Source organism: Thermobia domestica, chromosome 2 (assembly GCF_964235325.1).
Source record: "Thermobia domestica chromosome 2, izTheDome1.hap1.1, whole genome shotgun sequence".
Lineage (NCBI taxonomy): Eukaryota > Metazoa > Arthropoda > Insecta > Zygentoma > Lepismatidae > Thermobia > Thermobia domestica.
This window is the reverse complement of record NC_137455.1, coordinates 11,692,525-12,782,868: the sequence shown is the minus strand read 5'-3', so window position 1 is coordinate 12,782,868 and position 1,090,344 is coordinate 11,692,525. Positions and strand designations below refer to the sequence as shown.

General features: G+C 36.7%; 8 protein-coding genes, 2 long non-coding RNA genes, 8 other non-coding genes and 1 pseudogene across 29 annotated transcripts; 10 read left to right on the top strand and 9 right to left on the bottom strand.

The window, feature by feature from the left end:
- The first annotated feature begins 4,104 nt into the window (after positions 1-4,104).
- On the top strand, positions 4,105-21,219 carry LOC145670177 (uncharacterized). The gene is made up of 3 exons (XR_014128242.1): positions 4,105-4,346; positions 9,978-10,235; positions 20,848-21,219. It is a non-coding gene; the product is annotated as an uncharacterized LOC145670177 (long non-coding RNA).
- Positions 11,634-115,951, bottom strand: LOC145670168 (oxidative stress-induced growth inhibitor 1-like). 4 transcript variants are annotated; one of them, XM_081738550.1, is made up of 5 exons: positions 115,863-115,951; positions 36,054-36,228; positions 27,718-27,872; positions 25,606-25,776; positions 11,634-20,221 (listed from the first exon to the last, which is right to left on the bottom strand). In XM_081738550.1, the coding sequence occupies exons 2-5, from the start codon at positions 36,163-36,165 to the stop codon at positions 19,103-19,105; spliced, it is 1,557 nt and encodes a 518-aa protein (XP_081594676.1). In that variant the 5' UTR covers positions 36,166-36,228; positions 115,863-115,951; the 3' UTR covers positions 11,634-19,102. The 4 variants fall into 4 exon arrangements, with proteins under 4 accessions (XP_081594676.1, XP_081594672.1, XP_081594667.1 ...); XM_081738546.1 differs by lacking the exon at positions 115,863-115,951 and adding an exon at positions 68,875-69,169; XM_081738541.1 differs by lacking the exon at positions 115,863-115,951 and adding an exon at positions 68,880-69,168.
- A 21,431-nt stretch (positions 115,952-137,382) lies between these two features.
- On the bottom strand, positions 137,383-139,062 carry LOC145678946 (zinc finger MYM-type protein 1-like). Its single transcript, XM_081749553.1, has one exon. It carries the CDS (start codon positions 139,060-139,062, stop codon positions 137,383-137,385), a length of 1,680 nt encoding a protein of 559 aa, XP_081605679.1.
- Positions 139,063-233,425: 94,363 nt separating this feature from the next.
- On the top strand, positions 233,426-311,149 carry LOC145670166 (nucleolar protein 9). 2 transcript variants are annotated; one of them, XM_081738539.1, is made up of 9 exons: positions 233,426-233,732; positions 239,549-239,775; positions 241,666-241,969; positions 265,395-265,741; positions 274,652-274,780; positions 277,516-277,701; positions 279,332-279,475; positions 283,194-283,464; positions 306,091-311,149. In XM_081738539.1, exons 1-9 carry the CDS (start codon positions 233,537-233,539, stop codon positions 306,111-306,113), a joined length of 1,827 nt encoding a protein of 608 aa, XP_081594665.1. In that variant the 5' UTR covers positions 233,426-233,536; the 3' UTR covers positions 306,114-311,149. The 2 variants fall into 2 exon arrangements, with proteins under 2 accessions (XP_081594665.1, XP_081594664.1); XM_081738538.1 differs by lacking the exon at positions 306,091-311,149 and adding an exon at positions 297,204-303,556 and having other exon boundaries at positions 233,428-233,732.
- Positions 311,150-315,139: 3,990 nt separating this feature from the next.
- Positions 315,140-824,605, bottom strand: nvy (CBFA2/RUNX1 partner transcriptional co-repressor nervy). 3 transcript variants are annotated; one of them, XM_081738534.1, is made up of 9 exons: positions 824,017-824,605; positions 617,858-617,993; positions 415,163-415,503; positions 395,098-395,244; positions 375,245-375,369; positions 345,408-345,600; positions 336,171-336,393; positions 328,141-328,361; positions 315,140-316,138 (listed from the first exon to the last, which is right to left on the bottom strand). In XM_081738534.1, the coding sequence occupies exons 2-9, from the start codon at positions 617,988-617,990 to the stop codon at positions 315,902-315,904; spliced, it is 1,620 nt and encodes a 539-aa protein (XP_081594660.1). In that variant the 5' UTR covers positions 617,991-617,993; positions 824,017-824,605; the 3' UTR covers positions 315,140-315,901. The 3 variants fall into 3 exon arrangements, with proteins under 3 accessions (XP_081594660.1, XP_081594662.1, XP_081594658.1); XM_081738536.1 differs by lacking the exon at positions 824,017-824,605 and having other exon boundaries at positions 328,171-328,361; positions 617,858-618,510; XM_081738532.1 differs by lacking the exon at positions 824,017-824,605 and having other exon boundaries at positions 617,858-618,508.
- On the bottom strand, positions 408,453-412,790 carry LOC145679653 (uncharacterized). Of its 2 annotated transcripts, none has more exons than XM_081750230.1 (2): positions 412,707-412,767; positions 408,453-409,514 (listed from the first exon to the last, which is right to left on the bottom strand). In XM_081750230.1, exons 1-2 carry the CDS (start codon positions 412,739-412,741, stop codon positions 408,686-408,688), a joined length of 864 nt encoding a protein of 287 aa, XP_081606356.1. In that variant the 5' UTR covers positions 412,742-412,767; the 3' UTR covers positions 408,453-408,685. The 2 variants fall into 2 exon arrangements, 1 of the variants encoding a protein (XP_081606356.1); XR_014130492.1 differs by having other exon boundaries at positions 409,378-409,514; positions 412,711-412,790.
- LOC145679652 (uncharacterized) lies at positions 643,085-647,023 on the top strand. Its single transcript, XM_081750229.1, has 2 exons — positions 643,085-643,147; positions 646,028-647,023. The coding sequence occupies exons 1-2, from the start codon at positions 643,096-643,098 to the stop codon at positions 646,789-646,791; spliced, it is 816 nt and encodes a 271-aa protein (XP_081606355.1). The 5' UTR covers positions 643,085-643,095; the 3' UTR covers positions 646,792-647,023.
- A 62,177-nt stretch (positions 824,606-886,782) lies between the features above and the next one.
- LOC145670159 (kxDL motif-containing protein CG10681) lies at positions 886,783-929,171 on the top strand. The gene is made up of 3 exons (XM_081738530.1): positions 886,783-886,940; positions 899,526-899,725; positions 917,920-929,171. The coding sequence occupies exons 1-3, from the start codon at positions 886,798-886,800 to the stop codon at positions 918,159-918,161; spliced, it is 585 nt and encodes a 194-aa protein (XP_081594656.1). The 5' UTR covers positions 886,783-886,797; the 3' UTR covers positions 918,162-929,171.
- A 3,868-nt stretch (positions 929,172-933,039) lies between these two features.
- Positions 933,040-933,112, bottom strand: TRNAR-UCU (transfer RNA arginine (anticodon UCU)). The gene has a single exon. It is a non-coding gene; the product is annotated as a tRNA-Arg (tRNA).
- Positions 933,113-935,640: 2,528 nt separating this feature from the next.
- TRNAR-UCU (transfer RNA arginine (anticodon UCU)) lies at positions 935,641-935,713 on the bottom strand. Its single transcript has one exon. It is a non-coding gene; the product is annotated as a tRNA-Arg (tRNA).
- Positions 935,714-937,138: 1,425 nt separating this feature from the next.
- TRNAR-UCU (transfer RNA arginine (anticodon UCU)) lies at positions 937,139-937,211 on the top strand. The gene has a single exon. It is a non-coding gene; the product is annotated as a tRNA-Arg (tRNA).
- Positions 937,212-955,180: 17,969 nt separating this feature from the next.
- Positions 955,181-955,253, top strand: TRNAR-UCU (transfer RNA arginine (anticodon UCU)). Its single transcript has one exon. It is a non-coding gene; the product is annotated as a tRNA-Arg (tRNA).
- A 339-nt stretch (positions 955,254-955,592) lies between these two features.
- TRNAR-UCU (transfer RNA arginine (anticodon UCU)) lies at positions 955,593-955,665 on the top strand. The gene has a single exon. It is a non-coding gene; the product is annotated as a tRNA-Arg (tRNA).
- Positions 955,666-957,406: 1,741 nt separating this feature from the next.
- On the bottom strand, positions 957,407-959,196 carry LOC145670155 (V-type proton ATPase subunit B pseudogene; annotated as a pseudogene).
- A 12,042-nt stretch (positions 959,197-971,238) lies between these two features.
- On the top strand, positions 971,239-1,076,095 carry LOC145678945 (uncharacterized). The gene is made up of 8 exons (XM_081749552.1): positions 971,239-971,423; positions 985,682-985,933; positions 999,998-1,000,432; positions 1,006,252-1,006,409; positions 1,068,283-1,068,413; positions 1,073,722-1,073,861; positions 1,074,789-1,075,079; positions 1,075,947-1,076,095. Exons 2-8 carry the CDS (start codon positions 985,882-985,884, stop codon positions 1,076,093-1,076,095), a joined length of 1,356 nt encoding a protein of 451 aa, XP_081605678.1. The 5' UTR covers positions 971,239-971,423; positions 985,682-985,881.
- Positions 1,046,900-1,046,981, bottom strand: TRNAL-AAG (transfer RNA leucine (anticodon AAG)). Its single transcript has one exon. It is a non-coding gene; the product is annotated as a tRNA-Leu (tRNA).
- Positions 1,047,894-1,047,975, top strand: TRNAL-AAG (transfer RNA leucine (anticodon AAG)). Its single transcript has one exon. It is a non-coding gene; the product is annotated as a tRNA-Leu (tRNA).
- On the bottom strand, positions 1,067,375-1,067,456 carry TRNAL-UAG (transfer RNA leucine (anticodon UAG)). The gene has a single exon. It is a non-coding gene; the product is annotated as a tRNA-Leu (tRNA).
- Positions 1,076,096-1,077,260: 1,165 nt separating the features above from the next.
- On the top strand, positions 1,077,261-1,089,438 carry LOC145670145 (uncharacterized). Of its 5 annotated transcripts, none has more exons than XR_014128241.1 (5): positions 1,077,261-1,077,298; positions 1,082,460-1,082,686; positions 1,083,883-1,084,060; positions 1,085,272-1,085,368; positions 1,089,317-1,089,438. It is a non-coding gene; the product is annotated as an uncharacterized LOC145670145 (long non-coding RNA). The 5 variants fall into 5 exon arrangements; XR_014128240.1 differs by lacking the exon at positions 1,077,261-1,077,298 and adding an exon at positions 1,077,303-1,077,361; XR_014128239.1 differs by lacking the exon at positions 1,077,261-1,077,298 and adding an exon at positions 1,079,989-1,080,434.
- The last annotated feature ends 906 nt before the right edge of the window (positions 1,089,439-1,090,344 follow it).

Genomic DNA, 1,090,344 nt, shown 5'->3' with positions numbered 1-1,090,344 from the left:
TCCTACCTTTTCAGATCCACTTTTACCCCTGGTTACAGATGCAATTGAAAAACCCTTTTTCCGACGGAATCAAAAAACTTGTAAAACGTTGGGGAAAGTGCATTGAAATGCAGGGAGATTATGTTGAAAAATAATGTATTTCTGTTTTCTATCATTAGAATAAATGTATCTTTTCTCAGAAGTCCCTTTTACTTTTTGACTTCTTCTCGTATCACTGTTTCCCTTATCCTCAGTGCATAATCATGGGACGTTTGATCTTATAGATTTCATTTTTCGGCTGTAACTGATAGAGTTCACTTGCTGGTTTATGTTTGAAGACAGCCGAAGGGGTACAATAACTTGGGAATACGGTAACATTATGAAATGAGAAAAAAAAAAGAAGAAAAGAAAAAAACTTGTTTACAAATCATAACACCACACAGAGCTGAAAAGTATTTACAAGTTGAAGAACATCATTTTGATCGCAGTGCTTCTATTGAAATCCTTTATCCATAGTCCACTACTTCTAGTCCATCCTGTCATAAAGCATTCGTCTCTTTTTCAGATCTCGTATACACTCAGACGGCACAGTGGCTAAGTAGTAGAGCGCTTACTTCTAGTGCATGGGTTCGATCCCCGGCCTAGTAAGTTTGTGGTGGACAACATTGTTTCCGTGGGTTTTCTCGGGTTACTCCCGTTTCCTCCCACTTTCTCATTCCACCAACTGATCACTGGATTGCCGAGGATTCAGAGCTCTATTTTTGCATCCACCTCAATTACCTTATACTATCTTCTTCTTCTTTTTCTTCTTTTTTTTTAATATTTTTAAATTCAACATAGTTTCAGACAATTCAGAATTGGCCCTCCGTTCTAGTCTAATGACGAATGCTTGCTCCTTTTATGCACATATTCCCTGATTCGATTCCAGTGGAACTGAAATTTGAACATATTAATGGTGGTTCGAATTCCACCTTAAACTAGATCCACGTTCCATGTAGCCTCGTTGCTGAAAAGGACGGTAAAGTTATAAACGAACAAATATATAACTTTAGAATTGTGAGAAGATAAATTTCTATTTTGTACATAAAGTATAAAATCTTGAATATATCACTGAATATTTCATTGTTCAATGAACTTTAGTTTATTGTCCTTTTTCAGTACAGAGGAGGGTGTAATTCGAATAACCATAATGCGTTCTAATTTTAATGGCCTCCTATCTGGAATCGATCCCAGGATCCTGTGCTTCAAAAGCACGCGTACCAATTACTAGATCAGCAAGGAGTGTGGTTCCTACTCGTCAGGGAAAATGGTGCAGGTCAGGGAAGCTCAGGGAAGTATAAAATATATCTTTTCTAACATTAATTCTATACCAATTTCAGCGTAATCATCACAGTGTGGGACGTTGCTCTGATTTTTGTGGCAGATAAATGGAATGTACGTATGATCAATTGATTACTATTTGTCTCTATAGAATAAATGTTCTCATGTATAAATATTCACCGTTATTTATTCCTTATTTATATATCAACGTCATCCGACACTTGTCATGAAAGTCAGAGAATTTCCTGCCAAAGGTCAGGGAAATCGATTTCTCCAGATCAGTAGGAACCCTGTTTTATGGCAAATGGAGAAACAACTTTTTTTTAAGTTTTATATATATATATATATATATATATATATATATATATATATATATATATATATATATACACCATATCTAATACATAAAGTTGAAAGTGACTATGTTTGTGGTTTGTGACTTAATAATTAATTCTTGAACCATCCGACCAATCTCAATCAAATTTTCAACAAAGATGAAGTTCGAGTCTGGGATGGTTTTTATTTCATTTTGACGGTGCAACTTACGGAAGGGGATATATATAATATTGTAAAACTTTGTCTCATATAGGATCTTTGGGTAGAGCAGTTAATAAAAAGAGCGTCCGGAATCGACTCCCACTACCAGTTTTTATTATAGAAAGTTCCTCTATAAAAGTATTTTCACAAAATACTATACGAATTGATCTCTCTAGAATCAAGGTGAGTTATAGGTGGTCTTTGACCGTAAGGTCGCAGACAAGATCTCCAACAGAGCCCCGTAGCAGGCTAAGAGGAGTGAAATTAAGGAACCAATGCTCCGTAGCAATCAGAGGCGGGTTAAGTGGCCAACAGAGCCCTGTAGCGAGCTAAGCGGCTGAGGTTAGGATTCCCAGACAGAGCCCCCTAGCAGGCTAAGCCAGGAGATAGGATAGGCGTAGTCCCGTAGCAGACTAGAGGCCTGGGGTTAGGTTACTCCAAGAGTCCCGTAGCAGACTAAAGGAGGTTCACCAGAAAACTGGTGTCGAGTTGCCTTCGTCCATCCAATTTATAGGGTCCTTTGGGTGGCGGTGGCGCTGCTGCTCCGATGTCGTCTTCTGCTCCGTGGGAGGGGCCAGAAGCCGTCGTCTGCATGTGATTATAGGTCCCTCTGGTGGGAGATCCTCTTGCCGAACTATGTGGAGGTGTTTGTAAACATTGATGCGTAGAATTGCTTGTTTACGACATCACATAGGATATTACAATATATATATATATTGGATCCCACGTTAAGCTATAGGTCCTCGTTTCGTAGGTGCTAAACTCAAAACCAACTTAGGAAGTATACTAGGCCTACACAAATCTTCGTAGCCTTTTTAATTAATATTATGTAGTTGGATTGCGTGTTAACAAGATATAAGAAATTAGTCCCTCTTTTCTTTTCAGATTAACTTATGAAAAAGTTCAAAAGTGTTCACGGCGATCATTTCTCTTATTTATTAAGAATTGGAAGAAATCGTTTTACAGGCAAATAGAAACGTATAACGTAAAAGGCGCCAAAACGAGTAAATGCGGAAAAGTGACTGCGGAACTTAATAATTATCTAAAAGCCTATTGCTACAATCGCAATCCGATGCGAGTTATAAAATTTGAATATCTGCGATCGGGTTGCAAATTTCAAACCGTTTTATCACCGCCGACAACGCTTTACTGGGAAGAAATTGGTGCTGAGAACGTTAAAGTGGGTGGCCAATGGTGCATATGAGCCATCTTTCACCTTATTACCAACAACAGGTCGTGTTTATGTATGGTGCACGCAGGCACGTAGCCAAGGGGGGGTCCGAACCCCCCCCCCCCTTCGAGACCAGAAATGAAAAAATAAGGAAGGATGAAACAAAATGAAATGAGAAAAAGAAGGATCAGCGTTAAAAAAAATATAGGAAGCTTTTGGTTACTCCTTCTTATGAGAAAATTTGTATTACTTGCAATATATGGTGGCGAGGTGAGCGAGATATCCTGGAAGAGTCAGGGAATTTGAAATTTCTAGAAAAGTTATGGAATTCTCAGAATTTATGCTACTAGTCAGGGAGATTTCAAGCTTCCGAAAGCATAGTGCCGTTTTGTAACAGCGTGAGCATTTTTTATCATAATTTTTCGTCATCGCATCTTTGCAGTGTCCGACATGCTATTTCAAAAACAATTTTCTACTGCTCCTTTAACCCGTCATTTGGAACAGACAGTAGTTGACAGAATAATAAAAACAAAAATTTATATGGAAAGAAAGTTCTGTTAACATTTGATTCAACAGAGAAAGGAACACAGATATTGTAAAATAATTTACAAGACATAATTGAGTATGTACTTTTTATAATAGTGAATATGTACTTTTTGTAATAGTTGAGGTCATAATGAAAGGAAAATTGTTATATTTGAATGAACAGAGGAAGGACGTAAATATTGTAAAATCTTTTTCAATACATTATTTTTATTTTAGTCGAGATTTCTTCCTAGTTTGTTAGTAAAGTACTTACCAACATATCCTTAGAATGATCAAGCCCCTGTTGTGATGACCACAGTATTTCATGTGACGGTCCCTCCCCTTCACGAAATCCTGGCTACGTGCCTGGTGCACGTCCTAAGAAGCATATACGAACAGGCTTCTTCCAAATTGTCAGATATGACGACGGCTCTGGGCCACTGTTCCATGGTATTCAGTGAGTTGTATGATTACGCGTACAGATGACCACATGCAGTTTATAGTTCAGATCTTGTTTCCGGCTAATGACGTAACTTATTAAGATAATGCACCAGTTCACACTGCAGAAGTTATTGAGGCATGGTTTCATGAACATCGGGATGAATTACAACATTCCCGTCTGACTGGCCAGTCGTGAGAGGTCAACATTATTGAACACTTGTGAATAATTCTGGACCTTAGAATACGAAGCAGATATTCTCCACCATCCTTGCTGACAGTAATGAGTGCTGCACTACGTGACTTATATACCTCAATTCCACGACGAATCAGAGCTTTTCTGCACGCTAACGATGGTCCAACGCCGTATTAATCAGTTAAGTCGCATTTTCTTTAGATTTATGCATTATTTTGATAACTATAAAGGTAACCAAGAAAATTCTGTCGCTTTTTCACTCACCACATTTGAACATCGATGTCATCTAAGACGTACTAGAAAATTAAAAATAGTCCCAATCAGCATCGACGACCTTTTGCCAACGTTCTGGAAGGCCATGGATTTCATCGCGGTAGAACTTGGTGGGCGATGAAGCGAAGAGCGTATCAAGTGCATTTTGCGCCTCTACTAGGTATTTGAACTGGCGTCCTCTAAGGTGATCGTCCAAGGAATGAACAGGTGATAATCGGACGGTGCAATGTCAGGGGAGTGTGGTGGATGCAATAGTATTTCCCATCCAAGGCGTAGAATGGTGTTCCGGCTCATCCTAGCCACGCGTGGCTTAGCGTTGTACTGTAACAGAAGGACCCCTTCGTGATTCAGAAGTGCTGGCTCCAGAGTTTTGAGTTCTTGAACACGACTCAACTGCTGACAGTACACAGTTTCATTGATGCTCTGACCAGCTGGTAGCAATTCCTGATTCACGATGCCGCGAGCAGTCCACCAAACACACAGGAGAACCTTCTGGTGCAGTGCTGGTTTCGGCTGTTTTGGAACCCGTTCATCGGATGCTAACTAATGATGAGAGTGCCGTGGAGCTTCGTACAGGACCCACTTCTCTCACATGTCAACACCCTGACCAGAAATGGCCCCTTCCTCAGACGAGACAGCAAAGAAATACAGGTGTCTGCTCGCGTTGCCTTCTGGCCCGAAGTCAAATCATGTGGGACCCATCGACCCAACTTGTAGTGCTTCTTAAGTTGATGGAGGTGCTGCCGAATGGTTTCTCCACTCACACTGAATTGTAGTCCCAGTTCCTCACATGTCGGGCCATTGTTCGCCTCAATTGCTGCCTGACGATCTTCATTTTGTACATGTGTTGGTCTACCGGCACGTGGTGCCTCTTCGAGTGATTCGTCACCATTATTAAACTCGTTAAACCACCGCTGCACTGTCCGCGTAGACACGACATCCTCACCAAAGACCTGACATATCTTCCACCCCGCTGCAGCGGCGTTTGATCCCAGTTTGTTCGTACATCATACATGCCCTTATGATGCTCTGTGGAGGTCCCGTGTTCACTCTGTTCTTACAAAAGGTCACGGTGTAACTGAACTGCCACAACCAGGTAGTATGTTGGATATACCCACACCAACGACTGACGTTTGCCTTACCTCCATTCGCGTTCAACTCACGGTGTGATGGCTAACGGAACGCAGACCTTCACAAAAAGCGACAGAACTTTCTTGGTTACCTTTATATCTGTATATAAGTAAGGTTAAAACTTAACGTGACTTTTCACAAAGAATTAAATTATTTTAAAACTGAACGAAGCTTCTGGAAAACCTTAATATTATTAAGTGGGATCAAATCCAAACATTATCTATTTTGTTCGACTTTTAAAATAGTACTCTATTCTCCTGTTCGACAAATACTTCTCTTGGTCTTGTGTGTGTTTGTCTGTTGAAAATTAAGTCGAAAAGAAGCCTTTGAAGGTATGTAGTTGTGATATACTTTTTAAAAAATTTGCTTTAGTTTTTAATTGTAACAGAGATAAATTTGCATTTCTGGCACTTTTATATTTCTTTTATCTCGTAGTGAAGCTGTTTTTGAATCTTTGACCCGTCACGCGTCACATCCTTTTGACCTGGCCACCAGAATTCAAATATAGCTATGACATTATATGTCCTTTATACTTGATAATGTTTTTTTTCAAAGGAAAAAAAAATAGCTTGTTTCAAGAATCTTTAGTAAAGTTATCGTATTGTTTTTTTATTTATGTATTTTTTATTTCATTCAAACTAGTTTTGATTGAATTAATGCCCTTTTTGAGCGCAAAAGCTACAGGAAACGACCCCACTGCTTATATGGTGGAATCCTTACCACTACGCAATTTTTTATCAATGGCTAGTATACCTATCAAGAATCGATCCTGAAACCACATGCGTAAGAACTTGAAATGAAAATGAAATGAAATTTTTGAGTTTTACGTCCCACGTTTATGCCGGGTTAGGCTAAAGGAGACGGTGAAGATGAGATGTGTATGAAATGGTGGAATGAAGAAAGTGGGAGGAAACGGAAGAACCCCGAGAAAACCCACGTACACGGTGTTTGTCCACCACAAAGTTCACTTGGCGGGAGCAGGGTTTGAACCCGAGACCCTAAGCACCAAAGGTGAACGCTCTACCACTGAGCCACCGCGGCCCTGCGTAAGAACTTGGCAGTAAAAGGATACCAAAATTATAGTTTGTTTATTCAATACAGTAAACTATTAACCATAAACTATTGGTATTACTATAGTAATATTGTACTCATTTTCTAATATTAGGTTGGTGAGAATGAAATATCCGCTTTAATATTTGATAGGAAACTTACCTCAGCAGCACAACACAGGGATAGACTAAAGTAACGTGTCTAACGCACGAACTCTATACCGGTTGGGGTACTCATACAGTCAGGAGATAGTGCGTTGTTGAACAGGGTCGTAAGAAATCGCATTGTCAAGAACACAATTGGGAGTGACTTTTCTTTACTAACTCAAGCTTGGACATTTTGCACAGCAAGCTGCAAATAAATATTAACAGCGCACTTGGGCCACGAACGACGAATGAACGCACTATTCGCGGTTGGTTTGTCTAAGTTCGTTTCAGTGACACAGCATTGCATCATGAACCCCATGGACACCGACCAATATCATGTTCGAATAAGCTCCTCAGGAGCACTGTGAAAGCGGACTTCTCGGAAAAGCGCTTGTGTCATTGCAAATAAGTTAGACATCCATCACACCACTATCGTTCGGTGGCTTCATGCAATCTATAAGATGAAAAAGTTACATGAGTTCACACTGGTCAAGAATCGCCGTCTGGAGGTATGCAGTTCTCTAAGTATAAGGAAACACCGGGAAAGCTTTCTACATCGAATTTTCATTTTTACAAAACATGGATCTGCTATTACAACTATAAACAGCCAGGACAGTGGTTAGATCGTAATCAGTGTCCAGGACATTTTCCTAAATCGCCTCTCCACCCACTAAAGGATTGTTGCTGATATGGTTGATGGTCTATGGAGAAAATGATCCATCACGTATTTCTCAGGCGAGGTGAAGCCATCAATGTAGATCGTTATAGTGTTCAACTCCATGAAATACATTGCAAACCTGTCCCCAAGCACCCAATGGTCAACAGACATGGTGTTTCATGTTGCACATCACTGCTCGCCTATATGTCGCACAAAAGACGCGCAGACTCTCCATAAGTTGCTGTATGAAAACCCTCACCCACCGTATTCCCCAGGTATTTCTCCCACTGAATATTCCTCTTCCGACATTTTGATTACTTCTTGACAGCAAAGACCTTCCCTGATGATCGGGCGATGCAACTTGTAGTTGAGGACTTCGTGTCGAAGTCCTTAGTGGTACACAATAGTTGACTAAGCGATCGCAAATGTACGTGGTTGCAAAGAGCAACTATTTTGATTAACTAGGTATCGTAGTTTTAATTGTGGCGCGGACATTTCATTTGCACCAAGCTAATAGTAATACTCCAGTTGCTGCTAGGAAGCAGCTTTGTTTTACAAATATTTTTTTAAAAAAAAATCCAGAAATGAAAAGATGTCTTATTATATTGCAATAGTGTTGAAGCCATTTTCTAAAGCTTGTAGTATCCTACGCATATTCTATGTTTGTAAACACCAACACATACTTATTATTTATAAAACGAAACACATGCTCTCCTACTACAACTACTTCAAGAAGCAGACGACAGGAATCCTCATTATCATTAGCTCGTGTGATAGAAGAGGAACACTAGCGCCACCTCTGCCCATAAGAGGGTATAAAACACCATGTAAACTCTTCATCGACATTAATTTTATCTGGTCAACTTCCCTCTCTTAGCTTGCCTGGAGCTCTGAGAGATCCTAACCGCAACCACGTAGCTTGCCAGGAGCTCTGGTTTTCCCTGCCCGCTTAGCTTACCTGGAGCTCTATGGAAATCGTTCCCTTGGCTGCCTGGGTCTAGGGACACCTATTTACCCAACACAGACAACTTCGTATTGATTTTAAGACCACACGTATGACGACTTTTTGTTATATATAACAAGAATGTTATAATTAAAAAGGTTGTGGAAGAAAACCGAATCCCGTGTTTTCAATTGCTCTACTCACTGTCTTATCATGGTAATTTTACACTTGTCATTACAGGGTTCCTACTGGTCAGATAAATCAGGGAAAATTATGCAGATCAGCGAAACTCAGGGGAAAAGATGGGAAAGTCAGGGAAATTTTATAAAATATATTTTTTCTAACATTAATTGTACATCAATTTCAGTTTAGCCAACCACTAATGATCACAGTATGGAACGTTGCTCAGATTTTTATAGGTGGTAGGTGGAATGTACGTATGAGCAATTGATTATTGTTGTGTGTATAGAATAAATGTTCTCATATATATTGTTATTTATTCCTTATTTATATGTCAACGTCATCCGACACTGTCATGAAAGTCAGGGAATTTCCTGACAAAGTTCAGGGAAATAGATTTCTCCAGATCAGTAGGAACCTTGCATTACCCGCTACAACCTCTCCTGTCAGATATTTTTCAATCTTGTAACTTATTCAGCATTTGAGACCACAAATATGATTGCTTTGTTGTGTATACACAGTAGCTTGAAGTATCTCCCTCTCTCCCGCAGAAAAAATGTCAGGAGAAACAATGTCCGAAGAACATGGTCTAGACACAGTGGCGTATTTAGGGGGGGCTTCCTAGCTTAACCCCCCCCCCGAAATGTTACTTACTATAGTAAAGTATATGAAATATCTTGCAGAATTTTCACATTTTCAGGCAAAGCCCCCCCTCCCCCGAAAGCTAGCAAAGCCCTCCCCGAAACAAAATCGTAAATACGCCACTGCCTAGACACCAAGTCTTTTGGAACTGATGTTTGTCGGAAATAAATTACGTAAAGCAGCGTTATCCTTACACGCACTGCGTCAGATCTAACTTCATCTAGTTGGAACCAACTTCCTTTCGGTTACATATAGCATTAATTCTTGGAAAATTGAAGTTAACAGATGTCACTGTATGGCCATTATCTTCATAATAATAATAATAATAGTAAAGGAATTAAGCCGCAACCATGCAAGTCGATGGTAAAGCGTACCAAACAGTTTCTTTCGGATTATGCAAAGACCATTGATGAAGTTCAGAGTAGTTACTCTCCAACATATAATTGTTGGTTTACAACAAATTTAACAATGTTGCCTTTGAAGAGCTGTTTATATTATTTATTTATTTTATTTATTTATTTATTTTATATAAAATTAACAATAACAAGTGTAAACAAAAAGCTATATAAAGGTCCATAAGTGTAGCAATAACAAATTGAAATAAAACTAAGGTTTCATAAGTGTAGCAATAATTTCCCGTCGGAATACATTCTCAGATTTAAAAATATCCACATCAGAAGCAATGGAGTTAAATTCAGAAGCCAGTCTATTTAACAAAGAACTCTGAATAATTGATAATCGAGGTGTGTTGCAATGAAGTGGTTCACTATTTCTAGTTCTTCTTGCAGGTACCCGAATATTAAATTTAGAGATTCGTTCTTCAGTTCTAAGTTTCCCATTTAGAATTCTATGAAGAAACATCATATCAAGTAGCATGCGACGAGATGAAGGTGCCAAGAACAGTCAACAATTCAGGTTTACTTAAACAGCGTACAGAAGGTATTCTTTTCCTAACAATGGCAAGAAAGAAATTTAGAACTGAGTCAATGCGAGAGAGATTGGATACGCTAGCCATACTCCAAATGGTGGAACAGTACTCTGTTTTGGTACGTGAAATTGTTAGTAAGTGTATCACCTAGATTTTGTAGAATTTAAGTCTGAGGATTCAGAAAATTACGTTATGACAAGTTCAGAGTCTCAACCTTTGTGTTCATGGAATTAGGTGACTACAGTTAGGCGCAAGGCGTTTGACGTCCATGCCTTTGGCATGGGAAACTCTGATTCGATTCCCGGCTGGAGCTCATTTGGTTCGGATCCCACGTTAAGCTGTAAGTCCACGTCTCATATAGCCTCGCTGCCGAACGGGACGCTAAACTGAAAATCAACTCAACTCTATCTGAGAGAGAACAATTCGATTATACGAGGTGTATTCAAAAAGTATGAAACCTTAATTTTCCCGCGTAAACTAAGGAAGCGCGGAAGACTTTCTTCAATGTTGATGTAGAGGGGACACTCATGCGCAGTCGTGATTTTTTCCTGCCCGTAGAGAGCGTCAATCTCTGGCAGTCGATAAACGACAGTCAAATAAGAGTGGGTATAACTGCTGGAAAGGTCTTCTAAGCCCTCAAATATTAGAATTAGGCAAGTGAGAATAGGCACAACTGCTGGCCTAAGTCCACAAGGCCTCCTAAGCTCTCTAATCGAGCCCTCAATTATTAGGATCAGGCAAATGAGACTTAGAAAATTGTACTGTTAGTGTAAACACTACACATAATAACTCTTGAACGAAACTAAATTTTTGAATTCTGTTTTTGAATAAAAATAATATGAGGGTCCTTCTTCATGTCCTTAGTCCATACGATAGCTCTTGAACAAAATAGATTTTTTCGTCTTGCAATAGGTATTTGGCGCAATCATCTCTGCAAAGTTTGGTAATGTAATCAATCACGTGCTGCTTAAAAATATGGAGGACACTTCTTTGCTTCCGTTACTTTACACGTAGCTTTCGAACGAAAGAAAATTTTTGAAATTCATTTTTTCCGATAGATAGTTAGAACAATTATCTCGGTCGAGTGTGCTAATTTAGTCAATACCTTGCAGATTAAGAATATGGAGACGCCACTTACGTACGTATTGTGTGATCTTTCTTGCTGTCTTTATTAGATTCTATTGCTATATTTTATGTATTATTTTAAGTGAAAAGAGGTTATAGAAATATATAAGCTGCTTATTTCTTGTTATTTTAAAATATTGATAAAGAATTGAATATTTTGTTTGCTCATATTATTATTATGAGGAGAGAGAAAAAAAGTGTCTTTCATAATAGCTGCTAGAAGTTCGAACTACTTTTTTCTCAGCTCCTCCTAAATTTGTAATGGCACACTTTTTGTATCTCAACCATTTGTGTGCGCATCCTTGTTCATGCGCATTAAAAGACAAGCGATAGGGAAAAGTAAAATTACGAACACAGAAACTAAGAAATATTGAATAAATAAAACACATGCTTCCAGTTTTATGAAAAATATTTTGTTTATTTGCATTTGCCAATATTTGTTATTGTTGCAACAACATCTGCTTCGATAAGTAAACTTAAATTGTATAATCATTGATACAAATCATTTTATAAAACTCAAACAGATTATACACAATGCATTATTTTTTAAATCAAAAAGTCTGTCATCTTCTATGTATATATTAAAAAAAAAACCTCAAGGTTCTAGAGAAAGCACATTATGGAAACCAAAGTTCCTGGAAATTTTTTAACATTTGTAAAAGTTAAAAACAATATACTAAATTCTTGCATTAAAATTCATAGAATTTTAAGTTTGTTCTTGCTAGTGAATGTTTGGTCGACATAGGTATTATATAAAGATGCACATTCTTTTTATTTCTAAACGATCTCTGTGAACCAAGCCACGAGGAGTTTAAACAGTTCGTTAAGAAAAATTTTCCAACATTTTTTTGAAAAAGCTTAGCATAAGTTTAAGTGATAAGAGACCTGATCACTGAGAAATTAAAATACCTCTAATTTTACAGTAATTATGTGATATCTTCAAATAAATACGAGATAATCGAAATGTGGAACAAGAGCTCCCTAGACAATATTATTTTGCATGAGGTACCGTTATTACAAGTCACCTAGTAGCTTTCCATTTGCAGCCATTTAGAAACGCGAAAATAAAAGCCGATTTTTTAAATGGCTGAAAATCGAAAGCAGATAAGTGAGTCGTGATAACGGTATCTCATGTAAAATAATATTGTCTAGCGAGCTCTTGTACCACTTTTCGATTATCTTTTATCTATTTGAAGATAACACATAATTACTGTAAAATTAGCAGTATTTTAATTTCGCCGTGATGAGGTCTCTTAAAGTAATATTCAGAAGATATCTCAAGATGTAAATTCACATAATGAATCTTTCAAGGAAAAGGAATGTATGTAATATTTGTCAGAAGAAAAATAAAATAGACAGGGCATCATATACTTTGTGTGAAAAGCAAGCAATCTTCGAAATATTGATTGAAATGCTGGAAACAGAAAAAAAAAAAAAAAAACTCCCAACTCTCAGTAATATTGGTGTTACTCTAACACTTTCAATGTGGGCTACATAATAAATGAGTAACGCTTCAACCCTTACTTAAATTGACATATTTATAACTTTCGTTGATGAATATGTAAATTTTAGCGTTCCAATCAGTCGAAGGGATTTATTTAACAAAAGGAATGGCTTTAAATTAACATAATAACTACTCGATAATTGCAACACTAATTTGTCAATACGAGAACTTTATGAAAGAAAAACACAGAATAATAAGAAATTTAACATTGTAATATACAATATAACTCTTTTTGCAACTACAAACAAAAAATCACTGCCAATATAATTCAAAATAGATTTCTGTAGAATATATCTCACTGCGATCCAGGAGCACTGTTTTATTAGTTCTAAAAGAAGAAAGTACCAATAACAGAAAATAGAAAGCAACAAGTCTGTACAGTAATTCTATGTTAATGTTGATCACATAATTAAAAACACAACTGCTAGTATTAATCATCTAAGTGTATTTGATGGATATGTTATAACTGCCCATCTAACGGACTTCATTTAAAAGAAATATCAAATTCCCTTCAAAACACTGAACCAATAAAGATAAATTCTGACCAAAGTATATATTATCTAATAAATAATAACAAAGTTTCGGCAAAGTATCTTTGCCTTCATCAGATAATATGTCTGATGAAGGCAAAAATACTTTGCCGAAACGGTAACGCTATTTATTAGTTAACATATACTTTGGTCAGAATTTGCCTTTTATTGTGTACAAGTTGTTTCAAAGCTAAAATGAATGGTATTCAAGTATTTTGAGATTGATCTATCAAATTATCGAACTTAAGAAATATAGTTCTGTATTTTATACGCCAGTAAAAACAGACTGAAGAAAAGTATGTCGTATACTTATCAAAATTAACAACCTGAAGAAAGACACGAATTTGATAAAGTCAATATCAACGAAAAACTCTTATTACAGACTTGATTTTACTACATTACATGTAAAATGGTACCTTTGGAAGGTAATAAGCTAATATCATGAGAAATATTTTAGATCATAAATCATAGTTTTAAAACAGTTTAAAAAATGTTTGCCCTTTTTGGAAGAATATTGAAGATATTGTGTTCAATAATTGTCAATACTTCATTCTTTTCAGGAATCACAGTATGATATTCATTATAACAGTAATACTATTAATACTCCTTTTTTTTTCCCCTGTGACAGCACCAATCTTATCTACAACTTCTCTGGCTACACAGTGCCAATTACCAGCTTTGTAACATATCTTTTCACCCATATGTAATCATCATTATTTTCAAATTTTTTATTCTTTTTCTAACTAGAATAGAAATTAGCTAGATAATAGCATTGTCGTTTCACCATATACGTATTTCATATTGTCATGAATACAGTTTCAATATAACACACAATATACTAATGTCTATATACATATAATTCATAAATGCTATGATCATCTGAATAAAGTCAAGTAACTAGTTTGTTATTAATATAAAATAAGGCATTATTCACGTTATGATTTTGCAATTTTTTTTAATGTTAAAAAGAGTTGAGCATGTGAAGTGTATCCATATTAATTTTCTGGAAATATATTAGAAAAGCAGATGCAAGTTTCTGCCATATTTATATCACTATATTAGGACGGATTTTCATGCAAGCGTCGCGTTCGTTGCTTGCTATTTCTATGTGTAGCCAACAGAAAGTTGTGTTACACGTAGAACCGTACTTATACAACTTTCTTTATTGGCCATTCAGCCACATCGCAAGCAAAGAATGCAACGGACGATAGCATGAAAATCCGCCTTAATTCTTTAAGAAGCGTTGAGAAATATATGATTGTTCTACTCTCATTGTTATGTTGTTATTAATTATTTGGAACAATTATGTACACAATGTCTTTGGTCTTTAGTCATCAGAATGTTTGTATCACAGAAACTTTTTTTTTTCTTTCTAAAAATAATAAAGTAAATAGACACTTTTCTTTTGTCATATACAAGCTTTTTTATATATACACAATACATACATAGAAAGAATTTATATTGTTTGAAATATACATAAAGTCTTTTAAGAAAACCATTTGATTTCTATAGAGAATAACAGTTTCTAGCATGCTTAGAAACAAATTACATGAAAAGTTTTTTGTATGTTTCCAAGTTACTTTTTGGAACAAATGAAAACTCTGGTATGAGTCGATCAAGGTGCGAATTAACGGCGGGAACATTAGAATCATTCCGTGATTATTGCAGACTATATAATAGCAAAGCTTCCAATTCTCGTAAGAATTCAACCATTCAAAACTAATATTTAGAATGTGAATTTGCTCCACGTATAAAAAGAGGATTCACAAAGGTCTCATTGCTTCGCCGATTGTAGATAAATTTTAAATGATAAAAGATGTGGTGGATACATATAAGCGATTTTATTACAAGAATAATAGGCGTCAAGATTAATTAGTATTTTAAATAATGTTTCAACGAAATTTAAATGAAAATATTAAATTGAAAGAGAAAATATCTTAGTACAAGCAGTATAGATTGTCAAACTAATGCACAACTTCAAGAAAATATTTTTTTAGAGTAGATAAACCACTTGAAGGCAATTTTCTGACTACAAGAAACAACGGTATTGTATAACAAAGAAAATAATGTAATAGACCAATTCATTTTTAAAAGACATTAAGGCCTTAAGAAGAAAAAAGTTAGTCTAAAATTATAACACGCCTAACTGTCTGAACGACTTGTATTGATAACTGTATTTCCACTTAATAATGGTACCTCCAGCGCCCATCTCCTCTCGAAAATGTTAATCCACACCTTGTTGTGCTCGCACAGTTTGTTCCATTGTTTTCTCAGCAGAATATAGAACTTCGTTTTTGAGACACACAAGCAAAATTATTATTAAACACACGACTTAGCTTTTGAGTTGATTTAATGGCAGACACTAATGTTATCTTTACAACTCACTGGACTTCGTGTATGGGAAGGAATAACATTTTATGGCCCTCTTTTTAAATGATGGAACAGTAGTAATAACATTGTAAAACATATCTCTGTATCTAGTTCAGTTTCAGTTATTCAATGTAATTCTAGTTAAGGGTTTATATTCTACATATATACAGTGGCGTATTTAGGGGAGTGGCTTCCGGGCTTAAGCCCCCCCCCCGAAATCTTACTTAGTATAGTAAAATAAATGAAATATCTTGCAGAATTTTCACATTTCCAGGCAAAGCCCCCCCGAAAGTTAGCAAAGCCCCTCCCGAAACAAAATCGTAAATACGCCACTGCATATATATGTTTAGAAATCGCATTGTATTAAATACATATATGCGAATTCAAAATATATTATTTATATATATATATATATATATATATATATATATATATATATATATATATATATATCAACGAAGTTATACCTCTTAAAAGCCAGCGATAGTTCGAAAGGTCAATTTTTAACATTGAGCGAACAAAGGTTATATCGATATAAAACTAGTATCTCCTACAAAATGTGAACAATAGAGACAATTATTCCACGGATCAAAAATTACGCAATTCATTGTCTTCGACAAATTTTGGAAACTTTTGTTAAGATCCTATAAGAGTGTATTCAAAAGATTTTCGGAAGTGTACAGAAACAAAGTAAATTTTTAATTTAACAACGCGCCACGGTATTCTCTTTAGGCTAAAGGGAAATGGATAACGTGAATGATTATGAAAGAATTTTGTTGGAATAAGAATATGCGAGGAAACAAGTGAAACCCGAACAAATCCATAAACACCATGATCCCCCCCGCTACGAACTCACATGGTCTGGAATCGAACCAAGGACACTTCACACCAGAGGTGAGCGCTCTACGGCTCAGTTATTGTGTTCTCGAGTAAATAATGTGTCTAGGAATCGTAGATACAATTATTATTATTATTATTATTATTATTATTATTATTATTATTATTATTATTATTATTATTATTATTATTATTATTGAAGTAATAACATAACTTAGCTCCGTGTTAAAAATTGACTTTTTTTTTTCTGATGAAATTATCTTCGAAGTGCCGTTGGCTCTGAAGAGTAACCTAAAAAAAAAATTAGCGCCATTTTTTTACTTTTTAAATAACTGTCAGACAAAGCGCAATATTAAAACTTGAAAAACATTCATTGATTTCTTGAACACAAGTGTTCATACAAAATATGGTGATATCAGTTTTAGTTATCCTATTTTCAGTTAACAAACGTGTCAATTATTTTTTTTTTTTTTTCATTACTCACCTTTATGTGTGTTCCTACTTTTCACTTTTTTATTCAATAAGTTCAGTTGTTTATACTGCAATCTTTGTTAAGAGTTGGTGGGATTATATTTATTTCATAGTGCTAAGAATAGAAAGGGTACAAATTTTACGAAAACTAAATCCAATAATTTATTGATCTGATTGAAGAAATTAACTACACGTAAGTTACGCTTTGTGAGAGAATTATATTATTAATTATCAAACACATTAGAACATGACATATTTGTTGCACCTTCTGCTTACTGATTAACGTAACTTTTATCAATGTGATTAACGTAGTGCAAGTTTCTGTGTAGTTATTCCTTCAATCAAATCCAGAAATTTTTGGATTTAGTTTTCGTACAAGTGTTTCACTTTTATTTTTTAAACATTGTGAAGTAAATTGAAGCCCACCAATCATGACAAAGACCGCAGCATAAGCAATGGAAATTGAGTAAAAAAAAATTCAAAACTCAGGCGCATTCTTTCAAATATTGTAATAATGTTATGACAATATAAATACTCATATCGTGTTTTCTCGGCTGAAAACAACATAACTAGAAAACCATTAACACTTATTTTATAGTATTTCGTTATGTTCTAACGAACAATGTTCTTCAGATTTTAGTACTACGTTTTGTTACATGGTTACTCCGGAAACCAAACTGGCTGCTACGAATTTTACTTCGAGTAACTCTTTAAGAGCCTGACATACTGAAATACAAAATTTATCCTTTTTTCTTCTTCTTCTTCTTTTTCATTCATAAGTGACAAGAGATAATGAAATGCAACTTACCACAATCATAGATAATATTATTCTACAACAGAAAATATGAACTTGAAGAATTTTCAGTGTTGCCATTCATAAAAAATTACAGTATTGCCAGACTTACATTTCCCCCAAAATCTAAGTTAAGGCAGCGACTAGAGGAACGAACTCGAGTGCATTTGTTTACGTATTGCTGTTTTCGTATCTTGTGAACTACTTTTTAAATAACATTATTATTTAATTTTAATAACTGTATGTTAAAACTATTTTGTTTATTACAAATTAAATACAACTATTATTTAAAAAGTATTTCACAGGATTCCAAAACAACATGATACGTAATCCAATACAGTTCAGTTCGTTCCTCTAGTCACTGCCTTAGCTTAGATTTTGGGGGAAATTTTATTCTGGCAACACTGTAATTTCTATGGATGGCAATATTGAAATTTCTTCAGGTTCATATTTTCTGTTGTAGAATAACATTATCTAGGATTGTGGTAAGTTGCATTTCATTATATCCTTTCACTTATGAAAACCAAGCAAAAGAAAAATGGTAAATTTTACATTAATTTTAGTACGTCATGCTCTTTACGAAATGCTTTATAAAATTCTCCACAATAGACATTCCTTTTAACTGCTAGTCAAACTAACAGAATAACACTTTGATATAGGAAAATTTTGAAATAGTGAGGTTTAAAATTTAAAAGAAAAAAATGGCAATACAAGATTTTAAAATGGTAATTAAATATTCATGCTATTATATACTATACTAAGGCACTATCTCAAAACTCATTTTTCTTTTTGAATACATAATTAAGGAATGTGTTTAATACATGTTTTCCTATATAAGAAATGTAGTCTTAACGAAACTTCACCATGTGTGTAAGTGCTCTATGCACAATAAAATGAACTCTAATATACAAGCTAGATTTGTATGTATATATGTACATATATACACATACAGAAAAAAACTATAACACAGCCTTTATATATACATATCTGTACAAAAAAATGTAATTACGTACAGATTTGCAAGGTCCCTCATACAATTCAGTGAACTTACAATATCTTAAGTATGATTACTACATTGCAAGCTACGAAAAAAAAAGTTATTTTGTAAAAATAGACTAGAAAAAATTAACTTGTCTTAATAGTAGTAGTAATATTTTACATAAAAATTCAAACAATTGGAGCTTTCTGTACATAATTACAAATACAAAAAAGATCCCTTTTGTGTTTTGTTTATTTTGCTTCACAGGTACTTGTCAGCCATTAGGCCAACCGTGTATTATTTGTTATTAACAATTTCATAATAATATATTTTGTATCTATATATATACACACACATATAGTTATTAACAAATTGTTTAACACCTGGCTTCTGGTATTCTATCTGGTAGACCATAATGGAAAGATGGCTCTAATTGTTGAAGTTCCTTGTTAATGTGGCTGGTAATCGCAACAGCACCTCCTTGTAAAAACCGCACAAAGTTATCTCCTGCCAGAGGGCCTACAGCATATACTCCGGGCGCGTGCACACACTGATGCGTATACGGATCAATTCGAATTGGATTGGTTTTGCTGTCAATCAGGTAACCTTGTTGCACGCCTAACTTCGTACCACGATACGGAAAGAAACTTAAGTCTGGTTTCGAACCAATGAGGGAGATAACGAACGAAACTTTCACTGTAATGCTTTTGTCTGCTCCTCCAATACGAACTTTTTTGTCTTCACAGATTTCGATTACGTTGTGTTGCGGTAATGAACGGTAACCTGGATAATTGTTCCCACCGTCCATCATCATCTGATGCACCTTATGATATTCTGGATACATATTTTCTGGTAACTGTTTAAATATAAAACCAGGGTCGTCTGCAGGTCGACGAAATACATGAACGACAGACAAGCCGTGAAACCGTGCAGCTATTACGGCATCAGCAGCACTCAGACCAGCGCCCACCACAAGCACCGGATCTGAATCTGGAGTCACTTGTTTCGTAGTAATCAATTTCTCCAAATCGCACAATTTGTGGAGCACAAAAGGCAAGTGTTCGCCAGGAACACCCAGTTTATTAATACGATCCGTGCTACCGGTTGCGAGAACCACATGATGAGTAAGATAGTGAAAGCTCTTATTATTAATGTCGTCATAACCACGAACTTCCCATAGCTGTCTCTTGGCGCCATCCTTCGCAACACCAGTTTCCGGGTCTATTTCGTCACACTGAGGTGATTTTAAGTCCAACAAATAGATAGATTCTGCTGGTTTTACTTCAGTCACTGTTGTTCCAGGGTGGAAATACTGTGTTAGTCCCTTCCGTGTCACATAGTCATGGTAGTATGTGGCTACTGAGGAGACGGAGGCACGATTTTCACGTGAACTGGGAGCCACGCCACAATACTCGGCTTCCCACGCTCGGAAGTCCAAATCCGGAAGCTCCATCCAAGAGCCTAAGCTAATGGTAAGGACATTGCCGTCCATCTGCTAATGAAAGAGGAAGAGAAAAGAGAAAAAATTAAATTACCAAAATGTGAAAAATGTCATTAAATAATAATACACTCTTAATTTATTTCGTATATACACCATTATGACCCGGAAACAAAGCGTCAATCGATGGAGTACCGCCACACGTCCTCTCCTCCGCCAAAAATTTTAAAGTTTGTAACTTATCGTTATAGTGATTGAGAAAAAAAAAAATCTTTCTCATACCCCTTTTACCTTTTTGTTTCCCTTTCCACATAGATTTTTTTTCTTTTTCAGTGCTTGTGTACCTAAAGTCTTCAATCTTACATAAAACTGTAATTTTAAACAGTCCGTAATACTGAATAATATATTTAATTACTATTAAATATGTTATAAACTGAAAATAAAATGTTTTAAACGTTCTATTAAATTTTATTGCATTTAAGCATCGGCGCTTTGCCGAGAAACAGAAATCTCTGTTAATAAATAAACGAAAAAGGGTTGTAACATCAAATTTTCTTTCTTGTAGGTAATAATAGTCGATTTTATCATTTACAGTATATTTTGTATTTATCACGCTGAAATAACCAAAAGAAAATTTTAGCAATGATTCTTTTCTGCTTTTTTTTCCGTCACATCTGGCACAGGTGTATGGAACAGTTGTGATTGGATGAAATTACAGTTTCCAGATATCTAAAAGCCGGGAGGATGAGATAAGGAAGAGTCTTTTTACTACTTCCGGTTTTGAGTAGAGATGTGCAATGAGATTGTTGTGACAATTATTAAATATTAAAATTTTGGATAAATAGCGTTTTGAAAATTACCTGAGATTACGAATCTTACGTAAAATATTGCTGAAACCATATTACTGTTTACTTCTATACTGGATGGAGGTATTTCCATTTTGAAAAATATTAATGTGTTTATTCCGCAAAGTTTATTATTTTTTTAAAAAAAAAAAATTGAATATGTCGAATTATTAATTGTAAATAAAATCCCAGCTGGAAAAATGTTTCTTTATTTCCTATAAACTATAGATGAATGCATCCTAGCAAATTATGGTAGTGTAATAATATTTTATTTATATGTATATTTTAGGTTGAAGTGGTGATGTGGATTGACTATATTGTGTTCATACAGAATATTTTGATAGTGAATGATTTAAACCAACATCTTAGCAACCCTCCCTTTTTATATATATATATATATATATATATATATATATATATATATATATATATATATATATGACAGTATAGTCAATACCCAACTTAGGCACACACTGGAAACAATATCAATGAAACTTATGAAGCAATATTTAATTATTATTAATATTTCAGTTAAATGTGATCTAGACATATTCAATGCTGCATAACACCGAAGAAGATAGCGCAATCGTTAAAACAGTTGAAATAGTGAAACAATTTTCTTTACAGAATTGGATTGTAAATGTTTTCTTTCAGGGTTATTATTTTACCTGAATAAGTTTGATACTTTTTCTTCCGTCTCTTTTCTTGTACTTATCTTTTTTCTCTCCTTCTTTCTTTATTTCTTCTTTCTTCTCACAGTCTAACTTCCGTCTCATATCATCTTTATCCTAGACACATTTCCTCTGGAATGTTTTTTTTGTTTTCTTCGGTGAAATAGCCGCCTTATCTAACACACGGTTAATATATTTACTATGGTTTCTATGGAGAGCGTTGTTATAGAGATATGAGAGAGGGGGGAGTTAGAAGTTGTTTTATCCGCTGGCAAAGTGTTGTTGACATTCTGCCTCATCCTGCCTATAATCCGGATCTTGCGCCCTGCGACTTTTGGCTCTTTCCCAAACTTAAGGATCATCTTAAGGGCCAACGCTACAGTTGTGACGCAAAAGTGGAAGAAGTAGTTCGGCAACGGTATCATCAGAAGCTATCCCAATTCTTCGCCGACGGCATGAAAGGCCTTGTTTCGCGTTGGCGCAAGTGTTGCCCGTAATGGGAGCCATATTGAAAAATTATGCCAGCATTTGTAGCTGACATTGTAAGCTTTCCCCTGATACCTGTATCGGTGCTATTTGTCAAACACAAATAAAGGCATCACTTTGGAGGCATTACTTTCTGAATCACCCTCGTAATTATATTCAAGCATTCACAAAAGAGGAATGTGTCTACGAAATTTCCAATCTAACTGGCTAGATGGGGCTTGAATAACCAATTCACATGAAAAAATATTATTCTGACAGTCCATGTGGTACACTACCCGCCTTGTAAATAAAATATCTGGATACAATTTCTGTAAGTCCAGTAGATCTGATTTGCGTCTTTCTCTGAGATTATTCTAAGATTATTACAGACGCTGTGAAAACAAAATAATCCATTAACTTAATGATTAAACGAAATTATATTTAAGTTGCATCTTGACACAGTTACATGATCCTGGCCACAACTCAATTTACAATATATAATTGCATTATTAATTAAAACTGGGAATGATCTTCGCATGAAACAAATATATGTTACCAAAAAAAAAATTATCTTTATTACCGGAACACTTGCTTATGGGTCATTTGATAGGAAATCACGGTCACTGTTTGCGCAACAAACACGTCAATTACTGAAGGTTCATCCAACGTTCTATTTCCAATTAACAACAACGACTTTATTACTTGATAAACTTTATCACTAATATATCTGATATATGTGCTATTAAGACATTAAACACACTAATATTGGCCCAAAAAAAAAAAAAAAAAGTGAACATCAAGGTTTTGGTGCGAAGCCTTTTTCAAATTTGAATTTCACTGAGATTTTCACCCATAACATAATACTGCACAGGGCCGGATTTCCCAATAGGCCCGGTAGGCCCGGGCCCATGGGCGCAAGCTCCCAGGGGGTGCACGGCCGAAAGAAAAAAAATAACACACATCTAGAAATAAAAATAAATAGCCATAACTTAACATATTTTTTGAATTGATTTTTAAAAAAATCAGGCTAATAAAGCATTCTGATTTTGAAGTTCATTGGAACAAATAATTGTTGGTAAAGTGAAACTATTTTTCAACATTATGCATCAACTTCGTTAGAACATTGATCTCAAACACGGGAGAACTGGCTGTAATTTTTTAATAAAGGTTTTTAGGAAAGTAACTTTAACCAGACCAGGGGGCGGAAAAAATTATTGAGCCTAGGGGCGCCAAAATGCTAAATCCGGCCCTGATTCTGCACACGGACCGTAATGGCCGTGCACGTCTTTCATTCACATGACTTCCCAGTTTACCAGGGTTGGCTCGTTTAAACTAAGATGGTTTAAACTAGCTGTTTTTTTTTTAACCAACTGGTTTAAACAATAATAATAATAATAATAATAATAATAATAATAATAATAATAATAATAATAATAATAATAATAATAATAATACGAAAAATGCTTTAAATCGTATGAACTTAATGGTGACGTTTTTACATGTCAAACCATCTGCATTAGTTTTATCACCTTTTAATATCAAGGCGTCCCATGTTCAATTCTGGGTCGAACCACAAACCTTCTTTCAAGTGTAAACCAAGTAGCGGTTTGGATGTCCTTTAAGCAAAATTCTTACTACCTCGGTATTACATAAGGATGTTAAGCCTAAACATACGAAACGAAATTGTATATATCTGCTTGCCTGAATGCCTGTTGTTTTATAAAGAAGCCAAGATTAAATATATTGATATTTATAGAAATTGGCAAAATTTATCGACTGCCTACGTAGCTTGGAATGATATCCATATACGAAATTTGTAATTTAATGCCTGTTTTAGCGTACTGACTATGATACGTTGTCCGTAAAATTTTACATGCAAAGCAATAACGTGATTTTCCCCTCTGTTTTGCATTCAAAGTAATAATAGGATTTTCCCGGTGGCTAAGGTGGAAGTTTCCCGGTTTATATATTGGTAACTTTTTATCTTTTTGCCGTTCTCAAATCACTCTCGACAATTATATTAACAAGTATGTGAAGATCAGTACAACGTATTTTTCTCAGGAGTCCTTCGTGAGTGAGTTGGCAGACTCATCGCATTTGTGGCGAATTAGTTCCGGTTTCGAGTCCAAATGGAGATCAATTTCTCTCGGATTTAAGCCAAGAAGCTGTTTGAATTCCGCTTTTATTTCATGCATTATTTATCCTCCATTCTGTACAAACTTGGAAATAATTTTCCGATAGTACATGGGATTCGTCATGGCTAATTGAGGCAGTACATATATTAGACATTTGTTCAACACAATTCATACATCTATACATTATAGTAATTTGAAATATCATTACACTAATACTACAGCATACCTTACACATAAATGGATCTATCTTGTTAATTTGTTATTACTATTTACATTGTGACTATTTAATTGATTATATTCATCTACTGCATAAAAGCAATGTGACAATGGGTTGCTTTTTTCACCAGCCACAATTCGAAAGTTGAAACCGGGGTCGAGAAATTCCCACATATTCGGGTCTGCTATTTACTAACACTGAATAATCAGTCACTTTCTTATAAACTTGTTGGCCAGCTATAGTTATCCTCGAGGGGTGAAAAAAAAAAAGCCTAGCAAAAAAATGCAACTGTTTACAAGAAGTGACTTCTTATTCAGTTCAGTGTTAAAAATAAGCTAATGAATTCTTTGACACCGGCGTTCTAATTTCATAAATATACGCTGATGAAAATAAAAGCATCTTTCGAAATTTTAGTAATTCTTCTCTGGCTATCAGCCCAGGGGGGTCATTTCAGACTTCGCTTGGAGGGGGGGGGTAAGAGCACCACCGACATAAGATTTTCATGTTTTGTACTAGTATATTAGTATACAATTAATTAAAGTATATGTGTTCCTCAAACTCTTGGGGGGAGGGGAATTGTCCTCTCTGCCCTCCCTAAATGATGCCCTTGTATTAGCCAGGCGAAGGTATTGACATCCGACGTTTCGAATGTAGACATCGAATTCATCTTCAGGGATTGTAATGAACAGACTAAGAGACCGGCATGTATATATATGTTGATTATTAAGGAGCAGCTATGAATGAGGGCTTGTGATTGGCTGAGTGAAATGCTGGCCTTCGATTGGCTGAGGGCTGCTGGCTCCTGATTGGCTGTTGTTGTGGCTACGAGAAATTGCTATACTGAATGTCCTTTTTGTTCCTGAAAAGGTCCGATCAGATTATTACAATCCCTAAAGATGAATGTGATTTCTACATTCGAAACGTCGGATGTCAATACCTTCACCGGCTGATAGCCAGAGAAGTCACAAAAATTACGTTGCCAGGAAAAATTCAATTCTATCTTTCGAAATTATTTCAAGTCAAATATTGAATTGCATATGAAAAATTAGTAACTGTTTCTATTCTAACAAATGTGCCACATGCTTTCTTACAACACTCCTATACTTACTTGCCACGAGCCTCCTGGAAGCTCTCTTCCGAGTACCACATGGTCTATTTCTCTGTCCGGGTGGTGTTTCCATCTTAAAAGAGAAGGCATGTCTAGTCCGAGGTCAGCACTTGGGTGATTCAACGAGTCAAAAAGTAAAGAGACAGGATTGTTGGACCGTCCTTCTAATCCCTAGAAAATAACAATGAATCAAGTGCTTTAAAAAGGTAACTACCACGATTAGAATATATTCCCAAATGTTTTCAAAAGACGATAAAGGATATAGAATGTTATTTACAAATAAAAGAAAATATTAGGATTAACTCAGTGGTAACGTTCTACGAATATATATATTTGTACTCTTCTAATACTGGCTTCCTCGTATTTTAACTACATTTTCTTAACATTTTCTTTGAATCCTCCACCTCAAATAACCAGCACTCCTTTATCTCGGAGTATGAGACCCCGAGGCCTGGTCTCTTCTACTAACAATTTGCATACTTTATTCTATTTTATTTATTTACTAGTATATATTACCAGCTTCTCTGGGTTGAAATAAATAATTTAATTGAGTTGAGTTGATTTTAGTTTAGCGTCCCTTTCAGCAGCGAGGCTATATGAGACGTGGACCTACTGATTAACGTGGAATCCGAACCACATGAGCTCTCACCGGGAATCGAACCCGGGTCTCCCACGCCAAAGGCGCGTACGCTAACCGCTTAGCCACGGAGGAGCTCATAAATAATTTAAATGCGCATCTTTGTATCATGTGTATGGTACCCGTGAAATATGCTGTTTTCGTTTTTAGTAGCATCGATTTAAACGGAATCGAAAAAGGTTAGTGTTCATCTCATCTATCCCGAAAACTATGGATCAGACACTAATATCGGCCATTTTCGATCATTTTTATGTATCTCCCCTCTCCCAAGCTGCGGAGCTGAGTTTGGTTTTAAACGGGATCGGAAGTGTCACAGTTCATCTCCAAAAGCAGAGGAGTGATTCCTGAGAGTAAAACAAACAAAAAAGTTCCAATAAACAGAGGGCGAAAACCCCATCGTTTACGTGTTATAGGCTGCCGAAATCATAAAAAAATTAAATTTTAAGGGTTCATAGCTCCAAAACTATGGGACCTACCTTGGTCGGGTCAAGACTTCATTTAGGAACTAGTATGTGTCCTATCTAAAAATGCGTGTTTTAGAATCCTGAGGTGCTTCCACAACAATTTTTATCAAGGGCGTTTGACTACGGGCCTATGATATAAAGTACTCTCCAACTACCTCCATAAAAATTGTTCCGTGAGTACCTTAGTACCCAATGAAAGTTTCTAAGTGCGCGCCTGTTTCAAATGCATTTTTTTTTTTGGTCAAATGACTTACAGTCTACCCTATATTTATTAATTTACTTCGTAGTTTTCCTAGTTCCTTTTCTTTCTTCCTTTCCGGTTTTATATTATTATTATTATTATTATTATTATTATTATTATTATTATTATTATTATTATTTGACAAAGTATGCATGCAAAAAATGTTAGAAATGATAGATAACTCATATCAGTGAATACTGCTTACGAAAGTTTTACATAGGTTTAAGGTACCAAATCATAGCATAATAAACAGCATGATTTTAGTTCCTCTGAACTAGAAATGTGAAATTTTAATAATAATAATAATAATAATAATAATAGCTTCATTTCTGTCTAAATCCACTAATATACACTGCATTTCCTAATCTAAAAAAATAATCATAACGCTTTTTAAAACATTTGTACAGTTCGCAAATAATACTATCCTGAAGAACTGTTACATACAAAAAAAAAAAAATGAAATCTCTAAGTTTTACGTCCCACGGATATGCCGGGTAGGCTAAAAGAGACAATGATGATGAGAAGTGAATGGAATGGTAGAATGAATAAAGTGAGAGGAAACGGGAGAACCCGAGAAAACCCACGCACACGGTGTTTGTCCACCACAAAGTTCACTTGGTGCGAGGTGAGATCGAACGAGGGACCCCATGCACCAGATGTGAACGCTCTACCACTGAGCCACCGCGGCCCTCACTGTTACATACAGTATGCTCTTCAAAAATGTTGACATATCAAACATTAAAAAGAAATAAATTTTATTCCTTCCTTACCTGGGAAAGAAATCTGAGATCCTGTAGTACTAGTGATCGACCAGGTTCCGCTTGCAATCTCGCATGTAGAAACTCGTCTGGATGGCCTTCACCGACATAGTATGGCCAATTACCAGCCAACATAAAAGATAGAGTAATACCCGATGGACCATTACCTGTAATTAACAAGTGTTGAAATATTTTTAAAAAAACAGGTATTTTTTAAAAAAGTAATAATGATGTATTTGCCTTATTATTAGCATGATAATTTGCAGTCACGTTAAAATGTTGACATGGAACCTGCACAAAACATCATTACTATGCCTCTAGCATTAAGACTTTTTTTTATCACTATTATTTAAATAGAAAATTTGCCCAACATTGTTAGGGTCATCAAGTCTAGAAGGCTCAGGTGGGTAGGTCACGTAGCCAAGATGGAAGAAAGTAGGAACGGTTTCAAAGTCTTAACGATGTTGTCCGGCATAGATTTACTTGGTCTAGGATCGAACCAGAGACCCCACGCACGAGAGTTAAGCATTCTACCACTGAGCCGCCATGCCCCCTCATCTCGTTTCTGAGACTAGAATCTAGACACAAGAATAAAAAATATTATGCCTGTTGTGCTGTACGGCTGCGAAACGTGGTCGCTTATTCTGAAGGAAGAACGCAGACTGAAAGTGTTTGAGAACAAAATTCTAAGACGAATATTCGAACCTAAGACCAACGGGAATGGGGAATGGCGGAAACTTCATAACGAGGAATTGCATAATTTATACCGTTTACCACCGAAGTCTAGGAGGTTCTCAGGTGGCCAGGTCATGCAGCCAGTATGGAAGAAAGTAGAAACACTTTCAAAGTATTAAATGGAAAGTCAATCAGAAAACGACCATTAGGAAGGCCTAGGCGCAGATGGGAGGACAATATTAAGATGGATCTCGCAGAAATAGGAATACAATGTAGAAGCTGGATCCAGTTAGCTAAGGATAGATGTCAGTGGAGAGCTTTTGTGAACGCGGCATTGAACCTCCGGGTTCTATAGGTCATAGAGCTAGTTAGTTATTATTTAAATAGAAAAGTCACTAATACTAAAAATAATATTTTACAGAATGACGTAATGCTAGAATTTCTTGTAGATGTATGCTCAACCGTTTTTAAAAATATAGCGTGAACTTACTCGTCCTGTATAAAGTTACACACTTTCTTTAGAGGTGAGTATAGCTATACTGTAAAAACGTTAGACGGGTATACGTCATAATACTCATTTAAACGTCCCACTACATTCCTATATTTAAAGAAATACTTTGCATAACATGGTTAATTGGTTCCAAGAAATGTCCGCGCTGTACAAACTGGTGGAGAGCACAAGAAAACGGGTTTTAGTAAAACAGAAACCAATTTTTGAAAACATAAGCATCGGTTTCGGTTTTTTATCACAAAAGATTTCAGTTTTCTGTCAAACCGGTTTTGCTGAAAACTGAAATGTTGATGTCTGTTTATTATTATTATTTTTTTAAACTATTTTACCGTCCCTAACAAACCATTATACCCCTCACCGGTACAAACCACTTTGTTCCAGCTCTATTTACAACGAATTTTAAAATGAATTTGGTCATTAAGAAAATAGACAATAAATGTTTTAATTTTTTAAATCTTTTATACAATGTGTAACTTACTTAACAGTCTTCATCCCGGCGAAATTAAAATACCGCTAATTTTACAGTAATTATGTGATATCCTCAAATAGATAAAAGATAATTGAAATGTGGAACAAGAGCGCCCTAGACAATATTATTTTGCGTGAGGTACCGTTATCACAAGTCACCTAGCAGCTTTCCGTTTTCAGCTGTTTAGAAACGCGAAAATAAATGCCGATTTTCAAAATGACTCGAAATCGAAAGCAGATAAGTGAGTCGTGATAACGGTTTCTCATGTAAAATAATATTGTCTAGGGCGCTCCTGTTTCACATTTCGATTATCTTTTATCTATTTGAAGATATCCCATAATTACTGTAAAATTAGCGGTAGAGTGGGGTGAGGGGGGACTGAACGGTGGGCGACTCTGAACATATTAACGTTTGTCATTTGTTTCCAAAAACCGCCACCTTGAGTTTGGTAGAAAGTGGTGGAATTGGTAGACGTTTATGTGGTGAGCTAAATATTCGTGCGACGTGAGGAACTCACGTTTGTTTTGGAGAGGAAAGCGAAAGAGACAAACACAAATGTAAGGATCAAGTAATAAAATAGCCATACTGTAGTTTGAGACCTTGTGTATATAGTGTGTAATTTCTATGAAAGACAGCACAGAACCACGTTGTTGATGCATGGAAGTTTGGCGGGGATTTAGTCATACCTGACTGCTACATGCTGACTGGTGCTGCCATCTGTGAAAAATTACGAACACTTAAATGACAACCTGCGCTGTAGAGCTACTCTGAATAGATTTGATGGGGTGACACTGAACACAGCTTTGTATTGCTGTTATGATGTTTTTACTGTACAATTTGTATACAGTGCCTTATCAGGGTTTCATGTTTTATTACAGCTGCCCAGAGACTACAAGAGAGTAAAGAATGGCACAAAATACGAACGATTAATGAGCAAACAATGGCGCAAGCCTTCGAGGAAATTAAAAAAAAAAAAAACTGTCCCTCTGCCAGGCTGCCGAGAAATACGAGATACCCAAGGGCACGTTACACTTGCGATTGAAATCTGTCAGTAGGAGGTCACAAGGAGATCAGCCCGTGTTTGAGAAAGAAGAGGAAGACGAAATGGCAAACTTGTTGCTCAAGGTGGCAAGAAAAGCTTTCCCTATAACACTGCAAAATGTAAGAAAAGCCGCATTTGACTACGTTGAAAAGAAAGCACTGAAATATCATTTCAACAGGGAGACGCGATCGGCGGGAAAAGATTGGCTTCGATTGTTTCTCAAACGAAACCCTGAATCATTATTACGAACCCTGAAACAGCTATCTCTTACAAGAGCAAAAGATTTCAACAAGGAAGTTGTCACAGAATATTTTGATCTCCTGCATCAAACCGTAGAAGGCACTGGCTTGATCAACTCTCCGGAACACATCTACAATGTGGAAGAGACTGACCTTTCTTTCAACAATAAACCAAAGCGTGTTGTGGCAGACAAAGTTTGTTCAAATGCAGTGTTCGTAACATGCGCCGAGAAAGGAGAAAATGTTTCGTTAATTACGTGATGTAATACTGCAAGCGCTTTCATTTCTCTGTCCTGGGTTATCTGCAATAGGTAACTGGATCCAATATTGAAGATGCAGCCGTTGGTACCGCATAATCTGTGTGAGCACTGGTGACAATGTACTTTTTATCTGTGGACGATGCAGAACCAGTGCGTGAGCACATGTCAGCATTGCTTAGTTCTACGGGGTCTACGTTCCCCAAGGAGTTTTAATACACAGTAGATATATTATTGATTTTGTTTTGACTTTAGTAAATCTCTTCCTTTTTTCTTATTGGGCAGATCATAGATGCAGATTATTCTTCCCTAAAATATATACGTTTAGTATTTCTGCATATTTTAGTGCTTTTTTTTTTTAATGTTCAGTGTCACCCCTCCATTGTTCAGTTTCACCTCTCAATCGTGGGTGACTCTGAACAGAACACACGTGTTCATTTCCACGCACGTAGCATCCATTCTATACCAGATATCGCACAGTGCTTGCACCGAGTGTTGAACAACATATTGGGGTTTCGATTCCATGTAAAGTCTCTTCCATTCGTTGCGAACCGTTTGCTTATAAGGTAAATTACCATGAAATTGTTCAGTGTCCCCCCACCCCACTATATTCTAATTTCGCCGGGATGAAGACTCTAACAAACGTCGGAAGAGGATTCCTGACACCGAGATAAGAAAGAAAGAAAAAAAAAAGTACTATGAGCATATAGCATACTGGAAATATTGACAGTCAGCGAGGACCGAAAGCGTGGAACAGTAAGTTCGAAGCGGTAGATATTGAACATCAGGAAGCTTAGAGATGTGGTCTAGAAAGTCTAGAGGAGGCGTTGTTCATAGGTAGTTGCTCGGTTCACATACACAGATGGTGGCACTTGTGTTCAACACGCTGATGTTGTAAGTACAGGAGTGCAGTCAGTCAGTGTGCCGCAAGTGTTGAATACAACAAGTGGCAGTGCTCGACTAAAACGTGGTGCGTTATTAAACCCGCCAACAGGTTGACCTGCTATTCATGTACGATGTGCAGATGGCAATGGGCGTGAAGTAGTGTGACTATCAGGAGAGTTTTCGTAACAGACGACAAATATCATACAGAATGTTTGCAGCAATTTATCAGCCCGAGTGTGAAACCTGGACCGTACTACCTGCTCATGTGGAAACACCTGTCATGGACGAACGCGTTAGAAACTATGGACAAAGAGCCAGGTTCAATTACGAGGGAACTTAGCTGTGAAATGCATGTTATGTGAAAATGCCTTATACCCATACCACCTACAAAGGGTACAAGGACTGACAGAAGAGGATTTCTAACCACGTGAAGCATTTTGCCAGTAATTCAGTCAACAAACAACTGCTATCATGCTGTTTCAGATATCAGTATTGTTCAATGACGAGACCACATTTCGAAGTGATAGTATCATCAATATGCATAACACACATGCGGGCAGATGCGCATGCCCATGGTTCGGTTGTCATTCATCAACACCAATTTGGACTCAATGTAAGGTGCATGATCAACTGATCGGCCTACATGCTACCAGAAAGACTTAATGGAGCACAGTATGTGATCTTTCTACAGGATATACTGCCCGAATTACTGGAAAATGTTCCCATAACGATTCGGATCAACATGTAGTACATGCATGACGATACAAGCCACATTTATTTATTCAACACAACAGGCTCTAGACCCAGTTACAGTGTTGTTTCTTACAAATACATTTACCCTTAGTTATATTATATATATATATATATTTAAACAAGGTTATACCTTTATATATGTTCATTATCACATATTTTAAAGGGTATTCTTGTATGGCAAAGAGGACCCGGAAGACCCTTCAGCAACTTGGCTAGGAGACATTGGGCTATGCACCACATTCACGGGACCTTGCGCCAACAGGTTACCACCTTTTCATTCTCTCGAGACAACTCCGTAGTAGGAGATCCTTCACAAATCAGGAAGACCTGCGAAGCGCACTAACGGACTTCTTTGCATCCACGATCGTCGAGTTTTATCACCAGGGTATCGTGCAGCTGTAGGAACGTTGGCAAAACGTGTTGGATGCTGGTGAAGATTACTTCGAAACCTAAAGGTACCGTACCGTGCACTGTGTTGCTCTTAGTTTATCACTGCTCTAGAATAGCAAGAACTTTCTTTGGTTACCTTGTAATATTAAAGTCCCAGTTGCGTGATCCTAAAAAGTATTTGCTTGATGCGAAATAACAGAAAACACAAAACAATATCTTGTGTTCTATTATACTAAACAATACTAAACAATTCATTGTGTTCTATGATATTACTCTACACAATGGATGAGTCAATCAGACATATTTTCGCCAGTACTTCGGGAATCGTTTCCCTTCGGTGGGCTCCAAAGAAATGTCCTATACAGGATGTTGAGCCACTTATAATGAGAAAGAGAAATGTACAAAGGTAATAAAATAAAATAAAAGCACTACCTGTAAATAAATATGTATCATACACTGGCGTATGTTTTGTTTACATAGCAGTCATACTAATTTGTACCGGAAATGCACTTTTTGGACGTTTGCAGTTCTGTTGTCACCGGAAATGATGAAACTGACTTATCCATTTAAAGAATTACACAGCGTAGTAGTAGACAAGTTATTTGACTTTCAATCGTCACACACTAATTCTTTCCGTTACGGAATTTTCTGCTTTGGACAGTAGATAATGAAAGTCATATGAGCCAATGGAAAACCCATCAATGAAGTAGTTTCTTCCAATGCTATTATGCAGTTTCCCAATGGGTGGTCCCGTATATTCCTACGGGTCCATGGCATTATTTACATCTCATAATTTATAAACGTATGTAAGTAATGTCAAGGACCTCATGTATGTCATATAACACAAATAAAAGATTTAAGTTAATTGTTGTTCATATTACTATCTACCTCTTAATTACTATTACCACCAGCAGCGCCATTTCAGATTGTTTGGAGGGGCAAAGTTCTTCCCCAACCTAAAAGTTTTTTTTTCTTTCTGTATACAATTCACTTAAAAAATAGGTATTACTTGAACTCAGGGGGGGGGGTAATTGCCTCCAATGCCCTCCCCAAATGACATCTCTGATCATTACACAGATACCAAACTTAAAGGTTTTGGGTTCATATCTTTCCTAAAAATAAAATAGGGTCCGTGACTCTGAAGTATAGAGGTTGTTTCATTTATATTAAGCGAAAGTCAATGCGCAACTGTATCGCGCATGCGCAACTTATCACCATGAGACTGCCACAAGGCAAGCAACAGTATCTCGTGAGTTACAGGCTTGCCAACCATACAATAATTAATCATGATATAAGATAATATAAGCCTTAATGTTATATACGAGAATGCTCTTGCAATAACAGGGAAATATACGATAATTTTAGAACGCACACTTTTTTTTTCAGTTTTTGAATGAGAAAATAAATCGTAGATGTGCATTAAATAATAATTATAAAACACACACACACACATATTTAAGTATTTAACAATCATTCACCCTAATCAATAACTATTTGAGAACTGGCAAATGCCAACCCTGCATTCATGCTTTAAATTCAATTACGTTTACGAGGGTGATGGCAATAATGTTGTTGTTCAGAGTGTTGTCAATAATAAGGATTTTAAAAAATGTAAGGATAGTGATGCGGATTTGAAGTTCGAAACTGAAGATTACTAGAGAAGTTTATTATATATTATTGCTATTATTAGTAGTATTATATTTGTTTCTACAATTATCATATAATACATTACGGGAGGATGGAAATATTGTTGTTCAGAGTTTTGTCAATAATAAGGATTTTTTTAAAAAAATGTAAGGACTGTGACGCAGATTTGGAGTTCGAAACTAAAGATTACTAGATAACTTTATTATAAATATTACTGCTATTGTTAGTAGTATTATACCTGTTTCTACAATTATAACGTGCGTAACGAATATATGATTTTTTAAATATTTTTTTTATTTATTTATTTTATTTTATTTTATTTATTCATTTATTATTTTTTTTTTTTACAATATACGATAATTTTAAAGACGAAAATCGACAACTTTGTTCTCTGACATTGGCAGCTCTAGTTAGTCGCGTAGTAGAACAGTAGGATCGATCATAGTTTGATGTCGTCAAAACTGAACAAATTCTAAAAGTGTTCATTGTGGCTTTTTCTGACGCTAAGTTTATGGCGTCGCCCGTCATATAACTGTGTCAAGTGCGTAATTTTCGCGTAGGTTGTCCCACTGTGAATCGTAGTGTACGGAAATATGTGCCATAGAGTCCTGGGCCCACCACACCGCCGTAAACAGTTAGAACCGTTTCCCAGAACGGTTCATAATTGTACTCGGTTTCTCGTACAGGAGCAAACCATCTCTAAAAGCTTGGGCGAAATGTCGATATCAATGCTGCGTACTACCGGAATAATGTCCTGGCTGAAATGTACTAGCACGAAATCCTAGCACTGTACAGACAAGACGTGGTAGAATTGAACTGAACCAAGACAAGATATCGAGTCACACGGCGAAAACATCGCTGGAATTCTATCGCAATATAGAACAGGAAAATGTAATTTCGACAATTCCCTGTCAAGAATCCAGATGCCAGCCCATTCGACTATTGTGCTCTAGAGAATCCTATCCCATCGTCGAGTCCGCAACGTCGCCGGCCTGTGGAATGTCTGTAAAGAGGAGTAGGATGCAACATCCATCGTCCAGCTTCAACGCATTCTCCTCTAATGGAAAGACTAGTGCCGGGGAATTGTCAGTAGAAGTGGCCTGTAGATCGAACATAACCGATGGTGAAAACACGATAGGTAAGTGGCACATTCAAATTCGTCTCAATATAAATGAATCAACCTCTGTAACTGGAAACCACTGCTCTACAGCGGAAATTACTGATTTCGAATGTACAGCATTTCCTTAGAATTTTCTTATATTTCTCGTTCATAAATAAATTGTTCGTAAAAAAAAATTATAAAAAGAGAGTAAGGTAATTTACCTATAGAAAATTATGTAAATGATGTGTCACTTTATGTATTCCCAAGCTACAGTGCTTCATGCAATTAGTGGAGAAACCAAGAGTTACGCTCGGGCAGATAGCCCAGTGGAGGTTAATAATTATTACAAACAGTGATAAAGTTAAGACTTGTATTTACCTATAATTACTACTTGTTTATATTCTATTCCATGAGGCGGCAAAATACTGTCTGATTTAACTTCTCGAATGTTTCGTGTTGTTGCTCCAAGGGAGGTATCACTTCCCACCATCTTTCCCCCTTTGACTCGGCCTTCTCTTGTGACGCTCAACTCCTCAACCAGCTTTTCTCACACCTACAACAGAACAAGGAAAACATAGTAATGAATATAAGAGAAAACTACCATAGCCAGCACAAAATTTAGAAAGATATATGGTGAAACCGGGAAGTAAACGTTACCTACTATGTGGTTAAGGAATACTAGCGTCTGACAATTGGAAGTGGTGCTTCGGAGGCTCTGTTGCGAACAACAGAGAGACAACTCTGGCAAAAAACTTAAAACGTTTAAATAATCATGAATTTGAATCTCTAATAAAATGACAAAATTATCTACATATAACGTATAACTTCCACATAACGAAAATAATTGTATTTGGAATATTTGACGAACGATTTAATACTGAACTATCGGTAACATTGTGGTTAGTGGAATTGGTTGCCTAGAAAGAGTGTGCAAGAACACTAGTGATTCTGTACTACAACTACACAGAACCTGTAACTACCTGTCAGACATCAGCTTTCCTTAACTGCTTAATCGCTGTGTAGCACCACTCTTCCACGTTGCCACCAACACCAAAAGTGAGTGTTCTATTGAGCCACCGCACCCACTTGCATTTTCTCTTAAAACATTTAATTATGCAGAGAAAATTTAGATTTATCCTCTAATTTTGCAATATTCAGGAAAATATGAAAAATAAAATGGGTCAGAACTGATAAGCATTCTTACAAGAAAGTTATATATATGCACAGTGCGCTAATTTGAAATCGAGATTAATTTTTCTCTCTCACACACTATCAGTGGATGACAAGAATACATAATAGGCTACAATATTGAAGATGTTTTACAGAAGTATAATTTTTTACTTTTTTTTTTTAGTAACCTAAATGTCTTTTCTTTAAGAGTTTCACTTTTAATGATACACTCTTACAAGTTCTGGATTTCCACGAAATGAAAAAAAAAAAAAAAAAAAAAACTATAAAAGGCTATTGGACTTTAGATACCTCCGCCCCACTTCCTCCATTCAATCTACCTCACAAATCATAAAATCAGATTTCGTGCACGAAATCTTACCATACAGGAGTAAAAAAGAAAAGTAAAGAAAGAAAGAAAGAAAGAAAGTGAAGAAAAAGAAAGAAAAAGTGGCCCATATAATTTTCAGATAACATGCAACAAATGAAATATGTATAACTTTTCTTTTAGGAAAAAAAATCAGTACTAAAATTAAGGTAGTCTAGACAAGTAATCACTTTCAATTTCTGTTCCAAAATAAACACTTCAGATCAGAACGCCATTACCTAAAAACTGATTTCATTCAGAAGTAAAGAAAAAAAATCTCTGCAGTAGAATTAAGCGAAAATGTTTATGTTGGTTGCCTCAACTACAAAAATCCCAACAGACTCAGATATCAAAAAAGCGCTCGAGATTGATTAATACTTGCATTGCATACTTTGCCAGCAACGATGCTATGTAGGACGATTGCTAGGTTGGTATTTACGTCTTTTGTCAGCACCGATGCTATGTAGGATGATTGTTTGATTGGTATTTACGTCTTTTGTCAGCACCGATGTTATGTAGGACGATTTCTTGTTTGTCAGCACCGATGCTATGTAGGACGATTGGTATTTACGTCTTTTGTCAGCAACGATGCTATATAAAACGATTGACTGATATTTACGTCCTCTGTCAACACCAATGCTATAGAGGACGATTACTTGATTGGTATTTACGTACTTTGTCAGCATCGATTCTATATAGGACGATTGATTAGTATTTACGTCGTCATTACCGATGCTATATAGGACGACTGATTGGTATTTACTTCCTTTGTTAGAACCGATGCTATATAGAACGACAGATTGGTATTTCGTCGTCTATCGGCACCAAGGCTATATAGGACGATTGATTGATTGGCATTTACGTCTTCTGTCAGCATTGAGGCTATATAGGGCGATTGATTGCTATTTATATCCTTTGTCATCAACGATGCTATATAAGATGATTGATTGATATTTACATTCTTTGTAAGGACCAAAGCTATATAAGATACGTGATTGGTATTTACACCCTTTGTGAGCACCTAGGCTATACGGAACGATTGATTGATATTTACGTCCTTTGTCAGCACCGAGGCTATATGGAACGACTGATTGATATTTACGTCCTTTATCAGCAGCGAGGCTATATAAGACGATTGATCGATTGATATTTACGTTCATAGTCACTAGGTTATAGGACGGGACTTCAAAGTTGAATCTGAACCACTGTAAAGCATTCGATGTTTTCCCACAAAGAATGGAATCTGGAACCTCAATCACTGGAGGTATGCGTGCTAGTCACTAAACCAATCAGACCTAAGAAGTTCGAGGAGGTTTACAAACTTGGGGGGTTGAACACCAACATAAATTCAACTTTCACCTCACCAGGTGAAAGCTCGTTGCAATTAACTCTCTCCGGCGAAGTGATGGGTAACTGAATTTCTAACTAATTCGATCTTTCAACGAATTTTAAGCTACAAATTCTGCAATACAGTTTGCATTCAATTCTAACTTAATTGTAGAAGAAAACTTCTGAATAGAGATGCACATGAGACAAGATTTGTGGCTGTCTCGACTCGAAAATGTGCTGTAAAAGTGATGTCTCGACTCGAAAAATGTATATTTCTCCATTGGAAGAGCCGTGTCTCGACTCGAATTTTGTCAGGAAAATCCTATCTTGACTTGTCTCGTGCGCATCCCTACTTCTGAAAGAAGCGTGTTTAAAGCTTGTTAATCTCCCGGAGGCAATACCATTATATAACATTTTCCCTTTATTTTGGCCTGTAGAATAGTGCTCTGTGGTCCATGGGCGGTATTTTTAAAACACCCAATATTATATTATATTATATATATATATATATATATATATATATATATATATATATATATATATATATATATATATATATATATATATATATATATATATATATATATATATATAGTGTCTCAAATGTCCCCTGACATAGGGCAACTCTGTTATTATCAGAGTTACAATAAAATGAAAGAGGAGAAACCATCTCCAAATATAATGTTTTCAATCTGAAGTGACTTTTTTTCCCCTGAGAAGCCGTTTGGGCTGTACACTCTTAATGCGTCCAATGTTAGATGAAAATGCAACATTGCCCTTTACCTGGACCCACAATATAAAGTGAATGGGGGCAGCTTTGAATTGGACACTGGCCATCGACACATTTGAAACACTGCTTAAAACATGTAATTGCGAGGACTAGTTGTAATTACACCTACTAAATGTTATTCCTAGAATACTACAAAAGAGAAGTATTGTCCAGAAATACGCCATTTTCAGCAGTGTTGCTAATTTTATCAATGTGTATCGTATCTCGGGAACGATCTGAGATATCAAAGTGCTGTAAACGGCAAAATGATTTGTTTGCCAATTGCAAACCACACAAGAACTAGATATGATTCTTATCTAAGCATTTTTTTTTCAAAGTAAAGGCTTTTAGAAAAATACAAAATTTCAAGCGCCTGTAACTTCGTTTCTATTCAATCAAAACAGGTCATACCACGACCATAGTATCCAACGTTGAGGTACTTCCGATATACATTGTTTTGTCCATCTCCGTTGTGCTGTGTGTGTGATAGAAGCTTCCAAATTTTGGATGTTTGTGATACTATAATATCCTTAATTTGCAACACTGAATAATAAATGTGGTATTTTCAGGTTTCGTTTAATATGTTGATTTGAAATATGTAATAATTTGACGTAGTGTCATTTCAAAAAAAAATAAATAAATAAATAAAATAAATAAATAAATAACTTTATACTGGGATGACAACACTGTTCACTGGGTGATGTTGCTTATTACGTAAAACTATGTCCCCCTTCTTATAGTTGCTTCATGCAAAGTTGTCCACCCTGTATATATATATATATATATATATATATATATATACACACAGGGTGGACTATATATAAGCGCCATCACCAAAAGTTTCTGCCCGTCTGAACGCAAGTGAGGTGGTCAGCCGTGATTTTTATACTGTACGGTCGAGTGAACCCGGGACGAAATGGATATCCTGCAAAAATCTATGGCGAAGGGGAAGAATTAAAGTTATTTCGTGGAAACAAAAGAGTGGATGATTTATAATAATGTTCACTATGAGAAAACATTTTTTTTTAAGAACACACGAAAAGAAAAAAAGAAATGGAATTGATTAATGAAAGAGGAAAACATGTTCTGTATATTATCAATGAACATGAAAGCACGCGTGTACTGGAACGTGACGAACAAAAAATAAAGACTATGAAAGCCAAGGACGGTCGATAGCGTAGCAACAGATCAAAAGCTATAAATGTTAATTTTGTTTACATATCCACAGATAGGGAAGGCTGTTATTGTGTCAACGCAAATCATTAAATTAACTCTTGATAATTTGCGTGGCTTATCGCAGAATTATTAAAAAAAAAAAAAAAAAAAAAAAAAAAGACTCTTTAGTTCTCCAATTCGAATGTATAGAAAAGGACATCTTTCTTTAGTAACCAATTTTGATCTTATTGTATAAAATTTATGTCAATCTAGATGTGATAGGTTGACAAATACTATTGTATGAGCTTATTGATCGCTGTGATATATTTGTAATGAGGTATATAGCGTGGAAAGCAATGCTTTGCGATCTATTGGCCCCACGATGACTGCAACTAGAATTACAAACACGTCATGCAGGTTGTATAACCACATAGGAAATAGACATTCAGTTATTCTTTTATTTACTTTCACAGAACTAAGAATTATTTATTTATTTGTCTATAAATATTGTCCAACGACTATCTTTGTCATACTAATGCAAAATGCATCAACAGGTTGGAATAACAAGCGTGAGTAGAAGGTGTACAAATAAAGTTTTTATTTTTCAGATTGTGAGAACGCTATTAATACATAATTCTCAGAAAGATACACAAGAGAACTCCCAGATCCCTGTTTATTTATTTACACTGTTCCCACAACAAAATACTAATACCACCACTACTACGAGATGTGATCGAAAAATATGGTGAATAATTCTATTGGAAACAAAAGTAACATAGAATTTAATATAATCTCCTTCAAAGTACTGTCCTTGGCTAGCAATGAACTTATCCCAACGTTGAATCAATAACTGGAAACATTTCTGGGAAACTTCTTTAGAAAGAGCGTTCAGCTGCTGTGTCGTTGCTCTCTCAATGTCATGAATGGTGTCAAAACATTTTCTTTTAAGCACGATTTTAATTTTGGGGAAGAGTCAGAAGTCGCATGGTGCTAAGACTTGTGAGTAAGGCGGATGCGAACAGATAGGGATATTTCTCGACCCAAAACTCGCGGATCAAAAGCAATATGTGGCACAGTCCATTTTCGTGATGAAGGCGGAAATCATTTGCCCATTTAATCGGCGGTTAAAATGTTTTTTCAGAGGCCCGTACGGGATGTTTAGTTCTTCAGAAAGCTTTCGTATAGTCATTCGCCTGTTCGAATGAATTATTTCTGAAACTCTTTGTAAGTTTTCATCTATTTTTGACGTCGGAGGACGTCCCGTGCGTTGCTAGTTTTCGTTTTCAAACAAACTCCTCATTACTTTTGAATCGTTCATACCACTTGCAAACAGTCCTCAATGCCACTGCCTCATCGCCACACTATTCCTATTTATTATACCTTTAATACATTTAGCATATTATAGTAGGACCATTCATTTTAATTACGAAAAGTAATTGTGATGCTATTTGATTTTTAAAAAGTAGTTCTTGTATGGTAGTATATAGCAGTCTTATTTTGAGTAATGTATAAATATTTATTTTAATTCTGAAATATTGATCAAGATTTTTTTTTAGCGAACATCAAAATGTGAAATATATACCGGTATATAGTCTTACGTCTTTTATTCGGTTTTCAGTATTTAAAAAAAATGTTATTTCCGTAAAGTGAAGAATTTTAGATAACATTTTAGATGCATACCAGTTGAAGGAAAAAAATAATCTTTCTTTTATTAATCTGCGCCTATGATTCTGTCGCTTGAATCTAATCCGTTTTGTCTCAATTTTCCTTTGGGTTTGTCCTCTTGAATTTTGTCCTGCATTCGTAATAAGCTGTTTGGTAATTCTAACAGAGCCTGTAAGAAGAATAACTATTTCTTCAAGTTTCATCATAAATTTTAGATGTTATTCTTGTTGTTCTCGGAAAAATGACGAGGATACAGTTCCTTATCAGCAGTGTTATTCGTATCAATTTCGGTAAAAATGAATGATTTTTTTAAATAGCTGCGAGCAAATGGAAAATTAATTGACTCAGTTGCAAGAAAGCCGTTTGACATTGTAATTGAAACTAACACAAAATAAACTTAATTCGGTATAACATCAAATTATTTTATATGAAGATTTTATTCACCTTTTCCGTAGTTCATCTCTAACATGCTAAGAGTCGCAGCACGTAAAAGGTGCCACAGTTCACATCCTCAAGACATGTTTGGCCATATATTAAATAAACAATGCAAGAGGATGCATAAGGTGACTTAAGAAAGAATGTTAGTGTTCTACATCATAACTCTTTCGGCATCACCTTATCAGCTGATTTGTCTTATATACATATAGGGATGCGCACGAGACAAGATTTGTGGCTGTCTCGTCTCGAAAATGTGCTGTAAAAGTGATGTCTCGACTCGAAAAATGTATATTTCTCTATTGGAAGAACCGTGTCTCGACTCAAATTTTGTCAAGAAAATCCTGTCTCGACTAGTCTCGTACGCATCCCTGTATACATAATTCTATATGCAATAGTATCATATATACTTCTTTTTTCATAATTATATTGTCAATGTAAATAGCAGGAATATCAATATTGAAATACTTGTATGTTTTTTGTAGTTTCAATCAAAACAAAAGATCGGATAATCGAGGATAAGGTCATCTTACGCATCATTTTGCATTGTTTGCTTACCAAACATGTCTTGAAGATGTGAACTGTGGCACCTTTTACGTACTGCGATCAGTGGCGGTTTTAGTGGGTAGGCCGGGTAGGCCGGATAGGCACGGGCCTACCCAAAAATTCTAAAAAATAAATAAGCACTAAAAACAATAAAAAAGTACATATATTTTCCACTTTTTATATTAATGGTAAATAATTATTTAATAAACACCATCAACCACTACTGTAAAAGTAATTTCCTATTGTCATAAATCAATCAAATGTACATATATATCCATACGCAAGGGAACGGGGCTATCCAAAATTAAAATACTAAAGCCGCCCCTGACTGCAAGCCTTGGTATGTTGGAGGTGAACTACTGGAAAGCTGAATAAAATTTTGTTGTGAAATGACTCGATACTAAATATTCTTCTTCTTACAGAATCTGTTACAATTACAAAAAATTATCTTGAAGAAATTCCTCCCTGGATAGAATTCCTAGTCTCGAAAGAATAGGCAGAGCGGGAATTCTCGTTAGATCTAAAGATAAGATCATTTAAAATATTTTCTACAAAGTGTCGGAGGCCCTTTAGGTAAAACGGGAAGACACCATTAAAAAATCTTGCTATTTTGGTTTTTAAAAAATTTTGAATTCTTGTTTTTAAGTGCCAGTAGAATAAAACAACTTACTTTTGGCAAGATAAATTTTCAAACAAAGCACTCAACGCAAGATTGAATGGAAATCAATCTTTACACGGCTGTGATCGTCACAACAACGCGTGATCAATCGATTGCCAACGATTTCATTTCGATGTCACACAAGAATGAGAAAGTCGACGCTAATTGGCTCTGGCTCAGAAAGGAAATCCAATGGAATCTTTTATTGCATCAATGAATTTTAAAGTTTGTAAAAATAATAATAATAATAATAATTAAAAAGACGAGACGATAGTAGTATACGACCTTAATGCAAGATTGCACCCCCCAGATTTTTTGAACACACCTCTAAGTTCAAAATTCTGGATAAATCACTGAGTACTTTCTGATGCTACTTTTTAATAATTTGACATTTTCCCCTATAGGTTTATGCTGCTTACCTTTTATTTCATTAAAGAAACACGAAAGAGCTTCATAGTCTGTCGAAAGATTTACTTCTATTCTAGAAAACAAGCTACTTTTTAACTGGATTTCTGTTTAGCGCCGCTTTCAGCTCTAAGGCTACATGAGACGTGGAGCTACAGCTTAAGAGCCTGCCTTACTAAAAATAATACGAAATTTACCATTTTCTTTCGCTTGATTATTCATTAGTGAAAGGAGATAATGAAATGCAAGTCACCACAATCATAGATAATTCTATTCTGCAACAGAAAATATGAACCTGAAGAATGTTCAGTGTTGCAATCCATAGAAATTACAGTGTTGCCAGAAAAACAGTTTCCCTAAAATCTAAGTTAAGGCAGCGAGTAGAGGAATGAACTCAACTGCATTTGATTACGTATCATGTTGTTTTGGTTTCTTGTGAACTACTTTTTAATTAATATTATTATTAGTTTTATATGTATGTTAAAACTATTTTGTTTATTACAAACTAAATACAACTATTATTTAAAAAGTAGTTCACCCGAAACCAAAACAATATGATACGTAACTAAATGCAGTTGAGTTTGTTCCTCTACTCGCTGCCTTAACTTAGATTTTAGGGAAACTGTTTTTCTGGCAACACTGTAATTTCTATGGATTCCAACACTAAACATTCTTCAGGTTCATATTTTATGTTGTAGAATAGCATTATCTATGATTGTGGTGACTTGCATTTCATTATCTCTTTTCACTGATGAATAAACAAGCAAAAGAAAAATGGTAAATTTTGTATTATTTCTAGTAAGGCAGGCTCTACCCCGAGTTACCTATGCCAAAAGTGCGTACTCTAACCTTATAGGCATTAACAAACTTCTGTAATCTACTTGCATTTTTAGTAGCCGTATGTGAGCGAAGAATTTGATAAACTTGTAAGACAGTACAACAAACTATATAAAATTTCCAAATTTATGGACAGAAATATGTAAAAATTCTTATGCCTATATATTAATGACGTATAAATTACGCAACCTACAAATAAGTTCATTTACTACCACCAACATACATTTCTCGTGCAGAAAATAAACAGTGCATTGTTCTATTATTATTATTATTATTATTATTATTATTATTATTATTATTATTATTATTATTATTATTATTATTATTAAGGTTGTATGTCATGATTATTATTTAGCTATAAAACAAGTCACACAACGTAAAATATATAAATAGCAACACTGAATACTAGTCCTGTATTTACACACATTGTGTTTACGAGGCGAACGACCTCATGTAATGCGAGAATTGGGTGACTCATGTAACAGATTACGAAGCATGCAAAGAGACTTCAGGTCACATTTCTAGATCAAAACCTAAAACTCTTCCAATATCAAATTAGGCTCAATGAAGAAAAGTAAAATTAATAATAATAATAATAATAATAATAATAATAATAATAATAATAATAATAATAATAATAATAATAATAATAATAATAATAATAATAATAACTCAGTAGTTAGTATAAAGGATCACTCCTGGAAGTTTCAATTTCGTCCGGTAGATGTCAACTGCTGGAGGATGTTTTCGCTGCCATCTAACGGCGTAATCCATAACTTCCACTACTTTTGTTTCAATAGAAGAAAAGGATATGGATAGTTACGGTTCAAGTCACCGTTACCCGTTAAGCAGTTAACGGATTGACTCCATTAACGAACCGAGCCAAGATACGAGGTAGGGTCAAAAAGGTGTCTTCCCACTTGCGACAGTCCTATTAGCGACAGGAACTGTTAACTATCCTATGAGCGACCGATTCGATCTGTTAACTGCTCTATGAGTCACCGATTCGTTCATACTAAGATAATGGAAGAAGATATGGTTCTCTCTTCTTTAACTTGTTTTATGCTAATGTGATTTAGAACCTAACAAAATGCACTATGAAAAATTTTGCTCTACCTGAATTTAATACGTGAAAATGCTCTCATTACATTAACCATCTTTTATACGTTTTTCCTAATATTATATTTTTGAATTAATTTCTATGAATACATAGACTCTATCAAGGGGAAAACTAACTCAATATTTAGAATAGCTCCGCTTTTGTTTATGATTCTAATATAATTAAAAATTTCATGTTACAATGATACGGAGCATAAGTTTAGATTGAATATGTTTATGGTATAAGAAAGAAATCAGAAAGAGGTAGGGGTGCCCGAAGAAAATTTTCTAGGGAGGGGCATCACCATGGTTGCTGTATCACGTCTGGTATATCTGGTATTTAATATACGTAGTTTGCTATATTACGTAGGGGGGAAGGTAGTTTAAAGAGTTTGTTTACCTTTTGGATTGTTTCGAGTGAACTGCATTGTAATTGGTGGGATTGGTTGAGAATAGCCAATCAGATGTAAGGGATCTCAAAAGCTATCTTTTATCATTGACATTTTTTTCATTTTATTCATAGTCCTAGGAAGTCTAAAAAGTAGATAGTTGGCGAAACTGTTACACGTTTAAGTTTTTCAAAATAAAATATATTACTAGTGAGTAATTAGATTTGAATCACTTAAGTACAGAAAACAGAGCTTTTGAAGAAAGAAGATATTACATCTGGATTTTCAATAATTACATAGGCATATACTTTTCATGGAAATATCCCTGTTGTCTCGTTAAGTTATTTCAGCGTTTCCCAACCGGTGTGCCGCGAATGGACCGCTGGTGTGCCGCGAGGAAATCGAAACAAAATTATTAATTCTATAGCAACCAAATTGCAAGACATAGGGGGAAAATGCACATTTTTGTATTTCATATTACTATTAATTTCTACCATGGAAAAAAATTACTGTAATTGTAACATATTATTCTACATTTATTACTGTGTAGCAGACAGTATTTCGGCTCGTACACATTTCCACGTTTAGCTGCTATGTTACGCTTCAATTGAGAGTCATACTAACACCGAGAAATGGAAGCACTTGTACGGTACGCGTCAAGTGAACGTTCGTAGAACACTATTTCGCACGTGAATGACAGAACAACACTTTGTTCAATAGCTGTGTTTTGACTAGGGATGGCCACAAAGTTCCGGTTCCGGCGGAACCGGTTCCACGAGGAACCGGTTCTCGGAGATCCGGTTTTCAGAACCGGTTCTGGAACCGGTTCCGGACCTGGATCCGAAAACCCGGTTCCAGAACCGGATCTTAGGAACCGGTTACAGACCTGGATCCGAAAACCCGGTTCCAGAACCGGATCTTAAGAACCGGTTCCAGATCTGGATCTGAAAACCCGGTTCCAGAACCGGATCTTAGGAACCGGTTCCAGACCTGGATCCGAAAGCCCCCAAAGACCCGTAAAGGAGGGATAAAGTTCACCTTCAAAAATAATGCAAAGAGGACCATGCGCTTGTGCCTTCCCGCCCAGACCCGCTTGTGCCCCGAAAAAAAAATTGGTCCACCAGTGGGTGTTTAGCCACATGAGTTGGCCAGTTTGCCTGTTTAACCAATGAGTTTGCCAGTTACCCAGTTTATTTAGCCAAATGAGACAAGCTGCCGCCGCCTGGGCGCCTGCCTGTCGCTTCCACCATTTCATCTAGCATACTGTTCACAGCTTGCCAGCAGCTCGGGTTTAGCGTAGGGATAGTCACAAAGTTTCGGTTCCAGCTGAACCGGTTCCACGAGGAACCGGTTCTGTTTTCAGAACAGGTTCCAGACCTGGATCCAAAGAACCGGTTCCAGACCTGGTTCCGAAGAACCGGTTCCAGACCTGGATCCGAAGAACCGGTTCTAGACCTGGATCCGAAGAACCGGTTCCAGACCTGGATCCGAAAAACCGGTTCCGGAACCGGATCTTCTAGAACCGGATCCGTTCAGACCCGAAAACCGGTTCCACCAGGAACCGGTTCTGGCCATCCCTAGTTTTGACTTCGACGCATCGCAAGTTATTGATTGCAATAATATGAACCGGTTTTGGTTAAATCAGCAAAGCTAAAAATACAAGACATTTGTTTGTTCGTTCGTTATTTAGTGATCTTCCTTCTTAATGAAACGTTGGATACAGTTTTCGAAAAAGAAAGCGTATTTTTAAAAATCTGAGTTCTATATTTCATTGCAATTGTTTTCTATTTTAAAATTAGAATAAAAATAAGCACAATGAATTAGCATAGGGAAAAACCAGTAATCGAGCTTTCATCTCTGTGAGGAGGAGATCAGTAATCTCAGAAAAAAAATTACCATGGTATTTTATATTTGCAAATAATAATAATAATAATAATAATAATAATAATATCTATGAGTGTGCCGCGAGAATTCAAGTTACACCCGTAGTGTGCCGCAAGTTGAAAAAGGTTGGGAAACGCTGAGTTATTTGATATGTTTTATGTCAAATCTAACTCAAAATTAAAATGTTTTATTTGTTCTCACAGTAGAGGAAATATATATTTGGCAAACAGTATCACTGGTACGTACATATTTCATACCAAGGTTGTTTGGGCGTTAATAACGCCAGAGGCAAACATATTTTACAAGATGGAATCATATCATCTTCCATCATCTCAATGTAAATGAATCGGTCGCTCATAGGACAGATAACAGTTCCTGTCGCTTCTGGGACTAATTCGGTCAAAAACTAAGGTTATAAGGCCGATATTTCTGGAGTTTTGTCTCTTGTAGAGGAATGAGGTGTGCGCGGTAATTTTAATACATTGAATTGGCAACTGTTCATAGTTTCAACCAGCCGCTACCTACAGCGCTAGTTGTATGTGAACACAAATGGCGACTCGTTTGGAAAACTGGTCTCGTGAAGAAGTCCACTCAGTTGTTCGATTTCTGTGGGGCGAAACGTGTAACCGCGGCTGAAATTCACCGGCAGCTGGTAGAGGTTTACGGGGAGACTGTAATGTTTCGTCAGCATGTCGCAGAATGGTGTCGAAAGTATGCGGCTGGTAGAGAACACCTCACCGACGAGGAGCGCAGTGGCCGACCCACACGTCATCGCTAGGACATCATCGACCACTCTCCCTACAGCCTGGATCTCGCTCCAGGAGACTTTCACCTGTTCCCGCACCTGAAGGAGCACCTAGAAGGCCAGAGGTGAAACAGTTCGTAATAAAGTGGCTGGATACTCAAGGACAGGATTTTTACCAGGAAGGAATCTTCAAACTCATCCCACGATGCGACAAGTGCCCCAACCGATATGGAGACTATGTCCAAAAATAACCTAATGTATGCACTACCTGTTGGCTGTATTGGTTGTATGAAATAATGTATATACACGTTTCAGTGGAGGCTTGGTAACCTTACTTTCTGATTACTCCTGGTAACTGTCCTAGCTATCTACTGAAAAAATTAAAAATTCTCTTTCGTGCAAGAGTTATCGTGTAGAGTAACGGACGGGCGAACTGGCTTTAAGTTCCATTTGCGTGATTTAATTAATAATAATAAATATCCTTGCAGAACGCAGTGCCAACTTACTGAAACTAAACTATCTGGCAAGAAGCAAAAGGTGTACATCGGCTACCCAAGGGCGGCGATCCTGGGGAAGCCGGGGAGGCCCGGGCCCCTCAAAGCTGATGTTGCCCCCCCCTATTGTATTTATGAATATACAATATTTGGCATAATTTGAATGCAATTTGTCTTAAAATCCTCATATATATATCCCTTCTGCATCTGAATACCCCCCCCCAAATTTACAGAGAAATCTGCGCCCTTGCGGCTACCTGGCAAATTTTAATCTGGAGGAGGGAAACTGTGGAACTATGCAAGTAACTAGAATTATAATCTTATATCGCTTCCGTAATCACATTGACGCGTAATTCCTTTATCTTGTGATATACTTTATCATCTTTTATTTTTTTTTTTAAAAAAAAAAATAGGCCTAAATATAAATGATAACCTGCATAGAATCATTATTTTGGTTAAACGGATTAGAGTCTTTGACCCTTTGTCCTTCTGGAATGAAATTCACGTTTCTGTGAACTGTTTATGTATAACTTATCTTGTGGATTAAACTTTGATCTTCGGTATTAAGTTATTAACCAATGTTTTATTTTCTTATTAAATGGAGAGCTTTCGAACTAAAATTGCGTACTTTAACAAACATCGATATTTTCTTCGTAATCTTTTAAGATATAAAATTACTATTTGCAATCTAGTGGTTTAGTACCGATTCTTAGGCGGATATATACACAACAGCGGGCGCACTCAAGATAAACTCTCCTCAAGACAACATTCACGCATTTATAATAATGAATATCTAGAGGTTTTCGCCTATATGATTGTGCAACCCAAAAATCCTACATGTTCTGAGGGTTGCATATTAGAGTTACGTTCAATTTATCTTTAATTCATAATGTTATATGGATAACCACCGTTAAAGTCATTGTTACCCGTGCAGATGTTAACGAATTAGCTGTTAAGAAATTCGGTCAAGATAATCGCTACAGCTACATATTAAAAAAAAAGACTGAGAAAAGAAAATCATATTTCAAAAATCCGCTTTCGTTCAAGAGTTATTGTGTGATATAACGTAGTACTAACATTACAATCTTATAAAAGCCCCACTAGTGCGATGGTAATAAAATTGCTGAGAGATCGAATATCTTACTCATCTCAATCATAGTTTGGTAGGCAACATGGACATTTTAAAACTTTTTTCTTCCTTGGGTGAGCTGTTTTATATTTTGATAGGGTGTCGTCTTCGTAACTGCATCTAGATATTCTATCCTTGGTCTTCCTCTTCCTGGTTTTCCTTCTACTTTTACTTCTATCAACATGGTGATCCAATCGGAGTGCCGAATAAGATGGCCAAGCAGGTTTCTTCTTATCTTCATGATCTGTCCACGTCTCTGATCCGTAAAGCGCCACGCTCCATACCATGGTCTTGATAAATCTTTTCGTACGACCAAGGACATATTTCTTGATGTTAGCAGTCCTCTTTTTCTATTGAATGCTTGTTTAGCCTGCTCTATTCTGGAAATTAATGTCTTTTTCATTCTTCTGGGCCTTTTCCCACAGTAGTCAGGCATCAACAGTAGAAATTGGTTCATTCTTCCGTCTGAGGACATTAGACTTCCTAAATAGGGGAACATCTTAACGTCTTCGATTTTCTCTTCGTCTAGCCATATGTTTGCCTCTTCCTGTCCTGCTCTTGTGCATTTTATCACTTTGTTTTCTCATTATATTTATCTTTATTTTGCATGTTCTTTCCAGATAAATATAATAAATATTATAGAATAATACCCTGTTAATGGAACGTCAATGGAATACCTGTTTTCTTTAAAGTCAATTGCTATTTTAATTACGTGTTTTTACTGGCTACATGTTGAAGTCTAATTAAACGCCTTTCCAAAATGATTTTGCATTTATAATTAAAAATGTACTATTACTTAAATTAAAATTTGGTTATTAAGTACTAACATTACATACAACACATTTGATTTCCACCGCGTAAGAATTAAACAGATCTTTGAAGAAGAAATCTGTAAAATTGTAGTTCAATTCAAAGAAAATAGAAAAAAAAAATCACCCACACATATACATCAATGGGTTTTGAACAAAGATTAAGTACACGGGTATTCAACAGACCCGCAACCAGAGGGGGGCTAAAAAGGCCTGATCCCCCTAAACTTTTTGTGTCCTCTCCAGAGCTTATCACAAAATGCTATTATTAATACAAAAAACACAATTTAGCTATTTGTAAAGAGAATTTTTAGTGACTTGCCCCTTCCCCCTAAACCTTTGTGGTTGGTTGCGGCCCTGGTATTCAATAACGTTCACAATAGTTTCATTCCGTATCGATCATCGAAAAATTAGCGGATTGGAACGCAACGTAACGGGGAAAAATTACAGATTTTAGAGATTTCCCTTAGAGATTTTAACCTGTAGCACGATTTTAACCTGTTGTGTAGAGCGGACCAAAGACTCGGAAGGAACAATTAGTGGAATTTAATGTGAATATAATCAGTGAACAATATTAATTAACACTATCATTGGAAGTCTTGTCCAGCAGTCTTAGGAACAGTCCGCAGGAAAAAAAAACATCCTTGAAAACAGAGGCGCAACCACAGGGAGAGTTCATCGGAGCCTGACCCCCCCCCCCTCCAAAATTTTATAACTCGACTAACATTTGTACACTTTCTTAACACAACTATATTTGTTTAACATAGAAATCACTGAGGTAGTCTAAAGATTTCAATTTACACCTTCCTTTCCTTATAAAAATAATCTTGTTCTATTAGATTTTCTGAGAATACAGATGGTAGTAATCAGGCCCGTATCCACGGGGGGCTAGGGTGGGAAGACCCCCCTAAATTTTCACTTCCCCCCTAAAATTTTCACGGTAGGCTTGCAAATGAACTATAATATGGTGATGAACTTATAATATGGTTGGGTAGGCTCCCCTAACTTCTACCTCCCCCCCCTACATTTTTGGGCTGGCTACGGGCGTGGTAGTAATTAACAATTACTTAACGTCTTTTCGGGTGCAGAATAACAAAGATTCAATACTACTAGATGTGGACTGTCCTCCCCCCCCCCAAAAAAAAAAACTGTGGATCCCTTCCCAACAAAAAATTCTGGGTGTGTGCCTGCTTGAAATACGTAAAGAAGTAGGTGTAATCTCCATTTCATAGGCGTGTGTGTAATGCCGTTGAAAACATTACTATTAAAAAAATGTTTTTTTTTTTTTAAAGTACATTATTTGAGATTGATGGTGCACACTTATAACTGAAACATTTAGTGGGGGGATGGCTTCACCAGCACTTGCTATATAATTGTTACGAGTTCTCAGCCTCTTTAGACACACCCTAAGTTTAAGCCCTACTTAGTGCTGAATATGAATAATTAAATCGCAAAACTTAAACTAACCGCTTTTCTATCACCCGCTTACAAATAAACTTTCGGTGGTCCTCACATAAATCTCAGACCACAAACTATCCACAATTGCTAACATTTGTTTTCTCCCTTTACAACTTTCAAAAATCGCGACAAAAGTTGAAGACAAAGGCCCGAAGAGTAGAAGGACAAGTAATGACGAATATGGAACAGCGCCATGCAAAATTACAAAATATATTAATAATCAGTCACATTGCATGGCATGTGAGATGTAACCTCCACATATCGTAGATCATGGCCAGACATGCAACCAAATGATGGTATAACCAGTCATAATGATAGAGAAGAATCTACAATGAATATTAAGTCAGATGCAAGGAAGAGGAAAAAAACGCAGAGGAAAGGGCATAGAATGAAGAAACCAAAAGAAATAAATGATTGAAGGAGTGGGCGAGAACTTGTCAGTCTTCTGCTGAAGAAATGAAACTCATGATTGTGCAACACTGGTTATGTAATACTCAATAATCATCCTCCTACGTATTAAAACTTTAAAGAATAAATTGAAAGAGCTTCCTCGTGTCAATTTAGAATATTATCTGTAATCAGAAACGGGCAAGGGCGCCCATCCTTCAAGAAGCAAAGAGAGTTGTTGAACAATTTACAATAACTACTGTCTTACGTGCACAACATGCGAAAGGGTTTAAGTTTTTATGGTGTGGTATTTTCTGAATTAATATTGAAACAGGAAGTGACAGATTTTTACCGCTTTCAGTTTTAGTACAAAAACTAAAGTGGAGACGGAATATATTCTTGGGATGCTTAATTGATTCCAGAAAACCACTTGTCGCTACCTACTACCGTTTTTACATTATAACGACCGCTGTTGAAAGCAAATGTCTCCGATTTCTGTGACTTCCGGTTTTAAGAGAGAAATTAGACTGGAGATGGAATACATTCTTCCGTTATCGCTATCTGTTATCGTTTTTAGTCTATAACGACCAAGGTTAAAACCGGAACTGCTTGATTTCTGCCATTTTCACTTTTGGTAGATCTTTTCCAATATCTCAAAAGTTTTCGTTGGTGTTTATTCTAAGAACGCACAAAACTTGATACTGACTTTTTGATCCATTGTTGAAACGGGTGATGAGTCTATATTCAGCCATGTCACGCGCCATGCTGATGCCCGAGCGAGGTGCAAATTTCTCCACGTGTTCCAACAGTCACACCCAAGGTTCACAACTATGAAAAATTTCCGTCCTCAGCAAAATATCCAGTCTCGTTTCTGAATTGTCGTACTCTGTATTTGTAAAAATCTGTGAAATCAAACTTTTCCGTTAAACCCGCGCTAGCTTCGCTTCTGTCCAAGTGCAATTACGAAAACTGCTGTCGTATACAACAATTAAGTGTTACGTCTACCACATTAAGGGGTTTGGTTTGTAAGAGGAAATATTTTCTCGATTAGTGGCGGAACAGATATTTCTACCACTTCCGGTTTTAGTAGAGAGAAAAGGCTAGAGATGAAATGTATTCTTGGCACGCTTAATCGTTTGTAGGAAACTGCTTGTCGCTATCTATTGCCATTTTTAACCTATAGTAAGCAACATTAAAACCAAAATGGTTGATTTCTGCCACCTCCAATTTTAATTACCGCCGCCGCCTCCACTAATTAACTAGATTATTAGCTTTTAAACCCTCTACATAGTAGCCAAATTAGGAAGGGTATCATCAAGTAATTCTTTAGGTTTTTTTTGGTCTCCCAGACAGACACGGGCAATTTATATATATTAAAATTGAATATTGATAAATTGAATATTACCAGCAATTAAACGGGTTGAATTTGTTACTGACAGACTTTCTTTTATTACTCTTAAGGGACGGTGGTGTGATATTATTGTTTTAAATGTACATGCTCCAACTGAAGATAAGGGTGACGATATAAAAGATAGTTTTTACGAAGAAGTGGAACGGATATTTGACCAACTCCCGCGATACCATATGAAGATTCTATTAGGGGATTTCAATGCGAAGGTAGGACGAGAGGATATTTTCAAACCGATTATAGGGAACGAAAGTTTGCATAAGGAAAGTAATGACAACGGTGTTAGACTCGTGAACTTTGCAACATCCAAAAACCTAATCGTGAAGAGTACAAAATTCCCACATCGCGATGTTCATAAATACACTTGGACATCACCAGACGGAAAAACACATAATCAAATTGATCACGTTTTAGTAGATAGAAGAAGACAATCTAGCATAATTGACGTCCGGTCGTTTAGAGGGGCTGATTGTGACACTGATCACTACCTGGTAGCAGCGATAATACGGGAGAGATTATCGTTGAATAAAGGTAATACTCAATGTCCGAAAACGGAGAGATTTAATTTAAAGAAATTAGAAGAGAGCCAGGTAAGAGAGGAATACCAGATTATCGTTGAATAAAGGTAATACTCAATGTCCGAAAACGGAGAGATTTAATTTAAAGAAATTAGAAGAGAGCCAGGTAAGAGAGGAATTCCAGATTGAAGTTTCGAATAGATTCTCGGTTTTAGAAGACTCGGAGTGCACTAGTGTTGAGGATACTTGGATTGAAATTAGAGATAGCATTAAAAGTTCAGCAATAGAAAAATTGGGACACGCGGAAATACGTAGGAACAAACCATGGTTCGACCAAGAATGCATTAAACTAGCAGAGAAGAGAAAACAGGCAAAATTACGGTGGCTACAAAATCCGAATGAAACAACTACACAAAATTTCGCAGATATCAGGCGGGAAACTTCCAAAACTTTTAGAACAAAGAAACGGGATTTTTTGAAAGCTAAAATTAAGGAACTTGAAGATAATAGTAAAAATAAAAATATTCGGGACATGTATAAGGGGATCAGCGAATTTAAGAAAGGCTATCAACCTCGTGCTTATATATTAAAGAAATCTGACGGGACAGTTCTCACTGATACGGATAGCCTCTTAAATAGATGGAAAGATTTCTTTGACGATTTGCTGAACACGCAGCCAAAAACTAATGTGCGTGGAGAAAAGGAGATACACACCGCAGAACCGTATATTGCAGAACCCAATCGAATAGAAGCGGAAGCCGCTATAAAGAAATTAAAGAAACACAAATCTCCGGGGGTAGATGAAATTCCGGCTGAATTAATTTTAGCTGGAGGCGAAAAATTGCGGAACAAGATACACAAACTCATTCTCCTTATCTGGAACAAGGAAGAATTGCCACAAGAGTGGAAAGAGTCAATCATTGTTCCAATTCACAAGAAAGGCGACAAAACTGACCGTAATAACTATCGAGGCATTTCTCTTCTGTCAACATCCTATAAAATCCTTTCAAATATTGTTAGCTAGATTGACCCTATACGCAGATGAAATTATTGGAGATTATCAGTGCGGATTTAGACGAAATCGATCAACTATCGACCAAATATTTACCATTCGCCAAATACTCGAAAAAAAGTGGGAATACAATACCCCGGTACATCAACTATTTATTGATTTTAGAAAGGCTTACGACTCGGTTAGGAGAGAAACATTATACAACGTTCTTACAGAGCTTGGAATACCGAGAAAGCTAATTAGATTAATTAAGACATGTTTAAGTGAATCCCAAAGTAAAGTCCGGGTAGGAAAATTTTTGTCCACGAGCTTCCACGTCGAAAATGGCCTGAAACAAGGAGATGCGTTGTCGCCATTATTATTTAACTTTGTACTGGAATACGCCATAAGGAAAATCAAAGATAGCAACCATGGCCTAGAGTTGAACGGCATTCACCAGGTTATGGCATATGCTGATGATGTAAATTTAATAGGGGATGATAGGAGAACAGTAGAAATAAATGCAGAGATATTATTAAACGCTTGCAGGGACATGGGTTTAGAAGTAAATGCAGAGAAAACTAAATACATGGAAGTGCGTCGGGACCGTAATACGGCAAATTGTGGAGGCGTTAAAATATTAAATAATACTTTTGATAAAGTGGATACTTTCAAATATTTAGGGTCAATATTAACAGACGAAAATCATATTCACGAAGAAATTAAATGTCGACTAAAAACAGGGAATTCGTGTTACTATTCGGTTCAAAATCTCTTGTCGTCGCGAATTCTGTCGAGGAATTTCAAGCTTAAAATATATAAAACGATAATCATGCCTGTTGTTCTGTATGGTTGCGAAACATGGTCGCTTACTCTGAGGGAAGAACATAGACTGAAAGTATTTGAGAAGAGGATCCTGAGAAGAATATTCGGACCCAAGAGGAACGAGAATGGGGAATGGCGAAAGCTTCATAACGAGGAACTACATAGTTTATACGGTTTACCCAACATTGTTAGGGTCGTCAAGTCTAGGAGGCTTAGGTGGGCAGGTCATGTAGCTAGAATGGAAGAAAGTAGAAACGCTTTCAAAGTCTTGACTGGTAGACCCGTAGGAAAACGACCATTAGGAAGACCTAGGCGCAGATGGGAGGATAATATTAAGATGGATCTCGCAGAGATAGGAATACAAAGTAGAAACTGGATCCAATTAGCTAAGGATAGAAGTCAGTGGAGAGCTTTTGTGAACGCGGCACTGAACCTGCGGGTTCCATAGGCGATAGAGTTAGTTAGTTTACTGGTTTTATGAATGATTTGGGAGGGCTGTTGTTTAAATTGGAATTTGAACCATTACTAATGCTTGTAACGAGAAACTATATATATCTATTGGGAAGTGTGGACTTTCTTTTACGCAGATGAGAAGTAGCCTGTGTGTAAGACAGCAATACGAAAACGAATATTTGCACAACGAATTGAATTACTATTGCTTACAACAAGATTTATTTTAACTGTACCTGGGACTTTTAATTGATAAGTAAATTAGTAAATTATATTTTAAGCGGTGTTGAGATTTATTTTGTATTAGGTTATCGACTACTGTTTGGATTATTTTTAATTTATGTTTTATATAACAACAAGGTTATAAAGAACAATATAACAGTAATATGGGTTTTCGAACCACAATAGGATAGAAGTCAGTGGAGAGATTTTGTGAACGCGGCACTGAACCTCCGGGTTCCATAGGCCATAGAGTTAGTTAGTTAGTTAGTTTTATATATATATATAAACTGACCGAGTGATAAGTGTATTTTCGCAATCGGCAACAGGACAAAGATTAAGTGGGTTCGTGAGCCAACAGAACGTGATCCATTGCGACTCACCATGACCCACTCTGACCTACAGAACCACTACGATCCACCAACCCACTCTGCTAAGTGCATTGTAAACAGCATCTTTTAAACACTAGTGAATTTGTCTATGATTTACTTTCAAGCCCTCAGTTTTTCTTTTTTTTTTTTCATTTGTTTCTATTGAAAAAAGAACTTCAGGTACTTTTGAATAATTATATTTGTAATTGTAACAGTAGCAATAGGACATATTACTTGGCTTTCGAGATACAGCTCCATTTTACACTATTCATCCCCCCCCCTTTACATTGCCCTACTTTATCTTGATTTGAGACTTTCAGTCTATTTTCCACTGAAAAGTATCTGTAATTCAACAAGGAAATAATTATATATGATAAATTTTAAAACGTGAAGGTCAGATCCACCGGTATTGTAACAGAGCGGCGTTTGAGTCATTAACCGTACAAATTTAAACTCCGATTAGTGATAATTTCATTGCCTTGTTTTATTACAAGTGTAAACTCTTTAGCCAGTTGAGAGGAGGGCATGTATCATGGATCAGAGTTGATTGCAATGGGTTTTGGTAGGTGGTGGTTCGAAGTAGGTCAGAGTGGGCCATGGTGGATGGTGAGTCAGAGTGGGTCACGGTGGGTGGTGAGGCAGAGTGGGTGGTGGGTCTAATTTTCATTGACCCACGTCGTCTCTGCTAAAGAATTTCTACAAAAGTTCGAATCCAGATTAAAGTATAGTAGACTGTACCAGAGGAGGATTCAGGGGGGCGTCGGGGCGATTGCCCCCCAGAAGAGGAAACTTTTTTTATTTTACATATAAATAAAACCCATCCCCGAGTTTGACGCTCTTAAAAGTAGCTCTAAGTACCAGTATTACAACACACCGCCCCCCCCCCAGAAGTCCGTCCTGGATCCGCCCCTGGACTGTACATAGTAAGTAAGAAGCAGAGGGGAGCTGAATGAATTAGTTGCTGGTGCTGTTTGTTTGTTTGTTTCTGTTTCTTGATGTCAAGCGTCCCTTTTGAGCACCAAGAGCATATAAGAAGCGAATATACAGTTTTAGATAGAATCCATCTCTCCCTGGAATCAAACTCAGGACTACATGCACCAGAAGTGTGCGCGCGCTAGCCACTAGACCAACAGAGAAGGCTTCAGTGTATTAGAGTATGAGTAATTGTTGTCCTACTTCTGCCATGTTGTGATTAAAAAAAAAAGCCCCGCACCGCAGCTTTGTTTGAAGCAAACACTACTTCCGTAACTAAGCTTCCTTGTACTCAAGGAGAAAACACAGCTAGTAGCCAATACTCAAGGACTTCAAAATATACTATAATTACTGAGTAATAATAAGGATACGAAATTAAAAAAATAAAATAAAAAAAACTAGAAAGTTTAGCACCTTATTGCAAAGTAATTACAGAGTATTGCCTTCAAGAAAACGTAGTTAATTGCAGCCACAGTATAGACACTTAAAAAAAAAAAAAAATGTGTTACGCAAGCGAAAGTGTTTAAATGTAATTACATTCAATGAGTTCACTGGAATTTATACGTTTTACTATAGACGAAACCTACTATTAACTTATGCTATTAGTACTATGTTACTATTACTAACTAGGTATCATTATTAAGGGTCTTTACTACAGCGAAATTAAACTATCGCTAATTTTAGAGTTGTTCTGTAATATCTTGAAAACAAATTTAAAAAAAATACATTCGAAAAGCAGAAACGTAGTGAACTAGACAATACGATTTTGTATGTGATACCGTTATCACAATTCATCTATCTGCTTTCGATTTGGAACTGTAGATGTATTTAGTATTTTTTGCGGGTTCTGTAAATAGCGGCATACCAAAAGCAGATAGGTGAATTGTGGTAAAGGCAGGGGCGGCGATTCGGGGGGGGGCAAGAGGGGGCAGTTGCCTCCCCAACTTTTTTGTGTGCAAGTAAGTGTGTGTGTGCAATTTCTCCACGTATTCGTTTCCTCCCATATTCTCATTCCACCATTTTTTCCAACATCATTCACTTGCCTTAAATCATCGGTCTCCCTTAGCAAGGGCATAATTGTGGGACGTTAAACTGAAATATATCATTTCAATAGGCGAGTGCAATTGGAAGGAGAGCTCGATTCGACAGGGATGCTATCTCTCCCCAACAGTATTTAATATATATCTGGGAAAGATAGTGAAAAAGAGCCTACAAATTGAAGACAGCATTTCAGTAGGAGGTAGAATGATTAGGTGTATACAGTTTGCAGATAATATGGCGCTTGTTGCGGAGTCTAAGGAGAAAATCAACAAGATGTTACATGTTAGAAAACTTGAGGAAGGGCTGTGAAGAATATGGGAGGAAAATAAATCTGAGAAAGGCAAAACTCATAATGACTGGAATAAAGCGGTCAGTGTCAAGTATAAAAGTAGGAGGGAAGAAAATAGAACAGATGACTACTTTGCGATCCCTGGGTAGTATTATTAGTGATGATATGAAGTATGAACGTGAAACAAAATCAAAGGATAGAAATGGCGAAAGAAGCCTTTAGAAGGAAGAAAGGACTATTTTGTGGGACCTCGAATAAAAAAGAGTTGAGAAAAAAGACTCACAAAATGCTTCGTGTGGAGTATTGTGCTGTATGGGTCAGAAACATGGACATTACGCAAAAAAATGATTATTAAAAACAATTGGAAGCTTTCGGAATGTGGATGTGGCTCCAATGATGACGCTAGACAGGTGACCAGAGGGACGAGTGACCCCTCACTCGGTTGGCTCCACCTGTTCCCCGACTGTCCCCCAAACATACTCTATTGTATATATCAAGTAATGCGTTTTGTTATTAAAAAAAAAAAAAAGCTGGCATCCAAAAACTTTCTATGCCCCTCCGCTTTCTCCCTCCTTCGCAAAAAAAAAAAATTAAAAATCGCATTTTCACTGACAGTTGTCCAGCCAATTTAATGACTAGAGATGCTACGGTATTGATAGCGTAAAAGTGCAATATAAAGGGAATAATCAAAAGCTATCTATTTGACTGTATTACTGTAAAATTACATTCAAAGATAGAAACGTGCTGCCATCTGTTGTGCTTTTTCATGCTCACCTTAAATTTCTAAAAGCTCAGTAGCTCTTATTAGAACGAATACTAGAGAAAATAACAGCGAGCTCACATTTCTCTGTTCTTTTTATCAGCAATTAAAGCTCTGTAGCATAGAAACAGGAAAACCAGCTTGGTTATTTCTTGTGCTACTAATTCACATTGAACAATTAAATATTCTTATAAAGAGATGAAAACCAGAATTAATCTGTATTATGTAACTTATCTCATATGAATTACAATTTCTTATCAATTCTTAGACGTTAGCAATGTTTTGAAGTGTGAAGTCATTCTTCATTGTAACAACTACTAATGAGGATGACAATGTATATTACGTAAGTAGATTATGCTTTATATTATTATTATTATTATTATTATTATTATTATTATTATTATTATTGATTTACTGCATTATAAATTTTGTATTATGATAGCGCTTAATGATTAGTGCGCTTCTTTAAAATATCTGTTCCCTGCTGTTTTACAAGTAGTATGCGCGTTAATGCTCGAAGAAAGTGTCACCGTTAGGAGAACTCAAACAACAGATACAGTCTGTCACATAACAGTGAATATTTTCGATATACAGTGCATAAATTACACACTTTTCCACGCCATAAAAAATATTTTTCACGATTTTCCTCAAAAACGACGCATTGAAATTTTACTCTCAAACACATCATCCTGTTTAGCTCATTGTGATTTAACGATTTATATAAACCAAACCAAACCACTTGGTGTGGCAGTCCTTTGTGGACCTGAGTCACTCCAACGCCATCTGTTAGTGGCCGCCTGAACTACGCTAAGCCTAACGACGAACACGTGGTAACCGCGCTGTGTCGCCCTATCTCTAACAGGCATGTGGTCGTCACGTCTTGTATTCATGTGACTCCCCAGTTTGCCTCATGACGGTGATTGGGCGCCTAAAATTTGATAAGCACTGGCCGGGAATCGAACCTGAGACCACGCGAACGTGAGTCTAACGCTCTAACAATTAAGACTACGGTGTTCCCTAACGATTGATGTGTGTCTTATTCGACAATATTAACAGTAAAACAAAAATTAAAAGAGTTAATTCTAATTTTGGACTACTACCACCGATCATAATCTATCTTGTCAGTTTCCCTAGCGTCATAATGAAAAGCTCAATAATAGCGTACAACTGTATCAGCTTCACGTTAATTGGTTATAGTGCAGGATCATTTTTAAGAGATTTGATTAAAAAAAACTCCTTTATCTTGTCTGTCCGTTCGTTCAGGAGACAAAAAAAGGTCATCCCGTAATAAATTCCCCCGCACGTTCCTGGTTCATAGATACCGAAAAATTGATTTTTCGACACCTGTTCATTCCTTCGTTCAACATGTCTGCATCATTTGTTCATCCACTATGTATGATACAGCCTCAACATACATCGAGGAACGTTCCATATCAACAAGGACTAGATTTACTGGATTTGGACATAATTCACTAAATAATCTACAGTGAGAGCACTGTTGTTACAATAGCTTGGGAAAACTGATGTTTTGCTTCCCTGAAGCATTATCTCAAAAGAAACTGGAGATTTTGGATGAAAGGTGCTATATCATGCCACTAAACACGATCCAAAATTTGTTTGCTTCAGTTTCTAGGCGGACCCAGGCTGTTTTGAATATCAAGGGTCTTACACGCTGTTAGATGGCATTCCCTTTTTTGCAAGGTGGTCGCATTATTCTGCCCATTCCTTATATAAGTCACTATCTTCTATTTAAGCGTCAACGAGTTAAAAAAAAAAAAAAAAAGTCCACGGCACCAATAGATGTAACTATGTCAGAGATGGTTATCATACTAAAACTTTCTACAAAATCTATTGTAATGAGTTGACAAAATACAAGAAAACATTGTTCACTTACCGTGCTCATTGCTGGCGCAATGAGACGGCGTGAAGAGGCCCTACATTCCTTTGAAAACTACATTCCATTCGCTTCTTCCACAGTATCCAACAAACAGTAACAGACAACAAAAACAGAAGCTCGTTGTTTAGAAACAAATTCAACATAATCAAACAATTATTCATGAATTAATGCAATTATCCACAAAACTTACTTTGTTCCACTGAAAGATTTACTTTTGTACTCAGTGTTATCATTCAGTCGGTTCGCTCCTAACGGTTGTCTAAATTTCTCAGTTTCCCGGAACCGGTTATTAGAAGTGTTTTCACCTTTAGACTAAGTATTTACGATTTTTTTTTCAGTTTAATGTTTTAGGATTATGCCCTTTAGGCTAAGAGAGACTATGATTAAGGCAAGAATTGGTGGAATGAGAAGATGGGAAGAAACGGGAGTATCCGAGGAAACCCACGGACACTTTTGGCCGGGGATCGAACCAAAGACCCTACATACCAGGAGTAAGCCTTCTGCCACTGAGACACCGTGCCTCCCCCCCGAGTACTTACGGAAAAATAATTTTCTGGAACTACAAACTTGAAAATCAATAAATAAAATACCAAAATAAAGATACTATACGACTTAATCACTATTATTAGTATCGTTAGAATAAATATCATATGGTAATAATATTAATACTAGTCAGTTTACTGTACTGATAATAGAAGCAGTTGTTGACTTATTTGAATGCCATCACTGCCTGTAGCTTTAGAAATATTAGTTATAGTGGCAGGGACGTACGGAAGGGGGGGGACACGGGGGTCCGGACCCCCCCCGAAATTTCGACTTTTTAAAAATTTAGCCTAATTTTAGGGGCAATTTTAATATAAAATAGCTTCATATTTAGTTTGAACCCCCCCCCCGAAATAAATTCCTGGGTACGCTACTGTATAGTGGAATCTTTAATAGGGAAATTGTGAAATCGAAAACTTTTTTTTCTCTCTGACAATTGAAATTAAATATTTACTATAGTTTATTGTCCTAAGATTAAACTTTTCGGCAAAATGAGGTGTTAAGAGTAAAACTGATAAACTTAACAACAACAACAACAATAAAAACTGGCCTTCATTGCAAGCTCAAGTTCTTTATTTAGTGTACATATGATTTGTTTGTAGCCAAGATCTGGAGGCAAATCTTTATAACCTGTTGGCAACACTGAACGGAGGTAACCAATCAGACTTCCCGTGCGCAGAAAGGCGAGGGGATAAAACAGTGCGATATCGAACAATGATTTTCGCTAAAAACGGATCGACTATACTTACGAACAAGAGTGGAGGACGAGAAAACTTAAGAGTTTATACTATGCAATATAAACACAATCAGGTTCGAAAATCGAACACTTTGACTAAAAAAAAATATCCGATTTCTCTTAGTCACACTAAGTAGGTCCTGGGATGATACTTTTAAATAGATTTTCTGATGAACCTTCTCTTCCAATGTCTCACTTTTAATGTTCCCAGCGTAAAGAGCTGTAAAACAGTATCTCGAATTTAGTGATAAAATAAATAATGTTCTTAGCCCATATCTCCTTTTCTCCAATCGCTTCTCTGTTCAAACTGAAAGAATACCATTTGACAATACGAACCTTATCAGTTCAGAGTCCTCACTAGTCATTATCAAATTTTTGCATGCTGGAACCGGTTTGGTGGAGGTCTTTTATCATTAGTGATTGGGCTGTCAACCGTAAGGAGGAGTATTTCAAACTAGATTATCATGGAATAGTACACATATCTTATCAAAATAATGGCAATACCTTCAAATGAAACTTGCTTAATTGATAGTCCCCAAAGCAGAACTTCCAAAAAGTCTAAAAACCTTCTGCAGGTAGGCTATATTAGCAATGGCGTAATAAAATTATAACAAATTGTTCATGCTCATAAAAGCAGAAAATTCTATACATTTCCATTTTCTTATAGGCTTATTTATGAAAAAAATATACAGGAAGCTTATAGAACTGTGTAATAACTGAATAAGTAGCCAATCAAGAAATCTCCACATACAGGGTGCTTCAGGAGGAATGTCACGTAATTTGTGAGATGATTCTACATGTGAAAATAAACCGAAAAAATCCTATGAACCTGTGTCCAATTTTCGATTGTAACGGAACTGGGGTGGGTTGAAGACTACACAAAACCATGAATGATTATGAAGACAAGTGTGAATATTACTTAGGCGCTGTGGTAGACAGAATAATGGTGGGACAAATGACTGATTCATCCTATAAGAGGTGTGAGGGTTCTCCAACAGATGTACAAATAGCATGATAGCCGTAGCACATGCATTTTCCTGATAGAAGACCTAATCTGCACTTTTGGAAGACGTGACATTACAACAACGACGGCAAATGTACTTGCAACATGGAGCACCGATTCACTGTACCAGACACGTATCTGAATAACACATTTCCTCAACGGTGGATTGGTCGTGGCGGACCCATTAACTGGCCTCCCAGAACACCCGACCTAACGCCACTAGACTTATGGAGCTGATTAAAGGGATATGTGTACGCTACGAAGTTGGATAAACGTGAAGAAATGTTCCCCGCATTAAAGCTCGCCGAGATGATGTTCGGTGTGCAACACAACACACCCTCCAAGACGTTGACAAGTGCATTGAGATGGGGGGGGGGGGCTTTATGAACACCTCTTGTAGGATGGATCAGTCATGTGTCCCACAATTATTCTGTCCACCACAGCGTCTACACAACATTTCGTTAAGTAATATTCACACTTGCCAACATAATCATTCATGGATGTGTGTAGTCAACCCGCTCCAGTTCCGTAACGATTGAAAATTGGAATGTTCATAAGACGTTTTCAGTTTATTTTCTCATGTAGAATCACTTCACAAATTATGTGACATTCCTCCTGAATCACCCTGTATATAAGCTTAAAATATATAATACGATAATCATGCCTGTTGTTCTGTATGGTTGTCAAACATGGTCGCTTACTCGGAAGGATGAACATAGGTTGAAAGTATTGGAGAACAAGGTCCTGAGACGAATATTCGGACCCAAGAGGAACGTGAATGAGAAATGGCGGAAACTTCATAGCGAGGAACTACACAATTTATACGGTATACCCAACATTGTTAGGGTCATCAAGTCCAGGAGGCTCAGGTGGGCAGGGCATATAGCCAGGATGGAAGAAAGTAGGAACGCTTTCAAAATCTTAACTGGAAGACCAACCGGAAAACGAGCATTAGGAAGACCTAGGCGCAGATGGGAGAACAACATTAAGACTGATCTCGCAAAAATAGGAATACAAAGTATAAATGGATCCAATTGGCTAAGGATAGACGTCAATGGAGAGCTTTTGTGAACGCGGCATTCAACCTCCGGGTTCCTTAGGCCATAGAGTTATATATATATTAATGTTTATAGTAAACTTACAATATACCTATCACTGTCTAGGTTCTGGCTGACCCCCCCAGTTTTTATACCTTCTAGATCCACCATTGTCTTCGTGAATCTTTTGTGACGCGGAAGGATTCTGATAACCCCTAGATGAAATTAACAATAAATGAATCAGGGTATAAATTTTATACATAAATCTATTTTTAAAAAAAAGACGAAAAGAGACGCGACTTCTAGAAAATGTGACGCGGGGGAAGACGATCTTCGCATTATTCCTGGATCCGCCAATGGTATTATGTAACAATGTGTAGAAATTTGAATTCTTAAGTTTTACTTTATACCACAGTAGGCTATACGTGGGAAAGGGATTGGTAACGATTTCTTTAACGTCTTGTTATTAGCATCCTACAAAAATATCTCACTGAACAAGACAATCTCGAACAGATGCAACATATCTCTTCTTAAATATTTCAGCTATAAGCGTTTTGTCCCTACCATTTAATCTGGAGGCCTGGTCACGCTGATATACCAAAGTGAAAGGTTCAAAAACTTATCACTATAATACGAGAAGAGAGCGAACAGTTCTGAGCTAAACATCTGCAAAAACGATTAAATCTGCTCGAAAAACCAATGGCAATATTTTTGAGACGGGGGAGAATCAAGTAGAGTTAATCTGTACTGACTTTTTTGAAGGCAAGCACCACTGCTAACAAAGAATATTATGTTAACTTCGTAGGCAAGTAGCAAGCTGCTATTAACGAGCGAAAGATGGAGAAACCTGCGCATCCTGCATCAAGACAATGCAACTCCTCATAGTACTGCGATTGAACAAGCATATTGGGTTCGCAATTCCGCCAATTGTAGGTTCACAGCACTTCCCCATCCATCTTATTAGCACGATTTGGGGCAAGTCTTTACTTTGGCTCCAGGGTGTCATCTTACCTCTGCACTGAAAATTTTACTTTGACAACGTCACTTCACTTAGGAAGGTCCAACTGTTAGTACAGCAATAGGTACACAAATTGCAGTAAAGAAGACATAAATGCATTGCTATAGAAGGTGAATATGTAGAGAAATCGTAATATATCAATCCAGCTGTAGTGAGCCTTTCAAGTGAGGCTCAAAACATTTAATCCTTCCCTTGTAAGTAGCTTACATGACACAGTTAACCAGCGAAGTTGAGGGAAGGACAGAATAAAGAGAACAGCAGGCCCGTAGCCAGTTCAAAAATGTAAGGGGGGGAACTGAAGTTAGGGAAGTCGATCCAACCATATTATAGTTCATTTGCAAGCCTACCATGAAAATTTTAGGGGCCCAGCAAAAATTTAGGGGGGGGGTCCGGCCCCCTAGACACGGGCCTGGAGAACAGTGCTGATTTCAAATGTCCCAGTGGGAAGTGAGTGCAGAGCTGTGGTACTGACTGAGCAACGTTCGGATTTATAGTCCCGGCAGTGTCGGATTTACGTATAAGCTAAACAAGCTAGGGCCCCACTCTCTTAGGGGCCCCAAATATTAAAGGAAACAACGGATGTACATTTCCAAAATATAAGAAAAATATAAATAAAATAAAACATAGCAACAGTGTTTCGTGTTGTGTAGACTCCTGTGACGTAAGTAATGGGGCCCCTTCTGCTAGCTTGCTCTCTAAAATATCACTAGTTTCTTCATTTGTGTATATAGAGTGCCTACGTTCATGTTGATACTTAAAGGGCCTCATTACCTTCAATAGTTTAGGTCCCCACCAAATCTAAATCAGACTCTGGGTCCCGGTAAGGTATTTCGTGGCTCCAATAGAGGACAGAGGATTTTCCCGAGCCACCCCATAAAATAAGTTAATCACTGATAGAATATTTTATGTATATAGGTATCCAATACATTAGACACTAATTTAAATTCCTTCTATGCTCTTCCCCGTCTCCCTATTATTATCTTATGCGTCAGAATATAGTACGGTACAAAATATATACTACGATTACAGATACTTTGCATAATCGCGGGACTCGAAACCGTCTCTGGTAACTTGTACTTACTAGCCAAATGGTTTGTTTCGGAAATAATTGTCCAACAGGGCACAAATGAACTGCAAAAATCTCTTACTACAAAATCTGCGATCAGAGCGCTTCTCAACAAACAAAATCTCGAAAGCAATTGCTTTAACAAGAATACACTTACAATTGGGATGATTGGTATGGGAATGGAACTCAAGTCTACTTCATTAAAAGAAAACAAACGCTTATACGATATCACAACAAAACGACACCGGAAATGAGTACGAATGCAATTCACATTTTGACTTCCGTTTCTGTTACAATTAAACATTATTAAAGAAAATAAAAATGTTTACCTTACCTTTCGCCAAGGTGCACACAAAACTATTAGGCAATTTTATAATAAATTTCAGCACTAAAATTGAAGCTTGCGCCATACACGAATAAAACCACACAAACGAAGAATTAAAATAGTTTACAAAACAAATGTCAAACACAAATTGAAAGAAATTGAGAAGACCGGCTTGTTTACGGTGTTAACTCAACTGTTATCAACCGCACACGAGGAAAGAGCAACATACACTAACACTTAAACGAAGCAACACTCTGTGGCAACACTGGTCGATGCTCACCCCGTTTTCCAACATGCCAAGTGACAACCCGACGAAACACACCCACGTGACACTCAACGAATGGGATTTTCGCTCGTAAATCTGACGTCATTTGGACGTCACAATTTTTTTCTTTTCCATTCTTTTTTTAATGACTTCTTTTTTTCTTAAACTTTTCATTCCTTGGCGATCATTTTGTTATGTTTTGTTATTCTTTTGTAAAAAAGGAGTGGCGAGCGGAGAGAGGGTGACAATATGACACAACCACACGCAACGAAGATCACATCACCTTCGTACACGTGATCGAGTCCGGAAGTTCAAGGTCAAGGGGGAACAAGTAGATTAATAAAAATAAGAAACATCAAAGAGATTAGGTGTGACATATCAAGGTGAGACGTAGGCAGGTAGGCAATGTGTATTCTTATCGTTTACATAAATTATCAGAGTATTATAATGTGTAATTAACTCAACAGGAATAAAACAGAGATACAGAAGAAGAATTTTCAAATCAAGTACAATTTGAAACTATTTCATGGTCAAGCTTACACAGGCAGTAAAGAATGGTACTGAAATTAAGATAATTTTAGTAGATAAACGGTTCTTGGGGTCGAATCTTATGTCGCCCTTCCGATTGAGGATTTTCCATGGTTTGTCTTCAGTCTCACTCGGCCAATACTGATATGGTACCTTTTAGATCGGATTAGATTGATTGGAAGCATCCCTTTGCAGCACTGAGTGCATGAGACGTGGAGCAGGCGCACACATAGAATTTTTTGTTGGGAGCGGTCCAAACTTTTCGGGAGGAGGAAATACTACAAGGCACTAGGTCTATATAGTATTGAATGGGTGTTATTCTGCACCCATAAAGACGACAAGTAATTGTAAAATACCTTCACCTATATTTTCAATAGTAATAATAATACTAATACTAATAATAATAATAATAATAATAATAATAATAATAATAATAATAATAATAATAATAATAATAATAATAATAATAATAATACGATTTTTTATGAGAGAGCACAGATAAAGTGTAAAATCAAATTTTCATGCTACATGAATGAAGTATCAATTAAATAGGTATATTTTTTATTGCGAAAATTTACAAATGTATGTTGAGTTAAAAAGTTTTTTTGGGGGATCAGGACCTGATGGACCCCCTGACGTGGAACTACAGTTTAAGACAGAGTCCGAATGACCGTAATGTGTTCATATTTGAAGGCTCTACCACCAGGAATCGAATCTCAGACCCCATGTACCAAAGATGTGCGTTAATCACTAGAACAGAAGGGAAAACAGACCCTGGCCTTTTTAAAAAGAATGATTCATTGTAAATTATTATCTTCAGCAATAAAATAGATTCACAGTTTTAATTCTAGAGTTAAAAAATAAATGGAATCTTTCAGATTAACATCCCACAATTATGTCCTTTAAGTTACGGGAGATGATGATTAAGGCAAGTGAATAATGATGGAATAATTGGTGGAATGAAAATGTGGAAGGAAACGGAAGTACCCGAGGAAACCCACAGACACGATGTTGTCCACCACAAATTTACTTGGCCGGGGATCGAATCAAAGACCCCAAGCACCAGAGGTAAGCACTGTATCACTGAGCCACTATGCATTTAAAAAGAAAACGTAACTCCAACGTAGCCTGGAATCGAACGCGCAACCATTAATACTGAACATGACATCTCGACTACTGAGATACCATTCCAGGAAGGAATAAAGTACTTAATTATAACAGATCGTAAAAAATATTAGTGCTAAGAAAAAGGTAATACGTGCATTATTGTGCCCGATTGAAAGGACTATTTGGTCAAACATATTTCCTTTCTCATTTCCAAGGTTTGTGCCAAAATTTGACTCCATTTCGGGGAAAAGACGTGACTCTGTGAGATGATCTTGTGAGATTGTTTGTGAACATGCCAACTGCGCGAAATTTAACTCACTACAGGGTTCGGAGAACACGTAAGTAGCAACTTCTATTCTGCATAAAATCTTTCTGTTGCATAGTACTTCAAGCAAAGCAGTAAATACACTATTTGAGGGGAAATTGTTGGGCTACTATGTTGGTAACGGTGGTTCGAACCGTTATAACCACTAAATGCAAAATAAAGTATTGAACGAATTTGATACATTTGCAAGCAACCTTAGTATATAACATTTTAATAAAATGGATTTAAAAATATTGAACTTAATGCGATAAATCATTCTAGTATACATATAAATTAAATATAAAATTATTATAGAGTAAAATGCTTGTTTTAATTTTGGTAGGGTTGCGGACGAGACGAGACGAGACCGAGTTCTTGTAATAGAAACAAATCTTTTCTCAAACATTTCCTTCATGCCACAGTTTCGAGCAGTGATAATTTCAGATTATTTCTTCCGGGGGAGGAGAATTTCATACACTGGAGATTAAAAGTAGTACTGCGGGCCGCGGTGGCTCAGTGGTAGAGCGTTCACCTCTGGTGCATGGTTTCTTTGGTTCGATCCCAGCTCGCGCCAAGTGAACTTAGTGATGGGCAAATACTAGGTACGTGGGTTTTCTCGGGGTTCTCCCGTTTCTTTCCACTTGCTTCATCCCACTATTTCATTCATTTCTTATCATCATTGTCTCCTTAAGCTTAGCCGACATAACCGTGGGGCGTAAACTTAAAAAAAAGTGCGAACATACTGGGAATCCACATTGAAAATGACAGGAGATATGGTCCGGGGGAATTTCGTAACTCGGGGGGGATACCCCGGGCACGACCTAAAATCATTACTGGTTTCAAGACGAGACAATCTCAAGTTTTACCTTGTGCTCATCACTGAAATGTCAGTTCATCTTTCCTTTTCTGCACCGATATTATATGAGACCTGAACCTACAGTTCACAATGGGATCCGAAGTAGAATAATGTCCATCGCGATTCAAACCAAGATTTGCTCAGCGAAGACAGAAGGTTAAGCATTAGGTATGAGAGAGCATAATAGATAAGAAAATGATTCAGATGGGAATCGAACATAAGACATCTCTATTATGTTTTAAGAGCTTTAACCATCAATCTGAGCGTCATTCCATATCAGCCTGTGCAACGCCGATTTTATCTCAAACTAAAACGCAAATTGTGCATTACCTTGACGCAAACTGATAAGGAATGTGGCCCTCTATGTCAATGGCACAGTTCTAAATGACACACCAGCTGGGAGACATAGGTGCATTTCGCCAGCCCCCCCACCTTGGAGTTTCGAAAAAAAAAACCTATGCCAATCTTTTGTGCTACGTTTGTGCCGGAATGTACCGCAAAAATTTTCGTTTGTACCACTTCCGGTACGAAGTTATAATAGTTTTAAAGTGGGGGGGCTGGGGAAACGGCAGCCCCCCCACCTTGGAATTTCGAAACGAAACCTATGGCAATCGTTTGTGCTACGTTTGTGCCGGAATGTACCGCAAAAATTTTCGTTTGTACCACTTCCGGTACGAAGTTATAAGGGTTTTGAAGTGGGGGCTGAGGAAACGGCAGGCCCCACCTAAAAATTTCAAAACAAAACCTATGACAATCGTTTGTGCTACGTTTGTGCCGGAATGTACCGCAAAAATTTTCGTTTGTACCACTTCCGGTATGAAGTTATAAGGTTTTAAAATGGGGGGGCTGGAGAAGCGGCAGCCTCCAAACTTGGAATTTCGAAACAAAACCTATGCCAATCGTTTGTGCTACGTTTGTGCCGGAATGTACCGCAAAAATTTTCGTTTGTACCACTTCCGGTACGAAGTTGTAAGGGTTTGAAGTGGAGGGGCTGCAGAAACGGAAGCCTGCAACCTTGGAATTTCGAAACAAAATTTATGGCAATCGTTTGTGCTAAGTTTGTGCCGGAATGTACTGCAAAAATTTTCGTTTGTACCACTTCCGGTACGAAGTTATAAGGGTTTTAAAGAGGGGGCGCTGGAGAAACGGAAGCCTCCAACCTTGGAATTTCGAAACAAAAAATTTGCCACTTCAAAACGATCATAACTTCGTACCGGAAGTGGTACAAACGAAAATTTTTGCGGTACATTTTGGCACAAACGTAGCACAAACGATTGGCATAGGTTTCGTTTCGAAATTCCAAGGTGGGGGGGCTGCCGTTTCCTCAGCCCCCACTTTAAAACTAAAATAATTTCGTACCGGAAGTGGTACAAACGAAAATTTTTGCGGTACATTCCGGCACAAACGTAGCACAAACGATTGCCATAGGTTTTGTTTCGAAATTCCAAGTTTGGAGGCTGCCGTTTCTCCAGCCTCCCCACTTTAAAACCTTATAACTTCATACTGGGACTGGTACAAACGAAAATTTTTGCGGTACATTCCGGCACAAACGTATCACAAACGAGTGGCATAGGTTTTGTTTTGAATTTTTAGGTGGGGGGGCTGCCGTTTCCCCAGCCCCCACTTTTAAACCCATATAACTTCGTACCGGAAATGGTACAAACGAAAATTTTTGCGGTACATTCAGCCACAAACCTAGCGCAAACGATTGACATAAATTTTGCTTTGAAATTTCTAGGTGGGGGGGCTGCCGTTTCCCCAGCCCGCCACTTCAAAACCCTTACAATTTCGTACCGGAAGTGGTACAAACGAAAATTTTTGCGGTACATTCCGGCACAAACGTAGCACAAAGGATTGGCATAGGTTTTGTTTTGAATTTTTAGGTGGGGGAGCTGCCGTTTCCCCAGCCCCCACTTTTAAACCCATATAACTTCGTACCGGATGTGGTACAAACGAAAATTTCTGCGGTACATTCAGGCACAAACCTAGCACAAACGATTGACATAGGTTTTGTTTTGAATTTTTAGGTGGGGGGCTGCCGTTTCCCCAGCCCCCACTTCAAAACCCTTATAACTTCGTACCGGAAGTGGTACAAACAAAAATTTTTGCGGTACATTCAGGCACAAACGTAGCACCAACGATTGCCATAGTTTTTGTTTCGAAATTCCAAGTTTGGAGGCTGCCGTTTCTCCACCCACCCCTACTTTAAAACCCTTATAACTTCGTACCGGAAGTGGTACAAACGAAAATATTTGCGGTACATTCCGGCACAAACGTAGCACAAACAATTGGCATAGGTTTTGTTTTGAATTTTTAGGTGGGGGGCTGCCGTTTCCCCAGCCCCCACTTCAAAACCCTTATAACTTCGTACCGGAAGTGGTACAAACAAAAATTTTTGCGGTACATTCAGGCACAAACGTAGCACAAACGATTGCCATAGTTTTTGTTTCGAAATTCCAAGTTTGGAGGCTGCCGTTTCTCCACCCACCCCTACTTTAAAACCCTTATAACTTCGTACCGGAAGTGGTACAAACGAAAATATTTGCGGTACATTCCGGCACAAACGTAGCACAAACAATTGGCATAGCTTTTGTTTCGAAATTCCAAGGTTGGAGGCTTCCGTTTCTCCAGCCCCCCACTTTGAAACCCTTATAACTTCGTACCGGAAGTGGTACAAACGAAATATTTTGCTGTATATTCCGGCACAAACGTAGCACAAACGATTGTCATAGGTTTTGTTTCGAAATTCCAAGTTTGAAGGCTGCCCTTTCTCCAGCCCCCCCACTTTAAAACCCTTATAACTTCGTACCGGAAGTGGTTCAAACGAAAATTTTTGCGGTACATTCCCGCACAAACGTAGCACAAACGATTAGCATAGTTTTTGTTTCGAAATTCCTAGGTTGGAGGCTGCCGTTTCCCCAGCCCCCACTTCAAAACCCTTATAACTTCGTACCGGAAGTGGTACAAACGAAAATATTTGCGGTACATTCCGGCACAAACGTAGCACAAACGATTAGCATAGGTTTTGTTTTGAAATTTCTAGGTGGGGGGGCTGCCGATTCCCCAGCCCCCCACTTTAAGACCCTTATAACATCGTACCGGAAGTGGTACAAACGAAAATTTTTGCGGTACATTCCGGCACAAACGTAACACAAACGATTGCCATAGGTTTCGTTTCGAAATTCCAAGGTGGGGGCTGCCGTTTCTCCAGCCCGCCACTTCAAAACCCTTACAATTTCGTACCGGAAGTGGTACAAACGAAAATTTTTGCGGTACATTCCGGCACAAACGTAGCACAAACGATTGGCATAGGTTTTGTTTTGAATTTTTAGGTGGGGGAGCTGCCGTTTCCCCAGCCCCCACTTTTAAACCCATATAACTTCGTACCGGATGTGGTACAAACGAAAATTTTTGCGGTACATTCAGGCACAATCCTAGAACAAACGATTGACATAAATTTTGCTTTGAAATTCCTAGGTGGGGGCTGCCGTTTGCCCAGCCCCTTACTTCAAAACCCTTATAACTTCGTACCGAAAGTGGTACAAACGAAAATTTTTGCGGTACGTTCCGGCACAAACGTAGCACAAACGATTGCCATCGGTTTTGTTTTGAAATTTTAGGTGGGGGGCTGCCGTTTCCCCAGCCCCCACTTTTAAACCTTTATAACTTCGTACCGGAAGTGGTACTAACAAAAATTTTTGCGGTACATTCAGGCACAAACCTAGAACAAACGATTGACATAAATTTTGCTTTGAAATTCCTAGGTGGGGGCTGCCGTTTCCCCAGCCCCTCACTTCAAAACCCTTATAACTTCGTACCGGAAGTGGTACAAACGAAAATTTCTGCGGTACATTCAGGCACAAACCTAGCACAAACGATTGACATAGGTTTTGTTTTGAATTTTTAGGTGGGGGGCTGCCGTTTCCCCAGCCCCCACTTCAAAACCCTTATAACTTCGTACCGGAAGTGGTACAAACAAAAATTTTTGCGGTACATTCAGGCACAAACGTAGCACAAACGATTGCCATAGTTTTTGTTTCGAAATTCCAAGTTTGGAGGCTGCCGTTTCTCCACCCACCCCTACTTTAAAACCCTTATAACTTCGTACCGGAAGTGGTACAAACGAAAATATTTGCGGTACATTCCGGCACAAACGTAGCACAAACAATTGGCATAGCTTTTGTTTCGAAATTCCAAGGTTGGAGGCTTCCGTTTCTCCAGCCCCCCACTTTGAAACCCTTATAACTTCGTACCGGAAGTGGTACAAACGAAATATTTTGCTGTATATTCCGGCACAAACGTAGCACAAACGATTGTCATAGGTTTTGTTTCGAAATTCCAAGTTTGAAGGCTGCCCTTTCTCCAGCCCCCCCACTTTAAAACCCTTATAACTTCGTACCGGAAGTGGTACAAACGAAAATTTTTGCGGTACATTCCGGCACAAACGTAGCACAAACGATTAGCATAGTTTTTGTTTCGAAATTCCTAGGTTGGAGGCTGCCGTTTCCCCAGCCCCCACTTCAAAACCCTTATAACTTCGTACCGGAAGTGGTACAAACGAAAATATTTGCGGTACATTCCGGCACAAACGTACCACAAACGATTAGCATAGGTTTTGTTTTGAAATTTCTAGGTGGGGGGGCTGCCGATTCCCCAGCCCCCCACTTTAAGACCCTTATAACATCGTACCGGAAGTGGTACAAACGAAAATTTTTGCGGTACATTCCGGCACAAACGTAACACAAACGATTGGCATAGGTTTCATTTCGAAATTCCAAGGTGGGGGGCTGCCGTTTCTCCAGCCCCCCACCTTAAAACTATTATAACTTCGTACCGGAAGTGGTACAAACGAAAATTTTTGCGGCACATTCCGGCACAAACGTAGCACACACTATTGGCATAGGTTTTGTTTCGAAATTCCAAGGTTGGAGGCTGCCGTTTCTCCAGCCCCCCCACTTAAAACCCTTATCACTTCGTACCGGAAGTTGTACAAACGAAGATTTTTGTCCGGCACAAACGTAGCACAAACGATTGGCATAGTTTTTGTTTCGAAATTCCAAGTTTGGAGGCTGTTGTTTCTCCAGCCCCCCACTTTAAAACCTTATAACTTCATACCGGAAGTGGTACAAACGAAAATTTTTGCGGTACATTCAGGCACAAACCTAGCACAAACGATTGACATAAATTTTGCTTTGAAATTCCTAGGAAGGGGGGCTGCCGTTTCCCCAGCCCGTCACTTCAAAACCCTTACAATTTCGTACCGGAAGTGGTACATCCGAAAATTTTTGCGGTACATTCCGGCACAAACGTAGCACAAACGATTAGCATAGTTTTTGTTTCGAAATTCCAAGTTTTGAGGCTTCCGTTTCTGCAGCTCCTCCACTTCAAAACCCTTATAACTTCGTACCGGAAGTGGTACAAACGAAAATTTTTGAGGTACATTCCGGCACAAACGTAGCAGAAACTATTGGCATAGATTTTGTTTTGAAATTCCTAGGTTGGAGGCTGCCGTTTCCCTAGCCCCCCACTTCAAAACCTTTATAACTTCGTACCGGAAGTGGTACAGACAAAAATTTTTGCGGTACATTCCAGCACAAACGTAGCACAAACGATTGGCATAGGTTTTGTTTCGAAATTCCAAGTTTGGAGGCTGCCTCTTCTCCAACCCCCCCCCCCCACTTTAAAACCCTTATAACTTCGTACCGGAAGTGGTACAAACGAAAATTTTTGCGGTACATTCCGGCACAAACTTAGCACAAACGAATGCCTTAGTTTTTGTTTCGAAATTCCAAGTTTTGAGGCTGCCGTTTCTCCATCCCCCCCACTTTAAAACCCTTATAACTTCGTACCGGAAGTGGTACAAACGAAAATGTTTACGGTACATTCCGGCACAAACGTAGCATAAACGATTGCCATAGGTTTTGTTTCGAAATTCCAAGTTTGGAGGCTGCCGTTTCTCCAGCCCCCCCACTTTAAAACCCTTATAACTTCGTACCGGAAGTGGTACAAACGAAAATGTTTACGGTACATTCCGGCACTAACGTAGCACAAACGATTGGCATAGGTTTTGTTTTGAAATTCCTAGGTGGGGGGCTGCCGTTTCCCCAGCCCCCCCATTTTAAAACCCTTATAACTTCGTACCGGAAGTGGTACAAACGAAAATTTTTGCGGTACATTCCGGCACAAACGTAGCACAAACGATTGCCGTAGGTTTCGTTTCGAAATTCCAAGGTGGGGGGCTGCCGTTTCCCCAGCCCCCCCACTTTGAAACTATTATAACTTCGTACCGGAAGTGGTACAAACGAAAATTTTTGCGGTACATTCCGGCACAAACGTAGCACAAACGATTGGCATAGGTTTTTTTTCGAAACTCCAAGGTGGGGGGGCTGGCGAAATGCACCTGGGAGACATTCGTCGTAAGGACATTTTTGCGTTATTGAAGAAAAAAATACATAAAACGATCGTTTATATTCTTTTCTAAGGCTATGTTTAGCTTTGGGATACTTATAATGAAGGTAAGTTTGAAGTTAACAGTAATTCAATAATAAACCAGTTTTCAAAGTCAACAGGATGTCACGAAACTAAAAAATATTGATAAAGGCGTTGAGTGTTATTGCAGGTGGCCAGGCTGTTTTACAGAGTTTATGATTGAGTTTCAGTAGACAATTGTTGTTGTCTATGACCTAAACTTTTCAGTACTATCACAATGGCGATGAATCATCTGAAACGCCAAGATATAATTTATATCCCACAAGACAGCAATATGGAGTCATTTTGACTCATATATTTCTCGCAATAAAATGTTTTTAAAATAAAAGCAGCACATGTCGCTGTAGAATATTAATTTCTATGATTTATTAGCGTTTAAAGAGAAGGAAAAAATATCCAAAGTTGCGACGTATTACCAATGGGTGAAATTAAATTTACATTGAAGTTGCACTACCCGATCGTGACGTAATGTCACATGGTGTTATCATGGCGGCATGTCGGCTATGAAGGGAAGGGTGCTTTTCTGTAAATTGTGATAAAGGTGGAATAAAACGAGCCTTGCGGAGTTGCTAATCCCGTTCGCTCAGCTATATTTCGTAGCGTAAGTAAATCACCTAAAAGTAAATAAAGTTGTGTACGGAAAGTGTACTAATGCCACGTGACATGTCACGATCCGGTAGTGCAACTTCAATGTAAATTTAACCTCACCCTATACCAATCAATTGTAGTGTACTTTAATATTGGAGTGTAATATTAAAATTCTGATAGCCATAATGCCGTTAATAAATGTAAACAAATTATCTTGGAAAGAATTCTTGGTTTTCCAAAATGCCTGTCACTACAAAATAAGATACACCTATAGTTTAATCATGGAAACGTGAATATTTAAATGATGCAAGAAGGGTTGCTTGTATATTTACAATGATTTATTGAAATATAATAAAACTTATTATAATATTAATTATTTGAAATTACAAAAGTGAGATCTAAATGGGAGACTTTTTATATTACATGGTAAGAATTTCGAAACATTTCCTATTGAAAAATCTCAATTTGATATTTATCCATATTTTGGGATAAAGAGAAGGATTGTTACTTACTTTAATAGTACTTGGCAGAAGAAACCAGAAGAATTCAACCTTTGATGAGCATGAGAGATTCGTCTTTGTTTTTTAAACGATGGAGACTCCTTATAAACAATTGCCTTGCCTCTCCATAGTACTGACTGAAACCCCATAGCAAATTTACGGCAGTTTTTTTTAATATCAATTGAGTAACTGAGATTAAATTCCTCTTAACCTATTCCTCTTAACCCACTCACCTACACAAGTTACGTAGGATAGAATAATATTTAAAATTTTACTGTAAGTAAAAACTATCGGTCTCTTCTAACTCAAAGAACATAAAGAAATAAATAAATTCCTGGTGCTTCAACCTGTATAAAAATATTTAAAAATATGTAGCTCTTTTTCTCAACTGTAATTTACACCACACAATGGATCTCAATGAACGCCAGTAATGCCAACCTGAAACATTATAAAATCCCATTTCGAGGGGCAAAAAGTCCCATTTTGCCTCTGAATTTCCCATATTATGCTTATTACAAATATCATATGTAAACGCAAAGATGAAACTTTTGTGGATTAGTCATTTTTTTTTACAAGACCTGAATGATTTATCTTTTATAAAAACAAATATATTTTGTTGGCAGAAGTATGGTGTCTATACCACGATTTTGTGGCATCAGCTTTTACTGGCAGTAGCGATACTGGTAAAAACTTCGTTCTCCACATAAATTTTCTGAGGAAGATTCTGAAAGTTGATTGTTTCTCGTTAGCAACCTACTTTCTTGTTTGATTCATTTCTTCTTTTATTTCTTAAGTATCCGAGCAGAAATTATGTTCCTTGGCGTTTGCTTTTAACCATCGTATATGATGGAACTCACATCACAAACAGCTTCCCCACTAGCATGCATTATCTCAATAGCAAAGGAAAGATTTCGTGCAAAAACTGTGAATCTGACACCAGTGGCAGATCCAGGGGGGAATCGGAGCGATCGCCCCCCCCCCCAGAAGAGGAGTTTTTTAAAATTTTATATATAAATAAAACCCATCACAGAGTTTGGAGCTCTTAAAAGTAGCTCTAAGTAGCAGTATTACAATCTACCGCCCCCCCCCCAGAAGTCCGTCCTGGATCCGTCCCTGTCTGACACTCAATTAATTTCGCGTTTATTGGTGACTTATTGTGTCCACTTTCCGTTAACGTGGATTTTATATACACACTTCTGCATATATGAAAAATGTCATATATAGGGTGTCCCAAAAGTAGGTATACAGTCCCAATTTCTTTTTTTATATATCTTTTTTATTGTTATCCATCAGGTAGACTTAGTTTCTTCATTATTTGTTTTTAATGTCTTTTTACTTATGTCTTAAGCTCGGAGCAGCCGAAGCAAATACACCTATAAGCTACAATGTTATACTTGTTCAATACAGGGGTGTGGACTACCCTGTATATTGCCCTTTATCCCTTTTCGAAATATTAACGTTAAAACATAACACGAAATGGGATTTTTCCCCACAGGTTGGCATCACTGAATGGCCCGAATAAAATGATATTGGAAAGTTTGATTATTTCCTCATGGTTTTTGGTTACATCCTCATGCGTAGCTCTCGAGAAAAAAATATTATTTTGTAAACCTGAAAATTGATATTTTACAACAACTACGCCATCTATAAAGAGGAAACTAATACTGACGTATCCCCTCATTAACTTCTTTATTATGACATTAGCAAGATGATAGTGCACAAAATGTTTAACGAGATCTAGGCCAAAACTATGATTAGCGTTAAAATTTTTATTTTTATTCAACTATAATACGTATTGTGGAAGGACGAGACATTTCGTCGTTGGAATAACCAAAGGCGTGTCTCAAAATTTGCGATTGAGAGTTAACACCGGTGCGACATACAAGGCATGTTCAAAAAGGATCGAACTTTTGGTTGGCAAAAATGTATTTATTGATTTGGAAATCCGAAACACTAATCACCTTCAAAGTAGTTTCCTTGGCAAGGCACACACTTCTCTCAGCGCTCCCGTCATTGTTGGAAACACTTCTGGAACGCAATTTTTGGAATGGTAAGCACCCGTGCCGTCGTATTCCGTATGATATCTTCTCTTGACTCAAATCGGGTCTCTTTTAGTGGCATTTTCAGCTTGAGAAATAACCAAAAGTCGCACGGAGCCATGTCGGATGAGTAGGAAGCCTGACGATATACAAGATTGTTTTGTTTGAGGATGAAAGCCTAAATCAAATTTCGCGGACACTCTCGTCATGCCAAAATTCTCGTTCGAAATTAAATGTACGTACCCGATTGAATCGCTTCCGTTTCGGTATCTCCAAGTTTTTGGCAAACTTTGATGCAATATCGCTGCTCAAGTTTTTCTGTCATTTTACAAAAAAAAAAAAAAAAAAAAAAAAAACTGAAATGCAACGACCGCTCACTAAATGTCTTCATTCATTGGCCGTCTGCCAGCGACTAATGCTTTCTGTGGGAGGGGAAAAAATTCACGACTGCGCATAAGTGTCCCCTCTACATCTACACTGAAGGAAGTTTCCCGCGCTTCATTGGTTTATACGGGAAAAAAGTAAGCTCAATACTTTTTGAGCATATCTCGTATAATTTTACAAGGATCTACCAACCACTATAAGAGCCTATATGAATCATAGGCGACGGAGGATTTATTCCTGACATTTCGAGTTGAGAAGTCCTAGAAGCCGAAGCACTCAATAGATCTTATAAAATCATAGAAGGCATCGGTGTTAACTCAAAACCGCAAATTTTGAGATATATACGTCTTTTTGGTTATTCCAACGATGATACAAGAATAATAGATGGCCTCGAGCCGAATAAAATAATATGCTTTAGGATCAATTCCCATGTGTAGTTTTTGAAAAAAAAATATGGTGCTCAAAAGTATGTCATTCGCTGCCAATAACTACACAGGTCTACAAAAATATTTCTTTTTGGGCTTCTTTCACTTGCAATTATGTTTTTCAGACGTGCTGAGTTAGAAACTGGTCTTCATTTTTCCCTATCACGTATAGTTTGCTTACAAAATAAGGGATTATAATACACTGACTTGTCAAAAAAAAAAAAAAAAAGACATTAACACGCAAAACAGAATCACATTTGCCATTCATAACGTATTTGTGATTTGACAAATGTTTAGGGCCGTGGTGGCTCAGTGGTAGAGCTTCAGCTCTGGTGCATGGGGTTTATGATTCGATCCCAGCTTGCGCCAAGTGGTCTTCGGCGGACAAACATCGTGCGTGGAGGTTTTCTCGGAGTGCTCCCGTTTCCTCCCACCTTTTTCATTCCATTCATTTCTCATCATCACCGTCTCCTTTAGCCTAGTCGGCATAACCGTGGGATATAAAACTGAAAGATTTAATTTTAATAAATGTTTAGTAATTGTTCTGTTGAGTTGTGAAACCTTTTCTTCTTTCTTACAGACTACTCTGGTTCTCTTTCCGTTTTCGTAATTTCTAGTTTCCCGCTTAAGCGTTCAACTGTAGTCCAATTTCTCTTTCCCCGCACTGTATCCGCATTTCCTCATCGCCTCTCCCTCATTGATGAACATTTTGTTTTATTTTGTACCCTTTCTTTATCAATATTGTAAAAGACATTGTTAATTACAAGAATAGAGAATAGCTCACAAGACTGTTCACTCAATGGCAGATGCTGAAGTGGTGCACCATAGATTGGCAAGAAAACCTGACTTGTGTGGCCGCCTTCAACGGGAGGTCGTTTTATTTAAGGTGTTCAGTTCTTGGAAATACATATCAAAATATGCTAATTTGCTCTCACATACTATACTAGTTAATTTGTTTATATCAAATACCGTAGTACTATCCCAAGTAGCAAGAAAGCTTTCGGCAAGTTGGCGCGTGGTTGGCTTTTGGCTTTCTACGCTTGTACTTGAAACGCATGCTTTAATACAATCTGCCTTTTGTTGTACTGCTTGCAAGCGATACTTTAGACCCTTCGCAGGGTGTAATAGCATCACTGGCCGTTCATTGGCTATTGATTTGCCGCCAGCGCACAACGCTTCCATCAAGCTTGAATGGAACACTGAATGCAAGGTTGCCCCCTTATAACTTCGTTACTGGAATTCAACTTGCAGCATGCTTGCACACTTTCCAATCAAACCGAATGCAAGCTAACAGCAACCGGTTTGCAAGTTGTCTGCTCCTAGGGATAATTTATTCGCTATAGTTAATAATGATGTGTGCGTAAATAATTGTTCTTTTCAAATGTCTATTATGTGCACTCGTGCATCAAAGTGTTTGTGTATTTGCGACTTCGCTTCTGTGTCGGTTTTTTGCTCCCCTTGCAATCGTCTTTTCTCCTTCTTTGGAATTGGTCTTTTGCCCCCCTTGAAAAAATCCTACGTATGTTCCTCTTCATGTGATGGATTTTTTAAGAAGTATTTTTACCGTATTCAGCACTCAAAATTCCATAAAAATCAGAGGGGAAACTCCCATGCAGCTGTTTTGGTCACAGACTTGTGTTATTGCTAGTTTATTATTATTATTATTATTATTATTATTATTATTATTATTATTATTATTATTATTATTATTATTACTAGTAGTAGTAGTAGTAGTAGTATTCGACTGGAACAGAAATGGTTATTTGTTATAAGAGTGACAGATAGCGTCACATGCTTATAAGAGTGGCGTACTTCTTGTAATACATGGAACTTTGGATGCATAGTATTAGAAAATACGAGAAAAATTAACATTTCTTGTATGTTCGGATCATTTTACCCAATCATCACGTTTCGGGGATCCATGAGAATATAAAGCCGTAAGTTATGTCCTTGATAAATTCTTTAAGGACATAAGATCTTGTTTGCAATAACCGCCAAGAGGACAGAAATAGATTTTCTTAATGCATTTCTTGTGGGTGAACATGGATCGCTCTATCATGGAATTTCCCGAAATGCGCTTTAAAAGCTATCGCTGACAATCCTACATTATGTGAAGAGACGGAGTGCATTTTCAAGATCGCAGAGAGGAGATTCTGCAAGCGACGAGATGGAGAGGAGAAAAAGGTCCAAAATAGATCGCTGTCTCTCCTTAGCGCAGAACAGCTCATCTCTGAATGGTTTGGTTTGGGGGGAAATACAACTACTGCAAATGCTTTGCCTCCTTTTCTATTGTCTTTCTCTCAGACACTCTGGCGTACAACGGCTGCCAAATTATTCAGGCCAAGGTTGCATGTTCTTTGCCACTAAAAAAAATAAGGGACTTTTTTGCTTTATTTAATACGTGTATTATGAGCCCACTCTACTCTTAGTTTCCTTCCGACTAGTTATTCTTTGATAATCTCTCAACATTTCCATGACATAATTGTATTATTTTAACACACATTGCTCCACAAACCCGTAATCGAACTGGATGAATTGTGTTGGGAATATATATATTACTATATTCTACGCTACGGTTATACAAGAAGATTGGGGTTTTAGGCAAAAGTATATACTGTGATCAATAGAATAAATATTAGATTTTCATGTCAAAATCACAAAGTTTCTTATTATATATATAGGTAGTGCCCTATATATAGTATACCAAAACTGGTTGACAACTGTTCGTTAAGTAGATATTGTAAAACTTTAATCTGGACTCTGAAGTTTAGCTCAGAGAGTTTCTGAAACTTTCAGAAAGAACCCTATAATTTTTTCAATGATTTTAAATTTCATAAGTATTTCCTAACATTGTAAGTTGCGTTATGTTTGCAACAATAATAATTAAAAATGACAAGGGCTGTGATTGCTCACTGGTAGAACGTTCACCTCTGGTGCATGGGGTTCTTGGTTCGATTCTGGCTCGCGTCACGTGAGCTTTGTGGTGGACAAACACGGTGTGACTGGGTTTTGTCAGGTTCTCCTGTTTCCTCCCACTTTCTTCATTCTTCATCATCAATTTCTCCTTTACCTAGCCGGGACGTAAAACTTAAAGATTTCATTTCATTTCATTTAAAAAATGATAATCTTTTATTTTTTTCATGAAATTTTCACCAACATCGCAATTTACATTCACTTCAGGCCCCGCAAGTCGACTAGATGATCTTGGCTATTACACAGTAAAATGTGCTGATCCACTCAGAAGTTTCTACAAAAAAGAAACTGCAGAAAAAAGAGTACCTACTTTTTCTGGGGACTATACAATCACTAGTGAACACTCTATATAGCCTACATATCGTGTTCATAAGTTATTGTTGTTGTACTTGAAGACCCCCAACAACGGCCATCCTCCGTTCTCCTTCGCCTCAGAACTTTGGAATGAAACGAGAGTTCATCAGAAAGGTCACTAACAGAGATTTTTCCGGGTCACTAGCAAAGACATAACACATGATCAAAGCGTGATCCACTTAGTATTAACTCTGTACAGCAACTGATATAATGCAGCGGAAAAATTAAATTGGAAAGACTAACTGCTGTTATCAATACAAAATATCTTAGTTATAATTAGAGAAAGGATGTCCTTCCAAATAAGTGGTGCACCAAATCTTCCATATGCTTGCTATCGATGACAGAAAGATTAAACATTATTGCCAGATCAGCAGAAACAATTAGATCCTTGTAAACACTATTTTAGTACAACTGATTAGGGATGCGCACGAGACCAGATTTGTGGCTGTTTCGTCTCGAAAATGTGCTGTAAAAGTGATGTCTCGACTCGAAAAATGTATATTTTTCTATTGGAAGAACCGTGTCTCGACTTGAATTTTGTCAGGAAAATCCTGTCTCGACTCGTCTCGTGCGCATCCCTATAACTGATAGTACTGTGCAAAGTAGTTGTGAGCTAATTTTTTTACTATTATTTTTATTCTTTTAAGTACAGGTACTTTACCACCTTAAACTGGATCGATTTCAACGTGATAATGAGTTTAAAAAATGTTTATCCCGATTACGCTTAATTAGGTTTAAATATAAAGTTCTACTGTGGTTTCAGCTTTAAGTTAAGAATTCTAGCTTGTACAGATTAAAAATACTCAATAGTATATATAGCCATTTGTGCCATACAGCATAATAATTTTATTCCATTTTTGTCCTAAATAATGGAACTTCAACGGCGCGGCAGATATGATCTGATGTACCAGAAAACACAAGAATTAGGAGGGAAAGCTAACAAAAGTATATACGAACGTTCGGCATCGAAGATCAAGAAGGTAATGTAACCACTGACCATCAAAGAATCCTTAGAATTTGGGAGGAATGCATAAAAAATCTGTATGATCAGATATTGCGATCGAAGAAGAGGAAGAGATGGAAGATGATGAAAAAGGACCCAGTATATTGAAAAGTGAAGTAGTACAAGCAATCAAAGGCATGTGAAGGAGAAAAGTTACTGGAGAAGACGACATACCAGTAATTTGCTCAAGGGATTAGGAGACAACGCAATGAAAGTACTGACTTCACTTATTATCAAGAGCTACCTGAGTGGATAATGGCCAAAGGATTTTCTTGATGTTACAATGATTGCATTGCCCAAGAAAAAACAAGCAATCAAATGGCACGAGTTAGTTGGCCGCTTCGGAGGATAGACTAAGCCTCACCTCCTCCGGTAGGTTACTGTCGAGCTTGCTGGAACAGTCTATGAGGAAGAGCTGCTCGGGGTGCTGAACATTCGAGGTAGTTACATGATTCCACGAGGTGCAGCGATCATCACAGAACCATTAGCCTGATTTCCCATACTGGAAAGATCGTTGCACGCATACTGAATAGGCTGGAAAGTAAGATAGATGAGAGGTTAGAAGAAAATCAATTTGGATTCCGGAAAAGAAAAAGCACCAGAGATGCTATTGGGTTGATAAGAATTATATCAGAAAGAATTCTTGATGTAAAGGAAGAGTTGTGTTTGTGCTTCATCGACTGGCGAAAAGCTTTCGACCGAGTCAATTGGACAAAACTTTTGAAAATACTTAAAGAAATCGGAGTCAATTGGAGAGATCGACGACTCATTCAAAACCTGTACGCAGGACAACGAGTGAAGCTGCGCTTGAATGAAGGAGAATCCAATAGTGTGGAGATTAGAAGAGGAGTCAGACAAGGATGTAGTATGTCGCCCCAATTATTCAACATCTGCAGTGAAGGTTTAATGAAGAAAGCATTAATAGGAATTGGAGATTTCAAGATAGGAGGGAAGATTATTAACAAGATCAGATATGCAGATGATACGGTTATAATAGCTAAAACCGAAGGAGGACTACAGGAGATGAATGACAAAATAGTTGACACTGGAAAACTGTATGCAATGGAAATTAACATCGAAAAGTCGAAAATCATGTGAATATTCCGTGGAAACACACGCTTACGGATCAGAGTAGAACAAAGAGAACTTGAAGAGGTCGATAATTTCAAGTATTTGAGAAGTATTTTGACGAGAGACGCTTACTGCACCAAAGGGATCAGGTCAAGAATTGCCATAGCTAAAGAAGCATTCAACAAGAAAAGATCACTCTTAACTAGCAGGCTCAATATTGGACTTAAGAAGAAGTTGGTCAAGTGCTATATATGGAGCATTGGACTGTATGGTTCAGAGACTTGGACATTACGGAAGTTATAGAGGAAATATTTGGAGAGCTTCGAAATGTGGTGTTAGAGGAAGATGGAGAAGATAAAATGGACAGAGAGAGCAAGAAACGAAGATTTTTTAAAACGGATAGAAGAAAAGAGGACACTTCTAGCCACCATCCTTCGTAGAAAGGCCAATTGGATTGGACACATCTTGCGAAGAAATTGTCTTCTTCACACCGCCATAGAAGGAAAGATGGAAGGGAAGCGAGGAACAGGAAAAAGAACTTGAAAGATAGGAGAAAATATTGGGAGTTAAAAGGGGAAGCTGAAGATCGACAAAAGTGGAAGAAACATTTCTAAGACAAAATCTAAAATTGAAAAAAAAAATATCCTCATTAGTCCCAGGACCTGCCGAAAGGCAGAATACTTAATAATAATAATAGTACTAACATCTGAACAGAAGTTTATAGCAAACTTATAGACCTTGAGCTTAACATAATCGCTATTAGTAGACCTACCTAAGTATAAACTCATATCACTTAGAAATCTTAGTAACAGACGAACTTTTTCTAGTTCAGGACTAACATGATGCCGAATCATTCAAACCCCCGTTTTTTATTTTTTTAAAAAATGGAAAATCTAAAGAAATGAGGTAACAAATGATGATTTGTAGTTCTTAGGTGATGTTTAGAAGTACAGTATAAGTTTAGCAGTAAAGTTATGTTTAATACGAGGAAAGATATGTAAAAGTGGGTATTATTTGCAGGACGCGGAAGGTTTGAATGATTCGGCATCATGTTAGTCCTGTTTAGAATGGCGAATCGGTGCGTTGGTGATATTTAAGCATTAAGTTTTACAGAATTATATAAGAATAATGAAGAGAAACTATTAAATGTTTATGAGAACCACGGATTACTGAATTAAAGTGATAATTGAAGCTTCTATGTGAACCGGTTCCAGTCACTGCTCTAGTCTAACTAAAATTTTACCGGATAACCTTAACCTAAACTAACCAAGCCTAACCTAAACTAACTTAACCTAACCTATCCTATTTTTAATGTTTTAACTTATTTTTGTAGGTTTGAAATTGGAGGGACACCTCTAAACTTAAGTTTAATTTAACATAAATACTGTATGTTGAAATATAATCCAAGTATACAATAGTTTGAACTTCAAATTCTATCAAGTATCTATTCTATTTATAATAACTCTATAAAATTGAAACCTTGCGGGTATTTCATCATTAAAATCGCGGCTATAGAGCCATGTCGACTTATCATTGAAATTGTTCTGGGATTCTAATGGATTAAATTACTACAGTAGGAGCTGTAAACAAAATGATCGGCCATTAAGCCGATGACTTGTTCTAAGATGCACTGTTCACACTTAAAAAAAAAAAAAAAGTGAATAAAACTTGTAGATGGCACCAGATATTTTTTATATTGTTCTAAGTTACTTAAGTTTGTAATACATTAAAATAGTGAAAAAATAAAATTGTTAAAGTTAAAAATTGTAAAAACAAAAGAGTAAGAGTCTGAAATTGATCTGACAGCCATTGTAATCTCGGTCCCCAAGCTCTTGTATCAAGAAGGATCTTGTTTTTATTTCTAGAACCACATTTGTGGTTATATATAGATTAAATGCCGCAGCCATTAGCTATGTCGACTATTACACTTTAAATTGATAAAAAGTAGAAAATTGAATTAAGCGAATTGATATACACTATATATTGTCTTGGTAACAACCGAATTTATTAAACCAAAATGGCGCAGACATGTTGTCCGAGATCGTTTGTGTTAAACTAATTGTTATACAGCTTAAACATTGTAAGTAATAAGATTGTCGTTGTCAGAAATGTCCACACTCATTTAAAATTTATTTCACACTAAAAAGAACTACAAAATAACATTTGTAATAATAATAATAATAATAATAATAATAATAATAATAATAATAATAATAATAATAATAATAATAATAAAATTGTATTAAACCGGAGCTCCTGATTTCATTACAAAATTCCGGTAAAAAAATGAATGATTAATTTGATGATATGCCAGCTACAGTATATTCAGTTAAAATTGGTTTAATATAGATTGACTATATCCTAATTGGCTGTGAAGAACTGCTAAAATTTTTGACGAAGAATTTGGAATAGTTCATATTTGGTAAGCATCTATATTATTGATTGTGTTCCATTAATGTTAAGGCAATTTTGAATAGTAATTACAGTAGGTAAGGACAAGATCTAAAATCAAATTATCAACTATTGCATGTTAGTTAAAATTAATCTTTTTTTAAAAAATACGTTGTTATTTTTTAAACGTTTCCCAAGGTTTGTCTATTATCTTCTAGTACCCAGTTATATTTTCCGAGATTGAGTAGTTCAATTTTGTTGTTTCCACTTCATAATAGTTGTTTATGATTTTCTGACATGCAGGCCTACTTGTATTTATAATATGATATTTTTATTGGGTAGGTTTGTCCTTCTTCAAAAGCTGCTTTCGCGGCTAGATCGACAATATTATAATTTTCAATGCCGACATGTCCTTTGGTAAAGATAAATTGTATAGTAAAATGATTTTCTGACAATTATTGAAATATATATTTGCTGTTAAGAATGATCCATGACGATTTGTTATTCTTATGTATATTCGACAGTGATGTTAAAACATTTAATCAAACTATACATACACAGACTGATTTTATGTTATATGTAGGATGACTTAACTAATAACACATGATTCCCTTCGATAACTGAAGTGGTTGTAGGCAATTTGAACTTCACTGTTGTTGTTCCTATGTATACTGAAGTACTGCATTTTTGCTTTGGATTTAGGAAGCATCCGTAAACAAGAGAACACAATCCGATGATATTTTTAATATAGGATCTACATAAATTTGAAACTGAGTTGTGAATTTTATTCCAAATATCATTACTGTCTATTTTGATATAGCATGGGATTTTAGGGTTAATGGTAGTTGTATTACTAGAATAACCATGAGAAACAAGGGAGTAAGGGAACTTTGTGAATATGCGGATCTACTAACTGTTAGCTGAAAAAAAAATAGCAATCCATGGCAGATTGGTTTTGCACCATAAGGTGTTTTCCTCATTTTCCTAATTAAAATTGTTTTATAAAGTTTTTAAAAATAATTTCCATGTTACGGTTATCAAAACGAGACAAGAGTAAGATCAAGGATCATGAACTCCGAAATCACATTTTTTTCTTTCATTACTTCAATAGAGATTTTATATCTTCAAATACAGAGCTAGGTCCCAGTCACTTAGCTCTGCATAAAATAATTCACCAGTCACTGTGCGCGAGTCACTATGTAATGCTATTACTAATTGTTTTCTGATCCAGTAACTTTAATGCAAAATTGGTGGAAATAACGGGTAATGATGAAAGGTGACTGATTAATCTCATCCTCAACCTAAATTCTCATGTCAAGAAAAACTGAAACAATCAACCGACATACAAGCCAACAATATATCACATATATTACCATGTTAAACAAGCTATTTGTCCAATTATTTCTCATTATCTCGTCAAACCCCAAAGAACTTATGTAACTCTGAAACCCGAAATGAAACAGATGCCATATTTCATGAGAATCGATTTTTTAAATTACGGAAGTTATTTTCAAACACTTTCTTAAAGTTTGGGGTAAAATTCATCCCCTTTTTTCTAACTGATTTCAGCTCCGTTTTATAGGTCTCAAAGGGGAACATCAAAGAAAGGACACTATATTAGATGAAAATTGGGTAACTACTAGGATTGTTATAGCCAAACGTTTAAAAAAATGAAAGAAAGATGGATTTAGCTCATCCCTTATAATCTGAACACATAACAGAGCTCCTTCATGGTTATATGTGGTCATGTACGCGCTTTCGGGGAGGAAGACCTGAGTTCGATTCTCGTGTGGTTCAAATTCCACGTTAAGCTGTAGGTCCACATCTCGTATGACCCCGGTGCTGAAAAAGGTTGTTGAATACAAAATCAGCCAACCCCAGGCTAGCGCGATTGGAAGGTATCAAAAGTAGCATGTGCACTATATTACACGAAAATCTGACAATTTTCTCGAAAAAGTTGTTAACCATAAAAAATGTGAATCTATTGCCCTGCCATCTATTTTATCTCGAAGCAACAGCAGGCAATTCTCAAGATTTATACAAAACACGAAATATATTTACGAAATTCGAAGAATTTTTACAAAAGAGTATCGTTGAAGTTCATTTTTATCTCCTCTTGTTCAACTAGTGATTTTACTTATACGAAGTTATTTTTCCATTGTGTCAAAACAAGGGTGAAAATTATATAGGCCTGCATATAATTGCCATTCTTTGATGACAAACGAAATAGTTGCTATTGAACGATCGACCAATTATTATTGATTACAGGAGATTAAAATCATTCCAACGTCAGAGCAAATGAAACAAATAGCTTTATCCAAATACCGTACTGATGATATATGATGACTAGAAATAATCAGAAATGAATGAAAAAGCGAAATACTTAAGCTTGATCTAAAAATGTACTCCTTTAGTAAAAAGTCATTAGGTAACTTATCTAGCTTTCCGTTGTTGGAAAATTATGCAAAACCAATTCAAGTGAGGGTAACATCAGTGAAATATTTACCTCTGGAGCGAGAATCACGTGTAGGGTGCTGGAAAGTACTTGGCTTTTCCCTTTCCGTCCATATAAAACCTTGAGTGTAAATTCATATGAAAGCTTGGTACTTTAGCATGTAATGGTGCAAATACAGGTTTCTTGTGATTAATGAAGTTTTTTTATTTTTATTCATATTTCTTTTAGTTTTTTTATTTATATTTTTTTAAAGGCTTAAGCAGTGGTAGTGGAGGTTCAAAGTGTCGAACCATTATGCATTTTTTGTTTCTTCAGGGCAGGTCCGTATCTAGGGGGCCGGGCCCCCCTAAATTTTTGCTGTCCCCCTAAAATTTTCACGGTAGGCTTGCAAATGAACTATAATACGGTGATGAACTATCATATGGTTGGATCGGGCCCCCCTACATTTTTGGGTTGGCTACGGGCCTGCTTCAGGGACAAGTCTGCAAAGGACATTCAGACTAAGATGTCACAAATATTGGAGGAGCAATATCTTTTCTACAGCAACATCAAAATCTGGATAGATCGTTGCAAGTTTGGCCATTACACCATTGAAGAAGAGTTCAGTATTGGGCGCCCTCCAACCTCAACCAAACCGGCAATATATGATGCTGTCCTGGATCTGATCCTTGAGGATAGGCAAATATCAACCGAAAAATTGCTCAGGTACAGAACATCTCATGGAAGTATAGGCCTACTGAACATGCACAAGTTTTCGGCAAAGTAAAGTAATTGCTGAAATGCCTGAACAGTGATCAGAAGAAAGAACGAATTGAAGCATCCATGACAGTTTTGGCCCGTTTTGAAGTAAGCAATTCGGTTTTCTTTTCCCAATTAGAAATTGAGGATAAAACCTGGCTTCATATGTATGATTCTGAGACTAGTGGCACCACTCCGTGTCTCCGTGGCCAAAGAAGTTCCACATCCATTTAGAAATTATTCAACAGAAGAACCGATTCATTTCTGAAAAAAAAATCACAATTCATTTAGTTCACGTTATGATTTCATCGTTATGATCGAATCACTCATGAAAGAGAACAGGGGTGCCCACAAGGGGGGAACATGACGCCAATGACGTCATTAGAATTTTCGAGAGGGATTTTTAACGTAAAATAATTAAAATTGCCTCATTTCACGCAAAGACTAAAAACATAAAAACTCAGTTTCTCACTTCCTTAGTCTACTACATTATCATACCTTCCTGCTCCCACTTCTTCCCCTCACCCTCGCCGCCATAATGCCATTTCATTTTAACGAATATTTTTTTCTGCCTTGTAGTCTGATTTTTCCTGATTAAACATAGAACAATGTAGAGTTTAATATTTTGTAAAGATCAGTTGAATTATTTTGTATGCATAAAAAAATAAGAAAAAGAATTGAATTGGTGGTATTATATTGTAGTTGGATACACTGAATGTGAAAAGTTAGTTCAATAAGTTAGTTGGAGAGGTACGATCTAGTGTTAATACGTCCGTGCGACATTGTAACAATTGTAATAGCTAACGCCAAAATATACTAATTCAATATATTAAAGCAATAATTTAACATACAAAAGTATTAACCCGTCCATGCGAGCTTTTATTATAATGTGCTATCGAAAGAGATTTATATAAAATAAATTTATATAATCAAACTCCTTCCCCCAGAATTTTCTAAATCTACCAAAAATTTTTGCCAGTACTGATAGGCAATAATCATCAAACATATACGTAGCGTAAATTCACTTAATACCTATTTATATAGGAGTAATAATAATAATAATAATAATAATAATAATAATAATAATAATAATAATAATAATAATAATAATAATAATAATTTTGCAAACAGGAAAACGGCTATTTTTAGAGCTAAATGAAAACACTGCTACCCCCTTCTTTCGCGGGACTACCACCCCCTCCCTTGAGTCGTCTCGACTAAATAAAAGCTAATTTGACATAAACATACGTGTAAAAAATAAATTAGTAAATTACTGATTATAAAGAATATCGAGGTGTATATGGAATTTTGGTTCAGTTAAAAAGTAAAATAAAAATAATTTTCAATTAAGTGTACCGGAGATAGAGGAATTGCTCTGATAAAAAAAAATTTGAAAGTTTAGAGTAAGGGGCGAACAACAAAAAAATTCTTGTTGAAGATAGTCGAGTATCAGAGAAAAGTTGTTACTAACCGAACAAAAGATGGGATTGCATAATTCAAAGTTGATTAATATAACATATTTTTGTCTATCATACGACATATTAATCTAGTTTTTGTATTATTTTAAGTTCGTGATGCCTAGTTTTAAAAATAAGAGTAATGAACATTGAAAAATCATATTTTTGCCTATTTTTACAAAACTGATCGAAGTGTGCAACCTCTAAATATTACCCAATCTTCATGAAATTAATTATATATATCTTTTACATCACTGAGACTCGGAGCATAAGCAAAGCCTGCAAAAATTCTACATTTTATTTTTTGCCTTACAAAATGAAACATCCTAAAAGCGTTCAAAGACTAATTATCATTTTTTTTAAGTTTGAGTGATAGTAATGTGAGTCTTGAGTTCTTTTTCTTTTTCTTTTCTTTTTTTTTTTAGGAATGATCTCGTATTGTAATAGGAAGAGGTGCAAAACGAGGGGATACTTTGTTAATTTGGGGGGATGGGCGTCACAGCCTTAGGGGGATTGGCACCCCTCAAGGAGACAACACTGTCTAGAACTCTGGTTTCTGATATTAGACTAGTTTTAGACGGAAATATTTATCGTAGCATTTCTCGTAGCAAAAATCGTATCATCGATATCCTACCGTATAAAGTAGCAAATGCTATAGCATTTCTCGTGCCATGGCATATCCTATGGCATTTCTTGTCGATAGAGCCTGCTCTATTTCGTAGCATTTTCCCCAGCATTTCTGGTCCAATTGCAGCGCCGCGGTGTGTTAAAATTAAGCGAAAGATTTTGTGCTAAATATTCATGCTCTTTGTTTAGTGTGAGAAATTGAATTATAGTAAAGAAAAATAAGTTGGAGCAGGATGCTCTTTGCTGACATACTTCTTTGTTGTTTTCGTTTTTTAATATGACTGGCGAGAACTGTTGTTGCAACCAGTGTTTCTTCCAGACTGCCCCTCCGAGCTCTGAGAGTGCCTCCCGGAATGCTAAGTGTGTCCTCCCGAAACACTTTTTCTGAAAGAATGACTGCTTACAACCACTATAGTTTTAGCTACCTGACGTTTTAGTTTCGGATCCATAATTGCGCTCTTCTCCAGTGATTTGTTTACTACATCACGACAAGATGCTCATCAAAATGCTACCGTGTAAAAGCATCATGTACTTTTGATGCCACAGATATTAATATTATAAGAGATTTTTGGCAGCACATCTGCTACGAGAAATGCTACGACAAATGCTTCCGTCTAAAACTAGCCTTAATGTTTTCCTTATTTCTCTTTTGATCCTCGGAAAGTATAGTAATGTGCCCTTTAACAAAAAAAAAAAAAAAAAAAAAAAAAAAACTTGGTGGTAACAATATATGCAATATCTCATTTAATATTAGGCAGAAAATTCAAAGTATCAAAATGGCAACGTTATCAAACAATTTAATCTAATGACAACAAGTAGCAGAATGGTCAGAAAATAGATCTAATAACGTCCTTGAGAACTCGAGTTTCTGCGCAAATCTTGTCATGTTTTCATTCAATTTATGAGACATTTTCCCTTTAGTTTGCTTTTCTGTGAGGAAAACAGAATAAGTAATTGGAAAAAGGAAGAAAATGAAGAGGGCCGACGCCTGTACCTGTCTAGACTCCGTGCTTTGTTATAGCAACCATTATCCATTAGTGTGTAAAGGAATGATAACAAAAGCTGACTTAATTCCAAGGATGTTATAAAATAGAGGATCTGCCCATACTATCTTCATCATATGAACTAAATGTAGCCGAAAAACAATCGAGCATCGTCTGAGCCTGCACGTCTGATTGGCTACTCTCGTTTCTGCCATGATTGTTGGCTCGAAACATTGCGATCTTAGTGGCGTGGAGTGGGCAGAGTAGGTGTGGCCAAGCTGTGACGTATGGCTTTACGATTTTGTGGTATGGGCAGATCCTCTATTTTATAACATCCTTGCTTAATTCAACCTGCGGACATGAGGCTTCGTTTTCTTTACATCTCTGGTTTAATGCTGAAGGATCCGTGGGCGGTTTCTCCCCATTCCATACGAGTGAAGGGGGAGAACAACGAAACAACAACGCAAGTGCATGTGTATGTAAAAAGGTTCTTAATGAGAGTTGATTGATTAGGTTTCCCTCCTCAGAATAATCCCTTTTCTCTCCCACATCGCCCCCACCTTAACCCATCGAGTGACCTAATTACTATAGACGGCGTTCCATTCAAAGATTTGCGACTGCGCTCCAAAAACATACAGCCAATACTTAAATCAGGTGGTTTTATACGTACGCGACATGCTGATTTCAACAGGGTATCGAATTTGAGATGCAAAATTGAAATAAGCAAGTTTATAAAACGTAAGTTTGTGCAGTGTCTCTTTAAGAAATCTCATGGCTTTCATTGCTCTCTTCGGTGTCTCTATAGGAAACGGAATTCTAGTTAACCAACAAGAAAAGATCTCTCATTATCACATTCTTTGTACTTTTAGTTTGCGCATGTTTCTCTCAACGATTTCTTAGCCTTTAATCGCTAATCTAAATACCTTTTTATAAAGAAAAACTGTTGTTAGTAACAAGGTAAAAAGACATTATTGCTCTTTCATTTGTAGTATCAGCTGGACCTTCCTTTTCTCTGGAAGTTTATGGTATTAGAATTTGATACATACTTATACGAGTTTACCCAGTATGTCTCTACAGAAGCGGTTACAGCTCATATTAACCAACAAAAGATAACCTCTTATTATCTCACAACTTCTTCTGTAGCACATTATCAGTTTGTATATTTATTATCATAACAGTTTTGTGGCTTTACCTCCGTCTTCAGTATATCCCTACAAAAGAAAAGACAACTCTTGTTAATCAACAAGATTTGATTGATTTGATTTTAACGTCCCGTTCAGCAGCAAGGCTATATGAGACGTGGACCTAATAATTAACGTGGAATCCGAACCACATGAGCTCCCGCCAGGAATCGAACCCGGGCCTCCCACCCCAAAGGCGCGTACGCTAACCGCTTAGCCACGGAGGAGCTTTAATCAACAAGATAAGAACACTTATTGTTACACCTTCTGTACCACAGTTTATCCATTTATTCTCTTTATGGTATTTCCTCTTTCGCTCTGCCCAGGGTGTCAATGTCCTTTAACCTTTAAACGCCTAAACTGCTGCGTCGAGGCTTTAAGGTTGGTTTAAAGGGACAAGTTTTGCCGATAGATGGCACTACAGTCTTCGTATCTCTCCCATGTATTTTTTTATCTTTCACGAAAATTGACGATTTCTCTTACAAATGTCAGCCTAGAAACTTCAAATTTTTAGAAAAGGAACTTCATAATTTATCGAAGACAATAATCCGTGCCGATTTTTATTTAGAATTTTCTTCGTTGTTAAAATGACTTAATTGTTTAAATGGATATCCAAACCTTTAACAATAGAATTGTTTCAACAATGAAGAAAATTCTAAGTAAAAAATCGGCACGGATTGTTCCCGTTAATAGGTTATGAAGTTCCTTCTCTAAAAATCTGAAGTCTCTAGGTTGAAATTTGTAAGAGAAATCGTGAATTTTCGTGAAAGGTAAAAAATACATAAGAGAGATACGAAGACTGTAGTGACATCTATCGGCAAAACTTGTCCCTTTATATTAATCTTAAACCTTAATAGCTCAGACCCTAATTAAGCTAGGAAGATAATTTTAGTATCAACGAGTTCCTAAAGAATGAAGCTTTCCGCTGATATGCACTTTATGTACGTGGGGGGTACCATGGCTGAGAAGGAGTTAAAGTTCGTGTTTTTTGATCAAGTTTTTTAGGGCCATCCCTCCTTGGGGCTACACTCATAACAATTGATATGCGAAACAAGAAAGTAGTCCACTGCATGCTTTAGGCTATAATTAGATGATAAACGGAAGTAACAAGTAAGAAAGAATTGAGGGAAGATAATGTGGGAGGAAACGTGAAAATCTTGGGAAAACCTACAAGTTATACACTATACTATCACGCTCTGGAATCGAACCAGGAACCCATCGCACCTGAGATGGACGCTCTACCACTGAGTCACCGTGACCCCTTGCAGAAATTCAGTTTAGTGTGTGAAAACGCAAATATTTTTCTTACAGGAAAGTGTAAGGAAATCAGTTTGGAAATGTGTAAACAGAACACGCACTCGAGATCTAACTCACGGAAAGATCGTAATGATATCACAATAATAGGGAAAACAAATACACTGTTACCTAAATACTTAGGCACAGTTTAGCAAATAAGGACGAAACGAACCAGGAAACAAAAAGCAAATAATTCCGAGAATTTAGGCTGCCACTCCGTACAAAAAAAAAAAAAAAAAAAAAAAAAAAAACAGTCTGTTGACATGACTAATACTGAGGGAATTAAAAGTGAAAAAATCTATAAAAGCAGAATTCTACCAGTGATATTGTACGGATCTAAAAGTTGGTGTACGACACAAATAGAACAGAGACTGAGAGAACTCGGAAACAAGGTTTTCAGGAAAAGGAAATACATGTCGCAGAAACAGAGGAAGAAATTTGAAAGATTATACAGTACAATGAGGGACTGCAAGAAACCTACAGGTAACGGTGCCAAACTTGGGGAGAAGGTGACTGGTGTCCCTCTTTACAGTTTCCTTGAGCCCTCAGGTTGTGGATATATTTGCTTGGATATCTAATAAGGAAAGACATACAACTGAACTGACCCCCTGAAAATTATAAATAGGCGCTTCTGCCTACAGTTTCACCGAATGTTAAACTTATAACAAAGCCCATTCTAATATATCTACTAAAACTGGAAGTGGTAGAAATACACTTCCGGTTTCAATATTAATCGAGAAAATATCATGTTTATACAAATCACTCATTCACGAGATATACATGTGACAACTCTGCCGTGTCGTGACAAAACGCTGTAACTTTGGCGGAGATCAGCCGTAAAGTTTTCATCAGAAAATGTGATCTGTATCGCGTAGAAATAGTGTATCTTGACTTTGGAAACACGTGGTTACATGTAATGTTACGTAAATGCATGTTGTGTGATTAAATTTGGTGAAAATTGATTGGTTGACCATTATTGCCTAGTTACACTGGTTCTACTAGGGGTGTTCGATAAGGCTGAAGACCTATCGAACTTCGGGAGTGAAAATTTATCGAGTTGTCATCGGTTACTCGAAACCGTTCGAGTATTTGAAATTATCGAAGTTTCGGGTATTATCGAAATTTCGAGTATTATCAAAGTTTCGGGTATTATCGAAATTTCGAGTATTATCGAAGTTTCGGGTATTATCGACATTTCGAGTATTATCGAAGTTTCGGGTATTATCAACATTTCGAGTATTATCGAAGTTTCGGGTATTATCAATATTTCGAGTATTATCGAAGTTTCGGGTATTATCAAAAGCAGTGATGAACAGTTCGGTTCCTTCACCTCTCCAATGATTTCTTCTTGCAGCCAAACTAGTCAAACAACTTTTTTCATCTGATAAGTTATTGCAAAGTTGTATTTGTCGAAATCATATGTAAAATTATTTTTCTGCCTGCCCCGTTACTGGCGCAATCGGCAAAGTGACTATTGGTAGACTAATGCTGTCTTGGATTCCAATTCCATTCGGGTGATGCATGTTTTCTCTTCCTCTTTCTCTCTTCTGACAGACTGCTTAAACCTTGTACATATCTGTGGGGGAAAAACTTTTCCTTCATTACATTGCTAAGGAGAGAAGTTTTAAAATGAACACTCTGCATATATGTAATACATATTATATACAACTATGATAACCTCGAATACATCGTTTCTTTCGAACACTCCGGTAATCCCGAACTATCTAAATATTCAATCGACTCGACAAATGCGATCATATTGATATATTTCTGTATTTGCTGCTTTCAAACATTTCGGGAGTCTCGATCATTTCGAGAGTCTAGATCATTTCGAGTCTCGAACATTTCGAGAGTCTCGAACATTTCGGGAGTCTCGAAAGTTCGATAATTCGATAAAATTAAAATTCTTTATCGATGAAACGGTTTTGAAATTTTATCGAATTGTTATCGATTACTCGATTATCGGAACAGCCCTAGGTTCTACACGCAACGATACAGATCACATTTTCGAATGAAAACTTTACGGCTCATTTTCGCAAAACTTCTCCGCCAAAGTTACAGCGTTTTGTCACGACATGGCAGAACTGTTATTTGTATCAGTACCAATATAAGCAACGCATAAATATAACAAGTCTTAGAATTCACATTCTGTGCATCATAACAGGTACGAAAGCAAAGATAATAAGAGGAAACGAAACATTATTTGCGGAAGGGAAGGGCATGAGCATCGAGCCTGGGAGGACCAACGGAGGAACTACCCTCCCAAAGTTAACTTTATGAGGGTGGCCCCCCCCCATTGGTATTGAATCTGGATATTTTTGCTCGGATATATGACAACCAATTACCATTCCTGAATGCTCCCCCAAAGTTAAACAGAAATCGACGCCACTGGGAGTGGGTGGTTTCATAGCATTAATAATAGGTTTTTATCTCCGTCATTATCTCCCAAACATTTCCGGTGTGTCTTCTGATGCTTCTAATTATAAGTCTTTTAGTTTAAGTCCGACGATTATGACTGTTAGGCTAAGGGAATGATTACGGCAAATGAATGATCATGGAGGAATTGATGGAATGAAAATTTGGGAGGAAACGGGAGCACCCTGAGAAATCCCACGAATACGATGTTATTCACAAACATAACTTGAGCGGGGATCGAAGCAGGCACCTCACGTACCAGATGTAAGCGTTCTACCACTTTTAAAACTTACTTGAACTACTTAAATTTTATTACTAATATTTCTTGTTTTACTCGTTTAACTTGGTTTCCCAATTACCGAAAACGACAGGGACACAAACACAGAAACATCGAGTACAGTTAAAATCACAAAGACTCTCCCAACGTGAATCGAACCCGGGACCCCGTACACCAAAGGCGCTCGTACTAGTCACTAAACCAGTGGGGAGGGCACCACTGAGTCACTGGCACCACTGAGTCCGCAATTTCTAGTTTCAACACGCAATTGTAGTTAAAAATTTATTGAATTTCCATTCTGGAAACTTCTTGTTGTTTTAAAATGAATTATGCGTCGCACGGTTATGCCGGCTAGGCTGAAGGAGACGGTGATGATGAGAAATAAATGAAATGGTGGGATGAAGAAAGTGGGAGGAAACGGGACAACCCCGAGAAACCAAGAAGCCCATGTACACTCATGTCCAAAATGATTGTCGCATATCTATAACTGTCTTCTTGTAAGAATATAATTTGATAATGATTTTGCAGGGTACTTTTTATACTGATACTATGTGTATAATCGGGAAATGTATATTTGTGGTAAATTTCATAGGAAAAGAATTATAAATACGAAAATTAGAATGGGTAAAACAAAATATTGCTAAATGGACAAGAAAGTTTTATTTTCGTGTTATTGTTCTAATGTACTGGTCTTTTGACATGAAATTTGCCACATACATGTCTTTGCCGATTATACACACACAAACATTGCAAGAAATACCGGGCAAATTCGTTATCAAATTATATTCCTACAACAACATATTTATAGACATGCGACAATAATTTTGGACATGAGTGTACCACAGGTGAACGCTCTACCGCTGAGCCACCGTGGCCCATATTGTTATTTTACAATGTGAAACGAACATTCAATAGTTCTGAACAAGACTGTACCATACCATCCTTTACATTGTAACGTTACGAGAAGGAGAGATGGACAATTTTCGACACAAAAAAAAGTTAAGAGCTTATCTCGTAACGTGTGTTCCTATTTATGTATCGAAGTATCCAATGGCGTAGAGGAAATATTCCACTTAAAAATAGACCCGTCTCATCTGCACAATCTTTGCGTGTCTAGACACAGGAAGATATGAAAGAAAGAAAGAAAGAAAGAACGAAAAGTGGGCCAACACCTGGGTTAGTGACTTCTCCTTCAATAGCTACACAGCGACAGATCAATGAAATAAACAAGAGAATGAGAGAAAGTTTGGCAACTAAAAATTTCCTATACACGCAAATCAATAATAAACAAATTTCGTAGCCATGCGCATAAAGTAAAGCAACTGGTCGCTGAATGATTCTACGTATGAAGGCTTTTCTGAACTCTCGAGTTGTCCGAGTGGTTGGTTAAGGCACCTTCCAGATATCAACAGTAATGCCTAGGATATGACACCACATGATGTCCACCCACATCATAATCATCATCATCATCATAGGTATTCTGCCATTATTGGCAGGTCACTTGCCGCAACTGAGAAGCTTCCATGTTCTATGGCCTTCCGCTAATTTCTTCGTCTTCAAGTACGATTTTTCTATTTTGATATAATCCATTAGTTGTAGTCTCCTTCGGCCCCTCCCTCTCTTTCCTGCCACCATGTCCTCTAGCACGTCCCTCATGAGACAGTTCCTTCTTAGCCAAAGTCCCAACCAGTTTCTCTTAATCTTCTTAATAATATTTAAACTTGTTCCTTTTCCCTCCACCATTTCTAACACCCTCTCATTCATTTTTCGATCGATCCACCTAATTCTCTTCATTCTTCTCCACACCCACATTTCGAAAGCTTCCAATCGTTTTTCATCATTTTTGTGTAAGGTCTATGTTTGTGATCCATACAGTACAATATTCCACACGAAGCATTTTACGAGTTTTTTTTTTCTCAACTGTTTATTCAAGGTTCTATAAAATAGATTTTTCTTCCTCCTAAAGGCTTCTTTCGCCATTCCTATTCTTGTTTTTATTTCACGTTCACACTTCATATCATCACTAATAATAATACTTAGGAACTGAAAACTCTATTTTCGCCCCTAGACAGAAATGTTTAGTTTATCGTCCCCAACATCTTGCCAAGGAATAAATCCCATTGTCTTTTATTGGAAATTTTTTTGAAACATTAGATATTCCTAGTTCCTGTTAACGAAGTACGTAAACGGATTTTAAATTAAGAAGATTTACGTAAACTCGTGATATACCTGTCACAGTCTGGGTTCTGGCTGCCCCCTAGGTTTTACCTTCTAGGTCCGCCACTGTTGGTTTCCACCCTTACTCGTCGAATTTTCCGAAACGCACTTCATGTCAACATTTCAAGTTTCTAGCTTAAGTGGTTTGACCTGGGAGTTGATAAGTCAATCGGTCAGTGAGGGCTTCTTTTATAGAGAGATTGGTAAAAATAATATGGAATAAGAAATAAATGACAGTGTTTGACGACAAGGCAAATGAAAAACCGATCGATCGTTGAAGTCATATACTTTACTTCCTGGCAATTTCTTCAGCAATATGACGCACTACCTTATCGAGCAAGAATGAGATAAGTAGTTTTTGGGATTTTAGACATATTCAGAGCATGACTCATTATTTCAAGATTTATTTCGTCGTAATTCACTTTTATGTATCTGCACTTTACAATCATAGCAATAATTTTCTTTTTAAAAAAATAGTAACTATTATTTCTCAATGTTGATTTTATTGATACTATGGTATAGTGCTCTCAAACGGGTCGGGTCAGGTCAGCTCGGGTCGGGTTGTCGGGTCGGGTCAGTCGGGTCAGCTCGGGTCGGGTTATCGGGTCGGGTCACTCGGGTCGGGTTGTCGGGTCGGGTCAGTCGGGTCAGCTCTGGTCGGGTTATCGGGTCGGGTCACTCGGGTCGGGTTGTCGGGTCGGGTCAGTCGGGTCAGCTCGGGTCGGGTTATCGGGTCGGGTCACTCGGGTCGGGTTATCGGGTCGGGTTGTCGGGTCGGGTCAGTCGGGTCAGCTCGGGCCGGGTTATTCGGGTCGGGTTGTCGGGTCGGGTCAATCGGGTCAACTCGGGTCGGTTTATCGGGTCGGGTTGTCGGGTCAGTCGGGTCGGGTTGTCGGGTCAGGTCAGTCGGGTCAGTTTACTTTGGTCAACTAATTTTAGGTTGAGCTTAAACTCGGCTGGAGTCGAAAACTGCTGTTTTACACTACCTGCGTAATTAAAAATAGCAATTTTCAATTGATTTTATAGAAGCCATAAATGTATTTTGAACACTTGCAGCTAGTGTTTTTATGGTAAATGCTTACTTTTGTACTTGTGTGTACTTTAATTTTTAAATGTGGAAGATTGATTTTACCAATCGACTGTAATATTAACATCTACGCCAATATGGAGTCTGGATTTAGAACAAAACTAGAAGTTGTTTAAGCAAGGCAAAAAGAAAGATTGGATATGGACGACCAAGCCCGCAGCGGTAGCTCAGTGGTAGAGAATTCATCTCTGGTGCATGGTGTCCATGGTTCGATCCCAGCTTGTGTAGGCTTTGTGGTGGAGAAACGCCGTGTAGTGGGTTTTCTCGGGGTTCTCCTGTTTCCTCCCACTTTCTTCATTCCACCATTTCATTCATTTCTCATGGTCACCATATCCCTTAGCCTCGAAGCAGAATCGAGGGACCTTAAACTCAGGGGTGTAGCTAAGGGGGGCCATCGGGTCCAGGCCCCCCAAATGGTTTCCTGCCCCCCCCCCAAATGACCAGCTTTAAAAACATCATAGTAAAATTATCTCGCTTCCTTCATTTAAAAGTAACAAAATTATTGACAGTAATATACGGTAAAATAGTATGGAGAAATATTGTTTTTCCATACCGATCGAAAAATAGGATACATTTTTGTGACAGCAGATTACACAATTTACTGCGATTTATATTTGACAGTTTAAAGACAAACATTTTAACAAGATATTATAAATACAGCAATAAAACAAAGGTACTAAACTGATTTGTAAATACATTATATTTTTATATGCTTTAACAAGTATTTTAAAAGACAGAGAATGGAAAATTTGGTGAGAAACAATGTTTTTATTCAGTTTGGATTTCATTCGCTCTCTTTTATTTTTACTCAGTGTAATAAAATAATTGTTTTTTTTTTAGTCACGAATAATAAATAAATATTTTTGTCAGGAAACTATAAAGAAATTAAGTGAAATTTAAAGAAAATCAATCTTGTGTACATAGGTTCTGTATACAAGGTCTTAAATTTAAATAAAAAGGTAATCAAGAAAAGTTTTGTTGCTTTTTCACCCACCACCTTCGAACATCGATACGTCACCTAACCTGGAAGATCAAAAATAGTCCCCATCAACATCGACGACCTTCTGAAAACGTTCCTGAAGGCCATGGAATTCATCGCGGTAGAAGTTGGTGGGCCGTGAAACGAAGAAGGTATCAGGTGCATTTTGGACTTTTACTAGGGATTTGAATTGGCGGCCTCTAAGGTGATTGTCCAAAGAATGGAACAGGTAATAATCGGACGGTGCAATAGCCGGGGAATATAGTGGTTGCAATATTGTTTCCCATCCAAGGCGGAGAATGGTGTCCTGAGTCATCCTAGCCACGTGGGACTTAGCGTTGTCCCGTAAACGAGGACACATTTGCAATTCAGAAGTGATGGCTCCAGAGTTTTGAGTTTTTCTTGAGCACAGCTCAACTGCTGACACTACACAGTTGCATTGATACTCTGACCAGCTGATAGCAGTTCCCGATGCACGATGCACCAAACACACAGAAGGACCTTCTTCTGGTACAGTGCTGGTTTCGGCTGTTTTGAAATCGGTTCATGGGATGCTAACCAATGATGACGGCGCCGTGGAGCTTCGTATAGGACCCACTTTTTATCACATGTCAACGCCCTGTCCAGAAATGGCTCCGAAACAGTAAATAAACCCATGCAACTGCCGCGTTGCCTTCTGGCCCGGAGTCAAAACATGTGAGACCCAACTTGTAGTGCTTCCCAACTTAATGGATGTGCTGCCGAATGGTTTCTCCACACACTGAATTGTAGTCCCAGTTCCTCTTTGTACGTACATGTGTTGGTCTTCTGGCATGTGGTGTTTTCGGGTGTTTGGTCATCGTCCTTAAACTTGTTAAACCATCGCTGCACTGTCCGCGTCGTCACGACACCCTCAACAAAGGCTTGGCATATTTTCTGTCCCGCTACAGCGGCGTTTGACCTCCATTTGAACTCGTTCAGCATACATGCTCTTATGACGCTCTGTGGATGTCCCATGTTCCCTCTGTCTTTACGCAAGTTCACTGTGTATCTGAATTGCCACAACCAGGTAGTATGTTGGATATACCCACACCAACAACTGACGTTCGCCTTATCTCCACTCGCATTCAACTCACGGTGTGAGGTCCAATTGAACACAGACCTCCACGAAAAGGGACAGAACTTTCTGGTTATTTTATAGTTATGCACAAAAGTATAGCGTTTGGTCCCGGGCAGTAGTTCTTGATTAAGCATAATAAAAACTATCTCGAATATAATTTATGGATAATAATAATAATAATAATAATAATAATAATAATAATAATAAATAAGATAAAATAGTGTTTTTTAGTTTTCCAGAAGGAAACCAAAATTTTCCTTTCTGAAAAACACTAGCAGCAACACATTTTTTGCTTTGTACATTGTAGCTGCCCCCCCCCTCAAAAACGACGGGCCCTTCCTACACGAACCTGCTGGCTACACCCCTGCTTAAAGTGAATATTTCATTTTATTTCACCAAGCCCAAGGACATCGATACAAGAACAAGATAAAGATTGGATATGCAAGACGAATTGCATAGTAATCTTGCTCTTGGCCTTGTTTTGGTGATCACCAAGTAGCGATGAGCGTATTTTCTAGCTTTCCGTATAGTATGAAATACCATAATCAAAATCACACTTGGTCTTCATTTGTACCGATGAGGTGAGCATTCTTGGCTCTTGTATAGCATGAAAGATCACCAAGACTACGAAATGCAGGACCAAGACTTGACTGCAAGACAAAGAATAAGACGCAGTATTGATTACCAAGACCTAGGGAGCGAATTGTTTGAATTTCATTTGTTGGGCTGAAAGTGATGAAATAAAAGTAGTACTTTATAATTAAATATCAACCTGTATTTTTAAATTCATATTATGTATCTTCTTACGTGCGACTATATATACTGTAAAATACGTTTTAATTACCGAGAAAGAAAAATCAAAGTGGTACGGGTCCCGGAATCATAAGAACCTATTTTGGAATGAAAGTTGAAGGGTTGGAAAAAATCACAGGTGTTCTGTTTCCTCAACCCTTATCATTGTAGTTAAACGATTTCCTTTTGTCTCCGCCAAGAGACTCTTGCTACTGCCTTTCGAGAAGACGCCCTGCCGTCCCAGCAGGTGAGAACACTGACCTTGAAGAAAAATTTCGTCACATAGAACTAAAGAAAAAAATAAAATAAAAATAAATAAATAAATAAATAAATAAATAAAATAAAAATAAAAATAAATTTCTCCCACGTCCGACATTGGTATCAGTTATAAAAAGAAATAACCAAACCTCAAAAGTGCCAAATATTCATTAAGATGCATATACAAATCCCCGCTTGATCTAGCTAGTGGTTAACGTGTAAGACTTCGGTACACGTGGTCCGGGTTCAATTCCCAATGGGAGTGCATTTTGGTGTTCACCCAGTGTTGTGACCATAGTGCTCTCAAACGGATCGGGTTGACCCGACCCGACCCGACTCGGATCGGGTCAGCTCGGGTCGGGTTACGGGTCGGGTCGGGTCAGGTCAACTCGGGTCGGGTTGTCGGGTCGGGTCACTCGGGTCGGGTCAGTCGGGTCAGGTCGGGTCGGGTTGTCGGGTCGGGTTATAGGGTCGGGTCAATCGGGTCAACTCGGGTCGGGTTATCGGGTCGGGTTATCGGGTCGGGTCAATCGGGTCGGGTTGTCGGGTCGGGTCAATCAGGTCGGATCACGGTTCGGGTCAGTCGGGTCGGGTCGGGTCACGGGTCGGGTCGGGTCGGTCTTCAACCCGACCCGACCCGACCCGTTGAGAGCACTACTATGGTAACATACAGCTCATCTATTTTCCCTGTTTTTTTTCTTTCTTTCTTTCTTCACTGTGTAGGAACATTTTTCAAATATGACGAATATTTGACATGCATTGAAGGATTATTTGTCTGAGTATAGGTTACAGGAGACGAATGGTAATTGCAGATGGCGGATAATGGAAGAAATTGTAGAAGAAAAATAACAAAAACAAAAATTGAACATTTCCCAGCACGGGCGCCGATTCTCGGGGCCTAGGCCTCCCCAAAATTTGCTTCGGCCCCCCAGAATCTAGATTTGGTTGAATCTTAACTTGGATATATATAACAATGTAATATACACACACCTGAACGCCCAAACCAAGGCTATAAAGAAATGAAGAAAGCGAGTTGCCAAGGTTTTTAAATATGAATATGAAACTCTTAAAATTCGACTTATCGAGATTCGATTTTTAAACATTCGATTATTTTAACATTGTGTGTTACAAAGACTTTAATGGAATGTGAAAAAAGTCGAATTATCAAGGAATTTGAGTTATCGAGATCCAACTGTATTTATTGTTATTATTATTATTATTGAAAAGGTCCAGACCGACTCAAGTTCTGCAGCTAAAATAGTTAAGGATTGCAGAAAACGTTAACTTTTAACCTTGCACTGACAGGGTCACATACAGACACACATACAAACAAACAAACAAAAACGAAAAGATAACTTGAACGATTATTAAGCAATAGGACGACTAAGGAAGTACAACAGGGACATAACATACCATATAAAGATTAAAAAAACTCGACTGTCATTTGTCTCTTGCACGAGTTTTGAGAAACAAATGCAGGAGTAAACTACTGAATTCAGCCTTGGCCCCCTTTTGACGCTCTGTGCGTGCTCTACACGACAAAAGTAAAATACAATGTGACCTTGCTGAGCGAGTTAAAGCGTTTAAAACATTTTTTTTTTAAATTCCCTTTTCTTTACAACGTTTGTTATTTTGGAAATAGTGTCTCCCATTAGACGCGATATATTTGAAATTCACGCCTACGGAAAGGAGTAATAGAGGACGACCATTTCCCTTTCTTTCACTTCGTCATTTTGCTTCACCTTCACCCGAATTTTAATCTTACTGTAGGTCTTTGGGTACACGACCTTTTACAACAACTTTCCAAATTTTACTTTCGGCTGAATACGTTACCTACACTTAAAAAATATCACCGAATAGAAATAGACCAGACTTCTAACCGACATATTTTGACCAGAGGTAAAAATGGACGTGGAAAGATAGGGGAACGCATGATGTCAAGCCGTCCTCCGTCCCTGTTTTTTGTCCGTTGTAATATTTTAGGAAGTGGAGGGACATCATGAATTATTTTCTGGAAGTGGGGGAATGGCGCGTCCTCCTGCGTTCCCTTTCAATTTATCCCTGGTTTCGACTCAAGTAGTCAGCATACTCTCTTGAGTCAAGTCTGAAAAATAGTAAATTATACAGCCGTTACCATAATCATTTAAGTAGACCTATTATTATTGACAGGTGACTTGCTATTAAGATTTTTTTATGTACTACAGTATTCATTATAAACTACAATATGTACGTCCCTCTCCGTGTTTTTCCTTCTACCATCCCAACTATTTCGTCTTCAAGAAAATATATTTTTCTTCAAGCCATGCCATATCCAGATTCTTTTCTTATTATTTAATTGACTACAACCCCAACTTCTAGGCCTACTACTTTTATCGATGCTTCCTCAAGCAGCCAACAAAAATTTAGTAAGTTCAGTAAGTTTTAATGGCGATATGATGAACCCTTTTTAGATGACTATAAATGAAAATGAAAGTAGAAGAAATCTGATCATTCTTTGCACTAATACCTGGTACTTACCTAAGGCGAGACGAGACAGAACTCTTCGGTGCTTGGGGTCCCTGGTTCGATCCCAGCTCGCGCCGTGTGGACTTTGTGGTGGACAAACATCGTGCTCGTGGGTTTTCTCGGGGTTCTCCCGTTTCACTCATTTCTCATAATCACCGTCTCCTTTAGCCTAACTGTCATAACCGTGGTACGTAAAACATAAAGATTTCATTTCATTTCAGACAGAACTCTTACAATCGAAACATGAAGATTTTCAATATTAGATCATTTTCATGACTTTTCAAGACGAGACAACTTCAACCCTTGACTCGTGTGCATCCGTGTACAAATCTCTGCTCGCTCCTTTAAACTCAGTTCTGATAAACACTTAGACTAACTAATGTAATTTACCCATAAAAATTGCGTTCAAAGATAATCAATATGTTTATGAACCATCCTACACATGGCTACTCTATAGTCATCGGCTAGAGTCTTTGCTATGGCACGCGTGTTCGTATTTTGAAAGCCCTCGGATAAAAGGCCGAGCAGTATTTTGAATCTAGTTTTATTTTTACGTCCGGTATTCATACTCTCGTTGGTCCATAAGGACATAAACTACGATCACAAGTCACAATCTTGATCGTTGTGTGCACAGAATGCAAAATGCATCAGAAGAAAATTTGACGTCCAATAATACACATATATAGTTTCCTTGAAACTGCAAATATACGGTATATTTAGATATAAAAATTAAAAAATAATAATTTTACAGCATGAAGTCCTGAAGGGCTTAAGCCATCAATTTCTAAATGAGAATGTGTGGTGAGCACATAGCTAATAACATCGCTGTTAATAGTTTTTTTTAACTGGAGATCACTATCTTCTTTCAGGCAGTTTCCCAGTTGACCTGACAGTCCTCAGTGAACACTAGAATACCAATAATATCTCAATATTGTAAACTCTTTCCTTCAAGATAGTTCTCTTTAGAAGTGGGAGCACCTTACAGTTTTGGCGACCCAGCCAGGATTAACTGACCTTGAATAGCGTAGAAAATCCTGACCATTAAGATTAACGTACCATTAAGATGGATATTTGAAGATTATTGTCTGTTTGTTAATGTTTAGCATCCCTTTTCAGCATCGAGGCTACATGATACGTGGAACTACAGTTTAAGTTGGAATCTGAATTATTGTAGTGAGTTCAAATTTCAATTTTCACCCAACGGGAATTGAACTTAGAACCATGAACATCAAGCCACCAGATCAGCAGCAGGCAGGGTTACTTCACGATTATATTGAGAATACCCTTGTGAAAGAGAAGGAAAGTAGACTTTTAAAACTTACAATGAAGCAGCACATTGATCAGATTAGCCTCTTTGTACTGCTTGACTTCGGTTATTTTGCAGGAAATGGTCGACTATTGCATGTAGCTGCTCTGGTGACAAAATCAACACAAAAACACAAGAAAACTTTTCTAAACGAAGTAAGTTGACAAATAAATCGATCAAGTGTTCATTCAACTGTATGAAGTAGTATAAGGGTGTCCCCAGAGGAAGGGGACATACTTCAGAAAATGGTACTATGGGTGATTCTAGGCAAAAAAAAGTTTATATGAACATGGGTTCTAATCTTAACGGTTTGAGAACTACAGGATGTGAACCATTTTGACTTGATACTGCATATTGCTCACCCTGTAGTTATTCTACAGAGGTAAGACAGCGGATTTGAAAGGTGATGGAATGGCCTTTTCAACGGTATGCAATATGTGTTGTGGTGTCTTTGGAAAAGTAGTTATTGAGTGATATTTGGAAATCAGTGTTGCCATCCGATTTCTTTAAATAACCTTAACTTTCCCAAATTTCCCTCAGTAGCTTCATTTCAAAGAAACAACTACCACATGTTGAATATCTTTGGAAAGGTCATTCCATCACCTTTCAAATCTACTATGTCTCACCTTTGTAGAGTAATTACAGGGTGAACAATATGCAACATAAAGTCAAAAGTGGTTCACAACCTGTAGCTCTCAAACTGTTGAGATTAGGACCAATGTTCATATGAACCTTTTTGCTTAGAATCAGCCATATTATCATTTCAAAACATATTGTCCATTCCCCCTGGGACACCCTGTATATAGTGAGACCAATTAGCAAAGAACGCCTTCTGAGTACTTTAATAGATTCTCATACTTCTACAAAAGCATTTTAACTGCGTAAGCTCTTCATAAAATGCAATACTGGTAATAAAAGAAAAATATGTTATGTGTCAATAATTGTTGACGTGAGTATTTCACACAATGTCCTTGCTTGAACGTTGCACTTAGACTAATTAAGATCCCAGACTAGAATTGCACAGAACAAAAGATAGTGGTTGCAAATGTTGTTTCATTTTCCCTTTTTTAAATTTAAAAGTGCAATTAATGTCTCAGACTAGTTATCTTGCATCATATATATATATACCTTGAGTGCAATTTTATTTTTAGAAAATGACTTGTGTTCTTTCTTATACGCAAGAATAATATTAACAAGTGAGTTTCGTTTCGCAGTGTGAAATTACGATAGTCTTCCAAACTATGGGAATTCAATACTCAAACGTGAAGTAGTACATCTATAAGTACTAGCTGTAATAGAGGAATAAGATCAAAAATACAACATTTTCGTTTGACGCTCGAAAAGCCATTACTCACTGTTTTACTGCTTTTGTTCTACGGAGATTAATATTAAAACTGAAAATGCTAATTGATATCTATCACTTCTAGTTGCCATAGAGAAATAATATCAGAGGTGAAATATATTCTTGAAAACTTAATCCATATCAAAAACTGCTTATCGCTATCTATTTGCGTTTTACCTGATATAGAGTTCGACGGTTCACACTATAAACAGGGTACCGATGCTATTGAACATCGCTGTGAAAAATGTATCGAGATGAAAAGGAGACTGTGTTGGGAAATAAAGATAGTTTTTCCCAACCGTTTTGTGTTTTCTTTGCCAGGTCCGGTACTTTTGGGAGTATCCTGGTAAATGTGTTACCTTTGGATAATATTATACTTACAACAAAAAATAAAGTTTTAGGGTTAATCATAGTTTGGGCCAGGTCTCATTAACCGTACCACGTACTCTCGTCTTGCTATTTATATTATATATATTGTAAAACCTTATGCGTAGTATTCGATAAAAACAACAAAAACTGATTTTATGTAGTCTTAAAACTTGACTCTATACAACCACACTATCTATTAAACTTAAGCTTATTCTGAAGCGCAATATACTATTATCAATACTATTACTAAGCTTTTCAATATGATCCTAGCAAGACGAGAGTACGTGGTACGGTTAATGAGACCTGGCCCAAACTATGATTAACCCTAAAACTATTTTTTGTTGTAAGTATAATATTATCCAAAGGTAACACATTTACCAGGATACTCCCAAAAGTACCGGACCTGGCAAAGAAAACACAAAATGGTTGGGAAAAACTATCTTTATTTCCCAATACAGTCTCCTTTTCATCTCGATACATTTTTCACAGCGATGTTCAATAGCATCGGTACCCTGTTTATAGTGTGAACCGTCGAACTCTATATCAGGTACAACGCAAATAAATAGCGATAAGCAGTTTTTGATATGGATTTGATTTTATATATATAATCTTTGGACCATTTTCCTTGTTAAACATTAAAAATATTGTAGGATTTTGAGTATCAAAAAGAACTACTTACAAGGAAAGGTCACGAACTGGCTCCGCTGAGATCGGAACAAGACAATTGTGTTTGCATTTGATATGTTATAACTAAACAAACCCCAACGTTATACGTGCCACTGGTCGGGATATCGTGACTTGGAACATATTTTATAATGTAAAAACTATTAGCTGGCAGAATACTTTGAACGGAGTCATTTGTTCAGAAACGGTTAGTATATGGAAAACTCGTCGAACACGTATCGCATCATTTTTAAGGGCACACTTTTTGAGGTAAAAAGGTTTGCCCCAAGGTCCCTTCCGACTCTCCATGATAATCCTGTGCAAAATGACGGAGTATCAAAATGTAAACACAAATTTAATTGAAAAATCTATGGCCACCTTGAATCTAAGATGTCGTAGAGAGTCGAGACTTGCTCCATTTTCTTTCATTTAAGAACTTTTAAACGATGCACTACTTAATCCCCCTTGCCATTTGAAACTTTTGAGTTGGAACCCACCTGGGACCTTGTGGGGGTTCGGGGACAAGGCGTTTTTACTTTAAATCGTGGTACTTTGAAAATAATGCCACAAATGCTTTCCTGCTTTCACATTTGCTCACCGTTTCTGATTTATATGGATGGCCATTGACTTTTCAATTAAGTTTTTGGTTTCATTTTGACCCATCGCCATTTTGCAAAGGGTTGTTGTAGGGAGTCGAGACTTGCTCCATCTTCTTTCATTTCACAACAGATTTCAAATGATGTGCTACTTATCCCCCTTGTTATTTAAAAATTTTTAATTGGACACCGTTTAGGAAACTACGAGGGATCTTGGGGCAAACTTATTTTTACCCCAAAAAGTATGCGCTTGAAAATGGTGGGATACGTGTTCGTCGGATTTTCCATATACCCAACCGTTTTCGAACAAATGACTCGGTTCAAACTATTCTGCCAGCTAATAGCTTTTACATTGCTAAACATGCTCTAACTCACGATATCCCGACCGGTGGCAGTATAACGTTGTATTTTGTCTAATTATAACATATCAAATGCAAACACAACTGTCTCTTTCAGATCTCAGGGGAGCCAGTTCGTGACCTTCCCTTGTTAGTATACAAGAGGGTTCATATGATGCAAAGATTTGAGTTCCGTCAATGACGTCACAAACGTTACAAATAACGTCAGAAACTGCGCACCCAGATTTTTGGCCTATAACAAAAGGTTTGGAAACAATTATTTGTTTATAGTATGTAGCATGCTCGGAACTACCAAGGCTGTACAGATATCTAACAAGATATGAGAAAGAATCCTGAAGTAGTATGGTCATATAATGATAAGAACAAACGATTGTGATGTCAATGGAAGTAAATGAGAAGCGAGGTAGAGAGAGACCAAGAAGAAAACGAATGGGTATGGTTAAAATGACTTCAGGGAATTAGGAAAGTCTAATACGGGAAAAATTCTCCGACACAAGACTAATCAGAAACATAGACACCACTTAAGTGGGAAAAGACGGAGACAAAGAAGACTATGAAGTTTGGTTTCTATATTTTATATATATAGTATTATTTGTTGTATTTAAAATTTTTAGAATAAAATTTTAAAAATGTGGCCGGATCGTACAGAACTCATTTAAGCATGCACTTTCTTTAGCGTCTATGAATACTAAATCTGAATACATATATACTTACCCAGTATCTCCTATGAACGTAGCGAATTCACACCAGTTTTTGGTATTCTGTCATCTTGAGCTATGTCCGCATATAATTCGGCTTTTGATCTGAAACAGAATGACAAAAAATTAAGTATTTCTACATGAAATTATATAGGGAGCATAAATTAGCGATTGTTAATAATAATAATAATAATAATAATAATAATAATAATAATAATAATAATAATAATAATAATAATAATAATAATAATAATAATATACAGTACACTTTAAATGATTGTATTCTCGCTTTGTTGACCACTTCAGTCGAATTCTGAATGTTTGTAATACATCTGCTTGCTTTCTGTTTAATAATGAATCTATACTGGACAGTATACATTGTGGCAATTATAAAACGAGGTTTTTTTCTGCGAAGTTAGTTTTGCCAGGAAAGATTTTCATAATGATGAATCTTGTATGTGGACCTTGGGAACATGAACATAATTTTTCAGCTTGATCGATCTACAATATGGCACATGACGCGCACCCAGGTCCATACAAGTCTGTTAGAACAACTGAGATGGTTGACACAGTTTATAATATCGTTTTGAATATCGGAATTACGAGTCTTAGAACAATATCAGACGTCATATGGGAATTAATAAGAAGAATGTTTAGCAAATAATAACGGATTATTTAAAGAAATATATAGTTCTCGTTTTCTACAATCTCCCTACCAGCACTGAACCTCTTATACTAATCAAAAATGCAGCAGCGAGAGAGGCGAGTATTTTCCTTAAGGTTGGTGTAAAGGGACAAGCTTTGCCGGTAGATGTCACTACAGTCTTCGTATCTCTCTCATGTATTTTTTACCTTTCACGAAAATTCACGATTTCTCTTACAAATTTCAACCTAGAGATTTCAAATTTTTAGAGAAGAAACTCCATAACCTATCAAAGACAACAATCCGTGCCGATTTTTTATTTAGAATTTTCTTCATTGTTGAAACAGTTATATTGTTAAAGATTTGGATATCCATTTCAACAATCAAGCCATTTAAACGTAAGAAAATTTTAAACTTAAAAAAAAATCGGCACGGATTGTTGTCTTCGATAGGTTATGAAGTTCCTTCTCCAAAAATTTGAAATCTCTATGTTGAAATTTGTAAGAGAAATCGTGAACTTTCATGAAAGGTAAAAAATACATGAGAGAGATACGAAGAGTGTAATGACATCTATCGGCAAAACTTGTCCCTTCAAACCGATCTTAAGTCATTTCCAACCTCTCAAACGTTTCCGTTGGAGTTTATACTAAGCGCGCATACAGCTTGATACGAACTCTTTGATCTATTGTTGAAACGGTGATAAGGCATCACAACACCAGGGTATATCCCCTTCAACACGGCGACATGGCTTCGTTAAGAATACTACTTTTCTGTCTTCTTGTACGGCCCAAAAATGAACTATCACAAACCAAAACAACTGCAAATCGTTGAACGAATCTTACACAATCACTGCACGCCGTTTCGAAGCACAAAAGTAATAGGTGTCACTTCTACATCGATTTTAATCAACCCACACAATTGTGTTTCCCCGTGTTGAAAGGGATATTCAACCGCATCACGCGCCACACTGGTGATCGGGCTAGATGGAAATTTGTCCACGTGTGTCGAAGGTCACACGCAAGGTTCATCACTATACAAATTTTCCGTCCACAGCAAAATAACCAGTCTCGTTTCTTAACTGTCGTACTCTGTATTTGTAAAAATCTGTGAAATCAAGATTTTCCGTGAAATCCGTGTTGGCCTCGCTCCTAGTCAAGTACGACCCCTGACCGTTATAATTCCATTAATTGGGGTCCAGGTATATATATGGGTGACTGTACAATTATAGAAACTGCTGTCATATATAACAATTAGCAATATCACGTGTACACCACATGAACGAGTTTGGTTTATATGACGTAATATTTTCTCAACTAGTATTGAACCTGAATTTTCTACCATTTCCGGCTTTAGTAGAGAGAAAAGAGTGGGGATTGAATATATTCTTGACGCTTAATTGATTGCACAAAACAGCTTGTCTCTTATCTATTGGTGTTTTGATGTATAGTGGTTGATTTTTGTTACTTTTGGTTTGAATAGCAGATTAGGAGAGGCGATAGTACCTAATCTCAGAACACTAAATCGATTCCAAAAAAAAAAAAAAAAATGGGTTCTCGTTGTCCCTTATCGTTTTTGTTCTATGTAAATTAATATTGAAACCGGAAGGAACCTAAACCGGTAGCGATAGAAGTCAATTACAACTTCCGGTTTAAGTAGAGCGTTAAGAGTGGAGATGAAATGTACTCTTGTGACGCTTAATCGATTGCAAGAAATCGCTTGGCGATATATAGCCTTGGGACGCTTAATCGATTGCAAGAAATCGCTTGGCGATATATAGCCTTGGGACGCTTAATCAATTGCAAGAAATCGCTTGGCGATATATAGCCTTGGGACGCTTAATCGATTGCAAGAAATCGCTTGGCGATATATAGCCTTGGGACGCTTAATCGATTGCAAGAAATCGCTTGGCGATATATAGCCTTGGGACGCTTAATCGATTGCAAGAAATCGCTTGGCGATATATAGCCTTGGGACTCTTAATCGATTGCAAGAAATCGCTTGGCGATATATAGCCTTGGGACGCTTAATCGATTGCAAGAAATCGCTTGGCGATATATAGCCTTGGGACGCTTAATCGATTGCAAGAAATCGCTTGGCGATATATAGCCTTGGGACGCTTAATCGATTGCAAGAAATCGCTTGGCGATATATAGCCTTGGGACGCTTCATCGATTGCAAGAAATCGCTTGGCGATATATAACCTATTACCATTTTAACATCATCTTTATCAACGAACTTAATCCCTAGCTTATAATAGCCTGCACCCTCTGCCCAAAATTGATGGTGGTCCTTCAAGCAGTTCTTGAGATTGCTTTTGTCACCCGAACGGACGGAAACACGGACAGACAGGATAAATGTATAAAAAAGATTTTGTTTGGCTCTGGTTGGTTAACTAAACTCTCTAACAGTGATGCCAACCCGTGGAAAAAATCCCATTTCGTGGGATTTTATCAAGGATGTTATAAAATAGAGGATTTGCCTATGAAACAAAAGCGTGAAGCCATACGTCACACTTTCGCCATCCCACTCTGACCACTCCACCCAATAAGATCTCAATGTTTTGAGCCAACATTTGTAACAAACTCACTCCCTGGTTCGTTAGATAATAAAATTGACCGATTTTAAATTACCTTGTTAAATCTTTTATTATCTTTAGATGCTTCTTAAAAACATTAACTCACATAGAACATAACAGCGAGACTATCACATTACATTATATAATATCGTGTTTGCTTGTTACTATGACAACCTTCAATTCGTCGTTCTTAGTTACGTATCTACCTTCAGTTATTTATTTGAAATACCTATATTAATCTTATATTATTTTCTTCTTTTTCTTCCTCTATAAAATAAACTGGCTTGTACTTACTTGTAAACCAACTATTACTCGAAGAAAATACAAGTATACAATAAAGAAATACAAGTATACAATAAAGAATAACAATAAAGAATACAACATACCGTTGTACATTTATGGCGGAAACGAGAGTAGCCAATCAGACGTGCCAATGCTCTGTTTTCCTTTTATGGCTTCATTGAGTTAGTAGGATGAAGATACATATGAGCACATCCTCTATTCTATAATATCCTTGGATTTTTTGACATTAATTCCTTGAAAAGGGATAAAGGGAACTTTTATCTCAATTAGCAGCATTTATAGGATTTTTCCTATAGTATATACTTCACTGACAGAAACAAAATCTTCTATGGACAGGACATAGACCAATGAATCTCCAATAATTTTGAAATCAATGCCAATTTTCAAATTTTGTTACCGGAAAATGCATGCATCCTAGTGCAGAAGACGTAACTTGTGATTTTAAAAAAAGAAAATCCAGGACACGGAAATCGTTTTAGTTTTTTTTCTAAAAAGAGAAAATAATTAAGAGAAAAAATAAAATATGAAATAAGAAACAATCAATTTAGAAAATGTTCCACACAAAATGTTCGGAGAATAAGGTTCTTATGGTATAGTTACGTTCGTTGAAAGATGACGGCTGAAAGCCATAATCCAAATACTACTTTTTTTAGTAAATCATGACAACAAAATGTACTTTTGATACATGTGGAAGATCGAAATTTACGGATAATTCACTGATATAGTGTTGAAGAAAGTGAACGCCATACAATGATTTCATGTCTATATCAGTTTACCTCTCTCTTTTGTAATTAGTGTAACATGAAAAATTCAAGAAGAAAATTAGAATTTTTGCCACTCGAGATAGAAGATTCGGGTTGGCATCACTGCTCCCTAAAACTGAGTGTAAAGGCGCGCCAATGGCTGATATTAATTTACACACTAATAATTTGATACGATTTTCGACAACGTTTTATAAAAAAAATCTGATAAAATGCGGCTTACAAATATATTACTGGTAGGAATACTGTGATTCTCAGGCAGTAATATTAGATGCATCACACGTACTCGCAAATGTTTTAATGCATATGTAAATGTCAGCAGACAGCGTTCTTAATAGTTAATGAACATGCATACTTGAAAAAAAAAAAAAAAAAAAGGAAAATAAAAAAGGAACAGAGACACGTGAACCTCGTTCACCACAAAATGCTCGTGTAATAAATCTTGTGATACGGTGTTTGTAGTTCTCGCATTTTGTTGACCTATTTCGTCTCATGCTATTGCACGTGGAAGTCTAAGGTCTTCGGTTCATCGATTTCGATAGAACTTCCTCCAAAGTAGCACTCTCTAAACAGACAACTTTTACATGCGACGTAACATACAAGTTTCCCATCTAATATCAGATTTTTTCACCAATGGACAATGGACATAAAAATGGTTGAAGCGTATATAATAATAATAATAATAATAATAATAATAATAATAATAATAATAATAATAATAATAATAATAATAATAATAATAATAATAATAATAATAATAAATTGCTCTACAGGTCCATAGCCGGCCGTGTATTACTATGAAAATTTTTAATACTTCTTTTATCGTTTTGCACAATATTTTACGCAGGAGGATGCAGCGTCTTTTGAACCGACGTCATTTGCAGACATGGAGAAAAATCCGTTATAAATGCGTCACATGCTGCCATTGCTCTAATATTTTGGCATCGAGATGTTAATTACTGCTGGATTAACGGTTAAATCGCCCTGATTTATCAATGATTATACCTTTCCTCTCCTATACGTAAAAGCGGGGCCGCGGTGGCTCTGTGGTAGAGCGTTCAGCTCTGGTGCTTGGGGTCCCGGGTTCGATCCCAGCCTCCGCCAAGTGAACGTTGTGGTAAACAAACACCGTGTGCGTGGGTTTCCTCGGGTTTCTCCCGTTTCCTCCCACTTTCTTCATTCCACCATTTCATTCATTTCTCATAATCACCATCTCCTTTAGCCTAGCCGGCATAATCGTGGGACGTAACTCAAAGATTTCATTTTTTTTTCCTATACGTAAAACGAAAGTGCATACAATGAAGATTTTAGGTATTTTAGGCACAAAGTGTATACAATGTCACCATGTTGTATATTAGGCCTACTCACATTTAAGATTAAAATGTCATTGAAATCATAAATGGTCTACTGTGTGTGTAATGTGATGAAATATATATATTTTAAGAAAGTAAAAATGGAAGAATGCAAATATTAGGAAAAGTAAATCTTTTTTAAATCCATACTAAAGATATACCACATTGACTTGACACCTAGTCTTCCATTCCAAGCGCTGCTATCGGCTGAAAGAATTCCACTCCCTTTCGTCATCCGCTCTCTCGCTTAACAACAGCTGAACCCTCATTGGCTAAACACGTGGGCGTGTGAGGGTGTGAGTTTTAGTTCGCATTTTTGCCACGGCTCAAGACATTTTGGCAGCACTATAGTATTGATTTGATTTACCTGACTACTTTCCAACTAGGAAAAAAAATGTTAATGTTCAATTTATCCTCACAATTTCGAAACTCCTAAAATTTCCTATTAACTAACAGCCCTTTTCAGGACAGAATGGGGTTATGTTGGCTCAGTGGTAGATTGGTTACCTCAGGTGTATGGAGTCCTTAGTTCGATCTCCGGCCAAATAAGTTTGTGGTGGACAACATGTATGTCCGAGAGTTTTCTCGGGTACTTCTGTTTCCTCCCACATTCTCATTCCACCAATCCTTCCATCATCATTTATTTGCCTTCATCATAATCTCCATTAGCCTAAAAAGGCATAATCGTGGGGTTAAACTAAAAGATTTCATTTCATTTTTTTTTTCAGGGCAGAATTTTATGTTCATGGGAAATTTGAAAATTTTAAGAGCACCAAGAAAAATAAAGTAACCTATTGGGACGTTTAACGATCATATCTGAATCCGGCCCTGATCTGGCCCCTTTAAACTAGATCTGTCCCTTCCTTAGTATAAATGTCATCTTTCTTTCGTGATCGCGTCTGTTTTCAACATTCAAATGAGATGTAGGCCCAGTGGCGGATCCAAGGGGGGGGGCTATAGCCCCCCTTGACGCTCAGATATACACTGAATAAAATGGGCTTCAATCCTGCTTTACACTGCATAAAACGGGAAAATATGGTTTAGACCCTCCCTTGATCATATCCTGGATCTGCCCCTGTGTAGGCCTACTCTGTATTGAGTATAATTCCTGTAAAGTATCTGGTTTCCTAGCTCTATAAAAAAAATACAGTGTGTTCTTATAATTTGAGGAATGTTAATCGACGGAATAATTGACCATCTTGCAATTGTTGGGAATTGAAGAAGAAGCATGTTCATTTTAAATAGACGGAAAGTATTCCACTTATGCTTATACGGACGAAGTCGGAGTGTGAAATTTCTATTTGTTATTCATTTTATTATTATTATTATTATTATTATTATTATTATTATTATTATTATTATTATTATTATTATTATTATTATTATTATTATTATTTTGTACATAACTGATGATTGATGTTTGAAAGCAAGGGCGCCGATTTCTCTGAGAATTTCGGGGGTCCCATTGAGATGCATAAAGCAGATATGAGGATTTTCAAGACAAATTGCATTCAAATTATGCCAAATATTGGAAATTTACAAATACAATGAGGGGGCCACATGAGCTTTGGGGTGGCCCGGACCCTCTTCCAGGATCGGCGCCCTTGTTTGAAAGTAATTCAAGATGGCGCGATTTCACATTTAACGATGTCCAGAGTCTTTTGCGATTAGCAATATAATTTAATATTATAAGTTTTTAATATGATGATGTAATATGGCTGTCATTTAAGTAATTATCATTTGAAGGTTAAGTAACGTAAGAATTTTATGTTGAGCCTAATTAAAAAAAAAATCAAATGAAATATTTCAGTTTGACGTCCCGCGATTATGTCCTTTAGGCTAAAGGTTACGATGATTAACGCAAATCAATGATGATCAAAGAATTGGTGGAATGACAAAGTGGAAGGAAACGGGAGTACCCCGAGAAAACCCACGGACAGGATGTTGTCCACTATAAACTTATTTGTCCGAGGGTCGAACCAGGGACCCCACGTACCAGAAGTAAGCACTCTACTATTGATGCAGAGGTAAGTCGCCGTGCCTCCCATGTGTTAGGTAAGTTCGCTCATTTTCCTCCAGGTAAAACTTTGCTAAGATAATTATTAAATACGTAATGTACACAATTACTAAGAACACATTTGTTTTCCTATCTGTTATAAACAAAATAATGAAAAATGTTAACCTAGTCTTTGTATAAATAGAAAGAACATTCCACTGTTTCAACAAAAGGAACTGATAAAGATTACGCAAACAAATGTAAGAAAGGTATGACTTGCATATTTGCTTACCTTTCAGGTATCTTGTTTATACGTGTGCGTTATGTATTGTAATAGTGAATTAGCAGCACAAAAACCAGAAATCACCGCTTTAATATGTATCTTCTGCTGCAATAGTTACGTCAGATAACGAAAAAGCACCTAGCGAAGTCATTCCATTCCCTCGTGCAAGACGTGTGTGAGGTGCACGCATGAGGATTTTGTGCTAAGATAACATAGATAAGGTTCGCTCTGTTCGTAGAACCCGAGGCGAGACGAGCCTCTTATAACGATCCAATAAGAAAAGAGGCAACATCTTTGGAAATAAACCAAGACGTCCGAGTCATTTCTTCCACGCACACCCACCGGAAAACAACGGTAGCTCACTCTCACAGTATACAGTATATCATTGGCACAGCTACAGAAAGCAAATAAGGATTCTCCTTGGCACCTGGTACTTTTCCTTTTATCACCTTTTCATACTATGACCTGGCTTTACTTCAACATCGGGTAACTTTCCTTTACACTAAAATGTTGATGTGTTTTACTTCGATTTTTACTAGTGAAAACAAGATTTAAGAAAAAAGAAAGAAAAATAACTTTTGTACAAGCAACTCTCAAGTTTCACGCTGAGGAAATTTCCAAATGAACAGAATAGACACGATACGTAGTAAGTTATTGGTTTCGTTAGAGTCTTTGAACTCTACAGATAGTGTGACACCTAATAAATGCAGATACTAATGTTCAGAAAATTCACTTTAAAACGAAAGCTAACGACGTACGTTTATGATCTTCAGGCTATTAGGAAGATAGCCTGGTGAAAGATGACGCAAGACTTCATGGAAATGAAGTAAGGACACGAACTGGGAAAACGTGCGAATACGATGCCGTCCACCACAAGCTCACATACTTGAAACTGAACCAGGAATTCTTCGTGCCAGTTTTTTTTTCTAGTTTTCCTCAATATTTCATACAATTCCTTTAATTGCTCCATCTAGATAGTTTCATTCTTATCCATTTTAAAATATTTCGAAAGCCTTTTTTACCTGGATCATACAGTGTTAAACTTAGTTTACATTACGTATAGAGTTGCGCACGGGACGAGACGAAAAATATTGATGAGACGTCCCCTACTTTTTTTTGTAAAACCCTTCTCTCCTCTCGATTTTCTGTAAATTTTTCTTGTTTTGTAAATTTACATACAAACTTTATGACCTGATTTTCTTAGTTTCGTCTATAGTTACCAGAATCCCTTTGCGTCACAAAAGATCCACGAAGGGTGTGTTATAACCGTATCTATATATTAAAATGCTAGGTTTATATTTTTGTATCCAATCCTTTCGACAATGAAATCTCGAAAACTACAAGTGCTGGAGTGAAAAGATACCGTTTTCACTGGTCGATTCCAAATTTTGTGAGATTGTCCAGTTCTAATTGAATATTAAAAAAAAGTGCCCATTATTTCTTTATTACATTTTAGGGGTATACTGGAGGTGTTGAAATTTTTAAAATAGTAACATATCCTATGAGTTATTCATTCCAACACAACATAGTTGTACACATGGGTTGTATATCTCTCAGGCGTTTATTTCATGGCCAAATGTTAATGAAAAACGAAGGATAAACATTTTTCCAGGTGAATATGAATCTTTATTGTTTGGAGTGTTTTGCCCAATGAACACCATATATCACTGACATTATAATTAATTGTGTATGTAATGTATTTGTTTGTTACATGCTGCATGCAAGAAGAAAGTAAACACTGATCATACATGAATGAGAAACTCCAACCGGAAGTAGGTTCAAATCTTGCAAACGGTCCGAGATATTGAAAAAATAATAAAAAAATTCTCCTTTATGATACCTCTTGCCGATTTTTATCAAGACGTCCTTCACTTGCGCCTGTAAAGGGACCATGTACAGATGTGAGGAATGACATGGGGATTCATGCTTATATGTGAATCATGCGCTGTATACAGGTTCAGCTAGTTTATTATTATTATTATTATTATTATTATTATTATTATTATTATTATTATTATTATTATTATTATTATTATTATTATTATTATTATTATTATTATTATTATTAAAGTATGTTCTGTAATGACTTGCGTTATCTTTAAACGTTTGATAAATGTTGACGTTGATTATGTTCGTAGATTCACTTTATCTATTTATAGTTTATATAACAGGAACCATGTAACATTAAAACAATATTTGAGGCCTACGACTTGGTAGAAGTAGTGTTGCGTACAAGATTCATGAAATTTCTCGTCTCGAAAATGAGACGAGATTTGTCACGTTTCTAATCTCGTCTCGAATTTGAAAACTTACTTCTCGTTTCGTTTTCGAGATGAGACGAGACATTTCTCGTCTCGTGAACGACAATAAATATGTAGAATTCCTCCAAGTTTTTCTTCTTGTTCGACTATTCGGTAAAATTTTGAGACTACTCTTAATATATGTGTATACGACAATTTTATTCTAAAATTACAACAGTTACTGTTAGAGGTGATATTTTGAAACAAACTTTTTGAAAAAGAAATCAATAAACGGGAAAATAAGGGATTTTTTTAAAAGTGCAATTTCATTCCCATCTGAAAATGGGAGGGCCGCAGAAGGTAACGCCTTCTCTTGGGCCATGAGTATTTATTATATATGTAGTTCTACTGGGAGATGGGTAACAAGATTCATTTATTTATTTATGTATTTGGCTGGGTACAATATAAAATTACAAAATACAAAAAATATAGAACAATACAAAACAAAACAAGAGAAATGCATCTTAAAACAAATTTCCTTCTTTTAAATTTAAACAAATTTTAATAAAATTTCCTCTTTTTATAACAAGCGATAAATTGCTGCAGTGCTGTAACGCTGAACAGGTTTCTTGACTTTACGGTAATATTTCAGAGAAGAAATCCATGCGTATGGTGAATTTGCTGAGCAGATCTGGGACGGCTTTCAGCTTTGGCATGTACGTCTGTAGCTTGTGTACTGTGTTGGTCAGGAAAAATAGTGTCATAACTTATAACGAAAAACTCAGTTTGTATAACACAGACAGCAAGTAATTCGGGTTATTGAAGAAATTTTAAAATTAATTATTGTCAGTCACTAAAACATTAAAAAAATATTTATTTTTCACTTAGGGGATTTCCTCTATGGAAATGGTACGCATTCGTTTGTATTACTAATGTAAACAATTGGTATTATCTCAACAGTTAGCCTACCGCATTATCATTACTGTTTCTCAGTTTCTTTATCAGTGCAAACTCTGAAATACTACAGAAGCGAAACTAAGACATTTTATTCGAACTTACCAGTAATCGATAAATCCGATAGAACCACGTTTTAAATTTATTTGTTGCTCTAAACTTATCTCTTTTTTTTTTTTCTTTTTTATGTGATTGATTTTATGCATTTCGTGGTAAGAAAAATGTTCCGGCTATGAACTTCAGTTTGAATGGCCGACTTAGAAATAATCAGAAAAAAATAAAGATAGACTCGGCCTGAACTGGAGACAAATCAACCTCCCATAATTCTACATTCTTATTCTTCAATTCAAATAATATAATTGTATAATTTTCTTCCTATTAACTAAATAACTAACTCTATGGCCTATAGTGCCCAAGGGTCAATGCCGCGTTCCAAAACCTGTCCATTGACTTCTATCCTTAGCCAACTAGATACAGTGTCTACTTTGTACTCCTATATCTGTAAGATCCAACTTAATATTGTCCTCCCAGCTGCATCTAGGTCTTCCTAATGGGCGTTTTCCGATTGGTCTTCCAGTTAAGACTTTGAAATTGTTTCTACTTTCTACCATCTGACCTGCCCACCTGAGCCTCCTAGATTTGATGACCCTAACAATGTTTGTTAAACCGCATAAATTATGTATTTCCTTGCCATTCCCCACTCCCGTTCCTCTTGGGTCCGAATATTCGTCTCAGGATCTTGGTCTCAAATACTTTCAGTCTACGTTCTTCCTTTAGAGTAAGCGACCATGTTTGGTAACCATACAGCACAATAGGCACTTGATTTTCGTTTTATATATTTTAAGATTCAAATTCCTCGACATAATTCGCGATGGCAATAGATTTTGAACTGAATAATTACACGAATTTCCTGCTTTTAGTCGACATTTAATTTCTTTGTGAAATATGGTTTTTGTATGTTGATATTGATCCTAGATATTTGAAAGAATCCACTTTAACGAAAGTATTATTTCAGTATTATTTTAACGCATCCATAATTTGGAGTATTACGATCTCAACACATTTTCTTCCTACATATGCACCTAAAGAGTTTATAGCAAAATGGAAAACAATTTTTGAAATAGTAATTCTTACAAACACGCTTGATCAATATTGGAAAGACGAATTGCACGTTACAGGGTTCAATGCACACGTTTTAAACACGGTCCGTAGTGAATGACCTTCGGTCGTTCATCACTTTTGACGTAGCTTCCGCTATTCTACTAATAAAATAAATGACCAGCAATGAGTTTTTTTAAAGGTATTTTTTATTGGTTTTGTCATTTAGACTTTACCAATTTCAACCAAATTTGTCAGCTGACTTGAGTAGGTCATCAGCTATATTTTCATGCTTATTATTTGGACCAAATCAGTTAATTCCTTCTCAAGATCAGGAACGGATGACATAACTAAACAGTTGTTTGCTGAGAAACGTCAAAAAGTTTAAACAACTGAAGGAAAACATTTATTGGAGGGGAGGGGAGAGTAAAACGTTAGATAGGCCAATGTAAATTATTAAAAACAATGGTACATATTACAAAATTCTTCTAATATTTAGCGACATTAATGATTAAAACATTATGAACGAGAATATGATAAATCAAGCTATGACTGTATTTCTAGAAGTTTCTCATAATATTTTAGACCAGTAATCAGACTGTGGCTTTCTGAAGACGAAAATCATCCAGAATTTAACCCGCATTTCCCGCATTTCTTCTGATTTTCATTCGTCAGATTAGAAATCATGTGGCAGACCAGATAGAATCTTTCAGGTAAGTTGCATCTGACTTATAGACCATAGTTGTCGATCACTGGCTTAAGCAAACTTTTTTCTTTCAATGGTACTCAGTGAGGATAGTTTCAAATATCTAGGATCAATATTAACAGAGGAAAATCATATTCACGAAGAAATTAAATGTCGACTAAAAGCAGGGAATTCGTGTTACTATTCGGTTCAAAATCTCTTGTCGCGAATTCTGTCGAGGAATTTGAAGCTTAAAATATACAAAACGATAATCATGCCTGTTGTTCTGTATGGCTGCGAAACATGGTCACTTACTCTGAGGGAAGAACATAGACACGAAATCAGGTCCAAGAACACACATTTGTATACAGGGGTTGTGTATCTCTTAGGCGTTTGTTTCATGGCCAAATGATAATGGGAAACGAAGAATAATCATTTCCCCAATCTAAGATGAATCTTTATTGTTTGGAGTGTTTTGCCTAATGAACACCATATATCACTGACATTATAATTAATTGTGTGTGTAATGTATTTCCTTATTACATACTGCATGCAAGAAGAAAGAAAACACTGATCATACATGAATTACAAACTCCAACCAAAAGTAGGGTTAAATCTTGCAAACGGTGCGAAATATTGAAAAAAATCTCCCCTTTATGGTACCCCTTGTCTGTTTTTATCAAGACATCTTTCACTGTCTGTAAAGGGACATGTACAGATGTTGTGAGGAATGACAAGAAGATTCGTGGTCATAAGTGAATGATGCGCTGACCATGCGTAGAGAGCACTGGTTTAGCTAGTTCAGCTAAATTTAATGCACCTTTTTAGTATTGATAGTATTTGACATAGGACCTACTGTGAACAGTGAGGGTCTGAACCACTAATTGAGTTTGTATCCCCACCAGAAATCATACTCGGCTTGACTTAATTTTTGGTTTAGCGGCTTTTTTTTATCAACGAGGCTACATGAGACGTGGACCTACCGTTTAACATGGGTTCCAAATCACATGAGCTCCCGGGTCTCCCAAAAATGAATCGAAGCTGGGTCTCCCAAAATCATTATGGGTTAGAACTCGTCTCCGGACGGCCTATATAAGGTACTCTGACTTATAATGTCAAAACAATACATTGAAAGTAGGTTGCACCTAATGATTATGCAACTCATCATTTCAGTTTATTTTGTGGGTTGTCTAGTGTATAGGAGAATCTTAACAAGGAGCAGTAGTGGATGCAGCTAAAATGGATTAAGAGCTTCGGTGTAACATGGCCGACAAACACTTTTCATTTTATATTTTCGGTTCTATGTTTTTAATGGACCAGTAGTTCAAAGTAAATACTGCAGGACCGTGCCGTGGAAAATCAGCGCCCGGGGCGAGAGTATACGACGGCGCCCCATACATATGTTCCAAGCAATTTTTCCTATCTTTTTCCTTTTTTCTCCCGAATTTTTCGCCCCTCTTACTTTGGCCTCACCCCCCCCCCCTCAAGGCACGGCCCTGAGATACTGTTTGTTAATCCAGTTATACCGAAGAAAGCTTCGTGAGCATATTAAACTTGTAATATATCAACAATAGATTTTCTTATCGAGTTTTCAAATAGTGTCACGTGTACACCACTTGAAAAAGTTTGGTTTGTATGACGTGATAATTTCTCAATATTAAAACCTGAAGTGGTAGTAAATTTCTACCACATCTGATTCGAAGTAGAGAGATTAGAGTTGAAATGGAATTTATTCTTGGTGCGCTAAATTGATTGCTGAAAACCGCTTCTCGCTATCAATTATTTTTACTCTATAGTGATAGATGTTAAAACCGGAAGTGGTTGATTTATATCACTTCAGGTTCGAAGAGAAGGTTGAGAGAGGCGATGGTACTTTTTTTTTTTAGAAAGCTAAATCGATTCCTAAAAACGCTCCTACTTATTTATGATTTTTGCTCTATGCACATCAATATTGAAACCGGAAGTTGTAGTGGTTTTTACCACTTCCGGTTTAAGTAGAGAATTAAGAATGGAGATGAAATCTATTTTTTAGGCTTAATTGATTACAGGAAACTGCTCCTCGCTATCTATTACCGTTTTTTGTCTATAGTGATCAATGTTAAAACGGAAATCGTTTATTACTACCATTTCCGGCAGATAAATCACCTCCATCAACGAACCTGATTCGTATCTTCTGACAATCTACATCCTGCTCAAAATTGATGGTGATCCATCAAAGTAATTCTTGCTAAGCGGTAAGCGTACGCGCCCTTTGGCGTGGAGACCCGGGTTCGATTCCTAGCGTGAGCTTATATGGTTCAGATTCCACGTTAATCAGTAAGTCAACGTCTCATATAGCCTTGCTGCTGAACGGGACGTCAACTCAAATATCATCATCACCAAAGTAATTCTTGAGATTTTTTTTGTCTCCCGGATCGATTAACGTATCTTCCGCTTACATGGAACTATTGTGCCATCCACCGTTCCCTCCTCCCCAGAAAACTCCATAGACCTGAGATATTTGTAGATGAAAAGTATTTATGACTCATGTTAGCTTCAGTTATCCATACTCCTGCTCCCTATTAACTTGCAATATATTGTACACATTGCAGGGGCGGATCCAGGACCGACTTCTGCGGGGGGGCGGGGGGTTGTCATACTGCTACTTTTAAGGGCTCCAAACTTTGGGATGGGTTTTATTTATATATATAAAATAAGAAAGTTTCCTCTTCTGGGGGGAGGGGGCGACGCCCCTGACACATTGTAACCTTTACAATTAGTTTATTTAAGCTGATTAGTTGGTTCGTATTCAGCCAACTATTTTTTTTTTTTTTTTTTTTTTGTAAATTTAGTCTAATTTTATAGTAGTAGAAAATGGATCGATCTGGGCCAACTTCGGACAACATTACCAACTCAGGAGCCCTTTGAGAAATTGAGCACTTTACACCGTGAACCCACGGTCTTTTATGGCCTTCATTTTAGGGGTGAATTTGTTCCCTTTTATGAGCACTTTTTAGGGGGTGTATTCGTTCTCTTTTATGACAATTTTTTCCACCCCTAATTGAAATTACATAGCAGAGCAGATAATACATAAGATTCGTTCCCTTTTATGAGCACTTTTAGGGGTGTACTCGTTCCCTTTTATGATTACTTTTTCAACCCCTATTTGAACATTTTAACATAGCAGAAATTTATGAACACATTCTCCACCCCTATTTTAACGTAGCACTGATTTCGTTCCCAACCCTTAATTTAACATAGCAGAAATGACACAAGCATGTCCCCAAACTACTGACCATCGTGAACAAAGGTCAAACTCAAAAAACAAAACAATATATCGAGGTGGTGTTTCCACATTTAGCAATTGGTCATCAACTAGTAAATGTTAAGAAAGTACTGACCATCGAGGTCAAAGATCAAAACTCGAAAACCGAGCCACATATTGAGATGGTGTTTCCATATTTACTAATTGGTTACCAACTACTACAAGTTCCAAAATAATGACCATCGAGGTGAAAGGTCACAATACTTAAAACCTAATAACTCGGAAACGGAGCCACATATTGAGATGGTGTTTCCACATTTAGTAATTGGTCATCAACTACTACAAGCTTCAAAAATAATGACCATCGAGGTCAAAGGTCAAAATACTTAAAACCAAATAACATGAAAATGGATCGACATACTGAGGTGCTGTTTCCACATTTAGCTAGAGGTCATCAACTAGTACATGTTAAAACAAGTACTGACCATCGAGGTCAAAGGTCAAATATTTAAACCCGAATAACTCAAAAGGAGCTACGTATTGAGGTACTGTTTCCAAATTTAGTAATTGGTCATCAACTACTACAAGTTTCAAAAATAATGGTCATCGAGGTCAAAGGTCAATCTCGTAAACGAAGCCACATATTGAGATAACGTTTCCTCATTTAGTAAATTTGTGTGATCTATTCAATTTTGTATCAACCAGAAAAAAAGTGAAGAAGGAATAAATTTGAGTGGCTTATTTACTTTTGTATTAATGAGAAAGAAATCAAAGAAACACAATTTTAACTAGCGCAGACTTTCTGTAACGCAAAAATTAATTTGGATGGACTAACAAGAAAGAAAGCAAAGATATGCCGTATTAACTAGCTATATATTATTTAAGCAAAACGAAGGGCTAAATTTGAGAAAGCGAACATGGACCATTTTACTCAAATTTGGATGGAGTATTTATCTTTGTATGAACCAGAAAAAAATGAAGAAGATCCGTTTTAACTAGTTCCATATTTCTGTACAATTTTGTACTACCCAAATACACGAAATTTTATTTTTGTACCAATCACAAGAAAATCATAGAAGGGTCATTTTATACCTTTTTTGTGTTATTCAAATAATAGAGAGAACAAATTTCAGTGGTCTATTTTATTTTTGTACCAATCAGAAGAAAAGCAAAGATATACCATTTTAACTATTTAAACAAACGAAAAGATAAATTTGAATGACCTATTCAATTTTGTACCAACGAGAAATGCCATTTTGTACTACTCAAATAAACAAAAAACCGAAGAAGGTTCATTTTAACTAACTCAGACTTTTATACCATTTTGTACTACTCCAATCAACGAAGGAATACCAACCAGAAAAAAAAGAAGTGAAGATTTTGTACCAACTAGAAAAGAGAAGAACTACTTTAACTAGCTCATTATGTACTGTTTAAACAAACGAAAATTGACCATTATGTAACTTTTGAACTACTGAAATGTTCTATTTTTGTATCAATCAGAAAAACCCGAAGAAGGATCATTTTAACAAGTTCATAATTTCGATGTTCTACTTTTTATACCAACGAGAAAAAATATTAACTAGCTGAATATACGAAATAATAAATTTAAGTGACCTATCCAATTTTGTACCAATGAGAAATGGAATTTTAACTGGCTCAGAAAAAGGCGAAGAAGGACTATTTTATATAATTTTACTACTCAAATAAACAATGGAGTATTTAGTTTTGTACCATCGAGAAAAAAAGAAATTGCATCATTTTGGAGTATTCAAATAAACAAAGGACTTATAATTCGTGTCAACTCTAAAATCAATTAAACGAAGTAATGTATTTGAGTGAGCTATTTAATTTGAAAAACCGAAGTTGAGTATTTTATACCATTTTGTATTATTTCAACAAACAAAGGAATAAGCAAAAAAGGATCATTTTATATCATTTTAAACTAGTCTAATAAACGAAGGCATAAATATGAGTGAGCTATTTAATTTTGTAGCTGAGTATTTTCACGAAAGAACAAAATTGTACTAATCAGAAAAAGCGAAGAAGACCCATTTTAACTAACGGAGAATTTCTGTACCTTTTTGTACTATTTAAACAAACGATGAGATAAATTTGAGTGACCTGTTTTTTGTACTAACCAGAAAAATCGAAGAAGGTCCAATTTAGCTAACTCAGAATTTATATACCTTTATACTAGCCCAATGAACGAAAGAACAAATTTGGGTGTTCTACTTTTTTTATACCAAACAAAGAAGAACCATTTTAACTTGCTGAATATTTTATACCATTTTGTACTACTCAAATAAACTAAAGAATAAAATTGTACTAACCAGAAAAAGCGAAAAAAGACCTTTATAACTAGCGCAGAATTTCTGTAACGCAAAAATTAATTTGGATGGAGTAACAAGAAAGAAAGCAAAGATATGCCATATTAACTATTTAAATAAACGAAGGGATAAATTTAAGTGATCTATTCCATTTTGTACCAAGGAGAAATGCCATTTTTTATCTAGCTTAGAATTTCTAGTGCATGTTGTATTATTTAAACAAAACGAAGGGCTAAATTTGAGAAAGCGAACATGAACCATTTTACTCAAATTTGGACGGAGTATTTAGCTTTGTATGAACCAGAAAAAAGTGAAGAAGGACCATTTTAACTAACTCAGACTTTTATACCATTTTGTACTGCTCCAATAAACGAAATTCTATTTTTGTACCAATCACAAGAAAATCAAAGAATGGTCATTTTAACTAGCCAAGCAGAAAAAAGGAAAGAATTAACACTTTGTACTAATCAAGTAAACGAAGGTATAAATTTGTACTAACCAGAAAAGGAGAAGAAGGATCAGCATTCTATACCTTTTGTGCCATTTATTGGGGTGTCCTATTTCCTTTTGTACCAACGAGAACCATTTTTAACTGGCTTACAATTTTATGCCTTTTTGTAAAATTTGTATCAAACCGAAAAAAGCAAGGAAATACCATTTTAAATAGCTCAGCATGTTACTGCTTTTTGTGTTTTTGGTCTACCCAATTTCTTGACCATGCTGTACTATTTAAACAAACAAAGGAATAAATTTGTGTGACCTATTCACTTTTGTAGCAAGTAGAAAAAATGAAAGAATAAATTTGAGTGGCTTAAGCAAAGAAGGTTAATTTATACCCTTTTGTGCTATTAAATTTGAGTGACCTATTGAAGAATGAATAAATTTTGTTTGCAATTAAAAAAGCGGAGAAGGTTTACTTTCTGTACCAACCAGAGAAAAACAAAGAAAGACCATATTCTGCTACTCAAACAAACGAAGGAATAAATTTGTGTGACCTATTCACTTTTATAGCAAGCAGAAAAAGCTCCTTTTAGTTTTGTACCAACCACGAAGGTCCATTATAACAAGCTCGGTATTTTTATCTTTGTGGTGTTACATTTTGTATATTTTTGTGTCACCCAGAAAACAATTTAAATTGACTCTCCCGTCACTAAGAAAGGCTCATAAAATATTTGAACGTGAGATTTAACAAAACAGAGTTGCGTCATAATTGTGTAGAACAGACTACATAGCAATTAGCGTTCTAAAGAAAACTGATGAATGACGACAAATCATAACAGCATACTTGGCCATTTTGAATCACAGCAGAAGAGATTATATCAAAGTAAGAAAAGTTTTCAAAGTTCCATGTTCCATACCATCTATAAAGAGTGCTGCAGATATTTAAGCAACGTTACGAATGCGTTACCTAACATTTGTGTTGCTAAGGTACTGCCTATTGCTCAACGATTCAATTATTTTTTTAAATTTTCTTTCCTCGTCTAAGTCCAAAAAGACAAATATATATTTTTGCATTTATGTATTTTATTATAATGGAATATAAGTTTATGGAGTATATTTGGAAAATAATAGAACATACACCATGATGTTATATTGCCTTGAAAACATATTATTAAACACGGAGAATGCATAGAATGCTTGTATTGTAGATATATAAAATTATTTATTTGATTTGTTTTTGCTGAAGAGCAGAAAAATGACTAGCACGGAGATTGTTTGTTTCACCTAGAAAAAAAGAAATTCAGCGTGAAAACGAAAAACCTATACTGTTAATTCCCCCGTCTGACCCCGATTTGCCAGATGAATTATGTGATAAAGTGAGAATCATATATCCAACACAAGAAATAGAAGAAGTGTATTATTTTAGACGCTATAATAGATATAATGATGAAATACTCCCTGAAAGTGATGATGACAGTGCTTCAAATATTAACTGTTTTGAAATGGAAGCTAATGAGTGCGAGTGTACTAGTGAAAGTATTAGTGATACATGTGTTATACAATTATTTAATGAGTACACACCAAATTCAGTATTATTATGTGTAGCATGTTCTGAACATAATGAGAATGAAAAAGATCACAACTGTTAGCTGCAGTATGATTACGAATTATTACAAAAGGTGTGGACGATCTTAATTAAACCTGAAATGAGAGAGAAAATCTATAAACTTTATTTAAAGAAACATTTTAAAGGTTGTAATATTAAGAACACTTATACTTTGGAGAAAAATTTAATCTGGTATATGAATACATTACAGAGTGTGATTATTATATCAACAAAATAGTAGAAATGTTTTTAGAGAAAGATAAACAATTATTTAATTCTGTAAATGAACACTGAGACACTGTAGCATATGTATTTGATTGTGTAAGAATAGCAGTAGCGGTTCGTGGTCTGTAAAACCAGCAGTTGCAGTATCAAAAGGTACATGCTTACGCGTGACTTCCACTCCACCCCCAACTTTCCTTCTCTTGTGTCTTTGCCTCCAAGCTCTACTGCTATGTTTATTGATTTAAGTACAGGGTGGCCCAAAAGTAGGTATTCAGTCCCGTACTGAATTTTATATCATTTCTTATTGTTATCAAACAGGTAGACTTAGTTTCTTTATTATTTGTTCTTAACGTCTTTTTACTTACAACTTAAGCCCAGAACAGTCGAAGCAAATAAATCCATAAACTGGAATGTTACATTTGATCAATGCAGGGGTGTATACGTACTTTAGGGCCAACCTGTATATTAACAATTACTGAACTAACCTATCTTTTCTGTTTCCTTCCGAACAAGGTAAACAATCACTGTCATTGCACATTTATACGTTATGCATATACGACACTTTTAAACAAGAGATAAATAGAATGTAGCATGTGTTGTAAGGCACGGAAATATAAACAGCATGAGAGCATTACGGAAACATTAAAGAAAAAGAATATATATATAAAGCTAAATAAAATTATTTAATTAAATAAATCGTACCTTATTTGAAAAGGAAGTCCATCCTTCGTTCTTTTCGAGCTGCAAATTTTTCTATTACTTGTTGATTAAAATCTGGAATGCTGTTCACCAAGTCTCTCTCAATAGATAACATTGCCAGGGCAGATAGTCTCTCTTGTGTCATGGTATTCCGCAGAAAAGTCTTTATTCTCTTTAAGGTAGAGAAGCATCTCTGCCTCCGATGAAGTCATTGGAATAACGAGCAAAACCTTCAGAAGTTTGGTTATTTCAGAAAAGGTTTTCTCAATGTTATTGTGCTGGAAAAATTCTAATAAACTAACTGGTCCAGATATTGATGAAAACTCGGCAGTGTTATATATTATGGAAAGTTCGAAATGAAGCTGTTTTGCGTTGACAAATGGATAGAAGTTGCAAACGTTTTGAACAATTTCTTCTGGAAATTCCTTCCTGTATTCTCCAAACTTTTCATTACAGAATAAAGTGCCCGCCACAAGATGGCCAGTAAAACTAAATCTTTGTTTAACGTTACTAATAATCGCATCACACACTTCCTTCGCTTCCATGTTTAGTTGTGTGTTATCAGTTTTTCTTCTTTTCGATGTCTCCGACGAAACTAAAGGCTCAATATCTATTTCTTCGTTTCTTATTTTTTCAACACTTTCTACAAAAACTGAAACATACTTTTGAGCACCTACCACATCAATGTCCTTTCTTTGGAACTGTCCATACAAGATGTCAACATGAGGTAAAATTTTGTGGAACAGAGTTAGCCAAAACACAAAGCTGCGTCTAGTAAGTGTGTCAATGTGCGCTCTTGCCTTCTCGATTGTGCTCGAATTTTTAATGTCTTCATTACTTAGAATATATTTCAAACATTGAATTATTTCTTTTCTGTACAGATAAATTGTATTAACGCCGCGTGATTGGAAATTCCATCTCGTAGGAACAGACCGGGGAAGTCTTTTCTTTACGATATCATCAAGTAATTTTGTACGCTGTGGACTTGTTGAGAAGAAGGAACAAACTCCCTGCAAAGTGGCAAAAAATATTCTAACATTTCTTACCCCTGAAGCAGCATTGAGCATAATTAGATTCAGCTGGTGGGCATAACAATGAACGTACTCGGCGTTTGGAAACTGTTGTTTAATAATTGCTTGTACTCCTCCAGACGTTCCGGACATTACTGACGCGCCATCGTACGTCTGCGCGATTAATTTCTGTGGGGTCTCCTCTAACCTATGTTTTTCAAGTTCTTTTAACAGGCATGACGCCAAAGTTTTTGCATCGTGTCTAGGAGGTTCGAGGAAAGTCCAAAATCTTTCAACTGGTTTTCCATTCACTAAATGTCGATAAATGACGGCCATTTGAAAAGTATTAGCCACATCACTAGTTTCGTCTGCAATCACAGCTAAAAATTCTGATTCTTTTATTTCTTGTGAGATTTTATTCTGGCAAACTTCTAACATAATATTTAAAAGTTCATTTTGAATCGTTTTAGATGTTCCCTTAAAGACAGTAGCTTTCTCCAAATGAGTTTTCATGGCTGTGTCAAGTTCTGCACTGAAATCAATGAGGCCACGGAAAATACCTGGGTTTGAAGATCCTTCTGTCTCGTCATGACCCCGCAACGCTAATTCAAATGCACCACAAAAACGTACACAATTAATTATAATATTTAGAATATAACGATTATGTCTCACTCTTTCGTTATGCAAAGCTATATTTCGCCTATACTCACTGTCTAACTGCTGAGCTATATTGGCAGTACCAAATAAAGCTAACTGTAATACATTTTTCATATGGATATTTGTAGCTTTGTGTCCCTTAATTCGTTCACTCAAATGATATGCCTATTTCAGTCCAAGCACGTTCACCCCCAAAAAGTAAACAAGGAAAGCAAAATAAAGCATTTTTTTCCTCACAACCACAAAGCCAGTCTGTGTTGTTATAATACTCGATTTTAAAAGAGCGCTGAAACTGTCTCTTACCTGTTTTGACTGTTTGATTGATTGTTAAAATTGGTGTTGGACGCCCTAACCTTTTTATTTCAACCTTCTCCTCCATCGGCCTACGAGAAAATGGGGTCCTGAGAAGACTGCAAACTGAATTCATTTTGAGTTTTCTGTTACTAGCGTTATATTTTAATATTAAAAATATCACTCACACGCTAAGAACAAAAACACCATCACATTCTTCAAACACACACTTAAAATAAAACAGCACAATAGGATTTTCAATTGTAACAATATTATGAGCAAAACCTCAGACACACTCTGCATATCATTCCCTCCATTCTATTATTATTATTATTATTATTATTATTATTATTATTACGTGTTTGTGGTTTGTTCATCCAAACTGCCTCGACCCACGCAACACCTACGCCTTCGTTGCTGGTGAGTGAAGGAATGCATAACTATTACAGAAGCTGAGTGGCAGTTGCCAAGGACTCCGCAACTGGATGGAGACCATACAACAGGATAGGAGCGATGCAAGAATAAATGTGCTTTTCAATGTTAAGAAATAGGAGCTCTCTGCCGTATGCTCAATGCTATTGGATCCAGTGGCAACGCTTTTTGCCACTGGATGTGTATTTCTCTCTCTTTCTTTCTGTTTTTTGACATGATTTTTTAAGAGATACATCAATACTGTTTTGTGCTAAAGAGCAAAGGATTATTTTTACGAAAACATTATTTTAAAATTAAAAAAAAATTCTTTGGAGGTAAAAATCATATACAGTTGCACAACCGTGCAACATATAGTACCAGCCGCCACTGAAGAATAGAAGAACATATTAGGGCTAAAGTTAACTATATTATTTTATAAATGGATCAATTTGTAGTATTGTAATATTAAGAATTTAATAGATTACAAACATTGGACTCTAACAACTGAATTATCAGTGAAAGTAGTGTATTGTTTTCTTTAAAAGAAATAAATAAACTGATCTGGATGACACAAAAATATATAAAATGTAGCACCACAAAGATATAAAATTCTGAGTTTGTTATAATGGACCTTCGTGGTTGGTATAAAACTAAAAGAGGCTTTCTCTGCTTGCTATAAAAGTGAATAGGTCACACAAATTTATTCCTTCGTTTGTTTGAGTAGCAGAATATGGTCTTTCTTTGTTTTTCTCTGGTTGGTACAGAAAGTAAACCTTCTCCGCTTTTTTAATTGCAAACAAAATTTATTCATTCTTCAATAGGTCACTCAAATTTAATAGCACAAAAGGGTATAAATTAACCTTCTTTGCTTAAGCCACTCAAATTTATTCTTTCATTTTTTCTACTTGCTACAAAAGTGAATAGGTCACACAAATTTATTCCTTTGTTTGTTTAAATAGTACAGCATGGTCAAGAAATTGGGTAGACCAAAAACACAAAAAGCAGTAACATGCTGAGCTATTTAAAATGGTATTTCCTTGCTTTTTTCGGTTTGATACAAATTTTACAAAAAGGCATAAAATTGTAAGCCAGTTAAAAATGGTTCTCGTTGGTACAAAAGGAAATAGGACACCCCAATAAATGGCACAAAAGGTATAGAATGCTGATCCTTCTTCTCCTTTTCTGGTTAGTACAAATTTATACCTTCGTTTACTTGATTAGTACAAAGTGTTAATTCTTTCCTTTTTTCTGCTTGGCTAGTTAAAATGACCATTCTTTGATTTTCTTGTGATTGGTACAAAAATAGAATTTCGTTTATTGGAGCAGTACAAAATGGTATAAAAGTCTGAGTTAGTTAAAATGGTCCTTCTTCACTTTTTTCTGGTTCATACAAAGCTAAATACTCCATCCAAATTTGAGTAAAATGGTTCATGTTCGCTTTCTCAAATTTAGCCCTTCGTTTTGTTTAAATAATACAACATGCACTAGAAATTCTAAGCTAGATAAAAAATGGCATTTCTCCTTGGTACAAAATGGAATAGATCACTTAAATTTATCCCTTCGTTTATTTAAATAGTTAATATGGCATATCTTTGCTTTCTTTCTTGTTACTCCATCCAAATTAATTTTTGCGTTACAGAAATTCTGCGCTAGTTATAAAGGTCTTTTTTCGCTTTTTCTGGTTAGTACAATTTTATTCTTTAGTTTATTTGAGTAGTACAAAATGGTATAAAATATTCAGCAAGTTAAAATGGTTCTTCTTTGTTTGGTATAAAAAAAGTAGAACACCCAAATTTGTTCTTTCGTTCATTGGGCTAGTATAAAGGTATATAAATTCTGAGTTAGCTAAATTGGACCTTCTTCGATTTTTCTGGTTAGTACAAAAAACAGGTCACTCAAATTTATCTCATCGTTTGTTTAAATAGTACAAAAAGGTACAGAAATTCTCCGTTAGTTAAAATGGGTCTTCTTCGCTTTTTCTGATTAGTACAATTTTGTTCTTTCGTGAAAATACTCAGCTACAAAATTAAATAGCTCACTCATATTTATGCCTTCGTTTATTAGACTAGTTTAAAATGATATAAAATGATCCTTTTTTGCTTATTCCTTTGTTTGTTGAAATAATACAAAATGGTATAAAATACTCAACTTCGGTTTTTCAAATTAAATAGCTCACTCAAATGCATTACTTCGTTTAATTGATTTTAGAGTTGACACGAATTATAAGTCCTTTGTTTATTTGAATACTCCAAAATGATGCAATTTCTTTTTTTCTCGATGGTACAAAACTAAATACTCCATTGTTTATTTGAGTAGTAAAATTATATAAAATAGTCCTTCTTCGCCTTTTTCTGAGCCAGTTAAAATTCCATTTCTCATTGGTACAAAATTGGATAGGTCACTTAAATTTATTATTTCGTATATTCAGCTAGTTAATATTTTTTCTCGTTGGTATAAAAAGTAGAACATCGAAATTATGAACTTGTTAAAATGATCCTTCTTCGGGTTTTTCTGATTGATACAAAAATAGAACATTTCAGTAGTTCAAAAGTTACATAATGGTCAATTTTCGTTTGTTTAAACAGTACATAATGAGCTAGTTAAAGTAGCTCTTCTTCTCTTTTCTAGTTGGTACAAAATCTTCACTTCTTTTTTTTCTGGTTGGTATTCCTTCGTTGATTGGAGTAGTACAAAATGGTATAAAAGTCTGAGTTAGTTAAAATGAACCTTCTTCGGTTTTTTTGTTTATTTGAGTAGTACAAAATGGCATTTCTCGTTGGTACAAAATTGAATAGGTCATTCAAATTTATCTTTTCGTTTGTTTAAATAGTTAAAATGGTATATCTTTGCTTTTCTTCTGATTGGTACAAAAATAAAATAGACCACTGAAATTTGTTCTCTCTATTATTTGAATAACACAAAAAAGGTATAAAATGACCCTTCTATGATTTTCTTGTGATTGGTACAAAAATAAAATTTCGTGTATTTGGGTAGTACAAAATTGTACAGAAATATGGAACTAGTTAAAACGGATCTTCTTCATTTTTTTCTGGTTCATACAAAGATAAATACTCCATCCAAATTTGAGTAAAATGGTCCATGTTCGCTTTCTCAAATTTAGCCCTTCGTTTTGCTTAAATAATATATAGCTAGTTAATACGGCATATCTTTGCTTTCTTTCTTGTTAGTCCATCCAAATTAATTTTTGCGTTACAGAAAGTCTGCACTAGTTAAAATTGTGTTTCTTTGATTTCTTTCTCATTAATACAAAAGTAAATAAGCCACTCAAATTTATTCCTTCTTCACTTTTTTTCTGGTTGATACAAAATTGAATAGATCACACAAATTTACTAAATGAGGAAACGTTATCTCAATATGTGGCTTCGTTTACGAGATTGACCTTTGACCTCGATGACCATTATTTTTGAAACTTGTAGTAGTTGATGACCAATTACTAAATTTGGAAACAGTACCTCAATACGTAGCTCCTTTTGAGTTATTCGGGTTTAAATATTTGACCTTTGACCTCGATGGTCAGTACTTGTTTTAACATGTACTAGTTGATGACCTCTAGCTAAATGTGGAAACAGCACCTCAGTATGTCGATCCATTTTCATGTTATTTGGTTTTAAGTATTTTGACCTTTGACCTCGATGGTCATTATTTTTGAAGCTTGTAGTAGTTGATGACCAATTACTAAATGTGGAAACACCATCTCAATATGTGGCTCCGTTTCCGAGTTATTAGGTTTTAAGTATTGTGACCTTTGACCTCGATGGTCATTATTTTGGAACTTGTAGTAGTTGGTAACCAATTACTAAATGTGGAAACACCATCTCAATATGTGGCTCCGTTTCCGAGTTATTAGGTTTTAAGTATTGTGACCTTTGACCTCGATGGTCATTATTTTGGAACTTGTAGTAGTTGGTAACCAATTAGTAAATATGGAAACACCATCTCAATATGTGGCTCGGTTTTCGAGTTTTGATCTTTGACCTCGATGGTCAGTACTTTCTTAACATTTACTAGTTGATGACCAATTGCTAAATGTGGAAACACCACCTCGATATATTGTTTTGTTTTTTGAGTTTGACCTTTGTTCACGATGGTCAGTAGTTTGGGGACATGCTTGTGTCATTTCTGCTATGTTAAATTAAGGGTTGGGAACGAAATCAGTGCTACGTTAAAATAGGGGTGGAGAATGTGTTCATAAATTTATGCTATGTTAAAATGTTCAAATAGGGATTGAAAAAGTAATCATAAAAGGGAACGAGTACACCCCTAAAAGTGCTCATAAAAGGGAACGAATCTTATGTATTATCTGCTCTGCTATGTAATTTCAATTAGGGGTGGAAAAAATGGTCATAAAAGAGAACGAACACCCCCCTAAAAAGTGCTCATAAAAGGGAACAAATTCACCCCTAAAATGGAGGTCATAAAAGACCGTGGGCTCACGGTGTAAAGTGCTCAATTTCTCAGGGGCTCCTGAGTTGGCTAATGTTGTCCGAAGTTGGCCCAGATCGATCAATTTTCTACTACTATAAAATTAGACTAAATTTACAAAAAAAAAAAAAAATAGTTGGCTGAATACGAACCAACTAATCAGCTTAAATAAACTAATTGTAAAGGTTACAATGTGTCAGGGGCGTCGCCCCCTCCCCCCAGAAGAGGAAACTTTCTTATTTTATATATATAAATAAAACCCATCCCAAAGTTTGGAGCCCTTAAAAGTAGCAGTATGACAACCCCCCGCCCCCACCCGCAGAAGTCGGTCCTGGATCCGCCCCTGCAATGTGTACAATATATTGCAAGTTAATAGGGAGCAGGAGTATGGATAACTGAAGCTAACATGAGTCATAAATACTTTTCATCTACAAATATCTCAGGTCTATGGAGTTTTCTGGGGAGGAGGGAACGGTGGATGGCACAATAGTTCCATGTAAGCGGAAGATACGTTAATCGATCCGGGAGACAAAAAAAAAATCTCAAGAATTACTTTGGTGATGATGATATTTGAGTTGACGTCCCGTTCAGCAGCAAGGCTATATGAGACGTTGACTTACTGATTAACGTGGAATCTGAACCATATAAGCTCACGCTAGGAATCGAACCCGGGTCTCCACGCCAAAGGGCGCGTACGCTTACCGCTTAGCAAGAATTACTTTGATGGATCACCATCAATTTTGAGCAGGATGTAGATTGTCAGAAGATACGAATCAGGTTCGTTGATGGAGGTGATTTATCTGCCGGAAATGGTAGTAATAAACGATTTCCGTTTTAACATTGATCACTATAGACAAAAAACGGTAATAGATAGCGAGGAGCAGTTTCCTGTAATCAATTAAGCGTAAAAAATAGATTTCCTCTCCATTCTTAATTCTCTACTTAAACCGGAAGTGATAAAAACCACTACAACTTCCGGTTTCAATATTGATGTGCATAGAGCAAAAATCATAAATAAGTAGGAGCGTTTTTAGGAATCGATTTAGCTTTCTAAAAAAAAAAAAGTACCATCGCCTCTCTCAACCTTCTCTTCGAACCTGAAGTGATATAAATCAACCACTTCCGGTTTTAACATCTATCACTATAGAGTAAAAATAATTGATAGCGAGAAGCGGTTTTCAGCAATCAATTTAGCGCACCAAGAATAAATTCCATTTCAACTCTAATCTCTCTACTTCGAATCAGATGTGGTAGAAATTTACTACCACTTCAGGTTTTAATATTGAGAAATTATCACGTCATACAAACCAAACTTTTTCAAGTGGTGTACACGTGACACTATTTGAAAACTCGATAAGAAAATCTATTGTTGATATATTACAAGTTTAATATGCTCACGAAGCTTTCTTCGGTATAACTGGATTAACAAACAGTATCTCAGGGCCGTGCCTTGAGGGGGGGGGGTGAGGCCAAAGTAAGAGGGGCGAAAAATTCGGGAGAAAAAAGGAAAAAGATAGGAAAAATTGCTTGGAACATATGTATGGGGCGCCGTCGTATACTCTCGCCCCGGGCGCTGATTTTCCACGGCACGGTCCTGCAGTATTTACTTTGAACTACTGGTCCATTAAAAACATAGAACCGAAAATATAAAATGAAAAGTGTTTGTCGGCCATGTTACACCGAAGCTCTTAATCCATTTTAGCTGCATCCACTACTGCTCCTTGTTAAGATTCTCCTATACACTAGACAACCCACAAAATAAACTGAAATGATGAGTTGCATAATCATTAGGTGCAACCTACTTTCAATGTATTGTTTTGACATTATAAGTCAGAGTACCTTATATAGGCCGTCCGGAGACGAGTTCTAACCCATAATGATTTTGGGAGACCTAGCTTCGATTCCCGCCGGGAGCTCATGTGATTTGGAACCCACGTTAAACGGTAGGTCCACGTCTCATGTAGCCTCGTTGATAAAAAAAAGCCGCTAAACCAAAAATTAAGTCAAGCCGAGTATGATTTCTGGTGAGGATACAAACTCAATTAGTGGTTCAGACCCTCACTGTTCACAGTAGGTCCTATGTCAAATACTATCAATACTAAAAAGGTGCATTAAATTTAGCTGAACTAGCTAAACCAGTGCTCTCTACGCATGGTCAGCGCATCATTCACTTATGACCACGAATCTTCTTGTCATTCCTCACAACATCTGTACATGTCCCTTTACAGACAGTGAAAGATGTCTTGATAAAAACAGACAAGGGGTACCATAAAGGGGAGATTTTTTTCAATATTTCGCACCGTTTGCAAGATTTAAGCCTACTTTCGGTTGGAGTTTGTAATTCATGTATGATCAGTGCTTTCTTTCTTCTTGCATGCAGTATGTAATAAGGAAATACATTACATACACAATTAATTATAGTGTCAGTGATATATGGTGTTCATTAGGCAAAACACTCCAAACAATAAAGATTCATCTTAGATTCGGAAATGATTATTCTTCGTTTTCCATTATCATTTGGCCATGAAACAAGCGCCTAAGAGATACACAACCCCTGTATACAAATGTGTGTTCTTGGAATGTATAACTCGTAGGATATGATGCTTTACTTTTTTAAAAATTTCAATACTTCCAGTGTAGCCCTAAAAACGTAATACATAAATGACCATGTTTCTTGTTTAATATTCAATTAGAACTGAACAATCTACACAAAATTTGCAATCGAACAGTGAAAACGTGATCTTTCTAGAACCTATGGTTCTTGAGAACTCACTGTAGAAAGGATTGATCACAAAGAAATAAACGTCCACAAACATATACACTTTTGTAGCATTTTAATACATAGAAATTAAAATACTTATCATATTTTCCTTACTCGAGACAACATTTAGAGCTTCCTCGTACGCGGCTTTGGCTTGGGAGATAGAAATAAAATCTCGCGGCCGAAACATCGCCGGCCAAAACCTCGCGTGGCCAAAACCTCGCCGCCCAAAATCTCGCGTGGCCAAAACCTCGCGTTGCCAAAACCTCGCCGCCCAAAATCTCGCCGGGCCAAAACCTCGCCACCCAAAACATCGCGTGGCCAAAACCTCGCCGCCAAAACCTCGTGGGCCAAAATCTCGCCTGCAGCTTAATAAAAATTCAGTGTAGTATAACAATATCTACTGCTTTTCTTATAAGTAAAAAGAAAAAAAAGGAAGGAAGAGCTTGGTGTGGTGAGAGTAGGGGCGCCGAATTCTATTTCGCCCCGGGCGCCGAAATCTCTAGTAACGGCTATATATAAAGACATCCTAGGCTCGAACCTCATCTGTGTTGAAAATTTGATTGAGATCGGTAGGATGGCTCAAGAAGTATAATGTAACAAACATAGTCATTTAATTTATATATATATATATATATATATATATATATATATATATATATATATATATATATATATATATATATATATATATTTCCAAAGCATGCATTAGAATTTTTCTTGACATTATTTTAATGTAATTATGTGTTATTACTAAATATATACATATAGTAATATATAGAACATTCTACATTGAAGAAATCGCCGTGAAGAGGTTTTATCCTGACGACATTTCTTCCCAGGCGACACTACGTCTCGCTTAATTTAGATCAGGCGAGATTCTGTGTCGCGAGATCATTACAACGAGGTTTTGGTCAGGCGAGATTTTGGGTATGGCGATATTTTGGGGCGCGAGGTTTTGGAAAACGAGGTTTTGGGTGGCGAGATTTTGGCCAGGCGAGGTTTTGGCCCCGCGAGATTTTGGCCCGCGACGGTCTGGGCGGCGAGGTTTTGGCCAGGCGAGATTTTGTCCCGCGAGGTTTTGGGCGGCGAAGTTTTGGCCAGGCGAGGTTTCGGCCCGGCGAGATTTTGGGCCGCGAGATTTTGGGAGGCGAGGTTTTGGTCCGCGAAGTTGTGGCCGCGAGGTTTTGTACCCAAACCTTGGCTTGGTTTGATTCCCAACGGAAGCTCATGTGGTCCGGATCCCACGTTACACCTTATATCCATGTTTTATATAGCCTCAGTGCTGAATAGAGTCACCAAACTTCAATCCAAACTAACAATCAAGGAAGCTTCTTCCTTTGCATTCGTAAACCTGATTTCGATTCTTTTCCGATGCAGATTAAAACTACTCAGAATTTGCCGTTCCGGGTACAAACTCATAGATACAATTTTGCATTTCGTATTTTCTCTCTTTTTCTTGTTTAAGAACTTTTACGCTGTGAAAAAAATTAAACGTATATTTTGTTTATCACATTCACGATTGGACACGATACATTATAGATTGCGAACGAAAGCAAATTTCCTAACTATGTAGTACAACCCAATCAAGTAAAGAATGTATTGTTTAAATTATGCGTGAAACAACAATCATAAAATGTCAAGCAATTGACTCCTTACGCATGACTTGTTTCTTTTTGCTACTAAAACAACATTAATAACTGTGTTAGTGGAAAATCACGACTACATCAAATGTTGATGATACGTTTATCAATCGAAGGTTATTTCTCTTTACGTGTTGGCACTATTTTGTTGATGACAAAGCCGATTGAGTTTATCAGGTACGCGAAATGTGTGGACATCAAGGTCATGCAAAACAAACAAGCCTATATCCGTGGGAAAACGTTTTATAGGCTTATCGTAACACATACCAAAGTGAAAAACTAGAAAAATTAGAGTTGAAGGGAAGCAAACTAATTAGCTACATATTTTTACTTTCGAATGACGATAGGAGAGAATTTATCCACACTGAGGATTTCCTGTTCCAGCACCTATGGAAATTTCGCTGGAAATATTAAGATTGAAATATCAGGGCTCATAGTGGTCTGGTCTCTTGTAGATAGTTGAAAAGTGACCAAAAACACACGAAAAAGTGACCAAAAAGTGACCCAAAACACACGAAAAAGTGACCAAAAAGTGACCAAAAGCACATCATGTCCCTTTTTTCCTTTGTCAATTTCTCCAGCACCTCTTTCTTTGTTTGTTATTTTGTTTTATCTTTTCTTCTTTACTTCTTCTTTTTGAGCTTCCTCCTTTCCTAGGTTTTCTAAGTGTGCTTTGTAGTTACGGTAAGCAGACTTAGCAGATGTAAGAGGCTTTCAAGTAAGTGGAACCAGTTCTGGCCTATTTCCGAATTTCTCCATCCCAGACATTATATTTAACTTAGCATTGAGAGTTCATGAAATATCCAAATTCATTACCTACTCTTAAGAAGAACATACAAGAAGCATAACACAAGACGAACATGATGAACCATACAAACACACACACACACACACAACGTTAAGCGGAGCGTTAACTATTACGAGAGAAAACTAAAAGACTATTATGATAGAAGAAAGAATACACACAGAAGGGTTCTCAATCTCACCTTGAGATCTTAAGCATTCACCAACCATCCACTGTGCTTTAGAAAGAATAAAGCTGAAGTGAGAATAAAGCTGATTGTTTATGTGGCAGCAAGTACTGAAGATTTTAGAAGAGTAATGACTAACAAGTTTCTGCCTTTTTCCATTTATTTTTATATTTTTCTTAGAAAACTGCCAATGCAAAACATAAATCACACGAAAAAGTCACTTTACCTCCCAAAAAAGTAACTTTTAGTGACAAATTTTAAATAAAGTAATTTTTAGTTTTTTTAAAAAAAAGTGGCTCACTATGAGCCTTGAGATATGATATTCAAAATGATGCTTTAATATTGTGGCTAAATGTGACGCAATAACAGTTGAAACTTATGCAATAGTCGTACAAAAATCGCCCTTCGATTGAATTTTTATTTTACATGTAACTAAGGAACAACCAGACGTCTGTATATAAGATCGTATTAGTTCGTTTGAAGTCGTACGAGATATATGGCTAGTACCATTAAGAGTCTTCACTACCGTGAAATTAAACTACCGCCAATTTTAGAGTTTTTCTGTCATATCTTCAAAACAAATAAAAATATCCGAAAAGCAGAAACGTAGTGATCTTGCATATGATACCGTTATCACAACTCATCTATCTTCTTTCGATTTGCAACTGTAGATAGATTTAGCATTTTTTTGCGGGTTTTGTAAATAGCGGCATACCAAAAGCAGATAGGTGAATTGCGGTAAAAGTATCAAATGCAAGATCGTATTGTCTAGTTCACTGTTTCTGCTTTTCGAATATTTTTATTTGTTTTGAAGATATTACAGAAAAACTCTAAAATAGCGGTAGTTTAATTTCGCTGTAGTGAAGACCCTTAAGAGTCTTCATCCCGGCGAAATTAAAATACCGCTAATTTTACAGTAATTATGTGATATCTTCAAATAGATAAAAGATAATTGAAATATGGAACAAGAGCGTCCTAGACAATATTATTTTGCGTGAGGTACCGTTATCACAAGTCACCTAGTGGCTTTCTGTTTTCAGCTGTTTATGAACGCGAAAATAAATTCCGATTTTCAAAATGGCTCGAAATCGAAAGCAGATAAGTGAGTCGTGATAACGGTTTCTTATGTAAAATAATATTGTCTAGGGCGCTCTTGTTCCACATTTCGATTATCTGTTATCTATTTAAAGATATCACATAATTACTGTAAAATTAGCGGTATTTTAATTTCGCCGGGATGAAGACTCTTAAGGACAAGCGAACACCCAGGAGATGGGATGGGCCCAAGCTTTGGAGGAGGGGGAGTCCAGTACTAGAAGCCACTACATCTATGTAGTATTGAACGGGTATTATTCTGTACTCGAAATGACGATAAGTAATTGTAAAATACTTCCATCTATGTTTTCAGGGGGGGAAAATGATAGAACTAGATTTTTTTTTTAAATAAGAGAAAGAGTACAAATGAAGTATAAAATCAAATTTTCATGCTGCATCAATCATTTCCCTGTCAAACAAGTATAGTTCTATTGAGAAAGTGTACAAATGTATGCAAAATCAATACTTTTTTTTTTTTTGGAGGGAATCCGAACCCGGTGGACACTGTGAGTGTGCCCCTCCTTAAAAACGACAAAAGTAAAAAGTTTCACCATTTGGCATTTCATAGTAATGTATATTCTAATATGATGGAGTTCACTTAATATGCATTATTAATTTCTTGCGAAAGAATATAAATTAAGCTAACTTAAAATCAGTAATTTGATCGAGAATATTTTTTAAAAACTATTATTTTTGTCACTGAATTAAAAACTTTATAAAAAGGAAGGAAGGAATTAAAAAAAAAAAAGGACTCGTGTCCTTGAACTAGTGCTCTCAAACGGGTCGGGTTGACCCGACCCGACCCGTAACCCGACCCGACCCGAGTCGGGTCGGGTCAGTTCGGGTCGGGTTACGGGTCGGGTCGGGTCAGGTCAACTCGGGTCGGGTTATCGGGTCGGGTCAGTCGGGTCAGCTCGGGTCGGGTTGTCGGGTCAGGCTAATCGGGTCGGGTTGTCGGGTCGGGTCAGTCGGGTCAGCTCGGGTCGGGTTGTCGGGTCGGGTTATTCGGGTCGGGTTGTCGGGTCGGGTCAATCGGGTCAACTCGGGTCGGGTTGTCGGGTCGGGTTATTCGGGTCGGGTTATCGGGTCGGGTCAATCGGGTCAACTCGGGTCGGGTTGTCGGGTCGGGTTATTCGGGTCGGGTTGTCGGGTCGGGTCAATCGGGTCAGCTCGGGTCGGGTTATCGGGTCGGGTCACTCGGGTCGGGTTATCGGGTCGGGTTGTCGGGTCGGGTCAGTCGGGTTATCGGGTCGGGTTATCGGGTCGGGTTGTCGGGTCGGGTCAGTCGGGTCAGTTCACTTTGGTCAACTGAGTTTAGGTTGAGTTTAAACTCGGCTGGAGTCGAAAGCTGCTGTTTTTCACTAGCTGCCTAATTAAAAATAGCAATTTTCAATTGATTTTATAGAAACCATAAATCTATTTTGAACACTTGCAGCTAGTGTTTTTATGATAAATGCTTATTTTTGTACTTGTGTGTACTTTAATTTTTAAATGTGGAAGATTGATTTTACCAATCGACTGTAATATTAATATCTACGCCAATATGGAGTCTGGATTTAGAACAAAACTAGAAGTTGTGCCTAGCGAACAATAGTAGATTTGGTCGACTTGTTTTCTTCTCATTGGATCAACTTCGATTGGAAACAAAAGAAAGGTAAAACCAGTTACGTAACTTGTTTGTATTTGTCCAGGTTTTAAGTTTTCAGTTTCATATTTTGTTTTATTTAAAACTTCTTTTTTCTGAAACATTATTCTCGGCTTCCAATATTCAAAGGATGTGCTTACAACAGCTTAGTTTGCAACTACCAGGGCTTAATTTTTTGAAGGAGATAAAAAGAGTTGTGTTTTCCCTTCCTGCAAATGATAATAAAATTATGGAATGAAATTGATTCCCAATAAAATGTATTGTCAGAGTGCTGATCTTTAGTTAGTAATTGGTTTATACTAGTGCTCCTTTACTTATTTTGTTTCAAAGTACTGACGTGACGTCTACCATATTGACTAGAAACTGCTGAAAAATTCGTAGCCCAACCCAGAAGGAGTGCACGTGGATTGGTGAAGTTTTACTTCTTCTTCTCTTCCCCCGAGAGTCAATATACTACCTTGTACAGTGCTCCAGCTTTTGCAGAAAAGTTAAAAAAATCTAGATTTCCTCGCACCACTGTTCGTAGCACTACCCCTATCAGATCTAAAATGGCGTCTTTCAAGTGTTATTTAAGTTTGGGAAATAAGTACACGTAATAGTTAGACGGAGCTAAATCTGCGGAATAAGAATGATGATCTAGACATTGAAATCCTGGATTATGCAATGTCAGTTATGTTCGCAGGGGCTTGATGGACACGTGTATTCTCCTGAAGAAACAGAATTCCTTTCTTTTCATTTTCCGCAGCGTTGAACTTTGAATTTTTCTTTCAGTTTTGTAAGTAATGTAGAGATTCTGGATTAAATATCTGACCATTGAAGAGGTAGTCTACCAGTCCATACTTATACCAGAAGAATGTTCCAAACAGTTTCTCAACCTACTTCTGTGTCTTGAACTTCTTGGGGCGATGGAGAAATGAGTGTTACTGCTCCATTGACTGTTGTTCCGATTCAGGATCATAGTGGTACAACCATATTTCATCTATGGTTACTATTCGTCAGCGAAATTGATCAGCATTACGGTCAAATTGGAAGAATACTTCTCTTAATGCCGTTACCCTTTTATTATCCTGACATATATTTTGGGAACCCATTATGCCGAGAACTTGCGCATACCCAAGCCATTCTGAATTATGCTACCGACGAGTTCCAAAGAAATGCCCAGAATCCCTGACACAAGTTTTTCTGAGAAGGTAAAAACTGAGAAAGCGGGGTGCAGACCTTAGACTATAATAAATATAAATAGCTTAAATTATTTTTGTCACACAAAAACTGGGGTGGCCTAGGCCCTCCGGCCCCGGGCTATATCCACCACTGGCTGAAATGCTGCAATTTTCAAGAATAATGTCACAAATTGCATCCATGATTCCAGGAAGAGTCATTGCTTTTAATCATCCTGGATGTAAAGCATAATTTGTTGAGAAATTGCTACGTTTATACTAAGCCACTTACTTCTTCACCACTATATATAACGGAGGAGAGTCCCGTGGTGTTTCACTGATTTCCTAATTAATTTACTTCGGTGACTTTCCTTGGTGGAACAAAAATGTTATAACAGTAAGAATCTGGATGTTAGTGAAATTATCTGTTTGGGCACACATAATCACTTCAGAGGCCTGAGAAACAATAAGAATTTCCTTATTAATATGAAAATTTATATTTGTACATACAGAGATATGTTTTTCTAAACTACGGTTTCATTTTTCTACCTAGTACCTACACTCCTTCTGGATTGGACTACGACATTTTCAGCAGCTCCTCGTAAATTCTCTCTCTGGCTCTTTCTCTCTCTCTCTCTCTCTCTCTCTCTACATATATATATATATATATATATACAGTGACGTACTTAGGGGGGTGGCTTCCGGGCTTAAGCCCCCCCCCCCGAAATCTTACTTAGTATAGTAAAGTAAAGTAAATATCTTGCAGAATTTTCACATTTCCAGGCAAAGCCCTCCTCCCGAAAGCTAGCAAAGCCCCTCCCGAAACAAAATCGTAAATACGCCACTGTATATATATATATATATATATATATATATATATATATATATATATATATATATATATATATATATATATATATAGAGAGAGAGAGAGAGAGAGAGAGAGAGAGAGAGAGAGTGATACGTAGCATATAGACGAAATTTATGTTTAGGCTTCAAAAGTTTCATTGAAAAATATTTCATGTGCAGACGTTATTTATTTGTTAGTTACAAATTTTATTTGAAATAAGTTTAATTTATAATCATATAGATCTAACATAAAAACAGCAACGAAATACACAATGTAATGTAAAATAAGTCAAACGTAATAAATAAGTTATTTTTGGTATGGCAAATAGCCGCCCCCGAAAATGTATCTGCCCCTCCTTTGCCCCCCTAACAACTTAAAGCTGGCGTTGTCACTCGAACAATATGGTATGGAGTTCTTGCATACTATTCATTGTTGGCGGAAAAATTTCTTCGTTTACTTTCTTTTCTCCATATCAAAGGATTACACCGAAAAGTTTACAGAAATGAAAATAAGCTTTTCATTGTTGCATTGTTATGTTCTCAATGATTTTGCATTAAATATTGGCTTTAAAAAATATTAACACAGTATGTTAAACTTTCAGTTAAAGAGAATTTTCCAAGAATTGTGCTATATATTTTAAATTATGCTTTATGCTTTATTTTCTAAAATAATGCTTTTAAAACTAGTTTCCCAATGTGAGTGCACTTTGGCGTTCACCCAGTGTCGTGACCATAGTGCTCTCAAACGGGTCGGGTTGACCCGACCCGACCCGTGACCCGACCCGACCCGACTCGGATCGGATCAGTTCGGGTCGGGTTACGGGTCGGGTCAACTCGGGTCGGGTTGTCGGGTCGGGTCAGTCGGGTCAGTTCGGGTCGGGTTGTCGGGTCAGGCTACTCGGGTCGGGTTGTCGGGTCGGGTCAGCTCGGGTCGGGTTGTCGGGTCGGGTTATTCGGGTCGGGTTGTCGGGTCGGGTCAATCGGGTCAGCTCGGGTCGGGTTGTCGGGTCGGGTTATTCGGGTCGGGTTGTCGGGTCGGGTCAATCGGGTCAGCTCGGGTCGGGTTGTCGGGTCGGGTTATTCGGGTCGGGTTATCGGGTCGGGTCAACCGGGTCAGCTCGGGTCGGGTTATCGGGTCAGGTCAATCAGATCGGATCACGGTTCGGGTCAGTCGGGTCGGGTCGGGTCATCGGGTCGGGTCAGTCAATTCGGGTCACGGGTCGGGTCGGGTCGGTCTTCAACCCGACCCGACCCGACCCGTTGAGAGCACTACCTTGAACTAAATTCGCAGCTACAATCGTTTTCTTTCAATCGACACGAAATGTACGGAACAGCTATTGAAATGGTTACGACGTCTGAGAACTGAAGTTAAAAGCACGTTTTGAGATTCAAGTGCGGCAGCAAAGCAAGCATAAATATTTAGATCTATGTCTAAATATATGTATGGAGAGGGGTTTGAGTACAAAGCTGTCAAAACCAAGAAAGACTAAACGGGTTATGAACACCAAGAGAACTTCTCCGCTTTTGAAATACACTTGTTCGTAGGAGAACATCGCATAGATGCTGTAGAAGTCTGGGAAGCCTTACAGGGAACGTAGTCTAGTAGCTATAGCGTTGGTCTTACGTCCACGTGGTCCTGGGTTCGATTCCCAGCCAGTGCTTCCCAATTTTCACAGTCCACCCAGCGTCGTGAGGTAAACTGGGGAATCGTGATACGCCTCTTATAGATAGAGCGACGTAGTGTGCTGATCACGTGTTAGTCACTAGACTAGAGGTAGTTCAACCAATCGATAACATATGTCATTGAAGCGGCTAAAGCTCACAAAGGACTGTCACGCCAAGTGGTTGGATTTGGTTTTTATAGGAAGTCTTATAGAACGACTACGTTCTTTCATCCGTTTGTGGACAGGTAACGGAGCAAAAGTAATAATTTTAAAATCCTGCGAGGAGTTGAGTTGAATTGATGTTGAGTTTAACGTCTCTTTCAGCAGCAGCGAGGCTATATGAGACAGGACCTACTGATTAATGTGGAATCCAAAACACATGAATCAAACCCACGCCAAAGGCGCGTACGCTTATCGCTTAGCCACGAAATCCTGCCAGGAGTTAAGCTGTCATTAGTTCTACACGTGTTATTGTATAGCTTTCTTACTTATCTATAGGGGCCGCGGTGGCTCAGTGGTAGAGTGTTCACCTCTGGTGCTTGGGGTCCCGGGTTCGATCCCAGCCCCCGCCAAGTGAACTTTGTGGTGGACAAACACCGTGTGCGTGGGTTTTCTCGGGGTTCTCCCGTTTCCTCCCACTTCCTTCATTTCATTCATTACTCATCATCACCGTCTCCTTTAGCCTAACCGGCATAACCGTGGGACGTAAAACTCAAAGATTTCATTTTCATTTTTACTTATCTATACCAGTCGCTACGGAAACAAAATCTCTTAAACACTTATGAATCACATTTCTAGCTCTTTTTCATGAAACAGATCTGCACTCACCTTTTACACAACTTATGCAATCTCTTTCACATGTTTCTGAGGTACTGTGTATGCATATTGTTTGTTTTAGATTAACAGAAAACATGTTCAATCATGCTCTTTTATCACGGTAAATTTCCCGGAAATCTGATTGCGCCATCCTCGTTGGTATTAAGAAATTTTAATATTCATCAGGATAACAAGAGATAAATCTAATCTTGTCGGTGTTATCACAAAACCCAGAAAAAATGATTTTCTACAAGCACTGCCGAATTGTCTCCACAATATTTTTCAATGATATAATAAGGGACAAAAATCAGTAACCTCCTATATGATGTGTCAATCACGTAGTTCACAATGGGTAAAATCATTTTTCTTTCCTGTAACTTAAAAACATAATAGATAATTTCAAATCTCATCAAACACAACATGAATTAAGTATTTCACTATAAAATTTCTAAGAAAAACAATGATAAAAATTTATACAGATTTTTCCTTTCGATTCCTACATGTTTATGTTATATGTGACACTGTACTGTATGTCTATTTTAATTTCATGCACGCTAAAGGTTTCTCTTTGACGCTGGGGCCTCTGAAGGACAAACTTGTACTGAAGGGGCTTCAAACTGAATGCTAACTACGTATTAGGGATGAACACAATCGCATCTTATGGATTAAGGTTTCTTCATTTCTTGCTCACATTTACATCTTTAATTTCATTCTTCTGTCACTACTCGACTAATAATCAATTTTGAGTCCTGAGTAGATTTGTAATTAATTCTTTTTTTAATGTAACCACTAAATTAATTTAAATTTTCTGATTTTTTAATTTAATAAATTAAATTTTAGAAAAGTTAGTTTCAAAACTATTACATTTGATTTCCCAACCACGAGTTTAGTGTGTCTTTTATAAGTAACAATACGTATATCCTGACAATACTGGGCCACTTCTAACCTTCTACTGTGAATCATTCAAAAGATCCAAGCAGAAGAGTGTCTGTACTGTATTTCCTAATAATGTAAGCTTGAAAAAAAAAACAGGCATAATTGAACTTATTCCACATTTCAGATATACGAGAATGTTCAGAAAGTAAATTTCCATAGGATGGTAACCACAAAAAAGAAACAATAACATTTAAACATTTCTTTCCACAGATGACACTATTTTTCAACATATCCAACAACGGAATTCAGACGCTTCTCATATCATGTGATAAACTTTTGTATTCCGATGTCGTAACAGTCAACCGCCTGGGAGTAGAATCAGTGCATCATGAAAGTCTGCAGTGGTTCACCACTATATATATTTAAAAAAAAAAAACTCACGGGAGACGAATTTATTGATGTGTAAAAAGACATGAAAACCACTTGGAGCAAAATACGGGCTATACGGCGGAGGATAACTGATCTTCTGCAGTCGTTCTATTGGGACGTGTTTGATCCCAACCATATAGCCCGGATTTTGAGTTCTACTTTTTCTGTTTGTAATGGGTAGCTAGAGTGATTATCACGGCTGAGTTCGTTAATGATATCAATCCGTTAGCATGTTCACAGGTAACGGTGACTAACGCTGGCTATCTATGTCCCCTTTAGAAAATATAACAATTCCTAGGTTCTATGCAACCTGCACAATAGCAAAGCAATAATGGTTGCCTGTAATAAAAGGATATGTAGTTTTTATTGCTCGAATTATCTCGGCCGAGTTCTTAACGGCGTCAATCCGTTAACAACTTCAGGGGTAACGGTGATTCTAACGGTAGCTACCTATGTCCCGTTTAAAATATATAACAATTCCTAGATTCTATGCAACCTGCACAATAGGAAAGCAATGGTTGTTTATCTTATTTTCTACATTGAAACCAAGGTAGTAGAAGTTACGGATCTCATCGTTAGATGGCAGCAAAACATCCTCACACTGGTTGACATATACCGGACGAAATTGAAACTACCAGTGCGTGATCTTTTTTACTGTCTACTACAGTTTATTCGTTAATGAGTCCAGTATAGACGCATTGTGACGAGGCTCTTTTTAAACAATAAGAAAATTAATATTACATACTTCGATCGTGTGATACACTGCAAAAACATAGACAATGAAAAAATGTAATCCATCTAAAAAATAATCACAGATCTCGAGTGTTAAGTCTTTGTACTTGAAATTTCTATTTAAATGTTTCACCTTTTCAAAATGACGAAAAAGGTCATTTTAAAGTATTATTTAAAAATGCGTAATTTTATGGCTTTAAATACTGTAAGAACCTTTATAAAATTTTGTAAGCTATTAACACATTTATCTTATCATTTAAGGACATCCTTTATTACTTCTCAAGTTCTAGAATTACGATGATAACCTTCTGTTAAAGCTCCTCCGCAATACTCGCGTCAGAAAAACCTAACTTAGCTCCTTAAAATAAATGTAGTAAACAATGGAATAAAACTTACTAAACAATCGAAAAAAAAAACTGTTGTGTGTTTTTGTAATAAATAAAAAATTACCCTTTAAAATACAATAAATAATAATAGACCATACAAAATAACAAAGCTATCTTTATAGTGGAACCAGTATCATTGTTTTGTAGAGGAAAAGTTCGTAATATGGATAATAGTGGATCTAGCCCTTGCTCCAGGGGCTTAGGCCCCTCCAGGTTTTTAAGTGACGAAAAATAATTTAAGCTATTATTTATATAATTTTTAAAGTTTATAGTAAACTCATGATATACCTATCATAGTCTGGGTCTTAGCTGCTCCCCCCCCCCATTATTACCTTCTAGATCCGCCACTGATGGATAGATCTTTTACATACAATAAGAATATATTTTCCCGTCAAGTCAAATTCAACAATAAGAATAGTGACAAATTATACATAAAATATTAGTTTCAAACATTGCTCTCTATGCCCAAAATGACATTTTATTTGTTTGCAGTAAATAAAAAGACGGTACGTGACGTTTGGGCGCCGCCGTTTGGGCGCGGACGTTTGGGCCCCGCCGTTTGGGCACTGGACGTTTGGGCGCGAAGCCATTTGGGCGCCAGACGTTTGGGCGCGAGTTAAATTAAAAAGTCATTATGTTAGGCACTGAGTACTAAGTTCGAATCAAGATATCACAAGGTGTCTACTGCAGGGATTTATTTGTAGCCAGGGAATTTCCCCCTTCTAAATTTTGATTCCCTGTCTCTAGGTTTAATTCAGCCTTCTCAGCCTGGGAAGATATTTTCCCCGTTTCTTAAGCTATAAACTCTTTTGAAGTGCAATGATTCAACTTCATGTTTTAGTAGCGATTCTTTATTTTTTTCAGTATGTTTATTGTCGCGAGCTATGTTGGTCTTGTTTATAAAATTGCTTTCTGAAGAATTGTTCATAGAATTGCTTTCAATTTCTTCTACAGAGTGTAAGAGAGGCTTTTCCAACTTAAACTTACAGCATACTGACGCTAGAAACCATTTATCTGTAAAAACCCTGAAATCTCTTCTTTCCATAAACGTTAATGGGCCAGACATTACATCTTTCAATGCAGAAAAGTATGCCTTCAGCTGGATAAAAAATGGACACCATATTGCTACCGACAAACCAACTAAAAAAAGACGGTATCCGATGTAAACTAACCTCCTATTGCTTCACTATTCTAAAGTGGGATACGCTGAGAAAATATTGTTAATTTCTAAAGACAGTGTTAGATAACACGCCGTAAGTCATGCTCCAGCTTAACTCAAGGTGAAATCGGCAGTCAATCCTTTCCCGTTATTTTGTTGTAAAAACTGTAAATATGGTAGGCTACAATGGCTGTTTCAATTTCGAGAGTAAAAGTGAAAGAAAAGGTATTTTTTTCCTAGGTAGCATTATATTGGTATTTATTTAATACATGCTCATGATTCTTCGGAGACCAGATTACAGTCTTTGTTCAATTCTGGATTCGTTTTAATACCAGTATGTTTTGTTGACCAGAAGTTTATTTTCAGCAGAACAATGCTAGGGTCACACACCCCTGAATCTAATTTTATTAAGTAGAAGGAGCAAGTGCAAAAACTCATTTATGATATGACGAATGACATTTAATACAGTCTTTCCCCTTCTATTTAATAAAATCAGGTTCAAGTGTATGTGCACCTATCACTGTTCTGCCCAAAGTAAACTATTACCTTTTATCATATTTATTGTTCGGGTGAGGAATTTGGTTTTCAAAGACCAAATTAGAACGGACTAAAGAATTATTTGTCATAACAAAACTGTTTTACGTAGGAGCGTGACACTTGTTACGACAAGTTGTGCAGATTGCAATGTAACTATAGGGCTTTTACTGGATGCTGCACACTTGTCTTCATCAGTAGGACGAAAAGTAGCAAGGTAACACATGTAAACTAATTTACCTAATCAAATCTTATCTAACGCACCTATCCATATTTATCATAAAATTGTTTTTAAAAAGGTAAGAAAGGTAAAGAACTTGGGGACCGCCTATCAAACTAGTACCATAATTTTAAAGTAGATAGGTTTAAAAATAACGTTGTCCCAATCCGACTGTAAAGTTGTTCTGTTATACGGAACACAATCTTGCATAAACATTCCCCTCTTCTACAAAATCCACAAATAAATCACTGGTCTACTGTAGTGGAAGTCCTTGAATTATACTGGATTTTGTTTTACATACTAGAAATACTGAAATTTGAAAATTCTAAAAACTGGATTAACAATTAAATTTTGTGAATTTAAGTTTCAACCAAAGTTAAGTATGCTTTTTATTTGACAACTTTTCAAGCAAAAGGTAAGTAGACCAGACTAGATATGATTGACTGCATTACGTACATAGTGAACCTATTCCATTAGAAAAATTAAAGCAGGACTGCTACTGTAGTTATGCAATAAGTGTGAATGTCAAACACATTTCTAGTGGCTAAATGACCAATGTATGTACACTTAACTATTATGTTTCACTTTGAAATCGTTCTTTTTTTCCTTTCGCCACTTTCTTTAGTGCAGATTAAATGCTTACAATGGGACGGAAAAAAATGTGTGTTAAGTTTCGATTTTTATATTGGAATGTTAATAAAAAGAAGTGATACCAGAAATACAGCATACTACAGTTCCTAAACTCAATGTCTTAGACACCCTGTATGCGAAATATCTTTCCCTCAACTCGATTAGGATTTAGGATTTTTAGATTTCTGGGCTCTCGGCATGTAAGGCCATTTAGCCCGTCACGTTTGAGGGGGCACACTATCCGGGGAAAGGAAAGGAAGAAAGGATTGGGGAAGGAAGGAAGCGGCCTGGACCTATAAATTAGGTACCACCCCGGCCTTTGCCTGGTGTGAATGAGGAAAACCTCATTCAGGGTGGCCGGCCTGAAACAGCGTGTTACACTTTTTCGACCGAGTGCCCCTACCGAGAATCGAACCCGGGACCGCTCGCACCGAAGGCGAGAGCGTTAGCGACTACGCTACGCGGGGCCACTTCCCTCAACTCGAGTGCACGGAAATCTTTTATTGGTAGTTCTTTATTGAACTTAAGGAAGAGAAGAGTTTGGCAAACGTAATACGAAAGAAAGCAAATTTTAATATTCATAAGAATGTAATGATTAACTTTTATAAAAAATACAAAAATTAAATCAATATGTTTTAATTAACATTAAGAAAATTATTAACAGTTCGTCTGATTCCTTCATTTCCTAGCTTTCTTATACAAAAATTAGATCAACATTAGATCAGAAGTACAAGAATCGTGAACAAGCGTAAAATCAATCCATGACGAGGTTAGGCAACAAATGCCACAAACGTATTAAACTATTTAATTTAAATGAATAAATAAAATAGAAAATAGATAGATAAATGAGGTGAGATAAAGATAGAAGTGTAGGAAATGTATATACAGTGAAACCTGTCTTTAGCGGAATCGAGCGGGACTTGCAAAAATTTCCGTTAAAGTCAGGTTTCCGTTTAGTGGAGGTAGATCTTTCCTTTCTTTTTTTAAAAAAAATACATGCTTATAAAGGGGCATACTGAGAAAATATATTGCTGTACGTACATTGTTCGATTACAGTACTTCTTTCTTCTACGAATAAGTACACAAAAAAGTTAAAATGAATACAAAATATGCTATGCAGACGTTTTCTTTATTTTTCTAATAGTTAAGCAGGGTTTTCTGTGTACATTGCTGCTTGGCTGCTTGACTTTCCGCATACACTTTAGCCTGAAAAATTATACAAAGTGAATCAGAATCATTTTTTCGTAAGGCAAATTTTTGCAGTTCCTTTAAACTTCTGAGAGAATCTTGATATGTATTTATTGTACACACTTCTTGGAACTCGGTATCGTATTCCTCTTCTTCCTCTATCTCGTTTTCTTCTCTCCGACATTCCGTATGATTCTTGATCAAGTTGCGGGGATTAAGGACAATTTGTGGGGGTGAATATAAGTAGTAGTTGGGGAAGGTCAACACTGTCCAGAAATATTTAACAAAAGAACAAACATTTTATCGCAGACAGTGTAATGTTTGTCTCACAGAATGTCTAAACATCATCTAAACGCTGTAGTCCGGAACTCAGAATTTTCCGTTAAATGTTCATTTTTCTTTCCGTTGTCCGCGTAACACAGTTTCCGCTTAATGAAGGGGGTTTTGCACGTTTTGTTCTCCAAAATTCATGGGACCGTGAAATATTTCCGTTTAAGACAGTTTTCCGTTTAATAAAGGGTCCGTTGAAGACAAGTTTTACTGTATCTTGATTCGCGCTTAGTTTTCAGTGCCTAGCTTACTATATATTATGCAAATTGTGATTTTTACTATGTATCTCGCGCCCAAACGTCTGGCGCCTAAACGGCTTCGCGCCCAAACGTCCGGCGCCCAAACGGCAGCGCCGAAACGTCCGCGCCCAAATGGTGGCGCCCAAACGTCCTGTCCCGTAAAAAGAAAATATCACTCAGAAAATTGAGGCTCTACAATTGATATATTATTCTGTGGGAGCACACTTCATATTCCGGGGGGCACTGCTGGTATTTTTCTATTTATTAGTCTATTATATTATAGACGTATTATTTTGGTGTCCTCCGGGGGGGGACTCTCAGAGCTCCGGGAGGCAGTGCTCCCCTAAAAACATGTCTGGAAGAAACACTGCTTCCGATGACGTTTAAATCCAGATTCAACCTCCATTGGCCTTTGTGTCCAAAATAAAGCGTATTTTCCGCATGCAAAGAACAGGCTTGTTACTTACAATAATAACATTAAGATTTACTTTTAGAAAAATCAATGAAGAACGATTTTTTTTTCTGCAACAGGAAAATTGATTACTTCTCTCGCTTAATCATTCATTTGAACTTGAGAAAGTGTTTTCTTTAGCCTATAAGAGAGAAGAGTAGATCGTTAGTTTAAAATTTTGTATTTTATTTCCTTCGTTTTCTTTCTATTCAAATCTTTCCAACCAGAGTTGCCAACCACAGGCAACAAAATTATCGATTTTAATCTCTCAAATTATCGTATATTACAAAAAAATATTGTATAATCGTTATGCACGTGATAATAGTAGAAACAAGTATAGTACTGCTAATAATAGCAATAATATATAATAAACTTCTGTAGATGATTCAGTTTCGAACTCTAAATCGGCGTCAGTGCTTTACAATTTTTAAAATCCTTTAAATACTTATCAGAGCCTCTTCATGGCTAAGCGGTTAGCATACGCACCTTTGGTGTGGGAGACCCGGGTTCGCTTCCTGGCGGGAGTTCATGTGGTTCGGATTCTACGTTAATCAGTAGGTGTACGTCTCATATAGCCTCGCTGCTGAAAGGGACGCTAAACGCAACATCAACTCAACTCGACTGAATCCTTATTAATCCTACTCTGAACAATAACAATATTTCCATCACCCTCGTAAACATAATTGAATTTAAAGGATGGATTCAGGGTTGCCATCTGCCAAATCTCAAATTGTTATTGATTTATTTTATGGGGAATGACTTAAAAATCTGTTGTTTTTTTTAAAAATTATTTAATGGACATCTACAATTTATTTGCATATTCAAAAACTGCAGAAAAGAAGTATGCGTCCTAAAATTATCGTATGTTTACTTATTATCGCAAAGGCATTATCGTATATCACGTTCGAGCGGTCCGGGCTCCGATTCCCGGTGTGGGCACTCGATCGAAAAAGTAAAAAGCCTTTTCAGGTCAGCCATCCTGAATAAGGCTTTCCTCATTCACACCAGGCAAATGCCGGAGTGGTACCTAACATATAGGTCCCAGGCCGCTTCCTTCCTTTTCCAGTCCTTTTTTTCTTTCCGTTTCCCCGGATAGTGGGCTTACCAAGGGACGTTATCCCTTAAAAACGCGATGGGCTAACGTGGCCAGAGATGTCGAAAGCCCAGAAATCTAATCCTAAATTCCACTGGCGTCTCTGGCATGTAAAATTTCGGGGGGGGGGGGACATCAAAGAAAGCTACGTAAATGGTACTACCTAACCCAACCTGTTTATTATCTTCGATTCCATTTGTTACCTTCACGGTTCCCCTGAGAACTCCGAACTCTTGTTATAATCGTTTCACAGCCTGAATATTACATTCCAAATACGGTCGTTAGTAAATAAATTATAAATTAGAATAAAATTTGGAATATTTTGTACTTCAAAATATTGGGGCACGCGTCCCCCTCGTCTCCCCCCGCCAGAGACGCCCATGCTAAATCCGTATATCACGATAAATTATCGTATGGTTGGCAGGCCTGTTTCAACTAAACATATGTGTATTTGTATGTGTGTGTCTCTGTGTGTGTTTACACTGACACATTCTAGGAAACTAGGTTACACTGAAATTAAAATTGCAGTAATGTGAAGTTCAAGGCTATGTTTGCTTTTTGTCGGTTTATGTAATCTACGGAAGAGTCTTTACCTATTCGATAATGGAAAGAGTGGAAAACATGGAAGACTTACAAAAGTAAACACAAGACGAAATGTAAACTGAGCATAATTTTCCTTTGTAATCTACGTCATGAACTGAGTGGTTGAAAACATTTTTTTTAATCCCTCTTTCCTTCGTGTTGATCCGTGACAGCTGCAAACATCTATTAAATTACATAAACATACTCTCAGACATGTCTCAGGGGCATTTTCTTGGTATAGTCATTGCCCGGCGAAGGCAACGCTACGTTTTATAATATAACGTCATACTTATTTCTATGCGAAAACACGCTAGGATACATGTGCGTAGGATGCAACAAGCTTTCTTCACAGAATTAAAAAAAAAAAAAAAAAAAAAATCGGAAATGATTTTAAACAATAGGAAAACCTGACTGACGCAAACACTTTTAATAATATGTGTTTCATTTTGAATGTGTCTGATAAAACCAATGATAGCCTATCTTGTCGAAACTGTAACATTATTCTTAATTAATAATATTAACAGTGGCGTATTTACGATTTTGTTTGGGGGGGGGGAGGAGCTTTGCCTGAAAATGTGAAAATTCTGCAAGATATTTCATATACTTTACTATAGTAAGATTTCGAGGGGAGGCTTAAGCCTGGAAGTCCCCTTTAAATACGCCACTGAATATTAAGTATTTGCTCTGGTCAGATTTTATTTTTAATTTGTTATACGAGGAATGATCAAAAAGTAAGGTTACAAAGCCTGTAGTGAAACGTGTAAATATTATTTCATACAACCAATACAGCTAACAGATAGTACATCCATTGGGCTATTTTTCGACATAGTTTCCATATCGGTTGAGGTATTTATCGCATCGTGGGTGAGTTTGAAGTTTCCCTCTCCCCCGGTAAAAATCATGTCCTTGCGTGTTCAGCCACGTTGTGACGAAGTGCTTCACCTGTTTGTCTAAAGCGAAGCGACGGCCTCCGCGATGCTCCTTCAAGTGCGGGAACAGGTGAAAGTCGCTTGGAGCGAGGTCTGAGCTCTCCCAGCTAAACTGCTTCAAGAGCGTAGTGGTCTTCTGGGTTGTATACGGGCACCAGCACACCATTCTTCACTACTTTCGACACCATTCTGCGACATGCTGATGAGACATTAGAGTCTCTCCGTAACCCTCTACCAGCTGCGGTTACATGTTTCGCCCACAGAAATCGAATAACTGAGAGGACTTCTTCACGAGACCAGTTTTCCAGACGAGTCGCCATTTGTGTTTATCTACAACTAGCGCCATAGGTGGTGGGTGGCTGAAACTCTGCACAGTTGCCAGCTCCATGTATTAGAATTGCCGCACACTCCTCATTTCTCTGTAACAGACAAAATTCCAGAAATATCGGCCTTCTAACCTTATTTTCCGATCCTCCCTCGTATGTACTTCCAGCACTAGAAACCAAACGATGTTGCAACTAGTGTTTTTATGATTATTTCAATGTCAGTTATTCGAATAGTTATTGAACGAATATTTGTTATGCCAAACAACTGTTGGGTATTCCATCATATATTCAGAAACGGAACGGAGTGGAACATAATCGAACGCATTACAGTGATTGAATCCTACAACTGCAGACTTCGTTCGAAAAACGTAAATATCTAAAATATCAATCAAATATTCGAAAGCTGTTCTTTGTTCGAATGTTTGACATCTTTAGAATCAATCCTAGCATATTAATTTCAGTTCAAATCAAAGGTGCCGAAATCTCTTCATAGTTAACGTGTACTCTCCAACCCGCTCCAGTTCTGTAACGATCGAAAATCGGACACCTGTTCATAGGACGTTTTTGGTTTATTTTCACATGTAGAATCACCTCACAACTTATGTGACATTCCTCCTGAATCACCCTGTATATAACTAAACATAAGCCGGAAGTCCTGAAACTCTAAACAGGAGCGTCATGGGAAAGACAAGAGGCAATACCACTCCTCAGTTTGAGCAATATATGATCAATTGTATAGGAATATACTAATAAATGAAGTCGGTGGGGAACCTTACCGCTTCCCCCCGTCTCAAGCGAGATCTAAAATGACACTGCTGTAATTTGCCTCACATGCATGAGTCCTGAAGTAAAGAAATCCTTTTTAAAAATAATCTAGCTGTTCTAATGCTGAAATGCAAAAGTTCTAAAAATAATCTGTGTAAGTCCTAAAGCACAGGAAGTAAGTTCTTAAGAAGTTGATGAAGTCCTAAAATCACCCAGCTACAAAAAGTCCAAAAAATCATTTAGCTACACAGGTCTTAAAATGCAGAATTCCTAAAATTAATCTAATTGTACAGTCCTAAAAGGCAAGAAGCTCATTTTTAAGGAATCCATAAAATTATCTAGCTTCACATGTCCTAAACAGCAGAGGAACCATTAATTTCGGACTACTGTTTGAAAATTTAGAACTTCTCCATATTAGGACATTATGTCACCCATATAGCTCGTATGGGACATGCAGAGGTCAAGTTGGGATGTTCTTGACACAGAGAGATTTTAGTAGGTTAGAAGAAGATGACGACAAAATAAAACGAGGTCTTAAGGAGGCGGGTAAAATCTTCGATGGATTCGACTAAAACAGAATAGAATCCAAGTACAAGCTTTCGTTTCTACTGCGATGAACATAGAGCTTTACAAATCTTAGTTGTGACAAAAAAAAAAAGTTATCTTTGCCTTCAATAAATATTAGACATTGAAAACTTTCCATAAAGGGTACACGTATTGGATAAAATCACGTTTGGCGTAAACGTGCTACGTAAAATCAGGGGAAAAAATACTTAAAAATGACAAATTATTATCATTTCAGAGGCAACCCATAAAGAGATTCTTTAAGTAGAAAAAAAAAAAGAAATAAAATAAAATTGTCACTCAAACTTTACGTTAAGTAGGATGAAGTGACATATAAAAAAAACACAATACAATGATTATATTAATACTACATGATTTTGTTTCACAATGTGACTGTAATAAAAGACGCTGCTAGTAAAGGATAATAGTGGTTGATAAAGAATAATAATGATGTGAATACAAAAGTATTCTTATGACTAAGTCAATTTATAGCGATGACGTGCTTGAATGTAAGTGCACTTTTGTTGTATGTTACATAATGATTATTCAATTGTTCTGTTTTCACCTGATAAACTTGAGTTATGACTGTAATTCATCACTTTGGATGAAGTATCCTTTTAAATAATTTTAAAATTAAGAAGAAAAAAACTATTATCTTTTTGCGTAGCATATACTACATATAAAGAGTGGTTTAGTCGACTAACTGACGGCCCGGGTTCAAACTCAGTGGAAGCCAGAGTTCTCTCATTTAACTCTTGGGCCACGGTGACTCAGTGGTAGAGCGTTCACCTCTGGTGCATGGATATCGTTGGTTCGATCCCAGTTCGCGCCAAGAAAACTTTGTAGTGGACAAACACCGTTGTGCGTGGACTTTCTCGGGGTTCTTCCGTTTCCTCCCACTTTCTTCATTCCACCATTTCATTCATTTCTCATCATCTCCATCTCCTTTAGCCTAGCTGGCATAACCATGGGACGTAAAACTTAAAAGATTTCATTTCATTTTTTTTTTCGTTCAACTCTTGTTCTAATGCAGCTCAGATGTTTATCTAGCCTCTATACTAGCGGGTGTCTAGGGAATCCTGTCGGTAAATGCGGCTGGCGTGAAGTGCTTGCTACACTTGATGGGCAATTTGGTTCGTTTTCCGGAATCGATTCCTTTCAATCCATTTCAAATGAGGATTCGTTCTTCCGGATCGAATTCTTTAATTTAATTCCGGAAAGTTCAATTATTCCGACTTCTTTGGTTTTTAAATTTGATTCCTCCAAAGAGGGATCCAGTACATCGATGAATTGAATGATTCCGAATTCCTATATAGTTGCCCAATACGATTCCTCTTTTCAGCCAGACTAGTCAAACCAGTTTTATCAACCGTTAAGCAATTCCAAAGTTGGTTTCGGTAAAAAGGAGGCAGTTACGTTTTGAGGCATGCGCAGAAAGTTCTACTTCGTCCTGAGTTCTTGCTCTTGTTACTTGTATGCAAATACGGGACACAAAAACGTAGAAGGTAGATTTGGTTGCTTCTACACATGTGCTTCTTCATCATGCAATGTCCTCCCTGTTCTGAAGTATTGCTTTTGTTCGATTTTATCCATATCAATCAACTGGGTCCACTTGTCTGTCGTTTGGTTTCGTCCAGGGGCGTACGCAGAGATGAATCACGGAAATCCGGACCTCCTCCTCCCCGAAATACCAACTTTTCTGTACATTTAGTCAAATTTTAGGGATAATTTTGCAAATCTTAATATGATTTATCATCATTTTGAATTTGAAGCGTCCCAAAAGCTTTGAGTCCTTCCGAAATAAATTCATGACTGTGTGTGTGGTTCCGTCATCTGGTTTCATCAATCGAATCTACTTACTCAACCCGTCATCCACACCAAGGATGTTATAAAATAGAGGATCTGCCCATACGTACCTTCATCATATGAACTCAATGAAGCCAAAAAACAACCGAGCATCATCTGAGCCGGAACGTCTGATTGGCTACTCTCGTTTCCGCCATGATTGTTGGCTCGAAACATTGCGATCTTAGTGGCGCGGAGTGGGCAGAGTAGGTGTGGCGAAGCAGTGACGTGTGGCTTCACGATTTTGTTCTATGGGCAGATCTTCTATTTTATAACATCCTTGATCCACACGGAGTAAATCCATCCATCTTTCTTTCCTCCTGAATGAATCCGTTTTCTGTTTCCGGCAGTCACGTCGGATCCTATCATTCGACTGAAGGATTCGTTCTTTTGAATCTAATTGTTCCGGAACTATCCCTCACTATTACTTCATTACCACCTGTGGGTAACGAAAGCCGAAAGCGCGAAGCCTTCCTCTGTACTGAACGCAGACTTTATTCTCCCGTACTGAGTGTGGCGTTACCTTTACCTATATAAGTAAAGGTTGCTCCTTTATCTTTTGGAAAGGCCATGAAGGCCCAAGAGCTATGTTTGGATAAAAACACCTACTTGGCTTTGGAACTTACGAAAATGATATAGACAACACCACGTTCAGCCTTCTTTACTTCCTCAGGTTGTCCCAGGTACCGAATTTATAGAGGCTAGGGGAACATCAGAGCCGCATTGAAAATAGATAGAACGAGAAAAATTTCCAGTCCCGTCCCGTCTAGAATCAAAATCTAGCCGCCCAGTTAGAAGGTATACGCTTTACCGACTATGCTATTGCGATTCTCAGCTTTACAGAAAAAGTAGATGTAAATACAATATGATTAGGTGAGTTTGTGCCAAACTTAAAGAAGTGGTGGTTGATGCAAATGGGGAGGAAGAAAGAAAAAAAAACTTACAAATTCATATCCGCTAAAGACTCATTGCCGCGCTACAGACCTTTGAAGTTGCCAGCAAACAATGGATTTTTATTTGCCATTCAGATTCAATCAAAGCGCCTGCAATATTCATCAACCCGCATACACACCTCTTCTACTGGTTGCCTACAACAAGGATATCACCTGCTAGTAAAATAATGGAAAATAACTATGCTTCTTTATCAGTTCATAGGTGCCACTATGTACGCAAATCTTTAGCGTGTGTGATCTCGGCCAGATTTCCGGAAGACACATTGAATATTCGGCATTGGCAGTGCATCGTGAAGAAATTGAAGAGCTACTAACTCAAAGCCAGAAATAATAGTAATGGAGCTAATACGCTGACCACACATCACCCCCCCCCCAAAAAAAAACTATTTGGCTGGATTAATATACCTTTGCAGTTTATGACGGATATGCCCTGACAGTTTACGTGTGAGGAATTCAAAAAATAAGTTATTGTTACTCTTACTTTAAAAAATTGCTATTGTTTTTATATACCAGCCATTTCATTTCTTCATTCCTTTTCTTACCCAGGGGTGCCCAGAAGGGGGGGCTATGACGCAAACTGCGACATTGAAATATTTGGGGGTGTTAAAAATCTATATAAATATGTTTGAGAGGGTGTAAAAATTAATCGAAAAGATTTTTTTTTCATGGAAGAACACCTACGGATAGGCAATTGAGGGGGGGTGCGTCATGGACATGAGGGGGGTGGGCACCACTGTCTTACATACATTTCAAAGTCTTTAGATGTTATCCATTCCCCTTTTGTTGTGTCCGATCTGTTTCCAAACTAGCACAATGTGCCAAATGAAACGTTTTGTTAAGTTTTTGGCATAATTGTATGGTCAAGAACTCAAAGATCAAACATCGTTTTCTTTATTCCTAAAGGCTTTGTTTATTTTATATATTTTTATTCATATATTTCCAGTTTAATGGTACTTTCGTACTACCATCTAGGACACAACCCGAGGTCCCGCTCCAAAGACAAGAACGCTAACCATTCGTCACAACTCGGGTCTACCACTGTAAAGACTGAGAACGCAACCATTAATCGTTACTCGGGTCTCCTACTCCAAACGTGCGCTAACTATTATCACTACTCGCAGTGGCGGCAATTGCACGTTAAAAGTGGGGAGGAAAGACTTGATGGAAGCTTGCATAACTAATAGGATACTATCTTTTTTTCGTATTTCATATTTTATTAAGTAAATTGACAAGACCAACGCAAGTAGATACTAGCCCTTTGTACTCTTAAACAGAGATTTGATTCCTTGCTCATGAACATCTTAAAATTCAAAGCGTCTGATTAATATATTGAATCCTTATAGGAAGTGAAAGTATGCTGAAATTATTGTGTTGCAATAGGTTAATTTTTGGGTTATTTTCTGTGGCAATTAAAACGCAATTTCTGCAGCTTTCTTAATTCCACGGGAGGATAACCATCACGTACTCACGCAACGGCGAATATTATATGGCACCATTTTTTTTCTGTGAACCAGTAATACATACAAAAACTTTACATTTCCAAATGAAACTATATACATAAATGGGTTACATCAAAAAAGTGGGGGCAACTGCCCCCCTCTGCCTCCTAATCGCCGCCCATTATTACTCGTATCTCAATCCAAAGACGAGGACGCAAACCATTAAACGCAATGAGAGGGCAAACCAGAAAAACATACGACTTGGCAACCTTAATCTCATATTAAGAGTCTTCATCCCGGCGAAATTAAAATACCGCTAATTTTACAGTAATTATGTGATATCTTCAATAAGATAAAAGATAATCGAAATGTGGAACAAGAGCGCTCTAGACAATATTATTTTACATGAGATACCGTTATCACGACTCACTTATCTGCTTTCGATTTCGAGCCATTTTGAAAATCGGCATTTATTTTCGCGTTTCTAAACAGCTGAAAACGGAAAGCCACTAGGTGACTTGTGATAACGGTACCTCACGCAAAATAATATTGTCTAGGGCGCTCTTGTTCCATATTTCAATTATCTTTTGTCTATTTGAAGATATCACATAATTACTGTAAAATTAGCGGTATTTTAATTTCGCCGGGATGAAGACTCTTAAGTGAGTTTGTGGTGGACAACGTTGTGTCCATGGGTTTTCTCGAGTTTATGTCGTTTCCTTCCACATCCTCTCCACCAGTTATTTGATAATTATTCTTCTCCTTTAGCCTACAGAGCATAACAGTAAGATTTAAAACTACAAAATTCATTTCATTTCATTTTTCTGTTGAGCCGTGCTTAGAAGCTCCACCCAATGTCATTAAATTATATGGCTGTAAAGCGAATATAAACGGGATGTCGAATATTCATTCCAATATCTGGTGGGATTTCTCTTGAACATTTTCTGCATAGTCGTATCTAAATATTGCCAAGATAACTTCAACGTTAGGATTAAGCTAAAGAAAATATTGAAGATCATAAGTAGTGTTTCCATGAGATGACAAGGCACAGTTTTCTCGTCTCGTAAATTTTGTAGTAGTCTCGTCTCGACTCTCGAAGAATTCATTCTCGTTTCGTTTTGGAAACTTAAGTATTGAACTTATGCCTTGATTTTTGGATCAAAAGATCCAATATATTTCCATCAAAAATTTTCTTGCACGCCTTATATCTGGAGAACTTCATATAGTGTAACCAAACCCAAACTATCAGTTAACTCACAAGAAACAGACATGAACCTGTCATCCGGAAATCCGAATCAAACCTAGTCCATTCGATAAACATAACAACGATACGTTCATGCCATGGACAACGGAGTAAGTCTCTGGGACCCATTAACCCTGTTAGTATAAAGAAAATCGTAGACTCGATTGTAGTGAAATAGCTATTGCATCAACACTGTTCATTGGAAAGTTATGGTTTAGGAGTTCATTGTCTTCAACATGAAACAAGCTTTCGAAAGGTAGTATGTATTGGGGCCCATGATGCACTTAAACAGGGGAAAATTGGGAGAATGTCGAGAAAATTCCCTCCAGAAATCCCTCCCATCAATTTTGGACCCCTATGGAGTGGCCCCAGGTAAAAGCACACAATCCAAATATATCTCGAAAAGTACTATAGGGGGTTAAGAAACGTGTCAATACATACTACAATACAAATACCAATACAAAAATTGTGTATATCAATTTTTGTATTGATAGATAGCATAGGTATGAGGGGAAAGCGTGTAATAAGCTTTTCCCTCATATCTACTACGCTTCCAATATGGGTCAACTCGCAAGTGCGAATCCTAAGAACTGGATTTTTACAGGAATTTGCCTTAAGAAATATTGTAATTCAAAATCTTGTTCCTAACTATGACTGAACTATTAATACGAGATATGGAACATTGAATCAGCTTCATATGTATATTATGGAGCATTGAATCAACAATGCTTTAACAGAGAATTGCAGTAGAATTTCTAACATGGAACCGACCTTCTTTTATTTTCATTAATGCAAAATAAAATAAAATAATTTGCTACAAAATGGTATACAAGATGATATATATGATCTGATGATATATATGATATATATCATTTGTTACAAGATGATATATATGATTCAATATATTTTATCAGATGATGACAAAACTAATCTATAAATAGACCTTGTTTACTTCACAAAATCCTTTCAGCAAATTCTTATGGTATTTTAACAAAATTTATTGGAAGTTACGCAGAAAACAATGTAAGATTATTGATTAATTATGTCATAACCTGCTATAGGTATGTAGAATATGTAGGTATTTATTGTTAGCATTTCTTTGTATCACTGTCATCAATAAACAATTTATTGTTTCATGTTGCAGTGATCTTTGGAGTATTACTGAACCTTCAAACATCTATTCATTTTTATCTTATGAAAATGAAACCAAACATGTACTGAAAATACCACAGAACAACAGGAAAATATTAATAGAGGAAGCTGCATACACTGAAGTTCTTTCATTAACTTAGAGCTTTTTTTCGATCAAAAGATCCTACACATTTCAATCAAAAATTGTCTTGTAGGCCTTATATCTGGAGAACTACATATCGTCGCTGCGCTTCGAAGAACCGCTATGTGACATTTTTGTCGAAAATGAGTTATGTCGTGCAAATAAGCCAGAAAGATGTCTGGTAGCGTCCCTTATAATGTCATAAGTTAACATTCAATTGTTTTGCCCCATCAATGAAAAATTATAGATTGATATTTTCGGCTTCTGTTCTCATGACGTACGCATTGATTAATGTATACAAATCCTTTATGTGCTTATAAAGTCGCAAAAGGTGCTACATAAAAACAAAAATAGTAATATAATACTTTTGAAGCAAGCTACAACAATGCCCAGTGCATAATATATGCAGAACCAATTTTATTACATTTTTCCAGTGTTTCCGTGTATTTGGCAAAATTTTAAGAGTTTGGAATGTTTTTTGCTTCTCCTGAAAAGTTGTGGTTTTAACACATAGCAGTTCTTCGAGGTGCAGCGACGATATAGTGTAGCCAAACCCAAACTATCACTTAATTCAGTATAATTTGCTTATTCCGTAGAAAATACGAAAAATCAATTTAGGGGGCCGTTCAAAACTTTTGTGGCCGCTGATCCAAAAATGCATCAAAAGATCCCATATGTTTCAATCAAAAATTTTCTTGCACGCCTTATAACTGGAGAACTATAGTGTAGCCAAACCCAAACGATCACTTAACTCAGTATATAGTGTTTATTCCGTGAAAAATACGAAAACTGGATTTAGGGGTCATTCAAAAATTTTGTGGCCCCTGATTCAAAAATAATTATTGCCCAAGATCGTAATCTTTTGATGTATTTTTGAATCATTCCTAAAATTCTTGTTGTTAAATATAGTATTCACTTCGGTCTACTATTCATATTTCGAAATTCAATTCGCGTTTTGTTTTTGTTACATGTATCCATGATTTACTCTGATTGAGAAGGAAAATCAAGGTTATTTAATATTGATGTAAAAACAAAAATGTTAGTGTTTCTTTGCTGTATGTAGACTAAACATAGCTGTACAAACTAGTGAATAATTTTCATGGCATGAAACGAAACCTGATGTGGAAAAAACCATTCGATTTGCACGATTAATATCAAATGTGAAGCTTGCAATGTCACGTGTTTTGTCCTGAGTTTACATGCGCACACACATAAAAACACAAATTGTTACACACAAGTACAAAGTGCGATTGATTGATTGCTCCTAAGTTTTCCCTACTCACCCATTTATTTTATCCTTCCACACTGCAGTTTGCAGTAACCTTTTGAGTGACAAGTTGCGGTCAGGTGTTGCCGAATAACATTTTTCTTCCTCTATGGTAAAAGTGTGTTCGCGATGCCGTTATTAGATAATTATTGTTCAACGGAACAAACAAATTTTCTCACACAACGATATAAATTAGTTCACTTTGTTATTCCGAAATTTACTGGATCTTTCTCTGGAGTCGTGGAGCTCGCCGGTTTTCCGTGCTGTCAATAGTGCCAGCACGCCTTCTGCCTTTCCCCTGCTGCATCATGAGGCAACCAGCCAACAGCTAAGCAGACCGTGACGTCACTTGTCTCCTACAGAAGGCGAATATCGACTGTCTGATGCAAACCGGTCGCGGCGACGCAGAAGTATCTTCCCTACTTCCTCATTATTATTTTTTTTTAACGAGAAATGCTATATAGGTTGAGCATTTTATTTATATATATAAGGTAAATACTACAGTATTTTCTTCACTAGTTTCCATGTACAACCTATTATAAGTGAGAAAAAATTGACCATGGCATGTGGTTAAAAGATACCATCCCGGCATTCCTCTGCTGGAACTGAGGGAAATTTTAAAATCATATTTGCCGCTATAAGGATTCTAACTTCGATTTTTACTGTCAATTTTCAAGGTACTTCCGGAACATAACAATACACTCATAAAATAACAGAAATTTTACGTAGAAATATGTGGCACTGGATGACACCAGATTTTTATCGAAATTTTTTAGAGCACTCCCTATACCGGAAAATTACACTCTAAAAGTAGCGGTATTTCATACAAAATGTTTTAGCAGTTGACATCATCATATTTTTATTCAGGTTATTATTCACATTAAGAAAAAAATAAATAGAGAAATCATCCTATTCACGTCTGATTCTTAATGTAAAATTTCAAGATATTCACTATACTTATAAGTACTTCATTTGTGTATATATATATATATATATATATATATATATATATATATATATATATATATATATATATATATATATATATATATATATATATATATATATATATATATATATATAAGTCTCTCATGAAGTTCTAAGAAAATCTTTATTAAAATTATCTTGCGAAAATTTCACTTATTTCACATTCCACATTTGATGCTCCGTAACTCGGGAACTAAAAACTTACACGGCATATTCTAATATTCCACACGGTTGTTTAGAAGGTTAAGATCTACTACAATGCCAAGTTTGATCCGGACCGGATTAGTTTTTTTTTTTTTTGAATGGAATCCAAAATGGGATGGCTCGTAACTTGGAAACCCAAAGTTTTCAAAACATAATATTTCATGCGGTTTTATAGTAGACTAGTCTTTGGATAGCTGGGGGCTCCACCCCCAGACCCCCAAGTCTGCTCGGCCTGCGGCCTCGCATTTCTTATCTATCGGGCTTTGCATCAACAGTAAATTTCGTGCACTTGCTCTTCTTATTTTCTGAATCTGCCCACCCCAGGGGCTTCGCCCCTACACACTGTCTTAGCTCGGCATCGCACCTCTTGAACTCATAATTCTATCGTTTCTTTTTCTATTTCAACTATCTAAAAGATAAGATATATTGTATCCGAAGAAAACGGCCATTTAAATAGCATGGAAATTTCTTCATACCCCTTTAGACACCCTAAAAATTAAAAATATTCAGTTTTGGCAATTTTCCTGTGGGTTTGTCCCGAAAGCTACAATCATGCCAAATTTATTCATTGTAGCCCTACAGGAAGTGCTCAATAATTTACGTGAGCTCATGTAGTTTTATATATATATATAAGTTATGATTAGACTTCGGAATTTTAGGCACCAAAAAGTTTAATTTTAGGCGCCTAAAATAGGTACTAAAAATAGGAAAATAGGCGCTAAAAATTAAAAATAGGCTCTAAAAATAATAGTATAAATTATTACATACCCCTTTTTATTAACATCTTTTGTTTTCAGTGAATCAGGTGATTCATTCAGTACACAACTTGCTCATTCGTAATTTTGGAAACAGTAAATTACCAACAGTTTCTCAAAGTTTTCGACTGTCAATCTCTCTCTTTTGTCTGTAAGGATCATCTTTGCTGCCGAAAACGATCTTTCCACTGAGACAGATGTTACAGGAGCATACTTAAATTTCGATACATTTTTCATTTCCACTTCGTCGGGGATGGTTTCATCCTCTCCCATCAAAACTTTCCCTATACGAGCCAACACAAGAAATCCCTCATTCTTCTTCACTACACTTTCCCACTTACACTGCACTTTTTCCCCAACTTTCCCCGTAGCACTTTGGATTTTCTTTTCGGCTTCGTTAACTACTGACACCTGTTCACTAAGTGGCTTTCCCGTAGCTTCCAACTTAGTGATCGTCGTAGGTAAGAATGAAAAATTTGACTTGATATATACAAGATCTCTTTTGAGAATGGGATCTTTGAAAAGTTCCTTCAAAACTGAAACACTTGCAATGTTTTCCACACCAGGAAGTTCGCCAACAACACCAGCAATAGCGTCCAAGTTCTCTGCGTAATACAAAGCTGCTTCAAGCCATGTTCCCCAGCGCGTTAGGACAGGTTGTGGAGGAAGAGAAATGCCAGGCAGTTTTTCTTTAAAGACAGCGATTCTCGATGGGGCTTTGCAAAAAGTTTTTTTCATGTTAGAAATGAGGGCATTGACTTGAGGAAATTCGTTCCTGATTGTTTCAGAAATTCTATGAAAAGCATGTGCTACACAGGTAACATGGATGAGGTTGGGGTAGAAAGGTTTTAGGTTCTTAAACGCAGCAATCATGTAAGAAGCTGCATCTGTGCAAAGAAGAAGAATTTTAGAATCATCCACACCACTAGGATACAGAAGTTGCAAACTTTTGTTCACGGTGTAAGCAATTGTCTGGGCACTCACTTTCTTAATTTCCTTGCTACTTAACAAGTGAGGAGTTGAAGGTCCATCTTCATCAAGTTTTCCTACAACAACATTCACTATGTATCTATTGCATGCATCAGTAGTCTCATCGACGCCTACCCAAATGCTGGAATCGCCAATATCCTTTCTGATTGTATCAAGTGTATTGTTGTATTCAGAATCCAAACACGTTTTCCTGAGTGTTGACTCACACGGTATCGATTGCTGGCACCACTTCTGTAAAAACTGTCGGAATGTTTCATTTTGAAGTGTGTTCCATGGGATGTTGGCAGCGACAAGGGCTCTAGCAAGATCCGCATTAAATGTGTTCGCAGTTCCAGATTCAGATCCAGATCCAGAAGGCTGAGTTAACTGTGTCTGTTTCTGTTGTTTCTTCGCTTTAGATTTGGCAAGATGTCCAGCACCATCAATGTGTTGCTTTAAGTGGCACTTCTTTTCCTGAGAAACCTTAAAAAAAAAAAAAAAAAAAACGCTTAGAAATATATTTTCAAATGCTTCTTACAAAACTAGTGAAGATGGTGGCGTTTTAACTTTAATTTCGGTTTCAAATTCTCTAATTTTCTTCGTGTACATTGCGACTAGTATTTTCAAACGGGTCAGTTCGGGTCAGCTTATTGTTGGACACCCTCAGTAACGGGTCGGGTCAGGTCAGCCTAACTCGGGTCACGAGTCTGGTATCGTTAGACCAACTCAGTTCACCAGTCGGGTCGGGTCAAACTATCTCGGGTGACCCGACTCGACCGGTGAACTGAGTTGGTCTAACGCTACCCGACCCGTGACCCGAGTTAGGCTGACCTGACCCGACCCGTTACTCGAGGGTGTCCAACCAAAAGTCGACCCGAACTGACCCGATTGAGAGCACTAATTGCGACAACTACCATCACTGTTTGCTTGCCTTTCTGGTCGTAATGTGCTTTTTTTTTTTTTTAATCGGTGAACGTTACATTATTGATTTAAAGTTGACAAAAAGGCAAACTTGTTGGTCTACCTCGTTAAAGACCAATATACCCCAGTCCCATTTCGAATCAGAACAGATCAAATAAAAGACTAATCGATGAGCATTTTACTTCAGAATAATCCCCAATTTACAGACAGAAGCAATAAAATTGTATATCAATATCTGAGAAATAATATTTAATTTTAAGCACTGTAACTAATTTAATTTTAAGCACTATATTTTATTTAATTTCGAATGCTGACACACTCCAACTTGGCAAAAATTAAAACATAATTTGGCAATATTTTGTTTGAGATTTGGATGCCAAAATAATTGCATGAAAAATTTCAAAATATCGTCCCTTTAAAATTTTCTTTAAAACTGTAATTTACAAAATTTTTAACTGATTTGAACCAAATTTTCCCCAAAATATGATTAAAATGTTTCAGTGTGAAAATCAGTGACCTGTCAAAAATTTAAAATAAGGGCCGTTTTAAAATTTCAAAAATTCAAAATTTTTGCAACTATCAACTGACAGAAACCAAAGTTAGAACGAAAATAAAGTATTAGCAATGCCTTAGTTGAGCGTGAACATCAGCATGATACAATAAATAAAATTGGCGTTTTTTAATTTTTTTTTTTTTTTTGGAAATTAGTTGTCTCTTGCGGCCCTGCGACAAAAGGTGTATGGATATTCTTCATCAGGAGAGAGAGAGAGAGAGAGCAATCGATTAGAATTCCTTTTTTTTTTTTTTTTTTGGCTTTGGGGAGAGAACATCAGAGACAAATTCTTCCTTTCTTAAGATCTGTCCTAAAATAAAATTATCCGCAATTGTAATTCTTGTTAGACGAGTGTCAGACTGTTCTTTTCTTGCCCCTGTGTGGAATTTATTTGTCTGTAACTATGGATGGAAATCAATAGCATCTTAAGACAATAGACAGTAGCACCTCGAGCAAAATTGATAAATAAAAAAACAAAGAGACAAACAAGTTTCTGCTTCGTAAAACAAGTTCTGAGACAATCTATGAACCTCAAACGCCGTTATTTAACTATTAACAGATCTTTTCTTTCTTTTTCGAGAAAAATAACAAAAAAAAAAAAAAAAAAAATGGCCTTTAAACATTTTTCCTATCTTTTATGCTTTTCAAGATATTGACATTTCTAGTTTTTCTTTCAAACTGAAATCCTCGTTTTTAGATATTTTCGGGATGAAAGGATATATCCAGTTTCCTTAACTTTTTAAAGATAATCAATATTGGCATTGCACATTTCTTCTTTCAAACTTTTGGAACTGTTGGCATTTAAAAAAAAATGAATCCCGCCTTTCTTAACTTCTTTCGTATTTTTTTTTTTCTTTTGAAAAACGAGATAGCAAAAATATGTTTTCTTAAGCTCCTGAAACTGTCGAGTAATTGCTGGCATTAAACATTTTTCTCCGAAAAGAGGACCCCTTTTGGAGTTACTGACACAATATGTCAACTTTAACTTACATTGTTTTTAACCTTTACCGCTTTTTTTCGGGGGGGGGGGGAGTCCTTCGGAAAGAACCGAGAATGCCATGTCCGCTTTTCTCAAGATCCCCGAGAATCCCTAAAACTGTTGAATGTGTAAGTCTAGACACTTTCTTCCATTAGCACTTTCAAAACCATCGTTCATATATTTCATTTAAGCAGGCTGCTAGAAGTCTTTACATTTTAAAGATTTTCCTGTGTTACAGGATTATTTTTATGTTTTTTCTTAACTGATCTAAATTCCATGTAAATTAGATTTTCACGAGTTCAGCAGCTCAGTAACGTTGTCTCTTAAAATAGTTAACCTCCCATTGATAAAGGTTTTACTTTAGCTAGCTATACAGAAACAAGGAGGGGGGGTGTACAATTGATTTAATTAAATTTATAAATTCTGTAAATAAAAATAGCTTTTCTTACCTGCTTGCTGCACAATGGACAAAAGATTATTCTTCCATCGTATGTTAGATCTGGAAATTCTTGCAACCACTGGCGAATCAAGGTACTTTTTGAAGACTTCTCCTTTGGCATTGTTGCGTATGATACAAAACTTCTTTTTAAGAATCCTCAAGATCTGTGACTGGGCTGTAAGCCGTTGAGTCCAATTGTTCATGCGTTGTAGAGACGATGTATCGTTCTTGAACTACGTGTTTAAGATAAATCACTGCACTGACCCGAAAATGATACATGGATGGATACTCCAGTCAACTGAACCGCGTCACTTCATGAATCGTTTCTGTTCGTGGACTTTGGTTTTTCCCAAATATTGAAAGCGAAGACCCGAAGAGATTCTTGCTTCAATAGAGCTGTGTGTTGATTTGTGAATGTGTGTGTGTAAACTATTGTCCAAATTCCAGAGAGCTGAACGGATCACAGAAGAGCTGAAGTGAGCCGCTACAGAAGAGAAAAGGTGGAATAGTTCCAAGAATGCAGAACGGCAGGGAGGGGAATATTGGTTACTGCGATATGCACTTAGCAATAGCTTTGGTTTTGCCCCTGGGGAAAGAGAGACAGACAGAAAGAGATAGAGATCTTTCAGTACAGTGTCTGCAGGATGCAAAGGGATGGTTTGTCTTTGTCTTTCACAAATGGGCTTGACCTTGAGCAGAAATAGTTCAACTTTTAGAAACAATTTTTTACATACAACCACCCTCTGCGTTTCACTTCTTCATACGAGTTAGACTAAAATTAGCCTCGACAAACACACTCACTCTGCCTTCAGATTTGTCAATTAAATTTCACTCAACACTAAAAAAAAAGTTTATTTAAAAAATACAGGAATTTTGTATTTTTTGCAGTTTTAGGCATTTTTAGGCCAAAACGGCCAAAATAGGCGCTAAACTCCATTTTAGGCATTTTTAGGGCACTTATAAAGTGTTTTAATAGGCTTAATTCCTCATGATTCGTAAAGATCCGAAGTATTTTTTACTTCCTATAAAGGGAACAAAATAGGCATTTGCCTTAAAATCCGAAGTCTAGTTATGATTAAGGTCTACTACTATGTAAAGTTCCATATAAATGTCCTGAAGTGTTCTACTAGTGATCAAAAAATGTCCAGAATGCATCCTAACAGGGGTTAATGGGAACGGGTCAAAAAGAGTGTTCAAATTGTACCTGAACTTCTTATGCATCATTGAGTATAGAGCACAGAAACTACTTCTAAACAGTGTTAGAACACTAGACATTACCAGTTATTCTTTTACAAGTTGTTTCTGCCAATATATTCCTTGGAAATATCGCAAGCTCAGGCAAATTTGAACAATTTTTCTATTAACTTCTGTTCGAATGCATTCTAGACATTTTTTGTTCACTGATAGAATACTTCAGGACATTTTTTGGACATCTTAATAATGATCAAAAGTCGCTTCGAAAAAATAAAGAAAGAAAGAATAAAAAATAAAACAACAATTTTTAAAAAAAGAAGTGAATATTCAAGATTTTTCTTTCTTTCTTTTTCTTTTTCTTTATGTCTCTTGATTCAACCAGATAGATTCATCAAGTATTTCGTATTGATTTAAAACACTTCTTGAACATTCTTAGAGCGTACAGAAATCGTTACTTGAACGCTCTCTGAATATTCCGACATACAATTATTAATACAATTATTCTAAAACCTTTGGTATTAATCATGATTACTTAAAGACAAGAAATTTTATAATTAATAAAGGGATATTTTACTAATATGCAATGGCGTAGCGTTAAGGTCTACAAGGCATGCAACCAGTGGCGTATTTAGCGGGTGGCTATCGGGCTCAAGCTCACCCCGAAATAGATAAATTTATATATAGTACATATATAAATAATAACTGTATTCGACATAGACTCAGTATATATACACACCTACTCAGGAGAATGTGCATAGCCCCTCCCACGGAAACAAAATCCTAAATACGCCACTGCACGCAACGCATACAATTACCGATTGAGCTGTGAGTAATCTCAATTTGTGCAATGTATCAGTAAAGAGCCCTTCTCATTTATGAACTAATATTCATATCCCGTCGATATCTGTTATTGAGAGATTCCACTGTATTAGGCCTAATGTTTATTAAATTATGAAATTTTCACGGGGAAAATATTAATATGAAAATATTTATATAATCTTCTAAATAGTAAATATGAAAACTACCGCTATCCTAGCAATGATAAACAGTACATTAACTGTCATTTTTGGCTCCTGTAAAATGCTGTAATCAACTGAGCGGATCGGGTGAACATGATGGTGTCACATTTTCTAACTTTTCGAGTAAACTAGAAAATAAAGTTGACCATTCCCATACAATTCAATATAAGGACACATACCAAACAAACTTTCCCTGCCATCTGTAGGTACATTTCTGAAATTAAACTACCTACATACTCTTCTGTTATTCAATCACAACCCATTCCACCTAGTAACTCAATTTAACTTTATGTTCGGCCGAATCGCTCATTATAACTTATTTAGTTCCTGTAAGTTTCTATTATACGAGGGTGATTCACAAAGTAGTGCCTCCAAGGTGATAGCTTTATTTGTGTTTGACAGATAGCACCGATATAGGTATCAATGGAGAGCTTGCAATGTCAGCTATAAATGGTGACATCATTTTTCAACATAGTCTCCATTACGGGCAACACACTTGCGCCAACGCAAAACAAGGTTATTCATGCCGTCGGCGAAGAATTGTGATGGTTGCTGGCGATACCATTGCCGAATTGCTGCTTTCATCTCCGCGTCATAACTGTAACGTTGGTCCTTAAGGTGATCCTTAAGAGTCTTCATCCCGGCGAAATTAAAATACCGCTAATTTTACAGTAATTATGTGATATCTTCAAATAGATAAAAGATAATTGAAATGTGGAACAAGAGCGCCCTAGACAATATTATTATACATGAGAAACCGTTATCACGACTCACTTATCTGCTTTCGATTTCGAGCTATTTTGAAAATCGGCATTTATTTTCGCGTTTCTAAACAGCTAAAAACGGAAAGCCACTAGGTGACTTGTGATAACGGTACCTCACGCAAAATAATTTCGCCGGGATGAAGACACTTAAGTTTTGGGGAAGAGCCAAAAGTTGCAGGGATCCGGATTATAGACAGGATGAGGCAGAATGTGAACAACATTTTGCCAGTCAAATCCACAACTTTGAATTTTTTTGGCGGAGGAGAGGACGTGTAGCGGTACTCCATCGATTGACGCTTCGTTTCCGGGCCGTAATGGTGTACCCACGACTCATCGCCAGCGATGAATGTTCCTGGGCGCAAAACCTTCCGAAGTCAGAAATTCAATGACAGCCCTCTCTCTCAATCGGACGTCACCAGTGGATGCTTATGGATTGCCCCATTACTCTGGAACGAGAAGAGATAGGAAGGTGAAACAAGTGACATTCTATATATTAAACATCAGTGCATTAATAAACAGTTCAGAATGTTTGCAATCCTATTGGCCAAGTAGTGGGGTTGGAGGCATTACTTTCTGAATCACCCTCGTATTTTTAGAGAGGGGTGAAATTTCGTTTGGTAGGCGAACCAGCAAAGATATCGTTAGGACTCTGCCAATGTGGAAAGAACTGCCTTATTATTATTCTAACGATATTCAGAAAAGATTCTGGTATATGGCGTTCAGTATATAGGGCCTATTCGTAAAATATTCGACGCATATTGTATGAAATTTTTAACCTAACCTTTTTTCTTATAGATTTTATAACATATATGGACTAAAAATGACGTAAACAATCTGCTTCCCTCTCTGTCTCTAAACAAGGTCAAATCATCTTTTCCTGTTTTTGTTTATATTTTGAAGGTCAAAACTAGCACCGGATATCAATAACCACGTGACTCATTCCTTCTTATACATATAAAAATATATTTAATATATGAATTTCTATATTAAAAATATATACCCTTTATATTGTATACAAAATAATTTTAATAGAAACATAGCTTCATATCTTTGTTCGAAAAAATAATATCCTCCTGCGCAAAGACACAAGGTCATTCGAAGAGGAGGATGGACTTTTTTTTATTGATATCACAGGAAAATTCCAAAGGTATCCAACATATTTTATGATGAAGCAAAATAACATCAAAGTTAAAGAAAGAAAGACTAAAGCCATAAAATGTGAGATGGAAGTTCGTAGAAGAAAAACTAGTTTTATTATTATTATTACTATTATTATTATTATTATTATTATTATTATTATTATTATTATTATTATTATTATTATTATTATTATTATTATTATTATTATTATTATTTTAGTAATGTACCCGTGTTCCTCATATTATCTATGTTCATACTTTTAATTCGTTAATTACTTATCTGAAAGCGTTATCCTAGTTCACAGGAAAAAAAAAAAGCTTTCTTGCATTTTAATGTTTTGACACGATCTTTTTTATTTTAAAATGTTTGATGGAAAATATCCCTATAAGCAATTCTTATAAATAAGTACAAAATTATTACTCAGAATATAATATATTTTATATGTTTAATATTTTATTAAACGTAATGTAACTTTGAAGTAACAGTACGCAGTAATAAAAACTTCAAAAGACTGTAAGTATATGTAGCGGTTGTATACTTGTATGTTACTCAATAGTGCTAAGTAAAGGGTTAACAGCTCCTCGACACGCACGTGAATACTGTACTATGGACTTCGTTATTATTTTTGCAATCAATAACAATTCTGAATAGTTGAAGTCTAAATATTATTCCCAGCTCTCATAGATTAAAATACATTCACTGACAAAATAATAATAATAATAATAATAATAATAATAATAATAATAATAATAATAATAATAATAATAATAATAATAATAATAATAAATAAATAAATAAAGAACCAAGAAAGTTCCAAATTTACCTAGAGTTCCAAAGATGTATAGTGCTATGCAGGGTGTGTAAACGATTACAGTTTCAAAGATCGGGAACATCGCGATTGGGCAGGAGAGACCAATAATATCAGCAGTAAGGATTTCAGCCGTGGTCGTGTCACCCTTTGTGAAGCTTGAGAAAGTAAGTCAGCTCAGTGCACAAAAATCAAGAAATACATATAACGCCTCGTCGCCGCATTAGACAGCATTTGACTACGTTCGAAACTGCTTGCATTGTGGAGTTCCACGTGGCTGGCTGGGGTTTAGTACGATTATTATAAATAGGGCATTCCAATGTCACTGTAGCCCGATGTTGGGGCCAGTAGATACACGAAGGCACCAACACAAGACATGAAGGTTTCGGTTGATCACGACGCCACAATACGGTAGGATCATCTCGTTGTATCTGAAACATTACGTAACTCCTGTGACGTCTGCGTCTGACATCCGAATATATGTAGTGGGCTCTCTACAACGTTCTATGTCATCCTGAATCTTGTCTCGATGATTGGAGCAGCTAGATTGAGAATATACCGTCCCTTGCGTAGATCACCATTAACAACAGTGAATGAGTGCCAGCATGTAGGATGTTGTCGGACTCGGGCAGCATGGAATCCTCATGAATGGCAACAGAACGTGTTCAGTGATGAGTCTCGATTCTGCATGATGACAGATGACCATCATGTGCGTGTGTGTTGAGGATGACGGGAGAGGTTACATCCAATCAATATTCTGGGACGGCACACCGGTGTTACTCCTGGAATCGTGGTATGTGGAGCCATCAAGTATGCCTTTCGATCACTTCTCGTAATCTCACGGGCACCTTAAAGGCACAGCTGTATGTGGGCGAGATTCTAAATCCGCATGTTACTACTCCTGCGAGAGCACGCTGGCACAAACTTTCAACAAGACAACGCTTTATCATACACGGCACGTATGTCTATGGATTGTCTACGTGATGTTAAGGTTCTTCTCTAGCCAGCAAGCTCACCTGATATATTCTTAATGGAATATATTTGGCAACAGCTGGAACGCCATCTCCGTGCTACTGCCAATCTGCAGGACTGACTTGCCTGAGGTAGGCCTAATAAATTGTTACGACGACTCATTAACGCATGTATCAGTGCCTGAAGGGGTGCTAAAACTTACTGATTTGCAAATCATATTACGCTCGTATATCCAAGTCCTTCGTCGGTTTGATTTGATATTGTAATCATTACAATATAGTTGTACGGCCTTGGAAGCCGAGAAGATTCATTTTTTCCATTCCTTTTGGATGCTTTTTTTTTTTAGTGAATGTAGTTTTAATCTTTTTACGAGAATACTAAATACAAGCTGCTGAATAAGGCAGATGAAGTCGAAAAATTTAATTTATGGAAAATGATGGAAATTTTCCGCTTCCAAGATATTAAAATACTGAAAAAGCAATAACGAATGGAAATGTTGAACTATATATATATATATATATATATATATATATATATATATATATATATATATATATATATATATATATATATATATATATATATATATATATATATATATACAAGGGCGCCAATTCTGGGGGCCTGGGGCCCCGGTCCCCCCAAAGCTCATGTGAGCACCTCTATTGTATTTATGAATACACAATATTTGGCATAATTTGAATGCAATTTGTCTTAAAATTCTCATATATATATATATATATATATATATATATATATATATATATATATATATATATATATATATATATATATATTTGGTCTAGGAATTAATTCGTGCGGGTGGACAAGAGATGGCGCAACGAACGGAGCGTCCCACAGTTCCGTGTATCCACACATGTGTTGCAAACCCCTGTCATCGCGTATCGTTCGTAGTATAGGGCAGTGGATTAAAGCGTCAACAACACCAGTTTGTAGTTAAGTGAACATGGCGCAATTTGTGCCTGATAAAGTGTTTTTGCGGGGTGTCCTGCTGCATTACTTTAACATGCAGAAAAGTGCGACTGAAAGTCATCGTATTTTGGTGGAAGTGTATGGTGACCATGCTCTAGCTGAGCGAACGTGTCAGAAGTGGTTTTCACGGTTTAGAAGTGGTGATTTCGGCTTGGCAGACCAAGAGCGAGCTGGACAGCCAAAAAAATTTCAAGACGAAGAATTGACAGCATTGCTCGAGCAGGATTCGTGTCAAACGCAGGAACAACTTGCAGCAGCATTAGGCGTTGATCAAACAACAGTCTCCAAACGCTTGAAAGCCATGGGAATGATTCAAAAGATGTCACATTGGGTTCCACATGAATTGAAAGACAGAGACGTTGAAAGACGAAAAACCATTTGCGAATTGCTGCTTCAACGACAGAGCAGAAAGGGGTTTCTGCATCGAATTATTACGGGTGATGAGAAGTGGATCCATTACGAGAACCCTAAACGAAAAAAGGCCTGGGTGAAACCAGGTGAACCAGGTCCATCACAACCAAAACGAGATATTCACTGTGCAAAGGTTATGCTGTGCATATGGTGGGATATGAAAGGTGTGGTGTACTATGAGCTGCTGCAACCGGGTGAAACTATGAATGGAGAACGTTATCGACGACAATTAGTGCGTTTGAAGCAAGCTCTGGCCAGAACACGACCAGAATGGGAGAACAGACATAATAAACTTATTGTTCAACATGATAACGCTCGCCCACATGTCGCAAAACCGGTCAAAACCTATTTAGAAAATGTCGGATGGGAAGTTTTAGCCCACCCGCCGTATTCACCAGACGTTGCTCCTTCGGACTACTACTTGTTCGATTGCATGAACAACGATTTGATAGGACAGCGGTTTACTTCTTCAGAAGATATCGAAACATGGGTCTCTGACTGGATCGCTTCCAAGGATGAGGACTTCTTTCGCCACGGAATCCGTACATTGCCTGACAGATGGGCGAAAGTGGTGGCTAGCGATGGACAATATTTTTCTTAAGGTATTTATGTATTTTGTGTTTGTACTACAGCTTCAATGTGTGCGTACCAACCGCACGAATTAATTCCTAGACCAAATATATATATATATATATATATATATATATATATATATATATATATATATATATATATATATATATATATATATATATATATATATATATATATATATATATATATATATCTTCTGCATCTGAGTGGACCCCCAAATTTACGGAGAAATCGACGCCCTTGTATATATATATATATATATATATATATATATATATATATATATATATATATATATATGTCATACAGGGTGGCCCATTTTAATCTTTCCACGGAAATATCTCAAAAACGGTTCAAAATAAATGAACCAAACAAAAACTCTAACAGGAAATGCCATAGGGCACGTCGAATGGTGTTAGCACGGTGTCCCTCAGGACAGTCCTGCAGGGGGTCCCAGGGTCCAACTTCAAAATTTTAATAGAAACATATACGGGCGAGTGATACCTCGTTCTATAGATTTTTAAAAATCTAAAAAGTGTGGTGCCAAAAGATTTTTCATATTTTTCATTTTTCATATTTTTCATATCGGCATATTCAAAATGGCCGCCAAGACATGGTGCCTGTATCAGATAAAACGTTCAGTATCACTAACATCGAAACGGTTGAAAATAAAAACTGAAATAGGATAGACCATGGAGCACATCGAATGGTATTGTCGCGGTGCCCTCTAGGTTGTAGCGATAATTTTCTAGGAATTAGATTTCCTCCTTTGAATTAAGTCACTTTTATTTTAATCATCTTTTTCTCTGCTGTATCATTCTCGAGCCGTGAAATAATAAATACCCTCTGTGATTTCCTATACGAGCTTTATTCTGTTCATTTATCTCCAATCGTTTTCATATTAGTGGCACTGGACGTTTTATCTGATACAGGATCCATGTCTTGGCGACCAATTTTAAAACAATGATCCATATGAAATATGTTTTGCCACAACGCTGTTCAGTATTTAAAGAAATATCACTCGACTCATGTTTCCATTTAAACTTTCAAAGTTGGGACTTGGGCCCGCATGAAAGGCGGCCCTAGGGTCACCATAACATCATCATTTGACGTACCCCACACCATTTTCTGTTTCACGTACGTAGAGTTGTAATTCTCATACGTAGAACCGTTTGAAATATCGGGAGCGAACAACATAAATACAGGATGTACACAGTGGTATTTGTTTGGAAAAGATATAGCTGCACTAGCATCGAAGTAGGTTGCACTAGCTACCGATAATACAAAGTAGCTACCGATAGTACCGGAGGTGAGTTATCAGCACCATCATCTACTAGACTTGACGACTACTAGCCACAAAAGAGCTCCTATAGCCCACAGCTCGAATATTGTTGATATGTAAACATTACCTTTTAATATCATCCTTGATGCATCGTGGTTGCGTGGTAAAGCACTCAGATCTGAATCCAGGAGTCCTGGAGTCGATCCCAAATCATGTAAGGTTTCGTGTTCGATGACATGGCTGTACTGGTGTCTCCGCGTTTCTCCTAGTTCCGTATTTTTCCAATTATTGTAAATATCAGCAGACCTGACTTTCAATAGCCTGAAGTTGCGTTTTATTCCTCTTTCGTGACGCTGTAGCAAGTACAATACTTTACACGCAATCTTGCATAAATCTTTTCTTGAAAGCCCTATTTATTAACTCACAACAAAACATGTTTCGTCTTGTTAAAAGCATCATTCGACATCTATCCTTGCTTGAATATCATACGTTACCTACTTATTTTTGCAGCTGACAGTCGAGGAAATTTGTCAGCAAGATATGCAAAAGCTGGCCCATTGGGATCCATTGCCTTCACAAGCTGTTTAATAAGTCCTAGTTTTATATGTATGGGTGGAACAAGAACATTTCTAGGATCTACAAGACTGTCCCCTTGCACATTCTTTTCACCAACTGTCCAATTGCGTTTAGGCCACTCTTTTTTCATATAGTGGAAAGTTCTTTCCCGACTATCCCATTCACACAAAAAGCATGCATACTTCCGGTTCCGGTTCCAGATGTGGATCCGAAAAACTGGTTCCAGACCTGAATCCGGAAAACCGGTTCCGGAACCGGGTCTTCTAGAACCTTATCCGTTCAGATCCGAAAACCGGTTCCACCAGGAACCGGTTCTGGCGATCCCTAGTATCATTAGTAGGAATAGGATTTTATTGCACTACAAATGCGGGGAAAATGCAATTATGCACTTAAAATCTAAAAAATGCACTATAATTTAAAAAAATGCTTTCAAAGAGAATCATCCGTTACTATTTATTAGTGTATTAGTAGTCCGTAACACTGACTTGCAATAAACAACAAAAATCATATGAAGGTTTTCGAACTGGAATGCAAGGCAGTTGTCTGCAAATAACGATTTGTACATTGAAGAGGTTCTTTCAGTTTCTATAGAAACCACCGGAGCATATTCGAAATAAACCATATCACTTATTCCTAGATCTCTTTCTAATTTGGGCAGTACAAATTTTGTCCCTGAAAGAATGTCCACTATCGCACAAGAAACATGGTAACCTGAGTTTTTTCAATACATCTGTCATTTTTCTTGACACTACCAGTCCTACTTCCCCAGGAACACTTTCTAATGCACTTACTGCATTTTTGATTGAGTCAATTGAAGTTGTCAACTTGTCTCCAGCTTTCTCTAAGGAAGTAATCACACCTGGTAGAAATCCAAAATTAGATTGAATGTACACAAGCTTACCTTGAATTTCAAGATTGGCCAGTATCTCTTGTGCAGTTCGAATCGCGGAAGCTTCGGAGGGGTCGAAAGAGTCTATCGTGTTCTTTGCAGCTTCGAAGTTTTGACAATAGTATGTACAGGCTTCTAGCCACGTTCCCCACCTGGTAAGAACGGGGCTAGGTGGTAGAGGGAGTTCAGGATGCTCAGACTTAAAAGCAGCTACACGTGATGAACACTTTCTTTACACTTCCTATGAGTTTATCAACATCAGGAAACTGCACACGTATCTCTTCAGCCACTCCGTGGCAACCATGCGCGAGGCACGTAATGTGAATCATTTTCGAACATAGCGCCTGCAGTGAGTTCGCTGCTTTTACCATATACGGTGCAGCATCGATTACAAAGAGCAGCACGTTTTCGTAAAGGACGCCATTAGGCGATAAGAGATGCATTGATTTATCAAATAACTTACTGATCGTGGAATAATTTACCTTTTCCAGAACTTCGCAATTCAAAAGAGATGTTTTACCCGGCCCACACTCCTGCATCACTCCAACAGCAACATTCACTACATTTCTTCCCTCCGAATCACACGTTTCATCCATGGGCACCCATATTTTCTTTCCGGCCATTTCTTGTCTAATACACTGCATTGTTTTCTCGTAAAGTTTGTTCACGTAATTCTTCCTTAAGGTCGAAGAATCGGGGTGGGGTTTACAAGTGTATTTTTCCCAAAACGCACGCAATGTCACGTTGTCAACTTTGTTCAATGGAATGTCAGCACAAATAAATGCTTCACATAAATCTTCGAAAGAAACAAAATGATTTTTGGATGTACCATATGCGGGAGAAGTTGTTGCGCGGTGTTTGCCTCTCTTTTCGCACGTAACTTAAGTCCCCGTGTGTGCTTGTCCCTTGAAACATGCTGTTCAACGGTAAATTTTCTTTCAGCTGAAACTGCCGTATCACACACTTTGCAGTAGAGAACATTTCCATCTGTTGTAAATACTTTTTCACCCCCAAATTCACTCACAAATCGTTTAAGCTTGGAAGCAGTACTCTCTTCTATCTTCGGCATTTTAACCAAATAAACTGCAGAATTAGGCGTCTACCAACAGCTCACCAAAACAGTGAATGCCAAGGTCACTGAACTCTCGCTCCTTCGCTTCATGTGACTAATCGCCAGAGACTGCAGTCTGCGGACATTGGCCACGCCTACTCCAACAAATCTTCGAACTAGAATCGTGTAGAGCAATTTTCCTTGCATTTTATTTTGTGTAGGTGGAAGCATTCTACTTCAATTTATTGTTTTTATAAGAAAAATGAGAATTATGCAGTTAAAGGTAAAAATAAATACTAAATATGCATGTAAAATGCCCAAAAAACTGTAAAAAATGCACTTACATACAGAAATGGGCAAAAAATGCAGAAACAAGTTTGTCTTAAATTACTTCTTTTTAATAAAACAGGATTTATAACACAACGAGTAATGTTTATACTAAACCAGAAAAAAGTTGCAAAATCATCAAGATCCTAACCCTAATCATTAGTATTTCTGGCTGCTGGTGAGTCTTCATTTTGTAGTTGTATTAGTTTACTTTAATATTGTATTAATTTCTATAATATTTTTTTTTTCTTTTTCTCTAAAATATGCTGTTTGATATGATCTGGAAGCAAACTTAAGTCTCGGTAAAAGCAATTTTTTAGTGTTTTGTTAAAAAGTCAAAGTGTCCTCCTTTTTGATTTTACAAATCTGGCAACCCTAAGCCTTGTACAGCTTTACCTATTTGTATATGATTTTTCTTCTTTTACTCTATTAGTGTTTTTACAGGGACTGTTGACCATTTGGCTTGTATTTTGTATTTTTGTGTTACACTGCAGCATATGAGCGTTTACTGTTAATAATGAATATAATTAAACTAATTGTTGTAAACTTGGAGCACATAAAAATATTACAGCATAGTTCTCGGTGTTTCGATAATCTTATGAGGCTGTGCAAGGCAGCAAAGAAAATATATGCCCTGGAATTATTCTTAACATAGGGCCTCCTTGAAATAGTTGGCTCCAGGGCCCCAAAAGCCCTAATCCCCCTTGTTCATAATCTAAAGCAGCGTTTCCCAACCTTTTTCAACTTGCGGCACACTACAGGTGTAACTTGAATTCTCGCGGCACACTCATATAGATATTATTTGTAAATATAAAATACCGTGGTAATTCTTTTCTGTGATTATTGATCTTCTCACAGAGAAGAAAGCTCGTTCACTGTTTTTCCCCCATGTTAAAGCATTATGCTTATTTTTCATTGTAATTTAAAAATTGAAAACAATTGCAATGAGATAGAGGAATCAGTTTTTTAAAAACACATATTCTCTTTCGAAAATTGTATCTGACTTTCACTAAAAAGGAAAATCACTAAATAACAAAAAAAAACAAACAAATCTTTTTTACTTTTAAAACACAAATGTAGTTAATTTGTATGTATGTTTGCTTTTCGCGAGGATTGAATAATTTAAAATTTCAAGTTACGAAATAGTCTGCAACAATAAAGAAGCAATAATGACAACAAATACTTTTTTCAACATCAAAAATGTACAGAACAGTAACACAGTACGAAACTTAAAATTGTAGGTTCATAGTAAAGATTCATAATAATATGAAATACATATACAAATTTTCCCCTTTGTCTTGCAATTTGATTGCTATAGAATTAATAATTTTGTTTCGATTTCCTCGCGGCACACCAGCAGCCCAATCGCGGCACACCAGTGTGCCGCGGCACACCGATTGGGAGACGCTGATCTAAAGGAAAAGACCTGTTCTTAAGGGGCCAGACTACTAAATATTTTTCAAAAGCTAACAATTTTTCTTTTGCCAGTTTTTCGTAAGTGAAAAGAGATAATGAAATGTAACTTACCTCAATAATAAGATAATGTTATTCTACACCCGAAAATACGAATCGGAAGAATTTGCAGTGTTACCATCCATAGAAACTACAGTGTGATCAGAATTTGAATTACCCAAAAACCTAGGTTATGGCAGCGACTAGAAAAATGAACTAAACGGCAATTGATGAATTATCATACTGTCTGTGTTCCTTGTTAACTACTTTTTAAATAATATTTGTATTTATTTCTACTGTTTATTAAAATTTATTTATTTTGTACTCTTTATTACAGAATAAATACAAATGTTATTTTTGGGTAATTCAAATTCTGGTCACACTGTAATTTCTATGGATTGCAACACTGCAAATTCTTCCGATTCGTATTTTCGGGTGTAGAATAACATTATCTTATTATTGAGGTAAGTTACAATTCATTATCTCTTTTCACTTACGAAAAACTGGCAAAAGAAAAATTGTTAGCTTTTGAAAAATATTTAGTAGTCTGCCCCCTTAAGGTTAGTGTAAAGAGACAAGTTTTGCCGATAGATGTCACTACAGTCCTCGTATTTTTGCCATGTATTTTTTACATTTCTCGAAAATTTAGAATTTCTTTTATAAATTTCAATCTAGAGACTTCAAATATTTAGAGAAGGAACTTCATAACCTACTGAAGGGAACAATCCGTGCCAATTTTTTATTTAGAAGTTTCTTCATTGTTGAAACAGTTCCATTGTTGAAGGTTTGGTTATCCATTTCAACAATCAAATCATTTCAACAATGAAGAAAATTCGAAACAAAAAATCGGCACGGATTATTGCCCTCGAAAGATTATAAAGTTCCTTTTCTAAAAATTTGAAGTCTGTAGGTTGAAATTTGTAAGAGAAATCGTGAATTTTCGTGAAAGATAAAAAATACATGGGAGAGATACGAAGACTGTAGTGCCATCTATCGGCAAAACTTGTCCCTTTGAACCAACCTTAATACACTTTTTCCTCCATCACTTTAGCACATGTTGGCAAACGTAAACACTATTGTTTTATGAACTGCAGCCATTCTAGCGTTCACGACACGCAAACAACTAGCTTTACATTGTGAATAATTTGTTTAATACGCGCTAAATACTTTTCTGTGCTGCAGCTACGGATCGCAAGAGCAAATGAGGTCATGGATGTCAACGCACTGCCTTGTTATCATATTTCATCTGATGGACACACACAAATATATACATATATATAGCCTCAATGTGTGTAATCTAACTATGTATGTTGACTTGTACAGTTGGCTTGTTTCATGTTTTGACCTTGTCTAGGAGTGACAAATGGATATAATCCTACCAGTCTTTTAATTCTCTTTATTTCAATTGCACAGCTCTACTTTGACGCCAGGGTAGGATTCATGCGATTTTCCTCTTAACTCAGCAGTGGTGGATCCATCCCGGGGCTGGGGAGCCTATCCCCCCCTAGGTTTTCAACTGAGAAAAATAATTGAAGCAAATTTTTAAAATATATTTTTGAAAGTTTATAATAAGTGTTGCCCTTTATTTGATTTTTTTTAAACATTAGATATAGATTCAGTTGCAATTTTTCTGTTATGCAATGTGTAAGACAACGTGTCATGTTGGGGCGTGTGTGGTAGAAACATTCGGCATCTGTTTCTATGAATGTCTCAGTTGTTGTAATATGAATATTCACAACCGCGGAAGCAATTATGAATAACTTCGTTCCAGTATACATAACCTAATGAAGCCTATAGGGCATATCTTATTTTATAGAGACTTGGATTTGCGTTCGTTGTATTTTGGGCTCAAGTTCGGCTCCGCCATCCTAACAGGGGCTTTCAGGGTTTTCCCACCAGGAGAATTTTAAGACTATGTATATAGAAAATGGTCATGACTTAAACATTTTTCCCGCATCTTAAGCTGTTATGTAACGTGTGTGTTGTATCTAGATTATAAACAAAATGTTATACACAATGCAATGGAAATATCCCTGAAGTAGCATCCCTACTTCCTTTGTTTTTGTATCATAAGAAAACAATTATTTATTCAGTGTTGGCGAAATGATTAAAGAGAAATAAGTTTTTCATTGTATATTTGCTACACATTTTAAGTATTTTTCATTGTAAATTTTGGGTACAAGAATTATTAAACGGTATGTCACTTTCAGTTAAAGGGGCATTCCACTTTCCGAAAATTATTCGTTATTTGCACCCACAGTATGTTCTTTATGCTTCATTATGCTTTTAAAATTCGGTTCGTCAATATTTTCATGTTTGGAAATAATAGCATATTTTACTGTTTGCCTTATCCGGCTAGTTGTTACGGGATGTTTCATATTAAAAATGTTCTGTTTCCGTTCTTTCGTGTGCAAATTGTATTGCTCTGTGCACTGGTACAAATATATGCTATCTAAACATCTCTAAGTAGTGGTATTTAAGAACCTGTAAAAGTCAGGAAATTTGATTTTGCCAAACGAGCGGGAACCCTTTCATCGATTACTTCTAGTTTTCTTCGTTTCTATGCTAGGCAAGGAAAAAATTGATATTTTTAGTTCATTGTGTCCTGCTATTCGTTAGTAACAACTAGTGTATTGGTAATATGTATAATTATAACTGCTTTTATTATATTTGCTTACAGCAAATAGCTTTGAGTACCTTGGGTGGTAAAAGTGTTGAGAAGTTAGTGAGACGAATGTTAGAAAAAGTATTCAGTAACGACGCAGCAAAGAAATTCAACTGGACCGGTAGAAAGGGTAAAGAAGCACTAAGAACCCTGAGAACAATGCAAATACTGAAAGGTATGCTTTGATTGGAAACTCCTGTCTAATATGCACTTTGTTTGAGGACAAATTTTGGACAGTCACCACTCCTATCAAGTACATTGAGCAAAATGCCACCTTCCCCTCCTTCCTCCCGCGATCTGAGGTTCATATGTGCGTTATTGTTGTGACTGAATCTTATGTAGGTTCCATTCGTGGATAAACAGACCTATAGGATCTACTTACTATTCATTCATGCTCGTTTCCTCTGATAATATGCGCGAAACACAACTTGTACGCTTTACAAATTCAGGGGTGAAACGCAAAGGGGCGTAACTTGAAAAAAAGTGCGTTTTTCTATTATGACTTCCACGTGTTCTATCAACTGTTAAAATGCAGTATCTCACTTCATTATATTTCCGGCGATATAAAGATTTAAAAATCAAATTTCCCGTAGAACTTTAAATCGCTCTCCTGTAAACTTGGGAAAAGTCAAGATGCCCCACTTCGAAATGACGGCCTAAATTTCGTTATAGTTTCCTCGTTGGCTTTTGTCACTGCTTAGATTTTCTAATATTTGACCTGTCGGTATCTTGGGCAAGAACTAAATGAATGCTCTTTCATTTATCTGGTTTATCACTCAGTTGTTGCTACTAGTACTTACCAAGACAGTTTCTGTGCGGTCATGCAATGAGAGTGCCTAGCTGGATTACATGCAAAATAACGTAATCTTATACAGCTACTTTCTAGCTTTCATAGTAAAACTTAATGAATCAAATTTGCTCGCAGGTGACATAAAATTTGTTTTCTACGCCATATTAGGACAAACTGGTCCGAAGCTAATTATTATATAACCATTTATTAAAAGTGTAGACAAAACGTACGGTGACTACCTTCAACATGATCGTCATAAGGCGTTCGGTCCTCATGTTATTATTACCCCATCGTAAGGTATTGCCCGATTTCTCCAGCAATGTTGAAAATATGACATGTCCAGACTTTTGCCTCGGCCTGCATACATGTAGAATTTTTACAATTAACAATTTGAAAAAAAAAAATAGTTAATTTTACTGTTATTACTATTATTATTTAGCTTTATAAGAATTTTTCTTTCCCCCAATACAGAGAATTTTGAATTTTCTTTTTATATTTTATTTTTATTTATTTATTTATTTTATTGTATTTAAATGTCAAAAAATTTGAAATAAGTTTTAAACGATGTCCAAAATTCACATATCGTGAACTGTTGCTTCCAAATAGAAGTGAGATTACCAAATGTAAGTGTTTTAGTAAGTATAGTAGATTTGTTTAACAGACTCATTACCTTATAGACATCATCCTTGTTCTCCATGCTGCAATAGATTATTGACAGTAAGTTGCATTACTACTTCGACTATGTCCTCTCTCTTCACTTTCTTTCTTTTCAAGTCTGTTCTAAAGATAAATGTTCTGTATTCAAGTTATTCGTTGCATGTCAGAAAAAGAATCCTGATTAAAGCACGTTAGTGTGAAAGCCCATGACATTTATTACACTTCTATATCAATTTTTTTCAGCCAAAATGCTTCAAATGGAACTTTTAAGCATAGAGCGAAGTTTAACATTAGTCCCCATCATTCGACCACACAGCATTTTAATTCGCTATACTGGTTCGATCCTAGCTCGCGCTGTGTGAACTGTGTGTGGACAAACACCGTACTCGTGGGTTTTTCGGGATTCTCCCGTTTCCTCCCACTTTTTTCATTCCACCATTTTATTCATTTCTCATCATCATCGTCTCCTTTTGCCTAACCGTCATAACCGTGGGACGTAAAACTGAAAGATCTCATTTTCATTTAATTCGCTATACGTTACAGGGAATAGCCAATTTTCTCTCGAAAATAAATTACAGGTTTCTCAGATCCAATTTTGGTCCATTAATTTTAAATTACTCGGATATTCCGTATAGCAACAGTTAACTTGGGTTCACGGTACCATCTCAACATTTAGTCCATGGTTGGGAAGAATATTATTGAAGTAAGATTTTTTCCAAACTCTGTAAACAACTAATATTGCACTCACTGACATAGAACACTGTATCATTTTGTTATGCATGGATGAAGAATTTTTTACTTTTTTTTTTTTTTTGATTCGAATGAAACTGCAGACTAACCACTAAATCACATTTATTTGTTTATTGATTGAAGAGAACCATACAAAATTAAAATATTGAGGAGGAATTTATTGAAGTAAAATTTTTTTAGCAGTCCTTCTAAAAACCAACTAACACTACACTCAGTGATATAAAACTCTCTCTCTCTCTCTCTCGGGTTCCCCCGTAGCCGTCGTTACGGTTACAGCGCCCGCCTTCAGTGCGCGTGGTCGCAGGTTCAAATTCACCTGGGAACCTAATGCCTCGGATAGCAACTCGAGTAGTGGTTCAGATCCCACCTTAAAATTTAGGTTCTGTCTCGATATAGTCTCGCTGCTGAAAAGGGACGCGAAACTCCCACCAAACAGACAAAAACATTATGTCTTACGTTATTCATGGATAAAATCTTCCATCCATAAATAGCAAGAGAGAATGTGTTTATGTCAGTGACTGTAGTGTTGATTGTTGTTTGTAGGGACTGGAAAAATCTTACTTCAGTAATATCCTCCACAACCATGGAGCAAACGTCGAGATGGTACAATCAATACAGGCTAGTTGGTATAGGAAATATCCGAGTGATTGCAAGCGTATGGACCGATTGGCCTACGCACGCGGAACTTCAGAACTCTGAACTTCTGTAAAATGTGCGAGAACAAGACAATTCGGCTTTGGAAGAAACGGGAAAAGAAAGAGAAAGTTATCACTTAACTCTGTATGAGCTTATTCCGTAAAAAAAAAATAAAATAAAATAAAATAAAATAAAAATAAAAAAAAAATCATTTAGGTGCCGTTCAAAAATTTTGTAGCTCCTGATCCGAAAACTAATTATCGGCCAAGATCGCAATCTTTTGATGCAATTTTTTTTTTGGGGGGGGAGTAATTCCTAAAATTCTCGTTATCTTTTAATATGTTGTATAATATGTATAACAATAAATTTGTTTTGTTGTGATACCAAGTAGGATCTATTGCAATAACTGAAAAAAAAAAAAAATCGGTAGGAATTGGTATGGGCAGCTGTAATGTTCGCTCGTCATAACTTCCATTATGTTAAACTTTCAAATATTTTTGCGTTTGAGGGTGGAAAATTCACAATTTGCATTCTCACAGTTGCATATACATTTACATATTATTTTGAAAAGTTTCTCATTGTTTTATTTTTCATTTTATTGAATTCAAAGAAATATTGAGAAATTCCATTAAAGTATCGTTTTTTTTTTTTGGGTTTGTTTACTAAACTTTTAGGAGCGCTTATTTTTTTTCGAAATTTATAGAATCAATTTGTTGCCATTTTTTAAAGAAGTCTTAAGTTACGTGCAGAAGGATGGCTAATCTTTTAGTGTTTTATATAAAGAAATTTAACGTTAGTGTATAATATTATTTGAAGATGTCTTATAAAGTCTCTTCACTAGCTCAAGTGGCAATTCCTTGGATAACTTACACTGGTCTACTATTATTAGCCTTTTGTATGGCTCTGTGTCTACTGTATAGTGTTACAAACGGAAAGTTGCTGATCTTTGGCAGCACACAGGTTGAGAATCACTGCCCCAAGTCTTTATTTAGCTTTTACAGGCATTCATCATCAGTACACCATTATGTTATTAAATGTCGCGGGTCAGGGAAAATAGGTGATCTTGCACCTGGAAATCAGGGAAAATGATAAAAATAATTTTGTAAGAACCCTGTGTGGGGTTAAATTCTTATTTTAAAATTCAACCATTCATTCTTTTATAAACGTCATTTCTAGCGTATTGATTATAATACAATGTCACTAAAATGACGTTACATACTTGTTAATATTGTTGATAAATAATAACGCAGGCATGATTATGACGGGAATTTCCTGGTCTAAAAAATATACTAATAGAACCGCACAACTCTATACGCAAAGTACTATTTCGATTCCCGAATATACTTCGTATAGGAGTTGTAGATCTTGTCCTTTATAACCTCATTGCTGGAAATACGTGAAGGCCAAGTTAATTTATTTCTGTCCATACGTATTTTTTTGTTAATCAATCACAGAAACAGGTTGACTTTTTATTTTTTGTAAGAAAACGCTTTTTGCCAACCCTGGTTCGCAACACTTATTACAAGAGAAAAATTTTATTTAAAAAAGATTGAAATAAAAGAACTGCCAAATGAAGTTTTAAAAATATTTTTTCCACTTCATTATTTATTTCGATAGGTTTTAAGGTGTTAAGTGTATATGGCACAAGTCGGAAGGACAAAGGGCTCTGGTAGGGTCTGTTTTGAAAGTTTTATTCCAGTATTCATCTGAGGTGTACATGAAAATTTCTACCCAGTATTGACATTCGCGAAGCACAGACTTTGCAAATGTTAAACCAGTGGTAGAATGGACCTTTATTTGTTTACTTTAGAAAATCGCGAACTGCAAATGTATTTAAATTATATTTTATAAATTAAGTTCGGCTGTTTTCACTTTGTACATATGAAATATATATTACGTTGCATTGGAGGGGATTGTTTGTGCTAATAAGCTACTTAACTTTTATTTGCAGTTCTGGTGGAGATGAGAGGCCAGCTACTGAACCTACATCCAATTCTTCGATTTTAAAAGGACAGCTAAATAGTTGAAAAATGGAGGAAACAGGAAAGGAAAAAGAAAACTTTGGAGATTCTGCGAGATCTAAGCGCCGCAAGATTTAAAAGGAGTATGAAGAAATTGTTAATGAATACAAATTTCTCTCTGCAGAAGTAATAGGACAAGAAATAAAGAAAACTAATAAACTAGATTCAGATAACAATGCGAATGAAACTTCGTGCAGAAATGATGATCAAGTTCCACGTGTCAGTGACCTCGACATTTCAGAGGTATCCAGTGAATATGATAATTCTAGTGATTTTGGAGTGTGGAGTGATAGTGATGGTGAAGTTCCTGATTCTTTGGAAGTGAAGTTGGTGCAGTGGGCAAAGGAATATAACATAACTAATACAGCCACTACCAATCTGTTACATATTTTAAACCAATATTTCCCTCAACTTCCTTTAGACGCACGAACTCTATTACATACACCGTCTTGCTCCAATGTAGATACACGTGCAGGGGGTCTATTTAAATACTTTGGCGTAGAACATAATATTGTGAAGAAAAAGTCATCAGGTTTGATTCCATGTGTTTATCCATTTGTAAATTCCAAGTTGTTGGTAGAAAATGAGAGAACATGTTTGGTAACTATTACAATTAATGTGGATGGTTTACCTTTATATTCGAATTCAACCAAATGTTTTTGGCCTTTAATGGGAATTATGGATCAGGCAGTGATAAAACACCAGTTTTTCAAGTGGACATTATTATTAATTTTAAAAAGTGAAAAGTGTGTGACAGGACTCGAGATCAAACCCAGGTCCTTAGGTTTATCGCGCCTGTGTGCTAACCAACTTCGCCACCCAGTCGATCCATTTTCCAGTCACACAATTTACACTTTTGAGTACGGTGTTCTTTTTTTTTTTTCAGACTATATGGAGAGTCAGGATACCACAACTTTCTGTTGTGATTGGACTTCCCAGCAGACACTAGGGCAGTACAAACTCAACGAAGTTGTAGTACACTCCATGTGGTCTGAAAGAAAGACAACACCGTCCTCAATAGTTGAAATTGTGTGATTGGGAGTTAGATCGACTGGGTGACGCAGTGAGTTAGCACATAAGCATGATGAGCCTAAGGTCTCAGGTTCGATTATTGGTCCAATCACACATTTTCTACTTCAAAATTATAATGTCTGCAGTTGCGGAGGCTTGGTGTAAAAATCGGAAGTCGCCCTAATTTCTTTATTGAGATATTTTGATTTTCTATAGTCTCTACTTTTCGAGTGTTGACTTTGTGATGAAGTATACTTTTAAGAGGGCTAATCACAGCGAAATTAAAATACCGCTAATTTTACAGTAATTATGTGATACCTTCAAATAGATAAAAGAATCGAAATGTGGAACAAGAGCGCCCTAGACAATATTATTTTGCATGAGATACCGTTATCACGAATCACCTAGTAGCTTTGCGTTTGCAGCCATTTGTAAACGCAAAAATAAGTGCCGATTCTTTAAATGACTAGAAATCGAAAGCAGATATGTGAGTCGTGATAACGGTATCTCATGTAAAATAATATTGTCTAGCGAGCTCTTGTTCCACTTTTCGATTACTTTTATCTGTTTGAAGATATCATAATTACTGTAAAATCAGCGATATTTTGATTTCGCCGTGACGGGGCCTCTTAATTTTAGAAAGAAAGCAACGTTTATTGAACTTTAAGCTGTACGTACACAGGGCGGGGAGAAGGGAAACAGTAGGTATGTTTTATCCAAATCATCATCCTGTGCCTTATAAAATCGAATCGTACGTTTAATGACTCTTTGAATTTTCATTCGCACTGTTAGTTCTACTTGTCTTTTCCTATGATGTAGCGTTTTTTTTTTTATTTATTTATTTGTTTTCTTGGATTTATAAGATAAAAAGGCATTTACTTGTTTTATCTGATCAGAATATTAAGTTGTGTATGTTAAGAAATTATGAAATATATAGGTTTACTTGCCGGTTACACATCTCAACGTTTTTCTTGTAATGTTACAACATATGTATGGGTGCATGCATTTAGAAAGTGGACACTCAGACGTGTGTGTGTATATAATCGCATTCAAAAAAGTCTATTTTATACGTATATGAGGCGATGGTGCTGTAAAATTTCTTCATATGTAGTAGAAGTAATAACTGATCTACGCTATCTGAGTATAATTGTAACATTAACAAAATAAGAATTTTCATTATGTAAAACTGTTTACTGTATAGTACTTCAAAATATGCCATTTTCATGCACAGATTTACTTCTATCATTAACCACCGGCTGGTCCCCTTTCATATGCTCGTACACATATGTGAAATAATGCTGGTATTTCAACATGGATCCAGATTTAATATGCATATCTCATTGTTATTTGCACTATTTTATTTGCAACTTCAAAAATATTTACTATTTTTCTTTGTTATTGTATTTTTTTTTACATTTAAGAAGATTGTAATGTTGTAAAACAAATGATTTTGCAACTTGTAATTATAATAAAAATTATGTAGTGGAAACTTAAGAACAGTGTTTAATTTATTTCATTAATTAATACTGATCTATTTTCAATTACTTTGTTATTGCAGTAGTATTGTGGATTGGTGTATAAGATAGCAAGGAAAAGTTCCTCAATCTCTAATGGGTATAATGCGTGTTTGTTATTTGGCTGTTTGTCTATTGATTTTTATTTTTCAATAATATGCTTGGTTAGTACTAGTATCCATTAAAACGCAGTTCTGAACAGAACAAAATGAATTATATTAATAACTATACGTTACAGTTTCAAGGACCTAACGTCCTCTTTATCAGACGCAAACATTGAGAAAAGACTGTTGACAGCAGATCTTATCAACTGATGGTTATTTAATGGTTAATGGTTTTCCAGAGCGTTTTAATGGTTATTGATTATCCAGAACCATGGAGTTTATTGTTTAGTACTAGTAAAATGTACAATCGGAAGACGTCGCATCCTGACCCAACATGTAAGTATTCCTCTTTAGTGTTTTCCTACATTTTTGCACATTTAGGGGGCTTTACCCTCTCCCTCTTGCCCAATTTTCCTCTCCAATGAACTTGGTATGTACTTTGAACGAATAATCATTGAAAGTTTCATTTGAGTCGGTTCAGATGTTCGAAAGTTATCGTGAGACCAACACACAACACAAATGCTGAGCGAGTCGAATCGCAGACTGCGTCACACATTCAATAATCCATATTTTCAGTCTTCCGAAGTTAGCTCAGCCAAACCTCTACGTTGAATGGTAGTTCATCATCCAATACTGTTGTGTGCGCAACCAAATGTAGCATAATTCCCTGACGTTCCCTAACGTGTCTTCGCTGCGGATGAGGTAGGGTGGAGATGTATTCGGTTCGACACATTTTACTTTTTACATGGTATTCCTGATACTCAGATCTGTTATTTATTTAGGCATGAGTTATTATTTATATAGTAATAACGCAAATACACTCGATAATATCTGCGTCATTATATATGAATAATAACTGTAAATAAATAATATCCGAACATCTCAGGAATACCATATAAAAAGTCAAAGGTGCCAAACCGAATGCATCGCCACCCTACCCCATCCGTCGCAAGGACACGTCGGGGAACGTCAGGGAATAATGCTAGATTTGGTTGGGTAAACGTCAGCGTTTGGATGGTGAACCACCATTCAACGTCGAGGTTTGGTTGGGTGAATGAAGGCCCAACATTCTCAAGGTTGTTGGGGTTTAGTTGGCCCAACGTTGGGAGATGGTTGGGTAAACGAAGGCCCACCCTTCTTTTGGTTGGGGAATAAGTGGGAAATGGTTTGGGTGGGAATTGGTTGCCAAAGCGGCCAAACACGACGTTGGGCCACCGTTTGTATGTCGCATTACCACCATTTTCCCAACGTTGGGCCAATCGATTTTGCTACTAGGGTATTTGAAGTCCACAATGACAACCTCTAAACCTAGCCATAATATCCATTGGGAGAGATCTAAATTGGAAACTTCTACGACCCACGAAAAAGTGAAAACTAATTATATATCTATCAACCTGAGTTCTGGCTACCACCCACCCCAGTTCTTATCTACTAGATTCCCCACTGTAACTCAGTGAGAGAAAAAAGTCCTATGTTACTTTTTTCATGATCAAATGCTAAATGGGGTGTCTTCTATGCGAGTTATCCCAGCTTAGATTCCTCCTGACGATACAAATCCAAGTATTGGTTCAGATCTCACTTCATGTAGGGCCTAATAGCTCTGTCTCACAGGAGTGCTTACAGACTTGTTTCAGAGTGCAGATTGCGCCCGTGAGATTATTTGGGGGGGAGGCATAATGTTTTATCGAAAATGATATAATCAAACTGAAGAATAGTAAATTTGATGAAGTTTCACCCAAGCTCTTGGGGGAGGGGCGCGTTGGGTACTCTGCCTTCTCGTATAGCATCGATGCTCAAGAAGAAACTTTACTGCTCGACATTAAATTGTAATAACTTACTCAAAATTCACGAAACATTAACTACCTTCTGCCAAGCCCTTAGCTAAGTTAATCGTGTCCCTGAAACTTCGAGTTATTTCTTTAGATAAAATATGTACAGAAAAGGAGTCAAGCATCTAAGATTAACTCAAGCTATCCACCTCCCCCTTATCTTAGTCTTCTGCCTATGGTCCTGCCTTTTGCTCTAGGACAGACATTTGTTGGATCAAAAGATCCAATATATTTCAATCAAAAATTTTCTTGTAGGCCTTATATCTGGAGAATTACAGATAGTGTAGCCAGCCACGTAGCCAGGATTTCGTAAAGAGTGGGTAGGTGGGGGTCAGTGACATGAAATACTGCGGTCATCACACCAGGGACTCTAGCATTCTAAACTATTTTACTGAATATATACTGGTTCGTTTAACCAGGATTTCGTAATGCGGGGGAGGGAGGTCGTAACATGAAATACTGTGGTTTTCACACCAGAGCCTCAATCATTCTAAGCTATTTTATTGGCAACATATATTTGTTAGGACCAGTGGCGTATTTACGATTTTGTTTCGGGAGGGGCTTTGCTAACTTTCGGGGGGGGGCTTTGCCTGGAAATGTGAAAATTCTGCAAGATATTTAATTTACTTTACTATACTAAGTAAGATTTCGGGGGGGAGTAGTAGTGGCCCCGTTATGGCTTAATGGCTCAAAGGTCAAAGGTCAATGACCTTGGCCCGGGGTCAATGACCTAGGGGTACCTAGGACCACCCCCTCTAAATTTTGGCAGGGGTACCTTGGCCCACCCCCTAAATTTTGGCAGGGGTACATAGGACCACCCCCTTAAATTTTGGAAATTGCCAAATTTAAAAATTGGGTATGGTAGCCTAGGACCATAGTATGTACCTCTATTAGTATTGGGTGTCTATGTCGTTCCCTTTCATGGGTAAAAAATTGCCAAAAATTCAAATTTCGGGGGTTTTTGACCTAATTTATCCCCTTGGATGAGGTATTATTACCCTATATAGTTATATGGGCGTATACAGGGATCCATTACCTTTCATAAGACATGGGTATATTAATGCACCCCTTGAAAAATTTGGGAGGGGTACCATGGCCCACCCCTTCAATTTTGGAAATTGCCCAATTTCAACATTGGGTATTATAGTACCGGACCCTAATATGTATCATGATAAATTTGGGTGGTCCACCTCATTCCCTTCTAGGGGTACAAAATTGCCAAAAATATAAACGTAAGCAATACGTTGTACCACGTGTTTGGTTTTTCGACCTAATTTATCTCCTTGGATGAGGTCCTATTACCTTATATGATTATATGGTCATGTATAGGGGTCCATTACCTATCATAAGACATAGGTACATTTGTGCACCCCGGGAGGGGTACCTTGGCCCACCCCTTTAATTTTGGAAATTGCCCAATTTAAACATTTGGTATTATAGTATAGAACACTAATATAGATCACTATAAATTTGGGTGGTCCACCTCGTTCCCTTTTAGGGGTACAAAATTGCCAAAATTTTAGTACAACCACGTGTTTGGTATTTGGTACATTTTATCCCCCTTTGATGAGGTTCTATTACCTTATATGATTATATGGTCATGTATAGGGGTTCATTATCTATCATAAGACATAGGTACATTGGTGCACCCCGGGAGGGGTACCTTGGCCCACCCCTTAAATTTTGGAAATTGCCCAATTTAAACATTTGGTATTATAGTACAGGTCCTCAATATGTATCATGATAAATTTGGATGGTCTACATCGTTCCCTTTTAGGGGTACAAAAATTGCCAAAATATAAACGTTGTACCACGTGTTTGTTTTTTTTTGGTCCATTTTATCCCCTTTGATGAGATCCTATGATTACAAGGGGTCCATATCCTATCATAAGACATGGGCACCCTTCTTAAATTTTGGCAATGGGGGTCCACTGAAATTGTCCAATTGAAGCATAGTACAGGACCTCAATATGTTTCGGTGGTCCTATTTTCAAATTTTTAAGTACAACCACGTGTTCGGTTACTGACTCAATTTATCCTATTTGATAAGGTATGGACGGTATCTCCTTTCAATTTGGTAGTACCCTTCGGGTGTAGTACGGCCACGTGATCAATGATTTGGTTTTGATGCGCGACGAGGTCCCTGGTCAATGTTCTCTAGGAATTAGGTGGAAACTTTGCCCAGGGTTCTCGTCTTATACCGCACAGTTCTTTATGAGAATCTGATAACGTTGTATATGGAATGGACAATAAAAACACATAAATAAGCATAAATTGTATTTTATTCATTTTTCTGGTTTTTTCTTTTTCTTTCTTATTGACAATGTTTGTATATTGAGCTGGGTTTCTTCATTAGACCGCCTCCTCTTCTTGATTGTAATGATTTGTTTCCATGTTTTGCAGCATAGCACCCGTTTGCAAAGCTTCGTATTGTGAATTCTGTAAAAAAGAACGAGGAAAAAGATGATTAGTATAGAAATAGATGATGATTAAACAATACATTTACAATGATAAATATGATAAAATTACCTGGAAGGTATATTGCAGCAGTCTACGATCATTAACCGTGGGTACTGTTGTGAACAAGTATTGAATTTCACGCAGAGATTTTCCTTGGGCTTTACAGCACAAATAAAAATAAGCATAATAGCCACATACGGATGAACCAAGACTTTGCATTTGGCTATTATTATATTTATAGTATATACAATGAAGTTTTAAGAATGCAACATGTTGTGGTACATAAGGAGGAAGGCCATAGCTGTCAAAATATTCTCCAACACTGCGATGATCAATATAAATTGCAATCCAATGACTTCCTAGTTTTGTGGATCTATCTGTATTTACAATGATTGCCAGAGGAAGAGAAATCCGTGAGGGCAACTCATCGCTTGCAAATACCCCGGTAAAATGATTTCTGAATAATGGACTACCGTTTAAAGCACTAGCTAATTGTAATGTATTCAACATCGTGAATGGAAATGATACATAACGTATACGTACCTTGTAATTTAAAAGTCCAGGATAATGTTGCGCTGGTGGTCTATCTCTAGGAGTGAGGAAAACTCTCCATACACAATACAGTTTGCAGGTGCTGCTAATTTCTCTTGGAAATGAACTTCCAATCGGATGGCTCCATGTCGTTGTAAATTCCAATAGTGACAATCTCCAGCAGAAGAATCGGGAGTTAGGTCAAATACAAACAGTGTATATCCATTCTTGTAGTCGGCTCTTGAAATTGTATTTCCAGCAGGCACGTAGCCAGGATTTTGTAATAGGGGGGGTCCGAGACATGAAATACTGTGGTTATCACACCAGAATTCGATTATTCTAAACTAATTTACTAGTAACATATATTGGTTCGTTTAGTCAGGATTTCGTGATGGGGGGGGGGGAGTATGATATGAAATATTGTGGTTATCACACCAGGGGCCTGATCAATTTTAATATTTTACTAGCAACATATATTGGTATGTTAAGACTTTAAAATTATGACATGTTAGTAAGGGCGCCGATTTCTCCGTAAATTTGGGGGAGGTCCATTCAGATGCAGAAGGCATATATGAGGATTTTAAGACAAATTGCATTCAAATTATGTCAATATAGGTATTATATATTCATAAATACAACAAGGGGGCCCACATGACGTTTGGGAGGACGGGCCCTCTCGGCTCCCCAGGTTCGGCGCCCATGCATGTTAGTAAGTATTTTACTAACAAACTATGAAGAAATCTCGAATAAAAGAATATTTAAAAAATATTTTTTTTTTAAAAAATTACAATATCTACGTTCCTTCTTTTGTTCATCCAAATAAAACAATTTTCCTTTCATTATGATCTCAACTATTTAAAAAAGTACGTATCCAATATGTCTTGTAAAATATTTTATAATATCTGCGTTCCTTTCTCTGTTGAATCAAATATTAACAGGACTTGCTTTCCACATAACTTTTTTGTTTTATTATTCCGTCAATTACTATCTGTTCCAAATGACAACTTAAAGGAGCAGTAGAAAACCTTTTCTGAAATAACATGTTTGATACTGCAATGATGCGATGACGAAAAATTATTTTTATTTTTAGCTTTTTTATCTTTATATTTTTATCTTTATATTTTATATTTATTTTTAACGCTGATTCTTCCAATTTCTTGTTTCTTTTTGTTTCGTTCTTCCTCAATTTTTTATTTCTGGTCTCGAAGGGGGGGGGGGGTCCGGACCCCCCGGACCCACCCCTTGGCTACGTGCCTGATTTCCAGTATTGGTAAAATGTATGCCAGAGCCTGAGAACAATGTGTGGTACGATGAAATGTAGAGATTTTCTTCAAAGTTGGGTTGCAATGGTTTTGAAGGTACAGCTTTTCCATCCACGTACAATGTAAAGAAATTAATGTTTAGATGTTGAAATTCAAATGGATTGGTGGTAATAGTTCCACTGGATGCTTCATTCGATGTAAATCCTACAATAATACGATTTGGCAATGTTCCCATAAACAGGTTATCAATAGTTTTGGATTGTATATCCTTCGGGATGGTAAATGATTTCATTTGAACCCTTGTCAGAGGATACTTTGCCGGTGTAGATTGTAAAATTTTATTGTGTGCCAATTTGACACTAGGGCTAATGTTGACTTTTTTCACCTGCAACGATGCATCTAGAATATTGATTTTTGCATTGACACCACTTTCACCGGCCATGAGACAAAAGTTTGGTTTTGCAGGAATAAGTTTCACACGTAATTCCACTCCATGAATTAAAAATTTATCTTGATTAAAAATGTCACAATGAAGATGTCCAATCATATCGAATTTCATACTTTGTTTTGTCAGTTCATAGCGTTGTTGAAATCCTTTGTTCTCACTTGTGGTTGCGTTCATATGACCAGCCGTATCTTGAAACCACATTGCTGTTTGTAAATGTGTATTTTTAGCTCCATCACTATAATTGAGTAGTTTTTCCATGTACGAACGATATGGATGATTATGTGACGGAAATGAAATCAGTTTATTGTTCAAGTAGATTTGTACTTCACTAAACATAGCATTTAGAAAATCATTGACAGGTGCAATTGCTTTATCCGTATTGGTGAAGGAGGAACCATCTGGTTTCACAATTTGTGCTTGGATGTACAATAAGGTTTGTGGTAAATCAATGTATTCATCACTGCTACCACTCACTACAAATTCTATTGGTGAATTTTCAGCTATTGAACTAATTGGTTTGTAGCCAATAATACGATTGTCCAGAACACTGGTTTGCGTGGGCAACGTTGAAAAAATGTCCAATTCACTTTTTACACATTCACAGGATTGATGATGTAAGAAAGCCATCGTTGAATTAATCAAAAATATCTGGTGACGATGCCAATGATCTCTTCTTCTTCTTATGTGATAATTTACGTCTCTTTGTAGGATTGATGGTGTTGTTGATCGTTGGAAGGTCAACTCAAACTGAGAGCAGTCATCCCATTTTCGTTTATGATATCCACTTCCCAGCATAGTTTTCAACTTGTTTTTAGCTTTTTCTTGTAAATTCGATTTTGCCTCTTGCATACGTTGATGAAACGATTCTTCCAGCGGTTGATTCGAGATCACCACATCATTAATCATATTGGCACCTGATTTTAATAATTCTTTTCCCACAGTTTTAGCGCCTTGCTTCACAAGTGGTAACACTGAACGAAATAAGCCACCAAGGAAACTTCCAATGCCATGTCCTGCTTGATAGGGACTTCCCACATAGACGTTGCCGATACCGGACAACGCTTGTTTTTGGTAGTATTGCAAATACGGATCAGTCATGACGACGACGACGGAAATGTAGTTTTGTACACACCGTTCCAAAGGTGAATGGCATCCGATGACCTGTGCTATCCCTTATATCGATTTGTATTTGCTCAAAATTCATTTTTTCCACAGGAACATAATGTGCAGGATTAAAGATTTGTACTGCATGACTTCCAAAAGTATGATTTACAGGATCCATGTTGACAATTCGTAGCAAGGGTACCATTGTATCTCCAACAATGACAGATTCAATAATGTCACAATAGACGTACATTTGTGATGGTAAGCCTAATCGTACATCCGGTGTATATTGTCCCTTTTCCATATCTTTTAAATCACTTTTCGGGTCAAATCCAAGCATTAAACTAACACTTGGTGAAATTTGTACAGAAGTATGGATTTCCTTTTTGGGATGTCTTATGAGGCATATATTATTAGTTGCGTCATGAGATATAAATAAATTGGTTTCTTTATGATGTATATTAATTGCATGAATAAGATCCCGTATATTGTTATAATAGCGTACAGGGATCGTTACAACCTTCCACGGTTCCTGATCATTACTACTTGATGATTTGTAATATATTTTATTGTTTTTACTGTTAATGTTCAGCAAAGAATGTGGATAATGAATCTCTACAATTGCCACATCCCATTTCTGGCGAAACTCTACACGTCGTTGTAATTTCGTAATATATGAAGTCAATGTATTTTCTGGAAAATAATCCATGGAACTATTACTGGGAAGTGTAACGTAAAAATCTTGATCAGGTTCCATTCTTCTTCTTCTTCTTCAATGAAGTTGCAGGGATCCACGAATTGAATGAGGAAGGATATCCTTTCCACTGGACGAGATACTCCTTTCTGCGACCTTTTGTTCTTGTACGTAATATTTTATCGATGAGGAACGTCGAAGGGAGCGGTACTGGTTGTAATTCTTCTCTGTAGAAAACACCATCGATAAGTTGATGATTTAAATCCTCTAGTCGATACACTGGTGGGTTTCTTGGTACAATGGCTTTTACTCTGAATATTTCCCAAGTCCAGTTCTCGAGGTAACCCTTGTCAAAGATACGTTTTGTTTTACTTATACGAACAGTATCACCAACAGATAAATCCGTATCTTGTTTTGAACGTTGTAGCTTTTTGTCGTATAAGTTATGCCACACCTCCAGTAAATTGTCCTGAGAAACGTTTGCAGGTGCCATTTTAATACTGGAATGTCGACTTTCATTGTATGCTTTTACAAGTAAAGGTAATACTTTGATGTAATTGTATGTTTGATATTTGGTAAAGTATTTCCACATACGATGTTTCAATGTCTGATTAAATCTTTCTGCGATGCTGGCTTTAATATCTGGATCCGTTGTTGTAACATGTTGCACGTTGTGTTTCCTGAGAAACTTTTGTACTGTCTTGTTGGTAAATTCAGTTCCTTGATCACTACGTAGTACAATTGGTTTCCTCTCCTGGAAAATCATTTCAAATGCATTCACTATATCCTCGGCACTTTTTGATTTTAGTGGTACAGCCCACCCGTACCGACTAAACACATCAATCACTGTAAGAATATAGCGGTAATTGTCATTATAGTTTTGAAGTGATTGTAAATCATTTAAATCACATTCCCATTGATCATCAATATTGTTGACAAGATAAAAATCTCTACGGAAACGACGACGTACAGGACGATGTAACGTGTAGGTAGGTTGTTTGTTTAACCAAAGTTTTATTTTGGCTAGAGGTATAGATTTTCCTGTGGCTTGCCATAATTTCTTTGCAGTAGAAAACGATGCAGGATGTGCTGGATTGTAATAAATGGATTTCAACTTTTTGTTCATGGTTTGTACGTTGACCATTGTGGAATGATACGTTTTCTTTTTGGTCGGACTTCTAAAACATCATCATCTTCTTCTTCTTCTCCGGAAGAAAATAATTCAGGTGCCGGTTTTGGTGGTGCAGATCCTTCAGATGCTGTTGTACTATTATGCTTGACAATATAGTTTAATCTTCGTGGATTACCAATCAATTCTTGAGGTGTGTTTGACGATGCAAGGTAGTTGCAAAACAATTCCCAGCCTTGAGGATTAGAATGTTTCCTCGGTCGAGTCACATCGCACATTAAATCTACAATATTGGATCCATGTAGTTTATTATCGTTGATGTACACTGTTCCTTTATGATCCCACGTAATTGCGTCATCTTGTTTTAAACGACGGAATAGTAGTTCGGCTTTCTTACGATACATTTGTGGTATTGCGGCTAAAATTTCTTGTTTCGTGCTATCGTCAACATTCGGGACGTCACCATCAGGTTTCATTGATGTAATTGTAAGTGGTATTGGTTCTTCTTGTTTACGTATCACATAAAGATATTTCTGTAATATTCTATTGTACTGATTCCATTTTTCTTCATCACTTGGATACGATGTGTTCAATATAGATTGCATTTCACGATCGAGATTAGATTCTCGATTTTCACTCACACGGGATGATGATGCATGCATTCGTTGAAGCATTTCTGGTGGCACTAAAACCATCTTCTTGCTATGTTCCATGATGTTTATTGTTTAAACAAAATACTGGATAACACACTTCCTACAATAGGTGCAAGTAATGCAGGTAAGAATCCTCCTTGTTGTACGGCTAAATGTTTCTTCTTTTTATCCAATGATTTTGTATTGTCTACGAGATAGCGGAGCGTGTTCTTGTAACGCTTTAATCTTGACTTCTGCGCACTTGTCAGTGGAACATTGCCTTTTAAGACATTATAACAACATTCACAAATACTATGAATTAATGAAGCGTCTGCATTGGCAATAATAGCTTTACGCAATCTTGGTGTAGCTTTGTGCAGAGCACGTAGCAGATCAGCGTGTTTCACTGTAGGAGACATCGTGACAGACTAAGTCATTCTTTTCACATGCACAATAATTTAAACATGTTTTGTTGGTACGTAAACATAATGATGCAAATCGTCGGGAAAAATATTTGTACGAAATCGCATTTCATCGGGTGTATCTTGTTTTAGATCCATCAGTAAATAGCCATGTGGATTTCTTGTTGCGTCTGCATAACTTTCTTGTAGAAACAGTGGATGCTCAGGCATGATTTGATAACTCATATGCTTGATTTGTGACTTGTCACGTGGATTTTTAAACAACACCAAATACGAACAATTTAAACTCATATTTCTATTTGCTTTACTTTGATGAAATACATTTTGTGTTATAAAAATCACACTAATATTTCGATGATGTGATCCTTTTGTGAACATATCAACAATATCACTATTCACTTCTCGCATATGGTCATCAATAATAATCAAATGTGGTCCATCTTGAGGCTGAAAATCTTTCATTCGTGGAAGTCCTTCGTGAAATTCTACTGGAACTGGCATTGTTGCATACACGTCTTGCCATTCTGCATAATACCAGTATATCTTACGAAATTTTGCATTGATCATGGTTGGGAGATGTGACAGTAATCGCTTCACAAAATACGTTTTTCCACACCCACTAGGCCCTGCGAGAATACAGGTAAATGGATGTTTCCACTGTGTATCCATGATGAACACTAACACCTTGTTTCAAAAATGATGCGTATTTAAAGCGAGTACAAATTTTCTTTTTGTTTTAGATTGTAAACTCTTGCACTCACTGGTGTGAAAAGGTTAAAACCGTTCATCTGTTTATCGAGTAGTTGAAAACCGTTTATTTGTTAATCGAATAGTTGAAAACCGTTTATTTGTTAATCGAATAGTTAAAAACCGGATAAAGTTTAACGGTTAACCGTGAAAGCTGATCACTGTTTGATTTAAATTCTATTTGAAAATTTTTCGTTTGAAATTTGTTTTGTAATTTTTGTTTCAAAAATTTTGTTTAAAAATTTTTTTGTTTCAAAATTTTTGTTTCAAATTTTGTTTAAAAATTTTTTCGTTTGAATTTTTTTTTGTTGAAAATTTTTGTTTTGAAATTTTTGTTTTCAAAATTTTGTTTGAAATTTTTTTCGTTTGAAAATTTTTAATTTTTTTTGTTGCAAAATTTTTTGTTTCGAAATTTTTGTTTTGAAATTTTTCGTTTCCAATTTTTTTTGTTCAAAATTTTTGTTTCAAACTAAAAAACTTTTTGTTTGAAATTTAAGTTTAAAAAATGTTCGAATTTTTTGTTTAAAATTTTTTGTTTGAACATTTTTGTTTCGAAATTTTTTCGTTTCAATTTTTGTTTTCATTTTTTTTAGTTTGAAAAGTTGAAAAAAAAAGTTTTAAATGCCAAGAATCTTTCCTAGAGAACATTGACCAGGGACCTCGTCGCGCATCAAAACCAAATCATTGATCACGTGGCCGTACTACACCCGAAGGGTACTACCAAATTGAAAGGAGATACCGTCCATACCTTATCAAATAGGATAAATTGAGTCAGTAACCGAACACGTGGTTGTACTTAAAAATTTGAAAATAGGACCACCGAAACATATTGAGGTCCTGTACTATGCTTCAATTGGACAATTTCAGTGGACCCCCATTGCCAAAATTTAAGAAGGGTGCCCATGTCTTATGATAGGATATGGACCCCTTGTAATCATAGGATCTCATCAAAGGGGATAAAATGGACCAAAAAAAACAAACACGTGGTACAACGTTTATATTTTGGCAATTTTTGTACCCCTAAAAGGGAACGATGTAGACCATCCAAATTTATCATGATACATATTGAGGACCTGTACTATAATACCAAATGTTTAAATTGGGCAATTTCCAAAATTTAAGGGGTGGGCCAAGGTACCCCTCCCGGGGTGCACCAATGTACCTATGTCTTATGATAGATAATGAACCCCTATACATGACCATATAATCATATAAGGTAATAGAACCTCATCAAAGGGGGATAAAATGTACCAAATACCAAACACGTGGTTGTACTAAAATTTTGGCAATTTTGTACCCCTAAAAGGGAACGAGGTGGACCACCCAAATTTATAGTGATCTATATTAGTGTTCTATACTATAATACCAAATGTTTAAATTGGGCAATTTCCAAAATTAAAGGGGTGGGCCAAGGTACCCCTCCCGGGGTGCACAAATGTACCTATGTCTTATGATAGGTAATGGACCCCTATACATGACCATATAATCATATAAGGTAATAGGACCTCATCCAAGGAGATAAATTAGGTCGAAAAACCAAACACGTGGTACAACGTATTGCTTACGTTTATATTTTTGGCAATTTTGTACCCCTAGAAGGGAATGAGGTGGACCACCCAAATTTATCATGATACATATTAGGGTCCGGTACTATAATACCCAATGTTGAAATTGGGCAATTTCCAAAATTGAAGGGGTGGGCCATGGTACCCCTCCCAAATTTTTCAAGGGGTGCATTAATATACCCATGTCTTATGAAAGGTAATGGACCCCTGTATACGCCCATATAACTATATAGGGTAATAATACCTCATCCAAGGGGATAAATTAGGTCAAAAACCCCCGAAATTTGAATTTTTGGCAATTTTTTACCCATGAAAGGGAACGACATAGACACCCAATACTAATAGAGGTACATACTATGGTCCTAGGCTACCATACCCAATTTTTAAATTTGGCAATTTCCAAAATTTAAGGGGGGTGGTCCTATGTACCCCTGCCAAAATTTAGGGGGTGGGCCAAGGTACCCCTGCCAAAATTTAGAGGGGGTGGTCCTAGGTACCCCTAGGTCATTGACCCCGGGCCAAGGTCATTGACCTTTGACCTTTGAGCCATTAAGCCATAACGGGGCCACTACTACTGGGGGCTTAAGCCCGGAAGCCACCCCCCTAAATACGCCACTGGTTAGGACAATAAAATGAGGATATGTTAGTAAGTTTTAATAACAAACAATAAAGAAATCTCGAGTAAAAGAATATTTTAAAAAAGTATTGAAAAAGATTTTACAATATCTACGTTTCTTCATCTGCTCATTCAAATATAAGAATTTTCCTTTCAATATGACCTCAACTATTATAAAAAGTACATATTCAATAATGTCTTGCAAAATATTTTACAATATCTGCCTTCTTTGCTCTGTTGGATCAAGTGTTAACAGAAGTTTGTTTCCACATAACTATTTTGATTTCATTATTCCGTCAAGTACTGTCTGTTCCAAATGACAGGTTAAAGGAGCAGTAGAAAACTGTTTCTGAAATAACATGTTTGATACTGCAGAGAAGCGATGAAGAAAAATTATGATAAAAAAATATCCACGATGTTACAGAAAGGCACTATGCTTTCGAAAGCTTGAAATTTCCCTGACTAGTAGCAGAAATTCTGAGAATTCTGTAACTTTTCTAGAAATTTCAAATTCCATGACTTTTCCAGAACATCCCGCTCATTCGCCACCATGTATTGCAAGTATTACAAATTTTCTCATAAAAAAGAGTAACCAAAAGCTTGCTCTAGATTTTTATTTTTAAGACTGACTCTTCTGTTTCTCGTTTCTTTTTGTTTCATCCTTTCTTAATTTTTTTCATTTCTGGTTTCGAAGGGGGGTCCGGACCACCCCTGGCTATGTGCCTGGTGTAGCCAAACACAAACTATCAGTTAACTCAGTATGATGTGCTTATTCCGTAGAAAATACGAAAACTCGATTTAGGGGCCGTTCACAATTTTGTGACCCCTGATCCAAGATTTAATGTATTTCAATCAAAAATTTTGTTGAACGTCTTATATCTGGAGAACTACATATAGTATAGCCAAACCCAAACTATCACTTAGCTCAATATGATGCGCTTATTCCGAAAAAAAAAAACCCACGAAAACTCGATTTAGGGACCATTCAAAAAATTGTGGGTCCTGATTCAAAAAACTAATTATTGGCCAAAATCGCAATCTTTTGATATACAGATGGTGATCAGAAAAATGGAAACACCTGAACGAAATTGCAACTTACCAGATTAATATGGTGTCGGGCCACCTTTCGCCTTCAGAACAGTCTTGATGCGACGTGGGATAGAGGCATAGAGGTCGTGAATGGTAGCAAGTGGAATTTTACACCATTCCTCGTGCAGGGCATCGGCCAGTTCTGTGAGAGAGGATGGAGGTGGAAATCGTCGCCGGAGTCGTGTTTCCAAGACGGACCACAAATGTTCAATTATGTTGAGATCTAGGGATTGGGCGGGCCAGGGGGAGGTGTTGAACTTCATCCCGATGTTCCTCAAACCACGGTGCAACAACGCCAGCTGTGTGAATGGGTGCATTATCATCCTGGAAGATGGCGTCATTGTCCGGGAACAACATCCGGACCATAGGATGCAAGTGGTCTCCTAAAATTGCGACATAATCGTTGGCAGTGATTCGTCTGCTAAGTGTGACCACAGGACCCAATGAAAACCATGATATGGCGGCCCACAGTATCACCGAGCCGCCGCCATGTTTTACAGTTGGGCGGAGACACTGCAGATCATAAGCTTCTTTGGGCGTTCTCCACACATAAACACGGCCCGTGGTTGGGAATTGGGTGAAGGATGACTCATCCGACCATATCACACGTTTCCAGTTCTCAACGGTCCAAGTTGCATGTTCGCGGCACCATTTGCGGCGTGCGAAAGCGTTATAGTCCCTGATGAGCAGTTTAGCCCGTGCAACACGACCCCGTAAGTCATGTCATGTAATTCGCGGCGGACTGTGATTGTCGAAACAGGGTGGGGGAGATGCTGATTGAGTTCCTCCGTCACTTGCTCCGCAGTGGCACGATGGTTCTGCGTGACAATGCGCTTTAATACCCGGCGTGACCTGTCACTCATGATTTTCTTCCGCCCACTGTTCCGCTTCCCTGATGTAGTTTTCCCGTGTGTTGTGTAGGCCGTCATCACCTTCGACACTGTCCCACGCGACACCTAACACAGTAGCCACTGCCGTCACACTCACTCCACATAACCGCGCACCAACAATTCGCCCTCTTTGAAAATCTGAGGGGGTCTTCCATTTTACACTACCTCCGTCTGCTGTAGCCACTGGACACTGCTGTTCCACTGCGCCTGAGGTAGTATGGAGACCGACCTAACACACCACCACCAGCGGTCCGGCGCTGCGGGCACCACGACACCACTGCCAACCCATACATCTGACGTGTTGCCAACTACAGGTGTTTCTATTTTTCTGATCACCATCTGTATTTTTTGATCATTCCTAAAATTCTTGGTCAAGATCGCAATCTTTTGATTCATTTTTTCATCATTCCTAAAATTATTGTTTCTTGATTAGTTTAAGTTTGCAGAGTACCTTACGAGATGTCAATGAGGCACCGAAGAACCAATTAACTCGTTATTTAGCCCTCATCATACTAACTATCAAACACAAAAAACAATTCAAGAGAATTGACGTTAGCTTTCTGACAAATGACGATAAAATGAACCATTCTGAACACAAAATACAAATTATCAATCAGTGCTTAATATGCTACTAAAGCAGAGCTAATTTTCACCAAACCACTTCCAACAAAATCGCCTCCAAACTTTACCACCTGCAACATCTACATAAAACAGTATGAGTTTTACAGTGTGGGTCAAAAGTCAGATGTCAGCCCTAACATAGGAAAACTTGTTGGATAGGGATCCACATTGGCCATACTTGATGTTTGGGGGATCTAGCAACATTAGGAACACAAGTGACCACTACGGTCACTATGTTGGAGCTCACCATCTTAAATATTACTTTATTTTTTTTAAATACGAAGGTCGGCATGCGACACATATTTTATATGCAATATTTTGGCAGAAATGCAATGCTGTTTTGTCTTATCAACATACACTTGAAATAACCAACCTTTGCAACAATGGTATATGTCACACACCTCTTCCACTCCCCATGCATGGTGGCTCTGGACTGACGGCAAAGCATGAATTCTTCATATTCGCAGCACCAAATACTGTAAATGCCAGTTCTTGACGGTGTACGCATGACTTTCAGATAGGTGGTCCAGTTGCAAGAGATCCAGAGACCATGGTGGCCAGTTCACCGGTACCTGACGCCCGACCCGTAGTCTAGGAAACTACTGATGCAGGTAGTTCCCCACACCACGTTCGCAATGAGAAGGTTATCATTCTGCTGGAAGAACATTGGATATGAGCCAGCTTCCAACAAAACTGACGGCAGGATCGTCACATCCTACAGCCGCAGATGTTAATCGGTGTTCAGCGTGGTGTAGATAAAGAATGGACTAATTATTCTTGTGCCAAAAATACCACGCAAAGCCGTGTGTGTGTGTGTGTGTGTGTGTGTGTGTAGATGTTGCAGGTGGTAAAGTTTGGAGGCGATTTTGTCAGAAGTGGTTTGCTGAAAATTAACTCAACTTCGATGGTTGATTAAGCACTGCTTGTTAATTTATAGTTTGTGTTCAGAATGATTCACTTCGGCCTTATTTGTCAGAAAGTTTAACCTCAATTTTCTCGAATTGCTTTTTAATTAACACACTGAGAAAAAAAATGTATGTGGCGTATGTAAAATAGTGTTACATTTGTAAATCCTGTAGTTTTTGGACTTAACGTACAGCAGACGTATAACTGAAAACGCATGTTTTATAATACTTTCTGTATAAGTGTTCCATCTATACGTACTTTCTGTATGAAACAATGTAGGCGGTCAGGATCTCATATACAAATGGACATATATAACATATAAACGACGAAGGTAACATAAGTATATGTATGTGATATACGGAAAACTGTTAGATGTCAGACATCCTGCAACGGCATGATGTAACATCTAAGAGCAGTGCCTATCTAGCATACGGATAACATATGCTCCGTACTGATTTCTGTAGTAAGCAAGAGGATCCCGTATATTTGTATATACAATATACCGCTGTCCGGAGAACGGATTTTTCTCAGTGGAATCAGAGCAAATTAACTGATTTATCAAGAACGTCTTATAGCAATTAAGTTTTAAGAAAAGTTTAGTTTACGAACCAAAACCCGTTTATATATTTACCCTATCCGTCCGTGACCCCCCCAAAAAAAGAAAAAATAATCTCAATAATTAGTTTATGGATTACCATCAAATTTGACCAGAATGTAGAAGATAACAAGTTATTAATCCAGTTAGTTGAAGAAGGTGATATTCAAATCAAAATATATCTTAACTGTCTATTCACACTGAAGTTGCAGAAATCAACCACTTCCTGTTTTAACATTGATCACTATAGAGTGAAAACGGTATTAGATAGTGAGATGCTGTTTTCTGCAATCAATTAAGCACCTAAGGAGTGTATTCCATCTACACTCTATACCAGCGTTTCCCAACCTTTTTCTACTTGCGGCACACTACGGGTGTAACTTAAATTCTTGCGGCACACTCATAGATATTATTATTAGTAGTAGTAGTAAATAGAAAATACCGTCGTAATTTTTTTTCTGTGATTACTGACCTCCTTCTCACAGAGAAGAAAGCTCGATTACTGGTTTTCCTCCATCGTAAATCATTATACTTATTTTTATTCTAATTCAAAAATAGAAAACAATTCCAATGAAATACAGGACTCAGGCTTTTAAAAATAAACTTACTTTTTGAAGACTGTATCCAACCTTTCACTAAGGAAGATCAGTAAATGACAAACGAACAAACAAATCACTTGTACTTTTAAAACAGATGGAGGTAATTTGTATGAGTGTTTGCTTTGTCGAAAGGGTAGAATGAGATTTTAAAATTTCAAGATACGAAATAACCTGTAACAAATAAAGAAGCAATAATGGTGATAACAATGATGATAAATACTTTTTTAACGTTAAAAATGTACAGACAAGTAACACAGTCTGAAATTTATAATTTATTAACATGGTTAATATACGTCACATTTTTTAAATATCAATAAAATTCTGTTTTCGAAATACAATCAGTAGTAGTAATGTATGTATATACAATAATATATTGCAATTACAGTATTTTTTTCCATTGTAGAGGTTCATAGTAATGTGAAATACAATTACACATTTTTCCTGTCTTGTAATTTGGTTGCTATATAATTAATAATTTAGTTTTCATTTCATCGCGGCACACCAGTTGGGAAACGCTGCTCTATACTCTCTACTAAAACCGAAAGTGGTAGAAATCTACTACAACTTCCGGTTTTAAAATATTAATTGGAAAACATCACCCGATACAGACCAAATTTCCTCATGCTGTATACACGTGACACTGCTAGTTTTTGTATAGCTATCTGCGTAGTATAAACTACAGGTATTGCACTTACGCAGAGTAGCAGGCGTGTGCATTGGTTGAGATTTATTTCATTATTATTATTATTATTATTATTATTATTATTATTATTATTATTATTATTATTATTATTATTATTATTATTATTATTATTATAACGCCTTTTTCCGACCTTTTTCTGATGACAGTCGAAAGGAGTTACTGCAACGAATTATTTGTATTATTTCGTTTCAGTTTAGTGCCCTTTTTCAGCATGGAGTCTTTATTTAAAGTGGACCTATACTTTTAAGGTGGAATCCGAAACCACCTTAGTGAGTTCAATACACTCTCACCGAGAATTGATCATGCATACCTAAGGCGCGTCTGCTAGCGATTAGGCCAACGGAGACAGCTATGTTATTTTTTTATTTAGGCGAAGAATTTGCATAAATTAATAATGGTATGATTAATAATGGTAATCTAGGTGATGTTGCCTCAACACCTGGTGACAGAACAAAATATCTCTAAAACTGGAAACATCTTTGCTTCTTCGTGATTTGAAGCGTCTGTGAATACATTTACCAATTTGGTATTCTTCAAATATTCTGGAAGTTGGTTGGTATCAAGTGGGTAAAAAAAAAAAAAAAAAAAAAAAAAAGTTATTATGGCCTCAGTTTGTGTTCACAGAACTTCGGCTAAAACACGTATTTCTGTACCAAATTTCCGGTATAATTCACAGAACGGAAACTGCGATTCTGAATTACAGCATGGTATACGAAAGTATCTTCAGGAGTTGCTAACTTCACTTCCTGATCCGAAATGTTGCTGATCAGGCCGATTGGCAGACTCGAAAGTCGTCTTCCAGATTTACCTTTTTAATAGAAATTCTCCAATTATTAACTTATACACTCGTTTGGACATTGACAATGGAACAGATAGAAGACAAAATTTAAACTAAAACATCTTTTTTGCAATTTCCGTTGATCCAGCCTACAAATGACATTTGTCACAATTATATCATGTACGATGAAAACCTCAAGACTATGATACCTTAAGGTGGATCACTGGTGTTCTCGGTGCTATGCTAAACGCTTCTTGAATAGTGCAGCGTTGCCAGAGCCAGATAGTGTTGAATGCTTACTGATGTCTAGGGATGGTATCGAGACCGAGACGGACTTTTATATACCGAGACGAGACCGAGACCGAGACGGACTTTTACCTACCGAGACGAGACTGAGACCGAGATAGACCTCTATAAATCGAGACGAGACCTTTTTCAGTCTCGAAAGTCTCGGTCTCGTCTCGAATATTGTTTGTTATTTTGCCTTTACTCAAAATTTGTTTCGCTGCTGTGTGAGATAACATTGGAACGGTCGACTGATGTACAGTGGCGTATTTAGGGGGTAGATGTCGGGCTCAAGCCCCTCCCGAAATAAATTTGTGATCATTTTTTCGCATTGCACGTACAACACAAATGTTTCTTATCCGTTCCTCAAGCTTCTCCCGAAACAAAATCCACTGCTGTTGTATATAATCTTCTCTCTCTCTCTCTCTCTCTCTCTCTCTCTCTCTATATATATATATATATATATATATATATATATATATATATATATATATATATATATATATATATATGATCAAGGGAGGGGCTAAACCATACTTTGCCTCTTTATCCAGTGTAAAGCAGGATTGAAGTTTGTTTTATTCAGTGTATACCTGAGCGTTAAGGGCCCTATAGCCGTTCCCTTGGGAAACTGGATGCAGTTAGCTAAGGATAGGAGTCATTGGAGAGCTTTTGTGAACGCGGCATTGAACCTACGGGTTCCATAGGCCATAGAGTTTTATATATATATATATATTTAAAATGCTGAAAATTTGTACCATGTTGTGTGAAATATTAAAGTAAAAATTCTTCTAAATACTCTGCAATACCACTAGATAAACAAGCAGTGTTGCAAATGCAAAATAAAGTTGTATTTTCTCAAATTGCACTATGTAAGGTGTTACCTATTTCTAATTTAGATATTAAATAAAACCACAATACCACATACATTATTCAGTCTAACAAGGGACAATACAGTTTCACCAACATCAACATTTTGGAGATCTCTAATAACTCAAATGGCATAGACGGTGCAATACGCATCATTTGTATCTTAGCGCCAAATACTATGATCATGGTATAATGTATTTCGAATGAATGAAGGATCAAAGTTACAAGAAATGAAAAATTTAACTTTTTCTAAAGACTTCACTTCGAAAACGTGCTGACATATCACGTCTCATCATGTAGATGCTTCCAAAAGACTTAAGTGATCATAATGTCATTTACAACAATTGTTATTTCAAACCGTTTTAGAGATACCAAACACATGGATAGTGATTGTTGTACTGCTTAAAATAACGCATTTGTGTTAAATTTTTATAATGATTATTGCTTTAGTTTGCTTCTATAACATTTCAACAATATTTTTTAGTGGTTTTAATTACAATTCGGAGCTCCATTATTCTAAGTAGTGTTGCCAACTTCAATAAATTGCTAAATATTATTCTAAATATAGTGCAAGTAACGTAGCTAAACTGCAAAATATTTTAAAATTACTCGTAATTTGTTTTATGGTGCAAGAATGTTTTCAAAAGACGATGTTTTTCGTAGTCTTTATAATGTTAATGTTAATCTCAAAGTTTTGGTTCCAGCAATACATGTAAATGCACATTGTAACTGAAATTAAATGTAACTGATAACTTTTCAGTAACCCTAGTTGTTTCCCTAAGCCTTAATCGTGATGTACACAAAACCAGGATTAATTAAAAGTTCTAATTACACCCTAGTTACATTTCACTTGTTTTAGTTTGACCACGAACCACCTCATACCATAGCTGCATGCAGTTATTCAAGGATTTACAGTTAGTAATACACATTGTGTTGATTTTTGGTTTGTTTTGTTTTAGTTTAATGTCCCACGATTATGCTAGGGCGTCTAAAGGAGACTGGAGCTAATGATCATAATGGAATCCATACCACTTCGGTCCTTCAACTGTACTCCCACCGGGAATCTAATTCGGGACCACGAGAACCGAAGTCAAGCGTGCTAGCTACTAGACCAAATGGAGTCCTCATATTGTGTTGATTTAAATCATTGAGTCAATGTTGTCAGATTCGAAGGTCAAAAAATATTGTGTCTGTGCTCCAAAAGTAACGAATTTGAACTATTTGTAGGAGAAATATATACAGTAGAAATGAACTATTTGGCAAGTAATGACTGGTACTAATGAAATGATTTTTAATATGGACTGGAAAATGTGCTGGACATATTGCAAGAAATTATGATCGATGAACAAAAACAATTCTAGACAGGATACCATGAGATAAAAACAGCCTAGAAAACGTTCTTGTACAAGAAGGTTTGACGAAATCAAGAACAACTGGGGAGTAACCTGAGAAAGAATTGCTCAAGATAAATAGTTGTAGAGAAGACTTGGAAAGACCTTCATCTAGCAGTGGGTTGATAATGGTTGATTATGATTATGGTTATGATTTTATTATATCTGGACCTCAGAGATAAACTAAACCAAGTTATAATTTCGTAATTTTACAGGAGAAGCGAAAAACCGGTTCCTAAGTAAGATCTATAGTACTATTTTCAAACTATACTAAGCAGTTACAAAGTAATACGATGCTTTTAGACTTATATTATTACACCACTAGAAAGAACATAGTCTATTAAAAAGTATTGTTAAATCAATTTCGACCAAAAAGTGACTTAGCATAGTCTATCTCTAAAGTTCATATATATATATATTCATGTTCATATATATGTTCATATATATATATATAACTTTTACTGGGTAAGGTAGGGGAAAAACGGATCCAAAATTTAACGAAATTCGTACAGCGAAAAAATATTTTTGACTTCATGTTGCAGCAAAACTATGAAAATTAATAGAAAAGAAAACTAGAAAGTTAAGAATCACTCGTATTGCCGGGACAGAGAAAATAGATACAGATAGCTCGAATTACCTATATACTTATATAATATGTGTGTCCATGTTTCGCAAGTAATTTTCAATCAATATAAAATTTGAACATAATAAACGCACGATTAGTTTTCTCGAATAAAGATAACATGCACCGCTGAGAGCTCAGGAATAAGCTTAATCTATGTTACGGCACTGGATATATGCTTATGTAATACATTACGACCTTATGAAATTGTATAAGAAACAGAATGTACTTAAAGTGAGACGCGAACTATACGAAACATCGGACTTTCAATCTAACTTGTTTGGTGATCCAACCCGAGACCACAGATATAGCAAAGATGTGTGCCATAGCTCCCACCACAAGGTTAAGGAAGTTCCTGTTTTAAAGTGTCAATTAAACACTGAGATGTGAAACTGTAATAAAGCATTTGATTAATTTGAAAAAATATATTGTAGTAATAATTTACTCTATTTGTTAAGATAATTAATATTATGTTCTGTTTTTAAAATGACAGTCAAAGCAGAATGTTTTGGATAATAACTGAGAAATTATAAAATTTCAATTTCGGTACGATTAAATACATTCGTGCTGCTATGTGTTGCGTTAACCGTTAGGAGGTACCTTATTGAACAATTCTGAGTCAAAGGAAGGAAATAAACTACTGTATAGTACTGGGGTTAATTTAATAGAGTTTAATTGTATACGCAGTACTGAAGCTATTTGAGACAAAGTATATTGCTGAAAGTGAAATATGAGTTACTATTAGGATTTTACCCCGGGTATGTTATACCCACTGATGATTGAACCTGGAACACAAACATGGAAAGCATTAGCGCTAGCAAATTAGCTACGAAGAGTTACGTCATACCATAATTCTAAGTCAAGAATGAAGGCAAAAAATAAGCGGAAACGACAGGCTGTACGATAATAATACTTTCACAATTTTAATTTTACACTATTTATTTCGAGACGAGACCGAGAGTTGGCCTTCGAGACCGAGATAGGCATTTGTTGACCGAGACAAGACCGAGATCGAGACGGCGATTTTTGACTCGAGACGAGATCGAGACCGAGACCGCTATTTTATGAACTTATCAACCGAGACGAGGCCGAGACAGTATAAAGTCTCGTCTCGTCTCGTCTCGATACCATCCCTACTGATGTCAGATAATAGAGGAAGTAATGATAGAATTCTGCTTGGATACTTACTGGAGAAATTAGTTTTCTGTCCTTACCGCAATTCACAGCTAAGTTCCACTTCTCGAACTCCAACGCTAGAATCCAGGAATTTTCTTACTGTGACTACCAGAGTAAACGTACAAATTTGGCAACAACGCATTATGACGTTCTGCACAAGTTCCTTCTCAAAATCTATTTCCTTACATGCAAATTAAAATTTCAATAAAATGTGAAACATGACACGAAAAACGGTCAAACAATATATCTATTTCGTAATAAGACCGTTACTCTAAAATAATTTATACACATACAAATAAATTTCATAAAACATTGCACTTCTAGTAAGATCTAACAGCAAGTGCCATATTGTGTGCTCATTGTAAAACGATTCAAATGTTTTCTTTTATTTGTTACCTTTTTCGATATCAGAAGACAAAACTAAATGAATCAGAGTCCTGTGTTGTAGCTGAAACATAACTCTGTCTTATAGTACAGTATCTATAGTATGTAAATTTTCATTGCACAGTAATTAAGGGAATGAGCTGAAAAATGTATTGACTTCCGGGGGTGATCCATCTTAAAATGTGTTATATCTTACTACTGCTAGTAGTATGCCGTGTCTCCACCTGAGTTAAAAAAAAAAAAAAAAAAAAGTTCAAGCCATGAGTAATACCCCAGAAATGCAATCTTACATTGTGAAAACTAAAGATAGAGCTATCAAACATATTGTTCACGCTAAGTTTATAACTGGTTATATGTGACGCAATAAAGAAAGCACATCGGTTCAGATTGGGAGCAACCATGCACCGATTTTCTAGTGGTTAAAGCTTACAGATTTAAAGCGGGATATTACTGTGTTCCGACCATGAATTCTTCAACATCAGAACACCAGTCTGAAATACGGGACTTCCCGCCTAAAGCGAAACGTATTGCCACCTACGGCATTCTTACTATCATTAGTGATTGTGTTGAATTCAGTCAATAACAAGGAAGTGAATTGACATTACCCTCATTAAAAAAAAAAAAAATCTTCCGCGAAAATTTAGTAAAAAAAATCCGTATTTTATGAAACAGAGTGCAATTTGCAAAGGATAAAGCGTTGAAAACTGCAATAATAATAATAATTTAATAATAAAATACATCCGCTTGCTTCTGCAATTCACAGCATTAGTTAAGGAACAGTTGAAACTATACAATCTGAAAGAGATTGAAACGTAATGATCGTCTTTATTATTGTATTATTTTGAGGAACTGTATGGTCGTGTTCGCTGCAGCTAGGAAGGGATAACTAGAACAATTACTAATGTGTGGGGTAGAAGAACAATTATTAATGCACGACTTTCATACAGAAAGAGAGCTTCTCCCCCTCTGTCCTCCCCCCCCCACGGTGTAAAATCGGAAAAGGCTATATAACTTTCATTTGTATTTAATGAATGCTACCACGATAATCATTCGACGGATGATGAGATTACATAACAAAGTATAACAAAACTTCTTCCGGCGTAAAGTATCTGCTCAGTTATTATGACATTAACGGAAGTTCCTTTGATGCTCTAAATGTCCTTGAAGCGATTAACATTCTTGTGACATACGATTCTGATTCACCTAATATTGGTCTTCCTTTTTATAGATAAAAAATGACATTTACACTTAGAGAATTAGAGTTGCACTTCCTTCCTTTTCTTACTTTTTCAGACAGCATACTAAAAGGTCAAAATTTAATCTGAATCTCCATATATCGGTTATATATGTTGAATATTTGGTAAAGGTGATATGGTCCCATTTCCCTCCAAACACGTGATTGGTACTGTAAGTAGTTTCTGAAAGGGCACGTGAATGCATGTTATCCAACCAGAGATGCCCACAGGATTCGAGTCACTGTGGTTTGTCTACATCGCGGGTCTAACAAACGACACCCAGACTCGGACAACCCCTGTCATCACTGACCGATCGCTGATTTTTAACTTATTTATTATGAATATGAAAGAGGTGTAAAATTATCACCAAGTAATATTGTGGTTTGTCAGAATATTGACGTTTGCAAATTCCCTACAGACTTATTTTGTGTAAGACTTGTTGGTCACCGACCGGTGCTTCCAAATTTTCTGTGTTCGCCCAGCGTCGTGAGGAAAACCGAGGACACAAGTATAATAGTATATGATAGTTCACTGCGTCGGCAATACGCATGTCCTTATTTCATTTAACGTTAATCTTAAGTTAATCATGCATTTTTGTTAAAAAGGAAAGTTGACACACAACCACAGTCATACGTCTTGCAAATAAAATCAGAGTGTACGTTTGATGAGGATCTTGGCTAGAAGATCGAAACGTCATGTGTAAATGTGTTTTTATATTAAATAAGTGCAGTCTTGTTCAGCGGTGTGTTTATTTTTCTAAAAAGGAAAGTACTGAACAAAAGTATTGAAGGAATTCAATACAACTCCAAATGCTTTGATGAATGACAATGGTTTATTTTTATGAACGTACAGTGAAACTTCGTGTTGAGCTAAATATTTTTCTAAAAATTGATTTTCGGAATGTGGTATTATTTTAAGGAATAAGAGAAAATTTAGATCGACACGAGGGAACTTCTACTTAATTTGGTTAGCATCACTGTCCTAAGTTGAAAAAAAAAGAAGTCTTTTCCTACTTTACCCTATATCTCAACAAGCACATCTCAGTAAAAATAATGGTTTGTTGATTGTCCTCCATCCCTAATCTTTTAGGAGTGTTAAAAACACAGCGGCTCATCATTCAGGAAAAGAGTGTCTGTGATTCGAAATGTTGTGAATAAATAATGAAATATTAAGATATTGAAAAAAAAAAGGATATTTCGCAGGACATTAAAAAAAAAAGTAGGACATTTCTCGATTTTCTAGACGTCTTCGCAACACGCAAGACAGCTCTTTGAAAAACAATACTGTACTGCAAAAATCAGTACGCCTGGTCACCCTATGTTAAATCCAACCCTGTCTGACCCTGGAGACCCGCTAAACCTGAAAGAATCCCCAGAACCTCGGTTGCGCACTATAAATTAAATAACCCTAATTGATTATCAACACCAGATGCTTCTCCTGACATTGATCGAGAAACGTACCGGTCGGAGTTTGAAATTTACATAAAAAACTTCTTTAATACTTGGCTTTAAAAAGTGCATGTGTGTGCACCCGCTTCTGAATAGCCTTAAGGTGAATGAGTGTAGTTTTTCTTAAGGATGTCAGAATTTTTCATTTACAATATTTTTTGCACAAAAAGAAAAATCCATATTTCGGCAATGTTTAAGATTTCCTGCCAACTGACAATATTGGCCTCAGGGACAGAATAAGGACAGTCGATATTTGGTTAGGAATGACACGATAATGAAATGAGAAATTCACAACCACCAGACAACATAGAAAGCTGTTAGTATAACAAACGAAGTAATCTTCAGTCCAGGAGCTACTCTGGACGTGATGGAAACAAGGAGGAGCCCTGTTAGCACATGATGTAATGATGGTGCAACGTAAGGAGAAAAGAACTGCCTCAGAATCTGGGTAATCAGGAAGCATTTGATGTCTTAAAAGGTGAATAATAATGAAAATGGAGTAAAGTGCGGATGTAGAGGATTGTACGGTATACCTGATTCAGTTACCTTCACCAAAGTGAAATGTCTGAACTCAAATCTGTTAATTATATACTATGTACGAAAAGCCTCTAAATAATACAAAATATTTGGAAAAATGATATGTTACAACCTGAAAATTGTTCAGAACTTAGCATTGTACATGTTAAATGGAATCTAAAGCTAAAGAGCCTAAAGGAAATATACAACTTCTTTGGAGGGAATTATCAAGAGTATTAATGGGAAAAAATAAGTACCATTTTATTTACTCTAAAATTTACCTGGCAGCACTTAAACTGCCCTGAAACAAAGAAATGTCGTACTGCGCATTTCGTTAGTGCACGGCTGTATTCTCTGTAAGTGCTCCATGTGTTTTTCTTAGTAACAGTAAATTGTAAACAAAAGCGCAGTAGTCATGGAAAGCACGATGTCTAACATGGCAAAGTGTAAGAAAAAACGTAAGAGGAAGTCATTGCTGAAGAGGTTGAAGAAATTCGAAAGACGACGAAATTTTGGTAGGGGATATGATATAGGTGAAAGCACATACCAATATTTAGTACGAGTTCTGGAACTCCTTGGTCAAAATGACTTTGAAACGTCTGAAGACAAGGGTATGTATAACATAAAAGATAATTTTATAATTATATATTTTTAGAGTGGTTATATATTTGGAAAATACCATGTTGCCATAAAATAATACTGTGCCATATGATTTACTCTTGCACTAAAGCTGGACTAATGTTTAGCAGAAGGGGTCCAGCAGTTGTTGCTAAAAAATGTTACAATTTCGGTAATTTCTGTTCACATTAGGTAAGTTTAGGTGAGTATAGGTTAGATATAGGTTATATTAGTTTATGTTACATTATGTTAGTGTAGGAGTCCAGAATAATTTTCAAAAAAGTGATAGAATTTCGGTATTTTAACTAATATTAGGTTAGTTAAGGTTACTTTAGGTTGGTTTAGGTTAGGTTAGATTTGGTTACGTTATGCTATAACTAAGTACTCGCATCATCCATGTAAATTTTATGTTGTTTTACATGCTTCTAGACCCCTTCTGCTAAACCTTGCACAGTGATATGTCCCACCAACCCATGATCGGAGGAAAATAAATATGCTTTAAACTTTATTTGGTGCTGGTTTACATTTGGCACCCACATTTTGGAAGGTTTACAGGTAAAATTGTATACTCTCCAGGAAGGGACATATTTATAAAGAACAAGTTTCTGCAAACGATAGAATTAAATTCAAAGTAATACACATTTATTTTAGATTTACAAGTGTAGGGTTACTAATGTAAAATCCTTACTAGTGCTATCGAACAGATAAAATAGGTGAATGCATTTGAAGGATGACTGTAGTAGATACAATTTTCCACCGCATGTTTGGTTTATTTCTGCACAGTGTACAGATGCTGTATTTTATGTTTACAAGTGAAGCGCTATTAGTAGGAGAGCATGACAAGTGCACCTAAAACTCGGGTATTACTAGTGTGTCACCGGACCACACGAAAATCGAAAAAAAAAAAAAAAAAAAAAAAGGAATATTATTTAGTTTATCCTCCAAAATACTAGGTTGATACCCTGGCTCACTTGGTAGTGATTATTGTTCGACGTACAGTGTGGACGTACGGCATAAAAACTAGTGCGTAAAACACGAACCATCTTGCGCTAGATGGCTACAACAAAGCACAAATGCTATCTAACTGAGTCACTGCAGGAGCGCAACAGGGGAGCCGGAGCGGACGCAAGAGGTTCGCCCGTAGGGAGCAGGCCCGTCAGCAACAGTGAGTATACGCATAAACGTGGATAGTGGAAAAACACTATGTGTCATAAAATGCATGGCTTTGAGGGGAAAACGTATATGCCATCCAAGAAAGTACCAAAATGTACTAACTTTGGTTGGATTTTCGTCTTCTTTTTTGTAGTTTCATTTCATTTCTACACTAACGACAAACTCTTCGTCTGTTTAGTAGACCATACCTTTCACACAATTTCAACAATTGACACTTCTTATTTTTGTATAACATGATAAAACTCAAACAGGATATGTGACAAACTTTTCATTTACTCACCATTTCCACACTGCCTTTCGAATAAACCATATTAAGTGTACGAAAGTCTCTTCCGTCTGCACATATAAGGCCGCTTACAATATCGAAAACAACTAACGACAACAAATATTTTCTTAACTTCAACTTTTCCCCTCACCTTATTTTCACTCTTTCTCACAAATCAAAATAAATTCTCCATTTCATCTGGTAAATTTTCCAAAATTGGTTCGGTGATACAGCAGTTAACCCAAAACTTGTATCATTGCCAAAACCTGTTTGTTTTCACTACACTCGCTTACGCGTATACACACCATCGTTGATGCGCCTGTGCCATACGGGCACCCCCCTCGCCAGCGGTCGAGCCACCTTCCCTGACTCGTTTAGATGGCATTGTGCTTTTTAGTAGCCACCTAGCACAGATTGGTTTGTTTTTTACACTGTAATGTTTATGCCATGCGTCCGGACGCCTTATTTTTATACGCTAATCGTAAAAGAATTACGATTTTTCAACGATTACTTCTATTCGTCACCTTGAATTTTTTCTATGGCAGGTGAGATATTTTCATGACCCCAGCGCAAATCATTTCGGAGACAATAAGTCAGAAATGAGTGAAAGAATTATAGTTTCTCAACAGTTATTTTGAGTAGTGTACCAAAAGTAAACCTGCACACATTATTTTTCTGATGGTTTAACTGCCGTATATGACGGCCCCGTAATACAGAATTAACGGAGAAGTGAACAGAATCAGAGGAAATATCAGCATTAGAATAACAAGAAAGGTAATAAAGGTCATCAGTGTGTGGTGATTTATTAGGGAGGAAAACGAAGTTAAATTCTGGACTATACAAGTTCGAGTATTGACGCGATATTGGGTAAATACGCAATATTAATGTAATATGGCAGTTTTATAAACTAATCTAATATGTGTATGCTGCTGTAATAGAGGGAAAACAGAAATGTAGAGGTGAAACTGTTGAAAGGGGAGTAGTATCTAAACCAAACATGGTGAAACTGGGCAAAATTTTGGGTGCTCTTCCATTTTATGTGGGCATAAATTTGTAAAATCTACGGAAGAAGTATCTTATTTGATTTTACAGTAAGATTGCACAAGTAATGAAAGTATATCGTGATTTTACCTCTTACATATATAAGAAGGTGGAAATACGAAATGGAAAGTTTGTTTTTTAACACGTAATACTCCATAAGGAAGACATGAACTGTAGTGTACAAAGTAATCATAAAAGTGTTGGAAAGCTGTGTCACACGCGAGGCACGTGCTTTTGTGCCAAATAAGATGTTTTCCCATAAATTTTAGTTTATTCCTATATACCCACTATCGCTGCCGCGCCTGCTTCCTACGGATGCAGCCCTCGCTACCACTCAGGCCCTGCTGCTACGCTTCTGTACTGACACGGTTAGATAACATTCGTTCTTTTTAAGTTGATTTATGTTTTTAAGTTAATTCATGTTTGTACACTAGTGTTTTTACTCTATTTGTGCACATGCTGTGCTTAAAGTCAATCTGCATATATTAATGTAACTCTTCCTGAAAGAAAGAAAAAAAAAAATCTAAGACAGTAAGAGTGCATTGCCTGCCAAATGAAGTTCATATTTCATGAATATATGTATCTCCTTCTGTGGCAATCTTGTTCAGGAAAAAAGGATTTTCGTATGCGTTTTTCAATGTTTGGTGTTCCAGGGACATGTATTTGAAGGGGTATCCGCCCCCAATCCCCTCTCTAAAAATTTATTTAAATGACGCTAGTAGAGTTTTCTTTTCTTCAGTGCCGTGCCTTGGGGGGGGGGGGGTAAGCAAGGCGACGGCCCCGGTCGCGGAAGTAAGGGGCACAAAATTCGGAAGGAAAAAGGAAAGAAAAGAGGAAGAGGGACAATTGCTTGGAATATTTTAGATCAACGGCAGATAATGTTACTTATGTTAGGAAGATGCATTTGCTCATATATAAAATGGAAGGGAAAAAGTAATAAAAAGTGCTCAAAATCAAGGAAAAGCAAGATTTGTTTTTGAAAATTTTCTTACGCTTCGCGCCAACCATGGTGGCGTTTCGCGGCTGGTCTGTCGACCTCACTCATATGTACGGGGCCGCCGTCGTATACTCACGCCCCAGGCACTGATTTTCCACGGCATGACATGGTTCTGTTGCTTGTTATGAACAGGAAAAGATGACGGGGGCATTGTTTTCGTTATTTTTTCGAATAGTACGTAGTGTGCAACACTTAAAAGTTGGAAGGTACTAATTTTGCGCAGTGATATAAGACAGATGAATATGTATCTTGTGGAGAGCAAAGAAAGAATAAGAATAAGAGGTATTTGTGATTAAAAGTGAACGATGGAAATGAAATAGGAGTAGTTGTAGAAAATGTACCGTATATTAAAATAACAAAAAAAAATAAATAGTAATACAACGTTAAAAACAGGTTCCTGTGGTCTAATCCGAAACAGCCATCTGCGGAAGTTCGCCTTCCTAATTAACTATAATTGTTAATGTATATTACAGTTTTTCCGGTTTTATTTCCCTATTTCAGTTGTATTTTGCAGATATTTGTTAATTCCCTGCATTCTTTATTTTTTCGTAACTACGTATGAATTCATATTGTATTACTCTGCAAAATTAGTACCTTAAACTGCTCAGTGTTCCACACTGTGATATTCAGAAATAACGAAAACAATGTCTCAATGGAATTATAAACTTATTTTCTTACCTTATTACTGTTAAAGGGGATATAACTTGACATAAAAACTACAGTGCATAAAACACGAACCAACATAAAAGCAAAAACATTTTTCATTCTACCTATTCTTCCATATTCATTCATTTACATTAATCATCCGCAGGGTGGAGAAAATCATGAATTTTTTAAAAAAAATATTTTTTTAAATTTTTTTATTTATATCGATTTTTTAAAATGTAAATCAAATCTTTCTCCTCGTATAATACAAGTCGCAAACTGAAGTAAACATATTAGAAATTAGAATTAAATGTTAATTATGCCATTTAAGTGAAAGTATTGGGGTTTAATTGTGAACCAATCCCCAATCGTTAACCTATTTCAATCCCAAACAATGTTTCTTAAGAATTAAAGAAAAAGTACAGCAATGTTTATCAACATGACAGTTTTTTCATAAAAGTTACTGATATTTGGTAAGGACATATTTTAATATTTTTAAAAAGTCGGAACTGGCATGTGGCACGAAATACATATAACATACATAAATTTCGTCTAAAGTTATAAAATATATATAAAAGAAAAAAGAAAAAGTTTCGGACAGGGTATCGGACTCCTCTAAATACACCCCTATTATCTGGGAACAAACAAACAGACGCGCACACAAGAGAATTTTCATCTTAAATGTCGATAGTGATTTACCCGGTGGAATAGTTAATGATTTAAAAATCAAATGTCACGAAGAGAAGAAAGCAGGATTACCCCGTTCCCTGTTCAAAACGGGATTTTCCCTAATCATCCTCTGCATGATACTCGTTTTCATACTGTGCTGTACAAACATTTGAGTCTCATAATCTTCAATAATCGATATAACATAACAGAAACGGAATTTTACATATTTTCACTTTAAATTAATTTATTTCGGAAAGAGACTTAAATCAGTGATTTTTATTTTAAAAATCAAGTGATTTAAATCAGACTGATTTAATCGATCCATTCTGATCAACCGTCTCCTTTAGTGTGCAGGGTGTAACACTGGAACATAATACCGAAAGATTTCATTTGATTTCATATCAATCATCTGTAGGGCGCCTGGTTCTATGACGCGACACGAGAAATTCAACTTACGAAGATCTACATTTTTAGTTTGAGTGTGATTTTACTAACATATTTGATAGCATTTTCACAATTTCTATCGCTTCAATTTCTCTACTATTGTTGCAGAATGAATTTATAAAGTTAAGAAAATATCCCGATGGCAGAACTTTCTCGGTCTTTCTGCGATGAGCTTTTGTAAGTCAAGAATTTTCTGCAGGAATTCTGAAAAAAAAAAAAAAAAATTCTGCACGAGAAACACTTATGATTGTTAAAAAATACGCTTTACGCCATGTGAAAAACAGTTCAAACTATATTTATGCGAGTCATCCGTGCATTTAAGACATCTTTTTTTTTTCTGCATAGGCATGGTAAATTTTCTTCAATTACATCGCAGATCGCGGCATGTTCTGCCATGGGGGAAAATATTATGACACGAAATGACTGCCATCAAACTCTGATGTTCCAATGTTGAGGCTAGTGCACTTGGTTCTCCAAGTCCCTTAGTATTTATTTTTATTCTGATTACACTCTACCTGAAGACTTAATAGAGTGTTGGACATCTTTTAAGACTATATTGTTTATTATTGTTCCAGATATTTTTATCCATAATATATTTGAAGAGATTAGAGGAAACGAAAGGAATTACTCTTGCAATGAAATTGCATCAAAAGTTCTGGAAAAACTGGTTGTCGAAGCATCAGACGAAGACCTGAGCCATTTTATGGAGGAATGTCGGCAGGACATCCGAACGTTGGCGTGCGATAAATATGCAAGCCATGTTTTACAGAAGCTTCTTGAAGTAGCATCGACAAGAGCAAAGGTGAGAATATGTATTAATTATAGTTTGCTATTCATTGAAGGTATAACAACAAAGCAAGGTGAGACTGGAGGTAATGTTAAAAGCGGAATCTGAACCATTACTTGGGTTTGTATCCGAGGGAAGGAAATACTCCTATCTAGTATCGAATTCAAAACCATGTGTATAGAAAGCACGTTTTTGCTACTAATGTTTCTGCAATGTACTCTCATCCACTTGTGGTTGAAAGTTAAGATTTCCCGAAGGTAGCTCATCTGGTTCGAATTCCACGTTAAACTGTATATCCACGTCTCATATAGCCTTGCTGCTGAAAGAGACGTTAAAATCAAATCTAGTTCTAGTTGTTCTTCTGGAAAGTTAAAATGTGTGAGAGAAATCTTTAGCACCTAATTTTCTTTCGTAAACATTGAGTTACTCTTTATTATTTTATTTCAGTTAACCAATTAATTAATTTTTTTCAACGGTATTTTTTTTCATTTGTAAATGGTCCGAAATGTACGATGGGTTACATTTCGGTCAACCATGGTGGTATCCATCCTTTAGTCATATGTGTTATCTACAAGCTCCTGCACTGTCCGGATGTTAACTATTTTCTAACGACTCTTTCATTGAAACAGTAATTATTTCATTCAAAAGTGCTTGAGATTTGCAGCTATTTTCCTCATACACTAGTTTGATGATCTGTAATATTTTTATCATATTTTTGTTAATGCTTGCGTAAAATTCTACGTGTGATCTGTGTTCCTATTACCATTTTTCGGGGAGTTAATGTGTCACTTGTAGCTTTAATAATCTGATGTAACCGTGCGTGTATCTATAGAAGGAATCACTCCGTAAAGTGAAAATGTTGATATTAAAAATGCATTGTTTACCTGAAGCCCCCACTTCTTTGTAAACCCTCTATACTTCACGCTTCCCTCCCCTATGTTCAGCTTAGTAGTATTTCTCTGATTCCTGAGATTTCAGGAGCAACACTGAATTCTCATAATTTATATTTATTTCCAACAAGACTACTATAAACCATTTTAATACAGTGTTATTTTTTACCAACTTTGTTCTTAACGAAATCCCAGTTTTACTAGTTACACTGCTCGCCGTTAAAAATGCAGCACCAGAAAGGAGACAAGATATCAGCGGCATAGTTGGCAGGCCGAGACCTAATGGTACAAATAGCAAATGATTAAGCTTGCCGCTCTGGTCGACGCGTGATAACAGCAACAACAGAGCAGGACTGGCGAATGTCATTAGCCTGTGGCCCCACCATGGGTGATCAGAACAGCTGCAACACAGCGAGGTATCGAGAGGATGACCTCCTGGGATATGGCAAATCATGCGAGAGGATGACCTCCTGGGATATGGCAAGTCATGCTTCTTTGACACGATTCCACAACTAATCGCCTTTAGCTAGCTGAGTTCACAGGTGTGAGTGGCGTTATACAACCATCGATCAGATGTGTTCTATGGGCGACAGATTGGGGGAACACGGAAGGAAGGAAGCATAAGAACACTGTGTTCAGCCAGGAAGTGTAGGACAGGATATCGTATGCAACACGAGAGCGCGCGTTATGATCCTGGTCGAAGAAAACTGAGAGTGAATATAGTTATTATATAATAACTGTATTCACTATATATATACTTATTATTATATATAGTGAATACAGACTTAAAAATAAAGGTCTACCGTATATAAAAATATGTACTCAAAAATGGGACGTGTGCTGAAACTATATCAGTTTGTCCGTTTAATCCCCTCCTCCCCTCCTTGTTGATAAATTTTCGGGAACGCTGCTGGATGCAGGTATTGGTAAGTGAATGCTTGGTAGCGTACTATCATGTACTCGTATAATAAAAAAGTTTACTTAAGAGGTTTTTATTATTATTTATTTTTCTCAGATTTCAGAAGGTTGTCCAGAAAATCAGCAAGAAAAGTACAAAGAATGGTTACTGGTTGTTGGGAAGTTTGCATTGAATAATCTGGAAGAATTTATGTGGGATACTCATGCAACTCACATTCTTCGGACAGTGTTAGTGTGTTTGGTTGGTGAGTCGTTGGATGCAGTGACAAAGGACTTCAAGACCTTAAAAGAAAACTTAACAGCTCCAGTGCAGCGACAAACGTCAAAAAACATTCCCAAGGACTGTAAAGAATTGCTACAGAAGTTCGCTAAGAAGTTCATGGGATGGTCTCAGTTATCAAGTAGGTTCAATTTTGTAATTGGTAATCCTGGAATAGGCTAGTGCTTCTCCGTAGAAAATGGTCAGCGTGTGTAATTCCGGCTTCGATTTTCAGGTTAACACACCAGCATCAGGTATTTGGGTAGTTCCTTAAGGTACACCTTGTCTCAAAAAGGTTGAGCGCATTCTTTACTGGTGTTTTGAGGCAATAATTTTCTAAGTCCAGCTTCGGGTATCTTCGGGAAAAGGTAAGCCAGGTTCGAACCTCCAAGCCAGCCTTTGCAATCGGGAAAAAGTTTGCAGATGTGTTTTTCTTCTTTTAAATATAATAAGACTTGTTACCAAGTGTTTAAAAAAGCAACATTGATTGAAATACTTAATGATACAATATTTCGAAACTTTTTTTTTTTTCAATGTCAGCACATGCTTCTTTGTCATTTAGCTCTCCATACGTAATGGAACATTTAAATACGTTAAAGAATCTTCCCATATGTAAAAGAATGCTCAAAGTTAAGAAATAGAACATAATTATCGCCTGAGTACTAAAATAAAAGTCAAAGTAGAACAGAAACAGCGTTTGTAATGGATATGAATGTCATAATTATCTTGAGATCCGTTATACATCGCTAGAAGGTTGTGTTAGATCATTGGTAAGCTGTCGGATTTCAAATCATAAGGTTGAGGGTTCGAATCCCGTCTAGGCCAATCCTTTTTTTAAAATTATATTTTCCGCAATGCATGAAAAATTATATAAAATAATTACATTAGAATACATAAGTTGTGTATATATAACATAATCATTGCAGAACATAGTAATTATTATGTTTAAAATATAACATCTGAAATAATTTTCACAGTAGGTCGGTATTATATATGAGGATGTAAATACAAGTTAAGAAACTCGTTCAATAGCAATAAATAAGTTATGTAGTGTATTTATTTGCAGCTATTTGTCATATAGAGGGTAATTCTCAACATTCATAATACAGAATGTCATTTATGTTCTTGAAAAGTTATTCGATGCATCACTAGCGGATCCAGAAAGATCGTTTGGGAGGGGCGGTTCGCTTTCTCGAAGATGAGCGTAGCTTCAAGGTGACCAGAATTTTAATTTGCAAGAATGGGACTCATATGAATCCGGGGCTGGAGGGGGGGTGTAAAAAAGATCCCAGATTCCACTTTGGGAGCCGAACTTTTTTTTTGTAATGGAAGTATTTTTTTCTGTAGATTTTAATTAAATACATACTTTCGTTTCGGAGGCGTGGTGGGTGGTGTCATGATTCACTTTACACACAGTCACCGCAACATATGCGATGCACTGTCTGGCACAGTACTTCCACAAAAGAAAATACTGTATTGACGATAACATTAATTTTAACGATAGAGTGTACAATTTGATCTAATCATTTATATTTTGAGTAACAATTGCGAGACAGCAGTTAGAAAAATTATGCCATATATAAACATGTTAAAGAAACGGGGCATGATATAGATTGGGAAGGTGTAAAGGGGCTAGAAAGGGAGAATAGACCAATGATAAGGAAATGGAAGGAAGCACGAAGGATAAAGAAAGAGAAAAGTGACAAATTAATGAACTGGACAAGTGGACTGTTAATACATGATCTATGGGATAAATGATTAGAACAAATTGAAGTGAAAAAACAATATTGAACATATTTATATGTAATAGGCATCAGAGGTAGATTAAGAGAAAATGTTTTAAGGCAATTGGTCAAGTATAAACAACAGGTGTGTCTGGAAAAGATAAACACAGGTGGGAGGGTAATTAAGTCAGGGCAGGTGGCCGAAAGATGACGCCCGGGGAAGTCCGACCCAGGTGGCTTCCCATGCACACAAGGACTTTCACTTTTAGTATAAATAACTGCGCTCTAAGATATCTCTTTCAGTTAGTGTCTGATGAAGACAACGTTACGTTGTTGAAACTTTTACACTGGAATTTAGTTTTTAATAAGCAAGTGTATATACTCTGGTCAGAAGTGTTTATTATTTCTTTAGAAAAATTAATACAAAATTAATCTATCTCTAAATTTGTGTGGGGTTTACGAAACATAGTATAATTATAGTTATGCTAACAACAACAATAAAATTACCTAGGTATATTATATTAGCCTTCGTCTAGGTGGGGCTTCGCCCCCAGATCCCCAATCTGCTCGGCATACGGCCTTGCACAATATAGCAAATAATCCTACGTGTTACTGTGGCACAATATTTCGCGTTCTTCCTTCTGTCTTTCATATAGAATTGGATTGAGCTAAAACTGTCACGAAATTCAAACACCTCGTAAGGCATTTTAATGAACCTTTTTTCCTTTTCTTCTACGTTAAGTGAAAAAAAAACCGTTCAAATACATGTTGAATTATTTTAAATAAAAAATCAAACTACCAACTTTCATGTTTCTAACCGCAAGAGATCCCGAGATATGGGCATCTTATAATAATAATAATAATAATAATAATAATAATAATAATAATAATAATAATAATAATAATAATAATAATAATAATAATAATAATAATACCACGCCTTTTCTTCCCTTCTAGGTAAAATATCAAAAACGCTGGGATACGTATTGAATTATTTTAAGTCGAAAGTCCATATACGAAATTTCATTTTTCTAACCTTCAAAGATTCTTAGATATTGATATCTTATTATAATATTTGCAATCGCCGCCACTTTTTCTTTCCATCTCATTTTTCTCCGTTTTACTATAATATTAAAAAAACGTTGAAACGCGTGTCAAATTATTTTAAATGAGGAATCCAAATGCCAAATTTCAAGTCTCTAGTCTTAACGGATTTGAAGAGATGACCATCTTATTAAAATAATTTCCACCCCATTCTCCCTTCCTTTCTTCGAATTCTCCCCTCCAAAAAAAATCCTTCCTTAGTGATACTCTGCGTAACAAATCTTATCTACTGTCCTAATTTCAAGTTTCTGACTTAAGTGGTTTGGCCTGTGCGAAGTTACTCACTCAGGATATCGTATTTTATGTATGAATTACAATAACAGCTTGTAGCTTTTCTTATTTCTCAAGAAAGATGAGATGCCATTTGGAGTCACAATAAATCCCTGGTCCCTTCCTAATGTTTTCGTGTTGAATCCCAAAAGCCACGGCTCTCTTTGTTGATCTAGTAGCTAGCGAACGTACCTATGATCTTTGATGCATGAGGTTCTGTGGTTTAATTCCCGGTGAGTGAGCATTGAACGCACTACAGTGGCTCAGATCCAACTTTAAACTCTAGTTCTCGTTCTGTTTAGCATCGCTTTTGACAAACGACTTAAATACATATTAATCTATCAACCAACCGAAAAGTCTCCTCTTAGATTCAGAGACCTTTTCTATATTTCTCTTTATTAAAGGTAAAGATAATTGAGGTTATAATCCGGATTTCCGAAATCCATTTCATATCCTTTTTCTAGGACACAATAACTCATTTTTAGTACAGAGTAAGCCGTCTTACCCTCCTTTCTACAGCTGTTCGTCCGACGAATGAATCATATTCTCGCTACTTTGGGGCTTATGGTGACCGCCCCAAGGAACTACCGAGAGAAGTATTCGCAATTCAAATATGTCTGTATTAGAACTATTAAGTACCGCACATTTTGATTAGATTCTGCTATGCTTGTCACACAGATTGTATCGGTCGGGAAAAAGACCATATTAGTATTTCCCAATGATAAATGCTGAAAGTTCAAAAAACCCTTTGGAGGGGGCGGTCGCCCCCACCGCCCTCCCCGTGGATCCGCCAGTGCGATGCATAAACAGAAGGTATAAACAGAGAATCCAAAGTCGGAACGCTCGCAAAAAAAATTCATGAACCCCAAAGGTCTCGTGAGCAGACTGGAATTGTCCTTATGAAGCATGCCACAGCAGAAAGTCTTTACATAGATTTTCAATTCAATTCCTGATATATGCTTTTGCAATGTGGAGGTGGTGATGCCTTGAGTCGCCCTCTCTCGCTCGCTCACTCTCTATTTATACAGAATATAAAAGTGGATTTATGTGTGTATTTCAACATAATTCTGATATATCTAGAGCAATTTTAACTATATTTCTTATAGTCTGGAAAAAGAGTACTGTCGGGATACATATCAAAAATGCTAGAAACGGGTCGATATTAGTATCGAATCTATAGTTTCGTGGTCGCTTAGGTGAATAGTTCTACTTTCAATTCAAGTCCAATTAAGCTTCCATTAGCACCCAGGGTGGTTACGTAGCGACATAAAGATATCGAAATCATTCGATATTAGAATCGAATCATAAGTTTTCAGCGCCGCTAACAGTGCAGCATTTCCCATTAGTCCACATTAGTCCACATTTCACATTAGTCCCATTACCTAGAGGGCAACATATTTGCAGAGTGCAAAGTTTAAAACTTGAATAATATTTTAATTTTTTCCGTATGAAAAAGTTATAAATCAAGAGCAAATATACTATTTCACGAACAATCCTCTTTTACTATTCTAATATGTTTAATAATAGCGTAAGAAATCTAATAGTAATTCAGAACATGTTTCACAGTTGTTATTTTTTGTTACATAGTTGTAGCTGTAGCATGTAGTGAGTGGAATTTAACTGTAATAAATTCACTAATTAACCATATTCGAATTAAGTTTTATTTTTAAGTTCGGGATGAAGGGGTGGAGAAATATGTAGTTATTGGGGGCACCGAGCTTTTCTACATTTTACTTTGAAGATCTCCATTTTTCTTTTGTCATTTGTTCCTAATAAAAAAAGTTCAGTCACTTTTGGATTGTCATAGGATAGTAGGAGTTGGATTTTGGGATGCAGCCTGTGAGATTCTAGAGGAGCTAACTGCTTGAAAAAATATTTTTGAATCATCTGTAACATATGAAATAAGGATATGTATCATAAAAAATTGAAAGTAACTATGTCTGCGTAATCATCACGGTCAAATTGCAAAGTCAAATGAATTGACGTTTGGTATATAATCAGGCTCCATTCCCAACTGGGAAGTTACCATACGCGTGTCACTTTCATTATAATACATATCCTTAGGGGGAGTAGAAGTCTGAATTTTTGCGAAAAATTTAGTATCTTACAAGCCGTTCAACTGAGAGCTGAAATTCAACATATAACTCTTTATTAAAAATAAAGAAAATATGTCCTGGCATTTTTTAAAATTATCTTTTATGAGCGGGGGGACGGGGTGCATTTTCTATATATTGGAAATTGGTAGTGGGTTGATTTGTAAAAATAATCGAAAACGATTGATATTAGTTGAGAAAAAAAATTGAGTAATGCAAACTAAAGTTCTTTTTTAATTTTATACCCACTGCTTTCTATTTATAATTGCTGAAGCTGGTGTTTAATGTATGGAGCGTTCCGAGCATAAGGCAACCAAGCCATAAAGTTAGAGAAAAATGGCCATAAAATGTGTATTCTAAACTTAATTACATGGGCATTTTCAATTAGTACGGCATGCTTAATTATATAGAAAATTAGTTTCTCTCTCTCTCTCTTTTTTTTTTTTTTTTACGTTGGTCTACTTTTCCTTGATTTGAAACTTTCAAATTTCACCCTATTTTCTACTGAAATGTGTCTGTAAGGCAACAAAGAAATAATTATATATGATAAATTTAAATTCATTTTAATTTGGAAGATGAGAAACACTTTGCCATTATATATCGTAAAGGTCAGACCCACCAGTATTGTAACAGAGAGGTGCTTGAGCCATTGACGGTAGAAATTCAAACTCCAATAAGTGATAATTTCACAGTCTTGTTTTATTACAAGTGTAACCTCTTTAGTCAATGGAGGGGAGGACGTGGGCCATCGGTCAGAGTTGATGTCGATGGGTTTTGGTGGGTCGGAGTTGGTCGCAATGGTTCAGAGTGGTTCATAGTTGGTGGTGGGTCAGAGTGGATCACGATGGTTGATGGGTCAGAGTGGGCCAATGGGGCATTTGGGTGGTGGGTGATAGTGGGTCATGGTGGGTCGTGGATCAAATTTTCATTGACCCACACCATCTCTGGTTAAAATTGTACTAAAGATAAGAGGCACCGAAGATGCATGTCGGCTATTATGCTCAAATTTTGCTCATGGATAGTACTCCACCAGGAAGCAATAAATCTGAAACGGTTTACGGTATCACCTTCTAGAACTCGAGATGTAGGGGTTTGTCTGGTTGGCTAAATTAAGACGTCAATGATTTATCCTTCAACAACCAAGCTTTTTATGATCGTTTCCGTGGGGAAGTCAGGAGAACACGTGCCTAGTAATCGTAATATTGATAGTTTGCGTCCACCCCGGGTATTTGTTTTGTGTTTTTTTGATTCACCTAAATATAAACAAATCACACATATAGGCATTTTAACATATTTTGGGAAAGTAATTTTGTGGTTCGTTGGCGTTTCATCGCGTCTCTGCTGCTGGTGGTAAAGTTTTCAAAATGGAACTTGGGCCACCACGGATCGTCGCTGGGGGGCCACCAATTTTTGGCGAGAGGTCAATAGTTGACCATCTGTAGTCCACCGACACTTACAGCTTAGAGTAATGAACGATGTCTTTGCCTTGTAGAGTTCATGACTACCGACGTCGGCAGTCAACTAGCTTTTAGTATTCCTTTACTAACCATCTATTGTTCATGTTTGTACACGGTGTTGTCATAATAATAATAATAATAATAATAATAATAATAATAATAATAATAATAATAATAATAATTATTATTATTATTATTATTATTATTATTATTATTATTATTATTTGTAGTAATAGTAGTATAATTGATGATAGAATAATTATTGTCTATGTATTGTCTAGGTAGGACTACACACAGGATTTGGCTCGTTTTGGTTCGACTTGACTCTAATCTGAGTCGAGTTGGAAGATATTTTTCGCGCCGAGTCCAAGAGTAGACCTCAAAGATGTCTGTTTCGAGTCGAGTCGAGTTTCAAAGAAAAGTCGTTCGTGCCCATCCCTACTAATGAGAGCTTAATCGGAGTTAAGCGAAATTGAAAGTCTCACTATTTATCTAAGCGACCCCGAAAACTATGAATCTAATATCGATCATTTTCTAGCAATCTTTTATATGTATCCCCCTCCCATTCACCATAGGTAACCCGACAGCAATCTTTTTGAAACTATAAGAAATGTGGTTAAAATTACTCTAGACCAGTGGTTCTCAATCTAATTCTGTCACGATCCCCTTTTATCACACGCTCTTGCCAGCGACCGTTTTATAATTTGTTTTATAATAAGCTTGTGTGGGATTTTTAACATACCTATTTCTATAATAGTAGAATCCATTTTTTTGTTTATAGTGAACAGTGCCATGGAAAATCAGTGCCCGGAGCGAGAGTATAGTACGATGTCACCGTATATATGAGTGACGTCGACAGACTAGCTACGAAGCGCCACCATGGTTGGCACGAAGCTCAATAACATTTTCAAAATAAACCCTACCTTTCCTTAATTTTGAGCACATTTTATTACGTTTTTCCTTCTATTTTACACATGTGCACATGTACTTTCCTAACATGAGTAACACACTTCCTCCGAAATGTGTGGCCCCTTTTCTCGGCGCCCGGCACTGACAGTGGATACAGTAACTGTAATATCTATATTCCCAATGACGAAGGTGCTGGTTCAAGATGGATGTTAAACTCCTTCATTGAAGAGGCCATTAACGTATTCGATCTAAGCCCACAACTTCTTGACCAAATAATAGAATGATCATGCGACAAGTCTTTGCAACTGTTTTTTTTTTGTAACGAAGACTTGGACAAGTTCTGCCTGATGAGGAGAGAAGAATATCCTGGTCTGGGGATTGCTGCTTTAAAAGTAATAATTCCATTTGCTATATCGTACTTGTGCGAAAGTGTGTTTTTTTATGGTAAACATTAAAACAAAGATAAGAAATCGCTTATCAGTTGAAAATGGTTTGATAATGTTCGTCATGAAGATTGAACCAGACATTGCTGCACTAGTGAAATTACACCATGCTTAGGTATCTCATTAGGTTTTAATTTTAATTGTATTTCAATGTGCAGGTTTTGTTGCATGTGTATTTTTCTAGTATTTCTATATACAGTTCTCATTAGTTTTATATCATACCTCTTTGATTTAAATTCACTTTTAAACAACTCTACTAACTAACTAACTCTATGGCCTATGGAACCCGGAGGTTCAATGCCGCGTTCACAAAAGCTCTACACTGACTTCTATCCTTAGCCAATTGGATCCAGTTTTTACTTTGTATTCTTATCTCAGCGAGATCCATCTTAATATTGTCCTCCCATCTGCACCTAGGTCTTCCTAATGGTCGTTTTCCGATTGGTCTTCCAGTCAAGATTTTGAAAGCGTTTCTACTTTCTTCCATTCTAGCTACATGACCTGCCCACCTAAGCCTTCTAGACTTGACGACCCTAACAATGTTGGGTAAACCGTATAAATTATGTAGTTCCTCGTTATGAAGTTTCCGCCATTCCCCATTCCCGTTCCTCTTGGGTCCGAATATTCGTCTAAGGATCTTGTTCTCAAATACTTTCAGTCTATGTTCTTCCCTCAAAGTAAGCGACCATGTTTCGCAACCATACAGAACAACAGGCATGATTATCGTTTTGTATATTTTAAGCTTCAAATTTCTCGACAGAATTCGCGACGACAAGAGACTTTGAACCGAATAGTAACACGAATTCTACACCCTTTGAAAATGTTCAGTAGACTTATTTTTTATTGTTCTTTACAGTGTGTATAAAAAATAAAAGTATGCTTATCAGAACAAAATTAAAAATAATATTTAAAAATAATTTCTGGTATTAGATTCTAACTATATTTATCTCTTCCGCCTATCTTCGCGATCCCCTAGGGGCCGCGACTCCCAGGTTGAAAAACCCTGCTCTAGGCATACATGAGTTATGTTGAAACATACATACATACACTTTTATGTGTATAAATGCAGATAAGAGAGAGTTGAGAGAGAGCGATTAAGGAATTGCCGCTCTCAATCTCTTCACTTTACTTTTGCGATTCGCGAATTTCTTGCGTGACAGTTTGGGGCTAGCTAGTTTTTTGCCTTGGACCACGATCCGATTTTCGATATGCTCTACCTAAATGCTGTAATGCGAATATTGAGAAGTTATCTGCGATGAAAGTAGCTGCAAATAAATACATTACATAACTTATTTATTGCTATTACACGATTTTTTAAATTTGTATTCAATATTCACACATAACACACCGACGTTCTGTCAATACCTCAGATGTTATATTTTAAAGATAAGAATTACTTATGTCGTGAAATGATATGAATATATATATATTCAACTGATATATACAACTGATGATATGAATATATATATTCAACTGATATATACAACTGATGAATTGTAATGTAACTATTTTACATAATTTTCATACATTGAGGAAAGTAGAATATCATAAAAGAATTTCACCTGAACGAGTATCGAACTCACGATTTAAGCGCTCGGTGGTGTACCACTGAGCTAATATGACCGCTTTTCGGAAGCTGCTTCTGAAATATAACTGAGCTCATACGTAAATGCTCTTTTCCGTATGGAAATCACAATGACGAAACGAGAGTGTGAATACATAGTCTCGAAATATTGTATCATTAAGTATTTCAATGTTACTTTTTTCTACACTTAATACCATTTCAACATGTCTTATTATATTTAACAGAAGGAAAAACATATCTGTACATCGTTTCCCGATTACTAAGGTTGGCTTTGGAGGTTCGAACCAGCAGCTTTAGTTTACTGTTTTCCGAAGATACCCGAAGTTGGACTTCGAAAGTGTTTGTCTCAAAACAGCTATCATCATATCGCTCAATCTGTTTGGTATATGGTATATGTTTTTATACGTGTAAAGTCAGTATAACAATTCATTCTTTAAACAGCTTTTCGTATGTATTAATATTCCTTTATAAAAACTGTTTTTAATATTATTATTACGGCGCACCATTTTCAGATTTCTTTCGCGAGTCGTTGACCAAGTCGTTCCCCACCAGCGTTGCCAGACTCACAGCTCGGATTTATTCCAAAACCTGATCGCACTTATGCCAGATTCGGTCAAATTATGCTAGATCCTCATAATTACTAATTCAGGAGTTTAAAAAAACGAAGTTGAGATACGATAACGTAACTTAAAATACACAGAGAGCAAGAATGCATGGATAGAACTCAATACTTCACGCACCAAAATTTTAACTCAACTAAATTAATGCAGTCGTTGCCAGATTCAATGGCGTATATGTCGTATAAATGAATGCAAAGTTTTTGTTTACATATTTTGAAAGAAAATTACTTCGCAGCATAAGCGGAGTTGGGAATCGTCTGCTGGGGGGGGGGGGGGCAGATTTTTGGTCGGTCTCGGAGCTGTCATTTCAGGAATAAATATGATCATGAAGTCAGAAATAAAGATGGTGAAGTTGTCAAAAAGTTGGGGGGAGAATGGCCCCCATAGCTCCGCCCATGCGTCGGAGTTAAAGGATTAGAAAACCCTGGGTGGAGCCACAAAAAAGCCCAAAGACGTTTCGAACTTACTTCGAAAAATAAGACTGCCTGTATGGTTTACCGACTGTATGAATCAATGGAAGAGGATACATTTCTGCCGTTCTTTTTCTTCCCACGACCAACTTCTTTCTCATCTCCAGGTTTTACGGCTTTTTGATAAACTTGCTGAAATTGTGCTAGATTTGGGCAGTATGCTAAAAGCAAGATGCTAGATGCTAGAGACATGCAAATTATGCTAGATCTAGCATCATTATGCTAGATCTGGCAACGCTGTTCCCCACAATAGGCGTGTCGTGCAAGTAACCAATCACACGTCAGGTACTAGCTTTTACCTATTGGTTCCTTCTCACAGCTCAGAACATTGGTAACTATGGATAGACGTACAGCAGTAATTACTTTATGGGAGTTGGAAGGTTATTCTGCAACTGCAGCTAGCAGGCGAGTAGGTGTCCCGGCCTCTACAGGAAGGCGATGGATTCGGAAATATGGTGCTACAGGTCAGACTGATAATTTACGATCTCCTGGTCGTCCGCATGTGTCAACCGAAGCCCAAGATGCGAGATTAGTAAACGAAGCCCGGTTAGACCCACTAAGGACGTCTAGACAGCTAAGGGAAGTTTCTCTCTTTCCTGGTAGTAAGCATACAGCTCTGCGAAGGCTTCGTCATGCTGGGTTACGTGGCCGTGTTGCTGCCGTGAAGGAAAAACTCTCAGGCGACACAAAATTTACCGTCTCGCGTTTGCACAGGCGAATGTGGGTCGCAATTGGGAAAACGTAGTTTTCTCAGATGAATCCATATTCACAACATCAAAGGAGGGACGCCGTTTTGTGTATCGTCCGAGAGGCACCCGATATGACCATGGATATGTGGCTGCTTGCAATCGCAGTGGCCATGTATCTATTTTATGTTGGGGTTGGATTTCCAGTCGCGGAGCAGGACAGCTTCATAGAATTGAAGGACATCTGGACAATGCTCAGTACTTAGACATTATCAGTAATATCATAGTGCTATCTGTACGAGTATTTCATCCTGATGGTGTAATTCAGTTCCAGCTATACCAGTCGCCAATACATACTTCCCGTGTGATTCAGGAATGGTTCGCAGGGCACCCTGAGATTGATTTAATCGACTGGCCGCTCGTGGAGCAGACCTCAATCTCATGGAAAATATGTGGGCAGAAGTGAAGCGTACTCTAAGGGAAAGTTGGCCTGAGGCAGATCCACCAAGAACTCAGGATGACCTGTGGCATCTTGTTTCCGAAGCATGGCTGGAGGTAGGGGAAGGAGATAGATTTGTCACCCATGTAATAGATTCCATGCCCAGAAGAATGGAGCGTGTAATAAATTCAGAAGGGTCTTGGACACAATATTAATGTCCCCGCCTTAACTCCCGAAAACAGCCCTTTTCAGGGCTACCTAAACGCTTCTGAAAATATTTCTAGAAGTAAACCACTCCTTGTATCCGATTTCTGTGCAATCCTACCAACAAAAGAATGATAATTAGCTGTAGGTTTTGAACTCAAGACCTCTTTATTGGCAAGTCCGTACTCTACCAGTGAGCTAACATGAACACACAAACCCAATCTGAAGAAACACGACTTTCAATTTCTGGTATTCGATGACGATGATGCTCATATACTTGGCAAATGTTGTATTCAACTTGGGATATTCCGCAACACACACACACACACACACACACACACACATAAACAAAGCGAAAGAGAGAGAGAGATGAATATACAAAAGCATATTCAACGTATTCGAATGAGACTCTCAGTAACGACATTCCGTTCTAAAGAGAATTTGTGTTTCTTCCCGTGACGTTAAGGGGATCGGGAAAAGTTATGTGTCTTGAAGCAGGATACGACTTTGGATACTCTGTTTATATACTTTCTATATCCGTAGGAATATATTGTATTTCACGAATGTAAATGACATGCTGTAATGAGAATATTGAGAAGTTACATCTGTATGACAAATAGATGCAAATAAATACACTACATAACTTATTTATTGCTATTGAACGAGTTTCTTAACTTGTATTTACATCCTCATATATAATACCGACCTACTGTGAAAATTATCCCAGATGTTATATTTTAAACATAATAATTACTATGTTCTGCAATGATTATGTTATATATACACAACTTATGTATTCTAATGTAATTATTTTATACAATTTTTCATGCATTGCGGAAAATATAATTTTAAAAAAAGGATTAGCCTAGACGGGATTCGAACCCTCAACCTTATGATTTGAAATCCGACAGCTTACCAATGATCTAACACAACCTTCTAGCGATGTATAACGGATCTCAAGATAATTATGACATTCATATCCATTACAAACGCTGTTTCTGTTCTACTTTGACTTTTATTTTAGTACTCAGGCGATAATTATGTTCTATTTCTTAACTTTGAGCATTCTTTTACATATGGAAAGATTCCTTAACGTATTTAAATGTTCCATTACGTATGGAGAGCTAAATGACAAACAAGCATGTGCTAACATTAAAAAAAAAAAGGTTTCGAAATATTGTATCATTAAGTATTTCAATCAATGTTGCTTTTTTAAACACTTGGTAACAAGTCTTATTATATTTAAAAGAAGAAAAACACATCTGCAAACTTTTTCCCGATTGCAAAGGCTGGCTTGGAGGTTCGAACCTGGCTTACTTTTTCCCGAAGATACCCGAAGCTGGACTTAGAAAATTATTGCCTCAAAACACCAATAAAGAATGCGCTCAACCTTTTTGAGACAAGGTGTACATCGGAATCCGATGTTGAAAGCCATTATTAACGGCAGTTGGTGACCATCCAACTAACGAAATGTCTGGCAAGCCAAAGTCCTTAGAGATTGTGGTGTCATGAAGTTCACACATTTGATTTTCAAGATTGAAAGAGAGTGACTGGACGGATATTGAACCCTGGTCTTTGTCCAGTGCGTTAACCATTACACTTCTAAGTCCTCCCTTAGACCAGTTTCACATTTTCTCTCGTTAGGGGAGTAGTATACGTCTTAGATCGTGTAAATTGTACCACAAAACATCTGGTGTGCTTGCATAAACCCAGTGACAATTTTTAAACTTATTTTTCTTTTCTTTTTTCTTTCTTTCTTTTTCTTTCTTTCTTTTATATATATATATATATATATATAACGTCAAAGCACAACTTATGTCTAGCCTTGTTTGTAAGGCGTAGAGCACTGCGTCAGGATTCAAATGTATTGCTGATCTGGGGGAGCGCGTGGCGTAGTAATTAATATACCGACAGTATAAGTCGAAAACCCGCCTTCGATCCTCAAACCAGCTTCATATTTTCACTCTCTAGAAAAAGGTTATGTAGGATTATACAAGGTGTGATCAAAAAGTACGATGAGTGTAGTTACACAGTGCCATCTATCGATGTTATATCCATTTCAACTAGTAAACCCGGTAGCCTAAGCCTTTGGTACAGTAAGCGTCGAGTTTGAACGAGTTGTGACATGTTAGTTTGCTTCCAGAGGCAGAAGAGTAAGGACGTGTTAAGAGTGTCTGCACGCGCCAACAGTAAGTTTTTTAATAAGCTGCAAAAAAGTGCCGAAGAAGCTCACGAAATGTCAAAATCAGTGTTTGGCGATGAAGACTGTTTACTAATGCTAGGAGCGATTCTAAAGCGGCAAGGATTCGGTTGAAAACGAGCAACGATCGAGACATCCTTCGGTCTCAGAAACAGATGAAAACGTGCAAAAAAAGGGACAAATGATTTGTTCAAACAGACGAATGACTATTCCAGAGTTTTCCAAAGAACTAAACATCTCGTATGGGTCTGAAAATCATTTTAACCGCCGATTAAATGGACAAATGTCTTTCTTCTTCACCACGAAAACGCGCCGTGCCACACTTCGCTTTTGATCCGCGGATTTTTTTGAAAAAAATTCCTGTCTATCCATATTCGCTGTGTTCTCCAGATATAGCACCATGCGACTCCAGATATAGCACATTGAAAGGTTGAGGTGATTTTGAGTTTAACATCCCGTTCAGCAGCGAGGCTATATGAAACGTGGATCTACTGATTAACGTGGAATCCGAACCACATGAGCTGCCGCCGATCTCACATTGAAAGGGTCACGACAGAGCAGCTGAATGTCGTTCTAAAAGTAGCCTTCCAGGATTGCTTCCAGTCATGGATTCAACGTTGGGATAAGTGCATTGCTAGCCGGACAAGAACAGCTCAAAACTCTGGAGCCAGGACTTCTGAATCGCAAAGGGATCCTCCTTTTACAGGACAACGCTAAGCCCCACGTGACTAAGATAACCCGGGACACCATTCTACGCCTTGGATGTGAAACAATATTGCATCTGTGACCGTCTGCCCGGCCACAAAACTATGTTTTTGGACGACCAGTGTATTTCTTTTTAACTTTTATTCATGCAACGAAATTATTATTTTACTCAACTAAAAGCTATTTCTCTTTTGGTGAGAATTTCAACTCGTTCTGTGTATGCAGGTGTTCTTCAGTCGTTCTTATCGCTTCTCACGATAGAACAAAGAAGTTGTTGTTTTTCAATGCAACGCTCATCGTCTCAACAGAGTATTCCGTCGTAGGAAACTTATTTTTTCTTTCTGTAAAATAGTTTCCAACTTATAGTCTTCGTCACCATGACTGTTTTGCATATACGTTTTTCTTAATTACATTTATTAACATTGGGAATATTTTTGGATACGAAGTTGATATTGTGTATGAATGATATTGTATTTATCGTGTTCTCATGCTTTCGTATTACGTCATCCGTCCTGCCGTGAGAACAAACGTTCCTATCCTGCAGGAGTCGTAGGTGGGATGACTCATACACACAATTACCATCGTTCCCTTCTTTCCACTGAACAATTTCTAACACTGAATAACCTATAACAGCAGTGCATAAAAATCTATAACCATGGGAAGAATTTATTAGTTAAGACTGCTACACTTTTTCAACTATTATTTCCAAGCTTCTTTCCCACGGGATCAAATCAAATGTTGCCAGCATTCTTTATTATAAAATCGATCCATTGGCATTGTCTATGAATGCGGAAAACATTAACATTTTCTTTATTATTTTACATGGTGCATTGTCAACCCTAAGTATCGAAACGGGTTATTCCCAAGTGTGAGCAGAAGCGAGGAGTTAGCAAGGAGAATCCGTTGTAGCAAGAGTGTGAAAAAGTTTGCTGGAGAAAAAGGCAGTGCAAGACATCGTATAGAAGGATAGTATGAAGAATTTTTTTAGTGCTGCATTAATATATATAGGATGTGAAACAAGATAACAAATACCTTCTGGAGATGTAACGTCTTTTAGGAATCAAGATACCTCAATCAGCAGTATTCCCCCCTTTTCCCCTCGTCATTATCACATAGTGAAAATCTTAGCATAATACGAAGAGCGAATATATAGTGCTAGTGATATTCAAACAAGGGCTATGTTTCTAGTGTTCATATAGAGTGTGTGCATATTTACATTTACCATGCAGTGTTAAAAGTTTATTCTTCATTTTGCTTATTTGATTGCCGTAGAGCAATTTCTTCTGTTTGAGCATTTAGCTCTGCCAAGTGAGAATTTTGTGTGTTGTTAATATATATATAATATATACATTTTTTGTTCCGTACCCACATATATCTATATTCAATAAATAGGAATTTACCTAAGTAAATATCACCGTCATGTGTGTGTGTGAATTCCTGCGAGCAGACGGCTTGCCAGTTACGTGTATGTATGCGTGTGCATACGCAAAAGTAAGTATAACACAACCTGAGTCTCAAAAGCATCAACGTGGCTCATGTCAAATCACTGTTCACATTTCAACATTATCAATCTGCGCCCAACAGAGTATGAGCCTGGACCAGGATTGTTATCAGCTGTTTTCTTAGGGAGTTCTTCGTGAGCCAGCACCCAAGGGAAACGGTAGGTAGCAATTTTAATGACGCCCGAACTAGCGACACGAGCCAAGACCGTCAGTGATTTGTGCATGGAGACAGTAGTTACATATGAATAAGTATTAATAATATTGAAACAGGAAATTTTACTAATCATATTTTCTTTTTACAGGTTGTCCCAATACAAATAATAATAGTAAAATTTAGTATTTTCGTACTCATATTGTGTTCCGTAGCGTATGTATTTTATTTGAATTTCATTTACATTTATTATTTGCGACTAGTAATTGTATTTTCATTATGGCTCACCAACAAGTTGATTTACTTAAGATACTGCAACAAATGCAAGCAGAAAATAGAGAACATTTTCAGAAAACCGAAGAAAAATTAGATAGGCAGGAAGAAAAATTAGATAGTCAAGAAGAGAATCTTGCCAAATTACGGGCACAAATAGAAGCAGTTGAAATCAAATGCGATGAAGGAACTACAAAAATAGCTGATAGAATACAAGCATTAGAGAACAAAGTAGATCAAAATATTGAAAGAGTTCAGAGGGGAATCGAACATAATACAATAGCTATTCAACAGAATAGAGATACAATAGAACTTATAGTCCGCGATGTACATTCAATGGAAATGAAAGTAACCAAAAACACAAATCATTTAAGGGGTATATCCGAAAGGTTAGAATTGACACAAGGACAGATAGAGGCTAATCACACCATTTGTAACGCTAATAAAGAACGTTGTCTCGTAGCGCACAGAGAAACTGAAAGTCACTTAGACGAAATACACGACGAAGTCGTAGATTTAAAAGAACAGGTTCGAAAGAACGAAGGGTCACTTCAGATGTGTTACCAAGAGATTAGACAGTTAGATTATCACGTCAAAGTTAAAAATGAACAGACTTTCGAGAACAACGCTGAAATTAAAACAGCACAGCGTGAAATAGGAGAAATTAGGCACGATTTGGCGTTAGTATACCAAAAAGTAGAAAGAATCGAAAACAAATCACGGGAATCGGAACCTAATATCGATAGCGACATCCATGTTAGAACTGGATACCAACCTAACAGTGATTCAGCTTATACTGAACATAGTGAAGTTAGCAGTAGTGACGAAACTCATGTTAAGCTCATTACTAATAGAAATTTTAGACGTAATAATCGTGAAACTAGACATAGGGAAGTAGAAACAAGTAAATTAAAAGACCATCTTACACCGAAAATTATTGCGTATTTACCTAAGTTTAAAGGTGACCCTGCTACTGAATCAGTACATACATATTTGCGCAAGTTAGCATTAGCCGCGGAAGTTGCAAAATTGTCAGAAAAAGCCTTAGTACAAGCCATACCTCATGTATTGAAGGGTGTAGCCGTAAGCTGGTACTACACACGTAATGAGGAATTTAAAACTTTAGAAGAAGTTAAAAAAAGCGACAGGTCTTGGTTACCTTTATATAACTACACGTTCACTCAATAAACCTACTTTTTTCTCTTATTTTATAGTCGTACTACTGAAAAGGATAGTTAATCCTATACAGTATGTCCAAAAAGTCATGGTACACTTTTGACCGGTCACAGGAAAGCAACAAAAGAAGATAGAAATGTGAAATCTTCACCAAATAAAAAGTAATCTCTCTGTAGGCTGATGTGCAAGCGTGTGCGCATACAGGTGATGACGCAATATCATGAACTGCGCAGCAGAGGATCCACGCCCACGCAAGTAGAGATGTGGACGGTACAGAGGAAAATTCAGTGTGTTATGTGGTTTGCTAAATTCGAATCCGTGACCAAAGTGCAACGTAAATATCGTCGTGTGTACAACGAAGCACCACCACATAGGGATAACATTATTCGGTGGAATAAGCAGTTGAAGGGTATTGGCAGTTCGTTGAACAAACCCCGTTCTGGTAGCCATCAGTAAATGACGAGTCTGTAGAGCTACCTAAGGATCTATACGGAAGAGCTACCTAAGAATCCTTAAAAACATTTGTGGTGCGTGTGCTCGACAATTATACCGAAGCAAGACTACAGTTCATAAGGTGTTAAAGAAACGTCTGCGTTTTTCGAGTTACAAAGTGCAGCTGGTGCACGCTATCAAACCGGCGGATAGACCCAAACGATTCGGTTTGCTACATATATGCTTCATGGAATCGACAATGATGAACGCTTGCTGCAGAAGATTGTGTTTAGTCATGAGACAACATTCCATGTCTGTCGACATGTTCATCGCCATAACATCCGAATATGGGGTGATGAAAATCCTCGTGCCTATGTTGAGTACGAACGTAACACCCCCAAAGTGAACGTGTGGTGTGGCCTGATGCATGATAAAGTGATAGGCTTTGCGGAGCAAACTGTGACGGTAAACAACTACCTTGACATGTTGGAATTCTATGCAGTGCCACAATTTCCAGAAGGCGACTCTTTCAACATGACGGCCTTCCTCCACACTACGCTGACATTGTTCGTGAGTTTCTGGATACAACATTCCCCCAGCAGTTGATCGGCAGGGCTTCTGTCAAGCCATGACCTCCACGACCCCCGGATCTGATGCTCGTAGGCTTTTACTTGTGGGATTATGTGAAACAACGTGTGTATATTGAACGTATCAACGACATTAATAATTTAAAACAGAGAATCACAGACATTATTCACTCTGTTACACCAGACGTCCTTAGCCATGTGTGGGAAGAACTTGAACATCATTTAAATATGTGTAAGGCAACAAATGGAAGCCGCGCCGAACTGCACTGAATAGGTATGAAACTTGGACGGTTTTCCTTTTATTTGGTGAAGATTTTTTTGTTTCTATCTTGTTTCGTTGATTTCCTGTTACCGGTCAAAATGCACCATGACTTTACGGACACATTGTATTTTCTTCACTTCATTTCATTTATTTACCTCATATAAACAAGGTGTTTGGCGTTCGAACGTACAATTTAGAATACATACCCTCATTGTACATTTTGGTGTCTTACGCTTTGATGATTGTTCAGATTAGTTCATGGCTATAATATTCACGTGATAAACACATTTAACCACGCTGCTGTGGCCTTCTGCATGTAATCAAATTCCACATGGTAATTATTCAGTTACAAATATGTGTAGAAGTGGAGTAAATAAATGAAGAAAAACAATTCCGTCGTCTGAAATTTTTTTTTAAAGTCTGTAGTAAGCTTTATTCAATAGAAACTTTCTGACCCCTCTCTCATTCCTAATGTCTGCGGGAATGCGATTATGAACATTGATTTCCTTATTACGTGGCGTATTAAAGTGGACCAGCTAAAAGTAGGTTTCTATATCTTGTGTCATGATATTTCATTGTTTATGGTATTTGTATCCAATTCTAGAATATGATTGAGGAGTAAGGATTCTATATTTGTGAATATATATATATATATATATATAATAAGAGATAATTCACAGGGCTTCTTTTAGTTTCCTGAAAATGACAGTAGTGTTGTTATTGTTTCTTCAGAAGACTATCCTATTCCTTAACCCTTTTCCGGGCCGTGGGAAGGTATCTTCCCAAAATCATAGTGTCAAAAGTGCATTATTTAGGTTGGTAGGAATAGCATTTCCCACTTAGTTATCGTGCAGTAAGGCAGGTCTAAAATGACTATTTTGGAGAACAAATGCCTGGTTCTGCTGACGTGATTAGCACGCACGTTAGTGCGCACCATCTGGCGTGTAAATAGTAAGCACTTTTTATTGATTTCTGTTTCCATACAATTCGATCCATACCCGTTACCATCGGAAGGGGAGGGCATTTGCCCTTCCCTGGAAATTGAAATACCCTAATGTTATGCAATTTGAGGCACTTACGAGACAAAATTGCCTATTTTCAGGAGTTTTTCCCCCTTGGAAAATGTTGCCCTCTCCTGAAAAAAGATCCTGACGGCGTCCATACCATTCGCTTTCCATGTGCGTTTTTGTTCTCAGAAAAGAAATTTACCTAAATACCGGAAATAGTAATTTTGGTGATGTATCCAGGGATGGCGCCAAGGGATTCAGGATGCAAGTGGCCCCAGATCTTTCCTTGTCCTCCCTTGTATCCCCACAAAGTTTTATTATTTTAATTATTATTGCACATATTGAATTAATATTGCCCCTTTAATGGGGGATTTACCCCCATTTCAAGCTTGTCTTCCCCCAGGGCCATCACAACTCTGAGAACCTAGCGGCGAACCTGTTTATTCTGGCAATTCGTGAATAGACAGCATGCAGTTTTCATGCAATGCAGCCAGCATGCAATATAAAAAATATTCATTCTTCTACTGTGGGAAAAAAAACCGCTTTAAATTAGGCTCGTGGGAAGAATACTTCCCATTCCATAATCTATGGGAAATACATAGAATAAATGGAATCCACCAACATAATTGTTCATATTCGCCTGGTGGAGATCTTATTTTAATAGGCATAACACAGCATCATATCTACAAAAAACGGCCCGGAAAAGGGTTAATAAAGAGTAAATTAAATTGTTATAAACGACTCGCTGAGCAAAGCAATACGTTTATTGTAACAGATTATTAACGTGTAACAGTTTCACGAACTATCCACTTTGGCTTCGTCAGACACTATGAATATACAGGTAGTGACAGAATTAATATATAAGAGACAACGAAAAATTCCACGAATCCTGATTAGTTACTCAAATCTATAACAGCCAATCAATCCCCTTACACCACACACCAAAAAATAAAATCAGAAACCAAAGTCCTTATCCCCTCCTCCCCCCTGTTGACAACCATTGACATTCATTTGTACGAGCCAGGCCTAATCTAATTAACAAAATAAGTTATACAATTACCTTCTTAAATATGAATATTAATTATACAGTGCATTCCACGAATAACACTAAGGATCGTCTCCTGAAGAAACCAAGACAGATAGAAACATGAAACTTTTTGTAACCTTCAAGGAACATGAAAGACAATATTATGCTGATAAGGAGAATCCCCTAAGAGGGGGGCCTAAGGGGATTACGGGGAATAACTACAAAATTTTAAATAGCAACCCCATCATGTGGTACCTCGTTCGAAAGGTAATCACGTGTAGAAACCAGTTTTGGAAACTACATGTCGCTATCGTGTCTCTATCCAACATGGCGGTCATTCGTAAAATGCGGTCGAACTACGTTCCACGCATAACACAAAGACCCGTCTCCTGAAGAAACCAAGGCAAATGGAAGCATGAAACCTTTTGTAAACTTAAAGGGACATAAAAAACTACATTTGCCGATAAGAAGAATCCTTCAAGAGAGAGGGCTAAGGGAGTTCATGGGGTAACATCACCGTGCAGAACGTATTTTACGAATAGGGACATGTAGTTTCCAAAACTGGTCTCTGCATGTGATTCCATTTCAAACGAGGTACCACACGGTGGGGGGTTACTATTTGAAATTTTGTAGTTACCCCCGTAACCCCCTTAAGTTCCCCTTATGGGGGTTCTCCTTATCAGCATAATGTCCATTATGTCCCTTGAAGGTTACAAAAGGTTTCATGTTTCTACCTGGCTTGGTTTCTTCAGAAGACGGGCCTTAGTGTTATGTGTGGAACGTACTTACAAATGACCACCATGTTGGATAGGAACACGCTAGCGACATGTAGTTTCCAAAACTGGTCTCTACACGTGATTACCTTTCAAGAGGTACCACACGATGGGAGTTGCTATTTAAAATTTTGTAGTTATCCTCCATAACCCCCTTGAACCCACCTCATGGGGGGTTGTCCATATCAGCATAATGTTGTCTTTTATATCCCTCGAAGGTTACAAAAGGTTTCATGCCTCTATCTGCCTTGGTTTCTTTAGGAGACAGGCCTTAGTGTTATTCGTGGAACGCACTGTATAATATAAATAAATAAATAATACTAAATTTACAAAAAAATAAACCTGTATAATTAACTTAATTAATTTTTAGGACTTCTTAATAACTTACGTCACTTTTCATCAATTTTAAGTCCAGAGTTGCAGTTCATAACTCTATCGCCTTCTGTTTCAGTAAACATTGCCTCTTTCCAGTTTCTAACTTTTTCTTCTCTTGGCCCAACACTTTCACTTTACTCCAATTAATTGAATGTTCCGTGTCTCTTATGTGCTTGTAGACTGCAATTCCGTCTCTCTCCAACCTAATGTTCTCCTTATGTTGTTTTATTCGCTCTTTCAATTTCTCTCTCGTTTTCCCAGTATAGCACATATCACACTCATCGCTCTGGATCCTATATATTACTCCTGCTTTTTCGTGGGGCCGCGGTGGCTCAGTGGTAGAGCGTTCACCTCTGGTGCTTGGGGTCCCGGGTTCGATCCCAGCCCCCGCCAAGTAAACTTTGTGGTGGACAAACACCGTGTGCGTGGGTTTTCTCGGGGTTCTCCCGTTTCCTCCCACTTTCTTCATTTCACCATTTCACTCATCTCTCATCATCACCGTCTCCTTTAGCCTAACCGGCATAACCGTGGGACGTAAAACTTAAAGATTTCATTTCATTTTCCTGCTTTTTCGCTATCTCTTATATATATTAAGTCTGTTACTACCTGTGTATTCTTAGTCTCTGATGAAGCCAGCCAAAGTGAATAGTTGGCGAAACTATTACGCGTTAATAATTTTTACAATGAAAGTATTATTTTACTCAGCGAATAGTTTAAAGCAAACTTACGTATACTAAAAGCAAAGCTTGAGCAGGGGTGCCCACAAGGGGGGGCTATGACGCAAAATGCGTCATTGAAATATTTGGGGGAGTTAAAATCTATATAAATATGTTTGATGAGGGGGGGTAAAACTAATCGAAAAGAAGATTTTTTCATGGAAGAACACCTACGGATAGACAATTGGGGGGGGGGTGCGTCATAGACATAAGGGGGGAGGACACCACTGGCTTGAGCAATGGAAAATAAATTTTGTGTATGTGTGAAGTCAGTATTTTCTTTTACCCTATCGTTATTGAATTTCTTTTTACTTGGAGAACGATTTTCGTGAAGCGATTAAATAATATACAGCTATTATATTTGCTTCCATTTTCAGCATTGTCAGAGTCTGCCGTGACGTCAGGGTTGTTACAAGTGCTTCTTGTGACGCTACAGAAATCCAATCAAGACTTGATGAATGAACTTGTGCATAGAATATTGGACGAGTGCTTATTGCCGCGGAATTCAAAGAAGAACTCGTACGGAGAAGTTGCGGTTCCTGAAGTGTTCGAAATTGAAGGCACGTACTATCTTTTGTGTGTTACTATGTCCGTAGTGCCACCTACACTGTATGAGAAAATGTATAGCTCATTCTTCAAAGGGAATTTATGTGAACTGTCAACCCACTGGAATGGCAATTATGCAGTTCAAAGGCTATTTTCTTATTGCACTGATAAAAGTTTGGTACGTATAATATTTCATTGTCTTTTGTGTTAGGTAATTTCAGTTCAAATTGTGAAAGTTGGACTTTACTGAATACGGTGGAAACCAGTTATATCGCAGGAAGTGGGGAACTCGTTTTACACGCGCGCTATTACTTTTACCATGATGTTATTATGTGGTAGGTAAAAGAAATTTTCATATCGACCTCGAGAGTGAGATAATGAGTGACTGTTCTGGAAAGCAGACTGGGTGGCGGAGTGGTTAACGCATCGACACGGAATGCCAGAGTCCCGGTTTCGACTCCCGGTCCAGTCAGTTACTTTTTAACCTTTTCGTTATATTTCACACCTATAGAGGATTTGGTGTGTAAAATAAAAAAATCGGTTGTTTCGTCCTTTCATTAGGATATATATATGATATCACAACTGTCATAAGGTGCTCGATATATAGACACATGATTGTCCAATCACAGCGGGGATCTGTGGTACATTCCGCAGCAAAAAACCTGCAACATGAACATGTAAGTTTATTGTGAAACGACGAAGTCTTTTGTTCCAAAATAAGTATGCAGGAGATGACGCTGAAATTTCTCCTGGCGTGATTCATGCCACTTAGTCGTTATGTTGATTCCCTGTGCTGTTAGGCGTAGTTTCACAATAAACTTCCATGCTCATGTTGCAGGTTTTTTGCTGCGGACTGTACAGCCCACGGGGGGCGGAATGAGAGCACCAACCTAAAGGAGAGTGAGTGGCTGTTCTGGGAAGCGGACTGGGTGGCGTAGTGGTTAACGCATCGGCACGGTTTGCCGGAGGTCCCTGGTTAGAGTCCCTGTCGTCAGTCAGTCACTTTTTCACTGTTTGCGTTTGAAATTTTAATAATTTTATTAGTATAACTTCGTTTTGAAGGAATCACTTATACAAGCAATCATCAACTTCACTATCCTCCCCAATTCGAGTTTGTTTTCCTTTGCAGTCCAACACCACTTTCGACCGAAGACACAAAAGTACGCTATTTTACCTCCAGCCCCATATTGTACCTTCACATTCGTGAACGCTACTTTTAACTATCAATTATTTTTAACTTTTCATCTATTGTATTTTTCTTTCTTTTCTTTTTTCTTCCTCTCTCTGTTAAAACTTGGAACCATTTTTACTTAGACTGATACCCGGTTGAGATAGCTAGAAAATTTAGAAACTGCAGAGTAGCCGCTTTTCAGAGTTAATATAACAGTGAATTCTTAATGTGTGCGTACTAATTTCTCGGAGCCAAAGATATTGGACATTCGAACTAAACTGCACGAATAAAATATATTGGAAATTCAGCTAGATGACAGGAAACTTGCTTGTACTTGAGATTTTACCGATCCTGTTTTGTTTTAAGGTGCGATATAACGGTTGTGTACTGTCTTATAAAAATTACTAAAGTCGATTAAATTACTGCAAATCTATAACCAACATAAAATGTAAAAGTTGATGTGGGGTTCAATTAAAACAGTGCTTCAGGCTTTCTTGGGGGGAATGGCAAACGGAAAAATCAAAGCATTATAGTAAAATTTAACTAAGAAATGGAACAGACTCACGATTGCATTTCGTGATAAGTTAGCAAACCGTGTAACGTTGGTTCCTGTCACCACGGCATGGCGCGTCCTCAGGTTGCGGATCGAGGAGAAGGCCTCAAGATATAGAGGTTAGCTGCGAATATACTGAATAAGCAGTCGCGGACAGACGACTAGGAGTGGTCCTCAGCTTGGGGGTTTGGGTAAGGCTAACACCCTCATCCTGTAAAAAAAGGTACTTGTTCAGAAACATTCACAAAAGCCTCGGACAAGGACTGATAATTTGGCACGACATCAGCAAAAGAAAATGGACATGAGATTTGGAACATGGAATATTAGAAGTCTTTATAGGGCAGGCGCGTTAAAATCTGTAACGAGTGAGTTAGAGAAATACAGGATGGACTTAGTAGGAGTTCGGGAAGTTAGGTGGGAAGGAAATGGATCTGAGAATTCCGGAAATTTTACGTTCTTTTACGGGGAAGGAAATAAAAATCACCAGTTAGGAACAGGGTTTTTCGTTCACAAACGAATATTACCAGCAATCAAACGGCTTGAATGTGTTACTGACAGACTTTCTTTTATTACTCTTAAGGGACGGTGGTGTGATATTATTGTTTTAAATGTACATGCTCCAACTGAAGATAAGGGTGACGATATAAAAGATTTGCGTATAAAAGATAAAAGTTTTTACGAAGAAGTGGAACGGATATTTGACCAACTCCCGCGATACCATATGAAGATTCTATTAGGGGATTTCAATGCGAAGGTAGGACGAGAGGATATTTTCAAACCGATTATAGGGAACGAAAGTTTGCATAAGGAAAGTAATGACAACGGTGTTAGACTCGTGAACTTTGCAACATCCAAAAACCTAATCGTGAAGAGTACAAAATTCCCACATCGCGACGTTCATAAATACACTTGGACATCACCAGACGGAAAAGCACATAATCAGATTGATCACGTTTTAGTAGATAGAAGAAGACAATCTAGCATAATTGACGTCCGGTCGTTTAGAGGGGCTGATTGTGACACTGATCACTACCTGGTAGCAGCGATAATACGGGAGAGATTATCGTTGAATAAAGGTAATACTCAATGTCCGAAAACGGAGAGATTTAATTTAAAGAAATTAGAAGAGAGCCAGGTAAGAGAGGAATACCAGATTGAAGTTTCGAATAGATTCTCGGTTTTAGAAGACTCGGAGTGCACTAGTGTTGAGGATACTTGGATTGAAATTAGAGATAGCATTAAAAGTTCAGCAATAGAAAAATTGGGACACGCGGAAATACCTAGGAACAAACCATGGTTCGACCAAGAATGCATTAAACTAGCAGAGAAGAGAAAACAGGCAAAATTACGGTGGCTACAAAATCCGAATGAAATAACTACACAAAATTTCGCAGATATCAGGCGGGAAACTTCCAAAACTTTTAGAACAAAGAAACGGGATTTTTTGAAAGCTAAAATTAAGGAACTTGAAGATAATAGTAAAAATAAAAATATTCGGGACATGTATAAGGGGATCAGCGAATTTAAGAAAGGCTATCAACCTCGTGCTTATATATTAAAGAAATCTGACGGAACAGTTCTCACTGATACGGATAGCCTCTTAAATAGATGGAAAGATTTCTTTGACGATCTACTGAACACGCAGCCAAAAACTAATGTGCGTGGAGAAAAGGAGATACACACCGCAGAACCGTATATTCCAGAACCCAATCGAATAGAAGTGGAAGCCGCTATAAAGAAATTAAAGAAACACAAATCTCCGGGTGTAGATGAAATTCCGGCTGAGTTAATTTTAGCTGGAAGCGCAAAATTGTGGAACAAGATACACAAACTCATTCTTATCTGGAACAAGGAAGAATTGCCACAAGAGTGGAAAGAGTCAATCATTGTTCCAATTCACAAGAAAGGCGACAAAACTGACTGTAATAATTATCGAGGCATTTCTCTTCTGTCAACTTCCTATAAAATCCTTTCAAATATTCTATTAGCAAGATCGACCCCATACGCAGATGAAATTATTGGAGATTATCAGTGCGGATTTAGACGAAATCGATCAACTATCGACCAAATATTTACCATTCGCCAAATACTCGAAAAGAAATGGGAATACAATACCCCGGTACATCAACTATTTATTGATTTTAGAAAGGCTTACGACTCGGTTAGGAGAGAAACATTATACAACGTTCTTACAGAGCTTGGAATACCGAGAAAGCTAATTAGATTAATTAAGGTATGTTTAAGCGAATCCCAAAGTAAAGTCCGGGTAGGAAACTTTTTGTCCTCGAGTTTTCACGTCGAAAATGGCCTGAAACAAGGAGATGCGTTGTCGCCATTATTATTTAACTTTGTGCTGGAATACGCCATAAGGAAAATCAAAGATAGCAACCAGGGCCTAGAGTTGAACGGCATTCACCAGGTTATGGCATATGCTGATGATGTAAATTTAATAGGGGATGATAGGAGAACAGTAGAAATAAATGCAGAGATCTTATTAAACGCTTGCAGGGACATGGGTTTAGAAGTAAATGCACAGAAAACTAAATACATGGAAGTGCGTCGGGACCGTAATACGGCAAATTGTGGAGGCGTTAAAATATTAAATAATACTTTTGATAAAGTGGATACTTTCAAATATTTAGGATCAATATTAACAGACGAAAATCATATTCACGAAGAAATTAAATGTCGACTAAAAGCAGGGAATTCGTGTTACTATTCGGTTCAAAATCTCTTGTCGCGAATTCTGTCGAGGAATTTGAAGCTTAAAATATATAAAACGATAATCATGCCTGTTGTTCTGTATGGTTGCGAAACATGGTCGCTTACTCTGAGGGAAGAACATAGACTGAAAGTATTTGAGAACAGGATCCTGAGACGAATATTCGGACCCAAGAGGAACGAGAATGGGGAATGGCGGAAGCTTCATAACGAGGTGCTACATAGTTTATACGATTTACCCAACATTGTTAGGGTCGTCAAGTCTAGGAGGCTTAGGTGGGCAGGTCATGTAGCTAGAATGGAAGAAAGTAGAAACGAAAACGACCATTAGGAAGACCTAGGCGCAGGTGGGAGGATAATATTAAGATGGATCTCGCAGAGATAGGAATACAAAGTAGAAACTGGATCCAATTAGCTAAGGATAGAAGTCAGTGGAGAGCTTTTGTGAACACGGCACTGAACCTCCGGGTTCCATAGGCCATAGAGTTAGTTAGTTAGTTAGTTATAAGTTACCAAAGTGTGCGTTTTTGCGCAACACTTAACTGTTGGGATATTTACAAGTCTTCATGTTATTACTTTATCAGGATTCGATCCTTGTACGTCCCTGTTCGGGAAGACATATATTACTGTATGTGGTTCGTGTCCTGCAGTTCCCTAGGAGGGCTTAGACATTTATGTCAGTCCGGGATTCGATCCTCTATGTTTTGGACGTCTCCTTTAGACTTCAATAGCAGTTCGGACTTTCTACCAAAGCCGACCATATAACCACTGGACAACACGATTCAGAGTTCGGGTCAGAACATTCTGGGAAACTAACATAAAAGCTGATTCTAATCGTATTCTCAATGCCGTTACAATTCAATAATGCGAAGATTATTATGTTGTAATGTATAGGTTTATAGTAAGCGTTTGGAAAGTATTTTTATATGCAAACGATGCATAGTTACTTTATGAATTGTTTATTGTTTGCTGGAAATAGGATTGGACTGAAACTGCTCACAAATATGAGAATGCCCTGTACGTAGTTAGGGAAGTAGTATGTGCAAATAAGATATAGAATTATGATGGCTATTTCAAGATGAGTTTATGATATGAGTTGTAAGGAAGATATTGAGTATACCTAGGTAGAATATATGTTCTAGCAGTGGAAATGTAAAGAGGATTTGTGACAATTAAAGAGTGCATTGGGCACAGGTTAAGAATAAAGATTTACTGGAGAACGGAAGTATAAAATTTTGATTTGCAGAGAATTTTTCATTGTTTATCTGAGTGTCCGTGTTAGAAGTTTTAGATTTACGTGACGTTGTCGATTTTAGGTATTTAGCAGCCCTAGTTGTAGGCTTAGGCTAAAAAAGGTGGATCGAAGATATTTGGTCATTAACAGGTCAAAATGCGTAGTTGAATTTGCTCTTGAATATACATGCAATGTATTTAGTAACATAAATGTAACTATACTTTTTAGAGAAGATTGCATGCTGTGTGCTCATCCGTAGGTCTACAGAGTTTCTGTACAACGGTAATAAATATTATTCCTGTTCTTTTTCAGATAATTAAGAATAACAAATGAAAGAACATATGCAATCAACAATTTCGCATTAAATTATTTTCTTGGACTGTAATTTCAACCATGCCAAATCTCTTGAGATTAGCGAACTCAAGCAGTTTCGGTTTTGGCCTGAAGAAGGATGAGTGGTCCTTCGTATTTATCAAATGCGGGATTGCGGTATTATGTTGAGATGGCGGCGTTTATCCAGCGTCGTGAAGACGATTGGGGAACTTCTTGAAGTGGAGGAGTAGCGAACTTCGGTCTAGAAAACCAGCCTTAACGGCAAGGAGGCTGATGTGCTGACCACACACATGATATAAGCATACAATATTCAATACATACGTACAGGAAATTTGTGGCATTATTTACATACTTTTATGGAAGTAATGCCACGAATCACTAATTGGGAAAGACTGATTTAGGCCATGGACTGCTGCCACCAAATTTGGTTCAGATCCGGCCAGTATTGCTGAGAGTACCACACACACAGAGAGACCTGGAGGGAAACTTTAAGGTCCCGTATACTTACGCCGGGAGCTAATAATGAATGGAGGAAATAAATATTTTATAACATACAACTTCCTCTGTAGGTACGAATTCATTGATGGTATGGAAGAGTGGAAAAATACACAGTGGACTAAGACTCGAAGCTAGGTCACCGGCTTACCATTACTGTTTAATTGTTCTGTTCAAATTTTGTCAGAGATTTTGCAAAAATCCCTTTAGAATTTACTCAAGGAAGATTTTAAGGAATTGAAGGCAACAACGCGTCTATACGTTATTTATGCCATCACTTGGTACCAGGGTTGGCTGGTTTAAACCAAGGTGGTTTAAACCATGGTTTAAACCAAGGTTTAAACCAGCTGGTTTTTTCAAAAAAACCAACTGGTTTAAACCAAAAAACAAAAAAATGTTCGTAAAAGTGTAAGTGTTTGTAAAATCTTGATGAACACACATTTGTGGGTTATCACGTTTCACTCCCGTATATTATTCGTATTATATCCAGACCTAAATTCCCCATTCATTACTCAAAAAGATTATACTACAAAAGCAACTTTTTTTTTATAAGTTTATAAATGTTTATTTTGTGATTTTTTGTAGTTATTATTGTTATGTAATTGCAGTCGAAGAAAAATTCTAAATATTGTTTCGTTTCAATGTTTACTATTGATAAAATACATCGAAAATGCCGTACTTTGTGTGTGTGTGTGGGGGGGGGGTGTCATACAGACCTCACGAGAGGCCTTTAGTGAAATAAGTATCTTTGGTATCTATTTATGTATAAATGAGTCTGAGCCAAAGTGGACTCAAATAATTCGTATCTTTATCCACTTTTCTTATTGATATGCAGATTAAGTCGGTGTATTTCTTTAATTTGGACCAATAAAAGTCGTTATTAACTAACTTGAACTAAATTAGTTCTTCTGTACTCCGTAGTACTTTGAAATTGTTCATATGTAATTCTGTGTAATGGTTTCACTTGTGCAACTGTTTATCTTTTTGTCCTTCTGAAATTACTCTTGACAGTTATATTAAGAAGCATGTAAAGATCAGTACAACGTTTTTTAATCAGGATTCCTTTGTGAGTGAGTCGGCAGACGTATCGCATTTGTGGCCAATTAGTCCTGGTTCCGAGTTCAAATGGAGGACAATTTCTCTCGGATGTAACTCGAGAAGCGGTTTTTATTCCGCTTTAAGCTTATGTGACCCCTTCCAGCATAACTCGGTTGTCGCATAATAACATCAAGGCGAAAGAAACTTATTTCTGTCCATATATGATATGAATATATAGAGCAAATTATTTAAACCATAAAAACCTGGTTTAAACCAAAAAAACCTGGTTTAAACCAAAAAAACCGGTTTATTTGGTTTTTTTAATAAAAACCATGGTTTTTGCCAACCCTGCTTGGTACACACATTGAAAATACACGTCTGTGTTCTAATATTTCGTTATTTATTTATTTATTTATTTATTTATTTATTTTATTATTATTATTATTGTTATTTTGTTATTAAAAAAAGAGCCCCACTGCATGTTAAAAATTTTCTATCTTCTCGTTCAGTCCTCTCCGAACTATTGTTAGTTCTTAAAGTAATATTTGAAGTACGAGGGGAAGTCAAAAAGTAAAGGAACTGAGAAAAGGTACATTTATTCTAATGATAGAAAACTGAGAAAAGGTACATGCATTCTAATGATAGAAAACTGAGAAAAGGTACATGCATTCTAATGATAGAAAACTGAGAAAAGGTACATGTATTCTAATGATAGAAAACTGAGAAAAGGTACATTTATTCTAATGATAGAAAACTGAAACATACATTGTTGTTCTACATAATCTCCCTACACTTCAATGCATTTTCCCCAACGTTTCACAAGTTTTTTTGATTCCGTCGGAAAAAAAGTTTTTCGGTTGCACCTGTAACCAATTTTGCACCGCATCAATGATTTTTGCATCGGTTGCAAATCATCTTCCCCTGAGCGCTTCCTTCAGTGTAAGATGGAATGCGCTGAACCATGACTGATATGTAAAGTATTGTTGATTTCATCCGCTGTGATTCGTCTGTTTTCCATTATCATACCCTCAACGATTTTCAAATTGTCCTCAGTAGTTGATGTTGATGGCCTGTCCAATCTTTCCTCTTCACATAAAGAAGTTCTTCCCTGTTTGAAATGCTCTATCCATTCGTAGATCTTGCTTTGCGATAAACAGCTGTCATGATACTGTGCTTGCGTTCAACGAATAATTTCCACAGGTTTAACAGCTTCCGCAAAGAAAAAGCGAATCACTGCCCTCATTTCCTCCTTGGTGCAGATCAACAATAGAGCTGCCATGTTTAACAGTCTGCTACACTCCAACGACTAACGCACGAATAAGAGTGACATGTTGCATAGAAGTGTTGCAGACGACACTAATTCAGCGCTAGATACTAGCAGTGTTACCAAACCCTAGTGCGAGAAATTGCATGACTCCCTTTATTTTTTTGACTCTCCTCGTATTAAATTTCCTAGCTTATATTGCTAATAGTGTTTTATTTATTTATATGTTTATTTATTTACTTATGTAAGTAATTCTGTTCTATTCTTGATTATTTTCAGTTTGAGGATATGTTTGATGAACTAGCAGATAAAATAGAAGATATTCTGTCATCTGGGATGTTTGGCGTGATTCTGAGTTTGGCTCAGGCGTGTAAAAGATTGAGCACAAGACAAGGGAGCCTTATAAAGGTTTGTATTTATCGTTGTTATAATAGTAACATGACATAAACCCGGCTCAAACCAAGTTCTGAAATTCATTTGAAACGGTTCAGTTATTTTCCCATAGTGTTGAGATAGAGAATGTCCGTTTTATTAATTTAATATATATAGATTTGTTGCTACCCTTATGCTAGAAATGTAGTTCGATGCAGAGTAGGGGAAGCGGTAATTTTAGCATGCCTCACCGAGATAGATAGAGTGAGAGAGGGAGTAGGTAAGGAAGTAAGTTAGTTAGCTATTGAGTGAGTGAATGAGTAAGGAAGCAAGTAAATAAGTAAGTTAGTTATTTAGTGAGTAAGTTAATTAGTTATTTATTGAGTAAGTAAGTAAATAAGTTATTGAGTGAGAGTAAGTTAGTTAGTTATTGAGGAGTGAGTGAGTAAGTAAGTAAATAAGTTATTGAGTGAGTGAGTAAGTTAGTTATTGAATGAGTAAGTAATTTAGTAAGTTTGTTATTGAGTAAGTAAATAAGTAAGTTTGTTATTGAGTAAATAAACAAGTAAGTTTGTTATTGAGTAAGTAAGTTAGTGAGTTAGTTATTGAGTGAGTGGGTGAGCAAGTGAGTTAGTTATTGCGTGAGTGAGTGAGTAAGTTAGTTATTGAGTGAGTGAGTAAGTTAGTTATTAAGTGAGTAAGTTATTTATTTATTTATTAAGTAAATAAGTAAGTTATTGAGCGAGTAAGTAAGTAAGTTAGTTAGTTATTGAGTGAGTAAATGTTAGTTATTTATTGAGTGGTTAAGTAAGTTAGTTAGTTACTGAGTGAGTAAGTAAGTTAGTTAGTTATTGAGTGAGTAAATGTTAGTTATTTATTGAGTAGTTAAGTAAGTTAGTTAGTTACTGAGTGAGTAAGTTATTGAGTGAGTAAATGTTAGTTATTTATTGAGTGGTTAAGTAAGTTAGTTAGTTACTGAGTGAGTAAGTAAGTTAGTTAGTTATTGAGTGAGTAAATGTTAGTTATTTATTGAGTGGTTAAGTAAGTTAGTTAGTTACTGAGTGAGTAAGTAAGTTAGTTAGTTATTGAGTGAGTAAATGTTAGTTATTTATTGAGTGGTTAAGTAAGTTAGTTAGTTACTGAGTGAGTAAGTAAGTTAGTTAGTTATTGAGTGAGTAAATGTTAGTTATTTATTGAGTGGTTAAGTAAGTTAGTTAGTTACTGAGTGAGTAAGTAAGTTAGTTATTGAGTGAGTAAATGTTAGTTATTTATTGAGTGGTTAAGTAAGTTAGTTAGTTACTGAGTGAGTAAGTAAGTTAGTTAGTTATTGAGTGAGTAAATGTTAGTTATTTATTGAGTGGTTAAGTAAGTTAGTTAGTTACTGAGTGAGTAAGTAAGTTAGTTAGTTATTGAGTGAGTAAATGTTAGTTATTTATTGAGTGGTTAAGTAAGTTAGTTAGTTACTGAGTGAGTAAGTTAGTTAGTTAGTTATTGAGTGAGTAAATGTTAGTTATTTATTGAGTGGTTAAGTAAGTTAGTTAGTTACTGAGTGAGTAAGTAAGTTAGTTAGTTATTGAGTGAGTAAATGTTAGTTATTTATTGAGTAGTTAAGTAAGTTAGTTAGTTACTGAGTGAGTAAGTTATTGAGTGAGTAAATGTTAGTTATTTATTGAGTGGTTAAGTAAGTTAGTTAGTTACTGAGTGAGTAAGTAAGTTAGTTAGTTACTGAGTGAGTAAGTAAGTTAGTTAGTTATTGAGGAGTGAGTGAGTGAGTAAGTAAGTAAATAAGTTATTGAGTGAGTGAGTAAGTTAGTTATTGAATGAGTAAGTAATTTAGTAAGTTTGTTATTGAGTAAGTAAATAAGTAAGTTTGTTATTGAGTAAATAAACAAGTAAGTTTGTTATTGAGTAAGTAAGTTAGTGAGTTAGTTATTGAGTGAGTGGGTGAGCAAGTGAGTTAGTTATTGCGTGAGTGAGTGAGTAAGTTAGTTATTGAGTGAGTGAGTAAGTTAGTTATTAAGTGAGTAAGTTATTTATTTATTTATTAAGTAAATAAGTAAGTTATTGAGCGAGTAAGTAAGTAAGTTAGTTAGTTATTGAGTGAGTAAATGTTAGTTATTTATTGAGTGGTTAAGTAAGTTAGTTAGTTACTGAGTGAGTAAGTAAGTTAGTTATTGAGTGAGTAAATGTTAGTTATTTATTGAGTGGTTAAGTAAGTTAGTTAGTTACTGAGTGAGTAAGTAAGTTAGTTAGTTATTGAGTGAGTAAATGTTAGTTATTTATTGAGTGGTTAAGTAAGTTAGTTAGTTACTGAATGAGTAAGTAAGTTAGTTAGTTATTGAGTGAGTAAATGTTAGTTATTTATTGAGTGGTTAAGTAAGTTAGTTAGTTACTGAGTGAGTAAGTTAGTTAGTTAGTTATTGAGTGAGTAAATGTTAGTTATTTATTGAGTGGTTAAGTAAGTTAGTTAGTTACTGAATGAGTAAGTAAGTAAGTTAGTTAGTTATTGAGTGAGTGAGGAGTAAGCAAGTAAGTTAGTTAATGAGTGAGTAAGTAAATAAGTAAGTGATTTATTTATTTATTTCACATTTGCGAGCCTAAGCGATGTCTTCTTGCTTTTACCTGAGGAGTTTATATCTTTTTTTTGTTTTCCCCAACACCAGCCGAAAGAGCCCGAGGCACTTCGAAACATACTGTAAATAATTTGGTCATGGTAAAATGGTATTTTTAACTTTTTATTCCATTTCCTTCGTTTATTTTCTTTCTTTCAGAATCTGATGACCGTTTTTCATTGTGCTGAACCCGAAGATAGGCACAAGCACTTTGCATTCTGTGTAGCCACCATGTCAACGTTCGATGAAGTATGTACAGAAGAGGAGAAACAGGAATCAGCTTTATTTCATTTACATGGATCTTTGCTGTTGCAGGCAATGCTGTCGTTTAATAAACCTAAGAAGGTATCATATATTTTCTGTTTACAATTCAACATTATCTACATTATTGGCAGACAGTTTGCTATTTAAATTTTCGTAGTGTTACTTACGAAACGAGAAATTTCACTAGTTTTGTGGGCAGTATTAGTTCACCCAAGTATTAGATCTCAAATACTTTTAGTATTACCACGATTCATACTATAAAAAAATGTTAATTGATAAAGTGATGGTACGAACGTAATAAAGAGCATTTATCAACGTTTAAAGAGACGCAAAACTTCAATAATAAATATAGTTTAAATGTTGTTATATCAAACCTTTCGCTGACCTCTTATGACGACGCTGTAGGATTCTGATTGCTTCGAGATAACATTTTTTTTTTTTTAAAGTATAAATTTTAGACATAACTTTACAAAATGATACAAAACGCCTCGAGGAAAGGTTTCTCGAGAATCAAGACTAGATGAGACAACCATATTTCTCGTCTCTTTCATGGAGTGTTTAGAAACACTTACTAAACTTTCTATAACTGAGCTGCTACCTTCGAGTCTGTTAACTAGGAATGAATTAGGATTGGGTAAGTTTTGGGTTACTTCCTTGAGGGAATGAATCTTTATTCCATGCTAAATACTAAGGGGTCTTCATTTTAATTGCCTATTGGAAGTAGATTTTTTTAAAAAATCAAATGAGCCTTTCCCTTGTATCCCGAAGAAAAGTTTTATATAGATAAAATTTCTATCCTCTCTAAGTAACTATTCGTACTTCTATTCGTTTTCTTGAATGTTCTCCACGCGAGAGAGACTCTTCAAACACCAAAACTCTAAATGTGAAGAAACAGTAACCAACTTTTTTATAGCATAGAAAATAAAACTTTTAACACTTTGCGTTGATTTATTTGATTTAAGATCCTGGTATTTCCCGTCTTTAACGCTGGAAGCATCGCCTGAGGGATAGGCTCTGGAGAAAAAAATCAAGATTTTATTTACATAGTTGTCTTCTTCCTTGTATTTAAGGATACTTCATTTCTAAAAACTTCAACTGTAAACATTCTTATTACTGTTTACACACTATAATGAAAATTTACGAACCATTATTAGAAGAAATATATTAACTGTCACTTCAAAAGTATAGCTTCGATTGTGGTGATGTAAATCGAAGAATTGCTTTTTACAGTTTTGGTGTTGGAAGAATGATTTTCTCTTGGAGAACATAAAAATAAATAAATAAATAAAATAAAAAGATAATAATAGCAGCAAGAGCAGCTACTTAGGAAGACACCAGAGAGCGCCGGGATGCAAGGTTAGAACTTTGAGCGCGGGAGTGCATGGGTTTTCTCGGGGTTCTCCCGTTTCCTCCTACTTTCTTTATTCCACCATTCTCATTCATTTCTTATCATCACCATCTCCTTTAGCCTAACCGGCATAACTGTGGGACGTAAAACTTAAAGATTTCATTTCATTTTCGTTTCGTTTCATGTGTTTATACAGTGTATGCTAAACTAAACAGTTGTTTATAGTAATATTGTTTTTATTTCGTAGTACTTCAATTATAGTCGAAAAATAGAGTAGTGTACTTGGTTGTACACGTGATTTTGTTAAAGTGTAAGATCACCCTGTTTCGTGTTTTTCTTTTGTTTCGTTGTTTTGTGTTACAGATTGTTGATAGTATATTGGAAATGAAGCCGTCTCTTCTAAAGAAGCTCGTGTGTGATGCCAGAGGTTCCCATATTGTGGATGTATTCATGACCAGTGTTTTTGTTGGCGAGAAAAATCGAGACAAACTTATTAAAAAATTACAGGTATATCAACAAAATTTTTTTGTTATATTTTGAAATTTCAACTTATCGTACTTTTCGCTTGATATTTTCTTCATATATGATATAGTTTATATCCCTTGCATGGCCGAAATGTAGAGACAACTATTCGCCGTGATACCTGTAATACCTGTAAATTATGAATACGTTAAAATGTTAAAAAATGCATTCGACAAAGTGAACAGATATCTAGGTTCAATATTAATAGATCAAAACAATGTACAGGAAGAAATTAAATGTCGACTGGAAGCAGGGGATTCGTGTTATCATTCAGTTCAAAATCTCTTGTCTTCTTGACTTCTGTCGAAGAATTTGAAGCTTAAAAGATATAAAACTATAATTATGTCTGTTACATTGTAAGGTTGCGAAACATGGTTCCTTACTTACAAAAAAGAAGCAGACTGAAGGCATTTGAAAATAAAATCCAAGACGATTATTCAGAACCAAGAGGGACGGGAATGGGAAATAATGAAAACTTCATAACGAGGAGTTGCATGATTTGTTACTGTTTACCTAACATTGCTAGGGTCAATATGTCTAGGAGTTGAGGTGGATTGGCCATGTAGCCAGGACGGAAGAAACTTTGAACGCTTTCAAAATTCTAACTGAAAATCCTAGTGGAAGAAGACCGTTAGGAAAATGGAAGAACAATATTAAGATGGATCTCGCAGAAAAAGGAATACAAAGTAGAAACTGGATCCAGTTGGATAAGAACAGAAATCAAGGAAGAGCTTTTATGAATTCGGCATTGAACCTCTGAATTCTGTAAGTCATAGAGTTAGTTAGTTAGTTCGTTTATTTGTTTGTTATCCCTCCCATGGTACTGCTAATCTAGAAAAGTAAAACTATAACTGGGAACTGGACTTGAACAGATTAGAAGATTGTCTTGCGTTTTGCAGCTTTCCACCTTTTGCGATATTGTGACGTTTGGAAAGTGGTTAGTATAGTATTTCCATTATTCTGAATTTATTTCAATTTAATTTCATAAGCTTGTGGCGCCCAAACGATGCGTTTTATAAATTATGGATAGTCTAAGAAAAAAAATCCTGATCACTATAGAATTGGTAGAATAACTGCACCGTCCCGTTAGCGGTTGATGAGGTTCGAATTTCCACCTTCTAGCGATTTTTTAAAATTGTTTTTAAATAATTTAATTTTACGAAACTCGATTCGGTTCACTGATACAGCTGAGAACATAAAATGCACAATAGTTGCAGCATAAGTTTAGAAGAGTAAGTTCTACAAAATGAAGAGTCATTCTTCTTCAACATTCTACTAATAATTTTCCTAGGTCTCGTCTTATATGTCAGAGAAACGGGTACGAAGTTTATGTCGTCGTAACTGTCAGAATACCAAATTTCTTCATAATATAAAAAGTCTCGAAAACAACTGTTTTGTTAGAAGTTTAAATAGCATTTTTAAGTATAATAAAATACAGTGAAACATCTAAATAACGGACACTAATGGAACAGAGTCAAATCAAACCGTTGATCACGATCAAACCAAGCAGCTGATTGTAAAAGTAGGTTCTTGTAAGAATTAAATGGCCGCCACTTACCAAAATTGTCGTATTGTTTCTTGTTGTTGAGGGGAAAAAATGGAAGCAAACATTGCGAAGACTCGTAATGACGGAAAATGCCTGTTACTACTTTATATAAAGCCTTGTTGCGACTAATATCGAAAAAATTAATAGTAAAAATTTATAATATCGTAATTTTGCTCGTCGTATTTGTATGGGGAAAAGTTGGTCGTTGTTGCACGGAGAATTAAAGTTGCAAGTTGTCGAAAGATGCGGAGAAAAATATGCGGCGCGAAAAGAGATAAACAAACAGCGGAATTTGGACAGCTACACAACTTCACAACAGCTGTAATCCGCCGAATATACACCGAAATAAGTAAGACATATCGCTTGTATGTATACAACATATACGGTGCACAGAGTTGTAGTTGAGAAGCCTAGGAGAAAGAGAACTTTGGGTAAGCCTAGGAGAAAGAGACCTTTGGATATACCAAAAAAGTGGGTAGTTACAATCCAGAATGCAGAATATAATTCAATGGGGAAGTTTTATTTCTTTGATGATAAACTTTCAAGTTCCTTGACCCGTTCGTTGAATCTATTTGTTATGGAAATTTACCAAAACGTATTATAATTTTGTAATCACTAGCACCCACTTTGTTAATCTTCATCATAGACAATTGTGTATACACAGTTTGAATATTCCGATTCTTACTCTTGAGTTTAAATCCAATAAAAAGGAGGCAACATAAGTGGAGAAGGAAGGAAAACTAGGATCATTACTCCTTATGTTTTGTTTTAAAATAAAGAAATAAATTTAAAGTAAGTGGAGAGGTAGCTTTGATAAGAATTTATTCTGCAGAGCTGGAATGTTACCGGTAATGTGATCCTTCAAGCAGCGTAAAATTATCCTTTTAGGATTTATGGTAACAAAAGTTACCTTAACGTAGTGTTGTATTTAAACGCTTATGAAACTCATATAACATGTATTGAACCTTTTTTTTTTTATTTTTATTATTATTTATTGATCAGGTCAAGCATGGACCAAAGAACACCCCAGATGCGTTTTGGAACCGGATGGTCAACTTGGTGATGTCATTTCCTTGTTTTCTTAAGGCAAATTTCAAAAATTTTTCACGGACATGTGAGTGGTACCGTTCAAAAGGGAGCGTTATACTGAAGAAAATGACGTGTGAACCATGATCCTAAGCTAAATAGTAATATTGTAGGAAAATTTTATATTATGTATATAAATCTATATATCTAGATATTTTTTGATCTTGGGCCAAATTTTGAAAAATTCTCCCGTCCTTATTTTTCAAGATATCAGCTTGAAATTTTGTACACGCATTGTGTATACCTCTAAATATTTCTCAGGTGATTTTGAGATGTCTATGTCAACCCTAGCCTAAGCTAGAGTGGCTCAAATTTTCCAAAAAGGGTATTTTTCGGAAAATTTCCCGGATTTTCCCTAATTTCTCGTTTCTGGTGCATGATATGGGCATGCGAGTGATATCCTTTGAAAGGTTGCTTTATTCTAAAGAGAATAAGATATGAACCATTATCCTACGATAAATAGTAATGTTGTAGGAATTTTTTAGAATATCTTTATGGATCACCTTCAGAATAACCTTCAGATTTTCAAAAAATTTTCCGCCCTTTGTTTTCAGGATATAGGATTGAAATTTTGCACACGCATTGTGTACATAAGTACGTATTTTTGAAGTGATTTGCAGATCCCTACGTGAATCCAGGCCCGGGCCAGAGGGGCACAAAATTTTTGAAAAAATAATCAAAAAAAGACTTCTGATTTTCACATTTCTTGTGTGTAATACAAACAAACGAGTGGTACCGTTGAATAAGTTGCTGTATTCTTTAAAAAAAATAAATAAATAAAATAATAAAAAATAAAAAAAAAATAAAAATGAACCATGATCCTACGATATATAGTAAGGAGGCAGTATCTGCTTGACTGAAAGTCAAAAATTTTCCTTAAAAAGTGGAAATCCTAGAAGGGTAAAGAAGTCATAATGAAGACAGCGACAAGCCGGTCGCTGAACCGTCAATGGTGAAGATTAACGAAATGGGTACTTGAGTTAGTTATTAATATTTGACGTGCATTTTATCAGTGATTTGTTTCCTTGCGGTAGAGTCCATCCTAACTACGTGTTTATTTCTATTGAATAGGGACAGTATTTGCATCTAGCGTGTGCAAAGCATGGTTCAAGGAGTCTCGATGCAATTTGGAATGTCTGTAGTTTGAAGCAGAAGGTGTTGATCATGGATGAGCTAGGACCCAAGGAGAGCATATTGAATTCCAATCAATATGGATCAATCATTAGCGCCAAATACGCTGTCTCTTTATATCAACACAGGAAGAACGATTGGACGAATATGCAAGGAAAACAGCAGCAGAAAAGGAAGATGTTCGAAGACATCATTGGAGACTTAAAGAAAGGTAATGCTCGTCAGATAATCCCTTATATTTGCATAAGTAAACGGCATTGTTTTGTTCAAAACTATGTAAAACGTGTGATCTGACAATATTGACATTGAGTGTACAAAGTAGCCCTAAAAACCACCAGTGTTTCTATTTTCATATTGCACTCGTTTATTTGAACTTAATATTTCAATTTTCTGAAATTAGAATATATTGTTCTTCCAAATCTTGGAAAGTTATTTACCATTAAAATATGAAAATCGAAAATTACCAGAGCAGGAGGGGCTAATTCGTGGTCCGCGGTTTACTCGTCGAAGGGAAAGTCGTGAGAAGTGGCCCTCGATACTGTTTGTGTAGGTTACTCCTCTAGTGGGCTAGTAAACAGATAAGGAGAACGCCAATGGCTTCTGAATTAAAATGTAGCCCTCATGCAGGAAAAGATTGGCCAGCCCTGTTCTAGGAAGATACAAGTACTCAAAAATGTATTTTACACTCTTCTGGGTCACATGTTACTACATTCTGAAGCAAGAATTTAGCTATTTATAGCTTTTACGATTCTTCTTCCATTTAAGTGTAAAAATTTAGGTGATTATTGAAGAAAAGATATTAAAAAACAAAAGAAAAAAGTGCACGGATCTAGGCCATGGGGTATCTGTATTGAAATCTACGTAAGTTTTACGTATTACAGAAGTTTGGCCCACATTTATGGAAACGATTTTGTTTCCCCTACGCTGGGGTGTAAAGCCGTATTTCCACCAGTGGTTGTGCACGATATGAGACCCTGACTATAAACTATAGCCCGACACCGAAGTTTCTATTAGAGTAGGTTTCTGTTCAGAGAAATCTGATCAGGTTTGGACCACTCGCATCATCGCTGGATTCATCCTCGCAATCTTTCCACAAGCCAGTCAATGTACGTGGGCGACGTAAGTAAATCACTCACTTCAAACATCCAAAAGCACAAAAGTCCATTGTTGCAGCGTCGGTAGACTTGACAGGGATGTCTGAATATGGGATAGCATGAATTCCAGTTTCACGCGCTTTGCGGGCCATGTATTCCACAGTTACTCAAGCCGTGTGGATTGTCTTGATGATAATGGCGTGTTGTTAGTATGCGGCATTAATTTTCACATTTCGTGCTAGTCTATGCAGGGGAAGTTTCCCTGTATGGCAAAAACCTGCAACCACCGTGAAGCCACGGAGAAAACTTTTCGCGGCACGTGCGGACTCAATTGGCATGGTCCTTGGCATCCTTTGTATGATAGTAAATGGCTCGAACCTGCTTGGAGTTTGACAAATAGATCCAGGCCTCGTCTACATATTTCCATTTGTCACTCGCTAAATACCGTTCATAGAGCTGTTTGCAATGCACTCTGCGTCCCTGGATGTGTTTGGCTGTGAGTGTGTGTACACGTGGCTTATGCTTCACTTGCAGGCGTAAATCCTGGATGATTATCCTCTGCATAGTTGATTTTGGATCTTCTAACACTCCTGGTAATATCTCTTTGTGGCGGCGGATTCTCCTGGGTCACTAGCTTATGCACTTGTCGAACCACATCCATTATACGTTTGAGACGAAGGTGTTGTTTCCGTGCCACTGTGCGCACACCCGTTTAATGTGGCTGTACATTTTTTGTTGCGTTTGAGTACATTGGCAATACCCTTTTTGGAAATGGTTAAACCCTTGGACGAACACTGTTCCACAATTGCACTGTAACTGTATCCGATGTCGGAAAGAGTGGTGATGTACCCCTCCTAGAATGGGGTCACTTTTGAAGGCATTTTACACTCGGAGCACTTTACTTCCTGCTACCGAATTCTCCACACAACTGGTTTTTGATTGCTCTGCTGTGCATACTGTCTGTGCCGACCTTCTGTATTTACGTTAATCGTTCTCGAGTGTGTTAAACTACAGACGGACGAAAAACATGACAAATATGTTAACATTTCGTTATTTTATTGTGACATCAACGTTAAAAATGTGGGATGCAACTTTATATATATATATATAATTCACTGTTAAAATGTACAAATTCTACTTCACGATCTTTTAGAATTTTTCAGGCTTTATTTTGAGGTGTAAGGATTTAAAGGATAGTTTAAAATATTTGAAATATATTAAATAATTTGTATTTGTAATTTTATTTTATTTTATTTTATTTATTTAATAATCACCAGACACAGCTCAGAGACCATTTTATACTGGATATTTCACAACAACAGCAATAACAATGGAAAGGTTTTAGAAAGGTATTGGCCAGGACCTGTTTTTTTTATTTGAATCGATCCCGGCATTTGCCTGGTAGAACTGAAGGAAACCCTGGAAAATCCCAGTCAGGATGGTCGGCAGAAGGAATCGAACCCACGACTTTCCGAATGCGAAGCCAACGCTCTACCATTTGAGCTACTTCGCTCGGTTAAAGTATGTAAATATTTTTAACAATCCTATAGCTTTTGCACTTGAGGATAGATCCCGAAAAACTCTGAAAGGTCGTAAAGTAGAATTTATACATTTGTTGTTGTTGTTGCTTGTTGAAGTGTAGCGTTCCGTGGCAGCACCGAGGCCATATGAGGCGTGAATCTACAGCTTAAGATGGAATCGGAAAAGCGTAAGGCGTTCAAATTTGAATGTTATCCCATCGAGAATCTAATCCGGGACTCCATGCACCAAAAGTACGCGCTTTAGTCATTAGATTAGCGGGGAGGACAGTTTATATACATTTGAATGGTGAGTCGGACATGTTTCAATTTGATAGTAAAGAATCCCTTTGCAGTAAATTGAGTACAGGGTTAGCTACTCTAGTCGTGCATTAAATTCTATTGTGGTGCAGGTTTACTTCACAAGTGAAAAAAGTGCATTCAGGACAGTTAGTGAAATGCATCGATATACTTATCTATTCACAAAATGGATTAGTTAAAGGCAGATCCAGTAGGATGGCAACACGTAGTGTGAATGTACAGGGTGATCGAACATGACCTCCCACATTTTAAAGGCTAATAAAACAAAAAGTGTTACAGGTAGAAATATGTTTATTCAAAAATATAAGATGGTATTGATAAGAGTTGGTAATCACTTTGTTCTGATTTGAAATGAAACAGCTGAGAATACAGTTTGAAAATGATTTCTGAAGACTACAGTTTGTAATTGCTCAATATTCTCAGACATACGAGCATTATTAGGTCGATAAGATTATTTTTTTCAACACTGAGCCCGTTGATCGGAAATTCTCGATCCACTGCAAGTTGGTCTTACGAATAGCATATTTGAAGCGAGAAAATCTTTCCGGAGTAATCACAGAACTGCTGCTTTTAACGACTGCATTTGCGCTATCAGCCCCATACCAAAACATAATGGCAACTGAAAACAGTGGGAGAGTGGTGAGTGGAAGGATTGACCACTCCTCTCGCCCTTCCGCTAACAGCGCTACAGCAGATAAAGAAGTGGGGGGGTTTTATTGGGTATTATTGACAGTATAGCAGGGTTGGCAAAAACCATGGTTTTTATTAAAAAAACCAAAAAAACCGGTTTTTTTGGTTTAAACCAGTTTTTTTTTGGTTTAAACCAGGTTTTTATGGTTTAAATGATTTGCTCTATATATTCATATCATATATGGACAGAAATAAGTTTGTTTCGCCTTGATGTTATTATGCAACAACCGGGTTATGCTGGAAGGGGTCACATAAGCTTAAAGCGGAATAAAAACCGCTTCTCGAGTTACATCCGAGAGAAATTGTCCTCCATTTGAACTTGGAACCAGGACTAATTGGCCACAAATGCGATACGTCTGCCGACTCACTCACGAAGGAGTCCTGATAAAAAAAATACGTTGTACTGATCTTTACATGCCTCTTAATATAACTGTCAAGAGTCATTTCAGAAGGACAAAAAGATAAACAGTTGCACAAGTGAAACCATTACACAGAATTACATATGAACAATTTCAAAGTACTACGGAGTACAGAAGAACTAATTTAGTTCAAGTTAGTTAACAACGACTTTTATTGGTCCAAATTAAAGAAATACACCGACTTAATCTGCATATCAATAAGAAAAGTGAATAAAGATACGAATTATTTGAGTCCACTTTGGCTCAGACTCATTTATACATAAATAGATACCAAAGATACTTATTTCACTAAATGCCTCTCGTGGGGTCTGTATGACCCCCCCCCCCACACACACACAAAAGTACGGCATTTTCGATGTATTTTATCAATAGTGAACATTGAAACGAAACAATATTTAGAATTTTTCTTCGATTGCAATTACATAATAATAACAACTACAAAAAAATCACAAAATAAACATTTATAAACTTGTAAAAAAAAGTTGCTTTTGTAGTATAATCTTTTTGAGTAATGAATGGGAATTTAGGTCTGAATATAATACGAATAATATACGGGAGTGAAACGTGATAACTAGAGACCGGACGTTAGGCAAAATGCCTATTCTTTAATATTAAAGATATGATCAAAAATAACGTTTTAAAGTTTATATAAGGGGTTATAGTTTCGATTTAAGCCAATTTTATTTTGCCTATTTTGCCTATTTCGACCTTTACTGCCTAAATAATTACTTTAGTACCTAATGTTGCCTATTCTATGCATTTTCTTCAAAGTAAGCCTTCATTGGGAAAATATACTAGGAATGCAATGGATATACCCGATTGCAATGAAATGAGCTGAGCGAGCTTAAACTACGTAATCAGGAAGCGTTTTTCGGTGATTATTCCTCGATGGTACATCGGATTTTTGATTTCGACCTATGTTGTCACTCAGCACGACATACTCTATCAGCGTGCTAAGTTTGGTTGAGATCGGCCAAACGGTCTAGGAGGAAGCGTTTTTCGGTGATTATTCCTCGATGGTACATCGGATTTTTGATTTCGACCTATGTTGTCACTCAGCACGACATACTCTATCAGCGTGCTAAGTTTGGTTGAGATCGGCCAAACGGTCTAGGAGGAGTTCGCGGACAACCAAACGGCTAACCCGAGTATAAGAGCTTCGCTTCGCTCAGCTCAATAATTTATATAACATAAATAATACATACATATATACGTATATTAGGTGTTTGTAAACACAAGCACGTGGTACGTTAGAATATATACACAGGGTGAACTTCAAAGATGTGCACATACTTCCGAGGTGATTAATGATATCAAAAGAAGACAAAAAGTTCTCTTGAAGTTTGTCGAATTACGTGTCGTGTGCGAGTGATAATGGTGCCAACTTTTAATCGAAAATCGAATATTGACAATTGGACTGGAACAGATAGATGTGCACATACGTTGGGAGGTGATTCGTGACATGAAAAGAAGACAAAAAATCCTGTTGAATGTGGAATTCCGCGTCGTGTACGATTGACAGGGGTGCCAACTTGGAATGAAAATCGAATCCTGACAATTGGAACGGAACAGATAGATGTGCACATACGTTGGGAGGTGATTCGTGACATGAAAAGAAGACAAAAAGTCGTCTTGAATTCACGAATCACCTCCCAAAGTATGTACACACTTTTATGTCTCGCTCCAATTGTCAGGATTCGATTTTCGATTCCAAGTTGGCTCCCCTGTCACTCGTATACGACGCAGAATTGCACAACATGCAAGAGGACTTTTTGTATTCTTTTGATGTCACGAATCACCTCCCGAAGTATTGCACATCTTCAAGGTTCACCCAGTATATATGGAATGCATAGCAAACTTCGTTTTTACATATGCAATAAAAGAAGATATTGACAAAGAAGTATGCTTCTATATTCTTTGAGCATTATTTATGACTTGAATCTATTTTTAATGGTATTGAGTATTTAACTTCATTATTTCGAGCTACATTTTAGTGCCTATTTGACTGCCTATTTTTTAAATTTTTAGTGCCTATTTGCCTGCCTATTTTCTAGGTTTTTAGTGCCTAAACATCCGGTCTCTAGTGATAACCCACAAATGTGTGTTCATCAAGATTTTTCAAACACTTACACTATTACGAACATTTTTTTGTTTTTTGGTTTAAACCATGGTTTAAACCACCTTGGTTTAAACCAGCCAACCCTGCAGTATAGTATTGGCAATTGATGTGTCTTTCAAAACACTAGAGAACAGTAATTCAAATCAAAACAAAGTAATTATGAACTTTATTAATACCATTTTATATTTTCAAATAAACAAGTTTCTATCTATAAGACTTTTTGTTTTATTAACCTTTAAAATGTGGGAGATTGTATTGGGTCACCCTGTATTACGAAAACTTGTCTCTGGAAAAACTCTTCACCTTCACTAAAGAAATGCCAGAAGCTTATGTAAAACCTGTCCTAGATTCCTGATTGACCTTTCATCTAACACCCTATCACCAAGGTAACACATTGTCCTTAATTCCAGTGGTTACGATTCTTCAAACCTAATTTGGATCCTTCAGTAGATGCACTGCCCAGCTTTCTGTGTTCGTTAACCCAACTCCCTTTTTCGATTTGTATCAACAATCGCCGATACTCCTATATCGTTCACGTTTCCTGTCTACTTGTCCGAGAACATAAAACTCACCGGAATAGTACATTTGACCACACCTTCCACGTAAAATCCTTCCCGCAGACTCTTCCATGTCCTTCAGAAAGAGATAAGAAGACACATAACCATCGTATTCGCCTCTAGCCTTCCGGAACGTAACCGTCCATAATAGCCTAGCTCACTATACTCGCTTCGTTTTCTGTACATCTATTTTTAAGAAGTATCTTTTACCAAAACTCATTTATATTTCCCTGATTTTTTAAGAAGTTTAGTGTAATAAAACTCCTTTCTACTCTGATTTTTAAGAAGTTTGGTTTTCTAAAACTCCTTTTTACTCTTGATTCTTTAAAAGCTTAGTTTGCTAGAGCTCCTTTTTTCTCTGATTTTTAAGAAGTTTGGTTTACTAAAATTCCTTTTTACCCTGATTTTTAAAAGTTTAGTTTACTAAAACTCCTTTTTACTATGACTTTTAAGAAGTTTGGTTTACTAAAACTCTATTTTACCCTGATTTTTAAGAAGTTTGGTTTATTAAAACTCCTTTTTACTCTGATTTGTAAAAAGTTTGATTCTTAAGAAGCTTTCCAACGAGATATGAATCATTACCCTGTTATAATTACGAGTGTCACCAGAGCCCGCAACGTGACAGTCTACGATTTCGTTCAAATCCTTGCCCGGTGTATAAAAGTTAAAGACAATCAAAATTGGAAATTAAGTCACTGTATACTTTGCACTAATTGTTCTTTAAAACAAACAGAACTTACAATAGCAGATGAAAAAATACGGATCCGGTGATATAGTAATAAGATTGATACTAATAACGTTCCCAGAGAGGAAAGAAATATTCAGTTAAATAAACGCGCAGGAATAAGGTGAGCCACTCTTCTTATGAATATGTGCCGTATAACTTCTATAAGTAAATACTGAGAGAAGTAGTTCGAATAACGATAATTACAAAGCAAGACTGTTTTAAGTAATTATTAAACTTGAGAAATAAATTACCAGAAAATGGTGAAAACATGATCGCACACACCTACAAGAAGTATTACAAGACTTTCGCTAAATACTTCATCAGATAAGGAGAGGAAGAGAAAAATATGAAAGAATACGGAAGTAGTTACGAAGCGTTCAGATGAACGGTACCATACCGGATTTAAGGGTCACATGATGACGTAGTCAGACTGAAAATAAGATAGTTTGCAGGCGGAAGATACGGGTGAATCATTATGAACAACAAAATGTAATAAAATTGAAAAAAAAAAAAAAAAAAAAAAAAACTTATGCATAATAATAACTAAAATATTGGGAGATAATGTAGATTAAAAAGTACAAAGTAAAGAAATAGCAAAAATAAAAAGGAGCGGTGTCACGTGTAGTCTATGTAAGATAGTGTGGTTTGTATGGCGTGACATTTTCTCAATATTAAAACCATTTCTGGTTTTAGTGGAGAGATTAGAGTGGAGGTGTAATACATTCTTGGGATGTTTAATTGATTGCAGAGAACAACTTCTCGGTATACATTATCGAGTTTCAGTAAACCAAACTCTTTTTTACCCTGATCTTTAAAAAGTTTAGTTTACTAAAATTCCTTTTCACCCAGATTTTTAAGAAGTTTGGTTTACTAAAACTCCTTTTTTCTCTGATTTTTAAGAAGTTTGGTTTACGAAAACTCCTTTTTACCCTGATTTTTAAGAAGTTTGGTATACCAAAACTCCTGTATATAGTTATTCTGTCCATGTGTTTGTCCGTCCGGGAAACAAAAAAGTCTCAAGAACTACTGGATGGATCAGCATCAATATTGGCCAGGGTATAGAGAATCAAAAGTTAGAAATTGAACGTTGATCACTATAGAGCAAAATCGTAATAGATAACGAGAAGTTTTTCTGTAAAATTGATAAGCGTCCCAAGAATACATTTTATCTCTTTTCTTTATTCTATAATAAAACCGGAAGTGATAGAAAACCACTACAACTTCCGGTTTCAATATTCATTTACATAGAAGAAAAACGATAAGAAATGGCAAGAAGCAATTTTTTGGGAATCGATGAAGCGTTCGAAGAATAGGTACCATCTCTCTTAACCCTCTATTCAAACCGGAAGTGAGAGATCAATCGCTTCCGGTTGTAGCGGTGATTACTATAGAATAAAAACGATAATATATACCGAGAAGTTGTTCTCTGCAATCAATTAAACGTCCCAAGAATGTATTACACCACCACTCTAATCTCTCTATCAAAACCAGAAATGATACCGCTTCTGGTTTCAATATTGAGAAAATGTCACGTCATATAAACCAAACTCTCTTATATGGTGTACACGTAACATCGCTACTCGTTATTTTTGCCATTTCTTTACTTCATACTTTTCAATCTGCATTGTCTCCCAATATTTTAGTTATTATTATTATTCGTAAGTTATCACCATTTTTTACAATCTTATTACTTTTTGTTCATACTGATTCACCCGTACAAATAGCTTTATCTTCCACCTGCAAACTAACTCCACTTTCAATCTGACTACGTCATCATATGACCCTTAAATCCGTTATAGTGCCGCTCATCTGGACGCTTCATAACTACTTCCTTATTCTTTTATATTTTTCTCTTCCTCTCCTTATCTGGTGAAGTATTTAGCGAAAGTCTTGTAATACCTCTTTTAGGTATGTGTGATCATTTTATGGTAATTTATTTCTCAGTTTTGATATATATGCATAAAATAGTATTGCTTTGTAATAGTCGTTATTCGAACTACTTCTTATAGAATACTTCGAATACTTCTTACAGTATTTACTTATAGAAGTTATTGGGCCTCACCTTATGCCTGTGTGTTTAATTCAATATTTCCTTCATCTCTGGGAACGTTATTAGCATCAATCTTATTACTATATCGCTGGATCCGTACTTTTTCATCTGCTATTGTAAGTTTTGTTTGATTTAAAGAACAATTAGTGCAAAGTGTTCAGTGACTTAATTTCCAATTTTGATTGCTCTTAACTTTTATACACCGGGCAAGGATTTGAACGAAATCGTAGATTGTCATGTTGGGGGCCCTGGTGACACTCCTAATTATAACAGAGTAATGATTGATACCTCGTTATAAAGCTTATAGAACATGATTCCAACGAGTTAACACTTGTACAATTTCTGCCTTATTCGTAGTAGTAGAAGAAGAAGAAACAAAAAATCCTAAGAAAATATGAAAAAAATAGAATTTGGTGGACCCTGGCAACCCCTACAGTCATCTTACGCTGACAAAATTAAGCTAATGTGTAGACAATACACTTGTGACAGTAATATAATAAAAATGGTAACCATTGCTGCAATACAAAGCGAGGTAAAAGTTCAGAACAAAATTCCTATAAAAACGCTCTGTGTATCATTTTTGAAGGGTTGTTGCAGACCTTCTTGAAGGGTTGTTGCAGACCTTCTTGAAGGGTTGTTGCAGACCTTCGCGCTGGCGGCCCAGGTAATCCCCAAAATTATCACAGAGTCATGATTGATACATCGTTGGGAAGCTTATGGAACACAGATTCGAACGAGGTAACAGACTTCTATACCAATTCAGTGAAAATATATATCTTGTCTTATGTAGAACCGTCCTAAAAATAAATATATAATTTACGTCAAAAACGGAGACTCAAAAAATTAGACAACTGTGCCTCTTCCTCCTCCCTACTCCATATAACCAACAAGTACACATACATGGTATTACCATGTAGTGGACTACTTCATTGCTTCACATAGCAATTTTTATCATCACCACTAAGAAGAGGAATGGGCCCCCAAAAACCTGATGAAAAAAAAAAACACCCCCCCCTACATACATAAAATGTACATTGGCGGCAAGGTTCATTATTCAGGAATACAGTGATACCAAAATTATCTTCCTAGCGTAATTAGGGTTGAAATATTAAGTTTTAAAAGCCTTGACGCAGCAGTTGTGTCCTTCGGTGTTTAAAAGTTAATAATTGTCCCCGTATTACCCATCGATTCACCGTTTTTTTTTCTTTTTTAAAAAAGCAGTATTCACAGTAATAATTTATGGGGAATTACACAATATGTCTTTAATTTATGCTTTATGTGATCGTCCCTCAAATTATTTTTTGGCTCTTGTAAATATTGATTCTAGTGGCAGTAATAAAAATGTTTCTGATAATGTTGCCAGAGAGGAAAGAGATGTTCAATTAAAGTAATGAACACGGAGGCACAAGATGAGGCATTTTTTCTTTTTTATCTTAGTGTTTTACCCGAAAGCAGGTTTCATCTCAGTTACTCTAACGCAGTTAGGTAAAGGTACTAAGCCATCACAATAGGAGAGATAGGATGAATTGTTCTGTCTCTCTTTGTAACAAGATATATGGAAAACGAAATAAAGGAACCTACTACGCTGTACGAAGACAAGTAGCAAATGTATAACTTACTTGCATCGAGTTGCATTATGTGTTGTAACTGCTAGGCCCCATTTCTATGAGAGGGAGTCGGAAAGTAAGTTTCCCTAGGCGACTGTGGGCAGATTTGGGGATGCAAGACCAAAAATAGCATAGCATGTTACATTAAAGATCAGACATAACTATTTTTCCTCATAAATACCACGTACATTGAGACATTTGTCATAGTGGTCTATAAGCTTCAAAAACCCTTTCACAGGAAAAATTCAGGGCTCTACATACGGAAGAAGCGTCGAACAGCTTCTGAGACTTCAGCATTGCTTCGAAAGCGCCTGCTGCCGAGAGTCTTCTTCAAAGGTGAAAACAGATGGAAGTCACTGGGTACGAGATCAGGACTTACGGCGGAAGGGCAAGGCATTCCAACCCAAGAGTTGCAATATGGTTTTGCGTTGCCGTTGCTGAGTGTGGTCTCGCATTGTCATCCAACGACAGAACACCAGATATGAGAAAGCCAGGCCGCTTGTTCCGAATCGCTTCCTTCAGTGGCGAAAAGATGGGACAGTACCGCGCAGCAGTGATGGTTCCAACCTCCAAAAAAGTCTAGCAATAACACCCCTTGAGCGTCCCAAAATACTGTGAGTAGCACTTTGTGCAGACGCTGTGACGGCGCCATATTCAAGGTCGCAGGCTACCCACTCTTGTCTGGGTGTGTTTTGCGTGCAACCGCTGTCTTGTTTCCTCCATTGTTGTTCATTTTCCTGCGGAAAACAAGAGGGGAAACTTATTTTCCGACTCCTCTCGTAAGAAATCTTTCTCATTTGCTTACGGGAACTACCGTTCCACTGCGCTAGTTTCGTGAAACTTGAAAGCACAATAAAAAAAAAAGCTTTGAAAATTTTCCGGACTTTTCCTTTATTCTGAATGTTGTCTTCTGTTATATTCGTAATGTTATGGTAAGACCAATCGTAATATATTCAATTCTAGGATTAAGATGGAACATATAATTTACTTTGGTTGGTTGTTTGGAATTCAGCGTCCCTTTTCAGCTTTGAGGCTATATGAGACGTGAGCCTACAGCTTAAGATGGAATTTGAACGACCACGGTGTGTTCACATTTCAGCGCTTTCTTGCTAGGAGCGCTACTACTCCATGTGAAAATAAGAGAGTACGAGCTATAGTATTACGTCACACTAGCTATATCATTATTTTATATAAAATATTTCGTGGTTATTGTAACCCATATCTTGTTAAGTTATTATTTGATTAGAAACTACGATAAATAACATTTCTTGTCACCTCTTATTAACCCTTTCAAATTTAATCACCTATTTTTAGGTGATAGGTAGTGTCTTCATTATTCGATTAAAAAAGTACCAACAAAGCTTTTTACTTTTTCCCCCCGTTTTTTTCCGTTTTCTCAATCCTGGATGCATTGTACAACACGTTACGTATGTCTGCATCGAGACATAAGGGATGATGAGGTCATAAGTTTAAAAAATATTTTTTTATGCCTATTTTATTATTTTTTGGCGGGATTAATTTTGCACCTGGAAGATTGAAATTTTGCACGCACATTCAATACATCCCTTAGTATTTTTCAGATTTTTTAGGTCTCTGGGTTAAGATAGGGCGGTCGAGAGGGGAAAAAAAAAGGTTCTTAACAAAAAAATCCATTTTTTCGCTATTTTCTCGCGTCAGATACATGATGGAGATATGTAAATTCTACCGTTAGGAGGGCTGTTTTATTCTGAAGAAAATGAGGTACGAATCATGATCCTATTGTAAATAGGGATGATGCTGTAGCTGTTTGACTGAGAGTTTATAATTTACCTTAAAAAAATAATCAAAAGGATTAAAGTGGTTAAATGAAAAAAAAAAAAAAAAAAGTTGATTACAAAGATGCAAAACCTGGCTGTCATTCTTGTTTACAATTTGTATATCTTTCCAACCAGTTATACAGGGTGACCCAAAAGTAGGCATACAGTACCATACTGATCAGCTCATTGCATTTTATATCATTTTTTATTGTTATCCATCAGATAGACTTAGTTTCTTTATTATTTGTTCTTAATGTGTTTTTAGTTATATCTTAAGCTCGGAACAGCCAAAGCAAATAATATTAATCAATGCAGGGGTGTATATCTACTTTTGAGCCATTCTGTATAATCTCGACCTTTTTTGCTTTTAATCAACAACAGCACATCCTTTATAAGCCAGGAGAGTGAATCTAAAAGACAGTTGGAGTAAGGGAAAAAAACAGAACTGAATCGTTTTGGAAAATAGAGAGAGTATTACGTCGCAGCAATGCGGTGCAACGCTAATGTTAACTAGGCCATCCTCTTATCTAGCCCTCACCTCATCGAAGAATGACAAACAGATAGCTTTGTCTTTTGTTGGAAGGATCTGAAGAATGGCTACCCCCAATAAAGGTCATACACAGAAGTTGGTAATGTAAAGAAAATCTGTAACAAAGTGTTAGGATCTAGAGTTGTAGGGTTTTCATTATACTACTCAGATTTTGGCTTTTTGTTTCTTAAAAATTCAGGGGTCATGGTTGCTCAGTGGTAGAGTGCTTACCTCTGGTGTGTGGGGTCCCTGGTTCGATCCCCGGCCGAGTAAGTTTGTGGTGGACAACATTGTGCCCGTAGGTTTTCTCGGGGTACACCCGTTTCCTCCCACTTTCTCATTCGACCAATTCTTCCATCATTCACTTGCTTTAATCATCGTCTCCCTTAGCGTAAAAGGTTATAAACGTAGGATGTTAAATTGAAACATTTAATTTCATTTTTTGTTTCTTAAAATTCATTTGTAAAAAGAGCAGCTTAAAAATATTTTAAATTGATTACAAATATTCTGTTTTTCTTTTTCAGGTAAATCAGGAAAACGGGCAAAATCCACTTGAGGATAGAACAGGCGAGAAAAATCATTTACAAACGAAGAAGAGAGATGGCGACGCGAATAGAACAGAAGGATACAACAAGTCCTCAGAATATTCTCTTTTGTATTAACAGGAGAGAATTCTTCTATTGTGAAAAAGAACCAGGAGAATGCAGTAAAATCTTTGCTGGCGAAGAATGGCTCTTTCGAAGGTTGATGTGTAAACAGTGAGAAAAAGAATGTATTAAATTGGTTATTGAACGACACTCACATGATGAGATAAATAACGGAAGTATGGTACTGAAAATCCGTTGAAGAACTTTATTCTCGATGTATACTAATATGATTACTGCGAGAAACTTAACAGTGAAAGAAGCCAGGCAAAAGCCAACCTTAAGAAAAGTAGTGCCTTGTGTTGGCAAGCGAAAATGAATATTCGTGCTTCACTGTCGAAGCGGGTTTCGGTGTTCAAATCTCACGTCCGGTCTTTGCGATTTTTTTTTTTTTTTTTTTTAAATTTCCAAACTTAAACGTATAAGTCGGTAACTTAACTGACAAAGAATGTTGAAAATTACAAAAATGAAATGAAATCTGTAAGTTTTATGTCCACGGTTTTGCCGGCTAGGCTAAAGGAGACGGTGGTTTTGAGAAATGAATGAAATGGCGGAATGAAGAAAGTGAAAGGAAATGGGAGAATCCCGAGGTACCCCATGCACACGGTGTTTCTCAACCACAAAACACATGGCCGAGCTGGAATCGAATCAAGGACCCCATGCACCAGAGATGAATCTCTAGCACTGAGCTGCCGCGGCTCACGTACAAAATTTTCAACACCAATTTATAAATTCAATTAATTATTCCAGATTGTCGGTCGATCTAGAACAGTTTACTTTGTTCATTTTTTCAGTAGACAGCCTTTTCCGTCAATCGACAAGTGCATATTGACTTGTGAAATAGAAGCATTTAAGAAAAAGTTAATGAAATTTCCATCGTACAATGAAAAAAGATAATACAAAGGAGGTGGATTGACCGAGGACAATGTTTTCACCCCTATATAATACTCGTGTTCACTTAAATAAGTTTTCGAAATGTAGGAATTCAAGATACAGTTCAAGAATTCAAGATTATGTAACATGGCTTTCAACTATGGAGGTTTTGCTTATCGTGGTTTTTATTAGTGCACATATTTACGTATTAGCAATAGGTTGGCAATTCAAATTTTTAAATATAACTCATAGCACGGATGCATCTAAAGACGGAAATCCTGTATAAGTTGAGTCTTCTTTCCTTTATTATGTATTTCTTTATTTGGTTACTTTAATTCTGCTTCATACTTGTCGCATCTTTGTTATATGCAGTAGCTTTGTATATTTTCTTACGGAAGATTAAAATAATTTCCTAAAGGAAAAAAAAAGTAATAACATATTGCATTGCCATCCGATTTGTCGCTATGCAGCTGTTCATAATTCTATGACCTCCGGAAATTAATTAAACTAAAGTTGAGTCGAGAATTGGCTGGTGATACGACAATATTTCTACAGCTGAAGAGTGGGGACAGGTGGCTTAATTGTAGAGTGTTCTCTTCTAGTGTAAAGGGTCTATGGTTTTGATCTCAGACCATGTACGTTTGTGATTGACAACATGGTGTCCGTGGCTTTTGTTTGGGACTCTCCTGTTTCCTTCTACATCCTCATTCTATCACATCCTTTCATAATTATTCACTTCAATGAATCTTTCGTCTACTTCAGACTGCAGGGCTTACTTGTGGGATGTAAAACAGAAAGATTTCATTTTCGATTTGGAATTGAAGAAATTCTGAATGTTAAAAAAAACTTGTATAAAAAAATTTTCTGTATTATTTAGTTTATGAAAAATAAGTTAAAATATATACACACACAGTATGTTCAGAAATTTGGTGACCAAACTCTGGCAGGCAATTCTTTATATCACATAAAGTTAAAAAATAATAAAAAATTTTACAACGGAGAAATGTCAGGAAGACTATTTTTTTTTATCTGTATACAATTATCTAATACTCTTCCTTTTATTTCATAGTACTTTGTAAGATCTAGAGTGCTGTGTTCTTCAGATTTCAATTTTCTTATTTGTTTTACTGTTACCTTGATGAAAGAAAGGAGAAACGATGCAAAAATTGAGCTTTGAACTATTCTTTATGTCGCTGACTAACCTCTGAAGCAAAACAAGATTTCATAGTTGTCTGTTGCTGTGTGGTGGACATTTTTTAAGTTCTAAGTTGTCATCTCGCAGGTCATACGGACGAATTGGAGAGGGGGGAAAGAGAAAAATATAAGAAAAAGAAAAAAAAAAAAAATAAAAGACCGTTTTATAACGTCATGGAAGATAAGTTATGAAGCCTTTCTTTTCTGTCATGATTTGATTACTTTAAATATGCTGCGACAATTTCCTGAACATGTTTTTTTTTTTTTTTTTTTTTTAATGCATTTTTCAAAATAGGACAAAAAGAAAAAAAATGTATGGTAATTTTTGAAGAATTTGTCCCTGTAGTTACAATAGAAAACAAATAACAGTCCAGGACATTACATGAAGAAGTTTCGTTTGTATGACGTGATACTTTGTTAATATTCAAACCAGAAGTGATAGATTTTTACCACTTCCGGTTTAAGTAGAAAACTTAGAGTGGAGAAAGAATACATTATTGGGACAAGTAATTGATAGTAGAAAATTACTTTTTGCTATCTATTACCATTTTCATTCTATAGAAATTAATATTGAAACCGAAAGTGGTTGAGTCCTACCACTTCCAGCTTGAATAGAGGATTAAGAGAAAAGACTATATGTATTCTTAGCACGCTGAATCATTTCCAAGAGAGAGAGAAAGAAACTTCTCGCTATCTCATCGTTTTTGCTCTATAATAATCAATGTTAAAACAGGAAATGGTTGGTTTCTACCACTTTCGTGGTCGGTGGATTGATCACCTCCATCAAATGAACTCAATTCCTAACTATCGATACTGTACATCCTGGCCAAAATTAACGGTGATCCATCCAGTAGTTCTTGTGATTTTTGTCCCCCGAACAAGCAGGGTAAATACAAAGTAAACAAAAAAAGAGTTCTTTCCATTCTAGGACAGCGATAAACAAAGGGAAGTATAGTGGACAATACTTACCTTTAGGTTTCGAACTAATCTCCATCAGGATCTAACACCTTTCGCCAAGGTTCCTGCAGCTGCACAATACCTTGGTGATGAAACTCTGCGGTCGTGGATGCAAAGGAGTCCGTGAGTACGTTTCGCAGGTCTCCCTCATTTGCGAAGGATCTTCCACGGAGATCGTTGTCGAGAAAATGAAACAATTGGCAATCTGTTAGCACAAGATCCCATGAATATGATGTATGGCAGTGTCTCCCATCCAAGTTGCTGAAGGGTCTCCTGGGTCCTCTTTGCCACGTGTGGCTTGGCGTTGTCGTGCAGGAACAGTACACCTTTGCGATTCACCAATACCGGCTTGTTCTGCGCAACGCACGGTGCACCCTTTGCAACTGCTGTGAGTATGGTCTGACCAGGTGGAAGGAGCTCGTAATGAACTACTTGCCGACAGTTCCATCGTATAGAGAGCATAACCTTCCATCCAAAGGTAGTCTTGAGGTGTGAAGAAAGGTTTACATGGCGACAACCAATGTCTGGTACGCGTGGAAGTGTACATTTCGTCGCCAGTGAGCAAGCGATCAAAGATGAGTGTGTTCAGGTGCCGAATGAGCAAGGACAAATAGGTTATTGCTCATTGTTCCTTATTTGCTACCGACAATGTCTGGAGGTACCCACTTGCTTAACTCGTATGACTTCCGTGTCCCATGCAGGGTGCAGTCTAACTGTTTCAGTGAAAACATGGAACCTGTGCAAGTTCATCACACCTTAGACCATTGTCCTTCTCGATGGTTACTTTCAGGGCCTCTCATCCAACACATGTGGTCGTCCACTGCGAGGTTCATCCGAAAGGCTCACATCTCCCGAACGGAATTTCTGGAACCAATGCCTGGCGATGCGTTCGTTCACGGTATTCTCTCTGACTTGATGAAGCAGCTGACAGGCCCATTTTAAAGCCATACAAAAAACACACGCGAACAAGCTACTTCGAAACCTCCATTTTTTATTCGATACTTGACTAGCTATGACTGCTGTGTTCGCTCAACGTACCTGTATTATTGAAGATCGGTGGTCAGACTAACTCCCGTTCGCTCGGCAAGCACGTGCATCATTTCGTTTCCTCTCTATGAGCGCATGGTTAATGGGATGTCAGAAACAGCTAGAACTATTTTTTGGTTACCTTGTATGTAAAGAGCGTTTGGTTCTAAACCAAACTTCTTTAAAACTTGGTAAACTTGAAATTTTCGTTCTTCTCTTGATGTTCTTAGGAAAAGTAAGTGTGTCAAAGCAGAAAGCCTAACTTGTATCTTGATGAAATATGTGTGTGACATACAGGGGCTTCTTAAAGTAATTGCGCTCCTAGGCAAAGCACAAGTGACCTTCTGCTACTGCCGATCTTAAATAATTTTTAACTTTTTTTTTTTCCAAAGAAAAATCGTTCACCGAACCCGTTTGAAGTAGCAATACACAGGAATAATTGAAGGGTGATGTTAAAATTTAGATAGATGCATTCAAAATCCTTCTCCCTCATAGAGTTTGATAGTCCGAGAGGCGATTTTTGCACTTTGATTGATTCATGGAACTTCTCTTCCACTTTGCTTATCTAGAACAGCCATTGCTTGCTGTTAGGTTTCCTTGTTTTTTCCATTGGCGAAACTACTTGCTCTGCCAGCCTGATGTACATTCAAGGATTTCCGATGAGGTTGAAAATGAACACACTCATTCACAGCAGATTATTCTAAGTTTGTTTGGTTAGTGTTTTAAGAAAATCTGTTCCTGAAGTCTTACCGCAGCTGTATTTAACTCAATAATGTTCCTGAACAGTGCAAAGTTTTCAAAATGATTTTTGTAAGCTGAAGCATCTTACAAGGGGAAAGCAGACTTTGATAAGTGAACTTGGGAACCATCTTTCGCGTGGTAGTAGTGCACATTTTGAAGTTTTAATATTACAAACTGGGAGACCACAATAACCAGAAATAGCGGACAAAAAGCGTCTTAAAGTTTCCGACTCGCCACATACATGACACGACGCGTTAAGTTATCAAGTGACGGCGTGGTAGTGAGGAACACAACTCACCTGCATAGGGTCCCGGGTTCGATTCCCCCTCGAGTTAACTATTTTTTTGATTTTTGCTTTAACCAATAAAGTAGCCATTTGAAATACAAGTAAAATATTTATTCACCATATGTTTATAGTGCATAAAAAATTAGAAATGTTCAAATCAGTTGTAAAACCTTTCAATGTTCCATGTTAACTAGCAACAAAATGTAACATATTCCGTAAATATATTGATATCACGAGTTATATTATAGTTATAACAGTCGTTGTGTAAAAAATATTCTTGACGCTTCGTGTGTATATCTGTGGACAGTGTGCGAATTACAAGGGGGATTAGGGGGAAATCTCCTTTGGTAATACTGGATATATGCTTTAACCAGAGCGTCATTTCAGACTTCGCTTGAGGAGAGGGGGGAGAAAGAGCACCACCGACATAAGACTTTCACGTTTAGTATTAGTACAGTAATAGGTTAAAAAAAAAAAAAAAAACTTGACTCGAGTGAGAATCGAACTAGGGACTTTCTGCACGTGAGTCGTAGATGCTCCTCACTCTGTCACGCCGTCACTTGATACCGTTACGCTTCGTATCGTATATGCGGTGAGTCGGAAACTTTAAGACGCTTTTTCAAGGCTATTGCGCTCTCCCGGTTTGTAATATTAACACTTTAAATGCGCACTACCACCTCGCGAAAGATGGCTCCGAAGTTCACTTACCAGAGTCTGCCTTCCCCATGTTAGATATATCTACTGTCCTTACCATATTATGTAGTATTGAAGTCAAACGGTTTAAATAAAAAAACAATAGATTACATAAAACTCTTTTCTATTTATTGATGTGTGTTTTACAATAGGAGATTGAATTTATTCTTATTCTCTTTGCAAGATATTGTGGTAAGATTTAATCATAAAAGCTTCGTTTTTCCTTTTAAAATTTCTTTCGGGGAAACAACAATACATCAACATTAATTCTCGCGCGCTTTCTCTCACTGTAACTCACTGAGTTTGTTTATTACATGAAAATTTACTGTGGTAAAAGTACTGTTAATCATATTTTCAAATTCATTTTTGTACAAACTAAAGAACGAAAATAAATAAGTGAAACATATACAGTAGATATGTGATCCTAAGCAACGCATTTTACATACAGAAACACACACACACACACAATAAAATTATAATATTTTTTGGGCAAAATCTGCAGTCACTCGTGTATTATTATTACTTTTTTTTTGTAAAGTTTAATTCACACACAATCACACTAACATTTAAAAATACCTGAGACAAAACTTTTTTCCCGTTATTTTCTTGTCTTTGTATAGAAATTTTATTCACATTATTTCTTTGTTATTATTTGCTTATTTTAGTTTTCTTGTCTACTACAGTGTATTGTTAGTTTTCAGTCAACAGAAAAATCTCAGTCGGGTGATGCAACAACTTTTTAGTTTTCCACAAATGAACATCTTTTAGTGCATTTATTAAACTTGTATTCACCTAAGAACACTCAAATTATAATTAAAAACTGGGAACCTTTCGGCAAACAAATTATTGTCATCCTTAGCATATATCCTTTGAGAAAACTAACGTTGCTTGTAGAACCATATCCCGTCAGAGGCGTTTGTGGGGATGGGGGGGAGGAGTATACCAACCTCCCAAATTTTGTAATTCTTTTTAAATAATATTGCAACGTACCACGTGCTTCTGTGTATAAACAATGTCATATGCTCGTGTTTATAAACAACACTCCATGTATTTACTTTATAAACTACACATCACGTGGGATTACTATGAGAATCAGAAGACGGATCACCAGTACCTCGTACAAGTCACATGACGACATGGTAGTAGCGTCACCGCCGCCAGGGTGCTTATATATTGGATAGCATCCAGCGGACAGTCACCAGTTTTCTGGCCTCTTGCTTGCCTGGAGCATTAGGAGAAACCAACCTCAATGCTTCTAGTTTGTTGCGAGACTTTTGGCTGTTCCTTTTCCTCCTGGCTTAGCCTGCTTCGGGGTTCTGTGACTTTTATACCCCTCATTGCTTGCTGTGGAGCATTGAGGATTCTTACGCCACTCTGCTTAGCCTGCTTCGGGACTCTGTAGAGATCCTGACTTCCACCACACGGTCTTGGGCTACCTAATGTCTACCTCCCAATACAGAAAATTGTACTAAAATATTTCTGTAAAATACTATTGATATTAGAGGATTTTTATAAATGAACCGGTAGTGGAAGTCGATTCCGAACTCTGATTTCATCAACCTAGCCGTACCGGTGGCTCAGTGGTAGAGCTCTGGTGCTTGGGGTCCCGGGTTCGATCCCAGCCCCCGCCAAGTAAACTGTGGTGGACAAACACCGTGTGCGTGGGTTTTCTCGGGGTTCTCCCGTTTCCTCCCACTTCCTTCATTCCACCATTTTCATTCATTACTCATCATCACTGTCTCCTTTAGCCTAACCGGCATAACCGTGGGACGTGAAACTCAAAGATTTCATTTCATTTTTATCCTATCGTATAAAAATATACGATAAAATTTAAATAAGTAAAACCAACCAGATTTTAAAGATATATTTCATTAGTTATCACTCTCCAGTTTTATTATGATGCCGGTTAGTTCATAGAAAAAGGAGTATATAGATACAAAGTAAATTTCGTTGAAAGATTATAAGAATTACATGAGTTATGATTATACAGAAAAAGATAATCAACGGAATACTGTTCTATAACCAACATTAGTCTTCTAAAAAGATCTGTGCTGAAGATGGCAACATTTTTGCCGAAACGTTCGTAGTTGAATTATAATTGGAATGTTTTTGAGTAAGTATAGTTTTAATAAATACTGAATATGCATTCTATTAAACCAAGTAACAATATTTTAGTGCAGATTAATAATTCAAGAATATGAAGAAAGTATAGTAATTATTGTGTAAAGTGATCGAATTATGAAATAAAATTTTAGCAGACAAGCTTATACAGGGCTAGCATAAATGATTCATTCACCTTTAAAAGGCTACACGCACACACATGAAAGATATATAAAAAGAACCATAAACTCACAAAGTTTATACACCCTCTACAAATGTTCAGTATGTGCCCCTTTGGTGACACTACACACGCCCAGACGATACTCGAGCTCATTCCATACATTTTGTAGCATAGTCCTGTTAATTGCCTGATGCGTTCTTTGAGCTCGACTAAGGATTGTGGTAGTAGGAGTATGTAAACAAGGTCTTAAAGGTACCCCCACAGGAAGAAGTCGCAGGGCGTTAAATCAGGAGATCTGGGAGGCCAGATGCTTTTCCCTTTTCACAAGCAACCAGTGTCCTTGAATTGCTGATACCACCGCAAAATACTTTGTTTACATGGCGGTTATTTTCCATACTCTCTTCTGAAAGCGCGTTGCACAACTGTAACAGACGAACATCTGGCATATTCAAGCACACAAACATGTTTTTTCTTATTTTCCCTCCATTTTTGACAGGCACTAATCTTGGACTGCCACACTACCACACCCGATCGGAAAGATAATGGACTCGTGCTGCCGCACAATACAAACTTAGTGTTTATGGTTCTTTTCATATATCTTTCGTGTGTGTATACGTAATACTTTTGAAAATATAGCCTTTTCAAACAATTTATGCTAACCCTGTATATTCAAAATACAATAAAACCTATCTACAATATTTTTTTCTTTTCAACAGGAAACTGTTTAAGCTTGAAATAATGGGCAACTTATACAGAACACAATGTTTGGATCTCTAAGTATTTATCCTCAAATGTATGGCTAAATTAACCAGGTAATCGACAAATTTTACTGTGCATATATATACAGGTATATTCATTCATAGAAATATTATTATTACATTTCTTGTTGACTGTACGAAACTGAACAAATTGCATTTTCACTTCGTAATTTATTTTTTTTTATTTGCAAAATTTACCAAATAAGAAAGCAATAATTATACTGAAAGGTGAGGGCAAATAAATGGTTTTGTATCACTGAATAATAATTTTGATATTGTAGAATCTTTTTCGGTCAAAATTCCACTGAAATTGTCTGGAATTTGGTAAATCTTAGTATGCTTCCCGCCAGTGGCGGATCCATGGGGGGGGGGCAATCGCCCCCCCCCCCCCACAGAAGAGGAAACTTTTATTTTATATATAAATAAAACCCATACCAGAGTTCGGAGCTCTTAAAAGTAGCTGTAAGTAGCAGTATTACAACCCACCGCCTCCCACAGAAGTCCGTCCTGGATCCGCCCCTGCTTCCCGCTTGCTGGTTTTCTTTCAAATTGTAATGAAGTGGATATAAACAAACCATTATGGAAGTGACTTTAAGATGGAATATCCTCTTCTTCCTCCCCCCCCTCCTCTGAAATGAAATGAACTGAAAATCGTCACGACATTTAGCTTAATTTTAAAATAGTTACTGTACGACTTAAAGAAAGAACAGCTCTTTCAAATCACTTCTTTTTCTGTCTTGAAAACTCCATAGATACATTAAACCAGAGAGTGATAGAGGTGTGAAGTCAAACTTCACATAGATATTGTGTGGTCCAGTACGATGTGTTAGGTGTACAGTGCAAAAATCCTGTATGAAAATGGGGATGATCTTATTTTATTTCTTCTGTGAAAAATTTTACGTTTATTACTTATGTAGAGAGTACTTTTTCTTTTTTTTTTTTTTAGGGTCAAGGGAGTGGATAAAAAGTACGTTCTCTTTAAAATAAACACACGTTAATATAACGCCTGGTTTGATCCTTCGTCGAGATATTCTGGCTTCAATACTTTGAAGTAAGAGTTTTCTTTCTATCATTAATTTTAAACCAGGAAAGCCAATTGCAAATCAAAATATCACTTTTAAACTTATACAGGGTGTCCATAAAAATACTATAATATTTTAAAGTGGTATTACGTCCCTTTGGATAATCGAATTTAAATGAAATTGGTCACAGTTGAAAGAAAAAAAATCAAATATCTTTCTTACTTTACCTCATAGACATTGAATGTGGGCCTCGAGTGGCGATGCAGACATCAAGACGATATTTTCCTATTCACGCCACACACGCTCCAACATATCTGTCGAAATGAACTGAATGTCAGCACTGATACGAACTAGCAGTTCTAGCAGGTTTTGAGGCAATGGGGATACATAGACACAATCCTTTACGTAACCCCATAAAAAGAAGTCAGGCGACCTCGGTGGCCACTTGTAGAAGACATTATCATCATTTCCGACACGTCCAATCCATCTTCCTGAAAGCCGCTCATTCAGATGTTTCCGAACATGTAAATGCAAGTGAGGAGGTGCTCCATCTTGTTGGAAAATAAAGTCATTGCCGCCTTCTTCCAATTGTGGAAATAACCAATTAGTGAGCATGTAAACAAGAGTGTGGTTACCAATTAGTGAGCACAAAGTAAATAAAAATGAATTTACTTTTTCTGTGTTTGATCCCGTGCATTATTGACTTTGTTGTTCATTGTTGGCATGCACAAAAATATTTGACCAATTTCATTTAAATACGAATACCCAAAGCGACGTAATACCACTTTAAGTATTACACGCTGTTTTTATTGACACCCTGTATTTTCCGAACACACATTTTCTGTCCATGTATTTCGACTTACTCTTCATCACCACCAAGGTTCTTTTTAAGCACGACAGGTAAAACTTAAATTAAAATAATAAAATTGATGGAAGTAACAGAACTTCAATCAATGGGTTTATCATATTATGTGAGGACTATCAAGACACTATTTTTTTGTCAAGAAAGATTTGAATAACTGTTCTATTGTAATCATAAATTTTATTATTTTAATTTAATATGAATGTGTCATATTTAATATTTTTTTTCTATTTTTGTTCACCTTGTTGCTTGTTCCTGATGATGCGTACAGTTCGGCACTCAAAATATATTGAGTCAGAGTTTGTGATTGGGAAAGAAGTAGAGAGTAAAAGGGCAACCACTCTCTTCTAGTGTATTCGTTTTTTGAGAGAGAAAAAATCTACAAGGCAGAACACTGTGTGAAACAGGCCCGTATCCATGGAGAGTCTGGGAGGAGGCGGGCTCCCCTAAATTTTTACTGGCTCCCATAAAATGTTCACGATAGGCTTGCAAATGAACTATAATATGGTTGTATCGCTCTTCCCTAACTTCTACCGCTCCTTCCCCCCCTACATTTTTGGGCTGGCTACCGGCCTGGTGTGAAACCAAAATTATTAAAAACGACAGGTGATCAAGATATTTTCTAACGAAAACAGATGAAATTTGAACAGTAGTAATTCATTGTGATGTATCACGTAACCAGTTAAACAAAATGGCCTGCTAAATTGTGTTCAAGGAAGTTTACTGCCTGATTCAGGTTTCGAAAATTAATAATGTTTCTGTATATTCGTTAATAGATGGTATAGAACACGTAATTTAAATGTAACGTTTTCAGATTGTATCCGAAGAAAGTAGTTGATTTATTTAAACTGTTTCAGTGTGCTCTGCCACTTTCTTCAGTAAGCTCTTAAAACTGCTGAAAGGACACATCGTTACATTTCTGTTTCCTATGGAAGTAGCCTACAATAATTAGTGCACCATTAATTCTCGGAAATTTTCGTTACAATATTTATGAGTTTTCAATAAGAAAATTATTATTTTTAAAATTTCCGAGCATTAATATTGCACTAATTGTTCCAGGTTAGTTCCACAGAAAAGAGGAATCTTAACGATGTGACCAGTTTTCAATTTTAAGAGCTTACTGAAGAAGGTGGCAGAGTATACTGAAACAATCCAAATAAATCACTTAACTTGAGACAAGGTAGAATCATGGCATTATAATCCAGCGTCATTTTAGTGCTCATTAGTGTTAAGCTCTACTGTCAAAGCAAGCTGTCTACAATTAGAGCAGACAGTTTCAGAGTGTAAGGTTGAAACAGGACATTACAATTCTTGTTGACAGTATTAATATCGTCACTGTTCGACGTTTGAAATTTAGTTCCGAATCTATATGGGGCTTGAACTTTACATACCGTTGGATTTGAACGGAAATTAAACTTGGGTATTCCACATATAAAATAACAGCATTTATTTAGCCGCAAAGAGGCTCACGCTCCAGAGTTTGGGAAAGACTCATGCTATTCATTTGAGTAAGTTATATGCTTATGGTATTAGAGGTGTAGCCTACAATTAGTTTCATTCTTATTTATCCAGTAAACAACTAGCGGTACAGATAAGAAAAAATTGGTTGCAGATGGGGTTGAAGCAATTTGTTCTTTATCAAGTGTAATCAAAGGCGTCCCCCAAGGTTTCATTTTGGGTCCTTTTCTTTTCCTGCTATATATAAATGATTTATTAGAGTATTATTTGTTAGAGTTATGTATCCAGCAAAATGTATTCTGTACGCTGATGACATCAGCATGATTAAATAAGGAAAATCAATAGAAAAAATTGAGGAAATCTGCCATTTTTACATACAAATTGGTAATGTGATTAACAGCGAACAGATTAATTATAAATGATGATAAATCGATTTTCTTACATTTTCATTTTCATTTTACTGCGTATATCGCCTACAATAAAAATGTGTTCTCGTTCCCTCCAATATTTTTGCAGGACAAAGCTTTTAGGTGTAACCATAAGTGGTCTGATCTCTCATTGTCTGCTCACATTTCCACTTTAAGCAAGAAGCTAAGATGGAAATTTCAAGGTACGGTGCCGAGAGAAGACATTTTAACTTTTACTACGCCAAGTTTAATACACTAATTAGCTTCGGAATAATGCATTTGGGGAATTGCTGAAAATAGTTTAAACACTTTTAGATTGCAAAAGAAAGCGATTAGAATAATTTTCGAATTACCCAAAAAGTCTTCATGTAAAAAGATTTTCATAGAAGCAAAATTTTAACACTTCCCAGGTTATACATTTATAAATCTATTCTTTTTATTGTGAAAAACACGCTTTTTTTTTAATCTTTAACAAAAATGTTCGTAGCTATAATACAAGACAAGGGAGCTACATGTTTGTGATGCATCAAAAATATATATGAATTGTGTTAGGTTGTATAATAGACTTCTATGTACTTAAAGAATGTGACTAGAGTTACCGCTTCTCGTAAGAAGTTATTTAACCTACTTGCAGTAAAGTGCTATTATATCATTAAGGAATATTTAAATGATTCATTGAACGAAGGATTGGCAACAGAAACTTCTCCTCAGTACATGTCAGGTATGGTATAAATGGTTTCTAATTAACATGTAAATGGTATGGTTTTATATCTTAGTAAGATGCGTAAGTATAATATTATGCATACCTCCTGCTACCTGATAATATTTTCTGTGTATTTCATTGACAACTGTAATGCTTACGTGAGAATTTATCGCGTTTTTGTAAGCTAATGAAATAGGCAAATAAATGAAATGAAAGAATAGATCCGTCTAGATGTTACTTTGTTACAAGTGGTGCACACACACACATAGAACTTGCCGATACAAACTTCAAGACATCTTCAAAATCGTGTGAAATACGTGTCTGTATCTACAATAGTTCGGTTGCTATACTGAAAATGTTTGTTTCATTAGTATCTGTTTCAGTTCTTATATCAAACACCAGAGGAAGGTGAATCATTAAAACAGGATACTTTCTTATATCAAACACCAGAGGGGAATCATTAAAAGAGTATACTTTCTTATATCAAACACCAGGGGAGGGGAATCATTAAAAGAGTATACTTTCTTATATTAAACACCAGAGGAGGGGAATCATTAAAAGAGTATACTTTTTTATTTCAAACACCAGAGGAGGGGAATCATTAAAAGAGTATACTTTCTTATATCAAACACCAGAGGAGGGGAATCATTAAAAGAGTATACTTTCTTATTTCAAACGCCAGAGGAGGGGAATCATTAAAAGAGTATACTTTCTTATATCAAACACCAGAGGAGGGGAATCATTAAAAGAGTATGCTTTCTTATATCAAACACCAGAGGAGGGGAATCATTAAAAGAGTATACTTTCTTATATCAAACACCAGAGGATGGGAATCATTAAAACAGTATACCTTCTTATATCAAACACCAGAGGAGGGGAATTATTAAAACAGTATGCCTTCTTATATCAAACACCAGAGGAGGGGAATCATTAAAAGAGTATACTTTCTTATATTAAACACCAGAGGAGGGGAATCATTAAAAGAGTATACTTTTTTATTTCAAACGCCAGAGGAGGGGAATCATTAAAAGAGTATACTTTCTTATATCAAACACCAGAGGAGGGGAATCATTAAAAGAGTATGCTTTCTTATATCAAACACCAGAGGAGGGGAATCATTAAAAGAGTATACTTTCTTATATCAAACACCAGAGGATGGGAATCATTAAAACAGTATACCTTCTTATATCAAACACCAGAGGAGGGGAATTATTAAAACAGTATGCCTTCTTATATCAAACACCAGAGGAGGGGAATCATTAAAAGAGTATACTTTCTTATATCAAACACCAGAGGAGGGGAATCATTAAAACAGTATACTTTCTTATATCAAACACCAGAGGAGGGGAATCATTAAAAGAGTATACTTTCTTATATCAAACACCAGAGGAGGGGAATCATTAAAAGAGTATACTTTCTTATATCAAACACCAGAGGAGGGGAATCATTAAAAGAGTATACTTTCTTATATCAAACACCAGAGGATGGGAATCATTAAAAGAGTATACTTTCTTATATCAAACACCAGAGGATGGGAATCATTAAAAGAGTATACTTTCTTATATCAAACACCAGAGGAGGGGAATCATTAAAAGAGTATACTTTCTTATATCAAACACCAGAGGAGGGGAATCATTAAAACAGTATACTTTCTTATATCAAACACCAGAGGAGGGGAATCATTAAAACAGTATACTTTCTTATATCAAACACCAGAGGAGGGGAATCATTAAAAGAGTATACTTTCTTATATCAAACACCAGAGGAGGGGAATCATTAAAACAGTATACTTTCTTATATCAAACACCAGAGGAGGGGAATCATTAAAACAGTATACTTTCTTATATCAAACACCAGAGGAGGGGAATCATTAAAAGAGTATACTTTCTTATATCAAACACCAGAGGAGGGGAATCATTAAAACAGTATACTTTCTTATATCAAACACCAGAGGAGGGGAATCATTAAAAGAGTATACTTTCTTATATCAAACACCAGAGGAGGGGAATCATTAAAAGAGTATACTTTCTTATATCAAACACCAGAGGAGGGGAATCATTAAAACAGTATACTTTCTTATATCAAACACCAGAGGAGGGGAATCATTAAAAGAGTATACTTTCTTATATTAAACACCAGAGGAGGGGAATCATTAAAAGAGTATACTTTCTTATATTAAACACCAGAGGAGGGGAATCATTAAAAGAGTATACTTTCTTATATTAAACACCAGGGGAGGGGAATCATTAAAAGAGTATACTTTCTTATATTAAACACCAGAGGAGGGGAATCATTAAAAGAGTATACTTTCTTATATCAAACACCAGAGGAGGGGAATCATTAAAACAGTATACTTTCTTATATCAAACACCAGAGGAGGGGAATCATTAAAACAGTATACTTTCTTATATTAAACACCAGAGGAGGGGAATCATTAAAAGAGTATACTTTCTTATATCAAACACCAGAGGAGGGGAATCATTAAAAGAGTATACTTTCTTATATTAAACACCAGAGGAGGGGAATCATTAAAAGAGTATACTTTCTTATATTAAACACCAGAGGAGGGGAATCATTAAAAGAGTATACTTTCTTATATTAAACACCAGAGGAGGGGAATCATTAAAAGAGTATACTTTCTTATATCAAACACCAGAGGAGGGGAATCATTAAAAGAGTATACTTTCTTATATTAAACACCAGAGGAGGGGAATCATTAAAAGAGTATACTTTCTTATATCAAACACCAGAGGAGGGGAATCATTAAAAGAGTATACTTTCTTATATTAAACACCAGAGGAGGGGAATCATTAAAAGAGTATACTTTCTTATATTAAACACCAGAGGAGGGGAATCATTAAAAGAGTATACTTTCTTATATTAAACACCAGAGGAGGGGAATCATTAAAAGAGTATACTTTCTTATATCAAACACCAGAGGAGGGGAATCATTAAAAGAGTATACTTTCTTATATTAAACACCAGAGGAGGGGAATCATTAAAAGAGTATACTTTCTTATATTAAACACCAGAGGAGGGGAATCATTAAAAGAGTATACTTTCTTATATTAAACACCAGGGGAGGGGAATCATTAAAAGAGTATACTTTCTTATATTAAACACCAGAGGAGGGGAATCATTAAAAGAGTATACTTTCTTATATCAAACAACAGAGGAGGGGAATCATTAAAACAGTATACCTTCTTATATCAAACACCAGAGGAGGGGAATCATTAAAAGAGTATATTATCAAACACCAAAGGAGGGGAATCATTAAAAGAGTATATTTTCCTATATCAAACACCAGAGGAGGGGAATCATTAAAATAGTATACTTTCTTATTTATGGGACACTGTAGTCTAGTGGTTAGAGCGTTGGACTCATGTCCGCGTGGTCCCGGGTTCGATTCCTGGGCGGCACGTCCCAATTTTCGTCGTCCACTCAGCGCCCCCCGTGAGGCAAACTGGGGAGTCACGTGAAAATAAGACGTGACGGCCACTAGGTCTAGAAAGCTCCTGATGCGCCTGTTACTGACAGGGCGGCACAGCAGATGGCGCTGGAGCAGGCTTAGGCTCATAAATTGGTCTGGTACGCCAAGTAATTTTGTTTTTTTTTTTATACTTTCTTATTTGGTAAATTGCAAAAATGGACGCAATTATAAGTAACACTCAATGTAAGAAGACATAATTATTTATTTATTTTTTTTTTAAATCTCATTTATTTCACTCACATACTGATGTATTCGTAAAGTATTGTATTTGAACAGATTGGTGCCAAGTAAGAAACACTGAAAAAAAATAATAATCTTTTTTCTGTGTTCACATAAACGATTGACTAGACTTCATAAATATATGTATATATAGTATATCAGCACCCGAAAAAAAAAAAAGAACAGATCTTTGGCGATACATTACTTGAAGATAGTTAACCTCCATTTTATTTTCCTTTGTACAATATGTATATAGTAATATTATTTATATATATATAGATATAAACTTATTTATACAGAGCCTCTGTACCTCTTGACAGTGTGCAAAAAATGACTAGGATTGAAATGTGAACACTAAATAGTTCCATTTTTTTTTTTATCCATCTTGCGTCATTCACTCACACATACATACACACACACTTAAAAAACATCAACACACTCGCAAATTTACACATACCATATGCTCATGTGAACCATACATACAAACTTATGTATATAATTTCTGTTTGCAAACAAAAGGAAACAATATACACGTAAGTAGATTTTTTTATACATATTCTGGTAACACTGGCTGTTCTTTCTTGTGAAAGAAGGAAACAAATAATAGTAGTAGTGATATTTAAGGCTGAAATTTAGAATCGCCATTTTGAAATTGAAATGAAAAATCTTTCGGTTTTACATCTCACGGCTATGTCGGCTAGGCTAAAGGAGACAGTGATGAATAAGTGGGAGGAAACTGGAGAACCCCGAGAAAACCCATGCACACGGTGTTTGTCCACCATAAAGTTCACTTGGCGCGAGCTGGGATCGAACCAAGGACCTCATGCATCAGAAGTGAACGCTCTACCACTGAGCCACCGTGCCCCTGACCATATTGAAGTTGTGAATAAATTATATACAGTACATTCCACTTTATAGGACGATGTTCCGAGCATTTGATTTTTATATAAAAACTGCAAAATACTTTTCCCTCTTATCTTTAAATTTTCATTGAAGTAAACTCAGATTTTATCAGTGAGGGCCACCTTTCCTTGCTTTAACACTTGCATATATGTATTACCATCCGCAAATTTCCTTTTGTTTACATGCAGTTTTAAAGAAATAGAAACAACCAATAGAGTCAGAACTTAAATGAACTCGTAATTTGATGATTATATAAATGTTTTAACATATATAATCAAGATTTGGTAACATTGGCTGTGTTCTTTACGTAACAGGAGAGAGAAAGAAAAGCATTGTTGCTTGAAGTTCTTCGTCACACTATTGTAGATTTTTCTACACTCACTGTTCTCATGCTTGCATACCCATTCATACTCACAGCAATCCATTCACTCGTACATACATATATATATATGACAAATATACACATATATTTTGCTCGTAATGAGTCTTTATCGCTTATTATTTGGTCTGTTTGCTTCTAGAGCAATTCCCATTTGTCTTAAGACTTTGAAGATGTCGACGTTTCTTCTTCGACTGGGTCTTAAAACTAGAAACCTGTGTCTTCACCTTAAGATCTTTTCCAGCGTTGCCAAGTTTGGCAACAATTCTCTGTCACTTTTTACTCGTTTCCCGGCTGCTGGGATGTCGCTGTGCGCGGGCAGGACGTCACTTGGTAGAACCCTCAGGAACCGTGGTCGACGACGAAGCGGTCACTGGAGTGGCCGAGCGAGAGCTGCTCGCTGATCGACTGGCCGATTTCTCTGCTACCGTCGTTATAGATCGTCCACAGCAAACCTGATGGTGGTTTTCCCAGTCCTTGTGTTGGCAAAATGCACCACAATACCTGGCCATATTGCAACCGCTGCAAGTTTCGTTTGCTTTTCGGCCGCAGTTCCAGCAACTCTAGAAATTAAAATAATGGTTTTATGAAATGACTACTAATGTATCACATTTTTGACTGATTTTCTATAGTACAAAAGAAATCGGAACATTAGAAATAAGTTAAAACACATGTTTATAGCGTGGATGAATCAAGCAATTTCGGAACTTCCTAAGGAACCATAGGTCAGTATATAATTCACATTTATTTTCATGTAATACGTTTTCTTATCTTTGATATACATTTTTCTAAGTTTCTCGTTTAGAAAATTTTCACTAAAAATACAATTCTCCCTCTCATTATCATGTTTAGAGGTAAAAGCAGAACGTAAGTTCCCATATGTAGCATCTCTGTGATTACTGGAAACAAATAATGCTGGAAGTATGTCATGCTTAACCCATCCATTCTAACTCCAGAGTATTCATCTCAACCAATGGCGTACACAGAACTTCACCAAGAAATGGAAGTTCCAACTTCCAACTTCATATTGTTTCGGACATACCTTAATATGATAAATGTTTAATTTTTCATAATGTCTTGTTGAAGTGGAGATTAGAACTTGGAATCTTCCTTTTGCGTACGCCACTGATCTTAAAGTACTCTGTGATTTCAACTACAGCCAGTATGTATTGCCAAACCGAGCACAGTGGGGCCACTTTGCAACATTAGCTGTTAAACAACTTTTTTTTTTTTTGACCTAGTTGCGTAACCGTTTCTTCTTGGAGAAGTGGGTTCACACAAATTAATATATATATTTTCGAATATTAATATTTTATTTTTTTTTATTCTTACTACATACACACGCCTATTACCTTTTTGTAAACTCCTTCCTGTATACATATTATGTGGTACCTACAGTACACAAAGAATTTTAGAAGGCCGAATATCTATAGTTAACTCAATTAGCTCTTTTAAAATCCATTATGTAGAGATACGGTACAGTGCGGTTTGCAAACATGGATTGTCTTAATAGTTTAGCGAATTGCTTGCGCTAGGGTGCTTCAGAAACAAACTTGTCGCTTTTTTCATTCTATACAGACATTTTAACAAAAGAGACACTGACTAAAGCTTAAAACCCACTTTATTTTAAATTATAATTTGTAGCTGTTTCGGATATCTATCATATCCTTCTTCAGACACTGTCGAAAATAACTGAAAATACAGACATATATATAAATATTGTTATTGTCTGAAGAAGGATATGATAGATATCCGAAACAGTTACAATATATAATTTAAAATAAAGTGGGTTTTAAGCTTTGGTCAGTGTCTCTTTTGTTAAAACAATCAATCCAAAGCAATGAATAATCTCACTATACAGACATGTGATGAGTTAAAAGTACCTCTCTTGAAATGTGTAAAGTTATATAGATAGAATGAAACTTGTGCTGCTTTCAGGGCCGGATTTAGCATTTTGGCGCCCCTAGGCCCAATAATTTTTCCGCCCCCTAGTCTGGTTAAAGTTACTTTCCTAAAAACCTTTATTAAAAAATTATATCAGGCCTATATGTTAATTGCTTAAACACCACTCCACGATGCAATTTTATTCAGTTCTCCCGTGTTTGAAATCAATGTTGTAACGAAGTTGATGCATAATGAAAAATAGTTTAACTTTACCAACAATTATTTGTTCCAATGAACTTCAAAATTAGAATGCTTTATTAACCTGATTTATGGCTATTTATTTTTATTTCTAGATATTTTTTTAGTTTTTTTCTCTCGGTCGTGCGCCCCCTGGGAGCTTGCGCCCATAGGCCCGGGCCTACCGGGCCTATTAGGAAATCCGGCCCTGGCTGCTTTACTGCATCAAGTATACCATTATTTGTGTTTTTATTTATTTATTTTCATATATTTACTTTTTATTCTTTGTTTTCGGATATAAGAGGTGGCTGGTCGATTGTTCATCTGAAGATAGAATTATAATTTCTGCGAGAAATGAATTATAGTTATCTATTATTCAGGTGTAACTGATGGAGAAGTCATGATAGACATGTTCTTCTGGATGCGAAAAACAATAATAGTAATAAAAATATACTAGAGAGTAAATTGATATTGGTAGTATAGCAAACACTCTGTAAACTGGAAGGTCTTCAACGTCATGATCTGTTAAAAACGCGAAGATATTGAATATACGAGGAAGGGTCAAAATGTTCCAGCAATGTTGTCGTAGTTGTGGCATTTGTGATGCAACCACAATGAATCTTGTGGAGTACAGTCGTTAGGTTGCGTAAGTATAAATTTGACATGTGTAAACACGTCTTAAGAGCCAAAGTTACGAATCGTGTAGCTGAACAGAGGGATGCGTAGTTATCAGTTAGCGCAATTTCACAGATCGAGCAACGCGCAAACATTATATCATGTTCACTTACAAATTGAACAAAATCTGCTTCAGCGGCCTTAAAAACAGTTTAGCACCATCAGATGTTGTTTTTTTTTCTTCAAAGCTATAAATGGTGTGGACCCGTATCGTCAACGTAGAAGAGATCAAAACTAACGCGACGACTGAAATTCGGAACATATCAAAAAGAGGGCTTTCGTCGATGTTTCCAGAATGGCAGGAGCTGTGGAGCAAATGTATATGTGTTCCAGTTTCCAGAATGACAGGAGCGGTGGAGCAAGTGTATATGTGTTCCAGTTTCCAGAATGGCAGGAGCGGTGGAGCAAGTGTATATGTGTTCCAGTTTCCAGAATGGCAGGAGCGGTGGAGCAAGTGTATATGTGTTCCAGTTTCCAGAATGGCAGGAGCGGTGGAGCAAGTGTATATGTGTTCTAGGTTCCAGAATGGCAGGAGCGGTGGAGCAAGTGTATAAGTGTTCCAGTTTCCAGAATGGCAGGAGCGATGGAGCAAGTATATGCAGATCTGTTGGACAATATTGTTAGGAGTAATGAAACTGTTTCATGTAGGGGGAGCTCGTTAACATGTATAAAAGTCATACTGAGAAGACGAATGTCCTTAAAACTGGTTAAAAGGATACAGAATTCCCAGACGAGTATGATAGTTTGGCACAGTATCTACAACTGCTTCTTTTCTTGGGCCCTATCTGCCGCGAGATAGCATAAACGCTGATCTAACTGGAAAATCCGACTGGAAACTCGTTTATTGTGAAAAATTATTAACGTGTTACAGTTTCGCAAACTATATCTACTTGGCATCATCAGACACTCAAGTGCCTGATCTGGCTTAAGTGTCTGATGAAGCCAAGTGGATATAGTTGGCGAAACTGTAACACGTTATTAATTTTTACAGTAAACGTATTGGTTTGCTCAGCGAACTAGTTTAAGTCGGATTGAAGTCTACTAAAGCAAAGCAACGGAAAATATTATTGGAAAATGTTAAAACGTATGGCATATATTCCGAAGTTGGGCGTCCGCTTTCGCCACGTCTTTTCGCTGTTATCTCCTTTCCACACTTTCTCCAATTTGTTATTAGGTTCATTAATCCTTGTTCTTCACAAACTTCTAAAAGATTTTGCTCGTCATCAACGTATTGCTTCACAAACGTTAAAACTGTTAGTTCATTGCCCTTGTACATTCGCCATGTGGATAACATATATGCTCGTTTCTTTCGCACAATGCAACTGTTTGGTTCCTTGCGCCAAGTAGTTCCCTCCGCTCGCCGTATAGTCCCATGTTTATAACCGCTTATATATAACAAATAAACAGATTTCTCGAGACTCTCATATATTATCAAGCACACAAACGATCAAATTATCCATATCTTTCCTGTAAATTTTAAAAATTTCGCTGGAAACGGACGCCCAACTTTGGAATTTAACCCCATTGTAAAATTAGAGAGTCATTTTCTATCCATCATCACAGAGTGAGTTATAGGCTGTAGAAAAACACCACCACCAAATTTCGGGTGGCAATCCTTTACCTAAGTATATCAAATAAAAAGTAATAATAATAACATTCTATATTGTTTGCTGAATGAAAAAAAAAACTAATATAAAATATACTATTGTGACGGAACCTCAAAACAAGCACATCATCTTAAAATTAACATGAATCGAAAAATGTTCCATTTCCTTAAGAGCCTGACATACTATATATATATATTTTAAAAAAATGCTTGTTTTTCATAACTGAAAGGAGAAAATGAAATACTACTTACCACAATCATATATAATGATATTCTACAACAAAAAGTATGAACCTGCAGAATTCTCAATGTTTCTACCCATGGAGAAATTACAGTATTGCCAGAATAACATTTCCTCCAAAATCTACGGTAAGTTAAAGCAGCGACTAGAGGAACGAACTCAACTGCATTTGATTACGTATCATGTTGTTTTGGTATCCTGTGAACTACTTTTTAAATAGTACTTGTATTTAGTTTCTAATAAACAAAATAGTTTTAACATACACCTATTAAAATTAAATAATAATGTTATTAAAATAGTTCACAGGATTCCAAGACAACATGATACGTAATGAAATGCAGTTGATTTCGGTGCTCTAGTCGCTGTCTTAACTTAGATTTTGGGGAAATGTTGTTCGGGCAGCACTGTAATTTCTACGGATGGCAACACTGGAAATTCTTCAACCTTAAATTTTCTGTTGTAAAATAAAATTATCTATGATTGTGGTAAATTAAATTTCATTACACCTTTTTTTTTTAAAGTTTTACGTCCCACGGTAATGCCGGTTAGGCTAAAGGAGACGGTGATTATGAGAAATGAATGAAGAAAGTGGGAGGAAACGGGAGAACCCCGAGAAAACCCACGCACACGGTTACACCTTTTCACTTATGAATAAACAAGCAAATAAAAATGGTAAATTTTGTATTATTTTTAATATGTTAAGCTCTTAAAGTGTCACCGAAAGTACAAATATACATTAATAAATATAAAAATGTTAATAAGAACAAAATAAGATTTTGAAGCACTCTAGCTTTACTAATTACATTCTGACTTTTGTTCAGGACAATGGAATAGGTAACGTACTCTGAGGTTTTTCTTATTAGCTTTTTCGTGTTATGTGTTGTTAATATTGCTATTTTTAAAAGTTATTTTTTTATTTTATATTTTGTATTTCCTTCTTTTTACGACCTATGTTTTAATATTTATAGTATTTTTTTCTGTTTTAACATCTTATTTTTGTAGTACTTTCATTTGAACTACACTTTTTTAAAAGAGATTTTACACGAATTTTTAACAGGGATAGAAAATGAACCGGTTCTTGTGAAAACGCTCCGGATATTATGACAGTCCTGGGTTCGAACCTTAAACGTCCCTGGTCGGGAAAGCCATTTTATGACAGTATCAGGGTTCGAGTCCTGGTACGTTCCCACAAAGGAAGGCCATACATTACAGTCCTGGGTTCGATTCTCGTCTATCCCTGTCTGTTTTCATATATAACAGTACTGGGTTCGATCCAGGTACGTCTCACTCCCTATCATTTGTTAATTCTACTACAATGTTGTTACAACGATCTACAGTATTTTTGAGAAAAAGTAACGATTGGTTAATCCGATCAACTTCCATGCCGCAATTGTTTACACTACTTTCATTTACGGTTACCTTTTGCATGCACTGGACTACCTGTGCTTGGTGAGCTTGAATTTTACTTTCAATGTCTACCAACGAATTTCGATTGCTACATATTTTCTGCTCAAGATCTACGATTTTACATTCGTACGTGTTAGAAATCTGTTGAAAATCATGCTTCATTTGAGTTAGTGAACTACAACTTTGGGCTTCAACCTGCTGGATAGCTAATGACAACTCATTCCGTGTCTCAATCAGCTGATTGTTCGTTTGAATTTTCATTTCATCGAAACGATCATTCACTTCCGCCTTGAAGTCCCTAACTTCACGTTTCAAATTTTCGATTTCAACTTTAATTTCTACTTTAAAGGCATTGCACTCAGCTTCTACTCTCTGTATACCATTCGTAAGTTCCTGAGTTGACAATTCATGTTTTTCACGTAACTCTATAATTTCTGCTTTTACACTATTACCTTGTTTGACTAACTCATTATGATTATCTTTTATCACTTGGTTAGTATTAGCTAAATCCGCGGACAATTTTTTTACCGCGTCAAGCAAGGTTTCCATTTCGTTATGCGTTGACATTGTAAAATATTACACTACAAAACACAACACACCAGGCATTGAATACAAAATTGTGAAGTTCAAATATTCGCTTTCTCCCCACTAAAACATGTGTCCCTGTTCGGTGCGCCAGATTATGACAGTCCTGGGTTCGAACCTTAAACGTCCCTGTTCGGGCGCCAGATATAAGGGGAATGGGGTTCGATACTCGTTTGTTCCAGTTCGAGAAGACTAACTAATAATAATATTGGGATTCGAACCTTGGATCTCTCAAAAATCTCCTTTACATCGTCGTTCAAATGCACAAATTAGTAAATTGACGTAAGAGACTAGCAATAAACAAGTATCATCACTCCTCCGCGATCCTAGGATTCGGGCGTAGTACTAACTAGAGACATTTGCCGTTTACCCACCGTCGCTGATGCGTCAGCTTCAAGGTATACCAATTAATACCTGTAAAAGAATACAAGTGGGGCAGTAATGCATAATTTACGCCAGATGAGTAGTGGGAGACGAAAGTAATGTTTGTTCTCCACTGCTTAAGAATACCTTACCTGTTGACAAACACTTTATGCCGCATACACTTTAACTTATACACATTTGAACCGCTAAAAGAAAAAAATAACTTATTAAACACATTTGGTTAACACTATCTTCACTTAAAAAAAAAAAAATAACAAGGATTGTAATCAAACATTATATTATCATTCACTTTCACTGTACGGATTACATATGATTCAAGAATAATAACATTTGCAAATTGTAAATAATATTTTGCTCAACGATAAATTGGCCCTAATGCGCGATTTCGCGACGATCTATAAACACGCACGATGATATAGATGGACGTAACGACGAACATCCATACACGTTCATAATAAGATTTCGTTTGCATTGCTACTTGAAGATAACAGCTCGATGGTTTCGGCGACTATGCCGTATACAATTCACTGGTCCACTATTTTATAAGGATGAGTTTTGCATCATCTTCTATAAGTTTCCTCATTCAAAGAAATCAACTACAACTGGTGAAGAAGACGATGCTCTCCTTGACATTGCGACTTGTGAATTGGAGTAGTTAGACACTGAAACTTTACGTATGTCTATACTTTAAGTGTTTTCCTAGCCACCATGTGAAGCACAGGGTACCTAGTTTCTGACCACTTAAAGTATAGACATACGTAAAGTTTCAGTGTCTAACTACTCCAATTCACAAGTCGCAATGTCAAGGAGAGCATCGTCTTCTTCACCAGTTGTAGTTGATTTCTTTGAATGAGGAAACTTATAGAAGATGATGCAAAACTCATCCTTATAAAATAGTGGACCAGTGAATTGTATACGGCATAGTCGCCGAAACCATCGAGCTGTTATCTTCAAGTAGCAATGCAAACGAAATCTTATTATGAACGTGTATGGATGTTCGTCGTTACGTCCATCTATATCATCGTGCGTGTTTATAGATCGTCGCGAAATCGCGCATTAGGGCCAATTTATCGTTGAGCAAAATATTATTTACAATTTGCAAATGTTATTATTCTTGAATCATATGTAATCCGTACAGTGAAAGTGAATGATAATATAATGTTTGATTACAATCCTTGTTATTTTTTTTTTTTTAAGTGAAGATAGTGTTAACCAAATGTGTTTAATAAGTTATTTTTTTCTTTTAGCGGTTCAAATGTGTATAAGTTAAAGTGTATGCGGCATAAAGTGTTTGTCAACAGGTAAGGTATTCTTAAGCAGTGGAGAACAAACATTACTTTCGTCTCCCACTACTCATCTGGCGTAAATTATGCATTACTGCCCCACTTGTATTCTTTTACAGGTATTAATTGGTATACCTTGAAGCTGACGCATCAGCGACGGTGGGTAAACGGCAAATGTCTCTAGTTAGTACTACGCCCGAATCCTAGGATCGCGGAGGAGTGATGATACTTGTTTATTGCTAGTCTCTTACGTCAATTTACTAATTTGTGCATTTGAACGACGATGTAAAGGAGATTTTTGAGAGATCCAAGGTTCGAATCCCAATATTATTATTAGTTAGTCTTCTCGAACTGGAACAAACGAGTATCGAACCCCATTCCCCTTATACGGACAGGTTCCTATGTTTAGCATGGGTTCTTGGTGCCTAAACCGATTCAAAAGCGGGTCAAAACCGGTTCTATTTCCCATCCCTGATTTCTAATGTAAATATGCGTCGGCCATTGGCCTTATCGTGACCGGGACAAATAGCCTCGCTACTCACACTCCCATTAAATATAGCTTGGAAAACATAAGCCGGCGGTCAAGCAGTTTGAGTAATTGGGTAGTATCTTATATTTACAAACTTTACAATACTTAAGGGTCTTCACTACAGCGAAATGAAACTACCGCTAATTTTAGAGTTTTTCTGTAATATCTTCATTTAAAAAAATCGAAAAGTAGAAACGTTGTGAACTAGATAATACGATTTTGCACGTGATATCTTTACCGCAATTGATCTATCTGCTTTTGGTATGCCAAAAAAAAAAAGAAAAAAAAAAGAAAAAAAAGAAAAAAAAAAAAGAAAAGCTAAACCTATCTACAGTTGGAAGTCGATAGCAGATAGGTGAGTTGTGATAACGGTGTCACATGCAAAATCATACTGTCTAATTCATTACAGAAAAATAAACACACTGCTGAACAAGACTGCACTTATTTAATATAAAAACACATTTACACGTGACGTTTCGATCTTCTAGCCAAGATCCTCATCAGACGTACACTCTAAATGTGTTTTTAAGATCCTCATCAGACGTCACGTGTAAATGTGTTTTTATATTAAATACGTGCAGTCTTGTTCAGCAGTGTGTTTATTTTTCTGATTTTATTCGCAAGACGTTGACTATGAGTAGTTCATTACGTTTCTGCTTTTCGAATATTTTTATTTGTTTTGAACATAATACAGAAAAAAACTCTAAAATTAGCGGTAGTTTAATTTCACTGTAGTGAAGATCCAAGATGGGTTTTGAAGAGAGGCGTTCAATAAAATACTCAAAGACTTCTCTTCTAAGAACCGTTGCATAGGTACAGTATGGTTCGTCAATAGGTATTTAGATAAAACATTTACATTTTTTTTGGACAGTTTGTCAAATCGCTTGGACTAGATGGTATAGCTTCTAAGCAAGAGCGCTTCAAAAATTGATATTTACATTTTCGGCAGCTTGTATTACCTCTGGAAAGAGACGTCAATTTAATTTAATCACACTACAGCGTACCACAGATAACACTTTTGTTAACCTTACCTTAATTAGAGACTGGTAGAAACATGATTTCTTTCCGTTTTTTAAAAAAATAATATCAAAGTTAATTTTCTAAGATTATAATAATAATTAGCCATATTATTCGAAAAGTGGAATTATTTAACCCACTGATGGACAAACATTTTTAGAAGGCCGAAAAAAGTTAGACGGGCCAATATGATAATTTATTGTAAAAGCAATGGTACATTTTAGAAAATTCTTGTAATAGTAAATTCCATTAATGATTGAAGTTTCCCATAATGTGATTCTAACTGGGATGGATTGATTCTCAGAGTCAAGTTAAATGCTCAGCTGTTAATTTGTTTCCAATACAACCCTCGAAGTAACCCAGTTTGTCTCTCTTTTTTTCTCTCTCAGATAAGGAATCATGTAGTGGGATGGATAAAACCTTTCACGGAGCCGCATCTGGCCCGCGGGCCATAGTTTGCCAATCACTGGTCTAATCTATTTTTCTTTATTTTATTAACCAGCGAATTCAGTAACCAGCGAAATTTCAATAAATAATAATAATATGTTTAATGTATTTGCATTAATCAAAAGTATCCAATTTAGAATGATGGTAATGCTAGTCAGGAAACTTTTCATGGTGGAACATCTTTGTTAAGAAGATATTTCTAGATTCTCTACTTGTTAAGCAAATTTTTAAATTGGGTATCGTTATTTAGCTGAAGTATTAATTTCTTCTATCCCGCGTCCTCATAAGCTATTCAATCTGCAGCCAAATAAGATTGTGGTGGACAACATTGTGCCCGCGAGTTTTCTTTGGGTACTCACACATTCTCATTCCACCAATTCTTCCATCATCATTCACTTGTCTTAATCATCAGTTATCCTAAAGGGCATAATCGTGGGACGTTAAACTGAAAGATTTCATTTGTAAGCCATTACTACTGTTTGGGTCACGCAGTAGCGGCTCGTCCGTACTTGCTGAAGAGCTGAGAACTCTGTTGTAAGTCCTATAAGAATTTATTTTAAAGGAAACAAGTGCAGATATCAATTTAGTATTGTTATCAGGACATTTTTGCAAAAACTAAATTTCTATTAGAAAGCATAGGCAGTGCTGCACGTGCACACTAGATGCTACTGGCGTTAGTATAATTCCAAAGTTCATTTTGCCAACCTTTGTGAGGCTCGAAACTTAGAAAATAAAAACCGGTTCGACCCATCTTCATATCAGTGGTACCCAGGCCTGTAGCCAGCCCAAAAATGAAGGGGGGGGGGGCGACTGAAGTTAGGGGGGCCGATACAACCATATTATAGTTCATTTGCCAGTCTACCGTGAAAATTTTAGGGGGGACAGCCAAAATTTAGGGGGGCGGCCCCCCTGGATACGGGCCTGGTGGTATCCACAATGGAGATTTGTGGTGCAAGTTGAAAGATTTGTCACTTAGCAAATAAATAGTGCATGTAAAATTGTATCATTTGTACATTTATGCAATAAAATCAGATTTTCCCAAGACTGTACTCAGAATACTATTATAAATAGAAAAAAATGAAGTGAGAATTTTCAGTTCAACGTCCCACAGTTATGCCCTTTAGACTAAGGGGACGATGATTAAGGCAATTGAATGATGATGAAAGAATCGGTGAAATGAAAACGTGGGAGGAAACGGGAGTAGCCCGAGAAAACCCACGGACACGATTTTGTCCACCACAAACTTACTTGGCCGAGGGTCGAACCAAGGACTCCACGCTCCAAAGATAAGCACTTCACCACTGAGCCATCATGCCCCCGCAGAATGGTATTAAAGATGGTTCTGCTGTTTATTTGGGGGTGAATAGGAGGGTCATACCATCCTACTTCAGACGTCGCAAGTAGCATTACATTTCAAACTTGCAACAGGGATACTGAAACAATCTATCTACTGAGGGAATTTATGTAGGTAAAACTTTAAATTGTATCATTTTAAGCCAAGAGGAGAGAGCTTCATAGGGCTTAATAAAAATCTGTATGAGAATTAGTAAGTTTTCTTCCCTTAACTTATAGCAATAAAATTTAATTTTTTACCAATTTGACTTCCCTCAGGAGCCGCCATTGCTATCTACCAACATATTCTATAATGACCTGACGAGGGCGCAGTATTCATTCTACCTGTGAGAGCGTCACTTCCACTGAATAAACAAAATAATGCTTTAAAATAAAAAAAAAATACAAAAATGATTTTAAAATAATGCATTAAATTTTCTGAATAAAGCAATAAAAATAAGCGCTTCCCCTAAATTTAAAACCACGCTACGCCACTGGGCTTTAGATAGTTATTGATAGGATGCTTATAATAGCCTATACTTATAATGGCTTCAGCATGCTCATATAAGTAATGGCATTGTTTCAGTCTCAAAGTAGAACGGAATGTAAAACGATTGAGAAACAAGAATTTTAGGAATGATTAAAAAAAATGGATGAAAAGATTACGATCTTGGCCAAGAATTAGTTTTTGGATCAGGGTGCACAAAATTTTTGAACGGCCTCTAAATAGAGTTTTTGTATTTTCTACGGAATAAGAATATCATACTGAGTTCAGTAATAGTTTGCCTTTGGCTACACAATATGTAGTTCTCCAGATGTAAGGCGTACAAGAAAATTTGTGATTGAAATGCATTGAATCTTTTGATCGAACAAACGAACTAATCGAAAACTAAATCATGTTTCTTCTCAGTCTGATGGGTGTTGTAGTTAAAACTCACGTTTTGAGTTGAAGCAGGCGATTCGCTCACCTCGCTGCTTTCCGCCTGTTGGTTGACCGCTGCGAGCGCTTCCTCAGCCGCTTGCTTTCGGGCCTCCAGCAGAAGTTTCTCCATTTTAGCCCTTTCAGCCGCCACTAACTCACAGGCCTTCGTTTCCGCTGCTGCCACCGCTCGCTGTAACTCGGCCACTGCCTGTCGCTTCACTTCGTTTACGGCCTCTTCTACAAAAGAAAATGGACATTTTATTCACATCTATTGATTCTTTCAGTGCTAATTATGTGCGTAACGGTTACAATAAATAGATTCAAATACAGTATATAAATTTATAAACACAGTAAAACCTGTCTTTAACGGAATCGAACGGGACCCGCAAAAAATTCTGTTAAAGATAGACCTATGCAAAAAAATACATGTGTACACTGGACAGTTCAAGATTAATATGCTGTATGTACACTCATGTCCAAAATGATTATCGCATATATATTAACTGTCTTCTTGTAAGAATATAATTTGATAATGATTTTGCAGCGTACTTTTAATACTGATACTATGTGTATAATCGGGAAATGTATATTTGTAGTAAATTTCATAGGGAAAGAATTATAAATATGAAAATTAGAATGAGTAAAACAAAATGTTGCTAAATGGACAAGAAAATTTTATTTTCGTTTTATTGTTCTTATTTATTGCTCTTTCAACATGAAATTTGCCACACACATGTCTTTGCCAATTATACACATACTAACATTATAAGAAATACCGGGTGAATTCGTTATGAAAGTATATTCCTACAACATATTTATAGACCTGCGACAATAATTTTGGACATGAGTGTACCTTAGTCAATTTACAGTAGACCTATTTATTTCTACCACGAGTTAATACACAGAAAACTTACAATGAACAGAGAAATACTATACACACGTTAACTTTATTTTTCCCATAGTCGAGGAGAGTTTTCTTTACATATTACTGCATAGCTGCTTGCCTTCCACAAACACTTTAGCCTAAGAAGCACACTAAATATATCATTGTCATGGACAGAATGGACATTCCGCAAAAAGACTGGAAGGTTTCGAAATGTGGGTGTGGAGGAGAATAGAGCTGGGGCGAGCGGAAAACGAATGATTGGGTTTTAGAAATGGCGAGGGAAAGAAGAATTTTAGATATTATTAAGAAGAGGAAGAGAAACTGCTTGGGATATTGGCTGAGAAGGAAGTGTATCACGAGGGGCGTGCTAAAATATACGGTGGCAGGAAAGAGAGGGAGGGGGCGAAGGAGGCTACAATTGATGGACAATATCAAACAGAAAAATGTTAAATGCAGAGAATTTAAGCTTATAATTAAACATGATATTAACCTATAGTGTAGACCAAAAGCTTGGGCACAACACCCAATATGAACTTAATATTTCATACAATTTGTATTTTGTGGGGCAAAATAAACTGTTGAGAATATAGGTTGTATGTAAAACTTATATATAACACGAACTCCCAGGCACACGAAGCGAAACCGACGAGGCCAGCGATTTTAAGTTGTGTCGGGGAGCACATCGCGAATTCCATTACAGTTATTATACTGTTTATCTTGATCGCGAATACTTTTATCCAAGTAGCTCTTCCGTTGTCCTCACGACGGTACGTGAACTCCAACTGCCAACAATATCAAGTTTTTTTTTTTTTTTTCGCAACCATTTGAATGAAGATCACACGTACCGACGGAAATCAATGTTGCTTTCGTTAAAGGTTATATTGTTTCCGTTTGATGAAGAAACAAAGTGCCCGAAGACGAGACATATACCAATTCATGGTAAATTGTCATGAGTAGTTTTCGAGGAAAATTATTCTTTCTAAATCTAAACATTGATGTGCGATAGCCACATCCAGTGGCGTATTTAGGGGGGAGGGATCCAGGGCTTAAGCCCCCCCGAAATCTTACTTACTATAGTAAAGTATATGAAATATCTTGCATAATTTTCACATTTTCAGACAGAGGCCCCCTCGAAAGTTAGCAAAGCCCCCCCCGAAACAAAATCGTAAATACGCCACTGGCCACATCTATTAAGAAATGAAATATTTTAGTTTAACGTCCCACGATAATGCCCTTTAGGCTAAGGGATACGATGATTAAAGCAAGTGAATGATGACGGAAGAATTAGTGAAATGAGAAAGTGGGAGTACCCTGAGAAAACCCACGGACACAATGTTGTCCATCACAAATATATCTGGCCAGGGATCGAACCAGGGACCCCAAGCACTAGAGGTAAGTGCTTTACTATTGAACCATCGTGTCCCTATCTTCTATTGAGATGAAAATAATATTTTTAAGTACGCCCTCATTGAGAGTCTTCATCCCGGCGAAATTAAAATACCGCTAATTTTACAGTAATTATGTGATATCTTCAAATAGATAAAAGATAATTGAAATATAGAACAAGAGCGCCCTAGACAATATTATTTTGCGTGAGGTACCGTTATCACAAGTCACCTAGTGGCTTTGCGTTTTCAGATGTTTAGAAACGCGAAAATAAATGCCGATTTTCAAAATGACTCGAAATCGAAATCAGATAAGTGAGTCGTGATAACGGTTTCTCATGTAAGATGATATTGTCTAGGGCGCTCTTGTTCCACATTTCGATTATCTTTTATCTATTTGAAGATATCACATAATTACTGTAAAATTAGCGGTATTTTAATTTCGCTGGGATGAAGACTCTTAAACATTTTCTTATGACAGAGCTTCCTTGTGGCTAAACGGTTAGTGTTTGCGCCTTTGGCGTGGGAGATCCGAATTCGATTCCCAGCTGGAGCTCATGTAGTTCGGATCTCACAGTACGCTGCAAGTCCACGTCTCATATAGCCTCACTGCTGAAGGGACATTAAACTCAAACTCAAAAATCCTTCTGACATTAGGAAGATGACAATACACAATATAGTTAATGAGGTATGGCTGAACAGTATGATTAACTCTCAAACTATAATACCGTCTCAGATTTCCTCTTTTAACTCATATTTTCTTCTATTTTTCAAAGCATCGATCAGGTCTTCTTCTTCCTATTCCTCGCTTTCCTTCCATCTTTCCTTCTATGGCGGGATGAAGAAGACAATTTCTTCGTAAAATATGTCCAATCTAATTGGCCTTCTTACGAAACATGCTGACTAAAAGCGTCTTTCAGGAAAATGAATTATCTAGGAGCAAATTTCCTTTGCGTCGGAGACTGCTACCCAGTCACCTGTGTTTGAATCCAAACGAAGCATAATGTATTTTCGTTTCTTTTTGAAAGACTGACTTATTTTTTTTTTTTTTAAATTAAAAAATTCTGTCAATGAAAAGTTGGATTGGGTTAGATCAACTACAGTCCGGGTCAAACCTTCTGACATTTAAGGCGTGTCCTCCTTTTCACAATATCCAATGAAAGTTGGGCGGCGTTGTCCAATAACTTTGTTTCTGGATTAGCAGAAAGCAATATCAAAGGTACGTACTTATGATATATGCGACTATAGCGTTAATAAATTTGTAGGAACGAATTTATTTTTCAGTATCTTAATTTCTCGCGTTAATGTTTCACATTATGCCTGTATATAAAAGGAAGCGAAATCTGAAAACGTCGCACCTGCATACTATTGGCTTTCGACAGACGTCAAGAGATTTGAGGCGGACTTTAGATGCTTTTGTTAGACTTAACATTGACCAACAATCTATATTTATTATTTTGTCTATTTATTATTCTACATAGTTGTGAAGTAGAAAAAATCAAATCGAATCTGTAACAAATAGTTCCCAAATTCGTATCAAGAAAAAGTTTCGTTCCATATTTCTTATATTGGAAAACTGTATGCAGAAAAAAAAAAAAACATTCTTTTCAGAAGCTCTTCATGGCTGGTTGAGAAAAGCGGAACAAGGCACAGATGAAAATGGTGAAAAATGAATTCTCCCTCCTTGTTTTAAGCAGGAAAAAAAAATGGAAAAGGGAATGAAAAACCTCTTTTTCTCGGTGGCCTCTCAGAATGACCAACTTCTCAGCGTATTATTGTCGGTCGAGGGCACAAGACGAGGAGTGCCACCGCATTCAAGCGTCTGTGGGGGACAGTTCGCGTCGGAGCAAGTCAAATCACTAACACTTTCCGTCACTGCCCGCGAAATTATGTTGTCGTCTGCAGTGTGGAAAAGCTTTTTATTTGTAGTTCATTGTTTCAAAACTTTTCCTAATTTTAACTGGCAGAGTCCAGTGTCTGGAGCGGGGCCCTCTAGTGCACGGGGAAAACGTACGTTAGTCATAAACAGACCTTCTCTCCCTTGCTACGTGTGAATTCCTGTTTCTTCTTCTCGCTGACACACATAGAAAACTTTGTTTGGATATGAAACGCCGTACTTTTTCTCCCCCCCCCCTCACCACTTCATAACGTTTCTGCAGGTTTTTTTTTTTAAAAACGAAAAAATAGTACTTAATTTTGGATGGCAATTTTCCTGCTGGAGTTACATTTTAATTAAAACAGTATGAAACAAAGGAAAAACATTACTTTTTCTCCCTCCTATAGATTTACTCGGCTTTTATTATATATATGTATAGGAGACGAAGAAATACAAAGCATCATACAATTTACGGCTTACACGATGTAATAAGTGTTTCTCCCGTGTCATCTCTGATGAATGGGTTCTGATTTAAGTAGGTCAGTTTTCAGTCGTTACAGACTAACAAGAATAGAACCAAGGACGTTTCTACAGTAATCAGGAAAATCCTTCTAAACGCAAGTTAGTTTACTTGGTACACAATCGACAAGCACGAAGCCGCAGCTTCGTATCTTACGGCATACCATCCGAGCGGAAGCATTTTCCAGGGACTTTTATCCTATCACCTCCAGACAGGGGTAAAAGTGGATCTGAAAAGGTAGGAGGACGGATGACGTCACACCGTCCATCGTGCCTATCTTTGCCCTTTGTATTAAAAAAAATGGGACGCCACAAATGTTTTCTGAAAGTGGGGGGACGGCGTTCGCCCGCGTTTCCCCTCACTTTTATCCCTGCCGCGAGAGAAATAGTGGGGTAACGTGTTTATTGTGATCTTAGGTGATTCTCATTTTCCTTTATGCCTTTTAAATTCTGGCTTTTTTTAAATAAGGTAAATTATAGACTTTCAGTCAAGCAGCTACAGCATCATCTGTATTTATCCTAAGAGCATGGCTCGTACTTCATTCTCTTCACAATAGAACAGTCTTTCAAACGGTACCATTCATATTTTCCTGTCATGTCCCTGAAGTGAAAAATTTTGAGAGAAATCGGGATTTTTTCTGATACTTTTTTTTTCAAATTTTGAGTTTCTCTGGACTTCCTCTGTGTTAATACATAGATCTCAAAATCAACTGAATAATACTAAATGTGGAATCTACTAAATGTGTGTACAAAATTTCAAGATTCCATCTTGAATAGTAAGGTTGGGAAAAATATTTACCAATGAGCCCCACAATGACCCAGATTACTCAAAAAGACCCGGATGTAATATAAAAATTTCCTGAGACATCCCTATTTATTCTAGGGTCATGGCTCGTACATCATTCTCTTCAGAATAGAACAGACTTTCAAACGGTACCATTCACATGTCCCCATCATGTAACTGAGGCGGGAAAATAGCGAAGAAAGGGATTTTTTTGTTAAAAATATTCCTTTTTTTTTCTTTTTGCTTCCCTGTACCCCTTGTTTTAATGTAGAGATCTGAAAAATAATTGGTGTACTGAATGTTTGTGCAAAATTTCAATCTTCTAGGTGCAAAAGTAAGCCCGCCAAAAAATAATGAAAGTAGGCCTAACAAAAAAAAGCTCTTTTTAAGTTATGAAATTATCACCCCTATGTCTCGACGTAGAAAGGCGTGAAACCATACATACGTGTTCTACAATGTTTCTAGACTTGAAAAAAAAAAAAAAAAAAAAAAAAAAAAAAAAAAAAAAAAACGAAGTAGAAAGCTTTATTGGTTCTTTTTTTAATGGAATAATGATGAAGACAGTACTTTAGTGCCTAAAAATAGGTACTAGAACTTAAAAGGGTTATAGCCGATGTGAAATGGTCCAAATCTATACACGGATCTTTCTTGAATAACAATGCAACGAAACCCTTTAAGACAATTTACTTCTTCCTCACGTGATCTTTGAAATACACGGTCTCTTACAAGGTCTCTTAAGAAAATTCCAACTAATACCGCTCTCTCTATATGACCTCCTCATGTCTCAATACATTTTCCACCAGTGGCGTATGCAAAGGAGAGTTTGTGGGCTTTAACTCTCTTCCTTCAATAAGATATTACAAAGAAAATATACATTCAAAATCTATATAAATAAAATTGAAATTGACTCCTGACCGATCTCGATCAAATTTTCAACATAAATAAGGTTCGGGCTTAGGTTTTTTCTTATCATTTCATTTTGACGGTGCAACTTAACGTAGGGGGAGATACATTTAAAAAATGATCGAAAATGACCGATATTAGTTGAGTTGAGTTGATTTTGAGTTTTCGGGGCTGCTGAGGTGAACAGTAACACTTCCGATGCCGTGTAAGTCCAATTTCAGCAGCCCCGCAACTTAGAGGAGGGGGAGATGTACAGTATATATAAAAATGATCGAAAATCACTTATATTAATGTCGAATCCGTAGTTTTCGGGGCCGCTGGGTTGCTGTTTAAATCGAAATTTAGTCTATAATAGTAATATTTAATTTTAATTTATATAGATTGCTTATTATCTTCAGATTTTTTCATTATATTTTCTTTGTTTCTATTGATTTGAGGGCGCTTCAGTAATAGTAAAAAGCAGTGGCGTATTTACGATTTTGTTTCGGGGGGACTTTGCTAACTTTCGGGGGGGGGGTGCTTGGCCTGAAAATGTGAAAATTCTGCAAGATATTTCATATACTTTACTATAGCAAGTAAGATTTCGGGGAGGGCTTAAGCCCAGAAGCCCCCCTATACACGCCACTGGTAAAAGGTACCTTACTAATGGAACATATTATTAATTTTTCTTATTTTAATCCTGCGAAACGGGTAATTGACGATAATATTAGATATGTAATTATATACTAAAAGAATGTCCTAAAACGATACCGATATGAACTTGGGAACCTGAACCCTAGTTTAATGAAATCATGTTAACATAACTGCTTTCCACGTGCAAGAGTCTGCAGTAGCCATTGCATCAGTTATTTCCAACCGGAGTATTAATACAAATCCCGAATTTTCATAACATACGTCTCAGATTTCAAAAGCAAAGTCTATAGTATTGTGATTGGAAGACACACTACTCTTTCCTCAATTGACCAGTGGTAATTTCAGATACTCCCCTCTCCGGGTGCAGAAACCTTGAATATATAGAGGTTTAAAATAGCGCTCCGAAAATATTGATAAACCATGTTGAACATTATCCCCTTCTCTGGGTCATCCCTGAAATTATCACTAAACCACTATCTAGGAAACATCCAACCAATGGCCTACAATTTCTACATCTTCCCATGGTTCCATGCTATACATAAAAAAAAAAAAGTAGCCATAAGTTTTCGTTGGCATGGAATAGAATATTCTAAACCCCTTAAGAATCTTCATCCCGGCGAAATTAAAATACCGCTAATTTTACAGTAATTATGTGACATCTTCAAATGGATAAAAGATAATTGAAATATGGAACAAGAGCGCCCTAGACAATATTATTTTGCGTGAGATACCGTTATCACAAGTCACCTAGTGGCTTTCCGTTTTCAGCTGTTTAGAAACGCGAAAATAAATGCCGATTTTCAAAATGGCTCGAAATCGAAAGCAGATAAGTGAATCGTGATAACGGTTTCTCATGTAAAATAATATTGTCTAGGGCGCTCTTGTTCCACATTTCGATTATCTTTTATCTATTTGAAGATATCACATAATTACTGTAAAATTAGCGGTGTTTTAATTTCGCCGGGATGAAGACACTTATACTTTTTTTTAATGCTAGTTTTATCACAATCCGTTCTTCAAACAAGCGTGTACAGTAAATTGTAATGAATGAAAGTCTCACCCGCCCTCCTTTTCACTTCCGCTACTCTGTCTTCGGTGGCTTTTATAGTCTGTGCCATGATTTCGCCAGCAGTCTTCTTGATGTCATGTTCTGAGCCCTCTGGTGTCGGCCTTCGCAACCACAACGGGGTTTGATACTCACTTCCTTCCGGCTGTGTCCGATGTTGTAAGATGGCCAGCGCTCTCTTCGTTTTTTCTACCATACTTAGAATGCAATTGAGCATCTGAAAGTAAAACATAGATGTTATACAATATTATCATCGTAATTACATGTACAGAGGTTGATTCATTTATATTGAGCCGAAATCAATGTGAAAATGTACTGTGCGTGCGCAAGTCATCGTCGTGAAATTGCAATGAGGCAAGCAACAGTATCTCATTAGTCACATGATAATGCAGTATAGTCGAGCGTTCAAATGGGTTCAATTATTTTGCGAAAAATAGCGTGGTGTACCTCACGAATACCTGAAGTTAGGATAAATGAAACTCGGCGTACAAACTCACGATTAAAAGCAACTAAAAACGTGATTTCAGTGGTTTTGAAAACTCCGGATCTAAAAAGTGGAAAAGGGGGACTTTTTAATATATACAATATCAACATATTTCATTGTCTATTAAGGAAATCTCAAATGTACGGATCTGCTTAAGTTAGAGATATGAAATTCGGTATTACAATTAAAAGCTAAAAATAACGAAATACGTGTTCCGGCAATTTCGAAAATTCCGCTTCCAAGGAGAGAAGGGGAGGGGGCAATCTTTACATATTGAAGAATTGAGTTGATTTTGAGTTTAACTTCCGTTTCAGCAGCTAAATGAGACGTGGACCTACTGATTAACCCGAGACTCGGACCACGAGCTGCGCTGGGAATCGAACCCTGGTCTCCCACGCCAAAGGCGCGTATTCTAACCGCTTAGCCACGAATGAGCTCTTTACATATTAAAGATATTTTGAAAAGAATAGAGAGACAGTAGCAATTTTCATAAGACAATAAAGTGAAGTACAAAAATCCTGAAAAGAAAGTAAAATGAAAATGAGAACAAACAAATAAATAAAATGAATTTGCTAACATATATATTTTAAAATCAAATCAGTAATTGTAACTTATATTTAAATTCCCTTATAATAGCGTTGAAATAGTTGCTACTCTGATCAATACGAGTGAGGAATAAATCCTAAATAACACATTTTACATACACATTATAAATATACGATACAAATACATCCTGTATTATAACTGAAGAAATCATAGTTAAACATATTACAATTATAATCTCAAATGCGGTAAATGGATAATTTCTAGCCTACAAATATCAATATCAATATCAATCTTATATATAAAAGAGAACGCACAAATCCTTTGTTCCCTCATCACGCTAATACGGCTGAACCAATTTCTTTTATTTTTGGGGGGTTATTAGGATTTGGACCCTAGATGGTTTTTATCATATCACTTTAATTTTTAATTACCAGTGTCTTGAGATAATTGACCATTCAAGTGTCCATAACGTACAAATCCTTTGTTAGTTCATCATAGGTAAAAATAAACGTATTTATATGCAACCCGCATGACCGTGTCATTCGGCGGGTTAACATAAATGACAGGCGATATAATGTTAACATTTACTGCAATCTACTATGGTTTTTATCATATCACTTGAAAGCGAAAACTTACGGGGTGACCGCAGCGAAGCGGGGCGGGTTAACATAAATGACAGGCGATATAATGTTAACATTTACTGCAATCTTCTATGGTTTTTATCATATCACTTGAAAGCGAAAAAGTAAAAATTATCTAAGTAACAAAGTTTATTGCGTTCCGGGGTGACCGCAGCGAAGCGGGGTGAACGCTGCTAGTATATATATATAAATGAAACTGTCTCTGTTTGTGGCTTAATAACTCTTGAACCACCCGACCGATCGCGATCAAATTTTCAACATAGATGAGACTCCGGCTTGGGATGGTTTTTTTTTTTATCATTTCGCTTTGACGGTACAACGCAGGGGATGGGGAGGGGAAAGATATATAAAAATTATCGAATATGACTGATATTAATGTCGAATCCATAGTTCTTGGGGTCGCTGAGACGAATAGTGACACTTCCGATGCCGCTTAAATCTAAATTCAACCATGCTACATTGGGGAGGAGGAGAGGAAAGAAATATAAAAATGATCGAAAATGACCGATATCAGAGAGCGCTTTACTAATAGTAAAAAATGATTGACCAACGGAACATAATACTATTTTTTTAGTTTAACACAGCGAAGGGGGTAATTGACCCTAGTATATATAGTGGTATAGTTTATTTTATAACAAAGTTTTGAAACAAGTAAGATTATATGTAGTAAATAGCACACTATTTCAAAATTAAGCACGGAGACTTGACTTTGATTCCCGGTGGGAGCTCAAGTAGTTCGGATTGCACGTTAATCCATACGCCCACGTCTCATATAGCCTCGCTACTGAAAGGGACACTAAACTAAAAATCAAATTAAATCAAAACTAAACCCACCGGAGATCGAACTCGAGTCTCGTGCACAAAACAAGTACGCGTGACAATTAGTAAAATGCATTTATTTATGTGCAAATGAAAGATAAATTTTATGGTTCTGAATGAAATATACGCATTATATTTTAGATATCTTGTTAACATAAAGGAAAGCATGCATATGACTAGCAGAACGCATAAAATGACCGTCTATATAATGCATTAAAATGCAAATTTTATAAGTTTATGGTCAAATCCTTTCTTAACCACAAGCTCTAGAAATATGTCGTTGTCGCTGGTCAATTCCAAATTTCGTGTAGACTTGTTACCTTTTTTTTTTTTTTTTTTTTTTTTTCAAATGTTGCAAAAGGATGCCGTTATTCTTCTATTAAATGTTTTAAGCGTTGGTTTGAGTCCATTATCATAGGGCTTGCTAAGGTTGATACCTCTGCATTAGGCAACCAGTACAAGAGCCACGTAAAGCGGGTTGACGGACATTGCAGGCACTTTGCTTTAATCGGAATGGCAAAACCTCCAACTTATTGCATGCTGACGACTTAAAAGTCTTCACCCCGGCGAAATTAAAATACCGCTAATTTTACAGTAATTTTGTGATATCTTCAAATAGCTAAAAGATAATTGAAATGTGGAACAAGAGTGCCCTAGACAATATTATTTTGCGTGAGGTATCGTTATCACAAGTCACCTAATGGCTTTCCGTTTTCAGCTGTTTAGAAGCGCGAAAATAAATGCCGATTTTCAAAATGGCTCGAAATCGAAAGCAGATAAGTGAGTCGTGATAACGGTTTCTCATGTAAAATAATATTGTCTAGGGCGCTGTTGTTCCATATTTCGATTATCTTTTATCTATTTGAAGATATCACATAATTACTGTAAAATTAGCGGTATTTTAATTTCGCCGGGATGAAGACTCTTAAGGACGCAACTTGGACATAGATTTATACGAGAAGAAGTGGGAAGGAGATTTTTTTTTTTTACAAGGTATACGTTGTTTTGTGAACATTTATGATTGGCATTAAATATATGACAATAGAGAAGGATTTTTTTTTAAAAAAATGAACAATGTAAAACGCTATATGTTAATGCAGTTGGACTTCGATAACTCGAATTCCTAATGGTAACTCGATTTTTTCACATTTCCTTGAACTCTTCATCACACTCAATGTTAAAATAACCTCTGAAAGTCAAATGTTTAAAACTTACAATCTCGATAAGTCAAATTTTAAGGGTTCCATAATTATATTTAAAAACTTCGGTAACTCGAACTTTCGTATTCAAAATTTATCTCTACAAGTTGAATTTCTTTTGATGTAACCTCAATAACTCGAAACTAGAACTCTATATTTTTACGTAATTGTCATTGTTGCTAATGTGTACTGTAACTGTATTTTACTCATATCTACACATGAAAGCCCCCCTCCATCGGTTTCTAGGCCAATAACTCTTATTTCTCCTGGGAACTTTCACAACTTCGAGTTACAGTGGTTGAACAAATAGAACTTCGAGTTATAGAGGTTGAACAAATAGAACTTCGAGTTACAGTGGTTGAACAAATAGAACTTCGAGTTATAGAGGTTGAACAAATAGAACTTCGAGTTACAGTGATTGAACAAATAGAACTTTGAGTTATAGAGGTTGAACAAATAGAAGTTCTCGATTGCCGAGATACCGAGATTACGAGTTACAGTGCTTGAACAAATAGAACTTCAAGTTATAGATGTTAAATAGTCACTTTTAATGAGGAGCTCGTAATCTCGGTATCTCGGCGCGGTGCGGTATCTCAATTTTTGTTATGGATACGTTGATAACCCGAACTTTGATTACTCGATAACTCAATTTTTTATGTATTCCTTCAGCTTCCAGTTATCGAAATCCCACTGAAATTCCATTAAAATATAAAAGCTGCGATACTGTTTTATAGTCTAAAACCATTTTCTTGATTATACTCCTTAAATAAATTGATATAAGTACCGGAGGCGGCTCGTGGGGGAAGTCACACAGGTAAAAAAAATCGGTTAAAACTAAAAGAAGAAAACTTTTTAAAATCTACTAATTGTTTTAAACAATAATTAACAGATAACATATATTCGCTTAATTTCCAGCTATAAAACTTTAATTTTTACGAGTTTGACTTCCCTCATGTGCCGCTTCTGGTAGGTACGCAAAAGGAATCAACCCACTGCGAGAAGCAGCAGAAGATATCCTTCTCGATGTACCAGAGGGAAACGTACTGAGAAGTTGAGTGGAAATACGAATATTATAGTTAAATAAACCATTCATATTGCTATTCACTAATCAAAAGAACACTAATTTGGACAAGAGACAGAGCTGACGTAATTTTTTTTCTTTTTCTTTCTTCCTTTTCTTGCTTATATATATATATATATCTTTTGTGATCGCAGAGTAGTCAGGACAAGAAAAAACGAATTTTTTCACATGATAGATATGTTTGAACAGCGGCTAAAAGTAGGATAGAAAAGACAGATATAGTTACTTTATCAATCGAGTTATGATCCGATTAAGTAAATAAACAAACAAATGTAAACGAAACGAAAGTACTATACACCTTGAAGTAGGAGGTATACTATAATGACTAAAGCTAAAGAGAGGGTATATGGCGCACACTGCCCTGATCATATTAGCATGATGTGCTGTGTATACAGCGCAGTTTCAGCTAATATATACAAGATATGATCCAAAAGTACGGTGAATGTTGTTGTTGAACAGTCATTTATCGATGTTGTATCTATTTCAACTAGCAAGCCCGGTAGCCTAAACCTCTGGCACAGTTAGTATCGAGTATGAACGAGTTGTAACATGTTAGTTGGCTTCCAGAGGCAGAAGAGTAAGGACTTGTTAAGAATGTCAGTCGCGCGCCAGCATTAAGTTTTTATTCTAAGCTGCAAAAAAAGTGGCAAAGATGCTCACGAAATGTCAAGATCAGTATATGGCGATGAAATGGTAGCATTGAAGACTATTTACAAGTGGTATGGGCGATTCAAAAGCGGCAAGAATTCGGCTGAAAACGAGAAACGGCTTCGATCAAAAACAGACAAAAACGCAAAGAAGTGGCACAAATGATTTGTTCAAAAGGCGAAGGACTATTTAAGACTTTTCTGAAGAACTAAACATTCCGTCCTGGAAAGCATTTTAAGCCCAGAGTAAATGAGCAAATCGCTTCATTCTTCACCACGAAAATGTGCCCATGCCACACCTTGTTTTTGGCCGAAAAATATTCCTGTCTGTTCACATTCGCCATGCTCTCCAGATATAGCACCATGTGACTTCTGGATCTTTCCAAAAATTAAAACTGTGCTTAAAGGAAAACGTTTTGACATTTCTAGCATTGACAGAGCCACGACAGAGCAACTCAACGCTCCTCCAAAAGAAACCTTCCAGAATGCTTCCAGTTATGGATTCAAGTGCTTCCAGTTGGAATAAGTGCATTACTATCCAAAGACAGTACTTTTCAAGAGATTAAATCAAATTCCTTGTAATAATTTCTTTCTAATAAAATTATTCACTGTATTTTTTGATCACACTTCGTTTAACTTCTCCACATTAAGTGGTGGAGTAAAGTCTCTTAATTGTCTTACAAAATTTCCCCTTTTTTTAATTAGGAGCTAATGATAGCGGATTAAGAAGCTAGAGATAAACAAAGGAAGTATTCTACAATGTAGGACGGAAACTGTAAGTCCCGACCATTTTCATTTGTTATCGACAATAGGGACATCGAATGTCCCAGTTTGTTTCTTACAACTACAGGGTGATTCTTTTATAACTCACGGATTTCTAACTGAAGTTCGATTTCCATGCGGTTTGTGGCAAATGATCAAGGAAGGATGGGAGATTTATGGGACTATGTTTACTGGTTTAAATTCATCCGCGGTAATATCGATCACGCCTCAAGAAAAACAGCCAATTTTCACCAGTGTACCTTACAATTGGAATGAAGTTTTGGATTTTTTTAAAAGCGAAATTGTAGAATACAAATTAAGTGTTAATCAGAATACAAATTAAGTGTTAGTAGTAACACCCGTAAATCACATGTGGATAGCTATAGCCGGTTTCTTGCCATAAACGACGGAGAGATTTCTTGGGCGACCTAAGGAGTCGATAACTGACATCTTCCACAACACTCGCCTGCGGGGTCCGATGCGTCCCTGTCTCACTCAGAAGCGATCCTGTTTCTTCCAATTTATTTACTAGCGACCACATTATGTTCCTGTCTGGAGCAGAACGTGAAGCAAATTTGTTTCTGAATGCCCTTTGCACAGCAACAACAAATTCCGTTCTCCAACACTTTTAACGACAAACTTGCGTTATTCCAAAGAATACACTATTCTCACTGTGCCCTGATCATACTCACACATTAGCACAGAACAGTACAGCACAATTCCCAATACAGTGGCCCTTTTCCTGCTTCTTGACCTTGGTGAGGTTGCCATCTAATGAAAAAAAAAAAAATCAAATCTCTACACCGCTCCACACCTCGTTCCAATTGTAAGGTACACTGACGAAAATTTGCTGTTTTTTCTTGAGGCGTGATCGATATTAACCCGGATGAATTTAAACCAGTAAACATAGTCCCATAAATTTTCCATCCTTCCTTGATCATTTGCCACAAACCGCATGAAAATCGGACTTCAGTTAGAAATTCTAGACCCAAATGAAATCCGTGAGTTTTTCAAACAATCACCCTGTAGAAGCAACTTCCCTCTATGATAACAACTTATCCTTACAAATTCATCCATTTACATCAATATGCCGGTTTTTTTTTTTTTTTTTTTTTTTTTTTTTTTTTTTTTTTTTTTACAAAAATGTAGCATTTGAGGTGAAGAAATATGAAAAATATTTTTTCGCAACCTGATTGAATAATTTCTTTAACTGTTCGTTAGGCAAGTATATCGTTTATTAGATTTCGTAAGCAGAGTGAGAGGTAAATATATACATTTAACAAGTAAGTTACATAATTGTTTCTCGATTCATATTTGATTTGGCAATTGTTTTTACAACCGGGTGCCTACGTGTCGTTAACTCCAAACCTGGAGGACCAGGATTTTCTGCCGATGTTTTCTTCGCTAACTTGAAAGCACTACTACTACTAAAATTTACCAAACTACTGTTAAAACTACCATAAAAACTACTTCTAAAAGTTACAGAACTGCTATTAAAATTTACTGATTTACTACTGAAAGTTACCGAGGCCGGCCAAAAAAGAAGTAGAGGGGATTGTATTAAGTACGATACGGTGCAATGTGGTGTTACAGCAGATATGCAACAAGATAGAAACAGGTGGGGGACGGCGATCCGAAAAGTCGACCCCAGCTCAGGCCGTAGCTAGCCCGAAAATGTAGGGGAGGGGCCGGTGGAAGTTAGAGGGGGCCCGATCCAAAAATATTAGTTCATCCCATATTATAGTTCATTTGCAAGCCTACCGTGAAAATTTTAGAGGGGGCCAGTAAAAATTTAGGGGGTGCCGGCCCCCTAGACCCCTGGATACGGGCCTGCCCCAGCTAATTGGGAAAAAGCGCTTAGAAGAAGAAGAAGAAATAAGTTACATAATCGTTAATATTTGAAATGAATCTTAGTATTATTATTTATAAAATCAAACTAAGTTGTTGAGTCGGTTAAATTACTTCGAGAATACAAACAACGAATTTTAATGACAATAGTAGCTGAGCCTGCGCTCTCTACACATGGGCAGCGCATCATTCACATATGAGCATAAATCTCCTTGCTATTCTTCACAACATCTGTACATGTTCCTTTACAGACACAACTGAAAGACGTCTTGATAAAAATCAACAAGGGGTACCATAAAGGGGATATTTTTTTCAATATTTCGCACCATTTGCAAGATTTAAGCCTACTTTCGGTTAGAGTTCCTAATTCATGTATGACCAGTGTTTTCTTTCTTCTTGCATGCAGTATACGTAATAAGCAAATATATTACACACATAATTAAGTATAATGTCAGTGATATATGGTGTTCATTGGGCGAAACACTCCAAACAATAAAGATTCATCGTAGACTGGAGAAACGGTTATCCTTCGTTTTTCATTATCATTTGGCCATGAAACTAACGCTTGAGAAATATACAACTATGTTGTGTTGGAATGTATAACTCGTAGGATATGACGGTTTTTAAAAATTTCAACACTTGTAGTGTACCCCCACGAAATGTAATAAAGAAATAACGGTCATTAAAAAAATCAATTAGAACTGAACAATCTACACAAAATTTGCAATCGATCAGTGAAAACGGCATCTTTGTAGAGCTTATTGTTCCCGAGAACTCACTGTCGAAAGGATTGGCCACAAACATATAAACTTTTCTTGATCACAAACATATAAACCTAGCATTTTAATATTTAGATAGGCCTAAATAAATTTTATTTTCATTTCAAATGTATTACTATGTTGAACTCATATGTGTAACCCGATAAGATGAATATAAACGTAGAAAAAGATATTTCGGGTTGCTAAATTCAGGAAAACTAGAGTCTCGTGATTAAATCACATAAATCGACTCGGGGCGCTAGGTGGCAGCACCAACATTCGAATATGAACAGTACAAGAGTTTCTCTACTACATAAAATTACTTGGGTATTCCATCATCCTAAGCAGCATTTGAGTTGGATGCCTACACTTGAAATACAGAAAGCATAACATATAAATATAGGACAAGACCACAATTATGAATAAGAAAAAGTTCAGGAACTCACGACATGTATGTTCTTCCACTCGTCATCCTGCCGCCTTTCCTCGGTGTCCCTGGGTACCGTGTAGGGGGGATGGTGGTGGAAATCCGGGTGGAGATGAGACGCCGATCCAACAATGGGTGGAGAAAACAATCCGTGATGCCTTTTTGGAGTGGGCATATATTCCCCTGGATCCGAGACACCATTTTCGTAGAAACTGAAATAAACAGTAAACCATTAATTCAGTTTTATTTTATTTTCCATAGTATATTCATCAAGTCTTATACTAGCGTATAATATGATTCATGACATTTTAGTTGCTAGATAGAACAACTAACGTGTATGCTTCTTGTACTTCAGTCCTTAAGAGGCCTTATCACTGCGAAATTAAAATACCGCTAATTTTACAGTAATTATCTGATATCTTCAAATAGATAAAAGATAATCAAAATGTGGAACAAGATCGCCCTACGCAATATTATTTTGCATGAGGTACAGTTATAACGAGTCCCCTAGTAGCTTTCCGTTTGCAGCCATTTACAAACGCGAAAATAAATGCCGATTTTCTAAATGATTGGAAATCGAAAGCAGATAAGTGAGTCATGATATCGGTATCTCATGTAAAATAATATTGTCTAGGACGATCTTGTTCCACATTTTGATTATCTTTTATCTATTTGAAATTATCACATAATTACGGTAAAATTAGCAGTATTTTAATTTTGCCGTGATGGGGCCTCTTAATGGCCGAACAGATTTCGGATCTTGCGTGTAAGTTTCATACAATCTTTATGCTAGAGAGGAACGTAAAACTCTTAAGAAATTGTCAGATAATTTAACCCTTAACGGTTCACTACCTTTTCTGTCTGCTTCCAGCACTGCTTGCAAAACAACATATCCACAGACTACTTCCCGGGTAAAATTCACCAGAGTTGTCACCAGGGGGCAATAACTGCTCTACCATCGCGGGGAGTATGTGCACTTATGTCCAAAATTATTGTCGCATGTCTATAACTGTCTTCTTGTAAGAATATAATTTGATAATGATTTTGCAGAGTACTATTAATACTGATATTTTGCGTATAATCGGGAAATGTATATTTGTGGTAAATTTCATAGGAAAAAATATAAATACGAAAACTAGAATGAGTAAAACAAAATGTTGCTAAATGGACAAGAAAGTTTTATTTTCGTTTTATTGCTCTTTTCACATGAAATTTGCCACATACATGTCTTTGCTGATTATGCAGATAATAACATTATAAGAAATCAAATAATATCAAATTATATTCCTTCAACAACATATTTATACATATGCGACAATAATTTTGGACATGAGTGTACACAAATAACCACAACGAACAATATCTGAAAATAATACTCTTCAAACGCAATAGGCAAGATCAAAAAATGTGTAGCCAAATGTTAACGAAAACTCGTTAAGGGTTTTAAACAGTTATTATTGAAAATATTGGTTATTAGAAAAGGGTAGATATTATATAATGATCATGTGACCATACTGTCATACCATCTAAATAGTTACTAGGTGTGTAATAATTGCAAATTAGGAGCGAAATGATCGACTTTTATGAATTATATATAGAAGTTTTTTTTAGTGCATCAAATGTTTTCATGAACGAACACGACATGCAATTGACATATCAGCAAAAAAGCATAGTGGCTTTGAAAACTTGTGTTCGCAGAACAAAACGAAAAAGGGCTTCACCCTATTTCTATTGCTGAAAATTCTAATTTCCATTGTTTACAATGAGAAGTCGCACGCCAAATGTTTCTCAAAGGTTAACTCAACGGGTATTCCGTTTTTCGGTGATTATTCGTCACCAGGATGCAACTCCTTACGATACTCAGTGCGCATTGTCGAATCACCATGTAAAATTTGGTTTAAAATGTTTCAGGCATCTCGGAAGAATATCTGGATAAACGAACGCTTAAGTGAAGTAAAGAGGACCGTCGCTCCAATTCTTTTAAATTATAGTTATTGGAAAAGGTTAGATATTATTCAATGACCATGTTATCAGGACCGAACGGTTAGCATTTCTCCTTTGGAGCAAGAGACCTGGAGTCAGTTTCAGAAAGTCCACGCCTAATTGTTATGGTTATTTCATTTAATTGTTGGAATATTAAAAAAAAAACTTTGCATATGAATGTATATACAATCACGAACATTTTATTAGTGTAGCACAAACAGAAAATAGCTAAAAACGTTAGAAGACAAATAACTTTTCAGAAAAACTCAACACGAAAATAAGCCACAAGGACTTATTACGTACAGGGTTTTTTAAAAACATTTTTTGCCTTTCAAATTAGTATATAAACTTAAAAATTCAAAACATTTCTATCTTAAATTCTGGATCTTGGATCTTTATCTTTTTGCATCTTGCACCTGCGTTGTCTTGAACCTCAAATTTGGACTCTTTTAAAGCTCCAACGATAATTGAAGCGCTTGGAGGATAAAGGTGTTATGTTACATTTTTTGAAACGTTGCATTCTGGCGGTTCATACACGTGTTATATGTTAGTCATGCTCAGGGGCGGATCCAGGACCGAATTCTGGGGGGGAGGGAGGTGGGTTGTACTGCTACTTTTAAGGGCTCCAAACTTTGAGATGAGTTTTATTTATATATATAAAATAAAAAAGTTTCATCTTCTGGGGCGGGGCGATTGCCCTGATCGCCCCCCCTGGATCCGCCCCTGGTCATGCTATATAACACATTATTTAGTGAGTCCTCGTCCTAGTGCAGATATTTAGAAACGATGAAGGTGGTATGTTAACGGACAAAGTTGTGAAAGTCAATTTTCCCATCATTTTCAATTTGTTATATACCACCTTTATCCTCCAAGCGCTTCAGTATTTTCAGTTTAAGCTACATTGAGATTAGAGAGAGATCTCCTTATATAATATGTAAGTTTTAACCTTTCTTTGAATATTTAATTTCAAAAAAAGTAATTTCTTCAATGGCAGTCTCCTGCAAAGACCTTTTTGATAACAGCTCTTAAAGCTTGTATTGTCATTTCTTGTTAATTTAATAATGTTTGTAATTTACAAACTAATTTGAGCTCATTAAATTAAAGAATTAATATACAGTTGTTAATCGCAACAAGTCTGCTTACATGTAAGTATGTTATTAAAACCTTTGGAATAAATCTATATATTGAAATTCTTTCCTTTCAAACATACTACCAAAATAGTAATAAACTGTTATCAAAAGTAAATGATACTAACCACTATACATAACTCTCATATAAAAAAAAAATCTTATAAGTCAAGAATAGAGGAAATACTAAAATTAAAAATTAAACACTATATTATTTTAGTGCTGAATAAAAAGACGTTAAACTTACAATAGATTGAGTTTTATACTCGCCAATGGCATAATATCAACAAACTATGTCAAACGCAAAGTATAGAAACGACCAAATGAAATGAAATAAAATTTCTAGTTTTATCTGTCATAGCTATGCCCCGTAGGTCAAAAGGAAATGAATGATTAACGGAAGTAAATGTTTATGAAAGTATTGGTGGAATGAGAATGTAGGAAGGAACGAGAAAACTTACGAACACGATGTTGTTCGCCACAAACTCACCTGGTCTGGAACTGAACCAGGAATCCTTAGCACCAAAGGTGAGCGCTCTCAGTCACTGAATCATCGTGTCGCTAGGACCAAACAAAATTCGCAACTAGGGATGCGCACGAGACAGAATTTTCCTGCCAAAATTCGAGTCGAGACACAGCTCTTCCAATAGAGAAGAATACATTTTTCGAGTCGAGACATCACTTTTACAGCACACTTTCGAGACGAGACAGCCTCAAATCCTATCTCGTGCGCATCCCTATTCGCAACGATATCCTTTAGTGTGGTTCCGGGTTCAAGACAAGGTAGAAGGTGTTTGTATCGGATATGAACTGGAGTATTGGTTCGCAGTTAAATCCCACCATATATAGTCTCATTGTTGAAAAGGAACGTAAACTTCTTTTTGGATTTTGACGTCCCATGATTATACGCAGGGACTAAGGCAGACGGAGATGAAGATGGATGATATGGTGGAATGACAAAAGTGGAAGGAAACGGAAGAACCCCGAGAAACTGACGCATATGGTGTTTGTCCACAACAAAACTTACTTGGTGCAGGCTGGGATGAAAGCAGAGATCCCATGCCCCAAAGGTGAGCTCTCTACCAATGAGCTATGATAGTTTCGACCCTTAACTTCAACATTACTGCAGAATATCAGAGAAGACATTAGATTATATAAATGCATGCTCTTGTGTGTACAAGAACACAAATTTATATTCTGTTTTTGTATCTTGTCTGAGATTTTGCCTCCTGTAAAGATTCTAGCATAAGGTATCTAAGCGGATCAATAGACTAGATCCTTTCCCTTGAGTCCTAAAAGAGTAAATGGAAAATGGAAATATGGACGCTGATGTATATATATATATATATATGATAGGAGATACTAGTTACTAGGGGAGTTACAACGTCACAAAAACTAAATAGTTATGCACTCACTATACAGGTATATTCATTTGCATATATCAATTAATCTTACAATAGGTGGCAAGGGTTGTCGAGAAACCAGTCCTTAAGAGGCCTAATTACTGCGAAATTAAAATACCGCTAATTTTACAGTGATTATGTGATATCTTCAAATAGATAAAATATAATCGAAATTCGGAACAAGTGCGCGCTAGACAATATTATTTTCCATGAGGTACCGTTATCACGAGTCACCTAGTAGCTTTCCGTTTGCAGCCATTTAGAAACGCGAAAATAAATGCTGATTTTCCAAATGGCTGGAAATTGAAAGCAGATAAGTGAGTTGTGATAACGGCATCTCATGTAAAGTAATAATGTCTAGAGAGTTCTTGTTCCACGTTTCGATTATCTTTTATTTATTTCAAGATATCACATAATTACTGTGAAATTATTTGTATTTTAATTTTGCCCTAATGGTGTCACTGGGGAACATTATGATAAAAGCTCAAAATTTGAGAATTATTAAGATTTGAAATTAATAAGTGTAACTTCTAAAAGTTCTGAATACGATACAAAGTAACTTTAGAAGTCCGGAAACTTATAACAAAATTGAGTTATATGGATCGTATAAACCAGACAACTTTCAAAAGTTTGATATGAGCTTTATCTATTTTTTAAAGGATACAATACATTGCATATGAACATGGTAGATCTAACCTATAATTTTTTAGTATTCGCTATCGTCCAAGAGATTTTTAAGATGCCAAGGCGCCAGAGGGCAGAAGAGTTGATATCCTTTCTTCGAGAATCGTGGCCGTGCGGAATAGGGTTGTTTGGCGGGTTGAATGAATTCAGGATGAAAAAGAAAAGTTTGGTTCTTTCAAATGTTGCAGTGACCGGATTGGTTGAAGATCAATAACTCGAAGGGAACAGAGAAAAGTGGCGCTACTCGAAAGAAACTAAAGGCGAAACTCTTTCTTTTCCAAACGTTGCATATCATCGTTTAAAAGCTGGCGTTGCCTTGGGCCATTATTCATTTTAATAAAACGCACCTCCTCCTTGCCGGGCGGCGAACGGGAGGGGGGGGGAGCTGTGGGCCCAGCTGTTGCTAGACTTCCACACCAGGTGGCGCTGATTTCCCCCCGGATGAAACAATATGGGTCTGATCTATGGAAAAAGTCGCCCGAGCACCCACCTCCTTTTCTAACTAATTACTCCCAACTGGGCCCCCTTCAGTCAGTTTGCTCCCTTCTCCCCTTTCCTTCACGTCTTGAGAAATTCGGCAAGTACGAAAGAAGTTTGTCTCTTGCTAGCTGCCAGCCCCTTCCTCTCTTTTCATGTGCGCGCCTTTTGCAAGAGAACGTAATTAATCTGCATGGCGTTTCATTAGCTGAACTCTACGCCAGTTACTTTCTTTTTTTTTTCTTTTCCGAGGAAGAAAAGAAGCAAAATATCAGGCAAACCGTCTTCATTTCTTCAGCATCTTTTCTTCGTTTCTAAATCAAATCGTTTCGCGCCAAATCGATATTACAGATAAACACAGCAATTATAATAAGGGTGCAGCAGATAAATATTAAACATGCGACACATCCTTGAGTATCAGAGACAAGTTTTGTATCTTTGTCAGTTTTCTGTAATCTCACAGGAATTTTGTTCTCAGTATTCCCGAATCTTTTCATGTCATATCACTCCGAAATTTACTATTTTACTCAGTGTTTTCGCTTGACTTCTAGCTTCTATTGCTGCCTGTACTTTTGCGTTAATAAACCTAATCACTGAGAAATTAAAATACCGCTTAATTTTACAGTAAGTATGTGATATACTGAAATAGAGAAAAGATAATTAAAATATGGAACAAGAGTGCCCTAGACAATATTATTTTGCGTGAGGTACCGTTATCACAAGTCACCTAGTGGCTTTCCGTTTTCAGCTGTTTAGAAACGCGAAAATAAATGCCGATTTTCAAAATGGCCCGAAATCGAAAGCAGATAAGTGAGTCGTGATAACGGTATCACATGTAAAATAATATTGTCTAGCGAGCTCTTGTTCCACTTTTCGTTTATTTGTTTTTAATCTATTTGAAGATATCACATAATTATTGTAAAATTGGCGGTATTTTAATTTCGCCGTGATGGGGCCTCTTTAACAAGAAACAGATTAAATGATACTAGCATGGTTGATTTATACATACAGCACTGAGAAAATTCGTTATCCGAACAGCAGTATATTGTACAAATATACAAAATCCTTATGCTTACTACGGAAATCTGTACGGAGCATGCATTATCCATATGCTACCTAGGCACTGCCCTTTTTCCGCTTAGATGTTACATCATGTCGCTGTAGGATGTCTGACATCTAACAATCTTCCGTATGTTATATACGTCAGCTATATGTTATATACGTCCATGTGTATGTGGGATACTGATCACCTATATACAGTTCTTTCTTTCGTACGAAAAGTACGTTCATTTGGAACACTTATACATAAAACACACGTTCTCAGTTCTACGTTTTCTGCAGGATGTTATACAGGGTTGTGCGTTAAGTCCCAAAACTAGGATTTATGCATGCAACCTACGTTTTTACGTATGCCACATAGTTGTTTTTTTTAAGTGCAACAAAACCCCTCTTTGCTTACGTCACTGCTGCTAATGATTAGATTGTTGGTATTTCAACTTCTGAGTGGAGACCCTGGTTAGAGTCTGGGTCGAAAGATACGTGGTTGGGATCCCATGTTAAACTGTATGTTTTCCATTTTGCTTTATCTCGGTGCTGCAAAGAGTTGTTCTCATCAAACAAGTAAAACTGGTCTCAACTGGTGGTAGAAAAGGTTCTAGCCCACTTGCCAGCAGATTTATGCTGTCACGAGACCAATACATCAGAGATGAGGTCAGTGGCAGATCAAGGGAGGCAATCGCCCCCCTCCCCCCAGAAGAGGAAACTTTTTAAAATTTTGTACATAAATAAATCCCATCCCAGAGTTTGGAGCTTTTAAAAGTAGCTCTAAGTAGCAGTATTACAACCCATCGCCCCCACAGAAGTCCGTCCTGGATCCGCCCCTGGATGAGGTGTCACATCTTTTTCTAAAAGATATAAGGAAGATTAGAAGGTATAGATTAAGAATGACAGTTAGAAATATCACATCCACTGTACAGAAACTGAGTTCCTCGCTAGTGGGTAGCGCGCATAGTGTGAGAGGTTCTCCGGTTCGATTTCTGATGGGAAAGTATCGAACGCACTAGTATAATTCAGATCCCACTTTAAAAGTATGTCTCATCCTGTACAGCGTCGCTAATAACAAACGGCGTAAATTAATTCCTAACTTGCTTTATGACCTATGTAATCCGGAGGTTCAATGCCGTGTTCACAAAAGTTTTCCATCAATATCTGCCCTTAGTCAACTGGATCCAGTTTCTACTTTGCATTAATATTTCTGCGAGATCCATCTTAATATTGCCCTCCTATCTGCGCCTAACTCTTCCTAATGGACTTTTCCGATTAGGTTCCCAGTTTAAACTTTGAAACCGTTTCTACTTTCTTCCATTCTGGCTGCATGACCTGTCCACCTGAACCTGCTAGACTTGATGACCCTCACATTGTCTGGTATACGATATAAATTACGCAGTTCCTCGTTATGAAGTTTAAGTCATTCGCGACCTCTGTCCCCCTTGGGTCTGAATATTCGCCTCAAAATTTTATTCTCAAACACTTTCAGTCTGTGTTGTTCCTTCAAAGTAAGCGATCATGTTTCGCAACCGTACAGTACAATAAGCATAATTATCGTTTTATATGTTTAACCTTCAAATTCTTGGGTAGAATGCGAGACTACAAAAGAGTTTGGAGTGAATAATCATACCTATTCGCTGCTTTAAGTTAACATTTAATTTCTTCGTGAATATGGTTTTTGTCTGTTGATCTGAGATATTTGAAAGTATCTAATTTGTCGAAAGTACTTGAGATATTAACGTTTCCATAATTTCTAGTACTATGGTCATGCCAAATTTCCATGTACTTAATCTTCTCTGCATACAAATTAATATACAGAAACTGAATAAAGTGGCTACATAACCCTTTACGTAGACTTCAGATTTTCTTAAGGACTATTGATCTCGCCCTATGGCATTATGTATTAATCTAACATTCAAAACTGATTCTAAGTTTTAAAGAAACTTTTAAGTTTATGGCCGCAGAAAAAAAACTGTCACTGGATTCAATCCTGCTCCTTTTGGCTTCAGAGAAGTCCAAGTTCAATCCTAATCTGAAAGGGAGTTGGTCCATTGGAGAACTGATATTTGTTTGTACTGACCTTCATATTCACTATCATGGGACACTGTATAGGACCATGGAATAATTTTGCCTACCTCTCTACAAGTAATTAATCGAATGGGGTGTTGGTTTCTCTTATCCTCATCATTATTATCATAGGTATTCTGCCATTATTGGCAAGTCACTTGCTGCAACTGAGAAGCTTCCATGCTGCACGGTATTCCGCTAACCTCTTCGTCTTCACCTATGATTTTTCTGTTTTGATATCGTCCATTAATTGTAGTCTCCTTCGTCCCCTCCCTCTCTTTCCTGCCATCATACCCTCTAGGACGTCCCTCGTGATACAGTGCCTTCTTATCCAATGTCCCAACCAGTTTATCTTCCTCTTCTTAATAACATCTAAAAATTTTCTTTTCTCCCTCACCATTTCTAACACCCTCTCATTCGTTTCCCAGCGAATTCTTTCCGTTCTTCTCCATACCCACATTTCGAAAGCTTCATCAATTTTGCGTACTGTCTAGGCAAACATATAATCAAAGAAATCTTGTTCATATTTCTCTACACAGCTAGCAGAACGAAATAAAACAGCGGAGAAATATATCCTTGAACAGATGTAGCAGATACAGAAGAAAGACCACCATTTGCTATATTCTCTCGATGTCTCCAGTGAGAAATAATCGTGCTATTATTGGAAATTAAGGGAAGAAGAAGACGGAGGAGAAGAAAGAGATCTTAATGAATTTCCAATGTAACCCGTATCTTTCTTCAGAAGTTGATATATAATCAGGAGCAATACGTGGGGATCTCAAGAAACTGGTGGTACCGGCATCTTTCTTTGCAAAAAAATAAACGAACTAATTCTTTACTCGACAGAAAGAAAGTATTTGAGGAAAACTTTTTGAAAACGGAAAAGAGCTCAAGTTAGGAGTAGAATTACATAAAATATTAGCTAAATTGACGTTATTTTAAGTATTATTAATATAATTATCTTGATATTATAGCTAGTGTATAGTTTGATTTATATTATAGACAAAAAGGAAAATAACTTGTTAAATTCTGTTTTATTGCCGACACATTTCCGTTTATTCTTCTGATAGGTCTGAGGTGTCAAACGTAAGGCTCGCGATGCTTTTTTTTCTCACTAAGACCTGTCCACTGACTCTGCCCCACTCTGCATGGAAAGTAAACGAACAGCAGAACACAACATACGAAGTGTGCTCAAAAAATACGATAACTAATTTTATTAGAAACAAACTGATAAGTTTACATGGAATTTGATTTAATCTCCTTCAAAGTAACTGTCCTTCACTGTAAAAAAATTCATAGGTAAATTTACAAAAACACGTTGGCAATCTGTTTGCCAAGCCTCTATGTAAATCAATTTACACCTGTAAAGTAAAATTACTAACATGAAATGGTGTAAAATTACATTTGTATCAATAAAAATATCGTATTTTATTATACATTTACTGTAAATTTGTAAAAAAAATAACAAATTATGTAATTTAATCTATCGAAATGTATATCAACTTATAAAATGAAAAGGTAAGTACATTTTTTATCAGTGTTGGCTAGCAATGCACTTATTCCAACGTTTCATCCATAACTGGAAGCATTTCTCTAAGGCTTCTTTTGGAAGGGCTTTCAGCTGTTCTGTTGTGACCCTCCCAATGTCAGGAATTGTGTCAAAACGTTTTCCTTGAAGCACGGTTTTAATTTTTGGGAAGAGCCAGAAGTTGCATGGTGCTATATCTGGAGAGCACAGCGAATGTGGACAGACAGGAATATTTTTTTCGCCAAAAACTCGCGGATCAAAAGCAAGGTGTGGCACGACGCGTTTTCGTGATGAAGAAGGAAGCCATTTGCTCATTTAATCAACGGTTAAAATTGTTTTTACGGATCGATACGAGATGTTTAGTTCTTCGGAAAGCTCTTGCATAGTCATTTGTGCCACTTTTTGCACGTTTTCATGTTTCTGAGGCTGAAGGATGTCTCGATCGTTGCTCGTTTTTAACCCACTCCTTGTCGCTTTTGAATCGCCCATACCACTTGTAAAGAATCTTCAATGCTACCGTTTCATCGCCATACACTGATCTTGACATTTCGTGAGCATCTTTGGCACTTTTTTGCAGCATAGAATAAAAACTTAATGTTGGCGATCGACTGACATTCTTAACAAGTCTTCACTCTTCTGCCTCTGGAAGCCAACTAACATGTCACAACTCGTTCAAACTCGACATTGACTCCACCAAAGGCTTAGGCTACCGGACTTACTAGTTGAAATAGATATAACATCGATAGATGGCACTGTGCAACTACTTTCACCGTACTTTTTGATGACCCTTATATGAACATTGAAGTTGTTGGTTATTCTTCAGTTACCGTAGAAAAAAATAACAAGCGAGTTTTGCTCCACATTTTGAAACCAAGGTAGACTTCCAAATTAATCAAACTCAATGCGTAAACCGGAAGCAGTAGATCTATAACTTCCGGTCGCAATAGAGGGATAAGACCAGAGATGAAACCTGTTCTTTGGGCGTTGAATCCACATCAAAAACAGTTTTTTTGCTATCTCTTATCCAGTAAAAATGCATGTGGTTCGGATCCTACGTTAAGCTGTTAATCCATGTCTCATACAAAGCGTGTCACATAAAGAATGCAACTTTTGAAATACCCGCCATTTCTGTTATAGTCAGTTGGCAACACTGAACGTTACACGATTTTCATTTGTTCTCTTTGTGGTTAGGAGTCAAGAAGCGCTGAATATCGCATGATCGCTGTTTTCTGTACGGATAGGAATGAAGCGCTTCAATACGAAACAGCGCTTTGTCGTATTGAAAACTCAGTGTGCTCAGAATGTTCAATGTTGTACCTACTCCTACTGGGATACAAAAAAATCACAAACTATAAATATTTTAAGAATATGAAGTAAAATTTTTAAAGAATGTGTTGTGTTTTAATATTATTAATGCAAAAAAAGAAAAGATATCCATAAACATACACGAAAAAAACATGAACGCCAATTGTTTTATCTATAATCACTGCTGTTGGGATGAGGAATCGTCGTCAACCCAGCTGAATCGGTATTTTAAATCGGTAAATTTACTGATACATGTGATTGCGATAAACATTGCGACACAATTAGTTTAAAAGTTGCAACTTATGTATTTAATGTTGTAACCAATGTACCCTGTATTCATTATTCAAGAGACAGAATATTGAATTTCGGGATTTTAATTGCTCCGCTGATCAATAAAATTCGCCTGAACAAGACGTAGAATTCCTGGTTAATCCCGCCTAAACGGGGGCAGTTGGAACCTCATTGACGAACCGCCACTGCAACTACATTTGAAAATAGAGTTTCTGAATTTTTAAAAATAAATCTGACTATTTGGATAACAAGAAGTTACATTGATTACAGAGAATAATATATGAACAATTATAATACATAACTTCTATATATTTTAATAGTAAAATGACAAAAGAGATTTTAAAACATATCATTCCTCGCAGATCACTAGCGCTCCTAGCGGTCGATGGAGCACATAACATATCTCTCCGTCTATATAAACTCCAGAGAAAAGGTGTTCGCCTCGCTCGAGCGTTTCTCGTGTTTACGTTTCTCACGGAACGCCTTCACCTGCAACGTTCTCATTTCTACAAGCTTCAGTTCCAAATAACCTGGATCCTTCTATTATTTTAGTTACGTACGAATACTCTTGTGTTGCAGAACTCCACGTCAGATTGGGAAAGGAACAAGTGCAACCTGCAACTGATTTTTATTTTATTTTTTCTTCTAGCTTTAATAATTAAAATGGTTTATATGCATATATATATACAATATATAGTTTTGAGTATGTTCGTATCAAAGACAAACTATTTCAGACAGAATGTTTAACTTGAAGCATAATTTGAAGCTCGTAAATCAGCAAAGTAAATTTATATAGCATAAAAAAATTTGCATGTCATAAAATGTATGCATTTTTGAATTAAACGAACCAATATATTTCAATCAAAAATTTTCTTGTACGCCTTATATCTGGAGAACTACAGACAGTGTAGCCAAACCCAAAGTATCACTTAACTCAGTATGATGTGCTTATTCCGCAGAAAATATAAAAACTCAATTTAGGGGCCGTTCAAAAATTTTGTAGCCCCTGATCCAAAAACTAATCATTGACCAAGATCGCAATCTTTCGATGCATTTTTAATCATTTCTAAAATTCGTTTTTTTTTTTTTTTTATTAAGACTATTTATACATAAGGATTGTGGATTTAAGACACTTTTACATCAAATCTTAACTTAAGCCCTTACACCCCAGTGTATCAATCATTTGATTACTAGTTTTGTAAGCTATGTATTCATAGAGTTATATTTTTTTACATTTTACTTTATTTAGGAAATATGTGCTTGTCTAAATCAATGGTTCTCAAGCTTTTTGGATTGACGGAACACTTTACTGGACACTCAGCACATCGCGACACACTTGTTTCATATTATTACTATTATTATTATTATTATTATTATTATTATTATTATTATTATTATTATTATTATTATTATTATTAATATCTATTATAATAGTGAAAGCAATTAATTTTTATCATGATTCTATATAGCACTGAGCATTGGAGATGTTGTCTGGTACAGCCTGCCTCAATTTTAACTAATTATTAGTAAATTCTTCATGATTTTTAAATTCTAAAATTTCGCGACACACCTTAAGGGACTACATGACACACCAGAATGTCGCGGCACATCAGTTTAGAATCACTGGTTTAAATGTTTTTTTTTTTTTTTTTTTAATACACCAGACTCCAACAATATTTTTCATGTTTCTTCATGTTAAAGTTCCATATTCAAATTATGACATCCAATGCAAGTAGAGCAAAATTCTAGCAATAAATTATCGTTGTAGAAGAATAAGTCATTGCTAGCAGCCGTGAATAAATGTGAGAAAGACAAAAGCCATGGTGATTGGAACGAAGAGGTCGGTATCAAATATAGAAGTAGGAAGGAAAAAATATATCAGGTGACTAGTTTTCGATACCCAGGCACTATTATTAATAACACTAGTTAACAAATTTAAACTTTTTGTTTGTTACATGAGAAAAATCACCTGATCTTAAAGGAACTTTTTGCGCTGAATTCGAATATGCACTCGGTTTCTCTCCATCACGTACAGTTTTCCCGTAACAGAGGGATTTTCGGGAAATTCCCTCAAAAATTTCCCTTTTCAGATATTTTATTCCCCTAGCTCCTGTCCCCTTACATATAGTAACATAGAAATTATACCTAAGTATACCTTGATTTATATTTAATAAATCCTAAAAGTTTCGTAAAAATCGCTTTGTTCTTTCTAGAGAAATAAATATATTTGTATGTATACTGTGTGCACTGTTTATTGCACCTGATAGTAATGCTTTCAGATCTCCTGAGTTGGGGTAAAAACGATTTGCTTTATTACTACAAACACAGACATAAAAATGAATATTTACAATAGTCAACAACACACTTGTATTGCTCTCTGTAAATTAGAAACGTGTATAAAAATAGAATGTACTTCCAACGTATATATTTTTTAAACGTACAGTATATGTATATCTTAATACATATATATACAATTCTCCAAGTTTTTTCGTTTTGTTCATGAAATGGTTATCAATATTTGTTATCAAATGTAACAGAATGCAAAAGAACTTCCACTTCCCGAGCCCCCTACCAACTGGGAAGAGATATGGCCAAAAGACTCTGATGATGATCATGACCTTGATGAACCATCGACATCAACATGTACATCCAAGGATCCAACGTTCATCCCTGACTGTGTTCGCGAGCCACATTTCATCCGGCAATGTGAACTTAATGACCTAGTCCGTGATTTGCACCTGACAAAACAAGAGGCGGAACTTCTGGGATCAAGGCTCCAGCAGTGGAACTTATTGGATGCAGAAACGAACATATCAGTGTACAGGAAAAGGCATGTTCAATTTTCAAGCTATTTCTCAATGCAAGATAATGTGTGCGTATGTACGGATATAAATGGGTTGATGGCGGAGCTAGGAATTCCTTACGTTCCAGAAGAATGGAGGTTATTTATCGACGCGTCAAAGGTCAGCCTTAAAGCTGTCCTTTTACATAATTGAAATAAAGAACCTTCTATACCACTTGCGCACTCAGTGAAGATTAAGGAATCCTATGACACCATGTCAACTTTGCTAAATCTTATAAATTACAAGGACCATTGTTGGCAAATATGTTGTGATCTCAAGGTAGTTGGTATTTTATTAGGACTGCAGTGCGGTTACATGAAGTACCAATGTTTTTTATGTTTATGGGATAGCCGAGCTGATGACAAACATTATGAAGTGAAGGAATGGGAACCTAGAGTGAATTACGTACCTGGAGAATGCAACGTCAAATACGCTCCTTTGGTAGATCCTAATAAGATATTACTACCGCCACTTCATATCAAGTTAGGACTTATGAAAAACTTTGTCAAAGCCATGGACACATCTGGTGAAGGTTTCAAGTATTTGCGAGATAAGTTCCCTAACCTGAGTGATGCTAAGATTTCAGCGGGAGTGTTTATTGGTCCCCAAATTAGGAAATTAATGCTTGATGATAGCTTTGACAGCAAGTTAAACAGTGCTGAGCTAGCTGCCTGGACAGCATTTAAGTGTGTTGTGCGCAACTTTCTGGGCAATAACAAAGCTGAGAGTTACACAGAAATCGTACAGGACATGATACAGAAATACAAAGAGTTGGGTTGTAGGATGTCTTTAAAAATCCACTTTTTGCACTCCCACCTCAGCTTCTTTCCTGCTAACCTAGGTGCTCTCAGCGACGAACAGGGGGAAAGATTCCACCAAGATATAATGGCAATGGAGAAAAGGTACCAGGGACGATGGGATCCTTCAATGATGGGGGACTATTGTTGGGGTCTTGTTAGAGAATGCAACATTTCTTACAAAAGAAGGAAGTAGTGTACGTTTTTGTAACCCAATGGAAGTTTCATATATTGTGATAGTTTTCATTGTCTTTTCATGACCTTTTGGTACATTTGTATTATTGTTTATTGTAAATTGTCACACTTGTAAATTATATTGTATTATATTTTATATATGTGTTTGTGGTAATAGAGCAAAACGTTTTACCTCAACTTAAGAGATCTGAAAGCATTACTATAAGGTGCAATAAACAGTACACACAGTATACATACAAACATATTTATTTCTCTACAAAGAATAAAGCGATTATTACGAAACTTGGAGGGTTTGTTAAATATGAATCAAAGTATACTTAGGTATAATTTCTATGTTAGTATATGCAAGGGGACAAGATCTTGGGGTGTAAAATAAACGAAAAAGGAAATTTTTGAGGGATTTTCCCGAAAATCCCTCTGTTACGGGAAAATCGTACGTGATGGAGAAAAACCGAGTGCACATTCGAATTCAGCGCAAAAAGTTCCTTTAAGAACAGATATTTCCTTTTATGTAACAAAACCTTTGTTAACTAGTGTAATGATATGAAGTGTGAATGTGAAATAAAAGGAAGAATAGGAATCGCGAAAGAAACCTTTAGGAGGAAGAAAAGGCTATTTTATGGGACTTTCAATAAGGAGGTCAGAAAAAGACTCATAAAATGCTTCGTGTAGAGCAGGGTTTTTCAACCTGGGGGTCGCGAGAGGCTTTCATGAGGGTCGCGAAGGTAAGCGGAAGAGATAAATATAATTAGAATCTAAAACGGAAAATATTTTTAAACAGTATTTTTGAATTTTGTTCTGATAGACTTATATGTTATAAGGATTCTTATTTTTTTATAAATAGTGTTAAGAACAAATAAAATAGGTTTACTAAACATTTTCAACAAGTGCAGAGTTGTTTAAAATCAATTTAAGTGAAAGAAATACGATATGAAATTAATGAGAACTGCATATTGAAATACCAGAAAAATAGAAATGCAACAAAACCTGCAGATTGAAGTACAATTAAAATTGAAAGCTAATGAGATACCTGAGCATGGTGTGATTTCACTAGTATGGCAAGTTCGTTTTAATCTTCGTGACGCATATTATCAAGTCATGTAAAATACTCAATATTTTTTTAAACAACTGTCCAGGTTTTTTAAAAACTAAAATTAGAAATCACTTTTTATTTTTTTATCACGTGATCTAAAATTAAGGGAGTTATGAAGTTTTAAAAAAATTTCAAACGGACTCCATTTTGAAACAGTATGACGGATCGGATTCTATATCTCTAATATGAAATAACTGACCAAATTCGGTTTTAATTCGTTCGCTTTTTAGGGAAGTTACTGTATCCATTATACATAAGAAATTTATTCTACTATTATAGAAATAGATGGATATCGTGAGATCTCCCTAATAGGTATATTAAAACTCTCACACAGCTTATTACAAACCAGAAAGTATAAGAGGGACGCTGGCAAGAAGATAAAATTAGGGTTGTGGTAGGAATTAGGTTGAGAACCGCTGGTGTACTGTATGGGTCAGAAACAGGGACATTACGCAAAAATGATGAAAAACGACTGGAAGCCTTCGAAATGTGGGTGTAGAGAAGAATGTATCATGAGGGACGTGCTAAGGGGTATGGTGGCAGGAAAGAGAGGGAGGAGCGAAGGAGACTACAATTAATGGACGATATCAAATCAGGAAAATCGTACGTGAAGACGAAGAGGTTAGTAGAAGAGCCCGGAGCATGGAAGATTCTCAGTTGCGGAAAGTGACCTGCCAAAATGGCAGAATACCTATGATGATGATAAGCAGCAGAAAACAGAAACAGCTAGGTCATATGATAACGTTACTAACGCTGATAAACTTAAGCTATGCAAACGTATGTATCGTTCCTATTCTATTTAGTGATGAGCGTAAGTGTCTTGATTTTGCAGTTTTTGCAAGAGTCTTGCATGCAAGACAAGACCAAGACCAGGAATCCCGATGCAAGACCAAGACCAAGATTCTTGCACAAATGCTGGCTCAGTGGTAGAGCGTTCACCTCTGATGATGGGGTCTCTGGTTCGATCCCAGCTTGTGCCATGCAGCTTTCTAGTGGATAAACACCGTGTGCGTGGGTTTTCCCGTTTCCTCCTACTTCCTTCATTCTACCATTTCATTCATTTCTCATTATCACCCTCTCCCATAGCCTCTGTGCATAATTGTGGGACGTTAAACTAGACACTTCATTTCATTTCAAAGCATTTAGTGGTGTTCTTCTTCCAAAACTAAAGAGAAATGTGGTATTGAACATCGGTAATTCCATACACCATAGGTGCCGCCTATATGAGTATGGCCTTGGCACCAAGGATCAAGCATCCGTTAGAAATTTTTAATGCGTGCTCAAAAAATTAATATCGAAATAACATTTTCATGACATTGACAAAAACTTAGTGTATGTGACCAAGTGGTTTCATGGGCACATACGTTGAATAATTGTTTATCAATATAACTTTTAGCCTTCTCAGGTATACGGCACACGAGAATTGAGCGATGTAACACTATACAACAATAAATAATCCATATTCACAACTGAGAGTGATTTTGTACAGTTATTTCAAATAACCTGGAGTTTGATGCTGCGTTTATGTATTTCTAATATAGGTCAAAGTATTTGTATAAATTGAATTTACACACAAAAAAACATGGACAGTTGAGTCGTTTTTAGTTTTCACTCAAATTATTCTAAAATATTAAGAAAAAAATGAAATGAAATCTTTAAGTTTTACGTCCCACATTATGCGTCTCGGGAGTAGTCTCGCCAATTTGGGATCCAGTGGAGTTTTGAATATGTTAAAAAATATAAAAAAGATTACGAAACGTTGTAATTTATCTTATAAGTAGTGAAGCGTGGGGACCCATTGAAAACAAATGAAGGTTATAGCCTATGTTGTACATTATCATCATACTTACACGAAGGTAAACTATATTACATTTAGAAACATACATTCTATTTCCGTTACTATTGGCGCGTTGTAGAATTTATCCAGAGTAAAATTTACCAATGAAAAGCATAAAATTTCTTAAAAGCAAGACTTGCAAGACTCTTGCAGCAAGACCAAGACCACCCGGGTCTTGGCCTTAAGTCTTGCATTTGCTCATCACTAATTCTATTTCATGTATTCACTATTTCGCTAGTAGTGTAAAGGGAATCATAGCTTAGTATCTTTTGACTATTAATCCAACAAAAGCTTCTGAAGATATAGAAAATAGAAATAGTAATTGTGAAATTTTAACAATAATAAATATTCTAGTCTGAAATTTCAATAAAACACTGATGCTTTCCGGTAAGAGTGCACAAGTTAACCCAGAATTGTGGTTGTAAGATAACTGAGGGACCTGTTTGAAAGTAAGAACTTAAGTCTCGAAAACTTGAAATAAGAGAGATACGCTCTTCTTCATGTATCACTCGACCAGAAATGCAATCTGGTTGGCCAAGCACTTCGTAATCTGTAGCGTTAAGAAGCTTTTAGTTTCAGGATGGTAGGATGAAAAATGGAAAGAAACATGTAGAGTCACGCAGCTTTCTTGCTTTTAATCTTGACATTGAATCATAAATCATATATTAATTTTATTATTGAAACATTTACTGTATTTATGGCATACTAAATGAAATGCCCGTTTTTAACATGAGGAAAATATTGTTTATACAAAATATTTGAAAACAAAGATGTAGAATAAATAACGATGAATAAATAACAAAGTATTTGAATGCCATTCCCCCGTGAGATATGAATTGCAATAGTATTACCCCTGCGATGTAGACAACCAACAATTAAGTTACGAAGTGTTGCCTAATCTGGTAGGGGCAGTTCTACCTCATATGTTAGCATTATGTTGATTTTGCGGGCTATATGAGAAGGGACCTACTGATTAACGTGCAATCCGAACCACATGAACTCCACCGGGAATCGAACCCGGGATTCCCACCCCCCCATATGTTAGCATTAGAATACTGTTGCTTGGGGACTTATCTCCTTATAGGGAACCCTCATTTATATATCCCTGATATTGTTCATATGATATATATGAACAACATAATTATAACTGTTTTTATCTTTCATTTAATTTTTAAACCACGTTGATATACTATGTATGGACTCATCTGATCTTTACCAAACTTAACATGAAGTAGGCTTTGACTTGCCTAGCACACATATGAAATACGGGGATATTTTAGTATATAAATCGCAAAATAAAATATCTTTGAATTTACATATGAATATCACTTATCTTTCTGATCCTTTCCGTAAGTGGAGCTCCTTCGCGGCCAAGCGGTTAACGTGGAGACCCGGGTTCGATTCCCGGCGGGAGCTCATGCGGTTCGGATTCCACGTTAATCAGTAGGTCCACGTCTGATATAGCCTCGCTGTTGAACGGGACGTTAAACTTAAAATCAACTCAACTTTCCGTAAGTGAATGCGTATACGGCAGCAACACCATTTATCATAGATGGCATTGGTGATCAATGTTTCGTGTGGCTGAGGGTCATTCTACTGTTAAATAGATACAATGGTAGGTTTGTTAGCTTATTCTATAAGGATCGAGTAACAGACCGTAATTCAATTTCTTGGAGCCCAAGGCAAATCTGCTTAGGAAGTGCACAAGGAAATAGTACCTGTACGTTTCTCCCAAAAAACTGTTTACAACTTTGTGGAACATTTCAATCGTGGTCGAACCGGCATCGTCCAGGTTCGTTTGACAGAATTTTACAGTGACGCTAACCTGAAGAATGTTTAAGACATGATACGGGCCCGTCAACGTCTGACTATCGACAAAGTGGCTTTACAGTTAGATTGTTCACTTAGAACAATGTACAGCATTGCATTACACGACAAACTGAATTTTCACAGTGTGTGCACGACTTATCCCCTGTAAGCTCACTGGCCAACAAAGAAACCAGAGAATCTAATGAGGTACGCGATAGAGGATACCAACATATATCGAAGCACTGCTGAGAACATCTGATTGTGTATGCTTTCTCTAAGAATTCATTATAGCGATGCACGTATAAATAAATTCTGGCAAAGACAATAAAGAGAATCAAAACGTTTTAATAGGATAGTTGGAGGGGCATTTTTCAGTAAGAAAAACAACATACATTTTTATTATAGGCAACCAACATTTCTTTGCTACTGTGCAGGTTGCATAGAAGCTAGAGAGTTGGATTTTAAGGGGATCTTAAACCTTTTACCACTGCTTTCTCTGTCCCCATAACATAACATGTAAAGTTTACTTCATGAATATCTAACGAAATATGGTACGTAACAACTTAAAATTTTCCATATGTATACAGAAAAGCAATAGAAATTAGACAGTTGTTTCAATTTCACGCTTAATGACCTAGACCAAGAGTAATGAACTCCTTTTAAGTAACCTTGTAAGTTACTATATATTGAAGGTTCTGTGTTCCAATTTGATCTTCGCGAACACATGTCCTGCTGACAGGCAGGGATTTCCCTCCCCCCTCTTAAGTCCTTTTCCAATGGGTGCGGTAGAATGCCGCGGGGTGCCACCCTCATCCCATTTCTTTCCTTCGTTTCTGCAGAGCTGATAGAAGATTTTTGTAAACGTCACAAAGGAAGAATATTTGCTTCAAAGACAATTAGAAATATTTGCTTCTTGCGATTTCCTGCTGTATGATGTATACTACGATCGCAAAGATCTTGTAGAGAACGTCAATTTCTTCATTACTAATAACTCTACTTAGATAATTATTGCTAGCCACTAATTTCATATGAGTAAGTTTCAACTCTTTGTAATAACACTGCCACAACAGTAGAAAATAGGGGGGTATATACTTTGGAGCAGCGGGGTAAATCTGTCTTCAACATTCGGGGGGACGGGTAAGACTTTTTTTTTTAGCGATGTTAAAAATATTTATAAAGTTGAAAAGCAATGCTGTGGTGGATCAGGGAAGCATAACGGTCTTCAACATTGGGAGGCGGGCAGATTTGAGGCTTATTCTGGGGGACATCAACTTCACCTCACTTTCCTTTGTGGCAATCGAACACAAATCATCACATTTCTCCCCCAAAAAACATATTTCAAAGCGGATTATTGGAGGGACAGCCCCCCCCAGTTCCAAGATTGGAGGGGACATGTTCCTCTCGTCCCACCAAGGATTTGCGCCAGTGCTTTGGAGAGCACAATCAACAATTTGATACAGATCATGGTTGACATTTAGCTTTCCTTTGCAGCACTAAGTTTGTATGAGACGTTTGCATGGATACAAAATACAGAATTCCCTCTAGTAACTGGGATTCGAAATTCGTGGCGGGTAGTTACTTCTACTTTCTGGCAACAGTAGCTATTTAAATAATTTTCTGGAAGTAATAAAAAATCAACTTTACTTCAAGATCCATTCAACAGAAACGATGGATTGAACCCCATGAACCAACTTTCCAGTGAATAAACATACGTAAGTAACATTCTAAAAATACAACAGCCCTTTCCGTTCGTCTGTCTAATGGCTAGCTTGCGCACCTTTGGATCACGGATCTCGAGTTCGATACCCGATGGAAGAGCTTTGAAATTTCAACACATCACTAAGATTTGCATTCCACTGAAGGCTCATGTGTTTTATAATATCGTGGGCCGCGGTGGCTCAGTGGTAGAGCGTTCACCTCTGGTGCTTGGGGTCCCGGGTTCGATCCCAGCTCCCGCCAAGTGAACTTTGTGGTGGACAAACACCGTGTGCGTGGGTTTTCTCGGGGTTCTCCCGTTTCCTCCCACTTTATTCATTCCATCATTTCATTCATTACTCATCATCACCGTCTCCTTTAGCCTAACCGGCATAACCGTGGGACGTAAAACTCAAAGATTTCATTTCATTTTTTTATAACATCGGTCCAGAAAGGGACACTAAACTCTAAACACACCAAACCAACCAAATTAATAAAGAACGGACGTAGTAATGTCACAATAATTTAGACTACGGGAGCGATTTTTTTTTTTTTAAAGTTTTCAGATTATGGTACTAAATATAAGTGGAACTAGGGCCTCGAACATTTCTAGTTCTTGTTACTCGAAAATAAGCAGTATAATATATACACACATGGTGTCAGGAAATAACTGCGGGAAGGGAAGCCTCGGATAGAAACATGCCTATAGCCTAAAAGCCTATAGATCACCCTTGGTGTACAATTGTGTTATATTTAAACGGGACATGGCGTCATCTAGTGTGCTTTCCGTTGTTAGAAAAAATCAATGGAAATTCAATGAGAACGTAACTTTCGTGGTTAATCGTCCATCATCGCTTTTTATGATAATATCACTGAGCTAGAATATTAGAAACCTTCTCAGGACTAAGATTTAACTTTACGTTTAAAATAGTCAAAATTTATTCAGTAGTTTTAGTGTAATAAGGGGCCATTCATTTATAGAATATAACAAACAGTAAACTGACTTCTATATATATATAGACCAGACATCTTTTTGTTAAATAATAAACCCTGGCAGACATCAGTAGAAAAGCATATATTTTATAGTCACGATTGGAAATGAACATCTGTAGAGTTTCCGTATCAAGAGAAGAGTCCACTAGTGTGCTACTAGCGCCGCGTGGTGTTGAAATACTGCAACTCATTGTCTGCGGGCGGATTTTAAGCTTTCGATCTTGTCTAACTCTCTTCAACGAGCGCAGCAGGGGAAGAAAAGAGGGGGGAAGACAAACAGATCCAGTGGCCTGGGAACCACAACTGCTGTCGTACAGTCCCTTGTAAACAGCCTAAATTTCGAATTCCAAGCCTTTTTAATATTAATTTGCTTCGATCAAAAGAAATGTTAGACTCTGTTTTTTTTTCATTTTTTTTTCTAAATTCTGTTGTATGTTGATTTTTCTTTCAATTTTTAAACACAAACTAGAATACTTCGTTAAAAAGATTAAAAAGAATTCTGTGATCCATCAAATATAATTGGCGCAGTATCTTTTTTTCTTCGGTTTGAAGAATTGAAGTAATAAGATAACACACAGAACACAACGAAGATAGAATTGATTTTATACAGTAAATGGAAGTCACAGTGTACCCATCCCTTCTTAGTCAATTAAGCACTCCATAAATTAGTCATATGTCCTCTCCCCCCCAAAAAAATCCTTCTTTTAAAGGTGCTGAGTGCCTCGATATCTTAATTTTTTTTAAGCCCTTTGATCTATGTGGAGAGAGATGGCATGAGTCAATGAAAACTTGACCCATGATCCATCACCCACCATGACCCACTCTGACCTACCACCCACCAAAACCAATTGTCATCAACTCTGACACATGATCCATGCCCTCTTCCCCAATGACTGAAGAGTTTACACTTGTAATAAAACAAGGCTGTGAAATTATCACTAATCGGAGTTTGAATTTCTACGATCAATTACTCAAGCACTATATATAACAGGCACGTAGCCAAGGGGTGGGTCCGGAATCCCCCTTCGGATCCAGAAATGAAAAATATTAAGGAAGGATGAAACAAAAAGAAACGAGAAAAAGATGAATCAGAGTCAAAAGTATAAAGCTACAGCAAGCGTTTGGTTACTCTTTCTTATGAGGAGCTTTGTGAGGAGGAAACGGGGAGGGGGGGGGGTCAAGTTGAAAATTGATAGCATTCCGAATTCCATTTAGCTCCATGCTAATCCTATGAACTACAAATGACGATCGATAAACCGGTTCGATAAGATAGACTCTCAGGCAGAACTTAAGAAATGACCGGTGTCACCAATAATATGAGTCATTTTGAATTTCGCGGCAACATTAATCTATTTGATAGGATGTCTTTACTTCCGAAAAAGATCTCGTTGCTACTCTTGACGGCATTAAACGAAGAAAAGAAAAAAGAGAAGAAAGAACACAAGCAGAACCGGGTTCGACTGACCTCGGAAGCTGTGTTTTTTCCAGACCTGTTTTTTGGGGGGCATTGCCCCCTCCGGAGCTCTGAGAGTGTCCCCGCGGAGGAAACCAAAATAATACGTCTATATTATAATAAAAAAAATAGAATAGTATCAGCAGTGCCCCCGGAATACTAAGTGCGCCCCCCCGGAACATTGTTTCTGAAAGAAACACTGCTCGGAAGACTATATCTTTTTCAATACTTTTTGATATTCTTTTACTCAAGATTTCTTCATAGTTTTTCTTATTAAAATACTTACTAACATGTCCTCATTTTATTGTCCTAAAAGACCAATATGGGTATGTTGTCAGTAAAAGAGTTTAGATTGATGGATCCCCTGGTGTGTAATCATAGTATTTCATGTCACACACCCCCATTACGAAGTCATGGCTAAACGAACGAATATGTGTTGCCAATAAAATAGTTTAGAATGATCGAGCTCCTGGTGTGATAAGCACAGTATTTCGTCACGGAACCCCCCCCCCTATCACGAAATCCTGGCTATGTGCCTGTATATAATTATTCCCTTGTTGAATTGCAGATACATTTCAGTGGAAAATAGGATGAAATTTGAAAATTTTAAGTCAAGATAAAGCAGGCCAACGTAAAGAAAGAAGAAAAACCGTATAAAATTCAACTGTGTCTCGGAAATCAAGTAGTAACTAATATTGCTATTATTACAATTACAAATATCAATATCGAAAAGTGCCTGAAGTTCCTTTTTTTCACTTATACTCATCTGAGGTAAGTAAATAGAAACAAACGAAACAGGAAGAAAAACGGAGGCGTTGAAAGTAAAACGTAGACAAATTCACCAGTGTTCAGAAGATGCTGTCTACAATACACTGGGTAGAGGAAATTAATAGGTAAAAAAAAAAAAAAAAAAAAAAAGTTTTATGCCGGCTAGGCTAAAGGAGACGATGATTAAGAGAAATGAATGGAATGGTGGAATGAAGAAAGTGAAAAAAAACGGGAGAACCCCGAGGAAAGCCACTCACACGGTGTTTGTCCACCACAAAGTTCACTTGGCGCGAGTTGGGATCAAATCTTGGACCCCATGAACTAGAGCTGAACGCTCTACCACTGAGCCCCTCGATGAGTCAGAATAGGTCGCAATGGGTGATGTCATGTTGACCTACGACTCAATCACGAATCTTGACCCACGACCCCAGATTCATACCATTTCTAATGTGGAGAATTATTCTTGTTATTTTCTTTGAAATGAACACGAACTATTATGATGTGATTTTACTGATTCTTTCTTCGAGTCTACTCAATTGTTTCTTGCTTTCTGAAAATGAATCTACATTATGCTAGTTGCGTCCAAGCCTTCGACCTGAGCTACATTATAGACGTTAAAAACATGCTTGATTAAAAGTTCCAATTATTTACAACTTAATAAATTTATTACTTTTTTTTTTTTACTTTGCTCATCTACCACTCCAAATTCCATTCCATATTTTTATTCAATTATTCAAGGACAACAACTCCGCACGTAGCGACATTTATTAGCGTAAGAGTTGCAAGCTATAGCGGATAGCAACATCTATTACAGAATACGTGCACGTAAAACGTGCATTCTCCTTATCTATCACTCCTTTCTAGTTCTTTTCTACCTTCTTGTTCTTGTATTTCATGAAAGAGATCAAAATGAATGTAAAATATCTCTTATAAGTATCTAAATTGTATTTTTTAAAAAAATAAAGGCAATGTAGCACATAATGACGTTTTGTAGTCTGGAGAACTGGCCTTCCCTAGTCTTGGTTACGGCCCGAGTACTATGTTCAAAAATTCATTTGGAGCGGTTCGGCCTTTTTCCCGCCATGTACTCACAAATATCACTTTCAGTGTTCTTAATCTAAAAGAAGATAAGATAGCTTATCTCATATTAAATCTTATCTTCCTCTAGATTAATAACAATGAAAATGATGTCGTTTGTGATAGGACTCCGGGGTTCGATTCCCGGCAGAAGCTCAAGCAGTGCGGATTCCACATCTCATATGGCCTTACTGCTAAAAGGGATGCTGGACTCGACCGAGATAATAGAAATAAGAAAACCTTCATATCCTTTTATTATAGGCCACCAACATTTCTTTGCTGCTGTGTAGGTTGCATAGAAGCTAGAGAGTGTTATAGATTTTAAACGTAATATGGTTAGCCTCCGTTACCCATGAAGATGATAACAGATTGACTTTATTAACAAAGTCAACCGAGATAATAGCAGTTTCGTTATAGGCAACCAACATTTCTTTGCTACTGTGCTGGTTGCATAGAAAGGAACGCTGAACACAGTTACATTAGGAACTGAAATACTTACACTTCAAAGGACATTTACGATATACTCTGCAAGGCATGTATCACACAGATTCATTAGCGTGGAAAGATCATATTTCTGTTCCCCTAACACGTCTATGTTGCAAGTTAAAAAAAAGAGTAAATATCTGGGAGGACTATTGCTTCCTCTGCTTTACCCGTGGATCCGCCACTGAACTCTACTGAAATGTGATAAATAACTATTTATGTAATATTTTCCAAGTTCACAAATATTTCATCGCGGTTTATGTTATATTGTTCTTTTGTAATAATAATAAATTGCAACGGTTTTGGTTGGTCTGAAGCATTTCTGTTATCAAATATTTAAGTTTATTTAGTTCTTCATTCATTTGTTATTTTAGTAAGTGTTGACGAAAGAAATATGGCAATACTGAGCAGTATCAATAAGCTATTTTGCTTTTTATCGTCAAAATTCATACAAAATAGTTCTCTAACAATTTCTCACAAAATACATAACGAATATGGGTCATTCCATATCAAATAACATAATTTTAAAACATGACCATGCTTCAATGTCTCAGATTCTCTTCAAAAAATTTTCACACATTAATACCAATGAAATTATGCTAAATTATTTTTTTCCGATTTTTTAAATGAGAAATGGGCCGGGGAGAATTTTTTGAAAAATGTGAAGTTTGCTTCAATTTCGCTTTCCGTCACTCACCATTATGAAACTAAAATTACCATAACTTACTTATTTTTGAAGTTATTGGACTCATTCAGATGTCAAATGAAAGCTTAATTTTGGCTCTTTCAGACCTTAAACTATCAAACATTAATGGGCATACAAAGCAAATTTTAGGGTTTTTCACAAATTGTGCCGTTGCTAAAAATTTACTACTATGAAACTTTTGAAACATTTTTTGTACATTCATCTTAACACGTAGATGGTATGGTTAAAAAATAAAGATGGTGTTTTTTTGAATTTTTGTAATTATTATTTTTTATGTACGGAAATATACAGTTTTAAGTTTCGTTACAAATTGTGTCATTGCTCGTAAGTTACAACTATGAAACTTTTGAAACTTTTTAAATAGAATCAACTCAGCACATACATGATATGGTTAAAATACAAAATGTGTGCTTTTGGTATTTTTGTAGTTATTATTTTTAAGTATCTTACGTGTATGAAAATATACAGTTTTAAGTTTTGTTACAAATTGTGTCATTGCTCGTAAGTTACGAGTATGAAACTTTTGAAACTTTTTAAATAGAATTATCTTAGCACATACATGACATGGTTAAAAAACAAAAAAGATATTTTAGGCATTTTTGTAATTATTATTTTATTGGTGGTTTACATTTATGGAAATATACAGTTTTAAGTTTTGTTACAAATTATATAATTGCTCGCAAGTTACAACTATGAAACTTTTGGAACTTTTTAAATAGAATTATCTTAGAACATAAATAATATGGTTAAAAAATAACAAGGGTCATTTTGGTATTTTGGTATTTTTTTATTTTACGTGTACGGAAATATATATTTTTTTGTTACAAATTGTGTCATTGCTTATAAGTTACAACTATGACACTCTTGAAACTTCTTTTTATACAATCATTTTATCACATACATGATATGGTTAAAAAATAAAAAGAAATGGTGTAATGTGTAGTTTTGGTATTACTATAATATTATATTTTTGTACTTTAACTATGACTTTCAACTTTTTCCCAATTGTACCATCGCTTACAACTATCAAACTTTTGTAACTTTTTATAGGATTAGTTTGCAATTACTATTTTAGGTATGATTAAATAACAAAAATGTATATCTTTTTTGTAATAATCTTGCGGTTTTGTGAATGAAAAATATAGGCCTAGCAATGTAAGATGTTGAGTGATTATTACAAACCCTATCAACAGAAATAAGAAATTATAGATTAATGTACGTACATAGATGAAAACAATAAATATACATACCAGTAATACTTCTTAGAATTACATAGATTTACATACAAAATGTTGTGTCCTATATTTCACAGCTCATTCTTTTCATTGATGATATGATGTAATCTTTTAATTTTGCTTTCAGTTGCGTAAGTCCGGGCTGATTGGCTTGTAAGAAATGGAACAGGAACTTCCCAGATGATATTTTCAAAAGGTATCCAACAAAAGTCTTCATTTTCTGGCCAGTAGAATGTAGAAGACCCAAGGTGATTTATGAATTGTACTCTGACGTACGAAAATACTAATTACAAAACTACAAAATAACACCCTTTTTTTTCTAACCATATCATGTATGTGCGAACATGATTCTATTTAAAAAGTTTCAAAAGTTTCATAGTTGTAACTTACGAGCAATGACACAATTTGTAACAAAACGTAAAACTGTATATTTCCGTACATAAATAATAATTACAAAAATACAAAAAAAACACACCTTCTTTATTTTTTAACCATATCATGTACGTGTTAAGATGAATGTACAAAAAATGTTTCAAAAGTTTCATAGTAGTAACTTTTGAGCAATGGCACAATTTGTAAAAACCCTAAAATTTGCTTTGTATGCCCATTATTGTTTGACAGTGTACTCTTTTGCAAGGTTACTTAAGATTTACTGAAAGGGCAAAAATTAGGCTTTCATTTGACACCTACATGAGCCCAATAACTTCAAAAATAAGGAAGCTATGGTAATTTAGTTGCATGATGCTAAGTGCCTAAAAGTGAAATTGAAGCAAACTTCAGATTTTTTAAAAAATTTCTCCCCGGCCCATTTCTCATTCAAAAAATCGGGAAAAAATTAATTTAGCATAACTTCATTGGTATTTATGTATGATAAAATTTTGAAGAGAATCTGAGACATTGAAGCACAGTGCTCTAGTTGATTCGACATGGAATGACCCATATACTTGTTGAAGTGCTTACCTTTCTGAAGCTCGTCTCTTTCCATTTTCAGTGACCTCTGCGTGGAAGATTTCGGAAGGTTCACTCGGCGAGAAGGCGGGGTCCAAAACTAGATGCTCATGATGCCTGATGTATTGTTGAGGAGACTGAAAAACAAATTTACATTTGTGAGATCACGTTAGCAGTATACAAGTACTAGCACATTTTTTACATAGACCCTACTCTTTCCTAATTTCAGAAGTAATTGATTCTTCACTGATGTTATCAAAATCTTTAAAATAAGTGCAAGGCTATATTTTGCTTAAGTTTTTATCTCAAATTAATACTTATCAGTTTGTTCTATGATACCTCCACCTGCTCTTTTCAGTTTAACGATTATGACGATTTTGTTTTCCCATAATTATGTCCTTTAGACTAAGGGAGACGATGATTAAGGCAAGTGAATGATGATGGAAGAATTGGTGGAATGAGAAAGTGGGAGGAAACGGGAGTATCAAGAGAAAATATACGGACACGATGTTGTCCAACACAAACATACTTGAGCGGGGATCGAACCAGGGCCCCCATACACCAGAGATAATCGCTCTACCACTGAGCCACCGTGCCCACCCCAATTGATGGATTGAAATTTAGCGCCCCTTTCAGCACTGAAACTATACGACACGTGATCTTACAGTTTAAGGCAGAATCCGAACCACTGTAATGCATTCAAATTTTCCCACCGAAAATCGAACCCGGGATTCCATGCACCAGAGACACACGCTCTAATCAATAGACTAGTGAGGAACAAGGTCCGTCGACCCTACTGTTCCGCGCTCTTACAGGTCCCTTCATAACTCCCTGTTTCTGCGTTGCCACTTTCTCCAGCTGTAGTGTGACGTCATCGCGGTGAAGCAGGGACAAATATCGTGTGCTAAGCCTATGTTCCGCCGTAGCGATTTGCAAAGGAAAACATATTTTTAAATGCAATAAAAATAGACTACATACAGATACAATATGTACTCACTATAGCATTGAGTAGCACTTGAAAAATAGCTTTGCATCCACTATCTTAAAGAACATTTCTCCTGCGGAGTTCCTGTGTTTTTCTATTCAAAAACCGAATTCTGAAGTATGTCTTAGCCTTGTCGAATAGTTTCAAGAGCGAATTGTCTTTCTTAGGACATAAAACGGTCGGCCAATCACATTCTTTTTCTTTTCTTCGATTCCCAGTTTTTTGTGAAATGTTCGAAATATAACTTCATACTATTTTATTGCTTCCATCCACCTGAAAGAAGATGAAACGAGACCACCACGTAGCCTCATATTGCCACCATTGAACTTCGAAAGAATAGCAACTATCTTGAATCCTGAAACTTCAACTTTCGATATGATTTCGAAGAGTAAGTTTTTACTCAGCCTTATCGAAATCATAATACTTTGGCTGTTTCCACACATCTATTAACCCTCGAATCATTGCCACCTGGACATTTCTGTGTGGTCCTAAAAATAAATAAACCTCTTGGTCATAGCATACGCGCCTATTAACATTCAATTCATCAAATATAAGCACTGAAAATTTTTCCACACTCTTTAAGTAGCGCCCTTGCTAAGTCAGAATTTTCAAAACTGGGGTAAGAACACCAGGAAAAAACAGTAATTTTTGCATACAACATCGAAATGTTGACACATTGGGTACGGGGATTCGAACTTGTAACCGCAGATGATTGTATAATTTATCAATGAGGCGTGTTGAGTTAATGCACGAATGATATCTTAATCAGTCCACCTTAGTTTTTTCTTGCATTTATTAGCATATTTACTTGGTCTAGTGTAAAACTTTTTCGTAATATATCATCACCCGGTTATTAACCACTTTATTGAAACGATCACAATATTATATTTTAGAACTAGCCTTTGAAATTAATTCTTTATTATATTTGCTTTCCAATTCTTTTAAGTTCGTTTGTAAACATATTATTTGGCTTTGTACATGCTGTTAGACTTCAGTTTTTCGTTCTCTTTACGCAAAAAGGAGAGCTCTTCTTTTGGTTTATGCCCCTCACTCCACAGAACAAACGGAAAATAACATAAACAAAGAGTTCTTTTTGTTTCAGTCACAATAGTTATTTCATCTGGCTCTGATTTGTTTTTTCTTTAAACACCTAACTTACGTACATTTAATTCTTTCATTATTTACATCAACACGGTTCCGTAATTTAGAAGCTCAAATTTTAAATTATGTCCATAAGCTTCGGGAATAAAATGATCGGAATAGACGCTGGCGTTTTCAACTTTAAAGATGTCTTTCCGACAACATTTCTTTTGCCAAACTTTCCGCAAAAAATCCGAGGGAAATACATGATAAATAACTTTGGAACTCGTAGTATTTCTTCTATAATTGCGACAAGTACTTAGTGTAGAATTCGACATGCTTATAGGCTAACACGAGCACTACAGTAATTAATGCTTTCTTAATACAGGAAAGCAAGAATCACTCACTTTTCTACAAAAATCAAAGAAACAAGCAAGGGTGAATGACAAGGACCTTGGGCGAAAAGCTGTTTCTGCTCCCGCCGTGACGTCACAATTTTACTGCATCTTCGGTTTTCAAAGAAGGGTAGTTATGACGCGACCTTAAAAGAGGAAGGAACAGTAGGGTCGACGGACCTTGAGTGAGGAACACCCTTAATTCTTGTACGAAATAGAAATTACTGAAAGAGCAAACTTCCAGCTTTCCCTTGTTTGTTTATTATTTTTAATAGCCAATCTATATTTCGAGTTTCATCTTTCAGACTTACGGGGCTAGTAAGATATTCTATTTTTAACATACATTTTGAACATCCCCCCTCGCTAAGAACATTCAGTTTAATAAAAATGACATTATAAAATGACGACTAATAATTATGTTAGTAAAAATTAATTTCAAGTAATGTGGCCATTTTCCCGTGATAATACAGACAACGTCGCTTTGAATGTGTAGAAAAAGTTTCTCCTTCTTAAACGCAGAATTTCCAGAAAAGCTAGAATGAGTATTCGTTTATTTTTAAATAATAATCGTCATACCTTGAAAGGCTCTTGTCAAATTTTAGTTTTTGCATTAATTTTGGAGTACCCACTTCCCCTTAGGGTACGCATTTTACTAAAAGTAATATGTCAAAAAATCCAGCCTGAGCCAAACTCAATTCAAAAGTATATTTCAAATGCATCACTCGTTTCCCCATGTTTATCAGACAGACAACCTTGATAGTTTTTTTGATATTACTGGTAAAAAAACATCGGACTTTGAGTCCTTCTTCCCCTTTAAAGCAGAATTTCCGAAAACATTGTGGCACGTTTCCACCTTGAATCTACCATTTTGTATTGAGAAATTAAGATAGCTACCCACTATATTACAAGTCCGGGGCACGTTTCCACCTTGAATCTACCATTTTGTATTGAGAAATTAAGATAGCTACCCACTATATTACAAGTCCCTTTTGTAGAGAATACTTTCCCTTTTATAGGAAAGCTTTAGAAAGGTAAGTTACCCTTTAGTCATGCTCATTCCTTTAGTTGGTAACACAATTCCCTTTGAGTACAACGTCAACCTTTCACTACAGTGCCTAGGTATTCAGGTTATTTTAAATACGAGGGCCAGTCAAAAAGTTCCCGGAATTTTGTTGTAGCTCTCTATTTCCACAGGAATTTTGTTGTAGCTCTCTATTTCCACAGGAATTTTGTTGTAGCTCTCTATTTCCATAGGGATTTTGTTGTAGCTCTCTATTTGCACAGGAATTTTGTTGTAGCTCTCTATTTCCACAGGAAGTTTTGTTGTAGCTCTCTATTTCCACAGGAATTTTGTTGTAGCTCTCAATTTCCACAGGAATTTTGTTGTAGCTCTCTATTTCCACAGGAATGTTGTTGTAGCTCTCCATTTCCACAGGAATTTTGTTGTAGCTCTCTATTTCCACAGGAATTTTGTTGTGCTCTCTATTTCCACAATAAAAAGTACACATTTAATCGCCTTCAAAGTAGGCACCTTCGCAACAAACACACTTGCTCCTGCGATTGCTGGAAACACCGACGAAAGGCTTCTTTTGGCATCTCCCTAAGTTCAGCCGTCGCATGGTTTTGATGTCTTCTGCGATGACGAAAAGAGTACTGATGCTGTTTTTTTCTTAAAGCATTGTCGCCGTAAACTGACTTTAAGGCTATTAAAGTAGGTATCTGAAGCAGATTTTCTAAATTTGTATGAAACTTGATGTTGGCGCGTTGCTCAAACTGCGACAATGCACCAATTGATCACCATATACTCCTATTTAGTTACGCTACTCGTCAGCTGACTATTCTGACCTGTTCACACTTGTCATATTCATAATTAGGGAACCTGAGGACTGCACTATACAAGATTTATTATGACTGCATCACAAATGCCAAAACTACAACGCTCCATGAACTTTCTGACTGCCCCTCGCATAATTGTACATGCGTAACATCAAAATTTAAGTACTAATGCTGCTTCAGAATATTTAAAACATACGTGTATACATATATTGGTTTCTCATACATACTAGCCGCAAAACCATACGGTACTAAATTCTGATCGCGAAAACTCTCTCTTATTCTCTCGATATATATATATGATTGCAAAAAGGTTGTCCACTCCAGACTATGAAAAGTTCTTTATTGAGTATGCTCAGATCTCCATACCTTACTTTTTTTTCGATTATTATTTTTCCTTGTAGAAAAAAAACGAGGAAAATCAGAAGAAAAACAAACGTTCCTTGAATACTGGATTTTTCAATAACAGCTGTTGAGTAAGCGAATGTCCGACCAGTAAGAAAGTAGCCCCTCCCCCCATATCTACTACTACTACTACAAGCACTCCTTTCACTACCCCGGCTTCAATACTGGTATCTGCAACGAAAGCTTGCTTGCTATGCGTAACGCAAGAAAACTTTTTTTGTTTTGTTTTTATTCCTTCCGCATAGAATATAAAAAATAAAAAGTTGAATAAAACAAGGGGGGAGGAAAGTAAGGATTCCTGTATTTGACCTGCTCTCTTTTCTTTTTCTATCAAAGTTAGACCAAAAAAAAAGCTTATCAAAACTCTCAGGACCCAGTCAGTGTTTTGTTATTTTAACTTGAACAGGAGCAATACACTCAAGCAAGCGGAGTATTATTTAAAAAAAAAAGAAAAACGAAAAAAAAAACTTTCTTGCACTGGTCTCTGGTAAAAAGCTAGGAAAAAGCAACAAATTAGTCAGTTAAGAATGACTTTCAAAAAGCTTTCGTATTCATTCTTTTCGGAAAAGTTTTTACGTATTTTTTTTCCTACAGAAAAGAAAAAAACGAAAATACACTCTCGTTTCTTCTTGTGTTCCATTCGCATTTCATTTTCGATTGCTTTTTGTTTTAATTTTATTAACTGTTTCGATTTTCTTTTGTTTTTTAATCTCCTTTTCCTGTTTTATTTTGCCTCATTCTTTACACTCACTTCATTTGGTGGATTGTTGTCGAAAGAAATCTTTTTCTTTCCCTTCCTTCTCGCCTGCCACTGTTTTCTTGTGGAACCCCTTGCCTCCACGTACACCCCCTCATTGATATATTATTATTATTATTATTATTATTTGTATCAGTCTGCACACGGAGGCCACAATCTTGTTTCTAGAAATTTCAGAGCCAAGCCAAGCAAGGTATCTTTTTTTTTCTTTTTACCGTAAAACATTTCCTTTTCAAATTTAGTTTCGAGCTTCTCGGATGTTTATTTTTCTTTCGGTCTTCTTCTTCTTCTTTTACTTCTTCAACCATCCACTCACCTCTTTTTAATGTTTCTACTAAAAGTTTCAATTTAATGTGAAATCACGTTTTCTAGGAGTTTTGGTTCGTGGATGAAGGGTAGAGAGAAAAGAGATGTTTCTTTTTTTTTTTCTGAAGAGCTTTCTAGACAAGGGGTTTAGGGTGGAGGGAGGAAGTTGAAAAACAAGAATTCTAAAAGTGGAGAATAAAGAAAAAGCACTCTTCGAACTAGCCCTCCTTGGACTTGTTATAACCCCCACACCTATGTACTCTATACGGTATTCACTAATTCACGCAGAAACACATACAAAAAAATCTGTTTTATGTTTCTCCCTGAAATTCCCCCCTCCCATTTGAGAGAATCATCCCCTCCTTTCCTTTAAAACATCCAGAAGGCTTCTCCTGTTTAATTAGTAACAATTTGCATTCCGTCCACGGATAGAGAGGGCGACACAGGTTTTTCGAAAATGGCAGATTTTTCATCCTCATTTTCCTTTAGATTCTGTTTTCGCTATGCTTCATTTTCGTTTGATCATCTCCTTTTTTTTTTAATGCTCTCCCCCATTGTTTGCATATTTTAAGATTTCTTTTAAAAGCTTGAAATTTTTCTTCCCTTCTTATATAGATTTAAGTCCATCAACCAATACTTCAGAATCCAGTGGAACATTTCATTTAGATTATAGGAATTAGTGGGGAAAGAACGCATAATTTGTGTTGATTTTGTCGTTGAAGAAACATGTGAAGCTTTCAGTTTTGCTTCCGAAGCAAGCTGATAAAATACCATAATAGATATGGCATTTTTATTGTACTTCTTTTTTAAATCAAAAGATCCAATATATTCCAATCAAAAATTTTCTTGTAGGTCTTATGTCTGAAGAACTAGACATTGTGCTCCACCGAAACTACACATAGCCAAACCGAAACAATCAGTTAACTCAGCATGTTATGCTTATTCCATAGAAAATACGAAAACTCGATTTAGGAGCCGTTCAAAAATTTTATGGCCCCTGATCCAATTGGCCCAAAAGATCCAATATATTCCAATCAAAAATTTTCTTGAACGCCTTATATCTGGAGAATTACATATAGTGTAGCCAAACCCAAGCTATCCGTTAACTCACTATGAGGTGCTTATTCCGTAGAAAATACGAAAAGCTCGATTTAGGGGCCGTTCAAAAATTTTGTGGCCCCTGATCCAAAAACTAATTATGGCCAAGATCCCAATCTTTTGATCCATTTTCTTTTAGTTTTCCAAAAATTCTTATTAATTGTAAAGGAAAAAGTTTACGTAAAGCTTTACACAAAGTCTGTGAAATAATATTAAAATATGATGACGAGATCGATAGCAGAAAATAATTTCATCCATATACACGTACGGTATATCTGTAAGTACACTGTACTGTAAATTTAATTAATTATACGAGAACACCACAAATTTAATATAGGAGAAGTGATGAGCGAACGTTTTTTTTAGGGGAGAGCCAAAGAAAAAAATAATACCTTAGGTGGGCTAATTTAATTTATTAAAAACAGCAATAACACATTTTACAAAATTCTTATAATACTGAGCTTTATTATTGACTGAAATTTCTCGTAATCTGGTTCTTACTGGGATACACTGATTCTCAAAAGTGAAGTTAAAAGCTCATCTGTCGCTCTGTTTCCAATACAACCGTTTTGGAAAAAACTCTATTCTGGTTTTGATTTGCCAGGTTAGGAAACATGTCGTGGGCTGAATAGAACCTATTAGGGGGAGGTGAATCTGGCCCGCGGGCCGTTGTTTGCTCATTTTTCATATAGTGTAGCTAGGTTTGGAGAATTGAAAAAACAATACCAAGACACTCGGCAAACTGTAATAATTTGACAGTCCATCTAGCTATAGTCATTGGTATGTCCTTATGTATGTCTGTGATGAAGTCTTTAGACTTTCAGAATAACCAGATTTTTAAAATTTTTAAACCTTATTCTAGTTTCACTTTCTACACTAGCTTTTAACATTTAACAGGAACCAGAATTAATATTAATTCACACATAGTGTGCCGTTCGCCTACCATGCCCCGACAGTGCCACCTTGCAGAGAAACCGCCTTGGTCGCGACTCTATGCCCGTGATGCTTCGGCTTTCTTCGGATTACTCAAAGCGACACGAAGTTGACCAGTACCAAGGAAAATGACATGGAAAGCAGTAACGTCACTGCACGGCATGATATGTGTAAGAATGGTCGCGGCTGTGGCACGGAGGTAAAATGGCAGGGGAATGGCATGCGGACAGCACCCTATGTGTGAATCAACCTTTAGGAGCATTGATTGTCCCTCGAAGTCATAGTTTAAAGAGGAATTTCTCGTAGAAGAGTTTGTCTTTCCCGATATAAGAAATATGTATAAAATGGCACTTTGTGATTATATTATGTTAGTACAACCCAAAAACGGGACGTTTATTTAAAAAGGGACAGTTTGTGTGCTATTGATATTTTTCTCGTAACACCGAACAACTTCCTGAAAAAGGGACAAAGCTGGACGTCTGGCCAGTCTAGTTTAATATAAATTACAATGAAGTGAAGGTGTTCCAAGTGGTTGACGAAAGACAAGGACTTGTAGCTGTGCAAATGCGTACATCACAAATGTCGTCTCAAACTTATCATAAAGACGTACTTGTGAAGCATGTAGGAGGTACTTTTACGAACTTACACATATTTCAGCGATTATTTTCAAACTTGAAATATCTACTTTAAAATGATCTTCGGTTCCTCACATGTCAAAAGTATATCGGCCATTTTGTTGTACAATCAAACGCCATACGTGACTTGTTAACGTCGTGGGTAGCGACATCTGTTGAAGAAACGTCATGCTACATACTAGGCTATAATGATAATTCAACTTGGTAATGATAACTCTCACGATATCACGACACACTTAATTGGATCAGCTTTGATCTATGAAGGAGTGACTATGTAGTACGTGAGCATTGTTGATGCGGATGGAAGCGTTGTCTGGTGCAGCCTCTCTCAAAACTGATTTTATAAACTAATTATGAAATGCTTCATAATTTTTAAAGTTTAAAATTTCGTGACACAGGGATTGTGCGACACAGGGCCGGCTTTACAATATGTGCAACACGCGCATTTGCACGGAGCGGCAAAATCTGTCATAACTATATTATTTAAAATAAATATTTCTTGTTGGAAACAGACTTCATGATGATGGTAGTTAAATTTACTAAGCTAAACTTCTATTTGAATATTACATTCATAAATCATGTTTAGGTCACATTAGTTGTCTACTAGGGATGTTATTGCAATTAGTAACAAGACATTATGTCGTCTCCAAAAATTTCTTCCTCCATGAAAAGAACAATTTTATTCGTGATACCGACAGAGGAACTTAACTCTTCTGGCAAGAAATATTTTTTTTCCTGTGCGGTTTGCCTATGACGTTCTACTACTAGATCTAATGAAATTAAAGGAAGCTACAGGAGTTATTTAGCCTATTAGAGCTCTCCCGTTATTTTTTTCATGGCTGTTATATATATATTTTGCAGGAGTTCCTTTTACAAGCATAATTTCTTATGTTACAAACACCTGTCGAATAATTTACGGTGGTTCGATTTCTGAATTTAGAGCGAGTCATTTTGTACTGTGTAGTATGGGTTTTGTATGACTTGTAGGGAACAAAAAAAAAAAAAAAATCTCAAACTTGCAACGCGTTTCCTTCTTTCTGTCAAAAAAAAAAGTGAGTAGGCGAGTTCAGCAATAAGCAATTCGCCCAGAGTGAAGGGAGACGGCGGGGCGGGGAGGGAAAGATATTTCCAAATGTTAATTCCTTTATGAAAGTCGACATTTTGCCGAGTCGTCAATCACGGTAACAAACCAAATCCAAAGTTACTAAGTTTTCTAATAAAGAAACCTCTCCGATGTGAGAAAACATTTTATAGTGTCGACACCAGACGCATTTTTTTTCTTTACGACTAACATTTTGTTCTGTCTTTTTAGGGTGGGAAAAGAAGTATGCATAACAAATTACTTAGCTAACTTCAGAATATCAAAACACAATTTTAATTTCCTCCATACTTGAAATTCCTAACTATCCACAAAATGACTGCTGTAGTCAGTTTATTATTACTGGTTGTTACCGCCAAGCCCTTGACCTGCTGGGCACTGTGCTATAGGTTCAAATCTTGTAGAAGAGAACGCTCAAATCGTTTAGAATTAACAAATTTTATTATCATAGTTGCACATCGAAAACTCGTATTCCTTGATAACTTTTATTTCACATTTCCTTGAATTCTCCATAACACTCAGCGTTAAAATATCCTCTGTATGTCGAATGTTTAAAAATTTGAACCTCGATAAGTCGAATTTTAATGGTTTCACTAGCTGAACTTGTACTCTCTACACAGCGCATCATACACATATAAGCATGAATTTTCTTGTCATTCCTCACATCCGTCCATGTCCCTTTACAGACACAAATCAAAGACGTCTTGATAAAAATTAGCAAGGGTATTATAAAGGGAAGATTTTTTCAATTACTTTTTTTCAGTATCTCGCACTGTTTGTTTTCTTTCTTCTCGTATGCAGTATATAATAAGCAAATACATCAGACCCTACACACACAATTAATTATAATGTCAGTGAGATATGGTATTCGTTGAAAAAAAAAAACACGCTAAACGATAAAGATTCATCTTAGACTGGAGAAATAGTTATCCTTCGTTTTTCATTACCATTTGGCCATGAAACAAACGCCGGAGAAATATACTAACGCCGTATACAATTGTGTGGTGTTAGAACGTATAACTCGTAGGATATTATGCTTTACTTTTTAAAATTTCAATACTTCCAGTGTACCCCTAAAAATGTAATAAAAATTAACGGTAATTTTTAAAATCAAATGTTCAATTAGAACAGCAATCTACACAAAATATGCAATCGATCAGTGAAAACGGCATCTTTCTGGAGCTTGTGGTTTCCGAGATATCATTGCCAAAAGAATTGGCGACAAACATATACACTTTTCTCGACCACAAACATAGTATAAATCTAGCATTTTAGTACAAATAATCATATTTAAAAACGTCAATAATCCAAACTTTCGTATCTGCGAACCTCTCTACAAGTCGAAGTTTACCTCTATAAGTCGAATTTCTCTTGATGTGACCTCGATAACTCGAAGCTATGACTCTATACTTTTACGTAAATGTCATTGTTGCTAATGCATACTGTGTTTTACTCATGTCTAGTATTTCATTTTTACTAGTTACCTTATTTAATTTAAGGAACTTTCACAACTTCGAGTTATAGAGGTTGAATGAATAAAACTTCGAGTTACAGAGGTTGAAAGAATAAAACTTCGAGTTACAGAGATTGAATGAATAGAACTTCGAGTTATAGAGGTTGAAACAATAAAACTTCGAGTTACAGAGGTTGAAAGAATAAAACTTCGAGTTACAGTGATTATAAGAATAAAACTTCGAGTTATAGAGGTTGAAAGAATAAAACTTCGAGTTATAGAGGTTGAAAGAGTAAAACTGAGTTACAGAGGTTGAAAGAATAAAAGTTCGAGTTATAGAGACTGAATGAATAGAACTTCGAGTTATAGAGGTTGAAACAATAAAACTTCGAGTTACAGAGGTTGAAAGAATAAAACTTCGAGTTACAGAGATTATAAGAATAAAACTTCGAGTTATAGAGGTTGAAAGAATAAAACTTCGAGTTATAGAGGTTGAAAGAGTAAAACTGAGTTACAGAGGTTGAAAGAATAAAAGTTCGAGTTATAGAGACTGAATGAATAGAACTTCGAGTTATAGAGACTGAATGAATAGAACTTCGAGTTATAGAGGTTGAAACAATAAAACTTCGAGTTACAGAGGTTGAAAGAATAAAACTTCGAGTTACAGAGATTATAAGAATAAAACTTCGAGTTATAGAGGTTGAAAGAATAAAACTTCGAGTTATAGAGGTTGAAAGAGTAAAACTGAGTTACAGAGGTTGAAAGAATAAAACTTCGAGTTATAGAGGTTATTCACTTTTCATAAGAAACGCAAGACCTCAGTTTCTCGAATTTTTGTTGTGGTCACCTTGATAACTCGAATGTTGATTCCCCGATAACTCGAATTTTTAACTATTCATTTCAGCTTCGAGTTTTCGGGGTCCCAGCCTACCAAGCACCGTTGGTTTTAGAATTCGTGAACGAAGAATTTGGCAAAGAAAACAGCGGTTCCCTATATTTATACAGAATGAAAATCCATTACATAGTTTCTCGCCGTCTTTTACGTATTACGATAATTTTACCAAGTGGCGTGACTAATGTACAGTTTACTCCAAAATCAAAACTAGTGTAAAAGTGTATCTAGTTTGCGTAAGTGCGTAACCTATTTTTGTTCACATCGAATTTTAATTGTTTTAAAATTTCCTGGTTTTCCGTTTATCCATTTGATAATTTGTACCAGGTGAGTTAAAATGATATTCCCAATTTCGTTAATTAATTATTCGAATAGTAATGATCTTTTCTTACCAATATAATTTTTTTTCGAGAATATAACCTCAAAAAATATATATATATATATATTTTTCTCTTTCTATTGCAGAAACGTAGTTACGTAGACGTCCACCAGGTGGCAATTTAGTCGAACTGAGCAATACGGCTTCTACAGGGCAGCAGAAAACGTTCTGTGTGCTTAATTTTCATGCGACTAGTCCGTTGTTGAAGTTCAAGGGCTTTACCGTAGGAAATTTAGGGTATTTGTGCCGTCACTTGCTACAACTGTGGTTGAATTGCGTGAGCGTTATCACTGCAGCTGTGGCCGATATGGATCCTGACATGCTAGGAAGGGTTTGGCAGAAACTTGATTATAGGCTATATGTGTATTGTGTAACTCGTGGATCGCATATTGAACTTTTATAGGGTGAGTTCGCCAATAGTCGACCGCCATCCAATAGTCGACCATTTTTGCTTACTATTGTGTATATAAAATATATCTGATGGTCTTTTGGAGCGGAAAGTAATTCACGGCAAAGCTTGCATCATATACCACCAATGACAATCATTGTTTCCTTCTCCCTTGGCCAGCTGGTCGTCTTTCACCGATAAATTTCGACGTATCTGTAGAATTACGACTCAGGTGCACAATTTACGACAGCGTGTAATGGGAATCTTGTGCACCTGCTGTTTTTCGCTTTTCTGAGGATATAGATAGTACGTGAGGCAAGAAATATTTTTGTTACACAACTAAGTTATTCTAGAAGCTGTACAGTATAATTTGTCAATAACTGGAAAGTATTAAATGAAAAAATACATGTTAAAATGTGGTCGGAATTTGGCATTTTTTCTTTCCCATACAAACCAGTTGTCGACCAAGGGTGGTCGATTATTGGATTATTTGAGAGTGCGCCAAATTGCTTCAAATTATTTCCTGTTCGGTATTAAGGTCTATTTTTCAACATGCATGTATAAAATTTTTGATTTCGTGACATATTCTAAAAATCGACCGCCTGTTTCTCGTGTTGGTCGACTATTGGAATATTTCTTGCCACCTGTCGACCGCAATGTTTCATACTATGTTTCGCGTTTTGCTGACTGGAATTTGTTCAGTAACTTAGTTGAAAGCTTCTTGTTCTGACGATCTATTTCAATGTGAAACCAAGATTTTTAACACGAAAACACGAAGCCCTCCTCGCTGGTCTAATGGGTAATACCCGTGCCTTTGGTGCTGTGTCCCGGGTTCAATTCCACGCGGGAGAGCATAGAACGAATTGAAGCGGCCCGAATATTACTATAAACTGTAGGTTTACGTCTCTACATAGTCTCGATGCTAAGAAGGGACGTTAAACCATAATGAACAAAATAACAAGCAAACAAACGAGAACAAGAAGGGTTTTCTGTACGTCTACCACGTCTCCCTCAATGAGAGAAATAATAATAATTTGTTGGAGGCATGTACCAGACACGTTGTGCAGTTCCTAGCCTGCTGGATTACGAATTGGGAATGGAGAGATGTGCGGGTTGAAACCCCAATGCCGGCCCTTCTGACAGGTTTCTTAGGGGTTTTGTCAGTTATACCAGGCGCATGTCATGATGTTACCTACATAATAGGCTCTGGCCGACACTTTCCCTCATCCTTCTCTCTCCCCTATCCCGTCCTGTGCCACAAATGCTTAAAGGGCATAAATAAATTCAACAAAATTCAGGTAAGTGTTAACGTATGCCCATGGAAAGTCCTGGGTTCAATTTTCCATGGGAATACAATTGGTTCGGAGCTCACGTTAAACTCTAGGTCTCACGTCCTTAGGACGTCATCATCATCCGATTAATGGCAATAAAAAATCCACGTAGGATTTTTAACGCGGATGAATCTTCTTTTCAGTTGTGCTCATCATCTGGAAAAATTTTGGGACCAAAAGGCTGGAAGGTTCAAGATAAGGAAAAGGAAACCCTTACTTTTCTAGGAACATTTAGTGCTTCCGGAGAAACCGTTGCTCCAATGATCGTTTATCCATATAAGTCGCGAGTATCCAGAGATATTGTGTCCAATATTCCCTCTTCATCGATGAAAAGTATTACAGGCTTAGGTACATCGTGATCTAATAGCCATTTATTGAAACCATTGGCGACCCACTCAAAGAATGTCTCACTAATCATCCAGCCAGATTCGGATCGTCCTATCACAATTGGTCACAAAACTCACTTAACTTATGAAGTAAGCGAATTTTGTGACAACAACGAGATCATATTGTATGACCTGTACCCTCATGCAATGCACATCTTGCAACCATGCGATGTATCCATCTTTAAGGCGTTAAAAACAGATTGGAAATTCGTTGTTCGCAGCTATCTAACGGAACATAATTTATCTTCCATTACAAGAGTTCAGTTTGCACCACTTATTGCAGAGGTCCTAGCAACAGCAGCAACACCGTCAACAATAAAGAATGGATTTCGCAAATGTGGACTGTATCCTTTCAATCCGGACGCTGTTGACTACACAAAATGCATCAAGAGTGTATGCAAAAACATAGAGAGTACTTCCACTCAGCCAAATGTTAGGGAAGAAGATCTTCGTACTGCAAGAAAAGTTATTACTGTGTACAAGGATGAACTTCAAAAGGCTGCGATTGACTTCAACGCAGTTCTTGAAGTTTTGAAACTTCCAGCAGAAAAGCCGATGGACGAAGAACTACAAACTGATGATAAAAGTGCCAACTTACCATTAGATGAAGTTGTAGTTGGTGAAATCCCTGTAGTTGATGGCAACAATGAACACTTGTCTCAAACTACTCTCACTGTTGGAAAGGATTTACTAAATGATCTTCTCAAGTCATTGGCTATTGAAGCCAACCCAAGTACAACAACTGAAAACAGAGTGAATATAACACCTATTCTACCAACGAAACCTGAGGAATTCGATACCATTGCAGATCAAGAGAAAGAGGAAATCAGTATTGTGCCAAACAAAGAATCAGTTATGTCTGCTCCAACAAAAGAATCAGAGTGGCTTTTAATTATTCTGAGAAAGGAAGCATCTATTCCAGAATTTGTGCCATCAAATGAGAAGAAAGGAAACACATAAACTACACTGAATGAAATTGAACCTATGAAGGATATTCGGCAAGATATTTATTCTCCCAAAGACCCCTCCTACTGAAGCTCTGGTTTCTATACCAGAAGCACAGCAAGAAACAGTGGACATTGAAAGCGATGCTGTTACTGGACCAAGTGAATCAAGTCAGAAGAATATCGCAACAACACCTAAAACTATCAGACCAATATATCTAACGCCAACTTTTAAAAAGCATCTATTCTGGCCTAAGAGTCCAGTCAAAAAGCCTAAGAAGAAGGTAGAAAAGATACCGTTTGCAATTAGCTCAGAAGAATATCACCGCGCACTGACTGCAAAACAAGAAGAACGGAAGAAACTAGAGGAGAAAAGAAACGCAAAAGGGATGAAAGAACAGCAAAAAAGAGCAACAAACTGGATAAATCCAAAGAAACGATCAAAGAAGACGACCACTGCTGTTGTAGAAGAACATCACAATGAAGAAGATGTAATTGATTACGGCAATGGAACCATGTGCGCAGGATGTGGAGTGATCATAAACGATTTTGCTTTGGAAAGTGAGGATAAACCAGTGGGTGGCGATCAATGTGATAAATGGTTCCATCTTCGGTGTACCAATTTATCTGGCTATGCATGGGAAGAACTTGCAGATAAGCTGTTCCTGTGTGCAGATTGTACCATATAAATGATTTGAATAAACAATCAGGAACTTACTGTTATTACATGAAAAGATAACTCAATGTGTTCAAGTAAATCAAAAGAGAAATTTAACACGGGAGAGAAACTTTATCATACATGAGACGATAACTCGACGTGCTGAAGTAACAAAGGAGAGAAATCTTATCATATATGAGAAGATAACTCGATGTGCTCAAGTAACACAAGAGAGAAACATATTTCACACAGGAGAAAAGTGAACACTTAGGATTTTCTAAATTATTAGAGACTCGTACTTTGTTTAGGATTTGTAAAACCGTAATATAAGTGATAAGATAACGTGTGAATATAACGCAGGAGAGAAGTCTTGTTTCACGTGGAATATCTATTTAATAATCAAATACATTATTCCAAATAAAGTAGCTATGTATCAAATCCTAATAGCGTGATTCTTTCATTTATAATCACTAAGGAGAAAACCTTAATGAAAATTAAATAAAATCTATATAATCGTTTTGTCAAGTTCAAATCTCGCGAATAATACAATTTCGAAATATCACCTAAGGCAATCAATTACTTCTACGTGATAGAAATTGCGCGCGGTCGACTAATAGCTTGAATGCGGTCGACTACTGAGCGACGATGGTCGACAAGTGGGATTTTTGATGAGTTTTCGTAAAATGTATTTTTATATCACTGCAAAACTTTAAAAGTGAGCAGTTAACACACGGCATGGTACAAAAGAACCCAAATAAAGCAAATAATTCACTTTTGTCAAATACTATGAAATCATCACGCTTTATAAGTGCTTAGAAGTAAGATTTTTTTTCAGCGGTCGACTATTGGCGAACTCACCCTAATATGTTTGAAAAAACTTTTTGAGTTGATCAATGAGTGTGTGTAAACTCTGTTTACATACATGTTTATTGAAAGCAAAAAAAATAATGATTGAAATCGGAAACATCATTTTGACACCGCGTAATAAAATTTTCTTATGATTTCTATTCTCGTAGATAATGTATTATATTAATTTATTCTAGAAATCTTATTTTTGATATCTACGTCCTTGTACGAATTTGTATTTCATAAGTTTAATAATACAGTTATAAATAACATAAGAACTTGTTTTCAATTGTAGTTTTTGTATACAACACTATTACCTGACCAGGATAGCAGTGCGGTTTTGGGAGGATGGCGCTGCTTTTGTGTTTACACCAGTTTCTTGGCAAGCGCGGTTGGACAGGGGAGCGGAGAGTTTCACTCTGCAGTGTATCCAACGGTTTTTAAAAGTTGCAGTTTGGATGTTATGCATAGCCTTATCTCTTTCCGCTTAATAAAGAACGCCGTAAGTTATGTGGTTGTAGTGAACCATTCCTGCAGTAATGCAGATGTATTGTGAATAGTGAAATATAAATGGACATTACCAATTTAAGAAGAACATAGCACAATTGACAATTCAGTGAGCTTCTACCGTGTATTAAGCAGATTGTATAAAAATTGATTACGTTTTATTCGATGTCATTATGAAACAGGAGCAGCCTGTATAACGCTGCTCGCTATTTTGTTCGCAAGTTAATATGGAGGGTGTATTTTTGTTGTAGTTGTTTTTTCGCTTGTTACTTAAGATGTTCTGCAAATAACTTCAATAACTTTTGAAACTGTTTGTCCTAACTTGAGCCAGGGGCGGATCCAGGCTGAATGTTGGGGGCGGTCGTTCGAAGTCAAATCAAGGCAAAAAAAAGTAAAACAACTTTAGAAAAGGAGAAGTAGGTATTGTCTGCAATTTCTAGAACAGAAATGGCCACCTGCGATTTCGAAGGTGGACATTTTTTTTTTACCAAGAACGTCAATGTTAAGTAATTTCTTGCAATTTGTTGCTTTATTTGACTTCTGAAACGTAAAACAAAAAAGTAAGGGCTACCTATTTTAGGTTTTATTTTACATTTATAATACAAAGGTGAAAATTCTTAGGTTTTATTTTTAAAATAAAAAAAATATCCTATCCTGAGGGGGGGGGGGCAATTGCCTGGTCCTTGGATCTGCCTCTAACTTCAGCATATGCGTGAAGTGGTTTATTACGAACAGGACAAAAATAACTGTGATAGATTGATTACAAGTAATCCGGTTAAAAACACTGCTGCTTGCATTTTAGTTCCAAAACTGGCCGCCCGCACTCGTTCGCTGGTCAGGTAATAGTAGCGAGGACCCCTATAACGAAACTATTAATGCATCTATAGGCCTATACTTAATTTCTTATGTATTTGTAATAATAGAACAATATATAGTTCAAGCTGTTATACAATATTTGTTGGTGATATGTGTTTCGAAAGATGATAATCAACTTGTGATTCATATCACTTATAAACAATTGATTTCCGTCCTTTCGAAAATATTACTATCTATCTTACAACCTAAGCAGAAGAAGATTTATTTAATTTTCCTCCAGAAAATTTCTTTAGGGGGCACAGTTCTGGAAATAGAGATTTTTCATATACAGGGTGTTTCAAAATAACACCAACAACGTTTGGGAGGTGATTCCTGACACCAAGATAAGACAAAAATTACAGACCAACTTGGGTACAGAAATCCATCATTTTGGAGTTATAGTCCGAAAACATGAAAAAATGAAATTTAAAGGTCCACAGCTCCAAAACTATGGGACCTACCCTAGTCGGTTCAAGACGGCACTTAGGAATTACTGTGTGCTCTATCCATGTTTCAGAACCCTGCGGTACTTCCACAACAATTTTTTTACAGAGGTAATTGGTAAGTACTTCAAATTATATGCCCGTAGCCAAACTCCCTATATTAAAACTGTTGCGGAAGTACCGCAGGATTTTGAAATATGTATTTTTAGATAGGTCACATACTAGTTCCTAAGTGAAGTCTTGACCTGACTACGGTAGATCCCATAGTTTTGGACCTATGGATCTTTAAAGTTCAATTTTTCATGTTTTCGGCAGCCTATAACTCCGAAAGGAAGCATTTGTGCGCCCAGGTTGTCTCTACTTTTTGTCTTATCTCGGTGTCAGGAATCACCTCCCAGACGTTGTCATTGTTGTTTTGAGACACCCTATATATATATATATATATATATATATATATATATATATATATATATATATATATATATATATATATAAGAAGTCCCCTGACTGATTGACCAACCTGCAGACCAAACTGCTTAAGTTAAAAACTTGAAATTTCGACCGAACATAGGATTTGTTACGTAAGGTTTCACTAAGGAACGAGTTTGGGAAATTCCACGGGAAACGAGTGAAAGAGGGGTGGAAATCTTGAAATGCTCACATCTAAGGATCTCTGAATGGTACAAGACATAAAATTTGGTATATGAACTTCTCATTTAAAATAATTAAACATGTCTTTCGGCATATTTTGATATTTGACGTAGAAGGGAAGAAGAGGAGATAATCAGGGTAAAGGAATGGGAATTACAATTATTACAATAAGATACGAAATCTTTGAATCTCTTATGGTTTTCTCACTTAAAATAATTAGACACGTGTTTCACCGTTTAATGACATTTCCCTAGAGGTGAAAAAAAATGCGGGAAGAAAAAGGGTGGGGGTTACAATTGTTATAGTTAGATGACCATATCTCGAAATTCGTTAAGATTAGAGATATGAGAAGGATAGGGTTTATGATGTAAAATATCACCAAGAAAGAATTTTTCAAACTCGACGGAAGGTTTGTATATATAAAAGTGTGTGTATGTACTCTCTTTCCACCAATTTTCCATCATCATTCACTTGCTTTAAACATTGTCCTCTTAGCCTAAAGGGCATAATCGTAGAACGTTAAAATGAAAGTTTTTCAAAACGTTAGTATTTGCAGAAACAAGGTGATAGGATAAATAAGAAAGCAAAGATATAATATTTGCTTACCTGTTTGGCAATTCTTGCGTAATTGCTGAGTTCTCGCTGCAGCAACGGAAGGTTTGCTCTAAGGAAAGGTAAGACGAAAGGACGTAACGGAAAGTTAGTGACATCTTGTAGCGAATGATGGAACTCTTCGATTGTGATTGCATTGCTCTGGAAGATAAAGAAAGGGAATACATTTATTATATATATACTCTAAGCTAAATGCAAACATAAATTACGTATATACTGACTAGGCAATGGACAATTTATAAAATTTACATTCATTTTACGGTTTTGATACTATAGCAGCATTATAGTCATTAGTCAGACCAAAGATGGTTATTTTGCATTGGGCTCCAGCAGACTCTGGTACACATCTTTCAATAGGAGCTTGCATTCACTAATCTTCCTGTGGCTGGCGGTCGTTCGGGTTTACTTTCCTCAATTCGTAGCTTCAGTGGATTACCACGCCACCTACTAGAGACGGGGTGAGTCAATGAAAACTTGACCCATGACCCACTGACCCACTGACCCACCCTAACCCACTTTGACCCACCAAAACCCACCGTCTTCAACTCTGACCCTTGATCCACGCTCTCCTCTCCATTGAATAAAGGGTTTACGCTTGTAATGAAACAAGGCTGTGAAATTATCACTAATCGGAATTTGAATTTCTACGGTCAATCGTTCAAGCAGCGCTCTGTTACAATATCGATAGATCGAACCTTTACGATATATAAAATCGTGAAGTATTTGTTATGGGCCATATTACCATGAATTTCTATTTAATTATCATATATAGTTATTACCTTGTTGAATTACAGATACTTTTCAGTAAAAAAAAAAAAGGATGAAATTTGAAAGTCTCAAATCAAGGTAAAGTAGATAAACGTAAAGAAAAAAGTGTAAAATTCGAGTGTGTCTCGAAAGCCAAGTAGTAAGTCCTATTTCTATTGTTACAATTGCAAATATCAATATCCAAAAGCGCCTGAAGTTCTTTTCTCATTTGCATATATTCATCTCAGGTAAGTAAGTAGGAACAAATGAAAAAGGAATAGAGATGGAGGCCTTGAAAATAAAACGTAGACCAACTCACCAGTGTCCAGAAGATGCTGTCTACAATGTACTAAGCAGAATGAGTCGGTGGGTCAGAGTGAGCCACGATGGGTCACAGTGGGTCACGTCCTATTGATTGCCGTCTCACTGACTCACTCACAAATCTTGACCCACTTAACCCACTCCATCTCTTCACTGTAGACACGCTAGCAGAAGAACGGGATATCAGCAAGACCAAGGGTCTCTACAAGCATGTTAAGCCTATGAAAATATATTTTTGCGTGTGTTGGAGGGCATAATTCTTTTCATTGAAAATGATACAATCAAATTTGACAATAGTAAATTTGAGGAAGAGAATAATACATCTAGGGGGCAAGAATGGTAGATTAGGGGGTTGCTCCAAAGCAGTTGGGGGAGACAGGATCACTTGAACAAGGCAGCATACTCCAAAGAAAGGAAAGAAAACTAAACTCATGAATTGCTTCTTACGTGCTCATACTAGTGCAAAAGACACACCAATTATCAATATCTTCAGAGCTGAAAGATACCCCAACTTTGTGCGATGCATTATTGCCGAAAAATGAAAAGTAGAGTTATCTGGATTCGAACCACAAAGTAAACGACAGAATGTGAATGAGAATGTTTCGGGTCGCCAGTGTCCAAAATGGGCACGTTGCACCTTTCTAGGAGGGCGTGACAAAGAGCACAAGAGACCTTCCTCTACATGCTACCAGAGCCTGCAGAACAGCTGGCAGATTGTGTCAATTCCAGCAGGGGGCTACTCTAAAGATACTGAACACAAATAATTAGTAAGTATAATATTTTTTTCAGTATTTTACCCTTTTCGACATTTTCCGGACAGTTGAATATACGCGTAAACTAATGTTAAAAACAGAACGTAATTTTGCATCATGGTAAACATATCACACTTGGTATTCTGGTATGAGTGTCACATTCCATTCACGCGTGATTTTGATTTTCAAGGAAATATGATAAGTGCATCATACACTCCGTGACGTCACAAATATTTTCTTCGATTTTATCTGGATACTTGAAGGGATTCTATCTTCCACTCATGGATAGGCACGAGTAGAGTCAAAGATAACTTTCTCGAGTCGAGTTCCAAGCCGAGTCACTGTTTTTGAGGTCGAATTTCGAGTCGGGTCGATTTTGATAAATGGCTCGCTCGTTCAGCTAATTTTAACTCGTTCTGAAATCATGACCTTATTAGACTGGAAAGTGAAAGCCATGAGAAATGCAAGCAGTAATGTGGAATATTTTTAGTGTTGCTCACAAGAGGGCTTGCACTCGTCTTGTCTCGATAAAGACAATAGATCTTTATAACGAGACAATCTCAAATGTCGTGAGCTTCAATATAAGTAGGCTATACCCTATGCTGGAGTTCTTACCATCAAGGCTGAGACTTTCACGGTCGAATTTTTGAGCCCAAGCAGAAGCCCAACACGGGTTGTGATGTCAATCGGCTTAGCTCGGTTCAACTGAGCGAACAGCTCGAGCCGGCTCGGTTGGGATGAGCCACCGACTCAGTTCGGTTGAAATGAGTCCATCGGCTTGGTTCAACTCGGCTCAACTGAGCCGATGGCTCAAGCCGGCTCGGTTGGGAAGAGCCATCTGCTCGAGCCGTTCAGTTGGGTGAGCTGTTGGCCCGGCTCACTTCTCGGTTCGGCTCGATAGTGAATGAGCTCTGAGTCGAGCCGCTCGAGCTTTTGAAAATCCTAAACCCGGGCAGAGCAGTTTTGAATATGTTTGGCCGGCGTCTTATAACTTTTAACAATTTTTGGCTCGAGCCTGAATACTTGCTCCTTCGGAACTCAAACTCAGAACCACGTGAACGATGACCTTGTCTCCTGAAGACTTCTCGACGATTGAGGTCACCAGTCAGCTAGATTTTAGTATTCAAATACAAACCGATTATCTTTCATGTCTCATATACGGTGTTATAGTAATAGGTCTAATAATAATAATAATAATAATAATAATAATAATAATAATAATAATAATAATAATAATAATAATAATAATAATAATGTGCTAATAGTAGTAGTACCATCGATAATAATTATATTGTCTATGTTCGATACTTGAAGAGAGTACTTGTAACTGCACATCGATTTGTTCGACTTGACTCGACCTCGACCCCAATTCGAGTCTAGTTTCCAGTCGAGCTGGTTAAAGTTTTTTGACACGACTTCTCGAGTTGAGCTCAAAAGATGTCTGTTTTGAATCGAGTCGAGTTTCAAAGAAAACTCGCTCGTACCCATCCTTACTTCCAGTAGGATAACAAGCGTCCTACCATTGCCAAAGCAATTTAGAGTGCTCTACTCGATGTACGCTTTCTAATCTGGTCTACTGGGTCTTCAGGTCTAACGTAAGCCCTATCGAGATCGTGCGGGGCACGGTGATACGACACTTTGACCTTCAGCTGGGCTCCTGCTACGGCCATTCACAACTGTGCCATGATCTACAGTAAACCAGACATTCAGCATTTGTAGCTTCTTGTGCTGTTACACGTACTACTGAGGTAAGTAGTGTATGCTTTCGAACACCCTGTATAACATGTTGGGAAGGTCCTACAGGTATCTTGTCGAGATAACCATCACTTTCTTCTTGGACATTAACTAGCGTTGTCTACGAAACAAGAACTGAGGTTGTCTCGTCTCGAAATGATATCGTGAAAGTGATGTATCGTCTCGGAAAGTGTACAGTATCTTTTGTTTGCTTATGAAGTTTAAAGTCCCTTTTCAGCACCAAGACTATATGAGACCTACAGTTTAAGATGGAATTCGAACCACCGTAATGCGTTCAAAGCTTTTCCCCTGGGACCTCAAAGGCGCGTGCTAGCCACTTGATCATCAAGGAGGGCTCGAAAATGTTTCCACTGAAAGAGCTGTATTCTATCTCGCACAGGGGTGTCATTTCACACTTCGCTTGAGGGGAGCAAGAGCACCACCGACATAAGTCTTTTACGTTTTGTACTAGAATATTAGTAGCCAATCGATTAAAGTATATGCATTCCTCAAACTCTTGGGGGGAAGCAATTGCTCCCTCCTGCCCTCCCTAAATGACGCCCCTGATCTCGTATCTCTCCATGAAAACTGTGCCACGACTTGGCTCGTGAACAACCGTTCTATAATATACAGGGTGACCCATTTTAATCTTTCCACGGAAATGTCTCAAACACGGCTGAACATAAATTAACTGAACAAAGACTCAAATAGGAAATACCATGGGGCAAATCGAATAGGGATGTAGTGGTTCTCCAGGGCAGCCTTCATGGGGGGCCCGGGGCCCAACTCTAAAATGTTAAATGGAAACATGCGACGAGTGATACGTCTTTCGATCAATCTTTAAAAACTAAAAAAAAAGTGTTGTGACAAAAGATTTTTTTACATCGGTCACCGTATTCAAAATGACCGCTAAGATACGTTACCTGTATCAGATAAACTTCCAGTACCACTAATATGAAAACGGTTGAACATAAATGAACCAAACAAAAACTCAAATAGGAAATGCCAAGGTGGTTGCATGCGCATGTCACTTGGAGCGCTGTCGTGGCTGTGACGTCATCTAGGTTGCAAGAGACAACGGGAAAAGGCGCGGATAGAAGTGACAAGTGGAAATGTTTTGTTACTTTGTTCTGTTAAATGTCGAGAATGTCTAACTGTGTAGTGTTTGGCTGTAGTAATTACTACAGAAAAATTAAAGGAACTAATATAAAACATTTAGATATCATCAAGAAGAGGGGGAATGTCTCCAGAAATGGATTTTAGCTTGCAGGTAACAGGACAAAACTAACTAACTAACTAACTCTATGGCGTATGGAACCCGGAGGTTCAATGCTGCGTTCACAAAAGCTCTCCACTGACTTCTATTCTTAGCTAACTGCATCCAGTTTCTACTTTGTATTCCAATCTCTGCAAGATCCATCTTAATATTGTCCTCCCATCTGCGCTTAGGTCTTCCTAATGGTCGTTTTCCGATTGGTCTGCCAGTCAAGACTTGAAAGCGTTTCTACTTTCTTCCATTCTAGCTACATGACCCGCCCACCTAAGCCTCCTAGACTTCACGACCCTAACAATGTTGGGTAAACCATATAAATTATGTAGTTCCTCGTTATGAAGTTTCCGCCATTCCCCATTCCCGTTCCTCTTGGGTCCGAATATTCGTCTCAGGATCTTGTTCTCAAATACTTTCAGTCTATGTTCTTCCCTCAGAGTAAGCGACCATGTTTCGCAGCCATACAGAACAACAGGCATGATTATCGTTTTGTATACTTTAAGCTTCAAATTCCTCGACAGAATTCGCGACGACAAGAGATTTTGAACCGAACAGTAACACGAATCCCCTGCTTTTAGTCGACATTTAATTTCTTCGTGAATATGATTTTCCTCTGTTAATACTGATCCTAGATATTTGAAACCACCCACTTTATCAAAAGTATTTTTTAATGTTTTAACGCATCCATAATTTGCTGTATTCCGGTCCCGACGCACTTCCATGTATTTAGTTTTCTCTGCATTTACTTCTAAACCCATGTCCCTGCAAGCGTTTAATAAGATCTCTGCATTTCTTTCTATTGTTCTCCTATCATCCCCTATTAAATTTACATCATCAGAATATGCCATAACCTGGTGAATACCGTTCAACTCTAGGCCCTGGTTGCTATCTTTGATTTTCCTTATAGCGTATTCCAGAACAAAGTTAAATAATAATGGCGACAACGCATCTCCTTGTTTCAGGCCATTTTCGACGTGAAAGCTCGTGGACAAAAATTTTCCTACCCGGACTTTACTTTGAGATTCATTTAAACATATCTTAATTAATCTAATTAACTTTCTCGTTATTCCAAGTTCTGTAAGAACGATGTATAATGTTTCTCTCCTAACCGAGTCGTACGCCTTTCTAAAATCAATAAATAGTCGATGTACCGGGGTATTGTATTCCCACTTTTTTTCGAGTATTTGGCGAATGGTAAATATTTGGTCGATAGTTGATCGATTTCGTCTAAATCCGCACTGATAGTCTTCAATAGTTTCATCTGCGTATGGGGTCAATCTTGCTAATATAATATTTGAAAGGATTTTATAGGATGTTGACAGAAGAGAAATGCCTCGATAATTATTACAGTCAGTTTTGTCGCCTTTCTTGTGAATTGGAACAATGATTGATTCTTTCCACTCTTGTGGGAATTCTTCCTTGTTCTAGATAAGGAGAATGAGTTTGTGTATCTTGTTCCACAATTTCTCGCCTCCAGCTAAAATTAACTCAGCCGGAATTTCATCTACACCCGGAGATTTGTGTTTCTATAATTTCTTTATAGCGGTCTCTACTTCTATTCGGTTGAGTTGTGGAATATACCGTTCTGCGGCGTGTATCTCCTTTTCTCCACCCACACTAGTTTTTGGTTGCGTGTTAAGCAAATCGTCAAAGAAATCTTTCCATCTATTTAAGATGCTATCCGTGTCGGTGAGAACTGTATCTTCCGATTTCTTTAAATATAAGCACGAGGTTGATAGCCTTTCTTAAATTCGTTGATTCCTTTATACATGTCCCGGATGTTTTTATTTTTACTATTATCTTCAAGTTCCTTAATTTTAGTTTTCAGAAAATCGCGTTTCTTATTTCTGAAAGTTTTGGAAGTTTCCCGCCTGATATCTGCGAAATTTTGTGTAGTTATTTCAGTCGGATTTTGTAGCCAGCGTAATTTTGCCTGTTTTCTCTTCTCTGCTAGTTTTATGCATTTCTGGTCGAAGCATAGTTTGTTCCTTCGTATTTCCGCGTGTCCCAATTTTTCTTTTGCTGAAATTTTAATGCTATCTCTAATTTCAATCCAGGTATCCTCAACACTAGTGCACTCCGAATCTTCTAAAGCCGAGAATCTATTCGAAACTTCAATCTGGTATTCCTCTTTTATCTGGCTCTCTTCTAATTTCTTTAAATTGAATATCTCCGTTTTCGGACAATGAATATTACCTTTATTCAACGATAATCTCTCTCGTATGATCGCTGCTACCAGGTAGTGATGAGTGTCACAATCAGCCCCTCTAAACGAACAGACATCAATTATGATAGATTGCCTTCTTTTATCTATTAAAACGTGATCATATTGATTATGTGTTTTTCCGTAAATGTAAATACGTATGATTTTTTTCAGAGTTTGAGACCGCGGTGGCTCAGTGGTAGAGCGCTCAACTCCTGTGTGTTGGGTTTAACCCTGGTTCAATTCCAGCTCTCATCAAGAGGATTTTGTGGTGAATAAACACCGTTTGTTTGGGTTTTCTCGGGAATATCCCGTTTCCTTTCATTTTCTTCATTCCACTGTTAGAATCACTGTCATTATGGCCGTCTTTCTTAGCCTACAGAACGATGTGAATTTACTTACTCCCTTCAACGCTAGTTTCTTTTTTTAAATCTTATATACTCTGTATGTAAGCGCAGGTTGCAACGATATGCACTATATTACCTTAAATATCATTGTACCAAAATACCCAGTTCGATATTTTAAATTGTACGAATTAAAGACATATTTCTGAGGTTTCTTCAGTAATTTATTATTTGAGTAGCCCCTCTGGCAATTCACTTTTAACCGTTTTGAATCTTGGGAATGAGCTGTGTCGGGCATTTCAGCTAGAATATCTCATAACTCCATTATTTGGATATTTTGTGCATTTTAAATAGTATAGATTCTGATGTTAAGATTTTAAACAGAGCCATAAACTTTCAATTATATTATAATACTAGAATCATATATTTCTTTCAATATGCGCCATCCACTAGTCTGGTTCCTGAATCAATTTCGCTTCTTTAAATTTTATGTATTTTTCCTGCGTCCGGTTGTGACCGTCCACTAAGGGTTGTACAATAGCTAAAAATGTTACACGTAACAAATGATTTCATTACTTATAACATCTTTACACGCAACCGTTAGTATGTTTTATACATACATTTTTTTTATTTGTGGTGTAAGTGTTGCAGTGAAATTCTACAGAGTATTCCACAAATAAGTAGCCCAGCTCTGACTTATCATTTTTACAGCTTGTTCATTGTTAGGAAGGGTTGCCATATCTTACATTTCTCCCGTGAGTTTTATAATTTTCTGGCACACTTTACGTTATGTATTTCTAATTTCCCGTTAACATATATTACATGAAAATAAATTCAAAAGATGTTATTCCATCACTAAGAACTCAATATTATATGATGCTGTTCAAGAAAATAGAAAACTGATCACACAACTCCTATTTTAACAATTTGTGTATTTTGACAAAATTTAATCCAATTACTTTTCTCCTCCGGGTGCAGCTATTCCACGGTTTCTGAGGTGATCATCGACGTTGGATGTCCATTCAGCAGGTAAGTAAGATGTTCAAGATAAATACTGTATTACGTAAGGTAAGTTAGATTAGATTAGGTTTAGTGTAACGATCTTGTACGTTGCAAGATACATATTTATTATCATCATTTTAATCTTCTGGCAACTTAAGACTTGAAGTAACGATTACCATTCAGTAAGTATTTCTTTCTATATATTATATTGATTACGTTTATATGTCTATGTACCCTTATATATATCTGCATTGTAACTTACCTTCTTTTAATATTTTAAGCGTTTATTCCCTGGTTATTATATGAATGTAGAATTATTACGTAGTATTCATATTTACTTTATTTTTACTTTATATATATACAGGGACGGATCCAGGATTGTCTGAGGGGGTGCACCAATAAGTACCAAAATAATCAATCATACTGAATCTCTTCAAAGTGACATGTGACAATATTCTTTACCCCTGGCAACACTGATGCACAGAACTTAGGAAAGTATTATAGAGTTCCAACTGTTATGCAGGAAAATAATGTTCTTCTCTCCTCCTGGTTTCTGTTTTCTTCCCTACTTGAGAAATGTTCTATTGTTTTGCTTGGTGAATCCTTTTCCTTCAACCTTCAGAAAATCGACTTAAACTATTGCTTTTGCAAAGCTCTGCTTTCTTTTAAGCCCCAAGGTTAAACGGGAACATGATGACAGAAAGTTTCGGAATGTGTTGCTATTTTCAGTGCTACCTTCTCATTTTAGATAGTGTATTTTTACAACGAAGGGGAGGGGGTGTACGTGCACCTTTGCATCCCCCTAAATCCGGCCCTATATATATATATATACATATATATATAGTACTTGTACCGATTATGAGCCGGGTCCCTAATATGGCCCACCCACCATATCTCTGCAGATTTACGTTGGTGCTACTAGATGACAGTATAAACGGTGTTCTCATGGCAAGCGTAATCATATTTGCAAAGCTCAGAGGACATAGTTTATATTGTCATCTAGTAGCACCAATGTAAATCTGCAGAGATATGGTGCGTGGGCCATAATAGGGACCCGGGCCATAATCGGTACAAGTACCATATATATATATATATATATATATATATATATATATATATATATATATATATATATATATATATATATATATATCGCGTATCCCATAAAGAACAGAACTTTTGAAATGCCCATCATTTCTGTTCTAATGAGTTGGCAGCACTTAACGTTACGCGATTTTCATCTGTTGTCCTTATGGTTACTAATCACGGAGAGCAAAACAGCGCATGATCGTCATATGTTTTCTGTGTTACATTTATAGTAAGTTTACACTTTGACAACACGCTGTTCCGTTACGGAACGCTCCATTCCTATCCGTACCAAAAACAAATGCCATTCCTGCCCTATTCGGCGCTTTGTGATCACTAACCGTGAAAATCGTGTAACGTTCAGTGCTGCCAACTTACTAGAACAGAACCAAAGCAGGCATTTCAAAACTCACTTTCGTTATGGGACACCCTTATATACACAGTATAACATAACAGTGTTCATTGATAACATAAGAATTCAGATTCCATTTACGTCAGGGAAACAATGTTCGATACTGTAAGTGAATACACATACAGGGTTTTTATAAAGTCTGGGCGGATTTAATTTGCTTATAATTTTCATAAAAATGCTCATAATGAAATCAAATAAAGTGCAAATGGTAGCGGAAGGATTAAATTTTTACCTGTAATCTCCACCAGCCCAGTTCATTCACCGCCACACCTCCAACTGGTCGCCATTTACGTCCACACATTCGCGTAGGCGGCGCTGGAATCCACTCACAGCGTTCCGCCGTGTTGGCGGCCTTCCACTTCGAGGACGGTCCAGGACGCTTCCTGTCTCCAAGAACTTAGCATGCCACTTTCGGATTGCACTTTCAGTCGGTGCCGGCTTTTTGAACTCTTTGGAGAACTTTCGACACACCAGAATTGGTGATTTTAGCTTGCGTACCACAGAACACATTGCGCTTTCTCTTTCACCGACGCCATCTTTGATACGGTAAAAAATAGTCTTCTCAGAGGAGTTTTTCATTTATTTATTTCTTTAAAAGACACACACACCAATACAGCTTACAACTTACTTTTAACAGTCAACATTGAAACAACAATGAAAACAACAATGGATGGAATTTGGTAAGAAACTGACCCTTGCCCTCCCTCTCCCTCTCTCAACGTGTTCAGAGTTGCCGCTTATCTAACAGTGTTGCCAACTAAAAATTTAATCCTTCCGCTACCGTTCGCACTTTATTTGATTTCATTATGAGCATTTTTATAAAAATTATAAGCAAATTAAATCCGTCCAGACTTTATGTATGAAAACCCTGTATAGCGTAGCTATAATTACTGCGTTCTTGTTTACAGTATATAATATGCCATTCCGAACTATCAATAGCCACTCTGCTCAAGTTCCGTAATACGTTTCCATATACACTTTGAATAATAATAATAATAATAATAATAATAATAATAATAATAATAATAATAATAATAATAATAATAATAATAATAATAATAATAACTGGCCACCTTTGCCCATCCTACTCTACTGGGTTTAGTGCTTCCACAAACTATTCTGAGTGAATAGAACCTGTTTTCGTACAGAACGCTTAGCTTATTCAGGGGCAAATTTTCACCTAGGTTCCCGAGCTAGGGATTGAACTGGTGGGCGACTAGGGAGGAGCCCAAAACTCCGAAAATAATGCAATTTGTGGACTGTAGTGAGATCATTCGTTCCTTTACAGAGAAGAAATTTCATCGCATGGCAATGCAATCTTGTTGAGAAATAGGAGTGCATGTGTACACCACGTGAAGAAGTTTAGTTTCTTTGGCGTGAAATTAATAGTGAAATTGAAAGTGGTAGTAAATTTCTACCACTTCCGGCTTTAGTAAAGATGTTAGAATATATTGTTGGGCTTAATTGATTGCAGAAAACAGTTTGTCGCTTACGATTTTTTTTTACTTTATAGCGATCAACATTTAAACCGGAAGAGGTTGATTTCTGCCACTTCCGGTTTAAATAAACAGTGAAGAGATAATAACTCTATTCTCAGATTGCTAAATCGATTCCAAAAAAGCTTTTTGATATCTCTTATCGTTTTTGCTCTGTAGAGATCAATATTAAAACCGGAAGTTGTAGTTTTCTACCACTTCCGGTTTTAGTAGAAAATGAAATGTATTCCTTAGAGGTTTAATTCTTCGTACTTCGTATGTATTACGGTTTTTGCTCTATAGTGATCAACATTAAAACCGGAAGTGGTTGCTTTTTACCACTTCCGGTTTGAATATCAACTTCATCAGTGAATTAGACTCCTAAATGTTGACTCTGTACACCCTGGGCAAAATTGACGGTGATCCATCAGGTGGTTCTTGATATTTCGTGTCTCCCGGACGAACGCATTTTTCTAACTCTGCTTGCCTATTCACTGTAGTTAAATATGTTAAATAAAAAGAAGCAAGGTTTGTTTCTCGCTTAATTAACAAAAACAGGTCCCTGTTTGTGTTAATTGCCTAGGGGCCCAGGGTTTCTAAATCTATGCCAGCAGATATGACAAGATTTTTGTTTTTAAATCGGTTTTGATTGTAGATCCTTGTACGATTTGATATCTTTCTCATAAAATTGGGGAGGGCGGCATGGTGCCTCACTGTTAGAACGCTTCCCTCTGGTGCTTGTAGTCCCTAGTTCGATCCCCGGCCATGTAAATTCGTAGTGGACAACATCGTGTCCGTGTTTTTTCTAGGAGCACTCAAGTTTCCTCCCACACTCTCATTCCACTAATTTTTCCATAATCATTCACTTGCCTTAATATTCATCTCCCTTAGCCTAAAGGGTATAATCGTGGGACATTATACTGAAAGATTTTTTTTGTTGTTGTTGTTTTTCAGGAAAATCCTTTAGAAGGTACAAATTCTGTCAATACAGGGTTAGCATAAATGATTTATTGGTTTTTAATAGGCTATATTTTCAAAAGTATTACACGTACTAGTGGTGTCGAATTTTTGTGACATTTGCGGTTTTCGGTTTTCGAGAAAACCGGCTTCTTGAAAACCGAAAACCGCAAAGGTGGTTTTGGAAACCGAAACCGCAAATGCGGTCTTCAAAACCGACATTTCGGTTTTATGAAATTTCACTTTTTTGAAAAACCGGTTTTCGGTTTTCTTCAAAAACCGATTTCGACAGCACTAACACATACACACATAAAAAAACATATGAAAAGAACCACAAACTCACCAAGTTCATATTATGTATTCCAGGTGGCAGCACGAGGGAGACACAAGACGGGGTACTCCCTCATTGGCACATCCCACATCGCTGGATTGGGCGTATTGGTGAGAATGACTTAGCTTTGTTCCTCTGGCCTCCCGGATCTCCTGATTTAACGCCCTGCGACTTCTTCCTGTGGAGGTACGTTAAGGACCTTGTTTACGTACTCGCACGACCGCAATCCTTAGTCGAGGTCAAATAACGCATCAATGCGGCAGTACAGACAATTGACAGGACTATGCTACAAAATGTATGGAATGAGGTTGACTATCGTCTGTACGTGTGCCGTGTCTCCAAAGGGGCACATACTGAACATTTGTAGAGGATGTATAAACTTGGTGTGTTTGTGCTTCTTTATATATATATATATATATATATATATATATATATATATATATATATATATATATATATATATATATATATATATATATATATATATATCTTTAATATGTGTAAATGTAATATTTTCGAAAATATTGCCTTTTCGAAATGAATGAATCATTTATGCTAGCTTTTATATTGTCAGGAAATTTTCTCTCATTCGATAAAGGAGAATAACTTATAATGGAATAATTATAGTAGTAGTTTCTAATAAGTATTTTAGATTAAATAATTTGTTATTATCTAAATAATTTTACTTTTGGTTCTAATTTCATTTAAAATAAAGTTCAATTTTAAAAAAAGAGAGTCAAGAATTCTCATTTAATGCTATCAGAACAAATACATCACAATATATTGTCACTCATAAATGGAATCTAATTTGACAGAGTTTGACATTAGTATTTTCAGTTTAATATAAAAAAAAAGTTATAATCCTGTTTTTATTCATTAATATGCTTTCCCTTCCCTCCCTCCATTTTGGTCTTTTGAACCAATCAAAGACTCTTCCGTTATACACCACTAGAATTCATCATCACTATAACTTTCTTTACCATTTTCATAATCTGTCTGCCGCATTTTGGAGCTTTTCCATAAATACATCCTGCAGTCCTTTTTCCAGATTGGGGCGATATCAAACACACTGTACACGCGTCCATGGTGCTGGAGGACTTCTTCTCCAAACACACGTAAATGCATACTATATTGCTCCCGTGTTTCGACACGAATCTGTGATTTTATGCGTTGTGTTAGTTGTACGCATCCACAAACGCAAGGTTTCGAGCGGCCACCTTGTACGTGGCGATCCGATTTCCAGCATGCTTTTGGATCGCCATATAAGTAGTCGTCGCATTCACTTGTGAGATTCACACAGTTCTTATCACAAATATTTGACGTGTCATGGATTGGCCGGCCATAATCGTCCACTTCCGTGAGAAACGCTCGTGGATTTGGTGTTACTACTGTGTCGTTACTTCGGTTCCATTGCCAACTAGCCACTTCGCTATCCTCTGTATGCGCCGGACTTATCGCCAGCAACTCATTGCTTCCGTGCAAGGCTTCAGTGCTTGCGCTTGGCCTGTATTTCTTTCCATACGTCTGCTCACTGCCGGAGGATAGCTCGGTGCCACTGGTGTCGCTTAAGGATAACGTGAAAGCAGAATTCTTTAAGTGAGCTATGCTCGTCACCGATCTTGCAGGAACTGGCTCTCTTTGAGGACTGTCTGTGTCCCATATGTGAGGGTCGGTTGACAGACTCAGAAGTGACGGCAGACAATTCGATTCGTCATTTCTTTCGTATATTTTCGGTCTCTGGTCGGGCTTTGAACAATCCTTTTTGGTCTGACCATCTCTGCAATGAAACATGTAACAATAAAGAAATAATACATTCGAAGATAGTAGTTCTCCACCTAAATCCTAAGGAATGGGATATAATTTTTTGATAAATTCGATTTTTAATTCTCGTAAATTGACACTCAAAAAATATAATAATGTGTGGTAATCATACATGACAGTGTATTGCTGCTGCTGCTGTTAATAATAATAATAATAATAATAATAATAATAATAATAATAATAATAATAATAATAATAATAATAATAATAATAATAATAATAATAATAATAATAAATTTCTTTCGCTTTTCTAAACGTTATTATAACAATGGGTTGATGGGATTCAACTGTTCTGTGAATACATATACAGTAGACTCCCGAGTATCCGGCCTACTTTTCTTTTATCGTAATTAAATGAGGAAGGCAAGGCGTTGCGTTGACAACATTGCCAAGGCATTGGAAGCGGGCGTCTGCTACGACCCTCCTACGTGTCGTGTGCAAAATGCAAGTTGTGACAGGAAAAGAGCAGCGTTCTGTTCCTTGTTCATTGTTTCGTCAGTGTGTAACTGGCCTCCATACAGTACGCATGCCGCTGTTCTTGATTATAACTGTATAGTACTGTATTCGTAAATTGTTCTTGGGGTATGTGTAATGTTCATAAAGAAATGAGTTCATGGAACTCTGGCCTATCCGTCTTTTTTGTTATCCGGTCTGCCCTTCCATTACATTAGACCGGATACTCGGAGTCTACTGTATTACTATAAGTGCATACCATAAGTAGTACTGACCTCCGTTCAGGCAAACCGCTCTGATTAGTTATTGGGTGTCACGTAACGAAGATGACATAGTATGACGTCATAGGGGGTCAATAACCTCTAAACTTCGGAGAGGAGTACGACCCTTTATTCCTATGACGTTATACCACATGATCAGGGATCAATGACTGAATCACGTGACTTCCAACAGCCAATCAGAGCGACTTGCCTGTTACGGGATCAGTACTAATATGATGTCATTAGGGGTTCAAATACCACATGACCTGGTCACGTGACTCCCAACAGCCAGTCAGAGCATAGTGTCCTCATGTTTCCCGCGCACTATTTCATAATTTTTTAAAGTTCAATTTTCCCTCCTTCGTAGCATATTTCACTAAAAATAGTGTTTCTTTGCTTATGTTTGTGAAGACTTAAGAGTATTCTCTAAGCTTATCCCAACTTTTTGAAAATTTTAGTGAGGAGTATTAAGAGAATGAAGAATATGAAATATGTATAAGTTAAACCAGACACAGTATTATCTGCAAAATACTTTGATTGAGTACTCTTAATTCTTGTATATTGGTAATAATATGATAATATGATAAGTTTTGTACATGTGTCAGATTGGACTAAAATACTCTCAAAACAATAAACATTATTCATTTAATATTGTGGACAGTAAATTATTATCAGATCAATGTTAAAATTATATTTTAAAATTTCATTTCTTTCAGTACAATTTGCAATCCATTTACTCTCTTAGACAAAAAAAAAATTCCTTTATTGTATTGGCTCTTTCTTTTCCATATATTTCTTAGTCAATAAACAGATTGTTCCTTTTATCCGCATTTCTAACGGTCGCCTCATCTGACATTAGTCTATATGCACTGTCTCTCTTCACACTGCCTGATCCAGGAATTCAATGACCGAGGTCCTTCAAACAGGACCGGCCCTAGGCAATTTGCCGCCCCGTGCAATGACACCATTTGCCACCTCCCCCCTTTTTGCAGAAAGAACAAATCTTAAAAGCCATGATTTTAAGTATGCTACCTTATCATGAACAGCGAAGGGGAGGGAAAGAGCAATCACACTCAATAAGACCTAAAGATTACAAATACAATCTCATTGTGTGTCTTTTTCCTTAAAATAATAATCTATTATATCAGTGAAAGATAAAGCAAACACGCATGCAGAAGAAAGATGGTAATCCTTTTTATAGAATATAAATATCTAGCTTCAATCTCAATATATCAGTTTGCAATTCGTGCAACTAGCTGTTTTATCTTTATTTTTTGATTTTCCTTCTAGGGGGCCCTGAGAGGGTCAATATTGGAGGGTCACCAATCGTACCAGGTAAGTGTTGTGTAGACGTTTCCTATCCTACGCAAATTATCCTTTCTCTCTTACCCCCCAACACCACAACTTGTTTCTACTCGGAAAGTGATAAATTTCATTTTGTGAAGCAACCCAGGTCATAATCCATTTACCTTTTGCTCTTAAACTTTTGGCTTACAATATCCTGCGATGGGTTTGCCAGTTGTGAATACCCAAACTCTTAACCCTAAAATGCATTTTGATGCCAATTGGCATCACATGGAATCAATAAAATAACAATAATAATGAATTCTTAAAATGTGTATATTAGCGAATAGCGCAAGCCGATGCCATGTGGCACCAACGGAGTAAAGCTTTCTACCGCACAGTTTTCGTCTAGTCGCATAGGACGGACAGAGAGCGTCAGAAAGCATATAGAAAGCATAAAACGTGCACGTTTGTTACTTGTAAATTTTTCTCAAAACCTTTTTTTGTTCTCTTAACATTAAAAAAAAATGTTTCACAATCTTCCATACCACGTGGTTTCTGCTGATATTGTCACTAAACTCTGTTTTTAATAGTGTAATACAACCATGATATCTATCCTGTAACTTGATACCTCACAAGTAAAAGCATAAAAAATCATATTATTGGATATTATTTACATTTATTTACGTAATGCATAAAGAAAGAAAAAGGAAAAATAATTTCAACACGACCAAAATTAATTCATGCGATAAAGGGTTAATATTTTCTTTGTTTTATCGAATTACAAGGGCTGACAATACCTAGGGCACTCAAATTTCTGGTCTATAAAGAAGCGTTTGGAAACGGTTATTTCATTCAGTTAACATTTTGTAGATACCAGGGTTGTCAATTTAGTCACCTTGTGCTTAGATGAGATAAGCAAACTTTTTTTTTTTTTTTTTTTTTTACTTCTCGATATTTTAAACCCGCAAATTTTTCATTGGGTAGTTTTCTAGCCATTTTTGGTTTCATCTTGAAAGTATGGTAACCATACATTGAACGTACACGGATTTCAATAAATAAACGCATTACAATACTTATACAATGCAATGGATGGTAATAAACTACAGCGAACTATGTATAAAGCTTCAAATACTAATCTAAATAGGTACCTACTATCATTATCAGTCGCTGATACCTTACGCATGTTTCTTAGGTGCAACAGATTACATATTTTCTATAGAACATCTGTTAGATTATTGTTGTTTCAAGTTAGTATTATTGTATAGAACATACGTATTGTTTAAAAATCTATCGAAACATATAAAACTATAAAGGTTTGGTTGATGTATGCACTGGACAAGGGCGCCGATCCTGCAGGAGAGGGCAAGGGGGCCCAGGCCTACCCAAAGCTCATGTGGGCCCTCTCATTGTATTTGTAAATTTACAATATTTGGCATAATTTGAATGCAATTTGTCTTAAAATCCTCATATATGCTTTCTGTATCTGAATGGGCCTCCCCAAATTTACAGAGAAATCGGCGCCCTTGGCACTGGGGTACACAATTTCCTCAAAGGGGATCTTCAAAGGCCTAGATTATATTCTTTAGTTTATATATGTCTTCAGAAAATCTGATATTTTAAATAATAATAATAATAATAATAATAATAATAATAATAATAATAATAATAATAATAATAATAATAATAATAATAATAATAATAATAATAATAATAATAATAATAATAATACATTTTAAGAATGTTATTTACTAAAACTCCTTTATATATTAGAACCTCTGGTGCATGGGGTCCATGGTTTGTTTCTCGGCCAAGTAAGTTTGTGATGGATAACATCGTATTAGTGGTATTCTCGGGGTACTCCCATTTCCTCCCACACCCTCATTCCACCAATTCTTCCATTATCATCTGATTCCCTTAGTCTAAAAGGCATAATCGTGGGACGTTAAATTGAAAGATTTCATTTCATGACATTTTTCCTTTATGTACTAGGGTACACAATCCGTTCGTTCGGGAGACAAAAAAATCTCAAAAACTATATTTAATGGATCACCATCAATTTTGACCAGGATTTTGGTGGAAAATTAGGAATCAAGTTCGTTGGTTGATGTGAAATTCAAACCGGAACTAGAGGAATCAAGTCCGTTGATGGAGGTGATATTCAAACTGGAACTAGAAGAATCTTTTGTCCTTCGCCAACTACACTCATTTTCTACTTTATACCCCCTCAAATAAAACAGTTTTTAACGTGTACACAGACGTACCCTAGACACCTGTAGACATTCCTAGGATGCGGTAAGGGGTGACATATAAAAATAATGGCAAACAATTGACATTAATGCCGACCCCATAGTTTTTCAGGGTCGCTGAGATGAATAGTGACACTCCCGATGTTGTTTAAGTCCAAGTTTAGCCTCCATCATCATGGACATAGAAGAGGTTTAAAAATAAAATAAACATCACTCTCTGTTCTTAAGGTGGATCAATAGGTGTTCTCGATGCTATGCTAAACGCTGCTTGAATAGCGCGGCATTGTCAGATAAAGTTGTTGTTTACTGATGCCAGATAATATAGAAAGTAATCCTATCCATGGCTTTGGATTGATTATTTTAACAAAAGAAACACTGACCAAAGCTTAAAACACACTTTATTTTAAATTATAATTCGTAACGGTTTTGGATATCTAACATATCCTGAACAAAAATATGTTAGATATCCGAAACCGTTACGAATTATAATTTAAAATAAAGTGTGTTTTAAGCTTTGGTCAGTGTTTCTTTTGTTAAAAGAAGTAATCATGAAATTCTGCTTGCATACTTACTGGAGAAATTAGTTTTCGACCTTTTCGCAATTCACAGCTAAGTTACGCTTCTTGAGGTGGAACGCTAGAATCCAGAAATTGTCTTATTGTGACTACCACAGTAAACGTACAAATTTGACAACAACGTATTATGGCGTTCTACGCAACTTTCTTCTCAAACTCTATTTCCTTAAATGTAAATTAATATTTAAATAAAATGTGAAACATAACACGAAAAACGGTCAAACAATATGTCTATTTCGTGAGAAGATTGTTACTTTAAAATACTTTACACACACAAATAAACATTTCATAAAACGGAGCACTTCTACTAAAATCTATTAGCAAGTGCCATGTTGTGTGTTCATTGTAAAACGAATCAAACATGTTATATTATTTGTTACCTTTCTCGATATCAGAAGACACAATCAAATGAATCAGTGTCTTGTGTTGTGGCTGAAACATAACTTTATCTTACAGTACAATATTTATAATATGTAACGTTTCATTGCGCAGTAGTTAAGGTAATGAGCTAAAATATATACTGACTTCCAGGTGATGATCCACCTTAAGTGGAAAATATAATTTTACGAACAAAAATATATGAAAGTCTAACTAAAATTGTTTTTGTCCAAGGAAGCGAATAGGAGCACCAGAAGATATTCTAGTAAAACAGAAGAGTAAACATGTACCGTTGTTTTTAATTGTTATAGTAATAATTTATTAATTGTTCATAAAAGCATATTTAGTCTATTGTTCTGAAATGCCTTGGAGAACAAAATAATAAAAATACCTTGCAATACTCACCACAAGACTAAAGACGAGCGCCCTCACTCTGTCACCGGTGTCTGGAGATATATCGTTGCCAAACTGAACCAATGTAGTGAGGAACCTCTTCATTTTGCCCAACTGACGACTGCTGGATGTGGGTGTCGTGGTGTCCAGTGGCGTTGGGGTGTGGTGATGTACAGGGGGTGAAGGAGTACCTCCGTTGACTGTGCTCTGTGGCGAGAACGAGCCTCCACCATTGACGGAGCCATAAGTAGACTTGGCGGCAGGTGGTGTAGTTGATTGGGTTGTGCTTGGAGTGTTTAGGACTAACTTGGCTCCCTCAGGACTGTCTGGCATTTTAGTGTTCTCTCGGGATCCTAAAAGATAAAAATAAATAAATAAATAAATAAATAAATAAATAAATAAATAAATAAATAAAAATAATTGCAGACTGTAATACGGATTCTATGTCACAAAATGAACACTAACTTGCAACAGAATTTATATATATATGAGGATACATCAATACATGCATTTATAATAAAGATAAAGAAAGAATGAACATTTTCGCCTGGGTGTTTATGCGATCCGTGACTCATAATTGTTTTGAACTATGCATATTAGCGTTACTTGCAAACTTTTATATATATAAGGTGCCCACGGAGAACTGAGCGCTCTTCTTCAGGTCAAAATAAAGAGAAAATTCTATATAATGGCATGTCCTTCAGCGCCTCCTTCAGTCGTTATAGGGAATCACAATTTCACTATATGGCAACGTCGCAGATCAACTTGAAACCATTGGCATTGCTCTAGGAATCCATCAACCAGTTACACCAGCAACCTAGTGTCTGGCAAGTACTTTGATGACACGCTACTGAAGGCAACCAGACGGTATTTAGCTGGGCGGTTAATAGAACTCACAGTGTGCTAACTATGACCACGCAATTACCCAAATTCACATCGACGGTTGGGTGGCTTAAGACCTTCGAGGCTTCTTGCCAGAGAGTTTAAATTATTAACATTTGAGTGTACAAATCTGCAAAACATTTCGGTACAAGTTTACTTTTTATTAAAATTGTTAATGATTATGGTATTCAGTGTTAAGAGTCAAAATTTAGCCCTTAGTTATTTTTGTAAAAGGCTTCTGATTATGTTTTAATGTTCAAGAAAGCAAATGTATTGACCTGATGGATATGCAACCCATACAAGCCAGGACACGTGGCAGGTCTGCATATAGAAAAGGATATTTTCAACAAACCTTACTGATTGTGTTTTAATGTTCAACAAGAAAGCAAATGTATTGACCATTGTATCCTGATGGGTATGCAATCTATACAAACCATAACACATGGCAGGTCTGCATATAAACAAGGATACATTCGAGAATCCACATGTTACCTCTACATTTACCATATGTCCATCATTAGAGGTCTGCTTGGATATAATGAGGTATCAATTATATACAACTTGTTCTCGGATAAATATGATTCCAAAATTGTTTCTTACATTACATTACAATTGTAAATTTGTACTTGCTTTATAGTTTAGTGAACCTTGTGATAAAAATATCAATAAAATCGAAGCTACATATTAAATACAATCTTTCTTTTATTTTAAGTCAATTACACTAAATAAAATTAATTAAAATTCGTGAAGACACAAATTAGGAAATAGGTAAACAGTGTTTACTTAAGGACTCATCCAACGCAGATTTCTAACAAGAAAATTGTCGAGTTTGTAATACAATATCTGTAAAATTAGTTTAAGAGTTCATCTCTGGTATTTTCAATGCCACAACTCATAAGATTGCCTGCTATAGTGAGATTTAGATCTATGTTGGCAGTAGTTCACTACCATAAGGGTCACCCACACTGAATTGGTCGAAAATCTTCAATGGAGTAGCCAGATGAGGAGTGTTCTGGTAGAAGACAGCAGTTCTTCAGTAGCCAAATTGGCAGGAATCACAATGATTGGTCCCAGGTGTGGTCAGAGTGGCTTTAATGGCTGGGATACTGAGGAGTGGAAGACAACGGGATACCACCACTCTACTTTTCCCTAGTTTGCTGAAAAGAAAGAGAACACATGTACGCAGAGAAGACCGTGGAACATGGAAGCCTCTCGGCAAGTGATCTGCCAATAGAATGACAGAATGCCTAAAGACGCATTCTGTCTCACAACATATGAGCATCTTTGTTGAGAATAGAAAGGTGAAATCGTGGTACAAGGTCCTTCTCAGAAAGAAGAATACGGAAACTCAATCAAATTAGCTTAAAATCATACTAATATTTCATATTTATTACACAAAGAAAAAAATCCAACCGAACACAATTTTGCTTTGACAATTGTGGTTTCCAAAAGGATAATCACATTTTGATACGAGATGTTAATATATATTAGTGTTTAGAAGGAAGATAACGAACATTTTTGCCTATGTAAGGATATCCGCAGTTTTATCGCCAATCCGCACAGGAACTAAAAATACATCCTCGAAAGCTATATTGATGCAGATATCTGCGAATGCATTCTTGGATACCGAATTTGCGCGGACCTCTAGCTATCAGTGGCGGAGGAGGTGCACGGTGTCTGAATGATACGTCTGGTGTTTGCGGTCGCTGGTTCGGTCTCCGGGAAAGTAATTTTGTGGTGGATAACATCGTCTGCTTGTTTTTTTCGGAGTATTCCCGTTTCCTCCCACTTCATCATTCCACCAAATATTCCATCACCTTTCACTTTCCTTAATTATCGTCTCGTTTAGCTTAAAGGACATAAACGTGGGACGTTAAACTGAAAGATTTAATTTCATTTCATTTCTGATTGAGTAATGCACTTATAGCATTCTATTAGATTCATTTCATTATGCTAACTTTTATCCAGTTTACTATTTTGCCGTTATAATCTTTATCATAAAGTTTCTGCTACATGGTTGGCATTGGCAAGTCATCCTCCTCACGTTTAGAAGCCTCATGATCCACGCACTAGAAGTAAGCACTCTACCACTGAGTTACGTTGCCGTCCTCCATTATTCAGATGAAGCAGTTCTAACTTAAAATGATACTAAAGTAATTTTAAAAAATACTACAAATATCGTGATTACATTCATTTTTGCATGTCGCGAATAAGTTATTTGTATGAATTTTGATTTTCGTTTGTCTTGCGAAACGTTAGAATACTTAATTTATTGCTTTTTTTTTTTGAAACGGAACCTGTGTTACAGAGGTAAAAAAAAAAAGTTATGCATGCAAATTGTTGTATAAACTTGTATTTTGTTATTTATATGTTCTTCTTGTTCTTTCATTACTTCTACGTACGTGGTTACCATTTTGTTTCATTCTAAAATTGTTTTGAATCTGTTTCTGAAAGATTTCTAAATAAATAATTGTAGTTTTGAAGTTGCAAAAATTATGATCAGAGCAAGAATTGTAAGAGCACACACACACACACACACACACATAGAAACGCAAACGGAGGTCATCAATATTTCCTGCCTCCCTTTGGTTCCCCTCCCCTTCTTCCACATCCACCTGTACCGGGTGTCGGGACCATCTGCCCACTTGTGACGCCGAAGCCGCACCGCAGTGCCGGCCGATGACAGCGCTTACCCTCCAGGGGCGGGTCCCAATCGCTGAACAAAACACAATCGATTCCAGCCACCCCCTGCCCCCAGCCTGAGTTAGGGGGTGACAGAAGAGAGTGAGTGTCAGCTTGTGGTGGCATCAGAGGGACAACGGTTGGACCTCTCTCGCTTGCTTTCTATCCCCAAAAACGCTTCAATTGCTGAGGGCGGGGTTTCGAGTTTCCCCGAAGTTCTGCTGATAGGTGCAACAGACAACGAACCTTTGATCAATCATGTATTTATGAACAGCGATATGCACTGTGAAAGCATTTGATATGCAAACTTTCATTATAAATACCACCACATACGCTACATATACAGTTATACTCAATTTCCTATTGTGGTATATCTATAACTGGTTCCATATATTAGTTTACAAGGCGCTGTAACATCATAAATACAAATATAAAACATCTTAAGAGCAAAATGTAAGATTTTTCAGGGAACGATTACATAGTACTTTTAGCGATTACATCTTGTCATTCCATCGTTGTAAAATTACATGGATTGTGTAACATGAAACTTACGATTGCTACTAAAATAAACAACCAATAAGCGTTGTTTTAAACATTATTCTAAGTGGTATGTGTATCATTTCTTGGTGTCTCCGTTAGGAAAAAACAAACAATATATACTATTATTATTAGTAGTAAATTTCTTGTAGTCGGCAGGTTCTGGGACTACTGAGAATTTTTTTTTTCTTTCTTAGGTTCAGGTCTGGAAATGTTTCTTCCACGTTTCTCGATCTACAGCTTCCTCTCTTAACTCCCAATATTTTCTTCTATTTTTCAAATCATCGATCAGTTGTGCCTTCTTCCTATTCCTCTCTTTCCTATCAGAGTTTGCTCGTGGCTAAGCAGTTAGCACACATGCCTTTGGCATGTTAGACCAGGGTTCGATTCCCAGCGGGAGCTCATATGGTTCGGATTCCACATTAAGCTGTAGATCCACGTCTAATGTAGTCTCGCTGCTGAAAGGGACGCTAAACTAAAAAATCAATTTCCTTCCACCTTTTTGTTTATGGCATTATGAAGAAGAAAATTTCTACGCAAGCGCCGCGGTGGCTCAGTGGTAGTTTTCACCTCTGGTACATGGGGTCCCTGGTTCGATCACAACTCGCTCCAAGCGAACTTTGCAGTGCTCAAACACCATGTGCGTGGCTTTCCTCGGGGTACTTCTATTTCCTCCTACTTTCTTCATTCCACCATTTTCTTTTTTCCTCATCATTACCGTCTCCTTTAGTCTCGCTGGCATAAACGGGGGACGTAAAACTTAAAAGATTTCATTTTAATTTCTTCGCAGAATGTGTCCAATCCAGTTGCTCTTCCTACGATGGACGCTGGGTAAAATAGGGATGGGCACGAGTAGAGCTAAAACTCAACTCAACTCGAATTCAACTCGAGTTTCGAGTTGAGTCAAAGATAATTTTCTCGAGTAGAGTTCCGAACCGAGTTACTGTTTTTAAGGTGGAGTTTCGAGTTGAGTCGAGTTTGACAAATGGCTCGCTCGTTCATCTCATTTTAACTCGTTTTGAAATCATGGCCTGATTAGACTGGAAAGTGAAAGCCATGAGATATGTAAGCAATAATGTGGAATATTTTTAGTGTTACTCGCATCTTGTCTCGTTCCGATAACGAAACGATCAATAGATTTTTATAACAAGACAATTTCAAATGTAATAAGCACCAATATAAGTATATACTCTAGTTATTACCATCAAGGCTGAGACCTGCAAGGTCGAATTTTTGAACCCCAGCAGAAGGTAGTGATATCAACCAGCTAGACTCTGTTCAACTGAGCGAACAGCTCCAGCGGACTCGGTTGGAATGAGCACCAACTCGGCTCAATTGAAGCGATGGCTCGAGCCAGCTCAGGTGGGATGAGCCATTGGCTCGAACCAGTTCAGTTGGGGTAAGCCATCAGCTCGGTTCGGTTCAACTCGGATGAGCCATCAGCTCGAGTCGGTTCGGTTGGGATAAGTCATCGGCTCGAGCCTGCTCGGTTGGGTGAGCTGTTAGCTCGGCTCATTTCTCGGTTCGGCTTGTTAGTGAATGAGCCGAGCCGCTCGAACCGCTGACAACCTTAAACCCGGTCCGAAAGGTTTGAACATGTTTGGCCAGCGGCTTATAACTTTTAACAATTTTGTCTCGAGCTTAATATTTGCTCCTCCGAAACTCAAATCCAGAACCTGTTGAACGATGTCCTTGCCTCCTGACGACTTCTTGACGACCGAGATAGGCAGTCAACTAGATTTTGCTTGTCAGATATAAACCGCCTACCTTCCATGGTTATACACAGTATAATAATAATAATAATAATAATAATAATAATAATAATAATAATAATAATAATAATAATAATAATAATAATAATAATAATAATAATAATAGGATACTTGAAGAGATAATTCAAACCACACAAAGGATTTGACTCCATTGGTTCGTTTTGGCTCAAGTAGACTCGAAACTCGACCTGCATACGAGTCGAGTTGGAGGAAATTTTTCGAGTCGAGTTCAAAAGTATCTGTTTCGAGTCGAGTCGAGTTTCAAAGAAAACTTGCTCGTGCCCATCCCTAGGCTAAAACTATCACCTTCCCTCCTACTCACGTTAAAACATCGTTTGTTAGTCCTTCCGTCCATTTTATCTTTTTAATCTTCTTTTAACACCACATTTCGAAGCTCTCTAAATATTCCTTCTCTAACTTTCGTAATGTCCAAGTATGGAATTATGCAGTCCAATACTCCATATATATATAGCACTTGACCAACTTCTTCCTTAGTTTAATATTAAGGCTGCTAGTTAAGAGCGATCTTTTCTTGTTGAATGCTTCTTTGGCTGTGGCAATTCTTGGTTTGATGTCTTTAGTGTAGTAAGCGTCTCTCGTCAAAAGATTGAGTTACTATTATCGACGGAAAATGTATATGAATACCCAAACAAGTTATAGTTTTAGACTAATTGTTGTGTTATTGATTCTCGTTCGAATTCTGCGTGATAGGACAAACTGTTTTTAGTTATCAAGGCTTACTAGTCATAAATATCACTAAAAAAAATGGAAGAAAATGCTGTGTTAAAAAGCAAGGTGGCTAATGGATTATTCTCAAGGCTAATTTGAATTGTAAATGTAGATCACTATGTTAATTACAATTATACTTAATAGAGGGAGTGTCTGATTAAGAATATGGTGGTCCTGGTTGCATTTTTGCCGATCCCAAACGTTTCAGCATTCTTGCCAATTTGATATCGAGAACAGAACCCAAACAACCCCTGCGGGGCTTCTAATCCGTTCCTACTACTACTACTACTACATTAGCTGTGGATCTATATAGTACAAGGGCAAACTTATTTTAATGAAAGAAGTTTAATGAAAATTTTAAAAAAAATGATCGTTAAATCACTTTTTGAATATTATTTTTAATCTTATTTTAACGAAAGAAGTGTTATAAAAAATTTTAAAAGTAGTAAAAAAAACTGTCCGTAGGCAGGATTTGAACCCACGCCAAAAACAATTTCTTCACTAGCATGTTGCGCTAGCCCACTCGACAACCAGAACCGACACCATTTGCCCTTTACTTTGTGCTATATCTAGATCATGTCTTGTGATATCGTATCTGTATCGACCAATCAGATCAGAGGATATCTGAAAAGTTTGGGATCCGCAAATATGCGTCCTGGTTTATAGTTTTGATATGATCTGTGGTGGCTGATAGCTTTTTGGAAATACGTTACGTTTATTTCTTGTCAGGCGCGCATCCAGAAATTTTTGTTCGGAGGGGTTCAATACTACTAGCCACTCCGTCTATGTAGTATCGAACGGTATTACTCTGTACTCAAAAAGACGATAAATAATTATGAAATGTTTCCATCTATATTTTCAGAGATAAAATGATAGAACTAGTTTGTTTTTATAAGAGAAAGAGTACAAATGAGGTGTAAGATCAAATTTTCATGCTACATTAATCATGTAACCTGTTTATATATAATAGATATATAGATCTAATAGACATATATAGATATAAATATATACACAGTATACAAAGAATACTGAATATTTGTGAGACTTTTCTCGGGGTTGTTGAGATCCACGGTAGCTCAGTGGTAGAGCGATTACTTCTAGGGCGTGGGTCCCTAGTTCGATCCTCTGGCCAAGTAAGTCTGTGGTGGATACTTCCGTTTCCTCCCACTTTCTTATTCCACCATTTCTTTCATCATTATTCACTTGCCTTAATCATCGCCTCCTTTAGCTTTAAGAGTCTTCATCCCGGCGAAATTAAAATACCGCTAATTTTACAGTAATTATGTGATATCTTCAAATAGATAAAAGATAATCGAAATGTGGAACAAGAGCGCCCTAGACAATAATGTTTTGCATGAGAAACCGTTATCACGACTCACTTATCTGCTTTGGATTTCGAGCCATTTTGAAAATCGGCATTTATTTTCGCGTTTCTAAACAGCTGAATACGGAAAGCCACTAGGTGACTTGTGATAACGGTACCTCACGCAAAATAATATTGTCTAGGGCGCTCTTGTTCCATATTTCAATTATCTTTTATCTATTTGAAGATATCACATAATTACTGTGAAATTAGCGGTATTTTAATTTCGCCGGGATGAAGACTCTTAAGGACATAGTGATGGGATGTTAAACTGAAAGATCTCTTTCGTTTACCAGGGTTCTCTCGTTTTCTCCTACTTGCGACATTCTACGATTTGTTTCACTAGCTGTCCCCCTTAGCCCCGAAGCATAATCATGGGACATTTAACTAAAAGGAAAAAAAGATAAAAAACATTGACATGTCTAGCGTCACTTGTAAACAACACAATTAGATCGCAACCTTGCTGACTGATTTTGTTACAACCTAAAGTTAGGTTTGCATTGGAGCGTAAGGAGCGCGCTTGGCCGCGTGCACGCATGTGATGTCAGAACTTCAGCATACGATTCCTTCCATTTAGCCATAATACACGTAAAGTCAGTGACGTAACTAAAGGTTTGGGGGTCTCCCCGCAGACAGCGTGGAGTGAGGCCCCTTCTCTATGGCCAACTTCACGATTTGGGACCCCCTGATGGCTTGAGGCTCCCCCGTAATGTGGGGTCTACGGGGCCCTTATTTACGCCCCTCCGTAAAGTGATGCTTTGTTAAGAACTTGCACTTACACAATATTGTACTAGAAAATAGATTCATTACTACTACCTTGCAGGTATTGTTTATAAAATTTATTGCATTAATGAATGACACTTTTTCCTTATCAGAAAACATTGATCACTATCTTTCATTTCAAAATTACTGAATTTATTTTTCTTTTTCCAGACGTACCTTGAGAAGCTAAAAACGACTGGAAGAAATAAACACTTCCTTTTAATTGTAGTAGCTGAGAAAAAAAGCACTTTTTGCTGTTTGATTTTTATGAAGTAACGGACTCCGTGTATCGTTCAAACAGGAAATAGCGCGCTTGAAATACTTCTTTCTTTTAGAAAAAAAAAGAACTAGCGCCGAAAGACGAAAGGGGGGGTAGGGAGGAAAACTTCACAAGGATTTGAGTGAAACAAGAGAGAGAGAGAGAGAGAGAGAGAGAGAGAAAGTAGATTCGTCTTTCCCTCCCTCCCCCTCCCAAGAGCTGCGTGTATGTGACATGTCGCCCGGTGAGGGGGTCCACTCATTAATTTCCACTCCCGGAGACTTTGACTTATCAGGTAATTATCCAGAACAACAGCTGCGACTGGCGTGAAAGGCAAAGACTCCCGTTCCCGTCTTAACTCTTTCAACGCAAGAGGCGCTGCCGACGAAAAAGAAGACAAGAAAACATGGGCGGTGGAAGAGATTGAGACACGGGAGGTAAAGGGGGTTGGCAACCGGCAGGCAAGTTTTGAATTTCTTGTGAAAAGTTGAAACTGTCCCCGCCCTATGGTTACACACACACACACACACACACTGAAAAATACATGCTTCTTTATAACTTCTTATCCAGCTCAAGGCGAAATCTTGTTCACTGTTCGTTTGTTAACACTTTTCTATCAATGCACCATATAGGTTACAGAGACGAACTTCATCTTGAAGGCTTGGTGTTTTGCAGGGTTGCCAACTGGAGCAATATTTTTGTGGAACTACAATATTTACTGGACTGGCGTATAGTCTAACATGCCTAACACTGCCGTGAAGCTAAAGTCATATTTTGTCTCATGGAGCCGCCTTGTACAGTCCGCAGCAAAAAAACCTGGAACATGAGCACGTAAGTTTATTGTGAAACTACGCCTAACAGCGCAGGGAATCAACATAACGTCTAAGTGGTACGAATCACGCCAGGAGAAACCTCGGCGTCCTCCCCTGCACACTTATTTTGAAACAAAAGATTTCGTCGTTTCACAATAAATTTACATGCTCATGTTGCAGTTTTTTTTTTTTTTGCTGTGGACTGTACAGACGTCTCTCCAACTTTCTACTTCCCTCTTCTTGGATATTGTCATGATCGTTATTTGATCTCTTGCCACGCTTGCGAAAATACGAGTCAAACATCCGGACGTAGTTCTGTTGTGCATCGTTTCCTCTGTCTCATTGAAATGCATGTGACAACCTTGGATGATACGTACGTCTTTCTTCTCTTCTTTCATAAAGCTTTGTCACTCAATGGCTACCACCAAATGTTGCCAATTACAGCTAACAGCAATATGTCTACCATAAAAGAGAAGAGAAAGTGTCGCTAGTAGGCGCTTCAGATAACAAAAGATTAAGTTTCTGAGTCCTCAAAGGTACCTATTTTTATTTTGTAAATAGTCTCGAAACTTTATACACTAGCATTTTGATGAGCTCTAGCGGTTCTTTTACATATTCCGTTCCCAACAGTTTCTGCCACGAGTGATTCGTTTATACATTCAGTTGGTAACACTTTCTGTCAGTACTGGGTCTTTTATACATTGTGTGGCAACACTTGCTCTCAGTAGTTTTTTCTTGTATTCCGTTGGCAACAATTTCTGTCACTAGTGATTCTTTCATACATTCCGTTGGCAACACTCGCTCTCAGCAGTGTTTTTGCATATATTCCAGTGGCAACATTTTTTACCAGTAATACTTTTAAAATATATCTCGTTGGAAACACTTCCTACCACTATACGGAAACACTTCCTAGATTCCTTTATACGTTTCACTGGCAATTTTTCTTCACCAACTTCATGGTTATTGTGGCAGAGAATCGTGAGTTGTCGTCTACAGTAGTTTGGGCCCCTTGCTACGTTGTAAGTGAGTGTCTGATACAGCCTCAGTGCTGAAAATAAATGCTTAACTAAATACTACTACTACTACTACTACTACTACTACTACTAATAATAATAATAATAATAATAATAATAATAATAATGATAATGCTTTGTGATTCTAGCAAAGCTATTCTAGACTACTTATAGATCATTTCAAATATCTGAGAAGTACAGGGTGGCTCAAAATTAGGTATAAAATCTTGTACTGATAAGCTCATTGCTTTTTATATAATTTCTTATTGTTATCCATAAGATAGACTTAGTTTCTTTATTAATTGTTCTTAAAGCCTTTTTACTTATATCTTAAGCTCAGAATAGCCGAAGCATATAAACCTATAAGCTAGAATGTTATGTTTGATCAATGCCGTGGTGTATACCTACTTTCGGGCCACTCTGTATATTGACGAAAGACGCATACTGCACCAGAGATCAGGTCAAGAATTACCATAGTTAAAGAAGCATTCAACGAGAAAAGATCAGTCTTAAATTGCAGCCTTAATATTGAAGTAAGGAAGAAACTGGACAAGTGCTATATATGGAGCATTGGACTGTATGCTGCAGAGACTTGAACATTACGGAAGTTAGAGAAGAAATATTTAGAGAGCTTCGAAATGTGGTGGTGGAGGAAGATAGAGAAGATAAAATAGACAGGGAAAATAACAAACGAAGATGTTTTGAAACAGATAGAAGAAAAGAAGACGCTTCTAGCCACCATTCTTCGTAGAAAGGCCAATTGGATTGGATACATCTTGCAAAAAAAAAAAAAAAAAATCTTCTTCATGCCGCCATAGAAGGAAAGATGGAAGGAAAGCGATGAATAGGAAGAAGAACACAAGTGATCGATGATTTGAGAAATAGAAGAAAATATTGGGAGTTAAAAGAAGAAGCTGAAAATCGAGAAACATGGAAGAAACATTTGCAGGCCCAGACTGAAAATTAAGAAGAAGAAGAAGAAAAGAACCTTCATTATTCCCAGGACCTACCAAAAGGAAGAATAGTGATTAATAATAATATCGAATTATGACACTACTCCTCAGTATGTACCTCTTAATAATTAGAAAATTTTAGCAAAATCACTGGTTCTACGTCACATCGTTCCCTTCATAAACGTTTTCAGTGCAAAATGTTTTTTAGAGCTGTTCTTGGCACTTCATTAATAAACAAATGAAAAACACATTTTCAATTGCAGACCAACTATTAAAGGGAAAAATAACACATCATGTGAAAAAACTTGTTTTTTCTATGCGTGTGTATCTGAAGCGTTTTATTATGTTTAAATAATAGCTTCAGTTACTCTGGACAATTAATTTTGCGCTCGGCTGCTGATCTCCAATTGTACGTTGGCGTGAAACAGAGGTATAAGAGCTTTTGAGCTTTGTCCCCTTTGTTTGTTTGTTTGTTTGTTTGTTTGTAATATTTACATTCTTTTACAGCAATTTGATACTCGAGTACAATTTAACACAAATTCCGATCCACGTAAGTCATCGGAAAGCGATCCTATGATGCCAAAGTCATAATGGATAACCATTTAATAACGAGGGAGTAAACTGCATGTTATTCATCCAGTAACGGCTCCGTACAACCCATAACCATCTTCCTAGGTGACCGCATAAAATGGCCTCCTAGATTGCCTGATCTAATCTTCACTGTTTTTTTTTTCTAATGAGGGTACCTCAAGAATAAGATGCATAGGAATTGTCCACAAACACTGGGCGGACTCGGCATAAATATTACGAGTGACGAAAAACATATATTTTTCAGCGAACATTCTAGAACAGGGTTGGACAACCTTTTTAAAATTGCGAGCTACTTGTTTCTTTCAGAAATCACTGGCGATCTATTTATCTGTTGAACAGTGATCAATACAGATAGTATGACACAGACAATCGCGGGCTCCCTTTCAAATCTAATAGAGCGCGATCGACGAGTTGGTTACCCCTGCTCTAGAATAAGGTTCAACAGGTTTAGTATTTACACGAAGATGGCAACATAGCCAAGCATTTCCAATATACACTATGAAAAAATGATTCACTCGCTTTTACTACAGGGAGGCCCAAAAGTAAGTAACTATATTTAGGAAAACTGTGGCATAATTGAACTATTTATATATTATTATAAAGTACGTTAGTTACTACATTACATAAACCCTTAACTTACGAAATATAATGGGTTCAGGTCCGGTGAACATACTGGCTGTAGTTTAGCGTTTTTGCGTCTTATTCATTGGCGTCGACTACATGTGGACAAACGAGGGTGTGTACCGTCTCCATGATGGCATTGCCCCGAAGGAACTTGTCTATAGAGACATTACCCAACCCGAAAAGCTCAACGCTGAGGAAAGTACAAGGTAAACACTTTAAAGAAAGCCATATCTACTTCATTAAAGAACCTATGACATGGATGTAGCTGTATGTATTTGAGCACGACCTTCTCCAAAGCCCGTTCAGTTTTTCAAATTTCAAAAGCCAGGAGAACATTGAAAATTTGAATTCCTGGTAATATTTTAAGATCTACTATTGATAACATGTAGCATTATCCCTCACAGTTGTAATGTCTCTCCAAGCGAAGATTTCTGAGAAAAAGTCTGGCCAATTCAATTTCTATTTTGTTGGATGACACGTTATTTTTATTATTTTCATTGCATCTTTGAAAGCAGCGTTCCATCTGTACAAATTGTAATTTTGTCCCTTCCCCTCTCTCTCTAACAAGGTGCAGAACATCCTGAAGGTTCAGTCTAAGCCATGCTTGCCACTAATAAAAATTTTTAGATTCTTTAAACGATCTTTCTCTTTTTAACATTATTATACATGAATTCAATCAGTTTTATGGTTAATGAGGAATTTTTACTTGATCACTGATATTTGTTTAGAACGGAAAATTTTCCGGAAAAACATAGCAGAAAATTTTCTGAAATGGAAAATTTTCCACCTCACATCACTAATGCTTACTATAGCAATTCCTCCAATTGGTGCACATTGCACGGTACGTTCCAGCATGTCCCATATAGGTTGAATGAGGTACAATCTGGCGAGTTTGGAGATCAGAGTAGTGTTGAACTCATTGCCATGTTCCTTCAACCATTCTGTAGTGATGAGACGTTAGGTTATCCTGCTGGAATATGACATTGTTATTAGGGAACTCAACCTTGAGATACGGGTTCAGATGACCAATTAACAGATTGCGACACCTTTCACCTTTTACCTTTCAAAGTTTAGTGAACCACGATTAATGACCCTAAGGAATTCCAGGTGATCGCTCGCCAGACAGTGACATCACCGGCACCGGTTTCTTGAACTCCCATGGTACAACCGAGACCTTAACTCATGCTATTTACACAGAATCGAGCTCGTCCATCGCCATGGTTCAGTAAAAAACGGGAGTCATCATACCAAACGGCCTTTCTTGCATCGATCCATAGTCGAATGACGCTTAGCCTTTGTCTGCTAGTTTTTGATACACTATGTTGTCATAGATACTCATATTGGTCCATGGATATGATACCTTAGCTGATGCAAAGTATGTCTATGATCATTGTTGAAATTGGTCGTATTGGCCCACTGTTGTACTGGTGGGTCAATTGTTTCACTGTTAGACGCCTGTGCTGAGGTACCACTCGAACTATTCGTCGCTCACCTCTTGCATCCACCGCACGTAACTAGTCCGTCTGGTTGATGTCTGACCATCTTTTAACTATTTTTGATACACCCTTAACACTGTAATCTTTAAGCATCGCACAAGTGCGGCTCTTACATGTATACTGGCACCAGCACTTTGTGGCCGCCACAATTTACCCTTGGTCAAAGTCACTCACATTACTTTGCTTGCCCATGGCGGACGTCTACTGTATTCGGTAGCGGTGTTCATCTTCTCTGCTACCTGCTCGTGACGTGGGAGCAACGTGCTCTGGGCCTTTCCAGGACAAGTCGGTTTCATGCCGGCCAGGACCAATCCGTTTCATGCAGTATTTCTAATGCGATGACCATTCAGTATATACACAGTTGAGATACCAGCATCTACAGCATTCAGCTACACTCAAAACGAAGGTTTTCAGACCGGTTAGCTGGAGGTGGGGAACCAGTTCTCTACCGCAACGAAGATGTAGTCAGTAGAATGGGTAGAATACAAAACTCGGAAGCTGTGCATGTGGAATGCACCATATAGACAAAGGAACATATAGTGTCATTAAGCATGACACAAACAGCCAAATGAAGTAGTAATTGTGGCTATAATTAGTATACTTTATTAAACACTTTAAAAATATATATAAATTTACCTGTTATTTTCACGTTTTTCTAAGAAAATTGTTACTTATTTTCAGAACACCCTGTATATAATTTAGAAGTGACATATCTGTTGTGATTTGTTTAACAGTTATAAGTTAGTGAATTGATACGTAAACGTTTACATAGAACCCCGGATATTTTAAGAGTATTTACGAAACAAAACACGTGGGTTGGCAATAGTGTTTCTCTCGTATTGGACTTGATAAGACGCAGTGGGCGTCATGTATATACAAGAGAGAACAAGCTTGAATTCGACCCCTTGTCATTTACAGGTTGCAGCAGAGAATTCAGGTCGAAGGGGAAATAATTTTCTCAAGTTAAAACTTGAAGGAAATGACGTCAAAAAGAAAAATACTTTAACACCATAAAATGAGAAAGCCAAGTACTGTAAAGTATTTTGTAATAAAAAAAAATAAATCAAATGGCATAGAAAAATGAGCGAATGGCTTTCATGTTCAAATTAATTAAGTTTTTGTTCCTGTAGCGTCAATGATGAAGGCAAGGTTAGGATATTTGCTCTAAGATGGAAATTCTATTATTGACTCCCTAAAGATCAGGAGGGAAAACCACAGAAAGGGGGGGGGGAGTATTACAGGTTCTGTTGTTGTGTAACAATATATTCAAGGTAGATGCCTTGATTGTTAACGTTTCACTTATTCACAAGATATTATAGACTGCAAAGATTTTTTTTGTAAACTTATGGCGATTTACTGACAATATTTGCTGACATTATGTTGGCGTTAATTTACAATGATTATATATATAAAAAAGACATATTAATGATCAATATTTAATTACTATAGAGCCGGGTTTCTCAACCTGAGGGTCGTGAGAGCATTTCATAGGTATCGCGTAGATAAGCGGAACAGATAAATATAATTAGAATCTAATACCGGATATTACTCAAAATGGTGGCCCTCGAAAATTGAAAGACTCAATAACTTTTAAAACAACTATCCAAGTTTTAAAAAACAAAAAACAAATTAGAAATCATTTTATTTTTTATCATGTGGCCCAAAATTAAGGAAGTTATGAAGTTCTAAAATTTTCAAATTACCTCCATTTTGAAACAGTATGACTGATCGGATTCCATTTGTAATATGCAGTTGCGAATTTACGATTTTGTTTCCGAATATGCTTTAATAACTATATTGCTGGAAATGTAAAAATTCTGCAAGATATTTCATTTACTTTAAAATAGTAAATAACATTTCGGGAGGGGCTTCAGCTCGGAAGCCCCCCCTTAAATACGCCACTGGTAATATGAATGAACTAATACCTGGTTTTAATCCATTCGCTTTTAAAGAAATTACTGTATCCACTATATACAAAAAATGCACTCTACTATTATAGAAATAGATGGATATCGTGACATCTCCGCAATAGGTATATTAAAAATCCCACACAAGTTTATTACAAATGAAGGGTAAGGGGAAAAAACAAGGAATGTCCATGTATGTGCTTTTTCGGGTGCTTTGTCCTATCTGTTGGGGACTCTTGATACTATTTGGCTGTATATGCCATGCATACGTAGATGTAAAAATGTCCATGTAAAAAGGGGCAAAAGATGTAACTAACCCTATTCTTCTTACGCAGTTTTCAATATTAAATAGCGATTTTCTCGAAAATGCAGTTTTGTGACATTCCTTCTTTTTTCCCCTTACCCTTCAAATCAGAAATTATAAGGGGGTAGCTGGCAAAACGATGTGATAAAATGGGGTCGTGATAGGAATTACGTTGAGAACCACTGTTATAAAGTTAGGCCATCCTTTAAAAAAGACATAGGCAGCTTACTGAAAATTATCGGCCCATTTCCTCATTACTTGTCCTACGTAAAATTCTTGAAAAATTGATTACAAGACCAACAAACTTTAGAGAACAGTATAAAATATTAGTTCTAGAACAACATGGCTTTACATTCAATAAATGCACAATTACTGCTGGTTACACATTAATAAACAATTGATATATCAGAAGTAATTTATAACAAAATGATGACAATAGGGATATTTTATGATTTAACTAAAGCATTTGACCTAGCTAATCATAAAATTTTGTTTAGAAAATTAGAATACTACAGCATACGGGGTAACAGGGCTGGATTTAGCGGGTTGCACGATGCACGTGCAACCCCCTTCCGTTGTAAATATACGCTATCTAAAGGGACTTGAATTGATTTTAGATTTAACGTCCCGTTCAGCAGCGAGGCTATATGAGACGTGGACCTACTGATTGGACCGTGGAATCCGAACCACATGAGCTCCCGTCGAGAATCGAACCCGGGTCTCTCGCGCCAAAGGCGCGTACGATAACCGCTTAGCCACGAAGGAGCTCTCTATCTAAAGGGAGTAACTAGCAGTGAAAATAACAACACTTTCCGAAAATTTCTGTTCTCACGTTTCCGTTTGGGGCTCAAAAGAAAGCAGAATTTTCCAAAAGCAATAATTTTAGGTCAATTTTCTGAAGGTTGAAGGAAACTGATTCACCGAGCCCAGCTTCCAGGGCAATTCTTTATTCACACCACCAGATGCCTAAAGGCATTTTAAAAGATCAAATTTAATTCAAATGTACTGGTAATTATCGGTGCACCCCCCGTCAGAAAATCCTAGATCCGACTTTGCGGGCAATGCTTTAAAATTACTTGAGTCTTACTTAGAATATAGAGGAGAAACAGCATAAATAATTCACATGAGAGGAAAGGTAGAGAAAACATACCACTCAACTCATAGCCACACACGCCACGGAATACCGCAAGGATCAATTCTGGAACCTTTGCTGTTTCTGCTTTTTATGAACGATCTTGCAGCAAATGTAGAAAAAGAGGACAAACTGTACTGTATGAAGACAATAGTAGCCTGTATGTGAAAGGGAGAAATATAAAGGAACCACAACAAAACATGATAAATATTTAAGACAATATGAAACGGTGGTTTGAAATGAACAGGTTGATATAAAATAAGTCAAAAACACAGTATCTATTCTCTCACTCAAAAAAAGCCAAAGAAGTATTAATTCAACATAAGGCACTTCAGAATTTTATGTCAGAAACTAGATTCTTGGGACTGAAAATAAACGAAAATAAACGAAATTTAGATTGGTCTAGCTATATATTATCAACGACGTAAAAAATAGTAGCTCTTGAAATTTTCAAAGAAAGTTTAAATATAAAATCGTTAATACAAGTCTATTACAGTCTAATACATTCCTTATTAAGGTATGGGATAATCTTCTAGGGTACCGATTATAACAGTGTAGTCATTTTCAGAAAACAGAAAGAAGCTTGCATAAGCCGCACATACTCAAGTTAAGAATGTTTTTTTTTTTTTTTTAATACGGAATCCTCACCGTTCCATGAATATATACCCTAAAAATAGCGGCATTCAGCAAGAGGGAAATTGACAAACTACACAGTTTAACTATAATAGAAGAATAAAAATCTATTAAAACCTACTTTTAGCCATCACACTATTGTAGACAACGACCCACGAAGCATGGGAATTCATATTTATGATTATCTTCCTGCAGACTTCAGGAATGAAACAAATAGGATGTATTGTGTGTTTTAACAGAAAGGTAAGAGAGTTCCTATTAAATAAAGTGTTAAAGAATTTCTGGTCAATAAAATCATATTATTTTTCATGTGTTAAATATGTACATTTAATTTTGTATTATATATATTATATTTAAAACATATATTATAATTTTGTATTATATTATGTTTAAAACACATTTGTGTATTATTTACGTATTTTTTACATGTTTCTAAGTGTTTTATCTATCTATTTATTTATTTTTACATATTTGCCATATTTACATGCATTTTTAGTATTTGTTTATCATTTTACCTGTACATCTAGAAGTTCACATACTATACACAACGTGTACACGTATATGTACACGTATATGTACGTGAACTTCTAGATGTACAGTTAAAATGATAAACAAATACTAAAAATGCACGTAAATATGCCAAATATTTTAAAAAATAAATAAAATAAAATAGATAAAGCACATAGAAACATGTAAAAATACGTAAATAAATAATACACAAATGTGTTTTAAATCACTCAATTTTTGGCAAATTTTGGGTAAATGTGAATCGATGGTTGAACGTAAGATCAAACTACGCGTAGTTTACTGGGACGGTTGAACATAAGACCAAACCTCGCGTAGTTTACTGGGACGGTTGAACATAAAACCAAACCACGTGTAGTTTATTGGGACGGTTGAACATAAAACCAAACCACGCGTAGTTTAGTGGGTATTAAAGTCTCCTATCGAGAAAATCGAAAAAAGTTCTGACGCCGCTAAAAGTATGCCATAGTGTTTCGTTGATAGTGTTAATTGATAGTTTGTTATTATGTTTATTAATTCACGTTCTGTAAAATTAAATATTTTAGTTAAATGTCCCACTAATATGCAATTAAGGCTAAGGGAAACGTATGTTCTGTAAAAGCAACGAAAAGATGTACTAAGAATCAGTCTTTTGATAATAAAGTACAGGAATACATTACAAATCCAACTGCGATAATTCATTTGTAGGAAATTAGCATTATTGCACAACAATGCTTGGATCTGCAAACCGTAATTTGTTTGTAAATATGTCTGAGAGACATTTAATGGCTTTGCTTGTTTTAGTATTCTTTTCTAATTGTAATTTTTTTTTTCAAAAGTATGATTTTCTTTTGAAATTCCGGGGCCATTAGTCGTTGTTTGTGGTTGATGGGTGATATCTGTAGGGGAAAGTGGGATGGGAAAGAGAGCTGCATTTCGTTTCGGAAATGAATTGGGGACCTTTAAACTCGTGCCTCCATTGGTGTTCACAGTAATGACCATGTAATGGAAGTTTGTACGTGTAATGACATGAATTTTAACTGCACTTGTTCACAGAAAGATGGCAGCTATGACCATGTTCTTTTTTTTTTAGATAGAAGGGGGAGGAAAAATGTTAGTGGTGCGTGCTTTCGATCATGATTGTAGTGTGTACAGAATGTGTACATACGTAACGCTCATCTCACACACGAATAAAAATATGACATGTTCTGTTACTTTTTTCTAAAAAAAAAAATGTGAATCTGTGTTTCTTTTATGCCAGTTGGTGGATGTCTAATGATACTAAAATTATTACCCCAGCTTCTCTAATACCCTTCAAACATATGAACATATATAGACACACATGAGCAGACAGACAGGAACGAACAAACTGAATATGCAAAATTCAGAGCACGAGTACTTCAACATTTGAAGAAAGCATTGCTTTATTATTATTATTATTATTATTATTATTATTATTATTATTATTATTATTATTATTATTATTATTATTATTATTATTATTATTATTATTATTATTAACTATAAACTAAAAAAATAAAAATATATAGCATGCCCGGATGAAAACATTATGCCCTTCAGCGAAGGAAGACAATGATTAAAACAAATGAATGATGATGCAAGAATTGGTAGAATGTGAAAGTGGGAGAAAACGGGAGAACCCGAGAAAAATCACAGACACGATGTTGTTAACCACAAACTTACTTGGCTGTGGATAGAATCAAGGATCCTACGCACAACATGTAAGCACTATAACATTTTTTTTTAAATTTACTTAACGTTCCTCAGTAACTGAACTACCTAATTACGTTTTTACTGCATTTTACTCGTTTTCCATTAACTTCTAACGACAGGGACACGAACACAAATATCGAGGATAATTAAATTTTAAGTTTCTCTCATCTGGAATCGAACCCGGGGCCCCTCTACACCAGCGGCACCACTGAGCAAGCGTACAGCCCAGGCCCGTATTCTCGGGGGGCTAGGGTGGGACGCCCCCCTAAATTTTCACTGGCTCCCCTAAATTTTTCACGGTAGGCTTGCAAATGAACTATAATATGGTGATGAACTTTAATATGGTTGGGTCGGGCTCCCTCTAACTTCCACCGCCCCCCTACATTTTGGGGCTAGCTACCAGCCTAGTACACCCTCCATTTTCTTTTTTTGGAACTAGATCAGATAAAACAAGCAGGATAGTCGAAAGTCTACTGTATTATTACACTCTCTTTTCGGATCAAAAATTTCAATATATTTCAATCAAAAATTTTCGTGTAGGAATTATATTTGGAGAACTACATATAGTGTAGCCAAACTCAAACTATCACTTAACTGAGTAAGATGTGCTTATTCCGTAAAAGAAAAATACGAAAACTCGATTTAGAGGCCGTCGCAATTTTTCGATCCATTTTTGGATCATTCCTAAAATTCTTGTTACACAGCAAAACAGACGGATGCAGCTATTTGATACATTACTGAGTTAAAAGTTCGAAGAAGCATTATTTTTCTTTCTGTTTTCTTTTTTTTTAATGTATAGATGAAATGATAAGAAGAACTCCCAAAAACAGTCTTGTACCTCTCTCAACCACACAAATTCCACGTATGCATACATGTAGAGCTATAAAAGAGGCCGCAGCATGCAACTGAAAGCACATGCTAATGCTCAGATATACGTATATATATACACATCCACATACGATAGCCTGTCCGTTGACATATGCAGTTTTTAATGCGTGGTAACATTTGGTTTGCTGTAGAGCAAACGAGCAGTCATTTGTTTTGAGGGCACTACCACTAGTACCACTAGCCGCCACCAGATGGCTCGCGTTTGCAGATGTATTAACGAAAAACTAATTTTGTCTGATTTGGTGATTTTGCGGAACCAACCAACTGGTGGGAAAATGCAGAGAACCTTCTGCAGAATCAACTTTTAATTCTCTTTATTTTTCCCGAACGTCTCTCTCTCACATCTCAAAGTCTATATCACATCTGCATCTCTGTTCTCTGAAAGGAAAAGTGGGTCTGGTAATTTTGACTTCTACGTGGGAATACTTATTAAAATTCAAGTCAATGATCAGAAAAGATCTGAAATTATGCGATATGTGTTGGTTTATTTATGTATTTGTCATGCATTACAAAGTCTGGTTCTCGTTACAATAGGTTTTACACTGAACGCAATTGGAGGCATTAGGGTTGCCTACAAGACAGGAGATGAGCCTGTCTCGTCTGGAAAAGCTGTCGCGAAAGTGATGTCTCGTCTCGGAAAGTGTATCTGTTTCTATTGAAAGAGATCTGTCTCCACTCCTGTGTACTAGGGTTTCCTACGAGACAGGAGTTTAGGCTGTCTCGTCTCTAAAGGTTATCAAAGTGATGCCTTGTCTCGGAAAGTGTATCTGTTTCTATTGAAAGAGATCTGTCTCCACTCATATGCACTAGGGTTTCCTACGAGACAAGAGTTGAGGCTGTCTCGTCTCTAAAAGTTATCAAAGTGATGCCTTGTTTCAGAAAGTGTATCTGTTTGCCCTGACATAAAAATTATCTCATCTCGTCTCATGGGTAACCCTAGCAAGCATAGAAGTAGATAATGATTACCTTATATATATAAAGCTCAATGTTCACATCGTTAGTCGGGTATGTTTCTAGGTAAATGTAAGGAATATACCATGGAATGTCTAGAATTTTTAAAACCCGTATTTAAGGGATAGGACGAGGAAGTTCAACATTCACTATCTCAGAAGCCCCTCAAGCTAGACAACCCAAACATATTTATATTCTTGCAGTTTGCATACATTTATCCCGTGTAAAGAACGAGCACTTCAGCAAGTAATAGGGATTTTTGAGTAAACAACCATTGAAGATAATGGGTTTAAATACAAAAAAAAAAGTATTCTCAGGAATATAAATTACAGTCTTGATTGATTTCGCAACATATAACATCCAATGGTGAACCTTTGTTTCTGAGGCAATCAACCTTACTGTTTTGGAAGGCATAGAGATTTGTTAAAAGCCATACGGCTGGCCATAGCTCCACATAACGCCAGGAAATGTTTATGTATAAGTAATCGAATGAGTTTTGATATATGAGTTCAGTTCCCAGTGAACTCAGAACTCTTTTTTTTCGGTTTGAAGTTAACATCGAGGAAAACTAATAGTGTCTACGACGAGGATATTAATAAAATATTTATCCATGAAATGAGGGGAAAATGTTGATGCTATTTTTAAGAAAATTCTGATGTGTTCAGTTTACATCCTTAAGTTACTACTCTTATTTTTGGATGGACAGTTAAAAGAACTAATACAACTTTTGCTGACCAAATTTAAATTTGGGGTTTCATTACGTGTCGGTTTCCGCGAACAAAATGCAAACATTTGCGTTTTAGTTTGCGATAAGCAGTTTAGCAGTTATCATCATTTCTTTTTTAGTTTTCTGTGGTACGTTCGATTGGCAAATTTTGCGAAAGATGATGCCCTTGGTCTGGATACTGTGTAGCTTCTGCGCCACTGGATATTCAGATGGACAAACATTATCATTGTTCCTATCATTTATTAATGATTTGCCACAATGACTTAAGAAATGCGATAAATTATTATTTTCTGACGATCTAAAGATCTATTGGCCAATAACATCTAAACAAGAGTGCGAAAGGCTGCAGGATGTTCTAAATCAGTGCTATTCAACCAGGGGTACGCGAAGATATTTCTGGGGGTACGTAATTCTAGAATAAGCGTATTTCCAATATTTATTGAATGATCATAGTTGGAGAATTTATTGAATTATCAATGCTATTTCTCAACTTCTTCCATTTTCATCAAGATATTTGTATGAACAAAGCTTCTCTGAATTAATATCATTAGAAAGGAAGAACAGAAATTTCTTCAATCCAGAATCAGCTTTGATTGTCGCACTCTCGAAGATTCGACCAAGAATCAAGAAGTTGTCGTCCCGGAAACAAGTTCAGTCATCTCATTAACAGGTTAGTTCTAAATTTACTTTTAGTTAGTTTTTTTTTTAATTTTTAACATCGTCCTCAGTATGCGAATTATCAGGGAAGATGAGAGGAAACTCTCCTCAGTAGAGCTGGATGTCTTTCATATTTTTTAAATTTTACATTTTAGTTTTTCTATTTCGGATGTGCACTTTATCCCTCTGCAAATAGTCTTTTAATTCGCACACTGATTGTCCTTTTGTTGGGTCTCTATTTGGCCCTCTTTTTAATCAACAGAACATGTGTATTAAATTTTTAATAATTTAATTTCAATTTAATGTCTTTTAAACAGCTTCAGAGGTACATAATTGTATGGCGAACTGTATCTAGGGGTACACGAGAAAAAAAGATTGAATAGCACTGGTCTAAATAATATACATGAATGGTGCCAAGAAAATGGTTTTACAACCACAGTTAGAAAACAGAATCAGCGAAAGATCTGGGTGTAACCTATGATAGCCACTTGTCATTTAAACCTCATATAAGAAATATAACTATTGAAGCTAACGGACATTTAGGCTTGATAGTAAGAATTGGTAGAGAGACTTTAATACGATACATATGTTCAAGATATTGTACACAGCTTTCGTGCAGTCGAAATTAGAATATGCCCCCCAAATTTGGAACCGGAATCATATTACATACACAAAACCGATAGAGATTATACAGACTAAGTTCTTAAGATATCTGACTTATAAACAGACAGGTAACTACCCCAAATTGGTTCAGCACGTACCCTAGTAGCAAAATTTCTTTCTGAAACCGTAGAGCAGAGGAGGAACATTCTTGATGTATTATTTTTATTCAAAATCATTAACAATGAGATAGATTGTTCGGAACTAACGATAAAGTTCCTACATTAAGAACGAGGCTAGCAAACACTGATTTTTTTCTGTCACAAAGTTAGGACAAATATACTAATGAAGTCTCCTATGTGGCGAATATGTGCTTCTTATATAACAGGTACAGTAAGGTAAATAAAAGTTTAGGTATCGGTTTTCCGAGCTGAACTGTTGAACCACTTTAGAATACTATACAGAATACTATAATTGAGTTCTAAAGGCCTGTTGAGGCTCTAAAATAAATAAATAGAATAGTTTCCTAACAGGTAAGGGCAGCGAAATATGATGCTTTCATTGAACTCTCGAATTTGATTTTGTTAGCATAATTACACCATATTTAATCCTTCAATAACAAGGGAGTTTAAGTTAGCGCTTGACCTACTGAAGAAACGATATTCGAATTTTCTATCCTTATCTCATATTCCCGAAGCATCCTTTTTAAGATTATAAAACAGAGAGGTTAGAATACTTTCAGTGTTGCCTACCAAATTTTATCACCTTGTCTCGAAAACCAGAACACAATCGAGACAATAAGTGATTTTTTTAATTTGAGACTAGACGAAACGCGTCTCGAGAACAACACTAGTTCACCCAGGTTCTTAGATCTCAAACATTGTTTTAGTGTTGCACGATTCATAGCATAAAAGCTGTAACAGATAAAGTTATTATACGAACACAATGAAGATATTTTATTAACGGTTAAAGATACACAAGGTCATTACATGAAATTAAGAATAAATTCAGAACATACATTTTGTACATAAATTTAAAATGAGACGCGGAAATTTTCGAGTCGAGATGAGGAAGATATTTTTCTAGAGTCGAGATGAGACAGGTATTGTCTACAATCGAGACGCAACATACATCGTCTAGAATCGAGACGAGACACGCATTGTCTAGAATCAAGACGAGAACATTTTCGAGACGAGACATGCATTGTATAGAATCGAGACGAGACGAGACGACTTCTACAAAATTTTACGAGACAAGGTAACCTTATTTTTCGTCTTGTAGACAACACTAAATGTGTTAGGTAATTGAATATGTATGCCATTTCAAATATTGCACTTCAAAAGCCACTACGACGTACCAGCGCCGGTAGGATGTGAAGAAGGGGATCACAACCTCGTTGGTAGACCAACACTGAGGAGTTGGGAAGTACCGGCATCAATAAGCATTGCCCCTGATGCGTTATGCATCCCAATATACACGATGTATTGTTGGTTGCTTACTACTGCAGGATGTCACGGACGTAACTTTACTTTTCAGAAAAACGAAACTGTTTCAGGATATCCAAAGTGTAATACAACAAGCTTTGTGCTTGAAGTAAAGTCTGAGATCTGTTAAAACAGGACGGATATAATCAGAATCTGTCACTAAACGCAAAAAAAAAGTTTTCTTCAAAGAAAAATAAATTAGAGAAATAAAACTGTAACTGTATTTAGAGACATTACCGATTAAAACGCCAGCCGATGGACTTGGCTAAAATGTTTCTTTGTGTAGGTGTCAGATGGTTTTGAGATTCGTTCGTTCATGACGTATGCTGACAGTTGTCTCAGTTGGCCACCAGATGGCCACAGTGTACACACGGAGAGATATTATTGTAGTACCAACAGATGGCAGCACACAAGTGGCTCAAGTGGAGGGAGGAGTTCGAAGTTTGTGAAGGAAAACAAACGAGGAACCAAGGGGGAAGAGGATTGGGAATGCAATCAGGGGAGGGGAAAGAGAATCATGGAGAAGGAATTATGAGTTGGACAAACGAAGAATATAAAAGAGCTTCTCAAAAAATCGCTTCAAAGATTTCCAAAGAAATGCAATTTATTGTATTAATTTATAAACAAAATATATGAAGCATTCTTCAACACAATTCAAAACTTTTTTCACTCTACAGTATTTGACACTCAATTAATAGTTTGTGAATCTTATCGAAATGCAGATATAAAATTTGAAGGGTTTTGCCATTACTTTATTATTAAAATGAAATAAAATCTTTGAGTTTTACGTCCCACGTTTATGCCGGTTAGGCTAAAGGATACGGTGATGATGAGAAATGAATGAAATGATGGAATGAAGAAATTGGAAGGAAACGGGAGAAATCCGAGGAAATTCTCGCACTGGTGTTTGTCCACCACAAAGTTCACTTGGCGCGAGCTGGGTTTGAATCACAGACCCCATGCATCAAAGGTGAACACTCTACAACTGGCGCAAATCCCGGGGGATGAGGGGGAAGTCCCCCAGTAGTGGAACTGGGGGACTCACCCCAATAATCCGATTTGAAATTATTTTGGGGGAGAAATGTGATGATTTGTGTCTGACTGCCACAAAGGAAGGTGAGATTAAATTGATGTCGCTTGTTGTATAATATACAACGGGTTCAGCTCAGAAATCAGATTCAACTACCGTAATATGAGTCTCATTCCCCCCCCCCCCAGAATACGCCTCAAATCTGCCCGCCTCCCAATGTTGAAGACAACTCTGCTCCCCTGATTCTCCACAGCATTGTTTTTTAACTTCATAAATATTTTGAACATCGCTTTAAAAAAAGAGATTATGGGAACGGTCTTACCCGTCCTTCCCAATGTTGAAGACACATTTGTGCCGATGCCATTAACAATCTACAAGATACAACAATTTTATTTTGAAAATGGGAATCTGCAAAATACTTCGGAAGGCAAGAGGACAGGAGTTTACTTTAAATGTAACACTCTGGAATTATCTCGGTGACACAGAGGTAAAGCCATACAAAAAAATATTAACCAGGATGGCCGAACATGTGATTCGAAGCCGGAATCTTTTGATTATCAAGCAAGAAAGCTAATCGCTCACTGACATCTATGTTAATACGTAGACTGCCATTTGTATGGAACTCCATACATACGACACTCCCATGCAGCGCCGCGTGTATGATATCCCATACACAAACAATATGTTGCACTTTTGTCGTGTTCGTTCTATAGGTGTATATGCAATTATGAACATATGGCGTAGAAGTCAACTTTTAGTATTCACGCCCCGTATATGGAAAAACCATATACAAAGAAAATTATACATTTTTGCGGCGAAAACAAAGGCGAAAACAGAGTATTACTGGTGGACTGTTAAGCGTGGCGCACAGGTGATAACGGTCAACAGATATGGTGGCAGTCAACGTGTTTAATTTAGCTCAGACTTCTTTCTAATTGCGTGATGAGACACCACAAATTTTGCACTCTCATCGGAACCGAATTTAGGTCTATGCTTACAATAGGAACGATTCCTAACCATCATTTGTACACAATGGGAGAATATGCCCATTCCATTACACTGTCCTTATTAAATAGCCTTAGAATGGAGAATCTGTAGGCTTTCAGCTTTTGTGCCAGATAGAAGGGTTCAATTTCCAGTAAACAACCGTAGTTTGGCCTTATGTTCAACTGTAGGTCCTTATCCACATCTTATATAGCAATGAAATGCAATGTTAAGTACCAAACCAATAAAAAATAACTTTAGAACAAATAAATCAATGTCACACACACACACACACACACACATATATATATATATATATATATATATATATATATATATATATATATATATATATATATATATATATATATACGTGTGTGTGTTTGAATTCAGTTAGGATGTGCTTGGTTTATACTCCCTCTGTTGGTTGTGTATTCCCCATCCACTCGTTCCCTTATCACACAACACACAGGAGGTAGTGTGACTCTGTGTTCGCAGTGATAAAACATGTCCTGAGTTCATACTCGGGGAGTACGTGCTACCAAGTCAGTCTGTTGAGATTCGCACACCCTCCCTCCACAAGCAACAGAGATTTTTCTTTTTTTTAAAAAAAAAAATACTAGTTAGAGGCTAGAGTACTAAATAACGTTCAGTTGTTGTAGTCTTCTTTAGTGTTTGTTAACTCTTGCACCTCGAAAACAAACAATGAGTACGGTCGGTACATGTGCAAACACGAAAACTTTGTGAGAAATTAATGCGGGCCGTGAAACAGCTTCGAAGATTGTAATCAAATGCTTCAACATCCATGCTTACGAAGCAACTGTCAATTTAGGCTATTATAAATAAAATCTTGATTTGAAACACACAATATTCTTAACATTTTTATAAATAAATGCAACGACAAATTGCTATGTTATTAGTAATCACTGCACAAGACAGCGTAAAATATATTTTTTTTTTAGTTTTGCTTATTTTATGCCCTTATACAACACTGATGTTATGAAGATTTAGAATCTATCATAATGTGGACTCTGAGCCAATGAAAAAAAAACTTATCATTTATATGTATTCCGAACCAATAAAAGTACAGATCCTATCATTAATATTAACTCTGAGCCAATGAAGATACATAACCTATCATTAATGCTTACACTAAGCCAACGAAAGTACAGAACCTATCATTAATGTGGACTCTGAGCCAATGAAGGTATAGAACCTATCATTAATGTTAACTCTAAGCCAATGAAGATACATAACGTATCATTAATGTGGATTCCGAGCCAATGAAAGTACAGATTCTATCATTAATGCGGATTCCGAGCCAATAAAAATACAGATCCTATCATTAATATGGACCCTGAGCCAATGGAGGTTCAGAACTTATGATTAATGCTAACTCTAAGCCAATGAAGGTATAGAACCTATCATTAATGTGAACTCTGAGCCAATGAAGATACAAAACCTAAATGTCAGAATTTGACCTTTTGTAATACCTTGGATTGCAGTCTACATTGATGGATGCTTATGTCATTAACCGTTGGAAGCCGATGTTCCATACTTCTCAGCATTTATTCGTAGTGATAGACCACACTCAATGTTGATAGATCACACCCAATACAGTGTGCCGGTATTCTTCGAAATCTCAACTGACTGCTAAATTCGATTAAAAGTTCCTCTCATATAAGGCGAAATAATTTACCAAGTCTGCAGTTCTGTTGATGTATTCTCCATGACGGATCGGTTAGGACACTTCGAATACCTGTAGAAATCCTAAATAAGAAATCATTCCACTATGTGTATACACTGATTAATCATTCTTGTGTAACGTTCTTGAACTTAATTCTTTAACTATCCTTCACACAGACTGCGACAAATGATACAAATAACCCTTCACATTTACACTTTACATTTTGAAATCCATCACCATAGTCATAAAGTTAACTATTCTATTTAGAGAAACACACTTTTGAATCTGTGCATCTCTTATGCTTTCAAAGGTATTTTTGAATAGCAGAAAGTTTACCAGGATGAGATACAGTATTACTTCCTTCTGTACATATTGTAAAGTATTTGAGATAACTCAGTGGGTCTGGACATTGAGTTCGTAGCCCTCATCTTTATTTCACTCGTAAGTTACATACTGTAACAACTTCTTTGTTACACCAATGATTATTTCCAAGAAATTACTTTGGTTCTGAATCTAGATTTATTTTGGAATGATATATCATTCAAAAATTATACGTATCATATGAAAAAAGAATTATATTTAATGGATTTTGCCCGTCTCCCAAGAATTTTGCTTGAATTTTGTCCCTCTCTCAAGAATTTTGCTTGCATTTTGTCCCCTCTCGCAAGAATTTTGCTTAGGAGTTTGTCTCTCTCGTATGAATTTTGGTTGGATTTTGTCCCCTTTAGAAGAATTTTGCTGGATTTAGTCCTTCCTGCAAGAATTTTGCTTGGATTTTGTTCCTTTCACAAGAATTTTACTTGAATTTCGTCTCTCTTACAAGAATTATAATTGTATTTTGTGTCTTCGCAAGAATTTTGCATGGATTTTGCCCTTCTTGCATGAATTTTGTCCCACTCGCAAGAATTTTACATGGATTTTGTCCCTCATGCAAGAATTTTGCTTGGATTTTGTTTTTCTCTCTCAAGAATTTTGCTTGTATTTCATCCCTCTTGCAAGAATTATGATTGGATTTCCCCTCTCGCAAGAATTTTGCTTGGATTTTGTCCCTCTCGTAAGAATTTTGCTTGCATTTTGTCCCTCTCACGAATTTTGCTTCGATTTTGTCCCTCTTGCACGAACTTTTTGTCCCTCTCGCAAGAATTTTACTTGGATTTTGTTCCTCTCGTATAAATATTGTCCCGGTCACAAGAATTTTGCTTAGGTTTTGTCCGTCTCGCAGCAGGAATTTTGCTTGAATTTTGACCCTCACGCAAGAATTTTGTTTGACTTTTGTCCTTCTCGCAGAAAGATAGGTAATGAAAAGGCAATACCTCTTGTGGGAAAAATCGTCCTTCATTGATTTTTTGAAATCATTACTGTAAGTATATACCATTTACACACTACTCCACATAGTTAATTGTAATGAGGTAAAGCTATATAGTGTTTCTGCATATTGTGGACAATGTTCACGAGAAATTGAAAGTGTTCTTTGATACAATACATACTTCGCCATCAGCCGTATTGTCTCCAAAAGAAAAAAAATTAACAAGTTTTTTCATAATTCTTCTTCTTAATAGCAATTACTTAAATTTCTTGCGAAACATTGATGAAGTCCAAGTTCGATGACCCGTAACTTATGAACTAAAGTTCTATACAGGGGAATATTTCACTCACTTATTAAGCAAGTCAAGGTATGACTGAATACCAAGTCTGATTAAAGTCGGACGAGTTTGTAGATCACATACGATACATGAATGGGTGGAAACCAAAGCAGTGTCAGAGAAAAACAAGTTTAATCCTTCTTGTCGGAAGTTAAATACCCATCAGTTGCAGGGAGAAGCGGTAATTTTAAATAACCAAAACACCAATCTTCGCATAATATCACAAAATTGAACATATCTTAAAAATTATTTGCCCAATTACAATGAAACGTTTAGGACTTGTAAACGAAACTTCACACTACTCAAAAATGTGTAAATAATGACATTTATAGTACAATAACAAAAATAATAATAACAATAAAAACTTATGTTGTGCTTCAAAGTACTCTTTCTGTGTTGTGTTTTTGTTAGTTTAGAAGTTCGTGTCATACAGTTTGGTAAACCAACAGATGGCAGCACATTGCAGTTTAAGTTTGAATCCCAAGCGTTTTAGTTCATGTGGGAAAACAACAGACGGCAGAATATACATAATTTCGTTAATACTACACGGGACATATACGTGTACGTCAAACCGCCTATAGAAACATTATGAAGGTCCGTACATGTGTACGTCGAACCGGCTTGGAGAGTTAAAGTTGGCTGATCCCATAAGTTTCTTCAGAAAAGTGCGATTTTAAATAATTATATTTCTGGGAAAATAAAATTCAGCTTAGATTTTTGTACAACATAATCTTTCTTGTCTGCAGCTATCTTTATGAACTTACTTCAATTTTGACCCAATTTTTATTTATATCGTTAAGAGTTTCAGGCATTCCGTTCATATACAGTCCTTGTGGTTGATTTCTTTTTACAATAACATGAAGGACAAAAACACAAACTGTGGGAGATATGAGTTCTATTACGTAGTTGGTACACGTGCACTCTGGAATTAAATTGCCACACTTTATACAATCAAGGAATAAAGAAAATACTCTTGCTAATTTCGTCGTAGTCAAACAAAAGAAGGAGACACACGTGTTACTCCGAAGTAGCAAACAAAACAGGTTGAATTATATAAATGTTTCTTTGTGAAAGCAATGGTAAACAATGAGAGATAATGATTGATACTTTTGGAAGGGAAACCAACGCAAAAGGAAAAAACCGTTCTGTAAGATAACACGTGTCTGTGTTAACGTGTATTCTCCTGGATTGAAATTAATCTTCAGTTAACACAGAACTTTAAAAAAGAAAAAAAAAGACAACATCATTGTAACATTTGCGTCCTTTTGTAGCACCGTCTCATGTCCATCGGAGGCTGTCAAAGCCAGATGTTATGGCCTGCGGTTTCCGTCCGAACATTTTCCACAGATAGACGGGCTAGTTGAAGCCACGGGAGAAAAGGGTAAGGTAGAGGGTGGGGGTGGATGTTGCCTCCATGTTCCCTTTACCACACGCCTCACCTGAGGACCTTCAGAGGGAAACTGCGTTGGTACGAGGTTAAGGAAGAACTCCAGCTTATGGAAATAATATCCAAGGACAATCTATAAAATTTGTTCCCGTTGAAAATAAATAAAAACATCCTCCCGCGATGTCGGTGATATTACACCACGAACGGTTTGACACCAGATAAACAAAAGGCGCATAATATGTATACCTGATAGCACAGCAAATAAAATTATTTTTCAAGTTATATGGTATGTGGGATTGAAGTAAAATTTTACAGCGGTCAGAATTTATCATTAATATTGTTATTATCATTATTTTTAGTGCTACACTGTCCGTGTCTACAAAGCGGGAAATTATAACGTAAACGATACGATACAAAATTTCTGGTTTTACGTACCACGCGTTTTCCTTGTAGGCTAAAAGGAAAAAGATGTTTAATAAAAGTGGATTGCTATAAAGGAATTGGTGGAATGAAATGCGGGAGGAAATGAGAACTCTAATAAAACCCACGGACACCTAGTATCTAACAATGAAAATAAAGAAATTGTGTTGTAAAACCATTTCGAGCACTAACTAAAACAAAACACCGTTAAACTTTTAGATCTTCCAGTCCATGAAGAGATACTGTTGATGGTTTAGTAGTTGCAGTTGTATAGTCTAAACGCTGTCATTTCTGGATTTTCAGAAAAAAAGTTCGATGTCTCTTAATACCAGTGGCTTCCAATATGGCACATGTTAATATCAGAAACGATGTGGTATTATCTGGAGTCTGAACCCAGGATGAATTTCACTAAACAAACATACTTGTTAATTACAGATATGGGACCACTGATTTCCAGAGAAAAACCTTTAAAAATTGCTATTCTAAGGTGAAAGGAGCAAGAATTTTACTTGTATTCAGGAGTGGTGAAGGGCTGATTTATGCTTACATGTGTAATTTGTGTTATAGGTAGAGGTCTACGTAGGTATTGAACATCGCATCCGCATCCGCATCCATGATATTCTATCCGCAACCACAAGTGAGATAAATATATAAACCTTATTTCTTCTATGACAATTGCAATTTCACAAATATTTCGTACTATAAAACTTCTAAATAGCTCCTTTATAATTGCGTGAGTTTCGTGTTATAATACAGTTGGGCCTCGATAGCTCGAATTTTTCAGATTTCCTTGAACTCTCCATAACATTCAATGTTAAAATAACCTCTGTAAGTCGAATGTTTAAAAATTACAACTTCGATGAGTCGAATTTTAAGGCTTTCATAATCATATTTAGAAACGTGGGTAACTCGAACTTTCGTATCTGCAAACGTCTACAAGTCGAAGTTTACCTCTATAAGTCGAATTTCTCTTGATGTGACCTCGATAACTTGAAGTTAAAGCCCTATGCTTTTACGTAATTGTCATTGTTGCTAGCCCTGTCATTGTTGTTAATGTGTACTGTAATTGTGTTTTACTCATGTCTAGTATTTTATTCTTACTAGTCATCTTATTTAATTTAAAGAACTTTCACAACTTCGAGTTATAGAGGTTGAAAAAACAAAACTTCGAGTTATAGAGGTTGAATGAATAAAATCGAGTTATAGAGGTTCAAAGAATAAAACTTCGAGTTATAGAGGTTGAATGAATAAAATTGAGTTATAGAGGTTGAAAGAATAAAACTTCGAGTTATAGAGGTTGAATGAATAAAATCGAGTTATAGAAGTTGAATGAATAAAATTGAGTTTTAGAGGTTGAAAGAATAAAACTTCGAGTTATAGAGGTTGAAAGAATAAAACTTCGAGTTATAGAGGTTGAAAGAATAAAACTTCGAGTTATAGAGGTTGAATGAATAAAATCGAGTTATAGAGGTTGAAAGAATAAAACTTCGAGTTATAGAAGTTGAATGAATAAAATCGAGTTATAGAAGTTGAATGAATAAAATTGAGTTTTAGAGGTTGAAAGAATAAAACTTCGAGTTATAGAGGTTGAATGAATAAAATCGAGTTATAGAGGTTGAAAGAATAAAACTTCGAGTTGTAGAGGTTGAATGAATAAAATCGAGTTATGGAGGTTGAAAGAATAAAACTTCGAGTGGTAGAGGTTGAATGAATAAAATCGGTTATAGAGGTTGAAAGAATAAAACTTCCAGCTATTGAGGTTGAATGAATAAAATCGAGTTATAGAGGTGATATAGCTAGTCACTTTTCATAAGGAACTCGAACTCTCAGTATCTCAAATTTTTGTTGTAGTCACCTTGATAGCTCGAATGTTGATTAATCGAAAAACTCGATAACTCGAATTTTTTAAATCTTTTTCCTTCAGCTTCGAGTTATCGAGGTCCCACTATCAATAAAATTGAAGTTAAATATGTAACACTATCTTTTCCTATTGAAAGTCAACCACATCATGCAAACAGAAATACGAAACTAATGAGAAACTATATATTTACTTTAGTTCTCCTCAAATGCAGATTTCTAACAAGAACATGACCAAACTTGTAATAGCATATCAGTCAGTTAATTTTAGAGCAAATACATTTTCTTTGTTTTTTTTCCTAACTCATAAGTATCTTTGCTTAGAACGCACAGGAAAAATGGAGACCCTCAAGAATAAAGAATAAGCCACCTCTCATAAACTGCCATAAAATTGCATCAGCACTTCATATTGATTATAAGATTTAAAAATACATAAAAAGAGACAACAGTTAACAAACTCAATTTTATTCTGGTGGTTGTTTGTTCTGAAAGGATAATCACGTCTTTATTACAAGATGTATATAATGAATAAATAAAATTCGTGTTTTTTTTCAATATTCGCCATCCGGATAGGGACTAAAAATATATCCGCGAAAAAGCTCTAATAATGCGGATACAATTGCGAATATCAGCATCGTCGCAAGTCTCTAGTTATAGAAGTATTAGTATTTCTGTTCTTACGGATACTGATCACCCTGCTGCCATTTTTAAATGACCAAAAAAAAAAACCGAAAATTTCGACATAGGTGCACCAATGTTATGATTTTAGGTTGTTTGTTTGTTTAAAAAAATATACTTTCCTGGTGGTCCCACATAAATTTCTTTAGAATCTGGTGATAATCTTCGGAGTTACAGCATAAAATATCTCAACAGAAGATAAGTTAATTACGGCAAAGTATTATGTTTGTAATAGGCAACCACACATTCTTTAGCGTGATGAAGGTTGCATAACAACATAGGAGTTGTGTAGCAAAGTTGTGGAACACTATAATCAACATTGTCCTGTCTCTGTTGGTTGTAAAATTGTAAATAAACAAGAGGTTTACGTATGATAATATTTTTGTTGAAAAAGTTCTATAATTATTAAAAGAAATATTCAGATATTCAAATAGCACAGAAAAAATTAATTGACTACGAAATATTCGAATGATTATCATGAATATTCCTTAATTCTTCGAATAATGTTAACAATACTAACCTCAAATACTGCAACGTGTTTGATATTCTTCCACCGAAAATAGAACCCGAGTTGTTATGCACCAAAAGCACGCGTGTTGGCCGTTTTCAGAAGCTGCCCTAAGCAGGATACTTGTCTCAATGTTTTCTAGTTAACCTTACTCAATTTTATACGTAATCCAATGCAACAGAGACACGAACACAGGAACTTCAAGAACAGTTACACACGCCCATGTTCTTTAGACACACTTGAACCCCCGATGGGTTTTGCCTTACGACTGTTAGCATAACACCTAAGAACGTCGCCTATACCATATTACTTTAGTTAAATATTGGAGGAAATGGGGAAATAGTCAAGATAGCCTGGGATCGAATCAAGAACCTTCGTATCAGAGGTCAGCGCTCTATCTCTGAGCCAGGGTAATGCTACGCCATTAGACCAGTGATGTCATGTCTAAAACATTATCTACTTTTCTCAGTATTATTTTGTATTGGCTAGAAAATTATACAAAATGCTATTACTATTGCTATTATTATTATTATTATTGTTATTATTATTATTATTATTATTATTATTATTTGTTTCTGCAATATTTTGAAAGCAGTGAAAATGCGGGGACAAGAACGATGAACATTCTGAAAAGAATACATATTTACTATTTTTAAACTGTGCTATTTAGGGTAACAGAACGTTAAAGCTGGGCCCGTAGTCTAGAAATGCGATCACAGGTGGTGTTGAAGCAGAAATGGCTGCAAATCCCTTGCCGTCAGATCGGAAGACGTATTGGCTGGGCTCAGATCCTGCTGCCTACCGAAGACGCTCCCTTTTAATCAAAGCGTTGTTTGCCTCATCTGGGGTCCGTCGCATCCAGACACCTGCGATACCCACCCCTTCCCTATTTTATTTCACTCGTTGCTACCAACGATTTCAACCAGTCTCACAGTAATATATATATATATATATATATATATATATATATATATATATATATATATATATATATGAAAGAAATCTCCATAATGTTATAACCTATATTGTAGGATAAACTTTACGTGTTTTCTTTTCTTCTTCCTTACGCTAAACTGTTATTTATCAATAACAGTGATTTTCTTATTTTCCTCTTACGCAATATATTAATTAATTCCTTATCATTTCTTTACGTTAAGAGGTGTTACTAGTAACTTTATTATATAGAATATCCTGATCATTACTTCCGTGTTCACTTTTACACGTTTTACAAGCTATTTTGCGTCTCAAATATAATAAACGTAATTTCCTAACATTTACACAGAAATCGTTTTTTGAGAGATTATATTTTTTTAGAACATATCACAATCTCAAAGCCAACTGAGAAAATACGTTCTCCGGATTGTGCAGCGGTATATTGTACAAATATACGGAATCCTTATGTTTACTACGGAAAATTGTATGAAGCATACGTTATCCATATGCTACATACTTTTTCCCGCTTAGAGTTACATCATGCCACTGCAGGATGTCTGACATCTAAGTCTTCCGTATATTACATACGTCAGCTGTATGCTACATACGTCCATCTGTTTGTGAGATCCTGACCGCCTACATACCGTTCTTTCGTTCGTACGGAAAGTACGTTTATTCGGAACACTTATATGAAAGGTACGTATAAAACATACTTTTTCAGTTATACGTTTGCTGTACATTAAGTTCAAAAACTACAGGATTTGTGCATGTAACTTACATTTTTACGTACGCCACACACGTTTTTTTTTCCCACGGCACTTTGCTAGAATATAACACTAAATGAATTATTCCTCTTGTTTGTTTCTTTGAACTTTTCAGCATGAACGCTAAACGAAACATGGACTACAGTTTAAGGTGAAATCCTCACCACCGTAATGCTTTCAAATTTTAATGCTCTGCACCGGGAATCGAACCTAGCACGACATGCACTACAGGAGCACGCTCTAGCCACTGAGACAGCGTGCAGGACATTATTCTTGTATAGTTGTTTGCTAAAACGTATCCCAGTCTTTAAGCCATTATCGTAATCCAGTGAGGGTTCTCAACATTTTGCAAGGGTGAGACACGACCTGAACTACTTATGTTTGTTTGTTTGTTTGTTTGTTGGAGATCATTGTTTCTTTCGAGCACTGAGACCATATGAGACGTGGACCTACAGTTTAAAATGGGATCTAAACTATCGTAATCAGTGGCGGATCTAGAAGTTAAAAACTGGGGAAAGGCAACAAGAACCCCGACTATGACAGGTATATCATAAACTTGTCATATATAAATAACACCTTAAATTATTTTTTGTCACTCAAAAAACTGGATGGATCTAGACCTCCCCACCGGCCCCAGGCTATATCTGCCACTAAATGCGTTCAATGCTCTCCCACCAAGATCAAACCCACCGCCTGATTTGAAGATTGCAACAAGAGTACTTGATTTGAATTTGAGTTTAATCTCCCTTTCAGCAGCGAGGCTATATGAGACGTGGGTCTAGAGCTTAATGTGGAGTCCAAACCACATGAGCTCCCGTTCCGAGAATCGAATCCGGGTCTCCCACGTCAAAGACGTGTACGCTAACCACTTAACCACGAATGAGTCGCTCAATACATGGCAGTATCAGTTAATTTCTTCTACTTTGTTTTTCAATTTTGGCTCTTGCCTTCTTAGCCAAACAAAATGCGTACAATAAGATATTCAAGTGACTAATAGCAACCTTTTCTTCCTAGAAAAGGAATTATTATTATTATTATTATTATTATTATTATTATTATTATTATTATTATTATTATTATTATTATTATTATTATTATTATTATTATTATTATTATTATTAGGTTCGGTAATTTGAAACAGCGTTTCTAAAACTTTGACAAACAAGATAAAACTGCGCAAAAATGTTTTATTCGACTGCTTTGTTTTAAGATTAAAATGACCTGCTATTCACATAACTATGAATATTGGAATGATTATTGGGGATTGGAGAGTCTTAGGAACAGAAGAAAAAAATTCAATAGAGTATACCATACAAAAAATACTAGATAATGTTTATCAGTGAATATTGTTTAACGAAACATAGGTTTTAAAGTACCAAATCGTAGCATAAGAAATAGCACTATTTTAGTTCCTCTGAATTGCAAATGTGAGATTTTAAAGAGATTAACAGATGTTAATATAAATTGACAGGTATATATTTAGACTTAACTGTATTAAGCAAGTAAAGATTTCATGAGGATCTGACTGATAGTTTTTAAGCAATGACGTTTAGAAACATTGTAATTTTAAGACTACTCTTCTTAGCTTTTCGTTATTTTAGATAGGTAGAGAGATTTACAATTTCTACAGCGTTGACAACAAATTATTTCTGGTTAATTGAGTTTTACCTACATTATGTTTTGTATTAGTACTCCTCTTTTTACTGTTTTCTTATTTTTATTATTATTATTGGGGGCCGCGGTGGCTCAGTGGTGGAGCGTTCACCTCTGGTGCTTGGGATCCCGGGTTCGATCCCAGCCCCCGCCAAGTGAACTTTGTGGTGGACAAACACCGTGTGTGTGGGTTTTTCCGAGGTTCTCCCGTTTTCTCCCACTTTCTTCATTCCACCATTTCATTCATTACTCATCCTCACCGTCTCCTTTAGCCTAACCGGCATAACCGTGGGACGTAAAACTCAAAGATTTTATTTCATTTTATTATTATTACTATTATTATCAGTCCATCGTAATGTAGTGCTCCGATACCACGTACTGTATTTTTGCCAACAAGCTGTCCTCGGTACTCAAATAAAATTATTATTATTATTATTATTATTATTATTATTATTATTATTATTATTAATAATAATAATAATAATAATAATAATAATAATAATAATAATAATAATAATAATAATAATAATAATAGTAGTAGTAGTAATTGTAGCAAAATTTCGAATATAGTTGTTTAAAACTATCCAGAAAGCAAGCAACCTAATGTTGAATATTAGTTTTTTTTTTTTTTTAAAAAAAGGAAAACTTTCTAAGAAGTTAATTAATGTGAAAAAAATTATAATATACCGTCTGTATTGACAAACTCACATACAACTTTCTTCTTCCTTTTCCCACTGAAACGGCCGCAGAGTGGCGCTGCTATCGATCAGGGACACGGGAAAGGACATCTGGCAGCGAATTCCATGCTCTCCAATTATGAAAAACCGACCAAATATTCATAAAAAGAACGAAGAAAAGGAAAAAAGAGAAGGGGAAGATGCAAGAAAGATAGAGAATAAAAGAGAGACAAGAAAGAAAATGGAGGCAGAAGGGGTAAAAAAAAATAAGAAGAAAGTCACGAAAATTGTGTTTTCTCACTTTGTTTTGATCTCTCTCGCTCTCTCGTTCTCCGTTTGACATGGTGTTACATAGTAATACAGCGTTGTGACATCTTTCTGTACATTTATATTAATGTTCGTTATTTATTATTAGTGTTCACAGCATGAAAAGAAAATGCAACCGTTAACTTCTTCAGGCCTTTCTCCACTTTGTTCTATTATTCAAGTTACAACCTAATCTAAGAACAACTATACAAGAGAATTCTAAGTCTCAAGCAGGCGCAAGGATTCCCCGAGGAGGTGTGAGGTGTTGCTTGGTGGATTTGGCGTAACGTTCACTTAAGAAATATATTAAAAATAGGGCGCTCTACTTTTTTTTCGGCGGCAGGGAGTACTTCTGTCTAAACGGCCGGTCACTGCACGTGTCTTTCGTGGGCGTACTACCACATTCGATTATCAATGCAAACAGAAATATCGGAGTTAAACCACAATTGCGAGGCAACTGGAAGTCAGCTTGAACTTAGAAGTAGGAAAAAATGAAATGAAATCTTTGAGTTTTACGTCCCACGCTTACGCCGGTTAGGCTAAAGGAGACGGTGATGATGAGTAATGAATGAAATGGTGGAATGAAGAAAGTGGGAGGAAACGGGAGAACCCCGAGAAAACCCACGAGCACGGTGTTTGTTCACCACAAAGTTCACTTGGCGGGGGCTGGGATCGAACCCGGGAACCCCAAGCACCGGAGGTGAACGCTCTACCACTGAGTAGGAAGAAGTAGGAAGTTGGAATTGTTACTAATTACATCAAACAAGCACGACGAGTCACTGTTGGAGCGTATAATGATAATATTTATAAATACGTATGTGTTGACAACAGTCATTTTTATTTATGGTTAGACTTGAACGCATTTTTGCCAATCTCAACATTGTCAGTATTCGCGTGCTACCCTGTATTTATTTTCTTTCGTGCGCTACCCTAGCATCTGTTTTAAGTTGGCCATTGTAACGTGTACAGAAACATTTGGGCAAGTCTTTAATTTGCCCATTTGATATTGAGAACAGAACCCAACAAAACTTGCGGGGTTTCTAACCCATTCCTACTACTACTACTACTACTACTCCTACTCGTACTTCTCCTCCTCCTCCTCCTCCTACTACTACTACTACTACTTATACTATGGATCCGTATAGTAAAACTGCAGGCTTATTTTAATGAAATAAAGTGTTATGATTTAAAAAAAATAAAAACTTGGATCGGGTTTGAACCCACGCCAAAAGCGACTTTCATTACTAGCTCGCTCGGCTACGAGGGCCGACACCATCTGGCATTTGCTTTCTGCTATGTGTATGTCTTGACTCTTGATGTCTTATCCGTATCGACCAATAAGATCAGAGGATACCTGGAACGTTTAGGATCCGCAAATAAACGACCTGAACATTTAACTTGTTAAGTTTTGTAGTCAGACGTTATAAACATGTTCTTCTACACAATTCTAACATAATACATAAAGAAGATATTCATAGTAGATGTATTCGCAACTATAAAGAAGGAATTTTGTGATAAATAAAAAGATAAATGCAGAAAATCTTCGGAAAATACATCACTTTAAATATATTTTATCTTTTAAACATTCAAACACTTAAATATATTTTGAGTGTTTTTATTGAAACATTTAGTAAGTAAACTACATTTTAACTAGTTCCAGAAATTATAAAATAACAAATTTAGGGCTAATATGTAAATGTTATAAGCGCTCACCTCTGGTACTAAAGGTCCTTGATTCGAATTCCAGGTCATGTGCATTTGTAGTAGACAACAATGTACCCCTGGGTTTTCCACGAGATTCTCCTGTTCTCTCTCACACTCTCATTCCACCATTTATTTTATCATCATTCTCTTCCATTAATTATGTGTATCTTTTGCTTAAAAAGGCACGAATATGGAACATAATATTTCATTTCCATACAATAGAATTAGATCTCAAAACATCTGAAATCCTTTAGTTTAATGTCCCATGATTATGCCTGTTAGGCTAAGGGAGACGGATGATTCAGGCAAGTAAATGATGATAGAACTGGTGGAATGAGGATGTGGGAAGAAACGGGAATACCCCGAGAACATCCACGGACAGTATCATCCATTACAAACTTACTTGGCCGGGATTCGAAACAGGGACGCCACGCACCAGAAAGCTAGTTAGATTAATTAAGGTGTGTTTAAATTAATTCCAAAGTAAAGTCCAATTAGGAAAATTCTTGTCCATGAGATTTAACGTCGAGAATGGTCGAAACAAGGAGATTTTTGTTTCCATTATTATTCAACTATTTATTCTAGAATTCCTATAAGAAAAATCGAAAATAGCAACCAGCGCCTAGAGCTGAATGGCACTCACCAGGTTATGACCTATGCTAATGATGTTCTCATCTCATAGGGGATAATATGAGAACAATAGAAAGAAATGCTAAAGTTTTATTAAACGCCTGTATAGACATGGGTTTAGGAGTGAACGTAGAGGAAACTAAATACATGGAAGTTCGCCGTGACCGTAATACTGCATATTATGGATGCGTTAAAATACAAGGCATCAATATTAACTGATCAAAACCTTATCTACAAAGGAATTAAATGTCTACTGAAGGCAGAGAATTCGTGTTATTGTTAAGTTCAAAATCTCCTCTTCGTTAATCTTGTTGAAGAATTTGAAATTTAAAATATATAAAGCAATAATTATACCTGTTGTACTGTACGGTTGCAAAACATGATCACTTACTTTAAGGGAAGATCGCAGACTGAAAGTATTTGAAAATAAAATACTAAGACGAATATTCGGTTCCAAGACGGGCAAGAATGGGCACTTCGTAACGAGAAACTGCATAATTTATATGGTTTACCTAACATTATTAGGGTTAAGTCTAACAGGCTCAGATGGGCAGGACTTGTAGCTATAACGGAAGAAAGTAGAAACGCTTTCGAAGTTTTAATTGGAAGCCTAACCGGAAAAAAGACTATTAGGATAACCGCCTAAATAGGAGGACAATGTTAAGATTAATCTCTTAGGAACAGGACTACAAAGTAGAAATTGCATTCAGTTGGCTAAGGACAGAAGTTAATTGAGAATTTTTGTGAATGTGACATTGAACCTCCGGGTTCCGTAGCCCATATAGTTACTTACGAATACAAGAACTATAATTAGTTTGGGGTAGATGGGCAAGAACACACCTTTGAGCACAACACTAAGACAGGCCAATACAAACACAACTAATATATTCAAACTTTAAGTAAACTTTCTCTATAATAATGAGTGAGTGGTGTATGTGTTTGTCGAAGTGTACGAGAAGGTTGTGAATGATTAAAGCTACCTTGAACTGCGAGCGCACATGGAGTGAACAGGAGAAGGGGGCACCTTTTATGTTCATCTTTCTGAAAAGCTTTTGGGAACAACTTTCTAGAACGGCATTCAGTCAAAGAGTTCCTCCGTCGCCTGGCATTGCCACCGTCAACAATGGCTCCCTGTTCTCAACGACGGCGGTGTCCAATATTTAGGGAGAAATTCCTCATTCTTCCATTCGTTAGTTTTTGGGTTTGGTATATACCCACTTTTGGATGGGGGGTGTAAATCCTTCTGTGGTATGTTTTCCCCTATAGAAAAGATCCTTCGTATCTGCGCCACTGTGACCTCAAAAGCCATGTCGAGTCGATCTTAAGTTTGTGTGAGCTCTTCATTACTCTAAGAAGACGATGGAGAGAAATCTATGCCGTTGATGATATAAGATATACTTGGTTCTCTCTCTCTCTCTCTTTCTCTGTCTTTCTGTTCGCATTTGCAACTCGTTCCCTCAGTGCCAGATACCCTTGTCTTTCAAACGTGTTCATCCTCTTTCTCTTTTATCTTTCACCGTCAACTTTCCTTTCTCCCTACTCCCCCTTTCGCATCCTCCACGCCCTCTCATTTTACCTTATGTTCACCCCGCATCTCTGCTCTTTACTTCCAAAATCGAACCTTCACTTGCAGATGATCGGATGGGTCTTCACTGAAGAATTGAACGACTGCCAGACTTCAGCTGTGTTGGAAGCGATACTCCAGCTCACAAAGACAAAGAACTGGGGGGTCTTAAGGTCGATCCTAGGATTTTACCCTCTCTTTTCATTATTTAAGGAAAAACGGGAAGTGGAGAGAGAAAAAATTAGTCGGAAGAGAAGAAAAGAGAAAAAAAAAGGCGTGACGCAGAAGGCTGAAACAGAAAGAGGAAAGGATGCAAGAGGGGAATTGGCCCCGCCCAATCCTTTACCCTTATATCACACCCACCTGACGGTGCGAAGACAAGAGAGAGTATTTTGCTATAGGAATTTACGGCACTTGGGTTGTACCAGGTCCTTTTTTTTTCTCGATCTCTCTCTCGTCCAGGGGTGTTATAGGAGACACCTTCCCAGAAAAAGCGCTGGACAATGGAAGCCCAAAAAGAAAAGAAGAGACCTCGAAGAAATATGCATATATATATATACGTTTCCCGACTGCATGTGAAGTGGTCGGGGACCCATGTCATGTACTTTAGCCCTCTCTTTTGATGTTGGAATATTTCTTAGATTCAGCTCTTTATCTGCCGATCCCAATTGGTCACGGCGTATTAGGGGACAATTAACGAGACGATAGACAGTGGCGGAGAACAAGGGAAGGCACTGCAGAGTCGTCTTTCAAATGCAAGGACAATAGCTATGAAGTAAAATCTCTCTCCTTCTCTTTCGAGATTATACAAATCCATTACTGCTCACTCATATGCAGTTGCTTGAGGTTTCCAATAGATGTTGATTTATTATTAGCTTTAACAACAGAAATTAATATATATATATATATATATATATATATATATATATATATATATTTGGGTTTTATACATTATTATGAAACGTTTAATTAAGGTAAAATGACTTATCTATCTGTCACATTCCTGCATTCGGTGTTCAACACGCATCGTTTTAAGAGAAAGAAGAACTCTATATTCGAGTCTTGTTTTGAGAAATATACATATAGACAAATAAAACTAATAGTTAATCAGCTGCAATACATTCTTTTTTGTGCTCCAAGATATCATTGCAGGAAAACAAAATATGCCCTACATACTTAGGCAGTGTTCGAAGTGGAAAAGAAAATAGAGACGGTATACTTTATTATGATTTTAACTCGGCATACCTGCTATCTAAATGTTGAAAAACAGTGAGGGTATGTTACCTAAAAGATGGAATTTCTATTTACATAATGAATAAAAATTATTGGAGAGCTTCTCTGGAGTTACAGGGGAAGGAGGCATGGAGATACCTTGATCCCTCGCCAATACCTTTTTGAAAAAAAAATAAAAATATCTCCTTATTTTGTATTATAGAGAATTATACATTAAAATGTTTAAAAACCGAGTTTTTATACTAAGAGTTTCCTGCGGGAAATCTCCCGGACCCTCCACTCGACTGAGGGTATTCCAAATCCCTGGAAGAATCGCTCCCTCCCACGACATTTTTACCATTAAGACAAGAAGACACACACGTACATACGAAAAAAAAATTCAATATGGCACATCAAAATATGAACTAAACTTCTTTGAAGACGCGCATCATTTTAAAAACAAACGGTAAAAGAAAGATAACAAAACTGTCGATGTTGTCAACTTAAAAATTATTTCTACATAAGAAATAAAATCTTTATTATGTGCAAAGCTATTCGTTAATTACCGTGTATAAAACCGATTTATAAAAGAAATTTAGCATCTACTCTCCAGTTACGGTATGTCTTGATCACTAAAAAACTAGAGGCGGTATGGCATACCACCGCATGCCGTCTCACTTCGAGCACTGTACGTCGAGAAGTATAACTCGTGCATATTTACTCATCAAAAAAGTGTTCAGACTCTATAATAAACTAGTAGTTTTAATTCAGCAAATTACCTGCAGAGTTTAACATCCGAAAGCGCAGGTAGCTATATCTATTAGTGTGAGGCAGGCAAGCGATAGCGCAGGTAGCTATATCTATTAGTGTGAGGCAGGCAAGCGATAGCGCAGGTAGCTATATCTATTAGTGTGAGGCAGGCAAGCGATAGCGCATGTAGCCATATCTATTAGTGTGAGGCACGTAAGAGATAGCGCAGGTACTGATATCTATCAGCGTCAGGGAGGCAAGCCACAGCGAAGGGAGCTAAATCATTTACTATCAGGCAGACAAACAATAGCGTAGATGGCGATATCTATTAGCGTCAGACAGGCAAATGATATCGCAGGTAGCTAAATGAATTAGCGTCAAGCAAACAAGCAATAGTGCAGGAGCGATACCTATTAGTGTAACTGATTATTATTAGAAATTAGCTTAACGCACAAACTAAGATATCTGCGGTTTATTAATTCTGTTGAATGATGGGGTCGATCTTTCCCAGATGGAAGAGTTAAGCTATTAAACTTTTGTGTAAAAAAAAGTCACAATAGCTAAGCATGATTTTTCTTGTTTATTAATTCATTGGTGTGTATAATTCCTTTTGTTTTCATCTTATGATTGGATAGTGCTTTCCATGATGTTCATATGTTATTTTTACTTATTTTCTATACCTTCTAACGTTTCTATTACTAATTATATAAGTTAAGAAAGTATGTTATGGCATTGGCTCTATGTTCTTTCAAATAAATAAATTCAAGAGTTGTGAGAAATTGAGAACATTTAGCCGTAGTTATTTAGTAGAAGGAAAAATACGGAGAAAAAGACAGTGTTGATAGGTAAGGAAATGAAGGGTAATTCTCACGTCTAAGGCGCAAAGGTTATCATGCTTTAAAAAAATTCAGTTCCACGATTAGAGACTTGTCAATTTATTATAGGACAGTATTTTACGATGATTGGTCTTTAGTATAATTAAAGCATTTTAAGTTCTGAAAGAAAAAGAATGTTACTCGGTAAGTACAGTCAGCGACAAAAGTTATTTCCGTTTGGTGAAATTAATTTCGTAAATAACTTCAGAATGGAAGGACATATTTGAGTACAGTTTCCAGTAAGGGCTGCGGTGGATCAGTGGTAGGTGCATAGGGTCCTTGGTTCGATCCCACTTCGCGCCAACTGAATTTTGTGGTGGACAAACGCCGTTTGCGTGGATTTTCTCGGGGTTTTCCCGTTTCCTCCCACTTTGTTCATTTCATTCATTTCTCATCATCACTTTCTCCTTTAGCCTAATCAGCATAATCGTGAGACGTAAAACTGAAATATTTCATTTCATTTCATTTACAGTTTTCAGTAAATTAACAACTATGTAATTTTCTGTACATTCCAGCTTTGAAACTCGGTGAAACGTGTACGTTCCATCGTTATTCCCAAAAGAAATTTTACCAAACGAAGAGAGAGCTTTTGTCGCTGGCTGTACAATGCTGAAATAATTTGTAAAAGAAGGATAATAATTCGATTTAAATTACGAAAATACTAAACTTGTATCTCCCTGCTAAAATAATAATAATAATAATAATAATAATAATAATAATAATAATAATAATAATAATAATAATAATAATAGAAACATGAAGATAGAATCGTGAATCGAACCCAAATGCTATAGATTCCAAACTTCTCGGATGAAATAAATGTTAGCATCCTTAAACATAGACTACCTTATTTGCTTTATTGAAGTCTCGTTGCATAAATTTAAGGATATCTCTTTGCAGACAAATATAGCATCTGAAGTACAAGAAAACAACGAGATATTACATAACATCCATTAACTGTCTATAAATAAATGCGGAGCTTGAATCGGTCGTTTTCTTTTTTAATGGAATGTTTTTGAGGGAGGAAACTGAACGGTTCGCAGCGAGAGTATTTGTAGTGTGGGAGAGAGCCTCTGTGGAGACGACAAACATCCGGAAGTATGTCCACGTGCTCCAGTCAATTATCACGCGGTTTGGGTATAAGTTAAAATAAAGTATCACGTGACAACTGTTGTTGACGATACACGTGTTTTAAGATGTGTTCCTTCTCTACTTTTTTTATTATTTCTTCTAATTAACATCCTAATACCTAATTAACATTGTCAAGTGTTGGTAGGAAACAGGAAATACATAAATACACTTAGATATTTTACAGCGTAGCTATAAAGTTCTCCACGAATGAGAAAACAAATAAATGTTCACATGAAAACCAACTTCTTTAACAAATTTCCTTAAATGTTTCACTATGTTTCTGTCTTTGATGATATATGATGTTTCGAAGTACCGTTCTTTCGTTGCTATGGTTATCCTTTCCAGGAAATGATAATGGGCTATGTTAGGGAAGGCCAAGGATTAATTGTAACATGGTTGGTTGTGAATTACTGAAAATATCGGAAAGAAAAAAACGGCTTATATACATATACTCTTTTCAGATATCCAACATAATATTATGCCACAGGTGCCAACAATTTTAGAACTGTATTGTATATTAGAATTACATTTTAAAAGTATAATTTCCATATATTACATCAGTGTTTCTCAAAGTGTGGGTCGAAGGCCATGCTTTTGTGGGTCGCGAGAAATTAAGTATGAAAATTTTATTTTGATGCAGAAACATATGTTATAAAGTAAGTACCATTCAGGAAACAAAAATTCGAAGCGTTTGTTAATGAGGTGAAGAGTAAGTGATTGCTCAGAGCCCTGCCTTGTTGTGCACATGGGAAAGAAAGTATTTGACAGTTGGCAAATTTTCTTTTGTCAATAAATCGGGAACAAATGAATTAATTTGGATCTTTTTTGTTGCTATCCTTAGATTAGTTATAACGTAATAACTTGCCAAAAGCGGTACTCTAATAGGCTATTTTTTGTTGAATTATTAGGAAAAGAAATTTTGTCAACGGAACAATACTTTCTTTCGTGATTGTACAATCCGTAGAGATGCTGGATTAGGATGGAAAGAAACTGGGTGAGTCAAAATCTGTCACGGGGTAGGGCATTGCATTGGGAATATTGTTAGCTCTGAGTTACCTTTCTATGGAAAAATTAGAAATATGACTTTCAAAATTTAATTGGTTTGGAATGCACCACGATGTGTATTTGAATAAAAGTAGCTGGGCCACAAAATAGTTTTAATATTTAATATGGGTCGCGGTCACAACAAGTTTGAGAATCACTGTATTACATAGTTATCTATCGAGGAAAAGAAATTAAAGGAAAGGCTGATGGGACAGACAGTTTTCAAAATTTTGAGATTTTGAATGGAATAATCCATAGAGAACCAGACATATAAGAATCTTTAAAACGGTAAATAATAATTTAAAATTTCCAAGAATAATTTTATATAAGCTAATTTGTAATGGATTGAAAGGTGGTGTCGGTGTTGTCCATAAGCATTTGTATTGAATTATATTATTTAATGTCTGCTCGTACAAGTCGTGCCCTAGGGTTATCTTTTCCCTAGCTATACCGAAATTAACCACGATTTTACATTTGAAGTAATATATAGGAGTGGATTTCTTTTTCGAATTCCATATTCTTTTCCCGAAATCGTTTTTTTACGAAGTTTGGAATTTTCTAAATTCTAGCTTTTTCTCAGTTCCGGATTTTTTGTGAAAACCCGATTTTTTTCCGAATTCTGGTTTCGGAAAATACATTTTCTGGATTCCGGACTTTTTCTACCATTCTCAATCTATATCCTCTCTGAGCCTGAAACTGGCTGAAGAACTGGGTGTAATCAATTACTGGAAGCTGAAAGTATCCCATAAGGTAGAGAACCAGACATGCTAATAGAGCTGAAGTGCGGTTGTAACCAAACATATTCAGTTTGAAGGTAGCTTATTACTGCTATAGAACTTAAATTTGATGTGAGGGGACACCGGTGGCTCAGTTGTAGAACGTTCACCTTTGTTGCATGGGGTCCCTGGTTCGATCCCACCTCTCGCCAAGTGGACTTTATGCTAACAAACAGCGTGTGCGTGGTTTTCCTCGGGGTACTCCCGCTTCTTCCCACCTTATTCATTCCACCATTTCATTCATTTCTCATCATCACCGGCTCATTTAGCCTACACGGCATAATCGTGGGACGTAAAACCGAGAGATTTCATTGCGTTTTCAAATTTGATGCGAATTCGATAGATTCGATTTCAGGCTGTGTGAAATTTTGACGCTTTCACCAATTGTTTGATCTCTATCGAATTCCATTTCCTATTTCAGGCTTTCAAACTGAGAAGTTTTATAAAGTGCATATCCGTCCACCTGTCTGTAGATAGCATGATAGCTAAAACAGGAGGAGATAGCGAAAAATGTTTTCAAGTCCCTATTCAAGGCAGAAGACAATATGAATGTATCACTTCCAGCTTTAACATTGACCACAATTACTCAAGACTGGGTATTTCTCGTCTCGTCTCGAAAGCGAAACGAAAAGCACCCCCCCCCCCTAAAAAAAAACACTTGACGCAACAGCCCGTTTGAGGGCCTTAGCTGCTCCAACGCCATCTCACAGCGATCGGCTCAACTAAGTCCAGCCTAGCAGCGAGCATATGGTCACGCGCTGCGTCGTCCTGTCACTAACCGGCATTTAGCCGCCCCAACGCCATCTCTCGGCGATCGGCTCAACTACGTCCAATCCTAGCAACGGGCACATGGTCACGCGCTGCGTCGTTCTGTCACTAACCGGCATTTAGCCGCCCCAACGCCATCTCTCGGCGATCGGCTCAACTACGTCCAATCCTAGCAACAGGCACATGGTCACGCGCTGCGTCGTTCTGTCACTAACCGGCATTTAGCCGCCCCAACGCCATCTCTCGGCGATCGGCTCAACTACGTCCAATCCTAGCAACAGGCACATGGTCACGCGCTGCGTCGTTCTGTCACTAACCGGCATTTAGCCGCCCCAACGCCATCTCTCGGCGATCGGCTCAACTACGTCCAATCCTAGCAACAGGCACATGGTCACGCGCTGCGTCGTTCTGTCACTAACCGGCATTTAGCCGCCCCAACGCCATCTCTCGGCGATCGGCTCAACTACGTCCAATCCTAGCAACAGGCACATGGTCACGCGCTGCGTCGTTCTGTCACTAACCGGCATTTAGCCGCCCCAACGCCATCTCTCGGCGATCGGCTCAACTACGTCCAATCCTAGCAACAGGCACATGGTCACGCGCTGCGTCGTTCTGTCACTAACCGGCGAATCGGGAGCTTTCTAGACCTAATGGCCATCTCGGCTTTCATTCATATGACTCCCCAGATTACCTCACGACGCTAGATGGACGCCGAAAATTGGGGAAGCAGTGACCGAGAATCGAACCCAGGACCACACGGATATGAGTCCAACTCTCTAACCACTAGACTACGGCGTCCTCAAACGAAAAGTACCTTTAAGGTTCGTTCATACATATATGTGCCGTTCCCATGCCGTTTCTTTTCAGGCTTTTGACATTGAAAATTCATTGGGTTGTCTCTTCAAATTCTCACGTGAAGTGCCGTGCCTCTGTGGTTCCTATGCTGTGCATAGACACGCCACTTTGAAGAGAAACCGCGATCTTTCGGCTTTCTTCGGAGTGCACGAAGCAACACGAAGTTGACCAAGGGAAATGACGTAGAAAGCAGTAGCGGCATCGTTTGTATGAATCGTCACGGACGGAGAATGGCATGGGCACGACACACTGATGTTATTTCTCGACTCGTGATCCAATATTAATCACCACAGAGCAAAAACGATAGTAAACAGAGATAAATAGTTTTGGATGTGGATTCGGTATAGCAAGGATACATCTCACATCCACCCTTATCTCTTTACTAAAACCGGAAATGACAGAAATAAATTATCACTTCTGGTTTCAACATTATTCTCATAGAGCAAAATATTTTTTTTTTTTAATTTTTATGGATACAGGATCCAAAGAATAGGCTCCATCACATGTTTTATCTTTCAAATGAAACCGGAAGTGGTAGATATTGCTACAACTTCCGGTTTGCATATTGACTCGCATAGGTGAAAAGCTGTAAGAGAAAGCGAGAAACGGTATTTGATGTAAATTCAGCATCTCCTAGTTTATCCCTCTTTTCAAACCGGAAGTGGTAGAGATTGCTACAACTTCCGGTTTCCATTTAGATTCCCCTCAGGATGTGGATTCAGCTACTACTTTATCCCTCTATTGAAACGGAAAGTAATAGAGGAGGCTGCGTTGACCCAGTAGTAGAGACTAAACTTCTGGTGCGTCGGGTTCCTGGTTCGAACCTACTTCGTGCTAAGTAGGTTTTGTTTGTGGTGGACAAAACACCGTGTGTGTGCTTTTTTCGGGATTCTCCCGTTTCATCCTACTTTCTGCACTCCACCATTGCATCCATCATCATCATCATCATCATCATCATCCTTTGCCTTGCTGCATAATCGTGGGCCGTTAAGCCAGATATTTCATTTCAAAATTTTTCTTTCTTTCGGACGAGAAGTAGAAAGAGCTAAGAAATGCGGTTTTAATATTGGTTTCCACAGTTTTGGAAGTGTGAAACGAATCTCACTGTTTTCTTTGTTTACGTACCATAAAACCATGTGACTATGCAATTTTTTTAAAAAACATCTTTTCAACTGTGCGAATTGAAAGAAATATTTTTGGATCATTAAGTTTTCACTTTTGATCACTTTTGATCTTAAAGCTAACACAGAAAATGCAATTCCTAGTTGTAATAATACTAACAATACTTTAAAAAGTAGTAAAAACATCAAAGACAAAAGAATTAGTGATGTAATTTGACCCGTAGCGACAGGTATTGTCTATTAATTTCCTAGTTTTGTGAAACGGAATGTGTAAACTAAACACACAGAGAAAAAGCGGCGTCAATTTAAAATAAAAAGTTATTCCAGCCAAAGGCTTTCTTTCTTTCTTTTTTTTTTTTAAGTAGTTTTTAAATGAAATAAAAAGGTGGTGTGAAACACTTCCAATTGGCTACTCGAAAAAATAGAACCTATTTCCTTATTCATTGCATGCCTTTTGATGTTGCTTCTACATTTTTTTCTCTCTCTCTCTCTTTACAATCGGTTTTCGTGTTGCATCAAGCTATCGATTTTTATCTGTATTTTTGTGACACATTTTTTAAAACTTTAGAAGGGAAGTGGAAAAACTAGTTGTGTATAAATAAAAAAATTAAACAATTCAAGTTTTATTATACGATTTCAAAGAAAACAACTTTACCAATAGACGAAACGAATTATATGAGATCAGATACTAAGAAGCTGAGCGCAAAGAAGTGTTTAAAAAGGTGGAAGAGAAAGAAGAGAGGATTTTTAAAAATATAGTAACAATGTTCATTATTATTTTACAAGGTAACCAAAAAGTTATTGCCGTTTTAGACCAATAATAAACAAAGAGCAATTCAGTGAACGGTACGAATCTTTAGGTTAGAAAGTAATCTCCATCACCACCCAGCACCTTTATCAACGTTCCTGTAGCTGTACAATACCCTGGTAATAGAACTCGTCGGTCGTGGATGCAAAGAAGTCCGTGAGTGCATTCCGCAGGTTTCCCTCATTTGCGAATAATCTTCCTTGGAGGTGGTTGTCTAGGGAATGAAACAGGTGGTAATTGTTGACAAAAGGTCCGGTGAATATGATGCATGGCACAGTGTCTCCAAGCCAAGTTGCTGAAGGGTCTCCGGGGTCTCTTTGTCAAATGTAGCTTGGCATTGTCGTGTAGGAACACCATACCCTTGTAATTCACCAATGCCGGCTCCTACCGCAATGCACGACGCACGCTTTAAACTGCTGAGAATTGATATTATCTCCGGGGCCTCTTTGTCAAATGTAGCTTGGCATTGTCGTGTAGGAACACCATACCCTTGTAATTCACCAATACCGGCTCCTGACGTAATGCACAATGCCCACTTTACAACTGCTGAGAATTGAGATCAGCAGTAATGGTCTGAAACGGTGGAAGGAGCTCGTAATGAACCACTTGCTGGCAATTCCACCATAGAGTTTACAGAGAGCATAACCTTTCCTGTGCGCAGAGATAATCTTGAGGTATGAGTAACAGGGTCAGGTGACGACAACCAATGTCACTTGGCAGTGTCATAGAGGATCCACTGTTAGTCATCAGTGAGGAAACGATCAAAGATGATTGTGTTCAGGCCGAGTGAGCAAGGATAAACGATGTCACTCGTTGTTCCTTGTTGGCTGCCTACAATGTGTGGGGTATACATTTGCTCAAAATTGAAAAATTCGCAAAATATAATCTTTCTATGATTTACGGTTCCCGAGATATAGCTCCTTAAATCACCCGAAATCCGAACTTAGGCCAATATCTGGGGAACGGTGGCTACCGGTTACTGTTTAATATAAAATGTTCACCATTCTCTTAGATATTGATCAACACCAATATAATCTCTCTATGACTTACGGTTCCCGAGATATAGCTCCTTAAATCACCCGAAATCCGAACTTAGGCCAATATCTGGGGAACGGTGGCTACAGGTTACTGTTTAATATAAAATGTTCACCATTCTCTTAGATATTGATCAACACCAATATAATCTCTCTATGACTTACGGTTCCCGAGATATAGCTCCTTAAATCACCCGAAATCCGAACTTAGGCCAATATCTGGGGAACGGTGGCTACCGGTTACTGTTTAATATAAAATGTTCACCATTCTCTTAGATATTGATCAACACCAATATAATCTCTCTATGACTTACGGTTCCCGAGATATAGCTCCTTAAATCACCCGAAATCCGAACTTAGGCCAATATCTGGGGAACGGTGGCTACCGGTTACTGTTTAATATAAAATGTTCACCATTCTCTTAGATATTGATCAACACCAATATAATCTCTCTATGACTTACGGTTCCCGAGATATAGCTCCTTAAATCACCCGAAATCCGAACTTAGGCCAATATCTGGGGAACGGTGGCTACCGGTTACTGTTTAATATAAAATGTTCACCATTCTCTTAGATATTGATCAACACCAATATAATCTCTCTATGACTTACGGTTCCCGAGATATAGCTCCTTAAATCACCCGAAATCCGAACTTAGGCCAATATCTGGGGAACGGTGGCTACCGGTTACTGTTTAATATAAAATGTTCACCATTCTCTTAGATATTGATCAACACCAATATAATCTCTCTATGACTTACGGTTCCTGAGATATAGCTCCATAAATCTCCCGAAATCGGAACTTTTTTGGCCAATATCTCGGGAACGATAAGAGTGACGCGAAAATTCCATCACTTTCTCAGATAGTTTTTCTTACTCTATCGAAGGGCTTAAAATTGAAAAATTCGCAAATAACACACACAGAGGGAGAGACAGACAGAGAGATAGAGAGAGAGAGAGAGAGAGAGAGAGAGTGGGGGGAGGAGAGAATTCAATAACAAACTTTGAAAATGGGATACTGAAGACGATTTTGAAAAGATTTTTTTTGACAATATTATGTTCCGAGGCTAATAAAAACGTTGATGATGACGATAATGATTGAAATAGGTGAACTAAGAAAGTGGCAGGAAACGGGAGCACTCGTGTACACGGTGTTTGTCCACCAACAAGACGAAAAGAAGATACACACAATTGATCACATTATAAGACATGGAGGAATTATGCTGTTATTGGCTATGCAGGGTAATGCAGAGGGAGAACTACCCAGGTCAAGGAGAAGATTGAATTATACGGACCCAATAAGTTACGATAAATCAAAGCAAAATTAGAAAGAATCTGTTGTTTGGAGACTTTTGAAGAATGGACTTGGCAACACTGTGCGAAGACGAGTTGTAAGGGAGGGCGAGGGTAGTCTGTCGGCGAGCGCATCCCATGATGTGGTCCGTGGTCGTCCGTAATGATGGGTCCTACGTGAGAGGAATTCATGGGCTGCCGCCACGAGATATATATATAAAAAAGAAGACGAAAAATATCCACCACAAAAGGAGGCCACGAAACAATAATACTGGAAAGCGATTCTGTTTTCTTGATTTACAATTATTATATTTTCATAACAATATATCTGTCTCCTATTCTTAAACGGATTTCCTACTCTTCTCATCTGTATATATTTTTATTGAATGATAGTAAAGAACTTAAAGGTGTAGCGAACCTACTCCATTTTTATTTCCTAACTCCTTGATTTAGTGGTATGTGGAGCATTATCTGTCTTTGATGAACTAGAATTCTATTCATCTAATTTTATAGCATTTTTCTCCAAGCTTAGCTAAATGTCCTTTGCTTTTTCACAACGAATTTTCATTACAGAATTATGGATCTGGGTGCAACAGTGGTTTAAGCAACAACATCCCTAGGACCACAACAGGTTATCAAATACAGTGAGACGGAAACCTCATACAATAGGTATCCACGTGCGTATTGCTATTGCCAAAACCATAATAACAACACGTATTCGTAAAGGAGATGTACATGATGTAATGGACACGAAAGCTGGACGCTGAAGGACTAGTAATGTGTCATTTTTCGGATGAGTCGCCATTTACCCTCTTCCCCGTCACTAGAGGCGTGTTTGTCTGGCGAACATTCTCTGAAGGATAGGATGAAACTGTCTGCGCTCCATTGTCAAATATGGTGGGAGCTCTGTTATAATCTAGGGAGCTATATCATGGTATTCGACAGCCTCCCTTGTCAAGTTGCACGGTCAGGTTACAGGAGCAGTGTATAGAGAACTCTTGGGTAACCAGGTGAAAAACTTTATTTCTAGACGGAAATATCATATTCCAGGTTGATAATACTCCTATTCACACTGGTGGTCCTATTTAAGAGTGGTTTCAAGAGCATTTTGATGAGGTTTAACATCTTCTCTGACCCACCCAGTCCTTATATATATCCGAATATCAACGAGATTTTGTAGGTGTTTTGGAAAATAGGGTTTTGCGTCATTTTCCCCGACTCTGAAATTCGCGCCCATAGAATACATTTAAGGGTAGCACTGACTCCGTCATGTGATCCTCTACACTGAGAAAAATCCGGTATCCAGACAGTGGTATATTGTTTTCGAGGAGGCGGATACCTTTTTTTTCAGCATGCCATGCTCTGAGATATCACAGAATCCCGCGAAACACGCAGCAGTGAAGCATAGTATATCCTGGTAATTGCGGTACCCTTTGCCTGGAAAACAAGTAGTAATACCCTATGCTGATCCCAAATATACTTGATCATCATTTTGGTCGGTCAGAGTTGAATAAAGATTTCCTTTGTTGGTGGTACGTCGGCACGTTGTCATTGGTTTGACTAGGTTTTCCCTGGTTGTCTTCACTCCCACCAGGCGAAGGCCGGGATGGACCTTCTACAAGGCCAGGGCCAGTTCCTTCCCAAACCTTGACACACCTGTAAGATCGATGTGACCCACGAGTTGGAGATCCGAATACTTCCTTGAGTCTTTCCCTTGCATAAGTACATAAATAAATGAAGAAAGAAAGAAAGAAATATCAATCGAATTCATCTCTTTAGTAACTGAAATCAAAATTACGACCATTGCCGTACCAATTGCTACAATGACAACATGATGTTATAAGCTGTCTACAAAGGTTAAAAATGTAAACCTTGGAAAGTCATAACAAAATAACACATTTAGCACTGCAGCACTAACAAAAGGTTGTGAAAAATTAATTATTTATTAATTTATGAAGGGAATGACTCTGAATATCAACGGGAAGGATTTGGACCTCCAACTCGGGGATCACATCAATCTTGTAGGCGTGTCTAGGATTTGGGGAAGAACTGGCTATGGCCTTCTAGAAGGTACCATTCCGGCCTTCGCTTGGTAGGTCAGGGTCTTTATTTTTTAACAATTTTTAATTAATTACATATGCAACTTTTAATGATCCAACCTTCACTTGAGAGCTAAACTTTTAATTGGTACACCTGTGGATTCTAAATAAGTAACTTTCACTTTTGAGAAATATAAACTTTTAATTGGCTGTCTGCTATTCAATTCACCTGCCCTCACCTCTTCCCTCTTCTCTGCTTTATCCAATATCTTCCTCAATACATCATGTATATTTAGTCCATTATTTCAGTATGGAGGAAGATATTGGATAAAGCAGACAAAGAGAGAAGAGGTGAGGGCAGGTGAATTGAATAGCAGACAGCCAATTAAAAGTTTATGTTTCTCAAAAGTGAAAGTTACTTATTTAGAATCCACATGTGTACCAATTAAAAGTTTATCTCTCAAGCAAAAGTTGGATCATTAAAAGTTGCATATGTAATTAATTAAAAATTGTTAAATATAAAGGACGAATCTGATCGGTTCATAGATATGACCTGTTGTCATTTTAAGAAGTATATAAGAGCTGTAATTTTAGAAATTGTATTTCATAATGTGTCTGATGAAGGCAAAGTTAATTTCCCGAAACTGCAAAGCTATTATTTATTAGTTAATATATATGTTTTGGTCAGAATTTGTATTTTATTGTAATTTAAATCATTTTGTTATGTTGTCAGATAAAACGAAGTTCCAATAGGATATGTAAAACCAGTTTTTCATTAGAGCACAAAATAGACCATTTCTGTGACAAACGTTACACAACTTACACTTACACTGACTGGTGGATAACTTTGTTGTTTTAAAATGTATTCATTGTATTTGTCTTTTTACATGTTTTTCAGTCCTTACTTTGTCCATGCACTACAAATTTAATATATAATAATTTCATTTATGGACGCAAAAGTACATAGAATTTACTTATTATTTTGTTTGATCTTCAATGCAACATCAGCATTGAATTTACGCGTTCATTTTGTATTTGTATCCGTGGGTTTTCTTGGGGTTGTCCCGTTTCCTCTCACATTCTCATTTTATCACTTTTTCCATCATCATTCGCTTGCTTTGCTCATAGTCTCAATTAGCCTCAAGGGCGTAATCGTGAAACGTTAAACTGAAATGTTTCATTTCAAATACCCATTATGGCTATCTTGGCTCCGAATTACAGTAATGGGTCTGTTCTATATAATTACTATAATGGAGCGTGTTCAGGAACACAAACAAGTATTTTTTAACTATTGTAATGTTCTATAGGTAGAGTCAATGGTGTAAACGGGAGTTTTTAATCCTTCACTCTTTTACTATAAAAATATATTATAGACATTTTTATACAAAATTTCTATTAGTTTTCTGTAAGTTTTTAAATGCACTAAGTAAATGTTCTCAGTATTCGATAATTTCCTGTCGGCACAAAATACTGTCTTGGTTGGGATATTGTGTTAGCCCATAGCGGCCTCAGATGGGATAGGATTATACTCCACAATCCATAGCGTCTCGGGAGTAAGTATTAATGGTTTACACTCCGTAGCCCATAGCAGCCTCGAGAGTTGGTATTAGGATAAATTTCCGTAGTTCTTGGCGGCCTTAGGAAAAAGTACTCGTAGGTGAGCGCTCAGCACTAGCACTGATATATTTTTGCTTCCGTCGTTCACTTAATATAGCCGTGGGTTTGGAGGGAGGACCTGTGAAGGGGTAGTCGGATTACTTCGTAGGTTTCCGTTTTCTCTTTGTTTCTTCCTGAAAGGTGCAGTTTCCTCCTGTCGTCTGCCATTGTTTGTTTATAATTGTAAAAACATGCGTTTATAATGAAAACATGTGGTTTATAGTAGTATGTGAGGGTGTATGAATCCTTGCATTATTTATAATATCTCATCACTTTGTCAACTTTTTAAGGAATGTCCCGTATCCGTTAGTTTTCTCCTGGTTCCTCTGTTACGCCTAATGCTACATTCTCATTCCACTAATTAATTTCATAATCATTTATTTCATAATCATTTCCCCTACAGGCACAGATATTCCTCTATGCTACAGGGAAGTAAAACGAAATATTTCATTTTTGAAAAGTTATTATTTTTATTACCTATTAAATTGCAACGGAAATAAATGTGTTAGCATAATCTTTAACCATAATCATTTAGAAATAATTTTAAAAATACTTCCTGAAGCACATACCGAATGATAACAAACCATTCAAAGGAAGATCAACACAGCATAAAAATGTTCTAAATCTTTGACTGTAATCATTATTATTTTAATAATTCTCTGTCTCCTTATTTTGACCAATATTGCTAAACACGTTTGGAATTCAGAAACAAAATCTTAATGCTTAGGAATTTTGTTCAATATAAAGTTTAGGAAATTGTGCTAATTTTTTAAAAATCCTTTGCAAGTTAAAAATAATTTCACGGTTCATTTTATTTCATCAAATCTTGATAGTCTTTCTCGCCTCTCAGGAAGAATTTGGAAACCACTGCTCTACTGGTTCTACTAAAAAAAAAGAATAAAATTAATATATTTGACGTTAGTACCGACGCCTGAGCGCCTATTGGAAAACTTTTTTAAAAATCGGTGTCTATAAACACAGCCTATTAAAATGACCACAAATGAGAAAAAAATAACAGTCAATTTCTGTCAAAGGAAGAGAATCCGAGGCATCACAATTTATACGTTCACAATTTTATGTTATTATTTGCCTAATTACTGCACTTTTTCCTACTTTTTTTTTTTTTTTTTTTTTGAAGGATGCTAGTTTTAGCATTGTTCAAAAATTCTTACATCTGTTCTGGTTTTGTAGTTCAGGAAGAGTTTTCCCAAAAAGAAAGAAGAAAGCTCTGCTGGAAATTAGTAACAGGGATCCATTCGCATAACAATGTGACGAAACTTATTACTGATATATATATATATATATATATATATATATATATATATATATATATATATATATATATATATATATATATATATATATCAAAACAACAAAACACAAGCTGACTCCAGTAGAATTTTCAGAATCGACTAAAGTTAGAGGGAGGTAAAACAGGCTACCCTCCCACGCAACCAACCAACCAAAAGTGGGCTATGTAGGAAGGGGCAGGCAGAGAGATTGGCTGTAGAATATAAAGGGGCTGGGGGGTGGGAGGGAATGGGACGTTTGTTCGGAGCTCTCGAAACAGATGTGCCTCTCATAACGATACATCCAACACTCGGCGCACAGCACACAGCACCCAACGAGAGAAAGAAACCGAGATAGAGAGAGGGAAAATCTGCCGGCGCATGTGGTTACGAAAACTTGGCAACATAGCGGCCAAGGGGGCTTGCCACGTTCCCGATCTGATGTCGTCTCCCTAATTGCACGTCGCAGATGCCACTGATAGCGTCCCCACTTATATATATATATATATATATATATATATATATATATATATATAGTTATGTGTATTTAGAGACGGCAGATGTCGTCCTCCATTTAATCTCGTTCGCAATGCTTCCTGCGGTAATACAACTCAACCTGTGGTCAAGGTGTACTAAGGATACACATTTCTGTTTTTTTTCTTTATCTTTCATTTTCTCTTTCTTTAATTTGTTTTTTTTTTTCTTTTTCGTTACGGAGTATACGTAGCACCACCACATGCTAAAATTCAGCTACTTTACAAGTCAGGTGTGGATATGTGTTTATATGTTGAATTTTACAGAATGCACATGTATATGAGTTTCATTCATATAATAACAACTCTTAAAAACAATTTTCACCTGTTTTGCCATCACACTGACCGAGTGTTACGTCTGGATATTCGTTTATTTTCATGTTTTGGGGGGTAGGAAAAAAGAATTTTTGTTGGAATTAATAGCTCTGATGTTTTTCAATGTTTTTATTTTTTTAATGTTTGTCTGAATATACTTTACGGTACATTTTCATTTTATGTAAACACACACACACACACAAAGAATATACACATCTAGGTATAATTGCAGAATATTACAAATGTCTCTGTTTGGAGTTCTACATTCTCTTTTTCAACGGGGATACTATACGAGAGATGATTATGTAGCCGCATTTTGGACCAGAATAGCAGTGCCACTTGAGGATCGAAGGGGTAACTTTCGTAGCAATGACAAGAATACTAGCTCTTTTTACTACAAGCTAACTTAAAGCAACAAGAAATTCCCATTTCAGTGCTAAATATGTGGTAAGAATTGATAATATAATTTTGCAAATTTATAGGATTATTTTTAATTTTTCGAAATTTTAAAATAATACACAGTGGAACTCCAATTTTCCGAATTAATGAGATTTGGATGTAATAAGGGTAATTTGAGATATCACCGATAAAAGTTATGTTATGAAACGAAAAGTATGAGTTTTGGACGTAATTCGGGTAATTTGTGAAAAATTATGTTGTGAAACGATAAGTATGAGTTCTGGACATAATCCGGGTAATTTGTGAAATCATTGAGAAAAGTTATGTTGTGAAACGGTAAGTATGAGTTCTGGACACAATCCGGGTAATTTATGAAATCATCGAGCAAAGTTATGTTGTGAAACGAAAAGTGTTTTCAAATCGCTTTTCTTTGATAGAAATTTAGAGCTAGTGTATGCTGATAATAGGATCGTTTTTACTTCAAAGAATTAAAAATACAGAAAATTTCTATTTAAAGTATAACTCTAAATTTGGTTTAAAATAAAATGAAAATCGCATTGCATTGCATTATTATTAGAATTTACGCCCCTTCTAATACCGAGGTTATATGAAATGCGGACCAACAACTTAACTTGGAAACTCAACTACAAATGCTTCGGCCGGGAATCAAACTCAGATTGCCCGCGCGGGAGACCGTATGCTTACCATATAGCCACGGTGGATCTTATGAAATGAAATACTTTTTTAGTTTAACGTCCCACGATTATGCGCCGAGGCTAAGCGAGACGATGATGATAATAATGAAAGAAATGGTGCAATGAAGAAAGTGGGAGAAAAACGGGAAAATTCCGAGAAAACCGACGCACATGGTGTTTGTCCACCACAAAATCTACTTGGCAAGAGCTGGAATCGAATCAGGGACCCTATGCACCAGAGGGGGCGCTCTAGCACTGACCTTACTGTAGGCCCCTTAACATTAGTTCAAAAATGAATTTCAAGGAAATTATATTTTTACGATGATTTTCTCTTATCGATTTGGAGCCAAGATAATTGAAGTTATATTGAATTAAAATACATTGTAATTGTAAATATCCAACTTTTCATGTATGTGATTCTATCTGATGAAGAAAAAATCAACCAAATAAGGCATTAATAAACATAATTATTTGTCTTTCTATTGACAGATTTTAAAGGAATTCCATAAGTCGACAAATACAACAGTCCCTTGTACTTGGAAGATTCTCGCAATGATTCCAAATATAAAACGTATAGACTGACGTTTATCAACTTTAATCCACATTGAAATTGTATGCATTAATCAGCGTTTTTTTTTTAAAGCAGTGTCGCATTGAACTTTGTTACACAAAGCGCGAGGATTATTTAATGACGGTTTTGTTACATCAAATTATGAACTTTATTTTTTCCAAAACACACTAACAAAATTCATAAACATGTTCATGACACATTCCGATTTCAGGCATAGTGAATGATGTCGGGCATATGACCTTCTCTACTGCGCTGACATGCAATAACTCTGTTCGTGAAATTCGCTGACTGCCTGACTAACAACCACACTGTCACGAACCACCTCAATGTTTTGCTCAGAACGACAACTACGACGACGCCTAGGGCTTTTAATGTTCACTGTTGAACCCCGTTTCAATGAACTTTTTCGTAAGTCTGCGAACTGTTGATTTATTCCGTGCCTCACATTGCCCTAAAACCGCGCGAAGTCGCCTCACAGTTGCTGCATAACGTTTCCCCGTTTCGATAAAAAGTTTTCAGAATTAATACACGTTGCGCTGTAGTAAATTGCTCCATGGCTAGACACAGACTGAAGAAATGCTAGAAATTCAGACTAAGGCCACAATCGGAATGTTTGTGGGTAGAGCAACAATACAAAACAATGTCGGCAACCCAGAAACAAAAATTTGCCAGACGATCCAAAACCAGCGCGCTTTTTGAATAACCTTTTACTACTAAAGTGAGCTATTTTGGAGACAATGTCACGATATGTCCTTCATGAACTTCGATATTTTTTAGAATCTGAGAATAAAGTGTCTCAGTGATATTTTCGGATGCAAGACTCTAGTTTAGTTTCGAAAATTATAGCACTACTAAAATCACTGCGGAACTTTAGCATTACTTTCATTCGCGTCCTCTGTAACCACCCTTTTTCTTTAAGGATCTTGGACAACATTGTATCTGTGGGTTTTCTCGGAAATTCCAGTTCTTCCCACTTTTTCATTCCACCAATTATTCCGTTATCATTCACTTGCCTTAATCATCCGTCTCCCTTAACCTAACGGGCATAATCGTGGGACGTTAAACTGAAAGATTTCATTTCCTTTGTTCCAGGCTTTGGTAAAATGTACATAAATGTGACATCTAGTTTATTTCATAGGATTCGTCAAAAAAAGATTGCCCTTTTGTTTTCTTTAAAATTGAGGAAGAAAAGTAGTAACTACATCGAGTTTAGAATGTTTAACAAATGAAGAAAAAAAGGGGAAGCTAGAAGAACTGAATACGGCGTATTTGGCTAAATATTTTGAGTTATGAAATGAGGAAAATAATGTAGAAACACTTTGTGAACTATATAACTCTAATTATCTCTTTGTTGATGATATGATGGGTTTAGCACTTAATAAAAAAAGCTTGAGGGGGACATGGTGTCCCAGTGGTGCTATCCCCGCTGGTCTAGTGGCTAGCACGTACGCTTTTGGTGTTCGGGGTCTCGGGTTCGATTCCCGGTGGGAGAGCATTTGAAATTTTAATTATCCTCAATGTTTCTGTGTTCGTGTCCCTGACGTTCTAAGTTACTGGTAAAGCGAGTAAAATCCAGTAGAAACTAGTAATAAGTAGATAAGCAAGTTAATGAGGCACGAAAAAAGTGCTAGAGCACTTACCTCTGGTGTGTGAGGTCCCTGGTTCGATTCCTCACCAAGAAAGTTTGTGATGGACAATATATATCGTGTCCGTGGGTTTTCTCGGAGGGTACTTTCGTTCCTCCCACATTTCATTCCACCAATTCTTTCTAAAGAGCATAATCGTGGGACGTTAAACTGAAAGACTTCGTTTTCATTTTCATAGAAAAAAAAAGCCTGCGAAAACAAACTAAAGCTGCATTACTTTGAACATCAACTACGTATACAATAAGCATGCATCCAATCAACTTGAAATCTGAAGTTCGTTTTTCGCAATCTTGCCTATTGGTTATACAGTTCCGGTGACCGCAGCTGATTTGTGGGTTGTATAACATTGCAGGTAAGCTGCGTAGCAGCAAAATTTAGTTCTTTATTATGACTTGGGTCGCAAATGCAAATACGTACTGTACATACAGCGAAAAAAAAAAAAAATTCTAAATGTAATAGAAGTTTTCCCAAAATTTATCCAATTTATATAAAAAAGAAGCATAGTGTGGGGAATTAATTGATTTCGATATTAAATTACCATTTATTTTTTAAGAAATACTTTTACACAATAGTGATGTTGCGTAATGTATTAAAAATTTTACAATTTATAGAAAAAAGATGTATTGTGGAAATTAATTGATTTTGAATTAAATTACCATTTAAAAACACTTTTACACAAGTCATGAATATATATCAAACGCTTGCCTCCAGCTTAATAGAAGCTCTTTCACTGAGTGACCAACGACACAATCAAATTTCTGTATTTGATGCTTTTCCTCGAGTCAATATTAAAAAAAAGAGACATCTACACAGTTTACAAGCAGTATGTGTGTAATTTTTATATCGTCTACATAGGTGTCAAAAATCATATCTAATTCAGTTACTGGAACAAATCGGACAATCGTAAACAAAGTAATGTTTATGAGTTACTGGTTACTGCACTAGAGCACTATTATAGCTCCTCTTATGGTGTTTTTACGTGTCTGATACGTCAAAACACGCGAGCACAGCTTTTGTGCTCAATTGGACTACAGCTCAAATATTAAGCACACGTTGAATGCAATCCCCGTAAGTGGATAATGAGCCTTAGGCGAGAATAAGTGAGCACAGGCCTTAAGAGCCTGACATACTAAAAATAAAACAAGATCTAACATTTTTGTTTTGCTTGTTTTTCATAAGTGAAAGGATATAATGAAATGTAACTTACCACAATCATAGATAATGTTATTCTACACCAGAAAATACGAATCGAAAGAATTTTCAGTGTTGCCTTCCATAGAAATTACAGTGTGACCAGAATTTGAATTACCCAAAAATCTAGGTTAAGGCAACAACTAGAAAAATGAACTCATCGGTAATTGATGGCTTATCATGCTGTCTGTGTTCCTAGTTATCTACTTTTTAAATAATATTTTTATTTATTTTGTAATAACGTATGTAAGTCATTGCAGAATAAATACAAATATTATTTAAAAAGTAGTTTAAAGTAGTAGTTCTTTCTCTTAAGCCAGACTTTTTATTTTTATGTATTTCTTCTTCCTTATCTTCAGCCGGAGTTTTCATTTCCATATACTTTTTCTTCAATACATCTTATATTACCTGGTCCATATATTTCAACCGTGGCATTCTCTAGGCCTTTCTCTTGGCACTTTTTCTTCTGCTATTCTCTCCATATTTATCATAGTAGGGTGTTTCCTCCATGTCTCATAATGTGACCAATCATCAGTTTTCAAAATATTCATTTTCAAAATATTCATCAGTTTACTATTCTTTTCAATACTGTCTCACCATTTGATACCTTGTTCGTCCATCCAATTTCCACATTCTTCTATAGAACCACATTTGAAGTGCTTCCGTTCTTGGTCTTTCCTCTTTCTTGCTTAACTATTGTCAGTAACCTTAGTTAAGAAATGATTAATTATGTAACAAAAAGAAAACTGTATAGCTACTGACAATTTACACTTCTTCAAACAAGACAGGGACGCTCATAGAAATTTATTTCGGGCAAGCAGGTAAAAATTCAATATGAGGATAAATTATGTTCAAATTTGTAAAATTACTTCTAAAATTAGACTAAATTTACAGAAAAAAATGTCAGGATTTCAGGAGCCCTGCGTACGCCCCTAAAGAAGTCTCAATTCTTCGGTATTATTTGTTCTGGTATAACTTTTATTTTCAATGAGAGAAGGAGATACAGAAGAAAGGAAAATTATTTTCGCCTGTTTGCCATTCACACCTTCCAAAACATTTTCTTGTACTGGAAAACATTTCAGAGATCTTTCATAATTCGTGGTACTAACGAAGCTTTTTGCCTGTTGCTCTTTCGTTTACATTTGTAACCTACCATTTCCATAACTTCAGCTGCCACTAGTATAAGCATGTCCCAGGAAACTAGCTAAGAAATGTTTTTTTACAATACTATTTACATATTATTTTACATCACATTTTTTTGGAAATTCGATTTAAAGTGATCGCTTAAGGTTCGGATCATGAGATCATCTTCGAAGTAAAAAAAAAAAAATCCATTGGTAGAACTTCGAACTTGAATCACTCAACAAAAAGACTGTCTGGCCTTCCATATTCCTGGATGTTGAGTATATTTCCGGAGTGCTTGAGAATTCATTAAATATCTAATTTTTATTGCACATTATTTATTTTTCATTGCACAAAATATTTTATATATTTGCTGGAAACAGAACATGTCTTGCAAAATTCTCTGGAAACTCTCATTTTTCTGCTGTACAGGCTACGTAGTGGACAATCTATATTTTGCATTAAACTGCGGAGTTTTCCTTTTTTTTAAGCGAAGGAACAGTACAGGGCGGGGAGTTGAGTTAAAGAGGAAGAAAAGGAGAAAGGGCTGTTTCTGGTACCACTGCGGTTCCTATACCGCGGAATGCCCGAAGAGTTTTCTGTATATGTGTGTGTGTGTGTGTGGAGAAAGACTGTACTCCCTTTTCCCCACTCCTCAAACCTATCTTGGCCCCTTCTTCCGCCTTGAAATCTCTCAGACGCAGGCTGCAGGTTTTTCTCTCTTCTCATCCCATCCCACATATTCACCCTACTTTACCCCGCTCCGCACTTTCCCTTAAGGGCCGGCGGGCTCCGAAATATTGAATCGGCAGCAGCTGGGTGGGTCTGATGGTAACACACCAGGTGGATTCTTGAAGACTCGCCATTAGCAGGACTCGAGACTCAGCGGCTGGGAGTGAGTGCGACGAAAGAGAGAGAGAGAGAGAAAGAGGGCTCGCTTCGTGATCTTCAACTGCTTAAGGAAAGTTGTTACAGTTATCTCGCTCGTCCTTTCTCTTAAACTTTCTTTTCTTTTTCCTTATTTCCCTGCCGACGTTCATAATGTTTACATACTTCTATCGTCTGATTCCGGATTCTTCATTTTAGCCCGTGAATCACGGAAAACATGGGTTCACCTCTCGCTACATTAACTTCATTTGTTATTGTTTTCATTACTGTTTATTTTCATCTGTTTAACAAACATCTTGCCAGTGCATCAATTCGTATAATTATATTACATTTGTTTTATTTTAAATAATTTATTCTTTTCCTTTCTTTTTAATTTTTCTTTTCCGAAACAAAAAAAAAAGTGGTCAGAGTTCATTTACAAGGTTTTGTAAAACTCTCTGTGCAAAAGTAAATATAAAATTGTGTTTTACATAAAATATACACACGAATTGTAGATCTACAGAGGATCTACCATCTACTTTGAACGATGGTGGAATGCTTGACTCCAGTGGAAAGTCGTTCTGTCTCATATAGCCTCGGAGTTGAAAAAAAGTTGAGGTCCAATTGATCAATTGAAAAAACGAAATCTTTAAGATTTACGTCCAACATTTATGCTAAAGAGGACGGAAATGAAAAATTAATGAAATAGTGGAATTCAGAAAATGGAAGGAAACGAGGGAACTCCGAAAAAATCCAAGCACACAGTGTTTGTCCACCACAAAGCTCACTTCCTCTGGAACCGAACCTAGGACTCCATGCACCAGAGATGAATGCTATGCCACTAAGCCACCGCGGCGCCTCAATCAATTGAAAATACATATATCAAAGAATTGTTTGGTGCATTTTTCTTCGTGCGTATTATTTTATGCAGCGTGATTAATGCATTATGCATCGACATATACTATGTTACTGAAATATTACACTTGAATAAAATTGTGTTTCTTCTTGGTTTTATATAGATCAATTGAAGTGAAATAGAAAATGACAGCAAAACTTAAGTTGGGGCACATTTATCTGTCATATTATGGTTTTAATCACTTTGTGATATTATGTGAGTATTGAAAAAATGCACTAAATGCTTTAAACAGCAAAAAATGATCGCTGTATTAAACATATTTATCCCTTTCGGCAGCCGTACACTCAAATTGTGGCCTTTCCTACACTTAATGTAACTGTCAGGTTAATGTGGCTACTGCCACTAATCTTCTAGTTGCTTTGAAGTTTTCTAGAGAATTATAAATCTTCCCTCATATAGGATTAAAATAATACTAACTTTAGATTTAAAGGCAATTGAGCAAGGTCACTGTAGTTCGAAGAATCAGTAAGTGGGCCACGACAACAGCCTCGATTTTATACGTATTAAAAGACTTTTGCACATAAATCATATTCTAATATCTAAATATATGTGTAACTTAAGCGTGAAACGGTGTTTTATTTTCTCTTTTAAATTTCTCTATACAACGATAAGTCGTACAAGAAATTGATAGATTCTTCCTATCAACAAACATCATTCATAACACACAATGCAATACAAGCGCGCTTTTCCCATGCACCAATGCAATTGAAATGGAAACGGGTTTTAGCACCAATTGTACCCCTAGTAGCTACTTTAGTAACTCTATATAAATCAAGGATCTTATAAAATAGAGGATCTGCCCTTACAACAAAATCTTGAAGCCATACGTCACAGTTTTGCCACCCATACTCTGCCCACTCCACCCACTAGGATAGCAATGTTTTGAGCCAACAAACATGGCGGAAACTAAAGTAGCCAATCAGACGATGGCGGAAACTACAGTAGCCAATCAGACGTGCCGATGCTCGGTTGTTTTTTGGCTTCATTATCTAATAGGATGAAGATATATATATGGGCAGATCCTCTATTTTATAAGATCCTTGATATAGATGAGTATATCTTAAGGAAAAGCTGACCATCCGGTGGAAGAGGCAAAAATGGGGTTCAAACTCTGTTGTAGCTCGGACAATCCCCGAACGCAAATCTTATAGAAAGTGTTTGGCATCCCCTACAATTAAAATTGCACAAATAAACCACCCAACACCCCTCTGTGATGAATGGTAGAGCCCTTCTATTTCAAGTGTGCCCCTGCTGGCTCTGCTGACAATGTGCTTTTCCCTTGCCTCCCTCGAAAGAGGAGAAACAAGTTACAGTGGCCGAGATCTTTCAATAGTTAGATGTAGACAGGAATGCCACATTGAATTATTCCACGGGCTTCGCTGTGCGCTGATTTAGTAAGCAGCCTACGAACTTCATTCGCTAAGACCACAGAACTGAATGACAAATTGGCAAGACAACTGAGGTCATTCACTTCTTCCCCAAAAGCTCCGTAAGAGGGCAGCGGGGGTAGAATCAAAGTATGTTTCACATATTTTCCGAGGGTACACTTAAAATAGCTCCACCAACTGTCACTGGATGCCATCGATAACTCACTAGGTACTCTGCCACGCAAGGTTGGAGTATTATGTGCTGCCAAAGGACCTCCACTCCGTATCACAGTTCTTCTCTGCGCTAATAGTCACAGCTACCTTTTCAAGTCTCTTTTTATGTCAGGTTAGTGTAATGTCTGCAAAAAGACCACGCTAAGACTTCAAGTTCTATGTCTTTCGGGTTCTGATTGACTTTCATTATAATTATAACTCAAAGGAGATTGAACAAAGGAAATGCTTTCTGTAAGATAGTCCAAGGAATATCAATTCACCACGTTGCGTTTTTCTCCGATTATAGTCGACGTTGATCGGGAGTTTGGCCTGTACATTCTTTATGCGCCCAGTGTTAAATGAAAATGCAACGTTGCCTTTACCTGGAATCATAACTTAAGTGAATGAATTTAATGTTTTAAATGGGGGCTGGCAATCGATATATTAGCGTAAGAGACAGTAACTTCATTCACTTATGTTGTGGGTCCAGGTAAAGAGCAACGTTGCATTTTCATTTAACATTGGGCGCATAAAGAGTGTACAGCCCAAAGGGTACGTCCGATTTAAAAAAAAAAAATCCTTCACTTTCGATTGAAAACATCGTATTTGGAGACAGTTTCCCGTCTTACAATTGTTGTAACTCTAATAATAACAGTTACAATATATCAGGGGACTTTTGAGACACCCTATATATATATATATATATATATATATATATATATATATATATATATATATATATATATATATATATATATATATATATATATATATATATATATATATATATATATATAAATGTCTTGCTCAAGAAGTCTTCAACCCCGAACTCTCCTACTTGTGTACGCCACTGGACAGTGATAATAGAAGGATAGATACTATCTGCATGTTGCTCAATAAATTAACAAAACCTCTTCTCTGACAGAAGGCGTAACTCTCTAAGATAGCTAGTAAAACGAAACGTTTGTTAAACTACAGAATTTTTGTATTTTTTTAAAAAATTAACTGTATTATTTTTATATTTTTAAAAAAGTATTCTCACAGTGTCTTTACCAAACCATCTTATCTTCGTAGGCTGGTTGACTTACGTTTCTATTCAGCATCCAGGCTACATGAGATGTGGATCCTACAGCTTAACATGCGATCCAAACCAGATGAGCTGCCACAACATGTAAACGAACCACGGTCTCCAACGTAAAAGGCGCCCAAAATAACCCTTTAGCCACTGAGGAGTTCTATCTTTAGAATTATTATTGCTATTATAAAGTTCGTAATTTCCATTGTGTTGTAAATAAGACGCCCGTTTTATGCGAAAATGAAAATTTTCGCAACTTAGTGCAGTTGAAATCATGATATACATGGCTTTTTGTAGCTAGTATGCAAGTCTTTGTGTTTTCTGAGATCCATCTATTTTCGCAACGACGAAAACAGAATGCACAGAGAAGAAAGGAGAAAGAAAGAGAGAGGACGAAGCGACGTCTGCTTCAGACGGAGACGAACAGTATCTAGAGTGCAGCGAGCGTTTTGTCAATTACAGAATTTCTATAAATTTTCTCCATTCTCTCCTTCAGTGCAACCCCCTTGGCGAACAGGAAAATTACTCCACGCAAGAAATAGATCTTACTTCCTACACTTCCTATTTTTTTTCTCTTGTATAGCCTGCATTGAAGTCACATTTTTTAAAATTTTTATTTTAGTGACACACTAATATAAATAAAGCTGAAAACAATTATGTCCAGATAAAATGCACAAATATGTAGATATACAGTATTCACGTGTGTATTAGCCGCACCTTTAATTTTTTGTTTGCAAATTCAGGGGGGGAAATGCATGTATGAGCTGCAAATGTGTTGCGATTTTCTTCAGCAAATTCACATAATTGGCAGTTTAAAATGAGCCTCGTAGTGACATACTTCTTTAAACAACAACAACTATACTAGCTGCTCCCAGTTAATTGAATAGCAGCCAATGCTAACCCAAATAAAAATAATGACTTATGCTTCAACAGAGTGTCCGAGAAGTATCCGTACCCTAAGTTCGAGTATCACAGAGAACGACGCCAGCATAATTTTAGTAGTGGTAATGGCAACACTGCTTTCATGATCACAGACAACACTGTCTACTATTTCTGCTTTCAAGCATGTCTTTTATCCCTGCGATTAAGGTCACGTGAAGCATTTTAGCTGTACAGCCATGGCTGATGTAATGGTTCAAGTTACACAGTTGGGGAACAGTTTGTGTCATTGCTTGGGTGCATGAACGACCAGACACAGGGCATAGGTAATGGACGCGCTTAAAGATCGCTTAGGTAAGGATATACCTCCTAAAGCAACCCAGCTTGATTGGGAGAAACGTGCGTTTCCATCAGGATGTGTCAAAGACGGGCTGCGTGGGAGACGCAAGGAAATACATGAGAAAACATGTGCTGCCGTACTTGGTCAATTGCGATTCCTCCAATTAAATCGCTTTGTAAAAGATTAGCTGAACTAAATATACTCGTACCACGATCAAAAATGCATGACCACATTAAAAAATATGGGCGGGGTACGGGGAGAAGGAAATTGTACACGTACATTTTGACAATTTTGCCTAGTACAACCCTTACAGAACCAGGATTCATGTCAGTTATTTTATCAACTTAAAAACAGAACACATGAACACAGTTGAATTGGCGCCATAAATTTCCACGCTTCCATAAATTTAATATTTCTGTTATTTATTAAACATACTTGATTGAAGTATTATCATATAATCTGTATTAGCTAGATATATTTTTAGCACTTAAAACAATGTCGTAGTTTTATGTGCTTGTTTCATAGTAAAAATAGTAATTATAATTGATGAATTATTTTGCGGATAACTACAACCATCGGTAGGCAAACAGCCAATTAGCATGCTTTATTTGCATGTGGCTGTTTATCGTGGTTAAGAGGTAAGGCGGAACAGATAATGGACAACTCATTTTCAACGGACCGGTGGATGACGTCAGAGCTAGCCTTTATGTACGGCAAAGCAACTGGAGAATCAGTACGAGCCAAGAATTAGAGGGGACGCAACCGTTGGTAAGTGTTGCCAGCACAAGACTAATTTTGAAACCACGAGTGATAAATCTCCAAGGCCATTAACTCCACGATCGAAATTTTTGTGTCGTTAACACCATTGCTTCGCACAACTTACAAGATGTTCCATGTATTACTCATTGTCCTTAGTAAGAATGAGAGAAACATACAGACGTCAGAAAGCATCAAATAGGAAGTGACTATACCAGACGAACAGGTTGGCAAGTAGAGAAAAGTTTGGAAAGCAATATTTAAAGGCCACCCTGGATAGAGCTCCACAAAAATTGTGCCCCGAAAGTTATTGACTTTTTAAATAAGTAACAGAAATACAAATTTTAAAGAAGTTAGTGCAATGTATCAGCATCCGATGCAGATACACAACTACCGGGAAAGAGGACAGACGAATCGATAATGCACTAGTAAAAATACACGTGTTTCCAGAAATTCACTTTCTCTTCTTCTTCCACGTATGTACGCGTCAGATCGTGTGTGTGTGTGCAGGGAATTACGAAAAGTTAAGAAAGCTGAGTCTTGCAGTGGTACCAGATGTTCTCTATAGGATGCCACAGCTGACACTACTCTTTAGACTGGAATAAGAGAATTACTCTCCCCTCACACACACACACGATGCACTACTGCAGTTTATATAAATAAAATTCTTGTCCAAACAGAATTGTCAAAATGAGTTCGGGATCTTTCCTTATAATAATAATAATATAAAAATATTATTATTATTATTATTATTATTATTATTATTATTATTATTATTATTATTATTATTATTATTATTATTATTATTATTATTATTACACTTCCAAACTATATATGCATAAGTATTGGGAGTATTAGAGAACGGTCATGTACTCTTATCTCTCTGTCAACAGTAGTGATGTCAACCGGCTTTGCTCGGCTTGGTTCAACTGAGCCATCGGCCCGAGCCGGCTTAGTTGCGATGAGCCATCGGCTCAGTTTGGCTTGGCTCGGATGAGCCATCGGCTCGGTTCGGCTCAGTTCAGGTGAGCAATTGGCTCGAGCCGGCTCGGTTGGGTTGAGCCATCGGCTCGGTTCGGTTCGACCCAAATGAGCCGAGGGCTCGAGCCGGCTCGGTTTGGTGAGCTGTTGGTTTGGCTCGGCTTGGTGGTGACTCAGCCATGATCCGAGCCGCTCGAGCCGTTGACAAAACTAGTCAACAGGTATCAGAGCAAAAACGGTATGAGTTATAGAGAAGCGGTGTTTTCGAATCGATTTTGGAATCTCAATAAATACGAAAAGCATGGGCGAATCCAGGAGGGGGCGGGGAGGGGGAGGGAGCGGTGGCTCGTAATACTGCTACTTAGAACTACTTTTAAGACTTTCAAACTCTGGTATGGGTTTTATTTATATATATAAAATAAGAAAGTTTTCTCTTCTGGGGTGAGACGATCGCCCCGATCGCTTTCCCCTTGGATCCGCCCCTGACTAAAAGTTTTAACGTTTATCACCACAGAACAAAAATCGTAACAAATGTTGACAAGCGATTCTTTGGTAATCGATTCAGCATATACCGAAGTGATAGACATTTACTGCAATATTTGATTTCAGTATTGATCTCCATAAGAACAAAAATCAGAGATAGCGACGAGCCGTTCTTCGGAATAAATTTCACGTCCCAACGATAGGCTCCATCTATTCCGTCAGCTCTGTATTAAAACTGAATGTGTGAGGAAGGTATGGTGGCTCAGTGGTAGCCGGTAGATGTAGCCGAACGATTTGAGGCGCTAGGCGGACGATTGTGAGGTGAAGCCGAATCCCTCTGAAGAGCAAAGTTGGAATTTTAACTGTCTTATGACTGGAAGCATTTCTGGAAGGGCATGCAGCTGCTCTATCATGGCCCTCTGAATGTCAGGAATGGTGTCAAAATGTTTTCCTTTAAGCACAGTTTTAATTTTTGGGGAGAACCAGAAGCAACCAGAAGTCACATGGTGCTATATCTGGAGAGCACAGCGAATATGGACAGACAGTAATATTTTTTCGAAAAAAAAAAAAAAAAAAAACTCGCGGATCAAAAGCAAGGTGTGGCACGGCGCGTTTTCGTGGTGAAGAAGGAAGCCATTTTCCCCTTTAATTGGCGGTTAAAATGCTTTCCACGGACCCATAAGAGATGTCGAGTTCTTCGGAAAGCTCTCGAACAGTCATCGCCTGTTTGAACAAATCATTTGTGCCACTTTTTGCACGTTTTCATCTGTTGGAGGACGTCTCGATCGTTGCTCGTTTTCAACCGACTCCTTGTCGCTTTTGAATCGTTCATACACGCACCACTTGTAATCGGTCTTCAATGCCACCGTTGCATCGTCATGCACTCATTTTGACATTTCCTGAGCTTCTTCGGCACTTTTTTGCAGCTTAGAACAAAACTTAATATTGGACCGCGGCAGTCAATCTTAACACATCCTCATTCTTCTGCCTGTGGAAACCAACTAACATGTCCCAACTCGTTCAAACTCGAGATTGACTGTACAAAAGGTTTAGGTTACCGGGCTTACTAGTTGAAGGGAGCGCGGTGCCTCAGTGGTAGAACGTTCACCTCCGGTGCTTGGGATCCCTGGTTCGATCCCAGCTCGCGCCGTGTGGACTTTGTGGTGGACAAACACCGTGCTCGTGGGTTTTCTCGGGGTTCTCCCGTTTCCTCCCACTTTCTTTCTTTATTCCACCATTTCATTCATTTCTCATCATCACCGTCTCCTTTAGCCTAACCAGCATAACCGTGGAAAGTAAAACTGAAAAATTTCATTTCATTACTAGTTGAAATGGATACAACATCGGTAGATGGCACTGTGTGACTACATTGCACCGCACTTTTTGATCACACCTCGTAGCCTCGCTGCTGAACGAGACGTTAAGCTGAAAATTAAATCAAATCGACTGTCGTCTTACTAGTCTCATAATGAATAGCCTAATGAGATTATATTTTAGTATCAATCTCAACTCAATAACTGCCATGGTTATAGTACAGTATCCATTTTTCGGTTCACAAAGGCACTTTTTCCTCTATTCTTCTCGAAAACTACGCATGCGTTTCTACACTCACGCATCTCATTTTATTCAGCTCAACAAGATCTATCGATTGATATTACCAGTGGCATATCCAGGATATGATCAAAGGAGTGGCTAAACCATAGTTTGCAGCTTTATCCAGTGTAAAGGATTGAAACCCATTTTATCCAGTGTATACCTGAGCGTGAGGGGGGGAGGCTATAGCACCCCTTGCATCCGCCCCTGGATATTACTCTCATCTTTTGGTAAGTTTATTTTTTTCTTTAAACACTATAACATATTGTAGAATTTTAAAACTTATCCTTTGATAACGTCCATCATCTACTACTGTAAGAGCTAGTAGCAACAAAAAGATTACCTTATTTGAGATGGGGTTTCCCTACCACTCAAAACTTAGTACTTAGCTTTGTTAGAGAGCTTGGCTAATGAATTTTGACAAGCTTAATGTGATAGGGAATACCTCAAAGAAAATTTCTCAAAAAGAAAAGGAGAGAGCGAAAAATCGCCGTTAATCCTAATGGACATCATTGTGTTTGTTAGGAGGTGTTTAAGTTAGAAGCTGATCATTCGATTTTTGTTTTCAAAGCTGATGTTTACCGATTCGAGGAGAGTGTTAAGTGGATCATCGGAAACTCGAGATGTTTCAAAGTCACTTAATTGAGATAGGGGAAGCGTTTATGCCTGAAACAACACGAACTTAGCAACGTGTCGTGTATTATGTTCAGCTACAAATACAGGTAAATAGGCGGCTGCTAGGGCGACAAGATACAGGCTTCAAATATTTTATATAATTGTAATAGTAAATATAATACCATATGTCTTTCTTCCTCCTTTTTTCTTATTTCTGAACGACAATAGAAGAAAATGAAATTTTTTAAGTTTTACTCCCACAATTATGCCGTGTGGAATAAAGGAGACGGTAATGATGAGAAATGAATGAAATGGTGGAATGAAGTGGGAGGAAGAGGGGGAATCCCAAGTAAAGCCACGCACACGGTGTTTGTAAACCACAAAGTCCACCTGGCGCGAACTGGGTTCGAATCAGGGACCCTCACGCATCAGAGGTGAACGCTCTACCACTGAGCCACCGGGAATTCCGTATAACCTGGCCAGTAATCCCTACTTTCCTTTGGAGAATCCCTCGCACACATCTTGAGGAAATTTGAAACATACATTTTTTAATGTAGCAGGTATGACTCCGAGTGTCATATTTTAAACCGCACTCTCTACGTTGCGTTGTTATTGAATTACAGCCCTCCAAAGTTCATTTTCCTACGTTTTCGGCACCTTATATCGCCGAAACTATCCCGCACTGACCAAAGTTCCAGAGAACTTTCTTGCTAGTTTCGGTGTCGAGAATCAGCTCCCGAAAGTTTGTTCAAATAGTTTCTTACCACCCTGTATATGAAAATGTTTCCGGGTATGTTCGGTTTAACCGGATTACCTCGGCTTTGGCCTGTTAACGGGTCTGTTGTTAACCCACAGGCCTAAATACTTCCAGGTCACGAATTTTGTAACCCATTCCGTCACTGGAGTATCATGTATGTCTTTGTGAACACACTAGTACGTTGTTGTCAAGTGGGATGTTTCTCCCCCCATTCGTTAGTTACATCCCATAGAAAGAATGTCTTCTTGTTTGTCCACCGTTTCCAAAGAGACCATGAGAAAACAACCAAACTATGTAGTAAATCCACTCCCTCCTTGCCTTTATATATATTCACACACCCACCCGTACGTGTGTTTGTGTGTGTGTGAGTGAATGTGGTGAAGTTCTCAGGACCCAGTGAAGTATTTATGATGAATAGCGAAAACGGAATTAGCAATGAGAAAATGAACACGCCTGCTTTTTCAACAAGAGACAGACGCAAAAAGGGAAGAAGCGGACGATAGACAGAATAAGAGGAAGAAAGCGAAGGGGGTGAGGAGAGAGAGAGAGCAAGTAGTGCGAAAGGACATCGAAAAGACATGAACAGTGGCGGCTGGTGAGGGTTACACGTCTGTCTGTGACAAAAGATAGCCGGGTTTTGCGTAATAAGAGAAATGCTTAAAAAATAAATAAAAAATAAAATAAAATAAAAAGTTGCATTGGACGATCGCGGGTCGTGCGCGGGGCGTACTTCTACTTAAGGCGACAGATGCTGATTTTCCAAACGGAAATTATCGACAAGAAACCGTTTGAAACCTTCTGCCGGACTCAAGAAAGTGTATTATAAGTGAATGAAAAACTGTTTGACTGTCTATTTGAAAGTGGGGAGGGGGAAGGGAGGTACAACCAACATATTCGATGCCATCTGATATATATATATATATATATATATATATATATATATATATATATATATATATATATATATATATATATATATATATATATATAATTTTCTCTTTTACATTAAATTCTTCCTCACATCCGTTCTCTCTCATTTATCATTCTAATCTTTTATGATATCTTCCCTCTCCTTGTAGTTTATTCATCATTTTACTGCTTCGCTTTTTTTAAATAAAAAAAACAATTTTCATGCAATGAAACCGAAATCAACACAAAATGTGTAGAAACAAAGAGGATTGGCTTTACCATTTTCAACAAACTTAAAAAGTTCGCTACTGAATTGAAGCGCTTGGAGGATAAAGGTGTTATGTTACATTTTTCGGAATGTTGCATTCTGGCTGTTCATGTACGTATTATATGCTACTCATGCTACCTAATACATTATTTGGTGAGTCCTCGTCCTAGTGCAGATATTTAGAAACGATGAAGGTGGTATGTTAACGGGCAAAGTTGTGAAAGTCAATTTCCCCATCATATTCAATTTGTTACATACCACCTTTATCCCCCAAGCGCTTCAATTCTCTATGTCTCTCTCTGTGTGTGTGTGTGTGTGTTACTTGCGATTTTTCCAAATTTTGAGCCGCAAATTCGATATAGTATCGAAAACTATCTCAAAGAAGTGATGGAATTTTTCGCATCTGGCCAAAAAAAAAAAGTCCCGATTTCGGGAGATTTAAGAAGTCATATCTCGGGAACCGTAAGTCATAGAGAGATTATATTTTGTGATTTTTTTTTTTAATTTTGAGCTCTCCATTTTGAGCACTATAATGATTAATTTAATATTCTTTAAACAGCCGTTTTACACGTTGATTTATAAAATTCATCACCTAGATCTGTTTTGTATGTTAAACACGAGGAACTTATATGTTTTTAAAAATTTGTTATTGCTTTTACAATTTCAGGACCTTTCTTTGTTTTTAACGGAACACAATATGTATATCGTGAAAGAATATCAATACAACATAATATACATTTGTAATTATTATTATACTTTGCAATATTTTGCATATCTGTTAAATCTATTTGTTTAATGTTTGTTGTGTTCGTAAAACAACATATCATAGAACGTTCTAACAGAACTTTTAAACAAAATATGTGGAAAAAAAATTAGTACTCAAGGAAATTATAAACGGATAGATATATTACGGTACATGAATTGTTTAATGAGTATAATAATAATGTACATAGAACAATTGGTATAAAGCCTGTAGAAGTTAAATAAGAAAAATTAATTCGTTTTAAGTTCGTTGTGGTAATGCTCTTGGAGCATTCTCAACTGGTTTTATATACACTTGTATCTTTTGAAGAAATATGTCAAGTTTAAACCAGTTATATGCCATACTTCATGTGTTGAACTATGCTACATGTAAGTGTCGGAAATCCTGCAGAACGGCTTTGTCCGTCCGTTCGTCTGCCGACAAGTATCAGAGCGGAAACGGTAAGGGATATTGAGAAGTGATGCGTTCTAAGACTAGGTTCTATCTCCTTTGTTAGCCATTTCCAGTTTCAACGTTTCTCGGTGTACAGGCTAACAAAAACGGTAAGAGATAACGACAAACAGGTTCTTGCAATTGATTGATAGCCTCAAGCGAACATGTCGACAGCATCCGCAATATTCTACTAAAACCGGAAATGGTTGAAATTTACTAGTGCTTCCGGTTTCAACACTAATTTCCATATAACAAAAACAGTAAAAGATGTCAAGAATCGTTTTATGGTAATAGATTTAACGTCCCAAGCATAGGTTTCATATCTTAGCATAACCCTCTATTCAAACCGGAAATGGTTGAAATAAACCATTTCCGTTTTCCACGTTTATCGCCATAGAACAAAAATGGTGATAGATAGCAACAAGCTTTTTTTGCAATCGGTTCAGTGTCTCCATACCATCACCACCTGCAAGACTCTACTGAGACCGGAAGTACTTAAAATTTGTTAGTGTTTCCGGTTCCATTACTGACTTTCAAAGAGCAAAAACGGTATGTTATTTCGAGAAGCTGTTTCTGCAATCGATTCAACGTCCCAAGAATAAGCTCCACCTAATTCAATAACCCTGTATTAAAACCAGAAGTGGTTGAAAGTAATCATTTCCGGTTTTAAACATTCATCACTATAGAACAGAAACACTAAATTACACGAAATGGCAAGACTTGGCCGAAATTAACTCAACCTCGATAGTGTTTCAATTTTCAAAATAACCAATGCATGTGTCCGCTTGTCTTTTGAAGACTTCTGGACAAATACATGAAGAACGACTGAAATTTTGGGTGTGAACGTAATAGTTGATATACAAAAAAAAAAAAAAAAAAAAAAAGTAAGAGTTCTGAGTGTCCGGACTATTTTTATGAACTCCTGGTTTTCGGGTCTCTATTTGTTCACTACCTTGTAGTGATCCACAAATATCAACATCTTAAGAGAAGGGCATTGTACTAAATGATACATATAAAAAAAATTTAAAAAAGAAATGTATAAAATCACTTGAGTGCTGTACTGCAAACTAGAGCAATTTACTACGCAATACGAAAACGAGAGACTTTGAGCTAAAGTCTTATCGAGAATCTGAAATTACGAAAATGAGAGGCCAGTCGATGCCATGCCAAGCGAGCAGACATGATGACATTCTGTTGCCATTACAGCGACCTCATCTGATTCCTATTATACAAACATGGCCCCCTGGGAAATGATTCTGGTCTTCCTTCACAACATCAAAAGGATAGATGTGGTCGGCTACTCTCATTCTGTCCTTATGTCACCCTTCAAACACACTCCGTTGTCTAATTTCGTTGTTTGACAATGTCGTTTCTAAGATAACCAGCGATGTCCAGTTCATCATGACTTGTTTCTGGAATTAAATGACAGTGGCTTGTATCCTGTGGTCTGTTAAGTCATTATGGGTGGCACAAACCCCAATATTTTCGCTAAGAGAAAATGTATGTGATATTCCATTTCACAGTCGCATCATTGCAGACGTTTGCAGTTATTATCCAGCTAATGAGAGAATATCAAAGCTATTTCACTAATTAGTTCGAGATGTAGATAAATCTTTGAGTAAAAGGTTCCTCAATTTAAAAGAGAACACATTTTTTATCAAATTACATTAAACTGTACTCTTTTAAGAATGAAGTTAAATATTTAGTTGTACCGCACACGATTTTGTGATTACAAATGAAGGGGACACGGGAGTTCAGTGGTCACCTTCCTCGATGGTCTAGTGACTAGCCTGTGCGCCTTTGGTGTACGGGGTCCGTGAGAGCCTTTGACATTTTAAATGTTCTCGATGTGTCTGTGATCGTGTCCCTGTCGTTCAAGGTTACTGGAAATAGGTCTAACTATAAAAACGAGTATAACCAAGTAGAAAATAGTGACAAGTTACTGAGATACGTTTGTTAAATCAGTTTATTTAGAAAAGTGGTAGAGTGTTTAACTCTAATTTGTGGGGTCTCTGGTTTGATCCCTAGCTAAGTAAATTTGTGGTGGTCAACACCCTGTCCGTAGACTTTTAAAAGCATATCCATTTCCTTCCATATTTTCATTCTACCACTTCTTCCATAATCATTTACTTGCCTTAATCATCCCTCTCCCTTGGCCTAAAGGACATAATCATAGGACGTTAAAGTAAAATAAAGCAACATATGAGTTCAGCATAGAGTAGTAATTAGCGTTTTTACTTCATAAGCGAGAGATCTCGGTTCAAACCTCATGTTCAGCCTTTCAGAGTGCATTCAAATGTAAGCCTTGATTGACGTCTTCCCACTTTCTTTTTCCGTTGTTGTCTTTGTTGTTTATTATTGTTAGGTTTATTTATTTTTGGTACCTTCAGGGAAGCAAAGTATTGATTTAATGAACTTCTCAAATGTACTAGAGTTTACAAATGAATTATACCACTTTCTTTTCACTGTCAACCTTTAATTGACTTACACCAATACACTCAATTAAACAGGAGCCTTCCTGTATCCCAAAAACTATCACAATAACTATGATCCCACTTGGCATTACCATAAGCCACTAAAATATCAAAAGCCACTCTTGGTCCATCAACCTAACATAACAGTGTCCACTCTTGGCTCTTCAACCTTATTATCAACAGCCACGCTTGGCTCATAAACCCCAAAATATCAATTACCACACTGGCTCTAACTTTCCTTAACATTCAAAAGACTTCAGCCACTTATATGGCTCCATTTCTACATCAACACGATTATGCATTATTTATTTCTACACAGTAACATCCTTCATTTGCTGTTTCTATTTTTCAACACTTTGTCCGATTATTCAAAATCAACACCTTGTCCGGCTAACTAATATAACCTAACATTATTTTGTGGTGCTAAAGTAAACTGACTTCGTAGTCCGGACGTGAAAGTTTCGTTACATATACCAAAAAAATTAACGGACCACAACACACACTTTCCTTCTTCCTAAGGACTTGTTCCCTTTTTCCTATTCTGATTTTATTCCTTTTTTTTTTACATCTGACATCTTCATTTTAATAACTTTTCTTCTTCCTAATAGTTTCTTTCCCCGTCCTCTTGATATTTGACATCTTTACTAACGATACATTTCTTCTTCGTACAGTCTTTTTTCTCCATTCCTATTCTGATTTTATTTGCCGTTCAGACCTCTCTCTTACCCTCCCCCTCCAATTTCTATAATTAACGCAATACCCTTTGTTCCAATCACCTCTGTAAATGTTTCTTTGGCATATATTTTCATATATGTTCCTCACTGTATTTCCTAAAGTTTTTTTTTTTTTTACCATTTTGCTGTTTCCTTTAAAAATAGGTGATTTACAGCAAAAATTTCAAAAGGAGACAAAATTGTAACCACTTTGCCCTACAAATCGAACACAAGAATGTACTTAGTTCTTCGTTCGTATGTCAAAGTAACTCAGAATTGGAGATGTGATCATTTAATTTGTCGAAGGTTTTGAGCACAGACTTTAGAGGTAATACACCCATTTACACTCAGTTGTGTTCTAACATGCATTCAACCGGGTTCCTAGGCTACGAATGTCGAATCCGTGGAGATCCGGATCCAAATCTGAACCTGAATACAAAATCCGGATCTCAGGTATGGATCGTAATCTCGGATCCAGATTTATGTCCATATGGATACAGATTTAAAACGGATATATATATATATATATATATATATATATATATATATATATATATATATATATATATGAGGAATGATCAAAAAGTAATGCCTCCCTCATTATATTTTTTTCTATTACAGCTACTGACTTATCTATGCATAACGTTATGGAGGTAGCCTTCCTCCACTAATGTAGTCTTTTCTTTTTCAGGTTGAGTTATTAGAACCATGGATATGAAGCTAAAAGAAAGAGCTGTCATTGAATTTTAGCGAAAGAAAGTTGTCCACCTAAGGAAATCCATATGCGCTTGAAGAATGTTTATGGGGATGCGGTAATGGACATAAGCAATGTACGGCGTTGGGTGAAGTTTAGCAATGCAGAAACAGAAATCGCTGATAAACCAAGAAGCGGCCGGCCGACAACATCGATCACAGATGCAAATCGAGAACGTACTGAGGAATTGATTCGAGGAGACAGGCGCATTACAGTTCAGAGTGTTGCTGATGCTTTGAACATCTCGTATGGCTCTGGCCAAGGAATAATTGCTGACTTGGGATATCACAAAGTGTGTGCTAAGTGGGTACCTAAGCAATTGACTGTTGATAATCGGAGGAGGCGACTGGACATTTGTCAAGAGCTCCTGGACGCATTTGCAGTTGAAAATCAAGACTCCTTCAAAAATGTGGTCACTGGAGATGAGACGTGGGCATGCCTGTATGAACCTGAGAGCAAAGTGCAATCCAAGGAGTGGCGCCATAGTGATCCTCCCCGTCCCTAGAAATTAGGTCTTCCAGATCAACCCAGAAGATTATGGCAACAGTCTTTTGGGATACACAGCAACCTCCTGAATTTTTCCAAAAAGGTTTTGACGCCTGGGTTCAAAGATGGTGTAAATTGTGTTCAAATTCATGGAGACTATGCTGAAGGGTAGGATTCTGTTCATTAATACATTTTTTGTGACACAGGAGGCATTATTTTTTGATCCCCATCGCATATTTTATGATTCAAGTATAGATCTGAAATCTCACATTCTTATGAGTGGTACTCATATTCATGCTAAGATGTTAATTATTTACTCTGACATCAGTGAGATCTCTTGTGGGTACGTGCGTCTATTTAGTTGTAGTGCGACATTTTCAAATTCGAATTTTAACTAGCTCGGAATTTTGTTAATTTTTGTCCAACCAAGAAAAAAATTGTACCATTCAAATAAAGGAAGGACGGCTATTTCAAAATTTGGCCACTTCGATCACTTGCAGTGCGACATCTTCAAATTCGAATATTAAGCAGCTCAAAATTTTGTCCGATTTTTCTACACCTTTGTACTATTAAGAAAAAATTGTACCATTCAAATTAACAAAGGAGAGCCATTTCAAAATTTCTGCCTAAATTCAGAGTGGCCTCCCTCGTTTATTTAAATGGTACAATTTTTTTTCTTGGTTGGACAAAGATGAACAAAATTCTGATCTAGTTAAAATTCGAATTTGAAGACATGACACTACAAGTAAACAGACCCTGGGTAAGCGGTTAGCGGACGCGTCTTTGGCGTGGAATACTCGGGTTCGATTCCCGAGGTAGTTCGGATTTCACGTTAAGCTGTAGGTCTACGTCTCACATAGTCTCGCTGCTGAAAGGGACGCTAAACTTAAACCAAATCTAAGTTGTTCTAAGTGTTCACAATGTACTTTATTTTAGCTTTATGAAAATAATTGTTTTCTTTTTGTAATGGGTGCATTTGATGTTTTGAGTAGACATCGAGAGATAAATAGGCTTACAAATTGGTTTATATTTGGTTATATATCGTTCTTCTGTCTCTCTCTCTCTCCGATGTCGCTGAAATTGTCTTTGAAAAATTACATATACAGGATGGCGCGGAGACGACGGACACATTTCAAAGTTGAATATTGCATAGCCGCGATCGCTTGAAATGTGTCAGTCGGCTTTGCGACACCCTGTATTATACTGTCGTACGTTTACTATTGTTTTCACCTTTCAACAATGATGGGGCTCAAATACCTGCAATTCCTCTACTCACTGGACTACTGGCTAGTGCCGTGTCTTTGGTGCACAGGGTCCCGGGTTAAATTCCTGGTGAGAAAGCTTTGAAATTTGAACTCATTGCTAAGGTTTGGATTCTTCTTTAATCTATAGGTCTACGTCACATATACTCTAGGTGCTGAAAACGGACGCTACAGTTTAACAAACCAATCAAATACCAGGAAGAGATACTGAATCAATATGTCCGAATTTCTAAAATGGATTGAAATGAAAGCTTTCAGTTTTAGATCCCACGATTATGTCGGCTACGCTAAAGGAGACGGTGATGATAAGAAACGAATGAAATGGTGGAATAAAGAGAGTGGGAGGAAATGGGAGAACCCTGAAGAAACCCACGTACACAGTGTTTGTCCACAACAAAGCTCACTTAGCGCGAGCTGGAATCGAATGAGGGCACCACAGGCATCACGCTCTATCACTGAGCCACCGCGTGTCAGAATCTCAAGTGCGGGTTTAGATCCAAATCTAGGTCTGAAATCCGGATACCGGATAAGCCCAACCCTATAGACCTTGTTGATCCATTTCCCATTTTGTACTCAACGTACACACCGAGAGAAAGAGATAATGAACGACATTGGATGTCATGAACATCCCTCCCCTTCAAAATAAATGAACTTCCCTAAGTTTCTGTATGTATTGTGAGATACAATAAAATACACATAACGAGGTCTTGAAGGTTTCCCCATGTATGATGCAGTGTAATTACGAGCAAATTTAAATGAAGAAACCCAAGATAATATAAGGTTAGAACAACACAACAGTTCATGTTGACAACTTTTAACTGCAGACTTTGTACGATGATTTTACACTTAAGTGAAAACTCTTTTCTCTAACAACAACAATTGTACTTATAATAGTAACAAAACCATGTTCTAATTTTCTGTTACTTTTCCTTCGTTTGGATGAGGGGCTAAAGAGGGGGGAGGAGATTCTGTTTCTTAAGTTCCGCCACTGACCTCGTCTGGTGGTGTCTTCGTGTTTAATTTACTGCTATGTGCTCGCGAAAGATAATTGTGTTTTATTACAGAAGAAAAGAGAGAAGCCAAGATCCCTGACAGAGGCAGCACGCACAACCAGACCATCTTAGCCTTCTTTCTCTCTTTTTCCTTTTCTTCTTCTGCTTTTTCACTTCGTAAAAAACTGTCGGTCATGCCAGTGTTGCAACCTCAAACATTTTAACACCAACAGATGACATAAGTTTTCGAGCGTGTTTTGTTGGTTTAGGGACGAGTCGAGACAGAATTTCTCTAACAAAATTCGAGTCAAGATACATCTCTTCCAATAGAGAAATATACATTTTTCGAGATGAGACTTCACTTTTGCAGCACATTTTCGAGACGAGACAACGTCAAATCTTGTCTCGTACGCATCTCTATTTGGACTGGATTTTAGTGTCCCTTTCAACACCGAGATATATTGTAACTGGACCTATAGCTTACGATGGAATACGGACCACCGTAATAAGTTAAATTTTCAAGGTTCTCTCACCGAGAGTCAAATCAAAGACCCCGTGCACGAAAGACGCGCATATTATCCACTAGACCAGCGGGAAGGACTTGTTGATTTGGAGCCTGACATCCTTTGTACGGACCGAGACTGTGTGAGCTGGGTATATACAGCTTCGACACAGAACTCCATCAATTCGCACTGGAGAGTTACTTCGTGGTTATGTGGTAAGCGTACGCGCCTTTGGCGTGGGAGAACCTGACCCAGTTGCCAGTGGGAGCTTACGTGGTTTGGATCCCACATTAAGCTGTGGATCCACGTCTCATGTGGCCTCGCTCGTAAAAGAGACGTTATACTGAAAATCAAATCAATTTGTTAGTGGAATCGAAACTGGGTCTTCTGCGCCATCGCAGCGTATGGTAACCATACAGCGACGAGGAAGCATGCTTGGAGTTTTCAAGTCTTTTTTTAATCACTGATTCTACATGTAACCAAGCGAGAATCTGTGAAAGTTGATATTCTTACTTATATAATGAAGAAATTCTACGTCCGAATATTGCACATGGACATTCTTACGAAAGATTTTCTATTGTTTTTCCATAAATATAATTATACTAAGACGGAGATAATATTTTTTTTCTAGACTTCCTTCTAAAGTATTCCATCCTAAATATATGTGGTCTCAAATGTTAGTGGCCAAAAAAAGAGAAACGAAATCTTCCAGTTTAACGTCCCACGATTATCACCTTTAGGCTAAGGGAAACGGAGGATTAGGGGAAAGGGAAGTATCAGTGGAATGATAAAGTAGGAGAAAATGGATGTATTCCGAGAAAACCCACGGACACGATGTTGTCCATTACAGGATGTCTACTAAAATTCCAAAATGAAATTTCGTGACTTTTTCGTGATCTTTTCTATACCAAATTATACAATTTTCTAACATTTTGAAGAGCGAATTTGGGTGCGAATTAGGCCGAATTTTCATTCATGCGATAGAAACGTACTTTGCTTGCGATTTGGTAGCGTCTAAAGCCGACGATAGACATTTTTGATGGTGAATTTTGACGTTTTATAGCACAAAATTTTCCAATCTGTACTTACATTTGTACAGTTTAAAAAAATCGTGACCTAAAAGCTAAATTTCGTGACTTTTTCGTGACTTTCATGACCATTTTCTGATTTCGTGACTTTTTCGTGACATTCGTGACTTTCGTGACCGATAGACACTCTGCATCACAAACTTACTTGGCCGGGAATCGAACCAGGGGAAGCACACACCAGGGATAAGAAAAGTGCTTTACCACTGAGCCATCGTGCCCCCAAATATTGAAATGAAATGAAATGAAATTTTTGAGTTTTACGTCCCACGCTTATGCCGGTTAGGCTAAAGGAGACGGTGATGATGAGTAATGAATGAAATGGTGGAATGAAAAGTGGGAGGAAACGGGAGAACCCCGAGGAAACCCACGCACACGGTGTTTGTCCACCACAAAGTTCACTTGGCGGGGACTGGGATCGAACCCAGGACCCCAAGCACCGGAGGTGAACCCTCTACCACTGAGCCACCCCCAAATATTGATGATATTCGCAAAATATCGGCGTCCATATAACGATTTCTACATGAATTGAGTTGAATAGCTGTAGAAACTTCTCCTACTCAGTAATTTTCTTTCATCATTTTTTTTTGGTGAAATAGGTATACTAATAAAATAATAAAGTTGTGCGACGCCATAAATAAATTGTTTTAATTAAATGCATAAATTCAGAGAAGTTGCATCACTGCTTTTTCTAGTTACAAGACCAAGGACACTTTTCAAAAACCTTATTTAAAAAGAAAAAAAAATACCAATTTTTTAAAATAAAATTATATCACCCAAAAATATCGTAGTTAATCAAAGAATAAAGGTTCATTTGCCAATCGCATGAGGGATATTAAATTGATTGATTGATTGATTTGTCTTTATGTCTTTTGTCAACAGCTTTGCTATTTTAGGGCTGGCCTAAGTTTAATGTGGAATGTGAACTATTATAATGCATTCAATGCTCTTCCACCGGGAACAAAATCAAAGACCTCATGCACCAAAGGTACGCCCTCAATCACTGGACCAGGAACGAAGAGTAAGGGATATTAAAGTTCGACTAGTGGTGACATCTTGTATCGAGGGTAAGAACTACTTGCATAACAATCATTAAAGTTACTTTTTGATGTAATAACGCAAACAAATGAAATCAAACCTTTCAGTTTAACGTCCCACGATTATGCTGATTAGGCTAAAGGAGACGGTGATAATGAGAAATGAGTGAAATGGTGGAAAGTTGGAGGAAACGGGAAAAGCCCGAGAAAACCCACGAGCACGGTGTTTGTTCACCACAAAGTCCATACGGCGTGAGATGGGATCGAACCAGGGATCCCAAGCACTGGAGGTGAATGCTCTACCACTGAGCCACCGCGCCCCCCATGAATAAGGCAAATGAATAATGTTGGAAGAATCGGTGAAATGGGAACGTGGGAGAAAACGGGAGTACTCCGAGAAAATCGACGGATACGATTATTTCCAACACAAATTTACTTGGGTAATGATCAAACCAGGGACCCTACGCACCAAAGATAAGCGTTCTACCACTGAGCTACCATGCCTCCCAATAACGAAAAAAACTGACAATCGACACGATGAAATATTGTATTGGTATCGGAGATAATAATGTATGCCAAGTTTCAAATAGGGTTCATAAAAGTACAGAAAAGCTAATTACAAAATTTGACTGAAACACGCCAATGTTGGGTTAGTAGTGTTCAAAATTCGGAGAGTCTTAAGTACTTACTACATTAGTGCTTTCAGGACACAAATAGTGCTGTCCACGAGTCTAGATTTAGGTCTGCTCGTCTGAAAAAGATGTAGTGAAAATGATTTTTCGTTTCAATAAGTAGGGTTTTGTTTCTGTTGGAAGAACCCATGTCATGTCATGAAAAATTGTCTAGGTCTCGTGGTACCACTACTTACTAAATATTATTTAATTTCGAATTATTTTAGTATTTGAAAGAAATAGAGAGGCAAAAGACATCGGTAATAAAAAATGAAGTAAGATCAAAATTAACGCAACTTACAGCAAACAACGACGAAGATATCATTGAGAAGAAATATAATTTAAATAGTCAACAGGTGACCAAAATTTGTGCTCTTTTACACTCCACGAGTAACTGTCGTGAAGACTATATATCGAGTGATTGGATAACATCACAAGCTCATACATCCTTTAATTTTTATGACTGTTCTGAAAATTGTCTATCCGAATATTTTCGCGGTACCTTGCACTGGTCCCCATAAATAAAAAGTTCTCCTATGTGTATTAACGAAAAGTTTCCAGGAAAGTCGCTTTCGCCAATGCACACACACAAAGAGAGAATGAGAGATGCAGACAGAGAAAAAAGACAACTGAATTAAATTTATAAATTTATTTAAAAATCATACGTTATTGAACTTTGTGACAATTATCTAGAACTTTATATATATTTTTATTAGGTGGGAAAATAAGTTTAGAAGCTATCCCCTCTTAAGCCTTTTCTTCTTTTTTCTTAAAAAATGCCTTTTTGTTATTCATTAGAGTTAATATTTCCCTCTCCCTCAAAGTCTGGTTTTCATTTATGTTCATTTAAGAGTCCCGTCTATGTGTAATGTGGTTCTTTGTGTATGGCATTCATGCTTTATGTCAGAGACACCAAGCAACAGCCTCTCTCTCCCTCGGGTCTAACCAGCCAGTTACCTCCCTCCCCCCTCTCTCTTTTGCTCTTTCCGCATCTTATTCTTCTTTTGTTTTATATAAACAGCAGGCGACGACGCTCTTATTCTACATGCTTCACAGTTCCTAACAAGGAAGGGGTGGAGGACGCTTCTTAAAGATTTCATATTATCAGCTTTCTTTTATATATGCTATATATTCAAATATTTTTCGTATCATTTATTGCATCATAGGGTTAATAGCTGTATCTTTTAACGTTCTTAATATTTCTATTTACATCCTGGGAGCACGGTGGCTCAGGAGTAGAACGGTTACCTCTTATGCGTGGGGCCCATGATTCGATCCCCAGCCCAGTAAATTTGTGGCGGACAACATTGTGTCCGTGGGTTTTCTCGTGATACTCTCGTTTCCTTCCACATTATTATTCCACAAATTCTTCCATCATTATTCACTTACCTAAGTCAACGTCTCCCGTAGCCTAAAGACATAATCGTGGGACGTTAAACTGAAAGATTTCATTTCATTTCATTTTCTATTTACATCCAATTGGATACAATGTCTCTTGGTTCAGAGACGGGACATGCCACTGTTAAAAGTAGGATCCCAACCAATACTGGGTTTTGTATCCGATGCTAGTCCCTCCATCGAGAATTGAACCTAGAACCACTTGTATAAAAAAAGAACGTACGTTAGTCACTCGACCACGAAGACGCTCACATTGCCCCTTATCATTATATGTATTAAAGAACTAACAGTGTCACGAGTACACGACGTGAAAGTGTTTGTTTATATGGCGTGATATTTTGTCAATTAATATTCGAAACCGGAAGTGGTAGATTTCTATCATTTCCAGTTTTAGTAGAGAGTTTAGAGTGGAGAAGATGGAATATGTTCTCGCGACAATCAACTAATTGCAGAAAGCACTGGTCACGTGATAACAAGGGAAGAGCAGCGGCACAGCCTCACCTGGAGCATCTATATAAACGAGATTATAAGAGAAGACATCAATCTGCGACTGGTCATCCCGCCTTTAGCTTACTCTGGAGCTCTAGCAGGTACCTATCCCAAAGCTTCTAGTTTGCCTCCCGTCTGCCCTCTTAGCTTGCTCGGAGCTCTGTGATTCTTAACTCCCTCACTGCATACGCGGACCATTGGGTATTCTAAAATCCATTCCACCTAGATTGCTTGAGAGCTCTGAGATTTTGCCCTAGGCTGCTTAAGCCTTGGGTCACCTTTCTATTATATTAACTCAATGTTAGAGAATTTACGTTATAGTAATATTTTGTAACATACTGATTATAATGGATTTTGTAATAAAAACCGATAGTGGGAAAACGATTCCAAACTGTAATTAGCTCTACCTACACAAGCAGAACTTTACAATATATAAAGAAGTTTCATAAACTAACCTTTCTTTTTTTAAAAAAAAAATGAAGTAATCACGGATTGTGTACCAATATCATACAAAGAATGATTAACAATATAATAAACAATATTATTATTATTGGTGTTCGAGACTAGTAATGTTAAAATTATTTGAGTAATTACTCCCGTAATTTCGCTGCTGATGTCCAAACATTTACCTATAATATTGAGACAATTATTCAATAATTCTAAATATTAGTCGAATAATGAATTTTATTTCAATATTCGAAGAGTCCGTTAGTCGAATTTTCGTTCAGTTAGCCCTGTTAAAATTCTGGCTTTGAACTGCACTATTGTACTACACTCCTTTTCAACTGCATTATCAGGCAGTCGGAGGCATTATAGCAACATAGCAACAACAGAAGTTCCAATTCCGTTTTGGAAGTAGAAGTTTACCATTCACTTCATTTTAAATATCACTAATCAGAACTTTTTAAAAACTTTTTTATGTTATTTTGAAATCAAAAGATACCGTATATCAGAATGGAATTTTTGATTGTGAATTTCGAAATTCCGTATCAGATAAGTTTTTGTTTCATAAATCACGAAAATGTGAAATATTTTTTTTAAAAAATGTGTTTAAAAGAGGTTTCATTATGTAGTACTAACATCCATCCACCTATTCTAGTTATACATTCTGTGACTTTGAAAATGACGTATACGAAGACCTTAAATTTCTATTGGAAAAAAATGCAGTACAAGCCTCATGAATAGTCTGTGTATGTGTAGATTTCAAGATACTTGGAGTGTTGCTTGGTCAACAAGCAGGCTACGCCAAATTTTTGTGGATGGATTTGTCAGAAGTATCTTCACGCCTCGCGAGAAGAAGAAAGAAGAGAAAAAAAACTTTTCAATGGTTGATCCCTCGAAGATACTGTTGCCACCCTTACCCACAAAACTGGGTTTAATGAAGCAATTCGTGACGAATTTAAGTAGGGACAATGAATTATTTCAGTTTCTTGTGGTGTTAAGTTTCCATCAGTCACGTCTGAGAAAATCGAAGCTGGAATATTTACAGGCCTACACACACACGAAAATTACATGTGTGTGTGTGTGTGTGTGTGTGTGTGATATTGCTTACTTTGTAAGGCCAGTTAAAAACGGAAACATTTACTTAATATTTGGACCTCTTGAATGCCAAATGATGTGACTCCAAAATGGAAATTCTTCAGGAGAGAATTTGGAGTACAATATCTTATGAAATATTTATATTTATTTCCCGGTTGCAACCATCCTGATCCTGATAGCGAATGGCATTTTCTTCATACAATTTACATAAGATTTTGAAATTCAAAGTTCTCTCCCGAAAAATTCCAATTTGGACCTACACTGCTCGGCATCCAAGTGGTCTATTTATAACTGAAGTTAACTATAAAAATAAGTTTTTTTTTAAATTTATTCTCTGTATATTTCATTCTATTCAGCTTGGTATTTTTTTCTTTCATAGCACGCACCATTTGTCTAGAGAAATCTTGGACAACGGACATTTCTACATAAAAAACCAAAACAAAAAAGAAAGAAATAAGAGAAAATCAGCGTTCAAAAATCAAGACCTTTTATTGGCGTTTTCAGATGATAAATTGCCGTCAATATATCGACTGCAGGAAAAGGAGGAATCCTTTTACGGAAACGTTGCTCCTTGGCTCTTCTGGTTTTCTCCCTCGAACCAGACTTGTCTAAAACCACGACAACGATGATGACGTAAGCAAAAATTGAGGAATATTTTTCTCCCACACACAAAGTTTTTTATTTTTTTTTTTTTTTAAATTCATAATGTCCACTTCAGATCTTTCATCTGACAGGTACTACGTAGAAATGGCGCTCAAAAAAGAAGACCACTTCTGGCTTTGCAAACAGAACACATATTTTATAAAAGAATATTCGCTTAAGGATTTTACCATACTTTTCTTAAATAATGGCCTCTTTTTAGGTAAAGCGAAAAATAACTTTTATTCGTGTATTTTTCGTTTAAAAAATATTTATTGAGAATTTTCAAAATACACGCAATCATTAAATTTTTATCAGTAAATCTGAATATGTTGTACGATTGATTTTATTGTGCATTTAGAAATATCGTATTACATGAGCAAAAAAATCTACGTAAACGGTTCCTCTAAGTGCCTCAATTGTGGATTATTACCTTACGCTATTTAGTTTATTTATAGGATCACGATAGTTCATGGGTAGGTCTTTGTGGGGCCCAGGAGGAAAATAGATTGCAGGGTAAATTGTGTAGATGAGAATTTCATTTCCTGGCAATTTGCCGCTCTGTGCAATAGAATCATTTGCGGGCCCCCTTCTTTCTCCGGAAAGAACAAATCTTAAATGTGACGATTTTAAGTATGCTGCTCCATCATTAACAACGAAGGGAGGGAAAGTGCACTCGCCCTCAAAGAGGAACATTCATTTTTTTTTTGACAATTTAATTGCTGAAAATACTTGCTGAAAAAACTCGCCATATTGGAGTTATCGAAAATAAAGAAACGAGAAGAAAATCATGTGGCATATCAATTTAGGTTAGCTTGTTCCCAGAAATTCAAATATGAAGTTAGTTTTTACCAACTCTGCATGGGACGGGAGTCGTGTTTTGTAAGATACTACGCCAATATTTTCCGGTGGGACTACTCAAAATTAGGTTACAGGTTCAAAACGCTATTCCCTATTAACACTAATTATTATTGAAATTTAAGCATCTGTAGTTTCCGCCCCATGCGCAACTTTCTCATACAGCTGTTTCGAGAATCCTTAAGATGCTATATTGATAGGATTGTATGTACCTTTCAAGCTTGATTTAACAACATAATACTCCCTCATCCACATCAATAACTCTAACACTGTGCCCACACTCACAGCCCTATTTTGATCATGTTTCTGGTTCACATTGAATCGACTGAAATGGCAGACGACACTAACATTAATTTCGCCTGTTCAAAATTTCCAGCATCCATAACTACTCAACACATAAGGGTTGGTAAAAACTAACTTCATATTTGAATTTCTGGGAACAAGCTAACTAACCCAAGTTCATATACCACATGATTTCCTTCCCGTTTCTTTATTTTCAATAACTTCAATATGACGACTTTTAAGATGGCCGATATGATGTGCAATATGCCTATTCCGAAGAGCTTTACACTCGATACTCACACCTCAAATTTGAACTCAATTCCTCCATTCGTTTCAAAATTGCATGATGTTTATATGCACTTTATGCGTCCGGTATTCGAACTTTGGACCCCTTTATCTCCGGCCCTTTTTACGGTCTGCCGCCAGAAACTTGTTTTTCTTGGTTTCTTTGGGTGCTGCTGCATCTGATGATAGCAAGCATTTTCAGAAATCGAAAAAAAAATGTTCGCTTGTCAGAAAGGCCCAATCACTACAAATTCAATCTCATTGTGTCTGTTTTTTCTTTAAATAATAGGGTATTATGTTAGTGAAAGATAAAGCAAACACACCTGCAGATCAGTATCGAGCTTCAATCTTAATATATCAGTTTGCAATTCCAATGCAACTAGCTCTTTTATCTTTAGTTCTTGATTTTCCTTCTACATCTGCTAAAAAAATTAATATTACTTGTTTCCACCTTCAATGATAAGGAACTTGTTTGTGACAAAGACAACACTAGTTTTCATATCAAAACTGTGATAACTAACTAAATAGAATCAGGTTCGCTACTATTCGAGAATTGATTCTTGTATTTGACAACAATCAAGCAATTCATGTTGGGATTTATTTGACCATTTGCTTTAGCATTGTCCATGTGACCTTAAACTAATGCGACCTAAACATGATTTATGAATGTAATATTCAAATAGAAGTTTAGCTTAGCAAATTTAACTACCATCATCATGAAGCCTGTTTCCAACAAGAAATATTTATTTTTATCAACTGAACTCAACTGAACTCAAACTCAAAATCAACTGAACTCGAAATTCAAATTTTTCGAATAACAAAGACTTCGCATTGTACATATATACTGTATATATATAGCGGCATGTGTATTTTTTCTTTAAACTAGAAATGTGATTAGCTAATCAGCAATGTCCAGAAAAGTGATGAGATGAGGTTAAACACCAGCCTATTCTTCCTTTTTTTGATTTGAATTTTAAAAAGATAGGGAGGGTGAGCAACTAGTAAGAGAGAGAGAGAGAGATATTATTTGAAGAGTGGATACAAAGGAGAAAAGAGAGACGGGAGAGAGAGAGAGGATGATATCTTAGGAGAACACACACATACACCTAGCCTTGCAGCTCTCTCTCTCTTTCCATTCTCTGATGTTGCCATTTCGTCGTTCCGTTCCTGTCCCCTGAAGATAACGTCCAAAACTGTAGACAGCCCGTGCCATTACCATAGCAACGCATGCGTTACGTGATTAACAGTATACGCCACTGGTTGCCCTTCATGCCTCTCACTGCTGTTGGTTTGGTCCCAGTCACCGCGCTTTGTGCATTATCTACGTTAGATATATATTCCCTCTAATTTACTATGTTATCATTGTTGGACATAAATTATAGACTGAAACTATGCTAAGCATCACTGTAAGAACGGCTTTGTCCGTCTGTCCGGCCGACTGTCTGTTGACAAGTATCAGAACAAAAAGGTAAGAAATAGCAAAAAAAAAAAAAAAACTTTTACAAAATTAAGAGTATTTAATTAGAGATTGTTACATCGATTAAGAGATTTTGATGTAATTTTTGATTGTAAATTAACATTTGGAATTCATTAAGTTAGTGTTATAAACTCAGCAAATAGAGCCTTGGATCAAAACAAAACATATTTTCACAAGCATCAGTAATCATTACGTTATATGTAACCCTCGCTAGGAGCAAATTAGAGTATGCATCAGTAATCTGGAGTCCCCACTTTAAATGAGACATCCAATCAATTGAATTGATGCAAAACAAATTTTTGCGGTATTTATATTATAAAACATTTAAATCAGTCTTAACAACTTATCTGTCAGTGTCGCTTTTACTCTCGCTATTCAACCTAAGTAGTTTAAAGGATAGAAGAATTGTACATTCTCTTATTATTTTAAGAAATATCTGCATTAACAAATAGAATTAATAGTTCTACACTGTTGCCACAAATCGCTTTCTATGCACCAAGATATCGCTCCAGAAATCAAAATATCTTTTATATACCTATGTCGAAAATTTCAACTCATGTACACTCACCTATTATACAAATGCTGAGAGTCTATAACAAATTAAATGATAAGATAGACCTATTTTTAAAGGAAAAAGTTACACTTGTTAAACTTCTGTATGAAATATTGAATAATGACCATGTATGATTTATTATTGTTTGATAACTTACTGATATATTATTTTCCTTATGGCTGGACTGTACTCGTACATTTTTCTTTTTTATTTTTTATTTTTATTTTTCTGTTTTCTTATTTTCATGTTTTTCTTTTTCTTCCTTGTGAGGTTTATGTTACCCTCAATTGTGTATGTCAAGAGGGGATGTTATGGCTGGATGCCTGTGTGTACTTTCATATAATTAAATAAATAAATTATATGGATTGAGTGTCCCCGAAAATACGTTTCAACTTTTTTTTTAATTATCTATTCACACCAAAAGTGGTAGGGAAAAAAATTCTCGGCTTCAATCATAATCAATATTAGCTTTGCTCACCAAACGAGATGAGACAGTTTTCGTCACAAAACAGAAAACGAGACAGACCTCATCCAATAGAAGCACGTATACTTTTCGAGACGAGACATCATTTTCATGAATCGTTAATCACGAGACTGTATAGTTTCTCGTTTCGTCTCGTTGGCAATTGAGTTGGTTGGCAAATATTCAACACAGCGCCCAATTACAACGTAGGCCCAACGTTGGCAACTGAATTGGTTGGTAGATATTCGGCACAGCGCCCAATTACAACGTAGGCCCAACGTTGGCAACTGAGTTGTTTGGCAAATATTCAGCACATTGCCCAATTACAACGTAGGCCCAACGTTGGCAACTGAGTTGGTTGGCATATACTTGGCAAAGCTCCAAATTACAACGAAGGGCCAACATTAGCAGTCAGCCAGCCAAGACCAGACGAGACGAAAAGTACATTTTCGAATTTGTTACGAAACGAGACATTTCTCGGGATTCGTGGGCAACATTAGTTCACGCAAGTAGATCTCAAACATTTTTAGTATTACTTGATTCTTAGTATAAAAACTACAAATTGAATCGCTGAGTTGGAAAGAATCTTCATCATCCTTGTAGTCGAGAATCTTAGGAGATCCTCCCTTTTTCAAATCACAAATCAGCAGAAATTTTGTCCCTGTCCCCTTAATTATTGTCTCGGGGGCAACTCTAATCAGAACAGTTGGTTCCACGTTCGATACGATGTGCTTATTATATGTTCACGAAGCAGTTTATGTGAGCATTAAAACATGTCCATGCTTTTACTTCCACGCAAAACTAAAAGCATCGGACGTTCTTCCTAAGGTTGAGGCTTAAGTTTTTATGGATATTAGGGAAGTAGATCGTTATAATCCATTATAACCATTTGGTTTTACGCTTAATGCGGTGTGTTTATCACATGTTCACAACCAGAGATCTATGATGGCGGAACGTTACTGAAACATTAAATAACGCCCAATGTTTTAAATTGTTGCTCTCATTTATTTATTTTACCATACATTTTTTTAAAGTGTAGTTTATAAGAACCAATGCCCTAGCCCGACCTGAAAAAAATTGTAAAGAGAAGGTTTAAGATTTCGTTTGAGGGTAAAATTATGCACGTACAACAACTAATTTAACAAGTGAAGTGTTAGGGACCAAACTTATTGAATAATCCTCGTATTTTATTTTAAAAAATCATTGTTTTTTAACTTTTTAAAAGAGTTTCGAGTCTATAGATTCAAATTTCGACTTTTGAATATCAGTTAAGGATTATAATATGTAAAGATGTCCCACTCTTATTCTATATACTCGCTCTCTACTTCTCTATCTCTTACCTACGTTCTCTTTTCCTCTCGTACACACGCACACATACGTACTAAACTGCCTACAATTAGATGGAGAGAGAGAGAGAGAGAAGTAGTGTGGAAAACGTGTGTTTGACAATGGCTGCTTCTCCGGAGCAGTTCAGTGCAGAACGAGTCTTTCCTCTCAGTTCGTCTTGGATGCTTTGTGCGGATGACAGCATGTGAGGGGAATCCCCTCAGAGGATGTTAAAAGAACCAGAATTTTCTACCTCCTCCTCCCACCCCCTCCCCACCAAACAAAGTATAGAGGAAAATGTAAGGAACAAGAAAATGAAGAAGAAGAGAAGTTTTCGTGTTTTTTTACACGTACTATATATATAGACCTAAACTAAGGTTGCTTTAGTTTTTCTTATAAATCCTGTGCTTTTTTTAAAATCCAATACCGTCAATAAACTCTTGGTGACAGAAACACACTTTGCTTTCTGCTTTGAAACAAATAATGGTGATAGGTTTTTCTTTCTTCTTTCCATAAAGATCAAATGAAACCCAGTTTTAATTTTTAAAAGAAAGAAAATATGGGAAACTATTTTTTTAAAAAAAAAAAAATGGTGAAGCAGCAATTTACATCGGAAATTTGTCGTCCATGTTTTTTTCGCCGCCATTTACTTCAAAATATAATCAAAGAATGCATTATTTTTCGGTCTTACAGCCTTATTTACTTATTTATTTATTTATTCCCCTTCGCATGGAAGTAAAGCACACGGTGTCACTGAATTTAACTTTTTAACTGCAATGACAATCTTTCTTATTTGCTACAAACAGAAATCATCCTGTGAAGAATCAGGCTTTTTGACATTTTACAACAGTGAAAACCGACACATAGACCGTAGTCTGCTAGTCTAGTGGTTCTCAACGTGGGCGTTAGGGCCCCCAGGAGCGTTCTCGTTTGGTACTGGAACAAAAGTGGCGATAAGACTATTTAGAACACGTTTGGGATGTCATGACCTGTTAAACTTTTTTCTTATTATTATTGGATGAAAGCCATTATGCATTTTATAAATTATCAAGAGTTAATACTTTTACATAATAGGTTTATTATTATACGCATTTAGATTTCTTTTTTAAAAAAGTTGTTCAAAGGAAAGTTGGTCTGTTTCTTTTGAAAAGCATAGAGGATAAGCGTATCTTTCATAAAATGAAAAAAAAAAAAACATTCTTAGGAGAAAATATGTAAGAGAAACGGTGGCTAATGTAAGACAAAATATAGAATGAAAATTTATATTTATCCATGTCGGTCCCGGAGTCGAAATAAATATGACGAAATTATTATTTCTTTACAACTTTAAAATCAGACTGGCAACATTGAAAACTGTTTATGAGGGATGATCTATCTATAATCATCTAATGTAAACAGTTTTCAATGTTGCCAGTCTGATTTTAAAGTTGTAAAGAAATAATAATTTCGTCATATTTTATGTACACACGGAAAAGAAAGTGTTCTTCAGTTGACAAATTTTCTTTTTCCCATTAACTCGGGAACAAATTAATTAATCTGGATCTTTTTGTTGTTATCCTTAGAATAGTTATAATTTGATAACTTGCCAAAATCGATTGATTTATTCTTGACTTATTAGGAAAAGAAATTTTGGCAACTGAAGAATACTTTCTTTCGTGACTGTGCCCTGTGGGGGACGCCGGGACCGACATGGATACTTCAATCAAGTTTTCCTATTATTTTACGAAGATTATTATGCATTTTATAAAATTATCAAAAGTTGGGACTATTGATAATAATGTATATTTTTGAAGGCTAATTTTATGAATTAAAACCTTTTTCCTGGTTTTAGACTGCTTCGTCGGTCTTATGTTTTGCCTTGTACTTATAAACCACATCAGTCTACAACGGAAGACACGTTATTTATATACTACACCCGTTTACAACAGAGTGATACATTGTATGTTTATGTACCACACCCGTCCACAGTGGTAGGGCACGGCGTGTTTATATACCACACCCGTTCGTAACAGAACGGCATTTTGTATGTTTATATACCAGATCCATCCACAACGGAACGACACATTGTGTGCTTATACACCACACTAGTTCTCAACGGAACGACACGTTGTGTATATACATACGCGGTGGCTCAGTGATAGAGAAATCATCTCTGGTGCTTGGAGTCCCCGGTTCGATCCTAGCTCGTGTCGTGTGGACCTTGTGGTGGACAAACACTGTGCTCGTGGGTTTTCTCGGGGTTCTCCCGTTTTCTCCCACTTTCTTCATTCAACAATTCCATTCATTTCTCATCATCACTGTCTCCTTTAGCCCAAACAGCAAAACCGTGGGACGTAAAACTTAGAGATTTCATTTTCGATGTTGGTTTCTGCAATATTTTGCATTGAAAAATCATTGCGTAAACAAAGTTATAATCGTCAATATGCTTTTTCAATGTTTCAGCTTCATTTTGTCGTTAGACTTGGAATCCAACATATTACCTTACAAAAGAACTTTTCGTCAGACTTGGAATTCAATAGAATTACCTGACAAAGATCCTTTTGTCAGACTTGGAATCCAATAAAATTACCTGACAAAGATCCTTTTGTCAGACTTGGAATCCAATAAAATTACCTGACAAAGATCCTTTTGTCAGGCTTGGAATCCAACAAAATTACCTGACAGGTCCTTTCGTCAGGATTGGAATCCAATAAAATTACCTGACAAAGATCCTTTCGTCAGGATTGGAATCCAACAAAATTACCTGACAAAGGTCCTTTCCTTAGGCTTGGAATCCAACAAAATTACCTGACAAAGGTTCTTTTGTCAGACTTGGAATTCAACAGAATTACCTGACAAAGGTCCTTTCGTCAGACTTGGAATTCAACAGAATTACCTTACAAAAATCCTTTAAATGTGTTGAAAACTCAGTTTTAATTCATAAACTGCATCATAACTTCTTGCCCACCTAGTTAAATTAATTTTCTTCAGAGTTGTATTTTAGTCATATTTTCTGGACAAAAGACTGCTGAGTGTATCCCATCGCTTGATATTGCACCTCTCAAAATAGTTACTATTATTTCATTATAACATCATTATACGTAAGACTGAAATCTTCCGCATTCGTTACAGCAATAACTTAGTTTTAAGAATGGCATGTACTATAATATTATAGATATGATTACCACGTATGTAGTTTCTTTACTATTAAGAACTTTCTTGAGAAAAAAAAATATATATAAAATCGTAAGTAAACAAATGTATAAGATCACGGGTGGGTCTTTTGTCAGTCCAGACACCCTGTAGTTACGCCCTTGACCACATCTGTCTTGAAGAGAACGATCGGCAGTGTTTATATGTCACATTCATAGCTAAAATGTTATTTACGTGCACAAATGACTACTTTTGATAATGGAGTCATAATTATACAGTTCTAGAATAGATGATATTCCAATACAAATTTTCAACTTATCCTTTTTGCTCCAGCTCTTAATTTACAGTTTACCACAGCCCTTTCAGGACCATGTAGGAACGAAAACTGGCCACCCTACTCCTCTTTTACCAGGCTAGTGACTCTATCCAACTATGCTAGAGTAATTGGACTACTAGAATCTACGTTTGGGAAGAATACTCAAACATGAACATGGACATCGAAAGAAATTACTCTTTTGGGGGTCTTCCCAAACGAATGTACAAACACCAATGCAAAGACTTCAACTGTGTGTCATTTAAGATCTATTGTAGGGCTGAGGTGGCTCAGTGGTTAAGGGGTCCCGGGTTCGATTCCCGGTGGGAGAGCCTTTGTAATTTTAACTGTCCTCGATGTTTCTGTGTTCGTGTCCCTGTTGTTCTAGGTTAATAGAAAAACGAGTTAAGCGAGTAAAACAAGAAAAATTCTAGTAATAAGTAGTTAAGCAAGTTAATGAGGCATGTTCGGTGAATCAGTTAACTTTTTTCTGGTGTATGGGTCCTTTGTTCGATTCCAGCTCGCGCCAGTGAACATTGTAGTGGACAAACATCGTGTATATGGGTTTCCTAGGGCTTCTCCCGTTTCCTCCCACTTTTTCATTCCACCATTTCCTTCATTTCTCATCATTACCGTCTCTTTTCGCCTAACCGGCATAATCGTGGGATATAAGACAATTTCATTTCATTTTCATTGTCTAGACCATTCAACCTCCACTCTTATTAGAACACTCGTAAAAATCAATTACGAAATATCGTTAAGACCATTAATTGCATATTGGTTGATAAAAGATAAACGAAATGGTTAGAGTTGTTTTAAAAAAAAATGCTTGTTACACGATTTTTCTCACTCTGTTCTCGCTTTCTTACAACGCACACGAATATTAGCAGTATGCATTATCAGGCGGTTTTTCATTTGACTATTGTGCTTCTTTATGGCCGAGTAGTTAACGTGCATGGTTCCTTGTTCGATTCTCGGTACAAATCCAAGTAGTAATTTGAATCCCACTTCAAATAGTAGCTCCTGTCTCAAATAGTATCGACGCTAGAAAGGAAATTAAACTAATGCTTACTTGATTGGTTTTAGCAGCAGATTCAAACCTAGGTACCTCGTACAAAAGGTGATAACAGTAACCACATAGTCAACACGGAGGTCACACAGATTGTAGCAACTTTATGATGCTTAAGATATTTACTTGAAATGTTCGTATTTAATTGAGCTGTTGAAAACACTTAAAGCACATAGTAACCCAACACAATTTGAAAACGTCAATTCATTCCTTTTTGCGAAACCAGCCTGCATATACAACTGACTTCCCTCCGTCTCCTCCTCCCCACTCAAGCACGTTTTGTGCTTCAAATGCATAAGAACGCAAACAATAAGCAACAATGATGAGAATATTGTTGAAAACAAACGAGCATAGAAATTGTTGCAGGAGAGAACTGGTGAGAGAGAAAATGGACAATTTTGAAGAAGTTAATCCGTCAGAAAAGAGGCCTTTTATCTGGATGTCACATCTGTAGTCTCGCCCGCACTTACCCGTACATAGAGGTACCACTCTCTCCTCTCCCCTTACCTCTTCAACAAATAAATTGTATTCTCCCTCCCTCTCTTTCTTTCTTTCTCTCTCTCTCTCCCTACAACTGTCACATTTTGTCCACAGCCCTTTAACACACGTCTTTCACATACTTATGGACAAATAAACTAAAACTACCTTATAGCACTGGTACACACTCTTTTCGCTATTTCTGTTAAGAAAAGCTGTACTAAAGAAGTTTCTGTTCTTTGTATAACTACTAAATTCTTGTGTTAACAAGTAACTATAGTTATTGAACCCAGGGCCGGCCCTAGGCAATTTGCCGCCCCGCTCAATGGCATAATTTTCCGCCCCGTTTTTTTTTTCATAAAGAACAAATCTTAAAAGCTACGATTTTTAAGTATACTACCCCATCATGAACAAGAGCACTCGCACTCAGAAAGGTTTAAACACTACAATCTGGTTCTGTCTGTTTTTTCTTTAAATAATAATCTATTGTGTTAGTGAAAGATAAAGGAAACACGCCTGCAGAGGGAAGATGACAATCCTTTTTATACAATTCAATATCGTGCTTCAATCTCAATATATGAGTTTGCAATTCCAGTGCAACTAGTTCTTTTACGTTTATTTGTTGATTTTCCTTCTACGTATGTTAAAAAAAAATAAAATATCTTGCTTCCAACTTCAGTGATAAGGATTTTGTTTATAACAAAGACAAGATTAGTTTTCATACCAAAATTGTAATAACTGGCTTAAATGGAACAGGTGTTCGCTACTGTTCGAGAATTGAGTTCTTGTATTTGACAACAATCAAGCAATTCATGCTGAGATTTGTTTGAAAATTTGCTTTAGCACTGTCCGTGTGACCTTAAACTAATGTGACCTAAATATGATTTATGAATGTAGTATTCAAATAGAAGGTAAACTTAGTAAATTTAACTACCATCATCATGAGGTCTGTTTCCAACATGAAACATTTATTTTAAATAATATAGTTGTGACAGATTTTGCCACTCCGTGCAAACTTACCCTTACAAACACAGGCTTAATACTACGTAGACGTGCTGGACCCTCCTTCAGAAAAAAAAACTCTAGACCCCTCCCAACAAAGACTTCTGAGTGCGCGTCTGATTAAGAGTCTTATATACTGCTGTCGTTTTGACAAATTAAGTATCATTATGTTTGTACATACTTGTATATTTTAATTCAAGATTTAAAGTTCTTACGATTACAAAACAGAACTTACCTGCACACACTTTAATTACACAACAGTCTGTCCATTCATATATCCAATGAAAAAACAAATCCAAAACGGAAGAGCTATCTTCCGCAGATTGCGATCAAACACACTAACCACTTCCAACTGATCCTTCGTTACGTCATACTAATAAAATAATATCCTGCTACCCACAGCAGTAGACAGATTTTATGCTGCTGTTGTAATTTGTCGCCTGCTCCCCATCCTCCTTCTCATAGCTAACTGCTCAGGGACCCTCATGACATAAGCTTAAGATGTGGGAGGCAATTGCATAATGATAACATCACACAATAAATAACATTCATATTTTCATCCATTGGCAAAAACTTATTTCAAAGTTTCTTCTTAATGTAAAACGTTCGAGAATGTTTGGTTGTTCTCTTATTGGTAACGAATTAGGAAGTCATATATACTGTATGTATTAATTTAGCAATGTAATGGAAACACATGGAAGTCGAAACACGTGCGATATCTAGGGTTGGAAAAGATCAGAGGGCAACCATATCGCCGTACTCTTTCTGAAGGTATGTTAGGGAAACTCCGTCGTACTACGTAAGGAGCAGTAGAACTGCAGTGCGCAGTGAACTGAGCAAACCGTGACAATGTAACATGGGTGACCTCTCTGATGTCCAAAGAAGACAAATTGTTGGCCCTCGGTTATGTGGTGCGAGCGCGAAGAAAGAAACAACTCTATTGACTGTGTCGCAAGGGAACCCCGCCGTGGCCGGTCCCAAACCCGTGCTGAGAAAGGGGGAGGGACCCCCGTGATTTGGTCGCTCTCGAACTATTTGTCGGGAGCTGTTCCTACGCGGGGGAAATAGGGTGACACTGGTACCTAGCTCGCTGCCGGTACTTTAACTGCCATATGACAGCGGGCGGCACGCAGTGTCAACAACCTACCGGCAGAGATGAGCTTTCGGGGAGCATCCTCTGAAATGGGCGACTAACTCGTGCCATTGGATCTGGGAGAGTACGTGTGACCCCATCACGTCCTCAGTGGGGTAGGTAGCTTCGGCTGCCGTACCTACCGGCGGGGGTGAGCCCTTGGGTATCCCCCAAAATGGGCAACTAAGCCGTGCCCTTGGGTCCGGGAGATAAGGCTGCATGGTACCCCAACACGCTAAAAAGAGTGGGTAGTTGGTGTGCCCTGGGTGGGCGGATCCAACGCCCTACCGGGAGGATGATGTAGGTACTGACCTCAAAGAGAGTGTAATGCGTTCTCTTGGGTCCGGGATGGGATACTTCGTATCCTAACGCATACTCGTACCTCAGGAGCGCTGAGGAAGTGGGTCCCTCCTTCGTCCCAGTAGTGTGAGCTGGGTGTAGGAGCCACGACCCTACGAGGGGAGCCGCCGCTCCCAAATGGCCATTGTCTTTAAAGGTAGACAGTCTACATCAGCCATTGGGTCTGGTAATGTACGGTTCACCTCTCCCGTAAGAAGAGGTAGTTCCGTATTGTTTGGACGACCCTACTGAAGGAAGGGTGTGGGTGTCCCTTCTAATGATGGCTTACACGTACCATTGGGATTCGGACAGGTAACCTTGCTACAACGTGTACGTGGTACCTAAACACGTAAAAGATATGTAGCCCCGTACTGTTTGGGCGGGCCTACCAGGGGAGACACGGCTCCTAAATGACAATGTCTGCCTTGAGCAAACGGTCTACATCAGTCATTGGCTCTGGTAATGTACGGTGTACCTCTACCGTAATTAGAGGAAGTCCCATATTGTTCGGACGACCCTACCGGGGGGGGGGGGAGTGTTGGACTGCTGCCTGCAGTGGGACCAAACAGAAGTGGGGGAGGGGCCAATCCCAGGAATCTGGGTAACGGTTCTGATCCTGCTAACGGGAGGAAACTCTGTGGGATATGGACCGGCACCAAACTCAAATGGTGACTCAACACGTACCATTGGGTCCGGGATGAGATACGGGAGTATCTCGACGTGTGCGTGGTACCTCTACACAACAAGGCGGTTGCCAGTTGAACGATAGAGGTAGGCAGGGCCGGGATTGAACAAGCCCCGTCGGGCATTGCCTGGGGCCCCGGAATTCGGTTGGACTCTGCTGGGTTGTTGTCATACCGTGGGATTCGGTAACTTATGGGAGCCAATCCCAGGAATCTGGGTAACGGTGAACACGGGCGGGAGGTGAGCATGCCTTATAACGCTCGGGCGCCATGCCTGCAGAGCATGGTAGGACTGACTCGCTAGCAGTCTGCCTCAACCAGTAGGTTACTGGTAGGCACTCAGGACTTCGATCTGGCAGCGCAGTGGGCGTATCCCACTCCCTCAGTGAATGGGGGTTACATCGCTTCAGCGAGTCAGAATTAGGGGACAAATTCTGACGGTGCACTACGTGCACGAGGATCAATAGCGTATATTGAGGAACTACGGGCGGGATGCGACACATTTTAGCGGTACCCGTCCATTAAATAGACCGAACGGTCGCGGGCATGCTCCCCATGCATGCAACTAAGCGTGGCATAGTAGATCACTAGCTCCTAATGTGTCGCAAGAGACATTGTTGAGTGTGACGGCCTTCAAAACTCACGGAAACACCACATCCGCTTGTAAGAAGAACAGTGGCTGGAAGAAAGCCATCAGTAACACGTTCCGCCGAACACGTGCGACTGCGGTACAAAAATTAAGGAGGAATTCAAGTAGTATCTTCCAAAGCTTGTGTCGGCTACGAATATCACAATCTGTTGCCAGTTTCATGACATGGATGTACCAGGTCGGGTTACAAGGGCAAAAGTGCTTATACGATAGCATAACACTTTAGCCCAAAACTAATGGTGAAGCAAAGGTGGTACATTGACCGTTGATGATTGGAAACGTTGATATGATCGGATGTGTCATTGTTTATCTTACTTTAAATCACGGTCCGCATTTATGCCTGGCGTACAATCATATGTATGCTCAACCGTGAAACATGGCGGCGGCTATGTATTGCTGTGGCGCCCCTACATTCTAATATCCTGGTTTTTAGTGGTGTCTGTGCTGACGCTTTCCGGTCGCATAATTGCAAGTGAATATATCGCCGTTTTAAGGATCACGCGTACCTTATGGTCCGGATGTTGTTTCCGATCAACAATGCCATATCCCAGAATGATAATGCACCCATTCACACAACTCGAGCTCTTACCGCGTGATTGGAGTAACATCAGAATGAAATGGAACACTTCTCCTGGCCTACCCAATCCCCAGACCTGTATATAATCGAATAAGTGTGACTCGGCTTTTGGAGACAACAATTGGTCCTGAAGAGCGCATCCGAACATAATGTTGGGCGGTGCCCACGGGAATTATTATGCAAGACTGTGCCACTTGAACGTACTTTGACAAACTAATGGCAAATGGCGCATTCATTCGCCATTTCTGGCCCAAACGCACTCTTAATGCTTTTGTGGATTGATGTGCAGAGTGTTCTAGTTTGAATCCGCGAAGAAAGAAAAAAATATTCGCAACTCTATGTTTTCTGAATGGTAAACTTTCACATGATCCTGTACAGTAACACATGACTTACTGAGTAGGTGGGTACCCCAGTCTGTTTGTTCGACGTGTACAAAGTTTGTGACGTTAGACGCGTGATGATAGTCCATCAATGTGTTGTGTAGCTCAGGTGTATTCTCATTAGACATTTCATTTGCACCAGCCTAATACTGGATTCACCCATTGGATGACGGAAAACATGATGTTAATGCATTACATGAATATTAGAACAAAATCATAAGGTTGTTGAGCACATATGTTTATTGAAATGCCCCTTCTTCTTTGGAAATAAAATTCCACCATATACCTACGGTTTTATATTTATAAATACATTCGAACTTACAGATATATATATATATATATAAATATATTGTACGTAATAGAAGCTCATTTTTGTAAGGCAATGGGCCTTAAATTTCTTAAACATTATTATCATGTAATGAAAAAGGATTGTTCAAAGCTGGGACATATAAGGATAAGTGTAAATTATTATGAGTAATTTTGGAGAAAAACAATAAAAACGATTTTTTTTTTTGTATGTGAACCTTCAATATGATTTTATACGATAACCAAATCACTTGTTAAGATACAATTGATGGCGTATATTCTCATGAAACGTCTCATTATAGCATTAGGAAGACGATAGTGAACAGTATGGTGAACCAGGTATAGCCCAAAATGAAAGTGAACTCTGAACCTTTAGCTCTTGTTTTACTAACACGTGTAATAATAATGTCCAAACATGAGGCATGTCCTGCGTTCAGAGCACAACGGATTCAACTCCAATTCCCAAGTTATGAGAAAACGAGACATAAAGTGTTGTATCCTTCGTTTAAATTTACAGGGTGGGCCAAAAGTAGGTATACACCCCTACATTGATCAAGTATAACATTCTAGTTTATGGGTTTATTTGCTTCGGCTCTTCTGAGCATAAAAACACATTAAGAACAAATAATAAAGAAACTAACTCTACCTGAAGGATAACAATAAGAAATGATATAAAATGCAATGAGCTGATCAGTATGGTAGTCTATACCTACTTTTAGGCTACCTGTATAAAAAACAGTGATCTTTTTCTATTATTATAAGTTATTACAATACAGAGTGTTTCAAAATGAATATCGGGATTTTAAGGCTTTGTAGAATGTATTGCATTTAACGTACAAATATAAATAGTACACCAAATGAAAGAGCAACTCAAATAGTTTTTGCTACAAGTGTTCAATGTGAACACCATCCGTCACACGGCACACATCGGAGTCGATGGATGGGGAAAGTTCCAAACTTTCCGCCGGGATATGACGCAAAACTCATTCAATTTAGGGGAACTGTACCATCTCGTATGGATTTGCTGACACCCAGATGCAAACATTATGAGTGTTTATATCGCCACTTACGTGAAATGTCAATTCATCACTGACGGCGACACGATCCAGAAAAACTTCACCCTCATGCAGCAACATTTCATTCGCAAAGTTGGCCCGTAAACTGTAGTATGTAGGCTTTAGAGCTTGTAGCAACTACAAACGATAAGGACGTAGTTGTAAGCGTCTCCTTAAATTTCTCTACACAGATGGTTCCACTGTAAATAGAGATTCAGTCTTTGCAAAATGTAAAACAGAAAAAGCTTTCTGCTCGCTAGTCGCCATCTTTGCTACTAGCACTTTCTAACGTCAAACAGAGGAAACAGTGCATGTACACTCATGTCAAAAATGATTGTCGCATATCTATAACTGTCTTCTTGTAAGAATATAATTTGATAATGATTTTGCAGGATACTTTTAATACTGATACTATGTGTATAATCGGAAAATGTATATTTGTAAATTTCATAGGAAAAGAATTATAAATACGAAAATTAGAATGAGTAGAAGAAAATGTTGCTAAATGCACAAGAAAGTTTTATTCTCGTTTTATTGTTCTTATTTACTGCTCTTTTAATATGAAATTTGCCACATACATGTCTTTGCCGATTATTCACATACTAACGTTGTAACAAATATCGGGTGAATTCGTTATCAAATTTTATTCCTACAACAACATATTTATAGACTTGCGACAATAATTTTGGACATGAGTGTACATACGTGCGTATAAAAATTTTTGAGTTGTTCTTTCATTTGATGTATTATTTATAAATGTAAGTTAATTGTAATAAATACTACAAAGCCTAAAAAACCCGATATTACTTTGAAACATCCTGTATTTAGAGATGAATCTTATAAGCACTGAAAGGGTACTCAGGCAAAGATATTAAATACGGAAGAATGCCCAAAATGACCAAAAAAAGGACTTGAATCTTAGTGCACTAGCGCCCCATATATTTTAATGAATAAAGGGCAAGTGAAACAAAAGGACATGCTTCAAACTGAATTCTCATGAGCAGTTTTCCAGAAAAATCAAGAAAAAGGAGCTTTTATGGGGCTAAAAGTTACATCGTTCGTCCTCAATAATAATGGATGTCTTATGTACTGTATCTATAGGAAAATACACTGTTAAGTAGGAGTTTGAATCTATTGTTATATGTATTGAATGGTAACGGTAACACACCTTTCAACAGTGACAAGCATATATTAACTATAAATTTGCAAAGGAAACAAGTAAACTCACATCATTACATTTCTTGTTCATTACAAAATCAAGAATATTGGGGGGGGGGGAACAAAAAAAAATTGTATCCAAAGATTGCGATCTTGGCCAATAATTAGTTTTTGGATCAGGGCGCACAAAATTTTTGAACGATCCCTAAATCGAGTTTTCGTATTTTCTACGGAATAACTACATCATACTGAGTTAATTGGTAATTTGGGTTTGGCTGGGTTTGGCTACACGATATGTAGTTCTCCAGATAAAGGCCTATTGAAATATATTGCGTCTTTTGACTCCCCCCTCAAAAAAAAAAAAAAGGAATATTTCCCCATATACTTGTAGATCAGTAACCTGAAAACGCCTGCTAAATTATTCTAGTTAAAGCACGGGACATACTTGATGGTATTGAAGATGGCGCTCCGCGTTTCTTTTTAAAAAGCTGCTAGCAAATCAGAGAGCTGCGCTGTTGCCACATCTTTACCTGTTCTCATCTGTTCGTGTTGCACTGCATATGATTAGACACACCTTTTACACCACACGGCAGCCTTACGTCACAGTCTTCCTCTCATTGGCTTAGCCCATTCGCCAACAACTTTGTCGCCCGCTTTAATTGATACAGTGTTTGTTTTAACCCAAAAACCAGGAGATGGAATCTTCAAAGTATAATTTCTTAGAATTGTGTATAGTCGAGCAAAATTAATTATAATCGCTTTGAAGAGGCAATTCCTTTGAAATACGAGGACTTAGCTGCTCAGTTCGTTTATAGTTTGGTTGAAACGTAATATTGGATAGAAGACGTAATTAACAATATCTTTTGTAGATTGAAGAAACTCCTAAGATATATATTTTACTCCGAGTTATACTCAGATAAAGGATTCCCTATGTTAACCCCCAAAAAATAATTGTATAAAGAGATTTCTTCAAAGAATGACCAGGGGTCATATTCAAAGATTATGATCTCAAACAAAGGGATACCAAAAATCTTTGCATCTGACGATGGATATACTTACTACAAGTTTCTTATTGACTGGAGGTTGTGTTCTTTATTTCTTTGTTTTGTTTTGGAATCAAAAGCGTGTGAGGTGTCTATGTATAAGGAGAGGGGGGCTTTTTCTCCCCCTCTCATACACACACCTTCCTGTTATTCTATACAAGGTTCTGTGCTATTCTTTACTTATTGAGGAAAGAGGAAAAAAACATATAAAAAACCGTTCAAAGCCAAACACAGATGAGATTGTAATAGAAGAGTGGGATTGAGGTGCGGGGAAGAGAAGGAAGACGAGAATTCTTGCACAGAGAGAAAGGTGGGGAGGTGATGGTTTTGAGGATGGAGAGGCCCCCCCCTCTTTTTACTCTCAACACTAGTTCGGTCTCGGACAAAGACTTTCCAGGAGGTTTTGGTATTAAATCTTGAGTCCAAAACTTTTCGGAGAAGGAAATCTGGGCTACTTACGTGATTTGACTGTCAGTTCCAGCAGCCGGGTTTAAGGAATAAGGTTGGAGGAAGCATACGAGATAGAAAGGTGTAGTGCATAGGGCTCTTGCTGAGTGTCGGTATCTACAAAGCGAATACAGAGGGAAAGAGAGGAGGAGGAGAGAATTCTTGCCAACAGTGGAATGTTCTACAGAAACCTCATTTACGTTCTTTCAGTTTCTTTGGTCTGCTTCCTTGTTCATCTCATTTCTTGAATCTTCAGACGCAAGATTTTAGTTTCCTTCACCCAGCAGTGTACCCAACCCTTTTCTTTCGAACTTTAACATTTTCTTTTGAATTATTAAATTTTGTAACTATATTATGCATAAGAATAGAATGTTATAGCATGAATTTCTCTCGATATGTATCAGACCAGAAACAGTGAGATAGCAAGAGAAGTTATTATTATTATTATTATTATTATTATTATTATTATTATTATTATTATTATTAATAATAATAATAATAATAATAATAATAATAATAATAATAATAATAATAATAATAATAATAGGTGCAGAACCCCAATAATAGATTTCACTAGTGTCAATTACCCGTTGCGATGGGTTAAAATAAGAAAAATTGTAATATGTTCCGTTAGTCAGTCATTTTTTACTATTACTGCAGGGTTCTTTGATATCGATCATTTTATATATATATATCTACTCCTCCCCCTCCTCAAGTTGCGACGCTGAATTTGGATTTAAACCGCATCGGAAGTGCCACTGTTCATCTCAGCGAAGCCGAAAACTATGAATTCGACACTAATATCGGTCATTTTCGATAATTTTTTAATGTATCTCCCCCTCCCCTAAGTTCTACCGTCAAAAAGATAAAAAGCCATCCTCGTCCCGAACCTCATCTACGTTGCAAAATTTGGTCAAGATCGGTCGGGTGGCTGAAGAGTTATGAAATCACAAACATACTCACTTTCATTTTTATTTAAATAGATTTCCCATTTTTATCCTTATTTCTCGGCTGAAACGAAAGTGATATAGTAGACACTCCTTGATCCGGCACATTCAGGATCAGGGATGTGCCGAATACTCGAATTAGCGATTTTGCCGAATTATCGAACGTCATTATAGTTTTAACGGGAATATGTGAAAACGTGTTATGCAATCTGCTAAAAAATGCTACTGAAATGAAGTCATAGTCACGATACACACCGAGCGAACTAAAAACGAGTGCAGCCTAGAGGCACGACCTGTCAGTTAAGGCCAACGAATGCCCAATTCTACTGAGAAAAAAAAGTGAGTGGCTCAAAAAGTACGCGGTGAACCGTAGAATGCCGGATTAAGGAGCGTCTGCGATATAAATGTTCCTTACTGCTATATATATGTATTTACTTTATATTGTTTTTGGTCACCCTGTAGCTATTATAAAGAGGTGAGACATAGCGCATTTGGATGGTGATGCAATTGCCTTTCCAATGATGTACAGAACGTGACAGTGGTGCGTTTGGAAGGGAAAGCTATTGAGGGAAAAAAAAATGGTAATAAGTGTTGACATCCCATTCCCTGGAATAATCATAAAATAACTTTGGTAATAAGTGTTGCCATCCAATTCCCTGGAATAATCATAAAATAACTTTATTTTTTCCAAATTTCCCTCAATAATTTCCCTTCCACAGACCCATTGTCACGTACTGCACCCCGTTAGAAATTAGAAAGACAATTGCATCACCATTCAAATGTACTATCTCTCATTTCCTTAGAATAGCTACAGGGTGAGCAATAAGCAACACAAAGTAAAAAAAAAATGGTTTGCAACGTGTAGCTCTCAAATCATTAAGTGCAACAGAGTTGTTTTATTTGCAGACATTCAAAGGATTCGTCTGTCCTTGTATTCAACTGATGGATTTTTCATGCTGTATAACAACGTTCTGGCTAATACACTCTAAAGAAAGGAAAAAGGTTGGCAAAGTGACCCATGAGACAAGAGTTAAAGCTACTTTATCTCGAAAAGCTGTTGCGAAAGAAATGCTTTGCTTCGGAAAATGTATCTTTTATATACATATATATATATATATATATATATATATATATATATATTGAAACAGTTATGCTTTTTCACTTTATCACTTACGATAATTCTGTCTTGTATCGTCTCTTGAGTACCTTACAGACCAGAGACCTTACAGGATCCTCCATACTTCCTAGATATGCTTCCAGTACGCAGATATGACACCATAGATATCTATGATTAGTCGCTGAAAAGAGATTCGTCTAGAAATTTCCAAGGCCATAAAAAAAGTTGCAAATACACATCAACCGGAACACAGTTAGGGAATTAGAAATTGTCTCAGTAGGGGCGCAGTTGCAAGTTCGCATGCAAGTTGATGATACAAACATGACCTTTGTGACATTCGATTATTTTCACGTTTCTGATGAACAATTACCATGGTGTCACTCTTTCCAGCCCTTAGGACGTGTGTGGTGACGTCATCAATATGGCCGCCACTTCAAACTACTCGTATTATCTTGAGAACCGCTCTACTGATTTTTATTCTGTTTGCGTCAAGTAAAAAGTTTAATTTCAAGCTAAAAATTATATTCAGTGACATTTTTTTTAAATAAGCAATAATTTAAAATGTACAAGGGGCTTTTATATATATCTTCTGAAATCTTTTTTTTTGGCAAATTACAAAGAAATTATCAGGTTTACGAAAACATGTTACGGGACATAAATGTTAGTGTAATTTAAGACCTTTAATTTACTGTAAAGAAAATAAAAATCGGCCTATTAGGTCTCTGGGTATGGATATAATAATAATAAGTCAATTAGTAGGGGTGAACTTTCAAATTTGCATGCTAATTGATGATGAAAACATGCCGTTTGTGACATTCGATTATCCTTGTGTTCCTAATGAATAATTAACATGATATCACTCTTTTCCTCCCTTAGAACGCGTGTGGTGACGTCATCAATATGACCGCCACTTTAAACTACTTAACACGTATTATCTTGAGAACCACTTATCCAATGTTTATTTTGTTTGCATCAAATGAAAGTCTTAGTTTAAAGCTAAAAATTATGTTCAGTAATATTTTTTCATACAAACGATTATTAAAAATATACAAGAGACTATATTTTCCGAAATCAAAATTTGTGACTTTTTTTTTTTTTGCCAAATTATAAAGAAACTATCAATTTTACGGAAACTAATTACAAAACATAAATTTTAGTGTAATTTAAGATCTTCAATTTGCTGTAAAGAAAGTAAAAAATCGGCCTATTAATTCTCGAGATATGGACATAAGAATAAGTAAAAAAGAAAACACTTCGTAAGTGTTGCCAATTGCAGATGTCATGAAGAAGACTTCATGTTGAAGATGGCCACATCATTAGGATAACCAAAATAAAGATATACGTAGGTGCTGATACCATAACATTACAACTAATTTGGTTATCTACAGTAGATAATGCTTTTATAAAGCCGTAGATGAGGCCGTCCGCTTGCGCCGTTTTGCTCTTCCACAGCGCGATCCAGATCTTAAGTTTCGGCTCCTGTCCCATAACAATTCTGTCTCACAAACCGACCCCGAAGGGTGACCATCTCAAACTGATCACCCGACCATATCCGAAATGCGGAATTGAAAAACTAATTTTAAATGTTGCAGCCGATGGCGGTAAGGTCGAACCTTTCCAATACACCATCAAATGTGATGTACACCCGTGTCCAAAATGATTGTCGCATGGCTATAACTGTCTTCTTGTAAGAATATAATTTGATACTGATTTTGCAGGGTACTTTTAATACTGATACTATGTATATAATCGGAAAATGTATTTTTGTGGTAAATTTCATAGGAAAAGAATTATAAATACGAAAATTAGAATGAGTAAAACAAAATGTTACTAAATGGACAAGAAAATTTTATTTTAGTTTTATTATTCTTATTTACTGCTCTTTTGACATGAAGTTTGCCTCATACATGTCTTTGCTAATTATACACATATTAACATTATAAGGAATACTGGGCGAATTCGTTATCAAATTATATTCCTAAAACAACATATTTATAGACATGCGACAATAATTTTGGACATCAGTGTATATACTGTGTTCATTCAGGATATCGTGAAAGATACGAATTGCTGAATTCTGATAACATTTACTTAAATTATCTGTTGGATAATAGCACATGAATCAATAAAAAAATGAGCTGTAAATAAACTTATATTTCTTTTCGTTTCAACCTTTCATACAAACAATCAATTGAGTCATTAGAGCAGTTACTGGCGCTCTCAATTACATTTATATATATATATATATATATATATATATATGTAGCACATAAAGAAAAATATGTTCACCTAGATATGAGGATTCACTCTTAAATTTATTATAACAAAATAATTTATTTGCACTGCACTCACAAACTTCAGTACAGGGAAATTTACTTGCTGAACATTTGCACGTACCTAGTTTATGAGCAACATATTAACTTTAAAATAGAATCTGGCGCACAAGGTACGTAATTCGCAGTATACAGGCGTAACATCTCGTTTTTCTTCACACCAACCATGACCAACTGGCGAGGGGTACACAGGGCTTACACAGTAAAAAATGGTTGTGTTAATTCAACTCATTTTTAACACAGGGCAGTGGTTTCAGCGTGACTACCACTATTCATTGTTAATTCAATACAGACCCCGCGATGTTGGCGTTTAATACAGGGGGTGTGTTACGTTTTTAACACACAACCGGTGTTGAGCAGTGTTAAATTCGGATCTGTGTTGGTATTTTCGGTGTTGATTCGACACCATGTCAGGGTCGGTAGTGTAGAGAAAAGTGTTGAGTGTTACTTCTGTCGGTGTTGCACCAACACGAAGAAAGTAACACAGTGTGTAGTGTGTTAATTATTGTGTGTTAATATTACAGCATGTCAAGTATCAATATAACACAGTCCCTGTGTTACTTCAACATTTTCTTATTATTGCAACACACAATCTGTGTCATAAATCAAGGTCAAAGCCATGTAAGTAACATAATTTTGGTGTTAATTTCAACACTCCCTGTGGTAAAATTCAAGGTCAGACCACCAGATTAACACCGTTTTCGGTGTTAGTTCGACCCCATTTCTGTGTTACTACAACACCTATTTCGGTGTTGAAATAACTCCGTGTGTGGTGTTGATGTAACCATTTTTCTGTGTTGGAAAAACCATGTGGTGTGTATGCTTACGCTTACCGAAGATTCTAAGTTTAAAATAAGTATAGTAAACTACAGAACACTTCATATAGAAAATCTTCATAAAAATGTTTGTCGTCTTCCCCAACATTTATTGTGAAGTATTTCTTGATGGTGCAAAACAACCTTCACCAACATCTTATACAAGAAAGGTTCTATACCTATATCCTTATAATATGTTTGCCTCTTAATTGTGATTCTACTTGTTTCCTCCATTTTTGAAGCACAGTTCCCTGTGCTGACTGGTGAACTCTAGTGCAGAGTAGAAGTGACACAGTAATACGATGTTACTTCTTGCTGTTGACATATTTCTTCAGAAATATTATGTAAAACAATTGAAAACACGTCGTCTGTAGCTTCAATTCATAAGCCTTTATAATTAGATGCCGAACATATTTGATAATCACGCAGTAAACAACACCGAAGATTCTACACTTGTGTTAATTTAACACACAAGCTGTGTGTCATTTCAATTACCGGCATTTGACACACAACTCCAAATGGAGAGTGAGTTGTTCTAACCACCTGTTTGTGTTATATTTTAACACAATCGTGTTAACACATAGTCATGTCGTTGAAATAACACAACAATGTTTTACAGTGTAACTTTATCATCTTGATTCCATACAATCATTTGGTAGTTTACTCTCTGGAAAGCGGTTATGAGTGAAGGTAGTTTCTTCCAAGTTGTCTGCATTTTGCTGAACATATTCCAACCAAGTTCTGCAAGAGAAGTAATTTTTGTTGCTGGTTGATAAATTTGACAGATGAATGCTTCAAGCTGATCTATTAGTGTAGCAGAAATGTTTTGTCTTCCAAGGTTGTATAATGCAAAAAGGGTCTCTTCATTAGAGTTTTCAAATGCCTTCCAAAATATGTGTTTTTCTTTTGTAGAATAAACATCCAGTACTGCCACATCCAGAGAGGTCATGTATGACTGGAAGTGCAGACGCCTTTGTAGCACCTAGAATGTGGTAAATATCTGACAAAGCTATACAATTCTGTAAAGATGGTCTAAAGTAGAAGTTTATGGGAAGTCTTGGGTAAAACTAAGATGTCGGTATCTTGAGCAAATGCAATGTAGCGCCTCTTCGTGTTTCATCTATAGAGTGAAGAATTATCATGGTATTTGCTTCCTCTGAGTGCTACTTACGTATTCCAAATGCAGTGAGTTACAACTACATTTCTATGCCATGCAGCTACAAGTTTTTCTGAGAGCATTTAACGTATGGAATTATTTTCTCTGATAAATAACATATTTACCCATCTTTAGTGCTTATGTGCGAAAGAAGTTTCTTCATGAAGATTTTTGTTATCATTGTACCGTGTACAGTCGTATATTAAACTGGAGTCATGCCTTGAAGTCTTCTGTCTCACTTGATTCTTAATGGATTTGTGTTCATACCTATCAAATATCAGAAGAATTTCGTGGAAGCCGCAGTATTTTTTAAGAATTAGTTTTGTGAAGTTTTCTGATAAATCCTGACATGTCTTCATGTTTGACCCTTTACATACTTAGAGCCTGTAGCTCCGGCATTCCATCAACTAAAGCAACTAAGAAGTCCCTTTTGCATAGGACAGATTTTAATTCTTTCCTTTGGTCAGTCGAGTCCCGAGGCACTTGCATTTCTCCTGAAGAAGTATTAGGTTTTGGTATAATCATCAAAATTTGAGTTAATATGTTTTTGTTACTACACAGATGCATCGTTCCATCTAAATTAAAAAGAGAACGTGGCACAACAGAAAACTCATAACGTCCCAGCACATCACGTAAATCCGTCTGGCCCTGTTATGTAATTGCAATGTTATAGTATCAGCACCTACGCATATCTTTATTTTGGCTATCCTAATGATGTGACCATCTTCAACATGGAGTCTTCTTCATGACATCTGCAACTGGGTAGAGACGAAAATTTACGAAGTATATTTTCTTTTTCACTTATTCTTATGTCCATACCTCGAGAACTAATAGGCCGATTATTTATTTTCTTTATAGTAAATTAAAGATCTTAAATTACACTAAAATTTACGTCTTGTAATAAGTTTCCGTAAAATTGATAGTTTCTTTATAATTTGGCAAAAAAAAAAAAAAAAAGATTTCGGAAAATATATAGTCTCTCGTATATTTTTAATTATCCTTTGTATGAAAAAATATTACTGAACATAATTTTTAGCTTTAAAGTAAGACTTTCATTTAACACAAACAAAATAAACATTGGATAAGTGGTTCTCAAGGTAATACGTGTTAGGTAGTTTGAAGTGGCGGTCATATTGATGACGTCACCACACGTGTTTTAAGGGAGGAAAAGAGTAATGTCTTGTTAATTATTCATTAGGGACACAAGGATAATCGAAAGTTTCAAGTAACTTGCAAATAGAATTTTTACTGAATCTTGATGTACCATATATATTCACAAGAAAGGCGACAAAACTGACTGTAACAATTATCGAGGCATTTCTCTTCTGTCAACATCCTATAAAATCCTTTCAAATATTCTATTAGCAAGACTGACCACATACGCAGATGAAATTATTGGAGATTATCAGTGCGGATTTAGACGAAATCGATCAACTATCGACCAAATATTTACCATTCGCCAAATACTCTAAAAAAAGTGGGAATACAATACCCCGGTACATCAACTATTTATTGATTTTAGAAAGGCGTACGACTCGGTTAGGAGAGAAACATTATACAACGTTCATACAGAACTTGGAATACCGAGAAAGCTAATTAGATTAATTAAGATATGTTTAAATGAATCCCAGAGTAAAGTCCGGGTAGGAAAATTTTTGTCCACGAACTTTCACATCGAGAATGGCCTGGAACAAGGGGATGTGTTGTCTCCATTATTATTCAACTTTGTCCTGAAGTACACTATAAAGAAAATTAAGAATAGCAACCAGGGCCTAGAGTTGAATGGTATTCACTAGCTTTTGGCGTATGCTGATGATGTAAATTTAATTGGGGATGATAGAACAATAGAAAGAAATGCAGATGTCTTATTAAACGCTTGCAGCGACATGAGGTTAGAAGTAAATGCAGAGAAAACTAAATACATGGAAGTTCGTCGCGGTCGGAATATGGCAAATGATGGATACGTTAAAATATCAAATAATACTTTTGATAAAGTGGATGCTTCCAAATATCTAGGATCAATATTAAGAGACCAAAACTACATTCACGAAGAAATTAAATGTCAACTAAAAGCAGGGAATTCGTGTTATTATTCAGTTGTAAATATTTTGTCGTCGCGAATTCTGCCGAGGAATTTAAAGCTTGAAACATATAAAATGATAATTGTGTCTGTTGTACTTTATGGTTGTGAAACATGGTCGCTTACGCTGAGGGAAGAAAGCAGACCGAAAGTATTTGAGAACAATATCCTGAGACGAATATTCGGAACCAAGAGAAACGGGAATGGAGAATGGCGGAAATTTCATAACGAGGAACTACACAAATTGTGCCGTTTACCATACAATGTTAGGATCAACAAGTCTGGGAGTATCAGTTGGGCAGGTCATGTAGCCAGGATGGAAGAAAGTTGAAACGCTTTCAAACTTTTAACTGGGAATTCAATCCGAAAACGACCATTAGGAAGACCTAGGCGCAGATGGGAGGACAATATTAAGATGGATCTCGCAGAAATAGAAATACAAAGTAGAAACTAGATCGAATTGGCTAAGAATAGAAGTCATTGGAGAGGCTTTATGAACGCGGCATTGAACCTTCGGTTTCCATAGGACATTAAGTTTAGTTAGAGTTAATTAGTACTTTTCTTTACATGTAAATTGATTATTTATTGTGTTAAGAACTATCGAATAAAGTAATATTTAAAAATAAAAAGCAAAATTCTATATTGGTGATACCAAGAGTGTGTTGCCCGCCTCCCCCATAAATATGTATATAAATCTACATAGTAAAAATTTGAAAACGATTCTATATTCTAAAGTTCTGTATTATAGAAGAAATATGGTACATGACCATTGTAACTGCAGGCAAGCGGAGAATACTTCAGAAAGGCTGAACCGGGAATCGAACTCCGGACATTTCTATTACAAAACAAACTATCTGATATTTCGTTTAGTTATTTGGTACATTATACTTATGAATTCAGCATATTAAACCACTACGCCTCTTCCTTAGCAGCCTTCGGAACGCCCCTGGGTGGTTGATGGCTAAACTCAACTCAATACGAGGGGCAAGGTGGCTCAATGTTAGAGCGCTTACCTCTGATACATGGGGTCCTGGTTCGATACCCGTCCAAGTAAGTTTGTGGTGGACAATATTGTGGTCGTGTGTTTTCTCGGGATACTCCCCTCTTTTCCCACTTTCTCATTCCACCAATTCTTCCATCATTATTCACTTACTTTAATTATTGTCTCCCTTAGCCTCACAGATACAGTTGTGGGACTTTAAACTTAAAGATTTCATATCTCAAGTAAACAAATGAATTTGTTAAATATAGATCTTTAACTAAATACAATTTAAACCTATAGTATAAATGGGCTGAAGGCTGGGTAGGAACAATTTATATGAATATTAGATAATAACATATGCTATATTCCCTTTTAGTATTTACTGAAAAATATGACTTTAAGGGGGAAAAAGACATAAAGGAGAGGAGATTAGCTGGTATTTACATCATTTGCAATTCTGTCAATTGATAACGAAGAAACACTTCGTTGGACTTCAGAATGCTAATGACACCGGTATTTGAAGCTAGGACCCTTAGAATAACATACACACACACAGACACCCATTCTTCATATATATATATATATATATATATATATATATATATATAATGCTGGTGTTGTTGAGAGTTTGGAGAAAGTAGTTGTCGAGTGTTCGAACGGGGTACCAACCCCCAACCTTTCTTTCTATTAAAGAGAGAGAGAGTCTATATGGGAAAGCGTGTGTCGGGCGGCACAAGAAGAACTGAAGAGGTTTGGAGACTTGGTAGAGTGAGCTGTGGGCCGCCAGTTGTCGCTGACATGCAATCAACTGACGCCCCCTCCCCTCAGCCACTCGTTTCTCTAATCTTGCTCGGACTCAATAAAGGGGACCCCAGTTGGTGGTGACAGGCTTGTCGGCGAGCCACGGCTGCCAACCTTCCCCCTTTTATCTTCCAAGCTTTCCGATTTCCTACATTCAAACGCACGCGCCCTCCGCTTCTCAACATATATAATAAGATATAGATATTTATATCAACATTACCCATCCACCCTTTATTATCAACTACAGGAGACTACGTAACAAATACGTTATGTGAGACTCATTTACTGCTAATGAAATGAATAATTAGTAAATATAACTAAAGTTTAATAATAGTAATTATAATAATGATAGACTTTTAAAAAGAAGACACTTTTAGATTTCACAAAAATATTTGTTATTCGATGACATAGCGAAAAAAAAAATATAATTTACACAACTAAACTTTCACAATACCGGTTACCAATATAATAGATGTCTAATTTTGAATTTTTTTTCCACTTCTAAAAATTTGGGTACTTTTGGATAGTGAATCAAAAAATTTGAATTTCATGAAAACTACTCTAACGATTTTATCTACATATTTATAAGCTTACGCTGTGTCATACGAGACATATGTCATACGAGACGCTAGAAAATTGAAATTTGGTCAATATATAGTAATTGTTGAGTAGATTTTGAGTTTAACGTCCCGTTTAGCAGCGAGGCTATATGAGATGTAGACCTACTGAGTAGCGTGGAATCCGAACAACATGAGCTCCATCCGGGAATCGAACCCGGGTCTCCCACGCCAGAGGCGTGTACGTAAACCACTTAGTCACGAAGGAGCTCTATTTTAGGATTTGTGTCGTGAAGTACCACTAAAAGGAACAATTTTTTTTTAGAAATTCGACTTGTAAAAGGGTGAAATTGAGTTACGAATTATTACAATAGGTTATTTGTATGTCGGAATTCTTTTATTGACACCGTACACCGGGAACACAATTGAAAATAAAAATTAAAAACATGCAATTTGGTGTCTGAACTTTTCATAAAATTTAATTGAACAAGCATTTCAGCGGTTTTTATATTTGGTCTAGAAGGGAAGAAAAGACATGGAAGAAAAGCGATGAAGGTTGCAGTATTATATTGTTATTATTATTATTATTATTATTATTATTATTATTATTATTATTATTATTATTATTATTATTATTATTATTATTATTATTATAAGATGTCCATAATTAGTATTAGTGTTAGTGTATACAGGGTGGGCCAAAAGTAGATATACACCCTGTACATTACTTTTTAAAATTCATAAAGATGAGAGTGAGCTAAAAGGTTCAAGTACAGGTAAAAACAATAATGAAACATGTGTTGTTTTACTCAAAACGAAAAGTCCGAATACTAAATTCCATGTATCTTAACTTAAAGGATTCGGAAATATGGACATTTTATTACTGGAAATACGATTTGGAAGGGTGAAATGAGAGATGCATATCTTGGAATCTATTTAAGTTAAGAGACATACAATTTGGTATTTGAAACTTCATATTTATAATGATTAAACGCGTGCTTCAACTATTTTTAAATAAGATGACCTAGAAAGAAAAAGGGCACAGAGTGATTCACCGCTCATATCTCGGAATTCCTTAGGTGTAGAGCAGAGTTTCCCAACTGCGGTGTCACGATACACTGACATGTCGCGAGATTTTTAATGTATTCTAACTGTAAGATCTTCCGCAGAGAAATTATCTTTAGAAGAAAATAAAAAGTTATCTCCAATTGATTTGAAATTATCTTTAGAAGAAAATAAAAATCTCCAATTAATTTGAAATTATCTTTAGAAGAAAATAAAAAGTTATCTCCAATTGATTTGATTTCACACTTGTCTTCCAAGTTTGAAGATGGAAAGTTTGCATTTAATGCTTTTTTTTTTTTTTTTTTGGAAAGAAAAGTTTGATGTCTTGTTTTCTTTGATTTCTTTCTCCTATTCCTGCTTAAGAGTGATAAGTTTCTTTTATGTTAATATGTTTTTATTCAAAAGTCTTACATAATTTGCTTGTGGGATTTGTACCTCATACTTGCTCCATAATAATAATAAAAAGTATATTGTATGTATTTTTATGTGTTCGCTTTTTCGCATCTAGGGGGAAAAAATCACATGCAGGGTTGTTATGAAAGTTTGAAACGTACTTTGGTATGGCTCAAAGGAAAAAAAGGTTGAGAAACAATGGTTTAGAGAAATGATTTGGGATTTAAACTTTTCATTTCAAATAACTGAACTGGGTTTCTTCGTTTCTTCATATTTGACATAGAAAAGGAGAGAAAAGGATGGATGTCGAGACCTTCAATGGCAAAATTCTGCCGACAATATACGAAATAATTTTATTCTCCCCGTAAATAAAGCGTTACAAGCGGTTATATATATTGCTAGATTTTTTCGTGGGTATACGCTCATTCTTTTGTAAATTTAAGATGAATACACACTGAATTACAAAAAATATTAGCCGAGTGTACACTGTATACGCCTCATGCAGGGGCGTACGCAGGGGGTGGGTCCTGGGGGTCCGAACCCCCCTCCCCGAAATCCCAACTTTTTGTAAATGTAGTCTACTATTAGGGGCAATTTTAGAAATTTTCATATAATTTAGTCCCAAATTGTATTTGGAGGCCCCCGAAACACTTTAAGTCCCTCACGAAATAAATTCCTGCGTACGTCCCCGGCCTCATGGTATCCCTGGTAACAACTGCAGCGTGATATGACTTAAGTTTAAAAAATCGAGAATTGTGCCCGCACAGTTTATTTAATTTGGATTACTTGTCTATGTTTCAAGTACTGCCTTACAACTTTTGGTGGTAGCAACTGTCGTTATTTCATCAAAATTCGACCTTCAGAGACATTCAATGTATTCCTTGTTAAGAGGGATAAATCTATAAATAAAAACGAAAGTGAGTATGTTTATGACAATGATTCTTGAACCACCCGACCGATCTCGATCAAAATTTCAACATAGGTGCGGTTCGAGTCTGAGATAGCTTTTATCAGTTCACTTGGACGGTACAACATAGAAGAGGGGCAGGAGGGGGCAGAGATAATAAAAAATGATCAAAAATGACCGATATTAGTGTCGAATCCATAGTTTTCGGAGTCGCTGAGATGAACAGTGAGACTTCCGAATGCCATTTAAATTCAAATTCAGCGCTCATAAATAAGTACTCGGGGAGGATGGTGACATGTAAAAAAAAATTGAAAATAACCGATATTAGTGTCGAATTCAAAGTTTCTGGAGATCCCTAAGTTGATTCGTGATAGTTTTGGAGCACCTTTATGTCCAAAATGAAAAGCATTCTCCCCGTGCAAAGAACGGGAATTCTGTTAGTCATTATTATAAATTACTAGAAACAGTGCCTAAATATTGTCAACTATCTAATGTCCAATAACTGAAGTGCGTTGGAATCGGCCTTAAAGGAAATTCAAGCGACGCTATATTTTTTTTGATAACTCTTCCTTTGCAAACAATGGGATAACAGAGGATGGAAGAACAATGAGCGAATGGCCTTCTCCAAGGCTTCTGCTTAATAGAAGTAGCTGCTTGAGGACTCAAGGCACGATTCGAATGAAATAAAAAAGAACAGAAAAGAAACATACAACGCTGAAATGTGACCGCTCCACTAACACTTGGCACAAACTTTGTACGTGACGTCGCCACGTAGTTCTTCGGCTCTGACTGCGTCTTCACTGGCGTAGCGTGGCGGAAAATCCGCCCGGACGTCACGTTCCTTGGTTTTTCCAATCTATATCTCTACAGCATTTATGTACTTTTAAATGAATTGCTATTGGCTAAAGGAAAAAAGATACTGGATGCGATAGAAGATATAGATAAATACAGAATGATTGTCAATAGCCAATGCTATTCGATTTCAACGCATAATTCTGAAAAGCAAGGTAAATATAGAAATACTAATTCTAAAAATTGAGTCGAGGACACTGTAGATCAGTGACAGAACAATAATTGTGATGCAAGAGGTCCCTGGTTCGATCCCAAGCAACGTATATTTGTGCTAGACAAGTCATGTCCATAGACTTCCTTCAGTTACCTCACACATTTTCATTCCACCATTTTTTCATAATGATTCACACTTTCCTTAATTGTCCATCCCATTTAGCCTACAAGCTGTACACGCGGGACGTAAAACTTTTCTTTTAAATGTAATTTTGGGGGCCAAAATTAAGACGAAAATATGCATATTTGTTAGTGCAAAAAATTATAAAGTAAATATGAATGTAATTAGTAAATATTCAGATTTCCAAGTGTCGGAAAAGTCTTATAAAACCGCTATGATCGTCCGTCCATCTGTCGACAGTCATCAGAGCAAGAAGAATAAGAGATATCAAGAAGCGGTTCTTTTTGTCATCAATTCAGCGTCTCAGGAATAGATTCCATCTCTTCCGTTAACCGCCTAGTCAAATCGGAAGTTATACAAATCAACCATTTCCGGTTTCGACGTTGATCTCAAGACAAAAATGGTGATACACAATCTTAAGCGCTGTTTTGGGACCGTTTCAGTCTCAAGAAAATAATCGTAGAGGATAGGGATGTGCAAGAGACGAGTCGAAGCAGGATTTTCCTGACAAAATTCGAGTCGAGACACGGCTCTTCCAATAGAAAAATACACATTTTTCGAGTCAAGACCACTTTTACAGCACATTTTCGAGACGAGGCAGCCACAAATCTTGTCTCGTGCGCATCCCTAGTAGAGAATACTAAAATCAAACATGGTAAAACTTTATTTGTACTTTTCTGTATTTATATTGATCTCCACTGAGCAGAAACTGTAATAGAGAATATATCATAAAGAAACAACTTTTGAAATGCCCGCTATTTCTGTTCTGGTAAGTTGGCAGCACTGCACTTGACACGATTTTCATCTATTGTCTTTGTGGTTAGTATTCACAGCGGAACGCCGAATATCGCATGATCATCATCTGTTTTCTGTACGTAACGAGTAGGAATTCACAATATTCACCACATTTGAAATAAGCAGGGCCCGGATCTTGTTGAAAAGTCAACTTTTTACTGTTATCCATAGGACAAGACAAGTTGAAATATAAACGTTGTTCATCAACTCTAGGTTGTAAAAATATATCTTTTTAGTGTCAACATTTGGTCACATTTTGACGTTTTAAAGTTTCAGGTCATTTTTTAATATTTTTAGGTCACTTATGGACTTTTTATTCCTTTTCTTCTACATAAAGAAATCTTAAAATGAACACTTTTACGGATTTGAAAAACACAAAGTTAAATGATCTCTTTTCCTGCTTCCTGATTTTTGGGGTGAAAAAACTGCATTCCTAAGAAGCTAACGAACACTAAACTGTAGCTGGTTGACAAGGGGTGGAGGTTGGTAGGTGGTCAAATAGATGTTGTTGACCACAAAGGATATGTTCAGGTGAATAACTAAAAATAAATTAGAAGGCGTTCAAAGATTTTAAACTTCTTTTTATCTATTATTCTCGTGTATACAGTCTACACTTGCGACCTTTTATTCTTTTAAGTGTACTTCCTAGTTTCAACTCGGGAGTGAATTGACACTTTCAGTACGTACAATACCGTGCAATGGACTGAAAATTGAGTTGTTGATTTTAGTTTAGCGTCCCTTTCAGCAGCGAGGCTATATGAGACGTGGACCTACTGATTAACGTGGAATCCGAACCACATGACCTCCCGCCGGGAATCGAATCCGGGTCTCTCACGCCAAAGGCGTGTACGCTAACCGCTTAGCCACGAAGGAGCTCTGACTGATAATTGAGCACAACATTTGATCAATGGCCTGCAACTAACTGAAACAAAACTTTTGAAAATGACTGAGAAATTATAGTTAAAATCCAATAAATATTTTTAAAAAAAAGTCAATGTTTAACGAAGTAGACGTTTTAAAATACGCAAGTTTTAAGGTCAATTTTTGTGAATTTTAGAGTCACTTTACAGAAATTTTAGTGTCATTTTATAGGTCACCTTTTAGAAAAGTTTAGGTCAACAAGATCCAGGCCCTGGTAATATGTTTTCATTATGACAAAATGCTGTTCTGTGCTGAAGCGCTCCATTCCTATCCATACAGAAAACAGATGACGATCATGCGCTATTCGGCGCTCCGCGGCTACTAACCACAAAAACAACAAATGAAAATCGTACAACGTTCAGTGCTGCCAACTTATTAGAACTTAAATGGCGGGTATTTCCAAAGTTCCATTCTTTATGGGACACCCTTTAGATCAGTGGTTCTAACAGGTATGTCGTGACACATCGGTGTATAACGCAGTCCCATAAGGTGTGTCGCAGAATTTTAAAATTTAAAAATCAGTACACATTAACTAATTAGTTGAAATCAGTTTTGAGATAGATTGTACCAGTCAGCGTCTCCATCGACAGCAACAATGCTTAGTAATACCTAGGTACACTCATGTCCAAAATGATTGTCGCATATCTATAACTGTCTTCTTGTAAGAATATAATTTGATGATGATTTTGCAGGGTGCTTTTAATACTGATACTATGTGTATAATCGGGAAATGTATGTTTGTGGTAAATTTCATAGGAAAAGAATTATAAATACGAAAATTAGAGTGAGTAAAGCAAAATGTTGCTAAATGGACAAGGATTTTTTTATTTTCGTTTTATTGTTCTTATTTACTGCTCTTTTGACATGAAATTTTGCCACATACATGTCTTTGCCGATTATACACATACTAACATTATAAGAAATACCGGGCGAATTCGTTATCAAATTATATTCCTAGAATAACATATTTATAGACATGCGACAATAATTTTGGACATGAGTGTACAGAGAATCACTACTCCATAGAAATTTATAGTCTTACACTACTATAATTTATATTATTATTAATAATAAGAAATCAAGTAACTGTGTCGCAGTCTCACGGGCGTCTCAGTAAAGTGTGCCGTCAGTCAAAAAAGGTTGAGAACCACTGACTTAGGTATTGTGAAGCTGTTTTTCGGAATAGTTTCAGCGTCCAAAGAATAAGTTTAATCTCTTCCGTCAACGTTGTATTCAAACGAAAAGTGGTAGAAATAATCTTCAACGTTCATCGCCGTAAAACAAACGGGTAATACATAGTGTCAATCGGATTTTTAGAATGGATTCAACGTCTTAACAAAATATTTCAATTTCTCCTGTCTCTTTCTAAGATTGGAAATGGTAGAAATTTACTACTCAATAGGTTTTAATCTCCCACTTTCCACCTGTTGCAGCCGGAAGTTATAAATTTGTTTCAATATAAGATTCGAATAGTTTTCTAAGTAATAAATACGAATAGTAATAAATACGTAAAGTCTACCGTAGCTTCGCAACTGAGGAACGAAACTCACTTGTTAATCTGTGGATTCTTTTAAGATTTTTGCAATACACTGATACTTTTAACTAGGTTTTTAATATATATATTTATAATTATTTCATGAGATATTTTAATTTGTACATTTTTTCTTCGAAATGGTTTCATCTATCTATGCGCCAAATTGCATAATTATGTATTCATCAGGGTGTTTTGAAACCCATTTTTCAATATTTGGATAACATTTGTTTTTGCAAGCTTCATTTATAAAACTGCAGCTCGAGGTCTTAACATATGTGAGTTCGTACACAGTAAAAATTAATTTTTAGGAGAAAACGACCATTATTTGAATACAGTTAATTAAAAACTCAGCTTATTTATGTATACATAAAAACTATTTTCTTTCCTTTAATAACATTATTGTTGATTTTCTTAACAAAGTTTTTTTTTTCAACCGGTGTGTCGCATAAAGGGCCTGTGACACATTCATAAGGTGTCTGGGCCACAACAACCGATTTTGATGAAACTTGGTAGACTAATAGGACACTTTGCAAAACTAATGTAACTAGCAGAAATTTGCCAGAAAAGCTGTAGTTTCTGAGATACAGCCAATTCATTAAAGATGACATTTGTCGTGATATCTCGGGAGATATCCTAGAACAAGCAAACTTTGCAAACCATAGTATTTACATGATAGCTTTTAAACGAAATTAAAACGAATTGTGTGCACCTGCGCAGAACTGTTCATAATGCGCAAATAATTGAGCGACTGCGCATATCTCGAAAACGTGAAGACTGCGATATATTTTTCTCTTGCTTAATTTGAACTACATGATGAATATAACAAAATGCAAGAAGAAGAAAAAAAACTAGACTCAAAGGTGAGCGTTTTTCAAGGAACTGAGGTGAGAAAATGTTGGGGGTAGCCTGCCTCCGAATACCCCCTCTAGTTGTGACACTCTGTCTGGCTTCTCAGTCATACATTTCCATTACACCTGTGTAGAAGTCATATAGTTAACGTTAATAGTCGCCATATTCGGAGCGTAGTGATATCAAGTACTGTTAAGTCATCAATGTTGCAGACTTCTAATGAGAGTGGAGATGGAATATATCAAAGAATATTTAACTTAACCGGATCTTATGCAACCAATCTGACTTTCGGATGCAACTAGGTTGCATACGACCAAGGGGAAATTCACCTATAATAACTTCCTATGTGGAATACATGAGGGGCCATACTTTGGAATCAACTGAATTCATCACCTTTATCAACGAACTCGATTTCCAACTACCAAAATTGGCGGTGATCTACCAAGTAATTCTTTAGATTTTTTGTCTCCCGGATAGATGTAGACTACATAGTAACAGACAGGGTTAAGTAGATAAAGAGTCCATCATCTTCACGACCGAAAAAAGGCGAGGCAGGTTCGCAACTCGACCAAGTTCATGCTCATCGTTTTTTTCGCGGCACTATGCATCACGAATTCGTCCCCAGGAGCCATACAGTCAATAGGGAGTTCTACTGCCAGGTTTTAAGGCGTTTGAGAGAGGTCATTCTGCGAAAGCGATTGGATCTGTGGCGCGCGAAAAACTGGCTGTTCCACGACAACAGTGCACCCTATCACCGTGTTCTCCCCACACGTGAGTTTCTTACCGCAAACAAGATGATCGCACTTACGTACTCATTATACTCACCTGATTTGGCTCATGCGGATTTGGCCATCTTCCAGCTTGGAGGTCATTCAGATGCAGAAGGTATATATCTATGTCTATATCTATATCTATATATCTATGTCTATATCTATATCTATCTATCTATCTATCTATCTATCTATCTATCTATATATATATATATATATATCTATCTATCTATCTATCTATCTATCTATATATATCTATCTATCTATCTATCTATCTATCTATCTATATATATATATATATATATATATATATATATATGAGGATCTTAAGACAAATTGCATTCAAATTATGCCAAATATTGTATATTCATAAATACAATAGGGGGCCCACATCAGCCCCCCAGGATCGGCGCCCTTGACCATGGTGTATACAAGCACCTCAGTTTGGAGTGACCTACCAACAGGGGCGCAACATACTGCACACATACTTATTTAAACTAACAAACTAACTCTATGGCCTATGGAACCCGAAGGTCCAATGCCACGTTCACAAAAGACCTCCATTGACTTCTGTCCATAGCCAACTGGATCCAGTTTTCTACTTTGTATTCCTATTTCTGCGAGATCCATCTTAATATTGTCCTCCAAACTGCACCTAATGGTCATCCTAATGGTCTTTTTCCGCTAACATTTGGAGTTAAAATTTTGAAAGCGTTCCTAGTTTCTTCCATCCTGGCTACATAACCAGCTCATCTGAGCCTCCTAGACTTGATGACCTTAACAATGTTTCTTCCAAACTTTAAAAGATTGGTCCGGTAGATGTGGTTCAGATTTCAAGTTTATGCCTCACAGGAAAAAGAAAAAAGGTAAAATATAAATATCAATCAAACTAACAAATTGATTACGAGTTAGGAATCATATTTCAGGGTATTAGGGATCTATGGCCTTTTAGAAAGAGCATCACGTATGAGAGAGGGGGTTCTTATGTTAGGTATCATCCCGCTATTTGTCTCAAATGAACCCCCCCCCAAAAAAAAACACTCACGATAGCTGGCCTCAAAAGCTTTTTCGATCTAGTGCTCCCATCGGAAATTGAATCCGGGATCAGTCGCATCAAAGGCGAGAGCGTTATCGACTACATAACGTGGTGCCCCTAACAAACAGATGATACAGATTTCTTGAAGATTGTGGGGTCCTCAAGGATTCAGGATTTAGAATTTAGATTTCTGGGCTTTCGGCATCTATGGGCATGTTAGTCCGTCACTAGGATTAGGATTAGGAATTAGATTTCTGGGCTTTCGGCATCTATGGACATGTTAGTCCGTCACTAGGATTAGGATTAGGAATTAGATTTCTGGGCTCTCGGCATCTATGGGCATGTTAGTCCGTCACTAGGATTAGGATTAGGAATTAGATTTCTGAGCTTTCGACATCTATGGGCATGTTAGTCCGTCACTAGGATTAGGATTAGGAATTAGATTTCTGGACTTTCGGCATCTATGGGCATGTTAGTCCGTCACTGGGATTAGGATTAGGAACTAGATTTCTGGGCTTTCGGCATCTATGGGCATGTTAGTCCGTCACTTGGATTAGGATTAGGAATTAGATTTCTGGGCTTTCGGCATATATGGCAATGTTAGCCCGTCGCTAGGATTAGGAATTAGATTTCTGGGCTTTCGGTATATATGGCAATGTTAGCCCGTCGCTAGGATTAAGATTAGGAATTAGATTTCTGGGATTTCGGCATATATGGCAGTTAGCCCGTCACTAGGATTAGGATTTAGATTTCTGGGCTTTCGGCATATATGGCAATGTTAGCCCGTCGCTAGGATTAGGATTAGGAATTAGATTTCTGGGCTTTCGGCATATATGGCAATGTTAGCCCGTCGCTAGGATTAGGATTTAGATTTCTGGGTTTTCGGCATATATGGCAGTTAGCCCGTCACTAGGATTAGGAATTAGATTTCTGGGCTTTCGGCATATATGGCAATGTTAGCCCGTCGCTAGGATTAGGATTAGGAATTAGAATTCTGGGCTTTCGGCATATATGGCAATGTTAGCCCGTCACTAGGATTAGGATTAGGAATTAGATTTCTGGGCTTTCGGCATATATGGCAATGTTAGCCCGTCGCTAGGATTAGGATTAGGAATTAGATTTCTGGGCTTTCGGCATATATGGCAATGTTAGCCCGTCGCTAGGATTAGGATTAGGAATTAGAATTCTGGGCTTTCGGCATATATGGCAATGTTAGCCCGTCACTAGGATTAGGATTAGGAATTAGATTTCTGGGCTTTCGGCATATATGGCAATGTTAGCCCGTCGCTAGGATTAGGATTAGGAATTAGATTTCTGGGCTTTCGGCATATATGGCAGTTAGCCCGTCACTAGGATTAGGATTAGGATTTAGATTTTTGGGCTTTCGGGATCTATGGCCATGTTAGCCTGTCGCTAGGATTAGGATTAGAAATTAGATTTCTGGGCTTTCGGCATCTATGGGCATGTTGGCCCGTCACGTATGAGGGATGACGTCCCTCGGATATCACACTATCCGAGGAAAGGGAAGGAACAACTGATTGGGGAAGGAAGGAAACGGCCTGGGACCATTAAGATAGGTACCATCCCGGCATTTGCCTGATGTGAATGAGGAAAAACCAGGAAAACTTCATTCAGGATGGCTGGCATAAAAAAGTGTTTTACAGTTTTTCGACCGAATGACCGAAGGCGAGATCGTTAGCGACTACGCTACGCAGGGCCACGTAGAGTTCTCAAATAAAAGTTTTTTTTTTTTTTAGGTTCATTCCAAATGCGACTCCTTATGTATAGAAACTGCAAAAGGTAATAACACCATCTTTGAAGAATTTAGATAAAAATCCTTACCTCTGGAATTTCTTCCCCATTTTTCATCATAAAGCCATGAAAATTAGAAGAATCATAATTACCTGAAAAGAAAGACAAAATCAATCAACAACATACTATTAATACAAGAAAATATTGTTATGCTTACAGTGTTCTGTACATTATTGAAGCGATTGTGAACAAGCTTCTACCATTCGACACAACATACATTTGTGTGTGGATGTTTGGAGTCCGTCTGTCTGTTTCATGATAACTTCCGTAAAATTTCTTTTGTTCTAATGAAACTTGGCAGTACTTTTTCCTTCAGGCTTAAGATATAAACCAATTATTTTTGGTGTTGACCAATAAGCATTCGATATAACTGGGTTAAAAAAATCAACCCCAAGTATAAAAATTTTACATAATTTGATACAAAAGGAATTTTACATAAAAAGTGGAGAGAGTTTCAAGTAATTACCCCACCTAAGACTCATCTGTATGAAAAATTAGATTTTTTCAAAGAACTTTGTTCAAAAAATTGAATGTAATTCGGACATCGAATTACATACATGATTTACAATAAATATAAAGATTATAATGCCGTTTACAGCAGTATGAAATCTCAAACCATTCGGAAGATATGATAAAAACGATAAAATTTTATATATTGGTTAAACTGGCGTATATGTAGCAACTTTTTAAATAAAATTTTGATTTATTTTACTTCTATAATATCACAGCAATGATTTTTTTTGGTAGGCGTATTTACAATAAGTTCTCTGAATTACATAATTTTAAGCAGAGTTGCAAACTTCAACGGTTTTTAGCTATCTCTAGAATTGATTGAGATATTAAAGCGCTGTAAACGGCATTCAACAGTTTTTAGCTATCTGCAGAATTGTTTGAGATATTAAAATGCTGTAAACGGTATTCAACAGTTTTTTTAGCTATCTCCAGAATTGTTTGAGATATTAAAATGCTGTAAATGACATTGTGAGCTTCTCATCTATTAAAAATCATCCATGTAATTAGGTGAGTTACATATCTAAGCAGTTTTTGGAAATAAAGGCTGTTGAAAAAAAAAAAGAATCAAATGTTTAATTCCTTGTAGCTTTGTTCATATTCGTTCGAAATTCGTCACATCACGGTCATAGTATTAGATACTAAAGTATTTTAAAGGTGCATTGTCCCGTCTGTCTCGTGTGCGTTATTGTGCTGTAGAGGCCACCAAAATTTGGATGTTTGTGATATTGTAGCATCCTTAGTTTCCAACATTGAATGATATGTGTGGTATTGTAAATTCTCATTTAACTTGTAGATCTGAAATACGTAATAACATGATATAGTGTCATTTGAAAAAAAAAAACTTTATGTTGGATTTTGGCAACATTTGTGGTATCACAGAGTATGTCAAACAATGTCCTCCTGCCAATATTTGCACGGCACAAAGTTTCATTGTTTTTGTCCATTAATTTAAAACTTACAAGTGCGTATCAAGATAGTGGCCCATTTATATAAATCTATACATATAAAAATGAAAGTATTTATGTTTGTGATTTCATACCTCTTAAACCACCTGATCGATCTCCATCGAATTTTCAACATAGATGAGGTTCGGGCCTAGAATGGTTTCTATCATTTTACTTTGACAGCGCAACTTAGGGGAGGGGGAGAGGTAGAGATATTTAAAAATAATAGAAAATGACTGATATTAGTGTCGAATCCATTGTTTTTGGAGCCTCTGAGATGAACAGTGACACTTCTGGTGCAGTTTAAATCCAAATTCAGCTCTTTATGTCTAAAATGAAAGGAGAAGGATGGATACTCGTAGTCAGTGGTGACTTCAGGGGATGGTCCGGGAAGAAATTTCCTCCCCTTCCGGAGCAAGCCTCCGATCGTGCTGAATAATTTTTTCGCAGTAATACTTTAACTTTCTGCATATTGGAATCTCCGTCAGGGAAAAATTATCTGAAATCATCACTGCTCGTAGTAACGTTCGACATTTTTTTAATGACAACACTTTTCGTTGAAAACTAAAACTTTTATTTAGGAAACAATCACTTAATTGTTTTTGGAGTCTCCCATTTGTTTCACGAATTGATTTAAAAAAAAAAAAAAAAAACTAGAAATTTTATGGTATTGAGGACGAAGGCGGAAGGGGGTAGAAGAAAAATGGATTTTCAAGGGACATAGCTTCTATAAAGCTGTCAACAACAGAGCACTTGCTTCAAGGGAAGTAGGAGTCCGCATGAAGCAATGACTCACCCGGTCACAGCCAGTAAGATGCCAGAACAACTGGTCAAATATAATGACGGATCTTGCAAGTTTTCAGGATTTGTTATATGTTTGGCTGTACCCATAATTTCGTCTGATTTAGTAGTATGTTGTTGTAATACATGTACAGTATATCTATGGTTTCAGCTGTTGAAGCTCTTTGTAGCATATATATAGTTGAAAATAATAATATTGGAAATATTGTGCATGTTAATTTTCAGTTTTGGAAGAATATCAAAGTTTGGTTTTGTTTTGGTTTCAGTATCATAAAAACACAGTCTGTGAATGTTGTTAATGTTATAAGTTTGTCTGCGATGATTTATGTCAATGTAAACATTTTGTAATTGTATCGGAGTCAACAAAGGAACACATTGCATTGGACAGCGTTATGTAAAATTCAGAGTGCTAACCTAACGCTCAATCTTTAGGAAGTATTTGTTAACTAAGATTTCTTCAGACAAATCTCATACGCACTTGTAATTATTTCACCCGAAATACTTCAGAAGTCAAAACGACTCTGAATAAGGCCTGATAAAGTTCATTGATAGAAGTTTATTATCTTTTTTAGCAATAAACCTACGTGAGTCGGGATTTATTAATAAAAAAAAGTCCGATGCATTACTAGGGTTTCTATCGGAGCTAAGTACTTATACCAGAAATTGAATCCAGGACTATGTAAATAGGAAGTTAGCCTTTTACGAAGAGGCACTAGGGTTATCTCCTTTTCATCTCTTTTTCTTCAACACTACCTCATTTGAGGTTTATTTAATTTATGAAAAAAATGAAATTTTGAGTTTTACGTCCCACGGTTATGTCGGTTAGGCTAAAGGAGACGGTGATAATGAGTAATGAATGAAATGGTGGAATGAAGAAAGTGGGAGGAAACGGGAGAACCCCGAGAAAACCCACGCACACGGTGTTTGTCCACCACAAAGTTCACTTGGCAGGAGCAGGGTTTGAACCCGAGACCCCTAGCACCAGAGCCACCGAGCCACCGCGGCCCCCTTATTTAATTTATGTCTGGTGTAAACCTAAGAAGGTTTGAGTGGAATAATGCACCATTTTCTTCAAAATGAGTTTTATTACATAAATTACTACGTTTGGATAGGAACTCATGTTCATACACGAAACTTGTCAAAATATACGACACAATAAGGGTAAGCCTGTATGCATACAAACCAAATAAGAAAACTAAATATGTAAAACATAAGACGAAAACATTTAAAAAAACTCTCCTGCAAAATTTTAAATTTTGTACATGCCTTTATACAAATCAACCCTTGATAATTCATGTCACTAATAATAGCATACATTAATTGAAAGTTTATCTAAGTTTCTTCTGAATTTTATAATTCAACTGATAGCGCCATAGAATCACGTTCTAGCATTGATCCTTTCACTATTATATAACTGTTTCATATCACTTCAGAGAAACGTAGCTTCTATGAGATGAGAAATTTTCCGAGTCTCGCGGGCAATACTAATTTACTCAAGTTTTAGAACTCAAACTTAGTTCTCGCTTACTTCTGGTGCATGAGGTCCCTAGATCGATTCCTAGCCAGTAAGTTTGTGGTGGACAACATCGTGTACCTGGGTTTTCTCGGGTACCCTCGCTTTCTCCCACATTCTCATTCCACCATCCGTCTCCCTTAGCTTAATGGACATAATCGTGGGACATTAAACTGAAAGATTTAAACCACTCAACCTTTTTATTCTTGTATGTAAAGTGATGATATTGATATCATAGAAAATATACGTGCCTCACATATTTTCAGTAATTCACAGCCAACCAAGTTACAATTAATCCTTGTACCTTCCAACTACAGTTCTATTGCTAGTTATTAAAATTACACACACACACACACACACATTATATATGTACATATTATATTTAGTAGGGTATACTGTTTTGGTCAAATTGTTTCATAGCATCAAGCTATTGAATATACCTGAAACAATTTGACCAAAGCAGAATACTTATGACTGAATATAATATCTCCATACTTTTTCACCTACGCTATTGATTCTCAAAACTCGTCTTTCGTAACTTGTATAAACACGGTATTACACACTCTTTGAAAATGTAAAACAAAATAACAGCAATATTTTTTATAGATGTTCGGGAGCCCGGGGGCTGGTATGGAGGGAATGTATATGTTGTGTATGCGATCCAGCGGCGGTGGTGATGTGGCAGGCATTGGACGCAGATGTCGACGGTCCCAGGTGTATTGTCGTGTGGGAACTGTCGCAGCAGCGAACTAATCCTTGGGCAAAGCCCACTATGACAGAGGCGGAGCAAAAGGATGGGAGACACAACAGAACACTTCATCATACCTAGCGGCGAACGTTGCAAAACTCTCTCACACATACATACAGAGAACATATATAGTACTTACGCGTGTTTGCTCATTTCTATGGATGCTAGCATACAATCAGATGAAATTAGAAGTAATATTCTTGCAGTATTTGTGTAAGTTGTTGTCTTCAAACGAAACTATCTTCGCATCCCAGTTCTTCACAAATAAACATGCATGTTGTCTTCAAATGTTTCAACACATATAACAACCATGTTACACAAATACAAATATTATGATTGATACGTGTTAGCCACGTGTGTGTTTATGATACACCTATCGGGCAAATTCCTAATCAAACAACACCTTTGTATTGTTTTTAAAAGAAATAAAAACATCACACTTCTGCATTATTTATTTATTTATTTATTTATTAGTGATTACGTTCTCTAGTCTTGTATGAGTGAAGTTCCACCAATGTGTCTTTCAATGAAATTACAGCTAAATATGCTACTGCTAGCAGAAACTGTGCCTTGCGTGAACTATAAAAATCATCAGACTACATGTGTGGGTGGTGTTGACATTCAGATACGGGACTGTTGTTTGTTGTAAACATTCATGTTTTCAATTAAAACATAAACGTAAATATGGATAATTAAATACTAGACATTCCCTCAAACATTCTGCTCGTCTGCGAATTGCCTGAACGAAATCTCTTGGCATCAGCCAAAAGCGCAAATACATGCATCTGGTTTAGTGTAGGAGCCTACCCACAGCGGTTCACCTGATCAGAACCTCCCAAGACTTCCTAACTCAACATATATGTGTAAAGTTTCTCAGTAAAACTCTACTTGTTTAACTGGAAATGGTTGATGTAGCACGAAAATTTGATTTTACACTACATCTGTACTCTTTCTCTTATATGTAAAAAACAAGCGTGGAAGTATTTTACAACAACTTATCGTCTTTTCGGATACAAAATAATACCCGTTCAATACTACATAGACGTAATGGCTTGTACTGGATTCTCTTCCCCACAGCTTGGATCCCCCCTTATAAAAATTTCTGGGTGCGTACCTGGTTTAGTGTGATGTATCTTTACGTGTCCATTATTTTATGATTTAACTGGTATATTTATTATTGACAAAATATCATCGATATATAATGAACTGTAGGTTCTTTAAACCGTAATAGTTTAATTTATATATCTACGAGGGGCTGCTGAAAAATTCGTAGTCCAACTCAGAAAGAATGCAGGTAGAATGATGAAATTACACAGTTTCTAAATGATGAAATTACATACAGAACATATTTCTGTATGTATAAATACGAATTTTCATATTAATAACGAAATTCTTATTGTGTTTTTCAGGCCTCTGAAGTGATTATGTGTGCCCAACCAGCGAATTTCACGAAAATCGAGATCACAGCTGTCATAAACTTTTTGTTCCACCGATGTAAATTCATGAGGAAATCAGTGACACACTACGGGACTCTCCTAGTTATATACAGTGGTGAAGAAGTGGGTGGCACAGCTTAAACGTGGCAATTTCTCAACAGATGATGCAAGATGACATTATTCTTGAAAAGCGCAGAATCCCAGCGAAACGTGTGGCAGCGATTGTGGTTATTTCTCTGGAATGAGTCGGTACCATAATTCATAATACCTTGGGCATGTGCGAACTCTCGGCAGCAAAATAGGTTTTCAAAAATCTGTCAGCAGATCAAAAGCGTAAAAGAGTGAGAGCGTATTTTTCTTGCTTCAGATATTAGTATTATGTTTTCATTTTTTTCTTATTGTGATAGATTTTCTATCCAAAGATCTTTGAATTACTTTCAGAGCATCTTTTTTAAAAAAATTCTAATCTCAGTAGTTATTAGATATAACCATCTATGTTTAAAACATAAAACTAAATGGAGATAAGGGGCCGCAGTGGCTCAGTGGTAGAGCGTTCACATCTGGTGCATGGGGTCCTCGGTTCGACCCCAGCTAGCGCCAAGTGAACTTTGTGGTGGAGAAACACCGCGTGCGTAGGTTTTCTCGGAGTTATCCCACTTTCTTCATTCCACCATTTCATTCGCTTCTCATCATCACCGTCTTCTTTAGCCTCGCCGGCATAACCGTGGGACGAAAAACTTAAAGATTTCATTTCGTTTATGAAACGGAGATAAAATATCCTTCATAAACAAAAATAAATTGCCTCCATCAAAGTCACATTTCCACTTCATATTTATTATAGGATATTGACAGCAAAGAAAAAAGAAAGAAAATTTAGCGAAACAATTTTACTGTGAGGGGCATTTGCTCTAAAACGTGAGTAAATGTTCGAGATTTAGCGTCCAGTTCACTAGCAAGGCTATATGAGACGTGGATCTATAGCTTAATGTTGGGATCCGAACTATGTGTGATCTCGCTGGAAATCGAACACTAGATCTGCCTGGAAGACACATACACTAGTCATATAGTCATAAAGGAGCTCTAGTTGAAAAGCTAAACACACTTCACGTATGAGGAATGACGTCCGTCGACGAGCACGCTATCCGGGGAAAGGGAAGAAAGAAAGGATTGGGGAAGGAAGGAAGCGGCTTGGGACCTATATTAGCTACTATCCTGGCACTTGCCTGGTATGAATGAGGAAATTCCAGGAAAACCTCATTCAGGATGGCTGACCTGAAAAAAAGCTTTTTACACTTTTTCGACCAAGTGCCCCCAGCGGGAATCGAACCCGGGACCGCTAGCATCGAAGACTAAACACACTTCAATACACGATATTAATAATTAATAGCGTTTATTAGAAATGAAAATGAAATTATATATTTCAGTTCAACGTCCTATCATTATGCGTATTAGGCAAAGGGAATCAATGATTAAAACAAGTGAATGATGAATGAAGGATTGATAGAATGTGAAAGTGCGAGATGGCCGGGGATCGAACCACGGACACCACACACCAGAGCAAGCACTCTGCCACAGAGCTACCGTGCCGCCGACCCCAGTGTTTAGTAGAATGGTAATGAAAATCTCATCTTTTTACAAATATCCGCCAAGTTATCCGCCATCCCCAAAGAAACTAAATATACATCCACGAAAAGGTACATTGCTGCGGATATCTGCATCCGCGGACACCTATACTCATACGAAATCTGTAGTATTAGCTTTATCAATGTTTTCCAAACGTGATCCATCATTTTCTTTCCTAAACACATTTATTACGTTTCTTTTTTACCCCTTTCATTCGTGAAAATTAATGCACTAACAGGTCCGGATTTTTTTCAGCAAGAAAGAAAGGAAGAGAAAGAGAGAGAGAGAGAGAGAGAGAGAGAAAATGAAGGGCAGGTTGGTTATCTTGGTCGTCGCACACCTTTGGTCGTTTCATTACCACGTCCTTCGCCTCCTTCCTGTTTACACGTCTCTGGGCTTAACATTATCTCCCTTCCCTCGATCGTGGTGTTAGTCCTTCTCCCCCCCCCCTTTCAGCCCGCCACAACAACCCTTTCGCCTACTTTACGCGTATGTATACGGAAACCTTGCGATTAGCTGCAAACACTCTTCTATCCAAAGCCAGAGACCGGGGGAGAGGAGCAAAGGGAAAGAGAAAAGTAAATTGCGGGATAAACGCAAAGGATGCGCGTTGAACAGAGATAAAGCGGGAACTGAGATTGGTGGTGAAGGTAAGGCTTAAAAACTCATCCTCAAAACTAGAAAGTTGTACGATCAGCAAATTTCATACGACACACATACATACACACACACACACACACACACACACACATAGGGAGAGAGAGAGAGAGAGAGGCATCTGAAACATACTGTGTATTATAATTTTATAGATTATTCCATTGAAAATTAATTTAAAACAAGTACGTATGCTTGTAATGCTATGTATGAATATTCATACAAAAAAAAAAAAAAAGATAAAGTGGAATAGCATGTATTTTTGATCATCAATATACTTAAAATACCATGAGAAGGAATTTTTTGTTTTAAATAGAAAGACAACTGTAATATATGTCAATCAACTTCGCGTGTTATGTCAATCAACTTCGCATGTTATGGACTTGATATGGAAGAATAATGAAATTCATTGTCATTGTGATCTTCTCTCCCCAAAAATAAAGATCATCATGAAAAAAAATTGCAATATTCTGGTCAAGTGAAAGCTTAGAAGAACCGTAAAGGAAATTGAAATCATATTTGGAAAACGACTTAAAAAATAATTTGTAATTTGCTGCGAATCTCATTTATGCAACCCTAAACATAACCTATTAAAACTAATTTATTTCCTTTGCATGGGAGATCTGTCAGCCTTTTTACCTTCATTTCATTTCCTTCGTATTAAACACTGCTTTTGAGCTACAACAGCTCATTTCTTTCCCTGCACACCATTCTGAACGATGGCATTGTAAAATTGTCCTTAACGAGATATTTGTAGAAATAGAGGTTGGCTGTCATCCTTGGCATTCTAAAACTAAATATTGGGGTCGAGATTTATTATTCAGAAGCAAAATTTTGAAGATTCTTTCGCTGTGAGGTCACACAAAAAGAAATTAACCATTACTAAACCTGAATTTTTATAGTATTCTTGATACTGCAAAAATATAGATTGGAATTTCACATTGCCATGAAGGGGCTATTCTGAATCAAGTTATTAGGAACGAACCACGTCATTGTCAGTTAAATATTAAAATTTTGACTCTTACCGATATTGGATATTAAGCCCTGTGAATTTTTGATAGTTGGTATTGGATGTTGATCCTTGATATCGTGAAACTAGATGACTGTACTGTCACTACTAACAAGATAAGTATTAGATCTTGCCAGATTAAACGTGGAGGATGCTCAAAACTACTTGGTGATTAGTCTTTACGCATCCTACGTTTGAGGCTAGCAAATTTTCTATTCTCAAATTTCTATAGGTTAACGCAACTTCAACAACCGCTGTGTCGCTTAATCTTATAGGGTGTGTCGCAAAAATTTTACATGTTGTGGCATTCAGATGACCTAAAAGTCAATTTGTTTATTTGTCAACTTTGTCAATTTGTTTACAAAGCCTTTAAAAATGAGTTAGGATCAACGTTGAGAGATACTGTATGAGTCAACGCTTCTAATGCTCTAAAACTGCTTAAGTCTTACCTAACTTGTCTACCGTGGTGGAAACACTAGGTCACGGTACTTTGATGCTGGGCCGCGGTGACGCAGTGGTGAGAGCGTTTACCTCTGGTGCGTGGGGTCCTCGGTTTGGTTCCAGCTTGCGCCAAGTGAAATTTGTGGTGGACAAACACCACGTGCGAGGGTTTTCTCAGGGCACTCCCATATTCTTCATTCCACCTTTTAATTCATTTCTCATCATCACCTTCTCCTTTAGCCTAGCCGGCATAAGCGTGGGACGTAAACCTTAAAAGATTTCATTTTATTTTCATTTATTTTAGTATTTCGATGCTGGAGGTAAGAATAAACTTTCCTGTATTCGATTTCGAATAATTTCAGGTAACTCTGTCTTTTGAAAGCCAAAGATTGGGCGGAAGAAACAGACAAACGAATGTTTTGTTAATCATAGGCCAACAGAAATTCTTTGATTTTTAAAAAATTTTTAAGGAGCGATTTGTTTATCTTTTTTGAAGTCAAATCATACCTTGTAATTCTAACATTAGTCAACTTATTTGCTCATAGTGATTCACACTTATGCATGCAATAAATATTGATTTGTGACTCGAAAAAAAGGAGGCAAAATAGAAAAAAGATTATGAATAATTTTACAATGAAAAAAAAAAGAAAGAAATCGAGGACAGGTGAGAATGCATATGACGGTTTGTGATAAAGGTATCTGGTAAGGGCGGCGGGAAACGAAATAGACAGGGGGCAAACCTTTTCATGGAGGAAATCCATCATTTGATTTATCCAGAACTTTCATACACAACTGTTCACTTCTCCCCCACAAAAGAGTGGCGACCAACCCACCCACCCACGCACCCTTACAACGGCCCCCTCTACTCTACTCCTCAGCAGGGCACATTTTCTATTGTGAGGGAGGGAGGGGAGACGACACAAAATCATTGACAAATGACAATCAATGTGTGATCGATAAGTTCCAACCAACCGCTTTTGCCAGAGACGGGTGGCCAGGGTACCAAGCAGCAGGAGGACATGCATACATTGTACTCTCTCTCTCTCTCTCTCTCTCTCTCTCTCTATATATATATATATATATATATATATATATATATATATATATATATATATATATATATATATATATATATATATATATATATATATATATATATAATATGTGGCATTCACAGTCAAAATAATGATCTAGTGTAAATCGATTTCCAAAATACGTTTAGACCCTATTTACTTAGTCCTTTGTTGTGGGTATTTGGCCCCCCTCCTCACATACATACATTTGAATATACTCACATCCAAACAAACATCGACATTCATAAACATAAGGTCTATGTTGGGCCCGTTGTTGATGACATTACATACGGCATGTCTTTCGGACTTTTCATTCAATTACATTTACAAACAGAGCTGACCTCTTTCTTTCTTTCTCTGTCACACACCACACACACATACATACACGCAAAGTCTTCCTTCCCTCTAGGGAAGAGGAGAGAAGTATTTAATAAAGATTGTAGATAGTAATAATTCATTAATTCACACTTACAGCTATTTCAGCATCGAAGATGAAATGTGTTGAAATTCATATTTTAGAAGTTGAAGATACTTAATATGTAATTACGTTATTATCAAGTAATACCTCATTTCCCGCCACGTAAATTCAATACAAAATATTAATTTTAAAAAACGTACAAAGTTCACATAGTTTTCATGAGCATGCGTATGCCTTAAATATATACAACCCGCAACTCATCCTTCTCTGTCTGGTTGCGTTGTTTTCAGGATAGTGTACTTAAGAGCCCGAGAAAATTCATTTTTTAAATGATTATCATTCCTGTTTCGCCATGATGACAATTTACAACCTCCTACCTATCTCTCCAAGCTGCAACGCGCGGGAGAGACTCCTCTAATCTTTCTTCTGAGCTACAACGGGCAAGAGGTATCCTCGCCTATGTTCGAGCTGCAACGGGCAAGAGGTTCCTTTAGACCCAGTTGCAACTAACAGGGTCATTCTTATCTAGCAAAACTAGCTCCGAGTTGCAACTGGCAGAAGATACCAATCCTATCTTTGAGCTGCAACGGGTAAGAGGTTCCTTAAGACCAGAGGTCGCCAAACTTACGAAGCCTTCTGAGCCACCGTACCGTGAACTATCCGTGCCGTGAACTATACAAATCCTACTGTGAACTATCAACTTCTTAAGAGTCTTCATCCCGGCGAAATTAAAATACCGCTAATTTTACAGTAATTATGTGATATCTTCAAATAAATAAAAGATAATCGAAATGTGGAACAAGAGCGCCCTAGACAATATTATTTTGCGTGAGGTACCGTTATCACCAAGTCAGCTAGTGGCTTTCCGTTTTCAGCCGTTTAGAAACGCGAAAATAAATGCCGATTTTCAAAATGGTTCGAAATCGAAAGCAGATAAGTGAGTCATGATAACGGTTTCTTATGTAAAATAATATTATCTAGGGCGCTCTTGTTCCACATTTCGATTATATTTTATCTATTTGAAGATATCACATAATTACTGTAAAATTAGCGGTATTTTAATTTCGCCGGGATGAAGACTCTTAAAGAAAAGTCTTACATTTGTTTATTGTGAGCTCAATGTTGGAATCAAGGTTAACCAACCGGAGCGTTAATGCGACCTACAGAAAATGTCCTCGCGAGCTACTAGTAGCTCGCGATTGACAGTTTGGCGATCAGTTTTAGACTCAGATGCAACGAGCAGGGTCATTCTTTACCATCAAACCTCAAACCTTCGAGCTGCAACGAGCATGATGTCCCAACTATGGAGGAAATGACATTTGGAGACCTACTTATTTGTACCCTTGTGTACACACTGTATTAACATATTTTATAATTTTAAAAAAAAGTTAAGGAAAACCCGTTTACCGTTACTCTATCGAATCTTACAATATATTAAATATTTTTTTAATTGTCTTTAAGTTATTAACTAAATTTTAAACAAGTAAGGGATGGGCTTCACGAAGAGCATTAAAGATAGTCGGACTATATTCTTTGTACGAAGGGTTTTGTAAGTATAGCTTGTTCTATCACGCATTGACAGAATTAATTACAAAGAAAGAAACGAAGCGTAATGATTATGCTGCCCTCTGTCTTTTACAAAATAAAATCAGTTTAACACGTGCTCCCTGGAATGGAAGCAACTGCATTACAAATGCCACCTCCACCTACCGAAGGTGTGTGTGTGTGTGTGTCAAGAATAAAGTGGTGGGGGAGCAAAATAAAAGATGAGAAGATATGTTCTGATTCGTTCTATAGAGAAACCAGGACCTGTATGTCTCTCATTTTTCCAGATTTTTTTTTTCCTGTGGGAGAAAAGAACTATTTTTATTCCTCACTGTCTTAATCCTTGAACGCTACAATTTCTCTTCTCTTTTGTCCCAAAACATGTTTCCAAAAGAGGAAAAAAGAGGGAAAGAGAGAATAATCGTTTTAAGAGGAAACCGACAGGAAGGAACAGTATTCGGTTGGTTGGGGAGAGAAGAGGAGATGAGGAGCACATCTCTCTCTCTCTCTCTCTCTCTCTCCACAGGCTCGCAATCATCCCTGTTCTGAAATCTATATCACGGTTTTACCATCTTTGATGCCCGAATACACACCAGCCATGAGGAATCAATGGTTTGCTACAGTCCCAGGGAAAGGAACACAATAGAAGGGTGTGAGTTTGTGCACCTGTCGATCTTATGGCGCTGATATACAGAGAGGGCGAAGAGAGCTAGACAAGGAGTCCTCTGTTTGTGTGTGTGTGTGTGTGTGTGCTATTTATCTCTCGCGCGGGAAAACACCCAAGTGTAAGAGCAAAGACGCTATGGAGAGAATCTTTTCATGAGAAGAAACGGGGTAACAGTTAGGTATTGCCACTTCCACTATACACATCGCTCTTTTCCCCTTGCTACTATTACTACTATTATGAATACCTCCTTTCGGGCCCCACTCTATATAACCAGGTTCTCATTCTATTCTTTTTTTAAAAAAAATCTCTTCACCCACCTTATTCCCAACATTTTATTTCATTTTTTCAAGCTGAAAGATTAAGATATTCGCTCTTTCCTTTACTAATAGCAACAACATTACAACCACAAGGATTCCCCCTACACAAACACAAACACACACACACACACACACACACACACATATATATATATATATATATATATATATATATATATATATATATATATATATATATATATATATATATATATATATATATATATATATATATATATATATATATAAAGGCAGGGATGAAAGAAAGAATTAGAAGAACAGGTGAAAAAATATCCTTGTCTTTCTGAAGAGAAAATAGTTTCCCATAAATCACAATATGGCAAAATTCACGAACTCCGTATATTGACAGTAGAAAGATTAAACAAGTTCTTGCTAGATATCTGCTCTTCTGAATTTTGAACTCCAACTCACTTGACAATATTTCAACCTATATTTTTTTTCTCTAATTCTATTTATGATTTTACTCGCAGTTCTCTCGTGTACAAGTCGCACTTTATAAAAAAAATATAATAAGGGCACAAGTTACACACGCGAATGAATGAAGATATACGTATATACAACCGGTAACAGGGCCCGCCAATAAGAAAGGGCAACTCAGACAAATGTCAAGGGCCTGTGAAAAATTGTTTTTCTCCTTTTAGGTTTTCTTCATTCAACTATGATTTTATTTTTCAAATTTGAAATTCCCAACAGCGACAAAACAATAGTTTTTCTAAAGATTAAATAAAATAAAATTAGATTTAAAAGTTGGGTGGAATTTCTAAACAGAATTAGTGACAAGAGTAAAGTTTAGCTCGTTTTTTATACGATACAGGAAAGGACCTTTCCTAGCAAGAGAGTGAAATCGACGCGGTGGCTCAGTGGTAGAGCGTTCACCTCCGGTGCTTGGGGTCCCTGGTTTGATCCCAGCTCGCACCGTGTGGACTTTGTGGTGGACAAATACCGTGCTCGTGAGTTTTCTCGGGGTTCTCCCGTTTCCTCCCACTTTCTTCATTCCACCATTTTCACTCATCTCTCATCATCACCGTCTCTTTTAGCCTAACCAGCATAACCGTGGGACGTAAAACTTAATGATTTCATTTTTCACCCCTGAGTTATATCTCAAGTAGTACTACAACCTTGGTCTCATTTACAATAGAATTTTGAGACCATGTTCATAGAAGGGTTTCTAATAAACCCTTTCAAGTATTAATATACGAAAGTATGTCCTTCTGGAGTAGAAATGATTGACGCTCTTAGATCGCATATATATAAACACACAAAGGAGCTCTTTTGTAGCAAAAAAATATTTTCATTATACACACAGGTTATCTGCATATGACGAGTCAAAGACACTGTTTCATGTCCAGCACAAAGATAAGGGAAATGAAAAGTGACTGATTTTAAACAAATACTCTTTCTTATTTCTTCATTTGTGCGTGTGTGTGTCCATTTTGTGTGTAAGCCCCAAACACACACTTACTTTGTATCGTGAATTTGGTCAATTGTGCTGTCAGATCCACTCACAAACGCTGGACTACTTGATCTTTTCAGCATTTCAAAGGTTAAGTTAAAATATTGCTTTCAGCGAGAGTAAGGATACCACACACACAATACGATACGTAATAATTAAATTCTTTTCGAAATGTCACACTAAAAAAAGAAGACCACAACGAGATATGCCAGTTGCAATGCTTGCTATGGGATACAAAGATGAAGCAGAGAAATAAAGAATGCTTTTGAAATACTTAATAAAAGAAACCGAGTACTTGAAATAAATATTGGTAATCCCAATAATAAGCATATTCTAGTCCCTGCCATACTAACGTTGAAAAGGAAATAAAACGTAGTTTTACGTCCCACGTTTATATCCTTTAGGCTAAAAAAAAAGACGAATGATCAATGAAAGAACTGGTAGAATGGAAATGTGGGAGAAAATAGAATAAAACACATGGACACGATGAAAATTCATATGGCTCGCCTGGGATTGAACCAGAGACCAGAGATTAGTGATGTACAATTTCGTCACCGCGCTTGTTCATACTAATATTATTAATTAGCAATAACAATACTCATATGATTGCTTCAATATGCCTGTATTGTTAATATTTTCCATCAGTAGCTATAGGATAACGATGGCTCAGTGATAGAGCCTCACTTCTGGGGAGTGGGAGTGGCGAGTCTAGAAGGTAAAAACGGTTGGCTAGCCAGAACCCTAACTATGATATGAGTTTTCGATTATTTTTCCAAGCGTCCTGCAGAAGTTCCAAACTTAACTCTCTCCTATGGTTATTATGGCTAGATTGGACGGTGACACAGTAGTCATCAAGTATTGTTTTACACATTGCATAACAGAAGAAACTGCAACTGAAGCTATAATTAATGTTTTAAAAATTTTCCAATAAAGAATACATTATAAGGCAACGCTTACTAAAAACTTTTATAAATGTATAAATAATAGCTTCAATTATTTTTGTCGGTCAAAAACAAATGGGAGCCTAGGTACCCGCGGCCCAAGGCTAGATCCACCACTGCTTGTTGTCCCTGGTTCGATTCCAGCCCGCGCCAAGTAGGCTCGTTCCAGACAAATGACATCCTAAGCTACTGCAAAAGGTATTGCAAAAAATCGCATACAAGCAAAGGAAAGAACAGTGGTCGTCCGTCTACCACAGCGGAAGCAGACCAGATAAGAGACGTTTAACGAAGGAGTCATGAGAAATCAACTGAAAGTGCAAGCCAATTAACGAAATAGCTGCTTCTAGAACTTACCGAGGACATGAATAACTTCGAACTGATACAGGATGGAGTTCCACCTTCATTTTCACACGGAAAACAGGGCAACTTTGTCATATTTCTCAGTACTTGCCGTTACCACAGATCAGAACTTCAAACTGACAATAATCGGATTATCGGAACTGGCCTGTTCGATATCCAGATTTAACCCCCTTTTTGCGGAGTTATGCCGAAGATAAGATTTTTGTTCCTACACGTATTCTAAAAATTAAAAAAAATCAATTGCCATTGCACCGCTGACTTGTTACGAAAACTTTGGGGTTAACGGAACAATCCTGTTCAAAATCATTTTAAATTCCCAATCTACGCAAAACTATGGGAAGTTTAATATGAGCGTCCATCTGTCATCAGGTATATCATACATTAAGGAATAATGAGAAATGGTTATTTTACACAGACTCAATCCAAAGAATGGGTACCATGCTCTTCCTTAACCTTGTATTCAAATCGAATGTGTCAATAAACGAGAACGAGTGACAGGTTTGAAGAATTCTGATAGCTTCTAGATGAAAATTACGAACAAAATCAGAACACATTTTGAACATAAAATTTTCAAAACGAGGCCTCAAAAATTTCGAGACGAGACGAAAAATTCTCCAAGAATCGAGTCGAGACATTTACAAACTTTAGAACACGAGACGAGACACGTGTCTCGTCTCGTGAGTAACACTAGCTAAAAACATACAACTTTCGGTTTACACATTGATTACAATAGAGCAAGAACGGTAATATGCGACGAGAAGTGGCTTTTATGGATACGGACTGAATGTCCCAAGAAGAAGTTCCACCTCCCCACTCAAATCTCTACTGAAACCGGAAGTGGTAGAAATCTACTCCCACTTCCGATTTTAATAATGATTTGCATGGAACATATAAAATAAGACAAAACAGTGGTAACGTTTGTATACACGGGATGAACCTAAATGATTTGCATAAACTCCGGGAGGTGATTCGTGACATTAAAAATAAAGACAAAAGGCCTCTTGCACGATGTCGAATTCCGCATCGTATACGAGTAACAGGGGTGCTAACTTGGAATCCACAATCGAATCCTGACAATTGGAACGGAACAGAAAGATGTGCACAAAATATGTCTCTGTCTGTGCAATTGCCTAATGTACCATTTTCCTTATGTTCATAGCTACATTTAACGAATTTTGATGTCGCGAATCACTCCTCGCAGTTTGTGCATACCTTTCCGTTCCGTTTCCATTGTCAGGATTCGATTGTCGATTCCAAGTTAGCACCCCTGTTACTCGTATACGATGCGGAATTCGACAACGTGCAAGAGGACTTTTGTCTTCTTTTGATGTCACTAATCACCTCCCGGAGATTGTGCACGACTTTCAGGTTTACCCTCTATATATACCTTCTGGAATTTGTGCACATCTTTCAGGTTCACCGTCTCTTTCGCTCTCTCCCCTCCCCGAAGCAATACTGAAGCTTCCAGAGCGAGATAGGCGAACTAAAAGCGTTTTTTCTTTTACCCCCGTTTGCAGAATTTGATCGTTTACTGTGTCACCGTATGAAGTGCAAATCAGACAATATGTAATTGAGTCTAAAGCCTATATATATATTTCTCTTTCATTAGAATTTGATCTCTGTGCTCCCAGCCATTTACTGTAATAACCATTTGAGTAATAACTTCAGCGTTCCAGAAATTAAATCGTCTGGAAATCCATGGCATGGACAAGAGAGAGTTCGGGACTTTTGATATGTTGTTCAGGGTATCAAATGGAACAAATAAACTAAGTTTCAGCTTCGCAATATTTTTTGAAAGGTTAAGCCTGAATTCTGCCTAACATAACAGGACTATAACGCGTTAGATTGCTTGACTATGGCAGCCCAGAAAGAACAGGTTTTCTAAGGAACTGTTAATATACAGTGGCGTATTTAGCGGGGAGGCTATCGGGCTCAAGCTCCTCCGAAATAAATTTGTTAGTTTCTCGTATTCCACGTACAACAATAATTATAATCCTTCTTACCATTTCTAAGAATTTCATTGACTTTTCATATTCTTATGCTTTTGTTGGCAAATTTCATTCCATGTAAAAACTGCGTTCTTTTTTTCTTTCTTTTCTTCATTCTACTCTTCTATTTCTTCTTTGTTGTTCCTTTCTTTCGTTTCTCCTATCATCCTTTCGACCGTTGCTAGTTATGATTCAAGTCGGCCCTCGTCAGTAACACTAAAACTAAGAGGAACTGATGAGCGAAACACACCAACTTGCACGGATATCAAAAATAACGGTACTTTAGTTATTATAGCATAGGATTATTTACATCGTTTAGTTATAAAGAAAGGTAAATGTTTGGATTAAAGAAAATCAAGAGGGGGGGGGATAAATAGCCTGGGAAATTAAGGCCAAGAGGACGCTTCGTTTTTCTTCTATGAATAGAATAAAAGGTTAGATCCACTGCTATATTTTTGTGGGTATCATATGACGTAAGACTCAACAATCTGCACTCATGTGGTTCGGATTCCATGTTAATCAGTAGGTCCACGTCTCATGTAGCCTCCCTGCTGAAAAGGGACGTTAAACTCAAAATCAACTCAACTCAACAGTCTGCAATTCTTGCCATTAAAATTGCAATCAGTGTATTTCAGCTTCAACTTATCTCAACATTTTCTTTAAGATAAAAACGTACACAGATAACAATGAATATTTCCATTTTTTTTCTAAAATGAAATCAGTTAAGTTGAAATGAGATTACAAACCCTTAACGTGTATTTGCGGGAGCGTCATTTCAGATTTGCCTCGGGAGGGGGGGGGAAGGTTAAGATCCTCTGCCGACATACGAATTTCACGTCTTTTCCTAGTATATAAGTAGACAATCGATTAAAATATAGATGATTCTCAAACTCAGGTGGGCAATTGCTCCCCTGCTTTCCTATGTTGTGCATAGCCCTCCCCGAAACCACTGTTAATATGTATTTGCCGGAAATTTACGCTTTATTTCTTCTCCAACAGCCAAATTTTATCATATATATAAGAGTAAGAATCTTTTCTTAATATTTTATATACAAATCATATTACAAAAAGGTTATTATGCCGGTAACCCCTTCGCTTCACCATATGACATCAAAGCGCACACACTTTCTTATGTAGAAAGTAAAAGTTTTGGAAGTAGGAGAAAAGGGGGGTTCCTGCGGAGACACAAGTTTCCACCGTACCCCTACCCTTTCAGAAATATTAAAAAGTCAGGAAACCTCATTTGACGAAGAGGTTTCGTCGTTGAAAGAGAGAGAAAAAAAAGAGAGAGGAAAGAATGAAGAAGGAAAATTGTGAAGTCAATTTCGCGAAAGCTTAGTCACCGATGTAAACAAAAAGAACGGAGAAAAAAAGTTTAGAAAATGTCTTTGTTGTGGGGGAAGGGAAAGCTCTATTAATAGAGAAAGAAAGGGGATTTTTTAAATAATAATAAAAAAAACTTGAAGACGAGGTGACAAGAAAGAGTGACCGTCTGAGAGTCGAAAACCACGAACTGTGATTTCTCTTTAAACAGCTTCATTCTATTCAAATAACTAGTGCTGAGAATTTAAAATATAAAATAAATTTAAGCTAATAGTTAAATGGAGATATTTAAAAATGATCGAAAATAACCGATATTAGTGACGAATCCATTGTTTTCGGAACAGCTGAGATGAACAGTGACACTTCCGGGGCCATTTAAATTTAAATTCTGTCTCAAAACTGCAGGAATGACTGCTATTAGTGTTGAAACCCTAGTTTTCGGAGTCACTGCGATGAAAAATGACCCTTCCGATGCCGTTCAAATCCAAATTCAGCCGTGCAATGTGGGGGAGGAGGAGGGGGAGATACATAAAATGATCGAAAATGACCGATATTAATGTTGAATCCATAGTTTTTTTTTTTTTTTTTTTGAGTCGCTGAGACAAACAGTGACACTTCCGATGCAGAGATAAATCAAAATTTATCTCTTCATCCAGTTATATACAAAATGAAACGAATTTTCCTCGTGCGAAGAAAGGGTATTCTGCTAGTATATATATATATATATATATATATATATATATATATATATATATATATATATATATTGGGTGTTCTAAAAATTGGGGCCCATGGAGGCATTAATTGCACTATGTGGCAACGTTGCAAATAAAGAAAAACATATTAGATCTACCAATCTATCAAATAGTTATATCATTTTTTTCCCAAATGGCAGCAAAGTCGATATTGATTGACATTAGAATAGCATCTCTTATCAGTGTAGCAATCGATTCAGCTGCTTGTTGTATTTGTAGAGTAATGCCAATGGCTCTAAGTTAATCTGCGACGTTGCCACATTGTGAAATTTTGATTCCCCACAGCGGCTGAAGAAGGCCCCGGAGGGCATACCATTTTCGCTTTATTTTGGCCTGTAGAATAATGCTCTGCTGTCCGTGGGGGCAAATTTTAGAACACCCTATATATATATATATAAGGCCCAAACATAGTTTGCAGCCTTATCCAGTGTAAAGCAGGATTGAAGCCCATTTTATCCAGTGTATACCTGAGCTTCAAGGTGGGGGGGTTATAGCTCCTATAGCCCTCCCCTTGTATCCGCCCATATATATATATATATATATATAAATCACCGCCACGTTTCTTCAACCAAAGAATATTATGAAAAGTTTGTATAATTAATACAATTATTATTATTATTATTTATAGCATTCACCTCTTTTATTTACATTCCAATTTTGGTTGATATGATTTTTTTAAAACAAAAAATTCGTTTAAAACTTGCCGATGGAAATATTTAATCCATAAAATGTCCGTAAAATGGAGATTTCAAACAAGTTATCCAGGGTCCTTAATCTCCTCTGCTCGGCGTCACTTCCTGTATGATTGAGATAAGAAAGAAAGAAAGAGACAGAAAAGAAAGGCGTTAATAGAGAATGGGATAAAGAAAGACAAATCTAATTCTCATTCTTTTTTTATTTATTATTTCTTTTCCTTTTAATTCTTCCATTGCTCTTCGAGTGAAAAGAACTTTGGATTGTTTTTGTTTGACGTCAACTTTCTTATTAAAATTTATATATATATATAAAAGAAAGAGAAAACCAAAAGAATTGTTTGACAAATATAATTAGAAGAGGACAAGATAAAGGAGAACTGAAAAAATAAAAAAATAAAACAAAGTCGAGTCTCACGTGAGAAGAGACAAGATGAAGAAGGAGAGAAAGCTGATAATTTGATTGGAAAAGTCAATGAAGAAATTTGGATTCTTATTAGTGGTCGGAATAATTAAAAAGGGGTTCAAAAAGAAAGCAGAATAAAAATAAGAGAAGAGGAAAACTTTTAGTAAATAACTGCGAACTACGAAGACGATGTGCGAGTTGTACCAAAAGGTAAAGGAAAGAAAAAATGCTCTTTATTTAAGGATTAGGAATTAGATTTCTGGGCTTTCGGCATTTATGGCCATGCTAGCCCGTCACTAAGATTAGGATTAGGAATTAGAATTCTGGGCTATCGGCATCTATGGCCATGATAGCCCGTCACTAAGATTAGAATTAGGAACTAGGTTTCTGGGCTTTCGGCATATATGGCCCGCTAGCCCGTCACTAAGATTAGGATTAGGAATTAGAATTTTGGGCTTTTGGCATCTATCGCCATGATAGCCCGTCACTAAGATTAGAATTAGGAACTAGGTTTCTGGGCTTTCGGCATTTATGGCCCTGCTAGCCCGTCACTAAGATTAGGATTAGGAATTAGAATTCTGGGCTTTCGGCATCTATGGCCATGATAGCCCGTCACTAAGATTAGAATTAGGAACTAGGTTTCTGGGCTTTCGGCATTTATGGCCCTGCTAGCCCGTCACTAAGATTAGGATTAGGAATTAGAATTCTGGGCTTTCGGCATCTATCGCCATGATAGCCCGTCACTAAGATTAGAATTAGGAATTAGATTTCTGGGATTTCGGCATCTATGGCCATGATAGCCCGTCACTAGGATTAGGATTAGAAATTAGATTTCTGGGCTTTCGGCATCTATGGTTATGTTAGCCCGACACTAAGATTAGGATTAGGAATTAGATTTCTAGTCTTTCGGCACCTATGGTTATGTTAGCCCGACACTAAGATTAGGATTAGGAATTAGATTTCTAGTCTTTCGGCACCTATGGCCATGTTAGCCCGTCACGAAGATTAGGATTAGGAATTAGATTTCTAGTCTTTCGGCATCTATGGCCATGTTAGCCCGTCACTAAGATTAGGATTAGGAATTAGGTTTTTGGGCTTTCGGCATCTATGGTCATGTTAGCCCGTCACGTAAGAGGATGACGTCCGTCGGTGATCACACTACCCGTGGAATCGTGTATGGAATAAGAAACGGGGAAGGAAGGTAGCGGCCTGGTAGCGTTATGTTAGGTACCATCTTGGCATTTACCTGGTATGTGCTTCGTATCCCCCATTAAGTTGTAGGTCCACGTCTCATATAGCCTTGCTGTTGAAAAAGAAGCTAAACTTAAATCAAATTCAATTTAATGATAACGGAGTCGGACTATGGCCCCGGACTTTTGATACACCCTGTATTTCTCCGCAGACATATAGTCTTAGAGGCCATGTGAGTTTTTGATGGAGAACATAATATCTATAGACCTTCTTGTGGTTCTGCCATTTCTTTTTACATTCTAATTCTACCGTAACACCTGCTTTAATTTATCATCCATCTAATTTATGTCACTTCTTATACTTCGGAGTGCGACTGTGGCCCGATACCTGCGCTTCTCTTTGTTCCTTAGACAAGAATGTTATATACAGGTTGAATTATAATACACGATTAAATAAATCTGAGAATACAGAATAAAATAGTATACCAAAATTTTTGGGACCTCAGAAATCAATTGGTTGCTATGAAATTTTGTTAGAGATTGGGAATGATATCTCTGGGCATTCAATATTCATGGCCTTTTAAGTTCGTCACATATGAGGGATGCCGTCCTGCGGTGATCACATACCCGGAAAAATGGGAAGGAAGGAAGCTGTATGTTAGGTATCATCCCGGCATTTGGCTGGTGAGAATGAGAAAACTCCTAGGGAAAAACCTGGCCTTAAAAGGCTTTTACACCTTTCCGATCTACCTCCACTAGGAATCAAAGCCGGCACCACTTGCACCAAAAGAGAGAGCGTTAGCAAGTACGCTACGTAAAATTTTCTTATACTGGAACAAGTCACAGCTCACCTGTTATTACATGCATTGCGCGATGTACACTCATGTTCAAAATGATTGTCACATATCTATAACTATCTTCTTGTAAGAATATAATTTGATAATGATTTTGCAAGGTACTTTTAATACTGATACTATGTGAATAATCGGGAACGGTAGATTTGTGGTAAATTTCATAGGAAAACAATTATAAATACGAAAATTAGAATGAGTGAAACAAAATTTTGCTAAATGGATAAGAAAGTTTTTTTCTTCGTTTTATTGTTCTTATTTACTGCTATTTTGACATGAAATTTTCCACATACATGTCTTTGCCGATTATACACATAGTAACATTATATGAAATACCGGGAGAATTCGTGACCAAATTGTAATCCTACAATAACATATTTATAGACATGCGACAATAATTTTGGACATGAGTGTACATGATATTAACATGAATTTACAGACAAAACTTTTAATTTTTATTAGACGAGAGAAAAAATAGGATTTAGCCTATATATAAAGTAACATGCCGTAGAGTAGTTGCAAGAGGTATTTCTGTAATTTTCCAGTATGCATTTGAAATGTATAATTAAACAATGAAAGTGTGTAAATATACTGTAGTATTATCAAGTGTAGTCACTCAGCATTATTCATCCACTCATATGTTTTTAAGAACTCTTAAGGAAAAATGTGTTTAAATGAGTATATGTATAGATAAAAATAACTCGTTAATAATTACAGTTAATTTTTAGTATTTTAATTTAAAAAATATGTACATCTTGACTAAGACTGGATTGGAGTACTGCATCTGCATCCTTTTCAGCATTGAGCGTATATGAGACGTGGATCTACACCTTAGCCCCACATACATGAGCTCCCAGCAGGTCTTCCGTGTCAAAGACACATACGTTAACCATGTAGCCAGTGGGAGCTCCAAGCTCGGCTACGACTTATGTAGTTCCTTAATTGTTGCATTGCAAGGTGCTCGAAGCTTATTTAATGAAATAACGTGTATTGCTTCCATTTCAAATCGTTATCCTGCCTCGACCGACTACGTATATCTATGAAAAATGGTGATAATTGCATCTGAAAAATAAAATATCTAATGTAATGAGAGGAGTATTTATATTATAAATCAGAATGAATTTCAATTGTGTTAGAAAAAAAAGACAGAGAAAAAAGACGAAATTTTCATTCGTTCTACTTTGAAGTACGGAAATCGTTAAAATGAAATGTTCTGTTATAATAGATATTAGAGGCTCACCTCTGGTTCCTGGTCAAGTAAGGTTGTGGTGGACATGATCATGTCCGTGGGTTTCCTAAGGGTACTCCCATGCCCTTCCACATTCTCATTCCACCAATTCCTCCATCATCATTGACTTGTCTTACTCACCGTCTCCCTTAGTCTAACAAGCTAACACGTTAAACTGAAAGACTTCATTTCATTTCATTTATAACAGACAGTAAAGAGGAAAAAACGGAATTTATCTTGAAATGTTTTGTAATTCTGAATATTTCATAATATAGGCGTTCGTTACATCAACATATAATAATGATTGTATTTAACTTTAAATGTTTATATATATATATATATATATATATATATATATATATATATATATATATATATATATATATATATATATATATATATATATATATATATATATATATTCATATCTATCTCTTAGGCTTGGTGAGGATCAAGGTTCATAAGTCTTCATACCTGTTGCACTGCTCCTTGTAGCGAAGATAACACTAAACACTGACTTGTGAGCATGAGCGACCACCAGTGGGTCCAGAAGAATTGTTTTAGGAGGGCAGATCGCCACCTGGACAATAAAGTAGGCTCGAAATAATGAATTTTACGTCAAAACAGAACAAAGTAGTTACATATTATACTAACTATGGTACATAGCAGTGATCGCCAATCCGTCAATCACGAGCTACTAGTAGCTCGCGGGGACATTTTGGGTAGATTGTATTAACACTTCGCTTGATAGGCAATAAACAAATGTAAGATTTTTTTAAAAAAAATAATAGTTTGTTTGGTTATTATCTCACAGTAGGATCCAAAAACGATGCAGTAGCTCAGAAGTCTTTAAGTTTGGCAACCATTGGTGTATAGTGTACTTGAAGAATGGGTAGAGATAAATGTTAGTTTAAAGCCTTACGAAAATCTCAATCTGTACGGAATCTTGTTAAACTAACATTAGGCAGAAGGGAAGCATGTGGCTCTGTGTATCACAAAATTAACTGTATTTAGAAAAAGAGTATTCTTTGGGGGGTACAGTCAACCCTACTGCCTTCCCCGTGCATTCGCCACTGGTAGTGACCTAAATTTTAATATTGAAGTTTTTCATTCCCCATTTCTTTGAAAATAATAAGAAACCAGTTAAGAATGCTTAAAGACCATTGTCACAACGAACTTAAAAAGAATTAATTGTTTTCGAAGTTTATATGAAATTGTATAATAAATTTATTTGATTAAATCCAATAGATAATACAATATAGATAATTATATTAATATAAATCATAATTGTAATAAAATAATTAGAAAATTATAATGCAAATTGTAGGTATTTAATTAAATGAAATAAAAATATGATAATATTTAAATCTACCGATATCGGAACGTTTTTGGCCAAATCTCTCGAGAACGGTAAGTGTTGAGTTGAGTTGATTTTGAGTTTAACGTCTCTTTCAAAAGCGAGGCTTTATGAGACGGGACCTACTGATTAAAGTGGAATCCAAACCACTTGAGCTCCTGCCGGGAAACGAACCCGGGTCTCCCATGCCAAAGTTGCGTAGGCTAACTGTTTAGCCACGAAGCAGCTCGCGAGAACAGTTAAGAGTGACGCAAAAAAAAAAATCCATCACTTCTTTGAGATAGTTTTTGATGCTCCATCGAGTGGAGGGCTCAAAAGTGAAAAAAATATGCAAATAACAGACAGACAGACACACAAACACAGACATAGAGAATTCAGTAACGAAATTTTAAATTCGTTGGAAATAACTCCTTCAAAAAATATGGAAAATGTCTTTCTGTTTGGTTACGAAATATTCTGTCCGTTTGAAATTTAGTTCACTTTGAAAAGATACTAATTAATTCATGTAAATATGTTTACGATACATTTTTAGTATATATAATCGTAAACGCAATATACTTACATATTGGTTCACTTACATTATGTATACAAATGCTTTTAAAAAAATATAACTTCAAAATTGTATATGTATACCTGTATATAGCCTGTAGGAGATACACGGTTAGTCTTGAAAAAAAGAAAAAGGAAAGAGATACGGACAGCTGTCACTTGAAAGAAAAGAGATAGTGATTCAGAAGAGAACGTAACCATATGATAAATAGAAGAGGAATTTCAGGATAAAAAAGAAAACACAAGCTATGAAAGAAATTGATGAAAGTTATTGGTACTTGTAGAAGAAAGGGGTGTTTAGAGAGGGAAGATTGAGGGTGAAAAGGGAGGAGTTGGGGGGGTTGCATGGCAGGGAATAAGATGGAGGTATTGATCAAGTCTTTGTATGCTACAGGACTCAGGTGGTGGAGTTCCCGCCAAGTGTTTTTAGGCAACCAGCATTGTTAGACGAAATGGCCAGGCGGGAAGGTCCTGGAAAGCGAAATGTGTTTATATATAAGGAGAGAGAGACAGAAAGAGCGAGCGAGAGAGAGAGAGAGAAAAAAGAAAGAAACGTTTTAAGAAAAGATAATTTACTACATTATTATTTTAAGTTTCGGACACGTGTAAGAACATGTCAATACAGAGATCTGCAAACGGGCAGTACTTACCTGTAATTCGCGTTGCCTACATCTTAGGATAGTATTTATAATTTTTTCAATAATTAACACAAAAAGATTTAAGAATGTTCACTACTAATAATAACTATGATCGTTTGTTGTGCTACGTAGATAAATTATCGATTCGTTGATTAACTATTGACTATTATTGTATTGTTGTTGTTATGGCTCTGAAATGTTATTTTTGGATCAAACAATTCAATACATTTCATTCAATAAAAATTTTCTTGTACCTTATATCCGGAGATAAACCAAATGTATCACTTAACTCAGTATGAGGTGCTTGTTCCGTAAAAAATAAAAACTCGATTTAGGGGCCGTTCAAAAATTTTGTGGCCCCTGATCCAAAAATGCATCAAAAGATCCAATATATTTCATTCAAAAATTTTCTTGTACGCCTTATATTTGGAGAATTACATATAACGTAGCCAAACCCAAACCATCACTTAACTCAGTATGATATGCTTATTCCGTAAAAAAATACGAAAACTCGATTTAGGGGCCGTTCAAAAATTTTGTGGCCCCTGATCCAAAACTAATTATTGGCCAAGATCGTAATTTTTGATGCATTTTTTATCATTCCTAAAGTTTTTGGCGAATATCGCAATCTTTTGATCCATTTTTTGATCATTCCTAAAATTCTTGTTAACATATAAAGGAGCAAGTATATATATTAGTAATTTGAGAAGTATGAAGATCTTCGAAGCAAACATTTATTATAATCACTTGAAACCAGGAGAACTCATTTCAATTTATCTTTCTTACATAAAATAATTCATAGTACAGTAGATTCAGAATATTTGTTATCGGAAATCAAACTTCACGTCCCACATCGAGCAACGAGACCCCATAATGACATATCCCATCTCTCAGCGCAAAGGACTAATTCATTAGATGTATCGTTTATCAGAAACATATGTTTATTATGTAATAAAATGTCACAAGAGCACCCAGAGATAGAAATTTTTAAAGTTGTTACTTTAAAGTGGTTTTGTGGGGAACTGAAAAATCTTACCCATATTATTTATATGGGACATCTTTTACACCCCAAAATGTTTATACGGGATTAGAATGATGAAATCTGGCATGATTATAGCCTTCCGGGACTAAGCTACAGAAAAAAATGCCAAAGGTGAATATTTTTAGTTTTTAAGGGGTCTAAATGGGGATGAAGAAATTTCCATGTCATTTAAAAGTCATTCTCTTCGGATACAAAATCTGATCTTTTAGGTAGTTGAAATAGGAAAACAAACTTGAAACGGTAGAATTGTAGGTTTAATAGATACGAGGGGTTAGGCCCAGTAAGCACGGGTGTCTGGGGGCAGAGGCCTCAACTGGACCAAATTAAGAAAATATTAAGAGTAAATGCAGGAAATTCATTGTTGATGCAAAGGCAGATACATAAGAGATGCGAGGCCATACGTCGAGTAAACACGGAAGTCTGGGGGCGGACCCCTAGGTAGCCAAAGGCTAGTATTAATATAAAACCCTAATTAACGTGATTTTATAACAAATCAAAGTGAAACTATTTGTCGCTGTTAAATTACAAATAATCACTGTCCGTTCATTATTACATTGTAATACATAACTATCAAAATACTTCCAACTTATTGGTTTTTAATTTATTGAGGCACTTAAGAAGATAGATGCAATCAATATTGAAATACTACTACTACTACTACTACTACTACTACTACTACTACTACTAATAATAATAATAATAATAATAATAATAATAATAATAATAATAATAATAATAATAATAATAATAATAATAATAATTCATATTTAAATTAAGATTAATGATAATTATTTAGGTTAGCATAAACTATTTTCTTCACTTGTTGATCGCAGTAAATTAACAGTGAAAGAATGACAGCGCTTAGTTGTAATTTTACCAACCAACTTAAAGAGATTTTCTTAAATGTGTCAATGATAAAATGAGCAATAAAACGTTTAACCTCTCTCTGGCATGCCCTGTAGGCTAAAGAACAAAAATCGTAAATGCAGATGAATAATTACGAAAGATTCGGTGGAATATAGACAAGATAGTGGAATCTCACAAACATGGCGTTGCCACAGGTTCTGGGATTGAACATGCATCCTTTCACACCAGAACCAAACTCTGCACTATTGAGCAATCCTCTTTTCCACGTGCCAATGGTATCTTAAAATGCAATCTAGTTAGAACATGATATCAACTCATTAAATATTAAATTATGATGTTAATTCATTAATAATGGATTATTACGTATAATTCAACAGATTAGATTATATCAATTCATCTAAGTTAAAATTATTTGATTAATTCATTAAAATTACATTTATAATGCAATATTCTATAGATAGAGGCAATAACATGCACAGGAGTTTATCCTTTCACCTTTTTATTATAAAAATGTTGTATATAATAATCATACAAAGTCTCAACAAAATCTTTGTCTAACTGTCTAATACTTTTAAGTAAATATTTTCAGTGTTGGATAAAAGAAAAAGGACCCTTCAGCATATAATGTTGCCTCGGGTTGATAGGAAGGTATTCTAGTCTCCTAGTCCAAAGCGGCCTCAGACGGGACTAACGACTCTATAACCCAAAGCAGCCTCAGGAATAAGTATTGTAGGTTGTCTCCGAAGCCCACAGCAGCCTAAGGATTAGGAATTGTAGATGGATGACCAGTACATGACACTGATGACTTCTTAGTTTTGACGTCCTCTTTTACAGCCGTCCTTTGGAGGGAGAACCTGTGGAGAGGTTGCCGGATTTCTTCATGGTTCTCCGTGTCCTCTTTGTGTCTTCCTGAAAGTATAATTTCCTTCTATCGTCTGCCAATATTTATTTACAAATCGTGAAAACACGTGTTTAAAATAAAAACATGTAGCTTATAGTTCGTGCAGGTGTACGGATTCTTGCAATAATATAAATTCTATAAAATTTAAATAACTATAAATTCGCTAAGATAGATTATTATGTCAATTGATTAAAATTAGATCATGAGTTCATTAAAATTAGGTTTCGATACAAATTTATAGTTCTTGTTGTTTGAAGTTTAGCGTCTCTTTTTAACACCGAAGTTGTATGGGACCTACAGCTAAAAGTAGATTGATTTGATTCTCAGTTTAGCGTCTCTTTGAGCAGCGAGGCTATATGAGACGTGAATCTACAGTTCAACGTGTAATCCTAACCACGTGAGCTCCTGTCGGGAATCGAATCCGGCTCTCCCACGCCAAAGGTGCGTACGCTAACCGCTTTAGCCATGAGGGAGCTCAGCAAAAGGTAGGTTAGAGATTAGGATTAGGAATTAGATTTCTATGCTGTCGGCATCTATGGCCATGTTATCCCGTCACGTATGAGGGATAACGTCTTACAGTGATCACACTATGAGAAGAAAGGGAAGGAAGAAAGAATTGGGGAGTGAATGAAGCGGCCTGTGACCTGTATGTTAAGTACCATCCCAGCATTTGAATGGTACAAATGAGAAAAACCCAGGAAAACCTCACTCAGGCTGGCTGGCCAGTATAAAGCTTTTACATTTTTTCGACCGAGTGCCTCTATCGGGAATCGAACCCAGGACCTCTCGCACCAAAGGCGAGAGCGTTAGCGACTACGCCACGCGAGGCCACTCAGCTAAAGTTAGAGTCATAACTCTGAACTACGACAATGCATTCAACGTTCTCCTACTGGGAGATGCACCCAGGATCTCGTTTTGTGCATCAAGGGCATGCGCTATATACACTAGACCAGTGGTTCTCAACCGCTGTATCACAACAAACTAGTGTGTCACGGAATCTCATGGAGTATATCAGTCGTCAAATTTTAGTAATTTAATGAGGCGATCAGTTAGAATCAATTTTGAGATAGGCTGTACTAGTCAACGCCTCTAATGGTAGTAACAATACCCAGTATTACTTAAAATCACTATTTTATAGAAACTTTTAATTTTACACTATTCTAATTGGCGTACATACGTGGAGTTTCGTGATTTTAATCTCCTTGAGGAAGAAATTACAGGGTTATATTAAGATATATGATATATGCAAAAATCATGCATGTCCTGTAAGGATATGAGATTCAGTGCTTGAACTCCCCTTGACCTGCACTATTATAACTTCTATATGATTTTAATTAAATAAAATGCTAGGTTTATACGTATGTTTGTCTCCAAAGAAAAGTTTACATGTTTGTCTTCATTCCTTTCGACAATGAAATTTCGAAAACCACAAGTGCTAGAAACGTGCCGTTTTCACTGGTCGATTCCAAATTTTGTGTAGATTGTCCAATTCTAATTGAATGTTTTAAAAAACGTGGCCGTTATTTCTTTATTATATTTTTAGTAGGACGTTGGATGTGTTAATTTAAAAAAAAAACAGCGCCACATCCTACGAGTTATACATACCAACACAACATAGTTGTATACTTGGGTTGTATACCTGTCAGGCATTTGTTTCATGAGCAAATTATAGTGAAAAACAAAGGATAACCATTTCCCCAGTCTGTGATGAATCTTTATTGTTTAGAGGGTTTTGCTCAATGAACACCATATATCATTGACATTATAATTATTGTGTATGTAATGTATTTGCTTATTACATACCGTATGCAAGAAAAAAGAAAACACTGATCATACATGAATTAGAAACTCCAACCGGAAGTAGTCTCAAATCTTACAAACGATGAGAGATATTGAGAAAATAATCGCAAAAAATCTCCCAGAGAACGCAGGTTCAACTAGTTATAATTAAAAAATCAAACAAATGTGTCGCGCTGTCGTAGGAGTACGGTAAAATGTGTTATCAGTTAAAAAAAAAGGTTGAGAAGTACTGTACTAGACTAACAGAAGAGGGAGTGATACCAATTTATAATATTAGATTATTACAACTTATTTAAATTAGATGATATCACGTCATAGTTTTAAAAAAAAATACAGTATTATGACATCTGACAAAGAATTTTTGTCTGTGTAGTTCTAACATTCCATATGCATTTAAAATGTGCTAAGCTAATTTAATTCTGTAGGCATACGTAACGCGGCAGGAAACGAAAACTTTGGAACTGTTGGAGCAAAGGTGTTTGCGGGATGAAGAGAGGCAAACGAAAAGAAGAGAATCGATGGGCGGGGCTTAAGAGAAGTGTGTGTGTGTGTGTGTGTGTGTGTGTGTGTGTGTGTGTGTGTGTGTGTGATGGTAGGGGAATCCCCTAGTGTGATTGTAGTTTAAATCGCCTCGCGAGGGACTCGATCACGTATTTCGGCTGCCGAGAGTCGCGTATCTCTTCTTCGCAGCCGGGCTATGATGCTACTTCCTGATAGAAGACAGACACTATCTCGAGACACAGCTGCACAAGCCAATGCCAACTGGCGATCTCGTGGGAACACACACGGAACCTCATACTATCCTCTCCCCCTTCCCCCTTCTTCTCTGCGCAGGGGAATCCCCCTCCTGATTCTTGCCTCTACTCTTTCGCTCCCCCGCTTGTTCTATCGTCTTTGCTTCTGCAAACACACAAAACAGGCTAAAAGAACGGCACAAAAAAAAAAAAGTATCTGCTAAAATACGTAACGCGTACCTGGCACAGGCAGAAGGGGTTTGCACATCGCTTGAGAACACATAACACCAATCTAGTATATCCAAGGTCTGTTTACATTTCATATAAGACAGCTTTTACACTGGCTTCAGTTCACTAGGCTCCTGAGAGGTAGCGTGTGCGAAGGGGGAAGGGAGTTAAAGAATGCAACGAAACAGCCATGTAGAGAGCGCCACCTATCTTTTCTTCTCTTCAACGTACTGTAACATAAGCGGAGTCAGCACATGTTGCAGCATTATAATGTTTAACTGCATTATTTATGATAAAATTTTCCAGAGCGATTCACCTAAAAAAAGTTCTTGTCAACTAGTAATCTCTGAAATAAATTTGATTTACTTTTTGCTTCTTCTATTACTGAAAAAATGTCCTTCTTTGATTGTTTTTTTAAAAAAGAAAACACCTTAATTACGAGTACGAGTTATATTTAGAACATAGCTAATGTACCCAATCAACCGCCTCACAATTTACATTCGTATACGGCAGATTAACGTTTCCTAACACGTTTGTATCGCGTATTTTCGTTCACTTGTTCATTTCACGTATAATAGTAATTAAATATTTTTCTTTAGTTAGCTAGATTTATGTGCCTCAAGTTAAAATTTAGTAACAGGTTTGTTCTCTAAATAACAATTAGAAATTATTTATTTATTTACTCTTATATAAAGAGATAACCAATAAGATGTTTAAAAATTTGAGAAAGGGCTCTGAGGAATACTGGATCAGAATGAATGTTAGAAAGACAAAAAGTCATGACGATTGGAACAAAGCAGTCACTGTCAAATACAGAAGTAGGAAGGGAGAAAATCGAACAGGTGTTTAGTCTTCGATACCTGGGTAGTATTACTGGTAATGATATGAAGTGTGAACGTGGAATAAAAGCAAGGATAGAAATGGTGAAAGAAGCCTTTACGAGGAAGAAAATACTATTTTGTGGGACCTTGAATCAAGAGTTGAAAAAGGGGGCCGCGGTGGCTCAGTGGTAGAGCGCTCACCTCTGGTGCTAGGGGTCTCGGGTTCAAACCCTACTCCCGCCAAGTGAACTTTGTGGTGGACAAACACCGTGTGCGTGGGTTTTCTCGGGGTTCTCCCGTTTCCTCTCACTTTCTTCATTCCACCATTTCATTCATTACTCATCATCACCGTCTCCTTTCGCCTAACCGGCATAACCATGGGACGTAAAACTCAAAAATTTCATTTCATTTCAAGAGTTGAGAAAGAGAATTATAAAATGGTTCGTGTGGTGTATTGTGATGTATGGGTCAAAAACATGGACATTATGCAAAAGCGATGAAAAAATGAATGGAAGCTTTCGAAATATGGATGTGGATAAGAATGTAGAGAATTTGCTGAGTTGAGTGGAAAATGAACAAGAGGGTGTTAGAAATGGTGGGGAAGAAAATAAAATTTTTTAGATATTATTAAGAAGAGGAAGAGAAACTGGTTGGAACATTGGCTAAGAAGGGGCTGTATCATGAGGAACGTTTCAGAGGGTATGGTGGCAGGAAGGAGAGGAAGGGGGCGAGGGAGGGCAATTAATGCACGATACCAAAACATAAATCATACGTGAAGACAAAAAGATTAACGGAAGACAGTGGAAAATAGAAGCTTCCCAGTCGCGCAAAAGAGTTGCCAATAATGGCAAAATACCTATGATGATGAAGATATGGCCCAAGTTAATGTCTAACAACAGGTTGTTCTCTAAATAGCATTATTTACTTTGCTTTATATGCCTCAAATTAACGCTTAATAACATATTTGTTCTCTAAATAACAATTAGAGATTATTGGTTTATTTTGGCAAGATTTTAGTAAGTCCAAACATGGTCCATAAGTCGGGGCTGACATCACAGTATTTTCATATATGAACTAAGCTTATCAAAGTTAACCACCATACAAAGCTAGGAAATCTGCAAGACGTGAAAATTAGGTTACATAAATACTTAAGTTAGATTCTAATAACATAAATTCACTAAATTAGATTACGATTCATTAGAAGCAGATTAATAAAACTATAAGAAAACCCATATAAATTCATTAATGTTATACTTAACTGTTGTCTTAAACTCATTAACATTAGATTACGATATGAATTCATTAAAATTATATTATAGTATCTATATATGTAAATGCTACGTTTATTCTTTGTGGTGAAGAAAAGTTTATATGTTTGTGGCCAATCCTTTCGACAGTGAGTTCTCGGGAACCATACGCTCTAGAAAGATACCGCTTTCACTAATCGATTGCAAATTTTGTGTAGCTTGTTCAGTTCTAATTGAATATTCATAATACATGACCATTATTTCTTTATCACATTTTTTAAGAGGCACACTGGAAGTGTTGAATTTTTAAAAAAGTAAAACATTATATCCTACGAGTTATACATTCCAACATCATACATTTATATACGGGGTTGGTATATCCCTCCGACGTTTCTTTCATGGCTAAGTGATAATGAAAAACGAAGGATAACCATTTCTTCATTCTAAGATGAATCTTTATTGCTTGGAATGTTTTACCCAATGAACACCATATATCACTGACATTATACTCAATTGTGTGTGTAGTGTATTTGCTTATTACATACTGCTTACAAGAAAAAAGAATACGCTGTAGAAACTCCAATCGGAAGTAGGTTCAAATCTTGCAAACGATGCGAGATATTGAAAAACTCTCTCCTTTATGATACTTATTTTTAACAAGATGTCCTTCACTTGTGTCTGTAAAGGGACATGTACAGATGTTGTGAGAAATAACAAGGAGATTCTTGCTCATATGTGAATGATGTGCTGTGTAGAGAACGCAGGTTCAGCTAGTCATTCATTAAAAGTAAATGTGTTATCATTATTATATTATTATATAACTTTTAATATTAATTAAAACACAGTGAGTCACAAGTTAAATATTCCATTGAAAGATAGTTATTGAAGGTCTTAACAAACCTTAAGGTCCATTCAAGTTTGATTTATTCTCAATTAAAATTTAAATTACTATTGTAAATGGATAATATATAAAAATATATGTACAGCTTGGGAAACTGAATATTGTAGCTGGGGGAACCTGTAGTTCAATAAATAAATAAATAAATAAATGAAAACAAAAAGCATAAGTGCTAAAACACAAAAATAAATGAATAAAATCGGTGGATGAAATGTAGTGAAAGACAAAAGTGATAAATTGCTGTAAAACTGATATATATCACCAGGCCGGTAGCCAGCTCAAAAATGTAAGGGGGCGGTAGAAGTTAGGGGGGCCGACCCAACCATATTGTAGTTCATTTGCAAGCCCACCGTGAAAATTTTAGGGGCCCAGAGAAAATTAAGGGGGGCCCGACCCACCCTAGCCCCCCGTGGATACGGGCCTGTATAGCACTGAATAACGTAAATAATAAATAAATACTGAAATCAAACAAGAACAGGTAGCAGAAATACACACAGAATATTGACGAATGCAAGAACATGAATATGGCAACTAAAAGAAAAAGTGTCATTCTTCAAACCACGTCAGGCACGTCATTATGATTTTTTACATACCTTTTATTGATCTTTTCTATAAATAGCGAGCAACGAGAAGAAAATAAGAAAATTGTATATCTTTAGCGGAAAATTAAACTTCTAGAAAAAAGGTCTACTATGTTTTAGTAGAGATACCACAGTTCTATAATTGAGAACTTGGGGAACTGGAAACAATAATTGCTTGTTTCCAGTTTGTTTGTTTGAGATAATGCTTAGCGTCCCTTTCAGCCGCGAGGCTATATGAGACGTGAACCTATAGCTTAATGTGGGATTCGAACCACATGAGCTCCCGTTGGGAATCGAACCCGAGTGTCCCACGCCAAAGCGCGTACGCTAACCGTTTAACCACAAGGAAGCTCTGGAAACAATAACGAAGTAATTATTAACTTTTTTTTTTTTTTTTTTTTAGATTTCAGTATATTTGGAATGGCATTTTCATTAACAATAATCGTTCGGAGTCTGGTATCACTGTCAATTTCTTTGGTACGAACGGTAATAAAATTCGTGTTACATAAGAATTCCATCTGTGATTAGCTCCTATACATCATCTGCACCGTATTAGCGCATTAAATAATAATATTTTGTAGTGTTAGAGTGCATGTTGTGTGATATTCCTTTCTATTTAAGATGTTGTTTATTTAGTTATTTTCTACTACCGAGATTGTCTATGGAAATATTGAAGATAAATTTTGAAAATCTTGAAAATTTAGTTGATGTAGGTGATAAGTACTTTGTTTTCTACGTCATAACATGGCTATAAACGATCTGTTGAATAACTAATATTCAATGCCTAAACTTTCTAATTGCACCTACACGTTATGCAACCACATCTACTCTTATGTCGACCGGGTTTCATAAGCAAGAGAGGTAGTGGACTAGTGTTTCAAATGTTTAACTTCCATGATTTTATTCACTTTAAGGTCAACTTTACGAGATAAGTCATAAAATAAGTTTAATTTAACTAAACTAGTAATGCTGTATATTATTGAAGCAAATAATTCCCCTTCTTCACTCCCACTATTTTTAAGACCAAAATTACATGAATAAATCTCTAATCTACAAAACACGTACTATGTTCTTGAAAAACTTGAGTATTTTTACTAATAAATTCTCACTGCAAATAAGTTATATAAAATCAAAGTGAATGCATTTCCTCATTATATGCCTATTTGAGTTCTCTAAAAAAATTAATCAATAAAAAGTCTTCGGACGATAAAAGTACAGCATATTAAACCTAAATTGATTTTTTAACGAAAAGTTCTCACATTCTTTTAAATCCTGGGTGCGGGTTAAATAATGATTCCCCTTGTTTGACTGACTTAATTCCAAGCAGTAGAAGTTATGGGAGGGCCTTACTAAATACATACACCAGAATTTTTACCGAACTTATTGTAAATATTATATATATATATATATATATATATATATATATATATATATATATATATATATATATATATATATATATATATATATATATATATATATATATATATATAAGCCCCCGGTGCTAAGAGTCAATCCTTTAAGTTAGTGATGGCTCTTTGATAGTACAGTCTGGGCCAGGAAATAATTTGAATCATACTATAGGATCGTTTTTCTTGTCCATTTTAGCCAACGGTGCACTAAATGTGCGTCATAGCTTTGTGTTTGATTGCTTTTCTAATGCTGCGTCTTTTGCTTCTTGTTTCATGTGTCTAGACCAATTAGAGTCTAAGGTTAGAACATTTGAAAGTAATTATATTAAAGCTGTACTTTTAAGAAAAAAATGGCTTGGTATCAACGGTCTGAGTGAGCTGAGTGAACAAAATATTACAGAAAATATTTTCACAGTCCAAAGCCAATCTAGATTCAGGAATAGTAAGTATTGTGATGGTCAACTAAATTCTTTCTGTTACGCATTGAACAAATGATGTCTTTAGAATAAAAACCGTCTATTTTATCGATCCAACCAATGTTTTCAATGATAGAATTCCGTGTTTTCCCAGTGTTCTTTGCGCACAAAGGCAAATGTAAAAACACAAAAATATTTGTTCTCTATTTCAAATTCAAATTTTATTTTGCGATGAATAAAATGTCATCATAATAGTTGAAAAAATAAGAAAATCGTGTAGAAGAGGGTCATACGCTTATATAAAAGCAGAGTATGGGTTACTTTCCAGTGTGTGCGTGTGGACAAAAAGAGGATCGTGTGGAAATTCTACAAACAAATATTCTTGTGAATACGCTCATCCGCGCTTCAACTGTCTCCAAAAACGATGGGAAAAGTACTCATAACACATCTGTATTTCTCAAGCTTCAGTGATCCATATTTGTGGAGTCCAGCGAGGGAGAAAACTTGGTGAGGTTCTCTACGCTCGATGAGCTAAAACACGTCACTCCCTTAATTTCAGGGGGTGAGTGATGGGAATGGTGAATTAAAAAAAAACAGGGTGAGAAAGGATTCAAAGTAACTTTACATTCTGAAACTACCGTAGGTCGTATACAAAACACTGATTAGACCAATTGTTACATAATACGGAAATGAAACTTGAGTTCTAAGAAAGGAAGAAGATACACTAAGGAAATTTGAAAGGTAAATCATACGGAAGATATATGGTCCAATAGGAAGAGGAAACCAATGGATGACAAGAAATAATGAGGAAATAGACAATGGACTAGAGAGACAAGATATTGTAAGCTTTGTTAAATCACAGAAGTTAAGATGGTTCCGGCATATAGAATGAAAGATAACAGAATGCCGAAAAAGATGTTTAACGGAAAGATATACTACGACAGGAAAAGAGGATGTCCGAAAATAAGATAGAAAGAAACTGCAGAGCAAGATCTGAAAATAAGAGGCTGGAAAGAATTGGCTAAAAATCGAGAAACTTGGAGTCATGTGACGAAGGAGACCAGAGCTCATCCTGAGCTGTAGTGCCAGCTGGTAAGGTAATTACCATAGGTCATATTCTAAAACAATATGAATCCAATTTTCAAGTCGTATGATCTATCACTTCCGGTTTAAATAGTAGATGGTCGAAAACAGCGATGAAACCAAATATTGGGATACTGAATACATGAATCTAGCAGTGTATCGACCACTTTGCATACAACTGAAGAAGTAGAAGAAAATTATGAGAAAATAGAAGAAATTATAAACAGGGAGAAGAGAAGTGCATGCGTAATTGTAATGGGAGATTTCAATACAGTTGTGGGAGAAAAACAGGAAGGTAGTATCGTAGGCAAATATGGTTTAGGCGAAAGAAATGAAAGGGGGCAGGGACTGGTCAATTTATGTAGAGAGAATTCACTACTAATTGGAAATACTTAGTTCAATCAGCACAAGAGAAGAAAATTACATAGACATTCTCAATAGATGGTCGAAGATATATATATATATACTATATTATGTTTCAAAACAGGTATCAGAATAGCTTGAAGAACGCGCAGATCCCTCCGGGGCTGACATTTTCTCCGATCATAACCTTGTGCTAGCCGAAGTGGATATTCAACTGAAGAATGTAGGCACAAGAAAAGTAGACAAGAAGAAGTTGAATACTGAAAAGTTGAAAAACGAGAAAGTAAGAAATCTTTTCGTAGTAAACTTTGAAGAAAAGTACTCAAACGAGGAAAAGATAGGTGCAGGTAGTAACAGACGGTGGGGACATACTAAACTTTGCATACAGCAGGCTGCAGAAGGAGTAGTAGGTTACCGCGAACATAAAACGGCTAAGAAATCATGGACTACGAAACCGATGTTGCAGAAAATGAGGGAAAGGAAGATGTGGAAACAAATTGATACAGAAGAGAACTTAAACATGTACAGGAAGTTAAACAACGAGTTACGAAGGAAAACGAGCAGAGCAAGGGAAGAGTTTTACAAAAGGAAATGTGAGGACATAGACAAATTAAAAGAGATGGGAAATATAAGGAAATGTACAATAAAGTGAAATGTATGGAACGTCGAATGAAGCAATAGGATATTACGATGGCAGTAGAAAATAAGAATGGGAAGGTAGTCAGCGAGAGAAATGAGGTCATAGGAAGGTGGGAAGAATACGTTGAAGACTTATATGAGAGTAGGAATAGACCGTGTGACCTAAATCTTGAAGTAGAAAATGAAGTACGCGAAGATGATAAAGGCTTTAGTATTCTTCAGGATGAGTTTGAAACGCTATATCCGAAATTAGGAATCGAAAGGCAACCGGGATAGTTTATATACCAATCGAATTCATTAAGAATATGGAGACAAGGGAAGAAAGAATTGTCGCCATTCTACAATGAAGTATACGAAACAGGAGAGTGGTCAAAATATTTCCTAAAGACGACCATGATACCGATGGCTAAGAAATCAAGCCCAAAGAGTAGAACTTGCAATTTCATTAGATCTTTTTTTTATTATTTTTTTCATTTATACATACTTCTGGACACTACTGCAAACTATGGTTTTAAGTACGTGAAGTATGAGGGATGGCATGCTTCGGCGATATCGCCGAAATCAAACGCACCTCCACGACGATGCTAACAGGCATGAAAGGGGCCGAATTTGCATGGTGCTTCCAACAATGGATTGAACTTTTGGACAAGTGCATTAGTACTAACTGGGAGTACTTTGAGGGCGATTGAAAAGTTGTATTTAAAACAAAGTTATATTAAAACTAATAATAAAACTCATGCTTTTTCTCAGGAAATTATGATATTTTGGGGTCCAGCCTTGTAAAATTATGCCATCTAATAAACGTGTTGAATATACAGTACATATCTCAATTGTACAAAATGTTCTTCAGTAGCTGAAAATCATCTACAAAACTGAGCGTTTTCAATACAGTACGCTATAACTTATTACTAATATTGTACGGTTTCATACCCTCACCCACTGCAACTACATGTTCAGACGGGGCCGCGGTGGCTCAGTGGTACAGCGTTCACCTCTGGTGCTCGGGGTCCCGGGTTCGATCCCAGCCCCTGCAAGTGAACTTTGTGGTGGACAAACACCATGTCCGTGGGTTTTCTTGGGGTTCTCTCGTTTCCTCCCACTTTCTTCATCCCACCATTTCATTCATTACTCATCATCACCGTCTCCTTTGGCCTAACCGGCATAATGTGGGACGTAAAACTCAAAGATTTCGTTTCATTTTTACATGCTCAGACCATGAATACGTGCTATTGTGCAAGGCTGTGCCGTGGAAAATCAGCGCCCGAGGCGAGAGTATACGACGACGCCCCCATACATATATTCCAAGCAATTTTTCCAATCTTTTTCCTTTTTCTCCCGAATTTTTCGCCCTTACGGCATGGCCCTGCTATTGTGTTCAAACATAAACAGCAGCAAACGACGAAAGGAGACCATCAGAAAGACACGAAGAGGATTCGGAAGAAATACGAAGACGGCCGACCTCCCCTCACGGACCTCCCCTTCAAAAAGTTGCCTATAAAAGAGGATAAAAGTATCAGTTGACAGCTGATCAATCACCTATCAACACTTTTCTCCTAGGGCTGCTATGGGCTACGGTGAGTTCCTTTAAAACCTATCTTCTGAGGCTGCACTGAGCGAAAGAGTTATCCACACTACCTAAAGACAAATTGAAGCTTTTCCGAAGCCACTTCTGTGCGTCAAGGACTTATTTTCACTCAGGAAACATTATTTTTTAGATTTAGAAAGAAACTTTGTAAACTGTTTTTAAGACTTCAATTTTGTAATAAAAGATAAAAAGTTTAAATCCCGGACTTTATTATTTACACTCTACCGAACAAAACATTGCAATATTGAACTGGAATTACCTAATATAAAAACCGAAAAAAAAAACCAATGAAACTCTGAATGATACCAAAAATGATTATTATTATTTTCTAGGTGTCTTTTCAGTAAATACAGTATATGCATATTCGTAACTAACATGTTATCTGCCTAATAAATTAAGAAAATTCTGACATGTTTTTGTAAGGAAATATAGATTTTAAGTACTGTACAGTTATGGTAATAATCGAGTCTTCAAAAATCATTTATCATACTTGCACCTCTTCGACACTTTCCCCTCCCTCTTGAGATGATAAGGAAATTCTTAATTTCTGGATATACAAACCATTATGATGATTCTTTTCCATTGTATTTTTCTACTGGAAAAGTAAAAAAAAAAAAAATCTTTTATCTTTTAACGCAATCTTAATAAGACATCAATTCATTTTTTTCCCTTGAATTTGAAATTAGAAAATACAAAAAATGGGTAGGTGATTGTAAGATAATTTTAAGTTTCATCGTCCTCCCACAGGGAATTAAGGACAATTAGAAAGAAAAGACGGAAGTATTTGTTAAAGTCAAATTATTTCCTTAGACGTTAGGAAAAGAAACAGCGCATAATGAAAAGAAGAAAATTGCTATCTTGATAAGATCTCATTGCAGTACTTCACACTTACAGAGTTGCAAACTACGAAAGCGAAAAAATCTCTAGATACGTCTACGAATATTTTTTTCATTTTTGATTGATTGATTTGCATTCTATGATCTCCGTCAAGCAGCGAGGCTGTTAACGGTGGAATATAAGCCGTTGTAGAACTTCCACGTGTATAAGCGGTTAGCGCACCCCCTTTTGCGTGGGAGTCCTGGCTTCTATTCCCGGCAGGAAGTCATGTGGTTCAGACCCCACGTTAAGCTGTATGTCCACGTTCCACATAGCCTCGATGCTGAAAGATAAGCTAAATTGAAAATCAAATGAAACCAGTTGAGAATGATCCTAGAGCATTGCCAGAACGAACTTCAGAATAATTAATTTTTCTTATTAACTTCAAAAGACTTTATACCAATTGTTCTATTTACTTTATTATTATACTTATTAAACAATTCTTGTAATATATCTATCCATTTATAATTTCCTTGACTACTAAATTTTTCCCACATGTTTTGTTTAAGAGTTCTGTTAAAACTTTCTACGATATGTTGTTTTACGAAGACACATGCTCAAACTGGAGGGCTCAAAATTGAAAAATTCGCAAAAAAAAAAAAAAAAAAATCTCTATCATTCGCGGTTCCCGAGATATCGTTCCTTAAATCTCCCGAAATCAGAACTTTTTTTGGGCCAATATCTCGGGAACGGTAAGAGTGACGCGAAAAATTCCATCACTTTTTTCAGACAGTTTTTGATGTTCTATCAAATAGAGAGCTCAAAATTGAAAATTCGCAAATAACAGACACACACACACATACACACACACAGAGAGAGAGAGAGAGAGAGAGAGAGAGAGAGAGAATTCAGTACGAACTTTTTAAGTTGGTTGAATATAACTCATTGTATTGTGTTGGATGATCTCCACTGGGAATTGAATCTAGGATCTCCTATAGGGATAGACTCTATAGCTCCAATTCAGATTCTCCTTTAACTTTTTGTCCTCCAAGTAAAAATATTTTGTTAGACGTTCACGTAAGACAGATGCCTTCAAGTTACAATACCTATATTGTTACCTTGAAGTTAATTTATAAATATTTTATTATTTTCTATTTCATGCTGTGGAAGTCCACGTTTCTGGTTTAAATGTCTTGTAAACATATTTATATAGGTCTATATAACCTTTTAGGAATATTTTTGTTCTGTTGCTCCGTTGTTGAAGGGAGAAAACGCTGTTTTTTTTCTGATACAAAAATTTTCCAAGGATCCTTTATCTATTTTTTTTTCTTCGGCAGAATGTATTTTTGGTGTGTAAACTCATCCCATTGCGAAAATGCTTGGTATCAGTTTTGCAAATCAGTCTCAGTGTGTGGTTCTTTGTCAGTGAGGGGTTAAGAGTGGAAGCATCGCTTCAGTTCGGCTGAGACATTAAAATAATCAACCTTCTTCATAAAGAAAACAGGAATTGCCTTCTGTTGTCACGAAACTATACAGGCGACACACACGATATGCCCACGAAAGTTCCCATAAGAGGTACTATTTGTGTTATTGTCATACGATCACCACACTGTAGCCCCGAAATATAAAAATGATACGGCATTGACTCGAAGTCCGATTTTCAGGAAATTTCTTTCTTTCTTTCTTTCTTTCAGTTAAACATCCCACGTTACGCCCTTTAAGTCTTAGCTAAGGCTAAACCTTAACTTAGCCACGATTTAGGCTAAGGGAGACGATGATTAAAGCAAGTAAATGATTATGGAAGAATTCGTGGAATGAGAAAGTGGGAGGAAACGGGAGTAGCCCGACAAAACTCACGGACATGATGATGTCCACCACAAACTTACCTGACAAACCAGGAACCCCACACACCAGAGGTAAGAGCTATACCAGTGAACTACCGTGACCACTTCAGCAAATTTTGTATTTATTTTTAGACGTTTGTGAGTCCTTAATTATCGTAGGCATTTGAAAGAAGAGCAGAACATGTATAATAATAGTACAAATAGAATCTTACTGCAACTTCACAAAGATCAATTTCGTGAGCAATTCGTGCGTGTCATCTGCGTACTTTCCTGGGCACAGCTGGGCTAATTCGATTTTTTTTTTAAAAATAAAGGTTGATTTTTTTTTAAATTTCTCAATCTCTTAGAAGTGATGTTTCGTGTAATCGGCCTGAGTCATACATGCTCTAAAAGTCCGTTCAATTTCTCGTATCCTGTTTCTTGTTTCAAATGCTTACGCCAATTAGAAACTCACTTACAAACGTTTGAATATAACTACGTAATTACCTGAAAATCGGACTTCGAGTCAGTGGCGTATCGTTTTTACATTTCGGGGCTACAGGTCACACTGTGGTGATCATATTACAATAGTACAAGTAGAATCTTATGGGAACTTCACAAAAAATATTTTTGCGTGATTCACCTGCATGCTTTCCTGAGAACAGGGGGAAAATCTCACTTTTTAAAAAATAAAAAAAAATGATTTTTAAAAATAATCAGCCTCCTCTGAGGCGACGCTTCACGAATACCTGTTCTCTTTTGTGTATTCTGCTTCTTGGCTTAAATGTCTAATCCAATTAAGGACTGACTTACTTACAGCTATCTGAAAATAATTACACAATTTATCGGCTTCGCGGCATCTGGCCTCTATCCTGAAAGGGAATAAGCAGTCGAAAGGTTAAACGTAAAGCGTCATTTGGGGATTCAGGAGGCTCAATTACCTTCCTTCCGAGTTTGTAAGGGAAATTTCACGTTTTTCATTATTTTTAATAATACTACAATGTCGATTTTTTAAAATTACGCATGATGATTTATTCGTATAATTGTTTCACATCGCTGAGATCCATCGATTGATGTATACAGGATGTCTCAAAAGTCCCCTAACATAGGACAACTCTATTATTACCTGAGTTACAACAAAATGTAAGAGGACAAACCATCACCAAATATGACGTTTGCAATCTGAAGCGAATGATTTTTTTTTTTTAAATCGGACGAACCGTTTGGGCTGTACACTCTATATACGCTCAGTGTTAAATGAAAATGCAACGTTGCCATTTATGATACCAGGAGGTGGATAAATTTTGTAAAAGTATGGTAAATGGGGCCATGTTTGAAATGAGGGCTGGACATCGACACGTTAGCATAAAAGACAGTAACTTCATTCACTTATGTTGCGGATCCCGGTAAATGCCAACATTGGATTTTCATTTAACAGTAGGCGCATAAAGAGTGTACAGCCCAAACGGCTTGTCCGATTTAAAAAATTTCTTCGATTTAGATTGAAAATATCATATTTGGAGACGGTTTCCCCTCTTACATTTTGTGGTAACTCTGATAATAGCAGGGTTACCCTATGTCAGGAGGCTTTTGAAACACCCTATATAGTTTTTCTATTAAATGCTAATAAATCGTAAAATCTCTCTCTCTCTCTCTCTCTGTGTGTGTGTGTGTGCGTTAGGGAATAAGTGAAACCCCGGTAAAAGAGAGAAAGCTGCCTAAATGAGGTTAGATAATACGATAGAGAAAAGCGTTCGAAAACGATTGGATACAAAGTAGTCTATTTCTTCACGATTCTATGTTTTAAAAAAATAAATAAAAAGAAAGGCATCGAGCTACCTACTTGACATTTATCTGAACGAAACCTAAGCAGGAGCACGAGAAAGAGAGAAACATTTTCACTTAAAACGTCTATTAAGCAGGAGTTGAGTAAGTAACATAATTATGTGCTAAAGCCCTCCTCACTGTGGTAACTTAGACTACGAGTTTCTTTTCTTCAACATTTCATTCCAAAATAAAAATAAAAGAGATATTTAATAAGATTTTCAGTTTAAAGGTTTAAAAAATTCCAAGGTGAGCAAAAAAAAAGATTTCCTTATTGTGAAAAAAAGAAGAAGAAGAAGAAAATAACACTCATTAATGGTACAAGATTGGCTGTTCCAAATATCGTCCTTGTCTCTTAGTCAGACGCTGTTCCAATGTATACACACCACCCCTCTAATCTCTTTCTACGTAACACACGGATAGAGGAAGAAGGAAAGAAAGAGACAGAGAGAGAGAAAAAAGAAAGAGAGAGAGAGATGGAGAGTAGTACAAGGTTACCACTAAGAAAGGTAAGTACTTTTCGACTCCAATCCAATATTACTTTTTTCGTTAAAAAAAAAGAAAAAAGAAAAAGCTTAGCTTAGGTAAAAATTTCGGAAATAGTCAGGATTGCCAGTAGCACCATTTTTCTGACGTATTTTTAAAGAAGTAGTATACTTAATTTTTCTCCTTCAGTATTCCAAAGACGGTTACACTGTCTCTACGGTGAATATAGTTTAGAGGTTTAGAGTTGACCAAACTTTTTCAGGTTTGAGGTTTTATTTTTTATTACAGAGATTACTGGCGGTCTACCTATAGATATGTTCGATAGGACACTAGAGGTAATGGTAAGGCAATGACAGTTATTGGGACAGACAGTAATGACCACCACGGGCAATATCTCACGACTTGGTGGTCTACCAGTAGACCGAGGACCACGTGTTGGCTACCACTTAAACATTTGTTAAATAATTTTACTTGATCGAAACGATGTGCATATACTTATATTAGCTTTATCGGGAGAGTAGAAAACACGATTAAAATATAATTTGAAAGCATATAGACCTATAAGGTAAATAAGAGGTTGGTATAAGCAATGAAATGATGGGAAAAGATATTAATAATTAGTAAATAATTATACAGATTTGACTTTTTGTCTATTAACTTTAAGTTTAACATCTTTTTCAAGCAGCGTGGCTATATGAGACGAGACCTACTGATTAACGTGGAATCTGAACCTGCCGGGAATCGAACCCGGGTCTCCCACGGAAAAGGCAGTACGCTAACCGCTTAGCCACGAAGGAACTCTCTATTACCTTTGTTAGGGTGTAGAGGGATTACCTATATTGCGTGAGAATCCCTGGTTCGATTCCCGAACAAGTAAGCATGTAGTGGACAACATTGTGCCAGTGGTTTTCTCAGTGTATTCTCTTTTCCTCCCACATCCTCATTCCATTATCATTCACTTCCATTAATCATCCGTCTCCCTTAGCCTAAAGAGCTGGGACATTAAACTGAAAGATTTCGTTTTTTCATTTCATTAACTTTGTTCCATTTTTAGTTTCTATTTTAAAGTATTTCTATGCATTTTTACATTTTTTTTAATGTCCAAACTGTGCTATGCATAAATATAAGAAGTCTTATAAAGCGCCGATGTCCGTCCGTCCGTCCATCTGTCGACAGGTATCAGAACAAATTGGGTATAAAACATAGCGAGAAGGAGTTTTTCGAGATCGACTCAGCGACCAAAGAACAGGTTTCCTTATTCTCTATTCAAATCAGAACTGGTATTACCTGACCAGGATAGCAGTGCGGTTTTGGAAGGATGGCGCTGCTATTGTGTTTACATCAGTTTCTTGGCAAGCGCGGGGGAACAGGGGGAGCGGAGAGTTTCACTCTGCAGTGTATCCAACGGTTTTTAAAAGTTTCAGTTTGGATGTTATGCATAACCTAATCTCTCCGCTTAATAAAGAACGCCGTAAGTTTATGTGGTTGAAGTGAACCATTCCTGCAATAATGCAGATGTATTGTGAATAGTGATATATAAATGGAAATTACCAATTTAAGAACAACATAGCACAATTGACACTTCAGTGAGCTTCTACCGTGGATTAAGCAGATTGTATAGAAATTGATTACGTTTTATTCGATTTCATTATAAAACAGGAGCAGCCTGTAAAACGCTGCTCGCTACTTTGTTCGCAAGTTAATATGAAGAGTGTGTTTTTGTTGTAGTTGTTTTTTGCTTGTTACTTAAGATGTTCTGCAAATAACTTCAATAACTTTTGAAACTGTTTGTTTTAATTTGAGCCAGGGGCGGAACCAGGCTGAATGTTTGGTTGGCGGTCGTTCGAAGTCAAATCAAAGTAATAGTGTATTGAAAAAAAAACTTTAGAAAAAGAAAAGTAGCTATTGTCTGCAATTTCTAGAAAAGAAATGGCCACCTGCGATTTCGAAGGTGGACGTTTTTTGAGCAAGAACGCCAATGTAAGTAATTTCTTGCAATTTATTGCTTTATTTGACTTCTACAACGTAAAACAAAAAAAGTAGGCCTACCTATTTTAAGTTTTATTTTACATTTATAATACAAAGGTGAAAATTCTTAGGTTTTATTTTTAAAAGTAAAAATGTCCTATTCTGTTGGGGGGGGTAACAATTGCCTCGATCGCCCGCCCCTGACTTGAGCATATGTGTGAAGCGGTTTATTACGAACAGGGAAAAAAGAACTGTGATAGATTGATTACAAGTAATCCGGTTAGAAACACTGCTGCTTGCAATTTAGTTCCAAAACCGGCCGCCCGCACTCGTTCGCTGGTCAGGATATAGAAATCAATCATTTTTTGTTTTAACATTGATCAAAACAGAAAACAAAATTTGTTATAGTTAGCAAGAAGCAGTTTTCCGCAGGCGATTCACATAGTTCAGAATTCTACGTCAGTTCCAAAATGTCAAATATGAAAAGAAATTAACTTGCTTCCAAGGTGATTTATTTCCTTAACTCGTTCGCTGCCACTTCACGCCATATATCGTCATTCATACCTATTGCTAAGTGCCATTGACGCCATTTGATGTCAAGAAGTAGTTCTCATTCTACACATTTTCTGTAAAATGGTAAGCAGGTATTAGAGGTCTGTACGGACTGGGTCCTAGCCCTCCTGCTTACAAAACATAATATCACTTCTTGCTCGGACCGGGCCCGGGCAGTACATTTTAAAATATACAACCATATTTCTCAGGCCTAACTTTCTAAATATACTATAGAACGATATTTATTGAACCGTTTTTTCTGGAGAATTTTTAAAGCACAATGGCAAAATTAAACGTGTAATTGCTGTAAAAAAAAATTGCGTTAGTAATTACTTTCTGTAATTCGGGCTTCTTTCGGGCTCATTTGATTATCACACGACCTCAAGCCGGTCTCGGTCCTAAATGCTAAAACATATTTCGGATTCGGGTCGGGCCTCACATTATAAATTTACAGGCCGGGCCGGGGCTGGGCTAAAAGTTGCGGCCTGTGCATACCTCTAGCAGGTATAGAACTTTCATACTCTGGTGGCACACAGTGTTGGCCTGGTCATTTTCTGTAGTGTGGTTGGTTTTCGTTAGATGTGGCTAGTTAGTTGCAAAAGGCTAAATGTTGCAAAAGTGTAGGAGGCACATTGAGTTGGGATACTGAAATCAAGGTGGCAACGAAAGAGTTAAAATAACGATCGAATTCAATAACGCTATGCATTTACCTTAGCCAGTGGATGTGTAAATATTAGGAATTTTCAAAGAATTTTTAATTGAGTATACTCGTTAGTATAGAGTTATCCTGAACAGAGTCACTTAAAGAACTCAGAAAGTTACAGTGTTTATATATATATATTTCTGCATCTATTGAGAGTGCTAAATCTTTCCTTCTATGTCTGTCTAGAATTCTATATCTAAATACATTCCATATGATGTGAGAGCTGTGTTGCTCTCAGAAGGTAAGTCGCAAATCAGTTTCTTCTGGCAACTGTGGCAAGAGAAATAATACACCGCGAAACTAAAATTTACTTTATTTTTTCCACATAAGAACCAAGGACGTAAATAAAATCTTTTCAAGAGATGGAAATTGATGAGAGCCAGGTCAGGACTATATGGCAGATGCGCAAAGGTGACAAAATGGTATTGCGTTGTCACTGCCGTGTGGTCTCGTATTGTCGTCCAAAAGTACAAGGCCAGGGCGCTTCCTGCGAATAGCACACCTCAGTCTTGTCAGTTGACAATACGCTCTGTATTCATTGTTCCAAACTCCATACTTGCTGGGTACAAAATGAATCGCTCGTCAAAACTTTCTGTTAGCACTTGCGATAGCGTCGTCTGCTGCATCTTGGTCGTACGTACGCAACCAAGTAACGTATAGCTCTTGCATTAAGCAGACGTATTATTTGCCATATGAATTGGTGATCTGAGAAACGTCATGTCAGCCATGTGCCGAAAATGAGTTTATATGCAGTTTTGACTCTTGAAGGGTAGCTAGACCATTGGGTTGAAATATATCAGAACTCATACTAATAGTTCGTGCAATATCGAGATGGCAACAAGCGCCCCTGATCTGAGAAATACCACAAATCATTGATTTAGGCCATTATTGATATTATTGACTTATGAAGTTTCCCATATCAGTGATTCATATAGTTTTATGATTTCTAGGGAGGGAAAAGGAGGGGAAGCTTATTTTACAATACATCCTCTTGCATTATTTTACATTTTTCTTTGAGCTCCCTCGTGGCTAAGCGGTTTGCGTACGCGCCTTTGAAGGGGGAGACCCAGGTTCGATTTCGGCAGGAGCTGATGTGGTTCGGATTTCACGTTAAGCTGTAGGTCCACGTCTCATATAGCCTCGCTGCTGAAAGGAACACTAAACTAAAAATCAAATCAAAACATTTTTTATTTATTTTCCTTAAATTGTAATTCAGTTAAATATAGGATTTATTACCTAATTTTAGAGAAGAAAGAAGAATAATCAGTCTTTGCGTTTGGAGCAGGAAACAGAACACAGTACACATGATTTGAATTAGTTACTCCTACGAGACAAGTGTTGTCTCGTCTCGAAAAGGTATCGTGAAAGTGAAGTTTCGTCTCAGAAAATGTTCCTGTTTCCTTAGGAGAGCCCCGTCTTGTATCTCGTCACGTAAATTCTGTCTCATGGACAATTCTAATTCTAAGACTGTCACGAAAACTCGGTCTAATGTGGACTGAGTTCGTTGAAAATGCCAGTTTATCGGGAATGGGGTTAAACAAGAATAAGTACGAGTGTTTCCTCAGAAAATACAGTACTGTACTTGTATGTATTGATTACTTGAGAATAGAACAGAGAATAACCTGCCCAATTACCCTTAAACAAATGGAAAGTAGGTACGTACTTTATGAAGGCATAGAGTCTTTACTATATATGATAATGATAATTAATGAATACACAGTGTACAATAATTTACCTGATAACACAGACCTCAGAAAAATACTTGAACGGGTCTGCGCGCAGGTTTTTTTGTTTTTTTCGCCCTGCCAGGTTGTGGCGGAGTTATCCGGAATGCCGGGTTATTGAGTACCGAGTTTTAGGGACTTCACTGTATCATGTTTCATACAGTATCGATACTGAATAAAAAATATTTAAAAACCCAAAATACGCAAAAAAAACAACTGATTCAACGTATATTCATTATTAAAGTTTTTTTTTAAAAAAAATGAGCTGCCAACACTGGAAATGAAATATAATTTGATCTACCTTGGCTATCAGCATCTAATTTCTTCTAGCAACCCTTTCTTCCTTCCCTCCATGCCCCTCACACACTTACATTCCCCCCTAATGTATCTGCTGAAGATTTTTTTTTATCCCTCGTTGCAGAAACGAAAGAAGGATTTACAAAAAAAAAAAAAAAAAAAAAAAAAAAAGGGGGGAAAGAAAAATAATCCCTCTTCCAACAGAAATGCAATCTACAAGTAGCAATCAAGTGGTCTTAAATGCAAATTATTATTCTACATTTGACGCATTAGCAAGAGTGGATTGGTTCAATGTAAAGCAGTGTTTCTTTTTCGTCTTTTTTTTTAAAGCAAAGACATTTTCTTAAAAAGAAGAAGAAGGAAAAGAGATCTGTGAAGGGCATTATATAGGATTCAAATTGAAATTGGGTTCATTTATATACGCATAACTAAACCACCCAATTCTGAAGAGAAATTACTAAATTTGCTGCATCACTAATAATAATAAAAAAAAAGTTCGTTTTTCTTTAAGTGCTTTTGAAGTTACATATACATTATGCATATTCGTATATAAAATGTGGCCCCGCGTGGTGTAGTCGCTAACTCTCTCGCCTTTGGTGCGAGCGGTCCCGGGTTCGATTCCCGGTGGGTACACTCGGGCGAAAAAGTGTAACACCTTTTTCAGGCCAGCCATCTTGAGTAAAGTTTCTCCTGGGTTTTCCCTCATTCATACTAGGCAAATGCCGGGATGGTGTCTAATATAATGATACCATTCCGCTTCCTTCCTTCCTTTTCATCGGATAGTGTGCTCATCGAGGGACGTCATCTCTCATATGTGACGAGCTAAATGGCCTTAGATGCCAACAGCCCAGAAATTCAATTCCTAATCCTGGTATATAGAGTGTCAATGGATAAATTTATACATAAAATGTCATCATCATCATTACTATTATTATTATTATTATTATTGATATTCTGCCATTAATGACAGGTCGCTTGTCGCAATTTGAAAAGCTTACATGTATAGTGAAATCGCTCAAATCGTCCCCAGGCGGCTACAAAGGAAGTGGAACACCATTGAAGGAAACCGCGTGTTTCTTTGTCACATGGGAGGTGTAATTGAACATGTCCTTCCAGTTGAGGGTGGCCTGCCAGTTGACCTGCTGAAAAAGAAGGCGATGTTGCAATTTTCACCCTCTTGGTTACTGATTCTTCAGTAGTCTTCGCAGAAAGACAGGTTTATCTAGTTTTGTTCGTTACTTTTGTTTTCATTGCATCCTCCTCCTTCCGTCTCTTTTAGCTTGAAGGGCATAATTGTGGGACGTTAAACTGAAATATTTCATTTAATTTGAATTCAATTTGGATATGTTATAATGAAGAGAAAAAAGAAATCAATCATTAGTTTCATATGTGCTTATATTACTCTTAAATATAGCATATTGTTAATATTATGTAACTTTCATAACGATAACGCTTGTACGAACCAAACATGTTAATTAGTTCGCCCCTGTCCTTCCCCCCTCCCCCCCTTCGCAAGGCAGTGCTGCAAAGCCTGATGAGAAAAAAATACAATCTTTCTTTGCCGCTCCCAGAAATCCGTCCTTGACCGCCCCTGTCCATATTATTAAACTGAATTCCTTTAATGATTGTTGTGTTTTATTATTATTATTATTATTATTATTATTATTATTATTATTATTATTATTATTATTATATAATGTATCCATCGATAATAAAAGTTTAGCGATGGCAACAACGTATTACTTCGACACCGAACCCGTGCCGTTTATGGCTTATCTGGAGTGTTATTTATGAGGGCGATTAGGGTAAATTTTCTGCTTGAGTAAAAAGGAAGACGGTTGGGGACCAATAGAACATCTCGACTATAGCCTATGTACTACAGTCCTCAGCTAACGTCACTATTCAAGTTTGTATATCAAATTTTAGAGCAACGGTTTTTGCACTGAGGGAAAAAGAAAATCGCCTAGCCGACCTTGGACCATAAAAACGCCGGAAAATGTGGCGCGTGTCAGAGCGTTCATCCAGCAATCTCCAAAGCGTTCAGCATAAACAGGTCGGCCAGGCGATTTTTTCTCAGTGCAGAAGCTGATCTTCTAAAGTTTGATACCCAAATTTGAATAGTTTTTTTTTTTTTTTTTTATCTACAATAATTGTATACCTTTCGGAACCTTGTCTCGAGACGCGAATTGAACTATGTGGCAACGTCACAGATAAAGAACCACAGAGAAATATACCAATCTATTAAATACCGTAGTAACATTGATTCTTTCCAAATGATAGTTAAAGTCGATAGAGTTCACTGTAGCACCACTTATTAGCATAACAATCTACGTAACTGCTTCATGGATTCGTTGAGCAACGCTAATAGTTCCAAGTTAATCTACGACGTTGCCACATAGTGAAATTTTGATTTCCCATAGCGGCTGAAGGAGATCTTGTAGGGTATACCATTATATTGCATTTTCGCTTTATTTTGACCTGAAGAATTTATCTCTGTTTTCCGTGGACCCCATTTTTAGAACACCCGATATACAGGGTGTCTCAAAACAACACCGACAACGTTTGGGAGGTGATTCCTGACACCAAGTTAAGACAAAAAGAATAGACCATCCTAGGTGCACAAATCTTCCTTTCATAGTTATAGGCTGCTGAAAACAGAAAAACGAACTTTGAAGGTCCATAGCTTTAAAACTATGGGACCTGCCATAGTCGAGTCAAGACTTCACTTAGAAACTAGTATGCACCCTTTGCAAATATCAAAGTTTCAGAATCCTGAGGTACTTTCGCAACTATTTTCATAGACGTAGTTGGTGAGTACTTCATATTATATGCCCTTAGCCAAACTCTCCCTATAAAAATTGCTTCGTGAGTACCTTAGGATTCTTCAACATATATTTTTGGATGGCGTACATATTAGTTCCTCAGTGAAGTCTTGACCCGACTATGGTAGGTCCCATAGTTTTGGAGCTATTTACCTTTAAAGTTCATTTTTTCATGTTTTCGGCAGCCTATAACTCCGAAAGGAAGCATTTGTGTACCCAGGTTGGTCTATAATTTTTATCTTATCTTGGTGTCAGGAATCACCTCCCAAACGTTGTCGGTGTTGTTTTGAAACACCCTGTACAGTATATACACTCGGATGGACATAAAGAAGTTCTACTTCAAATAGTTCAACAATTATTTGAAACTAATTTGACTTGATTTCTATTCATACTTTGCCGTTTCATCAGATTAGAAACATCTATTTCGTAACCATGGAAGTCAAGAAGAACTATCACACCTTAAGTCACTGCACTGTGATGGTAAGCTTGAACTCAACATTTTCAAACAGGAAGAATTATCTTAATGACTGGAGATTAAAAAAGAAGAAGAAGAAGACAAAAGAAAAACAGCAATCCATTTTTTTTTTAGTTGTTTAATTCTTGTTTGTTCTTGTTACACGATAATGTTCTTTGTCTTGAATGTTCCTTGTTGTGTGAAACTGTTTGCTGTGACGAAAGGAGTGGGAGCGAGTAAAGGGAAAGATACAAATCCTCACCCCCACCTAGCCATCGACTCTAGTTGGAACCTTTTAATACCAGAGCGTTGTATCCAAACTTGTGGCAGTGGTGTGTATGGCTACCTCAAATCTCAGGAAAGAGCAGGGGCGTAACGGAGAGTGCAAAAAAGAGGGGGATTTTCGCTCAAAGATTTTGTCCCCATAATCCACTATCTCTACTCTTTTTGTTGTTTTTTTTCCAAAGGGAGGAATTTAACAAAAAAAATCTGGATTGCGTTTCATTTCAATCCTTGTTGTTAGCCCGAACGGAAAACAGTGCTCGTCTTCTTGGGAGGAGCCAAATTGATTGGGAAGCGTAAGAGAGGAGGGGGAAGAGAAAGAGAGGTCCATATACACAGCCTGCCTCTTTTCTCTCTTGGAGTATCCTGAGAGTCCGGCAACACATTCAACACCAGCCAACGCATCCGATCCCCTTTTCCACCACCCACCATTACTTCTATTGCTACCACAGAACACGGGCTGTCCCTAAGATGCTGTGACCGCCACCAGCTGACTGTTCTCACGACGGCTCAGCTCAGAGGCTCTCCGTAGGGATTGGGGGGACGTCGAGGAGACAGGGGGGGCCTAGTGGTGAAAAAAGAGTTCCCGTCTCCGTTCCTAGAACTCTAGCTGTCGTCCAGAGCTCTACAATAACATATCCAGGAGTCCAAGTGGACATAACGAGAGATATGTTATAAAACTATGGATATCGATATTGTTATGGAAATGCTGGTATTTTTCGGTTGTTGAGATGCCAAGCTAAGGAAGCAATTTTCTTTTATTGAGAATAAAGTTCCAAAGATATATATATATATATATATATATATATATATATATATATATATATATATATATATATATATATATATATATATATATATATAAAACAATAGCCTATACCATAGTGTTTATCCATATGTCTAAAACATGCATGGTATCAACCTCAAAACATACTTTACAAGTAAATCCAAGAAAATAAGTCAGTACGAGAGCCTATAATGGAAACCGGATTATCTTCCTGACAGAATGGAAGGAAATCGGTTTGAATGTACAGGGTGGCCCATAATTATGCGACATAAACACATTACTCTCACATTTTCCCTTACAAGAATTTTAATCTCTGTTCTCTATGGCATGGTCCACGAATGCATCATTCAAATCGATACATGCCTGGAGACGAAAAGCAACGTTGTCACAAGCAGATTGACAGACTCATACTGGTATCCCATGAAACTCTTTTGTGATGTATTCCTGTAGTTCGGCCAAATTGCGTATTTGATGTTGATACACTATGTCCTTTAAAACACCCCGTAAGAAAACGTCACGTGGTGTTAAATCAGGAGATCAATCTGGCCACTCCACAGACCCACGTTCGACCGATCCAGAGGTTCGAAAATGTTTTCGTTCAGCCACTCTCGCACTGGTATGTTACACCAATGTCTTTAAGTCCAGTGACCGTTATCTACACTCTCGAGCAATACAGTGTTGCCATATCGAAACTTTTTGCCGAGAATTACAAATACTACAGTCAAATATCATATTACATACATAATTATGGACCACAGTCTATGAAACTTGGCGGAAATTGGTAAGAGGAAGCAAAACATATATGTAGCATTCTCCCTAAGATATTCCTAGTTACTCTTATGTGTTGGATTTCAAATACTGTTTTATTATTACAAGAATAAAGGTATATTAACTATACGTAAATTGGTAAAGTGGTTGTGAATACCATGTGAAAGCATTTATCAACCTTTAAAAATCAAAGTTTAAACCATTTATCTGTGATTAAGAAACCTGATTGAATCTGCCAAGATAACTTGCCAAAGTCAAGTGCATAAAGGGCATTATTTAGTTTCACCCCCAAATCACTTGGTAGTGATTCGGTTCGTTATTTGTAACTATGATGAGTGTAAATACAATGTGAACGTATGACATAAAAACTACAGCGCATAAAACACAAACCAACTTGTCCTAGGTGCCCACTAAAAAGTATGAATGCTATTTAACCGTGTCAGAACAGGAGTGCATCAGGTGGGCCCAAGCAGTAGTGAAGAGGTGCCTCCGTAGGAAACAGGCGCGTCAGCGACGGTGGGTATACATATAAACGAGGTAGTTTATAACGGCTCACTATAAATCACAGTCCCGGCTTCGGAATCGTCGAGGGATTTCAAGGAGATGCTAAATGCCATCCTATATAAATTTACAAGATGGAAGTAGATCATTATGAAAGAATTGGTGGAAAGGAAATGTGAGGGAAAATCCATGGAAACGATATTGTCCACCACAAACTCACATGATCTGGGCTCAAACTAGGGACACTAGCACCAGAGCTGAATTTTCTTAATGAAAGGAACATTAAAAGTAAAGGCTCTTTTGTGACTAAGGTTAAAAAAGAGACGAGAAACGAGACACGAGACGAGGCACAGTCTTCCAACAGAAAAAATGCACTTGCCGGCACGAAACACAGATCTCCCAATAGAAACAGATACACTTTTTGAGACGAGACACAGTTCTTTCAATAGAAACACTTTCCGATACGAGAAACAGTTCTTCCCATATTTACAGATACACTTTTCGAGACGAGACACTTTTCGAGTTCTATAGAAACATACAACTTCCGAGACGAGACACAATTGTTCTACTAGAAACAGACGTACTTCCGAGACATCACTTCCTTGACATCTTTTCAAGACGAAACACTTTTAACCAGTGGCGTACGCAGAATTTCATCAAGAAGATTCAAACACTTAATCTCATATCCTTTCGCGACAAACTGATAACCGTGCTTTTTGTGGCAAAATTTAAACCCCAAACCTTCCTTGCGTACGCCACTACCAGCAACTCTTTCCCTCGGAGGCAATTCTATTTGCGACCCATTGCTACGCAAACCTGCAGATTACAGTGTGACCAAGCGGGCTCAGCGCAGTGTTGCCACACTTGGTACAATTGTACCAAATTCAGCCCTTTTTGTCATTCATCCGCCCATTGGTACCACGCAGGCATTTTCAGCCCCTTTTGTGAAAAAGTTGGTACAATTCTACCTAATTCAGCACCATTTAACAAATATTTGTCACATTTTCAAAAGTGTCAGTAAAATTTTTCCTACATCTCACGTTACTCTAAAAAAATGCTGTTGAACATTCATTTTTGTGACGTTACACCGTATAACGATACGAACTTTGTGTAGAAAATTCGTAATTCGAACTATACCGGAGACGAGAAAGAAGCAGTGTGGTAGAAATTTTAGTCGTCCTATTTGGATGTTTTTAAAAATTAATTAAAAAAAACTTTCTTTATTTAAACTCTTGGAAAAGGGGGGGGGGGTTATAGAACTTTACCTCTGTTACTTTCATGTTATAAAGCCATGTGTTACACTTAGGGGTACAAGTGGATCTGAAAAAGTAGAGGAATGCATGACGTCACGCTGTTCCGCGTGCCTATCTTTGCCCATTGTAAATTTTTAGAAGTGAGGGATGCCACAGATATTTTCTGAAAGTGGGAAGATGGCGTCCCCCGCGTTCCCCGACACTTTTACCCCCGATGGTATAAAATAAAGAATTCAGCCCTTTTTGTTTCAATTTGGTACTATTTTTCAGCCCACTCCAGAGCTAGGACCGTGGCAACACTGGCTCAGCGCCTCTTGCGACTACTTTCAGCCCCCTCTGAAACATAGAGTTGCATATTGGTATGTATATATGAATGTAAGATAAACGCAAATTAGCTTCCCCAAAAGTGATTTTTCGCTCCCCTTCTCCACCTGTCTTAATATTTTGATTGCGGGCCTGTTGCTAGATGTCAAAACGAAGAGGTTAGCAAGAGTTTGCATAGAAGCATATAATTTTGTAGCAAGTAACATAGATGCTAAATATTTATGATGATAATGATGACAACAATGTCATGCCTTTTGATCCACCCAATACAAAAAAAAAAAAAAAATCCTGTTCAATCGTGATAACTAATCCATAGTTGGTCGGAAAGCCATGGAAGTAGGCGATTCATATTCGATTAAAACAAAAATGATATGTGTCTGTGTGTGTGTGTGTGCGTGGTTTGTTAATAACAATAGACGTTTCAGTAGGGGAAATGTGGGAAAAAATGGCGTCAAAAAGGTGACACAGAAGGTACAAACATTAGAGACAAGTTATTTCTTGTCCTCCTGTCTCTCTCTGTTCTTTCATTCTTTTCTTTCTTTCTTTCGTCAGTGTTATTATGAATATTTTATTACAAATGTCGTTTTTTTTCTTTGCTTCCAATTTGGTCTTGTCGATAAAAAAATGAGATTATAGCGGGAAAATTGTCACATGTTATCGTTTTTGATGTAGTAGTTAAAATGGGTCCGTTTTTCCTTCATTTTCAGCCGAACATAAATACAATACATATCTATCTATATGAATCCTTTATATGTGCCCACAAGTTTTATCTTCCACTAGTAATAAAAGGAAATGGTTTCACTAATTGGGACTTCTGTTCTGTATTCAATTGTATTTTTATTTTCCCTCATTACTTTCTATTTGTTCCTGTGTCTCCATGACATTTCTCTCTGAAAGAAGGAGATAACTGTAATAAGAAAATCGGAGACAAATCTGGTTTGTACAATGGATGTCACTACATATATATTCTCAATTTTATCTCCATTTTCTATTTCGAAGATCCACATGTTTTTTTGTTCTTTTATATGCCTGTCATTCTTTCGATTTTATTTTATTCAATAAGGATTTTATTTAAATTAATTTTCATACTTGTTAAAACTCATTACGCCCAGGAATTAACAAGAAATAGATTTAATCAGAGTTGCCATCTTGCAACTTAAAATAACTGAGTATTTCATGGAGTTAGTAAAATAACCAGTAATAACAAGTTATATGAAATGTTTAAGTTTAACATCCCTATTTGCCCTTTAGGCTAAGGAAGATGGTGGTTAAAGCAAATGAATGATAATGGAAGAATTGGTGGAATGAGCAAGTAGGAGGAGACGGGAGTACTCCGAGAAAACCCACGGGCACGATATTGTCTGCCACAAACTTCCTGGTAATAAAGTTATTTTAGTAACTCTATGGAATATTTCGAGTTTATTATTTCTTTTTAATTACTTGCAACTCCATCGCTAATAAGAGGATCATTTTCTGGAATCTTCCTTGAACCTCAACTTGAGGTCATCTCTCATCATTAACACCTTATCCTCGCATTCCTTGGCCCTTTCTTCAGGGCTGTAGCCAGCCCGAAAATTTAGGGGGGGGGCGGCTGAAGTTAGGGGGGCCCGATCCAACCATATTATAATTCATAACCATATTATAGTTCATTTGCAAGCCTACCGTGAAAATTTTAGGGAGGCCAGCAAAAACCCGCCTCCTAGACCCCCGTGGATATGGGCCTGCTCTTCTTCTCACTCAACCTGAACCTTATACCACGAGATCGTCCTATAATTTCACTTAAGTTCATTTTCAGATATTTTCATAAGGCTGATAAATTAAGGTTGGACCTTATGGGGAACGATTAGAATTATTATTATTATTATTATTTTTTTTTTTTTTATAGTCCTTCCAGTCTGTAAGTTTATTCCAATGAACATGTATTTTCTCCTGTTATTCCTTATGCTTAGAACGAAATTGAGAATATTTGGTACTCTAGATAGACACCGGATGTTGCTGTTAATTGGATAACTCGTTATTTGACGACACTACAGTGGGCTATTGCAGTGGACAACTTTTTCCCCCAAATTAAAGCACTCCGTGTGCACAAACGAATTATATATTTGTTTCATATGAATCTTGTTTTCTTGTTCCCTCCTAATTTATATTCTGTGCATCAGAAAACAACGAGATTAGTATCAAATTTTTAAACTGCACAAAACGGGTGGTCTTAGGTGTTAAAAAGCGCACTATAGTGCTGCAAAAATGTCTTGAGCCGTGGCAAAAATGTGAACTAAAGCTCACACCCTCGACACACCCACGCGTTGAGCCAATAAGGGTTCAGCTACTGCTAAGCGAGAGAGCCTTGCAGCCGTCTGCGCCAAAAGCAGTGGAATTCCTTCAGCCGATAGCAGCGCTTGGAACCGAAGACTAGGTGTCAAGTCAATGTGGTATATGTATAGAAACATCGTCAGAAAACTCCAAATGCTCGAGTTGAGAAAACCCATTTAAAAAAAATACTTATTGCACTACAACTATTTTATGAAACAAGTTAAAAATCTACGTACTAACGTTACTATTCTAAGGAATATTCTCAACTATAGGCCTATGCTAAATAGTCTGCTGAAACCAGGGCCGCAACCAAAAATTTATATTGGAAGGGGTCCAAGCTTTGGAAGGTCCAACACTACAAGCCACTACGTTTATGTAGTATTGAACAGGTATTGTTTTGCACCCGAAAAGACAATAAGTAACTGTAAAATACTTCCATCTATATTTTGAGGGGTTTGGGGAGTCCGAACTCGGTGGATGACACGTGGATACACCCCTGACTGAAACAGTACTAAGTAGGACCATAAGTTTTTCAAGTGGTGATTACAGAAAAATGCATTTTTCCTTATAATTTGTTGCCTTATAACTTCATCCCATAGAGTTATAATTGCAGGACACGACACGAAAGTAGAAATAATTTCAACTGCTTGATGCTAGTTAATATCACATTGACAGCGCAAGAAATTTTCAAAGATAATGATTAGAAAAAAATGTCATGTTTCATCGTGTAAAAAAAATGCTTCTGCTCTACAGGGCGTTACAGAAATTTGTCACAATATTTTGGGAAAAATTACTCACACCAAAATAAGAAAAAAAAAAGTTCATATGGACCTGTGGTCGGAAGTACATACTTTCGTAATTAAAGAGTGCCAGAAATGTGATAAAAATGAACTTTAAAAGTCCATAGTTCCACTACTATAGAACCGATTGTAGTCGGGTTAAGACATCGCTGAGGAACTAATACGTGAGCTACCCAAATAATCTTTCAGAACCTCCAGTACTTGCACAATCATTTTTAGAGAGACTGTTTGGGAGTACTTGATCAGTCTCTACCTACCTCTCTCAAAATTGGTGTGCAAGTACTGAATCATTCTTAAAACATGGATATTTTGATAGTTCACATACCAGTTCCTCAGTGATGTATTGACTCGACTATGATAGGTCCCATAGCAGTAGAGCTACGAAATTTTAAAGTTCACTTGTTTCAAGTTTTCGGCACCCTGTAGCTCCGAAACTATCCACTTTTGACCACAGGTCCATATAAACTTTTTTTATTATTATTTTGATGTGATGAATCTGTTCCCAAAATATTGACAGATTTTTGTAACACCCTGTATTATATGGCAAGATTTTTTATGATTCAAATTGAAGTTGTTTTTATTTTTCGTACGAAAGAGTACGGTCTGCGGAAAAACAGACAAAATTTGCCTTCTGACAATTTTAATACCCAATCAATGCAACTGATATTCCATGTTTCGGTTCACTTGCAAAACAGAATGCAATCAAAGCTATTGGATAAGTTGCAACCCTGTTCGTTGGAAAAAATACATAATAAAGGCAGTAGAGACTTGTAGATTGAATTATGGATAAGTTTCTCGTTGAATTCTCTTCTGTCTGTGGCAGTATTATAGTACTCGCGCCAAGTCGTGAAGCTTGGGCTCTAAACCAATCATAGAAATATTTTGATTGAGCTCCGATGCATCGGAAAACTTCGGTACAATTCGTGGAGCCGCTTCCCGAGCGCACACTTGGGGAAACGTCAAACAGCTCAAATTCACCAACAATGTTGCCAAACTTTGAAAACATAGTAAACGAGTATATAAAAAAAGCCATTTAAAAATTACCAATAATAACACTGCACAACAATAACTACTGTAACAACTATTCTAAAATGGTAACAATAGCACAAATAGTAACAACGAAAACATAACGCAACAAAAAAGAATTAACAAAACGAAATTTGACGCCAATCCGACAACACTGTACTCTCGGGAGATGTTTTCCGTGTAACGCGAGAGAAGAAACTATCAAAATTTGATGGGTGGGGGTTGACAACTGGAACACACCCTCGCGTTCTATTGGGTGATGAAATCGGTAGATCTAGGTTAAGCCTCACGACTCGGCGCGGGTACTATAGAGCTACATCTCAAGTCCCCTATCTCCGAGTAAATAAAAAATAATTTTAATCTTAAAAAGATATGCTTTTGTAAATGAAGGAACTCAGTTTTTGTACAGCTGTTAACACTAGAGTGAAAAAGCTGACAACTGCGACTTAAATGCTAAGATACGAGCTTGTAATTTTATTGGTAAATTAGTGACTACCATTGATTTTAAAAAGTCTTCTGTAAAACTACGGAAAACAGGCACACTGAATTGTCACTTGTTTCATACAATAAAAGCTGTACTGTTTCAATTGTGCTGTTCGTCCTTAAAAGTACCTTGCTTAGATACCAAAGAAGATTACTATGTAGTGACTTTGCAATGGACTTATCTCAACTTTTGTTTATTTCCGCCAATAGCAGACACCTTTTCCGGTATTCTATATCGTAAACACCTTGTGAAGATATGAAAGAATATTACAAATTACATTAATCTCACAGTGGAGGCGACGACAACGGCCCCGCAGACCCCGTTATGTACGGAATCTACCAACTTTCAGGAGCCTCCTAAAGTGATTAATTTCGTTCTGTGCTAATTAGGGAACCATCTTCATAAAGCAAATTACAATACATTATTAACAATGATATTTTTTTAAGTATGCGGAAATTTTTAACATTCCCATATTCAATGCGAAAAATGTTCTTCTGGGTGCAAAATTAGAAAAAATGAACATGATGAGCATTTAAAAAAATGAAATCTTAAAGTTTTACGTTCTACAGTTACCCCAGCTAGGCAAAAGATGGCGATGATTAGAAATAAATGAAATAGTGAATTGAAAAAAATGGGAGGAAACGGGAGAATCCCGAGGAAACCCACGTACACGATGTTTTTCCACCAAAACTCTCACTTAGTGCGAGATGGAGTCAAATCAAGGACCCCATGCACCAGAGGTGAACGCTCTACCACTGAGCCACCGTGGCCCCCAATATTTTAAAATTAGATATACCTTCCTTGTTCACATTCTTCTTCTTCTTTCTCTCCGGCTTTTCCAACCCATGTGGGATCAGTGTTTCTGGTGAGTCTTCTCCATAAAACCCTGTTATGGAATTCTTCACCTCTTAGACCTTTCTCTCTGAACTCATTCTGAACAATTTCCTTCTTGATCTTCCTCTACCTCTCTTCCTATCCGCTCACTCTTCTGTCGTCTTGTCGTTTGTTCTTGTTATTACAAGCCCATACCATTGCAGTTTTATTTCTTAGACCTTCTTAGACATCTCTACAACCTTGGTTGTTCCCTGTACTATTCCTAATCCTAATTCCTCTCATTCCTTACTCTGTCTCTTCTAGTTATCCCACACATAAAGTACAGCACTCTCATTTCAGTAACATTCATTTTTCTTTATTCTATGCCAATTTTTATTGACCATGTTCCTGCTCTGTATTTGATTGCTGGCCTAAACCCTGTAGACCCCCTTCCAGACAAAAGCTACATATCGGAATATTCCAAATGGTTCTCAGAACATTTTATTTCAAGATTTCGTTTCTTTTTTCTTTCTTTTTTTTTTTTTTTTTTTTATGAAGCTAAACTATTAACTATATCTTCATTATTCGTAGTAACAAGAAGGGAACTCAAGTCATTGCTTACGAATTTATTGCCTACACCATCCCTTGCAAATCTATCTTTAGCTTTCTATGGAAAATGAAAATTTTTATAAGTGGTGTATTAAACATGGTGAAAAATTATTGTGTGTGTTATTATAGAAAGAAAAGAAAAGAAGAAATGAAAGAATTTGCATTATTTTGAATATTGTAAATTGAAAATATGTAATATTTATGCCTCGCATCAGAATTCAAAGAATGCCTTCAAAACAATGCCATATGCAAGGGCGTTTGTGCTTTAACTCCTTCCTCTTAAGCGAAATATAATGAAATAATAAAAATTTACTATTAATATAAAAACCATGCTTGTCATGAAAGGAAATGCAATCCCCTCCCCATTGATGATTTTCTGCGTACGCCAGTTGTTCAAAGAGCCCCCTCGTGTCTATATGGTTAGTGTACACGCCTTTGGTATGGGAGTCCCAGGTTCGAGTTTCGGCGGGAGCTCACGTGATTTCGGAGCCCATGTTAAGCTGTTGGTCCATTCTCATATAGCCTCGCTGCTGAAAAGGACACTAACCTCACATTCGACCATCTAATCAAGCCACTCGGTTAGCGTACGCGCCTTTGACGTGGAAGACCCGAGTTTGATTCCCGGTAGGAGCTCATGTGATTCAGATTCACGTTAAGCTGCACGTGTACGTCTTATATACTTCGCTGCTGAAAGGGAAGCTAAACTAAAAATCAAATCAAATCAAACTATTTAACCCACTGATTCAAGGTGAATCCATAGACTAAATACAGGAATACATTTATTCTATGGTGAAACATTACTGGAGACCCCAAAGCGGGTCTCGTCGCCACTGGTAAGAAATGTCCTCAAAGTGCATGTATGAACACATTTACGCGCTTTACAGTTCCAATGGTGAAGTTTTTATCTCTTTCTGAAATTTAACGATTACCTACCGCTGCACTACCTTACATATGCTGAATCTGTTGTCAGAAAGTCTTTCCATAAACATATTTTTCACCTATTTGTATATATCAAAAGAGGGGCTTCGCCCAAAACGCACGAGCTTTGAGGGGGGGGGAATCATACTCTTCACACTCACTGTCTTCAAGAAATTAAAAGAGCATTTATTATTTACGTGTATACATTCGTTAAGACATTATCTTCAGCTGTCGTTAATTGTTAACTACCGTTTGCCATTGCCTTCAAATGTTGTCAACGAATACCATGTACATCAACAAAGAGAAGCTTTTCCGTGAATTATGTAAATGTACAGTGACTTTGTTCATTCTGAATATTAAGTTGTTTCTATCTTTCTTTCAGGACAAAAGTAAAGAAACGGTAAACGAATCTCGTGACATGCAAACTTACCTTTGGGCCTTCCTCTTGAAGCACCTCCTTCCGGGTAAGCAGGTGGCGTTGGTTGTCGTCGGGTCCCAGCAGGTTCCTTTGTTAAACCCGCTTCCCTGTCCGGAAGCTCCTCTTTAATCACTTTCGGTTCCATGGACTGAAACAAACAATGAAGCATTGCACATGTATTTTTTTCAGTCCAAATTCACAATTACAAACACACTATAACATCACACATTACATACACGATATGCTCAAGTGTTAACTCTCACAAATCGCCACTAAATACGCGTATAACCTGTTGAAATCACTCAGTGACACTGAACTAAAATTATAAGGAAATGCTACTTTCTTCACTGCCTATTGAAATCACCAAGACACCTGCTTAAAAACGGCACGACACCAAGGAAAGTACCAAAACCACAAACGTCTTATTCAAGAAGTGTACATACTCTTTAACTCCTCACTAACTCATACTTAAGCACATCATTATGCTCGTGGGATTACACATCAACAACAATGCTTGTGGACATTGTGGTTTCGTCTGAACTCAAGTCTTCTTGACCTTGGTTCAAAGGCTCTCATAAATCATTCCTGAAGCTTGTAGAGGACGAGAAGACGTTTCACGCCAATAGTTTGTCTGCTGTCAACTGTGAAAGAAGAGGCGAGAGAACCCCGAACCTCCCCAACCACTTTCAGAGTGTTGAAGCTTGCAACCAATCCAGTAGCCCAGGTGGTGAGTCCCCCTTCTCCCTGTACTCTTATTATTATTTTTTTCCAAGCCAATGGGAAAGGGACTTCTAGGCCAACTGGCGCGAGGTGACGTAGTTTTAAGTGGTTGACAGTGAATCGGTTGGATGGCTAATGTGTGTTGTTCCTAATGGAGTGGTGTTTACAATGGTTCTTGTAAAGATAACCTACTGTTTATCTCTCCGGACTCCGCCTGCTACGAAAGGCTTATTCTTTTACTAGTGTTTTTGAACGCGCATTTGAGACATTTAACAAACTACGGTAATTCCAAAGATGTAAACATGATAATCAGTGTTTCCAATTAATACAAAATATTCTCTCGCAAAACCTGTCTGTCTCAGATGTATGCAAGCTGGGCTTTCGGGCTTATAAATGGGCGCGAAACTGTGTGACAGCGAATCTTGTAATTGGATAGCGAGCCAATCCAAATGCAAATCTCAATGAGGGTATTTATTTCTTTTAGTTATAAATAATCTACCATCTTACATTCAGTACTGTAACATTCTTTTCTTCGCGGACGATCTTAAAATACACTGGGGGGGGGGGACGTATGTGGCGTACTGTATGTAAAATTGTAGGTTACATGTGTGAATGCTATAATTTTTGGACTTAACGTACAGCGAACGTATAACTGAAAAAGTATATTTTATAGGCACTTTTTGTATAAGTGTTCCGAATAAACGTACTTTCTGTATGAACGAAAAAAAACTGTATATAGGCGGCACGTATATGTATGTAATATATAGAAGACTGTTAGACATAGAAGACTGTCATACATCCTGCAACGGCATGATGTAACATCTAAGCAGGAAAAGTTGTCCGGATAGCTGATTTTTCTCAGTCAGATAAAACTCAGGTGGGAAATAATAGTAGATTTTATTGTAAAGAGGCAAGAACAAATATCCTCTCTAAGTCTCCTATATGAAGGATGAGGGCTTCTTGATTTGTGTATGTGCGTGTGTTTTAATGTCAGAGTTAAAAACGAAAACTACAAACTAAGGTAACATGCCTGCGCAATATTCAAGTTTGAAATGTGTCAGCCGGCTCGGCGCCATCCTGTATATAAATTCATGTTGCAAAAAGTGCTTCAAATTAAACATTAGTCAAAGAGAGGAAAATCAAAGTAATAATATCAAACGTCGGGCCGCGAATAAAAATGAAGATGTTAGAGATTTTTACAGAAAAAGTGGCTGGTCAACGTAATACGAATACCTGAATGGAGACTTGTCTTTTAGTTGTATTTTTTTTTTTTAAATCTTCTGACCACTAGGATCGTTCTACAAGGTAATGCTATTAGTACCAAGCCAAGTTTTAGAAAAGTCCAGATACCATGTAGTCACTTTCAAATGTTCACAACTCAGATCCTACTTAGTTTAGGCACATGAAACAAGAAACAAAGTATGCAGAGTGGAACAAAGCTCAAATAATAGGGTGTTACCTTAACAGTCAGGAGGTTGTGGGTTCGATTCACGCTGCCGATTATCCTAACTGGAGTTCTCCTCAGTCCAACCAGGCTAATACCGGGATGGTATTTACTAAACAGGCCCTGGCTAATACTCTCCCAAACCCTTTCCATTGTTACTGTTGTTGTTAGATATCCATATAAAATCACCTCTGAGCTGTATCTGATAGTTGTTAAACATAAAATGAAATCTTAAGTTTTACGTCCCAAGGTTATGCCAGCTAGACTATAGGAGACGGTGATGATGAAATAATCAATGAAATGGTGAAGAAAGTGGGAGGAAACGGCAGAACCCGAGAAAACCCACGGTGTTTGTCCACCACAAAGTTCACTTGGTGCGAGCTGGGATCCAATCAGGAACCCCAAGCACCAGTGGTGAACGCGCTACCACTGAGCCACCGCGGCCCCCCTGGTGACTACTAAATAAATAAAACGTTAAAGGGGCGTCAAGCGTCCCCCTATGACAACACCTGAACCGTCTGCCCCCAGACATGGAATGCAGGTCAAATAATTCCCAGATCGCGCCAAGTGCACTTTGTAGTGGACGAACGCCATGTGCGTGGGCTTCCTCGGGGCTCTCCCGTTTCCTCCCACTTAATTCATTTCACCATTTCATTCATTTCTCATCATCACCGTCTCCTTTAGCCTAGCCGGCATAACTGTGGGGCGTAAAACTCAAAGATTTTCCTTTCATTTTTGCAAGTCAAATAATATAAAAATTTGCTTTTTCGGTATTCAATAAAATATCTGTCTCCCAAAATATCTCTGCCCCTCCGCTTAACCCTCCAAGAAATTACACCAGACGTTGTCACTGTTCAGAAAACGCATAATTTACACATATTCACGGGGAATGGGAGCGTGGTGGAACGAAAATTAAAACTACCTGCAAGTATGCTTGTTACTCCATACTGGCCCCACAGTGGGTCCATCACTGAATTAAAAAGTTGGTTCTTAAGAACGTATATTAAGCTGTGCTCCCACCAGTTACGGAACTTAGTATCACGATACTGAGACACAGCCACATACTAGTATTAAGCACCTAGCTTGAAATATTGTATTTTCAGTATTTGTACTTAACGTCAAGTATTTTTGGTCTAACCTACCTCCGTACATAGTCAAGAATGTTAGGTTTTTATCTTAAATTCCGCCCTGTAAAGCCCAATAGTAGATCGATGACCGGAATAGTATGTAACTGCTGCTCTCTTTATGAGACTTCAGAATGACGGAAATGACTGCAGGAGAAGAGAACACTTTCTGGTCGTTCCGAAAGGAGGGGGGATGGGGAGATGATAACCATATGGGAGGACAGTCATTGTTCCCTGTTTCTTGTCTCCCCCTTCCCATCCCCTTGCCCCCTTTTTGGACCATCCACTTGCATTGCCGGTTGGTCTTCTCTGGCAGTGGCGGCAGCTGACTCCCATAGCCCACATTTGTGAATATCATTACCCGCGCACAGCAACACACACACACTGTACTTGTGTAAGTGTGTGCGTGTCTGCGAGGGAGGGAAGGTGGCGCGACTTTTTTTAACTTTTTCTATCCCCGTCTCTGTTCCGTTTTTCTCTTTTATTTTAAATCAAAGAAATCGGACAATATCCAATATGCGGCAGAGCCTTGGTCGCAGATGTGTCGGCAGCTGGGGCACTACCTCAAAAGATTGAAGAATCCCCCCTCCCCCTTGCGCCATCAATACTTTCAGGGAAGGAGGGGGGGAGTAGGTACGGTACGACTACTACCCAACATCCTTGAGAGTAGAAATTAGACGGAGTGAGGAGCAGACTACGAGAGAGGAGCGAAGAGACCAACAACTTGTCCAAGTTCATGCAGAGAGAGAAAGAGAGCGAAGTCCTCATAGTGGCCCAGCTGTGACAAAAACGAAATAAATTTTGTTACTTTCCTCCTTTAAAAAAAAAAAAATAGAAAAAGTTCTCTATCGTCCATTTTCCTCATCGGCTTCATACTACAACGTTGATCGACTTCATATGACTCCAGAAGTGGATACGGAAAAGAATGGCGTAGATCTAAGAATTTTCATATTAGAATAGCAATAGAACATGTTATTCTGCGACTCACGATTTTTATTCTTTGATACAGATTTCATTCTTCATTGAATCCGTTTTTTTAAATAGAGAAAATACGGTACATGTTATAACCATTTTTTTTTACAGTTGTTTCTTAAGGTAAAAAATGAAAATGTGGAAATGAAATTGTTACTTGTAATTAGAGCATTTTTATTTCAAGTGTGCTCTCGGAAAATACGAGTATGTGAAACATACTTCGTCCGGAGCCACGGCGACCTCTTACGGGGAAAACCTTCCCTTTGTTGTGGGGAAATAAGTGAATGATCTCGGCTGCGTTGCCAATTTGTCATTCAGTCGTGCGATCTTGGCGAGTGAAGATCGTAGGCTACTTAGGATGGCTAACAGGACAGTGCACACCCAACCCCGTGAAATACAGTAATTCATTGTGCCAACCCCGTCCGCCCGAAACTATTAAGAGTCTTCATCCCGGCGAAATTAAAATACCGCTACAGTAATTATGTGATATCTTCAAATAGATAAAAGATAATCGAAATGTGGAGCAAGAGCCCCCTAGACAATATTATTTTACATGAGAAACCGTTATCACGACTCACTTATCTGCTTTCGATTTCGAGCCATTTTGAAAATCGGCATTTATTTTCGCGTTGGTAAACAGCTGAAAACGGAAAGCCGCTAGGTGACTTGTGATAACGGTACCTCACGCAAAATAATATTGTCTAGGGCGCTCTTGTTCCATATTTTAATTATCTTTTATCTATTTGAAGATATCTCATAAGTACTGTAAAATTAGCGGTATTTTAATTTCGCCGCGATGAAGACTTAAAGAAACTCGGCCACAGCAACTTGTTCCTCCTCTTTTGAGGGAGGTACAGGAAAATATACACCAACAGCAGCGCCAGGAAGAGCACACTTGAAATAGAATGGCTGTAGTAGGTTTAGAGTTCGATTCCCTGAAAGGCCATACAATAAATATTGAAACCCTGCGAGCTCCGTTCTCGGTTACCTTGCTCTAAGGCAGTGGTTCACAGTATTGTTTACCTGGCGCCTGCTTTCGTGAACTTTGTATATATATTTCACTTGCCCCTTCTTTGCTTCTTGTTGCTCTGATTCCTTCGTTGAGGCGATTTCAGATGAGGCATTGAATTTTCAAATCTTCAATAATAATAATAATAATAATAATAATAATAATAATAATAATAATAATAATAATAATAATAATAATAATAATAATAATAATAATAATAATAATAACGAAACAGCTTCACTTGGACATCGAAATCTGACAATGTAGTTATGACGAATGAAACAGCCTATTTGTAAGCATCTATACTTAGGCCTATAGTATACGATGCTAGTTTGAATTTCAACATAAAAAGACACAAGAATACTAAAGTGCTGCCAAAATGTCTTGATCCGTAGCAAAAATGCGAACTAACACTCAGTCTCGACACACCCACCCGTTGAGCCAATAAGGGTTCAGCTGTTACTAAGCGAGAGAGCGGATGACGAAAGGGAGTGGAATTCCTTCAGCCGATGGTAGTGCTTGGAACGGAAGACTAGGTGTCAAGTCAATGTGGTATATCTATAGTATATCACTATCAAGACTCCACGCTATAAGTTAATCATTTGGGATATGACCAGCAACTTAAACATGTTCATCACAGTAGAAAACGTTCTGTTTGTTGCTTACCCTTACGCATTTGATGTGCAGCCATCACCTGCAATGAAGACATGGTTTCTTAAACTTTGAGCCTAAATTGCACCGGTACAGTTTAGAGGAAACGTAAGGAGATATGACCAATTTCTTTATCTCGTTCGCTTTATTATATGTGAAATATCTGGATTTCTTAAACAAGCATGTTATATTACTAACAACTAAGTGGGGAATCTTTGACTATACCTTTCGTTTCGTTGTATGAGATTTTAGGTTTCCTTGCAGTAAATAAGGTCAAAAATAGCGGAAACATCTAAACATGTATTGCGAACAAACTGTAGCCTGTTGAATGACACAATTTGGTATATCATCTAAAATCACTGCACTGTATTGAACAGCTACGTGGCAGCGCCACCACGCAGATTGTTTAGGAGAAACCACAACAGTGTACTTTAGGACCCGGTATAATACAGGGGATATTCCCCTAATTGAATGCATTATACAATAAATACATTAGTTATAAAGATAAAAGTAGGTTAATAACAAAATGCTGTTTTTACTGTTCGAATTACTGGAGCGATGTAAGGGAATTTCTCTCTGTAAAGAAACAAACGTATAGCTGAAGGGGGTGCTGCAAAATATTCTTCAGATCAGGGCCGTGACTTGAGGGGGTAGGAGGGGCAACTGCCCCCCCCCAGGAGAAGCTTCTCGTCATTCGAGGGGGTCAACTTAAAGACAAAATTTGCTTACTCCATGTACGATACGAACATGAAATTCTAAATGAAGCATTAAACAGGTTCACTACATTACATAAACAAAGCAGCACACAATAGGTAAATAAAACAAAAATGAGTTGAGTTTGAGTTTAACGTCCTTTTCAGAAGCGAGGCTATATGAAACGGGACCTACTGATTAACGTGGAATCCGAATCACATGAGCTCCCACCGGGAATCGAACCTGGGTTTCCCGCGCCAAAGACGCGTACGCTAACCTTAAAACAAAAATGAGTCGTGGGCCCATTTCAGTAAAAAGTGTCTACTATCAGGGGCCCTAGAAATAATATTTATTCGTATGGCTTTGAGATTTGTCAATATTATTCCCTTAATGAATTTGTCATGTATGGAAGGGGCGTAACTAACGGCTCCACAGCCCTCGCTGTGTGGGAGGGCCACAGGATAGGAGGGGCCCATAAAAGGTAAGAGAAAAATGGAAAGAGGGGGTCCAAGAATTAGGGAAAACAACTTTTTTAGGATGCCCAAATACGCATATTAATGCTTGCCCCGTTGCCCTTCAGAAAAAATCTAAGTTACGGCGCTGCTTCAAATATGGTAATTTTCTTTTCTCAAGTATATGTCATCATTCTGTAAAAATCTTTTATTTAGTATATTGACTGCATTAAAAGTAAAAGTAACATAATAAGAAGATACGACATTATTAATGATAAATACTGAACATTAATTAGAAGTTACATTAAGTAGAAAAGAAGAATTTCAAGTTCCTCTTGTGTGATGATTCGCCAGGTTATTGGATTATGACAAAATTATTTAGTGGAAAAGGGATTTTCTGTCTGCTGAACTGCAATGGATATATATATATATATATATATATATATATATATATATATATATATATATATATATATATATATATATATATATATATATATTCAAATAAAATATATTTTTGAACTAAATTGAGATTACCTGAGACTATTTTCTGATATATAGAGGTTACTAAAACGTTAGTAGAAACAGAAGACTGTTCGTGTCCGTATCGTATCTGAGAATGTCCGTAAAAGGGAGGACTTGTTCTCGTAATAAATCTGTGGGTATTAAGGAGGTACCCGCCGTTGCAGAGACGTGCCCATTAAGGGTGGCGGCTTCCCTGTGCTACTTTCATCCCTTCTGCATACAAGTACTAAAATCTAAACAAGTGAATTTCGTTTCATTTTGTAAAATCACTGCAGGGATCCAATAAATTAAGCAGAAATTAACCGTGGTGGCTCAGTGATAGAGCGCCAGTCTTTGGTGTGTGGAGTCTCTGGTTCAATCCTAGCTGCAGTCAAGTGAGCCTTCTTGTCTAGATCCAAATCTAAAAGATTTATATGTACCAGCGACTTGTGAATTTTTTCTGCTTCTTGTCTCATGAGGAACACTAATCTCAAATAGCTTCACGTACCTTAGGCTACTCGCTTGAACTAAGACTATGAGTCAGTAGCGAGTTGTAGCTCTTGTCGTCGTCGAAGTCAACTGAACCCCAGAACCGGTTCGCCATTTTTACATACCGCAACGATGATTATCCAGACCACTTAAGCCATAAGAGTTCCGCAAGGCGTAGTAATGGCGGACTCAGAATTACAACATGTAAGAGACAAATGATACCTATTTATCTACTGATTAACCCATAGCAAAATAACAATATGTATTATTTATCAAACGAAATTAAAAAAACACTGACATTTAGCTTTGATAAACGAACATTCAATGAAAAGAAAACATTGTTTGAATTAATAGCGGGAAAGACAAAAAAAAAAAAAAAAAAAAAAACAGAATAAATTTGCAAGCTCTATTTTAATTGCCAGTATTATACATGTAGAACATGTTAATAATATGACGATTTTCTAAATGTCTTTCTATATTCCGTGTATTTACATGATATATTTTATTTATTTCCATCAGGTACAACAGACAAGGTAAAAAATATTCAAGAAAATGTGCATATTTCATCCGAAAAAAAATTTGAACAAGACAAACAAAATGAAAAATAAATAAAATGGATAATTGTTTGTATAAAAATAACTGACAAAAGCGTGCATAAGCAATCCATTAAAAAAAATTCCGCCGAAAGAGAATTGCTGTCAACCTGTACGAAAAAAAAAAATCAAACAGAAGAAATTTAAAAAAAAACGGTAGTATGAGAAATTCAATATATTCACAGTTAATGAAATTGTAATATTTTAAATTCATTAACAACTTTATTTTATTCTTGTTTTAGGCTTTTTTTCGTTGTTGTTTTACTTTATCTACGAAGCGACAGAAATTAGACAAACAATATAAGCGAAATTATCTCTTTTACGATATATGTATATAGCTATATATATATTAAAAAAAAGTACGTTCAATTAATGTATTTCTCATTTCCATAGATGGAAGCTCACCAGATGTGTTTCGTTCGCTGAGTCACTGCTGCCCTTCGCCTCCCCCAGTCCATCTATCTATACATTTTTTTTTAAAAAAAAATCTCATTTTGTATGGATTGTTTATTTATGAAAATATTACCAAATTAATCTTCTTCTCTCTATATATGTATATATGTATGTATGTATTGTATTATACATGGGAGTGCATTTGAGAGAGTTTGCTTATAAAATTCATGAGTATCTACCATATGTTGGTGTTTATATCTGTAATAAGAGAGAATAAATTATGGATTGCCTCATACACCTGTAACTTTTTATTAAATGTCAGTATACAACATTCTGATTATGTAACTCAACATCTCTCAAAACAAGTATAATCTTTGAATCATTACAAATACCGTAAGTTTTCTTTCAATCATTACTCTATAACAATCAGTTCTCTCTGAATCTATACAATAAGTTTCTTCAAATCATTACAATTGACAGTAAGTTTTCTTTCAATGATTACAATTAAAATAAGTTTTTTTTTCAATCATTACAATTACATCAAGTTTTCTAAAACTACATTTACAATAAGTTTCTATCAAACCATACAATAAGTTTTCTTTGAATCATTACGAGTATTCTTTGAATCAGTCATAAGCTTTTAGAATCATTATAATAATAAGATTTCCTTGAATCTTCACTATTAAAAGCAATTCTCTTATTGAATTGTTACAATCAAAATAAATGTTCTTTAAATCATTACAACTGCAGAGTGTTTTCTTTGAATAATTACTATTACAATAAGTATTTTCTAAATCATTTCAATTGTAGTAAATTTTCTTTCAATTACAATTACAGTAAGCTATCTTTGAATCATTACAATGACAAAATTTCTTTGAATCAGTAATAAGCTTTTAGAATCATAATCATCATTATAATGTTTTCTTTGAATAACTATAAGTACTTTAAGTTTTCCTTTAACTTTTATTAAAATTAATTTTCTCTGAATTGTTATAATCAAAATAAAATTTCTTTAAATCATCACACTTGCAGTAAGTTTTCTTTGAATAATTACAATTACAATGAGTTTCCTTTAAGTGATTACAATTGCATTAAGTTTCCTTTGAATAACTACAGTTACAATAAGTTTTCTTTAAATCATTTAATTGCAGTTGTTTTCTTTGAATAAATACAATTACAATAAGTTTTCTTTACATTATTATAATTGGTGTTTTTCTTGAAGTCGACGCAATTTTTAAAAAAGTTTTATTTAAATTATTAGAATTGCAGTACTTATTCTTGAAATCATTGAAATTGCAATAAATTTTCTTTGAAACATTATAATAAATTTTCTTGAGTACTTACATTTACAATAAATTTTCTTTAAATCATTACAATTGTGATAAGTTTTCTTTGAATCACCACATTTACAGCAGTACCTCCATTATTTGAATCTTTGCAAATACAATAAGTTTCCTTGAAATCATTACAATTTAAGTTTTCTTTCAATCAATATATTTATAATAAATTTTCTTGAAATCATTACATTTACAATCAGTTTTATGCTTTTTGAGCATAAACAAGCTAAATAAGCAGTGCCAATTTATTCTATAATGACAAACGTAATTTATTACAATTTCAGACATAGTCTACAGTAGACGGAAGTAGAGAAATCCTAGGAGGCTGACAACCACTTTGACTATATTCATGAAGAATGCTTTGAATCCAGTTTGGATAAATATAAATTCTTGGAAGTCATGGCTAATACCGGTAAATTTGGGAGTGGTAGCAACATTATCTACAGATTTTACTTTGTTGCTCAAAATCGTTAAAGACCGAAAGATATTGTTGTCAAGCTGTCCGATGTTTATTTTGGACCAATATGCTATAACTAATGTTGAAAAATGTATTTATCATTAGTTTGAGTAATATATTTGGAATAATTTGAAAAAAAAAGCGTGAATTAGAATGGCATTATTAACAATCAACAATACAACACCAGGAAACGAAAATACCATATTCAATATTTAAAATTACCATTCCAGTATTTGCTTGGTTAAAAAGGAAAGGCTTGCAAAGCATCTGTTAAGATGAGTAGCAGCGTGGTTTCAATCCGCAAAACTCCATATCAAGAACGCTACTTACTAACTTACATACGCTCGCCCAATTATTTTTTTATTTTATAATAATAATAATAATAATAATAATAATAATAATAAACTTAGGGATTTGATAGAAAGTAAGGTAGAAAAAGAAAGAGAGAGGGAGAAAGAAGTTTGTAATTGGTTGATGACGAATGACGTCAATTATTACGACGCAACGAAGAGATTCACTAAGAGTTGTAGTAAGCTTCTAAAGTTGTAAAATTACCTTAAAGTTAGAGTAATATATTATTATTATTATTATTATTATTATTATTATTATTATTATTATTATTATTATTATTATTATTATTATTATTATTATTATTATTATACTGGTACACTCATGTCCAAAAGAAATGTCACATATCTATAACTGTCTTCTTGTAAGAATATAATGTGATAATGATTTTGCAGGGTACTTTTAATACTGTTACTATGTGTATAATTGGGAAATGTATATTTGCGGTAAATTTCATAGGAAAAAAATATAAATACGAAAATTAGAGTGAGTAAAACAAAATGTGGCTAAATGGACAAGAAAGTTTTATTTTCGTTTTATTGTTCTTATTTACTGCTCTTTTGACATGAAATTTACCACATACATGTCTTTGCTGATTATACACATACTAACATTATAAGAAATACCGGGAGAATTCGTTATCAAATTATATTTCCTACAACAACATATTTATAGACATGCGACAATAATTTTGGACATGAGTGTACATGGTGGCTCAGTGCTAGAAGAGCGATTACCTCGGGTGCGAAAGGTTTCTCGTTCAATTCTAGGACATGTGAGTTTGTGATAAACAACTTTCGTATCCGCGTCTTTTCTAGGAGTTCTAGCGTTTTCTGCAACACTCGCATACCACTAAGTCATTCATAACCATCCACTTTCCCGCCTTTTTTTTTTACAGCCTAAACGGCATAACAGTAGGACGTTATAGATTTCATTTCACATTATTCATATACAGGGTGTTTCAAAAATTTATCACAATATTTTGGGATTAGATTCCTGATATCAAAATAAGAAAAAAAGTTCATATGAACCTGTGGTCGAAAGTGCATAGTTTCCTAGTTATAAGGTGCCGAAAATGTGAAACAAATAATTTTAAAGATCCATAGATCCACTGCTATAGGACCGATCGTAGTCTGGTCAAGACACCACTGAGGAACTAGTATGTGCACTATTCATATACTGTGCCGGTGCTGTGCCATCAGTTGTAGCTCAGAATAATCTCTAAAAATACTTATAGAATAATGTAACAATTGGGGATGGAACTGATGCACAACACGGTACTTAACAACTAAATTATGATTGAATTTAAATAAAATTCAAATGTTTCTAATTTTGAAAAATGACTAGTTATGGGAAACAGGTGAGTAAGAGAAGGGATGTAACTAAGAAATAGGAATGAGCACTAGCCTGATAATTCCAACGAGGCTGGCGTCGTCCTGGTCATCTGGAACGATGATGGGTTTGCCGTGAAGGAACCTGGATGTTCTGGTAACAGCCAACAACTGGAACTCAATCCTGCTGGACTGCTAGGGGCGTCGAACTCTCTCCGTTCTGCGTCTCTACAATAATGCGTCTTTAGGATGTCCTTTTACATCTTCATTCCAATAATTTCAACTGACAAAAGTCTGCGGCGATGAACCGGCAGAATGGTATTCTTTAGACATGGAGTCGGTCGTCCTCCAATGGTGGGATCTGCTTGTCTCCGATGACCCTGCACCTTCCTCAAATTCGTGGCGAATACCCCTTGTTGTTGTGTTCCTCGTGGTTTTGTTTGGCTGAAGAATGATGAGTTACGCGTCCAAAGAATCGGGAAGTATCAGGCTATGCTTGAAGGTATGCGGAAAGGTAATGAGGAAGCTAGTCGAGTTCATTAACAAAAATGTATTTACAACAGATGTCTGAGAATGTACAATCCTGATCAAAGTTTTCTTCCAGTGAATTTTCAAGAGTTCATGATTCTATCGTAAATAATGTAATTTAATAAAATAATCGAATTTAGTGAATTAAATTAGAGTTTATACAATTTTCTCATCGTCACTTCATATTCAATACACAGTTACTTCACAATACCCATCTTTCAGAACCTTCGGTACCTGCACAATCATTTTTAAAGAGGCTGTTCGGGAGTATTCGATTACTCTCCACCTACCTCTCTAAAAATTGGAGTGTAAATACTGAAGCATTCTTAAATATGGATATTTTGGATAGTTCACATACCAGTTCCTCAGTGATGTCTTGACCCAACTACGATAGGTCCCATAATAGTGACGTTATGAACTCTTAAATTTCACTTGTTTCACGTTTTCGACACTCTATAACTCGGAAACTATTTACTTTTGAGCACAAGTACATATAAACTTTTTTCTTATTTTGATCTTAGGAATCTGTTCCCAAAATATTATGAAACATTTTTATAACACCCTATATACATAATTAAAAATCAATATTAGTAGATTTCCATCAAATAGAGCTGTATTTAGTTGTTCTTGAGATCAGGTAATTATTTTAAAGTTGTTGCTAAGTTAACTGATGTTTTTTTAACTGAAAAAAAAAAATATAGGAATACTTTTTTTTTTTTGCCTCAACATATTGTAGAAAAGTCGAACATGGAAAAAAATTATTGGATAATCCTCACGAGCAGGCCTTTCTTTTTTTCAGAAATAAATTCATGCCTTCAAGTTATTTTTTTTAAAATAATAGACTTTTCATGTATAAAAATTCGATAACAGTATAGCGTGATCAGTACACCTTGTTAATCTCAATTGATGCATGGATACTCCATGGTCCTATGATCACATACTCACTCCTATGTTCCCGAGCCATGTCTGTTCCAAAATAAAGTTTTTTTATTTTTATTTTTTTAAAAAAAGAAAAGATTAAACAGAAAATTACCATCTCTCGTCTCTTTCTTCCTCTAAGCAAATGGCCTCGAACCCATTTTCCCCTTTACCATACTCATACGGTGAAACCTTATCCTCAGGGTTAGTTCAAAATGGAGCACAAGTACACGCATGGGTGAGAATTACCATGTACTGCTTAAGGGAACTATATAGACAGTATGTAGTAAACCGTATCAGGTATTAAATGAATCACCAAACTTCCCATTAGAAAGCTTTTTTTTTCTTTCTTTAATAAATTCATGTTCAATTTATAAAAGATGGCAAGGCATGGATAAACGACCAGCGGTTCAAATCCTGAGTTAAGCAATCCTGATTGAGTTATTTACACTGTTTTTCCTTAGGCAAAGCAATCTCTCCTTGCACACGAGTTTACATCTCGCACACACGAGTTGATCCTGACTGACTTATTTCCGTTGAGTTCTTTAACCAGAGCGTCCTCTCCACACAAGTTTAAATCCTTTGTTAGGTCATTCTGACTGATTTATTTCCACTGATTTTTCCTTAACCTCATCAGTGTCTCTATCCACATAAGTGGATTTTAGCAGATTATGAAAAATTGCATTAGTAATCTAATCTTTTTAAGCCTAACTATTATAGTAAAAGACTGTTAGGATATTTTTGCTACTCCAACAATATTATTTTTAACTTTGATTGTTTTTTATTATAATGCCGTAAGTACCAACAATGGAAGGTCAACCAAACAGGTGTAGAGAACTGGCTAACTAGCGTTCTTGCTTCGTAACCGGGAGGTCCCCGGTTCGAATCCAGTATGTTATATTCAAAGTTTTTCGTCAATTCCATGAGGCGAATACCAGAATAGTGTCTTTACAGATATGCGTAGACATGGGTGACCTATGTATCGCCTTTTTTCCCCTACTGTTGTTGTTTCTCGTGTGTTCCAGTGAAGGCCCTATCTAAACATATTAAATGAATGAACAAACTTTTCGAAAAATGGAAGAACAAAATACTTTTAATTGTTATTTCAAAAGAACCAATAACAACAATACTAACAGATAATTAGAAACGTTTTTGTGTGTTATAAACTTCTTACATTTTCTACTGGCAATTATAGAGAATGCAGTTTTCACGTAACATAATTACTTTTTGTAATATATTTTAAAAAACAACAACATTTAATTACATATATAGTAATTTAGAAGCGTATTGATAACATTGTACATAACAAAATGTTATTCTTTAATTTTCTGATGTAGTGAGGAGGATTATCTTTCAATTATTAATATAAAAACATATAAACGATCGCTGCTGTGCCTTACAAAGCAGGAAATTATACAGTATTGATTTTCAATACGATTTTCGACAGATAAACTTTTTTTTGGAGCTAATTGCTTTAAAGAGGAGGAAGAAAAGGGCGTTGATCGCTAATTAATAGTAAACATCGATTATATATACATACAGGGTGTTCCCAAACAACACCGACAACGTTTGAGAGGTGATTCCTGACGCCAAGATAAGACAAAAAATATTGACCAACTTGGGTGCACAAATGCTTCCTTTTCGGAGTTATAGGCTGCCGGAAACATGAAAAAATGAAGTTTAAAGGTCCATAGCTCGAAAACTATGGGACCTACCATAGTCGGGTCAAGACTTCGTTTAGGAACTAATATGTGTCCTATCCAAAAATACATGTTTCAGAATCCTAAGGTACTCACGCAACAATTTGTATAGATGGAGTTTGGCTAGGGGCATATAATTTGAAGTACTCACCAATTACTTCTATAAAAATTGTTGTGGAAGTACCACAGGATTCTGAAACATGGATATTTGGATAGTACACATACTAGTTTCTAAGTGAAGTCTTGACCCGACTACAGTAGGTCCCATAGTATTAAAGCTATGAACCATTAAGTTTTATTTTTTCATGTTTTCGGCAGCCTATAAGTCCGAAAGGAAGCATTGGTATACCCAGGTTGGTCTTTTTTTTTTTTTTTTTTTTTTGTCTTATCTTAGTATCAGGAATCACCTCCCAAACGTTGTCGGTGTTTTTTTCAAACACCCTAGATATTAGCGGCTCGAGCGAACATGATGGTAACGGTAAGAGTCACTACCGGTAAAACTGAGTTCTTAGGTGGAATGAAATTATGTTGTGTTGTGATCGAAGCACAGAAGAGTATGTAGGTTGTAAAACGTAGCATACGATTATGTCGCCCGATTCCTCATGTATAAAGTGAACATGAAAGATCTTCAAAAACTCCGAGCGGTGATTCGTGACATCAAAAGAAGACAAAAAAAAGTTCTCTCGCATATTCTCGAATTTCGCGTCGAGTATGAGTGACACTGGTGCCAACTTGGAATCAAAACACCGAAATTCTAATCCTGACAATTGGAATGGTACAGAAAGATGTGCACATACTTTTAGGAAGTGATTTGTGACATTAAGATTTGATTTTTGATTCCAAATTGGAATCCCCTGTCACTCGTACGTACACCACAAGGAATTCGACAATGTGCAAGAGAACTTTATTTTCTTCTTGACGTCTATTATATTCACATACAAAAATAGCCATGCATCAGTGCTTCCAACATGGTGCCTTCAGTGTACCAGGATTTCTTTTTCTCGACAGCCCTAAATGTGAACAAGGCATCTCTATACATACATATATTTTGTATATGTTAACAAGTAGCAGATTCACTTACATACTAGGTGAAGAACTTTGACTTCTGTGATGTGATGTTTTCCAATTAATATTCAAACCGGAAGTGGTAATACATTTCCAATACTTCCGGTTTTAGTAGAGAAAGAAGAGTGGAAATGGAATATATTCTTCTGAAGCTTCGTTCATTGTAAAAAAACTGCTTCTCGCAATCTATTACCATTTTTCATCTGGGGTCGGGGAATCGTGGCTCAGTGGTAGAGTTTCTGAGCTTACCAGTCGATTAAGGCTTCGATTCAAAATAATACTGACGGGAGACTAAGACTTAATTTTAAAGTATATTTCTGACACTTGCTTCTCCGCCATTTTGGATAGTTTTTACATGGATGGCTGCGTCAAAATGTTTGTCATGCAAAGGTCTTTCAAGTGATATATTGACTTAGCGCCACCTTAGCTATTCAATTTTTTTCCAGTTTATTTCTGCATTTCTTCCTCTAACGACGCCACACTGAGAAAAAAATTGTAGGTGACGTACTTAAAAAGATAGGTTACATGAGTAATTCCTGTAGTTTTTGTATTTAACGTACAGCAGACTGAAAACGCATCTTTAAAAATACTTTCTGTATAAGTGTTCCATCTGTATGTACTTTCCGCATGAAAAAAATATGGGCGGTCAGAATCTCACATACAAATGGACGTATATAACATACAGCTGAGGAATGTAACATAAGTGTATGCATGTGATATACGGAAAACTCTTAGATGTCAGACATCCTGCAACGGCATGATGTAATACCTAAGGGCAGTGCCTATGTAGCATATGGATAACGTATGCTCCGTACTGATTCCTGTAGTAAGCAAGAGGATTCCGTATATTTGTACAATATTCCGCTGTCAGGAGAACGGATTTTTCTCTGTGCACTGATTGATTTCTGATAATTCAAAAATTTTCAACGAAATATGGGTTTCAACACATTCTACAAATATCAATCATTTCTGAGAAATTTTTGGGACACCTAATTTTTGGGACACCCTATTTATCAGTGTATTATTTTATCCACTATACAGTACGTTGATTTGATTATTGAGTTTGATTTTGAGTTTAACGTCCTTTTCAGCAGCGATGCTATATGAGACGGGACCTACTGATTAACATGGAATCCGAACCACATAAGCTCCCGCCGGGAATCGAACCCGAGTCTTCCACACCAAATGTATGTACGCTAACAGCTTCGCCACGAAGAGCTCACTATACAATACAATCAACTGCCATAAGTATCATTTAGCCTAACGTAAAAACGTAAAGTAGGGAGGGCTATGGCCTAAAAGTCCCTGTTGTATTCGCACACACTTATTATAATTATGTGTTTCGCGTTTGGAGTGTTTTTTCAATAAATTCCTCCATCATTGGCTTGGTGTAACAGAAAAGTGTAACGTAAAAGGGTCATGTAAATAATAATAATAATAATAATAATAATAATAATAATAATAATAATAATAATAATAATAATAATAATAATAATAATATCGCATCCAGATTTTTTTGTGACAGGCGATTTGAGAAAATACTATGCTTAAACACAAAACATTTCTCTGCTTTGGTGAGTGATCCTGTTGATCTTCTTTCCCTTTTTTTACGCCACTGGGATGCTTGGTTATGTTATAGCATCAAGCGATTTATTTTTGAGCCAGCTCGATCGAGATTGTTGATAATATATAAATATCCAATCAAAAAAAAAAAAAAAACTTGAGCAAACATTTCTTAAAAAAATAAAATTTTAACAAACGCCTTGATGTAGGCCACCAAACCAACGGGAGTGCATAAAGTTTTGCGTACCTGTTAGGAAATATAGAAGGAAATATACTACTAAAATACGAATATCTAACCATGAGCAGTATTGAAAAAAATATACAATTCGGCTTCCGTGACCAATAGATAATTATGTGACAGAACAGCTGTTATCAAAATAATAATATCTACCATAAATCATTATTTCCGTGTCGATGGGTGCATTCTATATGTGACAAAACTTCCAAACTAGTCTTACACTTGCGTTTCTGTATTTTCCATTTCTCTTTTTTTTATTTGATCCCATGCATCAAATTGTGACAACGTTTCCCACCAAGTTCAGATCGACGACATTGATAATTTCCGAGCACGCACACAACAGCCATTTGCATACGTTTCCATGTATAGGCCTACGTATGTGTTTCATCATAGGGAAATACGTGGTACTCTATTCTCGTATACGACAATACATTTTTAATTATTAATACACAGAAGAAAAATACATATATTTTTGTGCAAGAGGGGACGGCCAAGAAGTTAAAACTAAAATTAACGCAAATTATAATACGTATAATATTAGTCGCATATGCGTGACTCCTGCTTGAGTAGACTACAGTTTGCTATAAATGATTATGGGCTGGCGTGTTTAATGTAATTAAGATAATTCCGTTTCTTCACCTAAGTGGCGCTCAAACACCTTAGATATATCTGTTTACTTTCAACTTTCTCTCGCGATGGTTCAGTAATAGTGCGATCACCCCTTTTGCTTAGAGGGACATGGTTCGATAGCTCTCACCAAGTGAGCTTTGAGGTGGACAAACACCGTATGCGTGTTCCCCCGTTTCCTCCCACTTTCTTCATTCTACACTATTTCGTTAATTTTTATCAACACAGTCTTTCTTTAGCCTTGGAGCAAATAGGTGGGACGTTACATACACACACAAAACAGTTCAGGGGCCTGGTTCTAAATATACTAGACTAGTGATACTAGTTTTCACAGTTGAATTACAAGTCACCTATTTTTCGGTTTTAATTATTGCCTTTGCTTATGAAAGCTGGTTCATATTATAATGTAAAATAAAGAGATCAATTTCTTGTCGAATAAGGCCACATATGATGATATGCTATGTCTCTCTGGACTTCTGAGTTGTATATTTTTTTTACATGACTTATGAAATATATTCTACTAGTTATATGCCACTTCTTGTAAAAGTGTAACCCCGCGTAGCGTAGTCGCTAACTTTCTCGCTTTTAGTGCGAGTGGTTCCGGATTCGATTCCCGGTGCAGATACAGTTTAATAGTTGTACCAGCTTTTTCAAGCCAGCCATGCCGTAAGAGGTTTTCCTCATTTACACCAAACAAACATACACGTGACGTACACATTCACAGGCCGCTTCCTTCCTTCCTCAGTCCTTTACCCTTCTCCGGGTAGAGTGCCGCCGAGAAATGACATCCCTCATATGTGACGGACTTAACACCATAGATTCCGGTAATGACTAGAGTATGTATAAGTAAATAAAATCCTTGTAGAAGTTTCCAGAAATAAAAGTTACCAGAACTTTTAAATTTTAATCTAGTAAGGTTTACCTTGTGAACTAATAAAATGAAATTGAATTATTCCTAGTAGCAGACAACTTGCAAACCGCTTGCTGTAAGCTTGCATTGCAAGTCGGCCAAGCTTGCATCCAGCTTGATTGGAAAGCGTGCCGCAAGCTGGATTCCAGTAACGACGTTACGTGAGGGCAACCTTGCATTCAGTGTTTCATTCAACCTTGACGCAAGCATTTTACGCTGCCGGCAAGTCAATAGCCAATGAACGGCCAGTGATGCTATGACGCTCTGCGAAGGATCTAAAGCAGCGTTTCCCAACCGGTGTGCCGCGGCACACTGGTGTGCCGTGAATGGGCCGCTGGTGTGCCGCGAGTAAATCGAAACAAAATTATTGATTCTATAGCAATTAAATTGCAGGACACAAGGAAAAATGTATGTTTGTATTTCACATTACTATGAACCTGTAATATGAATCTACAATTTTAAGTTTCAAACCGCGTTACTCTTCTGTACATTTTTAATATTAAAAAAGATATTTGTTATCATTGTTATGACGTTATGACCATTATTGCTTCTTTGTTGGACTATTTCCACTTTGTTGGACTTTGCAGACTATTTCCTAACTTCAAATTTTAAAATATTCAACCCTTTCAACAAAACAAACATGCATACGAATTACCTACATTTGTGTTTTAAAAGTAAAAGAGATTTGTTTGTTCGTTCGTTATTTAGTGATCTTCATTGTTAGTGAAAGTTTGAATGCAGCTTTCGAAAAAGAAAGCGCATATTTAAAAACCTAAGTCCAATATTTCATTGCAATTGTTTTCTATTTTTAAATTAAAATGAAAAATAAGCATAATAATTTACCATGGTGGAAAATCAGTGATCCAGCTTTCCTCTGTGAGGAGAGCAGTAACCACAGAAAAAGATACCATGGTATTTTATATTTAAATATAATAAAATCTATGAGTGTGCCGCGATAATTCAAGTTATACCCGTAGTGTGCCGCAAGTTGAAAAAGGTTAGGAAACGCTGATCTAAATCATTGCTTGCAACTACAACAAATGGCAGATTGTATGAAAGCACGCGTTGAAAGTGCAAGTGTAGAAAGGCAAACGCCAAGCACACGCCAACTTGCCGAAAGCTTTCTTGCTACTTGGGATACCGCCTAGGCTAAAGGAGACGGATGATTAATGATAACTACAAAACAATTGATAGTATGAGAATGTGGTAGCAACGTGAGAACCTCGAGAAAAGCCACAAACACAATGCTGCCCACCACAAACACCAGGATCTCCACACATCTGAACGGCCGTGCTATCATTTGTAAATTAGTAGTAATCTTGTAGCTTTGACAAATATTTTACAGGCTAGACGTGAGTCAATAGTAAACATTTGGGGTCAGCGGTGGCTTAGTCGTAGAGCGTACACTTCTAGTGCTTGGGGTACCGGGTTCCAACCCTGCTCCCGCCAAGTGAACTTTGTGGTGGACAAACACCGTGTGCGTGGGTTTTCTCTGGGTTCTCCCGTTTCCTTTCACTTTCTTCATTCCACCAATTCATTCATCTCTCATCATCACCGTCTCCTTTAGCCTAACCGGCATAACCGTGGAATATACAACTCAAAAATTTCATTTCATTTTTCGATATTAAACATTTGTTTCTGAGGCGATGAGTATTCGTTCCTTAAGGCACAGAATATATAGCACGAAACAGCTCTGGCAGCTGTATCAATGCTAAGCTTTTCCACAAGATTTCCTAATAAATGATTACCATTATATGAAAATACAAAAACCGTTCAATTCTGTAGGAGAAAACTTTGTAAACCTTCGTTCAAGGTAGCTTTGGGCAGAAATGGATAAACATAATTATTCTTCAGCAGGTATTCTTGTCTCTCCTTCTCCCTTCCTCCCTTCAACGCTTTCCATCTCTATTGTGAATATAAACAAACTACATACGAAGGATAATTATCCTTTTGTCCTAGCAGGTTCTCTCCCCACCACTTTCTCACCGTTTCCACGTCATATTCACCTATTCTCACCCATTTTCTGCAAACGAACAGATAGCGAGAGGAAGGAAGGAAGATGAAAAAAAAGGTAGTTTTTGACGTGTATCTGATAGCCAACATCTGACACGTTCGCACAAGGAACATAGATGGCGGGACATAAACGCATTGTCTATTCGTAAAACAGCTGCATGCTACGTTAGTTTTCCTTTCATAAGAATATACACACACGAAATATAAAATTATAAAGAAAAATCAAATAATAAAAAAAAAATGAACTAAGCTTCTAACGAAAGAAAACTGACTGTCATGAAGAAAGCTTGTACCGGAAAGGGAGAGGGGGAGGGAAGGGAGATTGGGATCTGAATTTTCTCCGAAATTCTCAAGTTTACACACTTATGATGGTATTTTACGCAAACAAATATTTCACGATTTTGTCTTTTCTGGATAGGGTCTTTGTGTAAACAAGTACTGGAACTGTTTTTTGTGTGTCATTCACAAATACACAGATGGCGTGGATAAATGAAAACTTGATCCATGATCCACTGATCCACCGTGACTCATGACCCACTTGTCCCACCATCCACCATGGCTCTCTCTGACCCATAATAACCCACTCTGACGCACCAAACCCATCGTCATCAACTCTGACCCATGATCCACGCTCTCTTCTTCACTGACTAAAGAGTTAACTCTTGTAATAAAACAAAACTGTGAAATTATCACTAATCGGAGTTTGGATTTCTACGGTCAATCGCTTAAGCAGCACTCTGTTACTATATAGGTTACGATATAAAATGGTCGTATAATTATTTCCGTATTGAATTACAGATACTTTTTAGTGGAAAATCGGATGAAATTTGAAAGTCTCAAATCAAGATAAAGTAGGCCAACGGAAAGGGAAAGAATCGACTGTGTCCCGAAAGGCAAGTAGTAAGTCCTATTGCTATTATTACAATTGCAAATATCAATATCCAAAGATGCCCGAAGTTATTTTCTCACTTAGATATACTCATCTCAGGTACCTAAATAGAAAAAAATGAAAAAGAAAGAAAAATGGAGGCCTTGAAAGTAAAACGTAGACAAATTCACCAGTGTTCAGAAGATGCTGTCTACAATACACTGAACGGAGCGGGTAAGAGTGGGTCATGGTGGTTCCGTGAATAATGGCGAGTCGATGGGTCAGAGTGGGAAACTGTGTTGACTCACAGACCCACTCCATCTCAGATCCACAAACATATTTAAATATTTTTTTCCGGGTGTACTACAAGTAGCCGCCTTTTAGATCCCAGGTCATTCATATAGGAAGCACTTAGATCCTCGCCATTAAGGTCCACCAATTGAACTTTTGTTCTAATATACTTTATGTTTCTTGACTTTTTTTTTATCATAAAATCGACCGAAAAAGAAAACACAGTGAATTAACAGTAATTTTAAAACTCAATGAACCAAATAAACCATAAATGTAAGTATAATTACCTTATGCTTATTCATTAGGATTAGAAATTAGATTTCTGGGCTTTCGGCATCTATGACATTGTTAGCCCGTCACTAGGATTAGGATTAGAAATTAGATTTCTGGGCTTTCGGCATCTATGGCCATGTTAGCCCGTCACTGGGATTAGAATTAGAAATTAGATTTCTGGACTTTCGGCATCTATGACCCTGTTAGCCCGTCACCAGGATTAGGATTAGAAATTAGATTTCTGGGCTTTCGGCATCTGTGGCCATGTTAGCCCGTCACTAGGATTCAAATTAGAAATTAGATTTCTGGGCTTTCGGCATCTATGGACCTGCTAGCCCGTCACTAGGATTCAAATTAGAAATTAGATTTCTGGGCTTTCGGCATCTATGGACCTGCTAGCCCGTCACTAGGATTCAAATTAGAAATTAGATTTCTGGGCTTTCGGCATCTATGGCCATGTCAGGCTGTCACACATTATGAGTGGTGACGTCCATCTGCGATCACACTATCCGAGGAGAGGAAAGGAAAAAAAGAGTGGTGAAGGAAAGAAACGGCCTGGGAGCTACATGTTAGGTACCATCCCGGCATTTGCCTGGTGGGAATGCGACAACCTCACTCAGGATGGCTGGTCTAAAAAAGCTTTTGCACTTTTTCCACCGAGTGTCCCCACCGGGAATCAAACCCGTTTATGCTTATTCATGTTCTGAATGATCTATAATAAAATAAATGCATAAATAAAAGAATATCACACTTTCAGCATTCAAAGTGAATAAACGAAGCCTGGTGAACTGTAAGAACCCTAGTAGCAAAATAGGGTGGTCCAGCGTTGGGAACATGGTGACGATGCGACATACCAACGTCAGGTTTGGCCACTTTGGCATCATTTCCCACCCATTTCCCAACCAACTGACCGGTTCCCAGACATTTAGCCATCGCTAAAGTAACGTATTTCTTGGTTAGGAAAACAGTCAATTCTAGTATCGTTGCGTGAAGGTCGGGAGAATAGTTGGTTCGCCAACCATACATTTAACCAACGTTGGGCCAACGTAAGTTTTTCAGCTATAGGCTTGCGCCGACCATCACCCACCGTTTAGACCAAATCCCACTCAATACCCAACAGTGGGCTGACCAACCTGGCTACAAGGGAAATTTTAGAATCCGCCTACTTTTATCTCTACGAAACGTCGTGATTATTTCACCAATTAGAAATGTCCAGGCGCAAGAATGGTGGGGACTATTTAGTACTACCAACGCGTTATAATATTTCTTGTCACGCTCTGCCGGCAATGAAACACATCGCTTGGGCGACACAACTCTGAAGCTGAACTCTCTCCCAGTAGTTTTGCGTTTATAGCAGGCGCAGGGGCGGCTTTAGGATTTTAGTTTTGGGTAAGCCCACTCCCTCGCTTATGAATACATATACATATTTGATTGATTAATGACAGTAGGAAATTACTTTTACAGTAATAGTTTATGCTATTTGTTAAATAATTATCTCCATTAATATATAGTGAAAATTATATTTACTCTTTATTGTATCTTTTAGGGCTTATATATTTTTCAAAATTTTTGGGTAGGCCCGTGCCTACCCGGCCTACCCGCTAAAGCCGCCACTGCGTAGGCGGAGCTTAAACCTTTACCAAACTTTCTTCATTGAATATAAAATCATGCGAGTTCAGGTTAGCATAATAAAAAAGCAACAATTGATGCTCCAAGACGTATTGTTGCTAAGTAAAAAAATGTTGATATTTACTTCAAAATCTGATGTATTGTCATCATCGATTGACACGCGTAAGTATAACTCTACATTTCGACTCCACTTTTACTCATTTCTTTTTTCCTTTCACTAACGAAGCTGAAGGCTAACGAAATGACCACGGATTATCTAATGTATTTTAGTCAATCAGTAGGCATATTTTTATCCGAAACTTACTAGACCTTATGCAGAGTCGTTCTGACGCGTGATTAGTGCCATACTAAAGAGTTCGACTAACATATGTTTCCTGTAATAGTCAGGCCTTTCGTATGACGCTAATCATGCTTCAAAACGACTCTGCATAAGGCCCAATGTCTTTTTTTGTCCTACCATTGGTATACAATATTATTAACATGTCGAAACTAAAAAAAAAATTCTACCAGTGTAAGATTCGAGGTTAACTGATATTCATTCCTATATATCCTCTCCTCATTCGAGAGTTACCTTCTACATTGTATAGTTGAGCCCTTCAAAATGGAAACGTGATGAAGAAATGTGCTGTTCTCCTCATTTTTGGTCAGAACGTTCCACTTGCGATAGACATGTGTTCAAAGGAGATTCAGTAGTTCGAACTACAAGTGATGATCGAAAAAGAGAAAGGTTATAAAGCATACAACTTTTATGTTATTCGCTGTAAATTAACGAAAGTTTATTTGTAGATTAATAACATGTCTGTCTTGGTGCACGTTTGAAGACTTCGGATTCTGGTCATGTATACCCGAGAAGTGGACATTAAAAATGATGACTCGTCTGGAAAATTGGTCATGAGAAGTGAGGTCAGTCGTGGGATTCCGTGGGCCTAAAGCACTACAACTGCTGACATTCAGAGGCAGATTGTAGAAGTGTATTGGACAGGGCTAAATTTCACAGCAACATGTAGGAAAGTGGTGCCGTGCCTTTAAAGAAAGACGGACTAATAGTGTTAATGACAACCATGGACACAGCGGTACACCCAGTACTTCAACCACTGACGTTACGCTTGGAACGATTAGAACACCCCTTCTACAAACCTGATATAGCCTCAGTGATTTTCACCTTTTTCCTGTTGTAAAGCAAAAAATGGCTGGTCACTGTTATCTGGCATGTGATTATCTCAAAACTGCTGTCTCACGGTGGCTACAAGAACCTGACGCGGATTTCTATGCAAATGGTAGAGAAAACTTTATCTGCCATCCTGATAAGAGGTTGGACAAAAAACTGTGATAACATCGAGGACTATTGTTGAATGCCCTCTATCATCAGGCGTGTTGATCTCCCAGTTACGTCTCACATATAAGCCATAATCGCTTTGTAACCTTTCTTTAATCAACCCTCGTATCTTTCGTAAAATGTTGTTACCTTCCGCCTAAGAAATATATTCCTAGCAGCGTTGCCAATGTGTGTGTAATTACACAAAATGTGTGCAATTTTGTCCTCTGTGTGCATTTTGTGTGTAATGCCAATCTGTGTGCATTTTGTGTGCACTTTGGTCAATTCAAAATTTTTATCATTGATGACTTTTGCGAAGTTCCTTTCATTCAAATATTCATTATTTCCAGTTTTTTCTGAAAATTGTTTTTCAGAAACTACGAGTGTCAACGCCTGACTCCAGGGCGGAGCAATAAGACCTATCTTGCTTCCTTGGTACCTCATTTCCCATTTAGGGAAGCGGGTGTCACGACCATTAGCCCACATCCCCAAGCAAAGCCGCTTTGTTCAAGCCAAGAAATATGAATGAATGTTGACCCTCGATGTTGACCAAACATGAAGTGCAGGGGGGTAAGAAGTCTTTTTTTGTCTTCTCACCACTAATCAGGAAAATTCCATTTTACAAACAGATGAACAACAGAGTGAATGAGAGTGATGGGAAATCTTTTATTGAACGAAGAACAAAAATTGCAAAAAAGAGAAGTTAAATCAAAGATTCAACACTCTTTCTGTGACCATGGGCATTAAGAATGTGACGGTTTTGCTATAATAATAATAATAATAATAATAATAATAATAATAATAATAATAATAATAATAATAATAATATAATACAGGGTGGCCCAAAAGTGGATAGGTTACAGTAAGAACAAGTAATAAAGAAACTAAGTCTATCTGATGGATAACAATAAGAAATTATATAAAAAGCAATGAGTTGATCAGTACGGGACTGTATACCTAATTTTGGACCACCCTGTATAATAGTAAATCAAACGCTGAATCCTTCAACAATAGCTGGTCGATGTATCATGTATATACATCATCAGACATACATATACATACGTAGTTATGGCTAATAATATGCGTAACATACTCTGTGTAATTTTGTGTGCAGCTTTTTCCAGTTTGTGTGTAAAATTGTGCAATTTGGATGGAAGGTGTGTGTAATTTCGCATAGCGTGTCCGGCAACACTGATTCCTAGACATATTACTGATACGAGATAATCACTACATTTATATTCTCAAAAGCAAAATAGCAAATATCAGTACCAAATGTCGTACCTGTCTCATTTATGCTGCTTCTCCACTTTACATTAAGGTTGTTTAGATACTGTGCGTCATCTTATGATTCTCATTAATATCTATATATTAAAAGTAAAAACATTTAAATTAAAAGAATAATTTTCTCCGTCGAACTGTATGGCTGGGTAGAGCTAAGGCGTGCGCTCGGGTGCCACAACCCAGTGGCCCAAAAAAGTGCAAAAGAGTGCTGCAAATACTACTACTCAAACTTTCTCCAGTGGTTAATATCTACTAGACGAAATTGAATCTAGTGCACGATCTTTTATAACCAGAATTTACCTTATTTAAAAAGCGTTCTTCTATAAATCAACAACCAGATAGAAGTGACAGCTCTAGAGACAAAGTCTAGTTTCATGAATAGGGAACCCGCTGTACGACTCAACTGAATTCTAAATCATGCAATATATATATATTTGTTTTTGCAGAAGAAATGGAGAGCCAAGAAAGCCCAACTGGCAAAGATGGAACCACAATGGTAGGATGTAAGGGTGAGAACGACTTAGAGTCACAACTCATCAACTCCATCATCAAACAAACAACACAAGAATCTGATTTATGGGATTTGGAAGACTGTAATTCGCCTCCCATCCACCCAACAAACTCATCTTCAGTTCTTACCATACAAGACTCTAGCCTGGGACTGACTGCTCCCCTGCCGTCCCTCAACACCTTGCCATCATCAAATATGCATCTCAACTACAGTAAACCCCTGGATGCGAACTCAGTCGGTGTTGATGACGAAGAGAAAACTGTTGAGTTTGAGGAGGCAAGTGAAAAAGAACGAGAAATAAGCTCCTGTGAGACAAACTGTTTCAAGGCAAGCGAGTATGATGTTACTAATGCAAACGACGTTACTATGGACTGGGAGGTGACAGCAAATTGTCAGCCACCGAAGTTAGATAATGTGAAGCCATGTCCGTGCGGATGTCTAGGCCGTGCTCGCATCAACAGCAACAGTCCTACTCAACAACGTTGCTTTCGTACAAGAGAACAAGACTCAATGCGCCTTTTTGTATTTGGATTGGATATTCTTCACCATCAGGGTTGTGAGTACACAGCCGAAGAAATTGCTCCTATTTGGAAGAAGGATTGCCGGATGTGGATGTGGAAGGCGGTGAAACATGCTAAGAAGAGGAGACAGCAGCTGATGGTGCTGAAGGATGCAACAAAGAACTCCAGTATTCTGTAAGTTTGATCTGTGTCATTATCTTGGTTAACGAGAAATACATCATTAATTAATATACAATGATTTTTAAAAAATCCATCTTGTATGTTCGTTGAGTTTCAACTTATTTTATTAGAAGTTATTTTTTTAAAAAAAATAATCGATTGGTTAATGTAACAATTAGAGAATCATTTTATACAAACCAGTAACTAAAATCTGTCCGTTGTCGAAGAGAAATTGCATGTCAAAATTGAGAATAAAAAGTTAACAAAGATAATCGTACATTCTTCATTTACGACAGTTTTGATATATTTTCCGTTTTTCTAGAGTGAAGTTCAGTTATTAAGACACATTAGATTTAATTTAATGATACATTGCACTAATTAACCGCCAATATTGACTGTAGTTTCTGGTTGATTGCTTATTTTGGAGCTCTTCATCCCTTCTCATTAGTAAGGTTATATGGGACGTGAACCTACATTTCAACTAAGTTTCGAACTAGTGCTCACGAGACAAAAAGATAATGTCTCGTCTCTAAAAGATGTGAAAGTAATGATTCAGAAAGTGTATGTTTCCTCTAACGGTTACCGCGTATGCCTTGGTGCTCGAGGTCAAGATTCGATTCCTAGCGGAAGAGCATCAAACGAACTACAGTGGTTCAGTGGTATATATATATATATATATGAAGAGCAGTCAAAAATTTGCTCCCATCAACTTTGCCCCCCCCCCTGGAGTGGCCCGGATAAAAGCACACAATCCATGCATCTCAAAAAATACTATAGGGGATAAGAAATGAGTGGGCCAACTTTTGTATTGATAGACGGTATAGATATGAGGGAAAAGCTTGTATACCAATACATGCTATCCGTTCATATCTACAGATATCTGTATTCCGTCTATCAATACTGAACTTGGTACACTCATTGCTTATCCCCTATAGTATTTTTCGAGATACATTTGGATTGGGCGCTTTTACCTGGGCTACTTCAGAAGTGCCAAAGTTGATGAGAGGGATTTCTGGAGGGAATTATCGCAACATTATCCAAATTTTCCCTGCACAAGTACGTTATGGGTCCCAATACATAGCACCTCTCGAAAGCTTGTTTCATGCTGAAGAGAATGAACTATAAACCATGACTTTCCAATGAACAGTGTTGATGCAATAGCTATTTAACTGCGAGTCTATGATTTTCTTTATACTAACAGGGTTAATGGACCCCAGGGACTTACTCCGTTGTTCATGGCACCTAACTTTTTGTGCATGAGCACATCTTTGTTATGTTTATCGAATGGACTATGTTTGATCCGGATGACAGATTCACGTCCGTTCTTTGTGAGCATGATTCATAATATAAAAGCTACACATTGGTATGATTTTACGAAGAGCATATATATAGGTATTAATGCTTAAAGATATAGAAGTCATCACACTATGTACTCCAATAATAAATATAGTTTAAATGTTATGTCCCATTCTTTGTGGATTTCTCGTGACTGTAAAGATTCTAATAGGTTCTGGATAGCTCAAATTAAGAAAGAACCAGTTGAGAATGCTCGAAGAGCATTGCCAGAACGGTATTTAAAAAAAAAAAAATCCAAAATTTATATGCAATTATATATTAAATTTATTTGGTTAAATTCAATAGATAAAATACACTTACATGTTTGAGAGCTGCGTATTACAGGATCTATTAGGTATATTGAGGTGTCACTTTTTATCACCGTATATATACTGAAAATGCAGATATAACTATTCTTGTGACCACCTTTTGATCCGAGCACTTCGGTTTTCGTCTGCTACTGGCAAAGGACTCGCTGAAGATCCCAGCGCTTTTTAAAGACAGTGTATCCAATTCAGCAACTTTTCTTCCAAGTCATCTTACGTTCGCTATCAATTATCATATGAGTTTTCGAAAACTTATATGTTTGTGACACAACAATTTGTAAATAGATTACGGATATTATTGATTAACCTTCTATTATTAAAAATAATAAATACGTAAATTAAGGGGATTGTTGCCTCGCCATTTTCTTTTTTCTTTTCCGTAATTAAAGCATATTTTCTAGTATTTATAGTTGCAAATAAGAAGGTACATGATATTATGTTTTTTGTAATTGATTTTTTTAAATATGCTAAATAATTGCAAGATAATTAATAATTTAACTTTTTACTTTGAAGCCCAACGAAGGAAATTCAATGAACCAACCCTGCAAATAATGACTAAGTTACTCTTTCTCTATAGGATAAAATAATTTACAAAGCATCATTTACACTCAGTCAATATTTAATTGAATTAATAGAAATTTTAGGGGATCAAGGAATTAAAATGAAATATAGTGTGATTGTTGGTAAATGAAGCTTTGCAAATTATTTTATCGTATACAGGAAAAGTAATTAATCGTTTTCTGCAGGGTTGGTGCTTTGAATTTCCTTCCTTCGGTCGGAAAGTAAAAACTTTAATTAGTGATTAATTATTAATTATCTTGTATTTAATTAGCATGTTTTAAAAATTTTCAATTACAAAATTAATATGTTTCTTTATACTCAACTATAAATACTAAAAAAACGGGTTTTAATTCAGGGGAGTCATTTAGGGAGGACAGGGAGGGACATTTCCCCCCTGAGTGAGATTTATATAGATTTTATCAATAAAATAGTAATGTCAGTGAAAAACGCGAAATTTTACTTATATCAAGGGGTCTTGCCCCCCTCCAAGCCAAATCTGAAATGCCGCTACGCTTTTAATTACGGACAAAGAGAAAATCAAAATGGCATGGCAAAAATCCCTTTAAGCTGCTCAGTGTTGTCAATTCCATTTCCATGGGTGTCAGCGTACTTGCTCTTTCGAAGTTTGTACAAGTCTGTACAACTACGGTATATTTAGTAAATCGGCTCAAGAATACCCTTCGTGTAGTAAGCTTGTTAGAAAACAAATTTTACAGAAAATAGAACGCTGAAGGAAATGTGTTCCTTATTTTGTTTGGCCGCTTTTTTTTTTTTTTTTTTTTTTTTTTTTTTTTTTTAACACAAGGCTTTGTATCTCCGTCTGTTTACAAACATGATTGTCTCAATATCCACTACTGAGAAAAACATTGGTTGAATTTTCGTTCAGCACATTCGAAAATACTAAGAGCTCAGACAAATTAATAGCACTTATTGTCAGCGTCTTTTCAAATTACGACGAAGAAGTTAAAATTATTTTAACTTTTCGGAGGCATATGTGGTTTAATAGGGTGCACAATGAATGACACAAGATAATTCCATTGACTGAGTGAGTAAAACCTAATGCATTATGTCCTGGCGCGTGATTTAATTCCATGATCTCCCGAGTACTAAGCCAAGGCTATACCAGCTGAAAGTGAAAGTGTTTAGGATTTTACGTCCTTTTTCAACAGCGGGGCTATATAGAGATGTGGACCTACAGATTAAAGTGGGCTCCGAACCACTCCTTTCAAGGTGAGCTCCCGGCGGGAATCGATCTCGCGACCACTCGGGGGAGCCCGCTATACCACCGGAGCAACGAAAAATTAATTTGTACTCCATTTATAGTTTCATTATTAGTATGCACCTGGACTTTCCATGCGTTTTTTTTTTTTTTTCCTTTTTGCACTTGTTTTCAGGTTTTCAGCAAATAAGGGATTTTGTCGTGAAAAATGTTCTTGTTATTTTTCTGCAGAACTTTTCGCACTTTATAAAGAAACCTTTTGCTCCCAGATCCAGTTATCCACAGGATGAATAGTGTCTTCGTATTCACGCTCTTATCATTTTATACAAAATAACTTAAATCTAATAAACCTACTTACCTATTTTCTAAATTTAAATTTCTTGGAGATACTTATTGGCTAATACCCACTTCAAAGGAAATACCACCTTGCTGTTCAAATCTTATTATTTTTATCAAGTCCTTTTGGCTATGAAAATGTTCTTTCAGTTCGAAAAATGCGTCTACAGTATCGCGTTTACGTAAGAAAGCATTGATTCTACTTGTAGCTTTTTTTTCTGCCCTTGAAAAGTTTTGTCTGATGCTCAAGTGCTTTTTGATCCGGATGTCTTCAAATCGCATATGTTCAAATCAAGATTTTGACTGAAGTCAACGTCAACACGATGTTTCACAGCACAAGCTTTATATATGAAAGAGACGTATTTCTTTAATTATTTTCTCTTTTCCTCTTTATATAGTTTTACATCTATAACACGTTCTCTTGTTTCTCTTATGTGTCCATTCTCCCCTGGTGAAAAATCATTGTTTACTTTGAGAATGAATTTGAAAAATTAAAAAAAAAAAAAAAAATGTGGAAATTGTTGAGTGAAAGAAAATGTCATTCCGTAACTGCCCTTTTCAAATAAGGAAATAAAATAACTCATCTAAGGGAACCTCCGTTACTTCAAAGCACTCGCCTTCGGTGCACGTGGTAGAGGTCTGCACGGGCCGGAATTTTTAGCCCAGGCTCGGCCCGGCTCGTGAGTTTATAATGTGAGGTCCAACCCGAGTCCGAAATATGTTTTAGCATTTAGGCCCGAGCTCATGTGGTAATCAAATGAGCCAGAAATAAACCCGAATTACATAAACTTTATAATTTACTAAAAATATATATATATATATATATATATATATATATATATATATATATATATATATATATATATATATATATATATATATTAATTTACAGCAATTAGAAGTTTAATTTTGCAGATCTGCTTTAATAGTTCTTAAGAAAGAATGGTCCAAACGTCCAATAAATATCGTTGTACAGTACATTTACAAAGTTAGGCCCCAAAAGGACCGAGAAATATGATTGTATATTTAAAAAATTACAGCCCGGCCGGCCCCGAAGTGATATATGCTTTGTAGGCCTGAGTCCGGCCCGCGGATTGCACTTTAACCTGTAAGTCCAGTCTCTATATAGTCTCGCTGTTGGGTAGAGACGTCTAAAAACCTAACAAACGAATTTTCCCTTAGAATGTATTCCCTCGTGGCATGCTTATCACGAGATTTGCTGTCTTATAAAGAATTTGCTATATGAATTTTATTTAGCGCTATAAGAGTAATAAACTTACCGTTAGCGTTGTTTTCAAATTTTGGAATTGATGATACGATTCCAAATGACTAAGAACAGTAGAATTGTATCTTTTCTTGTATTCATTTGGGGCTCCCACAGTTCGATTCATTGGTCATAGATACGAGGATTTCAAGAAGAGGAGTAAGCAACACTACAACTCAACCACCCCCAGTGAGAGAATGACAACCTTTGTTGCCAAACGTCAACGATCGCTGAAGAGCCACTTTTCTGTCCTAGAGAAAGCGATCTATTGCCTCGTTACTTTGCGTATATCCGTGGAAAATATTTAGTAATATTTATGTAAATATATCAATTGTACTGTATATATACATTATTTATTGTTTTTAGTGCGGAAGTTCTATTTGTAGAGTTTAAGTTATTGTCGTGAGTGTGTCGTCTCAAGATTTGATGTGTGTGTGTGTTTGTGTTTCATCCCCCTTTTATGCTTCTTGTATATAGTATTGTTTTTGGTAAATAGTTAATTGTAAATAAAGGAACCATCAACATCTGTGCAGTCACCTGAATGTTACAGGATTGGAGGGAGAAAAAAGCTTATTCTTAAAAGTGGAGAGCCACAAATTATTTTTAACGTTTATTCGTATTTCGGCTCACAAGAACAGGAAGGGGGAAGAAAAGCTTCCGTACGGGAGGCTGTGGATAAAACTGCTGCGGCCACTCGTTGCGAAATCTACTGTATATGATATAAGAAAACAGCATTTAATGAACAACGGTAGATTAGAGACCCCACGCAAAGACAGAAAAAGTGAAAAGCGAATGACACGTGTCGACTAGGCTTGTATCCAGGGAGATCTATTGGGGCGCCCCCCTAAATTTTCGCTGGCCACCTAAAATTTTCACGGTAGGTTTGCAAATGAACTATAATATGGTTAGATCGGACACCCTTAACTTCGGTCGGGCCCCCCTACATTTTTGGGCTGGCTACCGGCCTGGTGTCGACATTTATGACAATTTTACCCGGGAAACTATAAGGCGGAAAGTACATGAATTTTTCAGGAGAATTTAGGGTGGATATATTTATTATTATTATTATTATTATTATTATTATTATTATTATTATTATTATTATTATTATTATTATTATTATTATTATTATTATTATTATTATTTGGAGAGAAAGAGAGTAACATAACACATCTTTATTTAGATCGCAAAACCATAGATTCTTAAAACCTCTTGATATTATTACACACCTGGAGCCATCCCCTCAAATATCAAACATTATCTTTCTGAATATTTGTAATCACTCGCAGTGGTAATGGCTGAGGTAGTTCAGCTGCATTATTCTTACCAGTTACTGTAATATGAACGTGCAATATATATATATATATATATATATATATATATATATATATATATATATATATATATATATATATATTTGTAACTTTGGGCGGAAAATTAAATCAGGTGAAATATTTATGCCCTTTTCAATTACTCATGACGCGCTCCGAGTCTACCCCATTCCTTCTGGACACCGCTCTTTCCCTCGATGTCTGATTCCCATATACTGACTGTAGTGGTCTGATTGCCATATACACTTTACGTATTATAAATTGGCTTTTATACGGATATACCCAAAAAGATGCTTTATTTATTCGTTCGTTCTAGCTCTCAGAACCAAAATTAATTCTCCTTATAGCGTCTCATTTTCCGTAACTGAATTAAATTTCTTATCGAACATTACATAGCATTTCATAAGAAAAGTATCGGCACTTTTCTATAAAGTGGGTCTCAAATCATTGCGCTCAATAAATTACAGTTGAATCGAACTCGATGACTATGCACAGCAGAGCCTCAGCCAGGTCGTCCTCGCTCTCCCTCGCACGAGTAACTACACGAATTGTCTAATTCTGTGTTTATGACGAAGTGACAACGCAGCAAGTTGTCGAGTCGGTGAAGAGGAGCGGCATCGAGGCACGAAGTGCTCTGATGAAAAGGTGGAATCCAGTATAGTAGCCCGGTTACTATTTAGTACCAGAATGTTTACCATCCTCTTAGATATTGATCAACACCAATATCATCTCTCTATGACTTATGGTTCTCGAGATATGGCTCATTAAATCTCCCGAAATCAGAAACTTGTTTTGGGTTAATATCTCGGGAACGGCAAGAGTGACGCGAAAAATTCCATCACTTCTTGGCTCAAAAAAATGGCTCAAAATTGAAAAATTCGCAAATCACACACACACAGACATAGAGTACAGAATTCAGTAACGAACCTTTTAAATATTAAATATGGTTTCAATGTTGTTATACCTCATTCTCTGTGGATTTCCTGTGACGGGGAAAGATTCTGACAGCTTCTTGATCAAATTAAGAAGAAAATCAGAGCATAAATTTTGAACACTCATGTCCAAAATTATTGTCGCATGTCTATAAATATGTTGTTGTAGGAATATAATTTGATAACGAATTCGCCCGGTATTTCTTATAATGTTAGTATGTGTATAATCGGCAAAGACGTGGCAAATTTTGTTAAAAATAGCAGTAAATAAGAACAATAAACCAAAAATAAAACTTTCTTGTCCATTTAGCAACATTTTGTTTAACTCATTCTAATTATCGTATTTATAATTCTTTTCCTATGAAATTTACCACAAATATACATTTCCCAATTATACACATAGTATCATCATTAAAAGTACCCTGCAAAATCATTATCAAATTATATTCTTACAAAAAGACAGTTATAGATATGCGACAATCATTTTGGACATAAGTGTACATATATTCCCAAAACTAGATGAGAAAAATTGACGAGTAGAGAATTTTTTTTAGAGATTCGGGGCAAGATGAGAAGCCTATTAAATTTACGAGACGAGATAATGTAATTTCTCGTTTCATCTCGTCTTGCAAACAACATTACTCTCCATTGCTGAGAACATACTCGTAAATAAACATTTAAAGCAGTTTGTTTATATTCACTGAATCATCCTAATCAATTGGGAGACTACACCTGTTTCCATCTACTTGTCAAAAGAAATACACAGGGTAATTAAATACAGTAATTCACCCCCTTTTATTTGCCATTCGGATTTTCACAACATAATAATAATTCTCTACCCCAAAACAAAATACGTGAGCACCACTCCAGGAAGACAGGGCGCGTGCCGAAAATGTACTGAGCCCATATATGTGTGTGTGAGAATACGTGTGTGTTTGTCTACATATGTTGTGCCTCGTGCCCCGACAGCTGACAAGGGATGTATGGCATTCCAACCTCCCCTTCGAAGCTCTCGTTGCATATGTATAAATGGGTTAACAGGAGAGGCAGTTGCTGTAGGGGCAGAAGGCCTTCTGTTAAGAACAGCTGCTGGGAAAGGGGTTGGATTAGAAAATACACCTCATCTTCTCGTCATTCCAGTACTGTTCAAGCCAGTGGATGAATACGCAGAACCTGCTAAGTGAACTATATCATTTTTTAACGATAGAATTGGTAAGCTTGTCTTCAAGATATACGGTGAAAAGAATTGCAGCACAAGCTGAATAAGAACTAGTTCCCATCAATGATTACATGAATGGTGGATCAAGATCTCCTTAAAAATGGTTGTAGCGATTTACACTGAAAATTAACTAAACTCAGTAGCATTATAGTCTACAAGAAGTTTGATCTGGTTTTTCAAAGCAAGAGTTATGTTTTAAGAATTGCTTTCTCATCATTATTTCATATATTTATAACTTAAGAGGTCTCATCACTGCGAAATTAAAATACCGCTAATTTTACAGTAATTATGTGATATCTTCAAATAGAAAAAAGATAATCGAAGAGTGGAACAAGACGTCCCTAAACAATATTATTTTGCGTGAGATACCGTTATCAAAACTCACTTATCTGCTTTCGATTTCCAGCCATTTAGAAAATCGGCATTTATTTTCGCGTTTCTAAATAACTGCAAACGCAAAGCTACTAGGTGACTCGTGATAACGCTACCTCATCCAAAATAACGTCGTCTAGGGAGGTCTTGATCCACTTTTCGATTATCTTTTATCTATTTGAAGATATCACGTAATTACTGTAAAATTAGCGGTATTTTAATTTCGCAGTGATAGGCACTCTTAAATAACTAGATAGTTTAATAAACCTAGAAGTTCATCGCTGCAGAAACAAAGCCTTGCCATTGGATCCTATATCTAGCCAATCTAGTAATACTATGCTACCTAGCTCTCTAAAGATTCTTGCAGGAAGGCACGGTAGCTTAGTGGTAGAGCGCTCACCTGTAGTGGTGGGGTCCTTGGTTCGATCCTAGGCCAAATAAGTTTGTTGTGGACAACATGGTGTCCGTGGGTACTCCCATTTCCTCCCACTTTCTCATTTCACCAATTCTTCCATCACCGTTCACTTGCCTTAATCATCGTTTTCCTTAGTCTGCAGGGCATAATCGTAGTACGTTAAATTAAAATACTTCATTTCATATGCATAAGTACATATGTGTACAACTTTCAGAGACCAGAGACATGTTGTATAAAAAAGAATAAGAACTGTAAATATGAAATTTGACGAAATAATATTTCCCTTCATCAGAGGTGGATTTAGAAGGTAAAAACTGGGGGAGGGGTAGTCAGAACTTAGACTATGATAGGTATATTATGAGTTTACTATAAACTTTCAAAAATATGTAAATAATAGCTTCATTTTTTGTTACTCAAAAATTGGGGATCTAAGCCCCCGGCCCCGTGCTAGATTCACCACTGCCCTTCATTCAATTAACAAAAATATGTATGAATATTATTTGCACAATTATACAAAAATAATAGTGTATGGAAAGGTGGTAGTTATATTACCCTAACAGGAAAGATGACACGATATGCTTTTAAGATATTTTCTTTCCATTGAGTTCTGCAGAGCGTATCACGGGGAATGTTATTAACCTAGTATTAGCAGCTGGGATGACACTGTGTTATATTTATTATTATTTTTCAACGCATATTGCACTCGTGCGAAAAAGATAACGCACCCTCTTGCATGCATTATGAACATGGCGCGTGTTGGTAGTTATTGGGCTTAACAGACTGTTGCAATCACAATCACACTTACAAGCAATTCTGTTCGACACTAGAGCCCACTTACTCCCCTTTCCAAAGTTGTTCCATTTGAAAACCCCAGCTGAGGGTTAACCACCCTCTTTAGGTACGTCATTTTAGTCCACACATATGCTTTTTTTTTTATTTCGTGTACACACGTGTGTATGTGTGTGTGTGTGTATTTTTAATTTGTCCAAGCGCCCTTCCTTACCAAAGGACGGACAGACCTCTCTTCCAATTGGCGCACCTGCATTTTTGTCAGCTGTCACACTCTTGCCTTTGGACGTGCGTCGACCCTTTTTCGGCCAGACGGCCAGTCGCCCAACCATCAACAGCTGGCTAGGTTCTTTTGATATTATACACATATGAATTTTATCCTCGCGCTTTCCGGTTTTGCAAATTCACCTTTTGAAAGGGCAAATATTAACAATGGAAGACTCGGCACCGGAGGGTGAGGTGTGGTGTATCGGGGACGGCAAGCTGGATATTAGCTGTTACGTTGGTTCCATCTCTTGTCAAGTTTTAATCAGATAAACTCTTCGCACGATATCTTTTGAATCAATGTTGTGCTATAATTGTCGTAATTATTAACAAACAATACAGGAATCATGCCATTAGTAGCAGGTCAGTTGCTTGCCCCTCAAGTTCAGATGTTTTCGCGTGAAGAAAGTTCTTTAAAATCATCCAATAATTGTTTATATTTCTCTTCCTCATTTTCTTTCCTCTTTACCACTTATCAATAAGGGTGTCGATCCTGGGGGGCTCAGGCTCCCCAAAGCTCATGTGGGCCCCCACGTATTTTTATGAATATGTATTTTTACTTCTATTTCTTATTGTTATATGTATTTTTTATGGATGGGCCCCCCAAAGTTACAGAGAAATCGGCGCCCTTGCCTATCAAGCCGTTCTGACCTACTTACCCTTTTATTACCATCACATGCTAATGAGCCTAATGAGAGTGTAATGATAGTATGCACGTACATACGTTACTCCACACACGATAACTTGAACGAAAGCGCCGTGGTCCCGTATTCGGTAACGCTCTCATCTTTGGTGCGAGCGGTCCCAGGTTCGATTCCCGGTGGGGGGAGAACTCGGTCGAAAAAATGTAAAAAGCTTTATCAGGTCGGCCATCCTGAATGAGGTTTTCCTGGGTTTCTTCATACGCATCTGGCAAATGCCGGGATGGTACCTAACATATAGGTCCCAAGCTGCTCCCTTAGTTCCCTTTCCTCGGGTAATGTGATCGCCCGTCACGTCATCCCTCATAGGTGCTTGACGGGCTAACATCGCCATAGATGCCTAAAGCCTAGGGGCCTTATGCAGAGTCGTTTTGACGTATGATTAGTGTCATACTAAAGGCCTGCCTACTACAGGAGACATGTTAATCGAACTCTCTAATCACGCGTCAGAATGACTGTGCATAAGACCCAAGGGCGCCGGGGGATTGTAAATTTGGGGGGCCCATTCAGATGCAGAAGGTATATATATGAGGATTTTAAGACAAATTGCATTCAAATTATGCCAAATATTGTATATTCATTAATACAATAGGGGGCCACATGAGCTTTGGGAGGCCCGGGCCCCCACGGCCCCCCTGGATCGGTGCCCTTGATAAGGCCCTAGAAATCTAATTCCTAATAATAATTCTAAACGAACGAAAGCGAACATTTGATTCTGTTTTCTTCGGCCGGGTTTCGTGAAAGGAGTGAATCCACTAACATCCGCACGAGTAATGGAGACTTTAATAATGGATATCCTTATCCCATTTTCTACTATTAACCCTGCTACATGTTACATATTATGCCGCTAGATGGCGGCTAACTTCCTCCAGCGGCTGAAGAAAATGAAATATGTAGGCATGATAATATTTACTGCAGGGATGCAAATAACCACTCGCCCGGGGCGAGTGGTTCATCAGTGTGGGCGAGTATTTAATTTCATACCGAAGGTAAGTAAATGATTTCTATCGTGGGATGTGGCCTAGTAGCTTTTTTCTTGGGCGAGTAAAATTTTGTTTCTTATTTGCATCCCTGATTTACTGTGTTCAGCAGTTTATTTATTATCTATACTTTTTATCTTCTTTCTCTTACTTTTCGCATTACTTTTCTTTCCCATTAGATCGCCCTGATCTTTTTCCATGCTTTCAAATTTTCTGCTCTACTATACAGAAACATTAACTAACTAACTCTGTGGCCTATAGAACCCGGAGGTTCAATGCCGCATTCACAGAAGCTCTCCACTGACTTCTATTCTTAGCCAATTGGATCCATTTTCTACTTTGTACAACTATTTCTGTGAGATCCATCTTACAGGTAATATTGTTCTCCCATCTGCGCTTAGGTCTTCCTAATGGTTGTTTTCCGCTTGGATTCGAAGTGAAAACTTTGAAAGCGCTCCTACTTTCTTCCACTCTGGCTACATGACCTGCCCATCTGAGCCTCCTAGATTTGATGACCCTGACAATATTTGGTAAACGGTATGAATTATGTAGTTCCTCGTTATGAAGTTTCCGCTATTCCCCATTCCCGTTCCTCTTGGGTCCGAATATTAGTCTCAGGATCTTGTTCTCAAATACTTTCAATCTAAGTTCTTCTTTCAGTGTAAGTGACTATGCATGTGTGCTTAGATTTTAAAGTTTTAGTTTAATCACTTTTTAAGCCTTGATTATGGGGTTCTCGTAAGAAGTGAAATTTGCAAGTAACTGCTACACACAATCTATTTTATAGACACATAACCACTTCCAACGTGACAAATAATAATAAAACTTCTAAATAATAAATGAAACTTCTAAAATTAAATCTAGTGTCCAGTATATTTAGAATTGTAAGAAAGGAAATGCAGCGATTGTGTGAGAACGCAGGGGGCAAGCGTTGGCAGTTGTTAACAGCTTACACGGATGAATTGTGACTTTAATTTGTCGTGACTTCAGATGGTTTCAATAGCATTTTCTTAACGTCTTTTATTTTCTTCTCTTTCCCAAAAGGGAGAAGAGGGGGGGGGGCTGCTGGCTGACACATGGCGTCATCTTGTTTAATGTTTCTTTGTTTCCCGTCATAAAAACAGATTGACGTACGGAATACTGATGGAAATGCTACACTTCCTCACAAAATTATCAATAAGGTCAAACCCGATGTGTAACACACTTTTTTTCTTATTTCTTTAATTAATAAAACTAATTTTCCAGTTTTTTCAAAAAAAAATATTTTACTTCAAAATTGCTCGTGAACGAACTATATAACGATATTTGATGTCCAACTTGCAAATGTGTGATATGCGACCGGAATCATTAGCGAACGAATTCTTTAGCATTGAGATAATAAGTTAGGATAACCTCCCTTTTTCTAGACCTGTTAGCTGGGAGTCTGATTTACTGATATGAAATGAAACAAAATGTAGGCACCGTTTTTTTTTAATGCATTCCACGATAGATTGAAACGATATGCAATTTCTAGTTTTAAGTTACACGAATATGCACCGAGACGAAGAGAGATGGTGGCATTAATGAGTGAAATGGTGGAATGAAGAAAGTAGGAGAACCCGAGAAAACGCACGCATCAAAGGTGAGCGTTCTACCACTCAACAACCGTGGTTCCTGGTGATAGATTGTCCTGTTGTAGCGTTTTCAGTTCTTAAGTGTCAGTAATTCCAGCACAGTGCAGCACATAAATCTACAGAATGGAGTTATCATGTTTTCCTCCTAGTCGTCTGAGGATATCGGATTTAATATATATATATATATATATATATATATATATATATATATATATATATATATATATATATATATATATATATATATATAGTTAGAAATGGTGGAGGAGAAAAAAGAGCAATTTTAGATATTATTAAGAAGAGGAAGAGAAACTGGTTGGGACATTGGCTAAAAAGGCACTGTATCATGAGGGACGTGCTAGAGGGTATGGTGGCAGGAAAGAGAGGGAGGGGACGAAGGATACTACAATTAATAGACGATACCAAAACAGAAAAATCGTACGTGAAGACGAAGAGGTTAGCGGAAAAGCGTGGGGCATGGAAGTTTCTCAGTTGCGGCAAGTGACCATGGCACAGGTGATCTATGTTCAAATAAAGTAAGTCGAATCGAAACTACTTGTTACCTTTGTCGTAATTCTAGCAGAAGAATGTTGAACCGGTAGAGTTTATTAGATTTTGTCGTAATTCCAAATAAAGTAACCCTGAAACTTTTCCGTAAATCGATGAAAAGGTCGACTAACTTGAAGAACTGGTTTGTTTTATTGTGAATCTAATAATAATAATAATAATAATAATAATAATAATAATAATAATAATAATAATAATAATAATTGACCAAAAGAATTTGCAAATTTGTCGTTTAAGTCTTATGACTTTAATACAACGAATTTGATACCTCAGTTATAATGGTAACGTGAGAACTAAAATACAATATCAATACTTTTTTTTAATGTTATAACGTATAATTTCATAGGTGGAACTTTTTAGTGAAAATATACATAAAACAAATTTCAAAAAAAAAAATTATTATTATAACAAGGAAAATTATATCAAATTTCCAATCTTCACAGCTTTGTTTTCAAAATGACGAAACGAAACAAGGGTATTACGTGCATATATGTGTGTCTGTTGATGACACATAATTCAGCTGCCTCATCCCTCTATCTGTCGAGTTTAATTTTTAAAATAAAAACAAACATTTTTTTAAAAAAAATAAAAATTTTTGATGAGAGAACAGAAAAAATTGAGGATAATGGCTGACAGATGTTAATTTGATATTCAGCTTTGTATCAAAGTGAAAGTATCCTTATTTTACTCGTATTTTATGTTATATTATATTTAAAAAAAAAGCATAGAAGGTAATTTGAAAACATTATAAATAATATGGAACACACTCTGATTTCGCGTCACCAACCTCAAAATGAAATTAATGAAAATGTTACAGGTTTCTCGTGATTAGCGTACGAGGGAGTTCCTGTTTCGATTCCTGATGGGAACAGATGTGGTTTGGTTGGCTCGGAGTTTAGCGTCTCATTTTAGCGCCGTGGCTGTATGAGACGTGAATCCGAATCACCATAATTAGAGTTCAAATTTGAAGGCCCTCTCTCACCGGAAATCGAACCAGGGAGCCCGCACACTAAAGAAACTCGCGCTAACCATTAGATCAGCGGGGAGGGCTTTATGTCGTTTGAAAATGAAATGAAAAGAAATCTTTAAGTTTAACGTCCCTCGATTATGCTCTTTAGTTTAAAGGAGGCGATCATTAAAGCAAGTAAATGATAATGGAACAACTGATGGAATGAAGAGTGGGAGGAATCTCGGATTGAGATTCAGAAATGAACATACTCGTCTTGGTTATCAATTTTAATACCAGGTCGGTTTTCTATCAAAGACCGGTTTGGTTCTCTATCACAACCAATTTTGGTCTCCTATAAAAACTGGTTTCGGCAAAAACCACACCGGTTTTCGGTTTTTCTACAAACCGGTTTCCGTTTTATTATTTTAAAAAACCGATTTTTCCCATCGCTAACTTAAATCTGAGTCTCGGATCCGATTTCAGTGAAGTAAAAGCAAGGATAGCAATAGCGAAAGATGCATTTAAGAAGATGAAAATCTTTATTTTGTGGGTCTATAAATAAAGAATTAAGAAAAGAAGTCATTAAATGCTTCCTGTGGAATGTTGTATTCTATGGAACAGGAACAAGAACATTACACAAAAGGACTGAAGAACTGGAAGAAAAATAAAGAATACCGAAAGAAGTCACAATTGATGGATGATATTAAAACAGAAAATTGCTTCGTCAGAACCAAGAGTTTCACCGATGACAGTGGAGCATGCAAGTTCCTCACTTGGCGGGAAGAAACCTAACAATAATGACATCCTATAAAGATGATGATGATGAACCAGGATACCCTATTTCTATGAAATCCGGGAGTCGCGGTTGCTCAGTGGTAGAGCGATGCATGGGGTCCTTGGTTCAATCCCAGCTCGCGCCAAGTGAGCTTTGTGGTGAACAAACACCGTGCATGGGGGTTTTGATTTGATTTGATTTTAACGTCCATTTCAGTAGCGAGGCTATGTGAGAAGGGACTTAGTGATTAACGTGTAATTCTAATCACATGTGCTCCCTCCCGGAATCGAACCCGTTGCCAACGTGGGATTTTTTCGGTCTTCTCCCATTTCCTCCCACTTCCTTCATTCCACCATTTCTCATTACACTAGTTAACAAAGGTGTTGTTACATAAAAGGAAATACCTGTCCTTAAAGGAACTTTTTGCGCTGAATTCGAATATGCACTCGGTTTTTCTCCATCACGTACGATTTTCCCGTAACAGAGGGATTTTCGGGAAAATCCCTCAAAAATTTCCCTTTTCGTTTATTTTACACCCCAAGATCTTGTCCCCTTGCATATACTAACATAGAAATTATACCTAAGTATACTTTGATTCATATTTAACAAACCCTCCATGTTTCGTAATAATCGCTTTATTCTTTCTAGAGAAATAAATATGTTTGTATGTATACTGTGTGTACTGTTTATTGCACCTTATAGTAATGCTTTCAGATCTCTTAAGTTGAGGTAAAACGTTTTGCTTTATTACCACAAACACATATATAAAATATAATACAATATAATTTACAAGTGTGACAATTTACAATAAACAATAATACAAATGTACCAAAAGGTCATGAAAAGACAATCAAAACTATCACAATATATGAAACTTCCATTGGGTTACAAAAACGTACACTACTTCCTTCTTTTGTAAGAAATGTTGCATTCTCTAACAAGACCCCAACAATAGTCCCCCATCATTGAAGGATCCCATCGTCCCTGGTACCTTTTCTCCATTGTCATTATATCTTGGTGGAATCTTTCCCCCTGTTCGTCGCTGAGAGCACCTAGATTAGCAGGAAAGAAGCTGAGGTGGGAGTGCAAAAAGTGGATTTTTAAAGACATCCTACAACCCAACTTTTTGTATTTCTGTATCATGTCCTGTACGATTTCTGTGTAACTCTCAGCTTTGTTATTGCCCAGAAAGTTGCGCACAACACACTTAAATGCTGTCCAGGCAGCTAGCTCAGCACTGTTTAACTTGCTGTCAAAGCTATCATCAAGCATTAATTTCCTAATTTGGGGACCAATAAACACTCCCGCTGAAATCTTAGCATCACTCAGGTTAGGGAACTTATCTCGCAAATACTTGAAACCTTCACCAGATGTGTCCATGGCTTTGACAAAGTTTTTCATAAGTCCTAACTTGATATGAAGTGGCGGTAGTAATATCTTATTAGGATCTACCAAAGGAGCGTATTTGATGTTGCATTCTCCAGATACGTAATTCACTCTAGGTTCCCATTCCTTCACTTCATAATGTTTGTCATCAGCTCGGCTATCCCATAAACATAAAAAACATTGGTACTTCGTGTAACCGCACTGCAGTCCTAATAAAATACCAACTACCTTGAGATCACAACATATTTGCCAACAATGGTCCTTGTAATTTATAAGATTTAGCAAAGTTGACATGGTGTCATAGGATTCCTTAATCTTCACTGAGTGCGCAAGTGGTATAGAAGGTTTTTTATTTCCATTATGTAAAAGGACAGCTTTAAGGCTGACCTTTGACGCGTCGATAAATAACCTCCATTCTTCTGGAACGTAAGGAATTCCTAGCTCCGTCATCAACCCATTTATATCCGTACATACGCACACATTATCTTGCATTGAGAAATAGCTTGAAAATTGAACATGCCTTTTCCTGTACACTGATATGTTCGTTTCTGCATCCAATAAGTTCCACTGCTGGAGCCTTGATCCCAGAAGTTCCGCCTCTTGTTTTGTCAGGTGCAAATCACGGACTAGGTCATTAAGTTCACATTGCCGGATGAAATGTGGCTCGCGAACACAGTCAGGGATGAACGTTCGATCCTTGGATGTACATGTTGATGTCGATGGTTCATCAAGGTCATGATCATCATCAGAGTCTTTTGGCCATATCTCTTCCCAGTTGGTAGGGGGCTCGGGAAGTGGAAGTTCTTTTGCATTCTGTTACATTTGATAACAAATATTGATAACCATTTCATGAACAAAACGAAAAAACTTGGAGAATTGTATATATATGTATTAAGATATACATATACTGTACGTTTAAAAAAATATACGTTGGAAGTACATTCTATTTTTATACACGTTTCTAATTTACAGAGAGCAATACAAGTGTGTTGTTGACTATTGTAAATATTCATTTTTATGTTTGTGTTTGTAGTAATAAAGCAAATCGTTTTTACCCCAACTCAGGAGATCTGAAAGCATTACTATCAGGTGCAATAAACAGTGCACACAGTATACATACAAATATATTTATTTCTCTAGAAAGAACAAAGCGATTTTTACGAAACTTTTAAGGTTTATTAAATATAAATCAAGGTATACTTAGGTATAATTTCTATGTAACTATATGTAAGGGGACAGGAGCTAGGGGAATAAAATATCTGAAAAAGGGAAATTTTTGAGGGAATTTCCCGAAAATCCCTCTGTTACGGGAAAACTGTACGTGATGGAGAGAAACTGAGTGCATATTCGAATTCAGCGCAAAAAGTTCCCGGTGATTTTTCTCATGTAACAAACAAAAAGTTTAAATTTGTTAACTAGTGTTATCACCGTCTCCTTTAGCTTAACCGGCATAACCATGAGACGTAAAACTTAAAAATTTCATTTCATTTTCTTTTCTATGAGATCCTGTCTGTCCATTCCAAGAATCATGTATGTAATCTTATATTTGCAGGTAATATTATTAAAGATACGTGTTTATATAACTATACCGACAAACTGTAAGAGGTGATTCCTTACATCAAAATAAAAGAAAAAAATTCATATGGACCTATGGGGAAAAGTGCATAGTTTCAGAGCTAGGGCTGTACAAAATTTCGAGTTCGAGAAACTGTGGATGGTAGTCCTTATCAGCGTAAGGGAAACCACCCATCAATTCATCAATTCAAAAATGCATATTTCATCAATGTTCAATGGGTATGCAGGGTATTCTCTACAAGGCGCTTTACTCAGATATGCTTTCAACTGTATTTTCAGATAAGCAATGATTACAAGGTGGATCCAAACAGGCAAGATGTAAGCCTTGACAACAATGGACACCCAATGCTTCGGAGGGAAGTTAGAAGTTTTAGGAACCGGCATTTCTACAGTCTTTTGTGTTCGGAATAATGTGTGCTGCAATGTAATTCGTCACGGTATATTTCACGTTCTTTGCACTTATAAGCGTGAAAGAAAACACCGCAACACGCCTTTTCCCGAACATCAGAGACAGTGCTGCTAATGGTCCTTAACATTTCTGACATTCCGCCAGAGGATTCCATGTTCACTGCTATCAAAGCTTATCGTTTGCTTACTTTGGATCAAGCATAAATTTAAAGCACATCTGAAAATTTGGTTGAGGGCATATCTAAGAATTACATCCTTCAGGAATACTCTGTAGACCCATTATATTGAACATTGATGAAATATGCATTTTTGGGTTACGTATGCGTGACTCCCTATACGCTGATAACTACTACCATCCATAGTTTCTCAAATTCGAAACAGGGTCTGTTGAAATTTAGCTTTTTCGCGATTTTGGATAGCCCTAGCTTTGAAACTATGCACTTCTCCCCATAGGTCCACATAAACTTTTTCTCTTATTTTGATGTAAGGAATCAGCTCTTTTAGTTTGTCGGTATGTAGTCGACATGTGAAAACAGGTATTTTGTCTATTTCAGTCCCAGATAGAAATTGGTCTCTATTTTGACTGCCAATTCTTCAATATTCCAAAATGATCTTTACATCAGCACTTATTTCCCGTAGTTACGATAACATGATGTATATTCATTAAGACTTATTTTCCGATTAACTGATCAATGACGAATGTTGTGTACTTACACTAATACATTTTGAGGATGTGTAACGTGAGACTGATTCTAGTTTCTTCCGAAGAACAGGACACAGAAAGGAAAGAAGAGATGAGAGGAAGCAGAAAAAAACTGGAATCGTAATGAAAGAGAGAGAAATAGAGAATACTGGGAAAACTTCCCGACAGCTGATGATGGAATAGCAGATGCGGTGGAATGCATGTATGTATGCATGCATCTATGTATGTCAGGGTGTAGAGAAGGGGAGAGTATTCAGACAAACCAGAACAACTAAAAGACACGGCTAAGGGTTAGGGGTTGGCTGGGTTGGTTTTTCCAGTTTTCAGAAGGGTGGATTTGGTTTTTGTAGGGTTTTTAACCTCTTGCGCTGTCTGAAATTCCTATCCCCCCCACCCTCCATCACATCTTCTCACAGAGTTACATGAACATAAGCAAACGAGTTCACGCACAGCAGGGTTGCCAACTCCATTCACTTAAAACCACGCACAATATCTAAAATATTATTAAAATAAATATACAAGTCAATTTAGATGCCCATTGTTTATTTATTACGTTTTGTTTATTAGATAAACGCCAACTACCTTAGTCGAATAATTTAAGATATTAGACTGACGGTTATAAGATCTGTTTCTCACATGTTCGAGTCCCGGTAAGAGCATGAGTGTTGCTTATTACCAAGGGTGCCGATTTCTCTGTAAATTCGGGGGAGGGGGTGCATTCAGATGCAGAAGGTATATATATGAAGATTTTAAGAGAAATTGCACTCAAATTATGTCAAATATTTATACTCATGACTACAATAGGGGGGCCCACATGAGCTTTGGGGGCCCGGGCCCCCTCGCCCCCCGGGATCAGCGCCCTTGCTTATTACCCATTCAACATTTATTTTATCAATGATAAACATAACCAATACATCCAGACTTACAATTCTTCGGGTTTACGCTACTTGAACAAGTTTAAAAAAAAAAAAAAAAAAATGAGCGATAATAGGAGAAAATAAATCAGGCTGATCGTGGGAAAAAAATTAAGATTTCAACCAATTTACATGTTTCATGACATCTATGTTCGTCCCAATTTACATAGAAGGGCTATACTAGCCTAGGAGCTCCACAACAAAGTCCACACGGCGCGAGCTGGGATCGAACCAGGGACCCCAAGCACCGGAGGTGAACGCTCTACCAGTAAGCCACCGCACCCCTTTACACCATTTTGTTCATATCTCATAAATAAATATTCCAAAATAACCCTAGAGCAGGGGTAAAAGTAAGGGGGAACGAGGGAAGACACCGTTACCACACTTCCAAAAAATATCTCTGGCGTCCCCTCACTTCCTAAAAAAAATTACAATGGAATGGACAAAGATAGGCACGGGAGACGGTGTGACGTCATCCGTCCCCTTACCTTTTTAGATACACTCTTACCCCTGCCCTACAGTATGGTATAAGTCCTTTCTCATCAAGTCTACAAGAGATAGTCTTGGAAAGGACTCTTCTTCGAAGTTTTCCGGACACGAATACTATATTATAATTTTGTCCATGAATGTATTTTTCTAAATAAATAAAAATAAAAGTGATTGTGTTTATGACTTAGTGACTCTTGAACAACAAGACCGATCTTGATCAAATTTACAACACAGATGAGGTTCGAGTCTGGGACGGTCTTTACCATTTCACTTTGATGGCACAACTTAGGGGAGGGGAGAGGAAAATATTTAAAAATGATCAAAAATTAACCGATATTAGTGTCGAATCCGTAGTTTTCGAGGTTGCTGAGGTGAATAGTGACACTCTCGACGCCGTTTAAATCCAAATTCAACCCACAATAGTAATACTAAATTTTTAAGACAGAAAACATCGTCTAACAGAGAGCGCTTAAGTAATAGTGAAAAATGGCTGACTAACAGAACACATTACTAACTTTCTTTATTTTAACCAAGCGAAGCGGCTAATTGACGCTACTATTCCATAAATAATTGTTTCAGTAATAACTGGAGCAGGGCTGTAACTTATGGGGTGCAGGGAGACAACTGCCCTCTAGAGAAGTTCCCAGCCGTTCGAGTGGGGCCCATTTTAAGACAAAATTTGCTTACTCCATGTACGATATGAACATGAAATTATAAATGAAGTATCAAACAGGGTCACTACATTACATAAACAAAACAGCACACAAAAGGTAAATAAAACAAAAATGAGTCGTGGGCCCAATTCAGTAAAAAATGTCTACTATTAGAGGTCCTAGAAATAATATTTATTCGTTTGGCTTTTAGATTTGTCAATATTGTTCCCATAATTAATTTGTCATGAATGGAACGAGACCAGGGGCGTAATTTACGACCCGACAGACCTTGCCGTGCGGGAGGGACCACAGGCTTCGGAAGGCCCACAAAGAGTAAGAGAAAGATGGAAAGAAGGGACCTATTATCGAATTTTACGGAAGGTTCCAAGCAATTTTTATCAAGCGAGCCCAAATATTAATGCTTGCCCCCCTTCCCCCAGAAAAAAAAATCCAAGTTACGGCGCTGAATTGGAGCACCAGTTAATTGAATTTAAGAAATCGGAACGAGAAAGTTTAGTGCGCTGGTCCTTACCTTGTATTATCTACGAGACGAAATTCAGGCCGAAATGTTTGCTGTGGATTGCAACAATGTGCACTTACTTCACCTTCTTTTATCTTGACACCTGCGGTACGTGATTCAGAGAAGATTCAGTCTTAAAGCTAGAATCCATCCAGAGAGCTTGTCTCGACAAGTTCTCTTCTTCCCTTAGATCAACCTACTTCACCTTCCCTTTCTCATACCACACACACACACACACACACACACACAAAAAAAAAAACCTTAGGTAGAGAAGCTAAGTACAGTACAGCAAGAGTGTGAAATAAGCGTATGTTTTAATAATAATAAAGAAAAAAAGGAACGCTGATCCTACAGAACTTTATTCATAGGAGGCAGGTAAAGCTTTCCCTAACACCTCTTTCCATTTTACCTTCTTACCTTTATACTTTTTACGCACGATTCGCTCATGAATTTTAATTTTAGTTATATTTAAAATGTTTCCCTTGGTCTTTTTTCCAGTGTTGGTACGAACAAGAAAGATTTTTTTACAGGTGTCCCAAGTGTTGGTGCGGCTTTTGTTGCAGTGCATTGTTATAGAAATATGTTATGATAATAACCTAGACTAAATTTTATAGAAGATGAGCTTGAAAACGAGAATAAAAGAAGTAGTGGTATCACGTGTACACCACATGACCGAGTTTGGTGTATAGACGTGAGATTTTTCTCAATTATTATTGAAACCAGAAGTAGTAGTTTCAATCCTGCTCAAATTGGATTACGTAGAACGAGGGTCGCACTCACGCGGAGCGTGCACCGGGTCCAGATCGCCCCTCCCCCCAAACTTAGTAACTCTACTAACATTCGTTCACTTTCTTAACAGAACGATTGTTGTTTAACAGAGAAATTACTGATGTAGCCTAAATATTTGATGTCACGCCTCATCTGTACTCTTTCTTTTCTTATAAAAATAATCTCTCTTTTTTTTTCTGAGACTATTGGTAGCAGTAATTGAGAATTACTTATCGTCTTTTCGGTTGCAAAATAACAGATTCAATACTACATAGACGTACTGGACTCCCCTCCCAACAAAAATTCCTGCGTGCGCACCTGCGTACAACTAAAAAGTAAGTAAAGGGATAGCACCTTGATTGGGAGCGAACTTTTTTTTTTTTTAAAAAAAAAAAAAAGTATTAGAGCATTAAAGGCGCGTACCCAGAAATGTTTGTTCGGAGAGATCCAAGCTTAGAGGGGAAGAGACCCAATACTATAAGCAGTATATCTCTGTAGTATTGAATGGATATTATTTTGAACCCCGAAAAGACGATAAGTAATTGTAAAATACTTCCTATTATATTTTCATTAAAAAATGATAAAAAATAGATTGTTTTTACAAGAGAAAGAGTACAGATGAAGTGTAAGATCAAATTTTAATGATACATCAATAATTTCCCTGTTAAACAAGTATTGCTTTATTGAGAAAGTGTACAAATGTATGTTGAGTTAGGAAGCTTTTTTTTTTTTTTAATGGGGGTTCGGACCGACGGATCCCTCGCGTTGGTGCGCCCCTGGAGCATACACTTCTCATACGTGGGCCCCTAAGTCGGTCCCACACTGGAAAAAATTTCTGTAGTTTAATTTACGAAATATCAATGTAAAATCATTCACCCTCCATTTTGTAAGTTGATTTACAAACCTTTAGATCAAATTACAAAGTTGGTTGCTTTTTTCTTTTCCAAATTTACAGTAAATTTATAAGAAAATATCATATTTTTATTGATATAAATGTAGTTTTACACCATTTCATATTAGTAAAATTTTACTTTACAGGCAGGGACGTACGGAGGGGGTAGGTCTGGGGGTCCGGACCCCTCCCCACAAATCCGGACTTTTTGTGTAAATTTAGTCTAATTTTAGGGGCAATTTTACAATTTTTAATATAATTTAGCCTGAAATTGTGTTTGGATCTCCCCCGAAAAGCTTTGGACCCCTCCCGAAATAAATTCCTGCGTACATCCCTGCATAGAGGCTTGGTAAACAGATTGCCACCGTTTTTCTTTCTGTAAATTTACCTATGAAATCTTTTACACGGCAGGTAATGTGAATTTGTGATGGTCAACATTGTGTTCGTAGATTTTCTTAGGGTTCTGCCGTTTCCTTCCACATTATCATTCCATTAACGTATTCATAATCATTTAGTATCCGTGTACTTAAGCATTAAAATGGGTAAACCGAGGGATGTAAAAATTATAGAATTTCGTTTCTTTTTTTTTTTTTTTTTTTTTTTTTTTTAATTTCGAAGAGTTCCTAATGATTAAAAATATAGAAAGAAAAACAAACAACAGAAGCAAAATTCATCTAGTTCTATTTTTCTTTTTCATTCTTTACGAATCTTTCGTTATAGAAAAAAAAATTGAAGATATAAAATCTCCTTCATTCGCCCCTCTTAGTACCAGAGCGTTTGTTGTCCTGGAAGAATGTACAAAAATTTCATAAAAGCCTTCTTTGGGACCATATGAGACTATATATATGACGTATGTTACGGGTGTTGGTGCAGGAGGGGAGGAGGTGGTAGTAGTCAACTCAGCAAAAATCACCACCTGCTGCTGCTAGTGGCAGAGGCACAGCTGAGTTCTTACTCGTCTCCTCTACTCTGCACTGTTATAGATGTCGCTTGACATATAGCACACAATAGGACTTTAACGAGCTTCTCACAGGGTTACCAACCACTGATATCAACATCTAGGTTGCACAAGTATATTCAGATTTCAATTCTTTTACTGGGCCGTGGTGGCTCAGGGGTAGAGCGTTCACGTCTTGTGCGTGGGGTCCCTGGTCCGATCCCAGCTCGCTTCAAGTGGACTTTGTGGTGGATAAATACTGTGTACCTGAGTTTCTTGGAGTTCTCCCGTTTCCTCCCACTTTATTCATTCCTCATCATCACCGTCTCCTTTAACCTAACCGACACAACTATGGGACGTAAAACTCAATGATTTAATTTCATTCATTTATTTTACAGTAAAGGGCACAGCACTTACCTCTGGTGCGTAGGGTCTCTGGTTCGACCCCCGTCCAAGTAATTTTGTGGTGAATAACATCGTATTCGTGGGTTTTTTCGGGGTTTCCTCATACTTTCTTATTCCACTAATCCTTCCATTATCATTCACTTGCCTTAATCATCTCCCTTAGCCTAAATGGCCTAATCGTGGGACGTTAAACTCAAAGATTTGATTTCACTTTTGTTTTACAGTCCGACCTAGATTCCCGGGGCTGGACAACCGAAAGCAGCTATTTCGACAGTGGCGTATTTAATAACATTTTTAAAACAGATGAATTCATATATAAATAACTATCCTTATCAACAGAGATCCGACGTTCATCCACCCCCTTCCTGTTAGTCCATGGCTAGGTGTTGCGCCTTTGGTGCACGAAGTTCTAAGCTCGATTTCCGATGGGAGAGCCTTTAAAATTTTAACTCATTACGGTGATTTGGACTCCAGCTCAAACTGTAAGTCCATGTCTCGTATAGCCTCGTTGCCGAAAAGGGGCGCTAAACTTTAAAAAAAAAATTGATCTTCAAGGATTAAAAATATTGTAAAGTTCTAGGTAGCAAAGGTAGAAGAATTTATACTCGGGACTCATTTTCTCCCGTTACCAAATTTTATAACAAGGTTCCGTTCTAACACAGTACAATACAAAATAAATACAAATTCTCTAATGTTTGGCTTAAAATAGGCGTTTCCTTGACCTGACGATCTTCAGAAGGATTTCTCACAAAGCAAGCAAAGTGAGGATGAGCAGGACATTTTATGCTCTATGGCGAGCAGAGAGGAGTTAGAGTCCCAACAAAGCTCCACTACAAGCTAAACAGTCAAGAGCTACCCCGAAGCTCCAAAGAAAGCTGGTGGTATTGAGACAAGAAATCTCTCAATGCTCCAACGCAAGCAAACAGAGAGAGAGAGCGAGAGGTAAAAACCCCGACAAGGTTCCACTGCAAGCCAAGCGGGAAAGGATCCTAGAACTCCATTGCAAGCTAAAGGCTAGGGTTGGGTAAGGTTTTTCCAAAACTCCACTGCAAGCTGAGGAAGGAGAGCTGACCAGCCAGAAACTCATAACAATTTGATCCTCCTGGTGCTGTAGTGTGGCGGTTACGCTGTTGTACCTTAGTCATCATATGACAAGTTATGTCGCGTGCGTTTCTGTCTTTTGCCACTGTAACACGTCGTAGTAAGATGCACATAGCTTATGTTTATAAATATGAGCACAATGTGGTTGTTAGTAAAGAGAACCATGCACGGGATAATACAATATGGAAAACAGGTACTTATAAGTAGTAATATAAATAATAAAATTTAACCAGTAATAAATATGCATTAAGATACAAAAACTGAAATTAAATCATACGTAGTATTCAAATTCTGCAATATAATTAACATTTTATGGAAAAAATGTCAAAAGACGACACACCAACCAAGGAATAGATCTGATTATGCTGAACAAAATGATAACGGATGAGTATACAACCTCATGGGTAGTTTTCGAGAAAATGCAAAAAACTTAATTTCTTAATAAAACTATTTTTTAGAGAGAACCATGCCACTTATTGAGATAAAACTTATACTAAGGTATGGCTTCATCAACTTCTTCATTATGATGCTAGGACGACGAAAGTAACATCGTACGGTTCATGAAATATAGCTTAAAATTATCATTAACTGTAAAATATTTAATTTTTGTTTCACTAAAATATCTAAATATTCTTTCAGTTAATAAAGGGTGTCCCGTAAAGAACGCAACCTTTGAAATCCCGCCATTTCAGTTCTAGTAAGTTGGCAGCACTGAACGTTACGCGATTTTCATCTGTTGTCTTTGTGATTAGTACTCACTGAGCACCGAATAGCGCAGGATTGTCATTTGTTTTCTGTATGGGTACGAATAGAGCGCGTCACGATGGAACAATGTGTTATCATAGTGAAAACTTATTAAAAATGTGGTGTATGTTGTGCAGAGACTGTTCACAAACTCCATGGAATATTTGGTAATCGTAATCACAGTCCACTTATTCTATTGCATTATTTAAGAGTCTTCATCCCGGCGAAATTAAAATACCGTTAATTTTACAGTAATTATGTGATATCTTCAAATAAATAAAAGATAATTGAAATATGGAACAAGAGCGCCCTAGACAATATTATTTTGCGTGAGGTACCGTTATCACAAGTCACCTAGTGGCCTTCCGTTTTCAGCTGTTTAGAAACGCGAAAATAAATGCCGATTTTCAAAATGGCTCGAAATCGAAAGCAGATAAATGAGTCGTGATAACGGTTTCTTATGTAAAATAATATTGTTTAGGGCGCTCTTGTTCCACATTTCGATTATCTTTTATCTATTTGAAGATATCTCATAATTACTGTAAAATTAGCGGTATTTTAATTTCGCCGGGATGAAGACTCTTAAGTATTATTTATGTACATAATTTACGTCCTGTTGGTTTTTTCTTAATGACATCTAGGAGTCATCAGAATCCTTCCGTGTCATGAGAAAAATACAAAGAAAGGATATAGAATAACAACACTTAAAACTATATTGATTACTGAAGTAGCTATTTTGTATAATGACCAAGGGTGCCGATTTCTCTGTAAACTTGAGGGGGGGCGGGGGGCATTCAGATGCAGAAGGTATATATATGAGGATTTTAAGACAAATTGCATTCAAATTATGCCAAATATTGTATATTCATAAATACAATAGGGGGCCCACATGAGCTTTGAGGGGCAGGATCGGCGCCCTTGATAATGACTTGCGTTTCTTTAAACGTTGATAAATACTCCTCATTCTGTTCACAGAATCACTTTATCAATTAATATTTTTAATATTATGAATCAACCATGTAACACTAAAATAGTGTTTGAGGTCTAATATTTGAGAGATTTAGTGTTCGCGAAATTTCTAGTCTCCTCTGAATGACGAGACGAAAACTGCCATGTCTCTCGTCTTGAACTGATTAGAAAGGGCACTTTTCGTCTCATTTCCGAGGCGGTACCAGAAATTTCTCCTCTCTTGTGCAACGATAACATACGGCGAAAAAGGCAAATAAATTTTACCAAAATGGAAGTATGGGCCCGCTAAAAGAACTTCAAGATGTTCATTTTATCACATCTTTAACGTTAAAAAAATTAGCATTTTGCCTAACATTCAATTTCTACTTATCAAATAGTATTATACAGAGACTGTTATAACTGTATATTTTGTACACATATTTATAAATATATTGGACCATTTTATTTTTCCAGAATAAACACCTTTTGCTCAGTCCATGATATGTGTTATTGAATAGCTTTTACACTAACACCATCTTCCAGTGGGAGTATCAATAAACTCCCTTCGACCAAAGACGAAGTGACAAGAAAATTGACGCATACAGAAAAATAGCTAAAATATACAAATTCACAGTGCTTCTTCATTCAAATCCAATGTGGAACGAACATTCCTAACTAACTAACTAACTCTATGGCCTATGGAACCCGGAGGTTCAATGCCGCGTTCACAAAAGCTCTCCACTGACTTCTATCCTTAGCTAACTGTATCCAGTTTCTACTTTGTATTCCAATCTCTGCGAGATCCATCTTAATATTGTCTTCCCATCTGCGCCTAGGTCTTCCTAATGGTCGTTTTCCGATTGGTCTTCCAGCCAAGATTTTGAAAACGTTTCTACTTTCTTCCATTCTAGTTACATGACCTGCCCATCTAAGAAGCCTCCTAGACTTGACGACCCTAACAATGTTGGGTAAACCGTATAAATTATGTAGTTCCTCGTTATGAAGTTTCCGCCATTCCCCATTCCCGTTCCTCTTGGGTCCGAATATTCGTCTCAGGATCTTGTTCTCAAATACTTTCAGTCTATGTTCTTCCCTTAAAGTAAGCGACCATGTTTCGCAACCATACAGAACAACAGGCATGATTATCGTTTTGTATATTTTAAGCTTCAAATTCCTCGACAGAATTCGCGTCGACAAGAGATTTTGAACCGAATACTGGTACTAACACGAATTCTCTGCTTTTAGTCGACATTTAATTTCTTCCTGAGTATGATTTGCCTCTGTTAATATTGATCCTAGATATTTGAAACTATCCACTTTATCAAAAGTATTATTTAATATTTTAACGCATCCATAATTTGCTGTATTACGGTCCCGACGCACTTCCATGTATTTTCCAAAGAAAATAAGTTGGTAACACTTACTTTCTTTTTGTGCCTATAGTTTTACGCATTTCTCTTTCCACACATAGAAACGCTTAGTTACATTCATATAACAGGACACTTACGGTATATAGAAGCGAGAGAGGTATATATAACCCTTTCACATGATTTTTTTTTTTTAAATGAAAGTATTTGTTCTTGCTCTGATCCGCCGTAAACATAGAGTTAAAACCTATCTGGAAAGTCCTACAGTTGTCTTTAATAGACAGAAAAGCAGAAGGTCGTCCAGAAATGTTCTTCACAGATTGCTCCCTGACCTTCTTTTCTGCGAGTGCCAACTGTGGATAGTAACTGTGCATTACATTCTCCTGGGGACAATCTGTCATAATATTACACGTTAGTCCTTGAGATAACTACTGATATTCTCAAGAGATCATAGGGAGAAAATACGCTTCCATCTCCTTTCTTAAAATCTTTTTTTTTTTTCAACCTTTTCTCTAACAGTGAATACAAATTAATTTTATGTAACGCAATTGATACGTTAATATGCGTGTAAAATCATCAAAATATTCACTAAAATATTTTTCAAGACACGATTATAATGGAATACAAATAGGTTTGACGAAAGCTAACAAAAAAAAAAAAAAAAAAAAAAAAAAATCATTCTCCGGGATAAGAGTGCACATTTTGGACTTAGGCATATATAGGGTGAACTGTACCGACAAACTGAAAGAGATGATTCCTTACATCAAAATAAGAGAAAAAGTTCACATGAACCTATGGGGAGGACTGTCCGAAATCCCGAAAAAGCTCACTTTCAATAGGCCCTATTTCAAATTCGAGAAACTCTGGGTGGTGGTAATTATCAGCGTAATGGGAGTCAAGCATACGCAATCCAAAAATGCATATTTCATTAATGTTCAATGGGTGTACAGAGTATGCATGTACGTATGTATGTATAAAAGTATGTGTATCATTGCCTTTCTCTTCACTTCAAGCGTTGAATTCATTGAATGACTTCCGGATGTCCGGATTACAGACGTAATATTCCGAATTTTATTTGTTGCCCATTTGTAGGACAATTATAACACGCTCTGTTCCCCAATGAATTAGGAAGTATTACTCATTTCAAATGTAGATTGTTATATTTCGAAGATGAAATGAAGCTGAAAATAAAATGAGAATGAAATAGAAAAATATCTGAGGGAACTACTTGGTGCAAGGTTACTTCATGGTATGATTATGGAAATGTAATGAGCACTTGTTTTGCAAACATGGATGGTGATAATCAGGAAAATCTATTAAAAGTAAGTATAAGTTATGGCTCAATAAATCTAAAAATAAATTATAGAAAATACGGTAAGTAAACAACCGTACAGAAACGTGGAGAAAATTATACTTTTCAATGTAAGGTAAGTAACATAACCAACATGGCGGCAAGGTTCTAGAACACATGTTCCCCTTCCCATTTAGCTGTAATGAAGACAGAAAACAGCGTGCCCTGCGTGGCTCTAACCCGCCTTCACCCGCTAATGCTCGCTCGGCAATACTATGTGAATTAAATATTAAACTTTGGTAGACAAAGGAACCAATTATTACGCTTTTAGCCAAAATCTAGACGGACGACCAACTTCGGAATAAATGCCAAAAATATGTATTAATTGAGGGATGCAAATAACCACTCGCCCGGGGCGAGTGATTCGTCGGTGCGGGTGAGTATTTTAACATTATACCGAAGGTAAGTAAATTATTTTTATTGCGGGATTGTAACGCTTTCCTAGTCTGTGGCAGCTTAAAACTTCGCTTGAAAACAAAATGATAAAAATTTGATACCAATTCAAATGTAGTTAAACCTCCAGTAAGGCTGGGAGCTGTTTTGCTGCACGATCTACGAATAAGGAACAATTTAAGCTGATGCAGCAATAATCGCTACAGGATGTAGGCTAGTAGTTTTTTTTTTTCTTGGGCTAGTAAAATTATGTTGCTTATTTGCATCCCTGTATTAATTATTGTATTTGGCACATGTCTAATTACTTCTGCAGGACGCGACGTAAATGTACTTGAGGTAAAAGCTAAAGAGAAAAGTGTTAAGATTACTTACAATCAGTGGCGTATTTAGGGGGCTTCCGGGCTTGGGCCACCCCTCGAAATTTTATTTACTATATTGAAATATCTTGGAGAATTTTCAACATTTCCAGAACTAAAGTTAGCAAAGCCACCCCCGAAACAAAATCAGAGATACTCCACTGCTTACAATGATATATGTCGATTATTCTAGGAAATAACTAAAGTAATATAATGATCGGATTGAATCTATATATGAAGATGGTATATTCTACCTATGGTATATGGTATATTCTACTGCTATGTTATTATTGTTAAAATATAACCTCTCGTCACACAAATTCTAAATAAAATGATAACAATCATAAAGTTTATAAGTGAAATGATTTTAAATTTTAAGATTATTGAGATTATTCTCTATATAAAATTAATGTTTAGATATTCGCATAATGGTATGTTAATGTTTTCGGTTTATTACTTAGCATTCTGATCACATATCATCTTATCCTGATGCCGCCCCTCACATTACTTCTTGAATCTTGTTTCTCTTGATCTTTCCCGATTTTAAAGAATAACTGAGTGGCGTCTTCGTTGTGCCGGGACAAAGTCTTGCCTCAGTTCATGGAAGTACATGGTAAGTGTGTATCATAGTGTAGCTGAGCCTACGACAAAATTTTAACATAGTTACAATCACTTCGAATTGTTATTTGCTGTTGTATTGTAGAAGATTAATGGATACCTAATAACATCTTTATGCGTCAATGCATAAGACACCTATTACAACAATACAATGTTATTTTCAAAATTCTAATAAAATTAATACTAACATTTTCGGTTCACGATTTACTTTTCATAAAATCTTTCATGTCAATGTAAACATTGTACAGTTAGTTGAGAAAACCAAGTAACTTCATACAAAAAAAAAAAAAAAAAAAAAAAGTACTTGAATATATTATCGACTTTCTAGAAAATAGGATTTGAAGGTCAAAATGATTTGAAGCAAATCTTTACATCATTTACTATTATTCTCTTTATTTATGCAATGTATCTTATTACAGAATGGATAATCCACAAAAATGTTAGTTGGTTTAGTAGTATGACAACAGGGGAAATAATCTTTGTTTTATTATTATGAAACAGTTTTAAGTTTCATGTTCTTCTTTCTCTCCTGAACTCTAGGTTGGCCGGAAACATGGAAATTTTAAAACTTCACTCTGCCTTGGGAGAGCTGTTTTATACTTTGATAAGGTCTTTTCTTCGTAACTGACCTAGATATTCTATCCTTGGTCTTCCTCTTCTTGGTTTTCCTTCTGCCTTTTCCTCTATCAGCACGGTGATGCAATCGGGGCGGCAAATAACATGGTCAAGCATTCTGTTTCTTCTTTTTTCTATTATCTTCATAATCTGTCATCCTTCATTAGCTTCCCTTAGTACGTCTTCGTTTCTTTTCCTTTAGGTCCATGATATGCGCGGCATTCTGCACCAACACCACACTTCAAATGCTTCCAACTTGGATATTTCAGTTTTTCACAATGTACATGTCTCTCATCAGTTTTATGTTAAAAATTCATAAATTTCTAGTAAAGTTTTCTCAGAAGTACTGTTCGCTTTTAAGAGACTTAATCACTGCGAAATTGAGATACCGCTAATTTTACAGGAATTATGTAATATCTTCAAATAGATAAAATATAATTGAAATTTAAAACAAGAGCGTGCTAGACAATTTTATTTTGCATGAGGCACCGTTAACACGAGTCACCTAGTAGCCTTCCGTTTGCATCCACTTATAAACGCAGAAATAAATGCCGATTTTCTAAATAAGTAAGTCGTGATAACGATATTTCATGTAAAATAATATTGTCTAAGGAGCTCTTGTTCCACTTTTAGATTATCTTTTATCTATTTGAAGATATCACATAATTACTGTAAAATTAGCGGTATTTTAATATCGCCGTGATAGAGCCTCTTAAGGAATGCGTTTAGTGTAATGTGTTTGCATATTTAGTAGATCACTAACTTGAATACGTGTAAATCGAAAATACGAAACTAACTTGAGGAGTCCTTTCTTAAAATAATCCCATTAACTTCAAGATACTAGTATGAGTTGGGAGTATTAACCAACCCTTAGACATTAATCAATCATTTTTAATTAGTTAGAGGCAGCAGTTAATTAAATAGAAAATGCCTTAATCAAGTGATTTTAATTATTAGTCACAGGTGATATCACGGATTATACATCAGTATTGGCAAATATATAGCCAATTTAATCAATTAAAATTGAAGCGATCTTCTTATGTAATTTCGTTAATTACTTTCCTGCAATCTAAGAAGGGAAAGAAAATGACAGTTTTTTTTTTTTTTTTTAAATTTTCTCAAGTAACAACCAAACCGGGGACGATATGTAATTAAGATTTAAAAATTGCCTTTTTCTTAAAAAAAAAAAAAAAAAAAAGACTCCATCATATTCTTATCTTTCTTTTGTTTTTTTAGTGGTTATCTCTTATTCCCTGAACTCTGTTCGTCAATTTTTCTCTTTAATTCTTAATTTCATCTTCATTGGATTACATGGAATTGACTAATTAAAGTTGGTATCTTCGCCAACACCACCTTATTATGGAAGATGCGAGTATTTTTTATGGACTTCTTAAACTCTTTTCTTTACCCCTCTTTTCCTTCCTTATCATAGAGACAGACATTCCCCTTTCGATATTTTTTTTTTGTCTACTTCTGAAAGGGTTTCCCGAGGGAAAAAAAAATCAGTGACAACTAGACGCATAAAATATCATTCACAACCAGACGATTAGAAATCATTCACCTCAAGATGAACAAAAATCATTGACAATCAACCGAATAAAAAAAATCACTAAATACCTAACAATCATTGACAGACCGACAAATAAGAACCATTGACAAGCCATATAAAATAAAATGGCTGACGACAAAAGACGCATACGAATCGTTCACAACCAGACGAATAAAAGTAATTACAAAGACAAATATAAATCATTCACAACAAGAAGAAAAGTCATTCATAACGAGATGGATTTTTTAAAAAAACGCTGGCAACAAAATGGATTAAAAAATTATTCACAGTCAGACGTATAAAAATCATTGATAAGACATAAAAATCATTTACAAGCAGACAGATAAAAATAAAGCTGGCAACAAAATGGATAAAATTATTCCAACCAGACATATAAAAAACCCTGGCAATAAAATCGATAAAAATCATTCACAAACAAACGTATAAAAATCATTGACAAGATGTGAAAATCATTCACAACTGGATGTATAAAAATCATTGACAAAACACAAGAAATATCGTCAACAATCAGAGGATTATCAGAGATGAGACGCATAAGAAACATTCACAACGCTACGCACAAGATCATAACAAGACGCTCAAAGAGAGTTGATAATAAGACGCATAAAAATCATTCACAAAACTATATACAAAATCATGAAAAGGTGCTCGAAAACAGTTGATAAGTCAGACGCATAAAAATCATTCACAATACTATGCACAAAAAATATAACAAGACGCTCAGAAACAGTTGATAATCAGACGCGTAAAAATCATTCACAGTACTACACACAACTCATAACAAGATGTTCAAAACAGTTGATAATCAGATGCGTAAAAATCGTTCACAACACTATGCACAAAATCATTACAAGACGCTCAAAAACAGTTGATAAGTCAGACGCATAAATATCATTCACAACACTACGCACAAAATCATAACAAGACGCTCAAAAACAGTTGATAATCAGACGCATAAAAATCATTCACAACACTATGCACAAAATCATAACAAGACGCTAAAAAACAGTTGATAATCAGACGCATAAATATCATTCACATTACTACGCACAAAATCATAACAAGACGCTCAAAAACAGTTGATAATCAGACTCATAAAAATCATTCACAACACTATGCACAAAATCATAACAAGACGCTCAAAAACAGCTGATATTCAGACATGTAGAAAGCATTTATAAGGAGAGGCTTAAAAATAATTAAAAAAGACGCGTGAAAATAAATGACAATTACCTACGTAGATGCGAAAAAAGTCGCTGATAACTGGACGCTTAGAAATAACTGAAAACAAGATACATAAAATCATTGACAATTAAATGTGCAGTTATTCACAACCAGACGCATAAGAATAATAATTAAGATGGATTCTCAGTAATATATAACAGTTTGATTCAATAATTTATCTAGAACGAAACTGCTAAGTATATTAAAATATTTTTCACTGCTAAATAAAAAGTTTATAAATCCAGTATGACTTTACTCTTCTGTTCAATAATGAAAACTACCTCGAAAATTAATACTATAGCGTTTAGAGACATTTAGCACCAGACATCAGCGTTAGTGTGTTACTTCGCCCTTAAACCATAGTATTATTTGCTAATATTCTTAAACTTACAGTATTTTGAAGGTTAAACACGCTGACTAGTGTAAAGTTCTCGAAAGTTATATTGAATCAATGGTAATTAACATTTGTTTGCAAGTGTTTCAAATGTAATATAAAAAGAATTGATTGACAAAATTTTTGGCAGTAAAATATTGTATTTAACAATAGGATAATACTGTAGCTTTTGTCAGTGGTTGGTTGTAATTTCCTGAAATTCTTCCATTATTGACTTTAAAAGAAATCTTTTAACCATGGTTTGAATATAACCAAAGAACCAATATGGCGTTAACAGTTTGCAACGCTGTGATTGGAGACAAGTAAAAGTATAGATGTAACAGAAACAAACATCGGAATAACACACGACCTCTGCACATGTTCTAATTAATCACCGATTGTAGCTAGGTCTTGTTTGTGGTTGCGCACGACCCTTTGAAAGCAGGTGCGATATGACAGGTAACCAACGTTTACACACGGGACATCCACACAACGAGATTTCCACAACAAACAAACAAACAAACAAACACACGTATCAAAAATATCGGTTTTGCAGGTGTTATCAAAACTGTCACTTGTCAGATGGGTGGCGCTAGTGTCTATAGCTCGAAATATCATAACCCAATTCCACGTTTATTTCTTGATTTTTTTTTTAAAAAAAATGTAATATTCAAACCGTAGTTTCGTGTTCCAAATTCGTTTTCGACTTGTAATGGTTTTGTAATGCTGCCACTTAAGCCCAACCGAAAACCATGACAAATAAATGTATTTGATGGTCAGTTAGAATGGTGTTTCGTTGTAAAGAGAATCATTTAACAGCCATTTTAAAAATACATTTATAAACTAAAAGAATGCACTTATTCCTGTTTTCTACCAGGTTTCGATTAGATTGATGATTCTCAATCTGTGATACCCAGTAGTGTATGTAGGATTTTGTTTCGGCGTGTCTATACACAACATGGGAAAGCAAGAGGGACAATTGTCCACCTAAGTTTGAGAATTAAATATAGTTAAATTTATGCATAAATTGAAGCTATAAGAGGCCTCATCACGTCGAAATTAAAATACCGCTAATTTTACAGTAATTATATGATATTTTCAAATAGATAAAAGATGATCGAAAAGTGGAACAAGAGCTCGCTAGATAATATTATTTTACATGAGATAACATTATCATGACTTTATTTATCTGCTTTTGATTGCCAGCCATTTAGAAAATCGGTATTTATTTTTTTGCGGTTTTAAATGGCTCCAAACGGAAAGCTATTAGGTGACTCGTGATAACGGTACCTCATGCAAAATAATATTGTCTAGCGCGCTCTTGTTCCACATTTCGATTATTCTTTTATCTATTTGAAGATATCACATAATTTCTGTAAAATTAGCGGTATTTTAATTTGACAGTGATTAGGCATCTGAATGGCAACAATTGCAAACTGGTGAATCTTATGTCATATGATACACACAAAAATTTATCAGTGAATCTAACCTTTTATTCTATTCATAGAAAAAAAAGAAGAATCGTCTTGGACTACCTAATTTCCCTGGCTACTTATTCCCCTCTCTTGATTTCTTTAATTCAAACAGTTACCTTTCTTTATACAGGGTGTCTACTAAAATTCCAAAATGAAATTTCGTGACTTTTTCGTGACCTTTTCTTCACCAAATCATAAAATTTCCTAACATTTTCAAGAACAAATTTGGGTGCGAATTAGGCCGAATTTTCACCTATGCGATAGAAACGTACTTTGCTTGCGATTTGGTAGCGTCTAAAGCCGACCATAGACATTTTTGGAAGTGAAATTTGACATTTTATAGAACAAAATTTTTCAATCTGTACTTACATTTGTACATTTAAAAAAGATCGTGACCCAAAAGCTAAATTTCGTGACTTTTTCGTGACTTTCATGACCGTTTTCTGATTTCGTGACTTTTTCGTGACATTCGTGACTTTCGTGACCGATAGACACCCTGTTATAACTACACAATGTAAATATTCCTTTGCTATAATAATTAAAGTCCTGTTATGTTGATATCCGTGTGCAAGTTGGTGTGGAACACCAGTTTCGCTTATCAGCTTCTCTTAGTTTTGGTGTTACTGACGACGGCCGACTTGAATTACAATTAACAACGGTCGAAAGTATGATAGAAGAAACGAAAGAAAGTAACAACAAAGAAAAAGAAACAGAAGAGTAGAATGGACGAAAGAAAGAAAGAAAAGATCGCAATTCTTACATGGAATGGAATTTGACAAATACAGTATTATTTCTAAACAAAGAGCACAAGAAAATGGAAAGCCAATGAAATTATTAGAAATGGTAAGAAGGATTATTGTTGTACATGTAAAGCGAAAAAGTAGCTAATTTATTTCGGGAGTGGATAGGCTTGACACTGATACCCCCCTAAATACGCCACTAGTGGTAGCGTACTCCAAGGGAATAGCATGCTATTTTCAGGGTGAAGAAAGTAGAAGTTGATGAAAAGAAGCAATAAATAATAAAAAAAAAAATGCAAAATTAGAAAGGAAAATAAATATCAACATTCTTGGAGTTCGAGAACTATTTTGCTTGAAAATGAATCCTTTATAACATCAAGTTTAAAAAATTTCTCTTCTTTCTTAACTTTTAGTTTATTTCGAAGTTTTAGTCATCTTTCAACACAAACTAATAGGAGAAGTTCGTAAACTTCAAGGAATACAACATACCACCATAATCTTGATATTAAAAATTTTACTTAACATATCGTAGAACAATAACGCATTAGTCTATAATTCAGTTTAATTTAATAAAGAAGGCTCTGACAATGAAACGAAACTAGTGGCAGTTTATATGCCTTCGACAGTTCTTACTTATAATATGATTATGATGGGGCGATAAGTATTTTTTGGCAGTAAAATATATTAATTTTACAATAACAGAATAATACTTGTTCTGCCAGTAGTTCGTTGTAATTATAAATGAACCAATGTTTCAGGGTCTTGTATCGAGTCGAAAATTGTCATCTCGGTAGAAGCTCATATGGTTCGGATTCCATCTTAATCAGTAGGTCCACGTCTCATATAGCCTCGCTGTTGAACTGGATGTTAAACTAAATATCAACTCAACCCATAGTTTTCGGGGTCGCTCAGATAAACAGTGACACTTCCAATGCCGTTTAAATCCAAATTCAGTCCCGCTACTTGGGGGAGGGGGAGAAATAACTAAAAATGATCGAAAATGACCGATATTAGAGCGCGTTTCAGTAATAGTAAAAAGTGACTAACGGAACATATTACTATTTTTTTTCTTTCTTAGTTTAACCCTGCGAATCAGGTAATTGACTCTAATTGAAAATAGAAAAATAAAGTGAAATCTTTAAGTTTTACGTCCCACAGTTATGCCGGTTAGGCTAAAGGAGACGGTGATGATGAGAGATGAGTGAAATGGTGGAATGAATAAAGTAGGAGGAAACGGGAGAACCCAGAGAAAACCCAGGTACTCGAAGTTTGCCCACCACAAAGTCCACACGGCGCGAGCTGAGATCGAACCAGGGACCCCAAGCACCGGAGGTGAACTCTCTACCACTGAGCCACCGCACCCCCCTAAATTGAAAATAGAATTCAAGACTTGCTATTATTCATAAGAGACTCATAAAACTGCGAAATAATATCGTCCATTCTGTCGGACGAAATAATATCGTCCTTTCAATTTTTTTTTTCTTTTTAATTCTATATAAAAACACTTAACAAAAGAGGCTTGAGTTCTCGTTCTTCCTAAGTGCTAAGACAGCGTAAAAAAATATGTTTTTTCATGTTTATTACAAAATAGCATTTCAAAACAAAGAAACAAAAGGCAAGGTGGATACGGTTAACAAATTTTTAATGCTCTCCTTTCAAGTGTATTGTGTTTATAATGTTTCCCGCCAAACTCAAAAGAGGGCGTTGTCATCGATACCATTGAAGAGGTTTCACTTCAAAATAAACAGCTATCATTGTGTTTGCTTTGTAAGAAGCCATCATTTAGTTATGAAAATACGTTAGCATTTTTTTTTTTTTTTTTTTTGTTATTATTAAAGCATGGTAATAGAATCCTAGTTAATGATTTAAAAAAAAAAAAGAAAAAGAAAATCTTTCTTGTTATAACCTGTTACTAATGTATGATGTTTACATGAAATGCCTCGCGGATGTTCCGAGCCGAGTCTTAGTTCTCTTACAGAATATGGCGTTACGTTGTCGTGTTCATGACAGACTGAATTCTGTTGTTACATGAAGGTTGGAAGGTGTCGCCGCAAGCACACATTACTTTACTTTAAAGCCCTTCTTTTTCTTCTTCTTCTTCACAAGTATCTCCTTTTCATACGCACAGAATATAACAAAAGGAAAAATCTTTTGTGTTACCTCCTTTCGGAATATTCTTAGTTGCTGTGTTGGAGAACATAAGTTGAAAAGAAAAGCATATATTGTAATTATCGTAAATAAATAGTTTTTAAAAAAAGCTTACATGCATTATCTAGTATTAGCACATCGACCCCCATGTACCCAGTGGCGCCGATTTTTTTATAACTTGGAGCAAAGGCCATTCACGTTTGTCAGATATCATCTTACGAGACATCAATGAGAATTTTAATACAAATACGGGGACCAAGCAAACTTAAGGGGGAAATCCTGGTGCTCCTCAGCCCTCCAGGATCGGCCCCCATACCATCGCCGCAATATGTAGCAGGCGCGGCTGCGATCTTGGTTGCATAGTTGTATCTACCTATTATTATTATTATTATAGTAATAACATCAAAAGTAAACTTAGCTTAATAAATATGAAAACAAAGAAGAAGACATTCTCTCCGCCATATTTTTCTAAATATTGAAGTTAAAACTTGGGAGTAGGGACCGTGCTGTGAGCGTCTTTGATATCGCAACCCCTGCTTTTACAGGTTTACAATTGCTGCTTTAACAGTATACAAGCTCCGCTACTGATATGTAGACTACAATTCCACTACTTAATTTACATAGTTTTTCTATAGACTCATAATACTCAGTACCCCATCAGGATCCTGCCGCCTACAGTCGGACAATTTGTCCATGTCGACCAGATGCCGCGGTCGGATTGCCCGCGCCGGACACCGGCGTCTTTCCGCGCGATTTTCGACAGCAACGAATAGTTGCCTTGCCGAGCAGTCGGCAAACAGCCGGAAATGAGCATTAAATGCGTCGGCGCCGTCGTCGAAAAGAGGTCGGCATAAGGAGTCGGCAGAGGGTCGGAAAGAGGGCTTTCCGACTATTTTCCCGACTCTGACGGTCAGCAACAGTCGACAAATACTCTGCAAATGGCATTTTATTTTTACGATTTTCGACAGCTTGCCGCCTCGGGAAAAGGTCGGCAAACTTTGAACAAGTAGATCGTCACCGTCGACGGCGGCAATCCCTCTTTCCGACTGCGACTTCCTGATGGGGTAAGCACCGAAAACTTTGTACTTTTACCACAAATTGAACACAAAATATGAATACCAAAAGCGAGTGTACAATAGTTCATTGTTTATATTAACGTAATCTCACAGCTAGAGCCTGTCTATTTCAGATGTGCCCTCGGAAAATATGCGAAACACTTCGGCCCTACCCCCGCCAGCCTCTGATGGAAGAAACCCTCCCTTTGCTTAGAGAAAAGAAGTGCACGACCTGAGCTGTGTTGCCAATTTGTCATTCAGTTATTCAGGTCTTGACGAGTGAAGGATTGTAGGCTACTTAGAATGGCTAATAAGACAGAGCACAGCGAAGTCCGTGAAATAATTCATTGGGACAACGTCTCCTCATCCAACAATTGAAAGATCTCGGTCGCAGCAACTTGTCCCTCCTCTTTTGAGGGAGGTACGGGAAAACACACATCGACAGCAGCGCCAGAAGAGGCACAGTTGAAATAGAGAGGCTCTAACGCAAACCAACAAGAAATCAATATTTTTTAAGGATATGAGATAAAATAGAATGATATTTTTAATTTAGCGCCCCGCAATTTTATCCTGCAGGCTAAAGTAAATGACTAACGAATGATTAATAAATGGAATTAAGATAGCGAGAACATACAAGAGAAGTAAAAGAAAATAAACAGACATGGTGTATCCACTTACAAACTTACTTGGCTTCGGATTCGAACCCAGGACTCTTCTCTTCAGAGGTCACTGCTCTACTAAGATTTAAGCATTGCGCGCCTCTTACAACTCCTGAAATGCCTATATTAATATTATTATTAGTTTCCTTAATTAAGAAATCTTACAATGTCACCAAAAGGATACAAGCAGAAGGGTGTTGATAAAGTTTTAACGATTTGATTTGATTTTTTAAAAAATCTTTTTCACACATTGCCACCTGTCGGAAAGCCAACACACTCTTCCCGCGCGCCCCTTCACCCCCTCCTCCTCTCCCCGTTCTTAATACGTCCATTTCTGCTGCCGGCTTCTGTTGCTCTCATATCTCGTCCACAAGACTCTCGAGGGAGTTCCTTGTGGTTTGGCGCAGTTTGTGGAACTAATTAGAGACGAAGTGAATTGGGAGAGTGGGTGGATGTGAAACAGTAGTTATTCGGCGGGGGTGGCGCCGTACGCTTTGGGAAAGGTTATTTATTGGTTCCTAGTTTCGCCACCTGCTGCGCTGATAGCAGGTGTGAAGCCAGGAATCTGGTGCTTTTTAGTTGACGTTCGTTTATATATTAAGAAGGAGAGAACGAAGGCCCTGGGTCTGTTCCCAAAGTCCCGACGTTTACAACGCCACAAAATTTTCTCCAAACTCAATAGTAGGCCTCTGAAAATGGAACCAACTGTTACATTGGTACAACTCAAGAGAGTTTTGTGCCTAGCGACTTTCTTATCAGACACCTACAATTAAAATTCATAACTTCTGAAGTTAAGTGGTACACGTGATAGCACAATAACTAAGAAAGTCCTGGATTCGATGCCCAATGACAACCACATCAACTGACATCTAAGTATGTGTGGGTGACGATTGGCGTTTTCACTTCGTTTATTGTGAGATCTTGGGTTTGAATCTTGTGGCAGGACATACAATCAACTTTTAATAAATTAGTAAATATTGCTGCTAAGAGTGCACATGATACAGGGAGGTAGTCAGGCATGTACCCAGGAATTTTTGTTGGGAGGAATCCAAGGGGCGTCCAATACTAAAAGCCACAACGTCTACATAGTATTGACCAGGTATTATTCTGCACCCGAAAAGACGATAAGAAATTGTAAAATACTTCCATCTATATTTTCAAGGGGGGGGAATGATAGAACTAGATTGTTTTATAAGAGAAAGAGTACAGATGAAGTGCAAGACCACATTTTCGTGCTACATCAATCATTTCCTTGTTAAACAAGTATAGTTTTATTGAAAAAGTATTGAGAAATGTATGTTGAATTAGGAAGTTTTTTTGGGGAGGTTCGGTCCCGGTGGACTCTCCGTGGGTGTGCCCCTGCCCCCTCCCTTCCCAATCAATATACCTTACTTTAATTTCAAGTATTTGACTAGAAAGAACCCAATCATTGTAAAGGGAACGGACAGAAAGAAATAAAAAAAATAATTAAAAAGTTCACACATTATTCTATTAATATTAGGTCATTAGGGATGAAATGTTCTTATTTTGGATAGTAGAAAAGATTGCGAATTTAAAATAACTAATTCTATTCTGATTGAAAACAAATTTTCTGTAATATTTGAAATAATATTCATTCTATAATATTATTTATTTGTGAACAACAGCACAACAAGCAAAGCCCAATTATAGTGTTGGTGCATTACAAAATAAACTTACAATAATTTTCTTGAACATATTATAGTCCATATTACATGTATCAGTTTCGTTTGTTCGATACATAATTTGTCGAACCCTGGGATATAAAACTCAAAAATTTCATTTCATTTTTCCCCAGGATTTTATCGTCAAATACTTTCTCTGTCAAATTAAGTATATTTTTAATAATTAAGTTTAATTCTTCTCTCAAATTAAGTATAAGTGAATAAATGAATTGAAAAACGTTTGAATAAATGAAAGATATTTAAAATTAAAAGTTAACGCTGTTGAGTATCCGCGCCATATTTATTTTTTAGTCCATCATTTTATACAAAGAATTATTTTTCTGTTCTTTTACTTGAATTTTATTTTTAATGATAACTTGAACTTGATCTGGTTTCTACTACATGTCCTATTAAGTATCTCTTCCTTTGTTTTAAAAAAAAGTTTTTGCACTATTTAAGGATTTAAGATTACTAAAGCCTCTGACAAACATCTTGGCATTTCAGCTAAACGAATAAAATGCAAGCTCTGGCGCGACGTTGCCAAGTGGTAAAGGGGTGTGGCTATGACTAAGCAGACAAACTACATCGCGATTAGGTGACAGGGGATAGACGTGGTTGTGTACAAAAATAAACGTGGCAATACCGCTGCCCTCTCATTTGCTAGCAGCATTTATAAAGAGAACTTCGCGCTTTCAAATGCCAAGATGTTTGTCACGCCGTTTAATATTAAATTTTATTTTTTTATTTTTAAATATGGAGATTTAGGAATTACGAAATTAAATTCTAAGCAGAGATGTTTAAAGAAATATGACTTCAGAAGAAATTGGTAAAATACTAAAATTTCAATTTATTTTTAAAAAAAGAACAGAAAAAATAATACAAATGAGTAGGATGTAAAACAATAATAGAGCAAGTTTTGAACACACTTATTATTATTATTATTATTATTATTATTATTATTATTATTATTATTATTATTATTATTATTATTATTATTATTATTATTATTATTATTATTATAGCGGCTTTTCGTGAAGCTCACGACCACATTTGGGGGGGCACGTGCTTCAGTTGTAGAGAGCTTACCTCTGGTGTGTGTGGTCTTTGGTTCGATCCCCCGACAAGTAAGTCTCTTGCGGACAACATTGTGTTAGTGGATTTTCTCGGAATACTTCCGTTTTCCTCCCATATTTCATTTCACCAATTATTCCATTATCATTCACTTGCCTTAATCATCGTTTTCCTTAGCCTAAAAGGAGGTAAACGTTGGACGTTAAACTGAAAGATTTCATTTCATTCTAACAGTGACACACAGACTCCTAACCGTGACACCCACAATACTTGTAATATTGTGAAATTCAAATATCTCTTAAATTTGAAGTTTTAACATCAAGCTCGTGAAATTTGAATACCGAAAACGTTCTTACTTCCTTAAAAACACATTAGAAAGATTGTGACAAGTGCTGCCATCTTTTGGCGACACTCTTTCGTTTACAGCCATCTTAAAAAGAACACGAGTATATATGTAAAAGTGTTCTGGTCTATCTGTTCTCTGTTAACTCATCCAACCATCGGACATTTCAATCCACTTCCTGTTTCCCAAAGTTTCATTGGCTACGGAACATGGTGCGGCTGCCGGGCTGGCGTTTTGCTTGTTTCTGTTAGTGGCGTCGTGGGCTGTATGTACACATGTGATACGTTGCAGCCGGGGCCCCCTGGGAACTCTGTTGCACATGGCCTTGTCAAGGTTGTCACTCGCAAGACATCTTCCAGTCACTTCAACACGCTTAAAATAAGAATAAAATTGATTTCGTGGGCGAAAGAAGTGTGAAGTGATCTCTTCTCAGTCGGATGAGTATCTAACCGCTAACTGTCCATGTATTAAGGGTATTAATTGGCCTTTGGGCTAGTTACGTCATTAGCCTACTTCTCGAGTTTCTTTCTACTTTTTCTTCTTAAAAAAAAAAAGAAAATCTTTCTCTTTGAGCAACTGATATGAGTGGAGTGTGGAGACCTAATTGCAAAAAATAATATGATATTTCGACGGAGTTACCAAAGGAACTAGTGTTGACCACGAAACGAGAGAGTTATCGATTCTTGTCTAAGAAACGAGACGAGTATTGAAATAAGAAGTATTTTTTTTAATTCGAGAGGAGAACAAAAACACGTTAATTCTCGTTTCGAAAATGCACTCGCGGAAATCTCATGGGGATGAGGGGGACATGTCCACCAATCTTGAAATGAAATCTTTAAGTTTAACGTCCCACGGTTATGCCGGTTAGGCTAAAGGAGACGGTGATAATGGGAAATGAGTGAAATGGTGGAATGAAGAAAGTGGGAGGAAACGGGAGAACCCCGAGAAAACCCACGAGCACGGTGTTTGTCCACCACAAAGTCCACACGGCGCGAGCTGGGATCGAACCAGGGACCCCAAGTACCGGAGGTGAACGCTCTACCACTGAGCCACCGCGCCCCCTTCCACAAATCTTGTAGCTGGGAGGGGACTGTCCACCCCCAATAATCCGATTTGAAATGCGTTTTTAGAGAGAAATATGATGATTTGTGTCCGACTGCCACAAAGGAAAGTGAGATGAAATTGATGTCCCTTGCTGTATAATATAGAAGAGGTTCACCTCAGAAATCAGAGTCTACCGTAATATGAATGTCATCTCTCCTCCCAAAAAATAAGCATCAAATCTGCCCGCCTCTCGATGTTGAAGACAACTCTGCTCCCCTGATCTTCCACAGCATTGTTTTTCAACTTCATAAATATATTGAACTTCGCTTAAAAAAAAAAATATGGGAACGTCCTTACCCGACCCCCAATGTTCAAGACAGATTTGCAACCATGCGAAAATGAGATGAACGTTTCTCGAGTCGCGCTCGCGACACTAGTTCACCCAAATGTTGGATTTTAAACACTGTTTTAGTGTTCCATGATTCATAGTATTAAAAAAATTAATTGATAACGTGATTGTACGAACACAATGAAGAGTATTTTATCAATGTTTAAAGATACGTAAGTCATTACAGATTAAACTCCAATAATGAAAATGGTTTACATGTTGTTATATCACGATTTTAATGGATCTCTTATGATGTGGAAAGATTCTGTTAACTTCTAGATTAAATAAATAAATAAATAAATAAAGCAGAGCAAAAATTTTGTACACTCATGTCCAAAATTATTGTCGCATGTCTATAAATATGTTGTTGTAGGAATATAATTTGATAATGAATTCGCCCGGTATTTCTTTCAACGTTAGTATGTGTATAATAGGAAAAGACATGTATGTGCCAAATTTCATGTCAAAAGAGCAGTAAATAAGAACAATAAAACGAAAATAAAACTTTCTTGTCCATTTAGCAACATTTTGTTTTACTCATTCTAATTTTCGTATTTGTAATTATTTTCCTTCGAAATTTATCCCAAATATACATTTCCCGATTATACACATGGCATCAGTGTTAAAAGTACTCTGCAAAATTATTATCATGTTATATTCTTACAAGAAGACAGTAATAGATATGCGACAATCATTTTGGACATGAGTGTACATAAAAAGTGCGGCCAACAAAGCATTAGCCTTTAGCCCCAATTTCATCTCCTCATGAATTTGCTCGAACAATCGATATCTTCCGATGCGTAGAACACGACTGGGAAGGAACCAGGGTGGTCAGGTGCACCGCTCCTGAGATATTATCGCGTTCCAAAGTGTATGGCGCCAGTATCGAAGCGCAGCTGCGAGATCGCCTCTTAACGCCTAGGGGGTATTTGTATAAAGTGTGAAGCTATCACGTTATAGTGGTCACAGATATAACTCCGTGTCGTATTAAACTCTTTGATCAAGCTCGTTGTTGCGAGTCTGGAACACGTAGAGTAGGATGTTGTTCACACATGGCCACCATTATTTTGTACTTCTCGTACGACCATAACTATGAGTTTGTTGTGTCTGGTCATCGATAGTCCAACGTTTTTTTTCGCATTGAAAATGCTTCCAATGATGAGGATGTTTCTGATTGAGTTTGTGAGATCCTGGCCGCCTATATACCTTTCTTTGTTTTATACAGAAAGTACGTATACATGGAACACTTATACGGAAACACTTATAGCGTATAAAGCATACGTTTTGAGTTATACGTTTGCTGCATGTTACATATAGTCGTACGTCAAGTGCAAAAAACTACAAGATTTACGCATGTAACCTACGTTTTCACGTATGACACATAAGGTTTTTTTTTTTTTTTTTTTACCTCTATGCAGCCTTTCCTTAGGATGCATATTTGAATAGAAATGAAATAATAGAAATCCAATTCGATCCAAGTGCTATGTTCAACAATTAATTTCAAATGGAGACACGGTACGTATTTATATAGAGAACAAATAACAAACGCACAAACACTCAGCTTTATATTAGATTCAGAGATGTTTTTCACTTTTTGTTTGTCCCGTTAGGTACAAATGAATAGAAACACAAACGAAAATAAGCCGAAATATGAATGACTGAGTTGAGTTGGGGTTTAGCATCTCGTTCAGCAGCAAGGGTATATAAGATGTGGACCTGAACGTGAGATCCGAATTAGATGGGCTCCCGCCGGGAATCGTACTTTGGTTTCCCGTGTCGAAGGCACGTATGCTAACCATACAAGAGTCGAACTAACCATACAAGAGACGAGAAAAGTACTATAAGTGTTTCTATTGGAAGATTTCTATCCCGTCTCGATCTTATCACGAAATTCGATCTCGTCTCGTTTCATGCTCAACCAGTGGCGTATTTACGATTTTGTTTCGGGGAGGGCTTTGCTAACTTTCGGGAAGGGGGGGGGGCTTTGCCTAAAAATGTGAAAATTCTGCAAGATATTTCATATACTTTACTATAGTAAGTAAGATTTCGGAGGGGGATTAAGCCCGGAATTCCCCCTAAATACGCCACTGCGCGCAACCCTATGAATGATGGAGAAATAATTTGAAAGAAAAAGTATTTTCTCTATCAAAGTATGTATTGTAAATTGAACAAATTTCATGTTTCCTGGCAGGGTTTAAATCTGAATAAGTAGAAGTTAAAGTATGCAATAAAATATTATTTTCGTGTTTCCCTTCACATCCTTATGTAACGCCTACGTTATAGAAAACTATTAGAGGGGATTAAATCATTACAGCCGGGTAGTTAACACACGTGATTTCGATCCGCCTGGTTCCAGATGCACTTCTCAGGGGGAGAAGAGTTATTCATATTGGTCCTATACTAAGAAGCATTTGACCTAGTGTATAGAAAAGCCTTAAATAAAGACAATGGACATCGATGTGCTGACCACACATTACTTCAAGAAAAAGGGCCCCTGGCTGGCCGTACCCCTTCATGGACTATAACACCAGGTAGTTTAAACCGCTACTGGATGCGGATCTATAACCGAAGAACTGTGTTTCCAGCACAATTCGATCTCGTGACTACAAGCAACGAAATCAAGCACTCATGTATATACATTCAGGTTTAAGTCTCCTATATACAATAAACGAATCAATATCTGGTTATTTAAAATGAATACCTTAAAGGAGCTGAAGTGATACAGTGGTTGACTATAAGAAAGAATATAAATTATTAAATTTTTTTACATACGCTTTTCTGTTTTACTTTCGTTCTGCTGCTGAGATATAAATCTTCAAACATTCTACAGACAGTGGTTCAGTAGCATACTGTTGACCTCTGAGACGAGAGATCCGTGGTTATATCTCCCAGGAAAATGAGTTTGTGGTGGACTATGGGTTTTCTAGAAGTTCTCTCCCACACTACTATTGTACTGGTTACTTCATAATTATTAGTCTTCTTTAGCATAACAAGCATAACCATGAAAGGTAAAACCACAAATTTTTATTTCATTTTCATTTTTGAAAATCTCTGTATATATATATAGGGTGGCCCAAAAGTAGGTAAACAATCCCGTACTGATCAACTCATTGCTTTTTATATCATTTCTTATTGTTATCCATCAGGTAGACATAGTTTCTTTATTATTTGTTCTTAATGTGTTTTTACTTACATCTTAACCTCGGAACAGTCGAAGCAAACAAACCTGTTAGTTAGAATATTATACTTGATAAACAATATTGCAGAAGTGTATACCTACTTTTGGGCCATCCTATATAAACGAATACAGTACAACCCCTCAAATCCGAACTAATTGGGGCTGAAGCCTGTTCGGATTTCGGGGGGTTCGGATTACCCGGGAAATAACATTACGTACTTATTTCGTCACTGAATTAGCGGTAAAACAACGACTGAGGTTAGACAGGGTGACCCAGTGGTCGAAAGGGCAGTGACCTTGACTGGCGGGTGTACACTCATGTCCAAAATGATTGTCGCATATCTATAATTAACTGTCTTCTTGTAAGAATATAATTAGATAATGATTTTGAATAAGTATTAAGTCTAAAAATGTTAAAACCTTAAAAAAAATAAATTTGTGTGATTAAATCTATTTTTTTTTTCATTTTCCAGCTGTAGTCATTTTTTTTCCTCCTGAGAACGTGTTCGGATTTGCCGGGTTTTAGGATTTCCGGGGTTCGGATTTGAGGGGTTGTACTGTACATAGAAATTCCGAATTACTCTACAACTGACGAAATTTCGCCTTTTGTTGTATACAAATCAATCTTAGGGTAAGTAAGGAAGAGATGGACCCTCTTGGTGAAATGAACCAGGGTCATAATTCGTAAACTATCCACCAGAGTGTAGCGTGAATATTAGTGTAGTGTCATGGCGGATGTATGCTAGACAGTGTGTGTTTTCCTGAAGCAGCAGTCCTCACATTTCTACAGTAGACGTGATTTTTAATTTCACGTAGGTCAAAACCTTCCATCACGTTTCATTGAAAGCAACATTTAACGTTCTTGATGTAAACTTTTTTTTTTTTTTTTTTTACTAGCGCATTTCATCATAAAAGAATGTATTATTGAAAACAATGAAGTTTCCAGCATTCAAAAACTACAACAAATAAACTATCATTCTTGGGATAGATGACTCACTGCCATTGTGGGAGAGATGGATCACTGCCATTGTGGGAGAGATGGATCACATACGAAATATGGAAATCTTTGTGATTTGTGTGGCAAAGGTTTCAAATATACAAAACAAGATGCAATGTACGATACAATGTAATTACTGGCACTCATTTTTCTTCCTAAAACATGAAGCTTATGTATTTCCTGTCATTTGCATTTTTTTCTTTTCTAGATTCCATGTTAAAAAGAAAGTTCATTTTTACATTTTCTCTATTTCTATCTTAGTTTAATCAATATTGGATTATATGGGATCTATATTAGATTTTAGTAGAAATTTGGTAGCTGTATAAAATCTACTTTATTAATATAACGTATTTAAAAACAAAACTTTTCCAATTTATTTATTTATTTATTTATTGTTTAGGTTCTGCATATGGTCCCTTACTCCCATAATGCATGATCCAACTAACCCACAGTGCTATGGGATAGATGGACCAGTCAGCCATTTTTTCAAGCTTAAATTTCGGGTAGAAAAATGTATTTTTTAAATCCTAAAAACCTTTAGTTATACTTACAGAAAATTCTTTTTTGAATTTCGTGCAGAAAAACATGATCTACATGCACAATTATTCGAGTTATTGCAGGCAGAAAAAAGTGGTCCATCTCTACCGAACATACTATATATTCCAAGCTTGCAAGTGGGAATCGAATCTGAAACCATGACTCCAAAAAGTAGCCCCTTGCATGTCCTAGTTTAAGTATGTATTCTTATGAAGACGAGATTTAAAAAAAAAAAAAATGGTCACACAGAAATTTGTGTAGTGTGTGTGTTCGTGCAACACGCTGGCAAGATTCATGTGTTTTTCTTAAAAAGTTGTTATTAGAAGAATGTGTCTGACATTGAGAAGAGGATGCTCCACATAAGATGCTAACTCTGCACCTCGCGTTTGAACTATGGCTTTCCATAAAACAAGCTGCCAGCGCCATCTGACCAACACATACGTCAATCTGTTTTGGCCTTCTTCTGCAGAGTATCATGCTGTGTTATATGGAAAATACCAGCAGATCCTCGCTTCTATTTTTTTTCTTTTCTTTTTTTCGTGTCTATTCACTTATTTTCCAATTGTCTTTTCCTCTAGTTATAGCTTCTGGGACTCGGAGAAAAATGTACGAGAAAGTTCTCTACCAAGGCGTAGCAAGAACATTTTCACAAAAGGGTTCAGAGAGAAATTGCCTGTACTTTTCTATAACTGCTGATGAATTACATCGTTTTTTTTTTTTTTGTTTTTTTTTTAATACTCGTAAATACATTCCGAAGTCCGATGTTTTGCCTTAAATATTCTATTTCAATTTTTACTATAGGTTTAGCATTTGTCTGCTGGCTTACGAAACAGAACATTAAAAATTAGTCATTCGAAAAAAAAAAAAAAGTTCAAACAATTTCTGTATTAAATTAGATCAGTTTTTTCTTTAAGGTGCGTTCCTCTGATTCTCTTAGATTGAGTATTAGTCCAAAACAGACACACACACACACATACTATCTGTGATGCTATTCAGCCGGTTCGTACCGTCCGCTAGAACCGGTTGTTAAAATATTTCGATTGCACAGAACCGTTTGTTAAAATATTTCGATTGCACAGAACCGTTTGTTTGTATACCAGACAAAACAGTAAATTTTACCCAGTTATGCTTAGGAACAGTAAATTTTAGTTTAACTATCTTTGTTTTTAGAATTTTTTACAGCTACAGGATTAAACACATGATCGCTCAGAATAAACTATAAGCGTCTATTTCTTAATCTCAAATGCTCAGATATCAAGAATGAGAACTGCGATTACATGACTATAGTGGTGAAGGTTATTTATATATTTGAAACGCATACATACTATTATCAACAATCGTCAATCCATTGCTGGACTAAAGCTTTTCCAATGTTTCTTGACAACCATCTATCTTCGATAATTCGTTTTGAAGATATTCGCAATGCTACCCAATTTCGTCACAGCACCTTATGTGTCAACATCGCAAATAAAGAACCATAGACTAGATTTAGTAATATACCAAATAGTTACATATATTCTTTCCAGATGGCAGCTAAAGTCGATATTGATTGACACTAGCATCACTTAGTAATAGTGTAGCAATCGATTTAACTGTTTGATGTATTCGTAGAGTAATACTAATTGTTCCAAATTAATCTGCGACGTTGCCACATTGTGAAATTTTGATTCCCCATAGCGGCTAAAGTAGACCCCAGAGGGCATAAAATTATATAATATTTTTACTTTATTTTGGCCTGTAGAAAAGTGTTCTGTGGCACAAGAAAAGATCACAAATGAAACCAATTCCTTTTAATACTCTTTGTTGTATTTCACAGTAAGTATGAGAATAAAAATGTCTTCAAAATAAGAACATCAAAATAATATTTTAAAATGTATTTTTCCGGTACTAGATCATGTTTATTTATTTATTTATTTATTTATTTATTTTTACTTCGCTCCGGAACCCCCATGTATTTCCTTCGTTGTTCTTGTCAAGACCCTCAGGTTGAGAAATCCTGGATTATACACTTTAATAAAGTAAATATTATACAAATCAGAGACCCGACTTCGATTCACAGCGGGAGCGCATGTGGTTCGAGTCCCACGTTAAACTGTAGGCCCACGTCTCATATAGCCTCGCTGCTGAACGGGACCCTAAACTCAAAATCAAATCAAATATCAAATTAACGAAATTTAAGTAATATTATTTTTAAGACATAACTATACTGGTATGGCAGTATGTGCTCAAAACATTTTAAGAAATAATGAATTGGCTTCCAAACGAACGAGACTAGCGTCGTCGGTGAAACATTCTGATTAATGAAAGTGGTCCCCACTCAAATAATAAAAAAAGTAAAATAAACTTTGGAAAACACTTAACTAGATAGTTGGTTTAAAATGGGCTACTATTTTGTAATAGCAAATCTCATATTTTAAAGAAATAACTTCTTTTCGTTCCTTCTTCTTATATTAATAATATAGGTTTAACCCTTTGAAGACGGACATAGCATTCAAAAACACGGTGATCGTTCCGTTGAGGATGCATGTGGTATATAAACACAGTCGATCATTTCGTTGATGACGGGTATAACTATAAACACAGTCGATCATTATGTTGAGGACGAGTGTAGCATATAAAAACACAGTCAATCATTCGTTGAGGACAGATGTAGCATGTAAATACACAGTCGATCATTTTGTTGTTGAGGATGGGTGTAGCATATAAACACAGTTGATTATTTCGTTGAGAAGGGATGTGGTATGTAAACACAGTAATCATTCCGTTGAGGACTCATTAATATACAAATACAACTCCTGGATGAACAGTACGAGACTGCTTATAAGCCTCATTTAGGTTTAATTTATCAAATAAAGCCATTCAATACCCAATCATAGAGTTGGATGGCTTTTAGGGTGCCCATTTTTGTTCGTTTGTTTCATTTTTTGGCTGAAGGAAGAATGACAGCCGTTCCTACAGGGTTAAGGTATAAAATGTTGATCGCCGCAGCTTTGAATTCTTTCTGTGCCCAGCCACTCCACTCTAAATAGTTACTAATCACCCACAATAACACTTTCGTGTAGACAGCGCCATCTACATGGGCACCAATTATCTCATACACATTAAAAATTAGTGCTCACAATGCCTTTATTAGAAAGCCAGCATTATACATTCTTTGTGGGTGGGGGCTTCTTCACGTGTAGACAGCCTCACCCACTTTAATTAATACAGCACTGATCTTGGAAAGTACGGCAACAAGAAATTTAGGACCCCCCCCCCCAAAAAAAAAATCATAAGATTGTGATCTTGGTCAATAATTAGTTTTTGGGTCAGGGGCCACAAAATTTTTGAACAGCCCCTAATTTGAGTTTTCGTATTTTCTACGGAACAAGCACATCATACTGAGTTAAATGATAGTTTGGGTTTGGCTACACTGTATGTAGCTCTCCAGATATAAAGCATACAAGAACATTTTTGATTGAAACATATTGGATCTTTTGATCCAACAATTAGTGCTGACAATACCGCATTCTGAAAAAAGTTGCTCCAACCGAGGCCCTTTCCTCTCTTAACTTTGATTTTATCTTATTCTACCACTTACGTAATGCAATCTGATAGGGACACGAAACAGATCTATCAATGTTTTCCAGAGTGAAACTCGAACTCACGAGGTTTTCGAGTTGCGATCCGAAGTCGAACCATTGAGCCACGATACCCCTCACCAATTCATTCGACTTTAGAACAAATATAAAGTTCCAGCAAGAGCCTAAAAGCTATTACTCAATCCTGCATGCGTCACTATTTATATCAACATCTCTATTTTCCTTCCCCATATCCATTCTTGCCAGCAATGATAGATCTACTCCAAGATATTGTGGGTGTTTCTTTACGGTTGAAATGACAGAATGCAGTGCATGTGGCCCACGTAATCTGCAAACGCAGAAAGCCCTCAACTCTACGGTCTGTATTTTTTCACAACAGCAACTACTGTGTTTTGTATAGACGAAATAACAGTCGCGGAAGTGCACACACGCGTAAATCTTTTCAGTTCTTCCTCTTTTCCCTAGTCCAAATATTTTACAAAATATTCTGAATAGAAGTATACTCAAGATGTTCTATAAATAACATTACTGGGAATACTATTCAATTAATATCAGAGTAGCCATATTGGAGACAGGAACCTTAATGATGCAGATTAAGAACAGTGTTGCGAAGAAATAATGAGCAATTATATATATGGAATATAAAAATGGTTGCAAATGACGCGTCTATTTTAGATACATTTTACAGATAACCATCAATGGTCGCAACTGACGTACTTGAACAGGAATTTTCTCCACGGCCGCAAATGGCGTGAGCGCAAAATTACGCTACACCGTTTCGTAAGTTACTAAGAAGTGAGGGAGACGAAGTGAGACATACCATAATATGTTGTAAATTTATCAATAATTTAGTGTTATGGATCCCAACCTTTTTTCATTGACGACCCTTTACTGAACACGCACAACATAACGACTCACTTGTTAGATTTTTAATAAATAATAATATAAAATATACTAATATAAAATAATAATAATAATATAAATTATATTAGTGAACTAGTTGAATATACCCATGCTTCGCACCAGGGCTGTATTTGGAAGTCAACGCCTGTGGAAGTATCACCATTGATCTCAGCGACCGCGAAAACTATGGATTTGATACTAATATCGGTCATTTTGGGCTTTTTTTTTTTTTTTTACATGTCTCGGTATCCTCCCTCCCGCTGACTCCCGGCCCGCACACAATTGTAACTAAATTTGCAAGTCATCGCTAATGGAAGTGTCACCATTGATTTCAGCGACTTCGAAAACTATGGATTTGACACTAATATCGATCATTTTGGATTACTTTTATATGTCTCGGTATCTCACCGTCTCCTCTCCCCCCCCCCCCCCCGGTGACCCCCGGCCCTGAGCCGAATAGCGTAAATTTGGAAGTTAATGCGATCGGAGTTTCACCATTGATTTCAGCGACCGTGAAAACTATGAATTCGACATTAATATCGGTCATTTTCTACTACTTTTACATGTCCCGGTAAACGCCCCCTGAGACCCCCTGGTTGGAATTTTGACAAAAACGTTTAACTCTGGTCTGGAGCTTGAACCAAGGTATTCGTGACTAAAATTTGATAACTCTCGGTCAATTTGTCTGGTTCCCAAGCCGGTTCCGGTAAATGTGGAGAGCGAGAAAACATGAAACAGTTCTCCGTATAACGTTTTAGGTTATATAATAGTCCTGAGTTGTTATATTAAAATTATGGAAATATTTCAAAAATAATTCGTATACCAACTGTTCAAATGATAACATAGGAAATCGAATTTATTTGAACTACTGTATTTTTGTGGATTTTCCGCATTTAACTTATTATTTTTATAACTAATCTTATTTGTAAACGAACTTACATACATTCACTATCACTTCCTCTCATACTATATCAAAAACTATTCAGAAAGAACAAATTTCTACATGTTTGGCCATAAAAAAGGAAATAATACCATACGATACAGACCATAGGAAATGATACCATAAGATACAGACCATTATCCTTAATAACTTATATATACATTTCGCAAGTTATCGTTACATTCATTATAATATTCATTTGTGTTAATACATATGCAAATGACATAGGTGACATGGACTAAAATCTGTATCCTTGTTCCATACAAGTAATGGTAAATAGAGAAGGAAACAGCACTGAGAAAGCTAGTAGTGTAACTATAAAAAAAGATCATCAGCAATAATCATAGAGTAAATTAAAATAAACATGACGTCAATTCCTCCCAATTCTAACACATCAATAATATGAGATTTTAAATAGGACAGTATTCATTGGCAAGTTCTTATCTGCAAACATAAATAAATACGGTGAACGCAGATATCCAAAATTAAATCAATTTGTAATTAGATTAATACAGTTCGTTAGAACTTGGCAACTCTGAAGGTAACTTTTAATTTTTTCTTCTTTTTTTAATTTCTCAGAAGTTCACGAAGTTGGAGGTAATGCAAGGGGCTGAAGCGCAGGAAGGAGGGAAGAGATTTTTTTGACATTCTCCAGGAGGCGTTTTCCAAACTATGCGCTAAGTGTGGCCGTCAGCACGAGAGATCTGTTCTGTTTTCACTCTTTCCTTCTTTAACTTCTATGTCCGTCTGGTCTGGCAGCTTAGAATACGGGACATTAAGCAGGTTACATACTGCCAAACACGTACATTACACGGAACATGCCATCACTCCACTTCCACATTCCCTAACGTCTCTCACACGCGTTTTAAGTGCACTTACGTAAGTGTCAAGCGTAAAACACTCTATGTGTGTACAATATTTCAACACGATACACAATAGTTACGTGGATTTTTTAACGGTTGTGATTACTTCTACTAATTATATTATTAGAGTTTAATGAAAAAGAATGTCCAAAGATGAGACCAATCGATTGAGCTTCCGAGCTAAACAATATGACAGCTATGCATGTAACAATTCTTGCATAGTTCTCGAGAAAATAGAGAAAAGGAATATTTATACGTATGTATGCGTAAGTGTATGTTCCAGCATAACTGTGGAACGCCTGCAGCAATTTTAACCAAACTTGGTGCACATATTATTTAGAGCCTGGAAATGTGGGTGTGATCTTCCTGACACACCTGAGAGGGAGTGGGAAAGGGTTGACATATGTGTAAGTGATCGAAAAACGACGGATATTAGTATCGAATTCATAATTTTCGGGATCGCTCAGCTGTTTGAGCAAAACCACCAGAGCTGCTTAAGCAGGAAACCTTGTATTTCTCCCATTGTTGATCGATGTACGCCTGTATGGTATGCAACCAGTTCTACTCTTCAATATAGCCGGATTGTGTAACATTCAGGGGTCAAACTTCAAAGTTTACAATTTTCATGATTTTGCAAAATAATAAAGAAATTCAGGAAAGTCAACCAGTGACACCCATTACGCAATAAACAATCGAAGAAAGCCTTCATCCCTAGTCTAGTGGCTAAAGCGCGTGCCTTTGGTGCACGAGGTCCAGGTTCGATTTCTGGTGGGAGTAAGAATGCGCATAAGAGAAGATTTGAGATTCTCTCGTCTCGAAACTGTCATCGAAGTGATGTCTCGTCCCGCAAAATGTACACTCATGTCCAAAATTATTGTCGCATGTCTATAAATATGTCATCCTAGCAATATAATTTGATAAGGAATTCGCCCGATATTTCTTATAATGTTAATATGTGTATAATCGGCAGAGACATGTATGTGGCAAATTTCATGTCAATAGAGCAGTAAATAAGAACAATAAAACGAAAATAAAGTTTTCTTTTCTATATAGCAATATTTTACTTTACTCATTATAATTTTCGTATTCGTAATTCTTTTCCTATGAAATTTAAAACAAAGTTACATTTCCCGATTATACACATAGTATCAGTATTAAAAGTACCCTGCAAAAGCATTATCAAATTATATTCTTACAAGAAGATAGTAATAGATATGCGACAATAATTTTGGACATGAGTGTACCTGCTTATATTAAAAGAGCTTGTCTGAATCGAAAATTTTGTCTCGTCTCGTCTCGTCTTGCGTGCAACCCTTCGAAGGAAGGCATCTAATGAACTACAGAGGTTTATATGTATCACTTTAAACTGCAACATTACTCATCACCTGTTCCCAAGAAGTTTTGGCGGTTCCCATTGAATGAAACAAAAATCTTGATGCCATCTTCGGCTGATCCAACACCAAAGAGATAAACGATTACTAGACAACACAGTGTTGAACGTTTGGACAAAAGACTTCTGTACAGTACAGCAACATCAGTACAGAATTCGTTTTCCACTAGAACAATGCATTGCCTCACCAACGCGGAACTATAATAGACGTTTTACAGGATAAGAAAATCGAAGTGCTTTTTCTATTAACCTTATTTGCCTTATCTTGCCCCAATGACTTCTGGCTATTATCAGAAATGACCTAAAACAATCCTCTTCCTTAAAAGAACTTCTGAGAGAGAGAGAGAGAGAGAGAGAGAGAGAGAGAGAGAGAGAGAGAGAGAGAGAGATGTGGATAAACGACACGTACACTGAGAAAAATATCTTATGTGGCGTACGTAGAAACGTAGGTTACATGTGTAAATTCTGTAGTTTTGGACTTAATGTACAGCAAACGTATACCTAAAAAGCATATTCTATACGTACTTTCCGTATAAATGTTCCGAATAAACGGACTTTCCGTACAAACGAAATAATTGTATGTAGGCAGTCAAGACCTCACATACAGATGGACGTATGTAACATACGTATACGTATGTAATATCCGGAAGACTTAGATGTCAAACATCCTGCAACGGCATGATGTAATATCTAAGGGCAGTACACATGTAGGATATGGATAACGTATGTTCCGTATTGATTTCTGTAGTAAACACAAGGATACCGTATATTTGTACAATATACGCTGTCTGGATAACGGATTTTTCTCAGTGTAATTTTGGTACACATCTCTTATTGTTACAAGATTCGATAGGTTCTCAAACTCGTTATGTTCAATTATGTTATAATTTGATTTTATTTGATTTTGTGTTTAGCGTTCCTTTCAGCAACAAAGTTATATGAGACGTGGATCCAAATCACAGCTTAACGTGGGATCTCAACCACATGAGCTCCCACCGGAAATCGAACCCAGGTCTCTGACGTCAATGGTGTGTACGCTAACCACTTATCCATGAGGGAGCTCTTAATAGGTAAAGAAAGAAAACCCATTATAATGAGGTGACTACCAACAAACGATGCTCCTAGGCTGACCTGGGAGGTCATAGTAACATACAAGATATGATTAAACGGCTGAATCTCTGCAGTCCCGTGGCTCTAACTATGAGAGATCGAGGGAAAATGCGGGGATAAGAGGGGAAAGAGGCGTATGAGTTAATCCGAATTTATATCCTTTGGCTGCAGGCAATAACAGGGCCACATACCCAACCGAACCTAACTAAACTCTCTGGGTAAATAAATGGGAGGCAGCCGGCGAGGTGGGACACGTGTTCACAGGCGCTGACATGCTAATCGGGGCAATAGCTTACGCGGAATCTCGGATCTCCCTCCCTCTGGCATCATGACCTTTTGTCTTTCGCATTTTCTCTAGATTGTTTCCAATGGGCGAAGGTTTCTTCCTGTTGACCTGATAAGTATACGTTTATGTATCGTGAGCAGTGTTGTCAGTTACCTAATCACGAATACAATTCAAAATATACTAAAAAGAAGATTAGATACGTATGTTCTGAGTGTTTCTGTGATACTATTGAGAAGATCGTGTCAGCAGTGAGGGGAATGTTTGAACTCTTCTCTAGAAATTCTTAAACTTACATGGAACAGAAGACAGAGGAATTTTAAACCATGTTACAAGACTCTCTTTTAAAAATCGTTGTCAGCGGTGGCGTTTAAGGGGAGCGCTTCCCCCACCAAGGTCTTTTAATGTTAATCTTTGTCTTCCAAACAGAAGTAAACTCTTCTTACACATCTTTCCTTAAATTTCGTGAAAAAAAAATCATACAATTATATTATAATTACATGATGTAAGAGTGGCGCGGAGCCGACTAACACATTTCAAAGTTGAATATAGTGCAGTTGCAATAGCTTGGAGTGGGTTACGGGTGGGGGACTGGAAGAGAATAGGATGCGATTTTATAGGAATGGCACAACAATTACCATGGACGTTGTTGGAGCGTTGAACAATGCGTTTTCTGTAAGCCTACTTATTACGAAACGAAGTCACTCATTAAAGTGCAGCTATTGTTCAGACATTTAATTGTTACCGAACATTACCCTAAAGGTCCATTGCAACTGTTGCACTGTTATCAAATGACATCCTTCCCACTTTCCATCCCCCAGCCGCAACCCACTCTAAGCTATCGCACCTGCGCAATATTCAACTTCGAAATGTGTCAGTCAGCTTCACGCCCATTTACAAAGAGTAAAAAATGCACGACTGGACCAAGATTTGAATCTGGATTTCGTTTTACCGTGGTAATGTGTTAACTACTACACTACCCAGTCTCATGAACAGACAGATACTCTATCACTCTTGAACTCAGTGTTCAGTCATTCAGACCACGTGGACGGTACCACAGCTCCTATTATTCTTGAATAACCCAGTGTGTGCATTACGGAATACCTCTGGTCGTTCTATATAAAATTAAATTCGCATCTACAGAGTATACAAGAATGGTATGAAACAAAATTGTAGGTACAGAGAAGTGATGTAAAAACCAAGTGTTTTACAGATCTAATCCTTATTCTTCATTTGGAGGTTCACCTGGTGGCCACTAACATGAATGCATGCCTGTATCCGGAGACGCACAATTCTGCACGCATCTCGGCACATCTGAACGGGTATTTTTTTAATTTCTCAATGATTCTTGCCGCCAATTAAGCAACATTTTTATGGGTCTTGCATATACCTTGTCATTCAAATGTCCCCATTGAAAGAAATTGGAAGGGGTGAAATCTGGTGACCGTGGTGGCAACTCCACTTTTCCCCATGACTAATCCATCGTTCGGGGAAGGTGTTGTTCAAAAAATCACGGACAATCCGGGCAAAATGTGGTGGAGCACCATCTTGCTGCCAACAAGAATCAGCAACAACATCAATCTACCGCAATTAACCGCTTAACCTACCGCAATTGCCTAACCTACCGCAATTAACAAGTGAGTCACTACTTCTGGGACACCCTGTATAGAGGAATTAGTGTGATATAAAATATGTTACTTCCTTTATGTATCAAATATATAAATGAACCATCAGATATGTTATGTAATGTAGACACTGGATTTTCCAAGAATATCAAGAAATATAGTAGAGACTATGAAATCTGGGAGCTTGAAAACAGACTTCAAGAGTGATAAAATGCATGGCTATTAAGGAAGCGTACTAAATAGCGTAATGGCTAACGTATTGATACTGCAAGGTGAGATCTCATTTTGATTCTCGGTCCAGTCGTGCGTTTTTCATTTTTCACATCAAGAGTGGAAGAACGTATTGTTGTTCAGGCAACAGGACATAAGTTAGTGTGGTGTAGTCGAACGGTCTGTGTAGCCAAGCTGATGGTCCCTCGGAAAAGCATAGGCGCTTTTCACTGTTCTAGTTGTTTCTGTGTTCGTGGAATTTAGATTTGAAATTAATTAATAACAATTAAATAGAAGAATCTCGGTTGGGAAAACTTAAAGAGAAGAAAAATGGTAATGCAGCAGTTAACCCACCGGCACAGTAGACTGGAGATCCGGGTTTGATTCTCGATTCAGTCGAGCATTTTTACTCTTTGTGTACATGATAACTGAGAATATATCGTTTTCGCCTGCCGTAAAATTTCCACGACAAAATCTGCGTCTTAACATTTCCCTTTGTAGGCACACTTCTTTCTCCCCAAAATACAATTCGTACTTTTAAACTTATTAAGTGGTCCTGTCTTACATATTCATTGTCTCCTGTCTCACATATACAATCCAAGCACTGCAAGGATAAATCTTGATTAATATGAATTTTCTTGTATAAATTAAAATTTGTATCGTAATTTTTGATTGATTTGGTTATTTCATCTCCTTTCCTTTATTATTTCAATTTCGTCCTATCCAGGTTTTCTTCTATCTTTTTAATCAATCCAATTATATTCTTTTAATTTCTACTATTTCTAGCTTCTTCATAAGTTTTCACATTTCATCAAACTATTTTTTATCCTTCTCCATACCCACATTTCAGAGGTAACAAACTGTTTTCTTAATTTTTTTGTGTAATGCCTATATTTGTACCTCGTAAAGTACCTACAATAGTCAACACGAAATATGTGATGGATCAAACATTGTCTCTGTGAGTTTTCTGAAGATTCGCCTGTTTTTCTCCTACATTCTTATTCCACCAGTTATTTCATAATCATTTAATTTGATTAATCACCCGTCTTCTTTAGCCTACAGCAGACAGCATTTAGCCTACATAATCATGGTACATACAACCAGAAATTCCATTTCTTCTTTCATATTATGGATATTAGGCAGGGCCGGTTCTACCATATGTACAACACGGGCATTTGTATTTTGGAAGGAGGGGTGGAACTGTCATAACTATATTATTTAAAATAAATATTTCTTGTTGGAAACATTTCATGATGATGATGGTAGTTAAATTTACTAAGCTGATCTTCTTTTGAATACTACATTCATAAATCATGTTTAGATCTCACTACTTTAAGGTCACATGGATAGTTGCTAAAGCAAATGGTCAAACAAATCCCAGCATGAATTACTTGATTATTGTCAAATACAAAAACTCAATTCTCGAACAGCAGCGAACATTTGTTTCATTTAGTTAGCTATCACAATTTTGATATAAAAACTAGTCTTGTCTTTGTCACAAGTTTTTTTTTTTTTAAATTAACAGATGTAGAAGGAAAATTAAGAAATAATGATAAAAGAGCTAGTTTTATCATTGCAAACTGATATATTGAGATTGAAGCTTAATATTGAATTTTATAAAAAGGGTTATCTTTTTCCTCTGCAGGTGTGTTTGCTTTATCTTTCACTAACATAATAGATTATTATTTAAAAAAAATAACAGACACAATGAGATTGTATTCGTAGTGTTTAGGCCCTTCTGAGTGCGAGTGCGTTTTCCCTCCCCTTCGTACTTCATGATAGCCTACTTAAAATCGTGGCTTTTAAGATTTGTTCTTTCTGGAGAAAGGGTTGATAAATAATGCCATTGCTCGTAGCGGCAAATTGCCTAGGGCCAGCCCTGATTCTAGGGAGTTGTTTAATCACTTTATCACCATCATCGTTTTTCTGGCCTTGGTGCATATACATAGAACGTTGAACAAAAAATATTATGTTGTCTACTTCTTATTGACGAACGACTATAATAACAGATATAGAAAAAAAATTGATCGCTGGCAACTCTGTTCCCGGTCTTCCGCCCAAGAAGTGCTCTAAAGTGGGAAGCGCGTGATTTGCGGGCCACTGGCGCACCTGCAGCCCATGCTAATCCTCCCGATAGCACTGGCATCTGCCAAGTGTAAATCATTACAGATTACCAAAGAGAGTTTTATCTTTTTTTAATTTTTTTTTTTTATTTTCGCCCTCTACTGCCTACATGTTTCTCTCTGTATAGACGTCGTTAAAATAAAAATGCAAATTATGATCTAAAACGTTTACATTCTCTATCCTATCGAGGTATGTACGATAATATTTTCTTTAAAAAAAATCAACACATATCTATCACATACAACTCTGAAGGCATTTTTTTTTAAATTTGTGATAATCTGAAAAATATTTGTACTAGTTACTGCATAAATTAGACAATTCATTTAAAATACACTTGTATTTTGAATTCCGAGGCAAATTCAAATATACTTGTAGTATCCCAAATTTAATTTTTCCATATAAATAACGGAGATACTATTAATTCATTCCATATTCTAGAAATATTAATAGATAAATCGATTAATATGGTATTTTATGCAAAAGAAATGTAATTATTTTTACAAGTAATAATGATAAAAGAGGCAATGAAGGAACAGGTCACGAAGTTCGTGACCCATAATCCGGAAACCATCAGATCCGTAAATCATCATAATCCAGTGAACCGAAAAGACCCGCGATTCGGAAATAGTCAGACCCCTGAATCATCAGCCGTGAACCGAATAGACCCGTGACCTCGATATATCTAGAAACCCTGACACTTTCCCGGCGTGAGAGTCGCTGGAATCAAAATATTTTTCCCTATAGACAGAGTAATTTAACCAGGACTATGGCGTTCAAGGTCACCAGATTTAACCATACTTTTCTCTTGTGGAGTCATCTAAATGGGCGTGTCTTATCTACATAAATAAACTACGCACACTGAATGAGTTACGTAAAGACATCAGACGCGAGTGTCCAAGCGGCGATACCAGAGGTTGCAGCAACCACCTATTGAAACATGCATCGTCATGATTAGTTTGGACGCACAGGGCAGACATTTCCAGCATATCTTGTGACAATCTTATTTTCATTTAATTTCTTATACATATAGGTATAATGTTTTGTTTTTGTTTCCTCTTGTACTTTTTTTCTCTGTTTTTAAAATATACTTTCCAGGTCTGCCTTCAAGTGCAACACCTTGTATAAATGATACAGAACTAGACACTCGATTTACTTGCTAAGTGAAATGCACACTTGCAGTATTGAATGTCGAAACATATTATGACAAAACAAATACATAAACAAAACACACTGTAACCTACCCACATGCCATTTATTGATAAAAGTTCTGCAGAAACACACGTGCAACTGACACCAAAATCACGAACAAATCAAAATTTACATCAAATGTTTTTTTTTTTTTTAATAAAAGAAAGGGAAAAAATATAAAATAGTACCTAGAGGTGAAACGAGTCGGGTGCATATGATGGAAGGGAATTATCGGTGTTAGGCTTCAGCAATAATTACATTGCACTCGCAGATTGACAGCAACATATAAACAATCTCACAGAACAAACAGGAACTGCAGACAGGAATATAGAAAGTTTTATATGTTCAAAAATTTCGCTCCATTCAGCCTGTTGAAAGGATTCACGAATTTATATACATTTCATTAGGCTAGAATTGATGGACATCACGATATTGGAGATTCTGAATTCGAGTCGAAGATCGAATCATCCGTGTTTATCTTTCTCGTCGGGTTCTCCCAGGATCACCGGAAGATTTAAAAAAACAGAAAAAAATACAATAATAAAGAGGAAAGAAAATTATTATGGAAAGAACTTCACAGTTTTTAATCCTGAGATACTCTCGATCGATTTTCCAGATCTCAACCCAATGAACTACAAAAATCATGCAAAGCGAAGAACTTCTGTAATGTACAGTGATAGTTTTTTTTTTTTTTTTTTTTTTTTTAAAGGCAATTAACCTATTTTCTAATTTGGATTCTAATTGCTTTCGGGAATGTGCCTAAGAGGAATACAAATTTAAAAGTGTTATTTAGTGCTTCCGTGTTTTTGAAAGTGATCATATTATTCTTTGGCCTTCTATAGTGATACGTGTGTTGTACATGTTTCTAAAGAAACAGTTCGACACACGATAATTTTGCTTCTTCACACCACTAAACTTCCGTTTGTCAACTGTAACCAATACGGGAAATACTTCGCGTACACTAACGTTTGCTTCTTCCCGTCACTAAGCTTTCTAATATCAGTTGTACCCAAGGAGGGAAATACTCCGAGCATCTTAACTTTGGTTTTTTTTTTTTTTTTTTTTTTTCCACCACTAAACTTTCTGCTGTCTGCTTTCTAATGAGAGAAATACTCAGCACACTCTAAGTTTTGCATTTTCCCACCACTAGCTTTCTGTTGCCAATTCTTCCTGATAAAGGAAATACACTATGTTGCCTGATAAAGGAAATACACTATGTTGCCATTTGTCACTGAACATCCATACTAGTACCTTAATCCAATCTCTTAGCACCATATCAGTATCTTGTAGAGCCATCATTTGCCGCAATGACGTCAGTAACTAAAGGAAGACTTTCCATTAATTTGCGAAATACGTCGACGGGAAATATGCCCATTTATCCTGCAAAGCGGCAAACAGCTCAGTGTTGATTTTGGAGCTGCATGGCTCCTCAACTCACTCAAGCAGCGCTCCAACTCGTCCCAAAGGTGTTGAATGGGGTTGAGATCTGGACTTTGGGCTGGCTAAGCAAGTATTTCCACACCCATGTCATCGAACCACGTGTTTATAATGCCTGCCGTATGATATGGAGCATTGTCGTGCTGAAACTGGTATGGATCAATACCGAATTGTGTTCATAATCTCAATAGTGCAGAATTGGGTCTAGAATTGTTTGGTATGCTTCGGCATTCATGTTTTCCCGAACTAAAAGAAGAGGACCAAGACCACACCACGAAAAGCAGGATCACACCATGATGCCACCTCCGTCGAATTTCACTGTGGTATGATATGGTTTTATCAACTGCTTTTTCCGGGCATACGCCACAACCAGGGCCGTAATTTGTGGAGGCCAACTGTCCTCCATGGAAGCTCTCTACCGTTCGAGGGGAGCCCACTTTAAGACGAAATTTTCTTACTCCGTATACGATACGAACATGAAATTATAAATGAAGCATCAAACAGGTTCACTACATTACATAAACAAAACAGCACAGAAAAGGTAAATAAAACAAAAATGAGTCGTGGGCTCACTTCAGTAAAAAAAAAAAAAAATGTGTACTATTAGGGGCCCTAGAAATAATTTTTATTCGTATGGCTTTGAGATTTGTCAATATTGTCCCCTTAATTAATTTTTCATGTATGGAACGGGCCCAGGGGGTTGCAGGAGGGCCCACAATGATTAAGAGGAATACGAAAAAAAGAGGTCTAATTTCGAATTTTGCGGGAGGGCCCAAAACAAATTTTTCTAGAAGCCCAAATACGAGCCCCCATATCTCGTATTAATGCTTGCCCCCAGAAAAAATCTAAGCTCCGGCGTTGCGTCACACCCACAAACGTCCATCGGATCGTGATATCTGGTAGCGCGATTCATCAGTCCATAAATGGATTTCCATTGTTCGAGAATCCAATGGCAGCTTTCCTTGCACCATTGTGAACGACGGGTCGCATTGCAGGCTATGATATGTGACTTAGGAACTGCTACTCGATCATGAAAACCAAGTGCAGCAATCTCCCGGCGAACAGTACGATAACACGATTTAAAAAAAAATACTGAATTTCCTGTAGAAGGGTTAGACTTTCATTCAAACTGCTGTAGAAGTCCATGCAAGAATTTATTACTATACAACGTAATTACAAGCCAAAAATGGTACGGTATGCTAGTTTTTAAAGGGATATCTTCCATCTCGTTTGCATTTTTCTTGGGATACCGGACAACTTTCTGAAAAATCCCATTAAAAACGAAACGTCTAGTCTCCCTAACCTACAACTTAAGGCGAATCATTATAATGCGTTCAAAACTTTCCTATTGGGAACTGTTCCCGGGTCCCCGTGCATCAAATACATGCGCGATCTAGCCACTTGGATAAGTGGTTAGAGCTAGCTCGTGGGTGCGAAGCCAATAACTAGCCATCTTGACTGATAGTTTCCAAGAGTTTCCTTCTTAGTTCCACCAGCCGAATTCTGGAATGGCACCTTTAACCATGCTTTCACTTCTTTTACTGCTTTTGTTGACAGTTAATAATTCTAGTGAAATGGAATCTTTCAGTTTAACGTCCCACGATTATGCTCTTGAGGCTAAGAGAGACGATAATTAAGGCAAGTGAATGATGATGGAAGAATTGGTGGAATGAGGATGTGGAAGGAAATGGAAGTACCCCGAGAAAACCCACGGACATGATGTTGTCTACCACAAACTTACTTGGCTGGGGAACGAACCAAGAACCCCATGCACCAGAGGCAAGCACTTTATCACTAAGCCGCCGTGCCCCTTAATAATTCTAGTATACATTAACTTATATATATATATATATATATATATATATATATATATATATATATATATATATATATATATATATAGAGAGAGAGAGAGAGAGAGAGAGAGAGAGAGAGAAAGAGAGAGAGAGAGAGAGAGAGAGAGGCGCGGATCCAACGGGGCTATAGCCTCCCCTTGACGCTCAGATATACACTGGATAAAATGGGCTTCAATCCCGCTTTACACTGGATAAGCTGCAAACTATGGTTTAGCCTCTCCCTTGATCATATCCTGGATGTTTATATATATAACATGTCCAGTTCAAATACTCGGTGATGTCTACAGCATTCTTGCTACAGAGACCTCCCGGTAATGAATTCGATCTACTTATATATTTACTAAGAAAAAAAAACTACTAAAAAAGAATTCGGATTCGTGCCCAATAAAAACTAAAAAAGTAGGTGGGGGTAATACTCTCCTGTCTAGATTAAGCCATTATCGTTCAGTGGGTGTGTCCGTGGTTAATTTTCTTCAAGCTGAAAGCCTTACAAGAGAATTGGATACATGCAATTTTCCCTTCATAAACTACAAAGAGTTTAAAGACCATTGGGAAGTGGGAAGGGATATATATATATATATATATATATATATATATATATAACCATCAATAGATGAAAGGAACATATCTGTCAGTGGTTTTATGGAGATATCTTCCACAGTTCGTAATTGGACAGCCGTTTGACATAAGCACAGCGTATAGAAAGTGGCGGGGGGGGGGGGAGACTTGTAAGGTTGTTTCAGGGTTCATCGCGTGCCATCCAGCCAAAGAGTTAAAACTTTAGATAGCTGTAATTAACCGAAAGCTCTGCTTTTATCACGCACGTTTGAGACAAGAAAAGACGGCTAAAGAAGACGTTGATGATGATTATGATGCCACAGAAATAAACGAGAAACAATTGTTACAATGTCTTGTTTGATGTGCCTATCACGAATAGACAGGAGACTGTTTATAAACATTCTTAAACACTTGCTAACAAACTTAAACAAACATTTAATTTGCTATAGGTACGGTCTACTTCTTTTGCTTGAACATATAGTAGTGGATAGTGCAAACAGTCATGCTAAGATGAAAACAAAAGTGAAAGTTGATGTTTCCTATCTCCGTGGCCAACCAAAAGATCATTTTCCACATAAGCTTACCAACAACCCACGAACTTCTCATGCATTTACCATCCTGTACACCTAACCGGTGTGCCGCGAGGAAATTGAAACAAAATTATTAATTCTATAGCAATAAAATTGCAAGACCTAATGAAAAATGTACATTTGTGTTTCACATTACTATTAGACCACAATTTTAAATTTCATACCGTGTTACTTTTCAGTACATATTTAATGTTCAAAAAAGTATTTGTTATCATTGTTATGACCATTATTGTTTGTTTATTGTTGCAGACTATTTCGTGACTTCAAATTTTAAAACATCATCCAATTCTTTCAACAAAGCAATCATACATACAAATTACCTACATTTGTGTTTTTAAAGGTAAAAGAGATTTGTTTCTTCGTTCGTTATTTAGTGACCTTCCTTCTTAATGAAAGCTTCAATACAGTTTTCGAAAAAGAAAGCGTATTTTTAAAAATCTAAGTCCAATATTTCATTGCAATATTGTTTTCTATTTTTAAATTAGAATGAAAAATAAGCATAATGATTTACTACGTGGGAAAACCAGTTATCGACCTTTTTCTCTGTGAGAAGGAGATCAATAATCACAGAAAAAATACCACGGTATTTTATATTCACAAATAATAATATCTATGAGTGTGTCGCGACAATTCAAGTTACACCCATAGTGTGCCGCAAGTTCAGAAAGGTTGGGTTCAGAAAGAAATGCTGCTGTGCACAATTGTGCAGTTTCATGCTTATATAACTTATCTGCTCACTTGTTTAGCAGCTTTCTTTTTACGGTAAATGTTGTAATATTCTGTAGGTAGAGTCAGTAACGTACATGGTAATTTATCCCTTCACCTTTCCTTATTACAAAAATATTGTATATAATTATCATACCAAGTCTCAATAAAATATTTCTCTTTATCATTCTAAATAAACGTTTACAGTGTTGGATAAAAAAAAAAAAAAAAACCCGTAGGCGTTTAATGTTACCTCGAGTTAATAGGAAGGTCCTACCCCAAAGCAACCTCAGACGGGACTGGTGTCTCCGTAGAACATAACGGCCTCGAGAGTAGGTATTGTAGGTTAATGATCAGTACAAAAGAATGATAATTTCTTGCTTCCAACGTCGTCTTTTATAGCTGTCGTTTTGGAGGGAGAACCTATGGAGGGGTTGTCGGATTTCTTCGTGGTTCTCCGTGTCCTCTTTGTCTCTTCCTGAAAATGTGGTTTTCTTCTGTCGTCTGCCCCTATTTGTTTACAAATAGTGAAAACACGTTTTTATAGTAAGAACATGTGGCTTGTAGTGCGTGTGGGTGTACGGATCTTTGCAATATTTTACGCAAGAGTGATTTAATTTTCGAAAACTATCAGCCTTGGTTCATCTCTACAAGTTAAGTGAGCAATTCTCATACGTAGAGGTCTCTTTGGATGAGGATATTTGCAGGTATATATCCGGATATCCGCATCAATACAGATATTTTCAGATATACTTTCTTTGCATACGACGGATAAAATTGCGGATGGTCGTGAGGAGATAAGAATTTTTGTGATCATTTTTCGAAGTAATATTAACATTTCATTTCTTGTATTAAAGTACCGGTATTTGATTAGTACCATATCGGGACAAGAGGAAGACTGCCTTTCACTGGGCGCCTTTGGAGTGGGAGACTTGGGTTCGATTCCCGCGGACTTCATGTGGTTCGGATTTCACGTTAAGTTGTAGGTTCAAGTCTCATACAGCCTCTCTGCTGAAAAGGACGCTAAACTTCAAATTAAAATCAAATCAATCTTCTCTGTTTTCTTTGCTTTCCTTTACATGAGTTTGCGATGAGGTGGTTCATTCCTCTCTCTCGCTGGCATTCTATATTATTTCGTTCTGAACAAATACGCTCAAGCCTTATAATGTAACTCATATATGTAAAAGGTAATGCTGTTTGAAATTATTTGACGGATACACTATTTATCAACTTCAGACAATTTTCTTGTCAGAAATATGTATTTGAGATAATATTATCCTCATTAAATTCATAATTTTTGTCCACATGAATTCGGTTAGCTTAATTATCTACATACACTCAGAAAGAACTGCATTAAATGTAACTTAAATTTAATCTGTATGACATCAGGGCTTATAAAACAACAAAATACGTATTTACAATTACAGTAAGAGCTAAATATAACGCAACCGCTGAGAGATAATATTTATCCTTGCGTTATAACTTCACCACGGTATATCGAAATGTCTGTAGAAGTGACAAAAATCAATCCCGCGGAGTTGGACGAGCGAAACATTCGTGCATTAAATAAATTATAAAACTATAATATGCATAGAAAGCAATCTAACAGTCAAATCCAATTCTCCAAACATGAAGAGTTGAAAAAGTTACGATTTTCTGATATACCAAGCATCACATTACGAAGTGGCGTTACTGATTTTCTAACCGTTTCTGAGACTTAAGACCTTTTTGGATCTAAAGATCCATTATATATCAGTCAAAAATATTCTTGTAGGCCTTATATATATATGGAGAACTACATATAGTGTAGCGTAGCCAAACCCAAATTAACACTTAACTCATTATAATGTACTTATTCCGTAAAAAAAAAAAAAAAAAAAAAAAAAAAAAAAAAAAAAAAAGAAAGAAAAAAAACTAAAACTAAAACTCGTAACTTATTAGTTGTAGGAGCTTTGGAAAATTCAAGATTACTAATAAAACTCCAACTGACCAAAGCAGTATATCGTCGCTGCGCCTTCAAGAACCGCTATGTGTTAAAAACCACAACTTTTCAGGAGAAACAAAAAACATTCCGAACTCGTAAAATCTTGCCAAATATACACGGAAACATTTGAAAAATATAACAAAATTGGTTCTGCGTTAGCTTGCTTCAACAATATTATATTACTTATTTTTTTTATATATTTACGTAGCATATGTCGATTTATCTTTTGCGCCTTTATAAGCACATAGAGGATCAATACGTAAGTGATTAGAAATTGGAAGCCTTTAATTTCAGTCTATTACTTTTTTCATTGTTGTGGCAAAACAATTGAATATTCACTTATCACATTATAAGGGACGCTGCCTGAGAACTTTCAGATTTATTTACACGACATAACTCATTTTCGACATAATGTCACATAGCGGTTTCTAGAGGCGCAGGGGCGATACATAATCTTAATATATATATATATATATATATATATATATATATATATATATATATATATATATATATATATATATATATATATATATATATATATATATATATATATATATATATATATATATATATATACTGCTTTGGTCACTTGGAGTTTTATTAGTAACGAAAACTCGATTTAGGGGCCGTTCAAAAATTTTGTAGCCTCTGATCCAAAAACTAGTTACTGTCCAAGATCAGGGGCGTACGCAGGGCGTGGGTCCTGGGGGTCCGGACCCCTCCGAAATCCCGACTATTTCTGTAAATGTAGCCCAATTTTAGGGGCAATTTTAGAAATGTTCGTATAATTTACCCTCAAATTGTATGTGGACCCCTCCCGAAACGCTTTAGACCCCTCCCGAAATAAATTCCTACGTACGTCCCTGTCCAAGATCGCAAACTTGTTTTTACAATTTTGATTGTTCCTAAAATTCTTGGTCAAAATAGTAATCTTTAGATCCATATTTTTTTTAATCATTCATAAAATTCTTTTCTGAATAACTGTAGTTTAAACGTAAGCTCTTTTCTTGTTTTTGCGCTCCTCTAAAGCTGGCTTTTTACAGTTAAGTCATGTCATGTTTGGATGGTCGAATTCTACCGCAGAACCGCTCTTTGCATATTGTTTGCTGTTTTAACTCAATTTTCAAAACTATTTTTTTAAATCTACATTCCTTTCTTATTGGTGGAGATATCCTCCTCCCCCCGTTACATCCGACTCTGTGGTATTTTGAACCGTGCTCTTTCACGGTTGTACTGTATTACATTAGAAACTATTTTGGGAATCGTCTCACAAATAAGCAACAAATAAGCACGGGCGCCCATGTTGTGGTTTCCAAGGGGGGGGGGGCAAATATAAGTGAGGTTTCAAATATAGTTTCAAATTTTGCTATAACTGATGTAAAAATTCTATTGGGCTTTCGATATTCCCAAGTACGATTTTCTCTTAGGGGGCGAGCGCCCCACCTTGTCTCCCCTGATGGACGCCCTTGCAAATAAGTAATATCTGTGGATGCAGGTATATCTAGGTGCGGCTGCGATATTTTGAATTCGCAAAGACCTCTACTAATATACCTTAAAGGAGCAGTTCGACTTAGAAATGCATTTTTTACAATTTATTTCCATTTGTAGAGTTGAAAATTCTAAAAGGAATGGTGTTTGTTCGATCGCGATACGTTCAGTCGTTAGCGAGTAATAGAGGAAGAAAGATTTTGTGATGACGTCATAGGTGGGCAAGAAGCGAGAGCAGGCTTACATACTACACAGTGCCAAGCATTTCGTTTGTGAGAGGTGCGGTGGCACGTTCTAAGTGCGGTTTCCTTTTTCAGAACTGATTGCAAAGACTTACAAATATCATCTGCATATAGAAAATGATATCTGATGGTGGGGTGTACAAACTTTTTTTATAATATTATAAAACGTATCCTATAAAACATGAGTTCAGCGTTAAAAGAAAAATCGAAACCATTATGTAAATAGATGGCGGACGAGATTGCTGCAACACCTAAGTACCTTTTCTTTAATCATTCTTCCGATTCCCAAACATAAGTATGTTCATTTTCACGTTTTGTTGCAATTTTTAACGCTGACCTCATAATTTTGTGGTTCAAGGTATGTACAGGAGCGTAACATATGAGGCAAAAATGAAATAACATCTGTAAAGTTTGCCAGAATACGAAAAACACTTCATCGGTTAAATTTCTTTTATTCTCATAGCTGTCCGCGGAACAACTCTCATCACCCGTTTCATCATCATTGTCACATGATACAGAGAAATTAAACGATGGTTCAATGTCTTCAGGAACAGTCATCGTCACTGATTCCTTCTACAAGCCGGTATATTTCACTCCCTAATTCACATTGTATAGCTTATTTCTAAAGCAGTATCTTCAGAATCATAAGTGACATCGTCTCTATTACCCTCTAATGCCTCGTCTTGACTACAACCATCAATTGCGTCTTGTACGATATTTGTACGTTGGTAACTGAACATAGATCGGTGCTTGTTCAATGGCTCGGATTTTAAACCTTTCAATAATATAGTTGGAACAGCATTCTTCATCAGTTTGCGTGTAAATAATTCTCCTGGCATTAGCCAGAAGTGGATCTAGACGGTAAAAACTCAGGGGGGGGGGAGTCAGAACCCAGACTATGATATGTATATCATGTTTACTAAAAACTTTCAAAAATATCTAAATAATAGCTTAAACCAATTTAGTCACTCAAAAACTGGGGTGCCTAGGCCCCCGGCCCCAGCCACTGGCATTAACTTTTCTTTCAGTAAACTTGACTTCTCGAAGGCAGGCTCTTCAAGATGTTTGGAACACGGGTGATTTTATTTGGTATATTTTTTTCCCATTGATTTTCTTGGGCCATAATTTATATCGATCTGGTGATTTCTCACGACTTAGAAACGTAAGAAAAGATACTTTACGTCCTCAGCTTCAATTGCACAAGAATTACAACCGAAAACACAGCAGGTGTTAGGGATTTCTACTTCACTTCACAGACACAGCACGCGCTGTACTAACACGTGTTTTCTACATCACACTAGTGTTTATTTCAGGAAAAAAATACGGGGGGGAAGGGATACTTAGTATTCGGAGAGGCACATTATTTTTACACAGTACTATTATATTTATTACATTATAGACGTATTATTTTGGTCTCTTCCGGGGGAATCTCTCAGAGCTCCGGAGGACAGTGCCACCCTAAAAACATGTCTGGAAGAAACATTGTTTCGCACAACAAACGTAATTACTGCTCTCTCTCTCTCTACTCTTTTTTATACTAATGCTATAGGAAAAACAACTAACAAAAACTTCCCTCAATAATTCAACACAGGGCAAGACTGCTAACAAATCCAAAACACAATCTATTAAATCCAATGCACTATTAAAGGTTATCAGCTACGTACAAGGGAGTGGTTGCTGACTCACATTGAGTTTCTCACGTATCCCACCAATGACGTCACCATTTACGATTCATCAAAAACAAATGCCTGTAGAAGCTGAACGAGACGGCCTATCAAGATATAAAAAAATACGAGTCTCTTATTTTTTGTTTCTCTTTCTATTGCACCAAACTTGGTTTTAAGTCGAACTGCTCCTTTAAGTACAATGGTGAACTTTATAATCTTATCGGCTGGCAATAGACCTTCATGGCTCAGTATTGAAGTTTCTTTTTTTTTTTTTTTAAGTTAATGAAATATCTGAACATATGTCATCTGATTGGTTGATTAATTTGTATTTGCATTTCTTGAGAATAGACGGCAACACAATAAGCATAACTAAAGGAAGGCAGACACCGTTAAAATACCGTCGGGTAATAGGATGAAACTGTCGTATGACCAGAAGTAAGAAGTCGTGTTCTTCTTAGTAAAATATCGTACTTACGCCAGTGGAGAGGGTCGCAGTGGCTCAGTGGTAGAGGTTTCACCTCTAACGCTTGGGATTCCTGGTTCGATCCCACTAGCGCCAAGTGGACTTCGTGATGCACAAGCACCGTGTGTGTGGATTTTCTCAGGGTTCTCCCATTTCTTCCCGCTTTATTCATTCCTCCATTGCATTCATTTCTGATTATCACCGTCTTCGTTAGCTTAGGCGGCATAACTGTGGGCAGTAGCGTAGCCAGGATGTGTGTTTGGTGGGGGGAAAGTGCTGTTATAAGTACATATAGAAAAATTACAAACAAAAAAATATATAAACATAAAAAATATAAAAAATTACAAATATCAAAGTACATTATCGGACCTCTTTGGGGGGTACCGGCCCCTCTGGGCCCCCTTCCCTACGCCACTGACTGTGGGACGTAAAACTGAAAGATGTTATTTCATTTCATTTACGCCAGCGGATGACACTATGAGGTACTTTCCTGCTGGAAACTCGTGCACCCAAGGCCCACGACGTAGCCCATAGACCAGGGAAAAGCGTTAATACATCTCAGTGGCTACAAACAGATACTTTTACTTGTAAATGTTGTAATTATTACCGTTTATTCAATGCATAGTGAATCCTAAGTATACGCCAACCTCTGCTGGATGTTAGATGTGGCAGTCGGCTGACAGAAGACCCCGAGAACAGAATGGAGGTATCTAACAGTGTTGTTGGAGTGATCTACACAGATTGTGAGATGAAAGCAATATGTATCCATCTGGCTGAATACTTCCAGTCCCTCAGCATATGTTAAGCCACGTTTATTTTTATTTTTCTCTCTTTCCGTTACTTCACCATTTCCTTCAGTTTGCTTTCTCTCTTTCTCTCTCTTCTTAGGAAAGAAACAAAACAAAGCAAGAGAGAGAGAGAGAGAATATACAGAGTTAAAAATAAAATTAGGAGATAGTAAACCAAAGGAGTAGACAAAAATACTTTTAGCTTATACAGGGTGATCCATAGGAAACTTTCAGAGGAGCCACGTATTCTAAATGTATGGATTGCGACCTATTGGTGGATTCCAAGAGGGTATAAATTAGAAATGGTTTCAATATGGCCCACAAAAGATTGTTATACTATTTTCAATGTATTTAATATATTACTTCCAAGCGTAATTAATTATCATGATTTAATAATTTCCCTTCTAGAACATGGCATCACCCTTTCTCTAGTTTATCGTTTTAATTGTACCTTTGGGAAGAAAGATCGCATTTCATCTTAAATCATTCTTGGACCTGGTATTCCTGCGTAAACCTGGCTTTTTTGAGGGGGGAGATGTTTGCGGGTGTTAAACTTCTTCGCATATTTGGTTCAGAGTCAATATAAATCTACAGATTCATGCCTCATCTAGCCTTAGTGCTGCAATAGGAATCTTGTTATACGAATGGTGTAGCAAAGGTCCCCAGGCACACTTAGCTATTTTAAACATACATGAAATGGCACCGAGCCTCACAGAATACAGTAAACTTAATTTTTGATGTAAAAATATATTGTTTTGCTCAGCAAATAGTAACTTTGTGTTTAAGTAAACTTAAGCTTAAAGAATATATTTGTTGTTATTTTACAGTTATAGTGGGCGCAAGGAGTCGTGAAGCTTGAGGTAGATTTACCAATTTTAGCAACCAAATAAGACGCGAGAGTGTGTCCCGTTCGTCAACCTCCACTCATGAAAATTTGCCAGTTTCGTCTCTCGCACTATATGAAGAACATCTCCTGAGGGATCCTTTAGCCTACCCGGTGTAATCGTGGGACGTAAAACTCAAAACTCATCTCCTGAGAGAGCAATGCCAGTAAGTTTCGTTTCGTTGTTATTGTTGCTGTCGTAATTTTATATTTTTTGCTGTTATTATTGTAACCGTTCAATTCGAATAATTGATACCGTTCTCGTTATACTTCTTTAAGTGCTGCTTTTCTTTTTATTATTCGTTTGCCACATCTTCAAAGTTTGGCAACATTGTTGGTGTATTTCTGTCCTTTCACTTTTTCTCAAGTGTACGTTTGGAAAGCAGCTCTGCAACTGTACCGAATTTTTCCGATGCATCACACATGAGGCAGAGAGGGCTGCACAAGCCGGAATTTTTAGCCCGGGCCTGGCCCGGCCCGGTCCCTGAATTTACAATGTGAGGCCCCGACCCGATTCTGAAATATGTTTTAGCATTTAGACCCGAGCTCGGCCCGAGCTCGTGTGATAATCAAATGAGCTCGAAATAAGCCCGAATTACAGAAATTAATTAACGGAATAATTAACGGAAAATTGTATTTTTTTATTTACAGCAATTACAGGTATAATTTTGCAGTTGTGCCTTAAAAAAATCTCCAGAAAGAACGGTGTAATATATATATATCGTTGTACAGTCACGAAAGAAAGTATTCTTCAGTTGCCAAAATTTCTTTTCCTAATAACTCAACAATAAATTAACCTATTAGAGTACAGATTTTGGGAAGTTATCAAATTATAAGTATTCTAAGGATAACAACAAAAATATCCATATTAATTCATTTGTTTGCGAGTTATTGGCACAAGAAAATTTGTCAACTGTCAAATACTTTCTTTTCCGTGTACACTGTCTATTTACAAAGTTAGGCCAGAGGAATATGGTTGTATATTTAAAAATTTACAGCCCGGGCCCGAATAATTATAACACTTCCTCGTTAATTTATTTGTTTCGTTTTTCAATTACAACAATTCGTCGTTAATTTAATTGTTTCGTTTTACAAATACAACACTTTGTCGTTAGTTTATTTGTTTCGTTCTGGAAAATAAAGGAAGAAGCTGAAGATTGAGAAATGTGGAGAAAAGATTTCCAGACCCTAACTAACTAAAGGAGAAAAAATCCTATTAGTTGCAGGAGCTGCCAATCGGCAAAATACTTAATAATAATAATAATAATAATAATAATAATAATAATAATAATAATAATAATAATAATAGATATAACTTTCGATTCCCGCTAGTGTTGCAAACTTTTGAATATGGAAATACCGGTCACTCTCTTGGAGTGCGTATACACTCTGTCTCGACACACACGTTACGATATTCCTGTCAAGTAAACCTCAATGGTATAACAGAAAGGTATACCTGTGCAGGATAGAGTACACACGCAACGGTAAACCTGAAGATTTTAACTCAGTCGAGAGATGGCGAGCAATCAAGAAGACGACGACCGACGCTCCCTATTCAAGGAACTCGTCACAACTCACCTAAACGCTGAACGGGTATGCCTGAGTGAGTGTCTCTCACACACAGACGCTCAGGTCTTCACGCCTGTGCAGGTAGTAAGAATTGAATTTCGCTTCTTCTCCGGTCGCCTGCACAAGTCGCTACGTCTGTGCTGTTTGGCCTGCAGCGGCTGGCACACACGCTCCGGAAACATCACCGGTATACCGGAACGTGTGTGCCGGGCCTTACTTGATATAAAATTGAGCGATTTGGCGTTCGAATTTAGTAACTTTAGTTACTTTCAAAGTGTTTATTAAACCTATTTATTCCAGTTTTGTTTGAGTCAACACATGTAATTTTTGTAGTCTACCATCAATAATACATTGTAGTAAAGCAAATATAGACCTAATTGGCAATATAATTATGGAATGCACAAAATATACTTGAAAAATAAGTCTTACCAGCTTCACTCAGGCTGGTAATGTTTCATAATGCCTATATACTTTTACTGGATCTAGATGCATTATTTAATTGGAGGATGTAGCTGAGGATGCAGCAGACCTAGGTCTGGCCTTGAAAATGTACTTTGCAGCTTTGACAAGTTCAGTAAATTTTTCTGCCTTCAATTCTTCATTTAACTCCGCGCACCACAGGTCGATATCAACGCGAATTATAAGCTCTGTTCATTTAACTATGTCCATCGACAAACGATTCCTTTCGTCACTCCAACATAATCTGAATAGAACAGAGAATAGGACTAGTAAGAGGAAATTTTACCGGACATTTAACGTCCAGTTTTGAGGTCGTACCGGCCACGGAACAAGGAGGTCAAAAACCGAACCGTCCGGTAAAATACCGGACGATTGCCAACCCTAATTCCCTAAGAAGAGACTCCACTCAATTCAAATGTAATTGAATGAAATTTTATAGTCATCAATATTTATGAAACCATAATTCTTCATTAAACACTGCGATCTGTACTAAGGATAAGGTCTGTTACATTCAGGCTTTACTGTATCAAATCAGCAGAAGTCTGATCAAGATAACGTTAAGTTGTCGAAACCATTGCACTGTAGTTTAGTTTTAATAAATAAGTATATATGCTCTGGTCAGAAGTGTTAATTATTCCTATAGTGATTTCTAGAGTCGTGATAGATAGAGTTACAAGCAGGAACCTACTCTACAAAGGCAATTGTATAAAGGTAACCAAGAAAGTTCTGTCCTTTTTCACCCACCACCTTCGAACATCGATATATCACCTAAGACGTACCTGGAAGATCAAAAATAGTCCCCATCAGCATCGACGACGTTTTGCTAACGTTTTGGAAGGTCATGGATTCCGTCGCGGTAGAACTTGGTGGACCGTGAAGCGAAGAAGTTATCAAGTGCTTTTTGCACCTCTACTAGGGATTTGAACTGGCGTCCTCTAAGGTGACTGTCCAACGAATGGAACGGTGATAATCGGACGGTGTAATGTCCGGGATGTATGGCGGATGCAATGATGTTTCCCATCCAAGGCGTAGAATGGTGTCCCGAGTCATCCTAACCACGTGGAGCTTAGCGTTGTTCTGTAACAGGAGGACCCCTTTGCGATTCAGAAGTGCTGGCTCCAGAGTTTTGAGTTTTTCTTGAACAAACCTCAATTGTTGACAGTACACAGTTGCATTGATGCTCTGACTAGCTGGTAGTAGTTCGCGATGCACGATGCCGCGAGTAGTCTACCAAACACACAGGAGGACCTTCTTCTGGTGCAGTGCTGGTTTCGGCTGTTTTGGAACCGGTTCATGGGGAATTCTAAGCAATGAGGACGGCGCCGTGGAGCTTCGACCCATTGCACATTACATGTCAACACCCTGTCCAGAAATGGCTCCTTCCTTAGACGAGACATCAAAGAAACACAGGTGTCTGTTCGCGTTGCCTTCTGGCCTGGAGTCAAATCATGTGGGACCCATCGATCCAATTTGTAGTCCTTCCCATGTTCATGAAGGTGCTGTCGAATGGTTTCTCCACTCACACTGAATTGTAATCCCAGTTCCTTACATGTCTGGCCACTGTTCGCCTAAATTGCTGCCTGACGATCTTCATTTTGTCCATGTGTTGGTCTTCCGGCACAAGATGCGTCTTTGAGTGTTTCGTCACTATCCTTACACTTGTTAAGCAACCGCTACACTATCCGTGTAGTCACGATACCCTTACAAAAGGACTGGCATCTCTCCCCCCCCCCCCCCCCGTGCAGCGGTGTTTGACCCCAGTTTGAACTCGTACAATATACACGCCCTTATGACGCTCTGTAGAGGTCCTATGTTCACTGTGTCCTTACGCAAGTTCACGGTGTAACTGAAGTGCCACAACCAGCTAGTATGTTGGATATACCCACACCAACAATAGACCCTCGCCTTATCTCCATTCGCATTCAACTCACGGTGTGGGGGCCAATGGAACATAGACCTCCACAAAAAGCGACAGAATCTTCTTGGTTACCTTTATAGTAACTTTGGAGGCGCGGTGGCTCAGTGGTAGAGCGTTCGCCTCCGGTGCTTGGGGTCCCTGTTTCGATCCCAGCTCACGCCGTATGGACTTTATGGTGGACAAACACCGTGCTCGTGGTTTTTCTCGTGGTTCTCCCGTTTCCTCCCACTTTCTTCATTCCACCATTTTCACTCATCTCTCATCATCACAGTCTCCTTTAGCCTCACCGGCATAAACGCGGGACGGAAAACTTAAAGATTTCATTTCATTTCATTTTATAGTAACTTTTTAGTTTTACAAGAACTGCAGGTCATCTGCTTCCAGTTCATTAATATATACAGTATATAGTTATTACAGTATTTAGTAGCTTAGAAAAAATAACATGTATTAAAGTTAAATTATTTTGGACGGCTATGAATTATTCACAATGGCCTAAGGTAAAATGTTGGACTTAACACGAAATGACTCTTCTCAACAAGAAGAAAAAAAAAAAAAAAACATTCTTTTACATTAAACAAAACCGCAGCTGGGTTCAGGTTAGCAGGAAGAACAAAGAGCTTAAATTGATCATATATTATTGTTTAAACAAAAAGTAGGACACACATGTGTAGCGTGCTTTTTTTTTTCAGCAACAAATGAGTTTAAGGTATTTCCTTGTTATAACATACAGAACATCTTTGTTCTACCTTCAAGTTAGGCAAACATCATAGAAGATGGCCACCGAAAATGTTGGCGAGGTGTTAATATTACAATTTATCGGCCGTATGTATTCGTTAGGTAAAACTCAACTGAACCGAACCGTTTGCTTTAAAGGTTTAGAACGTTAACAAAAGAAGGGGGAGCACGACGGATCAGTAGTAGACTGTTCATCTGTTCTGCGAGCAGGGTTGGCCGCCCTATGCAAAGACATCGTTTGCCGCCCCCTTTCTTCAGAAAGAACAAATCTTAAATGCCACGATTTTAAGTACGCTACCCCATCATGGCCAACAAACGGGAAGCAAAGGACTCTCGCACTTAGAAAGCCCTAAATACTACAAATACAGTCTCGTTGTGTCTGTTTTTTTTTTTTCTTTAAGGGTCTTCATCCCGGCGAAATTAAAATACCGCTAATTTTACAGTAATTATGTGATATCTTCAAATAGATAAAATATAATCGAAATATGGAACAAGAGCGCCCTAGACAATATTATTTTACATGAGAAACCGTTATCACGACTCACTTATCTGCTTTCGATTTCGAGCCATTTTGAAATCGGCATTTATTTTCGCGTTTCTAAACGACTGAAAACGGAAAGCCACTAGGTGATAACGGTACCTCACGCAAAATAATATTGTCTAGGGCGCTCTTGTTCTATATTTCAATTATCTTTTATCTATTTGAAGATATCACATAATTACTGTAAAATTAGCGGTATTTTAATTTCGCCGGGATGAAGAATCTTAAGTAATAATCTATTATGCTAGTGAAAGATAAAGCAAACGCACCTGCAGAGGAAAGATGGTAGGCCTAATCGTTTTCATAGAATTCCCAATATCGAGCTTCAATCTCAATATATCAGTTTGCAATTCCAATGCAACTAGCCCTTTATCTTTATTTCTTGATTTTCCATCGATTTTTTTTAAAAAAAGCTTGTTTCCACCTTCAATGATAAGGAACTCTTTTGTAACAAACACAAGATTAGTTTCCATATCAAAACTGTGATAACTAACTAAATGGAACAGATGTTCGCTACTGTTCAAGAATTGAGTTCTTCTATTTGACAACCATCAAGCAATTCATGCTGAGATTTGTTTGAGCACGGTTCATATAACCTTCAATTAATGCGATCTGAACATGATTTATGAACATAGTACTCAAATAGAAGGTCAGCTTAGTAAATTTAACTACCATCATCATAAAGTTTGTTTCCAACAAGAAATATTTATTTTAAATAATATAGTTATGACAGATTTTGCCACTCCTCGAAAATTGCTGTCCCGTGCAAATGCACGTGTTGCACACATGGTAGAGCCGGCCCTGGGTGCTCTTAACCTGGACGTAGATGCACCGATTACTATTATTATTAATAATAATAATAATAATAATAATAATAATAATAATAATAATAATAATAATAATAATAATAATAATAATAATAATAATAATAATAATAATAATAGTTTTTCTTTAAAAGAATATACTTCCCCGGTAGTCCCACATATTATAAATTTTATTAACATACAATTATAGTCTTAGGTGCTGTACCACGAAAAGCTTCACTGTACAGTGTGAATTTCCATAGTTGTGTGTATCATTATGCAAAACTTGAACGCAGGAGGACCAATTTTGCTGATTTTGAAGTCACTGAAAACGACTGAAAGCTTTCGAAATATGGGTATGGAGAAGAATAAAGAAAATTAATTTGATCAAGCGGAAAACGAATGAGAGGCTGTTAGGAATGGTTTGTAGGAAAAGAACAGTTTTAGATATTATCAAGAAGAGGAAGAGAAACTGCTTGCAACATTGGGTAAGAAGGAACTGTATCATAAGAGACGTGCTAGAGGGTATTGTGGTAAGAAAGAGAGGGAGGGGTCGAAGGAGGTTGCAATTGAATCGATAATATCAAAACTAGAAAAATCGTACGTGAAGACGAAGAGACAAGCTAAAGATCGTGGAGTATGGAAGCTTCTCGGCTACGGCAAGTGACCTGCTAATAATGGCAGAATATCTCTGATGATTATTATGAGTGTCCTCTTTGAAGAAAATTCTTACTGAAGTTTAGCGACCCTTGATATGAGATGTAGACTTACTATTTGCGGTGGAATCCGAAGTATAGTAATACGTCTAAATTTTTAATGCTTGAGCACCGGGAATCGAATCCGGAACCATGTGCGCCAGAGGTGCATGTGTTATAGTGATGCCAAAATGTCTTGAGCCGTGGCAAAAATGCGAACTAAAGCTCACACCGTCAACACACCCACGCGTTGAGCCAATATGGCTAAGCGAGAGAGCCTTAGCGAAAGACAGTAGAATTCCTTCATCCGATAGCAGCGCTCGGAACGAAGGACTAGGTGTCAAGTCAATGTGGTATATCTATAGTCACTAACATAGCAAGGAAGCCTATGGTATTTGTCTAGGATCCACCCCGTGAGCGTCACTTTAGAATTTTCTTGTGGTGGTGCGGGGAGCAATGTTCTCCAGAGAGATATTCACGTTTCTTTTTATTAGTATAATTGTATATTATTGATTAAAAAGTACGTAGTCCTCAAACTCAAAGGAGAAATTGCCCCCTGCCCTCTCCAAATGACGCCCCTCATCCAAAGGGGGACAAAGTTTGTGTCCGCAATGACGAAGTTAAAAAACAAATTCCACATTGAACGTACCTGCAATAACCCAGGCAAGTACTGCATTATGTTTGATAAAAGTGAGGGGCTCTTAAACCGAGTGTATACAATCTTTGGGTGAAATGTTATCGTTTGTTGCAGTTTTAATTTTGTAGCTATATTTGACGTCTCTAAGCTTCAACACATGTGGTCGACTCTGAGTGTGAGCAAGGTTGCCAACAGGCAATCAATTTTCTTTCCATCAGATTACAGGTCAAAAACCTACCACAATTACACTAAATCTATCATTTTCAACCGGATACTCGATGACGTCACAATTTTCTGATCATATTCTCAGTAAAGCACACGGAAAGAGCAAGGAAAAGGAAGAAAAATTGTTGGTGCTAGTGATCAAGACAGTGGTGCCAGGCAATCAACAATAACTATGGTTTTACATATATGCTATTCGTTGATTCATCTCTACTCTTACACTGCCATATTATGTTTATTGCTTTCCTCTCTGATAGTAAAAGCGTTGCCGTTTCTCTGATAGTAAAAGCGTACTCTTACGCAGGGGTAAAACAGAATCTGAAAAGGTAGAGGGACGAATGACGTCACACCGTCCACCGTGCTTATTTTTACCATTGTAATTTTTTAGGAAGTGAAGGAACGCCATAGATAATTTTTTTTGGAAGTAGAGAACGACATCCTACCGCGTTCCCTCTCGCTTTTACTTTCAGTTTTTCATCATAGATCAGCCAGTTTGAAATGAGTCCCTTAAAAATTAATGTTACCCAGTTGACAAGGAAATTTCTTGTCTGAATTCAATTCGTCTCGAAAATAAGACGAGAAAGTACCTTTCAATTGCGAGACGAGACGAGGAACATTGCAATTCTCATTTCGTTCTGAAAACGAGAATCGAGACGGAACGAGAATATCGTAAGCAACAATAGTTCACCTAAGTCTTAGATCTCGCACTATCTTAGATCTGATTTAGTGTTATATCATTCATAATAAAAACTATAATGAGGGGGGACAAGATGGTTCAGTGCTAGAGCGCTTACCTCTGGTGTGTCGGGCCCCTAGTTCGATCCTCGACCAAGTAAATTTGTGGTGGACAACATCGTGTTCGTGGGTTTACTGGGGGTACTTCCTTTTCTCCCACATTCTCATCTCATTTATCCTTCTATCAAGGGAGCCCGTTTTTCCTGTAACTTTGGAAGGGCAAATCCATAAGAAAATACATGTAACAATAAATATAATAAAAATACATATAAAATATATATTCATAAAAAAATACATGGGGGCTCACATGAGCTTTTGGGGGGCCCGGGCCCCCTCGGTCCCCTCAGGATCGGCGCCCTTGCCTTCTATTAGCATTTACTTGCCTTTATTATCGTCTCCCTTAGTCTAAAGGGCATAATTATGGGACGTTATTTAATTTAATTTCAAAGACAGAAACTATGAATTAAACTGATCAAGTTATTGTATGAACGCAATGGAGAACATTCATCAACGTCAGGAGCTGCGGTGGCTAAGTGGTAGAGCGTTCACCTCTGATACATGGAGTCCTTGGTTCGATCCCAGCTTGCGCCAAGTGACCTTTGTGGTGAACAAACACCGTGTGCATGTTTTTTTTCGGAGTTCCCCAGTTTCCTCCCATTTCCTTCATTTCTCATCATCACCGTCTCCTTTACTCTAGCCGGCATAATCGTGGGACGTAAAACATGAAGATATCGTTTCATTTCATTTATCAACTTTTAAAAGTATGAAAGTCATTACGGAATATAGTCCAATAATAAATATAGTTTAAATGTCGTTATCTCACACCCTTCGTGAATCTCTTGTGACAGGGGAGGAATCTGATAACTTTTAGATGAAATTAAGAAATAGGGATGCGCACGAGACAAGATTTGAGGTTGTCTCGTCTCGAAAATGTGCTGCAAAAGTGATGCCTCGACTCGAAAAATGTATTCTTCTCGATTGGAAAAGCTGTCTCGACTCGAATTTGTCAGGAAAATTCTGTCTCGACTCGTCTCATGCTCATCCCTATTAAGAAAGAACAAAAAGAGCATACATTTTACACATAAGTTTAGAAAACGAGACGAGGAAATTTCCGGAACGAGACGAAAATTTTTTCCGAGAATTAAGACGAGACATTTATCAAAATTGCGAGGCGAGAAATAGGTCGTCTCGTCGAGTGGGATATAGTAATTATTACAATGTTTAGGTTGTTTTAATTAAATTTTATTGATAGCAATTTTGAATGTTGTTTGGTGACTAAATAGTAGATCGTTCACCTCTGGTCTTTCGTTCGATTCCAGGGGTTTGTTATGAGGGAATTCTATATTAATAATTTTTTTTTCAATATTTTTTCTTCTATGTTCTGCTTTCAGCCAATTCTTCTATAATAATTTAGTTGTATATCTCAATTTCCTCATTTCAGTCAAAGTGACACAATCGTGAGGGACATGGAATTAAAAATGTCAGTTCAAAGCTAAAACAAAACTGCTACATTTGATGATAAAATAACTTAGTTGGCAACCCTGGAAACGAGTGTCGGAAGAAATGTGCACACGTGCGCTAGCTACACAGCTGTTGGGAAAAGGAGTGAGTCAAACAGAATACTAGAGAAGGGGGGAGAGGAGATTAAATTGGTCCGTGCTAATGCTAGTAGATACACAGCGTGGGGGGGGGGGGACTGAAGAAGGAGGAACGTAAAAAAATAACCCCTTGTCTCCATCACAGCTGAGAATGTTAGATTAATCCTGAACAATTGATTCGTTTACTGATCTTCGTGAACTTTTAGTTTCAACTCCTAGGCTTTGTGTCACTAATACATAATATACGTCAAATAAGCTCAAACATAAGGAAGGGTTAGAACTATGCTTTTGCTACCTTCTTCGGAATCGGAATCGCATTTCAATATATACGAGGGGACACTGTAGTCTAGTATCGGGTTGGACTCATGTCCACGTGGTCCCGGGCTCGATTTCTGGCCGGTGCTTCCCAATTTTCGTCGTCCACCCAGCGTCGTGAGGTAAACTGGGAGCCAAGTGGATGAAAGACGTGGCAGCCACTAGATCTAGAAAGCTCCTGATGCCCCTGTTAGGGACCATTTGCTCGCCGCTAGACTGGACGTATTTCAGCCGGTCGCCAGCAGATGGCGCTGGAACAGGCTTAGGCCCACAAAATGGATTGTTACGCCAAATGTTTTTTTTTTTTTCTTATATATAATTCCTCAAGGCTGGTCTAGTGGCTAGTACATGTGGCTTCGGTGCAAATGGTGCCGGGTTTGGTTCCCGGTGGGAGAGCACAAAAAAAAATTAATTTGACTATCATTCACTTTCATTAATCATCCGTCTTTTTTGCCTAAAAGGATGTAATCGTGGGACGTTAAACTAAAATTTCACATCATTTCCGAACCCGCCAGAGTAAGATATTCTCCAACATTATTAGATTTTAACATTCGGTGTATAATGTATACCAATTGATACAAAACAAATGAAATAAAATCTTTGAGTCTTTAGGCTGAGGGAGACAGATGATTAAAACAAATGAATGATGATGGAAGAATTGGTGGAATGAGAATGTGGAAGGAAATGGGAGTACCCCGAGAAAACCCACGGACACGATGTTGTCCACCACAAACTTCTTATCCGGGGATCGAACCTGGGACCACATGCACCAGACGTAAGCCACCGTGTCCTCACCAACTGATAAGTCTCGGGATTCTGTACTTTATGTTGTGTTAACCAGACTACTTACAAATAATTCATGCGAAAACCATAAAAAAAAATATATATTTATATATTCTTGATTTCACTATCATTAGATCTACCATATATTATAAAACTGAAGATGACTAGGTCCTATGTTTGTGACTTAATTACTCTTGAACCACCCGATCGAGCGCCCGACCGAACTTAATAAAATTTTCAATGTAGATGCGGCTCTGGCCTGGGAGTGTTTTTAGCTATTTACTTTGACAGTACACTCTTGAACCACCCGACCGATCTTGATCAAATTTTCAATGTAGATGAGGTTCGGGATTGGGATGATGTTTATCATTTCACTTTGACGGAGCAACGTAGGGAACGAGATGGAGGGGGAGATATACAAAAATCAATAAATATAAAAATAAAAATGACTATGTTCGTGAATTAATTACTCTTGAACCACCCGATCGATCTATATCAAATTTTGCAGTAGCTCTTAGGGGAGAGGGATGGGAGGAGGAAAAATATATCTATATATATAAAAGAGAACGTACAATTCTTTGTCCGCTCATCACGCTAATACGGCTGAACCAATTTCTTTCATTTTTGGGGGGTTATTAGGATTTGGACCCTAGATGGTTTTTATCATATCACTTTAATTTTTAATTACCAGTGTCTTGAGATAATTGACCATTCAAGTGTCCATAACGTACAAATCCTTTGTTATTAGTTCATCATAGGTAAAAATAAACGTATTTATATGCAACCCGCATGACCGTGTCACTCGGCGGGTTAACATAAATGACAGGCGATATACAGCGGAAAATAGCTTGAATCTTCTGTTTAAAATTTTTTAATTGATTTGCTTATTTTTACAGACACTTTTACAATATGCCAGCACCGGGATGACCGCAGCGAAGCGGGGCGGGTTAAGATAAATGACAGGCGATATAATGTTAAGATTTACTGCAATCTTCTATGGTTTTTATCATATCACTTGAAAGCGAAAAAGTAAAAATTATCTAAGTAACAAAGTTTATTGCGTTCCGGGGTGACCGCAGCGAAGCGGGGTGAACGCTGCTAGTATGAAAATAAATAAAACTTAATAACTCTTGAACCACCCAACCGATCTCGATCAAACTTTCAACATAGATAAGGTTCGGGTCTGGGATGTTTTCTTCATTTCACTTTTACAGTGCAACGAAGGGGAAGGGGAGGGGGAGATATATGTTTTAAAAAAAGTAAAAATAAAAGTGATTGTCATTGTGACTTCATCACGCTTAAACCACCCGACCTATCTTTAAAAAAATTTCAACATACATGAGGTTTGGACCTTAGGTGGTTTTTATCATATTACTTTAACGGTAGAACTTAGAACAAGGGAAGGAGAGGGGAGAAATCTATAAAAATAAATAAAACTTAATAACTCTTGAGCCACCAGACCTATCTTGATCAAACTTACAACATAGATAAGGTTCGGGCCTAGGATGTATTCATTATTTTACTTTTACGGTGGAACCTAGGAGAGGGGGAGGGGGAGATATACGTAAAAAAAATAAAAATAAAAGTGACTTCATCACGCTTTAACCATAGGACCGATCTTAATCAAATTTTCAATATGGATGAAGTTCGGACCTGGGGTGGTTTTTATCATATCACTTTTTCGGTAAACCTTAGAGGGGGGAGGAGGAGGGGAGGGAACAAATATATAAAAATAATTTAAAAGTTAATAACTCTTGAACCACCCAAGCGATCTCGATCAAATTTTCAACATAGATGACGTTCGGGCTTGGGATAACTTTTATCATTTAACTTCGACGCTGCAACTTAGAAGAGGGGGAGGCGGAGATATAAAATAAAAATGGAAGTGACTGTCTATGTGACTTCACTCTTGAACCACCTGATCGATCTATATCAAATTTTCAACATAGATGAGGTTCGGGCCTGGGATGGTATTTATCTATTCACTTTGACGATAGAACTTACGGGAAGGAGGTAGGAGGGGAAGATATATAAAAATAAATAAAAGTTAATAACTCTTGAACCACCGGACCGATCTCGATCAAATTTTCAACCTAGATTAGGTTCGAACATGAGATGATTTTTGTCATATCACTTTGACGATGTAACTTAAAGGAGGGGAAAGACATTTACAAATGATCGAAAATGACCGATATTAGTGTCGAATCTATAATTTTTGAGGTCATTAAGATGAACAGTGACACTTCTGATGCCATTTAAATCCAAATTGAACCCCGCAAAAATTGTGGGAGGGAAGGGGATATATATATATATATATATATATATATATATATATATATATATATATAATCAAAATGACCAATACCAGTGGCGAATTCATACTTTTAGGGGTCGCTGAGATGAACAATGACATTTCCAATGCCGTGGTCTGCAACATGGGGAGGAGAGGGGATGTATAAAAATCATCGAAAATGACCAATATCAAGGAGTGCTTTAGTAATAGTAAAAAGTGACTGATTAACGAAACATACTATCATTTTTTTCTTAATTTAACTCAGCGAAGCGGGTAAATTGATGCTAGTAGACATATAAAAGAAATGACCAGATTCCAGACAGGGTATTGTTATTATTGTTGCACAAGGCGTTAGCTATATTGCTTACCCGGTTCCCGGAGATTAGGGAAATCAAGCAGTAAGGGGTCTGGGCAGTAGGCTACTTGGATGAATGATCACTGGGGAAAACCACATATATTCTAAGTAAGATGGTTTCTTGATTGAAAGAAGAAGCAAACCGTGGCCAACAAAAACCGGAAGAACGTCTATGAGATAATCAGTGTGCCGACCGCACATGCACCTATTTAAATTTGCCATTTGGTTGGCTTAAGCACCTTTGGAGGTTCGTGGCAGGATGTTGATGATTATCTTTATGGTTAGAAATGGTATGATCCATGTTTTTTTCTTACATATATATATCTACTGATATTTTCTTGTGAATAGCTTGGGCCAAATACATTAGTTATTGTCGTATGTTGCAGTATATTCTTTTTCAGTGAAAATACAACAAATAACTGGCAAAAGTTCTCATGTCACTGAGAAAAAAACAGTAAATTGATGAGAAACTATTGTATAGTCGATGCGGCCAAACGATTCCCTGTCAGTTGCCTTTAACTCAATCAGGACATGTTTCGATGATTCCAAATTCTCCTAACTAGCCACAAACGGTACATGTATGGTGTTTTGCTGATATGGCTGTTACCATCACTAGTAATACCTCACTTATGTGTCAATTGAACAAAGTCATATCAATGATATGTTGCTTTCTTTGACACCGCCTAGGAGTTGTTTGGCTGTGGCGACTATAAGAATGATTAATATTTTTAAAATTTCTATTTTAATATCACTTATCCCTTAGCCAAATATTTGATTCAATTTACAATAATATATTGGCAGTACGTTTGTCAATGATTAGTTGTAATTTTACGAATATGTCTTTGTATGTATGTAAGGAAAACGTAAGAATAGCATGTAGCAGAAAAGTTATTCAACACTATTGTACACCCAACGTTCTGCCTTTATCACATTTATTTCAACCTGAAACAAGTAATGTGTATATTCCAGCTTCTCTTTATTTATTACAAAACCAGCAAAAATGCTGCCGTACTTTATATAAATGTAACAAAACAAAAACGCGTACACGCACCATCGCCTAAAAGCGGGTCACATAAATAGATCTATACATTTGAAGTAATGTGTTATCCTGTCAGCTGGTATGGAGTTTCCTACATTCGCCGCTGTCATGTGGTGGCGCTGCGGTAGGAGCTGCCAGCTCCAGTCTCGCTGTTGGACTGACAAGGGAGTCCCGGGTTGACCTCAGGGACTCCCCAGCTGTTCACGCAAATCTAGGGCCGTTCCTGACAGGCCGACCAAGCCACCCACTTCAAAAGACTTTTACCTACCGACAACTATAACAAACTAGCCAAACCCTACCGACCGAATTCCCCTCCTCCCGTACCCCTTCCTCCACTTTTCTCTTTTCGCGAAACACAAAACTCTCTTCGGCTGTTTGGAAAACCAAGCTCGAAGGGCCGATCAACACAAACTAAGCAGACTGTTATCACACGCACACCTTCCAAAGAGAGTTTAGTTTCTGTGTGTTTAATCTGCTTATATTCCGGTGACAACAATTCGCTGCCTTCATTATGCCTTTCTCCCCCCTCCCCCTTCCAACGAACAGATTATGCGGTTGCTTTCAACAGAGAGCTAACTACGTATTTGAGAGAATAATACCAATCTTTCTCTTTCTCCCTCTCTCTCTCTCTCTCTCTTTTTCTACACAACACATATTCCTAAACCACAGCCCACTTCTCACAAATCAAAAGTTGGAATGAAACTACAAGGGCTTAATTTGATTGCGACCCGTCTGTCTCATCTGTTCTAAGCACGTAGAATCGAACGAGGAAGTAAAACAAAGTTCTCATTCTAATATTCAGTAAACAACTCTGATAGATTCTAAACTTTTGATAGATTTTGCGTTGTGTGTGATAATCTTGCACTCACATCGTTCGAAGATTGATAGTTTTGGATGTGTATTCAAGCTGGCGAAGTCCGAGTTTGGAATGCCATGAGACCGATCCTAAAGTCAAGAAAATTCTCAGAATTATTCCTCAAGATTTTATTCTTAATATCTGAACCTAAAACGACGTACGAAAAAATCCTTTTGTCTGTCATTGTTAACGCTTCCAGTGCAAGCAATGGTCTCATATCGCTTGTCTCTAGGACGTCAGTTTATCGTATAAGTGGTTTTGGACCTTATTCACATTAAACGAATGTTGAAATGGTATGAATATCAAAAGTGACCCCGCTTTGGGTAGTCCCATGTTCGATTTCTGGCGGGGGCACTTGGTAGAAAAAGTGAAAAAGCTTCTTCAGGTCAGCCATCCTGAATCTGGCTTTCCTGGGTTTTTTCATTCACACCAGGGAAATGCCGGAAAGATACCTAACATATAAATTAGGTCCCAGGCCACTTCCTTCCTTTCCCAACCCTCTTTTCCTTCCCTTTCCTTGGATAGTGTGATCGTCAAGAGACGTCATCCCTCATATGTGACGAGCTAACATGGCCATAGATGCCGAAAGCCCAGAAATCTAATTTCTAATCCTAATCCTAGTGTCGAGCTAACATGGTCATAGACGCCGAAAGCCCAGAAATCTAATTCCTGATCCTAATCCTAGTGACGAGCTAACATGGCCATAGATGTCGAAAGCCCAGAAATCTAATTTCTAATCCTAATCCTAGTGTCGAGCTAACATAGTCATAGATGCCGAAAGCCCAGAAATCTAATTTCTAATCCTAATCCTAGTGACGAGCTAACATGGCCATAGATGCCGAAAGCCCAGAAATTTAATTTCTGATCCTAATCCTAGTGACGGGCTAACATAGCCATAGATGCCGAAAGCCCAGAAATCTAAATTCTAATTCTAATCCTAGTGTCGAGCTAACATAGTCATAGATGCCGAAAGCCCAGAAATCTAATTTCTAATCCTAATCCTAGTGACGAACTAACATGGCCATAGATGCCGAAAGCCCAGAAATATAATTTCGAATCCTAATCCTAGTTTCGAGCTAACATGGTCATAGATGTCGAAAGCCCAGAAATCTAATTTCTAATCCTAATCCTAGTGACGTGCTAACATGGTCATAGATGCCGAAAGCCCAGATATCTAATTTCTAATCCTAATCCTAGTGACGAGCTAACATGGTCATAGATGCCGAAAGCTCAGAAATCTAATTTCTAATTCTAATCCTAGTGACGAGCTAATGACGAGCTAACAGGTCATAGGTCTGATCCTAATCCTAGTGACGGGCTAACATAGCCATAGATGCCGAAAGCCCAGAAATCTAAATTCTAATTCTAATCCTAGTGTCGAGCTAACATAGTCATAGATGCCGAAAGCCCAGAAATCTAATTTCTAATTCTAATCCTAGTGACGAGCTAACATGGCCATAGATGCCGAAAGCCCAGAAATCTAAATTCTAATCCTAATTTTAGTGTCGAGCTAACATGATCATAGATGCCGAAAGCCCAGAAATCTAATTTCTAATCCTAATACTAATGAATATCAAAATAAAAGTTTATTCGTGAGTAATCTTCAGGGTTAATCATTTATTTACATGTTGACCGAACGGAAAACACTTGTTGTTTTGATACGTAGTACCCATTGCAATTTTGTCAAACATTACAAATGCATGTGTATAATGTATTTATTTCATTAGGACAACACAACAGGCTTAATGCCCAGTTATAGTGTCGTACAACTATACGTCGTCTAATTATACAGAAGTTATTGCGTGACAATTCCTTTAAATTTGTTTTCTGACACAATAATACAGTACATCTACTGCATGAAATCTAATCATTTCGTTATAATGACGCATACAAAACTTTCCACTGCTGTCTACTTCCAGAACCAACTGGTATTCGCGAAAAATATTGAATTGATGGTCTACAAAGTAACAGTATTGTTTCGAGTTTTGTTTCGGAAGGGGTGGTAGGGGTCTCCACCGACATAAAAGTTACATGTTTTTTATTAGTATACATTTCATTAAAAACGTACTACTCAAAAACAGAGAGCAATTGGTCAAATAACGCCCTGCTACAATGACCTACAAATATTGAATTGAACTTAAAATATTCACCACCCTAGACGGGGGGGGGGGGAGGATTTCACTTAAAAGAAAAAAAAACCTCTTCACTTATTTAATGTGAAATGATAACACATGGGCCATATGACATGCTCCTTAAAGTTGACATGGCTGTCCTCTTTCAAATTCATGACCTGTCCCCTTACTAATTTCTTGAAAATTCATGGAGTACTTTCTGAGAACACGTGCATTAAATATTTTAGGAGTGGCAAAATACTTGCAATACCAGCAGTGGCGTTTTAGGGGGAGCTATCGGCCCAAAGGCCTCCAAATAAATTTATTAGTTTTTTGCATTCCACGTAGAACAATAATCCTTCTTACCATTGCTAAGAATTTCATTAACTTTCCATTTTCTTACGCTTTTTGTTCAGAAATAATACTGTGTTTGTCAAATTTCATTCCATGTAAGAACGTGTTCTTGTCTTTCTTTCTTTCGTCCATTGTTCTCTTCTGTTTCTTCTTCTTCGTTGTTCCTTGCTTTCGTTTCTCCTATCATACTTTCGACCGTTGTTAGTTGTGATTCAAGTCGGCCGTCGTCAGGAGCTGATTAGCGAAACTGGTGTTCCACACCAACTTACACGGATATCAACTTAACGAGACGTTTGTTATTATAGCAAAGGAATATTTACATCGTTTAGTTATAAAGAAAGGTAAATGTCAGAATTAAAGAAAATCAAGAGGGGAAGGGGAAATAGCCTAAGTAACCCGAAAAATTAGGTAATCCAAGAGGATGCCTCCTTTTTTCTTCTATGAATAGAATAAAAGTTTAAATTCACTGCTAAATTTTTGTGTATGTCATAAATCACATAAGATTCACAAGTCTGCAATTCTAGCTATTAAAACTTCAATTTATGTATAAATTAAAATATATTTAATTCTCAGACTCGAGTGGGCAATTCTCCACGCTGCTTCCCCGTGTTGTGCATAGCCCCCTAAAAAATTCTAAATACCCACTGAGTACACAGAGAAAAATCCGTTCTCCGGACAGCGGTATATTGTACAATACGAAGCAAAAAACCTGCAACATGAAAGTTTAAGTTCATTGTGAAACTACGCCAACAACATAGGCAACCAACCTAACGTCTTTGTGGCACTCATCACGCCAGGATAACCTTCGGCTTCGTCCCCCTGCACACTTCGTTTGGAGCAAGAAATGCATAGACCACGTGACTACAAACCACAAATTTCTCACAAGATGGAGTAATAGATTGAGGTTCTTCTCATTTCTCTTCTCATTTTACATCCTCAGTTTTAAAGAGAGAGAAAGAGAAAAAGGTCAACGTGATAAAAACTAAATAAAGAGGAATATGTGAAATATAAAGGAAAAGAAAACGTGCGCATATATTGACAAATGACACATGCACTTCAAAGGAGACCATCTCAAATTTTGTTATGAACCATATATAATAACTGTGAGAATCAGCAAACCACAAAGACATAATTACACACAGTAAGTGTTATACAACACATATTTATTTAAACAAATAAAAATGCTTGCAGAAAGCTGAAAATGTCTTTAAAATCTCAACCATAACTGAAAGAAGAGATTACTTCTCTATTGTTTTTCTTCGTAGCATCCATCTAAATGGAGAAATGAGAAAGAGATAACATCTTAAGAGATTCGCACGTATACAATATCGGAAACTGCTAAATGGAAAAAAGTACCGTCTTTGGCTGGGATTCGAACCCAGAACCTTAGTGTTAGAAATCCAACACTCTACCGATGTAGCTAGTCTGACATTAATACACTGTTCCTCCATCATTACCTATGAAAGATGAATGGAGTCTGCAGAAAACTACGTCTAACATGTCCACGACAGACCGCCTATAACCTATGTCTAATTGGTACTTAAAAAAGCTAGTTCTACACGTGCATAGAAAAGTAAAATCAAATGAGTAGTTAGTACACATCACTTTGTCTGTCTCACTCTATCTCTGACTATAGAAATAGAGGAAGAAGAAAAAAAATATAGAGGTTGAGAATACAGAAGAACAAGCAAAAATATAAGTTGCAGGAAAATGAATATCAAGGAGAGAGAGAGAGACATAGAGACAGAGACAAAAATAGAGGGAACGGAGCAAATGATTTAATATACATCGGAAAAGAAGATTCACAACTGTGCTATACATTTAATGTATTGAATACTCTGCAGGCCCGTATCCACGGGGGGCTAGGGGGGCCGCCCCCCCATAACTTTGGCTGGCCCCAATAAAGGTTTCACGATAGGCTTGCAAATAAACTATAATATGGTGATGAAGTATAATATGATTGGGTCGGGCTCCCCCTAACTTCGGCCGCCCCCCCATAAATTTGTGGGCTGGCTACGGGCCTGATACTCTGTTTCTTCTAAATTGCTTGCTAGATGACAAATATTAATTTGTAAAAACGTAGCAAATGCCCGCGTTGTCTTGTTTTCTTACTATTTCAGTAATAATGGAAAACGTGGTTTATGCAACATAATAAATTACTAATTTTCCCACAACAACCATGTAGATGTTGTTGATGATTTTGAGTTTAACGTCCGTTCAGCAGCGAGATTATATGAGACGTTGACCTACTTATTAACGTGGAATTCGAACCATATGAGCTGCTGCCGGGAATCGAAGCAACCATGTACTGTTGGTAAGAAATTTCTAAGCAAAAGAAAAAACTGATCAGCAAAATACATAAAACGATAGTCCTGCAAACTATTACTTAAAGAGAATTTATTGTAAAATCAATACATCCATGTGGCGGTATATAGTCGTAAAGTGATTAGAAAACTTAATATTAAACTGTCGATCACATTGTTTTACTTATTTGAATTCAATGTCGTATAGATTCGGTTTTAGCTCTAGATTTCAGCGTTCTCACTTCGATTCTTAACTTGTTGGAAATATGCATTAATCGAAATTATAAAAACATACGAAATTTAACTAGCTAAAAGAAGAGAATAACATAAAAATCCGGATTAGAGTATTACAATAAACATGTGTATTTTCTTTAGGGTTTGCAAGTCATAGCTTATAGAAATTATAGAAAAAACGTTCGTTGTGAAAGCACAAGAAAAAAAAAAACAGAGAATAGACACAAACCTCAGGTGGGTTTGAACACGAGAAGGCGGAGGTAGTGGACTACTCTACTAAACCGCTCGGCTATATCTTAATCCTCTAGTACGTTTTGATAAATATTGTCTATAGTATTTGCACTTTACTTGTTTCTGTTTTGTTGTTTGTCATATAATGTATACGAGTGGCGAATAATAGAATAGAACTGTTTTAGACGAGTATAAACAAATTTCCCGGACAAGTTGTAATCTTATATGTATCTAAATTGCACAAATAAATCAGATTAAATCTGTAAAGTGCTTCGTGGGTTTTGATGGAAGTTAACTGTTGCATAGTTACGAGTTTTTGTTTATGCCCACCACTCGCTGGAAGTTATGTTCTTAAAAAATAGTAACTGCTACTATATTCTAATGTATTGGATTTAAAAAAATGGAAAATATTTTGTTACTAACAGTGAGTGAGTATTTTTGCGTGCAACAACAGTTGATTACAGGCACATCTACTTCTTCTACGCATGCCTTTCATAATACGACGTCATGTATAGCAATATGTTGCATTATCCTATATTCAAAGACTTTCTAGCACTTTTACTTTGGTGTGTAAGGATGGCGCAATATGATCATTCTGTACGCGAGAGTGTTATCGCTCTAATTGAACATGCGGGATTGAGTGTTCCTGAAGCAGGCGCTCGATTAGGCGTGCATCGTGCAACAGCGTTCAGGTGGTGGAAAAAATATGAGGAAACTGGAAGCCTAACTCGAAAATCTGGAAGTGGTCGGCCACGAGTGTCCTCACCGACACAAGACCAACGATTAGTTGATCAATGCTGTCGACAGCCTTTCATGTGTGCCCGAAAACTGCAACAGTCTACCGCCTTTCCAGGTTATGTAACTACAGTCCGACGGCGAATTCGGGCCGCAGGCTTAAGGTCCTTCCGGGCTGCTGTTAAGGAGAGATTGACAGAAGATCACAAAGTCGATAGACTGGCGTTTGCAGAGCTAAATATTACTTGTCACTGGGACACTGTTGTCTTTACAGATGAAAAAATATTTTCCACTGGAAATTTTGGGCCAACACGTGTGTATCGCCCATCTGGAAGACGGTTTGATCCACAATATATGGCCCGTTCAGCGCGAATGGGTCATGTGACGATTCACTGTTGGGGATGGATATGCGAGACTGCAGGTTAGGTGGTATCCATCGAATTATAGGCCGATTTAATGGTAAAAAAAAATGTTGATCTTCCCGACTTTATGCTCCCTGAAATAAAAGCACATGTTGGCGACGACGTACTCTAATCCGGATTTTTATGTTATTCTCTTCTTTTAGCTAGTTAAATTTCGTATGTTTTTATAATTTCGATTAATGCATATTTCCAACAAGTTAAGAATCGAAGTGAGAACGCTGAAATCTAGAGCTAAAACCGAATCTATGCGACATTGAATTCAAATAAGTAAAACAATGTGATCGACAGTTTAATATTAAGTTTTCTAATCACTTTACGACTATATACCGCCACATGGATGTATTGATTTTACAATAAATTCTCTTTAAGTAATAGTTTGCAGGACTATCGTTTTATGTATTTTGCTGATCAGTTTTTTCTTTTGCTTAGAAATTTCTTACCAACAGTACATGGTTGCTTCGATTCCCGGCAGCAGCTCATATGGTTCGGATCCCACGTTAATAAGTAGGTCAACGTCTCATATAATCTCACTGCTGAACGGACGTTAAACTCAAAATCATCAACAACATCTACATGGTTGTTGTGGGAAAATTAGTAATTTATTATGTTGCATAAACCACGTTTTCCACTATTACTGAAATAGTAAGAAAACAAGACAACGCGGGCATTTGCTACGTTTTTACAAATTAATATTTGTCATCTAGCAAGCAATTTAGAAGAAACAGAGTATCAGGCCCGTAGCCAGCCCACAAATTTAGGGGGGGGGGGCGGCCGAAGTTAGGGGGAGCCCGACCCAATCATATTATACTTCATCACCATATTATAGTTTATTTGCAAGCCTATCGTGAAACCTTTATTGGGGCCAGCCAAAGTTATGGGGGGGCGGCCCCCCTAGCCCCCCGTGGATACGGGCCTGCAGAGTATTCAATACATTAAATGTATAGCACAGTTGTGAATCTTCTTTTCCGATGTATATTAAATCATTTGCTCCGTTCCCTCTATTTTTCTCTCTGTCTCTATGTCTCTCTCTCTCTCCTTGATATTCATTTTCCTGCAACTTATATTTTTGCTTGTTCTTCTGTATTCTCAACCTCTATATTTTTTTCTTCTTCCTCTATTTCTATAGTCAGAGATAGAGTGAGACAGACAAAGTGATGTGTACTAACTACTCATTTGATTTTACTTTTCTATGCACGTGTAGAACTAGCTTTTTTAAGTACCAATTAGACATAGGTTATAGGCGGTCTGTCGTGGACATGTTAGACGTAGTTTTCTGCAGACTCCATTCCATCTTTCATAGGTAATGATGGAGGAACAGGGTATTAATGTCAGACTAGCTACATCGGTAGAGTGTTGGATTTCTAACACTAAGGTTCTGGGTTCGAATCCCAGCCAAAGACGGTACTTTTTTCCATTTAGCAGTTTCCGATATTGTATACGTGCGAATCTCTTAAGATGTTATCTCTTTCTCATTTCTCCATTTAGATGGATGCTACGAAGAAGAACAATAGAGAAGTAATCTCTTGTTTCAGTTAAGGTTGAGATTTTAAAGACATCTTCAGCTTTCTGCAAGCATTTTTATTTGTTTAAATAAATATGTGTTGTATAACACTTACTGTGTGTAATTATGTCTTTGTGGTTTGCTGATTCTCACAGTTATTATATATGGTTCATAACAAAATTTGAGATGGTCTCCTTTGAAGTGCATGTGTCATTTGTCAATATATGCGCACGTTTTCTTTTCCTTTATATTTCACATATTCCTCTTTATTTAGTTTTTATCACGTTGACCTTTTTCTCTTTCTCTCTCTTTAAAACTGAGGATGTAAAATGAGAAGAGAAATGAGAAGAACCTCAATCTATTACTCCATCTTGTGAGAAATTTGTGGTTTGTCAGAGATAGTGTGAGACAGACAAAGTGATCTGTACTAACTACTCATTTGCTTTTACTTTTCTATGCACGTGTATAGCTAGCTTGTTAAAGTACCAATTAGACATAGGTTATAGGCGGTCTGTCATGGACATGTTAGACGTAGTTTTCTGCAGACTCCATTCCATCTTTCATAGGTAATGATGGAGGAATAGGAAATTAGTGTCAGACTAGCTACATCGGTAGAGTGTGGGATTTCTAATGCTCTGGTTCCGCGTTCGAATCCCATCCAAAGACTGTATTTTTTTCCATTTAGCAGTTTCCGATGTTGTATACGTGCGAATCTCTTAAGATGTTCTCTCTTTCTCATTTCTCCATGTAGATGGATGCTACGAAGAAAAACAATAGAGAAGTAATCTCTTCTTTCAGTTATGGTTGAGATTTTAAAGAAATTTTCAGCTTTCTGCTAGCATTTTTATTTGTCTAAATAAATATGTGTTATATAACACTTACTGTGTGTAATTATGTATATGTGGTTTGCTGATTCTCACAGTTATTATATATGGTTCATAACAAAATTTGTAGTGGTCTCCTTTGAAGTACATGTGTCATTTGTCAATATATGCGCACGTTTTCTTTTCCTTTATATTTCGCATTTTCCTCTTTATTTAGTTTTCATCCCGTTGACCTTTTTCTCTTTCTCTCTCTTTAAAACTGAGGATGCAAAATGAGAAAAGAAATGAGAAGAACCTCAATCTATTACACCATCTTGTGAGAAATTTGTGGTTTGTAGTCACGTGGTCTATGCATTTCTTGCTTCAAACGAAGTGTGCAGGGGGACAAAGCCGAAGGTTATCCTGGCGTGATCAGTGCCACAAAGACGTTAGGTTGGTTGCCTATGTTGTTAGGCGTAGTTTCACAATGAACTTAAACTTTCATGTTGCAGGTTTTTTGCTTCGTATTGTACAAATATATGGTATCCTCTTGCTTACTATAGAAATCATTACGGAGCATACGTTATCCGTATGCTACATAGGCACTGCCCTTAGATGTTACATCATGCCGTTGCAGGATGTCTGACATCTAACAGTTTTCCGGATATCACATACATATACTTATGCTACCTTCGTTGGCTATATGTTATATACGTCCATTTGTATGTGAGATCCCGACCGCCTACATTGTTTCATACAGAAAATACGTATAGATGAAACACTTATACAGAAAGTATTATATAAAACATGCGTTTTCAGTTATACGTCTGCTGTACGTTAAGTCCAAAAACTACAGCAATTACGCATGTAACCTATCTTTTCAAGTATGCCACCTACATTTTTTTCTCAGTGTACTAGTATAATGGACGCTCTGGCCAAGCAGACAACTATTGTGCCCGCCCCTACCTCTTTGTTTCCATGCTGTTGTTTTTTTCGTTCTTTTTAAGACCACTGGGGAGGTGAAGAGTGCGAAATCCTGGGGAGAGTTGGGGAGGGAAATCATCTCTACTTAACATTAAAAAAAAAACCCCTCCCCGGCGCTAATAAGTTACTGGGGGATTAATAAGGTGACATTATTCTCAGAAGTTTGCAAATTAATTACAATAATTCATACTAATTAACATGTATTTCATACGTAGTTAATGGGCGAACTAGTGGTTATCACTATCCGTTATCTTGCGTAGTTTAATATTATTATAGATATTCAAATTTATTAAAATATTCCTGACCGAAGAAGTTTTTCTTTTTCAGTCTTATTTTTCTACCCCACTCACTTCAACTTTTATTATTTCACACCTCAAGTGGTACAGTCCGCAGCAAAAAAACTGCAACATGAGCATGTAAGTTTATTGTGAAACTACGCCTAACAGCGCAGGGAATCAGCTTAACATCTAAGTGGCACGAAACACGCCAGCAGAAACCTCGGCGTCGTCCCCTGCACACTTATTTTGGAGCAAAAAGACTTCGTCGTTACACAATAAACTTACAGGCTCATGTTGCAGGTTTTTTTTTTTTTTTTTTTTTTTTTTGCTGCGGACTGTACACTCATTTCCAAAATTATTGTCGCATGTCCATAAATATGTTATTGTATGAATATAATTTGATACCGAATTCACCCGGTATTTCATATAATATTAGTACGTGTATAATCGACAAAGACATGTATGTGGCAAATTTCATGTCAAGAGAGCAGTAAATAAGAACAATAAAACGAAAATAAAATTTCCTTGTCCATTTAACAACACTTTGTTTTACTCATTCTAATTTTCGTATTTATAATTCTTTTCCTATGAAATTTACCACAAATATACATTTTCCGATTATACACATAGTATCAGTATTAAAAGTACCCTGCAAAATCATTATCAAATTATATTCTCACAAGAATACAGTTATAGATATGCGACAATCATTTTGGACATGAGTGTACATTGCTTCTACAAACGACAGAAATATTAACTGTACAATTGATACTAATATATATTTATAAATTGAAAAACATGTGCGGATTATTATGATACAAAGCAGCGGCGGGAGAGGGGTATATTGGGAGAGGGAGACGGGTAAGATCGTTTCCACTTTTTATTTTTAAAGCGATGTTCAAAATGTTTATGAAGTTGAAAAACAATGCTGTGGAGAATCAGGGAAGCAGAGTTATCTTCAACACTGGGAGGTGGGCACATTTGAAGCTTATTCGGGGGGAAGGGTTTGAGACTTATACTACAGTACATGGATTTGATTTCTGTGGTGAACTTGTTGTATATTATAAATCAGGCGATGTATAGATGAAGTAATGGTACATATCAGTATTACAAGTCAGTGCCGTGAACACATTCTGAAATATGAATACATGCATGCATATTGATAATTGATATGTTTTGCTTAGGCAAAAAACACATTTCAAATCAGATTACTGGAGGGACAGTTTCCCTCAGTTCCAAGATTGGGGGGATATGTCCTTCTTATCTGCCCGGGATTTGCGCCAGTTATACAAGGACAGGTTTTCTGAGGAAAGAGGTACCGAAAAGCATGTGACAACTAATTAGTCATAAAAATAACGTTGTTTAAAATTCTCTCCCACCCCCCTCTTATTTTTTTTTTTAATTTGAAAATATGGTATAGTAGCCTTTGCTTATGGCACATAGCCTGAAACAGTCACTTTCAGTTGCTTCACCGAAGGGACTACCCTGGATATAGCACAGTTGTCAATGTTTTTTGCTGAATGCGGCGATGTCTGTGAGATCTACAGAAGTGACACGCTCAAGGCTTCAATGTTATGTGTTGTCTTTTCATTTCATGTGTAATGAATTCACGAGAAATGCATTTTTTTTTTTTCAAAAAAAAAATTAATAATGTTGATATAAATTCAAAGAGATAAAAATCAATGTTTGTCTTTAAACAAATGAAAATTAGAGACACGGCAGAACTATTTTCAGTGTTTGAAAACAAACATCATCATCATCATCATAGGTATTTTGCCATTATTGGAAGGTCACTTGCTGCAACTGAGAAGCTTTCGTGCTCCACGGTCTTCCGCTAATCTCTTCGTCTTCACGTACGATTTCTCTGTTTTGATATCGTCTATGAATTGTAGTCTCCTTCGCCCCCTCCCTCTCTTTCCTGCTACCATACCGTCTAGGACGTCCCTCATGATACAATCTCTTCTTAGGCAATGTCCCAACCAGTTTCTCTTCCTCTTCTTAATAATACCTAAAAGTGTTCTTTTCTCCCCCGCCATTTCTAACACCCACTCATTCGTCTTCCGCTCGACTCATCTAATTCTCTCCATTCTTCTCCACACTCACACTTCGAAACCTTCCAGTCGCTTTTTAATCATTTTTGCGTAATGCCCATGTTTCTGCCCCATACAGTACAATATTCTACATCAGCATTTCCCAACCCTTTTCCCCTTGCGGCACACTACGGGTGTTACTTGGATTCTCGCGGCACACTTATAGATATTATTATTTGTAAATATAAAACACAGTGGTATTTTTTTCTGTGATTATTGAACTCCTTCTTACAGAGAAGAAAGGTCTATCACTGTTTTTTCCCCGTGGTAAATCATTATGCTTATTTTTCATTCTAATTTAAAAATAGAAAACAATTGCAATGAAATATTGGACTCAGGTTTTTAAAAATACGCTATCTTTTTGAAAACTGTATCCAACCTTTTACTAAGAAGGAAGATCACTAATAATGAGCGAACAAACATATCTCTTTTACTTTTAAAACACAAATGTAGATAAATTGTCGAAAGGATTGAATGATATTTCAAATTTTTAAGTTACGAAATAGTTTGCAACAATAAAGAAGCAATAATGGTCATAATAAAGATAGCAAATACTTTTTTCAACATTAGAAATGTACAGAACAGTAACCCGATATGAAACTTAAAATTGTAGATTCATAGTAGAAGTTCATAGCAATGTGAAATAGACATTTTCCCCATGTTTTGCAATTTGATGGCTATAAAATTAATAATTTTGTTTCGATTTCTCGCGGCACACCAGCGGTTCATTCACGGCACACCGGTTGGAAAATGCTGCTCTACACGAAGCATTTTATGAGTCTTTTTCTCGCTTCTTTATTCAAGGTCCCACAAACTAGTTTTTTCTTCCTCCTAAAGGCTTCTTTCGCCATTCCTATCCTTGCTTTTATTTCATATTCACATTTTATAACATTACTAATAATACTACCCTGGTATCGAAAAGTAGTCACCTGTTCTATTTTCTCCCTTCTTACTTCTACATTTGACACCGATCGCTTCATTCCAATCATGATGGTTTTTGTCTTTCTAACATTTACTTTCATCCCATATTCTTCACAACCCTTTCTCAAGTTTTCTAACAGTTTATTGATTTTCTTTTCAGATTCCGCAACAGCCGCCACTCTTTTTATCTGCAAACCGTATACACCTAATCATTGGTGGCTGAAGTTGAGTGGAATTTTCGGTGAACAGCTGCGTATTAATGGGTGCGTAACGCTGTTGCGCTGATCCGCGTCGTGCCCAAGGATGTTATAAAATAGAGGATCTGCCCATACAAGAGAATCATGAAGGCATACGTCACAGCTTCACCACACCTACTCTGCCCACTCCGCGCCACTACGAGCCAACGATCATGGCGGAAACGAGAGTAGCCAATCAGACGTGCCGGCTCAGACGATGCTCGATTGTTTTTCGGCTTCACTGAGTTCATGTGATGAAGATACGTATGGGCAGATCCTCTATTTTATAACATCCTTGGTCGTGCCCCTGTACTACGTTCCAGCGCATGTGTACCTCAAAACACCCTATCGCCATACAGAAATTCATTAAAATTTATATAAAAATATTGAAACAAAGGCACACAAAGGCAAGTTTTTTTAAACTTATTATTATTATTTTCTACTATGTTATAACTCAGTACGTCGTGGTGAGGGACGACACACATCTTTCGGCCTAGGGCCGGTAAAACATTAAATCAGGCCCTGTCAACCGTACGTCATTTGATCGAGAAATTTCTTATTAATACAATGGATCCGTTAAACTGGTGAAAATCTCAAGCGTAAAACTCATCACATCATACTTATGATATAGTACAGACCACAGAATGTGGTGGACGGATATATCCGTCGTTCATGCTGCGAATAAGTGAACAAAGCGGATATGCTCGTCACACCAACACAGGAAGTTAAGGCAGTTGTTCAATGATTATATTCTAATGTTTAAATTAAACGAACTAAATTACTACTACTACTACTACTACTACTATTATTATTATTATTATTATTATTATTATTATTATTATTATTATTATTATTATTATTATTATTATTATTATTATTATTATTATTATTATTATTATTATAGTTGGCTGAGGACAATGGAGAGCTTTTGTGAACGTGGCATTGAACCTCCTGGTTCCATAGTTCGTAGAGTTAGTCAGTTAGTTAGTTAGTTAAAGTATTATTGTTAATTGACATACTTATTTCAAGCCAAAGAGCTGAAATTTTCTACGTATAATTTTGAGAGTATTGCCGTTATACTAAAACAGAGAAGCCAGCTTTTAAAGGCAAACTTATATATTATTCCCTAGATATGCAGCTAAATTAAGCAGAAGACTGAATTTGTAGAGATGGCCAAATTACTATGCTTTACAGTATAAGCCAATACTAAAATGAGATCTACGGTCCTGTGGTTATTTTTTTCACCTTCATTTTAATGCAACATCTACATGTACTTCGAAGAGAATGTTTTCGTAGATAGAGTGGGGTACATGGAGAAGTTGCGTGGTGTGATGAGGACATGTAGTAACATAAGTGATCTCTATTTAGGATGACACAAATGCCATATGTTCAGAGATTAAAACTCTTCGACAGATGGATTTTATTGCGTTCATAAAATTTCCCTAATATTATTTTTTTTCTCCCGATTAATCTATAATTTCCCTCACGATCACATTGAAGGGAATGGACATCGCCAAATGTCTCCTGTTCTAATACGCATCGGCATACATAATCACATATTACATTATACACTTCATCTCGCTCTTTTTTTTTAAGCATGCTCTGTAGTAATCGATTTTCGTTGTATGGTTCTAGTAGTACTACCAAGATTTTCTGTTTATTTATTTATTTGTTTATTTAGTACAAAAGTGTTATCAAATTTCAGCGAAGAACTAAAGAAAAGGTGAAAAAAACACAAGAGAACAAACCAGTTGAGAATGCTCCAAGAGCATTGCGAAAGCGAACTTAAAGAGAATTAGTTTTTCTTGTTAACTTCTACAGGCTTTATATCAATTGTTCTAATTAACTAACTAACTGAATGGCCTATGGAACCCGGAGGTTCACAAAAGCTCTCCACTGACTTCTATCCTTAGCCAACTGGATCTAGTTTCTACTTTGTATTTCTATTTCTGCGAGATCCATCTTAATATTGTCCTCCCACCTGCTCGTAGGTCTTCTTAATAGTCGTTTTCCGCTTGGATACGAGTTAAAACTTTCAACGCGCTTTTCTTCCATTCTGGCTACATAACCTGCCCATTTGGGCCTCCTAGACTTGACCCTAACAATGTTTGGTAAGCCGTATAAATTATATAGTTCCTCATTATGAAGTTTCCGCCATTCCCCATTTCCGTTCCTCTTGGGTCCGGAAGTATTAGTCTCAGGATCTTATTCTCAAATACTTTAAGCCTATGTTCCTCCTTCAGAGTAAGCGATCATGTTTCGCAACCATACAGAACAACAGGTATGATTATCGTTTTATATATTTTAAGCTTCAAACCAATTGTTCTATGTACTTTATTACTAGAGTCTATACATACTCATTAAACAATATATCTATCCATTTATAGCTTACTTGATTTTTTTCCACTTGGTTTGTTAAAGATTTCTGCTAAAACGTTCTACGATATATTGTTTTACGGAGGCAAATGCTCAAAATGGAGGGCTCAAAATTTAAAAATTCGCAAAATATCATCTCTCTCTGACTTACGGTTCCCAAGATATGTCTCCTTAAATCTCCCGAAATCGGAACTTTTTTGGTCAATATCTCGGGAACGGTAAGAGTGACGCGAAAAATTCCATTATTTCCTTCATATAGATTTTGATGCTGCAAATAACAGACAGACACAGACACGCACACACACACTCGTGCGCGCGCAGACATAGAGAATTCAGTAACGGACTTTTAAAGTTCGCCGGAAAAGAAAAAATTGCTGGAAACAGATTTAGAATTCCTGAGTTACGTGATCACTCAAGACAGGAATTAATATCTTTAATGAAACTATGTACCCCTGAAAAACAAAGCCGGGCTGCTGATTTGCTTTATCTACATAAAATTATTAATAGTAAAATTCACTCTGACGGCCTTATGCAGAGTCGTTCTGACGCGTTATTAGTAGCATACTAAAGAGTTTGACTAACATATGATCCCTTCATGTTAATCATACGTCAAAACGACTCTGCATAAGGCCCTGAGTTCTTACTATCCCAGATTAACTTTCGGGTTCCTCCGCGGCGAACTCGCTCTCTTAATTTACTAGCTTACGAGACTCTTAGCTTATCAATTATTAAGCGTTCCTTGTTTCATAGACTAGTGCACGATTACAATACAGTTTCAACAGACTTTAACATTTTTACTTCTGAACGAAACTTCAGAACTCAACTGAAGAGAATATTGTATATTGAGAGGTGAACCTTCTTTTTTGTATTGGTTTTGTTAGTTTATGTTTTATTCTCTTTTTAGTTTGTTTTTTTCTTCTGTGATTTTATCTTTTTTTTTTTTTTTGTTAATAAGTTTCAGCCAATTAGCCTTGTGCTGTATGAAACTTAGTGAATGAATAAATAAATAAATAAATAAATAACAGATAAATATGAATTTTAACAGGTACTCACGTGTAAAATTAGACAATGAATCTTAGACGTAAAAAATGACTTACCTGGAAAGAGAAAAGAAATAATTACAAAATTACACAAAAATAAATCAACGGATTTTACTATATTATAACTTACTAGATGACGTATTTATTCATATAAGTGTATGATAATCAATGCAGCAATATACTAGTGCACGAATATAAGAATTGGAACTCTTTACGAAAAGCTAGCGCAGATGTATTTCTTACTTCCCAAATGCTAAAATTTGTTCTGGAACTTCTGCAACCCGTACTCGGAATACTTTTATTACTGCACGTAACTTCACGTCACGTCCATTGCTTTTAGATTTTATGAACTTCAACAAAGCTCCGATATAAAATCTTACATAATTTTAGATAGAGTCCAGTGGTACTCGGATAATAAACGATGCAAAACCTATGTCCGTTGTCATAATGGACATAACTTAAGTTCTATACTCTGCGTTTACCAGACTTCGATTTAAATTATAACAGAAAGAGACTGATAGATCTCTGTGAAACAATATTCATTTCAAGTTAAACACCGCCGAATTCGGCATAATTGTTATAGAACTAGTAAAGGATTATTATCCATTATTACTTCGTCTCTGAGATACTAATCCACCACCAATCACCACCAAATTATATTGAAAACAGTTTGTAATCACTGTTCGGATTTGAAATGAAAGCATTGACAATACAATTTGAAAACGATTTGTGAAGGTTAAATAGTTTGTAATCGCTCAGTACTCTCAGACATACGAGCATTTTTAGGTCGGCTGAGCCCCTTGATTGGATCACCAATGGAATTAACATTGCGGGGTCCGCCAAGCGTCGTGAGAACAATTGAGGAGCAATTTTGAAAGATACAAGTAACGAACTCCAATCTAGAAAGCCAGCATTAATGGCGAGGATAGGAAGACATGAGTGTCACAAGCCATCTAGTAGACCCTGACTCCCCAAAGGGCTGTTATGCTAGGGATTGTTAGCTTATTTTGAACTTGTACTTGAGACGACTTGTGCATGTTGAATAAGGATGCGCACGAGTCGAGTCGAGACAGAATTTTCCTGAGAAAATTCGAGTCGAGACACAGCTCTTCCAATAGAAAAATATACGTTTTTCGAGTCGAGACATCACTTTTACAGCACATTTTCGAGACGAGACAGCCTCAAATCTTGTCTCGTGCGCATCCCTAATGTTGAAACTTGAAATTCTAGAATAAAATTCCTAAAACATGCGTTAAGAATGTAAAATAATTAAGGAAAACAAGGGATGAATGAGGAAGAAACTGAAATAAGGAACAGAAGAAAGAATGCAATAAAAAAAAAAGTTGAAAACTTGTTTTAGTTGTTCAAAGGAATTCGTTTTCTCTTATGTATTGCCAACAGCTGGGAGACTATCAACATATTTCAAACTCTTCACACAATGAGAGCTTCTCTGTTCTTACTGTACAAATAACAATTCCTTTTTTTCTTTCTCCTTCAGATATTTTCTTTTCTTATTTTCTCTTGTTGCGTTTTGCTTGGATTTAACATACTTTGTTTTACTACGCAAAACATACTGTGCTTGCGTAATTAAATGTTAGAGGTCTCTGCTGCAGTCACTTGTATAATATTCGGAACCAAGTAGTTTTATAATGTCTGTATAAAACTATTGCGATTAAATACAGTTGGACCTCGATAACTCGAATTCCTTGATAACTAGAATTTTTTCACATCTCTTGAACTCTCCATAACACTCAATGTTAAAATAACCTCTATAAGTCTAATGTTTAAAAATTATGTTTACTGAAATTGTGTCTAGACATGAAAGCCCCCTCCATCTGTTTCTAGGTTAATCACTCATCTTCTTCTTCTTTGAAACTTTGAAAACTTCGAATTATAGAGGTTGAACGAAAAAAAAAATTACAGATGTTGATGTTATACAGTCACTTTTAATGAGGAACGCGGAACTTTGGTATCTCGAATTTTTGTTGTGGCCACCTTGATTTTTCGAAAAACTCGAATGTTTATTTATGCTCTTCACCTTCCAGTTATCGAGGTCCTACTGTATGACATACTGTAGTCACTGTTAATGCAACAGTATATGGAGATACCACCTATCTTTGTTCAAAGTAGTTCTCTAACGACCTGCTACAACCTTAATTTTATCATAAATCTGAAAGAAGGGAAGTCCTGGATTTGAATCTGCACGATTTTCTGTCAGAACACAGTCGCTGAAATGTTCCCCTCCCCGACTGAATTTCAGTTTTTTGTTTCTGTTTTACGTCCTTAAGAAATAACAAGATTACAAAGGACAGAACCTACTATTAGGCCGGCTACATATTGACCAGAGACAAGACAACCAAGCCAAGAAGCCAAGATAAAGGAAGGCAGGAAAGACTGTGGAAAGAGAGAGAAGCCAGAGTCTCTCTTTGTCCGTGTCTCAATACAACATTGAAGAAACCTTTGTCTAACATGTGCTAGAGTGAATATTCTGTACGACGCTTTGTTGCATTCCTCACAGTACTGAACCTCAGGCTCGGTCAATATGTGGCCGGTCTTTGGTCAATATGCGACAGACCTCTGGTCAATATGTTGGCCGGCCTCTGGTCAATATGTGATCGGCTTCTAGTCAATATGCGATCGGTGTCTGGTCAATATGCGGCCGGCCTCTCGTCAATATGCTATCGGTATCTGATCAATCGCGACCGGCCCCTGGTCAATGTGTGATCGCCCTCTGGTCCACATGTAACCGGCCTCTAGTGAATGTGCGGCCGGCCTCTGGCCAATATGCAATCGGCTTCTAGTCAATATGCGTCGGTGTCTGGTCAATATGCCACCGGCCTCTGGTCAATATGCAGCCACTCTCTGGTCAATATGTGTCCGGCCTCTGGTCAAAATGCGATCCGCTTCTAGTCAATATGCGATCGGTATCTGGTCAATATGCCACCGGCCTCTGGTCAATATGCAGCCACTCTCTGGTCAATATGTGCCCGGTCTCTGGTCAAAATGCGATCGGCTTCTAGTCAATATGCGATCGGTGTCTGGTCAATATACGACCGGCTTATGTTCAATATGTGGCTGGCCTCTGATCAATATAAAATCGTCCTCTGGTCAATATTTCTTATTTTTTTCAATTGTGTGTTTGTGCTGTGGTTCCCCCCCCCCAAAAAACCCTCCCTCGTCCTTGTCCTTCAAACAAAAATGAATGAATGATGAAATAAATAAAGCCAAAGAAGATTGCAATGATGATAGCCCTGTTTCTGTTAAACTTTCAGGTGCCGAAACTGAAAGGTCGGGATCTGAGCAATCAGGTCAATGTGCTCTTAGCATGTGCTCCGAACTACAACGGTGCTTCAATCCAGTGTAGTAGGCAGATGCGCAGGAGGTCCAAGCTTAATCCTTACAGTATAGACCGTTTCCCACCACACTAATTCGCTTCCAAAAGAGTCAGATTATAGGGTCAAGCCACAAGTTCCGGCTCTCCCACACAGAAGTCGTGTATACTAAACATACGTATACCCACAAAGAAGCTCTCTCACTAATTGCATGCAACATATGTTTTGAATCTTTTTTTTTCTTTTCTCCTCTTCAATTTCAATTCTTTTTAAATGATTCGTTTAATTGTAGTATATGAATTTGCGATCAACCTTATAGAAGAGAAATTGAAGTTTCATTCCACTTGGTTATTCCTCCTTCAGGCAGTTACTCGTAATTGGAAATCATTCATTTGTTCCCTATCTCTATTAGGTAATTAGGTCAATGAATTAGTTTGTTAATTGACAAAAACCAAACAGTTGTTCTACATTTACAATATAAAAGGTCTCCAGAACACTTTTCACTGTCTTTTCTTATTTTTATTCCCTTGCGACGATAGGAGAGAAGAAGGTGCAATGTAAAGATCGAAAGTTTCAACGGATTTGCATTTTTTATGGCCCGTACAGATGAAAAAGGTGATTTTTAAATGTTTGTCTGTTTGTCCATCGTTTTCCGTGGTATATGTTGAAAAGGTGATTTTTCGATGTTCGTCTGTTTATCTGTCCATTTTCCGCGATATACGTTAAAAAGGTGATTTTTCGATGTCCATCTGTTTATCTGTCCGTTTTCCGCTATATACGTTAAAACGGTGATTCTTCGATGTTCGTCTGTTTGACCGTCCGTTTTCCGCGGTATATGTGGAAAAGGCGATTTTTTTGGAATTCGTCTGTTTGACCGTCCGTTTTCCGTGGTATATGTGGAAAAGGCGATTTTTTGGTGTTCATCTGTTTGCCCGTTTTTCGCAATATACATTCAAAGGTGATTTTTGATGTTTGTCTCTTTGTCCGTCCATTTTCCACGGTATAGTCTACGTTAACATGGTGTTTTTTTCGATGTTCATCTCTTTATCTGTCCGTTTTCCGCCATATACGTTAAAACGGTGATTTTTCGATGTTCGTCTGCTTGTCCGTCCGTTTCCCACGGTATACGTGAAAAAGGTGATTTTTCGATGTTCGTCTGTTTGACCATCCGTTTTCTGCAATATACGTTATAAAGCTTATTTTTTAATGTTCGTCTGTTTGACCGTCCGTTTTCCGCGGCATATGTTTAAAAGGCGATTTTTTGTGTTCGTCTGTTTGACCGTCCGTTTTCCGCGATATATGTTTAAAAGGCGATTATTTTATGTTCGTCTGTTTGACCGTCCGTTTTCCGTGGTATATGTTTAAAAAGGCGATTTTTTTGGTGTTCATCTGTTTGTCCGTCCGTTTTCCACGGTATAGGCTACGTTTAAATGGTGTTTTTTTCGATGTTCGTCTCTTTATCTGTCCGTTTTCCATGGTATATGTTAAAAAGGTGATTTTCCGATGTTAGTCTCTCCTCCCGTTTTTCGTGGTATACGTTATAAGTTGATTTTTCAATATCTGTCTGTTCGGGAGAACCTGAACTTGTGCTTGGCCCTGTAAGCTGATTCTTTTGGAAGCGAAATAGTGTGATAGTGAATAGTCTGTAATGCGTACCTGCCTAATGCACTGAATTGATGCCCTGGTCGTGGTTCGGAACACATGTTAACGCCGACCGCATATTGACCAGTGTCGGTCGCGTATTCACTAAATTCCGATAGCATATTGACCAGTGTCGGTCGCGTATTCACTAAATGCCGATCGCACATTGATCAGTGCCGGTCGCGTATTCACTAAATGCCGATAGCATATTGACCAGAGACCGACTGCATAATGACCAGAAGCTGGTCGCATAATGATCAGGGGCTGGTCGCAATGCGTTCCGTCCGTTTTCCGCGGTATACGTTACGTAAACACGCAAGAAACCATATAGTAGTCACAGAACCAAAGTTTAAATTTTAGATTTTTATAGATTTTTTTTAAATCTTCAAACACTTAAAAATACGGGCACTTTACTGAAGTGTAAAAAATAAAATAATAGGGTACAGCGGGGTAATTCGAATAGGCGAGGAATTTGAATAATGTTAAGCATTTTGCCAGCTGGAGTGGAAACGCGGCTCACCATGTTAGTGAACCTGTGGTGGATTTGTAGGTGGTGGTTTGCAGAAGTCGCTCTCAGAAATACAAACTATTCCTTCGGTTCTGAAGGCTTATACGATTTTTTGTTTGCTGCAAGGTAAGTACGAATGTGTGTATTTTTAGGTCGTTACAATTTTCAACGTTGTTTCCTTAAGCTTTCCTTCTTATTAATTGGATAAAATGAAACCGCTCTGGATTATAATAGTATCAGTAGCATGTGGGACATTCATATACTGTACACTGGCGTCAACTAATCAGCAGTTTTCATACCACGTTCTGAATGAAATATTCGTCGACTGCGGGGCAATTTGGATAATTCAAGACGGGGCAATTTGAATAGCAGTGAAATTAGACCAACCCATACAACAAGTGCTTCCCAGCCCAGAAAAAGTTTGTGTGCAGAAGATACGTCGTGTCGCAGGAAAATCATGCCACTCAACTTCTGAAAATATTCGGGCAATGAGAATGAAACACCTCAGAGGAAAGACGCAAGCATCGGGTGCAACAAAATCCAATGACACTACAAGAAAGAAGAGTGCTAATATAGAACATGCCAAGAAAAAAACAAATGGATGCTCGAAAGAAACTGATATCCTCTACCCCTTCCAGTGACGAAAATGTAGGCCTAAGTCTAAAGATGGCTGCAGGCAATGAAAGTCAAACAAGGAATTGCTGTTTTTGCCTTCTTAATTACTATTCAGGACGTTCTGCTAGAAAGGGAGACTGGATTCGTTACCAGCGTTGTAAGACATAGTTCTACGAAGTCTGTGTCGGTGCAGAAGGTCGAAAACAGTTTATTTGTTGTCGTTGTAGTTAAATACGAACGATGGAAGATGAATTAACCAATTACGGCTCTTTGCCTTAGACAGTGTTCTGAACATTTTTTTTTTTTTTTTTAGTGTAGGCCTTCATTCAAAAAGATAGCTATAGGTGACGCATATTTACAATTTATGTAGGCCTACTTCTTTTCATTCAAAACTAGCATATTTCAACTACCGTAGAAATTGCAATCTAACTATTAAATAGTTTATATATTATTTCTATAAGACTTGTTTATTTTGTTGGTTATTCATATTATCCCACTCGTTATTCAAATTGCCCCTCGCATTTACGTTTTTCCAAATTTCGGCGGGGAAATTGAATACCCAAATTTCACAATGATGTATCTCAGATACTATCTTAAGAAAAATTGTTAAGTAATAATAAGGTTCAAAGTTTTTGTTCACAATTTTATATTTGAATACCAATTACAGTTTCCGAGATATATGAGAAAATGTCTGAAATTATTCAAATTACCCCGCTGTACCCTACAGTTTCTCAAAAATGGTTCTAAACTGTGTGTAACTTGTGGTCTACCATTTTCGGTATAAGGAAGTGACCAATTTCGGTACCGATCTCTTTCTGTCGTCTAGACGAGTTGATATATATATATATATATATATATATATATATATATATATATATGTGTGTGTGTGTGTGTGTGTGTGTGCATTTGCTGGAAATACCTCACCCCCGGAAACTGTATTATTTCCACAAGTATTGAACCCCCCCCCCTTCACGAATCTCAAGAAATCTTTAGTGTTGTCTGGAAAACGAGACGAGAAAAATGACAGTAAAATAAGAACGGAGACGAGGTGAGCAACACTTTGTGTGTGTGTGTTTGTTGAAAATTACAACAGAACCCTCGTACAATTTGAAGTTGAAACTAGCAGTGGCGTTTTTAGGGGGCTATTGGGCTCAAGCTCTCCCTCCACCGAAATAAATTTGTTAATGTTTTCGCATTCCACGTACAACAATAATCCATTTCTAAGAATTTCATTGACTTTCCATTTTCTCATGCTCTTTGTTCACAAATAATACTTTATTTGTCAAATTTTATTTCATGTAAGAACTGCCTTTTTTATTATTTCGACCGTTCTACTCTTCTGTTTCTTTTCTTTAGATATTACTTTCTTTCGTTTCTCCTATCATATACTTTCGACCGTTGTTAGTTGTGATTCAAGTCGGCCGTCGTCTGTAACAACTAAACTAAGAGGAGCTGATATGCGAAACTGGTGTTTCACGCCAACTTGCACGGGTATCGGCATAACGGGACTTCCGTTATTATAGCAAAGGAACATTTACATCGTTTAGTTATAAAGAAAGGTAAATGTTTGAATTAAAGAAAATCAAGAGGAGGAGGGTAGGTAGCCCAGGAAATTAGGTAGGCCAAGAGGATGCTTCCTTTTTCTTCTATGCATAGAATAGAAGATTAGATCCAATGCTAAATATGTGTGTTGTATCATGTCTCATAAGAATCACTAGTCTGCAATTCTTGCCATTAAAACTGCAATCAGTATATTTCAGCTTCAAATTGTCTCATCATTTTCTTTCTGGTAAAAGCGTACACAGATCAAACCGAATATTTCCATTGTTTTAAATAAAATGAAATCAGTTAAGTTGAAATTACATTATAAATATTCAATGTGTGTTTGCAGAAGATTCAGAATTGCCTGGGGGGAGGATTCTCCACTGACATACCGTACGAGTTTCACGTTTTTCTCCTAGTATATTAGTAGACAATCTATTAATATACAGGGTGTTTCAAAACAACACCGACAACGTTTGGGAGGTGATTTCTGACACCAAGATAAGACAAAAAGTATAGACCAAAATGGATGCACAAATGCTTCCTTTCGGAGTTATAGGCTGCCGACAATGTGAAAAAAATTAACTTTAAAGGTCCATAGTTCCGAAACTATGGAACCTACCGTAGTCGGGTCGAATCTTCACTTAGGAACTAATATGTGCACTATCCAAAAATATATGTTTCAGAATCTTAAGGTACTTACGTAGCAGTTTTTGCAGACGGAGTTTGAGTACGGACACGTAACTTGAAGTACTCACCAACTACCTCTATAAAAATTGTTTCGGAGGTACCACAAAATTGTAAAGCATGGATATTTGGATAGGGCACATACTAGTTCCTAAGTAAAGTCTTGACCCGACTACGGTACGTCTCTTAGTATTGGAACTATGGACCTTTAAAGTTAATTTTTTCATGGTTTCGGCAGCTTATAACTCCGAAAGGAAGCATTTGTGCATCCAGGTTGGTCTATACTTTTTGTTTTATCTTGGTGTCAGGAATCGCCTCCCAAACGTTGTCGGTGTTGTTTTGAAACGCCCTGTATATTTAATTCTCAAACTCAGGTGGGCAACTGCCCCCTGCTTCCCCATGTTGTGCATAACCCTCGAAACAAAATTCTGACTGAAAACTAGTGAGAACAAAGGGGGAGAATCACCTGCTTCTAGAATGCATAGTATCGCTAGCAATTAACCATTTCTCAAAGAGTTGAGAAACTGATGTTAATGAGTCCAGTGTTCAGATTAATGTAGTTTCCTTCACTTAACACAGTGTTTCCCAACCTCTTTCAACTTGCGGCACACTACGGGTGTAACTTGAATTCTCGCGGCACACTCAGATATTATTATTATTATTATTATTATTATTATTATTATTATTATTATTATTATTATTATTATTATTATTATTATTATTATTATTATTATTATTTGCAAATATAAAATACCGTGGTAATTTTTTTCTGTGATTACTGATCTCCTCACAGAGATGAATGCTCGATCACTGGTTTTCCCCTATGCTATTTCATCATGCTTATTTTTTTTAATTCTAATTTTAAAATAGAAAACAATTGCAATGAAATATAGAACTCTGATTTTTAAAAATACCCTTTCTTTTTCGAAAAATGTATCCAATCTTTCACTAAGAACGAAGATCACTAAATAACAAACGCATAAACAAATGTCTTGTACTTTTAACTTCGCTATTTTAACCAAAACCAGTGCATATTATTGCAATCACACAGCTTGCAATGCGTCGAAGTCAAAACACAGCTGTTGAACAAAGTGTTGTTCTGTCATTCACGTGCGAATGATTGTTCTACGAACGTTCACTTGACGCGTACCGTACAAGTGCTTCCATTTCTCGGTGTTAGTATGACTCTCAATTGAAGCGTAACATAGCAGCTAACCGTGGAAACGTGTACGAGCCGAAATACTGTCTGCTACACAGTGATAGATGTAGAATAATATATTACAATTACAGTATTTTTTTCCATGGTAGAAATTCATAGTAATGTGAAATACAAAAATATACATTTTTATTACTATGTCCTGCAATTTGGTTGCTATATAATTAATAATTTGGTTTCGATTTCCTCGCGGCACACCAGCGATCCATTCGCGGCACACCGGTTGGGAAACGCTGGCTTAACACACAGCATTAGAAAATCCTGGAATTATATTCCGAGGCTTACACATTGGTTAAGCTTTGCTGCATGTGTCTTCTCGATACCACAGGAAATCAGAGCATCTAGTATTAGTGTCCTGAAGCTATAAGTAGCTACTTCAGTCTACGAGTAAGAATACAGTGGCTTTCACAGGACTATAAGTGGTCAGCTTTTCTATAACACGACTGTACCTCAGTTATATTTTCATTTAACTTTGGGAACTTCTGAAAACAGGAATAGAAAAATGGTGTTTTAACTAGGTACCTGTGTGTGCCCCATACATCAGCACCACGTATGGGATATAAAACCAATCCTGTTTGGTTGTTGGAACCGTTCCTGGCAACTTTTGGAACAAACACGTTTATGCGATGTCTGTTTGCGCGTGTTGATGAGTCATAGCCTTCTCGTACGAAGTTAACAAGCTCAAGTGGTCTAGATTAGACGGAGCTCTGATGGTGCATCCAATTTCATCTCACGAGAACTAACGTTTGGTCTGGTCTGGTCTCCCTTGGACGCTGGACAGTCCCAAAAATGTCCCCTCGTGTTTGAACAAGGCGCTCAGGTGCACGTGGGGAAAGAAAGAGAGGGATAAGTTTTGTTACGAATCCCTTCCTCCCCTCAATCTGAGAAACTTCCACCACGCACCCTATACTCTGTAATACAGTGTTGTAACATACGCCACAGGCGAATCATCTTAGAAGAGTTGCTCATCCATCCAGTAATGCGTAAGAGAGGGTGTATGTATATGTATGTTGATGTATGTGTGATGGGATGCGAGTGTGTGTGTGGCCAGCTGGTTCCCATCTGGCAACGATCTCCGTCTCGCCCACATTAGAACACAGCACACAGCTGACACAAAACACACACATCACATATGCATGCGTTAGCAGAGTTGCCAACTGGATTTAATTCCTCATTTTTGTGTTATCTTCCTATTTTCTTCTAAAAAAAAAAAAAACATAGGAGGTACTATATACCGTAATATTTTGAGTAAAATTATAACAAACGTAAATTGGCTATCGTACTACTGTTAAATTACGCTGAATGACTGACAAATGACTTGACATATATCGATGTTAAATGACAGTGTGTGAAGACATGTATTAATCAATACATCGAATTGAAGTTAACAAGATGATATGGATGGGGCCAAAGCCTCATGCGTAGTTTACGAGAAAATCGACCGAACACTTTTTTTATGGCGCTAAAAATATTTCGTTCGTAGCCAACAGCCTTCAGTAACACGCCACTTACTAATACTACTACACGTTAAGTTGATTTTGAGTTTAACGTTTCGTTCAGCAAAGAGGCTATATGAGACATGGACCTACTGATTAACGTGGAATCAGAACCACATGAGCTCCCACCGGGAATCGAACACACCTCTCCCACGCCAAAGGCGCGTACGCTACACTATTACAGGAAACTGATACTAAAACATGAAGTCTTTCATTATGACACCAGTTTTAATTAACATCAATAATAATTAACAGGAATAATTATCAAAAATTGTTAATTTTCTGGAAGTCTAAAAGTAACAAGCGTTTTCCGAAAAGATATTGTCAGTATCCCAATTCTCAAAGTGTGTGAGTCGCAGCGAGTCACAAATAACGCTATTCAACAGGTGACATTTATACAATTTTATTTCGAAAAGGGTATAAGTGCTGCGTAGGCTCATGAAGAAATATGGGCTGTTTATGGGCAAGATACGTTATTGAAAGCAATAAAGAAAAGATACATTGCTGTTATTTTAAACACATTTCTTACTCATTTGATAAACACTTTCACATTAAAAGAAGTGATGAACTTCGTTGCAGTTTAGGGGTATTAATACAAAAAATGTAAAAACGTTTACAGTGCGTATATTCTAAAATTGAAGAAAATTAGATAGATTGAAAAAATGTAACGTTTTTTATGTTCGTGTCTTCACAGGGTTTAGCTTAAAGACATTGTTGAATGGTGAATTCATAAAAGAACTCTTTTTAATATTACACAAAAAGCCGGGGTCTCTTATTAGGTACCCATTATAAAAATGGAAGTATATAGTGCTTCCAAAATGTCTTGAGCCGTGGCAAAAATGCGAACTAAAGCTCACACCCACGTGTTGAGCCAATAAGGGTTCAACTGTTGCTAAACGAGAGAGCCTCAGCGAAAGGGAGTGGAATTCCTTCAGCCGATAGCAGCGCTTGGAATGGAAGACTAGGTATCAAGTCAATGTGGTATATCTATAGTAACTTTGATCACATTTCTTATATATATATATATATATATATATATATATATATATATATATATATATATATTCCAATAGTTATATGTATTCCACTAGTTTGTATCGTAAATTAGACACTCCATAGAATATATTAAAGTAACAACAGTATTTGTATATGCTTTAATTAACCAGTATATAGCATCCTAACTTTTAGGGTCTCATGTTTGGGGTTCTTACCCTACCTAGGTGTGAGAATCCACATTACATCAAAATTTTGTAGTCCCTCAGGTATGCACCTTTTATATATATATATATATATATATATATATATATATATATATATATATATAAAAGAAGCATTGCATTTTTCTTTTGTAAAAATGAAATTACTAGAAATAAGAACTCATTCCTTACAAAGAATTCCCATTATTCTTTCATTCAAGAGTCGGAAAACATTTGAATCAAACTAATTCTGTTGAAATTCTACTTTTTTTCTTTCTTTTCTTTTTAATGTAAGAACATCTGTTTATAAGAGAGTCGGAGGAAATACATGTTTTTCTTATGATTTCGAGTTCTGCCGCGCGCTCATACTTTTCACATGACGAGTGTATTTGCTCTTGGATTGCATTTTAATATCAAATTATTGTAAGAATACATTAAATACTCATTCAATTTCCAGCTGTTATCGCTTGTAATTCCAAAGTCATTTTTGAACCCCGACTACCAGAAAAACAACTGTTCCTTTAAATTTACTATTATAGTAAAAGATATGTTACTTACGATTTCACTAATACAGATAAATGTAATAAAGTGTTTAAAAATATGCAAAGTTATTATGAAAGTTCTAATTAATTTTTTATATATATTGGGGCCTCAGTGGCTGAGTGGCAGAGCGAGTGCATGAGGTCCGTTGGTGGACAAACACCGTGTGAGTGTTTTTTTTTTTACGGGGTATTTCAGTTTCCTCCAATGGGAAATGGAGGAAACTTCATAACGAGGAACTGATTAATATATTCCACCATTTCATTCATTTCCAATCATCACCGTCTCCTTTAGCGTACACGGTATAACCATGGGAAGTAACACTGATTTTTTTTTTTTTTTTTTTTTTTGTCTTTAGATACATTTAGATGTATTCTATACCTCCTGATGATGAAAAATTTAATAGGAGATGATAGTAGAACAATAGAATGAAATGCTGAGATCTTATTAAACGCTTGCAGGGACATGGGTTTAGAAGTAAATGCTGATAAAATTAAATACACGGAAGTTCGTCGAGATCCTCGTACTGCAAATTATTGATGAGTTAAAATATCAAATAATACTTTCGATAAAGTGGATACTTTCAAATATCCTGGATCAGTATTACCAGACCAAAACCATATTCACGAAGAAATTAAATGTCGACTAAAACTAAGAAATCCGTGTTATTATTCAGATCAAAATCCCTTGTCGTTGCGAACTCTGTGGAGGAATTTGAAGCTTAAAATATTCAAATCGATAACGCCTGTTGTTCTGTATAGTTGTGAAACATGCTCGCTTACTGTGAGGGAAGAACGCAGACTAAAAGTATTTGAGAACAAGATCTTGAGACGAATATTCGGACCCAAGAGAAACGGGAATAGAGGAGTGGCGGAATCTTCATAATGAGGGACTGATTAATTTATACCATTAACAAAATATTGTCAGAGTTATCAAATCTAGGAGGCTCAGGTGGACAAGCGACGTAGCCAGAATGGAAGAAAGTAGGCACGCTTTCAAAGTTTTGACTGCAAATTCAATCGAAAAACGACCTTTAGGAAGACCTAGGCGTAGATGGAAGGACAATATAAAGATGGATCTCGCAGAAATAGGAATACAAAATAGGAACTGGATCCAGTTGGCTAAGGATACAAGTCAATGGAGAGGATTTGTGAACGCGTAATTGAGCCTCCGGGTTCCATAGAGTTAGTTAATTATTCTATACCTCCGCATGCGGGGGTTGATAATAGAAAAAGGAACACCAAAATTCACGTTTATCAGGCCACGTGCATGAGTATAGTGAGCGTGAGAGAAAACTTGGTTTGATTTCCTATCAGCTTACCTGGAATGAACTACAGAGTTCCTTATTTAACAGAAGAAGTAGTCTAAATTTTTTGATTTTGGCTTGTGGAAGGCCGGAAGATAGCGGCAACTAACAAGACAGAAGAAATACGTTGTTTCCAAACAAGAAATCATTACGGTCATAAAAAGGGTGTTAATTACACTGACTCACTGACAGCGCGTTGCTTTTGGTTAAGTTCTCCAGATGCTCGAACGCTAGAACGGAAAGACAAATCTGTTAAATCTTGTTGAAATATTACTTTTTTTTTTCTTTAAATCCTGTCTTTCTTACTTACACCTATATATAATTCCTTCTTTCAGTTTCTCATTGGAGTGGAGACTTATGATTTTTCAGGCGAACTTCTGTGAATCATTCATTATGAATTAGCGCTCCAATTGACTCCAGATGCGGATTCTGTTCAAGAGAGAGAGGAATCGCCCACACACAACACCAGAACGACAGCGGTAACAATTGCTTGTTCCTTCACTTCCTCAGTAGCTGCCAATCGTCTTATTCAACATGTAATCATTCAAAAACTGTAAAAGAAGTACAACACAGGAAGAATATTTTGTATTATGCGGTTTAGAACATGACGAGTTTCGCTCTAAGGCGATTTTTATTCTTACGGACACTAGATGTCGCGCCGGAAAATAATTCGGATCGCTGTACAAAATAGGTTAAGATCATGCTTAATTGTTTACATTTAATAGTTTCTTATATATATATATATATATATATATATATATATATATATATATATATATATATATATATATATATATATATATATATATATATATATATAACTCGCTTATACAGGGCCTTTCAAAATAAAACCGACAACGTTTGGGAGATGATTCCTGACACCAAGATAAGACAAAAAGTATAGACCAACCTGGGTAAGGATGGTATCGAGACGAGACTTTATGCAGTCTGGGTCTCGTCTCGGTTGATAAGTAGCGGTCTCGGTCTCGATCTCGTCTCGAGTCAAAAATCGCCGTCTCGGTCTCGGTGTCGTCTCGGTCAACAGATGTCTGTCTCGATCTCGGTCTCGAAGGCCAAGTCTCGGTCTCGTCTCGGGTCTCGTCTCGAAAGTCTCGAAATATATAGTGTGAAATTAAAATTGTGAAAGTATTATTATCGTACAGTCTGTCGTTTCCGCTTCTTATTTTTTGCCTTCATTCTTGACAATTATGGTACGCTGTACCTCTTCATACCTAATTTGCTAGCCCTAATGATTTCCATGCGTGTGTTCCAGGTTCAATAATCAGTGAGTATATCATATCTGGGGTAAAACCCTAATAGTAACTCATATTTCACTTTCAGCAATAGACTTTGTCTCAAATAGCTTCAGTACTGCCTATACAATTAAACTCTATTAAATTAACCCCAGTACTATACAGTAGTTTATTTCCTTCCTTTGAATCAGAATTATTCAATACCTCTTAACGGATAACGCAACACATAGCAGCATGAATGTATGTATTCGTATCGAAATTGAAATTTTACAATTTCTCAGTTATTATCTAATACATTCTGCTTTGACTGTCATTTTAGAAACAGAATATAATATTCATTATCTTAACAAATAGAGTAAATTATTACTACAATATATTTTGTTTCAAATTGATCAAATGCTTTATTGCCGTTTCACATCCAGGTGTTAATTGACATTTTAAAACAGGAACTTCCCCAGTTGTTCTTGATTTCGTCAAACCTTCTTGTACAAGAACGTTTTCTAGGCTGTTTTTATCTCGTAGTATCATGTCTAGAATTGTTTTTGTTCTTCGATCATAATTTCTTGCAATATGTCCAGCACATTTTCCAGTCCATATTAAAAATCATTTCATTAGTACCAGTCATTAGTTGCCAAATAATTCATTTCTACTGTATATATTTGTCCTAGTTCAAATTCGCTACTTTTGGAGCACAGACACGCTAATTTTTGATCTTCGAATCTGACAACACTGACTCAATGATTTAAATCAACACAATGTAAGGACTCCATTTGGTCTAGTGGCTAGCACGCTTGACTTTGGTTCGCGTGGTCCCGAATTCGATTTCCGGTGGGAGTACAGTTGAACGACCGAAGTGGTTCGGATTCTATTATAATCATTAGCCCCACGTCTCCTTTAGATGCCCTAGCATAATCGTGGGACATTAAACTAAAACAAACCAAACCAAAAATCAACACAATGAGTATTACTAACTGTAAGTCCTTGAATAACTGCATACAGCTACGGTATGGATCGAGTTCGAGGTGGTCGGTGGTCAAACTAAAACAAGTGAAATGTAACTAGGGTGTAATTAGAACTTTTAATTAACCATGGTTTTCAGTACATCACGATTAAGGCTTAGGGGAACAACTAGGGTTACTGAAAAGTTGTCAGTTACATTTAATTTCAGTTACAATTTGCATTAACATGTATTGCTGGAACCAAAACTTTGACATTAACATTAACATTACAAAGACTACGAAAAACATCGTCTTTTGAAAACATTCTTCCACCATAAAACAAATTACGAGTAATTTTAAAATATTTTGCAGTTTAGCTACGTTATTTGCACTATATTTAGAATAATATTTAGCAATTTATTTAAGTTGGCAACACTACATAGAATGATGGAACTGCGACTTGTAATTAAAACCACTGAAAACTATTGTTGTAATGTTATAGAAGCAAACTAAAGCAATAATCATTATAAAAATTTAACACAAATACGTTATTTTAAGCAGTACAACAATCACTATCCGTGTGTTTGGTATCTCTGAAACGGTTTGAAATAACAATTGTTGTAAATGACATTATGATCACTTAAGTCTTTTGGAAGCATCTACACGATGAGACGTGATATGTCAGCACGTTTTCAAAGTGAAGTCTTTAGAAAAAGTTAAGTTTTTCATTTCTTGGAACTTTGATCCTTCATTCATCATAGTATTTGACACTAAGATACGATGCGCATTGCACCGTCTATGCCATTTGAGTTATTAGAGATCTCCAAAATGTTGATGTTGGTGATACTGTATTGTCCTTTGTGAGACTGAATAATGTATTGTTACTATAGTTTTATTTAATATCTAAATTAGAAATAGGTAATACCTTACATAGTGTAATTTGAGAAAATACAACTTTATTTTGCGTTGGCAACACTGCTGTTTATCTAATGGTATTGCAGAGTATCTAGAAGAATTTTCCCTTCAATATTTCACACAACATGGTACAAATTTTCAGCATATATATATATATATATATATATATATATATATATATATATATATATATATATAGGCGTGGATCCAAGGGAAGGGCTATAGAGGCCATATCCCCCCTTAACGCTCAGGTATACACTGAATAAAATGAACTTCAATCCTGCTTTACACTGGATAAAAAGGCAAAGGTATGGTTTAGCCCCTCCCTTGTTCATATCCTGGAAATATATATATATATATATATATATATATATATATATATATATATAGAGAGAGAGAGAGAGAGAGAGAGAGAGAAGATGATATACAACAGCAATGGGTTTTGTTTCGGAAGAAGCTTGAGGAACGGGTAACAAACATTTGTGTTGTACGTGCAATGCGAAAAAATGATCACAAATTTATTTCGGGAGGGGCTTGAGCCCGACACCTACCCCCTAAATACGCCACTGTACATCAGTCAAGCGTTCCCATATTATCTCACACAGCAGCGAAACAAATTTTGAGTAAAGGCAAAATAACTGTCAATATTCGAGACGAGACCGAGACTTTCGAGACTGACCAAGGTCTCGTCTCGATTTATAGAGGTCTGTCTCGGTCTCGGTTCGTCTCGGTATGTAAAAATTCCGTCTCGGTCTCGTCTCGGTATATAAAAGTCCGTCTCGGTCTCGGTACCATCCCTAAACCTGGGTGCACAAATCCGTCATTTTGGAGTTATAGGCTACAGAAAACATGAAAAAAAATGAAATTTAAAGATCCATAGCTCCAATACTATAGGACCTACCGTAGTCGGGTCAAGACTTCACTTAGGAATTATTACGTGCGCTATTCAAATATCTAAGTTTCAGAATCCTGCAGTACTTCCGCAAAAAATTTTATAGAGGTAGTTGGTGAGTACTTCAAATTATATGCCCGTACCCAAACTCCCTCTATAAAAATTGTTGCAAGTGTACCACACGATTCTAAAACATGGCTATTTGGATAGAGCACATACCAGTTTCTAAGTGAAATCTTGACCCGACTACAGCAGGTCCCATAGTTTTGGAGCTATGGACCTTTAGAGTTCACTTTTTCAAGATTTCGGCAGCCTATAACTCCGAAAGGAAGCATTTGTGCACCCAGGTTTGTCTATACTTTTTTTGTCTTATCTTGGTGTCAGGAATCACCTCCCAAACGTTGTCGGTGTTGTTTTGAAACACCCTACCAAGTGGTACTGCCATCTAATGAGAAGAACAAACGACTACGCAGTCAGAAGAGTGGTGACAGTGGAAGTGGATGGGAAGATAGATAAAGGGAGACTAAGAAGGAAATCAATGGATATGGATAAGAATGACTTCAGAGACAGAGGTCTAACAGGGGAAGAATTCAGGGATTTGTCTTTATACTCAACAGAAACGTCGACCCCCCCGTAAGTGCGAAAAGACGGAAAAAGAAAATTTACTTTTTCATCTCTGGGAAATATATGCAACCCGAAATGAAGTTATGAATAGCGGATTTCATAGTCTCAGAGATATTTTCGAGAAGTTTAGCGTCCCTTTTCAGCAGCAGTATGCTTTATGAGACGTAGCTAAACTACTGCAATGGGTTCAAATTTTTTTTTAATGCTCTCTCAGAGCGAATCGAGCCCGGGACAACGTGCACTGGAAGCGCACGTTCTAGCTACTCGACCAGCGGGTGGAGGGGATACCGGTAAATTCAAGTATTCATATGCGCTTCTATATTTTATTTTTTTTTTTTATTTGGAATACTGAAATGTTAGGACAAATCGACAGTTCGTGTCCCATTATATTAACAAACTCATTTCTAGACTTGTTTGAAACCTGAGGACATCTGAAACCCATGAAAAACACAGTTTCGGTTGGAATGGAAGAAATTCCTTTATGAATTACTTATGACCCAAAACATTGCTGGCAATCTGTAATTGACTTTCATTAGTTCCACTTCACCGTTTAAGACGAAGCACGAGTGAAAACCTCCGCCCCCCAATGAAGCATTCCCACCGACGTCCTTACCATTCCCTTGCCTCCTTCCTGTTTTGAATAGCTCACACCCATTCATTCATCCCGGAATCCATGATCCAGGAGACAGGAGATGAACCTCTGACAGATGCCTCGCATTGGGAACACATGTGCCATGCGACAGAAGCCAGGGGTTTCAGGCCGAGGGAATAACCGTGCGTTAAAATGCACAAGATCTCGCTGGATGTTTGCGTGTAAAGATGTGTGGTTTTGTCTGCGTGTGTCTACGCAAGATGGGGAGAGGAGCTTCTAAGTTGGGCCACACCAAATATGGATATAAGCACATGAGAGGGCTTCTGGGAGAGGAGAGGATCATATCAAAATTTATGCAAAAAAAAAAAAAAAAAATAAATATATAAAAATAACTTAGGGCCATAAAAAATAGATTTTGGATTTCCGTACCATGAAAATAAGATGAACTTCTATAATTTCATAAAAAAAAAACGTCAAAATACTTTACTTCTAATTAATAATTTCAAATTATGATCTTTCCTTCATTTTCATTTTCACTATTATTATTATTATTATTATTATTATTATTATTAATAATAATAATAATAATAATAATAATAATAATAATAATAATAATAATAATAATAATACGTATTTTGCCTTTTGCCAGGTCTTGGGACTAATGAGTCTTTTTTTTTTAATTTTAGATTTAAGCCTGGATTTATTTCTTTCGTGTTTCTCGATCTTCAGCTTCCTCTATTTACTCCCAATATTTTCTTCTATTTTTCAAATCATCGATCAGCTGTGTTCTTCTCCTTCCTATTCCTCGCTTTTCTTTCATCTTTTCTTTTATGGAGGTATGAAGGAGACAATTTCTACGCAAGATGTGTCCAATCCAGTTGGCCTTCCTACGAAGGATGTTGGTTAAAAGCGTCCTCTTCTCTCCTATCCGTTTTAAAACATCTTCATTTGTTACTCTTTCTATCCATTTTATCTTCTCCATCTTCCTCCAACATCACATTTCGAAGCTCTCTAAATATTTCTTCTCTAACTTCCTTAATGTCCAAGTCTCTGAACCATACAGTCCAATGCTCCATATATAGCATTTGACCAACTTCTTTCTTAGTTCAATATTGAGCCTGCTAGTTAAGATCGATCCTTTTATGTTGAATGCTTCTCTGGTTATGGCAGTTCTTGACCTGAACTCTTTGGTGTAGTAAGTGTCTCTCGTCAAAATACTTCCCAGATACTTGAAGTGATCGACCTCTGCAAGTTCCTCTTTGTTCTACTCTGACCAATAAAGGCGCGTTATCACGGATTGCCTTTATGCTTATCACTGATTGCCTTTATGCTTATCACTGATTGCCTTTATGCTTATCACTGATTGCCTTTATGCTTATCACGGATTGCCTTTATGCTTATCACGGATTGCCTTTATGCTTATCACTGATTGCCTTTATGCTTATCACGGATTGCCTTTATGCATATGACGGATTGCCTTTATGCATATCACGGATTGCCTTTATGCTTATCACGGATTGCCTTTATGCATATGACGGATTGCCTTTATGTATATCACGGATTGCCTTTATGCTTATCACGGATTGCCTTTATGCATATCATGGATTGCCTTTATGCTTATCACGGATTCCCTTTATGCCTCATATATATATATATATATATATATATATATATATATATATATATATATATATATATATATATATATATATATATATGAAACCAATACGAATGGATGTGCAATGCTGGTACAAAGAAAGTGGGGAAAAAGTGAAGATCAAGGAAACTATAAACATGATATTGTGCACGGACAAGTTACATAGGTGAGGATCGAACTAACAATCCGTCGCGCCATAGTTATGCGTTCTCCTAGTATAGCACCGTTTCACCTTCCGTTGAATATGAGAACGCACTATTATCGCCTGAAAACAGTACTTGCTTCTATTTTTCCAATGCACTGTTTTACGGAGCGGCAATATTGACGATAATCCAGTGTAATTCAAGGAGATATCTATAGAAGCTTTGCCCACAGACAAATTGAGACAATAATCAGAAAAAATATCAGAATATTTTATTTGATATCTTATTCCGTCAGCCGCCCATTATTGTCAGGAAATCAACCATAGTTTTTTTTACTTATTCATTTATTTTAGAGTTTAACGTCCCACGATTATGCACCGAGGCTAAGAGAGAGGTGATCATGAGATGGATGATACTGGTGTAATGAAGGAAATGGGAGGAACCCGAGAAAATCCATACACATGGTGTTTGTCCACCACAAAGTTCACTTGGCGAGAGCTGGGATCAAACTGCAGAGACCCACGCACAGGAAATGAATGCTCTACTATTAAGTCTCCGCGACCCTCATATTTTTTGTACTTCTTTAGTATATTGTTAGTGACTTCATTATTCTACTAAAAGCTTTTTACTTTTTTTTTCAAGCCTGGAGGCATTGTAGAACACGTTACGTATGGTTTCACGCCTTTCTGTGTCCAGACATAGGAGGTGATGACGTCATAACTTGCAAAAAATATTTTTAGGCCTACTTTTATATTTTTTTCGGTGGGCTTACTTTTGCACCTAGACCATTGAAATTTTGCACACACATTCAGTGCACCTCTTTGTATTTTGCAGATTTTTCAGATCTCTGCGTTAACACAGAGGGAGTCCACAGGGGAAAAAATGTTAAAAATGGGCTTTTTAAAAAACAAAAACCCCTGTTTTTTGCAATTTTCCCGCCTCAGATACATGATGGAGACATATGAATGGCACCGTTTGAAAGTCTGTAATATTCTGAAGAGAATAATGTACGAACCATGACTCTAGGATAAATAGGGATGTCTCAGGAAATTTTTATATTATATCCAGGTCTTTTGGAGTAATCTGGGACATTGTGGGTCTCATTGGTAAATATTTTTCCCGCCCTTACTATTCAAAATAGAAGCTTGAAGTTTTGTACACACATTTAGTACGCCTCTTACTATTTTTAAGTTGATTTTGAGATTTGTTGAGATTTGTGCGTTAACATAGAGGCGGTAGAGAGGGGCTCAAAATTTTAAAAGAAAAAATCAGAAAAATCCAAATTTCTCTCAAAATTTCCCGCCTCAGGGACATGATACGGAAGGCTGTTCTACTCTGAAGAAAAAGACTGAGGTATGAACCATGATCCTAGGATAAACAAGTATGATGCTGTAGACGCTTGGCTGAAAGTCTATAATTTACCCTAAAAAAGCCATAATTTAAAAGGGCTAATTAGTGGAAATAGTCTTTCGAATAATAATAATAATAATAATAATAATAATAATAATAATAATAATAATAGAGGGATTACAAAAAAATCTCGTGTGTATTTACTTTAGCATTGATTTTTGCATCCGGGAGCACTTGTAGTGAAGGCGAATGAGACGAAGAGAGAGAGAGAGAGAGGCAACGTGGAAAAGCCATCACCTGGCTCCAATGTCCAATGTGGTACGTTCGCACGCTTGTCGATGCGACCACTGCTTCTGAAACTATGAGGGTACACACAGTCATACATACACGGGACCCAATCCCACACAAGCACTACAACACAAAATGCACCACTATTATACGTACTAGCTAACATTTCAATACCGTCTCCTACAGTACATAATCTCTAAACAATTATCCCTGATATCAACAAATATTTTCAGAAAACTACGTATATTATTATTATTATTATTATTATTATTATTATTATTATTATTATTATTATTATTATTATTATTATTATTATTAGCTGAACCCGCGCTCTCTACACAGCGTATCATTCACATACAACGAAGAATCTCTCCTCACAGCATCTGTACATGTCCCTTTACAGAAACACGTGAAAGAAGTCTTGACAAAACTCGCAAGGGGTACCATAAAGGGGAGATTTTTTCGATTATTTTTTCAATATCTCGTAGCGTTTGCAAGATTTGAGCCTACTTCCGGTTGGAGTTTCTAATTCATGTATGATCAGTGTTTTCTTTATTCTTGCATGCAATATGTAATAAGCAAATATATTACATACGCAATTAATTATAATGTCAGTGATATATGGTATTCATTGCGCAAAACACTCCAAACAATAAAGATTCATTCTAGGCTGGAGATACGGTTATCCTTTGTTTTTCATTATCATTGGGCCATAAAACAAACGCCGGAGAAATATACTAACCCGGTATACAAATATGTGGTGTTGGAATGTATAACACGTAGGATATTATGATTATTACAATTATTATTACTGAGAAGAGGAAAACCGGAAGAATAGAAGCCTTTGAAATATGGCGCTAAAGAAAGACATTGAAAATTAGATGAATGTAAAATGCGAAATCAAAAGGAGTCTAAGGCACGACAGGAACACAATATTTGCAATGAAAGACTTCGACATAGAGAATTCACATATTCGAAAAATATTCAATTTAACGTCCCACGATTATGTCCATTAGGCTAAGGGAGACGAATGATTAAAGTAAGTGAATAATGATGGAAGAATTGGTGCAATGAGGATGTGGGAGGAAATGGTAGTATTCCGAGAAAGTCCACGAACCTTATGTTGTACACCAAAAAAAATTACTTGACTGGAGATCGAATCAGGGTCTCAACACACAAGAGGTAACGGCTCTATCACTGAGCCCCTGTGGCCCTAATTCATACATTTCAATATCCACATTTGTTAAGCTATACTCTGCATAGGGATACCTCATGACCGCTAATTTAAACGTTAATTACATATGAAAGGCTACTTTACTTAATTTCCAATACTTCTGACATAATTGTCCATTCGTTCATCACCAATAACTTATTTGTAGAGACAGGAGGGCGCGGTGGCTCAGTGGTAGAGCGTTCAACTCCGGTGCTTGGGGTCAATGGTTCGATTCAACCTCGCGCCGTGTGGACTTTGTGGTGGACAAACACTGTGCCCGTTTCCTCCCACTTTCTTCATTCCAACATTTCACTCATGTCTCATCATCACCGTCTCCTTTAGCCTAGCCGGCATAGCCGTGGGACGTAAAACTTAAATATTTATTTTTATTTGTAGAGGGAGTTTTTTTAGTTTTAAGTCCAATTCTCCCTGAATTTCACACCTGGATGGGGGTGAATAAAGTACTAAATGATAGTGTTGGAAACAGCCGAGTACCTAGAAATTTTTCTTGAGTGAGGACCAAGTTTTTTTTTTTTTTTTTTGGGGGGGGGGTGTAATGGTCCAATACTACAAATCATTACGTGAATGTAGTATTGAACGGGTATTATTCTGCACCCGAAAAGACGACAAGTAATTGTAAAATAATTCCAACTATATTTCCAGAAATAATAATAGAACTAGGTTGTTTTTATAACAGAAAGTAAAATGAAAATGAAATGAAATCTTTAAGTTTTACGTCCTACGGTTATGCCGGTTAGGCTAAAGGAGACGGTGATGATGAGAGATGAGTGAAATGGTGGAATGAAGAAAGTGGGAGGAAACGGGAAAAAAACCGAAAAAAACCACGAGCACGGTGCGAGCTGGAATCGAACCAGGGACCTTAAGCACCGGAGTTGAACGCTCTACCACTGACAGGCAATATATTCAACGCATTAGTCTTTCGCTCTGAAAGACGCAATATGCCATTATGGGACATGAAAGTTTGAGTTCTCATAACAAATATCTTGTATCTATTGCATTGAGAGAAAAAAATCGTATGTAGCATACGTAAAAACTTAGGTTACATGTGTAAATCCTGTAGTTTTTGGACTTTGCATACAGCAAACGTATAACTGAAAACGCATGTGTTATAATACTTTCTGTATAAGTGCTCCATCTGTACGTATTTTCCGTATGAGACAATATATGCGGTGAGAATCTCACATACAAATGGACATATATAAATATAACATATAGCTGACGAATGTAACATACGTATATGTATGTATTATACGAAAGACAGTTAGATGTCAGACATCCTGCAACGGTATGGAGTAACACCTAAGGTCAGTCTGTAGGTAGCATACGTATAACGAATGTTTCGTACAGATTTCTGTAGTAAGAAAGAGGATTCCGTATATTTGTACAATATACCGCTGTCCGGAAAGCGTTTTTTTTTCTCAGTGTACACTATGAATTATTTTATGAACAAAGATAAAACGAAATGAGTTCTCCTGCTTTCAAGTGATTGTAATGAATATTTGCTTTTGAAATCTTCGTAGTTCTCAAAATTTTCATATATATATCTGTTTTTATATACAGGGTTTTCATAAAGTATGGACGGATTTAATTCGCTTATAATTTACATAAAAATGCTCATATTGAAATCAAATAAAGTGCAAACGGTAGCAGAAGGATTAAATTTTTACTTGCAATCTGCACCAGCTCAGTTCATTCACCGCCACACCTCCAACTGGGCGCCATTTACGTCCACACATTCGCGTAGGCGGCGCTGGAATCCACTCACAGCGTTCCGCCGTGTTTGATCCGAAATGCCAGCCACAGACGCCCTGATTTTGTCCTTTAAGTTCTCCAAACCACTTGGCTTCTTTGCATAAACTTCCATTTTCACATGACCCCAAAGGCAGAAGTCGCAGGGAATAAGGTCGGGTGACATTCGGCCGCATACGCGAATGTGTGGACGTAAATGGCGCCCAGTTGGAGGTATGGCGGTGAATGAACTGAGCTGGTGCAGATTACAGGTAAAAATTTAATCCTTACGCTACCGTTTGCACTTTATTTGATTTCATTATGAGCATTTTTATGAAAATTATAAGCAAATTAAATCCGTCCAGACTTTATGAAAACCCTGTATATCAAAAAGCGCACAGATTTATTTGGAATATTTTCTAATTTGTTTACACATTTCTTACAAGTAGAACCCCATGTAACACTAAAGCAGCGTTTGATCAAAGACACGAGTGAACCAGTGTTGCATACGAGATTCGAGTAATTTCTCGCCAGGAAAACGACACGAGAAATGTCATGTTTCTCGCCTAATGTCAAATTTAAATTTCTTAGCTCATGGGTGGCATTACGTACACGTGACTCCCTGTGCAATGAGTTCATAATTACCCGGTTCTTGTAAATATCGTATTCCCAGTTTTACTAAATGTTAACATATCTCTGTACTCCGATTTTTAATTTTACTTTGTCAAATAACTTTCTGAAGTATGAGAGAAAGAAACTGGCCACATTGCCTCTGCTCTACTGACTTACTACTGTCACTTAGCCACATTAAAATAAATGGGCTAGAACTTGACTTGGAGCAAAACACTCACAAATAGTCATGTATAATTTTTCCATTAAACATTCGGGTAAAATGTATAAAAATGAAAGTCACTCTTAACTACTATTAAATTTGTGACTTAATAACTCTTGAACCACCCAACCGATCTCGATCAAATTTTCAAGACAGATGAGGTTCGTGCTTGGGAGTGTTTCTACCATTTTACTTTGACGGTGCAACTTAGGAGAGGGGGATAGAGCATATATTTAAAAATGATCTAAAATGACTGGTATTAGTGCGGAATCCATAGTTTACGGGATCTCTGAGATAAACAGAGACACTTCCGACGCCGTTTAAATCCAAATTCATTGTTTTATGTCCAATTATGGGACGTATACTCCCTGTGCGAAGAACGGTGTTCTGTTAGTATGTTATAATCTGTAAAACAAAATACGAAACTTTTCCACACGAAATTTCATAGTTTTGGACCTTTCTTTCTACAGATTAATTCCAAAGCTTAGTCGATACGAACACACTATTCCAACTCCCTTTATTCGCACTCTACAGCTACACACTTAGGCTAATTAGCATTTCCCCTCCATACATATCGGAGAGTACGTACATTTATATTTTTTTTCTTGTTTCTCCCGCACGTCACAAGATGTTGACAGGCAGTACAATAGAATCGATTGGCGAATTGGCTAAAAGGCTGGCTGGCCACCATTTACCAGCATCAATCACCCACCCCTATGATCACACACACTCTCTCTCTCTTCAGCGATATCAAACTTCCTCCCCCTCCTCAGCCCGCTGCATCTAACTAACAATAATCTTTACATTAGTCCCCATTGAGGTGTAGTGAACTCACTAATTGCTTTAGGTTTGCCGGAGAGATTAATAATTCCCTCGATATACGTTGTCCAAGATCGTATCTTCAGAGCGCCGCGGCCTCTAACGTGTCATAACAATTTGGGAAGTAAAATGAAGTTTTCTTACGCGCTTACAAACAACAGTAGTTTACTTAATGAAAATTATATTACAAAATTTATTAATAAATCAAATCCATGTAATGTTTATTTTGAGTAAAATGTTCGTACAATCAATAGATAAAGTAGGTTACATTCTCCCTGCTTCAACTTCGTTTCTGAATAGCTTCGACTAATTTCAGCAGCGTGTTTCCCTATAGAAAATCAAAAGTTATTAAAATTGGTCAATTAATTCCAGGGCCGTGCCGCGGAAAATCAGCGCCCGGGGCGAGAGTATACGACGGCGCCCCCATATATATATTCCAAGCAGTTTTCCTATCTTTTTCCGTTTTTCTCCCGAATTTTTCGCCTCCCTTACTTCGGCGCCCGTGGCCGTCGCCCCGCTCGCCCTCCCCCCACGACACGGCCCTGATTAATTCCAAATTTACTAAAGACTTGTAAGAAATAAGAGTAGCCTATACTTTTGGTGCTGAGTGGACAATCACTGATAAAAGAAAGTGATATACGAGGTATGCTCAAAAAATACAGTGAATAATTTTATTAGAAGCAAAGTAATAAGTTTACATGGAATTTTGATTTAATCTCCTTCAAAGTACTGTCCTTTGTTAGCAATGCATTTATCCCAACGTTGAATCCATGACTAGAAGCATTTCTGCAAGGTTTCTTTTGGAAGAGCGTTCAACTGCTCTATCGCGGCCCTCTCAATGTCAGGAATGGTGTCAAAATGTTTCACTTTAAGCATGGTTTTAATTTTGGGGAAGAAGTATATTTGAAAGTTTCATCCATTGTTTTTTTTTTTTTTTTTTCGGACTGGACCCACTTGGAGAAATCCTGTTTCATTACTTGAAGAATCAGGTAAGCAAAGCAAATCGGAGCAATGAAGTGAAACAACACTATCCAACAGAAACTAAGTCCTAGCTGATAAATTTACAAAATAACAATACCCTCCGGAATGTAGATTTGTTTTTGAAACAGTTTACATGTAAAATGAAAGTAAACTAACTGAAATCTAACCATATAACTTTAATACTGAATGCTAAAGTTACAAATATTATTCTCTCTATATAATGTGCTTCCAATGTAACAAACTTAATTAACCATTAGGATAAAACAAACAAACTTATTCGGACAAGAATAAAGCTGTAATATTTTTTGCTAATTAAACTACAAATTAAGAAATATATCTTAATTAAAAATTCGACTTTGTCATGCATTTAACATATTTATTTATTTATTTATTTTTAATTATCAACATGCAAGCAGAAATCCTACCCCAACCATATTCGCTGACAACATTACAAAAATCCATGCTTTGGATATCCTATTTCACGATTAAATCTGTTATTCTACATTAGTTCTCTTATCATGTTAAAAACTATTTTTGATAAATCGATACGACATCCTTCACGAAATACATCGTACAGTCAGCGACAAAAATTGTTTCCGTTTGATACAATTAATTTCGTAAATAACTTCGGAATGGAATGATAATTTAAGTACAGTTTGCAGCAAATTAAAAAGAATGTAACTTTCTGTATGTTCACCGTTAATCCCAAAATAAATTGTAAAAGATGGAAAGAACTTTTGTCGATGACTGTACAAAAATAAATAGGAAACAGTGGCGTATTTATGGGGTTATCGGTCTTGATCCTCTCCCCTTCCGAAATAAATTTGTTAGTTTTTCTCAATCCACATACAACAATAATCCTTCTTACCATTTCTAAGAATTTCATTGACTTTCTATTTTCTTATACTCTTTGTTTAGAAATAATACTGTATTTGTCAAATTTCATTCCATGTAAGAACTGCCTTCTTTTTTACTTTCTTTCGTCCATTCTACTCTTCTGTTTCTTTTTCACACTTGTTACTTTCTTTCGTTTGTCCTATCATACTTTCGACTGTTATTAGTTGTGATTCAAGTCGGCCGTCGTCAGTAACATCAAAACTAAGAGGAGCTGATAAGTGAAACTGATGTTCCACACCAACTTGCAGGATGTCAACACTACAGAACCTTAGTTATTATAGCAAACGAATAATTTACATCGTTTAGTTATAAAGAAAGGTAAATGTTTGAATTAAAGAAAATCAAGAGGGGAGAATAAGTAGCCCAGAAAATTAGATAGGCCAAGAGGGTGCTTCCTTTTTCTTCTATGAATAGAATAAAAGATTAGATTCACTGCTAAATTTTTGTATCATATCACATGACTCACCAGTCTACAATTCTTGCCATTAAAACTTCAATTTAAGTATAAATTAAAATATATTTAATTCTCAAACTCAGATGGGCAATTGTCCCCCTGCTTCCCGTTATGCATAGCCTCCCAAAACAAAATTCTACATACGCCACTGATAGGAGACAACTTTATGCGAACGCTTTTACTTATCATTATCTACTTCACATGTTGCCATAGGAACGCCAATAAAAATTACTATTAAATATCACTAAAGAACGAATCATTTTCCAGGATCTACACAGAGATGAGAAACAAAGAAAGTGATGGACTCTTACGGGAAAAAAAAAATGTCCAGTGTTTTAACAAGAAATAAGTAAACGTGATAATATATATATACAAAAATCGCAAGAACAACGATTTATTGAGGCATTGATTACATATTCAAAATAGGGGTTATTGACTGGTCTATGAGGTTATATTGATTTCTAATTTCTGGAAAAAGATATCTAAATATTCCCTGTAATCGAATTTTCAAAACTTATATGCTTTGTTTTATCCATATACTGCTGTGAACGATTTGAGCGGCTCGGCACATGGCCCAGTCCCACCAAGCCGAACCGAAAAGTGAGCTGAGCCAACAGCTCACCCACCAAAGCCGGCTCGAGTCCTCGGATCAGTTGGGCCGAGCCAATAGCTCACCTCCATCGAGCCTGCTCGAGCCGATAGCTCACCTGAGCTGAGCCGAACCAAGCCGATGGCTTATCTGAACCGAGCCGAACCAAGCCGATGGCTCATCGCAACGAAGCCGGCTCGAGTAGATGGTTCAGCTGAGCTGAGCCAATGGCTCATTCCAATCGAGCCGGCTCGAGCTGCTGGCTCAGTTGAATCGAGTCGGTTGACATCACTATTATGAAAAATATAATGCGTTGAAAGTATTCATTTTAACTTCCAAGCAACCATTTGAGTAACGATTTTCATAGCCTGTTTAATCGACAGAGAATACCATTCCAGGTGTTTTTGATGGCTGATCATTTTATCTGTTATAAAAACATGTTAATTGATCATACAAGTCACCATGTGAGTCAACTACACAGACATGGATACTCAATTGTTTTCTTTTCTCACAGCGTAATATGTATTGAATGATGTTGGAAAAATAAAAAAAAAAAAATGTTATCAATGGAGAGACAGGTAATTGAATTCCAAACTTTTGAGTGTTTGGTCACAAAACTATGGAATTTCTCCAGTCTCAATTAACCAAACACTTTCCTGGTAAATATTTTGAATAACCAACCAAGTATTCTGTGAATCTTTAAAAATCTCCTCCTCCCCTCAGTTAAGCGCACAATAAAAGAAATCAGCCTCCCAGTAAAGGAAGATATATATATATATATATATATATATATATATATATATATATATATATATATATATATATATATATATATATATATATATATAAGCCCTAAGTTCGTTATTTCAGAATTTCTGAAATTAATGAAAACGTAGTTTACTCACTAAACGTTCAGTGATAACATTCAAGATAAAATATATTTAAAGTGATGTATTTTCCGAAGATTTTCTGCATTTACCTTTTTGTTTTTCACAAAAATATTTTTTTTTTATAATTGAAGATGCATCTACTATTAATGGTTTCTTTTACGTATTATATCAGAACTGTCTAGAAAAACATGTTTATATATGTCTGGCCATGGCCACAAAACTGAACATGTTAAATGTTCAGGTCTGGCCATAGAGAAAAATGATATCATACGATACAGACTGTTGTCCATATCAACGTATAGGACCTACATATCTACAAATGTTATCGTTATAATATATCGAGAAACAGAGAAGCTGTGATGTATTTAATTTATTTCATTATAGGTTGATTCCACAGAAGTCAGAAAATATTTTTTAAAAGTTGTAGTGTCACGTGTATACCACGTGAAGAAGTTTGATTTCTAGAGCGTCACATTTTCTCAATTAATATTGAAACCGGAAGTGGTACTAGATTTCCATCACTTCCAGTTTCAGGAGAGAGATTAGAGATGGAATATTTTCTTAGGATGCTTAACTGATTTCAGAAAACCACTTTCTATATTACCGTTTTTAGTTTATACCAATCAGTGTTGAAACCAAAAGTAGTTAATTTCTGTCATTTTTTGTTTTAGTAGAGACATAGTAGAGATGGAGCATATTCTTGGGACACTTAATTGATTTTAGAAAACCGTTTCTCGCTATCTATTACCGTTTTTAGTCTATACCAATCACTGTTAAAACCAAAAGTAGCTGATTTCTTCCATTTCCGGTTTTAGTAGAGACATTATAGTGGAGATGGAATAGACTCTTGGAGTCGTTTAATTGATGAAATTAACGTAATAATCGGAAATGCTTCTAACATTTCCGATTCGAATATCACCTCTATCAACGAACTCGAATCCTAATTTCTGACCTTTTACATCCTGACAAACATTGGTGGTGATTCATCAAGTAGTTGTTGAGATTTTTTTCTCCCGGACGGACGGACGGACAGAATTAAATATATAAAGAAGTCTTGGTAAGCAAAGCTTCTTAAAAGGAAAAAAAGATAAGTTAGATTTATAAATGAAGCAAGAAAGCATAAGAAATAAATTTCCTCGGTAAAACAAAACACTTTACCCTTTTAACCAAGGATGTTGTAAATAGAGAATCCGCCCATAGACACACAAGACGACGACGACAAGAATAACTTTACTCTGCCAAGCAGGCAGAGATGGGCCTCTAGCACATCCTGCTATTTTACCCAGGGCTTCTATTCACTTTTGTGGCAGGTTTTAACTGAAACAAGTCACTTTGGAACTCTGGTCTTGAACCTTCGAGTGCGCTGCCGATGTTATGTGTTCCCGATGGTTGAGAGTTCTCTTCTGGGGAAGTGGTCCTGTACCTGTGGTCCTGTACTCTGGCTGGTGATGTCTTCTTCCATTGATTTGGTTTCGATGCACTTACTTCCGTGGGGAATTGCCGAAGAAAGAAGCACTTTGCACTGAGTTCAAAAACATTGAGTGTGAATGTATTATACTGAGGGTGTTATTGACTTGTTTGAGGTTTAGTGTGAAATGTATTAGGTGGTGGTGGGGGGAGTGTGATTGGATGTGTTAGGTGCAGCGTGTTCTTCTTTGTGTTTTTTTGGGGATTGAGTTTGGAACAATAGATATGGAGGTTACCTTTGGTTGTGGTGAGGATATTGAGGTGTTTGCGAAATATATGGCGGGTGACTTTAGATATGGTTTGATGTAGGGTTTTCTGGTTAGGCGGATCAGTAATTGTAGAAAGGATAGAAGCTGCCCATATGAGGACGCATTCAATGGCGTTGTCGATGGCTTGATTGATCTTGGTTTCTATATCTGTATCTGGAATTTCTGGTTCAGATTCTGTGTCCTCTTCTTTTCTTGGTTCTGCATCTTCTTTTTCTTCTGCTTCACTGGATGTAGTTGTGTGTGTCTCGTAAGGGCCGGAATCTGGAAGTGATGGGAATTCAAATTGATTGAGTAAGTTTGGAATAGTCTGTCTACGTTGGTTTGTATGTGGCCTCTGGGGACAGTCACTGCTGCCCGTTCGATGTCCTAAACATTTGCAGGTGGCACAAAACCATCTGTTGATGGGTTTGTTGCAAGGCTGATTGTGAGTCTCACCACATCTGAAGCAAACTCTTGGGCGAGTACATGTCTGTGTGCCGTGATCATAGCCATAACAATTGTGGCACGGTGTAGGTCTGGCTGAGGAGCGGGACGCTTCAACTTTGTGCAGCTTGTCTTGAATATAGATTCCTTCTGCGATGAGCTTGTTCACAGTTGCGAAACTATTTGAGAAAAGACGAATCAGGGGGAGTGGTCCAGTTGAATTCTGTATGCGTGTGATGTTGCAAAAATTCACCTGTTGTTTGTCCAGATTATCTTCTATGGTTGCGATGTCCAGAGTCCTATCAACTCCCCTGATTACACATGTATAGGTATGTCTTCTAGTGCGGGTGTTTGATTGTTTGCCAGGTGAAGGCAACTTGCCATCGGCTCTATCGATGTCTTCTTGAGAGGTGATGTTGGTAATTTTAACTTTCGGGCCGAAGTCACTTGGCGAGAACTTCGTAATGAAAGCATCTATTGCTTCTCTGGTTTCGATGATAATATGGAATCCTTCTCCATTGAGTGTTGGTCTGCCACGAAGATGTCGGCGATGTTCAGGAATGCCGTTCTTGATGTGGTCGAAGAATGCGTCTGGTTCGTAGAAATGAGCAGCTAGGTTGGTGAGGACATAATGACGAGAGGGAGGGGGTTGGGAGTTAGAAGAATTGGTGCAGGTAGGTGTCTTGGGATCGGTGGTGCAGTTAGTATTTTTGTCTGTGGTGGTGCAACTTGTGTTCTTCTCTGTATCTGCTTGTGAGGTACATGGAGTAGGATCTGTGTTAGTGTTACTGTCAGTTTTCTTCTGCTTGGAATTCTTAGTACGTTTGCTAAGCACCATGATAGCTGAGTTCACACACGTTCACTCTACGCGATCTGATCTCTGATGTTGCGTTGAATGAATTGAATGAATTGGAATCCGCCCATATGTATCGTCATCCTATTAAAACGATGAAGCCAAACAACAATCGAGCATCGGCACGTCTGGTTGGCTACTCTTGTTTCCGCCATCGTATGATTGGCTACTTTCGTTTCCGCCATAATTGTTGGCTCAAAACATTGCGATCCTATTGGGCGGAGTGAACAGAGTAGGGGTGGCGAAACTGTGACGTATGACTTCAAGATTTTGTTGTAAGGGCAGATCCTCTATTTTATAAGATCCTTGCTTTCAATCTTTAAATGTCCATTGACGCAACTGCTGCGTCAAGACTTTAAACCTCAATAATTCAGCCCCTAATTAAACTAGAAAGATAATTTTGGTATCAATTTGTTCCTGAAGGATAAAGCTTTCCAAGAATATCCAATTTATGTACATGGAGGGTACAACGGCGGAGCGGGAGTTTAAAGTTCGTGTTTTCTCTCTTGAGGGCGGGCATTTTCCCCCTTGGGGGTACAATGATAAAATTGGTCTGTGAAGCAATTAAGAAGTACATTACATAGTAATACTCTGTATGTATACTTGTTGCTTGTATGAGGAGAGAAAGGGAAAGCAAAGTTGGCCAATTTTTTTTTTAGTCTCAGTTTTTCGACATACATTACTTTTATTTTCAGGACAGTCCCATATAATATAACATATCTGTTCACTGAATTGGTCTAGAAGCACGATTCTTGTTGCTGCACATGATGTGTGCAGCAAATATGATGTGCATATAACGTGGTCCTATAGTCGGGGGTGGGACGGCAGGGGGAATGTCAAATTCAATTAATTTTTCTTTTACGCATTTTTTATTGCAGCAATCGCTTCCATTTTTTATATTGTTGTCACTAGTATGCTGCCTACACATTAGCATAATTTTGTCGGCGTACTCCCCGAGTTTTACTTTTTTTCATATTTTTAGGACTTCCTTGTTTTTCTTCTTCTTCTTCTACAAATAGGACGGGAATTGCACAAATATTGCCTCATTGGAATCTATGTTCCATAAACTTTCCAACGATGTATCAACTATAACTCTGTGATAATTAGGGGAATCACCAGAGCCCGCAACGTGAGAGTTTACGATTTAGTTTAAATCCCTGGTGGGTGAAGAAAGGTTAAAATCGACAGTCTAATAAACGCGATACATAATGAATCAGGCAAAACTCGCACGTTAGAAACCTAAACTTTTTGCCTATGATACTCAGCAATGGATACAACATTTGAGGAAGTACATTGTAATATCCTTACCAGTGCTCCCAATGCAAACTCATGAATGATTGCTAATTGTTAATGAATTCTGCTTTTTTTTTTTTTTTTTTTTTCAAAGACGCTACGCGAATCATATAGTGACGAGCGAGCGAGCTAAAAACTATAAATAAGGATTTACACTCCAGCTCAGGATTGCTCATTTTAATGAGATCTTTCTATTTATATATGTCTCATCTCTGGATATTATTTTAGTTACCCCCTAGTAATATTGTAAAACTGTGCACGAAGTACTTCTTTGGTCGTTCACTAAGTTATTAGTGACAAGTCTGTACACAGTAGTGGCTGTACACATTGAACACAAATGGATATAAATGGGAGTGCGTAATAGTGATAAACCTAATGGTAAATGTCTGCTAGAAATAAACACCAAGGGCTGCGGTGGGTCAGTGATAGAGCGCTCACCTCTAGTGCGCCATGTGAGCTTTGTACCGGACAAACCAGAGGTGTTCACTCTCGCGAAGGTGGCCATCCTCAAATTCCCTCGTCCACACTGACGCGCGGACGATGACAACTTCCTTCGCAAATGCGAGGCTGTACGAGGGCGAGGGCTAACTGCTACTGCGAGGACAAAGACAATTTTCCAGCACAAGGACGAGGACGAGCGAGGGCGATGCACAACTCCTTTCGCGAGGGCGAGGATCAACTGCAACTGCGAGGGCGAGCGTGCGCGAGAGCGAGGACAAGTATCCAGCAAGAGGGCGATGGACAACCCCATTCGGGAGGGCGAGGACCAACTGGCACTGAGGAGCGAGGGTGCGTGAGGGCGAGGACAAGTTTTCAGCGCGAGGGCGAACAAGGGCGAAGGACAACTCTCTTGGCGAGGGCGAGAGCCAACTGCCACTACGAGGCCGCGCGAGGGCGAGTAACAACTCCTTTCGTGAGGGAGAGGGCCAACTTCCACTGTGAAAGCGCGCGAGGGCGATGGGCAACTTTCTTTGCGAAGGCGAGGCTCAATACGGTCTAAGTTAAATGAACACTTATGGGACAAACACCGTGTATGTGGGTTTTCTCGGAGTTCTTCTGTTTTCTTTATTCCACAATATCGTTCATTATCATAATCACATTCTCCCTTACAACTTCGGAGCATAAACGTTAGACGTTAAACTTAAATAAAAGAATAATAAACACCATCGTAACAACAAAATTAAAAGAATACAGAAGCAAAACATTTTACATTAATATTTGCGCCATCTATGAATATATTCCAGAAATATATTCCAATAAATCAACTTTTTCTTCTATCTGTTTCTTTCCGTTGATCGCCACTCCTTCTTCCTCCTTCATCAACAAGCATTCGAAAGGGATTTATTTTTCCATCAAATAAAAATGAAAAACAGGAAGAAGAAAAACTTCCAATGTTTACTTGAACGGTTTCTGCTTAATTATTTAAAACCAGTGATATTTCAATCGATTCTTCGTGCTCAGCGCCACTTCACCAGACTTTAAGACTTACGATATTTTTACGTTTGTTGTTTTGTTTTCTTCCAGGAAAGAGGAATATAAAGACAAACGAATGAATATTCAGAAAGATTAAGGGCCAAGGCGAGGTATCCGTAATATTCATGTTATTGTAGTTCTATCTTTTAAATTACTTAAACAAAACTGACTCTAGTAGGAGAGACAAGTTGCAAACCGCTTGCTGTAAGCTTGAATTGCAAGTTGGCCAAGCTTGCATCCAGCTTGATTGGAAAACCGTGAGCATGCCGCAAGCTGGATTCCGGTAACAAAAAGTTGCATGGGGGCAACCTTGCATTCGGTGTTCCATCCAAGCTTGATGCAAGCGTTTTACAAGTCAAGTCAATAGACAATGAACGGTCAGTGGTGCTATGACGCTCTGTGAAGGGACTAAAGCAACAAAAGGCAGATTGTATGAAAGCATGCGTTTCAAGTGCAAGCGTAGAAAGCCAAAAGCCAACCACGCGCCAACTGGTAGAAAGCTTTCTTGCTACTAAGGGAAGTGCTCAAGACAGTGGCGGATCAAGCCCGGGGCCAGGAGGCCTAGGATCCCCAATCTTTTGAGTGACAAAAATAATTTAAGCTATTATTAATACATTTTTAAAAGTTTACTGTAAACTCATGATATATCTATCATAGTCTGGGTTCTTGCTACCCCCTCCAGTTTTTACCTTCTACATCGGCCACTGGCACAAGAATTTACGATACTTTCATACGAAGACTGCTGAAAGAAGAAGAGCAATATTAGTGGAGATGCCAAATGTGAAGAGATAATAAAAACAAGGATACGAATAGCGAAAGAAGCCTTTAGGAAAAAGAAAGGTTTATTTACTGGGTTGATGAACAAAATGAATCAAATGTTTTCATATAGGGAATTATACAAGACGAAGCAGGAATGCAGGCATAACAGAAGAACGGAAAATAGTTCTAAATGTGGGTTTGGAGAAGAATGAAGAAAACTGATTGTGCAGAAGAAGAAACTATTGAAGAAATCAGTGTTCGAAATGGAAAAAAAAAAAGCAGGGACGGTATGTTTTATAACGATTTTGACTCGACATAGCGGCTATCTAAATGTGGAAATATAGTAGTGAGGATATGTTGCCTAAAAAATTGAATTTCTATTCCCATAATGACTAGAAACCATTGGAGAGTATTTCTGTAGTTACGGAGGGGAGGGACATGAAGAGGCTTTGATTCCCCGACAACAACAACCTGAAAAAAAATGTCTCCTTGTGTTGTTATAGAGAAATATTCACGAAAGTACTCAAAAACCGAATTTTTGTTTTAGCAATTTCCTGCGGGAAAACTGTCGGACTACCCGCTAGACTGAGGGGTATTCCAAATCCCCAGAAGATCCGCCTATCCTCAAAACAAGACATTTATATGCATTAAAGCAAGAAAATATACACTTACATAAGAAAGAAATAATTCAATATGGCAGATCAAACTATAAACTAGATGAAATTGTTTGAAGACATCTCATTTTTGAAAACAAAAGATAGGAAAAAGATAACAAAAATGTTGGTGCTAATAAATTAGAAATTATTTCTACATAAGAAATAAAATCTTTTTATGTGGAAAGCTACTCGTCAATTACTGTGTATAAAAATGGATTTATTACTAGAGATGGCCAGAACCGGTTCCTGGTGGAACCGGTTTTCGGGTCTGAACGGATCCGGTTCTTGAAGATCCGGTTCCGGAACCGGTTTTTCGGATCCAGGCCTGGAACCGGTTTTTCGGATCCAGGTCTGGAACCGGTTCTTCGGATCCAGGTCTGGAACCGGTTCCGCTGGAACCGAAACTTTGTTACCATCCCTACGCTAAACGCGCGCTGCTGGCAAGCTGTGAACAGTGTGCTAGATGAAATGGTGGGAGCGACAGGCAGGCGCCCAGGCGGCGGCAGCTTGTCTCATTTGGCTAAATAAAGCGGGTAACTGGCAAACTCATTGGCTAAACAGGCAAACTGGCCAACTCATTTGGCTAAACACCCACTGGTGGACCAAAATTTTTTGGGGGGGCACAAGCGGGTCTGGGCGGGGAAGGCACAAGTGCATGGTCCTCTTTGCATTATTTTTGAAGGTGAACTTTGTGCTTCCTTTACGGGTGTTTGGGGGCTTTCAGATCCAGGTCTGGAACCGGTTCCTAAGATCCGGTTCTGGAACCGGGTTTTCAGATCCAGATCTGAAACCGGTTCCTAAGATCCGGTTCTGGAACCGGGTTTTCAGATCCAGATCTGGAACCGGTTCTTAAGATCCAGTTCTGGAACCGGCTTTTCGGATCCAGGTCTGGAACCGGTTCCTAAGATCCGGTTCTGGAACCGGGTTTTCGGATCCAGGTCCAGAACCGGTTCTGAAAACCGTATCTCCGAGAATCGGTTCCTCGCGGAACCGGTTCCGCCGGAACCGGAACTTCGTGGCCATCCCTATTTATTACAGGTATTTAGCATCTACACTCCAGTGATGGTATATCTTGATCACTGAAAAACCAGAGGCCTTCATCATGGAAAATCCAGAGGCGGTATGACATTCCACCGCATACCGTCTCACTTCGACCACTGGAGAAAATATTACCAAGGTTAACAAGAGAAGAGGAACGAACCACGATGCTAGGATAAATAAAGATAATGCTGTAGCCGCTTGACTGAAAATCTATAATTTACCAAGAAAAAAAAACAGCCATAATTTAAAAGAGTTAGGTTATTTTAAAAAACTAATCAAAATAGGCTCAAATTGCATTGTCGATCGCAAATGGTCTCTTCTTTTTGCCTCGTTCCGCAAAGAACTCTCACTACTATAGTGTAATGTTAATTTACACAATCCTGTACAGCGTCATACCTCACAAACTTTAGACAAATTGTGACCTGACCTAAGTGAGTTAGAATTATAAATAATGAAATCTAAATTAAAAAGCGGAACTGATTTTAAATAATTGAAACTTTCAGAAGGGGATATGACGTGTACAGTACACTTGACGAATTGTATACTTAATACGATGAAATGAATCTACGGCCACGGGTGCTGTGTATATATATACTGTTGGAACACCTGTGTGTATTCCTATAGCAAGATAATATAGCGTTCGGGAAGCATATAGGAAGAATATGGGGGTGGTATTCGACTAACGGTAAAAAGCAGAAGAGACAGAGAGAGAAAAAAGATGAAGTACGAAAAAAAAACAGCATAAGTTTGAGAACCGTTGCACCTGCTACTGTATGAAACACCTGCCTCATGCAATCGATTTACAGAGTATATAAAGCTTTCTTGCTTTAGACTTCTTTTTAATATATATAAACAAAAAATTATATATATATATATATATATATATATATATATATAATTTTTTGTTTGTTTATATATAAATAAACAGATGGAAAATTGGAAAACATGAAATTGTTTTTTTTATATATATACTATATTTTATGCGAAAATTTTTTAAGTGTTGTGCTGCGCAGAGATATTGCTACGCATTAGTCACACTTAAATATACTTATCTTCTCAGAATTTTTGTTAGTTCTGTGGACATCATGCGTACTGTAGTACAGGGGCGTAACCACGGGGTCCAATCCCTCTCCCCCCAAAAAAAAACCTTCCTAACTCAACATACATTTGTACAATTTCTCAGAGAAAAGATTGATGTAGCAGCAAAATTTGATTTTACACTTCATCTGCACTCTTATAAAAACAAATCGGGGCTGTGGTGGTTCAGTGATAGAGCGTTCACTTCGGGTGCATGGGAGCCTTGGTTCGATTCCAACTCACGCCGAGTGAACTTTTGTGGTGGAAAAACTCCGTGTGCGTGAGTTTTCTCGGGGTTCTCCCGTTTCCTCCCACTTTCAACACTGGTGAGTGTAGTTGATCAGTCTGAGGCATTTGGCTGACGATCGTGAGGTGAAACCAATTGGGGGTTCGAGTTCCTCTGTAGTAGCAAGGGTGGAATTTTAACTGTCCTCGATGTTTCTGTGTTCGTGTCTCTGTCGAGTCTAGTAGTTCTGAAAAGTGGTGGAGGTAGAAAATAAGTCAGGAAGTTTATAGAATAAAAAGTTATAGAGCATTCACCTCTAATGCATGAGGTACTTGGTTCGATCCCAGCTCACGCCAAGTGAACTTTGTGCTGGACAAACACAGTGTGAGTGAATTTTTTCGGGGTTCTCCCGTTTCCTATGACTTTCTTCATCCTACCATTTCAATCCTTTCTCATCATTACACCGTCTCCTTTAGCTAGCTGGCATATTCGTGGGACGTAAAACTTAAAGATTTCATTTCCTTATAAAAAGAATCTAGTGTATTATTTTTTCTCTAAAAAATTAGGTGGAAGTATTTTATAATTACTTATCGACACAGACGTAGTGGCTTGTAATATTGTATTGAACCCTTTCCAACTAAAGTTTCTGGGTGAACGCCTGGTGTAGTACCTAATGTTTTGCGTTTAAAGTCAATTTGGTTCGATTCTGTTTCTGACCAGAACAACCGACCTGGATAAAGAAGGAGAAGGCGGTGAGGGAAAATCATCTGCAGCTGTCATTCATAGTTTTAGAGGGAAAAAAGTGATTTCAATCTGTTAAAAATAAAATTCGTGTGTTCTTTCATCAGCATTCCCAAAGAGTAGAGTGGGCAATATTTTCGCCTCTGTATGAATTCTTTAAATAAATTGTCCCCAACCAGTGTGTTGCGCAGTCCCATGATAGGACGTGTCGCGAAATTTTAGAATTTAAATGTGATGGACAATATCATAGTTGTCAGTTTTCTTGGGGTACTCCCGTTTCCTCCCACTTTTTTATTCCACCAATTCTTCCATCATCATTCACTTGCTTTAATCATCGTCTCCCTTAGCCTAACACGTATAATCGTAGGACGTTAAACTCAAAGATTTCATTTCATTTAGAATTTTAAATCCATCAAACTTTTAATATTGAGTTCAAATCAACTTTGAGACAAGAGTGTATAAGTCAACTCCAGAGGCAGGAACAATGCCCAGTGCTACATAATGTTGTTATTTTATAAACAATCATAGGATAACACTATTATCATTTATGGTACTTGTACCGATTATGGCCCAGGTCCCTAATGTGGCCCACAGACAATATCTCTGCAGATTTACGTTGGTGCTACTAGATGACAATATAAACTATGTCCTCATGACAAGCGTAAACATATTTGCGCGGCTCAGAAGACGCAGTTTATATTGTCACCTAGTAAACCACCGTAAACCTATTAGCACCAACGTAAACTTGCAGAGATATAGTTGGTGGGCCATATTAGGTATCCGCGCCATAATCGGTACAAGTACTATATATTATTATTAACTAAAAAGAATCAAGTAAGTAAGTTGCGATGTCGTGAACGTTCAGTAAAGTGTACCGTCAATTAAAAAAGGTTGCAAACACCACCTTAGATAATCAGAAATGCCCATTTCTGACGTCTTTTACCTATTTTCTCCACAATCACAAAATTAGGAACTTAACCATACATCGTTGTTTGGTCAGGATACGAGCTTTCGGCATGGAATATCCCAGCTTCGATTCCCGGCGGAACCTAGTATGGTTTGGAAAAAGGAAATCTTTGAGTTTTAAGTCCCACGGTTAAAATGCCGGCTAGACTAAAGGAGACTGTGATGATAAGAAATGAATGGAATGGTGGAATGAATAAAGTGGGAGGAAAGGTGACAACCCCGAGACAATCCAAACCCACGCACACGGTGTTTGTCCACCATAAGTTCACTTGGCGCGAGCTGGGACCGAACCAGGACGCCGTGCATCAGAAGTAAACGCTCTACCACTGAACCACCGCGACCCTAGTTGATTTGGATTCCACGTCAAGCTATAGGTCCATCTCTTGTGTAGTCTTGGTACTGAAATAAATCAATCAATCGATTAACTAGTTATAGTTCTTTCCCCCTCACTATCCGCTAACCTTCTCCACATCCACATTTCGACCACCTCTTGCCATCTTTCGTTACCTTTTTATAATGTGCGGATTACTACTTCGTTTAGAATAATCCTTAATACGGAACATTTGATCACTCTCGTTTGTCACTGTAATTCAGCGAACGACAAAATACGTGTATTTTTCTCCCTACGGGTTTATATTGTTGGTCCTATGCTAGCATTTACAGGGTTTGTCTGAGAAGTTTAGGTCTGATTTCTTCCCGCCAAAACGTGGTGAAAGGAGGGAAAGTTACTGCACTAGTTGGGTGGGAGGTCTTAGCTACCAGCGCACCAGTCGCCAGTCGTTTCCAAAGCCTTCACGGAGTATAGTTTAAGGTGAACCCCTTTCAAATTGCCTTGTCAGTTCCACAATGAATCGTTTGTTAGAGTAGCGTCACACGGTGAAGTTTTGCGTCAAACTAGGTAAAACTGCGAGTGAGACCCATGATATGATCAAGACTGCTTATGGAAGTGATGCCAAGGGTCGATCACGGTGTTTTTGAGTGGCAAAAGTTATTTCGGAAGCGAAGAGAGCAAGTTGAAGATGTGCAACAATTAGGACGCCCTTCAACGGCAAGGTGTGGTTCACAGAGAGTTTGTACCGCCTGGTCAAACTGTAAATGCTACATTTTATGTGAAAGTACTTGAAAGGCTCAGAAAACGTGTCGCCTGCATCCGTCCAGCAATCGCTGGTTCATGGAAGTTTCATCACGCCGAACCACACCGCCTTTGCTGTCATGGACTTCCTGACCAAACATGGCATCACACAGTGTTTCCAGCCACTCTACAGCCCAGATGTCGCTTCTGCATACTTCTTCCTCTTTCCCCGATTGAAAAGGGTCATGAAATGACGGCATCACGACTCGATCCAGGCCATTCAAAAGGCCGTAACGAGGGAGCTGAAGAGCATTCCAGTTTCTGCGTTCCAGGGAGCCTTCAGTGATTGACAGAGTCGCTGGAAACTATTAAGTCGATGTGACAAAATTGTGAATACATTTTTAAAACAAAATTCAGTCCTACTACTTTCCGAACAAACCCTGTATTTCCGCTCAGGATAAAGGATCTTCATTACGCCTGTATACTCACTTTATTAATTTATATTCTGAATTATGTGACAGTAAGATAGTGTTTGAGATCTAAAACTTGATTTTTGTTCCCAAGAGACTCATGAAATTTTTCTTCCCATCCGGAATTACAGAATGTACTTTTTGTCTTGTTTCCGAGATGGAACGACAAAGTTTTCGTCACGTGGACAACACTGGTTGAAATTTAGCGTCTCCTTTCAGCACCGAGGTTATGTGAGAGATGGACCTATAGTTTAAGATGGAATTTGGATTATTGTAATACTCTCCTACCGAGAATCGAACTCAGGACCACGTTATTACTCTGGATATGAATACCACTTTAGGTTATGGGCACATATTCTATGGCTTGAAGGGGTCGCGGTGGCTCAGTGGCAGAGCGTTCAACTCTGATGTACAGAGTCTCTGGTTCGATCCCAGCTCGCGCCAGGTTAACTTTGTGATGGACAAACACCATGTGCGTTGGTTTTCTCGGGGTTCTTCCGTTTCCTCCCACTTCCCTCATTCCACTATTGCCTTCATTTCTCATTATCTTTCCCTTTAGACGGCATAACCGTGGGACCTAAAACTAGAAGATTTATTTTCATTCCTATAGTTTGAACGGAATACTCACGAATTAACCAACGGCCGCAATGATAAATTTTGTCCAAATATTCCTTCTTGTTGGCTGTTTTCTTGGCACTGTTTGATGTAATGGTTATACGGGAAAAAATGTTCGTGTTTTCAACAATATCTACTTTCCCAGGATACCTACCGGGCACAAATTGACCATCTGTTCTGTCTCCCATTAGCTAATCTAGTTTTCTCCGAAACGAAGAAAGAATTACGCGTTCTTTATATATATATGTATCCAGTTGTACTGTTAAGGCTGTTTGCAGTTACAGAAAGGGAAGGTCAGCATGGAATCTATTTGTCTTAGGCCCAAGTAAAGTTTGTACGTCTCATGGCAGTACCAACTATTTCTCCCACTCCACTGCAATGTTTCCCAAAAACAATTTATGCACTTCTTCCCTGGTACGCAGTGTATACAATTGAAATAACTCTTCTTTCAACGAACAGAAAGAAAAAAAAAAAAACGCACGTGTAGTGACACCAAGTTTGACACTAACTGCTTTAGATATTTACTTTATTTCGTCTTACAAATGAATGATCCCAGATTCGACAAATTTAATGTGTTTAACGGAATTTAAAAAAACAAAATGAAAAAAGAAACAAAGAAATAAATAAGAAAAAGGCTGTTGTCCTAGAGAAAACACTTTGCATCAAAACTGCAACATACACCGTGAAGTAGCGTAATCATATCAGGGTGTTTGGTTTTATACATTTACTATTATTATCATCATTTTGAGTATAACAATACATAAAATCAGTTTTAATTCGAGCAAAGAAACTTAGCGGCTAATATCCTAATTGTGAGATATATTTCAATTCGGTTCAACCAGGACATCCTGAAAGCTTCTCAAATTCTCCAAAAATCATAACAACCAAAACTTGTGATAAAATCTTAAACAGAGTGCTTAATACTGGAGCCCATGAGACGAGACAAAACAAAAAATACAAGTTTTGTCGTCTGATTTCGATTCTCGGTAAGCTTTTCCCGTCCCAGTTCGAATTTCTTTCCTTTTCTTTGTAAATTTAAGTACAAAATTTATGCCCTTCTTAAAAAAAATCATCTACAAGTTACCAGAGTCTTTCTACGTCACAAGAGATCCACAAAGAGTGTGATACTACATTTAAACGATATTCATTATTGGAATATATTTTGTAATGGCTTGCGTATCATTACACGTTGATAAATGCTCCTTATTGTATTCGTATAATCATCTTTTCAATTCAGTTTTATACTATGAATTATGCACTTGTAAAATTAGTGTTTGAGATCTGAGATTTGGATGAACTAGTGCTGCCCACGAGAATTATGAAGGAATGTAATGGAGGGTATATGAGGTATACAGCAAGGATCTTATAAAATAGAGGATCTGCCCTTACAACAAAATCTTGAAGCCATATGTCACAGTTTCGTCACCCCTACTCTGCCCACTCCGCCCAATAGGATCGCAATGTTTTCAGCCAACAATCATGGCGGAAACGAAAGTAGCCAATCAGACGATGGCAGAAACGAGATTAGCCAATCAGACGTGCCGATGCTCGGTTGTTTTTTGGCTTCATCGATTTAATAGGATGAAGATACATATGGGCAGATCCTCTATTTATAACATCCTTGGTATACAGCGTATACTCACCTAATATTTTTATAGTTCAGTGTATACTGTCCTTAAATCAGGAATGTAATGGAAAATAAAAAGAGTGAAAAAACGCTACGCTTTCTAAAACAGTCAAACATATACCTACCAAATTTTTAGCAATATATCATTAAAACCAAAGTTCTAACAAAACTAGTGAGAATAAATAACTTATTTCTCTCTTATATTCTCCCAGCACGATAGAACAAAAAAGAAACAATTTCTTTTAAAAAAATATTGTTATTGTTAAAGAATCATCTTTAAAAGCTGGGACAAGGTGGATCTTCTTAGCTCCAGGGTATTATACGCACATTTTCTTTTTCACAGGTGTAGTCGTACGTAAATTGGCTTATTTCCTTCCGGATTCTTTTTCTTTTGTCCACGCTTGTAGATCGCACTGCATGCAACCAAAACATTGTGTAGACCAACTTGTTATCTTTTCATCTTTTTCTCCACTAACCATTACGCTTTTTTTTTCTATCTATACTTTTAGAAAACTTGTTCCACCAGTTTCTAAATTTTGTTATTATTATTATTATTATTATTATTATTATTATTATTATTATTATTATTATTATTATTATTATTATTCATCTTTACGGTTTTTTCTTTCCATTTCAAAATTTAAAACTTGTGGTGGATCTGTCGAGTTTTATCAAGAAAATTGTCTATCTTGTTCTACACAAGGAATGAAAACAGTAGGCCTAATATATACCGTATTTTCCTAGCACCACAGACTAGAAGTCTACATTGGCTCGGGGCGAGTTCGCGTGCTTAGGCCCGACCCGGCCTGTGGTCCGGGCTCGGGTGTCCAAAGAATAGATCACTTCCTAAATTTTTAAATATACAACCATATTTTGCGGGCCTTTTCGAGCCTAACTTTGTGAATATACTGTACAATGATAGTTATCGGATCATTCTATCTGCAGAACTTTTAAAACACATCTAAATTTGTAACTTGAAACGCTCACACTAAAAATCTGATTATCACTGTGCAATTTAGAGTAAAGCTGTCCTTGTAGTAGAGAGAAAAACTAAAAGTAACAGAAATAAACATGCTTAGCTTATCTGTGAGTGAAAGTTTGAGGAGTCAGAGTGTGGAGTCCATTCTTCACAGCAATCAACAAAGATGGCTTCAGTGGCGTATTTGATTTTGTTTCGGGGAGGGCTTTACTAACTTTCGGAGGGGGGTTTGCCTGAAAATATGAAAATTCTGCAAGATATTTCATATACTTCACTATAGTAAGTAAGATTTCGGGGGGGTTTAAGCCCGGAAGCCCCCTAAATACGCCACTGGATAGCTTTGAGGACTATCTGAGTGAGTTCAGTATACACCCATTTGCATAAGAATTTGCACACATTGACACTTTGTTTTAAATATTTGGAGTATTCATATTTACATTTGATGAGAATTTATATAAAGGAAATGAAATACGTATATTTAGTTTAGCGTCCCAGACTTATGAACCGAGGTTAAAACAGAATTTATATAAAGGACAATTTTCTTTAGAGAATTCATATACAGTGGACTCTTTTTAATTCGAAGTCCAAGGGGACACGAAAAAACTTCGAATTATCCAAAATTCGAATTATCCAACAACATTCATTTTCACATATACTTTAAAGCAGCTTATTAAAGACTTTACCTTTAAAGCAGCTTATTATTTGTGTGATCAAATACCGCAAACTAACAAACGACATTGACTCCACATAATTCAAATTACGTGTACAATGGAAAATATATTTACGTACAACACTACAACATACATTGAATAGCCCAAACAATTAAACACTAGTAACAATTTGAATATTCTGTTCTCACTTTTAAGAAGTCGTAAACCTCATTTGCTTAAATTTGATTGTTTTGGTACGGTCAATAAATCTTGAATTTCATGTATTGCGTGGAATACGATATTAATAACATTTGGTTGACTTTATAAATAATTCATCTTAAATTTTCAACCAATTCTGAAACAAGATGAGATTGGCACACGTTCTCTATCTTTACTTCCTCCCCAACTCACCTTCATCTTTATCATTACATAGATTTTATATTTATATTTAGTATTGCTCTTCCCTATGGCTGCATCTGGATAACTGGAAACACCTTAAAACTGTAGTTCCCTGTTTACATCTGTCCAACATTAAAAATTTTCAACTGTATTTACTTCGAATTATCCAAAACATCGGTTCAAAAGTTCGATTTATCCACGATTTTTTACTATTGTTTTCAATACAGTTTTCAAGGGGAATGGACTTCTGTTCGAATTATCCAAGTTCGAATTAACGAGATTCCACTGTAGTTAGTAAAAGTAAATGATAACCTTTATTTCGTTATTCTCTCTCAATCGTGTAAGCTTTTAAAGTGCAAAATTAAACCTCTAATTGTTGTAAATAAAAATGCAATTTTGCGTTATTATTAATTCGGGCTTATTTCGGGCTCATTTGATTATTACACGAGTTCAGGCCTAAAGGCTAAAACATATTTCGGACTCGGATCAAGTCTCACGTCATAAATTCACGGGTTGGAGTGAGCCCGGGCTAAAAAATTCCGGGTCCTGCAGACCACTACCACAGATACAGTGGCGTAGCAGCTGCCCCCGCAACCCCCGCAGTGCGGGGGGGGCCCGAGGTATAGAGGGCCCCGAAGTCTTGCGATGAATAAAGATTTAAAGAAGTAGAACTTCAACCTTACGTCTGTCGGCTTTACAACTAGGGCCCCTTCTCTATACTTTGCGGGAGGGCCCGCAAAAGTGTGCTACGCCACTGCACAGATAGTATGTCTAATAGTGAAAAATGATGAGTTAGTCAAACCGCCAACAAATTGCAAACGTTAGATCTACGTGGGAAACGATAAACTAGTAAAGTACAAACTGCTAATGTTGGGCCTACTTTGTATCACAATTGGCCGTTTTGCCAAGCGTTTCCCAATCATCTCAACTGCCAACGTAGTCTCCACCAGTGATGCCGCTAGAGGGTAAATGACTGCAAGCAGGGATGTCCTGTGTGTCCGGACCACCTCCCCAAAAATCCTGTCCTTTCTGTAAATTTAATCTAATTTTAAGGACGATTTTTAAAAATTTTAATATAATTTATCCTCACATTGAATTTGGACCCCTCCAAGATGTTTGGAGCCCTCCCGAAATAAATTGTAGCGTACGTGTCTGACGACACGTCACTGCGTTGAGCTTTAAACTGAAAGACACGAATTTTTAATGTAAATGAATATCTATAGAGACAAAGGAAATATTATAGACGAAATGTCTGAGATCAAAGGTCCTTATCTTTTTCCATTCTTCCAAAATAACGAACTCTATAGCTTATGGAAGCCGAAGGTTCAATGCGATACTTACAAAAGCCCTCCACTGACTTCTGTCTTTAGCCATCTGAATCCAGTTTCTACTTTATATTCCTATTTCTGCTAGATTCATCTTAATATTGTCCTCCCATCTCCGCCTAGGTCTTCCTAATTAGTGTTGTAAATAGAAAAAAAAACCGTTCGTATTTTTTCAGAAATGTACGTTTTTTTAGAAAAAAAAACATTGCCTCTCGTTTTTTTTCTAAATTTCGTTTTTTTTTTTCAAATAGTCATTTGTAATGCATCTTACGTCTATTTAAGTATGAAATATTTTTATGTAGGTGTAATCACCGTAAAATGCAACATAAATTAAACGCTAGACACTGATACGCTACAAATATTTCACAATATACATGAATACCATACCTATTAACAATTCGGGTTTCAGCAGTTTTCATCAATATCAACTAAGAAATAAAAGTAGAAATGAAATTTTGTTTTTCCGTGAAAGCAGGCTTTTAATATGTACGAAAATAATGTCAGGAACAGTATAAAATTCAAACAACTTGTCTAAAAGTAAAAGCTAATAATAAATTGCCTAATAGTATTTTTCTAAATATCATATATAAATAACTTGTCGACTAGATATATATGATATGCAAAGCCGGCTCTACCATATCTGTAACACGTGCATTTGCATGGAGCGACAAGTTTGGAGAGTCCGCAAAATCTGTTATAAGTAGAGACCGGATGTTTAGGGATTAAAAACTTGGAAAATAAGCAGACAAATAGGCACTTAAAATTTAAAAAATAAGCAGTAAAATAGGCACTAAAATGTAACTGGAAATAATGAAGATAAATACTCAATACAATTTAAAAAATAGATTCGTCATAAATAGTGTTCAAAGAATATAGCAACATACCTATTTGTTAATGTCTTCTTTCATTCTATATTTAAAAAACATATATATATATATATATATATATATATATATATATATATATATATATATATATATATATATATATATAGAGAGAGAGAGAGAGAGAGAGAGAGAGAGAGAGAGAGAGAGAGAGAGAGAGAGAGAGAGAAATTGTAATGTACCATGTGCTTCTGTTATTTACAGTATATAAATTATATATATTTCCCAATGAAGTCTTATTTCAAAGAAAATGCATAGAATACGCAACATTAGGCACTAAAGCAATTATTTAGGCAGTGAGGACCGAAATAGGCAATATAAGCAAAATGAAGTTGGCTTAAATCGAAACTATAATCCCCGATATAAACTTTAAAACATTATTTTTGATTATATCTTTAGCATTAAAGAACATTTTGCCTGACATCTGGTCTCTGGTTATAAGTATATTATTTAAATTAAATATTTCTTGTTGGAAACAGGCTTCATGATGATGGTAGTTAAATTTACTAAGCTGACCTATTTGAATACTACATTCATAAATTATGTTTAGGTTGCATTAGTTTAAGGTCACATGGACAATGTTAAAGCAAATGGTCGAATCAATCCGAGCACAAATTGCTTGATTGTTTTCAAATGCAAGAATGCAATTCTCGAATAGTAGCGAATATCTGTTCCACTCAGTAAGTTATCACAGTTTTGATAAGACAACTAGTCTTGTTTTTGTCAGAAACAAGTTCCTTATCATTGAAGATAGAAACAAGCTTTTTAAAAGATGTTAACAGATGTAGAAGAAAAATCAAGAAATAAAGATAAAAGAGCTAGTTCACTGGAATTGCAAACTGATACATTGAGATTGAAGCTCGATATTGAATTCTATAAAAAGGATTACCATCTTCCCTCTGTGGGCGTGTTTCCTTTATCTTTTACTAACATAATAGATTAATATTAAAAGAAAAAAAAACAGACAAAACAGGATTGCATTTTTAGTAAGTATTTAAGCCTTTCTGAGTACAACAGCACTTACGCTCCCCTTCATTGTTCATGTTGGAGTAGCATACTCAAAATGATGATTTTTAAGATTTCTTCTTTCTGGAGAAAGGGAGAGAGGGCAAATTATGCCATTGCACGGGGCGACAAATTGCCTAGAGCCGGCCGTGTGTATGATGATGAAAGTTGGTAGTTGATAATAATGGCCCTTCTTGTATATGTATATACAAGACATGAATATAGGATGACTCAATTTGAAGTAATGCAGGGTGTTTCAAAATTAATATTAGGGTTTTGAAACTTTGTAGTAACTATTACAATTAACTTACAATTATAAATTTTATATCAAATGAAAGAGCAACTCAAACAGTTTTGTACGCACGCATGTACATTCATTGTTCTTCTGTCTGCCGTCAAAAAGAGCAAGTAGCAAAGATGGTGAGTAGAGAGCAAAAAGCTTTTTGTGTTTTAATAAAGACTGAATCTGTACAGTGCAATCGTCTGTGTGAAGAATATTAAGGAGACGCTTGCAACTACATCCTTATCGTTTGCAGTTGCTACAGGTCTAAAGCCTACAGACTACGGTTTACGTGCCAATTTCGCAAGTGAAATATTGCTGCATAACAATGAAGATTTTCTGGATCGTGTCGTCTTCAGTGATAAATCGACATTTCACCTAAGAACTAATGTGAACACTCATAATGTTTGCATCTGGCCGTCAGCAAATCCTCAGGAGATGGTACAGTTGAAACGAGACTCCCCTAAATTGAATGTGCTTTGTGCCATATGGCGGAAAGTTTATGGGCCTTTCTCGCCTATCGACTAGATGTGTACCGTGTGACGAATGAATCTCACATCGAACACTTGTAGCAAAGACTGTTTGAGGTGCTCTTTTACTTGATGCATTGCTTATAATTTTACGTAAAATGTAATACGTACTACGAAGACTTAAAACCCCGATATTCCTTTTGAAACACCCTGCATTTCTCACTAACAGTGTTATAACTAAGATGTAAAAAAAAAGAGAAAATTTTCCTTATAAAGTTATTGTTTACAACAACGATATTATTATTAGTCGAGACTATAACTACAACAGCAACACGGGTTAGTACTCAAAAAAAAAAAAAAGTAATCAAATGTACACCAGGTGGCCAAAGTGGCACACACGGGTGTGTCACTTTTTGAATCCGCTCCTGTGTACACTAATTAAGATATCGGGATATTATTCTTGCCAAATATGGTTGGACCATAGTTTATCATATTAATTTCTGTTTTTTCTGGTGCCCAATTTCCTTCTCAAATTTCACCCCAGTCAAAAATTCGAGAATTTTCTAATTTCCAATTTCCTTTACTTCTTTTTTCCCTGTAGCTTCCTTCGTTGTAGAAAGACCTCCTTAAGACGTGCCAGATAGATACCTCGGATGGATACCTAACTGTTGACATCAATTGGACGGGCCTGCGCGTAGTGTTGTCAATTAGGGAAATTAAAACTTCCATAAATTTTGGGCAAAAAATTCTAAATTTTTGTTTATAAATCTGTACCTATACGTCCGAGTGCAAGTCAACTTACGCCAATCGAACATTTGTCCTTACTTAACAAACGCAAATACAGATCGTTACAATGTGGTAATTAGGGGGCGCACGAAAAATTCGTATTTAGGTTCTAACCCTTGATTTTTCTAGTTTTTCCCTTTTATGTTTAATGTAATATTTTTTTGGTAATTAGAAGCTTTGTTCCTTAAATATCGCCATAATACTTGTAGGATATATTAGTGGTGTAGCAATGTTTAATTTACGATAGTTTGCGTCTGTCTGGTAACAGTGTTGCCAGGTACAGAAAATTTTAATTCCAGATTTTAGGGGGAAATTTTGGGAAAATTATCAGTTTTGTCTCTATTATTTCCCTCTTGTTGGCTGCATCGAAACAAACGTACCAGTATCTGGAAGTCTCGTCTTTGCCCTACACAACGCACTATAGAAATTTTACTAGGATAATTAGGGAAAGTACAGTTGAGGTTTACACTAAACCTTGTTCTCTAATTGAATCGGTGAGTTGAAAAAGGTACACATTCCAAAAATATAAACTTTCGGAAAACGAAGAAAAACTGTTTTGTGAGAAAACTAATTGTTCTACCAAAACACTTACTATTGTCAATTTGTGTTGTTTAGTGTAGCAAACCTATTGCACATGGTATCTGTACATAATTTTTTAATATATGCCATATAATTGTGTAAAAATGTTTAGGAATATGTTCCTTTTTCAACTCAATGTTTTTAAATGCACAATACTTTATCCCAATTAGTGGATTATGTTAAACAGGTTTCAGAAATAAGTGAGTAATATTATTCAATCTTTGTATAAAGGCAAACAAATGTATTTCAAAACTGTTAGCTACATATATTGACAAAAAATAACAATGTTTTCCGATAAAACAATGGTCATTGTTGAATTTTTCAGAATAGACAATCGTCAATCATCTTGATCTAGCTGATCAGCAGCTGAAAAACAAAAGCCTTGATCGAAAAACATTATAAAAACATATTCCTTTTCAGTTTGACCATCATTAGTAATTTTTTATGTCATTAAAACACACCGAGCTGCGAAAAAGTGCTGAGATAATAATATTAAAACGATTTATTTTACTTTGCCATTGTAAATCAGTCTTTTTTGTTACATACACGGTCCAATGTCATAACCTACCATAAAACATGTTTGTAATAAAGATAGCAATACTTAGGTTAGGTTAGGTTAGGTTAAATTGTATTATTAAGTTTCGTGTTATATTCAGACTGTAGTTAGAATAGGTAAGTTCAGGTAAAATGAATATAGTCTAAACTAATTTACAAAATATAAAATACTGAATATAAAATTTACATGTTTTTTATTGTCATTAAGCGTGTTTAATTTTGATCTTCAGATCTTCACAGGTACTGACCGACCTGAGGTGCTTCAGGACCGACCTGAGGTCTGACAAACCAGTAACCAAAGTTTTTCTTGAAATATTCCAAATAAAACTCATACTTAATTACATTCTTCAAGTCAGGACATTTTTCTATGAAAAGTTCATGCATTAGGCTGAGCATTGAGATGTGTGGTTGATGTAGACGTATAATGTGCAACATATTTATAAAATTAATCAATATGTTCATGTATTTTAACTAGATGTGAGGCTGGAATAGCATTAGAACGCGTTCTTGTTTACCTCTCATGTCAATAGGGAACTTCCAAGAAGCCAAAATCTTTATCAATCTAATAACAACTTTGTGTTTCACCGCATGAAGGCTTATGTACGCATTACGACATACTTCAACTCTGCTCGTCCCTTTCATGGCAAATTATTTGAAAGAGGACTCGTATTGCTTTGGGTTTTGATTTGATGGTCTGAGCCTTGCAATCTCATGCCTCTCAATCAGTCTCACTAATGTGTCCTGCTCGTTCTTAGGTCTGCCACTATATAGGGTTTTAATAATGTTCTCCTTTTCCTCAATAGAGAAAATATCCATGTATTTTCTCACAGCTTGGGCCGGTTGTTTTGGCTGGAACAGGAATGCCTGCTGAAGTTACAAACTCCTCACCTCGACGCCTTGCTAAGTTTTCCGTCTTACATACACGTTTTTCTTTGTTAAGTCTACCCTTTTTAAGGCTTGGTTCACCACTGTCACTGTCTGTTTCGGACATTGTTACTAGGTTAAAGCAAAGAAACACTAATTAACTTCACTACACTACTTTTCGCAATGATCTTCACTTTCCACTTTAAACGTAACCAACATGACCTTAAACAACAGCTCACCTGTTAAGTCATAACACAACTGAGCACTAGCGCTGTGGCGAGTGCCACCGACACTAGCACGGCTGTGAGTTGAAGAAGGGACATATTCCTGGAATATGTTCCTTCTTCAACTCAATCGCATCTACATATTTTTGGCAAGCTCATTTGCAATAGTGAAATATGTTTCTTTTTCTGCTCTATGGATGTAGATACGTCCAAAGAAAAAAATGGCTATCTCAGTTTAATTTGCGATTTTTTTGGAATATGTACCTTTTTCAACTCACCCATTCAATTGGAAAGATAACTGATTTTTTTCACGTAGAATGAGATATTTTTTATTGACATGCTTACTTTATTATATATCGTCACAATACTTGTAGGATATATTAGAGGGATACCAAAGCTTATTTTAAGATAGTTTGTGTGTGTCTGATAGCAGTGTTTCCAGCTACAGAAAATTTTAATTCCAGACTTTGGGGGTAAATTTTGGAAAAAAATCCCTTTTTGTTTCTATTATTTCCCTCTTGTTGGCTACACTCGAACAAATGTACCAGTGTCTAAAAGCTTCGTTCTTAGCCTACACAGCGCACCATAAAAAGTTTCACTAGAATAATTAGGAGAAGTACAGTTGAGGTTTATAATAAACCATTTTCTGGAAATGGTAAGAAAATGGTGAATTTCTGAGGTAGAATGAGATATTTTTTAAACTTTCATGCTTACTTTGTTGGATATCGCCATGATACTTGGAGGATATGTTCTTGGAGTACTACGGTTATTTTCAGATAGTTTTCGTCTGTCTGATAGCAGTGTTTCCAGCCAAAACAATTAGTTCCCGATTTTAGGTGAGAAATTCGGAAAATTTCCCCTTTCCCTTTTATTATTACCCTCTTGCTGACTACATTGAAACAAATATACCACTACCTGAAAGATTCCTGTTTGGCCTACAGAACGCACTATAAAAAGTTTCAATAGGATAATTAGAGAAGCTGTAGCTTCGGCATATCTGTTGATTTTTGCTTTTGAGGCGTAAAAAGTGTCAAAATTTCATGTGTATGATGATAGAGAATTTTTCTTGCTCTCTTTGAATGAAAGCCAGCGACTTCAGGATTTCACTGGACCTTGTTAACACACCAAAGAATTGTTTTAGGTGACTTGAATCCATATAGCAACAGTGGTGCTAGATAGAAAAAATTGAAATTCGGTTAGGGATTTTTTTGTAAATTTTCACCCCTACATTACCCTCAATAATTCCCACCCGTTGGCAACACTGCAATGCAACTTACACCAAAACATAGCCATATCCATTTTCTAAAAAAAAAAGCCTTAACCATATCAATCGAATGAATGGTTTTTGAGCAATAAGTCATTACCTGAAAATGTAGGAAAACGCCAAAAATGACCTGGGTCCGAAAGGAATAATCACACAATTTTGCTCGTATAGGTACAAAGAAACAAACGATTTGTAAGTTACGAGGGCTCCGACTCAACTTCTGTTGATTATTTCAATAATCTGCAACATAAATCAATAAATAATAGTTGTCAGAAAAGAAAACAGACATTTGAAAAAAAAAAAAAAACATGAAAAAGAACGACGTTTTTTATTGAAAAAAGACTTCACAGAAAAAAACCGTTTTTTTACAACACTATTCCTAATGGTAGTTTTGCGATTGGTCTTCCAGTCAAGACTGAAAGCGTTTCTACTTTCTTCCATTCTAGCTACATGACCTGACCACCTAAGCCTCCTAGACTTGATGACCCTAACAATGTTGGGTAAACCGTATAAGTTATGAAGTTCCTCGTTAAGAAGTTTCCGCCATTCCCTATTCCCGTTTCTCTTGGGTCCGAATATTCGTCTCAGGATCTTGTTCTCAAATACTTTCAATTTATGTTCTTCCTTCCGAGTAAGCGACCATACTTCGCAATCATACAGAACAACAGGCATGATTTCGTTTTATGTATTTTAAGCTTCAAATTCCTCGACAGAATTCGCGACGACAAAAGATTTGAAACTAAATAATAACACGAATTCTTCCACATTTGAAGCAAAAATGACGATACACCGATTTATAAGTTAACTGTTCGGTTTGAATAGATAATATCCGGTCTGTTGTGTGAGTTGAAAATTTTATAATTTTAATGAAGCTTTTAGGCTTTAGTTATCATAGTGTTATATTTAATACCCTATTGAAGATAGTGCCACCCACATGAGCACTAATTATACTTATGTCAAAAATTAGTACTAATGATACTGCATAGAAAGAAAATTAGTGCTCTTATCAGAAAGCCAGTATTCCACATTCCTTGTGGGTTGGCCTGTCTTGCAGTACTAATTTTGGAAAGCTACAGCATTTAGTGCTAAATTAGTGTTGATGACACCACACAGAAAAAAATAGTGCTTGCACAAGAAAGCCGAAAGATATATAAAAAATATCTAACCCTTTCAGCCCTGATTTTTTTGTTTGTTTACTCTCCGATTTTATTTTGTCTTATTATTCTTTTTGACTTAACAAATAAAATAGCAACCGTCAATTTGTTTGCGAATGTCATATCTAGAGAATTATGGATGAAACATTTTGCGTGCACTAGGGTGTAGAGTTGAAATATGTATGTAAACCCAAAACCCAAACCCAAAACAGCATTAACCCAAAAGATCATTGTGATCTACATAGTTTAGAAACTCAAAACACATCACTAAAACAGAAGGAGAATTTATTGCAAGTCGTTTGTTTCGCCTACGTGGCTAAGCTTTGTCCATCGTGATAGCCTCTGCAAGTACTCCATAAGAAATGTGTGTTGCTTCCTGACAACAGATGAAAGCACCAGAGAAATAGGGGAAAGTGATTTAGACAAGTTCAAAGAATACTGACATGAAAACTCAGCCATTTTGAATTCTCCAGAGTAATTATATTAATTTTCAAATATAATGCACACAAACGTTACCACCAGGTCTGAAAGGGCTAATGGTGGTATCATCAAAGAAAACAATTGATCCTCACTTTCACGATGACATAAACAGAACTAATTTTCTTTCTGTGCGGTATCGTCAGCAATAATACAGCACTATCTTTTTAGTTTTCAAAACTAGTGCTCCATTATTAAAAGTAGATAGGAAGACAGTCTCACGTACAAAGAATGTGAAATACTGGCTTTATCAAAAGAGCACTCATTTTATTTTTATACAATATCGTTAGCACTAATTTTTTGATATTTTAAAAATTAGTTGGGGCCGCGGTGGCTCAGTGGTGGAGCGTTCACCTCTGGTGCCGGGATCCCGTGTTCAAACCCTAATCTCGCGAAGTGAACCTTGTGGTGGACAAACACCGTGTGCGTGGTTTTCCTCGGAGTCCTCCCGTTTAATCTCACTTTCTTCATTCCACCATTTCATTCATTTCTCATCATCACCGTCTCCTTTAGCCTAGCTGGCACCATTGTGGGACGTAAAACTCAAAGATTTCTTTTCATTAAAAAAATAGTGTTGCATTATTGAAAGTAGGTGGGTAAGAATAAAAGTGAGATAAACGGCCCACAAAGAATGTGGAATGCTGACTTTCTAATAAGAGCAATGATTTTCTTTCTATGAGGCATCGTCAGTACTAATTTAGCACTAATATTTGGAGTATGTGTAACAATTAGTGTTCATGTGGGTGACTGTTTTCACGGAGGTATATTTAATACATTGACAAGAATTACATTCTTCAACTTCAGAAGGGATGATGTTTGACGTCCTATGCTTCAAGCTGATTTTTTCTATCACATCTTCTTTGAAATGTCATTTTGACGACAACAGAAGCGTTCTAAAAGAAAATGTCTGAATCAAAAGAATCTTACTTACTTGTGTGATAGGAGTAATGATCACCCAAGTTTCTCAGATAACTGTGAAAGAAATAAAATACATGATTCTAACAATAATGAATGGTAGCAATAAGGGCGTAAAAAGGGAAAGATGGTAGAGCAAAGGAAAGCAACTAATTTCGAACACTTTCACCCAATTGTAGAATTTTCATTCTCCTCTTTCTTTCTCATAGGCAATGTTAGGCGTTGTCCTCGAAGTTCCGGAGTCTCGTAGATCGTGGCGTTATCCGCCAATTGACCATGGCATCGATTGACGGAAAAATTACAGGATGGCTAAGAAGTGTCCACCGTAGTAGCCAAGAATGATCGATCCACAATAATATGTATTTGCCATATTTGTAGTATATATTTGCCATATTCGCTACTCCATTCGGTGCATTAAGTACCCTTTCTCCTCCCCTAAATTGCATTACTGACTGTCCTGATTTTATGTATTATCTATATAAATAAAAATGGGAGTGACTATGTTTGTGACTTAACCGTAATAACTCTTGAAGCACCCGAATGATCTCGATTTAATTTTCAACATAGATGAGCTCCGGGCCTCAGATGGTTTTTATCATTTCACTTTGACAGTATAACTTACGGGAGGAGGGGGAGGAGATATATACAAAAAATAATCGAAACTGGCTGATATTAGTGCCAAATCCATAGTTTTGGAGTCGCTGAGATGAACAGTAACAGTTTGAATGCCATTTAAAACCAAAGTCAGACCTGCAACTTCAAGGAAGGGGAGATATATAAAAATGATCGAAAATGACCCATATCAGAGAGCGCTTTAGCAATAGTAAAAACTGACTGACTAACGGAACATATTATTAATTTTTTCTTAATTTATCCCAGCGAAACAAGTAATTGACGCTAGTTTATGATGAAGTTAAAACTAGAGCTGTGAGAAGTACTTGAATATTTGTTACTTAAAAAATGATTTGACCAACAATTTGTTATCAGATAAACATGGTTATAATACGAAAACGAAGTCACATCTTCAAGTTCCCCATCATAATACCACTTTGTTTTCGAAAACAATTGCAAACAAGGATGTACACTCATGTCCAAAATTATTGTCGCATTGTCTATAAATGTGTTGTTATAGGAATATAATTTGATAACGAATTCGCCCGGTATTTCTTATAATGTTAGTATGTGTATAATCGGCAAAGACATGTATATGGCAAATTTCATGTCAAAACAGCAGTAAATAAGAACAATAAAACAAAAATAGGACTTTCTTGTTCATTTAGCAACATTTTATTTTACTCATTCTAAATTTCGTATTTATAATTCTTTTCCTATGAAATTTACCACAAATATACATTTCCCGATTATACACTTAGTATCAGTATTAAAAGTTCCCTGCAATATCATTATGAACTGATATTCTTACAAGAAGACAGTTATAGATATTTTTCTATGCGACAATTATTTTGGACATGAGTGTACAATTCTTTAACTTATTGCCTAATCAAAATAAGTCTCTTTACAAACATGAAAGTTTCAGAAAGTGCGTATGTAGTCTGCTGCTAAATTACTGCTCTTACAATGTGGGGGAATACTTGCAAACTGATCTAGATTCTGCTAAGTCTTAAATGTAATTTTTGTGCATATTATATTTTTCCTGATTATATATAAAAAAAAAAAAACCTATCTTCTGTCTAAGGAAACCACAATATTTTATATTTTTTATCATCTAGGAAATACTGTAAAAGTAGTTATATTCTTAATATAATGTGAATATACATTTGTATAATCACAACATTGACATGTTCTATACCATATGGCAATCAGCCAATGTAAATGGTCATTGAACACAATAAAATTCAATTGCATTCAATCAGAATGTTAATTCCAATAATGGAATCCAGAATCCATTATTCGAGGATGGAATTACTCTAATTTTAACAGCACTAGTTTGAGTTGTCTCTAATTCAAAGAAACGAAGAAAGAAAAAAAACAGGAAAGAGTTGGATTTCGTTCAAAATAGTTAACTGAAAAAGTTGCACTACACAGTATATAATATGAGTACAGTGGAAAATATAAATTTGTGTTTGAACATTATTTTGACATTTTTTTAGAAACAAATTTTGGTCATTGGTTTAACATGTCCAAACTTGTCCTTAAGTGTTCTATTAATGAACAAAAAATATCTAAAGTGCCTCCTAACATAGGAAAAGCCTTAGGAGTATTCAAAAAAGTAGTGGAACTTTTAACTGTCTGATGAATATATTAGGAGAGAAATGACTTTCAAACAGTGTTAGAACAATACATAGTTACAGGACGTTTCTTGCCCTTATTCTTATTACACACATCAAAATTCCAGATACATTTGACCACTTAAGGAAGCTTCTATTAACAACTATTAGAAGGAATTCTAAACATTTTTGTTATCATTGATAGAATACCTCAGGATACTTCTGGACATGTTAAATAATGACAAACACTCATCTTCTATTTATAAAAATGAAAGTCATTATGGTTGTGACTTTGCACTGCTTGGACTACCTGATCTATCTCGATCAAATTTTTCAACATAGATGAGGTTCGGGCCTGAGATGGTTTTTACATTTCACTTTAACGGTAGAACTTAGGGGAAGGAGGGGGATATATATAAATGATCGATATTAGTGTTGAATCCATAGTTTTCGGGGTCGCTGAGATTCCGCACTGCAAAAAATAAACTACTTTTAGACACAGAAGGACACTTTACACACTGCCGACACGCTCTTAACAGCTCCATGTTACATATTTACCCCTTTTAGATACTGTATTTTCCAAGTTATGTCTCGGATTTATTTGCAGAATTGGTCATCATTTTGTTTTCGAACTGTTGCCGAGAAGAAGCGTTTTAAATATGTCATACTAGTTTTTTTTTTTTTTTTTTTTGAATTAACATTTTTGGACTTTATAAACACTATTTCATCAATTTTCCCCTCAACATCTGTACTAAAAGTGTTCAAATGGGGTTTTATTTTTTTACAGTGCAATGCCGTTTAAATTATAAAGATATATATATATATATATATATATATATATATATATATATATATATATATATATATATATATATATATATATAAATGATCAAAAATTACCGATATTAGTGCCGAATCCATAGTTTTCGGGGTCACTGAGATGAACAGTCACACTGCCGTTGCAGTTTAAATTCAAATTCACCCTTTTATGCCCAAAACGAAACGTATTCTCCTCGTGCGAATAACGGGTATTTTGCTAGTTTATGAAAAATGTTCAAATCATGTTGAAACCGATTATTTTTTTACAATGCAGTAATAAAAGATTAATTTGTTTAAAAAGATATATATTTTCTTTATTTCTTTTCTTAATAATTACTCATATCTGGGAGCATATTGTCTTTTCAAATTGTTTTTACTGGACATTTAGGATTGCTTTTAGTAAGAGACAAAACAACAACGGAAATGAAAGAACTGCTAATACAAGGAAAATAAATTTTACTAAATTAATGCTTTCAATTAAAAAATTAAGATCAACTTTTATTGTAATGATAAATAGGAGTGGGCAGTGGTCGAAGCGAGACGGTATGCGGTGGTATGTCTACTGCCTCTGGTTTTTCAGTGATCAAGACATACCGTCACTGGAGAGTAGATGCTAAATACCTTTATTAAATCCATTTTTATAGACAGTAATTGACGAATAGCTTGGCAGGTAAAAAAATTTATGTAGAAATAATTTCTAAATTGACAACCCAGACATTTTTGTTATCATTTTCCTACCGTTTGCTGTTTTTAACATGAGGTATCTTCAAAAGAAATTCATCTAGTTTATATTTTGATGTGCCATGTTTAATTTTCTTTCTTATATATGTGTGCCGTCTTGCCTTAATGCATATAAAGGTCGTGTTTTGAGCATGGGCGAATTTAGGGGTTGTCTGCTGTGGGGGGATCGTATCTTTTAGAAGTTTGGATTACCCCTCAGTGAGTGAGGGGTCCGAGAGTTTCCCTCACAGGAAATTGTTAATACAAAACTCGAGTTTTGAGCATTTTCGTAAATAATTTTCTATAATACAACATAAGGGGATATTTTTTATTTATTTTTCAGAAAGTTGTTGGCTGGAAATCAAAGTGTCTCCATGTCTTCCCCCTCCCCCATAACTACCGAGAAGCTCTCCAATGATTTTCAGTCATTATGTAAATAGAAACGCGATCTTTTAGGCAACGTACCCTCACTGTATTTTAACATTTCGATAGACGATATGTCGAGTTAAAATCGTAATAAAACATACCGCCTCTGCACTTTTCCCACTTCGAACACTGGGAGTGGGTAAAATGTAGAATCATGAACAGAGCGTGTCGTTGAAATTTTAGAGAAAGGGGCCGAAAATTATTCGTTTTTATACCAGCTGCGAACTAAACATTTCTTAGAATGTTTATATTTTATGTAAGTACAACCGTTTTAATGGAGCCCATTTTATATTTTGTTTAACGTTCCACATTTACGCACTGAGGCCAAGGGAGACGGTGATGATAATGGTGGAATGAAGAAGTGGGAGGAAAGAAAAAGTCCTGAGAAAACCCACAAATACGGTGTTTTTCCGCCACAAAGCCCAATAGGCGGAAGCTGAAATCGAAGAAGAGACCCCATGCACCAGAGCTAAGCACTCTACCACTGAGTCACAACGGGATCTCGAGATCTACTGGAAGAAGGAAGAACAAAATAGCTTAGAAGGCTTAGAAATAGCCTAATACTGCGTTAGTGGAGGCATATATCAGAAAAATTTAGGAGGTAGTGTGTTATAGATCTTCGAAGAATGGCCACCCTTGGAATTAATATATATAAATACAAAGACATGCTTTTTATAAAGTTAAATTTAAGAAGGAAGTTTATTCTATGTGTTATATGTAAATTTATGAAACAATGTTTTTGTATTTTTTTTTTTTTTAGTTTATCGTCCCAGGAGTATGTCCCAAGTCTAAATGAGACGGTGATAATTATAATACACGAAATGGTAGGGTGAAGAAAGTGGGAGAACCCCGGAAAAACACCCACACACGATGTTTGTCCATAGCAAGGCACACTTGGCGAGAACTGGGATCGATCCAAGGGCAACGCCTATCAAAAGTGAACACTCTACCACTACACCATCCCGGCCCCTATATATGTATCTTTTAGGAGACAATCACGTAGTTTAAAGAATTGTATAACCGCCTTTTAAATGCTATTATTTCTTGACCATAAATTATATATATATATTTACTAAAATATTCTACACCTTATCATGAATTTTCTGTTTTGTATTTATCTTTTAAAGGTTTATATTCCATTGGCACTTATACCAAACTGATATGGCAGATTCTATATTTTATTTGTGTTTAAAATGTTGATAATAAATATTAACATAAAAAAAAAAATATTATTGCCAGTTTCACACACACACACGCAAAAAAAAAAAAAAATCCGTAAATGTAGTAAGATTTCCAGATTATTCGTTTCTGCTAGGTGCCTGTCGTTTTGGAATTCTTTTAATTCCCCATTTAATTATCTCTAAAACACGTTTTACTAATTACAGCAAAATACGTTTTTCTTCAACTCGAAGAAACAGGGGAAATACGAGGAAATTTTAAAAATGTTTGCTTGTTGTGTACACTTCATTTTAACTCTCTGCTTCTAGTATTTTTCTTCCCTTCCAGACGTTGTGAAGTGCGATGAGAGGGTGAATCAATTGCTCTTGAAATAAATAGCCTATCATATGCTCATAGTCATTATAACTATACGAATTTGCATATTTTAATATTAATTACAATGTAATTTCGTTGCTTGTGTATTAACAAAATATAATCAGTTTTTGTATTGTTATAATTATGCTTGAAGATTATTATAAATACAACTGCTATGAAACTTTCAGAATTAAATTAAAAGTTCACTGGACACATGAAATAAATAAATCGAATACGAACATGTTAACCCTTTCAAACCTGATTTTCTTGTAATATTTAAAAAATATATACCCTGTATATGCAAAAGGAAATTGTCAGATGTTATTTTATTAATAGTTCAATCTAATGTCCACATAAGGTCCCAAATATGCTCAACCAGTGACGTATTTAAGGGGGCTATCGGACTCAAGCCCCCCTCACCGGAAATAAATTTGTTAGTTTTTTGCATTCCACGTACAATAATCATTTTTACAATTTCTAACAATTTCATTAACGTTTCATTTTCTTGTGCTCTTTGTTCAGAAATAATACAGTATTTGTGAAATTTCATTCCATGTAAGAACTGCGGTTTTTTTTTTTTTTTTTTTTGTCCATTCTACTCTTCTGTTTCTTTTTCTTAGTTATTATTTTCTTTCGTTTCTCCTATCATACTTTCGGCCGTTGTTAATTACGATGCAAGTTGGTCGTCGTCAGTAACACCAAAATTAAGGAAGTATGTATCTTAATATAGGTCCTAATCACCATACTGTTCACAAGGAGCTGTTTTAAAAGAAATGTAAAGTTATTAAATTAGTTGTGAAAAATTGTGTAAGAACAAAATGTTGTATATTAATATTCTTCTGTTGTACATAGCAGTTTTATTCTTTGATTATTTCATTCAAATTTCACTTTTTCCTTTAAATGACTTACATTTCTTTTCTTTATCGCGGATCTTTTACTTTTAAACGATAGGTTATTTTTCTAAAATGTGCGGAACTTCATACCTCCTCCCGCGCATTTCCTTCCTCATAATTTAGTAATTATTTTACCTTTCAGTTATTTCTGCCCCCTCCCCTCTCTCACTCAATGTGTTCACTCCTCATACCTGGAACTGTCATTATACAAATATTAAAAGAAGGAAAATGAACTTCAGTAAAATTTGTCGGCACCCAAAAGGAAAAATATGCGCTTATTCACGTGTTGTGCATAGCCTCCTCCCCTCCCGAAACAAAATCCTAAATATACCACTGCGAACATATATATTTTAACATTAATGCAATTCAATTTCTTTGCTTGTGTATTAACAAAATATACTTAACATTTGTATCGTTATAATTGTGCTTGAAGATAATTATAAATACTGTACAGGTGCTACAAGAAGTTAAATGTTCACTAGAGACATGAGATAAATAAATTGAATACGACCTGTTTAAAATTCATATAAATATGTTAGTATAACACAAAATAAGTAAACGTATCGTATCGTATATAAAATTTTCTCAAGAAATATAGAGGTAGAGTGAAAGAGTGAAAAATACTTCATAAAATAATTTATTCAAAAACCATCCGTTTTTCTAATTGGAAAATATGATAACTGTAAACGTAATTCTATAATATTCAAGAATTATATCTTTTAGGTATATTGTCTTTAAAAAATTGAAAAAGAAAAATAAATAGGCCTAGGAGGAGACATTATGTTAACACAAAATGTAATTTTCAAACACAAATTTTCAAGGAAAATGAGGAAATGAACATACATACATTCAAACACGACAATCATACAACATGTAAACTAGCAAATGTTTCTATCATGAGATCATGTCAACTCCCTTAATTCATCCCATTCTGGTAATTTTTTAGATTTTTTTTTTTCCAATGACACGCAACGACAGGTGCTAAAATGTAAATAAGTACTCACCTCTTATCAGCCTGTTGCAATGTGTGCCAGCACTTGGGAAAGAATCTTGTCAATCGGCCTCTAGCTCGAGGACACGCGCGTGTATTTTGTTTACTGCCTGCCTGTGGCTTCGTAGACAGAGTAGAATTATTAATCTACTCTGTCTTCTTGTTTTCTCTTTTTAGAAATAATAATAAAAAACAACAAAACGTCGAAACAAAAAATGTAACAGAAAGAAATAATAACAAAAAAAAAAAAAAAACACGCACAAATTAGAACGACGACAAGGGCGCGTAAACAAACAAACAAACAAAATATATCACTGAAGTTTCACGAGTCTGTTTCGAAATGATAAGACTTAACGAAATTGTCCATTGAAATAAATGGCTTCAAAAGTATATATGTATTTATATTTCAATATAGAATTCTCTAGTTTCTGTCAGCGACGCGCCAAAATATCTACTTCGGGTTGCTTCGGGTGCAGAAATCTTACTAGTTCACTTGCAATAATACCGCGAGCGCCTAGCGGCGAGCGCGCGCAGCTGAATGTGTGCAACAGACAAGTCGCTCGCCTGCTTGGCCCGCCACCTTTCTCTCGACTGTGCGAACGAAAAGCTGGTTGAGGACCATGTGGTTAGATTGCAATGTTGCCAAGTCTCTCTCTCTCTCTCTCTCTTCCTCTTCCTCCTTCGATTATTCTTTTTTTTTTCTCCACTACCCACTTCACTTCCGAGTCCACCGCAAAAATAAACCGCACACCCTACCCCTCCCTCTATTCGGCCTTTCTGTACCAAGTAATCGATCTGACGTGTCAAATACATAAGGAAAAAATAATTAATGTGTGGAATATATATATATTTTAAAGTGAGATCTTGGTTCAATGTTACTTTACAGCAGAGTTATCTAGCACTACCAGTGCATAGAGATTATTTTTTAAAAAACCTAGGTAGGTACGAAAACAAGCAGGCTATATGAATTTTTTTTTGGTACATCCTTTCTTCCAGAAACTGAGACCAACGAAAAAAAAAAAGTCTTGGGTTGAACAGATAATGTATTTTGTGGCCAGATTATCAATCATTTTGCGGGAAGCTTAAAAGGAAGATGAAAAGATGGTATTTGAACGGGTATTGATACATCAAACCTTATTTTTCACGTGATTATTTACATCATCGCCATTATTATTATTATTATTGGTATGTTAAATAAAAAAAAACACTTTTCTTCTAAATAAAAAAGAAAGAAAAAAGTTGCCTTGATGGCTCAGACAGTTTAGTCAAGCACAATATATATGTCAACAGAAAAATATACAGGGTCAAGTGTTGTAATTGCGAAACGAAAAACATACTTTTGAGTGCACAGCAAAAACTAGAAATATGAAAAGAAAATACCATTATATATACACATTACACAAACATCTTTGAAAATAACTTAGTTTCTTTTTCGTTTTCACGTTTAGTTTTCCTGAAAAAAAATAAAAACGTGTGTCTCAAAATAGCACCTGTATTTGGGACTAATTTGAAACAGCGGTAGGACTAGTGTGAAACACCAGCATAACTTACACGACTGAAGATTCTGAAGAATACTGGGGATTATTATAAAATGTTTTGTGTGTAGTAATTCTCATGACAAAATTTGGTGTAATTATCTCTGATAGTTACTCAGTTACTTCCTTCAAAAATTAAATAAATAATAATTCGTTTTTTGGTTCTTACTTTATCAGCAATAACTTTGCAAGTGATGATGGAGAGCAGATTTGGAGTTTACAGAAATTACTTTCATGTTCTGTCCCCCCCTCAAAAAAGTCCTTTGTTTCTATGAAAAACTGGATATCATGAAAAAAAAAATCAATTATAGACACTGGCGCGAATTCCGGGGAATGACGGGGACATATCCCCTCCAATCTTGAAACTGAGGGGGACTATCCCCCTCAATAATCCGATTTGAAATGTGTTTTTGGGGAGAAATTTGATTATTTTTGTCCGATTACCACAATGGAACGTGAGATAAAATTGATGTCCCCCAGAATAAGCCTCAGATTTGCCCGCCTCCTAACGTTGAAGACAACTCTGATCCTCCATAACATTGTTTTTCAACTTCATAAATATTTTGGAATCGCAATATATATGTATATATCTATATCTATATCTATATCTATATCTATATCTATATCTATATCTATCTATCTATCTATCTATCTATCTATCTATATATATATATATATATATATATATATATATATATATATATATATATATATATATTTGGTCTAGGAATTAATTCGTGCGGTTGGTATGCACACATTGAAGCTGTAGTACAAACACAAAATACATAAATACCTTAAGAAAAATATTGTCCATCGCTAGCCACCACTTTCGCCCATCTGTCAGGCAATGTACGGATTCCGTGGCGAAAGAAGTCCTCATCCTTGGAAGCGATCCAGTCAGAGACCCATGTTTCGATATCTTCTGAAGAAGTAAACCGCTGTCCAATCGAATCGTTGTTCATGGAATCGAACAAGTAGTAGTCCGAAGGAGCAACGTCTGGTGAATACGGCGGGTGGGGTAAAACTTCCCATCCGACATTTTCTAAATAGGTTTTGACCGGTTTTGCGACATGTGGGCGAGCGTTATCATGTTGAACAATAAGTTTATCATGTCTGTTCTCCCATTCTGGTCGTGTTCTGGCCAGAGCTTGCTTCAAACGCATTAATTGTCGTCGATAACGTTCTCCATTCCGAGTTTCACCCTGTTGCAGCAGCTCATAGTTCACCACACCTTTCATATCCCACCATATGCACAGCATAACCTTTGCACAGTGAATATCTCGTTTTGGTTGTGATGGACCTGGTTCACCTGGTTTCACCCAGGCCTTTTTTCGTTTAGGTTTCTCGTAATGGATCCACTTCTCATCACCCGTAATAATTCGATGCAGAAACCCCTTTCTGCTCTGTCGTTAAAGCAGCAATTCGCAAATGGTTTTTCGTCTTTCAGCGTCTCTGTCTTTCAATTCATGTGGAACCCAATGTGACATCTTTTGAATCATTCCCATGGCTTTCAAGCGTTTGGAGACTGTTGTTTGATCAACGCCTAATGCTGCTGCAAGTTGTTCCTGCGTTTGACACGAATCCTGCTCGAGCAATGCTGTCAATTCTTCGTCTTGAAATTTTTTTGGCTGTCCAGCTCGCTCTTGGTCTGCCAAGCCGAAATTACCACTTCTAAACCGTGCAAACCACTTCTGACACGTTCGCTCAGCTAGAGCATGGTCACCATACACTTCCACCAAAATACGATGACTTTCAGTCGCACTTTTCTGCATGTTAAAGTAATGCAGCAGGACACCCCGCAAAAATCAAATCACAAATCGCGCGGCCTTTATCAGGCACAAATTGCGCCATGTTCACTTAACTACAAACTGGTGTTGTTGACGCTTTAATCCACTGCCCTATACTACGAACGATACGCGATGACAGGGGTTTGCAACACATGTGTGAATACACGGAACTGTGGGACGCTCCGTTCGTTGCGCCATCTCTTGTCCACCCGCACGAATTAATTCCTAGACCAAATATATATATATATATATATATATATATATATATATATATATATATGGGAATGGTCTTACCCGCTCCCCCCACTCCCCAATGTTGAAGACAGATTTGCGCCGCTGATTATAGAATAACACGCCGTTTTCGTGATTGAACATTATCACATTAAATGCGGAAAAATAGAAAAGAAGAGAAAATGAATCTTTTTCAGCTTGTACTGAACAATAAACATTGAGACACACTTCTGTTGCACAACATAAAATGTTCCAAGATCATCATGTTCTCATTGGAGTATCTACAAACAGTTCTAGCTTTCGTAATTCAAACACGTCAACAGTATTTTCAAAACAGTACTTATATCTATCTCCAGACATTGCCATTGCGGGAGTAAGCAAAAGACCAATGATATCCGACTCTTTAATGAATGAAGTGTCAGTTTCGACCAGGGGCGTCGTTAAGATTGGTAAGGAGGAGCCTTCCTCCCCCAAAGTTACCAATTTCTTAACAAGTTAGCAAATTAAAATAGGTCTACCTAGTTTGCAATTTGAAGAATGCCGTTTTGTTTAATTGACTTATTTGGTTTAACTTTTCTTAGGTATCCAGTTGCTGCAAATTATTATCAGTTCTTTCAGGCTCGGACTGGCCATGGCAGGAAGGCAGGGATCCCTGCCGGGGCCCTCTCTAAATATATAATGAATATTGAATAACATGGAAAGTAAGTTAAAACATGCCTGCTGTTTTGGTGTATAGTTACTCATTGTAGTTTGTTCCGTTCCCAGAGTTCGGTGGCCCCCAGCATTGAATGTAGTCTTTGGGTCCCATTTTGGAATGAAACTAACAGTATTAGACTATAAAGTCCTGTTTGGGGTCCTTTGCTTATGATCTAATAGGAATATATTTCAACAATATGAAGAATGGGGGCCCAGCATCATATGGTCTAAATGTGTATTGGGGCCCCATGAATACTGAAAGGATACTGACTTTTAGGAATATAAAGTCCTGTTGGAGCCCTCTGTTAGTCGTTTGACAAATTATTGTAACATTATAAGAAACAGAATAGGTCCCCACCCTGGGACCCCATTACCACGCATAAATGAAGCTGACAGCTTTATGAAGGAAAGCCACCCCCTATTGCAAAAGTTTTACAAGACTGTTAAACTTGTAGTACAGAAGTAGTAGTACTAGTCATAATCATAATCATAATCATAATCATTGTCATAATCATCATGGATGATGGGGCCCCGCAAATGAGGCCCCTGCCGGGGCCCTATACCACCCTGAGTTCTTTTATAGACTTGGCATAAATTTTGTGTAGTTTCCTATTTTGATATAAATTGATATATTCTTTGAAAACTTCTTTACTTGTTGCAAGTGATCATACTTCATTTTTGTACATTTTGAAGAATCTTTATTGAAAAATAGGAAAATTGTACTACTGACAAAAGCAGAATAGAGGTGGCGTGCAAAATTAAAACAAAGACAGACAGAAAAAACGTTTCGGTGGCAGATAGAGCATTGGACGCAAAAGCATTTAATACAAGAGCGTATACAAGACAACAGGCTGATTGTGGAGATTAATAAGAATTGATATTAATAAAACAAGAAGAAGGCAGTAACTGCTTAGTATAAACTTTTTATTATGTATGGTATGTAAATTTTACAAATTTAAGAGTTTTTGAGGTGCATTTCGCCAGCCCCCCCACCTTGGAGTTTCGAAAAAAAACCTATGCCAATCGTTTGTGCTACGTTTGTGCCGGAATGTACCGCAAAAATTTTCGTTTGTACCACTTCCGGTACGAAGTTATAATAGTTTTAAAGTGGGGGGCTGGAGAAACGGCAGCCCCCCCACCTTGGAATTTCGAAACGAAACCTATGCCAATCGTTTGTGCTACGTTTGTGCCGGAATGTACCGCAAAAATTTTCGTTTGTACCACTTCCGGTACGAAGTTATAAGGGTTTTAAAGTGGGGGGGCTGGAGAAACGGCAGTCTCCAAACTTCGAATTTCGAAACAAAGCCTATGGCAATCGTTTGTGCTACGTTTGTGCCGGAATGTACCGTAAACATTTTCGTTTGTACCACTTCCGGTACGAAGTTATAAGGGTTTTAAAGTGGGGAGCTGGAGAAAAGGCAGCCACCAAACTTGGAATTTTGAAACAAAACCTATGCCAGTCGTTAGTGCTAAGTTTGTGCCGGAATGTACAGTAAAAATTTTCGTTTGTACCACTTCCGGTACGAAGTTATAAGAGTTTTAAAGCGGGGGTTGGGGAAACGGCAGCCCCCACCTAGGAATTTCAAAACAAAACCTATGCCAATCGTTTGTGCTACGTTTGTGCCGGAATGTACCGCAAAAATTTTCGTTTGTACCACTTCCGGTACGAAGTTATAAGGGTTTTGAAGTGGAGGGGCTGGAGAAACGAAAGCATCCAACCTTGGAATTTCGAAACAAAACCTATGGCAATCGTTTGTGCTACGTTTGTGCTGGAATGTACCGCAAAAATTTTCGTTTGTACCACTTCCGGTACGAAGTTGTAAGGGTTTTGAAGTGGCGGGCTGGGCCAACGGCAGCCCCCACCTAGGAACTTCAAAGCAAAATTTATGTCATTCGTTTGTGCTACGTTTGTGCCTGAATGTACCACAAAAATTTTCGTTTGTACCACTTCCGGTACGAAGTTATAAGGGTTTATAAGTGGGGGGGGGGCTGGAGAAACGGAAGCCTCCAACCTTGGAATTTCGAAACAAAACCTATGCTAATCGTTTGTGCTAAGTTTGTGCCGGAATGTACCGCAAAAAATTTCGTTTGTACCACTTCCGGTACGAAGTTATAAGAGTTTTAATGTGAGAGCTGCGGAAACGGCAACCCCTTCCTTGGAATTTCGAAACAAAACCTATGCCAATCGTTTTTGCTACGTTTGTGCCGGAATATACCGCAAACATTTTCGTTTGTACCACTTCCGGTACGAAGGTATAAGGGTTTTAAAGTGGGAGGGCTGGGAAAACGGCAGCCTCCCACCCAAGAATTTCAAAACAAAACCTATGCCAATCGTTTGTGCTACGTTTGTGCCGGAATGTACCGCAAAAATTTTCGTTTGTACCACTTCCGGTACGAAGTTATAAGGGTTTTAAAGTGGGAGGGCTGGAGAAACGGCAGCCTCCCTACTTGGAATTTCGAAACAAAACCTATACCAATCGTCTGTGCTATGTTTGTGCCGGAATGTACCGCAAAAATTTTTCGTTTGTACCACTTCCGGTACGAAGTTATAATAGTTTTAAAGTGGGGGGCAAAATTCAGAAACATCAAATTCAATACAAATAGAGATAGAAACATTGAGTTAACGGGAATCGTTAGTGCGCTTATAAGCACTAAGCACTAACGTTAGGGCTATCATATTTTGGGATTTATTCAAGATTTTTGGTGGGGGAGCCAATTTCAGAAATATCAAATTCTATACAAATAAAGGTAGAAACATAGTGTTAACAGCAATCATTAGTGCATCATTAGTGCACTTATTCGCACTAAGCACTAACGTTAGCGCTACTATATTTTGAGATTTATTCAAAAAATTTGGTGGGGTGGTCAATTTCAGAAATATCAAATTATATAGAAATAGAGATAGGAACATAGAGTTAACGGCAATCGTTAGTGCATCGTTAGTGCACTTAAAATACTAAACACTGACGTTAGTGCTACAATATTTTGGGATTTATTCAAGATTTTAGATGGGGGCCAACTTCAGAAATATCAAATTCTATACAAATAGAGGTAGAAACATGCAGTTAAAGACAATCGTTGTTGCATCGTTAGTGCACTTAAATGCACTAAGCATTAAGGTTAGCATTACCATATTTTGGGATTTATTCAAGATTTCTGGTGGGACCAACTTCAGAAATATCAAATTTCATACAAACATTTAGTGCTTTCTAGAAGCACTAACAATACACTAATGAATGGCATTAATTTTTTGTTAGTGCTTGAAGTTGACGCAAGTTCACCGTGCCCTCCAAAGATATTGTACCTGTAGCACCTACACTAATGAAGTACTAACGTTAGGGGTTGGTGCACTAAGAACCACTAACAATTGCACTAGAAGATATCATTAGTGCTTTTGAATATGGCGGAAATTTGATGCAATTAAAAATTCCCAATAAATGTCTTATAGGAGTTTAGTGACATTTAATTGTCCATAACTACACTAATATTGAAGAACAAACGAAACTGTTAGTGTTTTCTAGAGGCACTAACGATGCACTAACGATTGCACTAGAATAGATCATTAGTACTCTTGAATTTGACGGAAATTTGACGCAATGAAAAATTTCCCATAAATTTATTATGTGTTTCGTTACATGTAATTGGCCATAACTAAACTAATATTGAAGTTCTAACTAAATTGTTAGTGTTTTCCAGAAGCACTACCAATGCACTAACGAATGGCACTAAGTTTTAGTTAGTGCTTGAAGTGGGGGCGCTAAGTTCACTCTGGCCTCAAAAGGTATTTTAATTGTAGCACATTTACTAATGAAGCACTAACCTTAGGTGTAGATGCGCTAAAAAGCACTAACAATGCACTAACGATCGCTCTAGAAGAGATCATTAGTGATTGTGAATTTGGCGGAAATTTGATTCAATGAAAAATTTGCCTAAATTTCTTGTGAGTCTCGTGATATGTAATTGGCCATAACTACACTAATAGTGAAGCACTAACGAAATTGTTAGTGCTTTATAGAAGCACTAACGAATTGGACTATTTTTTCCGTTAGTGCTTAAAGTGTCGGTGCGAAATTCACGCTGACTTCCCCATAGGTTTTTTTTTACTTGTAACACCTACACTAATGAAGCACTAACGTTAGGTGTTTGTGCTCTAAGAAGCAATTACGATGCACTAACAATTGCACTAACAGAGGTAATTAGTGCTTTTGAATGAGATGGGAATTTGATACAATGAATAATTTCCCATGTGTTTCTTATGGGAGTTTTGAGACTTATAATTGGCCATTTCTACACTAATGGTGAAACACTAACGAAACTACTTGTATCTTCTAGAAGTACTAACAATGCACTAACGTATAAAACTAATTTTTTCGTTAGTGCTTGTAGTGGGGGCTAAGTTCACGATAAATTCGAAAGTTTTCTTTCCTTGTAATATTAGTGCTTCCTAGTGCACCAACACCTAAGTTTCGTGCTTCATTAGTGTAGGTGCTACAAGTAAGAAACCTTTGCGGGCCAGCGTGAACTTGGTTTCCACTTCAAGCAGTAACGAAAAATAAGTCCATTCGTTAATGTATCGTTAGCGCTTCTGCAAAACACTCATAGTTCCGTTAATGCTTAACTATTGATGTAGATATGGCCAATTATATGCCACAAAAATCCCATAAGAGATTCATGTGGAATTTTTCATTGCGTCAAATTTCCGCCAAAATCAAAAGCACTAATGACCTCTTCTACTGAAATTATTAGTGTTTCTTAGTGCATTAAAACCTAACGTTAGTTCTTCATTAATGTAGGTCCTACAAGTAAAAAAACCTTTGGAAGCTTTCATGAACTTGGCGCCCCACTTCAACCGATAACGAAAAAATTAGAGCCGTTTTCGTTAGTGCTTCACTATTAGTGTAGTTATATCCAGTTACATCTCAGGAAACTCACATAAGAAATTTAAGGGGAGTTTTTCATTGTGTCAAATTTCTGCCAAATTAAAAAGCACTAAAAATCATTTCCAGTACAATCCTTAGTCCATCATTAGTGCTTCTTCGTGCACCAACCCCTAACGTTAGTGCTTAATTAGTGTAGGTGCTACAAGTAAAATATCTTTGGTGGTCAGCGTGAATTTGCGCCCTCTTCAAGCACTAACAAAGTAATTAGTGCATTCGTTACTGATTCCTGAAAATACTGACACTTTGTATGGAATTTGATATTTCTGAAAATGGCCCCCACCAAAAATTTTGAATAAATTTCAAAATGTGGTAACACTAACGTTAGTGCTTAGTGCATTTAAGTGCACTAATCACGCTCTAACGATTGCCATTAAATCCATGTTTCTACCTCTATTTGTATAAAATTTGATATTTTTGAAGTTGGCCCCCCACCAAAGATCTTGAATAAATCCCAAAATATGGTAGCACTAACGTTAGTGCTTATTGCGTTTAAGTGCACTAACAATGCACTAACGATTACCGTCAACCCCATGTTTCTACCTCTATTTGTATAGAATTTGATATTTCTGAAGTTGGCCCCCCACAGAAAATCTTGAATAATCCCAAAATATGGTAGCACTTACGGTAGTGCTTAGTGTATTTAAGTGCACTAACGATGCACTAACGATGCGCTATGTTTAGTGAAAATCTGTCTGCATAAAGATGGGTGGGGGGCTAACTTCATATGAAGTTGGTCCCCCACCAAATTCTTCAATATCTCGTAAACGCTGATAGCACTAACGTTAGTTCTAAATGCACTGACGTGCACTAACGATGCATTAACGATGTGCAACGTTTGGTGTAATTTGGAAGAGGTGGGGGGCCAACTTCAGGCACTTTTTTTTTTTTTTTTTTTTTTTTTTTTTTTTTTTTTTTTTGGTACATTCCGGTGAAAACGTACCACAAACGATTGACATAGTCTTATCTCGAAATTCCAAGATGGGGGGTTCTGGAAACGGCAGCCCCCTAGTTAAAACTGTCATACTTTTGCACTGGAAGTGATACAAACAAAAATGTTTGCGATACATTCCGACACAAATGTTGTTAAACGTTTTGCATAGGTCTCGTTTCGAAACTCAGAGGGGTATGAAAACGGCAGCCCCGTAGTTTGAAACTCTCGAATCTTTGTACCGGAAGTGGTACAGAAAAGAGTTTAGCGAAACGTTCCTGTTCAAAAGTAGTTTAAAGAGTCGGCATAGGTTTCATTTCGAAATTACTGGGTACAGGGTTGCCGTTACCACAGCCCCTCTTGAAAACTCATATAACTTCGTACCGGAAGTGGAACAAACGCAACTTTTTGCGGTACATTGCGACACAAACGTAGCACACACGATTGGCATAGGTTTTGTATCGAAATTTCAAAGTTGGAGGCTGCCGTTTCTCCAGCCCCCCCCCCACTTTAAAACCCTTAAAACTACGTACTGGAAGTGGTACAAACGAAAATTTTTGCGGTACATTCCGGCACAAACGTAGCACAAACGATTGGCATAGATTTTGTTTTGAAATTCCAAGTTTGGAGGCTGCCGTTTCTCCAGCCTCCCCTTTAAAACCCTTATAACATCGTACCGGAAGTGGTACAAACGAAAATGTTTGCGGTACATTCCGTCACAAACGTAGCACAAACGATTGGCATAGGTTTTGTTTCGAAATTCGAAGTTTGGAGGCTGCCGTTTCTCCAGCCCCCACCCCACTTTAAAACCCTTATAACTTCGTACCGGAAGTGGTACGAACAAAAATTTTTGCGGTACATTCAGGCACAAATGTAGCACAAACGATTGACATAAGTTTTGTTTTGAAATTCCTAGGTGGGAGGCTACCGTTTCCCAGCCTCCCACTTTAAAACCCTTATAACTTCGTACCGGATGTGGCACAAACGAAAATTTTTGCGGTACATTCCGGCACAAGTGTTGCACAAACGATTGACATAGGTTTAGTTTTGAAATTCCTAGGTGGCGGACTGCCGTTTTTCCAGCTCCCCACTTTAAAACCCTTATAACTTCGTACCGGAAGTGGTACAAACGAAAATTTTTGCGGTACATTCCGGCACAAACGTAGCACAAACGATTGGCATAGGTTTCGTTTCGAAATTCCAAGGTGGGGGGGCTGCCGTTTCCCCAGCCCCCCACTTTAAAACTATTATAACTTCGTGCCGGAAGTGGTACAAACGAAAATTTTTGCGGTACATTCCGGCACAAACGTAGCACAAACGATTGGCATAGTTTTTGTTTCGAAATTCCAAGGTTGGAGGCTTCCGTTTCTCCAGCCCCCCCCCCACTTCAAAACCCTTATATCTTCGTACCGGAAGTGGTACAAACGAAAATTTTTGCGGTACATTCCGGCACAAACGTAACACAAACGATTGCCATAGGTTTTGTTTCGAAATTTTAAGTTTGGAGGCTGCCGCTTCTCCAGCCCCCTACTTTAAAATCCTTATAACTTCGTACCGGAAGTGGTACAAACGAAAATTTTTGCGGTACATTCCGGCACAAACGAAGCACAAACGATTGGCATAGGTTTCGTTTCGAAATTCCAAGGTTGGAGGCTTTCGTTTCTCCAGCCCCCACTTTAAAACCCTTATAACTTCGTACCGGAAGTGGTACAAACGAAAATTTTTGCGGTACATTCCGGCACAAACGTAGCACAAACGATAGACATAGGTTTCGTTTCGAAATTCCAAGGTGGGGGGCTTCCGTTTCCCCAGCCCCCCACTTTAAAACTATTATTACTTCGTACCGGAAGTGGTACAAACTAATATTTTTGCGGTACATTCCGGCACAAACGTAGCACAAACGATTGGCATAGTTTTTGTTTCGAAATTCCAAGGTTGGAGGCTTCCGTTTCTCCAGCCCCCCCACTTTAAAACCGTTATAACTTCGTGCCGGAAGTGGTACAAACGAAAATTTTTGCGGTACATTCCGGCACAAACGTAGCACAAACGACTGGCATAGGTTTTGTTTCGAAATTCGAAGTTTGGAGGCTGCCGTTTCTCCAGCCCCCCACTTTAAAACCCTTATAACTTCGTACCGGAAGTGGTACAAACAAAAATTTTTGCGGTACATTCCGGCACAAACGTAGCACAAACGATTGGCATAGGTTTTGTTTTGAAATTCCTAGGTGGGGGCTTCCGTTTCCCGAGCCCCCCACTTTAAAACCCTTATAACTTCGTACCGGAAGTGGTACGAACGAAACTTTTTGCGGTACATTCCGGCACAAACGTAACACAAACGATTGCCATAGGTTTTGTTTCGAAATTTTAAGTTTGGAGGCTGCCGCTTCTCCAGCCCCCTACTTTAAAATCCTTATAACTTCGTACCGGAAGTGGTACAAACGAAAATTTTTGCGGTACATTCCCGCACAAACGTAGCACAAACGATTGCCATAGGTTTTGTTTCGAAATTTTAAGTTTGGTGGTTGCCGCTTCACCAGCCACCCCACTTTAAAACCCTTACAACTTCCTACCGGAAGTGGTACAAACGAAAATTTTTGCGGTACATTCCGGCACAAACGTAGCACAAACGATTGCCATAGGTTTTGTTTAGAAATTCCAAGTTTGGAGGCTGCCGTTTCTCCAGCCCTCCACTTTAAAACCCTTATAACTTCGTACCGGAAGTGGTACAAACGAAAATTTTTGCGGTACATTCCGGCACAAGTGTAGCACAAACGATTGACATAGGTTTAGTTTTGAAATTCCTAGGTGGCGGACTGCCGTTTGTCCAGCCCCCCACTTTAAAACCCTTATAACTTCGTACCGGAAGTGGTACAAACGAAAATTTTTGCGGTACATTCTGGCACAAGTGTAGCACAAACGATTGACATAGGTTTAGTTTTGAAATTCCTAGGTGGCGGACTGCCGTTTTTCCAGCTCCCCACTTTAAAACCCTTATAACTTAGTACCGGAAGTGGTACAAACGAAAATTTTTGCGGTACATTCCGGCACAAACGTAGCACAAACGATTAGCATAGTTTTTGTTTCGAAATTCCAAGGTTGGAGGCTTCCGTTTCTCCAGCCCCCACTTTAAAACCCTTATAACTTCGTACCGGAAGTGGTACAAACGAAAATTTTTGCGGTACATTCCGGCATAAACGTAGCACAAACGATTGGCATAGGTTTCGTTTCGAAATTCCAAGGTGGGGGGCTGCCGTTTCCCCAGTCCCCCCACTTTAAAACTATTATTACTTCGTACCGGAAGTGGTACAAACGAAAATTTTTGCGGTACATTCCGGCACAAACGTAGCACAAACGATTGGCATAGTTTTTGTTTCGAAATTCCAAGGTTGGAGGCTTCCGTTTCTCCAGCCCCCCCACTTTAAAACCCTTATAACTTCGTACCGGAAGTGGTACAAACGAAAATTTTTGCGGTACATTCCAGCACAAACGTAGCACAAACGATTGCCATAGGTTTTGTTTCGAAATTCGAAGTTTGGAGGCTGCCGTTTCTCCAGCCCCCCCACTTTAAAACCCTTATAACTTCGTACCGGAAGTGGTACAAACGAAAATTTTTGCGGTACATTCCGGCACAAACGTAGCACAAACGATTGGCATAGGTTTTTTTTCGAAACTCCAAGGTGGGGGGGCTGGCGAAATGCACCTGAGTTTTTGCTAATAATAAAATGCAGAGCCGTAGTTGGCAAGGGGGAGAGCGGGAGCTGTTGCCCCGGGCGCCGAACGAGCAAGAAGGAAGGAAAAGTGTTGGAAATGAGTAAACGACGAGTCGCTCCCCTTCCCCCCGAAAAAATATTGGCGCCCTATTAAATATATATTTATCGGTTTACCAAAGAAAGAGATTTGGTAAGAAATTTATAGCTCGCTCCGCTCGCAACCCAAACGTTTCAATAAGAGTCAACAAGTTTATACTTTCACTGAAAGAAAATTTGTTAATGACTATATGATTTGTTAATGACGATATAATATACAAGTTACCGAGTAATGAAATGACTTATAGTGTACGAAGGAGCGTTTTCAAAGTCAGAAACGGTCAAAGTCTGAAATACGTGTGTGGTGGTTTGATGGTGATAAATTTGCTTAGTTAATCACGCTTTTCTACACAACCGGATTAATCACAGGTGTTTCTCGCGAGACAGGCATTCTACAAAAGACAGTTTGGCGAGTGCTACGTAAACGTTTACAGTTGAAACCTACATATTTACAATGGTACAACAAATTACTGACGTAAATCAGATTGGTCATGGAGAATTCTGTGTGGAAATGTTGGATGGGATAGAAAAGGACGAGACATTCCTTAACACAATTATCTTCAGCGATGAGAGTACATTTCGTATCAGTGGCATGGTAAACAGCCATAGGTGTAGAATCTGGGGCAGCGAAAACCCACGTCAAACCGTTGAACATGTCCGTGACAGTCCAAAGGTAAATGTGTTTTGTGGCATTAGCAAATTTAAAGTATACGGTCCTTATCGTGGTATCGTGTATCTTTATGTGTTTGAATTTAATTCCTCAGATAGATGAAGACAAACAACAACAAGACGTGACCTATTACTACCAGCAAAACGGCGCACCGCCTCATTTCCCCAAGGAAGTTCGAAATTTCCTTGATATTCGCTTCCAACGTCATCAGTGGATTGGCTGTGCAGGTCCAATTGCATGGCAACCTCGCTCCCCAGACTTATGGATTTCTTTCCGAAAAGTTTTGTTAAATATCGAGTGTATGTTCCACACCTACCAGATAGTCTTGCAGATCTGAGAAATCGCAATCTACGCTGCCGTTGCAGAAGTTACGCTCGATCATCTGGAAGTGGTGTGGGGAGAAATTGAGTTCCGATGGGATGTTTGTCTCACCACCAGCTGCAGTCATATCGAACCAAAATGAGACTTTGATGTCAACCTTTGAAGTGTTTTGCTACACATTGATACCTCTCCCGTTCCTGGAAGTAATCTCAAAAATTTCTATACGCTTTCAAAGTTGTAAAATCCTTTTTGACTTATCCTCTACAAATATTAAACTATTCTTCACGTCCATCGACCAATATTGAGAAATTTGCAAAGAAGGCTTCTTCCGAATTTCCGTTACACTTTACAAAGTATTTTTTATTGTGAAAGAATCGAAATTAAAACGCTATTTGTGTGGTTACATACAGTATAAATTACAGCAGTTTACAATTATTACCGGAAATGTATGCTGTCACTCATTTCAAACATTTTAAACGTTGTAAATTTCCATAACTGTTCTCCAAGTGAATTGGCATACAACCAATGGTAGTTTTGTCAAGTTTATCAGAAAGTCCAAAATAAGCCCCTTGAAAGCAACTTGTATTTGTAAAGGAATATATTATGATCGCTTTTGGCTGTTGCAATGGTTTGTCCAACCAGCTTGATAAAAGTTCAGCGAATCATAACAACAAAAGTTGCTTCTCTTATATGTAAACAAAAAAACAAACAAACAAAAAAAAAAAGGCTTGGAAGGTGAGTGTATAGGGCGCCAAATTCAACTTCGCCCCGGGTCCCGAAATCTCTAGTTACGGCTGTGGTAAAATGTCAAAGAGAAGTAGATTTTGATACCAGAGTGAATATATTGTGTAACCGTGTCTGCTTTGTGTGTAAATAGACCTTTCGCTTTGAAACAAAAGTTGACCATATTAATATAGAGGACAACAATAGCTTATTTCAGTTCTGTTCAGAGCCGTAGCTAAGGGGGGGCCAGCGGGGCGCCCGCCCCGGGCGCTGATAGCAAGGGGGCGCCGAACGAGCGAGGAGAAAGAAAAAGTGGTGTTGGACATGAGTAAAATACGAGTCGCCCCCAGAAAGTATTGGCGCCCTATTAGTTCAATATTGCTGTCGGTTATCAATGAAATACGCAGATTTCTTAAAAATTTTCTTGCTCGCTTCGCTCGCAATCCAAAAGTTTAAATAAATCATAAGTTTTTACTTTTTACTTAAAGGGTTTATTATAGATGATTTCTTAATAACATGTGGTATACAAGGTCCCGAATAATGACTTATAGTGTATGCAGGACAGTGGCGTATTTACGATTTTGTTTCGGGGGCTTTGCTAACTTTCGGGTGGGGCTTTGCCTGAAAATGTGAAAATTCTGCAAGATATTTCATATACTTTACTATAATAAGTAAGATTTCGGGAGGGGGGTTAAGCCCGGAAGCCCCTTAAATACGCCACTGATGCAGGAGCATTTTTAAAATCAGAAAGAATCAAAGTCGTGTTCCGCATTTAACAGCGATATGTTTACTTAGTTCAAAACGTTTTTTTATCTACCCAATCGGATTAATCATGACGCACAGTGGGGCCAAAGCACTGAATTCTTGGCAAAAATAAGCATTCGCAATATGAAGCAGAAAATTGAAAGAAAACCAATTAGTTCGGTGTGTGCAGTGGCTACAATAATGTTATTTCGACATTATTTCATCAAAAGCATAGTATTTTACATCATAAAATGAAATAGGTCTATTCCTTATATTCGCGCCTAAGTTATATAACAGATTATGTGATTGGCATAAAGAAACGCGTGGGCAATATGCTTTCATTTGGCAATTTATGATTGGCTTATATTCTTACGCCTGAAAGGAAAAAGTGTACTTATTCATTTTACAACTGAAGAGTAATAAAATTGAAGAAAAGTTCTTGCTTCTCAAAATTATTTCAAAGTTGTGGAGGATTCGTTATGACAATGAAGATGCAAGGACGCTTCAATACATAAAAATTATCTCATCACAAGTTCTCGATATGAATATATTATCAGATATATTAAACATATTATGATTTACAAGCATCAGTAACCTGTCCAGGTTGTTTTATATATTGCATCGTGCATTACGTGAGCTCATTTCAGGGCTTGATTGGAACATTCTCAGCTGGAGCGAGCGGAGGCTCATTACAGTTGATTCCAATGTCACTTCTGTGCACGTATCACAAAAAACACAATACTGAATTGATCAACACCATTTTTAATATGGTTCTACGTTATGGTCCATAGATTGTTTAGCATTGGCGTTTCAAAATGTCACCACCATTAATCAAATATATTTGACTAGAGTTTAGTTCTGTTGGTGAATGCCAGAGAAGTATGACTAGATGTTGGAAACAAGATGGGTCCTGGAGGCGAAACCCCCAACGAGGTCTGGGAGCAAAATTCTCAGAATCGACCTATATTCAACTTCGTCACTGCGTGCATGGGGATCACACTTACTCTAACACTTACTCTCACATTCATCCCACCTAAATTCAAAAGCAGCATTGCATCCAGAATGCGGTTTTCTTCAAACATTTTCATGTGCTATACTTCCCAAAAGTGCGAATATGTGCAGGTTTTCTCTTTGCATACAGTAAGAACAATGTTTCCGCTACGACATATTAAAAAATCACAGACTTATTATGCCATATTTTCTACTAAAATGCCATTCTATCGTTTGACCATAGTTTATATGCTTTCAGTATCACAGCATTTTCCAAATATGATATTAAGTAGGAGATTATCATAGGGATATGATAATGATATTAGCATCATTGCAAATATGACTATTGACTACACATCACATCAACATTCTAAATATACAAAACGATACATACATGTCGGTCGTGTCACCATGTTCACCAGCCACTGAATATCTTCACGCAATGTAGGAATAGTCCAATTCAAAGTCAATTTCCTATCTTCTGTCGCTAAGCAGCACGTCTCCGGCTTCGGCGGATAACCACATATACACGTCCCATGAGTACATTGTAAACTGCTATCACTTCTTTTCCTGCACACTATCTTATGTGTACACTATTAAGCTTTCATTATAACAAATCATATCGAGTCAATCTTTTACTTCATTTTTCGAGTTTTCGCTCAGAATTGCCGCGTTTGGACCCACTTTGGTGCGACGGTGAGAATGAAGGTATGAAAGTGAGAAGAGTGAAGGGGCATTCAAGATGCTGTTTGCGTAGAGTATTAAAAATAAAGGTAAACAAGGGGAACAATAACATTTTCGAACTTCAAGCAGTTGTAGAATAGAGGCTTAAGGGATCAGAACTTAGCCCAACGAAGTTCGACTTTTTCAGACACTAGTCACTACCTATGATTTATTTTAAAATTCCATTGACATATCAAATGCTTCCAATTTGGAGGAATTTATTGGGGTCATTTTTTCATCAACTTTTTGTATGGCCAGCATATTATTTTGTGCATACGTGTTTAGTTGTGTGATGTTTTTATCTATCTACATACACACATTCTTTATATATGTACGTGTTAGTGTATTTTAATATGTCAATTAATAATAAGTACCTTAAATTCGGAACTTTCATTCATTAAGAAATTAAGTACTAAATAATTACTTTAATTTCAGATATATGTAGTAGTCAAATATATACAGGGTTTTCATAAAGTCTAGACGGATTTAATTTGCTTATAATTTTCTCATATGAATCAAATAAAGTGCTAACGGTAGCGGAAGGATTAAATTTTTACCTGTAATCTGCACCAGCTCAGTTCATTCATCGCCACACCTCCAACTGGGCGCCATTTACGTCCACATATTACAGTACATTTACGTCCGGTACATTTACGTCCACACACATTTACGTCCACACATTGATACGGCAAAAAAATAGTCATCTCAGAGGAGTTTTTCATTTATTTATTTCTTTAAAGACACACACACCAATACAACTTACAACTTACTTTTAACAGTCAACATTGAAACAACAATGAAAACAACAATGGATGGAATTTGGTAAGAAACTGACCCTTGCCCTCCCTCTCCCTCTCTCAACGTGTTCAGAGTTGCCGCTTATCTAACAGTGTTGCCAACTAAAAATTTAATCCTTCCGCTACCGTTTGCACTTTATTTGATTTCATTATGAGCATTTTTATGAAAATTATAAGCAAATTAAATCCGTCCCGACTTTATGAAAACCCTGTATTTTGGATTTTAAGTACAAACATTGAACATATTCTTCACCTATATCGATCAATATTTAGAAATTCACAAAGAAGGCTCCTTCTGAATTTCCATTACATTTCACAAAATATTTTTTACCGTAAAAAGATCGAAATTAAAATGCTATTGATGTCGTCACATACAGAATAAAATTAAATAGTTTACAATTATTACTGGCAATTAATACTGTCACTCATTTCGAACAATTAAAAGAACATAGTCTAAATGTATTGAAATTTCATTTCTTATCGTTAGTACGAAGCGTTGTAAATAGTAGTAACTTTCGATAACTGTTCTCCTAGTGAATTTGTATACAACCAAAGGTAGTTTTAACAAGTTTAACAAAAAAGTCCAAAATAACACTTTTGAAAACACCTCTTATTTGAAAAAGGTACATAATGATCGCGTTTGGTTCTTGCAATGGTCTTTCCAAGAAGATTAATAAAAATTCAACATAGCATAACAACAAAAGCTGTTTTGCTTATATATATATATATATATATTTGTAAGTTGAGTGTAGGGGCGCCGAATTCTGCTTCGCCCCGGGCGCCGAAATCTCTAGCTACGGCTCTGGTTCTGTTTTCCAGTAAGACTTTCTATTTAAGGACTTTTCGAGTAGGGAAAACTGAATAAAAGTGTGTTTTGGGAATGGTATCACAGTAGGTTGCTGGTGGTGTTGTTCGGCGGGAAGGGTTGAGGGATGAGGGGGGATGAGGGGGATTTTCCCCCTCAATCACATTTTGTTTCCCCCCAAAGTAAGCAACTGAAGTATCCCCACCGGGAATGCTCGCTTTCCCCCCCAAACCATGTTTGGTACAATGCCAAATTGCACTAATTTTTGTCATTTCTTATAAGTTTAATCTGCTAAGCGTATTTCGAAATGAGCGATGTAAACCATTCAGTTTTGATCATTTCTAATTTCCCCATCATTTTTGTCGTTGCTTAGTTGAATTATATTATTATGACTATAGTTGTTACTTGCAACTGTATCCTCGTATCGTTCAGTTCGTCATTGTTCTTGAATCTGAATATACTAATTGAGCACAATAAGATCACATATGGATTATAAATGCTCTTAGTGGTTAGCCAAGAAGAACTAAACAAATAGCTTCTTCCACCATACTTTGCGAAGGTCGGACGTGTCATATTCATCCCGTACATTTGTATCGATTATAATCTTGTTTTAATTTTTGTTGTATTTCATTTTAGTTTGCAAGTTTGCAAAATATTCATAATATTCAATAAATACAAGCAGACTTAATAGAACTTAAGCGAACTATTATTGCCTGGGCATCACTGCCTTTTACAGTTTACAGAAACGAACTTTGGAAACTGTACTCAAAATCTGAGTTATATATTTTCTCTTGGCTAATGTTAACGTATATGCTGGGAATTCGTCCGTAGTGAGCAGACACGTTTGTAAAGGTAAGCGCATAATTGAAGATTTGTTTCAGCATTTACTGATACGACTTATTCTCCGTGTCATTGTCCGTGTCTGTGTGAACACTTTAAGTGGAGCGGGCTTTTTAAAGTTAACGCTTCAGTTTTCCATCTTTCTTTTCGCTGTACAGTTTGCTGACCACGCCAATAATGCTGTCTGGAGAACTTCAATGTAATGTTTATACTTCGTTTGATAACGTAGCACATAATGAATCACTTTAGCTGTAACCTAACAGTAAAGTAATTGTAAATGTTGACTTCCTGAGCTCCGTCACGGAATCGATATTTGAAAAAAAAAAAAAAAAAAATCGTGGAGAGTGCAGCATTAGCGAGGAGTAGAAGTGCAAGTTCGAAATTTTTAAACATTAGACCTTCGATTTGACTTTGATGTCAGAAATTGGAACCAGCAATAATCCACTTCTCGTATAATAGGCTAATACGTATTTTTTTTTTTAAAGTAAGTCCGGTTTAACTGATAATTTAAGTGTTTTCATAATACTAAAATACAGGGCGAGGCATAAGTCAGTTAACACCCCTGTGCACACGTACGGCTTGACATTCACACTCGGTTCATGGTATATGTTGTTCGGGTGGGTAATGGACCATATTGCACGAAACGGTTGCCATGACGGCCATCTTGGATCCAACTTTGGGTAGGGATATGTGGGTTATCATTTGACTCGAGCTCAATCTCAGTCCATTTTCACCTACCGCTATTGGTTAATAAGCTATTGCGTCACAAAAGGTGAACATTTGGCACTACAGCATGTTTTCTCTGTTCCAGGTAATGTAAGATGTCGCAAACAGTCCCAGAACGAATTGAGATTGTGGAGAAGAATGGTGGACGATCTACCAGGTTGATTGCGGCTGAGTTTAATGCATCCCACTCAAAGAGAGAGAACATCTCACACGTTGAGTGTTTAAAGTTGTTGAAGAAGTTCCATGAGACGGGCTCGGTGCAGGACAACGATTTATCTGGACACCTACGGACCGCTACTGCCGACGACAAGGCGACAGAAGTGTTGGCTGCTGTTGTGGAAAGTCCAAAACGCAGTTCTGCTCTTGTGGCATCCATAACAGGAATCAGTCAGCTATCAGCGGTACGGGTGCTGCATGTGAATAAGTGGCACAAATACAAGCTGCAACTATAGCAGCGGTTAACAGAGGATGATCCAGACACAAGAGTGGAGTTTGATGAATGGGACACAGAAAGGTGTGAGAAGCACCTCATGTTCCCACAACGTGTTCTTTTCAGTAATAAGGCATTATTTTTCGTCCACGGAGAGGTCAATAAACAAAATCACATATACTGGAGTGACAAAACCAGGTTGGCGCCAAGACAGCAAAGAGAAGGGTTGGGAAAACGTGATAGTGTGGTGGGTAATCTGGGGGACGCGCATTATTGGAACGTACTTCATCCTGACTGGTGAGAAATATCGTGATCTGCTCGAGCATGATGTGTTCCCTGCTCTTTTGAATGAGAACGGTGATTTTCCATCGTTTTTCCACCAAGACAGGGCTCCACCTCATTATACGTTATGTTCATGCCAATGGCTAGATAGACAATTTCCGGGACATTGGCAAGGGCGATGGGGACCGATAGAGTGGCCACCACAATCCCCAGGTCTTCCGCCGCTTGACTTCCTCTGGGGCCATTTGAAGAACCTGTTATATCAAGAACCCATCTGTAATATCCACCATCTGATGCAACAAATTCTGCAATGTTATAAAACCATTGACCCTGACATGCTGTTGCGAGTTCATGCGGATTGGTAGAGGCGCCGTGCAGTGTCTTCCTCAAGAACGACAGCACATAGCTGCCTGAGATCGAGCTCGTGGTAAATGATACCCCACATGTCCCCATTCACATTTAAAAATACAAAGTTGGATCCAAGATGGCGGCTTCCAAGATGGTCGCCATGGCAACGTATGCAACTACAAATATGCGTATACATGGTAGTTGTCGGTAGATTAATAAATCGCTTATTTATTACCGATGCCATATCATATTTATATGTGGGGGAAGGCATTATTGTCTCATTTTGAATTATTGTACTTCCGGACTCTACGTCCTGTTGGACTAATTTTATCCCCCCCAATATAAATTATCTAATTCGCACACTGCCTGACCTATTATCCACGTCCTCCTCTCCAATGACTAAAGAGTTTACACTTGTTGCAAAACAAGGCTGTAAAATTATCACTCATCGGAGCTTGAATTTCAACGGTCAGTGGCTCAAACATCATTCTATTACAATAACGGTGGACCTGATTTTCACAATATAAAATGGTAAAGTGTTTGTCATGGACCATATTGCGATGAGTTTCAATTTAATTATAATATATAATTATTGTCTTGTTGAATTAAAGATACTTTCCAGTAGAATGCCGGATGAAATTTGAAAGTCTCTAATCAAGGTAAAGTAGCCCAAAGTGAAGGAATAAAAAAAAGTGTAAAATTACACTTGTCTCGAAAGCCAAGTAAGTCCTATTGCTATTATTATAATTACAAATATCAATATCCGAAAGTGCCTGAAGTTCTTTCTTTACTTCATACCCATCTCAGGTAATTAAATAGAAACAAATGAAAAAGGAAGACAAATGGAAGCCTTGAAAGTATAAAGTAGACAAATTTATCAGTGTTCAGAAGATGCTGTCTACTATGCACTGAGCAGAGTAGGTTGGTGGTCGTAGTAAGTCGGTGGGTCAGAATGGAACGGTAGGTAGTGAGGGCTGGGAGGTTTTATGGTAAGGATCTCTCAAACTTATACTGCAAGCCTTGAGAGGGGTTAAGTTTCTAACAGAGCTCCGCTGCAAGCTAAGTGAAAAAGAAAGGCCTCAGAGCTTCACTTTAAGCTAGAAGGCTTAGGTTAGTTTAAGGTTCTCCCAGAGCTCTACTGCAAGCTAGGTGAGAAAGAAAGGCCTCAGAGCTCCACTGCAAGCTAGAAGGTTTAGGTTAATTTAAGGTTCTCCCAGAACTCTACTACAAGCTAAGTGAGAAAGAAAGGCCTCAGAGCTCCACTTCAAGCTAGAAGGCTTAGGTTAGTTTAAGGTTCTCCCAGAGCTCTACTGCAAGCTAAGTGAGAAAGAAAGGCCTCAGAGCTCCACTTCAAGCTAGAAGGCTTAGGTTAGTTTAAGGTTCTCCCAGAGCTCTACTGCAAACTAAGTGAGAAAGAAAGGCCTCAGAGCTCCACTTCAAGCTAGAAGGCTTAGGTTAGTTTAAGGTTCTCCCAGAGCTCTACTGCAAGCTAAGTGAGGGGACTTGGCCATCCAAGGGCTGACTGATACCTGTAGCGATGATCTTCTGGATTTCGGGATATCACCATGTGCGGGATATTGCAATGTATTAACAGGAAAGTACTCTAGAAGATGAAGAAGAGTAAAGAATGTACTGGTGACTGATTTGCTGAAATCTTATACAGATTAAAACAGTGTCAGCTCCAGAGTTCTGCAAGGGAAGTCACATCTGCCGTTGCGGAAAAACTGGCTTTCTCCGCTCCACGTTTGAGTTCTGCACTGATATTTCACTTTAAAACCATTATTTAAGCTCTGATTTGATCAAAAAATAATACAGGAGAAATGACAATTAATTTGCCATTGCATATTCAGATATGGAGTACATGTCTTACGTACGGAATTTGCTGAAGTTAATTTCAAATTCTTTACTCAACGCAAAGAATTCAAACTATTCAAGAAGTGGAAAATAATTTGTTCCCAACACTTCTCAACTTATATATTTATACTGATTTCTCAATCGATTCGTTAAAAATCATTTGGTTACATGTTCTTTAACATACATACTTATTAACGCTATAATTTGAAACGGATACCAAAAACTAAGTAATTGTGAAAAGTTATACTTAGCTTCTTTTCTCATATACGTCATTTATTTATTAACTTCTAAAAACAAGACAATATTTTCATGTTGCATTGAAATTCAAGTATGCAGTCGATTACGATCGTTTCTAAAGCAAATGATCCATCATTGCTATGCAGAATGGAAGGTGACTCCGCCCAAAACCTTCGGGAGGAGATTACTTATATGAAATGAAAGAGAGAAAATATAACAATCATGGGTCGAAGAAGTTTCCTTTCAGAATTAATAACTGTCCAAAATTCGAAATTATAAGATTTATTGCAAGCAGTCTAAGGAATTACACAGGAACTAGTATACACTCTAATATCCACGTTTTACCATTCTCCATTATCGACGAAACGAATTATATAAAGAAAGTTGGGATAAGGTATTATCCTTTCAGTACTAATGATTAGATATTGGTTTTTTTTACACATTATATAATTACAATTACACATTATATCACAAATATTATTGTAATTATAATAATATCGATGCCATTTACATAGATATTATTATAATTACAAATATGAATATCCAAAAGTGTCTGAAATTCTTTTCTTACTTAGATATCCTCATCTCAGGTAAGCAAATAGAAACAAATGAAAAAGGGAAACGGATTCCTTGAAAGTAAAACGTACACAAATACAGCAGTGTTTAGAAGATTCTGCCTACAATGCACTAAGCAGACTGGATCGGTGGGTCATGATGGGTCAGTGTGGGTCAAGGTGGGTCACGGCCTGTTGACCCAGTCACAAATCTTGACTCACTTGACCCACGACCTGCTGACCCACTCCATCTCTGATATTCACTTTAAAACAGGGATGTCATACAGGATGTAAAAGTGGGATATACGTTGTTTCTGAAAACGGTCGATCGAGTAGGCTATCTTTCAAAAATTTTAGCAATACATTGCTGCTCGATACTGAAAGGGGCCTTAACGCCAAAACAACTTTAAAGCAAATGAACAATTTATATTAGCATCAAAATATACACCTACTGTTATCTCATGCCGAATATGCAATTGTTAACCAAATATCGACGAGGAAGCTTCAAAATTTGCATGAAGTTCCGTAAATCTAGTATAGACCTCGTGAATGTTCCTCATTTTAAAACTTACCCTACATGACTTAACAATTCACTAGTCTCTATTTACTGATATTCCTTAATTATTTATTTGAATTACATGTGTAACACTTACATATTTGTCTGCTGCTTCGCATGCTTCCCTTCACAGTAACATTTCAGAGCGAAATCAATTTAAAATATAGTTCAAAAATATTAATATCCTAAACGCTTTAAAAATTATTTTGTAAACAAAATTTGGTGTTATTAAGTATCAAAATTGCGAAGTGCACTAAAAAAGTATTTTTTTCTTCATAATGATTTCGGTTTGTTTGAAAATTAGAGGGTCGGAACTGTAGATTAGCTCATTAAGTCTATTAGTCGGCAACAATGGAGCTCGAACGACGTGATTTTCGTGCAATGATCTTTTACGATTTTAAGTACGGGTTAACGCAAGAGCAGTGTCATGGTCGTTTAAAAAAATGTTTCAGAAACTCTGTCCCTTCATGCGCAACCGTTTATATTTGGTTTGCGGAATTTAAACAAGAAGGACAAAGCCTGACAGATGAGCATCGCTGTGGAGAAAATGTTGCAGCAATAAGAAATCTTGTGAAAGAGGATTGCAATTGTCACATAGGAGGAAATTCAGTCAATTTTGAAGATTGGATCAACTACAGCCCATTAGAATAACTAAACCACACCGAACCGCACCGGAAGCCTACAATTCTCTCACTTTCTTTTCATCACTACAATGCACGGCCACACAGAGCAGGGAAAACTTTGGAATTTGTACAGGAAAGTGAGGTCCGTATTCTACCACACCCGGCTTATTCTCCAAATGTAGTTCCGTGTGACTTTGCTTTCTTATCAAAAGTCAAGAAAGAACTTACAGGACGCTGCTTTCAAGCAAATGAAGAGGCTATCCTAGCGTATAATTATGAAATATCCAATACAGATAATCCCCCCCTCCCCGCAAAAAAAAGGGCTTTTTAAAAATATTTGATTTCTTGTTTTAAGAACGCAATAGTGTATGACGAAAGTTTTTAGATACTCTGAAAAAAAAAATATTTACATAAAACCTTCTCCTTCATGGGTCAAGTTGAGAAAACCACCTAAAAGCAACTATCGTTTCTTGCTCTGATTTATTGTGATCAACACTGATGGAAAACAATTATCATAAACAAACCAGCAAGGTTGCCAACATGGACATTTCAAACATCCTTCTTAGAGAGATAAGACTGTTGCAACTAACTGGTGTCACAATCAATCTTGGTGGTTCATATAAAGCAGTTACATCGATATAAATTTTACGAATGAATTGGTGAAAGTAACTCAGTAGTATTCCCTTTGAATATTTCTCCTTATGAACCAAGATGGCGCCAGCCAGGGACTACGCTGGGTCCCGGAGATCCGGACCCCGAAATTTCGACTTTTGTGTAAATTTAATCCTATTTTAGGGGTAATTTTAGGAATTTTAATATAAAATACCTTCATTTTGAGTTTGGACCCCTCCGAAATAAATTCCTGCGTACGCTACTGGCGCCAGCTGTTTAAGAATCTTAACAAGCACGAATTTAGCATATTTCATTCCGAATGATTGTAAAATGAATTACATAAGGTGTATAATTTTATTATTTCGATTTATTTTACATTTCGAGTTTAAAGACTACCAGAAACCTTATCTACCACATAAGCATGCCCCAATATTTAAATTACGAGAGTTTTGAAATAAGAAAGCAATCAGAAAATGAAAATGAAATTATTCCCAGGCATATGTTGTAAAGTAACAGACGCTCACTTCCTTATATACACATATACAAGTATTATATAGTACAATTTATATTATACGTTGTGCATTATACTGTACCTAGGTAGTAATAGTAAATTTCTTACAGGTTGCTCTATTAGTTTTCCTGCCTTCGTCGAGATCTATAAGAAGAATTGAAAGTTAACGATTAGGTCCAATACGAGATTTTGTGTTCCTGCCGTAGAAATTACTTAAAAAATTAGGGCGGTGCTCAGAGAGAATTTGTTAATCAAGTGTTCGTCACGTGATTAGTTAGTGTCGTATTAGCTTTGTATTAAGGGCAGTGTACTTTTTGGTTATTAAGTCAGCTTGGAGTTTAGCTAATAAGTTGATTTGAGTATGATTAAGTAATATAACCCAATACATCGAGTGAGAAAAATAAATGTGGCAACTACGGAAAACTAGACGTGCGCATGAGTAGGCTGTAAGAATGAACACACATGCTATACGAAATTCGAAATGTTTTCTTTGTGGTTTGACAACACAACAACTTATAAATAGTTACGAAATCGAATTATAATTAACTTCGTTTCTTATGGATGTATTTACAGGGGAATAAGTAGAAGTCAATTAGTATTAGTTACAATAGAAGCATTATGTTTTAATTATAAGGGAAGATAATTTATCAATTAGTTGTATGTATTCCTCAGAAAACTGGAAATCTTCTACTCATCTCTCACCGTTCACTTTTAAGAAACAGTTTTGCTACTGTAGAGGACTCGGTTAAATAGCTGCTTCATAGTTAATTCACCCGATGAGGTGAAAGGATAGAAAGACAGGTAATTAATTGCTTTTGTATTCTCATAATTTAAGTTTATTATGGCTAAACCAAGGTACCATCTGCTCTAAATTAATTAGTTATGTGTGATTAACTTAGCCAAGTACTACGTGCTAATCAGAGATTTTGAATACACTTGTTAACCACATGTTAGTCAAATCCTTAGTATTACACTAATCATACGTTAAAACGTCCCTGCATAGGGGCTTTAATGTCTTGTGAAAAGTTAGTAGCTTTTCTAAAGGAAAGCATTTTCATGAAAAGTTTTACTCGACATTTAGTATGGAGGCTTCTTGCTGCACAGAATACGATTCTATCATATTTACTTACACAAATTATATTAGAAAGGTGCTCGGAAAGGGGGTGGGAAACAATGTCTGCAGAAACACGTGCGTGAGGTGACTGCTGAAATTATAACCAAAGCCCTAGCTTGATTCAAATTTTTTAACATTACAAACAACAAAAGTACAGTATATGTATTTACACTTCCAAGATAATTTCAAATCTTCAGTAAGACAAAAACTAATGAGTTACAATTCATTATTTCCACTGATGGTCTAACTTACCCATAAATGAGTAGAAACTCTGTCAAAGACGAAAACAATAGACTGTACTCATTTAGCTGATAATCGATTCCGAAAAGAAATTCTTCAAAACTTTTTTTCTTTCTCTCTGTGACATCTAGGTATGAAATATAAAAAAAAGTTTGCATTTATATCCGCCATTTCCACACTGTTTTCTATAGATTGGGCCTCCTTTTGACGTCATTCTTCTCAGAATGGTTGGCATAAATGCCACCCAGTCCTCTTCATCAATCAAGACGCCATCACATTGTGTTCCTTTGCACAGGCTCAAAACCAACACAAGAAACCCGCTTCTGATGTTGGCAGGAAAGTGTAACTTGAAAAATCGCCACGAGAGGGCAGGAACACAGTCCCAAATTGATAGAGCTTCAAGTGTCTGTGACAGTCGCCTCGCAAGTGTCATCAGCACCGTGCTTTGCTTTCTTCTTCTTTCTGCCTCCTCTTATTCTAGTTTACAAGCTTTGATATGTCTCAACCGATTCTCGGGTGTTCTTTATTCTTCGTTCTCGGAGAAAATAAACAAGAAGCTTCTACGGCGTCCACCTTAACAGGCTTATTATTTACGAACTGGTTATTTTTTTAGTTTACCTCTTACTGGTACACCAAACAAAGACTTGTCTACTTTTTAAACCAAAATTTCTAGGCCCAGCAGAATGGAATTTCGTGTATCTTAATTAAATGATGTGATTACTTTTATAGTACTGTTTTTGTGAATCATTTATTGTTCAATAATAATAACAATAACTATAAATACAATTAAATATAATACTAATACTAATAATAAAACATCTTTACAAAAACTGCACCTCTCAGTCTCCTATCATATAGACCAGGGATAAAAGTGAGGGGAAGGGGGCGCCGTTTCCCCACTTTCAAAAATGTAACTCGTCGTCCTAAAACAATGGGAAAATAGGACGAGGGTCGGCGTGACGTCACGAGTCCCCATATCTTTTCAGATCCACTTTTACCCCTGATCAATGGCGTATTTAGGGGAGTGGCTTCCGGGCTTAAGCCCCCCCGAAATCTTACTTAGTATAGTAAAGTAAATGAAATATCTTGCAGAATTTTCACATTTCCAGGCAAACGCTCCCCCGAAAGTTAGCAAAGCCCCTCCCGAAACAAAATCGTAAATACGCCACTGCCCCTGATATAGACTATCACCTATTAGTCTCAATTTTAGGATTAGCTCTTTCCTTATTAATAGGTTCTATTGGGGGGTTTCAATCAAACATCATTTCGGAGAATTATACCATTTTCATCAATTAATCACGCCAGCCCTCTTACTGAGTCAGTGGCGCGTCCACATGAGAAGGGTCCACCGGGTCTGGACCTGTGAGAAGACTTCCTAACTCAACAAACATTTGTACACTCTTATAGTTGTTTAACAGAGACATGATTAATGTAGCGTGAACATTCGATTTTACACGTCATTTGTACTCTCTCTCTCTTATAAAAGCAATCTAGTTCTGTCATTTTTAAAAAAGAAAATATAGGTGAAAATATTGTACAATTACTTATCGTACAGAATAATACCCCTTCAGTACTACAGAGACATAATGGTTTGTAGTATTGGTCGCCGAAATATTACTCTATATCCAGGAGCGTCATTTCAGATTTTGCTTGGGGGGAAAGACCCCTTGATATAAGTAAAATTTCGCGTTTCTCACTGATTTACTACTATTCTATTGATAAAATCTATATATATCTCAAACTCAGGGGAGGGCAAATGCCCCTCCCTGCCCCCCTAAATGACGCCCCTGTCTATATCAGAATATTTTACATATATTTAAAACGGTTGTTTTTTTTAAATAGCCTTCTACAAAAGTTATTCAGAATTATATTTTGAGCAAATTCACTATTTTAAACTTTTTGTACAGTGGCGTAGCGTGACCAAAAATTTAGAGGACGCTATTTCCTAAGCAATCTTAAAAATATCTGGGCCATACAACTATCCATATGATAAAAAGGCAAGTAGATGTTTCAGGGGAGAAAGTTGGGTCATGTACTTCCTGTTCCACCCTACCCCGACGTGACGCTGTTGTCTTAAAATAAAAAAAAAACTAGTGCCAAAACAATATGCATACATTCTGAGCATCTTTCAGGCCCAGGGGGACCCAATTTAAGACAAAATATTCTTAATCTATATACGATACGAACATGAAATTATAAATGAAGCATCAAACAGGTTCACTGTAGTACTTAAACAGAACAGCACACAAAAGGTGAATAAAACAAAAATGAGTCGTGGGCCATTTCAGTAGAAAATGTCCACTATTAGAGGCCCTAGAAATAATACTTATTCGTATGTCTTTGAGATATGTCAATATTGTCCCCTTAATATTTTTTTTTTAATCTATGGAACAAGCCCAGGGGCTTATTAACGACCTTTTTCTAGGGGACCCAAGAATTAGATCAACAACTTTCTCTAGGGGGGCCAAGTACGCGTATGAATGCGTGCCCCCTCCCCCCAGAAAAAGTCTAAGTTACGGCGCTGGCGTCTTCCCAAAGTAAATACAGACTACAAATGTTTTTCGCTGACTACTTGATGAAACAAAATCATGAGGGTTGGATGTATATGTTGATGGGTTAGAAGTTTGTGGGGAAAGAAGCATTCGCATATTAAATAAGGAAATAAGTGATGCTTCTGATTTGCAATGCGAGCTAGAAGCTGATGAGAGGATACTTTATTTTATATATATTAAGAGCCTGCCTTACTAAAAATAATACGAAATTTACCATTTTCTTTTGCTTGATTATTCATCAGTGAAAGAGATAATGAAATGCAAGTTACCACAATCATAGATAATGCTATTCTACAACAGAAAATATGAACCTGAAGAATATTCAGTGTTGCAATCCATAGAAATTACAGTGTTACCAGAAAAACAATTTCCCCAAAATCTAAGTTAAGACAGCGAGTAGAGAAATGAACTCAACTGAATTTGATTACGTATCATGTTGTTTTGGTTTCTTGTGAACTACTTTTTAATTAACATTATTATTTAGTTTTAATAACTGTATGTTAAAACTATTTTGTTTATTACAAACTAAATACAACTATTATTTAAAAAGTAGTTCACAGGAAACCTAAACAATATGATACGTAATCAAATGCAGTTGAGTTTGTTCCTCCACTCGCTGCCTTAACTTAGATTTTAGGGAAATTGTTTTTCTGGTAACACTGTAATTTCTATGGATTGCAACACTGAATATTCTTCAGGTTCATATTTTCTGTTGTAGAATAGCATTATCTATGATTGTGGTAACTTGCATTTCATTATCTCCTTTCACCGATGAATAAACAAGCAAGAGAAAAATGGTAAATTTTGTATTATTTTCAGTAAGGCAGGCTCTTAAGCGTGCAGTCTCCAACTAGAGCATTAAGGGCCTAATTCTTGCATCTTCTGATACTGATGCCTTCATTTATGTCTTGTATTATTACCAGAAAGACTTCAGAGGTCACGGATTAGTAGAATTATGGGAATTATGTGGGGCTGGGATCACTTCACGGTATGTCCCTATCCATATTCTTGCTGAATGTTTGCGGTGTCCCGTGATTGATGTCTTACCTGCAGTCCATGCTCTAACTTGATGTGACATTACAAGCGAAGTTGGCACTAAGCATTCTGCTGTTACCACTACAAAGAACATCTCACAGTATCTGACTGAATTGGCACTAAGCATTCTGCTGTTACAACTGCAAAGAACATCTCACAGTATCTGACTGAATTGGCACTAAGCATTCTGCTGTTACAACTGCAAAGAACATCGCACAGTATCTGACTGAATTGGCACTAAGCATTCTGCTGTTACCACTACAAAGAACATCGCGCAGTATCTGACTGAATTGGCACTAAGCATTCTGCTGTTACCACTACAAAGAACATCGCACAGTATCTGACTGAATTGGCACTAAGCATTCTGCTGTTACCACTACAAAGAACATCGCACAGTATCTGACTGAATTGGCACTAAGCATTCTGCTGTTACCACTACAAAGAACATCGCACAGTATCTGACTGAATTGGCACTATGCATTCTGCTGTTACCACTACAAAGAACATCGCACAGTATCTGACTGAATTGGCACTAAGCATTCTGCTGTTACCACTACAAAGAACATCGCACAGTATCTGACTGAATTGGCACTAAGCATTCTGCTGTTACAACTGCAAGGAACATGACACAATATCTGGCAAAGAAGAATTGTCAGAAACTATGATAATGTCTGCAAAAACTTTTCTAGTACAGATGATGTCAAGTAAATTGTCATCGATGGATAAATATAGAATTTACCAATATCATCGCAACAAGCGTCTGGACTTCACCAAATTATCGTCAACCTCATCTTCGATACATCAGAAGAACTTACTTTTAGTGTTACAAATGATACCACATACTTGATGAATCCCCAGAACTCGACTCATATTAATATGGCTACACAGAGAATGATGACAAATGGATTCCAGAAATGACACTTGGATCTCTTCCTATCGACTTCTCATTCTCCTGTATTTGCAAAAGAATGCTCAAGAAACACATCTTGTAAGTGTCGCATAAATGTCACGTTTTGTTGTCAATTCTGCAGTTGTGAAAGCAGCGAATGTAAAAATCTGTTCAATTAAAATTTTGAAGTTAGCGAGTAACATCAAGTTTTATAAATCACATCTACGTGCACCCATTCATGTAAAGAAAAATGTATATATTTTAAACTAAATAACACCTCAATATCACTTTATTTGTTTATGGATTGCAATTATTTTCCAACTTAGTGTTGCACCTTATAAAGAAAAATGAAAAAAATGTCTTTGTTTATACTGTCAGCAGAATCAGTATTTGAAGTGATGAGAGAGAAAACAATTCATACAATTAAACAGAATACTAGGAATGATTAAAGAAATGAATCAAAAGAAAATGAAATGAAATCTTTGAGTTTAACGTCCCACGGTTATGCCAGTGAGGCTAAAGGAGACGGTGATTGAATCAAAAGATTGCAACCTTGGTGAAGAATTTTGGGAATGAATTTTAAAATGCTTCAAAAGATTGCGATCTTGGCCAATGATTAGTTTTTGATCAGGGGCCACAAAATTTTCGAACTCTGCCCCTAAATTGAGTTTTTTTTTTTTTTTTTTTTTTTTTTTAACGGAATAAGCACATCATGCTGAGTTAAGTGATGGTTTGGGTCTGGCTACACTATATGTAGTTCTCCAGATATAAGGCTTACAAGAAAATTATTGACTGAAATATATGGACCTTATGATCCAAAAATAATAAACAAAATATCAGTATACGAGTATATAACTTCAAACTTAACATTTTAATAAGTTAGAATATAATTTAAGTATCTTTGCAGAATAAAATTATTTTCTTGTAAGCAAATAGGATTTATATTCAGAATTCAGATAACGAAGATATAAAAAATGTAGGTTGTATACGGAAAGAACTAATGAATACTGGCTTTACTAAATCCAGTACGACTCCTTCTACTAAATGAAATAAAACCTGTGAGAAATTACAGTGATTTACGTTTAACTAAATACTGTAAAAGTAAATAAAATAAAATGTAGCGTATACAATTGCGTTATAATTATATCAGCATTTAACTTTGCGCGCATTTTTGCGATAAAGATAGATTTTAAGCTAGGGCGTCGCGTCGTGGGGGAGGGTGGAACGTGGAGGCATATTTACTCAACTTTCTCCCCTGAAACATCTACTTACTTATTATATGGATATTTATGAGGTCCAGATATTTATAAGAGAGTTTAGGAAATAGTGTCCTCCAGATGTTTGGTCACGCTACGCCACTGAACAAAATGTTATAATAGTGAATTTGCTGAAAATGTAATTCTGAACAACTTTTGTAGAAAAACTCAACCCTTTTAAACATATTTAAAAAATTCTGATGTAGAGCAATATTTTGGCGACCTTTGACCTTGGCAGCCATATTGTTAAAAAGTTCACAGTTTTCAGAACATGTGACCTAGCCAGAAATCATCCACTAGTACCAGTAATAATTAGGCAAAGTTCAGTAATAATTTGTTCTCGACCTTTTCGATCCAACAGGACCTATGGGTGGACCCCGCAGTGTAATTGCCCTCCGTTTGATAATCAGCAATCTCTAACAAGACTTTAAGTTGAATAAACTAATGACCTTCAAAACCGCAAATAGAAGGCAGACTTTTAGGTCTTAGTATAGAATATTACTCTGGGATTTATGTTCGATAGGGGTAATTTGGATAAGGGCGTATCGACCTATTTCCGGTAAAATGAGATATTTATATTTTCTGCAAGTTTGAGTATGCCCGTATGTGTCTAGGTGATGTTTAGGTAATATCTTTGCTCCGTAGCGAACGCCTGCCTCCAAAAGTAGTGTGTGAATACGTTGGTTAATTGGATAAGGGTGTTTGTTTTTCTGCTCTCTTGAAAAATTGAAGAATTGCTAGTTACGCCCTTATCAAAATTTACCCCTCAATATTGACTATTGCAATGTTCTGCAATTAGAGTCTAAATAATATATACGGAATCTCAACCCTTCACTTTTTTATTTGAAAATAATATCATAAAATTATTTACGAAGTTCTTGTAAGTCTTTAAATGTTTCCAGTGAAGTACAAAGTTCCTTGGCACATAATTTGGCCTCGGAATAAATGATACTTATCTTAGCCCACAGCGGCTTCAGATGGGAACGGTTATACACCGTAGCTCTTAGCAGCACCGGGAATAGGTGTTACAGGATATCTACGTCGCTCATGCAGCCTCAGAAGATGGTTTTAAACGATTATACTCCATATAGTTCATGGCAGCCCCAGGAGTAGGTATTAAAGGAAGTCTCCGTAGCCCATAGCCGTCTCGGGAGAAGGTTTTGGTAGATTAGCGATCAACATTGGTTTGATAATTTCCTCGTCCAGTTGTCCTCTTTTATAGCCATTCTCTTGGAGGGAAAACTCATGGCGGGGCAGTCGGCTTCCTTCGTAGTTCTCCGAATCATCTTCCTTTCTGCCTGGAGGTGTAGTCTCCTTCCTCGTCTGCCATTATTTGTTTATTATTGTACAAACATGTGACTTGCAGTTCGTGTGGGTATATGGATCCTTACACTATAAAACCTAGTAGGAGGTAATCGAACCATAAATAGATTTACAATATATTACCTAACTATTTCGGTCATTCTATTTATTCAATCTCCCAACGATGACTATTCTCTGCAAATCATAAAGATATTGGTAGAACATATTTAATTTTCGGGACATTACACAGAGAAAAAAATGTATGTGGCGTACGTAAAATCGTATGTTATATTTGTAAATTCTGTAGTTTTTGGACTTAACGTACAGCAGACGTATAACTGAAAACGCATATTTTATAATACTTTCTGTATAAATGTTCCATCTGTACGTACTTTCCGTATGAAACAATGTAGGCGGTCAGGATCCCACATACAAATGGACGTATATAACATATAGCTGGCGAAGATAACATACATATATGTATGAGTAATACTCGCCTGACTTGAGGTAAATTTTTCCGGCCCCTGGAGAGTGGCGCTCGCCGCCGCCGCCAAAAATTTTGCGCTCCGGGCGCCCGGCGCCCGTTTTGGTGTTACGTGGCATGACGTCATAGTGTCACGTGATTTTAGGCCACGCCTCTTTAGGTCACGTGATATTAGGCCATGACTTTTTGGGTTACGTGGTATTAGGCCACGCCTTTATGGGGTAGTTTTACCGAGGAGGGCTGATTTTGTTCCCTTTTACGGCATAACATTTTGGAGATTGTTACCTTTTGATGGAATACAGGTGTATGTTTAGTTTACCTTGCGGTATTTAATTTCAACTTTTGCGCCCCCGGCGCCCCTAGGCCACACCCCGTTCGCCTTTATGGGGTAGTCCCACCAAAGGGATTTATTTTGTTCCCTTTTACGGCATAAAATTAGGAGATTGTTACCTTATAATGGAGTGCAGGTGTATGTACAGCTTATTTTGTGTTACCTGATTTTAACTTTTGTGCCCCTGGAGTGTGACGCCCACTGAAATTTTGCGCCCCCGTCCCCTCTAGTTTACATAGTTTTACGCTCCGCCTTTATGAGGTAGTCCCACTAAAGGGGTTTATTTTGTTTCCTTTTATGGTTATAAATTTGAAGAATGTTATTCCCTTTTTTACCTTATAGGGTGTATAAATATAGCCTACCTTATTTTTGTTCCCTTTGATACACCTTAGCATCGCCTTTAGGATCACGTTATGGGGTCACGTGGTGTTAGGCTATGCTCTGTCTTTATAGGGTAGACCTTCAAAAGGGGTCGATTTTATTCTCTTTTATGGGTATAAAATTTTGGAGATTGTTATCTTTATTTTTACCTTATAGGTTGTATGTATAGTCCGTTCCCTTTGATGAGTATTAATGATTGATTTTGGGGAATTATTACGTTATATATGATTATATGGAGGCGTACTTAAAATTATTCCCTTAAATTTGATAAGTACTTTGTGATCCATTTTGTTCCGCTTCAGGGACAAACTCAGATGATAACCATATGGTATGCGGCGCTCCGTGACTACTAAGCAAAAAGACAACAGATGAAAATCGCGTAATGTTCAGTGTTGCCAACTTACTAGAACAGAAATAGAGGACATTTCAAATGTTGCGTTCTTTTTGGGGCATCCTTTATAGTTTTACAACACTCGCTCCTCTCTATTCAACTTACGGTCTTCTTGATACAGGAGTACCTATGACCTTGTGACTGAGTGTCTATTCTGGCAACATTAGTTAGAGCTCTCTCGTTACTTAGTAGTTACATTCTGTCCTTTGATGTGTGTAGTCCTGGATCAACTCCCTGTTGGCATGGAATTCCCCCACACTCCCTTCTCCCATATAAATCTTAAATTAGACCGCAGGACTTGGTTCTCGTGGCGTTGATCAAACAACTGGAACTATTTGAGTTAAGAACTAGAGAAATGCAATCTATTCATTATTCCATCTTACTTCAAAACGGAAATAAACAAAAGTGTTTGTCTCCCTCTGCTGTGAAAACACTTGATTGGTTAATGATATTCCATTCTAATGCTGCTAGTGGCAGAGGCAAATCGTGCAATACTATTGGAAGAGGGTGGGCCACTTAGAGAACACGTGGCAAAAGACTGCCAGTAAGTGTACTCATTACGTAATTACGTAATTTCTATTTTCTTATGGTCTCTCATTGTAGTGTTTCTGTGTTTTATAGTAAAATAACACTTGAAGTTAATGAACTATCTCGCGGAAGAATACAAGCTAAAAATTTAGCAGCGAATCAGTGTGCTTTAGTTACATGTGGTCTCGTTTACAAGTAAGACGGAACAGACCGAAAATATATTTAATCTTTTCCTTACGATATTTAAATATCTAGCTAAAGGCAAAGTCACTGGATACTTTTATGAGTTAACGGTCACCGAAACAAACAGGTGATATCAGAGGCTAGTTCAAGAAATTAGAAGTTAATAGAAAATGTCTACGTGTTTCCAACCTACCTATGTATAAATATCATACATACAATTACAAGAAATACGTTTTATTAGCAAACTCTAAAATATGCTATTTCAATGCATTCGTGTGTGAACATTTCCGTCATCGATATCATTTGCTTTACATTTTCATGCGGATTCATCCAATGCTGCTCATAGGGATGCGCACGAGACGAGACAAGATAAATAAGATGTCTCGACTCGAAAAATGTATATTTTTCTATTGGAAGAGCCGTGTCTCGACTCGAATTTGTCAGAAAAATCCTGTCTCGACTCGTCTCGTGCGCATCCCTAGCTGCTCAGAAGACGACAAATAAGTTTTTCGCATCTCGTTTCATAGATTTAATATCACTCGTCTCGATTTTCGAAAAATTTGTTCTCGTCTTGACTCGGTTCTCGAAAAAGCTTTTCTCGTCTCATCTTCAAAATTTTCTCGTCTCATTCTGTAAATTTATGTACAAAATTCATGCCCTGATTTCACCTTTTAACTTCATCTAGAAGTTCTTAGATTTCTTCACGTTACAAGAGGTCCACGAAGGGTGTCATATAACAACATTTAAACAGTGTTTATTATTGGAGTATATTGTGTAATGACTTGCTGTATCTTTAAACGTTGACAATCCTGTACTCTTCATTGTGTTCGTACACTCTCTTTATCAATTATGTTTTTTATAGGCCTTTATATGGAAAACAAATGAGAGGGTTTTAAAAATGGTGGGAGAAAAAAAGAAGAATTTTAGATATTATTAAGAAGAGGAAGAGAAACTGGTTGAGACATTGGCTAAGAAGGAACTGTATCATGAGGGACGTGCTAAGGGGTATGGTGGCAGGAAAGAGAGGAAGGGGACGAAGTAGACTACAAATACTGGACGATATAAAAACGGAAAAATCGTACGTGAAGACGAAAGGGTAGCGGAAGATCGTGGGGCATGGAAGCTCCTCAGTTGCGGCAAATGACCTGCCAATAAGGCCGGCCCTAGGCAATTTGTCGCCCCGTGCAATGACATCATTTCCGCCCCCTTTTTTCAGAAAGAACAAATCTTAAAAGTCACGATTTTAAGTTAGGGCTGTTCCGATAATCGAGAAATCGATAACAATTCGATAAAATTTCAAAACCGTTTCATCGATAAAGAATTTTAATTTTATCGAATTATCGAACTTTCGAGACTCTCGAAATGTTTGAGACTCTCGAAATGTTCGAGACTCTCGAAATGATCGAGACTCCCGAAATGTTCGGGACTCTCGAAGTGTTCGAGGCACTCGAAATGTAAGAAACATTAGACAACTTCGAGACACTCGAACTGTTCGAGAATCTCGAATTGTTTGAAAGCAGCAAATACAGAAATATATCGATATGATAGAATTTGTCGAGTCGCTTGAATATTTAGAAAAGTTCGGGATTATCGGAGTGTTCGAAAGAAACGATGCATTCGAGGTTATCATGGTTGTATATAATATGTATTACATATATACAGAGTGTTCATTTTAAAACTTCTCTCCTTAGCAATGTAGTGAAGGAAACGTTTTTTCCCCACAGATCTGTACAAGGTTTAAGCAGTCTGTCAGAAGAGAGAAAGAGGAAGAGAAAACATGCATCGCCCGAATGGAATTGGAACCCAAGGCAACATTAGTCTATTAATAGTCACTTTGCCGATTGCGCCAATAACAGGGCAGTCAGAAAAATAATTTTACATGTGATTTCGACAAATATAACTTTGCAATAACTTATCAGATGAAAAAAGTTGTTTGACTAGTTTGGCTGCAAGAAGAAATCATTGGTGAGGTGAAGGAACCGAACTGTTCATCACTACTTTTGATAATACCCGAAACTTCGATAATACTCGAAATGTTGATAATACCCGAAACTTCGACAATACTTGAAATGTCGATAATACCCGAAACTTCGATAATACTCGAAATGTTGATAATACCCGAAACTTCGATAATACTCGAAATGTTAATAATACCCGAAACTTCGATAATACTCGAAATTTCGATAATACCCGAAACTTTGATAATACTCGAAATTTCGATAATACCCGAAACTTTGATAATTTCAAATACTAGAACGGTTTCGAGTAACCGATGACAACTCGATAAATTTTCACTCCCGAAGTTCGATAGGTCCTCAGCCTTATCGAACACCCCTATTTTAAGTATGGTATCATCATCATGAAAAATGAAGGGGATGGAAAAAGCACTCAGAAAGGACTAAACACTACAAATACAATCTCGTTTTTAAATAATAATCTGTTATGTTAGTGAAAGATAAAGCAAACATACCTGCAGAGAAGAATTTAATATCGAGCTTCAATATCAATATATCAGTTTGCAATTCCAGTGCAAATAGCTCTTCTATCTTTATTTCTTTGTTTTCCTTCTACATACGTTATTTATTTATTTATTTATTTATTTTTTAAAAAGTTTTCACCCTCAATGATAAGGAACTTGTTTGTAACAAAGACAAGACTAGTTTTTATATCAAAACTATGATAACTAACTACATGGAACAGGTGTTTTGCTACTGTTCGAGAATTGAGTTCTTGTATTTGACAACATCCAAACAATTCATGCTGAGATTTGTTTAACCATTTTGTTTAGCACTCTCCATCTGACTTTAAAATAATGTGACCTCAACATGATTTATGAAGGTAGTATTCAAATAGAAGGCTACCTCAGTCGATTTAATTACCATCATTATGAAGTCTGTTTCCAACAATAAATATTTATTTTAAATGATATAGTTATGACAGATTTTGCTGTCCCTCGAAACTTGCCGCTCCGTCTAAATGAACGCGTTGCACATATGGTAGAGCCGGACCTGTACTTAGGCTAGGAACTTATGCGGAAAATATTAAAATGATTAAGCACAGTCTGAACAGTAGGAACCCTCTGTAACTGTAGCGTGTTTGAGATATAGGTCATAGCCTTTCTATAAATTCTAAAATACATTCACATATTTCTATAGCAAATGTACTGATGTGGTGGCTATAGCAGAACATGAAATCCAAGCCATGTGTTCTCTTGCCGGGAATCAAACCCAGACTCTGAAACACCACAACTCGTAGAAACGACGGTGATTCAGCGGTAGAACGTTCACCTATGGTGCATTTGGTCCCTGGTTCGATCTTAGCTTGTGCCAAGTGAACATTGTGCTGGTCAAACACCATGTCGTGAGTTTTCTCGGGGTTCTCCCATTTCCTCCCACTTTCTTCATTCCACTATTTCATTCATTTTCCATCATCACCTTCTCCTTTAACCTAACTCGACATAATCGTGGGACGTAAAACCCAAAGATTTCGTAGATGCTGCACTCCTGACCCACTAGACTTGCGATAGAATGAGCACCACTGGAAGCAGTACTCACCTGCCATCTAGTGAGGAAATTCTGCATCACGTGAACGACGTTCTACTCGTTTGGTCCGAGTACGATTAGGAAGCACGGGTTGAATGCTATTGAGTATTCGACACAAAGCAATAATCCAAAGATTGTTTTTAACTGTTCAGGCATTTCAACTTTGCGGAATTTTCAAATACACATAGGATATATATATCATTTTTTTTTCATTTCAAGCATCTAGAATGAGGCTTATTTTATAAACAAAATCTCCCCGAAAGAATTTTTTTTCTAGATACTCTCTTGAACAGTTCCATCATTACACCTCAACTGTGTAAAAGTACACGCAGTAAAAGATAAATAAACATTTGTCACATATGTGTTTTGTCTATTTTAAGATCCAGGGGGGAAAACAAACATTGTCTTGTGATTGTTTAATTAAATCATTAATTGCAAAAGTAAATTAAAACCTAATGTAATTGGTTTCAGAGAGGAAAAAGAATAAACATTTAATGATTATTTTAAAAATATTTTTATACACAATATAAATACAATTTATATTTTCACTGGTAGAGATAAAATATTATATAGCCTAATTTTTAATGTCAAGAAAAGTTTATTGTTTTATCTGCAAAAAAATAATTTTTAGACTTTGTTCTTTAACCTCTTTCTTTCTCTCTCTCTCTATCTATCTATCTATCTATCTATCTATATATATATATATATATATATATATATATATATATATATATATATATATATATATATATATATATATATATAGGGTGGTAGGTAACTCCACCGACAAACTTTGGGAGGCGATTCCTTATACGAAATGAAAGAAAAAGTTCTAATAAACATGGGCCGAAAGTGCCTCCTTTCAGAGTTATGATCCATTGAAAATTCGAAAAATCATTTTTCAAAGCTCTCTACCTTAGAAACTATAGGACCTATCCCAAGGGTTTAAGGAATTACACAGGAACTGGTATGTTCTCTATCTAAATATTCATGTTTTACCATCCTCCGTTATCGATGAAAGGAACTGTAAAAAGGAAGTTGAAGTATAGGAATACTCCTTTAAATACTAGTGGTGCGTTCGTTTCGCTGGTACCGGTGAATTCTGAAACATCGATATTTAGATAGAGCTTATACCAGTTCCTGCGTAATTCCTTAAACCGCTTGGGATATACTCTATAGTTTCTAAACCAGGATGTTTTGAAATGTGATATTTCGAATTTTCCGTAGTTCATAACTCTGAAAGGAGACGTTTTTCGACCCATGTTTATTAGAACTATTTTCTTTCATTTCGAATAAGGAATCGCCTCCCAAAGTTTGTCGGTGGAGTGACCTACCACCCTATATATATATATACATTGTATATGCATGTACACACCCTGAGGCCCGGGTTCGATTCCCGGGTGGAGCTCATGTGGTATGGGCCTACATTAAACTACAGGTCTACGTCCGGCATAGCCTCACTGATGAAAGGCGTGCTACACACAAACTCAAAATCAAATCAAAGCACCCTAAGATGCCCGCAGGCAAGTTTAGGGGTAAAAAGTTGCGTCCATGAGATTTATTTTGGGGGGTCATAACGTTTCATTGAAAATGGTAGAGTGTGGAATGGTAAATAAGGTGGTTGCACCCAATCCTTTGAAGGGGGATGCATTTTTACAACTTGCACCAATTTTTAGAACTAACGATTTGGTGTGCTGTGGTTCAGTGCACCTTCTTCTTTGTTCCAAAGTTCCAACTTATACTGTAACAGTTCAAATATCATATGTAGTTCTAGTTGAGCACTCATTATCACTGCCACTAAAAACTGACTGAAGATACTGAGGAACTAGCGCCCTCTATGCTAAATAGTCCGCTTGCCACCCTACCTCTTGGCGTCTTGGCCAGTTCGACTTTGTACTTACGATCGAGCACGACGTGTACACGAACCTGTTATTTGGGTTGTGGAGATACTGCAAGACTTATGACTGATTCATACTACGTGACGAACACTATAACGGTAGTGTGCAGTTAACGGAGCGGATGGTAATAAGGTAAAATGAGCAACCTTTCTGATTTCCAAAGAGGAAAGATTATTGGCGCCCGATTAAGTAATGCAAATGAGAGAAAAAATGGCCATGTCAAGTGTGTTGGGTGCAGTGGCGTATTTAGGGGGCTTCCGGGCTTAAGCCCCCCCCCGAAATCTTACTTACTATAGTAAAGTATATGAAATATCTTGCAGAATTTTCACATTTTCAGGCAAAACCCCCTTCTCCCCGAAAGTTAGCAAAGCCCCCCGAAACAAAATCGTAAATACGCCACTGGTTGGGTATGTCGAGAAGGAGAGTGTTTATAGTGCTGATGAGCTGTAAAACTCACAGTAAAACCGCATCAGAGGAACAGTCTTCAGAAGAAAATTCTCAGCGCAGGTCCCGAAGAAACATTAAAATGGGTTGTCATTTAGAGCCATCGTCCGATTGTGGTGCAAGTCAAGGGAGAACTCGAAAACTCAACCAACACCTCACACAACCTGTGCCAGTAATCAAATCCGCCGCAAGTTACATTTCATGGACGTACGTGATCGGATTGGACGGGCGAAACCACTGATAAGAGACCATGACGCTTTAGAACGACCCCAATGGTACCGCTAACATGCCACGTAGACCGTTGATATTTGGAAACATGTGGTACGGTATATATATATAAGGCAAGAACAGTGTAGTACTCTATTTGTTATCATTCACGACCTCTATAACTCCATTCATTTATTTTTTATTTATTTATTTTTATTTTATTGGACACCTATTACAGGAAAAGAATATTCCCATATACAATAGGCTTACATAATTACAAACTTTATAAATATTGAAACACACAACAAAAAGAAAAAGAAAATAAACATGCAATTAACATCACGAACATGAGAAAACACAAGTAAGAGATATATTTGTATTAATTCCTCCAATAAGAAATGCAAATATACAAATAGAACCTAGTAAAGACTATAAACCCAGCCCTTCGTGACAAAAATGAAAGAAAAACAAACAGAATCATTGCATTGTTGCATCAAAGCTGCTCTGAGCGTGAAAAGTGATCCAACGTCATATTATTCTGTTAACTCTTTCGCTGCAAAAGTCGACTTTAATCGATTTGAGAATTCTTGCCTTTTCCTGCAAAAATCGACTTTAGTCCACAACGTCTATTTTTGTTTATATTTCACACCGACAGTCAATTTCAATCACTCATTGCATACGAAACATGAGGTAGTGATAATTGACTGCATTGTGCTGCCAACTGGTGGCGATTTCTTGGAACTTTGCAGTTAAGCACGAATGAATACGAATAGCTAAGTACACCAGGACACAATGCCGGACAACAGTAAGACCATCAGCGACAGTCAGATGGCAGTGCATTTGCTAGATTCTGATTCAGATGTGTCCCCTTTTCTGGGAACCACCCGAAAATTTAATTCCGCAGCGAAAGGGTTAAATTGCACTTTTTTTTAGGGATTCTATCAAATTAGAAAGTATGTTTATATGATCATTGTATATAAAGTAAGTACGTATGTTATGATCATCATCATCATAGTCAAACGTTCTCAATCAAGTGCTTAATAAAGATCTTTACATCTTTTCTCCTCGATCATATATCTTGGGTAATTCCTTTCCAAGTTACTTCGTAGTACTTCTTGAATTTGTCACACCACCATTTATGAAGGCACTTCCTAGGTCGTTTCTTCTCTCTTCGTATCCAGCCAAGAATTGCTGTTGCGCATCGATCATCGTTTCTTCTTGCAAATATGTATAGAACTCTTTTGGAGTAGATATTTATAAACTGTAAATACAGTAGGGCAAAGAGTTATATTTCTCTACCGTTACACAAAATCATGTTTACCTATAACACAGTTCATTAACAATTCACTAAGATTGCTTCCCATCTGTAAAATGAGTTTTGAACAATCTGAAAAGATCCCTAGTAGCAACGTTGATTGGCCTAACACTTGGGATTGAGTGGTATTTGGTCAAAACCGTGGGTGAAGGTCGGTGCGAGCCTATAGTGAAAAAAATTACGTTGGCCCAATGTTGGTTAAATGTACGGTTGGCCAACCCAGCTTTTCTCCCGACCTTTACGCAACAATATTACAATTGACTGTTTTCCCAACCAAGAAACACGTTACTTTAGCCTTGACTAAATGTCGGGAACCGCTCTTTTGGTTGTGAAATTGTGAGAAATGGTTGCCAAAGTGGCCAATCCTGACGTTGGGCCACCATTGTATGTCGCATCGTCACCATTTTCCCAACGTTGGGCCAATCGATTTTGCTATTACGGATATTTGGATAGCTCCGAAAGTGAAACATGTTTTCTAGTTATAGCAGTTAATGGGCACAAATAATGAAGTTATGGCATAATAAAGGTTTCAAGAATGTGAATTCAGACGTACACGGTGACTAAGTGGCAATCCTCCCACTGGTCCAGTGATTAGTGCGTGCGCCTTTAGTGTATGTGGTCTCAGGTTCGATTCTCAGAGGGAGAGCTTTTGGGGTTTTAAAAAGCCTTCTATGTTTCTGTATGCGAGTCCCTGTTTTTTAATTTTTAAAAAAACAGTTAATGGAAAACAGTAAAATGAAGTAAAAAAATAAGGAAATAGGCAAAATGAAATGAAATGAAATGAAATCTGCAAGTTTTACGTCCCACGGTTATGCCAGTTAGGCTAAAGGAGACGGTGATAATGAGAGATGAGTGAAATGGTGGAATGAAGAAAGTGGGAGGAAACGGGAGTACCCCGAGAAAACCCACGAGCACGGTGTTTGTCCACCACAAAGTTCACTTGGCGGGGGCTGGGATCGAACCCGGGACCCCAAGCACCAGAGGTGAACGCTCTACCACTGAGCCACCGCGTACCCCAGGAAATAGGCAAATTAAGTTGCTGAGGAACGTTCGGTATATCAGTTAACTTTAAAAAAAAACTAGTAGAGCACTTACCTCTTGTTGCGTAGAGTCCCTGGTTCGATCCCCTACCAAGTAAGTATGTGGCGGACAACATAGTGTCCGTGGTTCTCTCAGATACTGATTATTCCTCCAACATTGTCATTCCACCAATTCTTCCATCATCATCATCATCATCATCATCATTCTCTTGCTTTAATCATAGTCTTCCTTAACTTTTAAGGACATAAACGAGGAACGTTTCATTTCATTTCATTTTGATCTGTTATAAAAAGAGAACCTGTTTCTTTTAACAAAGCTGTAGCAGGTTTTAAGTGTGTTGTATGAAATGAAAGAATATAAGAATTTTAGGAATGATCCAAAAAAACGGATCAAAAGATAGCGATCTTGGCCAATAATTAGATGTTGGGTCAGCAGCCACAAAATTTTTGAACGGCCCCTAGATAAATCGAGTTTCCGTATATTTTACGGAATAAGCACATCAAACTTAGTTAAGTGGTAGTTTTGGTTTGAACACACTATATGCAGTTCTCGAGATATAAGACGTACAAGAAAACGTTTCGTTGAATGAAATATATTGGACTTTTTGGATCAGGGACCACAAAAATTTTTGAACGGACCCTAAATCGAGATTCCATTTTTTTTTTTTTTTTTTTTTTTTTTTTACGGAATAAGCACACCATACTGAGTTAAGTGATATTTTTGCTTTGGCTACAGTATATGTAGTTATCGAGATATAAGGCATACAAGAAAATTTGTAATTGAATGAAAAACATTGGATTTTTTGAATCAGGTGCCATAAAAATTTTGGATGGCCCCTAAATCAAGATTTCGTATTTTTTACGGAATAAGCTCTTCATACTGAGTTAAGTGGTAGTTTTGGTTTGGCTGCACTATATGTACGTAGTTCTCCAGATATAAGGCGTACAAGAAAATATTTGATTGAATGTAATATATTGTTTTTTTTTTTTTTTTTTTTGATCAGGGGCCACAAAAATTTTGATTGGACACGAAATCAAGATTTCATATTTTTTACGGAATAAGCTCTTCATACTGAGTTAAGTGGTAGTTTTGGTTTGGCTACATTATCTGTAGTTCTCCAGATATAAGGCGTACAAGAAAATTTATAATAGAATGAAAAACATTAGATTTTTTGGATCAGGGCCCACAAAAATTTTTAATGGTCCCTAAATTGAGTTTTCGAATTTTTTTTCTGGAATAAGCACATCATATTGAGTTAAGTGGTAGTTTTGGTTTGGCTACACTGTATGTAGTTGTCCAGATATAAGGCCTACAAGAAAATTTCTGTCTGAAATATATTGGATCTTTTGATCCAAAAAGATAGATTCCGCACAAATAGGAATACAAAGTACAAACAGGATCCAATGGAGGGAAACAAAGGTCAATAAAGGGCTTTTGTGAAAGCGGTTTTGAACCTCTGGGTATATATTTGTGTGTGTATATATGTGTGAGTGTGGGTGTGATACAGTCTGTTTTGAAAAGTGCATAATCATCGTTCATTTCTAATATTATTAGGTTCTTCCTGTACTTCTACTCTAGGTCGCATGTCTTACGCTTAGTAAGAATGAAGAATGCACTGAGAAAAATCCGTTATCTGGACAGCGTTATATTGTACAAATATACGGCATCCATACGTTTACTACGAAAATCTCTACGGAGCATACGTTATCCATATGCTACATATGTACTGCCTTTTTTCGCCTAGATGTTACATCATGCGGCTACAGGATGTCTGACATCGAACAATCTTCTGTATATTACATACGTATACGCACGTTACTTACATCAGCTATACGTTACATACATACATCTATATGTGAAATCCTCCCTCTTATATACATTTCTTTGTTTCATACTGAAAGTACATATAGATGGAACACTTATAGAGAAAGTTCGGGTATTATGGAATACCCAGTTTTGTTTCGCTTGTAACTCAGTTAAGAATTGCACATTGAAACAAAAAGGAAATCAAATATACTCCTTACATATTTGGCTTTATTTATGCGTATCTTGATAAAGAAGTTTCGGTACAGAGGTGGGCAAAACTTATAATTTGTAAAGAAACCACTTTGGAGGGTAAGTCGGGTAATATGGAATACAAATGCTATATAGAAAAGAAATTAGTTTTCCGTTGAACATACAATAAATAGAGTGACAATATATAAAAATTCTGAATGCCAAACCATAACTGAATGTGATTACTTGCAAAAGTCACAAATATAATACTCTGCTTCAGGATCGGCACAGTCACTGTGTGCTCACATTAAACATGATGAACACTGGACCCAAGCTCACCCCTTATATCACCAGAAAATTTGCTGTAATAAAAAATACGCTTAGCATTGTTGTCTTCATAAATTTATGTTTTATTGCCCAATACCGATAGATATTTTTGTAATCGAAATACGGAATACCATGCTTTTCTTGCGGGTTTTCCATATTGCCCTCCACGCCAACTTGGAAACGAAAGAGCTATTAAACGAATTCGAATGCTTATAGGATAATGACTCTTATCAAACTACCACTCTGTATATCCAACGTCAAAGTAAACAAAGAATTGTTGTTCTATTATATTTCAATAGGAAAATACAGGTTGTAAAACATTTACCTGTAAAAGTTTTCAGGAATAAGAAATCAGATTTTCACGTCTACCAACACAACGAATGTCACAATCACAAGAAGACTGACTGTAGAGCATCATGGGAATGTGAGGTTGTAGTTTCTTTCCTCTCCGCTTGGAAGAAACACATCACAGGTGAGATAATGAGGTATTCCATATTACCCGACTATTCCATAATACCCGAACTTCCTCTACAGAAAGTATTATAAAACACAAGTTTTCAGTTGTGTGTTTGCTGCAGGACGTTACATAGGGTTCGACGATAAATCCAAAAACTACAGAATTTACGCAGGTAACCTTTGTTTTGTCGTATATCACATACATCTTTTCCTCTATGTATGTTCACTTTTATTTTTATTTGCAAAACGAAACAATTGAACAGGGAAACTAATATAACATGAATAGCATACGTAAGTGGCGATCACCTTAATATATTAAAACTAACCTGAATTTTGCGCCGAACTGAAGAAAGCCTGAGCAACGAATTGGAAAACAGATTTTTCCATTAGAAAGGGACAGCATCAACATCTCTAATATAATTATAGAGCAGGAAAAAAGAAGCTGTTTTGAAAATTTAATAAAGAAGTCTTTTTTCACTGAAAACTCAAGTTTTTAATGAAAGCATGTCTGACATTCGATAACTTTTATATGGTAACTCTAGGCTAACGGGAACTTATGCTTGCCCATTAATATTCAATACACATCTCATTCGGAATACTCTGCGGACCATGGTGGCTCAGTGGTAGAGCGTTCAACTCTTGTGCATGGGGTCCTTGGTTCGATCACCTTGTGAACTTTGTGGTGAACAAACACCGTGTGCGTGGATATTCTCGGGGTTCTCTCCTACTTCCTTCATTTTACCATTTCATTCTTTTCTGATAATCATCGTCTCCTTTACCCTCACCGGCATAATCGTGGGACGTAAAACTAAAAGATTTCATTTCATTCGGAATACTGTTCCGAAAGGGCACTTCTAGTTGTAGGCCTTCGTGTAACCGTTATCTTTGGTAAGGAACAAATTGATTTCGCTAATTCTTCGTTAATTGTCCGTCGAGTGCTAAAATTTCACTGGAACTGAAACACGCACATACAAAATAAAATAAAATAAAAGTAAATAAAATAAGAAATAAAAATAAAGAAATAAGTAAAGAAAAGATAAACAGATTTCCGTGGAATTTCGTGTGGCCCCACGTAGCTTAGTCGATAATATTCTCGTCTTCGGTACGAGCGGTCCCGTGTTCGATTCCTGGTAGAGCACTCGGTCGAAAACGTGTAAAAGCCTTTTCAGGCCAACCATCCTGAATGAGGTTTCCCTGGATTTTCCTCATTCACACCAGACAAATGTCGGGATGGTTCCTAACTTATAGGTCCCAGGCCGCTCCCTTCCTTCCGCAATTCTTTCCTCCTTCCCTTCCCCCTGATAGTGTGCTCGCCGAATGATGTCATCCCTCATAAGTGACGGGCTAAAAGGCCATAGATGTCAAAAGCCCAGAAATCTAAAAATCCTTGAAATTTCCTGAGAGTAGGACTCCCTCCCTCACAGCTGAGAATCAAACGTGTTGTTGAGCATTTTTCCTTCTTCAGGGAAAGGCACTTGGTGGGATCCAGAAAGGATTTTCAATTTCGTCAGTGATCCTTGCACTCAGTTCAATAAAGCTTTATTCATGTATGTGTCATCAAATTTCACTAGTATGTGAAATTCTAAAGTTTAATAGCAGTGATTTCACGTTGTAAGAGAGGTTTGTTTCGGATGTATAATAATTTATGTGAGTGATAGTTGTTGCTGATGTGACAATAACTGTAGATATTGGAATAGGCCTATCATGCAACTCAGTTGTATTTTATTAGCGTAGGAGTTGGCAGCACTGCTTGCAATCAGGTAGGAAGGAGAATCTGTCTGCTGGCCAGACGACCCGCTCGGGAGAGTAATACTCCCGGAAGTACGTTTTTCCGCGCGCTACTCTAGACAGCTGTTTTACGCGCTATCCTAGCCAGTTGTTTTAAGTTGGTCACAAAATTTATATCATGAAGTACAAGGGGAACAAAACGACCCTATATCATTGAGTACAAGGGCATAAGTACTACAACTACTTATCTGCATAAAAATAAATAAATCACTTTTTTAAGTATTATTTTAATTTAATAAGTGTTCTAAAAATGTAAAAAAAAAATCTTTCCTCGGGCGGGGTTTGAACTTACGCCAAAAGAGGACCTTATTACTAGCATATAGCGCTAGCCCACTCGGCCACTGAGGCCGACAACAGCAAGTGTTTGTTGTCTGCTATTAGAATGCAACGTGGCAAGAAGTGGATAACGCCAACCAATCAGAACTGTGTTTCTCGTTTCTGCTTCCGGGAGCATTACTCTCCAGAGCTAGTCCTCTGGCCAGGTTCACAACAGATCTTCTGTAAAGTGAAGTGAAGTGAAGTTTAAAGTGAAATTTTATATTCATGGCTCTTTCCTTTCTCTTGTACCTACTAAAATTGTTATGCTAAATAGATTTGTGTTAGGAATAGTTTGCCCGAGTTTGATTTCGCGCACAATTTTTTCAAGGTGACAATATTTATATGTTACTTTTTTCATGTTACTTCACACATCTTTATTTTGGCGTTCGAATTCGTGTCCGTTCCTTGGAAAACTCACTAATTCAAAAATCATTATAAAAATAGTGAGGGAAGCGTTGGATCATACATAACATCAGGGGCGGATACATAAATTTCTTGAGGGAGACGATATATATATATATCCCTTTACCGGCCGAATTATTTAACAGCGTCCGAAATATTCCTTTTTGTGTTTATACTATATAAATTTGTCCCTAGAAACTAAAAAAATCATTTTGGAGAAAATGAATGTAGAGGTGTTGACTCTTGAAAGGAAGTCCGAAGAAACGCAGCAAATCCACCGCTAACATCACGTTAAGTGTTATAACGTAGTTTGTGACTTCAAATACACAATGGCCGGTAGAGGGATATATATCCCTCTACCGGCTAGAACCCATATATATATGGGTTCTGCTAAATTCAACTTGGGATATTAATTTTCAAGCTTTGAAAGAAAAATAGAGTTCTTCGTAGTTTTCCAATGGAGCCCACTGCATTCGCAAATACATTGATAGGCTATCGTTTGGAACCAGGGAGTCATATCAAGTGGTGCCACATCTGGTGCTATGGATTTTCGTAATTATTTAGTAAGTATGATTCAATTTAGTCATATATAATCATAATAATTTATTGCACCCTCTCATCACCATACAATAAAATTGGACATATCAGTTTCAAATATATACATAAACACAGGGGTGCCCATCCCCCCCCCAAAGCTGATGGCGCACTCCCCCCAAAACTAATAATCTCTTCCCTCCTCAAAACTCAAGTCCTCTAAAACAATTGCCCAGTATAGCAGTAGTTTTTATAGTACTAGTAATTGTTATTTTTGTTGTTGTTTTTATTTCCTGTAGTAGTATTATAGAATGCTTGTAGTAGTAGTAGTGGCAGTAATAATTATAAAAATGGCATTATTTTTATTATTAGTCTTGGTAGTGTACAATACTAAATATGTTCTATAAGGATATTGAAGGATATAAAAACTTCTACACACTGTGTATGGCACAGGTATTCTTTTTTTTTTTTTTTTTTACAATTAGTAGTATTATTTTTTCTTTACAAAATATTGATATAATTCCCTTGTACATGAAAAGTAAGACGCAAGTTACAAGTTATTGAGTTTGATACCAAAAGAAAATGTTATCCTCGAAATTAGCCTACAAAAAGAAGTGATATCCAACAAAAAACATTCCTGTAAAAGAGCCAAGTACGAGTGGCCTTAAAAAGAGTTGAAATCACAAAAATAGGTGCCAAGTTCTGGTGGACAACAGTTACAAACACTCAAGGAATCACTTTCAAATTTAGATTTGAAACTTGGCTGTTGTCTGTATGGTTACCACTAGCTCACAATTATGTCAAACTACTTTATAATTTTCAACAGACAACATAGGCAAGTTTCAAATCTAAATTTGAAAGAGATTCCTTGAGTGTTTGTAACTGTTGTTCACCAGAACTTGGCGCCATCCTTTCATATAGCAACTTGCGCGGTACTTCATTCATAGAGTCTCTAAGCAGGGGGTAGGGGGATTCATTCTCGAGATTAAAAAAAAAATCGCATCGTGTTCCAATGTTATTCTGACGACAGCCAAATTACTTATTCGACATTAGAGTAAAATTCTTCTCCAATTTTTTTATTCCCTCCAATTTTTTTCTCGATGGCACAACTTGCGCCATTCATCCCTCCTGTGGGCGGCCCTTCTCTCTTAAAACGAACCAACCTTTCCTTTCATACGGCTACTTGTGCAGTACTTCATTCATCGAGTATCGAAGCAGGGGGTACGGGGTTCACCCCGGAAAATTTTTGAAAATTAGCTTCTCAAAATCGTGTTTTAATGCTTTTCCGACAGTAAAATTGCTAGTTCGAAAGTAGAGTAAAATCCCCCCCAAAATTTTTCTCAATGGCGCAGCTTGCGCCATACATCCCCCCTGTGGGCGGCCCTGCATAAACATATATACAATTATTACGTATGGATTACTATAGATTCACTACTTTACCTTTCTAAATTTAATTTTATGCATACGATTTATTTAGCACATATACTTCAACAGAGTAAAAGCATTGTTCTATCAAATAACTTCTAAGTAAGATTCTAAAGCTGTTTACAGAGACTTGATTTTTTTAATACATGATGGAAGTAGATTGTATGCTAGAGTACCTTTGTGAGTAACTGATTTATTGTATATGTTTGTTCTATGTGTATGCAAGTGAATGTGTTCTTTACTTCTTGTGTTATATCTGTGAAAGTCTTTGTTTACAATAAATTCACTACTATGTTTTTTTTTTTTAAATTTACTAATATTTTGAACAAATAAGTTGAGGGAAGAGTCATTATTTCAAGTTCCATAAAAACATTTCTGCAAAGAGAGTTCCATTCTACTCCTACTAGTATCCTTACTACTTTCTTCTGTAGCCTAAACATGACAAGACTTTTAAATGTATTTCCCCAAAACATCAAGCAATATGTTATTACAGAACGAAACTTTGAGGAATATATACATTTAGCTTCTTTTTACATTAATCTTATCTCTTATACGTCTAATTGCATAACACAGTTTGCCTAACTTATTTCTTACATGTTCTATATGTGGTTCTCAGTTGAATTTATTAGATATTTTAAATCCGAGAAAGGTATCAATTTCTATAGTTCTATATTTAATTATTTTATTATCTATATATTTAATTTTTATATTTAATTATTTTATTATCTATTCTTATTATTGTATTGGTTTGATTTCTTTTAATATTATGAAAATTTAAGGCACATGTTCTATTTAATAATTAGATCATTTTACTCATCCAAGTTGAAAATTGCTTCATTACCAATTGACAAATTCAAGCTAATTCGCTTCCACCTTTCCCACTGACTATTATATTTGTGTCTTGTGTATAAAAAGTCACACATGAGTTCTTAATATTTTCAGAAAGATCATTTATATAAGAAGAAAGAGAAGTGGCCCTAGAATTGATCCTTGTGGTACTCCACTATTAATATTTTTCACTCGATACACTTTTTTAAATTTTTAATTATTTCTTTGATTTCAATTACTTGCCTCTCGTCTTTAAGGTATGATTCAAGCCATTTATTTCTTAGGTCTTTAATATCATAGCAACAAAGTTTTTTTTTTTTTTTTTAAATAGAAATATTGCTATTATGATTTACTAAGTCAAAGACTTTTGTTAGATCCAAAAATATTCCTATACATAATTCTTTCTTTGCAACAACTTCTTACAAGTTTCAAGAAAATGAAAAATGGCTGTCTCAGTGGATTTACCTTTCAAGAAACCATATTGTGTGTCGGATAAAATAGAGTATTTATAAATGAAATCCATTACCCGACTGAACATTATTTTCTCCAGGATTTTACCTAATGTAGGTAGCAATGAAATCGGTATATAGTTTTCTATTTTATAACGTCTATCGTTTTTTATGTAATGGTTTAATTTTAACAATTTTTAGTGTATCTAGTAAAGTTCCTGTGGCAAGTGAAATATTCGACATTTCAATATGCGCGAAACAACCTCTATAGTCATTTGTGGGGCGAACCCAAATCCCTTTCCAAAATCTTTCTCTCTGTCTGTGTGTGTGTGTGTCTCTTCACGTCTATTGAGCAAAAGTGTATGAAATAATAATAATAATAATAATAATAATAATAATAATAATAATAATAATAATAATAATAATAATAATAATAATAATAATAATAATAATAATAATAATAATAATAGATATCTTGCGTAACATTTTCACACGGATTACACTGTATTCAATACTTCGAGAATATAACTTCTTACTTAAATCTGAATTTCAAATTTGTTTACAAAAGTTGACATCGAGTCGGCTTTAGACTGTCTATCCCAAAACCAGTTGACCAGAATCAAATTTCCCATGAGCCACTAAATGACAAAATGACAAAGTTCCCATACATTTTTTATTTTTTCTATCACACCTCTCCCGCCCCTTCCGTCGTTACCAACGCAACGTAGTCACACGTTATATATGTAAAAGGGCGAGAAAGTGATTCTTCATTCGAGTACAGAGAATGCAATACTGATCATCTCACTCACTCACTCACACACAGACACTTATATATATTTGGAGAGATTTAATCTATCCCATCTGGCAACCCTGCATCACTGATTGGTTTGGTTGGAAACATCTGGCACTCTTGAAAGCACTCGGATGTCTGCTGCACTAGTTGGTTCACCATCCGTTACATTGCACAGATACACACACATATATATATACACACACATGGTTATACGTTGTGCACAGGCTGGTAGGACTGTATCCAATGTGTGTTTCTCTATATGCAGAGATCAATATTACACATGGTTGGCCATTTATTGGTAGTAAACCACATATTTAAAAAAATTATTAAGAAAGGACGTTGTATTTAATGAAGTCATATTAATGACCAGAAGTAAGAAAGCCTGTAAAGCCAATAAGTTTTTTTTTTTTTAATGGAACAATTTTTTACTACTCACTCTTTCACGTTATAGTCACCTAATTTTTGTTTGTTTGGAAATCTCATTTACGTAATACCTAATTTTAAAACGTAAATCAAAGTTATACATGAAAGTCAATCTTGTAGGTAGGATGTACAGTCGTGTTGAAAAAAAAAAAACGGAACCATTAGTTTTCTTTCAAAAATTCTCTATTCTGGAGTTATCTATAAACTGGTTATCGTATGAAAAGCTGCTAAATCCGCAAATAATAATCTCCAGAATTCTGCGTCCTTGTGCAAGAGGATGTTAAGTTACAAAAGTCCATTTTGCAGTCACTTCCAGGAAAGTATCACTGGAAAGGGGAAGGAGCTCTACAGGTGTATATTTTAGGTATCGAAGTTATGAACTTGTGTATTCTGAGATACGAGGAAGGTCCAATAAGTTATCTACCTAGACAGGAAGGAAGGGGCCAAAGCCACTGTAGGGAACCCCACTGCGTAATTTGAGGTCAGTTGGAACAATGGATTTGCAGAAGTTGTAGCACCGCTGGGTCATCAAGTTTTTCACTAGTGACAATTTCCTCTTCCGAGACCTGATGAAACACCTGCAGGGACAACGTTTATCGTCGGACAACGAGATCCAAAAGGTTGTTTCCCAGTGGTCTGCAGGCCATGACATATACTATTTTCTTTCTGGGATTTCTTCGTTGTCCACAAAGTGGCGACGGTGCATAGACCTACATGAGAATTACATCGAAAAACAATGATTACCAAGTGATCCTATCTGCATTCTTTCCTGTCTAGATAGATAACTTATTACATGCTCTCGTACAGTGGCAGGGCCGCGGTGGCTCAGTGGTAGAGCGTTCACCTCTGGTGCTTTGCACAACGGCCAAAGTATTTCAAGAAAAAAGTATTATTGGCAGTAGTAGTAAAGAACTGGGAAAAAGTACTTTCTAATACAGTACTACCATATACGTACTTTAAATAACAATTTTTTTTTTTACTTCTACAACTGTAAAATCCATTAATCCGTTTTAAAAAGTGAAAAACAATCCGTCACAAAGTCTCTAATTTATGTTGCGTTGCAGCGAGCATACCAGATTCCTTCAGCGCGGCAATTGGAGCGAATGTTAAGTCTCCTTTCCCCTATCTCAGAAGTTAAAGGCTCTGGTCGTTGCAGTGCTTCTGCATAATAAGAGCTGAGTTCGACGGAGGCAGACGCTGTACATCGTGCTCCAATGTCGGATAAAGCAAAAACTGTTAACGACTTACGTGAAAAACAACAAGAACTGCTCAGGAAGAATAAACAGTTTCTTCTTGACATAATCAAGATTACTTCTGGAAACCCCATTTTTCAGAATTGTAAAGACTGTCGAGTTCCTAGACAAATACCCGGTCCATGCATCAACCATGTTTCAGACCTTCCGAAGGAATATTATACGCCTTACTGCCACCTTAACAGTGCGATGTTCGAGGTTTCTTATGACCTAAAAAAGGAATTCGGACAAGACTTTGAGCAAAACCTATTCACTAAATTTCTTCAACAAACTGGTGCTGAAAATATTGGCCCTCCTCAGGCCCAAGCCAATCCTAATCAAGAGGAACGGTCTTTTAAAAGACCTAAACGTACAGTGAAACCAAGACCTGTGACACCTCCAACTATTGACATAAATAATAGCTACACGCCATTGATAACCCCTGACCCCCCTGAGGCGTCAGGCACAGAAACTATGGAAATTTCCTCTCCAGATTGCCCGAATGCAACCAACCAGCCAGAGAAACCTAGAAACAACTCCAATGTCAACATTCAGCGAACAATCAAATCATTAACTATTTATGATTACCCCCGAGACAAGGGATACTCACTAACTCATGGAGCTAGTTCTGTCTGCAAAGAAATACCATCTTGCGCAGTACATCCAGACCGGATCAAATTACAGTGCAATAATCAAGATGATTATGCGGCATTAATCGATTTCTGCAAAGAGTATAACTTACAATTTGCTCTGGACTCTGTCAAAAAGGATAAAACCCTGAAAGTAGTCATTCGGCAACTGCCTATTGATGCTTCGTTGAAAAATATCAAGCAGGACTTAGAGAACAGAGGATATCCTACAATATCAGTTCAACAGATGAAAGGTCGAGGGGGAGTCCCCTTTCCTCTCTACCTTGTAACCTTAGAACGGACGCCTAACATCAAAAGCATATTCAACTTGGAATATCTCGAATTTTATAAAATTAAGATAGAACCATTCAAGGCAAAACCATATATCCAATGTTACAGATGTCAGAGACTTGGGCATACTCAATCGTCATGCTTTGCACATCCTCGCTGTGTCAAATGCGCAGGGAATCATCTTACATATGAATGCAAGAGAAAAACTCCAGACAGCAACGTGAAGTGTCCAAATTGTGGAGGCAACCATCCTGCTAATTATTCCAGATGTCCTACTATCTACCGAATACTATCGCGACGTTCCTCTCAAAAGCAGATACCTACCCCCCAAGATTTTCCCCCTCTATCATCAAATTCTGCACCTGCACCTGATCCAACCAAGACATCACAACCATCGTATGCTGAAAAAACAAGTGCAACATTCAAGAAGTCAATACCAGAAACATCGTCTCCCACAATGGAATCACCGGCAAACTGGAAAGACCTACTCAGCTTGTTCCAAGAACTGCAGCTACATAGACTACTTCCGGCTCTCCAAAAAAGGTATCACCAAATCAAGACGGCTACTGACATATTTAGCAAACTCATCATCTTTTGTGAAATCTTGGAAGATTTTCAGGACTAACCGCTTCACATGCACTATACAGGACCACACCCTTATGAGGGCCAGCTCAGACCACAACATTGGATGAACAGCCAACCAATCCTCACTTACGGAGAATATAAATTAGCCAATCACCTTCTTCTCTAGTTTTTTCCAACTCACCCTTTCCAGTCATCTTCTTTTCTGCGGGGATTACGTCAATTGCATCCCTAGATGTGCACTCAATGGCCTCACATCACTCGCCTCTCATAATCATCATCCTCATCTTTCATCATCAACCAAAACTCACATTCTGTAGGATTGCGACAGTTGCATCCGAAAAAGTTCATCTTCGTCATAACAACGTCAAACATCACAACTTCAAATAAGAGGCAGGAGCTCCTCAACAGAGCTCGGAACTCACAAATCAAAAATTGTCATGAATAACTGGCGGAACTGGCGGTGCTTCTGCAACAACGCGGCACGGTTTCCAGTGAACGAGAAGGTTCTTCGCGCTAAATAAGATTTCTGAATTTTATTTCAATACCAATTACAAATAGAATTTATTTTTATGCATTTATATTTTTAAATTACGGGACTATACTATAGCAAATCAATATAATGATAATTTAAAAAAAAGTTATTGCAGAATTACGAAATAAGATTTAAAAAATATGTAATAGAGTAGAAAACAAATGAAAGTGAACACTCATTTACAAGTCAATTCATAGCTTATATGGATAATGAAGGATTCTTGTACAGCGATTTGTGAACCAGATATTAGCAAGTAAATATATAGAATCGTGCCCCTCTGTGGATAATATTTTAGTATATACATATTTGTTTTATAAAACAAATGTTTTGTAGTATTCACCAGGTTATGGCGTATGCTGATGATGTAAATTTAATAGAGCATGACAGGAGAACAATAGAAAGAAATACAGAGATCTTATTAAATGTTTGCAGGGACATAGGTTTTAGAAGTAAATGCAGAGAAAACTAAATACATGGAAGTTCGTCGGGATCGTAACAAAGCAAATTATGGATGCAAATACTTTTGATAAAGTGGATACTTTCAAATATCTAGGATCAATATTAACAAACCAAACCATATTCAGGAAGAAATTACATGTCAACTAAAAGTAGGGAATTCATGTTATTATTCAGTTCAAAATCCTTTTTCTTTGCGAACTTTGACGAAGAATTTGAAGCTTAAAATATATAAATGATAATACTTCTTGTGCTATATGGTTGTGAAACATGGTCCCTTACTCTGAGGGGAAAACGCAGACAAAGTATTTGAGAATAAAATATTCGAAACGAAGAGGAACAGGAATGGAGAATGGTGGATACTTTATAACAAGGAACGAAGAAGAACGGGAATGGGAAATGGTGGAAACTTCATAACGAAGCACTACATAATTTATACGGTTTACCAAACATTGTTAAATCCATCAAATTTTGGAGGCTCAGGTAGGCAGGCCACGTAGCCAGGATGGAAGAAAGTAGGAACGCTTTCATAATCTTAACTGGAAGACCAGTCAGAAAACAACGTTTAGGAAGACCTAGGAGGTGCAGATAAGAGGATATTATTAAGATGGAACTCGCAGAAATACATATACAAAGTAGAAACTGGATTCAGTTGGTTGATAGAAGTCAATGGAGAGCTTTTGTACATGCAGTATTGAACGTTCGGGTTCCATAGGCCATAGAGTTAGTTACTGTGTGTTTCAGATGTAAAGCATCACGGGCAATGGCCAATGGAGCACGATATTCCGCGCGGTGTTGCCGGATTTCGGACTCCCCTTTCCCTTCTCGCCCTTCCTCCAGTTGAGATTATGACACATACATTGGCAACATTATTCACAATGTAAATGTACTATTCCAGCAAACTCAAGAATTTTGACTGTGCATCCTAGAAGTATATATAGCAACTAAATTACTTACATGTTAACTTTTCCAGGGGGAATGCTAAACATTTGTCTTCAACATTACTTTCACTATCATCTATGTCAGTTAATATTTCGTCTTTGTCTGAATCTGAGTCTTGTAAATTTATTTTTATGGGTTCCAAAAATTGTAAACACAAAAAAATAATTCTTCGAGCTTGACTTCGTAGCACTTGAAAGAAAGAAGAAAAAAAAGGAAGACAGAAAATAAAACTTGTGCTGTACTCGGTTTGCTTAAAGACATTGTCAACTACAATTTTGGATAATAAACGAACTACCACGAAAGAAAGCAACGAGACTGATAAATTCTCTTAAGTTAGTTCCTACACAACTAGCCTCTTTGTTGGTGTAGGTGCCACGAAAGTAATCCATATGATTTCTAAGCAACTCGATATGCTCGAGTTTGTTTTGGATTACGATAATTTATGACACCATTCAGACGCCTGATGCTTTTGATTCCCTAAGTCGCACATAATAAGGCAGTGGAACGTGAAAGAAAAAAAAGAAACAGAAAACATACTGCGTTCCTTTTGTCGAATAAGAAAGGGTCTATCTTGAAGTAAATTTCAAAACAAATTACAAACTTCCCATGCTTTATTCTTTCGATGTTAGGCGTATATACAGTATATGAATCAGATTGCAAAGGTATGTAGCCACGGGGGAAAAGGGGGCTCTGTCTTTCCGAACTATTTCCAGCTCCAAAATGAGGTTCGTCTGGTATATGTTTAATAAACTTATTTAACAGTTAATGCAAATGAAAGACTTTATAATAAAATATGAAAATTAAAAAAAAAATCAATCATCAATACGGTTTCTATACCTAATTGAAGCAACTAAAATTAATCATATGCTTTATTTTCTCATTTTCCTAACTGGGTGCACTGTGAACTCTCTACTATATTATTGCATAATAATATCGGAGTTAATATTTTTTCGAGTTTTTTTCCCCTTTAGTATTTTAACCTACACAAACACAAAGTCAGATAATCAGACTGCTATAAACAGCATTTATTTTCTTATGAATAGCTTATTGATTCATCTTTTACACTCCGGTTTTTAACTTCAGTAATGTCAAGATTCGTCTTTTGATAATGAAGCATTGTGAAAATATAATATGCGCATAGTGTGTATGTATGTATGGTGAGTTAAAATGCTTTCATGTTGTGAAAGAGGTAATTTGTTCTGCTTTTAATATGTGAAAAGCTTGCCTCCCCCTGAAAGTAATATTCTCCTAGAACAACCTGCTGGCTCCACCCCTGATTATCCTGTAATAAAAGTTGTGAGTTCTATTTGCAAATCGAAACAAAATCCACTGGAAATTAGACGCGGGACTCAACGCTCGTTTTACTAATTGTTTTATATGGAAACCTTTCAAAGCGTCTATCATGACAACCAGTTGACGTAGAAAGATGTAGTTTTCACGCATTTGTTCATAATTCTTTTCTCTACTTGGTAAAGTGAACAGTTAATGTGCTAGTACAATATTTCTAAGTAGCGCCTGTGATATTGTCAAGATTCGCAATGATATTGTCAAGATAGCGTGCAGAACTGCTTGTCGCGAACTGTCAACACCGCTCAATGCCAATTGGACGCCGTGTGAAGCCAACTCAAGGCCATGTCGTTTCTCATCTGAAATCTCCTTTAGTCGTTTGTGTAATACTCAGGCTGCTGATACGACATAGCGTAGTATATACTAAATGTATGTTTTATATTAACTTTTTTAAATCACTTTGTAAAGGTCAATGACATCTATTGATTAGTATATGTTTCGTCTTTGAACATTTTTTTCTTAAAATGCTAATGATATTGTAAAATGCATTTATTAATTAGTACTCTACCTTTGCCAACTGCGGATATTTACAGAAAGAAATCTCTCTTCCTGTTGCTATAGCAACTGCTTTAGTTGCTTGAACATCAGGAAGGTGGCAACTGCGCATACAACCACAATAACGTAAGTCACTTGTTTCAACATGGCAGAAAGCACACCAGAGAGTGATTTGGGGAGTATAGAATGTTTTCAAAATTACACTGCGCCAGAGGTTTTCATCCAAGGTTTAGCAGGAATTGTAAACCAACAAGATGTAGAAGCTATGATTCGAGCTCAGAAACAAATGTAAGTGGTCAATATTGCAGTGTAATTTTTTTTTCTTTTTTCGTATGTGTTTGTAAATGTCACCCAGCTGATAACCAATTGAATAATTTTTAAGAGACGGATAGTATGAAATATTTTTCTTGGCTCTGATTTGTAAGATCAACTATGTGGTGCCGGAAGGCTACATTGCATTCAAAGATTCTACAGAAAATGTCATTAACATTGGCCTTTGTACTGCAGAGTAGGTCTAGTATTTTCAGGCATAAAAACTAAAACTTTTGTCATTTATGAGGAAATCCATTGTCACTGCTTAGAAAACGTTTCTTAAGAATCTCTTGTGCACATTTACTTTAAGAGAACTTCACCGTTCTGTCTGCAAATACTGCGTCAGGGAATATGTCATAAAAACTATGGTAACTGTTTAGTATTGGAGGGCAAATAAAAAAAAAATACAGGAGAAATGAGTTGATAGTGGTGTTCAAGTAGTCAAGGAAGTATCGTATATAATTCTTTGAAGGGACTAGAGGACTTGTATAGGTAAGTGAAAGTGATTGTCCGTTTTATGTCAAAAACAGAACTCAACAAACCTTTGCCTGGCTTCTAACCCGTTCCTAGTACTACCACAGAGAAAATAACAAGACAGAGGTGTAACGTAAACAGCCAAACGTCAACACGATTTACCAAGGGATCGCAGTAATCGAGCACCAGATGGCTCTGGCAGTCTTTCGAAATGGTTCATTATTTCAGGAATTTCTGTTTTGTGAAGCTTAACTTTCGTTTAATTGTTTTCCTTATAAGGAAATAAAGCAGCAAGCTTTGCGATCGAGCGCTGAAATACAAAAGCTTCTGTAATGTGTTATCTCGTAAATGAGACTACAGAGCCATCTGGAGCTCGATTACTGCGATCCCTTGCTAAATCGCGTAGACGTCTGGCTGTTTACGTTACATCTCTGTCTTGTTATTTTCTCTGGGGTACTACTAACTATTACTTATACTATGAACCCTAATTTAACGTATGAAACCATGAAACGACTGAATCGAAATAAAATATCGCAAAAAAGTAGGTGAAAAAGCTGCCCCCCCCCGAAAGCTAAACAGTAGCCAAAACTACAGTGTAAAAAACAAAACAAACCAGCCTGTACTAGGTGGCTACTAAAAACACGAATGCTATCTAACCGAGTTAGGGCAGGAGTGCAGCTGTAGGGCCCAAACGATAGCGAGGGAATGCGTACGTATGGAGCAGGTGCATCAGCAGTAGTCAGCGCGTAAACGAGAATATCGCTAAAAAACACTAGGTTACATTAACTAAGTTGCTTTAACACATTCACTGGAATTACTCATCTTTACGTGTGGTAGAGGACTTGAATATCTGATGAATAACCTTCCATGTGCTCACTTTTTTTTTTCACACCATTGACACGCTGTTCATCTTATTTTCATAATGCATTAAATGCAATTACATTCGGCTAATCTTCCGCAGATGGCGGCCCCGGATTAAAGACACATGAAACCTGTTTTCAATGTTGTATTGTTATTTATTTGTTGTTATTTTAATATATCACACCTAGAATTATCCTCTGTCATTTCCGTTGTTCATTCTCAACAGTTAATCACAAGTATTTCTTATTCTCATGCTTTCTTTGCTCCACTAGATACGTATTCGTCTTGTATTTTAGTACTACGCAAAATTAGCACCTTCCAGCTGTTAAGTGTTGCAAATTACACTATTCAGAAATAACAGAAATGATGAGTCCTTATCTTCTCGTTTCCAACAAGCACTGTAAACAACACCCTACTACAATATTACGTAAATGAAGGGTAAGGGGAAAAAAACAAGGAATGTTCATGTGTGTGCTTTATCGGGTGCCTTGTCCTATCTGTTGATGACTCTTAGTATAACAGATATATGACTATCTATTTGACTGTATATGCGATGCATCGTAGATGTAGAAATGTCCATGTAAAAAGAGGCAAAAGTTTGACTAACTCTGTACTTTTTTACACGGTTTTCAATATTAAAACGCCGTTTTTTCGAAAATGAATTTTTGAGACATTCCTTCTTTCCCCCCTCACCCTTCAAATAGACTTTTAGGGAGGGGAATGGAGAGCGGAGCCACCTATCCTTGTATTCATGAAATATTAACTTCTCTTAGCAGGAAATACACTTTTCTTATCTTGAAAAGTTTTGGATTAGGAATTAGATTTCTGGGTTCTCGGCGTCTATGGCCATGTTAGCCCATCACTTATGAGGGATGACATCCATTGGCGATCACACTATCCGAGGAAAGGGAAGGAAGGAAGCGATTTGGGACCTATATGTTAGGTACCATCCCGGCATTAGCCTGGTGTGAATGAAGAAAAGCTCACAGGATGGCTGGCCCATAGTTTTCACACTTTTTCGACCACTGGGAATCGAACCCGGGGCCATTTGCCTTAGGAAGTCTTTCTTAATGGAGAAGTTGCATTAATGGGTGTAGATTGACTTAAGAAGAACTGAGCATAGCTACAGTGGCCATTAAAAAGCACGAATGCTGTCTAACGGAGTCAGGGCAGGAGGCAGCAGGAGCACGAGCGTCAGTGAGGGAAGGGTGCGTCCGTAGGGAGCAGCCGCGTCTGCGATGGTGGATGTACACATATTGATATCAGCAGAGTAGTTGGTAAGGCCTTTAGGCTTTAGGATGAGATTAGTAACACTAATGTCCTCAAAGCATTATACACTGCCTATGTAAGGTCTAAAGTGGAATATGCACCGTTAATATGGAGTTCTAATAGTAAGAAATATGTAATCAAAATTGAAATCATTCGAAATAAATCCGTGCGGTTTTTAACATATAAAGAAACAGAGATATATCCGAAATTAGAGAAATATGAAGATTTTCGAAGAAACTATTTAGTACAGCAGGGTGGGAAAAAATCATGAAATCCCCCCTTTTTTTATTTAAATCGATTTTTGTTGATTTAAATCAAATCTTCCTCTTCGTATGATACAAGTCGCGAGCTGAAGAAAAAACATTAGGAATTAATATTAAATGTTAATTATGCCATTTAAGTGAAAGTATTGGGGTTGAATTTTGAATTAATTCCCAATTCCCAATCGATTTCAATCCCAAACGATGTTCCTTAAGCATTCAGGGAAAAGTACAGCAACATTTATCAACATGACATATATATAAGTTATTAATATTTGGCAGGCGCATATTGGAAAAAAATCGGAACTAGCTTGCGCAGGAAATAAATAAATTTCGCCACTTTAGAAGTTATAAAATCTAAAAAAATTTTAACTTTCGGAGAGAGGAGTGGACCCCTCTGTTATAAGGGAACAAAGAAACACACACACAAAATAATTTTCGTCTTGAATATCCATTTTGATTTCCCCGTTGGAATAGTTAACGATTTAAAAATGCTATGTTACGAAGAGAAAAAAGCAGGATCACCCCGTTACTCGTTCAAAACGGGATTTTCCCTAGTCATCCTCTGCATGAAATACTCGTTTTCATACTGTACTGTACGTACATTTGAGTCTCATTGTATTTTGATTATTATCTTCTATAATCGAAATAAGAAAACAGAAACGAGATTTTATTATTTTAACTTTAAATTAATTTATTTCGGAGCTTGATTTAAATCAACGATTTTTGTTAAAAAGTTAAGTGATTTAAATCAGACTGATTTAAATCAATCCACCCAGCATTACAGTCACTTGAAAGCAGGAGACTAATTTCATTTTATCTTTCTTACATGAAATAATTCATTGTGCAATAGTCAGAATATTTATTATCAGAAGTCAAACTTCACGTCCCACATAGAGCAATGAGACCTCATAATGGCATATTCCATCTCTCAGCGCAAAGGACTAATGCATTGGATATATCGCCTGTCAGAAAAATGTGTTTATTGTATAATAAGTTGTCAGAAGGGCACCCAGAAATAGATATTTTTAGTTATAGACAGAATTTTATTCTAAATAAATGACCTGTATACAGGGTGGATTGATTTAAATCAGTCTGATTTAAATCACGATTTAAATCAAATTCCGAAATGAATTAATTTAAAGTGAAAGTAAGTAAAATCCCGTTTCTCTTCTGTTATTCCGATTATGGAAGATAATAATCATAATACAGTGAGACTCAAATGTATGTAAGCACAGCATGAAACAAGTATCATGTGGGAACTATCAGGGAAAATCCCGTTTGAACGGGTTACGGGTGAACCCTGCTTTCTTCTCTTTGTAACACAGGGTTTTAAAATTTCTGTTCCAACGGGGAAATCACCATGGACATTTAAGATGAAAGCTCTTTTGTGTTCATGTCTATTTGTTTGTTTCCAGATAATAGAGGCGTATTTAGAGGGTTCGATCCCCTCTCCGCAACAAAAAAAAAAAAAAGATTTTAAAATTTTGGGCGAAATTTATGTACTAAATACATAGAAAGTTCCTCGGGATCGTAATACGACAAATTTTGGATGCGTTAAAATATCGAATAATACTTTTGATAAAGTGGATACTTGACCCCATTGCAGAACATGCCGAGATCTGCGATGTGATTGCAGAAAATTTGCCGTGTCTGTGCAGGAAAAATTGTAAGAGGAAATAAAATAGCCAACAGAAAAGTATAAAAACGTGCCTGCTATGTATAGATGTCTTAAATGCACGGACAACTCGCATTTGAACTGTTTTTCACGTCACATAAAGCATATTTTTAACAATCACAAGTTTCTTCTTCTGGAACTGATCATCTTGATTTTTTTTTTATTTTGGAATTCCTTCAGGGAATTCGTGTTATTATTCAGTTCAAAATCTCTTATCATCGCGAATTGTGTCGAGGAATTTGAAGCTTTAAAATATATAAAACGATAATTATGCCTGTTGTGCTGTATGGTTGTGAAACATGGTCGCTTACGCTGAGGGAAGAACGCAGACTGAAAGTATTTGAGAATAAAATCCTGAAACGAATATTCGGAACCAAAAGGAACGGAAATGAGAAATGGCGAAAACTTCATGATGAGAAACTGCATAATTTATACCATTCACCAAACATTGTTAGGGTCATCAAATCTTGGAGGTTCAGGTGGGCAGGACTGTAGCGAGAATGGAAGAAAGTAGGAACGCTTTCAAAGTTTTAACTGGAAGTTCAATCGGAAAACGACCATTAGGAAGACCTAGTCGCACATGGGAGGGCAATATTAAGATGGATCTCGCAGAAATAAGAACATAAAATAGAAACTGGATTCAGTTGACTAAGGATAGAAGTCAGGAGAGCTTTTGTGAACATGGCATTGAACCTCCGGGTTCCATAGGTCATAGAGTGAGTTAGTTAATTTTAGGCGAAATTTATGTACTTTATATGTATTTCGTGCCGCTAGCTAGTTCCAATTGTTTAAAAATATGCCCCTGCCAAATATCAGTAACTTTCGTGAAAAGAAAAGTGTCATGTTGATATACATTGCTGTACTTTTTCCTTAATGCTTAAGAAACATTGTTTGGGATTGAAATAGGTTAACGATTGGGATTTAATTCAAAATTAAAACCCAATACTTTCACTTAAATGACATAATTAACATTTAATACTAATTCCTAATGTTTTTTCTTCAGTTCGCGACTTGTATCATACGAAGAAAAAGATTTGATTTAAATAAAAAAAATCGATTTAAATCAAAAAAATCAACAAAAATGATTTTTTTTTTAAAAAATCATGATTTTTTTCCACCCTGCCTGTATACCATGCTATATGTATTTTAAAGTATATTACAATGATGGAAAACTGTAATCAAGCATTTGCCTGTTTTCCTAAATATGTAAATAAGATAAACGAGGATAGTGGAAAAACACTTTGAATGGCATGAAATGCATGCCTTGTGTGCCACAGCTTCGCGACACTTCTATACTGCCTTCACATAGCACTTCACTTCATCAATGTCTTTCTTATAGAGTATTATGGCGTAAAGGACACAAGTTCAATTTCGTATTTCTACCTTATTATACATGTAAGAGGTAAGATCTCGACTTATTTTGATTACTTGTCCAAAGTCTAATCCTACTGTGAATTCAAGCAACACATTTCTTCTCTAGACTTTACAAATTTGTGCTCCCATAAAATGGGATTGCGCCCAAAATTTTGCCATATTTCACCTCATTTGGTTAAGTTGCAACTCTCTTGTTTTTCTTTTCTGCTCTACATTTTTGTATTTCACTCCATTATTCCAGCATACACGTCCTATGCTAATTAATATGGCAGTGGGTGTGAATTAGGTTAATTTAACCCATTTAATCACAAATTATTTTTTGTTTCAGAATTTCTTAATTCCTTCTACACTTATTGATTCTGACCTCATTTAATATATTTTGAGCATTTTTGGTATTAGCAGATGGACTAGTAGCAGGTCCTTATTGTAAAAGACGAAATAAATCCACAAAAAATAATCCACAGACAAAAATTGATAAAAAAAATAAACTGTTCCCATTTAGGAACAGTGGGATTAAAAGGGTTAAGATAAGTTTAAGCGAATCCCAAAGTAAAGTCCGGATAGGAAAACTCTTGTACACAAGCTTTCACGTCGAGAATGGCCTGAAACAAGGAGGCGCCTTGTCGCTATAATTATTCAACTTTATTCTGGAGTACGCTATAAGGGAGATTAAAGATAACAACCAGGGCCTAGAGCTGAATGGTGTTTACCAGGTTATGGCGTATGCTAATGATGTAAATTTAATAGGGGATGATGAGAAATCAGTAGAAAGAAATGTAGAGATCTTATTAAACACTTGCAGGAACATGAGTTTAGAAGTAAATGCAAAGAAAACTAAATGCCTGGATGTTCGTCGGGATCGTAATACGGCAAATTATGAATGCGTTAAAATATTAAATAATCCTTCTGATAAAGTGGATACTTTCAAATATCTGGGATCAATATTAACACACCAAAACCTTATTCACGAAGAAATTAAGTGCCGACTAGAAGCAGGGAATTAGTGTTCTTATTCAGTTCAAAATCTCTTGTCGTTGCGAATTCTGTCGAGGAATTTGAAGCTTAAAATATATTAAACGATAATCATGCCTGTTGTTCTGTATGGCTGCGAAACATGGTCATTAACCCTGAGGGAAGAACATAGACTGAAAGTATTTGAGAACAAGATCCTGAGACGAATATTCGGACCCAAGAGGTACGGGAATGGGGAATGGCGGAAACTTCATAACGAGGAACTACATAATTTATACGGTTTACCAAACATTGTTAGGGTCATCCAGTCTAGGAGGCTCAGGTATTGTTAGGGTCATCCAGTCTAGGAGGCTCAGTTGGGCAGATCCTGTAGCCAGAAAGGAAGAAAATAGGAACGCTTTCAGTGTCTTAACTGGAAGTCCAATCGAAAGAAGACCTAGAGGCAGATGGAAGACCTAGGATAATATTAAGATGGATCTGGTAGAAATAGGAATACAAAGTAGAAACTGGATCCAGTTGGCTAAGGATAGAAGTCACTGGAGAGCTTTTATGAACGCGGTATTGAACCTTCGGGTTCCATTGGCCATAGAGTTAGTGGGTTGAAACACTGCCATATTATCTGTGTTGCCTGTTTACCTAATATTGTATCAATACAACCATCAATAACAATGGACCTGGCTTTACAGGCAGTGGAACTTGCTTTACTCAAATTAAAAATAAACCCGTATGAAATTCAATTAATCTCTCAACTAATAGGTTTTTGCCTGAGAAATAATGTTTTTCAATTTAAGAACACCATCTTTCGGCAGGACAATGGATTAAACCCCAATCTATCAATCATTTCATAAACATTTACCTTCTTTAAAATTATATAGGCGTATGAGAGGATAATTAAAATTAACTAAATATTGGTTACTTACCAATAAATCCTCCCGTGGGGAAACTAAATATTCTCCACATGTATCGCTATAATCTAGTTCCGTTTTTAGTGGATGAGAGAAATATGGTATGAAAAAAGGAATACATACCACCAGACCCATATTTATATATTGTGCGGCCCTGTGCTCTAAATAATTTTCTGCCCCCCACCCCAAACAAACTCATGTCTCAAACAAGGAACCAAGCCGTGATTTTGCAAACATATCAGCTTTTGTTGAGTAGCAGTATAGGTATTACAAGTTGCAACGTAATTTTAAATAGCCTAATTCTCTCAATGATGGTTATGATGTAATGTTCCTTCCGAACGTCCCTGGGCAAGGTGAACCCATGGGAGTTTGCTATTGCCTTCCACGGGATGATGACGTTCTAAGGAGGAGCGAACAATGGAGGGGTTGTCACCGATACGACCCACAAGAAGTGGAAGGGAAGCGACTCCCGAATCCACACACAGAGAGATAGTAACGTACTAGAGATCTAGTGGGGCGTGATTTTGAAGGCTGACACCCATTGGTGGATGTCACTGTGAGACACCAATAATTATTGGTGATAACTGATTAGAAAAATAGCTGTTTACATTATTCACCGTCAGTAATGGTTTAATAGCATCTATATTAATAATACAATAAGCTGTCTGTCTGTAGCGCTTCTCAACTTGAGAAACATAATAGATAGAAATATGAAATTTTAATATGTTTTAAAGCTCTCAGAGAAATGATCCAAATGACCTGTTCCAGATCCTTAGGTCACACCCAGTGCCGTGCTGTGAAAAACCAGCGCCCGGGAGGAGAGTATACGGCGGCGCCCTCGTACATAATTTTCCCCTTTTTCTTTCCTCCTTTTCTTTATTTTCCTCCCGTATTTTGCGCCCGGGGCCATCACCCCGCTTCCCCCTCTCACGGCACAGTACTGGTCACACCTGATCTGAGATATGGGGGTGCAAAGTCCCCATAAGAATAACATGGAGCATTTTTAAAATAATCGAAAACGACCAATATTAGAGTTGAATTCATAGTTTTTGGGGTCGCTGAGATAAATAATAGCAGTCTTAATCCAATTCAACTTCAAGGTCATACTCCACTTTCCAGGGAGGGGGCGAGATTTTAAAAGTAATCGAAAACGACAGATATTAGTGCTGAATTCATAGTTTTCGAGGTCGCTGAGTTTAACGATATTAGTTTTCATGATGTTCAAGTTCATCCTCACTCCTTGGGGAGGAGGGGGAGGAAATAACTTTAAAAATCATCAGATAAGCTAGCTAATTAGTTAACTATTGTAATTAGTGCGAATTAAACACGTTAACATATTTTCTCGCACTTGCGCTGGATCCTGCGGGTCGCTAGTTTTAAATATTATTTTGTGAATCTTTTAAAAAAAAAATCCAAAATTTTGCCGCCCTGTGCTCGAGCACAGAATAGCACTTAACTAAATACGGGCCTGCATACCACCAAAATAAACATATCATAAGAGATGGGTACTGAAAACGATGAACAGAGCACAGAGGACGAAAGAAAGAAAGAAAGTTGAGTTGGAAGAAGCGCGGTCTATGCTATGTCACAATAGTGAGATCCTAAATATAAATGAAAGGTAGATAACCAGATTTTATCAATGTTGCCAGAATCCAGATTGAAAGTCAGTTTATATTTGTGAAGAAAGAATGATTCTTTGATCTCTCGTTGTTTTTCCTGAACCTATCACATAAACCCACTGCAGGTACTACTTACATTCATCAACAGGGGCGCCTGAAGAAAATTTTCTTGGGAGGGGCCCATCTCCATGGATGCCATATTACGTCTGGTATTTAATATAAGTGGTTTGCTCAATTACGTATACATTTTCGTGAGCCAGAGGGGAGCCCGGGCCCCACCCTGCCCTCCCCTTCGGGCGCCTATGTACATCACAGTCAAGACCAATATTTGAAAAAAAAAATTCTTTTGTAGGGCATTACTAATTTGTGATCGTCCAAGTGATCTCAGTGATGAAATACAATTTTTATATCAAATAGGACAAAAGAACGGTTGCGTTCCTCATAAAAATAGTTTAGTCAAACACGTAGATCGGTGTAAGCTCCTAAAAGAAGTTATTCCCAAAGAAGAAAAATCTTGGATAGGAATTCCTTACTTTCCACAGTTATCGACAAACATTCAACATATTCTTGCAAAACATAACCTATCTGTTTCCAGTATCCCCCCGAAAAGTTTAGAAAAGCATCTCATTAGCTTTAAAAGTTATTTTGTTGGTCCACTAAATAAGTCAGGTATTTATAGTGCTCAGTGTAAATGTAATCCTTCATATATAGGTCAAACCATGCGCAATATTAACACCCGAATTAAAGAACATATTAGACAAATAAAAAAAAAGTCACAAGAAGAGAGCATGTCGGGATTTTCACTTCACCTAAAACACCATAAACGCAATATAAATGAGATTAATATGATAGGTAATAATAATAAATAAATAAAGAATTATTTTTTATTCATAAATATAAACTGGCCTTAAATCTGGATTCTGACAACATTGATAAAATCTGGTTACCTTCCTTTGATTTATATATTTATATTTTGGATCTGGCAACAGTGATGTAAATACACACCACGTTTCTTCCAACTCAACTCTTTCTTTCGTCCACTATGCTCTGCTTGTCGTTTCTAATACTCATCTCTTACGTTATGTTTATTTGATTGTATATATTCCTTTCTTCATACCATATTTCTCTCATCCATTTTTATCCTGTTACCTTACCACTAAGAACGGAACTAGCTTGTTGTTCTGATGCGTTTGGAGAATATTTAGTTTTCCTACGAAAGGATATACTAGTAAGTAAACAATTTTTTATCCATTCGCTTTCATTATTTACCCGTCTCCTGTAGCCTATAGAGCATATTCGTGGGGACGTAAAACGAAGGTTTTTTTTTTTTTTTTTTTTTTTAAACTTACTATAATTATTCCCTTACTGTTAATGAACTTAGGAGCTTTTTCCATGTCAGTGTGGTTGAATTAGAATCGTTGTTAATAGTTTAAAAGTTCTTTTTTCTGGAATGTTACTGTTACTTATGGACATTTAACTGTGGGTTTCAAATATAAATAATAATTCTGTGAAACAAGGTATGACTGCTATATTTTTAGTATGATTAATACTAACACAATCTTTCTTCGAGCTAAAAGATTTTCGTCTCCGTGAATAAGGCACTCAGCATTTTTATTAATTTTTCCCCGAGTCCTTGCATTTTCTAGGGATTTCTGACTAGGGCTACTGACATCAGGAGGTAAGCAGGACTATACATGTTAAATTCTTAGCTTATTTGTTTATGTGTGTACTAGCAGCGTTCACCCCGCTTCGCTGGGGTCACCCCGGAACGCAATAAACTTTGTTACTTAGATAATTTTTACTTTTTCGCTTTCAAGTGATATGATAAAAACCATAGAAGATTGGAGTAAATGTTAACATTATATCGCCTGTCATTTATGTTAACCCGCCGAGTGACACGGTCATGTGGGTTGCATATAAATACGGTTAGATTTAGCTATGATGAGCTAACAAAGGATTTGTACGTTATGGACACTTGAATGGTCAATTATCTCAAGACACTGGTAATTGAAAATTAAAGTGATATGATAAAAACCATCTAGGGTCTAAATCTTAATAACCCCCCAAAAATGAAAGAAATTGGTTCAGCCGTATTAGCGTGATGAGCTAACAAAGGATTTGTACGTTCTCTTTTATATATAAGATTATTTTTTTAATGAACACACTAGCTGAACCTGTGCTCTCTATACAGCGCATCATTCACAATGAGCGTGAATCTGCTTGTCATTCCTCACATCTGTACATATCAATTTACAGACACAAGTGAAAGACATCCTGATAAAAATTGGCAAGAGGTATCGTAAAGAGGAGGTTTTATTTATTTATTTTTTTTTAATTTATTTTTTTGTGTAATTATGTTTTGAATATCTCGCACCGTTTGCAAGATTTGAGCCTATTTCGAGATGGAGTTTCTGATTCATGTATGATCAGTGTTTTCTTTCTTCTTGCATGCAGTATGTAATAAGCAAGTACATTATACATACAGTTAAGTATAATGACAGTGATATATGATATACATTAGTATGCATTGGTACAATAATATACATTGGGTAAAACACTCCAAACAGTAAAGATTCATCTTAGACTGGAGAAATGGTTATCCTTCGTTTTTCATGATCATTTCGCGATGAAAAAAAAAAAAAAAAAAAAAAAAAACGGAGAGATATATTAACCCCATATACAAATGTATGGTGTTGGAATGTATAACTCGTAGGATATGAAGCTTTACTTTTTAAAATTTCAATACTTTCAGTGTACTTCTGAAAAATGTAATAAAGAAATAACAGCTTTAAAAAAATGATTAGAACTGAACAATCTACACAAAATTTGGAATCGATCAGTAAAAACGACATCTTTCTAGAGTTTGTGGTTTCCGAGATACCAGTGTCAAAAGAAATGGCCATAAACATATTACCTCCAAAAAAAAAAAAAAATCTCTATATTAAAATGCTAGGTTTATAATTTTCGAGTGTAGAAAGTAGAGAGACTAATTAAACGCAATTTTACATTTACAGTACGTAACAGGCGCAATGTTCAGTAATATGTTTGATTTTGATGTTAATGAATTCAGTGGAGAAGTCTCTTTTTTTCCCCTTATTCATAATCGAGTCATGCGTTGTACATATAATTATTTTCATTGTCTTTCGTAGGCTACAGAGGTTTGAGAAAACAAACGAAATGTTGATCAACTGTAATGCTTTATCTGCTGGGCGTTTAAAGACTGCAGGGACGGAATTCAAGAAAAACACGCACTTGTTGTTAGACATGAAGAAGGATCTCGACAACATTTTCAAGAGGATACGTGCGCTAAAGGGTAAATTGTCGACGCAGTATCCGCAGGCATTCCAAGGTTTGTTTCATGTTTTTTTGTCTTCTGTGTTGTTAGTTTGCCACCAACCGCTGGCTCCCTTTTCCTTAGGTCACATTGTAGAAAAGGTACTTTTACAGAGTAGCCAATGGCTTAAAGCATTATTCAACTAAACGTGCTAGAGACAAAACCAGAAAGTAATCGAGAGGAAGAGGCAGTATTAATAGCAAATAATACATGCTCGGTATCCTTATCGTTCTTAAAAGATCGACATACGAACAACAGAAATAATAATTATTTCAGAAATAATAAAAACTTGTGCTTTTTCTAATACTGAACAACACGGCATGACCATTTGAAAATAAAATTTATTATTATTATTATTATTTAATAGTTTGATGCATTTGTACTCTCAGTGGCGTCGCAAGCTGTGAGTGATGACACATGGCCTCACGCTTTTTAGAAGCTTCACAAAGCCAAAGAACCTAATACAATTTGACACTGTCTTTTATAAAGACCCATCGATTCAATGTAAACACAGACAATTATGAATTCGGATTTGTTTACATGAAACATTACATAATGGTGACTTGAAACAAACTTATCTATTCTTGTAATATTAGGCCAGTAACATAGGCGACAGGCAGTTACTTTTTAACATTGCATTAATAAACGCAAACAAATCTTTCATTTGTTTAGCACTAATAACATCGTTGAGATTAATTGATTTCGACTTTTTAAAATTATTATTAGCTATTTGAAAAAGAAAAAAGGAGACGTTACAAACTTTTCTTGCCCAAGGATTCGCGAACATTTCTCGCCAAGGTCATCGTAAGAATTTACTATGCCGCTAGCTGTATGTTGCCATAATAAATTGGAATTAATTTCTTTACAATAAGCAGTGTTCGAAAACTGCATCTGTCCAACGCAAGTGTAATGTTTTACTACAGTGTATCATTTCTGGAAATCTTTCAGTTTTTGCTATGATTTGACTGCCGACTGATTTTGTTTTTCTTTCTGGTTCTTTACCGGAAACAAAGGAGATATTTGGGGTAGATAAGACATGAAGCAGAGGTTAAAAGGAATGTTCAGGTGGTGAGGTTAATGCATGCACCCCGCAGACTTCGGTGAACTAGAAACATCTGACAACTCCTTGTCATACGTTTCGTGAAAACATTCGAAAGTACAGTACAATCAATCGGATCGCCCAATTGTCATACTAGTGACAGTGTGTGATACGGAACGAGTCGTGTGATCGTAGTGAACTGTGCGTAGATATCGCATTCTCATTAGTATCCGTAATTGGTATCGAGGTTTTTTATGTATACTTGGTAGAACAAATAAAAGTTAGCATTTAGCATTCTGGTTTCAAAATCGTTGAAATCTCGGGTTCAAATCCTAGATCCGTCTATTAGTGGTAAGAACTATTGTTCCGCGAACTACGGATTATAAGTCAGATACTGGCGAAAAATGCAATTGTTCATCAATTACCAGTTATCCGACTAGATTTATCAAATTCCCTCTAAACACAGTATTAAATAATATTACACAACGTTATTAAATTAATAATGTATTGAATAATATTTCAAAATTCTCGTGCATTTTACATGACATTCGATCAAACAGAAATGCGTGGACGGTATTTTACTTGGGATGCAGATTATTGAACATATTCGGTAGTTGGTAACCCTGCTGGAAAGGGATGTTTTGATATTAGTCTCACTTGTGGCCACGACCCGCTCACCGCTCTATCGACCTATACTTTGGTTTGTGGGTAGTTTTAATGGTAGTATATTTATTTATGTGATTTAATTCAGGCTTCAGTTATCTGCATCTGAAACTTAAGAGCCTGACATACTAAAAATTGTAGAAAATTTACCATTGTTTTCTTTGCTTGTCTTTGATAAGTAAAAGGAGATAATAAAATGCAATTTACTACAATCATAGATAATGTTATTCTACAACAGAAATTATGAATCTAAAGAATTTTCAGTTTTGCTGTCCATTGAAATTACAGTGTTACCAGAATAACATTTCTTCAACATCTAAGTAATTCAGCCACTAGAGGAACGAACTCAACTGCATTTGAATCGTATCATGTTGTTTTGGAATCCTGTGGACCACTTTTTAAATAACAGTTGTATTTAGTTTGTAATAAACAAAATAATTTTAATATACTGTTATTAAAATTAAATAATAATGTTTAAAAAGTAGTTCACAGGATTCCAAAACAACATAATACGTAATCAAGTGGAGCTGAGTTCGTTCCTCTAGTCGCTACTGTAATTTAGATTTTGGGAGCGTTGTTATCCTGACAACACAGTAATTTCTATGGATGGCAACACTAAAAATTCTTCAGATTCATGTTTTCTGTTGTAGAATAATATTATCTATGATTGTGGTAAGTTACATTTCATTATCTCCTTTAACTTATCAAAGACAAGCAAAAGAAAAATAGTAAATGTTGTATTGTTTTTTAGTATGTCAGGCTCTAAAATATATACTAGGGATGGCCAGATCCGGATATTTTTGGATCCGGATCCGAGATTTCGGATCTTGGATCCGGATCCGAAAAAACGGATCTTAGATCCGGATCCGAAAATACGGATCTTAGATCCGGATCCGAAAATCCGGATCTTGGATCCGGATCCGAAATTTCGGATCTTAGATCCGGATCCGAAATTTCGGATCTTGGATCCGGATCCGAAATTTCGGATCTTGGATCCGGATCCGAAAACCGGATCTTGGATCCGGATCCGAAACTCCGTGTCAGAATTCGGGTGTTCCGAATCAGCAAAATTTTCGAAATTATTGACAAAGTGATTTTCATTCCTATGCTTAAAATAAGATTTTAAGACACTTTTGGTATCTGATCGTGTGACAGCCTTGCGTTCCCTTCATTCTGTTGATATTTGGTTTTCGTGCCTTAATATGTCACAATTACTCCAAATTTGATTGAGTAAAACTGTCGAGTTAGGTGAGAGCAATCTCATTGTCAGATTAGATTCTAGTGGAAATACTTGACCGAAAAGGTAGTAAATCTTTTTTAAAGCTGTCGTCCTGGTGGAAATTTGTCCTTTGTTTTCTGTAACACTAGTCAAATGCTGGGATGAAACCTTAGTCTCAAGCCCAAGCTTCTTCATTAGACTCTGGCTGCTTACTTTTCTAATTCTTTCTGAGTTATTGTGGTCACTGAATGAGGCCATTTCCTAGTCGTGATGGGCTAGGCCATTGCTAATAGAACAGCCCATAAAATATAGATCAAATCAAATTAAGGAGCAACTTCCTTTTCTTGCTCTTAATGAGCATTTTTTTTTCTTTCTTTAAAAATACGTTTCTCTGTGACCGTACCACTCCAGTTAGAATTAAGAATTGTAGTAGAGATGAAGTTCTAAATGGCAATTAATGTACCAAAATCAATGTATTAATGTACTGTATGTGTATACAACATACCATATGGAGCCTCGAGCAGTAACACGTATCTTTGTAATTAGTAATCCACTACTATTAACTCTGCATAGGTTGTATAAGGAGCTATATCATTCATGTAAACACATAGGCGGATCCAGGGGAAGGGCGAAAAGTCGTTCGCCCCTACCCAGCGCCACCATTAACAGTGTACTTTAGTAGTAATTTGTGGCAATTTCAGATCATCTAAGTAATTTTTCACTGCTAGCATCCCCAACCGCCCCCTAAGAATCCATCCGCCCCCTCCAAGAGTCCGTTCTGGATTCGCCCCTGCGCAAACATAATTTTATACAACTCATTCAAGAGTACATTTTGGTAGCTTTTTAAAATTTTTATCTTAAAGGATTGTCATTTCTCGTGGCTACTTATGCAATTTTGTCCACAGGCATACACGCAATTTCCAGTCATTACGCAAATACATGTATATACTTAATAGACCTCGGCTAGTTGGGGGCTTCGCCACTAGACCCCCGTTACTACGGCCTCGCACCACAAAAGCCTCTAATCATAATCAGTTTAAAAAGAAATGTCTGGGGATTTGCCCTTAGACCCTCTGATATCTCATTTGATCGGCGTATGACCTCGTACCTCGTAAACCTACAACCATACCGAATCTCAGTTCAAATATCAAACTGTATGTAATAACATTCCGGTATCACGAGACATACCGAATTTCAGTGCGAGTACATGGGGGCTTTCCCCCCAGCCCACACATTTGCTCGGTCTACGGCCTCGCACATCATACGCCTGCAAACATAACGAATTTTTAAGGGGCCGCGGTGGCTCAGTGGTAGAGCGTTCACCTCCGGTGCTTGGGGTCCCTGTTTCGATCCCAGCTTGCACCGTGTGGACTTTGTGGTGGACAAACACCGTGCTCGTGGGTTTTCTCGGGGTTTTCCCGTTTCCTCCTACTTTCTTCATTTCATTTATTTCTCATAATCACCGTCTCCTTTAGCCTAACCGGCATAAACGTGGGATGTAAAACACAAGCATTTCATTTCACAAGATAACGAATTTTTGTTCAAATAACAAGTTTCATTTCTCTAACATTCCAGGATTCCGAGATATAAAAGTCTTTTCTCCCCGCCCCTTTACTTCCCCTCTAAGACATACATCAAAAAAACGCTTAAATACATACCTAATTATTTCAAATGTAAAGTCCAAATACCAAATTCTATGCTCCTAACCTTCACAGGTTCCCAGATATCGACATGTTATTATAATAATTACAATCCCCACCCTCTTTCCTTTCCATCTCTTTTCTTTTCCTTTTTACTAAAACGTCAAAAAACACTGAAACACATGTCAAATTATTTTCAATGAGAAGTGCAAATACCAAATTTCAAGTCTCTAACCTTAAAGGATATAACATATTAATACAATAATTGTAATCCCCACTTAATTTTTTTCTCGCCCCTTTTCTTCCCTTCTGGGCCACACATTTAAAAAAAAAAAAAAAAAAAAAAAAAAAAAAAAAAAACGTTGAAATACGTATCTAATTATTTTAAGTGAGAAGTCCAAATACCAAATTCCATGTTTCTAACCCTTTAAGTTTCCGAGATATAGGCATATTATTATACTAATTGCAATTACCACCCGTTCTTTTACTTTCTACATCTTCCCTGCCCCTTCTAATTTAAATATCAAAAAGCACTTTAACAAGTATCAAATTATTTTCAATGAGAAACCCAAATACCAAATTTGAAGTATCTAACGTCAAGAATCATCAATATTTTCCACCCCATTTCCCCCCTTCCTCGTCGAATTTCTCAAAGTCCTTCCTTAGTGGTATCCTACGTCACAAACCCTATAAACTGTCCAAATTTCAAGTTTGTAGCTTAAGCGATTTGGTCTGTACGGTGATCTGTCACTCACTCACTCAGTCACTCAGGACTTTGCCCTTTTTATAAAGAGATATTTAAGATTTTATGGGAAAGCCATGGATTTTGTCCTAAGGCCGCCAGTGTCTTAGAAATGTAATAGCTTTGCTATAAACTTTAAGCAATCAACTGACTGATCTGCGTCTATATGTATTATGTAAAATACCGCTTATGATATTTATTTTGCTCGTAATAAAAAAAAAAAAAAAATAGAAATGATGATGAAAATTCAAAGACATCCATGATTTTAGCGTAATGCTGCAGGAGTTCAAATCATTGAATTAATCATAAGAGCCGATTGTATAAGATAGACTACATAAAATTCCAATGTGGCACAAAGAAAATATGCAGCATTACTATGCAGTTTTTCAACGTTATAACTCATTCTGAAAATATTATCATAGGTCTCACAAACAATCGAATTTTAATCCTAACTCGATTAATATATAACAAAAGGCAGATCTATACAACTACTGACTTCAGATGAAAGTGGCATACTTGTAGTACGTTTAAAGATATACTAAAGACTAAATGATGGGGTGTGCGGAACAATGGTCTAACCCGAAAAATGTGAAAATGAGATTTTGATGTAATCTTTTGTCATTTAAATTGAATTGTCTTCCCACTGAGTTAGATAAAATTCACCTAGTCAATTTTATACATATGGATATTTTAGTTCTGGGTCTCAATCTAAGGCCTAAAATATTCAAAACAGGAGTATGAATCTGAACTTCGAAATTTCGGGTGTGGATCCAGGAACCGGATATCCGGATCCGGATCCAATGTTCAAAACTTCGGATCCGGATCCAAGATACAAAACTTCGGATCCGGGTCCAAGATCCGAAATTCCGGATCCGGATCCAAGATCCGAAACTTCGGATCCGGATCCAAAATCCGAAACTTCGGATCCGGATCCAAGATCCGAAATTTCGGATCCGGATATCCGAGATCCGGATCCGTCTGGCCATCCCTAATATATACTTCCGACAAATATTAAACTAAGAGAATTATAGATTACCAGGGGCGAGCGCCTAAGGGTGCACTGTGGTCGTAAACTTGAAAAAAGCGGAAGTCCGAAACAATGGAAGTCGACGGACGTCTCTCTATCATTCTATACGCAATTGTCCTTTCTAAATCGATTGCAACTACTGTGAAAGTGATTCGAAGTACCCCTGCTGCAATACGTGCAGTTATATATACACAGGGTGATCCAAAAAGTGTGGAAACCCATCGCATAAATGTCAAATACTGCAAAATATAACCAAAGGAACAATGTAGAGGAGTAATAAAGGTGAGAAGAAATTGGGGAGGACATAGAACAATGAAAACTACCATCTTGAAATCCACCATCGTGAATCGTACATACAGTTTATAAATTGAAAACATAACATGTTGACGCCGTTTATGAATTGGACATCGCTAGCCAGTACGAAGTTACGACAGGTGTTAATATGCATCTAAGAAGCGGTTACAGGTTCAATGTGCTCTTCCTTTAATTGTATATGCAGCTAATAAAAAGACTGTAAAACAAATGTGTGTTTGGCCTTAGGATACAAAATTAAAGTTCGCGGTTTTGCACTCGCACCATCTTCGAAGAAACACTAATATTTACTGGAATGTAATTTACTTCAGGATTACGTTGTTTCGGTAAGATTAAAAGATTCAGTATAAAATTATCTTATATAGTACTGCACTGACATGTAACATACAGCAGCTCCACATGACTGATAGTTTATCACTGCAGTATGTATGAAGCTTTCACTACAACTTTGATTTAGGGACGAAAGGCAGTCCAAATTACGTGCAAGACAATATGTGTTTTTCCTTTGTAAGGCTCAAATAGCGGATCTCGATTGCGACCACAACAATATTACTCATCACGCATTCCTACATTTCCTGTTAGATGGAGCTGAGTCCTTCAGCTGCACTTGGCTACAGCTACTTCCAATGCTCAACCTTTGTACTACTCATGGTCAACTCAATAAACCTTATTTTGCAGATAAGCAAGGATAAGCTTAGACTGCAGAGCTACTAACATCAGGGTATATGTAACTTTTAGGTAACACTTAACAAATCTATCATATAAATGATACGATAATAGATAACAAATAAAACTCTTCACTAAACACACAGTATTTGAGTCTAAGATACTATCCAACCGCTTTCATCGACCTCAGAAACAATATAAATGGTTAAGATTTAACTTATTGTTTGGTTCATTTTTTACTGATTTTTCGGCCCTTTTATTTGTACATGTTTATATGCATTTTGTGAACAACGAAAATATTTCTATGTCCTGAAACTCCGGGTTTGGAAGCAGGAGAGATACTTGCAATTAAATATCAATACCGATTTCATAGGCGTCGAAGTTGACAAAATCGATTTTTAATCGCTTTTTCCCAGTTTTCGACCACTGTGCGGCGCCCAGTCCTCAAGTTATCTCCACCGAGCTTGCATTAATAACTAACTGTACCATAAAGTAGTGCTTTTCAATCTTCTCCAGTTTTCTTTTTTTCACACTAGTAGTGTAATTTAAAATTCTGCGGTATTTTTTTTTCATCATAATTAATGCCAAGTTACTTTGTATTTTTAATAATAAAGAAATACTACCTCCGGAACTACAACTGCCTGACTATCGAACAAGTAACAGTGTCTCGTGTACGCCTCGTGAAGGAGTTTGGTTTATATGGCGCGATATTTTTCTCAATTAATATTGAAACTAGAAGTGGTAGTAGAGTTCTGCAACTTCTAGTATTAGTAGAGAGGTTAGAGTGGAGACGGAATATATGATAGCTGCTTGATATTTAAAACTCAGTAAAAAAAATATAACTAATAAAGCATACAGAAACTTAGGTTTGGTAGTAAGAATAGTTAGAGACTTTAATGCGATCATGTGTTCAAGACACTGTACACATCTTTCATGCGGTCGAAATTAGAATATGGCAGCCAAATATGGAACCCGAATCATATTACCTACACAACACAGATAAAGAGATGATACAGAGTAAATTCTTAAGATAACTCACTTACAAACAGACAGGTCAGTACCCCAAATTTCAATCAAGTGCTACCATAGTAGCGAATTTTAATTTTGAAACCCTTGAACACAGGAGAAACAGGAGAAACACAGAAGATATATTGTTTTTATTCAAAATTATTAACAACGAGATAGAATGTTCAGAACTAACAAATAAGATTGCACTTCAGGTTTCAACTTTAAGAACGAGGCTAGCAAACATAGACTTTTTTATCTGTTTGAAAGCTAGGATGAATGTACTAATGAAGTCTCCTATGTGGCGAATATGGGCTTCTTATAACAGGTACAGCAAAGTAAATAAAAATTCAGATATCTGTAATATGTCTGTAGTATGTCCGAGCTGAACTGTTGAACCACTTTAGAAAACTATACAGAAGACTGTAATTGAGCCCTAAAGGCCTGTTGTATTCTTAAGTAAATAAATAAATAAAAGTGAATATTCTTGGGACACTCGATTGTAGAAAACCGTTTCTTGCTATATATTACCGTTTTTCCTCAATACATCCAGTATTACAAAAGGAGATTTCCCCCTCATCCCCGTTGTAATTCGCACACTGTTCACAGATATAGACACGAAGCGTTAAGAACATTTTTTACACAACGACTATGGTAACAATAATATAACTCATGATATCAGTATATTTACGGAATAGGTTACATTTTGTTGCTAGTTAACATGGAACATTGAAAGATTTTACAACTGATTTGAACATTTCTATTGTTTTAATTCATTATAAACATATGGTGAATTATTATTTAACTTGTAGTTACAAATGGCTACTTTATTGGTTAAAGTAGGGCCGCGGTGGCTCAGTGGTAGAGCGTTCACCTCTGGTGCATGGGGGTACCGGGTTCAAACCCTGCTCCCGCCAAGTGAACTTTGTGGTGGACAGACACCGTGTGCGTGGGTTTTCTCGGGGTTCTCCCGTTTCTTCCCACTTTCTTCATTCCACCATTTCATTCATCTCTCATAATCACCGTCTCATTTAGCCTAACCGGCATAACCGTGGGACGTAAAACTCAAAAATTTCATTTCATTTTTATTGGTTCAAGAAAAAAGAGAGGAGCGAGAATCGAACCCGGGACCCTTTGTACCTGAGCCGTAGATGCTTCTCACTGCCACGCCGTCACTTGATAACTTTACGCGTCATATCATATATGTGGCGAATCGGAAACTTTAAGACGCGTTTTCTTCGTTATTTTTGACTATTGCGCTCTCCCATTTTGTAATATTAACACTTTTAAATGTGCACTACTACCTCGCGAAATATGATCCTGAAGTTCATTTACCAAAGTCTGCTTTCCCTTTGTATAGCCATAAACGCTGAAACCGGAAGAGATTGGTTTCTGCCACCTATTCTTAGAACGCTAAGTTGACTAATAAAATATATATAATAAAATTGTCGCTATCTTTTATATTTTTTGCTCTATGTAAATTCATATTGAAACCGGAAATTGTAATGTATTTCTATCACTTCCGGTTTTAATAGAGAGTTAAGAATGGAAATGAAATGTATTCTTGGGGCGCTTAATCTATTGCAGAAAACCACTTCTCAGTATCTATAATTTTTGCTCTATAATGATGAACTTTTAAAGCGAAAATGGTCGAATATCAACTTGATACTTTCGGTTTGAATATCACCTCTACGAACATCAACTTGATTTTGATCTTTTATATTTTGGCCGAAATTATTGGCGATCCACCAGGTAGTTTTCGAGATATTTTGTCTCCTAGATGCATACACACGGACAGATAGTGTAAATATATAAACCAAACTCCTTAATAACGAAAAGTAATTATTACTATCATTTAGAAAGGTACGGGGGGGAGGGGGTTAAGGTTTCAGCCTGATCCAGAAGGATTTTAGTTTCAGACATGAAAGTTTCAGGATATTCAACGTATTCTCGAATGTCAACCCACTGGCTCATCGTTACTTTCAATTCTCTAACCCCTCCAAGAAAATGATTTTTCCTGATCTGCAAAAAACATTGCTCCAACTACTATAACCTCATTATCATTGCTAAATTTCTGTCCTTTCAGAACTTAGTTTAGGGAAGAGATAATCAGAGGGCGCAAGGTCAGGCGAGTAAGGTGGGTGGTCAACGCACTGAAACCTGAAGTCCCTCAGAAAATTTATTGTTCTTTCAGCCTTGTGAACGGGAGCATTGTCTTGCAGAAACGCACATCTCTTCTCAACTTCACCTTTTCTTTAACAGCGCCCTTTAACTTATCCTAAATACTGCAGTAACACTCGGATGTTATGGTTTTTTCCTTTGGAAAGTAGCCTGATAACAAAACACCATTCTTATCCCAGAATATTGAGGCAAGTATATTGCCTATGGACCTCTTTTCTTTGAACTTATTTGGTGTTGGAAATCTTGAGTGACGTCGCAAGCATGACTGCTGTTTGCTCTCAGGATCAAAGTGGTTAAACCAACTTACATCCTGGGTAAAACATCTGTTCAAAAAATCGTTCTTGGAGTTTCCAGAATAACACAAAATCAACTGAAAAGATGTCACACATTTATGTTTCTCTTCGGCGCTCAAACGTTTAGGCATCCATTTCGCGGAAAGCTTGTGGATACATGTACAGCTGATCATGCTTTATTGACCAGACACGTTCTTTGGATATCTGCAAGGTCTCAACTATTGCTTGAAATGAAATTCGTGTGTTGCTCAAAATCAGGTCGTGAACTTGATCCACTTTCTCCAGAATTCACACTGATACTGGCTTCTAACATCTTTCACCATCTTCTGTTGAGAAATTACCACATTCATACATAATAATCAGAGGGCGCAAGGTCAGGCGAGTTAGGTGGGTGGTCAACGCACTGAAACCTGGAAATGAAGTAAAAAGAAATCTTACAGTTTAACATGTCACGATTATGCCCTTTAGGCTAAGGGGGGCGGATGATTAGAGCAAGTGAATGATGATGGAAAAACTAATGCAATGAGAATCTGGAAGGGATCGAAAGTACTTCGAGAAAACTCACGAACACGATGTTGTCCACCAAAAACTTGTTTGGTCGGGGATCGAACCTGGGAGTCCATACACTAAAGGTAAGTGTCCTACCACTGAGCCATCGTGCCCCCATTGAGCACAGTGGCATATGAAGAACAGTATACACCCAATGTGTCTACATGCAACTATGGATTTCCTTCGGCGACTTCTGTTGCCGGAAGAACTTCAATGACATCTCGCAACCTCTCCTTGGTGAATTTCACATTTGGCTGCGCCATGGTTCAGTCAATGACCTGAAAAGAAAGGACTGTTAGTGAAGTTTCCATGACCGCAAACAAGGCTGAACCCTATTTTTCATAGCAGTTTTTATTTACATACTGTATTTAGTGACACAGGCAATTTACATATCACATGACCATTAATTAACCAAGTTGTTCAAAATTCAAACTCAAATGCCGTTATTAAAGTGGGCGAGATTCAGCCAAGGCTCTTGTTATTAAGAAAAACTAAAAGTAATAATAAAAAATTATCGAAGTAATGATAAGAACAAATTAGCACATTCAATATGAAAAGTAATACATATGAAAGTAAATACAAGTAATTTTTTAAGAGGGGGATGGAGGAATCAAGTAACCTAAAACTACGATACATTTGAAATATAGAAAATTATACATGACATGAATGCTAAACCCTGTTCGGCCTAAGCTCTAAACTTCGACAAACAAAGACACGTGAAATTAAATCTCGCTGATTTGCTGTTAGCCTACCGACGCTTATACTCCTGCGCAAAATAGTTCGTATGATTTGGTTATTACTTTTACTATGAAGCTCCATATAAAAGTGCTATATTATTATAAATGACAAAAATATAATACGGATTATCTAATACTACTACAATCCAGTGTGGTTAATAAACAATAGAAATAAACACTAAGCATGCGCAGTAATTATGGCGCCAATTCAGCTGTAGAGGAGTGTTCTGCTTTTAAGTCTGAAAGATGGTTGACATGAATCCTGGTTCCGCGAGCGTTGTGGTGAAACACCAACAGAGGAAACATGCTCAAAATAATATTTAAAAGTATGTTATAGATGACCTTGCTGAAGAGGCAGGTTATGTTGTAGTTCGTTTCCCCCCATATTATTACAATCTAAACCCTGTTGAGCTTATATGGGGTCAAATAAAGGACTTCATAGCCAGGCACAAAAAAACATTCAAGTTGCATGATGTAAAACCTCTCATTGGGTCTGCCGTGTCTGAGATTACTCGAGAAGGCTGGACGAAGTGCGTTCACCACGTAATAAAAGAAGGAAAGAAAATGTAGGACTTGGATGACTAAGTGATGGGAAAAGACATGAAACTCCAATCAATAATAAGAATGTATTTTTCATGTAACAAAAATGTGAATGACCTTCCTCTTCGTATTGTTCTTAGTAGTAGAAGTATTATTATTATTATTGTTCAACCAGCCCATTTACTTTATTATTCTTATTATTACTTACAAGCCGAACTATCCGTTTGCATTTTGCAAACACTGCATTTTATACATTTGTCAAGCGTGCTCTCGATACTCACTAAGCAACAATTGCTTATTAGCGAAATTCATTTTTTTTTTTAATCTCGAATTTTTTTCTTTTGTTTTCTGCTGCTGCCCTAAGTATCTGGACAACACGAGGCAGTATTGTCAAAATGCACTTGTATAATTTGCTCCTCCCCATGGGTAGTGGGAACGATACATCACAAGCCAATCGTATTTGTGACAAGCGGAAGGATACAAAAAATTTGTGTATCTGGGTTTAGACTTGACGCTGAACAGTGTATAGAGGATAATCATAGTCGTTGAACAAGTAAACTTTTAAAATGTTTTTAGAAGTTGAATGTCTGCTGTTCTTTAATTGTTTTAGGCAAAGCATTCCATGGCTTCAGCCTTGATATAGAGAAATATCTATCTGCTTGCTGTAGTTTGTGTCTTGGTATATCAGATCTGTAATTGTTACGAGCCACATAAGAACGAATATCTGACCAATGTGTGAGCTTAATATGTATAAGTATTGAGGCTATTAAATTTTCAAGATTTTACGAATAAAACAGCAATAGGACATTAGCATATTAGTATTCCATCAGAACATTAATATTGAACTTAGTAAAATTTGTTTCCTTCTTTTTAGGGCTAGCTGAATGCGTGTATTATGTTTTTTGTTTGTTTGTTTGTTTTGTTTTGTTTTGATTTGTTTTGTTTTGTTAGATTTGTGAATCAAAAGAGGTAGTTCATAAACTGCATCTCAATAGTCAAAAAAAGATAGAATAAGTACATTTTTGAGCGGCGTAAAAGATTTATTGATTTATTACACTGAGTAGAAATGTGCTTATTCTAATTTAGTTCCTCATCTAACAGCAACCCCAGCGTTTTCCTTTCATTATCTTCTAGCGGACTATGTACCTAATTGTTTATAGTGGCACAGACCAAGATTCAAATGTCTGTAGCTGTAAGAGTCTTGATTAATAACTATGAATGTTACTAATAGCACTGTAAAGTCCACACATGGTATCAAAACTCGGGAAATGTATGAATCTGTAACTTTTATCCTTAGATCTGTAAGATTGATTTTGTACAGTTGTTGAGGAGTTCCTAGGATAGTATATGAATATTTGGGAAGGTGAATAATGAGGTCATTATCATTACACCACTGAGGTAGAAACACCAATATTTGCATAATGTTGTGTGCCAAATGTATTCAATGATTATCAGATTCAAAAGATGGGGAATGTAGAGATACGCAAACTTGGGGAGAAATGGAATGGCTATCATTAACAGTGAAGACTCAAGCCATGGCGGTCTGGAGATGTTAAGTTGCAGTATTTTGAACTTCAGCATTTGTAGATTTTTCTTCGTGTCCCAGTTTAATGCACTTTTTTTTTTTAGTTTAATACCATTAGTGTAATTTTTGCCTTTCACCTGATGATGGTTACAGCGTCACCGGAATATATCGACTGGTAGTTTTACTTCTTGAATGAAAAACAGTTTAAAATGCCTAATCACTACGGAATTAAAATACCGCTAATTTTACAATAATTATGTGATACGGATGAAGTATCGTTATCACGAGTCACCTAGTAGCTTTCCGTTTGCAGCTATTTAGAAACGCGAAAATAAATGCTGATTTTCTAAATGGGTGGAAATCAAAAGCAGATGAGTGAGTCGTGATGACGGTATCTCATGTAAAATAATATTGTCTAGTGCGATTTTGTTCCACTATTCGATTATCTTTTATCTATTTGAAGATATCACATAATTACTGTAAAATTAGCTGTATTTTAATTTTGCCGTGATGGAGCCCTCTTAGGCAATATTTTGTCTTCTGTTTGTATTTATTTAACGAAACTACACATTCCCGTCCTTCCAAGTGATAAATATTAAATGCAGCTCACCATAGTTGATGCTAGCGATACATGACGTGTCTTTGTCTATTCCGCGATAACTTTCGTACAGCTTATCCGATTTTAATGAAACTTAGAATGTGCTTTTGTTCAGGCGTTCCAGATCACTCGATAATAATAGGGTAAATTCACCCACGACTTGGAAATGTAAGTATATAACGAGGATAACTAACAGCATTCTGGAAAAAGAGCTGAATATAAACAAAATTGTCTCAATCGTTTACGAAAGAATCATTCGAGGAAAATAAAACTTATAGATTTGTTTCGTGAGAAATGACTTATTCCGTATTGTAGAATTATTAGTGAAACATTTATTTTTCGATGTGAATAAAATCGTCTAACTCATTTTTGAGAAAATCGTCCAGAAAGAACTCCATTACCCCTTGTGGATTTTGTTTCATAAGAAATAGATTTATCTCATATTGTAAGATCGTTAATAAAACATTTGCCAATTGTCACTTAACATTAAACATTAAAAATTGAATAAAAAACGTTAAACTGGGACGTTAAACTTAAAAATTTCATTTTTCACTTCATTTTTGTATAGCCAGTATTGATAGCAGTATTATGATATGTTTTGTAAAATGCTTGGTGTAGAATTTTAATAGCATGTCTGTGCATATGATATTTGTTTATATTGAGAGAATACGTTCATACCGACTGATTCTTGATATGTATAATACGTGTTAATTCCAATTGTATTAAGCTTTTTGTAAGTTGAAGACAGAATGGTTACTATCCCAGTCTACTTATAATAAGACTCTACGTCCTAGTTTGATTAGAGTGGTTACATCATTCGTAATAATTTCAAAACTCGGATATGTGTAAATCCCTACTACTATTATAGATGCAAATTTTAGACTTATAGTACGTATCGCGTCCATGCTTACGGCTGGTCCCACCACTGCCGTACTTCCCTGTATCATATCATGCCTGTGAATGCAGTATTATGTTTCTGCAACAAAACGTATAACGTTGTTGTTGATATAGCTTTCCCATTCGATTGTTCTCTCGCCTCGCATTTTTTAGGCGAAGAAATGTTCTTTGTATTTCTTTATCGCAGTGTCGTCAGTAGTTTAAGTGGTATTGATTATGACTATTGTAAAATTCTCCCCGTGAAGGAGTACGTAGAGCTTAATGGAGTAAAACTCTGTTCGGAATCTTTTCGTAATACCGGTTTTATTACAAAATCCACCATAAATAGTATCTTACAAGAATAGTACAGTAATGTAATTTCTCTAATACAAGGTAGAGAAAGATGATTTAAGGCCTGAACAGCCTGGGATAGGATCTCCACAGAGCTCCGAAGCAAGCTAGGTGAAGTGGGTTAGGAATTCCCAATGCTCCGAAGCAAGCAGAGTGGGGGGTTAAGAGACACAGAGCTCCGGGCAAGCTAAGTAACTGAGGTTGGGAATCCCTACAGAGCTCCGAAGCAAGCTGAGCGGGAGAAAGGAAAGCCTAGAGTTCCACAGCAAACTAGATGCTTGGGTTGGGTATCTCCTAGAGCTCCAGGCAAACTAGGTGAAGTGGGTTAGGAATTCCCAATGCTCCGAAGCAAGCAGAGTGGGGGGTTAAGAGACACAGAGCTCCGGGCAAGCTAAGTAACTGAGGTTGGGAATCCCTACAGAGCTCCGAAGCAAGCTGAGCGGGAGAAAGGAAAGCCTAGAGTTCCACAGCAAACTAGATGCTTGGGTTGGGTATCTCCTAGAGCTCCAGGCAAGCTAAGTGAAGTGGGTTAGGAATTCCCAATGCTCCGAAGCAAGCAGAGTGGAGGGTTAAGAGACACAGAGCTCCGGGCAAGCTAAGTGACTGAGGTTGGGAATCCCGAAGCAAGCTAAGCGGAAGGAAGGAAAAGCCTAGAGTTCCGAAGCAAACTAGAGGCTTTGAGTTGGGTATCTCGTAGAGCTCCAGGCAAGCTAAAGGAGGGGTGACCAATCGCAGACTGGTGACTATCCATGGAATCCGCTCCGGGAGACGGCGGCTCTGCTGTTTCCTCGTCGTCATGTGATTGTAGGTATCGCTGATGATTCCGTCGTCTGGAGCTTGTAGTACTCCAACGTAAGTTGTAAAACTCCATTGTAAGATACACATGGTTATTGTTTATAAATAGGAGTACATGAAAAATGTTTGTAAACACAAACACATGTTGGGTGTTTGTAAACATAAGCACATGGTACATTAGAATATAATCACATTTGGAAAGAATTTGCCTTTTGCATTCAAAAGCCGTTTTACGTAGAATATGATTTTTAGTTGCTTCCTGTGCCGGGTTTGATTCTCGGTGGAGTAGTAATCTCAGTGCTGAAAAGGAACATTAACGTGAAAGCAATCCAACCCAAAGTATTTAGCCATCCTGCCCTCCGCTAATGTCTTTAGGATGCAAGAATTTTCTTCTTAGTGCTGTAATCTCCCCTTTATACATGGAAGGCATGGTGGCTGAGTAGTCGAGCGCTCACCTTTGGTGCGAGAGTCCCTGATTTGATTCCAGATTATGTTAATTTGTGGTGGACAGCATTGCGCTCATGGTTTTCTTGGAGTTTTCCCATTTCCATCTACATTCACAGTTCACAAATTCGTTGATAATCATTCACTTTCGATAGCCATCTTTCTCCGTTAGCCTACACCATGTCATTTTAACTTTTGCTATATATTGTAAGGATCCCCACCTTTCACTGCGCATTATTTCATCGAGCACATGTTATATCTATTGGTTGTAGCCATTAATACAAGTAGACGATACACATAAAGGAAACAGGAAAACACGAAGCCAACACGATGGAACCCAAGGAGGAACGAGCCATCCAGAAATCACCTATGAAAATGGATCCGAAGAGGAAAGAAGTTATTAGTTGACCACTGATCACTTAACCTACATCTGCTCCTGAGGTCGCCCTGGACGATGAAGTATTTATTACCTTGCCCAAACCCTTGGAAGCTGCCATGAGCTAAGGAGGTTACCAATAATACAATATCCTAAAGTCGCTACAGACGCCTGGAGGCTGCTATGAACAAAGGGGTTCCTGTCCAAAAGTATTTCGTCCCTTCACCTTTACTTGTGATAAAGAAAAACTCTAGTTCATACTCTTTGTACTTATAAAGAAGTTTCGTAATACTTCTATAAATTCGGTGAAGGGTTAAATCCCGGACTGTTATTGATTCTACCAAAAGACATTACAATATATATAATAGCATTTCTACTCAAATAATAATCGAACAATTTTCTTATTTCTGACAGTAAAAATTGAATAGCATCTTTCTTTTCAATAGGGTGCAATGTGAAATTTAGGCTACCACTTTAACAGCTATCTGTGGCAATGTTACTATCTTTATGCAGAATTTCGAGAACTATTTTCAGTAATAATTATACATATATTGATTACGTTAAAATAGTATAAAAAAGTACAATAATTGTAATTAAAGTAAATGCATAATAGTTTTTTTTTTTTTTTCAGCCGCGAGCAATCAGGTGGCCCTGGAAGAGTCCAACGAAGATGAAGAAGAAGAGGAAGAAGAAGAAGGTGCCAGTGGTGGAGCAGAGGGGGAAACAGCGGACGGACACAACGCAGAGTCCACAGTCGTTTTGGATGACGACGAAGTGAAGCCTCTCCTAAAGCGAGGCAGTTCCTCGTCGGCAGATAGCAACAATGGAAACAGTAACAATGACACTTCACCCTGTACTTCTGACACGGGATGATATAGATTATGTCGTCCCATCCATCCAGCGAGAAAATTGTTCTAGAAAGATATACCAAAGGTTGTGGAAAGCAGGCGATTCTCAGGGAGTTGTAGCTGTTAATTGTGCATTACATGTTCGTATACCTTTTCCAGTCAAATGCTTCCACTTTTTTTTTTTTTTTTTCTTTCTTTCTTCATAAATATACCGGGCATCCCAGAAATTCTTGTTCGCTTTTAAAACTTGCAAATTAATTGTCCGAATGACTTCAGAAACCTTTCTTCTGTTTCTTCTACATTAGTCATGACTGCTAATACTTAGTTATGACTACCGCAACCGAGAATGTCCTATTTAAGAAACATAAGCTTGAGAAATAATTGTATCTGTCTTTATCAGAAATCCCAGTATTATTCTTACTTCCATGGGAGAGTGAATATGAGTAGCCTTAAAATTTTCAATTAGAAATAGTGTAAAAACTAATTTGATGTATAATTCTATGAAATTAATGGTTGGATGTATTTACATGGAATTTAAACATAAGAATTAATGCTTAACGTAATAAAGGAAAAAATGTATCTTCTGAATGCACTATTGGAGATGATTACGAATGCAGTTTGAACGCTTTATATGGTCTATGCGTTACTATATCTTCTTATACGCGTTCACTTTCTCTTAAGCAAGTCGTATCATGTTCCATCTGAATTACGTATCCTGTGATGCACACAGTGTTGACAAGTCTTGTACTTCTTTAATCACTCGAGTAGTTGCTTTCCTCACGTACTTGCGATCCAGCAGTGTGTATTTAAATTTCAACGTTGACTCCTTCAGTCCATTTTATTTTTGAAAAGTGTACAAAGTCACGTCGGTAAAAACTGAAAATAGACAATACAAACATTAAGTGTGAACCGAGCTACGTCGTGACGTCACACGTCAAACCCTCTATGCTCCGCATTGCATGTCACGTGTCAACACGTCACAACCCCTCGAGTAACCCTTAAGTGACAGGTTACATGTTGGATACACCATATTGACCCAGAAATACGCTGCACTCGAAAATAAGCCGAACCTTTAAAATTCAGGAGAAAAAAAAAAGAAGAGGGAGAAAGTACCTGTATATATGTTGCTGCCTTAAAATTTTGAGAGAAAAGAAGAAAATGTCAATTATGGTAGATTCAGGGGGAGGGGGGGGAGTGACTTTATTTTACCATTAAAAAAGGGCAGCCTAGTTCTCGGGCCAGTACGGTGTCCTTGGAAAGACTTCTTACGTGAAGGAAATCTCTACACAATTATAATGTAGGATGTTGAAATTGATTGAAGGTGTAAAAGTTTTTGTCAGTACTATTACAAAAATAACAAATTACTAGAATACGTTTGCTTGACCATAGCTGTCACAATTTTCTATCTTTGTGTATATCTGTGGCTGGAGACAGCTCGATAATGTGATGTGTTCTGCAGCTTAAGTTCTACTCCGCTACCGATGAAGACAGAGGTTGTCCTTGGAAACAGTTTGTTCAGTTGAATAATAGGACACTTTCGGTGTGTTCCTTAACGTTTTAATTGTGTGTCCAACAACCTCTTGTAAGTTGTTTTTCTGCATCTTATTCATTGTAGCAACCCTAATGCAACTGCTATTCAACAAACCTACCATTTGAGCTTTCTCTTTCCTCAGTCAAAGGCTGTTCGAGGATTTTTAAAAACCTTTTTCGTGTTAGTAGACATGTTGATAATGGTTATCATGTACTTATGTCATCCAGTATTTCCTCTCTGTCTTCCATGACCGGTTCTTCCTTTGATTCATTTAGCAGTGTAGTAATCCATTCCAAATTTCGAATAAAATGAGCAGTCCTGTTTTTTCTTTTTCTTTTTTTTTTTTTTTCTATCGTTGTCAAAATGCATCAGCTTCTGTTTGCATCTTTTAATGCATCCCTTGCTCCTTTCTGCCCATTATATGTTCATCATTCCTCTCCCATCACCATATTTCTTAAATTTTCTTCTTTGTTTCCGAAATGTTCTTGTTTCTGACTTGTGTAGAGCTACTCTGTAAATCTTGTTTAACAGTGCCGTTGATGCGTTCTTAAGTTCCATATAAAAACTTCCAACCTGTGGTTAAACTTACAAAACTTTTCTGAAAAATCTCTGTACTGAGAGAGGTAAAGAAAGCAGAAACGATGTACATTAATATTGTTTTTGTCAGTATCTAAAGACATTTGTTATACCTTTGAAATTTCTCCAGAAACTCCACAGCATTCTTTTAGGAGATACTTTATTTTTATTTTTTATTTTATTTATTTATTTTTTTGTTTATTTCTTTTGTTTTTTCTTCTAAAATCATTCGGGCAATTTAGTAGTTACAAAGCGTAAACACTGACTTCTTGGGACTTCTTGTACATGTGAAAGCATTAGTTTATGTTTGTGGTGTTTAAGTACATTACCATAATGTACAATACTTCAGTAATTGTAATAATTTTTACATGTATTGTTCATTTTAAATTATATTGTAATTGGATAACACTTAAGATCCTGACGTGAGGTGCAAAACAGGAGTGGAGCCCTACACCGTGAGTTGATACTTATTTCTGTTGTGAGCTTTTACCTGAAGAGAGGTTTTTTTGAATTTAAATTGAAGTAACTCCCGTATTTGTATGTTTGATTGGATTCGTTCATATATGTTTTATAGAGGCTCATAAATGACCATTTAGCGCATATTTGTTAACGCTAGGACTCTCTGTTGTAATAGATCAGAATAGTTTTCACCACGTACGTTGATATCACTTTCATACCGTATATTCATGTAATAGAATAAGAAAAGTATTTAAAACTAATTATATTTTTAAGGTGCAATGTCAGTAAAATATTCCTCAGTTATGGGTCAGTAGACAAATAAACGTACATATTTCCTTGATGCTATCAGTGTTACCAGATCTGAAGATTAAAAAGTAGCGAGGTTGTGATCCAAAATAGTAGATTTGAACTATTTGTAGCCCAAACAAAAATGTATTATTTTGCAGCTATACACATTTACTAATCATATATACTCATACTACGTAAGGAGCAGTAGAACTGCAGTGTGCAATGAACTGGGCAAATGATGGTAGTATAAAATGGGTGACGTTTCTCATTTCCAAGGAGACATGTTTGCATAAGTCAGTTTTTTGGGCTCTGAAATACACTTTACAGTAATACAATTGAAGGGTTTGGTGCAAGAAGAAGACAGCTCCACATTTTCCAGTATGTAGCAAATTGAAAAAAAAAAAAAAATTGTTTCTACGCAAACTTGGAGTACAGGCAGCTCCATCCGCCGCATTTCTTTGGAACTAGCGGGTGGAGCTGCCTCATTCTTGTACCAAACGAAGCACCTTTTTCTTTTGTATGTGATAGGGTGTGCAACTCAATAGCGGCACAAAGCGGAGCTGCCTCCTCCTTGCACCAAACCCTTCAGTTAAATTTGCAATGTTCACGTTTACACAGCTCCGTATAACTATAAATCTAGCCATTAAGTGAGATAGCAACACGGTCAGTAATACTGCAACAGCACAAACTGAACAAAAATCTAGTGTTGTCAGATCTAGGAATTAAAGAGCATTAAAAAAATGAACTGAACTAATATCGAACATGTTACTTTTAGTAAAACTATTGTTCATTGTGTATAGAATACTCAACTAACTTTTATTGGATTACATGAAACTAATAATTTGTGATTTCACATATGCAAATAAGAAAGTAGTGCATTCTTAACAGTTATAGCGTGTAGATAATTAAAAGTAACCCAAAGAGCATGTAATCGTTATTTACGTCGTGGTTCGGAATAACTTTTATTTCTCATATATTCCCCCTTTTCTTAGTTATGTTTCCCAGTTACGCCATGACGTAAACGACCACTGCCCATGCCTGCAGTTCCACTTACGATGACTGGGGCATGATAAGTGAAAATGTAAGCAACGTAAAGTTTGTTGTTTAGCTACACGTATAAAGAAAATTAAGTATTAAACATGTAACAAATGATAAAGTCACATTTCGATAAAAGAAATATAATGTTACTATAAGAGCACAAGTATTACATGCTTTTAGATTTCCAATATATTCATCATTAACAATTTAATACTAACGACACTATGGTGGCTTAGCTTTAGTAATGAATAAAGGGGTGGCTTAAAATGTTAGTAAACTCACGCGTTTCTTCGGCTAGCCTGTTGAGGTTGCTCCCTCGTTGTCCCGTGTTCGAGGATGTGCGCTGGTTCTGGAGTTAAAGTCCCAAGGTTAACTTCCCACTACTGTTTCTTCAGTGATGGTTCCAAATAGGAGCTACAAATATAGGTTCTGTTCCAGGAGGTCGTTGTCGCTGTATTGTCAAACAAGTACGCTTACGTAAAATTTGATGTGAGGAATAATGAACTGCCACTTTCACATATAGATATAACACTTTATTACTTTTAATTTGACACAGAACGTTTACGTGTACACAATCGTTTAGTAGTACAATAATTACAGGCAGCCTGAATGCTGCTTTTAGAAAGGCGGGTCCAGGGCAAACAAAACGTCGACGAGTTTTCCTCGAATGGATGCAGAGTGACTGCCCGCCCTGTCCAGTCAGCTATTGTGTATATGTTCTCGGTGCTAGAGCGCCCAGATGATGACGTATACTACCAAGTTCACACTCTTTGGCTGAAGAAGTGCGGACATTTTAAATAATCAAATCAGCGTTGAGCAATGACAAGAAGCAAAGTGTTTTTGCGACTTTCCCGATTTTCCGGAGTTAGAGAACGTTCACAAAGAGAGTCGTTGTTTCTGCGTCGTATGTCCGTATATGGTTACGAAATCTAACGGAAGTCTACTAACACAGACGAACAGACATTCCAAAGCGATGACAAAGAGTTTCTAGAACATTTGGGTTTATACGAGGGTTGGTTAATAAAGTTCAGAATAAATCTATTTTCTCAATGTTTCTTTTAAATCGCAAAAAATGAGCTGTAGGACGGTGACAAGCAGTGTGTCGCCCAATTTGAAATTTTGGTAGCAAGGACACGTAAAAAAAATCGCCCGATCCGCTACTTGTAGGCCAGTCTGGCAACACTGGATGCTATGCCATTTACAAACATGAGCTGGTATTCACATACTTCGGTAAACAAAAATGTTAGATATGCAGAGTCACATGAATATAATATTAATAATTTGTGAAAGATAAAGGTATATTTGGTAATTGAACGTAATGAACATAAGTCACAATACTATTCTCGAATTATTCCTCTAAGACTAAAATTATCTTCAAATATAGGTTATTATTTGATTACTTACAGATTAGTATTGTGACTTAAAGGTATTTTCTTTGAGTAGAACTTTTGCTTACGTGTATACGTCAAAGATATTAAGTTCACTTACGTGTCGAAAACTATATAAAATGTAGGGCACACGGGCTCAGTGGTAGATCGTTTACCTCAGGTGCGTGAGATCCCTGGTGGAACATCGTGTTCGTGGGTTTTCTCGAACCCACTTTCTCATTCCACCGTCATTCACTTGCTTTAATCATAGTCTCCCTTAGTCTAACAGGCATAATCGTGGGACGTTAAACTGATTTTTTTTTTCACTATGTAAAATCACATAGAAAATGAAATCTTTGACCACGGTTATTCCGGTTAGGCTAAAGGAGACTGTGATGATGAGTAATGAATTAAATGGTGGAATGAAGAAAGTGGGAGGAAACGGGAGAACCCCGAGAAAAATCCACACACACGGTGTTTGTCCACCACAAAGTTTACTTGGCGGGGGCTGGGATCGAACCCGGGACCCCAAGCACCAGAGGTGAACGCTCTACCACTGAGCCACCGTGGCCCACAGTCCTCACACAGAAGTAAATCTGTCGAAGCCTCATTCTATCGTACAAATCAGGAATCACGTATGGGTATAGGATCTTAAGTGTTTTCGAAGTAAACTTCAGAAATGGAAATGAGTTACTCTGTATTAAGTTTATCAAGTGGAATGCAGTTTAGAGTGTGCATGAAAAAGACACAGAAGCTCGAATCACAAATACATAACAATAACTAAACTATATTAAAGCTCAAAGTAGAACTTGAGCCTAAAAATATAATATTAGTTCTTAGATAAATTATTTCCATGAAATCAATTTACGGTAGAAAAATTTTGTAGAAAAGAAAAATATAATAATAATTATTATTGTATAGAGCCTTATTTTGACTGACCAAAAGAAAATTCCATTTATAATGGCCTACATAGAAAACAGCATAGGACCATTTTTTCTGTGATATTATGTATAGATAGATAGATTGATAGATAGATAAATGATATAACATGTGGTATTGTTCTGTGTAAGGGCTATTAAGTGCCATGTAGTTATCACGAGAGATCTTCTTTTGTTGTAAAAATAACTTAAATGCTTGTTTTGACAATTGAAAAAAGAAAAAAAAAAGCTTAAGTGAAGAATATTAAAAGAAAATTCGCGGAAATTTGCTAATAACTTACATTCAGCAAAATAGTGTTGAAAGAAGGTATTTGACATCGATTTATTTTTGAAAAATATTAATATATATGAACTTTAAAATAGATTGTTATTCCGTAACTATAAAGAATAATTCAGTCATATAGAAATTAAAAGTTCTTTCTTTTATAGAATTCCTGTCTCTAAAACTACTATTCTGCCTCAAGGGAGTCTCCGAATTAGAACATATTTCATATTCAGCAGTGATAGGCCGTAATTTGCATTTAAGTTGTAAGAATGTATTGCCTCCAAGATGATACCTTTATTTGTATTTTACACAGCACTGATACAGATATTAGTGGAGAGCTTGCAGTGTCAGCTACAAATGGTGGCATCATTTTTCAACATAGTCTCAATTACGGGCAACACACTTGTGCCAACACGAAGTAAGGTTTTTCATGCCGTTGGCGAAGAATTGTGGTGGCTGCTGGCAGCACCATTGCTGAACTGCTGTTTCCACCTCTGCGTCACAACTGTAGCGTTGGCTCTTAAGGTGATCCTGAAGTTTGGGGAAGAGCCAAAAGTCGCAGGCCGCAAGATCCGGACTATAGGCAGGGTGAAGCAGAATGTCAACAACACTTTGCCAGCAGATGGGACAACTTTAAATTTTTTTGGCGGAGAAAAGAACATGTAGCGGTTTACCATCGATTGACGCTTCATTTCCGGATCGTAATGGTGTATCCACGACCCGTTGCCGGCGATGAATGTTCCTGGGTGCACACAACCTTTCACAGTCAGAAATTCAGTGACAGCCCACTGTTTGAACCGAACGTCACCACTAGATGTCATGGATTGCTCCATTACTCTGTAACTAGAAGAGACAGGAAGGCGAAACAAATGACATTCTATAGCTTAAACATGAGTGCATTAATGATAAACAGATCAGAATGTTTGCAGTACTATTGGCCAAGTAGTGGGCTTGGAGGCATTATTTTCTGAATCATCCTCGTATTTTATTATTTTTTAAATAGGGCTCAGCTTTCGCGCCTGTATCACGTAACCAAATTGGTAACAAACAAGCGAGCAGCAAATTGAACTTGGGGAAAGATGGCACAATGAAAAGTTTAGGAAAGACAGTACCGAACATTTTTAACTCACAGATTAAATAAATATTTCTTAAAGTATACCAAAGACTGTATTACTTTTGAGAATTCTCATACAATTGGAAATTGTAAGAACAAGATGATAATGTATATTACTATTAGTTTTTAATGTATAAACTTTGTAGAAACAGATTGAAATTTCGAGAATTAGTGAATGACAAAATTTGCACTAATTTCAACACTGTGGAAAAAGATCTTACAGACAAGTGCCCACTACAGTGTAATCAAGCTAAATTTTCCACTACAAGTATTACAGTCTCCGTCGAAGCGAAAATGAGAATTAGATTAGCTTTTGGCTAGGATCTGAATTTACAACTCAAAATCACAAATAGTCACGCAGAATAAATCGTATTGTGTACTCGCGAAAAATCCATTAAATACAGACAAAGGAAATGTGAACAGAGTTTGAGATGAAATCATGGGACGTTGAACAGAAATGTTTCAGTAAAGTACCCATCATGTCTTTTCCAAAAAAATATCTGTTTCAGAATAACAAAAGTTCACATTTTTCAAACATAATTTCACTATTTGAACTTTTAATCGGTAACTTTGTGGTAGAAAATTAGTTATGTAATGCTGAGGGTTATAAATATCGTTCATAATATGTATTAATTATTATGGTTGATGTGTAATTTCACTGTTAAAGAAAGAGTTGTTTTATATTAGATGCATTACTCAATAAGTTTAGCACTCTTTTAATTATTTCTTGATTTTTTTATTGGCATGTCTAGTTTTTTTTTTTTTTTAAGCAACGTAAAAAGGATTGAATGCAAACATTAGTCAAAGAAGTAGAAGTGGAGATCCACATATGGCCCGCGAGCCGCCAGTTCAACTACACAGTTTTGGATTACTGAATATAATTTGTAGAGTCAAAAGAAGTGTAGAGCCAAGCAAGGGCGCCGATTTCTCTGTAAATTTGGGGGGGCCCATTCAGATGCAAAAGGTATATATATGAGAATTTTAAGACAAATTGCATTCAAATTATGCCAAACATTGTATATTCATGAATACAATAGGGGGCCCACATGAGCTTTGCCCCCCCTCCCCGGACCCCCAGGATCGGCGCCCTTGGAACCAAGGCTGTTCTGTCCCCAGGTTCGTGCAGGTGTAAACACCATGCAGACACTAGCAAATGTATGGCAGAATGATTAGTTAATTATTTCTGAAGTTCAACGTCCCGTTTCACTGCGAAGACCGAGTGAGACATGGAATCACAGTTTAACGTTAGATCGGAGCAAGATGATTCCATATCCACATGATTGAAAAGAATTATTTATGAAAAATTACCTATTTACCTCACATTATGACTTATTCTTTTTAGTTGAAAGATTTTTCAAGATAAGTAAATCAAGTAGTAAATGTGACAAGTATTTCAATATAATTCACGAAAACTTGTAAGAATATTTCATAACTAAACCATGTCATTAGGTATTAGGATATACAAGAGTTTATTGTCAAAAATTTTGAAATCCTTAGAAAAGTTCGTTCTTTTGCCCCTTTAAGACTAACAAAATAAATTCTTTAAATTACGAGTCTCTTCCTGAAACCAAGAAAAGAAGGTCTCTACGCATATAAAGTCAGTCCTAGTCATGTCGATGCTCACATTATATTTGATAGGAATTTCAGATAATATATAAAATTTTATCTTAATTATAAATAATAATAATACTAATATGTATTTTAAATTTATAATAACTAATATCCAGTTGGATGTTTAGTTCTGTCTTGAATTTTTAATAACTCATAACTCAAGAACTGGCACTATTAAAATAGAGAGTCAGTGTTATGTCATCTGTAGTAACGTTGAAAGAAAATAAATCTAGGACAATCATCCAACAAATCTCTTCATCTAGGCTCCACGACAATGACCACAAGACGTAACAATGTAATGCTGAATGTACTGCAGTTATTTCTAGTTTACTAGTCCTTCACTTAAATATTAATTCGTACAGAGTGCAGTAAAGCGTGGTAAATTGACCTGCCTAAGTTGGCCTAATTTTTGTAGAATCTGTATTTTCTCAAAAAGTTTTCTAATTTGTTTTGGGTTGTGTCCTCTTCTCTTGCTAATGTCCGCCAGTATTTTCCATACTCCATTTCGAAACGAGTAGCAGTTTCTTTTTTTCTTCCTCTTCATATCATGTCTTGTTTCTTCTTGCTATGATGCAATGTGACATGTGAAAAAGTTTAATGGATCTTAATATTCTCTTCAAAGTAATTGCAAAATTATGCTTTTGTAATGTGGATTGTGCTCAATGCACAATATTGTAAGACCTTGCCTCTTTAATTTGACATTTTTCGTTTTTGACGAGAAAGTACTTCGCCTCTTTCTAATCCAAATAGTTCTCAAATTCTTACGTAGCTGTGCACCACCATAAATTTTGTACCCTTTCCCATCGAAGCAGGTTTCGTAGGTTTTCTTAAGAAAATTTCCCTCGGCTGATACAAAATTTTTCCCTTTTCTTATCAAATTTTCTCTACTTTGTTGAGTGCCCAATCCCTGTGACAGAAGTTATATGATAAGATTAATTTATCTATATTAAAGGAAGTGTCAACTACATTGTTTTGTTCACTTGCTTTTTGCGTCTATTTTATTTTATTTTTTATTTTCTTTTTGAATGCCTACAAATACATCCAGCTAACAATCGGTGCAAATTGTGCTACTTTGAACACACACACACATATATATATATATATATATATATATATATATATATACACGCACTATTGGTATTGTATTGGTTTATTTCTGAAGAACAAAGAAAAATTTAAGCATTTATATTGGCTAATGAGTCAGCTCGATAATTACCAGGATTTTCACTTTTTATTGAAAAAATCCCTTTTTCTCATTTTGCTATGATATTTTCCTATATTATGGAAATTTTCCTCAAACTACAAACACTGCATCGAAGCAAATAATTGTGAATTGAAGAGCTATATGAATTACAGAAGCAGCGAATGGTGGGTGATGAAGTGCGGAAGTTCATGCACTGACTGCTCTTATCCCAATTAAACTTGTATCGTCTGGGCTGCAGAGTCTTTCGTGAGCTGGGCACTAGAATTTATTAATAGTTTAAATATTTAAAAATGAGTAGGTGTTGAATCTAGTGGTCATTGTTCACGAGTCGAATAAGCTGTATTTTGTGGAAGTTCTTTCGTATGTATGTGATATTTTCAAGCCAATGGTTATTCTGATAACTGTAAGAGTGTAGTCAATGGATATCAAATGTTTTGGTTCATGTTACCGAACTTTTTTTTCTTTTTTTCATATTGTAAATCAATTTCTATTGCTTTGCTGCATTGTCGAATGATATTTTAATGTGGATTGCTGATATTATATGTTTAACATAAGACATTTCCGTACATTATGTTGTGAATTATTAACTGAACAAAACCCATGTGAAATGCATCAACATGAATAAAAGTCCTATACAAAGTTCATTAATGTATCTGTTCATTTCGTGAGAATGTTGAGTGCTCAGTGTGAGTAATACGAGAAGGCGGGATTTCGAAGATTCATCGAATGTATATTATAGAGGAGAGAGGAACTTCTGAATGGTTTAATGCATGATGTTCAATTACTGTGAAAATTAACAAAGAGAAACTTAGAAAGCGTTTAAAAATTCAATCCCTGTTTCAAAACTAACAATTTCACAATAATATACTGCAACCTTCTTTGGTCCATTCAGTGATCTCCCTAAATGAAGGTATTTCGCGTAAATACTACCAACCTTTGAAAACAATCGACGCTCAATACCTTCTCACTATGGCATAAATAAATTCATCGTCACCAGTAATGTTAAACAATTAGTGTCCGCAATTAGGTTTCGTTAAACAGCAGTGGCCTGCTTATTTACTGGTACAGTAACTGCATGAGAAAATGAAGCACCCGCGTAACCTTTCCCTTTTATTAAACGTGCATAAATTTGTAATTTTCTTATTCGATCCAATATATATAGCTTTGAACAGTAACGCCTGCCTTACCAAACACTCAAATTGAAGTAAAATCAAGCAACTCATTTTGCTTCTCACCTGAAGGATTACAAGCAAGGAATTGCCATTCATGGGTAAACAAGAGTCATCCAGAGACAATTAGATCAACCACAGGCACTAAGCGAAGCTCAGCGCAATGGTTTATACCCAGAGACTTATCTAGTTTATCCCTTCAGCCACTCCATCACCGTGGAAAACGTTTCCAGTTCATGCACAGGATGTTCAAAACTACTAGAAACGTTTTCCAGTTTTCTGGAGTCCAGGTTTGTCGCCGCAGACGACGTTTCCAGTTCTTTGCAATTCGAGGTGTATCGCCACAGGCACATAGCTGCCGGCATCCAGTAGTTCAATTCCACGCGCATGGCACATTGTTGTATCCACCCGTGAACGCCTCGACAAGCCGCCATTCAAAGCATTCTTCGAATAGCCGACGACCAGCAGTCCCATTGGTATTATATCTAAGGACAGCTAGTCCCGAACCCAGGATTTCACAGTTTACTGCTGTGATTCACCGCAGATGCAATAGTTCCATCAGGAAGCAGCCACGAAACATCCAACCAGTAACTTATTTTCCATCAGCACAGGTACACCACATTGATGCCAAGACCTCTAGTGCTCCAGTGGAAGTTTCACCACAGACACTAATACTGCTATAATGGCAACAGTTACTCCTTTTCCATGTGTTGTCCTCACATCTTTCCATTGCAATAGACTAATCTAATCAGAAGCTAAACTACAGTAAAATATAATAACCGATATCCGACAGTTCTCCGTTCGTTTCCAGAGCAAATTGTAAACTCATGGGAAGATTCACCATTGACCATGTAGTGCACATGAGATTAAAACGTGGCATTGTTAGTGGTTCAATAGACACGCTACGAAACGTCACAAACTGGTGCCACGAGCGAATAACCACTCCAGGAAAGCTACCAACTTGATTTTTCTCCATACTCGCGTTTGGATATTAAAACTTCGAAGAATCGAATCTTCTACAAAAAAAAAAAAAAAAAAAAAAAAAGCCTCGCCTTTGTTTCTAGTTCTATACTAGTTAAGAACTTTACTAGGTGTTTGTTATGGAGCAAGTAATAAGTTTATTTCAATGCTTAAAAAAAAAAAAAAAAAAAAAAAGAGAAAAGAAATCAATAGGCTTTGTGCTTTCAATATTGTAAGTCATATCTTAGGGAAGTTGAACGAGAAAGTCCGAAAATCAATTTCTGGTGCGGTCCAAGATGTGATTGTATCTTTTTTGTTTCAATAACCAATTAATGGAACTGCTTATTTGAACATGCTTGAGAATTATACCGTACCTCAGATTCCTGTAGAATATTCTTGCTAACAAGACGGGGATCCCCGACATTATGCAATTTACGTGAGCAATCACTTAAATTACATCTTCACTGATACTAGATCGGACCATGGCTTCCAAGACCCATGATTTGTCTCGATTAGGTTTTCTTTTTTCTTTGGGGATACATAAAACACGTCCCGTACTGGATTTGGTTGATTTGCGTCGAAGGATTGTTGATGCTTGTGAACCAATCAACATTGCAGATGCTTCAAAACACTGGTGTGAGATTGAATTTTGTTTGGACGTCTGAAGGGCAACAGGTCTCCCTACAAAAAAAAAAAAAAAAAAAAAAAAAAAAAAAAATCTGGGTGCGCGTCTGGAGACAAGTACCATGTACTTTTCTAAAGCTCACAGTTTCAAAGGAAAAGAAGTAATTTAATTAACAATGACACGTAACACCAGGGGTAAAATTGAGGGGGAACGCGGGCGGACGCCATACCCACACTTTCAGAAAATATGTGGCGTCTCATCACTTTCTGAAAAGAAAAATACAATGGGCAAAGATAGAGACTAGGGACGCGTCCCGTCATGCTTCTCTCTACCTTTTCAGATCCACTTTTACTCCTGTATAACACATTAAAAGTGATTACCGTATTTTTTTTTCTCGGAAGTAGGGAAGTGTTGTGTAATCGTAATAATCAAAGGCAAAAGGTTTTTTTTTTTTTTTTTTTTTTTTTTTTTTTTTTTTTTTTAATATTCATAGATAAAATTAAACCAAGATAAGAAACCAATTTGAGAAAATAAACCTGGAAACGCAATTTCACTCAATAGAGGGAAAAGGATATTTCAAAATAAAAACAGTTTCCACAAACGGAAGTTTCACTCCACAAAAGAATACGGGAGTTATTATGGTCTAACAGATCAATAGGGACATTTTAAAGCAATTTGTGTACCTAGGCAAAGCACAAATTGTAGCCAGATAAATTTGAAGTTTAAGTTATTATTTTATTTATTTTTGCCAGACGAGAAGAAAAGAAAACTGCCAGAGGTTTCATGTTTATATTCTTTACTAAGAAACAAAGTGTTAGTAGTTTACCTGACATTTCCGCAAATTGTTGATGATGAAGAAAAATAAAACATTAAAATGAAGTAAAACAATAACAATTTTCCAATTATCATTTAAAAAAAAAAAGAAGAAGAAGAAGAAGAAGCTCTATGCAGACATATTAGGGGAGAAAATACCAGACTTCCCCTGCGATATGTTTTCAAGATAGTTGATGAATATGGTCTCCCATTAGACCAGCTTTAAATCTCCGAAATCAAGGAGATTGGATAAAGTACTGGAAAAAGGAACACATATGGAGTTTATAATGCTTGGTAGCTAAATGTAAACTCGTACGTGGATCTAGGAATGTCTATACCGCATATGGGTCAACATACATACTACGAAACGTAAATAAAGCGATTGTATTCAAATTAATTTATTAATCACTGAACTATACATGTAGCTAGAGTAATGCTGACAACTGTAAGTAAGACATTAAACACTATAGAACCTGGAATTCTAATTGAAATTAAAATAATATATATAGATAGGCGTTTAAAACACGTTTTCAGTGTGTCTATCGGTCACGAAAGTCATGAAAAAGTCACGAATTCAGAAAACGGTCATGAAAGTCAAGAAAAAGTCGCGAAATTTAGCTTTTAGGTCATGATTTTTTTTATCTGGAAAAATATGGTATAGACTGAAAAATTTTGTTTTATAAAACGTCAAAATTTACCACCAAAACTGTCTATTTTCGGCTTTAGACCGTACCAAATCGCAAGCAAAGCACGTTTCTATCGCATGCATGAACATTTGGCCCAATTCGCAGCTAAATTCACTCTTCAGAACGTTACTAAATTTTATGGTTTGGGAAAGGAAATGTCACGAAGTTTCATTTTGGTAGACATCCTGGATTTTTGTAATTAAGATAATTTATTGTTCAGCATAAGAGTTCTTGATTTGTTTACAAAATTTTATTTCTTCATCCCTTGTGGGGATCGAACCCACGACCTTTGGATTAGAAGTCCAACGCGCTATCCTCTGCGCCAAAGGGACAGATGACTGAACTAGCAAATTGTGGAGTACAATTGGAGCATTAATAATGGGTCTGTGTATTGGAAACAAAGAAAACAACTCTTGCTTATTGTAAGTCTAACTTGTAAGATATTTCTATATAAATTCAGATATGGAAGTTAAACACATTATCAAATGTATCTACTATTATTATTTCAACTTTCAAGACGGGAGAGAATGTATTAAATTATTTTATTATTTTATTTATTACTAGCATTAATTACCCGCTTCTCTACGTTAAATTAAGAAATAAGCAGTAATGTTTTCCGTTAGTCAGTCCCTTTTTAGTATTACAAAAGCGCTCTCTGATATCGGTCATTTTCGATCAGTTTTACAGGTCTTCCCCCTTCTCCTCCTCACTGTTGCCTGGCTTAATTTGGATTTAAACGGCACCGGAAGTGTCACTGTTCATCTCAGCGACCGCGAAAATTATGAATTCGACACTCATATTGGTCATTTGATAGTATATATATAATATGTGATCAAAAGTATCCGGACACCCCCCAAAACATACGTTTTTCATATTAGGTGCATTGTGCTGCCACCTACTGCCAGGTACTCATTATCAGCGACCTCAGTAGTCATTAGACATCGTGAGAAAGCAGAATGGGGCGCTCCGCTGAACTCACGGACTTCGAACGTGGTCAGGTGATTAGGTATCTCTTGTGTCAGAAGTCTGTACGCGAGATTTCCACACTCCTAAACATTCCTAGGTCCACTGTGTCTGATGTGATACTGAAGTGGAAACGTGAAGGGACACGTACAGCACAAAAACGTACAGGCCGACCTCGTCTTGACTGACAGAGACCGCCGACAGTTGGAGAGAGACGTAAAGTGTAGTAGGCAGACATATATCCAGACTATCACACAGGAATTCCAAACTGCATCAGGATCCACTCCAAGCACTATGACAGTTAGGCGTGAGGCGAGATAACTTGGATTTCATGGTCGAGCGGCTGCTCATAAGCCATACATCACGCAGGTAAATGTCAAACGACGCCTCGCTTGGTGTAAGGAGCGTAAACATTGGACGATTGAACAGTGGAAAAACGTTGTGTGGAGTGACGAATCACGGTACACAATGTGGCGATCCGATGGCAGGGTGTGGGTATGGCGAATGCCCGGCACTCTCACAGCGCAGGCCTACATTGATGTTTAAAGCACCTTCTTGCTTCCCACTGTTGAAGAGCAATTGGGGGATGATGATTGCAACTTTCAACACGATCGAGGACCTGCTCATACTGCATGGCCTATGGCGAAGTGGTTACACGACCATAACATCCCTGTAATGGACTGGCCTGCACAGAGTCCTGACTTGAATCCTAATAGAACACCTTTAGGATGTTTTGGATCGCCGACTTCGTGCCAGGCCTCACCGACCAACATCGGTACCTCTCCTCAGTTCAGCACTCCGTGAAAAATGGGCTGCCATTCCCCAAGAAACCTTCCAGCACCTGATTGAAAATATGCTGCGAGAGTGGAAGCTATCATCAAGGCTAAGGGTGGGCCAACATCATATTGAATTTGAGCAGTACTGATTGAGGACGCCACGAACTTGTAAGTCATTTTCAGCCAGGTGTACGGATACTTTTGATCACATACTGTATATCCCCCTCCCTAAGTTCCACTGTCAAAGTGATATGATAAAAAACATGCCAGGTCCGAACCTCATCTATGTTGAAAGTTTAATCAAGATCGGTTAGATGGTTTTCAACAGATATTAGGTTACCCCTCCCCTAACCTGCATCATCAAAGTGAAATGATAAGAATATATATATATATATATATATATATATATATATATATATATATATATATATATATATATATATATATATATATATATATATATATATATATATATATATGTCCCAGGCCCTAACTTGATCTATGTTGAAAATTTGATCGAGATCGGTCGATTGGTTCAAGAGACTAAGAATCACAAGCATAGTCACTTTTAATTTTATAGTATTTGAGAGTCTTCATCCCGGCGAAATTAAGATACCACTAATTTTACAGTACTTATGTGATATCTTCAAATAGATAAAAGATAATCGAAATGTGGAACAAGAATGTCCTAGACAATATTATTTTGCCTGAGAAACCGTTATCACGACTCACTTATCTGCTTTCGATTTAGAACCATTTTGAAAATCGGCATTTATTTTCGCGTTTCTAAACAGCTGAAAACGAAAAGCCGCTAGGTGACTTGTGATAACGGTACCTCACGCAAAATAATATTGTCTAGGGCGCTTTTGTTCCATATTTCAATTATCTTTTATCTATTTGAAGATATCACATAATTATTGTAAAATTAGCGGTATTTTAATTTCGACGGGATGAAGACTTAATTTACGAAAATCAAATCAACACAACGCTACGGCTAAATATGATAGGAGTTCTCAGTTTGCTATATTTAAAATTAAAAAAAAAAAAAAACTGTATAATGTTTATGAACTTAGTTTGTAAATTTAAAACTGCCACTTGGAAAATACGAAAAAATGTACCTGCATCCCTTGTGGGGATCGAACCCACGACCTTTGGATTAGAAGTCCAACGCGCTATCCTCTGCGCCAAAGGGACAGCTCTTCATGAACCTTCTCGCTTTATTATATCAAATGGGGAGGGGAGGGAAGAGGAGGGGAGACAGAGAGATTGGCAAAAGGTCAGAAGCCTCTGGGAACAGGTTTACGAAATACAGTTCATATTGCATTCCTTCCCCTTCCAAGACCTTGACACATTTTCTCCCTTCATTCATCGATCTGCTTCTCTCTTCTTTTGTATCTGTTTTAACGATTGACGGTCGTTTATATTATTTTATTACGAAAAAAAAATTAGACATTTCAGTGGCGCAGAGGGTTTTAATACAAGGGCCATATTGAACAGTATATTTTCGTTAAAGATATCGTATCAGTAACGATAAGAGCTTTAATTGCTTTGAGATAGGAGCAGACATATTTTTGGCAGGGACTACTTTTTGTATACCAAAAATAAATATATTATTTAAAATTACATTACAATACAACATGTCAGGGGCAGCTACGGATGGGGGGAAAGCAGACGGGGGTCATGCCCCCAAACTTTAGTCGTGTTCCGTAAGTAAAAGACCAATACAATTTGCTTGATATGTTTTATATCAGGTCTATTAGTTTAGAGATATCAATTGGTGCTAGATTTTGTCATTTTGGGGCTAAAATGCGCACAGGATGAGTAATAGGGGCAGTGGAGGGGCAAAAAAGGGCCACACCCTAAGTAAGAAGGGCTTTTAATTTGATCTCAACGTTCAGTGATAGTCACACTAGCCAGTCGTTACCGTTAGTCGCAGTAGCGAAAGTTAAATCATTGTTTGGGGATGAGCGTTGCACCCGCTCCTGTGTTTAGTCTTCTTTATAATCCTTGTACGAGGTGCACACCAAAAATAGTGACGTTTTGTTCTAAAGTACACTTTTTTCTTGTCAATTCAGGAAAGCAACTGCAGCGTAAATCTGTTCTTGTAAGCGTTTGACCTTTTGCCAATGTCACCGTCTCCCTGCCCTCCACCGTTGATATGATAAAACGAGGTCAATGACTAGATGTCCCTTTGGCGTGGAGGATATGGCGTTGGCTTTTTAATTCAAAGGTCGTGAGTTCGAGCCTCCACTAAGGAGGCATTGCAATTTCTTTCGTACTTAACAATTTGTAGTTTTAAACTTATAAACCAACTTCTGTAAATGTTATACAGAGTTTTATTTTTTGACATGTAGTAAACTGTGGACTGCTATCATATTTAGCCGTCGTCTTGATTTGTACTTTCGCAAATAATAAATGAAATAAGATTTAAAAGGACTTCTCTTCCGTCTTGCAAGTTGAATTAATAATAACAGCCAAGCTAGATGTGCGTAACTTTCAATTTTGAATTTTATAGAAATATCTCATTTCTAAGCTTGAGAGTTTTTTTCTTTGTTTCGAATGCATAAACCCATTATTAATGCTTCAGATGTATTGTACAGTTTATAATTTAAAGCAGCTGTCCCTTTGGCGCAGAGGATAGCGCGTTGGACTTCTAATCCAAAGGTCGTGGGTTCGATCCCCACAAGGGATGAAAAATGTAATTTTTGTAAACAAATCAAAAACCCTTATGTTCAACAATAAATTACAGTATTTACCAAAAATGTAATTAGTTTTATACGCCGATACATAGATTTATATTACTTTAATTTCAATGTTTAATGTCTTACGGTTGTGAGCTACATGTAGAGTTCAGTGATTAATTTGGAAACAATTACTTTATTTACATTCCGTAGTATGTATGCTTTTCTGTTGACACACATGTGCTATATTCATTCCTAGACCCACGTCGGTATGTTACATTTAGTTAAGCATTAAGAACTCCGCATATGTTTCTTTAATTTTGTACTCTACCAGTGCTTTACCCAATCTTCTCGATTTCTGAAGAGGGTGGGTCAAAGTTCTAGCGGGAGACCATATTCATCACCTACATGCTTCACGTTCTTTTGGAAAAAAAATTTGGAGGGTGGTTTTCCCCCTATATGTGGAAAAAATCTGCTTTGTACTTTAGTATGATATGCAATGAAAATATATTATCCTCAAAACTGAATACAGATAATGGATTGCATCTTATATGTTAGCACGGAGGCGTACACAACATTTCGTCAAGGTGGTTTCATTTCCTTTTAGGTCCAGCATGATATATATATTTGTCCCTAATGTCTTGTTGAAGTACGATTAAACCACGAAACCTACGCCAGTGTGTCGGCAAATACGGTAATACAATATAAAGTACATGTGACCCTTCATTTCTCTTAATGCTACACGGTTAGTAGTTGAATAGTTTCACACTTAAAATAATAATAATGAAATCAACATTCCGTAAAAATGTTTTTGGATTATTAATAGTGATTTTGGTTAATTTCTAGCTATGGCTACTGTTCCTAAGATGAATAAATGAAATGAGTCGGCTTAATATGATTGTGTTGTTATGCTACGCTGAACTTTCATCAAGCTGCTTGGACAGACCATTACAACAGCCAAAAGCAATCGTTATGTAATTCTTTTACAAATAAGAGTTGTTTTCAAGAGGCTTTTTTTTTTTTTTTTTTGCACCTTTTGTTAAATTTAACAAAACTATCTTTGGTTGTATACAAATCCACTTGGAGAACAGTTATTTACAACTATGGAAATTTACAACTATTTACAACGTTTCATACTATCGATAAGAAGTGAAATTTCAATACATTAGAAACTATGTGCTTTTAAAATGTTCAAAATGGGTGACCGTATTTTAGAGAACTACATACAGTGTAGCCAAGCCCAAACTATCACTTAACTCATTATGATGTGCTTATTCCGTAGAAAATACAACAACTCGACTTAGAGGCCGTTTAAAAATTTTGTGGTCCCTGATCAAAAAAAACTAATTATTGGTCAAGATCGCAATCTTTTGATGCATTTTTTTATTATTCCTAAAATTCTTGTTATTCTGTAGTGCAATTTAATTTCAATTTAATTAATTTCGAATCTTTTACGTTGAGACACTTTGTTTTCATTGTTTTAAAGTGTCAAAGTGCAAATTCTTTATTTGTCCTAAATTCTACAGTAATATAGTATAGTAGTCTCAAGTAATATAGTTTTTAATTTATAGTGCATTCGTGTCTGTCAGTGAGAACCAAAGAGAAACCTAAAGGAAAACGTATTTTACAGGGGAGAATTATCACAACTATATGTGATATATACAGATGGTGATCAGAAAAATGGAAACACCTGTAGTTGGCAACACGTCAGGTGTATGGGTTGGCAGTGGTGTCGTGGCGCCCGCAGCGCCGGACCGCTGGTGGTGGTGTGCTAGGTCGGTCTCCATACTACGTCAGGCGCAGTGGAACAGCAGTGTCCAGTGGCTGCAGCAGACGGAGGTAGTGTAAAATGGGAGACCTCTCACATTTTCAAAGAGGGCAAATTATTGGTGCGCGGTTATGTGGAGTGAGTGTGACGGCAGTGGCTACTGTGTCAGGTGTGTCGCGTGGGACAGTGTCGAGGGTGATGACGGCCTACATACCACACGGGAAAACCACATCGGAGAAGCGGAACGGTGGGCGGAAGAAAATCATGAATGACAGGTCACGCCGGGTATTCAAGCGCATTGTCACGCAGAACCGTCGTGCCACTGCGGAGCAAGTGACGGAGGAACTCAATCAGCACCTCCCCCACCCTGTTTCGATAATCACAGTCCGCTGCGAATTGCATGACATGAACTTACGGGGTCGTGTTGCACGGGCCAAACCGCTCATCAGAGACCATAACGCTTTCGCACGCCGCAAATGGTGCCGCGACCATGCAACTTGGACCGTTGAGGACTGGAAACATGTGATATGGTCGAATGAGTCATCCTTCACCCTATTCCCAACCACGGGCCGTGTTCATGTGTGGAGAATGCCCAAAGAAGCTTATGATCTGCAGTGTCTCCGCCCAACTGTGAAACATGGCGGCGGCTCGGTGATGCTGTGGGCTGCCATATCATGGTTTTCATTGGGTCCTGTGGTCACACTTAGCGGACGAATCACTGCCAACGATTATGTCGCAATTTTAGGAGACCACTTGCATCCTATGGTCCGGATGTTGTTCCCGGACAATGACGTCATGTTCCAGGATGATAATGCACCCATTCACACAGTTGGCGTTGTTGCAGCGTGGTTTGAGGAACATCGGGATGAAGTTCAACACCTCCCCTGGCCCGCCCAATCTTCAGATTTCAACATAATTGAACATCTGTGGTCCGTCTTGGAAACACGACTCCGGCGACGATTTCCACATTCATCCTCTCTCACAGAACTGGCCGATGCCCTGCACGAGGAATGGTGTAAAATTCCACTTGCTACCATTCACAACCTCTATGCCTCCATCCCACGTCGCATCAAGGCTGTTCTGAAGGCGAAAGGTGGCCCGACACCATATTAATCTGGTAAGTTGCAATTTCGTTCAGGTGTTTCCATTTTTCTGATCACCATCTGTACTTAAAAAAAAAAAAAAAAAAAAAACTCATGAAGGAAAGGCTAGGGTATGCTGTCTTTGTCGTAAAAATACTCAGTTCATTAGTCTTAGGTAGATATATCGTATTTTGCAATGCGTCGCAATTCTGTAATTTTGTGTAGCAAACTACAATGCGATACCTTCTTTCCTTTCTTCGTTCTTTAATTTTTCTCATGATATCGATTATATCAACACTAATGCTAGAAGTGTGATTTCATATTAGGTAGGTACGAATTAAATGTCCACGTCAAGTGTGTCATTTCTAAAAAATTACAACACCCGGTTAATCAAAATAGTTGCCTCTTTGCAACTACATACTTTTACCCTCGCTGAGACAACTATTGGACTCATGCATTCTATGATTCAAAGAAACCGCACGTTGTACTTCCAGCACATCAGTGAAAGCCTTGTCCCCCAAGAAGTGATCTACATGCCGGTTGAGATAGTGGCTAATGGGAGGGACATCAGGAGCAGTGATTTTCTTTTGTCGGTATATAACGGTACGGCATGCCGACACCTTTTTAATGAGAACGGGGTCAATAGAGATAACCGTAAATGAAAAAGTTGAAAGCCAGAGTTATAGGTTGGAGCTCAGGCGTTTTTAATTGCTATTGTAGCATTTTAATAGAGATATACATACATACATACAAGCATTTCATTCCCATCCGTAGATGGGTGGGCCCCTGAAGGTTACGCCTTCTCTTTAGCTAGAGTAATTACAAAACTAGGGAAACAAGAAAAGATAGATGGTCAATAGAATATAATTAAAGTTGTTGGAGTATGTTATTCAGCCTTTGTGGCCAGCTGGAGTGAAATATTTAATGAAGTTTGCTACTGTAAACGAGTAAACATGTAAGTGAGTGCAATAGAGATATATATCTCTATATATATCATTCGAGCTTTCAACTCTTTCATTTACGGTTATATGTGATTTCACGTTTAACAGAGACAAACATTTTAAGTGTGTATACTTTAAATAAGTTATTTAAATACATCTTTTTCATAAAGTTTATCTTTAAAATTATTGTTCAAAGCCTTTGTATTTTAATAAGCCTTTTCCAAAATAAATGCAAATAAACTGTGCTGCCATCTTTGGAGTTCTTTTAGACTATATATTTGTGGACGTTTATATGTTTGTGGTCAATCCTTTCAACAATGAGATCTCGGAAACTACACGCTCTAGAAAGATTATGTTTTCACTGATCGATTGCAAATTTTGCGTAGATTCTCCAGTTCTAATTGAATATTTAAAAAGCATGGCCATTATTTCTTTTTTACATTTTTACGGGTACACTGGAAGTGTTGAAATTTAAAAAAAAAGTACTAAAGCATCATATCCTACGCATTATACATTCCAACATGACATAGTTGTATAGATAGATAGATAGAACTATATTGTGAATATAATCGAGCACAGCCTTTATGAGAGAGTTCATAAAAGATTTTAACTAAAAGGAAATCAATCAAAATAATATCGAGACCCCTGAAAACATATATGTCCCGCCATTGATATGCAACCACATGAATTTTGGAAAGTCGGCACCGTTGGTTCGGATTCCACCTCTATACTTTCTTTGCGGAGGAGTGTTTACTCAGTTCCCATTTTAATTAATTGTTATTCAATTAATTGTTTTTATTCTTTATTAGGAAGAGGATTAAGTGAAAACATCTAGTTTTTTTTTCGGAAAATTTATTCATTAATTTAGTAGAGGTTTGTTGATCAATTCGGTAGCATGATTAATACAATGAAGAACATTAGGCCTATGTGAACAATGTACTGCATGTGTGTTGTTATTGAAATTCAGTGTTTGTGGAACTCTTGATGCCTTTTGAAAACAAACAATAGCAGGTTACTTTCTCCCGTTTACAGAAAGAGAAAAAAAGCAAGGAACAAATTACTAAGAAATCATTACGTTTATTGCATTATAAGGGTTAAGTTCCAAAGTTGGGCGTCCGTTTCCATGAAAATTTTTAAAATTTGCAGGAAAGATATGGATAATTTAATCGTTTGTGTGCTTGATAATATATAAGGGTCTCGAAAAATCTGTTTATTTGTTATATATAAGCGGTTATAAACATGGGACTACACGGCGAGCGGAGGGAACTACTTGGCGCAAGGTAACCGAACAGTTGCACTGTGGGAAAGTAACGAGCATTTATGTTGTCAACATGGCGAATGTACAAGGGCAATGAACTAACAGTTTTAACATTTGTGAAGCAATACGTTGATAACGAGCAAAATCTTTTAAAAGTTTGTGAAGAGCACGGATTAATGAACCTAATAACAAATTGTAGAAAATGTGGAAAGGAGATAACGCGGCGAAAGCGGACACCCAACTTCGGAATAAACGCCCATTATAAAATTAAGATGTAAGAATCAGACATTTTGAAAGCATCTTTGTATATATGTATGTAAGAGTTCTTAGTTGCAAAACTGCAGTGATATGCTACTGGAAATTATTATTATTAATACTCTGGAAGATATATAACTTTTTAACCAATATGAACCCAAGATCCAGCGTAAAAAAAAAAAAAAAAAAAAAAAAAAAAAAAAAACGCTGATCAGGAGAATATAGTAAATTTAAAAAGGATTTATACCACAACTCATCGAGGTCACCGGAACGAAATTTGACAAACCGTCATCAACAGTGAATGATGTATTCATTACGCAATCGTAACATAAATACACTGTTTCTTGCAACTTTCTGTGAAGAATGTTCCATTTTGAATTCGTAAAGAATAGTTACTCACAATTATGTGTTCTACATGGTGCACTTCCTTATGGCCATATTCAACAACGCACTGCTTTTGGATTGTCTGGTTACTCCAACCTGTTTGCTGAACGTTCACATAGCTTGTGCCGTTTGACGCATTATTGTAGCCCATTACTGAGATGAAGATATCAGAACGCACATTTCATCCGCACCAATGTAATATTTTTCTTACTAATTAAAAGGACAACTATTCCAAACAAAGAAATACAGAAATGTTGAAGTCTCTTAACTTTGCGAAGAAATATTTTTATATTCCCCATAACGGAAACCACACTTGCACGGAAAGGTACGATGTTATATTGTTATTTCACTGTACTTGATGAAGATATTATTACAATATTTAAATTCTCGGTTTCAAGACACATAGAACGTTATAACTTTGACCCCTTGGAGATGGGTCATATAAACACACAGCCGTTTGTTCCGTTGAGGACGGGTACAGTATAGAAACACATGTTTAAGGAGAGGATGTGTGAGGTTTATAGACCTCATTCGCATTAATTTGTAAAAATAAGTCATTCAATACGCAATCATAGGCTTAGATGGCTTTTAGGGAGTCCACTTTTTTCACTTTGTGTCTCAGAAGAAAGACTGATACGGGTAGAGTCAACATCACTACCAGTAAGCACGATACGTACATATATAACTTTCCTAACGTTGTCTAACATACATTCATACACTGTTTCGACACTAGCCCCTAATTAATTATTTATTTATTAAATTCCTAGTGTTCTATGTATTTCAAACAACAATTACATAATTCTTAAATAATTTAAGAGTTCTTAAAACTCAAGTTCATTTGTACCAGCACATTTAAGGTACAGAAATTGTAACATTTCTTGAATTTATGACTTGAATCAATGCAAACTACTTGGTCGCAACAACTAGCAAACTTCTGAACTGTCGGTCACTTAAATATCATACACGGAAAATATTCAATTCCTGACTGAAATCTATTGCGGATTGTCAATCAGGACACGTTAGTATTTGTCTACCGAAGCCATTCTCCTGTTTAACGCGAAAGTAAGTTCATTCTAAAGGAATGAAAGTTATAATTATATTCACACCCTTCTTAGATTGAAGTAATGTCTAGCTGCTATCTTTTGACTGACAATAAAAGAGCCAAATGATATTTCGTCATTTCCCCGAAATTTTGTATTATTAATCTATTCTTATCTAAGTTACAAATTCAGTTGCTTAAGAAAATTTCCAATAGGTGATTTCAGCAATCGTCACAACCACACTTAAAATGATTCCTATGAACAAGATATAAAAATTGGATTGCAAATCTTCTAACGAGATCGCTTTCCTTGATGCACATTGAATATCACATTCGTTTGCTTTGGTTAATTGGTGTAATTCATCTCCATACCACTTATTAATTAATCCAGCTTCTTTCAGTCTTCTTATTAGATCGCTAACACGAGAAATGTATGGTGATCCTCTCGGAAATCCAATTCCTTCAATCAGAAAACCTAAAGATTCTCTTAAAAAGTGAAACATCTCACGACATTTAGAACATGGCCACAGCTTTCTTGCGTAATATTGCAGAACAGGTAGACTCGAAGCTATAGCATGTTTCTCACCTTTTATAATTTTTGTTAACGCTTTCTCATAATCTACTTCAATTTTGTATCTTTCGTGTAAAGACCAGAGTACGGAGTGGCTCTTATCATGCAGAAATGACTTAAAAAATGGACTTCCTTTAAGAGAAAGGGCCGAGTGTTGCAATTTTTCCAGAGTATTTAAGTCAGAGTAATGCCGAGGAATAGTCAGAACACTGACAATACACCCTGTGTACACAGAAGACGTAACAAGAGTGAAATAAATCCAGGTAAAAAAGATTATTCTCATAGAATTACATCTTGGGTGAGGAGCTGATATTTGTAAGAGACTCGCAAACATTGTTAGAATTGTAAAATTTGACTTACCCTTCTCAAGAACCTTCACGTACTTTTTGATAATTGCTGCAGAAAGAAATACAAATGCAAAACCAGCTGCAATTAGCATCAACACACTGGGTGGGTAAATTAAAGCCAAAGATTTCCAGGGGGGAATTTCTAGAGCTTTAGGTACAAGAATAGAGGTAGGGTAAATGTTATCGTACTCAGAGATTTCGATCGCTTCAAACCTTTCTTGGTTTACCAGCAAAGGGGCGTATGCAATATCTGCTTCATGACCAACAAGATCTCCTAGTACACCTGTCCAACTGCCGTTCGGAAGTTTCTTTCCATACTTTTTCCAAGGATGTATTTTCACATACTTTGCGGTATAGTTCATGAACTTGCTCAAGGCATCAAAGATATTTGATGCGTATCCTTGAAACAAAAATTCACTGCCAGATTTTTCGAATAGAAATGTTGGTAATGTTCTTCCGAAACATATACTTACACGTAGGGGGTATCCATTCAAGTTATGAGTCATTTGGATATTATATTTCATGTTCAAAATACTATCAACCTCACTCAGTGCTTCCAAAGACACGTTTTGTTCCTCATATATCTTGAATCTTGGATTATATTTAATCACAGAAACATTTCTCGATATATATTGCAGCGAATTGGAGTTTCTACATTTCTGGTGGTCATTCATAATGTATATAATGACTACGTTGACAATTTGCTGAACATTTCTATGTATTAATAAGTCACGTATATTCTGCTCGCTGCTGCAGCAGGCACAATGTGCGTAAATCACAAGCAAAGTAATTCCCTTATTCCAACTTCCTACGATGTTTTGGGAGAAGTTCAAAATATCTGACACTTCTATAAACAGTATTACGAAAGAAGTTTCCACTTCAGACATTCTACCTTCCGTTTGAGCTCTACAGTAATTAATGTTAATATTTCTAACAAGAATTGCCTGATTGAAGAAGAATTTGTGAGTATGTGAGACGATGTGGAATAATTCATAGTTTTGTGGGTACATAATGGTGACTTCTGCTTTCCAAAATGAAGGCACAAAAGAACTAGTAATAACACGTGATACTTCTTCTAGATATTCCGAATATTCATTGCAGGGTAACAAACTGGATCTCAATATTGATGTAACTTCCATCTTCGAACTAGTTTCCAGAATCAAACAGAACACCGTTACAAGATACTTCAGAAGCTGATTAGAAGTCATTTTGAATAGAATACGTTGTTATTATTTTGTAATCTCCCAATGAATATCCTGCCATCAGAAATGTACAATTCATTACATACACAAAATAGTAAAAAGAAATGTAATACAAACAAACAAAATTCTGCTGAAACAGACTTATTACAATGTACAAAAACACAAGATAATCATAGAATTAGACAGTGATATAATTGTTATTTCTGTAGCCTATATCAATAGTTCGATTTTTATGTTATTACTCTGGAATTCGTATATATAGCAAGAAGGTGTCTACACGAAATGATTAATACTTCTGTTGATATTTTGAATTCAAATGCTAATGCTCCGTTACAAACAGGAAAGCTCCAAATACAACAACTAGCTGTTGTCTGATTAGATGAATGATAATGTCAATTCGCTGTAAACACACTGTCAGATACACTTCGAAATGTAAAGAGAATATTTGTTTGTTCATTTACATGTTTCATGGAGGAAGTTATCCACTTGAAGTTATCAACCGCTTTCAAAGGAATATGTCATACTGTAATATAATTTCTTCTCAATGTGTATTAAAACTTCCAAAATTAAAAATATAAAAGAAACAAACAGGATGAGGTTCCGTAAACGAACTTTCAAGAAAATGAAAGCTAAAAATGAAAGTGAAAATGTCCAAATAAATAAAAACAAAATAAGGAACTGCATATAGGTGAAAATCCAAAAACAGAGTATATAAACGTAAGAAATTGTAAACAATGGGTCAGTTTTTGGTCATTCATTGGCAGTCAGTCAGAACAGACAGAGTCGACCATTAGAACCTCATCAGGATGGACCTCAGCCTGTACCGCTATAACCTTCTGTAAGTACTTATTAATTATGCCGAGAAACAACGCATAAGAAGTTCGTGCATGGAGGTCTTCTCCATGACAGGCATTTTTTGTTAAACCTGTAATTCTATATTATTGTCATGACCTTTATGTACTACATATTATTGTCATAACCTTTTCTTTATGTAATTACCTTCATTAAATTATCAAAATGCATCAATAGTATTATCCTACTACCGAGTATAACAATAAGCAATCTCCCACAATCACTTATTGCAAATAGCAACAAAAACCATTATTTTAGGTTACGAGACAATACATTGCACTGTGGGTTGTCACAAAGAAACAGTTTTATAGACTGCATTATTATTTCCTTTTACAAAGATTTACAGACTTTACAGCGTTTGCAATCAGTAGTATGTATAATAAACTTATTTTTTAAAAGAGAGAAAATTATGATATTTTCTACTTTGGATTAATAAGTTATACATGCCTACCGTAGGCCTAATGTTAATTGTACTACGAATATAGCTTCACTTCTAGATTACATATTTTCATTTGTGTAACAATCCGTTTATTTCATCCAATATATGAAATTTAAATGTCTCTTAAAACTAATATTTTCGTATTTACATTTGAACTACTTGTTCTAGGAAATAAAATTATATTGTAATATGATGGTAAGCAAGGATTGAAAAAAATGTACGACTGGACCGCTAATTGAAATTAGAGATCAAGGTTAATTTGGCGATGCTTTAACCGTTAAACAACACAGTCTGCTTCAGGCATAGCTATACGTTTTTTCTTTTCACTCGTTGTCGATACTAAGACACTTAGACCATATTTCGAATTCCAGAATGTGTGGATAGTGGTTCTTAGCGTATAGGAAGCCAGGCATACATAATCCAAATATGCATATTTTATCAATTTTCAATAGGTATACAGGGCATTCCCTACAGGATGTAATTCTCAGATATGCTCTCAATAGAGTTTTCAGATATACCCTGATTTCAAGGAGGGTTCAAAGTAGGCAGAAAGTAAGCCTTGACAACAATGGACATCCAATGCTTCGGAGGGAAGTTGGAAGTCTTAGGAATCGGCAGCTCCATGTGTGTGTGTGTGTGTGTGTGTGTTCGGAGTAATGTGTGATGCGATGTCATTCGTCACGGTATATTTCACGTTTTATTCACTTATAAGCGTGAAAGAAAACATTGCACCATGCGTTTTCCCGAGTACGAAAAACTGTACTGCTGACGATCTTTAACATTTCCGACATCGCGCCAAAGGATTCCGTGTTTACTGCTGTCAAGGCTTATCGTTTTCCTATTTTGGAACAATCATAAAGTCAGAACATACCTCAAAATTCGGTTAATGGCATGTCTGAGAATTTCACCCTGCAGGGAATACTCTATACACACATTGAACATTAATGAAATATGCATTTTTCGATTGCGTATGCGTGACTTCCTTTACGCTGATAATGACCACCATCCATAGTCTCTCGAATTCGATCGAGAACCTTAAACTCGACATCTCCACAATAAATCGTTTGTTAGAGCAGTGTTACGCGGTGAAGTTTTGCGTCAAAGATGGTAAAACTGCGAGTGAGACCCATGACATGATCTGAATGGCACACCCCCGCCGCCTCATCTCACTCGATAAAAGCCCGCATGAGCAAGTCTAAAGTGAAATTGATGTTGATAATCTTTTTTGACTGCAAAGGAGTGGTTCACAGAGAGTTTGTACCGCTTTATCAGACTGTAAATGCTGCATTCTATGTGAAAGTACTTGAAAGACTCAGAAAACGAATCGCCCGTGTCCGTCCACCAATCGCTGGATCACGGAAGCTTCATCATGACAATGCGCCAAGCTACATCGCCTTTGCTGTCATGGACTTCCTGACCTAACATGGCATTACACTGCTTCCCCAGCCACCCTGCAGCCCAAATGTCGATCCTGCAGACTTCTTTCTCTTGTCCTGACTGAAACGGATCAGTTTGTTGTTTTCAACTAAACTTCTCTGCGACGCCAAAGTATTGCTCGTGTGCAAATAGATATTGTCCTATTGATTTTACAAAATAGTAACGTAAACAATGGTCTGTGCGAGATTTGCTGGTATTTAAGAAATAACGCTTTAACGTAATAAATATCGTTTACTGATGAAGTTAATCTTTGTCGATGTCTGTTGTAGTCCCTGTATCAGACATTTTCCATTCAGTTCACTGTGACGTCATGGTCTGATATTATCATGCTCAACAAACTCAACAAGCATTATACGAAGCACAGGTACAGCAGAGCTTTCAAAGTTGTTTACGCAATATTGCAAACCATCGAACACTTTTACACCGTAGTCGTCGTGTTTTAGATACATTTCTCGTAGATTCGAGGTAACTCGTACACTACCAACCTTTCTTAACTCTATAATAACTCTTAACTCTATAATATGTAGAACAGTTTGGCTATTTAAAATACTCTTTAACCGCTTGCGTACCAGTGAAATCTATGTGGATGTCATAAAATACTCCGTTGCAAAATACCAGTGAAATCCATGGGGATGTCATAAAATACTCCGTTGCAAAATACCAATGAAATCCATGGGGATGTCATAAAATACTCCGTTGCAAAATACCAGTGACATCCATGGGGATGTCATAAAATACTCCGTTGTAAAATACCAGTAACATCCATGGGGATGTCATAAAATACTCCGTTGCAAAATACCAGTAACATCCATGGGGATGTCATAAAATACTCCTTTGTAAAATACCAGTAACATCCATGGGGATGTCATAAAATACTCCGTTGTAAAATACCAGTAACATCCATGGGGATGTCATAAAATAATCCGTTGCAAAATACCAGTAACATCCATGGGGGTGTCATAAAATACTCCGTTGTAAAATACCAGTAACATCCATGGGGGTGTCATAAAATACTCCGTTGTAAAATACCAGTAACATCCATGGGGATGTCATAAAATACTCCGTTGTAAAATACCAGTAACATCCATGGGGGTGTCATAAAATACTCCGTTGCAAAATACCAGTAACATCCATGGGGATGTCATAAAATATTCCGTTGTAAAATACCAGTAACATCCATGGGGATGTCATAAAATACTCCGTTGCAAAATACCAATGAAATCCATGGGGATGTCATAAAATACTCCGTTGCAAAATACCAATGAAATCCACGGGGATGTCATAAAATACTCCGTTGCAAAATACCAATGACATCTATGGGGATGTCATAAAATACTCCGTTGTAAAATACCAGTAACATCCATGGGGATGTCATAAAATACTCCTTTGTAAAATACCAGTAACATCCATGGGGATGTCATAAAATACTCCGTTGTAAAATACCAGTAACATCCATGGGGATGTCATAAAATACTCCGTTGCAAAATACCAGTAACATCCATGGGGGTGTCATAAAATACTCCGTTGTAAAATACCAGTAACATCCATAGGGGTGTCATAAAATACTCCGTTGCAAAATACCAGTAACATCCATGGGGATGTCATAAAATACTCCGTTGTAAAATACCAGTAACATCCATGGGGATGTCATAAAATACTCCGTTGCAAAATGCCAGTAACATCCATGGGATGTCATAAAATACTCCGTTGTAAAATACCAGTGACATCCATGGGGATGTCATAAAATACTCCGTTGTAAAATACCAGTAACATCCATGAGGATGTCATAAAATACTCCGTTGCAAAATACCAGTAACATCCATGAGGATGTCATAAAATACTCCGTTGCAAAATACCAGTAACATCCATGGGGATGTCATAAAATACTCCGTTGCAAAATACCAGTAACATCCATGGGGATGTCATAAAATACTCCGTTGTAAAATACCAGTGACATCCATGGGGATGTCATAAAATACTCCGTTGTAAAATACCAGTGACATCCATGGGGAAGTCATAAAATACTCCGTTGCAAAATACCAGTAACATCCATGGGGATGTCATAAAATACTCCGTTGCAAAATACCAATGAAATCCACGGGGATGTCATAAAATACTCCGTTGCAAAATACCAATGACATCTATGGGGATGTCATAAAATACTCCGTTGCAAAATACCAATGACATCCATGGGGATGTCATAAAATACTCCGTTGTAAAATACCAGTAACATCCATGGGGATGTCATAAAATACTCCGTTCTAAAATACCAGTAACATCCATGGGGATGTCATAAAATATTCCGTTGTAAAATACCAGTAACATCCATGGGGATGTCATAAAATACTCCGTTGCAAAATACCAGTAACATCCATGGGGATGTCATAAAATATTCCGTTGTAAAATACCAGTAACATCCATGGGGATGTCATAAAATACTCCGTTGCAAAATACCAATGAAATCCATGGGGATGTCATAAAATACTCCGTTGCAAAATACCAATGAAATCCACGGGGATGTCATAAAATACTCCGTTGCAAAATACCAATGACATCTATGGGGATGTCATAAAATACTCCGTTTTAAAATACCAGTGACATCCATGGGGATGTCATAAAATACTCCTTTGTAAAATACCAGTAACATCCATGGGGATGTCATAAAATACTCCGTTGCAAAATACCAGTAACATCCATGGGGATGTCATAAAATACTCCGTTGCAAAATACCAGTAACATCCATGGGGGTGTCATAAAATACTCCGTTGTAAAATACCAGTAACATCCATGGGGGTGTCATAAAATACTCCGTTGCAAAATACCAGTAACATCCATGGGGATGTCATAAAATACTCCGTTGTAAAATACCAGTAACATCCATGGGGATGTCATAAAATACTCCGTTGCAAAATGCCAGTAACATCCATGGGATATCATAAAATACTCCGTTGTAAAATACCAGTGACATCCATGGGGATGTCATAAAATACTCCGTTGTAAAATACCAGTAACATCCATGAGGATGTCATAAAATACTCCGTTGCAAAATACCAGTAACATCCATGGGGATGTCATAAAATACTCCGTTGCAAAATACCAATGACATCTATGGGGATGTCATAAAATACTCCGTTGCAAAATACCAGTAACATCCATGGGGATGTCATAAAATACTCCGTTGTAAAATACCAGTGACATCCATGGGGATGTCATAAAATACTACGTTGCAAAATAGCAGTAACATCCATGGGGATGTCATAAAATACTCCGTTGTAAAATACCAGTGACATCCATGGGGATGTCATAAAATACTCCGTTGCAAAATACCAGTAACATCCATGGGGATGTCATAAAATACTCCGTTGCAAAATAGCAGTAACATCCATGGGGATGTCATAAAATACTCCGTTGCAAAATACCAGTGACATCCATTGGGATGTCATAAAATACTCCGTTGCAAAATACCAGTAACATCCATGGGGATGTCATAAAATACTCCGTTGCAAAATAGCAGTAACATCCATGGGGATGTCATAAAATACTCCGTTGTAAAATACCAGTGACATCCATGGGGGTGTTATGAAAACATGTTCCTTAGTAAGGGTCGTATTAATTATACAGATCATGAAATTACAGTATTTAGTAGAAGGAAGCCAAGAGTTAGTTCTACTATTTCTCCTTATTTGACAGCATCTACTGACAAAAAAAAAAAAGAAAGAAAAAGAAAAAAGAAAGAAAAAAGTTTTGTCTCAGTAGATGGCAAGCCTAAGGGAGCGTTCAATACAGATTTGTCTGTTTTGGCGATAAACAATTAGGAACTTCGAGATCGGAAATATATATTTAAAAAAGTCTTTGATCTCTGGTCAGTGTTGCCAACCTGAAACAGCATAAAAATCCCTTCAGAACATCAAAATTTCCCTTTTACAATGCAAATAACTGTTTTTTATTAGTAAAGTGAATGCCCTTCTCACACGTGCACAATAACTATGGCCTATATAACGGTCTAGATCAGTGTTTCTCAAAGTGTGGATGGCGACCCATTGGTGGGTCGTGGACCGGTTTTTTAGTGGGTCGCAAGAAGTTTTTCCTTTTAATTATGAAAAATTTATTTGATGCAGATGTTGTAAAGTAAGTAGTATTCAGGAAATGAAAATTGGAAGTGTTTTTTAATGAGGTGAAGAGTAAGTTGTTACTCAGAACCTTACCCTGTTCTACAGTCAATAGAGATGCTGGGTTTGGATGGAAAGAGAATGGGTGAGTCAAAATCTGTTATCGGGTAGGACATTGCGTTGGGAATAGTGTTAGCTCTGTGTTACCTTTATATGCAAAAATTAGAAATATGATTTACAAAATTTAATTGGGTTTGAAATATACCACCATTGCGTAGAACGACAATGTGTATTTGAATAAAAATAGGTGGACCACAAACTACTTTTTAATATTTAGTGTGGGTCGCGGTAACAACAAGTTTGGGAACCACTGTTCTAGACGGTCTTTTAACGGTAAATGAAAACCTAGTATTACAGCACACATATAAGAAAATGATACCTGGAACGCAAGAGGTTAACATTGGGGATTGCTGAACAAGTATGAATTATTATAATATGAAGTTGGTGATTATAACAATGAATATAGTTGACTGGTTTTTGAAATTCGCCTTATAATAGTTTCTAACACCTCCTTTACATCCTCCACACTGAAAAATTATTTCTTCTTTTCGATTTCTTGCTTTAGAAAGAGCTTCAAATATTTTTTCTAGTATTCCTTCCAAGGATGTTATAAAATAGAGGATCTGCCCATAGAACAAAATCGTGAAGCCATACGTCACAGCTTCGCCACACCCACTCTGCCCACGCCGCGCCAATAAGATCACAATGTTTCGAGCCAACGAACATGACGGAAATGAAAGTGGCAAATCAGACGTGCCGGCTAAGACGATGCTCAGTTGTTTTTTGGCTTCACTGAGTTCATATGATGAAGATACGTATGGGCAGATCCTCTATTTTATAACATCCTTGATTCTTTCAGATGATAAATCCGATAATTAAAAAAAGACCCCAAACAAACGTTCAAGCACCTTTCCTTCTATAAATCTCAAAACCACAGAAAAATTTTGACAACAACCAGAGGATTCTCGTGCTTCATTCGCTTCCAAGCAAAAATACGTGATTCACTTGCATCATATTCTGTTCTTAATTTGTCCAGTACAATCATTGTCAATACATCTATTATTTTGTTCTGAAATTCAGGTGACGTATTTTAAGTGATAAGTAACATACTTGTGTGGGCGGCACAACCAATTCTGAACGGTGGACACTATATTAAGATGGGCAATTGTTTTTCCTCTGTTGAACTTGCAAGAGAGCACAATCTTATCGTTTTTGCATACACTCGCATAAGAACTATGAATTAAACACTAGAGTTAACAGATGACTCAGTGACGTAGCACACTTTTGCGCTCGCCCCCGCAAAGTATAGAGAAGGGACCCTAGTTGTAAAGCCGATAGAAGTAAGGTTGAAGTTCTACTTCTTTAAATCTTTAGCCCCCCCCCGCATTGCGGGGTTTGCGGGGGAAGCTGCTACGCCACTGAGAGGACTAAAAATAGGAGGTGAGTGCAACGCCCACCTGTGACAGACGATTTAGCTTTCGCGTCCGCGGCTAAACACAGACTAGTGTAAATATCAGTGAACGTTGAGATTAAATTAAAAGCCCGCCTTACTTAGGATTTGGTCCTTTTGTGCCCCTCCATTCTCCCTGTTACTTCAACTTGTTCCCGAAATGATAAAAACTACCACCGATCGATGAACGGTATCTCTGAATTAATAAACCTGATAAGTAAGACATATCGAGCATTTTATGCTGATCTTGCACTTGAGATGCACGACTAAATTTTGGAGGGCATGCCACCAGTGTGCTCTTTCCTCTTCCGTAGCTACGGGTCTGCCCCAGACGTGTTGTATTGTAATGTAGTTTTAAATAATATATTTGTTTTTGGTATACAAAAAGTAGTTCCCCCCCAAAAAAATGTCTCTGCCCCTCCCTCAGAGCAACTAAAGCTGTCGTCGTCACTTAATCCATATCTTTAACGAAAATATACTGTTCAATATATAAATGGCCCCCGTATTCAAACCCTTTGCGCCACTGAAATGCCTAAACTTTTTTTCCGCAATAAAATAATATAAGCGAGCGTCAATCATTAAAACTTAACGAGAAACAGATGCCGAAGGAAAGCGAAGCCAATCGATGAATAAGGGGTGAACATAATGTGAAGGTCTTGGAAGGGGAAGGAATGCAATATAAACTGTATTTCGTAAACCTGTTCCCGGAGGCTTTTGACCTTTTGCCTCGGTCACCCCTCCCCTCCCGACGTTGATATAATAAAGCGAGAAACTTCTTGATGAGCTGTCCCTTTGGCGCAGAGGATAGCGCGTTGGACTTCTAATCCAAAGGTCGTGGGTTCGATCCCCACAAGGGATGAATTGCGTTTTTTCGTATTTATAAAGTTGTGATTTCAAGTTCGAAAACAAAATTCATAATTATTATATACGGCTGTTTCAATCTTTTTTTTTCAAACGTAGCAAACTGCTATCATACTTGACCGTCGTCTTCATTTGTATTTTCGCAACTAATAAATAAAATAAGAACTTCTCTTCCATCTTGCGAGATGAAATAATAGTAATAGCAGCAAAGGTAGATATATTTGATACCTTTTTTTTCTGAATTTCTATAGAAATATTTTAGTTTTCTTTGTTTCCCATACTCAGAGCCACTATTAATGCTGGAACTGTAGTCCTCAATTTATTTATTCAGTCATCTGTCCCTTTGGCGCAGAGGATAGCGCGTTGGACTTCTAATCCAAAGGTCGTGGGTTCGATCCCCACAAGGGATGGAAGTACCCGTACATCATTTTTGTAAACGAATCAACAACTCTTATGCTCAACAATATCGTTTTTGACAAAAATAAAAGGTGTGTTATAGCTGATGTATAGACTTACATTCTTGGAATTTCAATAAGAATGCCAGATTCTGTTAGGTTTAATCTTTTCCTTATACAGTGTGTGTCACAATATTTTACGAACAGATTCCTCACAGAAAAAGTAAGAAAAAGAGTTCATGTAGACCTGTGCTCAAAAGTGGATAGTTTCGGAGTTAAAGGGTGCCGAAAACTTGAAATAAGTTAATTTTAGAAGTTCATAGCTTCACTACTGTGCGACCTATCCTAATCGGATCAAGACATTACTGAGGAATTGGTATGTGAACTATCCAAATATCCATGTTTAAGAATGCTCCAGTATTTGCACACCAATTTTTAAAGAAGTAGGTGCAGAGTGATCAAGTACCTCTGGTACGAACTATCCATGGTTCGGTCCCAGGTGACATGATTTTCCGGTGGGCAGCACTACACCCATGTATTCTTCCCTGTGATCCACAATATGAAAAATATATTCAATTCATTTTTCGGACTTATCAATAAAGACAAACAGACAGAATAAAATCCTTATTATTCCACTTAAAAAAAAAAGAAAAAGAAAAGTTGAGTTCTATTAGTAGAGCCCGAAATTAATGACAAAATAAAATGAAGTACAAAATTGCGAAATAGAAATCAAAAAATGGCAGGTAAAATAGAAAAACAAAATAAATAAACTAGGGTTTCTGAACAAATAGATATTAAAATATTTTTTTAAAAAATATAATAATAGCCTATAATCGGTTTACTAATCGAAAAAATTTGCATCCTAAGAAATAAAGTGTTTCATTTTGCAGTTAGTTGTTACAATTTAAATTTTCTGGAAACTTACATATTTCGCAATTCGTACTGGACGACATCTAACGATCTATTTATCATTCTTCAGCAGTAACAAAATGAAACAAAACCATTAACGCAAAACCAGTGTTACACTTTCTTCACACGCAGTTCTGTTAGCAGTTTCGAAAACATTCAAAGCATAAGAAATATTAAAACGAAGTTGTTTTACACCAACTAGCAGTTTATTTTCACTTACGAAAGTTATTTCACATTTTGGCTCTCAGGTGGGCAGGTTGTATAGCCAGAAGGAAAGAAAGTGGGAACGCTTTCAAAGTTTTAACTGGAAGACCAACCGGAAAACGACCATTAGGAAGACCTAGGCACATATGGGAGGACAATATTAAGGTGGATCTCGCAGAAATAGGAATGCAAAGTAGAAACTGGATCCAGTTGACTAAGAGCATAAGTCAATGGTGAGCGTTTGTGAACGCATCACTAAACCTCTTGGTTTCATAGGTTATAGATTTAGTTGGCTAACAGTTCCCAAACCATTCTTATAGACCAGAAGTTTCACACTCAACTCAAATTTCTACGGTATAAGAAAGGTTTTCAAAACATTTATTAGTTCGTGTAATTGCGTTTTATAGAGGTTAACTAGCTCATTTTTTTCATTTATGTCCAGTGTCTATGAGTTATTCTCTTGAAAAAAAAAAAAAAAAAAAGTGGTGTGAGTTTAGCGAAGACCGTTAAGCTGCTCACTTCCCCTATCTACAGTCCGTGCTTCCATCCCATACTTCATCGGTTCCATACTAGAACACTGTTACGTTAAGGGCTAATGTCTAGACAGTTTAAAATGCTACTTTAAAAAGTAAACACACACTCATTCTAGTTAAGAAAGAATATTATTTAAAAACATATATTGGTTTGAAAATTACGAAATGCTTTCATTACATATACTTCCAAATCCTAAATCCATGTGTATTTAAGCATTTTCCTTTTACAGTATTATACATATCTACCGTGGATAAAACTCGTTTAAAATAGGAGTAGAAATTCTTTTCAACATAGTCTTTGGGAAAATCCGCAGCAACTGCCAACAGAGATCAAGAGATTTGAAAATAGTGCGATGTTCCAATGGTCCTTGGGATAAAAAGTTACATTCAAATTTCTTTAAAAATTCATCATATAGCAATTCTTCTGACGTCATAGCGTCTTCGCCAATGACTGCTTTCAACGCTTGCACATCTTTACCAATAGCATAGAAAGAAAAGAGCTGATTGGATACATCTGCGTGGTCTCGACGAGTCATTCCTTCTCCAACTGCAGATTTCATCAACCGACTCAAAGACTGTAGAATATCAATGGGCGGGTATATTTGCTTATTGTGCAGTCTCCTGTCTATGAAGATCTGTCCCTCGGTGATATAGCCAGTGATATCAGGGATAGGATGACAGATATCTTCACCAGGCATTGTAAGAATTGGTATTTGAGTTATGGAACCGTTTCGTCCCTCAATTCTACCAGCACGCTCATAGATAGTAGCAAGATCCGTGTACATATATCCAGGATAACCTCTCCGGGCAGGGACTTCTTCCCTGGCTGCAGATACTTCTCTCAAAGCTTCGGCGTACGATGACATGTCTGTAAGAATGACCAAAACATGTTTCTCACACTGATAAGCCAAATATTCTGCAGCAGTTAGAGCTAAACGAGGTGTTATAATTCTTCCAATTGTTGGATCACTTGCCAAGTTCAAGTATAAACATACGTTATCCATGCAACCTTTCACTTCAAACTCGTGCTTAAAATATCGTGCAACGTCTGAGTTCACACCCATAGCAGCAAACACTATTGCAAAATTGTCCACGTGATCGTCATTTACTGACTTACCAGGAAGTTTGACAAGTTCTGCTTGTCTACAAATTTGTGCAGCTATCTCGTTATGAGGTAAACCAGCAGATGAAAAGATCGGTATCTTTTGTCCCCTTGCTATCGAATTCATCACATCAATCACTGATATTCCCGTTACAATCATTTCACGAGGATACACACGACACTGTGGATTAATGGGTTGCCCATGAATATCCAAAATATCTTCAGGAAGGAGCGAAGGTCCATTGTCAATTGGTTTGCCAGTACCATCGAAGATCCTTCCTAACATGTCTTCCGAGACAGGCGTCTTCATAGTTTGACCTGTAAATGTACACTCCGTGTTTTTCACATCCATTCCAGCTGTTCCCTCAAATACTTGAACAACTGCTTTGGTCCCACAACATTCTAAAACTTGTCCTGTTCGAACTGTTCCATCTGTCAATTGGAGTTTAACTATTTCGGCATACTTCGGGAATTTCACATCTTCAACTATAACTAACGGACCTTTAACTTGTGTTACAGTTTTGTATGTTATATGAGGTTCTAGTATATAATCTCTTGTTACAGCCATAGCATGTTCGAAATATGCTTTATGTGCTCTCCGTTGAGAATTTGATTTGATACTAAATGGACCTTTTGAGCTCATTCTGAGAACAGTAAGTGGAATCTACCAATTCTTATTAATTTGCTAAGAACTTACGTTTATACTTGTAGATCTTCTTTTCATATGTAACTATATATGTATTATCGTAGATAAATCTGTATGTATTTATGTATATTCACTTTTACTACCACAGGATCTTAATGTCTTCGTTTTTCTCTTCCTGACACTCATACAAGTGATGATCTCACAACGCCAATCGTAAATTTCTCTTTCTAGTGCTGTACAAAATACTACATACATATACAAAAAGAAATCATTGCGTAATCTCTGGCTTCCTCATTACAACTATTAAAAGAATAGACCAAAGAACATGGATCATTTCCCCCCTTTGAATAGAAATATCTCCTGCAAGTAGAGGCCCAGATTAAGCTTAAGGGCACAATAATTTGGAAAACGTACAGGTAAAACTTACTATTCGGCGTCGACACATATATTTATACGGAGCAATCTTCTATAGTGACATAAAAAAAAAAAAAACAGTACATAAGAATAGAAAATTTATTTTAAGTTTGTTTGTTCTTAACTTGATCCGTGGATTTTTATTTATTATTAGGCAGCCTTGGGCTATGACCTCTATTCACTTTATTTGTTATAAGTTGTTATTTATCTCTTGATCGATTAGAGACTCTTGATCGATGATCTATTCAGATTTTTAATTATGTTCTGTTGTGTGCAGTTAAGTTAAATATTTCCCTCAAAATAGGCAACACTCATTACAGTGAACGCTCAAAAATTCACATACTTTCACTATTTTCTTCAATATTGTTAAAACAAATACTGGCCAATATTACATTTGGTACAGATGAAGTTGAGACCGAACATTACAACCATGGCTATAAATATTGCGTTTTCTTTCTATTTTTTTAATATCGCCTAATGACTTGAAAAAGCACTATGATTTATGCACGAGGGCATTTGGTCTCGATAGAGGAAGATTGATTGTGTCTGTGACCAGAAGTTTCAATACTCATCTGTCTACGAAAAATTTGTGCTCGCAATGTCACTTTTTTTTTTTTAAAAGAATTGTTTGGAAACTCTGGGAAGACACTTGCGGAAGTAGTCAATTGCAAAACGCAAAATTTGTGTTACTGACGTTATATAGCAAATCCCGAGACCCACAAGAAACGAGGACTCGGTGTTTGACGTGGGCCTCGGTAAAATCACAAAGTCAATATGCAATACCGATTATTGCAAAATGAAATCAGTGTTCGTAGTTTGAGGGAAATTTTCCTAATGTAGGGAAATTTGATAGATAAATTTGGCATAAAGGGAAAAAGGGAGTTTTTCGATTAAACGTGAAAATCCAGGGAAATTCTCGATCTGACAGATCGACCAATATAAATCCTTAAAATTTTCTTTGTTCTTAAGAAATAATCCAATACAATCAGGGATAAAAGTGGATGACATAACACCGTCCCCCGTGCCTATCTTTGCCAATTGTACCCCCGCGTTCCTCCTCGCTTTTACCACTGAACACAATATCAAAAGTGTGTGTATGTCTGTTCAAAGTAGCATAATTTTCACCCACTGTTTGCTGGATGTATTTATGTGTGTTTTTTCTTATAAAAAAAAGGGGAGGAAAAAGTAAAGAAAAAAAATAGAAACAAAAAGCAAATCAACAAAACAAATGTGATTGGTACTTCCTGTAATACAGCTAAATTAGTCTTTACACATAACTTCTGGTAACACTCTGGTGGAAATTGATTTTAAAAAAGAAAAATTTTGTTTCAGTCGAGGGAAATTTTCTTCAAGAAACCTAGGAACACTGCCTGAAATGCAAAGATTGCGTTGCGTTGTAATAATTCGATATTAGGAGTCCCATGTATACGAACAGAGTAAAATACTAATCAAAGTAGAAAGATTGCAAATTCTTATTAACAAAGATGTGAAAGGATAGAAGTGTTATACGAATAAAAACATGTTCTGGTAAAATATGAAAAATACGCATGGAAGAATATGTTGGTAAAATAAAATATGATTCTTTATATTGAAAGAAATTGAACTATTTTCCCTAAAATGAAAGGAAAAGTAACTATTACAATACAACTTATTGTTGAAATGTTGCTCATATCGAGTAAGTAATTATTTAACCCCTCACCTATTTTTAAAGTATATCCAAATGAACATTCCACATTCAGAATTGTGATGCTTGATGTAGTGTTCTAATTTACATGTAATTGTAGAGTAATAGGCAAGAAAAAGCAAATATGAAGACTAATTTTTCTAGCATACGCAAAACTTATAATGCAAGGCTTTAGTGAATGACACAACATTCACTCATTGAGCATACGTCAAATGGAGGTGATTCACCACCAGTGGCGTATTTACGATTTTGTTTCGGAGAGGCATTGCCTGAAAATGTAAAAAATCTGCAAGAGATTTCATATACTTTACTATAGTAAGATTTCGGGGGGGGATTAAGCCCGGAAGCCTCCCTAAATACGCCACTGTTCACCACTAACCATTCTTTACCTGAACCAGACTTTTTTTCTAACTATATCCCAGATAGCAAAAATGACTTGCAACAAATTTGCAGCAGATTTGCAATTCAAGTCTGGCAAACTTGCAGCAGCCTTGTGATGCAAGTCTGCAAGTTTTATACAAGTTTAATGAAAACTTCCTAGTTGACGCTCTTCGAACTTCCAGCACGCCTACAGTACAAGTGTGTGGTAAGTTTGCAAAGCAAGTTTTTTGCAAGGGGTTTACTTCCACAGCAAGCCTGCTGCAAGTTTTCACTTGTACTATAAGTGCACAGCAAGTCGGCAGTAAGTTAGTGCAGGTTTGACACAAGTCTCTGCAAGGATACAACTTGCACTGCAAGTCTTCAGCAAGTGAATGTAGTAAGTCTGCTGCAGGTATATACTTGCATTGCATTGCATGCCTTTTATAAACCGAATATTTACGCTATACGAACAATCACACAGTATATTTTTCTCAACAACTTTGTCAAACAATACACGTTTAAAATATAAATTATCTCTACATACTGGATACTTACGTAATTATCTTAATTATCCACTTGTTTTAATGCTTCACACACTTCGCACCTACTATAAATGGCGGCCTGGCGGCGAAATTTCTAAGATTAGACTTTTTTGCCACCTGTTAGTAGAAACTAGAACTGACACACTTGCTACAAAGTTGCAGCACGCCTCTGAAGCAAGTAAAATCTAGCAAGTGAAAATCAAATTACAACATTTGCGGGTAACATTTTCATAACGCCTGCAGCAGGTGTACAGTGCACGGAAAGTCTAGCAAGTTAAAATCAAATATAGTGAAAGACTTGCTGCAAACCAACATGCTATTAGGGATATTTTGTAAGCTTACATATGAGTAAAAATATAGGCTAAATTGTACAAAATAAGTATCTATTTGAGTATAGCTCAAGTTTTTGGGATCATCGTACATTCATGACTGATACACTTTTCTTTAATCACGAAATCGAATGCGGCATATTTTTTAAATTGGGGCCAGAACTTTTTCTAAAAATTCGTACTTTCTTGCTATATTTTCTGCATTTTTGATGGTTTAGGTTAGGTTAGCTTAGTTTGGGTTGGTTTAGGCTACATTAGGTTAGGGTTTTTGGGTTTGGGGAGCCAGAATTCTTTGCTTAAAATTCGTACTTTCTTCTCATATTTTCGTGTTTTAAATGGTTTAGGTTAGATTAGTTTATATTAATACTTAATTACCCTTACGTAACAACAACTCATTTCTCCTGTAAACATTGTGTTTTCTACGTGATTTTGGCCCCCTTGTTCCAAAATCATCCCGTTTACCGCTATAGATATAAATAAAGCGTGCGAACGTATGCCATAAAAAAGGCAGTGCCAGAAATACCAACCAAGCTGTGCTAGGTCGCCACTAAAAGCAAGAGTTGTATCTAATCACGTAAAAGCAGGCCGAAGCTGGTAAATCCACACAGGAATGCATCCGCAAGGAGCAGGCGGGGTTAGCGATGGTGCGTAAATCCGGAAACGAGAATAGTGCAAACACGCTGTGTTCCTCATGTTACTAGATGTCTTACATGTCGAACAGTTTTATCGTCAGGAGTCATAACACACTGCATTCTCGTAGGAATTCAGGTCATTAAGGGTTCCTTACGGACTGTTACGTGGTTAAAAGCATTCTGTTTGGATACGATTACATACGTTTTCTAACATTATTAGGGATATCACGGGTAAGGCCCAATATATTTTAGTTACAAAAATATATTGTGTAAATTTCACAAATATATGGTCCTCTAAACTGGAGAAGTACCCCATTTGATAACTAACAATGTATTTGTCTTGTAAATTTTGTACAATCTTGCTCGAAATTTTACGCTTGTAGCCAATCTCTAAAGTTTTTATTACTTACTACTACGAAATAATGTTGCAGTTATTATTGTTATCAGTGGCGTATTTAGGGGGTGGCTTCTGGGCTTAAGCCCCCCGCGAAATCTTACTTAGTATAGTAAAGTAAATGAAATATCTTGCAGAATTTTCACATTTCCAGGCCAAGCCCCCCCCCCGAAAGTTAGCAAAGCCCCTCCCGAAACAAAATGGTAAATACGCCACTGATTGTTATTATTATTATTATTGTAGTTTCCAGTCCTCGACCGAAGAATCGAAGTGATCCTAACTACTGTAAGGTAACATCATTAGGAGCTGAATATATGGGAACTGTTTATGTTACGAAATCTGGGAGAACGTGTCAGTACTGGGCAGCTAAAAATCCTATCCATGAGGTAACTCACACTAAATAAGATTTAATTTTAGAATAAAACATTCTTCTTGCTGTTGTTATGTAATCTAATCTTGAAATCAGACTTCAAAGAACAGTAATATTAATGAAAGATTTAGTGTTGCACGATGTGCTTCCAAAATGTGTACAATCGATCCAAAGATATGCAATTTACAACGTTAATCTTCAATTAATTATAATGGATACAGGTCATTATAGAGGCTAGTTTTTCTAGTATTGCCCATATTATATGAAGACAGGTATAAAGCTTCGATTTAGTTAAAGTCTGTTTTATCTTATTTTCATGAATATTGTTTCAGTTTTTACTTGAGACAAGTGTAATTTTTAGACAAAAGAAACTGTAAATGCGTACATGTTTCAGGATGCTAGTTTTTGAATTAAGGTTTATTGTTTTCACGAAAAGACCATTATTTATTTATTTATTTATTTATTCGGAGCTTAGCTGGTAGAAAATATAAATTGTCTTAAGTCTTCATCCCGTCGAAAATAAAATACCGCTAATTTTACATTAATCATGTGATATCTTCAAATAGATAAAAGATAATCGAAATGTGGAACAAGAGCGCCCTAGACAATATTATTTTGCATGAGGTACCGTTATCACGACTTACTTATCTGCTTTCGATTTCGAGCCATTTTGAAAAAATCGGCATTTATTTTTGCGTTTCTAAACAGCTGAAAACATAAAGCCACTAGGTGACTTGTGATAACGGTACCTCAGGAAAAATAATATTGTCTAGTGCGCTATTGTTTCACATTTCAATTATCTTTTATCTATTTGAAGATATCACATAATTAATGTAAAATTAGCGGTATTTTAATTTCGCCGGGATGAAGACTCTTAAACAGATAAATAATGTCAAGTAAGATTCATATTTTCTCCTAAACACTACTTGACGGTAGGGCTTTTCAAATGTCTATGAGCTTTGGTCCAGCGGGGCAATACATAAAATTCACTTAATTCCGGGGGCAATCGTTTACTTTAATTACACAGGCACATACAAAAAATAAAAGTTCTCTGCGCCAGCCCCCAGGGTATTGATTCAATGTATTTTATTACACAGAATCCAAATTTCGAAACTCTATAGGACGACTGACCTTGTCAATTTTGTTTTATGGGCGAAAAATGCTTGTTCTTGCTATACAAAATCGCTGAATTTTTTCGCGTCCATGCCAAGAGCACTGTAAATTACATGGGTTTCTAAATATTGAAATAAAGTCTAGATTTATACCCCAATCAGGGGCAGATTCAGGACGGACTTCTGGGAAGGGGGTTGTAATACTGCTACTTAGAGAAACTTTTAAGAGCTCCAAACTTTGGTATGGGTTTTAAAAATAAGAAAGTTTCCTCTTCTGGGGGCCAATGGCCCCCTCCTGGATCTGCCCCTGACTCCAATGAAGTGTTCTATTTAAAAAGTATTTTAGTAATATTTACAGTTCATATTTCCTATGTCACAGGTTAGGAACAGGGCGGAAATTTTCTTGAACTGATAAAGAGATGCATATTCCAGACGTCACAGTCATTTGAAGAATATAGTAGGAAGTCGAAAATCCTAACTAATTGAGACCACAGGTAGTTCGGATTTTCAAATTGTTCGGATTATCTAAAATGACCAAGAAAATGTCATTTAGGTTTAAACATACTATACGTATGCTCTTTTATCGATACAGTGGTTATAACTAACTAACTAACTCTATGGCCTATGGAACCCGGAGGTTCAATGCCGCGCTCACAAAAGCTCTCCACTGACTTTTATCCTTAGCTAACTGCATCCAGTTTCTACTTTGTATTCCAAGCTCTGCGAGATCCATCTTAATATTGTCCTCCCATCTGCGCCCAGGTCTTCCTAATGGTCGTTTTCCGATTGGTTCTCCAGTCAAGACTGAAACCGTTTCTACTTTCTTCCATTCTAGCTACATGTCCTACCCATCTAAGCCTCCTAGACTTGACGACCCTAACAATATTGGGTAAACCATATAAATTATGTAGTTCCTCGTTATGAAGCTTTCGCCATTCCCCATTCCCTTTCCTCTTGGGTCCGAATATTCGTCTCAGGATCTTGTTCTCAAATACTTTCAGTCTATGTTCTTCCCTCAGAGTAAGCGACCATGTTTCGCAACCATACAGAACAACAGGCATGATTATCGTTTTATATATTTTAAGCTTCAAATTCCTCGACAGAATTCGCGACGACAAGAGATTTTGAACCGAATAGTAACACGAATTCCCTGCTTTCAGTTGACATTTAATTTCTTCGTGAATATGATTTTCGTATGTTAATATTGATCCTAGATATTTGAAACTATCCACTTTATTAAAAGTATTATTTAATATTTTAACGCATTCATAATTTGCTGTATTACGGTCCCGACGCACTTCCATGTATCTAGTTTTCTCTGCATTTACTTCTAAACCCATGTCCCTTCAAGCGTTTAAAAGATCTCTGCATTTCTTTCTATTGTTCTCCTATCATCCCCTATTAAATTTACATCATCAGCATATGCCATAACCTGGTGAATACCGTTCAACTCTAGGCCCTGGTTGCTATCTTTGATTTCCCTTATAGCGTATTCCAGCACAAAGTTAAAAATGGTGACAACGCATCTCCTTGTTTCAGACCATTTTGGACGTGAAAGCTCGTGGACAAAAATTTTCCTACCCGGACTTTACTTTGGGATTCACTTAAGCATATCTTAATTAATCCAATTAGCTTTCTCGGTATTCCAAGTTCTGTAAGAATGTTGTATAATGTTTCTCTCCTAACCGAGTCGTACGCCTTTCTAAAATCAATAAATAGTTGATGTACCGCGGTGTTGTATTCCCACTTTTTTCGAGTATTTGGCGAATATAAAAATTGGTCGATTTCGTCTAAATCCGCACTGATAATCTCCAATAATTTCATCTGCGTATGGGGTCAGTCTTGCTAATATAATATTTGAAAGGATTTTATAGGATGTTGACAGAAGAGAAATACCTCGATAATTATTACAGTCAGTTTTGTCGCCTTTTTTGTGAATTGGAACAATGATTCTTTCTACTCTTGTGGCAATTCTTCCTTGTTCCAGATAAGGAGAATGAGTTTGTGTATCTTGTTCCACAATTTTTCGCCTCCAGCTAAAATTAACTCAGGCGGAATTTCATTTACACCCGGAGATTTGTGTTTCTTTAATTTCTTTATAGCGTTTTCTACTTCTATTCGGTTGGGTTCTGGAATATACGGTTCTGTGGTGTGTATCTGCTTTTCTCCACGCACACTAGTTTTTGGTTGCGTGTTAAGCAAATCGTCAAAGAAACAGTGGTTATACAGTATTAATATATAAAGTAATTACAATACCGTACGTAAGGCTACTTATATTTAATGTTTCTGAAGAACTTGTTCGTACACTAAATTACACTGTTCTTGTAACTCACATCTAAAACTGAACTTGTATAGGCCTAAGGGAAAATAAAAATAAAAATATGTATGATAAACAATTACATATGAATGATCTGTAAAAACACTGACTTCACACAACGCTGACGGATAACCCTATTGTTTGTTTATCGCTAACGCTAAGACAAAATGCAGAAAGCTTCTAGGGACCGCGTTCGAATTTTTGACGTTTCGGATTTTCGACGTTCGGATTATCGACGTCCTATTGTATCAATACACAGAAATATGCGCTTTTAAAAATGTTAGAAATGGGTGACAGCATTAATTTCCAGTAATAATTGTAAACTTTTGTAATTTTATTCTGTATGTAACCACACAAATTTAATTTGGATTCTTTTTAACTTGGATTCTTTTACGGTAAAAAATATTTTGTAAAATGTAATGGAAATTCAGAAGGAGCCTTCTTTGCGAATTTCTCAATATTGATTGGTGGAGGTGAAGAATATGTTTAATACTTATACTGGGTGAGTCAAAAAGAACTTTACAACTTGGAAAGCATATAAATTTATTGAGATAACTTACAAGAACGACAGAGGTGTCAATTTATTTATTTATTTATTTATTTATTTATTTATTTTATTATTTAGAGAAATGAATACTACAGGCAAAGATACGGTACCCATTTACAGTATTCACATAAACAGATAAACATAACAGTAGAATAAATAGACAAGTGATAATTTTAATGAGTGGTTAAGCATCGATTATGGCACTTAAAGAATTTACTACTTTTTAAAATTTAGTGAGGGACATTCCGAATATATCAATACTTGGGGTAACCACACAAAGTTTGTTGTAGAGGTCTCACATGCCCCAAATAGGTGAACTTTTTGTCATATTTGTTCTTAATGTTCTGCAGTGAAATAGGTCAGCTTTTGGACGTCTTCTAACGTTGGGAACTTTAAATTTCAGAAGTTCAAGTAATTGTGACACTTGGATTTTGTTATTTAAAATTTTATGTAGAAGGTAGAGTAACCGAACTTTTCTTCTACTGTCGAGGGATACAATGTTCAGTTGTTTAATTAAACATTGATATGTTTCAAATTTAGGATATATGCCTGTTTCCTTGAAAACTAAGTACCTTGCGAATTTTGATTGAATCATTTCTATTTTACGGCTATATTTTTTACTTGCAGGGTTCCAGATTTCGATAGCGTATTCGAGTTTCAATTTAACGATTGCGTTATATATAATTTTTAATGTGACTTGTTTCTTGAAATCCCTTCCAATTCTTGTCGTATACCCCAGATTTCTATAAGCTTCGCTAACAATTTTTTAAACGTGGTTAGAAAATGTTAGTTTTGTGTCAAAGGTGACCCCGAGGTCTTTAAACTCTTCGATCCTTTTAATATTGACATTGCCAATGCAATAGTTAAATTTTAGAGGTATGTTCTTACGTGAATATGACATCATAAAACATTTATTTACATTAAGGTTCAGATCATTGAGTTGATACCATTTGGAAACAGTATTGATATCATTTTGTAGAGATACCGAGTCATTGACATTACTAATTCATCTCCCGATTTTTAGGTCATCTGCATATAGTAGGCTGAATGAATTTTGCAGGCAATTGGGAATATCATTAATTAAAATTTAAAAAAATTAAAGTGGTACAAGTAATCATCAGTTTGTATACCTCGGTACAATACCTTTTGGCGACGATCTTTAAGATAGGAAGGAAATAAATCAAGTGCCGAATCTGAGAAGTATAAACACTTCAGTTTGCTTAAGAGGACATAATGGTTAACCTGATCGAAAGCTTTACTGATGTCTGTATACATAACATCAACCTGCTTTTTGTCCTCAAACATGTGGCTATAAAGTCAGTAAGAAGAGTTAAGTTTGTAGCGGTGGATCTGCCAAGTAAAGAGCAATGCTGGTTATGGGAAGTATGGGCAGTACGTGCGATAATAGTCGTTTGTAAAGAATACTTTCAAAAATCTTTGCTGGTGCGCTTAGTATGGCCATTGGTCTATGGTTTTCGATTTTGTCTGTTGCATTACACTTAGGAATAGGGCAAACAGTAGTGGTTTTCCACTTTGTCGGGAATTCACCTTCTGCCAAGAACAAAACACTTCGGACGGTATTCAGAGAGAATTCGTTAATCGAAGTTTAGTCACAGACTAGTTAGTAGGCATACTAACTCTTTACTAAGGAAGGTGCACGTTATAGTATTCAAAGTCTACTTTGAGTACAACTAAAAACATGATTTGGGTATGATTAACTTATATAACTTCAATGCATTGGGTGAGGAAAATAAATGTGGCAACTACGGAAAAGTATATGAGCGCATGTGTAGTCTGTATAAATGAAAATATATGAAATACGAAATACGAAATGTTGTGTCGCATGCTAAACCGTGGGTAAAAGATTAGCTTCTGCTCTAGATTTATTAGTCACATGTGATTAACTTTGACAAATACTACGTCCTAATCAGAGACTCCGAATACAATTTTGGTAACCATCCGTTAGTCAACCCCGTAGTATGACGTTAATCAGACGTCAAAACGACTCTGCATAAGGCCCTTCAAGTTTAACCTCAAAGTCTCATTTTGGTTCGATGTGACTGGCGTTCGTGATGTGGCAAACATCCCACCGGATCTCAATTTCTTCCCACACCGGTTCCAGCTAATCAGGCATAACTTCTGCAACGCCAACGCAGATACGATTTCTCAGGTCTGTAAGATTCTCTGGTAGGGGCGAAACATACACTCGAAATCCATAGGTTTCAGCCTGGGGAGCAAGGTGGCCATGTAATTGGATCTGCACAGCCAATCCACCGACGTGGGAAGCGAGTATCAAGTAAATCTCGAACTTCCTTGAGGAAATGAGCCGGTGCGCTGTTTTGCTGGCAGTAATAGGTCACGTTTTGTTCGTCTTCATCTATCTGGAGGAATTAAAAAAAAACTTTACAACATATCAAGATACACGATACAAGTGACACTGTTCTCCATGAAGACGATACAAGTAACACTGTTCTCCATGAAGAAATAAAGACCGGATACATTACTTTAAATTTGTTAAGGGCACAAAATACATTTATCTTTGGACTGCCACGGACAAGTTCAATGATTTGGCGTGGGTTTTCGCTGCCCTAGATTCTACATTTGTGGGTGTTCCCCCATACCCACTGATATGAAGTACACTCTCATCGCTGAAGATAATTTTGTTAAGGAATTATGGTCTTCCTCTTTCCAGACCAACATTTTCACACAAAATTCTACACGAGCAACCTTACCTACGTCAGTAATTTGTTGTACTATTGTAAATATATATTGTTTCAAGTGTAAACGTTTACGAAGCACTCACCAAACGTTATTTTGTAGAATGCCTGTTTCGCGAGATGCAACCCACGTTGATTTTTGGGACTACGACCGGGCGACCTGGCGATTTTACATGACGAACAGAGCAACCAGTCTCAACAAAGTGGTCCCAATAAATTAATTCAAATTGGAAGCTTTTTATATGTCAATTGTACTCAAAAAACACTGGTAGTGATGATTCTTTGAAAAAGACGAAACTCGTTGGTTTAAATTCTGACCACTTAAGCTCCTATTAAACCCCTACAACTGCTTCACGTTCGAAAATATCATTATTTCACTTCTTTTAACCTTCATTTTTAATATTCCTGCGCAAACAGCAGCTTGCGTGTGTATCGGCAGTCCTCTCATTTTCATACCTTCATTCTCACCGTCGTGATTAATCCGATTGGTTAGAAAAGCATGATTAACTAAACAAACTCATCATCATCAAAACGCCGGACACGTATTCTATTTGTTTGCAAACTTACAACAATATAGATTTAATAGGGCGCCAACACTTTTTCGGAGCGATGCGTCGTTTACTCACTTTTCTTTTCTTCTTATTCGTACGGCGCCCTCTTGCTATCAGCGCCCTGGTTACCGCCTCGCTTGCTCCCCTAGCCTAGATACGGCTCTGACTGTGGTAAAGAAACCTTGATTTATTGAGTATATATTAAATGTAAAAGGAAGATAAATATATTTTCTCCTTTGTTCTATAGCCATGGGATGCTATAACAGATGAAACATTCCCAGAAGGTTTTAAATCAGCAGCATGGAATTTCTGTCGTAATCCAACAAAAGAAGATGGAGGTCCATGGTGCTATACACTCGATCCAAATGTGAGATACGAATTCTGCGATATTCCATTTTGCAAATATAAAGGTATGTTAATCAATTAACAAGGATACCGAAAAAAATATATATACTGTTTTTCCACGTACATCTAGATTTATTATATTTAAAAGTTATGAAAATTGATATAAGAAAATTTGTATTATTTATTTATTTATTTATTTTGCCTTTCGGCAGGTATTGGGACTATTGAACTTTTTTCTTTTCAATTTTAGGTTTAAACCTGGGAATGTTTCTTCTACGTTTCTCGATCTTCAGCTTTCTCTTTTAACTCCCAGTATTTTCGTCTATTTTTCAAATCATCCACCAGTTGTGTTCTTCTTCTTCCTATTCCTCGCTTTCCTTCCCTTTTCCTCCTATGGCACTATGAAGAAGACAATTTTTTCGCAAGATGTGTCCATGACAATTGCCTTCCTACGAAGTATGCTGGCTAAAAGTATTCTCTTCTCCTCTATCTGTTTTGAAACATCTTCATTTGTTACTCTTTCTATCCATTTTATCTTCTCCATCTTCCTCCAACACCACGTTTCGAAGCTCTCTAAATATTTCTTCTCTAACTTCCTTAATGTCCAAGTTTCTGAACTATACAGTCCAATTCTCCATATATAGCACTTGACCAACTTCTTCCATGGTCCAATATTAAGCCTGCTAGTTAAGAGTGATCTTTTCTTGTTGAATGCTTCTTTGGCTATGGCAATTCTTCACCTGATTTCTTTCGTGCAGTAAGTGTCATGGCTAAATTTGGATACTCGACAAAAAGTAATAGGAGTCCACTGTACAAATTTACTCTTTAATTTTGTCGAACTCAAATTGATTCCAGTCAATTTTTAAGCAAAACTTTTTTCTCATTTATTAAAAATAAAATTTGGTGCATATGACCCGGGAGTTCAATTCGCAGTGGGAGAGCACAAAAGTTCAATTTAACAATTTTTTACTTTCATTAATTACTCCTCTGTTTTAGCCTAACACAAGAGCGGTTTGGTAAGTATCTTGGTTCGCGTACTAATAGAGGAGTTAACATCTGTATGTGTAGTCATAAAGTTCCCTTTCTATGATTAAATAACCTGTGGTCTCTGGAAGTAATTCGTTATTTGTCAGTTGCTTGAACAGAAGTGTTCCGAGTAATGGTGAAATATCTATAAAACTGGAATTCAATGTGTGGTTGTTTTTTCCTGGTAGAGAAAACAGCGAAGGCAATTAATTAAAGGATTTTACCTACGCGTACATTGGATGATTCATGTACTTTGTATGAAACTGTTTGAGTTTTGGTAAACGAATTTAAGCGTGGTAGAGCAAGCACTCAAGATGCTCTACGTCCTAGAGTAAGGAGTGTATCGAAAAGTAGTTAGCAACATTGTGGGTGTCGGTGTGCACTTTCGAGGCTGCATAGACGGCAAAACCTAGAAGCACCTGGTCAGTTGAAGTCTTGTAAACGGATAGCTGCGTGCTTGTTGCTGTGTTCCGAGTTGAATGGGAAATGTCGCGTGTGAAACGGGAAGTGAAGTGGGAAATCCTGCACAATTGGTGCACCGTCAAAGGCACAACATACAATCAGATAGGAAAAAAGTGTGGGGTTCATTATACAACTGTGAAATCTGTCATTGAGAAATTCGGTGAACATTACAGCTTTGAAGATATACCGAGATCCGGGCGAAAAAGGGGTACCAGAAACCCTGGACTCGACCGTGAAGTTGTGCGGTTGATACACCAAAATCCATCAATGTCTGTGCGGGATTTGGCTACCAAAGCAAGAACGTCCATAGGAACGATTCAGCGTATCAAGACCAGACATAATTTGAAGACCTATAAGAAGCAAAAACGTGCGAAACAAACACCAAAGCAGAGACAGACGGCTCAAACAAGAGTCCGCAAGCTGTATGACAACATCGTAAAGTCACCAGAACGATGTGTGTTGATGGACTCAAAAACACTTCCGGGACCCCAATATTATACTGCACGCAATGCTGGGGATGTATGTGCTGCATAGAGGTACGTTGATGTGGAAAAATTTGGGAAAAAAGTACTGGTATGGCAGTCAATCTGCTCCTGTGGTTTTCGCTCCGGTATTTTTTATGCAGAATCCACCATAAACGCAGAAGTGTACCGAAAGGAATGTCTACAAAAAAGAATGCTGCCATTGTATAAAAGGCATGCAATCCCCCCTTGTTTTGCCCGACTTAGCAACAGCACACTATGCTAAGACGACAGTACGGTGGCTCAATGAACAGAACATCGAGTTTGTAAGGAAACACATGAATCCACCAAACTGCCCACAACTTCGTCCAATCGAAAGATATTGGGCAATTGTCAAACGCAACTTCCGAAAGAATGATAAACCAGTGCGCAACATGGCGGACTTCAAGAGAAGCTGGGGTGCAGCATCGAGGAAATGCACCGTCGAGACTGTGCAACGGTTAATGGCTGGAATTAACAGAAACTACGTTCATATGTACGACGGGACATGTACGTTGTATTTTCTTTGTCATGTAGATACATAGAGGTTCTCTATTAATAAAAATGTGGGTTTGCTTCACTTTTTATCTTTTCTTCTGAATTTCCTGACATATGCAATGTTGCTAACTACTTTTCGATACACTCCTTATCAAAGCGGCTGTGACACCCGAAATCGTCGATAAAGTCCATGATTTGGTTTCAGCCGACAAATGAGTGGAAGTCTGCAAGTTAGCAGAAGCGATAAGCATCTCAACTGAGTGGATTCACTTCATTCTGCGTTATGAAGTGCACATGAAAAATGTTTGCGCAAGATGAGTGCCGCATTTACTCACTCCAAAGCAGAAAAAAAACTTGTCGCTGAGCAAAAATTGACCATGTTGTGATTTGAACTGCTTCCGCATCCTCCCTATTATCCAGATCTAGCTCCTTCGGACTACCATCTATTCCAGAAACTCAAAATTTTACTGAAAGGAGAAAATTTGAGTCAAATCAATGGGTCATATAGGAAGTGAATGAGTGTTTTTAAAAGACTCGCAGAAACTCATTTCTGCGTAAGAATCGTGTAGTTGGAAAACGTTAAGGTAAGTGCGTTGAAATTTGAAGGTCTATGTCGAGAAATAAAGCACGTTATAAAAATTCAAATTGTTTTCTTTAATATCAAACCAGTCTTGTATAAACGATATAACAATGAGATGTTTAGCTTTAAAAAAAATCTGAAATTTTCCGGCAGAAATAAATAATATCTTACGCACCTACATCCAGTTTATTCAACAAAACTTAACAGGCATATCCCACAATTAGAAGGTTTTCTAAAAATTATAAATATATGTTTGGGTCTCGCTTCTGAGACTCTGACATACCCAGAGAGACTAGGTAATCCGCACACGCTCGAAGACCGAGACAGACCCCATGATCCGGTAAAGGAATGAAATATCAGGACTGCAGTGTTACTGCAGAATTTTGAATTGTTGAATGATGTTGCTCATTACTCGAGCTCCAATATGCTTGTCCCAGTTTCACATTTTTAAAGCAATATACCGTGTCTTGAATATTAAAAATAAAAATATAATTTGATGTTTTTTTAAAAATCTTTCCATGCTGAAAAGTAATACAGTGATTTTTTCAGAACAAACCATACACAATGGTTTAACAATACATTGGATTCAGTGGCATCTTTTATATTCTACATGACAATTTTTACTGGTACCCTCGATTAAAACTTTAATGATCCATCATGGAAAAATGTAGCTTATCTTTTCGGTGATTTTCATAGGTTTATACTATGACAAACATGTAGTTATCTTTCAGTGCAATGCTTTGACACACACACAAATTCAAGGATAGTTTCAGAGTTTCTAACCTCAGAGAACAAAATTACCGATTTTCTTTAAAATTATCGTATATTACAAAAAAAAATATCTTATATGTGTTATGCACGTGATAATTGTAGGAACTAGTCGTTCTTTCAGAAAAAAAAATGTTCCGGGGGACACTGCTGGTACTTTTCTATTTATTATTATATTAAAGACGTATTATTTTGGTCTCCTCCGGGGGGCACTCTCAAAGCTCCGGGAGGCAGTGCCCCCCCAAAAAAAAAAAACATGTCTGAAAGAAACACTGGTACAGCGGGGGACACTTCTAAATGGTACACCTTAGCCGCAAATCTCTATATGGCTGTACCATTTAGAAGTGTCCCCCGCTGTACAAACAAGTATAATACTACTTATAATAACAATAATCTATAATAAACGAATCTAGTAAGCTTCAGTTTCGAACTTCGAATCATTATTAACACTACTCTAAACAATAATAATATTTACACCCACTCGTAAATGTAATTGGATTTAAAGAATGGAAGCAGGGTTGCGATTTGCTAATACTCAAATCGTTATTGATTTATTTTAACGGTTATGACTGTCAAAAACCTCAGTCTCTGTGTTTATAATTATTTAATGCACGTCTACAATTTATTTGCATATTGGGAATGAGGTGGCTCAGTGGTAGAGCGCTCACCTCTGTGCATGGGGTCCTGTGTTCAAACCCTGCTCCCGCCAAGTAGGGATGCATTCGAGTCGAGTCGAGTCGAGATTTAAGCCTGTCTCGACTCGTCTCGAGAAAATGTTGTCTCGACTCGTGTCTCGACTCGAAAATATGTTTCTGTCTCGACTCGTGTCTCGACTCGAAAATATGTTTCTGTCTCGACTCGTGTCTCGACTCGACAGTCTCTGTCTCGACTCGACTCGAATTCGAGTCGAGACGTCTCGAAATTCGAGTCGAGACAAAATGTACGAGTTAAAATATACGCACACATCAGCCAGACCATCATGACTACCTACCTAATTGTCAGTATGTCGACTTTTGGCATGGATAAAAACGGCGACACGTCTTGGCATACACGCAATGATCCTTGATAGGTCGCTGGAGAGAGCTGGCACCACATGTGCTCACTCAGGTCACCTAATTCCCGTAAATTCCGGGAAGGGGGGCGATGTGTTCTGACGTCACGTTCAATCACATCCCACAAGGGACATCACTCAAATGTACGGCTCCAATTTCAATGAAACTTTTTTTGGTGATAGAAGGCATGTATGCATCATTACTTGTGATGACAAATTTTTGCCATGGTGCATGTTTTCTATTTTTTTAAATAACTTTTAAGAGTTGTGATGTGGTTATTAGAGATTACTACAGAAGTCCCTTACTACCCTTTGTAAACGGAGCGTTAATGAAGAAAAGTGAAGAAAAACCATGTGGATACATATAAGTCCTGGGGGGAAGTCGTATGGTAGATATGACCTTGATGGCAGCCATCTTGAAATCCGCCATTTTGAATTAAGGTCAAGTTTTCAAAATGGGAATAGGGTAATATGATACATAATTTCGGGCTAGAATTTAATTAGAAAAATAATGGTGAGGTTAGTTTTAAGATACACCCATTTGGGGGAAAGTTACAGGCATATTAATTGTTTTTACTTACTGTGTGCGTAAGTCCCTTCTTACTTTCGTCTCAAGACCTCTAAATCGATCGCAACGGCAGAGCCCGGTTTCGCACTAGTGTTTAGAAATCTTTAAACTCACTTGAGGCAATATTTGTGGATTATTGTATTGTATTTTGCCTTTAATTAAATTTGAACCCACTTCATGATCTTGTGTAAAGTATCATTAAAAGAGAATTTCTGTTTTTATGGAGAACGTAAGCATAGCAATTATAAAAGGTGAGTAAGGTGCGTATGTATTTATAAGAAAGTTTATTTTACGAGTCTTTTGTGGTTCCGCCAACCTATTCTTTAGTTGTTGTTTTTTTTAAATACTCATATCTCATAAATAAAAGAGCTATTATAAAATCTCTTACCACTATTCTTTAATACCTATAAAATTTTATTTATTGTAAAAGCACTGGCGAAATATTTCTTATCGCCCACTAAAATTATGGTGGAGCTCCTTCGTGGCTAACGGTTAGTATACTTGCCTTTGGCGTGGGAAACCTGGGCTTGATTCCCGGTGGGAGTTCATGTGGTTCGGATTCCACGTTAATCAGTAGGTCCACGTCTCACATAGCCTCGCTGCTGAACGGGACGTTATATTGACTACATTATAAAATTGTAATTTGTGACGACTAAAATATCAGAAATTAAAGATTTTTCTCTTGGGTTTTGGAACATTTTGAAAAACGTGAAAATCTGGTACTGCACCGATACAACACACCTTTTGGATTTGTCATTGTGTAAAGTGATACAAACTAAAGAAGAATTACAACTTTATGAAATTGTATTAGGACTTATTTAGAAATAAACACCAAATAAGTGTAATAGTTCATATCCGTATCAAATACCAAGTTTATGATGAATCAACTACACAACGTAGGATCCAAAAACGCTCATTGCAATTTGTTCCATCCTTCAGTCGAACCAGGAACTGAAACATAAAGAGTGACATTTTCTTTTTAAAGATACTTTGTCCAGCTAAGTATTGTGAAGGTTTATGTCAGTAGAAGGAATTGCATTCCATTATACAAGCGCAATTTCACAACTTTATGTACACATTACTAAATATCGAACACCCTTGTCCATATGATTAGCGTACGCGTCTTTGGTGCGGGAGACCTAGGTTCGATTTCCGATGGGAACTCCTATGGTTCTGAACCCACGTTAATTTGTAAGTTCACGTCTCATATAGCCTTGATGCTGAAAGGGACACTAAACTCTAATCTAATACTAAATACAAATATTTAAAGAAAAATGATGACGAACCAAGATGACGTGAATTTGGCTATCAAATCCATTTTGTGTTTTCAGTTATTTTCTAGTAGTATTTTTTCTAGCCATCCTTTCAAAAGACAGTGATGCAAATTTCGTAACTGCGAATTCCTGTTAGAAGCCATGAAATTATCCGATTAGATGCAAAATTTCCCGTCCACTAAAATAGATACCGTAAATTTACAATATCTAACAATAAATAATTTTGAAAGATATCGCTTTCGAGGGAAAAAATGAAGTGAAATCTTTGAGTTTTACGTCCCACGGTTATGCCGGTTAGGCTAAAGGAGAGGGGTGATGATGAGAAATTAGTGAAATCGTGGAATGAAGAAAGTGGGAGGAACGGAAGAACCCCGAGGAAACCCATGCACACGGTGTTTGTCCACCACAAAGTTCACTTGGTGCGAGCTGGGATCGAACCAGGGTCTCCAAGCACCAGAGGTGAACGATCTACCACTGAGCCACCGCGGCCCCGCTTTAGAGGGGCCATGACGTATAGTTGAACTCATTCTCGTAGTATGAAAGGCATTATTTATAATTATGCATGATAGGATTACAAACAAAATTTAAAAATATTATGTGCACTTTCTTTTAACAAACATTAAATTGTCTTTTATGGTGTGGAAGGGAATGTTATGTTCGAAAAATAAAGTCCTTAACACGATTCTTGTTGCTACACACTGCATGTTCCTAGCCACAGAAAAGATGCAGCGATAGGTGGGCTATTTTTCAATTGCTTTACATTAGTTTGATGTTTCAAGTCTTTTGTGTGTTTCTGAAGTTCACTTTTACCACAAAAGAGCTCAATATTGACATGTCTTACATAGCTTTGGTTCAATTCTCAACACGGACTGCAACTACCCGTTAAATTGTGCATCCGAAAGGCACTCTTTGTTAAACCTCGCTTATCACCGCTCATCTTAATAATATATATAACTTCACCGCGAAGCAAATGTTGCATTTCTCTCTTTCATCCTAACACAAAACAAAACTAACCACAGCTGTGACACGAAGGAGCTATTTCGAAAAGAAACAAGCTGTGCTTCATAGAGATGTGTACCAAATGATAGAAGTATAAAGTATTGTTTTCTTTCCTGTTTATTGATATCACTTGGTGTTCTTAATGAGTTTACTCATTAGTTTAGAAATAGTATATATGGAATTTGGACATATGTTGTACGTATTTTCCTGAGAAATTGATGAGACCAGAAAAATTATAAGGACAGATGGAATAGGTTTAAGCGCATCTACGTGACTTTATCAAATATTTATTCTCCATAATGGTACCACGCGGAAAACTTGGTATACTATAATCTTTGCCTCCCTCTGTTAGCTGTTTCGTATCATATATATTGGATGGTTTTGATATTTCTTCTGATCATTAAAATATAGCAATGGTACCTGTGTGCGTGCAGAAATGCAAAAGCACAAGATAACTTCCTATTTGTTTTGGAAACAACAACACCCATTTCACGCGTGCGAGAGAAATTGAGCACAGCAAGATCGGGTGTTTATGTTTACTCACGGTCAGTTCGCAGCAGGAGTCCATGGTAAAAGATTTGGCTAACTATCTCTTCATATTGACGTGAAAACACTCGCAAAACCCTACAAATACAAAAGAATGCGCTTCAAAGAAAGTTTAGACACAGATGTTTCAATTTTCTCTTAGCATCTTTCTTCAGCAAAAGAGTCGGTTCATTGTATTCGAAATAGGGAAGGGAGAAAGGGTGAATTTATATTTTATGGGGGGGGGGTACATTGTAAGTAGTATAAACAATACATACCGCTTCCGACTCGACCCTCATCCTACCTCAAGTTGTAAAGTAGAAACTACTAGAAAGGGACAGAAGTATTCAACATGACTGCGACTTGAGTTTCAGTTCACAATACTAAAACCAGTGAGTAAGTAAACAGTCTTTTGTAGGATAGTGTTTTACTTCTTGAATTTATTTTTGAACATTTCTGTGAATTCAACAACAGAACGCAGTAGAAATACGGACTAGTTTTTACTTCAACCATTACTTTCGCTCCAACCCAGGGATGCCACATTTATGATTTCGTATAATACTAGATTTAGTGATTTTATTATTGAACTAGTGATCTAGTACGTACTTTGGGTAAATAGGCACATTCTAGTGATTTTTTTGCATTTTTTTCTGATGCAGACAAATGACAAGGAAATGGTTCTTAAAATAAAAGGAAGAAGTATATTGCAGTTCAAAACAAATGTAGAAACTTTAAATTTTTTTTTTCTCTCTCTGACTGAGTGAAACCCCTGCTGTGTAACGACCTTAGGTAAACAACGGCTATCTTTGGTCCGCTACCTCCTTTTGTTAGCCGACATGAGATGTGTTACTTTTTTTTTAAGAAAGTGAAGAAATAATTATCCAGTACATTTACGTTTTGTCAGGCACACAGGCGCAGTCTGTACTTGTTTCCTAACGAATTTTAGCAACATAACATAAATGAAACATGTGTACCAGAAAATAGAGGCAGTACAAACGGACATTTTCATCTGTGACACATTTGATGAGAAATATAGTTAGATGTCACGTGCAAGCACTCTAAACATGTCCTATCCTTTAATTCTATTCGTATGTTTATGTAGGTGAGACTGAGAAATCAAGAAACAATAATAACTGGTTTTCTTCCAGGGCAAAAATCTAAATGTGAAGGGGTGTTACACTGGGACTTTAACTGCGTCCTTTGTACAAGATTGACAAGTAATCGCAATTTTACAAGATTAACAAGTAATCGCAATTTTACAAGATTAACAAGTAATCGCAATTTTTTAATTTATTAGTTCTTGGGGAGAGGAAGATGGAAGCGAACCCTCGTAAGGACCTCTGCAAGAAAACATGAATACTATCCGCCACTGTTTGTTACATTACACAAAATAGTTATATATATACAGGGGCGGATCCAGGATATGATCAAGGGAGGGGCTAAACCATATTTTTCCGTTTTATCCAGTGTAAAGCAGGATTGAAGTCCATTTTATCCAGGGTATACCCGAGCGTCAAGGGGGGGGCTATAGCCCCTATAGCCCCCCCTTAGATCCGCCACTGTATATATATATATATATATAATATTGAGTTTTAGTCAGGGTTTTCATTCTGCAGGAGAGGGGAGGATAGTAATACCTGGCGAACATTTTCTATTCTCAGAGTGTTGCAAATGATAGCATTTCCTTCATTATAGCTTGGCCAAGCTAGTTGCATTATATATAAGGATTAAGTTAGCCTAAAAAGCTTAAATTTTTATGGCAGTTTTACTCTGTAACCATGTTTCTCATTTTCGGTCTACGGGACTCTGTGTCCGGAAATTTTCGATGGCTTCCAAGTCGGAAAATAAGTGTATCAAAGGCATATATATTATATGTATGGTTATATGAGGCATGGATCTACAGTTTAAAGTGGAATACCGGTAACAACTTCATGAGCTTCCACCGTAAATCGAACCAGAGTCTCCCGCGATCAAGGTGTATGTGTTAACCATACAGCCACGAGGAAATTCACATAAGCACACACACATATATATTGTTGAGTTGATTTTGACTTTACCGTCTCTTTCAGCAGCGAGGATATATGAAGTGTAGACCTACTGATTAACGTGGAATCCGAACTACATGAGCTCGCGCCGGGAATTGAACCCGAGTCTTCCACGACAAAGACGCGTACACTAGCCACGGAGTTCACACACACACACACAGAATCAGAGTCCTCACACACCAAGGGTGAAAGCTGTGCCACTGAGTCACAGCAGCCACGAGGCTAGGTCGAGTCCACTTTACGTTCATAGTTTCTTAGTACATAAATGTTACGATTATGAAATAGATTTTCCTTAATGAGCTGCATATAAACAAAAGCTTTCGAAATGTATTAAACAATTAGCTCGATTTGAGTGTGAACTTAAAGTTATATCAGAGTGTAAATACGGATACGCACCAAAGCTCGAAAACTTAATACACTATTTCTCCTATACAGGCACGTAGCCAGGATTTCGAAATAGGCGGGGGGGGGGGGGTCCGTGACGAAATACTGTGGTTATCACACCAGGGGCTCGATCATTCTAAATTATTTTAGTGGCAACATATATTCGTTCGTTTAGCCAGGATTTCGTAATCGGAGGGGGGAGGTGAAATGAAATACTATGGTTACACACCAGGGGATCGAGCAATCTAAACTATTTTACTGACAACATACCCATATTGTTCTTTTAGGACAATAAAATGAGGACATGTTAGTAAGAATTTTAAGAAGAAAAACTATGAAGAAATCTTGAGTAAAAGAAAATAAAAAAGTATTAAAAAAGATATAGACTTCCGAGGTCATTCGAACTCGGTTCTACTTGTCTTCTTTCTTCTTCTTTTTCTTATCTTCATTTAATGCCATCAACGATGGAAACGAGATCTCTTTCGGGGTAAAGACATCCTATAAAATGGATTAGAGGTGCCGCGAAATTCAAATGGCTCATATTATTGGTGATTCTGGGCACATTTCTTAAGTTCTACCTGAGAGTCTATGTTATCTATGCAGATAGATGGTATTCGGAATGCTTCGTTACAATACCAATTTTCAACTTCCCCTTTAGTTTCCTCCACACAAAGCTCCTCATAAGAAAGAGTAACCAAACACTTGCTCTAGTTTTATATTTTTGACGCTGATTCATATTTTTCTCCATTCTTTTTGCTTAATCCTTCTTTAATATTTTTCATTTCTGGATCCGAAGGGGGGGGGTCCGGACCCCCCGGACCCACCCCTTGGCTACGTGCCTGTCCTATATAGTCAGCATGTACCAAGCAATCGTTCAGCTTTCATTTGAGAGGATGGAAATCGAAGGCTCCTGAACAACTATGTTACTAATGTGCGGAATGTATTTATCTTACAGTGAACTGCTTCGATGCCAAGTGGCCTAACTCCAAAATTGAAATTTTCCAGGAGTGAAAGTTAAAGTTCAATATCTCATGAACAATTCATATTTCTTTTATGTTGGGAACCAAAACCATAACTACTGTATGTAGTTCATTGTTTTATAATTTAGTGTTTACAAAAATCCTTTAAAAAAATACCTATTCACAGAAGTGAAAGGTACTTATCTGTACTAGTTCTTGGCATCCAAGCAGTCCATTTATTGTAATACTAGCTTAATATACCCATTCTTCGCATAGGGGCTGTATTTGGAAGTCAACACCTGTGGAAGTATCACCATTCATTTCAGCGACCGCGAAAACTATGGATTTGACACTAGTATCAATCAATATGGGCTATTTATACATGTCTCGGTATTCCTCACCCGCTGACACCCGGCCCGCGTACAGTGGTAGCTGAATTTGCAAGTCATCGCTGATGGAAGTGTCACCATTGATCTCAGCGATCGTGAAAACTATGGATTTGACACTAATGTCGATCAATTTGGATTACTTTTACTACATGTCTCGCTAAACGCCCCCCTGAGACCCCCTGGTTCCAATTTTGACAAAAACGCTTTGCCTTAGACTGGGACTTGGACCAAGGTATCCGTGACCAAAATTTGGTAACTCTCGGTCAACTTGTCTGGTCCCCAGGTCGGTCCCAGTAAACGTCCCCCCCGAGACCTCCCTGGTTCGAAAAAAAAAAGCTTCGTCTTGATCTGGGGCCTGGACTAAGGTACCCGTGACCAAATTTTGGGAACTCTCGGTCCACTCGTCTGGTCCCCAGGTCGCACAGACAGACAGACAAACACACAAACAAACTCTTTATTTTATTTATATTAGATAAGATATACTATGTAAAATAGTCTCGTATCATAATATGTGATGTACAACAAATGTTACATTATATATTATCCGTGGCTCGTGATATGCTGCAACATGAGTTGAGTTGATTTTGAGTTTAACCTCCCGTTCAGCTGCGAGGCTATGTGAGACGTGGACCTACTGATTAACGTGGAATCCGAACCACATGAGCTCCCGCCGGGAATCGAACCCGGGCCTCCCACGCCAAAGGCGCGTACGCTAACCGCTTAGCCACGGAGAAGCTCATGCTGCAACATATTAAAGCCTCAGAATAGTTGGGCAAGCGAATAATCCAGAAGTTACGTAACCCTATTGCGTTCATGGGAACAAAAACAATAATTATAACTATGCTAAATTACTATAGACTATCAACTGCTCATTCAGAGAATTTATGAAGTTCACTTTATCGCAATAGTTTTATACAAACTAGATTTAAACTACGGATAATAGTTTTATACAAACTAGATAATCAATTATTATTATTATCATTATATTTGCAGTACAACCAAATACAACAACATTAACTATTAGTTCTAATTAACTGAATTGAGCTGAAAATTAAATCTTGATCTTTAAAGATTAACTATTAATTTTATGCGTTCTGTACCTTTCTGAAGGAATAAAGCTGGAATTGGTTTCAAGGCTGTTTCTGAGTGAATACTTTCTTCAAAATAATATTAAAAATTATAGAAAAATTTTCGAGACATTCGAGTCGAGTCGAGATTTTTAAGAGCCGTCTCGACTCGACTCGTGTCTCGACTCGAAAATTCGAGTCGAGAAATACGTTTGTCTCGACTCGTCTCGAATTTTACAAAGTGTGTCTCGACTCGAATCTCGAGTCGAGTCGAGTCGAGATTCGAGACATATCTCGACTCGAGCGCATCCCTACCGCCAAGTGAACTTTGTGGTGGACAAATACCATGTGCGTGGATTTTCTCGAGGTTCTCCCGTTTCCTCCTACTTTCTTCATTCCACCATTTCATTCATTACTCATCATCACCGTCTCCTTTAGCTTAGCCGGCATAACCGTGGGACGTAAAACTCAAAAATTTCATTTCATTTTTTATTTGCATATTCAAAAACTGGGAAGAAAGTGTGCATTCTAAAATTATCGTGTATTCATCTATATATTATCGCAAGGGAATTTTCGTATATGGCATCAAGACTTAAATTATGGTATATCACAATAAATTATCGTATGATTTTGGGTAGTTCACTCTTTGGCAGTGCCGTGCTTTGGAAAATCAGCGCCCCCTGGTGAGAGTATACGACGGCGCCCTTGTACATATGAGTGAGATGACAGACCAGCGGTGAAATGCCACCATGTTTGGCGCGAAGCGTAAGAAATTTTTCCTTGATTTTAAGCACTTTTTCTTGCTTTTTGCCTTCCATTTTATATACAGTATATGCACATGTATTTTCCTAACATAAATAACATTATACAAGTAGAACCACTTTCTGAAGCAAGAAGAGGATTTAAGTACATACTAGTAATATTCCAAGTAATTTTTCCTTTCTTTTTTCCTCCCGAATTTTGCGCCCCTTATTTCGGCGCCCGGGGCCGTCGCCCCGTTCTTCCCCGCACGGCGCGGCACCGCTCTTGGTAATGAGTTTTGTTGATATTTCATAAATGTTACAGCTCGAAATGAATTGTGACATAATTTAATTTGAGAAATAAGTACGATGGATCTCTTTTTTATTTATTTATATTATTTATTTATTACGAAATACAATACTCAGGGTTTTATACTTAGTTATTCCTTATTCGTATCATTGTTAATTTAAGTATTATTCACTTATAGATTGTATTCTTACTGGAACTGGCAGCGAATACAGTGGTAAGATAAATCAAACAGTTTCTGGATTTCCATGTGACAGCTGGGTGACGTCAGCATCTTCAAATATCAGGGATTCGGATTTCCCAGATGGTAGTAAAACAGCAGCTGGTAAACATTGTCGAAATCCGGATGTCGATAATATTGGTCCCTGGTGTTACGTCAACATGCATGGTGTTAAGTTTGAGACCTGTGACATTCCGTACTGTGAAAACGCAGGTTAATTAGATTTACTTGTTATTGACTAAGTAGCCGTAATTTAATAGCTTTAATATATATTCCCGTTTAAAAACTTGCAAGTGTACGTTATCTCCTGGGGTGGATTCTCTTTTGAATAATATTGTATCCACCATCCCCCACTGTAAAAAATGAGGTGTTGAAACAACACAAGATGACTACCACTTTAGCGTGTTACTTGTGTGTTACTTCAGCACCAAGCGCATCGCCTTCCGAGGAATTCAGAAATAACTCGTAACTCCCCGATAGAATTTGCGTTGGTATTTATCGTTTAATATGAGCAAAGCTTTGCGAAATATATTTAGTACTTAATACGTGCTAAGATACAAGAGTAACAGATGAAGAAAATACTATTTGCTATTTGTGCTATTTATGTAACTGTTGTCAGATGATTCACAGGTTTGCAACAATATGATTGTGACCGATTACAGAAAACATAGAACGTTATTAGTTACTTGCCATAAATACGAAATATATTTCGCAAAGCTTTGCTCATACCAAACAATAAAAAACAATGCAAATACTCACAGTCAGTATGGAGTTATTCCTGATATGCTCGGAAGGCGATGTGCTTGGTGTTGAATTGACACACAAGTAACACACTAAAGTGGTAGTCATTTTGTGTTGTTTTGTTTCAACATCTCATTTTTTGCTGTGCGGTGCCTCCACCATGTAAAGTTCAGCTGAGCTAGAGCGAAGGTAGATCAAACAATACTCGTGAATCGTTTCCTTCCATTACTGTGAGGTGCTAGGTAGCCAGAGCCGAAACTACTGTTTACCTAAGAACACCAACACAAAATAAATAAAAAAATAAAGGAGAGTGGCTGGGAATATTTTAATTAACTGAAATATTTGCATAGAATGCAAATACAAATTATGAAAAGATTTATTCCCTCTTGGAGATAAGTTTCTCTCCTGTAAGGGCCGCCACTCCCTTATGAAGTCGGTAGAGCAATAATATTTATGTTTTGTGGAACAGCAGATCTCAGGGCAATCTGCATAACAGCCATGCTCAAGATGCTACAATAGTGAGTTAGTTATATATTTCAAATAAGGTTAAAAAAAAAAATTAATCTGACATTAAAATTTACAGGTAGCAGCCTGTATGTAATCTCACTATTTCATGACTGTTATTTGGTTCCTTGGGCAGAATTCTCTCTGAGCCCCATACAGAGAGGTGGTCAAACATACACAATCAAGGGGAAAATGCCTCCTTGAATCACACTCCTGAAAACAAACATATCATTAGCACAGGTACTCACCATACAGCAAATTGAATAGACAGTTGTTCTGGTAAGAGCTGGCAGTTTTATTTTCCACAACGGAATCAGGAACATAAAATAGGATGAATGTGTTGATATCCAAACTTCGATACACTAATAATTATCACCATTTCGTAGTGCACTACACACACACTTTCTAGAAATATAGATATACTTGATAATTTTAACACACTATTTCATCATTATAAAAATAACAAAAAGGAGAAGGTAGGATGAACCTGAAGTTATAAAGGTCTGTCTGACCTTTTCAAAAAGAAAGAAAAAAATTTATATATAGAGATATTTACAACATTCTTTTATCTCCTCATAATTTTGAGTTTCTTGTCTCTAACAGTTTTTAGAGGAGAGATGTATTTCACAGAACATATTTCAATAGCTGTGATATAAATACACAGATTGAAGATAAAAATAAACACAATTTAATATGCTGATACACTGTTCCAATATTCACTCGCTGTTCACAAGTTCTATGCTGTATGACACAGTGTCCTCCTAGATTCCCATTCCACTGAAATGTAAAATGTTCTGTAGGAGATACGGTAAGCTGGATTTCACACGTTCAATGAAGGAACTTTAGTAGCTCCTATAACCAAGCAAATTATAATTACTGAAACCTTGTACTAAAATGTCCAAGGACAGGCACAGCTTAGAGACGTTACTGGCCTAGGTTTTATATCTCTAACTGAGATATCGTAAAGTATGTATTTCTTCCATGTTTGAAAAAACTGGGTTTTCCCATATTAAAATTGGGAGGTGCGATGAGATTCAAATTATGTTGTCTCTATTGAGCGTCCATAGCACTCAGAGAATGAATGATTATAAACTGATGATTTCAAATTTCATCTTCCATTGTCACTATATGCAATAAGCACCACTGACGACAAACTGCAGATATGTGTAAGTCTTACACATTTTTGTAATATGATTATAGCTTCATATAAAAAACTGAGTTCTACACACTCGCGTATTACAGTTGTTCACAGGACAAATCCAGGGGAGCCGGAAACAAATTGCTCACACCTCGTCCCGGGTATCGAACACTCTGTAAGAGAAGTCAGGTGACTTCCTTCGAACCGAAAAACTATATGTTGTTGCTTCACGAATCTGACTTGAAACTACCTCGTTCTCTCAGGAAAACGAGTATATGTTTCTGGCAAAAACAAGGAAACGAAGAAACTCGCTTCCTCAAGCCACCTTTGACAAAAGGTTCTCTGCCCTGAGGCGATTTGCGTGTGGTCCGACCTGCACAATGCACTTGTTCAGCTACCATCCGTAGCCAAATTCACCCTTTCTTGGCTGACATGTGCTGCTCCTTCTCTAAGGAACGGCCAACACTGAAAGTTTTGCTCGCAGCAGAAACTATGAGAGTTTTTCGCACACTTTTGTTTTTCTTCACTTGTTACATACAAATAAAATTGAGAAACATATGATATTATACATCAAAATAAAGGTAAACATACAAAGAATACATATTTATACAATTTATGAGCTGTCATCTCTCTCAGAAGCAGCAGTACACCCAATTTCTGTGGCTGTCGTTCAAAACTGTCTGCTACTAATGCAGCCATGTTTGCTTGGAGAGAGATTGAAGGAAACATCTTTGTTAATTATTTATTTTTCACAAATACAAGATCCAAGTGTCTTGTTCGATAAGGGAAACACGCTGTTAAAATAAATCAGAATTTTGTGCGGTATTTCCAAGAACGTGTTTAGCTTAGTACGTAAATATTAATATTAAACACAGAAAATAAGTCAAATCAGAGTATACATTTTCAAATTGGTGTTGCATTTCGGGAACTAACTAAAAGGCTCGCTGGCCAGGTTACTGGTCTCTGGTGAGAAGGGGGGAGGAAAGGACGCTTGAACTCGGTGCATAGGAAATCACACCTATAGAAAGCTAAAATTTCGCATGTAGAAGTGAAAAAGTTTATGGCTTTTGAAACAATACAAACGCTCTGTTTCAACACACTGTATCAAACTCAGTGTAGATTCACCAAGGAAGTTCGTAGGCTACTTCCTGTGTATTAAGATACTTATTTAGTTCCTATTCTGGTAATTTCTTTCCATGTTGAGTTGAGAGAGACCTCACATCTAGTAGTCTAGGCGACAGCAAGTCGGGAAAGAAAAAAAAACTTCTCTCAGCGCTAGCTCTCTTCCAAGCGTTCTGAAAACTCGTGTATGATTCCTATAGAATCTTCTCATTTCCCATTTAATTAATCCTTCATCTATGCTTGTAATATCATTCCTTCCATCATCCCCTGTAAACTATACATTATGCAATGACGCAGTAAATTATGCAACCCATTTATACACTATATAATGCCTATAAATGAAGTAAACACAAAAGAAATAAATACAATATAATACAATCTTGTATTAATATTTACGTACTATGCTGGGTGTTTTACACTTCATTTCTAATAATATTGAAATAATATGCATAGAATATGCTAATGGTAAGCAATTAATTATACCACAAAATTATTATATTTACATATCAATATGCAAATGTGCCCCTCATCTGCATTTCGATATGCAGATGATGGAGAAGGACATCGGCCTTCTACAGTAATTTCCCCCCTATGATTCTAGGTGCTGTACTTTCTAGTACAGGACATAGATCATATGGAGGGCACATTTTCGTTCCTGAAATATTAGAGGTACACAATACATCCAAGGTTAAAAAAAAACAAAGTTAAACACACAGTAAACATAATAAATGAAAATCAATACACAAAAGCTAAATAAAGAGAATTCAGTGTTCCCTGAGTTACGTAAACATAAATGACATCAGTTCCCAATACATACACTTACACTAATACACTAGTTCACTGAAATATACACTAACACTAACACTATATACACATTTTGTCAAATCCGGTGACGTGATGCATAGATGTGTGATTTGTGTCTTCTCTATTTACCAGTACCACTGTGATCCTTCTCTTCTCTAGAAACGTATGGTTTCAATAGAAAAGCATTTCTTGTCATCTTGACTTCTTTAGTCGCTGGATCCCCTAGTGTGTACATGTTACGACCAGTGGCGGTGACAATCTGCCATGGTCCCGAGTACAAGAGCAAGAGCTTCTTCGACACACCTGCTAGAGCATCCGACTTGGGAAATACTCTAGATAGAACAAGGTCACCCACTTTGTACTCTACAGTACGGTGTGACTTGTCGAAGTTGCGTTTTCGTGCAGCAGCATTCCTTTTATGGTTCTTTCTTGCAATTTCTACATAGTACTGCACGTCATGGCGCTGATCCACTTCTGGGATTTCAAACAGCCTGGCTATGTCTCTAGACATAGACTGCCCAAAGTGACACTCAAAGGCTGACACGCCAGTGGTCAGGTGTTTTGCCGAATTTAAGCACTTCTCTATTTTCTCCAAGTATTTGGGCCACAATCTCTGGTTATCATGGCACAATTTACGTAGTAAACGTACTGTCGCCTTGACAGCTACCTCTGCCATTTCACCTTGCGGATAATATGGCGTCGACATGATGTGCCTGATACCAAGATCTGCTAACTCTGTTTTCCAGCGGTTAGACTGGAAAGGTGACCCTCTGTCTGTCAAGACTAGTTCCACACTAGGGTTAACTTTCAGATACTCCTTCAGTTTCCTTATGGCAGTGGTAGTGTTTGCCTTTCTACATGCGTACAAGCCAATTAGCTTGGAAAATGCATCATAAAATACCAATATGTAATGGACTCCCCCAATTCCCTTGGTTAGAGGCCCTAACCAGTCAGCGCAGACCAAATAGCCTGGCTTCTCAACTACCACGGGATTCAGTGGTCCCGGACGATAACATTGGGGGGGGTTGCTTTTTTGACATAATTCGCAGGAAGCACAAAAACGCCTCACACTTGCCCTCATCTTTGGCCATACGAAAAATTCTGATAGAAGTGGAAGTAGTTTGCTAGCCGACATGTGCCCTCGATCTGAATGGTAATAATCGAGCAGTGGAACTACTAACACTTCTGGGATGCATATTCGGACTCCTTCCCGGTCACGCTTGCATAAGCGCCCGTTCAAAACTTCAAAACGGTGACAAGCACCATTCACCTTTGGTGAGTCCGTCTTCTCTTCGACATCTTTCTTGATCTTGCCGTAGACAGGATCTGAAGACTGCATCTCCGGTAGTATGGCTATCATCTTCCTCAACTCACATGGGATTTCCGTCAGGATGGACATCAGCGACTCCTGGAGGATAGGCTTCCGTGCAACACTGAGGTCTTCTGTGTGAGGAGGGTACCTAGAGTGATAATCACTCAAATTCTCATTGGACTTTACAAACTGGAATTCGAAATTGAAATTAGAGAGCAACATCGCCCACCGGGTGATGCGCTGGTTTGTAAGTCTACAATAGAGAATAAACTTAAGAGCAAGGTGGTCACTGCGTACTATGAATTTAGTACCAACTAAGTACTGTTTAAACTTAACAACGCCATCTATGAGTCCATAAAATTCCTTCTCCGTTATCGAATAATTTCGTTGTGCAGCATTGAACACACGTGATGTAAAAGCAATGACACGGATGTCATCATTGTCATCACGCTGGTACAACAGAGAAGAACACGCAATATCACACGCATCACATTCAAGAATCAATTGCTTGTCAGGCAGGACGGTTTTCAGTACTACTTCCTCCTGGAAGATTTGCTTGATCCTGTCCATCGCTGCCTGATGTACTGGTTCCCATTTGAACCTAACATTCTTCTTCAGAAGTTGGAACAACGGATGGAGAACTTCCGAGTACTTCCTACTAAAGCAACGATAGTACTGGCAGTAGCCAATGAAGGAACGCAGTTCCTTTACGTTACGTGGTGTCCTAAAATCTAACACCGCCTTCACTTTCGCCGGATCTTTGCCGATACCGGATTGCGAAAGATGGAAACCAAGTATGTTCAATGATTTTCTCGCAAACTTGCACTTTTTCAGCCTGAGAGTTAGGCCGCCCGCAGTGAGTAAACCCAACACTCTGTCGAGGTGTACTAAGTGATCATCGAAGCTCCTGTCGGCTAGAATTAAATCATCTACATAAGCGCCGCAGTACTCTCTAGCTTCTGATCCAATCAGCATATCTAATGCTCTTACGCAAGAAGCAAGGCTATGTTTTGTTCCAAACGGGAGTTTTTGAAAAACATACGAAATGCCTTCATGTAGGAACCCAAGATATTTCTGGTCACTTTCTTTCACTTTAATCTGTAAAAACATCTCGGTTGCATCTACGCAACTGAACCAAGAGTTGTCGCAAATGTCTTGGAGAACAGATAGGGGTGGCATAGGTCTGTCGGAGAGATCCCCTGAAATTTTGGCCAGAGCTCTTCCATCAATACAAACTCGAATGCGTCCGTCACTTTTCGGCGTCACTACCAGAGGGTTTATATAAGCTGTAGGCATCTTCTTAATCACACCCCAGGCCTCCCAACGCGAAATTTCATTCGATACTAAATTCCTGAATTTCTTTGGGTAAGGATACAATTTAGTTTTTATGGGACGTTCGTCCGTTACTCCAACCTCGTGCTCGTAGTTAGCTATGCAACCTGGCTTGATATCAAAAAGCGCCTGGTGCTTTAAAAGAACAGCTTTCAAACTCTCTCTTTGTGAGGCTGAGAGATCTGAGTAGTTCGAGACAAAATCTTCTATATCGGAATGGGAGGCACGTGTGTTCACTTTCAACCACTCTTCTGGTGGGAATACATGAACTGCCATTTCTTGGGCACTTGGGAATCTACCATCATCCAAGTTCGGGGCACGAGCAGCCTTTTCTCTGCAGGTCTTATGCTCATTCTGTGCGCTAACCCGTATGGCCTTCCGTCTTTCATCTGACGGGGAAAAATTACACTCAAAAGTATCTAACTCCTCTATGAAACTATATGGTTTCTCGCACTCACCATTCAATTCTAAACAACGAACTACTAGATCCTCAGTCTCGCAATCTACTGATCTAAATTTCACTTCTACATCATGAGGATGTTTGAGATGTAGAAGGCCGGTGTCATAGTCTAACACGGCACGAGATTCTGTAAAGAAGTTGGAACCTAAAATCAAAGATCTGTTCAGACCTGAAATAATGATGCCTAATGTATGAAATTCCTTCCCATGTATCTGAATGACTAACAGCGTCTGGCCTATGATCGTCGCTGATTTACTTCCGAAAGCAGACGTAACCCGTATATTCTTAGCACTCAAAAATGCGGGTGTGGGGTGGCTATTTGAGACGGAGTCCCAAATTTCTTTTGAAATGGCGGAGCAAGTAGCCCCTGTATCTAATAAAGAATTAACTTCCTTTACAAACAAAAGTACATTAATCTCTGGCAGTGAGATGACGTTATTACTGGGTAGTTCTTCATTACTTGAATCAAATAAATTCTTAAAAATGCCATTGGCCTCTTCATATACAGCCCTATCTAAATCGATGTGTTCTCCAGTCCTACTTAACAAGGTTAACTTATTTTTGAACATGCCTTCACTGAAATGCTTCTTTGCCTTAATTTCTAAACAAAGTCTACAATTTTCTTCTTCTTTTCCTTCTACATTTTCAAAAATTTCTTTAACTGCGGTTTCACATGAATTTTCGTATAAGTGTATATTTTCTACATTCTCTTCTAAATTTCGCACATACTTGGAATTTACATTTGTCAACTCAGATGTACTCGTATTCTCCATAGTCATCTTACCGTTGTTCCAAGCACATGCGGACAATCCTCATTCTCTGGGAGCAGAAGAAGAGGATTGGTTACTCCTGGTGATGTTATGGTTTTGGCTGGTAGGAGGAGGCGCCCGGTCATAACGTTCCAACAGCTGGATTTCCTCGTCCTCGTGACGGAAGGAATTTCCCTGTGGTCTATCCGTTTGGCGCATCCCTCCCCTCCTACCGCGGGCTCCACGAACGTTGTTGTTGTGAGAGGAGTGGGAGTTCCCCCCACGTGACCAGCCAGACGACCCACTTCCGCTGCTCTGGTGGCGAGGCGGGGATCGCTGGTGGTTGTTTTGATTCGTGTTTTGATGTCTCTTTCTCTGGTAAGGACGCTGGTTTTCTCTCGTTCTATTCTTTTTACGAGCAGCGTGCTTACCACTGTGGCCAGAGGGGTTATTGTCCTCGTTTTCCATGCTCACTTGGAGCATGTTGACCCCTTTCCTCTGGTTACTCTGGAAAAACTGGTCGCGATTCGTCATCGACGACTGCAGTTCCTGTACTAGATTTAAAAGTTCTGCTATTGTCTTTGGGCGAGAAGAGACTATCGCCCTAAATAGCCAGTTCGGGAAATGACGCGGAAGTACCTTCAGTAATGTAGCATCAGACATTCTTGGCTCTAATATGCTATTCTTGTGTAACAAATCCAGCAGATATTCTGCGGGGGATTTGTGTACACGATTGTCGAAGTGGGAGGTGAGAATAGTAGCCCGTAGGTTTGCCAGCCGTTCTTCGCTAAGGTAACACTGTTTGAAGTTTTTCACAAAATCTTCGTAGGTGTGGATTTTGTTCCGGTTTACTTGAAACCACTGGTAACAAGTATTCCGAATTGCTCGCGGTATGAAACTGAGTCTCATCTCGTCCGGTACTCCAGTGACCTCAAAGTACCGGTCGAGATCTTGGAGAAAGTTATATGTTTCGGTCTCAGATTCATTTCCAGCATACACAGGTAAGGTAACGTCCCTGTGTATGAGACCAAAAGCTGTTGCGAGATGCTGTCTCGTCTCATGATTACATGAGCGAGACGTCGACGGGACAGGTTCTGTCTCGCGGGAAGTAGCGAGGTTCCCAGGTTGAGAACCAGGCAGATCGCGACTCGAGATTTCGTTCGGAGATGGCGGTCTTTCTTGTGTGCCGGAGACAGAGATGTTAGCGAGTCTCCCCTCTATCACCTCGCTTGTCTCCTTCTGGATGGAGCTCTTCCACTCCTCCATTTTCTTCTCGAGTTGTGCACACACGTCATGAACGGTCTCTTGCATCTGTTGGATGCTACCGTTACATTCCGACCTGATCTCATCGAGTGGCGTTTCCTGCTCTAGTTCCCCCCGGATCCTGGCTAGTTGGGAAGCGAAATTCACTTCCACTCGCCTGACCTGATTATTCAGAGTAAGTGTGGTCTGTTCTACACGAGACGAGACCTGTCTAACACTCTCAGAAAGCTCTGAGTAATTCTCTTCTAATCTCTTAGTGGTTTCCGTGACACGAGAATTGAGATCTTCCCGAGCGCCTTCAATCTCCCCCCTCAGCTCTACGGTAGTAATTTCAAGTCGCTCTGTCAATTCCCGCTCACTCTGCTCCAGTCTTGACGTCATGGATTCTAACCGCATTTCAAGACGAGCATTGACCGACTCTATAGCCTTTTCTACACCCTGTGAGTTTTCCTCTAATTTCTTTTCTAACTTTCTTTCTAAACTTTGTGCATTTTCTACTAATTTACTTTCTAAAGTTTTCACATTCTCCTCTTGTCTTCTACTATTTTCTTCTAGTTTCGATTCTAACCTTTTCTCTAGCTTCTTTGCGTTCTCTTCTTGTTTTCTCGTACTTTCCTCTAATTTGGAGTTAAAATCTTCCCTTATACTTCTACTATTTTCTTCTAATTTTTTCTCTAGTCCCTGAAAAAGTTCACTTAGCATGGCGGCTAAATTTTCATTACTTCCCTTAGAGCTACATGCAATTGTGGCTGGGCTAACACTTGGTTCTGCAAATTCTGTGGTTACCTCCCTTTCCTCCCGCAATGGTACTTCCTGTTCCCTACTGGGGACTGGCGGAACGGTATCCACCGCATCAGCGTCTCCCACAACGCTGACGGGACGCTCGCTAGCACTCTGCGCGTCAACAACACTATTCTCCTCTGAGAGCTCCCCAGCTCTCTGAGCGAACTCTTCACTTACAAACTCTGTGTCCATATTTCTTACACTTCGAGCCTGTGCTCGCGTTACAACCATTTACAAATACTAACCGGGATTACAAAGTTTCTTCCCCCCAAATTTCTAAAAAAAAACTGAATTCTCTAAAACACAGTACTGGTTGTCAAAATATTCACGACACAAATAAATTTCAAACACAAGACACCTACGTTCTTGGAAATTTTTCGGGAAGAGAAAACAAAACCATATACCGAAATTTTAACACAAACTGTATGTTGACCAGCTAGTATATAACATATACTTCATGCCCTTTACGCTGATGGCGCCACTTTTATTGGCGCAAAAGCGTGAAGTATCGTGCCCTGCAGCTGGGTAGCCACTTTTATTGTGAGGTGCTAGGTAGCCAGAGCCGAAACTACTGTTTACCTAAGAACACCAACACAAAATAAATAAAAAAATAAAGGAGAGTGGCTGGGAATATTTTAATTAACTGAAATATTTGCATAGAATGCAAATACAAATTATGAAAAGATTTATTCCCTCTTGGAGATAAGTTTCTCTCCTGTAAGGGCCGCCACTCCCTTATGAAGTCGGTAGAGCAATAATATTTATGTTTTGTGGAACAGCAGATCTCAGGGCAATCTGCATAACAGCCATGCTCAAGATGCTACAATAGTGAGTTAGTTATATATTTCAAATAAGGTTAAAAAAAATTAATCTGACATTAAAATTTACAGGTAGCAGCCTGTATGTAATCTCACTATTTCATGACTGTTATTTGGTTCCTTGGGCAGAATTCTCTCTGAGCCCCATACAGAGAGGTGGTCAAACATACACAATCAAGGGGAAAATGCCTCCTTGAATCACACTCCTGAAAACAAACATATCATTAGCACAGGTACTCACCATACAGCAAATTGAATAGACAGTTGTTCTGGTAAGAGCTGGCAGTTTTATTTTCCACAACGGAATCAGGAACATAAAATAGGATGAATGTGTTGATATCCAAACTTCGATACACTAATAATTATCACCATTTCGTAGTGCACTACACACACACTTTCTAGAAATATAGATATACTTGATAATTTTAACACACTATTTCATCATTATAAAAATAACAAAAAGGAGAAGGTAGGATGAACCTGAAGTTATAAAGGTCTGTCTGACCTTTTCAAAAAGAAAGAAAAAAATTTATATATAGAGATATTTACAACATTCTTTTATCTCCTCATAATTTTGAGTTTCTTGTCTCTAACAGTTTTTAGAGGAGAGATGTATTTCACAGAACATATTTCAATAGCTGTGATATAAATACACAGATTGAAGATAAAAATAAACACAATTTAATATGCTGATACACTGTTCCAATATTCACTCGCTGTTCACAAGTTCTATGCTGTATGACACAGTGTCCTCCTAGATTCCCATTCCACTGAAATGTAAAATGTTCTGTAGGAGATACGGTAAGCTGGATTTCACACGTTCAATGAAGGAACTTTAGTAGCTCCTATAACCAAGCAAATTATAATTACTGAAACCTTGTACTAAAATGTCCAAGGACAGGCACAGCTTAGAGACGTTACTGGCCTAGGTTTTATATCTCTAACTGAGATATCGTAAAGTATGTATTTCTTCCATGTTTGAAAAAACTGGGTTTTCCCATATTAAAATTGGGAGGTGCGATGAGATTCAAATTATGTTGTCTCTATTGAGCGTCCATAGCACTCAGAGAATGAATGATTATAAACTGATGATTTCAAATTTCATCTTCCATTGTCACTATATGCAATAAGCACCACTGACGACAAACTGCAGATATGTGTAAGTCTTACACATTTTTGTAATATGATTATAGCTTCATATAAAAAACTGAGTTCTACACACTCGCGTATTACAGTTGTTCACAGGACAAATCCAGGGGAGCCGGAAACAAATTGCTCACACCTCGTCCCGGGTATCGAACACTCTGTAAGAGAAGTCAGGTGACTTCCTTCGAACCGAAAAACTATATGTTGTTGCTTCACGAATCTGACTTGAAACTACCTCGTTCTCTCAGGAAAACGAGTATATGTTTCTGGCAAAAACAAGGAAACGAAGAAACTCGCTTCCTCAAGCCACCTTTGACAAAAGGTTCTCTGCCCTGAGGCGATTTGCGTGTGGTCCGACCTGCACAATGCACTTGTTCAGCTACCATCCGTAGCCAAATTCACCCTTTCTTGGCTGACATGTGCTGCTCCTTCTCTAAGGAACGGCCAACACTGAAAGTTTTGCTCGCAGCAGAAACTATGAGAGTTTTTCGCACACTTTTGTTTTTCTTCACTTGTTACATACAAATAAAATTGAGAAACATATGATATTATACATCAAAATAAAGGTAAACATACAAAGAATACATATTTATACAATTTATGAGCTGTCATCTCTCTCAGAAGCAGCAGTACACCCAATTTCTGTGGCTGTCGTTCAAAACTGTCTGCTACTAATGCAGCCATGTTTGCTTGGAGAGAGATTGAAGGAAACATCTTTGTTAATTATTTATTTTTCACAAATACAAGATCCAAGTGTCTTGTTCGATAAGGGAAACACGCTGTTAAAATAAATCAGAATTTTGTGCGGTATTTCCAAGAACGTGTTTAGCTTAGTACGTAAATATTAATATTAAACACAGAAAATAAGTCAAATCAGAGTATACATTTTCAAATTGGTGTTGCATTTCGGGAACTAACTAAAAGGCTCGCTGGCCAGGTTACTGGTCTCTGGTGAGAAGGGGGGGAGGAAAGGACGCTTGAACTCGGTGCATAGGAAATCACACCTATAGAAAGCTAAAATTTCGCATGTAGAAGTGAAAAAGTTTATGGCTTTTGAAACAATACAAACGCTCTGTTTCAACACACTGTATCAAACTCAGTGTAGATTCACCAAGGAAGTTCGTAGGCTACTTCCTGTGTATTAAGATACTTATTTAGTTCCTATTCTGGTAATTTCTTTCCATGTTGAGTTGAGAGAGACCTCACATCTAGTAGTCTAGGCGACAGCAAGTCGGGAAAGAAAAAAAAAACTTCTCTCAGCGCTAGCTCTCTTCCAAGCGTTCTGAAAACTCGTGTATGATTCCTATAGAATCTTCTCATTTCCCATTTAATTAATCCTTCATCTATGCTTGTAATATCATTCCTTCCATCATCCCCTGTAAACTATACATTATGCAATGACGCAGTAAATTATGCAACCCATTTATACACTATATAATGCCTATAAATGAAGTAAACACAAAAGAAATAAATACAATATAATACAATCTTGTATTAATATTTACGTACTATGCTGGGTGTTTTACACTTCATTTCTAATAATATTGAAATAATATGCATAGAATATGCTAATGGTAAGCAATTAATTATACCACAAAATTATTATATTTACATATCAATATGCAAATGTGCCCCTCATCTGCATTTCGATATGCAGATGATGGAGAAGGACATCGGCCTTCTACACTACCAAGTTATTACAGGATCTTCATTTTATAAACAGTATGATACAAAATCACTATAATATAAAAAAATCCTCTAATAACTAATTAAAAGAAGGTACCTTAGGCCCAAGGCCCGAGCAGAATGGGGAAAGATCTCCAGAGAATTGCGAGCAAACTGAATGGCAAGATAGAAGACCTAGAACTCCAAGCAAGCTAAAGGCTTTGGGTTAAGTCCCTCAAAGCTCCAGACAAACTAAGAGAGTGAATTTGACCAGCCAGAGACTAATATCAAATGTGAAGTTCTTCCTGGTTTTGTAGTTGCTTCAGTATGGTGGTAGTGCTGGTGGTCTTCCTCCATCACGTGGCTAGTGGTGTTTAAGTTACAAGCTAAGATAAAGCTAAAAAGTCAATAACTGCTTGATGTTTTATAACTTTTTTCAGATTGCATGTTCTTAACGACACCTGTATACGATTCCCATACGTTCACTTCGCTGCGAAATGGTTACTACATTAGGTTTTCAGTAAAGTTGTATTCTCCTGCCCGTTTCAATGATAGGGCTTTCGTAGTGTTGTCTGCTTATCCTCTGCAGAAGGAGCCTGTGTTGGAGATAGAGCTATCCCATGAAAGCAAAGTGAGGCTGGAACGTAATGGGGAGGTGATAGCAGAAGCCGTTTCCCCTGGAATACTCTCAGCCACCATGTGGAGCAATTTATGGATGAAATTTCGCGGAGGGGTTTTCCAGATGGGGAAAGCCAGTGAGAAGAAGTCTTTTCTCGGATATGCGGCTGGCGACAGTGGGATTGAGCCGAACTTTGTTACATTTGCTGTTCCGGAAGGTGATAATCCAATTTTGTGGAAGACAAATTGCGATCAAGGTACGGAAAGTATCGGTTAGTAATAGCAACAGCAGTTAAGGTGTGTTGTAATATTTGTGTTTGTCGATTTACGTATAAGTTAATCAAGTTATAGCTTAGGAACCCACTATCATGAGGGCTACCAAAAAATTTAAAGAATGAAACTGGTTGTACTACTGTGCAAAAAAAAAAAAAAAAAAAATAACGTATCCTGTAAATGAGACTTATCAAAAATAGCTCCTTTTTTATCATACATTCGGATTGTTTGAAAGTTTGAATAGGAAGAAACAGTAATGATACATTTTTGATAAATAATAGCATGAAATAAGCAAATTAGAAGCAAAATGCTTAAATATGAGCTAATTTTCTTCTACTGCTAACACTGTTACAAAAGAATTCCGTAGAGGGAAAATTATACTATTCAGCACTGAACCCTTTCACTTCATTTCGAAGAACAAGGCTATTATGGATTCAAGCCTACGTACGAAGAATATTGCGAAATTCTGCTTGTGCAGAAGTAGATAGATAGAGCGTAGGTAGAGTAAATTACAGTCCGGAATCGTTTCCCATTACCATCTTTATTTACAAAATCCTCTATAAACAGTATATTACAAAAATATCACTTTTAATGTAATTTCTCTAATACTGAGTTAAGAAAGGTTACCCAAGACCCGAGCGGCCTAGAGTAGAATCTTTACAGAACTCCGAGCTAGCTAAGTGGAGTGAAGTTTAGGATCCCAAATGTTTTACACAAGCAGGGAGAGGGTTAAGAGTCACAGAGCTCCGAAGCAAGCTAGGTGACTGAGGCTAGGACTCCAAACAAAGCTACGAGCAAGCTGAATGGGAAGAGAAGAAGCCTAGAGTTCCAACTAAACTAGAGCCTATCGGTTAGGTATCTCATAGAGCTCCAAAGCAAGCTAAAGGAGGGAGATGACCAGTCGCAGACTGATACTTGACGCCAAATTCCTTTGAGTTATATAGGTACTGCAGGTGACAAGGTGACACTGTTGTTCATTCCTCATCACGTGACCAATGGGTGTCGCTGTTGCCCCTGTCGCCTGCAGCTATATAGTAATCCGTAGTAAGAGGCACATGGTTAAAATTTGTAAATATAAGCACATGCCAGTTATTTTTAAACACAACCATGTGGGATATTAAAATATTATCAAACCTTATCAGGTCTTTTTGTCAGAAAATTATTAGAAATACGAGACGCTGTATTACACTACTTGTAGGTAAATATTGCCTCACATTTTTATGAAGTAATCAATGAAAATTACGTATCGAAAAACATGCGAATAACAACTTTCTGTGATTATCTTCTTAGATAAACCAGCAAATTAGGTACCACATCAAGTAAAAAAAAGTAGTGCAGTGGTAAGGTGGCGAGAAAATGTAATTGATAAACACCAAACATCGGAAGCTCGAAATCACTCTAGGGAAGTAATTTTTGTAAGTGAAATCAGACAAAAATGAAGGTTGATAGAAAAGCTTCGCATGGGTCTGAGAAAAAAACAACATTGAAATAGTATTACAGCATCGTCATACACACCAAGGAACAACTTGCTTTATGCGAAAAGTATGGTCTGGATGAAACAGCTGTTAGTCTTTGGCAGAAGGTGAAATATGGATAAGAAGACACAAAGAAATCCTAATCCTTGAATGCAGTTCTCAATTTCTGAAAAATTCTTTATTATTATTATTATTATTATTATTATTATTATTATTATTATTATTATTATTATTATTATTATTGTTATTATTATTATTATTATTATTATTATTATTATTATTATTATTATTATTATTATTATTATTATTATTATTATTATTGATGTGCAGTAATTGTAAAAACCATCGATTGGAAGGGTAACGTGTTTTTTTCATAAGTCATAACAGTTTCAAATTAATAAATAATACCTTTACGTATCAATAGAAGCATCTCATAACTTTTCTAATGCTAATTTTTTGCAAATATATTGTAATTATTTGGAATTAATCATGATTTAAGGATCTCGAATGATCATTGCCGCAGAAACTAAAAGTCTTGGGTGACTTTTCTACATAAAGATAACATTTTTTAAAATAATCTAAGATAAGATAAACTAATTAAATTCAGTGTGTAATTTTGATATGAATTTTTCGTAATTATAATTTAATTTTTAGTATCGTGTGATGTAACAATGCTGTAAGCACTCAAGATACTGCTTTTTAATACAGGTACAAACGACAATTCAAATCCGAACAAATTCCAATCTTATCTCTCACCATGGCCAATATTTACAAGGGATCCATCTATTGTTTTCTTAAATCTCTCCATAGCAACAGGAATTCATAGCACTTCTCACATTGCATGCAGATGATGACACAATATTTGTAATTGGTCTGTCATTTGCCAGACGTGTCGACTACTATTACAAAGTTTTCCACTTATTGTTTCTTCATCTACGAATTTTAAAAGCGCCTAGCGAATCGAAAGATGCGTTGCTCGTTATGGCCTTTAATACATGGTGTAAAATGGGCAGTGTTCGCAGTTTAGGAGTGTGTTTATCCCCTACGATGGCTGCTACAAAAAATACGTTTGTTCTACTTTTGGTTCCTTTATTCACTCCAGGAGTTTCAAGCAAATTCAAATTGTGCGTTGCTAGTTATGACCTTGCTAAAGTGTGTCACATTGTCTTATGTTCGCACTTTAGGGGGTTGTTTACCTCTTCATCCCCCACGTTGGCCGATATAAAAAATCACATATTTCTTTTGATTTCTTTATTCACTCCAGGAGTTTCAAGCAAATCTGAGTGTGGTACTTGAAAAACCTTGCTTCTTAGTCAAGAAAGTTGATTTTAGTTTAGCGTCCCTTTCAGCAGCGAGGCTATATGAGACGTGGACCTACTGATTAACGTGGAATCCGAACCACATGAGCTCCCGCCGGGAATCGAACCCGGGTCTCCCACGCCAAAGGCGCGTACGCTAACCGCTTAGCCACGAAGGAGCTCCTTCTTAGTCAAGAAACTATATATTTAGTACCGCATGAAATAATTTGAAATTTGTCATTATTCATGCCGAACAGGACCATTGGCATTTGTAGGAATGAGCACGAAACGAGACGAAAATTAAGGATTTTTCGTCTTGTCTCGTATTGTATGGAATTTCCAGAATTTCCAAAAATATCAAGAAAAAGTTAAATGTAAGCGATCTACAATTAAGAAAGAAATCTTTGAAACTTTCATTCTCTAAATTTTATCTCTGAAAGTTTCATCTCTAAATTTTAAGTTCCTTTTTCGGTAAAAGTAGCAAACGCAAAGTGAAATGAACAAAGAAAGGGGGGGGGGTGAGTAGTTTTATGCTTCATTAGAAATAGAGCATCTCTTATAATATTAGTAAATCTCTGATAAAATTAGTTATTATACATATGGTATAGTTTTTAAACACATACATATTAATCATTTTACATGTTAACAAAAGACTAAATAGAAACAAACCATTAAATGTGCAAAGTGATTAGGTATTTTGTATTAGTGATCAGTAGTCGTAGTTGGAGCGAAATTTCTCTAACCTAGATTAGGAAAAGCTCGTAGGGAAATTTAGTGAAAAGGAAATTTCTCAATAAAACGTGAAAACCCAAGGAAATTCTCACTGTGACTGATTGACCAATATAAATGCTTAGTATATTTTTTAATTTGTTCTTCAGAAATAAACGAATAAAATAGCTATAGTTTGTTTCTCTGTGTGTATGTGTGTCTGCTTACAGCAGCATAATTTGCACTCATTGTATTTGTATCTTTTTTTTTGTAAAAAAAAGTTAAGGAAAAAGTAAAAAGAAATTAAGGAGAAAGAAACTGAATACTCCCCCCCCAAAAAATGTGATTAGCACTTCTTTTAATATAGCTAAATTACTAAATTAATCTTATCATAATTTCTGTAATAGAAATTTGATACTCAATAAAGTATGGAAAATTTTATTTTTTAAAAAATGGAAAATTTTGTATCAATCAAGGGTAATTGTCTTTTAAGGAAATCTACGAACAATGTTAGTGATTTCAACATATATTTTTACTAAGTAGCAATATTTCAACTCACTTTTCTAAAGTTGTTGGTTAGCGTATACTGTTCAGTTGCTTCACTTTTTCGATGATCGTCAATTCAAGTGTCACATTATGCGGTAAAACAATCTTTATTTTTGTTTCTGTTATATGGTTAAACATCAATCATTTATTGCATAAATGTTTCTTAATATTACTCTCCGCTATTCCTGATTTTACAACCTTCGTCACCGAACTCTATTTCTAACGTTGACTCCTGTACCTCCTGACCAAAATTGAAATTCTAAAATGTTAATGTTTGGTATTACAAACTTTTATATTGACGTAATACACTTCACTATTGGTAGAAGGCATAATCCTTGGACCTAAAGTATGGGTTACTTTCCTAACCACCATTACTGTACATCTTACAGGAATTAAATAAAAATAGTTCTTTTGCTCGTTAGGTACACTCATGTCCAAAATGGTTGTCGCATATCTATAACTGTGTAGTTGCGGGAATATAATTTGATAATGATTTTGCAGGGTACTTTTAATACCGATACTATGTGTATAAATGTGAAATGTATATTTGTGAGAAATTTCATAGTAAAAGAATTATAAATACGAAAATTAGAATGAGTAAAACAAAATGTTGCTAAATGGACAAGAAAATTTTATTTTCGTTTTATTGTTCTTATTTACTGCTATTTTGACATGAAATTTGCCACATACATGTCTTTGCCGATTATATACATACTAGCATTATAAGAAATACCAGGCAAATTCGTTATCAAATTATATTTCAACAACAACATATTTATAGACATGCGACAATAATTTTGGACACGAGTACTTCCTACCGATAAAAGTAAACCTCAAACCAACTTATCTCGACTTTTGACATTTTTACTTCTCAGCAAAGTATCAAAGTTTTCAAAATCAGAGATTTGCAGGGCAGCGATTAGGGGGGACAAGAGGGACAGTTGTCCCCTCCCACTTTTTTGAAGTAACCCCTTAATGTATATAGTTCCATTTGGAAATGTAAAGTTTTTGTATGTATTACTGGTTCATAGAAAAAATGCTGCCATATATACCTAATATTTGCCGTTACGTGAGTACGTGTTGGTTATTTGTCTTCCCGTGGAGTTTAGAAAGCTACAGGAATTGCATTTTAATTGCAATTCAAAGTAATTAATATTGCAATTTTGTATTTCTTTAAATATCGTAGCATATGCTTATAGTATTTACTGTCTTTCATTTTCTAAGAGTAATAACACATTTAATAGCATGTGTGGAATTAAAAATATAAGTTGTTCATTAATCCCCAGTTAGAATATAACTTCTACACAACAAGCCTCATTATTCATTGCTATGATTAATATTATCCTTTCTATTTATTTGTTTTGTAAATTTATCCAATAATATAATTACATAATTTTGCAGACAGAATTTTAAAATGTTCATAAGCAAGAAATCAAATCTCTTCTTACACTTTCGTTGTTTGAGAGTACAAGGGTTAGTACTTACTTGAGTTGCTCTTGTCAATTTACTTAATAAAATATGAAATACAATATACGGTATTTTAACTCAAAAAGATAGTACCCTATTAGTTATACAACCTTTCGTCAAACAAAGTATTACAAACAACCAGAAAAACTAACATTGATATACAAATATTCAGATCATGTCTTCTCCTTCCACTTTTAATGTCCAATCGCCGCCACTGGAGATATGGTAACTACCTATAGCGCATAATAGTGTAGTTTTAGATCTGATTACTTCACTAGCTATAGTCAATTGTTTCTTTTGATTCTTTAGTCTGTGATGTTCACTTGACTACTGCAGAGAAACATGGCGTTTGGCGTAGATTACGAAAAGTTAATGGATCCCTGACGCTATGGTTTGCAGTGCGTAGTTCTCACGAAATATCGCTCTTATTTCGAGGGTCACCAATCTATAACAAGAGAGCATGTGTTGTAAGTACAAATGCTGTCCAATTAGAAAGTAAACTGTAATTAAGAGCTAGTTAAAGCGACCATTTGACTCAAGTGGTATATCTGTGTAGTGTTGCAACGAGACGAGACAGAACCCTTTTAGACGAGACGAGACAGACTACTTGTCCCGTCTCGAAAACGAGATGAGACGGGACGTCTCGTGAAATGTCTCGTCTCGTCTCGTGTCTCGAAAATGAAAACGCTGGCGGGAATGGCCAAGATTGAAATTGCCAGTGGTCATATAGATTGCAAAAGGAAAATCCCCTTTGTGAGAAAACATGTTGAAAAGCCTTCTTAGAAAAGCGTCCTCTGTCTATTGAATGAAACAATCGTGATACATGAGCTTCCAGGAATATCATCCTTAATGTCTTGTCCCCAATTCCCCTTGCTGTAAACTAAGGAAATCTCATTGTTTTCATTTCTGGCTGGAATGATGACAAACAAAATCAAAGACAGGGAAGATTTTTACAAGGTCAAGAAACCGAACTACCACCACCATCTATTCAATTTGAAAACTGGGTAAGGTCTACACTCATTACAGGCTGTAGTTGAAAGTTCTGGCTGAGATGGCGGAAAAGAACAGAACAGACTACGCTTGTCTTTATTCTCTGATGGCGGTATTCTTTTCGCTATAAAAACCGAAAACGGCAATTGAAGTATGTCATCTTGCAACTAAAATTTTGTCTTCTCTCTGTCTCTCTCTCTCTCTCTCACACACACACACACACATATACATAAAAACACACTTTTACCATTTTACCAATCGCTCGCTTATTATACAGCAGTCATGTTCTAAAATTCACGTCTTCGTTTGGAAGGCGGGCGAAGGACAAAGAAAGCAAAGATATTATTGACGAACCCTTCAAATTGTTTGCTTTCAGCAAATTTATGATACTAATAATAACACTTTAGATGAAGAGGTTTTACAGGGGGACCTTCGCTTTGTTACGCGGAAATGTTTGATCTGACCAGAGTGCGAAATTGCCCTCTGCTTCCATGTTGAGAGGAGGGGAATACTTCCCTTTCCTAGTGAATAATATTCATTAGGACCTGAATTATCTTCAGAAATGGTTTCTTGCAGAGTGTAAAGAACATTTGGTATAATATTCATGGAACTCCGTTGAAAGCAAAAAATATCATGAGAATGATCAAAATTCGAACATTGAAGAACATAATTAACAGAAAAGAAATAGGATACCCAAACCATATTTTTAAACCTGCTATAAAATGTATATCCTATAATTTTACTAATTCCTTACTCCCATGAAAGTATCCTGGGGAGGATATTCTCTCCAATTTTTTCAGACTGAAATCCTTTTATCCCGTACGATTCCCCCCCCTGACAAAATACGAAAAAACAAATGCTGTTAAAATCCATACACATGACCCTTCCGGAACTCAACCCGGGGCCTTCAAGCCGATGGTCTATCGCCGCAGACCGCTCAGTAGCCTTGTCTAGGATTCTACACTTGAATAGCTTTTATTGCCCTCTTAATTGCTTTTATTGCTTTTATGACTGTGTAGATTTGATGTCAATATGGCCGTGTCGGCCTTGGAGAGGCCGGTCCCGTCCTTGGGGGAGGTTTCTGGGGGAAGTGGTTTTATTAGTTGTGCAATAGAGGTTGTTTGGAAAAGTGGAATGACCTTCTTTCTTGTTGAAACACGCTCCTATACGATTCTTGAATCGAAATTTTAAAAATTATAATTAAATTAGAATTAAAACCATGATTTAGATAATTAGAGCATTGGTATACGGCTTTGAACGCAATCCCTAGCTTCAAACATGATCCAACACGATTTTTGATTGAGGATACGGCTTTGAACGCTGTTCTTAGCTTTAAACATGATTTAATACGTTTCTTGAATCGAAATTATAATCAAATTAGAATTAAAACCATGATTTAGATAATTAGAGCAATGGTATACGTCATTGAACGCGATCCAACACGATTTTGATTGAGGATACGACTTTGAACGCTGTTCCTAGCTTTAAACATGATTTAATACGTTTTTTGAATCGAAATTATAATCAAATTAGAATTAAAACTATGATTTAGATAATTAGAACTTCACTATATGGCTTAAAACGCGGTCCTTAGTTCCCACAAGTTTTTTCCCCATTAATTTAATTATGATCTGACTTGTAAAGCTCGTAACTAATTGAACACTCTTATTTGAACTAGAAAATTATGAATAATGAATATGATTACACCCTTTAAGCTCCAATGTTTAGCAACGATTTTTAATGGTGCTTTGTTTTACGGAGTAAAGTATTAAGATAGGAAAAAGAAAGGAAAGGAAGAAATATTTATTTATTTTCATTTATTTTTCTTGTTGCGAACTGCACTTCTTTCGTTTAGCTTGTGTGGTTCTTAAATGACAGACTTAACTCTGCTATTTTTCAGCGGTGCTCAGTACGAAATTCGCAAACTGATGTGTTCTTTCTCCAACTGCCATTGCAATACTGAGGGTGAAGATTGACGTTCAGTTTCTCACACCCTATGCAAACAACCTTGCGATATGATTGGCCAGGAAAAACCACTTTGGTCCGCCTCCAATGTTTAACCATGGGAGATAGATACCTGCCAATCATTACCTTTAGTTTGAGTGAACGGGAGAACCAACCCTTCCCCCGCCTCTCTTTGGCCTCATCCTGTGTGAACAGGTTTTTACCCTCTCTTCCCACCCGCAACAAGTGACATACATTTTTTTCCCCAGCCTTTCCCCGCCTCTCTTTGGCCACATCCTGTGTGAACAGGATTTTACCCCGCGACAACTGACACATTTTTCCTCACAAAGGATGTTTTCTTCAAACCAGTTGCGATCAACAACCTTTTCCCCGCCCACTACCCTGTTCGGACAAACAAACAAGGTATTGCCAGGGTGTCCTTGTACTCAATGCGAATAACCTGATGAATAAATGGTTGTCCTTCATTTTGAGTTTGCAAAACAACACACACAAAAAAGAACCCGTAGAATGGTTTCTGTGTTTTGCCACATACAATAATTATGCTGTTCTTTTCGGCAAGATACAAGTTATTGAAAATGATAGCTATATAGTTTACTGAATAAAGCCGGATTTTAAAATCTAGGAACCCAGCTAACGAATTTTATTGCTTGGTAAACAACTATTACCCTGAAAAATACGACAATTTGGCGTCTTTGAGGTACGAATTCGGACATGCTGGCGATGTTTTTCAAACTTTAGGTATTGTGTGAAAATTCCATGGTATTACCTCTATAGAAAAGAAAGAAAGAAATATTTGCTTCGATTCAGCAAGAGACCGACAAAGGAATTCTTTTCTGCTTCTTTGCAGACTGAGGCAATGCTGTATTACAAGGCAAATTCATTTACTTTATTTTTTTTCTCCCCCTATTCCATTCCCCTTATGTTAATGAATAAATAAAAAATATATTATATAAATGGAGTACACATTTCCTGTATTAACAATTTTGCTCGTGAAGTCTTCTGCCTTGCTTCTGCCTTGCTTCTTTAAAGTGTTTTTTCTGGATTTTTTCTGTGTTTTGTTCAAAGAAGATATTATATTCAAGTAAGTTTTATATCATTATAATTAATTAGATATATTTGCATAAGTATCGAATGGTGGGACTCCCCTAGAAAATTAACACATATTGTTTTTTCTTATGAAAATAATTAACACAGTGTAGAAACGAACTAAGAATTTGCCAATATGTTTTAACTTGTGGGGAGCATATCGAGCCAAAACCGGGGAACCATACATGGGGGCATAGCCCCCCAAACAGGGGAACCTCCCATGACTTATATTGCTTTCCGTGTTTACCGAAAATCGTGGGGATCCATACACTGGGGCATAACGCCCCGAACCTGAGGGAACCGCGACTGACTTATAACGCCTTTTGTGTTTGCCAAAACAGGGGTATCCATACATGGGGGGATAATGCCCAACAGGGAAAAGCTAGCTTCCTGAACGGTCACCACGAAGGAACGAAATATTTTTTTTTAAATGTTTGAATACTATGTTTGAGTTTTGATTCCGTTTTGGTTGCGTTTTTTGGGCAAGTTAACCACAGGAAAGAGTGAAGAATGGAACTAGCATTATTATCATAGTTAAGAATATGTGGGGACACGAAAAATATCTTGGCAGTGTTAATCTTTTTAGAGAAAAATGCCTGGTGACATCCCTTAAGAATCGCCAATGACAGATGGACTTATAGTTTTAGAAATGTATGGGGACATCCCTTAAGAATCGCCATTGACGGACGGACTTATAGTTTTAGAAATGCGTAGTGACATCCGTTAAGAACCGTCAATGAGATGCTTTATAGTTTTAGAAATGCGTGGTGACGTCCCTTAAGAACCGCCAATGACGGTTGGACTTATAGTTTTAGAAATGCGTGGTGATTTCCCTTAAGAACCGTCAATGAGATGCTTTATAGTTTTAGAAATGCGTGGTGACGTCCCTTAAGAACCGCCAATGACGGTTGGACTTATAGTTTTAGAAATGCGTGGTGATGTCCCTTAAGATCCGTCAATGAGATACTTTATAGTTTTAGAAATGCGTGGTGACATCCCTTAAGAACCGCCAATGACGGTTGGACTTATAGTTTTAGAAATGTATGGTGACATCCCTTAAGACCCGTCAATGAGATATTTTATAGTTTAGAAATGTTGGTAATGTGCCTTAAGACCAGCCACTGACGGACTTTACGGCAAAAATCAAGTGTGCAATTTCTTTGAATCTTTATAACTGAAATTGTGATTAAACAGAATTGCGTACTGTCCAATATTTTTGATGGTAGATTTTATATAAATACATTGTGTCTGAATGATTTGTCATGAATCTGTATTCATATTGGGAAGTCTTTTCGGAAAATAAGCAATTTACACATAAAGAACACTTTTAGAACACATACATATTCAATATTTACTACAGATAATGTTCAAAATATATTGTTTAGTGTAAAATAATTAAGTTCAACAGAAAAGATAGACATTTGTCTTGCTTGTATCCCTAATATTTAGAAAATCAGTCAGTATTAAGTGCACAGATGTATTCACAAAGTGTTCAGAAGTGAACAAAAAAGTGTTCAGAACCGCGAAAAAAGTGTTTTCATACTGAAAAATGTACTTATATAAAGAGTTCTTAGTTGTAGTGGATGCAATTTTCCAAGATACATGTGAATATTGCAATTTTACGTAAATGTGTAGACTTTTCTTTCCCACAGTTAGACTCGAAAGAAAAGAACTACGTTCATTGATTCATTTTGGATCATAGCAGTGGACTTTTCCCTTTGCATTCGTGTTAGAATAGCTTGGCTATCACGAAACGTAGTGAATACTCAAATGTTTCTCTTTTCCAAGACATGACAAATGAAAGAATGTAATTAAGTGAGAGAAATTTAAGCTAGATGTTCTTTTATTTCTGAATAAGTGTTGGGAATATATTTGAAAAATGAACTTGCGTATTTTTTAACATGTGTTGCAGTATTCAGAATCTTAATCATATGGTAGTCACATGGTTTTTGTACATACTAACTCTATATTAAGCAAGGTAATGAGTGAGAAAAATAAATATTGGCTTTGTAAAAATGAAATGAAATACGAAATATTTTGTTAGGGATGCAGAAAGAGAATACAATGCAGTGTGAACGCGGTCTTTTGCGTGGTGAAGAGGGGGTACTCTGCCCGGAGTGAATTCCCCCTCATAACTTTCCAATTACTGAACGCGCTCTTTTGCGTGGAGAAGAGGGGGCACTATACCCGGAGTGAATTTCCCCTCATAATTTTCCAATTACTGAACGCGCTCTTTTGCGTGGAGAAGAGGGGGCACTATGCCCGGACTGAATTCCCCCTCACAACTTTTCAATTACTGAACGCGCTCTTTTGCGTGGAGAAGAGGGGGCACTATACCCGAACTGAATTCCCCCTCATAACTTTTAATTACTGAATGCACTCTTTTGCGTAGAGAAGAGGGGCTATACCCGTTTTTAAGAGTAATGCCTCCCATTACTGAACGTTACTTGTTTTATATATGGATTTCGCAGTGAGGCACTAGGATTTTAATGTAAATGTATGCAGCAGTACTAGTAGAGGGGATCATACCCCAGAAATGATGCGGTACCGCAGCACTTAAGTAAATACTCGTTTTGTCACTGAAAGACTTGGGTTTATATTCCTTATTTAACCCAATAGTTTTACTTATACGCGTTTGATCTTCAATACTTTGATAGAATATTAAGACCAACAGAATATACAAGCATGTGCTATGGTTTATTACACATTGAAAACATATATACTATACTCACCTGAGAAATATACGGAACTCAGTTACACACGCGTCAGCACTACGGGACTTTCAACGCACAACTAATCTTTAATTATGACATTTGCCGATAGGTGTCACTAGTAGTAGTGGTTGTGCAATACATGATATGACACGATATAACATGCATTTGGTGTGTGGGGGTATCATTTCCTTTCACGGCAGCGTACGTGTAAGATCAAGGACAAGCTTTAGCGCATCTTAATTAATTAACTATATAGTTTTAATACTATTAAATAAAGTATAAAGAAATTGATTCAACCCTATTGTATTCCAGACATTGAAGCTTTGCCGAACCTTGAGTGGTGGTAGCAGCACAAATAGAACACCCAGACATTCTTGTTTAGCCTTACAGCGACACAGAGTCGACATTTTTTCTTCTTTTTCTGGTGTTGTGAACGAACAACTAAGGCTTAAAAGGTGTGTATTTCTTCACTTATTGTTTTTAAAAGAAAGAAATTATACATATTTGAGCTGTATTTAACCAATATTAATGAACAGAGAGAGACTTATAGTGTGTGGATATTTTAAAAGAATAGATTACAACTCAATATAAGTGAATATATTTTATTGATTTTTTCATAAATTAAACAAATTGCATGCTATTTACATATCATTATTTGACTATAGATTGAAAGAAATTGAATGTGCTCTCTCTCTTTTATATTCAAGTGATATATTAACGTCAACTTGATAACTCAAAATAGTTTTTTCTTTGTTTTATTTCTTTCAGATGGATTTCTTCTGCCCGTCCGAAGAATTAAATATGGTTGATGAAATTTATCTCCAGGAATTGGTGCGCGGTTTCAACGACTACCCGAGGGTCTTCAGTACCTGGAAAGCCATCATGGAATTGAACAGGCTGGGATATCGGGGGTCGGGGAGATGCGACGCACTCCTACGCGCCCTTCGTGCCTTCGAAGGTAATGATACATTACTTCTCCAGCACTGCGTAAGCAGTGCTGATATATTAGATTTATTTTTGTATGGATTTTTCCGTACATGTGATACTTACGAATCGGCGCAGTCAAAACTCTTTTATTTATTATCATGTGGGGAAGGTCAGGTGGATAGGATAAAAGATACAGAGTTATCGAACTTTTTTGATTTTGGCACGCGCTTTGTTTCGGAACCGTGCTTAATCCCATCCACAAATAATGCCATAGTCATGCCCCCTCAAGAAAATCATAACTTGAGTCCTAATAATCTATATCAATTAACAAATGAAGATTTAGCTTTCTTGGATGAAGTAAATGGAATTGGCACTCAAAATTCCGTTGAAATACCAGCTGAAGAAATGAGGAGTTTGGTTCAAAACGAGGACAATGCTGTGGTCATACCCACGCAACAAGCCCAGGGAGAAAATCCTGTATACAATCCACCTGAATACTGTGTACAGGATAATCATGACTATGGGGACCAAATGATTTTTACTCCTCAGCATGACCCGTCATATGCCAATGTTCCACCAATGGTTGGACATGGCAACATAAACAACAACAATAGTACAACTGGTACTACTAGTAGTCCTAATAGTGGTAGTACAGGTGGTAGTGGTAGTGATAATAATAATGGCGGGGATAATCAAAGAAATAGTAATTTCGAAGTTGTAAGAGAAAGCAGAAAAAGGTTTCGTAAGTTCCATCTTACGGGACATGAAATTGCCGTCAGACCTGTGGGTGATGAAAGGAATATTAATAACCCAGAGGCTTATATCGAAAGCTTAGTTAATTTTGCGTTGGAACATGTGATCTCCAATGCACGCCCCTCGGACTACATTGGCTTATACATAGAGAGTAGTAATAGTACCAACAACAAACCAGTGTACGTTCCGTTTAGAAGAAAGGGCAATTTCACTGCTAGGACAGTCCTCACTTCAATCGAACGTGTATTAAATTCGAATGAAGTGTTCCTTTTGGGGCAAGAACTATTGTTTCGATTCAATATCGCTGAGAGTATGCACGGCCAGGGAAGAAATGCAACGAGTGCCGTTGACAAATATGCAAAATACCAAGATTACTTAGAAAAACGATTAATTCGTATTGAAAATAGAAATATTTACTGTCTCCCTATGGCCATAGTATACTGGATAACCAAGCATACATCAAGCAGTCAGACTTTGTGTAATTTAAGAACAAGAAACCATGATACATGGCTTCTTAAAGCAGAAGTTCTCTGCGAGATGGCAGGTGTTAACGTTGAAAGTAAGCAAGGTTGTGACTTTTCCGATCTGGACCTCTTTCAAACATATTTGAAAGGGGAATATCAAATCGTAGTTTATGAGGAGCATGAAAAGAATAACCGGGAATATATAGTGCGTTACCCGGGAGAACCGGCAGAAAATAAGATTTTTATCCTTTATCGAAGAGGTAACACTATTGGTCATTTCGAACCCATTCGTAACATTAGAACTTTCCTCAAGGCACGAAAGTATTGTTATTATTGTTTGGAAGCTTATGATGAAAGGTCACGTGCACACAAGTGTAAAACTCGTTGTACTTTTTGCGAACATACTCACGAACGTGATTATACTGCAAACAGAATTAAATGCAATGCATGCAATAGAGAGTTTGCTGAAGGTGAATGCTTTAATAATCATCTGACACCTAATAAAGCGGCTAGATCTGTATGTGATAATGTAAAGCTCTGCATCAATTGCGGCGTCATCTTTGATAAGAGAGGTCGAAAATCTGATCACATGTGTGGTGAACATTATTGTTCAACGTGTCGCGCATATGTTGATACAAACCATACATGTTTTGTTCAGAGACAGCGACCTGCTCATACGAAAAGGTTTATGTACATCACCTATGATGTAGAGACGATGTTGAAAGCACCGAATGATCGCGGTGAAAGGGAACACGAAGTTGTACTGGTGTGCTGTCGTCATGTTTGTCACGCCTGTATAAGAAAAGGTATTGATGAGCCTTGTAAAACGTGCGGTGACAATGTTGGAAATCGTTCGTTTTCTTTTAAGACAATGACGGCTTTTATTAACCATGTGTTAGTGGAGCGTCCTGTCTTTCAGAAGATCGTGGCAATCGCCCATAATGGTAGTCGCTACGATGGTCTCTTCTGTCTTAGAACTCTAATAGAAGACCAGCATATTGTACCTAGTGTCCTTATTCAGGGTCAAAAGATTTTTAATATCAGTATAGGTAACCGTATCTTTTTCCGCGACTCTTTCCTTTTTATTGGTGCTAAATTATCCAAATTACCAAAAACGTTAGGCCTTAGTCAAAATTTAAAGAAGGGAGATTTCCCATATTTATTCAATACTGAAGAAAATCAAAATTATGTTGGTCCCTACCCTCCGATTGAATACTATGACCCTGAAGGGCGAAGCACCGAAGAAAGAAAACAACTGGAAGCCTGGCACCAAGAACGTGCGGAAAGTGGCGAGGAGTTTAACCTGCAGAGGGATATGTTGGCTTATTGTGAGAATGATGTTAGAATTCTAACAGAAGCGGTCATTAAGTTTAGCGCTATCATCGAAGAGAAAACGGAGGGTTTGCAATGTTTCATAACATCATCTACCATTGCAAGTCTTGCAATGCGGACATATCGTACCTTGCACTTACCGGAAAATACTATTCCTATCATTCCCGCGTTGGGATTTCATCATAAGACCAAGTATAGTACAAAAGCTATGCAATGGCTTATGTATATGGAAGACCAATTAGGGATAGAAATCCAGCATGCTAGGAGAGGTGGGGAAAAGTATATTGGTAGGTACAAGGTCGATGGATGGCACGAAGGACTCAACGCTGCCTTCGACTTTTACGGGTGTTATTTCCATGCCTGCCGCCTTTGCTTCCCCTTTAACCGTGACGCGGTTTTGCACGATGCCCAGGACTCGTACAATACGATGGAGAAACGATATGAGCAAACCATGCGCCGCCGTAGGTACCTGAAAAGTATAGGTGTAAACCTATACGAAATATGGGAATGTTCTTGGGACAATAAGGTAAAGACGGATAAGAAAGTGCAAAAGTTTGTTCAAGAACGTTGTACTAATCTACCTGATTTTCTTATTCCTAAGAACTGTTACAACGGTGGTCGCACGGAGGTCTTTCGTTCCTACGTCAATTGTGCGAGTGATGAGCGAATTTCCTACGCCGATGTAACATCGTTATACCCTTGGGTGATGGCACGTAAACCTATGCCGGTTAAATCACCTAAGATTCACACGGGACCGGACTTTCCAGATGTGGAAAGTATTCACGGTGTAGTCAAATGCACAATCGTCCCTCCAAAGGACCTCTACTTTCCGATCTTACCATACGTTGCGGGAGGTCGATTACTTTTCGGCCTTTGCCGCACATGCATGGAAGAAGAAAACACTAACGAATGTACCCATAGCGATGCTGAGTGTGCTCTCACAGGAACATTTTGTACACCAGAGTTACACCTTGCTCTTAAAAAAGGTTACAAAATAATCGATATACATGAGATATGGGAATTTGAACTTTTAGATCCTGAAGAGGGGAATTCAAGAGGGCTGTTCGGGACCTACGTGAATTCCTTCCTTCAGATGAAGCAGGAAGCCTCTGGTTTTCCTGCTTACTGTACCACCGAAGAAGACAAACAAAAATATATCGATGAATATTATGCCCATGAAGGCATACGATTAAATTATGACAATATTAGGATGAACCCGGGATTGAGGCAGTGTGCGAAGCTATACCTCAATTCATTGTATGGAAAGTGGGGGCAACGCACAGACATGTCGCAGAGTATAATCGTTAGTGATGAGGTTACCTTTCTTAGGTATTTAATTACGGCAAGGTATGAAATTCAAAGTGTGGTGCCAATTGATGATGACCATCTCATTCTCACGTACAGAGACATTGAAAATGAAAACGTTCCGTTGGAGTTTTCCAATGTGATACTAGCCGCATTTATTACTTCGTGGGCTAGACTTAGACTTTACGAACTACTGACGACTGTAGGACCTGACAGAGTAATCTACTGTGACACTGACAGTATCATGTACTTACAGAAAAAAGATGAGGAACCCTTGTTACCGCTCGGAAACTATTTGGGTGATCTAACGAATGAAATTCCTGAAGGTTGGGAGTTTACAACCTTTATTGGTCTTGGCTGTAAAAATTATGCTATGCGGCTAACAAATGCCCAAGGGGATGTTCGGCATATATACAAAATTAGGGGGATAACACTAAATGATAGGACCTCTCAGAAAATTAACTTTGAGAGTTTCTATAAATTAGTGTCTGGACAATTAGAGTCCACAGTAATAGAAAACCCAAATAGCATCGTTCGTAGACCGGGGTTCCGTATCTTTAGCTGTAGAGAGACAAAGACACACCGTGAGGTCAACAAAAAACGAAAACGGATTGACGAACCTAACATGACCGACGATGAACCAATACGAAAACGTGCAAGTGTACCTTACGGTTATAGGCCCACGAATGAGTGAATGTGACTTGTATGAGTGTCTCTTTCGTGTAATGAAACCCCGAACCATCATCGATTGTAAAAATATTTATTTTTTAATTTATTCTTAATTTATTCCTAATTTATTTAATTTATTCCTAATTTATTTAATTTATTCTTAATTTATTTTATTCTTTTTATATTTTCGTTTGCTGTGCAAACAATGTATAATCTAGTCACTTCAGCTTTAATCTTATATCCCAGTGATTTTTTATCCATTTCATTACTATGTATACTCCGAACAATCAACGATTGTGAAAATATTAAAATTCAATGTATGAGTGTGAGTGTGTATATAAAGCAGAGTCTCTATTGTATGCATTCATTTGGTTACAAGATGTTAAAGTTTCAACATCCCTCTACTATTTTAATCGCTGGTCCTTCAAGGGCTGGTAAAACTTGTTTTGTAAATCCTTTACTTAATGAACATGATCAAATGTTTAGTATAAAGTTTAATGATATTGTTTGGTGTTATGGTGCAGTAATACCAAAATTAGATGCAAATGCAAAAATACGTTTTGTAGAGGGAATACCTGACATGAATAATTTTGAAATCAAAGAAAATTCATTATTAATACTTGATGATTTAATGTCAGAAACTAATGGTGATGTTGCTAATTTATTTACAAAGTATGCACATCACAAAAAGTTAACTGTAATATTTATTATTCAAAATTTATTTCCAAAAGGAAAACATGCACGTGATATTAGTTTAAATGCACATTATATTATAGTATTTAAAAATCCACGTGATAAATTACAAATACAATATTTAGCAAGGCAAATTATGCCTCGGTATAGTAAAGAAGTCGTGAGTGTGTTCGAAGAAGTAACACGAGAGCCTCACACTTATTTATTATTTGACTTGACACAAAAAAGAAACGATGCATTGCGAATACGTACAAATATTTTTCCGAATGAAATCATGTATGTGTACGCTAACGTAAAAGACATGCATACAGAAATTTTTGTTTAGTCTGCATCAAGATGTTGAAGGTGAAACAACACTACAGCACGCTCCGTGCACTGTGCAAATGCAAGAATACCAAACGAAAACAAATTTTACAAAATGCTTCAGGGGATTTAATAAGAACAATATCTCAAGTAGCTAAGAACACAATAAAAGGAAACATCCCTTTAAATTCTCGTCAGAAGCAACGTTTACGTAGACATAAAAAGATCTTACGTGCTCTATCTCAGCAACGTACTGCATTGAATAAAAAGAAAAAGTTGTTACTACAGAAAGGTGGTGCTCTTTTACCGTTAATCTTGGGACCACTTCTTGCAGCAGTGGGAAGCAGTATTTTTAGTCGTTAAGTATGTCAGAATTACGTAAAATGATTTTAGTTCCTGAAAATGCTGTACATGAAATTCAATCGAATCTTAAATCCATAGATTCACATCAGTCACGTTTAGATGAAGAAATGAATAACATCTTAAAACGTCGTGATCTTAGTGTACAACAAAAGTGGAAATTATATCAACAAGCTTTGCATCGTTATTTACAGTATACATCTTCTTCACATAAACCTATTACTTTACCTATCATTCAAGAAGAAGAAGAAAAATCATCATCATCAACAACTTCCAAACAAGATAGCAATACTTCTATTTTACCATTTGTATCAGACATTTTACAATCAGTACCGAAAACACTTCGTAGGAAAACAGATCTATTATTAAAACAGTTGACAAGTTGTAATAAAATTCAGTGGGATAAGTCTGGTACAGTACGTATTCATGAAAAAACAATACCAGGTTCAAATATTATAGATTTAGTAAATGATGTTGTTCGTACAAGAAAATATTCAAGAAATCCTATAGGTATTCATGAATTTAAAAATTTATTAGAAGATCTTAATGTTCCTAAAGAATTTATTGGTACACCTATTAGCACGCCAGCATCAAAAGTGAAAAGTAGTAGTAGTAGTAGTAGTAGTAGTAGTAGACGACAACGTATTCGTAAAGTAAGAAAATCTCCTAGTCCTGCAGTAGTAGCTAATTTATTTAAACATTGGAAAGAATATAGTATGTAAAATGACAAAATTATCAAAAATATATTATGATTATTCAAATCCTGATTCTTTATCAAGTATACAAACATTACAACGCAAAACAAAGTTATCTAAAAAGAAAATTAAAAAATGGTTAGCTTCTCAAGATGCTTATACATTACATGCACCAGCTCGTAAAGTTTTTGAACGTAAAAAGTATTATGTTAGTGCACCAAATGAAACATTACAAATGGATTTAGCAGATATGCAAAATATTGCAAAGTATAATAATAATTATAAATATATATTATGTTGTATTGACATTTTTTCACGTTATGCATATTGTGTTCCGTTAAAAACAAAGAAAGGTCCTGAAATGGTAAAAGCAATAACAAAAATTTTTAAAAATTTCAAGTTACCTGTGTTTAACGTACAAACAGATTTAGGTGGTGAATTTTATAATCGACATGTAAAACAATTGTTTAAAGAATATGAAATTAATCATTATAGTGTTCATTCCGAAATTAAGTGTGCGTTAGCAGAACGCTTTATACGTACATTAAAAGAAAGATTGTATCGTTATTTTACTGCAAAGAATACTTATCGTTATATTAATATATTAGATCAAATTGTAAAAAATTATAATCATTCATACCATTCAAGTATTAAAATGGCACCTGCACAAGTAAATGATTCCAATGTGAATCAAGTGTGGGAAACATTATACGGAAATAAAAAGAATAAGAAAAATATAACTTGTAAATTTAGTTCGGGTGATTATGTTCGTGTTAGTAAGTATAAACATAAATTAGAAAAAGGATATTTACCTAAATGGTCACAAGAAATATTTATTGTTGACAAATGTATAAAGTCAGATCCTGTCACTTACAAATTAAAAGATTGGAACGGTGAAGAAATTAAAGGAATATTTTATGCAGAAGAATTACAAAAAGTAATTATAAATTCAAAGAAAACATATCTTATTGAAAAAGTATTGAAACGTAAAAATGGGTGGATGTATGTAAAATGGTTAGGATATCCATCAAGTATGAATTCGTGGATTAGATCAGATTCTATTCAGTCTGCAAAATGAATTCGAACTTTACACACGACTTTTACGTTACTCTTCCTTCAAATGCAAGTAGCAATCTTTTTGATAATAATACAACATCATCATTTCGAGTTAAATTGGCACAACCTATTGATTTAAGTGATGGGGAATGGGGTGTTGCATTAACACAAATTAATATTCCGTGGAGTTTTTACAATGTTGGTGAAAATGAAGAAATTATAATTACTAGTGTTATCGATGGTAAAGTTGAACGCCACCATGTTCCAATTACACCTGGATATTATTCATCAATTGAATCTATTCTACAATTAATTCCTGAAAATGCTCGTATGTTACACTATTTAAAAAATAAAAATCAAATTGTTATTAAACATTCTTTGAAATTAGAAGATCAATGTATGATTGGTGTTACACCAGGATTACAACACATTTTTGGATTTATTAATGAAAATACGCATGATGTTAAAAAAGTTATATACACAAAAGTTAGAAATGTTGATTTAATATTAGCACGTGGAAAATTTCCATGTGATTTAGATTATAATATTCCCAATACAATTAATGTTTGCATTGATATTGTAAAACAACAACAAAATATAGGACCATTAGTTCGAAAACTTAGTGTATATAATGTACAACACGGTCATGTAAAATCTTTTGTGTTTCACTCACCACATTATGTTAAAGTTGAAAAGAAATATTTTGATACGATAGAAGTAAATTTAAAAGATGAACACGGGTTAAAATTACCATTTCGTTTTGGAACTTCAAACCTAACACTTCACTTTAAACGAAAATGATTTCTGAAAGTATTGATGATAGTTTTTACATTACACTAGTTTCAAATGCTAGTGCAGATGTATATCCTACAAATAGTCCAACACATTTTATTAATCAATTAAAAAATAATATTCGTTTATCAGAATCCGATTGGTATGTAGGATTAAGTGAAGTACATATTCCATTAACATGTTATAATGTTACCGATGGTGAAAATGTTATATGGTACAAATTTAAAAATGCAGAACCTATGAAAAGTAAAATTCTTGTTGGATATTATCCATCCATTCATCATTTACTAGAGGAATTAAACGCAATATCAAGTTTTATAAAATTTAGTTTTTCAAATGTTGTGCATGTTGAATGTGATGAACGTGTAGAATCAGTTACATTGTCGCCTACATTAGCTTTACAATTAGGTTTTTCTGAAAAATCAGATCTTGTTAAAGAATCTCGTGGATTCAAACAACCATATGTAGATATCGGATATCCACATCAAATTTTTATATATACAGATATTATACAATATCAATTTTTAGGTGATACAAAAGCACCATTATTACGTATAGCAACAATCTCTGATATTAAATACGGAAAAGTTCAAACAATTACCTTTGAAGATATTCATTATATGCCACTTGCAAAATTTTGTTTTAACACAATTGAAATACTATTAAAAGATCATGCAGGGCGAAATTTGCCATTTCGTTCTGGGACACTGACCGTAACACTACATTTTAAACGCTCTCCTGCATCTGCTAAATAATAATTATAGAAAAAAAAGATGAGAGCAAGACGTGTTACTTATCACCGTGGACGCGGAATACCATATTTTTCAGGACCTGTATATCAAAGGGGACATGGTATAGGTAGTTTCTTTAAAGGATTATTTCGTTTTGCTTTACCATTTCTTAAACAAGGTGCAAAAACTGTAGGACGTCAGGCGTTACAAACCGGTATGCAAGTTGCGGGTGATGTATTAGAAAATCGACCATTTAAAGAATCTGTTCGTGCGCGTGTAAAAGAAGCTGGTAATAGTTTAAAGACAAAAGCAATTAATAAAGTTGGACAGTTGCTAACTGGTAACGGCAAGAGACGGTCACGCAAGAGGAAAGCTCCTGCAATTGTAAAGTTTGGACCACCAACAAAACGTAAACATATACACGACATCTTTTCATAATGGCGCTCCTAAATTCAAGTAGTTTTGAATGTTGTACCAATGAATTTGATTTCTTTTCTATACCAATGACACAAACAGCTATTGAAGCAACTACAAATGCTGAATATCGTCCTATTTCCACATTAACCTCAGAAGGACCTATTGAATTTGTTATTCCAGGAGAAACAGGTGAATTTATTCATCCTGCATATCTATATCTTTATGTACGTTGTAAAATTACTAAAGCTGATGGTACAACTTTAGCTAATGATGATACTGTTGCACCAGTAAATAATTTCTTACATTCTTTATTTAGTCAAATTGATATTTCATTAAATGATAAATTAATTAGTTCTTCATCAGGATCTTATCCTTATCGTGCATACATTGAAACATTATTAAATTATTCTTATGATGCTTCTCAAACACATTTAGCATGTGGATTGTGGCATAAAGATACTGCAAAAAATTTTAATAAATTAGATAATACAAATGCTGGTTTTCAAAAACGTGCTAATAAGGTGAAAAATAGTAAATCTTTTGAAATGTATGGACGTCTTCATACTGATATTGTAAGTTTAGATCGTATGCTTCCTAACAAAGTAAGTTTACGAGTAAAACTACATCGTAGTAAAGATAATTTTTGCTTAATGTCTCCTGAAAATACAAGTTATAAAGTTGCACTTGAGGAAGTTATTCTTCATGTACGACGTATTGATGTAGCTGCAGATTTAGCCATGCAATTAAATACACGAATGGGTTCGGAAACAGCCAAGTTACCTCTGACGAGAGTGGAGACAAGATCTTATACTATACCTCCACAAGTAAAGTCTTACAACATTGATAATCTTTTCCTGGGTAATGTTCCTAAAGGCCTGGTTATTGGTTTCATCTCCAACACAGCCTTCAATGGGAAATCACATCTTAATCCCTTTGAATTTCGAAACTTTAACGTTAACAAACTGCAATTACAAGTCGGGTCAAAATCATTTCCTCCCAACCCCCTCACTCCTGATTTTAATAACAATTTATACCTTCTAAGTTACTATACTTTGATTTCAGGTACTGGTATATATTATCAAAATTATTCACATACTGTTACTCTTGATGAGTATCCAAACGGATATGCTCTGTATGCTTTTATTCTATCTCCAACAGGAACTTTAGACGATAACACGTGGGATGTGGTACGCGATTCCCCTGTAAATTTAAAAGTATCATTTTCAGAAACTTTAACTGAACCTGTTACATGCATTGTGTACGCACAATTCGATTCTTTAGCACAAGTAGACAAAGATAGAAATATTTATACTGATAACACCTTCTAATTTATTCACTTGAGTAGGATGAGAGTTGTTGTACACTTCTCGCCGTATCATGATAACGAAGATGACTTTATTGTAAAAGAATTAGCCATTGTAAATCCTGACGTTCCCTTTTTCCAAAATTGGATTTTTAAACCACCATTTCCTTTAAATAAGTTAGCTGAGCCGATCGTAAGTACAAACAAATATCTAGGTGAGAATGTGTATGGCATTACCTGGCACGAAGGCGATGTAGAATATTCCCATCTTAAGGAAATACTTCAATCATATTGTTCAAATACTACAACAATATACACCTACGGAATAAATAGAAAGTGTTTTCTTCAAGAAATTCTTCAAAGAGAAGTTACAAATTTAGAAGAAATAAACTGTCCAAAGTATACTGCATTAAGTTTTCACGTTCATCGGTGTGCACATAATAAGCATCGTTTCGGACAATATAGGTGCAGTGTTCATGAAGCATTACTGTATAGTGAATATGTAAAAGTGTATGACTATGTCTTACATGTGAATAACAGTGATAGTTACATACCTACTACAATTAAAAATAATAATCTTCATCATGTATAGTGACGAATTGTTAAAAGTGTTACTAAGTGATAAAGTGACTGGTGCAAGTGTTACTGGAATTTACCCTATTGACAGACTTCCTGTAACGGTAGAACCTCCTGCTGCACTTGTGATTAATCTTGATACATCTGATTCTGCTGGTTCCCACTGGGTCGCAGTGTACATCAATAAGAAAAAACATGGGTACTACTTTGACAGTCTTGCTATGGACATTCCCAAAGAAATAAAAAACTTTTTGTCGAAAAATACTAAAATGTACTTTACGAATAATCATCAATATCAACATGATAATTCTGTGTTGTGCGGGTATTTTGTGTTGTTCTTTTTGCATCATATTATCCGCACTCAATCATTTCAAAAGTGTTTAAAAATGTTTAACAAGAAAAATTTGAAAAAGAATGATGATATCGTTTATAAACATGTGAACAAATTTTTTAAAAAAAGAAAACAGAAATAATTTTTTTTATTTTTTTATTTTTTTCTTATTATATGTTTACAATTTTTTTATTTTTTTTATCATATATACAATTTTTTTTTCTTAAATTTTCAATAAATTTTTTTTTAAACTTACATCCCTGCATTTTATTTACAATTCCTAAGAAAAACATTACAATCTTGATAATGCATTAGTTAATGCTGTTGATCTTTCATATTTCCACCAATAATTCAACTGATGTGCATTACGATATGCACATCCTGATTTCTTTACAATATTTGTATGAAAATTACAATAATCATTAAATGTGTTTCCACATAATTCACTTAATGGTGGACACTGTTTTGTTTCTAAATCAATGACATTATCTAATGCAAATATTCTTTTAATCCAAAGAGATTTCTCTAAACCTTTACAATAAAAGGATGAATTCTTTGAACATAATTGATATACAAGGTTTCGTATGCATGATACAGTATATCCAGTTTTGCTATTCCATTTCAAACCATGTAAATTTAAAGTTAACCAATCAATTTGTTTTTGACATCCTAATGATAATAAATTATAATCTATTGGTGATTTTACCAAGCAATGGAAATTTACTGTATCATCGCATGCAGTTAAACAAAACTCACGAATGATAAATTCATTATCAGACATTTTAAAACCTTGAATATCGATAATATATTGATTTACACATGGTGAAATTTCATTTGTGTGATAAATGAAAAACGGCATAATCTGTCCAACAAATTCTGTATTTTTTAAAAGATCACAAATTTTACGCATAAACCATATAAATGAGATTTCACTATGTTCTTGTTCAAAAACTTCAAAAAGTTCACTAAGAGTTTTATCAAGAGATAAGTACTTCGTTGCAAATGTTCCAGTATTATGAAGATGAGTACAATCATGAGGAAAATTTAACTTGCATTCCATGCATTCAATTGGATTGGTGTTACGTAAGTATACTTTTATAGTTTGTAATACACAGTTCACATTAATGTTTTCATCACTGCATAACACACATGAAACACTAACTCTATTCGAATACATTTTCTCAATCTGAAATATTCGCTTTCCGTTTGTCTTTTCTTATGAAAATGTCCAGTAATTCCGGAAGATAGTCTGTATCACTTAATAATTCCACATACGTTTCATAGAATTTTTCTCTTGTTAATATTCCAATAATATGGGTGTTTGCATACAAGTAAAACACATCTTCTTCAACACTAGGACTTGCAATAATACTCCATGCACGGGTTTCCAATGACTCTGGGTGTACATTCATACAATCATGCGCAAAATCATGAGGGGATCCTTCTCTACAGCCATCGCAAATTAATGTATCGTTGAAATCCCATTTTTCAATAGCCTTCTTTATACATTCACGGTCCACCTTTTGACTATTACAACAACAATCTAAACCCCAAAATCGTGATGTTCTTGATAATACTGCTGGTGATGACGGCGGTGTTGGTGAAACTGTTGTTAGCACTGGTGAATCTATTGCATCAAAATCATATTCTTCATCTGACGATGATTCGTATATTTCTGTTTCAGCATCGGATATTGCTTCGGTGTTAACCTCGTAGTGTTCTTCTTTCTCAAAGAGATACATGGTGTCTCTATATATATTTTCCGCTATAGCCCGTATTTAAAGTATTTTCATAGCCACAAGGTAATCACGTGTTCATCATTCGCCGCGCAAAACTTCTTTTCTATTACCAATTAGCATAGGGGCATGATTCAACATGTTTACCTGCCACAACCTCAATCTTCTTTGTATTCTTCGCCGACAATGTCTTGTGTTCACCTACCCTGGCGCCAAACTTGTTTTTATTACTCTGTCGGCACTCTGTGATGTGTACTAAACGTGTCGTCGGTTTTCCTTTGTATTTGTCTTCATGTTTTAACACGCACCTGTTACCCAACAACGCCATCTTTCCCTCTTGCCCAACGAGTTTCCAAAAAGCGCGCGAAAAGTTCAGTTCATGTCTTAAGTTCACCAGCGAAAGACGTACAAGAACCACGCTCTGTATATGTACCAGCAATGCATATCGTACCGCAGTATACATATTCTATACACGAAATTTCTAGTATGCTCACACAGTGTTCGAGAAAATAAAGATACAATCCGTCAAATTAAAAAGTCCCGCATGAATAAAGTTTATTCCCACCAATTTATTAGGAAATACAAATAAAAAAGAGCTTCTAATGAAGCGAAAGAATAAAGAATTAATATGATCACAATCAAATTTAACAACGAGTATGCTTTAGCATACGATTCATCAAAATACAAGTTGCTATGCAAATGGTCAAATTAATTAATATGATCACAATCAAATTTAACAACGTGTATGCTTTAGCATACGATTTGGGAAAAAATAATAAGGAGCTTGCTTAGCAAGCAATCCGTAAAATAAAATGTTCCAATTAATTTATTAAGAGAATTAATTAATATAATCACAATCAGAGATTGTTCTATGGAGTATGCTTTAGCATACGATTTGGGAAAAACATAATATAATCACAATCAATTGCACAGCAAACGATCCAATAAATAAGCAGAGTATGCTTTAGCATACAATCCAATAAATAAGGAGCTTGCTTAGCAAGCGAACCAGTACAAATTGTTCCGACTAATTTATTAAGAAAATACAAATAAAAGAATAATTAATTTGATCATAGCATAGCTGTTAGAAACAACCCTATCAAAATCATGTCCTTCATCCTCTTTTCTAGAAACTACTCCATCCATCCTAACACTCAACCTTTTCCAGGAACCCATCTAACCACCTAACAAACAGGGTAATAAAACCACCTCCCCCTAAAACATCTCCAAGGCCGACACGGCCATATTGACATCAAATCTACACAGTCATAAAAGCAATAAAAGCAATTAAGAGGGCAATAAAAGCTATTCAAGTGTAGAATCCTAGACAAGGCTACTCCGCTCGGCTTGGTATGAAGATGTACGTTGTATGATTGCGAATAGATCATGACAATATAAGAAACTTTAATCCAAAATGGCCACCCAAAAATCAACTTTTTTTTAGACCACTAGCTAATCTGGGTGTACTGTCATGAGTTTGTTACACAAAAGGGGCAACCATCACATAGTAGCACACACCCCGCGGTTATGGGAACAGATTTGAACCATGGAGGTGAAGACTAGCCCCAAGCATTCTTTCGTCCGATGTGTCGTTCAGCTCCCATTACTATGGCACTTTAAGTAGAGATTACTTTGCAGTAACATATAAAATTTCAATCAAATACTTTCCTGGTTCCGAGCATTAAAAAAAAAAAAAAAAAAGAGTAATTGCAACAAATCTATACATTCTAAAATGGAAAGCAGTTTTTGGATTGTTATGGGTTAACTCTGTGAAACCTAAAGGCTGGAATATATGAAATCAAAGTGTACACACATATCTATCTCTCTCTTTATCTATATATCTTTCCATCTCTCTCTCTCTCTCTCTCTAAGCAAGTGGGCTGATAATATAAGATAGTGTCGGGGATGGTGACACATTTGTGACACATTTGCTTGTCGTGTAAACATTATTTGACATTAGTGTCTTCATCTTCGACGTACCTATGAGCAATTTACTGTATATTCGTGTATTGAAACTGGTGAAACAAATTTCAATGTTTCAGAATGTAAAAAAAAAAAAAAAAAAAGCCAGGGTCTAGAAGCCTCAGACAACTAACAGCAGAGATATATTATTTTGTAAACTATTTGTCCTTGCCTTGTGAGCTTATTTGAATTTATTTTAAAAACCTTTAGGCAACTTTGGCAAAATGGATGATGATGGGAAAATTAGTGGAATGAAGAAAGTGGTAGGATACTAGACAACTTCGAGAAAACACACACATTCGAAAAATGAAATGAAATCTTTGAGTGATGATGACAGGATGGTGATGATGAGTAATGAATGAAATGGTGGAATGAAGAAAGTGGGATGAAACGGGAGAACCCCGAGAAAACCCACGCACACGGTGTTTGTCCACCACAAAATTCACTTGGCGGGGCTGGGATCGAACCTGAGACCCCAAGCACCAGATGTGAACGCTCTGCCACTGAGCCACCGCGGTCCCCACAAACATTCAATGTTTGTTCACCACAAAGCTCACATGGCACTAACCGAGATCGAACCGACTACCACATACACCAGAGGTGAAGGCTTCACGGTGTAGCTACCGTGACATTTCTTGTCTTGTGTGTTCTGGGTAATACTTGCAACTTAGTTGTATCTTGATTAGCATGGTGCAGCCTGCTACATTTTACTTTCGTTCCCATGGTATGCCGCTATATTCTTTACGAGACAAAACGAGACAAACGAGACGAGACGAGACGGGACAGAACCTCTCGAGACGAGACACGAGACGGGACGAGCACATTTTTTGAGACGAGACATGCTTTGTATGAGACGAGACGAGACATACTTAAGTCTCGTCTCGTGGCAACACTATATCTGTGTCTTTCCGTGTATCTATTCCACGTTAAGTCTTCTAAAATTTATACAATTTTAGTGAAATTTTGAATGCCTTCCTCCCAACTGGAAAAGTTCTCCATCGCTTGGGATAAGTTTCACAAGAGTTCAACTGGTTTCCGGCACCGTGACTCAATGGTATAGCGCTTACCATTGGAGTTCTTGTTTCGAGACCTGCCCAAGTAAGTTTATGATGGACTACATTGTTAAACTGAAAGATTTCATTTCATTGTCAACTGTGATTTTCCGGAAGTGCAACTGTCATTGGATGATTGTTTCCACACTTCCCACACTGATGTTTGCTTTCGCACTCAAATCTCTCACACTGATGCTTCGATTACTCAGAATGGGCTGCTCCACCCAACGAATGTTGGCTTCGTTCACTGCAGTAGCTGGGCGTGTAGTACGAGAAATGTTGAGAACGGATTCTCTTCCTGCCTTGAATTTTGAACACCACTCGTCTGTTTGCGACTGACAGAGTTTCTTTGCCATGTTGCGTACTGAATCTTCTTTAAATAAATTTGGGAAGAAGTTATTGTGCTGGAAAGGGAAAAAAGGTTGTGGCCGAGAAAGTGGAAAGAGGCCTGGTGGATAGAAAAAGAAGGGGATGTAAACTTAATGAATTGGACCAAAGGTATCAGCATTAATAAAGAATGGAGAAATATTATTGATAAATACAGAAAAATGTATGTGAATTAATGTATTCAATGGTTGGTTGCTCCTTGTTGTTTCTTTCTGGTAGAATGTTATGTTTTCCAATTGGTCAGTTCAGATAGATTTCCACGCTTCTGATTGGCTGTTTGAACGGGCCAATGAGAGAGCAGATAGGGAGATTAATGGTGTATATATACTTGAGTAGTTTTTTGTATCACTCAGGATTTAGACCTCAACATAGCACCATCGACCAATTAATGAGAATATGTCATGACATACAGATCGCCTTTTCTAAAGGACATATCACTGGAGCAGCGTTCCTAGATCTCACGGGCGCATTTGATTCTGTATGGCATAGTAGTTGTGGGCAAACTACTCGCCCAAATGAATATTCATGAGTGTGTACTTTTCTGACATGGTAGCACTTGGTAATGCACGTTTGAAAAATGGATACACCCTTTTTCCCCGCATACTAATGACACATAATGTATGCAGGTGCATCCGGAGGTAACATGACATATAATAAATTGGTTTCCGGTCAAAAGAAATGTTAATGGGACAAGCAGAATACAGAAAAAACCTTTTCGGAAATAAAATATGCAGATCACACACGTAGAACAAGGTAATTCATTAATATTCAGCACATGTAACGCGACAGCTGCTGCTGGAGAATATGCTAGAAATTTGGATCGTCGGAATGAGTGAAAGAAAGTACTAGAAACTTCCAGTTCTTTTTTCTAAGCTTATTATTGTTGGAATAGGGGAAAGAACACACTCGAAACTTCTGGAAAGATTTCTTGTAGTATACTTGTTCATTTGTATATGGGAAAGGGACATATTGTAATTGTTGGAAGTATAAGGGGACGGAACTGCTTGGTTTTAATCGGGAATTGATTGCGGATTTTCCGGCATTGAAAATGATATGACTCGGTGTACTTTTATGGAATTATAACATGACTAAGATATAGTGTAGTGTAATATGTAGGGAATCAACATTAATGATTGCACCGGGAGTCGAATGAGTATTCTCCCACGTGGAGAACCGTACGCTAAATTTTATGCTTGCAGTGCGAACATGTTACATATATAGAGCTATGAATTGTGTATGACATAACAGGTATATATAAATTATATTGTACAGGAAGTTAGCAGAATGCGCCCCCGGGACTCGAATTAGTATTTTCCCACGTGGAGAACCATACGCTAAACATTTTGCTTAGCAGATGTTGTTACTTATATGTAGCTATGAATTGTGTAAGACATAACAGGTATATATAAATTATATTGTACAGAAAGTTAGCGGAATGCGCCCCGGGAATCGAACCAGAGCTCTTCCACGTGAAAAGCCGTACGACAAACATTTTGCTTAGCAGATGTTGTTACTTATACGTAACTATGAATTGTGTAAGACATAACAGATATATATAAATTATATTGTACAGAAAGTTAGCCTAATGCGCCCCGGGAATCGAACCAGAGCTCTTCCACGTGAAAAGCCGTATGACAAACATTTTCCTTAGCAGATGTTGTTACTTATACGTAACTATGAATTGTGTAAGACATAACAGGTATATATAAATTATATTGTACAGAAAGTTAGCAGAATGCGCCCCCGGGAATCGAGCCAGGGCTCCTCCACGTGAAAAGCCGTACGACAAACATTTTGCTTAGCAGATGTTGTTACTCATATGTAGCTATGAATTGTGTAAGACGTATAACTGGTATTTAGAAAGTAGATGGTAAGAATTATTATTATTATTGTAAACTGTTGTGTTTTGTTTCATAAACGCTAGTGTAACAATGAGGTTATATGACGACAGAACGTTTAACGTTACCGCAGATTGAACTTAAGGGTTTTTTATGTTGAAAGCTAAGGCAATAAAAGAGAGACCCTAGACTGTTTGAACATATTACCCAGGATGAAATGTAGTAGTGAAGTTAAAAAGGGAAACTTTATACTTATATTTTGTAATTGGAAATCGTAATACAGCAAATAATTAATATTTTAATTCTTTTATTGTTTTAGGTGGTGAAGGAAATAAAAATCTTAATAGAAACAGTGGAGAACAAACATTATTTTCCTGAATTGTTTGTTGTTGAAATATAGCGGAGTTTTTTTTTTAGTGAAAAGGAGATAGATTGGTCTTAAAATATGGATTTACTGAAACCGTTGGATCTTAGTTGTATGAAATATCGAAAATATTGGATAATGTGTGATATGAATATTGAATACTGAAATATCGGCATAAAAGTTATTATAAGTTTCTACATCCAACGAATATACTGGCTAGACTAAATGAGACGGTGATGATGAGTAATGAATGAATATGGTGGAATGAAGAAAGTGGGAAGAAGCAGGAGAACCACGACAAAAACCCACGCACATAGTGTTTATGCACCAAAAAAGCTAACTTGAAACAAGCTGGGATCGAACCCGGGACCACCAAGCAACATTGGTGAACGCTGTATTGCGTACCCACCATAGCTTTTTTCTATGTATTATATTTGGATGAATAAAAGTACGCATGTATAAGTTGGTGGAACGAGAATGTAGGTGGAAACGGGAGAACTTCACACACAATGTTTAAACTAGAAAATACACTTTGATTGAGGGAAAGCATTTGTTTTAGAAGTGACTTTTTTATGATCAGCGCTATTTAATGTGTATGAAGGAGGAAAGAAACTTACTGTAGCACTTATTGGAGAATTATACTTTTGATACTCTTTATACAAAATTATGTGTTTATATAACTTCATACATACTAGTAAAGAAGATATATGATGTACATTAAGGACGATTTTGACATTATTTAAACAGTGTAGGTAACGACCCTTAAGGCAATACAAGAGACGGACAATTATTTGACAGCGCAGATTGTGATAGTAATGGTGTGCTTGGTTTATTAGGATTAGTCATATGCAGATGGAAACAATTGCTTTAAATAAGAGATAGCACTTTGAACGTATAGTTTGGTTAAAATTGCTTTACTTTAGAACTCACAACATTAGGTACAAGGTAACCAACACCATTGGCGATAACTATTAGCAGGACTGTGACCGATGGGAATTAGCGTGTTGGAGAGACAGATACATTTTGCGTACATAATAATAATGAGGATGAATATTTGACTTTGGCACCTAGAAGATTATGCAACCGACAAGTTTAAAATATTTTGAGGATTGCATATAATATTTACAGACAGTCTGATACGATTTTGTATTTTATTTGAAGTGTGATGAATGTTTGTTGAACTAAAAAGGGTATTTTATTTATAGGTCTTGTTTGTAAGTTAGAAAAACAAGAAAATATTCTTGTAATGGTGTTATAGTCGCTAGAAGCGAAATAATAGCTAACATGTCCTTTTTTACACTTGAAATAGATATCTGTCAATTTAAACTTTAATAAAAACTAGTCTGAATTTCGACAATTTTAAACTTTGTTGTAATTGTTACAAATGCATAAGAAAATAGTATTTTAATGTTTTAGTTGTCTGCATATACAGTGCAGATATATTTGTGAGTGAATACACGACATACAGTTATAACAGATCAGAAGTGTTGTGCTCAAGAAAATTAGATTTTTCTAAACGTTAAAGAGATTATATTGTGCAGTTTTCACTTATTGAGTTAAATTTGGTAATTTAAGACGAACTATGGTTTTGCTCTTTATCCACTGCAGTTGTATTGGATTGAAATACTGAACTTACTATATCTGGATTTTTAGTTACTGTTTTACTGGTTCTATGAATGATTTGGGAGGGCTGTTGTTTAAAGTGGAATTTGAACCCTTACTAATGCTTGTAACGAGAAAGTATATCTATTGAGAAGTGTGGATTTTCTTTGACGCAGATGAGAAATAGCCCGTGTTTAAGACAGCTTGACGAAAACGAATGTTTGCACAACGAATTGAATCACTAATGCTCACACCAAGATTAATTTAACTGTATCTGGGACTTTTGATTGATTAGTAAATGAGTAAATTATATTTTAAAGCGGTGTTGAGATTTATTTCGTATTAGGTTTTTTAACTACTGTTTGGATTATTTTTTAAATTTATGTTTTATATAACAAGGTTATAAGGAACAGTATATTAACAGTAAAATGGGTTTTGAACCACAATAGGGACAACGTTAATGCAGTTGCTGTGTATATGAACTGTTATGGAAGATTAATTTTCATAGTATATATCATTTCTTTTATGTTATCGTAACTGCAAGAGTATATCGTATTATAAGACTACCTACCACATGTAAATAATAGGTAGAGCTAAAATACTGAAGTACTGGCAACTGAATTGTCAGTGAGAGTAATGTATTGTTTTAAAGAAATAAATAAATAGATATTAGAAAAAATAATCTTAGTTGTTTTCTATGGTATATGAAGAAACTAGTATTTAAGAAGCAGTGCATTAGAAGAAAAATAATTGGTTTCGAAGAATATGGTAGGAAACTGAAAGTATTTAATACTTAATTTAGATTATTTTTACAGACATTACCAACGTAACTGAATGATGAACTGTTGTCCATTGAACAAGAGTCACTGAGCTTGATACCTTGTGTTTACTTTATGATATGAAGACTTTAAAACTTTTCTTTTCAAAACTTTTTAAAGAAAATTATGGTTGCAGTAGGAGAGAAATGCGTGATATACGGTAGAAAAGTTGATGTTACAGTACCCTTGTGCTCCTTTCTTATAAAAAGAAGTTAGTGTACTATTTTGTTGAGAATATAGATGAAAATATTGTAAAATTACATCTTGTTTTATTGCAAGTAGAATAATGCTACTTCAATAATGCTTAAACGCAGTGACTGTTAGGGTTGGATCCACCCTTCAACAAATTTCAGGATGTGCACACCCTTACTTGGTATATGCTTTTTAAAAGAATAAAGCTTAGAGAGCTCAATACTTTGAGGTAAAAGGATAAAATGTCTATGAAATGCATAGAAATATACAGGAAAATACTTCTTCTTATTAAGATGATAACGTGAAATACTTATTCCATTTTATATAGTAAAAGGACAAGATTGTACTTTTGTGAATAATTACCTTGGACTTGAAAATCAAACACAACCCTTTTTGTTAGACAACCACTAGAAATCCTACGTATAATGAATTGACACACACTGCAGACGCTTTACTTTTTATTGATCCTGATAATAAACATTGTATGGTAACCTCTTGAAACTTGTAGACCCACAGTGAGGTATACTCGGATATGGGGAGAGCACTATGACTCAGTGGTAGAACGACATTTTGATGGTCGTGATTTAAAAACGACCAAGTGAACTTTGTGGTGGACAACACCTTTTTTTCCTGGTACTTCCATTTCTTACAGCATTCATTTATTGGCTTAATTGGCTTATCCCTTAACCTAAAGGACGTTCTTCAGAGTAAGGAAGCTATCATGTTTCATAATATATAGTATAACAGGTACGATTGTCGTTGTATATTAAAACCTCAACTTCCTCGATAGAATTTTACAACAACAAAAAGATTTTGAATTGAATAATAATACGATTTCTATGCCTTGGCGGGCTAAGATCGAACCATGGATTCATCATGCGCCAGAGGTGAAGGATTTGAAGGCGATGAAGAATATTTTATAATTCCACAGTAGTATTAATGATTGTTTGAGATTCTTAGTATACTATGTGATACAAAGGTTACATGAATTTTATTTTGTTCTTTTTGGACTAATGTTTAAGAGGACCAGAATGATAGATTTCAAGAACTACCTATGGTGCACGGATTACATTTTTAATTTTACAGCTTTATACACATGCATTCAAAATTATAAGGCCATTAGTTTTTGTATAAGACTCTTGTTGGACTTGATTTGATTTGAGTTTAACGTCTCTTTTCATCAGCGAGGCTATATGAGACGTGGACCTACTGATTAACGTGGAATCCGAACCACATGAGCTCCCGCCGGGAATCGAACCTGGGTAGACTTTTGTTGGAATAAATGTTTTCGCTGGAACCTTTTTTAAAATTTAATGTAAAACTTTAAACATAATGAAGAAAATAAGAAACTAAGAACATACTGAGGTGAAATAAACTTGAAAACTCCCACCGTGCAAAAGAATTAAGGAAAACAGCCTCTGTTTTCAAGCTGAGACTATCCATGGTTGAGATTGACCACCAAATATAACGATTATTTTTCACAGATGATGAGTTTGTATGCTTATGCCAGTAGCTAAAACTGGAAAAGTGAACCAGGTAGTGTTTGCAAAATGGTATTACATGGTTTAATCTTAGAACATGTACAATTGTGATGGACAAAAAAATCCATGGGTAGTGGGGCTGGTGGACAACAACAACTTCACGAAACATCTGTTGGTATTAAAATTAACGATACATGAACTTTCAAAAGACGAAATGTTTCTTTATCTGGACAGTTAATACTTTTTTTGAAATTTCATCGGAACAAGCATTCAACTTAAACTATAATAAATGAACGAACTAGTTAGTTGCATTATAGGAGGGCGATACAGGTGTGGATGAAAAGTTTATGTATTGATTTTTGAATACGAGTTGTGTGCGAGTAATTCAATTTTATTTAACGTTTAATATTAGAGATTATTTTATACGACCATTTAATATTTTATTATTTCTTATACATATTCGCTTTCATCATTTGTCCATTGTAATGTTAGTAGAAAAAATGTTTTATTTAACAACATGAGCACGAAAAACCTACAAGAAAAATATTAGACAACATTCATAATTATCACTGTACGGAATACTTCTTTAAATGGAAACAGTTTGATCCATTGGTAGAGTGCACCCATCTGGCACGAGGATCCCTAGTTCACTCCCAAGACCGTGACAATTTGTGATGGACAACACCCTGTGGATATTCTCGGGGTTCTCCATTTCCTACCAATTTCTTCATATTCAATATTTTTACAATCATTAACCATTCAACATTGCCTACTTGTAAAATGTCTCGAGTAGATGAGTATATAAGACTCATACCAGAAAAAATGTTTTCTCTTTGCTCTCAACCAGAAAAAAAGCAGAAACTCATATCTACATGCCAGAATAAGTATTTTCGCTTTGCTCTCAAGCCAGAAAAGAAGAAACTCGTATTCGAAGAAGTGAAATTTCTCGAGTTGCTACTCGCCAAATTTCACAAGTTTCGTGGATACGAGTTTCTTCTTTTCTGGCTTGAGAGCAAAGCGAAAATACTTATTCTGGCATGTAGATATGAGTTTCTGCTTTTTTTCTGGTTGAGAGCAAAGAGAAAACATTTTTTCTGGTATGAGTCTTATATACTCATCTACTCGAGACATTTTACAAGTAGGCAATGTTGAATGGTTAATGATTGTAAAAATATTGAATATGAAGAAATTGGTAGGAAATGGAGAACCCCGAGAATATCCACAGGGTGTTGTCCATCACAAATTGTCACGGTCTTGGGAGTGAACTAGGGATCCTCGTGCCAGATGGGTGCACTCTACCAATGGATCAAACTGTTTCCATTTAAAGAAGTATTCCGTACAGTGATAATTATGAATGTTGTCTAATATTTTTCTTGTAGGTTTTTCGTGCTCATGTTGTTAAATAAAACATTTTTTCTACTAACATTACAATGGACAAATGATGAAAGCGAATATGTATAAGAAATAATAAAATATTAAATGGTCGTATAAAATAATCTCTAATATTAAACGTTAAATAAAATTGAATTACTCGCACACAACTCGTATTCAAAAATCAATACATAAACTTTTCATCCACACCTGTATCGCCCTCCTATAATGCAACTAACTAGTTCGTTCATTTATTATAGTTTAAGTTGAATGCTTGTTCCGATGAAATTTCAAAAAAAGTATTAACTGTCCAGATAAAGAAACATTTCGTCTTTTGAAAGTTCATGTATCGTTAATTTTAATACCAACAGATGTTTCGTGAAGTTGTTGTTGTCCACCAGCCCCACTACCCATGGATTTTTTTGTCCATCACAATTGTACATGTTCTAAGATTAAACCATGTAATACCATTTTGCAAACACTACCTGGTTCACTTTTCCAGTTTTAGCTACTGGCATAAGCATACAAACTCATCATCTGTGAAAAATAATCGTTATATTTGGTGGTCAATCTCAACCATGGATAGTCTCAGCTTGAAAACAGAGGCTGTTTTCCTTAATTCTTTTGCACGGTGGGAGTTTTCAAGTTTATTTCACCTCAGTATGTTCTTAGTTTCTTATTTTCTTCATTATGTTTAAAGTTTTACATTAAATTTTAAAAAAGGTTCCAGCGAAAACATTTATTCCAACAAAAGTCTACCCAGGTTCGATTCCCGGCGGGAGCTCATGTGGTTCGGATTCCACGTTAATCAGTAGGTCCACGTCTCATATAGCCTCGCTGATGAAAAGAGACGTTAAACTCAAATCAAATCAAGTCCAACAAGAGTCTTATACAAAAACTAATGGCCTTATAATTTTGAATGCATGTGTATAAAGCTGTAAAATTAAAAATGTAATCCGTGCACCATAGGTAGTTCTTGAAATCTATCATTCTGGTCCTCTTAAACATTAGTCCAAAAAGAACAAAATAAAATTCATGTAACCTTTGTATCACATAGTATACTAAGAATCTCAAACAATCATTAATACTACTGTGGAATTATAAAATATTCTTCATCGCCTTCAAATCCTTCACCTCTGGCGCATGATGAATCCATGGTTCGATCTTAGCCCGCCAAGGCATAGAAATCGTATTATTATTCAATTCAAAATCTTTTTGTTGTTGTAAAATTCTATCGAGGAAGTTGAGGTTTTAATATACAACGACAATCGTACCTGTTATACTATATATTATGAAACATGATAGCTTCCTTACTCTGAAGAACGTCCTTTAGGTTAAGGGATAAGCCAATTAAGCCAATAAATGAATGCTGTAAGAAATGGAAGTACCAGGAAAAAAAGGTGTTGTCCACCACAAAGTTCACTTGGTCGTTTTTAAATCACGACCATCAAAATGTCGTTCTACCACTGAGTCATAGTGCTCTCCCCATATCCGAGTATACCTCACTGTGGGTCTACAAGTTTCAAGAGGTTACCATACAATGTTTATTATCAGGATCAATAAAAAGTAAAGCGTCTGCAGTGTGTGTCAATTCATTATACGTAGGATTTCTAGTGGTTGTCTAACAAAAAGGGTTGTGTTTGATTTTCAAGTCCAAGGTAATTATTCACAAAAGTACAATCTTGTCCTTTTACTATATAAAATGGAATAAGTATTTCACGTTATCATCTTAATAAGAAGAAGTATTTTCCTGTATATTTCTATGCATTTCATAGACATTTTATCCTTTTACCTCAAAGTATTGAGCTCTCTAAGCTTTATTCTTTTAAAAAGCATATACCAAGTAAGGGTGTGCACATCCTGAAATTTGTTGAAGGGTGGATCCAACCCTAACAGTCACTGCGTTTAAGCATTATTGAAGTAGCATTATTCTACTTGCAATAAAACAAGATGTAATTTTACAATATTTTCATCTATATTCTCAACAAAATAGTACACTAACTTCTGTTTATAAGAAAGGAGCACAAGGGTACTGTAACATCAACTTTTCTACCGTATATCACGCATTTCTCTCCTACTGCAACCATAATTTTCTTTAAAAAGTTTTGAAAAGAAAAGTTTTAAAGTCTTCATATCATAAAGTAAACACAAGGTATCAAGCTCAGTGACTCTTGTTCAATGGACAACAGTTCATCATTCAGTTACGTTGGTAATGTCTGTAAAAATAATCTAAATTAAGTATTAAATACTTTCAGTTTCCTACCATATTCTTCGAAACCAATTATTTTTCTTCTAATGCACTGCTTCTTAAATACTAGTTTCTTCATATACCATAGAAAACAACTAAGATTATTTTTTCTAATATCTATTTATTTATTTCTTTAAAACAATACATTACTCTCACTGACAATTCAGTTGCCAGTACTTCAGTATTTTAGCTCTACCTATTATTTACATGTGGTAGGTAGTCTTATAATACGATATACTCTTGCAGTTACGATAACATAAAAGAAATGATATATACTATGAAAATTAATCTTCCATAACAGTTCATATACACAGCAACTGCATTAACGTTGTCCCTATTGTGGTTCAAAACCCATTTTACTGTTAATATACTGTTCCTTATAACCTTGTTATATAAAACATAAATTTAAAAAATAATCCAAACAGTAGTTAAAAAACCTAATACGAAATAAATCTCAACACCGCTTTAAAATATAATTTACTCATTTACTAATCAATCAAAAGTCCCAGATACAGTTAAATTAATCTTGGTGTGAGCATTAGTGATTCAATTCGTTGTGCAAACATTCGTTTTCGTCAAGCTGTCTTAAACACGGGCTATTTCTCATCTGCGTCAAAGAAAATCCACACTTCTCAATAGATATACTTTCTCGTTACAAGCATTAGTAAGGGTTCAAATTCCACTTTAAACAACAGCCCTCCCAAATCATTCATAGAACCAGTAAAACAGTAACTAAAAATCCAGATATAGTAAGTTCAGTATTTCAATCCAATACAACTGCAGTGGATAAAGAGCAAAACCATAGTTCGTCTTAAATTACCAAATTTAACTCAATAAGTGAAAACTGCACAATATAATCTCTTTAACGTTTAGAAAAATCTAATTTTCTTGAGCACAACACTTCTGATCTGTTATAACTGTATGTCGTGTATTCACTCACAAATATATCTGCACTGTATATGCAGACAACTAAAACATTAAAATACTATTTTCTTATGCATTTGTAACAATTACAACAAAGTTTAAAATTGTCGAAATTCAGACTAGTTTTTATTAAAGTTTAAATTGACAGATATCTATTTCAAGTGTAAAAAAGGACATGTTAGCTATTATTTCGCTTCTAGCGACTATAACACCATTACAAGAATATTTTCTTGTTTTTCTAACTTACAAACAAGACCTATAAATAAAATACCCTTTTTAGTTCAACAAACATTCATCACACTTCAAATAAAATACAAAATCGTATCAGACTGTCTGTAAATATTATATGCAATCCTCAAAATATTTTAAACTTGTCGGTTGCATAATCTTCTAGGTGCCAAAGTCAAATATTCATCCTCATTATTATTATGTACGCAAAATGTATCTGTCTCTCCAACACGCTAATTCCCATCGGTCACAGTCCTGCTAATAGTTATCGCCAATGGTGTTGGTTACCTTGTACCTAATGTTGTGAGTTCTAAAGTAAAGCAATTTTAACCAAACTATACGTTCAAAGTGCTATCTCTTATTTAAAGCAATTGTTTCCATCTGCATATGACTAATCCTAATAAACCAAGCACACCATTACTATCACAATCTGCGCTGTCAAATAATTGTCCGTCTCTTGTATTGCCTTAAGGGTCGTTACCTACACTGTTTAAATAATGTCAAAATCGTCCTTAATGTACATCATATATCTTCTTTACTAGTATGTATGAAGTTATATAAACACATAATTTTGTATAAAGAGTATCAAAAGTATAATTCTCCAATAAGTGCTACAGTAAGTTTCTTTCCTCCTTCATACACATTAAATAGCGCTGATCATAAAAAAGTCACTTCTAAAACAAATGCTTTCCCTCAATCAAAGTGTATTTTCTAGTTTAAACATTGTGTGTGAAGTTCTCCCGTTTCCACCTACATTCTCGTTCCACCAACTTATACATGCGTACTTTTATTCATCCAAATATAATACATAGAAAAAAGCTATGGTGGGTACGCAATACAGCGTTCACCAATGTTGCTTGGTGGTCCCGGGTTCGATCCCAGCTTGTTTCAAGTTAGCTTTTTTGGTGCATAAACACTATGTGCATGGGTTTTTGTCGTGGTTCTCCTGCTTCTTCCCACTTTCTTCATTCCACCATATTCATTCATTACTCATCATCACCGTCTCATTTAGTCTAGCCAGTATATTCGTTGGATGTAGAAACTTATAATAACTTTTATGCCGATATTTCAGTATTCAATATTCATATCACACATTATCCAATATTTTCGATATTTCATACAACTAAGATCCAACGGTTTCAGTAAATCCATATTTTAAGACCAATCTATCTCCTTTTCACTAAAAAAAAAACTCCGCTATATTTCAACAACAAACAATTCAGGAAAATAATGTTTGTTCTCCACTGTTTCTATTAAGATTTTTATTTCCTTCACCACCTAAAACAATAAAAGAATTAAAATATTAATTATTTGCTGTATTACGATTTCCAATTACAAAATATAAGTATAAAGTTTCCCTTTTTAACTTCACTACTACATTTCATCCTGGGTAATATGTTCAAACAGTCTAGGGTCTCTCTTTTATTGCCTTAGCTTTCAACATAAAAAACCCTTAAGTTCAATCTGCGGTAACGTTAAACGTTCTGTCGTCATATAACCTCATTGTTACACTAGCGTTTATGAAACAAAACACAACAGTTTACAATAATAATAATAATTCTTACCATCTACTTTCTAAATACCAGTTATACGTCTTACACAATTCATAGCTACATATGAGTAACAACATCTGCTAAGCAAAATGTTTGTCGTACGGCTTTTCACGTGGAGGAGCCCTGGCTCGATTCCCGGGGGCGCATTCTGCTAACTTTCTGTACAATATAATTTATATATACCTGTTATGTCTTACACAATTCATAGTTACGTATAAGTAACAACATCTGCTAAGGAAAATGTTTGTCATACGGCTTTTCACGTGGAAGAGCTCTGGTTCGATTCCCGGGGCGCATTAGGCTAACTTTCTGTACAATATAATTTATATATATCTGTTATGTCTTACACAATTCATAGTTACGTATAAGTAACAACATCTGCTAAGCAAAATGTTTGTCGTACGGCTTTTCACGTGGAAGAGCTCTGGTTCGATTCCCGGGGCGCATTCCGCTAACTTTCTGTACAATATAATTTATATATACCTGTTATGTCTTACACAATTCATAGCTACATATAAGTAACAACATCTGCTAAGCAAAATGTTTAGCGTATGGTTCTCCACGTGGGAAAATACTAATTCGAGTCCCGGGGGCGCATTCTGCTAACTTCCTGTACAATATAATTTATATATACCTGTTATGTCATACACAATTCATAGCTCTATATATGTAACATGTTCGCACTGCAAGCATAAAATTTAGCGTACGGTTCTCCACGTGGGAGAATACTCATTCGACTCCCGGTGCAATCATTAATGTTGATTCCCTACATATTACACTACACTATATCTTAGTCATGTTATAATTCCATAAAAGTACACCGAGTCATATCATTTTCAATGCCGGAAAATCCGCAATCAATTCCCGATTAAAACCAAGCAGTTCCGTCCCCTTATACTTCCAACAATTACAATATGTCCCTTTCCCATATACAAATGAACAAGTATACTACAAGAAATCTTTCCAGAAGTTTCGAGTGTGTTCTTTCCCCTATTCCAACAATAATAAGCTTAGAAAAAAGAACTGGAAGTTTCTAGTACTTTCTTTCACTCATTCCGACGATCCAAATTTCTAGCATATTCTCCAGCAGCAGCTGTCGCGTTACATGTGCTGAATATTAATGAATTACCTTGTTCTACGTGTGTGATCTGCATATTTTATTTCCGAAAAGGTTTTTTCTGTATTCTGCTTGTCCCATTAACATTTCTTTTGACCGGAAACCAATTTATTATATGTCATGTTACCTCCGGATGCACCTGCATACATTATGTGTCATTAGTATGCGGGGAAAAAGGGTGTATCCATTTTTCAAACGTGCATTACCAAGTGCTACCATGTCAGAAAAGTACACACTCATGAATATTCATTTGGGCGAGTAGTTTGCCCACAACTACTTGGCATGACGGCCTGTTATGCAAACTCACACACTACAATTTACCCACAACTATTATCAGATGGATCCATAACTTCTTATCTAACAGGACCACTTGGATCAAACTAAACGATCTATACTCTAACAATATTTCTATAGAACGAGGAGTTCCACAAGGGTCGACAATTGCCCCTCTCATCTACCTATTGTATGTCAACGATACGCCCATAAATTCAAAGCTTACAACAAGACTTGGTCTCTTTGCTGATGATACGGCGTATTGGACCTCCACATTACTTACTCACAACGTACTCAGTCGATTAAGAAAGCAAATAAATGAATTTGCAAACTGGTGCACCAAATGGAAACTACAGCTAAACCCAAAGAAAACACAGATCATTCTATTCATCCCACCTCGAAGACGCAGACACTCCATTAAGGACACACGGAATAAAATAAAAATACAAAATCAAGAAGTTCCAGTTACAACAACCGCCAAATATCTTGGAGTTCTCCTTGGTAAAAGATTAACTTTCAATTCGCATATACAGGAGGTCAGAAAGCGTGCTATTCGAACAATAATAGCCATCAACAGACTAGGCATAAACCCAACGTTGAACCTTAAAAGCAAGCTGTACCTATATAAAATGATCATTCGACCTACGCTCATATATGGACATCCTCTCTTCACTAGACACAACATAGCAGACGTCTCCAGAGCTGAACGATTTTGGATAAGAAAGATCACAAACAACTTCCAGGATGAAGACATCAAGCCATACTACAAACAATTTCGCTTACAGCCAATCAAAGATGTCATCATGAAGCTCAACAGAAAATACAAAGAAAGAATCATGGACAAACAGTTTTTCAAAGATAACTTCACTGATCTAGAAAGAACTCCAACAAACCCACCCAAAACTACCCTTCATGCTATCCTAACCATGTAAAAAAAAAAAAAAAAAAAAAAAGCCACACCAATCTTAAATTCCAACAACTCTTAAGCACGTTCCTCACCACCTAACCCACCAAACCTAACCAACTAAAAATAGCCACTACCTAACTTACACACATCAACAACAAAACTCTCAAATATGAAAACGAATTAGCATACAAAACCAAAATTAATCTAAACAACACCACTCGGAGCCACGGACACAGAGCCACAAATTCAATTTCAATAAGTCGCAAACACACTACATCGGAATAACACAGGAAAGCCAACCTCGCGACTTGTTCATACACTTACTGCCATACAACACTTAGTTCACACTGGGCAAAATAGCATACATGCTAGAAGCCCGTCTCTGACTTTGTCAGAGAAAAGTTAATGTTTTGATTGATTGATTGATTGATTGTATCACTCAGTGTACGTCTGATGAGGATCTTGGCTAGAAGATCGAAACGTCGCGTGTAAATGTGTTTTTATATTAAATAAGTGCAGTCTTGTTCAGCAGTGTGTTTATTTTTCTCAACTGCTCGTTGTAGCAGGAAATTGTCAAGACTACTCTATCACAGGATGGGACACGGACGCCAAGCTCAGCACAGCAACACCTGAAAAAAAATCAGGTTATAAATTGAACGTTTCTCATACAAACGAGACAATACAGCGTACGTCGTAAAGAATGCTATTGATATATAACAATACAAAAAAAAAAAAATGCACGAATAAACCAAGTTTCCATTGAAAATGAAGATCTATGTAGGATAATTTGAGAAGACATTTTACTTCCTCCAACTTTATCCCATTCAGGTACCAAATCCATATGCAGAAGAAAAGGTTAGAGGGAGGTAGTTAAAATAAAACGAAATTTCTAAGTTTTACGTCCCTCGTTTTATGTCCTTTAGGCTGTATGGAATGATTGGGAGAATAAGAATATAGGAGAAAATGAGAAAACCCATGGACACAATGTTGCCATCACAAATTCACGTGTCTGGAGATCGAACAAGGGACTTCATACATTAGAGATGAGCGCTGAACCATTAAGCCAGCGTATCTGACGGGTTTTAGTACATTGAGTATTAAATAGAAAATACTAGATAAAAAATTAAGGGTTTTTGCTTCCCTAACGTAAGATATAAACCCGAGTAATTGCTTGTCTCTCACCTTAAGTAACATCTCCTGTGTTATATAGTCACGGTCTTGAGAAATGTCCGGTTGAATTCCAACCGTCGATCTTAATGCTACCACAAAATCGATAAGAGTAAGTTGATTTTGTTCAACTTTCCTTGTTTAACAGTGTGATTATAAATATGAAACTACCTTTACAATAATTACTGCCGGATAGCTATTTAATATTCCAAATTAGGAATGCAGTACTTTACTTACAAATAGAACTGTAAGTGATGAATCTTAAAAGAGTTAGTTGGCAGCGGTGGGATTCGAACCCACGCCTCCGCAGAGACTGGTGCCTTAAACCAGCGCCTTAGACCGCTCGGCCACGCTACCGTGACTAAAGTTTTTGTTGATGGATGCTCTTGAATCATCCTCCAGTATGTATATAGGAATATGACTTAGGCTATTTGAGAAAGCGTTTTTGATGTGTTACCCCCTGTAGCGAACGCGGCCAAGGTGGTCATTCAGTAATTTTACTTTTACCAGAGTTGTAAATCATACTGTCACTGAGCCAGTCAGGGTTTCCGGGTATCTTTGCCAGGTCCAGGTGTGTAATAGCAGAGTTCCAATACTCTGCACAAACCATCTTCCAAGCAGCTGTTTCTTGCTACAATCCCTGGCAACACGTCTTTCCTTTTTTCCTTCTTTTTGAAATATTTTAAACAGCAGGCGGTCTATTGTTCCGAAACGCACCAAATACGCTCGAGCTGACGTTTTCTCCGCGTTTTTATTGTTTTCGCGTTTGTGATTAGCCATCTACTCTTAAATACATGGTCAACGTATTCCAAGCGTACGCATGAGCAATAAATACGCTTTGCGATCGCCTCAAATAGCCGGGCAGTATATGTCGATATACGCGTACACATCTTATCGCAAATTGAACACATTGCATCTAAACAAGACCTATTTTCGATATCTTGTACTAAAGGAGGGACTCAGAACCATGGCTATCCCATCCCACTGAATTCATATTTAGTAGACGTTGATTTCAGGGAGGGGGAGAGGGCACAAAGTAGCCAGTCATTTTCTGTCCACTTCAAAAACATAACTCTTTCTTATGTTTACGTTTCGTCCCCATTAATACTTAGATCTGTAGTTGTTTTCTGGAGGCAAGAAACAAATTGGTTCGTGCTTTGGTAGGTGAAAACGTTGCATTCTGGAGAACATGGTTGAGAGGAATATTGACTAACAGTAACTCAAGAGCATCAAGTTTTATTTCTGCTATTGGAGAACGTGTGTAACGATGATAGCGTGGCCGAGCGGTCTAAGGCGCTGGTTTAAGGCACCAGTCTCTTCGGAGGCGTGGGTTCGAATCCCACCGCTGCCAATTAGCTCTTTTTGAGAATAATTACTTACAATTCTAGTCGCAAGTACTATATTCCCACTTTGGAGTATTACATTGCTATCCCACAATAGTTATCATAAAGATATATAAGATGTCACATTACAATCACACTGTTCAACAATTAAAAATTAACTCATTCTTATCGATTTTGTGATGCTGATAATTGTCAAGGATGTCTACCCCTTTTAAAATCTAGAATATATAGTAAATGAAAAATCCAAAGTAAATTAACGATACATGATCGATTGGAGATGTTTTAAACTTCGGACTCACGCCCGAAGTGGCCTCTGAGACTGGAAGTCGGAATTTTAAAATCGAACGGGGTATTTCTTTATGCATTTCGATTACACGCCAAAAAAAAAAAAAAAAAAAAAAAAAAGGAACGTTTGTTCGAAACATTTATTTGCGAAACTTCATTTTCAACCTTGAAGTGTCCCCTGAAGTTTTACTGTCCCCGTGGGAATGTCGCGAAGAAATGTAGCGTGGTTCTATATACTCGTATATAACTTGAATACGCCAACAAAGATGGGCGCACTGGTAAAACTGCTAACTTCCGGATTTGTCCAGAAAGTGTACAACCAAACCGGAAGGTAATCATTCTTAATAGCACACAGTATTTATGTAGAAAAATATTGTCAAACATACTGCTCATCACTAGACACTGGATTTTAATACAAATTGATGTTTTGTTTGCTTACGTGCTTGTCTGTTGAATTTGGTAGGCCTTTCTAACTATAATAATATAGCTTGAAGTTTTGTAGTGCATGTAAATGCATATTTCAAAGGTTTAGAACAAGTATTGGTGCTTAGAGCAAACTCAACATTTTTTTTATTATTATTATTTCATTATGTGTGCTTACAGCATGGATTAAATCCTGTTTCAGATTTTATTTTCAATGTATTTACATGTGTATGCAACAGAACGGCTTTTTGCGTGGGAGGATGGAAGAATGCTTAGTTAACGGAGGACAAATAATGTTAGCAACCGATTAGCAGAACAAAGACGCGTCAAGACATTAAGATAAATCTGATAACGATAAACACATTGTAATATCATGTCATCATCAATTCAGAAACAAGAGACGCGAGAAATGCTGCTCAATGAATGCTTAGCTCTAATTGATGAAGTTCGGGACGAACATCAATCAGTTCCTGGTAAGTTTGGGTACTCTGTGGAAAGGAAATTGATGGATGATATTGCCAGAAACTCCGACTACAGAACAGTATTGAAGCCATGGGAAAATACAAGGGTTAAATTTCAATTTGTCAGAAAATATAGATACAGTACTGAACTTACTCTTCTCTATAAATATTGTCCAGTATCATCTATTGAAGTTGATAGGTCATTTTCTGGCTACAAATGTCACAAACTGACACCAAAAAATGCAGAAATGCATCTTGTGATATACTGTAAGACTAATTCCAGGAAGGAGTAAATCATTAAAAGTTTTTGAAAGCTAAAGGACACTTTCGATGTTATACGTATTTCACTTGGTCACAACTTTGCTGAATGAAAATGCTCTCTTTTACTGCATTGTTAGTACATATTTTAACACATTTAACAGCATAGTTACATGCTCTTTTCATGAATTTTAAATGCTTAAAAATCTTGTCTACTCATCACCCGTCGTCTTAGACTGGTTGGTCACGCTACTGTCAAAAAGGTATTTAAGATTCTCTTGCGAGTGAAGAATATGGATGATTAAAAAAACATAGATAAAATTCACAAAAGAGGAGTGATGTTCAAGGAAATGACTTCTATGGCCGTGTCCAAAAGTGCATAGTGCACACTTCGAGGATGCACACTCGAAGTCTACAAATGGAGTGCACACTAGATAGTGTACACTTCGTCAACTTAGCTTTTGATCCGCACTTGTTTACAGCGCCTCATCGTGGTGGAATATGGAACATTGGTAACAAAAGAAAGAAGAGTTTCAAGTACTAGAAAAAATTAAAATGCTTTTTTTTTTCTTTTTTAGATGAATGACTTTCCAGTTATATTAAAGATAGATATATCGTACAGATTGACAATATAGGGTAACCATAAAATGACTTAGAGTTTCTTTCATGTATGCCAAGTGAACCACTGAACTATTGGCGATGTTCTATTTTATTAGGCATGCTTGCGCGAGGGAATATGTATAATCCCCCGAAAGAAAAGTAGCACTTGTGGTTAGGACGTTGATGACGCTGGTGCGAAGTAGCTTAGGAATTTTATTGCAGGTGAAAGTAGAAAATTCGCAAGAGCGTTAGAACACCGAAGGTACCGAGGGGAGCGCTATTTACAATAATGTGGCTTAAAACAACTTTGGGAGAGAGTTCATATTGAGTATAATTCCTATATGTACAACAATGACACTATAATTATGTTGTCGTTCTACTGTATTGCTTCAGTTACAGACATATTGATTAGACTATTTCTACCATATTGTGCTAATGTGTGAATCTATAGATTTTACCCGTAAATGTGTCTCCATATTCTGAATCTACACCAAAAGTTAACACTTACGAAACAAGTGCTGGAGTTGAACAACAAGAAGACCAAAATTTACAGGAAAAAGCTATTATGTCACTATGAAATACCAATTTATAAGGATCACGTGTACTCAAGGTGGATAACCCTAATTAAAGTAATATGTAAAAAAAAAAAAAAAAAAAAAAAAAAAAAGATTACTATCTTATAAGCCCGCTTAAACTGAGTTCTGTACATTGTGTACACTTTAACATTTGCTTGCACTTCACTATGCTTTCGTCGCCCTACATCTTTCTTGAAATATACCCGCTGTCTCTCCTACATGCTTCCCACTACGAAAATGGTTACTCAGTAACGAAACAAATCCCCTCGTCCAAATATAATAATAAAAAGCTATTATTAATCTAATAAAAATTTTATGAAAATTAGAGACGGTTTTATGAAAAAATACAGTATGCAATGTAGTGGCTCTCATTGTTCAACTATACGGAAGGAATTATTTATTCATAATCAATTCATAATAGATACTGTAATGGGATTATATGAATTAAAAGGAAGGCAAGTCTTTACTTTGGCCATTTCATTCAGTGAATCGTTCAATGAACAGATTCGTAACAAGACTGAAAAGAACGTGTCCTGCAAGCCTCTAACCTGCCTTCACTCGCTTACGCTCGCTTGGCAATAATATGTGAATTAAATATTAAACTTTGGTATAGAAAGGAACCAACCTTGTTACTAACTTATATTTATATATACGAGCTAACAGGCAAGTTCTCAAAACCGGAACCGAAAGATCAAATTGCTGAATAAAAAAAAATAATGAAATGAAATGGCCAAAGTAAAGACTTACCAAGAGGAATTTGTGAAATCATTGATAAATGTGGAGAAATGAATTTTTAATCTGTATTTCACTTTGGGCAGCTGTCAAAAATGCAAAATGTATGGTAATTGGTATATTACAGTCTCTTAAGTGCAAGGAAATACGGTAGCTTTGAAAGGAATTTGTTTAAAATCAAAACTAGAAAATTAGGCCTATCTACCTACGAATTAACATTTGCAGCTGCAGCTGTAGGTGTAGGTATAGAGAAATGGATAATTTATGTATTCATTATTCTATGATAGAGCTAAATATTTTAATCCATACGCCATTAAAAATTGTCATTTACGTCCAAATAGCTCCATTACCGATAGTATAGCTATTTCAATTAAACTACATAAACCATGTAATATTTAAACACAAATGCCTTTATAGCATTATTAAAGAAACTATTTGGTTGCTTTCCCTATACAATTTTAAATTTCATTGCATACTCAAAGAACACAACGTAAATACGTTTGTTATTTATGTAACATTTTTATATTCCACTTGTAAAATCACTAATTTGTATATTTCTCAAGTAAACTACTATCAGATCAGCCCATAAATATATTCACTTCAACAAAAATATTAAAAATATGTCTTTTAAAATTTTATTGTCACTTTGACATTATTGTTGTTCCTACTACGAAGAACTCCCATCTTAAGTACGCAAGTGTGCTAACATAGTGTACATCCTCGCACACTACGTACTATGCACTCGCAGACTTGTGAACTTGGACCTTTTGACGCACACTAGGTGACGTCAGTTCCGGAAATAAGCGTACTTCGAATGCACACTTGTATCTTTTGGACACGGCCTATGTGCGGCAAACAATATACTTACATACAAGAATAATACAGCATTAGAAATTTTACTTCATTATCACGCAATATTGTATGTGCGGAAACAAGAAGTTGAGTGTTTTGTTTAAACAAATCTTCATTTACGCCCAGACTGGCGGTAACGTGACTGCTTCCTATGGACGCTTCTAGGGATGCATTCGAGTCGAGTCGAGTCGAGATTTAAGCCTGTCTCGACTCGTCTCGAGAAAATGTTGTCTCGACTCGAAAATATGTTCCTGTCTCGACTCGTGTCTCGACTCGACTCGAATTCGAGTCGAGACGTCTCGAAATTCGAGTCGAGACAAAATATACGAGTTAAAATATACGCACACATCAGCCAGAATATTATGACTACCTACCTTATTGTCAGTGTGTCCAACTTTGGCACGGAAAACAATGGCGACGCGTCTTGGCATGGACGCAATGATCCTTGAAAGGTCACTGGAGAGAGTTGATTGGTACACATAGGCAAGGGCGCCGATTTTTCTGTACATGTGGGGGGCATTCAGATGCAGAAGGCATATATATGAGGATTTTAAGACAAATTGTATTCAAATTATGCCAAATATTGTATATTCATAAATACAATGCGGGGGCTCACATGAGCTTTGGGGGTGCCCGGACCCCCTCGGCCCCCCAGGATCGACTCCCTTGCACACAGGTCATCTAATTCCCGTAAATTCCGGGAAGAGGGGCGATGCGCTCTGAAGTCATGTTCAATCACATCCCATTTGTGTTCCATTAGGTTCAGATCAGGCGAGTTGGGCGGCCAGCATATCACTTGGAACTTGTCCCTGTGTTCCTCGAACCACTCCATCACAATCTTGGCCTTGTGATATGGTGCATTATCTTTTCGGAAAATGCCACTACCGTTGGGAAACATGGTCGTCGTCTGCAAGCAGTGTGTGATACGCCTTGGCCGTCATGGTGCCTTGCTCGAGCTTCACTAGACACATAGATGCTCACGTGAATGTTTTCCGGAGCATAATTAAGCCACCGCCAGCTTGTCTCCGTCCCGCAGTACAGGTGTCAAAGAACTGTTCTCTTGAAACACGACGGATTCGCACCCTCCCATCGTCATGATGAGAAAGGTATCGGGATTCATTACACAATGCAACACTCTACCACTGTGCCAAGGTTTAATGACGATGGTCATGCGTTCATTTCAGTCGTAGTTGCCGATGTCGTGGTGTTAACATTCGCACATAGATGGGACATGGGCTTCGGAGGACCATCGTTAGGGGTGTTCGGTGCACTGTGTGTTCAAACGCACTTGTACTTTGCCCAGTAATAAAGTATGATGTTAGTTCTGCCACAGTTCGCTGCCTGTCTTGTTTTACCAGTCTGCCCAGCCTATGACGTCCGACATCTGTAATGAGGTGGGGGCGCCCAACCCCTCGACGTTTGGACGTCGTTTTCCCTTGGTTTCGCGACTTGTTGAAGACACTCACCACAGCACTCCTCGAACATCCGACAAGTCCTGCAGTTTCCGAAATTCTCCTGCCGAGTATGCGAGTCATTACAACCTGCCCTCGGTCAAACTCAGATCGCGCGCCTTCCCCATTCTACACACGGCCAGCACTCTCACTGATACTACATGCACCGTACGCGTGACTGACTAGCAGGCATTCGTCGGCAGGTGACACAGATATCGCCTGGACGGAAATTATATCGATAGTAGGTTGGTAGTCATAATGTTCTGACTGATCAGTACATACTAAATAAATTTAAAATGTAGGAATTTTTCAACATTCTGATTAACTTGCAGGAAATTTCACAATGAAAAGAAGCAACTGACTTGGACAAGACAACGGTTAGTTGATGGGGCAATCTTTTTTTCTCGTCTTTGAGGTGTGAGCTTTGACCATGCCTTGTGAAATTTTGATGTTTGGTGCTCATCAGTCGCGCTTCCATTTTTTTCTAATTGTTCCAGTTCATGATAATTAACAATACATTGCGCAGTTCGAATACATGTTCACGTTTTCATTCAATCCAACTAAAGCCGCTTCAGATACTATAGAGTTGTATTTGTTTACGAAGAATTAATTGCGTATTAGAAATACACCCCAACAAAACATTCTGCGTACTCATCTGCTCAGTATTCAAGGTTTTAATTACAACCTGAATTGTTAAAATGCGAACGTAAGTTGCATTAGATATCTAAGCAGTTCCTAGTCTATGGATAATTCAAGCAATGCTAATTAAGGTCTTTCTAGCAAGCACTTCTGCTGTTCATAAACCTTACGCATTGGAGTAGGAAAAAAAAAAGAAAAGAAAAGAAAGAAAGAAAGAAGTAAAATTGGTAATTTTGCAACCGTGACTCACTCGGGCTCATGCTCTCTATCCTCAATGGAGCTCGCGTTCGCTAATCTCAATGAGGATCACACTAGTCAAGTTTCTCACTAATTCGAGCTTGAGCTTGATATTTACTGTGAAATTCTCTTTAGCTCGATCTCGTAATGCCACACGTCCTTTCTTGTTTTTACATTTGTCTCACCATTTTCGATTTATACGGGTGGCCGTGGACTTTTCAATTAAGCTTTTGTTTTCATTTTGACCCGCCGCCATTTTGCACGGGGTTGTCGTAGAGAGTCGAGACTTGCTCCATTTTCCTTCATTTTACAACAGATTTCAAACGATGTGCTACTTAACCCCCCTTGCCATTTGAAACTTTTTAGTTGGATTCCGTCTGGGGCCCTGCGGGGAACCCTAAGGCAAACTTTTTACCCCAAAAAAGTGTGGCCTTGAAAATGATGAGGTACATGTTCACCGAGTTTTCCATTTACCCAATCGTTTCCGAACAAATGACTCGGTTCAAACTATTCTAGCAGGTAATTTCCTAGCTATGGCTTTTTAAATATCTAGAAATTGACCATGTTTTTGGCCAATATCACGGGAACGGTAAGCCACAGAGATATGATATTGGTGGTAATCAATCCCTAATAGAATGCTAAACATTTTTGTTCTGATATTAATTAGTGGCCATTGGCCAAACCACTGGCCAGTTGGACAGTGACTACCGGTTACTATTTGGTACCAAAATGTTTACCATCCTTTTAGATATTGATCAACACCAATATGATCTCTCTATGACTTACGGTTCCCGAGATATGGCTGCTTAAATTTCTGTAAATCGGTCATTTTTTGGCCACTATCTTGCGAACGGTTAGATTGACGCGAAAAATTTAATCATTTTGTCTAATAGTTTTTGATGCTCTATCTAATGCAGTGTACAAAATTGAAAAAATTGCAAATAACAGACAGACGGACAGATAGACACACAGACATAGAGAATTCAGTAACGAACTTTTTAAGTTCGTTGAATATGTTGTAACTCACGATATCCCGCCCGGTGACACGTATAACTTCGGGATTCGTCTAGTTATAACATATCCAATGCGAACACAATTGTCTCGTTCGGATCTCACAAGGGAACCTTCCGAAAATGATAGCTGCAGTGAAAGGTGTGGCCTATGCCAATTGAAAGAGCTGTAACAGAGATGAGCATTCCCAAAAAATTAGCTGCCCATAGCAATAGGCTCAGGAAATATAAGGGGTGGAAGTTCGGGAACAGCAAGGCTGGACAAGGGGGAAAAGTGCAAATTCCACAAAAAAGGGGGGCACGGCAAAATACAATGCTGACAAGTGATGTATAGAAAGTAGAGATGCAAGGGCTCGGAAAAAAACCGGCTTTTTTGGAAAAAAACTCGGTTTTTTCTGCTTTGCTTTTTTGCTTCGGAAATTTTGGGCTTTTTTCAAAATACTGCTTTAAATTGATAAAACAGACTTTGTATCGCTTCTCTATAACACAAAAAATCATTTAATTAGTGGTTGATGCTGATAATAATATAAAACATCGAAAATAAACTATGAATTTCGAAAAAATATTTCAAACAATTTTTCTTCAACATATTTACATTATGAATTCCACAGGATTAACCAATGTATATAATAAGAATTTTTTAACCTCCTATATACAAAAGTAAGCAGAGTTGGCAAGAACCGTGGTTGTTTTTGAATATGCCAAAAACCCGTTTTTTGGGGGATGTTTAAACCAGGCTTTTTTGGTTTAAACCAGGCTTTTTTGGTTTAAACCAGGCTTTTTTGACTTAGATTTTTTGCTTTATGTATTTATATTACATATTCACAGAAATAGCCTAAGTTTGTTTCGCCTTGATGTTATTATGCAACAGCGGGGTTATGCCGGAAGAACTCCCATAAGCTTAAAGAAGTGCGGTCAGTAAATTTCTTAAGTTGAGAATCTCCCGCCCTAGCCATTGGGAAAATCCCGTCATTACTTGAAATGTAAGACAATAACGGGAAAATCCTGTTATTGCTTTGCATGTAAAATTTAAAGGTCAACGTACCATAATCAGTACGCTAAAACTGAGGTATTAAATTACAAATTTAGTACCGGTACGTAGATATCATTGAAAGTCCAATCCAAGCTAATGTTGGAAGCTACGTAGGCAATCGATAAATTTTGCCAATTTCTATCAATATATTTAAGCAATATTGGCTTCTTTATAAAACAACACGCATTTAGGCATGCAGAAATATACAATTTGGTTTGTTTCGTATATTTATGCTTAACATCCTTACGAAATACCGAGGTTATCAAGGAGAAGACTTTCGCTTAAACAACATCCGAACCGCTACTTGGGTTACGCATGAAAGAAGGATTGTGTTTCGACCGAGAATTGAACATGGGACACCTTGATTAAAAGGTGAAAGGGAAATAAAAATATTGCAGGTAGTTTGATATCTGAAAACGTTACCATGAAGTTCACACGATTCGCATTTTTCATTCTTTTTATTTTTGTGGTTTAAACCAGTTATTAAAAAAAAAAAGTTGGTGTAAATCAGCCAACCCTAAAAGTAAACACTTCTTTTTAAAGAATACACAAATACCTAGCAAAATAGTATGTAGTATTTTTACTTCAAAATATTCCATACCCTCTTTTTGAAACAAAATAAAATTAAAATAAAACATAAGAGAAATACTTAGATTTATATGATACACTTAAAGGCTGCACATCTAGAGCTTTTGGTTCTGTATATTCTTGAAATTCTACAGTTAAGTTTTATAGAACCACCATCACAGTTTACCCAATCCTCAAGTTTTCTGAATTTTTAACAAGAGGGATTCAACATATCATTACGGACCCCCCCCCCAAAAAAAAAGACTACGGAATATATTTAAGTTAAGCTAAATACAACAGCACAACAAACATGACTGAGTGATTAGCTTTTGCGCTTCTATCGGGAAGTCCGGGATTCAACCAGCATTCGACCATTCTGACAAAGCTTTTCTTCATTCCATCTGTGAATGTAGAAATAGTGCGTGCACTGTGAGTTGGGCGACTTCCTTTTTTATTGTTTTTAAATCGTTATTATTACTAATTACCAGCAGTGACGGTTTTGCGAAGGTTAGGGGGCGGTCTTTCGGACTGAAGCCCGTTCCCCAAAGTTACGGAATGTCTGCAACAAACGAAATATCTATTATTTATGCCTTTACTCATAAACTTTAGCTCCCGTCAAATAAAAATTACGAATGTTTAAAAAAAATTACATTAGTAAGAAACCCTTCCCAAAATACTTTTCTAAATCCGCCACTGATTCTCAGTATAAAATGATTTTTAAAGTTGTATCCGGAAGATTATTGCTAAACATATAAACGAAACGAAATATTAGTTATGCCTGTACTCATAAACTTCAAGCACTTCCCAAATAAAATTAGGACTTTTTAGGAATCGAAACTATCAGAAAAAACCCTCCTAAAGTACTTTTCTAAATCCGCTACTGATTATTTGTATAAATTGGTATTCAAGGTTGTGTCCGGAAAATTATTGCTAAATCACTTCACAGCTACAGTATAACAGAAATGTGGAAGTACGGTTTGACGGATATATTGAAAAACGTACGCTTTGACGGATAAATAGAAAAACGGGCAAGTTTAACTTTTGCGCTAGAAGCTAGAGTACTAAAAGCTCTTAGAAATGAAACACGGATGACAAAACTAGAGAAGAAAAGAGATGTCGATAACTCAAAAGTTAAAATAAAGTTAAATAGCCTCTAAAATTACCCTCAAATACTACATTCTTCATGTTAGCTTTAATTCGTAAAACATGTGCTCCATCCATCTTGATGGTGAATTTCAGAGCGAAATATCACATTCAGGTCATGGAATTTTTATCTAACTATAGAATATACTATAAGAAAGCTATTTAGATAGAAAAATCATGAAGTTGAAAAAAGCCAAAATTTCCAAAATTCTCGTTTTTTTCCCAAAAAAGCCGGCTTTTTATGTGAAAAAAACCATCGATTCAAAAAAGCCGGCTTTTTTGCATCTCTAATAGAAAGAGACTTGCCACAATAACGAACAAATGAAGGCCACCAGTGGGGTTAACAGTGTTGCCAACTGCAATGGAAAGTACATGTTTTGCAAAGAGCACTATATGAAGTGAGTACAATATTCAGTGTCAACCTGTCATGTAGAACATAAGATATGGCGTGTCTAATCAGTGGTACAATCTAACAAAAGAAAATAGAAAAAAACAGAAGTACGAAAAATACGGAAAAAACGGAGTTGGCCATAATGCGCCACATTTGATCAGGGGCTGTACCAAATTTCACAGAAGTAAATCCCCACGCTGAGCGGGTTTGCATATCCAGGCTCCTAACTATGAAAATATTTACGATCACTCCAACCCCAATCATTTCACAGATTCAACCTGTTGTATATAAGTTATTAGGACATAAAATTGAATGTAATTTATACGAAAAACCCTTTTATGCATTGCAAGATCTGTAACGTCCAAATATTCACCACAAACTTATAGTTGTATCGACATAAACAAAACAAAAAAGTGTGGAGCAGGAAACCACTTTACAACACAAAAGTCAAAAGAGATCACTGAAGACATACGAACTGGTCGAGCGGTTTGGGTGACTAGTCTGTCAATCAGAAGTTTATGTGTTCAAACCCTGTAGAAAATATTCGTTTTGTTTTTTTTTTTTTTTCTTAAAAGTGTGTTCCTATTTTCATCAGAGGACTGAGAACATTTCTTTGAATAAATCTTTGGAAATTACTTTTCTCTCAAATTCGATTAGAAGCGAACATTATATGAATTGCTAATCTAAAATCCACAGCTGAGAACAAAATATTAAGTATGTTCAATATGTCATTATTATCATTTGATTTGTAATTAAAAAGTAATTATAAGCATTGACGATTTCAGAAGATTCTCCCCGGTAATGGTCAAGATATGAATGAGAAAAAACTGATAAAACATTATTAGTCTACTTTGAGCATGATCGAAAATAACTTATGGCCACGAAGGGGAAATTTATGTCGACAGGGTCTCAAATTCTCCGACGGGTCATGACCTGAAATTATCATTGTTTGAAAGGTTTCCTTAACAAATAGAATATTATATTTATTTCTCCTTCTACGTTTTGAAATGGAAAAGTCATAATTTTAAATAGAATTATAATACGATAAGCATAAAGATTTATACAACTAATGAAGTAAATATCCTTGTGTAAGTTATCGATTTCTATTCGGATTAAAACTCGAATATTCGTTTGCATCACATTTTAAAGTAAATCCTCTCTATATATAGTTCCTACTGGAAAGCATGTTTAACTCCAATTACTTAATCAATATTTTTAATAATATATTTTTATTGTAATACTCTTACTATTCAATGTTGTATGCACTTAATTTCCCAAAGCAAAACCTCACAAATGTATAATTGACTAGTAAATATTATCAAATAAATTATCATTTAGTTTACGTAAACATTGCATCGCCTGATTTGAAACTTCGTATTTTAAATAATAATAATAATAATAATAATAATAATAATAATAATAATAATAATAATAATAATAATAATAATAATAATAATAATAATAATAATAATAATAGTAGTAGTAGTAGTAGTAGTAATAAAATCATAGCCATATCTTTATCAGAATTTCAGGCTTAGTCAATAAATGAATTCAACATAGTCTCTATTCGAAGCTCTATTTAATCGAATCAGATAGAAATACGAAGAGGAACTTCGAGAACAGATAAAAGAAAAATGTTACTTTGGTGGGTTTGGATGTAACTTTTAAGAGTTAGTTTTTTTTTTTTTTTTTTTTTTTTTGCAAATTACAGACAAATGCCTTGGACACTTTTTTCTTTTCTTTAAGTTAACTGATTCACCGAACGTATCTGACATATGAGTAACTTGTCTCTATATTCTACTCGGTTATACACGTTTTACAATCTTTTCCATTAACCTTGAACGACAAGAACACGAACACAAAAACATCCACATAGGTATGACAGTTAAAATTCCTAACCTCCCCCACGGGGAATCGAACCCGGGACCACATACACCTGAGGCACATGTGCTAGCCACTAGACCAGCGGGAAGAGCAAATAAAATGTATTTTGTAGTGTCTGAAGTTTATAGCTATTTCACCCTGTTGTAGTATGTTTATTGATTTTTTAATGTTTACCGTATTCGTTACTTTGAGGAATGATATATATTATTGATATAGGTTTTATTACATATTCGGCCATAAATATTATATAAATTATCAGAATTATTCATGATCTTCCATGGAAATCCACTGGTGCATGCGCAGTAGACAGACAGTGTAATTGGAAGATGAGTTCAACAGAGATTATAGGGCTATATTCCGCCGATTATATTTTATTTAATAACTATTTAGAAGAGATAACGAAAACGAGTCTACATAATGAAGATGGAATTTCCGTAGAAGATAGAATGGTGAGGTGTATACGGTTTGGGGTTGATATGGTTGTTGTTGTAGAATCTAAAAAAGAAAATTAATAAGATGTAGAAAACTTGAGAAAGGCTTGTGAAGAATATGGGATGAAAATAAATGTTAGAAAGACAAAATCCGTGGTGATTGAAACGAAGCGATCGGTGTGAAATATAGAAGTAGGAGCGGGAAAAAACAACAAGTGATTAGTTTTCGATATCTGAGTACTATTACTAGTGATGATTTGACATGCGAACGTGAAATAAAAGCAAGGATAGAAATGGCGAAAAGAGCCTTTAGGATGGAGGAAATAGTATTTTGAGGGGTATGGTGGCAGGGAAGAGAGGGAGAGGACGAATTAGACTATATAGAAACAGAATTAGGCTATTGGCGATATCAAAACAGAAAAATCGTATGTGAAGATGGAGAGGTTAACAGAAGATCGTGGAGCATGGCAGCTTCTCAGCTGCGGTAAGTGACCCGCTGGTAATGGCGGAATACTTCTGATATAATGATACTGATGATGCACAGTAGGAACAGAAATATCCACTTTACTGTCATTGCTAATACGAATCACAATGCAAATTTCTACAGGTTGTCAAAATACCTCGCTCTAAAAGCTGTAGAAAACTATCTGTTACTATGCGAGGGAAAATCATAGGTCGAGCAACAATTAGACAAATTGCCATTCAGATAGCTAGGGGTATGAGCTGTGACGAGAAAACAGTGAAGAAATTGATTTAGCGGTATGAAGAAGGTAGTGAATATTTCACATCTTGGCCAAGAAGTAGGAGACCAATAATAATAATAATAATAATAATAATAATAATAATAATAATAATAATAATAATAATAATAATAATAATAATCATCATCATCATCATCATCCCAGGAATTTATATTTATTTCCAGCAAAACTTTTGCATACCCTCCTAGTGCAATATGATGTTTTTGTAAAACGGCAATTATAAAATTGTCAAGCTGAATTTGAAAGTCATAATAAGTAGTGCTTTATTTACTTATTGCACAATTCTTTTATGCCAGTAGCTTTCGCCACCTTACTCGCTCTTCATGCTTACTCAGGAGGAAGCTGCAGGTCCCTAGGTTGGGAACTACTGCTTTCCACCAAGGAATTCAGACAGCCTGTTAGAAATTTGCGTTCTGACCAACATCAGAAAATTGTGTTCTTCTGTTTCTACTGCGCATGCACCAGTGAATTTCCATGGAAGATCATGAATAATTCTGATAATTTATATAATATTTATGGCCGAATATGTAATAAAACCTATATCAATAATATATATCATTCCTCAAAGTAACGAATACGGTAAACATTAAAAAATCAATAGACATACTACAACAGGGTGAAATAGCTATAAACTTCAGACACTACAAAATACATTTTATTTGTTCTTCCCGCTGGTCTAGTGGCTAGCACGTGTGCCTCAGGTGTATGTGGTTCCGGGTTCGATTCCCCGTGGGGGAAGTTAGGAATTTTTAACTGTCATACCTACGTGGATGTTTTTGTGTTCGTGTTCTTGTCGTTCAAGGTTAATGGAAAAGATTGTAAAACGTGTATAACCGAGTAGAAAATAGAGACAAGTTACTCATATGTCAGATACGTTCGGTGAATCAGTTAACTTAAAGAAAAGAAAATAGTGTCCAAGGCATTTGTCTGTAATTGTAAAAAAAAAAAAAAAAAAAAAAAAAACTCTTAAAAGTTACTTTCAAACCCACCAAAGTAACATTTTTCTTTTACCTGTTCTCGAAGTTCCTCTTCGTATTTCTATCTGATTCGATTAAATAGAGCTTCGAATAGAGACTATGTTGAATTCATTTATTGACTAAGCCTGAAATTCTGATAAAGATATGGCTATGATTTTACTACTACTACTACTATTATTATTATTATTATTATTATTATTATTATTATTATTATTATTATTATTATTATTATTATTATTATTATTTAAAATACGAAGTTTCAAATCAGGCGATGCAATGTTTACGTAAACTAAATGATAATTTATTTGATAATATTTACTAGTCAATTATACATTTGTGAGGTTTTGCTTTGGGAAATTAAGTGCATACAACATTGAATAGTAAGAGTATTACAATAAAAATATATTATTAAAAATATTGATTAAGTAATTGGAGTTAAACATGCTTTCCAGTAGGAACTATATATAGAGAGGATTTACTTTAAAATGTGATGCAAACGAATATTCGAGTTTTAATCCGAATAGAAATCGATAACTTACACAAGGATATTTACTTCATTAGTTGTATAAATCTTTATGCTTATCGTATTTTAATTCTATTTAAAATTATGATTTTTCCATTTCAAAACGTAGAAGGAGAAATAAATATAATATTCTATTTGTTAAGGATACCTTTCAAACAGTGAAGATTTCAGGGCATGACCTGTCGGAGAATTTGAGATCCTGTCGACATAAATTTCCCCTTCGTGGCCATAAGTTATCTTCGATCATGCTCAAATGGACTAATAATGTTTTATCAGTTTTTTCTCATTCATATCTTGACCATTACCGGGGGAGAATCTTCTGAAATTGTCAATGCTTATAATTAGTTTTTCACTACAAATCAAAGGATAATAATGACATATTGAACATACTTAATATTTTGTTCTCAGCTGTGGATGTTAGATTTGCAATTCATATAATGTTCGCTTCTAATCGAATTTGAGAGAAAAGTAGTTTCCAAAGATTTATTCAAAGAAATGTTCTCAGTCCTCTGATGAAAATAGGAACACACTTTTAAGAAAAAAAAAAAAGAAACAAAACGAATATTTTCTACAGGGTTTGAACACATAAACTTCTGATTGACAGACTAGTCACCCAAACCGCTCGACCAGTTCGTATGCCTTCAATAACGTCTTTTGACTTTTGTGTAAAGTGGTTTCCTGCTCCACACTTGTTTTTTTATTTTGTTTGTTTGTTTATGTCGATACAACTATAAGTTTGTGGTGAATATTTGGACGTTACAGGTCTTGCAATGCATAAAAGGGTTTTTCGTATAAATTACATTCAATTTTATGTCCTAATAACTTATATACAACAGGTTGAATCTGTGAAATGATTGGGGTTGGAGTGATCGTAAATATTTTCATAGTTAGGAGCCTGGATATGCAAACCCGCTTAGCGTGGGGATTTACTTATGTGAAATTTGGTACATATTAGAATGAACAAAACAAGAAGCACCGAATATGCAGGAAACCGACGTACCTAGAGTCGAAAAGAAAAACGAGTTCCAAAGTTGGCAAGACTGGCCATGGACATCCAGACAAGTCTAATATAGTTAGGCCACTCGCTTCAGAAAAAGAAAATACCGGCAACATGCATCACTCGGAATGCATCAATGTTAGAGTGATTGAGGCAATGTCAAGTCGGGGAACATGAAATGGTTGGGTTGAGCCAACAACCGATAATAGAAGTAGTGAACATTATGTCATGGTTGGGTCGTATGTGGGAATATGCAGGGTGTCCCATCAAACTTTGTGACCTGAAAGATTTGCGAAACGAACAAAAATGTGACGGATCCAGTTGTCCAGGAACGTACCAATGTCAGGGGGTGATAAAAGTCTGTGAGAAGCAAGTGCCCCCAGGATCCCCAACATAGGGCCCCAGGAGCCAACTTCAAATTTTCGAAAGGAAACAGGGACCGAGTGTTACCTCTCTCGATTGATCAAGGAATGTGCAACAACATATATAGGAAACATTTGCTATATGAAGCATGTTTTTCAAAATGGACGCCACAAATATGTGCTGTCTTAACATGGCATCGAACAATGTGCTCTCAAATTGCTGCGAAGCGAAAAGAGATGTTGCAAATCCAATTGCACAGGAATGTACTCATGTCGAGGGTCAAGAGAACTTTGTAAGAAGCAAGTCCCCCAGGGCTCCCATCATAAGGCTCAAGGGGAAATGAAATGAAATCTTTAAGTTTTACGTCCCACGGTTATGCCGGTTAGGCTAAAGGAGACGGTGATGATGAGAGATGAGTGAAATGGTGGAATGAAGAAAGTGGGAGGAAACGGGAGAACCCCGAGAAAACCCACGAGCACGGTGTTTGTCCACCACAAAGTTCACTTGGCGGAGGCTGGGATCGAACCCGGGACCCCAAGCACCAGAGGTGAACGCTCTACCACTGAGCCACCGCTGCCCCAAGTCAAAAATGTAGGGGGGGCGGTAAAAGTTGGGGGACCCGATCCAACAATATTATAGTTAATTTGCAAGCCTACCGTGAGAATTTTAGGGGGACAGCAAAAATTTAAGGGAGCCCGGCACCCTAGACTCCCGTGGATACGGGCCTGACAGGTTCGTGTGTGTTGTTTTGTAACCATTACATAAAGATATAACAAATTAGTGAACATTCGCCAAGAATATGGGAGGCATTAGGATATTGTAGAAGAAATATTTCAACAAGCAGTCCCTATATATTTAATCTGTACTTCATACGGTATCAAGTCTTTCAAGATAAAACAAGCAAATAGGGGCTAAAACTTCACGTAAGCGTAAAATATTAAGTTGGCAGCGGTGGGATTCGAAATATTGGAGTTAATTTAAATCTTTTTAAAATCTTCTACATTAGTAACAAACAGTAACTACTGAATATAGGGGAAAAATAACCAAAATAGCTACTGTAAATAGCAGTTAAAGGTTAGTCTAAAAATATATTTGCCAGTCTTTATTTAATGTTTTAGATAAAATTAGAGGATTTTTTTGAAAATTATAAACTCACATTGAACATTCATCAGCAATTTAGTCTCAGTATTAGCTAAGATGTGCATGTGAATGGAATTGTTAAATATGCTGTTTTCTTGTAAAAATACAGAAAAACAACCCTCCCCCCGAGGAGTTCACATTCCCCCCCGGGTGAAAATGTCTGAATTCAACACTGCTCGCGGTACATCAGTGGCCCATTCACGACACACCAATGTCGCGGTATTTTCACTGCTAGCTTCTCATTTTAGACAGGTATATTTACAACAAAGGGGGTAGCGTGCACCTTTGCACCCCCTTAAATCTGGCCCTGTCCAGAAGTTATGTAGCCCTATATCGTTCATGGAAATAAAAACACAATAGTTATAACTATGCTAAATTACTATAGACTGCCAATTGCTCATTCAGACAATTTATGATGTTCACTTTATTGCAATGTTCTTATACAGACTAGATATAGGCTACGGATAATAGTTTTATACAAACTAGATAATCAATTATTATTATTATTATTATTATTATTATTATTATTATTATTATTATTATTATTATTATTATTATTATTATTATTATTATTATATTTGAAGTACAATCAAATATCACGACATTAATTACTAGTTTTAATTAACTGAATTGAGCTGAAAATTAGATCTTGATCTCGGAAGATTAACTATTAAATTTATACGTTCTGTACCTTTCTAAAGTAATAAATGCTGGTATTGGTTTCAAGGCTGTTCCTGAGTGAATAATTTCTTCATAATAATATTAAAAGTTTTAGAAAAATTTTCGAGACATTCGAGTCGAGTCGAGATTTTTATGAGCTGTCTCGACTCGACTCGTGTCTCGACTCGAAAATTCGAGTCGAGAAACACGTTTGTCTCGACTCGTCTCGAATTTTACAAAGTGTGTCTCGACTCGAATCTCGACTCGAATTCGAGTCGAGTCGAGTCGAGATTCGAGACATGTCTCGACTCGTGCGCATCCCTAGACGCTTCCCTAGTGATGCTCATGGTCCTGACCTTCGCACTGCCCTAAAGTGGAATAGATGCAAAGCTAGCTTGTAGATACCATCTAGCATAGGTCAGGCCTGTAGCCAGCTCAAAAATGAAATGAAATCTTTAAGTTTTACGTCCCACGTTTATGCCGGTTAGGCTAAAGGAGATGAAATGGTGGAATGAAGAAAGTGGGAGAACCCCGAGAAAACCCACGCACACGGTGTTTGGCCACCACAAAGTTCACTTGGCGGGGGCTGGGATCGAACCCGAGACCCAAAACACCAGAGGTGAACGCTCTACCACTGAGCCACCGCTGCCCCAAGTCAAAAATGTAGGGGGGCGGTAAAAGTTGGGGGACCCGATCCAACAATATTATAGTTAATTTGCAAGCCTACCGTGAGAATTTTAGGGGGACAGCAAAAATTTAAGGGAGCCCGGCACCCTAGACTCCCGTGGATACGGGCCTGACAGGTTCGTGCGTGTTGTTTTGTAACCATTACATAAAGATATAACAAATTAGTGAACATTCGCCAAGAATATGGGAGGCATTAGGATATTGTAGAAGAAATATTTCAACAAGCAGTCCCTATATATTTAATCTGTACTTCATACGGTATCAAGTCTTTCAAGATAAAACAAGCAAATAGGGGCTAAAACTTCACGTAAGCGTAAAATATTAAGTTGGCAGCGGTGGGATTCGAACCCACGCCTCCGAAGAGACTGGTGCCTAAAACCAGCGCCTTAGACCGCTCGGCCACGCTACCTTATAACATCCATGATGGATATTCTATATGAGGAAAGTTTCATTTCTAGTGTATCTCCTTTCCTATTATGTTGTCAAGGTGTAGAAGTTCGCAGCGAATTACGAATAACTCTGTTTAAATGTTATACACGTTTCTTAGAAATAGTAAAATTCTAGTGAGCTTCCCAAGCAGTGACGATGCAAGAAGAGCAGCTATGGTATATATGATAGTCCCACGTAGAGTAGTCTCTAATGGTCTCGCATTTAGTGTGAACGCTTACGGATTCAATTTCTGGTGGGGACACTCGGTCGAAAAAGTGTAAAAGCTAACTCTTTCCTGGGTTTTCTTCATTCACACCAGGCAAATGCCGGGATGGTATAGTACCCGACATAATGGTTCCAGGTCAGTTCCCCATTTCTTTCCTCCTCTTTAAATCTCCAGGTAGGTTTGATCGACGAGAAACGTCATCCCTCATACGTAACGAACTAACATGCCCATAGCTGTTGAAAGTTTAGAAATCTGATTTCTAATCCTAATCCCAGACATATTTCCTAATTTAGATCAAGTAATTGCTGCTGACTCTCAGAAAATTAAAATTGGCTTCATCACTGTTCCTATTTTATTCAGGAGATAAACAGAATTCTGTGTAAACCTATTGATTGGCAGTAGCACTAATTTGAAAACAAAATCGAAAGAAACACACAGTTTTGATTTGCTCCTTATGCCCTATAAAGACGAAGTGCCACAAAACACCTCTCCCTGCATAATAGTAATAATTATCTACCGAATTATCTATCTTAAGGCGAAATGTTTTCAAAGATTTATACTGTTTTATTTTAATTTGTAGGTAAAATTAAATGTTAAGGAGAAGCATTCTTCATTTGGTTGCTACGATAATAATGCAGAAATACGTTCACCAACCAAAGATACAATTCCGAGGATCTATTCTGTGAATACCTGGGCATATTATAATGTCAAGTAAGCATTTAGCTCATCCTGTAATTGACTTTATGGTTCTACAGTGCTAACAACCCTTTCAGATGAAATACAATTCAACTATCTGATCTGTGGACAGTATGGTGATTCAGTGATACGGCGCTTACCTCTGGCGCGACGGACCTCTGATTCAACCATGTTAGTTTGAAGTGGACAGTATTGTGTCCGTTTATTTCATCCGTGTTCTCTTGTTTCCTCCTACATTCTCATTCCGCTAATTCTTTCAAAAAACCATTCACTTTCATTAAGGTATCACGTAGAGAAATGCGATAGTGTTAAACATCGAAGTTAAAACGACCTGATTCTAAATACAAATAAGCAATTTTGCTTATACAGTATATATTTCTTAGGCTAGTTTTAGACGAAAGCATTTATCGTAGCAAAAATCGTATCATCGATATCCTACCGTGTAAAGTAGCAAATGCTATAGCATTTCCCATGCCATGGCATATCCTATGACATTTCTTGTCGATAGAACCTGCTCTATTTCGTAGCATTTCTGTTCCGATTGCAGCGCCGTGGTGTGTTAAAAGGAAGCGAAAGATTTTGTGCCAAACATCCATGCTCTTTGTTTTGTGTTGGAAATTGTAGTAAAGAAAAATGAGTTGGAGTAGGAATGCTATTATTATGCTGATTCAAAAATATGAGGAGCATCCGTAAGTCCTTTGTATCATCATAAGCATATGAGACAAAGGGCTTTAGAAGAAATAGCAACTAAAATCTCTGTTTCTAGTTTCGGAACCATAGTTGCGCTCATCTCCAGTGATTTGTTTTCTACGTCACTACAAAATGCTTATCAAAATGCTATAATGTAAAAGCACCATATACTTTTGATGCCATAGAACATTATACGAGATTTTTGGCAGCATATCTGCTACGAGAAATGCTTTCGTCTTAGTCTTTAATTTATTGCACTCCTTCTCCTGAATGACATGTTGTAAGAGCCTGCAAAGGGAGTTGAGTTGATTTTGAGTTTAACGTCCCGTTCAGTAGCGAGGCTATATGAGACGTGGACCTACTGATTAACGTGGAATCCGAATCACATGAGCTCCCGCCGGGAATCGAACCCAGGCCTCCCACGCCAAGCCTGCAAAGGGAGTGTGAAATCTGAAAAGAAAGAGATGCTAAGAATCAATTGAAGGCGTGTGGAACCGGCCGGATCTACAATCAAATATCTTATCTGTACCTTGGTTGGCTAGCACGATATATATATATAAGGTGATAGAAAACTTTTCTTCTATCTTAGGTGCTAGTTCCGAAAACCAGGCGGCACAATATTACAAATCCAATATGATAAATAATCCTATATGTTTTACCTTAAATTAAGTCGCCAGACTCACATTTTCAGTTGCAATGCGACCTGGCGACTAGAAATTTTTGAGCCTTGAGTTTGAAAATTGTGAGTCTATGTATCGCAAAATTAACTGAGCTTGGAGTAGTCTTTGGGAGGTCAATCGTCCCTCCCCTCCTGAATCTTCCACTGCTCTGTCTTTTCAGAAGGTTGCATAATAGGCTATGACATTCGAGGGCAGTTAGCAGATAAAGAAGAACATGATGGGGCCATATTCAAACGGCTATGGATCAACATCATGTGGAAGCACTCTGGACATTGCTTGAAAATAATCGGTAATAGATGAGTAGTGAATTGGATAATGAACTGAATATTTCATCTGCATTACTGTATCACATGCTAACACATGATCTCGTTATATGTAAGATAGCACCCAGATGGGTACCGCATCTTCTGACGGAGGTGGAAAATAGTAATGTGCGTCTTGAGCGTTACAACGCGCAAGAAGGTGTTAATTTTCTGCATGACATTATTACGATTGACAAAACCTGGGGGAAATTCAACGAATCAGAATTGAAACGCTAGTCTAGCAAATATCACTACCAGCGTCCCCACGACCGAAAAACGTGAAAAAGAATCAACAAAAGTTAATATAATGATGATAGTGTCTTATGATAACGACGGTATTTTCCTCCCACATCAAATGCCACCAGAAGTCACTGTAAATGCTGCTACATGCTATGCCTCATACCTGTCACCATTAGTGCTCTCAAATGGGTCAGTTCACTTTGGTCAACTGAGTTTAGGTTGAGCTTAAACTCGGCTGCAGTCGAAAACTGCTGTTTTTCACTAGCTGCCTAATTAAAAATAGCAATTTTCAGTTGATTTTATAGAAACCATAAATCTATTTTGAACACTTGCAGCTAGTGCTTTTATGGTAAATGCTTATTTTTGTAATTGTGTGTATTTTAATTTTTAAATGTGGAAGATTGATTTTACCAATCGACTGTAATATTAATATCTACGGCAATATGGAGTCTGGATTTAAAACGAAACTAGAAGTTGTTTAAGTAAGGCCAAAAGAAAGATTGGATATGGACGACCAAGCCCAAGCAGGGCTGCGGTGGCTCAGTGGTAGATAATTCATCTCTGGTGCATGGTGCCCATGGTTCGATCCCAGCTTGTGCTAAGTAGGCTTTCTGGTGGAGAAACGCCGTGTAGTGGGTTTTTCTAGGGGTTCTCCTGTTTCCTCCCACTTTCTTCATTCCACCATTTAATTCATTTCTCATGGTCACCATATCCCTTAGCTTCGGTGCAGAATAGAGGGACCTTAAACTGAATATTTCATTTTATTTCACCAAGCTCAAGGACATCGATACAAGAACAAGATAAAGATTGGATATGCAAGACGAATTGCATAGTAATCTTGCTCTTGGCCTTGTTTTGGTTATCACCAAGTAGCGATGAGCGTATTTTGTTGCTTTCCGTATAGTATGAAAGACCATAATCAAAATCACACTTGGTCTTCATTTGTACCGATGAGGCGAGCATTCTTGGATCTTGTATAGCATGAAAGACCACCAAGACTACGAAATGCAGGACCAAGACTTGACTGCAAGACAAAGAATAAGACGCAGTATTGATGACCAAGACCCAGGGAGCGAATTGTTTGAATTTCATTTGTTGGGCATATTTTTAAATTTTAAATTACAAAATTCATATTATGTATCTTCTTACGTGCAACTATATATACTGTAAAATACGTTCCTGTCACCACGGCATGGCGCGTCCTCAGGTTGCGGATCGAGGAGAAGGCCTCTGGATATAGAGGTTAGCTGCGAATATACTGAATAAGCAGTCGCGGACAGACGACTAGGAGTGGTCCTCCAGCTTGGGGGTTTGGGTAAGGCTAACACCCTCATCCTGTAAAAAAAGGTACTTGTTCAGAAACATTCACAAAAGCCTCGGACAAGAATTCTGTCGAGGAATTTGAAGCTTAAAATATATAAAACTATAATCATGCCTGTTGTTCTGTATGGTTGCGAAACATGATCGCTTACTCTGAGGGAAGAACATAGACTGAAAGTATTTGAGAACAGGATCCTGAGAAGAATATTCGGACCCAAGAGGAACGAGAATGGGGAATGGCGGAAGCTTCATAACGAGGAAGTACATAGTTTATACGGTTTACCCAACATTGTTAGGGTCGTCAAGTCTAGGAGGCTTAGGTGGGCAGGTCATGTAGCTAGAATGGAAGAAAGTAGAAACGCTTTCAGAGTCTTGACTGGTAGACCCATAGGAAAACGACCATTAGAAAGACCTAGGCGCAGATGGGAGGATAATATTAAGATGGATCTCGCAGAGATAGGAATACAAAGTAGAAACTGGATCCAATTAGCTAAGGATAGAAGTCAGTGGAGAGCTTTTGTGAACGCGGCACTGAACCTCCGGGTTCCATAGGCCATAGAGTTAGTTAGTTAGTTAGTTAAAATACGTTTTAATTACCAAGAAAGAAAAATCAAAGTGGCACGGGTCCCGGAATCATAAGAACCTATTTTGAATGAAAGTTGAAGGGTTGGAAAAATTCACAGGTGCTCTCCTGTTTCCTCAACCCTTATCATTGTAGTTAAACGATTTCCTTTTGTCTCCGCCCAGAGACTCTTGCTACTGCATTCCGAGAAGACCCCCTGCCGTCCGAGCAGGTGAGAACACTGACTTTGGAAAAAAATTTCGTCACATAGAACTAAAGCAAGAAAAAAATAAATTTTTCCTACGTCGGACATTGGTATAAAAAGAAAAAAACAAACCTCAAAAGTGCCATATATTCATTAAGATGCATATACAAATCCCCCGCTTGATCTAGCTAGTGGTTAACGTGTAAGACTTTGGTACACATGGTCCATGTTTAATTCCCAATGGAAAATGAAATGAAATCTTTGAGTTTTACGTCCCACGATTATGCCGGTTAGGCTAAAGGAGACGGTGATGATGAGTAATGAATGAAATGGTGGAATGAAGAAAGTGGGAGGAAACGGGAGAACCCTGAGAAAACCCACGCACAAGGTGTTTGTCCACCACAAAGTTCACTTGGCGGAGGCTGGGATCGAACCCGGGACCCCTAGCACCAGAGGTGAACGCTCTACCACCGAGCCACCGCGGCCCCTGGTCTTCAACCCGACCCGTTGAGAGCACTAACCATTTGTGGCCAGCATTGCGATGCAAACGACCACGTCTCTTGCAGACCAGACCAATTCTGCTTCACGACAATGCCAGATGTCATACTGCCCATGCGGTCCAAACAACGATGAGATTGGGATGTACTGGAACATCCGCCATATTCCCCTTATATGAGCCTGGAACATCCGCCTTCAATGTAATTCCCGGAAAGGCAGGCAGGAATTACATTGAAGGAACGTAACTTAATGTTCACGTGAGCAACACATTTCATTTTCATTCCTTAGATATGTTGCCACTACAATCTAAATGACCCTCTTATATATGATATAAATTTTTGTTTATTTAATTGATGAAGTACAGTTTTCTTGTTGTTTCCTGTTCACCATGAGCGTCTGTCTGAATAGAATTATGCTTTCTGTAGGGGGCTGATTCATTACAACCGGAAATTAGAAATTACTGTTGGGGACCCCTAAAGGTTTATAATTATTCATTGACTTTATTACAATGTAGTATAACGTAGTGGATCATAATATCCAAAATTTTAATATTATTATTATTGGGTTATGGTGATATTAAAAGCCATAAAAATCACTCACATTTTACTACTGACTCACTGAATACAGGCCGAGTGCCCTGTCACCTATCGGCAAGTTTGTTGGTGGCGCTCTTCATATTGCTTAGCATAGGCTAGTAATAGAGCCTAATATAAGATGACTAAATATGTTAAAGAAAAAGATCATGCAGTAGATTTCTTATTGAATCGTGCTAGTATTTGGGAAACGTAACCAATGTTAAAGTAAATATTTCTCTCAATATTTACAGCATTGAAATCGACACGTTCAGTATGTTCTCTAATGGCACAAAAGTTATGTCTCACCGCGTTGAACAAGTGAGAAGCTTACGTTGGTTTAGCCCTGGATCGTTTCATGCTGCGTATTGGACATTTTTCTGTCAACCTGAAGGTAAATATGTGCCTACCTAATATAAATTCTTGTTAAATACAATGCTTGAACTTTTTTTTTATATACTTAAGAGCATGACACTAAAAATTATATAAAATTTACCATTTTTCTTTTGCTTGTTTTTCATAAGTGAAAGCAGATAATAAAATGCAACTTACCACAATCATAGATAATGTTATTCTACAACAGATAATATGAACCTGACGAATTTTCAGTGTTGCCATCCATAAAAATTACAGTGTTGCCAAAATAACATTTCCCTAAAATCTAAGTTAAAGCAGCGACTAGAGGAACGAACTCAACTGCATTTGATTAAGTATCATGTTGTTTTAGTATTCTGTGAACTAATTTTTAAATAACATTATTATTTAATTTTAATAACTGTGTGTTAAAACTATTTTGTTTATTACAAACAAAAAAACTATTAATTTAAAAGTGGTCAGAAAATGACCGTTAGGATGACCTAGGTGCAGATGGGAGGACAATATTAAGATGGATCTTACAAAAATAGGAATACAAAATAGAAACTGGATCCATTTGGCTAAGGATAGAAGTCAATGGAGAGCTCTTGTGAACGCGGTATTGAATCTCCGGGTTACATAGACCATATAGAATTAGTTAGTTTGTTAGTCATTATAAAATCTGAATTTTTCTTTATAAAAAGAAGTCAGTTTGATATCAACGGCTTTACTTTGCAGACTATACTTGGTAGCTATATGGTTAAATAAAATATTTTCGTAACTAAAAAGTCAAGATTATGAATTTCGTGACATGGATAAAACATACTCGAGGGCCGTCATTTCGCCATCAGTGCTATACATGATCTAGCTTTTGTTCTGTTTATTGTATTTTAGAAGTGATGTTTTTATAATATAATGAATAGAAAGGATCATATGAACAACCTTACCCTTATTTTCCTTCTAACAGATAAGCATGGCTTTCTATCAGACGAATTTCCTGAATGTAAGCTCACAGAAAATGGGAAAGACTATATTGGACACCAGTATATCACAACGACTGGGAAAATATGTCTTCCATGGACATCAAAAAGTATACAGTCAATTGATGATGAGAATTTCCCCGACACGAGCAAAACCGCTGCCAGGAACTACTGCCGTCATCTTCCTTCTGGTCTACAGGGACTGTGGTGTTACACAGAGCAAACAGGAGGCGACACGAAAGCAGAACAATGTTTTGTAAAAGATTGTGCTCAGAAAGGTAAAAAAAAAAAAAAAAAAAAAAAAAAAATGTAATATTGGATTTTTCGTTTGATTTCAACTGAATAATTACATTTTGTCACCGCTTTACCCTATACTGTTGTAACGAAAATGTGTGTCTGTCTCCAAAATTTCTTCTCCCTCACTACTAGCATAGGCATAACCATAATAATTGGAAATGGTAGCCTAGTTGGCTGCCAACGTTGGCCCTACGTTGCAATTGGTTGCTTTTTCTGACCATTCATTAGCCAAGCTATTGACCAATGTAACCATTACAAAAGACGTTAAATTGCGAAGTCGAAACTATTGGATAAATAACGACAAACTGTTGATTGGCCAACACAAACTGTTGGATAAATGATGGCAAATTGTTGGTTGGCCAACATAATCTGTTATATAAATGACGGCAAACAGATGATTGACCAACATAAACGGTTGATAAAATGACGGTAAATTGTTGATTGGCTAACATAAACTGTTGGATAAATGACGCCAAATTGTTGATAGGCCAAAATAAACTATGGGATGAATGACGGCAAATTGTTGGTTGGCCAACATGAATTGTTGGATAAATGATGACAAATTCTTGGTTGGCCAACATAAACTGTCGGATAAATTATGGCAAATTGTTGGTTGGACAACATAAACTGTTGGATAAATGATATGAAATTATTGGTTGGCGAACAAATTCATCAAGCAATGTTGGGCCAACGTACATTTTCAACTATACATTTATAATTACTAAGGGACGGAAGTTCGTGACTTAAAAAAATATAGGCATATGACATAAAATGCCCCTAAAAATGAAAAAAATGACCTAACAATTGTGAAAAATGTCGATTAAATTTGTAACTATAACTTTAAAAAGAATACAACAAACATACTGGAACATTCCACGTGCTGGCTGTAAACACACTTCAGATGGCAGCCAAGAAGAGGACGTCGTCATCATCTCGAACGATCGAAACCGATGTAAATTTAAGCAGTCTGCAGAAGTCATCAATCTCCACCGATTGATCACTCACAACTCTCCGAGACGATTGGTCATTGAGAACACTTTATCCCCTTCTCGAAGACGCTTTGTTATTGAGAAGTACGATGCCTACAAGGTGTGAGAGAAAAGTAATGAGACTGGCAACACTGCGGGCGATCTAGCAACATTGTGTCTACTGTCTTGTGCTAGACCTGTTTGTTTATCCCTTCCACATCCACTCCCTCAGTCCGAGTTACAACTCCGTACAGATAACACTTATTTTGGCAGCACCATCAGTGAAGCTGTGTTTTTGTAGTGTGTTACAGAAATGGAGCATCGGAATTTAGAGCAACGTTGTGCAATAAAGTTTTGTGTTAAACTTGCTGAATCCGCGCGTGTGACTTTTGAAAAATTTAAAACAGGCCTATGGGGAACATTGCTTATCAAGAGTACAAGTTTTCCGCTGGCACAAATCATTTTTGGAAGGCCGAGAACACGTTGAAGATGAACTTCGCTCAGGGAGACCTTCAACTTCAAAAACTGACGAAAACGTTGAACGTGTGAGAGCTCTTGTGAGATCAGACCGTCGTTTTACAATAAGAATGATGAGTGAACAGTTAAATTTAAACACTTTCACCGTACATCAAATTTTGACAGACGATTTGAACATTCGAAAGATTTGTGCCAAAATGGTGCCGAAAAACCTGACAGCTGAACAGAAGGGCAATCGAAAAAACGTGTCGCACGGGTATTTCCATCAGTGAATTTTTGACCTCAAAACGCATTACTTGTGTTTTTCAACCCCCTATTCACCTGATTTTGTCCTTGTGACTTCTTCCTTTTCCCGAAATTGAAACATGTCCTAAAAGGACGTCATTCTGGAACTCTGGAGGACATTCAAAAGACTGTGACGGACTAGTTAAAAGCCATCCCAGATAGCATGTAAGCTTAAATCAAGGGTCGCTTTCCCTTGATTTTGGCTTAGCAATGTACAGTTGATGCGACAAGCGACAATCAACGTTTATTTTAGCTTGTTTTTAACTTGAAAAGAAGCTTGAATGCGACAAGCGACAATCAACGTTTATTTTAGCTTGTTTTTAACTTGAAAAGAAGCTTGAATTTATCAACTTTCTACTAAGCCTATTTCAAGCTTGATTCAAAACGCTTGACGTTTGTCGATTGTTTAGCAAATGAAGCCATCTGTAGGATTGGTGAGTAGTTTAATTTCTTCCAAAAGGTAAACAAAGGTAAGCTATGTGTATGAAATGTAATAGTAAGCCCTACTTTAGTTTTAGTTACAAAATAAAAAGGTAATTTTTATTTTAGACTGGTGCGCTGAGCGCTTTTAGGATAGTATTACTTCATTACTTTTCAAATATGGATGGAATTTTATGTTTATATCTTTTATGTTGTTTTCTTTTTTTTAAGTGTGTTCATCCGTATAATGTATACCATATTTAGCCATTAGATTCTTTAAAGTCAGTGATGGCTCTTGACAATTAGCATCAGCATAGGCGCCCGAAGGGGAGGGCGGTGGGGCCCGGGCCCCCTTTGGCTTACGAAAATGTATACATAATATAGGAAACCATGTATATTAAATACCAGGCGTAATATAGCAACCATGGAGATGGGCCCCTCCCTAGAAAATATTCCTCGGACACCCCTGAATAACAGTACAAAAATTAGAGGGTTAACTTCAGCAGACGGCTTTATCATATTAAAAATTTATAGGTGGAATACTTGATAACTGTTAAGGCATTGCTTTAGCAGACGGCTGTACCATATTTATATCGATTTTATGGTCATTTTTCACTAGATTTGAGATAATACTGTTACATATAGAGAATTTTGGAACTTGGAGGCCAAAATCAGGTAAAACCACCGTGTTTACAGGAGAAATGAGTTGGTGTTACGTAACCGTAATTACTAACATAACTAACCAAACCTAACCTAAATAATCAAAAACAGAAAATATAGGAAGAAAGTACGAATTCAGGTAAAATCACCGTGTAAAAATTATTGCGGATATTTTATGTATTTTTCCTCGTTTATGTGCATGTCCTCCGTCGCTGACACGCCTGCTCTCTACGGACGCATCCCCTCGCTCCGCTCGGGATACCCAGCAACACCCCTGCCCTGACTCGGTTAGATGGCATTCGTGCTTTTTTTGTGGCCACCTAGCACAAGTTGGTTCGTGGTTTATGCACTAGCTTCTCATTTAGTAGATATTCTACAAAAAGGAACCCGGAAATACAATGTGTGAACATTTGGTAGAACCATCTGCTCGAGTAATGCCCAAGTATCTTAACCCAAACTAACTTAACCTACCTAAACCATAAAAAAAAAAGAAAATACAAAATATATACCAAGATAGTACAAATTTTAAGCAAAATATTGCCCCCCCCCAGTTCAAAAAATATGCCGTTACATAACACTTTACGTAGCATAACTGAGCGAGCGAAGGGGAATAGATGCCCCGCAGGGCTCGTTTTTTTTCTACTTTTTAAGTTACACGCGTTTGGTATTGCAACCATTGCAGACGGTCATTTTCCAAAGCTTCATATGTACTTACTGCCATCTCATTCCTTGCTTGTATTCGTCTGTCTACCGCCTTGTCACTAGATCCACCATAACATACTTAATTTTCCATTTCGTAGGATTCTATATAACAGATACGATTTATGAAGTCTAAACACATTAAAATAATTTATTTAATTAGGTAGAGCCATCTGCTAAAGTTAACCCCATATTAATAATGAAGGTAGTTAAATGATAATGTAAGTGTTTTAAACTCAATAAATTGTATGTGCAAATGAGTATACATGGGAAAGTAAGTATGTTATGGTGGAGCTATTTGCCAGGGCGGAAGGCGGTTGAATACAAGCAAGGAACGAAATGCCAGTATTTGTATGTTAAGTTTTGGAAAATGACAGTCTACAATGGCTGCAATGCCAATCGTGTGTAACTTAAAAGATAAGGGGAAAAAACGAGTCCTACGGGGCTTCTAATCCCCTCCGCTCGCTCAGCTGTGGTTCGTGAAGCGTTTGTAAAGTAGTGCCCCAAATCTAGTGAAAAAATCGATTTAAATTTGGAGAGCCCTCCGCTAAAGTAATGAAAATTACGTTTTATCTCTACAATCGAGGAGAAAACTGCTTTGAATTAATACATTGTCTAAGCTTTCTTGTTTTAGCTTTCACCGATACACTAAAAATTTTAACCGATGTGGCTTCCCCAAGAATCGGTACGGATGATATTTAAATGCAGCAAGCAAGCCTGGACATTTCACTCATTTTAGAATGCATCATGCTTATCTTTCGTTCCTTATGTTCTTCCATATTTATTCGGAGGTTGGGGGCAAAATTGAAGAATATAAATACTTATGTCCAACTTTATTTAGTAACAATTACTTATTCTAAGGTATACTTCATCAATCTTAGATTAAGTGATATCACTCATTTCATCGCTTTACAATAAGTGCAAGGAAAGGTTCGATCGGGTATGGACTTTTGGGTTTAGGGTAAAAGAACGATGAATTTCGAAAAATTAGTTATTAGATATTAATAATAATTCAAAATGGATTATTACGCGAAAATAAGTTGGCATATTAGTTTGAAGTTTGTTAGGTAAGAAGTCGAGGGTGTAAGTTTGAAGAAAACTAGGTTTTTCGTTGCTTACATTTTTATCTTTTTATCCTCTAAAAACAGTAACTTCTGTCTCTTAATTGATTTTAGTGCTTTTGTTTACTTTTTTTTCTACCAGGTGAATGAAGTCTGGATCTAAAATCTCAGAAAAATATTTGCAATCTGAACGGATGTAATAAAGAAGTAACGCTATTTTTCAGGATTGGCCAAAACCGTGTTTTTTTTTTAACTTTTTTTCACTTAAACCAGAATGTTTGCTTTACACCAGTTTTTTTTTTTAATACGTTTACCTTAGATTAAAGTGGAGTAACCGTTGCCCCCTTTTTTTTGAGAGTAAAGGTAATTTGAGGCTGATGATTCGATTGAACAAGGTCGCAACCTCGAGAAATGAACGCAACTCGCTTAAACTATAGGTCATAGGTCAACTAGTTCTGCAAATGATTTGCCATTACATCATAAATTATTCAGCAGTCTACTCCTTCAGCATTGGTTAAGCTTGAATTTTCCTTGTCAGAGGCATGATAGTCCACAAGTTGAGTGGGGGTTGGATTCGCGAAAAATACTTTTTTAACTTGTCTCTTTAATTGTGATTTTATTTGATCAAGTTTGGAGTTCCCGCCGAACTGCCTGTAGTGCGCTGCCACACTAGCGGACGGTCAACAAAACTTTTCCACAGAAGCTGATTAAGTGTCTAAATTTATAACATTGGAAAGTAGATCGACGAAACAGAGATTTCTATTAGGTTTGACTGGTTTGTTAATAATAATAATAAAAAGTTTTATTTAGAAAGATAGTATGAATGGTGCAGAACTATTAGTCACTTCCTGTATTGATTAGCAAATTAAATTAAGCCTATATTTCTGACTGACTAAATTAGATCTTCTGTACTATATAGTCTTTTAAAATTATCCATTGATTTAATCTGTATAACTATAGAGTGATTCCATTTTGCAGTTCTTTCCCTTTTGGTTCTTAAGTGGCTCCTAAAATATTCACAAGTATGCAAGATCACTGCAACGTATTTCTATCAGTTGACCTCCGTGGATGATGGGTCTGTGGATTTATCGCCTTTGTTATCAAGGGATTCTGGTTTCGAGTTCAAATGAAGAACAATATCTCTCGAGTGCAACTGAGTAGTGGTTCGGATCTCACTTTAAGCTGTAGGTCCCGTTCTTCATAACCCCGCTATGTCATGTCCTTAACCATAGAAAGACGAAGGTGGGTCAAATTTGCCCGCACTTTCTTTTTCTCTTTGCCCGAACAAATGAATTTTACAACGTTTGAATTTTTTTGTATTTTCTTCTGTAATCTAAACTTAAATTTAGTTTTATTAGAAAGCACATTATTGTGGTAGTTTTTTTTTTTTTTTTTTTTTTTTTTTTAGCGCAGGAGACTAAGTACATTTTTTTTAGCAACTTAGAAATGTTAAGAGGAGTACAGTTTTACTTTGAAAGGATCATGTAAACTTATCTATTCTTTGAATGGATGACTAAATTAACATAATCTACTTTTATACATTGAGCAAACGTAATACTCTCAGGTTTAGTATAGTAAATTGTCTACACAGGCGAATTGTATTTCAAGCTACTTCATGTCTGCTAACCAAATGCGGTAGTAGTCTGTACTGGGACTTGTAATATTTCCTATTAAAATAAAATTTCACAAGTCTTAAAATAGTTTTACAACTCACATTTATTAGTAGCAGTCATTAAATAACTTTAAAATACGTTAGTAGGGTTAAAATTGGAATTTACAACCACGAGCAAAATTGACACCCCTTAGTCTTTCACGTGACCAATTATAGTTTAGTCTTCCTAGGGTTAATGTTAAGATACACGGATGACTAATGATAGTGAATGATTATGAAGGAATTAGTGGCATGAGAACGGGAAAACCCTCACGAATATGATATTGTCCATCATAAACTCATAAGGCCGGAGATTGAACCAAAGATCCGTCGCACCAAAAGACAACGTTCTACCTCTGAGCAATCAACCCTTTCCTTCCGCAGTGCTGATTTATGAAGTCATACTCTAATGACCTGGTCATGATTCTGCAACGTAGTGGTCTTCTACACACGTCTTCCTAATTGTTCCCCACTTTTCCCCCCAAGATTTCTGATTAAATGAACAGCGAAATCATATTTAAATAAAATCTTTGAGTTTTGTCCCACGGTTATGCGGGGCAGCCTAAAGGAGACGGTGATGATGAGAATGAATTAAATAATGGATTGAAGAAAGTGGAGGGGAACGGTAGAACCCTGAGAAAATCTACGCACACGGTGTTTGTCCACCACAAACGTACACCCATGTCCAAAATTATTGTCGCATGTCTATAAATATGTTGTTGTAGGAATAAAATTTGATAACGAATTCGCCCTGTATTTCTTACAATGTTGGTATGTGCGTAATCGGCAAAGACATGTATGTGGCAAATTTCATGTCAAAAGAGCAGTAAATAAGAACAATAAAACGAAAATAAAGCTTTCTTGACCATTTGTTTTACTCATTCTAATTTATGTGCTTATAATTCTTTCCCTATAAAATTTTCCACAAATATACATTTCTCGATTATACACATAGTATCGGTATTAAAAGTATCCTGCAAAATCATTATCAAATTATATTCTTACAAGAAGACAGTTATAGATATGCGACAATCATTTTGAACATGAATGTACATTTAATTGTTTCAATGGTTTGTGAAATAATATATTTTCTAGTTATATTAACACCTTCAAAACAATATTTCCTAAAATTTATTGCAGATATCAGAATGGTATTTGGCCAAATGCAATCTACTTTAGCTGACCTTAGTGAAAGAGTATCTTCCGTCGAGAAGAAGGTCGACACACTTCTAAGTAATGGTGTGAGTGTGAAAGCAGAGTCCATAAACGAAGAATCCGAACTTCTTGGCCTTCTGCCTCTGCGAACGTTGAATGATTTTCAAACATTTGAGAGAAAGCTTGAATAATCTAACTTCGGAAAGAAATATGTAAGTATCCTATCAAACCTGTACAAGTTATGAAACAGGTTTCAAATCTTTGTTATATCTTTTAATTTACGTCTTTTTGGAACATCTCTCTTTTGACTCAATGTTAGCATCAACTCCATTTTTGCCAATTTAGCCATTATCATGTGCATTAGCTATGGACTATAATTTTGGTCAACTTGCCATTCATACTTGCTAATATAGCGGCAATTACATCTTTTGCAGTCAATTTTTTTTTAGAAAATATGAAAAACCTAAAAAAAGTAGTTTATCTTGGTATTTTTCTAATTCTTTTGTTTACAACAGCACTTACATTGTCACAGTAGATTAGATATCTTTTATCAGTCTCACCTATCCGTCACGGTAAATTGGGATTCCTGGATCTGGTTTCTCCATAGTCAATTTGTTTGATTAGTTTCTAGTGTATTTTTAATTTGGGTGGAGTTTTTCTTGTTGAGATGCGTGCATGTGCATGTATATATTTTTGTGATAGATCAATAGTGTTATAAAGCCATACCCAACATTAGAAGTTGAAAATAATTCAAGAGATTTTATTACTTCTAGTCAATGAAGGAACAAATTGTATTGTGAAACTGTTTGATTTGAGGATATCAAAAGATAAATAATATTAGAACATCTTTGTAAACTAGTAGACTTAAAGTACCAAATATTTAGTTCCTTTATTCCTAAATTCTGTTACCTATAATTTAAGGTAAGTTGAGCCATTTTTAGCTAGTTTTTGTGCGTCATTTAGCTATTTTCTGACACTACTTGTTGGCAGCATTGATTAACCCACTGTTACTTGTTACTTTTGGAAGTGTATGTAATTTCCATATACATACACACACAAACACACACACACACATATATATATATATAGTATTTTTTTCTAATTCAAACGGACAATGGTCCTTTTAAATAACCGCTATTCCGATATAAAGCTGAAAGTTACCAAATAAATCCCAGGCAAACAGTTTTTGTTAGTCACGTAGCCCATTTGATACGGCCTTCCGTGAAACTCAGAACCCCACGCTTTTTTTTCACACTTCACATTACGGTATCTAAAAATTAATCTAGTTTCATTCATGCTTCGTTTTTTTTCCACTGGTAGAAAAACATAACAATACGGACCCTTATATATATTGCTTTTCTTTTTGATTTCAGCATGCATTAGATCTAAATACTTTCCTTTCTTTCAGGTAAAAGTATTACTGTCAATTGGTGGTAAGGATTTTAAAAGGTTTCGCTCACAATGCAATAAGAAGAACTTTGTGCGACAAACTCGCAATGGAATTCTCCTACTCTGGCAGGAAACCAAGGATCATGAAGCAAAAAAGCACACCTTTGGGTCCAACCAAATGTGCAATAAGATCAACAGTAAGTTGATTTGAAAAGTTGTACTGAAATATTTAACTTCATTTATTTATTTATGCTAGTAACCATACAAAATTCCAGTTTGCTAATTATTAAGTCTTACTTCTCTCGTACTGGACGTGTGTTCTCATATTAGTATGTCCCAAGCAATCAGAAGTAATTCTTCATGAATAAAGTATGCTTTGAGTACTTTAGGATTCTTTTACTGTCAAGTAGTAAAATATGTAAATGTGTTCACCCTTACTGGGTGAATATACATCTGTGTAGAATGTATAGGAAATTCAATAACTGATCCAACACTCTATGTTGTAAACAAAGCTTTACTGGCAAAGTACATATTTAAACAAATCTTTGCTTGAAAAAGCATTCAAAAGAATTTGTAAGGTGTACGGAAAATGTAAAACCAAATAAAATTCCAAGGTAGGAATGATTCCAGGGCTAAATAAAGTCAATAGTGTCAACGAATTTAAATTGAAGTACAGTGTAGGAATCACTACTGTGAAGTATAATTTTGCACCAGACTTTTCGTGTATACCTGTAAATTTGATACTGTCTACCACACGAATATAACTTTGTTGCGTTGGCAACACTATTAGTCTGGTAGTATTACATAGTATGCCAAACTGTCTCCCCTGCCGATATTTTAAAGGTGCAAAATTGCAGAGCTCTTTGTCTAACACTGGAACGCAGATAAAACACTAGAAGAACATAGCTTTCGAAGTTACCATAATTCCAGTATAAAAAGAGAAAAGTTGCAGACTTTCAGGACGGCGAATAGTCAAACTTTCGTCTTTCTGTCGACTTCATCTTTCAATTTTTCGTGACAACGAAGTTAGCCAAAACACATGTTTTTTGTAGTGTTATTTAAGGTGACTTTAAACGTTGACTCAAAACCATATCAACACTAAGGGCACCGGAAGAAAGTCTTGTTACACTTGTATCGAAAAATGTAACTTTTCCATTATATAATATACCAAAAGTGTGGTGGAAGATAACTTTCTATAGTACCCTTACATAAAAATCACAAAATAGGGGCCTAGCTTAGGTGACTTGAAAAATAATATAGGAATTAGTTTCAGCTCTAGGTATCCATGTTTACAAACCATACCATAATTCCGTAAAGCTATTTAAGAGGGAAATTTATTTCAAATGACAGTTTTTTTTAAAGAATAAAAATCGCTAGTACTTGCTTGAAATTCTATCTTTCTTTTCAGCTGCTGTTCGTAAGATGTACACCGTCGCAACAGAAGAAACGGTGAAGGAAGTATTGGGTGTTTGGCTGCAGCAGGTGGAGCCTAGACTACTGCGTAGGTAAGTATAGTTTTACCTATTTTCCTTACAATCACGAGAGATATCGGAAAGTTCTTACCATCACTAAATAAGCCAGGGATCTGCAACTTAGTCCATGGACGCGTTCTTCTCTACATATACGTTTTGTATTCACTACATTTCTCACATCTATAGGTCACTAGATCAATATCATATGCATAGAATTCTGTGGATTTGGAGGAAAGAGAGATTTCCACCGTTTCAATGCCTCTTACTTTCCCGGACCCCAAGATATGAACTTCTTATTATAATAATTGTAATCCTTCCCTTTTTCTTCCTTTTAGGATATGTATCATAAAACGCTTTTGTAATAATTTTAAATGAGAAGTTACTTCCATATTTCAAATCTTAAAAGATTTAGAGATACCGACATTTTATTAGAATAATTGTAATCCCCACCTTTTTTTTCTCCTCTCCACATCGTTTCTTTCCCTTTTTACTAGCATGTCAAAAAAGAAAAAAGAGGGCCGAAACACGTGGCAAAGTATTTTAAATGAGAAATGGAAATACTGAACTTCAAATCTCTCACCTTAAGGAATTAAATACTTTACTATAATAATTATAATCCCCATCCATTTTTCTTTCCACCCCCCTTTCTTACCTCCGAGGCATATTTCAAAAGCGCTTAAATTCTTATCTACTTATTTTAAATAATATGAAAATACCAAATTTCATGTTTCAAACCTTCATAAATTCAGAGATTTTGACATCTTATAATAATTGTAATCCTCACTCCTTTTCTTTTCTTTCTCACCTTTTTTTTCTTTTTTTCCTTTGTACTAAAATATCAAAAACCGCTTAAATATGTCAAATTATTTGAAATGATACATCCGAATATCAAATTTCAAGTCTGTAACCTTAAGGAATTCGGAGATATGGTCATATTTTAAAAATACGTCCCACACATATTTTCCTCCCCTTCCTGTCGAATTTGCAAAAATCCTTCCTTAGTGGTATCCTACGTAACAAATCCCATGTACTGTCCATATTTAACTTGTCTATCTTAAGCGATTTGGCCTGTGCAAAGATCTGTCGGTCACTCAATCACTTAGGTCTTTGTATTTTATATAGCGAGATGAGTTCATTTTTACGCACTCATGTATTAGTACACAGTGAAATGAGATGAAATGTTTACCTTGTATGTATTTATTATTTTATTATCCTTTATAATTTAGCAACTTGCCTGTTACTTTCCTCGGAGGATGGAAATATTAACTAAAATCGAGATTCATTACTGTTTACATTTTTATTTTTTTGTCTTCTGGAAGAAAGTACCTCTGTTAATTTTATTTTTTGATTACTCCTATCTGCTGAATGAAATCTTTTTTTTTCTAAGAATAACTTTTATTCCTTGATTAATTTTGGTGTTGATTACTTCTTTTCTATACTGCGGGAAATTTCATTTTTTGAAAACTGCGATGTCAGAGTAATAGAGAGATAGGCACTTACTGTTATATTTGCCTTCTAAAAACATTTCCTACCTGCTGCATGAAAAACAGAAAGCAACTAACCTCTTTTTTTCTTGACTAATTTTAGTATTATTTTACATCTTTTCTATCTACTGAACGAACTCATCTCATGAGAGAAAAACTACAATACCACCCTCTTTCTTGATTGATTAGAGTTAATTACTTCTTTTCTATAGTAAATGAAATCATCTTACATTCTGGAAAACTCTGCAATGCCATTGTAATAGAGAAATATGCAATTGCAGAATCTTCCAGACGATAAGATTATTTCGTTTATTATAGAAACAAGCAATAAAGTACTATAATTAATTAAGATACAGATGGTAATCTAGTTTTTTTTTCCTTCTCAGAAGATACGGTTTCATTCAGGAGATAGAAAAGAAGTAAAATAACATTAAAACTAATAAAGAAACAGTTTTTTTTTCCTAGAAGATAAAGACTTCAGCAGTTAGAAAATTTTGTTAAAAGACAAAATAATAGTAAATGCACATTTCTCTCTTACAAAGACATTCCCGAGTTTTCGGGAAGATAAGACTTCATTCAGTATGAAAAAGAAGTAATCAACACTAAAATTGAACAAGAAATAAAGGTTAATGTTTTATCCACAAGATAAAGACTTCATTCAGCAGTGGCAGTAATAAAAAAATAAATTTAAAAAGTAAGAGTAGTTTTTTTCCCCCAAAGACAAAAAGATTTCAATAGGATGGAGCACGCCAAAGTATGCGTATGCGTAAACACTCAACAACAAATTACCAGGAAAATAAATAGGGAGACATAGGTCTTAAAATGCATTCAGAATTTGACTGGATTGAAGTAAATGAAGTGATTTTCCTGCCTTGTGCCATGTACACTGAGAAATGTTTCTGCTTTCAAAGATGGGATATAAAGAATTAGGTCGATAGGTCGCAGGAGTATTTATTACTTCTCTATAATGAATTGTGAAACGACGCTAATGTCTCCGACACGACGTTCCATGAATATGGGTCAAATAAACTTAGTGTTACATTTACGGTAATGAGTCATCCCTTCTTCATTTGATATGTATGATGAAGGCAATATGCATGTCTTCCTATCAGTGATTCTTGTGTTTTGAAAGAATGAAACGTTGCAAAGATGTATTCCTCCGCTGTAAGGCTCAGGATTAAAATCCGTTTGTTTTACTGTCACAAATAATTCCAGTGAATTGTTGTTCAACACCTCTTTACGTATTAGTCACCAGTAATTTTTTTATTTTTTATTTTTAAAGAGAAATATTTCATTGAACCTCTAAGGTATGTTCTAAACTCGTTGCAAAATGGTACGAAGTTGTCCGTGTACACGGTGCCTACTTTAGTAAATTCTACACGTTTCCTGTGAATTGCGAACTACACTTTCCCACGCGTTCTGCTGTACGTGACGCAGGATAACGCCTTGTAGGTCATCATTTGTCATTTATGTTGCTCCGTGAAGAATACAAGGTATATAGGTTCACACACTTATGACCTATCTTTCCTGTGAATCGTGAGATCAGATTGCATTTCATACAAGGCATGGAGAGAAAATTACAGAAATAAGTAAATATTTGTTCTTCCATCTCTCAGTGATTTCTTATATCAGTGATTACTTCGTTTGTTTTTCGTAACGCCGTGCTTATACAACAGTATCGAGTGAGTCAATATGACATTTTCTGGATTTATCTCAATTGATGCTCTCACAGAACAATGCACATTTTCAGCTAGGAAACAAAAAAAAAACTTTACTGAAAATTTACTGGCACTAGAACATTGAAATAGGTAAAGTGAATAAATACCATGCAGTGGTACCAGTGATGAAACGAGTAACATAATTCGTGACTCGTGATCCCGAAGTAGTCAGATCCCTGACCCTGTAGACCCAGACAGATTCGTGCGATCCCGAGATGACTTAATATCAGACTGTGGGAGAGTATGTTGTAATTGTAACAAACGCGATTCTTTCCTTTCAAGTGTTTCTTATGAGTGATCGTCAAAATTTAATCAAATAAGGCTGTAAAACGTAAAATGTAGAATATAAGGGATGCCACTAAACCGAAAGAGTGTTTGGGTAATGTTTATGTATAGTAGTGTTTAAAATTACTTTATTAATTTTCAGTATGGGAAGATGAATTATATTGTATTTGACATAGTCAAGACACTTTGAATAAGAAGTGTCACACTACAAATCTAACATCTGAATAGGTGAGCTCGATTAGGGAATATTAATTCACTATAAAAAATTCTACCGTAATGCTATAGAGATCATATTTGGAGTGCCTCCAAGCCATGGATCACCAGATCTGAGAAACGAGTGCCAGACTCTGTTGCCTTGTGTGGCACTTACTTCAAAGAATAATAATTTATTTTAATGAGAGCGTATTTATAAGGTAAACAATATGAATGTTTTCTTTTAACTGTGCAATCAATTACATGTTTTTCAGTACGTATTTATGATCGTTATTTTGCAGAGAACGAAGAAATTCAAAACCTGTAGTGGAAGGTCACACCGTTGAACTTGAGGAACCCAATTAAGGAAATAAGTTAGAAATAATACAAAATATGTAAATAAGTTCAATAAATAACATTGTAATATAAGCTGGTTGTTTTCATGGAACCTTATATCAGTTGTTGTGTAGAATATAGGGATAATTTATTTCAAATATGTAGCAGCAGGATGCGAAATCATAACAGTTATGATCGGGGAGAGATAGGAGTAAATAAATAAGTAAAAAAAAAAAATTGCACTGGAAAGTTTTGAAATGAAGATTTCATATATTGAACATCCAAAATTATTGATATATGTAAGGTTAGGGATAATGCTTATCCACTAGGTTGTCCACTAACTGCACAGATTTACTGTAAATAGTTTGTATACTTCTGACAGTGTCGATGTCACCTTATCTCTCCAGTAAATTATTTAGGATGAATTTTCTTCCAAAATTTTGAAGTGTGGGAATGGCCATCCTCAGTATTTCGCACCCTGTGTAGCAGTGGTTCTAGGATTTAATTTATATTTCTTTCTTTCCTGAAATCTGATAATTTAAAAGTTTGCTTAGCCCTTGACGCTTGTCTAGTGGTGTACGTCTTTGGTGCGCCTAGGGTCGTGGTCGATTCCCAGTGGAAGACCTTACAAACACTAAACGCATTACTGTTCGGATTCTACAGGTCAGTGTCTCATGTAAAACTTCGTGCTGAAACGGGACGCTCAACTTCAACATCAAACTGTGGTTAATGGTAAACTAATTGGATGCTGATCTGCCAGGTCGCATAGTATATTCACCAAGGAACTCAGGAAAAGTGTTGCTTTCTATGTTGAGATAAGATACTAATCTCAATAGACTGGAGTATGGGGTATATATTCAACACCAATGTTGTTTGAGACATGGATTTATAATTTAACATGATATTTCAATAATGTTACTCAACAGAAGTAAACCTGAACCTCGTGCTGCAAAGACGCATAATGGACGAAGGAAAGAAGCATAATACAGATTGT

Coding starts and splice junctions, on each gene's coding strand:
- LOC145670159 (XM_081738530.1), top strand. CDS start 886,798: ATGGCAGAAAGCACACCAGAGAGTGATTTGGGGAGTATAGAATGTTTT. Junction 886,941..899,525: donor ATTCGAGCTCAGAAACAAAT/GTAAGTGGTCAA, acceptor TGTCTTTCGTAG/GCTACAGAGGTTTGAGAAAA. Junction 899,726..917,919: donor GTATCCGCAGGCATTCCAAG/GTTTGTTTCATG, acceptor TTTTTTTTTCAG/CCGCGAGCAATCAGGTGGCC.
- LOC145670166 (XM_081738538.1), top strand. CDS start 233,537: ATGGAAAGCACGATGTCTAACATGGCAAAGTGTAAGAAAAAACGTAAG. Junction 279,476..283,193: donor AACTTATTAAAAAATTACAG/GTATATCAACAA, acceptor TCTATTGAATAG/GGACAGTATTTGCATCTAGC. Junction 283,465..297,203: donor CATTGGAGACTTAAAGAAAG/GTAATGCTCGTC, acceptor TTTCTTTTTCAG/GTAAATCAGGAAAACGGGCA.
- LOC145679652 (XM_081750229.1), top strand. CDS start 643,096: ATGTTGATATTTACTTCAAAATCTGATGTATTGTCATCATCGATTGAC. Junction 643,148..646,027: donor GTCATCATCGATTGACACGC/GTAAGTATAACT, acceptor TTGTTTTTGCAG/AAGAAATGGAGAGCCAAGAA.
- LOC145678946 (XM_081749553.1), bottom strand. CDS start 139,062: ATGAAAAATGTATTACAGTTAGCTTTATTTGGTACTGCCAATATAGCT.
- nvy (XM_081738532.1), bottom strand. CDS start 618,014: ATGCTTCATTGTTTGTTTCAGTCCATGGAACCGAAAGTGATTAAAGAG. Junction 415,504..617,857: donor TTCAAGAGGAAGGCCCAAAG/GTAAGTTTGCAT, acceptor TTTATCTTTTAG/GATCCCGAGAGAACACTAAA. Junction 395,245..415,162: donor CGCTCGTCTTTAGTCTTGTG/GTGAGTATTGCA, acceptor TTTATCTTCCAG/AGCAATGCAATCACAATCGA.
- LOC145678945 (XM_081749552.1), top strand. CDS start 985,882: ATGCATGGTGTTAAGTTTGAGACCTGTGACATTCCGTACTGTGAAAAC. Junction 1,006,410..1,068,282: donor ATAACAAGAGAGCATGTGTT/GTAAGTACAAAT, acceptor TTTAATTTGTAG/GTAAAATTAAATGTTAAGGA. Junction 1,075,080..1,075,946: donor AAAAGATTGTGCTCAGAAAG/GTAAAAAAAAAA, acceptor AACTTTAAAAAG/AATACAACAAACATACTGGA.
- LOC145679653 (XM_081750230.1), bottom strand. CDS start 412,741: ATGCGTAAGGTATCAGCGACTGATAATGATAGTAG. Junction 409,515..412,706: donor GCGACTGATAATGATAGTAG/GTACCTATTTAG, acceptor GTTTCATTGCAG/AGATGGTCAGACCAAAAAGG.
- LOC145670168 (XM_081738550.1), bottom strand. CDS start 36,165: ATGGTGGGAAGTGATACCTCCCTTGGAGCAACAACACGAAACATTCGA. Junction 27,873..36,053: donor TAAACAAGTAGTAATTATAG/GTAAATACAAGT, acceptor TGTTAATTACAG/GTAATGGTCCATCGGGTATT. Junction 20,222..25,605: donor TTCCAGGAGGCTCGTGGCAA/GTAAGTATAGGA, acceptor CTCTTTCATTAG/CAGATGGACGGCAATGTCCT.